Source organism: Apodemus sylvaticus, chromosome 16 (genome assembly GCF_947179515.1).
Source record: "Apodemus sylvaticus chromosome 16, mApoSyl1.1, whole genome shotgun sequence".
Lineage (NCBI taxonomy): Eukaryota > Metazoa > Chordata > Mammalia > Rodentia > Muridae > Apodemus > Apodemus sylvaticus.
In genome coordinates, this window is record NC_067487.1 from 79,581,562 (window position 1) to 80,734,994 (window position 1,153,433).

The window sequence follows — 1,153,433 nt, forward strand, 5'->3', positions numbered from 1 at the left end:
TTTGAAGAGTATTGGTGTTAGGTCTTCTATGAAGGTCTGATAGAACTCTGCACTGAAGCCATCTGTTCCCGTGCTTTTTTTGGTTGGGAGACTTTCTATGACCCTTTTTATTTCTTCAGGTCTTATGGGACAGTTTAGTTGATCTATTTGATCCTGATTTAGTTTTGGTGTCGGATATCTGTCTAGGAAACTGTCCATTTCCTCCAGATTCTCCAGTTGTGTTGCAGTTGTGTTGAGTATAGGCTTTTGTAGTAGGATCTAATGATTTTTTTAAATTTCCTCAGTTTCTGTTGTTATATCTCCCTTTTCATTTCTAAGTTTGTTAATCTGGATACTGTCTCTGTGCCCTTTGATTAGTCTGGCTAAGGGTTTATCTATCTTGTTGATTTTCTCAAAGAACCAGCTCCTGGGTTTGTTGATTCTTTGTATGGTTCTCTTTGTTTCTACTTGATTGGTTTCGGCCCTGAGTTTGATGATTTCCTACCTTCTGCTCATCCTGGGTGAAATAGCTTCTTTTTGTTCCAGGGCTTTCAGGTTTGTCATTAAGCTGGTAATGTATGCTCTCTCCATTTTCTTTTTGGAGGCACTCAGGGCTATGAGTTTTCCTCTTAGCACTGCTTTCATTGTGTCCCATAGATTTGGGTATGTTGTATCTTCATTTTCATTGTGTTCTAAAAAGTCTTTAATTTCTTTCTTTATTTCTTCCTTGACCAAGGTATCATTGAGTAGAATATTGTTCAGTTTCCACGTGTATGTGGGTTTTCTGTTGTTTTTGTTGCTATTGAAGACCACTTTTACTCCATAGTGATCTGATAGGAGGCATGGGATTAGTTCGATCTTCTTATATTTGTTGAGGTCTGTCTTGTGACCAATTATATGGTCGATTTTGGAGAAGGTACCATGAGGTGCTGAGAAAAAGGTATATTCTTTTGCTTTAGGATAGAATGTTCTATATATATCTGTTAAATCTAATTAGTCCAAAGCTTCAGTTAGTTTCATTGTGTCCCTGTTTAGTTTCTGTTTTCCTGATCGGTCCATTGAGGAAAGTGCAGTGTTGAAATCACCCACAATTATTGTGTTAGGTGCAATGTGTGCTTTGAGTTTTAATAAAGTTTCTTTTACAAAAGAGGGTGCCCTTGCATTTGGAGCATAGATGTTCAGGATTGAGAGTTCTTCTTGTTGTATTTTTCCTTTGACCAGCAAGAAGTGTCCCTCAGAGTCTCTTTTGATGACTTTGGGTTGAAAGTCAATTTTATCTGATATTAAAATGGCTACTCCAGCTTGTTTCCTGAGACCATTTGCTTGTAAAATTGTCTTCCAGCCTTTTACTCTAAGGTAGTGTTTGTCTTTGACCCTTAGGTGTGTTTCCTGTAAGCAGCAAAATGTAGGGTCCTGTTTACATATCCAGTCGGTTAGTCTATGTCTTTTATTGGGACATTGAGTCCATTGATGTTAAGAGATATTAAGGAATAGTGATTGGTACTTCCTGTCATTTTTTATCTTATTTTTTAAATTTGATTGGTTAACTTCTTTTGGGTTTGATGAAAGGTTACTGCCTTGCTTTTTCCAGGGTGAAGTTTCCCTCCTTGTATTGGTGTTTTCCTCCTATTATCCTTTGTAGGGCTGGATTTGTGGATAGATATTGGGTAAACTTGGTTTTGTCATGGAATATATTAGTTTCTCCATCTATGGTGATGGAGAGTTTTGCTGGATATAGTAGTTTTGGCTGGCATTTGTGTCCTCTTAGAGTCTGCATGAGATCTGCCCAGGATCTTCTAGCCTTCATAGTCTCAGGTGAAAAGTCTGGTGTGATTCTGATAGGTCTTCCTTTATATGTTACTTGGCCTTTTTCTCTTACTGCCTTTAATATTCTTTCTTTGTTTAGTACATTTGGTGTTTTGATTATTATGTGATGGGAAATATTTCTGTTCTGTTTGGAGTTCTGTAGGCTTCTTGTATATTCATGGGCATCTCTCTCTTTAGGTTAGGGAAGTTTTCTTCCATAATTTTATTAAAAATATTTGCTGGCCCTTTAAGTTGTAAATCTTCACTCTCATCTATGCCTATAATCCATAGGTTTGGTCTTCTCATTGTGTCCTGGATTTCCTGGATATTTTGGGTTACAAGCTTTTTGCATTTTGCATTTTCTTTAACTGTTGAGTCCATGGTTTCTATGATATCTTCAGCATCTGAGATTCTTTCTTCTATCTCTTGTATTCTGTTGTTGATATTTGCATCTATGTCCCCTGATTTCTTCCCAAGGTTGTCTATCTCCAAAGTTGTCTCCCTTTGAGTTTTCTTAGTTGTTTCTACTTCTGATTTTAGATCCTGGATGGTTTTGCTTAGCTCCTTCACTTGCTTGTTTGTGCTTTCCAGTAATTCTTTAAGAGATTTTTGTGTTTCCTCTTTCATGACCTCAGCCTGTTGACCAAAGTTCTCCTGTATTTCTTTAAGTGTTTCTTGCATTTCCTCCTTATTGGCTTTTGTATTCTCCTGGATTTCTTTCAATGATTTTTGTGTTTCCCTTGCAAGGGCTTCTAAGTTTTGATCCATTTTCTCCTCAATTTCTTTAAGTATGTCCTTCATGTGTTCCTGTACCAGCATCCGGACCAGTGAATTTAAATCCAAATCTTGTTTTACTGGCGTGATGGGGTATCCAGGACATGCTGGTAAAGGAGAATTGGGTTCAGATGTTGCCATATTGCCTTGATTTCTGTTAGTGACATTCCTGCGTTTGCCTTTTGCCATCTAGTTCTCACTGGTGTTAGTTGGTCTTGTCAATGCTGGACTCACCAGTGCAAGCTGCCCCTTCCCAGGTGACCTCTGGTGCACAGCTTACCTCCTGCACTGCCTGCAGACAGGGTGCTGTTGCCCAGGCTGTTCAGATCCCGAAGCAGACACCTGGAGGCTCCTGCTGGGGCCTGCTGGATTCACCAGAGCACACTGACTTCTCCACGCTGGCCTCCAGGAAGCCCCTCTTGCCTCTTGCAGGACCTGGAGATGTGGTGTTGCTGCCCAGGCTGATCTGGATCTGGAAGCAAAGAGATCTGAGAGCTCCTGCCAGAGGCCTCAGGACTGGAACCTAAGCTCCGTGCCACTGGAGCAAGCTGGGCACTCTCCCAGACTGCCTCTGGGTGCACATCAGGCCTCCAGCACTTCCTGGAGACCGCTGTGGCCCAGGCCGTTCAGATCCCAAAGCAGACACCTGGAGGCTCCTGCAGGGGCCCGCTGGATTCACCAGAGCACACTGACTTCTCCCCACTGGCCGCCTGGAACTCTCCAGGATTTTTTATCATGAACAGATGTTACATTTTGGTACAGACTTCCTCAGCATCTAATGAGTTGATCAGGAGCTTTTGTCTTTCAGTTTGTTTATATGGTGGATTACATTGGTGGATTTTCATATACTAGACCATCTCTGCATCTCTAAGATGAGGCCTACTTGTTCATGGTGGGTGATCATTTTTTATGTATTTGCAAGTATTTTTTTGAATATTTTTCATCTCTTTCATATGGGAAATTGGTCTGTAATTTTCTCTCTTTATTGGGTCCTTATGTGGTTTGGGTATTAGGGAGAGTGTAAATTTCATAAAAATGAAATGTATATTATGGAGCAACTCAAGAAGTATTGGCATTAATTTTTTGAAAGTCTGGGTCCCATGTTTGGTTGTGTTGTGTTTTCATTTTCATTCAGTTCTTTAAAAAGGGGGCTTTTAATTTCTTTCTTAATTTAGTATTGAGTTGTTCAATTTATCTGAGTTTGTAAGCTCTATGATATTTCTATTATAGTTCATATACAGCTGTAAACCATGGTGGTCAGATAGAGTGCAGGGAATTACTGGAATCCTCTTGTAATTGTTAAGGCTTGCTTTGTGTTTGGGTAAGTAGTGGATTTTGAAGAAAGTTCTATGAGATGCTAAGAAGTATGTATATTCTTTTGTGTTTGGGTGAAATGTTCTGTAAATATCTGTTAGTCCATTTGGTTTATGACATCATTTATCTCTAGCATTTCTCTGTTTACTTTTTCTCTGGATGACCTGTCTGTTGGCTAAAGTAAGCTATTGAAGTCACCCACCTTCACTGTGAGAGAGTCAGTATGTAATTTTAGTTGTAATAGTGCTTCTTTTATGAACATGTTTTTTTGGTGTTTGATGCATAGATATTTAAAATTTCAATAATACAAATATTTATTTGATGCTTATCCAGTGTCTTTCCCTATGGCTTACGATTATTTTTGGTTTAAAATATATTTTGTCAGATATTAAAATGGTTGCCTTGGCTTTTCTATTGAGTCCATTTGCTTGAAATGTCTTACTCAATCCTTTCCCCTGAGATGATAGCTATACTTGATGTGAAGGTGTGTTTCTTGGATGTCACAGAAGGGTGGGTCCTATTTTTGCTTCTATTCTGTGAGTTTGTGGCAGTTTTTTGTTTTGGTTTGACTTTTGGCAGCTTAAAATGAATGATGTTGAGAAATATCAATAAACTGCGTTTGTTTGACTCTTGTTACTTTGTTGTTACAGTACTGGATTATTTCCCCTGTCATTTGATTGAGTGAGCTGGGGTTATCTTTCCTTGTGTTTTCTTGGATGTGGTTAACTGCTTCGTGTTCAACCTTTCCTTATAGAGCTGGAGTTGTAGCTATATGCTGATTAAATTTAGTTTTATTATAGAATATCGTTCTTTCTCCATCTATGGTTATTAAATTTTTTTCTGGGTATAATAATCTCTTTGAGTTTATAGAACATCCATACAGGCTCTACTGCCTGTTAGAGTCTCCCTTTGAGGTGTCATTTCTTATGCCTTATGCTAAGTCTACCTTAATATGTTACTCTTTTTCCTTTGCAGCATTTAATATTCTTTATTTATTTTGTATTATTATGTGTAGTGGTAATCTCTTTTCTGGTAGAGTCTATTTGGTGTTCTGTGGGCTTCCTATACCTTGATAAGCCCCTCCTCCTTTAAGTTATCATTTTTCCTAATATTTTGTTGAAAACATTTCCTGTGCTTTTGACCTGGGTTTCTTCTCCTTACTCTATTTCTATTAATCTTAGTTTGGGCCTTTTTACAGTGTCCTAGTTTTCCCGATGTTTGTATCTGGTGTTTGTTTTGTTTTGTTTTGTTTTTTGATGTAACATTTCTTTGACTGAAGTTTCCATTTCTTCTATCTTGTCTTTAATATCTGAAGTTCGACTTTCCGTTTTCTGGGGTTTTTTTTTGTTTGTTTGTTTTGTTTTGTTTTGTTTGTTTTTTTGTATTCTGTTGGGTTTTCTTTGTTGATTCCATTGCGGCTTTTGTGATTTGAACATTTCATTCCACTGTTTGTGTGTGTGTCTTATAGATTTCAATAATGGATTTATTTATATATTCTGTAAAGTCCTTGAGAATTTTCACAGTTGCTATTTTAAAGTTCTTGTCTTTTACTTCATCTATATTACATCTTGTAAAATCTACTGTAGTAAGATTGCTAGGCTTTAGTAAAAATATTGTCTAAGCTGTTGATTGTGTTTTATGCTGGCTTCTAGGCATCTGAGTTTGAGATTATTGTTTTTCTAGTTTTTGACACTTGATCTTGCCTTTGTTGAGTAGGTTTTCTGTTCCTAGGTTCTGTTGCCCTCTCTGGATTTTAGGAGTGTGTGTTAGCTATGGGTTGCCTGGCAAGAAGTACCTCTAGTCTACTTGTTTGTAAACATTAGGAACCTGGGGTTGAGTTTTTACTTTTAATGACATTCAAGTATTTTCTTTTATATGTCATATTTATGGAGTCATATCCAGAAGCTCTTCACCATGTCCATTCTCACAAGGATTTTTTTTATTTTATCATCGAAATTTATAGATTTAAAGTTCACATCAAAATTTGTTTAGTCACTTTGGATTTATAAAGTGTGAGATTCTTTATTTCTCCATTTATGGGTAGCTATTGAGTCAATATTTTTTATTTAAAATGTCTCTTTTCCTCTGCTGAAGAGCTTTTGCAACTTTCTCAAACACCTCTCTATCTTCAGATACATACAAGATATTTCTGAGCTGTTTATTCTATTGATTTAGAAGTCTGCTCCTCTTCCTTTACCATATCATCCTCAACTGTTGTAGCACTTCATATCAGTTACAATGGCTTTTCCCACTTCCTTTTTTCAAAACTGTTCAAGTTGTCTAAGCTGTTGATTGTGTTTTATGCTGGCTTCTAGGCATCTGAGTTTGAGATTATTGTTTTCCTAGTTTTTGACACTTGATCTTGCCTTTGTTGAGTAGGTTTTCTGTTCCTAGGTTCTGTTGCCCTCTCTGGATTTTAGGAGTGTGTGTTAGCTATGGGTTGCCTGGCAAGAAGTACCTCTAGTCTAGACCTTTGCCTTCCTATATAAATATTACTAGATTATATTAAGAGAAATGAGAAATATGGAATTTGATAAGAATTTCACAGAGCCTTATAGAGGGTTAAGAGGATGTTTTGCTGGGTTGACTATTCTAGTGCTTGGACACATTGTTTCTGTACATTATTACAAAATTACTCTGTCAGTGTTTTGTGCCTTGTAACACAAAATTCTAAAATACATTTTGTGGTATTCACAATGTTTTTATTTTTAATAATGATTATAGACTAGACACCATTATATTTTTTAACTTTTATTTATATGTGCTCATTCACAGGACTTGGAAATATGATACAGCTGTGTGCATTTACTTTCTTATTTTGAATACTACAACCTTTCTAAATACTTTTTAGTTACAAATATCCTTAGCTTTTTTTTCTTTAGTAGATTGCTTGCTGGTGTCTATACGACCTTTGCTAATGGGAGAGAAACAACAGATTCTCCTCTTCTGTTGGGTTGTCTAGTATGGTCTTGTTCAGTCATGTTAGATTATGCCTTCCCTGTCTTTTCACAACGACTGGCATTTCTGTTATTAGGTAGAGCCATCATTATCTACTTTGAGATAATGATAGGGAACATGTGATAGGAAAAGGTGCCTAAGTGTCATTCCTCAGTGTCATTCCTCAGTGTCATTCCTCAGTGTCTGTCATTCCTCAGGCTTAAAGAATGCTTAAGTGGGAGAAATACCAGATCTTGTCCAGCAGGTTTATATTGTAGCATTCAGGAGCCCCACCTAGTTAAAACAACTGATGGATGTTTTCCCACTGCAACTTGCACAGAACCTTCCGGCACTAAGAAATGTGGCTAGACAATAGAAGCTTTCAGTTCATTATCAATTTAATGTCTCTGTGTCCTGCAACCAAAGTGTGTGGTGGCTTCAACAGCAGAACCTTGCTCTCTAGTGTTGGTGAGTGAACAGGAAGAGTAAGGACAATAGTCACTATTTCAGACCCTCTGGACCTTCCCAGACCAACAGCCTTAGGGAGGCCCATCGCCCACGTTGAGGTTTGTGTTTCATAGTCTACCACTGAGATCTGAGACAGCATTACCTAATTATTCATAATGCCACAGTTCAAACTCCTTTTTCCTCTAAAAAATCACCTATTTACCCTTACATGCATGACTGTTAGCCTACATGTAAGTCTGTGTACTGTATGCACGTCATGCGTATGGAGGGCTGAAGAGGCAATGGACCTCCTGGTGCTAGAGTGTGAGACTCCGTGTAGCTGCTGGGGTTGAACCTGGTCATCTGGAACAGTAGCCAGTGCTCTTAATCCTTGATCCATCTCTCTAGACCCTGTTTCTTTTTAATATTTTTAATAAATTATGCTTTGTAGTTAACTTATAAAGCGGTTGGTTTCCATGTGCTTTTTTTCATGCTTTCTTAGTTTTGATTGACTGACCCTACCTGGACTTTGCCCATCCTCTGCTCCATTCCCATGTAAACCTTTCCACACCTATTATCCTTCCCTCCTCTCATATTACCTGGATTTTACCAGCATCATCTTAAGACTGCTCCACCCCCAGCACTGGGGCTCATCACTCCAATTAAAACACAGAAATGAGAAATTCTGAAGCTACAATCTACATATAAGAGAAAACATGTGCCCCAAGCTTACATTATGCAGTGTAATATTTTCTTATTTTATCCACATTACTGAAAATTTCATGATTGCATGCTTAATGCTAATTAAATTCAACAATATATATGTACCACATTGTCATCGTTCATTCTTCACTTGCTGGACATCTAGGCTGATTCCATTTCCTAGTTATTGTAAATAGAGCAGCAGTGAGCATGGATATACAGGATCTCACCCTCTAAGTCTAGAATCCTGTGGGAATATATATAACTAAGAACAATATAGCCGGGTCATATTATAGCTCTATTGTTAGTTTTTATAGAAATCTCCTAAGTGACTTCCATAGTGGCTGCACAATTACACAGTCCCAAGAAGAGTCATGTGGAGTAGCCCTTTCACACCATCCATGTGCGCCCTCGTTAGCATGTTTTCTTCGTGAGGGACAAATGACTAGGATAAGATGAAATCTTAACACAGTTTGGTATTTTATTTCCCTAATGGGTAATAATTTTAAACACTTAAAAGTACTCTTTAGTCATTTGTATTTTTCCTGATGTGAGAAACACCTGGTCTTCTGTGTCCCTCTCAGCTTCAAGAAACAATCATAAGGCACTTGCCTACCTTCAGGGAGGAGAAAGGGAAGAAAGGGGCCAGGACTCAGTTTACCCAAAGAAATCTTACTCTCCAAATCCCTTCTAATTTTCAACTTTCCACCTTTTTATATTCTCAAAATAAATAAAGAGTTCATATGTCATGAAACTAGTTCCCCATAGTTCTGTTGAAAGCACTCTTACTCATACAGTATTTCAATCAATATTTCTATTTAACAACTTGTTACATAGTCACAATTCAGCTGAATGAATATTATGTAATTACACCATTGGCTTAGCACTTCTCTCACTAGGAGCTGAGACATTTCTTTCTCTCTGATCCACCCTAAGCTTTCTTTACACAGGATACACACAGTAGGCATTCAAATCATGAGTTGTGAAACAGCTGAAGTTCAAGCCGCTCATAATGAATTGACTAGCATGTAGTGATCACAGTTATTGAAATTAATAATCATTTACTTATTAGCTGTGGTACCTGTCTGAAAAATATTTCTCTTTCCACTGAAGATTTCACATTCAGCAGTTGCTCATCAGTAGGATTTTCTCATCATTAATGTACCTTTTCATTGCAAGCAGAATTGAATATTCATGCCCATCACTGTTACTATAGCCTGGTGGTTTCAACCCCACCCACACTAGATAGTTAACCCATTGTTTATATGAAAATTTTATTACAAGTTTCCTACTTATAGACTCCTTCTCAGTCAGTTCTTTAATATGAACTGCAAACTTGGTAAGAAATTGTGTTAAGTGGTTATGAAACATAGAACTTAGACTCAGTCAAAACTGTATGCTTATTTCAAACTCTCATAAAATTATTACTCATTCTATATTTGCTACCTTGAATTCTTATTTTAAATGTTCACCTAATGTTTTTATTACATTTATGAAGGACTTTAAAACAAAAATAAATTGGCCAGGTTAAGAACATTCTATGCATGTGTACAGTATAGACTGCTGTGATGTCATACAAAAATATTTCTCCTACTGATAAATAGATTCATACTTTAATCTTTTATTCAATTATATTGTAGTAAATAGACTAGGACTTCTATTCTAATATCTTTGGTGGAAGTAATGAAGTTTGTGCAATATGAGATTTTATGACAGTTACCTATTAATAAATTTTACTGAGAACGAGAAAAGACTGCAGAGGTTAGCTTGAAAATTATTGGATCTGCAGACTTGTGAGATGAATAAGTTGAATTTTGCTATATCAAAAATATTTCCCATAATAATTTGTATGCTAAGTAGTTTATAATGATTTGGCCAGGAGCACAAGAAGCCACCATTAATTCATACTGATAACCCAGAGTTGGCGTGTTCCTTTACCAAGCAACTTATGAAAACAGGCCCAAATTACTGTCAGTGTTTAATTCTAATTAGGCCCCTTGCCCTGTGGCTTCCCCATGTAACTCTCTGATGCTAAATCAACCGTTAAATGACTTCGTGTGGCCTGGAAGGATAAGTGCACCACCACCAAGCAATGCAAGAGCGCTGGATTAGCTGGATTCCATCAGTGCTTCTGCTTGCTTCCTGACACCATCCATCCTGGATCCTAGCATCCAGCACTGACAGGAAGCATTTTAAAATAAGCACCGTCTAAATTGTTATTAATTGTAGATGATCAAAATGCCTCCCCTTACAGCTTCATAGAAAGGCAAATCTATATCATTCACTAGAAAAATAGTACCGTATTGTTAAACCATCTGCATAAATCCTCCAGGGATGTGGAGACTCAGGTCCTACACTCTAATCCACAGTGTGCACGTTAAGCATTTCTATTGGCACTATTTCAGCTCTGCTCCTTAGAATCCCTCCTCAGTGGGTGATGCTGGTTTGCATGCCCTCCTACTGTCTTGGAGCCCCTGAAGTCCTTTTTCTTCTAAACAACATTTTCAATTCCTACACTTCATGAGCCCTTCCTTCTTTTTTTATAATTTCTTCTTATTTTCAATATTCTTTGTTTAAAATCAAAATGTTTTTCCCTTTCCTTCTAATTTGCCTCTTTAAAAGAACTGGTTGTTTGAGAGCACAGCGCATGTGCGAGTGCATGTGTGTTCTTCTAGAGGAAATGGTAGAAAGTTGCTATGATCATCAATTGCAGTCAAAAAGATACAGTTCAATGAGACTATTAAAATGCAGCATGGATCCTGTGAGCTATGGTGAAGACCTTTGTCTCTTCTTTCTTTTATGTTGCATTATCCATGGCTTCCAATTGCTTTCCTAATTCAGTCTGAAGTTTGCACCAGTAAAAGAATGACTCAAACAAGAAACAGGATCCAAGAAAGACTAGAAGAAATCAGTACCCCTGGCCTCAAAAAAAAAAAAGCATTTGAAGACTAGCTTTATTAATTTCATTGTTCCAAAAAAAAAAGATAAAATAATGTCCAAATAGTTTTTAGACTCTCTGTGGCTGAGAGAAGCTTTAGTGTCTTTCTTGGGTGGTATCATCACAGAGTTTGTTGCATCATGTACTTCACAGTGAGCCGAGATAGGATAGCTCCAAAGTCTGAAACACAAGCAAAGACTTAACCAAGTAACTAAATGAACAGAAAGCTTAGTGACGCTCTGGGGCACAGACTGTTAAAAGCAGAAATTGCTACCAATGACAGAAAATGATGCAATATAAACTTCAAATTACGTCTCTAAGTCGGTAAAGTCTCCCCAAAATGCTAACCGTAACATGATGGGTTAATAATCACACTTTCAGGGAGAAAAAAAAAGCAAGAGGCCAAAATAACAGTGATTTGAGAGAGGCATGAATATTCAATTCTGCCTGTGATCAGAAGTTACATTAATGATGGGAGGATTTAACTGACAAGTGAATGCTGCAATGGGATCCTTAATGGAAAGAGAAATATTTTTCAGAAACCCATTGCAGATAATAAGTAAATTATTACCAACTTCAATAAAGCATGATGATGAACATGCAAACCTTTAATATCTAGCGTGAGGCAGGAGCGAACAACGGTGTTTCCATGAAGATGAGCACCTTTTGCATTGCTGCTTTTATTTTTAAAGTATCCATCTCTCCTAGAGATTTCTTTCAACTACTAATAAAAGAAGAGCTGTTAGAGGGTTTTAAAAATAACCTTTATTATTAAAAGAATAAAGAAAAGTCAAGGCATCATTTTTATCCTACTAGCGAATATTATTTTTAAGCAGTCTTTAATTTTTTAGACCTAAAAATAAACACATTTATAATTTCTGAAAATATTAATAAAAAATATTTAGACCATCATCACATTAGGCATAGAGTAGAATTTGTGTTACTTTATCTTAAATACAAAAGTTTCCAAATGTTATATTTGGCCAGAGGGTGCTTTGTTTGCTGTTGGCATAAAAGCTAAAAACAAAACAAAACAAAACATTCAAGGATACATTGTTTGCAGTGTTATTTCATGATGCAAAATTTGGGATCCACAGTGAGCTTCTGGATGAATATTCTAGTAGATGATTAGTTGGTCAGATGGCTAGTTGTGTTTGATAGAAAAGTAATCACTGTTTCTTCTATTAAGAGTTCTAGATTGGTCTCTAAGAACAACAGAAAAACATTTTACCCATCAGAATGAAGCTACAAAGACCCTTGCTGAAGCAGAAGAGGCAGGGACGTGCAACTAAGTACCTAACTTGCAACTGCTGAACTAGAACAGTAATACAATGCCCTTCTACCCAAGGGGAGAATTATCAAGTATTTCTGTCCCCACAGCATCAGAGTGGGTTATTCCCTCCAAATAAAGATCTATCACCTCAGTCGAAGCCATGGTCCTCCACCTCTGAACCTTTGTATCTCTCTAGAAATAATGGTCTGAAGTGGGAGAAGAAATTCATTAGGAAAATGAATTCTCACTGAGTCCTACAATGCGTTCCAGCACCTCTGTCAAATTTCACTGTAATAATACCATCTGAAAGCATATGCCGCAACACAGAACATTATGTTCTCATGTTGGTGGATTTTAAAGTCAGTTTAAAATGTCTATATATCTGCATGTCCTTTAAAAATGAGTACTTTTGATATATTCAAGTATTGCGCTGGACATATTTTATTAAATAACTGTCATGAGAAATAAATATGAGCTCACACAGGCAAGATGTGACTTCTGCCCAGCTGCTACATCTCTGTTCACTCCAGATTTCCTCTGCCTTCCCATTCAATATTGCAATTCAAGTTGGATTTAGAATGGAAAGAGGGGTCTTATTAAAAAAAACTAGAATAAATGAATTAATTGCATGACAGATTTCTTATTTTGATATTGGAGTTTATGTTGGTTTCATTTTGTTTTATTGGTTGGTTTTCTTTGAGTTAGAGCTTTACATCCCAAACTAGCTGAAAATTCACTAAGTAGGCAACCCATACTTGGCAATTCTTGATCCTCTTATCCAGCTTACTAAGTATTGGGAATAAAGCTATGTGCAGCAAGTCCACCTGAATGGAATTATAAAGTAGATTAATGGTCTTGTTTTGAAAGAAGTGAAAGCTGAATTGAAATGATAAATGTTCATGACAGTGGAAATGTTTTGGCATCCAGCGTGATGTGATACAATGTAGATGGACTCTGCTTCCAGTTCACCCAGCTATCCTAACCTGCAACTATGTAAGCCTAAAGTCCATTTGGTCTCTACTTCATTCTACAGGCACGCCTCTTATTCATCTCGCCAGTATTCAGCTGTCTCAGCTGCTCAATCAGCTCCTCACACCCCAAATTCTCTTTGGATCTTGCCTTCCTTATTGGATGTCCTGGGTATAGATTGATTCTTCCTTGACCAAACGCTACCAGAAAAAAATAACACCAACATACCATTCGTAAACACAAACAATGTTTCGTCCATTTAGATGTATATCTCAATTAGCTTGATAAACCAGAATGAATCAATCCGAATACAGGTAGATCCCTAGATGACTAATTCATACATCATTCTTTGATTTGATTCACTGGTTTACTTTCTCTTCCATGTACAGTCTTATTTATCTTATGAAAAAGCACATTGTGGCTTGTTACCACTGGGGCTTATTAGTAAAGGTGCATACAAACCATTCAAAAGACCCTGGACCATCAACGAAACAAAGCTTACAAGAAGATAGTGCATTTGCACTGGATGCACTTGGGAAGAGGAGCTAAACAGCAGAAATAATTTCCTGTATTGGAGCTCCGAGTCACCTAACGTAGGACTAATTTAAATGCTACACTGCTCAGCAGCTGCCTTCAGATAATAACCCAAAGGCTTCCACTGCCAGGCTGACTTCTTACAGCTATCCACACAGATAAATGATAACTGTTCTTGTACAAAAGAAGCTAGAGTTTTGCAAATGAGAGATAAAATGATGGAGAAAGTCACGCACATTAGAAACTCAAGTGATCTGAATTCAGACAGCTGTAATACCAAGAGAACTGTCACTTAAAGCAATGACTCTGTTTTGCTTTATGTAAACTGGTATTTGGTTATACAAAAATAGTTAAAGACTTGAAACTACAAACTAAATAATTAAAAGAGACATCCCTAAATTGTTTGATTTATGAACAGCATATGGATCTAGCTGAATTACTGTGTTTATCTTCCCATATCATGTCCTATGGGGAATTTCACTAATGGAAATCACAGACATTCAAATTAAAGATGTTTGCACTCTGGGGCTGGAATGGTGGCTCAGTAGTTAAGAGCACTAACTCGTCTTCCAGAGGACCTGCGTTCAGTTCCAGGCACCTAGATGGAGACTTACAATCACCTGCTATTCCATTTCCAGAGGATCTGATGCCCTCTTCTGGCCTCTGCAGGCACTATACATACATGTTGCACAGAGAAAAGAGATGGAACTGAAAAGTGTCATCCTGAGTGAGGTAACCCAGTCACAAAAGAGTGCACATGGTATGCAGTCACTAATAAGCGGATGCTAGTTCAAAAGCTCAAAATAAACAAGTTACAATTCACCCAGCACAGGAAGCTCAAGAAGAATGAGGACTTAAGTGAGGGAGCTATGATTCCTCTGATAAAGGAAACAAATTGCTCACAGGAGCAACAAGGGAGGCAATGTGTGGAGCAGAGTCTGAAGTAAAGGCTACCCAGCGAGTGCCCTACCTGGGGATTCATCCTATAAATAGTCTGCAAACCCCGACACTACGATGAGAAGCTTGTACCAAAAGGAGCATGCCATGGCTGTCTCCAGAGGGGACCTGCCAGAGCCTTACAAATACAGAGACAGAAACTAGCAACCAACTATTGGACTGGGCTTGGGGTCCCCAACGGAGGATCTGGAGAGTGGTCTGGAGGAGCTGAAGGGTTTTATGGAAAAAACAATGACTTCGAACACCCAGACACCCCAAGACTCCCAGGGACTGAACCATCAACCAAGGGGTTCCCTTGGTACCAAGGGGTACACATGGTTCCACCCAAAAATTTGGCAGAGGAATGCCATTTTGTGCATCAGTGGGAGGAGTGGTCTTTGGTCAGGTAAAGGCTCAATAGAGGCCACAACAAAGGGAAACAGATTGCGGGGGGGGGGGGGAACTTTGGGTGGGACTGTGTAGGGTAGAGGGGCATATACATGGAGGCAGGGGTGGGAGGAGGGGTAGGGAATCGTTGGGGAGGGGGACTTTTGGGAGGGGGGAAACTGGGAAAGGTTTTACCATTGGCAATGTAAATAAAGAAGATAATAAAAAATGAAGAAAAGGAAAGATGTTTATGCTTTATAAGTAAATACTATATTACAGACAAGATGACATCTGATAATACTTTCTAATTCTCTTGTGGGGAAAGAAGATGAATGCATAGATTTTTCCTAATAAAAATTCTAGGAGTCCTTAATATATAAATGAAAAACCAAGAAACATACTTAATTACCGGAGTAGATTTTCTGCTTCATTCCAGTAAATGAGTCCTGTGCATGTTCCAGTGAAGACTGTAGGGATGGAAGGGAGGAGCACCACACTAGAGGGGAGCACATCACATTGGAGGAAGACAGGATGTTCCAGACGTCCAAACCAGGGAAGAGGCAGATGACGTGCTCAGGTGTAGCTTGAGGCCCAGTAGGTGCTCATGCTTAGGCACAGGTGAATTTCTCCAAGGTTGGCCAATGGGACAAATAAATGTTTAAATTTTGACTGAACTGTTGAAGCATTGTGAGGTCAGTAAAGCAGCTGAGAATTAATGTTTGCACTTTTCACACTGTAGGATAATTCCATTGTATTTTTGTAACAACTGTTGTTACTTTATTTTATAAATATGATGGTATGGTTCGTCCTCCCCACTCCATGTCCTAATGCTGGTTTGTTTTTGTCAACTTTACACTAGCAAGAGTGATCTCAGAAAAGGGAATCTCAATCAAGAAAATGCCCCCATCAGATAGCCTGTAGGCAAGTCTGGATCATTTTCCTGCTTCGTGGTTGATGTGGAAGGTCACAGCCTTTTGTGAACAATACTAACCTTGGGAGACAGAGCAAATCATAGAAAACAAACCAGTAAGCAAGATTCCTCCATCCATGGTCTCTGTTTCAGTCCCTGCTTCCAGGTACCTATCTTGAGTTCCTGTTCTGGCTTCCCTTCATGATGAACTATCAGTTGTGATGCAAAATAAACCATCTCCTCCCAAACTGCTTTGTGTCGTGGTATCATCACAGTTGGCAATAAAAGACCAAATAGGACTCTAGTCAGCTAAAACCACCCCCACATTCCTTCTTCAAAACCAGCTATGCCTCTTTTAAGTTCTGTCCCAAGCACAGAGATTTGGGGTAACATGAACTTTTATTTTAATTTTACTTTCATGGCTTTCTATGTATACAATGCTTCCTGCCAAGTAGCTGGACCATTAACTATAAACCTAGCCTGTAACACTGCAGGCTGCCCTCTAGTTGACCGTCTGCACCAGTGAAAGGCGCTGTTGTGAAGACATGCCCCCTTGCCCTGAGCTGCCATTTCGTGCCAGAGGATTTCCAAGGGTGAGCCTATTATATCACCACAGCCTCTGCATTCACCCACTTGAGTCATATTTTGGCTCAAAGCCTAATGGAAGACACAGTCAATACTGAATTCAGAGGAATTTGTTCTTCAATATTTCTAAAGAATACTTTTATAACAAGGACCTACATGCAATAAGTATCAATGTAATCGACAGTTATAATATCAAACATCAGAACACATAGCATTTGGTTTACGTAATGAATTCTAAGAAAAAAGGCCTATGTCAAGTCAATTTCTTTTATCTTGCAACTGATTTTATTCCAAATTCATATGTATTTTCTGTTGGCAAAAGTTTGACCACTGTACCTATAATTACGAATGTGGTAACTCACATAAAAATCAAGTATTTAAAATAAATACAATTTTTTTCTGATGAAGTGTTAACCAGGCCTTCAAAATAATAATGCAACAAACCAAAACACTTTAAAATGAAACTGAACAATTAACTATGGTATGTCAGGAGAAATCAAATGCACTGTGCACCTCACACATCACCATTTCTAAAGAAAAGCTGTGATGTTCTAGTGTTCCCCACAACAGAGTGCTGCAACATTTCAGACAGCTACCTAGGTGTACTTCATGTGTAGTTTAAACACAAAGTTAAGAAATTGGTCTCTAAACATTTGCTTTTCACAGACTTTACACTGACAGCTGCTAACTTGCTGTGTTACCTTGGAATTCATTTAGAATCACTGGTCTGTTTCTTTTACATAACTGTTTCCTCTTACTGTTCTGTAGAGATGACATAAAGAAAGCAAGAAAAAGTCCTATTTTACTTTCATTATATCTATATTTAGGTGGCACAGTGGACCACCATGGGTAGATGGATTAGCACACCTTTATATCAGCTCCCAGGCATCTGAAACAGACACAAAGCTGGGTTAGAAATGGTGTGTCTACTACACAAACTCACTCTGAACTCAGGTCCTCTCAATACAATGTAGTTCCACATACATCACTTCAGTTTGAAATTCTCCTTGCATCAATCTATCATTTCCTGTTTTTAAGTTTTTCTGTTTGCTTTGTGCTCAGATGGTGGTGGTGGTGGTGGTGGTGGTGGTGGTGGTGGTGGTAGTGGTAATGGTGGTGGTGGTGGTGGTGATGGTAGTGATGGTGGTGGTGGTGGTGGTGGTGGTGGTGATAATGGTGTTGGTGGTGGTGTTGGTTGTGGTTATGGTGGTGGTGGTAATGGTGGTAGTGGTGGTAGTAATGGTGGTGGTGGTGGTTATGGTGGTGGTGGTAGTTGTGGTGATGGTGGTTATGGTAGTAGTGGTGGTGGTGATAATAGTGGTGGTGGTAATGGTGTTGGTGTTGGTGATGGTGGTTGTGATGGTGGTGCTGATGGTAGTGGTGGTAATGGTGGTAGTGGTGGTAGTGGTTGTGGTGATGGTGGTGGTGGTGGTGGTGATAATGGTGGTGGTAGTAATGGTGATGGTGGTGGTAGTGGTGGTTATGATGCTGGTGGTAATGGTTTGGGTGTTGTTGGTGGTGGTAATGGTGCTGTTGGTGGTGGTGATGGTGGTGGTGATGGTGGTGGTGATGGTGGTGGTGGTTATGGTGGTTGTGGTGGTGGTTATGGTGGTTGTGGTGGTGGTTATGGTGGTGGTGGTGATTTTAAATGACTCATGTGCTCCAGTGTGCATGAATTTTATGTTTAACAATTAGAGGTCAAATCCATCATCATCCTTTTCTATGAAAGCACAAGCATTCTCTTTAATCTGCCTGGGTTTATTCACCTAGGCAAGTTGCTTGGGTTTTCAGCACTATACTGTGTATATCAGATAGGAAAGAGGGAGTGGCAGTGTATTTCTGAGAATCCTTTTGTTTGACTGGCATCCAAGAACTTGGCAATTCTTCAGGTGGTGACACACATTGGTTGTTTGCCTTTGCAGCTCTGTCTTCCTCAAATGCTGTCGCTGCCTCACTGTGTGTGTAAGCTGGTGCCTTTGCTTCAGTTTTCATGTGGTCACAATGATTAATCACAAACATGGCTCGTGTCTGTCATTCTCTTCCTGTCTTCTACAACTCTGTCTTCACATTGCCTCCCTGCAGGATTGATCTGGAAATTATCAATCTTTCTTTCTCAATTACGAAGAACACTTCATTTTAATATAAAACCTTGGCTATAGCTATCACTCAGACCTTGAGGGAGGAAACTCACTTTCTGATCTATAGATTGCCTGTGTGTGATTTCCAACAGCCACAGGAAACATCATTCTAGAAGCTTCTAGCAGTTTTTATTACCTGCCAGCATTTAGTCCCTCCATCTCTCATGTGGTCAAGCTGTTCAGATTCTGAAGCCTTCTTACTCAAGTGTACTCCATGGGCCAGCAACTCTCAATATCACCTGGAAACCCATTACAAAATATAAACATGAAAAGCAACAAAAAAATTACAGGGCTAGTTCCAACTGAATCAGAATTACAGGTAACCCATGTCCCTTGTCAAATAAACTTCAAGATTTCACATAAATTAGTGGTAAGCCAGTCTCACACACAATTTCCTACAAAAGTCAGTTTCAGATGTGCAAAATCCTAAGAATATTTAACCAGTGTTACTTGATATTTGGAATTTTTGCTTATCAGCAACCCTCGTAATGTATGCCAAATAGATATATGGAGTCAAAAAAAAAAAAAAAAAGCCTGTCTGACTCCTGAGGCTATCTTAAAAATGGCAACAGATTAAGCCATAGGATGAATCAACACCAATCATCACTTATCTGGATACTGAAAACAGTGTTTCAGGTCTGAGATAGCATCAGATTGGGAATATTTGTCTAGAAGACACCACTCTCGAAACACCACTCATCTCAACAACTGAGCTGAATCCAGTTTGCTTTGCTTTGCTATGCTTTGCTTTGTACTGGCTTGGTTTAGTTTGATTTCCTAAACATTATGAGGTTCAACTACATAATGAGGCCTCAGTGGATCTCAGAAGCACGGCAGCAGACCCTGTGACTACACTGCCCTCTGAAGGTCATCTTAACCTTTAAAAATCCTGGAAAGGCTTGATCCAGCATTGTAGGGGAGTACCAGGACAGAGGAAAGGGAGCGGGAAAGATAGGAGAATGGGTGGAGAGAAGAGGACTAATGGGACATATGGGGAGGGGGGAACTGGGAAAGGGGAAAGCTTTTGGATTGTAAACAAAGAATATAGAAAATAAAAATATATATATTAAAAAAAGAAAGGAAAAACAAGCGAAATGTATTGCTGTTTGTTGTAAGTGGGAAACTATGACCAGAAGAAAAAAATCTGGGTCATACCACCCTGAGTCAAGAAATATCTATACATTTTGAAGCAGTAAAGGGAGCTCCTCTCTCCTCTCTCTGCACACACGCTCTTCTCTCTCGCCCCACCCCCACCTCAATCCTTGAGAGCAGCGAACTCGTCCAACTGCAGCTTCCCAATGAACCTGCATTTGATGAAATCTAAAATAAAGGAGGGTAGGGATAAGGAACCAAGAAATTCTGGAAGAAGCTAGAGTAAGAAGTGCTGAGGCCATTTTCCCTGCCTGGGCAGTATTTGCACTGTTGAGTTCATTCAGCATAATGACTGTGGAGCACATGAATACATTAAAGGCTTTAGATTTCCAGGAGAAGACTCAGAAAGTAAATTGTGGATAATTGTAGCTTATTTGAGCTCTTAGGGTATTATCCACAGCTAGAACATTAATAGTTGTGTTTATGGGGGAAATAGAAAATGGCCACGTACACTTAGGCTCAGAAAAGTCATGAAATTGCCTTAAAGTTATACCACAGACGCATTCCGGGTATATAAGCACCCTACAGCAATCAGAAAGGTTTAGAAAAATTAGGTTGTTTTGGTTTTGTGGTTTATTTTAATGAGGTCTCACCAAGAAGAGGGGGAACAGGAGTGAAACCAGCAGAAAGAATGAAAATATGCAACCTCAGGGAGTTGGAGAGGGTGGGGCCATCTACAAAGTACCAGACACCTGGGAGATGAGAGACTCTCAGGACCCACATGGAGGGACTTTAGATGAAATGTCCAACAGTGGGGAAAGGGAACTTGTACAGTCCATCTTCAGTAGAAAAAGACAGGGCATCAAGTGGAGGGACAGGGTTGTTATCCCACAGTCAAAAACTCTGACCCAGAATTGTTCCTGTTTGAAAGAAATGTAGAGACACAAGAATGGAGAAGAGACTGAGGAAAAGGTGGTCCAGTGACCAACCCAATTTGGGATCTATCTCAAGGCTCCAAGGCCTGCTGCTATGATGCACTTACAGACAGGAGCCTAGCATGGCTGTCCTCCAAGAGGCCCAGCAAGCAGCTGACTGAGACAGATGCAGATACTTATACCCAACCATTGGACTGAAGTCAGGGTCTCCTGTAGTTGAGTTAGGGAAAGGCTACACACAGACACACACACAGACACACACACACAAACACACACACACACACACACACACACCCTGCCAATCTCTCAGACACTGAGCTACCAACCAGGCATCATACATGAGCTGGTCTGGAACCCCTCACACAATACACATACAGCAGAGGAATGCCTGGTCTGGCCTCAGCCTCAATGGGAGAAGTCTTGCCTAACTGTTGAGAGATTGGAGACCTCAAGTCGTGGTGAGGCCTGGTGGATGGGGGGGATCATCCTCTTGGAGACAGGAGGAGAAATGTGATGAGGAACTGTGGGAAGGCAGACTGAGAAGAGGGGCAACAACTGGACTGTAAAAAAAAAATAATGTGTACAAACACAATGAAAATAGAAGATTTATAAAAAGAAATCAAAAGTAAAAGAGCTAAAAAGCAGAAAATCTGAGAAGAAAATTCAAGAGAATATTCCTACACAGATTTGATCCATCTGAAGAATCAAGAAAAACAAGGTAAATCAAGGGAAACTATCAAGTCTGCAAAAAAGAGAGCAGAAAGATTGAACAAGTTTCCAGAGCTAAGAGACCTATGTGACAAGTGAATCAGTAAATACAGGAATCCCAGAACAGATAAAGAACACAGAATACTAGAAAGTTGTTAAAAATTTCACAAAGACAATGAAAAGCAAGTACAGCTGGGAATATCCAAGAAGTTCAAAGAATGCTGTATAATAGAAACTCAAAACCAAGAGTTAAACAATCAGGACAAAACGAGAATGATGTAAGCAGTTAGACTCGAAGGCAATCCAAGCAACGCACTGGCCAGACATAAAGACCATGATGTGAACTGATGAAATGGAGCAGAGACCCCAGTTATAAACCTCACAGCAAGGCAGGTGCCAACACCATTCAAGGCAGAAAGGTAGTATTTCAAAAACAGCATCAGAAAAACTAGATATCTAAAAGCAAAAGATAACAGTTTGATGTTTATGAATACCATATTATCTTCTGGTTAACTAAACTGTTGCAAATGTATCACAGAACTAATTATAAGTTGTAGAACAACAAATTTCTGCGAAGAAAATATTTGAAGTAGAAAACTTAAAACAGTTAATTTCAGAGTGATATTTTTGTAACTGACATCAAAGTCCCAAGAAATAGACAAATTAGACTCCATACAAGTATTTTAATTTGAATATCAAATAATAGTATCAACAGAGTTAAATGTAACCCACTAGACAAAAGAAAAATCTATAAATTATACTAAAGTGTTAATATGCAAAAATGCATAGGTAACACCTGAAACAATGAAAACATAAACCCAAGCAACCTAATTTTAAAATGAGGGCATTGGAGCCCTAAAGATACAGCTCAGTGAAATGATGTCTTAGTGTGCCCAAAGACCAAGGTTCAACTTCCAACCAGTTAGAAAACAATAAAGACATGGGACAAGACTATAATATCAATTTTCAAAGAAGATGTATATATGGCCAATAAGAATATTACAACACTATCTTCAGTAATAATTAGAAATAAGCAGATCAAGACCACAATGTCAAACCAATTCACAAACATTTACACAACTGCTATCACAAAAGACTCTGAAGGATCAAGGGTTGTCAGTGATGCTACAGAATTCCAACCCTTAGATTGACTTAAATGAAACTAAGTCGAATAGACACTATGAAAATAAAGTATGTCAATTTCTCAAAAAAAAAAAGGAAAAAAGAAAAACCCATGAAAAAAGCAATTCTATTTCTGAATATACAAAGAAACTCTAAAAGTAGGACCTTAGTTTTGGTATTAGAGTCATTCTGGCTTTGTAGGAGTTCAGAAATGCTCCTTCTGTTTCCTGTTTGTTTATTTCTTTAACATAAGAAGTATTGGTTGTAGATTTGCTTTGAAAGCCTGGCACAATTCTGCTGTGACGGCATCTGTGCTTGGCTTTATTAGTTAGAAACTCGCTTTCACTTTTTACATCTACTTCTTTATTATATTTGTTGTGGTGGTTTGAATATGCTTGAATCATGGAAGTGGTACTATTAGAAGGTGTAGCTATTGGAAGAGGAATAGCTTTGCTAAAGGAATTATATCACTGTACCAACGGGTTTTAAGATCCCCTCTACGCTCAAGCTCTGCCCAGTGCAGAAGAGAGCCTCCTCCAGGCTGTCTGCTGAGGACAGTCCCCTTCTGCTACCCTTGGATCAAGATATACAACTCTGGCTCCTCCAGCAGCAAGTCTGCCTGCATGCTGCCATGCTTCTTGCTATGATAATAATGGACTGAACCTCTGAAACCATTTTATTTTAGTCATGTTGTCTCTTCACAGCAATGAAACCCAAACTAAGACATTTGTATATGCGTGGTCATAGCAGCAATTCCACAACTAAAATCCTGGAAACAATCCGTGTCCACAGACAGATGAACAGGTATACAAACTTTGGTATATACATTTCAGCCTTAAACGGAATGGAAGTTCTGACAAATGTTGTATGTAAGTCGAGAACATTCTACTAAGGGAAGTTGGTCACAAAATGAAATAAAATGCTATGTAGAACCACTTATGTGAGGAGCTTAAAATAGTAAAAATCATAGAGACAGAAGGCAGGATGACATTTTTTTAGGGACTGAAGGTATTTGGGGAATGAAAAATGTTATTTAATGGGTATAAAATTTCAGCTTGGGAAAATGAATAGTCATGAACACAGTGGTGATAATCTCACATTTTATCTCAGGCTTTTTGCAGAAGAGGACAAACATTCTTTCTAGCTCAGGCTGGCCTGGAGCTCATTATATAGCCCTGGCTAATCCAGGTTTGTTAATTCTCCTGTCTTAACATTCCAAGTAGTAGAATTACATGCATGAGCTACCGTAGCCAACACTGCTTATAGTTTTTTTTAATATATTAATAATATGATCAATTCTGGGGTCTGGAAAGATAATGCATCAGTTGAGAGCACTGGATGTTCTCCCAGGTGACATGAGTCTGTAAGCCAGTCCGAGGGGCCAACGTCCTTCTGGCCACTGTGGGAACTAAATGCATGTGGTGCGCAGACAGACATACAGGCAAAACATCCATACCCATAATATTAAATGGGAAAAGGGCAAGTTTTATTATGGGATATGATGTTCACCACAGTAACAAGGGGAAAAGGGTGGAGATGAAGGAGGAAGAGGAACAAGAGGCAGCAAAAGAGGAAGGAGGAGGAGCAGGGGGAGGATGGGAGAAACAAGAGGCAGATGAGGCCCACACAGTGTTTATTGCTTAGCCTTTCTTCTGACCTAGGCTGGTGAAAGTAAGCAAATAGATGTGGTGAATAAACAACCCTCCACACATCTTTATCCATGCAACTGTCTTAGCACTTCCAGTGCAATAAATGAAAACACTTATTACCACTCCTTTGATAAATTCTTTTCTCTCTCTAAGATTATATGATACTATAAATAAAAACCCACTCCAAATATGTTGGCATTAAGATCATGTTTTCTTTTTTTTAATTTTTTTCCTTTATTGATATATTTTTTAATTTACATTTCAAATGATTTCCCCTTTTCTGGGTCCCCACTCCCCGCAAGTTCCATCAGCCCCCTTCCCTCCCCCTGTTCCTCCATCTACCCCTTCCGCTTCCCTGTTCTGGTATTCCCCTATACTGTTGCATTGAGTCTTTCCAGAACCAGGGGCCACTCCTCCATTCTTTTTAGACATCATTTAATATGTGGATTATGTCTTGGGTATTCAAAGTTTCTAAACTAATATCCACTTATCAGTGAGTACATACCATGATTGATCTTTTGAGACTGTGTTACCTCACTTAGTATGATGTTCTCCAGCTCCAACCATTTGTCTAAGAATTTCATGAATTCATTGTTTCTAATGGCTGAATAGTACTCCAATGTGTATATATACCACATTTTTTGTATCCATTGCTCCGTTGAAGGACGCCTGGGTTCTTTCCAGCTTCTGGCTACTACAAATAGGACTGCTATGAACATAGTGGAGCATGTGTCCTTATTGCATGCTGAAGAATCCTCTGGGTATATGCCCAGGAGTGGTATAGCAGGGTCCTCAAGAAGTGTCATGCCCAGTTTTCTGAGGAACTGCCAGACTGATTTCCAAAGTGGTTGCACCATCTTGCAATCCCACCAGCAGTGGAGGAGTGTTCCTCTTTCTCCACATCCTCGCCAGCACCTGCTGTCTCCTGAGTTTTTGACCTTAGTCATTCTGACTGGTGTGAGGTGAAATCTTACCCAAACTTCTTACAGCAGAAGGTTTTATTGTACTGTTCAATACGTATGGAGTATGGTATTTAGCTGATTAGGATCCAATCCTGATACACCATTCACTAAGTGACTCTGGCCAAGGTAATTAACCTTCTGTGTTTCATTTCATATAATGAGTTGAAGATAGTATTATCAGTTTGTATTGTATTGGGTTAAGACAGTGAAAGATAAAGTGTTCCTAATAGCTCCTAATACATGGTTAAGAATAAATTAATAAAGATTATCATTTTTCTATCTCCCCCTTAATTTTTCTAAAATGTTCAAAAATCAATCAAGATGCATATCCATAAGCAAAGATTTATATTTATATGTTTTTAAAGTGTATACAACATTGAGGGGCAAAAACCAGATGGTTGCCATCCACGGACTGTTCTAGTACTTTGATCAGTACTCTGAGCACATCTTTCTTGCTTACTAAGGATTTGAGAGCACCAGTCCATAAAGCATGGGTGTTAGGAAGGGAACAGGAAGACAGACTGGAAAGGTAGCTGAAGAAACCATCATTGTTTTTTCTTTGCTGGTTTCAATGCTAATCAGCCATTTCTGAGGACAAGAACTCTCCCTAGGCACATTCCTTTGGACCTTTTTCACTTCCCTTTTCTTTCCTGCCCGCTTTATTTTTAGATGGGTATCAAACAGGAAAGTCCAGTCCACTAAGAGATGCTGAACCTTTTCAGTAAAGATCAGAGGGAGTAGGCACTGGGAAATCAATAGTGCATCGAGCTGAGGAAGAGTGACGGAAGGGATGACCTTCTTTCCATCTTGCCTTGGAAGGCTGGAATTAGTAGCTCTCACATGTACCTAATACACAGAATATATATTTGCTAATTAAATTACAATTTCAAATCAAAATACCAGAAAGGCCTACAGAGCACATATAGCCACAAAACTATTCTAATGCCTTAAAACTGCATGGAAGAGTGTGTGTAAGGTAGGATGGAACAGTGATGGTTTCACCGCTTACTGCTGAGTGTTGCCAAATATGTTTAAGTACCTCATGTACTGGAAATACAGTGCACATTACCTTTCTTGTGTTGTGGATAGGAAGTGAAGGGTTTCCTTCCTTTCCTGTTTATATTACGCATTGATCGCTGCATAATCAAATCTCCCTCTTCTGCACTCGAAGGACTTGATTGTAGGATGTACTTTATCACACTTTGTATCATTTGGATTTGAGACTAAAATGTCGAAGAGTGGATTTTCTGATGAGGTTTTTAGCCTACAGGTACTTTCCACTTCTGTTTTTAAACACTTGGAATTGGAGGCAGTTTACTGTATAGTGATATAAGTTCAAAAAAGCTATTAAACAGAAAACCAAGACTGGCCCCAGACTGAGCAAAATCATAATCCCTGCAATGGCAGTAGCTACAGACTCATGCAATCTCATCATGCTACGTTTCGTGGGACATTGACATAGAACTTCAGTTTGTAATGAGCTTAACCTAAAGCTGGAACAGCCACCAACATTTTGCCAATTATTTTGAGGCTCTTGATGACAACATAAATTGACTCACAGTCAGAAAATGAGCTAACTGTGAACTTCATTTTATGATCAGTGTTATTAAGACTCTCTAATGCTGAATTCTTAGTTCAGATGACCTGGAAATGGACTCGGTTGATACATAACAGCATACAAAACTGTGAAGAAATCACATTATCACTGACATACTCACACAAGACAAATAGAAATAGTCTATTAATTATGCAATATGTTTTATAAAAGTGAGTATCATGATGTAATGTTACAAAAGTATCTATTCAAGTTTTACTTTATTGAATATTATCAAACAGTGTGCAATTTTAGTTCATCTTCATCCATTACATCTAAGTATATTTCCCTAAGTAGTATTTATTCAGAGTAAGAAAAAAACCTTATAGTACAAACAGATAAAAGCATCTAAATGTGATTCATCTGTACAATAGACATCATAATGGAGGACACTTACCAATAGTGTATTGCAACATGCGCAAACTTTTCAATACAATAGAAGATATGCACGCATATATGGGTGTGTATGATCATGTGTGTCTGAGTGTGTGTGTGTGTGTGTGTGTGTGTGTGCGCGCGCGCGCGTGTGTGCGCAAGCATGCACGAGTGTGTAAAATGAATGGGGAAATTTTATAGTTTACCATTTTCTTAGTACTTACCTATAAATTTCTGCCTGGACATAGGGTCATCATAATCATACTAACTTCTCATTGCAATGACTACATCCTAAAATCTGCATACCTTAACACAGGCACAGGCTATTGCATTTGGCCAAGTCCCTCACTGTGTGGACACATATGAGAAGTACTTGTGTGAGTTTCATTTAGCTGTTTCTGCAGAATACTGCATTTCACAAAATAGTGTAAGCAAAGCCTTTTCTTACAGGGGCTCATCTCTTGGGGTTGGTATTTCAAATAACACACTTTGGGAATTGTTGAGCTGCAGAATGTAGTTTAATCATCCTAACAACCCTGTCAGAGAGGCTGTATTATGCTCATTTTACAAATTAAGGAAGCTAAGACACAGAAAGTTGAAGTGACTTTCCTAAAGTCACCAGCTGGTAAGTGACAGAATTGGCGTCGGTCCCCAGTTCTCTCCCCCTCTCCCTGCACCACACAGAACTCATCATCCTTCAGCGCCACTACCACTCACAATATTAAGAAAATGTTCCTGTCTTTAACTGAGGAGGCTGAGCTTTAAAATATTTTGACAGTACAGTTCTGAATGTCAAAAGGGCCACGAGCATGCTATATGGAAATGTGCAACAGGATTCCAGAGAAGGAAGGAATGGCACCCGTGGAAGCCCAGAAAACCTCCATGTGTGTTAGTCACACACCTTTATACTTAACTTCATGTCTTCCCAGTAGTGTTTCTATGGAGAGAAACAAAATGTTACCTGTACAAAGCCTGGCCTCTCAGTCAGTGTAGTTTCTTCTGGCCATCTCTAAATCTTTCCAGTTTCGTTCTCCATTAGATGTTTACATTGCCCGGAAAAATTAACCCTTCTCTTTCACCCTGATTCTCTCCACTCCGCAGCCTCCCAGCATTGACAAATACATAATCTTTTTGACAGTATCTTTAAAATTAAGAAACCCAGGAATAATTTTGAAGAATACAAATTGAAAATATATTTTTTAAAATAGATATCAATCCTTTTTAGTTTTTTTCCCTAGAATCAAGAAAGAGAGATGATAAATTGAAACCACTCATAGACACATTATATTAACTATTTGAGAATCTCATAGAATCTATTCAGAGCATATTTTAATAATTATACCAAGCACCTGTGTTTATTTTTTTTTATTTGTTTTGCCTTGACTGTTGTCCCAGCTACTGATACAGCAACAGGCTTTGTGGGGGGTTTCAACCCCTTCCAAACTAATGCAATCTGACAGACAGGCCCTTGCTCTGAATGTCTCTTAAAGGTGGAATATATAGTCTCTCTCCCTCCTTCCCTCCCTCCCTTCCTCCCTCCCTCTCTTCCTCCCTCCCTCCCTCTCTCCCTCCTTTCCTCCCTCTCTCCTTCTTCTCTCTCTCTTTCTCTCTCTGTCTCTCTGTCTCTCTCCCCCTTCTCTCTCTCCCTCCCTCTTTCTTTCTCTCTCTCTCTCTCTCTCTCTCTCTCTCTCTCTCTCTCTCTCTCTCTCTCTGTGTGTGTGTGTGTGTGTGTGTGTGTGTGTGTGTGTGTTTGTGTTGCTTTTAACACATTTCATAGAGCTCTAGAGAAGTCCTCAGGACTGAGAAGTGACCAAGTCTGTACCTCACCTTTGTCCTGGTTCTCTCTCCGCCACTGATCTCTGCTTCCTTATCCTCTTGCCCTGCTCTTCAGATTATACTGCAGCACAAAGGACTCCCAGGCAGGCTTCTGCCTTGGGCTTTGCTTTTGAAGACAATCAGGACTATTGTTCAAGGTCTGGTCAGGAAACAGAAATGACACAAGTAATTCAAACAAAAAAAGGCAATATAAAGATTATAAACTTACAAGGGAGAAAGATAAACTACAAAACATAAGAGAAGCCTAAAGGCTATGGAAAACACAGATAAAGATGTAGCTTCCACTTCTAGTGTTGAGTATCCAAAATAAAATGCGTTTGGAAGACCATTTTCACCGGTGGCTGAGAGTAGGTGTGTGACTGAAGCCAGCATCTGAAAACTGCTCTTTGGAATGCTCCAAAGCTCACTCTGAGTTTGCCCAATTGAGTACCAATAAGCTATCTGAGAAAGCTGTAACTGGGATTCTAGCTGGACTTCTTCTGTTCGGGCACTGCTCAAGTATCCAATGGCCTGCCTTAAAGGCTAATGAGAATCTCTGGGACTCCACCACTGTGGGCAAAATGTGGTAGAAATCTACTCTGGAGCATTACAAACTGTGCTAAAATGTAGCCTCAGTTGGGTGCTAGCAAAGGCAGCACCAGAGTGGACATTAGTGTGTGATAGCTCCACACACTGCTGGAGCAGTAGGAAGCAAATATGCCAGAAAGACCAAAGATTTCTTTGTCCTGCTGTATCCTATCAGCATTTCCTACTAATGAAGATGAACTTGCTGTCAACTAGTTAACAAGAAAAGTTCTGTTGTTCTTGTGGCAGTGATACAAAGCAAAGAGAGTAGATTAGGAATGGAAAGGCAATAAATTCAAAGCCAGCTCCCCAGGCAAACAGCATTCCATCAGTTCTGCACAAAAGGTTTTATTCCCACCTGCCCATTTACTAAGGCAAGCAGGGGTTGAGGAGGGAAATGCCAGCCATAATTGGTAGCAACGGTACTCCAGGAGCTGTTCAGCTGTGTCCTCCATTGGCTACTCTTTCCTCCAGTACAGGTTTCCCAGATCAAACACCACCTCCACCCAACCTCATCCTCAATCTGAACTTTTCAGATCCATGACATGCTCATGGAACCTTGGACAACGGCTTGTGTCATAAAGCTTGCTATCCAATCATGAGAACTTGAATTTGTTTACCCAACTCTTGTGTAAAGGTCAGGCATGCAGTGGGTGTCTGTAACCCCAATTCTGGGAGGGTAAGCAAGGAGAGTCCCTGAGACTTGCTGATCATGCAGTTTAGACAACTAATTAGACTCAACCTCACGGAGATACCCTGTCTCAAACAAATTAATGAAGACTGATTGGGAAAGATACCCAACATCAAACTTTGGTCTCCATATACATATGCATATACATGCATGTGTACCTGCATGTGCACACACACACAGAGAGAGAGAGAGAGAGAGAGAGAGAGAGAGAGAGAGAGAGAGACAGAGAGAGAGTTTACTATATTTAAAGAAAAAGAAAGTGTTTGTGTTTCCTCCATGACCTTGAAGACCTGCAGAAGCCGTGAATGACACCTTGCTTTTCCAGGAAGCATAACTGAACCCTCTCTTCATCTCCTGTGTTCAGTGAGAAACAGTCATTGTGCAAGGCACTAACCAGCCTTTGGGCCCAGAGAGGAACGCTGTATCATATCAGCTTATCTTTAATTCATTAAAGTCACTGTAACAGTGGAAAACTCTAGAATCTGGAGTGATAATCTCTGTTAATAAAAATACTTAAAACCCCTTTGTTATGGACATTCATTTCAGAATAAGACAATACGACACCGATTTTGGCTCTGCCACTTATTGTGTATTATTGATAAAAAGTAGAGTTATTCTAACTCTTCTGTAAAATGGAAAATAAGGCTTGTTTTCAAAGGTGGTACTGAGAACAACAAAGAAAACCAAGTACATTGGCTCATCAATTAATTTCTTAAGCCCTATTTTGTGTCATAATTTTCCCTAAACACTGAGAAAAAAAGGTAACATATATGAGACTATTATTCAATGACAGGACTCTAGAGCTAGAAAATCTATGTCAATTTGAGGTCAGCCTGATCTACATAGTAGGTTCCAAGTTTCAGGCTTGCTGCTGGCTCTCTCTCTCTCTCTCTCTCTCTCTCTCTCTCTCCCCCCCGCCTCCTCCTTCCCCCTCATCCTTTTCCTCTTTCCTAATCCTCTACCTTTTGCTTCCCACCTCCACTCCCAATACCCTCTCTCACACACACAAGGATCTGGCTCATGTTAGAAGCATAATATAAAATGTTTTTTCTTCTTTTATGTTTATGAAAGACTTTATAGTAACTTAGCAACAGATTTACCTATTCTAATCCCTCTTCTGCATTTCTTGATATCATTGAAAAATTCATTATTGGTTGCATTCCAACACTAACATTATTAACGCTTGCTCCTATGAGGGTGCTGAGAACAGTTGTCTCATAAGGAAATTTCCACTTCTTATTATTGATTTAAGAAAATTACCACACATGTCCTATGCAGTGCGCATTATGGTTGTTAGTAGTCAGATAAGCCCTGTATATCTGTGCCTGTATATGCCCTGTATATACCTACCTGTGATAAATGATATTACGATATCAAATGTCCTTGGAATTCTTATTATTTCAAAGATCTTTGTAAGCATGAAACACTAGTGTGTATATAGGAGGTCAGAGCATTTCCCCAAGACCACTCAATGCCATGACTTCCTCACATAGGACCACTGGATCCCTGAAGCCCTGGCCTGAGCTCCTCTCCCTGAGAAAACATCGACACTGTGATGTGCACTTGCCTTTTCCTAGTATTTTAAGAAAGCACACTGAAAAATAAAAGATGTATTATTTGCATGTTCCTTCAAATCAAATAAATCAGAAAATAAAATTAAAGCACATTTATTTAGCAGAAAGCTCCTCTTCCCATTAATGAGAATTTTATTAAATATAATAAAATATTTGGGAATAATTCCTTTCTTCCTGGTGCTTTTTTTCCTCCCTCTTCCTTTCTCAGATTTATTGAAAAGCATTTTTATTAGTGCAATAATAGGCTCCAGGACATGCAATTATATTGAGATGCTGACACTTTCCTGTTAGTTGCAGCCTTTGGCCTGAGGCCAAACAGTGAACCTAAGCTTCAGAGTTCTCTCCAGCAGCCTGGCATGCTACTCCATAGCATGTCCTTACTGCACCCTGCACTTGCTACTCACCATAGAGAGAATTAACTAATTCTGCCTTCCCATTACTTATTATCCAAATTCAAGCTCCTATCTCTTAAGACATTTTTGAGAAATACAGAACCAAGGACTGATGTGATTAGAAGCTCTGGCTTTAGTGTCTTATGGAAAACAAAGTTCTGTGACATTGAGAGTTATTTACAAGCACATAATACAAATGTGTGCCCTTGTCACCAATTTTTCTTATAGGTTTCCCCTCCGTACAATTTTAATTGTAAATCTCCCCCTTCTTATGCCCCAAGCCAAGGCATATTATGATAAAAAATGATAGATACCAAGTATAAATAAAATACAGATTTAAGGCACTATAAAATTTTTCTTGGATATTTTTATTAGATATTTTCTTTATTTATGTTTCAAATATTATCCCCTTTCCTCATTTCTCCCCCACAAAAAACCCTATCCCAAGCCCCGCCCCCTGCTTACCAACCCACCCACTCTAACTTCCTTGTCCTGGCATTCCTCTATACTGGTACATCAAGCCTTCTCAGGACCAAGAGCATCTCCTCCTATTGATGTCCATCCAGGCCATTCTCTGCTACTTATGTAGCTGGAGTCATGGGTCCTTTCACGTGTATTCTTTGATTATAAGTTTAGTCACTGAGAGCTCTGGAGTGTCTGGTTGGTTCATATTGTTGTTCCTCCTATAGGGCTACAAGATCCTTCAGTTCCTTCAGTCCTTTCTCTAGCTCCTCCATTGGGGACCTTGTGCTCAATCCAATGGATGGTTGACAACATCCACCTCTGTATCTATCAGATACTATCAGAGCCTCTCAGAAGACAGCTATATGAGGCTCCTGTCAGCAAGCACTTTTTGGCATGCACAATAAATAGTGTCTGGGTTTGGTAACTGCATATGGGATGGATCCCAATGTGGAGCAGACTCTGGATGGCCTTTACTTCAGTCTCTGCTCTACAGTTTGTCTCCATATATCTACCCATGGGTATTTTGATCTCCCTTCTAAAAAGGACCAAAGTATGTATACATTGGTCTTCCTTCTTCTTGAGATTCATTTGGTCTGTGAATTGTATCGTGGGTATTCCGAACTTCTGGACTAATATCCACTTATCAGGGAGTGCATACCTTGTGTGTCCTTTTGTGATGGGGTTACCTCTCTCAAGATGCTATTTTCTACTTTCATCCATTTGCCTAAGAATTTCATGAATTCATAGTTTTTAATAGCTGAGTAGTATTCCATTGTGAAAATGTATCACAGTTTCTGTATTCATTCCTTCGTTGAGGGACATCTGGGTTCTTTCCAGCTTCTGGCTCTTATAAATAGGGCTGCTATGAACATAGAGGAGCATGTGTCCTTGTTACATGCTGGGGAATCTAGGAGTATATGCTGAGGAGTGGTATAGCTGGATTCTCAGGGAGCACTTTGTCCACTTTTCTGAGGAACCACCAAAGTGATTTTCAGAGAGGTTTTACCAGCTTACAATACCACCAACAGTAGAGGAGTGTTCCTCTTTCTCCACATCCTTGCCAGCACCTGCTGTCACCTGAGTTTTTGACGTTACCCATTCTGACAAGTATGAAGAGGAATCTCAGGGTTGTTTTGATTTGCATTTCCTGACAACTAAGGATGTTGAACATTTCCTTAGGTGCTTCTCAGCCTTCTGGTATTCCTCAGTTGAGAATTCTTTGTTCAGCTCTGTACCCCATTTTTAAGAGGGTTATTGGGTTCTCTGGATTCTAATGTCTTGAGTTCTTTGTCCATATTGGATATTAGCCCTCTATAGGATGTAGGGTTGGTAAAGATCTTTTTCCAATTTGTTGGTTGCCGTTTTGTTCTATTGAACGTGTCCTTTGCCTTACAGGAGATCCCATTTGTCAATTCTTGATTCTTAAAGCATAAGATACTGGTGTTCAGTTCAGGAAATTTTCCCCTGTTCCTATGTTCTCAAGGCTCTTCTCCACTTTCTTTTCTGTTGGTTTCAGTGTATCTTGTTTTATGTGGAGGTCCTTGATCCACTTGGACTTGACCTTTGTACAAGGAGATAAGAATGGATCACTTTGTATTCTTCTGCATGCTGACCTACAGTTGAACCAGCACAATTTGCTGAATATGTTGTCTTTTTTCCAAGGAATGGTTTTAGCTCCTTAGTCAAATATGAAGTGACCATAGGTGTATGTCATTTCTGCATCTTCAATTCTATTCTATTGATATGCCTACACTAGCAGCTTAACAGCACATCTGAAAGCTCTAGAACAAAAAGAAGCAAATACACCTAAGAAGAAGGCAGTAAATAATCAAACTCAGGGCTAAAATCAACCAAGTAGAAAGAAAAAGAACTATACAAAGAAACAACAAAACTAGAAGCTGGTACTTTTAGAAAATCAACAAGATAGATAAACCCTTAGCCAGACTGACAAGAGAGCACAGAGACAGTATCCAAATTAACAAAATCAGAAATGAAAAGGGGATAAACAAAAGAAACTGAGGAAATTCAAAAGGTCATCATAACCTACTACAAAAGCCTATACTTGGCACAGCTGGAAAATCTGGATGATATAAATAATTTCCTAGACAGATACCAAATACCCAAGTTAAATCAGGATCAGATAAATGATCTAAACAGTCTCAGTCCCATTACTGCTAAAGAAATAGAAGCATTCATTAAAAGTCTCTCACCCCCCAAAAAACAAAGAACAACAAAAACAAAAAACAAAAAAAACCAAGACCAGATGGTTTTAGTGCAGAATTCTATCAGACCTTCAATGAAAACTTAATACCAATACTCTTCAAACTATTTCACAGAATAGAAACAAAAGGAAAACTACCCAACTTGTTCTATGAAGCCACAATTATTCTGAGAGCAAAATGAGACAAAGGCCCAACAAAGAAAGAGAACTCCAGGCCAATTCCCCTTATGAATATCTAGGAAAAAGTACTAAATAAAATTCTTGCCAAACAAATCCAAGAACACATCAAAACAATCATTCACTAAGATCAAGTAGGCTTCATCCCAGGGATTCAGAGATGGTTCAATATATGGAAATCTATGAATGTAATTCACTACATAAATAAACCCAAAGGGGAAAAAAAACACATGATCATCTCATTATATGCTGAAAAAGCATTTGACAAAATGCAACATCCCTTCATGTTAAAAGTCTAGAAAGGTCAGAAATTCAAGGCCCATACCTAAACATAGTAAAAGCAATATACAGCAAACCACTAGCCAACATCAAACTAAATGGAGAGAAACTTGAAGCCATCCCATTAAAATCAGGAACTAGACAAGGTTGCCCACTCTCTCCCTATCTATTGAATATAGTACTTGAAGTTCTAGCTAGAGCAATTAGACAACAAAAAGAGGTCAAAGGGATACAAATTGGAAAGGAAGAAGTCAAAGTATCACTATTTGCAGAGGATATGATACTATACTTAAGTGACCCCCAAAATTCCACCAGAGAACTCCTAAACCTGATAAACATCTTCAGCAAAGTGGCTGGATATAAAATTAACTCAAACATCCTTCAGATGTTTACCTTCATATACTCAATCAGTAACCTTCATATACTCAAAGGATAAACAGACTAAGAAATAAATTAGGGAAACAACACCCTTCACAATAGTCACAAATAATATAAAATACTTTGGTGTGACTCTAACCAAACAAGTGATAGATCTGAATGATAAAAACTTCAAGTTTCTGAAGAAAGATATCGAAGAAGACCTCAAAAAAAAATGGAAAGATCTCCCATGCTCGTGGATTAGCAGGATTAATATAGTAAAAATGACCATCTTGCCAAAAGCAATCTACAGATTCAATGCAATCCCCATCAAAATTCCAACTCAATTCTTCATAGCATTAGAAAGAGCAATTCTCCTCTTTTTGCTCTCCCTTCTCCCACACTCTCTCACCTCTCTGCCCCTGGGGCTCTTTCCCCCCTCCACGTGGTCATGGCCGGCCTCCACTCTCTCTATTCTCTCTCTCTCTCTCTCTCTCTCTCTCTCTCTCTCTCTCTCTCTCTCTCTCTCTCTCTCTCTCTCTCCCTCTCTCTATCTATCTCTCTCCCTCTCTCTCTCTCTACCACTAACTCCCATCCCCTATTCTGAATAAGCTCTTATTCTATACAAAAAAAAGAAAGAAAGAGCAATTCTCAAATTCATTTGGTATAACAAAAAAAAAAACAGGATAATGAAAACTATTCTCAACAATAAAAGAACGTATGGCAGAATCATCCTCCCTAACCTCAAGCTGTGCTACAGAGCAATAGTGGCCAAAACTTCTTGGTATTGCTATAGAGACAGGCAGGTAGATCTATGGAACAGAATTGAAGACCCAGAGAAGAACTCACACACCTATGGTCACTTGCTCATTGAACAAGGAAAACTAATTTAAAGTCTGGAAATAAAAGTAAACTATCCTCTAGAAATGATTCTCTCTCCTCTCCTTTCATTTTTGCTTTGATTTAAAGTGTTAAATCTTCCCACTCTATTAAGTTCTGTGCAACAATTCATCTTGTGATGCCATTGTATGTTGTTGTTAGTAAATTCACAAGCAAACTTTAAAGCTGTAAGTTGGATAAATGCATATACACACATGTACAAGAGTGCATATGAAGAGATTGTGCTTTATAAGTTAACTGTCCTGAATATGCATGTTAGAGTAAAGCTCATTGCTGCCCTGTAGCCCTGACCAGTAGAGCACAGGAAATTCAATCACCATGCTTTTGCTGTGGGTACTCTTATGTGTCACTTTCCCAGAAGGGAAACAAAGCATAGACACAGTCATCCTCAGCCTGGGTGGTGGCTCAGCATACTGTCCTTGTGAGTCTGGTGGTCCCAGTTAGATCCAGCAACCCTGATGTATAGAACGCAGCAGAAATAAGAGAAACCCTGCTTCAACAGAGCACCAGGAGAGAACCAGCTCCCCAAAATTGTTGTCTGATATCCACGTGAGTGAGTGAGTGAGTGTGTGAGTGAGTGAGTGAGTGAGTGAGTGAGTGAGTGAGGTGTGTGTGTCTGCATGCATGTGTGTGTATGCATATATAGAGAGCAACACGATTTTTCCTTTTTTTAATTAGATATTTGCTTTATTTACATTTCAAATGGTATCCCCTTTCTTCATTACCCCTCTGACAACCCCCATGCCATTTCCCCTCCCCCTGCTTACCTGACCTGGCATTCCCCTACACTGGGGCATCAAGCCTTCACAGAACCAATGGCCTCTCCTCTCACTGATGTCTGAAAAGGCCATCCTCTGCTACATATGTAGCTGGAGCCAAGGGTCCCTCCATGTGTATTCTTTGGTTGGTGGTTTAGTCCATGGTAGTTCTGACGTTACTGGTTGGTACATATTATTGTTCCTCCTTCAGGGCTGCAAACCTCTTCAGACACTTTGGTCCTTTCTCTAGCTGCTCCACTGTGGACCCTATGCTCAGTCTATTCATTGGCTGTGAACCATGGGTATTTTGATCCACCTTCCAAGAAGGTTCAAAGTATCTACACTTTGGTTTTCCTTTTTCTTGAGCTTCATGTGTTGTATCTTAGGTATTCCAAGCTTTGGGGCTAATATCCACTTATCAGCGAGTGCACACCAGTATGAGTTCATATCAGTGTGTTCTTTCGTGATTGGGTTACCTCACTCAGGATATCTTCTAGTTCCATCCATTTGCCAAAGAATTTCATGAATTCATTGTTTTTAGGAACTGAGTAGTACTCCATTGTGTAAATGCAACACATTTTCTGTATCTATTTCTCTGTTGAGGGACATCTGGGTTCTTTCCAGCTTCTGACTGTTATAAATAAGGTTGCTATGAATATAGTGGAGCATATGCCCTTATTACATGTTGGAGCATCTTCTGGGTATATGCCCAGGAGTGGTATAGCTGGGTTCTCAGGCAGTGCTATGTCCAGTTTTCTGAGGAACCACCAAATTGATTTCCAGAGTGGTTTTACCAGCTTGCAATCCCACCAGCAACAGAGGAATGTTCCTCTTTTTCCACATCCTCTCCAGCATCTGCTGTCCCCTGAGTTTTTGATGTTAGCCATTCTGACTGGTGTGAGATGGGAGCTAAACAAAGAATTCTCAACTGAGGAATACCGGGTTGCTGAGAAACACCTAAAGAAATGGTCAACATCCTAAATCATCAAGGAAATGCAAACCAAAACAACCTTGAGAAAACACTATTTAAAAAAATATATAGGAATAGTACCCCTTCTGACTTAGGGCTGGGAGAGAGCTGTATTGCTAAAGTGTTTGCTAAGCAACCACATGACCTGAGTTCCATCCTCAAACTACTTAAAAATGTCAGGCATAGTAGTGTGCAACCACAATTCCCTTGCTGGGAAGGTGGAGACAGACATATCTGTAGAGCTCATTGGCCATCCAGGATAGGTTAGTAAGTGAGCCCCAGTCTAGTTCCAGCCCCTGTCTCTGAAAACTATGGATGGCTCCTGTGGTTGTGTTCTGACCACTGCATGTACATACTCAGCCACATATGCACACCCGCATGCGCACACATGCACCAGCACTAAAGTTAGTAGTGGGGCAGCATCAAGGGACACTTTAGTGATGGATAAATTGACTGTTTTAGCATTTAAAAAGAAAACAAGTTTGGGTGTTCTTCAGAGACAGGACTAGGGTTCTGGTAAATGGGTAAGTGAGGTTCTAAGTGCCCTTTTCTGAGTATAGAACAAGAGTCAAAGTACCACACCAGTAAAGTGAAAGTATAATTTATATTTTTAATCCTTTACACAGATTATGCTTTTTATTACAAGAATATTAAAAATAAGAAAACAAGTACACACACATGAAATACATTTATATAAATAATGTATTAATAATACATACAATATATTTACATATATAAGTATATGATGCATGCATGCATGTGTTCTTATTTAATATTATTGACTACACATGAATATATATTTGCAGATACATATATATACATATATGTATGTATGTATATATATATATATATATATATATATATATATATATATATATATATATATATATATATACACAGTGGAACTCATGCCTGAGGTGTAGTACAGAATACAATGCAATTTTTCAGTGTTTTCAGTTAATCCTCATGTTCTCCATCTCTCAACAACACATTTCTTATTCTACTTTTGTGTTGTTATTTTATTTGTTTTGAGACAGGGTCCCACTAGCCTGGAACTGCTATCTAGAGACAGGCCTTGAACTTATAGAGATTTCCCTCCTTCTGTCTCCAGAGTATTGGGATTAACGGGATATACCACCATTCCCATCTCTCAGAAGAATTATGCATTTGTGACTTCAGTTCTATTTCTTCCCCCACACACCCACTCTCACGCTGATACCTCACTGTTTTGTGTGTTCTGTTTCCTACTCTCTCTAACACATGATAAGCAATGTAGCTTTAACTTGACTTTCTGCTTCTCAAACCAGTGTCTTAGACTCTTTAGACACCAATGGTTCCAAATTTTCTTCAAATAGTCTATCAAGATAATTCTCATGCAATTATGCTTTCATAAGTCTCACAATAAGTACCCACCTAACTTTCTCAAATCACTTGTGTTTTTCTTCAGGCACTAAAAATGATATAGGCAAAATATAAGGAAATACAACTAACACATCCCCTCTTATTTTGTGATTAGAATAAGTATATAGATAGTATTTAGCTTTTATATTATAACAGTGTTGATTTTGAAACGGTTGTCAAAGAATTATTGGAAGAAAATTGTGAAGTATTCCATTTAAAATACTCATTTCATGAAATTTATTTACATAAAATGTTGTAGACCATTCACATGTCTGCAATATATTGTTTTCTATTCTATTGTCCTGTAATTTTGTGATGCTTGAGAACTATACATGGGCCATATTTTATATAAAGTATGAATGAAAACTTTGCCTAATTTAAAATTCACATAATTCACAAATGACAAAGGGCAGGAGAAATACTCTCTTATTTAAAATGCCATGCCCATGTAGAAACAAGGGAATAATTACTGGGTCTACTTGACCCAAGAGAACTCATTAATGACATGTTGGCAGAATGTTTATTTTTAATTCAAAATGAATCATTACATTCTATTTTGAACATGAAGTGAGACTCCACTGATATTTGAATAAATGTTCATTTCTCTGCAATCCTCAAATGAACAAGAAGAGCTTGAAGCTTTGGGAAAGGATCAGCTCAGTTCCCTCAAACCTTAAAGGGACTTTTCAGGCCAGTACACAAAGAAGTGCCTTCACACTAGGAGTCAGCAGAGAGGACCCAACCCAGGCAACTGTAGCCTTCTATCCCTGGGTGTGCCTGCTTCATTAACTGTAGTTAGTAGGAAGGAAAGAGAGCTGTTGAGATCACAAGCCTTTGAGAAAGAGTTAATGGTGAGAAAGGCTATCATAGATAGCTCCTGGTGGGGAAGAGAAAAAGATGGGTATTCCTTTCACCAAACCTTATGAAAAATCCAAGAGATCCACACATTAGCATCAAAACTGGCTGAAAAGGGACACAAGTCACTTGTCCTCCCTGAGTTGGTGGCCTCTATTTTTTTCACCTCTGCACATTTTTAACAAAAAACAGAACTGTTCTGAGATTCAAGGAATCGCTAAAAAGGACCCAGGTAGCGCTATGAAGTCTTCAATGCAAGCTGGGGAGAGGCTGACACCACACCAAAACCTACAAGCTGGGGAGAAGAGCAAGAGAGGCAACACTCTCCTGGAGATACTGCATCCCCCTTTTAACCCTCAGAAGACCCATTGTTCCCTGAGCTTCAGTGCAGTGGTCCCCAAATGTCAGCCATTCCAGCAGTGAGTGATAACTGCAAGGCACATCTGAGATCTGTCCCCTTTTCCTCAACTTTCCTCTAATCCCTCTCAAAGTCAGATGGGACCGACCAGCATAAGAAGGATATAAATAAGATATCTTGGTAACACTTGCTGTTAGTGTGAGATCCTGCCCTCTAAATGCTGCTAAGACTGACCTGGCTTTGTTTCTCTTTACTCATCAGCCACTGTAGAAGGGTGGAACTACCCTGTAAGTCACCTGGAGTGTTTAAACCTCACGCTGAACTGGACCAAGTAGTAACCAGTAGTGTCTGGAAGTTGGTATCTTAGGACATTACAATGCAGACAGAAAAAGTCTTAATATGCTTGAGGGCAAATTTTTTAAATACTAATAAACTAATTGATTAAAATTCTACAATATGGCACAGAAAGCTTTTAAATAGCCAACATGAATTTGCCTAGCTTAGATTTATATTAAATGTTCTCTAAGTATTTTACTTTATTATTATATATAATATATATGATGCTTAAAACTCTAAAATTATCAATGTGTCTTGAGATGTGACATGACATATTCTAGGCCAGAGCTCTGTAGAGACAGCTCTAGCCAAACCAGGGAATAGCCTAGCTCAGCCTATATTCAGCAAATTTAAACCAGGCCTCAGACCTAAGAAAAAGTCTCTAAAGAGAAATCTAGTCCAATGAAAGTTCCACTTAATATTCTGATAAAAATCTGTCTTTGCTGCAAGCAAAAGGCATGAGCCCAAGACCTTTTTTTTTTTTTTTTTTTTTTTTTTTTTGTGAATTCTAGGCCAATGCACCATTGATAATTCGACTGTGAGCTAACTTGGGAATGAAAAGAAGAACAAATAAGATCACTGTCTAGCACAAACTTGATTACTTTGGACGTATCAACCGAACCCTTTAGATTCATGTCCAATTTGCTCAGCTTTGGAAAGAATGGTATCTAAGCCTAATATCAGCAAAAACAAGTGCTTCCCTGTGATTGATTCTTCTGCTAGTGAAGACTAAGAAGACTGTTATTTGTACCAGGGCTCTTAATTTTCTATGGTGTTAATAGCAGACAGTAGTACTATGAGCATAGCCCGTGAAAGCATCCTGCTGCCAAAAACCACATTAAAGCAATAGTGAGTCAAGTAGAAAAACATTACACAAATCGCATTTGTCCAGGACATCTTTCCTGGGCAGAAATCAGGAATGCATTTATGAGGTAGTACATATTGCATCAGCCATATTACGTGGAAAAGTGAAAATTACCAATCCATTTAACATAGTGCCTGTGTATTAACATATGAACTCAAAACATAGACACTAGAAATTATGAAAGCCACTATGCTTGTGAATATGGTAATAAATGCTAATACTGTAGATAGCAGATTAAAAAGGACATATAAGTATATTTGCATATAATAAGAAATATATATCTCAATGCCATTTATGTTATTCTAAAAGCACAGCATCATAAGATGACCATAATTGCTTCTTGTTAAACTTCACTTAAGTCATTTCTTTCTGCTATGAATTCATAATTTAGAGACATAGGAGTAACCTATGTACCTTAGTTTGAAATTCTTTGTCTTTATTTAGAGGAAATAAAAACATTGATGTGAACAATTTAACCTATTTTTCCCCAAAATAGCAGGAAAAGATGATTTTTACTTGTAACATTCCAAGGGGAAATCTCTTTATAATTGACTTATCCCTATAAAGCTGCCTTTCTCAACACTCTGAAAATGGCAGAGTAACTGTCAACATGTCCTAATGATTTATGATACGAAGTTTTCACTCTCTACATTGCTTATTTTGAATTCATGAAAAATAAAGGAGAGATCTGTTGTCTCATTCAATGCAGATTAAACAAATTTACAAAGGTCAAATATGTAAGTTAATGTTAAGTTTGTGTGAATTTAGTCTTTCTGTGCTTTCATCTTCACATTGACAAACAAGATGGATTAAAACACTCTCAAACTGTTTCTTCCATCACTTTGAAAAACCTGAGAAATTTCAAAACTCTGTAAGAACACTCCAGTGTCATAAGGATTATAGTTTGATATTACAGAAAGTAGAGCTCAAAATCTTTTCCAAATTTCAAATGAAAGGAAAATGAAGCAAGGGAGGGGGAGAGTGGAGACAGAAAGAAAATGTAATACCTGAAATCTAGATCAAATGATTAAGCTAAGTTCAATCCTGCTGAAAATAAACATGTATATAGAAAAAAAAGAGGAGCTGGTGTTCAAAACATAGAGCCATTGTAAAGAAATTTACTTTGTTAACCAATATTTACTTAAATCCCTTCAGTGTGTCAGACATGTCTAAGAATTTCTGAAATATCAATGAATCACCTAAACAAACTTCTCTCATAAGTGAGCTGATATACTCATGGAGGTAGTCTATTATTAGCTACATAAAGCCACATGTACTTCAGTGGTAGGTACAAATAGGGCCGAGAACAAATAGACTTTTATGAGCTGTGGGGCAGAGACTGATTCTCCCAAAAGGTGAACTACTTTCTGAGATGTGGGAATATAGAGACTGCAAGAGAAAGGCTGGGGAAGAGCATCACTAGGAGGAGGAAGGGAAGCATGATGGAGACTGTGCACTAGAATCAACAAGACACAAACACAGCCTTCTTTTAAATGACATTCGCTTAGAGGCTAGAAAGAATCTTGGAGGTGAAGAAGCCCGTTTCACACATATGGAAACTTCCTACAATAACTTCTCACTGATGAAAGAAGGGACAGAACCAGACACTGATTGTGACCTCATGAAATATATGAAATACATCTCATGAACATTTGGATTCATCTCTCTTCTTCTACTAGACTGTGATTTTCATGGGTGTGTCCCAGAACCAGAGTCCTAATACACTATCTTGTATGTAACTGAGAGTCACAACTGTGTGTTTGTGTGTGTGTGTGTGTGTGTGTGTGTGTGTGTGTGTGTGTGTGTGTGTGTGTGTAAAATTAACAAATATTTTTACCAATGACTTCAGGCTTGCTGTATTTTTATGCTGGCAATATGTATAATTTCAAACTAATAATAAAGAGGACATTCTCATTACTTCGATAACTTTTTCAATACCGAAGTACAATTTAGCAGCATGAGAATGTGTAACAGAAGAACCAACAGCAATTAAAGTAATTTCGTTCCAAAGTTGCTCTTTATTCAAGTAATTGTTTCATATTTTAAATTTCAATATTTAATTTCAAAATTAAGAATTCATTTCTTTCAAAAACTCATTCAAGAAAAGAAGAGAAAAGAAAAAGACCCAGTTTTCTTGCCTGAGTTCCCAGTGCTTCCCAGAGTACAAGCTGAATGTCTCAGCTTTCTACCACACCGTCTAGAGAATGTGCTGGGAACAGAATGCAAAAGCAACTCAGCTGGAAAATATCTTAGATGAAATATTTTTGTCACGCACTTTTCTCATGTGAACTTGACTCTGGTTTGCTGTACACCAGTCATCGGAGTACAGCATCTACTTTTGCTCATGTCCCGAGGACTTAAAAAAGAAAAAAAAAGAAAGAAAGAAAAAATACACAGGGGTCAAAAGAACAAGAGCAAAAGCAAAACAACCACATTTAGGAGTAGCTGCATCTGCCATGGGTCAATAGATAAAGGCTGAGCTTTTATCCTCTAAGGCCCCTTTCTGTGATAAAATGACAGTAGGGAGAGTGCTTAAGGCTCTTCCTCTCTACCTAGTTTTTTTGTTTTTTTTTTTTTTTATTCACAAGAAGTTACATTATTATACCAAGAATCCATCGTTATTTTTTAAAGATATGTATCAAGTTTGATAGCTCTTTATTCAAAGTGAATACACAGGTATAAGTGCTTATCAGATTTCCATCTTAGAAAGTAGACTTCCTGAACTAAATAGACACTAAGCTAAAGGTAGCTTCTGATCAAAGATATAACACATACACACAGGAAGAAAGAAAGAGAGAGAGAGAGAGAGGAAAGAAAGAAAGAAAGAAAGAAAGAAAGAAAGAAAGAAAGAAAGAAAGAAAGAAAGAAAGAAAGAAAGAAAGAAAGAAAGAAAGAAAAGAGGAGAAGGAGGGAAGGAAGGAGAGCGGAGAGCGGGAAGGAGGGAAGGAAGGAGAGAGGGAAGGAGGGAAGGAGGGAGAGAGGGAGGGAGGGAGGGAGGGGAGGAAGGAGGAAGGGAGGAAGGGGAGGAAGACAAAGCAAGCTATCAAGCAGGCTAGGAGAGCCATGTGAAAATGTAGTGTCAGAGCACAATCAGCAGAAGTTAGCGTAAAGAGCTGGAATAACATTTCCAGATCTCTCATTAGGCATGACACACAGCAAAAAGATCCTGCCATGTAAACTGTAATAGATTTTATAATCGGTATTGTCAATATATTTTGTTATATGACTATGCTGGTTATCTTTAACTATCAGCTCAATGCAGCCTGTAGGAACTTGAGAGGATATCTCAGTTGATGAATTGTCAAGATGAACTGTCCTGTGAACATGTATGGACGGGATTGTCTTAACTGCTCTTTGAGGAGGCGCGTGGTCTTGACCATATAAGAAAGCTAGCTGAGCACGAGCTAGTTATCAAACATGAGAACGCTGGTGTGTCGTATGCATCATGGATGAGCATGACCTGCTTCTCAAGCCGCATCTTCCATGCCTACCAATGCAGCTCGCTGGCTGTGGGTTGAGCTCCTTCTTAGGAGATGACACTGTGGAACAACACAGTTCTACCTTCAAATTGCAACCTACAGGTCCCACCCTGACTTTCCTTAATGATGAACTATGGCTTAGAATTGTAAGCCATATAAACCCCTTCTCCCCTGAGTTGGTAATGGTCAGAATATTTTATCACAGCAACAAAAGGGAAACTAGAAAAAATGACCCTATGAAATTGACAAATTTGTAATATGCAAACTAATATATCTTTATATGATGAAATTATATTTGTAACAAATTCATTTTGAAGCCAAGGACTTTCATGGATTTCATGTTTAATTGACCCATCTTGAGTGTATATTGGAGAAACAAATTAGGAAAATAATAGCTCAAGGTGTGGCTGTCATCAGTCACACATTCAGCAAGTTCTCACGAGTTCTTCCAGCTCTACAAGGAGAAAGATGCGAACTGGATGTGCAGGCAATGAGGAGACTCTCGCCTTGGGGGTTAGATGACTTCGCAATCATGTTTTTCTTAGTAAATGCATCAAGAAATGGAGTGGAGAAGGGAAGGTGTCACTCACTGAAGAAAAGATGAAAGAAATATTGAATGACAAGATCACTCACCTATCCTGAGACTTGTGGCAGAGCAAATACCTATTGTTGCATTTACTTGAAAAAAAACTCTGGAGTTTAGGGATTGGCTGACTTTACAAAATGGGAATATGTACATACTGACTTTCAGTAAGTACCTTAGTGACTGGTTGATTTTCAGAAATACAGTGGCTAGGACATGATTACTGTTAATGATTTGCAAAGTGTTTATAACTTAACTTATAATCATTTGTGTATGAGCTTCAAATAGGACCAAAAAGTATTCATTTTGTATTTTTTGCCATTAACTTGAAGAATATCAACACTGTAGTTGAGGGGATAATCAAGAATAGTGATTGCTGTGATTAAGTATATGTTTTGAAAGTGATATTTTTCTTATTATACCTTATAAGAAAATATAAGTGTTGGCATAATAAATTAATTTCTTATCTCCTTAACAAACATTAAATTTTTCCTGCAAACTTATCAATAATGAATTATACTTTATAACTATATGGCTATTATAAAGAAGGCTGCTATGAACATAGTGAAATATGTGTGCATGTTACATATTGGAACAACATTTGGGTGTATGGCAAGGAGACGTATAGCTGGGTCCTCAGGTAGTACTATGTCCCATTTTCAGAGGAGCCTCCAAAATGATTTCCAGAGTGGTTGTACCAATTTGCAATCCCACTAGCAATAGGGAGTGTTCCTCTTTCTCCACATCCTCACCAGCATCTGCTGTCCCCTCAGTTTTTTATTTCAGCCCTTCTGACTGGTGTGAGGTGAAATCCCAGGGTTGTTTTGATTTGCATTTCCCTGATGACTAAAAATGTTAAACATTTCTTTGGGTGCTTCTCGGCCATTCAGAATTCCTCAGTTGAGAATTCTTTGTTTAGCTCTGTACCCCATTTTTAATAGGGTTATTTGTTTCTCTGGAGTCTAACTTCTTGAGTTCTTTGTATATATTTGATATTAGCCGTCTATCAGATGTAGGGCTGGTAAAGATATTTTCCCAATCTGTTGGTTGCCATTTTGTCCTATTGACAGTGTCCTTTGCAATTTTATGAGGTTCTGTTTGTCAATTCTTGATCTTAGAGCATAAGCTATTGTTATTCTGTTCAGGAAATTTTTCCCCTGTGTCCATGTACTTGAGCCTCTTCCCCCACTTTCTTTTCTATTAGTTTCAGTGTATCTGGTTTTATGTGGGGGTCCTTGATCCATTTGGATTTGAGCTTTGTACAAAGAGATACGAATAGATCAATTTGCATTTGTCTACATGCTGATGTCCAGTCGAACTATCACCATTTGTTGAAAATGATGTTGTTTCCCCCCACACACACACACACTGGATGGTTTTAGCTCCTTTGTTGAAGATCAAGTAGGTTCATTTCTGGGTCTTCAATTCTATTCCATTGATCTAACTGTCTCTGTACCAGTACCATGTACTTTTTACCTCAATTGCTCTGTAGTACAGTTTGAGGTCAGAGATGAGTTTGCAAATTGCTCTTTCTAGCTCTATGAAGAATTGACTTGGAATTTTGGTGAGGATTGCATTGAATCTGTAGATTGCTTTTGGAAAGATGGCCATTTTTACTACATTAATTCTGCCAATCCATGAACATGGGAGATCTTTCCATCTTCAGAGATCTTCTATGTCTTTCATCAGAGACTTGAAATTCTTGTCATACAGATCTTTCACTTGCCTAGAGTCACAACAAGGTATTTTATATTATGTGTGGCTACTGTGAAGAGTGTTATTTAGTGTTATTTCCCTAATTACTTTCTCAGCCTGTTTATCCTTTCAGTAGAGGAAGACCACTGATTTTTTTTTTTTTTAGTTAATTTTATATCCAGCCACTTTGCTCAAGTTGTTTATCAGATGTAGGAGTTCTCAGGTGGAAGTTTTGGGGTCATTTAAATGTACTATCATATCTTCTGCAAATAGTGATATTTTGACTTTTTCCTTTCCAATTTGTATCCCTTTGACCTCCTTTTGTTGTCTAATGGGATAGACTTCGAGTACTGGCTAGGACTTCGAGTACTATATTGAATAGGTAGAGAGTGGGCAGCCTTGACTAGTACCAGATTGCTTCAAGTTTCTCTCCATTTAGTTTGATGTTGGCTACTGTTTTGCTATATATTGTTTTTACTGCATTTAGCTATGGGTCTTGTATTCCTGATCTTTCCAAGACTTCTATCACAAAGAGGTGTTGGATTTTGTTAGATGTTTGCTCAGCATCTAATGAAATGATCATGTGTTTTTTTTTCTTTGAGTTTGTTTACATAGTGGATTACATTGATTTCTGTATATTGAACCATCACTGCAACCATGGGATAAAGTCTACTTGATCATGATGGATTATCATTTTGATGTGTTCTTGGATTCAGTTTGCAAAAATTTGTATTGAGCATTGTTGCATAGGGAAACTGGTCTGAAGTTCTCTTTCTTGGTTGGGTCTTTGTGTTGTTTAGGTATCAGAGTAACTGTAGCTTCATAGAACAAATTGGGTAGTATTCCTTCTGTTTCTATTTTATAGAATATTTTGAAGAGTATTGGTGTTAGGTCTCCTTGGAAGGTCTGACAGAACTCTGCATTAAACCCATCTGGTTCTGGGCTTCTTTTGGTTGGGAGACTATTAATGATTGCTTCTATTTAGGGGTTATGAGACTATTTAGATAATTTATCTGATCCTGATTTAACTTTGATACCTGGTATCTGTCCAGAAAATTGTCCATTTCATCATTAGAGTTTTGTTGAGTATAGGCTTTTATAGTAGGATCTGATGATTTCTTGGATTTACTCAGTTTCTGTTATGTCATCATTTTCATTTCTGATTTTATTAATTTGGATACTGTCTCTGTGCCCTCTGGTTAGTCTGGCTAAGGGTTGATCTATCTTGTTAATTTTCTCAAAGAGCCAGTTCCTGTTTTGGATGATTTTGGTTTCTACTTGGTTGATTTCAGACTTGAGTTTGATTAATTCCTGCCATCTACTATTGGGTGTATTTGCTTCTTTTTCTTCTTGAGCTTTCAGATGTACTGTCAAACTTCTAGTGTATGCTTTCTCCAGTTGCTTTTTGGAGGCCCTCAGAGCTATGAATCTTAGCACTGTTTTCAGTGTTCCATAAGTTTGGATATGTTGTGCCTTAATTTTCATTGAACTATAAAAGGCCTTTAATTTCATTCTTTATTTCTTCCTTAACCAAGTTATCATTGAGTAGAAAGATGTTCAGCTTCCACATGTGTGTGGATTTCTATTGCTTTGTTGCTATTGAAAACCAGCCTTAGACTGTGATGGTCTGATAGGATGCATGTGATTATTTCAATATTCTCATAACTGCTGAGGCCTGTTTTGTGACCAGTTATATGGTCAGTTTTGGAGACAGTAGCATGAGGTGCTGAGAAGGTACATTCTTTTGGTTTAGGATGAAATGTTCTATAGAACCAAAAGAATGTTAGAGTCATTTGGTTCATAACTTCTGTTAGTTTCACAGTGTCTCTGTTTAATTTCTGTATCCATGATGTGTACATTGATGAGTGTGGAGTGTTGAAATGTCCCACTATTACTGTGTGAGGTGCCATGTGTACTTTGAGCTTTAGTACAGTTTCGTTTTTGAATGTGGCTACCCTTCTACTTGGAACATATATGTTCAGAATTGAGAGTTCTTGGTAGATTTTTTTCTCCTTGATAAGTATGAAGTGTCTTTCCTTATCTTGTTTGAAAACAAGGCTGAAAGTCAGTTTTATTCAATATTAGAATGGCTACTCCAGGACTCAGCAGACAGGTGCAACCAGGTATGCAAGGAACACCCTAGTGTAGGATTGATTGCTCAGGACGTGGCTGGCCAGGGACCCACCTGCACCCAGGAGCTGGGCAATGCCACCACAGCCATCTGTGCACCTATCCTGCTAGGGGGACATCTGCTCTGCAGGAAGTCCCGCAGTTTCCAGGAACACAGAGAACACAGATCAGGAACACAGAGTGTAAGATCACTTGGGAATCTATGAAGTCAAATTTGAAATAATTGGAATTGGCTAAAAATTTTAAACCAGTTCCTTCCTTGGAATTATTAGCTACACTGCAGCTATGCGTGACTAACATCCACAACACTGGACCCTGAAAGCAATGTCCCCATCACAAAGATTTCCAGAAGCAGAACTGGTTCGTAAACAACTCCATACAGTGTTTGAAAGTGCAAACCTCCCAGTCTAGTGAATTGCTTTACTATTATCATTATTTGCACATAATAGTTTACAAAGCCACAGCTTTCATTGTTCTACAATGTGCTTGATCACTTTTGACCCTTCACCTTCTGCTGTCCTCCCCTTCCAACACCCACTGGCCTCCTCCTCCATTCAAATAGTTCCCAGCACACATTCATATCTTTTAAAAAAAAGTAGGTTGTGGATATGAGAGAATGCATGCTATATTTGGTGGTGGTGGTGGTGGTTTTGTTGTTTTTGTTGTTTTTGTTGTTGTTGTTCTTGCTGTTGTTACCGCCGCCGCCACCGTGTTTTGCGGCCGCCGCAGCCTGCTGCTGCTACTGCTGCAGCAACTGCTGCTGCTACAGCTGCAGCAACTGCTGCTGCTATTTCCTGTTGTGGTTTAGTTTGAGTTTAGGAGAAAGAAGGGAGTCTTGAGTAACTAAATCTAGACCCAAACTCCCTATGTAATTAGGCTAGCTTGAATCTATCACCCTGTGCCAGCCTACCAAGCTCAGGAGTTAGGTATTTGTCTCTCAGAGTCCTGCTTTTATCTCAGTGTGATCATTTCCTTCTCTACAATTTAATATGAATTCCATAATTTTGGCCTTCTCTGGTATCATCCCTTTGTCCACTCTCCCTGCTCTTACCCTTCTGGGTCAGGATCCTCCAGCCTGGGAATCCTGGTGATATGTAAATACTTTTACACATTCTAGCCTATCCATTCAACCAATCTGTCTACAACCTAAACTTGGTTAATTTTCTTCAAGCAACACTTTCTTGCCACCCAAAACTATGAGGTTCTTTTCCTAACAATGGATTCCTGCCACATAAAGAATATCTACTTTCTAAGGATCAGCCTCCAGTTGGCTTCTTTCCTGCAACTGGACACCCACACACACCAAATGTCCCTGCTCTTCACAGGCACCGATTCATTGTTTGATGTTTATCTTTAGCTTATGTCCACATGTGTTCAGACTATTTTTATATCTGTTTATTTGGAGAATCTGTTTTCTATACTGAGATGTTACACTGTGATCCCAGCGTCAAGCCCAGGTGTAACCGTAACATGTTCACTTGCACCTAGCCCGCCTCATGCACTCTGTACAAATGCCAGTAGTACTGCTTTGAAACTCTGAAAGTTCCCATTTGCAATCACATTTTCCGCTATTCTTCATGGCTATCTTTGAATCCTTTTATCTGAGGAATGTATGATTTTCTTCTAGGGAATATTATATAGCCACAAACAGTATTGAAGGCCTGAGATAGTTTGATGATTGTTGTATTCATATTCATCTGTCCCTCTCTATCTCACATTATTTACTGCACACATTGCAGGAAACAGTTTGATATTTTATCTACAGAACAGTATGAAAGTGTGAAAAAACTCTACTTTTAGTATAATAATTAAATGAGTCTTCACAAACACTCAAGTTGAATATTGCTCACTTCATTTTAGAGGTTGGGTTCAGCAAAGTTCAGTTGTTCTAGGTGCTAGAAAAAAAAAACCCAAGATTTTAAAACAATTGTGACGTGTGTACTACTTGCCTATGTGTGTGAGTATGTACTTGCTCAAGAGAAAAACCTTTTTTGGAGAGAATACATCATCTTCTTTCCCAGCCATAGCTGCAGCTTGGAGTTTATTCCAGCTAAGAGGCCATCTTCAATGTCCTCCGCTTGGTCGCCCAGTAAGTCTAATGAAGTTACCAATGCCAGCTCTATCAGTGTGTTCACAGACTGGAAGCTTATCAAAGGTGGGAAGCCATCAGCAGGCTTGTGGCTGCCCGATTCCTGATTCAATATCAGGCAGACACTTAGATCATTTGGAAGGATGGGCGCATCTGGCTATTGTGGAATGCTGTCATTGGAGTACAGCTTGCTCATTGCTGCCCTGGAACCAGAGTGTCTGTGATTTCTCACACATGGCAGCTCTAGATGTAGCCTACAAACATCCCCTTGTGGAGAGGAGATGATGCCCCTAATACACCTGGGGTAGTCAGCAGGAGAGCCAGGAGGAGGCTCACAAGAGGCATAAGGCTCTGCCACTCCCTTACAATCTGTAAGCAGTTACGATTGATGAAAGGAGAGACTTTTATGGGGGTATAGCTGCCAGAAAATTGCTCATTTAGACTTGGGTGAAATGTTTATTAGATCCATCAATGCCATATCTGGGTGAATAGCTTAATTTCTCTCTAAGAGCAATTAACACAACAGGGACTGGGTGAGTGAAACACTGGAAAAGGTAACATGGATGTGAATGTGTGTGCAGATGTGCAAATACAAATACATGAAGAAAGAAAAAAGGAAAAGTTATGTAAATTTTTAAAAAGGAAGAGAACCCTCCTCCCCTGTCTCTACATGGTGGCCTCAATGAGTATATCAGCCAACCATTAAAGTAAGTCATTCATTCTTCTTGTGCCTTCTCCTCTGAAGCCTGCGCTTTGGAATAATACTCATCCTATTTCATGATTTCTATCTCTGTCTTGCAAGCCTGACCACAGGGGAAGCATTTATCATGTCAGTGGGTTAAAAGTGACAGGCCCTGCAGTTTTTATTCTCTTGTCAAAAGTAGAAATTTCTTATTCCTAAAGGGGCATGTTAGTGTTTCACTCAGAAATTGTAACGTAATCATATTAATTAACATTTTAGGTTTCATTCACAAGCCAGTCTCCCCACAGTTACCCAGGTAATCCTAGTAGCACACAGGCCACCTGCAATCTCTCACTTTGCTTTCCTCTCTCCCACACTCAAAAGACACTATGTGATGTAATGATGGGAAGACAGAAGAGGTAGGTCAGTTCTTTCCTCACCGTGGAAAGTCCCTATGTTCTCAGGACTTACAAGTAGATTCATCTGCTCCAGGTATGTTTGGAGATTCTGTGGAGACGTTCAGGCTGGGACCCTGCAACAGCACTGACTTGACCAGGGCAGTACAGTACTTCCCCTATGGCTGGACTATTCGGTTCCTTCTGCTGCTTCTGCATTGCAACCTGTGGCCACTTATTCCACCATGCCCTGCTAAAAAGTATCATCCCTGCTTACAGAGTCCCTCATTTACATGACTCCAGACAAAGATTTTGCTGCATTTCTCCATGGATTTACCTTATGGACCTTTGTTCCCTAGCCAGACTTCTATGTTTAAAAAAAAAACAAAAAAACAAAAAAAACACTTCCTTCCTGTGTGTGTGGTCCTGTCCAGTAAAAGCTGTTCTCTGACTGCAGTCAGAGCATCTCCACCTCTCTAAGCTGAATTTGTTAACCTATGTGGTAGGATGGAGGGAAAGATCTCTCTCCAAGACACTTCTGTACTAGCCTTAAGGACCACTACCCACAAGAGTCAAAAATTCTCTCACAAATCGCTTCACAGATTCTGTTCTTTCTCAACTTTCTTCATGCTCAATAAGTTTCCAAATTGTCTTCTGGGTCCTTGATTGAGGGCTCAACCTCAAAATTTATTACTGCGTGCAGCTCCAAGCATCTTCGTTTCTCATCCAAAACCAAGAGGAGTCCACCTTACTACAAAAGTTTAATTTCTGTCTGGGAGCATCTTTGTTTTTGTGTAGGCAGTGTGGATTAAAATGTGTAACTCCTCTAAAAGACCAGGTTTCTACATGACAAGCCATTCTGCATGCTCTTATTTCCCAGTCACCTTCTCTCATGGTGATAGAATGTCCTCACGCTGTGATCACTAAAGTCGGATATGAAATCTTTCAAGGACTTAGCTATGTTTTGCTTACGTCTATCCACCCCTTCTGGCTTTATTGTCCCTTCCGTCCTTCCCTTTTTACCAGAATCACACCATTTGGTAAAATTCCTCGCCTCTGTCCAACCAGAAGCAGCACAGTGGAGGTACAGTTTCTCTCTGCCTCTAATTTCAGATACATTTGCAGTCTTGTGGCATATTAATCTCCAATCATCCAGTTGTCTTTCACAAATAGAGCAAAGCAGAATCTGCTTCTAAGTTAAACAAAAAACAGAAATCAGAATGTCAAATTATAATTGGCATATCCCAGACATAATCAATATTGCCTTTTGCAAGTTCCTCCCACAGCTAAAGCAAACCCTGGTTAACGCTGGCCAAATCTTGACTAATTTGGCTTCAAGTTATTACCATACTTAATATCTCTGAATCAACATTGATGACTAAGATGAAGTGAAGTACAAAAAATGATCAGTCCTCAATGCAAAAGGTTTCCACTTTGTGCCAATGATTACTGGCACACCTGTTTTATGTTCAGAGTGGGAAAAGTATCAAATAAAGATGTGGCCAATTTTGAAAGAGACGGAATGTTTTCAGTATCTCAAAATAGCTCAAATATATAGCATTGCTTCTACTACTTATTCAAACTACAAGGCTGATTAAGCATATGTAGAATGTAGAGAGGGAAATTAAAAATTACCTGCTCACAGTTCACCTCACCCTCCCAGGCTGCAGACTGATGTATAAGAATTGGTGTTGCATCGTCAAAAAGGAAGAAAAGGCTACTGTTTGTGGAAAGTACAAAAGGAAGTGATTCTAAAGGACTTTTAGGATTGCTGATAGCACATTGGCGAGAACCTCTAGAATGCCTTATTCTAGCCCCCACTTCCAAGTGGAGGTGTACTCTATTAATCCAAATAGTCATACTGGGAGTACTGGGTAGCTCATATCCTTGATAATAGTATCTGGGTTTTGTAACTGTATATGGGATGGATCACTAGGTGGGGCAGTCTCTGGATGGTCTCTCAGTCTCTGCTCCACACTTTGTCTCTGTATCTCCTTCTGTGTGTATTTCCCCCCTTCTAAGAAGGACCAGTGTATCTATGCTTTGTTCTTCCTTCATCTTGGGAATGATTTGATATGTGAATTGTGTCTTGGGTATTCTGATCTTCTGGGCTAATATCCACTTATCAGTGAGTGCATACCATGTGGCTTCTTTTGTGATTGGGTTACCTCTCTTTGGATGATATTTTCCAGTTCCACCCATTTGCCTAAGAATTTCATGAATTCATTGTTTTTAATAGCTGAATAGTATTCCATTGTGTAAATATAACACAATGTCTGTATCCATTCCTCTGTTGAGGGACATCTGGGTCCTTTCCAGCTTCTGGCTATTATAAATAATATGAACTGCTATGAACATAGTGGGGCATGTGTCCTTATTACATATTGGGGAATCCTCTGGGTATATGCCCAGGAGTGGTATGACAGGGTTGTCCAAAATGATATGAGCCACCCAGTACTCCCAGAGCTCCCAGGAACAAAGACATCAACCAGAGAGTACACGTGGTGTTACCCATGACTCCAGAGGCATAGACAGCAAAGGATGGCCTTGTTGGACATCAAAGGGAGGAGAGGCCCCTGGTCCTAGAAAGGCTTGATGCAGCAGTATGGGGGAATAGCAGGACAGGGAAGGGGGAGAAGATTGATTGGAGAACAGGGGGAGGGAAGATGGCTGATGGGACTTTCGGGGAGGAGGAGGGACCAGGAAAGGGGAAATCTAAATGTAAATAAAGAATATATCTTAATAATTTAAAAAATAGCCATACTGTACTATAGAACTGCTCTGATACAAACCCTGCAAAACTGAGCAGACATGCATTTCATCGTATTTATTAGCAGCAGACTGATTCTAAGTCACAGTTTGAGATCCACTAGAGGCTCAGCAGTCAGTCATGAAAAGCTTTCTATCCAGGTAACTGACATGGGTATCCAAATGCTGCCTGAAGAGTCTATACAGCCAGACTGGAAACACAGAGGCATGCTGTAGACTCATAGGATTTGTGACCTGAAGGAGCCTAGCTTCCAGTCCTGCTTGAAGTCAGAACAACAGAAGCATCAATGCTACATTAAAGCTGTAACTTACATCTGTGCAAATCTAGAGAAAACTATAGTTGGTCAAGAGAGGACAATGGAAGCACTTAAAGAGTGGACATATGGAAGGGGTCAGAGGAGCAGCCAACCCTTAAAATAAACCCTTAGGAGATTTAGGAAAAGTAACTGAAATCTCAAACTAGCTTGAAGATTTTAAAAACATACTCAGTCCACATAGGGCAGAATGTGAGCAGGGAGTGACTGTGTGAGGCTACCCCTCTAAGACACTGAGCATCAACTCTCAGAGCAGTGAATGAGTTTGGGACGGGAAATTCAAGACAATTGTCCACTAATCAAACTCTTCATTTTGTTTAATATCCAAGACTATAGTTTTCTTTAATTGATATGTCATTTCAAATAATGTATCAATATATTCTAAAAGTATTATGTCTCATGTTTTAATTATTATATAAGCATTTTGAACAGCTTATTTTCAATTTCCAGTTATCTCAAAGCTCTTTAATGCAAAATATTTTCCAAGTATTTAGAACAAGGTTACAGGGCATGATTTTGAAAAAACACAAAAGCTGTCTTAATGAAATTCCTGGTGGAGAAAATACCCCGTAAGGAATCCTAAATGTGTGTTAGAGAGCTGTCTACAGATGGGACTCAGCCTAATAAAAAACCAACCACACTGATTTAAAGAGTAGATAGAAGTTACTCGGTTGAAATTCTGAAAACGGAGTGGGTTTCAGAGTGAAAACAGAGTGTGCATGCCCGGCAGTCTGGCTTCCCTGAGACTCAACTCCCAAACAACAGAACAAAGTAAGGAGTGAGCGATGCCCTGCTGGGGCGAGCCCCTCGTTCACATTTGGTGAGTTTCATTTGCAGTTTCCCCTGGGCTGCAGTAAGGTGACAAACTCACAGCATTATCCTATCAACCTGCACATTACTGACACAGGGTCCTGCTTTTGTTTTCTGTTTCTATGAAATAAAATTACAACTGAGTTGACTAAATACTGTGGACTGTGATAGGAGATGGCATTTTCTTTTGTTGAGAGGGTTAGCAGCAGTTGCTCTGCGCTCAGAGCACCCATACCACAGACAGCAGCTTCCCTCCTGGTGATCAGGAGCTGCTCCACCAAGCACCTGTGTTAATTAGCATTTGATCTATCAAATCAGCAAGAAATCCACAAACAGGGGTACACCTTTCTTCATTGCATCTTCCTCTACTGTTTTTCCAGAAAAGAAGCATATGGAAAACTTCCTTTTCTTTTAACATATACTGTGTTCAATTTTATATTATCTAAGGAGTTCATTTCGTTAAAGCAGAGTTAATGTTGCCACTATAGATTGTGAGAGGAAAACTCTGAATCTGAGATCCTTAGCTTGTACACGGATAATAAGTGTAGCCACAAAAGCCCATGAAATTCCGATGAGCACTTTTAAATGTTTGCATTTTAAAGAATACAATTGATTGTTTCTCTATTCTTGGATAATCGCCTATGTATTGGTCTATATGTGATATACAATGTACAAAGTTACAGGTATTAACGTTTGTGATGCTGGTAGCTAGGATTACCACGTGAAACCACATGGCTGCCATCCACATGTCAGACCCACAAGATAAACTCCTCACTAAATGGGCAGAACCATGCATTTGAATCACTAGGCTAGCCCAATCTTCTACAGAACATCAAAGCTGTACTTCTAACTAGCTGTGGTGAGCATGTGCCTGTGATCCCAATGCTCAGCACATAGAAGTAAGAGGGGTCTCAGTTTTAATATAGACTGGGCTGAAGAAGAAAGCCTTATTCTAAAGAAGAAAGAAAAAACAGAACAAATCAGAGAAAACAACCATGAAAACACAGTGCTGCCTCTGCACAACACAAACCTGCATGTGCAACAGAGCTGTGCTCCGATTGCACGGGTGTCTGTGTGAACCTCTCTCTTTTCCTCATTAGCATCCATCTCCTCTCACTGCCTTGCCTACTGATGATTGCATATGATGTCAATAAGTCTAGTCTGCCTTGAACTTTCCCAGATTGCTCTTTTTATCCCGCCCAGAGCATGCCACAGCACTCTGTAGACCCACTCTCTTGCTCACTGTGTCTCAACTCGCAGAGCCTTTAAAGTGGGCACACATCTCCTGATGTATCCGTCTCCCCCACAAACACCTACCATCAGCCCATGTATGGTTCTTTGTTGAGAAGGGGAGCTGCACAAGATATCTCACCAGTGGAACCATAGCTTCTGCTAGCATACAATTATGAGACCTCTAGTTAAGGCATAGAAACTGTACAGTAGCAAAGCACTGAACAATAATTGTACCACAGCAAAAGTGACCATTTAAGTGCCTTTCTTGGGGAAAAGCAACTGGTAAAATGTATCTCCTTCCTAGGGACTGATTTAATTGCACATCCCAGCACACTTCCTAGTCCATAGCTTCCCAAGTAAATGAGTCCATGCATGGCAGCACTGAACACAGCGTCCCACTGTATAATGCTAAGCAGCAAAGCACACTTAATATTCTGCATCCACAGGGGAACTATTACATGGCTCAAGGGTACACCATACATAGAAGTTATAATAGACTGCTGGAGTCACAGTACATAGAGGTATCTTTCCTCAAATTATTCTATCCAGCCATCATATAATCTTGTGGTGAGTGTGGCATTTACTGACAAATGAGTTTTTTTCCAAATCTGTACCAACTGCTTCTTGTTTGATAGTCATCTGTCTCTCAGCTCTAACTCTAATGCATATCCCTTTCTTCTCCATGTCTGCCTTCTATTTAGGCACCACCCACTGTCTGCCAGTTCAGTTTGTGTGCTTCCATTCTGTTCCCTACAGTATCACTTTCTCTACAAATAACAATGGAATTGCTCAAACAAAAATCTCAGTTATCTTAGCATAAACTAAATTCTTAGTTCATTCTTTCTTCCTAATGATGGCCTGGACAACCTCTGTATAGCCTTCTCTTTTACTTTCCAGTTAAAACAAAATCTCTCTCTCTCTCTCTCTCTCTCTCTCTCTCTCTCTCTCTCTCTTACACACACACACACACACACACACACACGCACACAGGCACACACATGCACACACATGCACACACATGGACACACATGCACACACATGGATACACATGGACACACATGCACACACACACATGCACACACACATGTGCGCACACACACACACACACACACACATACATGGGCACACGCCTTCTTTCAGGTTCTTTAGATTGCTCAGCTCTTTTCTGCATCAAAACAGTTGCAATCCTATGAGTTCAGATACTTAGTTTTGTTCTTTATTGACTTTACCCACCCACACTGATTGCAATGCTGCAGACGCAGAGACTGTGTCTTTTCTACTGACAAGTAGAAAGTCTTCCATTAGCACGACAACTATTATATAAGGTGGCTGAAAGAACAGGTGCTAAGTTCAGAGAGAGCTATGCTAGAAACAGTTGTATAAAAGTTTTTTGATATATACTAGACAAATTCATGGCTGTAAAACATTTGTAGAAAGGAAAATATCCAGAAACAATTCCAGAAAAAACTCTCTACATGTTATCAGATTGTTCTCAAGCAAACTAACACCTTACTAGCAAGAAATATTTGAACATGTGACTATAACAATGTTAGTGGCAGAGACTTTAAAGGTAACAGTAACATTGGCAATAGCATAAAAAGAAATCTATTTCCCATCCACTATATAATTTAAGTAACTTCTTGTGAGTTCAACCTTTATCATAGCTGAGCTCTGCTGCTCCAGCATAGAAATGATGTAGAACATAGCTATGTAGAACCATAGGCAGCTTTGGCAATATATTTGAATTCATTAACCTCCTAACTCTGCTACAAGTCCATATTCACAAGCATGACAATGATTAGGTTAATGAGTTAATCATTCCTTTCTTGTTACAGCCTTTATTAATTAGTTGATTTAAATTGGGAGTGGGAGGAGGAAGGAGAGGAAATTTCTGTAGAGAAAATGTTCACACTGCCAGATATGATTTCTGAAGACTTGGATTTTCATTCTGTTATATATTGAAAACAGGTATATTTTCAACATTGTATATAATTTTTAATCCATCAAGTTCCACTAAGCTGGTTATGGTATTGTAGCGAAATAAACAACTTGGCAAACACTATGTGTCATTTCTATTGACATTATACCTTAAGCGGGCCCTGCAAGGACTGTGATGGGGAATGTGGCATGGTCCACAGGACTGTGAGCTCGATGCTCCCTAGCCAGTGAGCCAGAAGCTAACAGTAAAAGGCCATCCTTTCAGCATCACGTGGGTCTCTTAATGGGCTTTTATTTCATGTGCAGTACTCTATTTGTAGGCTTGCTTCAAATTGTCAAAATTTGCCCAACTTTCCTAACACAAATTGGATAATGTCCTTTTCAGAGAGTTATTAATTGACATAGATATTGTCCAAATAATATTCTTAATATTTTAACATTTTCTTTTCTCACCTATGATTTCATATTTAGGCTGCTAAAGAGTTGGGAATTTTATTTGTCTTTTTAAAAACTGAACTATTTCATTAATCTTTTGTAATTTTATTCTGTTTCTTTGCTTGTTTTTAGAGATGAAACCAAGCAAGGATACTGAAAAAAGAGACTACTACAAACATATAGTGTTGATGAAGATAAACAAAATATATTAGCAAACTAAACTCTATAGCACGTTATAAAGATTGCTCGCCATGACTGGGTAATATTCTTGCCAAGTAAGGAGGAGGGATGCTTCAACCTATGCAAATAAACAGTAGCAGTACATCATTCCAACGTGATGGACAAACATCAAACGATCATATCAGGAGATGCAGAAAAATGACAAAATTAAAGTGCTCATCATAAGAACATGCAGCAAAGTCACATCTACAGTCATACCAACTTACAATATTTAAAGCCTTCTCTCTAAGATCTAGAGCAAGACAAGAGTGCCTTTTCAACTGTGTTTATTCAACATACACTAGAAGCTCTAGCCAGAGAGATCTATCAAGAGAAAAACTAAAGGCCTACAATATTGAAAAAGAAATAAATTAAAAACTCTTTTTATGTAGATGCATTTTATATTTTTTTAAAAAGGAAAAATCAAACAGCTCTTTAAACTAGTTAATAAACAACTTTCATAAAATTAGAAAGTACAAAATAAACATGCCAAAATCAGTATTATTTCTATGCACTAATAGCAAAATTTGAAGAAATTCAAGGAAAAATTCTATTTACAATATTTACAAAAAATAAATAGATATAAATAAATGTAACCAAGGCAATCAAACTTTAAAGCAATGGTCAAAGAAATTAAATAAAATAAGGGTGAATGGGTATATATCCACCATTTGTGGATTTTTTTAAGGGTCTAAACATGTTTGTTACTGAAATTACGCTGTAATGAATTACGCCTCAATGAAATGTCAGTCAAATTCCTTATATTCTATACTAAAGTAAATAACAATATTAAACAAACAAAAAGCTGAAGGCATCTGACTCTCTGGCTTCAAAATGCACTACAAAGCTTTAGTAGCCAGAATTGTACAGTGCAGCCAGGCGGTGGTGGTGGCACACGCCTTTAATCCCAGCACTTGGGAGGCAGAGGCAGGCAGATTTCTGAGTTCAAGGCCAGCCTGGTCTACAGAGTGAGTTCCAGGACAGCCAGAGGCTACACAGAGAAACCCTGTATCGAAAAAAACCAAAAACAAAGAAAGAAACAGATATGTAGATCACCAGAGTAAAGCACAGATCTCAAAAAGAAAACATTTAGACAATGACAATCAGTTGGATTTTGATAAAAATCAATAAAAGCTAAAAATGCTCGATGATAAGAGCAGTCTATTTAATAACGTTTAGAGCTGCACAGCTACACAGAGAGACTGAAGATAGACGTGGGTGTGGTAGCACAAGACCTGCAGTGCCCAAAGCAGGGAGGATGAGGAATAAGGATCACTGGGAGATCTGAACGGCCTGGGTATTGGGCAAAGACTGAAAAAAACAAGGAAAGAGGGAGACGAGGACCTCGCCAGTACTGTGAAGAGGCTCACCACAGACGAGAAAAACACAAAACAAATCTTAAATGCAAAATCCAAGCTATACAAAGTTTTATATATACAGACAAATATATATATAAGCTAAAACGTTCATTATGTTGGTAGTCTGTGCAATAGTTTTAGGGACATGAACATTAAGATAAAGGCAACAAAACCAAAAGACATAAAAGTATAATCAAAGTAAAACATTTTTGTACAGCTGCTTAAAAAATCTACAGAAAAAGCACTAATCTATAGTATGGGATGAAGTCAAAATTTCTGGTGTCTTTAGGGAGTCCAACATGTCATGTGATGTTTTTTCTGGAAACTGTCTTATGAGAGGATGTTTGACTGAAACAGACACGTGTGTGTGTGTGGGGGGGGGGGTCTGCTGAGAACAGATACTCAATGTTTTGCTGGAAGCTACCTGGTAAAAGGACATGTGAAGTTTGCGAGAGTGGATGCTTGAGAGAACACAGACTGTTTGGAAAGGATAGATAACAAAACAGACATGCGCTACGGGTTCACCTTGGCAATGCTCGCACATCATCCCCGTCCTGACTCCGTCGAGAGAACCACACAAAGAGCCTCCAGCAGTGTACAGAGTGGTTCTGGCCACAGCTTCTCACCACGGCTTCTCACCATGCCTGCAGAAGAGCCTTGAAGTTTCTTCTGGATCACACCGCCATTACTGATTCCTGAATGGTGTTTCTGAGTGGATCAAGCTACCACTGCTGATATCCTGACAGTGCAGACTAGATTCTCCCCCAAAGACCTATTCCTAAACAGGTTCCATCCTCCTTTGCCCTGAGAACCTTTCCTTTCCACGACCTCTGGTAGGTGGTGGACTAGAAGGGAGGTTAAAGGATTTAACTACACTTACTGAAGTAGGTTTTGAAAAATATAAGCCTACAATGGGAGAAGAGTTTTGTCAACTGTTCATCTGATAAGAGGTGAATACCCAAAGTATATAATGAACTTGGTTCAACAGGAAGAAAAGGAACAAAATAAAAATGAGGTAAAAAAAAAATCCAAACCAGGTATATCTCAAAAGAAGACAGAAACAACTAGCAAGTGCTTTGTAGATGTTCAAAATCTCTAAGTCATCAAAAGAAGACAGATCCAAACCATAATGAGCAATACCACAACTTTATTGTAATTATTGGGGCCAAAAAAAAGCAGTAGATAAAGGTTGAGGATGTAGCTAAGAACTAGCGTGTTGCCTAGCACGTGAGAGGTTGTCTTCCATCCCCAGCACTAATGAAAAAAAACAAAACAAAACAAAAAAGACAAAATGGTATATATTAGTGTAAATGTTTGCCATGTGGATAAACATGGAGGGCATTAGGTAAAATATCACAGGCATAGGAAGAGAATTGCTAAATGACGTTGTTCCTATGCAGGCTCTGAAAGCCTTGATCTCACAGAAACAGCGAGAACATGAGTGAAGGGTGGGTTAACAGTGGGCACTGTGGCTGAAGGTTACATTTGTCAACGACAACAAATCTAACAAGTGTAGATGTAGAAATAAACTCTAGGGATCTGTTCGTGACCCAGCAGCTGTCCTATGAGGGAAGGTGTGCTGTCCTAACAAATGCATTGTAGGTTTAAGCACTGTCACCACAGACATGATCATTACATGTTGGATTTGTAAACTAAATTCAACTATTTCAGAATATATACACATATATAATGTCTATATCAATAATGTATAAAATTCTATCTATTCACTCAGAGTATTAAAAAATAAGTAAAATCAGTAAACCTTTTCATGTGGCGTAAAGTGCTAGATTGTAATCCCAATCTCTTCATTTTCACTGTTGTTTATTATAAGCACTCTTACAAGTGTAAATACTTTAAAATATCACTGCTTCTATTTTATACATATCTGCAACTATAAAAATCTGCACTATTTTTGTACCTTTGAGGGTTAAGAGACTTCTCAATTTTACATTCCCATATCTATATTAGAAAAGCAAGTTATTCAAATACCTAAGAAATTGAAAAATAATAGCAGAAGTTCACTTCAGTAAGTCTCAAAAGAGTTGTCTGCAGACTTGCTTCCTGTTGCTGCTTTCTTATACTCTCTAACACATCTCTCCATAGATGACAGAAGACAGAGATAGATAGATAGATAGATAGATAGATAGATAGATAGATAGATGATAGATAGATAGATAGATAGATAGATAGATAGATAGATAGATAGATGTCTTAGTCAGGGTTTCTATTCCTGCACAAACATCATGACCAAGAAGCAAGATGGGTAGGAAAGGGTTTATTGAGCTTACACTTCCATGTCGCAGTTCATCACTAAAGAAAGTCAGGACTGGAACTCAAGCAGGTCAGGAAGCAAGAGCTGATGCAGAGGCCATGGAGGGATGTTTCTTACTGGCTTGCTTCCCCTGGCTTGCTCAGCCTGCTCTCTTATAGAACCCAAGAGCACCAGCCCAAAGGTGGAACCACCCACAAGGGGCTCTCCCCACTTGATCACTAATTGAGAAAATGCCCCACAGCTGGATCTCATGGAGGCACTTCCCCAACTGAAGCTCCTTTCTCTGTGATAACTCCAGCCTGTATCAAGTTGACACATAAAACTAACCAGTACAATATAGATAGATGATAGATGATAGATAGATAGATAGATAGATAGATAGATAGATAGATAGATAGATAGATAGATAGACAGACAGACAGACAGACAGATAGATAGATAGATAGATAGATAGATAGATAGATAGATAGATAGATAGATGATAAATAAATAGATGATAGAGGGTAGGTGGATAAACAGACAAAGATATATATCCTTCCCTGTCCTATTTCTTCAAATCCTAAAGTAAAAGCCATTTGAACTCCCAGTGTTTCTTTGTTGAGAACTTTGTGCTTGTGTACAATGGGTTCGGTTTTAACCCACCCCTCCCCATTTCCTCAGTGGGTTCTGCTTTATCCACCCCTCCCACGTCCTTTTTTACAATCTACCCCTTGTGCCTCCATGACCACTTTCCTTCCCAACCTCACTGACTCTACCTTTCCATGAAGCCATTTATTGCCAAGAGCTCTTCAACTAAGGGGGGTGAGGGTGGGGGTGGCTTCAGGAGCCCTCCTACATTCATGCTGCCATCTCAACTGGATTGATCCTGCACAAGTTTTGAATAACATGCCGTCACAGTCACTGTGAGTTCATGCCCACAAGGCAGCTGCCACGCCCGGCAAACACTGCTTCACAGCAGACATCTACTGTTCTGTCTCTGACAATCTTTCCACCTGCCTTCGGCAATGGTTCTTGGGTCTTGATGTAAAAGGTTGTTACAAAGATGTCCACTTAGAACTGAGCACTCCACAGAGTCTTATTTCCTGAAGGTTGACCAGTTGCCGTGAAAACTACATATTGAAAAACAGCAGCTTTTCTGATGAGGACTGAGAGTTGTGTGTCTTTAACTTCTAGTATAAAGATAGAGACTTGGAGGGCAGTTTCTAGATAGCTATGCCCATCTAGCAGAATAACAGCATTCAATTCTCCTGTATGGCCTAGGATTCACCCTGCCACAGGTTTGAAGAACTTTCTTTGTTTGCTGTTCCTTTATCTTGGGTTGAAAAGATTGCTGTTCTTGTTTTGATGATAAAAGGACATTGCATCAAAATGACCTGTGCATTCTTATCTCTATTCCAAATGTCAATGTATTTCTTAAACATCACCTAGGAAGTTTCGTTGTACAATGGATGGAGGTTAATGCAGAAATTCACTGCTAGTCAAAGTACAGAGAACAAGTAACTAGTAACTAGTGGGGCCACACCCCACCCCAGAGCACAGCTCAGCCACTAGTGGGTTGCACCCCTCCCCGGAGTTCAGGGACCATCACAGAAAGTGGAACAGGAACATTTTAAGAGCCAGAAGTTCAGAAGACTGGGTTGAGAGGAACAGTGTCTTCTGGACATGACACATGACTTCTGTTGTTCTCTGCACAAGATCAAGCTAGGTGACATTCTAGCATGGAGTAGAGGGAGGTTCATGAGCTCCCACTTGTAATTGAGACATGGAGAACTGACATCTTTGGGGAGGAACAGGCAGTTTTCCTTAAGGGTGTGGCTTCTGATAAACTACCACAGGGCACTGGATGGCATCATGTCCAGAAATACATGAAAAACAAAAATCAGAATTGGTGGACTCCTATGTTTTTAAAATGAGGACATAAAATCAGAAAAAAAAAATGGAGGCAAGTTGGTTTGGGCAGAATTAAGAAAAGGAGTTGAGGTAAATATTATCAAAAAACATTACAAAACTCTCAACAAATGAATAGAAATATTTATTTAGAAACTTAAACGTTTTCTGCCCTTTGGAAAAATAAAAAATAAAATTTTTACTTTAAAAGAAATCTTAAATAATATATCATTGTTTAGAGATTCATCTCCACTTTGCAAATAGGAGTATTTTGTTTCTTTGAAAATAGATCACCAAATGAGACATGGTGTAGCAAACCTTTAACGCCAACACTGAGAGCAGAGGCAGGTAGATCTCTAGGAGTTCACGGGCAGACGATATCAAGTTCCTGTTCTGAATAGTGAGACCTGTCTGAAAGAAAGAAAGAAGGGGGGGAGGGAGGGAGGGAGGGAGGGAAGGAGGGAGGGAAGGAGGGGGGGGAATAGTCATAATTCTATTTACAAAGTATAAGCCTATTGTAATGAAAGGAGCAAACTTTGCGATGGCAGGAACTTAGGGAAAGCTAAGTCCTCCCTGAGCATGTCCATCTCCATCTACAGAGCAATGGCCGGCTGGCTTCTGCCTCATCCTGACTGTGGCCATGGCTGGGAAGCTGGGATTTCAACCTAACTCCTAGAACTCCTAAAAGCTAAAACAGAGAAAAGAGGGTGTGAAGAAAAAGGAGCTCAACACCACCTCACCAAAAGGTTCTGTCACCTGCTTTATTCTTTGCATTTTCCCCTGTTCTAAAAAAACAAGAAAGTAAGAGCTATACTTAGGAATTCAAGAACACCCTATGAAAGATAAATGCCACCTACTATTGCTCTCTTCCATGCAAAAGAATAATTACACTATTTGAAGTTTTCTATTTATTTCTGATTACGCTGTGTTGTTCATGGTGCTTAAATCCTGTCTGTGCACTCAAGCACAGGAATCCTGAAGGCAAGGACCTGGCCACAACATTCACGCACATGCTATAGGATGCAAACGCACCAAGGGCATACAGGCTTGCATGCTGGGATGAGGCAGAGACCAGAGCAGGAGCAGTGCAGCCTTCCCCGGAGGAGGGAGTTATGCAGGCCACAGTTACTCAGAAAGGATTAAATGTACCTATAGTTCAGTAAATAAAAACTGTTGAAATTTTTTTGATAATATCACTTCACTCTTTCTTCTTAACTTACAACTTCAAATACTAAAAATAACAGTATGACAGTTCTAGTCTAATTTTGTGTGTATAAACACATAGTACTCACATATCTGCATGTGTAAACATATGCACACATATATATTATATATATATATATACACACATATTCATAAATATATAACCACTTACATATACATGCATATATGTAAACGAGCACACAAAACCAGAGAAAGTGTGTCATACTGTGTGTTTATGTACATTTGTCTATCTCTGTCTATCTGTCTGTCTTTAGGAATAAAGGGAAAGAAGGGCTTCGGAATGTCTGAGCAGACATGTGGCTTAAGATTCCTACTTCAGAGTTCTTTCCTGGGGGTCAAATATCTAATCAGACCTGGGCTTAACACTTAAAAAGTCAAAGTCAAACTCCAGTGATGTGTAGCCTCGTGGCTACAGAACACACTCTCGGTCAACAGGGAGGACTCACAGTGGGCAGGATGCTTGCTGATCCCTGCGTGGAAGGGCAGATCCACTTAGAGACAGGTCACCACTGGGCTTGAAACTCACAAAGAAATTCACTATTTAGAGATTACAAGTAGTACTGCAATGCATATGGCATGAGCAAAGAAAAAACTAACAATACAACTCACAAAACGGCTCTGAAGCACAGGATGGAGAATCACATATCATTGCTAGAAGTCTACCAGATGCACATCAGAAATCAAAATGTAGACTGAGACAGATATTTTCATACTGTTTTGTGTGGTTTAACAAATTTCACCGTTTGAACCAGGATGACCTTATTTTAAGCAGGATGATCAATTTTACCTCCTGCATTTTTCTCAAATGGATAGTCAGAGACCATTAACAGAATATTAAACGTCACCTGTACATAGACTTTTCATAGATGTCTGATTAAAATGGAATTTTTATTAAAAGAAAAAACAAAGTTGTGTAGGTAGTTAGAGAGAGTGTATGTGGTTTAAATACTAAATATGATCTTTAAGATAAGCATGTATCGCTTTCCTTAAAACGTTCTCCTCCATGGAAGGGTTGGTAAGCAGGTTACCTGGCACATCAACTCTATCCAGGCTAAGAAAGAGGCTTGTGGCCACAGCCTGCTCATTTCCAGGGAGAAGGGCCACATTGGAAGTGGATTGACAGTTTCGACTGAAAACAGCTTTCTAAGAGACTAATCATATAAAGTATTGCAAATGAATAAGGACAACCAGAGGGAGGAGGTGTTCACCTGCCAGTCTCCACAGCGCACGATGAGAGTCTGTCTGTACTCACACATGCGCCGACTTAAAAAAAAAAAATCACATAAAAAACAACATCTTTGCTACAGAGACGTTTTTAACAAGTATTGCAGAAAGAGCACCAGCTACCAAAAAGAGTTGCCAGGGCCAGAAGGAGCCATCAATCGAAACAGTTTACATTTCAAAGTTTTTCCAAGAAGAGTGAAAAACGTCTCCCTTCCTTGATGGGAAACAGGAGGAGCTGTAGTGAAGAATCTATTAGCTGCCTTCTCACTCGGCTTCGCTCTCCAGAGCAGCCCTTTAACCCTCAGCGCCATGCCAACAGGTTAGAGAGAGCGAAGCAAGGCTGGCTTGCCTCCTGGGGTCCGTGCCCTCTGCCGCTTGCAATGCTGAAGGGTTACAATTAAATTCCTCATCCTCCTTGTGAGCGGTTCATTGTTCAGGGAGGAGCCTTTTCATTCTGGGGACTCTGCAAGATCCTCGGTCACTTTCAGTGCTCCACACTGTGCTCCCCAACCTGCTCACGGAGCTATCCTCCCATCAGCCAGAGGGTGCTTTTTCTACTTGAGATAATCTAAGAATTCCCTTATTTATCTCCACTTAATTTTCGACCTGGGAACGGCTGCTAGCAATGGTATATTTTAATCAAAACTCATGCGTGTGCTTTAATTGTTATAATATAGAAAGAAAAGTTTTCATGTTTGGCTCTGTTTGGGTGGGAAGAACCACACATCTTACAATCGAAAAACAATTTTTAAAAGGTGCAAAATTAAAACGCGTACTTTTGTTTGGGACTCTCATTTTTTTATTCGATTTTTCATGATATTTGTAAGCATAAAATCTGAATTTTCTGAATACACTAGAGTAAACTGCTCATTTTTATTTTCAGTAACTAGAAGCAAGGCAAATACAAGTACTAAATCAAGGGGAAAAATTAATTCCACAATTAAGTCTTGGGGCAAAAGATAAAAACACTGACAACCTTTTGTCACTAACTGATGTTCCATTTCGTACAGCTTGTAATTTGTTCATTTTCCTTCCTACAACATGCCCAAGATGCCAGCAGTCCTACCATTACACTCCAATGTGTCACCACAGGCCCATGACCAACAGAAAATGTGTACAACCATAATGAAGACGCAGATGCCCTGATAACTCAGAAGCATTGCTAGGGCCTTTGTCTTAGACTGAAAGGTAAATCCAGTAGGGACAGGAATACAAAAGAGACAGGAGCTTCTATTTTTTTGCACATACAAACAAACGCTGGTCATCATGTCTGCAAAAAGTACACTTTCTTATATTGACTTATTGATATAAATTGCACAATATCTCTGGAAAACGGCGACAGTTTCTATATCAACAGCCTTTGCAAATACCATTGGTTCTCAGTGAACTCCTTCTGACCTCCTGGTCCGAGGCTGTCACGGTGTGATGTACATAATTCTCTTAGCACTGATCCATTCCCTCTGCCAAGTGTTGGGGGTCAGGCCAATAGTGTAAAGTCAAAGATAATTAGCAGCCCTATCAATAACTGACTACAGGACTGCCGCCTAAGTGACAGCACCGAAAAGCCAAGAGAGGACATCGCATTATAAAGTGAAGAGAAGTGCCGACATATTCTCTGGTTCGAGCGTCTGCTGTGGACTACGAGCATCACCAGGAGACCTCATTGCATTAGCATAAATTCAAATGACAAATGCACAGTGCTATTCAGAGACTCATTAATTTGCAGTGGGTGCCGTGCTCATGACATATTAGTGCAAAATTCAAATGTCTTTGTAGCAATGCGAATTTAGTTGTGAGACCAAAGTCGCTAAAATGAAAATGTGTGGGTTTTTTTAGCAGTTTATTAAATTATGAACTGTGATGACTATATCCGTGCATCTTTTAAGCAGATGAGGTCCAGCGTGCTCCAGCGGCAAACGCATGGTTTGTGTTGATATTTTCCCTTCAGTTTCCTCGCAGCAGATCTCAGACTGTCTGCTCTGAGCTCTTGCTGCATACGGACTGAGAGCGCCCCCTTCTGGAAAAATGACAATGCCACTTGAAAAAGAAGACCAGACCATTTATTGTTTTCCTTTCCTATTTTTAACAGATTTTGATATAAAGAATTTCAGGGCCCACCTCAAACCCAAAGGAACCAGCTTGGAATCGTTTGTTGTAAGAGAATACGACAACTTTCTATAAAATGCCAAAACGTCACCCACTGTTGAAAGTGATCTACAGTTATTTTGTGTGACACTCCTTTCTCCAACATCTCACAAAATTCTTTTTAAAAATAATGTCCTGGTTTATATACACTAAGAAAATAAGTAACAAAATACTGTTAGTCATTGTATTCTTGTTGTTACACAATATCATGGAAAAGTTTACAATTACCAGGAGTTTGTTTTATAGGTTTAGATTAAAAATAAATAAAAAAGCAAGCATGTTCACAGAGCCTTTCCAACAAAGCAGCCACGTGTGTACTGCATGCATCGCAGTTAGGGAGACAGTGAACAGACAGGGTAAAGGGTGAGTCACACCGGGTCCAGATGTGGACCGCGGGCTTTCCCTGTCTCACAGAGGTAACGTCTGCCCAGTTACTTCATTACTCAAAGCAGACTTATTAGCTGTGTGTTTCAAATACTAGCATCACCCACAATATTTAAAAAAAAAACTACTCCAATTAGTAAAACAGTGGCATGAAGAGAGTTAATCTTCTCTGTAGGGATAAGATAGCAAAAATATACAATATCAACCTCTGTGATTCTCAGGGTTTGGATTCTAATCATGTTGCAGCAGAGTTACATGCCAGGTTTATGAAGTAAACACGCATGTTGACGTTTAATAGCAACAAATGCATATGTATGTATGTATAGATGTATAGATATAGCTATAGATATAGATATAGATATATAGATATATAGATATATAGATATATAGATATATAGATATATAGATATATATATCATCCTCAGTGGAAGGACCAACTTGCCAAATAGCAGCATGCTTCTGAATAAATTGGAAATCATATTAATATTTGAAAATCATTTGTAGAATAATAAAAATTCCAGAGACAAGAAATATGCCTTTCAGCCATTTAAACTAACTAGCCTCCACTGATGTATTAGAAGTCTACACTATGAGACACTTATGTTTATCACATTTTAATCTTTAAATAAATTGCTTAAAGTAAAGGAGGAGTCGTGGCAAACTATTAATGCTTACAGGCCTAGTAATGTACTTTCTATGCATTTATGACAAGTGTGGGAAAGAAAACCTTTCAAAGAAAGATTTATAGTTTTAAATCCCATTTTATAATATCATTAAGGTTGTGCATCATTCTCAACAAATAAAAGTAAGATTCTTGTAATGTATTCTGCTTACTGAACAACTGAATTGCTCTTGAGTTATTTAGCAGATTCATTTTATTTTATAATAGCTGCTACAAGGAAAGTCTGAAGCTAATGAGGATGGAGAAGGCTCATGTGCCTTAAACTCGTGGGCGTGGTGCGTAGCTGAACAGTATTAGATTGTCACTGCAGCCAGATGTCCGGCCTTGCTTATCCCTAATGATTTCTCTTTTCCTGGGTAATTAGAACCCTGGGCCCTGGGAACGTCAGCACTGCGAGGTCCATGGTTGAGCATTCCTCGTTTTATGGATGTAGAAATCAGAAACATGAAGTTGCTAAGCAAATTTTCCAGAACTTAATGACTAGAAAGAACATGACAGGTATGAGGCAAGTACCTTTTCTTTAGAATCTCTTCTCAAACTAGAACCAAGAACAAAATCACCTAGAGAGAGGTGGGAAGATTGCTGGGTCCATCTCCACAGCCCTTGGTTCTTTTTGTCTGAGATAGGACTAAGGAATGTGTGCTTCTAACAAGTTTGAGGTAGTGGTTTCCAGGTGGTGATGCTGTTGATGGCACCGGGATCATCAGAATGCAAGCATTTTTCTGATAACATGTTTGTATGGATAAGGCAATCTCAGCCCCAGAGTCACCACACTCCTTTAGCATCTTGTCATCAGCGCACTGAGAGGCCTGCGGGGACATCCCGTGTGACAATTGGGAAGGTTACAGGGCAACCAAGTACAACAAAAGCAGTGGGGCACTCGCGTAATGGTCCTGAGGAGTCACAGCCATCCCAAACCTCAGTGTCTCAGACACAGTGCAGCTAAATTCCACTCACAAGGTCATCTTGGCCTCCACTGCTCTCCGCCCTGAGCTGTCAATACCTACATCAGGGCAGGAGTTTGAGTCTTTCCCCAGTCTCTGAAGTAAAATAACACTTAATAGTCCTAAAGAACCACAGTGTAAGTCATCACTGCTTATGCCATCTTAGCAAGTATGTCTCAGGAACAGGAGACAACGTCTGAGTAAGTGACCTTGAGCTCGCCTGTGACTGAGGCTCTTGCTCATAACAGGAGTGTATGTGAGATGGGTTTAGCTGGGGCACATGCCAGTTTAAACCTACCAGGTAGAGTTCAAGAAACCTTTCAACACCAGTCAGATGTGTGAAATCCCTCTCTTTCTTTTTCTTCTGGTTTGCAGAATGACTGATGAAGATAACATATACACATATATATGTATATATGTATTATAGATATCATATATACATGTATATATAAAGAGATATCATGTATATGTTTCTATCAGTATAGAAAATAAGTGGCTGACTTTGAAATGAATTTAATTATCCATGTCAACCCTGATGTCTGTATGCCTTCACCTATTTATTTTCATAAATTCTCTTTTATCACTTTCAAATAGATTTGATTTCACAAAATGGGCCTGATCCCTATTCATTCCATGAGCAAAATATCATCCTTATTTCCTCCCTAAAATACAGCTCCTATTTGGAGAGTTCTTCAGTAAGCGAGTACATTACAAATGTGACTTGTTGTATTCATTATCTCCACAGAAGACAGCTTTTTCATTTAAAGCAATGTGCAAGTAATACTGGGTCCTAAGCAGCTTTGAGTTGCTCCTTCTATTTGATTTTGTACAGTCAACCTAATGTTTAGATAAGCCAGTCAAGTCACAGAAGGGACTAGCACAGGCTTTATCACTGCCGGGTGCATACAAGATGCCTCTGTGCTTGTTAGATGGATACTTGTTGCGGAATACATTTAATCTCAATTGAAGTCTTCTACACCACCTTTGATTATTCAATTCCCAGATAAAAGACACACGTGTGATCTTTACTTTATAATAAGCCTTTATCAGCACTAAAGCTGGGCAGATACCTACCCTATGTGCTGTTAGAATCTACTTTCCTATCAATAACCCTGAATTATCACTCACTATGTACCCTCTAAGCTGCTCTTAACTCCCATTGGCCAGCCCTCAGGGCTGTGATTTTAAGATTCTTTGGCCACAGTGTCTTTCCCTCCCTCTCCACTTCTCTCTCCTCGTGGTCTTCTCAGTTTTGAAACCCCAAATCCTGCTATGTCTCTTCTGGCCAGCTTTTGACTGTCAGCATCTTTATTTAACCAATAACGTTAAAGGGCAAGGTCATATTGTACCTGCAGATCTCTCGTTCCTGGGACCAGCCAGGCTGTGGGGACCAGTGTTTATCAGCCCATTATATTACACTACATCCCATTACATACCATCATCATTACAGTACATATCAAAAGATCAGCCCTCAACAGATACTGAATACTTCAGCGTCCACCTTCCTCCTCCAGCACCCCCATTGGTCAGCTCCTGATGTAAAAATCTTCCCTAGCTTTGGACATGTGCTCTTTTATTTCTCCTTCCATTCTGGGTAAAATCGACCTTTTCTGTGCCACAGGCCCTGAACTGCTTGACATCTCTGAATTGTAGCAAGAGCCTTGGTTTTCTCTGTGCATGAAGGTGCAGCTATCACTATAGAGAGAGACATGTGTGACAGACACACGCGTGTCTTATTCAGAGTGGAAGCCTGTGAAGAGGAGCCTTCTTTCTAGGCAACAGAATACTTTGTCCTTTAAAAAAGCAATTAAGCACTATCAAATCTGTAGCAGGTTATTTGACAAAATGCACAATGGTATCGATGGATAGGCTAGCCTTCTGTGAATGCTAAGGCAAAAAACAATTGAACCTATTAATTAAATTTGTCTATTCTACAACTGCGTTTTTTTTTATTTATACCATTTCCAAATATATGTGTGTGCACTATTTTTAGTCCCGAGTAAAAATTAAGTGAAGTATTTTGTGATTTATTAAGTAAGTCTAGTTCACCTGTTTCTAAAACCCTCTCTCTGGTATTTCTAAATCAGTTATCTTACACTTAGTCAGTAAAAAAAAAAAAAAAGAGAAAGTATTTTTGTCTTGAAGAATCATTATTAATTAATTAATAACATGAACATTCTCTGTAAAATTTCAGATTCTGTATCCACTCATAAAATTGTGCAGACAGTGGCATTTTGTGTGTGAGTCAACTGTAAGCCCGACTTCAGAAGAATTAGTAAAATACTTATAAACGATTTGGGGTTCCAGGCTGTCATTTGTAGCACTGGCTCAGATCTCCAGGCTTCTCCGAAGCAGCCACGGGAGCAGGCGCTGTGCTGCTACAGGTTTCTCCTCGGCGTCGTGGACGACTTCAGTAAAATTTACGATCCTGTGATGAGGGACCCCCGGAAACTGGCCACCTGAACCGACCCCGATCACCGCCACTGAGTTTGTAAAGGGCAGCATGCCCTGGGAAATTATGGGTTGGAGCATTCTGTATCCATCCGTACCACAAGAAGCACAACACAGCTTAGTGAAATTGCTCAGTGTTTCAAATTTAAATAAATACAAGTTATACGGGGGTGGGGGAAGTGGGGGAGGGGACTCTAGCTGTTCTTTTCTCCCACAGAACGCTGAATGTCTAAAACATGCTCAATCCTGTTAATACTTGTCAAATATTTCACAGTTCAGCTTTGTTCAGGATTTTTTTTTCCCTGAGTATGAAAAATCAATTTGGTGGGATTCTGCCTCTGAGCTGGAAACACTGGAGGAGACCTTAAACAACCCCACTGCACAGTGCCCGGAAGGGAACTGCAAAGCCCCCAGCACACGGAGAGACCTGACCTGGGGTCCGCAGCAAGTCCAGCTTGGAGCCAGCTCTGCGATGTCTCTTTCCACTGCCCACTCCATTTTTTCTTTCATAATTCAGCAACTGAGAGGCACTATATAATGTGATTTTTTTATAATAAAGATAACGCACTGTGGTCAGGGTTATGCGGAGCGTCATTGGAGCAGTCTTTAGTTGGTATTTAGTCGTTACACTCAAAATAGTGTCGTTATCTTTCAATTACAGAAATCAATTTTAGTTCATTAGCAAAATAAAACGCTTGCAGAAAGTCCACACAAACTCTTCAAAGCCACAATCTTCTAAATGTCAGAACTGAGCCATATCTCATAAAAAAAAAAAAAGAAAGAAAGAAAGAAAAGAAAAAGACAAAAGTTCTTGAGGTTAAACCGCAGCTGTGCAAGCCTCACTGGCCTGCGTGACCAAGATCTGCTAAAAAGGCGTAATTCAAAGTTCTGTAAAGAAAATCTGTGCCGTTGCCAACTAATAACTGCCATTTCTCATGTCACGGCTTTTTTAGCTTTTCCAAGGGAGAGTTGGGTCTTAGAATATTGTGGCACAAATAACGCAGTCTGTGTGGATAGATTCAGGCTTAGATGGGGTCGTCGCTCAGAAAGGAAGGTTATGTTAAGGTTTAGCCTTACAGAGGATTACCATCGACAGGCAAAATCAAGCAGCCAAACAATGCAGTTAAGAGAAATGGAGGCCCAGTCCCCTGGCCCTCCAGACCGAGGGCAGCTAAATGAAGCTACAGACAAAGCGGCTGCCATCTTACTAAACCTTGGATGACGCTAGCATTCTCTGAATGAAACTGTTGATACATCTTGTTATTATAAGGAAGCTATCACTCCTTAACACATTTGACTATTGTGAGGTTAACATTTAAAGTTTCGAAAATTACATGAACATGTCAATGATAACTTTTAGAGTTTATAACTTAACAATATGGCCTATAGCTTTTCAACATATTCTTACAGATATTTAAGTTATTTATTGTCATTAAATCAGAGCACCTCAGTGAAGGCTGTTTTTATTGTAATTGCACTTCTTCTAAAGTGTACAGAGGCAGTCTTCTCATACAGGGTATACCATACAGTTGTCACAACCTGTGATGCTCAGGTATAAATCAGGATTGAGAAAGGTAGGGCTTTAGTGATATGCTTAATTAAATACGTAAACTAGGACAGATGGTTAGCATTAAATTATGATTGTATATATAAACCCTTTTCAGTATAATAATTTAAATATATAATCAATCTTCTTTGTGACTATGTTTCATTTAGGACATAATTCTTGGAGTTATCAATTGCTAGACATTCAGAAAGCTTGTCTTAGTAAATAGTTTGCTGCTACAAACGAGACTAGATCTGTGTCATGTTAGATGAAGGCTGGTTGTAGTCAGAAAGCCTGGACAAGACATAAAGGGAAGAAAGATCCCTAAGACACGCTGGCATAAATCCTGTTCCAGAGAACAAACTCAAGTGTGGCAGCCCTGTTGGAACGGAAGAAGCAGCTGACTGGGAATTGTGGGGTCACCACGAAGCAGGCACTGAGGAGACTTCAAGGAATGCTGTGGGTGCCAATTAAAAGACAAAGCTCTGTGGAGTCCCAGGAGCTAGCCCTGCCTTGGACAGAAAGGCATCCCATCCTTTGGAAGACTACTTGAATAAACAAGTCCACTGTATGTGAGGCCGCAGAGGAACTAACTAGTGAGGAGCAAGCTAACCACCGCAATGGCTGAACCTGACACACACCCTCCTGTGGGGAGGGCTGGAGAAGAGTTTCCCTTCCTCTGCAGAATTCCCTCCAATTCCTGGGCAGTCTTGGAAGCAGCTCAGCCACACCCAGTATGTGACACTGTTCTTATCAAGCTCGTGCTTGGTATCTTGAGCCAGTTCTAATTTAACCCAGTAAGGAAAGAACCAGTGACAGCCTTACAGTCAGAGCAAGGGCACTGGTTATCCTAGCTTCATAAATACCGTATTGCCTTGATAATGCTTCTGTTAAAAAAAAAAAAAAAAAAAAAAAAAACTACAAAAAAGGGTGTCTGCTACCTGTGCAGGCGAAGCCCCACATGTCGCAGATCTCTCTCTCTCTATTTTGTCTCTCACTTGAAGACTTTGTCGCGTGCATTGTGGTGTTTATCACGAAGGCTGTATATTTCAGACAGGTAGTGTTGTTCATACTTGTGAGCCAACGCTTGATTCCATAAACGATCCGTGTTCTGAGAGATACTGATGGTCAGATGACCCTGGAAGCTGCGACTGAAAGCAAAACTATGGGGTTGGGGATTTAGCTCAGTGGTAGAGCGCTTGCTTCCTGGATTCGGTCCTCAGCTCTGTTAAAAAAAAAAAAAAAAAAAAAAAAAAAAAAAAAAAAAAAAAAAGCAAAACTACGGGAACCTTTAGGGACATTTATGTTCTCTTTGTTTAGCTTAAAGATAAAGAAAAATTACAGCCTTCAGTTCAAAAAAATCCACTAGAGAGGCTAAGAATAAGATTTTCCATCAATAAAATCTTTGAGAGGGAAACTAACAGGGCATCCAGAATGACTTCAACACTCTGTTTAAGGGCAAGGGGCCAGAAAAGGTAACTTCTTTTTCAAGTTAGTCTAATTTCCAGTCCCTCACATGCCACATGTATGCATTCACATTAAATGGCAAACATTAAAAATAACTCATCTCAGGTGAGCATCACCCAATCCAAACCCAAACCTACTCCTAGCAGAAAATCGCCGTTGCCAATTGTAGTCCATTCGTTAACCTAGTCTCCCTATATCTACGAAGACACATGGAAGGGCACATATATAACTAGTGGATCGGAATACCAGAACATAGGATAATTATAACTTGTTTGCTTTTCCATGAAAAACATAAAATATGTCTTTTAATTCTAGGATGGCATAATTTAATTATTCTGAGCAAAACAAAACATTGTCCGGAATTGTTGGCCCTCAAGTCTAGCACTGAATTTTGGTTTTGAAACATCATGCTGTCAGAAGCCTCGCTTGCCCAAGGAGCAAAGTCTGCCTTAATAGTCTTCTCATGTCCCACCAACAGACAGCACATCTGGCTTCAGCCTCATCTGAATGAAAAACCACAACATATTCACACTCAGACTCCATTATAAGTATGTAGCTGATGAACCTCACAGCAAGCAGAGGACACACACCACTAGAAAGGTTGAATCCTATACAGTTCTCGCAGGGGCTTATGGGAAGAGAGTGTCAATATTTAACATTGACTGCTTGCTGTATTTTTGTAAGGGAATTTGTGTTATGTAGGTTGGTTGGTGGATGTGTAGCCCATGGAAACCTCAGATAAATGGCCACTCCGGGACCCACGGTCTTTACCTTTTTTCAACTCCAAATATTTTGGAGCTGCTCAACATGACGGTTTGATTTGAAGTGAAAAGGTTTAAAGGAATGCTTGGAAAGGCAAGTGGGTGGCAGTGTGTAGCAATCCTGTTTTCTTTACATAATGTCACACACTAATAGACGACATTTTTCTTTGCTTTCTGCTGTTAACTTTGAAAATAAGCAAGTTACTGTCCAAATCAGAGCCAAAAACACCACAGGATTTCTGGCTGCGAAGGGATACTTCATGCACAAATGTGGGAAAGGGAAAAGCTGGTAAACAGCCAGCTGGGAAGTGTGAAGAGATTATTTTTATTTCATGGTGTTTTCAGTGTATAGTAGCTCAGATGTTCAAAAATGCATCACTGTGCCTGCAAGTTTACAATTCCTGTAGTACATACAATCCAATGTAGTAGACCATGAAATGCTGATAACCGCAGCCCCCTCCATCTCTCTCACCCCCTCCTTCATGGTTCTTTGATCCTAATCTAATTGGGTTAAAATACAGTGTCACTGAAGTCCAGCATAGACATGTTGGGTCTTAATGAAGGAGTCTGTGACACGTGGGCCCTAAAAGGGTAACAGAAATGCTGAGCCTCTCTGCTGGTCTCTCCTCCTGGTTATTTTTATTTCTTCCCCAGTCAAAAGAGACTGTCTGGGTCCTTGCTTCCCTTGCTGACCATTCTCCTGCCCACAACGCACACCAAAGTATGAGGTTCAGACCTTGAGCTTTACAATGATCGTGTTTGAACAAAACTAAGAGGAAAAACTAATTCCAATCTACATTGCAGTGTTGATTCTGTTATTTAAAAAGAAATGTTGAGATAAATACACTCACACATCCTAACATATAGCAGATTAGATCTCTAACAATAAAATGTGAGGATCTGCCAATTCTGAGCTTCGGCCTTCTCACAAGGATCCCCATATGTGGTGCACAGCATGCTGCAGGACTCTGACCTCACCCACCCTTCTCATTCAGTCTTCCTCTCTTTGTCATTGCATTTAATTATTTTATTAATTTGCATATTGCTTTTACTATTAGTTATTGTCTGTGATGGTTTCAAAATACAGAAAGTTAATAAAGAAAAATTACAGTAGCCTTGATTTAAAAGGTATGTTACTTGTGAAACAAAAGGGGAAGTAAATATTCTTACAAAATAAATCTCACAGTAGTGCAAAGATATTAGAAATACTCACAGTTCTCTTTGTAAAGAACAGTAAGTTTCTTCTGATGCCCTAGAATGAAGGAATACAGAAATATAATCAAGTGAGCTTTGGATAATCATGGTAACAGATTTTGCTTCTTATTCCAATATCTCTGTATTGTATCTAGCACCACTAACTCCCCCCATAAAGCCATTTTAAGTTCATCAAAGGAAGGCTTACAGATGATATCAAAGCATTCAGATCTATAGAATATGACCATACTTCAGAAAGTTACAGAGACATTTTGTAATGCTGGAAAGCAATTTTAAGTATCTTCTACACATGGGTAGCAATTGCTCAGATAACTCCTTCAGGTATTCCATGTTTGTTCATTGGTTGACAAGCAAGAAAACCCATCTTATGTTTTGGACCTTCCATTGAAAAGAAACCAAACAAATTACAGAATTCCCAGTTTAAATTTAGATGTTATGCAACCGTCTTTAAGCTGCTCAAGAAATATTAGTAAAACAGGGGAATGAATCATAGACTCCTGCGTCTTCACTTTCAAAGGATATGCAGCTCTTCTGTGTCTAGATAAATTATTTCATGGAAAAATAAAACAATTTAATAAAATAGGAATAGTGAGCAGGGCAGTGGTGCTGCACACCTTTATTCCCAGCCCTCAGGAAGCAAAGACAGGTAGATCTCCGAGTTTGGTGCCAGCCTGGTCTACAGAATGAGTTCCAGGACAGCCAAGTTTACACAGGGAATTCTTGTTTTGAAAAAAATAGGAATAGTTTCTAAAGAAAGAATTATATCAAAATCACATTTTCATTTAATGTAGCTTAATCAAAACAAAATTAACATTCCCCTCTTACTTTCCTCCTCCCAACCCCTTCCATTTCCTCCCAACTCTCTCAAATTGATGTCATCTTCTTCTTTATTATCATTTATTATTCGAGTCAGCAGAGCCCTGGCAAGGTGAAGGGCTGGGTATCAGTCTGTCTTCCAGGATCTGCTTAATTTAGGAACAGTCATGTCTCCCCTGGCCACATGCTAGAGTAGCAGCTGTTGAGGAAATGGTTCCACTTGTAGACAGGCATCCCCATCCTTGGCCTTCACGACACGGCTGAGAGCACCATTATTACTAGCCTGCGTGGAAACTAATTCCATGCTTCCTCAAAAAAAAAGTATTGTAACATTACCATATAAAGGCAAATGATATTATAAAAAATTGTTTGATTATCAGTTAGAGGTGGAACACTGGGTCTACTTTCCCCTGTCTGTGCTGGGATTCTGTCTGGTTTGAACTTGTACAGGTTCAAGGTGCACTGTCCCCATCTCTCTGAGCTCTCTGTGTGTGACGATGCTTCCTGGGAATCACTCACCACCTCTGTCTCTTAAAGTCTTTCCAGTTCCGTCTTCTCAGCCATATAGATCTCTGTGCATAGGGGAGTGAGGGATGGTTTAAAATATCCCACTTAGGGCTGACTGCTCCGAAGTCTTTCACTCTCTGAACAGTCCAGTCGTGGGTCTCTGTGTTAACTCTTGTCTACTGGGAAAAGTCTCTCTGATAAAGTTAAGTTAGAATTATTCTGTGGGTGTATCAGTATGTCATTAGGAATCATTTTATTAATTTTATGTATATAAATGTTTTGCTTGTGTCCATGCAACATGTATGTGCCTGGTACCTTTAGAGGTCAGAGGGGACAGCAAATTCCCTGGGGCTGGAGCTATAGATTCCTGTAAATCACTATGCACGTGTTAGAAATCAAATCAGCCTCTTCTGCAACAGCAACTGGCCCTTCTCTATGCCCACTGGACCAACCATTTTACCTCTAGATATATATTCCCCCGAACTAAAAACTTATCCAAAGGACTCACACATAAACATTCAGAACTACCATACTCAAAAATGCCAAAAGACAAAAACAAACACAGATGTTCATCAGCAGATTGATCAGCAGCTTGTGGACAGGGAAGATGTAAAGGCATATTATTCACCCCTGAAACACAGAGGAGTGTGATATGCAGTGTGGATGCATCCTGAAAACAATACACGGAGGAACAGTCATGTAGCCATAGTCACATGCTATGTGTATTCATTGGTACAGAATAAGCAAATCTACAGAGGCGACTTGGCTGTGCTCAGTTGCTGCACAGTATGAGACACAGCTGATGGTTTTCTACTGCTTTAATGGGGATGAATGTGTCCTGTGCCTGTGTTGGAGCTGATAGTTTCTCAGTGTTATGGAATCACTAAAAGCCACTGAATATGATGAAAATGGTGAGAATTTTGCCTCAATAACAACAAAACAAAAGGAAATGAAGAAAGAGAGAAAGAAAAGAAAAAGAAAATCTCATTCTTACCTAAAATCTAATCTGGCCCAGAAAGACTGGCTGGGGGGTACTTAGACACAGCATCAGGTATGTTTTTGCAAACCCCAACTGGCATCCTTGCAGACCTGTGGAGTATCTGCAGGGGGACCACTGTGTCAAAGTCCACTGCTTTAAAATACATCCATCCATGGTAGCTCTAGTCATGAACACACTACTCTATGGACTTTCAATGAAAAAGGGAGAGGATTTTAGAATATCCTTTCCAAAGTCTGGGCCTTCCACCTTTTAGCTGTTTAGGCAGTGCTTAAAGTGCATTTTACAGAGCAAACACCAAATGGCGTCCTTATAAGGTGATAAGTGCATGCCTGCATTTCCCGCAGACCTCTGGCTCGCATCCACCAACCTCATGCCATCAGTCCTTGTCTCTCTCAGAAGTGTCCCAACATGAACCATAAGGGGCCCAGTCCCTAGTTCAAGGTCTCATTATCACCCTCCCTCCCTCAGCTGTCTGACAGCATCTTGTCTGTGTGGGCTGCGTTTCCACTTCCTTGCCTGTTGCATGATGTGTGTCTTTCTATGTGCACTGTATAACCTGTCTGAAGTTTCTCCATGATCTTTGCTCTTAGTGAGTCTCATCCCTAGGTAGAGCTAATCGTCTATAAGAAGCAAATTCTTAGAAATAGGCGGCATACTAGGTGGTGAGAAAAAGCAGGATTTTCGTCAGAATATAAATTTAACCTACTTTGATCCAAAAGTTGTCTTCAGTTTACTTTAGGTAGATTGTGACATTGCAACACTAGTTAATTTGTGAAGCCAATCGAAGTGAAAGCTTCATTCACGTCTACGTTCTGCAATGAATGCTGGTAGAGAATTTCATGGCTGGCTCTTGTATGAAAGAACTTCCTTCTGGGGAAATAGCAGTCATCCTACCTTTTTACACTACGCACAGTCTCAGATCTCTATAAGGAATGGTTGAAAGAAAAAGCTAAGAAGGCTGAAATGGGCTGAGAGTTTTCCAAACTAGATTGCCACTGAACACATACAAAATCAGCACATTCCTCTTCAGTGTGAATGCCCTGCTTGCTTCTTCTGTCTGACTTCTTCCTCCAGCAATATCTCTAAGTATTTAAAAGGATAACGATGATAAGTATCCATAGTTGACCATCAAGTGATCCTGAGCAAAACCTAACAGCCAGTGTTTGAGCTACGTGCCTTGGTTACAGCTGATGTTTACACAGACCACTTCAAAGAAGAGTTTGGTGTGAGATTACCATCACCCACTGGCTCCCTCCCTCTGTCAGCCTTCCCTGACTTAGGTAGATGCTCCTGAGCTTACTCCAACTGTAAGATCCTTCCAGCTTGGTTCCTCGTGGCTCCCCCTGGATCCTGTGTTAATCCACCACAGCCTCCTGATTACAACTTTAAGGTTTCCACAGTAATCTATAATGAATCTATAATGATTCACTGGTTTTTTGGTGGGGGTGAGAGGAGTTCCAAGAGAGTTTCTCTGTGTATCCCTGGCTACCTTGAAGCTCACTTTGTAGATCAGGCTGGCCTGGAGGTCGGAGATCCACTTGTCTCTGCCTCCTGAGTGCTGGGACGAAAGGTCTAGTCACTCTTACTTTCTGGTATTTGTGACATCTCTTCTTAATTGACCACCTGATCCTATCCCCAACAGATTACGTTTAGATTAGTACAGCTCATAGCTGATAGAATCCAAGTGGGGCCTACCCGATCTCCAGAAACAGCAGTGCCTTACACAGTTTCCCACCCTTGAACATACCCTAGTTCAGGATGCTAGACCAGAGGACGATTGTCATGCGTTTTCATTCAAATGAATTCTCAAGCAAAACGTGTTTTATATTTATGCTTCCATAACATGCAGTAATTTTAAAAATCTGATATTCTAACATTTGAAGGTATTGGATTTGGGCTTTTCTTTATGTTTATGTATTTATTTATTTGTCTTTATGGGGTGCGTGATTTTTTTTTTAAATTAAAAATGGGAAGGTGCATTTTAAAGTTCTGTCTGTGGAAACAAAGACCATCTAGGAGAAGACAAAGTATATAACAGATCTGCCATCCATGCAGCACAGCCAGCAGGATTTCACAAAACTAAATACTAACTTCCTAACTATCATAATATAGTACTGATGGATAATGTTTCTTTAATTAAAACCTATCATCCTATTGCCCTCAGAGAGCCAATATCCAGTTGCTTTGTTTCACAGCCTTGTTCAGCTTCTAAATTTTCAAGTGAATAATTCATTTGGAGACTGACGAGAGGGGGGGGGCACATGAATGCCCTAGAATGCTGCTCTAGGCAGAAAAAAATCCTATGAAACAACATTTCTAAAAATTCTATTTTTCTTATCTGTCTGTTTCCCCAGTAGCCTATTGAATTCTCCACCTTGTCTGTGAGAACTGTGCTGGCAGTCAAGGTTTAGGAACCTGTTGGGAGCACAGGTTCTCTTCGAAGACACATCTATCAAAAGAGTCACATGTAAGCTTTTTGTTTTCCTCATCTGTTGCAAGTAAACATTTCTTTGGAAGATGAAGGTCTAGAAACAAGAGGGGGTAACAACCAGAGAAAGGGAAGGGAGCAGACACACCAGCCTAGCACCCCAGAATTCGAGGCTTTCCCTTTTCCAAAATGCAAGGAAATGTCACACTTTCAAACTTAAACCATCACACATTATTAACTTATTAGCAGTTGAAAACAGTAATATAAACTCAGGATAATTCTGTGTGGAAGACACTATGCACAGGCCCCACATTTATAATGAGTTAAATTCTTGAAAATTCAATTCAAATGATATTATTAAACTTGGATTTTTCATGAAGGGGCCATGATGGAGGTGGGCAGTGTGTTCTCTACTGGTTGACAGTATGCACTGTGGAGTCAAAGCAGAACAATCTAGTTCCCCCTGTGTGCGTGCGCGCGTGCACCCACACACACACTCACACACACACTCACATACACACACACACACACATAAAATCTGCTTTACATTTTTACAGACTAAAAACTTCTAAAATAGGTTGCATTTCACTGACATCACGTATAAATGCCAGCTCTAGATGTTCCAGTCATGTGATGTCAACCACATTGTCCTCACACAGTAAGTCTTGTCTTTAGAAAAATGGAGTAATGATGCTTTTCCTCTGAAATATTTTAGGAATTAAGACAGATGATCTATGTAAAGCACTCAGGAATGGCTATCAGAGTAGACATGCCAATGCTTATGGTTATGACCATCAGGTGTGAACACTACAGACCAGGCTTTTACCTCATTCTCCTTACTAGTCTGCAGACACTGAATCATCGCTGCAGTCACCTCGCCCCGACTAAAGCATCATTCAGTGCCACTCCCATGCTCCTCCCTGCCATCTTGTTGGCTCTGTCATGTCTCTCCATGGCTCAAATCTATCCTCTGCATGCTTTTGCAGTTGCCAATTAATTCTATCAAAAATGACCAGAGAGTGGTGGCACATTCCTTGCTACTTGCCCCAACATTCTGAGTTCTCAAATAAAAGATAACACAGAGAGAGAGAGAGAGAGAGAGAGAGAGAGAGAGAGAGAGAGAGAGAGAGACTTATATTTTAATATGCCTTAAACAGCTCAGGGGTGGCTGGGCCACTCCAAATCTCCATGTGGCTCACATCTCCCCTCCAATATTCCTGAGTTATTGCTTACTAAAACTATTTTCCATCTTGGCTGCCCTAGACCCAAGTGGGGGCCCCCTGGGGCTACTCTTCCCCAGCTGTTGCATAATTGGTATGCTCCCTCTTCTGCACCTCACAGGCCTGGTCCTTACTCCTTCTCCTTCCTTGGTTCCCTTGCTCACGAATCCTAAAGATCCACCTCTGTCTCCCTGCCCAGCCATTGGCCACAGGCAACTTTACTTACTAATCAAAACCAACCGAGAGAAGGGACCCTCAGAGTCTTCAATCAGATTCGTGTTATTTGGAGGAGTCAATTAACGTAATACAAGCCAAGCATTAGACCAAATCCACAACAGTTCCCAAACCCAAAGTTTTCTCTGCAGTTTCAGTCTTTTCTGAATCCATCAAATGGCTTGCATCTGCAAACCATATCCATGTCCTTTCTATCAGCCTTGCCACCTCAGGGAAAGGACTGGTTGCCATAATCCACCACTCTAACACTTATATAATCTGGCATCCACAATAGTGTCTTGGTTTGGTGTCTGTATATGGGATGGATTCCCAGGGAGAACAGTCTCTGGATGGCCTTTCCTACAGTCTTTGCTCCACACTTTGTCTCCATATTTCCTCCCTTGAGTATTTTGTTTTGCCTTCTAAGAAGGACTGAATCACCCACACTTTGGTCTTCCTTCTTCTTGAGCTTCATGTGATCTGTGAATTGTATCTTGGGCATTCTGAGCTAATATCCACTTATCTGTGAGTGCATTCCACGTAGGTTCTTTTGTGACTGGGTTACCTCACTCAGTTCCATGCATTTGCCTCATGAATTCATTGTTTTTAAGAGCTGAGTAGTACTCCATTGTGAAAATGTACCACATTTTCACATTTCCTGTATCCATTCCTCTGTTGAGGGACATTTGGGTCCTTTCCAGCTTCTGGTTATTATAAATAAGGCTGTTATGAACATAGTGGAGCATGTGTCCTTAGTACATGTTGGAGCATCTTCTGGGTATATGCCCAGGAATAGTGTGACTGGGTCCTCAGGTAATACTATGTCTAATTTTCTGAGAAACCACCAGACTGATTTTCAGATCATCTAAGGATGTTGAGCATTACTTTAGGTACTTCTCAGCCATTCAGAATTCCTCAGTTGAGAATTCTTTATTTAGCTCTGTACTCCATTTTTTAATAGGGGCTTCTTATGAAAGAATAGGGGAAAGATTGCAGATCCCAAAACGAATAGAAACTCTACAGGAAGACCAACACAGTCAACTAACCTTGGAGCTCTCAGAGGCTGAACCACCAACCAAAGAACGTATACAGATGTGCAGCTTGGCCTTCATGTAGGTCCCAAACAACTGAAGCGTGGGCTCTCCCAAAAGCTGTTGGCTGTACATGGGCTATGTTCTTCTATCTGGGCTGCCTTGTCTGGCCTTGGTGGGAGAGGAAGCTTCTAGCTTCACAGAGTTCATGTGCCATAGACGGGGGATAAAAAGGGGGCCCCATCCACTCAATGAGAAGGAGAGGGGGCGATGAGGGAAGTATTGTGGGAAGTGGTAATCAGGAGGGAGGCAGTGACCAGGATATAAAGTGAATAAGTAAAATAATAATAATAATAATAATAATAATAATAATAAATAAAAATAATTTTAAAAAGAGTCTGGGTCCAGTTAGTCTGAAATGAAAAGAGTAAGAAAACAGTTCAAAAATATACTTGAAGTCAGATTCAGCAGTGTTCAAATTCCAGCACTGACTCTTTCAAACTATCAATCTCTCTCCCTCCCTTCCCCTCTCCTTTCCATTCCTTCCTTTCTCCCTCTCATCCCCTCCCTATCATCTCCTCTCTATCTTCCTCCTTTTCTCTCTCACTTTCTCTTGCTCTCTCTCTCTTTCTCTCTCTCTATCTCTGTCTCTCTCTGTCCCATTTCCTCATTCTGTGTGTGTTATTCAACTCATATAGCAAATTTCTATAGTTTGTTATTAACTGGCGGTTAGTGTTTAAATGTTTAAATACCCCCGGGCATATGTTAGGACAGTTGATCCCTGCAGATGGTGGTGTTTTAGGAGGTCAAGCTTATTTGGAGAAAGCTGGTCACAGTGAGGTGAGATTTTTGGCCTGTCCTTTATTCCAGCAAGAGGCCTCTGTTCCCTAGTAATGAAATTCTTAGGCAAATGGATGGATGATAGAAGGTGTCATCCTGAGCGAGGTGACCCAGTCACAAAAGAACGCACATGGTATGCACTCACTAATAAGTGGATGTTAGCCCAAAAGCTCAAAATAAACAAGTTACAATTCACCCAGCACAGGAAGCTCAAGAAGAAGGAGGACTTAAGAGAGGATGCTTTGATTCCTCTGAGAAAGGGAACAAAAAACTCACAGGAGCAATAAGGGAAACAATGTGTAGAGCAGAGACTGAAGTAAAGGCCACCCAGAGACTGCCTATAAGCAATCCTATAAACAGTCACTAAACCCCAACACTACTATGGACAACAAGAAGTGTATACGTGTATACCAAAAGGAGCATGCCATGGTTATCTCTGGAGGGGCCCTGCCAGAGCCTTACAAATACAGAGGCAGATGCTAGCAGTCATCCATTGGACTGGGCGTGGGGTCCCCAATGGAGGAGCTAGAGGACTGTCCCCAGCCCCATGGGAAGAACAATTATTTCGGCCACCCAGATGCCCTAGGACTCCCAGGGACTAAACCATCAACTAAGGGGTACACATGGCTCCAGCCAAAAATGTGGCAGAGGAATGCATCAGTGGGAGGAGTGGTCCTTAGTCAGGTAAAGGCTCAATAAATGCCCAAATAAAGGGAAACCAAGAGAGGGGGGAGGTGAGAGTGGATCTGGTAGAGGGGCATATATGTGGAGGCAGGGGGAGGGAGGAGGGGTTGGGGTCTTTGGAGAGGGGGGAAATCAGGAAACCTTTTACCATTGGCAATGTAAATGAAGACAATATTCAAATTTTTAAAATAAGGAAGAAAGAAAAGTGATAATAAAGAATTTCATACTTTGAAAAAAAAAAGAAAGAACGAAAATGTAAAGAAGCCATTTCAGAGCTCCCGCCAGCCTTCCCCTCCTTGATGAATGCTATTCCTGGACCTTGAGCCTAAATGAACCTCTCTTCTCTGAGTTTCCTACCAGTCACTTGAACATGATCCAGTAGTTCTTATCTTTTCATAATTGCTGTTGAATTAAATAATATAAAAAAGAAATTCATCCATAGCAAACACACATTGGAAATTATATCATGTAGCTTTATAGACTAGTTGCCATTCTCTCTAAAGAACATTCTGTATTACCTATCACAATACAATTATAAATAAAAACAAAATAAAAACTCTTAATCATGTTACTCAAAACAATCACAAAGACCTACTCTATCTTATGATTGAATTTTTATATTTACAAAATGGTTTTGCATAATAAAAATTCCAAAGGAGACTGAATTTTGTAATTCCTTGCCTCTTTTGAGGACCTAACTCAGAAATCATTTGTCTTGTTTTCTGTTGCAAGATATTTTCTATCCATTCACATTGAGGCAGTGAGAGACTAGTGACTGGAGGGGAGAGAGGAGGAGGAGCTAAGAGAAATGAGGGGAGGAGAGAGAGAAAGAGACTCAGTAGATGACACAATTAGAGCGGGGAAGGAGACATGGATATCCAGATGGCTTCAGACATATTTCTGATGTTGTGGAGAGGTTAGAAATATTGGGATAGACTATCATTATAAATTGGCATTATGTAATTGGAAGTTTGATATACATAAAGATATTTGGTTAACTATTTAAGTGTAAGAGTCATTCTTTACCAGGTGTTTGGGTGTAGGGCAAGAGCATGGAATTCTTGCTGTTTACAGAGTCTATGGTGGAGAGGAAACACAGCTGGGATGCTGTGAGAGCTAGCTGAGAAAGATTGATTCAGCAGCAACAGTGAGAGCTGCCCTGAAGGAGACACTCTGGGACTAGGTGAAGAGGCCTGGTGGGGCGGTACTCTATATGAATTCCTATCCACTACAGTTTTCTGCTTCCCATTTTAATTTTTCTCAAGCAGAGAAGTGAGCACTTTGATGTTCCCCCTTGTTGTGGAAACCTGGATTGTATTACCATCTTTTACTATAATCCTTATACCAGCAGTTTCATCTTGCATTGTAAGATTATGAAATCCATGCTTTTAAAATGCATGAACCAACTCCCATTTGCACAAAATTTCCAGAATTTGGATCATTTTTCCAACCCTTTTTTTTTGGTCTCAAAAATAGCTAATCTATGACCTGATTTGAATAGTGAAAATCTCAAAGGTATACATATCCATGGTTGATAATGAATGTACAAAACAAAATGTCTTTACTATTAGCTGTGAGGAAAAACAGGAGTTAATCCTAAAGACAAATAGAAGTTAGCCTACACATTAATGTGGCAGTGGCTCATATCTAAGAGACACATGAGAGGCATGTACTCTTGAACCCTATAATAACTGATCTTAAAAATTGGGCTAGAGCACTGGCTCAGCGGATAAGAGCACTGAGTGCTCTTCTGAAGGTCCAGAGTTAAAATGCCAGAAACTACATGGTGGCACACAACATGTGACACCTTACCTGACACCCTCCTCTGGTGTGTCAGAAGACAACTACAGTGTACTTAGATAGAATAATAAATAAATATTTAGGGCAGAGCAAGTAGGGTCAACCAGAGCAAGCAGAAGTCCTGATATTTGGCTATGGAGCATTGTGGCAGGGGTTCAGCTCCTGGACCAGAGGGAAACTAGAAATAGCACCAGGACAGAGCTGATCTCCCAAGAGAGATGACACACCTGCAAGCACAGGAAAGCCATCACTTCTGTTCAAATTCTTGGACCAGGAGAAACCTTCCCAAAGCCATCAGATCATAGGAGCTGGGAGCAGGAAACTTCTGGTTCTGTCTGCACCCCAGAGCTAACCCTGCACCACAGTTCTGCATACCCAAATTCTTCATGGAGAGAACTGGTCTCCGAGCAGTACTGGCATTGAAACTTACAGGAGGGATAAGCCGTAGTCAGAGACAACAAGAACAGATAACACCAGAGATTACCAGATGGCAAGGGTAAGCCAAGGATAAGAACATGAGAAACAGAAGCCAAGGCTACTTGGAATCATCAGAACCCAGTTATCCCACCACAGCAAGCCCTGGATACACCAACACCCAGAAAAGCAAGACTGATTTCCAACTTACAGGGCCATTAAATTTCTTCAACAAAATTATAGAAGAAAACTTCCCTAACCTAAAGAAAGAGATGCCCATAAACATACAAGAAGTCTACATAACTCCAAATAGACTGCCAGCCGAGACTAATATATCCACCAAAGCTCTGAACGACTATAAATGGAAAAGCTAGGATATTTCATGAAAAAACCAAGTTTACACAACATCTTTCTGCAAATCCAGACCTAAAAGGATAATAGATGGAAAATGCAAACACAAAGATGGAAACTACACCCTAGAAAAAGCAAGAAAGTAATCTTCTTTCAACAATCCCAAAAGAAGATAGCAACACAAACATAAAAACAACAGCCCCCCAAAAAACAGGAAGCAAAAATCACTCTTCCTTAATATCCCTTAACATCAATGAACTCAATTCCCCAATAAAAAGACATAGACTAACAGACTGGATACATAAACAGGACCCAGCATTTTGCTGCATACAGGAAGCGCACCTTAGTGTCAAGGACAAACACTATCTCAGAGTGAAGGTCTGGAAAACAATTTTCCAAGCAAATGGTCCCAAAAACAAGCTGGAGTAGCCATTCCAATATTAGAAAAATTGACTTTCAATCAAGAGTCATCAAAAGAAAAAAAGAAGGAAAACTTTACTAAAGCTCAAAGCACACATTGCACTTCACACAATAACAGTGAAAGACTTCAACACACCACTCTCATCAATGGACAGATCATGGACACACAAACAAAAAAGAGACACAGTGAAACTAACAGAAATTATGGATCACATCCTTGACTCCTTGTACTAAGCTTAACTCCAAATGGATCAAGGACCTCCACATAAAGCCAGACACTCCGATGCTAATAGAAAAGAAACTGGGGAAAACCCTTGAGGACATCAGTACAGGGGAAAGTTCCTGAATAGAACACCAATAGCTTATACTCTAAGATCAAGAATTGACAAATGGGACCTCATAAAATTACAAAGTTAGATAAGCACTTAGCCAGACTAACCAAAGGGCACAAAGACAGTATCCAAATTAACAAAATCAGAAATGAAAAGGAAAAATGTATCAACAGAAGTGAGGAACTTCAAAAAATCATCAGATCCTACTACAAAAGCCTTTACTCAACACATCTGGAAAATTTGGACAATTTTCTTTGGAAGATATGGACAATTTTCTAGATAGATACCAAATACCAAAATTAAGTCAGGATCTGATAAACAATCTAAACAGTCCCATAACTCCTATTAAAATAGCAGTCATTAAAAGTTTCCCAACCCCAAAAAGCCAAGGACCAAATGGGTTTAGTGCAGAATTCTATCAGACCTTCAAAGAAGAACTAATACCAGTAAACTTCAAACTATCCCACAAAACAGAAACAGAAGGAAATCTATACAATTCAGTCTATGAAGCCACAATTACTATTATATGCAAAGAACACAAAGAACAAAAAAGGAGAACTTCAGACTAATTTCCCTTATGCAAAAATACTCAATAAAATTCTTTTTTTTTACATGCATGAGGCACAAGGTTTAATTTCTATATTGCCAGCACCAAACAATAAAACAAACTCCTTCTCCCCTCTCTCTCTCCCTCCCCTCCCCTCTCCTCCCCTCCCTCAGTCCCTCTGTCCTTCTCCCTCTCCCTCTCCCCCTCCCTCTCTCTCTCATCCTTCATTTTTTTATTCGATATAATTTATTTACATTTCAAATGATTTCCCCTTTTCTAGCCCCCCACTTCCCGAAAGTCCCTTAAGTCCCCTTCTCTTTCCCTGTCCTCCCACCCACCCCTTCCCACTTCCCTGTTCTGGTTTTGCCGAATACTGTTTCACTGAGACTCTCCAGAACCAGGGGCCAGTCCTCCTTTCTCCTTGTACCTCATTTGATGTGTGGATTATGTTTTGGGTATTCCAGTTTTCTAGGTTAATAACCACTTATTAGTGAGTGCATACCATGATTCACCTTTTGAGTCTGGGTTATCTCACTTAGTATGATGTTCTCTAGCTCCATCCATTTGCCTAAGAATTTCATGAATTCATTGTTTCTAATGGCTGAATAGTACTCCATTGTGTAGATATACCACATTTTTTGTATCCACTCTTCTGTTGAGGGATACCTGGGTTCTTTCCAGCATCTGGCAATTATAAATAGGGCTGCTATGAACATAGTAGAGCATGTATCCTTATTACATGGTGGGGAATCCTCTGGGTATATGCCCAGGAGTGGTATAGCAGGATCTTCTGGAAGTGAGGTGCCCAGTTTTCGGAGGAACCGCCAGACTGATTTCCAGAGTGGTTGTACCAATTTGCAGCCCCACCAGCAGTGGAGGAGTGTTCCTCTTTCTCCACACCCTCTCCAACACCTGCTGTCTCCTGAATTTTTAATCTTAGCCATTCTGACCGGTGTAAGATGAAATCTCAGGGTTGTTTTGATTTGCATTTCCCTAATGACTAATGAAGTTGAGCATTTTTTAAGATGCTTCTCCGCCATCCGAAGTTCTTCAGGTGTGAATTCTTTGTTTAACTCTGTACCTCATTTTTAATAGGGTTGTTCGGTTTTCTGGAGTCTAACTTCTTGAGTTCTTTGTATATATTGGATATTAGCCCTCTATCTGATGTAGGATTGGTGAAGATCTTTTCCCAATTTGTTGGTTGCCGATTTGTCCTCTTGATGGTGTCCTTTGCCTTACAGAAACTCATTCACCATGATCAGGTAGGCTTCGTCCCAGAGATGCGGGGATGGAAATCCATCAATATAAAGGAGGTCAAAGGGATACAAATTGGAAAGGATGAAGTCAACATATCACTATTTGCAGATATTATGATAGTATACTTAAGTGACTGGAAAAAAACTCTACCAGAGAACTCCTGCAGCTGATAAACAACTTCAATGAGGTGGCTGGATATAAAATTAACTCAAACAAATCAGTAGGCTTCCTCTACTCAAAGGGTAAATGGGCTGAGAAAGAAATTAGGGAAATGACACACTTCACAGTAGTCACAAACAATTTAAAACATCTTGGTGTGACTCTAACCAAACAAGGAAAAGATATGTATGACAAGAAGTTCAAGTCTCTGAAGAAAGAAATCGAAGAAGGCCTCAGAAGATGGAAAGATCTCCCATGCACCTGTATCAGCAGGACTAATAGAGTAAAAATGGCCTTCTTGCCAGAAGTGATCAACAGACTCAATGCAATATCCATCAAAATTCAAAATCAATTATTCATAGAGTTATAAAGAGCAATTCTCAAATTTGTCTGGAAAAAAACAGGGCAGGGAAAACTATTCTCAATAATATAAGAACTTCTGGCAGAATCACCATCCCTGACCTCAAGCAATATTACAAAGCAATTGTGTTAAAAATTGCATGGTACTGGTACAGTGACAGGCAGGTATATCAAGGGAATAGAATTGAAGACCCAAAAATGAACCCACACAACTATGGTCACTTGGTCTTTGACAAAAGAGCTGAAACCATGCAGTGGAAAAAAGATACCCCTTTCAACAAATGGTGATCTGTCGATCACTTTTCAACTGGCAGTCAGCATGTAGAAGAATGAAAATCAATCCATTCTTATCTCCTTGTACAAAGCTAGTTAGACTCCAGAGAACCAATTAACCCTATTTAAAAATGGAGTATAGAGCTAAACAAAGAATTCTCAACTGAGGAAAGTCCAAGTGGATCGAGGACCTCCACATAAAACCAGATGCACTGAATCTAAGAGAAGAGAAAGTGAGGAAAATTCTCGAACGCATAATAGGCACAGGGGAAAAGTTCCCAAACAAAACACCAATAGCTTATGCTCTAAGATCAAGAATGGACAAATGCGACCTCATAAAATTGCAAAGCTTCTACAAGGCAAAGGACATTGTCAATAGGACAAAATGGCAACCAACAGACTGGGAAAAATTCTTTACCAATTCTACGTCTGACTGAGGGCTAATATCTAATATATACAAAGAACTCAAGAGGTTAGACTCCAGAGAACCAATTAACCCTATTTAAAAATGGAGTATAGAGCTAAACAAAGAATTCTCAACTGAGGAAAGTTGAATGGCTGAGAAGCACCTAAAGAAATGTTCAGCATCCTTAGTTATCAGGGGATTGATCAAGTGACCATAGCTGTATGGGTTGATTTTTGTGTCTTCAATTCTATTCTATTGATCTACCTGCCTGTCACTGTACCAATACCATATAGTTTTTAACATTATTGTTTTGTAGTATTGCCTGAGGTCCAGGATACTGATGGTGGACAGAGTCCTGACTGATCTTATATTCAAAGGTTCCCTGCATTACTGGCTATAACAACCAGCTCAGTCACAAGAGTGAAAATGATGGCCTCACCTTTAACTGTGGTCCTTAATATCTCTTAACATCAATGGAGTCAATTCCCCAATAAAAAGACATAGATTAACAGAAATATTTTTATGTAAATCTTCAATTTTATCAGAAAATGTTTGTAATTCCTCTTTCAATTAATTTACTAATGTTTTTATGTCTACCATTTTATCTGCATTATTTTTCATGATAATCTTTTAACATTTTTATATATATTTCTTCAATTTCATCAGAAATATTTCCATGTAAATCTTGTTTTATCAAAAAATATTTATAATTCCACTTTTTTATCAACTTAGAAATACTTTTATGCCTACCATTATATCTAAATAAATTTTTCCATGATAATCCTCAATTTTATCTTTTTCTATACTTTTCTACAATTTTATCAGAAATATTTTCCATGTAAATCTTCAATTCTATCATAAAATGTTTCTACTTCCCTTTTTAATTAAAAAAGAATTTAAAAAATCAAAATACCATAGAATTGGAAAATACTTAGGCCTCAAATTAATTTCAGGATCCAAGAAAACCTGAAAGGAAAACCTTTGGAGTTGGGCACACTAACTTACTCCTGTCGTCTCAGCCCTTGGATACGGAAGCAGGAAACTCAGAAGTTTCAGGCCAGCCTGGGCTTCCAGGGACACTGTCTCAAGCTTTTAAATATATTTTTAAGAGAAGCATTTGAATTGAGCTCTAAAAGCAGACTTGTAGTTGAAAATCATGTGGGAATTGCAAGTCAGAGTAACTGGGTACAGCAAGTATTACAACCAGAGCACACACATCAAGCTTCTGAGTCAAGAGTAACAAAGTCTGTTTGTAGAAATTGTAATAAATCCCGGACAGTGTTAAACAAAATTGCTTGGTTATAGATGACACTCAGACCATGCAGGTCAGGGGAAGACTTCTTTCCAATCAGAGTCAACCTAACTCTAATAAAGCAAGTGGCACAGTGCAGGCCCAGAATAAAATCGTAAATAAGTATAAAAGTTGTAAGTGTTGTTCCTGTTGTCTTTTCCCCTTCCAGTAGCATGCCTTCTCATGGATCTCTGCAGCTGACTCCTTCAAGCCTCTCCTGCACACTGAATAACTTTCTTCATCTGAAAGCATGCAGGGCATCACCTCTGATAGGTTGTGTGATGTTATTTTAGATATGTTTATCATATTGTAATATTAAAGACCAGATGTTAATCTTAACAATCAAAACATATAGGAAACATACCAATAAGACCATGGTAGAATGGTTGAAGATACTGCTTAGCTGTTAAGAGCACTAGGAAGATTGCCGAGTGTTTGAAGACAGCAGAGGATAAGAACAGTCTAAGCTATAAAGTGAAACATTATTTCAAAAGAAGAAAAATGTGAGTAGTGGACCATTTGTAAACATAAATCTTTTACTAATGTTTTAATATGTATTTTACAGTAAGTTTTTGTGTATGTGTACATGTAATAATATGCATATCTATCACCACAGTCTAATTCAGAACAATTTCACCCTCTCAGAGTCCCAGAAGGACTCTTCCAGCATACCATTTGATTAGTAAGTCCCACCTCACTCCAATAGCTACTAACAGCCCATCTACTAATCTACTTGCTATCTCCATGGACGTGCAAGTTCTAGGCATTTTATACTAATGTAATCAAGTTATATACAATTTGGGGACTTGCTTTTCTTTGATTAGCATAATGTTTCCATGTATCAGTTCAAGTACATTTCAATGTACACATCTATCATGTTTTATTGAGCCATTTATCATTTGATGAATATTCAGGTTATCATCTATTTTTAGCTGTTAGGAATAATGCTACTACTCCCAGGGATGGCAGATAGCACAGGTCTCTAATCCAGGAACTTAAGAGGCAGAAGCAGAAGGATCTCTCTAAGTTCGAGGTCAGCCTTGTCTATATAGTGAGTTGTAGGGCAGCCAGAGCTACATAGAGAAAAGTGGCCTCAAAAGAAAAAAGAAAAAAAGAGAACAAAAGAAGTAATGCTTCTAGGAACACTTAGGTACAAGTTTTAGGTGAATACCTACTTCCATATCTCAAGTAATTCAAAGAATAAAATGGTTAGGTCTTTTGTCAACTCTGTGCTTAAGAATTTGAGCATAGGCCAGATAGTTGGGCAATTGTATTATTCATATTTGTATCAGCAATGTATGAAAGTTCTGATTTCTTCACTACTTTTTAAATTATATTTTCATTACACATGCATTTTCCTTGCTTTGTAAACTATACAAATTCTTATTTTCTTTAAAAGATTCATTTCAATATCTGTCATAGTTTGTTCACGCTGCCATAGCAAAATCCTGCATAGCACACAGCTAAACAACAGAGTTGTGTTTTCTCAGAGTTCTGTAAGCTAGAGGGTCTACAATCAAGGTTCCAGCAGGGTGTCTCATGTGGCCATTCTTTCTGGCTTGCTTTGCCCTTAAATGACTTTTCTTGTCAAGATATAGACAAGCTCTGGTCTCTCCACCTTTCCTTATAGTCTCTAATCCCATCTAATAAGCATCCCACCTTCTTGGCTTCACACACTGTTCATTACTAAATTGTTTATTTGTGTCCAAACAGAGAGTCACATTTGGGTTAGGGTTTCCATTTATGAATCTAAGGAGTGAGGGATACAATTCAGTCCATAATGGTAGATAAATGATGCTCTATTGCAAAACCCTATACAAAAACCAAGCTCCAAAAGCTAGATTCTAAAGTAACTTTTTTCCTTAAAATACATTATTTGCAAATTTCCTTTAAAAATTCATTTTGTTGTGTTAGCTACATACCCTTCACGTCCAAGTGTGGATAAAAGTGTCTTTCTGAGATTTCTCACCTGCATCTACTTGCAATCTGGAAGAACAGACTTCACACTCTTTCAAAAGATATTTAAATTTTCTGTGTAGCTCAAATGTTGTTGTCTCTAACTCCATTTCTCTGCTAGAGGAAAATGATGCCTTTTACACCACTGAGAGCTGTGTAATCTTGAAAGTTTTCATTTGAACTGATGAAGGAAAAGAGGCCATCCTAGAGTTAGCTTTATTGGAAGCTTCTACTAAGCAAAAAACCTTTAGATTTCCAAAGAAAACTAATTGGAACCCTGAAGCAGATGGGGAAAGCAGAAATTTTGGAACACCTCCGTGACCTCATTACAAGCATAATGAAGAAGGCAACGATGGAGTTAATTAGAAGAGAGGCAAGGAAAAAAAAAGATTAAATGAGAGTACAAAAACAACAAATGTAACTCAGAGAAAGAGAAGCATTCAGCAAGAAATAGAATATGCTGATCTCCGCAGAACTATTCAGCACAGAGTGAGATGGGAGCTAGACTCAAACAAAAGGAATACAAACCAGGTGGCCACTGGGATGATAAGTCTGTAGGAAACAGAAAGAGCGGGCACCTGGGAAGGAATTACAAGATGTCCGCATCAAACAGAAAATGTAGAGCTGGTAAGCAGAGGAATTCAGCTGCTTACATATGAGAAGCTGTTCTTTGCAGGGTGACAAAAATTAAGTACTTCTGTGTGTGACAGATAAAACTCAAAGAAGCAATAGGCATAAGAACCATCCAAATTTGTTCTTTTCCACCTAAGACTACCTTAAATGGCTCACATTTTGTGTTTTTCCTGTTTCTTTGAGACACAGTCTCTTTATATAGCCTAGGCTAGGCAGATTCTCACTATGTAGGCCAGACTGGCTTCAAATTTAAGGCAATCCTTCTAAGTTTCCCAAGTACTGAGGTCATCAGCATGCAAAACTATGACTGGCTAATTGTTTGCTTTCTTCCACTTAGATATCAAAAGCTATTTCCTAGAATCATTATTTTCATAAGTGGTGCTCACTCTTCTGTCATGGACTATAGATTGTAAATCGTTACACTAGCTCATAACAATACATTTTAATCCACAGCTTCCCCATTTATCTACAGCTCAAGCTCACTTTAAGAACAGGAATACTTTTTCATAACTCAAAAATTTCTGGTAAAACTCTACAACAAAGAGGATCATTTTGTTCTTTCAAATATAATGATGTCTGCAAAATAGAATGATGGTTTTAAAATCTGAGCAATAATTCAGATGGAATCATGAAATTATTCAGTGGGTAAAAACCAACTTTTAGCAAGACCATCCCCAAGTATTATTTCTGAATTACATAGCTTGAATAGTTACAGTTGAGTATACAGACCAGAAACTTTTCATGGATTTTCTTTGTTTAAATTTGAAATAATATACATCTGCATGCAGTAGTTGAATTAAACATGAATCCAAACCATAATAAATGAGTTGATAGGATTCATCTTAACAACCCAATACAGATCAATCTAAAGTTTCATATTCTCACTCACACATCCCTCGGGACGTCACTGAGCAAGCATCAAATGGTACTGACCATTTGATTTTCGCTATAGTTAAACAGTGCTCTGTGTCAAGAATATCTCATGAATAATGCAGAAAATACATTTTCCACACATGGCATATCTTTAAAGTTCTCACGGAACCATGGTACATTCTAAGAGGGTAAATAAAATGTTAATGCTGCCCAATGCGTTTATGACTAAAAAGAAAAAAATGAAACTGAAATGTAAGTGAGCAAAAGGGTCAGCATGTCTTGAATATCATTATTGGAGAGTGGGTTGTAGGCAAATGAAGACAATGGTGTGTCAGTGCTTATTTAAGAATTTATTCTACTTGGGTTCTGGATGTGACTCAGTCAGTAAAGTGGTTTCTATGCAAGCATAAAGACCTGAGTTCAGTTCCCAGAACAGAAGGAAAAAGGCCTGACAAGATTGTACATAGCTGCAAACCCAACATTGAGGAGGCAGAGACAGGTGGATCCCACACAGACCAGACTCTTCAGCCAGCTTGTGTAGCTGACATGGCTAGCTCTATTTTCAGTGAGAGACTATATCCCAAATGTTAAGATACACATCTGTTCTACCCAGTACTCCCAGAGCTCCAGGGACAAAAACACCAACCAAAGAGTACACATGGGGTTACCCATGGCTCCAGATGTATAGGCAGCAGAGGATGGCCTTGTTGGACATCAAAGGGAGGAGAGGCTCTTGGTCCTGGAAAGGCTCAGTGTTGTAGTGTAGAGGAATACCAGGACAGGGAAGCAAGAGAGGGTTGATTGAGGAACAGGGGGAGAGGAGATGGCTTATGGGATTTTCAGGAGGGGGAACCAGGAAAGAGGACATTTGAAATGTAAATAAAGAATGTATCTAATTTTAAAATTTCAAAAAAAAAAAGACACAGCTATTGAGGAAGACATCAGACAATGACCCCATCTCTAGCTGACATCCACACATATATGATACACACACATGTGATACACATATATACACATATACAAATTAAAAATAAACAATAAAAATAGAAGTTATGATCCAACAGCCTATATCATCATTTACAATTATTTCCTTGCAAGTAGTTACTGCTGCTAAATCAGAACCTCATTTCTTCTGCCATTTTCTTTCTAGTTTACTAATTAATCACTCTGTCTCAGCCCCTTCGGGTATCTGTCTGGCCAGTCCTCAAATCTAAACCTGCATGTAGGCTTAGATTTTTTTTGAAACCTACTTTAATAAGGGTTCTTAAACATTTCAACTTTCCCTCTAGCCCACCAGCCATAGGTATCCAAAGAATATGGTTAATAGGACAAGGGAATGTGGACCTGTTTAGAAGTTTTCGGGGGCAATTCTAATCTTTGTTATCAGGATATCAGCAGTACAGTCCAAAACATCGAAGATGAATCAGTTAACAGCAGTCCAGTCCAATCATCATACACCAAATATGAATCAGTAGCAGGGGCTGGATCCAAAAGAAACCAAATGGGCACAAGTCCACTAAATCAGCTAGAAGCAGCCAGAACACCATGAGGTGTGTTTCTCTCTATGAAGTCCTACAAGCGAAAATCAGCCAAGACCAACAAAACATTGCAAGGTGAACCAATGCAAGAGTGTCATTCTCTGTTAGGTTATTTTTACACTCTTCCCAAACATCATATGTACTCTCAAGTGTCTGCTTCAGCAAAACATCCTTCTTATGTGTCTGCTTTAGCAAAAGAGCATCTCATCTAATAAGACAGGTTCCAGAAAACATCACATGACACAACTGAGTCTTCAAAGAAACCAGAAACTTCCACTTCACCGGCTGATTGTTCATTATTCACCTCTCTTTCTTCTGCCCTGTTAAAGATTGCTGAAAAAAAAAGGTCAGATACGCCTATTGATTCACTTCTGCAAGTCTTTGCCATAGTCTTTCTGCTGATTGCTTTTCACTTATGAGACTGTAGTCCACTTGCCAGATCTGGAGTCCTTCCAGCCTCATCCCTTTCTACCCATTCCTCTCCTCTTTTTCCATTGTGATTTCTATTTGTTAATAACTTCAGCTCACTGCAGCTCCTTCCTCCTCCTAGACTTGAGCTGAATATTGAACTACTGTTATCTGTGCTTTGCATTTCTGATGAAATCCATGCTTTACACTATAAGGATAAATCTCAGTCACATTTGATGCCCACACTCAAAAGACTCAATTGTAGTCGATCAAAGGTATTTTGTGCCTTTAGCCAACCCATACGTTACTGCTGACCAGGTGCACCTTCTTGATGGGTGCCTTCAAATTTCAAACATAATTAAGTCTAACTAAGGCTTCCAAAGTGGTTATGCAAATCTGTACTCCCTCCAGCAATGGAGGAGCCTTCCTCTTGCTCCATGTCCTCATCAGCATGTCCTGTCCTTTCAGTTTTTTATTTTAGCCATCATGGTGGGTATAAGGGTCACTCATTTGAAAACTTCTACCAGTTCCTATTAGAATTGTATTAAGGGCCTTTTTTTTGAGGGCAGCGGCGGCGGCGGCGGCGGTAGCAGTGGCTGCTCCAGCTGAAGGGCCATCAGCGGTGGAACCAAGGCGACACAGTGTCCAGTTAGGCCCTGCGCCCACGACCACTGACCTTCGCTGACCAGCCGGGCGGCAAGCAACTGCGGTTCTGCGGAGCCTTTCGCTGCACGGAAGCCACTTCAGAACTCGGCTTCCCGCCAGTCAGGAGAGACTCACCTCCATCTTGATCCTGGGCTCCAGAGATCGGTCAGACTGAGGTACACAAACATAATCCTAGGCCCAACACCGCAGGGGTCTGAGCCAGACGGGCGTTGGCCTGCACCCAGGCCCTGGGCTGTTCGAGTGGCCATCGGGGCGCTAACCCAGCCAGGAGTTTTTTTTTTTTGCCCCGGCCTGCGCACGCGCCGCCATTTTGCCTACAGGAGCCAGAGTGCTCGGGAGGGCAGAGACTGCTAACAAGCGTAGCCTGAGGCTAACAAAACGGGGGTCTAGGCCCCAAAAGGCACAGGACTGACCCCAAGAACTGGGCGGCTTGGTAGGCCATCTGTGTGTCAACCAGCCCAGGAGGTTATTAGCACAACAGACTCTCCCGGTGCTTTCGGGGAGCGCGGACGCGCACGCCCGCCATCCGGGTCACCTGGCGGACCCAATTAACAGTCATAGCCCTAGGGGAACTTTGCTCGGACCTTGGCCTCCCAGGCTTTTGCCTGGACTCAGGGCCCGGGCGACAAGGCTAACCTAGTGTGCGCCAGCCCGGTTGGGGAAATCGGCTGCCCAGCGGAGTGAGCGGAGCACAGGGGAGGTCACAGCAACATTCACCTTCGGAGCTCCCTGGGGGTGCACACGGGTTCCACCTGGTCCACAGACACAATCTGGGGCAAGGCCTCAGGCAGAAGCCCCCAGCTCAACTCTCTCCGCTTCAGATCAGCCTGGGTGGCCGCCACATCTCCAGGTCCCTCAAGAGGCTAGTGGGGGCTTCCGGGCGGCCAGCTGGGAGAAGTCGGTGTGCTCCAATAAATCCTGCAGGCCCCAGCGGGAGCCTTCAGGTGCCTGCTTCGGGATCTGAACATCCTGGACAACAGCACCCTGTCTACAGGCAGTGCAGAGTGTAAGCTGTGCACCAGAGGCCAACGGGGAAGGGGCAGCTTGCACTGGTGAGTCCAGCACTGACAAGACCAAGTAACACCAGTGAGAGCTAGATGGCAAAAGGCAAACGCAGGAACGTCACTAACAGAAATCAAGGCAATATGGCAACATCTGAACCAAATTCTCCTCTACCAGCAAGTCCTGGATACCCCATCACACCAGTAAAACAAGATTTGGATTTAAAATCACTGGTCATGATGCTGGTACAGGAACACATGAAGGACATTCAGGAGAAAATGGATCAAAAGTTAGAAGCCCTTGCAAGGGAAACACAAAAATCATTGAAAGAAATCCAGGAGAATACAAAAGCCAACAAGGAGGAAATGAAAAAAACACTTAAAGAAATACAGGAGAACTTTGGTCAACAGGCTGAGGTCATGAAAGACGAAACACAAAAATCTCTTAAAGAAATACAGGAGAACTTTGGTCAACAGGCTGAGGTCATGAAAGAAAAAACACAAAAATCTCTTAAAGAATTACAGGAAAGCACAAACAAGCAAGTGAAGGAGCTAAGCAAAACCATCCAGGATCTAAAATCAGAAGTAGAAACAACTAAGAAAACTCAAAAGGAGACAACTTTGGAGATAGAAAGCCTTGGGAAGAAATCAGGGGACAGAGATGCAAATATCAACAACAGAATACAAGAAATAGAAGAAAGAATCTCAGATGCTGAAGATTCCATAGAAACCATGGACTCAACAGTTAAAGAAAATGCAAAATGCAAAAAGCTTGTAACCCAAAATATCCAGGAAATCCAGGACACAATGAGAAGACCAAACCTAAGGATTATAGGCATAGATGAGAGTGAAGATTTACAACTTAAAGGGCCAGCAAATATCTTCAATAAAATTATGGAAGAAAACTTCCCTAACCTAAAGAGAGAGATGCCCATGAATATACAAGAAGCCTACAGAACTCCAAACAGACTGGACCAGAACAGAAATACTTCCCGTCACATAATAATCAAAACACCAAATGTTCTAAACAAAGAAAGAATATTAAAGGCAGTAAGAGAAAAAGGCCAAGTAACATATAAAGGAAGACCTATCAGAATCACAGCAGACTTTTCACCTGAGACTATGAAGGCTAGAAGGTCCTGGGCAGATCTCATGCAGACTCTAAGAGAACACAAATGCCAACCAAAACTACTATATCCAGCAAAACTCTCAATCACCATAGATGGAGAAACTAAGATATTTCACGACAAAACCAAGTTCACCCAATATCTATCCACAAACCCGGCCCTAAAAAGGATAATAGGAGGACAACACCAATACAAGGAGGGAAACTTCACCCTGAAAAAAGCAAGATAGTAACCTTTCATCAAACCCAAAAGAAGTTAAGCAATCAAATTTAAAAAATAACGTCAAAAATGATAGGAAGTAACAATCACTATTCCTTAATATCTCTTAACATCAATGGACTCAATGCCCCAATAAAAAGACACAGACTAACTGACTGGATACGTAAACAGGACCCTACATTTTGCTGCTTACAGGAAACACACCTCAGGGTCAAAGACAAACACTACCTTAGAGTAAAAGGCTGGAAGACAATTTTACAAGCAAATGGTCTCAGGAAACAAGCTGGAGTAGCCATTTTAATATCAGATAAAATTGACTTTCAACCCAAAGTCATCAAAAGAGACTCTGAGGGACACTTCTTGCTGGTCAAAGGAAAAATACAACAAGAAGAACTCTCAATCCTGAACATCTATGCTCCAAATGCAAGGGCACCCTCTTTCATAAAAGAAACTTTATTAAAACTCAAAGCACACATTGCACCTAACACAATAATTGTGGGTGACTTCAACACTGCACTTTCCTCAATGGACCGATCAGGAAAACAGAAACTAAACAAGGACACAATGAAACTAATTGAAGCTTTGGACCAATTAGATTTAACTGATATATATAGAACATTCTATCCTAAAACAAAAGAATATACCTTTTTTTCAGCACCTCATGGTACCTTCTCCAAAATCGACCATATAATTGGTCACAAGACAGACCTCAACAAATATAAGAAGATAGAACTAATCCCATGCCTCCTATCTGATCACTATGGAATAAAAGTGGTCTTCAATAGCAACAGAAACAACAGAAAACCCACATACACGTGGAAATTGAACAATACTCTACTCAATGACACCTTGGTCAAGGAAGAAATAAAGAAAGAAATTAAAGACTTTTTAGAACACAATGAAAATGAAAACACAACATACCCAAATCTATGGGACACAATGAAAGCAGTGCTAAGAGGAAAACTCATAGCCCTGAGTGCCTCCAAAAAGAAAATGGAGAGAGCATACATTACCAACTTAATGACACACCTGAAAGCCCTAGAACAAAAAGAAGCTATTTCACCCAGGAGGAGTAGAAGGCAGGAAATCATCAAACTCAGGGCCGAAATCAATCAAGTAGAAACAAAGAGAACCATACAAAAAATCAACAAAACCAGGAGCTGGTTCTTTGAGAAAATCAACAAGATAGATAAACCCTTAGCCAGACTGACCAAAGGACACAGAGAAAGTATCCAAATTAACAAACTTAGAAATGAAAAGGGAGACATAACAACGGAAACTGAGGAAATCCAAAAAATCATCAGATCCTACTACAAGAGCCTGTACTCAACACAACTGGAGAATCTGGAGGAAATGGACAATTTCCTTGACAGATACCAAATACCAAAATTAAATCAGGACCAACTAGACCATCTAAACAGTCCCATAAAGCCTAAAGAAATAGAAGGAGTCATAGAAAGTCTTCTAACCAAAAAAAGCACAGGACCAGATGGCTTCAGTGCAGAATTCTACCAGACCTTCAAAGAAGAGTTAACACCAATACTCTTCAAACTATTCCACAAAATAGAAACAGAAGGAACACTACCCAATTCCTTCTACGAAGCCACAATTATGCTGATACCAAAGCCACACAAAGATCCAACAAAGAAAGAGAACTTCAGACCAATTTCCCTTATGAACATCGATGCAAAAATACTCAATAAAATTCTTGCCAACCGAATCCAAGAACACATCAAAACGATCATCCACCATGATCAAGTAGGCTTTATCCCGGGAATGCAGGGTTGGTTCAATATACGGAAATCCATCAATACAATCCACTACATAAACAAACTCAAAGAACAAAACCACATGGTCATTTCATTGGATGCTGAAAAAGCATTTGACAAAATTCAGCATCCTTTCATGCTTAAAGTCTTGGAGAGAACAGGAATTCAAGGCCCATACCTAAACATAGTAAAAGCAATATACAGCAAACCGCAGCAAACCGGTAGCCAGCATCAAACTAAACGGAGAGAAACTTGAAGCAATCCCACTGAAATCAGGGACCAGACAAGGCTGCCCCCTTTCTCCTTATCTTTTCAATATTGTACTTGAGGTACTAGCTCGGGCAATCGGACAACATAAGGAGGTCAAAGGGATACAAATTGGAAAGGAGGAAGTCAAACTATCATTATTGCAGACGACATGATCGTCTACCCTAAGTGACCAAAGAACTCCACTAGAGAGCTCCTACAGCTGATAAACAACTTCAGCAAAGTGGCAGGTTACAAAATCAACTCAAGCAAATCAGTGGCCTTCCTATACTCAAAGGATAAGCAGGCTGAGAAAGAAATTAGGGAAATGACCCCTTCACAATAGCCACAAACTGTATAAAGTATCTTGGGGTGACTCTTACCAAACATGCGAAAGATCTGTATGACAAGAACTTCAAGACTCTGAAGAAGGAATGGAAGAAGACCTCAAAAAATGGGAAAACCTCCCATGCTCATGGATCGGTAGAATCAATATAGTTAAAATGGCCATTTTGCCTAAAGCACTATACAGAATCAATGCAATACCCATCAAAATCCCAACTCAATTCTTCACAGAGTTAGAAAGAGCAATTATCAAATTCATCTGGAACAACAAAAAACCAGGATAGCTAAAACTATTCTCAGCAACAAAAGAAAATCTGGGGGAATCAGTATCCCTGACCTCAAGCAATACTACAGAGCAATAGTGTTAAAAACTGCATGGTATTGGTACAGTGACAGGCAGGAGGATCAATGGAACAGGATTGAAGATCCAGAAATGAACCCACACACCTATGGCCACTTGATCCTCGACAAAGAGGCTGAAAACATCCAATGGAAAAAAGATAGCCCTTTTCAACAAATGGTGCTGGTTCAACTGGAGGTCAGCATGCAGAAGAATGCGAATTGATCCATCCTTGTCTCCTTGTACTAAGCTCAAATCCAAATGGATCAAGACCTCCACATAAAGCCAGACACTCTGAAGCTAATAGAAAAGAAACTGGGGAAGACCCTTGAGGACATCGGTACAGGGAGAAAGTTTCTGAACAGAACACCAATAGCGTATGCTCTAAGAGCAAGAATTGACAAATGGGACCTCATAAGGTTACAGAGTTTCTGTAAGGCAAAGGACACCATCAAGAGGACAGATCGGCAACCAACAAATTGGGAAAAGATCTTCACCAATCCTACATCAGATAGAGGGCTAATATCCAATATATATAAAGAACTCAAGAAGTTAGACTCCAGAAAACCGAACAACCCTATTAAAAAATGGGGTACAGAGTTAAACAAAGAATTCTCACCTGAAGAACTTCGGATGGCGGAGAAGCATCTTAAAAAATGCTCAACTTCATTAGTCATTAGGGAAATGCAAATCAAAACAACCCTAAGATTTCATCTTACACCAGTCAGAATGGCTAAGATTAAAAATTCAGGAGACAGCAGGTGTTGGAGAGGGTGTGGAGAAAGAGGAACACTCCTCCACTGCTGGTGGGGTTGCAAATTGGTACAACCACTCTGGAAAGCAGTCTGGCGGTTCCTCCGAAAACTGGGCACCTCACTTCCAGAAGATCCTGCTATACCACTCCTGGGCATATACCCAGAGGATTCCCCACCATGTAATAAGGATACATGCTCTACTATGTTCATAGCAGCCCTATTTATAATTGCCAGATGCTGGAAAGAACCCAGGTATCCCTCAACAGAAGAGTGGATACAAAAAAATGTGGTATATCTACACAATGGAGTACTATTCAGCCATTAGAAACAATGAATTCATGAAATTCTTAGGCAATGGATGGAGCTAGAGAACATCATACTAAGTGAGGTAACCCAGACTCAAAAGGTGAATCATGGTATGCACTCACTAATAAGTGGTTATTAACCTAGAAAACTGGAATACCCAAAACATAATCCACACATCAAATGAGATACAAGAAGAAAGCAGGAGTGGTCCCTGGTTCTGGAAAGACTCAGTGAAACAGTATTTGGCAAAACCAGAACGTGGAACTGGAAGGGGTGGGAGGGAGGACAGGGGAAGAGAAGGGGGCTTACGGGACTTTCGGGGAGTGGGGGGGGCTAGAAAAGGGGAAATCATTTGAAATGTAAATAAATTATATCGAATAAAAAAAAAAGAATAAATACCCAGATAATCAAAAAAAAAAAAAAAGAATTGTATTAAGGGTTATCCATATTCTTTCACAAATAAAGCATTCTCTTGAAATCTTCCACTCATACTTCTCATTTACAGTAGCTGACTAATTTATCACTCACAGGCGGTAGTTGGGTTAGGAAAAGCACTGTCCCATATCCATGAACCACTCACAAGATCCTTGGAATTATGGCAGAAACAAAATGGTCTCCAAACCACCATCATTTATCTGGTGAGCTGCAACTTAAACATTAATTTGAAAATCAAATGGGAAAACTTAATAAAGGAAATTATACAAAATATCAAAGACATAAAAGAAGGGCTAAGCAAGGTACCAAGTTGAGTTCACAAGAAATCTGTAAAACTTTTGACATACTGATCAAGGGGTAAAAGCCACCATCACTTGGGAAATATCAGAGCAGACAAGTGACAGTGAGCTGAGCACAAATACTAAAGAGGGTGACAAAGAAAACAGAAGGGTGAGAGTGAAGGCATTCCTCTCCTTATTTGGAGCTCACATTTAGGCAAGAGCAAAGCCTGCAGTGACAATGACAGAATGGATGGCACTGACTAAGCCAAGGAGATGGAGCCAAGGCCTCTGCTCTCACAGAAGAAGAAAGGAAATATAGCCACACTGTCAACAAAGAATGTATCTCTTTTTAAAATAAATCTAGAATTCCATTGTCACAGACACACTCTTAGACAATGCATGTTCTGTTAATTCAGTCTTATGAGTGTGTAGCAAATGTGTTCTACATTGCCTGGGGACAAAACCTCATACTACGTACATTTGGCAGCATTTTGGGCAGGTGTGGGCAGTACAATAATAAAACTAGTATTATATCTATTTCATCATTTTTGACAAAATGCAAGTTTAATTGTGTAAGGGAACAGTATGCATTATACAGTATTTTATTATTACATTGCATAATAATGCAGACTGTGAGATCCATTGTACCCTAATGTGTTAATCAATACTCTAAAATAACATCTGTCTTGAACTGGTCAGTAAATTTCTTGTATTGACTTCACCCCTAACTAGTGACTAGGGTCTCACATTGCTGAATTTTTCTCCTTAAGTCTCACTAAATTATACATAATCTAGTTTCTTTAAGAACATTTGCACATTTAGAAATCATATGTCCTTTGAAATTTTCAAATTCTTTCAACAACTACAAAGTGTCTACAGAAACAGAAACTAGAGATCTCGATCTTCTCAGCCAGGTTCCCCAGAGCCACCCACTAAAGGAAGATGGGCTGTAATGTCAACAGCATATAGTTCAATATGTAAATGATGTTAACATATATCACCAAGAACGGAAAAGAACTGCCTACTGGCATTGTCTTCCAGTTAAAACCTAATAGAAACCACACAATTACAACAGAGATGCTGAGAAAGAAAGAAAGAAAGAAAGAAAGAAAGAAAGAAAGAAAGAAAGAAAGAAAGAAAGAAAGAAAGAAAGAAAGAAAGAAAGAAAGAAAGAAAGAAAGAAAGGAAGAAAGAAAGAAAGGAAGGAAGGAAGGAAGGAAGGAAGGAAGGAAGGAAGGAAGGAAGGAAGGAAGGAAGGAAGGAAGGAAGGAAGGAGAAACCAAGTAATATTTTATTTTGAGAACACATACCACCAGTACAAAAGTGATTTTTACAAGCTAAATTCTTTGGGGAAAGAATTACTACTTAGTTAACTCTCAAATCACTTCCTCGTTCCCACAGTCTTCCTTTTCAACCGAGGTATGGAGATCTAACATTAAATAATAGACAACATAAACTTACCCATATACCATGGAGCTTTGAGCCGTGGAAATATATTCTTTTTGGGGTGCTTCTTAATATTTTTATTGAATATATTCTTCATTTACATTTCAAATGTTATTCCCTTCCCCTGTGCCCATTCGTTCAGTGTTCTTCCCCACTTTCTCCTCTGTAAGCGTCAGCGTATCTGGTTTTATGTGGAGGTCCTTGATCCACTTGGACTTGAACTTTGTACAAGGAGATAAGAATGGATCATTTTGCATTTTGCTACATGATGACCTCCAGTTGATTCATCACCATTTGTTAAAAAATACTGTCTTTGTTCCAGTGGATGGTTTTAGCTCCATTGTCAAAGATCAAGTGACCGTACCTGTGTGGGTTCATTTCTCAGTCTTCAGTTCTATTCCATTGATCTTCCTGCCTGTCTCTATAGCAATAACGTACACCTTTTATCACTATTGCTCTGTTATAGAGCTTGAGGTAAGGAAAGGTGATTCTCCCAAGACGTTCTCTTGCTGTTGAGAATAGCTTTTGTGACCCTGGGTTTTTTGATATTCCAAATGAATTTGAAGATTGCTCTTTCTAGCTCTATGAAGAATTGATATTGAATTTTGATGTGGATTATATTGAATCTGTAGATTGCTTTCAGCAAGATGGCCATTTTTACAATATTAATCCTTCTAATCAATGAGCAAGGGAGATCTTTTCATCTTCTGAGACCATCTTCAATTTCTCTCTTCAGAGACTTGAAGTTCTTGACATACAGATCTTTCACTTCCTTGGTTAGAGTCACACCACAATATGTAATATTATTTATGATTAATGTGAAAGGTGTCATTTCCCTAATTTCTTTCTCAGCTTGTTTATCCTTTGAGTAGAGGAAGGCTACTGATTTCTTTGAGTTAATTTAATATCCAGCCACTTTGAGGAACTTGTTTATCAGCTTTAGGATTTCTCTGGTGGAATTTTGTATACACTTAAGTATACAATCATATCATCTGCAAAGTGATATTTTTGACTTCTTCCTTTCCAATTTGTATACTGTTGAACTCCTTTTGTGTGGACAAATACTCTTTATTTTTCGTTCTTTTTTATTAGATATAGTCTTTATTTATATTTCAAATGATTTCCTGGTACACCCCTGAAAGTCCCATAATCCATCTCCCCTCCCCCTGTCCCCCAATAAATTCCCCCCCTGCTTCCCTGTCCTGATATCCCCCTACACTGCTGCCAGGGTCCTCTCCTCTCTTTGATGTCCAACGAGGCCATCCTCTGCTGCCTATGCCTCTGGAACCATGGGTAACACCATGTGTGCTATCTGGTTGATGTTTTTGTCCCTGGGAGCTCTGGGAGTACTGGGTAGCTCATATTGTTCCTCCTATGGCCCTGCTAACCCTTTCAGCTCCTTGGGTCCTTTCTCCAGCTCCCCCATTGAGGACCACGTGCTCATGTCAATGGCTGGCTGAGAGTGTGCCTCTCTGTATTTGTCATGCACTAGCAGAGCCTCCCAGGTGACAGCTATATCTGGCTCCAATCAGCAAATACTTGTGGCATCGATAATATTGTCTGGGTTTTGTAACTGTATATGGGATGGATCACTAGGTGTGGTAGTCCCTGGATGGTCTTTCCCTCACTCTTAGCTCCACACTTTGTCTCTGTATCTCCTTCTGTGGGTATTTTGTTCCCCCTTCTAAGAAGGACCAGAGTATCCATACTTCGTTCTTCCTTCTTCTTGGGCATCATTTGATATGTGAATTGTGTCTTGGGTATTCCGAGCTTCTGGGCTAATATCTGCTTATCAGTGAGTGCATACCATGTGTGTACTTTTGTGATTAGATTACCTCACTTAGGATGATATTTTCCAGTTCCAACCATTTGCCTAAGAATTTCATGAATTCATTGTTTTTAATAGCTGAGTAGTATTCCATAGTGTAACTATACCACATTTTCTGTATCCATTGCTCCATTGAGAGACATCTGGGTTCTTTCAAGCTTCTGGCTATAATAAATAGGGCTGCTATGAACATAGTGGTGCATGTGCCCTTATTACATGCTAGGAAATCCTCTGGGTATATGCCCAGGAGTGATATAACAGGGTCCTACGAAAGTATCATGCCCAGGTTTCTGAGGAACCCCCAGACCAATTTCCAGAGTGGTTGTACCAGCTCACAATCCCACTAGCAATGGAGGAATTTTCCCCTTTCTCCACATCCTCTCCAGTACCTGCTGTCTCCTGAGTTTTAGATCTTAGCCATTCTGACTGGTGTGAGGTGAAATCTCAGGGTTGTTTTGATTTGCATTTCCCTGACTACTAAGGATGCTGAACACTTCTTTAGGTGCTTCTCAGGCATTGGATATTCCTGAATTGAGAATTCTTTGTTTAGCTCTGTGCCCCATTTTTTAAAAGGGTTATTTGGTTCTCTGGAATTGAACTTCTTGAGTTCTTTGTATATCTTGGATATTAGCCCTCTGTCGGATGTAGGGTTGGTAAAGGTCTTTTCCCAATTTGTTGGTTGTCATTTTGTCCTATTGATAGTGTCCTTTGCCTTACAGAAAATTTGTAATTTTATGAGGTCCAATTTGTCAATTCTTGATCTTAGAGAATAAGTTATTGGTGTTCTGTTCAGGAAAATTTCCCCTGTGCCCACATACTCAAGGCTCTTCCCCAGTTTCTTTTCTATTAGTTTCAGTGTGTTTGGATTTATGTGGAGGTCCATGATCAACTTGGACTTGAACTTAGTAAAAGGAGATAAGAATGGATCAATTTGCATTCTTCTGCATCCTAGCCACCGGTTGAACCAGCACCATTTGTTGAAAAGGCTATCTTTTTTCCACTGGATGGTTTTAGCTTCTTTGTCAAAGTCCAAGTGACCATAGGTGTATGGATTCATTTCTGGGTCTTCAATTCTATTCCATTGATCTACCTGCCTGTCACTATACAAATACCATACAGTTTTTAACACTATTGCTCTGTGGTAGTCCGGGATACTGCTTCCCCCAGAGTTTGTTTGCTATTTAGAATGGTTTTAGCTATCCTGGGTTTTTTGTTATTCCAGATGAATTTGAGAATTGTTCTATGAAGAATTGAGTTGGGATTTTGATGGGGATTGCATTGAATCTGTAGATTGCTTTTGGCAAGGTGGTCATTTTTACTATATTAATCCTACCAATCCATGAGCATGGGAGATCTTTCAATCTTCTGAGGTCTTCTTCGATTTCTTTCTTCAGAGACTTGAAGTTCTTGTCATACAGATCTTTCACTTATTTGGTTAGAGTCACACCAAGATACTTTATATTGTTTGTGACTATTGTGAAGAGTGTCATTTCCATAATTTCATTATCAGCCTGATTATCCTTTGAGTGTAGGAAGGCTATTGATTTGTATGAGTTAGTTTTATATCAGGCCACTTTGTTGAAGCTGTTTATCAGCTGTAGGAGTTCTCTGGTGGAGTTTCTTGGGTGGCTTAAGTATACTATATCATCTGCAAATAGTGATAATTTGAATTCTTCCTTTCTAATTTGTATCCCTTTGACCTCCTTTGGTTGTCTAATTGTTCTAGCTAGAAATTCAAGTTCTATATTGAATAAATATGGAGTGAGAGGGCAGCCTTGTCTAGTGTCTGATTTTGGGGGGATTGCTTCAAGTTTCTTTCCATTTATTTTGATGTTGGCTACTGGTTTGCTGTATATTGCTTTTACTAAGTTTAGGTATGGGCCTTGAATTCCTCTTCTTTCCAAGACTTTTAACATGAAAGGATGCTGAATTTTGTGGCCTCATAGAACAAGTTGGACAGTGTTCTTTCTGTTTCTTTTTTGTAGAATCGTTTGAAGAGTATCGGTGTTAGGTCTTCTTTGAAGCTGATTGAATTCTGCACTAAAACCATCTAGTCCTGTGCTGTTTTTCGGTTGGGGGACTTTCAATGACCGTTTCTATTTCTTTGGGGGTTATGAAACTGTTTAATAGGTCTATCTTATCCTGATTTAACTTAGGTATTTTGTGTCTGTCTAGGAAATTGTCCATTTCATCCAGATTTTCCAGTTGTGTTGAGAATAGGCTTTTGTAGTAGGATCTAATGATTTTTTTGAATTTCCTCAGTTTCTCTTGTTATATCTCCCTTTTCATTTCTGATTTTGCTAATTTGGATACCGCCTCTGTGCCCTCTGGTTAGTCTGGCTAAGGGAGTATCTATCTTGTTGATTTTCTCAGAGAACCAGCTCCTGGTTTTGTTGATTCTTTGTATGGTTCTCTTTGTTTCTACTTGGTCGATTTCAGCCTGAGTTTGATGATTTCCTGCTTTCTACTCCTGTTGGGTGTATTAACTTCTTTCTGTTCTAAAGCTTTCAGATGTGCTGTTAAGCTGCTCTTCTGGCTTTCATAGTCTCTGGTGAGAATTCTGGTGTAATTCTGATAGGTCAACATTTATATGTTACTTGACTTTTTTCCCCTTGCTGTGTTTAATATTCTTTCTTTGTTTAGTGTATCTGGTGTTTTAAATATTACATGAAAGGAGGAGGTCTTCTTTGCTCTCCTCCAGCTTCTCTTTGGAGGCAGTCAGAGCTATGAGTTTTCCTCTTAGCACTACTTTCACTGTGTCCCATAAATTCGGGTATGTTGTGCCTTTTCATGGAAATGGAAGGACACTTGTTTTCCTTCCGTAAATTCGGGTATGTTGTGCCTTTTCATGGAATTTTCATTACATTCTAAAAAGTCTTTTATTTCTTTCCTTATTTCTTCCTTGACCAAGTTATCGTTGAGGAGAACATTGTTCAGCTTCCATGTGTATGTGGGCTTTCTCTTGTTTTTGTTGCTATTGAAGACCACCCTTACTCCATAGTGATCTGATAGGAGGCATGGGATTAGTTTGATCTTCTTATATCTGTTGAGGTCTGTTTTGTGACCAATTATATGGTCAGTTTTAGAGAAGGTACATGAGATGCTGAGAAGAGGTATATTCTTTTGATTTAGGATGAAATGTCCTATAGATATCTACTAAATCTATTTGTTCCAAAACTTCTGTTAGTTTCACTGTGTCTCTGTTTAGTTTGTGTTTCCCTGATCTGTCTATTGAGAAGAGTGGGGTGTCAAAGTCACCCACAATTATTGTGTGAGGTATAATGTATGCTTTGAGATTTATTTGTAAGGTTTCTTTTAAGAATGAGGGTACCCTTGTATGTGGAGCATAGATTTTCAGAATTAAGAGTTCTTGGCAGATTTTTCTTTTGATGAAAACAAGGGTCCTTCCATTTCTTTTTTGGTTACTTTTGGTTGAAAGTCTTTTTTCTTGGATATTAGAATGGCTATTCCAGCTTGTTTCCTGAGACCATTTGCTTGGAAAATTGTTTTCCAACCTTCTACTCTGAGGTAGTGTTTGTCTTTGACACTGAGATGCATTTTCTATATGCAGCAAATGTTGGGTCCTGTTTATGTATCCAGTCTGTTAGTCTATGTCTTTTTGTTAGGGAATTGCGTTCCATAGATGTTAAAAGATATTACAGAATAGTGATTCTTACTTCCTGTTACTTTTGATGTAATTTTTGTGTTCGTGTGGTTATCTTCTTTTGGGTTTGTTGAAAGAAGATTAATTTCTTGCTTTTTCTAGTGTGTAGTTTCTCTCCTTTTGTTGGTATTTTCCATTCATTACTCTTTGAAGGGCTTGAAATATATCGTATAAATTTGTTTTTTCATAGAATGCCTTGGTTTCTCCATCTATGATAATTGAGAGATTTCCTGGGTATAACAGCCTGGGTTGGCAGTTGTGATCCCTTAGTGTCTGTATGACAGCTACCCTGCCTCTTCTGGCTTTCTTAGTCTCTGGTGAGAAGTCTGGTGTAATTCTGATAGGTCTGCCTTTATATGTTACTTGACCTTTTTCCCTTACTGCTTTTAATATTCTTTCTTTGTTTAGTGCATTTGCTGTTTTAAATATTATGTGATAGGAGTAGTTTCTTTTCTGCTCAAATCTATTTGGAGTTCTGTTGGCTTCTTTCATGTTCATGGGCATCTCTTTCTTTAGGTTAGGGAAGTTTTCTTCTATAATTTTGTTGAAGACATTTACTGGCCTTTTAAATTGAAATCTTTGCTTTCCTCTATATCTATAATCCTTAGGTTTGGTCTTTTCCTTTTGTCCTGGATTTCCTGGATGTTTTGGGTCAGGAGCTTGTAGCATTTTGCATTTTCTTTGACTTCATTAATGCTTTCTATGGTTCTTCTGCATCTGAGATTCTCTCTTCTATCTCTTGTATTCTGTTGCTGATGCTTGCATCCATGACTCCAGACTTCTTTCCTAGGTTTTGTATGTCCACAGTTGTTTCACATTGTGATTTCTTTATTGTTTCTACCTCCATTTTTAGAGCCTGGATGGTTTTGTTCAATTTCTTCACCTGTTTTTGGGTTGTTGTTGTTGTTTTTTGTTTTTGTTTTTGTTTTTTGTTGTATTTGTGTGTGTGTGTGTGTGTGTGTGTGTGTGTGTGTGTGTGTGCGTGCGTGCTTTCCTGTAACTCTTTACGTGCTTCTACCTGTTAACCTGTATTCTCCTGTTTTTCTTTAAGGGTGTTATTTATGTCCTTCTTAAAGTCCTCTATCAGCACCATAAGCTGTGATTTTAAATCCAAATCTTGCTTTTCTGGTGTGTTGCGGTATTCAGGACTTGCTGTTGTGGGGGAATTAGGTTTGGATGGTGCCAGGTTGCCTTGATTTCTGTTAGTAACATTCCTCCATTTGCCTTTTGCCATCTGGTTATCTCTGGTGTTAGTTGGTCCTACTGTCTCTGGCTGGTGCTTGTCCCTCCTCTGTGCCTGCAAGCCTATCTCAGCACTCAGGAGTGAGGCTCTCCCCTGACACAAAGTGATATGGTGCTGCCCAGCTCCTCAGTGCAGGTGGGGCCCTGGCAAACTGAGTCCCAAGTGATCTTACACTCTGGTGTTCCCTGCATTCCTGGTTGCACCCATCTGCTCAGTGACAGGAGCAAAGATGGTGGCCTCACCTCTAAATGCGGGACTCCCCCTAGGGCAGATGTCCCCTAGCAGGATAGGTACACAGATGGCTGTAGCCGCTGCCCAGCTCCTGAGTGCAAGTGGGGCCTTGGAGGACTGTGTTGCAAGTGATCTTACACTTGGGTGTTCTGAGTGTTCTAGGCTTCTCCTGTCTACTCAGTTAAGTGCCTCCTTCGACAAGTTTCCATTGTCAGGGTCTTTCATTAAGTTAGTAGGAGAGCAACTAAGACACTATGTTACTACAGAAAGGTAGGTACAAACAAAGCTAGAATAGCACTTATTAAGGAAGTGTGGGACACTTAGAGAAAGTTAGCGTGGAGCTATGACATCAATATCTCTGAAAGTGCTAATGTCTTCCAGAAATATCAAAAGAGAAACCATAGGATAGCCATGTAAAAATGGGTTCAATATGATATTGACTTGTGGAATTATTGAGTTCACAGTGAGAGTTCTCTTCATCTATAGGTACAATCTCAATGTTCTGGGACAAATAGACATAGTTTAAGCAGAGTTCACTGGAGAGCTAACAATACAACATTTTAAGCTCAGTAACTACACAATAATTTAGATGTAGGTCCACCAACAATGGCAAGAGTGAACATTTTTTGCCTGTTGACCACCTTACATCCCCATCTTCATGAAGTAACTGGATCTGCTCCAACAGCCAAGTAACTAGATGCATGTAATAAAAGAATATCAAAATTAATATCACATGTCAATATTGTCCACTGACACAGCAGCAGAAGCTAGCTTAGGAAAGAAAGTCTCAGTTTTGCATTTGATCTAGCCAATCTCTTCCTACCACCAAAGCTATGCCTCCCACAAAGCTGCCCCTATAAGGTGCTGCTGCCTGCCAGGGTCTGAGTGGAGCCTGGGTCTGATCAGTTCTGAATTTAAAATACTCTGGGAGCCAGTGTTTCTTCCCAAAATATTTATCTGTAAACAAACAATAAGGCATTAAATTTGGGGAAATGTGTATGTCTATGAATGTTTGGTCTTAAACAGTTTCCTCTTGCTTTATTTGTGATAAAACTACTTTAGATAAAAGCAGTCAATTTTTTAAATAAAAATTGCAAGTGACTGTGAATATGTAAGCGACAATAGAAATAAGTCCTTGCTCCAAATTAATACACTTTGTGTTCTATTCCATCAATTTAGTCCCAGCTTAAAGATACAGCATCCAAGTAGCCACGAAAACAATAAACACTCAATCTGAAAGGGAAACATTTTATTGGCTACTTAGGGCTTTTCATTTCTTCTGACTAATAAAGTGAGATTCAAATATTATATTTGAAGCTAAATCATAAATCCATCAGAGAACTTATTTCCCCCAAATTCTAACTTCCAAAATATATGGGAAATTGCCTAAAGGTAGAGAAAGTTGTTGCTTTTATCACACTGAGCATCTGAATCCCGAGATGATTGATTTAACGAGGTTCACACATTAGAAGCCTTTTCCTCTGTTACAATAAGAGGAAATCACAGAAAAGATTAATGCACTCTGCGTGGTGCCACTGTATTAAAATGTCTTTGAAATGTCTTCACTCCAGGGGCACTTCTTACCCATGCCAGTACTTAGTGAAGTTGGTCTCAGGGGAAAGAATTTATTAGCTATAGCCGATGCGGCTGTTGTGTTGGAAATGAATCTCTGCGATTCATGGACTATACAAAAGACATATGAGACAATCAGTTCCCAAACAAAACTCGATTTCCTGACTCATCACAAGGAGAGCTAGCATTAGAGACTTTTGAAAGTAAAGATACCCCACCAGCCTGCCACAATACCTAGGATCTGGCCCTCAACTTCAGTGTCAGTCACAAGGGAAGTAAATTCCCACAGCCTCCTGTCACCAGGGCCACCTCTCCCACTAGTATCCTCACGGGACGTGTGTCTGCATTGTTAGAGTGTCCTCTGGCCTAATCACCTTCACAGACAGAGGAAAAAACATCATCTCAACACATTCTTTTAATAGCTGGAATGGTAACATATGCTGATTATACATTTCATTATCTATACCTCTTTATGCCTGGACCTGTTCTTCCCCCACACCAGCCTGATTATATAAAAGAGAAATTCAGAGAATAGTTTACTAGCACACATCAGTTATGACTTCATGTTGACATTATCATGCATATGTTTGACATACTCTGAACACATTCATCCCATTGTTATCTTCCGTTGGTCCCTCCTCTCCTCAGCCCTCTTACTCTTCCCAAATAACCATTCTTCTGCTTTCCTTCTTTTTCACTCTCAAGATCTTTCTCATGACAGAAAACACACTGGGTTTGTCTTTCTGAGCCTTGCTTATTTTCCTAATGTGCTGACTGCCAATCGCTTCCCTACAAATAACAAGATTTTGTTCTCTCTCTCTCTCTCTCTCCCTCTCTCTCTCTCTCATGTGTGTGTGTGTGTGTGTGTGTGTGTATCTGTATATCTGTGTGTGTGTTCGAGTGTGTGGGTGTTGAGCTGTTTAGTTTCTGTCAACTTGACACAAACCAGGATCATCTGGAAAAAGACAACCTCAAATGAGAATATTCATCAGAATGACCTGTGTGGTCGAATCTTTGGGGCATGTTCTCAAAAGAGGATTTATGTGGGAGGACCTAGCCCACTGTAGACAATGACATCCCTGGGCCAGGTAATGCTGGGATGTCTTAAAAAGTAATGTGAGTGAGGCATAGGAAGCAAGTCAGTAAATAGCAGTCATCAGTTGTACTGGTTAGTTTTCTGTTGCTAACTTGGCACAAGATGGGTTATCTGAGAAAGAACTGCCATTGAGAAAATGTCCCCATGAGATTAGCCTCACCAGACCTGCAGAGCATATTCTTGATTGATGCTTGATGTGGAAGGATCCACCCTACAGTAAACAGTGCCATCCCTGAACAGGTGGCCCTGGATCTTATAACAAAGCATACTGAACAAGGCAGAAAGAGCGAGCCAGTAAGGAGCAGTCGTCCAGAGCCTCTGCTTCACTTTCCCTTCATGGTCTCACCTAGACTCCCTGCTGTGACTTCCTTCAGTGATCCAGTTCATGACCTGAGAGCTGTAACATGAAATAAACTTTTTTTCCCCAAGTTTCCTTTGGTCATGATATCGATCACAACACCAGAAAGCAATATATAAATGTGTGTGTGTGTGTGTGTGTGTGTGCATTCTACACATATATCATTTTATTAATACACCTCTATCTGTGCCACACTTTTTTATTCATTCTTTCATTGATAGGCACCTAGGCTGATTGTATAATTTAGCTACTGTGAAAAGTATCACAGTAAACAACAGTATTCGGGCATCGTTATTGTATGATAATATCATTACTTCAATATATACAGAGACATTATGTCTGGATCACTTTATAGTTTAATTTTTAGTTTTGAGGAGCCTCCATATTCATTTCTGAAGTAGCTTCTCTAACATTGCTGCACCATCCTCCAGCCTCCTACCTCCCCATCGCCCACGCCCATGCCCATCAGTGCCTCAGCCTCATAAGGATTGCTGCTGTTTGTTTTTCTTAAGATAGTAACTCCCGCCTGGGACGATGGAATTTCAGTGTGGATTTGATTGCCATTATCCTGGTGTCTAAAGCTGTTAGATGTTTTTCATGCATTCATTTCCTACTGTGTTTTTGAAAAGTATCTAATTTATTTGTCATTTATTTATTAGATTATTTATTTTCTGATACTAAAGTCTTTGAGTATTTTATATGTTCCTATCATTTAGCTCCTGATCAGTGGCTGAAGAACTAGGAAACACTCTCTCCATTTATAAGTCTCTGTTCCTCTTGCTAACTTTGCTATGTAGTTCTTCCATTTGGTGGAATTCTGTTAGTTCTTGCTCTTACTTCCTGAGTTACTGCCTGTCAATAACTGGACATGTTTTTCCTACATTGTCACCATAAAGTTGAAGTCAAGGATCTCAAGTTAAGGGCTTTGACCCATTTGAATTGTCTTAGGACAAAGAACTAGAAATCTGATTTTTCCAGAGCCATTTTAAAAAGATGTGTGGTTGTTTGTTTGTGTTATTGTTTTGACATCTCTGTCAAAAATTAGGTGATTGTAGCTCTGGGGTGGGTATTTTGGGATCTTTTGCTCTATTACACCAGTCTACATGTTTTACTTTTGTCTTAACTCTGTGTTATTTCTGTCACTATTGCTCCCAAGTATGATTTGAAATCAAGTATTTTGATAACTTCAGATGTGCTGACTCTGCTGAGAATTCATTATTTATTTATTTTCGGAATCTTTTGTGTATCCTTGTAACTTTAAGATTGTTTGCCCTGGTTTTAAATGAGTTGTATTGTTCCAAGGGACTATCACTGAACTGTAGATGGCTCTTAGTAATATTGTCATGTTGGGTAACGATGGGAAGAGACCCATTAAGATTTGGGAAATACCAAGGCTTGCTGTAGAATGGTAGCTGTGCTCTGAAGCTGTCATACTGCCCTGGCTTTTCTTTCACAGATCTTTAGTCTTCTGGATAGCTTTGGTCCCTGGATGTTCCTGTTCTAGTAGGTATTGGGAGGGGGGTTAACTTTGATGGTCCTGGTGTGGTAAGCTTCTGATGGGTACCCTTGGACTGTGTGAATCCAGATCTGCAGGTATGTATGGTTCAGGATCTGCAGGTCTGTATAGTTCAGGAGCCACAGATCCAATGAAGGTGGGCAGAAAGGTGGCACTAGAATGGATGTCTGCCTGGGCTAGCAGACTGCTCAGTGCAACCTGGCATGCCCAGAGGACTCAATCAGCAGGGAAGGTAGGTGGGGGAAAGGAAGTTTACCTGAATGCTTCAGGATCTGCAGGAGATTTTAAATATATTCGTTTCCATTATATTATATATTATATGAGAATATAATATATTAGAATCTACTAGAATATATATTCTAATAATATTTATATCAGAGAAAGAGAGAAAGTGTGTGTGTGTGTGTGTGTGTGTGTGTGTGTGTGTATACACATCTGTCTTAGCATTTATTCAGCACTAAAGTGAAATGAAAAGATATCTGCAGGAAATGGGGGAATGGGAAATCAATTATGTTAAGCAAAATAAGCCAGACTTAAGAAGGTAAATACCATCCTTTGCCTCATTGTGGGATCTACACTTTAATTGCTGTATGTCTGTAATTAAATAGAAAAGAGATCTTAACGGTGGCAAGGGTGAGCACAAAGAATGGGAAGGTGGTGGGATATATGGGAGGAAGGGAGCAAGGGCACGAGCCAGGAGTCAGCAGGAGGAGCCAGAAGGCTGGTGACAGAGGAACCAACAAGAAGGAAGTAGTAGGAAAATTCCACAGACACTAAATTAAAATTAAGTAAATATGTTGTAATGCTGTCCAGGAAAGTTGTAATACCTCTTGCATTTAATCTTTTTTCTCATGAAGAGAGATTTTATTCATTTTATTCATTTTAACTTTGTAAAAGCTAATAAAAATATGTAAACATTTTTTCATTAAAAATGAATAATCCAAAAAAAAAAAAAAAGACTTGAGAAATAATAGGGCAGTGGTGGTGCATGCCTTTAATCCCAGCACTTGTTGAGGCAGAGGCAGGCAGATTTCTGAGTTCAAGGCCAACCTGGTCTACAGAGAGCCAGTGCTACACAGAGAAACCCTGTCTTGAAAAACAAAAAACAAAAACAAAAACAAAAAACAACAATAAAAAAACTTGTAAAAAAATCTCCTGGGTCTCAGGAATTTCTGAAATGTACAAGATTCCCAAGGCCCATCAGAGTGCTATATAAGCAGGAATGATTGCTGGAGAGAATAAAGGGAATTTTTAGGCTGGTTCGGATGCCTGAAAGTCATGCAGAGACCTCCAGGGATGCATGTAGCTTTCATGTGTCCTTAGCTATTCTTAGGTTTTCCTTTGAGCTGTTTGGATTCAGCTAAATAACTCCTCATGCTTACTTTACAAGCAAGCCCCAGTAAACTCACTGGCTTGTTAAACTAAGTAGATTTATTTATGTTGTCTTTATTTAGGGTTAAACAAGCATTATTAATGATTCCCCTGGAGTGATCACTCGATAGGCCAATTCTACAATATTGATTTCTTCAATCCATGAAAGTGGGAGATATCTCCAACTTCTTGTGTTTTTTATTTCTTTATACAGTGTTCAATTATTTTCACAATAGATGTCTTTCACCTCCATTGTTGGGTCAATTCTTAAGCATTGTGGGGGTATTTTAAATACAGTTATTTTCTTAATGTTCGCTGTGTGTGCATGTGTATGTATACAAATATATGAAATTAATCCTTCTGATGGCTTCATAATATTAACAGGTGAAACTTGAAGCTGAAAAAATACAGTTTTTTCCTTTCCTTCCTTTCTTCCTTTCTTCCTTCCTTTCATTTTTTTCTTTCTCTGTAACTAACTAAAACAAAAACCATGACATTGAAGTTGGACAAAGTCAATAAATAGAATAAAAGGAACCCCAAGAGAAGGCACAAGAATTACAGACCCATTCATTCACACACTCAGGAGTCCCCTAAAAGTACTGAAAGCTATACACAGAAGACCTGTTGCAGACTCATGTTGGCTCTATACTTCTTGTCTCAGTCTCTGTGAGTTAATAAATCAAGCTTCTGGTACCAGAACTTGGTTACATCCAATTGGGTTGTTAGCCAAAGGGGACCCATGGAAATCCCCCAAACAACCCAGGCTGTTGCCAAGACAGCAGGTTGTTCTCTGCACACCGACAACAGAGCACCATTGCTGAGGGCAGCTCATTGAACGTGGAGAGTGCACGCTGCTGCACACATAGAACCTTCACCCAACGTTTGTGTCTTCCGTAATGGGTGGTACTCTGCAGGCTATCAAAAGATAAATCAAAACACCAACCCAGTCATAAAACCTTTGCTCTAAAATCTGTCCTCCCTGCAAAATATGGTAGGACAATGATTCTGGGAGTAATCAAGTCATGTGTGATTTTACTTAAGGCCAATACAAGATGGAACCCGTAACAAATACTGCTTGGGGGACCAAGATCCAGAGATAGATAGCACAGCCCAGAGACCTAGAGTAAAACCAGATACTACTACTATAAAAAATGTAACAATGAAATGGTTCTGAGCGATATTGTTATAGACTCATAAGTCAGTGTCTTATGTGGTCTTCATCAGAGAGGCTTCTGCTGCAGCAGATTGAAACAAACACTGAGACTCCCCAGCCAGACACTGTGCAGATAGAGACACCTTGGAACACCAAGCTCTAAACAGAATGTCTCCATCAAAATCCTCCCTCAGAGTTCAGGGAACCCCGAGGAAGAGGAGACAGAAGAGTGTAAAAGACAGGGGATGTGGACGACACGAAGGAGACAAGGTCCTCTGAATCAACTGAGATTTCTTCATTTCTTTCTTAACATTTTTATTAGTGATATATAAAAAAGCTTTAGCTTCCTATATTTTGGTTTTTGTATGTAGCTACTATGCTGGAAGTGTTCATCAGATATGAGGTTTTTTGCTGAGTCGGGGAAGGGGGGTTGAAGTATAGAATAAAATCACCTAAAAATATAAACTTCTTCCTTTCTTACTGGCATTCTTTTTATTTCTTCCTCCTGCCTCAATGCTCTAGTTAAGTACTTGAGCACTTCTAGGTTAGTGTTCTTACAGGACTCCTGAGTGTGTGAGTGAGTCTGATTCTTGTGACTTCTCTTGGGTTCGATACTATTTGGTGGGGCTTTTATTGGTTTGGTTTGGGGGAGAATATTTTGGCTTGGGGTGACTTGCTGTTGAACTGAGCTTTTGAGAAATAACTTGAAGTTTGGAAGGTAGGGAAGATGAGAGGATCTGGAGAACTTGGGGGAGGGGAAGATATGCTCAAAATATAGTTAAATTTTAAAAAGCATTTTAAGTAACAAAGATGTAATTTAAAAAGAACAAAACAAAATTGAAAAAAAAATCTGTCTTATAGCAAAGAGGGAAGAGAAGCAGCAGGAGGAGGAAGAACAAGAACGAGGAAAACCAGAAAGGGAAGAGGAAAAGGAAAAGAGTGCATGAGCACCAGGCTGCACCGGGCTGAATAGGATGAGGGAGTGGGCCTCCTTACCTCATCCCTGACTTCAAAGAAAATGCTCTCATGTTTCCTAGTTCAGGATAGAGACTAATTTTCATTCCTTAAACATCTTATGTCAACATGTAACCATAGCATTTCCCAAGAAACAATATGACCAGCATTGTGCATGCATGCATGCATGAAAATATTAATAAAAAATTATTGATTATTTCATTACCATGAATTGAGTTAAGAAACAGGAATTCAGTGCATGAATAATATAAATATCATAACTGGGTAATGGACAACAACATGTGCATAAAGAAGAAATATAAAGGATGACTTAGGTCAAAGCTTGTACTGGGTATTAAAGTAGAAAACGTCGCAGCTGAGACTTCAGTCTGACTCCTGGTTTTGTTTTCCTTTTTAAGCTTAGCTGTACTCACATTCTCCTCATCTGTAATATCCTGTAACTTGTCTGTTCACCCATCTTCATTGACATGCCTAAAACCTGACTTCCCCCTTGGAAGTTCTAAGTCTCATCAATCTCATGGTACAGTAAGTCGTTACCATTTTTTGATCAACACATCATTTGGCATATACTGCTCCTGCCTCCTAGTAAGTTGTTCCATAATGTATGATCATACCTAGCTTGCAAGTTTCACAAAAGTAAAAATCGGCTCTTTTGTGACTTACACTTTTTTATAATCCTTCTTGCAGGAGTGAGGACATCGCTGTTTGCACTTAATAAATACTTGACTATTTGAAGTGTTTTAGAATGGCTTTTCCAAAGATTTTGCAAAATTATATAAAACTTGTGAGATACAAAATGGAAATAAAGTCTGGAGATGTGGCTCAGTGGTTAAGGGCCCTGAGTTCTATTTCCAGCAACCACACAATAGCTCACAACATCTGTAATGGGATCTGATGCCCTCTTCTGGTGTGTCTGAAGGCAGTGTACTCATATACAAAATGGAAATAAACAAATATTCATCACTTTACAGTTTAAAAATAATAAAATCATCCAAATATATAGAAAACACGGATATTTGGGTACAACTAATACAATAAGAAACAGTTAATTAGGTCATTACTCAAAACTATAAATATTAGGATAATTCTGTAAATTATTTTTTTAATTTTTGAGATTATAAAATAATTACATCATTTTTGTTCCCTTTTCTCCACCCAAACACTTTCATATACCTTTCCTTGTTCTCTCTAAATTCATAACTTCTTTTTTATTAATTATTGTTATAAACATGGATTTGTTTATATTATACGCATATATTATGTATATACATATATGTATATACATGTATGTTTCTATGTAAATATATCCTATTCATCTGTATAACACTGCATACACACACACACACATAGAATATGTATGTTTTCAGGACTGACTATTCATTATTGGATAACCAATAACTGTTATGCTTTTCCCTGGGGAAGACTAGTTCTTTCAGGCTCAGCATTCCTTAGTAGCCTGTAGTTCTTTGTACAGTTGAGGCTTCAGAGGCTTTCCCAGTCTACTTTGGCATGTCTATTGCTGTTTCCATGTTGCTGAGACCTTATAGGTATGGCTTCTGACTATACTAGGAAACAATCTCACAGAAAACTCCCTGATAGTCCCTTGTCCTCTCTCTGCAGCGATTCCTGAGCCTTGGGTGTGAGAGTCATTTTGTAATGTATCTGTTGAGAGTGGCTCTACCATTCTGTATTGTAATTGGATGAGTTTTTCTGTGATGGTCCCTGACTATTGCAAAGAGACGTTTTCTTGACAAGAGCTGAGAACAACATTAATCTGTCATTATAAAAACAGATATTTAGAATGTGGTTAGGGATTCTGGTTCAGTAAAATTATGGTTGTAGGTTCTCAACTTTACTAGGCCTGAGTAGCTGGATAGGTTTCTAGAACCTGACATGATTTCCTTCTTGCTGAGCAAGTATTAAGTCCACTTTAGAGAGCTGTTGGCTACTGCCAAGGTATGAATGCTACTCCCGTACATTTAAGGTTATTGCGCCATGCTGGTCATTGTTGTGGTTCATAGATGTCATAGCTAGGTGGGACTGGTTGCTCATTTCCTCTTTTTGGAAACTTGCATGGAACCTCTGCTACCATGAAATATAGTTCTTAGGGAAGATATGTTCAGGTTAGTTTCTATAACAATTATAATTCTGTTTATAAATATACATAGTCTAAATAAATTTTGTATCTGAGCTGACAATGTTCCCTCCAAGAGCCAATACCTACCTACCAATGATCCTAACATACTGCATGAGAAATCTTATTCTGAGTTGTTAGTCAGTGTTGTCCAACAGACTCCCAAAACATCACAGTCAATTGCTATAGGCCTTGATTGCACCCCAAGATATGGGAGGTAAGTTCCTATCACAAAAGATACCATGCACTTCAGCTACAGGTCCTATGAGCCTCTGAGAAGTATTATTTTTAAATCTATAAGGACACACAGAAATGCATAGTGGATAACCCATAAACAAACACTCACAAACATAAACAAACACAAAGACCAAGTAGCTGGAGAGATTGCTCGGTGGTTAACTGCTCATCTGTGTGTAGGTACATGTATGTGGGAAAGCAAGGGATCTGCATACATACATATGGAGGCCAGAGGCTGCCATGGGTGTCTACTCATGTTCTACCTGATTCATTGAGACAGGATCTCTCAGTTAAACCCAGAGCTCCATGATTAGGCATGTCAAGCTAGCCAGATTGTTCTAGGAATATCCTACCTCCATGTTCTGAGCACAGGCTCCTACAGCCACCAGACAGTTACTGTACATTAACCAGACATAACTCTCCAGTTCTCATACCTGCTACTTATGCAGCAAAACCTTTACCCATGATTCCATAATCCCAGCCCTGTAGGCAGTTTTGTAAACTATTTTTAGAGAAAAAAGCTGTAACTGCCGGCAGTAATGTCGAACGGGTTAACTGGTTACCTGGAAGAAAAGCTGGGGATAGAACAGAAGTGGCCGGGGAAACGTGAAGCCACGACACATTTCCTGATCAAAGCTCAAAGGTTAATGGGGGTCTCCAAATATATATTGGTGGGGGAGGGGAGGACTCTTTCCCCAAAGGCTGGAAACTGCAGAACTGGTTCGCTTGCTCTGCAGGTGGCTAGTGCCTCTCAGGAAACTGCAGGGCCTTGGAGAGCAATGGGCTTTGCCTTGATCTGAGAGCTCTATCCTAGGTGGAGGAGTAGTGGCTAGCACAGGAATTCCCACTCAAAGACTGGGAGAGGAAATTCACCTTGGTCAATGTCAAGTTCCTGCTAGGTGGCATAGCACCCCAATATGGCTCTCTACAAAAAGCCACATCACAGACAAATGCTAGCAGAGACAGGAAAAGTGACCCATGTGGCTCAATCCTGAAATCTCACATCTCATTCTTATCTGTATAGCATTTCACCTCTGGGGAGCAGGCACGGCAGCCAGTCTAAAATGGCGCCTGGGCTGGTTGCCAAGTCGTATGACTCAGCAATGCTCCCCCCCCTTTCCCCTTTGAGAGTCACGTATGCACTGGAGAAGTGCGCATGCGCCTTTTGACATCATATCAGGCCACTCCCGGACCATCATCTCGATCCTATCACGAGCCTCCACATAGCGGTCGCTGATTGGTGCAGGCTGGGATATATAACTGGGGCACCGGGCTAGGATCAGGGGCTTCCTGAAGAAAGGTTCCTGAGTAAACTGTGTCGAGAAGAATCTCCCATGTCGTCTCCCTAATTCAGCTGGACGGATTTGGTAGCGACAGTCACCCTTCCCCTTCATACAGTTAACTTTTCATGTAGTGTTACTAATTTACTAAGGTGTTTTTACCACCTAAGTTCTACCTCTTAGTATCGTCTTCATGCACACATCTATACTCATTACCCCTGAGAAAACAGAAAGCAAAATTACAAATTAAAAAATTACTCTTTTTCATGTGTAACAAAATGAACCCTATGAAGCTGACATGTTAGTATAGGAAATACACACATTTATATTTTCATAAAGTATGTGTAGATGTGTATGATGCAAGGTACATTTCTGTTTATATTAGGATATTATACATGTCTTTTAACTTTTTAGTGTTTTGAACTTTGGAACTTCATTTGTCACCATTCGTAAGTCATGTCTAAAGAGTCTAGAAATTTCCAAAAGAACTATAAAAGGAAATGGGTGTGTGGATATGAAATTACAGCTCTTTAGCTGAAATCAGAGAAAATAGCTCCAATAACGTTAAACATAAGGAATAATTTACTGGAGGTGGGAAGAGGCTCAGTGTTAAAGTGGCCACTGTACAAGCAGATGGAGCAGAGTTTAAATCTACAACACCCATGCCTGTGCCCACAGCACTTGGTGACTTGGTGAGGAGAACATCTCAACTACATATGCTCACAAAAGGAAGTAATTTATTTGAAGATACCGTTTATAAAGCATTTTTAAAAATCTGAACAATTAGTTCTCAGAAAAAGCAGTAAAATAACCTCAAGATCTCACGAGCAAGAGGCCCCAAAAGTATCGTAAAACCTGCATTCCCTTTGAGATCGGAAGTTCAGATAGTCCGACTGGCATAGGCAAGTCAAGGTTGAGTGCTCTTCAACTCAAGGACTAGATATCCTTTTGACCTGAGAGTGGACACGTGAGTGACGCCCTGGAGCAGCAAACTGCTGTCTGATGTGGAGCCTGTTGACTGTTCCAGTAGCCAGAGGATGAAGTGCGATTCCCTCCAGGGCTAGAGGCAGAAACAAGAGCATCCAAAGAATGCATTTCTGTCTAGTGTTTAGGTCGTTATGAAGACATTTCTATGAATAAGAAAAGCTAGAGAAGGCACTAATGTTTTTGATACTTGCATTTTTTTTTCCTTAGAAAACCCTACAAAAGAATGTGCTCGGGTAGTAACTTCAAACACAATTCTTAGAGTTTTTGTCCAGCTAAAGTACTGTATCATCAGGGATATCCACTATTTGTGGGGATATTTATGTTCACCATTGAGAGGTCGGTCAGATGCTTCTGTGGAACAGCACTGGTCAGATCCTTTCACAGTTACCAATCTCCTCCTAGTCATGTATGTAGAACATGTACCCTGTGGACTAAAACTACTGTAGAAAACCTACGTTGCAAGCAGATAGTGCTTGCCATGGTAAAGTCACACTGGTGAAGTTTCCAAGCCTCCATGTTCGCAAGTTTCATCCAACCACTTAACAATGAGAGACTTGGTTTCTTAACCTTCCAGCTCTGCCAATCTGCACCCTTCTCTGATGACCCTAAATAGGACAAATTTGTTTGTCTGAAAAAGTGATGGGAATAATGTTACTACCTCTCAACTTATATCACTTATATGATTTATATGTTTATAAATGATTAAATAAGTTCATACTCATGCAATATATGGTATATACACAATATTTATACAATAGCAAAAATCAGCTATTTTCCCAGATCCCCTAGAATACAATTGTAATGTATTTTGCAATTATAGTCTTCATCCTTATGACATATATGCATATGCATATGTGTATTATATGCATATATGTATAAGTTTCTCTGGAATTGAATTTTATCTTTTCCCCAAAATAGTATATTTTGCTGTCTTTGTTCAGAAAACCCACATAACATACTCCCTGTGTTTAGACCAAAATTTTCTCTTCCCCACATATATGCTTCATAATCACTCTGATTTTCTTTTGTAAGTTTAAATATGTGAACAAACCAATAAGGAATCTGGCCTTAAGCTCTCAAGACATAACTCTTGTGGCAGAAAGAACATCAAAGCATTAGGACCATATTATTACATTGGCACTAAATTCATCCACTCTTTGAAGCTGGATATAGCTAACTTGGGATTTTTTTTAAAAAAATCTTATTCTGAAAAAATGATTTATCCATGCTAAAAATGCTTTACATGTATTCTTCTATGCTTACATCATATGATACACTTACCACAAAGAAACTTAAGACACCAAAAAAAAAAACTTTGATACCAAGAGTTCTTCACCACATTCAGATGTGTCCTGGGGACAGTGCCATAGCAGACAATTGAGGCAGAGGGCAGTGACATGTTGAGGTCATATATAGGTCATAATGGACTATAATGGACTTGTATAAGATCTAAAAATACAGATTTAATATAAATCGTCTCTTATATTATTTACATTTAATATGTTATTTTCATAGTTAATGTAAATGCTAAAAAAGTGGTCAGTGTGCCAGCAAGGCTTAAGGCTCATATTAAAATCAATTGGTTAATGATCACAAATTAAGGAGATAATAGTGACATGAAGGCAGATAGTCATGTTCTCACATAGAATTTGATTGTCTGCTTCCTGGAGATACTTGCTTCTTCAATGCAAAAAGCACCTGAATTCATTTTTTTAAAAAAAAAATCAAGCAAAACCTAGTTTCTTCAACAATTATGAATGAGAAAGGAGTGTCATAGGTTAAAAGATGATTCAAGAAATGTAACAAAAATATTGTATGAAATATGTCTCAGTTACTCCCCTATTGCTGTGATAAGACACAATATGTCTTATAAGAAGCATTTTCTTGGGGGCTTGCTCACAGTTTTCAGAGGGTGAGTCCATCATCGCCTTGGCAGGAAGCACGGCAGCAGCAGGCGGGCACAGCACTGGTGCACTGAGAGCTTATACCCTGATGCACAGCAGGAGGCAGACAGGGGGAAGGAGATGGAGGTGGAGATTGGCAGGGGCATTGGAACCTCAAAGTGTACCCCCAGTGACACACCTTCTCCAATAAGACCATTTCTCTCTTCCTTCCCAAGCAGTTCTGCCAACTAGGGACAGAGCACTCAAATATATGACCGTATGTGGACCGTTATTGTTCACTCCACCTTAGACTGAAATATTTTCATTTAGCTAGTTAAGGAAAACTGAGCACACAGTACTTCAGGAGAAAGTCTAAGAAGCTGTTAGCATTTGGCATGTGATAAGTATGGCTTTCCTTCGATGATAAAAGTGCCAGCTTAAAGACAATCAAATGTGATGCATGCTTGAAGATCCTCATGCAAAACAAAATCATAGGGAAAGACAAAGACAGATTGGTAAAATAACTGTTGAGGCAAGGCGACAAGTGCTTGCTTAAACTCTTCTAATATTAGAAGAATTTTAGAGGCATGAAAAACACCTGAGATGAGAAATAATCTTTCCTTTTCCCAATTCACCTCACAAGCACTGCTAAAAGGGTGTGGCCCTGGAACCTCAGGGTGCAGCAGAGAGTGGCAGGGTGCAGGGAGACCCTCCTCCGGATTCTCTCCTGCCAGGTAGCAAACGCTTTATTAGCTCATCTAATAAACACAGGCAGTTTATCACAGCCAATTACGGCCAATACAGCGTTATATAAGATTATTTTATTACCATCTTAAATTATTTATTTTTAATTAAGCAAGTAACTGCATCCTCATTGAAACAAAATATTGTATGTTCACTGAAAAACAAACAATGAAGAGGAATATAGGGAAGAGTTTATGATTTTCTTTCATGTTCTCATTTTCCTTTTCTTCCCAGAGCAACCAGTATTAAACTATATTTTTAATTATTAACATTGGAGTTAAATGGACAGCTCCACCTTATTATTTGTTAGGACTTCTTGGTGAGTTGATGTGATGATGTATGTGTCTGTACCCTCGCATGGGACCTAATCCCTTAGGGACAGGACCTTTCTTTTACCTTCACCTCTGTTTCATCAGATACCCAGCAAGGGCTCATTTGTATGATACATTGATATTGATAAGAACATCTGGACTCATAGAAACTTTTTCTAAACTGCACACAAACCAAACTCCAAGTCTGCAAATGGAATATTTTACCTTCTCAGCCCCCACGGAAAACAACAATAGAACGCGAGCCTTGACACCAGCAGGTGTGCCCCATGCAAACGGCAGGCACGGAGCTGAAGTGACTGACATTCTCAAGACATTTTCCAGCACGATAAATTGTCAAAGCTGAGAACACTTGAGCAGCAGGGCACAGCAAAGAGGCGGTACATCTTCACATTTCAAGTCGTTTGGCTGTGCTCGGCAGAGTTACTTATAAAACTTCATCGTGAAGAGAAATCTACATTAGCTGTTGAGCCGTCCATAGGGCCGCATTTGGTAAGGAGCGAGGGCATATGTGCCCATCTGCTCCGGATCTAGCTACCTTCCCAACCTTCCCGCTCCTGTCGTTTTTAGAATGTAAACATTTTGAATGTGGGGAGGAACTGGGTTCTGTGGTGTGTTCTGAACGGTTTCCAGCACTTAGAACATTTTTAAGGAATAACAACATTTTGCATTGGACTGAAGGGAATAGAACTTCCCTTCATTTGCTAAAATGAGAATATCTTTTATTCACCAAAAGCTGTTCTTTGGCTGACCAATTTAGCAAAAGAATAAAGAACTCCCCCTCTCATGCTTAGAAGGGACCTGTTCTTAAACAATGATATGGTAATTCAAGGAGACATGTACTAGCAGTGAGCCAGTTTGTAAAAGTACTTTTCTGGACAAGAAAGATGGTTTCCAAATGTAGGGGGCTCAATTGGAAGCACCCCTGATGCACATTCAGTAGAAAATGTGTGCAGTTGGGCCAGGCATGGAGAATGAGCAGAAATGTCTCAGGTTCCATATGCCTGAGTTTCTAAGTGGGCAGAGGTGTTGGTTCTGTCTCTTGGAGTATTTAAAAAAATAGTTATAGTCTGGTTCATTAAAAGAAAGTCAAGGTTTATAAAATCCCACTTGGCTTCTATCCTACAGTTCTTGTTATTCAGATGTAATGCAGATATAACAAATAAAAGAAGCTGTACATGGTCACGTGGAAAGACTAGAAACAATTCAAGTCTACCACAGGGGACCAGCAGGTGACGGATAGCATCAGGGCATAGAATAGTGTGCAGTGATACAAAGAGAGGTTCTCTTCACATTCCCAGGACAACGTGTGTAGGGTCACTATGCTTACAGAATGACACGTGTTAACATGATCCTGGTGCCATAGCAATGACATATCAAAACATTTGTACATTTTAAATCTCCTTAGTATCTACATGTGCAGGATAAGAATGGGGAAACTGATCCTGAGAATGTAGGTCTTCATAGTTTCTCATTTTGGATTATGTTACTGGCAAAGTGTTTTTAATTATGTTCCTTTTAAGTTTTTATTAAAATGATATTCATTAAACAGGACAAATTTCACCTTTACAACGATTTTTAATGCCCCCTTCCTAATCTTGCAAAAAAGAAAGCAGTGTTGTCTTATAAAACAAATAAATAAAACAGGTTAAAAATATATATGTACAATGCACTATTTCCCCTTAGACAGCCAATAACCTGAATATATAAATATTTGAAATGGTGAGTTGCTAATGTAAAATGAAAGCTGTAACCTCAGGATGAGAGCTGAATTCACAAGGGAATAACAAGGAATGCAGTCACACTGATGGGGGAAAATATCTCTACTCGTGCTCACCGAGACTGTAAACAAGAAGTCTGATTGAATGACAAACACTATCAACCTTCCGCAGTGAAGACTGGTTTATATGCTACACTCCATTTATGTCAGTAGCAGCCATTGTGTGGAATGTATGAATGCTTCATGCAAGGGCCCGTTTCCCTAAACAACAAAGGTGTAGAAGAAGGGCAAACACACCTACTGCCGCTGGTTAAAATCAAACTCTTGGGAATTATGATCCAGTCACAGAATGAAGACACAGGGCTGGAGAGATGGCTCAACAGTTATGAGCACTGACTACTCTTCCAGAGGTCCTGAGTTCAATTCCCAAAAACCATATGGTGGCTCTCAGCCATCTGTAATGTGATGTGATGCACGCTTCCGTTGTGTGTCTGAAGACAGTTACGGTGTACTCGTATAAGTAATAATAATAAATAAATAATATTTAAAAGAAAAGAATGAACACTACAGGCTTCAGGGGAAGGTTTAACCTAATCCCCAAAAACTGCTTGTTGCCCTGATTTCTGATACTTCTCAGTTATTCAGCAAATAAGCTCCTGCTGTAGCTAAAGAAATCATGGTCTAGGAGAATAAAACTCGTTCCTTAAGAATGTACCACAAAATCTTCCAAAACTTTCTTGTTTTCTTTTACCCTATTATTTTAAAAAGCTAAGGAAAGGACACTGTCTTTTAATATTGATCAAATGTAAGTAATGGACAAATGACAAGCACACTGGCATATCACACTGGCTACTTAGTTGGTAGAAGTTAGTCGTGAGTATAAATCAATGTAACAGAGGCGCCACACTATAGAGCAATGTGAAGTTCATATTGGGGCCCACATAATCTTTTTTAGTCAGAAATAGACACTTTTATTGGATATTTTCTTTATTTACATTTCAAATGTTGTCCCCTTTCCAGGTTTGAAACTCCCATCCCATCCCCCACTCCCCTGCTTCAAATCAGATAAAACACTATTGGGAAGGCTGGAGTCTCTCCAAAGAACTCTGAAGATCATAACGCTGTGTGATAAGCTGAGTGTCTCCTCAGCTCAGGGTCTGTGAGGTGGGAGGGTCTACAGTAAAGCAAGCAGGAAATGCAGCTAAACAAATTATTGTAAAATATTTTATTTTCTATGCACAGCTGTTAAGCTTCTCTTTAATTGGTGTTATTTTGCAACATCCAGACTAAAACTTGACACAAATGAGAATTTTTTATTTGGGATAGCACTATGTTTCATATCAAAGTGCCCATCAGTAGATGCACCTTACAAATAATAATAAAAAAAAACATCAAGATCTAGAGAGATGGCTCAGCAGTTAAAAGCACTGGCAGCTGTGCCAAGGGACCCCAGGTCAATTAGCAGTACTCAACCTGGCAGCTCACAGCCCCTGAGTCTCCAACACCCTTCTAGTCTCCTCTAGCGCTGTACACACGTGGTTCACAGACATACACGCAGGCAAAGCAATCATACACAAAAAACAACAACAAAAATAAAGGGGATATTGTTTTCACATCACCAAAGACATTTTTATAATAATTTAAATAATGCTAAAAATACAGAAATCCAAATTTAAAAAATCAAAAAAACCCAATCATGCATCTTAATAGTTTGCCAGGACAATGCAAAATCCACAGTAATCGTTCTGGCAGGGATTTCTCTTTCAAAGCTTGCAAGTTACTATTCACCCGGAATACTGGGCTCGGTCAGTGTCAGGGCATTAGCAACCACCCTTTGTCATTACTGTTACTAATTGCTATTGCAATGCTTTTCTGCTTTCTATAGTAAGCCCCAAGGCACTAACAAATGTTCTAGGAGATGGGAAATCAATTTTCCCAATATAACAGCCTTCTAAATATCTAAAACATGGCTGCCACAGTCCAGGTCTTCCTGGTTCCAAACCAAACATGTCTATATCTTTGGAGTGTTCTTTAGCAACATAGTGTTCAGACTCCACACCTTCTTGGATGCTTTTTGATACTATCATATATCAGTGTGCCACTTAGGTTCGGACATTCAGGTCTCAGTACAAGTGTAGTTTAATTGTGGATAATGCTCGGCTTACATTAATGAAATCTGAAATTATACACCTTACAGTCACATAACTTCTCCTCATGTTAAATTTATGATTAGCCATAATGCAATTCTTTTTGTTTTTACATTGACTTTGCCCTCATAGGACTTTTTACATTATTACCTAAAAAATTTAATTGTTTTTATTTTTTTCAATTAGCATTAATTCTATTTATTAGTATAATCAAAAAATCATAAATACATATTATATTATATTTACAAAGTGAGGTCCTGTTTGTACAACAATAAAAACACTGAGTTGCAGAGTAAGTGAAGCGTTGTAGGACAACCACTAGCACTCTGAAAATTGACATTGTGCATTAGTCAACCAATTTTTCTCTGCTTAAGTTTCACAGTCATGTACCATCCAACTGTTTATTAACAGTTCCATATCTTATCATTTTACCTGTTTGCTTCTTGAGACATAGTCTAATCCAGAAGTCCCAGTGGCACAAACCTGACTATGTAACCCAGGATAGCCCAAACCTCAAAGCAATCTCAAGGCTCAGTTTTGTAAATATTGGGGTTTACAGAAGGGAGCTGCCACACCCCACAGATCTTGTTTTAAAAAGCACATGAAGGTTAGATAACCCATGAATTAACAACTGAATTAGGTAGCTGCAGAAAGGAGAAAGGATGAGAGAAAACTCTACTGACAAATGAATTGTAATCTCCCAAGTATCTTACTGTAGAGTGAAGGTACAGGAGAGATTCAGGAACAGCGGAGGAGACACACCAACAACTCTATACAACATCACCTCCATATTCATGTAAGCCTTGAGATAGATTCCATTTATATAATATTAAAATGCATTAATACATTCTGGTGGGGGAGTTCCAGACAAGGTTTCTCTGTGTAGCCCTGGCTGTCCTGGAACTTGCTCTGCAGACCAGGTTAGCCTTGAACTCACAGAGATCTCCCTAACATTGTCTCCTGCGCGCTGAGTTTAAAGGCATGCACCACTGCTAGTCAATGCATTATTACCTTTACTTTGAATTACATATTATTTCTTGAATTACTTAACAAATACTTCTAAATAAAATTTATTTTGGAGCTGAATATCTCACTCAGTAATTGAACATTCACCTGTTCTGTACAAACCTTGCTTTCATTTCCCAGAACTAAGCATGCCTACATTTTTCTAACAATAAAACTTGAAGTGAATGTTCTTTCTAGATAGAAACAAAATGCGTTGGTTTAAAAATTCAAGAGATATGATTTAGGGAACAAGTATATATGTAAAAATTACCATTTTACAGTGCTTACCATATGATTGAGTAGGTAAGTATGAACTGAGTTTGACAAAGCAAATCCACTTCTATTAAAATTCCTACAATGTCCATTACTGGAGTCACTCAAGAGGTTTTGTGAAACCCTACTGATTCTCCAGCCATTACTTGTTCTATGATCTTTCTCATTTGTGCTTTCTTTTCTTGGATCTTTCCCGTGGATTTTAGAAAGTTACTTGATGAGGTAACCCAGACTCAAAAGGTGAATCATGGTATGCACTCACTAATAAGTGGTTATTAACCTAGAAAACTGGAATACCCAAAACATAATCCACACATCAAATGAGATACAAGAAGAAAGCAGGAGTGGTCCCTGGTTCTGGAAAGACTCAGTGAAACAGTATTTGGCAAAACCAGAACGGGGAACTGGGAAGGGGTGGGAGGGAGGACAGGGGAAGAGAAGGGGGCTTACGGGACTTTCGGGGAGGGGGGGGCTAGAAAAGGGGAAATCATTTGAAATGTAAATAAATTATATCAAATAAAAAAAAAGACAAAAAAAAAAAAAAAAAGAAAGTTACTTGATTCTTTTTTTTTTCTACTGTCACCTTGACTGTCTCCTCCTTTCTCTTACTAAAGATTTTGACAATCATAGAATTACATTGCTGTTTCTCTTTTGAGTCACTTCTGGGAAAATATACAGGAGAATCAATAAAGAAGAGGGTTGGTTGATTGGTTGTTTGGTTGGTTGGTTGGTTGGTTGGTTGGTTGGTTGGTTGGTTGATTAGTTGATTTTCTTGTCCTAATTCTCCTGTTGCTATTAATTGAATGTGACATTCTTAGTCCTGGATGAGAGGTACATGTGATCTTGAGGTACACTGGCTCTGAGTTCTTTGGAACTTTGAGGGTTCCACTTCAATACCTTAAACAACCCTAATCTGTCAGCTTAGATTTTCAAAACCTACTTTAATAAGGGTTCGTAAATTCTTCAACCAAGCTTCCAGACCAGATACCAGAGGAAGAGGAAAAGAAAGGTTAATGTTAAGGAAATGGGCATTGTGTCCCAATGATTTTTAGGACAATTTATTGTCAGGATATCAGTAATCCAGGCCAAAACATTAAACACAGATCAGTTAACAACAATCCAGTCCAATCGGCAAACACCAAACACAAATCAGCAACAGCAGTTGATCCAGAAGAAATCTCAAAGCTCTGCTGAATCAGCACAAGTCCATGGAAGCAACAAGAAGCAGCTGAAATACCATGAGGCATGGTTCTTTCTACAAAGTCATGACAAGCGAAGATCAGTAAAGACCAGCAAAGCATAGAGAGGTGAACTAATACAAGAGTGTCAGTCACTATCTATTGGGTTATACTTATATTCTTTCCAAACATCACATATCTTCTAAAGTGTCTGCCTCAGCAAAACATCCTCTCATAATACAGCTTCCAGAAAATCATAACATGACACAACTGAATCTCTAAAGAAATCAGAAATTTCCACTGTAATTATCCCCAAGTTATTAAAATAATATACAACTTCATTTATCCTTGGGATAAAAAAAACAAAAAAAGTATATTTGTTATGAAAATATTACGTAGTGATGCTTCGAAACTGCATCTCCAGAAACCTAAAATGTCCCCGGAAGTACTGTGAAAAAATGCAATATCTACCAATCCCTCCCTATAAGGAAGATTTCTTTTACATACACTTCTACTGAATCTGCTTTCCTCATGGGTGATGCTGTGTGATAAGCCTAACTGTTGCTCATTGAAGAGCCAGAAGGTAGAACGACCTAAAATTACTGTTATTGTGCTGGCTTCAAAGATGGGATAGGGAACTGGAGTTAGCATGTCTAGAGACGGAGACTGCAAATATATATATATATATAATCCTGTGCAGGCTTCTGAAGCACAGCCAGATTTGGAAAGGCTTCTACTACAGTGTTATAATAAACTCCCTTATGGTATAACTTAACAGTAAATACCCCTTTGAAAATAATCTGGTTGTTCTGATATAAACATTTACAGTAAATTCCTAAAGGATATTCTACTACCATTTCCTTAAGAATAAATAGAAAGAGGAAGGTACAGGCACAGAAACTGACTGAACCTATGTGTCTGAGATGGTGAAGCTTCTCTGCTTACTTTGGGTCTTAGAGTAGACAGTACGGAATCTCAGGCATCCAGACATATCCAGAAGGTGCCCCTGGCTGTCTGTGAGAGATAATGACATATAGCAACAGATGAGGGACCAGAATGTTGTGCATATGGGACGGCCAGGGCCACACAGAGAGGGGCAGAGTGAACTTTACCTCCTCTCAGCAAATGAGTTACAGGCCATGAAGTGGGCACTGCATTGTCAAGCTTTCCTCCTATTTGTACGTTTGTGCATGTGTGTGCACATGTGTATGTGTGTGTGCATCTTTGTGTGCATGTGTGTGCACATGTGTGGGGGGGGATGCAAGTATGTGTGCATGCTACAGTTGGATGAATTTGGTTCTGAACTGCAGTTTTAAGATGACTCCATATTTAGATTCTGCATATCTCCACCTTCTCAGAATATCGTGTGCCTAGTGCAAACAAGTGGAGAAGAAGGATACATCCAGCTTCTGTTAGCATTTCATAATTTCTCCATGAGCAGCTCACAATGAAGACTTCTAATGGCCTGCGTGGGGCCCCAGACTTGATAGACAGGAATGTGCTAAAGCAATCACCACTGCCAATGCCAGGTATGTAAGAGTGTGTGCATATGTGTGCACATGTCTGTGCGTGTGTGTGTGTGTGTGTGTGTGTGTGCGCGTGCGCGCGCGCGCGTGCGCGTGCGTGCATGCGCACGTGTGTGTTTACACATACAGGGAATTGAAAGTAACAATCTCTTACAAAGAAAGATATATCCAATTCAGAAGATTTAATCATCTTTGTACCATATGACAAATCTCAACTGAATTTTCTAACTCACTGGACTCCCCTATAAGCTACAAAAGCATTCTAATGATTTGTAAACCACTATAGTAAACAGGATCTAGTCTTCATTCCTATCTTCTATTTAGTTGACTTAAATTATTTATTTATGTGTATTAATGTCACATTCTGATTCTTTTTGAGCTTTCTATTTGTCAATAGATTCTTTTGGAATTTTCCAGTCTCTCCCCCTCTCCCTCATCCTCTCCCTCTCCTCCCTCCCTGTTTCTTCTCCCTCCCTCCTCCCTCTCCTTCCCTCTGCATGTGTGTGTGTGTGTGTGTGTGTGTGTGTGTGTGTGCTCGCTCGCGCATGCGCACTTATGAAGATATGTGTGTGTTTCATGATGTGTGTGCTCACATATGGAAACCAGAAAAAACCTTGGGTGTCATTACTTCAGACCTTTCTGTTCTTTCATATCTTTTGGGGGGTTGGAGAAGTGGGTGCTCATCTTTTGCTGGCCTAACATGGAGCTCTCCAAGTAAGCTAAGCTGGCTGTCCAGCAACCCCACCCACAGGTTTCTTCCTATCCTTTGCTGCCCTAGTCACCCCCACTCCTGCATGTAAGCTGCTCTTTTTTTAATGAGCCATGAAAATCTCACTGATCCTTATGCTAAGAAGGCAAGTGTTACTTCCTGAGCTATCTCCCCAGCCATTAACTCTCTAGGCATCAATCATAGCTCTTGCTTGTCTTCTCTGTTCCTGGCCTTATGAGTTTAAATTGTTTGGTTCATCTTATCTAATTGTCCTAGCTAAAGTTGCCAATATTAACTGCTAGTGGTGAAAATGAGTATCATCACCACTGTATTCCCAACTTTAGTGAGGAAAGTTATTTTTCTAAATCTTGATTTGGGTGATTATGATATGTAAACATACATACATCTGTGAGCGTGTGTGTAAATAACTGTGCATAGACATTTCTACACCACAAAGAAACATATATTTAGGCACTAATTTCCCCTCTCTATTCTCTTTAATAAATTAAAAATTGAGATTGGATTTTGTCAAATGCTTTTTCTATATCTACAGACACAATGTAATTTTTTCTTCTTAACACTATATAAAATTTTACATATCATCTTAAATTTATACTGTAAATGTTAGAACTTCTTTGAATAATAAAACATTTGGTTGGGTTTTTTTTTAATGTATCAGAACCCAGATTATCGTAGAGCCTCGGACCCTGGCACAACTGACTCCATGGCAGAAGTACCATTCGGGCCACAGAACTCAGCACACAGTGCCACCTGCCAACCATGACCCAATCCATCAGAGTCTATAGTTCTGGGAAAGTGTAATGTGTTAAATGTACTAACCTCGCTCTTCCTTTCTCTTCTTATGCTTCTGGCTAAGTGTGTTTGTTAACTGAAGTATTGTCAACCCAGAACATGGTTTTTGTACTTAAAGCTCTCCCTGAGAGAGGCCTGGTGCTATTCTGAGATCCCAACCCTGAGTAGTTTGCTGCCTGGTTAATAAAGACTGTCCATTTCTTTCTTAAATCCATGTCCAAGCAGTTTTCCCTGGTAAATACCCCACAGCACCACACTGCTGAGTGCTCTTTGCCTGTATTCCATGTGATACAAATGTATCAATATCCAGTAGTGAGATTGGTGTGGGAATTTCTTTCAGTTTTAGTTGTTTTGATATTGACGTGCTTCCTGCTTCATAAAATAAATTTGAACACATTCTTATGCTTTTCGTTACCGAATTATAATAGCTTAAATAGCATCAAATAGATTCTATATAAGCATGCAGTTTTAAACCTGTCCTGGTGACAGTTTAAGGGCTATCTCATTTTGAGATTTGTTTTTCTGTTTCCTCCCAAGTCTTCTTGCTTCCTCCATTTCTTCACTCGCTATTTTATAGTGCTTCTATTTGGAATCATATACAGGCTTGTTTTCCACTACTCCATTTGCCGCCTCAAGTGTTACTATATTACTTAAGACACAACGATCCAGCTTCTTTCCCATTCTGCCATCGTCCGTCGTCTCCTTCTGCCCCATCTTCCCTTGGGTTGCAATAATACACACTTAGAAATCGCACGTGCTTGCACACTGATCTTGATGCTGCGTTTATGTGCACTACCTCCATCAGGTTGTCTAGCACCACTTCTTAACTGTCTTATGTTTCTCATCTGAAACTGAGAGGCCAGACTGATGCCATCTTGGGTTCAGGCTCCATCTTAGAGAGCCTGATCCTTGGGTCAGAGTTAACCGACAAGCCTGCACCTAACGCACATTCCAGGGCACTCTCTAACAACCATCAATCGGGGGAAAGCAGATGTTAAGTTTATGGTTTAGCTCCCAACACCAACCAATCACTTGAAAGGACAACAAATGTCATAATAGCCCCCCAGTCAGATGTGTGGTAAGCTAGAAATCCCCTTGTTTGTTCGCTTGCCTCTATAAATACTTGCTTAAAACTGGGCTGGGGGATTACAGCAGAGGCAGCGGCGGCAGCAGCAGCAGCAGCAGCAGCAGCAGCAGCAGCAGCAGCAGCAGCGGCTGGTCCAGAGGAAGGGACATCAGCAGTAGAACCAAGCGGACAGGGTCCAGGCAGACCCTGCGCCCACGACCACTGGCCATTGCTGGCCAGCCAGGCTGCGAGCAGCGGAGGATTTACGGCGCCTTTCACCACACAGAAGCCACACCAGAGCTCTGTCTTCTGCCAGTCAGATACGAGGCCTCCATATTGGTTCTCAGTCGCCAGAGAAATCAGACTGAGGTACGCAAATATAACCCGAGACCAACATCACGGGGGTCTAAGCCCGACGGGCGTTGGCCTGCACCCAGGCCCTGGGCTGATCGGGGGGCCACCAGGGTGCAAACCCGGCCAGGAGGTTCCCCCCCTCCCCCGCCGGCGCGCGCACCACCGCCATTTTGCCTAAGGGAAGCCAGAGAGACCTAGCAGACAAAACCAAACCGGCTAACAGGCATAGCCTGAGGCGGACATAGCAGGGGTCTCAGACGGTCAGGCCCTGGACTGCCCCCAGGCCCTGGGCTACTCGGTGGGCCATCTGTGTGCCGACCCGGCCAGGAGGTTGTTTATCCAGGCCGTTTGCGCACCGCCGCCATTTTGCCTACGGGAAGCCAGAGAGACCTAGCAGGCAAAACCAAACCAGCTAACAGGCATAGCCCGAGGCGGACATAGCAGGGGTCTCAGATGGTCAGGCCCTGGACTGCCCCCAGGTCCTGGGCTGCTCGGTGGGCAATCTGTGTGCTGACCCGGCCAGGAGGTTGTTAGCCCAGCAGACTCTCCCAGCACTCTCAGGGAGCGCGCACACGCCACCATCCTAGCCACCTGACAGACCCAATTAACACCCACAGCTGAGGGGAACTTATGCTCAGACATTGGCTTGCCAGGCTTTTGCCTAGACTCAGGGCCTGAGCAGCTAGGCTAGCCTTGTGTGCACCAACCCGGTTGGGAGTTCCGCTGCCCAGCAGAGAGATCAGCACGCAGAAAAGGTCCCTGCAGCATACAGCCTCAGCACTCCCTGAAGGAGCAAACGGGCACCTTCTGGCTCACAGACACAATCTGGGGCAAAGAACACTAGGGCTGCAAGGGCACCCAAGAGGAGGAAAGCACATTAGCAATCTGCAACAGGGGAAACCCTGCCCTCCAGTGGTGCAGAAATAGCCCTAGAGCCTCTCAGGAGGCTGAAACACCAGCCAGAGACAAGACCAATTAGCTCCAGAGAACAAGATGGCAAAGGGCAAATGCAGGAACGCTACTAACAGAAATCTAGGCAATATGGCAGCATCTGAACCAAACTCTCCAACATCAGCAAGTCCTGGTTATGCCAACACACCAGAGAAACAATATTTGGATTTAAAATCACTGTTCATGATGCTGCTAGAAGAACACAAAAAGGACATGAATGAATCTCTTAAAGAAATGCAGAGGAACATGAATAAGCTAGAAACCCGTATAATGGAAACACAAAAAACACTTAAAGAAATGCAGGAGAATAAGGCCCAAGAGATAGAAGCCAATAAAGAAGAAAGGCAAAAAAAACTTAAAGAAATGCAGGAGAACTTGAGTCAACAGGCAGAAGTCATGAAAGAGGAAACACAAAAATCTCTTAAAGAATTACAGGAAAACACAGACAAAAAAATGATGGAACTGAGCAAAACCATCCTGGACCTAAAAACAGAAGTAGAAACAACTAAGAAATCACAAAGGGAGACAACTTTGGAGATAGAAAACCTTGAGAAGAAATCAGGGGCCATAGATGCAAATATAAACAATAGAATACAAGAGATGGAAGAAAGAATCTCAGATGCCGAAGATACCATAGAAACCATTGACTCAACTGTCAAAGAAAATACAAAATGCAAAAAGCTTGTATCCCAGAACATCCAGGAAATCCAGGATACAATGAGAAGACCAAACCTAAGGATTATAGGTATAGATGAGAGTGAAGATTTACAACAGAAAGGGCCAGCAAATATCTTCAACAAAATTATGGAAGAAAACTTTCCTAACTTAAAGAGAGAGATGCCTATGAATATACAAGAAGCCTACAGAACTCCAAAACTGGGCTGGGAGCTTTCCTTTCCCACCTGCTGCATCAGGGTCAGCAGTGAGCCCAAACTAGAGGTAAAGTCTTAAAAAGACCCTAGTACAATTACATCGGGCTCCTTGGTGATCTTTTGGGGTTCGGGAATGCTTAACAGGCCCAACAAAACCTCTGCCTATTCAAACGAGTTGGTGTCTCGTCTCTACTCTGTATGAGTACGAAGCTATAGAAAACCCTATAGGCACTGACTATTACTGTTTTTAAAAATACATAGTCAGGACTTAATTTTTTCCTGGCCAACTACTTTGGGGGATTTCGTTCAGTCTGTTTCTGTTGGAGATAGTGGTGTTTTTGACTGTTTAACCAGATGATCTCACTTTATCTTTTGAAGTTTGTTTTATTGGTTTCTTTCCATATGTTTTAAAATAATTTTGGATTGATTTTCTTAGGTATATCATACTCTATTTCCCAATAGTTGCCCTTTTATTCTTTTTTTATTTGTTTCCTGATATTTTTACTCGGTTTTAATGGCATCTGGTATTTCCTATACTCTTTTTAAAAAAATCTTTTAATTTCACTTCTCTGGACAGGGTGCATTGATACACACATATGATCCCTACACTGGAGAAGGGCAGACAAGAGGCTCAGGGGTTCAAGGATAGCCTCGGACCACACAGCCTACTTGAGGGCTGCCTGAGCTACATGAGACTGTATATATATAAAATGAAATAATTTTTCCTCTTTATTTCTTTCCTTAATTCTGCAGAGAGAAGGGTAGAGGGATGAAAAGCTTTCTATAAAAACTTATGTGCATGTTTTTGTTGTTGTTTTGATTTTGCTCATCTATTTGTTCTTGTTTTTATTATAGTGAAAACACATTTTCCAGGGAATTTTCTTCCATTTTTCAACTCTCCTCTTATACTATGCCTGCTTCAATGCTCATTACTCCCTGTCTACAGTTAGGTGGGTTTCTTTCACGTGAGCCCCACTTCCTTTAAAGACAGTCTGGTAAGTGGAAGGGAGATGAATCAGTTCTTGGTCTATTTGTGCTGCAGTAGCAGGGTACCAGAGCCTGGCATTTATACACAAAATGTGTTCTTCACACTTCTGCAGACTAAACTAAGAATGCTGGCAAGCTTGGCTCTTCAGGCAAGACTGCTCTCCTTCTGAAGATATTGTCTGGAATATCAGAAGGGAAGAGCATCACACTCTGTAGTGGACAAAATCAGAGGGCAGAGAAAGACTCCCTACTCCAAACATTTTTGTAAAGGGACTTAATCTCACTTCTGAAATTTGATTTTTTTTACATTGGGGAATGTCTTTAGGCAGGAATTCTGGCAGGGCCAGAGACACTGCAGGGCACACATCTCTGGCTGGAGGGCTCTGCCTCCTGTCATGCCTCGGCCAGCTCGACTTTTTTACTGACTCTTCTGAACCAAATACATGGAGCTTTTCCTCACATAAACTAAAATGCAGCTCTCAAGACACCGAGTAGATGGTCTCTCCCACAAACTAGCAATTTTAGCATAGATCTCACAGGTGACAGCTCTCAGTGTCACAATATAAAAATACTGCACTCCCATAACCACATGTCAGTTTTATTAATTTTCTAGGATTGCTCACAGAACTCGAAAAAATCTTTTGCTCACATGTGTTGCTTCATTGTAAAGGATATGACTTCAGAAGAGCAGAATGGAAAAGATCTGTGGACCAAGAAATGAGGTTCTAGGACCACACGGCCCTTCCGAGCCCTTTTGGAGCTGCCCACCCACACAGCACTTTAAAGTGTTTGCCAGCAGAAGCTCTGCAGTCCTGTCTGCAAAATTATATAGTGGTCTCATTAGGTAACCATGGCAGTCTAGTCCCTGTCTACCAATGATTAGCTCACACGCCAGCTCCTGTCCCTTCCCCAGAGATTGATTAGTGGTTGGAGCCAAAAGTTCCAAACTGCTAATTATGTCTTGGTCTTTCTGCTGGCTGCCTATAATCTCATTGGCTACAAAAGATGGTCTTACTAATCAAGAGAATCCAAATACTTTAGGGAAATCCTGACAGCAATCAGGACAAAGATCAAATACATAGATAGATAGATAGATAGATAGATAGATAGATAGATAGATAGATAGATAGGACGGACGGACGGATGGATGGATGGATGGCATCACATTGTGACTGGACTTGTTTTATTTCTATTAAGCTCTAACACAACTAACAAGCGATGTTTGGCCCTGCTCATGTCCTCAGACACACCCACAGAACTCTCACAGCTTGGGTTCCTTCCTCTACAAGGTTAAATGCACACCAATTATTCCGTGAGTTCTACCTCTGCTAGGAAACCTCCCCCTCACTCCAGCCCCAGCACTGCCACCCTGCAACACTGACAGTCGTGCCTTTCTTTCCCAGTTTGTATTTCACTGAGTTTCTGGATTGTGAGCAAGCATGAAGACCTGAGGTCAGAGCCCCAGCGTTCAGGTCAGAGTCACAAGCGACAGTGCCTGCCTATAATCCTAGCATCTGCCAGGTTGTTGCTTGTGTCTCTGCCCTGACTTCCCTTAATGGTGAACTGCCAGCTGTGATAGGAAATGAGGCTTTCCACCCCAGATGTAGACAAGTACTCAGCATAATCTGTTCAGTTATGGACAAGTACTCAACATAATCTGGGATTTGGCATATTTCTATATCAAATCACTTGATCAGCCGCTGCCCAGACAGCCTAGCTACACTGAAGTAATTGTTCCTCCTAGAATCTGTCAGCTTTAATATGAAAATCTTCTACACCAAAGCCACTGTAGCAAACTATAAGCAAAATATAAATTTGGCTTTTCCCTTAATAGAAGACTAATTACAAAAAAAAGATCTTCACCAAGATGTGCAATAATTGGTGTGCACTATAAAGTTGCTTCTGCTCGGAATACCCAAGATACAATTCACAGATCAAACGAAGCTCAAGAAGAAGGAAGACCAAAGTATGGATACTCTGGTCCTTCTTAGAAGGGGGGACAAAATACCCATGGGAGGAGATACAGAGACAAAGTGTGGAGTTGAAACTGAGAGAAAGGCCATCAGAGACTGCTCCTCCTAGGGATCCATCCCATATAGTTACAAAACCCAGACACTATTGTGAATGCCAGGAAGCCCTTGCTGACAGGAGCCTGATATAGCTGTCTCCTGAGAGGATCTGCCAGTGCCTGACAAATACAGAGGTGGAAGCTCTCAACCAACCATTGGACTGAGCACAGGGTTCCCAACGGAGGAGCGAGAGAAAAGACCCAAGGAGGTGAAGGGGTTTTCAGCCCCATACGAGGAACCAACCAGTACCCCAGAGCTCCCAGGGCCTAAACTACCAACCAAAGAGTACACATGGAGGGACCCATGGCTCCAGTTGCATAGGCAGCAGAGCATGGCCTTGTTGGACGTCAAAGGGAGGAAAGGCCCTTAGTCCTGAGATGGTTTGATGCCCCAGTATAGGGAAATACCAGGACAGGGAAGCAGGAGTGGGTGGGTTGGTGAGCAGGGGGAGAGGGGATGGGTTAGGGGGTATTCAGAGGGGAAATCAGGAAAGGAGATAACATTTGAAATGTAAATAAAGCAAATATCTAATAAAAAAGAGAAAAAAACAAATAAATAAAGTTGTTTCTGACTCTTAATAATATTTAAAATATACTACAAATCCCTTGTCATTTTCTGGAAAGGAGAGGTTAACAGCTAGATTAGTTGTCCCTACAGTTGTTGCTTAATTTTCATTAACTTCATAGAAATGAGAAACAGTGTCCTCCTCATCATGTCCTTACCAAATGAAAAATAAAGGGGAAAAAAGGTTGACAGATATTTAGTCTAAAGGGAGAGGGGTCCAGTGCAGTAACACCGTAATGGCCAACAGTCATGATGTGAGACTTCCCCAGAATCGAAGCTGCCTAAATCTTCCTGACACCAGACACCTAAAGTATGTGGAGACCAAGCTATAGATGAACCAGCTGTTAGTCTGATGCTAACAACCTGGAAAATGACACAGGTGGTCTCTACCCACACGTCAGGTCCACAGCCTCTCTCAAACGTCGTGTTATTTGGTATTTTTATAGCTAGCCACTGAGTTATAAGATAGAATCTAGTTTGAAAACGGAAAATTTGCGTGTCTTAAAAGGAAGAACAGGTGATGAATGCAGCGAATGAACTGTTTCTTCCCAAGTGTTTGATCACAACTCAGGAAAATAGCTGCTTAACCTCCTGCGGTGTTTCTCTGGAGAATTCCAGCACAGAACCTAGTGAAATTCGGAGCATCCACGCCTATTGCACGCAGTCCGTCAGAACCGCTGGACCTTCATCCTCCGTATTTCCCAGACCAGGAGGTGCAGGTCCTGAGGTTTTGAGTGACTGTTGATGGACCCGTGGAATTAAGCTTGTTGGGAGGAAGGAGAATCAAGGGCTTCTACCCCCAGCTTGAGTGTTAGGTCTCCTGAACCAATATGAACATGTGAGAGACAGCTGAAAGACTTACAGATAATAGCGCGTTAAAAGATGCTGCCCAGCTCTCTAGCACAGGTCTAAGATTGCCGAAGACCGACACCTGTAAGGGAGGTTCAGTCACGAAGGTCATTTCCCCAATTGGCTCCTGATTTGTCAGTAAGGGAGACTGGGGACCAATTTCTGGATTCAGGTTACAGATGAGATTTCTGGGTCCCAGGAGGAAAAGACAGATGCAAGGAAAGATGCATGCCTTTCCGTCATGCTTTGGAGGAAGAAGGACAGAGCAATCATATAAGGCCTTAGGGAGCGAGGGCCTGTGCTCTCCACTAGGGACGGGAAACTAAAGATGTTGGCAGGGGCTAGCTGGAACAAGCCACCAAGTTTAGGGTAGAAGGCTAGACTGAGATAATAAATTGATAAGGGCAGGAGGTATCTGCGCCCAGCGATTATGCCACGGAAGGCAAGCTGTAAAGTGACACGCTGGGTGTCTTTTATCTGTGGATTCCTGGGACTTCAGTCAGGGCTGGCGGAGCCCCAGAGCTAAGCCAGGTAAAAGCCTGGCCGGAAGCCAGGAGGGGTTGGCATCTCGGCAGCGGCCCCAGGGCAAGGCGGCAGCAATTTTTAAAACTACATGCAACACAATAGCTAACACCGTAGACCAAGCATACAGCCCTAGTTTCTAATATCGTCAGTACAATGACCATATTGCATTGGGTCTCCTGTATTTTCTTCTGCAATTCTGAAGTTGTTCATCTGGTCAGTCGCTGAGTGCTAAGAGGAAAAAATGCTGTTTGTTAATTAGACATATGCCTAAGTTTTCACATTAGCAAACAAGATGCTTACATAAGGATTAAAACTAATTGCATTTCCATTTATAAATATACCCCAGTAGATTAAAATTAGTTGACCTAAACCCACACAAATGGTCTACCAAGATGATATCTAAAGTATACCCTATTAGTGGTCTATGTTTATGAAAACCTAATTTGAAAGTGAATTAAATAACTATGATCTTTAAATCTGAACAAAAACAATATATAAATTGACCGAGAAATCCAGCAATTATTAGAAAATAATACATTTGTTTGAGGATTATATTAGAGCACAGTATTTTTATTAATATTTTGTAATTTCTTTCTTCATGAGATGCTGAATGTTTTGAAAGTTTCATATGTGGCCATTTTATTTACATTATTTCCACCCTCCCTCTTCCCATACTCTCTCTTAAGTTTGTGGCATCTTATTCTTTAATTATTATTGTCACTGTGTATATACCAATAAATGTATGAATTCAACTTGCTTAGTCCCTGTTATGTTACTTGTATGAATGTGTGTTCAGGTCTAGACACTTGTTTTGGTTAGCCCATGAAGGCCTTCATCCCTAGAGAAGACTGATTCTCCCTGTCTCTGCACACACACATACACACACACGCACACGCACACACACACACATCCACACTGGCGTGCCGACACCTGCTGTCATTGTACACAGACAGCCATACTGGTGGTATTTCATGTCTGCAGCTCCCTAATCGTGTACAAAAGACACAATCTTGCCTCAGACATCCCAGTCCTCTGGCCTTGGAAATCCTTCCCTCTCCTCCTCCTCAATGCTGCCTTAGCTTTAGGGGTTGTGTTGTAGATGTACTAGTTGGATCTGGCAATGCTGCAGTGAGCTGGTCTCTGCATTTGGCCTGGTTGGTCTCGCTGTGGTAGTCTCTGCCTGTGGCAGAAAGCAAGTTCTTTGATGGTAGATGAGAGCTGTACTTAGCAGTGGATATAAGGAAAAGGTTCAGAATGCAGTGAAAAATTATACAGGTTTAGGAAAATTGCAGTAATACTTTCTCCTCTAGCATCTGTGGCTTTAATAACTCTGGGAACTGGGCTGGGTTTACTGAAACAGGTATAAAATCCCTCCTATTTAATGGACCTTAAGTCTCATGGGTGGATATCCCCAGGACAAATATGCCTTTATTGCTCCTTTCAAGATCTCCTGTCATTCTGGTCACTTGATGGCTCATGTACAGCCGAGTAGGATGTTGAGACCTGTGGACAGATCACGAAGAATGGTACAGCTGGGTCATATGTAGAATGTTTTAAGCTTTTGATACGTCTCCACACTGGTGTTCAGAGGGACTATACAAGCTTGCAATGCCATCAATTCTTTTCTTTTTTTTATTCAATATATTCTTTTTTTTTATTTTCTAAATTCTTTGTTTACATTCCAAAACGCTTTCCCCTTTCCCAGTTCCCCCCTCCCCATATGTCCCATAAGCCTAAGCCTTCTATACACCCATACTCCAATCACCTCGCTCCTTTTTCTCTGTCCTGGTACTCCCCTACAATGCTGGATCAGGCCTTTTCAGGATCAGGGCCCTCTCCTTACTTCTTTATGGGAGTCATTTGATATGCTACTTGTGTCTTGGGTATTCAGAGCTTCTGCGCTAGTTAATATCCACTTATCAGTGATTGCATTCCATGTATATTCTTTTGTGATTTGGTTACCTCACTTAGGATGATATTTTCCAGTTCCAACCATTTCGCTACAAATTTCATGAATTCATTGTTTTTAATTGCTGAGTAGTATTCCATTGTGTAAATATACCACATTTTCTGTATCCATTCCTCCATTGCGGAACATCTAGGTTCTTTCCAGCTTCTGGCTATTATAAACAAGGCTGCTATGAACATAGTGGAGCATGTGTCCTTATTACATGCCGGGGAATCCTCTGGGTATATATGCCCAGGAGTGGTATAGCAGGGTCCTTCAGTAGTGTCAAGTTCAGTTTTCTGAGGAACCCCCAGACTGATTTCCAGAGTGGTTGTACCTTCTTGTAATCCTACCAGCAGTGAAAGAGTGTTCCTCTTTCTCCACATCCTCGCCAACACCTGTTGTCTCCTGAGCTTTTAACCTTAGCCATTCTGATTAGTGTGAAGTGAAATCTTAGGGTTGTTTTGATTTGCATTTCCCTAATGACTAATGATGATGAGCATTTCTTAAGGTGCTTCTCAGCCATCCGAATTTCTTCAGGTGAAAATTCTTTGTTTAGATCTGTAGCCCATTTTTTAATAGGGTTGTTTGGTTCCCTGGGGTCTAACTTCTTGAGTTCCTTGTATATATTGGATATTAGCCCTCTATTGGATGTAGGGTTGGTGAAGATCTTTTCCCAGTTTGTTGGTTGCCGTTTTGTCCTTTTGACAGTGTCCTTTGCCTTACAGAAACTTTGTAATTTTATGAGGTCCCATTTGTCAGTTCTTGATCTTAGAGCATAAGCTATTGGTGATCTGTTCATGAACTTTTCCCCTGTGCCCATTTCCTCAAGGGTTTTCCCCAGTTTCTTTTCTATTAGTTTCAGTGTGTCTGGTTTTACAAGGAGGTTCTTGATCCACTTGGAGTTGAGCTTAGTACAAGGAGATAAGAATGGATCAATTCGCAATCTTCTGCATGCTGACCTCCAATTGAATCAGCACCATTGATTGAAAAGGCTATCTTTTTTCCACTGGATGTTTTCTGCTCCTTTGTCGAAGATCAAGTGACCATAGGTGTATGGATTCATTTCTGGGTCTTCAATTCTATTCCATTGGTCCACTTGTCTGTTGCTGTGCCAGTACCATGCAGTTTTTAACACTATTGCTCTGTAGTATTGCTTGAGGTCAGGGATACTGATTCCCCCAGAAGCTCTTTTACTGTTGAGAACAGTTTTAGCTATCCTGGGTTTTTTGTTATTCCAGATTAATTTGAGAATTGCTTTTTCTAACTCTAAGAAGAACTGAGTTGGGATTTTGATGGGGATTGAGTTAAATCTGTAGATTGCTTTTGGCAAGATGGCCATTTTAACTATATTAATCCTGCCAATCCAAGAGCATGGCAGATTTTTCCACTTTCTGAGGTCTTCTAAGATTTCCTTCTTCAGAGACCTGAAGTTCTTGTCATACAGATCTTTTGTATGTTTGGTTAGAGGCACACCAAGATACTTTATATTGTTTGTGGCTATTGTGAAGGGTGTCATTTCCCTAACTTCTTTCTCAGTCTGCTTAGCCTTTGAGTATAGGAAGGCTACTGATTTGCTTGAGTTGATTTTATAACCAGCCACTTTGCTGAAGTTGTTTATCAGCTGTAGAAGTTCTACTGTGGAGTTTTTTGGGTCACTTAAGTATACTATCATATCATCTGCAAATAGTGATAATTTGAGATAATATAGAGTTTTATATATATATAAACTCTAATTGGTCCAAAGCTTCAATTAGTTTCACTGTGTCCCTGTTTAGTTTCTGTTTTCTTGATCGGTCCATTGAGGAGAGTGGAGTGTTGCAGTCACCCACAATTATTGTGTTAGGTGCAATGTGTGCTTTGAGCTTTAGTAAAGTTTCTTTTATAAATGAGGGTGCTTTTGCATTCGGAGCATAGATGTTCAGGATTAAGAGTTCTTCTTGTTGTATTTTTCCTTTGACCTGCAAGAAGTGTCCCTCAGTGTCCCTTTTGATGACTTTAGGTTGAAAGTCAATTTTATCTGATATTAGAGTGGCTACTCCAGCTTCTTTCCTGAGACCATTTGCTTGTAAAATCGTCTTCCAGCCTTTTACTCTAAGATAGTCTTTGTCTTTGACACTGAGGTGTGTTTCCTGTATACAGCAAAATGGTCCTGTTTACGTATCCAGTCTGTTAGTCTATGTCTTTTTATTGGGGAATTGAGTCCATTGATGTTAAGAGATATTAAGGAATAGTGATTATTACTTCCTGTCATTTTTGATGTTGTTTTTTTATATTTGATTGGTTATCTTCTTTTGGGTTTGATGAAAGAAGGTTACCATCTTGCTTTTTCCAGGGTGAAGTTTCCCTCCTTATATTGGTGTTTTCCTCCTACTATCCTTTGTAGGGCTGGGTTTGTGGAAAGATATTGTTTAAACTTGGTTTTGTTATGGAATATCTTGGTTTCTCCATCTATGGTGACTGAGAATTTTGCTAGATATAGTAGTTTTGGCTGGCATTTGTGTTCTCTTAGAGTCTGCATGAGGTCTGCCCAGGATCTTCTAGCTTTCATATTCTCTGGTGAGAAGTCTGGTGTGATTCTGATAGGTCTTCCTTTATATGTTACGTGGCCTTTTTCTCTTACTGCCTTTAATATTCTTTCTTTGTTTAGTATATTTTGGGTTTTGATTATTATGTGATGGGAGGTATTTCTGTTCTGGTCCAATCTGTTTGGAGTTCTGTAGGCTTCTTGTATATTCATGGGCATCTCTCTCTTTAGGTTAGGGAAGTTTTCTTCCATAATTTTATTGAAGATATTTTCTGGCCCTTTACGTTGTAAATCTTCACTCCCCTCTATGCCTATGATCCTTAGATCCTTGTCATTGTGTCCTGGATTTCCTCGATGTTTTGGGCTACAAAATTTTTGCATTATGCATTTTCTTTGACTGTTGAGTCCATGGTTTCTATGATATCTTCGGCATCTGAAATTCTTTCTTCTATCTTTTGTAATCTGTTGTTGATATTTGCATCTATGGCCCCTGATTTCTTCCCAAGGTTGTCTATCTCCATAGTTGTCTCCCTCTGTGATTTCTTAGTTGTTTATACTTCTGTTTTTAGATCCTATATGGTTTTGCTCAGCTCCTTCACTTGCTTGTTTGTGTTTTCCTGTAATTCTTTAAGAGATTTTTGTGTTTCCCCTTTCATGATCTCAGCCTGTTGACCAAACTTCTCTTGTATTTCTTTAAATGATTTTTGCATTTCCTTCTTATTGGCTTCTATCTTTTGACCCATATTCTTTTTAATTTCTTTTCATGATTTTTGTGTTTCCCTTGTAAGGGCTTCTAACTTTTTATACATTTCCTCCTGAATTTCTCTAAGAGATTTATTTATGTCCTTCATGTGTTCCTGTAACAGCTTCATGACCAGTGCTTTTACATCCAAATCTTGTTTTTCTGGTGTTTTGGGGTATCCTGGACTTCCTGTTAATGGAGAATTGGGTTCAGATGCTGCCATATTACCTTGATTTCTGTTAGTTATGTTCCTACGTTTGCCTTTTGCCATCTAGTTCTCACTGGTGTTAGTTGGTCTAGTCACTGGCTGGCGCTTCAACCTCCTTTGAGCCTATAAGGCTAATTCTACAACATTGGATGACTGGGTTTCCCCTGTCACAGATTGCTGATGTGCTGCCCTCCTCTTGGGTGCAGTTGGAGCCCTGGTGTGTCCTGCCCCAAGCAATGTTATGTTTGGGTTGTCTCTGTGGACTGAACCTGATACTGCCCTGCCCGTCTGCTCTGTCAGAGAGCAAGGATGGCAGCAGGGATCCCTTAAGGCACCAGCCCCACACCTGGTGGGCACACAGAGGAACCATGCTCTCCCAGTTCCTGGGCGCAGGTGGCAGCCAGCAGCTCAGTTGCAGCTCAGTTGCCTGCGTCCTGAGGTCTTGCACTCACGATAGCTCAGTACCTGGGGTGGCCTGTCTCTTCTGTCTGGGGACAAAGATGGCAACTCCGCCTTCACTGCAGGGCAGATTACCCACTTCTGGCAGCCCACCGAGGTACCACTGTTCTCCCAGATCCTAGGTGCAGGCAGCAGCCTTCTCCACAGGGCAGAGTCCCCGCTTGTCAGGCTGGCCCTCAGAGGAACCGCTGCTCTCCCAGTTCCTAGGTGCAGGGGCATCTGGCAGCTGGGTTGTCGGCATCCCCCTGAGGTCTTACACTCCAGATAGCTCAGTACCTGGGGTGGCCTGTCTGGTCCAGCTGGGGACAAAGATGGTGACTCCACCTTCTCTGCAGAGTACCAGCGGCTAGCTCTACATTCTTTATTTACATTCCAAGTGATTTTCCCTTTCCTGGATCCCCCCTCCCCAAAAGTCCCATAAGTCCTCTTCCCTCCCCCTGTTCCCCAATCCACCCCTTCCCACTTCCCTGTCCTGGTATTCCCCTATACTCCTGCACTGAGACTTTCCAGGACCGGAGTCCACTCCAGGACCAGGGGCCACTCCTTCCTTCTTCTTGGGCATCATTTGATATGTGAATTGTGTCTTGGGTATTCCAAGCTTCTAGGCTAATATCCATTTATCAGTGAGTGCATAGCATGAGTGTTCTTTTGAGACTGGGTTACCTCACTTCCTGATCTTAGTTATTCTGATTGTGGTAGGGTGAAATGTCAAAGTAATTTAATTTACATTTCTGTAATAGCTAAGTATAATGAACACTTTTGAGATAATTTGTCGGATATCTTTATTTCTTATTTTGAGTACTCTGTTCATATCCATAGCCCACTTTTAAATTGTTTTCTTGACTTTATTTTTTGAATTCTGGATATATATCTGGGTGATAATCCTCTATCAGTTGTGTAACTAGGCAACAGTCTTTCATGTTCCTCGGCTTCCTCCTCACTTCAGTGACTGTTTCATTTTGCCATGCAGGAGCTTTTTACTCTTATGAGAGTCACACTTGTTAGTTGTTGGCCTTGGTTCCCTGGCTAACTATTAGTGACCACAGCCTCAGGTTATGCTGAATGGCATGCTCTAATGTGGAAGACACGTGAACTTTCGATGGTCACAGGACAAAAGAAAGCCATAAATCAGTGTGTTTACAAAATACAGAGGTGAGGAGAGCAAATGGCTGGGGTATAGAAGGGTGAAGAATAGCATCTACTACCAGATGCTACCAGATGATGTGCTTAGCTGTGGGCATGACGTAGTGGCCTGATAAATGGATACACTTAAGAAGGTTCTGACAATAGCTGAGAGGATGCTATGTTAGATACAGAGGTGGGTAACAACTGGCTACTGAGGGGACTAAGCAGAATCCAAGGTAATGTTGGCACTTAATCTGTACCATTCCAACTCCTCACAATTGTGACACTCTAGTCCACCTTGTGAAATATTCAATTTATGTCTACTTTTTAGTATTTTGCCTTTTCCCTTGAGCAAAGTTCCAGTTCACAACAGCAAGGAGAAAGACAACTTTAGGAAGTGCTCAATGACCCCAAGCAGAGGACGGAGTACTGGCAGTGATTCCAGCCATCTCAGGAAAATCTGCATGTCCTCATGCCTGGTGTTTCCAGATAAAACAGGGAGAAAATAGACAGAGTGGAGGCTTTGGTGAAAGAGACAGATGACCCCAGCCCTGAGAAAAGTTTCTCTCCCTAGGTTGTTTCCCTTGGGGGGGGTGGGGGGGCGGTTCTGGTTGAGTCCTTTGAAGCCCCTGCCTGTTGGCCATCTCCCCACTCCTTTCCTGATCCTGCTCAGCCAGGCGCCTTCTGTTTGTTGACAGCTCTGGGTTTTAAAGTTAGTACTACCACCAGGCATCCCTGCTAATGGAAGAAGTCCAAACTCCACTTGGCCATGAATACAATTACACCCACAGAAGTGTATTTTTGCTCGCAGCTTTAGTCTTCACTTTGCCAGGTAGGTAATTTATACAGAGCTAGAAAAAGATTGTTTGGGGCAAGGATACAGAGCACTGCCACTGAGAGACACAGCCTCTGTGTTTGAGACCAAGACAATGAGCGGCTCCCTCCACCGTGCCCGTTTCCATTGTTTGAATTTAAGTGGAATTGCTGCTTCCTTATCACTAACAAGGGCAAGAAAGCTGTCATGAGGACACCCAGAGTCCTCAACATCTCGAACATCCAGATGAGAGAAGCCTTGAGAGTGGTGTGTGAGGCTCTCCATCTCCATGAGCCTCTTTGTACGTGTTTCTTGTTTCCAACAAGCATTACTGTGCAGTGCAGCCATGGTCGGCTCACTCAGAAAAGTGGCCAACTGCTCACTGTGCTCCTTCAGGTGATCTATCCAAGTTGTTATCCATCATATACAGCAGGAGACCAACTTCTGACTCTTCATTTTTTTTTCACTTTTATTTTCTGCTGCTTTAGTTGCAGACAAATTAAATTGTTTCTCAGCAGCTGTCAAAAGATATATTGTACTCAGATTTCTATTTTATATTCAGAACACACAAAATCATATAGCATAATCCTTCTAATAGCAAGTTTAGTAGTTCCTTATGCTGTTTACTTGGGGACAACTACGTGGCAATAATCACATTCTAAGATTATGTCTGGGGGCATTCCAGGGATGGGTAACCATGAGGTAACATACTTAATGTCAAAGACTCTCAGAAGCCTCCTTTGCCCTAGTTGTATTTTCCTAAAGGAATTCTCAACTAATGACTTGAAAGAGCCCACTGAGGATGTGCAATCTCACAGCGGTGCCCCTTGCTGGAGAACACACAGGCAAAGTGCGAGGTTAGGTTAGAGAGTAAAGACAAGGGAAATATACAGCGGAGGACTGGCCGGACTAAAACAGGGTGTGTGAGTTGCCACGTGATGAGACAAAAGATGTGACCTGGAAACATTACATCTCCAGGGTCCTTCAGACATTTGTCATTGCCCATCTGCTTGCCCCAGACGCCACCCGCAGGACAATCCGACCCCATGAATGTGTGTTCTTTGGAAACTGAGAATGTGTGTTTACTGTACCAAGAGGACTTTCTTGGTTTTTTTTTTCACTCCATTTTCCTTTCTTTTTCTTCTTTGAGAAAAGAAAAGAGAGATACATTTCTATTTTACTAGAAACCACACAGGGAAAAGAAAAAACTTTGAGTTTCTGAAACTGGTTTTCACTTAGCTTTATTCTGTCTTGATTTCCTAATCAGTGAAAAAGTTATATTACCAGTCTTCCTCCATAGTAGACTTACTCAACCATAGAAGATATTGTACTCAAAACATTCTAAAAAATACAACGGTGTGGAAACACTAAGTGAAAATTGATTTTTTTTTACTATTTTCAGTATTATTATTATTCTCCATGTGTCCATGAATGGTTGCCTTGAACAAACTTCCAAGGCAAATCTTTAGCATTTGTTTATACCGCAGAGTAGTGCCATTTCCATACGTGGATATGTTCGTCTTTGTCCAGCCTCTGGCAAGACTCCATTCCACCTTATGAGGCCAGAGGGAAAGAACAATTCTGAATAAAAGATAAGGGTCAAGCAACCAATTGGCATCCATCTCTCCTGGTTCAGTCGTCTGCCTATCAAAAGCCTCTAACTATTCTTGGCAGAAAGTACAAAGGAGGATAACCAGTCAGGAGAGGATAACCAGTCAGGAGAGGAGAGCCTGAGCAATCACACGTAGCACATTTATTTCCTTCTGTGAAGGAATATTCCTCAGCCTGTGTTTCAAGAAAGTATTTTAGTTACAGATTTTTTTGTTGGTTTCCCAATATATAACCTTTTGATGATGTAACCTGCATCTCTATAAATTATATACCATGTGTCAGAATCAAATGTTCTTAAAATATTATCACCAGTTGCTAAATATATTTTTCACATTCCTTCCTAATTCTATGTTATAAGTAATTGATACACAGCCCACAAACACCTAAAAATACTTTTTACAGCAAAATAAATGCCTACAATTCCTTTCTACTCTATGGTACATGTAAGCCACAGAAACCAATGCAGAAATTTGTAACTACAATTCAGGAAGGAAAGAGGGAATTATGAAGCAATGATCTCCACCGCTCAACACTGACTCCCCTAATTATCATTCCACACAGTTCAAAGGGTTAGAATCCACTAAGATCATGCCCTGAATGCCTCTACTGTTGAAGCATTCCTCCTCCTGATCAAGATACCATTTTCCACTGAAAACAAACAAACAGGAAGAAGGGGACAAGTTGTTTGGGCAAACTGTTGTCTGCCTGCTCAATATTCACGTCCCTCCCTCTGTCCCAGTAGAACTATGATTTCCCCCAGATATCAGTGCTGCCTTTCCAAGATCACCCCACTGTGACAGAACTCCTTCACTCAGCAGGCAATGGTATGTAGGTAATGCCTTTGGTCCTGGGTAGGATATGCTACATCCTCCATTATTCTGATCTGGTTGATGGAATGAACTGATTCTGTACTGTGAAAAGAGGCTCTCAACCACTCCTGATGAATATGGACTCATATTGTCTCACACAAATGTGGAATCTTCAAAAGTCAAATTCAAAGAAATAGAGAACAGATTGGTGTTACCAGGGCCTTATAGTGAGATGTACATCAAAATGGGGCAATCATTAATAAAGGAATGCAAAGTTTCTGCTCAGCAGGAAAGTTTTTCATTAGTGATCTATACACAGAATAGTCATTGCAACGATTACAGTATTGGATATGTCAACATTGTGTAAAGATTACATTTTCAATGTTCTCAGAACAAAAAAAGTGATTAGAGATAATTAGTATTTAAATGATCTTGGGTTTAATAGTTCCACAATGTAAATATGTACTAAAATATCATATAATATCCTATAAATAAAGGTATTCAATTTTGTCAAGTAAAGCGTAAATTAAAATCTAGGACCAGAGAAGTCTAATGTCCTGATTTTGATTACTGGGATCCATATGGTTGAAGGAAAAAAGATTGAATGACAGAAGTTGTTCTCATGCGTAATATGCACATACACACACACACACACACACACACACACCATTTCTAATAAATAATTGAAATTGAATTAAAGTAAAGAAAAATTTTAAAAAGACTGAGAAACAATAGAAACTAACTATAAAAATGGATATTATAGTGCTGTTGGTCTCAAGAATTAGCAATAGTAAGGAACAAACAAAGATAAGACTGATATCACGTGTTCTGCAGCTCAAGGCTGAAAGCGCCTAGTCCTGACATACTTCACATCAATATTATGGTATGGAGACTATTCCTCACTCCTGGAATAGTTCCTATTTATTCAATTTACCTGGTATTTTTCTGTTGTTACTTGCATCCCTGAGCTCCTGTTACCAGCCATGTTAGCCCAACATTTTCTTATTCAGTTTATCAATGGACAGTGTATACTCCTTCTACTGAATGTACTCTCAATGACTGAATGACACTCAAGCTGTCAACAGCGAGACGGTCTCATGCATCTCCACATGAAGAGTCAGCTTCAGCACTTCTTTCCTGACAAGTCTTCTCAGTTCAAGAGGGAGACTACTGAGGTAGGCCATATAGCTGGCTGGAAGACCACGTTCAATCTCACCCAGGTTCAGTCCCTACTCCCTTTCCCCTCCCCCCAGAACAGTGCGCGTGCTGCCTATGTACCTGGAGGAATTCTTTCCCTCCACTTGACCCTTCTGAAGTTCATGGAGTTACAGGGTTCAGTTTCCCTTTCTCTTCTCTACACAAGCTCCTTTGCCCCAGGACTGCTGCGCTCTGCCCTCCCTGTACACTCCCTTCTCTTTGCTGAGTCATCCCAGCCCCAGGTTTTCAGGACATGGCAATGATCTTATTTGTTTTGTGTTCTCCATGAGTATGAGTCTCCTTGAGGCCATGGTGGTATTTAATAAGCTGCTACATTCATGATATCCATCACAATGTCTGCTTAACAAAGTGTTCAATAAATATGTGAATGAACACAAGCCCACAATTCTTTCTATAGGACAAGACAGAACTAGAATATAAAGTGGTCATTCCCCTTAAAAATTAAATTTTAAAATTGTTTTAAGAAAAAGGTATTCATTGAGCATTGAGCATTTCTTTTAAGATTTATCTATTTATTTAATGTGAGTACACTGTCACTGTCTTCAGACACCCCAGAAGATGGCAACTGATCCCATTACAGATGGTTGTGAGCCACCATGTGGTTGCTGAAATTGAACTCAGGACCTCTGGAAGAGCAGTCAGTACTCTAACTACTGAGCCATCTCTCCAGCCCACACTGAACATTTTAAACAGAATATTTCAAACATTTAATAAAGGCTCTGATGCAAAAAAATATATATATACCAAAAGGTGCTGTCAGCTATATTTAAATATTTAAATACATAGTAAAGTGTGAGGAGATGTGTGCTTACTGCAGAGATGGTGTTCTTTACCCCACAGACTTACTATCCATCCATTTATTAGAAAGAATTGATGTTTAGATCAAAGCTTATACCATACCCCCTTGTGTTGTGTGAGTAAAAATGGGAACATGCCCACTCCAAGGAATGGTCGAGGAGAACATTTTTATTGTAGATATGAGGGAGCTAGAGGCATCTGGAAGAGTCTAGACTGAACCTGGGTGATGGGGAGGTAAAGTGGGGGAAAGGGAGAGAAGGAGAGAGGAAGAGAGGGAGAGGTGAGGAAGAGAGAACAGGAGGATAAAGGAAGAGGGGGAAGTGGGAGGAAAAAGAGAGAGAGATAGAGGTAGAGCGGGCAGAGGGAGAGAAGAGGGAGAGAAAGGGGAAAGAGAGGTGGAAAGAGAGGCAGGGTCTTTAATGGAATCAGAGGCTGAGGAAGGGAAATGAAGGTCCTACGCTGAAGAGCTTTAGGGCCAAGGGATGGGGTTGCAAGAGGTGAGAGGAACCACTGGTACTGCGTGGGCGTGGCTGGGCTTGGGCTTACTAACAGGCACCACAGTTAGCATTTTGTCCTGAGTTTCTTTGGGACCAGAAAGTTTGTTGTTATTGAACTGAATTCAGTCATGTTCTACAGTTCTGTGGTGTTTTGGAGCCTGGTTTACAGAACTCTCTTCAGTTGTTTGAAAATGGGTAAACTTAATGACTGCTTCATGCTTAAGATACCACAGAAATAGCCATTGCTTTTATATATGTAACTTTTGATAATAATAATTACATTCTTAAAGTTAATTTGTCCCAAATTATGTACCACCCAGAGGTTGATGACTATTTAAAATAGAAGGGACTACCAAAAATAATTTCATTACATCATAATTTCTGTATCAAATAATAATCATAAAAATTCAATCATCATTTTAAAGTGCCGCTCTAATATAGCACATCTTAAAAATAGAATTTCTTGTATGCCATTATGAAATGTCAAAATTTTAATAATATAAATTGTAACAGAAGGCTTTCGTTTTGCCTAATTAAAGCAAAGAAGTTTGTGTTTTGTTTTTAAAGTAATATTTTTATTCATGAATAGCAACACCCTAAAGAAGCAATAGAGGGTGTGAAAAGCAGACTTGAGGAGATAACGCAGCTTACACTGTATCTCCAGCAGGCCCAGGTGCCCAGTTTTACTTGATGCTTATCTCCACTCGTCTACTTGTCTAGTGATAACAAGATTTTCTCATTTTACTTCTGCTGAGAGATAATGACCACTGTCACAAATTGCAACTTAACACACAAGTTTTTAAAGGCCAGTCAAGGCACCCCTAATAAAGACTCTCCAAGTAGAATTTATTACAATAACAGGCAAACAAACAATGCAGGCTAACTTAGCTTCCTTCTCTTGCATGCTACACTTCTAGTTTATGCAGAGCCTGTTTTAGTCATCACTCTGCCCTGTAGAGGATCAAAGAAGCAATGATTTGATTTTCATCTGGTATCCTAGCATCTGGGGTCTTAGCTTGTACCAACAGTAAGAAAGATCAAGGGAGTTCCTAGAAAGAGGACTGGAGTTAGTAGCTAAGACTAGTCTAGTCTAAGCACGGTCTGTGTGGATGCTCCCCTGATTACCAGGAGCAGTCTGGGGTCACATTCTTTAAAGATGTTTAAAGATGTATTTCTATTGATTCTAATTATGTGTGGGGATGTGCCCGAGTACAGATGCCTGAGGACCCTAAGAGGGTGTTGGATCCCCTGCGTTGGGGTTACAGGATCCCACCATGAACCACAGGGCCTAGGTGCTAGGAACCAAACATGGATTCTTTGTGAGAGCAGCACTTGCTCTTAACCACCCAACCATTTCTCCAGACTTGCTGATGTCGTTGTTGTGGTCATGGTTGGTGGTGGTGGTGGTGATGGTGGTGGTGGTGGCGTGTGTGTGTGTGTGTGTGTGTGTGTGTGTGTGTGTGTGTGTGTGTTACATGGCAGAGCATTGCCCACAAAGGCTTGAAGAGGGCACTAGAACCACTGAAGCTGAAGTTACAAAGGTTACAGCTGCTCATTCTAGGGCCTGGGGCCAAATCCAGTCCTCCAAAAGAAGAGCAGGTAGCCTCCGAGCCATCCCGCGGCCCCTTTTGTGAGCATGCACACACTTAAATCTTCCTTAACTAGGGAGGACTGTCCTACCGCTGGGTACTTCTGCCTATAGATTGGCTCACTGACTTTGTGAGGAAGAAAGTATAGTTTCCCTGTTTCCTACACATAATGCACACAGCCAGCCTGTTGTTCTAACACTCCTAAAATAAGTATTATGGCACTTGGGAGGCAAAGGCAGGTGGATCTCTGAGTCCAAGGCCAGCCTGGTCTACAGAGCAATTCTCTGGATAACCAGGACTACAACACAAAGAAACCCAGTCTCAAAATAAAATAAATAGAATGTATGAAATACATTCCTCAGAGTTACAGCTATGCAATACATTTTTAAAAGATGAATAGACAGAAGAGAAATGCAAAAGTAGAAACTGGATGATTTCTATATAACAGTGTGGGAAAGAGCTTCAAGGTCAACCAGTTGCCCGACCTGAACATGAGGCTAAAGACCCAAGAAAGATGGCACCCGGGGGCCTTAGTGTCTATGAGACTGATTTCAGTGTGTACCACATAAGCCAAAAAGGTCATGCAAAGGAGAAAGAATGGAAATATTAGAAAGCTGGCCTTTAAAATGGAGAAAGGTAGATTCTGGTTACAACCCAGAGGTTAAATGGGAGGATATACCACTGTAAACAGTCGGATAGGAAGCCAAGAAATGAAAGGCTATTAGCCCTCATCACTTCTGCAGAAGATGTATAATGTGGAAGTGGGTGGTAAGCTGAAGCCAAAGGAGAACTGATTTAAAGATAATTAATGCCATCACTGAGTATGGAAAGAACAAAAAAAGTAAAAATTAGGAGTTAGAAATTATTAATCATGGGAGTTGGGTATGCACAGGATGAGGCATATAATCCTCAGCTATGCATATGACTGGAGTTAGTCCACATATGGACTAACAAGAACTTCCCCTTGGAGTTCTTTCTGTGAGTAGAAGCGAGTCTCTGAATCAAGCCTTCCTATGATTGCTTGCTAAGACATTAATGTCAAAACCTAATGTTGATATTAAATAAATCACCAAATCTTTGCTAACGTCTGTAATACATAACTAGAAATAATTCTCTAAAAATGTGTGGATGAATGTGAATATTCATAACTGTGCTGTGTGCACTGCTATAAGCACTCCTCTTTGATATTTCAATATCCAGCAGTGTGTAATTATATAATGTCAACCTGTTATGTTTGGAAATAATACCCCCACAGGGGTTGGCTTATATCATGAAATCTTTGAATATGAATGTAGTTACAAGAAATTTTCCTTTTGATTATACCTGTGTTGAGGTAGTGTGTTGCTATAGGTTGTCGTAATAACATTTCAAATTCTATGGCCTTTTCGTCCAGGGATTTGGAGACATGTTACTAAGAACAGGAGAGCCAAAATTCAACAACTCAAAAACCCAAAGCTGTGAATCTTTATTTATTTATTTCAGAGCATATTAAGGGTAAGGATTTTTTTGTTGTTTTTCTATTTCTCAAATTTTTTCTTTGGTAACTTGGAGGATTATGCTAATATGAATATAATGACAATTGCTTGAAGTATACAATTGCATAATGAAGTAGAGTATATATAATAAGAAAAATGCATTTCTAGAACAAAGAAAGGACAGTAAGATTGCTTTGAATTCTAGTAAAAACACATTGCATTTTAAATGTGACAAAAGTGTGATTCTTTCTGAATTGCTTCCTCAGAATATAACTAGACTTATGTTTGCAGAAGAGCCAAAGTGTAAGCTATGTCTGAGGGCTAGGTAAACTCACCAGGAGGAGATGAATCTACAACTACTTTGACAATATTCCCCACTGAGCTAATCCATAACATACAAAAGCAGCACATTTTCAAGGCAAGGGACAAAGAGGGTTAAACACAGCAGAGAGAGAATGAGACCTAGCCTGTCAGAGAAGAAATCTAGCATATGGTTTGGATCAGTGTGTTTGCTTACTATAATGAACATCGTGATACTAGAGTAGTTACAATTATTTTAAGGAGGAAAATACAATACTGTTTTATGTCAGCATTGATGTATCATAACATGAAACTGACTGTGTAATTTCTTTTTAACTTGTCAAACTAAAACTTCCATGTAATCCCGTTGGCTAAGGGTTCGCCTCTGTATTTTTTTTTAATAATACTCTCAAATAGAAGACAATTCAGAGTATCTCCAGGTGCATAATTCCATTCTTTATCATAATTTATTCCATGAATTTTAGAAAAGTACTAGTGTGGCCCAGGTATTAAAGTAAGAGCTAAAGTGCACACTGTTGAGTTAGGCAGAGACAAGCCAGTGAGTCGCATCCTAACGGTGTAGAAGACGGATATTAGGAGAACAAGAGGTGTACTGAGGAGCAGAAGTCCTGCATCCATGAGTTCTGGTAGCAGGATCGATGGGGGAGGGGTACTGTGCAACACACTCTGAAGGAGCAGTAGGAAGGAAAGTGCAGCTAGGCAGAGAGAGCCTCTCAAGGGGAAGACTGGCACACTCAGGACTCCAACGCTGAGAAGCAGATTAGCACATTCAGTATGTGTGTGTTCAGGCTCTATGAGGCGGTGAGTACAATGAGCAGAGAAGCTACACTGATTTGGGGGATAACTGTGCCTGGTACACAGTAGAAACCCAGGGAGTAGTCATTGGCCGAATGTGCATGACTGTCAGCTTATTAGGCAAGTAGCACAAAATGTTACTATGGCAGGATACAAGGAGCAGAACGAACATGCAGTATGCTGTGGACATGCTGTGATGGTGCTGTTTTATTCTTAGAACAATGGGGAAACATTGAAGTTTTAATGCCTGGCAGAAGCACATCTAGAACGATGACTTTTCCTGTTATCATATTTTATATCTCACTATAACATGTACTGCCATGTACTGTTACGCCCAAGTTGCAGGTATCCCAAGACCACTGAGGAGCCTATTCCAATGTAAAACACATAAGAATCTTTATTAGGAGCTCTCGAGCAAGGTCTCTCAGACTCTTACCGTCACAGCGGGTCAGAGTGAGAGGCCTGAGTCTAGGGGTTCAGGGTTTTATTGTGGTTACGGCAAGCTTGGGGAATTTCCATCCAGGTCAACAAGCTAATATTTTTTAAACCGTGTTTCTGGTATAATCTGCAAGATCCAAACACGAGGGCAGAATCACCGGACAAACAGCATGACCAGGTTATCTACTCTCTGAAGGGCGTCGTAGGTTACCTCTGTGTGCCTTGGTCCTGTTGTTGATAAAGGGGCTGGGGTGTCATAGGATGTTTGCTCAGGTGTGATTTTCTTCCTGGAACTCACACAAAATGGAGTTTCCTCAAAAATGGGGTTGGTTGGGTTTTACAGTACAACTTTTTAAAATGGATTGTAAGGTTCTAAGAGATGATTCAGTGGATAGTACTTGTGCAAGCATAAGAATTTGAGCTTGGAGGGCTAGAGAGATGGTTTAGAGCACTGTCTGCTCTTCCAGAGGTCCTAAGTTCAATTCCCAGAAACTACATGGTGGCTCACAACTATCTGTAATGAGATCTGGTGCCCTCTTCTGCAGGCAGAATACTGTATACATAATAAATAAATCTTTAAAAAAAGAACGAAATTGAGTTTGGGTTTCTAAAACCCAGGTAAACTGTTATACCATTGTGAGCATCCCCATGTTCCTACAAAGAGACAAACTAGGCAAGAAGCCCCCCCCCGCCCCCGGGGCGGGCCTGTCACATACAGTGATGAACAACAGAAGATCCTATTTCAAACAAGGCAGCAGGCAAGGGTCAATACTGAAGTTGTTTTCTTACCTCCATAGACACACCTTGGAACATACACACAAACACACACACACACAAACACACACCACCACCACCACACACCACACACATACACACATTAAACACACACATACAGAGTGTGAGAGAGAGACACAGAGACAAAGGGAAATTCTGATCATTTTTAGAAAAAGTATAGCTCATTGGTAATGTGTCTAGCCCAGCACATTGAGTCCTTCAATACAATCCTCAGTGGTCGTTTAAAAGAAAAAATAGGAAATCAACTATAAAAATACATTCTGGGTTCAGAGATGTTAAAATGCTTCTTTAAATGGGCATAAAAGTTTGATGGAAAGTGTTTGGAAATAAAGCACATTAGAAGTCACAACCAGAGTGGGCACAGAGCATGTAGTTAGAGGGCGACGCTGCCGTGGCGTTTCGGCCTATTGCAGCCGTCTGAGACAGCCAGTGTTGTGTCTGTTAGAATGAAGGCAGTAGGCAGAAGTGAGAGCTGTCTAGGAAGGCGAGCCTGTACCAGCGCAATAAAGTGAGGAGGTCAGAGACATTGCAAAGCTACTCGTGTTTACTGAGCCAGAAACAGTGTGGAAACTGAATCCGGCTGCAGATTGAAATTTGCAATTTATCAGCATTCAGGTGGTGAATGAGTTTGTGGGAGCAAAGAGATTTCTTTTCCCCTAGGGCAGCAGTTTTTCAGTCAAGGGTAATGACTCCAGCTGCACCGCTGGGTTTGCGCTGCAGAGATGGCGGTGATGGAAGACAAGCAAAAGTACCAGAAGGGAAAATGAGGGTCTGACATGGGCGTCTTCCAAAGGAACAGCGAGAAAGTTCAGACAGAGGAAATCTGAGAACCCAGGACTCAGTGACTCGCTATCACCGGAGACTGCGGCAGCATGAGAGGCTCCCGAGAAGACCACTGTGCTATTAGCTGCAATGGAGGGCAGAGGAGCTGCAGAAAGAACTGATGGACATGGAAGAAAATGAGCTCAGGTCCAGGCCTCTCCTCACGGACCACTGGCTGTGGAATGAGCAGATAGACTTGTGTAACGGACACACAAAGCGCCCGCATCACTCCGTTACTCTACAGCACGTCCACAGGAACTTACCGCCCTTATCCAAAGCCCGGTGAGGGCACATCTAAGCCACTTACTTTGTTCCAGGAAAAGAGGCAGCGGCTTGCTGCCTGACAGACGAGATCTGTAGACAGACAGGCGTGAATTCAGTTTTTGCTTACTGGTTATTGACTTAATTATTTGACTTGGACAAACTAATACCAGCATATAAAATATAATTATTTGACAGGCAATAAATATTAAGATTTTTTTTTAAAGACACTTAATATCTCTGAGCCTAATGGGTAAACTGAGGGAAATGTCTGGTTTCTAAAGGTGTTTTATGAATTGGAATGGTGACAAGGCTGGATAGAGGCTAGCTGTTTTTACTACTTGTCTGGGTGTTCCCATCAACTCGGGAACAATTTCTTCCAGAACTCCTAATTGTATTTTCCCCTTTCTTTCATGGCGTATTTATTGAACCCTGCTGTGTGGGAGGTGCTCACGGCCATCTGCTTATACTGTACCGTTCCTTGGCTTATGCTAATCGTCTGAGCTACAAGGTGCTCACTGTTTCTGGTTCCTACGGTATCTGACGGCTCCCTCTGCAGCAGAAGCTCAGCTATAAGAAGTTATCACAAGCCTGTCAGCCGAGGTCACACAAACGGTTCCCTGACAGACTACACACAGAAGCCTGAGGAGACGCCCGTGAGGTAAGGACCAGCAGAAGCTTGAACTTGAGTTCCAGTGAACTTGTGCATTTACAAGAAGGAGGGTAACATCCACATGAGGGCATCAGTCCCTCGGAGAGACTGCCTCTCCTTCCTCCTCCGCTGTACTTCTGGGGGAAGCCTTGAAAGCAAAGTCATTTTGAAGCTGTTCTTTCCTGTGCTTTTATTTCCTCCTCTTGTTTTTAACAGCCGCGTCTGAATTCTTACCCAGAGCTGGCTGTTGGAAATGTCCTTTGCTGGAGAAGAGGTCAGTGCAGTTTACACTAGATCTGCGTGTGAACTCTCCACGGTTTAAAGATTTCTCGTTGCTTACTTGCCAGTGTGCTGCTGTCTGCTAATTGCTAATCGTGTTTCACTATTTTCCTTTAAATCAGTTGCCTTTTTAAGAAAGGTTGTCTTCGGGCATTTACAGCCAATAGAACATCAACGGAGTCTATCTCAAGTGTCACCATCCTGCTTTAAGACACCCAGAACAAAACAGCATGTGGCCTTAGGCTCTGGACTGACCACCAGGGTCTCATCTGGGCTTTTTCAGCAATTCTTCCTCTAAAGAACACACACTGTAAAATTAAAATATTAACATTTTATCTTCTGTTCTCGGGGGGGGGGAAAAACATTTATTTGATGGATTGTTACACAATGTCAGCACGCAGTCCTTCCCTAACTAGATGCACTGCAATGAAGCTGGAAGAAAGAAATCAGGAAAGAGCTATTCAGAGATCAACACATACAGAGAGAAAGAGAGAGGGGGAAGGAGGGAGGGAGGGAGGGAGGGAGAGAGAGGGAGGGAGGGAGAGAACAGGATTCAAGTGTGTAAGAAAAGTCAAGCAAAATGAATATACAAATTATTCAGAAGCAATAGAGTAAAAAATAATGCTTCTGATTTGATGGGTGAAAGAAAATTCCTGGGGATAGAAACTTGGAAATTAAGATAAAATTCTTGTATACTGCTAACAGAGTAAAATTAATTTTACTTTTTAAATGAGCAATAATGTAGACCGTAGTGGCTATTCCTGGTTGTCAACTTGACTATATCTGGAATGAACTACAGTCTAGAATTGGAAGGCTCACCTATGATCCTAACTTGGCGGCTCAGAGATATAAGTTTCTGACCTGGATCTTGGCATGGAGACCTTGAAGCATAGTGGCTAAGACAAGGAGATGGAGTTCAAGATCATTTGGGATTAAAGGCATGGATGCACACACCTTTAATCTGGGCCACACCCTCTGCTGGAGACCTACAGCCTTTAATCTGGGCTACACCCTCTGCTGGAGATATATAAGGACATTGGAAGAAGGAAGACACTCTCTCACTCTTCCTTGCCTGCTTGCCAAGCTGCTGCTGACCATTATTGGGGAGTTGGACTATAGACTGTAAGTCATCGACAAATTCCCTAACTATATAAAGACTATCCATACGTTCTGTGACTCTAGAGAACCCAAACTAATACATAGACATTTAAGAGAAATTAGTTACAACAGACAAATTAAAGAGTTTGACTAAGGTATAATTCATTCTCAGTTTAACCATTATACCCTATCAGATGCTTCCACGTTGGTCTCTGATTATCTGGGTACTTTTCTTGTAACACAAATCCTAACGATTAGAGGAGAAAGACCACTGGCACAAATCATCATGGCCAAATTAACCAAAGCAAGCCTTTTATCAGTGCAAATGGGCTGTCTCTTCCTAAAAGCTGGGTTCAAGAGATCAGCACTGGATGTGAGGAAGACAAGGATTTTATAGTTCAGGGGTAGGGTTTTTCCAAATGGGGGCGTTGGCAGGAAAAGTAGGCAGATTTAAAGAAGCAGAAGGTGAGCACAACAGGTTAGTCATAACAGCCTCCTGAAACAAAGACATGGTTGGGAGATATTCATAACTAAGTAGTCGAAACAGGAGCTCATAACACATAGTCACAACAACCCAGAGTCACAACAACGCAGAGTCACAACAGCCTGTGAAACAAAGGTTGGGTTGCAAGATGGTTTTGAAACAAAGACAGTTTCTGTTTCCTGGAAGAGGAGGCACTGAACCATTTGTGTTTAAGGTTATAGGGGGTGGCGAAAATATGCCAATACTTGAGAAACAGAAGTTTAGTCATCAGCAGTAATAAAGCTACTTTTTCTCTCTTAGAAAGTGACTTTGAAGCCTAAGATGGAACCAGGCTGGCTCACAAGCAACCGTTTAACAAATATCAACTATCCTACCACTTGAAAGTAGGAATAAAGTTCAAAGATGTTGTTGCTGAAGAAAAGATGACAACTCAAAAGATCAACGTGTTCGTTTAAAAAGAAATGCTTGGAATGACAATGAAGGCTTGTGACCCCCTCCCTGTGTGGAGTACCTTCTAGGCAGGAACATCTTCCCTTTCGTTAGTACACGAAATGCTACAGTTTTGATACAGAGGTGATTACAGAGACTCCCCAGGCTTTAAATATGCCATTTGTGGCAAATTGTGGAAGTGGTCTTTGCAGCAGCTCTTCCGTGCTCCCCAGGATCTTACTTGTTCCCCATAATAAAGACTAAATCGTTGTGTGTAGAGATGCGTTAACAAAGGTGTCCAGAAACTGGGCCCACCTGAAACACAAGGGCATTCCGGGAGAGCCTGAAGAAACACAGGAAGAAACTTTCTAAACATCTTCAGATTCTACTAGTGAGCAACTCAAGGGTTAGACAAGAAACTTCATTTTCTATAAAACAAAAGAAGCAAAATATTTTAGGGAATATAATCCTGACTTAGAGAAAAGTTTCAGTTCTCCAGGGTAAGTTTAATAATAAATACAAACCAAAAAGCTACAAAGAAAACTAAAGTAGTAAAATTAAAATAGGCTTTTTAAAATTGCAGTATACTTTTGTAAGACAAGCACATAAGAATTGGCTTCTAGGCAAAGACAATGAGTGACGTACATCGTGTTTTTTTTTTTTTATTCCATGAATTCCTTGGTTTTGGACAATAGTGGGTTGCTAACACCTGGGACAAAACTTTGATATCTAAAGTTAAAGGAGTTGGGGAAGGTGTTTTCCAAACTGAGAGCCTTTGTGCCAGATAAAGTTCTAACTCTAACTCTGTCATTTCCTGTCACTTCCCCACTTCTCTCATCTATATTAATACCTGCTGTGGAAGTTTCTCTTGATGTACATAATGCACCTGAAAATTCCAGTGAGAAATGGTGAACTAAACACACCTGCTTTATGTTTTCTCCCTGAAAATTCTAGGTTTTTTTTAGAAAGAACAAAAGAAAAAAAAAAAAAACCACCATATCCACAAAGGTGTCAACACTGGGAAGAAGAAGCGCTTAGGGATAGGAGCAGAAGACAGGATGTCAGAGCACGAAGAGCAAAGGTATGGGCTGCCTTGAAATCTCCGAGAAATCAGGTCCTGCGGAATCACGGTGTGGACAGAACCTCAGTTGTCTTCCTCCATCAGTCACAGACGGTGCTTTCTGGGGCGCATGAACTCATGAGGCGCTGTAGTGAGGGCAGAAGGAACAGCAAAAGCAGGGACACAGCATCCTGGAGGAGTCAGGAAGACTGTAGAGGAGCTTCGGTCTGAGCAGTCCTCTGCAAACCCTTTCCTCATTGGCTGCAAGAAAAATCAGCAGCCATACTGTGGCCCCAGGATGAAAGATTGAACCAGCTGGCTGGGGGGAGGGGGAGACACAATGGTAAAATTAAGGGGTTCATGCAGGAGATCAAATATCAAAATATTGAGTTCTGGAAAGGTGGGAAGAAAGGGAAGAGAACTCTTTAAACTCTGAAAGTTATGAGTTTCCAAACTATGGCATGAATGAGAAATCAGTCCAAAGTTTGCCGCTAGGAAAACTGCATACTGACCATCAAGACAAGGAGAGGAGGAAGTCGCATAGGAAGTAATCGTTAGTGTCCATGCTGTGGCCATGCCTTTCCTCGGAAGTATTCCACCGGAAACAGCTGGAATCTGGTAGACAACAGCCAGTTCACATCACTGCACACAATCTAGGCGGCCAGGACTTACTGGGCCGGGATCACAGCTGAAGAGGAAAGGCTCACGGGCAAGCTAAACCTTCACCAAACTTTGTGTGCTCAGAACATCTACTAATTTGCACTGTGGGACACCAAAGCTCTGTAAAAGGGATGTGATTCTGCCAAACTTTCTGGTTTGGGAAAGCCAAAATTGGGTAAGAACAACGCCCTAGTATTTTTAGCTGAGAACCACGTAAGAGGAAGAGCGTAGAATTAAACCATTACCAAATGGACCAAGACATGGGATCGCTTTCTAAATGCTTTTTTGCAAGGATCAGGGCAATCTCTCTAGGAAAATGTAAAATCACCAAAAACCGCAATTATTTTTAATTTTCAATATCCAGCATTTAGTAAAAATTTATCAGCAAGCCATAAAATGAACTGACCCAAACAGAGAAATGCATTCATATTAGAGTTGTCAAGACCGTTTTAAAATATCTATAATTACATATTGAAAAAAAGAGATGGCAAAAGGAAGCCTTTCATCTAAACTGGCTTCTATATTTTCAAACACATCAAATAAAAATTTTACAATTAACAAATAACTGAGTTAAGAAATCAGTAGAGGGCTGGAAAGATGGTCCAGTGGTTAAGAGCACTGACTGCTCTTCCAGAGGTCCTGAGTTCAATTCCCAGAAACCACATGGCATCTCACAACCATCTGTAATGGGATCCGATGCCCTCTTCGGGTGTATCTGAAGAGAGCTATGGTGTACTCATAAAATAAATCTTTAACAAAATCAACAGATAAATGTAATGGCAGATCAGAAGAGATAAGTGTAGGAAAGGAAGAATAAACAGGGAAATGACTCAGGAAATACAACTGAAACACAGGTGGAGACATGCCTTAGCACCGACAGGCACTTGCAGCTCTTGCAAAGTACCTAGGTTTGGTTCCCAGCAGCTACAAAGCAACTCATACCCAGCTACAAAGCAACTCATACCCAGCTTTAATTTGAGTTTGAGAGAATCAGAAACCCTCTTCTGCTACCAACAGGCACTGCACAAGTGTGGTGCACGTTCATACTTGCCGGCAAAACACTTACACACATAACATAATAATTATAAATATTCCTTTTAAAACGTACTTGGGAATGAGGAAAAAAAATTTTAAAAAGCAGAAAAGCACAGCATCAAAGGGACAGAATAGGGTGTGACAGATGAGTGACCACACCCAGGAGAGCAGCTCTGTGTGTCTACATGAGGAGCAGGCAAGCAGGAGGGCAAGCGTACAGGCATCTCTACCACAGAGGGCATTATAGCACAGACCTTGGGTGACAGACCAGCAGTTCTGCTAAAGGATTGTGATGACTTAATTATGTATATGTAGAAAAGTAAGAACCATCTTAAAAATAAAGGACCGTGTGTGTGTGTGTGTGTGTGTGTGTGTGTGTGTGTTAAAGATGGAAGCCCAGGACTTATGCACTGGAGGAATTTTAATTTCAGAGAAAAATATTTATATTATAAAGTAAATCAAACAAGATAATTGTGCTTCGTTGTCTATACTAAATAGGTATATGTTCCTAAAAATTTGAACAAACATTAATTTTAGTTAAAATGGTTACATGATTTCATTGGAAAGATGTGAAAGGGTAATATTCCTTTACTTTAAAAAAAACAAGGCATTGCATATGTGGCAGAAGATGGCCTTGTTGGACATCAGTAGGAGGAGCAGCCCTTGGGTCTAAGGGTGTTCGATGCCCCAGTGTAGGGAAATGCCAGGGTGGGAAGGATGGAGTGGGTGGGTAGGGGAGCACTCTCATAGAGGCAGGAGGAGGGGGATAGGATAGGGGGTTTCCTAAGGGGAGACCTGGAAAGGGGAAAACATTTGAAATGTAAATAAAGAAAATATCCAATAAAAACTGAAAATTTAAAAAAAAGAAAAAGAGAGCTATACTATCACTTTTTAAAAGGAAGTAGGAATGAATCATATTTAGAACTGACAAATCAAGAAATAGTACTAGAAGTTGTTCATTAGATAAAAACAATTACTAGAGTAAATAGCTAAAAATAGAGTAGCTGTCTCCAGAGAGAAGGAAAGCAGACCCAGCCACTGTCTAATGAGTGCTGATGTCCTGGGTGATTCCTTAAGCATATGCAAGTAAGGCTTTAATGAGAAAATTTTACACTAAAAGTTAAATGTAAAAGATAATCCCTACCACGACTGGCATATGACATGTTAACATAGATTACAGGATGCCAGGGTCTACGCTGAAAGTTGGAGGAGCTCCAGTACAGACCAGGATCATCAGATGGAGTGAAGCATTGATGAAATTGTGCCCTTAGGTTTGTTCATTTACTTTTCTTTCATTTCATTCAAGCTCATGGACACTCCTAGCCCATTGGTGAGCTCTCTTGGCTTTTTAAATCTCTCAGAAATATCTAGCCTTAGAGATTCATATGCAAAGTGGCACAGGTTGTGATCATGGCCAATGAGAAGAAAGTTTATCAGACATGAGCAGCACAATAGTGCTGACGTCTTCTCAGAGTCTGCTGAGGAGACTATCTGAAAAATGGTGCTTGGAGTGTGGCAACGTGTAGCTTCCAATAGCACAGCAAGCCTGGCAGGTGCCCTAGAAACAAGGCGACTCTCAGAAGTCACTGTGCTTTATGGCTAGGATGAGTACATTGGTAGATGGATGGATATATAAAGAGCAACTCCAGCCCCGACTCTGAGCTCATGATGGTGATGCTCTGCCTCCTGTCTGTCTTCCTCCCCATTTTCAGTGTAACTGGATCCAAATAGAGTAGCCCCTGATCTTAGAAACAGTGTTTGGAAGTGATTCAGTTGTCTTTAACAGATGAGAATATGATCCTTCCAGATTCCATCAGTAGCCAGAGCAGACACGTGCCGCAGCTCTCCATACTCAAATGCCGCCGCAGGGAGAGAGCTGGTCTCCAAGGAGCACCGACACACCCGAGAGCACAAGTGACAACAACACTTCTGCTCAAATTCCTGGCCCAAGAGGGATCCACCCAGAGCCAACAGGATACAGGAGCCAAGGAATAGCTGGGGACAGGATTCTTCTTGTTTCTGTCTGCACCCAGAGCTGACCCTGTGCCACAGCTCTCCATACTCAAGTTCTGCCTGGAGAGAGTTCCTCTCCCAGGAATGCTGACACATAGACTTACAGGAGGGAAAGTCACAGTCAGAGGCAGCAAGACCAGCCAACATGACAGATAACAAGATGGTGAGAGACAAGAGCAAGAACACAAGCAAAAGAAACCAAGGCTTCTTAGCATCATCAGAACCCAGTTCTCCAGCCACCACAAGCCCCGGATACCCCAAACACACTGGAAAAGCAAGAGAAAAAGAAGAGCACAGGTAAACAGGTAGAAGTCCTTAAAGAGGAAACACAAAATTCCCTTAAAAATACAGGAAAACACAAACAGGTGAAGGAAGTGAACAAAAGCATCCAGGATTTTCTAAAAATGGAAATAGAAACAATAATGAAATCACAAAGGCAGACAACCCTGGAGTTAGAAAACCCAGGAAAGAGATCAGGAGTTATGGACACAAGCATCACCAACAGAATTCAAGAGAAAGAAGAAAGAATCTCAGGTGTCAAAGATACCATAGAAAACTCTCTTGTGAAATTCTTAAGCGAATGGATGGGACTAGAAAATACCATTCTGAGTGAGGTAACACAATCACAAAAGAACACACATGGTATGCACTGGCTGATAAGTGGATTTTAGACCAAAATAAAATATCTTGGGTATTTTAGCTCAGAATACCCAAGATACAGCTCACAGACTACATGAAGCTCAAGACAAGGAAGATCAAAGTGTGGATCCTTCTTAGAAGGTGGAGTAAAATACCCATGGCTCACAGCCAACCAATGGTCTGTGACGGAGCAAATGGTCACCAATGGAGCAGCTAGAGAAAGGACACAAGGAGCTGAAGATGTTTGCAGCCCTGCAGGAGGAACAACAATATGTACCAACCAGTACCCCCAGAGCTCCCAGGGACTAAACCACCAACCAAAGAGTACACATGGAGGGACCCATGGCTGCAACTTCATATGTAGCAGAGAATAGCCTTTTCAGACATCAATGAAAGGAGAGGCCACTGCTCCTGTGAAGGGGAATGCAAGTCAGGAAAGTGGGAGAGGGTTTGGTAAGCAGAGGGAGGGGGGATGGGACAGGGGGTTTTCAGAAGTGTAATGAGGAAAGGGGATACATTTGAAATGTAAATAAAGCAAATATGTAATAAAATAAAAAAAAGAAAAAGAAAACATTGACACAACAGTCAAAGAAAATGCAGAATGCAAACAACTTATGACCCAAAACATCCAGGAACTCCAGGACACAATGAGAAGACCAAACCTAATGATAATAGGGATAGGAGAGAGTAAAAATTCCCAACTTAAATGACTAGTAAAGATCTTCAATAAAACTATAGAAGAAAGCTTCCCTAACCTAAAGGATGAGATGTCCATGAACATATCAGAAGCCTACAGAACTTCTGGTCCAATAGATTGGACCAGAAAAGAAATTCCTCCTAACACATAATAGTCAAAACACCAAATGAACAAAACAAAGAAAAAATACTAAAAGCAGTAAGGGAAAAACGTCAAGTAACATATAAAGGCAGACCTATCAGAATTACATCAAACTTCTCACCAGGCACTATGAAAGTTAGAAAATCCTGGGCAGATATCATACAGACCCTAAGAAAACACAAATGCCAACTCAGGCTACTATACCTAGCAAAACTCTCAATTACCATAGATGGAGAAACCAAGATATTCCATGACAACACACAATATCTTTCCACAAATCCATCCCTACAGTGGATAATAGATGAAAAACACCAACAAAAGGAGGGAAACTGCACCTTAGAAAAAGCAAGAAAGTAATCTTCTTTCAACAACAAAAGATAGCCCCACAAACATAATTCCACCTCTAATGATGAAAATAATAGGAAGCAACAATCACTATTCCTTAATACAGCTTTTTTTAAATTATTTTTTAATTTATTTACATTTCAAGTGATATCCCCTGGTTTCCCCCCTCCTCCCAGAAACCCCCTATCCCATCCCCTCTCCCCTGTTTCTATGAAGGTGTTCCTCCACCTACCCATCCACTCCTGCCTCCCCACCCTCGATTCCCCATTGGGGCATCTATAAAACCTTCACAGGACCAAGAACCTCTCCTCCCATTGATGCCTGACAAGGCCGTCCTCTGCTACACATGCAGCTGGAGCCATGTGTACCCCTGATTGGTGGTTTAGTCCAAGGGAGCTCTGGGGGTCTGGTTGGTTGGAATTGTTCCTAAGGAGCTGCAAACCCCTTCAGCTCCATTGGTCCTTTCTCTAAGGCCTCCATTGGGGACCCCACACTCAGTGCAATGGTTGGCTACAAATATCCGACTCTGTATTTGTAGGGCTCTGGCAGCACCCCTCAGTATACAGCCATATCAGACTCCTTTCAGCAAGCATTTCTTAGCATCCACACTAGTGTGTTTGTTTAGTGACTGTATCTGAGATGAATCCCCAGGTGGGACAGTTTCTGGATGGCCTTTCCTTCAGTCTCTGCTCTGCACTTTGTCTCCATATTTGCTCCCATGAGTATTTTCCCCCTTTCTAAGAAGGACTGAAGTACCCACACTTTGAGCTTCCTTCTTCTTAAGCTTCATGTGGTCTGTAAATTGTATCTTGGGTATTACAAGCTTTTGGGCTAATACCACATATAAGTGAGTGCATACCATGTGTATTCTTTTGTGATTGGGTTTCTTCACTCAGAATGATATTTTCTAGTTCCATCCAATTGCCTAAGAATTTCATGAATTCATCACTGAGTAGTACTCCATTGTGTAAATGTACCATTCATTTCTGTATCCATTCCTCTGTTGAGGGACATCTAGGTTCTTTCAAGTGTCTGGCTATTATAAATAAGGCTGATTTTAACATAGTGGAGCATGTGTCCTTGTCATATGTTGGAGCATCTTTTGGGTATATACTCAGGTGTGGTATATCTGGGTCCTTTATGCTCTAAAATCAAGAATCAACAAATGGGATCTCATAAAATTACAAAGCTTCTGTAAGGCAAAGCACACTGTCAACAGGACAAAATGGCAACCAACAGACTGTGGAAACATCTTTACCAATCCTACATCTGATAGATGGCTAATGTCCAATATATACAAAGAACTCAAGACGTTAGACTCCAGAGAACCAAATAACCCTATTTAAAAATGGGAAGCAAAGCTAAACAGAGAATTCTCAACTGAGGAAACTCGAAGGGCTGAGAAGCACCTAAAGAAATGTTCAACATCATTAGTCATTAGGGAAATGCAAAACAACCCTGAGATTCCACCTCATACCAGTCAGAATGGCTAAGGTCAAAAACTCAGGTTATAGCAGATGCTGTCGAAGATGTGGAGAAAAAGGAATGCTCCTCCATTGTTGGTGGGATTACAAGCTGGTAAAACCACTCTGGAAATCTGTCTGGTGATACTTCAGAAAATTGGGCATAGTATTACCTTTATATTTCTTAACATTAATGGACTCAATTTCCTAATAAAAAGACATAGACTAACAGACTGGGTATATAAATAGGACCCAGCATTTTGCTACATTCCGGAAACACACCTCAATGACAAAGATAGACGCTACTTTACAGTAAAACACTGGAAAACAATTTTCCAAGCAAATGGTCCCAAGAAACAAGCTGGAGTAGCCATTCTAATATCATATAAAATCAACTTTCCATAAAAAGTTATCAAAAAAGATAATGAAGGATACTTCATATTCATCAAAGGAAAAGTCTACCAAGATGAACTCTCATCTTAGTATTCTGAATATCTATGCTCCAAATGCAAGGGCACCTACATTCATAAAAGAAACTTAACTAAAGCTCAAAGCATACATTACAGAGGAATGGTACAGAAAATGTGATACATTTATACAATGGAGTACTACTCAGCTATTAAAAGTGATGTATTCATGAAATTCTTAGGCAATTGGATGGAACTAGAAAATATTATCCTGAGTGAGGTAACCCAATCACAAAAGACACACACGATATGCACTCAGTGATAAGTGGATATCAGGCAAAGAGCGGAGAATACCCATGATACAACTCATGGACCACACGAAGCTCAAGAGGGAGGCAGACCGAAGAGTGGATGTGTCAGTCCTACTTAGAAGAAGGAACAATATAATCAAGGGAAGTAGAGGGTGGGAGAGACTTGGGAGGAAGAAATGAGGGGAGAGGGGAAAGAAGGGCAGGATCTGGTATGGGAGGAGATGGAAGAGATGAACAGAGGGTCAGGAAATTGAACAGAGATGTGTAGCAATGGGGGATAGGGAACTGGAAAGTCCCTGTTGCCAGGAAAGCAAGAGCCTCCCAGGACCAAATGGGGATGACATTAACTGAAATAGCCCACAAAGTGGGGAGAGAACCTTTCAAATCCATCCAGAGGTTAGGCATAGCTCCAGGTTGAAGGATGGGGCCACCCATCCATCTCCAAAATTTTAACCAGAAATGCTCCTGTCTAAAGGAAATACTGGGACAAAGAGTAGAGCAGAGACTGAAGGAAAGGCCATCCAGAGGCTCCCACCTGGGGATCCACCCCACATGCAGACACCAGACCCAGACACTATTGCTAATGCCAAGAAGTGCTTGCTGACAGGAGCCTGATACAGCTCTCTCCTGAGAGGCTCTGTCAGAGCCTGACAAATACAGAGGCAGATACTCACAGTCAACCATTGGACTGAGCATGGGGACCCCAATGGAGGAGTTGGGGGGAGGACTGAAGGAGCTGAAGGAGCTGAAGGGACCTTATCTGGCATCGATGGGAAGGGTGAAGGCTTGATGCCCCAGTGTAGAGGAATGCTAGGGCAGTGAGGTGGGAGTGGGTGGGTAGGTGGGAGAGCACCCTCATAGAAGCAGGGCAAGGGGGTGGGATAGGGGGTTTACAGAAGAGAAACTGGGAAAGGGGATAACATTTGAAATATAAACAAATAAAATATCTAATTAAGAAAAATAAGTATACAAAAATCCAAAAAAACAAAAACAACAACAACAACAAAAAGATGAGAACGCAAACGTGTTAAAGTGATGGGGAGATTATGGGCAGTCAGTGATAGCACATGCGTGTTTTGAGCCCCAACCCCCCACCACCATGTTCCAACATTTAAAAAAAATGTAAAAAAAAGTTATGTAAGCAAACCTGAAAACCCACAGTCACGGTCTAAAACACAAGAGGTCACGAATTAAATGACTGAGGTCCCAATTTAAATCAAGGGACAAAGCTTCCCCCAGCACCAAGACTGTGGAACCAGTACTTGTGTAAGTAAAAGGATGAATGTTGCCTGTCAAACCTGAGGAAAGCACGAGGCTTCCCAATGTAAAGAAAGTGCTGCTCTGAAGCGCTTTGCAGATTTACTTAAGAGCACAAAAGATGGGTGAGGCATACTCACTCCCATCCTGAAGACTGGGTCACAGAGCACTGTAACCCAGTAAGTCAGAAAGTTATAACACTCCATTAAGTTGGTAGCATTGTAAAAATTAGTAAGAAAAATAAAATAATATGTGTGTGCCTGTGCAACCTTGTATATATCTGTCTATAGATATTCTTATATTATCTTTTACTTAAGAAATTACTTTTATATTCTGTCACAAACCAGTGACTCTAAAAAATCACTATATTGTAACTTTAAAATTGGCACATGAAGCTGACCTTTCAAAACACAAGTGTTTCAGCTAAATTCTCAAGTGCCCAGTAACATCAGGAATATTTGACTCTTCTTAGGAATATCAAAACTGCTATTTTCCCCCTCAAAATGCAATAGAAGACCCTCCAGACTACATTGATATGGTGCCCTGAGGATGTCTCTATTTATAATGTGAAACAACTCATGTACAATTCTGGTTCCAGGCAATTGTGCTCAAGGCAGGATAGAGTGGTCTGTCCCCAGTGAGTTCTTTAGGTGACCCCCTACAATGTAAATTGAACTGCCCTCAAGGTACCCCATAAATTAATTATAGAAATCTAAAATAAATAACACAACATAACAAAAAAGTTTGTCTTACTAAACTAAAATCTATTCCCCTTGCTCAATATAACTTTTAAGTAGAGCAGGGCCTTGACAGAAGAAGCAAGGAGATAGCTCTCCTGGTAAAGGTGCTTGGCACCACGCCCATGACAGGAGTTCCATCCCTGAACCCCACATGCTAGAAAGTGAGAATCACTTCTGTGAGTTGCCCTCTGACCTCCACATGCACATAAACATGCACACATGTGTGTGCACGCACACGCACACTCACACACATGCGCTCACACACACATGTGCTCTCTCTCTTCTCTCTCTCTCTCTCTCTCTCTCTCTCTCACACACACACACACACACACACACACACACACATGCATGTGCACTAAATGCTTTTTAAAAAGAAAAGAAACTATGAAAAGAGTGGAGTCTAGCACCCTGAGAAGCACATTGTTGTAAACCTCTTGACAATCACTATTTTAAGGAGGTGAAGTGAGCATGGCTAAATGTGTTTGACAATTGTGACATGACCTTTTGACAAGGAGCACTGACAATCTGAGCAGCTTGATGTGTGCTGCTTGTTTTAACAAGTTTCTTATCACCTACTTCGGTGTTTGGGTTCTAGACTTGGATTTTATTGAGTAAAGTTGACTCTTGTCTCTGCTTAGGAATCACAGTAACACAAAGGAATCACACCAAGATTCACTTGTTTTGTGACAAAGACTATGAAAGTAATTGCTTAAGTAAAAGATTATATGAGAATGTTAATGGGCAGATGTAGACAGTTACACATACACATGCATATTCTTTTATTTTTGTTGCCAAACTTTAAAGTACTGCCAGAAACATTCGGACAAAGGTACTAAACAAATTCAGTCATGTACCACCTAGAGATGGTTTGGTCAGATGGGGTGAATACACCGTAACAGTTCTACACAAAAGATGTGCCTAGATGCAGAAGTCATTATTAGTTTGTGGGGGCGTGTTCAGACGTCAGCAGAGCAAGCAGAGCAACGGAATCCTGTGAGGACAGTTTCTCAGGCCTGGCCTGTTATTAGAGTACACATGATCATCGTTACATGAGAATCTCAAACGACTGAGAATTATTATGTTCATGTACTCCACAGCAGAGAAGTGTGATCCTCGGGAGAAGCAGTATGACCTCCACCATTCGCCCGGCTTACTACCTGGCCATAGGACAGGAAGCCCAAACTGGTCTCTCTGGATAGCAAAGGCAGACATGGACTGAAGAAAATCAAAAGGGCTAGGATCTATAGACAAGGAAACAAAGAGAAGGTGTTACACAGAAACTCCAGGGATCTGTGAGCATTCACTCAGATCGGGGCACGTGTGTAAGCACATGTAAGAGAACAGAGCAACTCTGAGCAAAAGAGAGAAGGCCGCTCCAGCCCACAGCTCCCCCGTGGCTGCAGTCAGGATAGGAAGAGATCTGGTACCATGTGAGAATTAAGAAGCCTCTAGGCAGGAACCTCCTTGGTGCTGCTCCGCCCTGCAATATTGAACAGTAAGCTTCAGAAACTGTGATTCCTAAGCTGGGATAAGAGCCAACTTTACTCAAAGAAATCCAAGTCTAGAACCCATTCAGTGCCTTCAGTTGTGGGCATAAAAATATGCAGAGGACAGAGATGGAGGATGGACCAATGCGGATCCGATGTAGAGAGAAGCAGGAGCTCACACTTAGACTCAAACTTTGCTGAGACAGACATTTTAGCTCCTGAAATCTACCAGACAGGTAGATTTCTCTAAAATCAGAGTAAACACAGCATACAAAACTTAATGTGTTAAAGCTATGTGTACTGATGAGCATCCAGGGATGGGCTGGGAAACCCCGTAATGTCAAATCATCCACCAGTAAGAACATGAGCTCCACAAAAAAGAAAAGAGACTGGAAAACAGTGGTTTGAAATTTTCCCAATGTGACAATTTGTTGTTTGTTTGCTTGCTTGTTTGTTTGTTTGTAATGTCTCCAAAAAACATTTCACTCTCATGTTGGGTGAGCCTGATCCTTGATCTGAGCAGAATAAAAGCCAAAAATTCAAAGCTGGTACTGGAAAATTCCCATGGCATCTAACTATTTTACCCAGAAAAGAGAAAGGGAAATGAACAGAAATAACAACTCTTAACTCAGAGAAGTGAATTAAGGCTGAAATGTCATGTGGTATTTTAACCTTATTCTGAATTTCCTTGTTCTAATCAATCTAAATCAGGCCTTAATGATATTTAAATGTAGTTACTTGTAATTCCCATAATAGGCAAACAAAGGAGAGGTTAAAATAATTCTATTATTTCACAATGATGAAACAGACTGAATATTTCAATTATTCTACTTATTATAGTACACATAGAACAACACTCTGTAATCTGCTTCGATATATATATAGGCTCTTTAACCACAGCACGGTGGGACTAATACAGTCACTCCGGTTGAGCTCTGCTCGCTGATTCAGTGTTGGAATAAAGTACTTCACAGATTAGCTTAGTCTGCAGCGCTTAAAGGTCAGGATTTATTGTAATGTAAATCACAAAGCAATTTCATCTTGACAGAGATTACATACTGTTACAATATTTCTCGCTGAATCTGGTGATGCGTTTGCTTTTTCTTTGCAACTGCTGTGCAAATTGGACCGTAGCCCAGAAAAGAAAAAGAGATGGCAGGCTGGTTTGGCTTTTTAGAAACAACTTAATTCTCTCCATTTTTCAAAGTTCCACAAGAGAAAAAAAAAAACTCTGAAAATACACATAAAATCCTTCAGAAATACTTGTAAACCTTCACAGAACCTGAGCTCCAGTGCACACAGGTTCCCTTCCATGGCCATCTCTCAAATGTTTGCATGTATTATTTTAAGGGAAGTAATTGCTAATAACATTTCTGATTACTGTACCAACAATTTTGATATACTATGTAAACCATCTCCATTCAAAGTAAACAAACACAAACAATAGGAAGAACCCGTGCTTTCCACTGAAGAGACTACAAACACACAAGAAAAAATCCAGTCTAAACAAAAGAAGAGGAGGGGAGGGAGGGCAGTGGTGCCTCTACAGCCCAGCCAGGAAGGAAAGGAAGATGCCAACCCCTCGGGTCCCTCACTACTGAGGATCTGCTCTTAGCATGGGAGAGCCTGGACCAGTTATCAAGAAGAAATTTGGGGATTGAGTTGATCACTCCCACTACAACAGGAACCCCTTCAGTGGTTGCTCGTTCTTGGGACCCACTTCTGCTAGACACAAGCTCTCTTTTCCTGTCCTGTAAGCCCTTTCTTACAGTAAAGTTTCTTTCTAAAAACTCAGCCTCGTCTAAGGCCATAGCATCCTGAAAGTGCCTGATCTCATCAAAAAGTTCAGCCTTCCATTGTCTACAAAATTTATTTTCCAAATTTATGAGTCAAAGGGGCCAGAAGGCACTGACCCAGAGAGCCTTCAGTAGCTGTTGAGTGTCCAGGAACCAAACCCCACAAGCCAGGCAGATCTAAAGAGATACTGCCACATACTCTGCAGGACTATTGTCCCCATATTAGAAACAAATGCAGACACTGCTTAAGGCATGGTTCCTTTGTGTGGGCTGATCACATTTGATTTGCCTAGAAAAGTTCTAGTCCCATCCTTTAAGAATCACCAATTACTCATTTTCTCTCTCTCAAAGTATCCTGGTTTAGGCAAGGCCTTCAGTGGATCGGAAGGGCAACCCAGCCATAAAACCTCCAACCCAGACTTTGTCCTGCCCGCATGACATGCTGGGGCCAGAGCCTGGTCATCAGAGAGACCAGAGACTTCATCCAGCAGTGGGAGCAGAACTCAGGAAGTTCTGTGGAGGAGAGAAAGGAAGGATTGGAGGAGCCAGGGGAACCAAGAACACTGCAAGAACATCACCCACAGAATCAGCTGGCCAGGATTCAAGTAGGCTCCTGGAGGCCAGGGAGCCTGTGCGGGTCTGACTTAGGTCCTCTGCATATGTTATAGTTATAGAGCTCCACGTTTTTTGTGGGACTCCTAACAGTGGTAGCAGGAGCTGACTGTGACTTTTACCTGCCTTTGGGATCCTTTTCCTCTGACTAGCTTGCCTCACTCAGCTGTGATTGAGAATACATGCCTGGTCTCATTGTAGCTTGTCGTGCTGTATTTAGTTGGTGTCCTGGGAAGGCCTGCTCTTTTCTGAGGGGAGGGGAGGAGGAAGTGTATGAATCAGTAGAAAGGGGAGGTTGTGGGGAGAGACGGGGTGGGCAGAAATGTAGTTGTAATATATGCGAGAACACTAAATAAAAGGGAAAACTTTTTAAAAGTATTCTGGTTTGGATGCTACTCTGAGGACACATCAAGCCATTGTCCAGGAAACTGGACAGCAGGTGTATTTCTGCCTCGACTTATTCTTACTTACTAGAGAACTCTTCAGCACAGAAAAATATTATGTTTTACATGAATGATGCATAAAAATTTATACAACGAATTATCTTGATCTTCTCAATAACTCTGACTCTAAACTCAGAACTCTAAATTTAAAATGGAGAAACAGTGAGTCAAGGAGACTCCTCTGGGGAGCCCACAGCCACTGGAAAAGAAATTAGAACTCCCATATAAGTATCTTTTATGGAAAACTGGGGGAAATGGGGATCTTGAAAGGAGAAGGATGAGTTTAGAGATGAAAAGAGTCTGATTTGTTTTGTTGTTTTGAGAAGAAATCAAACTATGTCCCTCACACTAGCCTTCAACTCTCGACTGACCCTCTGTCTCAGCATCCAGGATGCCAGAATTTCATGCAGGAAGTATCCCGGCTCTGGAGAAACATTCTGAGAGCCCATTCCCTTTCACTGAAGAGTCTGAGAAACTGGGACAAGAAATGGGCATGTCTGAAAGTTACTGTTGCCAGAAAGTTAGGGGGTCGCATTTAATGTCCTATATTACCAGAGAAATTGTGGATTTTCCCTTTGGGATTGTAGACTCTTTCATATAAGTAGGCTCAGCAGGAAGCAACAGGACAGCAGGGCAAACAAGCTTCAAAGCCCCAGGGGGTGGGGATGGGGGTGGGAGTGGGGGGATGCCGGGAGCTGGTATATAGCAAAGAGAAAGAGTTATGTCTTCTGGGTTAGACTGACATGCTTAGTGATGAAGGGTCACGTGACAACACAATGCCTCACAGCAGAAAGCGGTAGTTTCAGAGAAGGAGTAAGAAAGCCCAACATGCCGAAGAAAACATGTTTAGACTCAGGCTAGCATCTGAAGAAAGAAATAGAAAACAGGAAAGTTATGATTTTCTGAGTTAGGACTCAAATAGGCAGGCAGAGTGTTAAGAGCTCAGAGAATCTTGGTAAGCAAGTGACCCAAGAGTAACAGTTCTTCAAAGGTAAGTACATCATCTCATAACGGGATACTCATCCCTCCCAATTCTTCAGTGCACCTGCTTGAGGGGTCATCTCTTGGGCAAGTGATTGACATGCCCAGCTCGATTACATCTTTAAGGGGAAACAGTACTACCTAATGTTTCAATCTTTAGAGCATATCAGGATGTCATATCTCCACTAGGACAAATGGTATTCCATTCAGGAGGAGCCCATCTTCCATGGCCTCTACAGATCCTGCCAAATTCCCCATCAAGAGTGAAGATCCTGAAATGATTGAGAAGGGCTGAAATTTGGCAAGAGTTGTGGCTGATTTACACCATTGAAGTCCAGATGTGCTGTTCCAAAGCTGTTCATCATCCTCTGGGCTGGTGTCTCAGTCAGGTTCTCAGGTATAGCTTCTAACCAGAGATGCTCCTTTAGACAAAGGTAAAACAAGGAATCAGAAACCAGAGTTCTCTCCCAGGATTCCCAGCCTCCAACAAGTTCAATTTTGGAACCGCTGCTTTTGGGGTCCCTGTCCCAAGCCTTCTCTTTATCATTATCAACACTCTCCCAGGTCATTAAAGAAAAAAAAGACACATCTTCCACTTAACCGTGTGTTACAGCTCTTCAATTGCCAACAGGACCAGTGGATTAAATCAGCTTTTCATTTAACCCTGGAGATATAACCAGGCTCTTCATTAAAATCTGAATGTATATCTTGGCCTTGTTTTCAGATGATGAAAGGGAAGAATGAGGAGACATAGGCAGCACCCCCCGTGCAGTTTGGGAGACAGGAAGTGAAGGGAGGAGGACAGGGAACAAAATAGCCTGCACCCCCACATACACCCCCGCCTTTCCTCCTCCTGTGACACCTTGAGTGTTACACCAAACACGTCTGTCTACCCTCCCTGCTCACATGGGGGAGGGCCAAAGCTTTACATTACACCACTGGTTTACACCCTGAGAAACGTCTTGTGAGCTGCAAAATACACTTCGAAGCAACTTTCTAAAAGGCACATCTATATTTACCAATGTGTTCCACATGATTAAACTGTGAAATTTGTCTCCAGTTTGGCAATACCTTAGAGAGATGTTGTGAGGTTTAGAAAGAAAATGCCTGTGAAATGCCTTACATTCTGGGGAAGGGAAGCACCGTAGATTTCCAAGGTGCTGTTACCCTTCCTGAGGCTCCGTTGGTGCAACAGCAAGCAAAAGCTCATAAGTGATGATGTCACAATGTTGTCACGCAGCACCACCCACAGTGAGACCAGAAGAAACTGTTTTTAAAGAGCCTCTTTTCCCTGCGTCTTCAGCTTGTTAAAGCATATGGTCTTCAAAACTAGTTCACAGTGAACTTCATCTCTGCCACTGCTGTAAATGAAGTTTCTTCTCAGGCAGATGTCAGTGCTAAAAGTTTGGTGCTCATAAATACCAAATTTACATAAAATCTATATAGCTTCTTGCAGAAGTCTTTTTGGTTGATGTAGGCTGATTGGCTGGGAATCATGGTTCGATTGCTTCTCTCTGTGGTCATAATACATCACACTAATTGGAAAAACAATAATTTTTGATTGATCCATGGAGGCTACACCTAAAGCCCTCTCTAGCTTTCATGTCATTTGTTAGACTGAAATAAATTACACAGAGAGATTATTGGGTTATTAAGCTAGGCTGTGGCTTCAAACTATGGGTGACTACTTATAAAAAAAATGTATAGCAGAATTCAGGGAGAATTTACTGCATAGATATTTTACTCCCATAAAAACAACTTCTTGATTAAATAAACCCCACTTAGTTCTTGCCAAGGTAGGAGCAGCCAACACCTTAACTAGAATTGTTGTCTCAGAAAAGGAGAAGAAATGCAAATTATTTATGAATTGGAAGCCTGGTCAAAGCTATAAAGTAGGTGGGGGCTGGTAGAAAAAACTGAAACTAATTTTTAAAAACAGCAGTCCATCTTCTCTAGGGCAAGTGCTCTTCAGGAAGTGATTTGAATTTCAGCTTAGGAGGTGAGGTCACTATCTTCTCTCCAGCAAATGAGCAGGCAGATACAGCCAGGAGCGAAGGGAACACAGTAGTGGCAGAGAAGACTGGACCGGGTCATTCCAGGCTCCACCTGCACCAAGGAGCTGGGCATCACCACAGGACTCTGTTCCAGGGGAAAGCCAGTCACCCAGGGGTGCTAAAACAGGCTTTCAGGCCCACAGGAGGGACAAGCACCAGCCAGAGACAGCAGGACCAACTAACAATAGAGATAACCAGATGGTGAAAGGCAACTCAAGAACATTACCAAAGGAAATCAAGACAATATAGCACCATCCAAAGCCAATTCTCCCACAACAGCAAGTCCTGGATACCCCCAACACACAAGAAAATCAAGATTTGGATTTGAAATCACAGCTCACGATGCTGCGAGAGGGCTTTAAGAAGGACATAAATAACTCCCTTAAAGAAAAACAAGAGAATACACAGGTAAACAGGTAGAAGCCCTTAAAGAATAACAGGGAAACACACAAAAAAAGGTGAAAAAATTGAACAAAACCATCCAGAATCTAAAAATGGAAGTAGAAACAATAAATCACAAATGGAAAATTCTGGACATAGGAAACCTAGGAAAGAAGTCAGGAGTCAGAGAGGCAAGCATCAACAATAGAATACAAGAGATAGAAGAGAGAATCTTAGATGCAAAAGATACCATAGAAAACATTGACACAACAGTCAAAGACCATGCAAAATGCAAAAAGCTCTTACCCAAAACATCCAGGAAATCCAGGACAAAATGAAAAGACCAAAACTAAGGATTATACATATAGAAGAGAATGAAGATTTCTAGCTTAAAGGGCCAGTAAATGTTTTCAACAAAATTATAGAAGAAAACTTCCCTAACCTAAAAAAAGAGATTCCCATGAACATACTAGAAGCCTACAAAACTCCAAATAGATTGTACCAGAAAAGAAATTCCTCCCATCACATAATAATTAAAACACCAAATGCACTAAACAAAGAAAGACTATTAAAGGCAGTAAGGGGGAAAGGGCAAGTAAGTTATAAAGACAAACTTATCAGAATTACACCAGACTTCTCAGACTATGAAAGCCAGAAGATCCTGGGCAGATGTCATACAGACCCTAAGGGAACACAAATGCCAACCCAGGCTATTATACCCAGCAAAACTCTCAATTACCACAAATGGAGAAACCAAGGTATTCCATGAAAAAAAAAAAACATATTTACACAATATCTTTCCACAAATCCAGCCCTTCAAAGGATAATGAATGGAAAACAACAACAAAAAAGTGGGAAACTACACACTAGAAAAAACAAGAAAATAATCTTGTTTTAACAAACAAAAAAGAAGAGAACCACACAAACATAACTCCACATCTAATAACAAAAATAAGAGGAAGCAAAAATTACTTCTCCTTAATATCTTCTTAATATCAATGGACTCAATTCTCCAATAAAAAGACATAGACTAACAGACTGGATACATAAGCAGGACCCAACATTTTGCTGCATACAGGAAACTCACCTCAGGCACAAAGACAGACATTACCTCAGAGTAAAAGGCTGGAAAACAACTCTCCAAGCAAATAGTCCCAAGAAACAAGCTGGTGTAGCCATTGTAATATCGAATAAAATCAACTTTCAACCTAAAGTAATCAAAAAAGATAAGGAAGAAGACTTCATACTCATTAAAGGAAAAATCTACCAAGATGAACTCACAATTCTGAACATAAATGCTCCAAATACAAGGCACCCATAAAAGAAATTTTACCAAGGCTCAAAGCACACATTACACCACATACAACAATAGTGGGAGAAATCAACACCCCACTGTCATCAATGGACTGATCAGAGAAAAGCCTGTACTCAATAAAAGTGGAAAATCTAGATGAAATGGACAATTTTCTAGACAGATACCAGGTACCAAAGTTAAATCAGAACCAAATAAATGATGTAAACAATCCCATAAAGCCTAAAGAAATAGAAGTAGTAATTAATAGTTTCCCAGCCAAAAAAAGCATAGGACTTGATGGGTTTAATGCAGAGTTTTAACTAGAAACTTCAAAGAAGACCTAATACCAACACTTGTCAAACTATTCCATAGGACTTAAAAAGTCTTAGAAGGAACACTACCCAATTCATTTTATGATGCCACAATTACTACGGTACCTAAACCACACAAAGACCCAACAAAGAAAGATAATTTTAGACCAATTTCCCTTATGATTATTGATGCAAAAATACTCAATAAAATTCTTGCCAACCAAATCCAAGACCTTATCAAAAAAAAACATCTACCATGATCAAGTAGGCTTCATTCAAGTAGGATGATTCAATATATGGAAATCCATCAATGTAATCCACTACATAAACAAACTCAAAGGAAAAAAAACACATGGTCATTTCATTAGATGCTAAAAAAAAAAAAAGCATTTGATAATATTCAACATCCATTGATGTTAAAAGTCTTAGAAAGCTCAGGAATTTGAGGCCCATAACCTAAACATAGTAAAATCAATATACAACAAAAAAAGTAGCCAACATCAAACTAAATGGAGAGAAACTTGAAGCAATCACTCTAAAATCAGGGACTTAACAAGGCTGTCCACTCTATCCCTACCTGTTCAATATAGTACTCAAAGTCCTAGTCAGAGCAATTAGACAACAAAGGGGGGTCAAAGGGATTCAAATTGGAAAGGAAGAAGTCAAAGTATCACTATTTGCAGAGGATATGATAGTATACTTAAGTGACCCCAAAAATTCCACCAGAGAACTCCTAAACCTGATAAACAACTTCATCAAAGTGGCTGAATATAAAATCAACTCAAACAAATCAGTAGCCTTCCTATACTCAAAGGATAATGAGGCTAAGAAAGAAATTAGGGAAATGACACACTTCACAATAGTCACAAATAATATAAAATACCTTGGTGTGACTCTAACCAAGCAAGTGAAAGATCTATATGACAAGATTCAGAACTTCAAGTCTCTGAAGAAAGAAACTGAAGATCTCAGAAGATAGATCTCTCATGCTCATGGATTGGCAAGATTAATATAGTAAAATGGCCATCTTGCCTAAAGCAATCTACAGATTCAATGCAATCCCCATCAAAATTCCAACTCAATTCTTCACAGAGTTAGAAAGAGCAATTTCCAAATGTATCTGGAATAACAAAAAACCCAGGATAGTGAAAACTAATTTCAACAATAAAAGAACTTCTGGCAGAATCACCATCCCTGACCTCAAGCTATACTACAGAGCAATAGTGATAAAAACTGTATGGTGTTGCTACAGTGACAGGCAGGAAGATCAATAGAATGGAATTGAAGACTCAGAAATGAACCCTCAAACCTATGGTTACTTGATCTTTGACAAAGGAGCTAAAATCATCCAGTGGAAGAGAGAGAACATTTTCAACAATGGTGCTGGGTCAACTGGCAGTCAACATGTAGAAGGATGCAAATTGATCCATTATCTCCCTGTACAAAGCTCAAGTCCAAGTGAATCAAGGACCTCCACATAAAACCAGATACACTGAATCTAATAGAAGAGAAAGTGTAGAAAAATCTGGAGCACATGGGCACAGGGGAAATTTTCTTGAATAGAACACCAATAGCTTATGCTCTAAGATCAATTGACAAATGGGACCTCATAAAATTGCAAAGCTTCTGTAAGGCAAAGGATACTGTCAATAGGACAAGATGGCAATCAACAGATTGGGAAAAGGTCTTTATCAATCCTCCATCCCATAGAGGGCTAATATCCAACATATACAAAGAAGTCAAGAAGTTAGACTCCAGAGAACTAAATAACACTATTAAAAAATGGGGTACAGAGCTAAACAAAGAATTTTCTTTTTTGTACAGTATTTTTAAGAATTTTTTATTATTTCATATACATTCCAAACATTGCCACCCAGGTCCCCTCTCCCACAGTTCTTCACCAATTCCCCCTTCCCTTTGCCTCCCTTCTGCTCTCCTTCACCCCCTCCCTTTCACATTCCCCTACCCTGGGGCCTCACTGCCCTACAGAATTAGGTGCATCCTTTCCAACTGAGGCAAGACAAGGCAGCCCTCTGCTACACATGCATGGGCTGGAGGCAGGGTGAGGGGAGAAGTCTTGGTCCAGCCCCATATGCTCTTTGGTTGGTGGCTTAGTCTCTGGGAGCTCCCTGGAGTCTGGAGCTGGTTGGACTTCCTATGGGGTTGCCACCCCCTTCAGCTCCTTCAATCCTTTCCCTGATTCTTCCATAGGGGTCCTCAACTTCAGTCTAATGCTTGGCTGTGAGTATCTGTATCTGTTTCAGTCAAATTCACATAGAGCCTCTCAGAGAGCAGCCATGCTAGGCTCCTAAGCACAACATAACATCAGTAATAGTGTCAGGCTTTGGTGACCCTTCCCCATGAGATAGTTCCCAACTTAGGACAGTCACTGAGCAGTCTATCCTTCAGTCCCTGATCCATTTTTATCTCTGATTTTTTTAAATTAGGTATGTTTTTTATTTACATTTCAAATGTTTCCCCTTTCCAGGTTCCCCTCTCCCCCGAAAATCCCATAAACCATCTCCCGTTCTCCAATCAACCCTTCCCTGTCCTGGTATTCCACTACAATACAACATCAAGCCTTTCCAGGACCAAGGGCCTCTCCTCCCTTTGGTGTCTAACAAGACCATCCTCTGCTGCCAATGTGTCTGGAGCCATGGGTGACTCCATGTGTACTCTTTGGTTGAAGGTTTTGTCCCTGGGAACTCTGGGAGTACTGGGTGACTCATATTGTTGTACCTCCTGTGGTGCTGCAAACCCCTTCAGCTCCTTGGGTCCTTTCTCTAGCTCCTCCAGTGGGGACGCTGTGCTCAGTTCAATGGCTGGCTGAGAATGTACCCCTCTGTATTTGTCATGCACTAGGAGAGCCCCCAAGGTGATAGCTATATCCAGTTCTGGTCAACAAGCACTTGGTGGCATCAACAATAGAGTCTGGGTTTTGTGACTGTATATGGGATGGATTCCTGGGTGGGGCAGTCTTTGGATGGCCTTTCCCCCCAGAGTCTACTCCACACTTTGTCTCTGTAGCTCCTTATGCGAGTATTTTGTTCCCCCTTCTAAGAAAGATCAGAGTGTCCATACTTTGTTCTTTCTCCTTCTTGGGCATCATTTAATATGTGAATTGTGTTTTGGGTGTTCCAAGCTTCTAGGCTAATATCCACTTATCAATGAGTGCATATGATGAGTGTTCTTTTATGACTGAGTTACCTCATTCAGGATGATATTCTCCAGTTCCATCCATTTGTCTAAGAATTTCATGAATTCATTTTTTTAATGGCTGAATAGTACTCCATTGTGTATATATACCACATTTTCTGTAACCATTCCTCCATTGAGGCACATCTAGGTTCTTTCCAGCTTCTAGCTATTATAAATAGGGCTGCTGTGAATATAGTGGAGGATGTGTCCTTATTACATGCTGGAGAATCCTCTGGATATAGGCCTAGGAGTGGTATAAGGGGTCCTATGGTAGTATCATGCCCAGTTTTCTGAGGAAGCACCAAACTTATTTCCAGAATGGTTGTACCAGCTTGCAATCCCACCAACAATGGAGGAATGTTCCTCTTTCTCCATATCCTTGACAATACCTGCTATCTCCTGAGTTTTTAATCTTAGCCATTCTGACCAGTATGAGGTGAAATCTCAGGGTTGTTTGGATTTGCATTTCCCTGCTGACTAAAGATGTTGAACATTTCTTTAGGTGATTCTCAGCCATTTGATATTCCTCAGGTAAAAATTTTTTGTTTATCTCTGTACCGAATTTTTAATAGGGTTATTTGGTTCTCTGAAGTCTAACTTCTTGAGTTCTTTGTACAATATAATATCCAATATTATTATTATCCCTCTGTCAGATGTTGGGTTGGTAAAGATCTTTCCCCAATTTGTTGGTTGCCGTTTTGTCCTATTGACAGTGCTTTGCTTTACAGAAACTTGGTAATTTTCTGAGGTCCCATATGTCAATTCTTGATCTTAGGGCATAAGCTACTGGTATTCTGTTCAAGAAATTTTTCTCTGTGCCCATGTGTTCAAGGCTCTTCCCCACTTTCATTTATAGTGTGTCTGGTTTTATGTGGAGTTCTTTGATCCACTTGGACTTGAGCTTAGTACAAGGGGATACGAATGTATCGATTTGCATTCTTCTGCATGCTGACCTCCAATTGAACCAGCACCATTTATTGAAAAGGCTATCTTTTTTCAACTGGATGGATTTAGCACCTTTGTCAAAGATCAAGTGACCATAGGTGTGTGGGTTCATTTCTGGGTCTTCAATTCTATTCCACTGATCTACCTGCCTGTCACTGTACCAATAAGATGCAATTTTTAACACTATTGCTCTATAGTATTGCTTGAGGTTTGGGATACTGATTTCCCCAGAAGTTCTTTTACTATTGAGGATAGTTTTACTATCCTGGGATTTTTGTTGTTCCAGATGAATTTCCAAGTTGCTCTTTGTAACTCTCTGAAGAATTGAGTTGGGATTTTGATGGGGATTGCATTGAATCTGTATACTGCTTTTGGCAAGATGGCCATTTTTACTATACTAATCCTACCAATCCATGAGCATGGGAGATCTTTCCATTTTTTGAGATCTTTTTCAATATCTTTTATCAGAAACTTGAAGTTCTTGTCATACAGATCTTTCACTTGTTTGGTTAGAGTCACCCCAAGATATTTTATATTGTTTGTAACTATTTTGAAGGGATTCATTTCCCCAATTTCTTTCTAAGCCTGTTTATCCTTTGAGTATAGGAAGTCTACTGATTTGTTTGAGTTAATTTTATATCCTGCCACTTTGCTGAGGTTGTTTATCAGCTGTAGAAGTTCTCTAGTGGAGTTTTTTGGGTCACTTAAGCATACTATCATATCATCTGCAAATAGTGATAACTTGACTTCCTCCTGTCCTATTTGTATCCCTTTGACCTCCTTTTGTTGTCTAATTGCTCTAGCTAGAACTTCAAGAACTATATTGAATAGATATGGAGAGAGAGAGCAGCCTTCTCTTGTCCCTGATTTTAGTGGGATTGCTTCAAGTTTCTCTCCATTTAGTTTGATGTTGGCTACTGGTTTGCTATATATTGCTTTTTCTATGTTTAAATATGGGCCTTGGATTCCCCATCTTTCCAAGACTTTTAGAATGAAAGGATGCTGAATTTTGTCAAATGCTTTTTCAGCATCTAATGAAATGACCATGTGGTATTTTTCCTTGAATTTGTTTATGTAGTGGATAGCATTGATGGATTTCTGTATATTAAATGATCCCTGCATCCCTGGGATGAAGCCTACTTGTTCGTGGTGAATGATGGTTTTGATGTGTTCTTGGATTCAGTTGGAAAGAATTTTATTCAGTATTTTTTCATTGATATTCATAGGGGATATTGGTCTGAAGTTCTTTCTTTGTTGGATCTTTGTATGGTTTTGGTATCAGTGGTAATTGTGGCTTCATAGAACAAGTTGGGTAGTGTTTCTTCTGTTTCTATTTTGGGGAATAGTTTGAAGAGTATTGGTGTTAGGTCTTCTTTGAAGGTCTGATAGAATTCTGCACTAAAACCATCAGGTCCTGTGCTTTTTTTGGTTGGAAGACTTTCTATGACCCCTTCTATTTCTTTAGGGGCCATGGGACTGTTTACATGGTCTATTTGATCCTTATTTAATTTAGGTATTTTGTATCTGTCTAGGAAATTGTCCATTTCCTCCAGATTTTCCAGTTGTGTTGAGTATAGGCTTTTGTAGTAGGATCTGATGATTTTTTTAAATTTCCTCAGTTTCTGTTGTTATATCTCCCTTTGCATTTCTGATTTTGTCAATTTGGATACTGTCTCTGTGCCCTCTGGTTAGTCTGGCTAAGGGTTTATCTATCTTGTTGATTTTCTCAAAAAAACAGCTCCTGGTTTTGTTGATTCTTTGTATGGTTCTCTTAGTTTCTACTTGATTGATTTCAGCCCTGAGTTTGATGATTTCCTGTTTTCTACTCCTCTTGGGTGAATTAGTTTCTTTTTGTTCCAGAGTTTTCAGGTGTGAAATTAAGTTGCTAGTGTATGCTCTCTCCTGTTTCTTTTTGGAGGCGCTATGAGTTTTCCTCTTAGCACTGCTTTGGGGTATAAAATGCTTTTTGCATAACTTTGGGTATGTTGTGCCTTCATTTTCATTAAATTCTAGAAAGTCTTTGATTTCTTTCCTTATTTCTTCCTTGACCATGGAATCATTGAGTAGAGCATTGTTCATTTTCCATATGTATGTGGGATTTCTGTTTGTTTTGAAGACCACCCTTACTCTATAGTGATCTGCTAGGAGGCATGGGATTAGTTCATTCTTATATCTGTTGAGGTGTTTTTTGTGACCAATTATATGGTCAATTTTGGAGAAGGTACCATGAGGTGCTGAGAAGAAGGTATATTCTTCTGATTTAGGATGAAATGTTATATATATATATATATATAACACTTGCACTTGGAGCATAGATATTCAGAATTGAGAATTATTCTTGTGTATATTTTCTTTGATGAGTATAAGGTGTCCTCCTGCTTCATCTTTGATGACTTTAGGTTGAAAGCCAATTTTATCTGATATTAGAATGTCTACTCCAGCTTGTTTCCTGGGACCATTTGCTTCGAAAATTGTCTTCCAACCTTTTACTCTGAGGTAGTGTTTGTCTTTGACACTGAGATGTGTTTCCTGTATGCAGCAAAATGTTGGGTCCTATTATGTATCCAGTTTGTTAGTCTATGTCTTTTTATTGGGGAATTGAGTCCATTGTGTTAAGAGCTATTAATGAATAGTGATTGTTGCTTCTTGTCATTTTTGATGCTATTTTTATGTTTGAGTGGTTATCTTCTTTTGGGTTTGTTGAAAGAAAATTACTATCTTGCTTTTTCTAGGGTGTAGTTTCCCTCCTTGTGTTGGCGTTTTCCATCTATTATCCTTTGTAGGGCTGGATTTGTGGACAGATATTGTATAAATTTCATTTTATCATGGAATATCTTGGTTTCTCTATCTATGGTGATTGAAAGCTTTGGTGGATATAGTAGTCTTAGCTGGCATTATTGTTCTCTTAGAGTCTGTATGAGATCTGCCCAGAATCTTCTAGCTTTCATGGTCTCTTTTATGGTGAAAAGTCTGGTGTAATTCTGATAGGTCTACCTTTATATGTTACTTGAACTTTTTTCCTTACTGCTTTTAATATTTTCTTTGTTTAGTACATTTGGCATTTTAATTATTATGTGGAAGGAGGAATTTCTTTTCTGGTTGAATCTATTTGGAGTTTTCTAGTCTTCTTGTATGTTCATGGGCATCTCTTTCTCTAGGTTAGGGAAGTTTTCTTCCTTAATTTTGTTGAAGATATTTACTGGCCATTTAAGTTATAAATCTGCACTCTTCTAGACCTATAATCCTTATGTTTGGTCTTCTTATTGTGTCCTGGATTTCCTGGATGTTTTGGTTTAGGGGCTTTTTGCATTTTGCATTTTCTTTGACTGTTGAGTCAATGCTTTCTATGGTATCTTCAGCATCCGAGATTCTTTCTTCTCTCTCTTGTATTCTGTTATTGATGTTTGCATCTATGACTCCTGATTTCTTTCCAAGATTTTCTACCTTCAAATTTGTCTCCCTTTGTAATTTCTTAGTTGTTTCAACTTTTGTTTTTAGATCCTGGATGGTTTTGCTCAGTTCCTTCACTTATTTGTTTGTGTTTTCCGGTAATTCTTTAAGGGATTTTTGTGTTGCCACTTTCAGGACTTCTGCCTGTTGACCCATGTTCTCCTGTATTTCTTTAAGCAATTTTTGTGTTTCCTTTTGGAGGGCTTCTATCTCATGTTGACTCATGTTCTCCTATATTTCTTTATGGAAGGTATTTGTGTCCTTCCTAAAATCCTGTATCAGCATCATGAGGTGTGATTTTAAATCCAGGTCTTGCTTTTCTGGTGTGCTGTGGTATCCAGGACTTGCTATTATTGGAGATCTTGGTTCAGATGGAGCCATATTGCCTTGGTTTCTGTTGGTGATGTTCTTGCATTTGCCTTTTGCCATCTGGTTATCTCTGGAGTTAGCTGGTGTTGCTATCTCTGACTATGGCTTCTCTGTGCTCCTGGGAGCCCCATTCTCTCTGTGTACACAGTGACAGAGGGTGGCCCCAAGCCTGAGAAGGAAACCAGAGGGTTTCTGCCAGAGGGTTCCAGAAGGGATCTTCTGAGCTGCAGGGCAGGTCTCACCTGTGCTGGTTGTCTCCTCCGCACCACTGGGTGGATAGCTGGCTTCTTGTGCCACTTAGAGGTAGTGTGCTGTGACAGAGGATGGTCCCAAACCAGAGACAGAAACCAAGTCCTAAACAAAGAATTCTCAACTGAGGAATACCAGATGGCTGAGAAGCACCTAAAGAAATGTTCAAGCCAAGCAGTGGTGGCACACACCTTTAATCCCAGCACTCCAGAGGCAGAGGCAGGTAGATTTGAGTCTGAGGCCAGCCTGGTCTACAGAGTGAGTTCTAGGACAACCAGGGCTATACAGAGAAACTCTGTCTTGGGGAAGAAAGAAAGAAAGAAAGAAAGAAAGAAAGAAAGAAAGAAAGAAAGAAAGAAAGAAAGAAAGAAAGAAAGAAAGAAAGAAAGAGAGAGAGGGGGGGGAGGGAGGGAGGGAGGAAAGAAGGAAGGAAAAGAAGAGAAGAGAAGAGAAGAGAAGAGAAGAGAAGAGAAGAGAAGAGAAGAAGAAAAGAAAAGAAAAGAAATGTTCAACACCGTTAACCATCAGGGAAATGCAAATCAGAACACAGAACCCTGAGATTCTACCTCACACTAGGCAGAATGTCCAAGATTCAAAACTCAGGGGACAACAAATGCTGTAGAGCATGTGGAGAAAGAACAATCTTCCATAGCTAGTGGGATTGAAAGCTGGTAAAAAAACCATTCTGGAAATCAGTTTGGTGGTCCCTCAGAAAATTCAACATAGATATACCACTCCTGGGCATATACCCAGAAGATACTCCAACATGTAATAAGGACACATGCTCCACTATTTTCATAGCAGCCTTATTTACAGTAGCAAGAACCCAGATGTCCCTCAACAGAGGAATGGATACTGAAAATGTGGTACATTTACATAATGGAGTACTACTCAGCTATTAAAAACAATGAATTCATAAAATTCTTAGGCAAATGGATGGAGCTAGAAAATATCATCCTGAGTGAGGTAACCCAGTCAGAAAAGAACACACATGGTATGCACTCACTGATAAGTGGATATTAGGCCAAAGGCTGGAAATACCCAAGATACAACTCACTTACCACATGAAGCTCAAGAAGAAGGAAGACCAAAGTGTGGATACTTTGATCCTTATTGGAAAGTGGATCAAAATACCCATGGCTCACAGTCAACCAATAGGATGAGAACAGAGCCCAAGGACCTGAAGAGGTTTACAGCCCTGAAGGAGGAACAATAATATGTACCAGTCAGTACTCCCAGACCTACCAGGGACTAAACTACCAACCAAAGAGTACACATGGAGGCTCCCACAGCTACAGCTACATATGTAGCAGAAGATGACCATTGCAGACATCAGTGAGAGACGAGGTCATTGGTCCTGTGGAGGCTCAATTCCCTAGAATAGGGGAATACAGGTCAGGAAATTGGAGGGAATGAGCAGGGAGAGGGGAAATGGGATGGGGGGTTCAGAGGGAAAATATGAAAAGGGGATACCATTTGAAATGTAAATAAAGCAAATACCTAAAAAAATAAACAGCTATTTGATGTTGCCTTAATTGGCATAATCTGACCCAGACATAATGGCATAAGCCTATAATTCCAGAACTTGGTGGGAGAAACAATAGGATCATGACTTCAAGCCCAGCCTGGACTTAACTGTTGAGTAAAATATGGTGGAATATAATATTTAGTAACTTGAATTTTGGAAACTTTCTGAAATGAATAATAAAAGTACTGACAACTTGTAACTTCTGGGCAATAATTTCCAGAATTAAGAGTTTGGAATGATCAAGCGACATTAGTGAAGCAAGTTAATGACTCTGTTAATGTAACTGTGAGCTGTGTTATGGACCCACTGTCAGCTGCAGCACAGGCTCTACTGAGTACTCTTCAGATGGAACTAGAAAAGCACAGTACAGCAGGAGTCTTAGGAAAGTCTCCCTCTCTGGAGAAATGTCACTCAAAGGCACTGCTCTCCTCACATCTCATTTTGCTGGTGACCTTGAGATCACAGTCAATCCCTTGCCCCTCCCTTTACTTGATGTAGCACATCTTTATATACATGTCATAGCTTAACTTGTTTAGGAAAAACCTCACATTGTTTGGGGACATTCCATTGTCATCCCCACAACAAAATAGGATCAGAACGCCACTCTGCTTGAAACTTTAGAAAGCCTCTTTTGATATCTAGATAAAGTTTAAGTCTCCAAATGTCCATCTTGCACAAAATTTCTAAATTCTCTGTTCTCTCTGCACAGCTGAAGGCTAGTATCAATCAAGCGTGAGCTCCAGTTTCAGATACCCTCATCCTCTTTCCTCCTGTCAAGGGCTCTTGCAGGAATCTGTTATCTAGTTGGACACTTTTCTTTTTCCCTGATTCATAAGTTTAGAAGCTAAGAAGTCATTTCCTCTCGTAAACTTTGTTACATGAAACTCAAAAATGAACTCTTTTGTCTATATTTAAATAGTTAATCAAGAAGATGTATTTCTTCTAAGCAATAGCTCCTTATTTGGCGATGGAACAGAAAGGCTAGATGGGTAAGTGTACCTACCAATGTCACGTAAGTGAGAAGAAATTCCTGAAGATAAGCTTCAAGGCAATTTTAGTGCCTTCTCCCAAACCTTACCACATCTCCTAAGGGCCACCTGGAAAGAAAGAGTCCTTTGAAAAATCTCCTGTTCATTATATGAGATTGTTTCTGTCTTAAGTATCCTTTTCTTTAAAAAAAAAACATTTCATTAAATACATTCAAGTAAAATCTGCATTTAACAAAAGCTTTAAATAGATATATTTATAAAATGTCCCCAGATGTGACATTGATTCCTTACACCTTCAATCCCTACCCTTAGAGCCAGGCGCATCTCCATAAGCTCCAAGCCAGCTTCATAGGGAATTCTCAGAGGCAACTTGGGCTACATCATAAGACCCCATCCAAAAAAAAACAAAACAAAAAGAAAACTCCTGTCTCTTTCCTGTCATTGCGTTATAAATCACATCCACTTGTAGTAATGTTTATGACTTAACCCTTCATAGTTATCTGCCAGATCGTTTCTACAAACACTGTGTAGAAATTTCATTAAAACCTAGTAAAATAAAGAGGGTGGGAAACATATGAAATTTTCAAGGTGCTTGCAGCGAGGAAAAGCAAGAAGAAATAAAATCAGCAAACTCAAACTGAAGTACATTAAATAAGTGCCCTTTGCTTATGACCAGATGATGTTCTGAGAAATGCATCATTCAGTGAGCACTCTCACTGTGCGGACAGCCAAGAGTGTGTTACTCATACAGCCCTAGCTGCTGCAACAAACTGAACACCACACTCATCTGGAATGTTCATGACATAGCCTCTTGCTTGTCATGATGCATGAGAATGCATGATGATGATGATGAAAGAACAATATAAACTTAAGTCAGGAACAAGAAAAACCTATGCATGCATTCAAGAAGTAAAGCAAGCATGGCTGTACGGAGCTGTTGTGTGTGTAATACATCATATCCTCGGGAAAAGTGTTAGCATGCAGGAGTACATTCAAGAACAATGAAAAAAGTACAGCAGGGCACACAGTAGAATGCTGGGAGCACACAATTGTGTGCAGTGTACTTGTGTACAATGATAGAGCAGTAAATTTTATTTTTATAACTGTTGTTCACCTGTGAGGAATGCATTGTGCTGTATCCTTTAACTCAATTACAATCTTATGAGAGCACTGTCATATGTATGTGCTGCCATTGGTCAATATATATTTGTGCATTTTATGAGTATAAGTTAACTTACATTTGAATTGTTTGTAAGGTACTCTATCGCAGAAGTACTACTGGCTTTCTACTTTACTGTTCCTGATAAAACAGATTCAATAATTTCTGAATGACAATTAGAACCAATGTAGAAATGATTATTTTATAACATGTAATCTCATACTATATGGTAAAAAGTCCATCAATTTCATAATTGTAAAGATTTATTTTATATGTATGAGTGTTTGCCTACATGTATATCAGGGCACACAGAGGCCAAAGGAAGGTGTTGCATCCCCTAGAACTTGTTACATATTATTTACAGCCATATGGGTGCTGGGAACCAAACTCAAGTCCTCTGGAGGTGCGGCAAGTGAACATAACCACTAAGCCATCTCTCCAGCCCAATTTCACAATTTTAATCAGCCTAATGTTTGCCTATTATAAAGATTTCAAATAAAGACTGAAAATGTATACTCCAAAGTTATTCACAGGACCCATTTGTAGTACCAGAAACAAAGGTTCCTGTGTAATTTTCTCCATTGCTGTTACAAAAATCATGAGAATAACTCAATAAAGAGCAGGGTCACATAACTTCCTGCCTTTGAGCAGAATGTCACATGGTGGGAACATGGGCTGCAATACTTTCCTCACTTCTTGATCAACAGCAAGGAGAGATCAGAGCATAGGGACAGCTCAAAGCAAGATATACCCAAGAGTATGCTTTACCCCCAGTGACTATCCCCCAAACCCAAGTCCTCCACCCCAACCTTCTAATAAAGCCTTCATAATAGGACTATATTAAATGATTAATACATTGATTTGGTCAGAGCTCTCATGACCTCATTGTCTCTGGTATACTCAAGACACACCTAAGTATGCCATAGTAATCTGCTGGGAATGTCTTAGTACAATCAAGTTGACAAGACTAACCAGTACCATACATTTGATATCCTATAACTTTGCAGTAAAGATTAGTAAATATCTAGAAACCAACAGCATTCTTTCACCTATTGTCTTGGACATAGGAGTGTGTGGTGGTATCTAGCAGTGATCCTGATATAAACTTTTACTTCATTTAAAGATGACCTTTCTCCAGCGAGTGACATATTCCTGACCAGACAATACCACAGGACACCTTCAATAACCCTTCTAAATTTGCTTTGAATGTTACTGAACCAGATTTTATTTACATTTCCAGTTGACAATGTCTCCCTACTGAGTTATCTAACACACCTGAGGGGAAAGACAATGTCCACTGTATCCTAGCACTAGATGGAAGCACTTGTTTGAAGGACATCAAGAAGTCAATGATTTGAGCAAAACTGTTCCTTAGTTTGCTACTTTGATGCATGCTATGATGCTTTGATGCATGCTATCACTAGAAAGAACAATCAATTAAGCAGAAAAACACCCTTACTCATCGTCATACTACCTATTAGAAAGATGGAAACACAAAGGGGAATTTGAATATGACAAGTGCCTTTAGTCAGGTTAAATCCATCTCAAACAAAAATTAGCTACAATTTGTATAAAGAAAAGAATGGAAATAGGATGGTAAACTTCTATGTGTTGCATCCTAACAAAAACTGCATAGCTCAGGCATTATCTCCATTTAACATATGATGCATTTGAGACCCACAAACTTATTGAATTTCTGTCCTCTGACGCCTACTATAGCAGAAATGAAATGTACATTCAATTTTATTTCAAAGCTAATGCTTTTTCTACCATATCATAATAAAATATGGAAATGCAAAAATAAAAAAATAGATGAAGTTTTAATTGTATTAGAACTAAAAACAGAGCATAAAAATCAAACAAAACACACACACACACACACACACACACACACACACACAAAACCTGAAACTTAGAAGACAGAATCAGCACTAGCAACTAGTACACTAACAGGGCACTTGAGCGTTAGCAGGCATTGCACTCCCTCATGCCTAGCCATGAAGGTGTCAAGTCCTTTGAATAAATTTACCTCTCTCCAATTCTGTTTCAATAAGCAGAGATGACTTTATTGTATACAAAACTCACTTTGGGGGACTTGCTGCAGTGGATTCTTGGGCCCCATCTTAGTTTTCCATCCCAATTTAGTCAGTATAACAAAGACTATTCTGATTCAAAACATTCTGAAGCAACCTATAAAAACAAGAGTGGAGCTCACTGATAAGTGAAACGTGGAATACCCAGGACATAATCCACACATCAAATGATGTCCAAGAGGAAGGGAGGAGGGGGCCCTGGAAAGACTCAGTGCAGCAGTATAGGGGAATACCAGAGCAGTGAAGTGAGAAGGGGTGGATGGGGGAATAGGGGAAGGGAAGAGGGCTTATGGGACCTTTGGGGAGTGGGGAGCCAGAAAAGGGGAAATCATTTGAAATGCAAATAAAAAATATATTGAATAAATAAAAAATAAAATGATTTTATTCTATAAAAAAATAAATAAATAAATAAATAAATAAATAAATAAATAAATAAACAAACTAGAGTGGAGATTCCACAGCACCGCCATACTTTGTTGCCGAAGCACACACACCTTGGACTACTGACCTTGTCCTCTGAGTAGAAGCAGCCGATCCACTGAGATGATCAGGAGGCAGAGCGTTACAGTGACCAGGCCCCTTATCCCAGAGGTAACTGGTGAATGTGATGAAAGGTTCCAGTAAGAGTCTCTTTCCAGGAAGGTCTACTTACAATTAAATAACTTTAATTTATTTCTAGTGGTGGTGAAAGAGTTGTTGCTGGGTAGATGCTAGTAGATATGGGTTTCTATGGAAATCCCTTTCTGAATGTTTATAAAGTAGTCAGGGGGTTATTAGCTAAACAGATGGAAAATATTGAAAGTGTGATATAAGTGGAAAGTTATTAGCTGATGAAAAAGAACACAAAGTATTCAAAGTGTTATATGAGTAGGAAACTTACAAAAGTAATCATCTATTTTCTCTCTAGATTAGATAGATATATATTCATTCATAAACATCACGGGGTCCATAAGAGGTGTATGGTCTTGGATCCCAAAGAAAACTAGTCAGTAAAGTTGTGTGTCTTTTACCAACCACATGCAGCTTCACAGTTACAGGTGTAGAATAAACAATTGGAAGCTGGGATTTAAGCAGGTCTGTGGGTTTGGGCTTTGCAAGGACAACGAAGCAAAGTGAAAAGAAAAGAAAATCCAATAAAGACATTTTCCTTTTTTTTATATTCTTTTTTTTATTCGATATATTTTTTATTTACATTTCAAATGATTTCCCCCTTTCCTAGCCCCCCCCACTCCCAGAAGGTCCCGCAAGCCCCCTTCTCTCCCCCTGTCCTCCCTCCCACCCCTTCCCACTTCCCCGTTCTGGTTTTGCCGAATACTGCTTCACTGAGTCTTTCCAGAACCAGGGGCCACTCCTCCGTTCTTCTTGTACCTCATTTGATGTGTGGATTATGTTTTAGGTATTCCAGGTTTCTAGGTTAATATCCACTTATTAGTGAGTGCATACCATGATTCACCTTTTGAGTCTGGGTTACCTCACTTAGTATGATGTTCTCTAGCTCCATCCATTTGCCTAAGAATTTCATGAATTCATTGTTTCTAATGGCTGAATAGTACTCCATTGTTTATATACACCACATTTTTTGCATCCACTCTTCTGTTGAGGGATACCTGGGTTCTTTCCAGCATCTGGCGATTATAAATAGGGCTGCTATGCACATAGTAGAGCATGTATCCTTATTACATGGTGGGGGAATCCTCTGGGTATATGCCCAGGAGTGGTATAGCAGGATCTTCTGGAAGTGAGGTGCCCAGTTTTCGGAGGAACCGCCAGACTGATTTCCAGAGTGGTTGTACCAATTTGCAACCCCACCAGCAGTGGAGGAGTGTTCCTCTTTCTCCACACCCTCTCCAACACCTGCTATCTCCTGAATTTTTAATCTTAGCCATTCTGACTGGTGTAAGGTGAAATCTCAGGGTTGTTTTGATTTGCATTTCCCTAATGACTAATGAAGTTGAGCATTTTTTAAGATGCTTCTCCGCCATCCGAAGTTCTTCAGGTGAGAATTCTTTGTTTAACTCTGTACCCCCATTTTTAATAGGGTTGTTTGGTTTTCTGGAGTCTAACTTCTTGAGTTCTTTATATATATATTGGATATTAGCCCTCTATCTGATGTAGGATTGGTGAAGATCTTTTCCCAATTTGTTGGTTGCCGATTTGTCCTCTTGATGGTGTCCTTTGCCTTACAGAAAACTTTGCAATTTTATGAGGTCCCATTTGTCCCATAATGCCTAAAGAAATTGAAGGAGTCATAGAAAGTCTTCCAACCAAAAAAAGCACAGGACCAGATGGTTTCAGTGCAGAATTCTATCAGACCTTCAAAGAAGAGTTAAAACCAATACTCTTCAAATTATTCCACAAAATAGAAACAGAAGGAACACTACCCAATTCCTTCTATGAAGCCACAATTACGCTGATACAAAAACCACACAAAGATCCAACAAAGAAAGAGAACTTCAGACCAATTTCCCTTATGAACATCGATGCAAAAATACTCAATAAAATTCTTGCCAACTGAATCCAAGAACACATCAAAACGATCATCCACCATGATCAAATAGGCTTTATCCCGGGAATGCAGGGTTGGTTCAATATACGGAAATCCATCAATGCAATCCACTACATAAACAAACTCAAAGAAAAAAAAACCACATGGTCATTTCATTGGATGCTGAAAAAGCATTTGACAAAATTCAGCATCCTTTCATGCTTAAAGTCTTGGAAAGAACAGGAATTCAAGGCCCATACCTAAACATAGTAAAAGCAATATACAGCAAACCGGTAGCCAGCATCAAACTAAATGGAGAGAAACTTGAAGCAATCCCACTAAAATCAGGGACTAGACAGGGCTGCCCCCCTTTCTCCTTATCTTTTCAATATTGTACTTGATGTACTAGCTCAGGCAATTCGACAACATAAGGAGGTCAAAGGGATACAAATTGGAAAGGAAGAAGTCAAACTATCATTATTTGCAGATGACATGATAGTCTACCTAAGTGACCCAAAAACTCCACTAGAGAACTCCTACAGCTGATAAACAACTTCAGCAAAGTGGCAGGTTATAAAATCAACTCAAGCAAATCAGTGGCCTTCCTATACTCAAAGGATAAGCAGGCTGAGAAAGAAATTAGAGAAATGACCCCCTTCACAATAGCCACAAACAGTATAAAGTATCTTGGGGTGACTCTTACCAAACATGTGAAAGATCTGTATGACAAGAACTTCAAGACTCTGAAGAAGGAAATGGAAGAAGACCTCAAAAAATGGGAAAACCTCCCATGCTCATGGATCGGTAGAATCAATATAGTTAAAATGGCCATTTTGCCAAAAGTAATCTACAGATTCAATGCAATACCCATCAAAATCCCAACTCAATTCTTCACAGAGTTAGAAAGAGCAATTATCAAATTCATCTGGAATAACAAAAAACCCAGGATAGCTAAAACTATTCTCAGCAACAAAAGAAATTCTGGGGGAATCAGTATCCCTGACCTCAAGCAATACTACAGAGCAATAGTGTTAAAAACTGCATGGTATTGGTACAGTGACAGGCAGGAGGATCAATGGAACAGGATTGAAGATCCAGAAATGAACCCACACACCTATGGCCACTTGATCCTCGACAAAGAGGCTGAAAACATCCAATGGAAAAAAGATAGCCTTTTCAACAAATGATGCTGGTTCAACTGGAGGTCAGCATGCAGAAGAATTCGAATTGATCCATTCTTATCTCCATGTACGAAACTTCACTCCAAGTGGATCAAGGACCTCCATGTAAAAACCAGACACACTGAAACTAATAGAAAAGAAATTGGGAAGACCCTAGAGGACAAGGGCACGGGGAAAAGTTCCTGAACAAATCACCAATAGCTTGTGCTCTAAGATCAAGAATTGACAAATGGGACCTCATCAAATTACAAAGTTTCTGTAAGGCAAAGGACACTGTTAAAAGTACAAAACAGCAACCATCAAATTGGGAAAGGATATTCACCAACCCCACATCTGATAGAGGGCTAATATCCAATATATACAAAGAACTCAAGAAGTTAGACCCTAGGAAACCAAATAACCCTATTAAAAAATGAGGCACAGATCTAAACAAAGAATTTTCACCTGAAGAAATTCGGGTGGCCGAGAGGCACCTTAAGAAGTGCTCAACATCATTAGTCATTAGGGAAATGCAAATCAAAACAACCCTGAGATTTCACCTTACACCAGTCAGAATGGCTAAGGTCAAAAACTCAGGAGACAGCAGGTGTTGGCGAGGATGTGGAGAAAGAGGAACACTCCTCCACTGCTGGTGGGGCTGTAAGATGGTACAACCACTTTGGAAATCAGTCTGGGGGTTCCTCAGAAAACTGAACATGACACTTCAGGAGGACCCTGCTATACCTCTCCTGGGCATATACCCAAAGGATTCCCTGGCATGCAATAAAGACACATGCTCCATTATGTTCATAGCAGCCTTATTTATAATAGCCAGAAGCTTGAAAGAACCCAGATGCCCCTCAAAGGAGGAATGGATACAGAAAATGTGGTATATTTACACAATGGAATACTACTCAGCAATTAGAAACAATGAATTCACAAAATTTTTAGGCAAATGGTTTGATCTGGAAAATATCATCCTAAGTGAGGTAACCCAGTCACAAAAGATTACACATGGAATGCAATCTCTGATAAGTGGATATTAATTAGCCCAGAAGCCCTGAGTACCCAAGGGACAAATCGCATAACAAATGACTCCCATGAAGAAGTATGGAGAAGGTCCTGATCCTGGAAAGGATTGATCTAGCATTGGAGGGGAATATAAGGACAGAGGGAAAAAAGGAGGGAGGTGATTGGAGAATGGATGGAGAGAAGAAGGTTTATAGGACATATGGGGAGGGGGAGATCCGGGAAAGGGGAAATCATTTGGAATGTAAACAAAGAATATAGAAAATAAAAATATAACCTTATGAGGTCCCATTTGTCAATTCTTGCTCTTAGAGCATACGCTTGGTGTTCTGTTCAGAAACTTTCTCCCTGTACCGATGTCCTCAAGGGTCTTCCCCAGTTTCTTTTCTATTAGCTTCAGAGTGTCTGGCTTTATGTGGAGGTCCTTGATCCATTTGGATTTGAGCTTAGTACAAGGAGACAAGGATGAATCAATTCGCATTCTTCTGCATGCTGACCTCCAGTTGAACCAGCACCATTTGTTGAAAAGGCTATCTTTTTTCCATTGGATGTTTTCAGCCTCTTTGTCGAGGATCAAGTGGCCATAGGTGTGTGGGTTCATTTCTGGATCTTCAATCCTGTTCCATTGATCCTCCTGCCTGTCACTGTACCAATACCATGCAGTTTTTAACACTATTGCTCTGTAGTATTGCTTGAGGTCAGGGATACTGATTCCCCCAGATTTTCTTTTGTTGCTGAGAATAGTTTTAGCTATCCTGGGTTTTTTGTTGTTCCAGATGAATTTGATAATTGCTCTTTCTAACTCTGTGAAGAATTGAGTTGGGATTTTGATGGGTCCTCATAAGGTTACAGAGTTTCTGTAAGGCAAAGGACACCATCAAGAGGACAGATCAGCAACCAACAAATTGGGAAAAGATCTTCACCAATCCTACATCAGATAGAGGGCTAATATCCAATATATATAAAGAACTCAAGAAGTTAGACTCCAGAAAACCAAACAACCCTATTAAAAAATGGGGTACAGAGTTAAACAAAGAATTCTCACCTGAAGAACTTCGGATGGCGGAGAAGCATCTTAAAAAATGCTCAACTTCATTAGTCATTAGGGAAATGCAAATCAAAACAACTCTAAGATTTCATCTTACACCAGTCAGAATGGCTAAGATTAAAAATTCAGGAGACAGCAGGTGTTGGAGAGGGTGTGGAGAAAGAGGAACACTCCTCCACTGCTGGTGGGGTTGCAAATTGGTACAACCACTCTGGAAATCAGTCTGGCGGTTCCTCCGAAAACTGGGCACCTCACTTCCAGAAGATCCTGCTATACCACTCCTGGGCATATACCCAGAGGATTCCCCACCATGTAATAAGGATACATGCTCTACTATGTTCATAGCAGCCCTATTTATAATTGCCAGATGCTGGAAAGAACCCAGGTATCCCTCAACAGAAGAGTGGATGCAAAAAATGTGGTATATCTACACAATGGAGTACTATTCAGCCATTAGAAACAATGAATTCATGAAATTCTTAGGCAAATGGATGGAGCTAGAGAACATCATACTAAGTGAGGTAACCCAGACTCAAAAGGTGAATCATGGTATGCACTCACTAATAAGTGGTTATTAACCTAGAAAACTGGAATACCGAAAACATAATCCACACATCAAATGAGATACAAGAAGAAAGGAGGAGTGGTCCCTGGTTCTGGAAAGACTCAGAGAAACAGTATTCGGCAAAACTAGAACGGGGAATTAGGAAGGGGTGGGAGGGAGGACAGGGGAAGAGAAGGGGGCTTACGGGACTTTCGGGGGGGGGGGGGCTAGAAAAGGGGAAATCACTTGAAATGTAAATAAATTATATCGAATAAAAAAAATTAAAGAAAAAGAAAATAAAAATATAAAAAAAAGAAAATAAAAATAAAAAAATAAAAAACATGTTAGAATTAAAGATTATCATGGAAAATTTTATATAGATATAATAATGGTAGGCATAAAAGTATTCCTAAGTTGATTGAAAATGTAATTATGAATATTTTCTGATAAACTTGAAGATTTACATGGAAAATATTTCTGATAAAATTCAAGAAATATATAGAAAAGCATGTTAAAATTAAAGATTATCATGGAAATTATACAGATAAAGTGATAGGCATAAAGATAATTCTAAGTTGATTGAAGGTGCAATTATAAACATTTTCAGATAAAATTGAGGATTTACATGGAAAATATTTCTGGCAAAATTCAAGAATGTGCTGTCAACAAGACAAACACATTAAAATTGACTATTTCATGGAAAATTTTACACATAAAATGGTAGATATAAAAACTTTCTACACAGGGCAGCGGCGGCAGCAGCAGCAGCAGCAGCAGCAGCAGCGGCTGGTCCAGAGGAAGGGCCATCAGCAGTAGAACCAAGCGGACAGGGTCCAGGCAGACCCAGCACCCACGACCACTGGCCATCACTGGCCAGCCAGGCTGCAAGCAGCGGCGGATTTACGGTGCCTTTCACCACACAGAAGCCACATCAGAACTCTGCCTCCCACCAGTCAGTTACCAGGGCTCCATATTGGTTCTCGGTCACCAGAGAAATCAGACTGAGGTACGCAAATATAACCTGAGACCAACATCGCGGGGGTCTAAGCCCGACGGGCGTTGGCCTGCACCCAGGCCCTGGGCTGATCAGGGGTCCACCAGGGTGCAAACCCGGCCAGGAGGTTTTTTTCCTCCTGGGCCGGCGCGCGCACCACCACCATTTTGCCTAAGGGAAGCCAGAGAGACCTAGCAGGCAAAACCAAACCGGCTAACAGGCATAGCCCGAGGTGGACATAGCAGGGGTCTCAGACAGTCAGGCCCTGGACTGCCCCCAGGCCCAGGACTGCTCGGCGGGCCATCTGTGTGCCGACCCGGCCAGGAGCTTGTTTGCCTGGGCCGGCGCGCACCACTGCCATTTTGCCTACGGGAAGCCAGAGAGACCTAGCAGGCAAAACCAAACCAGCTAAAAGGCATAGCCCAAGGCGGACATAGCAGGGGTCTCAGACGGTCAGGCCCTGGACTGCCCCCAGGCCCAGGACTGCTCGGTGGGCCATCTGTGTGCCGACCCGGCCAGGAGGTTGTTTATCGGGGCCGTTTGCGTACCACCGCCATTTTGCCTACAGGAAGCCAGAGAGACCTAGCAGGCAAAACCAAACCGGCTAACAGGCATAGCCCGAGGCGGACATAGCAGGGGTCTCAGACGGTCAGGCCCTGGACTGCCCCCAGGTCCTGGGCTGCTCGGTGGGCCATCTGTGTGCTGACCCAGCCAGGAGGTTGTTTGCCCGGGCCGGCGCGCACCGCCGCCATTTTGCCTACGGGAAGCCAGAGAGATTAGCAGACAAAACCAAACCAGCTAACAGGCATAGCCCAAGGCGGACAAAGCAGGGGTCTCAGACGGTCAGGCCCTGGACTGCCCCCAGGCCCTGGGCTGCACGGTGGGCCATCTGTGTGCTGACCCACACAGGTTGTTAGCCCAGCAGACTCTCCCAGCACTCTCAGGGAACTCGCGCACACCACCATCCTAGCCACCTGACACACCCAATTAACACCCACAGCTGAGGGGAATTTTGCACCGACATTGGCCTGCCAGGCTTTTGCCTAGACTCAGGGCCTGAGCAGCTAGGCTAGCCTTGTGTGCACCAACCCGGTTGGGAGTTCTGCTGCCCAGATCAGCCTGGGCGGCAGCACCACATCTCCAAGTCCTGCAAGTGGCTAGCTGGGTTTCCGGGTGGCCAGCTGGGAGAAGTCAGTGTGCTCCAGTGAATCCAGCAGGCCCCAGCGGGAGCCTTCGGGTGCCTGCTTTGGGATCTGAACAGCCTGGGCAGCAGCACCCTGTCTACAAGCAGCGCAGGAGGTAAGCTGTGCACCAGAGGCCAACTGGGAAGGGGCAGCTTGCACTGGTGAGTCCAGCACTGACAAGAAAAACTAACACCAGTGAGAACTAGATGGCAAAAGGCAAACGCAGGAACGTCACTAACAGAAATCAAGGCAATATGGCAACATCTGAACCCAATTCTCCTCTACCAACATGTCCTGGATACCCCAGCACACCAGTAAAACAAGATTTGGATTTAAAATCACTGGTCATGATGCTGGTACAGGAACACATGAAGGACATACTTAAAGAAATTCAGGAGAAAATGGATCAAAAGTTAGAAGCCCTTGCAAGGGAAACACAAAAATCATTGAAAGAAATCCAGGAGAATACAAAAGCCAACAAGGAGGAAATGCAAAAAACACTTAAAGAAATACAGGAGAACTTTGCTCAACAGGCTGAGGTCATGAAAGACGAAACACAAAAATCTCTTAAAGAAATACAGGAGAACTTTGGTCAACAGGCTGAGCTCATGAAAGAGGAAACACAAAAATCTCTTAAAGAATTACAGGAAAACACAAACATGCAAGTGAAGGAGCTAAGCAAAACCATCCAGGATCTAAAATCAGAAGTAGAAACAACTAAGAAAACTCAAAGGGAGACAACTTTGGAGATAGAAAGCCTTGGGAAGAAATCAGGGGACAGAGATGCAAATATCAACAACAGAATACAAGAGATAGAAGAAAGAATCTCAGATGCTGAAGATTCCATAGAAACCATGGACTCAACAGTTAAAGAAAATGCAAAATGCAAAAAGCTTGTAACCCAAAATATCCAGGAAATCCAGGACACAATGAGAAGACCAAACCTAAGGATTATAGGCATAGATGAGAGTGAAGATTTACAACTTAAAGGGCCAGCAAATATCTTCAATAAAATTATGGAAGAAAACTTCCCTAACCTAAAGAGAGAGATGCCCATGAATATACAAGAAGCCTACAGAACTCCAAACAGACTGGACCAGAACAGAAATACTTCCCGTCACATAATAATCAAAACACCAAATGTTCTAAACAAAGAAAGAATACTAAAGGCAGTAAGAGAAAAAGGCCAAGTAACATATAAAGGAAGACCTATCAGAATCACAGCAGACTTTTCACCTGAGACTATGAAGGCTAGAAGGTCCTGGGCAGATCTCATGCAGACTCTAAGAGAACACAAATGCCAACCAAAACTACTATATCCAGCAAAACTCTCAATCACCATAGATGGAGAAACTAAGATATTTCATGACAAAACCAAGTTTACCCAATATCTATCCACAAACCCGGCCCTAAAAAGGTTAATAGGAGGACAACACCAATACAAGGAGGGAAACTTCACCCTGGAAAAAGCAAGATAGTAACCTTTCATCAAACCCAAAAGAAGTTAAGCATTCAAATTTAAAAAATAACGTCAAAAATGATAGGAAGTAACAATCACTATTCCTTAATATCTCTTAACATCAATGGACTTAATGCCCCAATAAAAAGACACAGACTAACTGACTGGATATGTAAACAGGACCCTACATGTTGCTGCTTACAGGAAACACACCTCAGGGTCAAAGACAAACACTACCTTAGAGTAAAAGGCTGGAAGACAATTTTACAAGCAAATGGTCTCAGGAAACAAGCTGGAGTAGCCATTTTAATATCAGATAAAATTGACTTTCAACCCAAAGTCATCAAAAGAGACCCTGAGGGACACTTCTTGCTGGTCAAAGAAAAAATACAAAAAGAAGAACTGTCAATCCTGAACATCTATGCCCCAAATGCAAGGGCACCCTCTTTCGTAAAAGAAACTTTATTAAAACTAAAAGCACACATTGCACCTAACACAATAATTGTGGGTGACTTCAACACTGCACTTTCCTCAATGGACCGATCAGGAAAACAGAAACTAAACAGGGACACAATGAAACTAATTGAAGCTTTGGACCAATTAGATTTAACAGATATATATAGAACATTCTATCCTAAAACAAAAGAATATACCTTTTTCTCAGCACCTCATGGTACCTTCTCCAAAATCGACCATATAATTGGCCACAAGACAGACCTCAACAAATATAAGAAGATAGAACTAATCCCATGCCTCCTATCTGATCACTATGGAGTAAAAGTGGTCTTCAATAGCAACAGAAACAACAGAAAACCCACATACACGTGGAAACTGAACAATACTCTACTCAATGATACCTTGGTCAAGGAAGAAATAAAGAAAGAAATTAAAGACTTTTTAGAACACAATGAAAATGAAAACACAACATACCCAAATCTATGGGACACAATGAAAGCAGTGCTAAGAGGAAAACTCATAGCCCTGAGTGCCTCCAAAAAGAAAATGGAGAGAGCATACATTACCAGCTTAATGACACACCTGAAAGCCCTAGAACAAAAAGAAGCTATTTCGCCCAGGAGGAGTAGAAGGCAGGAAATCATCAAACTCAGGGCCGAAATCAATCAAGTAGAAACAAAGAGAACCATACAAAAAAATCAACAAAACCAGGAGCTGGTTCTTTGAGAAAATCAACAAGATAGATAAACCCTTAGCCAGACTGACCAAAGGGCACAGAGAAAGTATCCAAATTAACAAACTTAGAAATGAAAAGGGAGATATAACAACGGAAACTGAGGAAATCCAAAAAATCATCAGATCCTACTACAAGAGCCTGTACTCAACACAACTGGAGAATCTGGAGGAAATGGACAATTTCCTTGACAGATACCAAATACCAAAATTAAATCAGGACCAACTAGACCATCTAAACAGTCCCATAATGCCTAAAGAAATAGAAGGAGTCATAGAAAGTCTTCCAGCCAAAAAAAGCACAGGACCAGATGGCTTCAGTGCAGAATTCTACCAGACCTTCAAAGAAGAGTTAACACCAATACTCTTCAAACTATTCCACAAAATAGAAACAGAAGGAACACTACCCAATTCCTTCTACGAAGCCACAATTACGCTGATACCAAAGCCACAAAAAGATCCAACAAAGAAAGAGAACTTCATACCAATTTCCCTTATGAACATCGATGCAAAAATACTCAATAAAATTCTTGCCAACCGAATCCAAGAACACATCAAAACGATCATCCACCATGATCAAGTAGGCTTTATCCCGGGAATGCAGGGTTGGTTCAATATACGGAAATCCATCAATACAATCCACTACATAAACAAACTCAAAGAACAAAACCACATGGTCATTTCATTGGATGCTGAAAAAGCATTTGACAAAATTCAGCATCCCTTCATGCTTAAAGTCTTGGAGAGAACAGGAATTCAAGGCCCATACCTAAACATAGTAAAAGCAATATACAGCAAACCGGTAGCCAGCATCAAACTAAATGGAGAGAAACTTGAAGCAATCCCACTGAAATCAGGGACCAGACAAGGCTGCCCCCTTTCTCCTTATCTTTTCAATATTGTACTTGAGGTACTAGCTCGGGCAATTCGACAACATAAGGAGGTCAAAGGGATACAAATTGGAAAGGAAGAAGTCAAACTATCATTATTTGCAGACGACATGATCGTCTACCTAAGTGACCCAAAGAACTCCACTAGAGAGCTCCTACAGCTGATAAACAACTTCAGCAAAGTGGCAGGTTATAAAATCAACTCAAGCAAATCAGTGGCCTTCCTATACTCAAAGGATAAGCAGGCTGAGAAAGAAATTAGGGAAATGACCCCCTTCACAATAGCCACAAACAGTATAAAGTATCTTGGGGTGACTCTTACCAAACATGTGAAAGATCTGTATGACAAGAACTTCAAGACTCTGAAGAAGGAAATGGAAGAAGACCTCAAAAAATGGGAAAACTTCCCATGCTCATGGATCGGTAGAATCAATATAGTTAAAATGGCCATTTTGCCTAAAGCACTATACAGATTCAATGCAATACCCATCAAAATCCCAACTCAATTCTTCACAGAGTTAGAAAGAGCAATTAACAAATTCATCTGGAACAACAAAATACCCAGGATAGCTAAAACTATTCTCAGCAACAAAAGAAAATCTGGGGGAATCAGTATCCCCAACCTCAAACAATACTACAGAGCAATAGTGTTAAAAACTGCATGGTATTGGTACAGTGACAGACAGGAGGATCAATGGAACAGGATTGAAGATCCAGAAATGAACCCACACACCTATGGCCACTTGATCCTCGACAAAGAGGCTGAAAACATCCAATGGAAAAAAGATAGCCTTTTCAACAAATGGTGCTGGTTCAACTGGAGGTCAGCATGCAGAAGAATGCAAATTGATCCATCCTTGTCTCCTTGTACTAAGCTCAAATCCAAATGGATCAAGGACCTCCACATAAAGCCAGACACTCTGAAGCTAATAGAAAAGAAACTGGGGAAGACCCTTGAGGACATCGGTACAGGGAGAAAGTTTCTGAACAGAACACCAATAGCGTATGCTCTAAGAGCAAGAATTGACAAATGGGACCTCATAAAATTACAAAGTTTCTGTAAGGCAAAGGACACCATCAAGAGGACAAATCGGCAACCAACAAATTGGGAAAAGATCTTCACCAATCCTACATCAGATAGAGGGCTAATATCCAATATATATAAAGAACTCAAGAAGTTAGACTCCAGAAAACCAAACAACCCTATTAAAAAATGGGGTACAGAGTTAAACAAAGAATTCTCACCTGAAGAACTTCGGATGGCGGAGAAGCATCTTAAAAAATGCTCAACTTCATTAGTCATTAGGGAAATGCAAATCAAAACAACCCTAAGATTTCATCTTACACCAGTCAGAATGGCTAAGATTAAAAATTCAGGAGACAGCAGGTGTTGGAGAGGGTGTGGAGAAAGAGGAACACTCCTCCACTGCTGGTGGGGTTGCAAATTGGTACAACCACTCTGGAAAGCAGTCTGGCGGTTCCTCCGAAAACTGGGCACCTCACTTCCAGAAGATCCTGCTATACCACTCCTGGGCATATACCCAGAAGACTCCCCACCATGTAATAAGGATACATGTTCTACTATGCTCATAGCAGCCCTATTTATAATTGCCAGATGCTGGAAAGAACCCAGGTATCCCTCAACAGAAGAGTGGATGCAAAAAATGTGGTATATCTACACAATGGAGTACTATTCAGCCATTAGAAACAACGAATTCATGAAATTCTTAGGCAAATGGATGGAGCTAGAGAATATCATACTCAGTGAGGTAACCCAGACTCAAAAGGTGAATCATGGTATGCACTCACTAATAAGTGGATATTAACCTAGAAAACTGGAATACCCAAAACATAATCCACACATCAAATGAGGTACAAGAAGAAAGGAGGAGTGGCCCCTGGTTCTGGAAAGACTCAGTGAAACAGTATTCAGCAAAACCAGAACGGGGAAGTGGGAAGGGGTGGATGGGAGGACAGGGGAAGAGAAGGGGGCTTACGGGACTTTCGGGGAGTGGGGGGGCTAGAAAAGGGGAAATCATTTGAAATGTAAATAAATTATATCGAATAAAAAAAAATTAAAAAAAACTTTCTAAATTAATTGAAGGTAGAATTAGAAACATTTGTGATAAAATCGAAGATTTACATTGAAAACATTTCTGATAAAATAGAGGAAATATATAGAAAGATATTAAAATGGAAGATTATCATGAAAATAATGCAGATAAAATGGTAGACATAAAAAAATACTAAATTGATTAAAGGGAGAATTACAAATATTTTCTGATAAAATTGAAGATTTACATGAGAAATATTTCTGTTAGTCTATGTCTTTTTACTGGGGAGTTGAGTCCATTGTTGTTAAGTCATATTAAGGAATAGTGATTGTTGCTTCCCGTTATTTTTGATATTATTTTTATGTTTGTGTGGGTATTTTCTTTTAGGTTTGTTGGTAGATTACTTTCTTGCTTTTTCTAGTGTTTAGTTTCCCTCCTTGTGTTAGCATTTTCCATCTATTATCCTTTGTAGAGCTGGATTTGTGGGAAGATATTGTGTGAATTTGGTTTTATCATGGAATATCTTGGTTTCTCCATCTATAATGATTGAGAGTTTTGCTGGGTATAGTAGCCTGGGCTGGCATTTGTGTTCTCTTAGGGTCTGTATGATGTCTGCCCAGGATCTTGTAGTTTTCATCATCTCTGGTTGGAAGTCTGGTGTAATTCTGATAGATCTGTCTTTCTAAGTTACTTGCCCTTTTCCCTTACTACTTTTAATATTCTTTTGTTGTTGTTGTTGTTGTTGTTTAGTGAATTTGGTGTTTTGATTATTATGTGACAGAATGAGTGTCTGGTCTGGTCCAGTCTGTTTGGAGTTCTGAAGGCTTCCTTTTTGGGCATCTCTTTCTCTAGGTTAGGGAAGTTTTCTTCTATAATTTTGTTGAAGATATTTACTGTCCCTTTAAGTTGTAAATCGTCACTTTCGTCTATACGTATAATCCTTATGTTTGGTCTTCTCATTTTGTCCTGGAGTTCCTGGATATTTTGGGTTATCAGCTTTATGAATTTTGCATTTTCTTTGACTGTTGAGTCAATGCTTTCCATGGCATCTTCAGCACCTGAGGTTCTTTCTTCTATCTCTTGTGTTCTGTTGTTGATGCTTCCATCTATGACTCCTGAATTCTTTCCAAGGTTTTCTATTTCCAGAGATGTTTCACTTTGTGATTTATTGTTTCTACTTCCACTTTTAGGTCAGTTTTGTTCAGTTCCTTCACTTGATTGTTTGTGTTTTCCTGTGATTCTTTAAGGGATTTTTGTGTTTCTTCTTTAAGGGCTTCTGCCTGTTGAACCATGATCTCTTGTATTTCTTTAAGGGATTTTTGTGTTTCCTCCTTAAGGGCTTTTACCTGTTGACCGATGTTCTCCTGTATTTCTTTAAGGGAGTTATTTAAGTCTTTCTTGAAGCCCTCTATCAGCATCATGAGATACGATTTTAAATCTAACTCTTGCTTTTCTGGTGTGTTGGGTTATCCAGGACTTGCTGTGGTGGGAGAACTGGGTTCTCATGTTGCCATGTGATCTTGGTTTCTGTTGGTAGGGTTCTTATGCTTGCCTTTTACCATCTGGTTATCTCTGGTGCTAGTTGGTCTTGCTGTCTCTGGCTGGAGTGTGTTCCTTCTGTGGGCCTGTAAGCCTGTGTCCTTACTCGTCTGAGTTCAGAAGTGTAAGCACTGCTGGGAGATCACTCTCTCCTGGCAGGCTGTGCACAGAAGGCTGTGGAGTCTCCTGGCTGCCTGGTGCCACATAAGTATTTCTAAAGCAATGATTTCATCTATATATGGCAGAGGCGGCAGCACTTGCTGCTGCTTTCTTTCTCCTCTTCCCTCCTCCTCCTCTTCTTTCTTTTCTCCTTCTTCTCCTTCTCCTCCTCCTCCTCCTTCTCCTTCTCCTTCTCCTCCTCCTCCTTCTTCTTTCTTCTTCTTCTTCTCCTTCTCCTCCTCTTTCTTCTTTCTTCTTCTCCTCCTTCTCCTTCTCCTTTCTTCTTCTTCTCCTTCTCCTCCTCCTTCTCCTCCTCCTTCTTCTTCTTTCTCCTTCTCCTTCTCCTCCTTCTCCTCCTCCTCCTCCTTCTTCTTTCTCCTTCTCCTTCTCCTTCTTCTTCTTTCTTCTTCTCCTTCTCCTTCTTCTTCTTCCTTCTCCTCCTCCTCCTCCTCCTCCTTCTCTCCTCCTAAACTATAAAAGAACCCAACTAGTGCTCGTCATTTATAGGCTTTGCTGAAACAATTCCCACTGCATGGGAAATACATGGGACTGGTCTGGTCCACAGCGAAAGCTGTCTGTAGAGTGCTTCCTGCCCTAAGAAAGGTAGCTATAAAGAGGATAATCTATTTGATGTTAGAGATTTTAAAGATCAGTAACTCTTTCTGACTATTATATAATCACCAGTTGGGTAGTGTTTTTAATTATTATTCAACTTCCTTGAATTAATATGCTGTTCCACGATGGCTTGTGGATAAAAATTTGTATCATCATAATATTAGTTGTATTTTTACCTTGGAGTATAAGATAATAAACCACTAAAGCAGCATAGAGCTGGGTGAGGGGTGCTCAACTGTAGACCCAGTACTTAGAGGCAGAGTCACAGTGATTTCAGAGCACTTAAGAGGCAGAGTCACAATGATTTCGGAAAAATGACTGAAAATACAAGGTCAATTCAGTGAGTTCCATATCAGTCAGGACTACACAGTGAGACCCTGTCACTGTGTACAAGGACAAACCACTATAAGAAACAGCAGAATTTATTCTTGAGAGTGAAACAAAGCCTCAAGTTGTATTTTCTCTCCAGTGACTCTGCAGGCGGGTACCATCAGGAGTGCAGGGAACACAGGAGTAGCAGAGCAACTGAGACAGGGTCCTCCCAGGCTCCACCTGCACCCAGGAGCTGGGCTACTCCACAGCCATCTGAGCACCTATTTTGTCAGGGGAGAACTGCTCTGCAGGGATTGCTTGACATCTAGGTTCGGAGGTGAGACCACCATTTTCTCTTCAACAACTGTGAAATCAGGTATGGCCAGGAGCACAGGGAACACAGTAGTGGCCGAGCGACTGGGACAGGGTCTGTACAAGCTGCATCTGTACCCAGGAGCTGGGCTAAGACACAGCCCTCTGAGCCAGGGGAGAGCTGGTCTCCCAGGGGTGCTGAGACAGGATTGCAGGACCACAGAAGGGACAAGTGTCAGTCAGAGAGAGCAGAACCAACTAACACCAGAGATGACCAGATGGCGAAAGGCAAATACAAGAATGTTACCAACAGAAACCAAGGCAACATAGCACCATCTGAATCCAGTTCTCCCACCACAGCAAGTTCTGGATACCACAAAACACTGGAAAAGCAAGATTTGGATTTAAAATCATAGCTCATGGTACTGATAGAGGGCTTCAAAAAGGACAAAAATAATTCCCCTAAAAAAAAGACAGGAGAACACAGGTAAACAAATAGAAGCCCTTAAAGAATTATAGGAAAGTACAACCAAACAGGTAAAGGAATTGAACAAAACCATCCAGGATCTAAAAATGAAAGTAGAAAGAAAAAAGAAATCAAAACGGGAAGCAATTCTGGACATAGAAAACCTAGGAAAGAAGTCAGGAGTCAGAGAGGCAAGCGTCAACAATAGAATACAAGAGATAGAAGAGAGAATCTCAGATGCAGAAGATACCTTAGAAAACATTGACACAACAGTCAAAGACCATGCAAAATGCAAAAATCTCCTAACCTAAAACATCCAGGAAATCCAGGACAAAATGAGAAGACCAAAACTAAGGATTATACATATAGAAGAGATTGAAGACTTCCAGCTTAAAGGGCCAGTAAATATCTTCAACAGAATTATGGAAAACTTCCCTAACCTAAAGAAAGAGATGCCCATGAACATACAAGAAGCCTACAAAACTCCAAATAGATTGAATGAAAAAAGAAATTCCTCTTATCACATAATAATTAAAACACCAAATGCACTAAACAAAGAAAGAATATTAAAGGGAGTTAGGGAAAAAATCAAATAATATACAAAGGCAGATCTCTCAGAATTATGCCAGACTTCTCACCAGAAGTGATAAAAGCCAGAAAATCCTGGGGATATGTCAAACAGACACTAAGGGAATACAAATGCCAACCCAGGCTACCATACCCAGCAACTCTCAGTTACCATAGATGAAGAAACCAAGGTATTCCATGAAAAAAACAATATACACAATGCTTTCCACAAATCCAGCCCTTCAAAGGATAAGGAATCAACAACAACAAAAAGAGGGAAATAACACACCAGAAAAAGCAAGAAAATAATCTTCTTTTAACAAACAAAAGAAGAGAGCCACACAAACATAACTCCACATCTAATAACAAAAATAAGAGGAAGAAAACATAGACTAACAGGATAAATAAACAGGATCCAACATTTTGCTGCATACAGGAAACTTACCTCAGGCACAAAGACAGACACTACCTCAGAGTAAAAAGCTGGAAAACAATTCTCCACACAAATGATCCCAAGAAACAAGCTGTAATAGTCATTCTAATATCGAATAAAATCAACTTTCAACCTAAAGTAATCAAAAAATATAAGGAAGGATACTTCATACTCATCAAAGAAAAAAATCTACCAAGATGAACTCTCAATTTTGAACATCTATGCTCCAAATACAAGGGCATCCACATTCATAAAAGAAACTTTACTAAAGCTCAAAGCACACATTGCACCTCACACAATAATAGTGGGAGACTTCAAAACCCTACTCTCATCAATGAACAGATCATGGAGACAGAAACTAAATAGAGACAAAGTGAAACTAACAGAAGTTATAAACCAAATGGATTTAACAGATATCTATAGAACATTTTATTCTGAAACAAAAGAATATACCTTCTTCTCAGCACCTCACACTACCTTGTCCAAAATTGACCATGTCACATAACAGACCTCAACAGATATAAGAAGATTAAAATAATCACATGTATCCTTTCAGCTCATCACAGACTAAGGCTGGTCTTCAATAACAACAAAAATAAAAGAAAACCCACATACACATGGAAACCGAACAACAATCTACTCAATGTTAACTTGGTCAAGGAAGAAATAACGAAAGAAATTAAAGACTTTTTAGAATTTAATGAAAATGAAGGCACAACATACCTAAACCAAATAAAAAAAATTAGGACAAAATGGCAACCAACAGTTTGGGAAAAGATCTTTACCAATTTTACATCTGATAGAGGTCTAATATTCAATATATACAAAGAACTCAAGAAGTTAGACTCCAGAGAATCAAATAACCCTACTAAAAATGCGGTATAGAGCTAAACAAAGAATTCTCAACTGAGGAACACCTAAAGAAATGTTCAAATCCTTAATCATCAGGGAAATGCAAATCATAACAAGCCTGAGATTCCACCTCACATCAGTCAGAATGGCCAAGATCAAAACTAAGGGCACAGCAAATGCTGGAGAGGATGTGGAGAAAGAGGAACACTCCTCCACTGCTGGTGGGATTGCAGGCTGGTAAAGCCATTCTGGAAATGAGTTTGATCATTCCTCAGAAAATTTGATATAGCACTACTTGAGGGCCCTGCTATACCACTCCTGGGCATATACCTAGAGGATTCTCCAGCATGTAATAAGGACACATGCTCCATTATTTTCATAGCAGCCTTACTTATAATAGCCAGAAGCTGGAAAGAACCGAGATGTCCCTCAACAGAGGAATGGATACTGAAAATGTGTACATTTACACAATGGAATACTACTCAGCTATTAAAAAACATTGACTTCATGAAATTCTTAGGCAAATGGATGAAGCTAGAAAATATCATCCTGAGTGAGGTAACCCAATCACAAAAGAACACACATGGTAAGCACCCTTTGATAACTGGATATTCGGTCAAAAGCTCAGAATACCCAAGATACAACTCACAGAGCACATGAAGCTCAGGAAGAAGGAAGACCAATGTGTGGATACTTTGATCCTTAATGGAAAGTGGATCAAAACACCCATGGCTCACAGCTGACCAATAGAATGAGCATAGCATCCCCAATGGAACAGCTAGAGAAAGGACCCAAGGAGCTGAAGAGGTTTGCAGCCCTGCAGGAAGAACAATAATATGTAACAACCAGTACCCCCATCTCTGGGATCTCTCCCATACCCCAACCAAAGAGTACACATGGAGGGACCATGGCTACAGCTACATATGTAGCAAAATATGACCATTTCAGACTTCAGTGAGAGGAGAGGCCATTGGTGCTATGAAGGCTGGATTCCCCAGAATAGGGAAATACAAGTCAGGAAATTAGGGGGGAGGATGGGTGATAAGAAGAGGGAGAGGGGATAGGAGAGGGGATTTTTGGAGGGGCAATGAAGGAAGGGGATACCATTTGAAATGTAAATAAAGCAAATATCTAATAAAAAATTGTTACCTGTGAAATTCTAAGATTTCCTTCTTTTTTCGTGGGCTAGTCTAGCATGGAAGTTGTTTGGTAACCTAGTCTACCCTGTAACATGGGATCTGAATGCAACATGTAGAGGGTCACTGCCTTTGACAGGTGTTTATTGCCATAGCCGACCTGAGAATCCAGTCAGAAACTACCTAGGAGGGGTCAAAGCTTAAATGTGGATGGCGCATCTTAACAAGATGAACCTTGCTAAGAGACACAGAAGCTCCGGAAACTCGGCCTCACCTCTAATGATACAGCACTTCTCAGACTGCAGTCATTCGAACAAGTCACTTGGTCCTCCTCATTCCAGAATGAAAAGGGACTTTAATCCTGCTATGTGACTGCAAGTAGAGTGGAAGATGACTGTGAAGTCACTGTGACATAGCTTGCACTTGAATACCTGACCCTGTTTGTTTGTTTGTTTGTTTGTTTGTTTTGACACAAGGTCTTAATATAGCCCTGACTGCTCTGGAACTAACTCATTATGTAGCTTTGAACTGAGAAATTCTCAAGGCTCTGCCTCCGAGGTCCTGGGATTAAAATCATGAGACATTATAACTAACCTCATATTATTTGATAAGAAATAGGAAAACATTTTTTCTCTTCCCAGTTAAAGCTCCAATCTGGCTCAAGCAGACACCACCATCTAATGCACATCTCAGTTAATTCACTCTGAGACATGAAGCAGTCCCCTAAGGTGTGCCGGCCACTCGGCACAGGAGCTCATGGCCTTTCAGAAGCCAGGAGACGTCCAGGAAAGCATTGCTTTCACAAGTATCTGTTCCCGCCATGCTCTCAGTTTTACATGTCCAAGTTACAAAGTGTGTGTGCTCAGGAATTTCAGAAGGGGAACCGAATGTCTCAAGACAAGTAAAAGTATTCCAGACTTTTCTCCCTGGAGGTGTTTATTTATAGAAAATTCAAGGTACATACAATGGACTGGAGAGGAAGATCAGCAACAGAGCTTCTGCCTCTCGTGTGCGAGGCTTGGGGTAAATCTCCATCACCACATGCATGCGCACACGCACACCCAAACCCAGATCTTCTGCAAGAGTAGCCTGCACTTCTAACGACTCATGGGTCTATCCAGTTTCCATCTTCTGTATTCTGTAATACAAGGTGCTCACTTGTAAACTCAATCTTCTTTGTCTCCACATCAACAGAGTCAAAAATGTGAGTGCACATAGTATGAGCTGCTGGGAATGTGCTAAGCTTTTCAAAAGAAAGAATGCTTTCCATACAATTACTGCTATCAGAAGCTAAATCTATCACATATTGCCATGATGGTATGACTCCACACTTAGCGACGTGTTTCTACACAAAAGGACTAGGTAACCTTAGCAGGAGCCCCTTCCTGGGAAGCAGTAGTTTGAAAGACACAAATTGGCTTTTCATTCCAATTCCCCAGAAGCTTATCTCTGGGACTTTATTCTGGATTCAATGATTTATTTGATGATCTTGAAGCAAGGAGAAGAAATCCACTCAACAGGCACACAATTGTGTTCTCTGAAAGCCCGTGTAGGTAGGACAAGGTGCCTGTAAACAACTACAGGTGATGCAAACACGTGAGCACACGCACGTGCGCCCTACAACCCCAGTGACCTGCCCCGTTCCTCTCACAGTAACTGCTTCTTATATTCTTCAGGTTACCTCGTCCAGAATGCACACTCTTTCCAATTTCTGTGCTTCATTCCCAAATGGCCTTTCTCAGATCCTCTGGCTTTTCTGGCCCCCTTTTCCCTAACAGCCCAAACCCAGTACACATGCAGTAATTAATATAAAGCTTCTATGTCCCAGTTCCTAAATTAAGGCCTTTCACAACGCTTTTAATAATATGGTCAGTGCTCCTGGAATTATAGGCAAAGTTAAAAATCAGCCCCCCTTTGCCGTTCAACAAATTTCAGTTCTCGCCTTTAACGGGGCGCATGTAAATTCTATTCATGTTAATGGAGGCAGAGCTCCTGCTTTTGGAGTGGAGTGTATCTCTAAATCACACTTTAATCTTTAGCTACATAAATCTGGCGTGTGTTCAAATGATACATGTGCCTCCAAAACACACTGTATGTCTGGTTTTTTTTCTCTCTGTATATTAAAATTTATTCATGTCTCTTTAGCAGCTATTACAACATTTTGGCCAACAAATTTTCTTAATGTTATTATACATCTGTTGAGTTTAAAGTGAATAATACCTGTGGCCATAAATATTCTTGACTTGTTGTAATGCAATTAGGAAATAAATCTGATGCCTGAGTAGGTTATATTTGTTTTAAATGATAGAAATTTACTGTTGTTTTCTGCCTAGGTAAACTTATATAGTAAGAAAAAAACATAATGCAAGAGAAAGAAATAACAGTGACCTGGTAGCTTGTTTCTGTGTGAATCATGATTATATAATAAACTTTACATAATAAAAATGCATTGTAATGCATGCATCATGCAGCTAAATAAGCTGCTTGCGTTTTTGTACTAAAAAAAATTCACCAACCACTTAACGTGTTTAAAACATTGACGAACTAAATAACTTCATTTTTACATAATCCTCAATGATGCTTCCTAAAAGTGTGCATATCTAGCTTTGCTTCACGGCCCCAGAGCTTCCCGCCTCGCCTTTCATTCTTTTTCTACTAGCCCACAGTCTCTCCCCAGTGGGTGTCAAAAAATTAGTGAAACTCATAAGGATGACTCGAGCACTTTGAGGTGGGAACACTTAGTACACTTGGCATGTTAGCGGGGGCCTTGCTTCTGGAACCCATCCAGGAAAACACAAATGCATCGGTTAAAGGTAACTGATTGTGTTCAGAGCCAGACGCATTCAGTCACGGCTAAGTGCAAAGTCGGCTTTTCATCTCCCTTTCTTGAGAAAACAGAGCAGTGGGTCATTCATGTGTGCAGACAGTTCAAGGAGAAAGATCCCACTCTGGTTCCACAGACTCTATCCATCCATTATTATTATTATTATTATTATTATTATTATTATTATTATCATTATCATTAGTATTAGTATTATTGGTTCAGTCATTTACATTTCAAATTTCCCAGTTTCCCCTCTACAAACCCCCTATTCCATCTCTCCTCCCCCTGCTTCTATAAGATGCTTCCTCACCTACCCACTCTCCCACTCGCGCCTCCCTGCCCTGGCATTCCGCTATGCTGGGGCATCAAGCCTTCACAAAACCAAGGGCCTCCCCTCCCACTGATGTCAGCTAAGGCCGTCCTCTGCTACATATGCAGCAGAAGTCATGGATCCCTCTATGTGTACTCTTTGGTTAGTGGTTTAGTCCCTGGGAGCTCTGGGGGGTTGGGGGGTGGGGGGTGGGGCGCAGTCTGGTTGGCTAATATTGTCCTTATTCCTACAAGGTTGCAAACCCCTTCAGCTCCTTCAGTCCTTCCCCCAACTTCTCCATTGGGGGTCCCCTGCTCAGTCTGATGGTTGGCTACAAGCATCCACATCTCATCTGTATTAGTCAGGCTCTGACCAAGCCTCTCAGGAGACAGCTGTATCAGGCTCCTGTCAGCAAGCAGTTCTTGGCATCAACAATAGTGTCTTGTGTTTGGTGGCTGCATATGCGATGGATCCCCAGGTGGGGCAGTCTCTGGATGGCCTTTCCTTCAGTATCTGCTCCACTCTTTGTATTTCCTTTAGACAGGAGCAATTCTGGGTTAGAATTTTGGAGATGGGTGGGTGGTCCCATCCCTCAACCAGGGGGCTGCGCCTAACCTCTAGATATGGTCTCTACAGGTTCTCTCTCTCTCCTCTCTCTCTCTCTCTCCTCTCTCTCTCTCTCTCTCTCTCTCTCTCTCTCTCTCTCTCTCTCTCTCTCTCTCTCTCTCTCTCAGCTAATGTCATCCCCATTGGGTCCTAGGCCTCTCGCTTTCCTGGCACCTGAGACTTTCTGGTGGCTACCCCAGCTCCCAGTCCCCTATTGCTACACACTTCTGTTCAATTTCCTGACCCTCTGTACATCTCCTGTCTCCTCCCACACCTGATCCTGCTCCCCATTTACCCTCCCCCCCTCTTCCTCTTAAGTCCATCCCCCCTCTATGATACCTCCTGTGATTATTTTGTTCCCCCTTCTAAGAAGGACTTTGGTTTTCCAAACTTTGGTTTTCCTTCTTCTTGAGCTTCATATGGTCTGTGGGTTGTATCGTGAGTATTCTGAGCTTTCTGACCAATATTCACCAATATTCAATATTATCATTGAGTACATACCATATGTGTTCTTTTGTGACTGGGTTACCTCACCCAGGATGATATTTTCTAGGTCAATCCATTTGCCTAAGAATTTTATGAAGTCATTGTTTTTAATAGCTGAGTAGTACTGCATTGTGTAAATATACCACATTTTCTGTATCCATTCATCTGCGGAGGGACATCTGGGTTCTTTCCAGCTTCTGGCTATTATAAATAAGGCTGCTATGAACATAATGGAGCATCTTCTAGGTATATGCCCAGGAGTGGTATAGCTGAGTCCTCAGGTAGTACTATGTCCAATTTTCTGAGGAACCACCAAACTGATTTCCAGAGTGGTTTTACCAGCTTGCAATCCACCAGCAATGGAGGTGTGTTCCTCTTTCTCCACAGCAGGTGCTGTCACCTGAGTTTTTGATCTTAGCCATTCTGACTGGTATGAGGTAGAATCTCAGGGTTGTTTTAATTTGAGTTTCCCTGATGACTAAGGATGTAGGAAATTTCTTTAGGTGCTTCTCAGCCACTTAAGATTCCTCAGTTGAGAATTCTGTTTAGCTCTGTACCCCACTTTTAATAGGTTATTTGAATCTCTGGAGTCTTAACTTCTTGAGCTCTTTGTATATATTGGATTTAGTCCTCTATCAGATGTAGGGTTGGCAAAGGACACTGTCATCAAGACAAAATGGCAACCAACAGATTAGGAAAAGATCTTTACCAATTCTACAACCGATAGAGGGCTACCATCCAATATATATTACAAAGAACTCAAAAAGTTAGACTCTAGAGAACCAAATAACCCTATTAAAAATGGGGTACAGAGCTAAACAAAGAATTCTCAACTAAGGACTATCCATTCTTATAGCCCCTGCTATCCTCCACAGCTCTACAGGAATGCAGGTCTCTGGGGAGACACGCCCACTTGGCTCCACCCTTTTAGGAACTTGTGATACTTCAGACCCTCCCAACCTGACTAGATTCCCCCAGCCATCTTCTCTCTTCCATGACATTCTCTTAGATTTGGTCCAGTTCCCACACTGACTTGAGGAGCCCTTCCAGGTATTCAGAGCTCCTGTCCCCAGGCTGGCCTGTAACAAACCTCTCAAGCTTAAAATCAGAGAACTGGGCAATTAATGTCTGATCTTCCCCTTTTTCTCTCTCCTCCTCCCAGTGAAAGTATTGTTTACTTTTCCTGCTACTGACCAGAACTGTCTCTACGATACATGTCTTCTTTCCTTTAGGCCTCTGGGCCTTCTCCTAGACTCCTCTCTGACATAGTTATGATTTTGTCCTGTATGGATAAGAAAAGTTGTTCAGAGGGACTTGAAACCCTGTGTAATTTCAAAGAGTGAAATACAATTTGGATTCAACAGACAGAACAACTGTAAATTGTAAATTGTTAATTCCCAGCTGCTATATAATACCATTATGACAATAAGAGAAGGCATGTTAAGGGAGGATACTGTAGCTCCACGGAAAGTGTTGCTGTCTTTTTGTTTTAATTAGTGTATGTTAAGTGTACAAAGTAATGTATTTCATGTGACATAATAATAAAAAACAAAAACAAAAAATGAAGTCTCACTATGTAGCTCTGGTTGGCCCTGAATTCACTATGTAGAACAGGCTAGCCTTAGTGATCTGCCTGCCCTAGCATTGTAAGTGCAGAGGTTACGGCATGCACCACCACACATGGCCTAGGACACTTTTACATAGACATTAATAATGTGTATAAATTTTTGCTGTTATCACACTCTCCCCTCTGCCTTCCCCACCCCATCAAGGACATGAAGATGCGGTTCACCTCCATGCTGTGTCTAAGGGAAAGCCATGATGGCACAGCTGAAAGCCTCAGTGGATGAATTAGGAAATAATGTTAGGATCTCAGCAATAACAGAGCTAGAACAAATAAAAGAATCACACTCCATTCTTTCATTGTAAATTCTCACTAAAATGATGGCCACTCACCCTTTCAACTCTACAGCAAGCACGCACCCAGAACTACCTTCCTATTTAACTTCATTAAGCTTATTTAAATCAATATTAAATGTTTACATTTTGTGGTGTTCATTACAATCAAGCAACACACTAGTTTTCATTCTCCACAGGTAATTTCTTTTTATCTTGGTTAGTTCTTTTACATAATTGTCAATGATTTAACCTTAAACTCTCTGAAAATTATGAAATCTTCAGTTGATCTTGCCAAAAGGCCAAGAAGCAACTGGGAATTTCCTCTCACTCTTGCTCACATCATACAGTCTAGCCATTTCCCTTATTCAGGTAACTTCTGCCACAGTCTTAAGACCTTCTCCAGTTTGGACAAGTTACTCTCTACTCCTACAGAGCACAGCCACTGTCTTGTATCTTACTTAAACACCATGGAAATTTTTGCTTGGCTCGGCATTGCTTTGAGTTAGAGTCTTCTGAACAGGCACGGTGCTACACAACTATAATCCTGGCACTGAGGAGGCTGAAGCACAGAGATAGTTCAAGGCCAGGTAGGGAAACATAGCAAGACCCTTTCAAAAACAGTATTTCTTTCACAGACACTACAACTTTGTGGTATGTGTGCTGGTGAGACAAGTGTGTGTGTCTGTGTATCTGTGTATCTGTATATCTGTGCATGTGTGTGTGCGTGTGTGTGTGTGTGTGTGTGTGTGTGTGTGTGTGTGTGTGTGTGTGTCTGCGTGTGTAAATCAAACCCAGGTTCTTCAGCCCGAGCTGGCCACGAAGCCACTCACTCCCCTTGCTCCTAATTCATCTTGTGACTACTAGTATTCTAAATATTTCCTTTGAGTTAGCATTCAGCTTGGAAACTTAGTCTGCTAAAATCTGCTTTTCTGTTCTCATCCCCAAGATACCCATTTCCCCATTGATTCTGAATCTCCTTTATACAGATGCCAAATATTTACTTCCGAAATGTTTCATTTGTCGATCTTAATCCTCAACTTTATCACCTCCTAATTTGTCTATTGAGGTCTTTCCTTCCTACAATCATTTCTTGAATTTCTGGAGGTGTTTATGTTCTGTGAATGCTGATTTCTTGTGGTCCTTTGCAGTTGTATTATAGATGTGATATGCCCTCTTTTCTAGGGTTATTGATCTCTTTCATCCTACACTTTGTTTCTAAGGTGTGAATTATATTGTAGGTTTCCTGAAATTTCCAGTGTCCAAATTTTCAAGCAGATGATTAACTGTAGAGGGAGCTTGATAAACAATACCTTTTGTCATTGTAAGATTTTTTATTTATGGAATCTGTTAAGACAATCTCACACACAGAGACTGTGTATACTGACCATCTCAACTTCCACCTCCCTAACCCATCACTCACCGTCTCTCCACTATACAAATTTCTCTCACATTCATGTCTAAAGAATACTTTGTGTGCCAAAGACAGATGAAAATGTAAACTGTGATGTAGCTGCCACTGCTGGGGCAAGGTTGGGACTGGACTCTCAGAATGGTTCCTACTTAGGAAACTAAACTAGAGCTTTGCATTCAAGTTTCTGCCCTACACCTCATCCAGGCAGCTCCTGATAAAGGAAGCCATCTTTACTAAGTAGCACCATTTATCTGTGGCCAGCTTGGCCCAACAGCTGGAGGAAATGCACAGTCTTGGGAGGACCAATCTTCAAAATGCAACGAATTTTCTATGGTCACCCTCCTGCATCAGGACCTTTTGTCAGTTAACTGGGGATCCCTGGTATTTCATATTTAAAAGAGCTTTGAAAACACTCAGTATAAGCTGACTGTTGGCTACAGACTCCTATGATCTCTACTGCAGTGTCCTGGCTCTTCATTTCACTGATTCTCAGTTATCTTTCTGTTAACAGGCCAGATTCCATAAGGATGCATCTTCTGCCTGGACTGGGTAACCAGCACTCTGGTAGTCAAGGTGAGAGATATGAGGGAGAGTCTGAACACTCGATACACAAATACAGCATGTATCACATTGCTTTCAATTCAATTTCAAATAACTTCCCTTCTTCCTCGTCATCGTGTGTGTGTGTGTGTGTGTGTGTGTGTGTGTGTGTGTGTGTGTGTGTGTGTGTGTGTTTCTCAATCCAGACAGGTTTTGCTCCAGACAGGTTAAATGTTATCTACTCTGGAAATTAAACCTCTGATATTCTGATATTCTGTCAGGTTATAGAAGGAAAGCTATTTGTCTATGTAACTGGGTATTACTTCAATATTTTATATGAAGATTTTAGCCAATTATCCTATTTTTAGTTCTATCCTCAAACCCATTTCCACACATACCTGGAAATGCCAATTCCTAACCCTCCTGGGTGCTTCGCAGTGAGAGCATCTCAGCCTTCCCTCTGCCAGCACCGACTTTGGCTCGCTAGGCCTGCAAGGTCAGAAGCCTTCACTCAACTGCTTCCCAGCTTCCAGTTCGCTTCTTTTCCATCCCTTTTGTCCTGTGGGTGTATGCTTTTTAGAAAATTCTAATATTATTTTAGGAAGCAAACATATAATCTTCTACTTTAGAATTAGTAAAACACTGATTTGCATATTCTCCCCCTCCATCTCTCATATTCACATTTTTAAGTAAGTAGAATGTACTCATCCTTCTAAAGAAAAGTAGTGTATCTCAAACCTGTTGCCCCTTTTGTCCCTAATCTGAAGCAGGGCCAATATTTATTAGTCTTTCATTTGCCCTTCAAAAGTTTCTTCAAGAAAGTAAAGAAATACATATCCTATTGTTCTTTGTATGAAAAGTAGCTCACTGGGAAATTGTTCTGTGGTTGGCCATTTTCATTCGTTGCTACCTGGCGTTCTCTGCATGTCACCACAGACATCAAGACATCTCTCTAATTCCTATAGTTCCTATCGCCAAGGCAATTTTCTATGACAGGGTGTTTGATTTATTTCTAATCTCTGCTCTAACACTTTTAATAAACAGTTTTGGGCAAACTAATTTTACATATATGTAAGTGTATATATGGGCTAAGGCTCAATAAACTGTCATGTCAAGTAGAATGCCAACTGACCTGCCAGTCACCCTGGACGAGGAAATAGTATCTGGGGTTGGGTTTTTTGGTTGGCTGGTTGTTTTTTTGTTTTTATGTTTTACCTCTTTTATATTATGGATCAGAGTATCTCATAAAAATAACTATGAAAAACATGGTTTCCAATACAGTGTAAGTTCACATTTCCCTATAAAATTTTTATACATCTTAAGATATATTTCATTTTGCTCTGCTTCAGCTGCATTGTGTACTAATAGTTAACTATTAAGAAAGGGAAAATGTGCATATTATATATGTTGTGTATGAGTGTATTCCAACACTGTTGAGCCAAATACAGAAGTTTGGCATTTTAAAAATATCTACCATTCATCTAAAATACGTATTCAAATTTAGTAAGGACAACGAAATAATCAGAAGCAGTTACCACAGCAAGGTATTTCCCATACAGACCATGTCTGTGACAGCATGCACACTCAGGCTCTAATTACAAGTTCACTAGGCTAGCGTGGTTGAGGAAGCATAGTTACTCTATATCTGGAATATGTTATTAATCAACTGTATACTTTGGAAAGAACACTGGTCTTAAAATCACAATGCGGAAAATGTCACATTAGCCAAATAAAGTGATCATTCTCTGCCCCATTTCTTTGTCTGAAAAAAAGTGGAGGGTAGAACATTTTCTAACTGACAAAATCAGAATGAAGGTAGTCATCTGAGTCAGGTAAAAACATGTGCAGAATAAAAATTATATAAAATAGCTTTCTCAAGAACAACATCTGAATCATAAAAAATAACGACGACTAAGGGAGATGAGAATTAACTGACAGGGCAGTCCGTGATGCTGAGGAGCCTGTATAATCCGCCACCACAGATACAACAGCCTCAGGACAGGAAGGAAGGAAGGAGGGTGCAGTTACTCATTTTGTGGGCACAGAACCTTCCCATTTTGTTAGTATAAATGTTAAAGTATGAAAATTATCCACAAAATCATCTTTAAATACCAAAAGAATAAAATATAATAAATTAGGAAATTTTAAGTGCTTTATGAAAAAATAATATTTTCTAGCTTCTACATGTAATTGTGTAATATTTGAAATACAAATTATCCTCAAAGACTTACTATACCATGATCTTATAATTATTCTACTTAAAAAGACTGACAATAACAAATAGCAAAAGCCTCAGATTATTTGTATATCTAATTATATATTCTGTCGGGTAAAATAACATGAAATACCATTATGTGAAATAGAAAGTTTTCTTTTTTTAAACAGATAAATATATATATATAACACCTGTAGTGCTGGGGTGTACCTCAGTGTTTGAGTGCTTGCCTAGCATATACAAGGCTTTTATTTCAATCCCTAACAACATAAAACACAAACACAATAAAAACTATAATAGTGTGTAACTCTCTTGCAAAATGCCAAGTTCTTCCTCAGCTTTTTTTTTTTTTTTTTAGTTGCAACAACAGGTCCCCCTGGTGGAGACTGAAAATATGTGTCCTATTTTTCTGTAGTCCAAATAGCAATTGGAGCATTTCGACCATCCTTCTTTGAATAAGTGTACAGTGAAAGTTGTGTGAAAACAAGGTGCCTGATTAAAGGACAGTAGACAAGAAAAAGGTCGATTCATCTTCTCTTCATGTAAACTTGTAGCTAACAATATTTGCAATTGCAGAAATCAAACCCTTTACCCTAAAAACTCCCCCAAAACATCAAGTTCTAATTGATAGTTAATATAATCTTCAATATACGATGCTTTTTAAAATTAGATTTACAGATTACACAAGTCTCCCAAAGATTCGTCATACTTGGTCTATATTCATGTGTATACACACACACACACACACACACACACACACACACACACACACACAAGACAAATGATTCCTGAGTTGGGAAAGAACTACCATTGTTCACTGATAGCCCTCCAGACCATCATCATGAGATTCCATTTCTTCGTTTACATTAGGCAATGTTCTGTCATAAGAACTGGACATGCATGTGCCACCTCCTATGAGGAGTGGAACAGAAGTTCTCCAATCCATCAGTGGATGCCCGCCCACAAGCTCAGTCATCTCAAAGAATCATGAAACTGACTTCATTCTGTACCCCTTGGAAAACCAACACGCATTGTCAGCTCAGAGAAACAACAGAAATTCCCAAGGCAGAATTAGGGACTTCTTCTATCCCAAAATGTCCTGGGGGACCTGAAGAGCTAATATCTGTGCACAGAAGTGCCAATCACATGCACTCAGACAGGTAAATACTTGGTGGTGCTTTCTCTGTCATCACTGCCCTGTTGCTCATTATTTACCATTGCCTTCTGCTACATCAATCCTGAGTCTTTGACTTTCCTCAGTCACAGAAGAGCCCTGGAGGCTACTGATGTAGTTAGTGGATTTCTTGAAGCCTAATCCAACAGAATTCTTGAGTGATAAGACACTAGGCCAAGTAATATACATAATCTTAACCCATTTGGAATCGATAGCATTGAGCTACCATCAACTCTGTAGCTCACACTGTCCTGAAATCCATAATGAAGCCCAGATAGATCTTGAATTCATGGCAATCCTGCCTTGGTCTGAGTACTGGTGTCACCAACATGAGCCACCATGTCTAGCTTCTGTTTCTTCCTCTTGGTACCTGAGGGGCGTCCCTGAACCATGAGTATAGAAATTAGCACTCTACATGCATACTGTAAGTCATGCTGTAAACAGCACACTATTCCCTCCAGTTTCTCATCTTATTTCAATTTGGATTATTGGAACAAGTATAGAAGCAGGCTAACCTCTCTATAGTAGTCTAGCACTTTCCCTCCCCTACAAGCAGAAATCCTTATAAAAGTTAACTAACCATATATCAAAGCAAATAGGCGACAAGAAGGGCTAGAAACACCACATGCAGCAGTAAGGGATAAGCCCTCTGAAATCCTAGCTTGATTCTGGATCTGGAATCTGTAGGTCTCTACTAATTGTTAGACTCAAGATCCCTTTATCTGACCTCAAATAACTACAGTTGTCTGTATTTATTCTTCTCATTCTTGTTGGCAATTTGTTTTCAATTCAATAATCCTAATACATTTGTAACATCTGTCACTACTTTTGAAAAAAATTGTAAATTATAAAATGGAAAGTAAATTGTAAAGAATTTGCTTTATCTTTTTATCTGAATTATTCTTTTAAAAATGTAGACCCTATTACACAGTAGAAAGCAAGAGGCACATGTCACTTAAAAAATAAACAAAACCTCTGGCCCTTAATAACTACCCAAGTAGCTAGATATACAAATCATAAATTTCAAATTTATTTCAACCAGCTGTTAATAGCATATGTCTGGAGAGTTTCTCAGACTGTACCTTCTCCAAACAGATGAGCATTTAGCTTACTAATGATGAATTCTCAAAGAAATTAATCTAAACAAACTTCTCGCCTCAAGTACAGCAGGAACCTGAGGCGTCCATGGTCAAACGCAGACGGCTTGAGCCCACGGGCCGTAATGACCTGGCAGTCAGCTTCCTGCAATCAGAGTCCCACCAGGCTTGGCGTTTCCCTGGGCCTTCCACCCGCCCCCACTGTCTCAGCCCTCACTGATAGATAGGTAGAGGGACTGCCTAGTGTGCGCCAGGTGCTAGGTCTGATCCCTAGTATCAAAAGAAAATAATAATAACAATTCGCCTCTAAACAATACCCTAGCTATTCTGGGTCTGTGTATTTAAAAGGTCCTGAGAAGCCCTAAAGATCACAGACTTTCCAAGGCCAAATAATTACAGAATTATAGGTAGTTAGGCCCATGGACCAATAATTTAAACTACAGAATAACTCTAATTGTAACAGCTTATATTTTCATTTGTCTTTGTAGTTCACATTTTTTACATTATAATTTCATTTATTTTTTCCCAAATGATATCTATTTTTTTAATTTTCTAGTTTAATTTTTTTTCTTTTAATCTTTAGCACAGTGGTAATGCCAATTAGATTTGAATTCTTAAAATGCAAATCCTTCATTTTTCCCCCACTAGTTTTGTTTTTATTGCCACTGTTGAAAATTATCCTACTATCCCTTGGGATTTAGATTCATAACAATTATCACCCAGCAAGACTGCTACAGAAGAAATCTCCCATAAAGAATAAGCTGGGCCAGTTACTCAAGTTTAATTGAACACTTGATCTTCAAAGAAAATGAAAAAAGGAAATGTAGATCTTGCTGAAAATATGGTCGCATCTACCTGTTTGGCAGAGACTTTAACTATATGAACTTTGAAAATAATCAAAATGCACATTTTAGAATAAAAGATTACTCCTCAGCAGGTCAAACCCAAACCTTTACCCTGCTGTTAAATCTGAGGTGCTTTCAATGGTAAAAAACATGATTTGGAAATATTTTTATCACTCAGCATTTAGTTGATGTGCACTGAGTGGTTTTTATTCTAAAGAGCCATCTATCAGTAGGCTTTCGCCGCTAGGTCACGGGAGTTCATGTTCTACAGTGTACATGTTTCCTTGCTGTCAGGTTTGCATGGACCTTTTGGAAGACCCTGGGGATAGGCCGTCTATGGTAATGCCACACAGAGAAAATGGTTGCTTTTTTTAGAGAACACAGTGGTATGTTGAGCAAATGTTACAGGCATATTAAAATCAGAAATGTCGAACTCCAGGGATTCTATTAAGTATCCCTGATTTCTTTTATTATGGAATAAAGAAAATCTATTCTAAAATATTGTTAATTAAGTATAAAATCAAGGTAACCTGCTGATCTTCAGTTCTATAAAATGTCATATTCCTAAAAATCACTGCATACTGAGAAATGTTTTTGTATTCTCAGTATAAAATTTATAATTTCTAAAGTTCTAATAAAAAGGCAACTTAGATTTTTATATACAGTTACCTAATAACTAATTACACTTAATATTTTGAGTGTTCCTCACTGGGGCAACTCTCACACATACATCAGATAGAACAAAGCCCTGACTTTACTTGTTTTAACTACTTTAACAGACTCAAAGTATTTCAACTACCTCTAATTTTATTGTTTGTTTTGCTCTTGTCTGTTTGGTTTTGTAACTTAAAGACCAGCCACTTAAATTAACAAGTCAGCTTTCTCTTAGGAGGACTGCTACCATCAGAGCTGACTTCAGGATGTGGTAGGCTGCCATTCTTCTGTGACCTGTCTCCCATAATCTTTTGTTTGCCCCAAACTGCAGTTAGGTAGAATTGCCCATTAATCCCTGGAGACTATCCCCACTGTGTCTTGATCCACCGTGGCGTGTCCCTTTAATAGACGACCTGACCCTTACGTGTTTCCCCACTGTGTCTTGATCCACCGTGGCGTGTCCCTTTAATAGACGACCTGACCCAAACAGCTATAGCTGCTTCCTATAGCTTGCCATTTCCTTTTCTGCATTTGAATGAAAGTTTGAATCTTTCATTTTGCCAAGAAGTTAAATGATTACAACTGTATTCAGGAAGTGTAATGAAGAAATGTTCACCCTCAATTTGTCATTACAAAACACAGATTTCTAAAATATGTTAACCAGCAAAGATGGGCAGATATGCAAAGTGCACAGTCCCTCCAAACTGAAGGGCTGCACTCTAAGGAAGGAATTAGACCTACACTGAATTGTCCTGTACTGAAATGCAAAATGTCAAGGCTGATGACCCTGAGTGATGAACAAATGTTCTCCTGTCACTTGTTGTTTCCAATTGACTTTCAAATACAAGTGAAAGTGTAAAGATGGAAGATTTTTTTAAAAAATTTTCTATTGTTAATAGATATCAGAAATTTAAAATAAAAATTTACCAAACATTAAGATAATAAAATAAGTATTTTATTAATGAATGTCTAAAAAAAATGTGCATGAAAATAAAAGCAATTAGCTAATGCTAAATTTAGAAGTCTCCAAATAAGGTATACCACATGATTTGATGTTTTAAAACTTTATATAAACATGTATTATAAATGTGAAGTCAACTACTACATTAATGACATAAACTTAACAGTATTGAAATATACATACAAAGGATGCTTGGTTTTGTTCCTTTTTAAAAAAAAGAACTATGTTTTCTTAAACAGGACTCCAGGCACACAAAGAGAAGATAGGTGGTAACAGCAACATTTTGTTGTTGAATCTTGTAATTCTTTATATGTCACCGGTCATAATAGCAATGAATTCCTCTTGATTTACTGTGGCAAGAAAGACAATATCATCATCAGACACATAGAAACTTTCTTAACCCAAGAATTACAATCATCATTTTACAATGTATTACACTTTATAATACAAAAATCTTACAAGTCAAAACAGAACTTATTCAACGGAATTTCTAAAATAAAAATATAAACAAATGTGGTAAGCATTTAAATAAATGAATATTCTATTATAGTAAGTAGGGACAACAGATGATAAAAGTCAGCCACAAATATAATATTGGTCACAAACAGTTTAAAAAGTAACCGTTCTAATATAAGTTAAACAACCACTCTTTATAATCAATACTTTACTAATATATTAGTAAGGCTTCCCCTTCATAGGTAAGTCTGACTACACCATGCATGTGAACTATCAGAATTCTAAAGAATGAAAATGCTTTAAAACTAGAAAAAATAACAAATTTTTTATTTTGGAAGCTTATTTAAAAAAAAAAAGTAACTGAAGCCAGTTACCTCATGTAACCTCAAAAGTATCAGTAGAAAGAGTAATTTAAGAAAATACAGATTATTATGCAACAACTATAAAACAAGAAAAGTAAACATACAGAAAATAATCACTCATGATAACCACTTGTTACTTTTACTAAAAGTATATATAAACTTTAGTAAGGAACTTGAATGTATGAGGTATGTTTAAGGCAATATAATAATAAACAGGACTATAATAAACAGAACTGAATAATCATAAATGTAATGTTTAAGAAGTACACACTCATACATAGGAATGTGCAAAAAACAAAGTTTCTATGTAAACCATGTGAGAATATGGACGTCAAGACTTTGTAAATATTCAAGGCACAAGCTATAATGGCAACTCTTATTATGGTAAAAAACCACCACACTGAAAAACAATGACCTGGCATCTTATCACAGCTCTGTACACACCAGCTCTGCACCCCATCTTCCTCATCGGAAAAGCAGACTGCCAGGGGATCTTTTAGACTGTTTCTCTTGAAATCCTACACAGTGAGTTACTGAGTCACACACTTATTCCCAGGTGTCAAATGAATGCCAACACCACAAAGCTATTGTATAGTGCATCAAAACACACACAGGGCTGCTGTTCTACAGTCCATCTGAATCAAACAGAGGTGAATAAATGTCACTATAAAATTGTTGCTAACTGAATGAAACAATGAATCATAAAGCTGAAAAACCTTATTCTCAGGCACTGGATGCTAAAATATTAAAAAGTCATGTTCTTAATATGTGGATAAGGTCACTTTCATGCTAAAGTCACCCTCAAGTGGTTTAGAAAATGTCAAGAATCAAAGTAACCCCAGAGCTGGTGCAATAATTATGCTCAGTTTGAAATGGAGAATAAATGCACGGAACCTACAGTAATATATTATAAAATATGGATCAAAAAGTATTGGAAAACATGACTACAGGAGAAATCATTAATGAGGAGATTTTGGATATGAACAACTCATGATCTGACTGTCAATTAAAAGTGTGGCATTTCAAAAGAAGGGACGGCACGGTGGGGACGCCCTCCCAGGCACGGGAAGAACACACACCTAGGAAGGTAAATCATGAGTTAAGAGCAGTTAGGTGTTCAAAGCAGGCAGACTTCCATGTACTCCTGCTCAGTCTTAAACCTTTACAAGGTACTGAGAGAACTGGAAGAGACAGGATACAAACCTACAATACTCTTAAACCAACTCACAGACCTGAGAAACTAGAGTTGTGATCTTTTCAGTTAAATAACACATCTGAAGAGCTTATGAGAATACGACCTGTTCTTCTCCCAACTAAGAATTCAAATAGACAAGAATCCTAAGCCAGTGTGAACTTTTATCTAAAAACCCAATGAAGCAATCAACACTGAGGCTTCTAGGGCAAAACAGGAAGTATTCTGGTTCTTAAGAAAGCAGTAAGCGAAACATCAGAGTGATTTGGTTATAAATCATGTAATACTGTATGTAACACAGCTAAGACTAAAATACTAAGAAGTACTAAGAAATACTTCAGTTTTATTAAAGATTTTACTTTTCTTAAAATATAAAACTTCAATAATCAAACTTCAAATAGAAGTTGTAAAAAATCACAAATAGTTGCTTTATGTTATTTATATATACTTTGAAGAATAATAGCATTACAAAATATTTTACTCTATTTTGTGATTTAATAATAATAAAAACACAGCATTTACGTCTAAGGCAATAAAGCACGAGGTACCTAAAGGGACCAAACGAGCCACTTGGCTGCAAGGGCGGCGGTAAGAACCCAGGCTTTCTGACCTCACAACAACCTTCCTGACAATGGTAGAACACCTGGCTTAAAGAAAAGCATCTGAGTGGCCGAGAAGATGGCTCAGCCAGTAAAAGCATTAGTCACATAAGCATGATGACCAAAATTCAATCCCCAGGACCCAGATAAAAACCAGATGAGAGAGTGCACTTCTGTGATGTCAGCACTCCTACAGAGAGAAGGGAGAATCCTAGCAGGTATGCAGCCCAGAAACAGAAACAGGAAGTCACTCTCAAAACATGGAAGAAGGTGAGAAATGACTCCCAAACACACACAGATACAAACAAATGCAGACACAGACACACAGACAGACAGAACATACACACACACACACACACAATCTAAAGTTTAAGTATCCGAGAAGCTATACAGCTTCAAAAGAAAAAATAAAAAAACAAAGTTTAGCATCAGAAGTACCAGTTGATAAATTAATACACTGCTTCCCATACCAGGAGGTCTGGTTAATATCTTACTATATATCTCAAACAATACTGAATGTCCATTTTCCTTGTGGAAAACTGAATTTGAGTTCTGCTCCTATCACGGACTAGCTCTGTGATAATCTACTATACACACTCACATGCACACATCTATCTTATGTACATACAGCTACAGTACCCTATACACTTTACAGTCGGTATTATGAAAACTGAGTAAAGATGCCAACCATCATCATTATTTAAAAAGTAGTCTACTGTAGCTTCTCAAATGTTACTTTCATCTTTATAAAAGCACATATTTTGTGTTATATTATTTAGATTTATTTTGAGAGACTGGTGTTACTCTTCTATATCCTCAGATATGCCTACGTATTTATGTTTATTTTGTAGTATTTATGTTTATTATTTGCCTTCATATCCATATTCACAGTCTTTATTTCTTTAACCCTATAATATTGAAAAAAGTTATTCTTAAAAACTGGATATCATTAAACATTTATAAGAGCAAATGAGTTACTAAATGTCACAAAAAAGCAACAAAATATTTTTATCTTCATCAGTTTAAAAGGCAAAAAAATACAGAACTTGGTTTGCCACCCAGAGGACTGACGTTAAACACATAAAACACAAGGGCATCTTGCTCTTCTAATGTCACGAGCCCTTAATGGCACCACATCAGCGGCCACACACACTGTAGAGGCTTCTGAGGAAAATGTGGTATTTCAGATGGTCTAGGTGGGGAAAGTGAGCAGCACTTCAACAAAGAGAAAAAGCAGCAAGCTGACGTCATCAGGATGTAGACGTTCAGTACATGACAGAATGCAGCGTAAGAGACCTCAGTACTAAGCATGGACTTTACTCTGTGGGGAGTGAAGATTCGCTCTTCGGTATCTGGGCACAGAAATGACAACACTATAACCCACATTTAGGAAAAGAAAATTATCGAGGGAATGAAAAAAGAGACGAAGGCTCATAAGCCCAGAGGACAGACAACGGGAAGGCTGTGAGAGACAGCAACATGTATTTGCAGGACAGGTGACACACAATGCTGCACCTCACAGGCAGCCTGGGAAAGAACACTGTGACATTTTAAATATAACTCAGGACCTGAAATAGAGCAGCAGAGAAAAAACAAACAAACAAACAAAAATAGATTAAAAGTGGTTGAAAGAAAAATCTACAAACTTAGTAATAGTTCAGAAGCATAAACAGGTTAAGGAACAAAGCATTGAAATCTCAACTTTTAATAATAGCTAAATTGTAGTACTATTTCATCTTCAGAGAAGTATGCATGATACTTCGTATTATGGCTTATTAAGTTGTTAAGGTTCCGCTTCGATATAAATGAAGCTTACAGAATGGCATCCAGCTGCACTCTCATCTATTTAGGAAGCTAAGATAAAAGGATTTTTAGTACAAGGTCAAACTTGAAATAACTTTAAAGTATCATGAGTTTTGTCTTCAAAAATAAAAGGGAAAGAAAGGGTGGGGGTGGGGAAGAGTTTGCTGGGAGTCCCTTTAGACAAGTGCGAGGCCGACTCACTCTCTCCGTCGCCATCTTTGTCAAACTCCTCGATCATGGCGCGTAGCTCCTCATCACTCATGTTCTCACCCAGCTCTCTGGCAACGCGGCGTAAATTCCTCAAGCTTATCTTTCCTGAATCGTCATCATCAAACAGTTTGAATGCTTTCAGTATCTCCTCATGTGGATCTCTCTCTAGTATCCAGTCTGTCACTAGAGTTAAAAGAAACTTTTTTAATGAGGACATTCATGTAAAAATCAGCTAGTCAATGAGAGCAACACCTGGGAGTCTGTCAACATTCAGTTAGTCTAATAATTAAATGTCACAGTAAATCACTAAAACTCAGAAATAAAACCTGTATACCAAATCCACATTTTAAATGTTAATCTTCTGATGTCTGTATTATAAATGTAAGCTAAATTATATTGTAAAAAGGCCAAAAAAGGGACAACATATATACACTATATTTCTTTCAAGCCTACTATTGTTAAGAATTAAACTGAGGATGAGAGATGGCACAGCACTTAGGACCACTTGTTCTTGCAGAGGATCTGAGTTCAATTCCCAGCAGGCACTTAGCAGGTCACAACAGACTATAACTCCAGTCCCAGGGGTCCAAAGTCCTCTTTCTGACCTACACCCTTCACACAAGTGCAATGCAAAAACACACAAGCAAAATATTCATAATATGTAAATATATTTACTTAAAAAATTAAGTCCACAAAAACATTACTCCACCTCACTCAGGTCACTAAGTTTAAGTGAATAATTTGCCCTGGCCATGTTAAAGCTGTTAGATAGTTTAATATCCTAATTCTTCCTCTAGCTGAATTAGACTAAGCCTGCAAACTTAATAGAAGCCATTCCCAACACCAATATAAGTCAGTAAATGTAAATGCTATCAGCACTGCCACGATTCAAACAAACACTGATTTCAGCAACAGTGAAGATTGGTTAAACACCTTCTGGAAGCAGGTCTAATTCATGTCCATTTTACTTTTTTAGCAAAATCCTAATTCTCAAACTAGCTAAAAAGATATGTCATTAAAGACTTCAGTAACAGTAACTCTTAATATATAAAAAATAAAACCACATGTCAATATACTAAGCTTATATATTTTAATAGCATAGGCCTTTAATCAAGTATGTTGCTTGATACAATTCTCAAAATATCTAAGTAAACATTTCTGAAGTAACTCTATATATTGTTCTGCTACTATAAGAAAAGGCGCTCATCATTCTATCATTAAAAGTAACAGGTTACCTCACTCAGGATGATATTTTCTAGTTCCATCCATTTGCCTAAGAATTTCATGAAGTCATTGTTTTTAATAGCTGAGTAGTATTCCCTTGTGTAAATGTACCACATTTTCTGTATCCACTCCTCTGTTTAGGGACATCTGGGTTCTTTCCAGCTCTGGCTATTATAAATAAGGCTGCTATGAACATAGTGAAGCATGTGTCCTTGTTATAAGTTGGAGAATCTTTTGGGTGTATGCCCAGGAGTGGTATAGCTGGGTCCTCAGGTATTACTGGATCCAATTTTCTGAGGAACCACCAGACTGATTTCGAGAGTGGTCGTACCAGCTTGCAATCCCACCAGCAGTGGAGGAGTGTTCCTCTTTCTCCACATCCTCTCCAGCACCTGCTGTCTCCTGTGTTTTTGATCTTAGCCATTCTGACTGGTGTGAGGTGAAATCTCAAGGTTGTTATGATTTGCATTTCCCTGATGATTAAGGATGTTGAACATTTCTTAAGGTGCTTCTCAGCCATTTGAGATTCCTCAGTTGAGAATTCTGTTTAGTTCTGTACCATTTTTAATAGGGTTATTTGGATTTCTGGAGTCTAACTTCTTGAATTCTTTGTAAATATTGGATATTAGCCCTCTATCGGATGTAGGGTTGGTAAAGATCTTTTCTCTATCTGTTGGTTGCCGTTTTTTGTCCTATTAACAGTGTCCTTTACCTTACAGAAGCTTTGCAATTTTATGAGATCCCATTTGTCAATTCTTGATCTTAGAGCATAAGCTATTGGTGGTCTGTTCAGGAAGTTTTCCTTTGTGCCCAAGCTCTGAATACCCAAGATATAATTCACAGACCACATGAAGCTCAAGAAAAAGGAAGACCAAAGTATGCATGGGAGGAGACAGAGAGATAAAGCGTGGAGCAGAGACTGAAGGAAAGGCCATCTAGAGACTGTCCCATGGGGGGCGGGGGGGGGGGGGGAAGAGATCATCCCATATACAGTCACCAAACCCAGACACTATTGTGGATGTCAACAAATGTTTGCTAATAGGAGTCTAATATAGCTGTCTCCTGAGAGGATCTGCTAGTGCCTGACAAATACAGAGATGGATGCTCTCCGTCAACCATTGGACTGAGCACAGGATCCCCAATGGAGGAGCTAGAGAATGGACCCAAAAAGACGAAGAGGTTTGCAGCCCCACAAGAGGAAGAATATGAACCTACCAGTACCCCCAGAGCTCCCAGGGACTAAACCACCAACCAAAGAGTATTCATGGAGGGACCCATGGTTCCAGTCACATATGTAGCAGAAGATGGCCTTGTCAGACATCAGTGAGAGGAAAGGCTCTTGGTCCTGTGAAGGCTCGATGCCCCAGTGTATGGGAATGTTAGGACAGGGAAGCAGGAGTGGGTGGATTGGTGAGCAGGGAGGGGGGATGGGATAGTGGGTTTTCAGAGGGGAAACGAGGAAAAGGGATAACATTCAAAATGTATATAAAGAAAATATCTAATAAAAAAAAGTAACTTGGTTCTATTGGGATCTATAGATTAATTTGAAAATTTCAAATGCCTGTAGATGGAAAGTACTGGGATGTTTATTGAATCCTAAGTAAAAAATATATAATTTAAGTCCTCTAGAAGTTGTTGTCTGTCTATTTCATCTGTATTTAGCTGAATAAGCACCTAGTCAAAGCTGTTACATCAACTACACATATATCCAAAATTATCTTTCGCCATTAATTTTATCCAAAAAAAGGTTTCCAAAAAACTATTTGAGTCTATTACTATAAGTATGCAAATCAAGGTTCATAAATATTCAGTAACAGAAATTGGCATACCTACAGCCATAACACCAAAATAAAACACCACACATAACTCTGTGGCATACACTCAACTTATTTTGAATTCAGTCCCAACAAGAAAGCAGGACAAGGAAAAAAACTGTTATGAAATTTTCTTCATTGATTAAGTAACATACATGACAGGTAAAGCAGTAAGGCAGACTGCTGCAAATACTAACGCGCTTAAAGCCACCACAGAGAGGAGGCCAACAATACATACACTATCCCACCGCAGCTCTATCAGTGTCTCACAGCTTTGTCCATAATCGACTACCTCTCTCTCTGACACAGTGCACTTTTCTTAGGATGTGTAACTGCCCATAACTCTGAGCAGCTAAAGCATCACCTGATATGGAGTATTTTATGGTGACTCTCCTCTACATCGTCACCTTCCATTTCTGTTCTACAAGTACAACTTCTTTGTAAGGCATCTTTTTTTTTCAATGGAGACAAACCAGGCATAGTGGCCCACACCTATAAACCAAAAGAAGGACTTAAAGCAATTAACACACACACACATAGCTAAGACATCACCTGGTTCACAAAGTTCTAAATGTCTGTCCATGCAACTACTTTTTGTTGTTTTGATTTTTACATTGTAATGACATAAAGCACACTAAAACCAATTGCAAAGATACACTATTTAACTACGCTGTTGGAAATGTCATTCCATCAAAAATATCTGACCTTCTAAAAATCATGTAAGGAAACAGCAAATTCTGAAAAGACAAATCAAAATCATGAAAGATAAAGTTAGAAAGCTGATGAGAGGACTCCGTGGTTTAGAACACTGGTTGTTCAGTTCAATTCTCAGCAAACACATGGTGGCTCACAACCATCTTTAAAGTGATCTATAAAGAGATCGGACACCCTCTTCTGGCATGTAGGTATCCATGTAACCAGAGCACTCCTACGTTTAAAATAATACATAAATAAATTTTTAAGTAGATGTTAGAAAGATCCTATCCAAACATATAATACTTATTTCAAACTCAAAAATGTTGGACTTTCAAGCCCTTCTATAACACCATATGGGCTTCGCAGCCTCTTAGGCCTCTACTGATGGCAAGGTAGCTGCCACACTGACTTGGAAACAGTGGCATCACACTAAACCCCATAAATGTCCCTAATTATCCAAGCATTGGGCACTACAGTTCTGAAGACACTATCTTGCTTTACTCTCAAATACAGCCTCTTTCTTTTCATCCTAACAATCTTGATGGTAACGTCTAGAACTTTCTGCCTCCAAAATCACTCCAGCTCATCTTCGATCTCTCATCACTTCCTGTTGATAAAACACAATCTCCCATTAAGCTCTGCTGACTGAAGCCCCATCTTCACTACGCAGGTGAATCAGTCTGACTCAAGGCTGCCTTCCAGTGCTCTGACCCTCCTCTAACAGAAGGGACTTCATGAGCTCAAGCTTCTCAACATGCTGAACATCTGAGTGCCACTACGCTTTGTCACTTTCTATGCTAGACTGTATCCCTCTACTCCTACAGTCTTCTTGGAAACCTTCCATCCCTTAAAGATTTAAGTTTAAAAAAAAAATCCTCTTTGCAAAAACTTAAATTGCCCTGGGTGAAGACTTGACAAAGATTTCTTATAAAAGGTCTGATAGGAAACATTTTAGGTTTTCCGGGGTCCTAAGCTCACAGTCTGAACTACTACCTGGTAACAGAAAAGCAGTGCCCACCAATGCGGGAAACACAGAGCACAGTTCAATTCAGTCCAGGGGCTACAGGTGACAACTCTGACCCTACACAGCAATCTCTCTCACATAGAATCAAAATATACTGTCACCACACTTAAATCCTAAGGTCCTCAACACATTTCTTGGTAATTTTAACTACCATTCTTCCCGCCAAATGCAAAAATTTCAGTGTTGGATAAATAATCAAAATGAACACACTGTAATATTTTATTCTAGATAGGATTTTAAAAATGTAAGAAATACAAGCCAGGAACAGATGAAATAAAAAATATTACACTTCTACTGACCTTACCTTAAAAGCAAAAATTCCTGAAATACCCGCTACTCATTAGCCTCAGACAAATGATTCTAGCTACCCACTGCACTGAATGTACGTCAATGCCTTTTTCTCTTAATGGGAAGAGCCCAATAAGCCCAGGAACATCTGGAGATATCTGTGGGACAGTGTCCTTAGGCAACAACAAATGGTCCATAGAGCTAAGGTTTAGGTAATACGAAATTCTGTTTTTAAGTAGTAAAATACTAAAAACTATAATTCTTAAAATGGAACTTACGAAAAAAATGTTTTACTAAACTATGAATAATAATGCTTAAAGTAGCCTTCAAAATAAAAGACAAAATAAAGCAATGAGATTATAGAATAGAATGTTTTAATGTCCCAACAATACAAATATATTTCCAACTTCTGAATTCTGAAACAAAGAAAGCACTATTTTTTCTCTCCTGACACAAACTCTATGTGTTTTGCTTGGAGACAGGGTCTCATTAGCCCTCTCTGGCCTGGGGTTCCTTATGCAGACCAGGTTGACCTCAAACTTACAGAGAATGGGATTACTCTTAATCATAACACCAGCATTCAGTAGCTCTTATTATCCACTACAGTCTTTAACATTTCATATGCGAATCAGCTACTTACCTCCCAGAAACTTAGATAAAAATGAGTCACAGACAAGTAAACTAACCAAGTTACACAGACAGAGTCAGAACCGAGATCTGAAGTCTGGAATCTGGTCCCAAGATAGCCTGTGCTAACACTCCACTGTGGGGCTTTTATGTGCCTTCATTATAGCTTTGTCATGAGAGCATCAGTTCTACTGTCCAGACCTCGCTTCTCTAACTGCCCCATGTTAAACGACCTGGGTACTCTGATCAACCTTAGGAGACCATGGAAACTGTGAGGAGAAAGGTGGCTCTTGCTCTCTTCTCAAGGAAACAATCCTACAAACTGGGCGGGGACAAATACGCTTCTAACCTGGACAATCCGCCTCTGAAACAGACACACACTATCCCTAAGCAAAGGTCTGCTGTGTTAGGAGAAACAGTCCTTCCTCTGACATCTGTCCCTTTGTCTTCTGCCTCCTGCTCTGAGTAGGAGTTCCCTAACAAGACAGAGAGTGTGTGTGTGGGGGGGGGGGGGGGGAGGGGGGAATGTCTCTGTCTTCTCATTACCATTTCTTTTTCTTTCCTGTATTACTTCTCCTCTAATATTTAAATAAAGGTTTTGTATGTATGCATAATTGTATTAGTTTTAAATATTATTAATATATGAAAATAACTACATGACATGCTTAGATTATGACCCCTAAAATGTTATCATTGGTTTAGAATAGTAAGTTACACAAAGTAAACCTAAATATTCATATAATGTTATATAACACTGTGGGCAATATAATTAAGTTACAGTAGCCAATTCCTAGCCTTCCAGAATCTTCTATTGAAAAATCCTTGCCTGAATATACCCTGAATAACCCTTCCCCCCCAGTTGTCCCCCCCCCCCACAGGGTTTCTCTGTGTAGCCTGGCTGTCCTGGAACTCACTCTATAGACCAGGCTGGCCTTGAACTCAGAAATCTGCCTGCCTCCCAAGTGCTGGGATTAAAGGTGTGCGCCACCACCGCCCGGCCTGAATAACTTATTAAGAATCACTATGCAAGACTCAACCACAGTAAGCTCCGTCCATCTTCAGGTGGCATTTCCTAAGTTCTCCTGCTTCTGCCCCACCAAAGACATCCCTCAATCCCTCAGAACAGCCTGGCCATTGCCTCACCTTTACAGCACAGCACTCTCCCTGAGATTAAGGTTAGTGAGTAGAGAGCCTAACAAACTATCAACTTAACAAGATGGATTTCATATCCCCATCTCCCACCAAGACACCAAGTCCTACTTCCCTCTTCTCCACTGTACCAACAAAAATCACATAGCACAGAAGTCTTTACAAACAATTCCTAAACATCAGAATACTAAATCTTCTATTTTACTGACAAGAAATATTTTTTGGTCACCTTTTAGTGACATAATCTTAATAAGCCATAAAAATCTAGACAATAATTCCTTGTTAAAGAAATCACCAGCTGGGCAGTGGTGGCACACACCTTTAATCCCAGCACTTGGGAGGCAGAGGCAGGCAGGTTTCTAAGTTCGAGGCCAGCCTGGTCTACAGAGTGAGTTCCAGGACAGCCAGAGCTACACAGAGAAACCCTGTCTCAAAAAAACCAAAAAAATAAAAAATAAAAAAATTAAAAAAAAAAATCACCAAAAGTCAACACTAATTGTCACAGTATAGCTGGAAATGTTTTTTTTCTTTGAAAACATATGAAAACCTTCTAATTTTCCAACAAGTACTGGGTATAAAGATGACTTAAGTACATACCAACTTCATTAAAATCTTCAAATGTGATCTTGCCTGTGGCTTCTCTGTCATAATCTTTAAGAATCTTCAACACATCAGCCTTTTTCACATCAAAGCCCAAGGCTCTCATTGCCACCTTTTGGATTAAGAAGGAAAAACAAACTGTAAAGCACTCCTTACAAAAGAAATAATCACTGATTTCTAAGAAAGTTTTCCATCTTAAAAGACAACAACAGATTACTAAAGCACAATTATTCTGTATTTTTACCTCTAACTTAAGAATATAAAACCATAATGGTTTTTCATTTTGAAATTAAATAGAAATTATTTTCATTGACATTTTGCTGTTTTATATGGCCAATGAATTAAAAAGTTTACAAAAAATACATAAAACAATGAACTAAATACAAAGATAACCATGTGTTATCAAGGGATTAAAGGCATGTCACAAATACTAAAAGGCAAGCCAAGAGCATAAAAGCAATAAAAAGGAAAAAAAGGGTAACAATTTCAGGCTTCCATGGTTGACATCACGGAATTTTATAGTTTTATCAGTCAAGACTGAGGTAAGACTGTCATTAGTTTGAGATGAGAGTAGTATGGAATACATATAAAGATCCTTTCTCAACAAACAAGCCAGCAATCGGCCTTCCCACCAGAGCATACAGAATTAGCTACAGCGGTGGCATTAGTTTCAGATGACTGAATTTAAACAGAAAACTGCTCCTAGTACCAGGGAAGGAAAGCTGTGTCACTTATATGTCAGGCAACCCTTTCTGAACAGAGGAAGAGCTTGTGGAGAGGAGAGGATGGGACACGAGGCCTGGACAGAGGGCTGGGAACACAGCTGCCCCTCTTCCAGGTGGGGAGGCTCTGGGCGGAAGGAATTAGTAAATAAGAACAGGTGGTCATGGAGACAGCAGCACCCAGCATGCAGGGCAGGGCAGCCAGGAAAGGCCCATGAGCAACGGCATGGTCCAAGAACTGAAGAAAGAGGAAATGCAATGGCAGTGTAAAGGCCAATCAGAAATAAGGAAGCCTGGCTAGGAAACAAAGGCCCAAACAGGGATGTTCAACCACAACAAATGACTAGGACACCAACAGGAATAACTCCGCCTGTGTGGGGGAGGGGAGCAGCAGCAAGAGAACAGTGGGGTGGGGAAAGAGCTAAAAGATGACCTCAAGATTGCGGCCAAAGCTTCGGGCCTATTATTACTTTTAGATAGTCTATCCTCTCACTACGTAGTTTCTACCCCTACTTGAAATGCTTAAAAATCACCTACAATGTTGCCCAATTTAAAACTACATTTAACATTTAAGATATCAAAAGTTAGCGGGGCGGTGGTGGTGCTGTAATCCCAGCACTCTGGGAGGCAAAGGCAGGTGGATTTCTGAGTTTGAGGCCAGCCTGGTCTACAGAGGGAGCTCCAGGACAGCCAGGGCTATACAGAGAAACCCTGTCTCGAAAAAACCAAATCCAAAAACAAAACAAACAAACAAACAAACAAACAAAAACCAAAAAAAAAAAAAAAAGGATATCAAAAGTTGAGGGCTGGTGAGATGGCACAGTGGTTAAGAGCACCAACTGCTCTTCCGAAGGTCCTGAGTTCAAATCCCAGCAACCACATTAGATCCATAATGAGATCTGATGCTCTCTTCTGGGGCATCTAAAGACAGCTACAGTATACTTACATATAATAAATGAATTAATAAACAAATCTTTTTTTAAAAAGATATCAAATGTTATCTTTCTTACTGGGTTGAACATAAGAGATGTGTTTATTTCCCCTTCTACCTTTACTCGTAATTTTAAGCCTTAAACTGAACATTTTCCCTCAGCATATAACAACATTAGGCATTATCCTTTGTAACAGAGAACACTAAGAATGTGTTAGTGCTATCTTAAACATTAAAGCTCATTCTCAGAAATGTCTGAGCAAAGCCAACAGTCTCCATCTCAAAACTGTTTAGGCTGCACTTCAGAGACGGCTCTGCAGAGTGCTCACCCTGCAATCATGAGGACCAGAGTTCAAATACCCACCACTCATGAGAAAAAGACAGGCCTAGTGGCAGGTGCCAGTGATGAGGTGTGGAGACAGGAGCAGTCCGCAGAGTTCCAGTTCAGTGAGATAGACTGTCTCAAGGCAATAGTGTTGGCAGACACGTTAAGGTCCACCCTGCCCTCCACATGATACACAACGGGATGAACAGGCCTGCTTGAGCAACATGCACAGGCCACAAACATGTGTTTTAAAACTGAGCTCCGCCATCCCAGAGGAAATGGCAGTAGGAAGTGCATGCTAAGAACCGCCCCTTTAACTGGGTGGATGGGCAGTCAGCCCTTCCATAGGGTGTTCTCTCACACTTCTATCAAGGTTCTAGAAGCCAAATTCCCTTTTTTACTAAGTTTTCTTGGAGCACCTGTGGGTGAGCACTACAAACAGCCTCACAGTTCTGAAACAAGCTTCTAGAATAGACTTTAAAGCAACAGTCACAAATGCAATTGAGTCAAATAAAAATGGGTCTGAAAGTCCCGTTACCTTTAATTCATGATAATCTATGGCTTGGTCTTTGTCAGTATCAAATAGCTCAAAAGCATCTTTAATTTCTTGCTTCTGTTCTTCAGAGAGCTCTCTTCGTTTTTTCCTTTTTGTTTTGTCTACTACAAGCTCACCTCTAGGACACAGAAAAATGTCTTTAGTCCACCCTAACCCAACTTAGGATGAAAAATCGTTTTCTAAATTTCAACAAAGCAGAGTAGTGTGACAAAGAAATTGTCCCTAAGTCAATGTCCTGTAGTCCCACGTAAAATATAAAAGGGGCTAAACAATGTCCCGTAGTCCCATGTCCCAAATGTTTTATAACAAATCCTAATCAAAGTCGAAAGCACCGAAAACAACATACATATTATTCATGTCATCTACCAAGGGCATAAAAATAAATAACAAATAGATCAACCACGATAAACTTGGTTTATTTTGGAAAGCTTATAAATTCTCACAATTACTACAAAAAATCAACCATAAAACTTAAAAGGTTACCTTAGCACTGTAAGTTTAAAATGTTTTTAAATCATACATTTCTATCAGTGCTCTATGGTTTTATTCCACTGATATTAGCCAGGTAAAATATAAAAGGGGCTAAACATGCGAATACTGGACGCCCCAAAATCACAGCATCTAATACGCATGCTTAAGTCTACATGATGTTTAAAAGTGTTTTAACTCTCACTTAACATGTAAACGATAGGTTAAACGTCTTCGTTTTAAAACTCTGGAGAAGCTTAAAGAAGATCTAAAAAGGGCACTTGGATCTGAACATGTCTGCCTTAAAAAGCTGCCAACGCAAAAATGCAGTCCAAATGATTACACGAGGATACAACACGTGTATGCGCACGTTTTAAAGGATGGAAGCTTTAAAACCTCAAAACTCGGCCGACGCTACCAGCTCGATATTTACGTCTGAGCAGCGTCTGGCTCGGGAACGCCCGCCCGTGGCCCCGATGTGGGGCCGACTCGGAGCCGAGCGGGTGCGAGCCGGGCCGGGAGCCGTCCTCACGGGACCCCGGCTGCGCCCACTGCAGGCCCCGCGTCCTGCGTCTCCCTGGGCAACGCACAGACCGGCGCGGCCCGGGGCAAGTGGACATGGACAGGGGGAGGAGCCAATGGGGGGGGGGATGTCCGGAAGTGAAGGAGGGTGTCCCGGAAACGAGATCCACCCGAGACGCCTAAAGCACAGCGCGCCTCGGGGCCGGGGAGAAAGGCAAGCTCTCCCGTGACTTTCCGGAGGAAGCAGGCGGCCAGGCCCGAGTCCCTCAGACGCGTGAGGGAAACCTCGCGAGACTTCACTCGGGGTGCGGTGGTGTCCGGAGGCGGGAACCGCCGAGTCAGATGATCGGTGCTGGGCCCCGGCTCCCGACCCGGCCTCCCATCCACGCCCGCCCTGGCCCTCCGGGGAACGGAGGCGCGGCCTCCTCATTACCGACCTCAGAGCTAAACTCATTTTCTCTTCCGACAGAGATGTTCCGCTCAAGGACTTTTCCACGGGAAACAACAGCCGCCAACCTCCACGGCCTCGGGGACCACCCACCAGACAGGAGTTTCTGGGCGCGATTGGCTGAAATTGCCAACAGCCGGCCCGTTGGGGGCGGAAGCGTCACTTGCTTCTGTTTTCATTGGTCAGCATTCATGTCAATCAAGTACACATTTTTGCTGCTGGCTGGCTGGCCCCCTGGATTGGCCAGAGACTTTCCCGAATCCTTTGCGCGCCTGCTAGAGTCGCCACGCGGGATTCGGGCAGGCAAGGCGAGGCTCCACGGGGGACTTGCTGCTGGACTTCCGAGCACGCGTGCAGGGCGTCGACAGAGCGAAGGGAAAAGGACACAGCACAAGCAGCCTGCTTAAAATGAGGGAGCAGTTATTGGGGATCCAGGCCTGCGAAAAGATGTACAATTTTGCGTGACTGATGCACCTGAAAAATGTATATCTAAAGGCGACATTCTTTATTCTTAGTTCCGTAAGAACCAAGCTAAACGTTCTTCCCCCGTACAACTTTCCCAAGTGATTTTAGGCAGACTGGATTAGGCTTTTCATTTTGTTGTTTTGTTAGGTCATTTACAGTAAGACTACCTAAACCACCCTGTGTGATTGGAAATGTGTTTGTTTGCTTTTGCTCCTCACTTTCTAGTGCTGTAAACTATGTGCGTCAATCTCATCTTAACACCCACTAAGCCTCTTGAAGTTAACTTGGATTATCAAGCTGTTAGACTGACTGCCATCAAGGCCAGGATTCTTCTACAAGACTATTTGTACCAAATAAAATATCTGAACTTAGGTGCGCCATAAATACTTGATGCATAAAATGAGGTTTTATTGTGGAAAAGTCGGAAACTACGGAGCTAACCTGCAGTTCTTATCGGTATAAATACAATAAGCTGGGGCTAAGAAGTAGAAAGGGCACATTTATATATAAGCTTGTAGGTGAGGGAAGGACGCTGTGTAATTGCCTGTGCATGTGTTAACCCTGGAGTGTAAATACAAATTTGGACAAGTAAAGAGAATAAAGCTAAAAAATAGTAGCTAAATGATAATACTCCCAAAACCAAAGTAGAAAATTGTTGAACTCACTAGGCATGGTGCTACTACTTTTAATCCCAGCACCCAAGAGACATAAGAGCAGTTCTCTGAGTTCTTTATATAGTGAATTGCAGGCCATCCAGGACTAGTGGTGAGACCCTGCCTAAAATATAAAAATTAAGTACTTTTATTATCAAGTTTAAAAGGAAAAAGGAAATTAGATTAAATTATACACTAAAGAACACTTGGAAAAAACTACTGAATTTTTAAGATTGTAAAACAAAGAAGAAAATTATTAAAGGTGAAAATAAACCACGTATATGGAGATGTTTGAAACAAAGGACAAAATAAAATAAATTAGAAGAAAATTACTGAAAATTGATATAATGGGAATTTTTAAAGGAACTTGATAGAATTAAAAAACTGAAAAAGTATTCTCATCATTTAATATGAAAATTTTTCTTGCAATACATAAATTTCACAGACTTCTAGGAAGTAAAATAAGGAAGGAATTATTACTTAAATTTAGTACTTTAAAATAGGCCAGCAAGCTAGTGCATTGCTTAAAAGGGCTTTTCATATAAGCCTGATGACCAAAGGTGCATTCCCACCCCTGCAAGCCCACTGGAAAACCATTGTGGACAAAGAGCGCCAACCCCGAACAGTTGTCTTCTGACCACCACACATGTGCCATGGCTGTGGCCCACGTGCACACAAGTGTGCACATACACACACACACACATACTAATAATTATTGTAAATGTGATGCTTCTAATATATACAGTCAAATCTAAATTATTTCAAAAGAAAATAAAAGTAACCAAAAGTTAGAAAACTGAATTTGGTCAACATAGGCAAAAGTAATCAAATAAAATTCTGTTTCTACAACTAAAACATATTTGATCCACTTGGATTTTTGTGCAAGTTTAAGATTCTTGATCTAATTTCTGTGCTTTAAATTCAATGCATAGTAATTATAATTTTCTATTTTGAAGCAAAGGTAACTAGCAAAAACTTTCAGCATGCTAAAAACTTTTGCAGCCACTCAAATACATTGGTTTTTAGCTGCTTCTCCACCTTCTCTGAAAATCTACTAAGACAACTTGCCTACCCTGCTATTTTTCTTTTCAAGTAATAAAATGGCCATCAAAAAGAAAAGGGGGAACCTCAATTGAACAAAGGCAAGGAACTGATTTGGATTAACAGTCTCAAAGCACATTCGTCTTCGAAAGCCTCCAGAAAGGGGCATAGCATTATTCATACCTATGTAGGAATTGCAAGACCCTAAGCAAATTACTTACACAATGCTACACCTACATACATAACCTGTAGAAATGTGGCATCATCAGTAATGCTTTAACCAACCAACTTGTTGGAGTTGACACATCACTGTGGATGTGGGCTTTAATACCCTATTCCTAGCTGCCTAGATGTGAGTATTCTGATAGCAGCTTTCAGATGAAGATGTAGAACTCTCAGCTCCTCCAGCACCATGCCTGCCTGGATGCTGCCACGCTCCCACCTTAATGATAATGGACTGAACCTCTGAACCTGTAAACCAGCCCCAATTAAACGTCCTTTGTAAGACTTGCATTGTTCCTGGTTTGTCTGTTCACAGAAGTAAACCCTAACTTATACACAACTCAACGAAGAGAACAAGGAGATTCAAGAAGCCTAAAAAGCTGTTTGCCTGAAACAGATTGGTGGGTACTGGGAGGAAAAGTTAAACAGATTTCAAGCAATGGAAGTGGAGACAAAGAAGGTGAATGCTTTCAGTGGCCTGGTGAAGATAACATTTATCTCCATACAGAGAAGCAAAGATAACTAGAAAGGTCTTGAAAAATAAACAATTTAATGAGAATGTCACTTCTTACATACTTAGTGCACAGATAAAATTATTATTTAGTAAGTTAAAACACTGTAGAATTACAAGTGACTCATAAGTGACTATTCTGGAGGCTATTCGTAGATTATAGTAGTGTGGTAGGTAGAATAATAGTTAAGGCTACATCTTGGTATCCAGAATCCATAAATACGGTACCTAATAGGGAAAAAGCTGTCTACAAGTGTGATTAGAGTTCAGACCTGGAGGTTAGAATAGGTCATGAGAGTGAACAGAGTCCAAGCACAATGTCTAATTCTGACAAGTGCAGGGTTTCCCCTACTTGTGATCAGGGCCAGAAAGGACTTGTCAAGGCTCAGTCTGTCATCATGGTTTTGAGAACAGAAGCAGAGAAGTCAAAGGCGTCGCCCTGCCTCATGCGTGCTAGAAGCTGGAATCTAACGGTGAAGGATAAAGATGTCCTGGGAGCAGGATTGCTAGACTTCAGGACAGTGACAAACACCACCAAATGCAAAAGTACAAATGACCTAAAGAGTTATGAGAATTTGGCTGGATGATTTATAACTCAGCTGTGCAGTTTGCCATAGTAAACTTCATAGGTGACAGTGTTGTTTTCCAACTTCAAAAGGCTAGATATGTCTGCTAGACATTTCCAAAAGAAACCCAGTCTTTCCAGCCAGCTTTTGGTCCAGTGAAGCCCGCAGATAGTCTCCGGCTTTCAAACTACAAGCAAACCTATGTTAAGATTTGTCACAGATGTGGGACAATGGTGGCGCACACCTTTAATCCCAGCACTCAGGAGGCAGAGACAGGCAGATTTCTGAGTTCAAGGCCAGCCTGATCTACAGAGTGAGTTCCAGGACAGCCAGGGCTACACAAAGAAACCCTGTCTCGAAAAAACAAAAACAAAACAAAACAAAACAAAACAAAACAAAAAAACACAAAACAAAACAAAACAAAAGATTTGCCACAGCTACTATAAAGTACTTTTTTTCAAAGAATATGTGAGAAATGGCACAATGAAATAGTTCAAATGCCATTAACTACTATCAAAATTGTGGAATAGACTCCTTTTTTGATCACCATTTTTGATACTATTAAATAAGTTTCAGAAGTCACAAAAACAGTCCAATATCCCACAAGCTTCTTATCATCTTTGTTATAGTTTGTTTTGTTTGTGTTGTGTTGGTGAAGATTATGGATTATAAAGAACAATCTAAACCACTGCTCACTCATTCTCATCTTAAATTTATAGTAAAATTAATTTCATTTTCTGGTTTGGCATTTGAGGAAAATGTAAAATGTGTTTTGTTGATTACCTCCCAATACCACTCATGATTTATATATCTTTCTAATCAATAAAAAAATGCAAACTACGTAAAAGATCTGTGCGGTTGATAAGAGCTGTGGCATAGTTACATTTTCAAGGGAAAAGATTGATTTCAACTAAAAATCAAAAATTGTGAACAAAATATTTGAACACTGAGTTAACACTAAATTCATATGTATTAAAGAAAGTAAATAAAACGAGTGTATATATGCAAAAAAAGAATGTCATTTCTTTAAAATGTCAAAGTCAAAACACACTCCGTCAGGGAATAGTAACGCAGTGGAGTACCACTCACATTCCCCTCTCAGAATCAGGGACATTCTTCCTCCAGAGTACCAGAGCCCTGGCCACTGAAAACTCAGAGCTCAATTCCTCCAGGGCAACTGTTCTCCACAAAGTAGATGCCTTGAGCAATAATATACAACTTCCATGCAGGCAAGATGCGCCCAAAGACTTTTCAGTATGAAGGGGGAAGGCTGCTTGTTTGTTTAGATTTTGGGTTTTTTTTTTCCTAAAACAAACAGAAAGACTTTTCCAACTTCGTGGCTCACTCTCTAATCTTCTGAGGCTTCTGTCTTAATCACCTCACAATTCACCTTCTCCCTCTATCCAATCTGCTGTGCCAGCTCCTTACAAAACTTGTTTCTAAGAAGCCTTCTGTTCAACCTAATTTGCATACATCTCTATTATAGTGTCTTTCATACACAATCTAAGCTACAGAAATATGATAGATTTTTTTTAAAAAAGGAATATAAGAAATACATTGTTCAAGAAGAGCAAGATAGTTCAAGCGTGCTGATTTAAATTTAAAAGAGAAATAGTTAAGTTACTGTAATGCTTAATTTTGATCATCAGTTTGATGGGATTTAAGGTCGCCCTAGGAACAAATCTCTGTATATCTGTGAAGGAGTTTCTAGACTGTGTTAACTGAGGTGGGAAGAACAATCAGAAGTATAAATGACACCATTTCTTGGGCTTAAGCTGTGACTGAATAAGAAAGAACAAGAGGCCCAGCTGTGATAGTGCACGCCTGTAATCCCAGCACTCTGGGAGGCAGAGGCAGGCAGGTTTCTGAGTTCAAGGCCAGCCTGGTCTACAGAGTGAGTTCCAGGACAGCCAGGGCTACACAGAGAAACCCTGTCTCGAAAAAAACAAATACAAAAGAAAAAAAAAAGAAGGAACAAGAGGACTTGAACAGCATTATGCATCTTTCTCTTCATTCTCACTGCAGATGCAATGTCACCATGCCTCCCTTCCCATCGCAGACCGTACCCTCAAACTGTAAGCCAAAGATCAACCACCACTTCCTTTCTTAGTAGCCATGATTCTATTGCTGTAAAGAGACACCATGACCAAGGCAACTCTTCAACTCTTAGGAAAACAACCACACTTCCCTAAGTTACTTTCCTCTGTCATTTTATTCCATTGACAAGAAAACCAACTTAAATACCTTTAAAGAAAGTCAATTATAGGGCTAGAGAAATGACTATGGTTGGCAACTTCCTGTTCAAAAATATTATGAGATCCCCTTCAGAGATTAAATATTCAAAGAGTTTAAATGTGTAATCTACTACACTTTAGGAAGTTTATTGTGTAGAGGTAGAAAATGAATAGAATAATGTTGCTAAAGACTGTGAAGGTGGATGAGTGGAACATAGAGAGATTGGTCAGTAGGCTCAAAGTCAATTACAGGAGAGAATAAGTTAACTTATAAGTAGTATATAATGTACTGCATATTTCTAAGTAGATAGGAAGGGGGTTTTAATTGTGATACAGAAGGAAATTATAAGTGTTGAAAGATGGGTATGCTAAATACCCTGAATTGGTCAATATTCTGCATATATAAACCAAAAAACCAAAACCTGATGCCTGTCATCATGCCTCCCTTCTTTCCCATGGTAGACTGTACCCTCAAACTGTGATCCAAAACTCAACTGCCACCTCCACCCTTTCATTTATATGATAATCATGTCCATTGAAAACATAAGATAACAATAAGAAGCAAAAAAAAATTAACACCTGTTGATATGGATGTGGGATTGATTGAAGGGGAGTTGAAGACTATAGGCAGACAAAGAACACAAAAGTGACCCTGCTCGCTGGGATGCTGGCTCCTTGGTCACAGAAGACATTATGAGCAGAGATAGAGGAAGGCACAGGGCAGGCACTGGAGCAGGCCCAACAGTGGAAACCGGAAGACCCAAGTCAGAATTTGTTTATTGGACTCCCAGCCCGAATTAGGGCTCTACCATCCTGAAGGGATACAGATAGCTCTTATTATCCCTCTCTCAGAGGCGTGGTCTTCTGTCTTTCCCAGTTGGTCAATTCTTTGTCAGTGCCAGGGAACAAGTGATACCCCCAAACAAGCACCAGCACCATGTCATAGGGTTGTAGGCATGAATATAAAATATTACTGTTGGAAACAATAGTGATTCTTTTTTAAAAATCAACATGACATACCTCATGCCCAAACAAAATGAAAACAGAAACTCCAACAGGAAACATACTCATAGTAGTAGTAGTAGTAGTAGTAGTAGTAGTAGTAGTAGTAGTATTCACACTAGTCAAAATGTGGAAACAAATACATATGGACTGATGAGTTAATGGATAACAACTACACACTGTATGCTACAACCAAGTACCGTTTGGCCTCATGGAATGAGGTCTGTGTGTCTAGAACAGGGTTGATCCTTAAACTCTTTGCATTAAGTGAAATAAGCCAAGTACCAAAAAAAGATATATTATTCTGCTTATAGAAAAATCCTCAAATAAGTGGGTCATAGAGACACCAGATGGGAGGAATGGAGAGCTAGCTGTTAATTGGTGCCATCTCAGACTGGAATTAAGGCACCTTTTTATAAAGGCTCTGTGAAGAAACAACTAGACAAGTCAAGAAAGGAAAGTTTCCTTTACTACAATTGTCCTGGCCTCCGCATATGAGAATAGGAAAAAAGAGAGTGACTTGGATTTTCAAAGACTTAGGGACTCCAGAAAATCTTTGTCCTGGCTTAGATGCGAGTTTTGACAAAGCAGCTGTAAAAGGCATTATGGAGATAATTGAGGAAATTTGTATATGAATGGGGAATTCAATTACACAAAGAAATCATTAATTCCCTCAGGCATTCTAGTAATATTTTTGTCCACTTATGAAAATGTTCTTTTTAGATATGCAGACTGAGGTTTTTCAAGGTAAAAATGTTCAAAATGTCTCAGATTCGCCTTAAAATAGCATACAAAAACAGGTATTAAAAATTAAAAGGTAGAATTAAAGGAAAATAATGAGGGACTGGTGACAAACCGTGCCTGGCCTGGGTGCTGTGGATTTGTAAGTGTCCCACAGAGTGGCAGCTGCACGGACAGGCTAAATGATTGCCACTGCCACATTCAGTCCCTCAGTGGGACAGAAGAGAGGCCAGCGAACGCCTGTGAATCGGTAATACATAACAAACAGAAGACTAGACAGTCTTCAGACAGCAAGACAGTTCCGAGGCCCAGGAGAAAGGAAAGCAAGAACTTCAGTGACTTACAGGGTTGTAAGAAAATCTCAATCCATCAGGGGCCCCCAAACAAAAGTTTCCCCTTAAAGGAGATTTACAAAGGTCGAGTGCCCCAGATGACCACACCCAGTGACTCTTCTGTCAGCCCAGGGTTGAATGCAGGGGTGACCTCATTCATGAGCAGAGATAATGCTCTGCTGCTCACAGTCGGTCCTTTCAAAGGGAGATGTGAGTCGTGTGTGTCCATTGCACTGTCACCACCATCAGGAAGGAGGCTACATCACACACTGAAGCCCTCAGAGGGGAAAAAGCACTGCCTGGCACATTAGCGGCAGAGGAGGAACAACACGAAGCATAATGAGCAAAGTCAAATGATACAAGAAATGAAACTGAGAAGCACACTTCTGTTTATCTGGGTCCCAGTAAACCAGGATGACACAGGGAATGTATTCTAAGTGTAATGAAAAGACATTACCAGACTTTGAGCTGTTACTGTGCTTTAATGTAGATTTTAGACCTAAATTTCCTTAAAGGGCCATCTGTATCTCCAACATCCATTTCCTGGGTCTCGGTTTTCTCCCAGCTCAGGGTGGTTCAAGCCTTTCCTTTCTCCTAGAATCTTTTTCTAGGTCATTGCATACTTGCTAGTTGCTAAATTCAATTGCGTCTTTCCAGTCCACATCCCTGGGTCACACCTGACAGACAGCTAAGCGCTCGCTCTGAAACCACTGTCCCAGCTACCCCTCAAGCCTTCCAGCTTCTTAACACGCTGCCTTTCCCCATCAACCCCAAACCTTACTCTGTCTTTAAGGATCACCTACCTGCTAAAGACTAAACTGTTTAAGTGTTTCATTCGTACCCTTCTAGTTACCTCACTCCTGAAACTTAGATGTCTATCTGTGGATCGTATATTTGTACGTCAATAGAGCCCAATGTGCCGAAACAAAACCTGGCACCGTCCCCGTTCCTTTTTAATATATTCTCTCCTCTTTTTCCCTCTGTCATGAATAATGGCAACACCAGTCACCCGGTTCATGTAACCCCTTAGAATGAGGTTAACTCCTAATAATTGTCAAAATACAATTTTCAAAATTTAAAGATATGCCAATCACATAAATATAGAATGAATGTTTCCAAGATCAACTTAACTCTTTACTGAGGAGACCAGAAAGATGGAGTGGCTGATTAACGGAAAAGTTAACAGTAGTCTCAGCCTGTTAAAGAAGGTCTGGAATAAGTTTAAAATTTAACACCCTACATCTTAACACTGTGTAGTCAGAATGAATGAATATTTACAGCTACTTTATTTTTACTAGACAAAAAGCACTTGCAGCTCCAGAAGGCAAAGACTGTAAGTTACCATTCCAACAGCGTGAACTCTCACACGTAGTTAATAACAAACTGAACGAAGGTGCATTAACCAAGCAAACAATGACATGTTTCCTAAAGAATTAAACAATAATTATGTATGGGTATTAGGCAATGCTTTATTGTTTTTCCTTGTTTTCAAGTTTTAAATTGGTTTTCTTCACTCTCACTTGATTCTGTAGTGAGAATGATTTTATGAAAGGGTCTTGTATATTCAAAGAGACTGAAATTTTTGCTGCACCACACAGCCAACTTAGTAGTACACTTTGGGTTGACGTAAGCCCTGTCCTGAGAGCTGGAGAGATGTCTTCACAGTTAAATTCACTGGCTGCTCTTCCGGAAGTCCTGAGTTCAATTCCCAGCAACCGCATGGTGGCTCACAACCATCTGTAATGTGATCGGATTCTCTCATAAAAATAAATATCTTTTAAAATTGACCTGATATCTGGCCATGTTCTCAGCCTTTGTTTTGCCTGCCTTTCCTTTAAGAGAATAATAATCTATGTTACTAGCCTTGGATTTTTCATGTAATCAGGTTTTACAACAGAAGCTAATGCATCCCTTTGATTTCAAGTTACATACTCGTCCATGCCTCTGCCTCAGAGCAATGATACATGTGTTCATTATGGTAACCATTTACTTAGAACAGCCAATAGATAGAAAGCAACATTATGTGGCAAGTATCCACCATAAGTATTAGCTATGGATATAGTTTGATAACGTTATTTATAGTACTAAATGATTTGGGGTCTGTTAACTTTGTAAAACTCTGTTAAAATTTTCTGGAAATTATCCCCTATTTCCTACCAATGCCAAGCTTTTTGTGTTCTCAATAAATGCAGTGCAGCCTGCTGGTTAGAGACACAGACAATAGAGATGCATCATATTCAGAGACAGGCTACAATCAAAGCCAGTTACCAAAGTCTACAGACAGACTACAGAGAGTCTACAGAGAAAGCGGAGAAGTCAAATTTGCCTTGCTCTTGGACAAATTAATTCAAGGGAAAGAGCTGAGAATTTCCTTTTTTTATAAATATAACATCAATGTTTTGGTGCTTCTGAGGTTATCTTTAACGCATTTAGCTTATGCAGATTCCGTGTCAGTATTCATAACGAGGAGTCTGCCCTCTACACTGCCCATGATCTTCTCCACAATGCATGAGAGGTTGACAAATTCATGTCCATTCTAGTCCACAAAAGATGACTAGGGTTACAGGCCACGAAAAGGATGTGACAGCTGAGAGAAGATGACGCTAGAGAAAGGAGACAAAATCCGATCCACTGAGATGTCCTTAAACAATTAACTGCTTCACCGCACACTCGCCAATACAATTCAGTAAGAAAACAAGTAGGCATCATGTGCCTGTGATCTTCAGTGTTAATTGACAGCTTGACACAACCGAGGATCTGCTGTTCTCCTGCTATGATAAACTATACCTCAAACTGTAGCCTACAAACCAGCTCTTCATTACGTTGCTTTTGTTAGAATATTTGTATCAACAGGAAAAGAAACTACACCACCAAACACTGGTGATATGGAGAGAGCCAGAACATTGCCTTCCCTTCCTACTGCCTCTCAATCACACTGTAAGGAGCCTCCAGTATTTGAGTCCAGATGCTCCCTTCTGCAAACCCAAGCTCCATCTCACTCTCGGTCATCTTAGTCAGCCTTGGTCTTAGGGATCCACACCCTTATGGCATGGGCCTTGTCATGTGGAAGTCTGAAAGGTGACGTGGAGCCATATGGGCAGAGCTTTGAAGTTCTATGCATTTGAAGGGAAAAGAGGTGAATCCAGGTCTCAGGTCCCCTCCCTTCTCCCGTGGAAGGACTTGCACTGGGAGAAGAGTCAGGGGCACACTCATCCTAACCTTGGCCTATTGAAATCAAAACTGAGAACCTTTAGCTGGTCACAATTAGGTTTATGATGTCAACACTTCTGGCTTCCAACATAGGTAGTTACCTTCTAAATGTAAGTCATCTACAGTAGCAGCCTACTGTTACCTTCCAGCAGGAAGACTCTCCTAACACTAGACTAAAAAGAATATATACCTCAAGACCAGAATATCCTATAAAATATAGGATGAAACAAGTTACCTTCCAGCAGGTAGACTCTGTTAACATATACCTCAAGACCAGAATATCCTATAAAATATAGCATAAATTAGAAAAACTCTAAATCCTTGTTAAGGGGCTGTTTTTAACTTTCAAAGCAGTATTTATTCATTTGAGTTTTTAATTTATTTGTGTTGTTATGTTTACATTGTATACTGCTAAAATTAGGTTAAATGCATCTGTCTCCCTGAATATTTGACTTTTCTTTATAGTAAGAGTATTCAAAATCTTTCCCTCTATCTTTATGAAATATATAAAATATTTGTGTCATTTTAGTGCCCCTACTGTATGTGAAGTATTGCATAAGGTTCAGAAATTGCATAACAGAAAATAATGTATTAATCTCAGCTCTCTTCTTCAAATCAGAACACTTGGTAGCTAGTAGTAGGCCTGAAACTAGCTTTTCAGAGGCTTGGCTAAATGAAAAGAAATGTCATATCCTCCGTCTTTGTCTGCTTTATACTTTTTATAATCCAGCAAGTCGCACTTAGATATACATATTTGTAGATTCACAAGATGTCTTTGAACTCAAATTGTGCTCTTATTACAACCATCAGAAACAGAATTCTACATTATTTTTTGATGAATTCTCATTAGTAATGAGGCACTAAACATGCTAGCAAATACAACACAGAGGGGAATATTAATAGGGTTATTTTTAGCTGCCACCTACATACAACATCAAGACAACATCTAGAGTGGGAGCAAAAGAATGGTTCTTTTCATTTAATAAACCATAATGTTCCTGAAAAATTCTTCTCTTTCCTCCCCAAATTGGGGCATCTAATTATACAAAATGATTGCTGTGGCAACAGATTATAAGAGTCCAAAGGGTAGAAAAAAGGAGGGAGGAAGAGAAGACAGAAGGAGAGAAAATTGGATTACAGGAAAAGAAGGGCCAGTTTGGCTAATCCACAGAATATCAAACCTAAGTGTGTGTGTGTGTGTTTGTACATATATGTACATGTATATGGAATATAAATAATTAGAAAATTAGTAAAGTAGTAAAGAGAAGTGAAACTGAAAAACCTAAAAATTGACAACAACAACAACAAAAACAAAAACCTTTAAAGGTTTGAACTATCAATATTTAAATATACAAGTTAAAGTCAATGTGTGTAAATGGAGCCAAGAATCACAGCAGGAACTTCCATGGCTTAAGATAAGAAAATACAGAAATGCACTTGGAAAGTTATATGATAAGCTGTACAGAAAAGATGCAGTAGACTAAAAGCTATATCATTTTATGAAATGAGAGGATACAAAGATTAGCCACACTGATATGTACACACATCATGTTTTGCTGTGGTACTAGCTTATATACAATGGAACCTAAATGATCTAAGAATACAGACCATTTAAAGATCTGTAATTAGCTTTACACATGACTTACTGAACCCTAGTATAAAAATAAGATAAATGCCCCCAAAATGCAAGACGTCTCTTTTCACGTACTGGGTTTGCAAAGATCTAGATTTGCTAACAAGAATGCCCTTGGAAGGGCAGCAGAGTACGGTTCCCTTCAACATGATTGACAGATTGGCTTAGAGAAATGTCTCTGGGAAGCCATTTAGACTGTGCATGAACATCAAAACTGAAGTGCACAAACCTTTTCAACCAGTTTGTTTTAATATTTAATTTTTAAAAAACGTGTGTGTTTGCGGGGTGGGGGGAAGTGTGGGTGTGCGTGCCACCTATATGAAAGGGTCCCTGGAAATCAGAAAAGTGTGGGTGTGCGTGCCACCTGTATGAAGGGGTCCCTGGAAATCAGAAAAGTGTGCCAAATACCTGGGGCAGGACTTATAGGCAGTCGTGAGCCACGCCTGGGTTTGGGGAATGAAACTTGCAGAAGAACAATAAACTCTCTAAGGCTGTGCCTTCTCTCTGGTTCCTGCCTGGAGATACTGCAGACAATGACATTTCTCAAGGCTGCAGCTAGCCCTTAGCTTTGCCTGCATTTGTGCCTGAGGTACACATGAGACTGCCCATGTAGCTTGAAAACAAAGAAGCTAACTGTTTGTGAAGAGAGGGCAGGATAAATATACTAACAAATGTTGTGGAATGGATATTTAACTATTAAAAAGAATAGGAATAAGGATTGCTATATGAACTAACATGCACTGTGCCTTCAAAAGATCATTACCCAAAAGTAAAGTAGTAAAATATACTCATCAGTTGAGTAAAAAAAAAAAAAATCATACTAATACAAGTTGGTGCCAGTTCATATGGCCAATATTACTTAACCAAAAGCCACCAGAATTGCTTACAGATGACGATGCTGAGTTTGTTTTTTGTTGGTTTTGTGGGACAAGGAAGAAAGCACACCATGGAGTATTTCTGCAGTGGGGAATGTTAAGAGCACGGGAGAAAGAACCCACTAAAGACTTAGCTTTGGTTGGAGAGTTGGGGAGGGGGAAAATGAGCATAAGAACACGATTAGGTATCTCACAAACGTACTCTAAAGGAAGGCAGATTGTGAGGTGATGGAGCTACCTTGGGAGTCCAGGCATCTCCTTTCAGCCACCTTGGTGTGGGTGAGGAAGAGGCCACCGTTTCCTGCTGCCTTGTAACAGTCAATTGCCTGATGTTTTGTCTTTTTTGATTGTTTTCTCTTGGTACTTGGTTCAAGGAAGTCGGCTTTCTCTGTGCACTTTATGTTTTCTTACTGTGCTGAGTTGTGCCTGCTGGTGACCAACACCTCCACACATTCTAAGACCTTCGAACAAATTACTCAGGGAACTCAACATCAAATCCTTCAGATCCACAAGCCTCCTTCGCACAAACTTGTGTTATAGATTTCCCAAGTTGTGTCTACTCTCTTCCTCAGAAATGGACGTTCTAGGGGACACACTCATGTGTGTTCATGCACACACATATGTGTCTACATATGTGTCTAAAAGTGCATAAATCATTCATTCAAGTAAGTGGCGCCAGGCTACATTTCTATAGAAAGAAGAAAGGAATGGAACAGGCAAACAAATAAGGAAAATGCAAAATTCCTTGCCTTCGTGGTGCACTAGCATTGGAAGCCAGACGGGATTAATCTGAAGAAGTCACAGCATTTCTACTGCTAAGACTTATGTAAAACCCAGTTTGAAATTGTTTTCTAATAATGGGAAGCATAGGCTAGTTTACATTTCAAACCATAGGTTTACCTGGAAATGTGAGAAATAGCTTCCTCTTCTAGCCTACATCTGTTATATCTCTATCCCTCCCTGCTCACTGCTTTCTCTTTTACTATTAATAGTGGAGTTGCTGGGCTGGCGAGCGGTGCAATGATGCAGCACCTGGTTAGCCTGTGAGAGGCCTTGGTGCCACGCCCAGCGCACACCCACAGAAGGAAGAGTTAACGAAGGTCCACCCTTGTCTCTGTATTTTATTCAAGCTGTACAGTATGTCTCAAGGAACATCTAATACTGCAAAAACTAATACTAATATTAGTACAGTACTAAGACTGTAAAATCTCGGGAAGAAAATATAATCATCTTTCCAGAATACACACAATTGGTCTGTCTCTGTTGAGGATGTTTGACAACACTGGGGTTGAGAATATTATTCCGTTTTCATGCAGTCCGAAGTTTCCATAAGGAAGGGCTTTTTAAATGTAGTAGAAAAGGGAGACCAGCGTTTATTATGAAGAACTTAACAATTTGAGAAGGCACATTTCCCAAGGAAGCCAAAGGAGCCCACAGAGAAAAAGGACGCAAAAATAAGTGGGCCACACTGGTTCTGAGCCCTGGGACCTCCACAGGACACAGCTAATCCTTTTTGTTTTGTGGTTGTCCCCTCTAGCCCCCTGCCCCCACCTCATGTGTTGCATATCATTTAATTTAATGTATTTATTTTGTGAGATTCTATAAGGGAAAAGAGGCAAGAGGGGAGAGGGAGGGAGAAAGGGAGAGGTAATCTGATAATCTGATTGACAGGTGGCCCTGTCAAGTTAGTTTTTTTGATCACAAGGCTGGTTTAGTGAACCTTGGGGAGAATTAGTCATGTTCGGGGGGGGGGGGGGGGAAGACTCCCTATGTTGGACTGAAGAAGAAATGATCACAGACTAAGAGGCCACCTACTACCAAAGAAGACCTTAAAAGGGTATTTTTAAAATACTTGGCTTTGTTGCTAACATTATAAATCAGGAACAAAGAACAAAGACTTTCAGTTTGGGGTTTTTCTTAAAGAAGCAAGATCCAGCGCATAGGCGCTGAACCCTCACAGTCGAGGCGCTGCTGCCCCCTGCAGGTGGGAATTATGGTCTCCTTTTTCAGAGTCCTTTCTCCCACGGCAAGGTACTCTTTCCTTTTGTGCATTACGGAGAACATGGGCATTTGAATTCATTTATACACTAATTATCCTCATCCTGCAGTGTAGGCATGCTAGCGTGCGTCTGATCAGGGAGAAAGGAGCACAGTCTCAGATTAGTAATTCTCAATGCGATTTTTCCACCCCATGTTGAGAACTACACTTCAAACCACTTCTCCAGCAATTAAACCATAGTCTATGCCCGCTGTAAGGTCTCTCACGGGGTTTTCTTGTGCTCTGAATGCTAAGGGCCACATGAATGGCTGCTGCGATGATAAACACTTAGGGATGCAGGGGCGGGCCCGTGTTTCTGTAATCATTAAGAATTTTAAGGATCGTCTTGAACTTCTGTAAGAGAAGGACAGCATTCCGCATGACAGGGGAGGCAGAAGCAAGCGTGGGAACTCAGTAGTCCACAGTTCCTGCCGCGTGTAAAGTGGGGTGCGCAGGCCGTGCTGCTCCCCCTCAGCCCTGATGCAGGCTGTCTCAGGGCGAGAGACCTCAGAAACGCTGCAAAAGGCCGCGCACTGCATTTGAAACTCTGCTAATTCTCCTCCTCTTCCTTCTCCTCTCCTCTTCCTTCTCTTCCTCCTACTCCCTTTGCTTCTTCCTTTTCCTCCTTTTCCTCCCCCTCCTCTTCCTCTTCCTCTCCTCCTCCTTCTTCAGAAGGCAACAAAGACCTTGGGGAGTGAGGTGACCTGCTCAGTGTCACACAGGCACTTGGTGAAGGAGCTGAGATCAGATCTGCTCCCCGGCCCGTGTTCTCCTACACATGTGAAGTCATGTGAGTCCTTTCAGTTGGTCATGGACAGGAGACAAAATCCTGGGCTGCTCAGGAGTCGTAGATGTAATTCTTCTTCGTTTCCATTTCTCTTCTTCACTCATTTGTACCTCATATTCTTACTCAAGAAAAAGCAGCCGGGCAGTGGTGGCACAGGCCTGTGATTCCAGCACTTGGGAAGCAGAGGCAGGCAGATTTCTGAGTTCGAGGCCAGCCTGGTCTATAGGGTGAGTTCCAGGACAGACAGAGGAACTCTGTCTCTAAAAAAAACAGAATAGATAGATAGATAGATAGATAGATAGATAGATAGATAGATTGATAGATAGATATATTTTAGTACTGGAGAGATGACCGGCAACCACATGGTGGCTCACAACCATAATGAGATCTGACGCCCTCTTCTGGTGTGTCTGAAGACAGCTACAGTGTACTTAGATATAATAATAAATCTTTAAAAAACAAAAAAAGAAAAAAGCAGAGAAAGTGTTGTAGGAGGTGTGTGTGCGTGTGTGTGCGTGTGTGTGTGTGTGTGTGTGTGTGTGTGTGTGTGTGTGTGACAGACAGAGAAAGAGAGAGAGACTGACCCGTATGGGAATAGCCCAAGAATACTTCATGAGCTGAGCTCCTTTCCAGTATGTGACTGTCGTTGACTGCCTGCAAAAAAAAACCAGTGATCCTCTCAACTTATAAATGACAAAAAGTTGCTTTTTACTGTTTTCTCTGGATTTACTGTTAGGGTGTGCCCCAAAGCAAATTCCAAGACAGGGTTTGGGTACTAATTGGTTACTTGGTCCCAGGAAACAGTGAGGCCAGGTTGAAGTGAGGCAGGGAAGGGAGAAATCACTAACAACATGGCTGTTTGACAGCCGCCATTGCTTCACTCAAAGGGCTACTAACACTCACCGGAGTCCTCACTGGTTGATGTTCAGGGAGCATCAACACCCGAATACTTCTGCCGGGACCTGAGCACAGGCTTAGCACTCGCTGAGGGCAGAGAAATCCTTCCTATGCAACGCCCTGGGGTTTGAGGCCGAAAGCTGAGCGTCCCGAGGAAGGGCCTTCTAAGGCCCGGCAACTCCTGAAAAGAGGATCAGGCTGATGGCTGCACTGTCCTGGGGAGAGGATGGGTGTGTTAGAGCAGACCCTAGAACAGTGTGCTGATGGCGGCATCTGTCCTGGGGAGAGGATGGGTGTGTTAGAGCAGACCCCAGAACAGTGTAACCACCGAACAAAGGCGCAGCTGGCTAAACGCAAAGCACTGTGAGCAAAGAAGGCGAAAGGAGAGCAGGTAAGGAAGCACGGCTGCTGCGGAGCTGCGTGGAACCCAGTCCCCACCCACGGCTCCTCTACCGTCCTCCCTCCCGTCCGTCCTCCCTCCCTCCATCCCCCCCCCCCCCCCAGCAGCCTTCTCACCTCCACACCTCTCCCCTTTCTCTTCTTCAGGCTCACCTTCCTCCTATCTTCCTCTCAGCTCCTAGATCCCAAACCTAGCTTATGAAGCATGGATCCTAGAACCACGCTTATGACGTCCCACACCGCCTCATCCTATAGAGCCGTTCTCCGACTTCCTCCCTTTCCTCAATAAGCCTAGTTCTTACTCAGAAGGTCAAGACACTGCCCGTTTCTCAGAAAAGACGTCCCCACCCTCACCTTTCTCTTGTGGTCTGAAGCGCAGGTCAGGTAGCACCTCTGTGGCTATCTTAAAATGCACCACTTACATCAAGCCTGGTGGCACCTGTCTGTGACTTGCAAGCAAGACGCTGCAAGTTCTAGTCCAGTTTGGGCTACATTGTGAGCCCAACAACAGCAGCAACAACGACATAAATCTTACAGCTTATATTATAACTGTGCAGTTACAGCATTAGAAATATGCATTTATAATCCACCTTGCTAATTGCATCATTATTCTTTATAAGCAGAAGTCGTACATTTGCATTCTTGAGAAATTCATAGATGATTTGTAGCTACACTGATGTCTACCAATCGTCTGATTATGCAACAGGCTTCCTGAAGCAGAGTGTCCCATTTTTTGGAGTTCTGGTGCCTGTCATCAACCCTAACAAGCATTTGGCATTTGGTGCTCCATACATAACATTTTAATCAATAAAAATGTGCTTTGAATATTTCCACTATTTCACAATAATTTTTTTTTTACCAAATTGCTACCTGTGGCAATAAAGTATATTAAAGTTGCATTCTACATGCCCACGGGAGTGTAAGTGTTAAATCTTATTGGCGATCTGCCAGTTCTGTAGCTAAGTGGCTATTAAATCTGGCCAATTGTTCTACCTTTTCACCCTTGGTTGCCTCAAAACTTCTTCCAAAACAGTCTTGAGTCTTATTAGTCAGTGGAGCCTGGGAGACTGATTCTCAAAATCAGGTGTCAGAATGTCCAGGGAGAATGTTCTAGCAAAACAAAGATGGCAGAGCACTAGCCCTCATTGTTTGAGGAAGGTCAAGGCTGAGAGCTGTTTTGTTTTCTTTTGCTTGTGTATTTCTGTGGCACCATGGACTAGATCAGGCACCTTGCAGACATTCTGGAAGTACTCCACACTGAGTCTTTTACCTAGACAAAAGTTGTGTATTTTTAACATTATGCCTCCGAACAAAAGTATCTACGTATCATACAATTGGCCTGGAGGAAAGCGTTTTACAAATGGACATCTCCCCTTATGCTTATTTACACTAGAGAAGACAGTTACGAGAACACTCTTGAACACAAACAGCTCTTGAAATTAGCTATATTTTCATGATTTAGTCTCATCAGCTTTCATTTAGGATAAATAAATAAGTGGACATTATTTAGTACATCTAAATAAAGTCCACTGTCTAACCTCCATCTTCTATTGTGACTGCAATAGAAATATAGATGGCATGCGTGAAGCATCGGTCACCACCGCGCATGCGTGCCCGTGAGTTCCATTCTTATCCTCTGCACCGTAGCAGGATCTGAGATGCCTGCGGGATGCAGACGACCACACACCTCTCCTCCTACAGGAGCTGTCCAGAGCCTCAGGGCCTCTGCCTCTGAGCCAGCTTCAGACTAGAGAGTACAAAAGCATCGTGGCGGTCTCTCTTCTTCTGTTTAGTTCTTTACCTCTCCTCTAGATTCTACATCTGTCCTAGAAAATGTCACTAAAAGAGCCAGAGTCTTGTCTGTCCTGGGCTGGATGGACAGCATGACAGAACTCTCTAGACTATGGCTGAAAAGCAGCTCTTTCCTGATTAATCCTAGAAGCTATTTGCTTCCAAAAGTCTAAATTTTGCTTGTCTAAAGGCCCTTCATTAGAAACGAAATAGATCTCCAGTAGAATGAAGTGACTCTCTTTTACAGAGGAAAAAAAGCGTATATTAATAAGGAAAGTAAATAATATTATTAGTGAATTATCTGGATTTATATATTAATATTTGTTAGAATTATAGATACTTTTAAATGCTTATATGTCAAGTTTATTAGAGAGTACTACAGAAGTGTTTTTAATACAATTCAATTATATACAATATTTAGTGGAATATTATTTTATATGCACTCTTGTAATGAAGAATTTTTTAAATACCTGTTTTTGAATCTCTGCACATGCATGCACGTGTGCATCACAGGTGAACATCAGTGCACATCACGTGCACATCACGTGTACATCACATGGCACTCGCGTGGAGGACAGTTTGTAGGTGTCTCCTCTCTTCTTCCGCTCTGCCTCCCGGAGATTGGACCAGCTCCTCACGTTCTGCAGCATAGGAGCCTTTACTCCCAGGGCTATATCTCCAGCCCTAATGAACGTATTCAATTAAATCAAAACAACTTAGCTTTGACATTTTTCAGGAAACAGTACTGAACAGTCATAAGTATACATAATTGTTTACATATTATATATACATATGTTTTCTTTTAATTATTTTAATTTTAATAATTTACTATTAATTTAACCAATTTACTTTTTGTTTAATTTTTTAAAGATTTATTTATTATTTTATGTATATGAGTACACTGTAGCTGTGAGCCATCATGTGATTGCTGGGAATTGAACTCAAAACCTCCACTCGCTCCGGCCCAAAGATTTATTTATTATTATGTGTAAGTACACTGTAGCTGTCTTCAGACACCCCAGAAGAGGGCGTCAGGTCTCATTACGGAAAGTATGAGCCACCATGTGGTTGCTGGGATTTGAACTCTGAACCTTCGGAAGAGCAATCATTGCTCTTAACCGCAGAGCCCTAATCTTTTAAAGTCTTTGAAAAATCTCTTCAATTAATTTGTAAGTATTTTCAGTTGTGGAAAGATCTCATGTATTGTGAATCATATTCTCCAGAGTTTAACAGGGAATACGGCCTGGAAAAGAATGAGGAATGGCCAGCTCTGAGGCGCTGGTTCGAGAGGTGTAGCGATACTTGCTTCAACAGAGGTTCACAGTCAGATCCTCATTGAGGAAACTAAGCCAAACTTATGGGGACCAGGAGGGTGCGAAACTGAATTTCTTCAATTAAACCACTAGATGGCACTATCCTCGTTTCTTTTGTAAATCCACTAGCGAAATGGCTCCTAAGGAAACGATTATATTTTAAATGCTGCCAAATAACTATTCTTTGGTTCTAAGGATGAAAACTGCAGTAGAGGGGTTTCAAGTACTAAGAAGAGTATTTTACTATGTTCAGGTTGTGGCGCTTTTACATCCTTCCTGATTGGCAGAGACAGAGAACCCTGGGTGCACTGCTGAGAGGCGTACCTTCTCTTCGGCTGCTATGCAAGGCCTGCAAGGAGACCTCTGCCACAAAAACACAGAGGACCGGTGCTCCCAAACCTGCCTTCGTCTCTTACTGCCTAATGTCACCATCTTTTTCTACTTTTTGGATTAAAAAGCTTCATCAGGCCCTGGCGCGGTGGTACACACCTGCAATTTCAGCACTCGGCTCGAAGTAGTCAGATCCCGAGCTCAAAGCCAGACTAGTTGGCTACGGAGTAAGCAAGACTAGCAGGTGTTGTTGTGTTGAAGGGTCTCTTACCACAGAGGATTTCTCACGCTGCACCTCTCTACTCTACACCCAAAACCGAAGGCAGGAATGCTCGCTTTTTCTAGCCTAGACCACAGCACTCATTTTCTCTAATTTAAATTTAAACATTCAATAGTCTGGCTGGCTCACCTTTTACATGAAAAGCATTTAAATGTGACAATAAAAGTATCAAATATTTTATTGTTATATTGCTTTTTAATGTGTATGAAGTTTTATCGACATGCATAACTGTATACTGTTTTCATAGCTGTTGCCTTGAGAGGCCAGAACAGAAGAATCAAATGCCTTTGGACTATAGTTACAGAGAGTTGTAAGCTGTCATATGTGTACTGGGGATCGAACCCACGTCCTCTGGGAGCAAAGCTAACCTCGGCAGCCCTAAATTGTAATGCTTTTAAGAGTGAAATCAATAATAGCCTTTATTTTCATGCAAATATGAAGTGAACAGAAGCGGAAGACTTTATCCACCTCATTCATTAACCAGAATCTGCTTAAAGGAAACTTTCAAAAAATGTTTACACATAAGTGCAACCAAGGACACCCAAAAACTTTGCTGACAGATGCTCAACTGTTTAATATCCTACGAAGCAGTGTAAATGTGATTGCTCTTCTATTTTTGAAATTGCATCTCTAACGATAAAATTAAGTGATTTGTAACTCGATGCATAACTTCTAATCCATTTCTACTGAGATGCAAAATAGCTGTCCACTCCTTCAAGTTGGTCAGGCCAGGACTAAGCATCAGTCTTGTCAAAGCAGAAACTCCCCAGGGGGCCTGCTGAACTCCAGCGCCTCTCTTCACAGCGCCCAGGTAGAAGGCAGAGTTCCTTAGAATGTTGTTTACTACCACCGACCAGACTGCTGGGAAGAGCAGCATCTTTGGAGAGAGCCCCATTCCATTTGCTGTCATACCAGGACCAACCACAGGGGGGCACTGCTGACACTAGATTTTCTACATAATGAGGAGTACAAAGTTTGGTAACCATGCAAACTGTAGATTTCCTTAACTGGCAGAAGCTGCTGTAGAACACACACACACACACACACACACACACACACACACAAATCAAAGAAAATAAGAAATCGCTCATTTCTGACTTGGTTTGCAATTTAAGTGTGATGTGGCTTCATTCAGCAGTCTCAAACCAGGGGGACCGCAATGCCACGACGTCTGCCTAGCGTGTATTAAGACTCTTATTTTATCCCCATTTTGAGGGCACATAATTGAATGCAGTGGTCATGAAGATACCTAGAAGCAATAAAAGATTTCTGAACACACAACAACCAAAAAGTAATAAAAAATCAAATGTATAATGAATTCAATGTTTTTCCTCAGCATTGCCTCGGCTCTGAGCACAGAGCATCCACACTGCGTGGCTAACCCGCCATGCAGCCGGTCAGCCTGAAACGCCTCAGCTCAGGCTCGGGGCTGTAGTAAGAGCGGCATCAGGAGACAGCCACTGCCAGGCAGCCTAAGGCGGGACCTGAGGCAGCTGTGTTCAGGAAAGTTGAGATGGAGACCAGAGGCCCAGGTCCCTCTGGCTCCTTTCTTTTGTAAATTGAGCTTTAAATATTTTTTTAACTTTTGGAGATTATAATTTATTACATCATTCCTCCCTTCTTTTTCCTCCCCACAAACCACTTTTTCAATGATTCTGGTCTCAATCACCACTGATTTCTCACCTCTAGCTAACCACCATCCGTTGTCCCAGTAAAGCAAAGGTTTCATTTCGATGTTCCAGGCCCTTTGTTAATCACAGGTGACTCCCCGGACCCAGCTGATCGAAACCACAGAATCTTTAAAATAGCAAAGATGTAGTGGTCCCGTGGTCTAAATGCAATCTCAAACTTCCCTCAGAGCTTCTCAAACCAGGCTGCAATCCTCCACATCCCTCCATCACTCTCCTCCTGCGGGCTCCCACAGAACAGCTTACCGAGCTTTGAACACACCATAGCTTTCCTCATCTGAAGTTCCGAAGTCCTTCCAAGATCCCCCCAAAGCACAGGGTCAGGTCCATGAAAGCAGTGCTCCACTCCCCTGGCACCAACGTCCTATGGCTGTGATAAACACCATGAGCAAAGCAACCTCAGGAGGAAAGGGTTTGTTTGCTTCTGATTCCATTTCGTAGTCCATCATCAAAGGAAGTTGGGACAGAAATTAAACCAAGTCAGGCTCCTGGAGGCAGGAGCTGATGCAGAGGCCATGGAGGGGTGCTGCTTCCTGGCTTGCTCCCCGTGGTTGCTCAGCCTGTTCTCTGAACTCAGCGTCACCACGCCACAGTGGGCTGGGCACACTCCATTAGTCACTAGTGAAGAAAATCCCCCACCAGCTTGTCTCCAGCCGCACCTATGGAAGCATTTTCTCAGTTGTGGTTCCTTCGTCTCAGGTGAACTCACCAGCTAATCCGCCAACAAAAATATTGAAAGTTCTTTTTTGTATTTATAGTCCCTTGATTTCCTTCAGCTGTCTTTTAGCTCTAGCTACGACTTCAAGAACTATATTGACTAGGTATGGAGAGAATGAATATCCTTTCCTTGTTTCTGGTTTAGTAGAAATTCTTTGAGTTTCTTTCTATTTAGGCTGCTGTTGGGTGTGATTTTGTTGTAAATACATTTATTATGTTTAGGTGTGTCTCTTGTATCTGTAGTCTCTCCAGGATGTTTATCACAAAAAGGTGTTGGATTTTGTCAAAGGCCTTTTCTGAATCTGAGACAATCATGTAGCTTTTGGCTTTCATTCTGTTTGGGTGGCTAATTACATTGATTAATCTATATGTATTGAATCATCCATGCCTCTCTGGGATGAAGCCAACCTGTTCAGAGTAAATAATATTCATAATGTGTTCTTATATTTAGTTTTCTGATATTTTATTAAGATTTTTTGTGGTTATAAAAGGGTTATTGATCTGTAATTTTCTTTTTTGCTTCTTTGTATGGTTTTGGTTTCAGGGTAATAGGGTGCTTATTAAAAAAAAAAGAAATATTCCTACAATTCATATTTTGTAGAATAATTTGAGGAGTATTATCATTAAATCTTCTTTGAAAGTCTGATAGAATTCTGTGCCAAAAGCAACTATCCCTGGTTTTGTTTGTTTGTTTGTTTGTTTTTTAAGATGTAAGACTTTTAATTACTACTTCTACTTCAGTAGGAGATATGGGTCTTTTTAAATCAATCATCTGATCTTGATTTAACTTTGGTATTGGTAGATAGTATGTATCAAGAGTACATGTGTGTATGTATGTATATATATATATATATATATATATATATATATATATATATGTATATGTATATAGGTAGATAGTATGTATCCAGGGCTGGAGAGATGGCTCAGGGGTTAAGAGCACTCAGTGTCCTCCAGAGGACTCGGTCTCAGTTCCCGGAATCCACATGGCAGATTACAACTGTCTGTATGTAACTCTAGCTCACGAGGATCCAACATCCTTACACGGTCAAATTTATAGGCAAGACACCAATGCACAGACATAAATTAATAGACCTATGCACATCTTATTTCTTGATTTTTTTTTTTAAAAAGGCCATTTTCTCTCCTGCAACTGAGCATGCAAGTATGGCCAGGAGCGCATAGAACACAGGAGTGGCAGAGCAACTGGGACAGGGTCCTTACGGGATCCATCTACACCCAGGAACTGGGAAAAGCCACACCCCTCTGTGCCAGGGGAAAACTGGTCTCCCAGGAGTGCTGAGACAGACTTACAGGCCCACAGGAGGGACAAGTACCAGCCACAGACAGCAGGACCAGCTAACACCAGAGATAACCAGATGATTCAAGGCAAATGCAAGAATGTTACCAACAGAAATCAAGACGACATGGCAGCACATGAACCCAGTTCTCCCACAACAGCAAGTCCTGGATACCCCAACACACTGGAAAAGCAAGATTTGGATTTAAAATCACAGCTCGTGATGCTGATAGAGGACTTCAAGAACGACATAAAGAATTATAAGAAAACACAACCAACAGGTGAAGTAATTGAACAAAACCATCCAGGGCTTAAAAATGGAAGTAGAATGGAGATAGAAAATCTAGGAAAGAAATCAGGAGTCATAGATGCAAGCTTCAAGAACAGAATACAAGAGATAGGACAGAGAATCTCGGGTGCTGAAGATACCATAGAAAACACTGACATAACAGTCAAAGAAAATGAAAAATGATAAAAGTTCCTAACCCAAAACATCCAGGAAATCCAGGACACAATGAGAAGACCAAACCTAAGGATAATAAGTATAGACCAGAGCAAAGATTCCCAGCTTAAAGGGCCAGTAAATATCTTCATCAAAATTATAGAAGAAAACTTCCCTAACCTAAAGAAAAAGATGCCCATGACCATACAAGAGACCTACAGAACTCCAAATAGACTGGACCAGAAAAGAAATTCCTCCCATCACATAATAATCAAAGCACCAAATGCACTAAACAAAGAAAGAATGTTAAAAGCAGTAAGGGAAAAAGGTCAAGTAACATATAAAGGCAGACCTATCAGAATTATACCAGACTTCTCACCAGAGAATATGAAAGCTGAAAAATCCTGGTCAGATATCATACAGTCCCTAAGAGAACACAAATTCGAACCCAGGCTGCTATGCTCAGCAAAACTCGCAACTACCATAGATGGAAAAACCAAGGTATTCCATGAAAAAAACAATTTACAGAACAGTTTTCTACAAATCCAGCCATTCAAAAGATAATGAATGGAAAACACCAACAAAAGGAGGGAAACTATACCCTAGAAAAAGCAAGAAAAAAATCTTCTTTAACAAACCAAAAGAAGAGAGCCACACAAACATAACTCCAGGTCTAATAACAAAAACAATAGGAAGCAGCAGTCACTTTTCCTTAATATCTCTTAATATCAATGGACTGATTTCTGCAATAAAAAGACATAGACTAACAGACTGGATATGAAACATAAAGAGGGCTCAACATTTTGCTGCATACAGGAAACTCACCTCAGACACAAAGACATACACTAACTCAGAGAAAAAGACTGGAAAACAATCTTCCAAGCAAATGGTCCCAAGAAACAAACTTGGAGTAGCCAGTCTAATATTGAAAAAAATCGACTTTCAATCTAAAGTAATCAAAAGGGATAAGGAACGAGATTTCATACTCATCAAAGCAAAAAAAATCTACCAAAATGCTCCAAATGCAAAGGCAACCACATTCACAAAACACACTTTACTAAAGCTCAAAGCACACATTACACTTCACACAATAATAGTGGCAGACTTCAACTCCCCACTCATCAATGGACAGATCATGGAAACAGAAACTAAACAGAGACACAGTGAAACTAACAGAAGTTATGAACCAAATGGATTTTACAGATATCTATAGAACATTTTATCCTAAAATAAAAGAACATACCTTCTTCTCAGCACCTCACGATACCTTCTCCAAAACTGACGATATACTCAGTCACAAAACAGATCTCAATAGATATAAGAAGATTGAAATACTCCCATGCACCCTATCAGATCACCAAGAACTAAGGCTGGTCTTCAATAACAACAAAAACAACAGAAAGCCCGCATACACGTGGAAATTGAACAACATTCTACTCAACAATAACTTGGTCAAGAAAGAAATGAAGAAAGAAATTATAGAATTTAATGAAAATGAAGGCACAACATACCCAAACTTATGGGATGCAATGAAAGCAGTGCTAAGAAAAAAACTCATAGCTCTGAGTGCCTTCAAAAAGAAACTGGAAAGAGCATACACTAGCAGCTTGACAGCACATCTGAAGGCTCTAGAACAAAAAGAGGCTAATACACCCAAGAGGAGTAGAAGGCAGGAAATCATCAAACTCAGGGCTTAAATCAAACAAATAGAAACAAAAGGAACTATACCAAACCAGGAGCTGGTTCTTTGAAAAACACCATCAAGATAGATAAAACCTTAGCCAAGCTAAGCAGATGGCAGAAAAACAATGTCCAAATCAGCAAAATCAGACATGAAAAGGGAGACATAATAACAGATACTGAGGAAATCCAAAAAATCATCAGATCCTAGTATAGAAGACTATACTGGACAAAACTGAAAAATCTAGATGAAATGGATAATTTTCTAGACACATATCAGATACCAAAGTTAAATCAGGATCAGATAAATGATCTAAACAGTCCAATAAACCCTAAAGAAATAGAAGCAGCCATTAATAGTCTCCCAACCAAAAAACAAAAACAAAAAACAAAAACAAAAACAAAATCCCAGAAGCAGATGGGTTTAATGCAGAGTTCTATCAGACCTTCAAAGAAGACTTAATACCAACACTCTTCAAACTATTCCACAAAATAGAAGCAGAAGGAACACCACTCAACTCATTCTATGAAGCCATAATTACTCTGATACCTAAACCACACAGAAACCCAACAAAGAAAGAGAACTTCAGACCAGTTTCCCTTATGAATATCCATGCAAAAATAGTCAATAAAATTCTTGCCAACCGAATCCAAGAACACATCAAAACCATCATTCACCATGATCAAGTAGGCTTCATCCCAGGGATGCAGGGATGGTTCAATATATGGAAATCCATCAATTCATCCCACTGTATAAACAACCTCAAAGAAGAAAACCACATGATTATTTCATTAGATTCTGGGAAAGCATTTTACAAAAATCCAACACCCGTTCATGATAATAGTCTTGGAAAGATCAGGAATTCAAGACCCATACCTAAATATAGTGAAAGCAATATACAACAAACCAGTAGTCAACATCAAACTAAATGGAGAGAAACTTGAAGCAATCCCATTGAAATCAGGGACTAGACAAGACTGCCCACTCTCTCTCTACCTGTTCAATATAGTACTCAAAGTCCTAGCCAGAGCAATTAGACAACAAAAGGAGGTCAAAGAGATTCAAATTGGAAAGGAAGAAGTCAAAGTATCACTATTTGCAAAGGATATGATAGTATACTTAAGTGACCACAAAAATTCCACCAAAAAACTCTTAAACCTGATTAAAAAAAAAAAAAAAAAAAAAAAACTCTAGCAAAATGGCCAGATACAAAATTAACTCAAACAAATCAGTAGCCTTCCTATACTCAAAGGATAAAGAGACTGAGGATGAAATTAGGGAAGCAACACCCTTCACAATAGTCACAAGTAATATAAAATACCTTGGTGTGACTAACCAAGCAAGTGAAATATCTGTATAGCAAGAACTTCAAGTCTCTGAAGAAAGAAATTGAAGAAGATCTCAGAAGATGGAAAGATCTCCCATGCCCATGGATTACCAGGGTTAATATAATAAAAATGACCATCTTGCCAAAAGCAATCTACAGATTAAATGCAATCCCCATCAAAATTCCAATTCAATTCTTCATAGAGTTAATAAAAGCAACTTCCAAATTTATCTGAAATAACACAAAACCCAGGATAGTGAAAACTATTCTCAATAATAAAAGAACTTCTGGGGGAATCACCCTCCCTGACCTCAAGCTATACTACAGAGCAATAGTGATAAAAACTGCATGGTATTGGTACAGTGATAGGCAGGTAGATCAGTGGAACAGAACTAAAGACCCAGAAAGGAACCCACACACCTATGGTCTCTTGATCTTTGACAAAGGAGCTAAAGCCATACAGTGGAAAAAAGACAGTATTTTCAACAAATGGTTCTGGTTCAACTGGCAGTCAACACGTAGAAGGATGCAAATTGATTCATTCTTATCTCCCTGTACAAAGATCAAGTCCAAGTGCATCAAGGACCTTCACATAAAACCAGATACACTGAATCTAATAGAAGAGAAAGTCAATAAGAACCTGGACCACATGGGCACAGAGGGAAAATTTCCTGAATAAAACACCAATGGCTAATGCTCTAAGATCAAGAATCAACAAATGGGATCTCATAAAATTGCAAAGCTTCTATAAGGCAAAGGACACTGTCAATAGGACAAAATGGCAACCAGCAGACTGCAAAAGATCTTTACCAATCCTACATCCAACAGAGGGCTAGTATCCGATATATACAAAGAACTCAAGAAGTTAGACTCCAAAGAACCAAAAATTCCTATTAAAAATGGGGTATAGAGCTAAACAAAGAATTCTCAAGTGAGGAATACCACTTGGCTGAATAACACCTAAAGAAATGTTCAGCATCCTTAGTTATCAGGGAAATGCAAATCAAAACAACCCTGAGATTCCACTTCACACCAGTCAGAATCACTAAGATCAAAAACTCAGGGGACAGCAGATGCTGAAGAGGATGTAGAGAAAAAGGAACACTCCTCCATTGATGGTGGGATTGCAAGCTGGTAAAAACCACCCTGGAAATCAGTTTGACAGTTCCTCAGAAAACTGGACATAGTACTGCCTGAGGACTCAACTATACCACTCCTGGGCATATACCCAGAAGGTGCTCCAACGTGTAATCAGGACACATGCTCCACTATTTTCATAGCAGCCTTGTTTATAATAGCCAGAAGCTGGAAAGAACCCCAGATGTCCCTCAACAGAGGAATGGATACAGAAAATATGGTACATTTACACAATGGAGTATTTCTCAGCTATTAAAAACAATGAATGAATTCGTGAAATTCTTGGCAAATGGATGGAACTAGAAAATATCATCCTGAGCGAGGTAACACAATCACAAAAGAACACACATGGTATGCACTCGCTGATAAGTGGATATTAGGCCAAAAGCTTGAAATACCCAAGATACAACTCACTTACCACATGAAGCTCAAGAAGAAGGAAGACCAAAAGTGTAGATACTTTGATGCTTATTGAAAAGTGGATCAAAATAAACATGGCTTACAGTCAACCAGTAGGGTGAGCATAGGGTCCCCAATGGAGCAGCTAGAGACCCAAGGAGCTGAAGAGGTTTGCAGCCCCATAGGAAAAATAATGTACCAACCAGTATGTATCTCCAGAGCTCGCAGGGACTAAACCACCAACCAAAGAGTATACATGGAGGGACCCATGACTTCAGCCACATATGTAGCAGAGGATGGCCTTTTCAGACATCAATGAGAGAAGAGGCCATTGGTCCTGTGAAGGCTCAATGCCCCAGTGTAGGGGAAAGCCAGGTCAGGAAAGTGGGGGAAGGGGTTAGTAAGTAGGGAGAGGGGTGGGATAGGGTGTTTTCAGAGGGTTAAGGAGGAAAGGGGATCACATTTGAAATGTAAATAAAGCAAATATCTAATAAAAATAGTCTAAAAAAGAAAAAAAGATTATATATGATGCACCTACCACATATTTTAATGTTTTGAAAATTGATTGTAGATATTTTCAAGGACCCTTAAAGTAATTCTTGTATTTGTCAATAAATAAATAAATAAGTAAATAAATAAATAAATAAATAAATAAATAAATAATTTTTTTTTAAAATTTAAAAAGCTAGAAATGCACTCTGGAAAAAAGAAAGCATTTTCAACAAATGCTGGTCAAACTGGGTGTTTGCTTGTAGAAGAATAAAAATAGATCTATATTTACCAGCCTGCATAAAACTCAACTCTGAGTGGATCAAAGACCTCGACTTAAAACCAGCAATGAATCATTCCACTTACAATCTGTCCTGCCTGCAAGGACATTGGTGACATAAAACATGTGGGAGTGGCCAACCCATGTTTGGTTTACCTTGAGGCCCAAGCCATGATAAGGAGCCATGCCCCATACTGCCTGTGAAGGCCAGGAAAGGAGAATGGATAGCATGGAGACCTAGGGTAGAACCAAACACAGCTAGCAGAAAGAAGAAAGAAATAAAGAAAGAAAGAAAGAAAGAAAGAAAGAAAGAAAGAAAGAAAGAAAGAAAGAAAGAAAGAAAGAAAGAAAGAAAGAAAGAAAGAAAGAAAGAAAGAGAGAGAAAGAAAGAAAAAGAAAGAAAGAAAGAAAGAAAGAAAGAAAGAAAGAAAGAAAGAAAGAAAGAAAGAAAGAAAGAAAGAAAGAAAGAAAGAAAGAGAGAGAGAAAAGAAGGAGAGGAAGGAAGGAAGGAAGGAAGGAAGGAAGGAAGGAAGGAAGGAAGGAAGGAAGGAAGGAAGGAAGATAAAAAAGACGTCTAATGATGTTCTGTTGCACTCATACATCAGTGCCTTGCCCAGTTGTCAGGGGGAGCCTTCCTAATGCAGTAAATGTCTCTTGAGCAGAGACCCACAGCCACTTATCTAAACTGGAGGTCTCTGTAGGGTCCCTCTCTCTAGAGATCAGGGAACCCTGCAGAAGGGAAGAAAGACCATAGGAGTCAGAATGGAAGGGAGCCGTGAAGAAGGCCAAGCAGGACTCACGTGGGCCCACAGAGGATGAGCAGGCAGTTTGGACCTGCATGGGTCTGTACCAGGCCCTCTGTGTATGTTATCGCTGTTACCTTGGTACTTTTGTGGGACTCCTAACGGTGGCAACAGGCATATTTCAGACTCTTTGGCATGCTCTTGGGACACGTTTCCTCTTATTGGATTGCCTTGATAGGAGGGCTTTTGTCTTATTTTTATCTTGTTTTCTCCAGTTTTGTTATTGTCTCTTGGAGATCTACTCTTTTCTGAAGAGGAAACAAAGGAGTGTGGATCGGGGAGAGGGGTAGCTAGTGGGAGCCAGCTCAAACTGGTTGAGGTGTATTGCATGAAAGAAGAAATCTATTTTCATATAAGAATAGCTATGCCTGCTTACTTCTTGGGCCCATCTACTTGGAAATCTCTATTCTCTCCTTTTATCCTGAAGTGCTGCTACCCTTGCTAATGAGGCATGTTTCTTAGATACAGCAGAAAATTAGTCCCTGCAATATGGTAGTCTGTGTCATATATATATATATATATATATATATATATATATATATATATATATATATATATATATATTCAAGACAGGGTCTCTCTGTATAGCCCTGGCTGTCCTGGAACTCACTCTGTAGACAAGACTGGTCTTGAACTCAGAAATCTGCCTGCCTCTGCCTCCCAAGTGCTGGGATTAAAAGCGTGTGCCAACGCCGCCCGGCCAGTCTGTGTCTTTTTATTGAAGAACTGAGGCAATGTAGTTATCAATAAGCAGGCTTTTTAAATTGATTCCTATCATTAATTGATTCCTATCATTTTGTGGCTGTGCTGTGGGTATTTCTCTGCCTCTTTTGATTTATTGTTCTGGGATTATTTATTCCTGTGCCCCTTTGGGTGTGGTTAAACTCCTCCGACTGAAATTTTCCTTCTCTTACAGCCTGTAGAGCCAGATAGGAACTGTTTAAATTTGGTTTTATAGTAGAGTCATTTTCTTTCTCCAGTCGGGTGTAATTGGTGGTTTTGTTGGGTATGGTACTCTGGGATGGCACCTGGTCTCTCAGATCCTGTATGACATCTGCTGAGTCCCTCTGGCTTTCACAGTCTTCATTGAGCAGTCAGCCAGCTGTTATCCTAATTGGCCAGCCATTGTGTATGAGCTGGTCTTTTTTCCTTCTAATTTTTTCAGTTTCTATCCTTGTTTTATATATTTGATCTTTTGATTGTTGAGTATCATGGGAAAATTCTCTTCTGGGCATATATGCTGTTCTGAACGGTTCTTGTACCTTAATAAGCATCTTCTTTATTTTTTAGAATGAAAAAAATTTCTTCAATGATTTTGTTAAAAGTATTTTCCATGCCTTTATACCTATGATTGATAAGTTTGGTTTTTTTCATGATGTCCCAGATTTCTTACATATTTTGCTCCTGAAATTTTTGGATTTAACATTTTCTTTGTGTGCGCTCTTCATTTCCTTTACTCTGTCTTCAAGGCCTGAAAATCTCTCTTTCATGTGTTTGAATCTGTTGGTAAGGTTTCCCTCTGAAGTTTTTGCTTGCATTCTAAGATTTTTATTTTCAGTTTTATTTCTGTTTGGGTTTTCTATAGTGAGCCTATTTCTTATTAAATTCTGTTTTCATGTCTTATAATGCTTTCGTTTTCTTTTTTCTCTCTAATATTTATTTTGTTTTGTGTATATGGGTATTTTGCCTATATGCATAGCTATGTGCACCAAATGCATACCTGGTGGATGGATCCCCTAGACCTAGAGTTCCAGACAGTTGTGAGCTGCCGGGCAAGTGCTGGGAATTGAACCTGGGTCCTCTAGAGGATCAGTCCGTGCTCTCATCCTCCGAGCTGTCTGTCCAGCCCATTTTAATTATTTCATTAAATGTTTGTGTTTTCTTGGTCTTCATTAAGGCATTTATGAATATTCTCTTTAAGGTTACTCGACATATTCATGATTGATATTTTGAAGTCTGCAGACAACTGTGGAGTTGGCCTGGCCCAGCTGCCTTGAGAGGCATGCATCGTAGGTTTTTCAGGGTAGAGTCCACAGCTCCTGGGGCACAAGGTGCCTTCTAGTTCCTGAGAGACCAATGGACTCTCTCAGGCAGTGAAACATTGCAGCTGCTTTGTGTTTCTCTGCATGTTCTCTTAGTAGTCAGGGAATCATCGACATTTGGCAGAACAATTGATCTTAGATATTATCTTGTATAACCTATGTCGTCTTCATACCTCATTGCATTCTGACAATTACAACTATATTGATCTTGGCAATTGCCATAATATTCTATTTCTGATGAAGGTATGAAAACTCTCAATAAAATGTCACAACCTCAGTCTTGCTGTGTTCACTTCCAACTGAACTTGGTTTCATTCCCTGTGGCCCTATCAGGCAACCTTGGCCCATGGGCCTGGGCACTTACAGAAGTCCTTCCCTCATGCTTCAGCTAACTAGCTGTTCTTCTGGCCTATTGTAACACAGTTGCTGGGTTCTGGAGGAAACACATTGTATTGCATGTTCATGTTTTTCTTTTAGAACTGGGATCTAAGCATCTGGAATTAAGATGTTTGTATTGTTTCTTTGTGTATAAATCTTTTTCTATTCTTTTGTAGCTGTTATCCCACTCTGGATCCTAAGTATGTGTGGTGGCTGTGTGGTGCCTGGTTGAGAGACTGTTTCTGTGCATCAGTAACATAGAGTGGAAACAGGCTAATGTAAAATCTCAGAAGGGCAGCAGGAAAAAGAAAGACTGTTAGTCTGGACCAAGAGGCAGAGTTCCCAGGAGGGGTTCCCACAGGGAGAAAGCATCAAGACTAAAAGTGAGTCCCAAACTGCAGCTCGCTAGTTGAGAATGTATTCTGTGCCTTTCAGAAAATCCTAAATAAATCGATAGATTCTCTTTTTAGAAGACATTTCATACCTGCTTCTTGGCCAGACATACTGTATCTTAGACCTTTGTTACCAACTGTGCAGAGGAATCTGTTTTATAGATTGGTTGCTTTCAAATCAGAATTGATCTGACAAACTCTGCTTCATTGACAAGCTGAATCATTCATATTGACTTTCATTAGTTTACTGGGTGGTGTCTGCCTCTCAGCCTTAAGCTGCTCCACAGAAGCATCCTGCCCTGATAGATTCAAATAAATATCATTTTCACTTTCAGTCTCTACTCCCTCCCTTGGTTTTCTCTCATCAAAGAGAGTAGTGGTGTCTCCTTAGCTACTGCTCCACAAAAGATATACTTATTCTGTGATGAATGCTCACACAGGCAGAGCCAGAGAAGGAGCTGGCTGCAGCAGACAAGGCAGAGGCACTCACACAACTTGTACTGTCTCTTTAATTCTTTGGTCAGTGTTTCCTTTCTCCATTGTGTCTCATTTTCCAAAATAGCTTTCTAGCACCTCGTTATGACTTGTAAAAACATTACCAACTATTCTTTATAAAAATGCTATATTCATTGCTTTACTGTTTCATTCAGTACTGGGCACTTGTGAATTTTAAATCAACTACATTATAGAAAATATATGTATAGGTATAAAAGCATTTTAAAGTATTTTTCTAAGTCTTAAACCAACAAAGAGTTAAATTATAGCTAATTTTGACAATTGTGAACAAGTACATTATAGATTACTAAATCTTATGGTTTTTTTCTATTAAGAGTAAAGCCTTCAGGCCCAGCGTCATTTGCACGAGGGAGCCTGTCGGCTCCACAGCCTTCTGTGCACAGACCCTGACAGAAGGGAGTTGATCTCCCAGGAGTACAGACACAGGCATACAGGCCCACAGGAGGGACAAGCTCCAGCCAGAGACAACAAGACCAACCAGCACCAGAATTAACCAGATGACAAAAGGCAAGAACAAGAACCCTACCAACAGAAACCAAGACTACTTGGAAACATCAGAACCCAGTTCTTCCACCACAGCAAGAACCGGATACCCCAACACACCAGAAAAGCAAAACTTGGACTTAAAATCGTATCTCATGATGCTGATAGAGGACTTCAAGAAGGACTTAAATAACTCCCTTAAAGAAATACAAGAGAACACGGATCAACAGGTAAAAGCCCTTAAAGGGAAAACACAAAAATCTCTTAAAGAATTGCAGGAAAACACAAACAATGAAGTAAAGGAACTGAACAAAACCATCCAGAATCTAAAAGTGGAAGTAGAAACAATGAAAAAAAAATCACAAAGGGAGACATCTCTGGAGATAGAAAACCTTGGAAAGAAATCAGGAGTCATAGATGCAAGCATCAACAACAGAATACAGAGATAGAAGAAAAAAATCTCAGGTGCTAAAGATACAATAGAAAACATTGACTCAACAGTCAAAGAAAATGATAAATGCAAAAATGCTCCTAACCCAAAACATCCAGGAAATCCAGGACACAAGGAGAAGACCAAACCTAAGGTTAATAAGACTAGACCAGAGCAAAGATTCCCAGCTTAAAGGGCCAGCAAATATCTTCATCAAAATTATAGAAGAAAACTTCCCTAACCTAAAGAAAGAGATGCCCATGAACATCCAAGAAGCCTACAGAACTCCAAACAGACTGGACCAGAACAGAAAGTCATCCTGGCACATAATAATCAAAATACCAAATACACTAAACAAAGAATATTAAAAGCAGTAAGAGATAAAGGGCAAATAACTTATAAAGGCAGACCTATCAGAATCACACCAGACTTCTCACCAGAGACTATGAAAGCTAGAAGATTCTGGGCAGATCTCATACAGACCATAAGAGAACAAAAATGCCAACCCAGGCTACTATTACCCAGCAAAACTCTCAATCATCATAGATGGAGAGACCAAGGTATTCCATGATAAAACCAAATTTACACAATATCTTCCCACAAATCCAGCCCTACAAAGGATAATGAATGGAAAACATCAACACAAGGAAGGAAACTACACCCTAGAAAAAGCAAGAAAATAATCTTCTAACAAACCCAAAAGAAGATAACCACACAAACATAAAAATATAACATAACATCAAAAATAACAGGAAGCAACAATCACTATTCCTTAATATCTCTTAACATCAATGGACTCAAGTCCCCAATAAAAAGACATAGACTAACAGACATATTTTTCATGTAAATCTTCAATTTTATCAGAAGATGTTTGTAATTCCTCTTTCAATTAATTTAGTAATTTTTATGTCTACCATTTTATCTGCATTATTTTTCATGATAATCTTCAATTTTAACATGTTTTTCTATATATTTCTTCTATTTTATCAGAAATATTTTTCATGTAAATCTCTGATTTTATCACAAAATGTTTTTAATTCCACCTTCAATTAATTTAGAAAGGTTTTTTATATCTACCATTTTATATGCATAATTTTCCATGAAAGTACATTTTAATGTGTTTGTCAATATATTTCTTGAATTTTAGCAGAAATATTTTCCATGTAAATCTTCAATTTTACCTGAAAATGTTTATAATTCCAACTTCAATCAACTTAGAATTATCTTTATGCGTATCATTTTATCTGTATAATTTCCATGATAATCTGTAATTTTAACATGTTTTCCTATATATTTCTTCAATTTTATCAGAAATATTTTCCATTTATGTCTTAGAGTTTCTCTGCTGTGAACAGACACTATGACCATGTTTTATAAAAGACAAAACCACTCTGGAAATCAGTTTGACGATTCCTCAGAAAATTAGACATAGTACTACCTCTGAACCCAGCTATACCACTCCTGGGCATATACCCAGAAGATGCTCCTACATGTAATAAGAACACATGCTCCACTATGTTCATAGTTGCCTTATTTATAATAGCCAGAAACTGGAAATATCCCATATGTCCCTCAACAGAGGAATGGATACTGTGGTATATATACACAATGAAGTACTATTCAGCTATTAAAAACAATGAATTAATGAAATTCTTGGGCAAATGGATGGAACTAGAAGGTGTCATCCTGAGTGAGATATCCCAGTCACAAAAGAAAGCACATGGTATGCACTCACTAATGAGCGGATGCTAGTTCAAAAGCTCAAAATAAACAAGTTGCAATTCACCCAGCACAGGAAGCTCAAGAAGGAGAACTTAAGTGAGCGTGCTTTGGTTCCTCTGAGAAACGGAACAAAATGCTCACAGGAGCAACAAGGGAGGCAATGTGTGGAGCAGAGTCTGAAGTAAAGGCCACCCAGCGAGTGCCCTACCTGGGGATTCATCCTCTAAATAGTCAGCAAACCCCGACACTACGATAAGAAGCATGTACTAAAAGGAACAAGCCATGGCTGTCTCCAGAGGGGCCCTGTCAGAGTCTTACGAATTCAGAAGCAGAAACTAGCAACCAAGCTTGGACTGAGCTTGGGGTCCCCAACGGAGGATCTGGAGGGTGATCCAGAGGAGCTGAAGGGGTTTATAGCCCCATGGGAAAAACAATGACTTCAGACACCCAGACACCCCCAGACAACCAATCCCTTCATTCCATTTTGCACCTGATCTCTCCGTATAGATTTCTACACAAGCTCTGGCTCCAATACTAAATTCCACAGTGCTTTTATTGTTTCTCTTCAAACTGTGTATTTTATATTCTTTTTGCCTGGTTTGCCATTTTTTCACTGTAGACTTGAATAGAATGATTATTAATCACCATGCAACACAGTCAATGCTTGATTGTCTTGAAATCTCCTTTGCTAATGAAATTAGTATAAAACTTCAATTTAGGCTCATGCAAACTCTTAGGACAAGAGAAGAAACAGACATATTCTTCGCCAAAATACCAGAAGAACAGTCTCTAGCCCAGTTGCTAATAGGGAAACCTTTTAAGCTGGCCTTCCATACTCCATATTGCTCTCAGCATTCTTGTCTTCCAAGCTCCTATTAAGATGTCCCATTAAGCTTACTTGTCCATTCTCTTACTCCAAAGTTCCAAAGTCTCCCAGTCTTCAAAACAAAACAAAAAATACAAGGTCAGGCCTATCATAGCAATAGCCCACTACCTGGTACTAACTTCTGCCTTATTTTTTTCTATTGCTGTGACAATGTACCATTATAGGGGGAGGACCTAAAATCTGGTTCCCTAATTGTTTCTTGATTATGTCAATAAAGACCACAGAAGCTAATTGCTGGGTGAAAATAAAGAAGTGGGATTTCTGGTCCCAGGAGGAAGAGGAGGGAAAGAGATAGAGAAAGGATCTTTTCTGCCAGGCTTGGATGAAATAACCAGGAACCAAGGTCTGGGGCTACGAAAACCAGTGGTGGCCTCTGTCACCTGCAGAATTCTAATATTGGAGAGCTAATGAGTTTAGAACAATAGATTCTTAACCCAGGAGTTCTGTTATCTGACTGGTTTTATTTTATTTTTTTAATTTTAATTTTTTATTATATTAATCACAATATATTTTTATACCAATCATAAACATGATCAACATGTTATTGAATGGACATAAAAAGATGAAAATCTCTTTGTTTTGTTTCTAGTAGAGCTTAAAATCTTACTGTAGTACAAACCCAAAATAAGAACAATTTTTAGACATTGGAGTTCATTGTAATAAGGCTGTACAGTACTTCAATGTCCCTCACATCAACAAAGGATTTTACCACCATAGTAGCTAAGCTAAGAGTTGACAGTTAGGCTGTGCCAAGAATTGTAGACACAATTATTTGGATACAGATTTCCTGCCATTGTCAAAGCTGTTTGACTTGAGTGATTGTCATCATTCTCAGCCCACAGGAAACAGGTTACATTCATTTAAGAAATGATGTGTGTATTAAGATGGTCTATCCATGAAGTCATTCATCAACTGTTTCAGTGAACAATTGTTTTGCTTGGAGGGTGGCACAGACATTAGGTGAGGGTAAGATTCTGGTTCACTGACTGTGATAACTTTGAAAAGCACTCATCTCATTTAAAATATAATTGTCTGGTGTTTTCCACCCACGTCGACTCAGTTGGGCCAGAGAAAGGGCACTCACTGACTGGGTGGTTGTTGGAGACGTGGCTGAGCTAGCGATGAGGGCTGTGTGAGACGGCCGTTGCCGTCACTGGACAAGGAGATAGCGTGGATTTTTAAAACTGAACGTAACACACCATGACCAAGACAATTTACAAAAGAAAGCATTCAATTTTGGGCTCATAATTCCAAATGGTTGAGGTCCACGATCATATGGTGGGAAGCATGGCACCTGGCGGGCAGGCAGACACAGTGATGAGGAAGTAGCCATTGAATTACTTCTTTTTTTTTTTAATTTATTGATATATCTATTTACATTTCAAATGATTTCCCCTTTTTTGGACCCCCACTCCCCGAAAGTCCCATCAGTCCCCTTCCCTCCCCCTGTTTTCCCACCCAACCCTTCCCACTTCCCTGTTTTGATTTTGTTCTATACTGCTTCACTGAGTCTTTCCAGAACAAGGGGCCACTCCTCCGTTCTTCTTGTACCTCATTTGATGTGTGGATTATGTTTTGGGTATTCCAGTTTTCTAGGTTAATATCCACTTATTAGTGAGTGCATACCATGATTGATCTTTTAAGTCTGGGTTACCTCACTTAGTATGATGTTCTCTAGCTCCATCCATTTGCCTAAGAATTTCATGAATTCATTGATTCTAATGGCTGAATAGTACTCCATTGTGTAGATATACCACATTTTTTGCATCCACTCTTCTGTTGAGGGATACCTGGGTTCTTTCCAACTTCTGGCAATTATAAATAGGGCTGCTATGAACATAGTAGAACATGTATCCTTATTACATGCTGGGGAATCTTTTGGGTATATGCCCAGGAGTGGTATAGCAGGATCTTCTGGCAGTGAGGTGCCCAGTTTTCAGAGGAATCGCCAGAGCAATAGTGTTAAAAACTGCATGGTATTGGTACAGTGACAGGCAGGAGGATCAATGGAACAGGATTGAAGATCCAGAAATGAACCCACACACCTATGGCCACTTGATCCTTGACAAAGAGGCTGAAAACATCCAATGGAAAAAAGATAGCCTTTTCAACAAATGGTGCTGGTTCAACTGGAGGTCAGCATGCAGAAGAATGCGAATTGATCCATCCTTGTCTCCTTGTACTAAGCTCAAATCCAAATGGATCAAGGACCTCCACATAAAGCCAGATACTCTGGGGAAGAAAAGAAACTGGGGAAGACCCTTGAATTACTTCTTGATCCACACACAGGAGGCAGAAGACGCTAACTGGGAATGGAAAGAGTTTCTGACACCACGAAGCCCTTCCTCAGTGACACACGTCCTTCAGTCCTTCACCAGGACCACAACTCAACCATTCCCTAACAGTTCTACCACCAGGAGACCAAGCATTCAAGCACAGAAGTCTTTGAGGGCCATTCTCATGCAGAACACCACAACTATTGTGTTAATGAAATTATAATAGTGCTGATTGGTGGCAGGGCACACTAAGTAGTTGAAAGACACTGAAGTAGACATACGAGGTCAGAAGTTAGAGTCATGTCATGAGTATGCTAGCATCTTTTAAAGGAATATCTTTAGTGTTTGACTCTGCATACCTGTGAAAGAAATGGGAGAATCAAGAGAGTTATGCTGTAGGTGGGATGTATGTGTACTCCTAAGTTCATTTTGAAGCATTTTCCACAATATGGTGACACTTGGAAGTATGGCCTTTTGAAGCTGATTAGATCATTTAGTTCCAATTCTGTGCATAAGATCGATTCCCTCTTAAAATAACACCCATGTAGGGCAGTGTATAAACGCCTAACCCTCTAACTTCAGAACATCTGATGACTTCTTCCCTCCATGAATATCTGGAGACATGGAACCTGTATGTACACATAAATAAAATTTTTATTTTTTATTATGTATATGTTTTTATGTAAGGGGTTCCCTTATGCCTTTTGATCTTTGAAGTCACAGCAGGCAGGCAGCAGTCTAGGACCTATAAGAGGTACCCTCCCCAAAACTGTTGGCATCTTGACTGTGGACTTTGCAGCCAAAATATTTCACTGGAGATTTCTACCAAAGACTTAAAAAAAGATTTAAACACAAACTCAAAATTTGTTTCCCAAATTGGGACTATGAATCTAGATTTATCCAGAGCAATTTATGCAATAAAATGAAATAAAAGGTCCCAAAATAGGAAGAAAAAACAATCCATTTGCAGATACATGATTTTATACATAGCTATCTACTCAGTGCAAGGATTCACTGAGTCATTTCCTTCCACTTGACCTCTCCAGCCCCAACTCCCTTTCTTGTTGTCTTTACTACGTTTTCAAAATTTATCAGCTTTTCTACAGGGCTTAATTTGGTTCACAACTCCGATGTGGGGCAGTACACACCACTTGTAACCCCAGCTCTTTGGTATCTTCTGGTCTCCACGAGGACTGGTTCACATGTGGCACATACAAGCACATAAATAAGAAATGTAATTTATTTTTATTTATGTATAAATGTATTGACTCTGTGGGTGAGTTGCTGGTGTCTTAAGTAATAGCTGGTTATGAGCTGCCCAGCATAGGTTCTGGGTGGGAACTGAACACAGGTCTCCTGGAAGAACAACTAGAGGTCCTAAATCAGTGAGCCATCTTTCTAGTACTGTTTATACATAAAGGATTTTGTATATAAAGGATTTTTGTATAGATGTAAAACTATGCACATTATATCATTATATATGAAAGATTCATATTATACATTATATATTATACATTATATATTATACATTATATATGAAGGACGTGAATATATGAATCTGTGCATATATTTTCATATATAATGTATATGAATCTCTGCATACATAATATATATATGTGTGTGTGTGTGAATCCTTATATATGAAGGATTTTGTCTAGATGTAAAACTATGCAAATTAAATACAATTCTATGTTTTTCTGTAATCAGAATTTGGGTAGCTTAAATCTTGTACTCAGCCACTACACCTAAACTTGAGGAAGAAAAGTTTTTCTTCCCTATGGTACTTTTTATATTGAATTGTAAGTGCTCTTTATATGTGCTGGGCTTTTTCAGTCTTTCATGCTGTTAAAGAAGTAAACAGATTGTGAGTTATTTCTTCCTCATCATCCTTCCCCCCTCCTTCCTTCTCTCTCCATTTTCTATGACATACAATCTTAAGCCAATGGAGACTTAAGTTTTGTTGTAATTGATCCTTTTTAATGTAACGTGGCCCCTCCTGTTTCTACTGCATACATGTAAGCTCTGGTTTACACATCTATTATTTCAATCAACTTCAGACTTGTTTTTATGATGACATAAACCTTTATCTCCCATGGGAGAAACTGCACTGCTCCTGAATCTGCTGACTTTGGATCCTCATTTATGAAGTCTAACAGCCCTGCAGGTGCTCTGCTGCTTCTGGGCTCTGTATAGCTTTCCCCCAGACTCTATATCTTACTGTTAGGAACTTTTCCAAGTTTCATTTAGTAAAACAAAATGTTTTATGTAGTATATACTAAGATATTAAAAGGAAATCCGTTAATATTATATAAAAAGCACCACTTGAACACTGAAATACATGGCCACTTTAATAGTTACCACACCAATGTTTACATACACGTATTTGGAAATTATACGACAATTTGTGCATGTCACATTCACATTATTACCCATATTAGAACAAATACACATAACCAGATATTCAGTTATATCAGTATAACACATAAGGTTTCTGTTTGCTTCAAGCTTCTCAGTTAAAAGGAGACATTAATTAAATAAATAAAGTGAAAGTTCACGAGCTCATCATCAGCAATAAGAAATAAGAAAACATTTCAACATGTCTGAACATTTGACCAACCTTGAGTTACACTTACAATATTCTATTTCTAAAAAATCATAAATGTACAAGGGTCACTGTCAGGGTGAAAATACATATTCCTTTATTTTCTAAAAATGCTATTAGGATTTGATATTATTTGATTTATTTTTTACCATATATGGCATGTTAGAAAGTAAAAATATATGTGGGCAATTCTGCGTATTGTGCAGGTTTAAGAGAGGGCGTGGTTTGGAAGCAGACGACCTGTGTTCAGTTGCTAGCACTGTTCCTAGTCCGTGCTGTATAATGCTGGTCAACTACCTCTAGGATACAAAATTAAAATGTATCATGAATACTAAATGAATATGAACTTACTTCTGTTTTTTCATAGGGTAGCAATAGTGAAATATCTCAGTCTTACATTGCAATTAAAAAAAAACAATTGGTGAAATTGACAAAAATAAATTTATACTGAAAAATTGCACTTTTAATAAAGAAACATCTCATCAGGAATAAATTTTCCTAATAAAGCTTAATGCCTACTCTATCCTGATTTTAAAATAAATACTTAAATATGATAAAGTAGTCAATGATTAAGGACTTTTGGCTTTATTTTGTGCTACTGATATAAAAATAATGGCTATATTTAAGGCTTCTTAAGTGATTGTAGTTGCCCTGAACCAATCTCTATTCTCGGTTCTGTGACACCAGTTCAAACAGACCCACAGTCTTCAAGGACCACCTCATCCAGAGCCAGCCGTGACCTCCTTTCTGAGTGAAAGCAAACGTTTATGTGGTGGCTTGTGACTGCTCAGTTCCTCTGACTTTAAGAATGAGCTACATACACAATCACAAACCTGTCTTTTTCATGCTGAGCATATGATGCTTGGAAGAAATGGGATTCCAGGAAGTTAAATTTATATGGTCACAAGGTACAGGCTAGTCCATCTAGCAATTCCCAAAAACGTAGGCTTACATCTATCTCTCCAGCCTCCCTCCAGATCTGACTGAGAAATCCCCTCTCCCAGGCAATCTGACCTTACACAACTTTACACCCTTCCTTGTATCCTTTACATGAAAGCAGTACGTTTATTTATGTCAACTTGCATACGTTATTTTGGGGGCTTTGTGGCCTTAACTTCTAGCTATAATGAGTTCTTTCACTTCCAAACATCCTGCATTGTAAAGCACGGTACTGTGTACATATGTAAATGTGGCCTGCCTGTGTCTATGTGCGCGCACACACATGCATGCCTGCATGTATGCCTACTGAATGAATAAAAACTTAAAGAACCTAGGTGTTTGCTGAGAAAAAAGTTACATAATTTGACAGAAACAAGAACTGCTGGTAGTGATCTGATTTCCAAAAGTAGATCTGTTTGGTCTACAATGTCAATAATAAAACATCAATAATTTAAAAAGTAGTGGGAAACTGTTTTAAAAACTTTTATGAAATATTCCAAATATTCCAAAAAGGCTTTTTGATAAATTATTATTATTAAAAGCACCAAACCTAAACATTTTACCTAGTATCACTGAACAGTGGCTTAATACTTTTCTATAACATATGAACATAGACTTGTTTTTGTTTAAGACAAAGAATACTGAACAGGAACAGGTGTTGTGAATCAGGATAAGAAGGCCATTTGCTCTAGTTAATAGATAATACATATATTGCAATAAATTTAAATATTCTTCTGTGGTACATATACATGTTATATTAATTAAAAGAATTGTTGACATCAAGATGTCAGAGATATCAGGAGTTGTTTTGATACTGTAAAACATGACACAATACTGAAATTGCTATTTAACCAGAAAAAATTTTGCTTATAGTATCTATTAATACTAAAATAGGATATAATAAAAAATTATTCTCAATGTGTTTATTTTCAAATTTGCCTGACAGTGTCCTTTTAAGAAATATGACAATTTATAGTTAGATAACATACATTTGAATTCACTTTCATGACTGAAAATATTACTTACACAATAACAAACAACAAACAGTAGCTTTTTACCGAAGTGCTCTCCAATTTACATTTAAAGCTTTGCAGTAAGACAAAAAAATCCATTGTTCTGTTCACACGTTAAATTATATAGCATGTTATATGCCTTATACAAACAATCAAAAAGTAAATAAAAAAGGAGGCATAAAATCCAGGATCACAAATATGGGCTTTTTTAGCTGTCATTCTAAATGCTAGTTTACGTTGAGTTCAACTTTATTTTGAACCCAAGAAACTTTATCTTTAAATAAAATAGGGAGATTTTAAATAAAATCAAGTGTAAGCACAGAACCCCACAGGGCCCTCCCTCCCCTGGAGTCTGGGGAAGTCAACTGTGGGATGGGGGTGGCTCTCTGCTGTGAGTGCTTCCTTGATGCCTAGAGCAGCCCGCACTGCCACGGCACACACTGAAATGACAGCGTTGGCCAATTACAAGCTTACTTAAGTGGCTTCTTCCTTGGACAAAAGAAAAAGATACTAAGCTAAGATTCTGCTTTTCCCCCTTTCTTTCTTTTCTTTTGGCTTCCTCCTAAATCTTCTTTTTCTCTAACATACAATGGTGATCTTAAAGCACTTTTTGAAACACTTACTAATAACTGTTTCCAAAAACATGGGGGAATTGGGTTAATTTACACAGTTAATACCAACAAATGACCAGTGTAGGTACTAGGGTGAGGTCCTAGGATTTGTTACACGGAGAGCTAAACTTGCAAGAGATCTCATGGCAAAAGTAGACACTTTGTGGCATATCCCAGCTTTTGAAATATAGTTAGAAGCTAAACGAAACAGCCTTTCAGCACCAAACGTATTGAAGTGCCCAGGCAGCACCTTCTCCACAAGGCCTCTGTCCACCAACTCTATGAGGCGTTCACAAGTCCCAACGTAGTCATTGATCCTGCTGTATGGGAGCCAGTCAATCAGTGATCCATCATACACGACGTCACCGCTGAAGAGGACCTTGCGGTCTTTATCATGTAAGCAAATACTGCCTCTGGAGTGACCTGGCATGTGCATAACCGTGAGCTGTCTGTCGCCAAGGTTGATCACATCCCCTAAAATAGAAACAGAGATTACTGATAAATACAAGACAGTGTACTTGACATTAATCATTGAAAAAAGCAGAGGACCATTAGATGGGTTTCAAGGAAACTGAGGACAGCATTAGCTTTACTTTCATGTTAGGTTTCTCCATGTATGTGTGGATACGTGTGCTATGTGCTGTGTGTGTCTGTGTGTGTTGTATGTGTGCTCTGCTCCGTGTGTATATGTATGTGTATGTGTGTGTATATGTGTGTGTATGTGTGTATGTATGTGTGTGTGTGTGTGTGTGTGTGTGTGTGTTTGAGGCAGGGGACTGCCATAATTCAAGGTTAGCTTGGGCAACAGTGATTTTCAAGTTACCCTGAGCTACAAAGTGAGAGCCTATCTCAAAAAAGACCAAAATAGATCAATAAATAATAAAAACAAGAGAAAATTAACCAGAGTACAGATGACCAAAACAACACTTATTGATCAAGTTAATAACATTTACTTGATTATATATCATTTGCCAATAATGCTAAGACATAAAACAAGTTCCAATAAATTTAAAGAAATAAAATGCAAAATATACCCTCTCACCACGATGCAATTAAGGTATTATTAGAAATAACTAGAAATAAGAGGCAGATAATTTGGGAGTGAGTGGGTAGGGAGCTCCCTCATATAAGCAGGGTGGAGAGAGATGGGATGGAGGCTTGTAGAGGGAAGACGGGAAATGAGATAACATTTGAAATGTAAATAAATAAAATAAAAAGAAATAAATAACTCCTTAAAAAATAAATGTTCAAATTTTAAAAAAGAAGCAGATAATTTATATTGCATCTTAAATAACAAAAATAGTAAACAATGAAAGAGACAGCAAGTATGAACATGTGAAATATCCCCAGGTGTCACCCCTACACTTCTCCCCAGCTTATGAAAGCAAAAGGAATTAGAAAGTATCCTGGGTTGAAATAATTTGAATGAAATCAAAACATATCAAAATCTGGTGAAACTGGTAACGCAGTATTTAAGATTACTTTAAATGCTTGTTTTATAAAGCATTGCGTACTGAGATCAATTCCAAAGATTCTGTCTTAAGAAGGTAAGAGCAAACTAACACAACTAGCACAACTATGTATTAGGAAAGACACAACAGCTGGCTGGAGCGTTGACTCGGTCACAATGCCTGCCACGGAGCAGGAAAACCGGAGGGTGGACCCTCAGCGCTCATGTGAGCCGCCCGGGTATGGCTGCATGCACTGCTAACAGGGCACAGGCTGAGTCGAGACAGGAAAACTCCCAGGTTTCTATCTGGCCAGACTAGCCAACTGGTGAGCATCAGGTTCGGCAAAAGGACCTGTCTCAAAAGATAAGGTGGAGAGCACTTGAAGACACTCAATGTTCAATCTAGCCTTCATCTGTATATGTATGCATATACATTTAACACGCATACACCTAAAAAGGTTTAAAAGAATGATAACAGAAATGGGGCCAGAGAAATGGTTGCGCTGCTAAGAGAGCTTGCTGCTCTTGCAGAGGACTGGGTTAGTTTTCCAGCACTAACATAGCAGCTGTGACTTAGTTCAAGGGAGTACACACTCTCCCTGGCCTCCTCGGCACCAGGTATGTAGTATACATGCCGACAAACATTCACACACATAGAATACAAATAAATAAATCATCTTTAAAAAGAGCATAGGAAAAATAGAACAGAGAACAAATGACATTAGAGAAAAATCAGCAAAGCCAAATTGGTTTTTGACTAACGCAACAAATTTAATATACCCTCAGATAAGCAAATCAAAACAAAAATTGAAGAAAAGGCGAATTCCCAGGGTGGAGAATGAGAGGAGGGAAGACGGCACTGTGTGCTGCAGCCCAGGAACGCACTCCTCCGGGAGACGCGGAGAAAGCTCAGACCCCGGCCCCCTGACCCTCGCACCGGGATGGCTCCAGTGAGGAAAGCCTCACCAATCTGCTTCTCCTACACATTATTTTCTGTTGTGTTGGTATTGTTAGCTTACTATTTGGGCTTTTAAGATCTTGCTGTCTCATGGGATATGATTAAGATAATGAACCTAGGAATCCGTTAGATAAAAGAAGGAACTGAGATTATAGACAAAAGGCAATAAATAAATAAATAAAAATAAAAAAATCTAGCCAGTAATTTATAGCCTAGCCTCCCCGAATCTAAATACAGTGACATCCGAGCACAGTGCACATTTAGAGTCTTATAAAGAACAAGGAACAATATTAGGGGTAAGAGAAAGATGCCAACTGACATACAAAAGCAAACACATATGAAAACAAGAGAACTAAATGTCATGAGAGCTTGAATGATGTATTTCAAGCCCTGAGGTTAAATAATGTCTAACAAAGATATATAGCAAGGTTATCTTTTAACATCAGCAGACAAGGGTATTCTGAGACCTGAAAAAGTTAAAGAAATCCATCACCCGCCAAGCCAGCATGGCAGAACAGAGATGAATTCAAATCAGACGGAAGAAATGCAGTACTAATCATAACACAGGAGAGGATACATTTATGAGAAAGATGGATGAATGAAAGCAAAACAGAGCTGGGCAGTGGTGGTGCACGCCTTTAATCCCAGCACTTGGGAGGCTGAGGCAGGTGGATTTCTGAGTTTGAGGTCAGCATGGTCTAAAGAGTGAGCCCAGGACAGCCAGGGCTACACAGAGAAACCCTGTCTCAAAAAACCAAAAACCAAAAACCAAAAACCAAAACCAGAAAGAAAGAAAGAAAGAAAGAAAGAAAGAAAGAAAGAAAGAAAGAAAGAAAGAAAGAAAGAAAGAAAGAAAGCTAAACAGACCATGACAAATCATATCCAAATTAGTCAATCCCCAAACCCTTAATTGATACAGGGGAGAAAGAAAATAACAAAGAACAATACAACCAAACAGGAAAACAACCAATGAAATGACAGAAATTACCAAACTCTACACAATCACTCTAAATGTAAATGGTATTACCTCTACAATTTAAAGGTCTGTACTAGCTGATTGGGTTAGAAAAATAAGATTGAACTATATGTTGTCTAAAAGAAACACACCTCACTGGCAAAGAAACAGACAGAAGTGAAAGGGTGAGAATCGTCGCACCCTCAAGTGGAAGTGCCAAAGAAGCTGGCTCACCTACTCTAGTGGTTGATAAGGCAGACCTCAACCCAAAATTAACCAGAAGTGATAAAGCAGATCATTATATATCAAAAAAGATAACAATTAACCAAAAAGACAATTATTTGTATGCATCAAATATTGGGGCTCTCAATTTATCCAACAAACGTTAACGCACATAAAAGGAGAAGTAGATCCTGATAAAATAAAGAGTAGACAGCTTTGGCCAGGCAGTTTTGGCTCACACCTCCAATCCTAGCACTTGAGAGGCAGAGGCAGGCGGATTTCTGAGTTTAAGGCCAGCCAGGACTACATAGTGAGTTCCAGGATAGCCAGGGCAACACAGAGAAACCCTGTCTCGAAAAACCAAAAACAAACAAAACAAAACAAAACCAAAGAGTAGACAGCTTTATTTGTAAATAACACGTATCTTTAGAGAGCTCATCCATACTAAAAGCCAATGAAGAAATGTCAGAGTCAATCTACACTATATGCCAAATGACTGATATAGAATATTAATCTTTTCTGCACACATTCTTTTTTTTTTTAAAGAAACCCCATAATTGTATTTGTTTGTTTAATGCATTTGAGTCCACCACCATTGTTTTCTTCAGACACACCGGAAAAAGGCATCAGACCCCATTACAGATGGTAGTGAGCCACCGTGTGGTTGCTGGGAATTGAACTCAGGACTTCTGAAAGGGCAGTCCATGCTCTTAGCCAGTGAGCCATCTCTCCAGCCCTTCTTCATACATTCTCATGAGCAAGCCATGAAACCCTCTCTGACATAAATCACATGTTAGGCCATAATGCAAGTGTCTACAAATGAAGAAAATGACAGCTTATCAAATCATAATTGAACAAAACTAAAAACCAATAGCAAAAGAAATGACAGAAACTATGGAATCAAATGGGGGACTGGACAATGTGCTTTTGAATGATCAATGGGTCACAGGCAACATCAGAGAAATTGGAGCTGGAAAAATAGCTCATCATTTAAGAACAGTAGCTGCTCGTCCAGGAGACCTATGTTCTATGCCAGCTCCTACTTGGAGGCCCACAAGCTTCTGTACCTTGAGTTCCAACTGAGATCCGGTGCCTTTTGCTGGCTCTTTCTGGGTGTACAGACGCACATGGAGATAAAACTCCCATATGCACAAAGTAAAAAAATAAAGTTGAAAATCCCAAAAGCAAATGAAAATGACAGCCCAAGAGCGAAGGATGTTCTCAGAGGAAAGACTAAGTAAAGCGCTCGAGATTGCACTGAAAATCTAGAGCACTCCCAAGCATTTAGTGATGCACAACAAGGTGTGAAAGCAGGAATAAGTCAAGCCCAAGGGCAGAAATGCAAAAACCACAGAAAAGATGGGGGAAGAAATTTATCAAAACAGAAATCAAAGACTAGAAAAAATGCATTAATGGCCCTTTGAAAAACAAATTAAACAAAATCAACTAACCCTTAAGACAGGACCTAAATCCATAAAATTACAGAGGAAAGGGGGGACATTACAATAAAATTCCCATGATAATCAGCAAACACTTTGAAAACATATTTCAAAAACAAAAAAAACCACAAATAACCCACCAAAATTGAATCAAGAAAATAGAAATAACTCCAGCAGGCCTGTAACCAGCAATGGAGTGAGGCTGGAATAGACTCTCAATACAAACCTTGGGGCTGGACAGACTCACCGCTCACATCTAACAGGCCTTTAAAGAAAAGGTAAAGCTGGGCTGGAGAGATGGCTCAGCAGGTTAAGAGTACCAACTGCTCTTCTAAAGGTCCTGAGTTCAAATCCTAGCACTACATGGTGGCTCACAACAGTCCATAATGAGATCTGATGCCCTCTTCTGGTGTGTCTGAAGACAACTACAGTGTACTTACTTTAAAAAAAAAAAAAGTTAAAATCAACTCCTTGAAGTATTCCCTAAGGTAGAAATGGAAAGAACACTTTCAAATGCATTCAATGAACCAGTACTGAAATCAGACAAAGACACAATATTAAAACCATAGACTAGTTTTCCTGAGGAATGCACATGCAAAAGTCCTAAGTAAAATACCTGCAAATCAAATTCAACAACAAATAAAAATCATGATAAGAATTATGATGAAACTGGTTTCACTTCAAGGGTCCAGGACAATTTAACCAATATATACACATCAAGGCTAGAGAGATGCTCAGGGGTTAAACATTCATATTGTTCAACCCAAGTTCAGACCCCAGCACTGCACTCCTGGGGCAGCTCTCACCCTCCCGCTCCAGTGGGATCCAGATCCTCTGTCCTCTGTGAGCACCAATGTGTGCATATCCTCCCTGATACACACCCACAACCAAAGCAATGTGAAGGTAAAGGGCTGGAGGCATGGCTCTGCCAGCAACACCACGTACTGCTCTTGCAGAGGACTCGAGGGCCATTCCCAGGACCCACATGACAGATTATAGGATCATATATTTTCATGCTTTATCACTACTGAGTAGGCTAGGTCGACCATGACAGGCTCAAACTGGCAGTTTAGGAGACCAGGCCTAAGAACTGGGCAGACCAAGGTAAGCCCAAGCAAGTCAGTTACTAGCAAAAACCCAGGCTTCAGGCAGCCAGTCAGAAAAGCCCCACCATCAAATGCTGCCCCATCCCCTGGCCTGAGGCAAGGACAATGTGTCAGCAGCAGTTTCCTGCCAGCCCTCATGCCCTGGTAAAGGAATGTCCCTATAGACAGAGCCAAGATTAAGATAGAGGTCACCTACCCTTCCCAGGAATTCCCCTAGTGTACTTTAAGTCTGGCCTGTGAACTCATTTCCAGGTAATGATGAACTTCTGCAGAATAAAACTCCTTGCATTGACATACTATTTGAGTCTGGGGTATCATTGGTGAATCATGGCCTTACACTGCTTTGTAGGACTGCTTGGAAAAGATTAGAAAGCCTCTTTGGGGGAGATTCATCACTGGCAGTGGGCTTTGATGTTTCCAAAGCTCATATCAAGTGGTCTCTCTCTCTCTCTCTCGCTCTCTCTCTCTCTTCATGTGTATCTATTGTGCTGTCGTGTATGTCTGTCTGTCACTCCTTCCGGGTGTGCCCCCCCCAACTCCCCCACCCTCCTCCACACACCTCTTGTGCTTCTGCCTGCTGATCAGGATGTAGGGCTCTCAGTTACTGCTCAAGCGAGATGCCTGGCTGCTTCCTGCTGTGTCAGTCATGGACTAATCCTCTAAAACTGTAAGTAAGTCCCCAGTTGAAAGCTTTCTTTTAGAAGAGTTGCCTCGTGGCCATGATGTCTCTTGGCAAGAGAACAATGACTAAGACAAAAGGTGGCGCCAGGAGTGGGTTATTACCATGGCAGGGTAGGCCTGACCAGGCTGCTTGCTTGCAGTGCGGACTTTGGATTAGAAGAGCAGTTGAATGCATTGATAGGGCTTTAGTAGTGTGAGCATGAAGAGACAGTAGTGCTGAGGGCAAAGAGGACCAGGCCAGCCCAGCTCAAGGGGATTCAAGGAGGAACAACGCTATAGCAAGTGCCTTAGACCATTCTAGGGTTATTATGGTGAAGAATTTGGCTACTTTCCCCCCTCGTCTTAAGAATCTATGTGAGGCTAATTAGAAGAGTTTGGGGGCCTAATTTCATTGGAAGTGGAGGTTTTAAGACAGTGGAGCACTGACTGCATCTCGTGGTTATCAGTAATGACTCTTATGCAGTTCTACAAGAAAAAGGTTAGGTGGGGCAAAAGAATTACAAAAGTGTAGCTTGAGAGGAAAAAAAAAAATCAAAACAGGATATGTAATGTTGAAGCCAGTATGGTGCTCAAGCACATGAGAAACTTGCAGACCTGATGCTGAATGCAACAGAAAAGCCCACACAGCGAATCTTAACAATCTTTGAAGGGAGAAGGCCCAAGGGATTCCCTAGGCCTAAATAACAACGTAAAATCTACACAGTATAATTCAAGGAGGGGCCAGGTTCCAGCCTCAGCAAGCAGAACTTGGCAACTTCCGCCACATGGTTCCGGCTTTAGAGTCAATAGTTAACTGGAAAGGGGTTATGGAGTCTTCCTCCATTGTTATGGAAGGCTACTGAGGCCAGGTATGAGGCAGGAGATTTAAGGCTACTGAGGCCAGGTATGAGGCAGGGGATTAAAGGCTACTGAGGCCAGGTATGTGGCAGGGGATTTTCTTCATAGAGCCAAGAGAGGCTATTTCATGAAACTGTGGAGGTGAAGTCTGGTTTGCTTGGAGCCCCCAAACATGGTGGAGATGCCAGACATGTGGGGTGGTTGCCAAGAAGAGGTGCAGACAGGATATGAAACCAGGTCAAGAGAGAGGAGCATGATGCAGTCAACAGAGATGGGAGGAGTGGGAGGTGTGAAGTGTCATCTACACCGCTAACTATAGGCCACAGAGCTATAGGAGTTGGAGCCTGCCCTGCTGGGCTTCAGTCTTGCTGTGGTTCAGCACTTCCTCACTGTGCCTCTTTCCTCTCTTTTGAAATGGTAATGTATATTTCATGCCATTGTATGTTGGAAGTATGTGCTTTACTATCTGATACTGATTTCACAGGGTTTCACAATTAATAGACTGCACTAGACACACTTTGGACTTCAGAAATTTAAACATTGTTTGTCGAGAAAGATTATGTGAATATTGAGTTTGAACTGAATGCATCTTGCACTGTGATATGGCTACAAGCCTATGGGAGCCAGCGAGTGGAATGTGTCTGAAAGAGAATGCCCCCCGCCCCCAGGCTCAGCTATCTGAATGTTTAGTTAGTAGAATTGTTTGGAAGGGATTAGGAGGTGTGGCCTTGTTGGAGAAGGTGTGCTTATGCTGGAGGAGGCATGTCACTGGGACTGGGCTTTGGGATTTCAAAAGTCCACACCAGGTGTCTTAGTCAGTGTTTCTATTCCTGCACAAACATCATGACCAAGAAGCAAGTCGGGGAGGAAAGGGTTTATTGAGCTTACACTTCCACATTGCAGTTCATCACTAAAGGAAGTCAGGACTGGAACTCAAGCAGGTCAGGAAGCAGGAACTGATGCAGAGTCCATGGAGGGATGTGTTTCTTACTGGCTTGCTTCCCCTGGCTTGCTCAGCCTGCTCTCTTATAGAACCCAAGAGCACCAGCCCAAAAGTAGTACCACCCACAAGGGCTCCCCCAACTTGATTACTAATTGAGAAAATGCCCCACAGCTGGATCTCATGGAGGCACTTCCCCAACTGAAGCTCCTTTCTCTGTGATAACTCCAGTTTGAGTCAAGTTGATACACAAAACTAGCCAGTACACCAGGCCTAGTCTCTTTCTGCCTGTCACATGTAGATCAGGATGTAAAGCCCTCAGCTACTGCTCCAGGGTCATGCCTGTCTGCTTCCTGTCAGGAAGATCATGGACTAACCCTCTAAAGCTTTGAGCAAGCCCCCAACTAAATGGTTTCTTTTTATGAGTTACCTTAGCCATGGTATCTCTTCATAGCACTAGAACAGTAACTAAGATATGGAGTTTTATTCTGTAGATCCTGCTGTCCTAGAACTCCCTGTGTATACCAGGCTGGCCTTAAACTCACAGAGATCTACCTTCTGCTTCTCAAGTGTGTAAAGACATACACACTACACTCAGCCATCAAAGAAATATTAAGCATGAGAAACACTTTCAACAAAGCAGCAGGTTATAAAATTGACGTGAAAACCGTCAGTATTTTAATATACCAATAACATACTCATGAAGAAAAATATATTGGGAAAAATTCATATGTAATAATTTAAACAGTAAAATATCTAGAAATAAACCAAAGCAAAGATGTGTGGACAGAGGGATATACTGTGGGACACACTGTGACACTCTACAGCTTAGGTTCAATTTTACCCATTTTCTGCACATTTATTACACTCATCTACTACAAACTGAACTGTTCTCTTTGAGTCTCCTGAACTCTGTGGACAGTGCTCTGTCGCTCACTTTTAAAGCCTCCCTGTGGCCTCCAGAATTCCTCTCATAGCTTTGCTTGTTTGGGGGCAATGCTGATGATAATCCCACGTCGACACTTCCAAGGTGATTTATGCTAAATGATAAGATAATTGATCTTGTGTCAGCAACTCTGGCCAGAAACTTGGCCAGGAACTTGTGTCTATCTATTAATGAAAACCAACTTTCCTATAACCCTCAAAACACTTGGTGCAATCTTCTTTCCATGCCGTCAAAGCCTAAAGCCTAAAGCACAAGAGTTTACAGCACTTTTCAAGCTCCAAAACTCTCAGGATTTATCGTTGACTGGGGTTTGGGAAAGCATGGTTAAGAATGCCAGTTTCTAATCAGTCTAGTTGAGAATTCTCTCCTTTCCTACTCGTAGGTGGCTTGGCTCTCATTCTCCTGAGAACTAGTAAGGAACATGCACTAAGCACTCTCATACTCTCCTTCCCCATTCTCCATGCTGAGTCCCTGAGCTCGACTGTAGGACAGAGGACCAAGTGCTCCTCAGTTAAGAAAACCTCTTATTTTCACTCCCGTGAGACCAAAGTATCTGAATGGGGACGCATTCCTTGTTTAGATGCTTACACTTATGCCATGTGTGTTAGTGCCCCCTCAGCCCCACTGAGGTCCCCATACTGAACTGCTCTTGAGACACAACTGTTCACTTGGTCACATCTTATTTCCACTATCCAAGATCATTCCCCTGACCGATATAGTCTTAAACTTCAAGTCATGGTCTCTTCATGGGAATGTTAGTTTCATGTAGGAGGCATTAGGTCCAGGAATGTTAAACGCACAGTTGTCTCTTCAAAGAGAGAGATGCATAACCTGTTTTCTGCCCAGAAAGCTGGGAACAGATGTGGTTAATAGCCCGGTGACCTTTGTGTTATCTGTATGGCCAGGCCACACTGGCTCCCCCAGACCATTATCTTGAAGTTGTCTATCATCCCATTGCACTTTCCTCCCCTAAACCCTTATCATGAACTTGTTTGTCTTAGAGCATGTTTCTGCAGTTAATCTATAGAGCCCAAATTTATATAAAATATCGCTTATACTTTATAAGATTTTCAGTGTATTCATGTCTTAAGCGTTGTTGTGCACTCAAGACTGAGTTAATTATCACCAGGACATTTTTTTCCAAATTCTGTCGCACTTAAATATGCCTAAAATATACTACTTGAGGCAGACTCCTAAAATTTGAACCACCAGCTACCAAGTTGTGTTAAAACAGTAGTTCTCAGCCTTTATAACACTGAAATCATTTGATACAGTTCCTATTGTTGTGGTGACCCTCAAACATAAAATTATTTTTTGTTGTTCATAATCATAATTTTGCTGTTGTGAACCATAAATGCCTGTGTTTTCCATGGTCATAAGTGACCCTGTGAAAGGACTGTCAGAGCTCCAAAGGAAGGTCACAAACCACAGGCTGAGAAGCACTATATTAGGTAGCCCTGCCTCAGTTCTCCCGGACAGACATGCAGCTGGCTTTGCTGGTCACCAGGATGCCTACAATTCCAGCCGGGTTCAGGAGGGAAACAGACTGCATGTCCGTTCACCTCTCCCTGGTACTTGCAGGCTTCGTTTTTAATTTTCATTAATGATATGTCTATCTGAAACCGCTCCTTTCCTCTGTCATAATTTATCATGGCAACATTAGGCAAACTGTTTAGATAGTGAGGACAAAGGGAAAATCACTTGAAATTAATTTAGCAGAATACTGTGAAAAATAGACAAAGTGATATGTTCTAGTTCAAAAGGCCTGGACTATACCTCTGGCCAGGTCTGTTGCTTTCATCTTACAGAGAGATACTGTTTCACTACCGTGCATGAACTGTTTTCCATCAAGACTAATACACTTGATGCGGCTGCAATCCTCTGTGACCTTCAACTAGAGGCAGCTTTTAGGTTAGAGATAACAGTGCAGATTTATGCTTTTCCTTGACAGCAAATCATCTATTCACATAATGAAATGTAGTGACTTTGCTGTTCTATTACAGCTGCATGTGAGTGTGTGTGTGCAAATTGTAAATGAATGTTTAATACATATATCTATATATGTATACATATCTATATATCTATCTCTATCTCTATCTCTATATCTTACATCTCCTTCCAGACATCTGGACTGTATTAATATTCATTTAGCAGCCCACATCATTCAGAAGACAGGAAATTAATCTTCCTGAGATGAGAGATCAGATGGTGCTGGAGAGCTTGAGGCACCCATCTCTTAATGAGAAGCAACTTAACACAACATGGTCCTGTCGCTCTCAAAACAAGGCTCAAAGCACCACAAACAAATAATTTACAATACTTTTCCAGCTCCAAAAATGTCAGGATTTACCATTGTTGAGGCCTGCTCCTTTTAGCATAACTGAAGGCATTTTGTATTTTGTCTCCATTTTGCTCAGAAGGTGAAATTAAGTTCAGGTTCTCAGACTCCACTTCCCAGAAGTTATTATTCATAGCTTATACTGAAAAATGTTTCTAATAAGCCAAACAGTTATGGTTGAATCACTTGTGCTATGTTCTGTTCTCTCAATGTACTGATATTCCCTGTGTACTACCTGTCCACCACCCCTCTTACCTCACTCAGGACCAATCAGCTTAAAGGTCAGCTGATAATACTGTCTAGTAAGCCAAAATGTTGTATCACTTCATTGCTTGCTGTTAAACTTTGTAACCTGTTTTTTTCCTATAAAAAGCCTGCTCTGAGAAATGTTTGATGTCATAGTTTCAGACCCAATTCTGAACGATGCTCCTGGTCTGACAAGTATTTCAGTGTGTTTTCAATAAACTACCCTTAAGTAACTGAGATCAGTTTTCATATGGTTTATGTGGTGATTCCTGAACCCCGACACCACCAACTCAGATTTGGGAAAGCAGGATTATAATAGTGGTTTCTAACCAGTTTAAGTGATCACAGCCATGACACTCAGCTACTCTACTCTCCTATACAGAAATAATGCCTACATTCCTAAAAATAAAATCACAAATGTGTGTGTGTGTGTGTGTGTATGCGTGTGTATGCACTCACATACACAGGTATGCTCATGTGTCAAGTTCTTTGTGTGGTTATCAACTTGCTGGAGTCAGTTCTCTCCTTCCCCCATGTAGGATTCAGGGCTCACACTCCGGTTGTCAAGCTGGAGGAAAATGCTTTACCTACGAAGCCATCTCATGGCTTTCCCACTGCTCTTTGACTTTTGACTTCATAGTGCTGGCAATAATAAAGAGTAAACAAATAAAATATTTTTATTTCCAACAGTTTAATATATTTAAATATTAGTGTAAATTATTTTTTGTTTTTCAGACATGTTTTCTCTGAGTTAAACAAGGGTATTATAATTTTTTGGTGGCCTTGAACAGCTGCCACAGCCTCCTAAGAGCTGAGATTATAGGCTCATGCCAGGTAGCTTGCAAATTATTTTCTTTTTTCTTTTTCTTTCTGGAACTCACTTTGTAGAACAGACTAGCTTCCAACTCACAGTGGTCTGCCTGCCTGTCTCTCAAGTGCTGGGATTAAAGGTGTGTGCCACCATACACAGCTAATGTAAATTTTAGGTTTCTCCCTAAAACCATCAAATTTAAGAAGAAACATAGTAATAAAAATTACATCTAATGTAAATGTATAATTTCCATTTTGTTTTTGTTTTGTGTTTTTGCTTGTTTGTTTTGTTTTTGAGACAGGGTCTCACTATGTAGTTCTGGCTGTCCTGGAATGCCCTCTCTAGATCAAGCTGGCCTTGAACTCACAGAAATCCACCTGCCTCTACCACCCAAGTGCTGCAATTAAAGGTGTGTGCCACTATACCCAGCTTATAATTTTCAAAGCAGACTCCTCTCTAGAGCAGTTTTTAAAAGGAAATCTTTAGACTTAAAAACATTAATGAAGAGACATGTTAGTTGGTGGTAAGGAAATAGAATCTCATACTTTTAAATATACCTTCTTCTCAGCACCTCGTGACACCTTCTCCAAAACTGTCCATATAATAAGACACAAAGCAAGCCTTAACAGATACAAACAAGATGATTGAAATAACCCACTGCATTCCATCAGATCACCAGCGACTAAGGCTGAACATCATCAACAACAGAAGCAACAGAAAGCCCACATACTCATGGAAACTGAACAACTCTCTACTCAATGACAACTTGGTTAGGGAAGAAATAAAGAAAGAAATTAAAGACTTCCTGGAATTCAATGAAAATGATGACACAACATACTCAAAACTTATGGGACACAATGAAAGCGGTGCTAAGAGGAAAATTCACAGCACTGAGTGCCTTCATAAGGAAACTGGAGAGATCTCTCATACTAGCAACTTAACAGCACACCTGAGAGCTCTAGAAAAAATAGGCAAAGAAGCCCAATAGGAGCAGACAGCAGGGAACTGTCAAACTCAGGGTTGAAATCAATCAGTTAGAAACAAAGAGAACAATATAGTCATTAGAACCAGGAGCTGATTCTTTAAGAAAAATCACCAAGATAGACAAACCCTTAGCTAAACTAACTGAAAGGCACAGAGACAGTATCCATATTAACAAAATCAAAAATGAAAAGGAAGACATAACAATAGAAACTGAGTAAATTAAAAAATTCATTTAAGGTCTTACTTTAAAAGCCACAAAACTGGAAAACCTAAAATGGATGAATTTTAGGACAGATACCATATACCAAAGTTAAATCAAGATCAGTTAAACTATCTAAACAGTGCCATAACCCCTAAGGAAATAGAAACAGTCATTATTAAAAGTTTCCTAACCAAAAGAAGCCCAGGGCCGATGGGTTTCTACCAGACTTTCAAAGAAGAGCTAATACCAATATTCCTCAAACTATTTCACAAAATGGAAACAGAAGGAACACTACCTAATTCACTCTCTGAGGCTACAGTTACCTTGATACCCAAACCACACAATAATGCAACAAAGAAAGGGAACTTCAGACCAATTTCGCTTACGAACATCGGCGAAAAAATACTCAATAAAATTCTAGGAAACCAAATCCAAGAACACATCAAAAACATCATCCACCACAATCAAGTCAGCTTCATCCCAGGGATGCAGGAATGATTCAATATATAGAAATCCAACAGCCTAATCCACTATATAAACAAACTGAAAGAAAAAAAATCACATGATCATCTCATTAGATGTTGAAAAAGCCTTTGGCAAAATACAACACCTTGCTTCATGTTAAAAGTCTTGGAGCAATCAGGGATTCAAGAGACATCCCTAAGCATAATAAAAAGCAATATACAGTAAACCAACAGCCAATATCAAATTGAATGGAGAGATACTTAATCTCACTAAAATCAAGGGCAAGGCAAGGCTGCCCATTCTCCTCCTATCTATTCAATAATGTACTGGAAGTTGTAGCTAGAGAAATTAGACAACAAAAGGAGATAAAGGAGATACTAATCAGAAAAGAAGAATTCAAGGTATTACTATTCCTAGATGATATGACTGTATATATGTGATTCCCAAAATTCTACCAGAGAACTCCTACAGCTGATAAACAACTTGAGCAAAGTAGCTAGACATAAAATTAGCTCAAAGAAATCAGCAGCCTTCCAGCCTTCCTTTATATAAATGATAAATGGGCAGAAAAAGAAATTAGGGAAATAACACTCTTCACAATATCCACAAATAATATAAAATATTCCATGTTAACTCTAACCAAGCAAGTAAAAAGATCTATATGATATGAATTTAAGAATTTCAAGTCCCTGAAGAAAGAAATTGAAGAATATATGAGAATATGGAAAGATCTCCCATGTTCATGGATCAGTAGGGTTAATATAGTAAAAATGACCACCTTACCAAAAGCAATCTACAATGCTGGGCGATGGTGGCGCACGCCTGTAATCCCAGCACTCTGGGAGGCAGAGGCAGGTGGATTTCTGAGTTCGAGGCCAGCCTGGTCTACAGAGTGAGTTCCAGGACAGCCAGGGCTACACAGAGAAACCCTGTCTCGAAACCCTCCCCCCCACACACCAAAAAAAAAAAAAAAGCAATCTACAGATTCAATGCATTTCCCATCAAAATCCCAGCACATTTTTTACAGACCTTGAAATAGCAATTCTCAACTATATATGGATAAACAAAAAACCTAGGATAGTCAAAACAATCATGAACAATAAAAGAACCTTTGAAGAAATCACCCTTCCTGACCTCAAGCTCTACTACAGAGCAATAGTGATAAAAAACTGCATGGTATTTGTATAGAGACAGACAGATTGATCAATGGAATAGTATAGAAGACTCAGAAATAAACCCACACACCTATGGACACTTGATCTTCAAGAAAGAAACTAAAACCATATGATGTAAAAAAGAAAGCATCTTCAACAAATGGTGGTGTTCTAACAGGATGTCTGCATGTAGAAGAATATTTATGTCCCTGCACAAAACTCAAGTCCAAGTAGATCAAGGACCTTAACATAAAACTGAATACACTAAATCTAATAGAAGAGAAAGTGGAATGTAGCCTTAATTACATTGGTACAGGAGACAATTTCATCAACAGAATGGCTTAGGATCTAAGATCAAGAATTGATAAATGGGACCTCATGAAACTGAAAAGCTTCTGTAAGGCAAAGGACATAGTTAATAGGACAAATCGGCAACCTACAGATTGGGAAAAAAAATCTTCACTAACCCCATATTCAACAGAGGGCTTATATCCAAAATATATAAAGAACTCAAAAAGTTAAAGTCTAACCAAACAAATAACCCAATTAAAAAATGGAGTATACATCTAAACAGAGAATTCTCAACAGAAGAATCTCAAAAGTCTGAGAAGTACTTAAAGAAATGTTCAATGTTCTTAATCATCAGGGAAATGCATATCAAATCAACCCTGAGATTCCACCTTGTACCAATCAGAATGGCTACGCAACAGCACATGCTGGTGGGGATATGGAAAAAAAGGAACACTCCTCCATTGCTGGTGGGACTGCAAACTTGTACAAACGCTCTGGAAATCAATCTGGTGGTTTCTCAGAAAATTGGAAATAGTTCTATCTGAAGACCGAGCTATACCACTCCTGGGCATATACCCAAGAGATGCTCCAACATACCACAGGGCCATGTGCTCCACTGTTATGTTCATATTGGCTTTATTTGTAATAGCCAGAAACTTGAACCAACCTAGACACTCCTCAACTGAAGAATGGATACAGAAAATGTGGTTCATTTACACAGTGGAATAGTATTCAGCTGTTAAAAACAAGGACACCATGAATTTTACAGGTCAATGAATGGAACTTGAAAATATCCTGAGTGAGGTAACCCATACTCAAAAAGGACAGTCACGATATGTACTCAAGAAGTAAACAGAGGAATGGGTGGGTGGATGGGTAGGATCCAGTACAGGGATAGATAGGAGAGAGGCTCAGAGGGCCAGGAGAATGAATGGAAATCTCCAGCTGTGGGATGAGGGTGGAGGTTGGGGGGGAGGGCAAGAATCTCTAGGATGTCTCAGAGACCTAAAATAGAGGAGGCTCCCAGGAAATCAATGAGGGTGAACTTAGCCAAGATTCCTAACAGTGGGGACCTGAAACTAACAAGAGGCCACCTCTTGTAGCCAGACAGAACCCCCAGTGGCAGGATAAGGGCACTAACCCACCCACAAAACTTTGACCCCAGATTTGTCCTGTCTAAAAGAAATGCAGGGATGGAACGGAGACTGAAGAAAAAGCCAACCAATAACTGGCCCAGCTCAAACCCCATCCCACGAACAAGCATCAATCCTGACATTTTTAGTGATACTCTGCTATGCCTGCAGACAGGAGCCTAGCATAGCTGTCCTCTCAGAGTTATCTACCCAGCAGCTGACTGAAACAGATGCAGATACCCACAGCCAAACATTGGATGGTGGTTGAGGACTCTTATGGAGGAGCTGAGGGGAAGGACTGAAGGTCCTCAAGAGGAAGGGAACGCCACAGGAAGACCAGCAGAGTCAACTAACCTAGACCGGTAGGCGCACTCAGACACTGAAGCATTAGCGGAAGAACACACACAGACTGAAGAGGTCCCAGGCGCATATGTAGCCGGCCGCAGCTCAGTCTCCATGGCTGCCTTGTCTGGCCTCAGTGAGAGAGGATGCACCTAATCTGGCAGAGACTTGATTGATGTGCTGTGTTGGGGAGGTGGATACCCAGGGGAGCTGCCACACTCTCAGAGGAGAAGGGGAAAGGGGATGGGAGGAGAGACTCTGTGTGGGAGGGAGCAGGAGGGGGAGTAGTTTGGGGGATGAAAATAAATAAATAAATTCTCAGACAAAAATGTAAGTTGATACATCAAATACTGCCGCTGCTGCTAATCAGTTCAATTAGTGCAGTTCTAGCATGTGGAGAAGGGGATTGGGACCCTACTTTCTATTTTATCAATGTCTTAGGACGAAGAGAATGAAGTCTGCATTAACACACACACTTTCTTCACCGGAAACAACTCCCTTATTGATCTTTCCTAGGCCTTGCTTTTATTCAGACCAGATACTTGTCATAATTGTACGTTTATGTTCACTATCGAGCCCTTTTTCTTGTGAGGCAATTAGCAAACAAACCCATCTGAAAGGTAAGGATGGAAGAAATGGAACCAAAGCTTTCTAAGCCCACAGGTGGAACTTATAGGCACTCTGTAGTGAGCAGTGAGCACACAGATGAACTCAGCAGTTTTCAAAGCACAGAGCCTAACACTCTTCACAAGGTGCCATTTTTTAAAAGCCTACTCGTTACAAAAGCTGCAAATGTTCAACCGGTACTCGGAAAAAGAATGGAAAATCTCCAGTCACAAGTCTCTGCAGTGTTACTACTATAGAGACTTGTACTGACTGGGAATGGTGTGAGCTTTCAAACAGACAGCCATACAGTAGCAGTGCGCATCTCTTGCAGAGATGCCTGCCAGGGCCTAGGCTCTGCTCAAGCTGGCTTTCATGCAGCAAAGGGTGAGACAGAGTATTCCCGCACTGTACCCCAACAGTGCCACGGAGGTCTGCAACATGCCCTCCAAGGCCCTCCCTCCCCCTGTGACAGCGCGCGCCCGCGGGGCCCATTACCATCCTGCAGAATGAGGGTGGGTTGCACTGCCTGCACTCGGAACTGCCTGGCCCTCCAGCCAGGGCTGGGCGCCCGCACCACTTCGCTGTCAGAGAGCCAGGTCACGGTCTCAAAGTTGTCCCCGCGAGCCAGGGCCTCGGCCTCGGCGCGGTGTACAGCCACCTGGTCGAACTGATAGAGACCGCCCGAGTGATCGAAATGCACGTGGGTGGCCACGGCCAGCAGCGGTCGGCGTCCTGCATCATCTTTAGACCCGAAATCCTGCAAGAGGCCCGAGGAGTAGAGGTACTCCGGGAGGCTGCGCAGCCCCAGGCCAGTGTCGATTACCACGTCCTGCTCCGAGCCGCGCACCAGCCAGATGTTGGCCCGGTTGCCAGACTCGTAAAACCTTTCTTGAATCCAGAAGATGCCATCGCCCAGAGATTTGTGGGCATACCACTCGAGCGCGGACATGCTGCAGCGCAGGGGTCGGCCGGGCCAGGTGGGTGTGCCTCCCTGCTAGGGCTCGCTGCTGCTGCTGCTGCTGCTGCAGCTGCTGCTGTTGCAAAGCGTGATGGGCAGCTCTCAGCTCCGGAGGAGGTGCGAACGAGGGGCGGGGATGCGGAAGGGAGCGCGGATAGGATGCAGCAACACTGCCCAGATCGCCTGTTCCGCGCCCTCTCGTCTGAGCGCAGACTGCACCCTAGCTGCGGCAGCTTCTGCAGCTGCAGCACCAAGACAGTAACGCAGGCCGCTGAGGCGGGGCGGAGACACCGGACAATGCTGCCCTGCTCGGGGGTCCTACTGCAGGGGCCAGGAGAGATGCGTGGCAAGCGACAGGACCGCCCACACACAGGCTGCGGGCGCTGTGCACTCGCAGCAGGAGCCCAGAGTGAGGCCGAGCCAGTTGGAAGCTGACTACGGCGCCTGCCAAGGGCTAAAAAGCTCCCTTTCCGGGGGTGTGGCCTCGCAGGGAGTGGGCGGGGCTCCCAGTGCGCTCGCTTGCGCTGTAGCCGCGTGCGGTGTTGTGCGCGCTGCTCGGGAGGTAGAATCTGCGGCTTCTTGCTGGCGGGGCTGCCTGCTTTCCTGCCATCTTTGCTGCACCGTGTGTCCAAGCCTCGAGACTTGGCTAGCAGGTAACTGGAAGCTATCCCATTCTGGGCTGAAGGTGAAGAGGGCAGAAGGGAGTTGATGGGACACGTGGAGAACGTGGTGGCCGGGTATCCGGAGCCAACATTCATCAAAGCCCCTCTGGAGTGACTTTGAGAGGTAGCCCTACCTCCCCAAAGCCTGCTGCCGCCGCCTTCCAAACCTTGTAAAGTTTTCGTAGCCAGATCTTCCAGCCTCCTGTGGGTTTGTACTCAGTGAGATAGAAGGGAGTTTATCCTCTTACTAGAGAAGACTATGCAAACCCGGTGGTTGTGGTTTTTGTTCACGCAAAGTTTGGCGGCAGTTTGCTGATGAGGGCATACTTATCATCGCTTCAGTTTTAATTGTTGGCACCCTTGATAGTGAGGAGACGGGCTGGTGATAACATTTTTCTTAAAAAGGAAAACCTAAATGTCCCCCATGGTTCTGGGTGGTTCTTTGCTCTTTGAAGAGAACAGAGAAAGTTAGAGCTTAAGGAAAGGCTGAGCACTTTGAGGGCACAGGAAAAGTGGATAATGACTGGGTGTGGCCTTGCAAGCCACTGAAATCGCCCCCACTGTCAATATCAAGTCCCTATCCTTGCACCGCAACCACTAGCGATTGATGCAATCCCTTGAGAATTTGGCTAACCTTCAGAAATTATAAGGAGATCCTCGGGACAGCATTTTAAGGGATAATTAGGAAAATCCTTCCTGTGGCATCTCCTAATACGTCTTTCCTGGACGGAGACTGTATTCTTCCTACACTCCTAAACCACTAGACCACTCCGGTGGGAGCAGGAGCAGGAGCAGGTTGCTGCCCTTTTGAGTATTGTACTAATCTCATCTATTAATCAGTTATGCAATTGGGACCATTCTGAGCACTAGTGCCTGAGCTAAATGATGTGTGACAAGCAGAAAACTGTTTTAAAAAAAAAAAAAGTCTGATTTGAGTTCTCAAGAATCTGAGGAAGCTAACACCTGTACACAAATATTTGTTATATAATGCGACATGAATGCAAAAATTGGATTCTACGTATAGATGGACTACTGAACAATTGCCCTGGCTGTAAAGATGGTCTTCTCCGCAGAGAAACACAGTGCCCGCCCTCTGGACTTTGTTTCTGCTGCAGAAGAGAGCCACTCTGTAAGATGGTACCGCGTTGTTCCTTGGCCATGAGCTCAGCAGTAATCCAGCGGTGATTGTCTGGCTTGCGCCTGGTTCTGGAGTCCTTTGGGCCGACAGTTCCCAATGGCTCTTCTATTCTGCTTTTCAGTATGACTCAGCTTCTCATCTTAATTAAATTTAAGCTCAGATAGTCCTGAAAGAGGCTGGACTTCTTTAACTAGTTTTTCTGGCCTGGTTCCTGCTTCACTTTCACACCACCTATCAGGTTCTGACAGGTTCTCTAAAGTATATTTTGCCCACTTCCCATACCGTGAACTCCATAAGAGCAGAGATGTTATATTCTTTGCCTCTGTATTTCCAACATTGAGAGGATGGTTTGACCCAGAGGTTAGGGTCAGGTCTTAAGACTCCAGTGGATAATTGAAGACCCTCCCTGGAGAGGCAGACAACCAACAGTTACTTGGTAAGAAACAAAAGTTAAATGTCCTAAGCTCTCTTAATTAAAGAGAATGACGTATGAGGGGTGTAAAGACTTGCCTTCTATTAAAGTGGCGAGATGAATTGAGAGTGATGGGAATCTGGACATAAAATGTCTAGTATGTTTCAGATTGGTGATGCTGAAGGCCTGACCTAACGCAGACCAAGGGAGGATAATAAAGATCACACAGCTAAAAGCCTCCTGTTAGGTGATCAAAGGAGACGACAGCCAGGGTGAATGAGTCAGGCTCTTGATTAGAGCAAGTTTAGGTCATTCTTCATGTAGAGACTGTGACCTGGCTCTCACTGTCTCCCCTGGCCTCCAGCTACTTGAACATTTGTTCATCTCCTTAACTGTGCAAGGTTGTATGTACAGGAGGATGGCCACAATCATAACTCATGGCATTTTACATCTAGGAAGAGTTGCAGAGATGAGCTCGCCATCTTCCGGGAGGTTATGTTTAGAGTTGGTGTGGATAGACTTGAACGAGGCCCATTTTCAGGTCTCTTGGAACAGGTTCTGAATGGGAGTTTGAAGGCGGCCTCCTGAGCCGGAAGCAAGCGGCAGTGCTGCTTCGTCAGTGTTGTGGGGTTTTTGTTGTTGTTGGTTGTTTTTTGTTTTTTTTTTTGCTTTTTCGAGACAGAGACAGGGTTTCTTTGTGTAGTCCTGGCTGTCCTGGAACTCACTCTGTAGACCAGGCTGGGATTACAGGCGTGTGCCACCACGCCCGGCTATAACCTTTACTTTTTATTTATTTATATTTTTATTTATATTTTTATTTATATTTTTATTTATATATATATATATATTTTTTTTTTTTTCCGAGACAGGGTTTCTCTGTATAGCCCTGGCTGTCCTGGAACTCACTCTGTAGACCAGACTGGCCTCGAACTCAGAATCCACCTGCCTCTGCCTCCCAAGTGCTGGGATTAAAGGAGTGTGCCACCACCTCCCAATGTTGTGTTTTCAATTTCAGATTTGGGGGCTGGAAAGACCTCAGCGGGGAAGAGCTCTTGCAGGTTCAGTTCCTAGCAACCACACCAAGCAGCTCACAAGCTTTGGTGCCCTGACATCCTCTGCTGGCCTCCACGGGGCCCCGAGTTCCTCTGCACACACCCACACACATTTTAAAATTTTGAAATTAAGAACTTTTTGCAGTTGCCAATTTCCCTCATTGATCTGGGATTAAAAAAAATAGGTTGTCAATGACTTTAGACATGTGCTTCCAGAAGTAAAATATAGGTAGGACATTGAGAGGCCTTCCTATACTCCAGCCTAATATACACCAGCCATTGATAGGAATTGTTTGAGACTCATCAGATGACCTTTATAACCTTTTTACTCTTCTATAAAATGAGGAGATTTAATCTACTGTGATTCTTAGTTTACCCAGGACCACACAATGAGGTCTTGGAACGGGTCGCTTATTGTACATGGAGATGTCAAAGTATTTGAAAGAAATGGTTGTTTTGAAGGAAGAATTAAGAACTGCTCAGTGCCTGGGAGAATGGTCAAAGCTGGTTGAGTAAATGACCGAGCTCAACTGGGTCATTCTAACCAGATTTGGATAATGAGAAAATAGAGAAATAAAAAACCTCTTCATTCACAAAGTTCGGAAGCTGAGGCAATGTCCCATCTATTAAGGACATTGAAGCAGAAAGATTATAAGTTCAAGGCCTGCCTGGGCTATAGAAAGGGCTCAAGTCCATTCTGGAAAACTATCAAGTCTCTGCCTCAAGAAGTAAATATGCAAATAAATAAAAATTAGAAGGCTGAGCATAAAGTTTAGTAGTAGACATTTGCCACTGTGTGTTGCTCTGGGTTCAACCCCTCTTCTCCCAGCAATACACCTTCTCAGGTTGAGAAAAAAAATCAAAGTATTGGATAAATACATCAAATAAAGGATTTAAGTGACTGGCGCCTAGGCCTCCCTTGTGAACCTTCCATGATTTAGTCTCTGGCTAAAGGGGAAGAAAATGAATTAAGAAACCAAGTGTTCTATATACAGGAGCACCATGTCAGGGTCATCAAACTGGAAAATGGGTGGTCGGCCAGTGTGCCCAGTAACCAAGGTGTCTCAAGAGCCAGCGTTTGATTTTCTACAGGTTACATTTACTGTTGTTAGCAGTTTATGCCCAATGACTGCATGATAAAAATAGGAAGTTGGAGTCTGCAGAGCTTATTTCTGGGACAATATTCTATTAAACAGTGTTAACTGAGCTACTCTTAGAGTGAATTTCCCAAGCCATTTCCAGGGCCCAACTTCAAAGATGTTGGTTTATTAGGTTTGAGAACTAAGTGTTCCCCAGGACTCAGTATGTTTTATATTTATATTTACATCTCCCAGTTAATTCCTCTGATCAGGCAAGTTTGGTAAACTTTTCCTAGATTTATTTCTAATCTCTAATTAGTGACAGATCCTAGACTGGAATGTAGCGCAGTGGTTGGTCTTGGCCATGCTTGTTGGGCTCCTAAGGGTGCTGAGCAAAGGTGTAAGCCCCCTTACTCAGCAGATGTCAACTTTGAAAGACCAGCTCTCTGTAGACTCAGCATGGTAGAGTGACTCAGCAATTGGAATGAAGCCATTGTGGTATTTTACCTCTTTTAGAGTTGACAGATGGAATGAGCTCTGAAATTAAAATGAATTTCCTAATGGATTTTGTTTTTAAGGTAACTGGTGTATGAGAAAAATTAATCCCTAGTAGAGTTCCAATCAGCAAAATGGAAAAATTATAAAAATGTATGCATCAGTGAAATCTGCAGGCTTGTAAAAAATGTGTATCACCATTTTGCAATCTATAGTGGACCGGCAGATGTAGATAAGTAGGTGGTACTGATGAGCATCCTATACTAAACAAGACCAGCCAAGGTTAACTAACCCACTACTAAAGAGAAAACTTTGCATTACTGGGACTATTGATGCTGGTTAGCTGGAGCTAAGAAATTAGCAGTGATTAAGAAGAGACCAGCATCATTGGGATGAAATCCTCTGGGAAGTATTTTCTGAGAGGACAGAGGCTGTGTCCTGAGATAGCCAAGGTTGTACCTTGTGCTGTGGCTGGACTTGGTACTGTGTAAGAGTAACCCAGGTGATACTGGTTTTTGAAGGCATGAAGGGGTCATGAAGAGCAGCTGAGGCCCTCGGCACTGTGAGAGGTTGTGGAAGGCCATTGGTGAAGGTGCAGCCTCAGTTATAATTTGATGGCCCAGGATTGAAGGGGTCATGCAAAGGAGTTGAGGCTTGGCACCATGAAGTGAGCCTGTGAGAGGCTATAAGTGAAGCCTGGTTACAGCAGAAGACAGCAGTGTTTTGGAGATGCTAGTACCATGAATGACCGACCACCAAACAGCAGCAGCAATGGAGTACAGGCATCTGGAGCCTAGAAGACAGGGTGTGTGCTACAAAGGGCAGAGCTGGAGAAGTGACCCAAGCCCTTGGAAGAATCCAGAAGATTGTGAGTGGATCCCAAACATTGGAAAGTTGGAGTTTGATTTTGCTTTTGATAGTGAATGTGCCATGCTATTTTTCCCTCTTGCAGGAACAAAGTATTTTAGTGGAGCCCACAGTTAAGAGACTTTTAATTGTAAAAAGACTTTGAATTTTAAAAGAGTTTGGATATTTTAAAGGGATTGAAATTTTAAGAATCTGCAAAGATTGTGGGACTTTTAAAGTTATTTACATCTTGGGGATGAATAAGAAAGTAAGGGTTGGGCCGGGCTGTGGTGGCCCACGCCTTTAATCCCAGCACTTGGGAGGCAGAGGCGGGCGGATTTCTGAGTTCGAGGCCAGCCTGATCTACAAAGTGAGTTCCAGAACAGCCAGGGCTACACAGAAAAACCCAGTCTGGGGTGGGAGGTGGGGGGGAGTAAGGGTTGAGGCTTAATAGTGATTACAAGGGATCAATTATACTGGCTGGTTTTGTGTCAAGTTGACACAAGCTGGAGTTATTACAGAAAAAGGAGCTTCTGGTGAGGAAGTGAGGAAGATCCAGCTGTGGGGCATTTTCTCAATTAGTGATCAAGGGGTGGGGAGGGCCCACTGTGGGTGGTGCCATCCTTGGGCTGGTAGTGTTGGGTTCTATAAGAGAGCAGGCTGAGCAAGCCAGTAAGGTACATCTCTACATGGCCTCTGCATCAGCTCCTGCTTCCTGACCTGCTTGAATTCCAGTCCTAACTTCCTTTGGTGATGAACAGCAATATGGAAGTATAAGCTGAATATAAACCCTTTCCTCCCCAACTAGCTTCTTGGTCATGACATTTTATGCAGGAATAGAACCCCTGACTAAGACAATTCTGAATGAATATATTTCCATTGTGTGTATGCACTGTTTTTATTGTCCATTCTCTGTGAATAGACAGCTAGGTTGCTGATGGGCTTCTGGGATGGTTTCCTGTTCTTGCTGCTGTGAATAGACAGGGAACAAACGCGGATGTGCTGGTATCTCCATCTCCATGGGAGTTTGTATAGCCCTTTGTGCCTAGGAGGATGTAATTGGTGCATACCGTAATTCTTTTAAGAAACCTCCACACTGATTTCCACAGTGGTTGCATGGCTTTTTTTTTTTTTCTCTGTTAGCTCTCAGAGAATATACATAATGAAGAGTTTTAAATAACCTGAGTCAAGGGACTGGAAGAGCCTAAAAAGGAAGGGTCTGGTCTTATATTAATAACTACTGGAGCTGAAAGGTCGGGTGCCTGGGAGCTGATTAAACTGTCCTGCTTGTGTGTGTACACAGATAGTATCATAGAAGTCAGCGGAAGTCTAAAGCCCCCGTTGTCCTTTGCAGTGACAGTAATGGACTTATATAATCATTTCTTTATTGTTGGAATGCCAAGTAAACATGTGTACATAAACATGCTGGGATGAATTTACAAAATGTGTGAAGACCATGCTGCTTGAGTGCTTGAGTGAAGAGAAGAAACTGTATTTCACCTCTGACTGGATTTTTCTGTGTGTAGCTACAACCCTAGATAGACGGGATTATTAACACTGGCAGCCCACCAAGGCTTTAAAAGTGCAGTGATTTAATCTGCTTACCCTCTATAAATGCACTACTAACTCGGTCTGTGGCACGCTGCATTCTAGGTGTGTGGCAGTTCACAATCATTTCACTATTACTATTTAAAGACAAAATCCACTGCATAGTTAATGTAATGTCAAGTCTCAGAGGTGGGGCTTGTGAGCATGTGTTTAGCTGTGTTTAAACTGAACCACAGAGCAGAGAGACGTCTCGCAGAGCGTCCACTGTATGTTAGAATCATCTAGAAAGATTGCAGACCACGGAATCTTGCATGATGATGTCAGAGACCCAAAACCTTTCCATGCATCACAACTCCCTTGGGACCTTCTTAGAGCACACACTTAAAACACAAACTGAAGCCTTCCCGGAGGAGTGCTCCCTTGTGTCCCCTTCCCTGTCTCTTTGTGGTAAGACCCCCCCATGGTTTCTATTTTCAACACTTTCCTGGATGCTTCTGCTGGAGACTGCACTGTCTGGAAACTACTGCTCCAGATTTCTAAGCTACCCAAGTGTTATAATGATTGCTAGGGTTAAAAACTCTTTATGTTGTTCCAATGATGAAGAAAGCGTAGATTTCTAGACTTTTGGAGAAGTAGCTAGCCCCTTGTTAATTTTGGATGCTTACCCTTATTGTTAACATCACAAAACCAAGAGAGCTACCATTGATTGTCTTTTTGTCTTCACGTGAAAGCTGGTTGGAATACAGCAGCTGTGTGAGAGGCTGTTTCCCTTGCCCCCTGCTGGTGTGATCAGGGGAAAGGAGACAGTGAAGGTTCCTGCAGTCTTCTGTGGTTTAGAAGTCAGCTCACTCTCCTGTGTGCCCTGGGTTAAATGTTACTACTCACCGTTGCATCGGCAAGAGAGAGGCAGGGATGTGCATTTTCCTATTCACAGTTGAGCATGAATTACACAGAAAGAGCCACCCCAGTTCTCACACTTCAGTTTTAGCGCAATTCTCTTAAACTTCTCCCAGCCATTGATGCCTGATTACCCGAGTATTTTATACAACACCAGGTGTACAGGTATACATGCATATGTAGACATATACGCATTCACTGGTAATCACAAATTGATTTTAAAACATTTAATTGGTATACATATATTTTTACCATCCATTAAGACAAAAAGCAAATAAGAATACTAAGAAGGTATTCTTATTTGGTGGATGTTGTTTAAAAAATGAAATCCTGCTAACTATTTGGCATTGCAGGACAGAAAGCATCTTGAAGTTCTTCGGGGTTTCTCCATAGTTTGATTTTATAATCGTTAGTGCTGCAAGCACTGTTTGACAGATGGAGTTCAAGCCGGCAGGAACATGTTGGAGCATTTTCTGAAATTGCTAGAAATTCTTAGTTCTGAGCCTAGACCTACTAAACAAGTTTTTATGAAATTTGAGTGAGCATTTTTTTTTTAAATTAACCTTCCTAGCAATGGAATCTAGGGGGATTTTTTTGAGGGAGGGGTGGATGTATGCCGAAGAGGAAAAATAGAAGTCCTCATAAAATACTGACAGTCTTTGTCTCCCAGTATGTTTTATAAAAGTGAAGGATGTGGGGCTGGAGAGATGGTTCAGTGGGTAACAGCACTGACTGCTCTTCCAAAGGTCCTGAGTTCAAATCCCAGCAACCACATGGGGGCTCACAACCATCTGTAATGAGATCTGATGCCCTCATCTGGTGTGTCTAAAGACAACTACAGTGTGCTTACATATAGTAATAAATAAATCTTTTTTTTTTTTTAAAGTAAAAGATGTATCTCTGTACTTTATAGCATACAGGAGTTCTGAATCTGAGCTCGGGTGTCTGAAACACTGAGTGCTCTGAGGTAAGGGGTAGGCAGGCCTGTACAAGCCACATGAGACTGTATCTCAGGTAGTGACTGCCTGCATGCATTGGGGTGTGAGGGGGCATGGGAGGGCCTGTACACACCAAGTGAGCATGATTTCCCTTCAGTAATAAGGCTTGAGGGATGCTCACCAGCTGAGTGTTCATGACATATTACAGTTATTTTTGGTTGTTATTCATTCAGAAACCTTTTTTATTGTCGTTTCTTTGTATTTATTTATTTATTTATTTATTTATTTATTTATTTATTTATTTATTTTTGGTCTTCTTTGGACACTCAAGAGTTCTACAACCCCATACAGGGTCAGTTTAAGATGCAAGAGTTTGCATGATGGTGTCCATATCTGTACTTCAGTGCTGGGGAATGGAGAGAGGCAGGTCACTGGTGCATACTGACCAGCCAGTCTCCAGCTCCAGGCTCCTTGAGAGACCTTGTCTCAAAGAGTGGAAAAGCATTCAAGCAAGATGTCCATATTGTTGTAGACTCTGCCTCTACCCGTGCATCCCCCCCAAAACACACACACTCCTCCCACACATGCACACACACACTCCTCACACACACATGCACACAACACACTCCTCACACACACATGCACACATTTATACACACTCCTCCCACACACATGCACACATATACACACACTCCTCCCACACACATGCATGCACACACTCCCACACACGTGCATGCACACACTCCTCCCACACACATGCACACACACACACACACACACACACTCTTCTCCCACACATATGCACACACTCCCACACCTCCCACAGAAGCTTAGGACTTCTGTTAGGTGTTGTGGTTTGAATGTGCTTTGCCCTCGGGAGGTTGCACTGTTAGGAATCACGGCCTTACTGGAGGTAGGTAGTATAGCATTCTTAGAGGAAGTGTATCACTGTGGAGTTAGGCTTTGAGGCTTCTAAGCTCAGTGTGGAAGAGAGATTTACACTGGTTGCCTTCAAATCAAGATGTAGAACTCTCAGCTCCTAGAGGCTCGTGCCTTCCTAGAGCCACACATCCTGCCCTGATGACAATGGGCTGAACCTCTGAAACTGTGAGCCAGCCCCAATTAAATGTGTTCGTTGGTCATGGTGTCTCTTCACAGCAATGGAAACCCTAAGACAGGTGTGGTGGTGCACTTCTATGATACCAGTATTAGAGGCAGGAGAATCCCTGCAAGCTCAGGGCCAACAGGCTGTTCTGAGCTAGTCATGACTTTACAGAGATGGCCTTCTTATAGGGAAGAAGGAAGAAAAGGAGCAGGACTCTGGGCTGTGAGTCATCTTCCAGGCTTGTCATAAATTCAGCTCAAGTCCTGAGTAGTGATATCATTACACCTCTCAAACTCGAGAAAACATGTTGACTTTCCCTTGAGTAGTCTAGAGGCTTCCTCAGCAGTTACTATAGTTACTATTATTTAACTTAGGCAGACCATTTCAGAGCCTTATCAATTCCGTTCATTTTCCTAAAAGGATGTTACAGCTCAGAGTCCTGTTTAACACTCAGATTCTAGGATAATAACTTGTGTGGAATTACAGCGTATGGTTACTAGTGCTCAAATTGACATAAGCAGGAGTTCCTCTTCTCAGTCTAAATCATCATCCCTTTGTCTCCATCTCCTCCTCCTCCTTCTCCTCCTCCTCCTGCCTCTCCTTCTTTCTTCTCTGTATCTTTATCTGTTACCAAACCACAGAGATGGGCATAGTCCTGGCTGGATCTCAAAGGAGACCCAGGGTCAGCCCTCTCCTGAAGGTCTGACTAAAGGGGCTGTAGGCTTTAGGCTCTGTGTCTACTTAGTGGAGGCTTGTGAACAGAACACTTCAGCCTTCAGTGACACCTGTTCCTCCGCACATTTATTTTTATCTGATAAAAGAAATCAGTCTATGCTAATGACACTTTAACCCGCCTCTAGGTCTAATCAAATCTTTTTCACCCACCCAACTCCATGCCCTTTCTCTCTTAAGAAAAACAAGAAATACGCACATGAACACACACACACACACACAAACTCCTCACAAAAACAGAAGACAAAATATACAAGCAGTAGACCAGTAAGACAAAACTCCACAAAGCAATATGAAACAAAACTTATATTTAAAAAAAATTACTATTAGGACTGTTAGGTTCATTTTGTTTTGTCCAGCTGTTCCTGGGCGTGGGGCCTACCTAGAGACTCCATTGGAGAAAACTAAAAATGAATTTTTACTTTGTGAGCAAGTATCCGCTGGATTATGCCAGTGTCATCTTGGTTAGGGGTGAGTGTCAGGATCCTACCCTGGTGGGGATGGGGACAGAGTCTGTATCTGCTTTCTCTCAGTCCTGGACCTTGTCTAACTTGACCCTGTGCAGACCTTGTATGTGCGGCCACACAAAGTCTCTGTGAGTTCATGTGTGCACTAGGCCTGTTCTGTCTGAAGACACGTTTTCTGGATCCATCCATCTAGTCTGTCTCTTACTTTCTGTCAAAACATGCATAGGTCCCTGCATGGGTCCTCCTCTTCTGCGTAGACCCCTGAACCCTGTTCAAAAGCGTTTTAAGTCAGCCATGCTGTATGAGGGCTGCAGTCTTGTATTTTGGTTTAAAATGCTTGTTTCCTCTTGTGTATGATCCATTGACTCTCACCCACTAACTGTGCCTTTCAGCATCTGTCCACTGCTGCTGTAGTGCCTTCCGATGGCTGGCAATAAAGGAAGAGGCCGTGCTGCCTATACCTTTAATATCGAAGCTGTTGGGTTCAGCAGAGGGGAGAAGTTACCTGACGTTGTGTTGAAGCCTCCACCGCTGTTTCCTGTAAGTGTAATGATAGCTCAGTTCTCACAATGTATTTTTGTGTGTTTCATGGGAAAGCACAATTCCGCTTAGGGCTTGAATGTATGCTATTATCATAATATCCTCATGTCTAAGAGTAAAAGAGTATGTTGCATTTACCTTGTACTCAGATCCTCCCTGAGACTGCTCTCTTAATATACAGAGAACAAAACTATGTATACCTTTCTACAGACACGATGAGTACTTAATGTACTAAGAGCATTTATTTAAAATCTTGTGTCTTCTCCTGATGTCATTAATCTATTCTAATTACCAAAATAATATTTTAAGTAGCCAGGTTAGGTTCGTGATGCCCCCAGTGTAGCTAGTGATGTTCTTCATAGTCCGTATTTGTGAAAATGACCTCACTCCTTACTATTACGCCATGTTTGTCTCAGCAAGTTTGTCTAAGGCCCTTCAGACTGTGTTAACTGCATTTCTCCCACTCTTGCGATTCTTCTAACTGAACCACATAACAGCTGATGTTTCCTCTACATTCAGCTGGAAGTGGAATCTCCCATTTACGGATGGTGTGTGCTACTGTGAAAACCCACTCTCACCAGTGGCCTAGACCTCTTCCTTGCATTAACCTTTCATGTTTCAGATGGAGAAGCCCATTGTTGAAGGGCTCCTGGCAGTATAGAATCCTGGACAGATGGAATGTTGGTCTAGATACTCACATAAAGAGATTATGCTTTTTTAAAAAAACATTTAAGTAGTTTGGAATTTTTTGAGAATTTTATGCATTATTGACAGAATCTTTTACATCATTCCATCACTTTCACTCCAACTCATCCCATATCCTCCTCTCTCCGTCTCAAATTCATGACCTCTCCTATAATTATTATTGTTATATGTATGCACTTTATATGCACAGTACTATCTATTTATCTATCTACACACACACACACACACACAAACACACATGTATACACACATGCATAGCCTACTGGGTCTGTTTAGTGTTACTCATATGTATGTGTTAAGGGCTGACTACTAGAAATTGGATATCCTATCAGGGGCCTTGTTCTTGGAGAAAGCGGATTTTCTCTCTCTCTCTCTGCAGTGATTAGTTGACTATAGCTCTTTATGTAGATCCAGGGGTGGAGTCTTTTGGGGTTGAATTCCCTCGTCCATGTTGGCATTTAAGCTGCTGTATCCTTATGCAGATCTGTTTGACAACCATGCTGTTGAGGTATCGTGGATGCGACTTGTGTCATCTCTGGATAACAGTGTCTCACACCATGCGCCTTCCTAGTCCCTGGACTCACTCATTTTACTTGCTCTTCTCTGATGTCTCCTGGGGGTTAGGGGTATGCCAAGGACCAGCCTTGACTCTGAGAGGGGCTCCTGGGAGAAGGGGTGTTTGAGAGCGGAAACAAATGACTCCAAGTCAAATCCTGGGGAAAGAGCTGACAGCCTGGGTTCTGCTTGAGATAGCCTCTTTCTCCGCTCTTATCTCTGTGGTCTGTCTCAAGCTGTCTGCTTGAGACAACTCCCTGCTAGAGACAGTTCCTCATGATAGAAAACATTCTAAATGCTTCCTGGTTTTCTAATCAAAGTCAGAAAAACTGCTAAAAAAAAAAAATTATTGGATTTTCTGACCAAGTCAGAAATGCTGTTAGAAAAATTCTAAAAGTAAATAAAAATCAGAAAGTCAGAAAAAAATTCTAAAAGCTGTGTTAGTTCTCAAAGCAGTTCTTTCTGGATAGCTGCTAGAAAATATTCTAAAAGACCTGTGTTCCCTCTTCAGACAGCTTTCTTTCTGGATATCTCCAGACAACTCATCCAGATAGCTCTCAAGGCTTGGTCTTTTATTCACATGTTAATTCAGTCATTTACTCCAGTTTCCTTTTTGATTATCCCTTGACTCTCCATTCAACGACTCCTGCCCCTTCATTCTTAGAAAAAAAGCACACACTTTTTTTTCTTTTAACTTTGCAAAAGAATTCAGAGATCTGCCTGCCTTTGTTAAGCACTGACACCACTCCTACCGCGCCTGGCCTGGGACCTAAATACTCTGGCTCAGGCTGACCTTGAATTTAGAAATCTGCCTGAATTTGTAAGCACAAACAGAAACTTAGTTGGGTGGGATCTTGCCCTGTTACCACCACTCCCTAAATCTCTTATCTCCTTATCTCCTTCCTTTCTGACAAGCTGGTTCACTGTGCTTCTGCTGCTGTTCCTTAGATCTGTTAAGCTCCTTATACAATCCATATTGCACCCTTATTGTTTTGCATAGTTGAAAAACTATATATTTTTGAACTCATGTTTTCAGAGTTCTTTCCCACAACCATAGGGGCGGCCCTTGAAGGTCTCAGAATTTACCATTTTGCTGAGATAGGTGTACCCTCAACCTATGGACTTGTGCTGTTTCTAATTATCATGGAGTCATTAACCTTGGTAGGGAGAATATGCCCCAAAAGAGGAACATGAAGTTATGTATGTGTATATACACATATTGTAAGACCCCAAAAACCGAGGGTGCCCTAGCACCCCACACCCCGGAAGGCGACACCCAAATCACTCGAGAGAAATGGTCTCGATGTAATAGCATGAGGATTTCTTTATTTCCAGAATTCTGGGTTCCACAGCCATACCCCACGCAGGGGTAGAGGACTGAGGACCCTGTGCAACTGAAGTCAGGGGTATTTAAAGGGGAAAAAATCACAAGACAAGGGTTAGAGGCCACAATTCAAAAGGCTAGGGGTGGAGGACAAAACATGCACAGAATGGGGAAGTACAGAATATGGGAGTGAGGAAGGCTAGAGATTATCTGGAGCAAACGTCCTTGGGGCATTGTATAGTTAAACATTGGAACTAGAACAGGGTGGGCTATCTTTCTCAAGCTGAAAGCAGAAAACAAGTTACTCTGTGCTGGGCTAGTTGTTTAGAGGTCTAAAAACATTGAGTTGGGGGTCTCTCAATACACACATACATACATATGAGCCTTATGCCCACAGCAACCATCGACACTCATGGAGGCCCACACACTGCTGGCTCTGTTCCAGGGGCGGGAACCATGTCTGCGTCCCTGCCTTGGCCTGTGTTTTAGATAAACCAAATGTGCATTCATGGTCTCTTATGTTGCATTTTGACCAGTTGTGGATTTTCCTAAGTGCCTCTGAGTGCTGCAGAAAGAAGCTTCTGTGGGTAGGGACGAAAGCCACATTTACCCGTGGATATAAGGATAATTATATTTAGAAAACAATTAGGAATTATATTGATCAAGAGAAATGGCAGTAGAAGGTTTTCTCTAGGATCTAGACCCTCTTCCACTGAAAGGATAGAAAATACAGCCTAAGTCTAATGACCCCAAGAAGTCAGAAGTTTAAAATGCTATCTCACTCCAAAGAAGCTCTAACTCCAGCCTTCTAAGGAGCCCCAAACACTTCACATTCCAGAGCCTGCTCTTTGAGCTCTTTCTTAGAAACTAGGTAAAAGGTCACATTCCAGAGCCCGCCCTTTAAGAGCTAGGCAAAAAGACCTTGAATAGGTAGTCCTGGCCCTGTGAGGTAACTGGAAATGAGCTAATTATTTGCTTATCTTGCTTCTGTAAACTGCTTAGCCTTTACCCACATCCAGGAGTTCACCCAGCTATAGACCTCCAAGAAAATAGGAAACTAATTGGTCCATAGAGCATGAGAGTGAGTTCCGATACTTTAAACTGATTGGCCTAAAAACTATAGAGTGATTCAAACCGATTGGTTCGCACTAAGCGGGCTCTCGATGCTAAGGAATGATTTGTTTGTGATTCGCAGGCTTTGTTGTAAACTTATAAAAGCTGTCGCAATTCTTCACTCAGGGTCCACAGTCCTCTCTACCCCTGCGTGGTGTACTGCTATGGAACCCAAAATTCTGGAATAAAAAAATCCTCTTGCTATTGCATCGAGACCGTTTCTCGCAAGTGATTTGAGTGTCGCCTTCTGAGGCGTGGGGCACTAGGGTGCCTTCGGTTTTTGGGGGGGTCTTACATCACCACCAGTGTCTGGCTAGGTGTAGATTATGAGGGATGAGTTTCCTCCTATTGAGCCGCCCTGAGTTCACTTAGACAGCCGTTGGCTATCCCCAGGTTAAACATGTCACCACAGCATCATGGGAAGTTGCCTCTGGGCAGTCGTCCTTGTTTACTGGCTTTACTGCTGGCTTCTTTGGCAGTTCCCATAGCATTCATTCTCTGTCCAGTCCCTGGAGAGAGAATCCTCAGAAATGGCTTCCCAGTCTTGATTCCAACATTTTAATGTCTGGGGGGCACTGAAGGGTGGTGACAGTAGCCTGGATTGTTCTAGAACTGTTTTGGATATCCTCACCCAACGATTCAAAGAGCTTTCCCAGGCTTGACACCAGGGCTTTCTAGTCTATGGCTTTTGGGAGAGCATTATTATCCTGTGTACTGTAACAATTTAAACTAGATATACATATATGTATGTATGTAGGTATGTATGTATGTACACATGTATGCTTATAAATAATGTTTCCCCATGGCTTTCTCAGTGTCAGTTCTCCTTCCTCCCTCTCCTCTGTTAATCTCCCTTCTCCCCACTTGAAGTCCCCCTTTTCCCCTTCTTGGACCTGTGTCCTATTATGGTTTTGCTCTTCATATTTTGCCTTTAATACTCAATATACCTTGAAAACAGACAAACATCTCAGCTATATGCATAATATCTCACGAGGCCACCAGGTGCGGCATTACCTCCGAAGACGGGGAAAGTAAGCGTGCAGCACCACTTTCCTTTTGGAATTGAACTTAAGGCGAGGGCTGTGGGGGCTCTGACCCTCATCTTCTCAGCCTTTCTCACTGCTGAGGTCTCAGGCCCCAGCCGTGCTGGGCCCTTGCCCTCTCGGGTTGTTCCTCTTGGATTCTTGTCTATAATAATCTGTTCTCTTCGAATGAATAGCTGATTGATTTTTGTCCATTTCTGTTCAAATATGGCTTCCCCAAGAGGCTATACATGCTTACCCTGTACAGATTAGCTACCACGTGACCCCCATGTCACATCTTCTGCTCTTTTATATTTGTCTTCATGATTTGAAATTTATTGTACCTCCCTTGATTATTCAATTGTGCATTTCTTCCCTGGGGTGTGGGTTCTGTTATTTAGTACACCATAGTTACTCAAGGAAATTGTTTCGAATGCCTAAATAGATTGAGAATCCATCTGTGGAAATATACTGTATCTTTACCCTGTTGTAACTTTATCTGTATTCTGGGAACCCACTTTTTAATGAATATATACATACAGTCATATAGTCATACCTATACATTCATATAAACATGAGTATTATGGAATCTTTTTTCTTACCTATAAAATAAGAATAAAGTAGGAAATTTGCTTAAAACTTAGATTATAGAAGTTCAACATCTTTATTATTTCATTTTCTTTAAAATTGTGAGACACAGTTTTATGTTTTAGCCTGTCTTATGTAGTGCTGTCTTGGAACTCACTGTGTAGCCCAGGCAGGCCTTGAATTGGAAGCAGTATTCTTGCCGTACCCTCCAAATGCTGGGATTGCAAGAGTGAACAACCGCCCCTGCCTAGAAGCTCAGTAGCTTTGGATTCGATTATAACCTTTACTGCTAATGAACTGAAATCTTTCAATAAAAGCAGCATTTTCTAGAACATGGATAAAAGAAATAGTAAAATTCTTAATTTATTTACATAGACTTTGTCTCTTATGCTAACTAGGATACAGATTACAAGCCAGTGCCCCTGAAAACCGGAGAAGATGAAGAATACATGCTGGCCTTGAAGCAGGAGCTGAGGGAGACGGTGAAACGATTGCCGTACTTTATCGACACACCGGAAGAGAAACAAGGTATGTGTTAGGCTCTTCCTGAGGCAGGCAGTTCAGGCTTCCTAGAGGAGCAGTGTCTGCAGGGCCCCCGTGATGACTGACGGACGACTGGATCATGTGACTCGGGCAGCTGGTCACCCAACGTGAAAAAACATTACCAGGGTTGTCAAATGGGAACAACATTTATATTCTATTGTATTGTTTTTCTTTTCTTTTTGCAACTTACTCATAATACTTTGTGTCTTCCTTTGTAATGTAATATTAGCCTTTTAATATTTCCTTAGTATTCTTAGAAAAACACAGTTTAATGACTATGTTACTCCATTTTGTGGCTAAAATATCACTAATTTCCTACTGTGAGAATGAAATGCTTTTTTTAAACAATGTATCGCCATGATTATTGCCCTACTACATAAGTTTTTAATGAATGCCTCTGATTTTTGACAGTTTAGGCTAAAAAAAATTTTAAAGCTTGACTTTTGTCATATTGTTTATGTTCTGATGATATAAAGTATGTGTTAGTTCTTGATGCCAAGGGCTAAAAGAAGGATTTATGCTTTGAGAAGTCTCGGCCATCTCAGACTAGAAATGGGAGGTGGTTTCGGAGGAAGGGAGCCTGGTTATGGTTATCAGATGGTTGTTAGATCAGTATCATCTTTGAGTTCTTAAAACAGCATCATTAAAACATGAGAAAATCTTATAGTAGCCAGTCATGCCATTAGTATAAAATTGTTTTTTATTTTCTCTAAGATAGATTGACTGAGTCAAAAGGAGGTGTATAGGTGATGGTGTTATGTGTCTCCATAAGGAGCAGGTCGCACAAGCTGTTTTCATGACTTACCTACTTGAGTTTGTTTATATAATGGTCTGATAAATTTTATCTCAACAAAAGAGAGGCTTTGTTTTTTACTTTTCTGATTTTGTTGCGTGCCTTTGTCTGGATTTAGACATTAAATTAAATTTTATATATTTAATTTAAATATATATACCCATTATGAGTATATTTAAATGAATATATCCATTTTGATTTTAGATATTAACAAGGCATGGTATGCTTTGATATTATTAAAATTAGACTTTCCATTAGATAAGAGACATGTTTAGCTGATAGAATGTACTTACTCAAGTGCAGGTCTAATTAAAAGGTATATCAGATCATTCAAGCAATTATATGAGTCTTGTAGGTAGTAGTAGTTGTTTTAGTTACTGTTCTCTTGCTGTGAAGAAACACTAGGATAAAAGCAACTTTTACAAACACGCATGTAATTTGTGCTTGCTTACAGTTTTAGAGAGTTGGGTCATGATCAATATGGTTGCAGGTATGATACCAGGAAAGTAGCAGAGAGCTCACATGTCATCCACAAGTTGCAGGCCGAGAGAGCCAGACAGGCCTTGCATGGGCTTTTAAACCTTCAATGCCTCCTCCAACAAGGCCACACCTCCAACAAGGCCACACCTCCAATAAGGCCACACCTCCTAATCCTTTTCAAAGTGTTCCACTGAGGACCATGCATTCAAACATATGTGTCATGGGGCCATATAAAATATAAAGGGTTTACTGCTGTGAACAGACGCCATGACTAAGGCAACTATTACAAGGACAACATTTAATTGGGGCTGGCTTACAGGTTCAGAGGTTGGGTCCATTATCATCAAGTCTGGAACATGGCAGTATCCAGGTGGCATGTTGCAGGAGGAGCTGAGAGTTCTACATCTTCATCTGAAGGCTGCTAGCAGAATACTCACTTCCCGGCAGCTAGGGTGAGGGTGGTTTTTTTGGTTTTTTTTTTTTGTTTGTTTGTTTGTTTTTTTTGGATTTGTTTGTTTTCGAGACAGAATTTCTCTGTATAGCCCTGACTGTCCTGGAACTCACTCTGTAGACCAGGCTGGCCTCAAACTCAGAAATCTGCCTGCCTCTGCCTCCCAGAGTGCTGGGCTTACAGGCATGTGCCACCACCGCCTGGCTTAGGGTGAGGGTCTTAAAGCCCATGTCCACAGTAACACACCCACTCCAATAAGACCACATCTTCTAAAAGTTCCACTCCCAAGACAAGCACATTCAAACCATGACATTCCGCTCCCTACAACCCATCACAGCTTACTTGCTTAAACCCATAAGAGAATTCAAATCTTCCTATCTGCTCCTCTTCCTGAAGTATGTTTTTAAAATCTCTGTGGTTCAAAATACAGATTTAAATAAGATGTATACATCCTTGTGGATGTATAGGAACACAGCTTTCTGTTGATGGTCAGTATGTTCCAAGGCGTCACCAGAGGATGCCTGAACCAGCAGACGGTATCCAACTGTGTCCCACACTAACTGCTGCCCCGTGTACTGCACTGCGTGCCACACTGTGGTGCCGTCATTGAGGGCTGGGAGGATGACATGGGGATGCCAGACAGAGGCAAAGAGTTACATCAGGAATTAGTTTTGTCTACTTTGTTGGGTTTTGTTTTTGTCTTTTTTGAAATAGGGTCTCACTGTGTGTCTCTACCTGGCCTGGAACTTGCTGTGTTGACCAAGATGCCCTCAAACTCACAGCCCTATTTCTTCCAAATGCTGGAATTAAAATGTGCACCAGTATCCTCATCTTAATTCAGTTTTTAAGAAAAAATGAAAGAAGATTTCAGAAACCTTCATCTTTGTAGTTATTTTATTTTTAGCTTCCATTGAACTGAAAATTCAATTTATTTTTATTTTTTTATACCAATATGTTGCCCTAACCCTGGTCCTCTGAGACAGTCTTTGGGAGCAGTGGATAAGAAGGCACAGAATTAACAAGGCGCAATTTCCTGGAGCCAGAGGAGAAGCAGAGGCAGACTTGTTTATTGTGATAGAGACGCCTTTATACCCTCAGGCCACAGCTCCTAGGCCCCTAACTGCTTGTCCCACACAGCTAGACCTGGCTTCCCAAGGCACAGGCTCTGACTGTTCCTCCTGGAGTGTCTCTGTGTGTAGCCTCTCCAGGGTTAGTGAATGCAGACGCACCTGCTGCACATGCATGGGCCATTGAGGGCCACTAATCAGAAAGTGCTGACCCACCCCTCCTGCATGAATAGAGCCAAAGAGGAGAAATGCTACTAGGAAGATGACTTACAGTGATTAGATGAGTCAGGAAGCGAATGCGAATGCTTGAACCAAGTCCCAGACCGATCCCCAGATGACAAGACCTAAGGTGGATTGTCTTGGATTTGAGAATCAGTGAATATACAGATTTAATTCTTTAGTAATTCAAAAGAAATGTGCTGCACTGATGCTGAAAATCTTTGAGAAGGATATCATCAGAGATTTATAATCATTTGGCATCTTGTTTGCTAACATGCAGGTGGCCGTATTTCTTTTCATTGTGGTATTTATTTATGCACCAAAATTTATCATGTATGGATTGTAAATGGAGAAATGCTGAAGCCAAAACCAAAGACAGAGACACTGATCAAACAGAAATAGGTTATATAGAGTTTTGAAAAATTATTGGGTTAGTCATGTTTGTCATTTTCAATAAGAAGAAAAAAGAATTTCACCCTTTCTCTTTTTCAAGAAAAGTGTAAGCCATCAAAGGTTTTAAATTTTAATTTATTTATTTTCTTATTTTAGGTTTTACAGAGCAAAGCACAAGCTCTTGCCTTGCATATGCCCTACCCTGAGCTGCGTCCCCAGCCTCTCCAAAGTTCTGATTATTGTTTTATTTTTTTGTTTTTTCTGTTTTTTGGGGGTTTTTTTGTTTGTTTGTTTTGTTTTGTTTTGTTTTGTTTTTTGATTTTTGGTTTTTTTGAGACAGTGTTTCTCTGTATGGCCCTGGCTGTCCTGGAACTCACTCTGTAGACCAGGCTGGCCTTGAACTCAGAAATCCGCCTGCCTCTGCCTCCCAGAGTGCTGGGATTACTGGCATGCGCCACCACCGCCCGGCTCTGATTATTGTTTTTAATTTTGACTTTTAATTATGGAAGCACAAGGGTTAGAAGTGCAGGTGATGTTTGGGCAGAATCTATGAGAAACCCATCTGGACTCCTCAGTGGGTCACAACCTTCCTAACTGCATTAGGATCCTGGGTCTTTGATTAGTTCTTTTTTGTATCACCCTTTCTTTTTTCTTTTTTCTTTTTTGAAATCACTCAGGCCCAGGCTGGTCCACAGCTCACAGACCCCTGCTTCTCCCCCCTCTTCCCTTTCTCACAGCTAAGCCTTCAATTTAAAAACTTTTATTGTTGTTACCTTTTTGTCATGCAGTGTATTTTGATCCTGTTTTTACTCTTGCCTAACTCCTCCCAGATCCTCCTAACTTTGTGTTCTCTCCCCATGTCTCTCTCCTTAAAAAATAAAAAATGAGAAGAAACAAAACCAAACAAAAAGGCAAGAAACAAATCCCCACAAAGACTCAGAAAGCAAAGCCATAACAAATGGGCGAAAGACCAGGAACTAAGATAAAATATTAAAACACAGAACAGAAAGTTCACAAAACACTTGGTTTTAGCCAGCTGCCCTGAGCACAGAGCCTCGTGGAGTATGGTTCATATACCTAGTGAAACGCCACTGGAGAAAACTGATTTTCCCCTTGCCGATGGGTAGTAGTCGCTTTGCTTATGGCTGGGATCCCATGAACGCTTCCCCTTCTTCGTGCTGGGACCCCATCTGTCTTGAACCTGTTCAGGCCCCATGGATGCTGCCAGTTTCTTGGAGTTCATGTGTACATTGGTCCTGTTGTGCCTGAAGAGCTCCAAAAAGGGGTTGGGGGGGTGTGGAGGTGGAGAGACGATTCAGCTCTTCCAGAGATCCTGAGTTCACTCCCCAGCTACCACATGGTGGCTGGCTCACAGACATCATCTAATATGATCTGATGCCCTCTTCTGGCTAGCAGGTGTGTACGTGCAGATAGAGTGTGTGCATGCACTAGTACATATAATAAATTTTTTAAAAAGTCTGTCTGTCTCTTGCTCTAGCTTTCACTCTGCACATTGTCCAGCTGTGTGTCTCGGTGCTAATTCCCATTTAGTTCAAGAAGAACTTTCTCTGCTGTGGTGTGGAATGAGTCACAGTTTGTCCATCCAAGGAGCTGTGCTTTCTAATGTCTGTGCTATGGTTCCCTTTACCAGCTTGTGTTGCTTGTAAAGTCAGGGGTGTTACTGGGGTTAGCTGGCGAGACTGACAGATTACAAGCAAGACATGGCCGTGGCTCTGCTGGTCCTGGGAAGTCCCAGTGGATCGGGTAGAGCTTGTAGTAGTTTGTAGAAGGCTTCGTCGACTCACTTCATTCCCCACACGGTGGTGTCTCGCCACCTCAGCCTTTCCCAGCCCTGTCGGTGATCCGCTATGCTGAAGGTGAGCCTCCATTAGCCGTCCGTTGTACTAACCACAGTTAGGCTGACTTTAAAGACCGGGGCCTGGAGGTTGTGGAAACGCCGAGTAGCTCTCTCTACCTTTGTGTGTAAGTGTCGTCCTAACCTGACTGAGCTTTTGGGAATGTGTTCGCTGCCTAGTCAGGTTGTATCATGCTGCGGACCAGGTTTAAGGTTGCTGTCTCTGTTCAGTCCACCATTGCTATCGTCGAATTTTAACCATGCCACTCTAATTAAATTTGTCAGTGTTGGTCCATGTATGTGCTTTATATACAAATGTAGGAAATATGTGAAAGTAAGAGAGTGATACAAGTTGCTTTGAAGAATGGCTGAAGTTTTTGTTTCTAATGAATGTTTTTTTCTCTTCTCATTGTAGATGATATTGAAAGGTATAGCAGACGATACATGAAGGTCTATAAAGAAGAGTGGGTACCAGGTACTATAAAACAGACTGTGTTAACAGACTTTTAAAAAGATTCATCTTAGTTGTATCTTTAAACCTTTTTTTGAATATTTCAAATATTTTGATTTATATATTTGTGTTATGTGCACATGTGTGCACATGCATGTGTGTGTATATATCAGATGTGTGTGGGTGCCCGAGAAGGCCAAAAGAGAGCATGAGATTTCCTGGAGCTGGAGTTACACGTTACTGTGAGCCACACAGTATTTATGTGTGTGTTTGTGTGTGTCTATGCCATGTTTCTGGAACCCTCCAGAAAATTAAAGTAAATAAATAAAGGAATTGTTTAGTTAATGCACTTGAAATCTATTCACTGAGGCCAGAAGAAGGAATCAGATACCCTGGGGCTAGCATCCTAGGATGAGAGGCTGTTGTGAGCTCCCAGGTATGGTACTAAAATCCAAACTTCGGATGGGAAACAAGCACTCTCAAGTCCTGAGCCATCTCTCCAGCCCCTTAAAATACTTTTTAAAGACCGCCTTCCCTATCAAACACCATGAAAGTCTATTAGACTTGTGGGCATTTTCTTTGTTTTTAGCTATCAGAAAGTAAAGCCTTTTTTCCCTCCTGTAATTAATTAGTAATGAAAATCACTTTAAAGATACTTTAAGTCTGTCTTGTATTCTGTGAGGCATAGACAAGTTTTAGCTACTAGTGTACCATTTTGATAAAAAGATGCTGAGAGGCTGGTTGTTAGCATTCAGAACACTATTACACTGTATAGTGACAGATGATACACTGTATAGTGACACTATTACACTGTATAGTGACGGATGGAGGGGGCCTTGAAGGAAACATCATGCAACCAGTTTATGTTATAAGCAGAAAACAGTCGCCATAGAAATGAAGTCATTTGTCAGGGCCCCTTACTGATACTGCCGTCCCTCAGACTTTCATCCTTTTATACTTGCGATAGTAATGTTTTTATAGAAACTGCCCTTAGGTGACTGTAAATATCATCAGCAAGCTTTGTCACTGTCCCACAGTGACGTGTTCTCTTTGCCTTGCTGATCTTAAAAAATGTGGAGCGAGGATGGGAACCCCCTTTCCAGATCATTCTTTTTCATGATCTAAGAAGTTTAAAACTAAAATATATTCAAATCAAAATTCATCTCTGTAGGTAAAATACCTGTTAACTATTTTGTAAAAATACACTGACATTGCTTTATCTTTAAACCTTTTTTTGAATATTTCAAATATTTTGATTTATATATTTGTGTTATGTGCACATGTGTGCACATGCGTGTGTGTGTGTGTGTGTGTGTGTGTGTGTGTGTGTGTATATCAGATGTGTGTGGGTGCCCGAGAAGGCCAGAAGAAAGCATGAGATTTCCTGGAGCTGGAGTTACCGTTACTGTGAGCCACACAGCGTGGATGCCGGAAACTGGACTCCAGTCTTCTGAAAGACCAGGAAGTGCTTTCACTACTGAGCCATCCCTCCCGCCCCTTGAATCTGTCTTTAAAAATGAGGCTAAGGGTTGTAGAGTAAGTGCCTAGCACATTTGAGGCTAAATTTCTCGAACCCTCCAGAAAATTAAAGTAAATAAATAAAGGAATTGTTTAGTTAATGCAACTGAAAGCTATTCACTAGAGAGAACTTACATGTTCACAACTACTAGCATTTTTGATTGAAAATTTCAAATAATTATTAAAATTGTTTTATATTTTATATATTGGGCTTGATTACCTGCTTTAACTTTTACAAAAAAGTTACATAGTATGTATATATCAATAGACAACTTACAAAATACAAAGTAGCCAAATAATAATATTTAAGAAAACAGTTGTGATTTTGATAGTAATATCCACAAAGAATTTCCATAAGATTGTTTTTTCCAAGACACTTTATTACACCATTTCAAAGCTGTTTAATGAGATCTTTTTCTCTACAGGAGAAACTATGTTACTGTGCATTCTATTTATATTGGTTTTGTTTTGTTACATTCCAGACTAAATCTGTACACGCTGATACTAAGAAATGTTGCTGTCTTTGTATGAGCAGCCGTCACTGTGTTAAGTAGCTAAGTCCAGAGCCACCAAGGACACTGAGAATTTTCTATTCTTTCTTTTGTACACATAGATTGGAGAAGACTTCCAAGAGAGATGATGCCAAGGAAAAAATGCAAGAAAGGTACACTGACAAATAGGACCGCAGTCCGGATTTGTGAGAGTATTGGTGAAACTCACGTTAGGCTCAGTGCTGCAAATTCTCTAAGTGTGTCTGGCATTGTGATTGTTTTACTGACTCTTAGTGGATGTTGACTTTTGGGCCTTCTGTTTTCTTGAATTAATCCCATTCTTCAATTGTGAAAATTTGCTGTGCTAGCAAAGAACTCTGTTATGCAGACTGTCTCATTTGTAAATGTGCAGATTTTTATGATCTTACTGGCTATGTTCTATATTATTACATGACACGTTTTAAAATTGGGGCACTGTTGACTGTTGTTGACTGTTGGGGGAAGAGATTCAGCCTTTCAGGATGTGGTCACTGTTGGCTTGACAAATTTGACTCAGTAGATCATTAAAAGGAAGAGGACATAGAGTTGGGATGGAGGCTATGAGTAGATTTGGGAGAGTTAATGGGAAGAGGGGGGACAAGTTAGAACAAAATACATTGTATATACTTATGAATTTCACAGAGCATTAGTAAGCTATTTAATATTGTAGTTGAGCGAACATAAAATTAATAACCCTGTCCAACTTAAAATGAGAGACTCACACTATGCTATTTTATTTGGCTTTGACAATTCCTGAGGGTGGGAGTGGGGCTTATCCCTGGTCTGCTCTTCTAACTGCTCGCCTGGCTACTTCCCCAGTGCTGTTCCCCAGATGCCTGCTGTTCCTCCTGGCCATGTCCATCCCCTCTCATGGCAGCTTCTAGCGACAGACATAACCTCAACATAATTCTAAAAGGAAAGACATGTACTAGAAAAAAATTGAAGATCTGATAAAAGAGTTTTATGTTAGATAAAAAGTTATCAAAGTATATATTTTTGGTTGTTCTTTAATAGTTCCTTTCAATAAATAATTGTCTGCTATTGCCTGACACAGCCCTGAGGAACAGAGCGAGCCAGTGTAGTTGGGACTATCCTTGCTTCTTAAGCTTTCCGTTGGGTTGGGTGGAGGAGCAACATGAAGGGCTGGGGATGGTTTGGTCAGTTGAGCGCTTAGTTCAGATCTCTGTCACCCATGTAAAATGTTTGGCACTGCTGGACCACCTCCAGAAGCTTACTGGCCAGCCAATCAACGTGCATGCACGTGTGTGTGTGTGTGTGTGTGTGTGTGTGTGTGCGCGCGCGCGCGCGCGCACGCACGCACGCATGCACACATGCACGCACACACACACCATACCCATTCACACCAAAATAAAAAATTTAAATATTTAATTTAAATTTTTGTAAATATTTCTAGGTGATCAAGTTTTGTAGTGGCTACCTAATTGTTGCTTATATCATGAAATTAAATAACTTCATAAAAAGTCCTTAGAGAAAAAGACTTTGTGGTTTGAATGTATTATATTTTCAGCTAACAGTGGTTGGCAGGATTCCAGTACTTACTGAGCTAGCTCTTGGTCATACATGATACTGTGCTTTGAGTACTTACTAAACAGTCCTTGCCTTTCAGGAGGATGGCACAAGTTAGAAGTTATACACCATTTAATGTTAGGTTAATTTTTCCCCAAGCTTCATTAATTCACTAACTCTGAAGTCACTGTCTTGGTGAGGGTTTGTTTCTATTGCTGCAACAAAACACCATGACTAAGAAGCAAATTCGGAAGGAGAGGGTTTATTTGGCTTACAGTTCCAGATCGTAGCCCATCATTGGCGGAAGCCAGGACAGGAACTCAAGCTGGGCTGGAATCAGGAGGCAAGAGCGGATGCCAAGGCCGCGGCTTGCTCCAATTCCTCACGCCCTCTGCAGCACGCACCGCTTGTCTCCTAGGCTCCGCTGACTCCGCCCCACTGCTGCTGCTGCTCTTGGTGGTTGTCCCATGGTGCTGGCATCTCCAAAGCTACTGGTCCCTTGCTGCACCTGGACTCCACTTTCCCCTTCACTCCACTCTCTTCCTAGTGCCAAGTCTCATCTCTGCCATCCTGGGCACCAGGCAGGTCCTTTACCTGCCACCCAGGCTGCTCCTGCACCAATGGCCTCTCTTGGCCTCTCACAGTGTTAGCTGCTCTCTATGACCCCTTCATGCCTTCAAACCCAGTGCCAGCTGGGTAACTTTTACACATTACCAAGCCAGTCTGCCAACATGAGATACAACCTTGGCTATCTCTGCATGTCAGCTTCTCTGTGCCCTCAGGAAACACCTCCCAGATTTCATGTCAGTGATGCTGGTCTCTTCTTAATCACTGCTGATTTCTTAGCTCCACCTAACAAACAGCAATTGTCCCAGTAATGCAAAGGGTTCCAAATCAAAATAGCAAATGGCCCTGAGAGAGTCTTTAATCTTCCCTCTGAAATTTCTCAAGCCAGGCCTTCATCTTCATTGCTCTCATTAATATTTTCCAAGCTTCCACAGAGTCTCCCACAGACCTCTTAACCCTCAGTGGCTTCACCTCTTAACCCTGGGTTCCTTTAGAACCCGAAGTTCTAAAGTCATTTCATAATCCTCCCCAAGCGTATGGTCAGGTCTATCAGCAATACCCCACTACCCTAGTAGCTGTTGTTGTCTTAGTTAGGGTTTCCATTGCTGTGAAGGGACACCATGGCCAAGGCAACCCTTAGAAAGACTAATTGGGGCTGCCTTACAGTTTAATCATTTGTCACCTCCAGAGGTTTAGTCCATTATCACCATAGCGGGAAGCATGGCTGCATGCCGGCAGACATGGTGCTGACGGACCCGAGAGTTCTACATCTTGATCTGAAAGCAGCCAGAAGATTGGGCAGAGCTTAAACACACCACACACACACACACACACACACATCATAGATGTGACCCACCTCCACAGTGGCACACTTCCTCCAGCAAGGCCATACCTACTCCAACAAGGCTGCACCCCTAATAGTGCCACTCCCCACAGGCCAAGCATCCAATTGAGTCTATGGGGGCCACCATAGTCAGTGAGTCTTCATTTTAAGGTTTTAAGTCCACCAGTTATGGGTCTTCCACTGTGGTCTGAAAATCAGTTATGTGTTGAGTGTTTATCTTTAACACAACTAAGTCTCCCTGAGCCAGATTTTTGATACCTAAGGATTTGGGGGTTATTTGATTTTGGCAAGTGATTTGTAATCATTTCATTTTGTAAGAATCCTTTATGGCTTATAAGAATTCCTTGGTAATTGGCAGGCTTCATAGGAAATAATTCTTTAGTACCTGCTGTTTTAAAATAATCTGGGAATGAAATATTTTGATTAGAGTAAAACAAACTGTGGGTCTTAAAGCTTGTTGAAACATTTCTTTTCACTTCTGTGCAGTGACCAGCTAACCATTTTGCTCTTCACTGTGAAGACAGTTCTTGTTAACATCAGGGGAAATCTCTTTCCTAACCCTTTTCCAGTGGCCAGGGCAGACTTACCCTGTACGTCTTCTTTTGCTTCACAGCTGCTCAGCACTGCTTGTGGGGGACAAGTGACCAAGAAACCCTTGCAGGGCCTTTTCTTGATATTCTAGAGTCTCTGTCTCAAGTAGTGTTATAGCAGACTTTGTCTCTAATGACATTAATGGTGAGACTAAAGTTTCAGTGCATAGTTAAAATATACCTGGTGATAGTTTTAATACTCTGTGCAGAGTGACTGTCATTCGCTTAGAGCCAACAACGGGGCTGCCTGGTATGCCATAGAGCGGCCCCAGTGCTCCGGAAGTACTGCCCTGGCTCTCCTTCCTGCAGTAGAAAATCTGTTCACAGATTGTGCTTTCATTCCAGGGGATCCAAAATCCAAACCGGCCAAAGCTGCAGGCAAGGATACCTCACTCATTAATTCTGCAGATGTGTTGAAAAAGATTGAGGTGAGTTTAGAGTTATAAACATGAACTGGTACTGCCTCTTCCCCCCACCCTCCTGCCTTGTCCTTTAAATGTCTCTCAGAAGAGAGGTCAGTGCTTAAGTTAGGGCTCAGCTTCTGTCAGGGCGTGGAGAAAGCTGTCTGTCTGAGTACTCCAGGGCTCCTGCTGTCTGCTGGGTCCCTCACTGGTGTTTTAAGCTCCGCCCACAGCCCCCAGGCCTTCTTTTCTCCCCATTGTATTGGATTGTGGTGTGGGAGAGGAGAGAGACTTGAACCACTGGTGTCATTGATGGGATTCTTTACAAAAGTCCTGCTTTCCCTTTGTCCCTGTGTGGTTCTTTGACCCCTGTCCCCTTCCTTGTCCCCTCCCCCCCAGTGTTTTGGAATATAAATAGAAGACTGTTGAAGCAAAGATGACATTTTATGGAATGTATCTATCTTTAATCAAAACAAACAAAATTTAGGTTGGTACCTTGAGACTGGGCTGTCTCCTCCCTGTCCATAGCACATATTTTCTTGTTGTAGACTCCAAAACTATGCATTTCATATATCTTCTTTCAGAAATACTTTATTCAGAAAAAAATGTGGAACTTCCTCATGTAATTTTTTTAATCTTTAAACATTTTATTGTTTTATGTGTATGAGTGTTTTCTTTTGTGTCAGGTTCACTAGGTAGAATGATGGTGGAATGTATCTGGTCCTGCCTGCTTGGAACCTTGGAGAAGTTCTTTGAGGCATGCCCAGTGCTCTGTGGATGGCACTCAGTGTGGGTGTGGTCTTCCTTAGGACAAACTGCTTGTTGGGTGCTGACATTTGCCACCTTTTCCAGAACATTCCAAACTTAGAAGTCTTAATGTATTTATAGTTTTAACCGAGCAGTGGTTGGTTCTGTCCAACAAAGGCAGCTCGTGCTGTATCATCTCTGGGCAGAGTGAGCAGTATCCGGTCAGCTCTCCGAGCAGTGACATACACACCTTCCTTCTGTCTTGCCTGAGGGAGGGGAGCTCCTTGCGAGTCCAGTGTCTAAGCTAGAGATGCTCTGGGTCTGCATCTTACCTCCTTCCCGACGTCAGTCCTCTCCTTACACCTGCACAGTCAGCTTGAGTCGTCAAGATCATGGAAGACAAAATGGAGGCTGCTGTGTAGAGAGCCATTAGCTCGTTGAAAAGAACAGAATGGCTGCCCAGTTCTTGTCCCTGGGACATAAGGGAAGTCTCAGACGGCTTCTGTCTCACTCTGCTGACGTGCATGGTGGGTTTGAGTTGGTAAAGGTGATTGAGGCCGTGTGGCTTGTGCGTGTGTGTGTGTGTGTGTGTGTGTGTGTTGAAGATGAGGCCATGTGTGTATGTGTGTGTGTGTGTGTGTGTTGAAGATGAGGCCGTGTGTGTGTGTGTGTGTGTGTGTGGTGAAGATGAGACCATGTGTGTGCGTGTGTGCGTGTGTGTGTGTGTGTGTGTGTGTGTGTGTGTGGTGAGGGTGAAGATGAGGCCGTGTGTGTGTGTGTGTGTGTGTGTGTGTGTGTGGTGAAGATGAGGCCGTGTGTGTGTGTGTGTGTGTGTGGTGAAGATGAGACCATGTGTGTGTGCGTGTGGTAAAGGGGAAGATGAGGCCGAGTGGCTTGGCCGTGTATGTGTGGTAAAGGGGAAGATGAGGCGGTTTGGCTCGACAACAGCAGAAACAGTCTTTGGTCCTTAGAGCACATTGGATGAATGCTGTGCTCTGAATAATGCAGTTGATGCCCTTTTTATTTTTAAATAAAACAATTCTGTTTCTAATTTTGAAATAGTGACTTTCTAAAAAAATAATAGAGTATACTTTTCACAAAGTAAAATATTTCAGTTCGATTTTAATTGCATTTAATTGTAGGCATTTTTACCTATGATCTAGTTAAAATAGAAAAGACATATTTAATATTAATGTAGCATATTTTGTATGTATGTGTATGTTTATGTGTGTCTGGCTGGCTGTTTCCCTGTCTGTCTATCATAAATGTTTCAAGAGGCTTATAAAAATTTGGGTTACTTAGGGCTTTCCAAGAAGATGGCCATCTCACAGAAAACCTGTGAAATTGTCTCTTGTGTAAAGTGAGGACCACCCAACTGAGCAAACAGAGACAAATAAAATTAGATCACTTTTATCAATTGAGAAAATAATTGGTAGTAATAAGGCATTTATTACTATGATCATTGTACGTTATTGCCTTATTACTACCAATGATCACCCATTGGCTCAGTTGGGTGATCATTGGTAGTAATAAGGCAATAACGTCAAAACTGTGAGATGATGAATAGCGTGTGGTTTTCCAGGTAGACAGCAAGAGTAATCCGGAAGCCAAAGCCTCTCCAACTCCATCACCCTTCTTTATCTTTAGAGTTGCTAATACCAGCCAGTGTGCTGAGTTTTAATCTCCTCTTCACAGCCTTCCAGATGTATCATTGTGACTGGCTGCTTGTATGTCAACTAGACATAGACAGGGGTTATCACAAAGAAAGGAGCTTCATTTGGGGAAGTGCCTCCTTGAGATCCAGTTGTAGGGCATTTTCTCAATTAGTGATCAAGGGGGGAGGGCCCCTTGTGGGTGGTGCCATCCCTGGGCTTGGTAGTCCTGGGTTCTATAAGAGAGCAGGCTGAGCAAGCCAGGGGAAGCAAGCCAGTAAGGAACATCCCTCCATGGCCTCTGCATCAGCTCCTGCTTCCTGACCTGCTTGAGTTCCAGTCCTGACTTCCTTTGGTGATGAACAGCAATGTGGAAGTGTAAGCTGAATAAACCCTTTCCTCCCCAACTTGCTTCTTGGGCATGATGTTTGTGCAGGAATAGAAACCCTGACTGAGACAATCATGAAGCGGAAATTCTTGGCAATGGGAAGTAATGAAAGACAGAGGAGACTGGAGTGGGATAAACTAAGTCATGTCAAGCATTTTAGGAGGAGGTAGGATAGAAATCCTGAAAAGGAAGTGTTGTGGATTAGGATTCCAACCCCAGAGTAGCTGAGGGAGGCCCAGTGATAAGGAACAGAATGAAGAGGGGCTGGTGCTCTGATGCTGGTGGCTGCCAGCCACTTGCTTCCGCGAGAGGCCAGCCAGCAGGCCAGCGTGTTAATTTAGGATTCAGCGAGCATGATGCAGGCCTCTTCTTTTTGGGCTGGGTGTGTAGATCAAGAGTAATCATTTGCATGTGCATTGTGAATCTTACTTTCTCAGGAACTGGAAAAGAGAGGCGAGGGTGAAAAATCAGATGAAGAGAACGAAGAGAAAGAAGGAAGCAAAGACAAAGACAAAGATGATGAGGAAGACGGCGAAGAGGATGCAGAACAGGAGGAGTACGATGAAGAAGAGCAAGAAGAGGTAAAAGTCTGTCTGGGGAAGAGGAGAGACTGCTCCCTAACCTTAAAGATTAGCTATGGCATGTGGCAATGGTGTCAATGGGCAAACAAGACCACGCCCCGCTACCCTTGCACTCAAGGATGGCTGGGAGGAGTTTGAGAAGCTGGGGCTATACCATGGTGAGACCTTGTCTCTCTCTCTCTCTCTCTCTCTCTCTCACACACACACACACACAACACATTTATAAGTTTATAGAAATGGAAATATATTCCCATCATTAGCATCATTTGCTTGGTTTAGAATGTTGATAATGCAAAATTAAAACCAGGAGATCAAAGTAACTGGTTAATCTCCTGCAAGCAAGTAATTAAAGGAAATTGCTGAAATTAATGTAGTTTAGTTCATACCTATTGACATAAAAGCTGAGAGGTGGTTGAGGTACCAAAGGGCTTAGGCACAGAGGCCTGGAAGGTCCCTGCAGGGCCATCGCAGCGCGAGCGCCTCAGAAGCAGAGCGTTGCTAAGCTGCCCTCAGATATCTTGCTCTTGGTTTGGTTTGGGGTCTTGGTCTCGGGATTTCTGGGTTTTAGAAACATGGTATATTTCCAAAAGTCAATCAAGGTGTTTGAGCAGGGCGGCATAGTTATTGCTAGCCTCTTGAGGAGGGAGAGTGTGCCTAAGGTGAGGCTAGGGGGAGATAACTTCCTTTCCGACCTGGCGACCTTCTTGTCCTCACTCGTCTTTACCCGGAGCTTCCCCTGTGAGGTATTTGTTATGTGCTTTAAATATGTTATATGAAAATTTGCATTCTTTTGCAATGTGTATTATTAGTATGGATGTATTTTTGTCTGTTTGCAAATGGCTAGCCAACTGCTAAACTCATCTCTTAGATGATTTGCTTTTCTCGTTGAGTAAACTCTTCATTTAGCAGTTATTAGATCCCTGCGCTCACCTGAGACATCCTATGTAATAGAAACTCCCTGTTTCCAGTGGGGTTTCCCACTTCCCTCCCTTTTCAGAATTTTCTCAAGTATTCTATTCATTCTGTCATATAACTTAGACAGTGGAGAGGTTTTCTTTTTAAAATTTAATTTGTATTTTACATGTAGGCGTGTTTGATTACATGAACATATATGTACCGTGTGTGCACTTGGTACTCTGAGCCCAGAGGAGGAGGGTGTTAGATCCTGGTACTGGAGTTAGGGGAGGTCATGAGCTGCCACAGTGTGGGTGCTGGGAACTGCGACAGAGCCCTCTGTGGGGACAGCAGATGCTGTCAGTTACAGAGCTCTCTCCAATCGAGCCAGTCAGGTCTTAAACACCTCTCATTTGTCCCCAGCTTTGCTCTTTTATTTCCTTTGTGTGCCGATGTGCCTGTTGCCATGACACTCTGCCGCTTAGTTTCGCCTCCATGTTCTCTTCGCCGTGTCTTTCTCTTAGCCCATTGCTTAGGCCTGCCTCACCCCTCACCCCTTTTCTGTCTTTCCAGCATACACTGTGGGCTGGAACATCCTTTCGTCTTCTCTGATGTTGGTTCCTTCTTCCCATCAGACCTGCTTAAAACCATTTGTGAGGCAATCACAGATACCACTCCCACTTAAAACCACCAGCCCTGTCTTGCTGGCTAACATCCTTTCTGTGCCTCCTGTTAAGTCGCCCGTTCTATAGGAGGTTTTTCTGATGATCCTGACTTCAGTGTCCTTCACTCTTAGCCAGTACTAGCAGCTTCACAAACAGAATAAAACTTTGAAGGAAACACTGTCATCTCCTCTACCTTTGGCTTCAAAGACACACCCCGTAATCAATGGAAGAGGTTTACCGTGCTGCCCCACCCCTTTTGAAACAATACTCCTGTCATTTCCCTTTCCATGTTTCAGCGTGCTTCTGTGTGTTTGTGGCCTCTCACAATGTTCGTGATTGTGAGCATGCCCAGCTCTCATCATGAAGCACATCACCGCCTCCGCCTCCGTCCTGTGCCCACCCGGCCCAGGGGCAAAGCTTCCAGAGCTGGTATTGGCTCGTGTTGCTCTTCTGAAGCTAGCTTACTAAATCACCACTGACGCTTTTCTGCCCTTGCTTCTCTTGGCTTTTCTGTAGGATTTAACACTTCTGCAAAACATAAGAGAATTCTGTTGTTAAAGTATGATTCCTCCTATGTAAACAGTTCAGATCATGTAATGCAGGCGCCTGTTGTATGCCCGGCTGTGTGTCTCAGCTGCCAAGGTTGCTACCCTTCAGTTTTAGTTTTAGATAGAATACTTCTTGCTTTGTGTCTGTTTCTTGCACCTTTTTGTGGCGTCTGTAGTTCTCTTCTCTCTGTGCTTTTGAGTCTCAGTGTTCTCCAGGGCTCTATATTTAACCTGTGTTTTCTGTGTTCAGTCTCTAGCTGTGTTGTCCTTACCACAGTGACTTCACATCTGGCTGTGGTGTCCTCACCACAGTGACCTCACATCTGGCTGTGTTGTCCTTACCACAGTGACTTCACATCTGGCTGTGTTGTCCTCACCACAGTGACTTCACAACTGACTGTGGTGTCCTCACCACAGTGACTTCATAACTGATTGTGGTGTCCTTACCACAGTGACTTCACATCTGGCTGTGGTGTCCTCACCACAGTGACTTCACATCTGACTGTGGTGTCCTCACCACAGTGACTTCACATCTGGCTGTGGTGTCCTCACCACAGTGACTTCACAACTGACTGTGGTGTCCTCACCACAGTGACTTCACATCTGGCTATGGTGTCCTCACCACAGTGACTTCACATCTGGCTGTGGTGTCCTCACCACAGTGACTTCACAACTGACTGTGGTGTCCTTACCACAGTGACTTCACATCTGGCTGTGGTGTCCTCACCACAGTGACTTCACAACTGACTGTGGTGTCCTTACCACAGTGACTTCACAACTGACTGTGGTGTCCTTACCACAGTGACTTCACATCTGGCTGTGGTGTCCTTACCACAGTGACTTCACATCTGGTTGTGGTATCCTCGCCAAGGTGACTTCACATCTGGCTGTGGTGTCCTTACCACAGTGACTACACATCTGGCTGTCGTGTCCTTACCACAGTGACTTCACATCTGGCTGTGGTGTCCTCACCACAGTGACTTCACATCTGGCTCTGGTGTCCTTACCACAGTGACTTCACATCTGACTGTGGTGTCCTTACCACAGTGACTTCACATCTGGCTGTGGTGTCCTTACCACAGTAACTTCACATCTGGCTGTGGTGTCCTTACCACAGTGACTTCACATCTCGCTGTGGTGTCCTTACCACAGTGACATCACATCTGGCTGTGGTATCCTTGCCCCGTTAGTTTACATTGGGCATGACTCCTTTTCCTTGTCATTCATGATCTTTACATTGAAGTACACACTTGACTCATGCTTGACCGTGAGGCTGAGAAGAGGTTATTCTCCCCTCGTGGAGACAAATAAGAAAGACAACAGTTACAACACAGTGGCTAATTCTGTGGTGTAGAACAGGGTGCTGTGAGGGCACAAACCAGGCACCAGCTCCTCGTTTCAGTACTTGGGAGGTGGAGTTAGGATTGTCAGAAGTTCAAGGTTATCTATCAGACTTGCAGCAGCTCGCCCCTGCATCTCAGCCTCCCTCCGGGGTGTTGTTGGAATCACTGCCCAGCTCTGAAGTGCTGTTTTGATAACACCCACTTTCTTTGAGTCTGGATCATGTCTGGTAAGATCAAGAGTTACTCCTAACAATTCCAAGCTCTTGGGCTGGGGTGGAAGAGCACACCTTTAATCCCAGCACTCTGAATGCAAGCTCACCTGGTCTACAGAGATCCAGGCCAGCTGGGGCCACGGAGCCATAGTGTAAAACAGCGAACAAACAAACTCGGGTAGTTTACAAGCTGTCAAGCAGGCATCAGTGATGCACTGCACCAGAGAGTGTGTTTAAAGCGTCAGTTTATATATCTGTATTTCATTAAAAAGCAAGGCTTGAGAGGAATGAGGCTGGATGGGGGTCGAAAGGGGCCTTTCTGTCCCCACCCAGAGGCCTTGTAACTTGAAAGTTCTACTCTTTGGTCTTTTTAATCAATTAATTAATTGAAATTTCATGCTAATTAACTTACTCATTAAGGCGCGTTGATAAATATTTCACTTTAACGAGTACAGTGGAGTATTTCATCTGCTAACGTGTCTATGTTAAATAAAAATACTTCTTTTGCTGTTAATGATTTGAATATTTAGCTTAATAAATCTGGAAATCAGTGGAGAGCTACGAGCCACTTGGGCCTCCGGGCTCAGCAACATTAGTGTGAGCAGGCCCAGCAACATTAGTGTGAGCGGGATTGCTAGTGCCTCTGTTAGCGTGTGAGTCACCAACATGGAGTAAGTGCCCAGGCGACAGGGCAGTGCCGTGCGCCAGCTGCGAATGCCACGGCTTCTCTGCCTTGCGTTAGGGTTGGAATCCATTTGCTCATATTTCCTTACACACACAGAGCCACGGCCTTGTTTTCGAGGTGCCCCCCACCTTGAGTGCTCTGCCAGACGCCCCTTCCCTAGCACAAAGGCCCCGGGTTCCAACTTGATGTCTGGACATTTGTGGACTTCTCGGCACCAGAGAAGCTAGGCCAGTTTTATTGAACTACGAAGGGTTTGTGTTGAACGCATAAACTTGCAGGATTTAGGGAAGAGAAAGTAATGTACTGTGCATATACATTCTAGATGTTTAAAAAGAAAACAATTCTAAGATAAAGCTGGTTTTCAGAAAGCTTTCATCTGTTTCCACTGTAAATAATAGAAATGTGGCTATTTACGAGGTAGGGTCTGGGAATACAACAGGATCTTGCTATCTTTGTAGTTCAGGCTGGCTTCGAACTCTGCAGTTCTTTCTGCACAGTCTTTTCAGGGCTGGGATTATAGTTGTGAGCCACTGTGCTTCTCCTGCAGAGCTAGTTTTCCACTCATATTTATCATACATACCTCAGATCCTGGCCTGTCGGTCCTTGACCTTCCATCTTCCAATCTACCCTGGATCAAACAAGACCTTATCATTATTCAGTGTCATTCCCTCCCTAAGCATCTCAGTGTGGTCACGAATGTAAGGGCTCTTTGACACCATTGGCGCCTTTGCACTCAATGTGATTGAATATCTAACCACTGTTAAATTTTGGTTGGTTCAAAAATCTCCATTACAAACCTATGCACTGCAACTGTCCAAGAAGTCTTAATCCGTCTATATTCGGATGGATTTTTGAAGTTTTGATACGAGGCAAGTATCTTTTGTAGGCTTAAGGGCTCAGCTAGAACTGACACCTTGCTAGGAGCCAAGAAGTCTTGAGAAGAATGTGGTGTGATTTCCCATAGGTTCGGGTTAGAAGGAGGCTGTATTTTGATAGGGAGGGAAAGTCCCTCTGCTGGTGCCATTAAGGTTTGTGACTTCATGCCTGGGTTCTGAGGCAGGGTAAAACTATTGATGAAACACTTCTTCCTTGGTGGTCCATGCGCCGGTATGACAAATGCTTAGTGTTTCGGTTCCTTAAACCCTAAGGAGTGCTGCACAGGGCGTACCCGCTCAGGTGGAATCACAGCCCCTCTGTTCTCTCAGCTGCTTAGCACCTGAGCACAGTAGAAAATGGTACTTAAGGCTGGACTGCTCAAAATGTGTGAAAACTGAACCAGGAGAGCCCACAAGCAAGACTTTCTCTGCAAGTCTTCTGTGTTTTCTTTTTACCTCAACTTGGTATCTATACACCACAGAGATGTTCTTTTTTGTATTGTCTTAACTGGTGTATTCTAATCACTTTACTGACTGAAAAATCCATCTCTTACTTAGGAGAATGACTACATTAACTCGTACTTCGACAACGGGGATGATTTTGGTGTAGACAGCGATGACAACATGGACGAGGCCACCTACTAGCTGTGGAAAGCCCGGGTGTTTGGCAGATTCAGTTTCCAGCATTTGGATCCACTTTATTCTGGAGAAGGATTAAGTCCGTATTTTCTGTTGTCCAGTGTTCCTTAGCCAGCTCTTCAGAAGAACTTTGTGCTTACACCCCGTGACCTCACTCCTTCCCGAGGCCACGCCTGATTACGCCTTGTGGTTGTGTGGTCCTCAGACTTTTGTTTGATCTGGATTTGAATGTTTCTAAAGAGTTTTAGTATCACTGTGTATTCACAGTTAAAAAATTCACGCTGGCTCATCTGCTGACCTTAGGTAAAAACTGTTACTAGTCATCATGGCTTTCTATTAATACTGCACATGGGGCACTTTAAAAACAAACCGTACCACGATTTCTCTTACCTGGTACATTCTGTTTTATCATGGTGCGACCTCATAAATGTACCTGCGTTCTTAACAGTACAGACTTAGAGTTGTGCTGATAGGAAACAGGCTGTGAGCCAACACCAGTAACCTGGATGAAATCCATTTCAGTTTACTTCTCAGCACAACAAACACTTTCACATAGGTGGAAGGTTGTCAGTGCTTGGCCTTGGGGCTAACTCCAAGCCTTCCTGTGTACAGTGTGTGAATTAATGACCCCACTGTAATAAGTCTGACACTTTCAACTTGTTGGGCTTACGGGTGTGTGTGTGTGTGTGTGTGTGTGTGTGTGTGTGTGTGTGTGTGTGTGTAAAAAACCCTGAGACATACCGCTTAATCCTGGACTTCATACAACTGGAAACAAGTCCTGGTTGTATAAACCTCATGATAGAATGGTGTGTGTGTGTGTGTGTGTGTGTGTCTGTGAGAGAGAGATAGAGGGAGGGAGGAATATTATAAAGGTGTCCTCTCTTGTACTTCACAAGATTCATAAACTGCAAGTCATAAACTTATATAATCATGTAAAATGAACTCAGGTCATTATAAAATTATGATTGAATCTTCATTTTTTTTAGCTTACAGGGTGACTTTCCTGCAGTTTTATATTTTGCAGGAGAAAATACCCAGAACCCTTCACCTCTGAGGACTTTTTAACATACCAAAGATTTTCAAGGGAATTCATAGTATGCATTTCAAAACTAATATATTAAAAGTATCTGCCTACAGAACTAAAATCGGTTTTTCCCATTGGGGAGACTTGTGGAAACTGGAACCCTGCTTTGTCTCTCAGGATCAAGATAACCTTGATATTAAGCCTAAGTTGTGTGCCTTAGTTTCTCCACTTGTAAACCATTTCCTATAAAAATGTATAGGAAAATTTATAGTGTTTAGACACTAACCAGACTTGACCAAATATGCTATCTTTTACGTTACAGAAACAATCATGTCTTAAATTTTATTTTTGCACTGTAAGTAGTTGTACTGTGGAAAGTGAAATAGTTGTGAAGAACAGTTTCCTGTTGAGTTGTAATTGGATTTTCCAATCTTGTATCTGTATTAGAAACCATAGTTTATTTGTATGATCCGGAGAGATTCCTTTCTCAGGTGAAGGATGGCTTCCACTGGCAATACTTCTTAAATACTTCCTGATGGGTTGGAGGGCCCCTCCTGACAGTGTAATGCTGTAGTGAACATGTGATTTATATCTAGTTCCCGGGAGCTTATAAAAATGTTGTCAGATTCTGAGTGGAAACAAAGTCTTTAAAGCATCAGTGTGCTGGGGAACTTACTTGAAGCTTTTTGTAATAATGGCAAATGCTGTTATTTGGCAGTAAAAAGTACTTTATTCTCTTATATTTGGTATCAGGGTCAAACAAGATTCCCTCTGTAGACACTCTTTGGTTCTGTTCCCTTCCATTATTACAAATGCGCAGATCTCTCCCAGTCGGAGCCACGGAGCATCACAGGGCCTCTTCCCTGGCCTCCTGTGTGTCCTCCGGGTGAGCGAGCGCCTACCACCCAGAGGGAAGCGCTTCTGCACAGACTCTGGAACCCTTGGCATCCTTCTAAGGATGACCATCCTCACTTGAAAGATCAGTTTACAACTTTAAACATACTAATTTTGAGAAAAAAATGAGATTTTCCAGGTTGCTTGATTACCATCAATCTTTTTTCTTTAGCTCCGAGTCTATGAAATAGTTAGATAATAGATAATAGTTAGATAAGAGTACTTACTGGGACTGGTCATGAAATATCTTTAACATTATCATAACAAATAAAAGGAATTGCCACATGCTGATTTACTGTACTTGTTTACATGTATAAAGTTTAAAAAATAAAATTTTGGCCTTAAAATCATGATGGTTTGCAGTGAACATTTGGTAGAGAAAACAATTCTGAGGTTTTTTTCTACTACAGTAACTATATATGTGGGGCACATCTGAATTAAATGTTCATGTGTGCAAGTCTGTTTGCAGGCCAAAAGTTAGGTAGTTTTGCTCTATTACTCTAATTTTGAGGGATCACCAATCCCACAAGCTTGTCTGGCCGGTGAGCCGGAGGGATCTTCTTGCTTGCCCTGCACAGCGTTTTAGGTGTGCAGATTTTTACTGGTGTGCTGAGAATCTGAACTCAGGTCCACATGCGAGAGCTCCTCTGAGAATGCTTGTTTGCAGTAGATGGTGAATAACAAAGAATCAGAGACTGTATTACACACCACTCCTCCGAAGGCGAAGGCTCAGGATCACTGAAGAAACGCCTAGATACAGGGAGGTAGCTACACCTGTGAACTATTGTGACCGCATGTACAAGACCTGTGCGAGCTCAAGTCAGATTCAATCCCAGTGTGACAAGGGAAGGAAGTTAGGGCCACAGTTCTCTCCTAGGTGAAGGAACTGGCAAAGGACAGCAGTGTTCTGTAAGAATGTATCTCCTGCTTGTCAGTCCCTACACTCCAGTGCAAGGCACACACCCCAAAATATTTGTGTGTGTGTGTGTCTTAAAGAACTCAAGGCTGGGTGCACAGGGGAGAAGAGGACCTGAGGAGAGCTGGGAGTAAGTGTGAATATGAACAAAATGCAAAACTTGAAATTTTAAAGAACTAATGTGAAGAAATGTATTTCGAATAGCTTGAAAGATAAAATGTTTGCTTGATTCAATTATACTCAACAACCTTCATTTTCAAATTGATTAATAAAATAGAAATTTTATTATTCTTTGCATATCCTTAAAATATGTAAAACAAGGCCAAAAGTTTAAAAACCAGTTTTACAGATGTTCATGCTAATAACAATGGTTTAATACATTTGCAATTACATAAAATACATTATACAAAAGATGCCTAGCTTTTACATACATAAAGTGAATTAAATAAAGCATTCATATATTTCGGTGATCTAAGTGCAATATGCACATACTTAGAAAAAAATACTGATTTCCTGAGCAACAATGCTGTAATTCAGAATCAGGAACAGTCCCATGATAAAGCAGTGTTTAAATAACTTAACTCTGTAATACTCTGAGTCTAGATTTACGCTTCGGTTTCTAACTCAGTTTCTAGCTGTAGCCTTTGCATTGCAGTGAGGTAATGTCAGAGGATTTTTTCAACCAAAGACTAACAATCAATTACTAAAGAGTGGTTCATTTAATCAACTTCTCACATCACTAAAAAACAGAGTCCAAAAAAAAAAAAGCTTGCCAGGCACTGGTGGCACATGACTTTAGTCCCAGCACTTGGGAGGCAGAGGCAGGCGATTTCTGAGTTCAAGACTTGTAGACCAGCCTGGTCTACAGAATGAGTTCCAGGACAGCCAGGGCTACACAGAGAAACCCTGTCCCGAAGGAAAAAAAGCCAAGAAACAAAAAACAATCAAACAAAAAAAGCTTTAACAACCAAACTCCACCAGAAAAGAAACCTTAAGTACCAAGTCAAGGTCAAGAATTTGCCCTATAACAATATCAGATTTTTCTTTATTTGCAATTCCAAGTTTTTAGGTGAGGTAATAAACTCAATGGCTATGACTCAGATCTGCTATGTTTATAACTGCATCCACGTACATGAACACATAAAAATTAAAGCCTCAAAGAAAATTCCAGGGCTTGGGCATAATCCATAGTAACAAACAATGACAACTGTGCTGATGATGTCTAGAATACAATGTAGTTTGCAGTTGCCAAAAATTGGCAGTTTGCAAATGTACATTTAACATACTTTCAAATATTAATGTTGCAGTTTTTTCTTTTACAGATGAAAGCATAATTCTACATATAGAATTATATTCTATTAATAATTCTAAGATATATAGGAAAAGGAAATGGCTTGGTTGTATCCTAAGGACATATGTTGTATTTCCTTCAGAAAGGATGCTCAAGACAGAAACTATTTTAACCAGCAAATATACTTCCTCCTTTAAACATAAGTGATCAGACCCTTCAATTACAATTCTAAGTAAAACCACCTAAAAAAGAAATCACAACTCTATATTTCATCTGTTTGATGTAAATAGAGGTTATGTAGCCTGTTGTGCCCTGAAATCTGCATTTTTTTTTTTTACTTAAAACTTGATTTTTCAGCAGGCTTAATAAAGTAATGTAAACTGGCTGTGTTAACACTGAGCATAATTAAAGATCACTATTATTTCAAAATGCACGTGGTATGTTAAAAAAATTAACTAAGATTTATTCAAGGAATGAATTTATCAAAATGTTCCTATTATTAAATAAAGAAAATTTTCTAAAACTGCTCCGATGCAGGGACTTTAAAATGATTGACTTCCATGTCTGTCTTTTTGTAATGCTTTTTCTTCTCAAAGTATATAAAATCCCAGATTAACAAATATATAGTAATAACTCCTGGTATTAGGATTGGAATTTGTTATACAAAATGTTTAAAAGTTGAAACATTGATTTAGGAAATAATGTCTAAAAAATGAGGTAATGTAACATATTTTAAGGTATGCACTATATTACACAAAAACCATGCAATTCAGACTCTACTCCCTAAAGGTGTATTTTAAAAACACACTTCTTAGCCAAATTGGTTGTCCCACATTAGATGTAGAAAATGCCACTATTAAGCCCTTTTGACCAAGCCACACACACACACCTTTGGCATATGTTTCTCAACTGGATGATGCAGATTAGGTGGAAATAATCTAAATTAGACAGGTTCTTTTTTGAAATGCAGAGATCGGTAGATCACCAAATAAAGCAATCTATCTATGGTTAATGTAAAAGTCCTGTTTACTCATTTTTGCTTAATGAATCATTTTCTTCTGCAAGACTTCACAGGCAGATTGTGCAAATTTGTTTTTACTCCATTAATTTTTGCTTAAAAGTGAAGACAGGCAAATTTACATAGCCTGTGTAATGACAGCCTATTCAATAAAATCATTCACAATGGTTTAACTTTGATTGTGAAGTGTACATGAACTTATGTAAAGTAACTTTTTAAGGCATTAAGTGTTAATTAAGGCATGTTACTATTTATAACAGCAATAATCAGTCACAGTATGTAAAGAGGAATTTGCTGAATATGCTCTTCTGTGTAACACTTTATCGAAGATCTACAAAAGTGTCTTCAAATATCAGACACAAGTATTTTTAAAAATGAAGAAGGGCTAGTCATAAAGGATTCCTTTTTTTAAGGAATAGGTCTTGACCTATTTCAGTGTCCTTGTGATCAAATGGGAAGTTTCCAACCCAAAGACATTATTTTGGGGTCTTAAAATACTTAATCTATTTTTTAGCCTATATTACACAAATTATAAACAATGTTTCCATATCTGTTTCTACATTTGCTTTTATAGAGCATATGCTAAACATGTTTTTAAAGTTTCAAATTTAAGTGGTAAGTACTTGATATCAGGAATAATTTTAGAATTAAAACTTTTACAATTAGTAATTTGGTGGTAGATATGGCATCAAATTTTCTTCAGTTGTAAGCATTTGGAATCCTTGACATGAACCACCTTAAATTAAAAAACAATCTTTTAAAAGATAAAATTTAAACATAACTAATCTTGAATAAGAAAAATGACAGCATCTTCTAAGTTAGAATTCCTAGATATACATTTAAATTAATTTCTGCTTTAAGAAGTGATACAGCAGGCGAACGGACTGAGCAGTGTTAATATAGCATATGCAGGTGTTATAGACAATCCATTTGTAAAAGACTCAGGAACTTTAGAGATAAAAACAAGCCATCTTCCAATGTTCCTAGATTCTGACTTTGAAGCAGTTGTTGATAATGAGTCACCATATTCCATATGCACACATGACCACTAACTAACACTGTTCGAAGCTCCCTGTTACGGTCTGTGTTGAGCATCATGTGCCTGAGGGTCTTGCCTATGTAGTTTGTGGTCATCTTGTTGAGCAACAGGTATTCCTTTTGTTGGAGCAATTCCATTTTCCATCTCTCTGTGCTGTGATGGAGGCGTGAGTCCTGGATGCAAGTGTGAAGAACCCACTGTTGAATGGTGACTAACATCCACTTTAGCTAAAATTTCATAATACAGCAAATAAAACACCGGTGTTATTATACCCACTATCAACATTATCACTACAGCTGTCCACCAACCAATCCCCCAGTCTGCTCCGTAATACGGATCCTTCCGGTGAATGCTTTTGTTATCAGGTTCAAAGCTGACTTGCTGCGCCGTTAAGGCAGACACTACCTCATTCAGGTTCTCCTTCTTGGTGTCTGTACACTTGACTATCTGCTCTATGTCCCGGTCCACTTCTTTTAGGAAACTGCCAGCTGATTCACTGGAAGAAAGGGAGTCATCAGCTGGCACAATGTCTTGCTCTTGAAAATAGGGAACAGGCGGAGGATGCGAAACTTGTCTTCCTTTCAGAGGATGAAGAGTTTCTGTCAAAGAACTAAACCTTTTAACTGGAATTTTGATAGACCTAAGAGCAAAAAAGTCTTGATCGCTGATGAGATTGTTAACTCTTTTGATATCTGCTACCTGCAAAAAAGAAAAAGGCAACATTGAACTGAATTCTAAAACTAGGCCTTCATTCATTCACTTAGGAGAGAAAACAGTTCAATTACATCCTTACGTCAGTGCTGTTACCACACACAGATGTAGGTTTCCTTGTATATGAGAATGGTAAACACTAAATTTATCTAGTGTTAGGAAATCACCAACAACTTTGTATTATCGCCTAGATAGTAGTAACACTAGTTAATACTCTAGTTAATATTTTGCTGTTTTTCTTTGTACATCATACAAATAATTGTACCATAGGTAATGTAATATCTGCAAGCAATTTGTGGATGAACTGGTACCAATGTTCCTTACTCCAACCTGGCAAACAGAGTATAAGCACTTTAACTTACCCAGTTAAAAGTGCTTTATTTTATCACAAGTAAAATGCCATTAACACCAACCACAGTGCACCATCGTGCCAGTTATGGCACGAAATGGAAAACTCCACCAAATATATTAAAGCTCTGTTTCCCACTCTAGTTGTGTGAGGTGGACTAAAATCTCATGCAGTAGCCAATTTTATCCAGAGTATCAGATAACTTACACACTGAGGGTTAAGAATCTGAATAAAGAATACAATCACAAGGACAAGCCACAAATGTTTGGAAAAAAAATGTGGTTTCTCTTAAAGGAATATGAATAACAATGTCTGAAATAAACCCACTTCTGTCCATTACACCTCCAGGAACAATTCTCGGTTTTTAAGAAAATGACATTCTTGCCTTGCTTTCTTGGAGTATTCTCACAAGCACTCAGGATTCTCCTCACACAGCTCTATTCCCCCAACTGTGCTCTAATACGCATGCTACTTTCCAAGATGTTAAAAGGTGCGAAACATGTACTTGACGTTTAATGTGTAATTCACCCCAGGCTTTAACACCAAGCTTCTTTATATATAATGCCCCCCTCTTCCCCCCCCCCCCCGCTCTGATAAGAGAAGAAAGGATGGGTTGTTTCTCAGATTACCAATTAGCCAGGTTCTCTCCCTACCTTTCTTAGTTCCATTTGTTACATTTAAGCCAACAACACTTCAAGCTCTTATCCTGTGGTACCCAGCTAATGTTGGGGAAGTAGAATGAGTCTAGGATGGAACTCTGGCACGGTCAGCTCCATGGGTGATGACCACACAGATACAGAGGAGGATAATGGGAAGAGGATGCACATACATTGGGATGCAGTGGCCTTTAGGCGCCTGGGGTGTACAAGTGAGTGATGCTCAGGAGGAGTGAAGACAGGTGTCTGAAACTCAGCCGAGAGGGTGTGAGGCTTGGATGGAGTCACGAGAAAAGATTATGAGGGAAAGTGAGAGGAGAGCGCCTGTGCAATACCAGGTGTGTGAGACACGAGGAAAAAGTGTCAAAGATGGCAATATTACGATCACGTGCACACATCTGTGTCTGAAGCACAACCATCACTGCCTACGAACTACATGGTTTAGGGTGAGAAACCTTTCTGCTACTCCATTTCCATATCTGTAAAATGCCAGTGATGATAGTCCCTAACTTAAAAGGTTGGTGGGCATATTAATAGGTTCAAATTGATAAAGAATACTTGTAGCAGTGAACTAGTTTGTCATACAATGTTAGCGTCTACTGAATATTTAGTAGTGTGCGTCTCTGAAGCCTGCAGTGAGGATCAGGTCAAGCAGACTGTTAAAGAGGAGCTCGTGAATAGAAGCAGGTTAGTGACCTGTACTCGGAAAATTAAAAAGCATCCGGCTGGACAAAGTCTTGAACAGAGTGTTTTTGGATGACTCCTGAGAGAGAGCTGCAGGCTAAGCCAGAGGTGAGGGAGTAGAGTGCTTGCTTCCGGTCCCCATTAGCCCCTTTGTCTTAAAACAAACAGACTCTGTGGCAGCCCCAACGCAGGACTCCTATCTATTTTAACATCTTCTTTACTAAGAGCTGCTTGGCAGTCTATGAATTCAGCATCGAAGACTCACCATGTACTTGGGCTACATCTCTAAATATACAGAATCGTGTTTTCTGTTATGCTAACATTTAGTATTCCAACCCTGGATCTTCCATTCCCCTAATCACTGTTTTGTAACAGCATGTATTTTTAATATAGCAATAATTCCTGAGTGCATCTTCAGAGCAACATAGGTCCTTCCGGAAGAGACCGTTTCTTTGCAGGTTGAGTTTCCATCACAAGGGAGCACAATGAGCGGCTGGCTGTTACAGGATATTTGAATCGGCTTCTAGTTGGGGTGTGACTCAGCCTTTGTTCACACTTTTAATCCAAATGGCTGGAATACACCTTTAATCCCAAACAGGAAGGTGAAGTGAGTTTGTAGAAGGAAACATGCATATTTTAAAGAGATGTCTAATCGAGTGGCAGAAAAAGTGATGAGTCAGAGAAATACCTGACAGAATCGCTTATGTCCAACTGTCTGGAGATGAGAGGAAAGGGAAGCTTCTTAAGAGAGAGAGTACAGAACAGGAATAGAGTGGAGTTCACAGAGAACTGTGCAGCAGCGCTGAGAGGGAGAGCAGAGCAGCCCAGACAGGGAGCAGACAGGGAGACAGAATGAGCAAGAGAATGAGGAGGAGCCAAAAGATTAGAAAAGAGTGCTAGAGTTAATTTGAGACCGAGCAGAGCAATTCAGAGGTGGACTGAAAAGCCAGTCTTGGTCAATCAGCTGGGAGGAGTTTGAGGCAGAACAGCTGAGTGGAACCAGCCAGCCAGGGTTCAGAAAGAACAAGAAAGGGTGAGCTTATTCAACAGCAAGACTCAGAGGCTGAAAACATTCTAAGCCTAGATAAGATTGTAGGGAGGCTAGAAGCTTCCGGGACTAGCAGACAGAAGCAGTAAGCCACACAGTCACCAGGAGAATAAAAAATACATTTACAAGCAATCAAACCCCTCCCCCAAACTCCTCTGAAGTTCATCAGTGTCAGCATCCCGTGACCCCGCTATACTCAGGTCCTAGAGACCCTGCAATGACAGGGCTATACTCAGGTCCTAGTGATCCTGAAATGACGCTGTGATACTCAGGTCCTAGTGATCCTGAAATGATGCTGTGATACTCAGGTTCTAGTGACCCTGCAATGATGGGAGCTATACAGAAGGCAGCTAGCTGTCCTGGCTGGTTTTGTGTGTCAACTTGACACAGGCTGGAGTTATCACAGAGAAAGGAGCTTCAGTTGGGGAAGTGCCTCCATGAGATCCAACTGTGAGGCATTTTCTCAATTAGTGATCAAGGGGGGAGGGCCTCTTGTGGGTGGTGCCATCCCTGGGCTGGTAGTCTTGGGTTCTATAAGAGAGCAGGCTGAGCAAGCCAGGGGAAGCAAGCCAGTAAGGAACATCCCTCCATGGCCTCTGCATCAGCTCCTGCTTCCAACCCTGCTGGAGTTCCAGTCCTGACTTGCTTTTGTGATGAACTGCAATGCAGAAGTGTAAGCTCAATAAACCCTTTCCTCCCCACCTTGCTTCTTGGTCATGATGTTTGTGCAGGAATAGAAACCCTGACTAAGACAAATTGGTACCAGCGTAGTGGGGTATTCCTGTGACAACCTGACCATGTTTTGGGGAGGACTGTGGAACTCTGGGCTAGATGATCCATTCGGTGTTAAGAGCTCTGTGGAATATTCTGTAGGAGCTTGGAAGATAATGTTGAGAACAATGCAGAAGATGGAGGCCTGGCTTGTGAAATTTCAGAGGGAAGATTAAAGACTCTTACAGTGGCCATGCTTTGATTGTGACGATTCTGTGGTTTTAGTTAGCTGGGGCTGAAGAATCAGCTGTGAGTAACAAGATACCAGAACCACTAAAGCAAACCTTTGTGTTACTGGGACTATTGATGCTGGTTAGCTGGAGCTAAGAAATTAGCGGTGATTAAGAAGAGACCAGCATCACTGAGGTGAAATCTTCTGGGAAGTGTTTTCTGAGAGCACAGAGAGTGTGTTCCAGAGATAGCCACAGTTGTATTTTGTGCTGTGGCTGGACTTGGTACTATGTAAGAGTCACCCAGGTGGTACTGGTTTTGAAGGCATGAAGGGTTCATGAAGAGCAGCTGAGGCTCTTGGCACAGTGAGAGGCCACGGGAGGCCATTGGTGAAGGTGCAGCCTCAGTTGCAATTGACGGCCCAGGACTTGAAGGGGTCATGCATAGGAGCAGAGGCTTGTCACCATGAAGAGAGCCTATGAGAGGCTATTGGTGAAGCCTAATTACAGTGGAAGATAGCAGCGTTTTGGAGATGCCAGTACCATGCGATGGCCACCAAGAACAGCAGCAGCAGTGGAGTACAGGCAGCTGAAGCCTAGAAGACAAGCTGTGTGCTACAAAGGGCAGAGCTGGGGAAGTGACCTAAGCCCTTGGAGGAACCTGGAAGATCGTGAGTTGGATCCCAGACATTGAACGATTGGAGTTTGAGTTTTGCTTTTGGTTGTGTGCCCTGATATGTTTCCCTCTTGAAGGAAGAAAGTATTTTAGTGGAGCCCACAGTTGAGAGACTTTGAATTTTTAAAAGACTTTGAATTTTAAAGATACTGGACATTTTGAAGTGATTGAACTTTTAATGTGTAAAGACTGTGGGACTTTTAAAGTAATTTAGATCTTGGGGATGAATAAGAAAGTAAGGGTTGAAGCTTAATAGTGATGTGTTTGTGTGTCAAGTTGACAAGGGGTCAATTGTACTGGCTGGTTTTGTGTGTCAACTTGATACAGGCTGGAGTTATCACAGAGAAAGGAGTTTCAATTGGGGAAGTGCCTCCATGAGATCCAACTGTGAGGCATTTTCTCAATTAGTGATCAAGGGGGAGGGCCTTGTGGGTGGTACCATCCTTGGGCTGGTATTCTTGGGTTCTATAAGAGAGCAGGCTGAGCAAGCCAGGGGAAGCAAGCCAGTAAGGAACATCCCTCCATGGCCTCTGCATCAGCTCCTGCTTCCAACCCTGCTTAAGTTCCAGTCCTGACTTCCTTTTGTGATGAACAGCAATGCAGAAGTGTAAGCTCAATAAACCCTTTTCTCCCCAACTTGCTTCTTGGTCATGATGTTTGTGCAGGAATAGAAACCCTGACTAAGACAGCAGCTAAGGAATGCAACCTGACAATGAAAGATATTATTATTAATCTTTAAATCTAAAGCTATAATTTATTTTGACATACTATGAATAACTGCAATAGTTTAACCTCAAAAAATATTACATAAAATAGTGTGGCCATAGGAAGTTGGGTTTTTTTTTTTTAAATCCTATTTAAATACATATATATACACACAGACATTTATTCAGCAAATGTATGAAAATGTGAGTTCATTTTTTTTTTTTTTTTGGATTTGGTTTTTTTGAGACAGGGTTTCTCTGTATAGCCCTGGCTGTCCTGGAACTCACTTGGTAGACCAGGCTGGCCTCGAACTCAGAAATCTGCCTGCCTCTGCCTCCCAGAGTGCTGGGATTACAGGCGTGCGCCACCACCCCCCGGCCAAAAATGTGAGTTCTTACTGCATAGTAGTATAACAGTAAAGGATTTCAAGTATAAAAATATTTTACATTTATGAAAACTCCTATAGATGGAAATATTAAACAGAAAAAGAATAATTTAGAACTTCTCATTACATGTTAAAAATAAAAGAGGGTTATAGAGGCTCAGGGGTAAAAGGCAAGTACTGCTTTTTCACAGGGCCTGGGTCTAGTCCCATGCGCCCATATCAGTCAGGCAGCTTACAGAGCTTGTAAGTCCAGCTCCAGAGGAACCAACGCCCTCTTCTAGCCTCCAGTGAAGTCTGTAAGGTTATGAGGGATAGCCAAGATACAAAAAGTGGCAAGCTGTACAATACACAGTATATAACAATATTAAGAACAAAATACGTCAATTCTTTGTCAACCTCTAAATATGTATCTGTATAGAAACATATACATATACAAGCACAAAAAGAAGGTACAGAAACACACCAAAGTGAAAGGCTGAATTGACAGTAATTCAGCCACTCCCTTAAAATGTGACAAAGGTCATGTCCACAGGCATGGGTGATCTCGGTGCAAAATAAAAAACTAGCAAAAGGTGCAGGGAGGAAGATGGTAAGAGCACACAGAACTTACTTCAATCCTGGCTGGTCTAACAAACAAATCAGTCATTCTGGAGTATATTACTCAAAATAAATTAAAACCTACCGTACAGCAGTACTGAAGGGCCACTGCGTTTAGAGTGTCTCCTTCCTGGATATCCTTTGTTAATAAAACAATGTCATCAAGTCTATCTCTCGAAGTGCTCCTTCGCACCTTCTCCTTTCCTCTGGACCGAAGCTCGTAGACTTCAGCGTCTTCTTCCAACATGTCATTGTCTGTACAATTCCCAAAGGCATGTACATGGCCACTGGCCTGCGGTCCTGGGTGAGAAACAGTGCGATTCTGATTCCTCCCCGCCATGATTTTATAACTGGGGGGAAGAAAAGAGAGCCTTGAAATGTGACTGATACATTTCAGTGATTTACATGCATCTCACATGCTAGATACTACTTGTCCTAATGCTGTTTTAGTTATGTAGGAATTTAGGTTCAGGTTCTGCAAGTGTTGAAGTGCAGCCCACACCCAGACAGTGGGGTCCACAGCATGGGAAGAGGTCAGCGAATGCACGGCCGAGCACTTCCCACTCAGGACTCCTGTTCACCTAGACACTTCCAGACAATCCCAGGCTTACTGGTATATACAGCAGGTACACAATGCCAAGAAGAAGTTCATTTTAAACCCACTTGGCATATAATTTTACCACTTTCGAAATACACAAGTAAGTCTGAATACTGAGACATTGTGGTTGTTTCTCTCTCTGTCACGGAGTCAGTCAGTCTTGCACACTGAGGTGGCAGTGGCTGGTAGGGCTGCTGCCAGGCCTGATGGCCCGAGTCAGCCCTTGAGTCACATGGTAGAAGGAAAGCCACTATCCACCAACTGTCCTCTGACCTCCAAGATGAAAAACATCATATGGAAGCCGAACCTTGGCTGGAATTTTGGTACCCGCAGCATGCAGAGAACCTGCAGCACTTTCAGAGTCATCATCAACTGATTCGAGTCGCCAGGGCTAAGCATGCAGTTTTACTTCAGTGCTAGCACACAACGTCTCATGGTCTGGGCCAGTTCAGAAACTGTCCAAAATCTGAAGCCATTTAACCATTTCCTATGAAACCCAAGTCAGAAATCTGTCAACTGTTTGCTTACATCGTGTGCACTGTTACAAGCAGATCTCAAAAAACAACTCCAGATGCTCTGTCCTCCCCCTCAAACCCTGGGCTCACCAGTGCCGGCAGCAGGAACTAAGACATGTACACTAAGTCATGTGCCTCAGTCCTCTAACAGCATTTAAAAAAAAATCAAACATTGTAATAAAATGCTATCTAAAACATATTTGTCTGTTACTAAAATGATGAGAAATGACAGTAGACAATTGTTCCACCTCTTGGTTTTGCAATGGAAGCATTATGTTTCTCCAGAGCAGGGAGCTTTCCCTAAAATCTGTTAGCATCATGCAATCTGATGACAAAGAAAGCGCACAGGGGCAGAACCCAGGCTGCAGTCAGTTAGGCAGACAGCAGGGCGAGCAATGCCGGAGACACCTCGGATGCCTGGTTCTCCTCTCGGTCTCGGCTTTTCTACACTCAAAACCCTTTTACTGTTGCTAGATTGTTCATAAGCCCACCTCCAGGAATGTGAGCCCAAACCAATGTGGCTGAGAGCCTGCTTGAAGAAGCTGTGACTTCTGTGTGTGGTGACACACACCCTTCATCCCAGCAGGTGGGAGTAGAAATAAGCACTTGTCTCCAAGAATTTGAGGCCAGTCTGGTCTACATAGTGAGATCCTGTCCCAGGTTTTAAAAAAAGACAACAAAAACAATAAAAGGAGCTTTGAGGTAATGAACTATGTATCACAAAAACATGGCATAGCTATATTTTAAACTAGAAAAGTTACTGTACTTTTTGATGTCAAAATATTGAGTTCTTATTCGATGACTAGGAAGAAAATTGGAAAATTTTGTTTAATGTCTTAAGAATTTTTGACTATCTGCAACTTCTAGTTCTGAAGGAATCAAAATATTTATTCTATACACCCACACATACACAACCTGACACCTATACACAACCTATACACAACCTATACACCCACACATACACACACAACCTGACACCTATACACAACCTATACACAACCTATACACCCACACATACACACACAACCTGACACCTATACACAACCTATACACAACCTATACACCCACACATACACACACAACCTGACACCTATACACAACCTATACACAACCTATACACCCACACATACACACACAACCTGACACCTATACACAACCTATACACAACCTATACACCCACACATACACACACAACCTGACACCTATACACAACCTATATACAACCTATACACCCACACATACACAACCTGACAACTATACACAACCTATACACAACCTATACACCCACACATACACACACAACCTGAAATACTTCTATATTTATTCTATACACCCACACATACACACACAACCTGAAATACTTCTATGGAATTCAAAACTTTCTTGTTCTGCATTTGACTCACATGAGATTAATGCACTTCTCACTCACTGGCTCGTGTTAGATTCAGAATTACTGTTTTATACAATACAGAATATACTCAGTTACAGGACATAACCTTGCTCCTGACCAGGGATTTTTCTTCGAAAGCTTTTGATAATAATTTAAAACTCTCATTAAATTCAATTTATATGCCATAAAGACTGAATGGATTTTAGACAGTTATATTCAGTTACAAAAAATACACACACCCACTTTGGACTAAGAATTCTTTATCAATGGATATATCTTATTTACTTCCAAAGTCACTATCTTCACAATTTTGTCCAGTTGGGGCTGGAAAGATGGCTTAGCAGTTAAGAGCACCGACTGCTCTTCCAGAGGTCCTGAGTTCAATTCCCAGCAACCACATGGTAGCTCTCAGCCATCTGTACTGGGATCTGATGCCCTCTTCTGGTGTGTCTGCAGAGAGTTACTCCTATACACAAAATAAATAAATATTAAAAAAAAAAAAAAAAGAAAGAAAGAAAGAAAGAAAGAAAAAAGAAAAAGAAATGAGAACCTAAAACACAAATTTCCCATTCAGTATTGGCTTCCCCGTAATCATACATGTAAGAGGACTGACTGATGGAGTAAGAGGGCTTTTGCAGATAAAACAAAATTCAAACTCCAACGTATCTCTGTTATGAAACAAAAAGTTAAAAAGCCTCCACAGCTAAATATAGTACCATTCTTACAATGTGGACTACCAGAAAAAGTCAAACCCCATCCCTGTGCAGCTCTTCTAGGGACGGGGTTTGACTTTTTCTGGTAGTTTTCTTTGTCAATTTGACAGAAACTAGAGTCCTCTGAGAAAGCTCCATCAGAAATAGCCTGAGGGGAAATTCGGCGGCACTTTTTTTTTTTTTTTATTTTTATTTTTTTGGTTTTTTTGGATTTGGTTTTTTCAAAACAGGGTTTCTCTGTATAGCCCTGGCTGTCCTGGAATTCACTCTGTAGATCAGGCTGGCCTCGAACTCAGAAATCTGCCTGCCTCTGCCTCCCAGAGTGCTGGGATTACAGGAGTGCGCCACCAGTGCCCGGCTGGGGGCACATTTTCTTAATCAATGATAGATGTGAAAGAGCCCAGCCCACCGTGGGTGGTGATGCCACCTCTGGGCTGATGGTCGTGGGTTATATAAGAAAGCAGGCTGAGCAAGCTACAGAAAGCAAGCCAATAAGCAACATCCTTCCACCACCATCTCTGAGTGCCTGTCTTGGCTTCCCTCAGGGATAGAGCGAGATGTATATGCCAAAGAAACCCACCAAGAGATGGTATGTATATGTTCGGCCCTGGGAGTGGCAGGATTAGAAGGTGTGGCCCTGTTGAAGTAGGTGTGTCACTGTGGGTGTGAGCTTTAAGAGCCTTGTCCTAGTTGCCTGGAAGCCAGTATTCTGCTAGCAGCTTTCTGAGGAAGATGTGAACTCTCAGCTCCTCCTGCACCATGCCTGCCAGGATGCTGCCATCGCCTTGATGATACTGGACTGACCTCTGACCCAGTCAGCCAGCCCCAGTTAAACGTCCTCTGACCCTGTAAACTACGACCTGGTAAAACATCCTTATAATAGTTGGGTTTGGCCAAGGTTTTTTTTTTTTTAATCACAGCAACACAAAGCAAACTAGGTCAATTATAATGAATTCCTCTAAGACAGCAAAACAAATGTTAAACACACAAGGGTGTTATCTCAGGGAAGATAACATCTTACAGAAGCCGAGGAAAAGCAGTGCCCAAGGGGAGGCAGAAACCATTAAAATTTTTTGTCATGGATACTACAGAGCAAAAAGAAGTCTAGAAGGAGGGACGAAAAGCAACAAAAAATAAAATGAAAAAACAAACAAACAAGGGGGGGCAGGAAACAACCAAAACTCCAAAACTCGGACAACAAAAAAATGATATTCTTTATGTAAAAACATACCTAAATTTCAAAACTATTTCATTTCATTAAATCCATCCCTTAAAATCTAGCTTCTGACCTTGCTTTACAGCAACTGTATTGCTTTAAGTTGAAAAGTCTCTGTTTAGATACTTTACTAACAGCTAAACATTAGCTGCTTGTTTCAACTGCTCCCACGGGTGCTACATTATTGCCAAAAAGCACTCCTAATTTGACAGCCCCAAGCTAAAAGAAATCCCACATTTCACAGCTCAGTATCAGTTTAAAGTCAGGAGCATAACTATTTCTACAAGGAAGTATATTTCCACATCCTTATCTAGGTCTTTTCTAAAAAGCAAAACAAAAACCACATCTTTGATGTAGAGGATATCTGTCAGTTTTGTGGCATCGGTTGCAAGTTGCATACATACATGTACTACTTCGGGAAGTATCTGTTTCAGAACCTCAAAAGCCATCCATGTGCAGGAAAGACTAGATCTAAAGCAATGCATATAGTGGGTACGTTGCCTTAGGTATGCAGCCCCTCTCAAATACTCTGCCTTCCATTCTTAGTACAGCTATCTGAAAGTTACAGAGTAATACCCAGAAGCCAATGGAAACAATGTTCACTTCTATCAGTCTTTTCCTCACCACAGTCTTAACTAGGAATTGAAAGACTCGCATCTTCATGCATCTGACTCTATTCCTCAGAAATGAAAGTGGAATAAACACTCTGACACTCACGTCTGACTAACCAAGAATTGGCTGTGTTGGTCTGTAATCCAAGTGCCAAGCTACACGTTGGCCCACGCAGGTAATGACATGTACAAACTACTACAGATTGGAAAGTACCCAGAATCCGAGCCATCAGCCTCAGTTCTCTTTACCTCTCTGAATTATGTATGGAATCTATGGCTTCAGAAAACTAGAACGTGGTGCATACTGCACCGCTGACAAACCGTCCTGAAAGTGATCATCAGTGGATACAGTGACCATGTTTTCATCCACCCGATCTAGACCCGAAAGCGACCTCCCAAACCCCTAGGTACTACCTAGTAATTGCTGCTGGGCATTTGGTCTTGACCTTAGGCAGGAAGCCACAGAAGACTCACAGGGCACAAGCCAGTTCAGCACTTAGGACAGAATCACCTCGATCCTATTCTCCAGGGCCAATTTTAAACCTAAGCAACAACTGCAAAACTTCCTCCCTGTTCCATTCCACTCGCTTTTATTTTTATTTTTATTTTTATTTTTCCTTTTCCTATGGATGTCCCCCGCAAAGATTACATCTCTGATTTCTAAGTCGCAGCATCAGATGCTATGGAGACAAACAGAATGGCCCGGAAAGGGTTACCCAGAACCGGGAGGGGGAGTCCTTCCCGAACCGGGGACAGCGCCCCTCGGTGACCCCCGATCCACCCCGATCGACGTCGTGCCCCACCCCGCCCCAGCCACCGTCACCTGTACTCTAGCAGGGGCGCGGCGACACAGTTATGCCCACCACCACAGCCGCAGCCCCGGAGACGTTCATGACCGACTCCAGGTTCTCGGGTGTCTGGATCGGCTTCTGCCACGGTCGCCACAGTCGCCGCCGTCGCCCGCGTCTCCGCCTTCCGCACCGACAGCCGCCACGTCCGCAAACCTGCGGTGCGTCATCGCGTAGAGTAGGCGGAGGTGCGAGGGCGCGGGCGGGGGCGGGGAACCCAGAACCCGGTGGCCAACCGCAGCCCCACGCCAGCACGCAGGCGCGCGATGCGGCCGGGGCGGGGTCTGAAATCAGCACCGCCTCTAACCCCGCCCCTCCGGGGGCCGCCGGGCGGGGTTGGACCCCTGCAATCTGTGGATCCAGCAAGCTCAACCCGCCCTCCGGGCTAGGAAACGTTCTGAGCGGAAGGTATGCCTGAGGAGGAGCCAATTGAAAGCCGCTGTGCCTTTCTTCATGCTCTGTATCTGGAACTTTCTTCTTGGTGGGACAGAAGAAAGCAAAAAACTCTGGGCTTACTTCCGTGCTTTAGAAAATTGAACTATGAGCCCTAGAGCAGCAAACAAGATAGGCATAGTGCCCAACAGTTTGCTCTGGACTTGCACAATGAATGGACAAAGTTGTCAACAACTTGTAACTAACCTACTTGGATTTGGAAATTAACAGGACGTCACTGGTAGTCAGTGTTGCACTAACTGATGACAGTGAAATAAATACCTCATGTCTTTTGACTTAATATTTATTAGAAATTTGCAGAAGGGGTGGATAAAGTGTTTGTATTTATGCAAATGACGTATGGCATTTTAATGGTGCGCCTGGTGTTTTGTGTTGACTGCGGACACTGCACTTGAGTAAATGCTTACCCATTTAGGTCAAGACGCACGCACGGCATTTTTTACAGTCTGAATATTTATTCCTTATAAAGGCTCTGGAACGCTGTTCCAAACCCTTTCCAAAGGGCTTTTTGTTTGTTCTGTTGCTTCGTTGGTCGGTTGGTTTTCTGGGAAGTGCCTCAGCAAGGGCTGCGATTTTACATACATTGCAATAAGCGCCTTTTATTTGAAAGGATAGGCACTGTGCTGAACAATAATACAAAGAACTCCAGGCAAAGACAACCGGGGCAAAAAAAGTTTGCCCAAGCTGTTCTGTGCGCTCTTGCCCCTGTGACACCGCTGTCTGTAACCATTTATCACGGGGACATTTTCTCATCAGGAGACAAAGGATATATTCCGTTCTTGATGTGTAGGGCTTCAGCTGTTCCGACCTCATGAATGTTAATGGAACGCAACCTTCTTTTTGCTTGTAGGTTACTTTCCTTATTTTAATGTCAATAGGCCATGGAATCCTTGGGAGAGTCTGAAGAAAAGAATGAATTCCAAGCATTTCTTCAGGACTGCTACCTGTTTGCTTTGAAGAAACATTCTACATGATATCTGCAAAGCTTTTGAATGATTGTATCTAACTAAAATCGAGTCTTTTGTTTACAAAAAGGGCACGATGTGTTTGTATTTTATTATTAGACTATACAAAAGAAGCTGCTAGCCATGAATGTTGGCTGAGTTCCAAAAAGCTGGCCAGTAAGAACAAGTATTTGTCTTTGGAAAGGAGGGTGTTCTCAGCGATCCGAAGGCCAAAAGGAGTAGCTTTTTCAGATCTTATCTGATATGTTGTGCATTAAAATTATTGCACTTAAAAGTAGATGTTCCTTGGAATTTGTGGTTTTGTAGCTAACATTTAGGTTGAGACAGAGTAAATGCATTGTTGTATAGAGTAAATTGATACACCTCGTGAGGACCACCGTTTGCTCAAATGCATTAAAATTAAAAATAAAAATAACTAGGATTCAACTTTGCTGAGTATGTATCTTAAATTCACTTACAGATAACAACTGAATCAGACTTACCAAATAAGTTCAGAAATGTTTATTACATTAATGTCAAAAGGAAAAACAACCAGAGTGTTCATCAGTAGCTAACTGGATCCTTTGGGTTCCTTAAAACGATCTAAATTTGATCAAAAGATTTAGATTCCTCTTTCTTTACAGATTTACTAATAAATTTGTCTACAAAAAAGGAGTATGTATAAGAAATGTATTCCAGTCATTGCCGATTTAGTTCTTTTTAAAAAAACACAAAATCCTAGGCATGAGACCATGTATTTGGAGCACAAAGCCTAAATAGAAATCCAGACAGAATTGTGTGTGTGCCTGTAGCTTGGTACTAGGGGCCAGGAGAGTGAATTCAGGAGGACTACTGGGGCTTGCTGCACACAAACTTCAAAGTTCGTAGAAATTCTGCCTGAGAGGAATAAGGCAGAAGGACAACAGGACACCTGTCTTAGTTAAGCTATCCATTGCTGTGACAAAATTCCATGACCAAAAAGCAAGATGGGGAGGAAATGGTCTGTCTTACACTTCCAAATTGCTGTTCTTCCTGGAAGGGAGTCAGGACAGGAACTGAGACAAAGCAGAAACCCAGAGGCAGGAGCTGGTGCAGAGGCCGTGGGGTGCTGTTTATTGGCCTGCTCTCCATGGCTTGCTCAGCCTGCTTTCTTATAGAACCCAGGACTATGGCGCAGGAATGACCCCACCCACTATAGGCTGGGTCCTTCCTCATCAGCCATTAAAACCAGCACCCTACAGGCCCAGCTACAACCTCATTCTGTGGACTCATTTTCTTTCTTTCTTTTTCTTTTTCTTTTTTTTTTGGTTTTTTGGTTTTTTCGAGACAGGGTTTCTCTGTATAGCCCTGGCTGTCCTGGAACTCACTCTGTAGACCAGGCTGGCCTCGAACTCAGAAATCCACCTGCCTCTGCCTCCCAGAGTGCTGGGATTACAGGCGTGCGCCACCCCACCTCCACCCCACCCCCACCCCCACCACACACACACACACACACACACACACACACCTGGCTGTGTGGACTCATTTTCTTACTTGAGGTTCCTTCCGGTCAGATGACTTCAGGTTGGGGACATTTATGACTAAACACATGTAAAAAGATTTCCAAAATACATTTCAATTACATGAGCAGTACATTGTGCTTTCCTTTGGGATGTGCATGTCCCGCTTTATTATCAATAAAATATTAAGAATGCATACATTATATTTTGTAATAACTAGACATGTTTCCCCAGAGCTAACTATGCATGTCTGAATCATTCTCAAGTTGTTTGGAATTTTGTATATAAGTGATGCTTACCTGAAAAAAATTCAATTTCCTCAGAAATTAATGCCATTGCCAAAGCCTTAATTATTTTTACATTTCGTCCTGGTCCCCTGTGACTGAACTCTTTCAGCCCTGTATTGCCTTTCTGCTTCTTTTTATACCTTTTTAGAAGCAAATCTGGAAAACAGTGTTATACATTAAAGAAATGATGAAGCTAACTTCAAATTGGATCATAGAGTGAAATTTAAAAAGCCTTCAGTTGCAATTTATATACAGAAAACATAACTGCTTCTCTTCTTCAGACCCTTGCAGGTAGAAAATAAGCCACTGCTTGCTTTAGATCTGTTATGCTGTTATGATAGACTCCTGACTTGCCGCCCACCCTATAGTTTTAAACATGGTTATTATAATAATCACAGTTTTGTTACATATAGATGACAGAAGAGCCAAATATATTGTGGGAATATAGAGATGCTTATAAACACTTGTAAGTCATTTAGGGAGATTAACTATGACTCAAAAATAACTATCTCCAATGTCTCTAACTATCCAGATTTTATTAGCTAAAAACTAGTCTCACAAATACTACTCTTGAGGTAGGCAGCAGAGATAGATAGGAATAGTTATATGCCTATAATTAAGTAGGTCACCTATTAAAATTCTTTTTTTCTAATGGTCTTTATAAGAACTATGGACACACAGGAAAATCATAAATTAATGCTCCTAGATTCTATAGAATACTTGAGTGTGTATCTACTCTTCCCAACACTTAGCCAAGAACGGCAGAGAGAATTCAGTTAAGTCTACTCTGCTGGAAAAAAAAAGTATGAGATATTTCTTCCTCTGAAAGTGATTGAGGACAAAGGTGAAGGCAGAGTGAGATCACTCAGACAAACAGAGGTATTCAAAAGAAAATGCAAAGGTCTTAGGATTCCATTGCTGTAAAGACACACCATGACCAAGGCACCTCTTATAGGGAACAGCTTTTAATTGGGGCTGGCTTACAGGTTCAGAGGTGCAGTCCATTTTCATCAAGGCCAGAGCATGGTAGCACTTAAGCAGGCATGGCACTGGAGGAGCTGAGAGTTCTACATCGTGTTCTGAAGACAGACAGGAGAAAATTGGCTTCCAGGCAGTTAGGAGGAAGCTGTCTCAAAGCCCACCCCCATAGTGACACACTTCCTCCAATAGGCTGAACCTATCTCAACAACGCTGCCCTCCTGATAGCGCTACTCCCTGGGTCGAGCATGTTCAAACCACCTCAGTGATCATCTAGCCAGAGTTTCTAGGGCTTAAGTGGTATAGTAGCACAGCCAAGAAAGTTAGAGGTAGGTAAACATCAACTTTTGTCTACCTGTGCAGATCTCATCTGCTGGACCCGGGATCTAAATACCTGAAAGAATGGGGCAGACCACAGTTTAATACTGTAGAGCCCTGACTTCAGTTTCAATGTACTTTTATACATGAATGACAAAGCAGGCAATGATCCAAGGAAAGCCATTTGTATTAAGAACATAATCAGAAAAATGTGTAAATGAAACTTAGTATGTACATACTAAATATTAACAGGGCAGGCCTCTCCCAGAACTTTCTCAGGACAGACCAATTTAAACACAATTGTCTGCCACGTACTATAGATTATATCTGAGAAAGCACAGACAAAGCAAGGCAGAAGGCCATATCCAGAATCAGGTCCACTGACCAGACTGGGGTCTATAGCTATGTTCTGATGTCCAACAAGAATAAACATGTCTTATGAATTGAATATAAATGTTTGTCACAGGAGACACAACATTGTGCCCAAGAACAGTCCAGGGATGGGAAAGCACCAGGGATGGGTAGGCTTGCTACCTTCCCCCAGAGCCTCTCTCAGAGTTCCCCAAGCCTAGTCACTTTGAACCATATTCCAGTAGGTAAGCACATCTTTTTTTAAAAGAAAGGGGAAAAATGAAAACAACATATTATTCTGGTCTAAGCCTTTCCAGGTTTGACACTTCTGTTGACAGCCCTTACTAAGGATCTCTGAGAAAACAAGGCAGAAATTCCAAAGCAAAATTTAAAATCTCCATGCTCATATTAAGAATTATATACATTGACTGGCAGTACTGGCCTATAATCCCAGCTACACAGAGGGTTTGTAGGACCCCAAAAACCAAGGGTGCCCCAACACCCCACCGAAGGCGACACCCAAATCACTCGCGAGAAACGGTCTCGATGCAATAACAGAATTTCTTTATTCCAGAATTCTGGGTTCCACAGCCATACACCTCGCAGGGTTAGAGGACTGTGGACCACGAGTGCCGAATTGCGACAGCTTTTATATGTTTACTACAAAGCCCGCGAATCACAAACCAATCATTTCTTAGCATGGAGAGCCCGCGAAATGCGAGCCAATCAGTTTAAATTATCGGAGCCCGCGCTCAGTGAACCAATTAGTTTCCCATCTTCTTGAATGTCTACAGCTGTGTGAACTCCTGCTTAGGGGTAATGGGGTAAGTTTACAGAAGATAAGCTTAGCCCATTTCCAGTTACCCTATGAGGCCAGGATCACCTATTCAAGGCCTTTCTGCTACCTCTAAACAAAGGGAGGGCTCTGGACTGTGACCTTTTACCTAGTTTCTAACAAAGTGAGATAGCATTTTAAACTTTTGACTTCTTGGGGTCATTAGAGTCAGACTGTATTATTTTCTATCCTTTCAGGCTGAAGCAGGAGGATTAAAAGTTCAGGGATATTTTGGGCTGGGGTTGGGTGGGGATTGGGATGGGTGACAGGCAAGTTGAACAATTTAAGGATACTCTACCCAAAAACATTAAAAATGACCTGGGTATGGCTGCGTATACATTTCACTAATGGATAGCTTTGGCTAGTGTGTATGAGAGCCTAAGTTTCCTGCCCAGGACAAATAAAAACAAAGAGAGAGAGGAGGGGAAAGAAAATTAAAAAAAAAAAAAAAAAAAAAAAAAAAGAAGGACATCTTCATTCTGAGAGGTGTTGGACTAACAACAAAGATGCCAGCTCTGCCAGAGTGGTTTGCCCATAAGAAAGGCAGGCGGTGAGCCAAGGTAATGGGACTTTTAAGCCACTGAAGAATAATGGGCCTTTCCCTCATCAAGCTGAAAAACAAGGGTTATTCTGAGGGAAGGTCATCATTTCCCTTTTAAAAGGATCCCTTAAGAATAAAGCAGAAACTGGGAAATCATTAAGGACCATTGAAGTGACCAGGATAAGAAGATGTTGACTTGGACCACAGAAGAACACCAACTACTAAATTTGTTTGGATTAAAAACACTTGTGATGTGTTTATAAAAAGAGAAAATGGCGCAAGAATATGTTCTATGGGCAGGTGGGGGTAAGGGGTGCCTCAGCGGGCCCATGCCAAGGCATCCCTTCCCCTGAGGAACCAGACACAGGATGGTATAGTATAGAATAGAGTTTATTTAGGGCATGGGGAGGGGAGCTAAGGAGGTGGTAGAGGCAGAGAAAGGAGAGAGTAGAGAAGTAGAGGCCGGCCATGACCACATGGAGAGAGCAGGGAGGGCAAAGAGCAGAGAGGAGAGCCCAAGAGGCCAAGAGGCAAGAGAGAGAGAGAGAAGAGAGAGAGGAGGGGCAAACAGCCTTATAGTAGGCCAGACCTAACCTGGCTGTTGCCAGGTAACTGTGGGGTGGAGCTTAGACAGAATCCTAACAATCTGATTTAAAACTCTTTTTCAACGCCTCCTGTTTTATGAGAGTATTTAATCTTGGACCTTAATATATCGCTTCAAAGTTCTTTCTTGCCAACATTGATAATGACTCTGTACTGAGGTTTTCTTTTCACTAATGATTCTAAATAAGACAGATTATTGCTGTAGCAAGGGTTGGGTCTGAGTCAACTTTTCTGTCTCCCTTCTTACCGTGTTTTCTATTATTTGCAGTAGAGCTTGAACTGAAATCCTACTGGTTTCCCAAGCTTTAATCCTATCTGGCTTCTAAATCCCCTCAGAACTATTTTTAGCAAAGCATGTCCACTGACTTCAAAGCATGCTTCACACTTAGATTTACTCAGTCGGGTGTAACAAGAGCAGAGAAACTGGCCCTCTTTCCACTCTGAGTAATGTGTCACAGCAGAACCCAAAAACAGTGTGCTGAGAAAAAACAAACTCATTTCTTTGTTCTTTTGAAAAAGACTTACTTTCTATTAGAGTATTTTAGTTTTTAATTCGCAGAACTGTTATGCAAAGACGATTCGATTTGTGTTAATTGAAATTTGGTTCATGTCCCTTTGAATTTTGGTTCTGTCCTTAAGATCACACGGCAAATTTAGTCTAGCACACTACAAATAAGTGTTTAGTTTCCAAAGATGAATAAATCCTGTCTTTTAAATCACATCTTTGAAAGACAAACTTTTATGATACCAGTCCTCTAGAAAAATGCCCTTTGGCATTATTCTTGGCTTTGCTGGAATCAAAAAATTTATTATGATTATAAAAATGAAAATTTTGTGTGAAATCTTTGTGTGAAAATATTATTGCTTGACAGGCAAAGTCATAAAAATCAATCCATCATCATCATCTTCATCATCATCATCTCCTCCTCTTCTTCCTCTTCTTCCTCCTCCTCCTCCTTCTTCTTTTTGCAAGAGAATAGGACAGTGTTAGGAGGCAAATATGATGAGAATTCACAAAAGAATGTATGGTATTTTCCACCACCTATTCCATTATAACTTCCCTAAGCCATGTTCAACTTCCAATATCTGCCCTAATTAAAGTTATGGTGTCCTAAGAGATAGACTCTGAGACTTTTGCACCTTGTGTGTAATGAGAGCAGCAGGTCCATAGCTAGGGGAAGATAGCAACAAGGAAAGGAAGAGAAGAATGGCAGCTTCAGCAAGCCTTGGTGGCACACACCTTTAGTCCCAGCACTCAGAAGGCAGAGGCAGGTAGATAACTGTGAGTTCAAGGCCAACCCCATCTACAGAACTAGTTTCAGAGCAGCCAGGGCTACACAGAGAAACCAAAATGAACAAACAAATAAAACCAGAATGGCAACATAGACTTTATGTCATATTCCTGAATTAAAGCAGTCTGTGCAAAGCACTGTAATGGCTATAACAACTGCTGTCCAAGTGCGGTTGACATATCCCTACCATTCCCCAAGCTTCCTCTATTAAATCCCCCTGTTGTAGCAATCTCCTTTTCTGAAAATATTGCTTGAAGTGACTGAATGTTTGCCATCAATGTCTCCTATAACCTGAGACCATTTAAAACTATGTATGCAACATGCTGTTCTCTGGTGAGCGCAGGCTGTTTAAGTTTAACCTGTCTTAAGAGGACAGTGTAATCACCCTTCACTATGCCTTGGATTTCCCATTCAATCAGCTTTTACAACCTAAAATAAATGCATAAGTTTAATCTTAAACCACGTACTCCTCCTTGCTTTTGACCAAGAATAATATATGTGTGTGTGGTGGCAACCATGGGTTGAAAATAGCCAACATGTTGAAAGCAACCTTAAAAACAAATAATCCATAAAGGTTGGAAGGAACAGGAATATAGTGACAAAGTCTGTGTGCCATTCGGGTCAGTAAAGCCACTTCCTTCTTTGTAAAATTCTGTTAAAAATCTGTGGAAAGAATTCCTCATTCCTTCCCCACACCATGCCTTATGTAATGTTTAATAGATGTAGAGAAAAGTCCTTTGTTAGGAACAAGTGACAAAGACAGGCAATAGGGACAATAGGGATACAGATACCAGACAACAGATACCAGACAGGCCAGTAACTACAACCTAAGCTCAGATGCACAGGGAGAGAACTAGAGAGTTTGGGCTCACTCTTGCTCAACTATTACAAGAGGAAGTTTCTTTTTCTTTTCTTAATGAGACATTGGAACTTTCAAAGACTGCCACAGTTATTTACAAGACTTGATAGGCTACCCCACCTTGATATCACTCACCCGCATAGTTAATCCTTAGCATAAGCTAAGGTAGATTAACCAAAATATATAGTGGTCACTGCCTTCTCCACTCTTCTTTTTCCTCCAAAAAAATAAGTAAGGACTCTCTGATATATCTTAGTGGTAGAGTGCATGCTTGAAATCCTAGATTTAATCCCTAGCACCAGTAGAATAAACAAATATAAATGAGAAACACTTAAAAAGCTATGTATACTATTAATGTTCCTTGATTAAGCAGCTTTTAAAACTCTACTAAGGGTCTGGAGCGGTAGTTAAGAGCACTTTCACTCTGCACAGGACCAGTTTGCTCCTCAGGCTGCATCCCAAGGCTCGCAACCTCTTGTAAGTCCAGCTCCAGGGAACCCAATACCCTCTTCTGTCCTCCAAGGGCACTGGCACACACATGTATATTTATAATACACAGACACATACATTTTAATTCAATAAATCTTTTCAAAATATCTATTAAATCTCAATCTTTGAGTGTGTGGATTTTTGTTCTTTCAGATGAAATTGTAAATATCTACAAAGCCCTTCATCTTTGCTCAAAGTATAGTAGTTAGCAAGAAAAACTCCAGTACCAATTCATGCCAAAAGTGAGCAACCAGTTTTCTTCAGACACCATTATTCTTAATAGAAAGTATGACAAAGAACAAAAGGAGCAGCCAATTGCTTGTCCAGTGCCTGAAGGCCCTGACAAGATGTAAACATTATATGGACTAAATAGGTAGTATGCATATATGCATGCATATACATGCAATAACAGTAATTGAAAAAAGAGGCCCAGAATTTGAAGGAGAGCATGGAAGGGTTTTTGGAGATGAGAAAGGGAAAGAAAGGGAGAAATATAATTATATTATAATCTCGGAAATAAAATAAAATTTAAAATGAAAAACTGAATGTAGGGGCGGGTCTGATGCTAAGGTCCTGTTCCCCAATTAGTTCTTGATCTGTCAGTAAAGAAAGCCATGGGCCAGTTGCTGAGCAGAAGGAATTGATGAGAGTTCTGGGTCCCTGGATGAAAAAGAGAGAAACAAGAGAGGAGGAAAAGTTTGTCATGCTTTAGAGAGAGAAGAACCAAGCATCCATGTGAGGGCTTGGTTTAGAGAGCCTTTTTGGGATGTGGTGTTGCCTGGCAGGAACCTGACATTGGCCAAGGACAGGGGCTTCAAGCAGGAATCTGACATTGGGGCATAATAGGGAAGTAGGTTACAGCAGGAATTTTAATCTTAGGGTGGAAGAGAGAAGCAAGCTTCAGGTGAGATTCTGGGCTTGGACAAGGAAGTAGACTCAGGCATCTTGGTCAGCCTTACACACCCATGGAAACAACTGTCACTGAAGTAATCCTGGGACTTTGTTTATTGCCTTGACAATTTTGTGTTTACTGTCTTGCTTATTCCTCATTTTATTACTATTGATCTTAATTACTGCATTTAATTAAATTGGTGTAAAAGTGGATTGGAAATTATTAAATCTGCCTTCAGTCTCAGAATTGACTGGGGTCAGGCTGCAGTTTTGTCTAATTGTCTCTTTGTTTTTAATCCTCACTCCTGTGCTGGAGAACCTGTTGACTGACTGAGAAGGCTTGGTCAGCTGGCGCCTCAAAGTTGTAGCTCCATAAAGAGGGGTACAGTGAAGGACACCACAGGAAAATGAAGCACACACAGAGGAAAAGTTGGACCAACGGTGATAAACCTTGTAGAAGGACAGGGTGAAGGTAAAGTGTGTTTTGTGTATGTGTTTAGAGTTATGCTAAAGGTTAGAGAAGCAAAAGTAATTCTCATAGGTGCTTTTAGTCTTTGGACTCTGCCTAGAGAGAATTTACACCCTAGACATGAGAGAATGGGCTTGAGAAAAGCAGTCCTTCCTGACTGTCTGGGAAGTTTTGGCAAAAGAGAAAGAAAATGGATGTAAGCTATCTCAGAACTCTCCTAGGGACAGAAGGAGGTCATGATACAAAGGATGTAAAGGGTTTGTGAAGCAGTATCATTGGAAAGTTTTGCCTCAAGGAATGGCTAATAGCCTCACCTTATGTGAGAAAATATTTTTGTCTCTGTTTCAATACAAGAGGCTAGGACTTTGAATCTTTCAGTGTATATTATTCATGAAGTTTTATTACAGGCTTTTGCTCTTATACAATGGGCTTTAAAATTTTGTGGAGTAGTTGTTGCTCCAGAAAAGATTCAAAGCCAATATCTTTTTCCATATTTGGGATATCAGTTATATCCTAGATGAATTGTAGCACAGGAAATTCAAATAAGAAAAGATAATTTACTTACTTCAAGTGATTTTCAAAAGTTGTTAGGAGATAATTAAGACCTCACCTTAAGCTTACTACAGGAGAACTTAAACCTCTGTTTGATATCCTCAAGGGGGATTCAAATCCTAATTCCCCTCGACAATTAACTGATGAGTGACAAATAGCTTTGCAGAAAGTAGAGGAAGCTATTAACCAACAACAGATACATTATATAGACTATATTCAATTATTGACTGCTTTGCAATCTTGCTACAACTCACACGCTAACAGCAGTCCTTTAACAAAAGGGACCACTAATGTGGATTCATCTTTCTTTGTCTCCAAAGAAAGTTTTAACACCTTATTATGAAGCTATTGCTGTTAATATGGAATTGTAAGATAGAATCAAAAAAAATATTTTGGGAAAGAACCTGATGAAATATTTATTCCTTATTCCAAATGACAATTAAATTGGTTATTGCAAAATACTGATATTTGGCCTAATGCATGTGCAAATTTTCTAGGCAAAATAGATAATCATTATCCAAAAGACAGGTAGTTACAATTTGCTTCTGTGCATGTTTTTGTATTTCCCGTGAATTTATGCTTGCAGCCCATAGAAAAAGCGCTCACTGTATTTACAGATGGCTCATCTAATGGGAAGGCTGCATATGTAACTGGATCACAGGTTCATTCTCTAGAGTTTCCCCCTGCTTCAGCACAAATAATCGAACTACGTGCCGTAGTTGCTGTTTTTAAAATGCTGCAAAAACAATCTTTTAATTTGTATACTGATAGCCAGTATATAGCTTATGGGTTGCAATTACTTGAAACTGTTCCTTTTTTAGATACTGCTAATTCTCAAATTTTGCAATTATTTATGCAAATACAACTCAATTTAAGAGAATGTATAGTTCCCTATTTCGTAGACCAATTAAGAGCTCATACTGGATTGCCAGGACCCCTTAGTGTGGGCAACACCACAGCAGATTTATATACCAGGAAGGTTATAGGTCTTACACAGGACCAATTAGCCAAACAATCTAATTCTTTACATCATCAAAATAGTAATAGCCTGACACAACAATTTGATATTTCTAGAGAATGTGCACATCCAGTTGTAAAGACTTGCCCTCAATGTCCTCAGTTTCTACCTGTACCACACAATGGTGTTAATCCTTGAGGACTTATACTTAAATCAATTATTACAAATGGATGCTACTCACATTTCTGATTTTGGAAAATTAAAATATGTACACGTGACTATTGACACCTTTTCAGGGTTTCTAGTTGCCACTGCTTTAACAGGAGAAGCAACTAAAAATGCAACCAATCATTGCCTATGCTGTTTTTCTAATTTAATAGTTTGTCTAATTTAATAATTTAAATCTACCTTCAGTCTCAGAATTGACTGGGGTCATGCTGCAGCTTTGTCTAATTGTCTCTTTGTTTTTAATCCTCACTCCTGTGCTGGAGAACCTGTTGACTGACTGAGCGGGCTTGGTCATCTTGGGAAGACAGAGGCCACGCCTCCAGGTGGGTGGGTGGTCAGGGATGCTTAGCAGGGACTAGATGTATCTTAGCAACTAAAAGTTAGGGCAGGTGGGAGGAAGGGAGTTAAGGGAGGAAGGATTGTTAAGGGAGATAGTAGTGCCTAGCAATTGTGCAACAAAGGTGATTTGAAAAGGAACAACTCTGCATGTGTCTTTTATCCATGAATTCAAGGGAAGATGGGTGAGGGCTGGTAGTGTGGCCACTTCCTGGAGCTAAAGTGGGGTAGCATAAAGCTACATGCAGTAACTGAGGGTAATATCTGTATTTGTAGGGTGGATTTTTTAAACAGTTATATAATAAACTGCTTACTGTCAAATGAAGTGTGACAATACTTGCTAGCATTAACATAATTCACATTTTTCAATCATGATCTAGAAAATTTTTTACTAAGTCTATGAAGCTGTTAGGTTCTCAAAACTAAAATAATTCTGTGAGGAAATTGACATTTATAACAGCAGTGGGATATTTGAAAAAAATGAAATTCATCAACATGTGGGGAATCTGTGCAAGCCAGTGGGCCAATAATTTCCAAATAGGTAATGCATTGATACTACAAAATACTACAAAATCATCTACAGACAAGAGATTTGATCCAATTGAAAGGTCAAGGTATTTCGCTACTGTAGTTTGAGGTAGATTACTGTAGTTTGAGGTAGATTGAGGTGTCTATGTTTGAATATGTGGTCCCTGCTGGTGGAACTGCTTGGGAAGCATTAGGAGGCGTGGTCTTGTTGAAGGAGGTGGATCACTGGGCGTGGGCTCTGAGGTTTCAGAGCTTCCCATTCATAGTGTGCTCTCTGTCTATTGCTTACAGATCCAGAGGTGAGATCTCAGCGTGTCTGTTACTGTTTATCTGCTCTCCCATCTCTAACCCTCTGGAACCATAAGACAAACTAAATGCTTACTTTATAAGTTGCCTCGGTCATGGCAATTTGTCACAAAAACAGAAGGGAAATGAAGACAGATAATGCTGAGCAAAGCAACCTTGATGATACGGTTTCAGGTGCTACATTGTAACTGGCCTTTATAAAATTACCACTTATTGAGTTTTGGCATGGTATTAAAGAAGAAGATCCAAAATTATGTGAAAAACCTATTACATCTTTTTCTCTATTCTAACTAAAAATTCATGTGAAGTCATATTCAATGTATATGTTTGAGTCAAGATTAGAGGACAGGCAAAGGCAGAGCAAACTTGATTTATTAATAAAGCACAAAACCCCTGACTAACACAGATGAGCCACTGTATTTCTTTGCACTAATATGAGCAATTTGTAAGACTCACTAGGAAAGTAGCTCTACTTTCAATAGCAGCAAAGCAATCACATGCTCAGGAACATGGTCAGTTCAAGACATGTACAGTCAGACAGTACACAACAGTGCTGAAGTAACTTAGATGATTTCCCCATAAATGGAAAGACGCAGTAGGTTCACAAAGATTTAATATCATGAAATAGGTATTACTTTTGAAAGGTATTGATTCAAAATGATGGCTGTTAGAATCTCAATGCCATTATTTTTGCTAATTTTTAAAATATTGAAGTTTTGTCATTTGACAATGTTGTGCACGGAATGTATTCTGAGTCCTTTCCTTCACACCCTTATGAATTTCCTAACCCCTAGGAACTGTCTCCCATCCATAATCCCTACAGGTTATGTTCTCAGAATTATGAGTTTTGGTTTTGTCTTATGACTAATTTCATTTTATCAGAGCCATTGGTGAGACCTTTGAACTGGAGTTATTGGTGAGTATACAAAGCAATGATGAAATCCAAGCATCCATCAGTAACAGTGGTTTTTGTTTGTTTGTTTTGTTTTTTTGGATTTGGTTTTTTTGAGACAGGGTTTCTCTGCATAGCCCTGGCTGTCCTGGAAATCACTCTGTAGACCAGGCTGGCCTCGAGCTCAGAAATCTGCCTGCCTCTGCCTCCCAGAGTGCTGGGATTACAGGCGTGCACCACCATTGCCTGGCTGTTATTTTTTAATTAGCATTGATTAACTACACATAAAGATGGATTTCACCATGAAGTTCCTACATGTGCACATGATCTATTTTGATTATATTCATTCTCCATTACTCTTTTTCGTCCCTCTGTCACTCCTGCTGATCCCCCTCCTTTTCACAATCAGGCATCCTTCATCTTTTACAGTGTGTGTGTGTGTGTGTGTGATATTGAGTTTAATTAGTGATGCATACAGGAACACAGGTGAGGAGTTGTTTACAGGATAATCATGGCTGTCTTATCATTCGCTGGCTCACTGAAGGAAATGTCTGTTGCTTAGCAACTGTCGGCTAGCTACCTGTAGATCCCGAGGGAGATGAGGACGCATGAGCTCCTCCTCTGCTGAGTGAGGGAATGGTGACCAGCCCCAGTCTTCTGCACACCTTGTGCCTGTATTCACAGTGCTGAGAGATCATGACACTTCAGTCCCACAAGACAGCTTTCATGACCCTCCACTGCTTCCTCTCATTCGGGAATCCTTTTCTCTGTGTTTCCCATGATGTCCTCTTAGCCTTGGCAATTAGAGAGATAAAGCAGGTGAGCTGTTGTCAAGGGCTAGACAGAAGGAGGACCGGCAACCACTTGCCATGTTGGGATGCTGGCAGTGTTTTGCACCAGAGAGCAGGATGGTTGGACAGTATTGTGAACGCAGTCCATGTCATTAAATCTGAACATTTTAAAACGGTGGCCTTTGGGTGGTATGCATGTTAGTACAATGAAAAATAAGTATAGATATTTTCTATAACACAGATATAGGACATCTTTAAAATGACGAATGATGCCACTGATTTCACTAGAAATGATTTTCTAAGATGCTTTTCTAAAATTACGATATTTCTCCTTATGTGAACTGGGTATTTTAGTTAATAAATATGTATTCAAAAATGCTCTAAACTGTATGTTTTATACATATTTATACATATTTATACATATTGATAGACAGATGTTACTTATATCTTTGGGTTTTAGAAACGCAATGGCTGTCCGGTAAAATGCCACCTGAGTGCTAGCCAAGCCAAGGTACTATGGAGGTCATCGGGTTCAGAAGGCTTTCTGGTAATATTAGTCAGTTGTGAGTATAAATGTTGCAGCATAAAGCATAATCAGGAAAAAGTTCTCCCAGTCGCATTAGGGACTAATAACTAAGTACAGGGAGGGGCTATCACAGAAGACATGACGGGAAGAATTCAACAAAGTAACAGTTGAACAAAATGGTTTGAGTAAACATGTCTTCCACAGGCTCAGGTCTTTTCATTCCTGGTCCCAGTTGGGGGCGCTGCTTGGGAAGGTTGCTGACTCAGGCGGTTGCAGGCGGAAGCACATCGCTGCTGGAGGAGGGGCTTTAGGCGGAAGCACATCGCTGCTGGAGGAGGGGCTTTCACAGTCACATCTCACCTCACAGCTGTCCAGGGAAGTTTCTGACTCTCATCACTGCGGAACATGAGTGACAGCTGAATGCTCGGCCATAGATGGGACGTCTCCCTCCAAAGCCTGGGGGCTGCTGTGGAGAGGAGAGAGGAAAGAATGTAAGAGATGGAGGAAGGAGTGGAGTGTGGGAAAGAATAACCCCGGCTGTCTCTGCCCTCTTTCAGGCTTACAGCCTGGAAAACTCCACGTAGGCAAGAAATTAATTCTTAGAACTTAAACAGGAGGTTAAGCTTTGCGCTTCACTGTCTGAGAAATGGAATAGCATTTTCATGATCGAACATTGAATGTGTGGAAAGAAAACACAGGGCTGGGAGTGGAAGGCACACCTTTATCCCCAGAACCCTGGAGGTGGAGGCAAGTGGGTCTCTGTGAGTTCAAGGCCAGACGGTCCTTATAGTGAGTTCCAAGAAAGCCAAGGCTACATAGAGAGACCTTGTCTCAAAAGAAAAGTAACAAAAGGGCTGGAGAGATGGCTCGCGGTTAAGAGCACTGACTGCTCTTCCAGAGGTTCTGAGTTCAAATCCCAGCAACCACATGGTGGCTCACAGCCATCTGTAATGAGATCTGACGCCCTCTTCTGGTGTGTCTGATGACAACTACATGTACGTACATATAGCAATAAATAAATCTTTTTAAAAAATCTTAAAAAGAAAGATGAAAAGGAAAAGACGGATAGATACAGGGGATGGAAGCTTAGACAGTTGAACGTATTTGCTGCTCTTGCAAAGGAGCTGGGTTCAGTTCCCAGTGGTTACATGGTGGCTGGGAAACATCGTGCTGCCTGTTCAGGGGATCCAGTGCCCTCTTCTGACCTCTGTGGGTGGGTACCAGGCATGCCTGTGCAACACACACACAGACACACACACACACACACACATACACACATATATATACATACACGCTGCAAAACAATCCTCACACCCACATACTCTTAATTTTTTAAAGGAGACAAGGTGAAGCCTGGCGTCTCCCCAGGCTCTTGTGTCATCGCGGGAAAGGACCGTGATGTGGTGAGTCGTCGTGAGAAAGATCAAAATTCAGCTAACGTGATCATCTGAACGCTAAGGTTTTGAGTTGCACTTGAAGTTAGTCTCACACTGACCGTGAGCAAGAAACTTCTGTGACGTCCAGAATGCCTCTCATCCGTGGCTTCAATTTAGGAAGAAGAGTCTACGGATAATTCTATTTCTGGGAGAGTGTCCAGAACTAAGCGGCTTCTTTTAGTTTTTATTTTCTTTTATTTTTGGTGAATTGCACTGAGCACTTCTAGTTATTGGGTAGAGTAGATTACCACTGACAGTGTGGAATTTCTTCAGTATTGCTGCCCAAATTCCCCCTTTGTAACAGGCGGCAACTGTAGCTATCTGTGTGTGAACAGTCATTTGGATATCAGCACTGCTTGGGGCTGTGGAGCTCTGGCATAGAGATAATGCTGGTCCATCTTTGGCTCCTCCCAGCCATCTTTGGCACCTCCCAGCCATCTTTGGCACCTCCCAGCTATCTTTGGCTCCTCCCAGCCATCTTTGGTTCCTCCCAGCCACCTTTGGCTCCTCCCAGCCATCTTTGGCTCCTCCCAGCCATCTTTGGCTCCTCCCAGCCATCTTTGGCTCCTCCCAGCCATCTTTGGCACCTCCCAGCCATCTTTGGCTCCTCCCAGCCATCTTTGGCTCCTCCCAGCCATCTTTGGCTCCTCCCAGCCATCTTTGGCTCCTCCCAGGACTCTATCTTTAAACTTGGTTGTACAGGAAACACTGACACATTCATCTTGCCGTTCCGGTGTTGTTCTCTCTCTTCCACAGTTTCTATGATCAGTCAGCTTCTAATTGGTTTTACGTTCTATTTGCAGCACTGGGCTTTCCCCGGGACCTCAGAATACTAGACTTTCTAATTGGGAGTTTGGAGATCAGAGGCGCCCAGGTTCTTCCTAGTACCCACTTCACCCAGTCCAGCTCCAGCAGCTTCAAATCCCCTCTCTGATCCTGCTTCTCATGCTATGCCCACAGTACCTGCTTTGGGGCTCCAAAGTTTTAAAGACAGAAAGCCTGGGGCTCCCTTGGCATCACCATTTTGAGAAGCAAGCACACCTTTCAGCATCTTTGCATATGTGTGGGAGGGGCAGTTCCTCCGTCATTACTTTAAGTCCAGAGAGGCCTATGTAATGTAAAGATTATAAATGTAAACATTTCAGGGTGTACAGTTTATCATGCCTGCTAAGTTCAGTCCTGGGCAAGAGCCGGGCATCTAAGTGAGGGCAGCTCCATCGAAGGGTTTCCTTTGCCAGTGCAGTGCAATGCAGAGACAGTAGCTAATCTATGCGCTTTGTGAATCATTTAAATAAGAGCATGTTTTTTCCTACTGAGTGACAATGACAAGGAACAGAACCAACCATCACTTTGTATCAATAAGAAAAGGAGGCAGTAGTTTGAATCATATAGAATTGTTACTATTTAGCAAGTTTTGACATTTTTGTGATTACTTATCATAGTAAAATTTAAGTTTCAAGACTCGGCCTAATGTTTTAATGCCATTATTATAGAAGTACTTCTTCACTGTAATATTTTTCAATTTTGTACGTTTTTCTTTCTCACGGTTTTCAGTTACTTCACACTGCCAGTAGAGGGCGTGGATTGTCTGGTTGAGCTCACTGGAAAATAGGAAAGGAAACCGTCCACACATCATCTGGTTATAATTTTCCTTTCCTGCTCTCCGCGTGCACAATTCAGCTTGAGGCTGTATAATTCCTTTTCTTCTTTTATTCTGCATGGGGGCGGAGCCGCCACAGAAAGATGACCCCTTTCAGTGCCTTTCAGATCCCTCAAAGCCGCAGCCTTCACATTCCATCCATTGATACTGCGTTTGGCAGTGGATGAAGGGACACAGTTGAAGTCTGCTCATAATTGGTTTTGTTTGGGAAGGATTTTCTTTTGAACTAGTGGCCACCAGCGATTTTATAATTATCAGAAGTTAGCTACTTCAGCATTTCTTGTAGAAAATATGCACAATTCTCTTTCTCACTTCGGAAGAACAAAGTATAAAATGGAAGGGAAAAGGGAACAGTTGTGAGCGTGAGGGCGCTCTGGTCTGCTTGGGACCACTCCCAGGGATTGCCGCGGGTACACCCACGCTGTCCTGTCTGCGCAACAGTCTCTCAGCACAGAATTAATCATCCTTTTATATTCTCAGAATTTTAAACTTTTTTTTTAAAGAAAAAATTAAGGCAAATCTAGTGTATGTTAGGAGTGTATACTATCTGACTCCTAATGTGCAGACAGCATAGCAGATCTTGCTGAGTGTTTTTGCATGTGTTTTAATACGAATTGAACAGTGGAACACCCCAAACTCATCTCTGTGTTACGTGAATTAGGCACCCACAAGTAAAACACAAACTTTTCGAAGTGCTGCACGATGTTCACATACCGTCAGCCAAACGTTCCTTGCTTTGGGGTTTGGTTTTCCCACCCGTGTGAGAATGAATACAGTGGGAGCCTTGTTTCCAGGGGCTTTGTTTGCTTTGAGTCGCTGGTAAAATAAACATTACCTCAGATCGAGAAATCCTTGGACGAGAGCAGGGGTCCTGGGAGCGCTTTCTCGTACCCAGTACTGATGACTCTATTGGGTTATCTGGTGCAGCGCGCTGAGGACAGTTTAATTAGAGCAGCGCCCTGCACAGCTCAGATGGGCCTGAGCTGGGTCTTGACATGTGAGCTGGCTCATTCTGGAAGGAGATGCAACGAAGAAAGGATGAAGCGAGGCGTGTCCTCCTGTACTGCAGCCTGGCTCTCCCCAAACAAAGCCAAAGGCCCTGACAGGCAGGTGTGTGCTTACTTCTAACTCACAGTCTCCTCTTCACACACTAGGGGTGCACTCTACTCTTGAATTTAGTCCAAAGAGAACCCTGGAAATCTAAAGTACTCAGTAAGTGCTTGATTCAAAAACTAGACTCATTTGTGACCCGTCATATCAGAAACACATGATTATAAACATTTTTAAAAATAAAATGGCATTTTAAAACAGGAAGGTCCATTTTATAATTTTATATTTGTTGAATGGAACGATATTGTTGAATGCCTGATGGAAATACTATGTAACATTCTTATTCTGGTTCTTGCTAATTATATTTCAAGATGAAATACGTATTTAAAATGGAATTTAAAGATTCATACACCAAAGATTTAGAGATTTTATTACTTTTTGTTTGTTTGTTTGGTTGTTTTTTTTGGTTTTTTGGATTTGTTTTTTTCGAGACAGGGTTTCTCTGTGTAGCCCTGGCTATCCTGGAACTCACTCTGTAGATCAGGTTGGCTTCGAACTCAGAAATCTACCTACCTCTGCCTCCCAGAGTACTGGGATTACAGGCATGAGCCACCACCACCCGGCTGAGATTTTATTACTTATTAAAATAGTTGTATCTCTACCCCACCTCTCCACACTCCTATACAAGCTACTGCCACTGTAATTAACTATTTAAATTCAGTAATTCATAAATTTACTGCAGCATATGGAAGGTGTTTTGGAAACTGCAATTGCTTGTTACTATATTGCCAAGAACAGAAATGCAAACTGATTTCAAGGTAATTATGCAGAGTGAAAACCTTATAGTATAGCCTGTCCTCAAAGAGAAACACAAGCAGAAATCATAACTATGGCCTCACTATAACTTGACGTTAGGAGTAAAGGATTTGGTGGTCTCCTCTCACCCCACCCCCCATACATATACCTCAAGTAACAGATCTCAAGAGTTTCAATATTGATTCAGGAGAATGAATGGCTGAGTCACTGCAGAGGCCCTGTGACAGGGAGACAAAAGCTGCCATGGTGATGTGTTGACATTTGATGTGGCTAGTGAGCCTTGATGGTCTCCTACCCCTGCCACTGAAGCAAAGTGACAAGCTATGGACGTGCCACCCAGCAAGCCTAAACCAAGGCAAGCTGGAAGAATGATTTAACTAGTTGTCCCCGAGGTACTGAAGATTCTATACATGTCTGTCTGATTCCTGTTTAAATATAAGAAAAACTATCCCGAATCTGCTTCTAGCTAAGAAACAAACACTAGAGTTTTTAACAGTTTCCATCAGCATTTTCTGAAAATGCTTTCTAAACTAACTTGCAGACAAATATGTTTAGTTTGGGAAAGTAAAGATCCAAAATGTTGGGCTGGAGAGGTAGTTCAGTGGTTAAGAGCACTGCCTGCTCTTCTGAAGGTCCTGAATTCAAATTCCAGCAACCACATGGTGGCTCACAACCATCTGTAATGAGATCTGACTCCCTCTTCTGAAGGGTCTGAGGACAGCCACAGTGTACTTACATAAATTAAATAAATAAAAAAAGATTCTGGATATTAACCTAGAAAACTGGAATACCCAAAACATAATCCACACATCAAATGAGGTACAAGAAGAAAGGAGGAGTGGACCCTTGATCTGGAAAGACTCAGTGAAGCAGTATTCGGCAAAACCAGAATGGGGAAGTGGGAAGGGATGGGTGGGAGGACACGGGGAGAGAAGGGGGCTTACGGGACTTTCGGGGGGTGGGGGGCTAGAAAAGGGGAAATCATTTGAAATGTAAATAAAAAATATATCGAAAAAAAAAGAAAAAAAGATTCAAAATATTTTGCATAGGACATAGAACTATGTTCAACTACTTCTTTGGCAAATAAGATAATAAAATCTTACACATAGTAAGTAGTAAAATAAAAAAAAATTCGTAACTTGTCTACTATTGGTGTAGGAGATAGATCCCAAAGCATTTGCTATAGAGTTGTGTATACACGTGGTTGTTGCTTGCGAGCGGTTTATCTACATCCTTAATATTTATCCTTAAACCTATAGGTGAGTGTAGTTGTCACTCTTCATGAAAAAAACATCCCTTGTAACATGCAGATCAAAATGCAGAGAGCAAATGTGGTATCCAGCCGGATATTTTCAACAGAATTTAATACCTTTGAAAACAGCATTTCGAAAAGCATATATTTAATAGGAATAGGCAAGAAAGAAATTTCTGTGATCAATGAATTGGTGAACAAATTTAAACTTGTTTATTTCCTACAGTGCTCTGATCTCTTAATGTTTCACTGTGCTGTTCTTAGTGACATTCTAAGACTACCTACACACCTGTAGTAGAACTGCCAAACCTGTTCCCCTTTTCTGGGGAACTAAATCTGTAATACTACTCAGTTTTAGAAATACCGAGATATATCCTTTGCTTGATTAGTTTTAACTTAGTGAGGTTTGAATATACATTGCTATTTTTATCTGGAGTTTTTTTCTATTTGCACGTATATACGCTTTGTTAAACCATTAATTTGCACTGGGTGAGCTGCATTAACCCTCTGCAAGCCAGAACCTGGAAGGCCTCAGCTTCCAGACTTCATCTAACTTCTGCTAACGTTGGCCTAGGATGTTTCAGCCTCTGAGACTTACTGATAAACAGACTCACACTTTCTAACTCTTTCTGAACTCTGGTTGGCTGGCTCAACAAAACTATTCTGGCTCAAACTCCTCTCCAAGCTGATTGACTCAAATTGGCTTCTGACTGAGTTGTTCTGCTTGGAAAGATTGCCTCTGACCTCCACGAACTGAACTGTTCCAAACTCAACTTCCCCGCTCTGTTCTCTGCTCAATTAAACTTCACCAAACTGAACTGCTCTGAACTGAATTCTCTCAATCTCTGTCGTCTCTCTCTCCTCTTAAATAGCTTCTCTTTCCTGTCTCTCCTCTAGTTGGGCATGCCCTATCTCTGATTCATTTTGTCAAATCTTGTGTACTGAGGGCTTGTCTTTGTACTTTGAGGAGCTAAATCCCAGCCAGAGGGATTAAAGGTGTGTGCTGTGTCTGTCTTCCAATTGGATCATATCTTTGGATGAGACCCCTTGTCAGAGCAGCCATATTGCTGGATTAAAATTCCTCTATACCAAACCTGACAGAAGATCAGCAATACTCCAAGACCTCCATCTCCAGACTGGGACTGTTCGGCAGCTAGACTCTGTGGACTGATCATCTAACAGATTCTAGAACTGCACAGAGCAGGGAGGGGTTACCTACCACACTGCCACACCCACCACACTGCCATTGGGCCTTAACTGGCTGTGACTGCCTCAGGCACATTCCTCTGCATTCATCTCTCCTTAGATACCTTCCTAAAAACAATGTGGAGTTCTGAGTACTCATCACAGTAACAAAGATGACACTGCCTGAGAGACTGAAATATTTACTGTTTGGACCTTACAGAAGAAGTCTTCTGACGCTCTTTTGACCCATTTCCTAGTGATTCAGTCACAGAAGTGCTGGCCTGGGTGCTACAAGTAGAGGCAGGTAAGGAGTACCAGAGTGCCTGGTTGGTGAGCCTAAAACGTGGTTCTCAACCAATGGCTCAAGAACCATTTGATTGCCTTTCACAGGTGCCCCCTCATACCAAGAGAAAACACGAATATTTACATTATGATTCAAAACAGTAGCAACATTATAGTTACAAGTAACAGTGAGATAATTTTATGACTGGGAACACGAGAAACAGCATTAAAGGGCCTTAAAGCTTGAGAACCTCTGGGCTAGAAGATAACACCAAAAGTGGGCAGGTGTGAAACCGCCATTAGAGCCAGGCTAGCACGGCATTTCCTCTGTGCTTTGCATTTGTGTGTTCTCTCTGACACAGAGTGGACTATATAAGGTCAGAGACTGTACTGTGCCCATGGCCATCTGTGAGTATCTAGTAATGCTTCTGAATTAGTGACTATTCAATGAAATACGCACTACTGTGAAGAGGATTGTCGCAGCAGAGGAAGGAAGGAGACAAGCAGGGACAGTCTGGTGGAGGGACTCCGCTTTGTCAACATGGCAATGGTGAACTGAGAACCGGCTTGGGGCAATGCCTGACTGAATGTTGGTAGAATGCACGGCTCTGTGTGAAACAATACTCTTTCTGAGGTGTTGGAATGACAGAAGGCTTAACACTGTGTTTTTTTTTTTTTTTTTTTGTCCCTGAAGCAAATTGTTGGGTAGAAGTTAGGCCCAGTTCTACCTCCCAGACCCATACTTCCAGATAACTTGTCCATGTATATGAACGCTCTCCTCTGACTAGATCATAACTTACCCTGTTATTCCAGCCTACACTCTGCCACGTAGCTGCTTTCCTTTCTTCAGGTACTGTACATCTTCCCAGGGCTAATCCCAGAATTCCTTGTCTCCCAGATGTCCCGCCTTCGATTCCACCCTTTCCTACAAGCCATAGGTTTTTTTAGTTGACAGGTGATGCATCAATATAAGACACAAGATATTCTCTCTATACCGTTGGATTTCAACTATTTTCCCATGTCCATAGCCTGAATTTTGTGACCCTCTGGAGGAGTACATGGTTCATTTCCCTCACAGATTCTGATTCTACAGCTGAAACTATGGGCTTTTGATCATTGCTTCCTCAGTCATATAACTGACATGACAAAAGTTTGATATGTATTCTTGTGCCCTGGCTATAAGAGGAACTTGACTTAAGCTCTGTTGCTTTTTTTTATTTCAGAGCTCAAACACAGTAAATAGTAAAACTTAAGGAGACCTTCATTACACTACATACGAGAGGATACATTGGACTGACCAGCTGCTGCATTTTGAGGTTCCAGACGGGAGGAAGGTTCTAAGCCTGCAAAGGATAGAAGGAAGAGACTCGGCTGTGGCAGGGTCTTGATAGCCCTTTTCTTGTCCAAGAAGCATTTAGAACAGTTGGACATCCTTGAAGCAATAATCTAATTCTGCTTTTGAGAGGTAAAAGAAGGTTTTTTAAAAAGTGCCTAGGTTGATTGAGTTGCTTTGCTAAAAGTTCTTCAAGCAGGCTTGTCCTTGTGAACTGCTCCTCCCCTTCGAGCACTATTCTCTTCAGGGGGCCTAAAAGAATCGACTGAGGAGAATTATAGGGGTCGTTTAGTATGCAAGATGAACTAAGTTGCCGTAGGTAAGAAATCGTACCACCAATATTTTTTAATGAATTTAAGAAGACCAATTGCTCTAAGGAGCAGCTGTTATGGAACTGGTTTGATGAAGGTGATACAGGGCGGGGAGGAGGCGGGAGGCTGTTTCTCTCAGCTCTGCGCTCAAACAGAACTGGGGATCCAGGCTTTGTCTTTAGAATGTTCACCTTTTCCTCCAGCGTTCTCCTTCCATGGTTTCTCATTCCAACTCAGTCCTGGTCTTCTTTCCCTCCCTTCTTCCCCTCCCTCTCTCCTTCCTTCCCTCCCTTCCTCCCCTCCTTTCCTCCTTCCCTCCCTCCTTTCCTCCCCTTCCTCCCCTCCTTCCCTTCCTCCCCTCGCTCCCTCCCTTCCTCCCCTCCCTCCCTTCCTCCCCTCCCTCCCTTCCTTCCTCCCCTCCCTCCCTCCCTCCTTTCCTCCCCTCCCTCCCTCCTTTCCTCCCCTCCCTCCCCTCCCTCCCTCCTCCCTTCCTCCCCTCCCTCCCTCCCCTCCCTCCCTCCCCTCTCTCCCTCCCTCCCTCCCCTCTCGCCCTCCCTCCCTCCTTCCCTCTCTCCTTTCCCTCCTTCCCTCCCTCCCTCCTTCCCTTCCCTCCTTCTTTCCTTGTCAATTCATGGCTTGAAGAACAAAGCCCTCCTAAGTTGTAAATAGTGGTTACAGGTTAGTCAAAGGTTTAATGGTAGGAACCAACCATAGGAAGACCTCCAGGCATGGTGTCAAGCAGAGGAGAACAGTATACAAAGGCTCTGAGGTGAGGGTGATTTTGCTGTGTGTTGGGTATGCTGTGGAACAGGCAGAGATGGAGTGCTGGTGCTGGAGGAAAGAGGCATAGTAGTAGCACACGGGGACACTGGGACTGAGGAGTGTGGACGGAGGTACAGCGCCTAAGTGCTAAACACAGTAGCTCTCCTGTTTGTGACTTGTTCCTTTTAAGCAGATCATGATTTCTTTGCGGGTCTGGTTTGGCCATGTAAGGGACAGTCTGACCTTGCTTCCCGCCCCTGAAACGGAGCCAGCAGGGCCTCCGCAAGTGTTGATGATTGCTGTGGGCATAAAGCTTGTTTGTATATATTTTCACATTCCTTCTTCGAGGAACGTCCTATTGCCAAGATTAATGACTCCATGATAATCAGAGACAGGTACACGTCTGGGAGGTGCATCTGTGTCTCAGCAAAATGGTAGAATGCTGCGACCTCCGGACAGCAGCTGAGGTAGAGAAGGCTGTGGTAAAGAATGGTGAACACATGAATTTGAAAATATATTGTCCCCAGCTATGCAAAAATATAAGGGTGCAATAGGAATTGTATAAGGAGCTTCACAGATCTAAAGGGGCAGAGGCAGCTCCCCAGAGGCAGCTTGTCCTGAAGATCCTAAGGAAGGAGATAGAGAGAGTTAGGGAATGGTGATCACAGATCCGACCAACTGAGTTTACAAACACAGGTAGATTCCTGAATTCTTTGGCAAATGTTAAAAAAAAAAGTGTGGCTGTTATCTCTTCCTAAGAAAGGGCTGGATCAAGGGAAATCGATTCATAGGATAATCAAAAGAGCATATGGACTAATGACTCAATTGATATGTAAATAAAAACCTGGGCTTTTGATCTGCAAGAAATGAACTATCCAGACAGTTTTTAGATTAGCAAAAGAAAGCTGTCTCGACAGAACACAGAGAACACTCTGAAAAACTGTCTTGACCAGAACACATGCAAGCGCGTGCGTGAACACACACACACACACACACACACACACACACACACACACACACACACACACGTGGGGGGGGAGAGGGAGGGAGGGAGGGAGAGATGGAGAGAAGTGGGGAGGGATCTGTCTTGAGCAGAACATAGGCTTGGACCCACAATTTGACTTGGAGTCATTTGTTTCAGCGTTCCCAGACACCTCTTCCCTCAAAACCCCTCTCCAAGTCAAAGCTGCCTTTTGGCACTTCTTAAGAAACCAGCACACTTCTTTTCGCTTAGAATATCAGCTACAATTTGGATTTGAGATGTCCCCTAAGGCCCACGTGTTAATGGCTTGGTTGCCAGGGTGGCATCGTCAAGAGGTGGAGGCCTCTCTGGGAGAGACTGTAAGGATTCCTAGGCCACTGGAAATGCATCCTATGGTAAGACAGCTGACCTGTCCTCCTTCTCTTCTGTTCTCTGGATCGCCTGAAGACTTTTCTTTTTCTTTTATGCTGTGTTTAAATCACCTCAGAGGCAAAACCATGGTCCAACAGGTCACAGTTGGGAACCTCAAAGCAAACAAAAAAATCAAAAAGCCACAAGCTAAAATAAAACATTTCTCTTTATCGGTTGTTTGGCTCCGGCGTTTTGTTGCAGGGGCGAAAACTGACCAACAATGTCTCTGCAACTTTCTGGGCAGTAAATTTTTGTGTTTCATATTCTGACATTGAGTTGATTGAACTTTCACCCATAGAAAGAATGCAGGCTTAATAAATTCAGCACCATGTCTTCAATTGCTGTTTTTCCCACAGTGACTTCCTATTCTTCTGTATCTGAAACACCCAATGATTATTGTTAGTGAATTAATTACTTTCCCTAAGAAAGGGGTTAGGGGAATGAATTTTCATTTCAATGCCTAGGAAAAATGTCACACTCAGAGCAAGTGCACGTTGTGTTTGGCTCCAAACAATGAGTCTAAACAAGGAGGATGAGACTCAGGGAGGGGAGGACTAAGAAATCCGACCTCCAGGGGCAGAGCTTGAGACATCTCAAAGAGCAGAACAGACCAAGCCAACATGCTCTTTCCTTTTCCCAGTTTTGTTTTGCATTATGATTATCTGGACAGCTGGTTTGTCCTTTGGAGCCTCTGTAGTCTTAACTCCTGTTACTATGCTACCGAATTGAGAGCTCATGCCTGTTGGTGTCCACTCTAACCACCACTTCTAGACGCAGCACGGGGTACTCTTACTTTTTGTAGGACATGCAAGGGCATTTCCAGCCCCACGCAGATGGTGTACAAGAACGTTTTGCTAACGTTACCTTCGATACCCAGATGCTTGACGACTCTTATAATTCTGAATGAGACATTCTGCAACAGTTCATATTAACTAAGCGCCCCTGGATCCCAGTGTGTTATTTGAAACATATTCCCTTCTGGTTAGTTGGGAACGGGCCTAGGATCCTCCACTGGCCTCTCTATTTCATTTAGTCTTTCAGTCTGTTCTTACCTTTTTTCCCCTTTAAATCTGTTTTTAATTTGACCTTGCTTCTTTCATTAAAACGTGGAGGCAGGGGGCTGCAGAGATGATGCTGGTCTAGAGGACCCAGGTTCAATTCTCAGCACCCACATGGCATCTCACAACTGTCTGTAACTTCAGTTCCAGGGGATCTGTCACTCTTACACCTATGAACATAACATAAAATTAAATAAATTATTAACACAAAAAGTGGAGGCAGAGGATTGGACCAAAAATCTTCATCTTCTTCCTTGTTTGAAACTTCCCGTGAATGATGCTGCAACTGTCCTAATAACCCCCACAGCTGTTCCCACACCGGGGCCTTCATGTTTAACTCCAGGGTAAAATAATGACCCCCTCCCTGCCCCACGTACACATGTGTGCTATCAGACAAAACTTGATTCCCTTAATTCTTGAAGCAATCAGGAATTATTACAGTAAGCAATAAATTAGGTATGAGACGACACAGATGTGGCCCTCAACCCTTGCCTTGTGAGTGTGCATAGAGATACTGCCTTCATTTCTAGTAATTAATCAGTGAATGCTCAGAGTCGGACACTTGAAGAAGGGTTTCGATCGAAGGTAAAAGAAACACCCTTGTAGGCAAACAGGATTCTCCCTGGAGAGCAAACTGGGAGTAGCTTACAGCGGAGCGGCAGCGTGAAGTGCCCTAGGAGCAGCTCAGAAGTTCAGCGCCCAGGAGACTCTGCAAAGTGCTTGTGGTACCCGAGACAGTCGCCCCTGCATTCCGGCAGGTCAGCTCGGGGGCCTGACTGCTGGAAGAGTCCATTAGCCTTGGCCTACGTGGGGAGTTCATCACACCAGAGTGCGGACCTGGCTGCCCGCTGCGCCTGCTGCCAGGACCATCACCCCCGCTCCGCCGATCAGGTGAGCCCAGCCCCCGGGCCAGAGTCCTATTGGAGCAGAGGAGCGCTAGGGGGAGGGGAGAGGATGAAGTCTTAGGCTAGAAGGGACAGTGCGCGAAAGGATTAGCAGCGGAGGAGGACAGGGGCTTGCAGGAGGGCAGCGCCGGGTGTGAAGAGAGGCCCGGCGCCCGCGGGGACCGGAGGGCACGCAGATGTCGCTGACCTCGGAGCCAGGTAGGATGTGACTTGGGGTTGGTGCTGAAGGAACGCAGGGCGTTGGGCGGCGCGGCAGCGGCTCTTTGGCGGCTTCCCAGGCTGTTGCCGCTGCACCTGTTGCTGGAGGTGGGAGCGAGGGCGGCACAGAGGGCGGGCGGGCGGGCGGGTGGCGCGGTGGCGGTGGCGGTGGCGCAGTGGCGGGCTGCGGGTAACGGATCAGCAGCCTGGCGCCTGCCGCCTGCACAAGGCTGTGGTTTGCATAGCGGCTTCCAAAGCTGCCATCACAGAGAAGGGAAGACCGGGATGAGCAGAGCGAAAAGTTCCTATTTTTCTCTGTCTGCCCAATTGAAACACAAACTCTAGTTTCAAAGTTGGCCCGGAAAAATAATTGGGCAAGAACTACAGGTGATCGGAAGATAAAACTTCTTTGCGGTAACTTTAAAGGAATCTTGTTAATAATGTTCCAGATACCTATTGCGTCAGGGAATTTCAGTAAAACACATTGTTTTCAGTGAGTTTGAAATTAGCATAGAGAAATTCCATATGTATATAAACATATATCTTTTATATTTTAAATTTCCTGAACTATTCTTTATTTTCATTGAAGAAATAACTTTAAGGTGCAACATTAAGTTGTATATAACTTGTATAAACTAACATCTTACAACATCTATAGCCTTTAAAAATGTACATAATGTGTTTATAAGTAAGCTGCACATTCTTAGAAATTGGAATTAAGATTTTAATTCTTGACAGGAAAGGTTCAAACGATACCTTAAGTGATTTGGCACAGAGCATCACAACCATGTTCCTTTCCCGAACCGAAGTTTCCTTCTTTGTGAGTCATTTACTCAAAGAACTAGACCAAAGAAACAAAGAGAAAGCACATTAAAAAGACAGTAGACATTTGATCAGGACACAGGCATCAGACTTTAGTTCTGGGTGATTTCCTAGGCTACATAGTAAACTCTTACCCATTTACAAATATATTCTGAATTGTTACAATTAATGCACGCAATTGCACGTGATGGACAATTACCTCCCACTTCTGACACAACTTAAAATTACTTTGGACATGAAAATGTTCTTCATCATTTTGTTTCTTCACTTATAAAAATCAAGCTGTTTGTGCTAGGTGATTGCAAAGATTTAATCCAGCTAAAAGCTACATCACTCAAGATTTTATCTGTTAAGAAAAACAATGAATATATTAAATGTATCCAACAAAACTGAACAGTTAATTTCCATGATGAATATGTACAGTTCATTCCTTCGTCACAGACATTAGTTGTGAGTTCCGTGAAGCCCTTTATAAAGACCTTATTTGACATATCACCATCGTAAACTGAAGAGCAGTATCCCAAATCCCAGACAGTGACACTGAGGCTGGGAACTTTCAAGATTCTTGCTTCAAATCCCCAGTTAAGAAGACCCAATCAGCAGCCTTTCTTTGAGTGCTTTCAGACATCTATTATGCTGAATGTTAGGAACACCACCTACACCTCCTCTAGGCTGAAGGGATCTGACTGTACTGCGTCCACAGTGCAACAAGGCTAACTATGTGAGATCATCAGGTCTTGATGCCATCAGATACAGGAATAATGAGTTAGTTAAAATTCTCAATATTTAAGAAAATAATTTAGTTTTGTGCTGTTGAATTCATATTGTATTTGGTGTCGTATAATAATAATACGAGATATTATTTGGGACACAAATGTTTTTATAGAAATAAAAACAATTGTTAGAAATAATGTGAAGGATCAAAAGGTCATGTCACACCAAAGAATGTCAGCTGCATTTTTCCCTTGGAGGTAGCCATGCTCAAGACAAGGAGGGGCGATGTGCCGTGGGAGAAGGGGCTTCACGGCAGTTAGCTGTGACCAAAGGCTTTCTTTACATCCTCATGAATAGCTATGGTGTGCTGCTTCTGCCTGGTGTACACAGTATGCCAGGAATCCGACTAATCCCTTTACACCGATCAACTTTATAATTAACCACGAACTGTAATTTTAATTTCCATATGAAGAAACCAGGGTAGAAAGATCTACATCCTGGGAGAATTTCCCCACCATCTAAAACATGTTCTTTTCTTCATCAATGTGGATGGCACACATGAACTCCTGGAGTACCAAGAGAAACCTGTAGCCAAACTGGACTGACTTCTCGTCATTTGTGTGTAACTACAGTGGAACTGCTGAGAAGCAGTTAGGTCACATGTTCCATCTTCATTTTGGTCACCTGAGCAACCCCTTCATCTGTCGCTGATAATGGGTAAATGTGCTTGCTAATTTATTGTCACTCACAGATGCTATGTGTGCCCTGGCTGTATTGATGACCATTCATTAAAAAATGTCAAGGTTGCCTCAGTTAGAAAGCAAAGCCTGTGAGCACAGAACCTCTGTGCCTTTCTTCACTATCTATAGATGTAGCAAAGCTGTTGCCCAGTTGAGTCAATGCTTTGTCATTTGTCTGCACCCACGAACTATGCCAATGTTGAATGTATAAGATGTCTATGGTGGAGTCTCCATTGCTACTTTCTGGAGGGGCAACTCAGTGGCTCACAGACCCTGCAGATGTACTGAGGTCCTTACACAACCTTGTTAGGTTATGGAATAGTCAAGATAATGTGAAATCAAGTAGCAAGTTCAAACAGTACAATGAATAAACGTCACTGCAACCTTCCTCATTCAAACACAGTGGAGAAACCCACCCGGGAGGTGCCTTCCATCCCTAAACCTCTGTTGAGTCGGGGTGAGAGCTCAGTGCTTTGTTGAAACCATTTATGCTTTCAAGTTCCACTTCATTTTACCATCTGTCATTCCCAGGCAGTTTGGATATATCAGTGCAAATGTTTGTTGATAAATGAAGACAAGCATATCACTAGCAAACCATGCCAAAAGGAACAATATGAGAAATTGATTTCTCCACCTGCTTGCGCAGGCAGATTCTTTGTATGTTGGGAGGGCTCCCCATCAGCTGGGTTGACGGCCACACAGGAAGCCGCTGTACCCCGGGTCTGTTGGCCTGATTGTGGTGTAGCAGAAAAGGGTGGAGCTGGGGACCCTGGAAGCCGGTCGCACAAAGGCTGTGCTTTCCCATTCCACTGTGACACACTATCCACTTTAGAATGTGCTAGACCAAGCCCCTCCCCCGCGCTGGGCAGGTGGTCACAGGCCCTTTTCTTGTGCAGTCAGGCATAAGTCTGGCTCTACCTCCAAAGAGGACACGGTGCTGACCGAGTAGTTCTCACTCACTATTCATGGTTTTGAGAGCCTAGAGGGAACCCTTCGTATAGTCGGGAATATTGGCTGTGGAGTAATTGTCTATAAATGAACTTTGACACAATACAGAATTATTAAATCATAAAAGGAGTCTGAATTCTCTTAAAGAGAGGCAGTGAGAGCACTTTCCATGTACACACAAGTGTAATAACATTGAGAGGGCGTTTTTAAAGCGTGCTTTTTAAAAATTAATTTCCTGAATTTGTTACCGAATTTTTTTCCCTAGGTGAATTTCCTCAGTTTCTATCACATACTTGAGAGCAGAGTCTTTTCATGTTTTCTTTATTAGAGGCTTAGCATGGCTTTGAGCCAGTGGTCTGTTCACATCTTGGTGCATCAGCGGATTTGAAGTGCTGAGGGAGGCTAAGTGAATTTCCCACATCTTAAAGGTGATGGAAAGAACTACCTTTTATGAATAGATTTCAAATAATTCTCAGCAAGCTAAGGGTACAGACGTGGAGTAAAAATGCATTTCATTCTCTGAAGTACAAGGTCCCCTGTCTGTCTTTGGTTTTCCTGAAAGGCAATTAGCATTTCAACTAGCCCACTTGGTTACATGCTACCAAGTACTTGGGTTTATAATTTGCTGCTCTGTCTGAGGCCTTGAGTACTTGGTCTTATATAATCCTCTCCAAGTAGCCTTCTCTCCAGCATCGTTATTGTGGCTGGTCTTAAATAACTCAACAGAGTTTGCCTTCAACTGTAGGGCGCCATAGGAGAAGGAAAATGAAATGCCAGGCTACAGAGGAGATGGCTGTAATTATAAATAGCCACCTTTACTTGTGACACAGGTTGGAAGATATAAAATAGCCTTCTATAAGAAAGCTAACTCTAGAAAAGGCACTTGTGTGTGTCCTGGTTAGTTGTTAATCTCTGTGTGCAGCATGCAACACAAATAGAGGGGCGTTCTGCCATTATTGAGCTAGGATGACTGAAAATTAACAACGAAGTCACATTTTTTTTTTAAAAAAAATACTAACTCTACTATCTTTATGCAAGAGCTATTTTCTGTAAGTGTGTATGAGTCAAAATGGAAAGACTCTTAAGTGTTCCAACAAGTGAACAATGCTCTGAGGAAAATTTTGAGAAGATTTAAGGTTTTGAGTCTCTGTGCTAATTGGAAGGAGGATTTTGCTAGCTTCTTTAGCCATGGATTTTGATAATTTGGTAATACTACTATGCTCCACCTATATCCTCACACCCTCTGTAGGAAACGCTGTATGTGTGATAATCCTTTTGTGAGGATGACCAGAGTGATATTAGTCTTTAAGCAGTGGGACAGCCAGTAGGTTCTGCTTATCTGCGTGTGCACCACTGCATTTGCATGTTTGTACTTATGCAGATTATTTGGAGATAAAGTGATATCCTTACTCTTCAGATATTGACTAGCTGAAAGAAAATATAAAAATGTTGCTTTCCGTAGGATCCCTGCAGGTAATCAATATATTTTTAGGAAACCCCATGAGATAGTGGAGTTTTTCAGTCTGTGCTTAGAAAGTTCTCTCTGTGCTGCCTCAGAGCTTTGGCGAGTTAGTTGGTCAGCTGCTGTGCTCCCGCTGCTGATGGAGATGTGGATGGAGAAGGCTCCACTAGTCAGTCAGGGTTGGAAATGGAGAGACAGAGCAGAGAGCATGCTGACTGACAGGCCAAGGAATGTGCTCGCTCGGGAGTGCATCAGATCAAGGCACAGACTCCAGAGCATCCAGGTGCCTTGTCCCAGACTTGTTATTTGAATCTTTTTTGAACTGTTGAAGGAAGCAGAGGAGACACAGGGAAACACCCACTTTTTAAACACTGATAATTTACATTGATTATGTTTTGGTGTCTAGCCTCTTTCATTTGGCATGTTTTTCAGGAGACACCTGTATGTTTTCCTTAATTGCGAAATAGTAATCTAGTATGGGAATAGAGCACTCATTTGTCATTTACTAATCGATGGGTATTTTGTTCCTTCTACTTTGTAACTATTGGTCTGCTGTAAGATCTCAGTTTTTATGGTGATATACTTATAAAAGGTTATTGTTGATTGGTCTGTGTTTTACTTTTTGAAGAATTGTTGGCAGTTAGGAAAAGTGTGTGTGTGTGTGTGTGTGTGTGTGTGTGTGTGTGCACGCACTTGCGAGCGCGTGCACGCCATTTTGCATTCCTTTTTTTTTTTTTTAGCAACCTTTTTTTTGGTAACCTATGGATATTTATTTCTTTCATCTTTGCTAAAGGTTTTTTTTTTTTTAATTTTAGGCATTCTGTTAGGTATAAAGTGTGATTTCCTTTGATCAGTTTTGATCAGTCTCCCAGATCAATAGTTACTTTTTTGTCCATGCAGCTCATATCTTATTTGGGGAAATATTTTTCCAAGTCCTTTGCCATTTTATAATCTTGGTTATTTGGTTACTTTTATAGAATTGTAGAAGTTAATGGAGAATTTTGGAGAATTTCTTACCAGATATTACACTTGTCAATGTTTTCCGTCAGTGTACACACTTCCATTTTTACTTTCTTGCTAGCGTCTTTGTCCTTTGGGAGCTGGTGACAGAGCCAATATGTCGACGATTTATGCAGATTTTCTTCAGTTCCTTATGCTTTGGTATCCGATCGATCCATAAAACCATTTCCTAACCCAAGGCCTCAGAAATTTACTACCAGGATTGTTGAGTTTTACAGCTTTATCTCTTACTACATTTTGTGTTAAGAATTTGGGGCTTAACTACTTTTATTTCCATTTGGGTGTACAGTGGCATTTGTTGGGTGTACAGTGGCATTTGTTGGGTGTACATGACATTTGTTGGGTGTAATGACATTTGTTGAACAGATTATGATTTTTATCCTCCTGAGAAAAACCACTTAAGAAAGGCAGCTGTGAGATTATGCTATATACCTTATTCACACTTAATATGATTACAGATGTGACAGGGTTAGTGCCCATCACCTGCCCCAGGCTCCTCCTCAGCTGCTCCTCTTCTTCTTCTTAGAAAGGCATTTCCTCAGAACCGTCTCAGCCTCGAGGCTGCCCCTTTTATTTGTTCCTTCTGTTAGACTTTGTTGGCTGCCCTGGGCATCACAGAACTCTAACCTAACAACCACAGTCAGTTATTAAGCTAAGTATGTGCCGATCTCTGCAATCACCCCACAGGATTGAGAAGAACAGAAACAAAACTAAACAAAGAAACCTTGACCCCCAAAAGAAGCAAACACAAAGCCATCACCGCCAGCAAGCCCATGTTTCCTGTGTGTCATAAATGCTGTTGTGGATTCTATGCATTTCTGTTGTGGGAGCTTTACGGGTAGTCCTTAATTTTTTCATACAGATTCAGTTTGCTTTCCAGTGCCCTTAAACATTGCTTTGAAAATCCTTTCTCGAAAGGAAAGCTATGAGAAAGAAATTCTCATAGTTTTTGTTCATTGTGGATTATTAATTTCATCTTTTATTTGAATGGTATCCCCCACCATGCATGACGGTCTGCGTCATTCTGCACTGTGTTCCTCAACATGGTTTCTCACGGAAGACAGATGTACACAGGGTCTTTTTTGTGATCGTGGCTTGCACTGCTGGCAAGTGTCTGTCTTTGGTGCTTCTTGAAGCTGAGTGCTGGTTTTCTAGATGTCTGCCGGTCTCTTTGGGTTCACCTTTATGGAAATTCGCAAAGCTCTTCACCCAGATCCTTAGCTGACATCAAACTGTGACCCTCTCAACCAAGTTCTTCAGTCACTCGGTGACACATCTTTTCTCTTTCTTCTGGAGCTCTAAGAGTTTTTAGTGTATTTAATATTGTACAACAGGACCGAAGTAATTTATTTTTCTACTTCGATTTTCGATTCTTAAGATTAGATAATTTTCACTCATCTTCAAGTCTAATAATTTGCTCTGCTGCCTTTAAGCCCAACATCGAAGTCTTTTCCCTAAGGTTAGTTTATATTGTTTACTTGTCCCTGAGCCTGGATGTTGGCTGGAGTTTCTATTTACATGTCTAGTATGTTCTGCTGTGGTTGAAAACTGGCCATCTTAAGTAATAAAAATTTAAGTTTGTAAATTAGTTTTTGAAGTTGAATTTCTAGTGAAATGGTATTGTATTTCTGAACTTCAGAATTTCTATTTTCCTTTCTTTGTTTTTTTAAACAAATGACTTTTAACTGTTTATTCTCCATTTGGTGAGTGGAATGACTAATTTTGGTTGTCATCTGAGGTAGGGGAAGTCTCCATTGAAGAATTGCCTCTATCAGATCCACCTGTGGCCATGACGGTGGGGAAACAGTTGAGCCCACTGTGGGCTGTGCTGCCCTGGGCAAGAGGTTGTATAAGGAATGGGATCCAAAAGGCCAGAGTGGGCAAGTCTGCAAGCACGGTCTTTTGCAGTGTCTGCTTCAGTTTCTGCCTCGACGTCTTGTTTTGGGCTCTTTCAACCTGTGTAGTGAAATCAATCCCTTTCTTCCCAAAACTGGGTGTGGTCAGTGTTGCTCACACCCGCAGGAAAGCTGAGCTGCACATTAACACGTTGTTCTCATGTACTCTAGTTACATGATGGCTTCCTGAGCCTTAGAAAAGGGCGTAGATTGCAGATTTGTCCTTTTGATGGTGTCCTTTGCCTTACAGAAACTTTGTAATTTTATGAGGTCCCATTTTTCAATTCTTGATCTTAGAGCATAAGCTATTGGTGATCTGTTCAGGAACTTTCCCCCTGTACCGATGTCCTCAAGGGTCTTCCCTAGTTTCTTTTCTATTAGCTTCAGAGTGTCTGGCTTTATGTGGAGGTCCTTGATCCATTTGGATTTGAGCTTAGTACAAGGAGATAAGGATGGGTCAATTTCCATTCTTCTGCATGCTGACCTCCAGTTGAACCAGCACCATTTGTTAAAAAGGCTATCTTTTTTCCACTGGATGTTTTCAGCCCCTTTGTCGAGGATCAAGTGGCCATAGGCGTGTGGGTTCATTTCTGGATCTTCAATTCTATTGCATTGATCTACTTGCCTGTCACTGTACCAATACCATGCAGTTTTTAACACTATTGCTCTGTAGTATTGCTTGAGGTCAGGGATACTGATTCCCCCAGAATTTCTTTTGTTGTTGAGAATAGTCTGCGAAAAGATCTTCACCAACCCTACATCCGACAGAGGGCTAATATCCAATATATACAAAGAACACAAGAAGTTAGACCCCAGAAAACCAAATAACCCTTTTAAAAATGGGGTACAGAGCTAAACAAAGAATTTTCACCCGAAGAACTTTGGATGGCTGAGAAGCATCTTAAAAAATGCTCAACATCATTAGTCATTAGGGAAATGCAAATCAAAACAACCCTGAGATTTTACCTTACACCAGTCAGAATGGCTAAGATTAAAAACTCAGGAGACAGCAGGTGTTGGCGAGGATGTGGAGAAAGAGGAACAGTCCTCCACTGTTCATGGGGTTGCAAATTAGTACAACCACTCTGGAAATCAGTCTGGCGGTTCTTCAGAAAACTGGGCACATCACTTCTGGAGGATCCTGCTATACCACTCCTGGGCATATACCCAGAGGATTCCCCAGCATGTAATAAGGATACATGCTCCACTATGTTCATAGCAGCCCTATTTATAATAGCCAGAAGCTGGAAAGAACCCAGGTATCCCTCAACAGAAGAATGGATGCAAAAAATGTGGTATATATACACAATATTCAGCCATTAGAAACAATGAATTCATGAAATTCTTAAACAAATGGATGGAGCTGGAGAGCATCATGTTAAGTGAGGTAACCCAGTCTCAAAAGATCAGTCATGGTATGCACTCACTAATAAATGAATATTAGCCTAGAAAATTGGAATACCCAAAACATAATCCACACACATCATATGATGTCCAAGAAGAACAGGGGAGTGGCCCCTGGTTATGGAAAGACTCAGTGTAGGGTATACCAGAACAGGGAAGTGGGAAGTGGTGGATGGGGAACAGGGGGAGGGAAGAGGGCTTATGGGACTTTCGGGGAGTGGGGAGCCAAAAAAGGGGAAATCATTTGAAATGTTAATAAAAATATATCGAATTTAAAAAAAAAAAAAAGAAAAGGGCATAGAACTGATGTGGTTTTGATGTAGATAGTCCCACATCCAGGCTGTTCCCTAAGGTTAGGTTATATTGCTTACTTATCCCTGAGCCTGGGTGTTGGCTGGAGTTTTTATTTACATGTCTAGTAGGTTTTGCTATAGTTGAAAACTGGCCATTTTAAGTAATAAAATTGTTTGCTTTAGAAATCAGAATGACCTGGCTGTTTTCGTGGATTTTTGAATTAATTTTAAAGTGTCTGTTCTTTTCATGGGTAATCCCTATGTCTCTGCTTGGTTGGTTGTACCAGTGAATAACTGGACAGAGATTTCCTGAAATTCCCCAAGAGCAGTAGGGCTCCATTTCTGAAGAACTCTGTGAGTGTGCTTGGTGTTCACATTACAGCTTTACCTCAGACGTCACTGTCTCTTCTCAGAAATCCAGTCAAAGTAAGAGATTTGGTGCTTCAGAGGATTGTCATGAGTACGCGTGCAGCCCTTGGGTGCTTGTGTTTGGTCTTCAGGACTGTCAGAGATTGCTGAACCCCGAGGCAGTGAGCACTCACATGTTCGTGCACACACAGAATAGAGGGGAAGTTGACATCCGGCGGGGGGGGGGGGGGGGGGGGGAGGGGGGGCTTTTCCTTCTCCAAAGAGAAGGGGAAGGGGAAATGGGGGGAAGATTTGCAATGAAAGGGTACTGGGAAGAGAGGAAGGGCTGATATTGGGTTGTAAAGGGAATAAATAAATAAAACTAATACTAAAAATTTAAAAGTTTAAAAATAGTATAGTGATTGTTTTTTACTTCAAAGTTTTGCCTTGGGGATTATTGGAATTCTTTCCTGTTCCTCTTTTGCTTTCTTGATGTGAATTCCATTAATCCTCAATAGCATCATTGTAGGCTTTTGGTAGATCCCTCCTATACATTAGTTCTTTAATAAACCTTGGCTCATTTTCCCTGAGAAATGATGTTAGAGACCAATCTCTGGGCATTGGTGATGTTTATTACTACTGTTTCTAAGTCATTTCAGTGGGAACAAGCCAGGAAACATTGTGTGCTTAACCCAGTCATGAGATGATAGCACTGCACATTCGAAGAGGCTTTATGTAATTCCTTTTCTCATCCATAGTCATTACTTGCTGGATCATATAATACCTGAAACTCCAAAATTACATAGCGCAGTGAGCAAAGTATGGCTCTAAAGTCTATATTCTAAAGCCAAATAATTTGGTTTCAACATGATACTGATATTATTGAAGAAGCTAAGTGAAATACAAGCTTACTTTGCAATTGTATTTGCTGTTAGTGTTACTCTGTCAAAGATATTGAATAGTGTATTCTGAAGCTACTAGAAATATGTCTGTGATTATACCATCATTTGATGCACCCTTGTGGCTTTTTTTGTTCTGTTTTTTTGTTCTGTTTGCTTTCTAACTTTTATTTATTTATTTATTATTTATTTTTTACTTATTTACTTTACATCCTGCTCACTGCCCCCACCTCTTAGCCAACCCCCCATAATCCTTCCCCCATGCCCTCTCCCCTTCTCCTTTGTGGGGGCCTCCTGGGTATCCTGTCACCCTGGCACATCAAATCTCAGTGACACTAGGTGCATCCTCTCCCACTGAGGCCAGACAAGGCAGCCCACCTAGAAGAACATATCCCATGTTCAGGCAACAGCACTGGCTCCAGTTTGTTTAGGACTGGCATGAAGACCAAGATGCACATCTGCTACATATGTGCAGGGAGGCTTAGGTCCAGCCCGTGTGTGTTCTTTGGTTGGTGGTTCAGTTTCTGATGCCCTAAGGGTCCAGCTTAGTTGACTGCTGGTCTTCCTGTGGGGTTCCATCCCGTCTGGGCTTCCCAGTCCTTCCTCCTATTCATCTACAAGAGTCCCCAGGTTCCATCCACTGTTTGGCTGTGGGTGTCTGTATCTGTCTGAGTCAGCAGCTGTATGGTGCCTCTCAGAGAGCTGCTATGTTAAGTCCTGTGTGCAAGTGCAGTGTAGTAGCATCATCAATAGTGTGAGGGAGTGGCGCCTGTCCATGGGATGACTCTCAAACTATGCCAGTCACTGGCCGGCTCTTCCTTCAGTCTCTGCTCCATCTTTGTCCCTGCATTTCTTGCAGACAGGATAAATTTTGGGCCGAAACTTTTGTGGGTGAGTTGGTGTCCCTATTGCTCCACCTGGGTTCTTGCCTGGTTACAAGATGTGGCCGTTTCAGGTTCCATGTCCCTAATGCTGTGCGTCATAGCTAAAGTTACCTCCGTTGATTCTTGGGTGCCTCCCTCATCCCAGGTTTCTGTCTTGTCCTGGAAATGCCATCAGTTGGAGATTTCCATTCATTGTCATAGCCATCTGGCCTTCTCTCCTGTTCCTCCACCCACCTGACCCCGAATTCATCGTTCCCCTCCCCACCCAGTTCCCTCCCTCCATCTGCTTCTTAGGACTATTTTATTCCCCCTTCTAAGTGAGATCCAAGCATTCTTGTTTGGGCCTTCTGTCTTGTTTAGCTTCTTTGGGTCTGTGGAATGTAGCATGGGTATCCTGTATTTTATGACTAATATCTACTTATAAATGAGTACATAGCATGCATATCCTTTTGGGACTGGATTACCTTGCTCAGGGTGATATCCTTAACTTTCATCCATTTGCCTGCAGAATTCTTGATTGTCTTTGCTTTTAACAGCTGAATAGTATTCCAACTCTATATGTATCACATTTTCTGTTCTATTCTTCAGTTTAGGGACATCTAGGTTGTTTCCAGTTTCTGGCAATCACAAATAAAACTACTGTGAACATAGTAGCGCATGTGTCTTCGTGGGATGATGGACCATCTTTTGGGTTTATGCCTAGGAGTGGTATAGCTGGGTCTTGAGGTAGAACTATTCCAGTTTTCTGAGAAACCACCAACTTGATTACCAAAATGGTTGTACAAGTTTGAAATCCCACCAGCAGTGGATGAGTGTGCCCCTTGCTCTACATCCTGTCTCTTGAGTTTTTGATCTTAGCCATTCTGATTGGTGTAAGATGGAATCTCAGAGTTGCTTTGATTTCCATTTCCCTGAGGACTAGCTACTGAATATTTCTTTAAGTGCTTCTTGGCCATTTGAGATTCCTCTGTTGAGAATTCTGTTTAGCTCTGTACCCCATTTTTAAATTGCGTTATTTGGTTTGTTTGTGTCTAACTTCTTGAGTTCTTTATAGATTTTGGTGATTAGCTCTCTGCCAAGTGTAGGATTGGTGAAGATCATCCCCCAATCTTTGGATACTGATTTGTTCTATTGGCACAGTCCTTTGCCTTACAGAAGCTTTTTCCGTTTCATGAGGCAGGCTCCCTTTATCAATTCCTGATCTAAGAGTCTGAGCTATTGGTTTTCTGTTCAAGAAATTTTCTTCTTTACCAATGCTTTCACAGCTATTTCCCACTATCTCTTCTATGAGATTTGGTGCATCTGGTTTTATGTTGAGGACCTTGGTCCACTTGGACCTGATTTTTCTTTTCTCCATTTTATGGTTTTGGCCTCTTTATCAAAAACCAAGTGTCCATTGGTATGTAGGTTTCTTTTTGGGTCTTCAATTTGATTTCATTGATCAATATGTCTGTCACTGTTCCAATACCATGCAGTTTTTCATTACTATTGCTCTGTAGTACAGCTTGATGTTAGGGATGGTGATTCCTCCTGAAGTTCTTTTATTGTTCAGGATTGTTTTGGCTATCCTGGGTTTTTTGTTTTTCCATATGAAGTGGAGAATTGTTCTTTGAAGAATTGTTTTGGAATTTTGAAGGGGATTGTATTGATTCTGTAGATTGCTTTTGGTAAGATGGCCATTTTTACCACGTTAAACCTACCTATCCATGAACATATGCCCTTGTTTTTGTTTTCTTGGTTTTGTGTGTGTGTGTGTGTGTGTATGTGTGTGTGTGTGTATGCATGTATGTTGTTTGATGACACACATGCTCATGCAATACACAATTATATTAACACTTCAGAAGTCTGTCTATGAAGAATCATTTTCCATAGGGGAGAAAACAGTGGATGAATGAAAATAAGAACATTTTTCTAAAGTTTTAATATTGAATCTATATAAATATGTCATAATATTCAGAAAATAATGATTAGATTAAAATGTTTTTCTAACTGAGATAGCAAATATTCTTTTGGCGACCTGAGTCAGAAGGAATTGGAGAATTGGAGAATTTAAGCTTGAAATGTAGATTTGAAAACTCTGTTAAAACAGAGTGAGTGTGAATGGGGAGATCAGCCTATCATTGGTGTCAGAAGGAAGGATGAAGGAAAGGAGGCCTGGCACCTGGTGAGTGAGCCTGGCACTGGGCAGGTGAGAAGGGACAGGACTGTGGTAACCAGGAGTCAAAAAATGAGCCCCGAGAAGCAAATGATAACTGGTTCTTTAGGCCATTGCTGATTGCTGTATTGCTGTCATATATATATATATATATATATATATATATATATATATATATATATATATATATATTTATATTCTGAAGTTCTAGTAATGCAATTTAGAAGAGGAGATATATGAAATTGGGTGACCATGAAATGAGAGAGTCTACATTTCAAGAGAAGTTCAAGTAAGTCAATTCATGTTAGCTACCTAGCAGTGGAACTAGATTTAGATGAAGAAAAAGGAGGATGTATTATTAAAATTACCAATGTGAGAAATTACTCAATTCTTAGGTGAAAGTCAGAATAACCTGCACTATCAGTTTTGGTGAACATAGTAGTTACTTCAGACATAACGTGACAACTAATTTTGATTTATATGTTTATCAGTTATTTTTAGTTTATATTTACACCAACATTAATTATTCTCTTTAATACATCTGGACTAGGGTCACAGGCAATCTCAAATATGTTGCCAAGGCAGATGTGGCTGCTGTGGGGGTAGTGGCTGGGACATGTCTATGTTGACACAAAATAGAGTCAGGACAAGATGGTGTTGTTACCTTAGTCAGTTATTATCTTTAATGGTTCCAAGCCCTCAGAGAAAAATGACAAACACTTTTTTCTTCAATATTTGTAACTGTTCTGGTTTTCCAGCACTCACATGGAGAGGTGGGTCTTCAGCTCCCGAGATCCAGTGTCCTTTTCTGGTCCCTGTGGGCGACCACACACATATGCACATGCTCCAACTCAAACAAAAATGTACTCTCATAACTAACGTTAATATTTGAACAAAAAAGAGAGTAATTTAGCCCAAGTTTCAGGAAGGATGGAAGTGTCAATTATTAGGAGAGAAAATGAAGTCAGAGAAGTTGGTATAATGTCACTGTGTGGCCTTTGCGAATATCAGGCACACACATGTGTGGTGCGCAGATATGTCATGCAGACAAAACACATATAAAATTTATAAAAGAAATAAAAACTTAACTATTCTTTAAAACTTGGCAATAAGCCACATAGATATAGCTTGTTATTTTAACAATTTACCCAATTATGTCTGTCATATTTCCACTTATATACTGCTATTGAGAAGCTGGCATCTGTGTGATTATCTCTTTAAATAAGAATGGTATCATATTATGAGCATTTAGTCATTCTCCTTATTGCCCTTGCTATCAATCATCCCTTGCCTATATTTAAAATAATTTCAGTGACTTCATATAGTAATTTACTTATGAAAGTATAGCTGCAAAAGGATTATGTACTCATGCTAACAGATTACTGACAGAATAAATTTCTCACCTTGAACTGCAGAGTTTTAAACAAAACAAAACAAAGTGCCCAACTACAGGTTGGCCAAAGGAGAGGCTAACTGCTAGGGCCTCCGGATTAGTCTCTGGAGTTGGTAGTGAACCTTTTCTCAGCGTTTGCAGTGAGTTCTAATTTCATTTGCTCAAAATGTATAATGTCTTGCTTCTGGAAGCACCCGTGGAGAGGGTAGCTTATTATTATAATTTTTATGATTTGTATGCATTGATGGGCAGGTGTCTTAGGTATTGTGCTAACATTGTTAGAAGCATATTGTTAGAAGCATATTGTTTCAATAGTAGATTTAATTCCGCATTTTCTGATGAGGAAAGAGCATTAGAAGCACAAGGAAGACTTAGAGATGTTTATCCACTGGCTAAGATTTAATCTCGGCAGGGTGAACTCAAACAAGTAATTCCATGTGTAATATATTCTTTTTCTTTGAAACAAAAATCATTGATTATTGATTTAGAATAAGACTAAGCTCAGGGCAGAAGACTGAACGAAAACTAAAACATGACATTGGAAAAAGCTTAAAAATATTTAGTATTATTACTACTATTCCTATTTCTACCATTTATTTTGTAATTATTAATTGTGTGTATGTGTACATGATATATGGTTGTGCAGAAAATAATGCACAACTTTGTGGAATCAGTTCTCACATACTCCACAAGCACACACACACACACACACACCACACAAAGAGAGAAAGAGAGAAAGGGGGAGAGAGAGCACAGAGACAAGACAGGATAAGAGTAGTAGAAACAATATCTCAATGTGAAAGCAGGCTCACAAATGCAGGCAATAGATTCTTCATTGGAAAGCTTGTAGGAATTCCAGTTTTGGAGGTATCCTTTGGAGGTAGGAAAAAGGACATTTTTGGGTACAGGAGAATAAAGTCTCTCAGTTTGAAAGCTTACAAGTCGACAGTGAATATGATGGATATTCTGAGGCAGTGAAAAAAAAATGAACATTGTTTTCTCAAATGTCTTGTTAGACGATTCATTTTCTTGTAACTGTTCACACGTTAGTGCAGGAAGAGTAACTGGAAAGTGAAAATTGATCCATAGACAAGTTACTTTTTTTATTGAGACAGAACTCGTTAAAGATGAGATTCTGTTTCCAGATCTTGAATCTAGTCATGTTTCCTACAGTCTTTTCAGGCTTTGGACAGCAGCAGGCCGGTCCCGGAGAGCGTGTGTTCTCAATGCTCTTGAATAATGCGTGGATGTCCGAAGCGCCAGACACAGCAGTCCCACCCACAGCTCCCACTCAGCTTTTCTTTAAACTCAGTGGAACTGCTGTGCGTGGGATAGGGGCCGTTTATGGGCCCGGGGGCCTGATGGTGGCCCTAGAGAAGGGGCGCAGACAGTGGAGTGGGAGGCCCACTCTTAACTGTGCCAGCAGCAGCTGGGCACAGTGAGGGAGGCCAGCCACAGCCCACAGCGGCAAGCCTGGGCAGGTGGCGAAGGGCAGCTTTCAACCTGCTGTAGGGATGCAGAGACCTCTGGAATTGCACAGCGTGTAAGTGGGGGAACTTCAAGGAGAAAATTGGGATTTCCTGTCAGCATGGTACATGGCATCCTGAGTATTTAATTTCATTGAAAAATGGTGGAACAGTTGTTAAATGGGCCCCATGGATTATAGACCATGGAGGTCTAATAATGAATACAGAATTAACTGTCAGTTTTTATCGCACTGCAGCTTGTAGATGCATGGGTGTAGGTCGCTCATCTGTTGGTCCATGAGTAGCGTTTTAGTGGGTTATATCCATGAACAAAATGGACTTCCTCAGCAGCCGTCAGCTGATTAGTTTCTTAGGGAGGAATGTGGTTTCATGGGCCATAGGAGAGCAACGGGAAGGGGCAGTAGATTTGATCAAAGCACATTACATGAATGTATGAAATTCTCAAGCAATAAAAAAATTAACAGAAAACTGTCTAGAAAAAGGTAGTCATGAAGATTTGATGAAATAAGGAATGCAACACTTTACACAGGGCTTAACTTCCAGGAATCACTGATTGAGTGCGCGCGTGTGCGTGTGTGTGCGTGTGTGTGCGTGTCCGTGTGTGTGTGTGTGTGCATGTGTGTGTGTGAGTGTGTGTGTGTGTGCGCGCGTGTGTGTGTGCGTGTGTGTGTATGTGTGTGTGAGTGTGTGTGTGTGCGTGTGAGTGTGTGTGTGTGTGCAGGGCAGAAGAGGGTAACAGATCTGCTGGAGCAACAGGCTATTGTAAGCCACCTGATATAGGTGTTGTGAACTAAACTCAGTTCCCCTGAAGACTAACAAGTGTTCACAAGCACTGAGTCATTCTCCAGTCCCTGACATTTTTTCATTCTCCTCTCTCTGTCTCTCTTTGTCTCTCTGTCTCTGTCTGTCTGTCTGTCTACCAGCTGCTCTGGAGTTGGGAAGCCTGAGGTCATTCTTCACAGAGACAGATGTGCTGGACGAGTGTTGCAGCGCTGAGCTGAGACGGCAGTCGTCTCTCAGTTGCTCAGTGTGAGAGACAGATGGCGGAGCCGTAAAGGGTTTGTTGTGGTCAGTGCCTCAGACCTCCTGGGTGCAAATGTCTGTAGTCTACACTTGGCTTTTATCAGTTTTAAACTTGTTGAGGTTGTAGAAGTCACCCCGGGAATTGATGGTGTTCAGACATATTTAGTTCACTTTGAGGCTCTGTTTTAACAGGATTTTGTTGTCCTGGTGCACTGTGAAGTTGGAAATTAACTAAAGGGACTGCCTGTCTAAGCAGGCAGTGTTCGAGGATGGCACCTCCCGATGACAGAAGGTGCTGTGCTGCGCGAACCAGCACTTGGCCTAGTGCACTACCAGATCACATGGGCATCACAGGCAGCCAGTGCAGATGATTCAAGAAATTGTTTTACTTCAACAAAACAACAAAGGAAAAGAACAAAAGTTCTTTTAATAATTTCATTGTTAAGTTCACATTATATAAAAATGGAAGAGATGTCCAAAATAGTAAATAAAAGACCACTTTTTACTGAAAATAGAAAAAGAATTTAAAAAACAAATAAACAAATGAACAAACAACAAACAACAACAAAACCCAACTTGGGAATAAGGGAAAACACAATTCTTCTAACAGTCCTTTTTCATAACAAATTTACATTTTTAGGATATCATACGATCAGGAGCTGTGTTTGTCCAAAATAGAGATAATCCACAGCCATATATGGAATAAAATCAGATTTTTAGTAGGCAAAGAATAATGAAGAGTATATAACTTCATGATTTATAAAACTTGCAAGTATTACAATAAATTGGACTGAACTGAGAATCGATCATTGATTAAGAAAAGAGAACAAAGGAACAAAACCATGGACTTCTGACTCAGTTGAAGACCAAAATATCTGGGCAACATCAGCAGGGTACAGATAGGGAAGGAGAAACCTGGGTCCCGGAGCCTTCAGCCAAGGTCACAGGTCACTACAGAGTTCTACCATTCAGTTAGGTCTTCAGCATGGAAACTGGTTCAAACCAACAGCCTGTTTGATCTTGTGGGGAACAATGCAGAGGTTAGAAGGCAATAGATGATGTTGTTAGAGGTTTTACAATTGCTTCAGAAACCTGATTGAGCAGTTACTGTAGATACGGGATATTGAGGATGGATGGACAGTAAGAAGCATCGATTTCTCCCAGAACCTGTAACCAAGGGACAATTAGAAGAAACAAGGAGGCTTGGCATACAGGGCTCAAGAGAATTTGAAGAACAACAACAAAAGTTGGCAAATCTGCAATTGGCAACCTTTAGCAACATATTTTTATGAACATGTGATCATGATCCTGTATTCTGCTAGGTTTCTCTGCATCCCCTGCATCTTCAGATTAGACGCCACTATGCAGTCATATATATTGGAATACAACCTCAAAGCATCTGGTATGGTTTTTAATAAATGCATGGAATACATGGTCTTGACTTATTTAAAAGAAAATAGCTAGGATTTTTAAGGTGATTATGGAAGAAAGGCATTGTCCTTAAGGGCTTCCTTCTATGGTATAGAGGAACAAAGAAAAATGAATGTTGGCAGTGGAGACCCGAAAACTTTCAACTCACTGATTGGGCTCAGCACCATCTTCATGTGGATGGCATGAACCATTGGTAGGATGATGAGTGACAGTTTCACCAGCCTATTGCCTTCTCCCAAAACCCAAACTCCAGTCTAATTTGAGAAAAGCATCAGAGAAATTCCAGTTGAGATACATGCTACAAATACCTAGACAGAATGCCACAAAAATGACAATGTCATAAGAAAAATCTGAGAAACTGTCATAACCTTAGGTATCTAAGAATACACAAGACCTGTTTTCTTATTTATATATATATATATGTATATATATGTATATATATATATATATGTATATATATGTATATATATGTATATATGTATATTTCTAATATATCTAATATATTCAAATAATATCTAATATATTCAAATATATCCTGGAAGAGAGGGAAAGTACACAAAGCCTTATAAAATCTGAATAAAATTCTATATTCAAATTGTGTTACATATTCTTTCTTGTTTTATTTTAAAAATGACTAACAAACATTTATTTTGAAAATTAAGGTAAAAACAAACCAGTTCCTTGTAAGATGATGGTTGAGTTTGAGCACATTGTATTTGCTAGTGGTTTGCCTTGGAAATCCTGGTTCACTTTTGTTTTTCAATACCCACTTTTGCTGGAGCCCTGGAAGAGGCACACGCAGATAGATACAGACTGTAGTTCCTAATACTGGCAAGTTTGTTTTTTCCTCTTGGCCATTGGCAGTTAAGTTTGGTTATCTTCTTGACACTCTTTACAAGAGGGAACCTCAATAAAGGAAACGTCTTCATCGGATTTGCTGTCAGAATCTCTGCAGGGCATTTTCTTGATAATTGCTATGGCAGGGTTTAGCACGCCACCAGCACCGACATTTCTAGATGGTTAAGCCTGGGCTGTATAGAAAGGTAGCTGATTCTATGCCTGGAAGCAGGTCAGTAAGCAGGGTTCTGCCGTCATCTGCTGTAGCTCCTGCCTCCAGGTGCCTGCCTCCAGGTTCCTGCCTTGGTTTCCTGTCTTGGCTTTTTTTGATGATGGATTATAAACTGTAAGCTAAAATAAACTTCTTTCTTCCAAGAAAGTTTTAGTCAGTGTTTTATCATAGCAACACAACACAAACTAGGACAGCCAAGATGGATGCAGCAGGGACGTGGGTATGCCCAGTGTCTCCAAGCTATTCTTCACCTGTGTCTGTGCCTGCTGGGGTGCACTCCACACACTGATCTGAGGTCAGGGTGCTGATGCACATCTATAACAATCTCTATTATACTATTGTTTGAAACACAGGCTTGCATTGGTTCCCCTGCTGTCAGATTTGTGGGTTCCCCATGCTCCCCATTTACCCCAAGCTTCTGTTTATTGTGATGTTGCTATGATGAGTGTCCTGAGTCAGGATAGTGTAGGATGCAGTGCTCTTTGCATTTGGTCTCTTGACTCTGGAAACTGAAGGTCTGAAACCTGACTACATAGTTTGCAGGGTGAGGATGCCCCCTCACCCCCCATGACTGTCCTGGTTTCCTGGTGTTGCAGCTACTCTTTGTGATTGGTTTTGATGCAACTTATGGTCCAGCATGTGTCCAAACTGGGGATATGCAAAGACTGCATTAGAAATCAAGGCTGGCTCTGGGTTTCATCACTACGTCCTATTTAGAAGGTCTCTAAGGACCAACACCCCAGGAGCCCTCAGTGTTCCAGAGAGGCTTCATGGTATCTGTGGTAGGATGCCTTCTGAGCCCTGCCAACAACGCTTTCCACTGTTCTGTAAAATCAAAATTCTGGGACGATGAAGGATAGTGATAGCAGCTTGTGAGCTGCTAGTGTATGTGTATGTGTGTGTGTGTGTGTGTGTGTGTGTGTGTGCATGGATGTCTATAAAAAATAATTGTACCTTTCTATGTGAACCTGGTCTGAGGAGACATTGGGAGGCTACAGCGAGAGAAAATTCTCTGCCAAAATAACGGTGTGCCCTGTGACACTGTGAAGAAATTTGGACCTCGACTGTCATAGGCCTGATGAATAAAAAATAGCCTGAGAGTCTTTTTTCTTTTTTCTTTTTGATATAGGCTTTCTCTGTAGTTCTGGTGTTCTGGAACTCGTTCTGTAGACCAGGCTGGTCTTGAACTTGGGAGTCTATTTTAAAAGAGGTGATTTCATATTTTTCAAAATGATTTATTATTTTTTTTTTGCATGTTCCTGCACGTGTGAATGTGTGTGCATGTGTGTGTGTGTGTGTGTGTGTGTGTGTTTGTGTGTGTAGACAGAGACCAGAAGAAGGTCTCTTGGAGCCGAGGTTATAGACCGTTGTGAGCTGTGTGACACGGGTACTGGGAACTCAGCTTGGAGTCTCTGGTGGATTAGCATACAGTTATTCTTCACTGCTAACCATCTGTCCAGGGCCTGATTTCACCTTTCAATTCTTGCCAAAAGTGACCTTCTGTGATCTTTTTTATAGACACAATCTGTACTAAAATGTATTCCTTTGGGTTGAAGCCTCCAAGTTCACCATGTTTTTCTTTTCTTTACCTTCGGTAAGCACAATCAAGCTCTCCAGGAAACACAGGTCTATTTCTAAGTAGAACTGGAGTATTTCCAACAACTAGATGCAGAAGAGACTCCAGAAGAATTTCAGGAAGAAGTCACTTTTCTATGTAGACGTATTGGATCTCAGGGGAGAAACACAAGTTTTATTTCACTGGCACTGATTAGAACTGTGCTGAACGACCTCATTTCCAGAAAAAAAATCAAAATGTATGTGAAATTATCGGATTACTGTTTATGAAGAGTTATAGGTGGAAAACTTTAGATTCTTAAGGCCAGAAGTTAGTTTGTTTTGGAAGATGGAGTGGTGCCATCTAATGGTAGTTCATGAGGTCTTAAACACTTGGTCCTTAATTTTCAAAAGAATAAAGCGTCCCCAGTTTTTCTTCCAGCCTAGTGGCAAAGCTGTTGACAGCCGTTGGCTGCTGCCTTGACAGTTCCCATCAAACAGTCAGATTTCTCACTTCGTGGACAAAACCTGCATTTACCTCACTGCTTCTGATCTTGCCTCAAAATACATGGAGTACTGAGATCTTTATCCTCCCCTTTGCAGCAGTGGGATAGAGAAAGCACAATTGAAGGCCACGAGCCTCTAGCTTCATGTAGCTCTAGAGTTGATGCTCCGCAGAAGGTTCTTCCACAGTGGGCAGACGCGGCCCAGTTAGGAGCAGGGTAAATGGCCTTTTCTTTTGCATCTTAGGGATTCATGCCAATGGGCACATAGGGAATTATTGCAGAATGTTAATCTTAAATACTGTGGAATGAAGTTAGAATCCAGAAGCACAGACCCAGGATTTAAAGTGAATATATTTGAACCACAGTTTCACTTATTTTAGTAAAAAGTATTACTACTTCAGTCTAGACCAAACCAGGTGGTAGTTTGGTCCAGAATGAAGTCTAGAACAAACCAGGTGGTTCAGGTGGCGGTTGGAAGATCAAAGAGTTATCTGTGTCCTGAGGTAATTTGCTGGTCATGGCTTCTTTTTGGAAAAAAACATCTTAAAGTTCAGTGAGCAGAAGTTTACAAACGTGACTCACATGAAATGAAGTCATTTTGAGGGGTTTATTACCCAATGAGGTAGCTCTCTGTTAATATTATTTCAAGAGTATGTGGGAGGCAGACGTGAAATCAGTGTGAAGCTTTCTGGGGTTAAACTGGTTAATGTGGTACTACCCCCTAATATCTGTGACCTACTGAGCATCTGTTACTTCAGGCAAAACTTATTTGTGCCTTTACCTTAGCAAAAAATTTCAAGTTTCCACCAAGTGTCTCTAAGTCTGAGATCTTTTTCTCAGTAGTGAGCAAGGCTTAATTAAACAGAGTGTGTTTCTTTAAACTTTGGTTGTACCTGTGCCCCTCATGATATTGAAAGTATCTGCCATGATGTTTTTCTTTGGAAACTGCAACGTTAGGTTCAATAGTGGTATTACAAAAAGGAAAAAAAACTATTTTTTTAAATACTTGTTAAATACAAACAACTGAGATTAAGAATTCTTAAATGCTAAATAATTGATGAGCTGGATGATGGAACTGCTTTTGTTCGACAGGAGTAATTCTATAGTTTTAGAGCGCCCCTCAGTAAAGCTAATAGAATTGAAGTAATTCTAAACGTGAAAGCCTTGCTCCATTGGGATCATATTTTCAGTACTAATTACCTGGTGATCACCTGTGGGAAGATGCTTGTCCCTGATGACAGAGGCTGAAGCTGAAAGCACCACACACCCCTTTGAACGCACTCCTATTGTTTAGTTTTTTTCAGTTTTATCATTTGTAAATTTTGTACAGTTGCTTTATCTGAACACTGGAAAAGGCAGAGTTAGCTTTCAACATGATGAAAGACAACTTTCTTTCATTCTCTAACGCCAAGGATCAAACCCAGGACTTTGGGCATGCAAGGCATGCAAGGGTAGGGTTAGCGTTAGGGTGGAACACTGCACTACATCCTCAGCACATTTTTAAAATAGAAATCGATTATTATAAAATTAATTGAGTTTTCATTGTAGGTCTATAGTTTTCAAAACCTACCTTAATAAAGGTTCTTAAATGATTCAACTTCACTTATAGCCCACTGACCAAAGGTAGGAGGAAGACTGCTAACAGGACAAGGGGGACACGGACATGTTTAGAAGTAGTTCTTTGGGGGTGATTCCAGTCTTCACTGTCAGCAGTCCAGGCCACTGCCAAACACCAAACACGAATCAGCAGCAGCAGTTTGATTCCGAAGAATCCATGGGGCCTGCCAATCTGAATCCGAGAAAGCAGCAAGAAGCAATCAGAACACCACCAGAGGGTCTTCTGTGCATTTCTCTCTATGAAGTCATGACAAGTGAAGATCAAAGAAGAAAGCAAGGTGAACTAATGCCAGAGCATTGTCAGGGAAGACCAGTGTTAGTAAAGCCCATTGAAGACCAGCAAGGCAAACCAATGCCAGAGCATTGTCAGGGAAGACCAGTGTTAGTAAAGCCCATTGAAGACCAGCAAGGTGAACCAATGCCAGAGCATTGTCAACTGTTGGGTTCTACTTATACTCTTTCCAAACATCACCTGTCCTCGCAAGCATCCTCTCCAGCAAAACATTATACGCCCTTTCCCCAGCAGCTTCCAGAATCACACCACCAGCAGAACATCCTCTCATGTGTCTGCTTCAGGAAAATGTCCTCTGATTTAGGGATGTCCTCTCATTAGGGATCTCAGTTAGGGATGTTGTTCTGGAAGACAGCTTCCAGAAAAACATCAAATGACCAACTGAGTCTCCAAGAAAACCAGAAATTCCAACTTCATCCTATGTATATTTGTACACTGTTGTTGTGAGTCTTTCTTCTTTATATTTAGTTTTACTCAGTTTCTTTTTTAAAGATATCAAGAGTTAATTTCTTCTAGAACCATTCAAAGCAACCATGGCCCAGGAATATGGGTTTAACTTACCTCAAATTGCATTTTCCAACATGTATGTAGTTTCATGAGGTTTTTGTAGTTTGATAAAACAAAGAAAGTAAAATATTTATGCAAATATAAAATATATTGGTGGGGACATCAGAGAGGTTAGTGGAATGAGGAATGCTTTTCTATAGGTCCCAGATGATATCTGAGCTTTATGTTTTTTTTTAAAACCCATTTTCTCATTCTACTGTACCTTTGCATACTTATTGAGGTTTAACTAGGGGACTATTCTCATTTTTTTAGAATATAATATTCTGCTTACATTTCCTAAGGTGCTCATTAATAAGAAGCTATATGGAGAAAGATACCAGTCTAGATAACAAGAGCAATCATTTAACAGCAGCAGTGTTTGTGACACTTAGTGTTATGTGCTAAGAATCTTAATTGAGAAATAAAGTTGGACATATATCATCTGAAAGCCATCGTTGTTGGTGGACCATGAGTTCCGAGTGGGGCTGCACATCTGCTGCTGCTGCTGCTGCTGAGCTGGGCAGAGACACACTGCTTCCTGACCCCAACCCCTCCCCCTCTACACACAGAGGGAAAAAGAACATGAACCAGGCCTTGCCCAGGGTGGATACAGCCAACTCTGGAAACATAGGCAAAACCACTATCGTTGGGTGGCCTTGCATAAAGAATCCCACAGAAAGCATTTTCTTGAACCTGTCACCGTGGCCCAGAGAACACCACATCCAACAAGATAAGAAGATGAAACAACTTGAGGAATTCTTGAAGCTCCATTCCTCATGGCTGCTCATTCCTGTCATCCTGTGTAGGATAGTGAACTAGGCAGGACCTCAGTGAAGCTCAGAACTGTGTGTGCTGCTAGAGTGGAGGAGAGGCCTGTATCCTTAAACCCATCTTCCTCCTTGGCTCCCTCCGTCCCCCTCCCTCCCTCCCTCCTTCCTATCCTCCCTCCCCCTCACTCCTTCAGGTCTCCCCTCCGTGTGAGTGTGTATTTCATGGAGAGCATTTTGGGGGTTGTATTTGCAAATACCAGTTTGTAGAACTATTCCAGGATAGAACTTTTGTCTGTTATATGAACTGTGCTCACATAAAATTGTAAACCTTTGAAAACTAAAAGAAACTGGAAAACATGAGTAGAAAGAATTAATGCCAAAAGCTCATTAAGTAAGTAGATGCTGTGGTTCTGTCCAGGAACTAATTCACTGGCGAATGCCGTGGAGACACCTTCGGTTTTTCCAGGTGTCCTAGTTACTCATGTATTAAGGTGGCGAGGAAAGGACTGAACAAAGATGGTAGAAACAATCTACCATAAATAAATGGTATGAGAAAGGAAGTAGCCCGGTAATGCCCTCCATGGGTGCCTGGGAGGACGGATGCAGCTCACTCGGTGGATGCAGCTCGCTTGGTATGTTTGTGTAGGTGTGCATGTGTTTCTCTCCTTTTGGCTTTGTTGTGAGATGATTAATATCTTGTCTTTTCTTTGGGGTAGGTACTTGTGTTGGAATCCTCTGTAGGACTGGATTGGGAGAAAGATACTGTTTGAATTTGCTTTTTTATTGCTTTTATTTTGTTTTCTCCCTCTGTGTTGATGGAGAGTTTTGCTGTGTATTGTAGCCTGGGCTAGCATTTGTGTTCTCTTAGAGTTTGCATGACCTCTGACCAGGCTCTTCTGGCTTTTAGTGTGTCTGTTGAGAAGTCTGATGTAATTCTGATAGGTTTACCTTTATACATTACTTGGCCCTTTTCCCTTGTAGCTTTTAATAATCTTTCTTTGTTCTTTGCATTTAGTGTTTTGATTATTTTGTGATGACGGGATTTTCTATTTTTGGTCCCATTTATTTGGTGTTCTATAGGCTTCTTGTACCTTTATGGTCATCTCTTTCTTTAGGTTGGGGACATTTTCTTCTATGATTTTGTTTAAGATGTTTTCAGGTCCTTTGAATTGGGAATCTTCATTCTCCTTTATTCCTATTATTCTTGGATTTGGTCTTTCTCATTGTGTCCTGGATTTCCTGAATGTTTTGGATTAGGAGTTTTTTATGTTTTGAATTTTTCTGTCAGTTGTGTCAATCTTTTGTATCTAAGGTATCTTCTACACCTGAGATTCTCTCCTCTATCTCTTGTATTCTGTTGGTGCTACTTACATCTGTAATTTCTGACCTCTTTTCTAGGTTTTCCAGTTCCAAGTTTGTCCCCATTTGTGTTTTCTTTATTGTTTCTCCTTTCACTTTTAGGTCTTGTACGGCTTTATTCATTCAATTCCTTTACCTGTTTGTGGTGTTTTCCTATATTTAAGGGATTTATTTGTTTCCTCTTTAACAATCCTATCTGTTTGCCTGTGTTTTCCTGTATTTCTTTCAGTGAGTTATTTATATTGTCCTTAAAGGACTCTATCATCTTCATGAGATAGGATTTTAGGTCAGCTTCCAGATTTTCAGGTGTGTTGGTGCTTCCTGTGGTGGGAGAACTGGGTTCTGATGATGCCCAAGTATACTGGCTTCTGTTGCTTATGGTCATGTGTTTGCCTTTCACCATCTAGTATCCTTGGTGTTTGCTGGTCTGGGTGTTTCTGTCCGGAGTCTGCCTCTTTTGTCCCTGGGTTGCTTCAGGTCTCCTGGTAGGCCTGTGGCCCTGGCTGTAGCAGACCTCTTGTGGGACCTTCTGATTGTGGGGTCTTCAGAGGGGAAGAGAAGCTGCTCATCTGTTGCCCTGGCTGCAGCAGATCTCCTGGGAGGCCTTCAGACTGTTGGGTCTTCAGAAGAGCAGCCAAGCTGTTGTCCTGTGAGAAGCTGCTCTCTAGGGAGGCTTTCAGTCCATTGTATCAGTTGTCCCGCATGCCTTGGAGCTCCTGGGATGCTTTCAAGCTGTGGTGTCTTTAGGAGAGCAGACAAGCTGTTGATCAGTTGTCCAGTTGCCCTGTGTGCAGCAGATCTCCTGGGATGTCATGGGCTGAGATGTCTTCAGGAGAGCAGACTCTCTGGCAGTTTGCCTTAGCAAGAGTCACAGGCTGGAAGGGAATGGAATTCGGGGGACAGGGGTTTGGGGGGCTGATGGGTCCCGAGTCCACCAGGCTTCCAGTGGCAGCTGTGGCTCTTTGGGAGAGTTCTTACCAGTTGCCCTGTGTGCAGCGGATCTCCTGAGATGCTTCAGGCTGTCGTGTCTTTAGGAGACCAGACTAGATCATCTTGATTATTAAGGCATTACTTTCTCCCAACCCTGTCTCCGGCTTCAGCTGAACTGGCTTCATGTCCTTTGCCCCAAACATCACAATCCAATACTTGCCACAGAGCATCTACATTCCAGGACTTGAGCAAACGTTCTCCAACTCTGTCCCTTTTGTTTTGGTTCTCTGTGCCTGGCTCATGTGCCTAGTCTTGTGGGTATCTTGGAGTCTTAGGACCATGCTTAAATATCTTTGGGTCCTCAGTGATTAACAGAGGGATTATACAATCTAGAATAGGCTCTCAAAATACAAATGCTATAGCAAGTTGTAAAATGTATCTCTTAAAGCATTCAGTTTATATTTTATCAGCTACCCAAATATATTTCAAATTTTACTGTTTTTCTTGCAGAATTAGATGGCTTGGGTAGAATGCATATGATTGCTAGAATTTAAGAAACTGTGCTTTTGAAACTCTGTGTTATTAAAACAAAACAAACTTCGTAGTACCATCAGGGAAATAAATAAGAATGTGTGTTAATTCTCCATTCTCTGAACACGGCAAGAGTTCTGTTGAGAGATGAGAAATCTATTGGCAGCAACAGTTACATTTGCTCTGACTCATACCAAGCAAAAGTTGAGATACTAGGCAGTCTGAGATGGTTTGGATGCTCTAGGGCTGTGCTGTATGGAGGGATAGGAGCATGCCAGTGAGGCTAAAATTAGCCTCTTACAATTGTGACAGTGGATCAATTCCATATTTTGTGCTTTCTGCAATATGTTGCTGAAAATTCCCTTTATTTTTATCTCAGAAATTATTTTTTATTTTTAACTACATAAATTGCATCTTTCATGTATTTGTTAGCCATTTCTTTATAACAAATCTCCAATATTATATTTTTAATTTACCTAATTTCCCCCCAAGATAATAGTACTATTTTTTTATTTTTTTTATTCGATATATTTTTTAATTACTATTGGAGCTAGAGAACATCATACAATAGTCCTATTGATTATTTGGGAATTTCATACAATGAACTAATGGGCATGTAAAAATTTTATCAAATCTAAGGAAGAAGGGACCCGAAGTGTTAGTCATATTTAGAATAATATCATTAAATAATGCTTGGTTTGAGTTTAATCAAAAAGGGAACTTTCATACATTTGATTTTTAGGATGATAGCAGAGAATGGTCTTAGTTTCTCTAGAACGTGTAGCGTCATGCTTTAGTGGGTTTATTATGCCTGCTTGTAAAGGAAGCATCGTGTTCATGACTTGGTTTCATCTCTCATCTATTCAATGTTATTATCTATGAACATACCTATTCATCTTTGCCCTAACAACCTTTCTTACAGTGTGAAAGATGGAAGGATCCAGAATGCAGTTACCAATGATGTCACACAGTTTGAGGCACTCTCAGTCACGCCTGCTTTTCCTTTTGCATAATCTCAAAACTCATTGATGGGGAACAATTTAAAATGAATTTCCATGAAAACATGAGAACATGAGTTCTCCTTGCCTGGGAGGTTGTGAGAACCCAACATTTGAGTTCACTGGTCTGTGTCTGCATGAAAGGACGCTGTTAAATATTTAAGGTGTCAGTGGGACTGTAGTGTCATAAACTCCCTGAATTCTCTTTAGAGTAATTGAGGAAAACCTTTAGAAGGTCGTGGCAGTTTTGGTTATTTTACATGACTTTCAAGTATTTGAATGGTTGGAAACATTGGTCAGTCTCTTATAGGGAAGGGAACATGTAACCTTTAGGGAAGACTATAAGAGGCCAGGAGCCTCTGTCTAGCGACACAGCTGAGTGACAGTGTGTATTTCCTATGCTAACCTGTCTGTGCTAACCTTATTGAACACGAGGTTGGTGGCTCTTGAACCCCCATAGAGGTATTATGGCAACTCCATGCATTCATGTGTATAAAGTACTCAGATAACGTTGTATACATAAATATTTGCTATTGTGATACTATTATGTCATTATATTTTTTTTTCCCTTTAAGATGCATGGAATCTTAAACTACAGCACCAGAATAAGTAGGGAAACAAAGGTGAAAGCATGTAGTAGGTTCCCATCTGTGGTCTTGAAAAATTCAGGAGTTAACTTACAGCTGCAGATGTGGGCTTGACATGGCCCCACCAAGACCTGTTCCTCAGAGTTTGAGCAGTGTGTTTATAAGTGTACCCAGTGAACTGTGCAGTTGAGTTAAAGGAGATGTAAGCAGGGTGTGTGGTGCCATCTCCTATGCTGTCTTCTTTCGTTCACCCTTTCCCACCTTGGCATTCAGATGACCATTTGAGTTCTGCAATTTGGGTTTACGGTAGCTCGTATTCGAGGACTGAGGTTTGTTTCTCTTAATGTCACAGCAGAACTAAGTCACTCTCTCCTTTCACATCCTCACCCTCCCATTCCTTGGTATTTTATTACCTCTTGGTCATTTCTTTCTCATAGGTGTCAGAATTAGTGTGTGAACTCTTTCTGGCTTTGAATCCACAAAAGATCTTCTCTGCTTCACTGTAGTTTAGAAAGAGATGGGGTAAAGCCCGGGCCCTGGCATTTCTGACCCCTGGCTTGTTTGTTCCCTGGACTCCATTTGAACTGTGCCTCCGTTTGTGTGATTTTACAATTAAGAGGCATGTGAGACATCACCAAACCGTGTGAAACTGTTTGTCAGAATATACTGGATGGGGTATATTCCAATTAAACTTTAAGATATGTCAAGGAGTTATACGTTTGGTACTCCTTATGTATAAAGACACATATAGCCGTGTAGAAATAACACATGTGTAAAATTTCATTGCTTTCCAGCTAAGGAAAAATGAAAGCAGTTTGAGTCCTGGAGTGGGTGATGTGCCTCTGCTTTGGGCACTGTCCTATAGAATGCACAAATCTGTTATGTCCGTGTGGCTGCTCACATAGATCCATTGGAATCTTAATGACCTGTGAGATAAATTGCTCTCATTTTTAGAGGTACATCTACATCACAAAGCAGCAGTGCTTCCAAGGGGCCAAGGCAAGGTTGTGCTTTTCAAAGCTCTTGCATCTCATAGAGTTAAAAGTGGGAACAGCATTTCTGTTCCATAAACACATGGATTGTTGTATGAAGAAAGAAAGAGGAGTTATGGAAAACGAACACGTTTGACTGAATTTGCTTATTCTAAAGCAAGTTTGACATTTTTCTAAAAAGTGTTAGTAGTTTAGCCATTAAGAAAAACTTGAAAGAAATTTAAGTCTTGGAATTTACCACTTTAGAAGGATTGGTAGCTTCAAATTATTGTTTTTAAAACTTAAAAAAAGTTTTAAAGGAAAAAGTCAAGGAAAATGTAGACATCAACCAAGAAGTCAGTTAATTTTAAAGTTCACGTTCAGACTCTAGTTTCAGCCATCTCTCCCCAGCTTTATTTGGGAAAGATGGACTTGGCAGCTTTTCCGCGGGGCTGCTAGGTTCTGCTTGGATGGAAGCGTAAGTGCAGGAAGTTAAAAAACAACTGTTTTCCATATTTTAATAAAAGAATTTGTACTAATGTGATAGCATGTGAAGTTTTGATACATGTATGTATGCATTATATAATGTTTAAGTCAGATCACAGATTTATCTTCTTTTATGCTTAAAACACTCAAAATTCTAGCTTTTTGGAGTAATACTTTTATTACCTGAGAATTTTGAATGGTGTGTTTGGTTTATCTTCACCCCTCAGACCCACTTTCTGTCCCCTCCCCACCTTACCCACTAAATTCATGGTCGGTTCCTTCCATATGTTCCCCACCATGTGTTATCCCTATTGCTTCTCGATTGGAGCTTGCCCTGGGGCGTGGTTGACCTACCAGGGGTCACATCATTAAGGAAAACAGACTGACCCCCTTTAGCAGCTATCACATGTCATTAGCTCCTCCACTAACTGGGATTTCATGCCAGCCTCGATGTCCCCATGCTGGGATTTGATCAGACTGGAGCTGGAGGAGGTTATCACGAATGACTTCATAATCACGTTGAGTTCATCTGTACAACTGGCCTGTTGGGTCTGGACAAGCACCGTCTACTTGAAGCTATGGACAAACACCGTCTACTTGAAGCTACTTGAAGCTATGGACAATCGCCGGACACTCGAAGCTATGGACACTCGAAGCTATGGACAAACGCTGTACACTAGGATCTACCCACCACTTCTGACTGCTGTCCCCTAAACAATCTCTCTTTCCCTTCTTTTCCAGGGATCTGTGAGCTTCGTGGGGCCTGGGTGGGGGGTGTGTGTGATATAAAGGCGCCATGTGGGGCTGAGGACTCCACTCTCTAAATATTGACCAGTTGTCATCTGTTGCATGAGGAAGCTTTCTCTGATGTAGGTTGAGGTCTGTGGCTACAGCAGTAAGTCAATTTCATAAGTCATGAAATTATTTTTTCCCTGCTCTGGCACATCCCGTCACTGCAGGACTAGGTGCATTCTCTCCACTGAGGCCAGACAAGGTGGCCTTGTTAGGGGAGCAGCTTCCACTGGAGTGTGCAACAGGTACAGGGACGACCTTTGCTTGCTTCAGTTGCTGGAGACCTGCATGCAGACCAATGTGGGCGGGGCCAACATGTGGGGGCGGGGCTAGTCCCAGAGGGGAAAAGGAGGGGGAGTGGGGGAAGAGCCCTGTGAGGAGAGGACTGAGAGGAGGGGGACTGATATTGGAATATAAAGAGAAAAAATAAATTAATGAAAAAAAACAGATTTTGTAATGTTTACAATTACTATCTTGATGAAGAGGATAAATGCAAAAAGGTAATTTTAAATAGTAAATGAAAAAAACATAACAAATTAGTTTAATAACTATCATCAGACATTCAAGTTGGATGTCTTAATATCTGTCTTAATTGCTTATTTTCTTATTCTTTGTAATATTGAGAACAAAACTAAGGAGAATAGACCAGCTAGCTTTGTGACTTTATGTCTTTTTCTGTCTCTAGGGATGATCGCTTCATTTTCATTAGTATACCTGTCAGCCCTGTTCGTCTCTTTTGTATTTGGAGAAGCAGAAATAAGATTCACTGGACAGACAGAATTTTCTGTTAATGAGACAAGTACCACAGTTATTCGTCTTGTCATTGAGAGGATAGGAGAGCCAGCAAACGTTACAGCCATTGTGTCGGTAAGAAATGACTGCAGCCATGTTTTTAATCAGATGCATGTGACCATTTTAGTCTCAACAGAGACATTTTTAACTGTTTGGGGATCAGAGTCTGAGTTTCATTATGATAAATGATCTGGAGAATGCGCTGTTGCATCTAAATCTGTTAGTGATTCAGAGAATGTTCCAGTGTCGCCATGGATATCTGACAGGTTTCAAGACAAAGGCTAATTATCTTAAATCATTTATATGTTTGCTTCTAAATAGAACTATTTTACTTTGGGCAATTCCAATCATAGGATCATTTTTTTTTTTTTAGACATTTGGTGACTTAGGTAAAAATATGTAATATTTAAAAGACACAAATAACAGAAAAAAAACCACTCTAAGTTAAGTTAGAGAGTCATTGTTGAAGAAATGAAGTATACTAATGTCATTAAGATTCATGTAGATTACATAAATTCTGTACTATATAAAGTTTAAAGTTTGTATGGGATGCTTTATAATAGTTTGTATCAGCTGGGCGGTGGTGGCGCACCCCTTTAATCCAATTGTAGGTTGAGGGTTTTGGATAGAGATTTTTCTGAAGTCACTGGGAAAATCATAGCCCCTCCTCAGTCTTACAGGCCGCTTCCCACTTTGCTTTTGTAAGACTTTTAGCCATAGTTTGTTCTGCTAGGCTGTAGTCTATACCAAACTGCGTAAGAGATAGAAAAACATTTAGAATTACTTTTCATTCAAAGTCTTAGGTTTTTTTTGTATGCAATTAACTTTGATTCCATTTTATTAAGAAATATTTTGTATGTAATGATTTATTCTTGTGATTTTCCCTGTTTTAAAAATATGTATGTATGTATGTATGTATGTGTGTGTGTGTATGTATGTATGTCTGTGTATGTATGTATGTATATATGTATGTATGTATGTATGTGTGTGTGTGTGTCTGTCTGTCTGTATGTATGTATGTATCTATGTATGTGTGTATGTATGTGTGTATGTATGTCTGGGGACACACAGGTAGAGGTCTGAGGACAAGGTACAGAAACTTGTCCTTCCTTCCTCCATGTGAGTCTGAAATGGACCTCAGGTCGTCAGCCTTGTCTGCAAGTACATTTACCCAATCTTGATGGTTCTGTGATATTCCTTCAAAAGATGAGTCTTACCAATTGTCAAACAGTGGTCTTTGGGAATCCTATTGTAAATGTCAGTGCCATTTGATCTCTGCCCTTTCTCCCGATTGCTGCAATGAGGATTGGTTCCGCTTGCTTAGCTCTGTTAAATAAGCTCTGTTAAATGAGGCTGTTCTGTTTCGCCTTTGGTAGTTGCACGGAGAAGACACTGGTGACTTTTTTGATACATATGCTGCAGCGTTTATCCCTGCTGGAGTGACCCACAGGACCGTGTACATAGCTGTGTGTGACGATGATCTTCCGGAGCCCGATGAAACTTTCACCTTTCACTTGACATTACAGGTGAGCTCTTCATTCCCCTTAACGCTGAGTTCATAAAACACCTTCTCACACTTGAAACTCTCTTTAGTTAGTGATAAGGCAGGGCATATGTCCCGTGGTGCTTTCCATAGATCTCTTTGACAGATATGCAGTAGTGGTTGAGGGTCTGTTCGTAGACTGGTGCTCTTTGCTAGTAGATACATCACTGAGGAAAATCTTTCTGTCCCCCAGAAGCAGTCAGCTGCCTATAGATTTTTAGACAGAGTTTATTTATATTTTTAATAATTGAAGATAGAAGTCCTGCTGAAAGAGTATTTTTCTTCTAATATTTAATGCATTAATTTGTTTGTTTTCTCTTTAGAAACCCTCAGCAAATGTGAAACTTGGATGGCCAAGGGCTGCTTCTGTGACAATCCTATCAAATGACAATGCATTTGGAATTATTTCCTTTAGCACGGTATGGTTACAGTGGAGACTGTAATGGCTGCAAGATAATGCTACATTCAGTTTTCTTTTGCCCTCTTTTCCCTGGTGTTGGCCAGTGCTATTCTGTTGTGATTTTTAAATAAGGCTCGGCGTGAACTCTGTAGCTACTCTGCATTCTGTGCATTTACACACCTGTTCACTGAGGGGTTCTGACCCTTTCTGACCACTGAACAGTTCGTCATCCATTGCCTGGCCTCTTGTGCGGGTGTGTTCTTGGGCTCCTCCCCCACCATTTTAATTTCAAATCCCACTTCAGGAAGTCTAGCCTGTTTACCAGAACTTTCGTCCATTGGACCCTCCATTTGGAGTGACTGTCGGGAGGGAGCATATGGAAAGAAAGCCTGCAGTAAACATAAGATGTGTGATCGCAGGCGTGATGGCTCCACCAGTTCCAGCCTCAGACATTCTTATCGATTCATATGTCATGGCAGTTAAAGCGTGGACACATCTGAAATTCCGTCCAGGTTATTTCCTCTCTTTCCTCAGGGTCTTTTAGTCCATCCAGTTTTCAGAGGGTTTCATTTTTAAAAACAAATACACAAGACAAGTCTTTATCTTGGAGAGAAAATGTTTCCAGCTCCTTAAGCTAAAATTAAAGGTTGCCTTCAACACAACTGGATTTGGATACCGAGTAGGACGCTGTAATAATCTTTCTGATAGTCTTTTTGGATTCTGTTGCTAATCGACATTTAAAAATCTGATACCACAATCTTTAGCTTTTTATTCACTTTCCATTTCCGAACGCTCCTGGACTCATGTTCATTATATGTCACAGCTCTGTAAAGTCATCTTTGAACCAAGGCAAGCTCTAGAAAAATGTGGTCTTTATGCTTGAGTTACCTTTATTAAGAGGGATGTTTTCCTAACTTAAATATAGTAGATTTTTGGTAACCTGACACTACTATTATTCATAGACATTAATTTCATAAATTAGGGATTCTTGAATGAAGAGATTATTACACACATTCTTGTAACTTTCCCCACACCTTCATACCCACTTCCGCTTTTCCACTGAACCTCATAGTGATTTGTTTAAAAGTTGGTTCTCTTTTCATTGACCTCCTCTCCTGTCTTTCCTTCCTCTCTTCTGACATTGCACATCCTAGGCTGTGGGGATGAGTCCTGTTCTCTGGGGTTGGTCACAGTGCTAGTCGGCCTTCTCTGTCAGACTCCACACGAGCTAAATAAAGTTCTGTGACCTCTTGCTCTCGGCGAGCACTTTAATCTATCATCTTTCTGCTGTGTAGCCTTCAAGATTCCACAGAGCAGCTGCTGGCAGGGCTGGGAAAACCTGCTTGAAGCTGGCTTTGTTTTTCTTTATGCTGCTTTTCTACATCCTCATTTTAAAAAATCATCTACAGTGTATTGATCCTAGGAATACACACTGTAAGAGTACAATATGAACCGATTTGCTGTGGCATTTAGCGTTTCTAGCGCAGTCTCTCTGATTGATCATTGCCTGATTGTCTTTGCTCTTCCCTATAGCCCTCATCAATCTCAGTGACTGAGCCACGAAGCACAAATGCATCTGCATCTCTTACTCTCATCAGGGAAAAGGGCACCTATGGAACGGTCACCGTGACCTTTGATGTAAGTTTACTTTGAAATAATTTTAGATAATACCATGTTAAGAATCCATAGCACATGACTGCAATTTAAAATATCAAAGTCTTCTGGGTGATAAAAATTACACTGACTTAAAATTACTTAAAGACAAAGAGTCCTGCTTTTTATAACCTTTTGGTTAGTAGAGAAGTACTTTTTTTGCTGCTTGCCTGTATTGAGTTTATATGAAACTTAATGAATCATTTTAGATATAGAATAATAACAATAAAATAGATTAACGACATTAATTATATAAAATCCCTGGAATCTTTATGATAACCATGTTTAAAGGTATACAGTTAAGAACACTCACATTACTTGATATGCTGTCTCGTCCATTTCTTCAGGACATCCCATAGATGGTCTGAACAGCAGTTACCTCTGTCATGGAGGCTCATGGATGTTGTACACTGTAGTGTGAATTACACACACACTGTAGGGAGGCATATTTTATTGCTTCTTACAATGATATATTATGAGGTTCACACTAAAACTTTCAATTTACTTTTCTGCTCTGTAATGGCTTAAACATGACCTAAAATTTTAGAGTGTTTGAAAGTTTTGATACATTCCTGTTTTAGTGATTAACTGTAACATAAGTGGATTTGATATTTGGATGACTGTAACATAATTTTTCTGTGACATAGGATATATGGGTGTCTAAATAAATAAATAAATAAACAAATAGATATGGGTGTCTAAACCAGATGGTGCTCTTCTACTGTATGCGAACACAAAGTAGGGATCTGGGGAGAAGCGCTTGGCTGGCATACAAGCAGGAGCCTCTGCATTGAGTGATCATATGCCATGACAGGCCAGGTGTGAAATCCCAGTGCTCTCCAGGGCTGGCAGGAGATGCTCCGGAAGCAGGAGCCTCTGCATTGAGTGATCATATGCCATGACAGGCCAGGTGTGAAATCCCAGTGCTCTCCAGGGCTGGCAGGAGATGCTCCGGAAGCAAACAGGCAAACTGTCTGAAACAAGCTGTAAGGCAAGGATCCACACAAAACATGCCTGCATACATGCACATGGGCAAGGACCTGCACTAAACACACATGCAACATGCACACAGTCAAGGATCTACACTAAACATGCATGCATACATGCACACGGGCAAGGACCTGCACTAAACACACATGCAACATGTACACAGGCAAGGACCTGCACTAAACACACATGCAACATGCACACAGGCAAGGATCCACACTAAACATGCATACATACATGCACACAGGCAAGGACCTGCACTAAACACACATGCAACATGCACACAGGCAAGGATCCACACTAAACATGCATGCATACATGCACGCAGGCAAGGACCTGCACTAAACACGCCTGTGTACATGCACACACACAGTTCACAAACATACAAAGATTAAAAAAAGAATATAAAATAGCATAAGACAATAGATACAAAAACGCAGGGCTGGTGCAAGCTTTATTCAGGAAACCTTAAGGAGGTGTTTGCTTTACAGCATTTATACTCAGGACCTCAGAGATAAGGCCTGTGCTGCTTGCTGAGCATCTTAGTGAGTGAGACTGCACATGCTCACCGTTCCCCCGACCCTAGCAAAGCGGACGCTCTTTGGCTCATTCTAAAGATAAGCAAGTGCTACACAGTGGTCAGATAGCTTTCCAAGGTCACATGGCCTGTGATGGAGCTGGAACCATTTCTTCAGGGCATTTACTTGTCTTTGCTATCTTTTTTAAGAGATGTATTTCTCCAGCCCCCCTCTCCAGGTTTAATATAATAGTTAAAACCCACAAATCTTAGAAAACACAACTTACTATAACTATAGTCAAGGTGTGTAATGACATCACAGACCCTGACAAGTCTAAGGTGGGGTCTCTTAGACAAGTACCTATGTTTTGTGTGAAATATCTTTATATTTTAGAGTTTTGCTAGTGACACGACAGTAATGTTTTCTTTGTTTTTTTTTTTTTTTGTTTTTTTTTGTTTTTTTTTTTTTTTAGATATTTTGTATAAGTAGTGATACTGTTTATTTCTTTTCAGGTGTCTGGTGGCCCAAATCCCCCTGAGGAAGATTTGAATCCAGTTAGAGGAAATATCACCTTTCCACCCGGCAGAGCAACTATAAGTTACAACTTGACCATACTTGATGATGAGGTCAGGCACTGCTAAGTACATAGAAGAGGCAGGATCAGTGATGAAGACTTGGAGAGAAACGTTTTTGAATATTGAATTGTATTTATTATTTGAAATTATTCAAGGGTGTAGAATTAATGTATACCCATTGACTCTTTTAACTATGAGTAGCAAGCTGCTATTTGGGAATGTAGCTTGCAAATCCTCACCTGACTTATTCCATAGTAAATTATCTAAAGGGCTGGAGGTGTGGGGAGGCACTTGTCTAACGTGGTCAAACCTCTGGTTTCCATCCCCAGTGTCTTAAACTAATGTAATATAATATAAAGATTGAAGAATTTTAAACATTTGCTTATTATGACCAGGGACATGGGTGATCATCTAGCAACCATGGGTTTTTTGTGTGTGTGTGTGTGTGTGTGTGTGTGTTTCTTTTACAGTTCACATATACCGTGAGTTTTAAAACAGTAGGTATTAAAAGAATGTTCTGTAGCAGAAAACAACAATGTTTTGCACAATACACAATATGTTCTAAATGCTATTAGGAAGTTCTTATTCGTATGTGATTGCCTTTACTGTGCAGCACTGTATTTCATTACTATATTGTATTTTCACATGCATTTCTCAGAGAAAACTGTACAGTGTGTTATAGCTGGAAGAAAAAATGTTTTAACATAGATACAACACAAAACAAACTACATGTAAATGCTTTCGTGTTCTTCTCTGTACTAATAACCAGAAGAGTGTTTCTTTTAGAGTTCACATGTACTGTGAGGTTTTTAATTAGATATTTGCTTTATTTACATTTCACATGGTATCCCCTTTCCACATCACCCCTCTGAAAATCCCCTATCCTGTCCCCCTCCCTCTGCTCACCCCCTGCCCCCCAGTTTCCTGACTGGCATTCCCCTATTCTGGGGAATCGAGCCATCACAGCACCCCATGTTCTCTCCTCTCACTGATGTCTGAAATGGTCATCTTCTGCTACATATGCAGCTGGGGCCATGGGTCCCTCCATGCAACCATGTTTTAATAAAAGTTCAAGAAAAATTCTGTTGCAGCTGATACTCTTGCTTAGATTGAAGTATTTATTTATCAGTGCACGTGTGTTCATAAGCACATGCATTATGCACACAGGTCCCGGGAATCAGTCCCAGGTCACTGTCTTATGTAGCATCTGTAACATCTTGCTACCTACTTTGTTTAGATATTTTTAGTTTTATAGTCACAGAGAAGATTTCATAGTCATATTTTATGTGAGGTCCACTGCAAATTTACATATATTACAGAGCTCAATTGCAGAGCCAAATCTGAATAGTAGTGCACAGAGATGTCTCTCATGAGCTGGTAAGAAAAGCTTGCAAAGGAGTCCAGTGCTGCAAAAGAAGAGAAAACAGGAGAAACAGACAGAACTGCAGAGCTTTCAACAAAATTCTTGTATCCAAAGCACAAACAGCACTTAAAGGAGAAAATTCCTTAGAAACATTAGAAGGTCAGATTTCTCTGTAGCAACCTGGGACATTTAATAGACATAGATGACCTTGGTTTTCTAGGATGGGACATCAACAAAGGCTCGGAGATCCAAGAACAATAGTAGGTTATGATCCCTGTAAGAGGAACTGATTACTGATCTTGTAAATGGAAACTATTTAATAGTGTATTTTGGGATAAGTTTCTGATATATTTCTACTGATGGAGGCAAAAATGGGTTTTTACTTCATAAGTTCATAAAATGACATAAAATTCATAAAAGGTGGAATTAACAGTGAATGTAGAACTTGGACAGCAAGGCATAGTGGAGATTAGCCCCTGGATTTCTGTAAGCCATAACAAAGTATCCTCTTCAGTAACGTTAGCATTCTGTGGAGAAGTGACATTCTTGGACCATTCTCCTGAGACGCTTGGTATTCTCTCCTAGAACTGACTCCAGAATCAGGCACGGCATTAATCTCTGCTCCTCTACGCTTCTCAGTTGGATCCAAAATATTTCATCATTTTCTGAAATCTATTACAGGATGCAAGCAAAACATCATTAGAGACGCAAGAGCCATTCATATCCCGAGATTTAGAAACTATTTGATATTTAGTATACTTTCCAGATTCTAGGGTATTGTTAGACTTTGAATACTCTTTCTGACCCTACCAATGATCTGAGGTTGACAAGGATTTACTCACATTTGGACTTTGTGCTCTTTACACTTTTGCCAACTCTGATCATGATTCAAAGAAACAAATATGCATCACTAATTCTTCACAGAATTACTTTATTATTTTTTATTTTCTATCTGAACTGAAAATCAATTAGCTTTTTGAAGAGAACCTAGTGTGTGGAGGAGCCTAAATGAGCCTCTTACTGTCCCCTTACTTCAAGCTTTTCAGCTTCTGTGAAACACTCATTTTTTTATTACTTGGGCCTATTTGTGGATATTTTGGCTAATAATGTTTTGCTTGTATTCTGTAACAGGTACCAGAAAACGATGAAATGTTTTTGATTCAACTGAGAAGTGTAGAAGGAGGAGCAGAGATTAATGCCTCTAGAAGTTCAGTTGAAATTATTGTGAAGAAAAATGATAGTCCTGTGAAGTTCATGCAGAGCGTTTACCTGGTTCCTGAGGACGACCACGTACTCACTATTCCAGTGGTTCGTGGAAAGGAAAACGATGGAAATCTCATCGGGTCTGATGAGTCCCAGGTGTCAGTCAGATACAAAGTTACGACTGGGGAGTCAACAGCACATGCCCAGCCAGATGTTGACTTTATTGATCTGCAGCTGGATACTACTCTTGTCTTTCCCCCTTTCGTTCATGAGTCACACCTGAAATTTCAGATAATCGATGACCTTATACCAGAGATAGCCGAATCATTTCACATTATGTTACTAAAGAACACATTGCAGGGAGATGCCGTGCTAATGGGCCCTTCTACAGTACAGGTCACCATCAAGCCAAATGACAAGCCATATGGAGTTCTTTCATTCAACAGTATTTTGTTTGAGAGGCCAGTTATAATTGATGAAGATACAGCGTCCAGGTATAATTTATTTTAAACTTATAACTGTAATTATCTTATGGTAGTTACTCAATTTAATTTTTGTGGTGCTGATACAATGCTGAGCTGATAGATGCCTTTTCCACTATGACTGCGTCACTGATTTCTCTTTTAATGTGATTTAATTATTAAAATGAACTCACATGGTGATAAGTTCTTAGGCTATATCCATATATGTGTATTTTTCATATTAAAAATAATAAATTTTGTGTGGGTTTCTGCCCTTTTAAAGTGTATGATATGACTCTGTATGTTATAAACAGTTCTAGATTTGAAGAAATTACAGTGGTTAGAAACGGCGGCACGCACGGGAACGTGTCTGTGAGCTGGGTGTTGACACGGAACAGTAGTGACCCCTCGCCAGTGACCGCAGACATCAGCCCTGCTTCTGGGACTGTGCAGTTCACACAAGGGCAGATGCTGGCGCCAATTCCTCTAGCTGTCTCTGAGGACGATCTCCCAGAAGAGGCTGAAGCTTACCTCCTTACACTCTTGCCTCACACCATACAAGGAGGTGCTGAAGTGAGCGAGCCCGCGCAGGTAGACCCTTTGCTCCGCTTCGCCTGTGATAACCTGTGCTTCACCCTCTGACAATGAGAGCGGAGGGACTTGAGTGTGCAGATCTGCCGACCCGACCCTGCCCATGCTAAGCCAACCTTCTTCCATGGCCTTTAAGCCCAGACAAATATTTTACCATTTAAAAAGTTTCAAAACTTTTATTTTCTGAAAAATTTCAAAACTTTTTGATTTTTTCCCCCTCTCTTCCCATTTGCAGCTTCTGTTCTACATTCAGGACAGCGACAATATTTATGGAGAAATAGCCTTTTTTCCTCTGGAAAGCCAGAAGATTAAAAGCAGCCCCAGCGAGCGATCCTTATCCTTGAGTTTTACGAGACATGGGGGAAGTAAGGGAGACGTGAAGGTGATTTATTCTGCACTTTATATTCCTGCCGGAGCTGTGGACCCCTTGCGAGCAAAAGATGGCGTCTTAAATACATCCAGGAGAAGCAGCCTCCTTTTCCCAGAGCATAACCATCAAGTGACTACAAAATTACCGATAAGGAATGATGCATTCCTCCAGAATGGGGCGCACTTCCTAGTACAGGTATAATAATAAATAATCTCATCTTTGGTTAACCTACAACGCTCTATGGAAAATAGCTAACAGTTATTTGGTTCATATTTATAATTTATGTTTTATTTGTTACTTGAAACTACTTAGGGATGGTGTAATTATATGCACTTGTAATCCAGTACTCAGGACACTAAGACAAGAGGACCATGAGCTGTAGGCCAGCCTGGACTACATACTGAAATTGTTGGAACCTGAGTGTTCCTTAAGAGGCAACACTTTCTCCTATGGCATATTAGGATTCTGCTGAAATAACTGTTTTAGCCAGGTGGTACTCCATGTAACACCAGATGTGGCATGCAGGTGGACCTGCAGTGGATGATGTAGTAGAGCGACGTAACAGACTGGTGAACCAGGCCACAGATGCACCATAGCTGTGGCTTGGCTTGGAAGATATGACCTGACTATGGGATTTATGGAATAAGTGTTTCCCACAGCATTTATTATGAGAGGCAGTTTCTTCATTTCTTTCTTCATTACATGTGGATCACATCTCTGGGCTTTTCACAGTGAACGTCCACTTCCAGAGCTTCCAAATGTGATCAAAGGCAACTGGAGAATCCCGAGAATCTTCATATAGAAGAGGGGCTTTTAGTTGGTTTTTAAGGTGGCATACTTCGTATTCTAAGATGATGAAAGGAGAGTCATTCTAACTGTGGAGAGTACCATCTCCATCAACGACTGGAAGATTATAATAGTGTGTTATATGTGTACTGTATTTCTTTAAGCATTAGGTTGCTCTGGGTATGAATGGAGTTCTGAATGGTCTCTTTGTAGTGATTTAGGTCTGACAAAGAAGGGGAGTAGGTAACTGACTGGATGTATAGGTTAATGGAATCCAGGCAGAAAATGTGGAAAGATGTTTTTAAATTGGTTTTTCAAAGGGTCAGTGTAGTTGGCTGTAAGTGACAGATGGACAGATTGGTGGCGATACACACAAAAAAAGTAATGGTGATAGGACCTGGAGCAGGACAGTGGTTCCTATTTGGATTCATCTGTCTCTAAAATGTCTATGTGACAGTTGTGAGATGCTTAGTAGTAACCCGTTGTAATGACTTGGAGTTTGAGGAAGATACTCAGACATTGTTAATGAGATAGGATGAAGTTATAGGGTCACCTAGGAAGAATCCCACATACTAATCATACTCAAAGATAGGAAAAGACAAGCATCTGGTGGACACTTTGAGTGTAAGAGGCACGGTGTAGGGATGGGCAGGTCCTGAAGTTCTTGTTACTGGTGACCTGTGATCTGAATTTTAAAACCATCCTTCTTGTTTTTGCATGTACTTTATAGTTGGAAACTGTGGTGTTGGTGAACATATTCCCTCCGATTCCACCAGTAAGTCCCAGATTCGGGGAAATCAGAAATATTTCATTACTGGTCACCCCAGCCATTGCAAATGGAGAAATTGGCTTTCTTAGCAACCTTCCAATCATTTTGCATGAGCCCAAAGATTCTGCTGCTGAGGTGGTAAGTATGCCTTTTTTCTATTCATATGTCCTAATGTGTCTAAGAATATGAAGACTTTTTAATATAGGGTTCACATGTATTTAATAGACTATACTCTATTTAGAACAAAAAACTGATGAGCATCTGGCTTGTCTTTAATTTTTTCTATTCATAGGAGGTTGTGTTTCTATCTACATTTGTGTACATAGATGGGTAAATACGTGTGTAACAAAAATAATAATAGAAAAAGAGACTGAACTTGAGAGTTGGGGTGGCATGGGGGGCTAGATGGCTGGAAGGAGGGAAGGGAGGAAGGGAAGTGATAGACTATTTTTATTAAAAATAGAATTTTTATAAAATTTTAATTAAAAATAGACTTTATTGCTCATGTGATAGTAGATTGTTTAATAGTGATTGGTTTTACACAGTGTTGTGACATTTCATAACCAATTAGGAATCTGGTTTTTAGTGCTTATATTGTGGAAACATGAGTGTTTTTTCAGGACTCTGTCTTCTGAACATTCTGTGTGCTGCCTCAGGTGGGACTGAGGACTCAGAGGGAGTGGGCATCCGATGGTTGATGCCAGTTGTGAAGGTGGTACAGCTGTGAACTGCTGAGCCTTAGTAAAATAACTGTATATATGCCTATATATAATAAACATATGTATGTGTACACACTCACACACACACACACACACACACAAACACACACACACACGCTCATGAGAGCGTATTCATTATTTCCCTCCTCCCCAGCCCAAGCATCCGTCGCCATGGTTGAGACCTTCCCAAGTGTCTTTCTGTTTGGAATACCTTGCACTGCTGTACTATGGCGTGGCAAGTGTGCCTACTTAGGATTTGGTTTAAATTAGCCTGAAATAGAGGTCAGAAATGAGGGGAGCCGGGTTTGTTATCAAAGTCTCCTATCAAAGTATCACGACCACTGTTTCCTGCCTTGTTATTAAATTCTATAAATGGGCAGAGAAGAGTCAGTTTTCAAAATGGTTTTGACTATATATATTTTTTAAAGTCTACAGTTTCCTTCTCAAATCCTAAAACGTGCCTCCATTGTTCCCAGGGACTGAGATGCGTTGTTGGTTGACTGTGAAGCTGTGAATTTACATTCAGTTGTTCCGGGTCTTAACCAGCTCAGGTGGCTGAGGGAGGGACAGCTCTTTGTTAGTTTTATATACTTACTTATTTTCTTTCTAAGAATTGTCATTTGTTTACTTGTCCGACTTTCTGACTGTTGTTTGACAGAACAGGAGAGTGGTCAGTATTTTATATTTTTCACTATTCTTTACCTTTTAAAAATATATTTGCATTTTTATTAAGATAATTCCAAGTTCACATTTTTGGTGGGGTTTATAGTGTAGATAAATTTGGTTAGTAAAAACAGTAAAAATTGTCTATAAAATTAATGCCCTGCTTCTCCAAGTATGTTTATGATGCCACCTGATTGTTTACGTCTTTATCTGGAGAAGACGTGGTCATCCAATTACATTTGCGTGTGTGTGTGTGGAGAGCTCATGTTACGCAGGAGCATACATTCAGCAGAGGTTTTATTTCCTTCTTTTTCTTTGTAAAATAAGGTATATATCCCCTTGCATCGAGATGGAACTGATGGCCAGGCCACCGTGTACTGGAGCTTGCGGCCCTCTGGCTTTAATTCAAAGGCAGTGACTGTGGATGACGCAGGGCCCTTTAATGGCTCTGTTGTATTTTTATCTGGACAAAGTGACACATCAATCAACATTACTGTCAAAGGCGATGACACACCGGAGTTGAATGAAACTGTAACCCTTTCTCTAGACAGGTAAGAACTCAAGCAGCAAACAGCAACTTTTTTTTTTTAATTTTCAAATTTTGCTTTCTTTTTTTTATTTATATTTTCTATATTCTTTGTTTACATTCCAAAAGCTTTCCCGTTTCCCAGTTCCCCCCTCCCCATATGTCCCATAAGCCCTCTTCTCTCTACACATTCTCCAATCACCCCCCCTCCCTTTTCTCTGTCCTGGTACTCCCCTACAATGCTGGATCAAGCCTTTCCAGGATCAGGGCCCTCTTCTTCCTTCTTCATGGGAATCAAGGAAATAGGAAACAGTGACTTTTATGTGTTTCGTTAGTGATTTTGTTTTAATCTCTTTCTCCCTATGCTGGGAAAACTGTGGAGAAGAACTGGCAAAGCTTTCAGTCATTCTGTTGTCTATGTGAGGGCTTTTTTCTTTGAATATGAATATTACTATATTTTGTGACCTTTTACTACCCTGTCTTGCTCTGAGGGAGAATGATGTAGAGAGTTTATGGGAAGTAGCTGACAAATTTGAAGCATGGTGAATTTTATTGCGTTCATGAGGGCGGCAGCGAGCCCTCTGAAACGTAAGGTCACTCACTCTGCTATCTTTACTTTCAAGAAAGCCAAGGTTAGGCCTTTATCAGGTGAGTTAAAAGAAAAGATTACCCTTCATTCTAGTTACATGACATTTAAATAATAAATAGTTTTTGTTTCTATAGAATAAAAAAAATTACCTGACTTCACGTGTTACCTTTCAACCATCTTAATAAGTGCCCAGCATTTCTCTGGATGTACTTCAGAAATAGCACAGTCTCAGGGCCTCTGTTATGTTTTGCTTAGTTAGTTATTTAGTTAGTTATAAAATTCAGAAAACAGCTTTCTAAAGTGAAAGTGAAATCTGATTAGTTGATGACAACAATTTTAGAAAGCAAATCTATACTTCTGTGACATATGAACATTGCACAGTTCATAGTTATGAAAAGTTAAGATTCAGGACTGAATTCGAGGCCTTCTATACTGCAAGTGAATGAATCAGTGAAAAGTAATCCTGGGCTTCTTTGATATCTAATTAGCAGTTCCTGTGCATCTTTTTGGGTGTGGGGAGAAGGGGTCTGGTCTGGAACTCTCTATGTAGACCAGGCTGGCTTTAGACTCAATTCTACCTGCCTGTGTCTCTGGAGTGCTGGGATTAAAGGTGAGCACTGTCTGGCATAGTCTTTTTTTTTAATGCTATTGTTATATTTTCCTCCTATTATTTTCTCTACTTATAATTATATCTTTAACATAATTGAGGTTATTCTCTGTGCTACAAATGCAGTCCCACAGAAGACACTAGAAGGCAAACACAGGTTGGCATAATTTTTAAAGTGAATGACCAAAATGTAGACTACAGAGAACACATCGGTTGAGAGGTCACTGGTCATTTCTTTCATTAGCACACCTTTATTTTCCTCTTCAACAAAAGTAAAAACAATAAATCTAAAAAGCCAACACACAATCTAAATGATGCTATTGTAATATGTTACAAAGTGCCTGATGGTTAACTGTTTCACTTCATAAAAGTTAGTGAAATTCAATGAAATTTAAATTTGAAATAGAATTTTTTCATGGACCTTTTGAATAATTTAGTTAAGTCAATGGACAGTTATAAGGAACACGAAAGCAAACCGAACAGTATTTATAAGTCTGTTGCACTTGATAGAAGCCTTGTCAGCTTGGCTGATCTCAACTGGATGTTTGAAGAATAATCCAAATTATACCTTAGCAAACTTAGCAGTTCTTCCTTATAGTCTTTCAAATGTCACATGAACATTAGAAATGAATTAATACTAATTTTTCAAAGCTCTTTCTTTTCACGCCCACCCCTTGTTTGTGTGGAATACTATACACACCACTGGGAAGAATAAGTCACAGGGCTAATTTTAAATAGTGTACTTCTTTTAAAATAAAATGTATCAATAAAAATGTGCAATAACATGTCAGTTCGGTTAGAAACTGGTATGCAAACAAGAATGAGCTAAGTATATTCCTGTATCCAAAGAAATGTTTAAATAAATAAACGAGAACGAAATTTACCATTTGAAAGTGATGTTGTAGCTGGGCAGTAATGGCACATGCCTGTAATCCCAGCAGTCTGGGAGGCAGAGGCAGGCGGATATCTGAGTTTGAGGTCAGCCTGGTCTACAGAGTGAGTTCCAGGACAGCCAGGACTATACAGAGAAACCCTGTCTCCAAAAAACCAAAAAAAAAAAAAAAAAAGAAAGAAAGAAAGAAAGAAAGAAAGAAAGAAAGAAAGAAAGAAAAAAGAAAAAGAAAGTAATGTTGTCTGGATCCTCCTATAGTTTTGCAAAGTTTTAACCAAGTTTCAGAAAAATACTGAATGAACCAATTCTAGTGTGATTGTATTGCAGCAAAACAGTAATATTTTATTCAGATGACTTGCATAGTTCTCTCTCTCTCTCTCTCTCTCTCTCTCTCTCTCTCCTTCCCCCTCTCCCTCTCCCTCTCCCTCTCCCCCCCCCCTCTCTCTCTCCCTCCTTGCCCTCCCCTCCCCTCCCCCTCTCCCTCTCTCCTGCCACCTGCAGGGGACAGTGTTGCTTACTGATGGTGTTGCTTACTGTCATGCTGTCTTTCTGGGGGTCTGGTGGCACCAAACAGAGGAGGCTCATTTTCCTTCCTCCTTGTTCTCAGATTACTAACCCAACAAGACATTTCCTTCCAATGCCACCAAAGAGAAAAACATGAATGATGACTAAAGTTTACTAATGAACGATTCTTCCCAATTAAAGGCTACTAGTGAAGGATTCTTCACAAGTCAGAACTGGGGTCTGTGTGTGCCTCGCTTGCCTGTAATTAGTGTCCTTAACAGGAGATTGCACAATGTTTTCTCCTGCAACATTGCTGATAGTTGGCTGTTACTTTGGTGCCCTCAAACAGTCATCAGTGTCCCCATGAGAAAACACCAAGGTTTCTAAGTGCATAAACTTTTTTTATTGGATAGTTTCTTTATTTGTATTTCAAATGTTATCCCCTTTCCTGGTTTCTGCCCTTCCCGGAAACCCCTATCCTCTCTCCTGCTGTTATAAGGGTGTTCCCCCACCCACCCACCAACTCCCACCTCCCCATCCTTGCATTCCCCTACACTGGGACATCTATTGAGCTTTCATAGGACTAAGGATCTCTCTTCCCATTAATGCCTGACAAGGCCGTCCTTTGCTATATATGCAGCTGGAGCCATGTGTACTCCTCGGTTGATGGCCTAGTTCCTGGGAGCTCTGGGAGGTGTGGTTGGTTGATATTGTTGTTCTTCCTATGGTGTTGCAAACCCCTTCAGCTCCTTCAGTCCTTTCTCTAATTCCTTCATTGGGGACCCTGTACACAGCCCAATGGTTGGCTGAGAGCATCCACCTCTGTATTTGTAAGGCTCTGGTAGAGCCTCTCAGGAGACAGCCATATCAGGATCCTTTCAGCAAACATTTCTTGGCATCCACAATAGTGTCAGGGTTTGAGGACTGTCTCTGGGATGAATCCCCAGGTGGGACAGTCTCTGGACAGCCTTTCCTTCATTCTCTGCTCTACACTTTGTCTCCATATTTGTTCCTGTGAGTATTTTGTTCTCCTTTCTAAGAAAGACCAAAACACCCACACTTTGGTCTTCCTTCTTCTTGAGCTTCATGTGTTCTGTGAATTGTGCCTTGGGTATTCCAAGCTTTTGGGCTAATGTCCACTTATCAGTGACTGCATACCATGATAAGTTGTTTCGTGATTGGGTTACCTCACTCAGAATGATATTTTTAGTTCCATCCATTTGCTTAAGAATTTCATGAATTCATTGTTTTTAATAGCTGAGTAGTACTCCATTGTGTAAATGTGCCACATTTTCGGTTTCCATTCCTCTGTTGAAGGGCATCTGGGTTCTCTCCAGTGTCTGACTATTATAAATAAGACTGCTATGAACATAGTGGAGCATGTGTCCTTGTTATATGCTGGAGCATCTTTTGGGTATATTTCCAGGAGTAGTATAGCTGGGTCCTCAAGTACTATGTCCAATTTTCTGAGACACCACCAGCCTGATTTCAATAGTGTTGTACCAGCTTGCAGTCCCACCAGCAATGGAGGAGAGTTCCTCTTTCTCCACATCCTCACCAGCATCTGCTGTCACCTCAGTTTTTGATCTTAGCCATTCTGACTGGTGTGAGGTGAAATCTCAGGCTTGTTTTGATTTGCATTTCCCTGATGACTAAGGATGTTGAACATTTCTTTAGTTGTTTCTCGGCCATTCACTATTCTTCAGTTGAAAATTCTTTGTTTAGCTCTGTACCCCATTTTTCTAATAGGGTTATTTGATTCTCTGGATTCTAACTTCTTGAGTTCCTTGTATATATTGGATATTAGCCGTCTATTGGATGTAGGATTGGTAAAGATCTTTTCCCAGTCCGTTGGTTGCCATTTTGTCCTATTCATAATGTCCTTAGCCTTACATAAGCTTTGTTAACTTATGAGGTCCCATTTGTCTATTTTTGATCTTAGAGCATAATCCATTGGTGTTCTGTTCAAGAACTTTTCTCCTGTGCCCATATGTTCGAGGCTTTCCCCCACTTTCTTCTCTATAAGTCTCAGTTTATCTGGCTTTATGTGGTGGAAACCCTTGATTCACTTGGACTTGAGCTTTGTATAAGGAGATAAGAATGGGTCAGTTTGCATTTTTCTGACCACCAGTTGAACCAGCACCATTTGTTAAAAATGCTGTATCTTTTTCCACTGGATTGTTTTAGCTCCTTTGTCAAATATCAAGTGGCCACAGGATTATTTTAGCTCCTTTGTCAAATATCAAGTGGCCACAGGTGTGCGGGTTCACTTCTGGGTCTTCAGTTCTATCCCATTGATCTTCCTGCCTGTCATTGTACCAATACCATGCAGTTTTTATCACTATTGCTCTGTAATACAGCTTGATGCCAGGGATGGTGATTCCCCCAGAAGTTCTTTTATTGTTGAGAATAGTTTTCACTATCCTGGGTTTTTTGTTATTCCAAATGAATTTGCAAATTGCTCTTTCTAACTCTATGAAGAACTGATTTGGAGTTTTGATGGGGATTGTATTGACTCTGTAGATTGCTTTCAGCAAGATGGCCATTTTTTCTATATTTATCCTGTCAATCCATGAACATGGGAGATCTTTCCATCTTCTGAGATCTTCGATTTCTTTCTTCAGAGACTTGAGGTTCTTGTCATACAGATCTTTCACTTGCTTGGTTAGAGTCACACCAAGGTATGTAATATTATTTGTGACTATTGTGAAGAGTATTGTTTCCCTAACTTCTTTCTCAGCCTGTTTATCCTTTGAGAAGAGGAAGGATACTGATTTGCTTGAGTTAATTTTATGTCCAGCCACTTTGCTCAAGTTGTTTATCAGGATTAGGAGTTCTCTGGTGGAATTTTTCAGTATACTATCATATCATCTGCAAATAGTGATATTTTGACTTCCCCCTTTCCAATTTGTATCCCTTTGACCACCTTTTGTTGTCTAATTGCTCTAGCTAGAGCTTTAAGTACTATATTGAATAGATTGGGAGAGAGTAGGCAGCCTTGTCTAGTTGCTGATTTTAGTGGGATTGCTTCAAGTTTCTCTCCATTTATTTTGATGTGGGCTACTGGTTTGCTGTATATTGCTTTTACTAAGTTTAGGTATAGGCCTTGAATTCCGGATATTTCCAAGACTTTCAACATGAAAGGACATTGAGTTTTGTCAAATGCTTTTTCAGCATCTAATGAAATGATCATGTGGGTTTTTTTGAGTTTGTTTTAGTGGTGGATTACATTGGTGGATTTGCATATACTGAACCATCACTGCATTCCTGGGATGAAGCCTACTTGATCTTGGTGAATGATCGTTTTTGATGTGCTCTTGGATTTGGTTGGCAAGAATTTTATTGAGTATTTTTACATCAATGTTCATAAGAGAAGTTGGTCTGAAGTTTTCTTTCTTTGTTTGGTTTTTGTGTGGTTAGGTATAAGCATGATTGAGGCTTCATAGAACAAATTGGGTAGTGTTTCTTCTGTTTCTATTTTGTGGAATATTTTGAAGAGTATTTGACGGCGCCCATGCCGCCACAGTACTAAGTATCTGGTGTAGGCCTGGGGGATTAACAGAAAACACAGACACAGGTCATTCTGTAAGGAGAATGCCCTAAACTTTATGACCAGCAATATATATACCAGAGGCCAGGGAAGGGAACAGGAAAAAAATTATAGCCATAGGTCAGGCACCTGGGAAGTCCCTACCACACCAGGCAGGAAGGCAGGAATCAAGCTAAGCTGCGTACGATGTTTTGCTCTCAAGAAACCTGTGCAACACCTGGGGGCGTTGAGCTGAGCTAGCTGGTTCCCAGAAAGTATTGATATTAGGTCTGCTTTGAAGATCTGATAGAAATCTCCACTAAACCCATCCAGTCTTGGGCTTTTTTTTTGGTTGAGAGACTACTAATGACCACTTCTTTAGGGGTTTTGGGACTGTTTAAATGGTTTACCTGCTCCTGTTTTAACTTTGGTAACTGGTATCTGTCTAGAAAATTGTCCATTTCATCCATATATTCCAATATTTTTGATTATAAGGTTTTGTAGTAGGATCTGATGATTTTTTTAATTTCCACAGTTTCCTTTGTTATGCCTCCTTTTTCATTTCTGGTTTTATTAATTTGAATACTGTCTCTGTGCCTTCTGGTTAGTATGGCTAAGGGTTTATCTATCTTGTTAATTTTTCTCAAAGAATCAGCTGTGGGTTTTGTTGATTCTTTGTATAGTTCTTTTTGTTTCTACTTGGTTGATTTCAGCCCTGTGTCTGATGATTTCCTGCCTTCTACTCCTCTTGGCAGCATTTGCTTTTTTTGTTGTTGTTGTTCTAGAGCCCTCAGGTGTTCTGTCAGGCTGCTAGTGTAAGGTCTCTCCAGTTTCTTTTTGGAGGCACTTAGAGTCTTCCTCTTACCATTGCTTTCATTGTGTCCCCTAAGTTTTGGTACGATGGGTCTTCATTTTTATTAAATTCTAAAAAGTCTTTAATTTCTTTCTTTATTTCTTCCTTGACCAAGACTTGATCATTGAGTAGGGAGTTGTTCAGCTTCCATGAGTATGTGGGCTTTCTGTTGTTTTTGTCTGTATTTAAGATCAGCCTTACTTAGTCCATGGTGATCTGATAGATTGCATGGGATTATTTCAGTCTTCTCATATCTGCTGAATTGTGTTTTGTAACCAATTATATGGTCAGTTTTGGAGAAGTTATCATGTGGTACTGAGAAGAAGGTATATACTTTTGGTTTTGGATATAATGTTCTGTAGATATCTGTTAGATTCACTTGGTTCATAACTTCTGTTAGTTTCACTGTGTCTCTAGTTTCTGTTTCCATGATTTGTCCTTTGATGAGCGTGGGGTGCTGAAGTCTCCCACTATTTTTGTGTGAAGTGCAATGTGTGCTTTGAGCTTTATTAAAGTTTCTTTTATTAATGTGAGTGCTCTTGCATTTAGAACATAGATGTTCAGAATTGAGAGTTCATCTTGGTAGATTTTTCCTTCAATATGAATGACGTGTCCTTCCTTATCTTTTCTGTTAACTTTTGCTTGAAAGTTGATTTTATTAGATTTTAGAATGGCTACTTCAGCTTGTTTCTTGGGAGCATTTTCTTGGAAAATTGTTTTCCTGCATTTTATTTTCAGGTAGTGTCTATCTTTGTCAATGAGGTACATTTCCTGTATGCAGTAAAATGTTCGGTCCTGTTTATGTATCCAGTCTGTCTTTTTATTGGGGAACTGAGTAAACTGATATTAAGCGATACTAAGGAAAAGTGATTGTTACTTCCTGTTTTTTTTTTTTGTTGTTGTTGTTAGAGGTGGAATTATGTTTGTATGGCTATCTTCTTTTGGGTTTGCTGAAAGATTACTTTCTTGCTTTTTCTAGCGTACAGTTTTCCTCCTTGTGTTAGTGTTTTCCATTATCCTTTGTAGGGTTGGATTTGTGGAAAGATATTGTGTAAATTTGCTTTCGTCATGGAATATCTTGTTTTCTCCTTCTATGGTAGTTGGGAGTTTTGCTGGGTATCATAGTCTGGGCTGGAATTTGGGTTCTCTTAGGGTCTGTATGAGAACTGCCCTTGATCTTCTAGCTTTCATAGTCCTTGGTGAAAAATCTGGTGCAATTCTGATAGGTCTGCCTTTATATGTTACTTGACCTTTTTACCTTTCTGCTTTTAATATTCTTTCTTTATTTTGTGCATTTGGTGTTTTGATTATTCTGTGATAGGAGGAATTTCTTTTGTGGTCCAGTCTATTTGGAGTTCTGTAGGCTTCTTCAATGTTCATGGGCATCTCTTTCTTTAGGTTAGGGAAGTTTTCTTCTATAATTTTGTTGGCTTTTTCAGTTGGGAATCTTTGCTCTCTTCTATACCTATTATCTTTAGGTTTGGTCTTCTCATTGTGATGTGCATTTCCTAGATGTTTTGTGTTAGGAGTTTTTTGCTTTTTGTGTTTTCTTTGACTGTTGTGATAATGTTTTCTATGGTATCTTCTGCATCTGAGATTCTTCTATCTCTTGTATTCTGTTGGTGATGCTTGCATCTATGACTCCTGATCTCTTTCCTTGATTTTCTAACTCCAGGGTTGTCTCCCTTTGTGATTTCTTTATTGTTTTTATTTCTATTTTTAGATCTTCAATGGTTTTTGTTTATTTCCTTCACTTGTTTGGTTGTGTTTTCTTGTAATTCTTTAATGACCTCTTTAATGACTTCTAGCTGTTTACCTGTGTTCTCCTGTATTTCTTTAAGGGAATTATTTATGTTCTTCTTGAAGTCCTCTATCATCATCTTGAGATGTGATTTTTAAATCAGAGTCTTGATTTTCTGGTGTGATGGTCTATCTAGGGCTAGTGACGGTGGGATAATTTGGTGCTGATGATGCCAAGTAACCTTTGTTTCTGTTGCTTATGTTCTTATATTTGCTCCTGCCATTTGATTATCTCTAGTGCCACCTGCCCTCACTATATCTGACTAGAACCTGTCCTTCTTGTGATCCTGGATGTGTCAAAACTCCTCAGAGTCCAGGTCTGTCTGTGATCCAGATCTCTCTGTGATCCTTTGATTCTGGGATCCTGTGATCCTGATATTCTAGGTATGTCAGAGCCCCTCCGAATCAAGCTGCCTCTGGAACCTTGGTGTGGCCACGTTTCTGTGATCTTGTGATCCTGGGCATGTTAGAGCATCTGGGAGTGGAGTTTCCTGTGGGTGTTGTAGGGTTGGCTGTGGAGTTTGCACCCAAAGTCTGCTCAGGGCACTGACCCAGACCGGAAGGAACTTGTGCCACTGGTGCCACTGGTTGGAAGGAGTTCTGGGTGCCTGGGATCCGCTGGTCCTCACCTCTGATCCTATGAACCTGGAACTATTGAGCGCCTGGCCGTGGAGCTTCCTCTGATGTTGTGGGGCATACTTTTCTTTTAAGGTCAAACTCAAGTACTTTATATTTAAACTAAATAGAAGCAAAAATTTGTCTTATACTAATCAATTAAAAGTAACTTCAATATAATACCTATTAAAAGTACTCTCTTTAACATTTTGCAATTAGAATTTTTTGTTATTTTACTTAATAAAAACTAATTATGTATAAATGATAAGGTCTGTTTATTTTGCTGTGTGGCTTTCAAGATCATTTGAAAATGAAATACACTGGGGATGTGGAAATATTTAGATTTCCTGATATATAACTGTAATTAAAAGTGGTGATGTCTTATGACTCCTTGAACTCTGCAAACATTGAAAGGTACAGATGTTTCTGCCACAGGGTTTTGATTATTTTAATTCAAATAGCAACTGGCTTTAGATAATTTTTTTTTAGTACTTTTTCTTCAAACCTCATTAAAGTGAGTAGTTAGAAGTCCAGCTGAATGAAATGTGCTCAGCTTCTGGCTGTGCACAGCACTGGGCAGACATCTCCACTTGGGAGGGGCCAAGAAAGGAATGTCTTGAACGGGTCTGGGCATGCTTGCTGGGCATGGGGTCAACTTCCATAAAAGTGGGCTTGCTAACATTTGCTAATAGCAGAGAACACAGTGTGCACAGTTCCCATAAACTGAAAATTACTCGTGGGAGGTGGCAGGGGATGAAGCGTGCATTCTTTAACTTGATTTTGCCATTCCACTCTAAACTTGTAGCCGAGAATTTAGCGATGGTGTGCTTATCTTGCCTTCACCCTTCTCACTGTTCTTTCTGTGTTGACAGGGTAGAAACTGAAAGGTTTGTTGTGTACTTTGGGTAAGTGTGCAGAATAATGGCTTGTGTGAAAGGTTCAGTATTTTGTTCTGTGCATGATGGTTTTCTTCTTGACCTGTCTCGCTCAAGCAGTGCTGCCTGTTCACCGTGTTGTGCATGCCGGTTTGCAATCTCTATCTCTAGTGACAGTGGGATCTGTATGAATGGCTTGGGATTTGGGGTCCTCAGTTTTGCACCATGAATGTGTTTAAAATATTTAACCCTGAAGAACTGAGTGCTTTCACACATATTAATTTTAAATTGTATCATTCCATAGAGTTTACATCAGAGAATAATTGTTGTGGTTTAGAGGTTAAATACTTTATCTATCATGTATTTTGCTTAACAGAGAAAATGACATCTGTGGCATTTTGGGGTGTGTCTTTGCATTTTCTTCCTTTCGCTTCTCTGTTTTATAGAGACACTGGCGATGCTAAGGATGAGGGTGTTTATAGAAATGAAATCAGTCCTTGACCACACAACACATAATCACTTTGGTGTTGGGCCCACTCCCCCTGTGGTCGCTAGTATGTGCCATGTTGGTGATTAGGTTCTTAAAGCAGAAACACTTTCCTTCATGTTCCTTCCCACACAGAAACACAGGCCGGTGTCCATGGCTCTGGAGTGCTTGTGGTTTCACTGTGACTTGGGGGTCAGATTATGACCACATCTTTTTGTTCCCTAGGAAGTCACACATGGAGAGGTTCAGTCCAGTTTGCAAGACTAAGATTTTCCTAAGAGCTGACTCTAGTCTCACAGCTTGCAATTTCTTCTAACATCCTAATTATACTTAGGCACAAATACCTGGAATCATAAAACATTTTATCAATCCATTTCTCTATTTGTCAACACACATACACACACAGACACACATACACCCCCCCACACACTCCCACACACACTTGTTGTTTTGCATATCAGCATCTCACATCCATTTTATTTCTTTCATTCGATTTTATGTTTTCTTTTTTTCCTGAAGAAGTTGAGGTCACAACTGAAACATATAGAAAGCACTTGAAAAACAAAAGATACTTATAAAAGCCAGATTATATTTATGTTTACTTAATTAGTTTTGCCCATTTGTAGTTTGTAGTTACCCAGTTAATATATTACTTAATATAATTGTATTTAAGGAGACTTAAATATAACATTGAAAACACATGTATCAGAGAAGTACAACACCCAGCAACTATCAAGTTGTTTCAATATGTTTCCTAACTAATTACAAATTACCATTTTCTAAAATGCTATTAAAATGTGATAGGATTTCATACTTTATATGAATGATTTCTATATTATTTATATACCTATGAAGTCTAGTCAAATAAAAAAAAGATATAATGAATTCAGAAATCTTTCAGTAAGTGCTATCAATGAAAAACAGTTTTAGTATGAAGTCATTTTAATACATGTAAAATTGTTTTAAAGTATAACCCAGTTGCTTTTTTAATTATTTGGAAGAATTATAAATACTGCTGGTATATTTTTTTTAAAAAAAGCATGAAAAACATCTTGAAAATTTCAGACTAATGGCGTGTGTTTGCCCTCTCTCATTCCAGGGTGAGCGTGGAGAGTGATGTCCTGAAATCAGGCTATACTAGCCGAGACTTGATTATTTTGGAAAATGATGACCCCGGAGGCATTTTTGAATTTTCTTATGATTCTAGAGGACCCTATGTTATAAAAGTAGGTCCAAAACTCCACTCTTGATTTATAACTTCAGAAAAATTGTTCTAGAAGAAATTGGATTTTTGTGGCTTTTGTTTTTAAAGGAAGGAGACGCTGTGGAGCTCCGAATCGTTCGGTCCAGGGGCTCGCTTGTCACACAGTTCCTCCGTTTTCACGTGGAACCCCGAGACAGCAACGAATTCTATGGAAACACGGGGCTGCTGGAGTTCAGCCCAGGGGAACAGGAAGTAGTGGTCACCCTGCTCACCAGACTGGATGGCACGCCAGAGGTACGGGGTTGGCCCTTGTGCCATGTCCTTCTGACAAGTTTACAGTATTGTGACGTTGAGAATACAGATATTTTGAACATTGATAGCAAGACATAAGAAAGACTTAGGTCCTCGTGTTTGGAAAAATTTAAAAAGAAGCTTGAAAAGCAGAACACAGTTCATTCAGCTTACCAGAGTGTGTTCTTGTCCTAAACAAGAACTAGACAGCCTTGTGCAGCTCGGCTGGTGTGCTCGGAGCTCACGTGCTCTGCTGTTCCTACCTATGACACATCTCATTCTGTGTGGCCTGGACTCACTGAACTCTGGCGTGGTTTGGCGTTAAAGCTCTGCTGTGAAAGAAATCAACTTATTTTATAATAGGAGAATCAGGTTACTTCTAATACGTTTACACTGCAATTCATATGCAGCTTTCAGATTGATTCTATTTTTTTAATTTTTGCTCGTTTAAATGAATACTCAATCACCAGTGAAAAGGCCTTGAATTTTCACTGGCTTAGAATAGTATGGCCATTTATATATAAGTATGATATATATCATATTTATATATGATGTATAATGTAAAGTAATATCTATCTTTCAGTGAGTGGGCAAGTGGTTTTAAAAATTAGGAATAATATGAGTTCTCTTGTCTCTCCCATGTGATGATTGATCTTGACATAATAACATTGTCAATCCCAGCCACATTTTATTTGTAATGCAAACTTCAGCATTACGTCCTTCTCTAATTCGGCATGCTTTGTGCAGTTGGACGAGCACTTCTGGGTGGTCCTCAGCAGCCATGGTGAAAGGGAGAGCAAACTGGGCAGTGCTACACTTGTCAACATAACCATCCTGAGAAACGACCATCCTCACGGGATCATAGAATTTGTCTCTGACGGTCTCACGGCTTCGATAGAGGAAAGCAAAGGGGAGGATGTCTGTCATGGTAAAGTATTCTGCTTGCTACATTTTACTCTCTTCTCTGAGGAAGGCATTAATCTCTTGTCACCTTAATTTTAAAAATACTTGTGTGTGCCTGTGCAAATCTGTGAGCACCACATGTATGCATGGCCCATGGAGGCCAAAAGCAGTTGAATTCCCTGCAGTTGACATTAGCAGTGGTGAGCCACCTGACTGCGTGCTGGAATTGAACCCAGGTCCTCTGGAAGAGCACTAAGTGCTCTGAACCGTGGTCCCATCTCACCATCTCTTAGCTCATTTCTTTAGTAACTACTGTCAGTTTTCCATTCTACCTTAGGCTTCATCCCAGGGATGCAGAGATGGTTCAATATACGGAAATCCATCAATGCTATCCACTACATAAACAAACTCAAAGAAAAAAAAAACACATTTCATTAGATACTGAAAAAGCATTTGACAAAATTCAGCAACCTTTCATGCTTAAAGTCTTGGAAAGAATGGAAATTCAAGGCCTATACCTAAACATAGCTAAAGCAATATATGGCAAACCAGTAGCCAACATCAAACTAAATGGAGAGAAACTTGAAGCAATCCTACTAAAATCAGGGACTAGACAAGGCTGCTCCCTCTCTCCATATCTTTTCAATATAGTACTTGAAGTTCTAGCTAGAGCAATTAGACAACATAAGGAGGTCAAAGGGATACAAATTGGAAAGGAAGAAGTCAAACTATCACTATTTGCAGATAGTATACTTAAGTGACCCAAAAATACTCCACCATAGCTGATTAAACAACTTCAGCAAAGTGGCTGGCTATAAAATCAACTCAAGCAAATCAGTAGCCTTCTTATACCTAAAGGATAGTCAGGCTGAGAAAGAAATTAGGGAAATGACACCCTTCACAATAGCTACAAACAATATAAAGTATCTTGGTGTGACTCTAACCAAAAAAGTGAAAGATCTGTATGTCAAGAACTTCAGGTCTCTGAAGAAGGAAATTGAAGGAGACCTCAGAAAATGGAAAAATTTTCCATGCTCGTAGATTGGCAGGATTAATATAGTAAAAATGGCCATCTTGCCAAAAGCAATATACAGATTCAATGCAATCCCCATCAAAATCCCAACTCAGTTCTTCATAGAGTTAGAAAGAGCAATTCTCAAATTCATCTGGAATAACAAAAACCCAGGATAGCTGAAACTATTCTCAACAGTAAAAGAACCACCAGGGGAATCAGTATCCTGGACCTCAAACAGTACTACAGAACAATAGTGTTAAAAACTGCAAGGTATTGGTACAGTGACAGGCAGGTAGATCAATGGAATAGGACTGAAGATGCAGAAATGAACCCACACACCTATGGTCACTTGATCTTTGACAAAGGAGCTGAAACCATCCAGTGGAAAAAAGATAACCTTTTCAACAAATGGTGCTGGCTGAACTGGAGGTCAACATGCAGAAGAATGAGAATTGATCCATTCTTATCTCCTTGTACTAAGCTCAACTCCAAGTGGATCAAGGACTTCCATATAAAACCAGACACACTGGAATGAATAGAAAAGAAACTGGGGAAGAGCCTTGAGAACATGGGCACAGGGGAAAAGTTCCTGAACAGAACACCAAGATCAAGAATTGACAAATGGGACCTCATAAGATTACAAAGTTTCTGTAAGGCAAAGGACACTGTCAAAGGACAAAACGGCAACCAACAAATTGGGAAAGGATCTTTACCAACCCTATATCCAACAGAGGGCTAATATCCAATATATACAAAGAACGCAAGTTAGGCTCCAGAGAGCCAAATAATCCTATTAAAAATGGGGTACAGACCAAACATGTGAAAGATGTGTATGACAAGAACTTCAAGATTCTGAAGAAGGAAATGGAAGAAGACCTCAGAAAATGAAAAAGCCTCCCATGCTCATGGATCGGCAGGATTAATATAGTTAAAATGGCCATTTTGCCAAAAGCAATATACATATTCAATGCAATACCCATCAAAATTACAACTCAGTTCTTCATAGAGTTAGAAAGAGCAATTCTCAAATTCATCTGGAATAACAAAAAACCCAGGATAGCTAAAACTGTTCTCAACAACAAAAGAAATGTTGGGGGAATCAGTATCCCTGACCTCAAGCAATACTACAAGCAATAGTGTTAAAAACTGCATGGTATTGGTACATTGACAGGCAGGCTGATCAATGGAACAGGATTGAAGATCCAGAAATGAACCCGCACACCTATGGCCACTTGATCCTCGACAAAGGGGCCAAAAACATCCAATGGAAAAAAGATAGCCTTTTCAATAAATGGTGCTGGCTCAACTGGAGGTCAGCATGCAGAAGAATGGGAATTGATCCATCCTTGTCTCCTTGTACTAAGCTCAACTCCAAAGGGATCAAGGACCTCCACATAAAGCCAGACACTCTGAAGCTAATAGAAAAGAAACTGGGGAAGACCCTTGAGGACATCGGTACAGGGAGAAAGTTTCTGAACAGATCACCAATAGCGTATGCTCTAAGATCAAGAATTGACAAATGGGACCTCATAAGATTACAAAGTTTCTGTAAGGCAAAGGACACCATCAAAAGGACAAATCGGCAACCAACAAATTGGGAAAAGATCTTCACCAACCCTACATCATATAGAGGGCTAATATCCAATATATACAAAGAACTCAAGAAGTTAGGCCCCAGAAAACCAAATAACCCTATTAAAAATGGGGTACAGAGTTAAACAAAGAATTCTCACCTGAAGAACTTCAGATGGCGGAGAAGCATCTTAAAAAAATGCTCAACTTCATTAGTCATTAGGGAAATGCAAATCAAAACAACCCTGAGATTTCACCTTACACCAGTCAGAATGGCTAAGATTAAAAATTCAGGAGACAGCAGGTGTTGGCGAGGATGTGGAGAAAGAGGAACACTCCTCCACTGCTGGTGGGCTTACAAATTGGTACAACCACTCTGGAAATCAGTCTGGCGGTTCCTCCGAAAACTGGGCACCTCACTTCCAGAAGATCCTCCTGTACCACTCCTGGGCATATACCCAGAGGATTCCCCACCATGTAATAAGGATACATGCTCTACTATGTTCATAGCAGCCCTATTCATAATAGCCAGAAGCTGTAAAGAACCCAGGTATCCCTCAACAGATGAATGGATACAAAAAATGTGGTATATATACACAATGGAGTACTATTCAGCCATTAGAAACAATGAATTCATGAAATTCTTAGGCAAATGGATGGAGCTGGAGAACATCATACTAAGTGAGGTAACCCAGACTCAAAAGATCAATCATGGTATGCACTCACTAGTAAGTGGGTGTTAACCTAGAAAACTGGAATACCCAAAACACAATCCACACATCAAATGAGGTATAAGAAGAATGGAGGAGTGGTCCCTTGTTCTGGAAAGACTCAGTGTAGCAGTATAGGGCAAAACCAGAACAGGGAAGTGAGAAGGGGTGGGTGGGAGGACAGGGGAGGGAAGGGGGCTTATGGGACTTTCGGGGAGTGGGGGGTCAGAAAAGGGGAAATCATTTGAAATGTAAATAAAAATATATCAAATAAATAAAAAAAAAGAAAAAACTGGGGTATAGAGCTAAACAAAGAATTTTCACCTGAAGAACTTCGGGTGGCAGAGAAGCATCTTAAAAAATGTTCAACTTCATTAGTCATTAGGGAAATGCAAATCAAAACAACCCTGAGATTTCACCTCACACCAGTCAGAATGGCTAAGATTAAAAACTCAGGCTGGGCGGCGGCGGCGGCGGCGGCGGCGGCGGCGGCGGCGGCAGTGGCAGCAGTGGCTGCTCCAGCTGAAGGGCCATCAGCAGTGGAACCAAGGCGTCACAGGGACCAGTTAGGCCCTGCGCCCACGACTACTGACCTTCGCTGGCCAGCCGGGCAGCAAGCACCTGCAGTTGTGCGGCGCCTTTCCTGCACGGAGGCCACTTCAGAACTCGGCCTCCCACCAGTCAGGAGAGGTGCATCCATCTTGGTTCCGTACTCCAGGGATCGGACAGACTGAGGTACACAAACATAATCCGAGGCCAACACCGCGGTGGTCTGAGCCCGACGGGCGTTGGCCTGCACCCAGGCCCTGCGTGGGTCGGGGGGCCATCGGGGCGCCAACCCAACCAGGAGGTTTTTTGCCCAGGCCTGCGAGCGCGCCGCCGCCATTTTGCCTGCAGGACGACAGAGAGCTCAGGCGGGCAGACCTGTAACAGGCATAGCCTAAGGCTAACAAAGCGGGGGTCCAGGCCCCAAAAGGCACAGGACTGACCCCAAGAACTGGGCGGCTTGGTGGGCCATCTGTGAGTCAACCCACCCAGGTGATTGTTAGCAAAGCAGACTCTCCCTGCGCTTTCAGGGAGCGCGGGCGCGCACGCCCGCCATCCTAGTCACCTGGCAGACCCAATTAACAGTCATAGCCCTAGGGGAACTTTGCTCGGACCTTGGCCTCCCAGGCTTTTGCCTGGACTCAGGGACTGGGCGGCCAGGCTAACCTTGTGTGCGACAGCCCGGTTGGCGGATCGGCTGCCCAGCGGAGTGAGCGGAACACAGGGGAGGTCACAGTAGCATACACCTTCGGCACTCCCTGGGGGTGCACACAGGCTCCATCTGGTCCACAGACACAATCTGGGGCAAGGCCTCAGGCAGAAGCCCTTAGCTCTACTCTCTCCGCTTCCGGATCCAGATCAGTCTGGGCGGCAGCATTACATCTCCAAGTCCTGCAAGTGGCTAGCTGGGCTTCCGGGCGGCCAGCTGGGAGAAGTCAGTGTGCTCCAGCGAATCCAGCGGGCCCCAGCGGGAGCCTTCGGGTGCCTGCTTTGGGATCGGAACAGCCTGGGCAGCAGCACACTGTCTACAAGCAGTGCAGGAGGTAAGCTGTGCACCAGAGGCCAACTGGGAAGGGGCAGCTTGCACTGGTGAGTCCAGCACTGACAAGATAAACTAACACCAGTGAGAACTAGATGGCAAAAGGCAAACGCAGGAACGTCACTAACAAAAATCAAGGCAATATGGCAACATCTGAACCCAATTCTCCTCTACCAACATGTCCTGGATACCCCATCACACCAGTAAAACAAGATTTGGATTTAAAATCACTGGTCATGATGCTGGTACAGGAACACATGAAGGACATACATAAAGAAATTCAGGAGAAAATGGATCAAAAGTTAGAAGCCCTTGCAAGGGAAACACAAAAATCATTGAAAGAAATCCAGGAGAATACAAAAGCCAACAAGGAGGAAATGCAAAAAACACTTAAAGAAATACAGGAGAACTTTGGTCAACAGGCTGAGGTCATGAAAGACGAAACACAAAAATCTCTTAAAGAATTACAGGAAAACACAAACATGCAAGTGAAGGAGCTAAGCAAAACCATCCAGGATCTAAAATCAGAAGTAGAAACAACTAAGAAAACTCAAAGGGAGACAACTTTGGAGATAGAAAGCCTTGGGAAGAAATCAGGGGACAGAGATGCAAATATCAACAACAGAATACAAGAGATAGAAGAAAGAATCTCAGATGCTGAAGATTCCATAGAAACCATGGACTCAACAGTTAAAGAAAATGCAAAATGCAAAAAGCTTGTAACCCAAAATATCCAGGAAATCCAGGACACAATGAGAAGACCAAACCTAAGGATTATAGGCATAGATGAGAGTGAAGATTTACAACTTAAAGGGCCAGCAAACATCTTCAATAAAATTATGGAAGAAAACTTCCCTAACCTAAAGAGAGAGATGCCCATGAATATACAAGAAGCCTACAGAACTCCAAACAGACTGGACCAGAACAGAAATACTTCTTGTCACATAATAATCAAAACACCAAATGTTCTAAACAAAGAAAGAATACTAAAAGCAGTAAGAGAAAAAGGCCAAGTAACATATAAAGGAAGACCTATCAGAATCACAGCAGACTTTTCACCTGAGACTATGAAGGCTAGAAGGTCCTGGGCAGATCTCATGCAGACTCTAAGAGAATACAAATGCCAACCAAAACTACTATATCCAGCAAAACTCTCAATCACCATAGATGGAGAAACTAAGATATTTCATGACAAAACCAAGTTTACCCAATATCTATCCACAAACCCGGCCCTAAAAAGGATAATAGGAGGACAACACCAATACAAGGAGGGAAACTTCACCCTGGAAAAAGCAAGATAGTAACCTTTCATCAAACCCAAAAGAAGTTAAGCATTCAAATTTAAAAAATAACGTCAAAAATGATAGGAAGTAACAATCACTATTCCTTAATATCTCTTAAAATCAATGGACTTAATGCCCCAATAAAAAGACACAGACTAACTGAATGGATACGTAAACAGGACCCTACATTTTGCTGCTTACAGGAAACACACCTCAGGGTCAAAGACAAACACTACCTTAGAGTAAAAGGCTGGAAGACAATTTTACAAGCAAATGGTCTCAGGAAACAAGCTGGAGTAGCCATTTTAATATCAGATAAAATTGACTTTCAACCCAAAGTCATCAAAAGAGACCCTGAGGGACACTTCTTGCTGGTCAAAGGAAAAATACAAAAAGAAGAACTGTCAATCCTGAACATCTATGCCCCAAATGCAAGGGCACCCTCTTTCGTAAAAGAAACTTTATTAAAACTAAAAGCACACATTGCACCTAACACAATAATTGTGGGTGACTTCAACACTGCACTTTCCTCAATGGACCGATCAGGAAAACAGAAACTAAACAGGGACACAATGAAACTAATTGAAGCTTTGGACCAATTAGATTTAACAGATATATATAGAACATTGTATCCTAAAACAAAAGAATATACCTTTTTCTCAGCACCTCATGGTACCTTCTCCAAAATCGACCATATAATTGGTCACAAGACAGACCTCAACAAATATAAGAAGATCGAACTAATCCCATGCCTCCTATCTGATCACTATGGAGTAAAAGTGGTCTTCAATAGCAACAGAAACAACAGAAAGCCCGCATACACGTGGAAACTGAACAATACTCTACTCAATGATACCTTGGTCAAGGAAGAAATAAAGAAAGAAATTAAAGACTTTTTAGAACACAATGAAAATGAAAACACAACATACCCAAATCTATGGGACACAATGAAAGCAGTGCTAAGAGGAAAACTCATAGCCCTGAGTGCCTCCAAAAAGAAAATGGAGAGAGCATACATTACCAGCTTAATGACACACCTGAAAGCCCTAGAACAAAAAGAAGCTATTTCGCCCAGGAGGAGTAGAAGGCAGGAAATCATCAAACTCAGGGCCGAAATCAATCAAGTAGAAACAAAGAGAACCATACAAAAAATCAACAATACCAGGAGCTGGTTCTTTGAGAAAATCAACAAGATAGATAAACCCTTAGCCAGACTGACCAAAGGGCACAGAGAAAGTATCCAAATTAACAAACTTAGAAATGAAAAGGGAGATATAACAACGGAAACTGAGGAAATCCAAAAAATCATCAGATCCTACTACAAGAGCCTATACTCAACACAACTGGAGAATCTGGAGGAAATGGACAATTTCCTTGACAGATACCAAATACCAAAATTAAATCAGGACCAACTAGACCATCTAAGCAGTCCCATAATGCCTAAAGAAATAGAAGGAGTCATAGAAAGTCTTCCAACCAAAAAAAGCACAGGACCAGATGGCTTCAGTGCAGAATTCTACCAGACCTTCAAAGAAGAGTTAACACCAATACTCTTCAAACTATTCCACAAAATAGAAACAGAAGGAGCACTACCCAATTCCTTCTACGAAGCCACAATTACACTGATACCAAAGCCACACAAAGATCCAACAAAGAAAGAGAACTTCAGACCAATTTCCCTTATGAACATCGATGCAAAAATACTCAATAAAATTCTTGCCAACCGAATCCAAGAACACATCAAAACGATCATCCACCATGATCAAGTAGGCTTTATCCCGGGAATGCAGGGTTGGTTCAATATACGGAAATCCATCAATACAATGCATTACATAAACAAACTCAAAGAACAAAACCACATGGTCATTTCATTGGATGCTGAAAAAGCATTTGACAAAATTCAGCATCCCTTCATGCTTAAAGTCTTGGAGAGAACAGGAATTCAAGTCCCATACCTAAACATAGTAAAAGCAATATACAGCAAACCGGTAGCCAGCATCAAACTAAATGGAGAGAAACTTGAAGCAATCCCACTGAAATCAGGGACCAGACAAGGCTGCCCCCTTTCTCCTTATCTTTTCAATATTGTACTTGAGGTACTAGCTCGGGCAATTCGACAACATAAGGAGGTCAAAGGGATACAAATTGGAAAGGAAGAAGTCAAACTATCATTATTTGCAGACGACATGATCGTCTACCTAAGTGACCCAAAGAACTCCACTAGAGAGCTCCTACAGCTGATAAACAACTTCAGCAAAGTGGCAGGCTATAAAATCAACTCAAGCAAATCAGTGGCCTTCCTATACTCAAAGGATAAGCAGGCTGAGAAAGAAATTAGGGAAATGACCCCCTTCACAATAGCCACAAACAGTATAAAGTATCTTGGGGTGACTCTTACCAAACATGTGAAAGATCTCTATGACAAGAACTTCAAGACTCTGAAGAAGGAAATGGAAGAAGACCTCAAAAAATGGGAAAACCTCCCATGCTCATGGATCGGTAGAATCAATATAGTTAAAATGGCCATTTTGCCTAAAGCACTATACAGATTCAATGCAATACCCATCAAAATCCCAACTCAATTCTTCACAGAGTTAGAAAGAGCAATTATCAAATTCATCTGGAACAACAAAAAACCCAGGATAGCTAAAACTATTCTCAGCAACAAAAGGAAATCTGGGGGAATCAGTATCCCTGACCTCAAGCAATACTACAGAGCAATAGTGTTAAAAACTGCATGGTATTGGTACAGTGACAGGCAGGAGGATCAATGGAACAGGATTGAAGATCCAGAAATGAACCCACACACCTATGGCCACTTGATCCTCGACAAAGAGGCTGAAAACATCCAATGGAAAAAAGATAGCCTTTTCAACAAATGGTGCTGGTTCAACTGGAGGGCAGCATGCAGAAGAATGTGAATTGATCCATCCTTGTCTCCTTGTACTAAGCTCAAATCCAAATGGATCAAGGACCTCCACATAAAGCCAGACACTCTGAAGCTAATAGAAAAGAAACTGGGGAAGACCCTTGAGGACATCGGTACAGGGAGAAAGTTTCTGAACAGAACACCAATAGGTTATGCTCTAAGAGCAAGAATTGACAAATGGGACCTCATAAAATTACAAAGTTTCTGTAAGGCAAAGGACACCATCAAGAGGACAAATCGGCAACCAACAAATTGGGAAAAGATCTTCACCAATCCTACATCAGATAGAGGGCTAATATCCAATATATATAAAGAACTCAAGAAGTTAGACTCCAGAAAACCAAACAACCCTATTAAAAAATGGGGTACAGAGTTAAACAAAGAATTCTCACCTGAAGAACTTCAGATGGCGGAGAAGCATCTTAAAAAATGCTCAACTTCATTAGTCATTAGGGAAATGCAAATCAAAACAACCCTAAGATTTCATCTTACACCAGTCAGAATGGCTAAGATTAAAAATTCAGGAGACAGCAGGTGTTGGAGAGGGTGTGGAGAAAGAGGAACACTCCTCCACTGCTGGTGGGGTTGCAAATTGGTACAACCACTCTGGAAATCAGTCTGGCGGTTCCTCCGAAAACTGGGCACCTTACTTCCAGAAGATACTGCTATACCACTCCTGGGCATATACCCAGAAGACTCCCCACCATGTAATAAGGATACATGTTCTACTATGTTCATAGCAGCCCTATTTGTAATTGCCAGATGCTGGAAAGAACCCAGGTATCCCTCAACAGAAGAGTGGATGCAAAAAATGTGGTATATCTACACAATGGAGTACTATTCAGCCATTAGAAACAATGAATTAATGAAATTCTTAGGCAAATGGATGGAGCTAGAGAATATCATACTAAGTGAGGTAACCCAGACTCAAAAGGTGAATCATGGTATGCACTCACTAATAAGTGGATATTAACCTAGAAAACTGGAATACCCAAAACATAATCCACACATCAAATGAGGTACAAGAAGAAAGGAGGAGTGGCCCCTGGTTCTGGAAAGACTCAGTGAAACAGTATTCAGCAAAACCAGAACGGGGAAGTGGGAAGGGGTGGGTGGGAGGACAGGGGAAGAGAAGCGGGTTTGCGGGACTTTCGGGGAGTGGGGGGGCTAGAAAAGGGGAAATCATTTGAAATGTAAATAAATTATATCGAATAATAATAATAAAAAAAATAAAATAAAAAAAAAAACTTAGGAGACAGCATGTGTTGGCGAGGATGTGGAGAAAGAGGAACACTACTCCACTGCTGGTGGGCTTGCAAATTGGTACAACCACTCTGGAAATCAGTCTGGCTGTTCCTCAGAAAACTGGGCATAACATTTCTGGAGGACCCTGCGATACATTCCTGGGCATATATCCATAGGATTTCCTGGCATGCAATAAGGACACATGCTCCACTATGTTCATAGCAGCCCCATTTATAATAGCCAGAAGCTGGAAAGAACCCAGATGTCCCTCAGTGGAGGAATGGATACAGAAAATGTGTTATATTTACACAATGGAATACTACTCAGCTATTAAAAACAATGAGTTCATGAAATTCTTAGGCAAATGGTTGGATCTGGAAAATATCATCCTAAGTGAGGCAACCCAATCACAAAAGAACACACATGGAATGCAGTCTCTGATAAGTGGATATTAGCTCAGAAGCTCTGAGTACCCAAGACACAATTCACCTATCAAATGATTCCCAAGGAGAAGGAAGGAGAGGGTCTTGGTCCTGGAAATGCTTGATCCAGCGTTGTAGGGGTGTACCAGGACAGAGAAATGGGAGGGGGTGATTGGGGAATGGACAGAGGGAAGAGGACTTTATGGGGAGGGGGAACTGGGAAAGGGAAAATCGTTTGGAATGTAAACAAAGAATATAGAAAATAAAAAATTAAAAAAAAAAGAAATTGTATGCAACTTAGAAGCTCCTCTTTTAAAACCCAGGGTTTGGCTTGCTGTTCCCGTTCCTCCATAGCATTGGGGTGATATTGAAGACCTCAGTTTCAGTTCAGTTTGCTTTCAGCTAATACAGTGTAAACTCAGACACTCAGGAAGGAATCAAGTCAGTCAGGTGGAGAGCACACTACAGCTAAGAGTTGTTATTGAGAAGCTATGGCAGCGCCAGAAGATGAGAATTCCTTTATTTTTTAAGAACTGTCTGGATAATAAAATAACTTTGCTTGTCAATACAAGTTCACTTTCTGGCAAATGCCTTTGGTGAATCTGCTTGTAGGACTTTATAATAGTTGTACTAAGTGATTCTAATTCCATTCCTATGCCCGATATCCCAAAGTGCAATGGGAAAGATTGAACAGGTTAAACACACACACACACACACACACACACACACACACGTACGTGCGTCAGCCTATGTGACAGTTTTGTGGGTTATATGCTAAGAGAATATGCGATTTCTGCTTATTTTGCTTGTTCACCCGATGTTCCTGTATCTTTCAGCTGTTTACAGTCTAATGCGAACTGGAGGCAACTTTGGTGCTGTTAATATATCATGGGTGGTTAGTCCAGACTTTACCCAAGATGTGTTTCCTGTGCAAGGAACTGTTTGTTTTGGAGACGAAGAATTTTTTAAAAACATCACCGTCTACTCCCTTGCAGATGAAGTAAGTGCTGTTTATTCAGGTTTCTGCCTGGCTTGTTGTAAGCTCTGAATCACACCCTTTTGGTGTTATTTGCTAGGTTTATCTTTGTGGTGCTGATGGTCAAGAGCTATGTTATGTAAGCAGTCGACATTACAGCTCTTTCATTCCTTTTCACTGAAGAATTAAATACCTGCCCATTCATTTTGTGCTGATGCTGTTTGATAAAGAGGTTTAGCATGAGTGGATGGTTATAAAGCAAGATGGCAATGTTTTTTTAAGGGTATCTTAAAGGCATTTCTAAAACTCTTACAATTGATACCGTCAATTATATATCATTTTATATTAAATACAATGGATTCATGGTTGTGGGAGACATTTAGCAACTGACCTCCGTTTGGCATTTTGAAGAGGAGCTGTCTCTGGGTATCTCACGGTGCACTTCAGTGTCAGCCTATCAGGAGGGATAATGAACTTCGCTGAGGTGGACTGGACCTTTCTCAGGGCAAAGCAGAGGAGCTGGTCGCTTTCCCTCAGAACTGGCCCCAACCCACAAAACTGTCACCCTTCTTCCTGTTTTGTGTCAAGGAGAAGTCTAAGTCACACTGACAATGAGAAGGAAGCAGAGAAGTGGAAATCTTATCTTTTAGAGGACGTGGCAGTGAGGATGTCTTAGGACCTGCACAGGAAGCTTCCAGAATTTTTTAAGACAGAGTTGGGGAGCTAATAGCCCAGTGACTGTTAGTTCTCTGTTTGGAAGGCTTTCAACTGTTACATTGTTTTTCTGGTCTGCTTTTTCCCCTTAGCTTGTTTTCTATTTTCTTATAAAAATAATATGAGCCTCTGCTGTATGCCCACATTTTCCTTACTTAAGTCAAAATATACATATTTCCATTATACTTTATTGCCAACTGCAATAGAGTGGCTGCCTGGAAGAACAATATTGAAATGATTTTAGGGCAATCTGAGTTTTATGGGGAAACTTTTAAGGAAGCCTTCATCTTAGAGATGGCAGTGAATATGAGCAGTAATAACTGAGCTTTCAAAAACAAATAACAGGCATGCATAGTGTAATTACATGTATGATTCATTTGACTTAAAGTATGTACCATTTTGCCAAAGATTCCCGAGGAGACGGAGGAATTCACTATTATCCTACTTAATGCCACTGGAGGAGCTCAAACAGGAAACAGGACAACTGCCTCCCTGAGGATTCTAAGGAACGATGACCCCATTTATTTTGCAGGTAGTATTGCTGTCTTGTTTGAGTGAGTTTGCATTGGTCTTAAATAATATATATGTTTGAAGACAATTTTATTTGTATGTATGTTTTTTCAGCATTGTATGCATTTGTACCATGCGCACGCCTTGTGCCTGTGCAGGTCATAAGGGGACAATGGGTCCCTGCACTGGGAGTTATGATGGCTGTGACCTGTCCTGTGGGTCTTGGGGATCAAACCCGGCTCTTCTGCAAGAGCAACAAGCACTCTAAACTGCTGAGCCATCTCTCCAGCCCCTATACATAGCTTTAAGAAGAATTATTAACTTGACATTTTCTATAGTGTAATCAGTTTGTTTAAGTATCATTTCATTTGATAATTGATGTTCTGTGTTTGAGTTTAAACATTTTAATTTTAGGACCTTCTGAAACATCCAAGGAAGGGCAGCTGGTAGCTCACTGCTTGCTTTTCTCCCCAGCATGCCTTGATTTGGGTAGCGCAGAGGACATGTCTGGGAAGACGCTTCCTAAGAGAGTCTGATTAGCGGGCCTGCTGCGCTTTGTAAGGGCGGTCACTTGTTACAGTTAATGATGGTTAATGGACATAGTATTCAAGAATCCTCCCTTTTTGTCGTTTTACTGCTTTCTTTACACCTGTCCTTTGCTCCTGAAACATCCCTTAGTCCTACTTATGGGACTTAATCAAATTCTCAATTCTTTGAAATCTCTTTTGTATAACATGTATATAGGTGAAATTTATCATAGTAGCATACATGATTTTTAACCTTCAAGTAATATGTAGTTAATGAATTAGTTTTAAGTTTATCTTTTTTATTTTGTTTTTCTTCTATTTTATTAGACATTTTTCTTTTTTATTAGATATTTTCTTTCTTTACATTTCAAATGTTATCCCCTTTCCACTTTTCCTCTCTAAAACCCCCTATCCCATCCCCCTCCCCCTGCTCACCAACCCACCCACTCCCACTTTCTGTCCTGACATTCTCCTACACTGGTGCATCAAGCATTCACAAGTCCAAGAGACTCTCTTCTCATTGATGACCTACCAGGCCATCCTCTGCTACCCATGTGGCTGGAACCATGGGTCCCTCCATGTTTATTCTTTGGTTGGTAGTTAAGTCCCTGGGTGCTCCAGGGTTATATGTTGGTTCATATTGTTGTTCCTCCTATGAGGCTGCAAACCTCTTTAGCTCCTTGGGTCCTTTCACTAGTTCCTCCATTGCAGACCCTATGCTCAGTCCATTGGTTGGCTGTGAGCATCTGCTTCTGTATTTGTCAGACATTGGCAGAGCCTCTCAGGAGACAACTGTTATCAGGGTCCTGTCAACTAGCACTTAGCATCTACAATAGTGTCTGGGTTTGGTAACTGTATATGGAATGGATTCCCAGGTAGGACAGTTTCTGCATGGCCTTTCCTTCAGTCTCTGCTCCACATTTTGTCTCTGTATCTCTCTTCCCATGGGCATTTTTCCCCCTTCTAAGAAGGACCAAAGTATCCACACTTTGGTCTTCCTTCTTTTGAGCTTCATATGGTCTGTAAGTTGTATCATGGGTATTCCAAGCTTCTGGGCTAATATCTACTTATCAGTGAGTACATACCATGTGTGTTCTTTTGTGATTGGGTTACCTCACTCAGGATGGTATTTTCTAGTTCCATCCATTTGCCTAAGAACTTCATGAATTCATTGTTTTTAATAGCTGAGTAGTACTCCATTGTGTAAATGTACCACATTTTCTGTATCCATTCCTCTGTTTAGGGACATCTGGGTTCTTTACAGCTTCTGGCTATTATAAATAAGGCTGCTATGAACATAGTGGAGCATGTGTCCTTATTGCATGTTTAAGCATCTTCTGAGTATATGTCCAGGAGTGGTAAGTTGGGTCCTCAGGTAGTACTATGCCCAATTTTCTAAGGAACTGCCAAACTGATTTCCAGAGTGGTTTTACCAGCTTGCAATCCCACCAGCAATGGAGGAGTGTTTCTCTTTCTCCACATCCTTACCAGCATCTGCTGTTACCTGAGTTTTTGATCTTAGCCAATCTGATTGGTGTGAGGTGGAATCTCAGGGTTGTTTTAATTGCATTTCTCTGATGACTAAAGATGTTGAACATTTCTTTAGGTGCTTCTCAGCCATTCAATATTCCTCAATTGGATATTTTTTTATTTACATTTTAAATGCTAACCCCTTTCTGGTTCCCCCCCCAAACCCTCTATCCCCTCCCCTTTCCCCCTGCTTCTATGAGGATGTTCCCCCACCCACCAACCCACCAACCCACTTCTGCCTCCCCAACCTCTCATTCCCCTACACTGGGGCATTGAGGATTCACAGGACCAAGGGCCTCTCCTCCTGTTGACTTCCAACAAGGCTGTCCTCTGCTACATATGAGGGTGGAGCCATGGGTCCCTCCATGTGTACTCTGTGTTTGGGAGTTCTCGAGGGTCTGGTTGGTTGATATTCCTATGGGATTCCTATGTTCTTCCTATGGGATTGCAAACCCTTTCTGATCCTTTTGTCCTTTTTCTAACTCCTCTATTGCGGACCCTGTGTGCAGTCCACTGATTGGTTGGGAGCATCTGCTTCCTTATTTGTCAGGCTCTGGCAGCCTCTCAGGAGACAACTTTACCGGGCTCCTGTCAGCAAGCATTTCTTGGCATCCACTAGAGTGTCTGCATGTAGTGACTGTGTATGGGATGGATCCCCAAGTGGGGCAGCCTTAGGATGGCCTTTGCTTCAATCTCTACTCTACAGTTTGTATTTGCTCCCATGAGTATTTTGTTCCCCCTTTTAAGAAAGACAGAAGCATCTACACTTTGGTCTTCCTTCTTCTTGACCTTCATGTGGTCTGTGAATTGCATCTTGGGTATCCAGAGCTTTTGGGCTAATATCCACTTATCAGTGAGTGCATAATTGTGACTGGGTTACTTCACTCAGGATGATATTTTCTAGTTCCATCCATTTGGCTCAGAATTTCAGTCCAAGTGGCTCAAGGACAGCCACATAAAACCAGATACACTGAAACTAGTAGAGGAGAAAGTGGGGAAGAACCTTGAACACATAGGTATAGGGAAAAATTTCCTGAACAGATCACCAATATGTCTTATGCTCTAAGATCAACAATAGACAAATGGAACCTCATAAAATTGTATAGCTTCTGTAAGGCAAAGAGGACACTGTCAATAGGACAAAATGGCAACCAACAGGTTGGGAACAGATCTTTACCAATTCTACATCCTATAGAGGGCTAGTATCTAATATATACCAAGAAATCAAGAAGTTAGACTCCATAGAACCAAATAACTCTATTAAAAATGGGGTACAGAGCTAAACAAAGAATTTTCAACTGAGGAATATTGAATGGCTGAGAAACACCTAAAGAAGTACTCAATATCCTTAATCATCAGGGAAACGCAAATCAAAACAACCATGAGATTCCACCTCACACCAGTCAGAATGGCTAAGATCAAAAACTCAGGTAACAGCAGATGCTTGAAGAGGATGTGGAGAAAGAGGAACACTCCTCCATTGCTGGTGGGATTGCAAGCTGGTACAACCACTCTGGAAATCATTTTGGCTGTTCCTCAGAAAATTGGACCTGAGGACCCAGCTATACCACTCTTGGCCATATACCCAAAAGATGCTCCAACATATAACAAGAACACATGCTCCACTTTGGTCATAGCCTAATTTATAATAGCCAAAAGCTGGAAAGAACCCAGATGACCTTCAACAGAGGAATGGATACAGAAAATGTCTTACGTTTTAACTAATGGAATACTACTCAGCTATTAAAAGCAATGAATTCATGAAATTATTAGGGTTATGTTTTTTCTAACTACCATAACAAAATGAAACAAGAGATTTCTATTCAAGGAACTTACCTATAACATGAGGTATATACTAAGCTGCAGTTGGAAGAAAAAGGAAATCTTTTGATGCCACAAGCACTGGTACTATTGCACATTACGCCAGGAGGGGCACTGACTCGAGGCCTTCAGAGGGAGCTTGTAGCAGAGGGGAGTGAGTAAACACCACATTCAGGCTTTTCCTGTCAGTGTCAGGCAGAAACGGGAATGATCTGAAAATATGCTCACGGACTGGAACAGACTGATGTATTTCTTTCTGTGTGTATTCCAGAGCCTTGTGTTGTGAGGGTCCAGGAGGGTGAGACTGCCAACTTTACAGTTCTCAGAAATGGATCTGTTGACGTGGCCTGCACTGTTCAATATGCTACCATGGACGGAAAGGCTTCAGGAGGAGAGGGAGACTTTGTTCCTGTTGAGAAAGGAGAGAGCCTTGTATTTGAAGTTGGAAGCAGAGAACAGAGTATATCTGTATATGTCAATGACGATGGAATCCCAGAAACCGATGAACCCTTTTATATTATCCTGTTCAATTCAACAGGTACATACCTGCTGTTCTGGCTGATTTGTGGTTTTCTGTACCGGTAAGCAGTTGTGCCGGGTCCGCCTCTGCTAGAATCTGAGACTGCGCATGAGGAAAGCCGCGTGCTGTTGCTTGACGGGTGGCATGAGGAAGATGGTCGTTGAACCTTTCTGTGCAGTGAAAGTTAGATCACAGTGCCATAAAAGTTCTGGGAAAATCAACTTATAAGCAGAAGGGCTTTGGCTCATGGTTTCAGGCCTATCATTGCTTTCATGCCTGAAATGGAGCACAGCTTGGAAGTCAGGAAGCTAATATCAGTGCAAACTGTCACCTCTGTTACCTTTCAGGTTCCTTTAGTTCTCCCAATAACACTGTTTGTAGCAACATTACCCTGATTGGAATTATTCAGTCCTCTCAGTGTAAAGTAGTTCCGTGGTGTTTCTCTGACTCTCATGATCCCCACAAAGCCATGGGCCTGAATATGTCTCATTTGAGTTTGCCCGATGTTTCATTTTCATTTCACACAGGTATTTTATTCTTGGTGTTAACACCACTGAAGCAATTCTGTGATCTTCATATGGCCTCGTCAGGACTTTGGTTTGTCTCATCATTGTACTTGTTTTAGTTAAGTTAAAGTGACAACCTACAAGCTTACTTCTTAATATAATTAGTAAATGTTTTGGCTAGTTAGCATGAAATTATTTAGCTTTGTTATTACTGATTTTTTTTTCAAATTTTCACTGATATTTATTGGAATCAAATCATAATTTCTGTTTAGTGATGCAATTGCTTTTATTACCATCCCTTAAGTTTATGATTACTTTTGCCCATATTTGGCTAGTGGGGATCTACTCAGCATGACTTCTTTGTCTTTTGACGTGCCTTTATTCTTCAAGCTTTTCTTTTTCTCACAGCAAGCTGTTCCAAGTTCACAGTATAATTTTCTTGTCACAATCCTGAAATTATCCAGTTCTTTTGGAAGCCCTGACTTTAAGAAAGTTATTTAATAATTAGAATCTGGTCACTGGCTTTGGTTACTGCTATTGAGGTTTTGTTATTTCTAGTGCCTTTTAATATATGCAGACTGGGAGTATATCTGCACACATGGTTGCTTTGTGTGCATATGGTATATGCATGTGGCGGCCAGAGAACATTGTTAGGCGTCCTCCTCTCGCAGTCTGTTCCTGTTTTGTGAGGCAGGGTCTCTTGCTGAACCCCATTTGTGCAGTTTCAGCTGGGCTGACTGGCTCACAAGTCCTTTGGAGACGATGGCCTCTTGTCACCTAGCTGGGCTTGCAGACACCCTTGGCTTTTACTCCGGGGCTGCAATCTGAATGTCAAACATGCGCATGCACCAAGCTTCACCCACTGAACCATCCCCAAAGCCTTTTTTTTTTAAAATATGTAGTTGCATATTTCTTAGAATTTAAGTGAAGAAAATAAATACATGTTACAAAATTTTGTGAAAATAAAATTTAGCTTTTTAAAAAATGACTTTGACTCTTTTGTGCTTTATTTAGGTGACACAGTAGTTTATGAGTACGGGGTAGCTACAGTCATAGTTGAAGCCAACGATGACCCCAGTGGTGTCTTCTCCCTGGAGCCTGTAGACAAAGCAGTGGAAGAAGGAAAGACAAATGCTTTTTGGTGAGTGTACTTGGATAAGGAGAGTTAAAACTGGAGCCAACAACATGAGATCATTAAGTGAGCAAAATGGAAACACTGTTAATCTATATAGATAAAATGTAAATGGGATAAATGGCAACTTTGTTTTTGCTCTGCTATAATATTTTTCATTAAGGAGCTATCCATGACAACAATTCATGGATAGATAGAACTTGGTTTCTGCCCTTCTCCCTCGATGTTCTATCCTTTCAAGACTATAGGACTTCAGTTATTCAGTCTTCAGGAACAATCTTCACAGAATTTGCAACTTGTGACTCATTGCACGGAGGATTTTCCTTCTGAAAACTGTTCCCATTCCTATCAAGTTCTTTCTCCACTTGGTCTTAGAATTTCCCATGCTGATTGGTTTTGAAGAAGAGATTCTAAGATTATCTTTTTTGTTCCTGCTACTTTGTCTTTTTCGAGGTTTCTGAGCGAGACAGGCTGGCTAATATGGAGATAAATCAAAAATGTATACTTTCAAGAGTGCACAGAATGCTTTTGTGACAGTCATATTCACCACATACATGTTTCATAAAACACTTTTGTTCCATTTTCACACAGGATTTTACGGCACCGAGGACACTTCGGGAATGTTTCCGTGGCTTGGCAGCTGTTCCAGAATGCCTCTCTGCAGCCTGGACAAGAGTTCTATAAAACATCGGGGACTGTTAACTTCACAGACAGAGAAGGAACAAAACCAGTGATTCTCCGTGCTCTCCCAGATGGGATTCCTGAATTCAATGAATTTTACATTCTAAGGCTTGTCAATATTTCAGGTACGAGTTTTCCATCTCTTATGTTAACATCAAAGCTTTATAGATTATACTTAAACAGAATTGTGTACAAAACCAAGTTTCCAGTAAAGTTAAGCGTATTATTATTATTGTCTAGTTTTAATGTCAAAAGTACCTTCTTAATAGAAGGCTTTTTTGTTGTTGTTGTTTTGTTTGCTTGTTTTGTTTTTGTCTTGTTTTGTTCTGTTTTTGTAGTGCTGAGGGTCAACCCCTAAGCCTGTGTACATTAGGAATTACTCTACCGTTGAGGTACACCCTAACTCTTTTTGTGTTGACCATTTGATACATGGGGATGTCTTTGGTGATGTAAAGGTTGGCTTGGAGATACGATCCAGAGAGCTCACTCACTGCTGGTGTGCCACCAGTGATGACATTTTGTTCCAGTTTGTTGAAATGTGGTTTTGCTGTACAGCTCAGGCTGACCTTACGTCTGGATCCTACTGCCTACATCTATAGAGGACTGAGGTTCTAGGCATGTGACTTAGTTTTTCTTGTTCAGTTTTTCACTGGTCTTAGGCATAGAATCTTAGACTCTGTGCTAATCATGTCTCTACCATTTAACTATGCCCTCAGCCAAAAAAAATGTTTTTTATTCAATATATTCTTTATTTACATTTCAAATGATTTCCCCTTTTCTGGCTCCCCACTCCCTGAAAGTCCCATAAGCCCTCTTCCCTCCCCCTGTTCCCCCACCCACCCCTTCCACTTCCCTGTTCTAGTATCCCCCTACACTGCTGCACCGAGCCTTTCCAGGACCAGGGACCACTCCTTCCTTCTTCTTGGACATCCTTTGATATGTGAATTGTGTCTTGGGTATTCCAAGATTCTACGCTAATATCCACTTATCAGTGACTGCATACCATGAGTGTTCTTTTGAGACTGGGTTACCTCACTTAGGATGATGTTCTCCAGCTCCATCCATTTGTCTAAGAATTTCATGAATTAATTGTTTCTAATGGCTGAGTAGTACTCCATTGTGTATATATACCACATTTTCTGTATCCATTCCTCCGTTGAGGGACATCTGGGTTCTTTCCAGCTTCTGGCTATTATAAATAGGGCTGCTATGAACATAGTATAGCATGTATCCTTATTACATGCTGGGGACTAGAAATTTCTCTGTAAAACATACCGCCTTTTTTTTTAGAGTAAAAAGTATTTAACTTCTGGCTTTTTAATCATTCTAAATGTTCCCATTACAGGTCCTGGAGGCCAACTAGCAGAAACCAACCTTCAGGTGACAGTCATGATTCCATTCAATGATGATCCATTTGGAATTTTCATCTTGGATCCAGGGTGTCTGGAGAGAGAAGTGGCTGAAGATGTCCTCTCAGAAGATGATATGTCTTACATTACCAACTTCACCATCTTGAGACAACAGGGTGTCTTTGGTGACATACGGGTTGGCTGGGAAGTATTGTCCCGAGAGTTCCCGGCTGGCCTTCCAGCAATGATCGACTTTCTGCTGGTAGGAGTTTTTCCAAACACTGTGCCTTTGCAGCCACATATGCGACGTCATCACAGTGGAACAGATGTCCTGTACTTCAGTGGACTAGAGGGTGCATTTGGTACTGTTGATCCCAAGTACCAGCCCTCCAGGAATAACACAATTGCCAACTTTACATTTTCAGCTTGGATAATGCCTAATGCCAATACAGATGGATTTCTCCTAGCAAAGGATGACAGTCATGGTAGCATCTACTATGGGGTAAAAATCCAAACAAATGAAACCCACGTGACCCTTTCCCTTCATTATAAAACTTTTGGATCAAATGTTACATATATTGCCAAGAGTACTGTCATGAAATATTTAGAGGAAGGCGTTTGGCTTCATGTTTTAATCATCTTAGATGATGGCATAATTGAATTCTATCTGGATGGAAATGCAATGCCCAAAGGCATAAAGAGTCTGAAAGGAGAAGCTATTATTGATGGTGAGTGTCCACATTGTAACTAGCACACTAAATAGGAAAGAATCTCAGTTCTTCAATTAAAAAGTTTGATTTTTATTTAAAAGAAAGAGCTAGCAAATGTTTTGAAACTTGATTTTATGTTTTCTCTAGTAAAGCTGTGTGTCTACCAAGACCAAAGTACTGTTAAAGTTGAGTATTTTCAGAAATGAAGGGTGCAGTCTTTAGCCTGGGGAAATCAGAAGCAGGCTCTAGGCGAGAGATGTGCAGGCAGATCTCTACAAACATTGTGGGAAGAAGAGAAACAATAGGAATGTTGTTTGTCTCTAGTTAGTGATGCGGAGGAATGAGCAAAGGTCTGGAACTGTGAAACAGTTAATTGTATCTGGGAAACGTTTTCTCCTTCAGTGTGTCTGGAGGCAAAGGGTAGCGGAGAAACGACAGAAGAGCCATTGAGAGAAAGAGTAACTAAAGATGATGAGGGACCGTGTCATCAGCAGGTGACGGTGCCTTGCTTTGAAGGCACAATTCTTGTTTACTTTTAGCCAAATAACGCACCCTCTCTTAGGATAACTCACTGTGGACTGTATGTCTTTAGGAGTCTGAGGCAGGAGGATCATAAGCAAGAAGCCAACATGGGCTATTTAGCAAGTTGCTGGCTAGAAGCAATAATGAGATCCTGCCATAAAACACCAAAAACCAAAATAAAAAACAAAGCCACTGAACTATAATTTGACAAAATCCTAAGAAGGACTGTAGAGGTGTGGTGACATATAGCTGGGCCGTATACTGTTATTGTCTTTAACAGTTCTTCGTGCTTCAATGTAGTGTTTCTAAGAATTACTGGTTGCTTCGTTAAGTTAGATTTTGGAAAAAATGATATATTTGGCTTGTAGAAATCAGCACTCCCATAGAATCACCACTTTAGTTAACCCAAGATGAATTTTTAACACATAGAGCTTTCAAGTTCTCTATGAATCTGTAGTTTTAAAATTGGAGCAGAACCAATCTTTTCCATATTTAGTTCAGTAAGTAATTTTAAAAAGTGCCATAGACACATATATACTCAAGTAAATATACAACACAGAAATAACACATGGGTAGATTGATATATGTCTGAATGTTTTTATTAATTTTTCTGTCCATAAATGATCTTGACAGACTGATATAAATTACTTATAAATAACTATCATTTAAATTTGAAGGCAGATCCTGCAGTGGAAGATCACAAAATCCAGCAATTACAGTGCAGGCTCTTTGTCACTGTAGAAGATAATATTTATTTGATCACTTTTTACTTATGACCAAATTTTCCTTATCAAACATAATTCAGTGAAATCGTCTTGAGTTCTGAAACACACTTCTAGGTTGTGATAGGAGACAGTGTCTGTCGTAGCATCTAAGTGCACATCTGATTTCAGGTCCTGGGATCCTGAGAATTGGGGCAGGGATGGATGGCGGTGACAGATTCACAGGTTGGATGCAGGACGTGAGGACCTATGAGCGCAAACTGACTCCAGAAGAGATTTACGAACTTCACGCTATGCCCGCAAGGAATGATTTACACCCGATTTCTGGGTATCTGGAGTTCAGACAAGGAGAAACTAACAAGTCATTCATTGTTGCTGCAAAAGATGACAGTGAAGAGGAAGGAGAAGAATTATTCCTTCTTAAACTGGTCTCTGTGTATGGTGGGGCTCAGATTTCTGAGGAGAATACTACTGCTCGGCTAAGAATACAGAAAAGTGACAACGCCAATGGTCTGTTTGGCTTCACCGGGGCTTGTATACCAGAGGTAAGTAGGGAGATTGGCGAATTTCAGGGTTAACCGTTCTGTGTAGGTGGATTTGTCTGGGATTGAACTAGCTTTTGAAGTGTGTAGGAGCTGTGTTTGCACAAACAAATCTCAGCCCCTGTTCTTGGTAGATTGTAGCTTGAGTTGCCTTATTGAGGTGAGAGAAGCAATAAGGAAAAAGCAAGTCACTCTTAGCAATTGACTTTTAAAGTTAATCACTCTAAAAAGAATGAGTAATTGTCCACCACCTCTAATTTGGCTCATATTCTGAATACCATGTGTGGATGTGAAATAATTCATATTGAAAGCCTGTATGAATAATTAAAAATGAAACTTTATTTCAGTATCCTGTTGTTTTTTAGGGGGAACATTTTATAGGGTTCTCCCACCTTGGTGGTAATTGTTTCTTACCAACATTCTTGGCTGGCTCAATCCATTAGGCTGGTGTACCGGCCTTATCACATGTTCCTGAGCTTTCAAGGACGTGCGATCATCTCTCCTGATTAGTAACAGGAGATCACGGGAGACCGCCTCCCAGGTGTTGTGCATGACAGCAACCGCTCCACGCCCAGCAAAGGCTGCCAAGGAGCAGGAGAGCCTTCTGCCCTGCAACGTGATGCTGGAGCTCAGATGAACATATATGTGCATTGGATGATCAAGCAAAACAGGATGAACAGAATTTGCAAAATATTAGCTCTGTCACAGAGCTCATTGTAGCTTCAATTGGGACACAGTCCAGACGTCTGGAATTGTATGTGGTCCCCTTAGTTTATGTGACAACCACAAGACTAGAGATCTTCAGCTATTTTTTTTTTTTTTTGGTAAATTTGAGAAATATCACATATGTTGATAATGATTTTAAACTGCTCTTTCACACCTATTATTTTGTTGTGTGTATGGGTGTACATGTGCCATGTGGTGTCTCTGGAAGTCAGAGGATAACTTATGGGAATCAATTCTCCTCTTCTGCCATTTGGATCTCAAGGATCGAACTCAGGACATCCAGCTTGGTGGCACATACCTTAAGTTTTGAAGGTCTCAAACCACAAATACAGGTTTTTCAAATATTCTGAGCCATGAGATGAGTTTTCTGTTGGATTACCAAAGCGCAATGGTCTGGGAGTGCGGGGGGTGGGGGGGGGATTGTCTGCAGTCAGGAGCGTATACTCTGCTTGCAGAGGGCCCACGTTTAACTGTAACTCCAGATCCATGCTGCTAAAGTCTGTACTCACACACACATGTGCATGTATGCATGCACTCGTGCACGTAAATAAATGTGGTGGTGACCTGTGGGAATTTCTCAGTGGTTAGAGTGCTTGCCCTTGTCCCACAGAGAACCAGGTAGGTATGGTGGCCACCTGAAATCCAGAACTCAGGAGGCAGAGGAATGGATGCCTAGGGCAAGCTAGAGCCCAGCAATCTGTGAGGCCTGGGTTCTGCAAGCCACCAAGAGTCAACATATAAAGTGGAGAGGCATTGCAGCAGAGACCCAACGTGAACTTCAGGCCTTCACATGCACATGCATAGTGGTGTGGCCACACATGTGTAAACGCAGATTCCCATAGGTACACCATATACATATGCACCTGCACATGCACACCACATGCACAAGTATACCCCACTCACATGCACATACACACATACATGCATAGACAGGACTGAAAGCTGTGGTGGGTAAGTGAAGAAAGGTCCAGTTACAATTTTGCATCATGAACAGAAATAGATGCTCATCTCATGGAAAACCATCTTTTTCTTGGGAAAAATAGTCTACAAGTATTATTTATGTCGACTTTGAAATTTGTCACATATTTTCACAAAATGAGCTATTCATTATGAGAAAAACAGATCATGGTACTGGTTGGTAATAATAAATTCAGTCTTTCACATGAAAAGCATCTAAATTTTAGAAATTTTTGTCAGCCACAGTGAGTTTGACTTTCTTTTCCAGTACTTCAGATGTTTGAGATAATGTTGCCAGAGATCTATCTATACCAGTGTGTGTTTTATATAATTAAATATGTCAACATGTGGACGATATGAAGAACTCAGCAAGCTAATAATGTTCTAAATTATCATTGCACAAATAGAAGATTGATTCCTAGTGCAAGGTGGGCAGAGGGTTAAAATGCAATACAAGGTGCTTGTAGGTTTTACATGGCTCTAAGCTCTAAGCTGTAAGAAACTGCCCAAATTTTGGTGTAGTACTACAGAACTGCATACGCATAATTGTCCTAAAAGCCCATGAAGATGCCACTGTTTTCCAGTGCAAGGCTGGATTGTTCTCTATATGCCTCAGGTAGAATGCAGAGAGTTGCAAACACATTGGCTTACAAAAGGAGCTATGAGCTCAGCTGGTTTCTATTAAGCCAGACTAGAAAGACATAAAAATAGAAAATGCTGCTTTGTGTTCCTGTTTGTCCTTGTTTTAGAATATATAGTTATTTCTCAAAACATGTGCTGTTTGTGTTGACAGGTGGGCTTATGGTCTAATTGAGTAGTTTTTGGTGGGCCATTTACTGCTGGGCGTGGAACCACTTCTTAAGTGTGTTTTGTATACCCAGGGAGACTCCATTACAGAAATCGAGTGTGTCCTTTGTAAGCAGCCTGTCAGTTGGAGATAGATGGGGGGAGCTCATGTTCACTCCCCACTCCAAACACATCGAAACAATGTCAAGGCATCAGAACTATTTTATCTAGTGTAATCGGATGTGCTTGGTTCCCATCCTTCTGTCTGAACTCACTACTTGCATTGTCTTGCCTATCTTGATACATCACTTATCAAATTTTATGTATAGAGACTCCTTGTAGATGGCCTTTGATATCATTTATCTCTTTACTTCCATGTTTATTAGATCAATCCTGACCTCTCTAGAATTGTAAATTCATTCAATGGCTGTCATTTTGAAGCATGGCTTTGATGTTTTAATAGCCAATTAAGTCTGCATATATTTAGAACTCATCTCTAATTCTTACAAAAATTCCTTGAAGGAACAGCCACAGACAAGTCTGCTTGAAATGTTGGCACTTGCTGAAAGCTGGCTCTTTCTTTTCTACTGCTGTATTCAGAGGTGCCTGAGAAGGACAGAGAGGCGGAGCATTGGACAATTCATCTTAAGGTAGAGGGAGACACGGCTTAAGTGTGACGGCATACATACTCTTGAGCAATGCTAGTGATATAGTTTAACTACTGGGGATTTAGAAGAATCAAGATGACTAGCAGTAAGGTTGTTTGAGAAAGAGGCACGGGAATCAGAGCTAGGTTTAAGAAAGACTTTTTTTTTTCAAGTCATTCTCAGCCATCAGGAAGCCAGCCTGAGACTTCTCGGCTTCTTAGCCAGACAGACTCTCTTCTGCCACCTCACTGCTGCCATTAACAAGAGCATGCTGGGGCTATTCATGGATGTAATAGCAAAATAGCAGAGGTTTCCTTGTTGTAAGACTCATCTCCAAACTAATGTATCTCAGGCAACAAACAGTGGCCAGTAGCGAGCACTTTCACTTCAGTTAGTGGTAGATTCACCTCAGCCACAGGAGCAACATCTCATTCTTAAGAGAACCGATGTAGGTAATGGATTTGCATTCCTAGTACTTCTTGCCAGCGCCAACACTAAATGGCCTAATGGTTGCTGGTTCTAACCAGTAGGGAACATGTATCATGTGGACACATATTATGTGAAGTTCTGACAATAGGCACACAGTCAGAGGAATCACTTGCCTTTCTACCGTCTCGCCCGAAGCAAATGCATTTGATGGCTAGTGAAAGACTCAGGCCAGTTGCTAGCTTGGACCTTGTCTTGTAGAGTTGGGATGTTGTCCCCAGGATGTCCTATGTGCAGTGAGTGCTGTTATTAGCTTCTATGTACTTGATAACTGGAACTAAAGTCAGGAAGCAGGAAATCAAAATGAGGCTGGCCCTAGCCCCACAGGCTTTCTGATTTCCCATCTGAATCCGCTTCCAGCCTTTGTCCTTTTCACACCTCCATGGTCTACCCCGACTGGGTTTCTGGGAATAACTAGGCTGACAGAAGACACGCCTAGAACTTCACCCAACTCTTATCTGGTTGCTTTGTCTTGTACCACGTGGTCAGCAGAAAAAAGACTGACATGTGTGGCCACTTCTGTTTACTTTAGAACCACTTGGGTCCTGCTGCTTCTTGAAATTCAGAATTTGTTGAAGAAAGTCCTGACAAGTCCAGTTGCTTTGAGAAATCTTTCCGCTATTACCTGCCAATAGACACAGTCCAAATCAGTTTTCTCCAGCCCTAACTGCAGCACCAAACTTGCCCCTCAGGGAAGTTCAGTGCCGTTCCCTATGAATTATGTATCCAAACACAAAAATGAAGTCAAACTGAGACCCTGTGGAGAGGATGCAGATCTATTTAAAATAATCCAGACTTCTTGGTCCATATAGCTTTGACTCACTCTCTTAAGCTATTTAGATCTAATAGTACCTTTTATTATACACACACACAGACACACACACACACACACACACACACACACACGTGTGTATATATACACAGAGATATGTTTATGCTTTCTAAATGTACATAATAAAAGCATTAAAAAGACACCAAGCAGAACACAAAATACCCTCTATATTCTGCTTCCTCCATATAAAAAAATATTTCCCATTAATTAATTAATTGTTATTTTAGGAATCAGAGCCTTTCTGTGTAGTCCAGGCTGTCATGGAACTCACAGAAATCCTAATCTTCTGTCTTAGTTTCTCAAGTATTAATTGAGAAACTAAGTATTAATTTTAATACAAGTTTGTATTAAAAGTCATCTAGCTAGACATTTCTAAAGTACTTATGTTTTGTGCTTTGTATCAATTTCAAATGCTTCCACCAAATACAGCATATCTACGCTTTTATACCCATTCCTGGGATGTTCTTGATGGTGTTTCTAGCCTCCTACCATTCCCTCTGTCTGGATTTGCTCTGTCTGCACTTTATCTTTTGTTATACTGTGAGATTCTTGCCTTCTTTGGGATTTCTTTATTCAGTGGAAGGATTGTGCATTGTTTTGGAAAAAATATATTTTGTATAATCCACTGTGTCTAGTGGGCGGGAACTACCAATGCATGAAATATGTATGTAGTAAAGAGATCACAATTGTTTTTGCTTTGTATGTAATAAGCATGGGAGGAAACACTGCTTTCAAATATACTTTGCAAATGTAGTGGTCCCAAGCCTGTCTAGAGGCATGGAAAGTCATAGAACTATTAAAATAAGAGCAGAAGAACTCGTTAAAACTGATTCCATCCCTGGCGCCAATTGCCGTGCACTTAAAGATTCCTTATGCTCAATTACAGACGGCAGAGGAGGGGTCCACCATTTCCTGTGTGGTTGAGAGAACCAGGGGAGCTCTGGGTTATGTTCATGTTTTCTACACCATCTCCCAGATTGAGTCAGAAGGCATCAGTTACCTTGTTGATGATTTCGCTAATGCCAGTGGCACTGTCACCTTCCTGCCTTGGCAGAGGTCTGAGGTAAGCTCTGCTGCCTGCATTCTTCAGGTGATTCTCAGAAAGGATTTCACCATCTGTTTATTTATTCACTGATTAACAATTCCTTGGTGTTTACGTATTTTAAACTATGTGTGAAACTAGGTATATACATTATTCTATAAGGCAAAATCATTTTGCTTTTCTACAAGAGGGAAATTAAGAGTTTTGAAAGTAAGTTTTATAAATTATTTAATGATGACACAATAAGATTGATATAGTTTAAGAATATGTCATTGCAGATTCATATTATTAATTTTTTTTACTTATCTATTTTGAAACATAGAGCCAAGTTTGGTCCTGGACTTGTCATCCTCCTGCCTCAGCCTCCTGAGTATTATAGATGTGTATTACCATTCCTATGTGTTTATATTGCTATCACAAAATACTCTTCACAGGGGAGTTTATAAACAGCAGCGTTTTGTTGTCCATAGTTATAAATCGTTGGATTCCCAGGGGCAGGATGCTTACAGATTTAATGTCTGCTGAGGCGTCTTTTCTGCACCTTTTGACTGTGTCACCCAGTAGAAGACATAAATGAGCTCCCCACGGCCTCTATCGTAAGGACACCAGTCCCATTCAATAAGTCTCCTAAGTCCCAGCTTTCTTCCAAAGGTTCCTCTCCTAATGCCATCACCTAGGCAGCAAGATGTTAACATCTGAATTTTTGGAGTATCCATTTGGCTTATTAAAGCAAACATTAGGGAATTGAACTCTTCAGAACTCTTTGTTTATATATGTTCCTACGCAGGTATATATATTTAAATGTGCAAGCTCATGTTGAAATAACTGAGGTTTGATGGCAATTTGAATCATATATTATTTAATTGGTTGTTCCCTTAAGCCCTACTGTGCTTTTGCACCCAACAGGTCCTGAATCTATATGTTCTTGATGAGGACATTCCTGAGCTAAATGAATATTTTCGGGTGACGTTGGTGTCCGCAGTTCCAGGAGATGGAAAACTTGGTTCAACTCCCAACAGTGGTGCCAGCATAGATCCTGAGAAGGAAACCACAGACATCACAGTCACAGCGAGTGACCATCCTTATGGTAAGCCACTGTGCTGCATCCACTGTTCTCTCTTTGCTCCATGTTCTTCTTTTCTTTTCTTTCTTTTTTTAAAGGAGCTTCTTACAAGTGGATCTGAACTAGGGCTTCCTTAAGACCTCTGCAAGCATGAACATCTATGTTGCTGTTTTTAGAACATTGATTATGAAAGACAATGTAAAGATCAACTTCTTAGCTTAAATAATACATTCAGAAAGTCTCCCAGGGTTACTTAAAGTGAAAAAGTACTTTTATATGGCTATCAAAATTCATATGATTGAAATACTTTTATTTGTGTGTGTTTTAGTTGGAATTTCCATTGCTGTGAAGAGACACTTTGACCAAGGCAACTCTTTCAAAGGAAAAATGTTTAATGGGGGCTGGCTTACCGTTTGAGAGACTTAATCCATTAGTATTATGGTGGGAAGTGTAGTAGCCTCCAGAGAGACATGGTGCTAGAGTAGGGGCCAAGAGTTCTGCATCTTCATCCACAGACAGCAGAAGGAGAGTGTCACACTGGGTGGAGCTTGAGCATAGGGAGACCTCAAAGCCCATCCCACAGTGTCACAATTCCTCTGTCAAGGCCACACCTATTCCAACAAGGCCTCACGTTCCAATAGTGCTATTCCTCATGGGCTGGTCATTCAAACGCATGTGTCTTTGGAGGCCCTTACTATTCAAACCACCATAGTATGTTAATATTAAAGTAATTAAAAACTTTTTAAGTTATATTTTATTAGATTTCAACTAAGTGGAATCACACTATCTCGTTTGAGTATTATACTAACAAGTGATAGATTTAATTGGAAACCATTGTTATTGAAATTATTTTTTATTAAAATAATATTTTATGTGTGAATTTTAAAGAGCATTTTTAAGTGGCTTGTAGGGAAACTTGGAGTGTCTTATTCTGTTTTTAGAATTAAATTTTTAAAAAAGTGTTGAACATTCTTTAAAGTATCATCAGTATGGCTGTGTGTGAATGCAAGAATTCCAGAAACTTGTCAAATAAGAGAATATGTTGGGAAATACATATTTTTAAATTTCTTTAGTGTTTCTCTTATTGATTATTTAGTGGGATTAACAAAGATTTCTTCGAATAGAGACAAGGAAAACTAACATTCTAATGTTGAACATTAAGAAGGCTTAAACGGGTGTGGCTTTGGACATTCCCAGGAGACATGATCTCACAGGAAATTCCTGTTTCTCTGGGTCTTACAATGTTTGTGCCCTCTCTTCCACAATGATTCCAAGCCTTTGGTGCAGGATCTGTGTTACAGATCTGTCATTTGGGACAACTCTGCATTGTTGGTTGTTTGTAGGTTCTGGGAGGGCTTCTATCTGTTGTATTAGAGCAGTTTCCTCACTGAAGGATGAGGCTTACATCCACCTGTGGGCATACGGAGAATTTCAGAATGTAGTTGGGGATTATGTTAGTTTAGTAAAGTGGTAGTTGTAGGTCTTCCTCCAATATTCCTGACTTCACAAATCCTGAGTACTGGCTGGGTTCGCAGTACCAGGCATTATTTCCTTCTTGCTGAGGGTGTCCTAAGCCCAGTCGGAGAGATGTTGGTTGCTGCTAGGATATGTATGTCACTACTGTATCCTTAGGATCATCGTGCCATGGTTGTTGTGGTGGTGATTCATAGCTGTCAAAGCTGGGTGGGACTATTGGTGTCTTCCCTCCCACACTCTTAATATGTGACATTATGGAGACTTAACAACAATTATGGGTGTAGCTTCTGACATTTCTAGGAGACCTGATCATACATCATACTCCTAAACATGAGGTGAACCAGGATGGTATCAACAAACATGTGGCTATATAAAAGGGAAATGAGGCCATGCGGCCTAAACCCTACACAAGACCTCCAGGCAACCCAGCTATGCAGAGAGTGGGAGAAATTGTCTTTCTTAGGGAAGAGCATAGCAACTGGTTATTAAATACCAAAGGACCAGCTCTGAAAACTTATGTATACAATCAGCAACGTGTAGGCTGAACAGGTTGTAATTCTATATTTAAGCATATTATATATCTATATATACACATATATTTGCATAACAACAATAAATGAAAAAGAGGCTGTGAATTTGCAAACAGCAAGGAGGGATATATGGGAGGGAGGAAGGGGAAGGGGAATGTGATGGAAGTATAATCTCAAAAAAAATTTTTTTAAAAGTCTTAAGAAAATACTCTGCATCAAAAGTATATTAACTCTGTTAAAATCTTTTCTAGATTAAGGAACTTGGGATTTTAGCTGGATGATATAAATGATTGCACAAGATTGTACAAAGACTGTACTGATGAGCACAGGCGTCTTCCCCAGGTGACTAAGAGCCCCTGTCTTTGTCTCTACCAGGCTTGCTGCAGTTCTCCACGGGGTTGCCTCCTCAGCCTGACGAAGCCATGAGCCTGCCTGCCAACAGCGTGCCACGCATCACAGTGCAGGAAGACGATGGCCAAATCCGTTTACTGGTTGTCCGTGCACAAGGGCTCCTTGGCCGGGTGACAGTCGGATTTAGAACAGTATCCCTGACAGCATTTAGTCCAGAGGACTACCAGGTGCGTATTACTAACATATAACATTTTTATTTTTATTTTGTGTATGAGTGTTTTGCCTGTATATGTGTCTGTCACCATATGCATGCCATCTCTGTTGAGACCAGAAGAGAGCCTCAGATCCCCTGAAATCAGAGTGACAGAGAGTTGAGAGCCAACATGTGGGTCCTCGGGATGAATGAGTGCCCATAACTACTAAGTCTTTTCTTCAGCCCCTCGCCATGCTTTTTGAGGGGGCATTTGTACCTTTGCAATTGAACACAGTCCTCTCAGAGGATTGGAAGTGTCTAGTGTTTTGAGAGGATCCTATCAAACAACCAAGCAAAGAAGCACTGGTTGTTTTATGAGCTTTTTAAATTTGTGGAAGTTGATAGATTTTTGCAATGGAATGTGGCGCTTCGTTTTCAGATTGCACGTTATACTCCTGTTAGGTTTCCCTGTGTAGTGTGTTATAATGGCATAGCTTTGGTTGGATCATGTACAAATATGATTTATAACTCCTTCAAATTCTCTGAGAAAGTCTACTAGATAAAAATCAAAATTACAAAGATATTATATATTCAGATTTTTAAAATCTTATCATTTTACTTTCTTCAAATGAGAAGCAGCGTGGCACTTAAGTGTGGTCCTGAGGATTTAGAAATGGACAGATCCAGGGTTTCACTTGATCTCCATGTGCTGGTTGTAGAGACTCATCTTTCCTACCTATAAAGCTGTAATATATCCATTGAGCAGGATCACTGTGGGGATGAATGGCAACATTTTATGTGTTACATACTGTCCATGATACATATACAGTAACATTCAGTTACCACTGCCTGTTACACACTGTCCATGATACATATACAGTAACATTCAGTTACCACTGCCTGTTACACACTGTCCATGGTATGTATACAGTAACATTCAGTTACCACTGCCTGTTACACACTGTCCATGGTACGCATACAGTAACATTCAGTTACCACTGCCTGTTACACACTGTCCATGGTATGTATACAGTAACATTCAGTTACCACTGCCTGTTACACACTGTCCATGGTATGTATACAGTAACATTCAGTTACCACTGCCTGTTACACACTGTCCATGGTATGTATACAGTAACATTCAGTTACCACTGCCTGTTACACACTGTCCATGGTATGTATACAGTAACATTCAGTTACCACTGCCTGTTACACACTGTCCATGGTACGCATACAGTAACATTCAGTTACCACTGCCTGTTACACACTGTCCATGGTACGCATACAGTAACATTCAGTTACCACTGCCTGTTACACACTGTCCATGGTATGTATACAGTAACATTCAGTTACCACTGCCTGTTACACACTGTCCATGGTATGTATACAGTAACATTCAGTTACCACTGCCTGTTACACACTGTCCATGGTACGTATACAGTAACATTCAGTTACCACTGCCTGTTACACACTGTCCGTGGTATGTATACAGTAACATTCAGTTACCACTGCCTGCTTATAAGGTCAACAACATAAGAAAATGATCAGAATGTCTTCTTGGGAATCCTTCTCAATTACATACTTTGGTGTTTATTGTTTCCCAAATAAGTCATTCCTTTAAGTTTTCAGTTTCTTGCTCCCTACCTTCCTCTTTCACAGTAATTCATTCTGCTCTTTCTTCTGAGTCACACAAGTCTTGGCTAACTGAACTCCACTAATTTCAGCTCTAACTCAGTTAGTAATGTAGTCATAGATTTCTTCTTCCAAAAATACTAGGTTAGCTTGGCACCACTGTTGGAAAGGACCCAAGCTTTCAGATGAACTGCAGGAAGGTCATTTTCTGTGTGATGTGGAGGACCATATATAGAGAAAGAAGATATGGTCTGTAAGACTGGATTACTCAAACCTCCAGAGGTCACACTACACTTTCAGCTTTTTATGATTTTTTTATAAAGAGAAGAAACACAGAGGGACTGCATCCACACACATTAGGCTGCATTGTGGAGAATGGGATACAGGAGGAAGACCTTAAATGCAGAGAGGCAAGTGGGAGGTCCACCTTGTAGAGCTAAGACAAGAGAGATTTGAACTAAGCTAGCATCACTCTCCACAGACAGAAGTAGATGGGCTCAAGCAGTGCTTTAGAGAGAGGATGACAGGGTTTGGGGGCCAGTTTGGCTGACAGAGCAAAGAAGGGTGTCAATAGTGTTCCTTGATGAGAGTAGCCAACTGTTCCAGGACTCAGTGTCACAGAGATGAATGGACAAAGCATAGTGTTTGAAGAAAATGATAAATGTGAGACTCTGACAGAAGTAATTAGAAAAATTTTGTTCTTAAGTCTGGATTTCAGAGGTTAGGAGGCATATGGCCCCGGGAGTTGTAGTCATCTACATAATATTAAAAGCCCAGAGATTATTAGCTTGTCTAGATGGATAGTCTGGAGAGGTTTATGCATTAAACAGGGAGGAATTGGGACAGTAATAAAATAGAGAACGTGGCATAGTGCAGCACCACTGGCGAGCAAGGCCAGGCGTGTTTACTATAGAACATGCTGTTGGGGTGAAGTCAGTTTCCTACGATGGTGAAATGCTAGTCTGCCCTTTGAACTGTGGAATTCCTCTGCCCAGTACCAACCTCCGGGCAAATTAGCGCCATCTCCAGTCTTATTTATTTCACATATTCCATCTTGATGATTTTAATAACATGTAACACTCTTTCATCTTTGCCAAGTTCTAATTAAAAAATAATGATATCTATTGATGTTTCGCCTGCATGTACCTCAGCTCAGCACATGCATGCCTGATACAGAGGTCAACAGAAGGCTCTGGGTCCCCTTGAACTGGACTTATAGGTGCTTGTGAGCTGCCGTGTGGGCCCTGGGAATTGGACTGGAGTCCTTTGCAAGAGCAGCAGCTTCTGCTCTTAACTGCTGATTCTAATACTCGTTCTAGAGTCTCCTGTGTAGAGTCTGATTGGTCTTGGCTAGTTTAGAATCTCAAGTGTGTAACACTGGTGCCCTGCACACTCTCTTGCTGACTTCATGAGTAAGTAAGGGGACCTGCACTCCGGCCTCTCTTTAGAACTAAGATTATTAACAGCTATAGACGGTAAAACAAGCAATCACACATACGGACACCAAAAATATTAAATTACTTTAAAGTTTATGGCAGTAAACTCAAAAAGAAAATGGTTTTGTCAAATATTGGAAGAGAATTCCTTGTGTATTGGAAGAGAATTGGAAAGGAAACATTTCTTTAAGAATCGTTATTTGTCAGCTATGAAGATTTCTTATATCTCCATTTTTTTGAGGAACAAGAATTGAGAAAAACAGAAGCCCACCTACTTTATGTAGTTGCAAACTAAGTACTTGTCAGAGCTTGGGGAGTGTTGCAGTGGTGGACTGCTTGCTAATCGTGTGGAAATACGTGCTCAACCTGCAGCATCACACATAATAATAATGAAAAGCACATGTGTGTAGAATTTAGATTCTACATTTTCATGTTTACTTATGTGGGTTTAATTTTTCCCATTTCAGAATTTATGACAATTTGACATACAGCAAACATTTTCATTTTGCAATTTTACATACAGAATAATTGTAATGTGATGGATAAATCTCATTTGTGTTTCAGAGTATTGCTGGCTCATTAGAATTTCAATCAGGAGAAAGATATAAATATATTTTTGTCAACATCACTGATAATTCCATCCCTGAACTGGAAAAATCCTTTAAAGTTGAGTTGTTGAACTTGGATGGAGGAGGTAAGATTGGTAGCACATAAATATCAACTATTTGCTTGTCTCCCAACCATGATGTCACTGGACAGCACCAATTCTAAGATCCCTGTGAAGCCCTCACAGTGCATTGCGTTGAAATCTGCCATTCGTATTGACTAACCCTTAAATGCCTAGGTCATTTTATTTCCTTTAGAAATCTCTTAATGGTTGCACTAGAGCTGTCTTTAGATATAATGCATGCATCTGTGTGTAGTCCAGAGAAATCATTCTAGGGAAGACAGACCTTGGTATCTTATTCTAAATTCTAACACTCAGAAAAAATAATTATCAAAAGTCTTTACAGTTAAAACTCAATGCTTGTCGATGCTTTCTGTGTTAAAGTGAAGCTGTTTACATTTCTTCCACTTGGATGAACTATTTCTGTGGTTCTTTGCAGAAGTATTAATGCATTTATCAGGTAGGTGCTGCTTAGGCAGCAATAGAATACTTGCAGTTGTGTTACCATTGATAGCTGGAAGGAAGGTAGTGTTTTCATGGACACTTTTCTTAAATAGCAAAGGCTGGCATTAATCTCATTCTTATCAACACCCGCATCACATAATGAAGAAAATCTTAGTCTAGAGAGCTTTCAGACTGGAAGGCTAGGTACAACATGTATACAAAAACTGTCTTTGTATGAGTAAGGTTTTGGGGTAAGTAAACAAAATTCCCATTTCCTGTGTCCCGAACCTAGATGAAGACACAGGGAACCAGGCCAGTGCTTGGGAGTGGAGGACAAAGTCACGAGGCAGTGCTGCACACCAGTGAATGCACAAAGCAGGAAGAGTAGCTGCACGGTTGCATGTGCTAATGCCAGTGCTGTCTGTAGGCAGCTTCATATTGCCGTATGGGCGTACTCACGCCGGCCTCATCACTCACGTCAGTAATGAGAAGATCAACGTGCACTATTAGAAGTCACTATTTGAATCACTGAGCTCAAACTATACTCAGATAATAGAAAGAGAATGTTAGTGACTGTCACCAGTATGGTTAATAATGAACCTTTAAGGGCCAGGTGTGACGTCACATACATGTAATCCCAGCACCTTTTGAGTCCAACTTTGTCTGTATCATGTGTTAAGGCCAGTCGGGCATAGTGAGATTCTGACTCAAAAAGAAATCATCAAAGCTCTGCAGGTCTGGGATCAATGCCAAGGCCCGTGCATACCAAGGAAGTGATTCACCACCGAACTGCATCTCAGTCTGTGTCCAGCAATTGTTGCCAGGGCACTTACTGTCCTAATGATACTCAGGCGTTATGGAGAAGCATTTCCTCATATCAAGAATTTGTAGTTGTATACGAGATGGTGATGGATTCTCATTTGTAGTTTTCTAGAGAGATGAACTACATTTTTGGTAGTGAATTGAGGGTAAGAGGGAAAGTTGTCTGCACATTGGCCTTTCCCCCGTATGAATTCTTAGGGTCTGTGTAATAAATGAAACAGCTTGCAGGGCTAAGTTCTTCATGGGTCCAAAGAGCACGCCTTGTGCCATACTGTGTTGTTTTTCCTCCAGAGTTGGCTGGGCGTGCTAACCATGGTCTTAATAGACGTTGGACACTGGTCAAGGTGTGCATGGCTCACATTTCTTTTTGGTGACTTCTAGATGGCATTGGAGCAGAGTTTTGAGCTGTATAGTGGCTGGCACTCAATCCTCTCTCTGAGATGATTTTAGGTCATGCCATAAGTTCTCATGCCTGTAATATTTCAGTCTCTATTGAGGGAAGGACAAAAACCAAGACACACCTGAACCTGGGCCTGTCAATCAAGGACCTATGTAAATGTGGCTTGCTTTTTGTATCTGCTCTTTCATTTTTGTTGTCTTTGTCCTTCTTTTCTATATAAATATTTTACAAAATCATGATTGGAGTATAAAGTGTATTAGATATAAAAGTGTAACTCCTTTTTATTTGTTATTGTTCTCCTATATTTTCCAGGCATTATATATTTTAGAGTATTGTAAGTATGTTTGTAAAGCTGTGTGAGATTTATGTAAACCACAGTGCCCTTTGCAGGCGAGAAAGCTGCATTATTGACAGAGATGCAGTGCTTTAGTGACAGTTTACTGACGTCTCTCCTAGATAGGATTAACATAGACTGCTGATCTAAGACTCTGCTGATCTAAGACTCTAAGACCATGTCAGTGTCAAACCAATTGGGCAATTAACTTTGAGAGGGTAGATGTGGTGGGGTTTGAGTGTGTGCATGGGAAAATGTTAGCAGCATTCACCTAGTTTTGAATTAGTTGTGACTGACAAGGTAAATGTCACTGGCTTGTAAGCCTAAATATATAGTGATATACACAAATATCAAAATTTTCAAAATGCTACAGATCTATATTACTATAACTTGCAAATAAAAATTCTAAGTAAGATTATTTAAATAGTTGGACATGGACAATATTAGTTGCTATTTATTTTCCTAAAACTTGAAAGATTTAGTAATTTCATTCATGATATTAAATCATCACTCAAGGTGATCTACTGTCTGTGGAAGAGTGTACATCACTGAGTCGCTGTTGCTGTCTTTTCTTCTTTACTTGCTGTTTTAAGTGATCTTAATTTTCTCACTGTGTTGCTGTCTGTCGTGCGGGCTGTCTCTGTGTGTCTCTTGTGAAGTGTCTGAACTCTTCAGGGTGGATGGCAGTGGGAGTGGAGACGGGGACGTGGATTTCTTGCTCCCACCTGTTCGCATGCATGGTAAGCGCTGTCCCCTGGCCCCTTACTAGGAATTTTACTTCAGCTTCTCACTCCAGAGACAACAGTGCTAATCACTTCTTGTCATCTCCTGTAACTAGATGATCCTTTGAGTGTTTTAACTCACTAACCATCACAACAGCTTTATGAAGTATCTTCTCTGGTGATGGAGACAGAATCTCATTTCTTGCCTGCTTCCAAAGGACAGGCACTCCTCACCACATGGACCTGACAGAGTTGGCTGACTCTGAATGCATAGAAACTTGCTTGACCCCAACAAAGGGAAATGAAGGGGGGGAGGTGGGACTGGGTGGGGTGGAGGGGCATGTACTTGGAGGCAGGGGTGGGAAGAGGGGTTGGGGGTTTTGGGGAAAGGGGAAACCCCAGGAAAGGTTTTAGTATTTGAAATGTAAATGAAGATTATATTCAATAAAAAAAAGAAACTTTCTTGAATGCCATTTAAATGAATGATTGTTGAAAATACTGTACATGGCTTTGAATGCCTGGAGAGAGATTGACAGAACATTTGTATTTTCCTGTTAAATCTATCCCACTTATTTTCTGTAGAACAAGGAGCCTTTATATGTATCATGTGATCAAAACAAACAAGAAAAACAAGAAGGAAATGAAGGGAAAATGAGCTCCTAGTTAATTGAATTGGACAGAGGTTCCTTCTGAAACAGATTCAGATACAGATGTGCTTCAGCGTTTTGCCTAGTTGTTTGCTCGGGTATGTAGAGTATTGAGAGTAGCTGCCTCATGATGGGTCACACGGGCCGACCCTCAGATGCGTCCAGTGTGCATGCCGGCCTCAGGGACATGCTGCTGCTGCTCCCTTGGGTTCTGACACCCATCGGTACACCACGCCATTTCTGTGACTGTTGCTTTTAGGATTGTCCATTGTCTACGGGCATCAATAAAAAGTACTAATTAGGAGGGCTGAATGCTGCTTTAGGCTTTAGCATCTTTTCTGCTACATGCATGGATTATTTGGGATCTAATCTCATCTATAATATGATGGGAAGGTAGGCTTAGAGTTAGTGCACGTTGGAAACCCAGACTCTGCATTTGGACGTATTAAAGTCCTAGGGAACCACTGTCTCAGAGAGTTTAGAGTTGGTTGGACTCATGTCTTTGAGAGGCCAGCAGAGTCGTGGGCTCCTTCCTCACAAGTTTTATGTGGAGGAATGCTCTTTCATAGAGGATAAAAAAAAAAAAAGAAACACAGATTTTCCCTATTCATCTCCAAGTGCTTTCAGCAGCACGTGTTGCCCAAGCAGAGAAGTTCCTAGAAGCACAAGTGCGTGTGGCAACCATTTGGGTTCATCTTTCTTTCTAAAGCAAATTAGAATGTATTTCATGAATGGAAAGGGCTTACATTTTTTTTCAAAACAGTTGTTCTTTGGCTTTTTGGTGGTTTATAAAATACTGTTTAACTTTTTTTTTCCATTTGTGGGAACTTGCAGCCAGTCTAGGAGTGGCATCCCAGATTCTGGTGGACATTGCTGCCTCCGACCATGCTCATGGGGTGTTTGAATTCAGCCCTGAGTCACTCTTTGTCAGTGGAACTGAACCAGAGGATGGATACAGTACTGTCGTGTTAAATGTGAGTGCTTTCCTCCTAATGGCGAAATGCAGTAGTACATGTAGGGTATGTTTTCTCTTCTCTTCTCTTCTCTTCTCTTCTCTTCTCTTCTCTTCTCTTCTCTTCTCTTCTCTTCTCTTCTCTTCTCTTCTCTTCTCCCCTCCCCTCCCCTCCCCTCCCCTTCCCTCTCCTCTCCTCCCCTTCCCTCCCCTCTACCCTCCCCTCCACCCTTCCCTTCCTCTCTACCCTCCCCTCCTCTCTCCTCCCTTCTACTCTGCCCTCCCCTCCCCTCCCCTACCCTCCCCTCTACCCTCCCCTCTACCCTCCCCTCCCCTCCCCTCCCCTCTACCCTCCCCTCTACCCTCCCCTCCTATCTCCTCTCCTCCTCTTCCCTTTTCTTTTCTGTTCCCTTTTTCTGTGTAGGGGGTTAAGAGTGAGTCTATGTGTACCAGTAGGGTAGATTGCTAATTAGTGACTTAGCAGTAGTGTGTGGTTGCATTTACATGTAAATGTGTTACTTTGAGAATATACTGTGTTTTACTTGGATTTCTGGAGGCAACTTGGAAAAAAAAAAAAGCAGCAGATGGGCATCCCAGGAGGAGAACTGTTCTTTAATTGGAACAATGAAGGGTTGTGGAGACATGGAGGGGAGCCTGCATGTGTGGCATGAGGTCTTGAGGATTACTTATGGGAAGGAAGGGGGAGCTTTGGGGATGAAGAGTCTATCTTAGGTCTGTTTCCGTGCACTGTGCAGTGTTAGACACCAGTGGGTGTGGTGCGTGGACCTCCTCAGCTCAACTTCCCAGGCCATAGCTTCTCAGTCAACGGAGGCCTGGGAAGTTACCCTTCATGATGGACCTGTGCTAGAATTCTGTTTCACTGGTTTCTGCATTAGTTCTCATAGACTGTGGCAACAAACACTTCAAAATCTCGGTGGCTTCTTAGTGCAAGAAAACATTGCCTAGGGGAGACGGGCTAGTGAGTTAGAGGATTTAGCAAGAAAAGGCTCTTCCCTCCAAGCCAGACAACCTGACTTCAAACTGTGGACCTTCACGGTGGTGGGAGCAGAGAACGGACCCCTGGAGGTCATTGTCTGTCCTCTACACTCTTACTCTGGCATGCCCCAAACCAACAAACAAACGAACAACTGTGGAAATCATTTTAAAAAGAATTTTGTTCGTTCATGGTGTATGTCCACCCTGAGGCAGCAAAGGACACTGGTTCATCGGTTGCTTTAGGAAGCAAGTATTGCTTACCTTCGTCAGAGCGTGGTTGGGAGATGCGAGTTCTGAGAGGGAAGGGATTTATGAATATCTGTAAGTGAACTGCTTGACCATGAGGCCCTGTGCCACCTCACATGGAAGAAAAAGACGTCCCAAATATTGGCGAACAGTAAAAAATAACACTCATACTATTTAGCTGTGTGTGTGTGTGGGCGCGCGCACGCACGCGTGCCTGTCCGCAGAGACTAAGAAGGATATATTAATAAATGACTCAATGGTGCCCACAGCTCACTCAGTTTCCTCGTTTCCATGTAACAGTGAGGAAAGCTGATGCTAATATATCCCTCAGAACGCTTATGACAGATTTTATTTTGTCCTTTTGAAATAATTGAATAATCTGCTGTGAAATTAGTTGAGTAACTTTAGAAAGAATAATTAGGGCTAAAAATACTGAGAAAGGATGATCCTTTGCTAAAATTATGCCTTATTTTATTTTGAGTTGGAAATGATATTTTAAATTTGATAAATGATTATTAGGACTATTATTAAGATTTATTTAGAACATGTTTAAGCTTTTGTTCTTAATATATTAAAGCATTTCTTCTAACTGCCTTTTGTTGTACTTTGGGTCAAATATATTGAAAATAACTTTTTCTAGAAAATGTCCCTGGTCTGTTTTTTTTTTTTTTTTTTTTTTTAGAGTGGAAGATGCCTCTTTTTCAGTAAGTATAAAGAATATCTCTTGTATGTGCATAAATGTAATAAATTGCCACACACACACACACCTGTGGCTTCTTTGGAAGCTGCATATTTAGCGTCTAGTTTGTGAATTTCCACCCATTGTCACTTTTTATCTGCTGTCAGTTTGGGTAGGTTGTGTATGGCCTCCACCTTCGACAGTCTTGTAGTCTTAAAAACTTAGAAAATTAAAATAAAAAAATAAAAGACAAGTTAAAGAAAACTTGGAATTTACCCTGGCTCTATCATTATAGACTTAATCATTAAGTCAGTGTGCCAGTTTCTCTTTTTAAATCTTAGCTATTTCACAGGTCACGCGGACTCAGGGAGATCTGTCTCCAGTGACTTTACAATGGAAGGTAGATTCGGACCCGGATGCGGATCTCGCCATCACCTCTGGCAACATCACGTTCGAGATTGGGCAGAGGATTGCCTCCATCACTGTGGAGATACTGCCAGACGAAGAGCCAGAGCTAGACAAGGCACTCACCGTGTCGATCCTCAGTGTGTCCAGCGGCTCCTTGGGAGTTCTTACAAATGCCACATTGACCATTTTGGCTAGTGATGACCCTTATGGGGTATTCATTTTTCCTAACAAAACTAGACCCATGAGTGTTGAAGAAGCAACCCAGAATGTCACATTATCTATAATAAGGTTGAAAGGCCTCCTGGGAGAAGTTACAGTCTCATATGCAACCATAGATGATATGGAAGAACCACCGTATTTCCCACCTAATTTAGCTAGAGCATCTCAAGGAGGAGATTACATATCAGCATCTGGTTCGGCTCTTTTTAGAGCTAATCAGACTGAGGCAACAATCACTATTTCAATCCTGGATGACAATGAACCAGAACAATCAGAATCTGTGTTCATTAAACTTCTCAATTCTTCTTTAGTAGACAAAGTACAGAATCGGCCAAGTAAGTATCTATTGATGTGTTATTATCGTTAGAGATAAGACTATGGAAGTGAAAAACCCATTTGTATGTAACAGAAAAATCTATAAGGAAGGTAAGATGAAAGGTAAGTAAAACTACCTTTAAACGATTTTCTTTATTCATTTTATTTGCTCGTGTGTGCCCGACTGCATGCATACCAAATGCACGCATGTACCTGAGGATGCCGGAAGAGGGCATCAATCTCCTGGAATGTGACTCACATCTCCTGGAACGTGACTCACATCTCCTGGAACGTGACTTACAGCTGGTCGTGAGCTGCCCACTGTGGATGCTTGGACCTGTATTCAGGTCTTCTGCAAGAGCAGCAAGTGTTTTTAAACACTGAACTGTCCCTTTAGCTCCAAGTATCTCTGAAAGCAATACTTTGTAAACGATTTTCTTTAAGACAAATGGAAATCAGGCATATAGTTTTTCCTTAGAAATCATACTTTAAAAAAGTACTCATGTCCCCAAAGTAAATTTTAAAAACTTGCGTGCAATGATTCTATAACTGGCCCCAGTGCTGTTTTGTTGCTTAGCACTCTTCTTCGGTGTGAAGAGCCCGTCCGTAGCTCTTGTGATGCCACCGTGAGCCACTTTATGTTGGCACACTTGTAACTGATTTTCTAATCAACAGATGTGTGCACGGTGAAAAGATAGGGCTGTGCACCTGTAAGAACTGAGTTTGTGGACTTAGAAGGGATAGAATGTAAGATTCAAAGATCCACATTTAGCCAGGCGTGGTGGTGCACGCCTGTAATCCCAGCACTTGGGAGGCAGAGGCAGGTGGATTTCTGAGTTCGAGGCCAGCCTGGTCTACAGCGTGAGTTCCAGGACAGCCAGGGCTACCAGAGAAACCCTGTCTCGGGGGAAAAAAAAAAACAACCCAAAGATCCACATTCTATAATATTCTGCCATATAGATTAAGATCTCTTGTCAGTAAGTTTTATCACCTTACCTGGCTAAGGAATATATCAGGTGACAACAGTCCTACTAATTATAGATGAGGGTTAGAAAAGGCAATTTATGATTGCTGACAGGAAGTCTTTAAGTTATCAGTTCTTTTTAATGAAACATCTCTGTTCTTTTATATAGATAGATTTAGGATCAGTTGTGACAGTAAAGAAGTTGAAATAGAACTCAACAATTAGTCTTTTAATGTAAGAAGTATAAAGCATATATTGTTATTCAATCAGTTTACAACTTGCTGAGGTTGAAATAAAACCAAATGGATGACTGCCCGTAACAGTGGCCAGGCTGACGTCGGGAAACCTCATTTCAGTGTAAAATGATAAGTTCCTTATAGAATTATGAAATAATAGGAATGTAGATAAGTTTTATTCATAATGGGAATATATTATGGGATTGCATGTCGTAATAGTTGTAAGTGTAGTTCAGCATCTGTTGCACTGTAAGCATGCAGTAATGGAGCTGTTATTAGGGTGGCATGTGTGGAGAACCTTCGTGCGTTGGCATGGAGAAGTGGTCAGTGTACCGTTTATGGAGCAGAGCAGCTGTTATGTAGGCTGAAGGGAAGAGGGGTGCAAAGCCAAGGATGGCCGAGAGGAGAGGGAGAGACGGACTCAGATTATGATAGACAGATCTAGCGTAAGGGCTGGTAAGCCTTCACTACTTTGAATGCAGTCACCAAGTTTTGTGAACAGTAGCAATATGAGAAGACTTTTCAGAGGAGGGCGCCCACCTGTGGATAACTGCAGGCATTTCGTATGGCTTGCAGAGAACTGTACAATGAAAGGGATATGAATTTTTTATAGTGTATTTCTTGGTTATGTCTGGCAGGTACTAATATAAGATTATAGGTTATGTCACTAACTTCTTTGCGGCATTAAGTCCTTATCTGTAGAAATGCGTATGTGTTTGTGTATGCATACATGCAATCCAAATATATTAATTACATATACAAATATATCAACTATATTGTGTTTCGGTCAATTTGACACAAGCCGCAGTCATCTGAGAGAAGCTCAGTTGAGAAGATGCCTCCATAAGATTAGGGTATAAGACATTTTCTTCATTAGTAATTTCTTAGTAATGGGCCCAGCCCATTGTGGGTGGGGCCATCCCTAGGCTGGTGGCCTGGGTTCTCTAAGGAAGCAGGCTGAGCAAGCCATGAGGCACAAGCCAGTCAGCAGCCCCCTTCCATGCCTCTGCATCAGCTTCTGCCATGGCTCCCACCTGCTTTGAGTTCAGGCCTTGGTGTTCCTTAAATGGATTATGCCTAGGGGTGTGTAAGCCAAATAAACCCTCTCAAGTTGTTTTTGGTCACAGTGTTTCCTCACAGCAATTGTAACCCTAACCAACACATATATTCAAATATATCAGCAGATGAAAGAAAAAAGGACAAATGCATATTATTGTTACAGACCGTGGGTCTGCTTAGGGATATCCAGGGTCCTCTGGTCCAGGAAGGCACAGGTCCGGCTGAGATGACAGACAGAACAAACCACGCACACACAGAGGCGGTTTGAACTGAATGTATTTTGGAGCTCTAAGGCAAGGATTTTTATACAGGAAGAGTTGGTATTACCATTTCAAAAGATGTACCCAGTGGGGCAGGCACAATTATCATAGCCATTTGGTACAAGGAAATACAACATCAGGAACAAAGTTTCTCAAGAAACAGATACAGAGGATCAATTTACAGATGCCATCAAACTTCCTGATTAGAATACAGAGTCACTCATAGTTTACAGTAAACCTTCAAAGAGTTTGACATTTCTTATACCACCTGGGTCTTAACAAGTTCTTGTGAGAAATCCTTATCTAACATTTAGCCTTCTATCTTGTGAAACAAAACTTCCTGAGTAAATCAATGCTTTCAGTTCTGGAGTGCCCGAGCCATCCTCATACACATACGCACAGCCATAAAAACCTGCATGTGGTTGGAAGGTAGTAATTATGTAAACAACTGTGAGGCAAGGCACTGAAATTCTAAAACAGGGGTTGGCGGTCAGTGAGTCGACTTCAAAGACCGGATTATCAGCCAGGCCTTAGGAATCCCGGTGAAGAGAGAAAAGGAGGAAGTCAGGGCAGACTGCTACTTGGGAACTAAGGGCTCATTTTAAATAGTAAGAGAGTACAGTAAATTGCCAGGTGAGATTATCAGCTTCCACAGCTTCCAGAAAGTTTCGTTCTTCCCAGGAGGCATTTCTTTTCCGCCTCTGTCTGTAAAATATCATTTTTACAGACATCACTGGGCCACCGCGGCATATTATTAATTGCATAAAGAATGAAATTGTGTTTGCAACAAAATCGATGGAGCTGGCAGATATGAATGCAGTAAGCCACGCCCAGGAAGACAAGCACTGCAGATTCTTCTGTGGAAGCTTAGAAAGTTTGTTCCAAAGAAGAGATCAGTACAGTGGCTATTACTAAGTGCTAGGAGAAGCAGGAGGAGGGAGAGAGGATGGTTGGACAGCAGGCATCCATGTGGGATATGGGAATGAGCTCCCACGTGCACCATACAGACAGGAAGAGTGTGGGCGACTGGAGTTAGGCTCTGGGATCTAGGGCTTTCCCACTCAATTTTGGGTTGGAATTCTGTTTAACCGTGGCACAGCAGTGACCTAATTAAAATAGTGTAACTCTGTAGGCTCTTAGTATCTGATTAATGCTATACAACTCGATGACTAATTACACTTGGATCATCAATTTCTTTAATGCCTTTTGAAATATTCTTATAATTGTTCCCTTGATAATGTTTTGAATTCCTAGAGTATATGTTAAAAGACAACAGAGATTGCCTATTTTCCTTATTTTTGTATTTCTAATGTTTAGGTTAAGACCGACAGTTATACATATTTAAACTCTTAAAAACATATCTAGGGGAGAGAATGAGAAGTCTGTTGGATTCTTGGTGGCTGTCAGCTGTATTGCCTCGTCTCCTGTCTTTCAGCCCTGCATTCTCCACGCCTCGGACCTAAGACAGAGACCGTGGCCCGTGTCATTGTTGTTGCCAATGACGATGCATTTGGAATCGTGCAGCTGTCGGCGCCGTCTGTTCGTGTAGCAGAGAATCATGTTGGACCCATTATCAATGTGACTCGAACAGGAGGAACATTTGCAGATGTGTCTGTTAAATTTAAAGCTGTGCCGATAACCGCAGCAGCGGGTAAGAAAAGTCGTGGAGAGGAGCCATGGTCTGGTAGATTAACTGATGCTTTAGCCCGTATGAGGGACACCCCCTTCCCTCCCTACGGTGGTCAGCAGCAGCTGCTTTTGACCCCGCTGTGTCAGTAGGGATGCTCACTTGTGGACAACTGTGCAGCTTGTCTTCCCACTGAAATTACTGTTTTATTCTGGTAGTACTGTGCACATCATTTTTTTTTTTTTTTTTAAAAATGGAGTCACCACTTTCTGTCTCACTTTTTAGGTGTTTATACATGCATTATGAATATCTCAGAGACATGTTATTATCTTTAGGTGTGTGTGAAGAATGAACACGAGAACATAGAAAGTTGTCTCTTATCAAACACACACTTCTTTCGTTTGAGAGATAACACTTCTTTTTCAAACAAGTGTACTAAGAATTCTCCAAAACTATTTCTCCAAGTATGGGACATGACTCCCCTGGTGTGTGGGATGCTTCTTCTGAAGTAAGCTTTCACATTCGTGCATGGGTTTTTACAGGTGAGGATTATAGTATAGCATCATCAGATGTGGTCTTGCTGGAAGGGGAAACCACGAAAGCTGTGCCCATCTACATCATTGACGACATTTACCCTGAGCTGGGAGAGGCCTTTCTCGTGCAGCTATTGAATGAGACCACAGGTGGAGCCAGGCTGGGGCCTCTGCGGGAGGCAGTCGTTACCATAGAGCCTTCTGATGACCCCTACGGACTGTTCGGTAACCAGACTAACGTGTTCATCTCTCTTACTCTGAAAGTCACACAAAGAAAGAAAAGTTACCTTTGCCTTATTGAAGATTGAGTTGGACAAAGGCGGTTTTTTGTTTGTTTTGGTTTTCTTTTTTGGTTTTGTTTTGTTTTTGAGGTATTACGACTTATACATAAGATTCCTGGCATCGGTTCATGGTTACCCAGGAAATAAGAAATCACATTTTGTAACATGGAGATACTCAAAACCTGTTTGCTTTTGTGTCAATACTGGCTCCTAGATGTGTTATGTAAATTGTTGGTCTGAGCTTTGGGAGACAGTGTCATGCTACCTGCGACCCTTGGGCTGTCCTGGAATGCCGCTCTGTCTTAGCCTCTTCAGTACTGGATGATCCATTGTATGCCTGACTTTTCTTTTTATAAAATTCTTTTAAATAGTTAATTAACAAAATTCCCACTCACGTTTGGGTTTCTTAACCTTCTCCTGTATAATGTCAGCCCGGAAGCAAAGTAACAACAACCTTTGTAGCCCAGGCTGGCCTGCAGTAGCTGCAGCACTCCCTGGGCTTACCCAGCTCATGCCCGCACAAGCCTGTCCCCTGTAGTTGGCCACGGTCTGCTTTTATCACGGTAAAGAATTACAGCAAATATGGCGGCCCTGCCCAGCTTGCATCCAGCTGCTGCTTAGGTGCCTAGTGGGAGAGTCTCTTTCCTCAGAGGCCCCAGCTTGGTCTTACTTCGTAACAGTTTCACTTTGTGTCTAAAACCAACTGTTCTGTCTGCCCTTCAGGTTTTCAGAATACTAAATTTATTGTAGAGGAACCTGAGTTTAACTCAGTGAGGCTAAACGTGCCAATAATTCGAAATTCTGGGACACTCGGCAATGTTACTGTTCAGTGGGTTGCCATCATTAATGGACAGCTTGCTACTGGCGACCTGCGAGTTGTCTCAGGTAATGTGACCTTTGCCCCTGGGGAAACCATTCAAACCTTGTTGTTAGAGGTCCTGGCTGACGACGTTCCGGAGATTGAAGAGGTGAGAGGACTGTCTAGTATAGAATGACATTGTAAATTGTGCCGTGTCTGGTAGAGTGACTGTCTGTGCTGCTGTGAGAATGACGAATACCTGCTATCTGCAGGGATTCCCCAGAATGCTAGTCTGAAGATTATTTTACAGTACACAGAAAGAGGAACAGGCCAGCTTGACAGTTTAAGATTGCTTTCGTGTGTGCATTTGTGGTGTGTTTTAGAACACTTCTGCTAAGTGATTATGTATGTATGTATTATATGTATGTATGCATGCATATATTCATAATTATGCAACATTTATTTCATATCATTCTGGCTTGTATCTCTGTCCCATTCTGAGTATGAGCCAGTTGTAACTAAGTGTAGATTTTGATTTTCCACAGACTCACCCTCCCATTCTTCTTATACCATTATAACAAACATACTAAGTCCATTTTCCTTGTATTTCTCATAATGAAAATGAAATATGGAAAATAAGAATAAGTTGGCTAGTCACTAAAATTACTATAAGTAATTTTATTTAATGAAATTCAAGTGTTATTGTTTAGATCTCATATTCCTTTTAATAACAACTTTATTTAACTGCATATGAAGTTGATAACATTTATTTTAATTGTGAATTATGTCATTATTCATTTTAAAAATATTAACCATGCATTAGTACATGTAATATATTTTCTTCTTTCTAAATTTAGATGACATTATACAATGATTCTTTAAAGTTTTGTTGAGAATTACAATTTAGGATAGTATGGGGGAAACCCAGAACAGATTCACTTACTGCCTAAATGAATACACAATATTTCTCCTAAATAAGAAAAGCTTTGGCTATGAAAGTCATGTTATTACAATGATAAAAATAAATTTATGTCTTTAATTTAAATTTAAAATTCACTTACATTTTAAATTTACTTAAAATTGTAATATTTATTTATTAAAAATTAACTTGCTTTAATTAAAAATTAATATTAAAATTTAAAAAACTGATTCTTATGATTATGTAAATACTAAGCGATTTGAACAGCTTATGTTTCGTATTACTGTGTTCTTCTATTAAAGTTAATCATGTATTATCTGGTTATATATTAACTTCTGAGTGTAATGGGCAGTTTCTTTGGGCTTACTTGCATTTCATCATAACTTGTAATTATGTGGATGTGTTTGATGTTTTCCTGAGTCATTTGTCTCAGAACTGGGATGCTCTTAAGGAAGTTTTCACTGTTTTTAGGTTATCCAGGTGCAACTGGATGCTGCCTCTGGAGGAGGCACAGTTGGGTTAGATCGAGTGGCAGATATTGTCATTCCTGCCAATGATAACCCATACGGTTCAGTAGCCTTTGCTCGGTCCGTTTACCGTGTCCAAGAGCCTCTGGGGAGAAGTTCCTGGGCCAATGTAACTGTCAGGAGGAGGTAGGTGTAGTGGGGAGGACCCTGCTCTAACTAAACAGTATACAGTCATATGTTGTCAACTGTGCTAGCTTACGCCATAGCTTGGTATAATATGTTAGCTGGATTATGTGTATTGATAGAAAGACAACCATATTTATTAGTAAGTGAAATCAAGATGGCCTTTTACATCATTGTGCTTTGTAGCTACCAAAATTAACTGGCTTCCTATGTAATATACTCTAATTAGAGCTTGCATACAGCTTGCTTTTAAACTCAGATGTATGAAGAGCAGACTTTTAGGTTCTGTTTTTCTTGCCTTTCTTTTGTAGGGAACACAATGATCACTGGTTTCTTTTGGAAACAGAACAGAGAGGGTTGAGGGACCTGTAGCAAAATAGTTATATTTTTCTAAATATATTCATTTTGCTGCCACTGTTACTTTTTTTTTTAAGTGAAATCCAATAGTTAAAGTTTTATAATTAGGTCTGGGAACTCTAAGATGGATACAATTTGCCTGCCTTGCAAACTATTTTCATAGCATGAGTAAAAGTAAGTCTTATGTGGTTGAAAACTAGGCAGCATCACCAGAAAGTAAAATGTTGAAAGACAAACATAATTAAGAAATAAGGTTGCTTTAGTACTAGTCTTTAAAATATGACTAAAAAACGCTTCTCAAAGCCACAGTCAGCATGCTCTCTGTGCAGCTCCCAGAGCGGTCTGAGTGCTTAACCTGTTTTCCTGCTGTCCCTACACACTTCAGCGGAGGACACTTTGGTCGCCTGCTATTGTTCTACAGCACTTCTGATATTGATGTAGTGGCCCTTGCAGTTGAGAAAGGCGAAGACGTGCTATCCTACTATGAATCACCAACTCCTGGGATGCCCGACCCACTCTGGATGACTTGGGTGAATGTGTCTGCCGTGGAGGAGACACAGTATACCTGTGCCACTTTGTGTCTCAAAGAACATGCTTGCTCAGCATTTTCAGTAGTCAGTGGTGCTGACGGCCCTCAGTGCTTCTGGATGACTTCATGGGTCAGCTCGACTGGGAACAGCTCAGACTTTCAAACCTACAAGAAGAACATGACTAGGGTGGCCTCTCTTTTTAGTGGCCAGGCAGTTGCTGGTAGTGATTATGAGCCTGTGACGAGACAGTGGGCCGTGATGCAGGAAGGCGATGAGTTTGCAAATCTCACTGTTTCTGTACTTCCTGATGATATTCCCGAGATGGATGAAAGTTTCCTAATTTCCCTCCTTGAAGTTCACCTTATAAACATTTCAGACAGTTTTAAAAACCAGCCAACCATAGGTCATCCGAATACTTCTGCGGTGGTCATAGGACTGAATGGCGATGCCTTCGGAGTATTCATTCTCTACAGTGTTAGTCCCAATACCTCAGAAGATGGCTCTTGTGTGGAAGTGCAGGAACAGCCACAAACCTCGGTGGAACTGGTTATCCACAGGACAGGAGGGAGCCTGGGGCAGGTGATGGTCGAATGGCACATTGTTGGTGGAACAGCTACTGAAGGCCTAGATTTTATAGGTGCTGGAGACATTCTTACTTTTGCAGAAGGTAAGTAATGCTATAGATGGATTTCAGCATTTCTTGGGAAAGATTCAGAGTCAATATCATGTTCATGTTCATAAATGCTTTATCTACCTGCATATTCTTATTTGTATAGAGACACAATGTGGTTTCGGAAACAATAGTGATTCATCTTATAAATGGTTGTACTCACATATAGGCTCACATGACCTGTATATGTATGTTTTTATTTAGTTTTTTTTTAAAAGGAGACATTTAGGGAACATCTAAATTTTATGTCTTTATGCATGATGACTGTGGCATTCTTATGTCAGAAGTAATCACAAGACAGTTTCTTATTTTATAAGGAAAGTTACAGGAATGAACTATGGACCCACAATCACACTTGTTGAAGAGGCAATGCTACATGAGAATATAACATTTTCAAATGTACGAGATAGGATGTCAGCGAAATTTTTTAAGTAAAAGTAGCCTGAAGTTTGACAGTGGTATTTATTTTAAAGTGACTTTGCCATAGATTAATTTACTGTGACAGTATTCTTAAACTTCAGAAGAGTGCCATGGAATTTTTCATAAGTGCTGTGTGAACCCAGCCAAGTCTAGCGAAGATCGTCTTCACATACTCAATCATAGCACTATTTGGATATGAGATTTAAAATTGGAGAAGTTCATAGTTTACCTTGGTATAAGAAAGGTAATTTTAGTTGGGGTATTTTTTAAATGTTGAATTAACAATTATGAAAACCCATAGTTAAGTTTTTTTTTTTTTTTACTCCAGATTGAAAAAGTCACACATATTTATAAGAATCTCAGAATATACATTGGATAAGTTTTTAATTATTAACAATTCTATGTCTTAGAGTAATTAATTGTATCTGTTTATATTTTAATGCACATACATTTTTGAAACTAGTAACTATATATGTAACAGACTTTAAAAATATCTAGTAAACATTGTGTTTGAAAATTAAAAAAATGTAAATGTCTTAAAGCTGACTGGAATTGCAGTTTGATCCGTATAATGCTGGTCCAGCGTTGACTAAGCCTTGGATGTAACGCCTAGCACCATGGAAACCAAGGTGGTGATGCTTGCGTCTCCTTCTGCACCCTGCTCATGCAGCCACAGGGCAGGAGTTCTCTGTCATCAGCTTTGTGCTGAGTCTGAAGCCATGCTGGCTCCATTAGTTGGACAATCTCAAAAAATGATATGAAATAAAATAAAACGCTAGAAAACATTTCTGCGTGTAGGGAGTAGGAAGGACGCTGAATCCTGAGCTGGTGGTGGAAGGAGGTAGGCTGCGGGTTGGTAACATTTTCCCATGTTTGAAAGTGAGTAACAAAAATGTAGCAAGATCAGGGATAAAGTTATAAGGCGAGATAAAAGTTATAGATAAATTTATCGTGGCTTATATAGATATCAAGGACCATATCATATAAAGCAACTTCATTATATACATTATTATATTTAATTATAACTTTTACTTCACACAAAATGGACTTTATTTTGTAGCTAACTTAGATTATTAGATAATATGTAGTTTCAAAGCAAGGTTCTTGGTTCAATGCCCAGAACCATAAGTGGAGAGAAAAGATAACCACATTGTCTTGAGGCCCTGAAGTGCTGATCTCAGTGCTCTGGGGTCCTCCTTTTCCATCTTCCTTTTAGAACATGGACGGTATGACACATGGTCCCCCTCAGGTAACTGCAGAGGAGGGTGTGTTGCAGGGTGTTCCCGCACTCTTTACTAAAGGAGCACTGCCCCTCTTCACTCACTGGGGTCCTCCGTCGCCTCCATTTTTTTCTTGCAACACGTCCTGGAAACTAGTCTCTGATGCTGCCTCTTCAACTGTCCTCCTGAAACCAACTGTTCTCGTGCTGCTGTCTCAGCTAGAACGTCCTGTTCCTCTGTGCCAGTTGACCACTGTCCTACTTGGGCCGGGGGCGTGTGAGGGAGATGTGGTGGTGACCAAGATTAGTCACACTAGTGGTACAAGAGGAATGAGATTACACTAGCATTAGGGGGACTACTTGTAAACATGACTTCGACACTCTTTCCTGGGTCGAGCATTGACCAAATTGACAAAGGCCAGGGAGTGAACCGTGATGCTTTGAAATAGTTCCCCCACTGACTTTGTACTATTCAAGTCCTCTCCATAGTCTGTCCACACTGAGATTTTTAACAGTGCTTGGATTTTAGGAAAACAAATAACATGCACACAGTTTAATGTGTTAGCAACACTGTTGTTCCCATGCACACAGTTTGATGTGTCAGTGCCACTGCTGTTCCCATGTACACAGTTTGATGTGTCAGTGCCACTGCTGTTCCCATGTACACAGTTTGATGTGTCAGTGACACTGTTGTTCCCAGCACTGAACTCTTACAATTAATACATTTTTACTTACCTTTTACCTTCATCACATTTTACTTTACCATTAAAGGTTGCGTTTAGACTTTCAGGTTGTTATTTCACTGCATAACTTTTAATTCCTTTAACATTTTCTAGGAGAAACCAAAAAGACAGCCGTCTTAAACATTTTGGATGACTCTGAGCCAGAGGACGATGAAAGCATCCTTGTCCGTCTGGTGGCCACAGAGGGCGGAAGCAGAATTCTGCCCAGCTCAGACATGGTGACAGTCAACATCTTGGCAAATGACAATGTGGCAGGAATTGTCAGCTTTCAGACAGCTTGCAGATCTGTCATAGGCCACGAAGGTGGGTCTGTGTATTGTTGGACACACTTGCTTATTTGCACAGATGTGATTCTTTGTCTCCTGTTCTGAAGCATCTGGTTTTTTCTTTTTCTTGTTGAGCTGTGGTTTTGAACTACATAGCACTCTCTTTAGAAGAGGGCCACTGGTATGCACTGCTTAGCCAGAGGTGTGAGCCTCACAGATACTGTGATCTAGCTCCTAGACACCATTCCCACTCTTGGGGGGCAGGGCGGCTCCATGTTGAAATGCTTGGGTTTCTCCTCTGCTAAATCACAACACAGTCCATGTGTCATAGAAGTCTTTGGGAAATGAACTATAAATTCGAAGTGCTTAGGATAGTTTTTGGCAAGTATAGTATGTGTAATTTTTTATTGCAGAATAAAATATTGAATATCAGTGAAAATATTCATAATTGGTGAATATTGTAGCCTCAGCATTGTAGTTTACTATGAACAGTGTTGTAGTTACTTATGAACAGTGTGCCATGTTAGAAGGCCTAATACAGTGTTTGTTTTAAACACTACATTTTCCCTGCATCTTTAGTGTTCTGTGTCAGAAAAAGGCTGGGTTTTTTTAGTTCAAATATTACAATGGTGGTATCTTTGAAAAAAAATCTGTTTTGAAATTAATGAAATATTACAGAATGTCCTTCACCACATAGTTTGAATCTTGTATTTAAAAATAATTCTATGCTAAGGACTTATGGGGTGAAAATGATGTGGCTCATATATGTGGATCTCTTCAGAGGAGAGCACAAAAGCTCAGGGACACAGGTAAGATGATAGGACAGGGCCAAGGATCTAGTTAGTGCCTGTCCTGGGAACCTGGCGCAAGGCAGTTAGTGTGCGTTTTCCGTCTTCTTACTGCAAGCGTCCAACTTCCGAGTTTGCTCAACTTACCTAAAGGTGCCAGCCCTTCACTGACATTCCTTGCTTTTGTTAGTGGTTTAGATTTACATTTTGTCAGTCTAGTAATGAATTAAAGTAACTGATAAATTGTCATAAGCCTACTGTAAAGAAAAATGACTATCAAAAGCTATTTGTAGTATAAATTAAAACACCAGCACAGGACTCCTTGATAATAAAAATAAATTTGAGGAGTTTTGTCTATTTGAAAGAGGGAAATCGGAACGAGAACCTTGCTCTATCTCTAGTTAGAAACGGAAGTTGGATTTTCATGGATGTCTTGGATGGGGAGGAAAAGGAAATTGTCAGAACGGAGCCGTGCAGAGCAGCAGGCTAAAGCGCTGCACAGAAAGATTTTGTGACAGGAGAAATGGCAGAAGATACCCAGAAGCAAAAACACAAATATAGATACCCAAAGGAAAAAGCCATCAGTCAAAACCACCAGTGATGACAGAATGAGGGGAGAAATGGGGGCAGAAGCAAGTGTCTAAAATGATAAGTAACTTGGCCACCCAGAGTGTGCGTACCAAGTCAGTCCAAGTTCTGCCTAAAGTTTCTGCTGTTGGTCTGTGACAAGAAGATGTGAAAGTTTATGGTAGTTTCCACTTTGCTGGGATAATGGTCCCATATCTAGTCCCACCATCAGGACAATGAACCTGTGGCTACATAGGTCACTGCTCCCAGGGTGAAACATATTAATACTACTCTGCTCAATGCACTTAGTACTAAATGAACTCCCAGTGATGTCTTGCTACACCCATAGATGAGCCCATAGCTCATTCCCCATCAGAGAAGCCGCTGTCTGCAGTAGACTGTGGTTAATGCAGAGGGCCACAGTTGCCAAGGCACATAGAGTACGAGATTTCTGAATGCTCAGCCTTAAATGGGACATTTGTATAGCACTCCTTTCTCCAAGGCTCAGGGATCACCATAGCAGAGAAATGGACAGAAAAATTCTAGAGCCTGAGGCTGTAGAAAAGTGAAACAGAAGTGTGTCCTGGACACAGCAGGGCAGTTGCACATATGAATACACACTGGTTGTGACAACTGCAAGTCCTTTATAAGCCCACGCCAGCTAACATGGCCACAGGAGGAAGGGAGCTGGGCGTGGAGTCCCACCCTCTGCTTCAGGAAGATCAATCAGTTTTCTTTATGTCTGTGTTCCCTGGTCGGTGCACCACACTTTACTTGATGGCCACACACCCAAGCTTGTATAACCATCACTGACTGGACTGCATGGCTTTCCCGTTCATCTGTCTATTTGTCTGTCTGTCTATCTATCTATCTATCTATCTATCTATCTATCTATCTATCTATCTATCTATCTATCTATCTATCTATCTAATTTATCTTCTATCTGTTTGTCCATCTGTCCATCCGTCTGTCCATCTATCCATCTATCTATCTAATCTATCTTCTATCTATCTATCTATCTATCTATCTATCTATCTATCTATCTATCTATCTAATCTGTCTTTTACCTGTCTGTCCGTCTGTCCATCCGTCTGTCTGTTCGTCCGTCCATCCATCCATCCATCCATCTATCCATCCATCCATCCATCCATCCATCCATCCATCCATCTAATCTATCTTCTATCTATCTATCCATCCATCTATCTAATCTATCTTCTATCTATCTATCCATTTATCTATCTAATCTGTCTTCTACCTGTCTGTCTGTCTGTCCATCCATCCATCCATCCATCCATCCATCCATCCATCCATCCATCTAATCTATCTTCTATCTATCTATGCATCTATCTATCTAATCTATCTTCTATCTATCTATCTATCCATCTATCTATCTAATCTGTCTTCTATCTGTCTACCTTTCTGTCCACCCGTCTGTCCATCCATCCATCTATCTAATCTATCTTCTATCTATCTATCTATCCATCTGTCTATCTTTGAGACAATGTTTGCTATATGGCACTGACCATCTTAGAACTCCCTCTGTAGACCAGGCTGGCTACACACTCATAGAGATTCACCTGCTTCAGCCTCTTGGGCTCCTGGATTATAGTCATGTGCTTCCATGCTCTGCTCGATTATTTTTTAAAAAGAAGACCCAAAGCTGAGCGGGCTAAGATGGGGGTGGGCCTGGGAGGAAATGGAGGAGAGGAGCAAATACAGCCAGAATGCAAGGTATGGAATTCTCAGAGATTTAAGTAAAATATGTGTTAAAGAGTGTATTGATACCCAACATCCACTTACAGGGTTTCAATTGTAAGGCAATTATGTCCTGTCAGTAATTCTGTGAGTGCTTAAGTAGTGATAGGAACAGTGTGTGAAGGAGCCCTGAAGGAGCCAATGCCTGCATTAGCGTCTTAGAGAAAGGGTACACCCTGGCTACTTCTGGGGCTGAATGAATTCCACCTGAAATGGTGATTGTTTTAGTTTCTGACAGCCACATGTCATCAGCAAATCCAAAGAAGAGGAATTAATAATTAAATTACATTAATTGCAATTAAATTTAGTCTGAAAATCTGTACTCTGAGTATGGTCTCACAGACTTAAGGAAGGCTCTTAGCAAGTAAGCATTGGTGTGGACTAATATTCAGTGACCTGTTGCACGGACAGCCACCAAGTCAGAGCAGATGCCGGAGGAACAAGCACTCTGCAGAGCACACCGTGAGTGTGCTCCTTCAGACAGCACTGGGAGGAGGGAAGAGGAGATGGACCTAGGAAAGTCATCAGAACATACAGAGGATTTCCAGCCTCTGCCTTCGTGGGTCAGACAGGTGAACCTGTGTGAGCACCAAGAATGGCTCTACTTGAAAAAGAAAGACCACCAAATCCCATTGCATTCCAAGGATCTTATCTTTAAATAACAATCAGCAAGAACAGCAACCACAAAAACAGCACAGTTTCGAGATCAAATGGATTTCTTGGGAAAAAAGCAAATTTAGGTTGTGACTGTAGATTTATGAGGACTGCATGTAGTTCTCACAATCATCTTTCCTTTGGGGATGGTAAGAACCTTCAGGAACTAGGATTAATTTTTGGAGTTACAGCAGGGAAAGAGGAATTCCTATATTTCATTGAATCACCATATTTATTTAATGAGAATAATCTGTATTCCCCCATAGAGTGTTTTCAACTTTATTTTTTAAATGACCTACAAAATAAACACTCAAACCCCCTCCCCAAATGTGTCCTCCCACTTTTGGTTGACATGTGGCCTTCATATCAGATGATTTTTCCAGTGATGCACACCAGACCCTGGTGGGTAAGGGGCAGCACAGACCCTGGTGGGTGAGGGGCAGGTGGAATCATGCCTCACCAAGACACGGAAGGTGGTCCATGACCCCAGGAAATATTTATATTTGAGAATCAGAACACATCTCTCTCAGGCTTCCCTCCAGTCCTCTGCTAGACTGGGAAGGCAAAGGCCTAGGTCTGTTTTTCCTTCCCCGTGTCTGTTCTTTGAGTGCGTCCTCGTGAAGGCTGCCTCTGGGCTCTGACGTACCTTTCCTAGAGGGCAATCTCAATGACTCTTGGGCTTCTTCCAGAAAGAGGCAGAACCAGGTTCTTCAGGTTCTTCATAGCTTAGAAAAGTGTTCCTGCTAAGATGATAAATGCCCGGAAGCCTTGTGAGACGCTAGGGGAAGAAGTGCCTTTTACATCTGGATGGGCATCCAATGCCAATCTTTAAGCCGGGTTTCTGCAGATAAGTAATTTCCACAGTAGAAAGTTGCAGAGTTGTGTTAGAAGCTGGCAGGCTCAAGGAATTTTTCTTTTATTGTCTTCCTCTTCGGTGCATTTTATTTTATCTTTATCACAGAATGGTCGTTCCCCAAGTCTTTGTATACAAATTTACAATCTCAGTCTTTTATTATGAGTGCAGGATCTCCTTCAACATGCACAGTCATGGACTTAGCCTTTGTTCTTTGGCCATTTGTGTTTTGTGTGTGTGTGTGTTTTGTGTACTTCGTGAAAGAACCAGTAATTTTGAATTAGTTTAAGGTCTTGCGATTTTGAGACCTTGTCAGGCCCTGACACTGCATGTGAAGTTTTGTTGATAACGGCAGAGATCTCCCGTTGCCTGCTGTACAGATGTACTCTGTAGGAAGTTCCGTGTGCGGCACATGAAGGGGGGCCCTAGGCGTTCACGTTTGTTTTTATGTCGATTATGCAAATGTAAAACATACTTAATGCTGTTCAGGTAATTACGGCTGATTGTGTACTTGTGGTTCCTCTTAATTCTTTGAAGTACTGTCTTCATGATCAGCAATCCCCATGTGTTAAACAAGAAAACAATCAAAGGCAGAGTCTACTGAAGTAACTATGACTAAATGCATTTGTATTAAAATACTTAAAGTGTATTTAAAAATATTTCTAGTGTTTTTACCTTCTGATATTTCCTGCAATGGCTCCAAATAATTCATTTTACTCAAATTTTGTGTTTAGACATAGCATTTAGATTTTATTTTGTTTCCCTTATAATTTTAAGTCGTCTTTAAATAAATTGAGTCATACATTTTAATTAAAACAATTCTATTAAAAATACTAATTTGAGGCATGAGGCTGTAGCTCATTGTCTGAGCACTCCTTTAGCCTGCATGGTGGGGGTGGGATGGGGTGTTTCCCAGCCATATCAAAAGTTAAAAAAAAAAAAAAAAGAAGTCTGTGTTTAGGTCAGTTATGTTTAGAAGTTTAGAAATGTACTAGTTTGAAAAGAAAATCAGAATATGGTGTTTATATTTTATCTCTGCTCATGTTTGAAAAGTGTTGAAAGATAACTAATACACAAAAAACTATTTTTAAAACAGCATCTTACATAAATATGTACGTGGATTTCAAGTTTATTTTTTGTGCTACAAACTGCAAATAATGATGTGTTCATAAAGATTTTAAAAAATACTGCTTGCCGTTTCTTCCTAAGTTTAATGGGGTTGTTCATAGAGTATTGTAACTTGTGTTTCTCGTCGTGCAGAGTTAGCAGTTTGAGAACAGGGAGCCTTGCAGCCATCGGCACAGCTCCACGTCCCTTCCCCCTCTCTTAACAATATAAAAGAAATGACAGATACTCTTCCTCAGTTTTATAAAATGTTGCCTGTTGATAAAAGCCAAGAAATGAAAACAGCTAAGCAGCTATTAGGGAATGCTAATGTAACCACGGGAAGGTACAGGTAAATGCTGCTGGACAGGCTTAGGACCTTGCCTTGTATTTCCCTTCATAAAACAAAATCCACGGTGCTGCATGTAACCTAAACAAATGTGATTTTCAGGTATGTCCAAGCATTCTTATGCATGCATTGTATAAAATCACATTGCCTCCTAGTGTAAGGAGTTTGTGTCTTTTGGGAAAATGAAGGAAGGAGTTCACTGTGTCCTGACTAGTTTTGACTGTGGCTCTAACGTTACAGAACCTGTGTGTGTGTGTGTGTGTGTGTGTGTGTGTGTGAGTTCTCACACATCCTTTGCAGTGTTGACATGTTTCCTTCCCACTTCCCAGCTGCCAGAGTCTTTTGTAAAGCATCTTGTAATTCCTGAAGGTCTACCACAGCAAGTGTCTGGAAGTAGGCCGTCTGCGATTGAATGGCAAACATGCTAGAAAATTCCCAACATAACAAAGAGCTCTGTTATGTTCTTGGCAAAGGACCTAGACAGAGGCATGCTTGAGTTTGGGTTTTGCTAGCTTTGAACATGAAGTCCCTTCCCATTAGGTGCCCGTTAACTGTTTGCTCTCCCTTACAGGAGAAAGGTTGCAGTTCCACGTGGTAAGGACACCCCCAGGCCGGGGAAATGTCACTGTCAACTGGAAAGTGGTCGGACAGAATCTAGAGGTCAATTTTGCCAACTCCTCTGGCCAGCTCTTCTTCTCTGAGGTAACCATGAAGCAAAGCTTTGCCATTCATTTTCCGAGGGCAGTGCAGCGTCTGGAGGAAGACGGTAGAAAATGAGCGTCACCACAGTGTGTCGATTGTCTGTCTCTTGACTTCACACCTGCCTGGCCTGTGCTCTTCCTGGCTGTGTGTAGCCTTTGTCTTCATTTCTCCTGCTTTGTTGTGGAGCTGAGGCCCACTGCTGTCGCTTCCTGTATGAGGCTGAGCATCTAATACCGGCAGCCCTGCACTTTAGTGCCCTCTCCTCATTTTTCTCTTTCATCACTCAGACAGAGATGACCTTGTGTTACTGCTTTCTCATGTTCACCACTTACTGGCTAAGATTTAAATTGCTTGACTCAGTAGCCAAAATGTCGAGTTAGTTAGTACTTTAAACCTGGTATCTCAAGTCAATGGTTTCTGTTAATTAATGTCTAAGATGATGTTGATTCAAATGAAGCTATGTTTCACTGCACATTATAAGTATAGGCCAATGAAAGCAGGGTATGGGTTATGTGCAGTAACAGTACAAGTATGATATTTCTCTCCGTCATAGGGTACACTGAATAAAACAATATTTTTACATTTGTTGGATGACAATATTCCGGAGGAGAAAGAAGTATACCAGGTTGTTCTGTATGATGTCAAGACACAAGGTAATTTAGACTTTTCCTTTTGAACTTCTCTTTGGTATTTTTATTTCAGACAAGAAAGAAATGAGATGAGCTCGCTCCTATCACTGTGTCTAAGTAGGTACATGCTAACTAAAACAAAGGTGATCTCTGTGCTCAGAGATCTGTGATCTCTGTGCTCAGGAGGCTGAGGCAGGGGCATTGTGAGGTTGTACAATTGTTTCACATTGTAAGTGCCAGACCATCCAGAACTACAAAGTGGGAAACTTCCTGTGAAATAGGTTACTTTAAGTATTGAATACCCACAGGGATATTAGATTGACAGCGCTCCCAGGCAGGCATGTGAACACTGGCCTTCATGGCTGTAGACAAGCACGCTAGAAGCTCTGCTCCATAGGGCTGGGAAGGCGGTTCAGCGGGTGAATGCTTGCTGTGGAACTGTGACAAACCTGCACAGATCCAAAAGCCTGAGCCAGCAGCGTTGGAGGTGGAGCTGGTGGCGTGGGGGTGGAGCCGGCAGCGTGGGGGGTGGAGCAGGCAGTGTGGGGGTGGAGCCTTCAGCGTGGGGGTGGAGCCGGCAGCGTGGGGGGTGGAGCCGGCAGCGTGGGGGTGGAGTCGGCAGCGTGGGGGTGGAGTCGGCAGCGTGGGGGTGGAGCCCGCAGCATGGGAGGTTGAGCCGACTAGTGACAGTGCAACTGCAAAAGAGCTTGTCCCAAAGAAGGAAGGAGGAGGGGGTTTTCTATGGACGTTCACATGTGCACCATCACCCCCCCCCACACACACACACACAACCAGCCACAGTCAGACACAAACAAATACTAAAGAAAGACTTAAAATGTTTTGCCTTGCGGTGGTGGCACAGGCCTCCTATAATCCCAGTACTCTGGGAGGCAGAGTCAGGCGGATTTCTGAGTTCGAGGCCAGCCTGATCTACAGAGTAAGTTCCAGGACAGCCAGGGCTACACAGAGAAACCTTGTCTTGAAAAAAACCAAATCCATAAAACCAAAAAAAGAAAAAAAATGTTTTGCCTATGCTACACAGAGGTTAGTTTTCTGAGACAGGATCCTGCTATGTAGCCCAGGCTGGCCTCAACTTCACTGGGTAGCCTGAGTTGTCTTCAAACTCATGACCTTCCTACCTTAGCCTAGCAGTCTGGGTGACATGTACTTGACATATGAGATAGTTATTTGTTGAATAAAATGCATTTCCAAAGATAAAAACTCTTTTTTATATTTCTGATATAAAAAATATAACCAATTTAGATTTTGAACCAATTACTGTTTACAGATAAATTTGGTCATTTTTGAACAAATTGCTTGGATAAGTTATTTCCTGTCTATTAATTCTATAATTCACACAGCCAATATAGTCAGTAGTGATATTAGTGTCCACGTAGAAGAATCCACATATTGTTGTGTTGAGGGAGAATAGTTGTAGACTGTTTTTCAGCCCTCTGGCGGGGCGGCTGACTGGTTGTCGAGTGCTTGGCGGGGCAGCTGACTGGTTGTCGACTGCTCCGCCGACATGTAAGTGCTTTAAGAACTTTCACGTTGCTGAAGGAGATGCCTGCCTCCCATGGGCTCCCCGGTTTTCAGGGGTCCTGCCGGCCGGTGCTGCTCTGCTTGATGCCCAGGGATATGCAGCTGTGTTGACGGTCGAAGCCAGCGATGAGCCACACGGCGTTTTAAACTTTGCTCTCTCGTCAAGATTCGTGGTGCTCCAGGAGGCTAACGTAACCATTCAGCTCTTCGTCAACAGAGAGTTCGGATCTCTAGGTTTGTGATCCACTGGAGTAAGTACTGAATGGGTTTCTGGGCAAGGGCCTTTAAAATTCTGTTTGTAATTTAAAAAACCTGTTTGTGTGACTGAAGCCATTGGTGATATAAATCCTCAAAGGACGATGGTGTTTAACACAGTATTTTGTAACTTCTTTATTTTTTTTTAGAAAAGTTAAAGGAATTATCTGTTTTCACAGAAAGGCTGTGTCTGGAACAGTCATTCAGTCTTCTAGCAGATGTTAGTAGGCTACTGTGGGATCGCTAAGGCTGGGCTCAGCGAATGTGCGTTTTCTTCAAGTTCTCCTTATCCTTTTGAGACAAGTGAAGACACGATAAAGAAAATGAAAGTATACCAGGCCCTCTGAGCATAGGCTTAAAAGTTCTACATCACTGGTCCAGAGGCAGTGCAGAGGCAGTGCAGAGGCAGGGATCTGTGACTTAATAACTGTGAACATCATTGTGCTGGTCCGTGTGAAATCCACAGCATCAGGACCAGTAACAAGACTGAGCAAAACAGGGAAGACTTCATGCTGAGAGTTTTAAACATGTGTCTAATCATGTTTTTTTTTTTTTTTTTTTTTTTTTTAACGCGGATTCCTCTAGGAGCCATCAATGTCACATATGCCACTGTTCCTGGAATACTAAGTCTGAAAAACGAAACAGAAGGAAACCTAGCAGAGCCAGGGTCTGACTTCGTCCCTGTGGTGGGCTCTCTGCTTTTAAAGGACGGAGAAGCAACAGCAGCCATCCGTGTCACTGTCCTCGAGGTGAGCGTGTGCCATTTCCACTAGCTTACATCCAACCCAAATGATTACACAGAGTAGAAACTGATAGAATAATTTATGTATAACATAGACTATAAAATGTACTTGGAGATTTCTAACAACTTGACATTATTATTATAAAAGTAGCAGTTTTCCTGGTGACTAAGATTGTATAGTACTTTTTGCTTGTATCTATATTAAATATTGTTATCTTTAATATTTGTAAATTTTCTTCAAAACTTGAAAACTCTATGGGGTTTAGAGATTTTTTAAGAGTCTATTAGGTTGGTCTTCTCTGCTGGTGGCGTTAGATGAGGTTATGGCTTTCTCTGAATTTTTTTTTCTTCAATTTTGAACACTCAGGAGTTTCCATTTGTGTTTAGATCTGCCAACCTGCTGTTGTGTATTTTATTATAGAAACATCGAGTGAGAGATAATTTTCTTAGGACACTTTTCTATAAAGTGGCTCTAGCCTAAGAGGTTCTAAGGGAGCATTTTGATAATGTTCAAGGATTCCCCAGACCCACAGGTTCATGTACATCATAAACTGTGTGGGTCAGATTAGTTAAATTAGGGACCGGAAGCTCTCTAGAGGCTGATAGTAGAAAACAAGGTTATGGTCGAGCTTAATGTAAGCAGAAGTGACTGAAACTGTATCTTACATGAGTTTGTGCCCCATGCAATGTTGTACGTGGGGAGTTTGTGGTTCCGCTATGTAAATGCGCTTCTGGGGGTTCTGGAAAGAATGCTGTGAACTGCAAGGGTAAAGACAGAGGGGAGTATAGAAGCAGTGGGAATGACTATATATTTGAAAATACATTTCTGTTATTTTGTATTTTCTAATTCAATTTTATAACTTTTATTCTGTCAGAGACTTCTTGTAGTTTTACAAAATTATCAGTAATTTAAGCTATATGCCCTGTGAGGTTATTTCCACTACACTGTGGCCCATTGCAACATGAGAACTCCAGATTCAAGAATGAAAGGTACTATCATGTCAGTGTGTAACAGGACCTGACAAAATGTCTACACAACCATGGTAAATGCCTGATCTGTTAATGTTAGGAATTAGACACTAGCAAATACACTACAGTATACACACACACATACACACATATACTATACTATATACACATATGTGACACTACAGACACATACAGCACAGGCACACATACACAAACACAGGCACACACATACAATACACTATATTACACACACATACATGACACTACATGCACACACACACATACACACACACACACACAACCTTACTTTCTAGTTAAGTGAGCTTTGAAAGTATAATATATGCCCACCTCTCCTCCTCCAAGTGTACTTCTGTAAGTGTGGGTGTTCCAGGCACTGCACTTTCTGGTTTGTTGTTTTCAAGGCTTGTCTTCTGAGCAGTGCTGGATTAGAACATAGCAGGCCTCATGTTCAGCAACCACTGTGGGCCCAGATACTCTGGCCTGGTGAGAGACTGATTTTAAACTCTTTCTCTCACATCTCAGTTAAGATGAAAAACATGTTGGTATTTGTGTACTGATTTTATATATATATATACACACATATATATGTGTGTATATACACCCATACTCATACACACACACTCATATATATGTGTACATACCCCCCCCCCCCACACACACACAGTGTAAACTTTATAAGTATTTGCAATCTGTAGTCACTCCTGACACAGGCTTTGCTACACCTGTGCTAGGGTACCTTCTTTGCGTTGTTAATTGTGGGACTGCTGATTTAATCACCACCATGTTGAAGGGACTTTTTGAAGCTGGATAGTTCTCTCTCATACACCAGCAAACCATGCTTTTGTGGTCACTATTTCACCATAACAAATGCGGTAGAGTTGAGGCTTTGGAACAGCTTACCTTAAACTCCCAGAGGTTGTCCTCAGCTTTCCTGTTTCCCTTTCTGAACAGCAGGTATCAGGGAAATTGAGCATATTTTTGCTTATTCTTTCATTTGAAATAATTAGATTCATATACTTAGATGGTTGGTTTGCTTATAAACTGTCCTTAAAATGTTGTAATTTTGAGGTGCTTTCACAGTGTCCTGCCTAATAAAGTCTACATATAAGTTTGACACTGTTATATTTATTTTTCCTAATTTAAATAATTTTTCTATGCATTTATGTTTTCCACTGCGTTTTTGCTGTTTGTGTATATTCTTTTGTAATATAACTTAAGGAACACTTTGTGAGGAATGATTCCTGTAAGCATAACTAAACCCTTTTTAATGATTCTAATTTTGCAGGATGATATGCCAGAGCTAAGAGAATATTTCTTGGTGAATTTGACTAACGTTGATCTCATTATGCCTCCTCTGACGTCATTTCCTCCCAGACTAGGTAGGGGCCTCTCCTTTGTGTACCTTTATTACTAGCTGCAAAGGGCTTCATTGTTTTAATCAGAGTAAGTTGTCATGGGAACGGAACACTGTTCCTTGTTTTGTTTGCTAGTTGCAGCCACGTGTGAGGTGGTGGGCATTTAGACTTATTCTAGTCAGAGACTGTCATTGCAGTTTTGTAAGCTGTGTAAAGGCAATACTTACTCTGGTGCTTTTTGAATTTTACAGCTATGTCATAGCCAGATAAGCTACCTGCAAGGTGGTATGACTTTTTTCAAATGCATTTTTCCTTCATTTTCTTTTAAAATGTAGTTAGCTATTTTCATAAGCCAACCATTTTAAGTTTAATATTAATTTTATGAACTCTGCTGCTTGCTTCTATTCTGACCTTTGATCTTTTTCTTTTCATGCTTTTAGAAAACTTAATTCATTACAGACTGAAAGGTAAAACTTGAACTTGTTAGAAACTTTTTTAGACCCTTCGATAGGTATAGTCTAAGTATTGCTGGAAAGTCTGTGGTGTGCCAGGTCGTAGTGAGTAGCACTGAGGTCAGCCTGTCCCTGCTCTGCCCAAGGGCTGCGGGGTCGCAGGGTGGAGGGGAGTTGGTCCACGCAGTGCCCATTCGAATGGAGCACCTTCTGCTCTGGTCCGCTGATTTGAATTGTTGTATGTATTTGTTCTGTATTTGTTTACATCCTCCCATTTTACATCTGAGACAGTGCAAACTATAAGAACGTTAGGCATATGCCCCAAATTTCAACCAGCACATGAAAGAGCTGGGTCCTTTTTTTAAAAAAACTAGAAGTTTAATTTTAATAATCTATGATTTCCTTTTTATTTCAAATATATTTTTTGTTTAGTTTTGAGATTGTAATTTAGTTAAAACATTTCTCCCTTTTTCTCTCTCCAACGCGCCATATCTACTATCCTTCAAATTCATGGCTTCTTGTTTCATTAATTGTTATTGTATGAATACACACACACACACACACACACACACACACATATTCACAAAAAAGACCTGTGGGTCCATATGATGTTACTTATATTTATGTTTTAGTAGTGTGCTGTGATTTTTTGACTGTCTGGCTATAAGCCTGTAGTCCATTGGGTACAAATCCTGATTTTATCCTGTCTTCTGAACAGTAGTGTCCACTTCAATCTAAAGAGAATTGGCCTTCCTATTCCTTTCCTCACTAAATAGCTATGATATTTGTCCTTAACTAAAGGAAAAGTATTGAAACACACACATACACACACACACTCACACAACCCAAGAGAAAGAGAAGTAATGTTTCAATACAGAAGACCAGCTATTTGTAGCATACTGACAAAAATGCATACAGCTCAGACCACTGTCTTTATTTCTGCGTTATCAAACCTTCTCCCTAGTTCATATTAATACTCTCCTCTCTGTCACTTGTTACACATGTATTTCTTTCGTTCTTTCTTTCTCCTTCCTTCCTTCCTTCCTTCCTTCCTTCCTTCCTTCCTTCCTTCCTTCCTTCCTCTCTCTCTCTCTCTCTCTCTCTCTCTCTCTCTCTCTCTCTCTCTCTCTCTTTCTTTCTTTCTTGTTTTTTGTTTTTTGAGACAGGGTTTCTCTGTGTAGCCCTGGCTGTCCTGGAACTCACTCTGTAGACCAGGCTGGCTTCGAACTCAGAAGTCCACCTGCCTCTGCCTCCCAAGTGCTGGGATTAAAGGTGTGCGCCACCATGCCCAGTTTATCTTTCTCTTTCCACTCTGTTTTTCTTTTCCTTGTCCTTTCTGCTTTACCCAACAGTACCATTTTCTTCCATCCTGAAATAGAAGAGATGTAAATATTGTTTAATTTATTTAAAATGAAGCTATAACATCTGTAGTTTATAATGTCACACTGTTCCTGATTGAGTAGTTATACACCAATAACTCTTGATAATAAACATATTTCTCTTCTAATGTTACCAGTATTGTTTTTATTTTCTTAAACATATTTTCACTATGTGTGATACCTACACATGAAAACTTATATAATGCAGTCTTCAAATTCCATGGCAGACAGTGCTTTAAATATAGTTTTGATGAATTTTATATTAAATTATATTGATTCACTTTATCTCTGTTTTATCAGATTCAGAAGGCTTGACTGCACAGATTATCATAGATGCCAATGATGGCGCCCAAGGTGTGATTGAATGGCAGCATAGCAGGTAAACCCAAGATGTGATCTCTGTCCTTAATGTCACATTCTTCACAATTACCACATACAAGTTATGAAAGAAAACCAAGTCTATTTTGCAATTCCAGATTTGAAGTGAATGAAACCCACGGCATTGTGACACTGGTTGCCCAGCGGAGCGCAGCAGCCCTTGGCCAGGTGTCCTTGTTCATGTATGCCCAGAATCTAGAGGCTCAGATGGGACTGGATTACATTTGCACTCCACAGGTAGGGAAATCGCCTGTGATGGCCATCTGCAACCACTGTTCCTTCACAATCAGAGTGATGTAGGCATTTTTCTGGAAAATTAATCTCAATAACTACTCCATTATTACTCCATATAATGATACTCCATAGGGAGACCAGGAAGAAGATTTCTGTATTGTTTAATTCTTTTTGCTGTAATAGGTGGATGAATTAAGTTTTAATCTATTCTATATATCACTCCAAATTTACTATTTTTTTGCAGTATTTAGTTCTGAAGAATGCTAGATAATGTATAAAAATGTTAATTATTAGACTCTCCGAGAATGTTTCCGACTCTTCTGGGAAAAAAAAAAACTTACTTTATTTTATTTTATTTGGTTTAATGTACAGACATACCAGAAGCCCTTGAAATACTTTTTAAAAATCTTCATGTCTTCATCCCATTTATTATGTAACCAAATGTTTACTTTCTTCTTCTTGGTAACCTACTTGAAATACTTTCAATTTAAGTTTAAACAAAAAGAGAACATGTAAAAGTTAAGATTTCCTGGAGCTAGAGCTTCTGGTTACAAGAAGCTAGACAAAGGTTGTGGGAACACACCTGGGCTCCTCTGAAAGAGCTGCCAATGTGAGTTACCTGCTGAGCCCTCCCCAGCAGCTGCTAGAGCTCCCCCTCCCGTGCAGCTGCCAGAGCGCCCCCTCCTGTGTAGCCACTAGAGCTGCTAGAGTGTCCTCTCCCGTGCAGCTGCAGCTGCTAGAGCGCCCTCTCCCGTGCAGCTGCAGCTGCTAGAGCGTCCTCTCCCGTGTACCAGTGCAAACGCTAGAGCGCCCCCTCCCGTGCAGCTGCAGATGCTAGAGCGTCCTCTCCGTGTACCAGTGCAAACGCTAGAGTGCCCCCTCCCGTGCAGCTGCAGCCACTAGAGCGCCCCCTCCCGTGCAGCTGCAGCCACTAGAGCGCCCTCTCCTGTGCAGCCGCTAGCGCATCCCCTTCTGTACAGCCGCTAGAGTGCCCTCTCCCATGCAGCCGCTAGAGCGCCCTCTCCCGTGCAGCAGCTAGAGCGCCCTCTCCTGTGCAGGCGCCCCCTCCCGTGCAGGCAGCTGCTAGAGTGTCCTCTCCCATGCAGCCGTCAGAGCGTCCTCTCAGGTGTCGCGCATGCAGGACTGCTCTCTGAACATCTGATGGACACTCGCAGTGCATTGACGCATTCGGACCTTTCATTTATCGTTTTTGACCAGATTCTTCATTTTGCTGATGAAGAAAGGTTTAAGCATGTGGATGTTGTGATTCTGGATGATGACATTCCAGAAGGAGATGAAAGATTTCAGCTGATATTAACAAATCCGTCTCCTGGACTAGAGCTGGGGAAACAGACCATAGGTAGGTATATTTCCTTCCAGTCTTCTCGTTTCCATCCTGGTTCAGCAGTGTGGCGTGAGACAGACGAACCTCTTCCTAGCCTCATATGAGAAGCCCCCAGGCTTAGCATTTGTAAGTTCTCATGTCAGTGGGAAAGACTCTAGTGTGTGTATGTGTGTGTGTGTGTGTGTGTGTGTGTGTGTATGTGAATGTGTGAGTATGTGTATGTTTGTGTGTGTGAGAGAGTATGTGTGTGTATGTGAGTGTGTGTGTGCATGACAACAGCAAGGTCGGAGGCGGATACTAAATGTACTATTAAACAGCGTTCTCAATTACTGAGTTTTTTTCAACATGTAAACGTCTCTCCGTCAGAATTAGCGTTCTGATGTGGTTTTTTGCTTACAATGACAAAAATGATGGAGCTAGTTCTTCCACTGCTGGGTCAGCGCTATGAAGTCTGTGCTCAGAGTTGGGGTACTTATACATTGCGAGAACTTTAATTCTCTAATTGGAATGGTTTGACATTGTTTCTAAACATGCAATTTCACTGTGGGCTAGGTATTATAATGGCTGTTTGACAATAGTAACAGTAATTGCAGAAAGTACCTCATGGATGTACCGAATTCTGAATAAGAAAACATTTATTTCTAGAACTTGTTATAAGTTTCAATTATTTGAAAATGTCATACACATTTGTAATAAAATATGATCATATCCACCCACAATTTGCCCTTCCGGCTCTTCTTGGATCTCCCCTCCTTCAACATGCCCCTCCCAACTTCAGGTCACTGTCTTGCGTTTCTCCCTCCTTTCGTTTTGTGGATTATACTGCTGTAGTAGGTATTATTGTATATTATCCTGTTGGAATTCAGCGCTTCAACTCTTTTGGGGAAGTACAGTGAACTTTATTGATGGTATGTGAGAAAGTGGAGGTCTTTAAATCTTCTACTTCTTGGGGATCTGGGATGGAGACTCTGCGGGGAGATGCTCAGTGTGGGAGCTAAGTTGAGGCAGAAACTTCCCAGTTGCTGAAGACCTCTGTCTCCTCGCTCTTGTTGGTGTGGATGGCCCAGGGCTCCATACACCTTGGAAGCTTGTTTTAGTTAGGGCTTTACTGTTATCAACAGGCAGCCATGACCAAGGCGACTCTTATGAGGATAACATTTAATCTGGGCTGCCTTACAGGGTCAGAGTTCAGTCTATAATGATCAAGGCAAGAAACATGGCAGAGTCCAGGCTGGCATGGCATGGGAGAAGGTCAGAGTTCTACCTCTTCATCCAAGGAAGCCACAATCAGACAGACTGTCCTCAGGCAGCTAGGAGGATGGTCTCAAAGTCCAGCCTCACAGTGACTCTTCATCCAACAAGGTCACACCTACTCCAATAAGACCACACCTCCTAATAGAGCTACTTCCTTGGCCAAGCATATCCAAACCATCACGAGGCTATATTATTCATGAGGTCTACCATCATATATATAGTGGATCGAATTAATTGTCTTAGGAGTGAGCTTGGCAGACTGTTCATTGAGGGCAAAGATACCATCATCAAGGGGAGAAGACCAAGTGTCTCTGTTGGGTTGTAGGAGACAAGCTGGGCTATCTCAGTGTAGCCCAGGATAACCAGTGGGGACCCTGTGGCATCCCTTATGTCACTTCATTGATGTCCCTGTTTCTGGCAGCTCTCTCTAGGCTGCTGGTCACATTGGCAACATTCACACTGAGGGTAGGAACAGGGAAGGCCATTCCAGTGAATGTCCCATTCAGCTCAGGAATGACCTTTTCTACATCCTAGTGGATGTTGGGATGGTATTCTGAGAAGCCCCCAGCCATGATACTGCAGTTTTCCTGAGGTACCATTCACAGTCTTTTGGGTCTCTCTATGGTGCCGAAGTTGCCATGGAAGTGGAAAGAGGTCTGGATCCAAGCACTTAGTGGTGCAAGAGGCATTGCTGACATTTTGAGTAAATTTTCAGGCTTCTCATGGTCATGTCCATCACAAACATGCAGGCTGAGCAGAGGCCAGAGATCATGATGCTTTGGCTCTACTCTTCAAGTGTGCCGCAACTATCTATATGGTGGTGAAGATACCAATAGATTCCACTACACAATCAGTACAAGTATCACCCTATTTGATAAGAGATGGTCTTAAAGCGACGAACGTTTCCTGTACTCCGCTTGACTGTGGAAATTGGTTTGGTGGAATCATCCTGGAACACGTAGATCATGTGGTTGGGGTCAATGAAGGGGTCATTAATGGCAACTGTATACATTTTGCTAAATTTTAAGGTCCTGCTGACCAGGCACCCTGGATGCAAAATCCGTTCACTCCAGCCTTTACTATCGCATTTCAGCGATGAGGCTGGCACTGCCTGAGCTCTTGTGGCTCCTCTGGCGCTGGAGCGTGCAGGCAGGCTCAATCATTACACATCTTGTAAATAATCTTCTGAGCTTGTTTTATGTTTTAAATTCAACATATTATCTTTTATTATATATAGTTTAAAATATCAGTATTATTGTTATTTTTAAATTTTTGATTTGCTTCCTCCAAAACAATGTATTTTACCATCTTTTCCCGAAATTTGCTTAATTTTGATTTGTATGTGGTTACTTTTAACATAGGAAATTATTTATTGATAATGATAAAATATAAGGCAAGAATATAAGTTTCTGAAGAGTAAAGTTTAAAGATGGGCTTTTATTAGCTATTGATTTTCAATATAAAATTTATTTTTATCTATGTCGTAGCTTGACTTTTGCTTCCGTCATAAACACCATGATTAAAGCCCTTTGGGGAGGATAGGGTTTATGTTAGCTTAAAGTCTATGCTCACGAAAATGAAGATGTCAGGAAGCACGCTGTTTCCTAACTTGCTCTCTGTGGCTTTCTTGGCTGTGACCACTGCACGTTAGTCATTGCTTAAGAGAATTCCTCACAGCCTTGCCTACTAGCTCTGTCACAGGTTGATGTAGTCCAGAGAGACAGGCTGGGAGGGAGGGAGAAGAGAGGGAGGGAAGGAAAGGAAGGGAGGGAGGAAGGGGGAGGGAGGAAGGGGGAAGGAGGAAGGGGAGGGAGGGAGAGACCAAGAGAGACTCTACTATTCAAACATGAACTACGTAAAGGGACGTGAGAGTGGATCAAAGGGGAGGCAAGGTGGCCTCAGTCAGCATTTTGTGTCCATCTGTCTTATATTTCACATCAATGTCTGTATCAGTTGTCCACTGTGAACGATTCTTTTGCTGTTGTATTTTCAGTCAGTGACAGCTGATCTGTAAAGATAAGATGGTGCTTAAGTCATCATCAGTCTTGGCTGGCAGGACGGCTCAGCAGGTAAAGGTGTTTGCCACCAAACCTGACGATCCGAGTTTGACCCCTGCGATTTCCATGGTGGGTTTCCACAGGTTGTCCTCTTCCACATACACACATACAGACATAGTGCACACACACACATACACACACACTGCACACACACACACACTGCACACACACACACTACGACGTGTGCTTTCCCTACAAATAAATGAATATGTAGATGATCACAAGAATAAAGATCTTGAGGCTGACTTCCTGGCTTGTGCCTCGGTTCTGGTCCCTTCCAGCTTTGTAACTTCTATAAATACCTATGTATAATCTGGCACAAGGTGGGGATAGTGAAAGATTCTCCCTCGTGGACTGTGGTGAGAACTATGTTAACACAGACTCCACCGTCAGTGCGTGCGTCCTCGCTAGGATTTGTAACATTCATTCTTCAGTTGTTGTTCTTGTTTTAACAGCTTTGATTACTGTCCTTGCCAATGATGATGGCCCTGGAGTCCTGTCATTTAACAACAGTGGGCACATCTTCCTCAGGGAACCGACATCTCTCTACGTGCAGGAGAGTGTAGCAGTGTTGCTCATTGTTCGAGAGCCAGCCCAAGGTCTGTTTGGAACGGTGGCGGTTCAGTTTGTTGTGACAGAACTCAATTCTTCAACTGAATCCAAGGACCTGGTTCCTTCCAAAGGCTTTATTGTTCTAGAGGAAGGCGTTCGATCCAAGGTATAGTTGAATCTTTAATACTTTTAATAAGAACACAAGGTTATTTTCAGTATTTAAACATTTTTCCCTCAGAAGTGTGCCCCGTCGGTTCTCAAAATTTAAAGCAAAAAACCTTAAAGGAGAGAGACAGAGAGAGTGTGGCAAGCATTTCAGAGTTAAGACGTGTACACAGATGGCAGCCTGGGAAACTGCCTGTTAATATGGTAGAGGAATATGCAAGAGTTAGAATGTGTAACTAGCATTTAAACATTTAAAATCAGGGACTGGAGAGATGGCTCAGCAGTTAAGAGCACTGGCTTAGAGGTCCTGAGTTCAATTCCCAGCAACCACATGCTGGCTCACTGTGATCTGATGCCCTCTTCTGGCATGCTGGTCTACGGACAAATAGAGCACACATAGAATAAATAAATAAATCTAAAAAAAATTTTTTAAAATCATTTAAATGGCATTTTTTGCCTGTATATTGTCTGTAAGAACATAAGCAAAAAGAAACTTACTTTCTTTCTTTCTTTCTTTCTTTCTTTCTTTCTTTCTTTCTTTCTTTCTTTCTTTCTTTCTTTCTTTCTTTCTTTCTTTCTTCCTTCCTTCCTTCCTTCCTTCCTTCCTTCCTTCCTTCCTTCCTTCCTTCCTTTCTTTTTCTTCTTCTTCTTTTTTTTTTTCCGGTTTCTCAAGACAGGGTTTCTCTGTGTAGCCCTGGCTGGCCTGTAACTCACTCTGTAGACCACGCTGGCCTGGAACTCAGAAATCCACCTGCCTCAGCCTCCCAAGTGCTGGGATTACAGCATGCGCCACCACTGCCCAGCACCAAAAGAAACTTTCATTCTTGGACTTTCATTCTTGTCTGCCATATTTCAGATAAACAAACGAGCAGGAGTAGCTTAGAGGAGAAAATGCTGGATTTGAGATTAGTTATGAATGCAGTCCACTAAAAAATAAAATAAAATAAAATAAAACACGCCTTCCAACCTTCCTTTTCTGTATAAGAACTTTTTTTGAGGTTGGTACTCAATTTTATTAAAAATTTCTATTTTAGATTTATTTTATTTATATGTATATGAATGTTTGATTGTATATGTGTGTACTACCTATGTGTCTGGTGCCTGTGGAGGTCAGAAGGGGGGTGTTGGGTTCTTTGGAAATGGAGTTACAGGTAGTCGTGAGGTGCCACGTGGGTGCTGAACTGAACTCAGCACCCACATGGGTAGAGATTGAATCCGGGTCCTCTGCAAGAGAAGCCAGTGAGTGTCCTTAACCATGTGAGCCATCTCTCCACCCCCTCAGCTTTATCGTGAGGATATTGTTAAAAATATTTGGTTACATCATCTTATGCCTTTTACAGCCAAATACAGTTCTAAACTCTGTATACTTGCAGTGATTTAACTGTGGGGGGGGGGGTCACCGCATAATTGAGGAAGTCTGTTTTCTGTGGTGTAGGTTAGACCCAGGACCTTGGGAACGCTTGCAAGCGTGATACAGCTCACCTCCATCCCCAGTCCTGATGCGTGTATGAACTCCAGCATGGTTTCCAAGCTCAACGTTTTTATATTCTTGAAAATCTAAACCTTTAATTGATTTGCTTAAGGATTTACTCCAATTTTGAAATGATTTAAAAGCTTAAAGCATAAGTGTTTTGTGAATTTGCTATTATATTATCCATATTTTATGTCTTTTTTGTGTTAAAATTACATTTTATATTGACTTTCCTTGAACTTTTTAAAAATTTTTTAAGATCTTTGATATGTGCACTAAAAAAATAATTGTTAGGACAAATTTAAATAAATTTTGAGCTAACCTAACTTCCTCCCACACTTTAATTTTAAAATGTAAGTTGTAAGGTACACAGTCCCTACGCATATAGGAAATTACTGTAAAGATAGGATGTGCACCCCTGACTGCCGTGCAGAGGAAGATGTCTAAATAGCTGCTATTGAGAGGCGTCTCTTTTTGACCTTTGCTCTTTCCAGAGAAAGCAACTTTCCAACTTTTAAAGTCCAGGACTGTCTTGCTCTATATAGACAGGGCCGCAGAGCAGTTACACATTTCTGTTGACACCTTTTCCTCGGCATGCTGGAGCACATGGTCGCACCAGTCAGTAGCTGGTTTATTTTCCTGTCACTGTGCTGCATTCAGTTGCTGAGGCCACAGCCCTTTTATTCCGGTGCTGACCCTGACCAGCATTTTGATTGGCTCTAGTCTGTACCCACTCTGCCTGCCACTGCTTCTGGCCAGTCATTTCCGGAAGACATGAGGTTAAGGAAATTATGTATCGCAGATAGGATAAAAATGTTACAGAAATCAGCACATGAATTTAACCTGGTAATCAATGTTTTTTGAAAACTTTAAAAAAGTGTTTTATTTTAAAATTATGCATGTGCATTGGTCTGTATGTGTCTGTTCACATGAATGCAGGTGCCCATCTAGGCCAGGAGAGAGCATCCTATCTCCTAGGACTGGGTTACAGACCTCTGTGGGCTTCCTGGTATATACCTGTAGCAGCAGGAACTCTTAACTGAGGGGCCATCTCTCCATCCCCAATTAGGGTTATTTTTTTTAATATTTATTTATTTATTATATGTAAGTACACTGTAGCTGTCTTCAGATGCCAGAAGAGAGAGTCAGATCTCTTTATGGATGGTTGTGAGCCACCATGTGGATGCTAGGATTTGAACTCATAACCTTTGGAAGAGCAGTCAGTGCTCTTACCCGCTGAGCTATCTCTCCAGCCCCAGGGTTATTTTTTAAATGCTGGCAACTGTTACTTTTCAGACACTGTAGGGCAGCAGATAACAGTGTTGCAAATCCCTAAGGTAGGAAGGTGAAACAATTGTAGTCACTACATGATGGGAGCCAAATATAAATAAATGGAAGTCTTATTTCAAAACATGTTATGAAAATGTATAGTAAATCTCTCCAAATGTGTCTTTTAAAAGAGACCACATTCTATTAACTTTATTCTTTCATTGTGTTTCAGGCACTGCGCATCTCCACCATATTAGACACGGAACCAGAAATGGATGAACAGTTTGTCTGCACCCTGTTTAACCCAACTGGAGGTGCTAGACTAGGCGCCCGTGTTCAGACCTTGATAACAATTTTGCAAAACCAGGCTCCTTTGGGACTCTTCAGTATCTCTGCTGTTGAAAATGGGTATGGGTTATTTATAAAGCATTAACATTTTGAAACAAAGTGTGTAATACTTTTGAACTGAGAAGATGTAGATAGAAATTAATATCTGGTTATTTTTAACATATCTGGGAGCTGACAAATATCTATATTTTATTTCTTAACTATTAATAGGCTAAACCTCTCCTACTTCACCTATTTCTAAGGAGTTATCTGAGTTTTGTATGGAGAGATCTTAGAGTGGTGATATTGTTTGATATATATTGTAAAGTGACAGATATTTAATTATGGTGATGATAACATTATTGGAGTGTCACATTTGTATTTTGTATTTCACAATTCTCCATAATTGAATATATTTGAATACTAGAGTGTAGTCGTCCACTGCATAAAATTTGTGGTCTCATTGGAGTGTACAGGTTTACAAGTATATAAAATAATATGCTGGCAGTGTAATATATATTTTAAATATTTAGAAATTATTCTCTTCTGCTTTTCAAAATCCATTTGTTTTTCTTTCAGTGCTACCTCTATAGATGTTGAAGAATCCAACAGGAGTGTGTACCTCAATGTGTCACGTACAAATGGCCTTGATTTGGCTGTGAGTGTGCAGTGGGAGACAGTATCTGAGACAGCTTTTGGCATGAGTACGTTCAGCTTTCTTCCCGTAACTGATGCATTAGCAGCAGGACGGGCACTTGGTGCTGTTGTTGGATCCACAGTGTTTACTGTGCATTATTCACGTATTAGACTTGGAACCCAGCTCACAGAGCTTAGCATTTAGGCATTCCAAGAAGTAACTATAAGAAATTAAAAAAAAAAATAAGTTTGCATTGCCAATGGCAATGATCCGTTAGGGGAAATTGGAAGTAGTAAATGTAAGTGAGGGCTGAAGAGGTGGCTCCACGGTGTGAGTGCTGGGTTGTCTTCCGGAGGGCCTCAATTCTGTTCTACCACACAAGTCAGGGGCTTCACAGTTGCCTGGAACTTTAGATCAGGAGCTCTGACACCCTCTTCTGGCCTCTATAGGTGCCCAAATACATGGCTCATATCCAGTCACACACACACACACACACACACACACACACACACACACACACAGAGAGAGAGAGAGAGAGAGAGAGAGAGAGAAAGAAAAGAAAAGAAAAAAGAAAAAGAAGGTGGGTATTTCTAAGGAGAATCGGTGATTACATTAAGGCCGATGAATGGATTGGATTCAAAGCACTGCGCTGGAGGAAACTGGAGGCAGCAGTGAATCGCTGTCAAGGCTGGAGACTTGAGTCATAAACTGGTATATAAGAGAAAATATAGAGTGAACAGTGAACAGAGAAGTAAGAGAATATTTACCTTGAGTAGTTAGGTCAGGGCAGAGCATTACAGAACTTGAAAACCATGTCTTGGATGCCATGCCCGTCCTAGCTTTCAGGAGAATCCTCTCATTGGTGAGGACACACAGAAGAATGGTGTGTCAGGACCATGTTTGTACTTTATGGTCATTGTTCAGCGTGTCATGTAAAGAACTTTTTGGGTAAAAGAAAGGAGAAGATGCAGAGGATGAACCAGAAGAAGGCAGCAGGCTAGGTAGGTTACACCCAGGGATGGATTGTCTGCGGCAGTGAGGGAGATGCTGTGGAAGACTCCATGTTTCTAGTTTATACAGTCGAGGGGAAATTCAAGCTGCCATCTTAGAGAGAAATTAGCAAAGAAGTATGATTCGAGGACGGAGAGTGGATTAGGTGTCATTTGGAACATGTGACATCTGCGTTCGAGTTGAGGAGGCGTTTCTCTAGATTGGATGGGGACTTTCTGGTACTCTACAGCTGAGGAACTGCATTGTGTTAAACTCGTGAGAACCGAGAGACTGAAAAGAGACCGCCGTTAGATGGGGAAAGTGCACACTGTACTTTGGAGATGTTCACATTGAATGGCTAGAGATAGGAGAATGACCTAAGAAAAGAAAATGACCTGAGAAGCCAGGAAAATGTGAGATTACCACAGGCACAAGAGAGAGTTAGAACCGAGGAGAGGCTGTGTGCCCCTGGGAGTTCAATGAGATGAAAACCTACAAAAAACAACAATTACAGTTACTAATGAGGGGGGTGCATGGCTGTTACAGTGAAGGCTGTTTGTACAGTGGACAGAGACTCACTAATACTCAGAGTGGAGGTAAAAGAAAAGAGACTTTAAATACACGCAACTATTTCTGAAAGTCTGGCTTAGAAGATAAGGGTCTAGGGAAAATGCTGGGACTCAGAATTCCTATCTGTGTAGTGAGGAGTTACTAGAACTGGCATCAGTGCGGATGGAGAAGGCCTTGGAAATAGGAAAGACTAAATATTAGGGAGAGAAACAGAAGTAGCAATAATGTCAGAAGACAGAAGGGAACTATGAATGTGGATACACACATCACATATATGATGAGACTTGATTTCCCACTGAGACCTCCCTCGTTGCATCTCTCAGAAGTGGCCCTGAGAACGGGCAGTCCTCGGTGACAAGTGTCCTACCCACAGTCCCATCTTCCTGAGCAACAGGACTGAAGAGTCATCTGTATGCCACTTTTACTATGACTCCTCATGTCAAAGCTGTGGAACTTGTTTGAAAGGTTGCAAGACAAAAAAGTAATCTCTCGTTTTAGGAAAGAAAGTGTCTAGTGGATGCTAACTCTGCGCACTGACATTGTGTCTTCTTGAACTAAAATGTTCTGTTTAATAATTTACACAAGCTGTAGGTTTTGTTATTCTTAGTCTATCATGTTCAGATAATTATTGAAGGTTTAAAAGTAACTTACTTTGGGAAATAATCCTGACACTACATGATAGAACCTTAAAAAAAAAAAAACAGAAATTAATTAAAAAAGAATTCCTCATTAACCAGTGCTCTTTTTTTTCCTTTTAGTGTTTTTTTTAAATACAGAATTTAGACCATGTGTAAGCCATTTGAAGTGAGTCTGCATAGATATCTTAAGTCTATAAAACTGAAACGAATACTGTTGGATGGGTAGACATTAAAAATGTGATGATACCATTAGCATGTCTAGGTACATTTATAATTTTCAAAAGTCAGCTGTCTTTTGATAATCTATGGAAGATGATAGAAGTAATTTTAGCATGTTTCTTTCTAAAATATACACTTACACTTTTAGTTTGGAATACACTTGGAAAAGGATGTAGGATATATATCAAAATAATACTACTTGAAAAAATTAATACTTTTAGTTACTGCTTTCAAGCTTCCAGGTATCTAGTCTCTTTTGCATACAACACACGCCTACCCTCATGCACACATATGCACACACATGCACACACATCCTCCTCATTACCACCATTGTCTTTCTAACACACTCACTAGCTTTACTCTTTAAATAATGCCAAGTGAGAGAAGGTTCAGATGCAACTATATTCACCTAAATATTTATTTTATTATTTTAGGGGGAATGGATGTTGTCTTTTCCATATTTCAAAGCTTTTTTGACAAGACGGCATTGGACTGGTGCTTCTTTACTGTTGAAGATTCAGTTTATGGTGTGATGTTAAGAAATTCCTCATTAGTTGTTTATCGATGGCAAGGGACTTTTGTTCCAGTTGGGGTAAGCATCCTTCTTTGCTTTAAGATGCACAAAATAAAATTTATGTGAAAACTTTGATGCAATGTTAATTACTAATATCATTTGTGTTTCCTAGGACTTAAATGTAGAAGGTCCTAAAGCTTGTGAGGCCTTTAATATTGGTGCTTCCCCGTATCTCGTGATTACTCATGGGGAAAGAAATGGAGAAAAGCCTTCCATTAACACTGTGTATATGCTCACTTCTGGATTCAGATTATTCCTGGTAAAAAATGCTTCCTTTTTCTGTAGATTCTTCCCTTAAGTACAGTTCAGATCAAAATGGAAGATGCTGTATATTCTATGTTAAAGTACAAAAGAACTTTTTTGCAGTTTGATACACATTGGAGCAAGTATCTAAATTCAAGGCTACTTTTGTCTCCAACTGATACTTAGGAATGCATAGCCTACAAAATAAACACAGTTTCGAATGTTAGGCTATGTCTCACACCTGCTGTTAGTGACATCAGCTGCTTCCACCACTAGCTACCTTCACTGGTGTCCTGGCTGGTTTTGTGTGTCAACTTAACAAGGGCTGGAGTTATCACAGAGAAAGGAGCTTCAGTTGGGGAAGTGCCTCCATGAGATCCAGCTGTGGGGCATTTTCTCAATTAGTGATTAAGAAGGGGAGGGCCCCTTGTGGGTGGTGCCATCTTTGGGCTGGTGCTCTTGGGCTCTATAAGAGAGCAGGCTGAGCAAGCCAGGGGAAGCAAGCCAGTAAGGAACATCCCTCCATGGCCTCTGCATCAGCTCCTGCTTCCTGACCTGCTAGAGTTCCAGTCCTGACTTCCTTTGGTGATCAACAGCAGTGTGGAAGTGTAAGCTGAATAAACCCCAACTTGCTTCTTGGTCATGATGTTTGTGTAGGAACAGAAACCCTGAGTAACACAACCGGTTTATCCCCTGTCTTTTGCAGGTACAGACAATTGTTATTTCAGGAAGTTGTCAAGTACGGCATTTCACCTCAGATAGTCAAGACTATTTCATCATTGCAAGTCAAAGAAATGATTCTGAGTTAACCCAGGTGTGATTCTCTTAAAGTGAAAGTTTCTTCCCTTCTAAAACATGCTAATTAAAATTCATTCCCATTTATAGAATATATAAAATGCTATAATTTCATGGTGGTGGTATGGAATGATACTGCTTGGACATAGTTTTTGAAGACTAGGGTTAAAATATTAGCTTTTTCTTCATGAGAGAGAGCCAGTCCAATCATAGCACAAGCATCTGATTGGGGCTAATCGAGTTAGAAAGCACTATGGAGCAAACTTGCAGCTCAACAGATGGTATCAGGGAAGGGTCCCGCTTGGCACTGCCTAGCCCACACTTCACACTTCTCTGGCACACTACATCTTGTGGTAGGTAGTACTTGAAGCTTGTCTCTCAGGCTTCTGTACGTGCTTCTTTCTTCTTTATTTTCAGCTAGTGGCTCTCCTGGCGTTATTTTTGGTAAGAGAAGTCTTCCTTTTTCTGTACATTCTTAAGTGCAATTCAGATTTGTAAGGTTAATCAAAATAGAAGATGCTGTATAAAGAACGAAATCTTCCAGAAGGAAGCTCACTACTTTTACAACCTTTGAAGCCCAGCCTTACTCCAGGTGCCATCCCTGTGGGGCCCTGTCTGTGGAAGCCTGTCTCCTCACACTGACGCCTTTCTCACCTTCATAGGCCGCTGTTCCCCCCACACTGGCGATTATGACAGTGAGCACCATGTTCACTGCCCAGCTTAAAAAGAAAGCCTCTCCTCCCTGGCTCCCTCCCTTCCTGGTGCCCTCCCTCCCTCCTACCCTCTCTCTTCCTCCCTCTCGCTCCTTCCCTCTCTCTCCCTCCTTCTCTCCCTCCCTCCATCCCTCCTTTCCTCCCCTCCCCCCATATAAAGAAATCTCTCCTCACTTGGGCTGAGATCCACCTCAACTTGACAGATAAGGCTAATGGCTGACTATGACGCTGACGATTATCTAGCTCAGGTTACTTGCGGTGGGAAACCTCTCTTCACTCCACCTCATGGTACCTTTCTGTAGGCTGGTGAAAGTGGACTGAGCAGCCATCTCCCTCATCCCCCTGTCTCTGGGCAGGGAGTGCAGGCTGACCAGCTACCCTGACTCCCACTGCTGTGCGTTCCCCCCTGGGATGGACGGTACCCTGGAACTGTGAACCAAATAAACTCTTCACGCAGGTGCTTTTGCCAGAACCCTAATCATAAATCAAGAAACATAGTCAATACTGCTTTTCACCAATGGAGTCTGGGTTGTCCGGTCTTCTGGGATTGGTGTATCCTCACTGGGATTGTGTATGGTGGTCAGACTTGAAACATCTTTTCTCGTGAACACATCAATGTTCTGTGTCTTCCTCTTTTACCCTCACCTGTCACCATCATCCCTGCCCTCCCTTTCCCTTCCCTCTCCTCCCTTCCCTCTTACATCCCCCCCACCCCCCGTCTCTCAATCCCTCCCTCCATTTCTTCTGCTTCTCCCACTCTCTGCCAATCCTTCCCAGATACTACTGCCAGTTCCCACTTCCTTTCTAAACTGAGTTGTCCTGAAGATTTTTAGAATTTAGTTTTAATTTATATTTTTCTTTCTATGTACTTGCTCTGGATAATTTTATAAGTCTTTGGGTTGACATCCAAGCTGTAGGGCAGTGTCTTCAAATCACAGCCTGTACTGGCTGGTTTTGTGTGTCAACTTGACACAGGCTGGAGTTATCACAGAGAGAGGAGTTTCAGTTGGTGAAGTGCCTCCATGAGATCCACCTGTGGGGTATTTTCTCAATTAGTGATCAAGGAAAGAGGGCTCCTTGTGGGCCATCCCTGGGCTGGTTGATATTCTTGGGTTCTATAAGAGAGCAGGCTGAGCAGGCCAGGGGAAGCAAGCCAGTAAGAAACATCCCTCCATGGCCTCTGCATCAGCTCCTGCTTCCTGACCTGCTTGAATTCCAGTCCTGACTTCCTTTGGTGATGAACAGCAATGCAGAAGTGTAAGCTGAATAAACCCTTTCCTCCCCAACTTGCTTCTTGGTCATGATGTTTGTGCAGGAATAGAAACCCTGACTAAGACACAGCCGAAGCCCTTCCTCTGTGTTCTAGATATCTGGGTCTGTTTATTTTCGTGTCCACTCGCATATATTTTCAGCATGTAATATATAACAACGTGGCCTGAACTTAAATTCCCTCCGCATGACTGGTCTCATTGTTGTTTTTATGTCAGGAAATACCCTCCCAAGTAGAATTATTCAAGAGGAATTATGGGATAGCCTCTGCCTAATTATCCTTTTATATTCTTTTATATCTGGTCTCATTAAGTACATTTTCAAATAGCTCAATACTATTTGGAATACAGTCTCATTGTCCAGATCTTGCCTTCCACTAAGGCATTTCCCAACCATTTCTCCCTGAGTCAGTTAGAACACCATCACAGCCCATCTCTACAATCCTCTCACCTTTGCAGATCCATTCTCTGTCGAGTGTCTGCAATTATCTTTTTAAACAACATTTCTTTGTGTTATTCTTCATTTTAAAACTTTTCAGCAACTTCCAATTACTTAAAAAAATAAAATTTTTATACAGACTTTTAATAGACTGTGTCTGTACTATAGACTGCCCATCTTTAATATCTGTATGTTACATAGCATTGCCATCTTTTCCTCATTTTTCTAGCTCCCTGCTGCAGAATGCTTTGTTGGAACCTTTTTTTACTTATATTTTACTATCTTAGAGACTTATGTCTGAACTGTAAGTTATGCCATTGCCCCAGGGAAAGGGGCAGCTCTATTTTTCCTTTCCTCATTCCCTTCATGTTGTTTTAGGCTGGATTAATCTTTGTCTAGAACAAGACACACAATCTGTCTTTGGAGCCAGCATGTCTATCTTGACCTCCTCAGGACATCCATATTCTGTGCTCTACCACCTTAACTGACATGTTCAGGACTGTCTCAGTGTGCCCGTCTTTTTACTTATTGATAGCTTAATTATCCCTTCTTGATGATTGATGGGGCCTTGGATGTATCCGTAGCCCCAAGCCTAATACTTGGCTGGATGTTTAAACTTTGCCTAAGCACTGCGATGCTTTATAGCAGTGAGCAGGTTGTAGGATGAGCCAGCTAAATTATAGAATACCCCCTAAGGTTAACTCTGGATGTCTACCCTGAAGACCTGTATGCATTGTTGTTTGTGAGGAGAGAAAATAAGACTGCTGTCCTCAGAGAAACGGCTCTCTGTGCTGTTGCTGGAGGTGCTGGTGAAGATGTGGAAGCAGCAAGGATCTTATTTTTATTTTTTTTGAATTTCATATCCAATCCAATGTATATACTCTTTTTTTTTAAATTTTTTTATTCGATATAATTTATTTACATTTCAAATGATTTCCCCTTTTCTAGCCCCCCACTCCCCGAAAGTCCCGTAAGCGGATCTTATTTTTATATTCAGTTCAGTTCTTTTCAATTTTTGGTTTTCTGCTTTGTTTACCTCTCCACATATTTTATACTGGTTTTCATCTCAAATAACTTCTCTTTATCACAAACAAACACAGACAGACCCTCACAGACACAGGGGAGAGAAGAGGCAGAAGGAGTGGGGCAAGGGGAGAAGGAAGGAGGGAGGGAAGAGAAGAGGAGAGAGTAGAGAATGAGAGGAAATCATTTTATTACTTTTCTATTCCGACACTACCCTCACTCAGTTAACCATTAGGCTGCAGGAGTGGAGGTGTATGACCCTGCTACGTTGACACAGTTGCCTGCTTCCTGGTCATAAGGAGCTTCTGTTTGGACTTCCCCTGCAGGTCTTCAGATGGAATGGAAACAACTTTGCTTGGCATCAGACACTGCCTGTCCGAGGAGTGCTGGGCCTGGCCTTGTTCAGCAGAGGAGGCTCTGTCTTCTTAGCCATTTCACAGGCTGACATCAGACGGACCCCTCTTTTATTTACGTGGTCTGGTAGTCAGTTTATTAACTTTCAAGAACTGTCCATCAGTGGGATAACAAAAGTTGAGGCTTTGTCTTCAGGTGATGATGTCTACTTATTTTTTGCCAAAAATACCTTTTTCGGTGAGTGGATGCAGTACTTGTAATATATGTATAGTTACTACCTGAACCACCTAGCATTATATGTTTTATGTGAAATGTTCTCTGTTTTGATGATCCCTAGAGTAATGCCAGTTAGAAGTAAATTTTACTGAAAGAAAGAAAGAAAGAAAGAAAGAAAGAAAGAAAGAAAGAAAGAAAGAAAGCATTATACCTGTGATTTTTGTGCTGGACTGAACCAGTTTAAACTTATAGTGCTATAAAATGAACAGCAGTAGATAGGTAATGTGAAACTGTGTATAATGATTTTATAGTCAATCTCCAGTAGTGGGAATTGAACCTAGATCCTCTGGGAAAACAGCAAGTACTGTTAACCACTGAGCCATGTCTCCAGCCCAGAAACAGTTTATTCTTGGTCTTTCTTGTGTGTAGCTTGGTGAGTGTGTGTTTCATGTTATAGAATATGTCTCCTCGTGTGTCTTAGTGTGTGTGCGTGGTTCATGTGATAAAAACAAAAAGTGATTGCTATGCTCCCTACCAAGTTGAAATGTTAAAATAGATGTTTTCTGTGCAAAGTTTCCTTGAATTTAACATTTTCCTATAGCTCTGTTGTGCAGTGTTTGTCATCTTCTTTGTATAGCTTGTTGCTTTTTATTTTTTATCCAGGAAATCAGAATACAATCGACATTTTTGTTTGGGAGATGGGACAGTCATCTTTGAGATATTTCCAATCCCTGGACTTTGCCGCTGTTAACAGAATCCATTCCTTCACACCAGCTTCTGGAATAGGTAAGGGAATTTCTACTGCTAGCCAGTCTTAAATGCAGTATGGGGAGCTAGACTGATTCCGGTCTCACTGAGTTTAGATAGAATGGTAAGTTCTCAGAGACTGGGTGTTTTAATAGGGCTATCACATCAGAACTTTGTAATAATAATCCATCCAGAAATCTAAGAGCTTCAAGAAAATTGATACTTTCTGATTTGTTAATTTTACTTTGTGTGTTTTGCTTCACATGTTTAGCCTGTGTGCATGTATGAGTGCCACGTGTGTCCTTGTTCCCCATGGAGGTCACACAAGGGCATTACATCCTGTCTAAGTTAGGGTGTCTGTTGCTGTGACAAAGCACCAAGAGAAAGCAGCTTGAGCAGGGAAGGGTTTACTTCACCTTACAACTCCAGTTGACACTCTCTCACTGAGGGAAGGTAAGGGGGAAACTCACGACAGAAACCTAGAGGCAATGTGTATGTAGCTTGCATGTGCAGGTGTGTGTACCTACCTCTGTGTGTGTGTGTGTGTGTGTGTGTGCCTGTGTGTGTGTGTGCACATGCTGAATGAGGGTGTGTGCTGTGCTGTTCTGTTACTCTCCTTGAGAAAGAGTCTCTCACTGAGCCTGGTGCTCGGCTGGAACTCAACAAGCCCCAGACGTCCATCTCTCTGCTTCCTACAGTGCGTGGATTCCAGGACTGCAGGGCTGTGTGCAGTAACTGTCTGGCTCTTTTAAGTGAATGCTGAGGTCAGAGCTGAAGTCCTTTTCTGTAGCAAGCATTCCTACCCCTGGAGTCATCTGCCACCTCTTAAAATGTTTCTTTAAAAAACATTTCTCTAAATAGCATTTCTGAGAAGAATATTGCTTTCATTTCATGTCTGGATTATTAGATAATTTCTAGGTCATCTTTAATTTGTTTTTTTTCTAGCTATAATTAATTATGACTGACATAGAAGCACTGTATATCCTTAAAACTATGATGTGATGCTTTGAAGCACATGTGAAATCATTGTTTCGTTAAGCTACACAGCCTATCACTTTTTTGTACGTAATGGAAACTCTAGATCTATTCTCCTGACATAGCCTGCTTTCAACTCATTGTTGATTGTACAGTTCCCTTCCTATACAATGAGCTCTCCAGAACTTATCAACAACTGAAGATCTTATTCTTTAATCAATCTCCTTCCAGTTCCTGCAATGTAGGGCTGTGGCAACCACCACTGCACAGGTTTTTTTTCATTTAAAGATTTGTTTATTTGTTTTTATATGTGTGTACACACACATGTGCACCTGTGGGCAAGCCTGTGTCACAGCTGTGTGTGGAGGTGAGAGCAGAGCTTATTTCTGCCACACTATAAAGTGTAAGTCTACAGACGTGAGTTACCGCGCAGGGACTTGGAGTCTGTGGACGGAGCATGGCTTTTTTTTTAAGAGTTCAAGCTTTTCAGATTCTCTGGTTGAATATCCTTAATGTGAACAGCTGAAATCTGAAAGGATGTCACAAATGAAATATGATACCCACAATGCCTCATTGTAAGGATAAAATCAATACAAAATTCATCTGCTATTACCCTTGGTAATACTATGAGATGGAATGTGTCCTTTATGTTGCTGTTGTTTTCTTTCTTTGAGACAGGGTTTCTCTGTGTAGCCCTGGCTGTGCTAGAACTCACTTTGTAGAGCAGTGTGGCCTCAAATTCACGGAGATCTGCCTGCCTCTGACTCTGGAGTGCTGGAATTAGAGGTGCGCACCACCATTCCTGTGAATCTTTGTGATTATAATTGTGTCTAACTCTTAATACATTTTGACGACATATATAAGTATTCCAAAATCTGAAAACCTCTGAATTCTGAAATATTCCAGTCCTTCATATTTCATATAAAGGGCCTTAACCTGTAGGAGAGGAACAGAGTGTTATCTTTCAGCATCTGGGTTCTTGTGTCTGCATCTGCATTTGGTCTGTAACGATATAGCCAGTCACATAAACACAGGAAACTTGATGATACAGGAGTGAAATGCCCAAATAGCTTCTCTGTAAAAAAGTTTTGACCTCACAGATTATCTAAGTGTTTTGGGTGTCTTGGCATGAACATTACTGAGGTAGAGAAGTTCTCAAAGGCATTTCAGAGGCTCTTGCTGCTCAAAGCCCTTCTTTAATAACATCACCTTGCTTGCAAGAAACATGAAGGAAATGTGTTGCAGCTGCCTAGACCAACTAAGAGAAGGTCCTGAGCTGTTAGGGGGACCTTAGACATGTGAAAATGTGTGGACAGGGACATGTGAGTTCTTCATTCACGAGAATGTCTGACGATTCGAATGTGGGTGGCAATCGCTCACACCTTGGCAATGTCAAGGCTCTTAGTTTGAAATTGAGGAAGGCTGTAGGGAAATGTGTCTACTGATAGCAGTAAGCAGTTTGGTACTGGGTGGTTGTAGTGCAAGGAAAGGTTTAGCATCCCAGGTGGTTAGAGTTGTGGCACAGATCCAGGAGGAAGTGAGAGGTTTAGCTTTCAGAGACTCTGATCCTTGGGGATAGGCAAGCTTGCACAGTTAAGGCAATAGAGTAGAGGATGGGAGCCAAGCAGAATCAGCCAAACCTACAGACTCTGGTTGTCCTTTCTCTGTGGAATCCTAACACAGCATTGACTTCCAGCAGGGAAGTCCCTCACTAATCTCCCTCAGCCTCTGAACTTGAGTGTGTGCTTTGCCCCGTGGGCTTCTGGTTTTTGGTTTTAAGTCAAGTTCTCCTGCAGAGCTTCCTTTGTTTCCCAGACTCTTCCTCCTGGCTCTGTGTTCATCCTGTGCACTCTAATTTCCACTGTGTGCCTTTCCAGTCCCCACACTTGTCTCACTCTCCTCTGAGTCTTGAAGCCAACCCTTCCCTGCTCGCATGGACTTGGGCATGCGTTGTGATGCTCAGGGACATGGACATGCGTTGTGATGCTCAGGGACTTGGACATGCGTTGTGATGCTCATGGACTTGGGCATGCGTTGTGAGGCTCAGGGACTTGGGCATGCGTTGTGATGCTCAGGGACTTGGGCATGCGTTGTGATGCTCAGGGACTTGGGCATGCGTTGTGAGGCTCAGGGACTTGGGCATGCGTTGTGAGGCTCAGGGACTTGGGCATGCGTTGTGTTGCTCAGGGACTTGGGCATGCGTTGTGTTGCTCAGGGACTTGGGCATGCGTTGTGATGCTCAGGGACTTGGGCATGCGTTGTGATGCTCAGGGACTTGGGCATGCGTTGTGATGCTCAGGGACTTGGGCATGCGTTGTGATGCTCAGGGACTTGCGCATGCGTTGTGATGCTCAGGGACTTGGGCATGCGTTGTGATGCTCATGGACTTGGGCATGCGTTGTGATGCTCAGGGACTTGGGCATGCGTTGTGATGCTCAGGGACTTGGGCATGGGTTGTGATGCTCAGGGACTTGGGCATGCGTTGTGATGCTCTCCTATGGTGTACGGAGCCTGGCCTTCTTACTCAGCAGTTGATTTACTGAGTACATTCTGTATCTTTGGTTGTTTGTTAGCTTTCCCCGACTTATCCTTTAATTGGGACCGCTCGTTTCTGCTTCTGTCGTCCCTTGGTTTTTCCGATGGACAGACTCAGGTCTACTATCTCAGACTCAGGTCCCCTCCTGATGCTCACAATAGTTGCCTAATGAATGTTTTTAAGGAAGAAGTGTACTGTGTGGATGGGCTGATAATTGAAGTTACAGAATTCCTTTTAAAGATTTTTTTTTTTAAATAATAGGTGCACTTTCTAAAAGAATTCAGGAGAAATTCTGCCAGAGGGTTTATGATGAGGCTATTGTAAGGTTTTTCTGTTTCTTTTGTTTCTGTGACTTGAAGTTGTAGAGACATGAAAAGACTGCAGGGAATTACTCAGAATAGCTATTATAAACTCCTGAAAGCTGAAAGCGTGCGTCGAAGAATGTTCAAAGGATTTCTTATTATGTATAAGTCAAATATTTTATTAAAAATGTTAAATTGGAAGCAGGGGCATGGGTTCACCTATCTATGCTTTGGTTAGTGCCATGACTGATGTCTGAAAATGGAAAAAGGAACATGAACAGGGCATATATTGCAAGGATATGTAGACTTGCCATTTCTTTCTTTTTGGCTCCTTTAATGGTAAATAGATTCTTGAATTATAGGACAAAACCTGTCGGAACAAGCGCAGCTCAAATCACATGTAGTCTCTGTCATGCAAAAATGTAACATGTAGTAGGAGAAAGAGACGTGCACGTGTGCGTGTGTATGTGTGTGTGTATGCATGTACATATGTAACAGATAGGATTATAGCTATAACAGATAATTTTCATGAAAGAATTGAATAAAGCAATGAAGAGAATTTAAGTTAGTTTATGGTATACCTTCAAAGCTTTCTTCACTAATCACGGGATTAGGAGTTATGGGCTGGTAGGAGGTAAGAGCTGTGCTGGAGATGGGCTCTAAGCAGAGTGCAAACTAAACAGAGCTCAGGCAGTGGCCGTGAGCATGCGCCTTCTGAAGACAACCAGGAAGAACCGGTGTGCTCCAAAGAGAAGCAGTGAGGGAATGAATGGTGGTGAGAGGGGCAAACAAAGATTAGTAAGCCAATTAAATGGGGAATTAAAGCATTTTGGTGTATATCCTAAATCTTATAATGCCCTTTGTGGGAAGGTGATGGAGGGAAGGAGAGAGGGAGGAAAGGGAGACAGTCACAGAGAGACATGGAGACACACAGATAAAGACTCTCCTTGCTGACTGCTTTAAGATGGCTTTACGGGGGAGCTTTTAAAATTGGTTTTGGAATGTCTGTAATTTTAAATAGCTTTATGCAAAATATTTGGCCATTTAAAGATTCTAATCTATCATCATCATTTTTCCCATCTTTACCTTTATGCAAGTCTTAGTACCTAGGCAACAGTACCTAAATTAGTTAGTCTAATTAATACATTTGCAATAAACAATAGTGGTGAGAAGGTTTTGATGAGTGAGAGTCAAGATGTTGGCTTCCCCACTGTAACCTGTGGGGTACAAACTAGAGGGCTGGTGTCAGCCTTTCCAGGCCTGCGCCATTTTAACACCTCCTCAGCCTTTGGTAACAGTCCTCTGTTCCTGAGAGTCAGTCAGCACTAGAACGAGTGTGTTTTTCTCTCCAGTTCCCCAGCCCCACTCCGTTTGTGTCTGAAGAGCGTTTAGTGTTCCCTGTCGTAGTGAAGCCACTAGTCTGTGTGGCTGCAGATATATGCTGCTGTCATGAGTTAATGATGTCACAGGTCCTGACTACCTCACAAGTGCTCTGCAAAGCGCAGTCAAGGTGTCATCTTCATTAAGTGTGCTCATCTTCTTTGGATTAATTAAAGATCTTGAATAATTTGCTAAGTGAAAATGAGCATTTTGTTTCTACTTAGTGCTGAAAACAACAAATATTTAGTCTACAGGAAATTCTAAATCTATTTAAGGACAGCTGTAGAGACTAGTGCTTGTATATTAAGATTAGAAGCTTGTGTGGGTGAGAAGGCCCAGTGGCCAAAGGCTGGTGCTGCCAGACCTGGCAACCAGATGTGCTGTAAAGACACCAACCAGATGTGCTGCAAGAACACCAACCAGATGTGCTGTAAAGACGCCAACCAGGTGTGCTGTAAAGACACCAACCAGGTGTGCTGTAAGAACACCAACCAGATGTGCTGTAAAGACACCAACCAGATGTGCTGTAAAGACACCAACCAGATGTACTGTAAAGACACCAACCAGATGTGCTGTAAGAACACCAACCAGGTGTGCTGTAAGAACACCAACCAGATGTGCTGTAAGAACACCAACCAGATGTGCTGTAAAGATACCAACCAGATGTGCTGTAAGAACACCAACCAGATGTGCTGTAAGAACACCAACCAGATGTGCTGTAAGAACACCAACCAGATGTACTGTAAGAACACCAACCAGATGTGCTGTAAAGACACCAACCAGATGTGTTGTGAGAACACCAACCAGATGTGCTGTAAAGACACCCAGCTCCCAAGAGCTGCCCTCTGACCGCCACGGGCACCTGGCATGCACGTGCTGACATACTGTCATGTACACAAAAAGTAGATAAACAAGTAAAAAAATTTAAAACTTATAAACTTGAATACTGTGTAGTAGCTCATTGACCCGTATAATGCTGTAATTATGGAACATGATGACTTAGAACCTTTGCTTTTATTAGTTTCAATGGTCAGTTATAAATTATAAAAGACTAGAGAATAAAATATGAAAGTGAAACATTTGGTGGTGAAATATTTTACATGTTTTGCGTTGAAAAGTTACTTTTATGCAAGGTTAGCGTGGAGACAAAAAATGACAAAATCCATTTTCATTTTATCGGGTTGTGGCTTTTCTTTTTATGAACGGATTATGTGTACAATGTCAACCTGAATCTGTCAATGCACAACACTTAAAAATTACTTATATCTTGTTGTTTCAAAAGCAGAATCCTATTTTCTTTAGTCTAGGAATCATGTGGAAAGGTTTTACTTTGGAGCTGTGAGGAGAACAGGTATGGGCACAGGAGGCCTCATTTCTGATCCTTTTCTCTCCTTCCAGGCCACATACTTCTAACTGCCCAGAACCGGTCTGCTCTTTACTGCTGGAACTCAGAGCTGAATGCCTTCTCTTTCCTTCTGGAAGCACCTGCTGCACACCACGCGGCTTTTGTTACAGTGAAGTCGCTTAATTCAAGCAAGACTTTAATCGCTTTACTGGGAGCTACTGAGTCCCATTTATATGAGCTGACCTCCGTCTCCAGCCAGTCTGACTTTATTCCTAGGTAGGTTTAATAGTCGGTGCTTAGATGCTTAGTGTTTTTTTAACTTACCCAGAGCTGTGTATGACACCAAATTTCTCCACCTCATTGATTGAATTGCTGCTTTATGTAAAATTAATAAGCCATTAATAAGACACAAGTCTGTTTGTTGTCCATATTTTTCGTATCTAGTCTATCAAGTTAACCAGATTATATAAATATTTTATATGCAAGTTTTACTTATGGAATGTTTTTGAAAGGCCAATGGATCAATGAAGGGGGCTTAAGAAGAGAGAATAGGGGGTTAAGGGAGTGTGGCACAGCGGTGTGGGGGAAGGAGGTACCCAGGCAGGCCCATGTCCAAGCACCTCTTCCCCCTGAGGGACCACACGCACACAGACATGGTCTAGAATAGAGTTTATTCAGGGTAGAGGTTGGGAGTTAGTGGTAGAGAAAAACAGACAGACAGACAGACAGAGAGAGAGAGAGAGAGAGAGAGAGAGTAGAGAAGTGGAGGACGGCCATGACCATGTGGAGAGAGGGGGGAGGGGAGGAGAGCCCAAAGGGCAGAGAGGTAGGATGAGAGAGAGCAGAGAGAGAGGGAGAGGAGGGGCAAGTAGCCCCTTTTATAGTGGGCCAGGTCTATGGGGCGGGGCATACCTGGATGCGGCCAGGTAAGTGTGCGGTGGAGCTTAGACCAACAGTTTTGATCCTTGTGAGACTTCAGTATTACTCAGTGTGATAAGAATCTGGGACTAACGTCCCATGTGTACCTTTCAGTGGTCATCACTGGCTCATTTAAATGTGCTTCTCATGCTAGTTTAGGTGAGCTGATATTTGAACCTGGCGACAAGGAAGCAGTCATAGCAGTAAATGTTCTTGATGACACAGTTCCTGAAGAAGAAGAATCCTTCAGAGTTCAGCTTAAAAATCCAAGAGGAGGAGCAGAGATTGGCATTCACAGTTCCGTGAGAGTTACTGTTCTTTCTAATGATGATGCCTACGGAGTTGTAGCATTCGCCCAGGTAAAAGGACTGACGAGTCTACACTTGTGTCAAGGTTGTTGCAATGATTAATTAGTTCAATATTCTTTCAAGGAGTGAGGATACTTGCTTGGTCTTCAGTCTTTATCCCTTCTCTCAGCTTGGCCTCATTTCTTACTCCAGAGTTCTTACCTACAGTAGAGTTCTACAGAGAATTCTAGCAGATTCTCTCGGATGCTGCAGCCTATTGATCATAATATATTTACTATTTGGTCTTGTCTCAGTGTTTTGCTTCAGATACTACTATCTTTAGAAAGTTTTTTTAAGGCGGTTGTAACAAAAGAGATGCTAAATATACTCTAGTGTGTATTATATCACACACTATATAGTGGATTATATCACATATCCCATACAGATAGATACTATACCAGAGCAGTGGTAGGTTTATAATGGCACACGTTACACAGAGATGCCTTTGCTACTTTTTCTCAAGGAAAGAACTTTGAAAATCTTCTCAGGCTCCCTTATACCTAGGATTCATGTTTCGCTAACAGTGAGAAGAAAGGTAGACATTCATATTGTATTATTCCTATTTTCAAAGTGTATTCTGATGTATTAACTTGTTATATCAAAATCTCTACTGCATCTTTCCCCCAAATCTCTCACCTATAAGAAAAACCTAGTTCAAATAGACTTAGTGACTGTCCAGAACATATCCAGAACAAAGGGAACTATGGGTTGGCTGTATGTTACCCTGTGTCACCATGACTCAGACAGGACACAGCATTCCAGCAAGTGACTCCAGCTAGTATCTTGCCTAAGTAGAAAGTGGCATTGGCCGGAGGCTGCTGTCACAATCCAGTAGCTATGGCATGATGAAGCTGTGGGAAGCATGCATTTACCGTTCACTTCCATCTGGAAAATTGTAGAGAGAAAATCTGCTATAAGGAATGAGGTCTGTGCATGCATTACCCTTAGCTGAATGTGGGGTGGGGTGGGGTGGGGCAGATCACAGGATTGCCCAATCTGCCCCTTCCCTGGGACAAAGGAAAACCTGACAAAGGCTGAAGAGAAATAGAATATGAGCACAGAATTAGTTTTATAGTTTTGTTTTCTAGTACACACACTGGTAAACAGAACAAGCAGCAAAGAAAGCCAGTTGAAGTGTGTGCTTTATTTAACACAGCATATGCAGAATGCTGTAGTTTCAACATGGTCTGTACAAAAGACTACTGAAATATTTTACATCCTTTTTACAACTTTGTCATTCAATTGCAGTATTCATTTTATATTTAGAGACCAACTAATCTCAAGCATTCAGTTGTCACCTGTGGACAAGGGGCTCCCATGTAGTGCAGGGCAACTTAAGGATACAAACTGTGTCATTAGGGCTATTCCAAGATTAGAATGCCTCTCCTATCAGCTGTTCACATTTTCATTAACTTTGTCAGGTCTCTCCCCAAAGGACAGCTTAGCAGAAAGGGCTTGCATGGTTGAAAACTGGTATCACCTGAACCTTCATGCTGTGCCTTTTCTTCTTAATGATACTTAAGAGTTGGTTAATTTATTATCAGTTTCTTTTCATCAGAGTACAAAAATACATGTGCTGCAGGCTGGCGTGTTCACAGCTGCACAGCTGCACAGCTGCACAGCTGGGGAGAGCCTGCCCTTGTTCAGGGTTTGAAGGTAACAGTCACAGGGCTTTGGACAAATGTGAAGGGAACGTGATGTGAGAGGTGACGGACACCATAGCTCCCTTCCACCCTCTCACCCACAGTCGTTCTTCAGGAAACTTGCCTAGCTAACGCCACTGTGGGCAACACCCAGAACTCCTGCAGGCTCGTCTGTGGAATTCCTCGTCAGGCCCGTCAGGACAGGCCACTTGAATCTGGACAGCCTTTAAGATGAGGTTTAGCAGAATTTCTGGTGTATCCTCTGGCTGTATGCAGGCCTCCATCTAGTTGCTATCAGTAATGAAGGGCGTGGAGCCGTGGAAAGGCTTTCCTTTCCTGAATAAGTTAAACTATTTTACATCTGGCATTTTAAGACTATTTGATAACTGTGAGCAAGACCGTGTGACTTTGACCCATGTGTAACACAACACTGAACAGCTGCGTAAAATGTTTTCCTGGATTGTATCTCTATTCAAGTGAACACTGTAAGCAGCTACATCCATAAGCATTAACGGGGGGGGGGGGTAGGGGGGGGGAGGGTGGGGGGTGGAGGTCTTGAGATGACCTCTGTTAAGAACACATAGGGCATTTTATAGAAGAGAGTTTTTAAAAAGCATCTTCATTCTTAAAATGATTACCTTACTGGAAAATCAAGGTTGCTTCAACAAGGAGTTTGTGTTCAATGTAGGGCTACATATCACTCGCTATGAAGTTGGCTGAAAGTTGGCTGAATAAAAAAATCAAAATGTGCTTAAAACATTATGAGAATTTTTTAGCTAATACAATTATATGATTAAGAATGAATTCTGTAGATGATGAGTTCATGTAGCAATGCATACTAAAGGTTGGGCATACGTGGAAGAAGTCTTTTTGAGGAAACTTTCTTTAATGGTTAGCACAGATCCTGCATGCATTTGCTTAAGAGTGGAGTGATAGCCACTAGAATTGGAATGAAGAAATATGTTTACGAAGGATCGGTGGAGCGAGGGATTGTGACTCAGCACAGAGGGATTTCTTCTTTCTGACAGGAGGAACAGTTGCACAGACCGTGAGCCAAGGAATGAAGCATCATCAACAGAAATATGTCAGCTAATCAAATATTTCATAGGATAGGAATTTAAGCCTTCGAGACATTGGCAAGTGATCAGAGCCTCGGTTCTCAGGATGCTCTTGCAGCAGGCACAGGATTGGAGGTTTCTAGAGCTAACTCTTACTTTACTAGTAGGCAAGGGAGACCTGGAGGAATATCTAGGACTTACAGAAGTAGAGGACTTCCGTGCCATGCTGGACTGTACTCTGGCTATTCTACAAACCTTTCAATGCTATGTGTGCTTTAAAAAGGAATGCATGCTGGGTGTAAAGGTAATGTAGTCTTTGAGCAAAATATGGCAGGAAGACAGACAAAAAACAGTGCAGTATAATTAATGATGTCTTGTGACACTGGGCTATTATGAACACACTCGTTGAGATATTGTACTCTATAGTCTAGGCCAGACTCAAACTTGCTTTCTTCCTGGAGTTACGAACCCTAGTACCACACCTTACAACATATCACTCTTGGTAACTGTTGTTTCTGATACCATTTCACTCTGCTCAGAATTAAGTTTATAAGTATATGGCAATGCAAAGCAATGAAAAGATTGCTTAGGAGCTTCCTAAGCAAGCCCCTTTCTACATATCTTTCAGAACTCTTTGCATAAGCAATTGGAGGAACTGGAGCGAGATAGCCTGGTAACCCTGACCGTCGAACGCTTGAAAGGAACACACGGTCGCATCACGGTAGCATGGGAAGCAGTCGGAAGTGTCAGTGACATATTTCCCACCTCAGGAGTGGTATGTTGTTACAGAATTATAAGACACTTATAATCGCTGATGCGTGGGACCAAATCCTGTCTATTGGAAGAAACATTTGTGTTTGATTATGTGAACACTGGATTCTTGCTAATCACCATAAAGTAAGATACAATTTAAGTTTAGTTTTTTGTCTATAAAAGAACAACTATCTAGACATAAAATTAAGCCTTTTGAGATTCAATACCTGAGTTAACAAAATTATATTTCATTACCAGAAAGATAAAGTGAGCCAAATTGGAAATGGAAATTTGTCAAGACATAAGAAAGGCCAAGACAGTTCTTAGAGAACAAATCTGGGAGAATAGGTGTCCTCGTGGAAAGGTTAAGGAGAGCTGTAGACTGAAGAAGTTTCCATTTGCTGTCAGTATACTGAGGCGGAGAGAGAAAGCTCTGGACAAGAGGCTAACATGAATTAATCATGTGGAAATGAGGAAGGTGGAAATGTGTAGAGGGAGAGGTAGATCCACAAGTGATTGATTGCAGATCCAGTGGAGGGTAATTCTGTTGAGGAGCTCTGTGTCTAAGCTGCTCCTGGGCAGTCATCCCAGGTTCAGGCCGGATCCATTGGGAGTCCCCCTTTCAGCAGGGGTTCATGACTATGGTGCCTCTAGGTGGGGCTTGACTGTGATGGAGAACATTTGGTAGGGTCTGTGTCCACAGGTAAGCACAGAATCTCCTGTAGTTGGGGTAGGGATGGCGTCCTCAGCCACAGGAAGGGGTCTGGGCTCGGGATCACATTATCCACCATGTAAACTAGCATAAAATTTATGCTGTGTTTCAGAAAATGTAATCAGAGTCCCAAAAGGACAGTTGACTCACAAAGAGGACCCAAGGAGTCTTTTGCTAACTATTTGTAAGAAGAGTGACCTCTTCTTTTTCTGGGGTTCTATAGATCAGTATTTTGCCCAAATATGTCGCTGAAGAATCACTGAAAGGGGCTTCTATGAAATTATCTCTTGGAAAAAAAATGGGTGTACAAGTTTAGCATTTCTAGGTTCTTATCATTTCAAATTGGTAGGTACTTCAGTGTATTAGGGATGTTTTAGCAGTCTCTTGTATTTAACAATTATTCTATGCAAGATACCACTAGAATCTCTGTTTCTGTATGCATTGAAATAATTTCTCTAAATTATTATATATATATATGATTAAGATTTAAAACTTTTAATTGCCTCTTTGTCATTATTTTTGAAAGAATTGCTTTCTTCTTAACAGTTTTTATTGGTTCCTTGTGACTTTCCCATCATGTACCCCAGTCCCACCCATCTCCCCATCCCTTTGTATCTGCCCCCCACCACTGCAGCATCCCCTAAAGGAAAATCAATCTTGTTGTAGAAGCTGTAGTGTGTGACAGTGTGCTCCACAAAATAACCATTTTGCTCACACTTCTTTACTTACAAATGTTCATTGTTGTGAATCATTGTTCTGGTTCAAGGCCTCTGGCTTTTCTGGTATTATCCATACTACATCCTCACTGGGACTCCTCTTAGATAACATATTCTTGCCCTGTGTCACAGAGATCCTGCAGCTTAGGATCGGTAGGACTGGCCCTTTACATGCTCCAGTAGTTCATAGATGGAATAGATATTGGGGTGGCCCAGCCCAGAGCCCTAGGTCTGGGCCTGGTGGTAGCTGAGCTGGTCAACCCACCAGCTGTCTCACACTCACACCACCAGGGAGCGCTCTCCAGCACTGCCCTGGCTAGCTCAGACAAAGCTGTCGCCCACAAGGGGTAAAACCAGTTCTCCTGCTCTCACACCCATCTGGCTAGCTCACCAGTGCCCATGCCAGCAGGGCTGACTCTATTGTGCTGCCCAGAGGAGGTGCAGGGCCCACTCTCCTGACTGCTGCAGCCGGTGATGGGCAGGACCAGCTTTCCTGCTCTCATGACCTCAGGGACAGCTCTGTGTGGCATAGATGGACTGGAGTGAGGGGAGAGGAGTGTGCCTTCCTAACCCACACCAATGCATGCAGACAGGTTGCAGGGCAGCTTTCCCATGCTCATGCCTGCGAGGCCAGCTTGCCTGCATGTCTGCCATGTCCATTTGCTGTGCAGTGGTGTAGGCAAGGGAGAGAGATGCCCTTTCTCTCCCCTCCAGCCTTGTCACCAGCAGCAGGGAGCAGAGGAGCTGGCCCTGCCCTCACCAGCAGTAGCACTCAGGAGAGTAGGCCCTGCGCCTTACCCAGGCAGCAAGGTAGAAAGGATTATTTTTATGTAGTGTAGGAATCAGTAGATACATTTTGTAAGGGGGCACATAGTAGAAGCTTCTGATTTTATGTACTGTGTTTTTCTTTCTCTTTGTAAAAACTGCTTTGCTTTTGTATACAGTTGTCCAGTAACCTACAGCAGATGTTACAGGCAGTGACTGTGCTTACTCCAGTCTGTTTGACTGCACCCCAATAACATTTCCTTTATATAAAATGGGTCTGGCTCATAGGAGAGGCGGAGGCCTAGGGCTGCAAGGATGGTTTGAATGATTGATTTGTGAATGAATATGGGATGTGTGGTGCAGAAATGACATCTGTGAAGTGAAGCATCCATTTGTAGCATCAATGATTGCAGACGTTTTGTAGATTCAAACATTTAAACTGGTAAAACACCTTCTTTTGGTCTCTAGCAGTTTATGTGTGGCATCAACTACTAAGATTCCTGAGAGACTAGAGCCTTTACATTACAGTGAAGATTAGGCACCAAGATATGACAATTTGAATATAAGTATTAACTCAAGTTTTTGAAGAACTTTAATTTTTTCAATCTTCTAATTTTAATATAAAAGACATTTGATTTGTTTGTAAATTCATATTATGTTATAGAATCATCTTTGGTTTATAAATTATGGTCATATTAAAAGAAAATAAGAAATGGCCATTTTTATGACACGATGTTAATCCTAATATATGTAAAACTCTCCTGTTTAGATTTCATTCACCGAGGACCAGGCAATGTCTATGATCACTCTGACTGTCCTTGCGGATGATCTGCCGGAGTTATCTGAGGCTGTGACTATAACACTTACCCAGATTGTCACAGAGGGGGTTGAGGACCCATCAAAAGGTGCTACAGTTGACCAGAGCAGAAGCAAGTCTGTGCTGACCATCCTGCCCAGTGACTCACCCTATGGTGTGGTTAGCTGGCACACCGAGTCTCTCTTCACTAGAGTGCCAGAGCCCACAGGTCAGTCCTGGTAAAGATTTGTCAGGTTCTAATAAAACGGTTCCTTGGCCATTGTAATTATAGCATTTGAAAGGAATGTATATTCTGTTATTCATGTGACTTTTTCAGCTTAATAGGCCATATTCATTCATTGTGGCCAGTGCTGAACTGTTTACCTAAATAATTTCTGATTCCTCTTATTGAATAAATATTCTAATAGGTTATGATCACTCAACCTACTGAAATAAAATGTTATATAAAACTTGTATTTATGAAACACTTACAGGATGGCTTGAGACTTTTCAGATAAAGAAATGGACAAAGAGATTTCAGATTCCTTTTATCACAGAGCTGATAGGCAAGTGGCACATATGTCCCTGGGCCCTGGCCTCTCTGTATGTGCTACACCCAAGACAATAGAACTTAATGAAATAACATTCATTTTCACTCAGTAAACATTTCTAAAACATAAAAATTTGTAGGAATTGTATTCTTCCTTTTGGAAATAATCATAACCATCAGAAGCGCTTAGACTAGTGTACTGGCTGGTTTTGTGTGTCAACTTGACACAGGCTGGAGTTATCACAGAGAAAGGAGTTTCAGTTGGGGAAGTGCCTCCATGAGATCCAGCTGTGGAGCATTTTCTCAGTTAGTGATCAAGGGGGGAGGGCCCCTTGTGGGTGGTACCACCTCTGGGCTGTATTCTTGGGTTCTATAAGAGAACAGGCTGAGCAAACCAGGGGAAGCAAGCCAGTAAGAAACATCCCTCCATGGCCTCTGCATCAGCTCCTGCTTCCTGACCTGCTTGAGTTCCAGTCCTGATTTCCTTTAGCGATGAACTGCAATGTGGAAGTGTAAGCTCAATAAACCCTTTCCTCCCCAACTTGCTTCTTGGTCATGATGTTTGTGCAGGAATAGAAACCCTGACTAAGACAACTAGTGAGGTTATTAATAAACACTTTAAGTATTTTATTTGACAAATTATCTAATGCTAAGTAACAAAAAATATACTAGGTTCTCAGAGACACTTTGAACCTTGTGATTGACGCCTCACAGTAGAAGTTTAATTCACTCTTTAATTGGTTAGTATTAAATTATGACAGTGTATTCAAGTACCCACTTTCAAGACATTTGTGAACATTATGCAACTGTCGCTTATGTGTTACCTCCATACATTCACCTCTGTAAGACATCAATCAGATTTACTTCTGTGTGATATGGAAAGCTTAGGAAGCTACACTGTGGGCACAGAGGGACTAAAGCAGATGCAATCGAAGAATGGATGGCGATTCTGAGCACGACTTTGGGACCAATGGAGACAAAACAGAAAACTCCTTCTTAGGATGCTGTCTTTGTGTAATCCCTACTTTCTTAACTGCCTAGAAAGTGAATTTTACCATCAGTGCTTGCAACATTAGTGGAACACAGAACAGCTTAGTAACTTGCGGTACGTTTATCTCCTAGAGAACATCACTGTCGTTCAGTTACATATTGTTCGAGACAAAGGACTGTTTGGGGACATATCCATTCACTTGATAGCGAAACCCAATTTCTTATTACACGTCAATAATCAAGCTACTGAGAATGAAGACTTTGTGTTGCAAGACTCAGTAATAATAATGAAAGAAAACACAAACGAAACTCACGCAGAAGTTGCCATTTTGCCAGTAAGTACAGATTCTAATACATATGTAAGGTAAGCTAACATACTTTTAGCCATAAACCTGTAATTCTCAAATAGTTAATAATGATTAAAACATGCTTTTAAATACAAATGTGAAATTTTACCACTCAAATATTTTAGTAGATGAAAATGGCAAGTATATTATTATTTTTGCTTTAGAGTGGAAAATGCTGAATTTTGATTGATTGTATGTCTGATTGGCCATACTAAAAAGATAACTGGTTAATTGCTTTAATAACTGAATGAATTAAATCTCCAAGTCAATCTAGTTATTTTTATTGTTTAGTTGGCAGGGAGAATTTTCACTTCGTGATATAGTAATTTCCATATAGATGAACATTTAGATGGTCTAGGTCAACCTTTGTGGGTTAGATCACACTAGGTCTTCCTCTCTCTGTCTAAAGAGGAAACAGAGCCAGAGAAACAGAGCCACAAAGGGAGAAAACAGGCAGATGCACCTGAAATGTGCATAAGACATCAAAGATGCTACTAAGTGTCTCGGAACATTAGGAACAATGATCAGGACTGGGCATTCAGTTCAGACCTAATCGCTTGTCTAGCCCTGTGTTTGGTATGCAATGCCATGAAATATTTAAGTAGAATATTATAAATAATAGCATGTGAGGTTAATAGTCCCTCTTAGGCAATATAGACATGTCAAGTGCTGTAGACATAGTAGTATTTGAGTTCCTGTTAGAGTTTCGCTGATGCCGGTTGCCTGTCCTGTAGCAAGAACTGTCATTGGGCGGAGATCTCCTTTCTTTTTAGGTATGTTACTTCTACATTTTGATTTTTTTTTATTATTTTCACACACATAAAGTGATTTTTTTTCAAAATTAACTGTAATATTTGCTTACACCTAGATTTCTATCTAGGACTTGCACTTTTATAATACATGTAAATTTTATCAAATTTTCCTAATTCTTTTTCAGGATGTTGTACATATATGATATATTCAAAGGGGTGAGATCAAAATTGTGGGACAGGATTTTAAACATTTGATAATGCAGTTGTGGGTACCTTTGAAAGATCATCATTAGTCTTAAATACATTGTAGATTCTAGGAAACTCTGAGAGGGTATTGGACATATTAAAATATAGCAAGAAATGATTTTATGTGTGACAGGGCTACCAAACATGAAAATGTCAGGTTTACAATTCAAATAACACTGTTTTTTTTCTTTTAAAAAATTCACTTGGGCGTGGAAGACATCTGTAACTCCAGCTGTTCAGGAGGATGTGGGAGGGGCTCCCAGCCAACATGCTTGTGGCCAAGCTGAGCATCACCCCAGGACCCAAACAACCCAATGAAACCTCTCTCCCACCCCCTCCAGGATGAGGCGCCTGAGCTGGACGAAGGACTCATTGTCACCATCGCTGCGGTGAGCCTGCTGCACCCCAACTTTCCTGCAGAGCAACCCCAAGTGCGGAGGCCCAGGATGGAGTCAGCGGAGATAATGATCGAAGAAAACGATGATCCCAGAGGGATTTTTAACTTCCATGTTGTCAGGGTGAGATGACACTTCTCTCATCTATAGTAGACTGAGTAAAGTTGACCCTTGCAGATCTAGCCAGTGCTTTGCATGTCGCTACTTATTTCTAGATATGTATATTAAGTATTCAATTTGTATTATCAATGGGTTTTAGTTCTTCTGGACAGATCACAGAATTAGACAAGTTTGTCATTACAATTCACTCTGAGCTCTAAGTATCTTCTTACTCATGTAAGTGAGAATAATACATTTGGCACATTGTTTAGGAGAGTTTTGAACTTTCAACCTCTCTTCTTGGTTACAGGGTGTGGATGGAGCCGTTATTGCTCACGAGGGGCCTCCGCCCTTGAATGTTCTTCAAGTTCCTGTCATCCGGATGGCTGGAAGCTTTGGGACAGTAAATGTTGATTGGAAAGCAACACCAGATAGTGCCGGCCTGGAAGACTTTCAGCCGCCTCATGGGGTGCTCCGGTTCGCTGATGGACAAGTACGCTTATTGGGAACACATTTATTTTGGCTTGGCTTCAAGCATGTGTGAGCGTCTACCAAGCAAACACACATTAGTGACAGCTAAGTGCATTCTAACCTGTTTCTTTTTCAAATGAAATTTGAGTATTCTTAATTACTATATTAATAATCACATTAATAAGCCCATTAATAATCATAGGACAAGAACTCTTTTTGTGTGTGTTTTTAATGAAAAAATGCATGCAATGTAATCTAGTCGGACTTTTCCCTTCTTCCATTCCAAATTCTCCCCACCTCACTCAGCTCCACACTCTTTCTTTTTTTTTTCTCAGTTTAAAATTGTTTTTTTATTCGATATATTTTTTTATTTACATTTCAAATGATTTCCCCTTTTCTGGCCCCCCACTCCCTGAAAGTCCCATAACCCTCTTCCCTACCCCTGTTCTCCCACCCACCCCTTCCCATTCCATTCTGGTTTTGCCTTATACTGCTACACTGAGTCTTTCCAGAACCAGGCCACTCCTCCGTTCTTCTTGTACCTCATTTGATGTGTGGATTATGTTTTGGGTATTCCAATTTTCTAGGCTAATATCCACTTATTAGTGAGTACATACCATGACTGATCTTTTGAGACTAGGTTACCTCACTTAGTATGATGTTCTCCAGCTCCATCCATTTGTCTAAGAATTTCATGAATTCATTGTTACTAATGGCTGAATAGTACTCCATTGTGTATATATACCACATTTTTTGCATCCATTCTTCCATTGAGGGATATCTGGGTTCTTTCCAGCCTCTGGCTATTATAAATAGGGCTGCTATGAACATAGTGGAACATGTATCCTTATTACATGCTGGGGAATCTTTTGGGTATATGCCCAGGAGTGGTATAGCAGGATCTTCTGGAAGTGAGGTGCCCAGTTTTCTGAGGAACCGCCAGACTGATTTCCAGAGTGGTTGTACCAATTTGCAACCCCACCAGCAGTGGAGGAGTGTTCCTCTTTCTCCACATCCTTGCCAACACCTGCTGCCTCCTGAATTTTTAATCTTAGCCATTCTGACTGGTATAAGGTGAAATCTCAGGGTTGTTTTGATTTGCATTTCCCTAATGACTAATGAGTTGACACTCTTTCTTTTAAAACAAAAACAAAAACAAAATAGAAGAAACACTTACAGAACCACAAAAATAGAACCCCAAATATACAAGCAAAAGACTGATATAAGAAAAATGATGTCCAGCTGGGTGTGGTGGCGCACACCTGGAATACCAGCACTTGGGAGGCAGAGGCAGGCAGATTTCTAAGTTCTAGGCCAGCCTAAGTTCCATGACAGCCAGGAGTCCACAGAAAAATCCTGTCTCGGGGAAAAAAAAAAAAAAGGAAAAAGATGCCCAAGCAAAGCTAATGAGACAAATGTCTACAAAAAGATTACTACGTTTGTTTTGTTTTGGCTAACTACTCATGGGCATGGGGCCTGTCCTGAAATGCAGCAAATATGCCCAGTGAGACTCCATTGGAGAAAACTAACTTTTCCTTTACCAGCAGACAGCCTCTTGGTTAGGGGTAGAGGCCTGAGTCCACTTCCCCCTCTTTGCTCTGGGACTCCATGGCTCAAGTGGAAGTAGGCCCTGTACATGCGGCCACAGTCTCTGATACACAGGATGCGCCAGTGAGCTGTGTCTGGAAGACACTTTCTGTGGAATAATCCATCACCTCTGGCTATTGACAATCTTTCTGCATCCAACAGAAAGAGAATTCTCTAAAAATTCATTTATTTTATATATGTGAGTACACTGTTGTTGTCTGCAGACACACCAGAAGAGGGCATCCTATCCCATTATAAATGGTTGTTAGCCACCATGTGGTTGCAGGAACTGAACTCAGGACCTCTGGAAGAACAGTCGGTGCTCTTAACTGCTGAGCCATCTCTCCAGCCCCACAAAGAATTCCAAGAAACAAGTCTTATTAAATGTGTTATTAATCTTAAAAATAATAGATTTTAAATTTCTAATGTTAAAGAACACTATATATACATTATCTTAATTGAACTATGGATATAGTATGCCAAAACCTGCTCGTTCCTTTTCTACTGTGTTTTGTTTCACTCGTCAAAAATAATGAAAGTATTTATGAGGAAATATTGTTATTACATTGTGTAATACATTGTGTATTACATTCTCCCTCTTACATGCTCTTACTGTTCTCCCTCTGATTCCTCCCCTCCACTCCCCACTTGTGTTTCATAGGTCATTGCACCAATACACATAACTATAATTGACGATACTGAGTCTGAACTCTCGGAAACATTCAGCATCTCCTTAGTGAGTGTGACTGGCGGTGGCCGACTAGGCAATGGTGTTTTGGTCAATGTTGTCATACCACCAAATGATTCGCCCTTTGGAATATTTGGATTTGATGAGAAAACTGTAAGTTAAATATATCAGGGGACTGCTTTCCCCCAATTTTTTTGTGTAGTTTTCAATTAAAAGTATCTTTAATTTTGTTCTGAAGCTTCTCATCACCCTCCACTTAATGAGGCTCTCTTCAGGAATGGTCTTTGAGTAGGGTGGTGCCCTAGGAAACACCCCTGCAGCCTCTGCCCACAATTACATACAGAAGAGCTGGTCTTCGCAGGTGATCTCGACTGAGAGCAGCAGATTCATTTTACTGCTATGGTAGACCAAGGTGCCCTTCCCACCGTGTGACCAAAGTGCCCTTCCCACCGTGTCTTCTGTTTTCTGCCTGTTTTGCTTCCACAGTGCTGTCCTTGTTGAGAGCCCCTTTAACGCTGGTCTCAGATTGCATCTTGGGATAGGTTCTGTTGTGAGAATTATTGTGCTCATCCATTACTGGCGTTTTACCTTGAATTTTATTCAGCAAAATATTGGATTATATTCTCTGTCCCTACCACTGGCATTTTTCCTTACCATTTCCCTTTGGCTGCTCATTAGCTGTTTTCTTTGAAGACCTGAAAGAGAGAACCCACTGATTATAGATTTAGCTCTCGACTGGAGATACAAATCTTAACCACTTACAAGCATGCAATGTTTATGTAGCTCTGGTGACAGTATCTGCATGGACATGCTCTTAAATATAAAAATAGGAAAATCTCTATCATAACAATTATTGTGTGTGATGATATATAATTATTCCAAACTTATCGCTTGAAGACAACTCCAATCTAAGATAATCATAAAGATCCTTAGATAATTCATATTTACTGAAAATCTCTTCTGGCTCAGTCTTTCCCAATTCACTATCTTCTTTTCTTTTTTCCTTTTATTAGATATTTTCTTTATTTACATTTTAAGTATTATCCCCTTTCCTGATTTCCCCTCTGAAAACCCCCTAGCCCTTTCCACCTCCCCTTGCTCACCAACCCACCCACTCCTGCTTCCCTGTTCTGGTATTCCCCTTCACTGGGGCATTGAACCTTCTCAGGACCAAGGGTCTCTCCTCCCTTTGATGTCCAACAAGGCCATCCTCTGCTACATATGCTGCTAGAGCCATGGGTCCCTCCATGTGTAATCTTTGTTTGGTAATTAAGTCCCTGGGAGCTCTAGGGGTACTGGTTGGCTCATATTGTTGTTCCTCCTATGGGGCTGCAAACCCTTTCAGCTTCTTGGGTCCTTTCTCTAACTCCTCCATTGGGGACCCTGCCAATTCACTATCTTATCAGTCATGCAATCAATCATTCATTACAGGTAAATCTTTAGAAAGAAGCTCACTACTCTAATGCCTTGCTGTTACTTTTCTGTGGCTGTAACAGTTAGTTTATAACTAACTCTAGCTGTGCAGCAGCTTTGGTCAAACTGGGTATACCCGGGAGGAGAGCTGGGGCAGAAAAAGAATGGACAGGCAGGTGAGAGGAATAACGAAGCCAAGACAAAATTCTGATCAAGGCCCAATGTTTAATATCAGGATCTGGTCAGCACAAGTTCAGCTTCTCAGCAGGTATTGGCTTCTTGCAGGAAGCTGCGGATGTGTCAGAACCATAGACTTCACCTAGGTGGGCCAGGCGACTGTGGCAAACAAGGTCTGATTTAGCCCACTCAAGTCTTAGGGAAGGGTAGATACAACTTGTCCACGAGATCTCAGTTTTTCAGATACTTGAAACTTTAAATACAGCTTAGATAATATCTAATGATTTCATCAGTGTAGCTTTCAATTTCACAAGAAAATGAGACTTTTAAGAGCATAGCTTTTTAAGAGCATAGCTAGAACCAAATAAATCATTTTCTACCCGGAGAAAGAGGCAGAAGTCTTTGAGTGGCTTGTGATAAGCTAACATCTGGGGAACACAAAATGCATGCATTCCTGAGATAAACACCAGTATTATCTTTGGTATTTCTAATCACATATTTCTTAGATTATTGGCATATACAATACTTATTGACACATGTTTGTACACTTGAATATGTAATTTAATTTTAAAAATCTGAGCAGAATTCACTGCTCAAATCTTCCATTGGTAAAACCTTATAAAATCCTTTCGTTTGTCACATCATCACACATGAACTTGGACATTGGAGTCTGTGTTTGTAAGCCGTTTCTCCTGTTATGGAAAACAATTTGATAAAAACAATTTCATGGTTTACTGTGAAGTTCTTCAGTCTGTGAAGACTTTTTGAGCTTGGGCATTCAGTTTGTTTAGAAGCTTCTCTACCTAAGAACAAGAAATTATTTTACTATTCATCAATAATTTTTATTTCATCTTGATTGCTGTTCTTAACATTAGTACTCTAAACCCAACTTAATCATGACTGGAGAATTAATGTACTAGCCTCAAGTTACTGTTTGTCTTACTCTAAAAGTAAAATTAGGCACTAGATCCTAGTGTGATTCTTTTTTTCAGAACAATTACAAGGAATAAATAAGTTGATGCATGAGGAGCACCCACACCTACATGAGTTGATGCATGGGGAGCACCCATACCTACATGAGTTGATGCATGAGGAACACTCACACCTACATGAGTTGATGCATGAGGAACACTCACACCTACATGAGTTGATGCATGAGGAGCACTCACCCATACATGAGTTGATGCATGAGGAGCACTCACACCTACATGAGTTGATGCATGAAGAGCACTCACCCATATGAGTTTATGCATGAGGAGCACTCACGCCTACATAAGTTGATGCATGTAAAGCACCCATGCCTATGACTTGAATTCAGAAGTGCAGTTGATATTCTGACTCTTGGTAGAATTAGTACTAATTGTCATGCAGCCTTCTGCATTTGTTGTCATTATATCCTGTCTTTCTTTCCAACATTCATGCAAAAGTAAGCATCTTACTTTCCAACATTCATGCAAAACAAACAATGTTGTATACAATGAGTAGCATTTTTTGATAACAGATTAGAAAGGAAACTGAAAAACACTGAGGAAAAAGTTGTTAATGTAAACCCATCAAAATAAGATGATCACAGGGCAATGTGGAAGAACACAGACATGGAGATATCTATATGTGGATTCCAAGCTAGGCATACATAATGCATGAAGAATGTTTATGGTTGTTCCCTTCTTTGTTATAAAATTTCTTGTGTTTAAGTTGTAGTGTAAACAGCACTTGGTATGGAGTCAAAATACTTAGATTTTAGACTCATTTTATCCAAATATCTGTATGTATCTGGCCTTCAGATTTCTAAGAGTTTTATGGGGCTTAAATAAAATAAACTATATGCAAGAAATAACACAATAAAGACTTAATGAAGACCAGTTAGCTCCAAATCTCTAACTTGATTCTAACATAGAACCTCGTGGACAAAGAAACACAAAAACAAGATTGTGTTATATTTTTGTCTTCAAAATGGAAAACATTCAGTTACATTTAAAATCTGAGTATTAGAGGTTCCATTGGACTTTTCTGCCCCTAGTGAACATGTATAATTCCCTCATAACAGATCATTTCATAAAACTTAAGCAGAAGAAATGCTATTCCTAGTAAGTTAATGTTGTGACTCTTCTGTAATAAGGGGAAGGTGGCTCAGGAGACACGTCAGTGGAAGGATCTGAGTTCAAATGCTAAGAACCTGCACAACAGTCCGATCTATACTGGGCTCATTTGTAACCCCAGTTCTCCTATGCTCCCTTAGTTATTTTTCTGTTGCTGCGAGGAGATACCATAACAATGGAAACTTTTAAAAGAAAGCATTTATGGGGGTTGTTTGTAGTTTAGGGCGAGTCTATGGCTGTCATGGTGGGTAGTATGGCAGCAGGCAGGCAGGCATGGCGCTGTGCAGGAGCTGAGACCTTATATCTAATGCACAAGCAGGGAAGAGAGAGAGAGGGAAAGAGAGAAAGCGAGAGGCACAGTGAGAGGGGAGAGGGAGAGGGAGACTGGTTCTGTCATGAGCTTTTGAAACCTCAAAGCCTGTATTTTCTGTATAGTGACATATCTACTCTGTCAAGACCCTACTTATTAATCCTTTCCCCAAACAGTTCCACCAACCAGGGACTAGGTATTCAAATATATGAGCCACGGGGGGATGGGGTGGGAGGGTGGCGTGCAACCTTATGCAAATCATTCCATACTGAGGGCTGGGAGATGAAAACAGGTGAATCCGTGGAACTCCATTGGTTGGCCAGCCTAATGTATGCAGTGGCCAGACAAGAGACCGTGTCTCAGACAAGGTGGAAGGCAAAGGCCCAGTGGTCCAGGCTGTACCCTGACGGCCGTGCATACATGATGGCACATGTGTGCCTGCTTTCACACACACGAATGGCTCTCAGAAGAGGAAATACTCAACAGAAATTTGAAATACCAAGTGGCCTAATGTGCATGAAAGAAAAGAAACAGGTTTGAGAGACCCTTTTTTTACAAGCTATGTGATAACAAGTTGTAAATAGAATCTCAAATCAAAACTGTAATGATCACAACCCAATAAGATTATTTCTCCTGTATTTTTAATGTGTTCGCCTTACTGGATTTTATTTCTTGCAGGTAATGGTTGATGGATCCCTTTTGTCTGATAACCCTGATTCATATGTGACACTGACAGTTGTTCGGTCTCCAGGAGGAAAAGGAGCTGTCCGACTTCACTGGGCTCTTGAGGAGAAGGCCAAGGATGACCTCAGTCCTTTGAATGGGACACTGTATTTTGATGAGGTACAGTTGCCTCTGATCTCCTTTAGCATTTCTCTCTATATATCTTTTTTTTTTACAGAACCTTGAGGTATTGCTTATAGATTCACATGCTATTGTTCAATATTTGTATTTTTTTAACACATGTGCATTGAGAGGAAATGAGAGGAGACAAGGGAGAAAGCAGGAGGGAGAAGGAACAGAGGATCAGATTGCATACTTCAGACCCTGCCTCTGTCACAGTCCAAAGTGCCTTTCTGTCATGTTCTTTTCCTGGTTGAAGGTCGAGGTGGCCAGCAAACCTCATGTCTGAGTGTCATTCCCAAGAAGCCAGCCTTTCTGAAGCCACTACTTATATGTTATCACTGAGTCTGATGTTATGTTTTCTTTTGAAATTGCTTTTACCACCCTAACCATGTACAACTTCTACAGTGATTCAAAGCATTGATAGTGTCTCCAAGACAATGTCAACGCCACAAACATCCAGCCACTGTGTTAACAGCGGGCCATCATCTCACACTTTCAAAGAACATCAGACGTACAGACTCCGATGTTTAAGGATACTGACGCTTGGGTAGTGTGATTGAGATAATGTCTCAATCAGCCACTACAGAGCTCCTCCGGCTTCCACAGGTCTATTGGGCTCACCATTTGTCTTCTGTGCCTCTGGCGGCCAGCGCCCCCACTCCCACCCCGTGCACCCTGCATCAGTCTTGCTCCCCTGAGTCCTCACTAGCATCCCTCCCTCTCACACTGTTCCCTTAGTGAGAAACATCTTAGGAGCAGTTTTTAGGGTATGCTCCGAGAAGGAAGAGGAAGGAGAGAAGAAAGGAAGTATGCTGAGGATGTAGATTGGATCTTGGGGACAGCAGGGACATTTTTGTCTCTGTTCAGTCTGACTAGGCAACCCGGTTTCGTGGGCTGCACCGACTCGTGGATTACCCTGTTCTTGACAACTCTTGCCCTTTCACATCAGTTCTTTGCCTCGACCTCACAATCTGCAGAGTCATGGGGTGAGGATCGTCTCTGCAGTCACATCCTTAAGGTTGTCATTCATATACAGTGTGTGTAGTATATAGAGCTCTTCTCTTGTAATATGAGCCCCGTTTGAAATATTTTTTATTGTTTCAAATTTACTTATTTTATATATGTGAATACTCTATCTGCATGGACACCTGTGCACCAGAAAAGGGCATCAGATCTCATTGTGAGCCACCATGTGGTTGCTGGGAATTGAGCTTAGGACCTCTGGAAGAGCAGTCAGTGCTCTTAACCTCTGAGCCATCTCTTAAGCCTATGTATATTTTTAAAATTATATGATAGCTTCTAGAAAAGCAAGACTTCATGCCTGAGGCTTTATCTGATGCTCTCCTGGGCAGTTCCTAGCTCCTGAGGTGCGCGCCTCACCCTCATCCCCAGTGCTCCATTCCTTCTCTCACCCGTGCTCCAGGAGTGTCTACTTACATCTCCCTCAGCCAGCCCAGTGCCCGTTTACCTCAGAAGTTTCTCCATGTTTATGTTTTATTGGAGTAAAACAAACAGAACAATGTGCTTTTGGTATGAAACTCATCGGTACAGAGGGGTGATAAGCAGGTGCCCTGGGATAACTAACCACTAATGACAGCTTCTTTAGATCGCTCCAGAACATAATGCACCTTCTCCTCCACACACACACTTTGTGCTCTGCAATCTGTTCCTCAGCTCACTGTTCTATGCTGTGGTTTAATTGAACATCTACTTTCCATGTTAAACAAGTCTCTTGCCTCAGAAACGTGGGTGAGCGTATTATTTTGCTCAGCTCTGGCTGCCAGCGCCACCAGCGCCTCCGCACCCTCCCAACCCCCCCCCCCCCCCCGTACTAGTCTGGGTAGTTCTGAGATCGCTCCCCTGTCCTTCAGCTTGTGTGTTTGCTTAGCGCTTTATTCTCTTAAATTCTCTGATGCTGTAGCGTAGTATTCTACACTACAACAAACTGCTTAGGTCACCTGCATTTGCATTAATTTTATCGACTATATTTCCTTTCGATTATGGTTCTTTTGTAATATTGGAAGTAACCTTGGACAGATTTTACACATAGTGAGACTACTTGAAATCTTCCTACCTTTTCGTACCTTGTGGATCTAGGTAAATTTATTAATGCTGATGACATTTGGTTTTCAATGTACAAATGAGAACAACAGAGGTTAAAACCAGGGCAAGGTGTGAGGACTGAATAAATAGTATTTGTGAGCACGCTAATTTCCTGACACTTAACAAGTACTTAATAAAATAGGTGATACTCTAAAGAGTCCATGAAAATAGCAATTTGCCACCTCAGTGTAGATGTTTACTACATTGTGCGCTTAAAGCTTAATAACTTTGAATCTCCAAAGCAAACACATAGTTTATATTTCTGTCTCTATCAAATAGCTTACAGAGGCTATCCCCAAGTTGCTGCTCCATACAGTTTTTGTGTAGAATATGAATAATGAACATTTTAAGGAAAACTTTTCCATGATCAAATATCTTTGGAAACTCTTGATTAAATTAAGGAGCATTTCTTGCGGGTTTGGGGGAAGAGTTGTTTAGAAACTTTGTACCTAAGAGAAATTTGAATCTCTAGGAGAATTTTTATAAGCTCATCGCATGAATCACACCATTACCTCTTTGTGCCTGACATTCATTGTTACCATTTATAACCAGCATTCCACAGCTGTTGGCTTGGAATGGCCTCCTTCTCTCCTCTCAGCGACATAGTTGTGTTGAGACTGAGAAGAGACTCTATGGCATGAAAGGTTTTCTTGCATGTAGTAAGTAAGTTAGAGGGCTGTGGGAACATACAGAATATAGTAGATCCTTATGATCCACTGGAGAGTCCGAACTCCTGCATTTTCTAGTGCAGCTGCTCACTGAGTTGTATTTGCATCCGTCTGTCAGTATGCCTGATGTTTTCCTCCTTTCCAGCACAGAGGAACTGATAGGAAATTTAGTTTTTATATTTTATACATTCCCTGCTGAGGAAAGACAAGAAAAGCAACTTGTTTTTACCTCATAAGGAAAACAAATGTCCTTTTAATACAGTCTGCTTACAGTCAGTCCTACTCATTTGTGTATTTGTGATTCTACTCCCTAAAGCAATCCCCAGTGTATTGTAGAAATCAGCTGTGATGAGACTCAGCAGATGTTCTATGTGTTGGATAATCTGCACTCAGGTTTGGGATATGTTTGTTATTAACACAAAAACATGTTAGAACAACTCTAGGTTTGCTATAATATCCATAGGTTTGCTATAATATCCATAGGTTTGCTAGAAATAACCAGAACCACCCCAGAAGTTGATTTAAAGTTGCAAATAAGTTTTAGAACACAGGCCAACATACTGTCTAGAGATGTCAAATCAACAGGACAAATTCAGAGAAACATCTTCACACACAAATAAGGATAAATACAAGAATATTTGTGGCAGCATTTATTAGCATTGTAAGTAGCCAGTTAAATGAACATGAAACTGTAAATACAACAGTGGACCATAACACAGGGCGAGTTGAATCCACGCGGAAGTGCAGTGTGCACACCGCAGGGAACATCGGAAGCGGAGCGCTTGGCACAGAATGACAGACAGGAGGGACAGTCTCGAATAGTGCGGCTGAAATGGAGAGACAAAAGGGTCAAAAGAATAGAAAAACCTGAAAGGCTGTGTGCTCTCCAGTAGACAGGGCTCCAGACAAAGGTGGGGTGAATTCAGGCTGCGTTTGGGGGTATAAGAAAAACATCTATTGACACGTGAAGTAACTTTTTGTGACTTAGCATTAAAGATAAAAATTAATATTGGAAAAGTGTAAAGTATTCAGGAATAAATTCAGTAAGAAACAAGCAAGATGTGCATTAAAACAGTAAAACGAAGCATTAAACTTATGAATAAATGAGGATTAAAGCTTGTAGCAGAGCAGCAGGCTTCTGGGTTGATGGGTCGAGACTCCCTTCTCTCCCAGGTCAGCCCCTACTGCTGCTCCTGGGCAGTGTCGCTTACTGTGAAGGCACCACCAGCCCAGCACTGAAGAAGCATGCTGGGAGCGTTTCCAGGGGCGGTGTGCTGTATGCATCCCAAGGCACAGACTGCAGCTGTGAACTGCTCTCTCCTTCGCATGCAGCCTACTGTGTCCTGTGCGCATCAGCCCCACCCCACGACTCTGGGATGTGGACAGTTAACTCCATAAGTTTGGATTTTCAGTGGTGGAAATACAATACATACATCTAACAGTTGTGGTTTTAGTTTTCTGTTTTTTCCCCCACTTTTCCCCTCTAGAAAGTAAAATGGAATTCAGAACTAATTTTTATTGCAATTCTTCCTTATGTAATTCATAATTGTAGGTGACAAAATGGCATCTTAAGAGGCACATGCACAGATGCCGTATTTTTTCTAATGAAAACATTTAGAAGTTGACTTTTGTTTGTTTTGAAAGTGCTTTTGCTTGTTTAAATGTAGATGGAATCCCAGAAGTCTATTATATTACACACACTTCAGGACAGCATGCCGGGGGAAGACAGGCACTTCACCATAGAGCTGACAGCTGCTGACGAGGTAGAAATATCTCCAGTAAAAGGTAAGGAAATTCACAGAGGTTTTGAAATTAATGATTTCCAAAAAGAAGTAGTTGCAAATATAGGCAATGCTAAGTTTTATAACTTTTAAAAGTGTGCCTCAGTGTGGATAGCCATTTTTACTCTATATTCTAGGCAGTTTTAAAATTTTAAATTATAATACAATAAATCATTATTGTATTGTATTGCTGGTGAGGATGTGGAGAAAGAGGAATACTCCTTCACTGCTGGTGGAATTGCAAGCTGGTACAACCACTCTGGAAATCAGTCTGTCAGTTCCTCAGAAAACTGGGCATGATACTTCCAGAGGACCCTGCTATACTACTCCTGGGCATATATCCAAAGGATTCCCCGGCATGTAATAAGGACACATACACCACTATGTTCATAGCAGCCTTATTTATAATAGGCAGAAGCTGGAAAGAACCCAGCTATCCCTCAACAGAGGAATGGATACAGAAAATGTGGTATATATACACAATGGAATACTACTCAGCAATTAAAAACAATGAATTCATGAAATTCCTAGGCAAATGGTTGGAACTGGAAAATGCCATCCTAAGTGAGGCAACCCAATCACAAAAAAAACCCCACACACGATATGCAGTCACTGATAAGTGGATATTAGCCCAGAAGCTCAGAATACCCAAGACACAATTCACATATCAAATGAAGAAGGAAGGAGAGGCCCCTGGTTCTGGAAAGGCACTGTAGCAGTGTAGGGGAATACCAGGACAGGAAATCAGGAGGGGGGATTGATTGGGGAAGAGGGCTTATGGGACTTTTGGGAAGGGGGAAACCAGGAAAGGGGAAATTCATGTGAAGTGTAAATAAAGAATGTATCTGATAAAAAATAAAAAATAAAATTAAATTACTATAAATTATAATCATTGTATTATAAAATAATAAATGAATTTATTAAAATTACATCTTTATGATATAATATGATTTATGTGGTCACAGGTCAAAGATTAGCTTTTTGGTTTTAAAATAAAGCTCTTCATTGTACTCATGCTTATAAACTAAAACATGAGAGCTAAATGAACAGTAGTGCGCTATTGTATATCATAATATGGTGTAGCAGAAGAACACATTACCTTAAATAAAAATAATTAATTTTTAATTAAAATTAATCAAAAATTTTAATTAAGTTGTGCATGTATGTGTTGATGTGGATACGTGCATGTGAGAGCAGGTGACTCTGCAGCCCAGAGGAGTTGACTCTTGCTGGGACTGCAGTTACCTTGAGTAAGGAGCTGCCCTACATAGGAGTTGTGAACTGAACTCAGGCTCTCTGTAAGAATGCCATGTGCTCTTAAGTTCTGAGCCATCTTTCAGCCCCAAGAATTATTTTTCAAACATTTAATTTAGTTTATGTGTATGTATGCAGATGAGTATGTGTTCATCTGCTTGTGTGTGTGTGTGTGTGTGTGTGTACAGACATGTGCCAAGGTGCCCATGGAAGCCAAAAGAGGGCTTTGGATCCTCTTGAGCTGGAGTTTGCAGCATGTATGAGCTGCTGGTTGAGAATGTTGTGATGGAAACTCAGTCATTTGTAAAAGCTGAAAGCACTCTTAACTTCTAGACCATCTTTCCAAGCCCAAGAATTCTTAATTACAGAGACATTCACTGTGTTACAAAATTGGTCTCCATGCTCCATACGCAATAGAATCTAATTTTATGTTCTTATATGAATTTATAATTATTACCTTGAAATGCTGATAGTGATGCTTGGTTGCTTATAATTTCTATATGGTTTTAATCATATGTTGCATAATTTTAAAATTTAACACATGAAATGTGATTAGTATAGTTTAAGTCTACATGCTTCTGTCTAGAATTAATGACTTGTCTCTTTTAATATTTCATATAAATATCCCAATTTTTATATATTCATAGGATAGACAGGTATTAAATGATTTCATCGTGCTATAAATAACAACAACAACAACAACAACAAGGATGAGATATATTTAAAATATAAAATTCCTTATTGTGACACCATTCTTTTATAACATTGAAACTCCATGCTAAACAAGGCTCTGGGACTGAAGTGGTTTGGTACCCAGGAGAAGGGGCAGAGCTATATGAGAGGGACTAGGGGGAACTGGGGTGGGGGAAGTGGGTGGGGACTGGGGGGCACTGGAGGGACTGGGGGGGCACTGGAGGGACTGGGGGTTGCAGTCTGGATGTAAAGTGAGTCAATAAAGAAATTATTGGGAAAAAAAGGAGCACTGCACATATTTCCCCAGAAGAGCTGACAGAGGTTTCTAATACCATCCATCAGATTGATCCACACTGGAAGCCAACCAAATATCCAGTCATTTCATGTATTGAACAGAATGTTACACGATTGCCAATAGATATAAGTAATAATCACAAATATTGGCATAGATAGCCTAAATGATTATTGGTCAAAAACAGTTATAAGATAATTAATAAATAAATAAATTAAGAAAGAAAGAAAGAAAAGGAAGGAAGGAAAGAAAGAAAGCAGAATAAAAGATGCTCTTAAGAATGTTTGCTTTTGCTCCTGAGGCCATGGACAAACCCACACATCCAGCAGAGGTCCGGTGCTTTGTGCACGTGGTAGAGGACATCTTGCCTGGCAGGCAGTGAGAGTGGGGTCTGGCTGGGCTTTCTCTGCCCTCTTCTGCAGGTGTGATTACAGGAAAGGCTCCAGGGCCTCGGGGGCTGTGATCTCCTGGTGTAAGGTGGAAACCGGCACCTGCCATCTTACCGTCATCTGCATTCAACTGTTCAGTGCGATTGTGTGTGTCTCCAGGTTTGCCTCCAAATGTAGATAATGTCTTATCTTAATGTAGGCAGTGCATCCGTCATCATTCGCGGAGATAAGAGCATATCGGAAGTTGGCATTGCTTCATCGTCTAGACACATCATTATTGGGGAACCCTCAGCCACATACAACGGCACTGCCTACATCAGGTGAGGAGTCTGTGATTTTATTTAAGTAAACTAGAGCAGCAGCTCTCAACCGTGGGTTGTGAACCACCGTGGGGGATACATAGCAGATGTCTCGGGCCTCGGATATTGACATTTTGATATATAACAATAGCAAAACGACAGTTATAAAATAGCAACCAAATAATGTTATGGTTGGGGGTCACCCACAGCATGAGCGACTGTATTACATGTCTGCGGCTGTAGGAAGGTTGAGACCCACTGGCCTACAATGTCATTCTCAAGCATGCGTAGTATACAGTATCAATGTACGAATTGGTAAGCATTGTGTGGAGAACAGAACAGACTTAAGGTAGAAACTAAGAGCTGTTCCCTGAGCTGTCTTGACGTCTGATCACAAGCAGTCCTGTTCACTCAGGGATGCGTTCCTGGGATGGGCTCCAAAGTCCATGAGAGCAAACCAGACAGCCCCGGCCTGTCATTGCACACACAAGGAGTGTTTCTCTATAGCCTTGATTCTGTGGGTTCTCCAGGCAGATCCTGCCACGTGACTAAATCTGTAGGATTGTGGGCAAGTTTGTCTCTCCACATTTTCTTTCTTTCTTTTTTTTTTATTCGATAGCCCTCCCCACTCCCAGAAAGTCCCATAAGCCCCCTTCTCTCCCTCTGTCCTCCCACCCACCCCTTCCCACTTCCCTGTTCTGGTTTTGCTCTCCACATTTTCTAATGGCAAATGAAGCAGCAGCCACCTGAGATGTCGCTGGGTTTGACTTGAGAGGTCTGCGGTCTGTGCAGCGGCCTCCTGCATTGGGTCTCTGGTCCTCCTTTTCCCCGAGACTGTTTATGTGTGGAGCATGGTGTCTCTGCTCTTTAGAGGATGTGTTAGGTTACTCATATTGTATGTAAATGCTAAATAAAATCTGTAAATCTTGATTTTTTATTCCTAAAAACTCCTCCAGGCTTAGTGTTCCCTTTTAGCTTAGGAATTCTGATACGAATATCTTTTGGACTTTTGCCTGACTTATTTAAAGTCATAGTATTCTTGAAATAAGTGAAAATTGGCTGAAAGGCACAGAAAATTATTAGGAAGGATGATAATTAAAAATATACTATATACATGTCCTTGTACTGTTGTAGCCTTGTTCGTGGCCCAGGGGTTTCAGGCGAGATCACAGTAGACTGGGAGATAGTGCCTCCTTCCAGGGGTGAGTTTGTTGAGACATCAGGACAACTGACAATGCTGGATGGACAGCCTGCTGCCACAGTAGTAATTCAGGTACCAGTGTGACTGCTTTCTGTTAGCCCGTGTGTGTGTGTGCGTGTGTGTGCATGTGTGTGTGTGTGTGAACACAGTAGTAATTCAGGTACCAGTGTGGCTGCCTTCTGTTAGCCCGTGTGTGTGTGTGTGTGTGTGTGTGTGTGTGTGTGTGTACAGTAGTAATTCAGGTACCAGTGTGACTGCTTTCTGTTAGCCCGTGTGTGTGTGTGCGTGTGTGTGCATGTGTGTGTGTGTGTGTGAACACAGTAGTAATTCAGGTACCAGTGTGGCTGCCTTCTGTTAGCCCGTGTGTGTGTGTGTGTGTGTGTGTGTGTGTGTGTGTATGTGTGCGTGCGTGTGTGCATGTGTGTGTGAACACAGTAGTAATTCAGGTACCAGTGTGGCTGCCTTCTGTTAACCCATGTGTGTGTGTGTGTGTGTGTGTGTGTGTGTGTGAACACAGTAGTAATTCAGGTACCAGTGTGGCTGCCTTCTGTTAACCCATGTGTGTGTGTGTGTGTGTGAACACAGTAGTAATTCAGGTACCAGTGTGACTGCCTTCTGTTAGCCCGTGTGTGTGTGTGTGTGTGTGTGTGTGTGTGTGTGTACAGTAGTAATTCAGGTACCAGTGTGACTGCCTTCTGTTAGCCCGTGTGTGTGTGTGTGTGTGTGTGTGCACGTGTGTGCATGTGTGTGTGAACACAGTAGTAATTCAGGTACCAGTGTGGCTGCCTTCTGTTAGCCCGTGTGTGTGTGTGTGTGTGTGTGTGTGTGTGTGTGTGTATGTGTATGTGTATGCGTGTGCGTGTGTGTGTGTGTTGTGAACACAGTAGTAATTCAGGTACCAGTGTGGCTGCTCTCTGTTAGCCCTTGTGTGTGTGTGCATGTGTATGTGTGTGTGTATGTGTGCATATATATGTGTGCACATATGTGGGTATAAGTGTGCATGTGTGCGTGCACATGTGTGTGTTCATATGTCTGTGTGTGTGTGCATATGTGTGTGTTCATATGTTTATGTGTGTGCACATGTGTGTGTTTGTGTAACTGGAGGGAGTTTACAGAATCTATGGCTGTTTCTACGGATAGGACAGAATGTCTTTTTATTTAATCTTCTCCAGGCTTTGAATGATGATATCCCAGAGGAGAGATATTACTATGAGTTTCAGCTCACTGGAATCAGTGACGGTGGGACGCTGAATGAAGCCAGCGCCACCGCCCGCATCACCATGGCGGCCAGTGACACTCCCTATGGCCAGTTCTCGTTTTCACAGGAGCAGCTTCGCGTTTCAGAGGCGGCGCAGAGGGTATGGAGCGGGTGCGCAGAGGGTATGGAGCGGTGCTGAAGCTCTGCCTGCTGTTGCCAGTATGGGGAGCAGTCCTTAAAATGCGCTTCGTTTGTTTGGTTTTTGTTGTTGTTCCTTTTCCAAAGCTTACACCCCCACACACCACTGGATTAATTTTTCCTTGTATTGTTATTATAATGCAATTGCTGTGATTTTATAGAATTTAATTCCCACATAATCCCAGTAAATAGAATAATTAGAGATGACTTGTGCAGTGGATTGAAGGTGCATGTTAAATAGGTTAGCATTTTCTCCTAGGTTAACATCACAGTTGTCCGCTCTGGCGGCTCCTGTGGTCGCGCACGGGTCTCGTATGAGACAAGTGGTAGGACCGCGGAGGCGGGCTGGGACTTCGTTCCCGCCGCAGGGGAGCTGCTCTTTGACGCCAGAGAGAGGAGGAAAAGTCTGCACATTGAAATCCTTGATGACAGCCTTCCTGAAGGCCCCGAGGAATTCGTTCTCGCCATTACAAGAGTGGAGCTCCAGGGAAGGTAAAGATCAAGAAAGGAAGGGGAGACCTCAGGCCAGGACTGAACTCAGAAGTTAAGACAGACAACGGCTTGCATAATTGTCTAAACTTTATTCCTCCCCCTACTTCTCTGCTGAGAGAACTTGGTCCTGTTCTGTGGAGTCACCCAGCAAAGCCAGAGCATTGATGGCGATATGCTGTCTCACCATCCTGTGGAATTAGCCTGACTGAGAGAGCAGTTGTAGGCTGGTGTGGCGAGAATTGCTTACCCCATTTCTGCACCCATCAAGAGTAGGATGGGGGGCAGCTCTCCTTGGCATCCTGAAGGCTGTGCTGTCTTCTCTGTGGGTAAATGAGATAGATCCTTGCCCAGTAGCAGTCTCAAACTGGAGAACAATTTGAATAGTAGTTAACCAAACTGGTGTACCATGCTGTCAGTGAAGAATCAGACTTCCTCATTGGATTGGAGAAAGTGGTTCCCCACAGGTGACAACAGCTTGTGGTTTTGATTAGTCAGGACTTGGAGATTTTTGCCTTCTTGGCTGTTCTTCCAAAGATAAATTTCTACATGATTTCTGGCTAATACTTTTTGCTTGCAGGTAATGACCATGCTTCCTTTGATACAAAAAGGGAGCAATTGAATTCAGTGTTTGCTGTTTTGCCTCCTGGTTAGAGACCTGCTGCTTTGGTAGGCCTTGAGTGACCAGCTATTTTCGGGATGCTGATAGGGCGGCCTCTCCTCCTGCAGTGTTCTCGGGATGCTGATAGGGCGGCCTCTCCTCCTGCAGTGTTCTCGGGATGCTGATAAGGCGGCCACTCCTCCTGCAGTGTTCTCGGGATGCTGATAGGGCGGCCTCTCCTCCTGCAGTGTTCTCGGGATGCTGATAGGGCGGCCTCTCCTCCTGCAGTGTTCTCGGGATGCTGATAGGGCGGCTGCTCCTCCTGGAGTGTTCGGGATGCTGCCCCTTGGTCTTTCCAGGCTCACCTCATGAGCAGTCTTATTTAGCATTTCTCACCCTTTCAGGACAGGGCAGCTCATGAACACTGAGTGCAAAAAATGTGGGAAGTGAAGGAAGGATTGGATTGTTTTGTGGCTTTTGAAAATTCTTTTACTTTAGGAACTGAAATGCTCCTAAGGTGTGGCAGTCATAGCTTGTTTGTTGGGAATAGCAATCCGAAAAGGTCTTTTGCAGAAATATGTTGTTATACAAGTAAACTCACTATTTATGATGGTTCACTTACATTTCCTTAAACTCTTATTATTTGTATTTTGTCCAAACTTGCAATTTTTACTAGTTTTTGTTTTATATAAGCACCAATACTTGGGAGCAAGTATTATTATTTTTTTGAACATCACTTCACACAAGACAGCCTTGGTATTATGGATGTTTAAGACAATTCCGGGCTCGAGCTCCTGCATTCTTCAAGCATGCCCGAGGTTGTGGCCTCACTGAGCAGATGCACAGCAGTCAGCACAGTAGAACTAAGATACAGGAGCTGAAAAGAGCTTTATGTTAATGGCACACATGTATATTCTGTTATTTTGTTTTGTTGTATTTTAATCTTTGTTTCCTTTGCAAGAGGGTATGATTTTTCCATCCAAGAGAATGGACTTCAGATAGATCAACCTCCTGAAATTGGGAACATCTCCATTGTTCAAATCATAATAATGAAAAATGATAATGCAGAAGGCATCATTGAATTTGATCCAAAGTACACTGACATCTCAGGTGAGCTTAGTTGGCTTCTTCTAGCTATCACAACATTTTCTCAATTGCAAAGGAACCAGGATTCTTATATGCAAATTGTTTTGGTTTGATGACAAAACAATTCCTCTGCATTTGTATGTTTACCTTTAAAAAATATAGTCTCAGTTACTTTAGGTAGCCCTGAACCGCTCTGTATTTTGCAAAGCCAAATTGTTACTTGGCTTATAAAAAATGATGTTTAAACTTTGAGGATTATTAAAATATGTCTGTTTAAAGCATTGGTGAGGGGCTGGCGAAATAGCTCAGTAGTTAAAAGTATTTGCTGTTTGGTGCTGCCTTAGTGAGATTTCCAGTTCAGAGATCAAACATCATGGCCAGCAGAACCTTGGGGAGGAAAGGGGTTATTTCATCTTAGAATGTGTCGCCTGCCCTCCTGAAGTTAGTGGAGTTGAAGGCAGGAACGTGGAGTCAGGCCCCGACCTGGAGGCCGTGGAGGAGCATTGATCACTGGCTTGCTCATTTTATATATATATATATATATATATATATATATATATATATATATATATATATATATATATATATATATATATATATACTGTGTGTTTATATATATACATACTGTATATATATATATATATACATATATATATATATAAACTAATATATAAACTACTAATCCAAGTGCTATGGAGATAGCGCAGTGAGCAAATGTGTTGCTGCCTGGCAAGCTGAAATTAATCCTGGACACGAGCTGGGAGGAGAGGGGCATGACCCCAGTGGGCTGTCCTCTGCGCTCCACACAGGTACACAAGCATGCATACACACACACACACACATTCACACATGCATGTGCACACACATACACACACACACATTCATACATGCACGCACACACACGCACACACACATACACACACACACATTCACACATGCACGCGTGCGCACACACACATACACACACAGAGAATATAAAGGAAAAATATCATGTGATAGAAATATAGTAAGACTCCCCTATATATACTATGTGTGTTTCAGCTAAATGTCTAAAGCAGTTCAGAGTATTTTCAATTTATACCCATGCTTTTATTTTATTTGTGCATATCATGAAGAGTAGAAAAGCCTGTGCTAATGCTCACATAGGTTGCATTCATTTTTTAGAATTGATTCCTCTAAATTTTAACATGTGGTAAGCTAGCTATATTTTTCATAAAGACGTAAGATCCACAAAACATTAATTAATTCTTTTAGAGGTGCTAAGTGAACTATGAAAAACAGAAGAGGGGCTGGAGAGACGGCTCAGCGGTTAAGAGCACTGACTGCTCTGCCAGAGGTCCTGAGTTCAATTCCCAGCAACCACATGGTGGCTCACAGCTATCTGTAATGAGATCTGATGCCCTCTTCTGGTGTGTCTGAAGACAGCCACAGTGTACTTACATAAAATAAATAAATAAATCTTTAAAAAGAGAAAGAGAAACAGAAGAGAGTGCACTGGACCCTTGTCTGGAATCCTTAGTCTAGTCTGGCTCAACTGTGTGACAGTCATGTGCTTTTCCTAAACTCCCCTGACCTCACATTCCTGTCACAGTGGAGGAAGACGCTGGCGTGATCGCGCTCCCTGTCCTGAGGCTTCGTGGAACGTATGGCCACGTGTCCGCTGATTGCAGCGCCCGGGGCTTGTCGGCAGTTCCAGGAGGCTTTGCACTGCATGGTACCTCAGTCCCCTTTCAGCACGGGCAGAACCTAAGCTTTATAAATGTCTCCATCCTCGGCGACGATGGAAGGTTAGTCCTACACACACGAAGCACTGGTGCTTTGGCCCTACTTACACTGAGATGTGTTTTCCAGCAGAGCCGCAGCACTTGAGAGAGACTGGGGAGTACTAGGAAAGGAGTGGCACTGTACTGTATGCCTCAGTGGTCAGGATATGACAGCTCTCTCCAGTCTGCCGTCTGCAGTTAAGAACTGGGGTGTGGGAGCTTCGTGCTGAGCCTGCCTTTCACTGCCCACCCCTTCCTGGTGTGTGCCTGCTGCGCCTTGCATATGTATGGCCAATTTGGAAAATGACTAGCTATTTGGGTTTTACAAGCATTTTAATATGTTTAGACTCACAGATTGTTCCTTCTTGCCATGCAGTGAATTTGAGAAGCAGTTTGAAATTCTGCTCGTTGGAGCTACGGGAGGAGCGATCCTTGGGCGCCACCTAGTGAGCAAAATCACCATTGCCAAAAGGGATTCTCCCTTTAGCATCCTAAGATTTCTCAACCAAAGCGAAATTTCTGTTCCTAACCCCAACTATACAATGGCTTTACACTTGGTGCTGGAGCGGACTGGAGGGCTTTTGGGAGAGATTCAGGTAGAGTTATTATTTCTGTGATGGTAAAAGAAATGTTGAAGTATTGTATATGATGTTGGACTTTCTTACTCCCCAGGTTGTTTGTTTGATTATTGTATTTACTTTTACCTGCTTTGCAAGTGTTAAGTGGCTTCTGAACTCGGTGAGCATATTTGAAACTGATGTGAGCAGAATATACTTGAAGAGTAGTAAACCAGTTTCTTTTTTCCAAAAAGGCATGAGTTCTATAAACTCTGCTTGCAACTTTGGGATGCACAGCATGGGTTACCTGGGTTGCTGAATGTCAAGATGACTTGGGAGAAAGGAACAATGGATCCAGCAGAGACATAAGCCTGACCTGTGTAGAAGTCTATATAGTTGGGGACTTAAAATTGACACGAGAGGACCAGAGAGCCTGCAGTCGCAGGGCATTGATCACACAGGACCCAGGACTGACGCAGGACCAGTTTTAGATGTTACTATAAGTTCCAAGGCGTCGAGGGAGACTCAGCCGGACAGTCTGTCACCCTGTGTTCACATGTGTAGCTCACCCACACCTGTCCTGGGAAAGACGGGTTGTCAAGAGGCAGTGGAGGAGTGCTCAGCAGGAAGGATGCTCGAGGCTGCGGGCCCTCCCTCTGTTGTGAGTGGGAGCAGAGAGGACAAGATGTGGACGGCTGGTTGGGTGACGGATGGAGGGAGAAGCTGGAGAAACGGCAGGCTCAGCGGTTAAGAGCACTGCCTGCTCTTCTCGAGGTCCTGAGTTCAGTTCCCAGGAGCCATGACCTCTTCTGACAGCTTATGCCCTTTTCTAGTATGTGGGTGTACTTGCAGCAAAGCACACATAGAATGAGTGAATGAATGAATGAATGAATGAATGAAAAGAGATGGAGGCTGAAGAAGAGAAAAATTGTGGGTGACTCATAGAAACTGCTGGAATGCGGTGCCAGCCTTATGAATTTCATAGCTGGGGCAAATAGTTAATGTTTTGTACCTGTTAATCTGATGTCCTGCTAGACAAACTCACGGCGGGCTCACCTGGGCTGAGTGTCGCTTTGTTGTCAGGTGAGCAGGTGCCTGTGTGTAGGAAGCCATTGGAGCCGTGAGAGTGTAGGTACGGCTGGAGATGTGACGAGTCCGGAGCTGAGGCTTGGGATCCCGCCTTAGAGGATCTGAGGGAAGTGGGCTGGGGTGGAAGGAGGGGGAAGAAGCCTGGAGACAGGAGGAAGAGGCCTGCCGAGGGGGAGAGCCGTAGCTGATAAGAACATACCACTGCAGGAGGGACAGCTTTCCCCCTCCACGCGATATGAAAGCTGTACACACGAGAACTATAGAAACCTAAAGCTCTGCCCGCTATAATCCAAACATTAGCTTCTGATCAAATGTACGAGCATTTGCACTCATTTTTACAGTGGGAATATAAGTATATTTAGAACAAAAAGCATACCACAGAATTTCCAGTTTGCGTGTTTCCATGCTCTGACTGCCGCAATCCAAGCACACGGCTGGATAATGTTGAACTCATAAACTTTATCAATGTCTGTAAGATATGAATATTTAAATACAATTTTCTTGTCCTGTGACGATTACAAATGACTAGGTACTATTTTTCATCATTTTATTACTATTATTTTCGGCATAGGTAAGCCAGGAATAGTTTTGTGTTCTATGTTTCTGCACTTTAATAGTGCATGCACTGCAAACATCCTTCACCTGAGACTGATCCCTGCTCACATCTGATGTGCCGTGCAGGTGGGCTGGGAGGTGCTGGGGCCCAGTTCTGAGGACCCGCTGCCACCACATAACGGAGACTTTGCAGAGCCCGTGAGTGGGACGCTCTCCTTTGGAGACGGAGAAGGGGGTGTGAGAAGCATCATCCTCAGAGTCTGTCCTCACGAAGAAGCTGAAGCTGAGGAGACGTTCATCGTTCAGCTTAAGTCGTCGCAAGGAGCTAAGTTAGACCCCAGAGCTACAGCTGTCACACTAACAGTAAGTCTGAACACGCTCGCTGCGAAATTTCAGATTTAACGGCTCGATCAGAAAGTTATCTCTCTTGCTTGAGGCATTCCAACGCTGAGTAGGAAGTGCTAGCAGCTAAGAGGGGCTTGGGCTGGTTCAGCCGGTGCACTGCTGGCCTAGCACACGTGCAACCCAGAGTCCCCAAACAACACTGTGTGCAGTATTCACCCCGCAGAGGAGGAGGGGCAGGAGGGTCAGAAATTCAGGGTTCGCCTCTCCTACATATAGTGTTGAGACAAGCTGCTGTGCTGGAGACCCTGTCTCAAAAAAAACAATAGCGTGAAGTTTTAACAATACCTATGAATCAAACTTTCTCATTTTTATATTAATTACATAGCAGCCTTAATATTAATAATTCTCATTAAAATCTTAATAGAATGTTAAAGTACTTATTTTATAATCTTAGAGAAAATATGTGGAGAACATTTGACATTTCTAGAGAAGGGGTATTTTTTTATGTCATGTTAAATGCAGAAGTTTGTCATCATTTTTTTAAAAAGTTAGCTTCTTATGAGTGCGACTGAGGGTCTTGTTTACTTGGCTCGGAGATATGGGGCCAGGTAGGGCCCGAGTTTTGAGTCTTTCTTATCTTATGAGGTGCTCAGTCCTGCAGAGACAGGGTGGTTTCTAAAAACAGTGAAGAGAAATGATATATTTTAATTTGAAAAATAGTGTTGTTTTGGGGGTCTGGATCTGTTAGTGTTTTCCTGAGGAAAAAAACCAAAGGGAACCACAAATGCACACACACACACACATACACACACACACATGTGCATATATAACATGTATGGGGGGAGGGAGGGAAGGAAGAAGGAAGGGTGGGGGAGAGAGACAGAGACAGAGAGAGACACAGAGAAAGAGACAGAGAGAGACAGAGAGAGACAGAGAGACAGAGACAGAGACAGAGAGACAGAGAGACAGAGAGAGAACAAGGTGGCCAGAGACAGGGAAGAGTTGCTGCAGGTCCTTGGGATTCCGTGTGGCAGGGACAGGAAACCTAAGCATGGCTTCCAAGTTGCATCTTCTTTCTTTTCAAAGCTACTTTACTCCTTAGTCTTAGTTGATTGGATGAAATCAGCCGATGTTGTTGAGGGTTTAATTTAGAAACAACTGATTCAAAAAGTCAATCTACAAGTTCCTTCACAGATGTATATAGGGTGCCCTTTCATGTGGCAGTGTAATATCATATCTTTGCATACTTGCCACATAAAATTAGACAGTACCAGGACTGGGGACCAGTTCAGTGCTGGGGCCCTTGCTGCGTACACACAGGGCCCTCGGTTTGGTCCTCCTCCACAAACATAACAACCGTTGGCACGGGGCCTTTTGTCTCTGTCTGCCCTGTATCCTAGGAAGCATCTGAGCAGAGCACCTGTCTGGATGTTTTAAGCACAGGGTGACTAAAAATCACAGGCATGAAACAAACTAACCGTTCACCTTCTATAAGTTACAGCTTTCTAGTTGCTTCTATCTTGAAGGGTAAGAATGAGTTTGAGCTAGACGGCAGTCAGTACAGCAGGAAGATGTTTTCCCCCTCAAGTGGATTGATTGGCAGATTTATCCAAGTATTAGTTATGTGGAGAATTTCTTCTGGTTATCCCTAGGTTAGTCTGTCATTACTTTTTTGCTAGGATTATTCAATATTCTACTCACTTCCTGTTAATATTTGTTAGATACAGAAGTTTGGGGATCCGAATGGAATCATTCATTTTGCTCCTGAGTCTTTAACTAAGAAAAGGTTCTCAGAGCCGCCACCGTCAGATGGACCCATGCTCATATCCTTCCTTGTCACAAGGTCCAAAGGCACCTCTGGAGAGATTACGGTATGGCGTTGATTTGATTTTCCTGAAGGAGTATCAGTTTGCATATATCACACAATTTAATTGTTCTAGTTAAAGATTTTGCTGAGTTGAAGTTGTTAGTGTTTGTAGCGAAAATAAGATGTTTGTGTGCCCTTGTGTTATGTTACGAGAACCCTGATGTGCTCTTAGGTGCAGTTGGTACAGTGGGCAACTCTACCACTGCATCTTCATCACCGCGAGGGCTGTGATGCGTCATATTTTCTTATTGGCTCTAACAGGAAACCTCCCTGCTGAAACCCTTGGTGACATTTGTAAGTCACGTATTATATTTTCCATGGCCTTATTTCTCATAGAATGTTTCTGTGTAAGCAACAGCTTTCTAAAAAGCACAGCCTGAGCTTGTTGGTATAACTTGCTTAAGGTGCTCTTGGGAGTTCTGGTGCATTGGCTAAGAGAATAAGTTCATGTTTGTTCAAACAACATTTTTCTCTGCCTGTGAAATTCCCCTAAACCCTTCATCTCTTCTCTGAATTGAAGATTAACTAGTATTATTTTTTCATTTGAAAGTTGCGGCATTTGTTTCACGAGGAATTATTTGTATTTTACAGATAATATTTTCATTCAAATAAACAACAAAAATAATTACTGAGTTATATCCTTACTTTGAAAGGTTTTTAGAAACTTTAATGTTAAACTTTCATGTAAATAAAAAAACCCTGCACCAAAATTAACCTGATAGAAGCTGTGGAACATCTCTGTAAATAGTACACTTTCAGTGTCAAATATATTTTGTGACTTGCCCACCACCCAAGCAAACAACAACAACAAGAACCCACAGCCCAATCAGAACCGGAAGAGCGATTCACTTCCTGTCTTCGTTCACAGTCAGTGACCGTGGCCTGCGTTTTCTCCCTCCTCACCCCCTAATCCTCAGCATTTCTTGTTTTCTTCATGTTATACTGTAGGCACGTACATATTTGTTTACATCTATGCATATATTATTGCCTAGGTTCCATATATGAGAGAAAACATGTTTTTTTTCTTCCTGAGGTGTGTGACTTCAATTGCTGTTGCATATCCTAAGTTCACCTAACTTTCCTGCAAAAGTTTTAACTTCATTTTCCTTAGAGTATAGTAATATTATTATATTCGAATGTACTTGTAAATCTCATTACCCACTCTTCTATTAAGGACAACTTGGTTGGTTCTAATTCTTTGCTACAGTGAATGAAGCAACAGTAAATGTGGGTATGCAGTTATCTGTACAGTGCGGTGTGGAGTTCTCTGGGTGGATACATGGGAGTGCGTGGGGCTGTACCATATACATGCTTTTGAAATACTGTGTATGGGTCACAAATTGATCTATGTGTGGAACTGACATATTAGAGTTTACTTGATTCTCTATTCTTTCAAATCATGCTCTTTATTTCAGAAGAAGGTAAATAATGAGATTAAAAGGCACCCTGTCCTTCAGATTGTATAAGAAAGGAGTCACTGACTCCAAACTAGCATATACTTCTAAGTGTGTCTGAATGTAAAAACACCTAACCTACATTTTTCTTTTGCATGTCCCAGAAGAAGAGTGGGGAGGTTTCTCTTTGTACACACTGAGTCACATAACTGCTGCTCTTGTCCATTCCTCCCAGGTGCCCTGGGAGCTAAGCAGTGAGTGTGACATTTTTCTCTGTTCCTCGCAGGTACACTGGGAGCTAAGCAGTGAGTTTGACATCACGGGAGACTTTCTTTCCACCCGAGGACTGTTCACCATTGCTGATGGAGAGAGTGAAGCAAGTTTTGATGTCCATTTGCTGCCGGATGACGTCCCTGAGATAGAGGAAGAATATGCTGTGCAGCTTGTTTCTGTAGATGGAGGTGCAGAACTGGACCTGGGAAAATGCACGGCGAGGTTCTCCGTGTCTGCCAATGATGACCCACATGGCATATTTGCCCTGTATTCAGATCGGCAGTCAATACTGATTGGGCAAAACCTTGTTCGATCCATCCAGATTAACATCACCCGGCTTGCTGGAGTGCTGGGTGCTGTGGCGGTCAGAGTTCAAATACTGTCCGATAATGAAGAAGAGCCAGTGGTTGCTGAGAATGAAGAGAGGCAGCTGGTGGTCAACCATGGTGCCAGATATAAAGTAGGCTTGGTGCCCTTGAAGAACCAGGTTTGTAGCAATTCAAGTTCCTGAAAATTCTAGCAGAGGTCCTTGGGGAGAGCCCTTGTGTACCTCCCAATCAGATGCTGAAAGGTGTATTTTGATATTTAAAGGTAACCTATTAGACAAATTTACAAAATGCATGTAATTATTGGATAATATGTTGGTGAGTCTGGAGCAAGGGATAACCAGGTTTCTATTTGGAAATAATAGAACTTCACCCAGTGTCTTAGTTAGGGTTTTACTGCTGTGAACAGATACCATGACCAAAGCAAGTCTTATAAAGGACAGCATTTAACTGGGGCTGGCTTATAGGTTTAGAGGTTCAGTCCATTATCATCAAGGTGGGAGCATAGCAGTGCCCAGGCAGGCAGGGTGCAGGAGGAGCTGAGAGTGCTACATCTTCATCTGAAGGCTGCTAGCAGAAGACTGGCTTCCAGGCAGCTAGGATAAGGCTCTTAAAGCCCACACCCACAGTGGCACACCTACTCCAACAGGACCACACCTTTTAATCGTGCCAATTCCCAGGGCAAGCATGTATAAACCATCACACCCAGATTCTGGTAGGTGCTCATTTAGTACCTACAAAGATCAATGGTCAGTGTATTGAGCACTGATGCATGATCCCTGGGATTTGGACATCTGCAGGCCCAGCCTGGTAATGTTGCTTCTGTACTGAGATGGGGAGGAGGAGGAACATAGCCAACTGTGCTGCTGACATTGGTGTAACTATGATAAGAACGCAGTCTGGGGATGGCTAAGATGGTTTACAGAATATGGACACTTGTCACCAAGATGGTCTGAGTTAATTCCAGTGACATGTATTGTGGAAGGGGAGAACCAACCTTCACTCTCTGTCTTTTGCCCTTCACACTGGAGCAGGGGCAGCATACGCTCCCCATGCCCATGTAAAGAAAGAAACATAGTGAAGTCCTCGGGAGGCAAAAGCATGTAGATCTCTGCTAGTTTGAAGCCAGTGTGATCTACGCAGTGAGTTCCAGACTAGCTAAGACTACGTAGAAATGTCCCGGCTGAAAATAAAGTAATATTTAAAAAAAACAGTGCAGAGATTTCCTGTGAGACATGCACCCCCGCCACACACACAAGGCTAGACTTCAAACTGCAGGACTGCCGTAGTCTAAATCCACCAGAAGTGACTCGAGCAACCTTGTGAGTCTTCGCAAGGACAGTATGCATGCTACACTCTGTCATAATGAGAGATTCTCACTCAGTTTATTCACATGCACTTCATGGTATTTGTGTTTTATGGCTAAGAAATCTGCCCAGAAAGTACTTAGATGAGAACCATGAGCAAAATCTAAAGCTTGCATTGAGAAACTAGATGGGCATCTCAAGGTCATGGTGGAGGGTACTGTCACAGAGGAAGAATGACAAACAGAGTTCTGAAGCCCCTGGGGAGCACCCACATCAGTTCTGAAGCCCCTGGGGAGTACTCACATCAGTTCTGAAGCCCCTGGGGAGCACTCACATCAGTTCTGAAGCCCCTGGGGAGGAACCACATCAGTTCTGAGCCTCCTGGGAAACACCTACATCAGTTGCCTGCCTGTAAAGCACCTGAGTGATTTTTTTTTTTTTAAGATTTATTTATTATTATATGTAAGTACAATGTAGCTGTTTAGGCACACCAGAAGAGGGCGTCGGATCTTGTTGCAGATGGTTGTGAGCCACCATGTGGTTGCTGAGATTTGAACTCAGGACCTCTGGAAGAGCAGTCAGTGCTCTTAACCACTGAGCCATCTCACCAGCCCCTGAGTGATGTTTTTTGTTAGTCATGCTGGTCTGCCCGTGCTAGCTAAGCCAGGACTAGAATAGAGAGGCCAGCATGTCATGTCAGTAAAGAGCCTTATTGGAAAACTGCCCAGAGTGAGGACGGACATGTCCAGCATTGGGGAGGTTGGAGCCGTACTGAAGAAACTGAAGATAACCTGAACTGTCTTCCATTGCAGATCTTGCCATGGGTCAAGCAAGAACTGGTGTAATTAGGAAAGCTTTAATTGAACATAGAGCTACATTTTAATTGATGCAATCTGATCTTTTATGTTTTTGAAAATGGCAGCTTTGAGCCAGACCTTAAGACACCAATGGGGAAATGCAGAGAGTTTCTGTTCCTGCTCTCTGTGTGAATTTCTGTCCATGCTATCTGCTTATGATCAGTGCCAGCAAGGCCCATTTAAATGAGATACAGCATGCCTATTCCAAGAGTGCGTACTTCTCATGAGATTTTTAATCTCTTGGACACGGAGGTCTTTAGTTTTGTTGATTCTTACTGAATAGGGAAACTGTGACTTCTCCCAAGGCATTGCTATTACAGTTCTGACATTTTTGCAGACCTGGGGAAAACTGGCTTAAGTATGACTAATTTGTCAGTTTCTAGAATCTATGCTCCATGCCTAAAAAACATCTGCACTGGAAGATATAATGGAAATATGGGAAAATGAGAGATATGGAAATATGTCCATTAGTTAACAGGTGAGGGGTTACTCACAGAAGTAGGAATAACAAATGACTTTGCATCACCAAAGCCCTCCCCAGCGTGGGCCACAAGCGCACAAAACCTGGGGACTTGCAGCGTCACACAGCGCCTTCAAGCAGCTCAGCGGGTGTGAGAGAGGCCTTTCTGAGTGACTCTATCGGTTTACACCTCGTGTAGGCAACTCAGCTTCTTCCAGGCAGCTGCTCCGGTCGCAGACTTCTCTGCAGCTTGCCTTGTCTACTTTTGTGAAGAAGGTACCTACTGAAACTGCTTAGTTTCAGGGACTTCCTGAAGCTAATTTGTTGTTTGCCTTCCTTCTTAAGGAGTTTCCCTGTAGGAGGGGATGGTTCAGTCTCAGAGGAAACTGAGCACCCATCTCTATGAGATTCCCTTCCTGTAGGGCTCAGGGGTCATTGCAGAAGAAGAGGTGCAATGATGATAGGAGGCAGAGGGAGTGGAGGACGGCAGTGGAACAATGTTTCCTGGACATGACAAAGCCGTTCCACACACGAACTCACAGCAACTCTGATTGCAAGCTCAAGACCTGAACAAGATCTAGCCAGCCCACCACTAGCCAAGGAGTTATTGACAACTGATGGTTACTGGAAGAGGAAAAGTCAGTTTTCATCAGAGTTGTGACCTCTGCTAGGCTGCAGAGTTGTGACCTCTGCTAGACTGCAGAGTTGTGACCTCTGCTAGGCTGTCCGTGCCCCAGTGCATGGTGCTCCTCCATGCGCATGCAGGCTGCACTCTTGATCGGCTGCCTGTGCTCCACCATGCACATACAGGTAACACCCATTGGACTCAGAGACTTAAGAAAGAGTACGTGAGTTGGGGAGGGAAACAGGATAACGGAAAATGGTGGATGTGATCAAAACACATTATGTGCACACATGAAATTCTCAAATCATTAGTCAATAATTACGAATATAAAATGTCTATTCCATATATTCATGCCATCACTTTCTGACTGTAATCATAGTCATCATAATCTGCTGGTGCACACTAAATGCCATTGCCTTAACTTTTCAGTGAATTTATATAATTGTGTGGTATGGGGTCACTGGCTTCTAGGATTTGCCACAGAGAAGTGTAGACCTATCTGTTATTTTTATCACCTAGCATTGATAGCACAGAACTGCTCTCAGGCTGTGTGTAGGAAAAGACCTCCATAATACACACTACAGGAACAGGTGAGCCTGGCCTTCCTAGACACCAGGTGGCCATAGAGCAGTCTGGAAGTCAGTGGTCATCCTTTTTAAATGTCACATAGAAACCTTAATGGTATAGTGTGTAATAGTTGGTTTTTTTAAGACCACATTTGGATTATTATCCTTGTGTTTCTTAATATCTTTGAAGATATTATAATTAGCCTCCTAATTTTTAGTAAAGACTAGAGGAGTCTTACCAGCAGGTGTATGTGTGAAGGTTTTATTTTCTGCATGTGATTACAGCTTCATTAGCGTATTTCAGATTTTGTGGAAATCTCCATTGTCATATGCATTCCACAGGTGACACAAAAGCCACCTGGAAATGCAGTGCTGTGCCTTGTGCTTGTTCTTTTAATTACCATAGTTGAACTCCCGTGTGTTTCCACTCACACGTGTCCCGAGGTATGCAGCATATGGTCACACCTAAGTCATCGGGTTTTTCATGCAGGTGACTGTTTGGAACCAAGGTTTACACACACATGAACCAAACACAGGTCTTCTTCCAATGACCACCTCCCCCCATTCACCTTCAGTGCACATAATAAATTCATTGCTTTAAAATTTGAGGTTTTCATTACAAGAATTTCCGTAACCTTCCCTGCTCTGTGTTGCTGGGTGAAAGTGGGAACTTAGATTAGCTCCAGAGAATCAGCAAAGACACTTAAACGTTCCACCGCTTGTGAGGTCTGTGAACAGGGGAAGGTTCCACCAGCCTCTAAAAGCTAAAAGCATCTTTAATGTGGGTCTAATGCCAGGACCTTGCGTCGGCTGGTGGGCTGTTACTACAAGTGTGTAGTAACGTCATGGGCAGACTGACAGTGAGATCACGGGCACACACGAGGAGGACCTGGTCTGGTTTGAGAGGAGCACAAGCCGGAGTACAGAAGCAGATGGACTCCTCTGCGTGAGTCAGTTGTTAAGCATGTAGGCCACACCAGCTCTTCTAAGAAACTTAGTAGTGACAGGTGAATGGGACTTGGTCACTACTGCTATGTGCTTACTGCTGTGTGCAAAAGAAGTTCCTCTTCCTGCTCCTTGTTTGTGCACTTGACACAAGCCTGAGTCATTTGGGAAGAGGGACTTCACTTGAGACACGTTTCACTGCAAGATTAGCCTATAGGCAAGTCTGTTTGTTTCAGTTTTTTGCCTTTTGGTTTTGCTTTTTTGTTTGTTTTGATTGGTGATTTATAAAGGAAAGCTCAACTCACTGTGGACAGTTCTGTCCCTGGGCTGTTGTGTAAGGAAACAGGCTAAGCCAGCCCTGAGAGCAAGCCAGTAAGCGGCGCTCCTCCGTGGCCTGCCTGCTGCTTGCTGACTGGAGTTCCTGCCCTGCCCTGAGAACTGTGAGCTGAATTAAGCCCTTTCTTTCCACCCCATGTTGCTTTTGGCCATGTTGTTTGTCATACTTAAGACACCTGAGATAAGAAACCATCTGGTAACAGCCAATTACAAACACACATGGATATGCACTGTCGTAGATGTGCGTGGGTACACTGGGATCATAGTTATTTTGTTTTGAATTATTTATTTATTTGTTTTTATGCATCTGAGTGTTTTATCTACAGGTGTGTCTGTGAACCACATGTTATACTGGTGCCCAAAGACCAGATGAGGTTATCAGACACTCTGGGCGGCAGAAAGACCAGATGAGGTTATCAGACACCCGGGACGGCAGTTACAGGCAGTTGTGAGCTGCTACATGGATGCTGGGAATTGAACCTGGGTCCTTCAGAAGAGTAGTTAGTGCTCTTATTTCAGAGCCATCTCTTCAGCCTACTCATAAATTATGTTTATACATATAGAAAAACTCACTGAAGGTTATTATATATGTACATAATTATATATATATATATATTATATATATTATATATATTATATATATATATTATATATATATTATATATATATTCTAACATGATTCTTGTTCAGTTTTAATGTCAACTGCCTCTGGGGGCCTGTGTGCACACTAAATCATTAGCTATGCAGCCGTTAGCTGGCCTGTGAGCGATGGCCATCTGGGAACAGGCAGGTGCATTTGAGGGACTTACAGTGCTATGATTTGCTTGCTTAGCATTGACCTAAAAGTTCTGTTCAGAGAGTGTCATCTTGAGAGAATGACACCTGTTCTTGGCTCATGTCACACGATTGCAACAACTGTGTGCACACTTCGTGTGTTCACGGACGAGAGTGAGCTGACTGACGTTCATTGGAGCCAAAGGACATGTTTCACAAACAGACGCCATTGCTTTGGACTCCACGGACATGCACGCTTTTTAAAGGAATCTTCTTTGTTTGGAACCGAGTTAGGGGTCAACCGTTATCAAAGCCATATTTGTCAACGAGAAGATACACTGTGAGTTTCCGATAATTCTAGGGTGATAGCAATTTGTAAGTTCACAATTTCACACTTTGCTAAACTCTGACATGAGTAATCTAGCAAGCGTGCTCAGAGTACTGAAGTGACAGAGGCAGCCATGTCACAGCCCATTCTGCATGGCTGTTGTTAGAATCCATAGTCCCTGCTTACTGCAGAGGGCGGAAGTGGGTTTTCCTGGGTTACCACCTTCACTCCGCTCTGGCGTTTCCCTTCTGGGCTCTGTGGAGATGTCTCCTGTGGTTCTCATCATTCTTTAGACTACTTCAGCACACGAGGAAAGGTTGTGAATTCCTATATTTGTTCTCTACAGCTACAGCCTTGCACCCCACCCTCTAAAATCTGCGGGAGAGGCTGGGACCGAGGAAACTGTCCTCTACTAAAGGAACCTAAGTGTTTGCTGTGACCCAGATCACATGCCTGCTTTACTCTGACGATTACTTAACTGTGTGTTTACAGGTCTTCCTGTCACTGGGATCTAATTTCACCCTGAGGTTGGTGTCAGCAAGGCTTCTGAGTGGACCCTTCTATGGAATACCAACAGTTCTCCAGGAAGCAAAGCAAGCAGTTCTCTCTGTTCCCGAGGAAGCTGCCAATTCCCAGGTAACTGGCCCTGGGTGTAGTTCTCACATCCAGTCACAAGAGGGCAGCACTAACAGGAAGCGCTATGGTCTTCAAGAATTTATTATTTATTCATTCAAAATATTTTTATTGATTTTTTTGGCAGGGGAATTTCACCTCGCACATCCCCGATATCACTTGCCTCCCAGTCCTTTATATCCACGTTCTTGCCCTTGTGACTCTCCCCTCTCCTCACCTCCCCGAAATAATGACAAACAAGCCCGATTCTATTGCTCTTAACTTTCTAGAGCATTGTCAAAGTCGCAGTGGCCATCCTCCTAAAGAAAACTGAGTTCTCTGACCACATCCTCAACTATGGAGAGGCACACCTCAGCATCTGTATCACAATTTTTATTTTATTTTACTTTTCATTATTTATTTTTAACTTATTCACGTTATCTCCGGTTCATTGTTCCCCTCCCTTCACGCCCTCCTCAATCCTTCTCCCCATCCCCCATGCCCATTTCCTCTGAGCAGGTGGGTCCCTCTGGGTAGCCTCCCATCCTGGCACTTCAAGTCTCTGTGAGGCTAGGCGCTCCCTCTCCCTCTGAGGCCAGACAAGGCAGCCCACCCAGCTAGAGGACCGTCTCCCACAGACAGGCGTCAGCTGTTGGGAGAGCCCTGCTGCGGCGGTGGTTCAGGACCCACATGAACATCTGTGCATCTGCTACAGATGTGTGGGCGGCCTGGGACAGAGCTTTAAGCGTTCTCTTTGATGGCTCCGTTCTAGGCTGTTATGTGTTTTTGCGGGTGTGGGGCACTTCGGGTGTGAGTAGGGCTCATCACCAGGGGCTTTAGTATCTTGTCCGTCTTTCCCAGTTGTGCGTCTGCAGTCATCGATGTCACTGTCAAAGCAGTCTCCTTGATCTTCCTGGTCATCTGGAGCTCAGGTCGTGGGCTGCCTCATGGTTTCTGTGACAGCGCAGACCACGAACTTACTTTAAGAATTTTCTTTTAATCCTCTGTGAACTGAATGCAGTGGGTTTTGATCTTGTTCCGCCTGCCTCTTCTTTTGCCACATAACGCCTCCTCCGAGACCCGTGCCCCTCCCCCACGGCACTCGATTTCTTACTCCCCTTTTAAAAACTCACCTAGTCTAGTTGGTGCTGCCCTACACTGGAGTGTGGTTGGCCTACCAGGGACAAAAAGACTGGGGGTTTTGCTTGTTTTGTTCTGTTTTTAAGATTAACTACTTTTTCAATTTTAAATACTCCCATAAATATCAAAGGATTTGTTATATAAAAATAACTTGTCTATTTTAAATATTAGTTAGAAAACTTATTTACCTTTTCAGCTTGTTGAAAGGTTTTATTTTGAACAGCTGGAATGTAAGGTCTAGAATGGAGGTCCTTTTAAAAGTAGTAGTCAACTGAAGCCAAACATGTCTAATTATTAATGTAAAATCTTTAATACTGAGGCATTTAATGCTAAATAAGTAAAATTTTAATGCAACATTTTATACTTTTCATTTCCTAGCAATATTCAGGTTTATTTTTATACCTGGGCTTTGGTTTGCCACAGAAAGTCTGTGCAGATGACTGGTGACTGTTCTAACCTGAGTCTGTGTGTCTCGCGTGTTCCTGGGTCTGTCTAACTCCTTTATTCCCTGCCCTGTGCCTGACCTGAGCCGTACATGCGTAACGTCCATTTACAGCTCTGACCCTGTGATCCTGTTTATTTTGTGTGAACCCACTATAGTTATGCTGAGCTGACTGAAACAGACATCTTAGCTTCCGTTTTTATTTAGTTTTCTGGCATCCTAGTTTCTGAAATGATATATCACAAATAAAAACAGTTTGATGAGGAAATAAAAAAGATTATTCTAGTCACTCCATAGGCTGACAAAACCAAAGCAAATAAAATAAAAACCAGCAATGAAACCCTTTCCTTTTAGGCCCTTTGCAGGGAAAAACTTGCTATTGGCGATGGCGTGTGCTTTCAAGCTGGTCTGGGACATAAGCTGCCCACAGTGAGCTAAGCAGTGAAGTCAGTCTAGCCTGGTCTACAGTGAGCCCAGCAGTGAAGTCAGTCTAGCCTGGCCTACAGTGAGCCTAGCCGTGAAGTCAGTCTAGCCTGGTCTACAGTGAACCCAGCCGTGAAGTCAGTCTAGCCTGGTCTACAGTGAGCCCAGCAGTGAAGTCAGTCTAGCCTGGTCTACAGTGAGCCCAACAGTGAAGTCAGTCTAGCCTGGCCTACAGTGAGCCCAGCAGTGAAGTCAGTCTAGCCTGGCCTACAGTGAGCCCAGCAGTGAAGTCAGTCTAGCCTGGCCTACAGTGAGCCCAGCAGTGAAGTCAGTCTAGCCTGGTCTACAGTGAGCCCAGCAGTGAAGTCAATCTAGTCTTGTCTACAGTGAGCCCAGCAGTGAAGTCAGTCTAGCCTGGTCTACAGTTAGCCCAGCAGTGAAGTCAGTCTAGCCTGGCCTACAGTGAGCCCAGCAGTGAAGTTTAGCCTGGTCTACAGTGAGCCCAGCGGTGAAGTCTAGCCTGGTCTACCAGGCATCCCTTAGCATGGAGCAGTGAGTGTGCAGGAACGTGAGTGGGCAGGGACGACGCAGGCCTTAGCGCAGGCTCCTGGCTGCTTCCTCCGGACACTGCCTCACAGGGAATGAATCTGTTCTGTCCCTATAGTGGAGTCCACAGACATTGAAACAAGACAAATAGACCATCCCCGGCACACACTCAGGGCGAAGGGTCAGGTGATCTCTGTGACCAGCTCAGTCTGTGGGTCCCAGACCCAGGGCGACCGTAAGACCCTGGTTCTAAAAAGAAAAGAAGTGCTTGGAAGTAGCCAGTTGCTCTCTGGCCTCTGGAGCTGCGGAAGGGAAAGGAAGGGAAGGCCAGGTTTCCAGATGTCCCCATCGGAACTAATGTACGTCTTAATCTGTAACAGCGGCTTGGGACAGCCCGGATCCCATTGGTGGAGAGCAGGGGATGTGACCTGCGCTGGTCTCTGAGATGAGACTGGGGGTCAGGCTTCACTCCAAACCATCGATTGGAACGCATTTCAGCTCTAAATCACTTACCCGGGAGAGTCACCCTCAACACGAAACTGGCATGGCGCTTATTTGAAGTGTCTACTTCAAAGGAGCAAATAGAAAAACACAACACAGCAAAACAAACCCCAGTTTACCGTTGAAGCTTTCTGAGCAAACCCCAAATGTCCAGGGCAATGAAAGCATGAAAGGCCTACCGAGGGCCTGGTCTGATGAGGAGGGAAGGGAGCAGGTTAAACCTGTGGGAGGTGAGTTTTAGTCCAGACAGATCCGGTTCTGAAAGACCCCAGTGAGCAAGGACACTGAAATGCAACCCAAGAATTGGACGCGGCACTTCACGCCTGTCAGCCCGGTGCATGCCACTTCACGCCTGTCAGCCCGGTGCATGGCACTTCACGCCTGTCAGCCCGGTGCATGGCACTTCACGCCTGTCAGCCCGGTGCATGGTACTTCATACCTGTCAGCCCGCTGCATGGTACTTCATACCTGTCAGCCCGCTGCATGGTACTTCACGCCTGTCAGCCCGGTGCATGGCACTTCACGCGTGTCAGCCCGGTGCATGGTACTTCACGCCTGTCAGCCCGGTGCATGGCACTTCACGCCTGTCAGCCCGGTGCATGGTACTTCATACCTGTCAGCCCGCTGCATGGTACTTCATACCTGTCAGCCCGCTGCATGGTACTTCACGCCTGTCAGCCCGGTGCATGGCACTTCACGCGTGTCAGCCCGGTGCATGGCACTTCACGCCTGTCAGCCCGGTGCATGGCACTTCACGCGTGTCAGCCCGGTGCATGGCACTTCACGCCTGTCAGCCCGGTGCATGGCACTTCACGCCTGCTAACCCAGTGCTCTAGATGCTGAGGCAGGAAAATGGGAAATTCAAGGTCATCCTTGGCCATCTAGTGAGTTACCAGCCAGCCTACAGTACACAGAACCTTTGCCTGAAGGATAGAGTCATTAATTAATATTAATGAATAAATGAATGACACATAGCCACTACAGAGTTTTAGAGCCACGTAATTTAAACTCTTGCTTTTATTCAATTTTTATCACATTTAATTTCTGGATATTTTATAATTCAAATAATTACCTGTTGTTTTTTTGTTTTTTTGTTTTTGTTTTTGTTTTTTTAAAGCTTGAAACTATAATCTAAAGCATAGAGCAGAACGAAATTTCAAATCTGAGATGTTAAGTATTTCTCCTCTGAGTATATCATCATCTGGGGATATCATCAAACTGTAAAACCTACAGAGGGGCTCCTGTTACCTGTTCTTTAGGGGTGGGACCGCTCCCCGGGGCATGTGGCCTCTGAGCATGTCTTTCTTCAGGTTGGATTTGAATCCACTGCTTTCCGACTCACGGACATCACGGCCGGCACAAGCCAAGTCATGGTTTCCAGGAGAGGCACGTACGGCAGGCTCGCTGTGGCCTGGACCACAGGATATGCTCCTGGCTCGGAAATCCCCGAGCCTGTTGTCATTGGCAACATGACACCGACCCTGGGTGAGTCGTAGCTCTTCTAGTCCAGCCTGCAGACTCTGGATGTGCAATTGATAGCCATCCAAGGTTATCCTCTCGACTTGAGCTGTGTGAGTCCTAATTCAGTGCTCCTAGATTGAAAATGGTGCTCCCCTACATAACCAGGGTGAACCAGGCTCCTCGGTGAGGAGGAGAGGAACTTTTCCATCAGGTTGAAATCTTAGACGCCACATAAAAATGATGATGACTAAGCAAACAGCTGTCAATCCTTGAGAATTTGTTAAAAGTCATTTTCAGTATCTCATTCAGCCGGTTCAGCAATAAACCACACAGTTTTGCATTTGTACCTGTTACATGGTCTGCATTTCTGAAGATGGGCACCAGTCACTTCAAGTACTTGATTTTTAAATTTATGTCAGTGGCCCTTTAAGAACAAGTAAAGTGTGGGTGTTGGGTGCTATGACGTCAACTGTGGTGCACGCTGGTGGCCAGCTCCTCACCTCTGTCACAGATTTGTGCATCCCTCATATTTACAGTGCTTTTCTGCTCAGCAGGCAAGTGTTTCTATAGCACGTATGTCCCACGACTGATGTGAGCCAAGATCCACATTCCCTCTGTGAGCATGGGATAAGTTTGGTTTCCTAAGTTGCATTTAGCTGAGACACTGAATAATAGCTTTAGACAATGCAAACATGATGTTACCTCAGCTGTGGCTGGGCACGCTTGGTGTAGAGTGGGTTTGTGTGCTACTGCGTTTCATGACGCCATGGCACCAGCCTTGCCTTGGGTGGAGTATTTCACGTCCACTGCAAGGGATCCTCATGTGATGCATCGGCTGCTGCTGACAGTTAGGTCCTTCCTGGCTTGTGCCCAAGGTGAAGATCTTTTACTGTCTTTCTCACCTGCATTCTGCCCTCTTTCCCATCCTCACCTTATCATTCCTCTGCCCTTTCTGTCAGTTTTGATGATATGTCTGTTGAGGTGTAATTAATCACAGTTTACATATAGGAATCTTGTTCTTTAGATATATGTTTGTTTGCCACTTGGCTTACATCTAAGCTTTGAAAAATTTTTAGTGACTTTAAATCACTTGATTAAAAATAAAGGAATGTGCAAACAGTAGGTATGCATCTTCAGAAAATTAGGTTACTTTTGATCCTTTATAATAACATTTGAATATAACAGATAATAAAGTTAATCCCCAAGCTCATGGGCTGTGCTTAAGAGTTGCAATCTTTCTTTCTCATGTCATGTCCTTCTAACGGAAGTGAAATCGCCTCCATTGTGATATTTTCTGTAAATTCCTGTGATAAAATATCCTGCTGATAAAAAACACTGGGGCCAGAGTTCAAATCACAGCTCAGCACCAAATTTGCGGGAGAGTTTGTCTAACCATTACACTAGCCATTCTCTTCCCATTGCTACATTTGTTAACTGAGTAGAGGGAGGGAGAAGGGAAAAGCCTAGAGAAGGGGAAGAGGGGGAATGGGAGAGAGGGGGGAGGGAGGGGAGAAGAAGGAGAAGGAGGGCAAGGGGAGGGGAAGGAACGACTGGAGAGTAAGCGGGAGTGAAAGCAGGGCTGTGTGCTCGGTCCCTGCAGACCTCTGTAAGTGTGCCCATCTCTTGCTCCTGTTATTAAACATTTTATCTTTTTGGATCCAAATCAAATTTTGGGAAAGATGTCATTTTAGTGCGTGTTTTAGCAACACATTCCAGTTTAAGAAGTGCAAGTAAGCTGGAGAGATGGCACAGTGTTTAAGAGCACTGGCTGATTTTCCAGAGGGCCCGGGTTCCATTCCCAGCACCCACAAGATGGCTGACAACCTTCTGTGACTCTGCTCTGGGTCCTGGGTTCCTGGATGCCCTGCCTGGCCACCATCGACCCTGCACACATAAGATGCATGGGCACACACAAAGACAAAACACCCGTGCATATAGAATAGATTTTAAACACACAGAAGCAAGGAGTGACTGCCTGCTTTCTCTGACATTTTTTTCTCCAGGGAGCCTTTCTTTTGTGCACGGAGAGCAGAGGAAGCGCGTCCTGCTGTGGACGTTGCCCAGCCCTGGCCGGCCAGAGGCCTTCGTTCTTCATCTGTCGGGCGTGAGGAGCAGTGCTGCTGGGGGAGCTCAGCTTAGGTATGATAAGGAGAATTTCACTGTCCAAGGCAGTGGTTCTCAACCCGTGGGTTGAGACGCCTGGGGCTTGAACAAGCCTTTCACGGGGTTCAAATATCAGATCTCCTGCATGTCAGATATTTATGTTACAATTCACAACACTAGCACACTGCAGTTATGAAGTAGCAATGAACTTAATGTTATGGTTAGGAGTCACCACGAGAATGCAGACCTGTATTTAAGGGTCACAGCATTAGGTAGGCTAAGGGCCACTGATGAGTGCTCATTTGCAGTGTTGTCAGTGAGACCAGACCATGGCCTTGGGATTCCCGTGGAGCAACTCGTAGCTTGCATGCCAGAGATAGAGTGCGAGGACACTGTCAGTAGAGACCCACCATCTCTGCCCTGGGAGCACATGCCTTGACCTCCAACCTTAGAGTGGTTGCCTGGGCTCACAGCTTTCCTACTGACCCAGCCTGGGCCTTGAAAGGGGCTGTCCTCTGAGAAAGAGCTGCAAACTCGCATTTCACGAAATCATTAAAACTATGCACAAAGTAGCGGCACAGTTAATGAATAACATTACTTGTTGAAATCAGTGTTTCCTTTCTGCTTAGTTATATTTAGCATTGCTATTTATTTGTTTATATGGAATTCGGTATACTTTCTGATAAATAGATTATACCTAAATGCAGTTGGGACGCACTTGTCCAGAATAACAGCGATGGACTAATGTGTTCAAAAACGGTTACAGACATGTTTTTTGCAGAGGGGAATGGTTATCTATAGAGTCAAGTATGCTTTGATATATCCCACTTGAAATAATATTTGTTCAAAGAACATACTTCAGGGTGACAAACTTAAATATATTTAACAGCAACATTAATAACAAATAGTTTTATAGTGCTTCCCCTACACCAGACAGACCCTCCCCAAGCCTGCCTGGCTTGGCTACCTCTTCTACCAACTGTGTGCTTAGCTTCCTGCGCCTCATCTTATAAATGGAGCAGGTGCCTGGTGGGTGGTCTTCTGGTGAGTTTTCGATGTGGCAAAGCAGCATGTCCAAATGAAGGGAGATGTTTATTTTACACTACAACGTTCACATCCCAGCCCTCCACTGAGGGAAGTCAGGGCAGGAATGTGGAGGCAGATGCGACACTGAGGAAGAACGCTGGTAACTCGCTTGCTCTTCATGGATTCTCAGCTCGCTCCTGTAGGCAACCCTGGATCGTCACTGGGGCCGGGGTGCACTGCTCCCAGGGAGCTGGGCCCCCCTCATCAGTCATCAGTCAGGAAAATGCCCCATAGACAATCGGGTGGAGGCATCTTCTCCATTGAGGCTCCTCTTGCCCAGTGACTCACCAGGACAGGCAGACTGTGTAATGAACCCCGTGTCACACTCCCAGTCAGTAGCTGATCGCAGCTCTCCCGCCACTGTCTGCTCTTCACTGTATGTATGTGCTACTCGGTGGAGACGGGTGGGCTTGGGTATCTGCTAAAACATCACGCAAGTATATAATTTATATGTTTGACATACAATATATAATTATAATTATATTTCTTTATAAATATTCCATAGTCAGGAGTAGGCTATCACTAAGCATAGCTGCATACAACTATTAATAAAAATAAATACACAGGTAAGAGGTAAAGATAAAAGTTTTCAACCAGTGATGTTTCTAACTCACATACAAGTTTTGTATTTTTGTGAGAGAGTAGTTTCCTTTCTGAGACCTGGAAGACAGAAGAATTTTGCTCACAATACCAAAGAATAGCTTGGTTTGGTAGCCATGAGAGAAGGCCAACACTCACTCTCACCGGTGTTCTTGTCTTTCTGTCACAGCCACACACCACGTGTTTCAGGTTCTCAGACTACTGCTCCTGTGTGCCGGGGATCAGATCCCAGACGTGCACTTTCTCTGAGCTGTTAGGCCCGCCCTGCTGCAGCAGTCTCTTGTACGTTTCTCATGCTTTTATGAGTGTGTAAATAAGGTTTTATGGAGTATGAGAGAACACGGTATTTCTAACATGATTCTTGCATTTTAAGTATTGAAGGGAATTACTCTACAGTGGCATGCTTATGTTAAATTCAGTCCATATGTTTTAACTTTTTTCCAGATCAGGTTTCACTACTGCTGAGATTGAACCCATGGGAGTCTTCCAATTTTCCCCTAGTTCAAGAAATATCACAGTGTCAGAGGACGCGCAGACGATCCGAATTTGTGTGCAAAGACTGTTTGGGTTTCATGGTGACCTAATTAAAGTCTCCTACGAGACGACTGCAGGCAGTGCCGAGCCTCTGGAGGACTTCGAACCTCTTCAGAAGGGGGACATTTTTTTTCAGAGATTCCAAGCTGAGGTTGATTTTGAAATAACCATTATTAATGATCAGCGTCCTGAGACAGAAGAAACGTTTTACATTAATCTTACTTCAGTAGAAGCTAGTGGAGTAGGAGAGGGGGGTGTAAGTTGGAGACCTCGCCTAAATCCAGATCTCAGCGTTGCAGTGGTCACCATACTGGACAATGATGACCTGGCTGGAGTAACCGCTTCTGTCCCTGTGACAGCAGAAACTGTGTCAGGTGACAGCACTGTCCTTGCCATGGAAACTGATTTCACCACATATCCTAGCAAAAGCAAGCTCACCACCATTCCATATACCACGGAGATGTTTGCCCCTGTTACAGAGACAGCGGGTGTGACTGCCATCCCTGAGAAACTTGCCACCCCTCATAGTGCCATATCTGTGAAGCCTGACGTGGGCCTGGGGCCTGAACATACCTCAGTCTATGGAACCCTCAGTATCGGACCCCCCATTGTTTATGTGTCAGAGGAAATGAAAAATAGCACCCCCAGCACTGCAGATATCCTTATTCAGAGGTCGGGTGGGTCCACAGGCAGTGTCAGCATAACGGTGAAGACTTTTGGTGGAAGATGTGCTCAGAAGGAACCCAGCGTGTGGCCCGTTCAGGACGTCTACGGAGCTGGCAACCTAACATGGGCGACTGAAGAAGAAGATTTCGAAGAACAAATGCTCACCCTTACATTCCTCAATGGGGAAAGAGAACGTAAAATCACAGTTCAGATTCTGGATGATGATGAGCCCGAGGGGCAGGAATTCTTCTACGTGTTTCTCACAGACCCTCGAGGGGGAGCAGAGATTGTGACGGGAAAGGACAGCACAGGGTTTTCAGCCTTTGCCGTGGTCATTATCACAGGTAACGTAGTATATTATCACAGCGTACTGATGGGGACGGTGGAGCAACAGTGTTTTTAATACAGTCAGTCTGAGATTCCACCTGTGATAGCTATTCGAGTCTCATAATAATTCATTAAAAATTGTCCTCCTTTAGGATGGACATAGTAGTGCTCGCCTTTAAATGCGGCATTCAGAAGGAAGTTTAAGACCAGCCTGTTTTACATAGTGAGTTCCAGGCCAGTCAGGGAAACACAGCGAGAGCCTGTCTAAATAGCAACAATGATGACATGGGCAAGAAATAATTGTCTTCCTAACGTAAAGAATGAGCTCCTGTTGGTCTCAGGCCGGACCATCATGTAACGAGTTATAGGTGTTGCTTAGATAAGAGTCACGTACATGATCCATATAAATCTGTACTTTCAGAACATAGAGAAAAATCCTTAAGTCCACATTATTTTTCTAGATAAATGCTCTTTTGGATATCCAAACATATGATTCCTTCTTTTAAAATCATATTCTAAGTTTTTAAGCCACTTCCAGTAATCAGTCCTAAAGTAAAGATGTAATGGTCAAGAAATCTTCTGCATATTTTATGAATTAGATGAAAGTTATCTTTTGTTGTTTTTGACCCAAGATAATTAATATAATTATTGTACTAGTTGGATACATACAAACACACACATACGCACACACAACTGCATATATGTGAGTGTAGGCATGTGTGTGCATGTGTGTGATGTGTATGTGAATGCATATGTATACACACATACAAACTCTCAAACCCTGTACATTTTTTTTACAATAATTTAGAATTTTCTGTTTTTAAGTCTAATGCAACTGATCTGCTCAGTTGCATTGTTGATTCTCTGCCCCCATTCTCTGTGTGCATATATCCTATTTGCATGTATTCACATAGATTTTTAATTATTTTATTTTAGAAGTTGCTCGCACATATTGTTTGGTGGTAACTTGCTGTTTACTTCTTAAAGAATTCTATATATCATTGTACAAAGTAGATTAGCTTATCAATAACTAACTAAAGCAGTAACAAGCCATTTTACTATTACATTTTATTTTGATTACATATTATCTATTTTCATATACACAAGATGTGATTTATGAATAAAGTATCAAATAATTAAGCTAATAACCATATCCATCATGTCAAATCTTAATGTTTCTGTGGTGAGAACTTCTGAGATTTATTCTTAGTAACCTCCAAGTAAATGCTATGGTATTTACCACTTATATGCTACACACTAGTTCTCTGGACTCTCTGGTAGGGCTTCCTTGAATTTGTGTTATTTTAGCCATTCAGTTATAATGTTTTAATAACTTCATACTGTTTTTCATATTTATATTACCCTACAAATTTTTATTATAATTAATATCATTCCTATTTCAATAGTATATTGAGAGCATTGTAAATTTTAATTCATTTCTGCATTTTTTTACATTGCCTTGATGTAATTCATACATTTCTATTAAAATTTGTTTGGAATTGAGCGTTAGCCTCACATTCTATGGTTTAAATATTTTATTACAGTCTTTTAGATATGATCATGGCTGACAGCCAAAATATCTAGCAATTAGCGTGGCCTATATCAGTCCAGTGAAATAAAAATGGTCTCTAGAGATTCCTAACTCTTCTGAACACTGCTCCACTAGTTACCGTGTAATGGTGAGGCTTCGAGTCCTGGATAGGTGGTTCCTAGGGAGCTCCTTGGTGGTCTGCATGGCAATCATGGTATTATCAGGATGGTATCTGGCATGAAACCGCTCCTACATACATCAGGCAGTAGGACACACCAAAGCTGCTCAAATGTCAGCTCTCAAGTGTCTGTGGAGTGTGAGACTCTCTGTCATAGGAATGGCTGGGACAGACTCCTCGCCATGCCTGTCTGTAATATCATGTGGTAGCATACCCAAGGCCATCCCCAGTCATGTCCACATTATCTAAAGGTTCTTTGTGCTTCTATTCTGCCCAGGTTCCTGTCACACACCTGACTGGTTCTTTTTATGATATTTCTGTTTTAAGAGCATCATTAACTGTCCTGACTCCCCTGTCATCAACCAGTCCTCACAATCTTTCTGTGTTCAGATGTTAGAACCCATTTTAAAGGACCGCAGATACTAATGGCTCATTTGGTCTTGGTTCTGAGCACTGGTACATTAGAAATCTAGAATCAGCTTACCAAGAAATACGGCTCGAGTTTATTGTAGATGTGAAAAGGGAATTTTAATTTGACCCTGGTCAGTGGCTATTGTGCTACAAAAGGAAACAGGAAACTAACCCACCAGGAAGGAACAGAAGCAAAGTTGGGAGGGAAGTGGAGCATCCTATCCTAAGGCTAACCGTGGCTGTAATGATGAGCTGATGAAAACCATGGCTGTCCGTCTACCTGGTAGAAAGCATGCAGGAAGAGTGAAGACAAACGGTGCATCACAGGCACGTCTACCATCTGTGGGTGGTGTCCGAGCTGGGAGATAGATCTCCTGGCTTCTACTATCCCCCAAGCAGTCCAGTCCAGTCTCTCATCCCACTAACCTGCCCCGGTGTTCACTACATGCTTTTGGACATCTCATAAATGATGTTTCTGGGTGGCTGATGTAAATAGTTTCTGAGGTTGATTACTGAGGAGCATCCCTTCTAGGAGGGGTTCTCAACCGGTGGGCCACCTGTCAAGCCTCTGTCTCCAAAGATATTTACATTTTACTCAAAACAGTAGCAAAATTGCAGTTGTGAATAGCAACAAGCCTAAGTTTACAGTTGGGGTCACCACGACATGAAGAACGGTACTAAAGGGTGGCAGTGTTAGGAAGGCAGGGAACCACTGCTCTAGGATGACTCTGAAAGGTTGACACTCAGAGGAGACAGCACATACAGTCGTTCAGATACTGCTCTAACCCACGTTCACTCACGCGCTGGTTGGACATGAAATGATTGTGTCAGCATGCTGGAGACCCCAGGTTGGATGGTGCTTGTGCTTGTGTGTGTATGTGTGTGTATATATGTGTGTGCATGTAATATGTATGTGTGTGAAAATGTGTATATGTTGTGTGTGTTTGTGGTGTGTATATGTATGTGAGTATGTATATGTGTGCATGCACAAACACATATGTGTGTATATCTGTGTGGTATATATATGTGAATATGTGTATGTGTTATATATGAATATGTATTTGTGTGCATATGACCATGCACATGTGCATATGTGGTATGTATGTATGCATGTGTGTGTATGTGTATGTGTTGTGCTTCTATGTGGTATATATGTATGTGGTGTTTATGTATGTATGAGTATGTATATGTGTGCACATGGATGGATGTATGGAATGCATATATGACTATGTATATGTGTGTATATGTACATGTCTGTATGTGTGTGGTATATATGTGCATGTGTGACTGTATATGTGTTGTGAGTATATGTAATATGTATGTGTGTGTATGTTTGTGTGTCGTGTGTATGTGTGTATAGTATATGCATGTATGTGGTGTATGGTGTGTGGTGTATGAGTGTGTGTGGTGTGTGAGTGTGTGGTGTGTGAGTGTGTGTAGTGTGAGTGTGGTGTGTGTGTGGTGTGTGTTGTATGAGTGTATGTGGTGTGAGTGTGTGTGTGTGTGTGTGTGTGTGTGTGTGTAATGCTTCCAATAACCATCAAGGAGCTTCTAACACTCTGAATTTGCCTAATCCTTTTCTCCTTCTGTCCTGAGGCAGGTAAGGAAGTATGTAATATAGACTGTCTACCCATTTAAAGGAAGGCGAATCCATTACATACTTCATTTCCTTGACAAACACCTTTTCTTAAAGGCTGGCCATAAGCTGTCACCCATCCTCTGCTCGGAGCATGGTGGACTCAGCAGGTTAGAGTTGCTGCTCCTGGGTTGGAGCTTGCACGGTGCGAATGCACAAGCTTTGAATGAGCAACCGTGTAAAAGGCCAGCTGCTATCAAGTGTGCTGTAAAGTCTCGTTAGAAACCCCAGCCTCGGCGTGAGGGCCATTGCCTTGTCTTATTGTATCTCCTTTTATCCCTTAGAGGACTGCTTTTTTCTGAAGAAGAAATGGAGGGTAGGGGATCTTGGGGAGAGGTGAGGTTGGAGGGCGTGAGGAGGAATGGAGGGAGGAAAAACTGTGGTCAGGTATATTGTCTGAGAAAAGAAATCTAGTTTCAATAAAAATTAAATAAGTTAAAACAAAAGGAAAAAGAATCACGAGCACATGCCATGGGTCACGAGCCCACATCGGATGTCAAGGTGCTTTCTTCTGGTTTCCGAATCTCGAATTGATATTTGCTTTGGCATTAGAGTCTGGGAATGTTTTTAGGAAAAAGTTATTAAAGATTAATGTTCCCACCTCCCATGTGTGTGTTTCTCCTTTATACTCTCTGGGCTATCAAGACAACTGTGGCACTGGAGGGTTTATAAATTCCTAAATGTACTACAGCCCTCCATTTTCCTTTCCAGGGAGTGACCTTCAGAATGGCATCGTCGGCTTCAGTGAGGAGTCCCAAAGAGGTCTGGAACTGAGGGAAGGAGCCGACGAGAGTGGTCAGCGCCTAGTAGTCACAAGGCAACCAAACAGGCATGTGTGTACGTGTGTGTGCACGTGTGTGTGCACGTGTGTGTGCACGTGTGTATGTTCACATGGGTGAGGATGTACCATCCTGAAATTGTATACAGAACTTAAGAACCATACCTAATGCTGAAAGCAGGGTGAATATTGATGAAGGTAGCCTGCGAGCTAGTTAGGCAGTATTAATATATTTAACTAAAAATGTATTTACTGTTGTTATTGAAGGTACCCATCTAATGGTATGGGTGGGTCAGAAGACAGCTTTCAGTTGTCCCTCCTCTATTCCCATAGGTTTTAGGGATTAATTCAGATTGTCAGGCTAGGATGGCCGGTGGTTTTGCTGGCCAAGCTCCCTCACTAGCCTGGGGTGATGTCATTCTCACTCTATTACATAACACAGTGTGCTTTTAACCATATCATAGGAGTGCCTAGAATGTTTTGCATGACATACAAATCAATGTCAGATGGTTAAGACCATCTCTCTACCATGACAGCCACTCCGTGATGACTGTATGTAGCCACTCCGTGATGACTGTATGTAGCCACTCCGTGATGACTGTATGTAGCCACTCCGTGATGACTGTATGTAGCCACTCCGTGATGACTGTATGTAGCCACTCCGTGATGACTGTATGTAGCTACTCCGTGATGACTGTATGTAGCCACTCCGTGATGACTGTATGTAGCTACTCCGTGATGACTGTATGTAGCTACTCCGTGATGACTGTATGTAGCTACTCCGTGATGACTGTATGTAGCTACTCCGTGATGACTGTATGTGGCCACTCCGTGATGACTGTATGTAGCCACTCCGTGATGACTGTATGTAGCTACTCCGTGATGACTGTATGTGGCCACTGCACTCTAGAGGAGACTTGGAACATAAAAGGTTGCCTTATGCCCAAACTCAGTAGTGAGTTTTTGGGAACTTATTACATGTCTTCACTTGCTATGTGCATGCACATATGTATGGGTTAAAACACGGGGCCTACTCTGTAAAAATACAGGACATCTTTTGGTTTTAAATATTATAATTATATCTGTTTTTATGCAGTGAAAATTATTATGTAGAGAAATTATTGTTAAAGGAAAAATAATACCCATTTTCTTTAGGTCCGAGATTCTATCTACTGTTTATTTGTACATTTTGTTACCTTGAAGAGACAGATTTTGACTTAACATTCCTCAGTGAGTGTCAGCTCCTCACTGAACAGTGGATAGTTAGAGAATGCTTTGCAGACTGACTCTTTCAGTGTTCTTATTTTGCTGCAGGAAGTGCTGCCCTCCTGTGGAGGAGCAGGGGGGCCCACAGTGCCCCACATAGGTCCACTGTTGGTCTTTTTGTTTGCTTGTGCACAGGGCCTTTGAAGAAGTCCAGGTCTTCTGGCGAGTCACATTTAACCAATCAGCCGCCATTCTCCAGGAGAAGGGACTAAACCTAACAGATGAACTCCGGTTTGTGGCAGGAGTCACAACTTGCACAGTGGGTCAAATCCGATGCTTTATCCACCTTGAGCTCAATCCCAAGAAGGTAAGAGCTGTGAGCTGGTAAGCACTTCTTTAAAATTACTCACCTCAGATTGTCGCGATCGAAACTTACTATGTGGTGATTGTCTTACCACGGTGTCTAAACCTCTTTCTTAGACCAAAGATCTAGATGTAAAATTTATGCTGTCACGAATTTTTGCTGAGAGCTTTCTGTTTCTTGCTAGGGCTAGGCTATGTTAGGACCAGCCATGTGCTGTGTGCCAGCCAAATTAATTTCTCTAACTACTCTGACTATTTACGCCTTTGTTCTGACATTCATAAACATTTTTCTATTTCTCCAAGAGACATCTTTCTTTCATGTATTCTTGAGCACTATAGTTTTGATTTATAAAAGAGGCACAGAGACTGCCATTGGTACATCCTTGGGTAAGCACAGTGACCCACGTGAGCTGACTGGGTGCTTGGTGATCACATCGTGTGTGATTCCGTGAGATTTTGATGTGACCATCTAAGTACTATTTAATTTTAGCTGCACATTAATTAAATCAAGAGAGCTAGTAAAAGCCTGCCCACCAGAATGTTTTTAACCATTCTGACGGATGAAGGGTGAAGCATAATGGCTTCTTTGCACGAGCCACAAACATCTCACAGCAGAGAACACACACTGATGCGCCTGCGTCAAAGCTCTTCACGCCACTAAGCCTATTTGAAACTAACTTCATTGTTGGTTTCAATTTTTTAATTTATTTTTCTCCTTAGTTTTTCAGCTTTTGACAATTGCCATAAGAATTATATTAATGCCTTCTACAATGGCCTCCATACAAAATTTCTTTTTTCTTTTTATTTTCTATATTCTTTCTTTAAATTCCAAATGATTTTCCCCTCCCCCATATGTCCCATAAGCCCTCTTCCCTCCACCCATTCCCAAATCAACCCCCTCCCACTTCTCTGTCCTGGTCCTTTTCCTCTCTCCCCTACAATGCTGGATCAAGCCTTTCCAGGACCAGGGAGGGACCTCTCCTTTCTTCTTGGGAATCATTTGATATGTTAAATGTGTCTTGGGTATTCAGAGCTTCTGGGCTAATATCCACTTATCAGTGATTGTATTCCATGTGTGTTCTTTTGTGAATGGGTTACCTCACTTAGGATAATATTTTCCAATTCCAACCATTTGCCTAAGAAATTCATGAATTCATTGTTTTTAATTGCTGAGTAGTATGCCATTGTGTAAATATACCACATTTTCTGCATCCATTCCTGCATTGAGGGACATCTGGGTTCTTTCCAGCTTCTGGCTATTATAAATAAAGCTGCCATGAACATAGTGGAGCATATGTCCTTATTGCATGCTGGGGAATCCTCTGGGTATATGCCCAGGAGTGGTATAGCAGGATCCTCTGGAAGTGTCATGTCCAGTTTTCTGAGGAACCACCAGACTGATTTCCAGAGTGGTTATCTGGTTATATGATAGTATACTTAAGTGACCCAGAAAACTTCACCAGAGAACTCCTACAACTGATAAACAACTTCAGCAAAGTGGCCAGTTATAAAATCAACTCAAGCAAATCAGTACCCTTCCTATACTCAAAGGATAAGTGGGCTGAGAAAGAAATTAGGGTAATGACACCCTTCACAATAGCCACAAACTATATAAAGTATCTTGGTGTGACTCTAACCAAACAAGTGAAAGATCTGTATGACAAGAACTTCAGGTCTCTGAAGAAGGAAATTGAAGACCTCAGAAAATGGAAAAATCTTCCATGCTCATGTATTGGCAGGATTAATATAATTAAAGTGGCCATCTTGCCAGAAGCAATCTACAGATTCAACGCAATCCCCATCAAAATCCCAACTCAGTTCTTCACAGAGTTAGAAAAAGCAATTCTCAAATTCATCTGCAATAACAAAAAAACCCAGGATAGCTAAAACTACTCTCAACAGTAAAAGAACTTCTGGAGGAATCAGTATCGCAGACCTCAAGCAATACTACAGAGCAATAGTATTAAAAACTGCATGGTATTGACATAGTGACAGGCAAGTGGACCAATGGAATAGAATTGAAGACCCAGAAATGAATCCACATACCTATAGTCACTTGATCTTTGACAAAGGAGCAGAAAACACCCAGTGGAAAAAAAGATAGCCTTTTCAAAAAAATGGTACTGGTTGAACTGGAGGTCAGCATGCAGAAGAATTTGAATTGATCCATTCTTATCTCCTTGTACTAAACTCAACTCCAGGTGGATCAAGGACCTCCACGTAAAACCAGACACACTTAAACTAATAGAAAAGAAACTGGGGAAAATCCTTGAGGACATGGGCACAGGGGGAAAGTTCTTGAACAGAACTCCAATAGCTTATGCTCTAAGATCAAGAATTGACAAATGGGACCTCATAAAATGACAAAGTTTCTGTAAGGCAAAGGACACTGTCAAAAGGACAAAATGGTAACCAACAAATTGGGAAAAAATCTTTACCAACCCTACATCTGATAGAGGGCTAATATCCAATATATACAAAGAACTCAAGAAGTTGGACCCCAGGGAACCAAATAACCCTATTAAAAAATGGGGTACAGATCTAAACAAAGAATTTTCACTTGAAGAAATTCAGATGGCCGAGAAGCACCTTAAGAAATGCTCAACATCATTAGTCATTAGGGAAATGCCAATCAAAACAACCCTGAGATTTCACCTCACACCAGTCAAAATGGCTAAGGTTAAAAACTCAGGAGACAGCAGGTGTTGGCGAGGATGTGGAGAAAGAAGAACACTCCTCCACTGCTGGTGGGGTTGTAAGATGGTACAACCAGTTTCAAAATTAGTCTGGTGGTTCCTCAGAAAACTGGACATGACACTTCCAGAGGACCCTGCTATACCACTCCTGGGCATATACCCAGAGGATTCACCAGCATGCAATGAGGACACATGCTCCACTATGTTCATAGCAGCCTTATTTATAGTAGCCAGAAGCTGGAAAGAACCCAGATGTCCCTCAATGCAGGAATGGATACAGAACATGTGGTACATTTACACAATGGAATACTACTCAGCAGTTAAAAACAATGAATTCATGAAATTCTTAGGCAAATGTTTGGAACTGGAAAATATCATCGTAAGTGAGGTAACCCATTCACAAAAGAACACACATGGAATGCAGTCACTGATAAGTGGATATTAGCCCAGAAGTTCTGAATACCCAAGACACATTTCACATATCAAATGATTCCCAAGAAGGAAGGAGAGGGCCCTGATCCTGGAAAGGTTTGATACAGCAATGTAGGGGATTACCAGGACAGAGAAGTGAGAGGGGTGTGATTGGGAAATGGGCAGAGGGAAGGGGGCTTATGGGACATATGGGCAGGGGGGAACCAGGAAAGGGAAAACCATTTGGAATGTAAACAAAGCATATAGAAAATAAAAATAACAAATACCCAAAACATAATCCACACATCAAATGAGGTACAAAAAGAATGGAGGAGTGGCCCCTTGTTCTGGAAAGACTTAGTGAAGCAGTATAGGGCAAAACCAGAACAGGGAAATGGGAAGGGTTGGGTGGGAAAACAGGGGGAGGGAAGAGGGCTGATGGAATTTTCGGGGAGTGGGGGTCTAGAAAAGGGGAAATCATTTGAAATGTAAATAAAAAATACATCGAATAAAAAATAATCTAAAAAAAGAAAAAAATAAAATAAAATAAATAAAATCTGTTGTATTAGTTACAAAAAGAAGACCCAAAAATAGATAAAAAGAGAGACATCCACCCACTCATTTGCACACTTAGGAATCCTATAAAAACATAAAACTAGAAGCTGTAATATATGCCAAAGGGCCTATAGCATAAAAAGTAGGAAAAAAAAAAACCCTACTACTGGATGGCCAGCGTACTCCTAAGAATAGTTTGTTTCTCCAGTGAAACTCCTTGTGAAAAATTCCATTTCTGTTTCCAAGAGGTTCCCAGTTAGAGATGGCCTCTGGGTTAGGAATGGGACATGTGTCCACATCTTCAGCTTTAAGACCCCATCGGGTATAGAGCCACACTGGCCCTGCACAGTATCCGCGGTCTCTGTCAGTTCATATGTGTGTCAGTTCTGTTGATTTAAAAGGCCTTGTCTTTTCCTATCCTCCATCCCTGCTGGTTCTTAAGATCTTCCAGCCTCCTCTTCTGCAGGCTCCCTGATTCCTAAGGGAGGGATTTGGTAGAAACATCCTATTTGATGTCAGGCTTTTGGTTACCCAGGCAGTGTTGGATGTGGGTTTCATCTCATGGAGTGGTTCTTAAGTCAAATCAGACATTGGCTGGCTGCTCCGCATGCTTTACGGCACCATTGCACTAGTGTTATCAAGACCACAAAGACTGGATTTCAGTAGTTTCAGATAGCTAAGAAAGATAACTTATTTTCAAACTATTCTCTGTTGTCTTTCCATCTGTTAAAGTCACAGACGAGGACAACATAATCTTATGTCGGTCAAAGAAAATGTAAAACAAGAAGGAGTCGAGACACATCTTTAATCCTAGCACTCCAGAGGCTGGAGCACAAAAGTCACACATCTGAGGCCAGCCTGGGCTACGAGACCATATCTCACATGCAAAGGAGGTGAACAGGATTGTGTCTTAAAGAAAATGAAAGCATGCACTACAGTCTTCTATGCATTTTCACCAACTATGTTTGATTATTTAGTATGAATTTGGCTTTCCAAATTTGGATTTTTTTCTATATTTCTTATAAATTAAGAGCTAACAGTATAAGTCAGGAAATACACAAGTCTTTATTTATTTTTATTTTATTTTATTTTATTTTACTTTTCTTTATTTTATTTTATTTTATTTTATTTTATTTTATTTTATTTATGCAATGAGGTTTGAGAGCCTGTGTGGATGTGCCAACAGACCAAATAATTAGTCCCAACCTTTTGGCCTAAGAACTGTCTTTAGTTATTGCCAGAGAAATGATTTAAATTATACAGAGCGTGTTCAGCAGTCCATTTGGTAGGCACGAGTTTTAGTTCTGAGGACAGAAAACTTTGGTTCAAATCTTAGCTCATACACTAATTAATTAGGCACTACTGGATAAGGTACTTATCCAGGTACTCAAGGTATAAGTAGCCTTGATTTTCCTCCCAGGTTTAAAGGGGTTAATAAAAGGGCTATTAGGAAGGTTCAATGTTTTGATAACAAATGAAGATTATTATTAGCACAGTTCTTGGCAAGGAATTGATTGACCCTAACAGGTGATTGATAGTGCTTTTACTAAGAAGGGATGGGATGGAAGCCCAAGGGACTTCTGCAGTAACTGTATCAACACTAGTGGAGGTTTACAAATATTATATACACACACACACACACACACACACACGCACACGCACACGCACACGCAGAACACATCTGTGTGCATAGTGACACCACTCAGTGGTGTCTCCCTCGGTCCAGTTTCTTGATCCTGAACTTTAAAACCTTTAACCCTATTTTTCCCATTTTCAGCTGCATAATTATTTTCTTTCATTTTCAAGTTATAAAGAATTTAACTGACTTGCCTCATCAACTTCTTAGACAGGTTAGAATCCATCTTTCGAATTTTAGTCAACTCACCCTTACCTCATAGATCTATATTAGCACAACATATAAAATACAAATTAGCTTAAGAACAGGGTATTTGGTTTTGGTTGTCAACTTGACACAATGTATAGTCACGTTAGAAGGACGTCTCCATGAGGCATTTTCTATAATAAATTAGCATATAGGTCTGCCTGTGATCATTTTCTTAATTGGGTTAACTGAGGCAGGAAGAACTGCCTGGAATATGAGCTGTACCATTTCATAGACTTTTCTCTGGAATAAAGACAGAGAAGGCCCTAAGACATAGCATGGGGGCACTCATTCAAACTCTGTGCCCTGACTGTGGATGTAATGTCATCAATTGCTTCAAATTCCTACCTCTCTGAGTTCCTTACAGTGATAAATTGTAATCTGGAATTGTGAGCCAAATCACCCCTTCAAGTTGCTTTTGTCAGGTTAATTTATTGCAACACGGAAAAAAAAAAAAAAAACTAAGACAACAGGCGTGCTCTTTACCCACCAAATCTATTAAACTGGAGCATTTAGGCACTGGTGCAAATATCCTTTAGAAAACTATTTAGGTAAGATATTGTTTTGTTTTTACTTTTCTGCTTCTGAGCAGCTCTGACTCCTGAGAGAGGAATTTTCTATTAGTTAGGGCAAAAGTCCACTGTGAAGTTCAAATGCCCCACTAGGAGACAGCTATGACACAACCAGGAGAGGGCCCACAGCAGCTCCATGTGCAGTGGGTTCATGTGAGGTCTCCCATCATGTTTAGGAGTCTGGAAATATTCAGATAAGATCTTTAAATCACATTTCTCAATAGACTATAGGCACATTATCTGAATAGAACATTTCTTTGCCTGACTGGAAGATTCTCTTTGTCTTCAGTCTAATTATATGTAGGCTCCCATCTGCGCACTATTCAGATTTTAGGTCGTTCTTTACTTAGGTTACAATACTTTCTTTTGATGGTAAGTGGTTATAAGTAATGTTCTAATCATCATCACAATGGAAAGGAATATTTTACTGGAAAATAAAGACGAGAGTGTCTATTGGAACTTAATATGCCACAATCCTCACTTCAAAGAGACTCTTGTGGATTCCCCTGGGCCGTCAGGGGAGTGCTAGCTCTTGAATGCAGTTGTCCTTACCTTCCCGACTGCTTCAGCTTCTTGCTTTTGCCAACTAGTGTTTCTCGTAGTGGAAAGAATACTCTTATTTCCACATTCTGACACTTATGGACAGTGTATTGTCAAAAGTAAAGAATTTGATGTGCTGTTGGATAGCTAAACACATTTCTTTAAACACTGAAAATGAGATTAAGAGCATTTACTGTGTGATTAGGATGGGGCGTTTTTGGATCATACAGAAAGATTTCTTGTTTTGTTTCATTTTCATTCAAATTATCACAAAACATGATGGATTAGGCTCTTGCTGGCAGATAAAAATATGCCTAATGTACCATTAGACAATGGCACGTGCAGTTGACAACACATCAAGTCACTTTAACAGGATATGCCAGGATGCTAACAACACGGTTAAACATTTCAGATTTTTCTCTAAGAATAAGTCATTTGTAAAAAACAGATGATTGACAATGTGTTATAAAAAGCAATTCAGGCTTTAGAAAATGGGTGGTTTCAAGGAGAAGAACAAGGGTGTAGCGTGGACAGAGTTAATCTTGATTTGATACAGTGTTATTTGAAAATTATATGAAATTTCAGAACTTGTTATCAATATAGCCTCATATTTGTTTAAAACTTAAACACTGTTTGAAAAAATTGGGCGCTGAGGTTATAGCTTAGATGACAGAGCCTAGCACGAATGAAGCCCTGAGTTTGATGTCGTATGCCACATAATCAGGAAGCGTTGATGCTCACCCAATCCTAGCCCTCGACGGGTAGGCCAGATGGAGCTTCAGGAAATTCAGGGTTATCATTGACCTCGGTGTGTATTCATGTGTGTAGCTTGTGCTACATGACACTGTATCTCAAAAGAAATAGTAAATAAGTAAATCTTACATGAAGTTCAGCTTTCCCCTTACCTTCTTTTTCTTACAACCCACAGTGTTATTAACTCTGCACTCTGCCCTGGTTTCTACCTGATATCAATGCTGAGAAAACTGCTATAATGTGTGATGTTTTGCTTAAGCTTTGAATATTTATGTAAATATTTTTGACACATGGAGTAAACATTATATCATTTTTATTTTTATACTTAAGGTATCAGATATATGTGTCTAATTATGAAATCTTTATGTATCCTGATGTTATTTCTTGTTGCCATATTTGAGATCTACCTATATTGAAAAATATTTGAATAGTTTATTGCTTTCATCAATTTTTAATCAGATGGTTGTATGGGTACATTTATTTATTCATCATTTGCTTATTGGGTTTAGGAATATTATCTTTGGGCCTTGTCTAAGTCATTTTCTATTGCTGTGAAGGACACCATGACCAAGGCAACTCTTATAAAATATAGCATTTAATTGACACATTTTTTGCAGTGTCAGAGGTTTAGTCCATTGTCATCATGGCAGTGTGCATGGCGCTGGAGCAGGAGCTGAGAGCTACTTACTGACCATAGACAGAAAGAGAAAGCCTGGGCCTCCAGTCAGCGTTTGAAACCTCAAAACCCACCCCAGTGACACACTTCCTCCACAAAGCTCCTCCTCCAAACCCCACCCCACCCCAGTGACACACTTCCTCCACAAAGCTCCTCCTCCAAACCCCACCCCAGTGACACACTTCCTCCAACAAAGCTCCTCCTCCAGAACCCACCCTCATGACACACTTCCTCCAACAAAGCTCCTCCTCCTCCAAACCCCACCCCAGTGACGCAGTTCCTCCACAAAGCTCCTCCTCCTCCAAAACCCACCCCAGTGACATACTTCCTCCACAAAGCTCCTCTTCCAAACACCACCCCAGTGACACACTTCCTCCACAAAGCTCCTCCTCCTCCAAAACCCACCCCAGTGACACACTTCCTCCACAAAGCTCCTCCTCCTCCAAACCCCACCCTAGTGACACACTTCCTCTAGCAAAGCTCCTCCTCCTCAAACAAGGCCACACCTCCTAATCCTTTTAATCCTCTCAAGTCGTGCTACTCCTGGTGACTAAACATTCACATATATGAGCCCACTGGGGTCATCCTTTTGAACCACCACAGATGTTTAAACTACAGAGAGAAGCCCAATATAAGAAAATGAAGTTTTAAAAGAAAGAAGTTTAAAAAAGTAGTTGCTATAGTGACTTAATATAAAAATTTTGTTCTGTAATTTTATAAAATATTTCCTTAACTATATATTTGTTTCCATTAAACATGCTTTTAAAAGATATGAAATTATATAACTTTTCCCCTTCCTTCCCTCTTTCTATCCTCTTCTAGGTACTTTTCCTCCCTCCAACCCCATCAATTCTCAAGTGAATAGTCTCTACATTTTTTGATGATGATGATTATTATATGCATTTTGCACATATATAAAGTACACATGTGTAAATTCATTTCTGTAATGCTGTAGATGAACCGTAGCATGGCTTAGTAATAGAAATATATAAAACCAGGAGTATATTTGCAATGGTCCAACCTTTCTTTTCCTCATTATCAGGTGCATCAAGTTGAAATGCCTTTCTTTGTGGAGCTGTATGACGTCACTGCTGGGGCCGCTATAAACAACAGTGCCAGATTTGCTCGGATTAAAGTTTCCAAGAGTGGTGGCCCTCAGAGCCTTGTTTCCTTTTCTGTGGGTTCTCGGCTGGCAGTGGCTCACAAGAAGGCTTCTTTGATCAGTTTGCAGGTGGCCAGAGATTCTGGGACAGGAATGATGATGTCTGTTAACTTCAGTACCCAGGTAGGCTGGCAAAGGTATAGTCATATATGAGCCGTATATGTTGAGGCTGTAACGAAACAGTCATTTAAACAATGTTTTCTGATGATATGATGATCACTGGCTGCTTGTGCGTTTTACTGTTTTCTCCTTACCTCCTGGTCTGCCCCTCTTCACTGAGAGGCGGTGCTTTAAACTTACAGGCTCTCTGTTCTGATTGCTCTGCTCTGCCAGTCCTCAGTGTCTGATCAAGGCACCCATGCAAGTCTGCTCTGTCACGTCGTCCTTACAGCTGTAGCCCAGTGCTTTCTCTGCTGCTCTTTGGACTTGAACAAAGAGCCAACGTTGCCTACAGCTTACATTCAAACTAGCTGATTTTTTTCTTTAGACCTTTAACTACTAACTGAACTTAAGTTTATGTAGCCCTGGTTTTAAGTGACTACATTCCTGCAAACCCTTCTTCTCATATGGTGTCCAGTGAAAGACTGGCTGGGCTTCCGGTGGTCCAGGTAGCAGGTGAGCGCATGAGGAGACCAGACTCTCGTGCACCTTCTCAGCACTACTGTTTTCATTTTGATTCATTAGCAACATTCTAATATACAGTAAAACAAATATGTTGTCTCTTCTGTTTAAAGCATGATTGTGGAGATTATAGCTCTCTCACTTTTGCTCTCTGTTATTATCCACAGTACATCTGTCTTTCCCCTTTACCACCATTGGCTGCTTCAAACAAATCCACCATTTTACACATGCACGTATGCAGAGGTGTGCCTAGTGTGATAGAGTCAGGCAATGGGAGGGTAGATTTAGAATCATGGGTGCGAGCTGCTCCACAAACCTGCACCTCAGGTAACAGGAGACACAATCTCTGCTGTGTGGAATACTAAAAATAAACTCTGTTTTGTATAATGTTATAGTATGACAAACAAGAGAGAAAAAACATTTTTGTTCATAATAGATTTTAATATTTTGTTTAGCATGTTTATGATAGGAAGAGAAATGATAAAAAGTTGTGTTCCAGGCTCACACTTCGCTCATATTACCATCAGGTCATGAGTTTATAGAATAGGAGAAGGGCAACCAGACGTACCAAACATACAATGAAGATACTTGACACACTCTTATGAACACATTCACATGCCTAGATGAGAGGTGTGAAGAGTTGATAGATAGATGTATGTACCATGTGGACATTCCTGTTATTCCAATTACTAGACACTCTACCCCGCGATCACAGACTCAGGGCTGTGGTGCACTAGACACTCTACCCCGCGATCACAGACTCCAGGCTGGGGTGCACTAGACACTCTACCCTGTGATCACAGACTCAGGGCTGGGGTGCACTAGACACACTACCCCGCGATCACAGACTCAGGGCTGTGGTGCACTAGACACTCTACCCCGCGATCACAGACTCAGGGCTGTGGTGCACTAGACACACTACACCGTGATCACAGACTCAGGGCTGTGGTGCACTAGACGCACTATGCTGTGATCACAGACTCCAGGCTGGGGTGCACTAGACACACTACCCCGTGATCACAGACTCCGGGCTGGGGTGCACTAGACACACTATCCAGTGATCACAGATTCAGGGCTGTAGTACCAATGCCATCTTCACAGTCTGTACATGGAAGTGAAAGCTGGAATCTGAAGCTTTTCATATAAAAGAAGATTTTGTTTCTGACAAAGCAGAAGACAGAGCAGACATGCCTTTCCCCACTGAGTCCAACTGTAGACCCTGGCAGTCACACAGAGCGTGATATTAGGAGACATTGACCATAGAGAAACAATGAGCTGGCATTTAAGCACACATAGAGCACAGAAAGGCAAGACCCCAGCTCTCCTCGTCCCTTATACCCAAGACTTTGAGCTGAAGAATTTGCCATATGGATTCAGTATTGAGGGAAAAAAGTAAAAAAAAAAAAAAAAAAAAAAAAAAAAAGTAAAAAAAAAATCTATACAGATGTGCTGTCTACAGTGCAAGGAACCAAATTTCCATACAGATACAATGTCTGCAGTGTAAGTAGCAGTAGTGGGAAACCCCGTACAGATGGGATGTCTGTAGTGCAAATAACAAAAGTCCTCATATAGATACAAGGTGTATAATGCAAAGGCCAGCACAGCCCACCCATACAGATGTGTCTTCTGGGGGCAGGGAAGGGACAGATAAGCGAGTCAGAAAACTTTCAGATGAAAATCTTTTATACTCTCTGGTCAAACATGATAGAAAAACTTTATCCAACTTTATCTGTGTCAGCTGGGGGCAGGGGGATTGAGACCAGAGAGAGGGAGGGTGGGAGAGAGGGAGGGAGAGGAACCTTGGTCTCTGCAAGCCATGTCAGAGGACTGGTGGAGAATTGGGACTTTGCCCACTGTCTAGTAGTAAAAGGTGCCCAGCACTGACTCAGTGTCAGGAGAGAACACTGGGTGACAATGGAGAGGTTCTCAGAGGAGAGACCTGTGGAGTGAGATTATTAGAAGATCTCACTCCACCTACTAGTAAAGAAAGCTCTCCTTCCCCTACTGCAGAACCCCGTTAGGAAGAGTACGCTTTCCTGTGAGGAGTAATGGTTCCCTTTTTTGGTCATAGCAGTGTCCAAATGAGCCAGTCAACAAACAAAAACAAACAAACAATCACCCAAGTCTCATGAGGTAAGATACATGTACCAGTCAACAATGGTTTGTCTCACCCAGTATGGAATGATCTAGAATAGAACGGAAAACAATAATAAGTAGATGTCAGCAGTAAGATGAGCCAAATATGAGAAATACTCAGTAAAAGTTTAACACAGCTGCACAGCATGCTTTAGTCAGCAGTTAGACAAGTGAAAGAAAGAAGCTGTCTCAGTAAGGAAAGAGGGCTCTGAGGCAGTGAATGGAGGGCATGCAGAACAACAAGCACGAGTTTTACACGGAGTCACACACTGACTGAAACAGCCTAGACAGTCTCAGGGACGGAACAAAGGGAAAGGGAGCAACTCTTGCAGATAGTATGATAGTTGGTCCTCGGTTTGCCCGATGGCATCAGAGAGACTGAGAAAACTAACAAAAACAAACACGGCTTGGGGACCTACACGGCTGCAACAACAGAAATTAGCATTACGACTCTGGGGTCCTGAAAGAAAGAAAAAGTGTTAGGGATTGAAAAAAAATTGAAAGAATAGTGATGGAAATGTTTTCAGTTTCACAAAGGTTATTAGAAAATACATTTAAAAAACTAAAAAATGCACAAAATAAATAAATAAGAATAAATAAAGAATAAAAATAAGTAAGAAAAAAAATAAAAAAGAAAAAGAAAATTCTTCATTAAGGTGCTGTAATTATCTTCTTGTTGTGACAGAACACCAGACAAAAGCCACCTCAGGAGGGAGGGGCTCGTGTCGCTCACAGTCTAAGGACGTGGCCCACCGTGGCAGTGAAGCAATGGAGTGTGCGACAGTGCTCACACTGTGTCCATGAGCAGGAAGCAGAGAGAGATGAGGCAGGCGCACACCCAGCATTCCTGCACTTTCCTTCAGTCAAGGACTCCAGATCCTAGATTGTCACTGTGCACACTTCAGGGTGGGTTAACCTCAGCTAACTTAATCTAAATGATCCCTTACAGGCCTTCTCAGGCATGACTCTAGTGGCTCTAGATTCTTTGAGGTTGATGATATTAACCATAACAGTATGCAATAATCAAGCTACAAAAATTTAAAAATGAGAGGAAACTACTGAAAGCCCTAGAGAGAAGCATCAAAGCCCAATTATAAATTGTAGCTTTCAAATGGTAGACATAAGTTATTTCACCTGTAGAAAAAACATTCCTCCACAATGAAAGAAATTAAGGTATTCTCAGCAGAAAAGTAATACTTTCATACCAATATACTCACAGTGAAAGAACACCATGAGAGAAAGTTCTTTAAATTCAAATGCAGTGTTAAGAAGAATGGGTTTATGATCATGGAAGGAAGAATACAGTAAGCAAATGTACCAGAGAGGCACATCAAGACACTGCACTAGAGGACATGTCTGTATAAGATGTGTGCCACAGTAATTTTATTGGAACCTTCCAGAATGGCTGTCATAAAATCTGTGACAATACCTAATATTGGCAAGAATTCAGAGACTAGCTAATTTTTTATTGCTGGTGGTGATGTAAAATGATACAACCATTTGGAAGATGTTTTGTTAGTTTCTTAAATAACTACATGTAAATTATACAGGTCCACGCAATTACTGTCTTATATTTATTCCAATTTTATTGCCATTTATTTCAGTGAAAACTTGTTACATAGAAATCTCTACACAAATGTCTATGGTAGCTTATTTTAGTAAAATTGTCCATCAGTTGGCAAAAAGCTAGATGACCTGTGAACTCCTGCTAAGTGTGGTAAGGAACCAGCCATCTCCAAGACACATCAGCCAGTGTAACTTCCTAATGATCTGAGCTAGACCCTAGGCATACATGCTGCCTTGGTTAAGGTTTTACTGCTGTGAACAGACATCATGACCAAGGCAATTCTTATAGGACAACATTTAATTGGGGCTGGATTAATAGTTTAGAGGTTTAGTCCATTACCATCAAGGATAATGCATGGCAGCCTTGAGGCAGACGTGGGCCTGAAGGAGCTGAGAGTTCCTCCTCTTGTTCTAAGGGCATCTAGGAGAAGACTGGCTTCCAGGCAGCTAGGATGAGGGTCTGAAATTTCATGTCCACAGTGACGTACCTACTTTAACAAAGTTACACCTACTCAAACAGGGTCACACCTCCTAATATTGCCACTCCTTGGGAAAATCATATTCAAACCATCATACATGCTGTGGTTGTTTAGTTTGGGGTTTTTGTGGAACCCCTACCTGTGGGAGTAGGGCTAATTTAACTCTTTTGCCTGGTCGTGGGACCCTCTTCTTTCCTATTGGGTTGCCTCACATGGCTGTGATATGAGGATTTGTCCCCAGTCTTACTGCACCATGTCATGCTATATTCAGTCGATATCCCCAGGAGACCTGCTCTTTTCTGATGTGAAATGGAGAAACAGTAGATCTGGGGGACAGGGAAAGTGTGTGGAGGACTGGAAAGAGTGGAGGGTGGATGGGCTGGGGTGGGAGTTGAGCACAGCGGAGGGAAGGGAGGCTGTGGTCAGGATATATTGTATGAGAGAACAATACTATAAAGAAAAAATAGAAAACAAACAGGAAAATCAGAAATCATGGTTTTACTTCCCAGGTAGTTTTATATTTTGTTTTTGCTTCCCTGCCCTAAATTACTTACTTCTGATCAGTGCAATTAGAAAATAGGAATATACAATATGTTTCCATGAGATGAATACACACTAATGGTATTGATTCTCACTTCATTAAAGCTGAAGTAATGCAATCAAACCAGTCATGGTCACATACATTTCATTCACATGTACGCAAATACCACTGTTTTAGCATAACCACCTTCTTCTTCTTCTTCTTCTTCTTCTTCTTCTTCTTCTTCTTCTTCTTCTTCTTCTTCTTCTTCTTCTTCTTCTTCTTCTTCTTCTTCTTCGCTATTTTCTTTTTTTAATTGAATATATTCTTCATTTACATTTCATATGCTAAAACCTTTCCCGGTTTCCCCCTTCCCCTAAAACCTCCAACCCCTCCTCCAATCCCCTCAAGTATATGCCCCTCCACCCGATGCACTACCACCTCCCCCCTCGATTTCCCCACACTGGGGCATCTATTGAGCCTTCACCTGGCCAAGGACCACTCCTCCCACTGATGGCCAACAAGGCATCCCTCTGCCACATATTTGGCTGGAACAATGTATACCCCTTGGTTGATCCCTGGGAGTTCTGGGGTGTCTGGGTGCCCAGCATTGTTGTTCTTTCTATGGGGCTGTAAACCCCTTCAGCTCCTCCGGACCACCCTCCAGTGCCTCCATTGGGGACCCCATGCCCATGATATGCACTCACTGGTAAGTGGATGTTAGCCCAAAAGCTCAAAATAAACAAGTTACAATTCACCCCGCACAGGAATCTCAAGAAGGAGGACTTAAGTGAGGGTGCTTTGTTTCCTCTGAGAAAGGGAACAAAATACTCACAGGAGCAATAAAGGAGACAAAGTGCGGAGCAAAGACTGAAGTAAAGGCCACCCAGAGACTGCCCTACCTGGGGATTCATCCTATAAACAGTCACCAAACTCTGACACTGCTATGGACGACAAGAAGTGTATACCAAAAGGAGCATGCCATGGTTGTCTCCGGAGGGGCCTTGCCCAAGCCTTACACATACAGAGGCAGATGCTACTACCCCCGTTTTTTAATAGGGTTATTTGTTTCTCTGGAGTCTAACTTCTTGAGTTCTTTGTATACATTGGATATTAGCCATCTGTTGGATATAGGATTGGTAAAGATCTTTTCCCAATCTGTTGGTTGCTGTTTTGTCCTATTGACTGTGTCCTTTGCTTTATAGAAGCTTTGCAGTTTTATGAAGTCCCATTTGTAAATTCTTGTTCTTAGAGCATAAGACATTGGTGTTCTGTTCAGGAAATTTCCCCCTGTACCCATGTGTTCAAGGTTCTTCCCCACTTTCTCCTCTATAAGCTTCAGAGTGTCTGGTTTTATGTGGAGGTCCTTGATCCACTTGGTTAGCATAACTTATTTTATCCATCTGTATTGTGCTGTCATTAACAAAGAATTTCTGGTCTTTGTTACTTGAACTGATGAAAATATCATTTACTCTATTATACTTCATTAAATGAGTCTATAGTTGACCCTGTTTGGGTGCTACAGAATGAAAACAGGAAAGTAGTCCATTTTATTAAGAATTTTATGAATGTGCTGGGAATATGCATACTAATCTCTCCTTTGACTGAGCACAGAAGCAGGAAGAAGAGACACAAGGCTCGGAGACAGCTCAGTCAAGGGGTACAGGGGTAGAAAGGCTCAGAGCGGAACTGTGAATGCAATTAATAGGATCTTCTGATAGATTCAGAAGACATTGTCACGTGAAGCTGTCATCTGTCATTACTCAGACAAAGCACTGAAGGAGAGTCGCACTCCTTGAGTGTCTGTTCTAAGTTGGTAGCTTCCGTGGAGTATTGTGGAAACACGACAAACTTTGTGGGTGTCATAAAAAACACTTTCCTGATTTCCCAGCATCGATATAGTAATTCCTCCATCCAGGCCAGTGTAGATTTAAAAAACTAAATCCCAAACATTTGATTTTACCGAATGAAGACTCAGGAGCCAGATGCTGTGGTGAAAGCCTACTAGCTCAGAGGCACAGAAAGCTCTCAGATGACCTTCCTACTCCACAGAGGCAGAGAAAGCTCTCAGATGACCTTCCTACTCCACAGAGGCAGAGAAAGCTCTCAGATGATCTCCCTACTCCACAGAGGCAGAGAAAGCTCTCAGATGACCTCCCTACTCCACAGAGGCAGAGAAAGCTCTCAGGTGACCTTCCTACTCCACAGAGGCAGAGAAAGCTCTCAGGTGACCTTCCTACTCCACAGAGGCAGAGAAAGCTCCCAGATGACCTTCCTACTCCACAGAGGCAGAGAAAGCTCCCAGATGACCTCCCTACTCCACAGAGGCAGAGAAAGCTCTCAGATGACCTTCCTACTCCACAGAGGCAGAGAAAGCTCTCAGATGACCTTCCTACTCCACAGAGGTAGAGAAAGCTCCCGCTGAGCCTTCCTACTCCACAGAGGCAGAGAAAGCTCCCGCTGAGCCTTCCTACTCCACTGGCATCCCGAAGGAAAAGACTGTTTCTCTTTTTCAAAGCTGTCTTAAATACCCCTCAACTTAAAGCCTCTCTCTTCTGCTTATTTATGTCTGCTCATTTCTTCCTATTCCTGACTTTTCTTTCTTAGCATGTTGATTAAAGGTGTGTGCCAGGCTAAGCCACACCACAAATACTTGTCTACAGTAAACAGAAAGCTCTAGGATCAAAGTCTGAGTCACAATTAGAAACAGATTTTCACAGTTCACAATGTCCAGCTTCATAGTGTGATCAAATATCCTGTAGTAGGTCAGCAGTTAGATATCGTCCTCAATCCTCATGTTCCTCTCAGCCCCGCAGAACCTATCAGAAGATCCTATCTATCTATCTATCTATCTATCTATCTATCTATCTATCTATCTATCTATCTATCCTATCATAGTTCCACTCTGAGCCTTTCTACCTTTCTACCCCTGGATCGCTTGACTGAGCTGTCTCAGAGCCTTGTGTCTCTTCTTCCTGCCTCTATACTCAGTCCAAAGAGAGATTAGCATGCATATTCACGGCACATCCATGGAATCTTAATAAAATGGGCCACTCTCCTGTTTCCATTCTGTAGTTTCTGGTGACACTTCAAAAGATGGCTACACATGCCAGGACCCCATCTAGTCCTCATATCAGGGTCTAACAGTGCCCTTCCATTTGCACTGGCCGTCTGGTTCTTTCCATCAGTTTGTAGGGTTGTTCTCATTGCCTAGAATATTTCTTCTTAGATCCAGAACCTGTCTCCTGAGGTGAGCATGTGGACAGTCCTTTAATGAGGCCTCTCTCTATTGAGATCCCAAGTGCAGCCTGGCTTATAATTGCGCTTACCCTCACCCCTGTCTCTGTGCCTACTTTGTCTTATTTCCCTCCACAAGTGACCCTTGAGCAACACAGTAGTAATTTGATTCATACTGTGCTTCCTCTGACAGAGCCTTGGGTTCTGGGAGTGTCTGCATTCTAACATCCATGCTGGACTGTATTAGGAAGTTAAGCCTTAGTCAGTACTCAATAAAGACACACTATTTTGGCTTTTTCTTAGCTAGAGTATTCATCCTGAACTTTATAAAACCTCTGAAATAACTATACTCTGGAAAATCAGATGCATGCATTCCTTAGGGACCTAATCATTTCCATACTGAAGGGTAAGAGTCAATTCCTTCTTCCTTCCCACCTTTTGCCTTCAGATGGCCCTGGCCCTAAAATTTAGGTAAAATTAAAATTTAAATATTTCTTCTCCCCCCCCCCATGTTTAGTTGCCCAGCTTGTGCAATCTAAAGCATAGCATTCACTGCGTTCATAACTGGATTCTTAGCTAGACAACAGTGTCTCTCCATGTCTATTTCTTCTCTTTGGTTCATTTCAGTGCAAGCAACCTCCCTGCTCCCTAAACTTAGCTTATTGAAGGCCATTAAGAAAAGTATAAAGTTCATGTTTAGTGTCAATTAGTTTAATAATATTAGCTTTAGAGACACCACAGCCTCATTTTCCTGCCTTTGTTTAATTTTCAGGAGCTGAGGAGTGCTGAGACAGTTGGCCGGGTCCTCATCTCTCCAGCTGTTTCTGGGAAGGACTTTGTGAGGACAGAAGGCACATTGGTCTTTGAACCTGGCCAGAGAAATGCAGTGTTGGATGTTGTCTTAACACCAGAGACAGGGTCTTTAAATAAATTTCCTAAACGCTTTCAGATTGTGCTTTTTGACCCAAAAGGTGGTGCCAGAATTGATAAAGTGTATGGGACTGCCAACATCACTCTTGTCTCTGATGTGGATTCACAAGCTGTCTGGGGGCTTGAAGACCTGCTGCATCAACCCCTACATGAAGATGTTCTCAACAGAGTGCTCCACAGCCTCAACCTGCGTGTAGCCACGGAGAGCACAGATGAACAGCTCAGCGCTGTGATGCTCATAATGGAAAAGGTAGGGTATCCTCACAAACGCTGGTGCACAGCTCAGTGAGCTCACGAAGCCCAAACCAAAGCAGATACCTCACCAGTTATAATGCCTACTACTGTGAAATAAGGATAAAATGTAATTTCTAACCATGAGAGTGAGATTCCTCACACCTGCCCTGTAATTTTCCTTGAGTAAGGGCTGTTTGACATTGTTGATCTTAGATTGGGAACTGTGGGGAAGTTGGTATGGCCAGAATCCAACAATCCAACAGCAAATATTTGTTAAAAAGTAAGAATAAGGATGGGCCAAAGACTCTTAGGCATTCATTTGCATGGATTTGCCCTAGTCAGCTTTTATATGCGGTCATTTATTTGTTTACTCTCCTACAAAATGTGTAACTACATAGAGATATAAAAGTTCAAGATTATAAATAGAATATGATAGCTAAAAAGTATTACTGAAGGAAAAGATTTTTATAGCTTGTCTTAAGCTTTCTTAGTTTTTAAACATATTTATCTACAAGCATAAAGGTCTGAGTCCATCCATATGAGCCCTCTACACAGAGACCTTTAATTATTGAAAATGTTTTCAGTGGAATATTTGAATAGCATTCCTACTCAACATGACTCTGTCCGGACCAGCACACACATTGTACACAGACATAAGCGCAAAGCACTGACATGAACATGACTGAGGAATAGAAAATTATAAAGCATGTGAAGAGGATCCTGTGGCAATCCTTTGTAAAGGACAGAGAGGTAGCTGCCATTTTATATACAGAATACCCTAAAGATAGACTTCATGCAAAGGAATAGTGATATTTAAACTTCGAATAATAAAACAGATGTAGCATAGTAAATTGACCTTGACCAAAAAGAGAGAAACTATGGAGAAGAGTTCTGGGAGCGGCAGCAGCAGCAGAGACAGCAGCAGCGGCTGGTCCAGAGGAAGGGCTATCAGCAGTAGAACCAAGCTGACAGGGTCCAGGCAGACTCTGCGCTCAAGACCACTGGCCATCGCTGGCTAGCCGGGCTGCAAGCAGCGGAGGATTTATGGCGCCTTTCACCACACAGAAGCCACATCAGAACTCTGCCTCCCACCAGTCAGTTACGAGGCCTCCATATTGGTTCTCTGACACCAGAGACATCAGACAGACTGAGGTACGCAAATATAACCTGAGACCAACATCGCGGGGGTCTAAGCCCGACGGGCGTTGACCTGCACCCAGGCCCTGGGTTGTTCGGGGGGGTTACTGGGGTGCAAACCCGGCCAGGAGGTTGTTTGCCTGGGCCGGCATGCGTACCACTGCCATTTTGCCTACGGGAAGCCAGAGAGACCTAGCAGGCAAAACCAAACCTGCAAACAGGCATAGCCCGAGGCTGACATAGCAGGGGTCTAAGACTGTCAGGCTCTGGACTGCCCCTAGGCCCTGGGCTGCTCGGTGGGCCATCTGTGTGCCGACCTGGCCAGGAGGTTGTTAGCCCAGCAGACTCTCCCAGCACTCTCAGGGAGCGTGCGCACTCCACCATCCTGGCCACCTGACAGACCCAATTAATACTCACAGCTGAGGGGAACTTTGCTCGGACATTGGCCTACCAGGCTTTTTTTTGCCTAGACTCAGGGCCCGAGCAGCTAGGCTAGCCTTGTGTGCACCAACCCAGTTGGGAGTTCCGCTGCCCAGCAGAGTGATCAGCACACAGAAAAGGTCCCGGCAGCATACACCCTCAGCACTTCCTGAAGGAGCAAACGGGCACCATCTGGTTCACAGACACAATCTGGGGCAAAGAACACTAGGGCTGCAAGGGCACCCAAGAGGAGGACAGCACATCAGCAATCTGCAACAGGGGAAACCCTGCCATCCAGTGTTACAGAAATAGCCCTAGAGCCTCTCAGGAGGCTGAAACACCAGCCAGAGACAAGACCAACTAGCTCCAGAGAACAAGATGCCAAAGGGCAAATGCAGGAACGCTACTAACAGAAATCTAGGCAATATGGCAGCATCTGAACCAAACTCTCCAACATCAGCAAGTCCTGGTTATGCCAACACACCAGAGAAACAAGATTTGGATTTAAAATCACTGTTCATGATGCTGCTAGAAGAACACAAAAAGGACATGAATGAATCTATTAAAGAAATACAGGGGAACATGAATAAGCTAGAAACCTGTATAATGGAAACACAAAAATCATTTAAAGAAATGCAGGAAAATAAGGCCCAAGAGATAGAAGCCAATAAAGAAGAAAGGCAAAAGAAAAACTTAAAGAAATGCAGGAGAACTTGAGTCAACAGGCAGAAGTCATGAAAGAGGAAACACAAAAATCTCTTAAAGAATTACAGGAAAACACAAACAAAAAAATGAGGGAACTAAGCAAAACCATCCTGGATCTAAAAACAGAAGTAGAAACAACTAAGAAATCACAAAGGGAGACAACTTTGGAGATAGAAAACCTTGAGAAGAAATCAGAGGCCATAGATGCAAATATAAACGACAGAATATAAGAGATGGAAGAATCTCAGATGCTGAAGATACCATAGAAACCATGGACTCAACAGTTAAAGAAAATGCAAAATGCAAAAAGCTTGTATCCCAGAACATCCAGGAAATCCAGGATACAATGAGAAGACCAAACCTAAGGATTATAGGTATAGATGATAGTGAAGATTTACAACAGAAAGGGCCAGCAAATATCTTCAACAAAATTATGGAAGAAAACTTTCCTAACTTAAAGAGAGAGATGCCTATGAATATACAAGAAGCCTACAGAACTCCAAACAGACTGGACCTGAGCAGAAATACCTCCCATCACATAATAATCAAAACCCCAAATGCACTAAACAAAGAAAGAATATTAAAGGCAGTAAGAGAAAAAGGCCAAGTAACATATAAAGAAAGACCTATCAGAATCACACCAGACTCCTCACCAGAGACCATGAAAGCTAGAAGATCCTGGGAAGATCTCATGCAGACTCTAAGAGAACACAAATGTCAGCCAAGACTACTATACCCAGCAAAACTCTCATTCACCATAGATAGAGAAACCAAGATATTCCATGACAAAACCAAATTTACACAATATCTTTCCACAAACCCAGCTCTGCAAAGAATAATAGGAGGAAAACTCCAATACAAGGAGGGAAACTACACCCTGGAAAAAGCAAGATAGTTACCTTTCATCAAACCCAAAAGAAGATTAACCACTCAAATATAAAAAGAACATCAAAAATGACAGGAAGTAATAATCACTATTCCTTAATATCTCTTAACATCAATGGTCTCAATTCCCCAATAAAAAGACATAGACTAACAGACTGGATAAGGAAACAGGACCCTACAATTTGCTGCATACAGGAGACACACCTCAGTGTCAAAGATAAAAACTACCTTAGAGTAAAAGGCTGGAAGACAATCTTTCAAGCCAATGGTCACAGGAAACGAGCAGGAGTAGCCATTCTAATATCAGATAAAATTGACTGTCAACCTAAAGTCATCAAAAGAGACACTGAGGGACACTTCTTGCTGGTCAAAGGAAAAATACAACAAGAAGAACTTTAAGTTCTGAACATCTATGCACCAAATGCAAGGGCACCCTCATTTGTAAAAGAAACTTTACTAAAGCTCAAAGCACACATTGCACCTAACACAATAATTGTGGGGGACTTCAACACTCCACTCTCCTCAATGGACCGATCAGGAAAACAGAAACTAAACAGGGACACAGTAAAACTAATTGAAGCTTTGGACCAATTGGATTTGACTGATATTTATAGAACATTTCACCCTAAAGAAAAGAATATACCTTTTTCTCAGCACCTCATGGTACCTTCTCCAAAATCGACCATATAATTGGTGACAAGGCAGACCTCAACAAATATAAGATGATCGAATTAATCCCATGCCTCCTATCAGATCACTATGATGTAAGAGTGATTTTCAATAGCAACAAAAACAACAGAAAGCCCACATACACATGGAGGCTAAATAATACTCTACTCAATGACACCTTGGCCAAAGAAGAAATAAAGAAATCAGAGACTTTTAGAATTTAATGAAAATGAAGGCACAACATACCCAAATCTTTGGGACACAATGAAAGCAGTGCTAAGAGGAAAACTCATAGCCCTGAGTGCCTCCAAAAAGAAAATGGAGAGAGCATACACTAGCAGCTTAATGACACACCTGAAAGTCCTGGAACAAAATGAAGCCAATTCACCCAGGAGGAGTACAAGACAGAAAATCATCAAACTCAGGGCTGAAATCAATCAATTGGAAACAGAGCGAGCCGTACAAAGAATTAACGAATCCAGGAGCTGGTTCTTTGAGAAAATCAACAAGATAGATAAACCCTTAGCCAGACTGACCAAAGGGCATAAAGTATCCAAATAAACAAACTTAGAAATGAAAAGGGGGTATAACAACAGAAACTGAGGAAATGCAAAAAATCATTAGATCCTACTACAAGAGCCTGTACTCAACACAACTGGAGAATCTGGAGGAAATGGACAATTTCCTTGACAGATACCAAATACCAAAATTAAATCAGGACCAAATAGATCATCTAAACAGTCCCATAATGCCTAAAGAAATAGAAGGAGTCATAGAAAGTCTTCCAACCAAAAAAAGCACAGGACCAGATGATTTCAGTGCAGAATTCTATCAGACCTTCAAAGAAGACTTAACACCAATACTCTTCAAACTATTCCACAAAATAGAAACAGAAAGAACACTACCCAATTCCTTCTACGAAGCCACAATTACACTGATACCTAACCACACAAAAATCCAACAAAGAAAGAGAACTTCAGACCAATTTCCCTTATGAACATCGATGCAAAAATACTCAATAAAATTCTTGCCAACCGAATCCAAGAACACATCAAAACGATCATCCACCATGATCAAGTAGGCTTTATCCCAGGGATGCACAGTTGGTTCAATATATGGAAATCCATCAATGCAATCCACTACATAAACAAACTCAAAGAAAAAAAACCACATGGTCATTTCATTGGATGCTGAAAAAGCATTTGACAAAATTCAGCATCCTTTCATGCTTAACATCTTGGAAAGAACAGGAATTCAAGGCCCATACCTAAACATAGTAAAAGCAATATACAGCAAACCGGTAGCCAGCATCAAACTAAATGGAGAGAAACTTGAAGCAATCCCACTAAAATCAGGGTCCAGACAGGGCTGCCCCCTTTCTCCTTATCTTTTCAATATTGTACTTGAGGTACTAGCTCGGGCAACATAAGGAGGTCAAAGGGATACAAATTGGAAAGGAAGAAGTCAAACTATCATTATTTGCAGATGACATGATACTCTACCTAAGTGACCCAAAAAACTCCATTAGAGAACTCCTACAGCTGATAAACAACTTCAGCAAAGTGGCAGGTTATAAAATCAACTCAAGCAAATCAGTGGCCTTCCTATACTCAAAGGATAAGCAGGCTGAGAAAGAAACTAGGGAAATGACCCCCTTCACAATAGCCACAAACAGTATAAAGTATCTTGGGGTGACTCTTACCAAACATGTGAAAGATCTGTATGACAAGAACTTCAAGACTCTGAAGAAAGAAATGGAAGAAGACCTGAAAAAATGGGAAAACCTCCCCTGCTCATGCATCGGCAGAATCAATATAGTTAAAATGGTCATGTTGCCAAAAGCAATATACAGATTCAATGCAATACCCATCAAAATCCCAACTCAATTCTTCACAGAGCTAGAAAGAGCAATTATCAAATTCATCTGGAATAACAAATAACCCAGGATAGCTAAAACAATTCTCAGCAACAAAAGAAATTCTTGGGGAATCAGTATCCCTGACCTCAAGCAATACTACAGAGCAATAGTGTTAAAAACTGCATGGTCCTGGGAGCTCACAGCACAGCTTGATCCTGTGGCACAGAGCTTAGGTTCCAGTCCTGAGGCCTCTGGCGGGAGCCCTCAGACCTCTCCACTTCCGGATCCAGATCAGCCTGTGCTGCAACACCACATCTCCAGGTCCTACAAGAGGCAAGAGGGGCTTCCGGGCGGCCAGCGGGGAGAAGTCGGTGTGCTCCAGTGAATCCATCAGGCCCCAGCGGGAGCCTTCAGGTGTCTGCTTCGGGATCTGAACAGCCTGGGCAACAGCACCCTGTCTCCAGGCAGTGCAGGAGGTAAGCTGTGCACCAGAGGCCACCTGGGAAGGAGCAGCTTGCACTGGTGAGTCCAGCATTGACAAGACCAACTAACATCAGTGAGAACTAGATGGCAAAAGGCAAACGCAGGAACGTCAATAACAAATCAATATGGCAACATCTGAACCCAATTCTACTTCACCAGCATGTCCTGGATACCCCATCACACCAGTAAAACAAGATTTGGATTTAAAATCACTGGTCATGATGCTGGTACAGGAACACATGAAGGACATACTTAAAGAAATTCAGGAGAAAATGGATCAAAAGTTAGAAGCCCTTTCAAGGGAAACACAAAAATCTTTGAAAGAAATCCAGGAGAATACAAAAGCCAATAATGAGGAAACACAAAAAACACTTAAAGAAATACAGGAGAACTTTGGTCAACAGACTGAGGTCATGAAAGAGGAAACACAAAAATCTCTTAAAGAATTACAGGAAAGCACAAACAAGCAAGTGAAGGAGCTAAGCAAAACCATCCAGGATCTAAAATCAGAAGTAGAAACAACTAAGAAAACTCAAAGGGAGACAACTTTGGAGTTAGAAAGCCTTGGGAAGAAATCAGGGGACATAGATGCAAATATCAACAACAGAATACAAGAGATAGAAGAAAGAATCGCAGATGCTGATGATACTATAGAAACCATGGACTCAACAGTTAAAGAAAATGCAAAATGCAAAAAGCTTATAACCCAAAATATCCAGGAAATCCAGGACACAATGAGAAGACCAAACCTAAGGATTATAGGCATAGATGAGAGTGAAGATTTACAACTTAAAGGGCCAGCAAATATCTTCAATAAAATTATGGAAGAAAACTTCCCTAACCTAAAGAGAGAGATGCCCATGAATATACAAGAAGCCTACAGAACTCCAAACAGACTGGACCAGAACAGAAATACTTCCCGTCACATAATAATCAAAACACCAAATGTACTAAACAAAGAAAGAATATTAAAGGCAGTAAGAGAAAAAGGCCAAGTAACATATAAAGGAAGACCTATCAGAATCACAGCAGACTTTTCACCTGAGACTATGAAGGCTAGAAGATCCTGGGCAGATCTCATGCAGACTCTAAGAGAACACAAATGCCAGCCAAAACTACTATATCCAGCAAAACTCTCAATCACCATAGATGGAGAAACTAAGATATTCCATGACAAAACCAAGTTTACCCAATATCTATCCACAAACCCAGCCCTACAAAGGATAATAGGAGGAAAACACCAATACAAGGAGGGAAACTTCACCCTGGAAAAAGCAAGATAGTAACCTTTCATCAAACCCAAAAGAAGTTAAGCAATCAAATTTTAAAAATAACGGCAAAAATGACAGGAAGTAACAATCACTATTCCTTAATATCTCTTAACATCAATGGACTCAATGCCCCAATAAAAAGACATAGACTAACTGACTGGATACATAAACAGGTCCCTACATTTTGCTGCTTACAGGAAACACACCTCAGGGTCAAAGACAAACACTACCTTAGAGTAAAAGGCTGGAAGACAATTTTACGAACTAATGGTCTCAGGAAACAAGCTGGAGTAGCCATTTTAATATCAGATAAAATTGACTTTCAACCAAAAGTCATCAAAAGAGACTCTGAGGGACACTTCTTGCTGGTCAAAGGAAAAATACAACAAGAAGAACTCTCAATCCTGCGCATCTATGCTCCAAATGTAAGGGCACCCTCTTTCGTAAAAGAAACTTTATTACAGCTCAAAGCACACATTGCACCTAACACAATAATTGTGGATGACTTCAACACTGCATTTTCCTCAATGGACCGATCAGGAAAACAGAAACTAAACAGGGACACAGTGAAACTAATTGAAGCTTTGGACCAATTAGATTTAACAGGTATACACAGAACATTCTATCCTAAAGCAAAAGAATATACCTTTTTCTCAGCACCTCATGGTACCTTCTCCAAAATCGACCATATTATTGATCACAAGACAGACCCCAACAAATATAAGACGATTGAATTAATCCCATGCCTCCTATCAGATCACTATGGAGTAAAAGTGGTCTTCAATAGCAACAAAAACAACAGAAAACCCACATACACGTTGAAACTGAACAATATTCTACTCAATGATACCTTGGTCAAGGAAGAAATAAAGAAAGAAATTAAAGACTTTTTAGAACACAATGAAAATGAAGACACAACATTCCCAAATCTATGGGACACAATGAAAGCAGTGCTAAGAGGAAAACTCATAGCCCTGAGTGCCTCCAAAAAGAAAATAGAGAGAGCATACATTACCAGCTTAATGACACACCTGAAAGCCCTGGAACAAAAAGAAGCTATTTCACCCAGGAGGAGTAGAAGGCAGGAAATCATCAAACTCAGGGCCGAAATCAATCAAGTAGAAACAAATAGAACCATACAAAGAATCAACAAAACCAGGAGCTGGTTCTTTGAGAAAATCAACAAGATAGATAAACCCTTAGCCAGACTGACCAAAGGGCACAGAAAAAGTATCCAAATTAACAAACTTAGAAGTGAAAAGGGAGATATAACAATGGAAACTGAGGAAATCCAAAAAATCATCAGTTCCTACTACAAGAGCCTGTACTCAACACAACTGGAGAATCTGGAGGAAATGGACAATTTCCTTGACAGATACCAAATACCAAAATTAAATCAGGACCAAATAGATCATCTAAACAGTCCCATAATGCCTAAAGAAATAGAAGGAGTCATAGAAAGTCTTCCAACCAAAAAAAGTATAGGACTAGATGGTTTCAGTACAGAATTCTATCAGACCTTCAAAGAAGACTTAACACCAATACTCTTCAAACTATTCTACAAAATAGAAACAGAAGGACCACTACCCAATTCCTTCTACGAAGCCACAATTACGCTGATACCAAAACCACACAAAGATCCAACAAAGAAAGAGAACTTCAGACCAATTTCCCTTATGAACATCGTTGCAAAAATACTCAAAAAATTCTTGCCAACCGAATCCAAGAACACATCAAAATGATCATCCTTCATGATCAAGTAGGCTTTATCCCAGGGATGCACAGTTGGTTCAATATACGGAAATCCATCAATGCAATCCACTACATAAACAAACTCAAAGAAAAAAACCACATGGTCATTTCATTGGATGCTGAAAAAGCATTTGACAAAATTCAGCATCCTTTCATGCTTAAAGTCTTGGAAAGAACAGGAATTCAAGGCCCATACCTAAACATAGTAAAAGCAATATACAGCAAACCGGTAGCCAGCATCAAACTAAATGGAGAGAAACTTGAAGCAATCCCACTAAAATCAGGGACTAGACAGGGCTGCCCCCTTTCTCCTTACCTTTTCAATATTGTACTTGAGGTACTAGCTCGGGCAACATAAGGAGGTCAAAGTGATACAAATTGGAAAGTAAGAAGTCAAACTATCATTATTTGCAGATGACATGATAGTCTACCTAAGTGACCCAAAGAACTCCACTAGAGAACTCCTACAGCTGATAAACAACTTCAGCAAAGTGGCAGGTTATAAAATCAACTCAAGCAAATCAGTGGCCTTCCTATACTCAAAGGATAAGCAGGCTGAGAAAGAAATTAGGGAAACGACACCCTTCACAATAGCCACAAACAGTATAAAGTATCTTGGGGTGACTCTTACCAAACATGTGAAAGATCTGTATGACAAGAACTTCAAGACTCTGAAGAAGGAAATTGAAGAAGACCTCAAAAAAATGGGAAAACCTCCCATGCTCATGGATTGGTAGAATCAATATAGTTAAAATGGCCATTTTGCCAAAAGCAATATACAGATTCAATGCAAAACCCATCAAAATCCCAACTCAATTCTTCACAGAGTTAGAAAGAGCAATTATCAAATTCATCTGGAATAACAAAAAACCCAGGATAGCTAAAACAATTCTCAGCAACGAAAGAAATTCTGGGGGAATCAGTATCCCTGACCTCAAGCAATACTACAGAGCAATAGTGTTAAAAACTGCATGGTTTTGGTACAGTGACAGGCAGGAGGATCAATGGAACAGGATTGAAGATCCAGAAATGAACCCACACACCTATGGCCACTTGATCCTCGACAAAGAGGCTGAAAACATCCAATGGAAAAAAAGATAGCCTTTTCAACAAATGGTGCTGGTTCAACTGGAGGTCAGCATGCAGAAGAATGGGAATTGATCCATCCTTGTCTCCTTGTACTAAGGTCAAATCCAAATGGATCAAGGACCTCCACATAAAGCCAGACACTCTGAAGCTAATAGAAAAGAAACTGGGGAAGACCCTTGAGGACATTGGTACAGGGAGAAAGTTTCTGAACAGAACCAATAGCGTATGCTCTAAGATCAAGAATTGACAAATGGGACCTCATAAAATTACAAAGTTTCTGTAAGGCAAAGGACACCATCAAAAGGACAAATCGGCAACCAACAAATTGGGAAAAGATCTTCACCAATCCTACATCAGATAGAGGGCTAATATCCAATATATATATAAAGAACTCAAGAAGTTAGACTCCAGAAAACCAAACAACCCTATTTAAAAATGGGGTACAGAGTTAAACAAAGAATTGTCACCTGAAGAACTTCGGATGGCAGAGAAGCATCTTAAAAAATGCTCAACTTCATTAGTCATTAGGGAAATGCAAATCAAAACAACCCTGAGATTTCACCTTACACCAGTCAGAATGGCTAAGATTAAAAATTCAGGAGACAGCAGGTGTTGGAGAGGATGTGGAGAAAGAGGAACACTCCTCCACTGCTGGTGGGGTTGCAAATTGGTACAACCACTCTGGAAATCAGTCTGGCGGTTCCTCTGAAAACTGGGCACCTCACTTCCAGAAGATCCTGCTATACCACTCCTGGGCATATACCCAGAGGATTCCCCACCATGTAATAAGGATACATGCTCTACTATGTTCATAGCAGCCCTATTTATAATTGCCAGATGCTGGAAAGAACCCAGGTATCCCTCAACAGAAGAGTGGATGCAAAAAATGTGGTATATCTACACAATGGAATACTATTCAGCCATTAGAAACAATGAATTCATGAAATTCTTAGGCAAATGTATGGAGCTAGAGAACATCATACTAAGTGAGGTAACCCAGACTCAAAAGGTGAATCATGTATGCACTCACTAATAAGTGGATACTAACCTAGAAAACTGGAATACCCAAAACATAATCCACACATCAAATGAGGTACAAGAAGAAAGGAGGAGTGGCCCCTTGTTCTGGAAAGACTCAGTGAAGCAGTATTTGGCAAAACCCAAACGGGGAAGTGGGAAATGGTGGGTGGGAGGACAGGGGGAGTCAAGGGGGCTTATGGGACTTTCGGAGAGTGGGGAGCTAGAAAAGGGGAAATCATTTGAAATGTAAATAAAAAATATATCGAATAAAAAAAAAAGAGAGAAACTATGTGTAAAGACTACATTTTAGAGTATAAAGAAGAAAATTTCAAATATTTTAAAGGAAAAATTAGTAAGAGGGAAATTTGCTGCTCTTTTTCATTAAGTCATATATTTAAACCATGTATTATCATCAGACAAAAGGCAACACTTTAAATGAGATATGACAGGGGGCTGGAGAGACAGTTCAACAGTTAAGAATACAGCGGCTCTTCCAGAGGACCAGGGTTCAATTCCTAACATCCCGGTGGTGGCTCACAACTGGTTCTAACTCCAGTCCCAGGGGATTCGATGCCTTGTTCTGGTTTTGTGAGCACCAGGCACACACATGGCACACAGACATATATCAAGAAAAATAAATAAAAATTTAGATATGGGAACATGTTCCAACATTCTAGCCGTAGAGGCAGGGGGTGGAGGCAGGAGGTGGAAGTGGGGTAGCTGCGTATGTAGTATAAGGCTCACCTGAGCTGCATCGTGAGACTGTGTGGAAAAACACCTCAGTGAGTTCTTATACCACATGTTAGTGGCCATGCTTATATCAACACTTATTTCAATAAAATTTTCAAATAGCACAATGTCATAGATTATTATTTTGTTTTGAATATTGGTGAACTTTATTTAAAAGCATTTACCTTTGACTGGATAAGAGTTTGAGTAACTAACTCTGGGATTCTTAAATCAGAGCTCCTAATAGTGTACTGCTGTGAACCTCTAGTGAGAATTGTGTTTTAGAATAAGAAATGGGAAAATTTGTGCAAATATATGTGTAATATGAAGGTTTATTTCAGCATTATTATTTTAAAAATTGGAAAAAGAGCAGCCACTAAAGTGGAGCTAGTATACATGAGAACATTCAGGAGTCAAACATTGGTCCAGTCAAAAATGAGTTGTGTGTACAGCAGTGTTTTCACCATATAAAAAGAAACTGGAAACCCTCTGTTAACCTTCATTTTCACTGAACCTTTTCTATGTTTGGATACACAAATACCATATGTATAATTGCATGCGATATCTAGTCCAATGACATTCCTTGCAGATTTCCAGCCTGGGAGTTGCATTTAGTGTTACATAGTCTGTACACACAGTGGATGAACTGTGGAGATTTATGGAAGCATAGTATGTGCTCTCTTCTTGATGACAGCATCAGAATGTGCCCTTCATGATACACTCATGACTGATTGTCAAATGTGTATTTCTTGTTTTAGACATAATTACATAGTAAGACGAAAGAAGTCGTGAGTTAATAGTTGACATGCATATAACCACATATAAATAACCTGCATCATTCATACCTAACATTTACAAATAAAAGCAAAGGAGGACTAGTTGTGTATGAATTTCAGGTGAGCAATGCATTTTAAGTGTGACGACATCACTAACACTTCATTTGAGATGCACTAAGAGCAAAGAGTTACTATTTGTGGACTGAAATTCAAACAGAGCCAGCTGTACATTATGCAGTACTCACCATAGGAAGTAAAACTATGATTGAACCTCAACTTAAGCACAGACTAGGGCTTCCATGTGCTGATAGCATGTTGTGTGACTGTATGTTCTAAGTGACTATGTTTGACATTTGCCGGTTTCAGTTTCTCTCAGGTTCTAAGTCCTTTGATGATGTGTCTGTCCAACGTGAGTGTTTCTTTCAGTAAATTCTAGATGGAAATTTGTATGTTGGAAGTAGCATCCTGATTTTTATTTGAAGTGGACACTGTTCTACTAAAAAGAATAACAAGAGACTCTATAAAGATTTCCTAGATACAGCCCATCTGTGGGCTCAGACAATCTTCGGTATAACAATATTTCTGACTCCTGACTTTCACAGGTGTGGGACAACCCCAGTTATTTCTAGTGTCTTAGTAACAATGTCAGAGTTCAAGTCCCTGTGGGATTCGATATTCTATTTTTTATCTATCAGGCTGATCTTTCTGGTTGTTATAGCTTGGTAGAGCTGGAGTCCTGATGTTGTATTCTGGAACATCTATAAAAGCACAGGAATAGCATGTCCTCTGGAGTCCAGTAGACTACCCCTCATACACATCCAAAACACTTCTTCATTTTCATTTTTCTCTTGACAGCCTCTTAAGGTTTTCCCATGTGAAGTTCCTGTCTTTACTGATTTGTAAATATTAATTTTGGGTTTTCTGTTATTTTCATAAAACAACCTTTTGGTTTTTTTTTGTTTTTTGTGTTTGTTTTTATCATCTGCATATTATCACTGTATATTTTGTAGTGCAGTTGTTTCTAATATGATGTAGTTTAGGAGTACACTAGGCTCCATTTGCAGTTCACTTTGAGTTTTTACAGACTCACTAGTGACTTAACTCAAGTTGTGTTGTTACAGTCTAAAACGTCGCAGGGGCACTGCAAGCTAGTGCAGATGGCCTGAGCTTGGCCAATAACCAGTCTTGGGCCCTGTGTCAAGTTGTTTGTTCTCATTCTGCCTCAGTGTCATTGCCTGGAAATAGAGATGATGGTAAGATCTGCCTGTGACGTGAGATTTTTTAAAGTATTGAGAGTAACAGTGTGCCTATACTAACCCAGTGTTAGAGGAACAGGTTCAATTGTAGCTGTTGTTTTACTTAAGTGAACTTCCTGTCTCCCTTGAGCATAAATACAAGCTTGAACAGCTGTCTAATTCTTGGGTACAAACCTTAATTCTTGAAACGCGCACATATTGTTCTGACATTTTCTTTCAGAAATGTTTAATGTCAAGATGAACCTTTGCTTCACCATTCCTAGTTGCTTCTCATCTGTCGCACGTTGTAATTTCATAGCTCTAGGATTAATATTATGTTGTCTGTTTTAAAAGTTTTCTCAGATATAAAACAGTTTCTGCACCTGTAAGCTTAAATAACTTGTGTTGCTCATTAAGAATCTGTGATTGTCCCTTCCACCTGCTTTTCTATAGCATGTCGTAGAGATTCATCCTAAGATAATCTCATTCCTCAGTCACCTTTTTGAGCTCTGACGGAGTCTCTTGAGCTTGTCTTATTTGGCCTTCTTGCTTCTGTACCCAACAGGCCATGTACTAGTCATTTGTACTTGTACTATCAAATTTGTATTGTTATTTGAATCAGATTTTTCATATGGACTGTTCTTTTATCTTTGAAATGGCTAGTCTCATAAATTCAGATCTTGAGTTTGCATGTGAGTATAAAAAGGCGAGATTACAAAGCTGGAAAAAATAGGATAAAATGAGTATGCCTTCCTTAAGTTTTCTTGCTGGGAAAAAAGGCAATCATTTCATTGACTTGATTACTATAATAAATCACAGAGAGTGATAGTGTGTGAAGGGGGTAGAAGGTACAATGGATGAATTATAAACTGATGAGTTGGAAAACTGGGGTTTTCCAGATACATTAGAATATGAAGGAACAATAATATTGTCCCTGTTCTTCTAATAGCAACTCAGTCCTTTGAGGTAGGAAATCACATTTCAAAAGGCTGAGTATGGGAGGATGCCTTGATGCTCTTAACTGAAGAGACTGCTCTCATTTGGTGGCTTTTGTACTTTAATGTTATATGACGGTCACCATTTGCTCATTGAGACACAGATAATTAAAGCAATCTTATCTCTGTTATAACATATTTTTGAAATAATTATTTCCTTTTCCATTCATTATGAAATAATAAATTCTTGGAGTAGTTTTAAAATTGTGATTTATTTTAATTCATGATGTGAACTATTGCAGCTGCTTTAAAGGATAGATGCTACTATTTAGGACCTTAAGTAATACTTAAATACTTTAAGTATATAAATATTTAAATATTTAAATTCTTAAATACTTTAAGTAAATAGAAAGTATTTTAATGATTATTTCTTTTCTTTGTCAATGATCACCCATGCCTTTTAGATGGAAATGGGTGTATTTAAAATATAATTTTGAAACAATTTCTTCTTCCATTCTTCATATTTCCATCATTGTCAGATGTAGAGAAATTTTAATCCAGCAACATGGCTGCTCTGGCAGTGGAGCACATCTGAAGACTTTCTTGGTCTGTCTGTGTGATGCTCTGGACTGCAGACAAGCCACACACGTTTAACCCCTGTAGCTAGACTATAGACGTGTCTTTAGTACACATTTTTAATTCCAAACAATGAAGGTAAAGTTAGTTTGTAGAAGGAAGCAGCCATCTTTGAAAGTGATGGCTAACTGAGTGGCAAACGAGTGATGAATCAGAGGAAGATTTGACAGAAAGATTTCATTCATCTGGTGAAAGCCAGCTTGGAGAGGAGTTCGAGTCAGAACAGTGGAATTGAACCAGCCAATCAGAGTTTAGAAAGAACTAGAAAGGGAGCTTATTCCGCAGTCAGCCTCTAAGATGACAATTACATTTTGCAAGTAAAAGATACAGTTATAGTCACTGTCAGTATTAATGACAAACATATGCAATGTATATATACTATATAACTAAAGAAGTAGACTGTTGCATCCGTAATTTAATTCTTAGATTTTTTTTTTCAGATAACGATGGAAGGAAAGAATCAAGCTTTCAGTATCAAAAGCCGAACTCTTTTGTATGAACTCCTTTGTGTTCTAATTAACCCAAAGCGCAAAGACACTCGGGGATTCAGCCACTTTGTGGAGGTGGCTGAGCATTTTGCCTTTTCTCTGCTGACTGATGTTACCTGTGGGTCGCCTGGTGAAAAGTAAGTATTGTGTAAAAGTGTCAGTGCCTGAAATGTATTTCCTCACGGCTTGCGAGCGAGTAGTGCGCGATGTGAGTTGAGATTGAGAGCGTGTGGCTGCGTGTGGTTGGTGCTTTGCATCTGCCGGCCAGTGAACCCAGTTATTAGAAGAAAATGGCAGCCCTGGCAAGAAACATGAGTGTGGACCATCAACACAACAGTGCTCTTGTTTAAAAGCATCCGTGAGAACAAAACATCATCTTGTCTGCCCCTGCTTTTTTTCAGTGTGTAGAAAGCACATTCTGAGGAGAAGGACACTGATCACAGCCTTGTGCTGTGATTTATGCTGCTCTAAGTCCCAGATGTTTCTCCTACGGGAGGAAGTTCTCAAAATTTTGGGTTTTTTTTTTTTTGTGTGTCTGGAGTTCTACAGCAGGAAGCTAACAAGAGAAAGAAAATAGCATGTGGCTCATGGTTATTATTAACTACATAACTAATTATGTACAAATGTGTTGAAATTTTTGTGTACAATGATATATAAAAATTGCATTCATAATCTAAAAGGGATTATTATAGTCTAAAGAACTCAAAATATTTTATTTGTATTTGACAGACTAAAATCCCCTGACCTTAGAATATGGGCAGAAATTAAAATCCAACTTGATTTTCATGTTGCTGACATACACTACCTGAAAAAATAAATGCAGGGTTTTTTTTTTTTTTTTTACTATTTAATAGATATTTGTTTAAGAATACTTTTATAAACATTATTACCTTTATTATTTATTTTCAATAGAAATCATGAGTGTTTAGCAAGCCTCACTAAGCTCTAGACACTTCAGAAATAAATTCCGCCAAACTAACCAGCAGAACAGTTGATCACATAAACCTCTGAAGATTAGTTCTTCGGTTGGAGACACATGATTTGAAAACAGTAAATTATATATGAAAGACAAGGTGTAAAATACAGAGAACATTGATGATATTAACTATATCCTTGCTAATATCCAGACTGCATTAAACTGAATAGTGTGGGTGGCCGTTTCATAGTTGGAGACAAAGCCATACTGAAAAATGTAAACGGCTCATGTGTAAAGGTTGGTGTATAGTGTCTGTATAGTGTCTGGATAGTTTATGAATATCACTTCAGGTAAGCTATTGAAAAGTTCAGTTGGGGCTCTTGTGATTCCTATTTCCATATTCAGAAACCGAGGGCTACAGTCCTGCTCACCTTGACAAAGTTCAAATGAGTAGTTCCTGGTGAGTCTTATGCTCATCCATAGGCCTGCTTGATTCCACACTTCCTCCTGACTCCCAGGCTCTGTGGTCCCAAGAGTGCAATAAAACAAACTTACACCTCAAATTTCATTACCGATCCAGGGCAGTGTGTGGGCAGTTGGGAATCAGCCCACATCTTGTGGGATGCTCTCCTTTAAAACCTGCTAATGGGTGCTAGGGACTGAGATGTTCCTAGTGGGAAGATCATCGAAGAGTCAGAAAACCCTCATGGGAGCCTCATTCAGGATGCCTTCTCTCTAGTCCTGACTGTGGTTCCTAAGTGTCCGTCTGAGATAACGCTGCACAGTTCAAACTTACTGCCATTTACATAGGTCTACATCTGGCTACAAAAACTTCTCACATGGATTAGTTGTTTGCATTGAGAACACAGAATGTGCTTAGAATACTGTGTGTGTGTGTGTGTGTGTGTGAGAGAGAGAGAGACAGAGAGAGAGAGAGAGAGAGAGAGAGAGAGAGAGAGAGAGAGAAATAGAGAGAATTTTGATATATTCTCAGTATGTATTTTCATATATATTAAGAAGGATGCTAAAGAACAGAAGAAAGCAAAAAATGGAAAAATATGAAGGACAGAATTCAGGCAGGAACTTAGAAGTGTGGCACATTCAAGATAGAAGCCCATAATAGTTATTCATTGTGTGTGGGATAGAAATGGCAGTCACATTTGACTTGTTTGCTAAAGGCTAACTATGCAAAGTATTTTGCTTGATTTCTCGATATACCACCTTGATACCAAATGCATTTTCTGAGAGGGGAGATTTTGAGAATTGAACAAGAATAACATTGGTGAAAGCCACTGGGAAACCAGCTAAATACAATGCCAATTAGCAGTAGCTTGTAGGTAGCATTTGTGTGTGTGTGTGTGTGTGTGTGTGTGTGTGTGTGTGTGTGAGTGAGTGTGTGCGTGCCTAGCAATGAGTTCTGTCTGGGTTATAAGTGTTTGATAGGGAGGGCTGAATGGAGAGATTAAGAGAGGGATTCTGACCAGGTTACACAGGTATATGGGTTCCATACAAATAGAGGTTTTTACATAGGACGATTGACACAGAGGCATATCATCCTAGATAAATGGGTAGGCTCAAGATAGAATATCAAGGCTAGTGGCCACTGTGTTTGTTTGTTTGTTCATTTTCATTATATTGTGAAGTTATTTTAAATTTTTTCATATATTTTGAACATATTTTCCCCTCCCCTAAGTTTTTCCAGCTCTTTCCTACCACCTTACCCACCCAACTGCATGTTTTTTCTCTCTTTCAAAAAGACCTACGCTCCCAACCAAACCAGACCAAAATCAGAAAAGACAAAAAATACCTACCAAACCAAAACAAACAAACCAGCACACCATGGCCTCCACATCAACTACTGCTGACCGTGTCCACTCCGGCCTGCTCTTCAGTGTGGCTCAGCCGTGGAATGCTGACCCTTGAAATGCTGCCATGGAAGCCTTGGAAGAAACTCGTGATAGAGAGGACACACAGCTGGAGGGAAAGGCTCCCTTTGCTCTTACACATCTCATGTCTTTCGTTTAACATTTCCCGTTACGCATCAACATTACCCATTTCACAGATACTCCCTTTTCATGCTGTAGGTCTTAGTGGAGTATTGTTTTGATCCACAATCCATCTACAAGCTCTCCATTCATGTGGCAGGTAGAACCTAATTTAACATAGGCTCTATCCTTTCAAAGGCCAATTTCATGTTTATTTTATTTCAGTATCTGCTATAATTCAGAGATGATGAATCCAGGAACAGATTTTAAGGGAAATAGTTACAGATTCACATTCCTCGAATCATAAAGTATTCTATGTAAAGATTTTGCCTTGGCATGGCTGGAGTATCACCTGTGCTTTAAACCCAGTCCACATTCATTCAGCTCATACTGAGATTAGAAAACAATTTAACTGAGCATAGCATCTTATGATCCCCAAGGGTTATGAAAAATCAAAATCAGAAGTATCAGGCCTGTTCTTCAGGGCTGTTTTCTTCCCCGCTGGGTTGCTGTGTTACAAGGTTCTGATGTGCTGGCAGGCATGCGGTAGAGCTGGGATGAAAACCCAGCTGTGGATGTATGCCCTTGGTGATCTAAATGAAACTAAAGGCTCCACTCTGATGGGAATACCCTCTCTTCAGCCTGTTCTACTCCAGCCTTGATTGACACAGAAAAGTACATTTCAAGCAGCAGATCGTATTGTGATAACCGTGTAACGGCTTCCAGATACTCCTGGTTTAGGTTACAAAAAATGAGGATGTGGAGAGATGTAAGAATCACATGCAAACCGAAAGCAGATGGCCTTCTAGTGTTGGGATTAGTCCTGCCATTGTTGTACAAGAAGAGGAAAATTCTTAGTTTAAACATCACAGCAAATACAACCTGATATACTGATCCAAATACCTGCCAACTCAACAGAGACTTGTTTTTCTCTTGTAGAAGCAAAACCCTCCTTGACAGTTGCCCGTATTTGTCCGTTCTGGCTCTTCACTGGAACCTGCAGCAGATCAATGGGCACAAGTTTGAAGGGAAGGAAGGTGATTACATCCAAATTCCAGAGAGGTTCCTGGATGTTCCTGAGGCAGAAATGCCGGATGGGAAGAACGCATGCGCGTCAGTCCAGTTTGTGGAGTACAGCAGCCAGCAGTGGTTCACGGCGGGAGACGCGGCAAGAGACGGCCTTCCTGCCCTAAGAGACAAGGTGATCTCTCATTTTTAAAAATCAAGTGATATTTTATCTTATTTTCCTTTAGCAGAGAAACTTGGAACACATGTGGTTAGACTTTTTTTTTTGGTCAGGTACATGAAAATTATTCTCTCTTCATAAGCCATTTGTAAAATTTTTGGCTGCAAATGTAGGTGGAAATGTTTACTTTCTGTTTTGTGGTGTGTGTGTGTGTGTGTGTGTGTGTATCAACAAAGTATAAAACTAGAGCTTTCTTTGCTATAATATCTTGGCACATACCTATGTTTTAAGGAAGTCAGCCTATGATACTTAGAGTGGGTTGTCAGCTAAAGACTAAAATGTGGAGTTGGTGGAGCTAAGCTGTGGCAGGGAGAGTGGCCAGTCAGAGTCTGGAGCCAGCTAGTGGGACTGAAGAGAGCCTTGTAGGCATTAGGTACCAGAGAGATGGAGTCCAGTTCCGACTGGCAGACTCAGTTGTAATGCTAATTGGAAAATTACCATTAAATTTATTCTGTCTTCTGACATCATAGGTACTATCTTTGAATGTGAAAGGTCAGAGTGCACAACCCCTGCCAAACAACGAGGTTCTCTACAGGATTTATGCAGCTGAGCCTGGAATTGTTCCTCATACCTCTCTGTGTCTCCTCTGGAATCAGGCTGCTGCCAGGTATTGCAGTGAATCTTATTTTCAGTATTTGCTGCTTCCCAACCTGAAAGCGTTGCATCTACTTGTACAGCATGTAGGCAGTAGCCTCAAGGAAGCCCTCAGACTGGAGAATAACACCTTCTGTTAACCAGTAACAAAAACAGTCTAGCATCCTTCCTGAGGACCTGCTGGTAGGAGAACTCTGGGTGCAGTGTAGCATTCTTTCTTTGTTACAGCTGTTCTCAAGGGCTACAGTATAAGGACTGGCTCCGTTAGATAACTTTTCTGAAGTTATCTGTTAACTTGTTACACATGAAAGAAAATTCCTTTCTACACCCTTGCCATCTGTGGTTAAGTGACTGAGCCTTATGTTTAAAGAGATCAACAGGGTTTAAGAATTCTTGTTCACAGCTGACTGAAAGGCCATTCGGGGAATAAATCCAGATAATAGCATAAACAAGAGGTTGAGTGTTTGTTTGAGCCTCTTTGGCCTCTGGAGTTGGGTTCCTGAAGAACTTACTATCGCTCAAACCTTTGTCAGTGCTGTGTGGTCCGGTTGTGTTGGGAGAGGGGTCAACTGTCTATGTCAGCCATGAGATTTTGTTTATTACTGAAGTTTGGGCTGACAGGAAAACAAAACTATCCATTTGGGTTAGTTTCTCTTTCTCTGTAATAAAACATTTTGAATGGAAATTCCTAATGCCTGATGTTGGATCTTAAACCTGATACAGAAAGGTCTCTGTGTAGGATGGTTCAACTTAACAATTTCACACTTGAAGCTTATGGAAAAATGATGCAGGTTACTGAATGGTTCACAGCTGACTTAAAGCTCATTTGGGGAGTGAATCCAGATACAAGAGGGATCCAAACAAGAGGTTGAGTGTTTCTTTGTGTCTCTTTGGCCTCCGATCTTTCCCACATTGGTGGTATGCGATATGATGCTCTCTCACGATGTGAGAACAGTGGCAGTGAGCCATGGCTCTTAGCTGCACCGCCATGACGGTAGATAAGCAAGTATGTTGCACTGCTAAGCTATGGTATTCAGTGGGCTAGATATAATAAAGACATCTGCAATACACATTTTAAAATAAACAGTGTGTTTAACAGTCTACTGTAAGTCTAAGAATAATAAACTTCATAAACAATCTCTAATCTTCATTATCTAATGCATAATGGGAGTTTCAAGATAAAATTTGCATTTTGAATTGGGAAGTTTTATATCATTAGAAAAGTATAAATATAATGCGATCAAGATTATTGAAAGGAAAGTATTTAAGGAGTAGCCACCGATTGACATTCAGGAAGATGAACTTCCCCGAGTGAAGCACTGGGAGTTCTTTATAAAATGTATTTATGATACGTGACTCAAAATGCAAACAAAATACGTGGATGGAGTCATAGGAAAGCACGTATGTTAGTTACTGCTCTTTCGCTATGACGAGACACTATGACCAAGGCGACTTACAAAAGAAAGTGTTTAATTTAGGACTTGCTTACAATTCCAGAGTTAGACTTAATTCCCATCTAGGAGGGAGCATGGCAGGGAGCAGGTTGCCATGGCAATGGGGCAGAAGATGGGAGCTTATATCTTATCTGTAAGATGGAGAGAGGGAAGGAATGAGAGAGGGAGAGGGAGGGAAGGAAGGAGGGAGGGAAGGAGGAAGGGAGGGAGGGATCTGGGCTTGGCATGGTATTTTGAAACCTTAAAGTCCTCTCCTGATGACACACTTCCTTCAAACAGGCCACACCTCTTTCAATAAGGCCACACCCCATTAATCCTCAAACAGTTCCACCCATTCCAGGCATTCAAATATATGAGTCTATGGGGTTAGCTCTACACATGCACTGGCTATTATACTGAGTGGATTTATGTCAGTTTTACACTAGCTCGAGGCATCAGGAGTAAGGAGCCTCACTTGAGAAAATGTCTTCACAAGATCCAGCTGTAAGGCATTTTCTTAATTAGTAATCAATGAGGGAGGTAATGGTGGGTAATGATATCCATGGAATGGTGGTCCTGGGTTCTGTAAGAAAGCAGGCTGAGCAAGCCACGGAGAGCAAGTCAGGAAGGCGCAGTCCTGGCAGCCTCTCATCAGCTCCTGCCTCCTGTTCCTGCCCTGCTTGGGTTCCTGTTCTGACTTCTTTTGGTGATGGAGAGCAGTGTGAAGTGTGAGCCACATAAAACCTTTCCTCCCCAGTTTGCGTTTTTGGTCATGGTGTTTTGCTGTACCACTAGAAAGTCTAACTAAGACAGCTGTGCTGTTCTATGGGGAACCACACAACACAAGCCATGGCTCTGATGGTCTGTTGGGATCTGTAGAAGCCGTGGCTACACTGATCTATCTGTCAGAATCCACACAAGGCATGGCTATGCAGAGCAGTGGGAAATTTTGCATGACAGAGAAGGGCAACTTTGCTGTAGGCTGGGTTTGCTGCCCCGTTGCTGGGAGAGCTGACTTCTTGGGTACAGCAAACGCCATGGCAGGTGCAGCCGGTATGCATGCTGCTTCTTAAGGTGTCTTGGTGGAATCTGTTGGGTCATGTCCTGGACAAGATGTTCCCTCCAGTGTTTCTTCTGGAAAATGTAGTCTGCTCATGTCTTGAGTAAAGAACATTTAATTTCAGCTAGTTATTTTTCCTTTTAAAACAATCCTAACATCTTTGAAATATTATTGAAAGATCAGTGACTGTTGTGTTTTGTTCTAGCTGGTTGTCTGACAGCCAGTTTTGCAAAGTGGTTGAAGATGCTTCGGACTATGTGGAATGTGCCTGCTCACACATGTCTGTGTATGCTGTCTACGCCCAGACTGGCAACTCGTCATCCTACAATGAAGCTTTTTTCTCTGCTGGGTTGATATGCATCTCAGGTCAGTCGCAGGGTTTCCAAGTTATGCATTTTAAATCTGTGAGAATGAACCTTTTCCATAGTTCTTTTGTGTATGTAAGATATGAATGCACTACAATGCAACATTGTCTGGTTGTTTTAATCATTCATGAATACAACCAGCATTTAAGGAGGACACCTCTGTTAACTCATGAACCATATGGGATGCAGTGTAAGCTAGAGGCTAGATAATAGGAAAGGGAACTGTTTACCACATGTTGTGCCTTAGAACTAAGTCTTTACAGTTAGAACATTGGGAGGATAAAGTCAATTCATATAAAGATTTTGTGTTTTCATTAAAAGAGCTAGTCTTCCCCATCAGTTGATTGGCAGCCTACAACTTTAGAATTCTAAACATATCAAACCTTATGATAGAAATTATCTTCCACTCAACATATGCAGTCCCTCTTTTATTGCAGTCATAGGAACTTGGACTTTATTAATGTCTGTCAAACTGTTTCCATACCACCTAACTATAGACTCATTCTTCTGTGCTGTACAGTTTGGTGAGAATCCTTACACTACTTCAAGTCTTATCTCCACTTTTGCCACACCCGTTTTTCCTTGTAAAGCACCTCACACATTGTCTCTAGGAGCAATATGCTATGCACATAACTTGGTATGGGATAATGACTAACTATTACCTTTTAGCCAGAATGCCTTAGTTCAAGTTGTGATGCTGTCATTGGCTAGTTGTAGGAACTGGAATAAATTATTGATTTCATGAGTCAATATACCACAGAGTTTCCACCCACAATGTACTTATGATTGCAAATCATCTTTCATTTCAGGGTGATAAGTATATTAACTCACATACAACTGATGATTGAGAAGAGGGATTATCTTTCTAAAGATATTGTACCAACAATTCACCCCATAAACTTTATTCATTAGAAAGTCTTTTTGGAGATAAAGTCAATAACTAATCATTATTCTCGGCTTGATTGTTAAGTGTTTCCAGTATAACTTAATTTCACATAGTTATAATTTTCCTTAAGGTATGTGAATTTTTAGTCTTAGATTTCATCACAAAAATTAAAGAACCTCCTATTCATAATAATATCTGTGATAAAAGATGGATGACATTTCTTACCCAATAAATTCTTCTAGGTGAACATAGTTCCAAAATCAGAGGGACTCTTGTACTTCCATAGTGGCATATTTTTAAGCAAAGAGACTTCATAGAATAGTGAAATAAATTCTTAACTATATTGAAACAAAAGTCTAGACATCATTTTATAAGCAAATTGAAGTAGCGCTGTGACCTCCAGGAGTCCCTTGCTTCGTAGAAACATTGAACATGAAAAGAAGTTTTTCCAGTCTCATGTAGACATGGCAGACCATGAGCACATCCTAGGGGACCTGGCAGCCTTTCTGGATTTCCTATCTTGGTGCAGAAAAGGGGACACTGACCCACTCATGCCCCTGAGATCCTAAATGTCAGCATCCATATTTGTGCCTTTGTCTTGGGATCAGGGTCAAGACTTTGAAATTATGATTCTGTTTCCTCTTGTATTCAGAGGTTTGATAGGTAAGGCTCTAAAATCCTGTCGTTTTTGCCACCATTTTCTCTCCATTAGAACTAATGCCTAGTCCTCTGATGGACCCTCAGGAATTAGAAGACAACTTGTTGTTGCATAGACATAAAGCATAGTTTGGATCGGGCCGAGTGGAACGGGTCTGGTGTGTTTACAGTTACCTGGTTCTTTTCAGGAGTACAACACCAAACACTTTCACAGGAGCAGGCCTCTTTGTTAGTTTTACTCACAATAAATTCCAGGATGTCTCTGCCAGGACAGCTGGCAGTTCTGCTTCATGGTCTAGAGCAGAAGGGTTGAAATGTTGACAGTTTGACATGTGATGAAGGGGGATAGAGAGTTAAAATCCTGGAAGTTAGAGATGTGAAGCAGAGAGGACATACCTGGAAGTTCCCAGGTTTGCCAAACAACAAGAAAAGAAGCAGAAGGCTATTCCCTGAAGTGAAAAAGATAAAAAGATGTATGCGATAAAACGGGGCTGTGTGCATTCCCTGGCTCTCCATGGAGGGGGCTTTGGGCAACAATGTCAGAATCTGATATAATTACTAATAAGACCAGCCAGGCTTGAGAGGCATAGGACGGCAGTGGTTGCACATCCTCCTGGGCATTTCTGTAGCTCTTAGAATCCTAGTCCATCAAAGATGGCTGCCACATTGAATTGTTTCCTGACTACATTCTTAATAAAGTTCTATATTCTTATAACCTTAACGAGGTCCTGCGACACTCAATGCATAGTCCTTATCTACTTTGAGTGAACTTGGTTGTGGTGATATGTCTGTAGTTCAGCTTCCTGTGCTGCGAGTGGATCTGCACTGTTAGAGGTGGGCCTGTTATTTAATATGGAATTCACATTGTGTAGGCATTCCCACACTTGATGTCCTTTGTTAGTTGCCTAATTATTCTATCAACTTAAAATAGAAAACTAAGTGTGTGAATGTCCACACAATGTCAATTCCATATTAAATAATAATTTGTAACTGGCTAAATATAAGCCTTGCAGGTTAAGAAAGTTAATAAAAAACTATTTGAAGATGACCGTTCTTTTGTTCAATCTTGTATAGAACAGCAAAATTCTCAAAGTGTGCCTTTTTTCTCCTCTGAAAGCTGAAATGCTGATAGATTTTTTCTAGGAGGTAACCAGCCAACTCTGAAAAGATTTCTGGTAGTAACAGAAGTTATTGCGAAGCACCTCAGAGCAACGCAGGAGTGAGGGGTGGGGTGGCCGGAGAATCAGCTTCAATAATTAAGAAGTTAAATCTGAACACAATCACATTCACCTCAAAATTGTTTTCCTAAAGTATTAGTTTTCAAACTTCTCGTCAACTTCCTTTTGAAACATCAAGTTCAGATTTTCAGAAACCATTGTCTTGAGATACCTATTATGATTGTGGAGGAGTGTGCTATCAAAATAATTTCATTCAATTAAATGATGTCTTATCCCCAAGGAAAAACTTAAAAATGCATAAAACTTTAAAAAGAAGAGTTTGAAGGGATAAATCTAGGTGAAAAAGAAGTCACTTAGTCCTAAACTTCGCCCAGCCTAAGGATGGCAGGTTTAACCAATGGTGTCTGCAAGGAGTTCTGTGTGGCATGGGCTGCACATAAGAGGAGACCCCGAAAGCATCTCACATTGATAGGGTCTCCTCGGTATAGGTATGGCGAGGCAGGTGGGGCGGGGCAGGGCGGGGCAGGGCGGGCTCTTGGTATCATCAGGGGCCTAATTGTTCACTCTGGGAACTAAGTCAGTGTGAGGTGCTCTCGTGCCTCTTCTCTGCGTTCTCTTCTTCACCTTCCCGATGCTGTGGAGACCCCGCCTCACCTCTTCACCTTATGGATGCTGCCGAGACCCCGCCTCACCTCTTCACCTTACCGATGCTGCTGAGACCCTCTTTATAGTTTTCTGCTCTGCGATCCTGCACAGTGCTACTTTGCCTTTTCCTGGTGTGGTCTCAGTTGGCTGTAGCACCTTTAGCGTCAAACTGGCAGTGTTCAGGTGTGGCAAGGCAGAATCCACATTAAAAGCAATGGAAACTGTTATAAAAGTCACCTAGAATGCTGTCCTGGCATCTCTTTGACCAAACCATGTTCAGAGAACATTTCTAAGGCAGTCACTTTCTGGAAAAGGAGACAGGCAAAATTGGACACAATCCCTGGGAGTCCAGCCGGTGTCCATCATGCTGAGTCTTGCGGGACACAGCACCTGACATCCAGTGCTTTCAGTCTTATTTCTTGTTGGAAAAAAATCATATTATCTTAGTCACGTCAATATAAATTCTTCTGACATGCAATGTATTCTTTCCTCACTCAGGAACAATTAACAGTTCTCTGCAACAGGGCTTTCTGTGATGGTTACAGTGTTATACACTGTCTAATGTGTGATAAACTGACCCTGGTGGTCCTGCATCCATGAAATATGACGGAATTTTAAATTCTATTTTATTTCACATATGCAAATTTAAACTATTTGCCAGGCCAGTAGCTCTTGCGCTTAGGTTAACGCCTTCATTATCACGGCTCTTGTCTCTGGCCACAGCATCTCCCTGACCGCTGTGTGCTCCAAGGCGCTTCTCGCTGACATTCGTTTCCACTGGAGACCTTCTCAGGGTTAATTGTCTTTTGTTCTCATCCTTAGCTCATTAGTAGCACTAATCAAAGTACATTGATGGAGGTGAAACTTAAAAAAGTCAGCTCAGCCGTGTTTGTAACAAAACAGTAGAAAACCTACAATTGCAGGTAGCAAGAGGTAGAAAGGTGAGAAAAAAAAAAAGCCAGAGAGCCAATACTGCCTTAAGGGTGAGCTGATTCATTAGGATTCATTCAGAGCAAGCAGGGATAGGGAAAGGGGTAGACAGACACCTGAAGATGCAGCACTTAGAAGTACTTTTAAAAACATTGTCGAAAATGTACTAACATTTGTCTTGCATGGGCTAAATTAAAGTTTTTCCCCATCTGTAAAATGTACTGAATAATGATGTCTCCTGGCTCTGCCTACTCATATATAAACTTATTTATATTTGCAGAAATGTATTCACATACTCCAAAATTGTATATACACCTAAGCTCCAAAATTATATATACAATAAGGTCTTTGGTTAATTGGGTAGCAGCAAAGAACAGATCTCTGCTTCAGATCTGCATCCTAGCTGAATCCCGTGTCGTCAGTGTTCTTAGTTTGTGAACAGTGCTGCTACCGTCCACTGTCCCTCTCCCCAATGTGTAGGAAGTCATTTGTGTCACTGGGTTAGGAGAAGGCTCTTTCTCTTCCAGCCTAATCTATAATTCTTATAGGGTTAGAAAAAAAGGAATACTACTTAGCAAGCAGATTGTTTCTCTACAGAATCGCCAAGAAATAAAAATTTAAGACTGTTGGGTGCATATTTAGGTAATATGTGAAGTTGTTATAATTTGTTATACTTTATTTTAGAAATCTATCGTTATACATTCTATGATTCGAATATTTATATTCACAAATTGAAGCTAAGAAACTGCAATTAAAATATTTCTTTGTAAATGTTAAGTATATATACTGAATATAAGTACTTATTTTCCAGACTGAGGAAAGGTTACTTTTCTAAGTTTACTCATTGGTTTTTAGTGCTTTGGATATTTAAATTCATACATAGTGATTTAGAGACTCAGTAACTAAAATATTTATTTCTTTAAAGCTTAAGTATTGGAGATCATGTCCTAAGCCAGATTGCTTTGCCCTGTTTAGAGCACAGTTTGCTTAGGATCCACAGCACAGGAAAGTTCTTCATTGAAAGAATAGACCAGTGTTCCACTTAGTTTCAGATTGTTGTGATAAAACCTAACGCAACGTGGAGAGCAAAGCGTTAATTGCTCACAGTCCACCATGAATGAAAGTCCAGGGAGGGGCACAAGGAAGACTCCACACAGCAAGGCCCTCCCAAATCAATCTTTATCAAGAAAACTCCCCACACACTCTCCTATGGGCCAATCAAATGGAGGCATTTTCTCATTTAAGGTTCCCTCTTGCCTTCTGGCTTGTGCTAAATTGAGATAAAAACCTAGCCAGCACAGCCAGATAACTGAAACAGTATGTCTGAAGGCGAATGCAATCCAGCCCACTTTCCTGTCTCTGAACTAGAACCAGGGACTGTGGTAGCATTTTAATGAAGCTTTGTATTCACAATCAGATGTTTCTAAGCTTGTCACACTTAGTTGTACTAAATTTCTGTGATGGAACAGGAGTATGATGAAAAATGGATCACCGAATTAAAGAAAAATGACTAAATTCTTCTTATGAAATACAGTGAGCAGGGAACGGGTGTATTCCTCCCTTGGTCGGTGCTCAGGCCTTCACTGTTACCACCGACCCCAGGAAACGTGCAGGAGATACACATTTGTGATCACGTGGTTTATAATGAGTAAAATGTGCTTAGCTCTTGCTTTTAAGTCAGCGTATCTTATACACACATAAGCACGCACCTGGATGGACTTTGAGCAACTTGTGATTATCCTAGAGATGCAAAGAACACATTGGTGAGCTGTGGACAGCAGGCCCAGTGCTGGAGAAAGGAAAGCTGCCACACCTGTCCGCAGGAACACTGTCACCTGCGTGGATGGCTTCCGCGGCAGCCGAACACCTGCACACCTCGCTTAGCAGGCTGTGGCGGTTGTGCTGAGTGGAATGAGTCTGACTTCCTGGAGGAGTTTCTACATAAAACATCTTCCTCATTACCGGGAGTTTCTATTGTTCTCTTGAAATGTGAAATATAATTAAACTATTCTCTCTAAAATGAGGTCTGAGAGGCATTTCTAAACAGAAAACGAAGTCAGAAGACTCCTTGTAGGTATTTTGCAGATGCTTAATTCTTATTTTTTTTTAAACTAACATATGGCTTACTCTAAAAGATCATACTGCTATTTCAGAGAATATTTCAGAGAACCAAATGTTAAATTATTGTAACATCTCTTGTTTGTCAAGATGGTGTTGGTATTAAATGAGGCAGTATATATGAAAACCACATGGATAAGTGGCATATGTGTGCCAATATTTGTAAGGCTTCAGTGATTCCTACACAAAATAAACTGACCCACGAAACTGTGGTTAGAAAGCCTGTGAGCAAATAAATAATGTTTACTAAATTACTATCTGAAAATTTTAAGGCAGAAAATATCCGCAAACAATCTGCCTTCAAGGTTTGGCACCGTGGTGCTGTAATTCTAGCACCCGGGAGGCTGAAGAGGAGGGATTGCAGTGTCAAGACCGTAATAGACACACAGGCTGAAAGATGGTAACGCCAGCTAGAGTTCAAATCTTTATACTTAATTCCATTGTGGAAGAAAGGAAAAAAAAGTTCTGGTTTTGACACGCACCAACACAGGGTCAGCTCAAAGTTCATCGTTAGCTCTGCTGGAATTATGTATCTGCTTCTGCTCGCTGCAGATGGGTAACTGTGAACCTCAGGGTTGGGAGGACCAGTCACAGGTTTATGCTCGGAAAGTTCTAGCCACCTTTCCAAGTCTTTCTACTTACCAAAGCCATCCATTCTTTAAAAAAACAGAATTAAAATTAGGATGAAAAGCATTTTTTTAAACTCACTCATAGCAACATAGAAAAATAAGGTGCTTATTAAGTGTTAATGCTGTTTATTTATGGCTTCCCGTCTCCATGGCAGACAGCTTGTAAATAATTGGAAAATTCAAGTGTATCCCTGGGGTTAACTGATAAATGTGAAGATGATATATATCATACAAAATGGGATATGTGGAGATGCCAGCGTTGTCGTTCCCAGAGGGTTGTGCTCTGCTGTGTAGGCTGGGCTTTTGTGCTTAACTGTCCCAGAGATTTCTTGTTCTGTACATATAATCTTCCACGAATTGTGAAACCTCACGTGGGCTCTTCGGTTTCTGCAGGTCTCTGCTTGGCTGTTGTCTCACATGTGTTCTGTGCCAGACACTCCATGTTTGCCGCTAGACTTCTGACTCATATGATGGCAGCCAGCTTGGGAACACAGGTAGGAGACGCACAACACTCAGGAGTCAGAGGACACGTCTGTGTCTCCTTTTCTGCGACCCTTGAGCTGAAAGTCCACATACAGTTTTCCTCAACTTAGTTTGTACTTGATTTGTACTTGAGCAACATGGATAAGAAATGGAGAACACAAAAATAATGATGTCAGGCCCACTATGTGTTTTTAAAAAAACTACTGTTTGAGATTATGATATAATTACATCATTGTTGTTTCATTTCCTGTGTCCAAAGTTTCCCACATACTGCTTCTTCCTCTCTGTCAAACTTGTGGCCTTTATTTTCAGTAATTGTTTTCAGGCTGACCATTTGCTAGTGGATAACAAATTTCTGTGATCGTCTCTGGAAAGACTATTTCTTGTGTTCTCAGTGTGTGTGTGTGTGTGTGTTATTTGTGTATGCTTGTATATGTGTGTGTTTGTGTGTGCATGTGAGTGTCTATGTGTGTATGTATATGTATGTGTGTGCATGATTGTTTGTGTTGTGTTTCTGTGTGTGCATGTGTGTGAGTGTCTATGTGTGTATGTATGTGTGTGCATGATTGTGTTGTGTTTCTGTGTGTGCATGTGTGTTAGTGTCTCTGTGTGTATGTATGTGTGTGTTTATGTTATTTGTGTTTGTGTGTATATGTTTGTGTCTGTGTTTGGGTGTGTATGTGTGTGCATGTGTGTTTCTGTGTGTACACACACACAGGTACGCAAATGCCGTGGCATGATTGTGGAGCTCAGAGTACAGTTTCCCTCCACTGCTTCGCTCATCACCCAGTGGGATCCAGGAGTCCAGCTCAGGTCAGCAGGTTTGCATAAAAGCACTTTCCCACCTTATGAACTAGTTGACTGATTTCTTCTCGCTCTCCTTTTTAAATTGAAAATATTTTTTCATACAGTGTATTTCTCTCCCTCATCTTTTCCCAGATCTTCCCCAATTCTCTACCCTTCCCACTAAATATCTTCTTTTCTATCTCTTTAGAAAACAAACAGGCAATAAATAAATGAATACATACATACATACATACATACATGCATACATACATACATGTGTACATACATGTAAAAGAAAAGAAAAAGCACAAGAAACACAAATGACACCCTTGATAACACAATCTTGGAAACATAATGTACAAGCAAAAGACCAGTTGATAAAAAAATGCTGAAACAAAGCAACATCTGACAAAAATCCACGCAGAAGCCATGGGGCTTGTCTTGCGTTGGTCTTCTCCTGCTGCGCATGGGCCGACCTCTAAGTGTGGTTTTTAGCCCAGTGAGATGCCAATGCAGAAAACCATTTTTTCCGTTTCAAGCATTTGTCAGTTGGAGGTGGCTTCTGGGTAACAATGGAGGCAGTGCCCGCTCCCCAGCCCGTGCTGGGACCACGTCTGCTCGGGCCAGTGGGGCAGGAGGTGGAGGAAGCGTTTGATGACCTCACAGTGAAGACTGAGTGGCCCACAGTCTCTCACCCTCCGGACATTGCCCAGATGCGTAGCTCCATATTATTCCCATCTACTCCTGGGGGAAGCTTCTCTGATGATGGCTGGGTCAGACACAGATCTATGGGCCTAGCACAGTGTCACCAGGGATCATTCGATTGCTGAGTTCCCAGAAAGGTAGTATTTGGTTTTTGTCTGACCCCGTGGCCTATGTGGTCCTGATTCTTGGCCACCTTGTGTGCTGTGCATGGACTCGACTTGTATGAATTCTTCGTTGCACACGGTTACTTATCAAGTACAAGTGTCCTTTGTGGAAGTACTCGAGGGGCTGAAATGGAAAGTTTCAGAAACATTGGCACTCTGTTGCATTTTTTTCTGTCCCAGGAATGACAATGTCCTTTCAATTTTAAAACCTGCTTTTCAGAGAAAAATCAAGGACTGTATTCCAAATAATGTGTTCAAAGTATGTGCAAGCTGTAGACAGCAGTAGCTGCTTCCCACAGCCGCTTGCACTGAGTTTGTCAAGGCAGTATACGCTCCCCGAGGATGCCATCGTGACTGATCATGCCTTGGCGTCTTGTGGGTAACACAGCGAAGAACCCGCCTTCCTAATTAGATTTTATTGGCCGTATTCACCACCCATTTTGGTGGGTTGTTTTGTCAGCAGTATTTATACAAGATTTAATTATAGCACCATATTATTATAGACAATTCTTCAGAATGCTAGCAGACAAATTTGTTCATGTCTGGGGATGAGAAAGAAAGAAAGACCAGAATCTATAAGTGAGAATATTGGCTTCAGGTTCGCATTGTGCTTAACACAGATTTTGAAGAACATGGTTAGTCAGGTGTGTACATTTCCAGTGTATTTTTAGAATAGACAAAACAATATGGAATAAAATCATGTAAAGGATGATCAATGGCAAAAAAATGTTTCAATAGCTTATTTTTACCTAATATGATGGTTTAGTTATTTCATGTAAGAAGCCATACAGTGTACAGTTGTATAGTTTCCATGGGAAATTCTGAACCTATTTACCAGCTGCCTGGATATTTAAAAAATACTGACTTAAAGTGAATGTTCTTCTCACTTGGCTACACGAGAGACTTTTTTTTTCTTTTTTTTAAATTTCATTCGATATATTTTTTATTTACATTTCAAATGATTTCCCCTTTTCTGGTCCCCCACTCCCTGAAAGTCACATCAGCCCCCTTCCCTCCCCCTATTCTCCCACCCACCCCTTCACACTTCCCTGTTCTGGTTTTGCCTTATACTGCTACACTGAGTCTTTCCAGAACCAGGGGCCACTCCTCCATTCTTCTTGCACAAGAGACTTTTAAAGATATATTTTATTTTTAGCTCACAGAGACTAGAGCAGCACAGCGTAGGGTCTGCCTGGCTCTGCACCAGGTCGTCTGTGTGTAAGTTGCAGCTGTTAGCTCCGTGTTTTTGTGGGACTCCAAAGAGTGGGAGCGAGTGTGTCTCTGACTCTTTTGCCTGCTCTTGGGACTCTTTTCCTATATTGGGTTGCCTTGTTGCCTTGATGTGAGGGCGTTTGCCTTGTCTTACTGTTTCTTGTTTTGTTTAGTTTGAACAGGTGTGTGCATGTGTGTAAGAGAGAGAGGGATCTCATGTAGCACAGGGTGCGTTAAACTTGCTATGTAGCTGAGGATGACCTCGATATTCTACTCTTCCTGCCCCCATGTATGTATAGTATGCTGAGATCACGGACCTGCATCAGCACACTGGTTGAAATATTGCTGGAAGTTGAGCCCAGGGCCTAGTGCATGCTAGGCACACACTGCCACCTGAGTCATATCTCAGCCCTCTTGACTTCGTTGTGGTGGAGTGTGGTGCAGTGTATTTGTAAATCACGTTGTCAGGAAATATGCTTAAATTTGGTTGTTCTCTAATTTTAGAAAGGTATTGAATACTATATTGATAATTCGCTATGTATTTTATTATATTTATATTCTGAATTGGAGGAGGATACAAAAGAATACTTTGTTATTGTATTAAAGTTAGTTGGGAAGGGATGTGTTGGAAGGGGAAAATAAGATCAATACACTTTTTTTTTTTGAAAAAATTAGAAAAAGATCATGATAATGTGTCATTGGAATATCTGTGAGTGGCATTGACTATAATATGCCAGCAGGTGGCAGTATAGGATTTTTTTCCCTACCCAGAAACAAAGTCAGTCTTGCAGAGCTGAGATTAGGTTAAAAACTAAAGGATCCTTTCAAAGATTTCTTTGGCCTAGCTACAGAGTTTGCAGCATAGAAAACACACATTTGTGGGTCTCTGACTTTGTCTTTTGTCCTTGTATTCAAAATTGCAGTAAACGAATTTGTAAGTCAACACCAGAAACCTTGTGTCTACCTGTCCTTGGTAGAAATGCCTTGCTCCCACCCTTCAGTTACTTTTAAATGCAGGGGGCATAAAGTTATTTTTCCACCATTAATTTTATGTTACATAGTAACATGCCTACTATTAATAAAGAAAATTGTGTTTATTGGAGTATCACAGACTTTTTGAGATACGATTTATATTTTTAGCAGTTTATCAAGAAGAGTGTATTTCCCTTCAGGGTCAACTTGTGTTTTTCTCATTTATCTACAAGGAAAGATTTAAGCAGCAAGGTGTGAGAGCCTTCACTCCCAGTGTGGCGGGAAGCACAGGCGCAGCCTGTCATCCTGTTGCCAGGTATTCCTGGGACAAACATCTAGTTCTATCTTTGGAACTTTTATCTTAGAATCCCATTGCCCTGTGTGCCCTGGTGGCAGGGGGGACAAAGGGCGTCTCTGCCAGGCAGGGCTCTCAGTTCCAGAGGTCCTGTCGGGAAAAGCAACTCCCCAAATCTAAAAAAAGAACAGAGATAGCACCATGTTTGCTCAGATTAATAAATCTTGCCAACAGGAAAACACTTGATTTCTCTGTTTCTTTTTGTCTATTTGTTTGGCTTAACTTCATCTTCTGAAACTGAATAAAAAAATCTGTCCGGAGAACTGTTAAGTGCATGAATTTTTCTACTGACTCAACATGGTCTATGTGACTAGTTTAGAAGCTGAAACACTTAAGTGGTTTTGTTTGTTTGTTTTTACTTTATTAGAGAATTTCATGTTAACTCTGAAGACTGTTATTTAGAATTCAGTAAAAGTTGGGCTGCTTATCACTCTGCAACATTCAGGAATGTCATTGTACACGAATGTCTGTTTCTCAGGGATGATCCAGATTGCACACAACCTACTAAAAGACTTTCCCTAAATCTGAGGCCTGTGCTGTTTTCACTTTGAGTATCTACCATCTTGGAGACTTTCTAACTGCAAAAGACTCACCGATTGCAAGACTGAAGCCAAAGCCACATGTGATTCCAGAACACTGTCTTCTTCCAGTAGGACAGGACCTGACTTTTCCAAGTAACTTGACCTGTGGCACTGAAACTGTTAACACAAGAAAGGCATGTCTAGGGCCCCAAATGTTATTATTAACTAAGAACTCTGCCTATCTACCAATCATCTAACTATATATATATATACATATCTCTGTATGTATGTATGCCTGTTTATATGTATGTATATATCACTATCTATCTACTATCTATCTATCTATCTATCTATCTATCATCTTCATCATCATTATCATCTGTCTGTAATCTGTCTATTTTAGGTTAATTGAAGCAGAGTAAGATGAAGTGTTATAAAGAGAGATAGTTTCCCTTAGGTAGAACTTTTGGCTACTCATTAATCTGACTGTTGTTGTCTTTACTTTTGATAATAAAACAAAAAAATAGTTTCAAGAGTTTAAATACTAGAATCAAAATTAGATCTTGCTTTGAACTAGCAACTAGAGCTGTAGCAAGGGTTGTCATTGAGAACAATACTGTGGCTTACGTGTTGTGCAGAAAGAAATAGATCGAACACCTCCTAACCTTCAGTGTATGCAGTCCGCTCAAGTTCAGGTGCCGAGCAGGCTATCGGAGGGCTGCCTCAGCCTGTTTGTGAAGGGACTGGAGCAGCCTGGAGTGACCTCCCCGTTCACGCCTCTGCCTGTGACCTCTGCCACTGCCTCTCTGATTGTGACTAACTCTATATATGCTATTGACCTCTTGTCCGCATAAGGAAATCATCTTAAGAAAACAAAAACCCATTAACTTTTCATTTTATTTAAGAATAAAATAATAAAAATGAAATAAATTTCCTTAAAACTACTTTTAGCCATTTATTGTTCCCTCTGTTTTTGGGGAAGGTCTCTCAGGCCAACTTTTTCTTCATGTGTGTACATTTATAGCAAGCATATGTGTATGTGTGTGTTTTCATGAGTGTGTGTGTGTGTACACGCACATGTGCTCTGATACCAGGAATCTTCCTTTATCCCCATTTCACAATATTCAGTGAGCCAGGTCTCTCAGTCAAACGCAGAAGCTGACAGGCAAGTCTTGCCAGCCAGCCCACTCCCTCTGGGATGCCTGTCAAGGCTGGAGTGATGGGTGACCTTCCGGACCGGATCGCATTCGCATGTGTTCAGTAGGATTCTAACCTTGCTGCATGGCAGGCGCCTTAACTGCTGAGCCACCCCTCCAGCCACTCACGTTACCTTTTTGTCTTTTAGTTGATCCATAATTGCACACCATGTATTTGTGTGTACCGTGTGACTCAGTGCATGTACCTGAGGTTTAATAATGACACGAGCGTGAACGCCTCCTCCGCACATGCTCGGATGCTCCTTTAGTAGGCTGAGGTGTATAGCAAAGTGTTGCACACTAGGGTGGCTGTGATGCCACAGATCATTAGAGCTACTCACTGCCGTCTTCCTGCATCCTGGTACCTGTTATTCACCTTGTCTTTAGCTTTCCTTTTCTATCCTTTCGGCCTCTAATAACTGTGTTTCTAGTCTCTATCTTTGCCTGTTTTGTTTTATTTTTCCTTCAGTTTTTTCTTTATTTTTTTCTTTTTTTTTTCCAAGTGTAAAACAGGGATAATTCTTTAACCGAGCTAATAGGGGGCACGTTGAAGCTTTGATTTGGGCCTTTCTCATAAAATTTCATACTTTGAGGAACTTACTGGTATTTTCATTGACGTAAAATAAACTAGTAGGCTAAGCATGGTGGCTCACACATGTAATTTCAGTCCCCTAAGAGCTGAGGCAGGAAGATTGCTGCAAGATTGAGTATAGCCCATTATCATTATTAGGCTAGGTTATAAGGTTGGGCCCTGTTGGATACAAACGAACAGTAGTGAAAAAAGGGAAAGAAACAAGTTTCTTTCTCTGGATTCTTCCTGCATTTTGAACAGTTGGGATGACCCCAACTTTTGATATAAAACCTTTCAGAGATACTTAACTATATTTTTCTTTTATGTAAGGATTGGGCTGGCAGACATGACTAAATACGATTGGACATTCAATTTGGGCTTATGATGCTAATTGTCTCTTAATCTAGCTACATGCATCTGTGTGGTACCAAGATCATCCCATGCGTTTTCAGCATCTAGTAGTGAACTTAGGAGCCAGAGGAAGGGAGCGAGGACTTATCTCCAGCCAAGGCCATAAAGCTCTGTGACTTCCCCACCCCCTTCGGCCAGTTCACCATACCCACACCAGCTGTGACTGTGTAGTGAGTCAAGCAATCAGTACCCACAGGCAGCATGCAAGTAGCCATCTTGAGCAGTCGCCTCATGGCAGTAGGAAGACAATGGCTCCGACTGTGCTAATGTGTCCTGGGCAGCATAGGCGAAAGAAAGGGCCTCGCCTTGAAAAGTGTCCACAGGGGAGACAGACTCCTCGCTGGGTGCTGACGTGCATGTATGATGTGCAGACAGCGTGACATATTCTAGGCAGGGGAGAAAATCATAAAAGTCCAGCTGCAGCAAGCCTGGAGACCATCGCCGGGGTGCGGACCACGGATGCCTGCTGCGACGCAGGCAGGCTGGAAGGTAGAGCGTTCCATGCCGTCTGAGCTTGGAGGGGAGATGGTGCAGTTACTGCTGTGAGTCCATAGAGTCACCATGCAAACACCTTTTATTGTGGAATAGCACTGCAACAAGGCACTGAATGAAAGGCTGGTCATACAGAGAAAAGTCCAGAGCTGGGCACACTACCGCTGTTGTGATACATTTTATTTTGGGGGTTTTACCTGCACTTCATTCCCAAATAAAAGATACAAAATCTTTTATATTTATAATAAACTTAGACGCTCTAGAGCTGGGCAGATACCAACTCTCTGTGCTAGTTTGTCTACCTCTCTGTCAATAACCCTGAGATACCACCTGCTGTGTTCCACCTGGGCTGTTCCTACTCCAACAGGCCAGCATTCCTGACCAGTGCATGATCTACCTACCCCATGGTGACTTCTTCCTCCTTCTTCCTTGTTCTTGCTTCCGTGGCCCCTGCCTGGACTCCTAAGCCCAGGACCTCCAGCTGATACATCTCTTCTGCCCAGCTACAGGCTACAGGCTACAGGCATTTTCATTAACCAGTCATGGACTACGTGGAGGTTAAGGTTTACACAACAAAAACTGGTATAGTAAGGATCTGCTCTGTCTTGGAGCAACCAGGCCTTGGGATACAGTATTTAGCATTTGAATAAATAGCAGTACCAGACCAACTCTAAATAGCTTTGAAAGGTCCCAAAGAGGAACCTTACTGTTACCTTGCTGTCATTGGTTGGAAACTTAGCCAATAGTGATGGAAATAGAGTTCAAAGGAATGAGAACTGATAAAAATCATCTTGTTTTGCATTGTGCAAGTTTGATTTCCTGTCTCTTTAAAGCAACAACAGGAATACACTGTAGATTTCATCTAATTTAATAAACACTAATGTAATAATTGATAGTTATAAGATAGAGATATAAGATAGGTATAGCATTATTTCCATGTATCAGATGAAGAAATTATATCCGACAGAGTTTAATTCTGTGTCATGACCACGTGGTGATAACAGAACTGGGATTTGGACACAGCTAATACTCTGCAGTGCTGCCTCAGAAAAGAGAGAGCCATCAAATTTATGACTAAAGGAGGAAGATGACAAAAGGTGATAGATGGGTCATTTCCTTTTACTTCCATAGGGAAAAAAATGAATGGTTGTTAAGTGGAAATGAGCATAGTTTGGAGTTTTGGGTCTTTCTGTTTTTAATTGATATTTGCTTTATTTACATTTCAAATGGTATTCATCCCCTATCCCATCCCCCCTCCCACTGTTCATTCCCCACCCCTCAGTTTCCTGACTTGCATCCCCCTATTCTGGGGAATCGAGCCTTCACAGCACCAATGGCCTCTCCTCTCACTGATGTCTGAAATGGTGATCTTCTGCTGCATACGTAGCTGGAGCCATGGGTCCCTCCATGTATACTCTCTGGTTGGTGGTTTAGTCCCTGGGAGCTCTGGGGGTACTGGCTGGTACATATTATTGTTCCTCCTGCAGGAGGAACCTCTTCAGCCCTTTGAGTCCTTCCTCTAGCTGTTCCACTGGGGACCCTATGCTCAGTCTATTGTTTGACTGTGAGTCATGGGTATTTTGATCTATTTTCCAATAAGGATCAAAATATCCACACTTTGGTCTTTATTCTTCTTGAGCTTCATGTGGTCTGTGAGTTGTATCTTAGATTCTGAGCTTCTGGGCTAATATGCACTTATGAGTGAGTGCATACCATGTGTGTTCTTTAGTGATTGGGTTACTTCACTCAGGATGATATTTTCTAGTTCCATCCATCTGCCTAAGAATTTCATCAATTCATTGTTCTTAATAGCAGAGTAGTACTCCATTGTGTAAATAGTACCACATTTTCCGTATTCATTCCTCTGTTGAGGGGCACCTGGGTTCTTTCCAGTTTCTGGCTATTACATATAAGGCTGCTATGAACATAGTGGAGCATGTGTCCTTATTACATGTTGGAGCATCTGGGTATATGCCCAGGAGTGGTATAGCTGGGTTCTCAGGTAGTGCTATGTCCAATTTTCTGAGGAACCGCCAAACTGATTTCCAGAGTGGTTTTACCAGCTTACAATCCCACCAGCAGTAGAGGAGTGTTCCTCTTTCTCCACATCATCTCCAGCATTTGCTGTCTACTGAGTTTTTGATCCTGGCCATTGTGACTGGATTGAGGTAGAATCTCAGGGATGTTTTGATTTGCATTTCCTCGTGATTAAGGATGTTGAACATTTCTTTAGATGTTTCTCAGCCATCTGGTATTCCTCAGTTGAGAATTCTTTGTTTAGTTCTGTAGCCCATTTTTAATAGGGTTATTTGGTTCTTTGGAGTCTGACTTCTCGAGTTCTTTGTATATATTGGATAGTAGTCTTTTGTTGGATGTAAAAATCTTTTTCCAATCTTTTGGTTGCTGTTTTGTCCTATTGATACTGTCCTTTGCCATACAGAAGCTTTGCAATTTTATGAGGTCCCACTTGTCAGTTCTTGATCTTAGAACATAAGCTATTAGAGTTTTATTCAGGAAATTTTGGGGCCATGTGCTCCAGGTTCTTCCCCACCTTATTAGATTCAGTGTATCTGGTTTTATGTGAAGGTCCTTGATCCACTTGGACTTGAGCTTTGTACAGGGAGATAAGAATGGATCAGTTTGCATGCTTCTACATGTTGACTGCCAGTTGACCCAGCACTATTTGCTGACAATGCTGTCTTTTTTTCCACTGAATGGTTTTAGCTCCTTTGTCAAAGATCAACTGACCATAGGTGTCCTTTCTGGGTCTTCAATTCGATTCCATTGATCTTCCTGTCTGTCTCTGTACCCATATCATACAGTTTTGTTTTTTTTTTTTATCCCTATTGCTCTGTAGTAGAGCTTGAGGTCAGGGATGGTGAGTCTGCCAGAAGTTCTTTTATTACTGAGGATAGTTTTCTCTATTGTGGTTTTTTTTTTTTTTTTTTTTTGTTATTCCAGATAAATTTGGAAATTGCTCTTTCTAACTCTATGAATAATTGAGTTAGAATTTTGATGGGAACTGCATTGAATCTCTAGATGGCTTTAGGTAAGATGGCCATTTTTACTATATTAACCCTGGCAATCCATGAGCACGGGAGATCTTTCCATCTTCTGAGATATTCTTCAAATTTCTTTCTTCAGAGACTTGAAGTTCTTGTCATACAGATCTTTCATTTGTTCGGTTAGAGTTACGCCAAGGTATTTTATATTATTTGTGACTATTGTGAAGGGTGTCATTTCCCTAATTTTTTTCTCAGCCTGTTTATCCTTTGAGTATAGTAAGGCTACTGCTTTGTTTGAGTTAATTTTATATCAAGCTACTTTGCTGAAGTTTTTTTTTTTTTTTTTAATCAGGTTTAGGAGTTCTTTGGTGGAATTTTTGGGGTCACTTAAGTATACTATCATATCCTCTGCAAATAGTGATACTTTGACTTCCTACTTTCCAATTTGAATCCCTTTGACTTCCTTTTGTTGTCTAATTGCTCTGACTAGGACTTCGAGTACTATATTGAAGAGGTGGGGAGAGAGTGGACAGCCTCGTCTACTCCCTGATTTCAGTGGGATTACTTCAAATTTCTCTCCATTTAGTATGATGTTGGCTACTGGTTTGCTGTATATTCCTTTTACTATGTTTAGGTATGGGTCTTGAATTCCTGGTCTTTCCAAGACTTTTATCATAAAGAGGTATTGGATTTTGTCAAATGCTTTCTCAGCATCTAATGAAATGATCATGTGGGTTTTTTTTCCTTTGAGTTTGTTTATATAGTGGATTACATTGATGGATTTCCATATATTGAACCATCTCTGCATCCTTGGGATGAAGCCTACTTGATCATGATGGATGATCAGTTTTGATGTGTTCTTGGATTCAGTTGGCAAGAATTTTATTGAGTATTTTTGCAACGATATTCATAAGGGAAATTGTTCTAAAGTTCTCTTTCTTTGTTGGGTCTTTGTTTGGTTTACGTATCAGAGTAATTGCGGCTTCATAAAATGAGTTAGGTAGTGTTCCATCTGTTCCCAGTATGTGGAATAGTTTGAAGAGTATTGGTGTTAAGTCTTCTTTCAAGGTCTGATAGAACTCTGCATCGAACCCATCTGGTCCTGGGCTTGCTTTAGTTGGGAAACTATTAATTACTGCTTCTAGTTGTTTATGGGTTATGGGATTATTTAGATCACTCATCTGATCCCAATTTAACTTTAATACTTGGTATCTGTCTATAAAATTGTTCATTTCATCTCGATTTTCCACTCTGGTTGAGTATAGGCTTTTGTAGTAGGATCTGATAACTTGTTGGATTTCCTCAGTATCTGTTATGTCTCCCTATTCATTTCTGATTTTGCTGATTTGGATATTGTCTCTGTGCCCTCTGGTTAGTTTGGCTAATGGTTTATCTATCTTGTTGATTTTTTCAAATAACTAGCTCCTGGTTTTGTTGATTCTTTGTATAGTTCTTTTTGTTTCTACTTGGTTGTTGTCAGCCCTGAGTCTGATTATTTCCTGCCATCTACTCCTCTTGGGTGTATTTGCTTCTTTTTGTTATAGAGCCTTCAGCAGTGCTTTTAAACTGTTAGTGTATGCTCTTTCCAGTTTCTTTTTGGAGGCACTCAGAGCTATGAGTTTTCCTCTTAGCACTGCTTTCATTGTGTCTCATAAGTTTGATATGCTGTGCTTTCATTTTCATTAAATTCTAAAGTCTTTAATTTCTTTCTGTATTTCTTCATTAACTAAGTTATTGTTGAGTAGAGTGTTGTTCAGTTTCCATGTATATGTGGGCTTTCTGTTGTTTTTGTTGTTGTTGAAGACCAGATTTAGTCCGTAATGATCTGATAGGGTCCATGGGATAATTTCAATCTCCTTCTATCTGTGAAGGTCTGTTTTATGACTGTGTATATGGTCAGTTTTGGAGAAGGTACTGTGAGGTGCTGAGAAGAAGGTATATTTTTTTGTTTCAGGATAAAATGTTCTATAGATATCTGTTAAATCCATTTGGTTCATAGCTTCTGTTGGTTTCACTGTTTCTCTATTTAGTTTGTGTTTCCCTGATCTGTCCATTGATGAGAGTAGGGTGTTGAAGTCTTCCACTATTATTGTGTTGGGTACAATGTGCAATTTGAGTTTTAGTAAAGTTTCTTTTATGAATGTGGGTGCCCTTGCATTTGGAGAATATATGTTCAGAATTGAGAGTTTATCTTGGTAGATTTTTCCTTTGATGAGTATGAAGTGTTCTTCCTTATCTTTTTTGATTACTTTAGGTTGTAAGTCGATTTTATTTGATATTAGGATGGCTACACCAGCTTGTTTCTTGGGACCATATGCTTGGAGAATTGTTTTTCAACCTTTTACTCTGAGGTAGTGTCTGTCTTTGTGACTGAGGTGGGTTTCTTGTATGCAGCAAAATGTTAGCTCCTGCTTATGTATCCAGTCTGTTGGTCTATATCTTTTTATTGGAGAATTGAGTTCATTGATATTAAGAGATTGAAATAATCCCATGCACCTTATATTAAGGAGAAATGATTCTTGCCTCCTGTTATTTTTATTATTAGAGGTAGAGTTATGTTTATGTGTCTCTCTTCTTTTTGGTTTGTTAAAAGAAGATTAATTTCTTGCTTTTTCTAGTGTTTAGTTTCCCTCCTTTTCTTGGTGTTTTCTATTCATTATTCTTTGAAGGGCTGGATTTGTGGAAAGATATTGTGTAAATTTGCTTTTGTCATGGAATACCTTGGTTTCTCCATCTATGGTAATTGAGAGTTTTGCTGGGTATAGTAGTCTGGGCTTGGCATTTGCGTTCCCTTAGGGTCTTTATGAGATCTGCCCAGGACCTTCTGACTTTCATAGTCTCTGGTGAGAAGTCTGGTATAATTCTGATAGGTATTCCTTTATGGGTTACGTGACATTTTTCCCTTACTGCTTTGAATATTCTTTGTTTGTTTAGTTATTTGGTGTTTTAATTATTATGTGACAGAAAGAATTTCTTTTCTGGTCTTTTGGAGTTCTGTAGACTTCTTATATGTTCATGGGCATCTCTTTCTTTATGTTAGAGAAGTTTTCTTCTATAATTTGTTGAAGAAATTTACTGACACTTTAAATTGGAAATCTTCACTCTCTTCTGTATCTATAATCCTTGGGTTTCATCTTCTCATTTTGTCCTGGATTTTCTGGATGTTTTGGTTCAGGAGCTTTTTGCATTTTGCATTTTCTTTGACTGTTGTGCCAATGCTTTCTAAGGTATCTTCTGCATCTGAGATTCTCTCTTCTATCTCTTGTATTCTGTTGTTGATGCTTACATCCATGACTCTTGACTTCTTTCTTAGGTTTTCTATGTCTAGAGTTGCTTCCCTTTGTGATTTCTTTATTGTTTCTGCCTCCATTTTTAGACACTGGATGGTTTTGTTCAATTCTTTCACCTGTTTGGTTGTGCTTTTCTGTAATTCTTTAAGGGTTTATCCCTGTTTACTTGTGTTCTCCTCTATTTCTTTAAGGAAGTTATTTGTGTCCTTCTTGAAGCCCTCTATCAGCATCATGGGCTGTGATTTTAAATCCAAATCTTGCTTTTCCAGTGTGTTGGGATATCCAGGACTTTTTGTTGTGGGAGAATTGGGTTCAGATGGTGCCATGTTGCCTTGATTATTGTTGATAACATTCCTATGTTTGCCCTTTGCCATCTGGTTATCTTTGGTGTTAGTTGGTCCTTGCTGGTTCTTGTCCCTCCTGTGGGCCTGCAAGCCTCAGCACCCCTGGGTCACATGCTGTCTCCTGGCACAGAGTGTTGTGGCACTTCCCCACTCCTGGGTGCAGATGGAGCCTGGACTGACCCTGTTCCAGCTCTTCTGCCACTCCTGTGTTCCCTGCGCCCCTGGATGTACCTGCCCTCTCATTTGCTGGAGAGAAGATGGTGGCCTCACCTCTAAACCTGGGAGTCAAATCACTCCCTGCAGAGCAGTTCTCCCCTGGAAGGATCCGTGCACAGAGGGCTCTGGTGCTGCCCAGCTTCTGAGTGCAGGAGGAGCCTGGATGGACCCTGTCCCAGCTGCTCTGACACTGCTGTTCCCTGTACTCACCCGCTCAGTAGGAGGAGAGAAGATGGCGGCCTCACCTACGGAGTTTTGGGTCTTTAATGGTTCCATAGTACATCTAAGCTGATCGATAAGCTATTTCCTGTATTACCTATGCTGTCTAGTAGAACCTATGAGGATTATCTGAGCTACAAATGCCTTTAGAGGTTATTGCTTTCTGAGTTCTGGAGAAGGTGAATGCTGTTGTCATTCTTACATTACACACTGGTAAAAAAGCTTAACAAGGAAAAGATTCATTTCCTGCCTGTGACATACGAAGATTGTTAAAGAAAAAGAAATTTAAGTCTATGTGGCTAGAAAACCCAGATTTTATATGCCATGTTGTATGGAGTAAATAAGGTCATTTGAGTCATTAGAATATAAAGAGTATTTTGAAACCAAAGAAGGAAAGGATAAGCTCTACTGTGAGAGATTATTCCTCAAGTTCAACAAGAACTATGTCCCTGGAAACCTGTTCAGAACATGGAAACTAGAAAAGATTAAAGAGTAATCATGTTGCAAAGAGATCGGACTGCCTATCATACCAAGTGGGAGAAATCTGACTGTGTTCTGGGGAATCAGCACTGGAGCAGAGGAGAAGAGAGGCAGCAATAGCACAGACAATGGCTGTTCCTGCTTCTCTTCCTCCTCCTCTCCTGGCTTTGATCTTAGAAGCTTATTGAAGGAAACTGGCTCCTACATCTGCCCCCGAGGGACAGGGTCATACTACCTCATTAGCAATTTCTAAACAAGAAATGACATATATGTAAGGTGGGCCTGCTGGGCGGTGGTGGCACATGCCTTTAATCCCAGCACTTGGGAGGCAGAGGCAGGCGGATTTCTGAGTTTGAGGTAAGCCTGTTTTACAGAAGGAGTTCCAGGACAGCCAGGGGCTATACAGAGAAACCCTGTCTCGAAAAAAACAAAAAAAACAAAACAAAACAAAAAAACCAAACAAAAAAAAAGGTAGGCCTTGAGTGGGTCATTTCCCTTTACTTCCATAGGAAAGTTTGGAAGGCTTATTAACTGGAGATGAGCAATTTGGAGCTCTGTAGAAGAGTTAGAGAGACCAGGGCCTTTCTCTTTGATCAGTTTTACTCATATAATTTGATCACTTTGGTTAAAAAATATTATAATGAATCAATCACTTCTAAGTTGTGTTCCAAACCAAGTCGTATTGTAGCTAGGCGAGGATTAAAGCTGCAGTGGTCTCCCTGGTCCTTGGGTCCAGATTTCTGTGACTGAGGTGGATGTTGTGGTACCTGTCTAATTTTGTTATTCTTGAGGCAGAGGCAGGAGGTTCTTTGGTTGGAGTCTAGCCTGGACTGTGTTGTGAGACCCTGCCTTATAAGACAAAACCAAAACCACATTTTTATAATGACACATTATTTTTGTTATTATTATTGATTAACAGTTGATACAGGTTTTGTAAGAAAAATATTGTGAAGTGTGTTTGTGGGAAATTATAATGGTTCAAGTAAAAAAATGACATCAATTTGAGTATTTATAAAAATACTGATTTCAAGAAAGAAGTGATACACACACACATACAGACTCACTGCATTTATCTTTGTGTTTATTTTTAGTATACAATCTTCCCTTTTACATCAAGTCTGTTTTTCTCAGAATGTTTCAATTCAGTTTCCTTTTCTGAATCAGCTTAGAAAATTTAACTAAAAGAGACTGTTCTCACTAAATTGAAAACAAGTGGACAGTGAAGTTATAAAAATAGTTCCATGGTCACACTACTGGGAAATTCAAACTTTCCCAAGTGCTGAAGCAGCAAAGCCCCAGAAGGAGTGAGTAATGCTGAATGAGGCCACGGTGACATTATCATGTTTGCAACATGGCTTTTGTTACTAGGAAAATTCGTGAGGCAAATCCAGATTTTACCAGAAAATCCCCGTTTGGAATCTTCTCTTACAGCCTCAGAAACGTAAACTAGCCTTGACTTTTAGAAGACTTCTTTTGATGTGTCTAACAAGACAAGAAAAAATGTTTTGTGAACTTTTAATGATAGCCTTAAAGGACTTTAAACAACAAATATGCAAGTGTCTGGTTTGGGAATTAGAAGGACGCATGAGTAACATCCCTGAATTGAAAAACAATCCCTGGCACAAGAGCTAGAAAGTCAGCTTTGCAGAGCCTTTAGGAAGCTAGATGGTGACTCTTGTTCAGGGACCATGGGATGGGACCTCAGAGTGTCTGGATGGAAGTGGGCTGCAGGAATGACTGCTGCCCCGCCCCTGCAGCATGCGGGGACACTCCTGCACCCTAACCTTGCTGCCCCCGCCCCTGCAGCATGCGGGGACACTCCTGCACCCTAACCTTACCCAGTGGCTCTGTGTGTGTGTTTCCGACAGCCAGAGCTGCTACTCCACACCTAGACGTTGTCTGTAGTCAGCGGAGAGATCTGTGACAGCTTCGTAACTGTGTCCCCTCTTCTCCCTAATCAGTTCAGTCTCTCACGCTTGTTCCCACCCCTTGGTGGACTGGCCACAAGGCTTTCTTGTTCTCTATTGTTTGTAATTAGAAATTACTAGTGATTTGTCTTTCAAATATTATATTTTCTTTCTAGTCAGAGTATTTTTCATGTTTGTGTCTTTATTGCTTGTGTAGAATTTTCTGAACTTTAAAAAGTGGATATGTGCACTTGTTATGTCTATTAAAATATGTATATGTCTGTGTACCAATATGTGGCTTGGGTTTTAGAATGTATATACATATTTAAAAGTAGAATAGGCATTTTTCTGGAGATGTATTTAAGCACTCAGTGTTGTTGAAGACTGAGAAAGGCACTTAATGTATGTAATTACAATTGATCTTTATAGTCCTGTGTGATACAATATCCTGGGGGAGGATTTTCTTTCTATTTCCCTGGAATAATTACAGGTATTTACAATCAGCCATTTGCTGCATTATGCCCATAACCAGCACTTTCTTTTAATTGCTAGGACCCTGCTCCCTTTTGTGACACTTTTCAACCAGTAGCTCTTCACTGGTGGATTCTACAGTTCCATTTTACAAGCCCTGGGAAGCTGAACTACCCCGAGTTACATGCCCTACCCAGGAAGAGTTCTACGTTAAGTTGGCTGTTTACCTAGTGGGACTTTAAGCTCCCGAGGGAAGAGACTACTCCTTCGTATATCATATACTATGCCAAAGGTAAAAGACCAAATTAACAGGTCATAAAAATAAGACAGGCTTTGCTATAGGCCGCCTCTCTGGCTGAGCCCGGGCATACCATCTCCCAGGAACATACACTCCGTGTTCTGCCAGGAGGGGGAGGAGCTTCAGCACCATGTTCTAAGGGTGAATGTGGTTGCCAAACTGAAACCTTTGTAGGCTACATGTCAACAACCAAGAAGGTTTTGTGCCAACTTCATCTGTGAAAGAGAGCAAATGCATATGATCTTAGGGGTTTCAGTGAGAAGGAAGAGATGTGGTAGCTCACCCACGTCTTCTGTTTGTTCTCTTGCCCTTCTAGTCAAGGCTGAGTGCAAGTAAAGATTTGAGGGGCTGAGCCCAAGCATGTCCCACTTGGTGAAGAATGAATTTCCTTTAAGTGTATACCCCTGAAGAGTTTAGCCATCTTTGAGAATTAGATGAACTTTCTTTGTCCTTAGAGAGTGTAGTCTAGTCTTGTCTGTTTCTTCCAGTCTTCACTCTTTAGATTCATCCAACCCGGCTCTGTTAGGATAGCCTCCAAACTGCTCCCTGTGGCTTTACTCTCATGTCTCTGTCTTCCCTCCTCCCTCCTTCCCTTTCTTCCTCCTCACGTGAGGGTGTGTGTGTGTGTGTGTGTGTGTGTGTGTGTGTGTGTGTGTGAGAGAGAGAGAGAGAGAGAGAGAGAGAGAGAGAGACTGAATCTGGAGCACACCAATCCATTCAATCTAGTTGCCTGAATACTTTCAGGACTCCTCCTGTCTCTACCTCCCCAGCAGCAGGCTTGACTTCTTTGAGCTTTAGGTGGGAGCAGCAGATCTATACTCAGGTCCCCACGCGTGACAGCTCATTCCTTCATGTTTGTTCCATGCTTTGTCCGCTTAGCAGCTAGAGGGATCCCGTAAAGACAAAGTGACTGTCATTGTTGTCCCACCAGAGCTCTCTGGAGCCTCCTACTGCATATAGCAGAAGAGCCCGTGGCTTCCAACCCCGTCAAGGTCAGTTGGGACACCTCTTTTGGAATTTCATTTTACCCAGTTCCATCTGTGCCAACTCCCAGAAAGGCCTGAGGCCATACTGTGTTCTCTTATTTCATTGGTACGTCATTCATTTTTTTTTTTTTTTTTTGGCTTTTTGAGACAGGGTTTCTCTGTGTAGCCCTGGCTGTCCTGGAACTCACTCTGTAGACCAGGCTGGCCTCGAACTCAGAAATCCACCTGCCTCTGCCTCCCAAGTGCTGGGATTAAAGGCATGTGCCACCACCGCCTGGCAACCCATCCTTCATTTATGACTTGAATAGCTACTTTTGAGTTGCCCTGACCCACAAAATTACATTGTTAGTAACCTTAGTTCCATTACACATTAAGGTCTAGATTTTTCTGTTCCTGTATTGAATTCTGTGTCCCTTCCCTGTCTCCACTTTCCATCTCCTATTGTATCACCTCCACTATATCAAAAGTTGCTTATCTGTTTTGTTGCTGTGTTTTTAATACCCACAAAAAAACAAAAACAAAAACAAAAACAGAAACAAAGCACCCTTTCTGGCACATAGTAAATCTTCACACTGACATGCGACGATGAGAAACGTGGTGAGGCTCAAGCTGGGTGGGGCTTGTTCCTCAGAGTGTTTCTCAGACATCTGCAGCTGGCCGAGCACATGTTCCAAGGATGCAGTGCTCCCTGCTCTCAGTCTCCTCAAAGGGCAAATCACAACACCTTGTAAAAAGATGTATTCTTGTTCTTCAATGCAGTACTGTGACATACTTTTAATGAAAAGGTTGTATTATGCATCTTTAAGCTAAATGTACTTAATCCAAAATGACTTTTGCCAGAAAAAAAAGATGATAAGAGAAAGTTATCATGCCAAGCTCAGGCCCACTTATCTCCGAGTCCATCTGACGATTGTGGATCTTAATTGTACTCTGACTTTCTTTCATGTTAACACACATTTTAACTTCTGAGTGGCAACCTGCAGAATGCCCTGCTGTTCTCACAGCCTCTGCCTCAGGGCTCTGCCCTATTCAGAAGCCCACAGGGACAGGTGGTTAAAACACGGCCGTGAAGGGTAAGGAAAGGTGAGGTGGGAGGGGTAGCCAGCCCAGGTATGTTAACCAGCGTGTTACGGTCAGGCAGATGCTAATGCAGGTGAATCAGATAGGAAATGTTAATATTTCTGAAGCTCGAGGACGTAAATTGTACCTAGAAATTTTGTTCTTAAGCCCGTTGAACAATTTCTTATTGGTAATCACAATATGAGATGATAGAACAACCTGAGCAGTGTAAAATCAAAGATATTTTCTTAATGTTTTTCTATATTCTATAGCAATAAAAATTGTGTATTAAGTGTAGATATTCATGATGAATGTTAATTACCTATGTGGAATACTAACAGACGTCTGCCTTGCCAAAATAATTAACATAGGCCATTGAAGTAATGAAGTAAGGAATTAGTAGTATGTTAGAATAAACTTGAGATTAAATACTTCAGCATACTGTAGTATGCCTAGACATCATGAGAAACTCTGTTATGTTGATGTTATATTGATGAAATTCTTCATTTATTGTATCTAATATCTCTTTCTGAAAGCCTTTTAACTGTGAGTAGCTGAAAGCATTCTTTATAACTGAGTTAATGCTATATAACAATCATAACTTTCTACTGCCCACCTGAAAATATTTAAAAATTTCAAATATATTCATTGAAAGAGTAAAATTTTATTCCTTGGAAGCATGAAACTAGAAGTGTTGATTTTTTTTTTGCTGCTTTGAATTTACCTAGGGATATGATCAAAAATATTTATTTTAGAAGGGTAGCAATAGCACTAGTTATTCCATGAGCCCTGATGTATAGGCACCAATAGCATAGAGTTTTCCTCCTGTAGAGAAAGGTTCAGGGCTACAGAGATTAACTGTAAGAACTCAGAGTAGCCAACGATTGACGTTCTGACTTGGGTGGTTACTATCCTCATACCCACCAGATAGATACTCGTGGGACTCCTTCTGTCATATAAAGAAACAACCCTTGGGGAATCTGGCTCTAAGGATTTGGAATTACTCGTTTGAAATCTTTCTCAGGATTCATGATTGAAAGACTCTTGAGAATATAAAGAAGTTAGGTGAGAACAGACAAGCCCTACTCCTAGGTGAGTTTGAATCAGGGCAGAAAATCCCATTTGCTTTGTATGTAACATAAGGCTAAGAACCTTCTGTGAAATGTCTGTATAAGAACATTTTAAATTTACCTTACATAACAGTTATTCACTGTTCCCATTATCCAGTTACTTAGCATGTCTTGCAATGTCTTAAGAGATATGCTCGGAACTACAGAGGAAAATGCACAGGACACAATTGAGACCCTCCCTTTGTAAGGCAGGTGGGAAAGGCGAGCAGGTGGACCCTCGAGAGTCGATACGCTTGGCAGTCTTTGGAGCTCATAGGAGAAGTCATTAACATGGACTGTTTGTTTCTCCTGGATGAGGAGTTCGGGTCAAAGAATGTCGGTAAAGATGAGAATGCTCAAGTTATAGCGAAAGCTGAGATGTTTTCATCAGGTAGAATCTATAGTTAAAATGCAGACATTAGTAAAGGCAGAGGTATGGGGTGTATCTGGTAGGATCAGTGATGCAAAGAGATCTCTCTAACCTGGATTATATTCTGCTTAATTTGCAAGGATTTGTTGGTCGTTCAACTGGTTAAGAGTTGCTGGGGGAGGAAATCACACTGTCTGGTGCAGACTTGGAAGTGGTGGAGATTAGTCTCCATATCTAAGCAGAATTGATTTAGGGGAAAATAACAACAACAAAAAATCCTTACAGGTATCCTTGGATGAGAGTTTGGGCCCCATAGATACGTATTTGTGTCTGACAAGCACTTCTTTTAGAAATGTGTTAATTAATCTAAAAAGGCCAAAGTGTGCCCTACTACACTATTTCCCATGGATGGTTTCAAATCCTTTCTGTCAGGTATAAGTAGGATCACAGAATCTTTTTTTTTTTTTCAATTTTTTGGCTCTTTATTGTTGTACTGAGTTAATGTCTATTAGATATTAAGTCATTTATTATACACTGAGATATATTAGTTTTTAAGAATATTAATGTCTTACAACAGTCTAAAAAAAATAAACCTGTGTTATTAGTTCCAGAGAAGAAATAGGAAAAAAAATAAAGTATTTTTAAATACTACTTAAAATCCATTCTACTAAAATCATGTATTAAGGACCCACAAAATATATACATATATGCTTGTGAGAATTATTAATAAAAAAAAGAGGCCATAAATGTGGAAGAGAACATGGAGAGGAAGTGAGAGGGATTGGAGGAAAGGTAAAAATAATGTAAAATACGACCTTCATCCAAGTATAAAAAATGAAAATCAAAATGACCCACAAAGTCCTAACCAGTACAACTTTTATTTTAACTTTCCATAAAATAATAATTAAAATCACTTTTATATGTTCTTATTAAGTCCTAGTGATAAAATTCAGGAAGAAATACAATGATATTCCAAAGCAAAAATAACAATTGTTTAATTGTGGAAAGTGTATCCTGTGTATGTTTCCAATGGAACTACTCTTTGTAAACTCACCGTCGAATTCATATTCTTGTGTTACAGAATTTATAGTCCACAATCTATGGTGAAACAACACAGGAAAATGCTTGTGCTGTTGTTTACATTTTGCCATGAGTACCTCCTTCTTTTTTTTTAAGTTATTAATAGGCTTGAGAAAAATAATATAAGCAGTTGTGCTGAACAGAAGTGAAGCAGGGAGAATAGACTTCCGCCAGAGCCGGCTGCTGTTGTGAGCGGAAGCGGGGTGCGAACAGTATTGTGAGAAACTGGGAGAGAGGAAGCAATTCAACCCCGCGATGACTGCGGATATTTGGTTTACTCAGTTTGCAGTTTACAGGCGGCTGCCAAGTTGCGTCTAATGCATGCTGCGTAATCCTTGGAGGCCTCCCTCCAGGCCAGTGTCTGGGATGCTTGCGTCAGTGGGGGCCATGAGGGAGGAAACAACTTGAGAAAAGATTGTTTACTACTTAGTTTAACTTGGAACTAAAAGACTAAAATAAGCACTTGGAACTCTGTTTTTGTTTTGTTTCTCATAAAAAAAATAAATTCATGACTCCCCCAGAGAGATAGCAAGCATACAGTCCCAGATGTTAGTTAGAACCCCGCTTCTGAGCAGCGTCATTTAATCAGGTCTTTGAAAGTCAGTGAGAAAAGTCTTGTCTTTTTAAAATGACCTTCATATTCCCCATCATTTGTAAGTCCCAGGTGAGAGTAAGCCAACAGACTCACCAAAAATTACCTTAATGTTTACAGTCATTCTATCAGTTGCTTGTGAGATTAGATAAACTAGCTCGAGCCTAATTGTGATGGCCGACAGCAGCATCCTCAAGGACATAGTGATCTAAGGAGCTCTGAGGTAAAGCCTACAGAGGATGTGTGGAGAGGACAGTGGAGGACGCCCCAAGTGCCTGTCTTGCTACACACTTACTCAGCTAGTGGACTATAGTTTGCTTGCGGGTACAGACTGCCCGCATTTGTTTGTTAAGTCTCATCCTGTTGATAGACTGGAACACACGAGAGGAGAAACCTTTGAGCATGTACCTGTGAGTAATTCTTTCCCTGGGATAGGCCGACTTCAGCTGCTGAGTGGACGGTAGCGTGGGAAAGGGGTTGAGGAAATGAGGTCAGAGACTCAGAGAGTATGGGCTCACCCTTTGCTTCCCTCTTGCGTGCAAGAGGAAGTGATAGGACCGCACACCAGCACAGCTGGTTGAAAGCTCAGCCCCACGTCCACGGCTCTCCATCAAGAGTGGATTCCCAGATACCCACTCGACGCCACCACTCCGCAAGTAGTTTTAAGAAACACAAGGAAAAGGGGGGCTTGCAAATGAACCCGCTCATCCTTTATATTTTCGAGCTATTTGAAAACAGAGGAAACTCAGGAAAACAAGGAGCACTGTAAGTTCTAAAAATGTAAAAAGAAAAGATGAAATCCATGAGGTCTCAACTTCAGGCAGTTATCAGCAACCAAGGAATGCTGAGAGGGAGGACTAGTCTTCTGTAGGGAAGAACACGCCAATTGGTTATCCAAAACCAAAGGGTCAGCCCTAAAAGCATACATACAAGGACCACAAAGCAGATGGAGAAAGTTGTATTTATGTATTTAAGAACAGACATATATGTAACAGCTCTTAAAGCAAAAGAGGCCATGAGTTTGAGGCCATGGGGGTTACATGGGAGGGGATAGATGGGGTAATGATGTAATTACATGATAATTTCAATTTAAAAACATACAAGAACAAGCAGCGTTTACCATAGGAGCAAAATAAAACTTATTTTATTAGTTTAGATTTACTTGCTTTTTACTGTAAATGAGTCAGTTAAAGCTGTTTTTATTTGGGGAATGGATTCTTCTCATCACAGGAACTCTTGCCCCATTTCCTTCTGGGCTTTTATATTTTCCATTTTCTTCTTCATTATGCTGTTTGTTACTGTTTGTATCTTATCTTCAATTTTTTCCCAAGCGGTCAGTAGCATTTATTTAATTTTAAATTTTAATTCAATTACATTAAATTATTTTAAGATGATATTTAAGCCCCTTGAGTCCCAAAATGTCATCAGTGATATCTTTGGGATTTATGAAATTCAGGGAGTTTTAAATCTACCCTAGAGTGGAACACCGACTGACAGCATCCTCGTTACTGGCATCACTGGGGGAAGGCTAGGAAGCAGGGACATAGTCTCCCAGGAAGGCTGGGAGAGCTTGAGTTTCAAGTCAAGGCTTTATCTTCTAAGCTTTGAAAGGTTCACTGAGAAGTGATCGCCACATGTCTCGTTGTGGAGTCACGTCTCGGCTCTACTTTGTGATCACGATAGAGCTGCTAACCTAACAGTTTGTTCATGGCAGCCACCACCTTCTGAGGAGACCATTAATGTGCTAAGAAAAACGTGGCAGGTTATAAAATCAACTCAAGCAAATCAGTAGCCTTCCTATACTCAAAGGATCAGCAGGCTGAGAAAGAAATTAGGGAAATGATACCCTTCACAATAGCCACAAACAATATAAAGCACCTTGGTGTGACTCTGACCAAACAAGTGAAAAATCTGTAAGACAAGAACTTCAAGACTCTGAAGAAGGAAATGGAAGAAGACCTCAGAAAATGGAAAAAATCTCCCATGCTCATGGATTGGCAGGATTAATATAGTTAAAATGGCCACTTTGCCAAAAGCAATATACAGATTCAAAATACCCATCAAAATCCCAACTCAGTTCTTCATAGAGTTAGAAAGAGAAATTCTCAAATTCATCTGGAATAACAAAAAAACCCAGGAGAGCTAAAACTATTCTCAACAACAAAAGAAATTCTGGGGGAATCAGTATCCCTGACCTCAAGCAATACTACAGAGCAATAGTGTTAAAAACTGCATGGTATTGGTACAGTGACAGGCAGGAGGATCAATGGAACAGGATTGAAGATCCAGAAATGAACCCACACACCTATGGCCAGTTGCTCCTCGACAAAGGGGCTGAAAACATTCAGTGGAAAAAGAGAGCCTTTTCAACAAATGGTGCTGGTTCAACTGGAGGTCAGCATGCAGAAGAATGTAAATTGATCCATCCTTATCTCCTTGTATTAAGCTCAACTCCAAATGGATCAAGGACCTCCACATAAAGCCAGACACTCTGAAGCTAATAGAATAGAAAAACTGGGGAAGACCCTTGAGGACATCGGTACAGGGGAAAAGTTCCTGAACAGAACACCAATAGCTTATGCTCTAAGAGGAAGAAATGACAAATGGGACCTCATAAAATTACAAAGTTTCTGCAAGGCAAAGGACACCAAAAGTACAAATCAGCAACCAACAAATTGGGAAAAGATCTTCACCAACCCTACACCTGACAGAGGGCTAATATCTAATATATACAAAGAACTCAAGAAGTCAGAGCCCAGAAAACCAAACAACCCTATTAAAAATGGGGTACAGAGCTAAACAAAGAATTTTCACCTGAAGAACTTCAGATGGCTGAGAAGTATCTTAAAAAATGCTCCACATCATTAGTCATTAGGGAAATGCAAATCAAAACAATCCTGAGATTTCACCTTACACCAGTCAGAATGGCTAAGATTAAAAACTCAGGAGATAGCAGGTGTTGGTGAGGATGTGGAGAAAGAGGAACACTTCTCCACTGCTGGTGGGGTTGCAAATTGGTACAACCACTCTGGAAATCAATCTGGCGGTTCCTCAGAAAACTGGGCACATCACTTCCTGAGGATCCTGCTATACCACTCCTGGGCATATACCCAGAGGATTCCCCAGCATGTAATAATGATACATGCTCCACTATGTTCATAGCAGCCCTATTTATAATAGCCAGAACCTGGAAAGAACTCAGGTATCCCTCAACGGAGGAATGGATACAAAAAAGGTGGTATATATACACAATAGAGTACTATTCAGCCATTAGAAACAATGAATTCATGAAATTCTTAGACAAATGGATGGAGCTGGAGAACATCATACTAAGTGAGGTAACCCAGTCTCAAAATATCAATCATGGTATGCACTCACTAATAAGTGGATATTAGCCTAGAAAATTGGAATAACCAAAACATTCCACACATCAAATGATGTCCAAGAAGAACTGAGGAGTGGCCCCTGGTTCTGGAAAGACTCAGTGTAGCAGTATAGGGCAAAACCAGAACAGGGAAGTGGGAAGGGGTGGATGGGGGGAACAGGGGGAGGGAACAGGCTTATGGAATTTTTGGGGAGTGGGAAGCCAGAAAAGGGGAATCATTTGAAATGTAAATAAAAAATATATCGAATAAAAAAAAAAGGAAAGAAAAAAGGGTCACCTCAAGTTGCCCATTTCCTGTTAGCCTCTTGTCTTTCTGAGGAAGTCTTTATGAACACTGGCTGATCTTAAAGATACCTTTTCTACTCAGTCTTACCCTGACCAGTGACTACTCTGTGTTCAAATGCTCTGGTAGCCTTTGCTTTCTAAGAAAACAGCCCATCCTCTCAGTTACATAAACTTGTATTCACAGCTTGAAAATACAATTTATATATATTGCAGCTGAAATTATATATATGTATATATATATATACACACACACACACACACATACATCTGAACATTATGGTTAAAAGCATCATTGTGTGATGTCTGCTGCTAATTGATGGAATATTCTGAATGTCTTGCAATCTACCTTATGCCAGAAGCGGCAGGATCCCACCTGTGCAATTTTGGAACAGAATAAATGATGAGTTCCAGGAAGGCTTATACTAGCTGTTATTTCTGATTTAATCAAATTGAAAGGAAAGGATAAAAAAGGACAAAGAAGTCCACCTGTATCCAGTGTTGCTGGAAATTATGTCCCTGCTAAGTTGACATTTTTTGATTAAAGTTTCTAATTATCAAGTTGTTAATACTCCAAGTTGAGTACTCATTAACTCTGCTACCATTTAATAGCTTTGCCTGATCGCAAGCCTTCTTTTCTCTCTCTTAATCTTGTGTTTTTCCATTGAATACTTTGAGAGAGGTAGACTCAGGCCAGATGATCCCAATGGAGGCTAGAAAGCTAGTGAGGGTCTTATAGTGTTTAGAATTTACCCAAGATATGGATGCAGATGTTGAAAAACAAGTCTGCAGAGTGATTAAAAGTTGAAAGTTGAGGAAAGAAGCGTAAACTGACAGCTGTCAGCCTTCCCCCCCCCCACATTTGAAGGTGTTTTACTTAGGGTTTTCCATTGCTATGAAGAGACACCATGACCATGGCAGCTCTTACAAAGAAAAGCATGTCATTCGGCTGGCTTACAGTTTCAGAGGTTCAGTCCAATGTCATCATGGCAGGATGCATGGCAACATGTAGGCAGACATAGTGGTGGAGGAGCCAGAGTTCTACATCTTGATCTGCGGGAGGAGAATGTACCACACTGGGTGTTACTTGAGCATATGAGACCTCAAAGCCCACCTGCACAATGACAGTAATAGTAACATACTACCTCCAACAGGCCAGCCTCCTAATAGTGTCACTACCAATGAGCCAAGCATCCAAACACATTTGTCCTTGGGGCCATACCTGTTCAAACCACCACAGAAAGTAGATAGCTTTTACACTAAGGACTAAGACAAGGAGAAAGAAGTGTGTGTGTGTGTGTGTGTTTAGGAAAGCTTGTCACAGGTATAAGGAATACCGTCTAGATGAATATATTCTCTATCAGGCCACTATTTATAGACCTTGAGGTTAAATTTGATTTTTTTTATGTAGAATATTTTAATGGTTTTACTCCATTCTGAAACTTGTTTTCAAGAAAGCTTTTTGATTTGTATTTCTGTGTGCTCTCTTTCTTTCTCTTTGTCTTTTTCTCTCATTTTCTTTGAATGAAAGAGAAAATAAATGTTATTGAGTATACCTTTGAAAACAAGAGATAGTAGTTTTCTAAGAGCATCACAGAGGTGGACATGAATAACTTGCCCTGTTTCCTGGTGTAAACACAGCCTCATTCAGATGATTTCCAAGTTGGCTTTGCCACTCTGCACATGCCTGTACCCGGATACTGGTAATTCCCATTTAGAGATGTGAGGAGTGCTGGAGTTCTGGGCAGTGGCACTGCATCCGTGCCCAGTTGGAGGTTCCTGTGTTAGCTTACCATGTTGGAAGATGAAAGCCTTTGATATGTCTAAAGGACGTAGAGGATGAGATACAGAGCTAATAAATCACCCTACCCTGAACATCCTTCCACTTAAGATGTTACTTTCACAGCCAGGTGGTGATGGCACGTGACTTTAATCCCTGTACTCAGGAGGCAGAGGCAGAAGGATCTCTGTGACTTCCAGGACAACCAGGGCTACACAGAAAAACCCTGTGTCAGAAAAATAATTTACTTTGAGCTGGGTCATTTAGTGGTCTCGGACTCCTCTTGTCTTTCATACGCAATCACAGTTTCCCTTTGAGTGAAATGTTAAAAAGATGTGCTGCTGGTGATGTCAGTCATGTGCCTGTGACAATGAAATGCCTCACCACCACAAAATAACTGTCATTTGGAGATGTCTCAAGAAAGTAGACCTTGTGTGGTAGTTGTGTTTTGTTCCCAAGCACACAACAAATTAACCTTGTGTTCAAGGTGACCTGTTCTCTCCATCTGCCTAGGCCTGTCTTGCTTTGCGCACCGCAACTCCAACATCCTGTCCACCATGCACTTTGGGGACATTTGGAACAGCTGAACATTTTAATTAATATTTCCCTTATTTCCTTGGTAACCAGTGCTGCTTTGCCCGTGGCAATTTCTGTTGCAAGGTGCTTTGATCAATTTATTCCAGCCCTGTGTGTTGAGTTTGGCTCATAGAGGTGTTATGTGTAATAATCACAGGATTTCTCAAAAACTGAAGCTGAATACTTGCCGTGGCCCTCTGGGCCCAGTGTTCTTTTATGTCTGACTCCTCCACATATTTATGTTAATTGCTTTATACATAGCTACCTTTGATTTGTAGCCCCCTTATGCAAGGACTACCTCTAGCTGTATTTGATGAAGAAAATACTTGGCTCTGTACAGACTTTTCTCAAGGGAAGCTTGTGGATACACTTGCTCAAGACTTCTTTCAGCTATTATGTAACAAGAAATTAGCTTTCTGTAGCAGTTTACAATCTCTTGGCAGTCGTTTTTGAAGTTTGCATGCTCCTAGGTGATTAAGACAGACTTATTAAGCTGTTGTTGAGATTTCACAGGTGAAGCAGATAGATATCTGCATGGTGGTGATTCAGGATTATAAATATCATCTTCTACATCCTTGGTAGATCTTCTCCACAGAGATGTAAGTGCCCCTTAATGATAGACTACCTCCTTCAAATTAAAAGTTTCCCACTGCAGAAGTCTTTGTTAAAATTCTGAACCTGGGGAAAGCGGTAAGCCATCTTCATGCAATGGTTTCACGTGTCAGGTATTACACAAGCCTGGGTGAACCATGAGGATCTTGGAGAGCAGATTGAGGCTTGAGGTCTTCTTCATGATGACACTGAGTGATGGCACGTTAGGCAGTTCACAATAGTTTGGAGATCTGCAGGAATGGATTTGGTGACAGCCTCCTAATGTCATTATTGTCTTAGTCTCAAGATGTAAGAGCTACTAAGGACTGGGGTCCTAAAGCTCACTGTATACAACACAAAGGAGAAAGGGGAGTGGGCTCCTCCTTCTATATGCACAATAGCCTTGAAATGGGTTGATCCAGATCCCAGTGAATATACCAGTCTCATGACGCCCTCTCTAGGTTTTGTAGAGCAGTGTAAGTCATTGCACTTAGGAGGAGCAAACAGTGCTATAGCAGACAGTACTTCCTTCCACACATGATGACAAGGCTCAAAACTGAACGTTTAAGCTCATGCACTGCTGTTGTCTAGAGTCATGCTCCTTGGCTCTGTTTTATAAGAACTTGTTCCAAGTGACTCAAACTAGAATTTCACTAGCAATACCTAATTGTCGGACACTTTTTATTTTCCTCTTTGAAGCTGTAACAGAGTGCATAGATTATTCTCTCCAGGTTGGTATCCAGCTTCAACTTTGTAAACTTGTTTTCTGATTAACAATCAACTGCTACAGCTTTCAGCTCTCTCCTGTCTTGCTTTTTTTTTTTTTTTTTTTTTTGTCCTCCATACCAGGAATTAGCTAATGGTTCTTGGGATGAAAATGCATTTACAAAGTCACCATCTAAAACATATTGAATCAGAATCTCTTCAGGAAATGTTTCTACAAACAGAAATTGTAGAAACATTACGCCACGCTCTCTACATAGGTGATCTCATCATTAACCGCAGCTTTAAAACTAGTTTTTCGTGCTTCATGACTTGCAAATTTATAGCTTTACTGCAATTCCCTCTTTGAGCTCTGGGCCTGTGTGTGTTCCTGCTCTGTGATGTATGACAGTTGTCTCAATAATAACGTGTCCTAACAGTGTGTTTGATACTCTCTTGAAACCCACATCCCCACAGTCTCCCTCTCATCTCTCAATAACCTGTTGTCATTCCCAGAGCATCTTAGTCATTATTGATTCCTTTCTTTGTGCATACCCAGCCTATGGATTACCAATACCTCCTCAGCAGGGGCTGAGAGGGTATGTCTAATCCTTGTTGTAATGCTGGTATTTGGCCTGACTTGAGCTTGCACAGGTCTTAGACATGTTCTGACAATGTCTGTGAGTTCATATGTACAACTGCCCTGTTGTACCCATAAGTCACTCTTTGCCCGTAGTCACCAACTGCTCCTGGCTTTTACACCTTCTGCTTTCTGTTTCTCATGACTTCATGAGCAGGGTTGTAAGTACAGATGTTTCCTGTAGGGCTGAATTGTACACAATTGTAGTCTATATTCTCTGCACCTTAGCAGGTTGTGGATCTCTGTGTCCATTATTGTACTCAAACAGAAGATTCTCTGAAAAGAGTTGAAAGATATATAATTTATGGATTGAATGATAAGTCATTAGAAGTCAGTATTAAACTAAGTTATAAAAGTAGCAGTACCTTCTCCACTGGAGCCTGTGATTTGTCTAGCTATAGGTTTGTGGCCCCACAAGGGTGCTAGGTTTGAATTTCACTTTGTAACTTAAATCCAATTACAGAATGGTTGTTTACTTCTATGATAGTTGTGCCACTACTGCATACGTGGCCGTTTGTTAGGTCATTCATTGTTCTAGCTCACAGGGTTCATATCTGGTAAAATGCTTGATTACATTTTCCCTCTGGTGGTATATATGGCACTTTCCTGCACTATGAAAGTTACTCAGTAGCAGTACAGTTACCAGGTGGATACCAGCTTGATTTCTCATGTTCTGTGACTGTAGTACCTAGTAGGGGAGGCATGGTCCCCTCACTGTAGACCTACTTCATTTTAATTCAATTCTCATTCTCTCTCTCTCTCTCTCTCTCTCTCTCTCTCTCTCTCTCCCTCTCTCTCTCTCTCCCTCTCCCTCTCCCTCCCTCTCCCTCTTCTTCTCCCCCCCCTGTGTATATGAACATTTCTACTGTATCAGAGTTCCATATGATATTTTTGGCAAGGTCTTTTGCACTATTTCCCCATTTCTGCATGTCTTCCTCTACTCTGCCCTTCTCACCCCAACCCTTAAAAAACTTCCTTCTTATTATTTCTCTTAACTCTTTGTGACACTGTGTTCTATCTCCCCTCCTTGGAAAGCTTCCCTCGCCCCTGACATGGCCACATACTATTTGGAAATTCAAAGTTACCATCCACAAGTGAGAGAAAATATGTGATTTTTGTCTTTCTGGATCTGGTTACCTCATTCAGAATGATTGTTTCCCACTCCGTCTATTTACTGGTGAATTCCATAGTTTTGTTTTTCTTAATGACTAAATAATGTTCTACTGTTTAATACTACATAGCTTCTCACCATGTTTTGCATTCAGTTGAACATGCTTGTATTTTTGTTAAGATTGAGTGTGGCAAGCTCCACTTGTCCTGGCTAGTTCACACCCACCTCCTCCAGGAGCATGCTCATCCTGTTCTTACCTCAGTTTCCTGAAGTTTCCCTATCGTTGTTACTGACGTACCCTTGCCTAAGAACTTGCTCCTTATAATGCATTCACCTCCTATCCTCTGAATTATCCAATGCTTCCTTACACATATCTTTCCTGCTGTGTTCTACTAAGTCTTCCCACCTCAACACATCATGTTTTCTAGGGTATTTTTCCTTGTCTTATACTGCATTCAGCATGTTATACCAATTTAGTTATATTATACACAGATTATGGGCACATGGACTGAGGTGATTTTCCTCATGGTTCTATAACCATTCCTACCACAGTACCTGGATAAGGATAAGCACTAGATACATGCTTATAAATGAATTAACTAATTTTAATTATGTTGTTTACTTTAATGTTTTTCATATAACATCAATGTTATATGAGAAATAGGATTTTACTGAGAGTTTAGGAAATAACTGATTTGTTACTGTAACCATAAACTCATGTCAGACATGGAGTTTCAATATTCAGTTCAAATTCATGCTATCCTTTCTCTATCATGCTCATGTGAAGGCTAGTGTAAATGCCTAACATTAACCAGCTAATATACATCCTTTCATTGCATTACCTGAAGTACAATGTGTATATAACAGCTTAAATAAATCAATACTTCAATGTTCCTAATACAATACATGTTTACCCTTCTGTGTGTGTGTGTGTGATGTATCTATATGTATACTGTATGCAATGCATATATGTCATATATGCATACAATGTGTATGCATGTGTGTGTATGTACAACCACATAGCCATGGATTGCTCATGTAATGGACAAGGAAGGACATGAGGTATCTTTCTGTATCACTCTCCACTGTGTATTTGAGGACACAAACTTTCATTATATCTAAAGCATGATTTTTTGGCTTGGCTGGATGGCCAGTGAGCTCATAGGATCTGTCTCCATCCTACCAACACTGGGGTTATAGGCACGCACAGTCTTCCTTGGCATGGGGGTTAGGGATTTGAATTCAGATCCATTTCCTTTTGACAGCATGTGTTCATATTTACAAGACATCTCCTCAGATCCATTTCTCTATGTTTAAAACATATATGTTCACACACACACACACACACCAACACAAGGCTAACCTTAGACACAGAGATGAACTAGACATGTTCCCATCTGAGGGAAGGTGTAAAACAAAGCTAATTAAAGTTCTTACATTTTTAAATTTGTGTTCAGAATTCTCTCATGTTGCATGCTTTCCTCTGTGGCAGGGGTTTCCCTGTCCAATTATATTAAAATAGTAGTGCAGTAGGAGGCCTGTGATTGGACAGGGAAAAGGGAGGCAGCGCTAAGAGTTGCAGGGAGAGAGCGCGACTAGACAGAAAGGGGGAAGGCAAAATGGAGGACGAACAATAAGAAGATCCTGAACCAATGTGGCTTCAAATTGCCACAGGTAGATATGATATCATAAAGGATAGAATAATTGGGATAACTGTTTTAATCTAGGTGGGCAGCTTGTACCATTGTCAATTGGCTCTGAAATTATTGTGTAGGCACCTTGTGAACTGAGAATTTGTTGATATATAAATCTGACTTGTTAATTATAAGCTTCTAGAGTTTGGTTTCTACCGTGTTGCTGGGTGTTGTGGTGGCTAACCATGGGGTGGGCGGTTGTTGTGTGGGGCTGGCGTGGCAGCTAAGGGAACTCGGAGCTCCAGCCCCGCTGGAGAGTTGGTTGTTTTTAATATTTCCCGCAACATTCCTCTCACTGGGGTTCTGTGTGAACACTTCTATGTGGAAGTCATCGCATTCTCAAAGCTCAATGTGCACAAGGTCTTGTCTGTGTTAGACTGTGAAACTGGGTGACATTAAATCTTCCTTCCCTATAAAAGGAAAGTTGAACCTCAAGTGAAACCTGGCTATCCTACCACTCTATAACTACCAGGGCTTCTGCTTATTACTGCATATGAACTCATAGAGAGCAAAGAGCATTTTAAATTTGTGTCAATAGGGCATAGATAAATTCACATCAAAATGTCCAATTTCAGGAAATGGAAAATAGCGATCTCCTGTTGCAAGTCAGTGTATAAAATACATATTCTTCGCAAAACTGGACTATTTCATTAAAACTTGCATAAATATGCTTCTGGACCTTAGCAAAACCAGTCTGTCTGATTTCCTACAGAAGAGGAAGCTGCTTGGTGATGGGTATAGTGTGTCAGTTGTTTGCTTGTTAGCGGTTTAGTACAGGTTTGTGGAGTTGCATCAAAGTCTGTGCCTTTGTTTCCTGCCTTCTTCACCTGGTCATTTTACCCTCTATGCTTGGCTTATTTTGTTTAAATGATACAAACATTGAGAAATCTTTACCGACGTTGGCACATGCTTCTCCATCCCTCTGTGGTCTTTCTCCTCATTACCTCGCTTGACATTCCTTTCATGTTCCTTTCGCTCTCCTCACCAAGCCCATCTGGTGTCTAATCCTTGGGCCACTGTTGTTCTCATAGCAGAAGCCATGGCTACATCTTGGCTATCATTAGCAAGTTAAATGCTGAATATCACATCTTGGATTGTGGCCTCATGAGTCATTAGCCTTTTGAGCAAGGTGTGTCCAATGTTGGAAAGAAATCAGAGCAAGGTCTACACCAGAGTGCCAAAGAGTTTTCAAATGGAGTTGCCACACCTAAACCTAAAGCATTTTTCAACAGTTAAGATTAAGAGTAATTAACATTTAATATAGGCCACACTTGTTAGTTCATTAAGTTTCCATGAAAACTAGCTGTTAGCCCTGTGTGTCAGTGCTACATTAACCTTGATATTTCAAACATCAGTCCTCATCAGATCTGTCTTTTTGCAACAGAGAATTAAAAGAAAGCTGCCCTTTAATAGGAAGCAATGCTTCTCTGTAAAAGCTATGATCTTGGTACATGGCTTCAGCACCGTGGTCCCTTATTCATCACCTGGGGAGGACAACTCAGAGCTATTACTTCATACAGCTTGGCTTTTGTACTGGGATATCCCTAAGGTAGATTTTCTTCTTAAAATTATTGCTAGGGTACACATTCTTTAGTCTTATACCTTTCCTGTTGATGGTCTTCTTCAGTACTAGAGACTAGTGCTTTGATAATCCTCTAATGGAGGACAATACTGTTCAATTTCATTTTTTATCATTTAGTATCATTTTTTAGTTACATAAAGCTAATCAGATTTTTAGCTTTCATATATTCTTTAAAAGAAGTTATGATTTCAATTTGGTGTTGGTAGCCAAATATGGACTTAAGAGCTGTATCTAGTATAATAAAGCTAAGTGGGGCCATGAAACTATTTGTGTGGTATCTACAGATATAAATACAGACAGATGAAGAATAGGTAGGGATGAGTTGGTAGATAGATTAATTTTATTACTCTCTCTCTCTGTGTGTGTGTGTGTGTGTGTGTGTGTGTGTCTGTTGGGGTGGGGGGATGTGGGTGTGGGTAGGTGTGAATGCAGATACCTCTAAAGGCCCAGGAGTGTGCTGAATTTCCCAGAGCTGGTGATACAGGCTATTGTGACCTGTGTGTCACCTATGGGTGCTCACAGACAAACTCTGGTTGTCTGTGAGAGCAACTAGGCCTCTTGACAGCTAAGCTATCCTTCTAGCCCCATGTGAGAAAGCCCTACTTGCTTATATTTAGACAGCAGATGTCCTAAGTCAAAAAGGTAGCTCTTCCCGGAGCATGTGCCCACACGTCTCATAGGAAGCCCATGGAAAGCAATGGCCTGTACCTCCCTTTTACACTGGAGCAGGTTCATTCTTTTATTTGAGATTACACATGCTCACCACAGCTGCAAACCCTTCTCTCTGCCAGTGCTCACTCCAAATTCTAGTCTAGTTGAGTAGTCTGAGTTCATAGTGTTGACACTGTGTATTATGTGTCATCAGTCCCTACCTAAGAGGTCTCTTTCCTTGATCTTGATTCTATGTCTGTGTTCATATAGCCTAGGATTGGTATAACTATTTTTGCTGCAAGAAACCAGTGAGTCAATCAAGGCCACTTTAAGAATCTTGTTTTTAATTTTTAAAATTTTATTCTATGCTGTTCCATGTATTCAAATCCATACAGTTCATTTTATGTAGGTCCTCCACAGTCTGCTTCATGTTCTGCTGTACTGTTCTGTGTGAGCATGCTGTGACAGTATGTTCTTCCCACCCTGATAGACTTCCACCTTTGAACTGTATCGCTTGTGTTTGGGACTCTCCAACTACCAGTTAGGTGTCTTTTTTTTTTTATTCGATATAATTTATTTACATTTCAAATGATTTCCCCTTTTCTAGCCCCCTACTCCCCGAAAGTTCCGTAAGCACCCTTCTCTTCCCCTGTCCTCCCACCCACCCCTTCCCACTTCCCCGTTCTGGTTTTGTCGAATACTGCTTCACTGAGTCTTTCCAGAACCAGGGGCCACTCCTCCTTTCTTCTTGTATCTCATTTGATGTGTGGATTATGTTTTGGGTATTCCAGTTTTCTAGGTTAATATCCACTTATTAGTGAGTGCATACCATGATTCACCTTTTGAGTCTGGGTTACCTCACTTAGTATGATGTTCTCTAGCTCCATCCATTTGCCTAAGAATTTCATGAATTCATTGTTTCTAATGGCTGAATAGTACTCCATTGTGTAGATATACCACATTTGAAAAGATCTTCACCAATCCTACATCAGATAGAGGGCTAATATCCAATATATATAAAGAACTCAAGAAGTTAGACTCCAGAAAACCAAACAACCCTATTAAAAAATGGGGTACAGAGTTAAACAAAGAATTCTCACCTGAAGAACTTCGGATGGCGGAGAAGCATCTTAAAAAATGCTCAACTTCATTAGTCATTAGGGAAATGCAAATCAAAACAATCCTGAGATTTCACCTTACACCAGTCAGAATGGCTAAGATTAAAAATTCAGGAGACAGCAGGTGTTGGAGAGGGTGTGGAGAAAGAGGAACACTCCTCCACTGCTGGTGGGGTTGCAAATTGGTACAACCACTCTGGAAAGCAATCTGGCGGTTCCTCCGAAAACTGGGCACCTCACTTCCAGAAGATCCTGCTATACCACTCCTGGGCATATACCCAGAGGATTCCTCACCATGTAATAAGGATACATGCTCTACTATGTTCATAGCAGCCAGTTAGGTGTCTTTGGCAAGGCATAAGCCCTGTTACTTGGCTAAGTAGAGTAGGCTTCCTGGGAAAGGGTCATGCATAGAGTAGAATAATAGTTTTAATATGAAAGACTTAGAATAATGCAAGTGGATCTGTAAAACTGTTAACTATTGCAGTTATTAACATGACTCCTTTACAGCCCCCATGCTGACACTTGTTCATAGTCAGATACCTGGACTGATAGTTTCTAAACCACAGAGTAAGAGGATCTTCATTTGTGCTCAGAATTGTTCTCTACAGATACTGCACTCCCTGTGCTACTCTGCAAAGTGTGTTACATGAGGTCTCCTTTTCCTTCCCCTTTACCTTCCCCTTTACCTTCCCCTTACCTTCCCCTTGCCAACACTCTCTGTACAGTGTGAGTGTGACACGCAGTCCCCTTTACCTTCCCGTTTGCCAACACCCTGTATTTAAAGGCTGTTAGTTACTTTCTCCCTGGCATTTCAGTTTTCATTCTCTGATAAAAAAATAATCCTGGAGATGAAAATAAAATGTAAAGAAACTCACACTTAACTTCAGGTACTAAGAACAAGAACACAATGAGAGTCTGAGAAACAGATTCAGTAATTTTGTTTATTTTTTAAACATTCAAAATTTAAAACATAAATTCAGTAACATGCAGACTGAATATCTGAACAGATATATTTATGCATGGAAGAATATGTCTGTCTTTCTGTCTGTCTATGTGTATGTATGTATATAACAACAATTAGTGAAGAAAAGAGACAATGGTTTTGAAAGAGAGCAAAAAGTGTATATAGGGAACAAAGTGATATGTTTATATAGTATCACTAAATATGTTAAAGAAAAAATAATATAATTATATTAATTATATTACAATTTAAAAAATTAAAAAGATTTTTCTTCTAGGAATTCTCCAAAAAGAAAGAGTACAGTTTTTGTTGATATATATGAGTAGTGCTAGTGTATTACTTTATAATTTTTATAATTTAGAGATTTTATAATTGTTTAAGGTAACTATAAATCTCAGTTTTATCGTCAACCCCAAACCAGACTTCTTTTTGGTTAGGAATACCACTATAGCCAAGACGCTTCCTTTTCAATGTTCTCCTGATGCCTTCAGAGGAGCAAGAAAGAGATCCCGCGAAAGGAGCAGTTACCACTCGTCCTGGGGAGAACAGCTTTGTACATGTTAGTAAACTGCACATGGTTAACACACTCAGTATGTGCATGCTACTCAGAGGAAGCGATTTGTTTATAGTAAGCTGTTAGTTGTTAAAGTATGCGTCAGTGAAATTAAGAGAATAATACTATCCAGTTTTTTGGACAGACATAGAAAGGAAGGGGAAAATAGTTTTCTATGATAATAAAGGAAAAATCATTAAAAGCAATTCTGGTTTAGAAAAAAGTCACTTGAGATTCTACACTGTGCTCACTGTTGGGCTTAGCACCACATTGCAGTGCTGTTCATTCACGTCTGGAAGAAATGCCAACGTGTGGTTTACTTTTCACTGTGAGTTTTAATCAAAGCTTACTTGTTGATGTTTAGTGATGGTAAGATGTTAGAGAGAAACATTGCAAGAAGACGTTTGTATCAATCATCTATTGCTGCACAACAAATTTCACCAAACTGTCAAATTTTAAATGATGGATATTTATTGCCTCACAGGATGGTAGAGACAGAGATGCCCAGGAAAGGCTTAGTGGGGTGATTTTGGCATAGCTTGGCTCTGCTCTTCAGTGAGTTAGTTCTGAGGTTCTGTGAGCCTTTGACTATGCCTCAACCTCTGCGGGGGTTCCCGTGGGTGATAGCTGGCCAATGGAGTGCGTGCGTAGCTTGCTTGCTCTGTTGCTAGGACGACTCAGGGTCTTTCCCTTTGCCCTTTTATACATGAGTGTCATGGTCTCTGCAGTGTAGGGAATGGTGAGGCAGAAGGCTTGGGAAGGTGACAGCAGTGTGCTATGGTCCCCAGCCCTGGGTCACCCCTGCCATGTTCTCACTGTCTAGAACAACTGTCTTGGTCCACTGACAGGCGTGTATCTGGAACTGGAAATGATTGGGACCATGGTAAGAAATGGCTGCTTTGATATGTTTGACTCTATGGTAAAACCATTTAGCAAGTTTTAGTATTCTTGTGTAATTAGCCCATAAAATCCACTGTAGAGAGGTCTGTTTACCTGTAATTTATGCAGTTAGTTCTTGATAGTTTCACATCAAATTAAATAATAGTTCTTCAAAGCACATTGTTAGAACTTTTCTATTAGCAGTTGAAAATACAAAATAATATTATATTTCCGTTGAGTGAATTATATAATTTCTGAAGGAATGTGATTTTTGGCATTTATTGAATTACTTATCAGACTTTTATTTAAAAAAAATAAGACTCATCTTTATAATTGTTCAGTTATCAAAGAAATTGAATCGTGAGAACTACTCATGAGAAGCCAATTGTGGTAGCACACATCTGTAATCCCAACACTTGGGAGGCTAAGGCAAAAGATCAGTGAAGTTGAGGCTAGCCCAGGCTACAATGTAGGAAGACCCTGTTTCCAAGAAGCAAAGAACAATTACTCACAGAATTAGTAACAAACATAAAATTAATATTCATCATTTATTTCCCCAGAACTTATACTAGTGTAATGTTGTGCATTTTGAAGATTGTTATTATTGTTCAAACTGTTTAACTATTTCCAATATTCTAGGTAAAAACATATTTGAAAAATTATTGTTACTTAAAATTGGTATGATGAGATGTAAATGGGAAGATTTGGTATAAAATTAAATCCAACATTTTTTGATAAGATCTTTGAAAAGCTAAACTATAACATAGTACAAAATTCCAATACAGATTTAAAATATTAATAGCTGTTCTCACAACATAACTGTAGTGTGGTATGTTACTCAAGAAAAGCCCCTGCCCAAGCACAAATGGTGCCAACCAAATTGAGCATAGTATTTAATTCTTTATGGTAGGTTTGTTTTTTTGACAGATTTTGGGTTATTTCTATGCTCTTGTTTTAATTTAATCATTTTCTATGTTTTAAAAATCAGAAACCTTCACTGGAAATGCAGTTCTCTGATGTCAAAGTTTTCAAGCACAGCAACATTACCTGCTACATTTCCTCACGACAACTGAGCTCTCCCATTAAGAGCGTGCAGCATTTGGCCTGGGAGTGTATTGGTTTATCTTTGTACATACCCACTGAGTGCAGAGCTTTGTTGGCTGGCCTCTGCGTGAGCAGTTTTTCTTCCAAAAGAAGAATAATTGGAATTTTGGAGCTAGGGCAGAAATTTCTGCTTAGTCTGCCTATTTTCCCGATTAGGAATGAAAACACGCTAAGAGTTAAGAATAAATGCAAATCTTCCATGCTAAATAACTTTTTAGTTTTAACATATTTAAGGGATTTCCTAATACCATTCTTCATCTTGCAGAAATTTGTGTCTTCTCTGAGACCATTTTTCCTCAGTAAATCCTCCAGACGTCTTGAGATTTTCTTACAGTGTCATTTGCTTTGATGCATCTCTTCAAGCCAAGCACCGTGACCATACCTCTCATCCAGGCGCAGTGCCATCACCAGGCCTCCTGGTGAGGTGACAAGCACAAAAGTTATAGCTCAGAATCTGTTACACCTCCTTACTATAAGTAATCAAATTGGCATATTTCAGGGCAGTCAGATTCACTTTCCTTCTTGGTTAAGAAGGTATCAAATACCAAATTCAGTTCATCAGAGTTGAGAAGTAAACTCACTCAGATGCGCTGACTTCCCCAGCCAGGGTGTGTGTTTTCCCGCCCTTGTTGTTGCTGTTGCCTCTACTCTTCTGCACCCAATAGCCCTTCCCGTAGGAATGAGTGTGAGTCTGTTATCTATTTACTTATATTTCATATTCATATTTATACATTCTATTTCAACTGGCGAGTGCTATGAATTTTACCAGTTGAATACTACTTGTGTTTAATGTGTCAATATTTTGTTAAATTAGTACTTATGCTCTTTTGCCCTTTTTGTGGTCTATACTCTGACTGTGAACACACACACACACACACACACACACACACACACTTATTTCAATGAGGCAAATGGGCTGAAGAGATGGCCAGCATTTGAGGGCACGCCCTGCCCTTACAGAGGACCAGGCTTTGTTCCCACCACCCATACTGGAATCCAGACTTTTGAGTTCTAGCTCCAGAAGATCTCATCCTCTGTCTGGACTCCAAGGCACAGATACCCACATGTCCTGCTCATACTAACACTCAGAAACAATATACACAAAGTAAAGTAAAATAAAATATCTTTCCACTGGGATAAAATGGAGCTCAACACTTTGGGATGTTGCTAGTATTCAGTTGATGTCTATTAAAATCTCCATTATTCTGATAATTTCATGGATTAAATGTTACTCTGTGTCCTGTTCTAGAAGCCTTGTTAATTCTCATTTATCATAGGTAGTTGCTTTTTTTGTTTGTTTTTGAAAGTACAAGTGGTTTTAGATGTGTTAAAAATGAATACAACGATACTGATATCAGTTTCCTCTTTACTTTTTAAAAAAGATTTATTTATTTATTTTATGTATGAGTACATTGTAGCTGACACACCAGAAGAGGGCATTGGATCCCATAACAGATGGCTGTGAGCCACCTTGTGGTTGCTGGGAATTGAACTCAGGATCTCTGGAAGAACAGTCAGTGTTCTTAACCACTGAGCCATCTCTCCAGCCCAGTTTCCTCTTTACTTATAGACATGTAGCCATCAGCTGAATCTGGGATTCTAAATGTTCAGAAAGCAACAAACACATGTTCTTATTGTCTAAAAGATTAATTCTAACATGACTTTGTAATGTTGCTATTTTTGTTTTGTAATTAGATAAACAACTATTATTCTCATATATAAAATTATATAATCTTATATAATTCAATTAAATAGCAAATTCCCCTAGCTAAGAGAGGACATGGTCTTTTAAAGACCATCTACCCTGAAGGAAACTACTGTTAGCTGGGATATTTTGTTCTGAGAATCAATAAAAAACCATGAGCAACTAATCAGAGATCAAGAAAGGCGAGGGCTTGGTTGTGGAACCAGACCCCAGAAGGTCTAGTACTGTATAACAGTTTCTGTCCTACTTGAAATGTGATACTCCATGTAGTTTTAGATTGTGGGCAGAACAACTGCAAGTAAATATAGGTCCCTGAAGATACTGGAATTAGGAAAAAAGGTAAGAGGCCTTTGCTTGTGTCCCGATAAAAGACAAAAATGGTTCCAGCCCTAGGATTCGAGGTGGAACAAAGGGTTTGCAATGTATTCTGAACATGAAGCTCGTGGTGTTTGCTAATGGGTCGATGTATGGGGTAAACCAAGGAGAAGAAGAGCAGTCCTGGCTTGAATTTTGAGTCATTTAATCTTTGATTCTTTCTCCCTCGATATACGAATTACAAAATGACTTCTATAAGAACTCTACTTTACACAAGTGCCCTATCCTTGTGTTGCTTCCTATTCGTCTTTCCCTTTCTCTCTCCCTCTTTCTTGATATCATCTGTCCATAGTAGCTGACAGATTATACCTGTTTTGTGAACTTTCCACCAGATGTTGAAATCCTTGTTCTTTCATTAAACTTCTCTGATTGGCCAAAGACCAGACTATTTCCACATAGTTTAATCAGTTGGAAGGAAGTCCTAAAAACTCCCTAGCATGATGCAGACAGAACAGTGCCTCCTCAATACAGTGCACTGAGCCTTTGTTGGAGAGATACAGTGGCCTCAGTCATAGTCATATGCTCTTACACAAGTCTCCGTTCTATGTTCAATCTGTGTAAGGGTCTGTCTTTGATATTTAGTGCCTATAGGCCAATGGCTGCTATATGCTCAAGAATTATTTTAAATGATACTATCATTTTTATTCCAATGTAGTCACTGTGTTTGGTAAGAATTTAATCACCTTTCACCAGTAATCAGTTTCTTTTTATTTCATATTTAAGGAATAACACAGTATTACTGAAATCACGTTTCCTTTTCTCCGCAGAGCAGCTGGCTTTCTGAGTTAAAGTGCCAGCCTCTTTATGACACTGGCTTTATCACTGTGTCCATTATGATGATACCTACCTTTGTCATTTTACCACCCAGATCATATAACCCCACTGCTAGTTAGCCATTTCTATGTTAGAAACTCTATGGTACAGGATGAAAAACCCATTTAGTTTCAGAAACAATTGACATTCTGCTCGAGTAATAAATCTAGAACTCTCATTTAGTTGACTTCAATATTGTTTTTACAAATCGTGTTTAGCAACAGGAATTAATTTCCTTTGAGTATCACCATGGACTTTAATAAAGCACCAGTGATTTATTTGCTTTGTGTCTAAGATTAACGGGGTTAAGAATGGAAAAATCCTATTAGATCATAAGAGACTGATCTTTCCCCAATGCAGGATTATGTGCTAAAGTATATTTCCTAATCTTTGTTCTTTTTTAATAACATTCTTCCTGTGTTCACTTGGAGGACTTTACTTCAATGGAGTATTGTACTCCATGAAATTATGCTGTGCATTGATTTTAGCTAGAGACAAACCTTTATTTTTGCTTTATTGTACACATGAAGTTTGTTAATACAATATGTTTATTTCTTTAAAGGGCAATTATACCACTCCTCTAGAAGCTGAATCATAGCCGTCTTTTTCTCTTTTACTGAAGAAACATTAACTATTATTTTTGGAATCATACTATTTTGTTTGGAGCGTGCCTGAACTGTTGGTCATTTGTGACGAACACTTTATGGAGAAATTAGAATGAACCTTCCACCCGTGGGCCAGCAGATCAGAGTTATTTTCCATTGTTTTAATGTCAAAAAGGCAAGTTCAAAGACTTGTGAGCCAGGGGGACATGAAGAATGACATAAGTGATTCTTACTTTCTTCAGTACCCTGCTGTTGCACAACTTGACCAGGTGAGATGCAACCAGTGAATTGTCTGTGGCTCACTATCTTAGAAGACAAGGAAGATGGAGCTCAATAGACAATGTTTTAAAAGTTAAAACACATCTGTAAAGATAACTAGGAGACAGTGTAGCTTCAGAGGACGGCAAGTCACTAGTGCTTCATCTGGGGGGCACTGTCATCTTCTCCTTAGTAAGAGATGCATTTTATATAATTCTCAGTGAGCTTGTGAGTTAAACGATTCTGAAACACTGAAATAGCTAACTTTGAAAACACAATAACCAGTAATATTGGATTCACATATTTTCTTAGGAACAATCTGAAATTAAGCAATTACTTAAATTACTAAATAACCATTTTTCCCTAGGGAGATTGGCTAAGTCTACCAATTTGCTCTTTAAAAATTTGCCTCATCAATATCTCCAAGATGATTTTTAAAACAGTACATGCTCCTCAATACAACGTATGCTTCGTCCCTCCACTACCATCCAGCCTGCCTTCCTCCTGTTTTTCAGTCCCTCCTCCTGGCCCAGCCTCACAGCCCAGGTGGTTTTCCCTGTACTTGCTCCGTGGAGAGTGCCCGGGCAGAAGTTTCATCTTCTGTCTGTCTTTACTGATTTCATGCATGCTGTGGCTTTTCTGCTGGGAGCTCGGCAATGCTAAGGTGAGAACAGTCTTTATGACAGTATCTCTCATGGAACCCAGTGGGCTCACAGGCACTCCACCATCATGAAAAGATTATTGTTGAGCTGAGACAGTAACTCACAGGGACCACTACTGCAACAATAAAAGGATTGATGTTTGCTTGTGGAAGTGGGTCAGATATCCTGGAACTGGGTCAGTTCCAGAAGAAGGCATCTGTTATAGTGACCATGCTTCGTCTCCTGAATTTCTCTTCTTCACAAATCTGTCAACTGCTATGCATGAGTTCTTGCTAAGATGGCTGAACATCTCTGAACATTAGGTATGGCTGAATTGTTTTGTATTCTCTGGAGTTTTTAGACAGGGATTTTTACTTACATTTATATTTGTATTTATTTGTACCTGACTCTTCATCTAACATGCTCCATAGGATTTTCTGGATATGCAATGCTAGCAATATTTTAGTTATTTATAGAATTTGCTAATAAATTAATCAATTAATAGTATGATACTTAATTCATGGATACGCAGTAATCAGTGTTATAATGACTAGTGTCCAATATTTCTGAGGCCTCAGATCTCTCAAAAGGGAAGAGATCTGTTCCTACTGAATTTTTGTCAGAACCCTTTCTTATTCATCATTACTTTGAACTCTACTGCAGAAACTCAACTTAATAATTTGAGATAAATTATGTGATATCATATAACTATATGCTAATTACAGACATACTATTTTATGCATTTGTCTAAGTCTATTCTGGAGACTCCTGGGAACATTTAAGAATCATTTGTTGCTAGCATGTATGACATGAATTCTTTTCTCTGGGCAATGGAAACCTGAGGAAAGGGACACATGAAAATGTTAAGCACACACACACACACACACACACACACACACACACATACACTAATGCTGTAGGTGGTTGCATTTAGAAGCTTAGAGGATAAACTAACTGCTATGGAAATTCAGGCAGTGAGTCATTGAGATTGCTAATGAAGGATTAAAGAAGGATAGGGATTCCAGGGGATGGTAATAAAGACACAGGCAGGATCTCCAGAAACACAGAGCTTCACGGCAGTGTGCAGGTTCCCAAGAGCCTCAGATTCCAGAGTAAGGAATATTCCCCAGTTGCCCCCCACTTGTCCCTTTAATTGGTTCACTAACCACCCTTTTCTGCCTCCTGCTTTGCAGGGGGTCACACTGGCTAAGCCCTGGGAAAGGGTCCAGTAGGAAACACGTGAGGGACTTCCTGGCTGCAACAGAAGATCGCTGCAGTGTCTGTGGAATTGCTTTGTTGCTTGGGCCTCACATCTGTTTCCTTGTCCCTTTACCAGCCCGGTGCTAAAGCACATCTCCTGACTCCTGACTCCTTGGCCTTTGACCATTCCCAAAGCCTTCCACTGCGCTCTTCCCCCACCCCTGTTGTCTGCGCAGTCTCTGCCTTTGATCTCTGAATGCCTGGGATCTGTGAGTTCTCATTTCTTCCAAGCTGAGGTTTCAGACTTGCTGGCCTCATTTCTGCTACGTGGCTTGTTGTGTACGTGAATTATTCTGCATCTAGTGCTGGCCTACTGTGTAGATTGCTTTCCTTCTAGTGCTGACCTACTGTGTGGATTACTCTATATCAGGGGCTGGCCTACTATATGGTGTAATCTCTATCTAGTGCTGATTTACTGCACTGTTACTATTACCAACTACAAGACATGATTTCAGTCTTCCGCCCAGCTTCTTGTTCTGTTCGGTCAACTGGACTGCTTGATATAGCAGATTCACTTATTGATACTGAAAATATCTATAAGAATACAGGGGGGGGGGCAGAAATGAGGTAAAATTGGACTGGAGTAGAAGACCTTCAGGAAAAGTTCAAGTTTGTATTTTATTCTTTAGATCAGTGATACTCAAAATGAATAATTTGGATCCAAAACTAAACAAAGATGACTCATAGGAAAATGGAAAGAAATTATTATAATGACTGATTCAAGGTGCTCAGTTTTTCAAAAATAATATTCTCACTTAAATGCAAAGGAAGTGAACATGTATTTTAAAATACTAATATTTAAATGATGAGCTGATCCTACTTACTCCTTATGCCAGATGGTTACACACTGAGTTTGCTCATAGGCTTCAGAACAAGATAATTCCATGACTGGCGTGCTTGACTGGAGGACCTTATTTGTTTGTCCAGCATTGTAGAGAAATTGCAGCTTATGTGTGTTTAGCTTTGCAGGTCACGTTTCTAGCTGTATGTAAAATAACATCCAAAGAATAGACTTGGACCTTATGAACATTTCTACCTGGAACCACCTAGCAGTTGAAGCAGCTACTCAGAAAGCCCTAATGAGCTGCGGCCCATACTTCTACAGCCGGGACCAACTCTTGTAACCCAGCCTGAGCAAGAGGCAGTGGGCATCTTAATGAGGGACATAGAACTAGCAAATCCCAGGGACACTTAGATATTGATATTAGTATGCAAACACCTTTGACAAAGGAGCTCACCATTAGTCATATTCTGCTTATAAGCACTATATATATCATGGTTAGCTGTCCATTTATCTGCAAAGGTTATATCAGTTTCACATTCAACTTTTAGAAGTCTATTATTACCATACTTATTCATTTATGTACATATTGTGTCATCTACACAAACAGTATCTGCACTTGGCCAAATTATCAAAAACATTTTAGTGACCAGGGTTATTCTGTAGTTACCTAATTAAAATGTTTAGAGACCACAAATAATTCCAATAATGGATAGTTTCAGTATGTGAATAGCAAGATGGACTTTTCTGAAATGGAATTTTCTTCTGGTGAAGAATATTATTTATTTAATGACTACGCTCTCACTTAAAGACACAAGCTAGCAAACTTCCTTGTGTAAAGAGCTCAGGTCTGGTAGATATGTCCTCACCATACGAGCGTAGGTTTGGGTGAATAAATTCACTTTTAGTTGCTAAGGAAAAGGGCAAACACACACACACACACACACACACACACATTTCATGCTTTTGTTTCTATCTCTAATAACAATAATAATGTTTCTAAATTTTAAAGATTTAGAAATGTTCCTTCTTACCAATGCTATAATGTGACTCAATCCTTTTTATGGTGACAATATTGCCTTATCAATGTTTCCAGTTACCTCTATTACAATTTTGTTTATGTACTTGAACTTGGTAACTCAAAAGAGAAAGAAGAATAACATTAACTTGTCTCAAATGGTCATATTTTTTTTTTTTTGTTAAACGTTGAGTTCTATTAATATACTTTCTGCCCATTCTACTAAGAAAGTGTTGACAGAGAAGTGGGCATGTCAACGCATGGGATGCTTTACCAAGAAAGCTACAAGAGCTGTAAATCCATGGAGCTGTGAAGTTCTTCAGGAAAGGGGAGTAGACAGAAGGATAAGAATTCTATTTTTAACTTAGGGTTGTTCTTTCACGTATTGACTAACTCTGACCCTTTTGAACAGACAACCAGGCATGTAGCTTTTGGACCCTTTCGTATTCTGCAAATATTAGGATGCAGCTCCATGCCTCCTGATCTGGCCCGCTCAGACCTCACGTGTGGAGCCCGTGATCATTCATATTGACTTACATAGTGTTCATCAAAGTGTGATCTGCATTCCTTCCCTTCATAGTTCCTTGGAAACCAACACCTTATTTGACTGGTTTGCATGGAATGAAACAAGGTTTATTTTTTTCATATGGTAATTTTTATCAGTATAAACTCTTCAAAATGAGACACACACACACAAGACTTTGAAACTTTCAATTGAATATGTATAAGGACTTTTATTATATATTTGCATACCCAAGACTTTTAAACTTTAAGTTTAAAACTTTAATCCTACCTTCCTGTATCTCTGAATGTTTATAAAGTTTTGAAATCAGAAACAATGTCATAGACTTTCCCTCTTGTCCTCCCAGGAAGTTGATTAAAATAGTAATATGTCTCCTGGTCTCACAGTTTCTTCCCGTAGCTCAGACAGAGGCCCGATTGTACATAGGACGTGCAGGAACAGCTGTGACATCGGCTGCTGTTGGTAACATAACAATCAGGGTACAAGCTTTGATGTAGGCAATGGGCTTCAGGAATCCAACACACACTTGGTCTGGGCATCAGACCTGCTAAGACATCATCATGGTGCACGCGTACTTCCCAGGAGACGGTGCCATGTTCGTTACTATGACCCTGTAGCAGAGAACTGTGGTAATCGGGTGTGTGAGATGGTAACTGGCCAGTGCCGAGAGAACACTGCTGAATGAGGTGTAGCCCTGATGCTGGAGGAAGTGGGCGTGTTCCTAAGGAAGAAGCGACACAGCTAGATTTGTGTTCCACCAATCGAGCTTCTCCATCTCTACATTTCCTTTTCTCAGACTTAGCTACTACGTCCACTCCTCAACCCTGTATGGTCTGCATTTACTTCTTTACAGTGGAAATTTGGGTTTTCAGTGTTGGGACATGAAATATATATTTTCATCCTGCAGGTTTATATCACATGAAAAACAAAATTCAACAAATGTAGATCTTAAAAAATCTTGTCTAGATTGAAGCAAATGACAACAGTTCTGAAGCAACCTAAAAGAAAAAGAATGCTTCCTTAGCTGGAAAGAAATGTCTCGACATGTGTATTGTTAGCAATGAGTGTTAACTGCTTATCCATCAGGCACTGGTATAGACATAAACTTATTTAATCATCACAACTACACCAGGAGTTACTGGGTACCATTGCCACTTTCATGTGAATACAGTGAGACAGAGTTAACTTTCTAAAAACTAAATGCTATTTAACCACTCAGTCCCTTGGTAGGTGGTTCTATCCAGAGCACTGCCTGAATATGTGTCTCTGCCAAGCACTCTTAACCGTGTTAAATGTTAATAAAATTCACTGGGAGTGCTGATCATTTCTGTAAATGTTGTGCCACGATGAACCAGGGTTTAGTGTTTTCCATGGACCGTTTGTCCCCCAGGTAAACAATGTACATTCTAGCTTCTTCAGAGAATAGGAATAATCACCAGTGTGTGCCCTGTGGGCAGTAATGGAAGCAGCACCCAGGACCCACCCCAGCTCTGCCAAGTCAGCTCTCCTTCCTGCACTGTGCAGAGTTACACTAGCGGCAGGAGATCCAGCTGATCCTAATGGTCCAAAGCACAAGCTGGAAATTGGAGAGTCTATTGAGTTTCTCTTGTATTCGTATCTAAACTATTATCTTTGTGGGGGAGTACTTTCTTTGATTTTGGTGGAGACTATGTAAAATTTTCAGTTTTAAAAGTGATAGTATAAAATGTTTTAGCTTAATTTACACATGGAGTTATAAGATGCCATTGACAATTCTGCTAGGATTATGATAGCAATTAAACTAAATGGCAGAATATAAATCAATATCTTTGAATTTTGTTTTTACTTTGTTGCACTAAATTTGAATTCGTTGTGGAAACATAGGTGCATTCTCTGAGAATTATCACAACTCCTGTATCTTTTTCCATGGCCGAGTGATTTTCTAAATATCACAAAGCACACGCTTCCTTTCCATGAAACGTTGTTCTTAGTGTCCACAGGGGAACACGAGGCAGGGCACTCTCAAGGTACAGACCCGTGTTTATTTTATTGGAAGCATACGACGTTTCTCATTGCTATGTGATACTTTTGCTCTGCCTCAGCAAGGTGAATCTTTGTAGGAAGATCACTAGTTAGAATTTAATCATGGGGAGTTTTTGTTTTTTTTTTTGCCACGCTCAACTTGACTGTGATAATCAAATAATTGTGTCTAAGTTTAGCTGAATAAAAACTATGTTTTAAAATTCAGTGTAAAATGTTAACTTACTTCTTTCTGCAGTATGTGGAGCTCAGAGGACTGCTTAGAGGGGACTGTCTCTAAATCCACGGCACAGGTCCCCAGAATCCAAATCAGGCCCTCCACCTGTATGGCATGTCCTTTCAGCCTTAAGTCACATTAAAGGCCCCAAGGTGTTCTTAAGGGAAGTTATGCTCCAGGCGCCCCTTTGCTAATTCTTTCATGGAGGCATTCTTATATAAACCTTCAACAGATGGTTGAATGATATAATCCTACTCCTGTTTTTAAACAATTTAAACTGATTTTACTTTAATCTGAAAGGGCCTTTTTGGTACTTTGTCTTAGATTATGTATGTATTAAATAGGAATAAACTGCTTAGGCCTAATTCTAGAGTAAGAGTTTGGATCTTATACAGATTGAGATATAACTGTAAGCCCGCATGTGATGACATATGACCGTACACAGTGCTCTCAGGAGGATGAGACAGACACAAGGGTCAAGTTTGAGGCCAGCCTTGGCTAGATACTGAAATAGAGGCTAGCCTGAGCTAATCCACCACTCTGTCATCGATAGACAAACAAAACTGCTTACTGAATGTCTTACTAAGTGAAAGTAGTTCAAAATTTTATAAATACTATTTTACCTAATAATTGACGCTTTTCACTTATTTTTACCTAGTGCTGCTCTCAGCTCCTGTTCACCACATTCAAGTGTCAAGTGATTAATAATAAAGTCTTTAGGTCCATCAGAGGATTTATTACCCACACAAACAACAACAACAGCCTGATGCCAGGAATCCTCTGCTAATTAACATTTACCTCAGGACCACACTGAAATATATTTTAATTACCTTCAAGATCTCTTAGGAGACCTGGACTCTTAAGTAATGTGAAGGTTTATGAGCAGTGTGGTTTTATAGTCTCTGCCCAGGTGTTCCCATCAAATCTCAAAGAGTTGTGATGTTTGTGACTGTGTCCTTTGCTTTTTCATTTCTAACTTTTAGGTATTAATATAACAGATTTAACCTGAATAAACCATTTTTCTCACCACTATATATACTCTCAAATTGTTGTTTTTTTTTTTTCAAAAGTAGACTTTTTTTTGCCAGTAATTGTTATTATTAGCATGTGGCAAAGGTTATGTATAAAATGCTTACTTAAATATAGTTTATGAAATTTATTTTTAATTATAGCTTATGTGGCATTATTTATCATTGTTGAATAGTGATTAAAAGTTAAAAATAGCCAATAATTTGGTTTAGAGGATCTTGATACTAAGATAATTATTTTAAGGTTTGTTTTATGGCGTAACTGTGGATTTTGGCTTACAAACTCAGGAGATGTCTAACTTATCTCTGACTTTAGCATTACTTATTAATCTCTGTGCCCTTTGGTCGGAAGTGTGGGGACTAGCCACATGAGCTGAGCATGACTCTGCTAAAGACCTTGTTTGCTTTTCCTTTGTGTCTGAGACTCATCTCTGCTAGAAACTCAAAACATCCCTCGGAAATTAGCACCGAATTGGGGATTGGTGGGAAAGGGAATGGGAAGAAAGTAAAAGTGCACATTGGGTTCTAAAACCCTGATAAATGCACTGTAAGTCAGGGCTGCTGGGAGCTTCTGTGTCTGGTGGGTTCCCACCCCCACAGGGTTTGTAGATGGGTGGAGCCTAGCCTTTGGATCTCTGGATTTGCCCTTGGCTTCTGGCCCTGGTTACCAAAATAACTTGTTCATACATTCTGGTTTTTAATTAAAAATAATCCATTTGGGTAGCAAGGTTGTATTGAAATGATTTGTTTTAGAAAGATAAAATTGTAAATGCCTCTCTTAGCCTTTGTGGGTTTAAGTGTGGCACAGGATCAGGACAAGGGGAAATGGGATATAGCAAGATATTATGGAATGTTCTTGGTATACAAGATGCCATTGGCCTCCCATTGAATATCTCCTGTCAGACTAAGCAGGGGACCCCAATAGGGGCAGTTAGGCCAAGGACTGAAGGGGCTTGCAACCTCATAGGAAGAACAACAATATCTACAAACCAGAGCCCCCAAAGCTCCCAGGAACTAAACCACCAACCAGAGTACACAGTGGGTACCCATGGCTCCTGGATGTGTAGCAGAGGATTGCCTTATCTGGAATCGCTGGGAAGGGAGGCCCTTGACCCTGTGGAGACTTGATGACCTAGGGGAACGCTAGGCCACTGAGGCAGGAGGGGCTCACCCTCATGGAGTCAGGGGAAGGGAGGATGAATAGAGGGCTTGTGGAGTGGAAACTGGGAATCAGGATAACATTGGAAATGTAAATAAATAAAATGACCAATAAAAAAGAATGTCTACTGTCACTGCATCTGCCTTCTATTATATCCATGGGTTCCTTCCAGAATCCCATCCCAGTAAGTTAATTGCAAGTAGGCTTTATATTTAACAAGGCAATGTTGATTTCTAAAAACATGAATTAAATGTAGTAATTTTTTAATTTCACTGCAAATGACACTTGAATAGTTTTATGATTTAACAATGCATAAAATGTATAAAAATACATTAAAGTTTGTAGTTTGGTAGTGGTGGCAACATACCTTTAATCCCATACCTTGGTAGGCAGAGGCAGGTGGACCTCTGTAAGTTCAAGGCCAGCAAGTTCTAGGACAGCCAGGGCTACATGAAGAGACCTGTCTCTAACTAACTAACTAACTAACTAACTAACTAACTAACTAACAAAAAAGAAAGGTTGGGAGGGAAGAAAGAAGGAAAAACTTAAAATTTAAGTTTTCTACACTTTTATTAATACTTGAAGCAATTCTATGTCAACTGATTAGGTAGATCCTTTTGTGGTAAGGACTTAGTACTGATTTTTAGGGCTCTATGCTGGTTATTTCATGTTCACTAGATGAAGGAACATATGTTACAAAGTTTCTGCCCCACTATAGATAGTATGTTATATTCAGTTCTTAGTTCTAATTGACTTAACATCATAGCAGATGTCTTCCATTCGTCCTTCTAGTTATAATTGCTTCATAAGTATATCTTTCATATAGCATTGACTAATTGTACATTAGTTGAGAACAGTAATGGTATAGCACTGGGCTGTCTTTACCCATTTCCAGATCATGTCACAGAGGGCAGGATGAGCGAGCCTGCTATCCTAGCTGCCTGCTGCTTTCATAAGGGAGGCAGCAAGTACTGCACTATCAAGAATCTGGTCTCTTCCTCACAGTTCTCCTGGAATGAAGTATAGCATTTGATAAACATATTTTAAGTCTTCTTTATTTTTTAGGGTCTTAAAAATGAGGGTGATAGATTTCAGCATGTAGCTACATTTATCCATAGAACCAAGGCAGTTCCTTGGAGGCAGGGTGATGTTCACCATACCAACTTTGTAACTATACATGCGGGTTAGTGGCTCTCTAGATCATTGGGAACAAAAATTTTTAAAAGGAAAATTACTCTCAACAGTCTAGAAAGGATAAAAATTAACTCCCTGGCTCTGACAGTCACATGGTACCTAACACAATAAATGCCAACTCCAGTGAATCCAGAGAGAAGTTGTCAATACACAGTTGGAGCTGCCTTCACTCTCTGGGTCTATGTTCCCTTGCTTTTGGAGAACCAGCTTTTTTTTTCTGAGTATTAACCCTTGGCTATAAAATCCCTTAGCAAACTGAAAACAAGGCCTTGGCTCACACGTACCGAAACATCTAGATGTTCAGCTGTCTGACAGTTTTTGAGTGAGTCCACCTCTCCTCAGCCAACCCTGTCTTGCTTGCTTCCCCAGCACGGTAATTAACATCATTTATTGTAATGGAGCATTTGTGAAGTGCTTGCTCCAGTGATACGCCATCTGTTTCATATTATTTAATCTTCACCTTAGCTCTTAGGGAGGGATATTTTACGATTCCCTTTTCAGATGTGGAAACTGAGATTAGAGAAGAGGTCTTACTCAATCAGGAAGCACAGACACTGGAATCTGACTGAGGCATCTCCCAATCCCAGCCCTAAGCTCTAACTCTACTTGAACCCTTGAGGATATTGGCTAAGTCCCTTTTGCTGAGTTAGAGTTGAGTCAGTCAGTCAAGTCACATGATAGGTGCTGATTCTAAGTGGATTTAGTTGAAAGTTGTGGACAGCTCTGGCTCTTAAGGTCAGACAGGAGGTTTTCTTCACTTTCAGGAAGCCTGCAGTGTATTTATGGCTAGCTGTGTCTATCCAACTGAACAGAAGTCTGCTCTTGAGAGAAAGGACACAACTATCTGTTTATCCCAAGCTAGCATTGTTTTTATTATAGTTAGAATTCTATGACCCAGGTCAGAGTCTTCATGATCTTCTCTAGGATTTTCCTTGCTTCTTCAGCACCCACAGGTCTTCAAACTTAACATGAATAGGCTGTAGCAAAGATAAATGGAAAATTACAGATTTTAAATAGAGAAAAAGCAAAGTTTGATATATAGATCTACCAGTTCCTATTTTCCTAACTTTCTGTGCTCTGATACTATATCCATGCCTCAATCTTTCTGTCATTATAATACATGTAATAATACGTTTGCAAAGTTGTTTGGAGTAAATGTGTAAATGTAAGTATGTATGTTCTATAATGATATTTTTTGCTATACTGTAATACCATTCCCAACACTGCTCCAAAGTTAACCCTAATTGGGACATTGAGGCAATAAAGATGTAATGGGCAGATGGATAAATGGCTGGGAAGTTGGGATCAGGTAGTCTGGACACCCTGCTGAAGAAACTGCCAGGCTCTGGGAGCTCAGTGTATTTATTCTGTACAGAGAGTTATTGCCCGCTCTGAACAAGGAGGCAGGGTTATGATCCACAGGTCCAGAGGCAGGGCTCATGTTATATGGCTGGAACAAGGAGACAGGTTTAGCTAATCTTGTTAGGACCAGACTTCAGGCTCCACATTCTGGTGGAGAAAAGCCGTGGTGGCTATGTTCTACACACATTATCAACATAAACTTAGACAAGAGGAAGGCTTCACTATTACCATGGGGTTGAGAACAGTGTACTTGACATGGTCATGAACCAGCACCCTTCACATAGGACTTCACACACTAGGGGTTTCCTCTCTCCTTCATCCCACACTGGGATTCCTTAAACCCTCCTTTTGTATTTCTAACTCTGTGTTTACTTAACACGATTCACAGATGCTCCTTATTTTTGCCTCTGCTCATTTTAGGAAATCACAGTGTTCTGACCCTGGGACTTAACACAATAATGCTCATAGACTGTCTCCCTGGGACCTAACAAGATGATGCTCATAGACTGTCTCCTTCTCTCTGCCTTTCTTTGAAGGACTGTCAGAAGATATGCTTTGGCTACAGTTACCATTCCTGGATATCTTGTCAGTCTTAAGGAAACAAAATATACTTTCCATGAATTTTTACTGTTTCCTCTCTTTTATCCCATTGACTCCAGTGGGCCATTTTCCCTTGTAACAGTATCTTTATACTAGCATCCAATTTTTCCCGAAAGTTTACAATCTTTATTTCAAAATGTATTTTAGTGAGCTATGGCACTTATAACCCCAGCACTTGACACTAAGGTTGTAGCATTACGACAAGCTTAAAGCCAGCATGAGGTACATACTAAGGTACTATCTAAAAACTAGGACTTTGAATCAGGTCCCTCAAAGTGTGCCATGCCCAGCAGTGCCCAGCTCTCATTTGTGTGATCAGATGTGTGGTTATGATGCAGACTTCTCCACTCAGTCCTTGGCTGTTGACACTCACGGCCCGACTGTGCAGGGCAGTGATGCCTCCTCTTCAGACGTGGGTCATGCTGTGCCAGTTCTTTCTGGGCACCACTGCTCTGATTTTGGACGCTCATAAGAATGGTACCTTCTGCGAACACTCCAGTGCACAGGCTTTTAAAGAGTGGGGCCTTGGTAAAACTTGAGTGGTCCATAGAATTACATGTTAACTTTTTAAACTGATTGCTATTGTTTTTTTTTATACACTTAGGATTCTGTTGTTGTTTTTGTTATACATCTCAGTCTATCCTTTGTTTTCTGACTACAGAAAAATTATAAACTGTCTATCCTATACATCACTTCTAAACTTCGTTTTCTGGTTTTTGATGTGTTCAGCTACTAACAGCATTTAAGAACTGAGATATCATATTAAGAACTGGGGTATCAGAGAAAACCACAGAACTGATTGGGAGGCCCATTCCTGTTCTGCCTAAATCTGAACGTTATTTTGCTCATGTCTGAGTTCTGCTTCTCAGCAGTGTCTCCACATTTATAAACAGCGATGAGAAGGTGTTGCATTATGATGCAGTCTGAAATTTCTGACTGAAATAGTCAAAAATGTGTGTAACCACACTTAATCTGTTTAAGAGTTCATGGCTGCAGATGCATTTCTTAGTGTGTACTTGATTTAGGGGCAGAAATTTACTGTGTGGCTCTGGGGGAGCCTAGAACTTGTGAGCCTCCAGCCTCAGCCTCCTAAGCTCTGGTATTACCATGATGCCAGGCACTGCGGCCTTTTAAATATAACTGTCACTAGAAAACTCAAAGCTCTTCTTCCAAGTAATGTGTTCTTGCTAAACTTTACTACAGTTGTGACATTTAGTTGAAGTTCTGAATATTCAGTAACTGAAAGACAGATCACAAGCTCAAGGTCACAAGCCTTTATGCCATAGTATTTTGCAAGAGTTTCTTAGCCTGTGATGTTGCTGTAACAACATACCATATATTTTATGTGGCTTTATCATTTTCAAAGATTATGATTTTAAAAATATATGAGTTATTAGTCCTCTGAGAATTGGGACCAGTATGTTCTGATTGTATTCGTGTCTGCCCCTCCCCCAGCTCCTCCTGTACCAGCCCCACCCCCACCTCCGTAGTGTCTTTTTTTCCCTTCTTTTTGTAAGAACAATCTGCTGCTTCTGTGGTGCTTCTGTTCCCATGGGCGGAGCTACCCATTTGAGCATGGTTGACCTACCAGAGACCGCACTCTTAAAATAAACTGTCTTACATTCCCAGAAACCAGCAACTGTCAATAGCTCCTGAGACACAGGTTTTGTGATTTTAAACACCTTTCCTTTTTTACATTTCTGGATGTTGGAACATTCTAGATCGAAGTGGCCTTTCAGAGTCTAGTGAAGGCATCTTTGTGTTTGGTTAATGCTTTCTCCACTGTGTCTTCTCTGACTATAGCTTTGGGTCTCTTTTACCTTTGTCAAGGATACCAACACTGTTCGCGAGCAATGCCCCTTAAGTAGTTTTTATGGCGCTGATTAACATTTTAAATTTATCTTTGTAATGGACCAAGTCCATCAAAAATATATATTTTATCAGGTGAACTGTAGCAGTTCAAACCCAGCTACCTTTCCTCATTCAAAACAGTTACATTCTTTTCTAAACCATAAGTAATAATGGAAATGTTATAACATTATGACATAAATGTATTTCTTTTTAAAAAAAAAAACTAACCCAAGTTATTATATACTTTCCAAATTTCCACTTATGTATATCATCAGTGAGATGCTGGTAAACTGCATAATTATTTTCCATTGCTCATCAATTTTTTTCTTCCATTTACCACAGCCTGCCTTGTAGAACTGTCTATCTGTCTGCAGATACATCTGTTTTCTAGTTTTCAAATTCTATTAAGAAACCAAGTAAGCTATTTGTAAAAGAGAGCAGTCATATGTTCCCTCCTCATTTGTCAGGACAGCACACTGTGGAAGAGCGTGTGGCCCTTCCTCCCCACGTAGAGGTAGCTGTCCCCTGCACTGAGGCTGTGCACTCCCTGAGCACCTCTAGTGTGCATGTGCGTCCCTGGGAATATGTCAGACTGCTTTGTGTGTTCTCATAAATGGCACCACCGTGTACTCATGGTCTGGACCTCCCATGTTCCCTTCTGTTTCACAGTTTCATGAGAACCTTTCGTATTTTGGTTTCCTGGAGCTTTGTCACCCTCAGCTTCCTCCTCTTACCCACGGCCCCTCCCTAGGTACTCCCTGACTCATGTGACTTTCTGAGTCCACTCTTGTCTGTCTCAACACCTACCAAATGTCTCCAACAGGATATTCTTAAGAACCACAATGCTGTCCTTCAGAATACGCGTTTACTATCATGTCTCCAGGCCTGCATTTTCTGATTTGCTGTTAAATTTATTCCTCCTGGCGTTTTTGATCCTTTATTACGGCTTCAGTGCCCACATACTTGAGAAGCTAGAAGTAAAAACAGAGCAGTTGGAACATGAAAAGTAATGCATATATGTGATCAGGAAAACCAACCTGCAAAGTCCGAGCCCGTCCCGGTTGCTTTACTCTGAGTGCTGTCTTCATATCGAAGTCAAAGGTGTGGGCTCCAGCTCAGTGCGCCGCTCTGCTCGGAGAAACACTTCAGTGACTTAGAGCAAGTCCTTAGCAAATGTCTTAGCAAATGCCCTTAGAGGCAGTGTAAAGGGGGCAGTGCCACTTCAGGCACAAAAGAAGACTCTTCAGCAAGGCCACACGACTTGCTTTATTTCTAGTGACACTGTGCTTGCTGCAAGCTTTCTGAGAACCGTAAGCTGGAATTCGGAAGCCACCCTGAGTCACAGTTCTACACCACAGAAGTCTGGGGGAACAGACTTTAGTCCTCTGACCTTAGTCTGTCCCACACGGGGCTGCACTGACTGAGGCAGGACTGTTTGCCGTAGCCCACAGAGCTGCCAGGACATGGGCAGGCCCAGCCGTTCCTTAAACCACTTCAGACGCCATCAACTCATTGCATGGACTTCTTCAAGCTCACCTCGTAATGTCCGAAACAACTTTCTAAGATACTCATGTTCTTTTATCTAATATCAGGAAAATGAACTGGGCTTGCTGAACTTCTTATAAGCATATTCTCTGTGATACGTGACAGGTGTGTCAGTCGTAATGTAATGCCACGTTATATTTCTGGCCGCTTTTAACTCTACCTCATACATTTTACTTCGAATGTGCTCTGTCTCTCTGTCACTTTGTGACACAACATGCTTTTGTTACCTTACCTCTTTATTTTTAAACTTTTCAAATCTTTCTGTTTCTTCAGAACTCTTTCTCTCCTCTCTTCTGTTATCTTCCATTCATGTTCTCTCTCTCTCTTTCTCTTTTTTGTTGTTGTTGTTGTTTGAGAAATGGTCTCACTCTATAGCTCAGGCTAGCCTGGAAGTTCCTGTGTAGTTCATGCTAGCCTAGAACTCTCAGAGCACCGCCCTTGTGCCTTGGTCTTCCATTCGTTGGGGTTACACGTGTGAACCACCACACCATGCTCTGGAACTGTTTTTCCTGTGATCCTACCAACAGGTTTTCTAACGTATCTCATCAATGAAGCTAAATGCATTCAAACACTGTTTATATAGGGTCTGCAGACCAGCAGCAGTGGTCTCTCAGAAGCCTGACAGAAATACTGAATACTGGTCCTGACCGTTATTAACTAAATCAGTGTCTATATGTGTGATCAATCCCTCAGCTCTGGCATTGCTGTTGGCCCAGGCATTACACACAACTTTTATCACAGTAGCTACAGACACTTGATGTGGCTTCTTACAGACTTTAACTTTCTAGTGCAGGAAAAGGGTCATGTTCAATTTGGTGCTCTTAAGACCTTCCTAATAGCATGTACAATGGGCTCTTTATATGTGTACTGACTGGTCTAATTTGTATTTGGTCATCCATTCTTTGGGCATGTATGATCTTCAACAAAATCATATTTAGAATCAGAGTGTTTTCAAGGCTAAATAAACTTACTTGTTTCCTTGATTAACAGAGTACTTCTACCATTTGAGACCAAGCCTTTTAAAACTGGAAATGTTACAATCTATGTTTCACATAAAGTGGATGGATCCAGTAGATAAAAGGATATTTTTAATAAATCCTACAAGTGAGATATGTTAAGAAGTTCATAAATGATGATAAAGCAGTTTAATGACAAAAGCTAGATTTGGATTTTAATATGTATTATAAAGTTCCACAAGAAGTTAGAAATTTCCCATGAAATCTATCAGAAAGGAATGTATTTTTAAAAATAAAAACAGATTCAAATATATATTGAATATAATGTAAGTAGAAGAGAGCTCGAAAGATGACTCAGTAGTTAAGAATACTGGCTGTTCTCCCGGAAGACCCAGAGTTTAATTCCCGACACCATCATGGTAGCTCACAGCCATCTGTAATTCCAGTTCTGGGGTATAAGGTTTATGGAAATAATCTTTAGGTTATTTGTCCATCCATAGTCTGCTTGTGGCAGATGAATTTTCTTTCTGTAATATGGCTCTTCTAGAAAGGCCACTGTGAAGGAACACATGTGCTGACAATGTCATTTGGAAGACACAGATGAGAATATTTTGGTGAAGCAACTTCCTGGTCATGTGTTTGTGTTCCATTTTTCTATTGGAAACCCTAGTGCCAATATTTACTTTGAATGCTAATCTAACAAAATGACCACATGTCAAGGTCATGTGATGGGTTTATTTTGCTTAATAAAGAACAAACAGTCACAGTAGATGGGAATGCCATCCACTGTTTTCTCACAGACTCAGCTAATGAGGCTCCTTCTCCCCCTGTCCTCTGACCTGCATGTGGACACACCCTTCCACTGTGCTGGTGTGTCTATAATGGATGTGCAGACCTCAGTACCCAATAGAGCATTCTCACCAAATTCGTGTGTTTGTGGGGCTACCAGTTTTAGGTTTTCTTACTTATTTAAAAGGAAGCCAATGCTGCTGTCACGGGGTAGTTGTAAGTTGCATTACCTTGTCAATCTGCTCTTGTGTGTGACTGGCCACGGGTGATGGATATAGGAGACATGGCAGTTTCAAGGCCAGTGTGGAAATTTTTTACCTGTGTTTTAATGAAACCTCTCTCAAAATAGGAGTCTGTCCATAAGCGCAGACAGACTGCTGCGTTCAGGAAGCACTTGCACACTCTCCTCTGGGAGCTTGCGCTAGGCTGCAGCTGGCCACGACCAAACCTGACTTTGAAAACACAGTAAACAGAGAACCTTATTGTAGGTGTCAACTTTAATCCATACTTAGGAACTTCTGCTGCGAAAGCTCAAAGAAGGGCCACTTCCTTTACCCCGCAGGCAGGAGTGGATGACCTTGAACTGAGCACCGAAGGATAACACAGTTGGTAGGAAAGAAATATTTGTGAGAACAACCCTTGCTGAACAAATAAATAAACAAGTAAATGCAGGTTGCGCACACACAGGCTCTCGCATATATTGGCAAATTAAAATTGAACAACAGCTTGCGATGCTAAAGAGTAAAGCAAAGCTTGAAGAAACTGGTGTGATGAACAAAACTCCGACATGGGTGGGGTGCATGCTGATGATCTAGAGGAGTGGGGTGGCTTGGAAGGGATGGAGCGATGTAAAATGGCGGCATTGATGATCGGACCTTCTTCATTTAGTGGAGACATATATTCTGTTTCTATAGAATCAACCCCTCCATTCCTAGTTCAAGTCTCCAGCTGATGTGCTTCCTCCAAATTCAGTACGAGAAAGGACCCAACGTGCTGAAGAGGTTTGCAGCCCCACAGGAGGAACAATAATATGTACCAACTAGTACCCCCAGAGCTCCCAGGGACTAAACCACCAACCAAAGACTACACATGGAGGGACTCATGGCTCCAGCTACATATGTAACAGAGGATGGCCTTGTTGGACATCAATGAGAGTAGAGACTATTGGTCCTGTGATGACTCAATGCCCCAATGTAGGGGAATGCCAGGTCAGGAAAGTGGGGGGGGGTAGTTGGTAAGTAGGGGGAGGGGGATGGGATAGGGCATTTTCTGAGGGTTAACGAAGAAAGGAGATAACATTTGAAATGTAAATAAAACAAGTATCTAAAATGAATAAATAAATAAATAAATAAATAAATAAATAAATAAATAAATAAATAAAAATTTCTCAAACCACGAAGGAAGAGAGGATCTTGGTGTTACTGCGTGATATAAATGAGTGGAGAACAGAGATGAATAGACATGCAGTTGTAATTGCCATCCAGGCGGCTAAGAGATGTGTGTCCCTGGTGTGCCCATCCCTGCTTCATGTATAGTCCACAATTAAGCATATTTCCTAAGCGATTAACCAAAGGAAAACCCAGTGTGGTGTGTATATGCTTGAAAACCTTGTGCGATGCATTGACTGGGAAAAAGAGCATCAGTTTCATGTAAATTTGGGCACTTGGAATCTCAGAAACAGTTTGAAGTCACCAAGGTGACTATAGCTGTCCCAGAGGACCAGCTGCATAAAGCTGAAGTAGCAGGCAGCTGTGAAGGCAGCCAGCTTCAGGCTTTAGAAACTTTGCTCGTTGCTTTGTTTTATTGTTTCATTTTCCTTCCTCATATAGTTATAAATTTTCCACTTGCTGGAAGGGCCTTCTTGGGCATGGCAATGTAGTTCAGCTTATTTTCCTCCTGGATAAATCTGTGTGTAATTATCTTAGCAGGTGAGAGAATTCAAGGAAGTGGTGACTGGCGAGGAAATGAGTTTGCAAGGCTGAGATTTTTTTCTTTCATTAGAGGCATGATTTCCCACACAGCCCACTTCATCTTCAGTAAAAGGTACTTTTCCATCTCCCGAGCCTATATAAATCTGACCACTAGAAGGTACTCTTCACAAAGGCTGTTTCCCACTGCAGCCAGATGTTTCCAAGTAAACCTTGCACTTTCTTCTCATATGCAAAAACACATGTAAATTCTTGAGTATGTCAGTTGTGAACAGCTGAGAATATTAAGTCACAATGAAATGCCACAATTCGGAGCAAACAGTTTTTGTCAGGGAAAGCCTTCAGATTAAAACCTCTCAGAGAAGTATTAGTATGTGCCATTCTGTCTGTCTGTCTGTCTCTCCCCCCCCCCGCCCCCATGTGTGTGTGTGTGTGTGTGTGTGTGTGTGTGTGTGTGTGTGTCTGTTTGGCAGGGAGGTGAAGCATGCATATGTATTGTATTACTTTCTGTTACTGTAGTGAAACACCGCTATCAGAAGCAGATTAGGGAAGAAAGAGTTTATTTTGGCTTATGGCTGCAGAGGGAGAATCCATAGTGGTGTGGACGCATGGCCACAGGCCGCTGGAGAAGGATGCCAGGTGATCACATCTGCAATCAGACACACAGAGCGAAGAGCACAGACTGGGGGTGGGGGGAGGGGGAAGACTATAAATTCTCAACGCCCACCTCTGATGATGCTCTTCTCCAGGAAACCTCCACCCCTTAGAACTTGCATAAGCTCTCCATCTAGAGACAATGCATCCAGATACCCGAGTGTACCAGGCGATTTCTCAGCTCACACCTCCTGTCAAACAGAGTAAAGGCAAGGTGACCAAGATCGCAGTATTTTTCGTGGCCCATGAAAACCAGTTCATCATTGGTGCTCCACGGTGGTGTTTGATCCCAAGTACATGGTCTATAAGCAAGATTAATCTACAGTTATTACTGATGCCAGAAATAGCCATACCCTGGATGTTTAAAATGTACTTCCAATTGAAGTTATCTGGTTTCCTTTTAAAAAACCTGACCTTCTAAACTCAGTATGCTGGCATTTGACGTCTGCCCCATCAGTACCGTTTTGAAGTGCTTACTACTGTTCAAACCCGGTTTGTTATTCCTCTTACGTCCACAGCAAAATGCACAGAAACCTGTTAGTGGCACTTGTCTCTAGGGTAAGGACACACAAGGATGGTCACCAGTGCGGCATAGTCAGTGCTGTGCACAACGGTAAAGTTGTGAGAGACTGAGGGCTGTGGAGGCATCCTGTTCAGCAATATCAGAAGTCTCTCTGAAAAGGTCTTATTTGAGATCTGAAGGAAGTCAAAAAGGAAACCTTGGATGTGCTCTGGAAGAAATTTCAGACAAAGAAAAGCGAGGGCAGTCCTGGGGTCTGTGTTTTGAAGAGTGAAAGATGAGAGTTTAGAATGTCAGGGAGACCGGTAGCCATAAAGTCAGTGGACTCCAAGAAGACCTCGCAGAACGTTCCTCCAGACAGCAGAGAATGTCTGCAGAGCTCGCTGCAGAATCAGCCAGTTACACTCTTGGTCAGAGAACTATCAGCTTCTTGAATGAAACCTAGACTGGATAGGGCTGGGATGAAAGAGGGGAAACTCATTTTAAAAGGTTTATAATTATCCAGACAAGAAGTAATGGTTCTACATAAACTTGAGGAAGTTTAACTTTGCTGAGGCTTGTTGCTGATTGCAGCGTGCAGATAACGAGAACTGTGTATCATCCACTTGCTTTGAAAACCAAATGGCAGAACATGATGGGTGCATTGGCCAATGTTTTGTGAAGCTGATTCATTCAGGTACCCACATAAATAACAGCATCTGTTTTACCCAAGCAAGATTGTGACTTCTGGTTATTTATTACACAAGCTAACATCATGCTGTACTCCAAGTGTCTATCTATGGTCAAATGTCAGCTACACTGCATTCATTACACATTTCTGCATATATTTTCCCCCCTGTGGACCTCATCATAAGCCTCGGAAGGTTCTCTGAGACCTCTCCTTTAAATTAGAACTTGTGGATTTGGCATTTGAAAGCCCTCACTGTCTCAATTATCTGGTTGCTTCTGGAAAATGACCTCCAGCTCAATCCTCTTGTGGTTTTTTTTTTAATTATTATTTTTATTAGATATTTTCTTTATTTACATTTCAAATACTATCCCCTTTCCTCGTTTTCCCACTGAACCCCCCATCCCATCCTTCCTCCTCCTGCTCACTAACACACCCGCTCCCACTTCCCTGACTTGGCACTCCCCTACTATAGGACAGTGAGCCTTCACAGGTCCAAGGACCTCTCTTCTCATTGATGTCCAACCAGGCCATCCTCGGCTACCCATGTGGCTGGAGCCATGGGTCCCTCCATGTGTACTCTTTGGTTGATAGTTTAGTCCCTAGGAGTTCTGGTGATCTGGTTGGTTCATATTGTTGTCCCTCCTATGGGGCTGAAAACCCCTTCAGCTCCTTGGGTCCTTTCTCCAGCTCCTCTATTGAGGACCCTCTGTATTTACCAGAATCCTCTTGTGTTTTAACAAGGGCCTAAATTAGGGCCAGTTATCTGGAATGTCTCTTTGGTTTTTGAGATGTGAACCAAAGTCAATTCGAAGATCTGTGAATAATGTAAATATCTGACCGTTCCTGAATGGACTGAGACCTGTTCTGGTGGGTGGTTGAAAAAAAAATCTCAGTTCTGTCCTCCCTGTCATTTTCCCATAGCTGAGCTGAGGTGTGCAGAACTCAGAACCACACGAAGTCTGAGAGAGGCTGCAGCAGCTATCAGGCATCACTACAAGCACTGTAACGTTTTCTATGCCAGAACTGTTCTGGAAAATGTAGTCATGCTGCCAGATGACCTCGCATCTCCACACCTGCCTGTGTTCCTTCTGTTAGCACAGGAGCTAGGAGGATCGCCTGTCTTCCCTTTCTTTTCTTCTTCCTGCTCGAAGTCCTAATTTAAGGTGGGATGTTTTGCCTCTGCCGGATGTTAGTCCAGACTTTTGATCTCTTTGTTGTCTTCATTCTGCCTTCTGACTGATGCCTTCCTGGGCAGTTAATACTACACAGTCTAGCTGTCATTTGAAGGGGTCAGGGTGGGTCGAGATTGCAAGGAAATTCAGAGGGAAAACAAACCTTGGTTATTTCAGGACCTTGTATTGTCACATACCCTTCGTAGCCTGATAAATTGTGCATGTCTTCTCAGGCCCGTCTTGTTTATCAGTTTTGTAACCTGCTGGCATCTCTCAGTCCTTTACCTCATGGCAGATAAGTGCTGTCTCCTCCACTCCCCAGGCAGGCTGTGTGTGTATCTGACTCATGCCCCGCTGGTCCATCACTTGCTGAGCTATCGTTCCAGCTCTCACGTACAGCGACGTTAGATCCCCAAGGCTACAACTTTTCCATTCTCTGCTGACTTTTCTTTCTTGCTGTGATTGTTGTTACTGTTTTCTTTTGTCTAATTTCCAAACTTAAACATAAAGTACTGACAACAGGGATTTCTTTAATCATCTGGAATGCATGACCCACCAATCTGGAGTCTGGACAATCAGGGCACTAGCAAGACAAGATTTTTGTTTTGAGTCTTTTTCTCCTGGCTTGCAGCAGGCAGCAGATCTCCTTCCCTTTACACCCACACCTCTTCGTGCGTACGTGTGAGGAGTAGAGCAGGCTTTCTGCTGTGGGCACCAGTCCCAGCACGAATGCCTCACTTCTGATCTTTCTCAGATGGCTATGATAGGAGCCCCAGGGAGCTAGAGAGAGGGCTCGGCTGTTAGGAGCCCTGGTTGCTCTTGCAGAGGACCTGGCTAATGTTCCCAGCACCCACAGGGCGGTTCACAGTTCCCAGTGAGACCAGACCCTGAAAAACTAACAGCTTTTCAGATATTCAAGGGCTCATGCACATATATATATAGCATAAAGTAAATATTTTTTAAAAGGGAAGGGGGCTGTATATCTTAGTATAACCCTAAAGTTCCAGGATACCAGAATTGAGATTGTTTCTTCCGCTAGACTACTTCCCAGAGACCCTGTCTCCAGATACTGCACCACATTTTGGAGACTATGCAATATGAACTTTACAAGTCGAGAGTTCAATTCATAACTTTTGTTTTGTTTCCTTTAACTTTTAGTATTCTTGGTGGTCCTAACTATCTTCCACTACAGTGATCATTTAGTTAAGAAGAATACCCACTTGAGCAAGAAAGCTTTCCCAGTCTTGTCAAGAATGCTTCAAGCTTTTGAGCCAGAAAGTCATCGGTTTCAGGTTGTTATCAGGTCAGAATCAGTAATCTCACGTACCACGTCATCTCGTTCTCAGTCTCTTCTATGTGATGAAAATACGAAAAATATCATTTTATTTTAAAGTATTTTTATTCTTTTGTGTGCGTATGTGAGTGTGTGTGTGTGTGTGTGTGTGAGAGAGAGGGGGGGAAGAGAGAGAGAGAGAAAGAGGGACGGAGAGAGGGAGGGAGGGGAGCTTATGTGTGCATGCGTGTAGAGGTCAGAGCATGGATTCTCTGGACCTGTAGTGACAGGTAGTTGAAAGCTGCCTACATGTGCCCTGGGAATGGAGCTTGCTCCTCCACAGGGGGAGAGCACAGTCCTATCTACCTTAGCAGCACTCTTGACTCCAGCCCCCAGGAAATACTATAATGTATCAACAGTGAGGTCATTCGTAGAGAAAGATGCGGAGTCCTGGGACGTTTGCCTGCCCCCTCCAAGCCTTTCACCCCGGACCACTACCTCCTAGCAGCCGGCTGAGGGGCTGGGGCCTACGTGAGTGAGTTTGCTCTCTAAATCGGGGGACAACTCTTGGTTATACTTTTAGAATGTAAAGCAGTTCCTCATATTCATATTACATAGATGCGAGAAACAAGTTTGCAAAGATGAGCCTCAACTCAAATGGACTTTCTGTTTTACTTTGCTTTGTTTTGGAAGTTTTTTGTCTTATTAGCCTTTTGTTTGTTCATTTTGATTTTCATGAGAAGCGATGAAATATTTGTTCTGAATAGCTGTTATTATCTTCTTTCAATACCACTAAAGTTAGATATAATTTAAGGATACATTGATACGATTTCACATGTAATATTTATTTATTTGTGTGTATGTGTTTGCATGTGTATGTATGTTCAAGTGTGCGTACCTGCATATAGAGGCCAAAGCTCCAGATCAGCTATCTCTCACGGTAGCCTTCCCCTTCCTAGCTCCCCACCCCCACCAATGGGACATCCTGTTCTTTATATGTCTGTATGTGTGTGGAGGCTGCATCCTGTGCTACACATGTGAATATCAAGGACAATACCAAAAATCAGCTCTCTCCTTCTAACATTTGGCTCCAGCGATCAAAATCATGCCTTTCACTATTCAGCCATGTCAACTGGCCCAGTGCCTTCGTGCTTGCAGCAGGATCTCTCCCTGAGCAGAATGGCCAGCAGCATCAAGACATGCCTCTGACTGCCTTGTCAGCCCTTGGTTATAGGCAGCCACTGCTGCACCCAGGGTTGGTTGGTTTGTTTTACATCTACCTCAGTTTCTCCTCCCTCCTCTCCTCCTAGTATCTCCCCCCCTTCATCTCTTCCTCCCTTCTTTCCCCCATTCATCCACTCCCCCTCCTTCACTCTTCTGAAAAGGACAAGCCTCCTGTGGACACCAGTCAGCTGTGGCATATCAAGTTTCAGTAAGACTGCACCTCCTCTCCTCTTAGGGGCAGACAAGGCAGCCAGGTAGCAGGAAAAGGTGCCAAAGACAAGAATTTACAGCGTCTTTTGTAACGATTGAGAATTTCATGCATGTATACAATATGATTTGTTCAAGGTGAACTCCCTGTTCCCTCCTTTCCAATCCCTCCACTGTCAGTGCTACAATTTCTTCCCAGTTACACATGTTCCCCTGCCGCCCAAGGATGCTTAGTATTGCTACATACACAGGCTTATCTACTAGGTCATGGCTAGCCTGTCATAGGCTTTCCCAGAAGAAATCTCCCTCTGCTCCTTCTTCTCCTCTTCCTCTTCCACTTCTTCCTCCTCTTCTTCTTTCTCCCTCTCCTCCTCCTCCTTTTCTTCCTCTCTCGCCTGCCCTCATTTCCTCCCTCTCCTAGACTCCCAACAATTTTCAAACACTATTCTAAAAAGGCTGAGAATTTCTGACTATCTTCCAGCTCCATACAAGGGTTTTGTGTGGTTCTATCTTTTTAGGTCTTGTGCATGGTGTCACATATGCCACTGCCCCATTGTATATGCAAACCACTGGCTCACTGCAGTCATCTACCACCTCTGCCTCTTACAGCCCTCCTATTCCCTCGCCCACTATGCTCTCTGGGATATACCTTTCAGGATGAGTACTCTTAGTCTCTTATTCTCTGCACATTGACTAGTTGTGGGTCTCTGTCTCAACCACCATCTACTGTAAAGAGAAGACTTTCTGATGAGGACTGAGAGATGCACTAACTATGATTAGTTTTGTTTTTTAACCATTAAATCAAGTATTCTATGCTTAGTTTTTTTTTGTCATTTCTTGTGCTAACTGATATCAAATAGGCTTCCCCATTGTTTTATATTTATTATATACTCTTTTTTTTTTACCTTTTACTTCCATTTATTCTGCTGAGTTAATTATTTTTTTATCCTTTTCCCCTATGATCATTTTGCAACTGTGGATCATATTATTAATGTTTACTGATGAATTTTCATCTATATTCATTGTTACAAATCTAATAGTACTACAGATTGCAGTTACTTATGCTAATCTAATATTAGTAAGGATCTTAGTAAATTTTTCTTAGTAATCATAGTAGTGTTGTGTGTATAAAAGTTATTGGTGTTCTTTGCTATGCACAGTATCTGTGTTTGCACATGCTGGGTTTAATTTTTCTTCTCATAAGAATTAATGTCAGTAAGTCCTTTGGTGGGGTGATGTCTCCCTCTTGAATGGCTCTTTGTCCAGAAGTCTTTGCTTTGCCCCAATCTTGCGTTGCAGTTTGCCTTGCTATGAGAATCTAGGTTAAGAGCTACACTTCCTTGTTACTTTGGAAATAGTCTTGACCTTATTACCATCTGTTTTAGAGAGTCAGAAGTTTCTCTTCTGCTTCCTTTTTTTAAATTTATTTCTTTTGTACAAGTATAATTCCTAAGGAGACAACGATGTGGCGGGCTGTATGAGGCGGCTCGGGGTGGCCACTTCCTGCTACTGTTGCCATTGTTGTTGCTGAGTTTTGTTCATGTTCAGCTTTTGTTTCTAGATCTAATTCCTGCAGGCATAGTAGTGGGGTCAGAAGGATACTGCTGTGTCCTGTCTGGAAGATGGTGCAGAAGGTCTTGGTAAAGGCTGTGCAGTTTGAGGTTCCCCTCTGGTAATGTTTGAGGTTGTACCATTTCATTACAAATTGTCTAGGTCAAGGTTTGTTCTTATGTGGACTGCTTTTATTCTGTTTAGTATTTGGGTACATCTTTAATTTAAGGATGCATGATTTTTTTTTCAAATTGTGTATAGAGTCCTCAGCAATAATTCTTCCTACACTTTTACTATTTCCTCTCCTTCTCTCCCCTCCTCTTCCCTATTGAGATCCTTCCTGTATCATCGGCATTTATCCTGTTAGCTGAAGTCGAGGTGAACTCCTTAGTGTTCACTACCCTTTTATTAATCTACTTTTCTTCCAAAACTAAAGTTATTCCGTTTAGTGTGTGTGTGTGTGTGTGTGTGTGTGTGTATATACTTTTTTTGTGTATACTTTTTAATTAAACTGTACATATTGCTAAAGACCCTGGATCTCTTTATCCTTTGTTTTGTCTTCATTAATCTCAGGTCATCATCAGCATACCTTAAATTCTATGCCAGGTTATTTTAGGACAGGAACTGCAGCAAGGCATGGTAGAAGATGCTGATAATGAGTTTGGATCTAGCCTAAGGAACTTAATGAGACCTGGAAGGAAGGAAGGAAGGAAGGAAGGAAGGAAGGAAGGAAAGAAGGAAAGAAGGAAAGAAGGAAGGAAGGAAAAGAAAGGAAGGAAAAGAAAGGAAGGAAAAGAAAGACAAGAGGAAGCAAATTCATGCTTGTTTTTTTCTGAGCTGCTGCTGCTGGAATGAATGAAGTTTTGAGTAGTCGTGATTAGTGATTGGGTTCATTTGAATTTATTATTCAGACACCAGGGCCTACTAGACACAATGCTAAACTGAAGGTCAGGAAAGGGCACTTGGTTCCAAGTTCTCAGATTATTTTCTATTCCCTATGACTGTCCCTCTTTGTGGAGACACTGCGCTTTATGCTCTTGTGATTAAACAAATTCTAATAATAAAAATATAAAATTTTATGAAAAAAGTGGGAAATAGAGTTAACTTTTAAAAAAATATCTTCCATTCACCTAGAAATATGGAAAATCCATGGGAAAACATTCCATTTCTAATTACGGTATGGTCTGGATGGAGGCTTTGGGTAGTTTCTCACTGTGTTGAGTAGTAATGATATCTGGCCCTTGACTAATAATCTCAAAGTTTGTGCACCCAGTCTCATGCAATCCTTATCTCACAAATGATTCTGTCTGTCGCTGGGGTTATGTCGCTGTTAGATGCATTTATTCTATTTTGCAAAGCTTGGCTCAGTAGAGTTTCCATATAAGTAGGAGACCCTGATCCACATGTTACTTCTTAATGCTGTTCAGCTCACAAAATGGTGGTCTCATTTTCCTCAGGCCCCTGAGAAAGTCTTTGTTGTTGTCTTGTTTTCTCTTGGTGATCTATGCTGCAAATAGTGCTGTGCATTTATTCCAACTGGCAGACCACCAAATGACCTGGAAATAATTTAGGTAAAGAGTGTAAAGGGGTTAAGGTCCTACCTAGTGTTTGCCTTTTAAGTACTTGGATGCAAATCTGATTCTGTCTTACCCCAAGTGGAAATGATCTTTATTTTGTGACACACCAGAACACATACAGTGTTTAAAACATTGCACAAAGAGCAAACACATCCTCTAAGTAATTTTCTGCATTTCTCTGGAAATCCCAGATAACTCATAAGGCAGGATATGCCTGACAGTTACTCGAATTTGTGAATCAGCCACGATTGTGATATTTCTTCTTATTCAAGCTTGCCTATTATTGGCAAAGGGACAATACACAGGTAAGTTGGCTGACTTCCAGGGCAATGTTCTGTTTAACTATAAATATCTATGCTGGGTCTAGATAGGCTGTATGAATACTATTCTGTATACATTGTTATGATTGGGCCACAATAAATTAGCTTTTAAAATGCATCTTTAAAACTAAAATGAAATCTAAAACTAAAAGGTGTGCAGAGCTGAGACACAGGTTTCAAGATATATCCAGGAAGTGTGTCTGATATAGCCTAGCTTAGACTCTGAAGGGAATGCTCACAAATTTCAAAGGCCCTTGGAGGCTGGTAATACCATAAAGGAGCACTTTAAATAGATAGCTACACCATATTTTGTGTCATAGAAACTGTACAGGATCATCTTGTAGTATTTTTAACAAGAATATAATAATGCGTCTTCAATTTTCCATGGTAATTTCCAGGCCAATGAATAGACTTAATTGTTTTCTTCCCCCTCTTGTCATGATGCTTTATACTAAAGAAATTCACAAGGAAACTAGGCTCTAGTTTCTCAATTCTTTGATAGGCAGCCACTGAGTAATGGACTGTTTGAAAGTAACAGGTTGAGGCAAAACAAGCTAATCTAATCAATCTGAAGTGAATAGAATCGCTGACCTGCCAACTTTGCTCTGATGATGAGTGGTTGGGACCTTTCACTGTCGACACATGTTATGAAAGCTAGCCATGTGTCTTAGTCAGGGTTTCTATTCCTTCACAAACGTCATGATCAAGAAGCAAGTTGGGGAGGAAGGGTTTGTTCAGCTTACATTTCCACATTGCTGTTGATCACCAAAGGAAGTCAGGACTGGACCTCAAGCAGGTCAGGAAGCAGGAGCTGATGCAGAGGCCATGGAGGGATGTTTCTTACTGGCTTGCTTCCCCTGACTGCTCAGCCTGCTCTCTTATAGAACCCAAGACTACTAGCCCAGAGATGGTACCACCCACAGTGGGCCCTCCCCACTTGATCACTAATTGAGAAAATGCCCCACAGCTGGATCTCATGGAGGCACTTCCCCAACTGAAGCTCCTTTCTCTGTGATAACTCCAGCTTGTGTCAAGTTGACACACAAAACCAGCCAGTATACCATGTGTATTGTAGTTCCTAGGGCTACAATGATAGCAGAGACACTGCTGAGAATCTCTGTGCTTCACTAAACACACATGTGCCTCGTAACTGACAGTGGCATATAATTCTGAAAACCTGAGGGGCAAATCCTGCAAAACAAGTTACTTCTGGAGAAATAAAACAAGTGCGTCTAAGTAAAAGATGAAAGCTGGTGTCATTCTCTGAGAGAGGAATGGACCTTGATTGAGAATGGAATGAGGGAGGCCAGGTGGCATAGGAAAGGAAGCTTGACCTGTTTCTTAGAGCTTGACACAACTGACACACCCTGAGTGAGGTCAGGGAGAAAATGGCGAAGTTAATCCTTGTTGATGATCCAAATACCTGCAAGAGTCGAAACAAGCTGTTTAAGATGGATACTCCCACAGCCAGAAGAGGCTGAAGCTAGTGAGTCTGTGCCCTTTCTAAGAGGAAGCCATCGTTCAGCCTCATAGTCATTCCTTATGGCATGGACATCTGATTTTACTAGAGACATTGAGTATCTGAACTGTTGTGCAAAACATCTAGAGTATTGAAATGGTCACATAAAACCTGTCGAAAGGATGAGTTCAGCTCATAGCATCACAGCCAAATCAGGGTAGGAAAGAGAAGCACTCAGGTTTTTATTCGGAAGAAGGTATGAGGAATATTCAATGACTGTGGGCAATATTGAACAGGAAAGAGCAGACCTGCAGATTTCAGCAAGCCTCTTTATCCCTTCCTTCACCTGGGTGCTGAAGAGCCCAGCAAATATTCCATGATCTTTGGGGGCTGGCACTGGCCCCACACTGGCCACTCTCATTGTTCTTAGGGTGCGTTAGATAAGGAGAATGGCTGTCATTTTAACAGTCTCCTTTCTTTCTCAGTACCACTTACCCTATATACGCTGTGCTGTTGATCACTCAGTACATTGAACAGTGTGTGTGTGTGTGTGCTTGGTTCATTTCATAATGGGGAAATAATGGGGAAGCTTTTACCTCTGGTCTTGGAATTCAAAGACCTAGCAGGAAATCCAAGCTCTGCTACTTCTGGCCTTAGGGCCTAGAACAAAGCACATGACTTCTTGAACTGACAAACACTTCATCTTGGGTCTTTGGCACATTCACTGTCACTTTCTTTACTTTAGACATTACAGCCAGAATGCAACTTCCCCAGGACAACCTCACATAACCTAGGGTTTCTAAGGCTCTCCCCTGACCTCAGCTTTCCTCAGGCTTTGTAGCAAATTGACACCATTGAGACACATGGCTGTGGTCTGGGCAGCTAGATGTGGGAATCTAGGTGTTACAAAGCTTCCCCTGCCTGGAGAACTCTGGGTGAGATTCCTTCCTTCCTGGTCAAATTCCAGACTTCACGAGGGGGTCAGATTCCTCAATCTTACGTGGGTTACAGCTACAGCTCACGTAAGTTTTTGCAGGTTTTGCAAGTTTTTACATGGCTGGAGTTCCTGAGTTAGAGCCACCTGTCTCACATTCCCTCATTTTAGCCAGTAACACCTGAAAAGACTGTTTGTAAATAAAGTCACCTTCTGAGGATTCCAGTGCCCATAAGCTTTAGAGTGACATTCTTCCTTCCAGGAGATGTGCTCTAGAGGAGGTGGTATAACCCTCCATTTCACTTTTTACTTTTATATTTACAGTGACTAATGTCAAAAGACCTTTTCGCTTCAAATAAACAGCATCTTCCCACGGGGATATAAGCCTTATCTTTTGAATTGCAGGGTGGAAGTATTATATCTTAACGGAAGTTAACTTAACCATTGAATTTCTTAGCTGACAAATAGCTAGACATGTGCTATCAGTTTTGGCATTTTAAGCAATGTAATGCTGCTAAGGCATCCTCTTTGGACACATTAGATGCTGCCAAGAAAACAAGAAGAACCACGTGGTTCTGCCCCTGAGAAAATGATCAGTCAGATTAAAACCTGAAGGAGAAGTTGAGTCCTAGGCACTAGGAAGAAGCATAGCTGCCGCCAGCGGTCTGCTTCAGTCTCTCCTTGTCTTCTCATTCAGCATGGCTATGATTCAAGACAGGGCTTCTGAGCAAGCAGGACCTAGTATCATTATGGATGTTGGATCCATGTGTTTGATCAATTCTGGGGCATTGGTCAGAAGTTTCATTGGGATAACTTTGTCCAATCCATATCGTATATCAGTACAGTGCATGTTGGTTGTGTAGCCAAAACAACAAAGCTCACCCCACCCCACCTAGGGAGGATGCTAAATGAGAGGAGGCAGTGGTGTGTGATCCTTCATTCCTTTACCATCTTTTGATAACATATACTTTGCATCATACTAAATGCTAAGGTTATTTAATGATAACTTGACATTGTGATAGCTGGGAGAGAAATATGTAAGTAGATAAAACAGAAAAACAATCTTGTTGCGACAAGGTCTCTGAAGAGATTATATTTGAAGTGACGTATTTAGCCGATTAGGAGCCAACCAGAAGAAGAATGTTCTGGAAAAGAGAGTGACGTGTTCAAAGGACATCCAGCAAACATCCTGACGTACTAAAGAATCTGCACAGAGCCCGAGGCAGAGGAAGAAGCAGAGCAATGTGAAAGATGAGGTCACACAAGAAGATGCAGTGGAGATCATGCGGGCATTGCAAGAGCGTAGCCAGAAGGCTTTATTACAGTACGAGCATTTCTCCAGCCGAAGAAAAGGAAAAGGAGAGCTTTTGTGGGAGGAAAAATAATGAATTGAGGTCTGGCTATAGTCATTTTTATTATCTTTGGTTATTATAGGCTGAGTAGATTGCTAAAAATGTCAGTGTGGCTCTCAAGAGAGAATGAAGCTAAAATACAGATTTATGAGGCATCCGAGTTTTATTGGGAGATGGAAATGGATTATGAGAGACACCTTGGAGGAAACTCAGCAACAGAATACCAGAGGAATAGAGACAGAAGTTGGGTCCCAAAGTAGGGGAGGAAGAGGGTGAGTGGGCTCTGCCGGGCAGTCTGTCTTCTTGTCCACAAAGGATTACCTACTTTCTGGAGAGCTGAGCTTACAGGGAAAAGAGCACACACGTGCCCTGTCTTTCTGTATCACCAATCACTGATATCACTTTATAGAATGATAAAATTAACAACTAGTTATATTTAAAAAAAACATGGTACTATTGAGTAACAAAAAGTTTACATAAACTTTTAAAGATTTGCTATGACACACCCATGTAACATATTTTTGCCAAGGTTTACATTCAAGACTTCTCCCAGATCCAATGAATACCAATGTTCTTATCCCAAGTATCGCATTAAATCAGCAGTTCTCAACCTGTGGATTGTGGCCCCTTTGGGATCATGTGATCTTTAGACAGGGGTTGCATATCAGATACTCACATTATGATTCATAACAATAGCAAAATTACAGTTGTAAAGTAGCAACAAAAATAATTATATGTTGAAGGACACCACAATATGAGGAACTATATTAAGGGGTCACAGTATTAGGAAGGTTGAGAACACTGCCCTAAATAGAAAAGTTTGACATATACTAGATATGGTAGAACTTAGTTTTTATAGTTTCTCTATAAGGTAGTTATTAGTTTGAATTTAATTATATAGATACTAATACTCAAAACTCTAATTAGTTTCTATAATACTATTTTCTTAGTTACTGGTGATATAAGAATTAAACCTGGACTTCTTTGGTGCTAACACCTGAAATATTTATAGTATGGAAGTCCCAACCAATTCCACCCCCTTCTACTGATCTTTCTCCATATCCACATTACGATACACAATTCACAATGGCTATGAAATGAAGCCAGTCTACATAACTAGATAAAAAATTCCATTACTCGTCACATTTTAAAACTAATTACTCATCACAGAGCTTACAGACTAAAGTTTTATTTCACCCATGTCTCTGTTTTCTTACAATAATTAGGATTTACCTTAAGTTATACCAATTCACATGTTTTTAGAAAACAAAGCTGTTAGCAGTTGTGTTGATGCTATCTATGCTTTAAGCAAGCTTCTTTTAATGGTGATAGTAACGAAATAAACAAGTTTGCAATTTACACTAAGACCCAGAGAACAACACAGATGAGGGGCCAGAAAGATTGTGACCAGAGGACCAGAATGCCTGCATTGAGATCAATTCTTCTATATAGGACAGGAAGACTACACCCAAGACATCTCATCAGTATGGTAACCTAAGCAAGACCCAAGCAGTAGAAATGCATACCAATATAGATGGGAGCAATCCCACAAGGCCCTGCTCCTAGGTGACGAACTGTAGGCAATTAATGACTTCTGAAAGGGAAAAATCAGTCTTCCATGGGGACCTGCATGCCAACAAACAAAAGGAGTAGAGACTAGGAAAAGGTGCCTGAGTTAGAGCTGAGTAGGCCCAGGCCAGGCTTCCTCAGCACCTACCCATGAGGCCTTTGAGTTTGTTTCTGTAACAATAACAAAGGGAGAAATGTTTTGAAAGATTATGAGAAACAGACTTTATGCTGAATCCATAGAATATTGACTGCCACAACAAACAAACAAACAAATAAGACAAGACAAAAACCCCACTAAGTAATGGATATTTCCTCCCCCCCACCATGTGTGGGAGACCAAACATGGCCAAGTGTGCACACATTTTACAATAGTTTTGGAGTTCATATTACCATATTTATAATTTTAAAATAACTGAATTTTCTTATTGAATCTAGTACATTGTTAGCACACATTTAATAAACTTACATGCTTATTTGTCTTGACCTTTCTTATCCAATAATTGACCAAATTAAAAATCATTTCAAACCTATGAAAAGTTAAGAAATTCACAGGATGTGTCTTTGTGTGTGTGTGTATGTATGTATGTATGTATGTATGATAATATGTCATAAATATATAACATAGAATCCTTTAAATGTGATTTTGTCAGTCCTTAAGTGTAATTTTTCTGCTGCTACTTGTTGCCCTCCTTACCATTTTCATATAAAGAATGACTCTTTTTTTTTTTACAGAGTAGCCATGCTTACGGTGACAAACAGTAATTCAAAAATTTACACTTAACCCTCTTCTTAAATGTTTAAAGTAATTCATTTATGTGTATTGCACCACAACTCTGAGCTCTCTAGGCACAATGGCACAAGTATACACACAAATAAATAAATAAATACTTGAATGTGTGTGTGTGTGTGTGTGTGTGTGTGTGAAATAAAAATAGATTCTAGGGAAAATTCTTATATTCAAATCACCTGTGTGTGTGTGTATATATATATATATTTATATATATATTTATTTTACCTCATTTTGGCTGTTAACAATCATACTATTGGGTCTGAGTTAACTCACCTAGATGATATTTACTAGTTCCATCCATTTGCCTGCAAAATTCATCATATCCTCACTTTTAATAGTTCAGTAGTATTTCATTGTGTAAATGAACCATATTTTCTAAATTCATTCTTTGATTGAAAAACATCTGGGTTGTTCTAGCTATTACAAATAAGGCTGATATGAACATAGTAGAGCATGTGCCCTTGTGGTATGATAGAGCATCTTTTGGGAATATTCCTGGGAGTGGTATAGCTGAGTCTTCAGGTAGAAATATTTCCAATTTTCTGAGGAACTACAGATTGATTTCCAGATTGTACCAGTTTGCAATCCCACCAGCAATGGAGGAGTGTTCCTCTTTCTCCACATTCTTGCCAGTATGTACTGTTGATGGAGTTTTTGATCTTAGCCATTCTGATTGGTTAAGGTGGAATCTCAGGGTCATTTTGATTTACATTTCCCTGATGACTAAGAATGTTGAACATTTCTTTAAGTGCTTTTCAGCCATTTGATATTCCTCTGTTGAAAGTTCTCTGTTTAGCTCTGTTTCCCATTTTTATTTGGGTTGTTTGGTTTTCTGGACTCTTTTTGAATTCTTTGTATATTTTGGATATTAGCCCTCTATTGTATGTAGGGATATTGAAAGTCATCTGTATGCTGCCATTTTGTCCTATTGACAGTATCCTTTGCCTTACATAACCTTTCCTGTTTCATGAAGTTCCATTTGTCTATTGTTGATCTTAGAGCCTTAACCGTTGGTGTTCTGTTCAGGAAGGTTTCCCCTCTGCCAATGAGTTCAAGCCTATTTCATAGTTTCTTTTATATTAGATCCATTGTATCTGGTTTTATGTTGAGATCCTAGACCCACTTGGACTTGAGCTTTGTACAAGGTGATAAATATGGATCAATTTGGATTCTTGTACATGCAGACCACCAGTTAGACCAGCAGCATTTGTTGAAGATGCTTTCTTTGTCCATTGTATGTATGGTTTTGGTTTCTTTGTCCCCAATCAAGTGTCCATAGGTCTGTGGGTTTATTTCTGGGTCTTCAGTTCTGTTCCATTGATCAACCTATTTGTCTCTGTACCAATACCGTGTAGTTTTTATCATGGTTGCTCTGTAGTACAACTTGTTATCAGGGAAGGTGATAACCCCAAAGTTTTTTATTGTTGAGAATTGTTTTCGCTATCCTGGGACTTTTGCTATTTCAGATGAATTTTAGAATTTCTCTCTCCATGTTTGTGAAGAATTGTCTTAGAATTTGAATGGGGATTGCATTAAATCTATATATTGGTTTTGGTAGAATGGCCATTTTTACTATGTTACTCCTATGGATCCATGAGTATGGAAGATTTTTCCATTTTCTGAGGTCTTCTTTGGTTTCTTTCTTTAGGGACTTGACATTCTTGTCATACAGATCTTTCACTTGCTTGGTTAGAGTCACACCCAGACATTTTATATTACTTGTGACTATTGTAAAGGGTATTGTTTCCTTATTTTCTTTCTCAGCCAATTTATCATGTGTATAAAGGAAGGCTATTGATTTGTTTGAGTTGATTCTATATCCATCCTTCTTCCTGAACTTGATTATCAGTTCTAGAAGTTCTCTGGTGAAAATTTTGGGGTTTTTTTAGGTATAGTATCATGTCATCCACAAATAGTGATACCTTGACTCTTCACTTTCCAATTTGTATCCCCTTGATCTTCTTTTGTTGTCTAGTTGCTGTAGCTAGAACTTTGAGTACTGTATTGAATAAATAGGGAGAGAGTAGGCAGGCTTGTCTTCTCCCCAGTTTCAATGGGGTTGCTTCAAGTTTCTCTCCAGTTAATTTGATGCTGTTTGCTCTATATTACTTTTATTATGTTTAGGTATGTGCCTTGAATTCCTGATCTCTCCAAGCCTATTAACATGTAATAGTGTTGTGTATACTCAAAGGCTTTTTCAGCATCAAACGAGATGGTCATGTGATGTTTTTTCTTTGAGTTTGTTTATATGGTTGTTTACCTTGATGGATTTTTCTATATTGAACCATCCCTGTATCTTTGGGATGAGTCCTGTTTGATCCTGGTGGATGTTGGTTTTGATGTGTTCTTGGATTAGGTTTATGAGAATTTTATTGAGTATTTTTGCATCAGTATTCATAAGGGAAATTGGCCAGAAGTTCTCTTTCTTTGTTGGGTCTTTGTGTGGTTTAGGTATCAGAATAGTTGTGGCTTCATAGAGTATATTAGGTAGTATTTTGTTTCTATTTTGTGGAATGGTTTGATGAGTATTGGTATTGGCTTTTCTTTGAAGGTGTGGTATAATTCTACACTAAAGACTTCAGGCCCTGAGCTTTATTTTGGTTGGTAGACTTTCACTGACTGCTTCTATTTCATTAAGGATTATGGGACTGTTTAGATAATTTTCCTGATCTCGATTTACTTTTCGTATGTGGTACCAGTTTAGAAAATCATCCATTTCATCTGGATTTTCCAGTCTTGTTGAGTGTAGGCTTTTGTACTAGGGTCTGATCATTTTTTGAATTTCCTTAGTTTCCGTTATTATGTCTCCCTTTTCATTTTTGTATTTGTTTATTTGGATATTGTCTCTGTTCCCTTTAGTTTGTTTGGTTAAGAGTTTATCTATCTTGCTGATTTTCTTAAAGGACCAGATCTTGGCTTTATTGATTCTTTGTCTCATTCAATTTCTTTCTAATTGATTGGTTTCTGCCCAAAATTTGATTATTTCTTGCCTTCTACTCCTCTGGGGTTTGTTTGCTTTTTTTCTTTCTAGAGCTTTCAGATGTGCTGTTAAGTAGCTAGTGTAGTATTTCTCCAATTTTTTTTTTAATGAAGGCACTTAGTGCTATATATTTTCCTCTTAGTATTGCTTTCATTCTGTCTCATAAGTTTGGGTATGCTGTGTCTTCTTTTTCATTGAATTCTAGAAAGTCTTTAATTTCTTTCTTTATTTCTTCCCTGATTAGTTAATCATTCAGTAGAGAATAGTTCAGTTTCCATAAGTATTTGTGATTTCTGTTGTTTTTGTTATTATTGAAGTCTAACCTTAGTTGGTGGCAATTCGATAGGATTCATAGGATTATTTCAATCTTCTTGTATCTTTTTGAGCCTTGTTTTGTGTCTGATTATATGATTAATTTTGGAGAAGGTAATATAGGTGCTGAGAAGAAAGTATGTTCTTTTGTTTTGGGGTGAAATGTTCTGTATATATCTGTTAAACCCATTGGTTCATAACTTCTACTAGTTTCACTGTGTCTCTTATTAATTTCTGTTTCAATGACCTGTCCATTGGTGAGAGTGGAGTGTTGAAGTCTCCCATTATAATTGTGTGAGTTTCAGTGTGTGTTTTGAGCTTTGGAAAAGTGCCTTTTAAGAATGTGGATATCCTTGAATATGGGACATAGATGTTCTGAATTGAGACTTAATCTTGGTAGATTTTTTTTTCTTGATGAATATGAAGTCTCCTCGCCCATCTCTCTTGATACCTTTTGGATGAAAGTCTATTTTATTGGCTATTAAAATGACTACTCCAGCTTGTTTCTTCGGTCTATTTGCTTGGAAAACTTTTTTCTAGCCTTTTATATTGAGGTGTATCTGGCTTTGTCACTGAAGTGTGTTTCTTGTATATAGCAAAATACTGGATTCTGCTTGCATATCTAGTCTGTTAGCTTATGTCTTTTTTTTTTTTTTTGAAATTTTCTTATACTTTTTTTGCATTTTTTTTATTTAATATATTTTTATTTACATTTCAAATGATTTCCCCCTTTTTAGCCCCCCACTCCCGGAAGTCCCATAAGCCCCCTTCCCTCACCCTGTTCTCCCACCCACCCCTTCCCACTTCCCTGTTCTGGTTTTGCCCTATACTGCTTCACTGAGTCTTTCCAGAACAAGGGGCCACTCCTCAGTTCTTCTTGGACATCATTTGATGTGTGGAATATGTTTTAGGTATTCCAATTTTCTAGGCTAATATCCACTTATTAGTGAGTGCATACCATGATTGATATTTTGAGACTGGGTTACCTCACTTAGTATGATGTTCTCCAGCTCCATCCATTTGCCTAAGAATTTCATGAATTCATTGTTTCTAATGACTGAATAGTACTCCATTGTGTATATGTACCACATTTTTTGCATCCATTCTTCTGTTGAGGGATACCTGGGTTCTTTCCAGCTTCTGGCAATTATAAATAGGGCTGCTATGAACATAGTGGAGCATGTATCCTTATTACATGGTGGGGAATCCTCTGGGTATATGCCCAGGAGTGGTATAGCAGGATCCTCCAGAAGTGAGGTGCCCAGTTTTCTGAGGAACTGCCTTATGCCTTTTTAATGGGGCAATTAAGTCCATTGGTGTTTTGAGATATTAAAGACCAACGACTTTTGTTCTTGGAGGTGATAGTAGGTATGCATGATTCTCTTCTTTTTGGTTTATTGTGAGATTAATAATTTGTTTTCTTGGGTGTCTTGGATTTCTTGCCAAATCCTCCTTCCATTGGAGTTTTACTTCTAATATCTTCTGTTGAGCTCAGATTGGTAGAAAGGTATTGTTTAAATTTGGTTTTGTCATAGAGTATATTGGTTTCTCCATCTATGATGATTGATAGTTTTTCTGGGTATAGTAGCCTGGGCTGGCATTTATGTTCTCTTAAGGTATGCATGACATCTGTGCAGAATCTTCTGGCTTTTAGAGTCTCTATTGATAAGTCTGGTATAATTCTGATAGGTCTCTCTTTATATGGTACTTGACTTTTTTCCCTTACTGTTTTTAATATTCTATGTTCTGTGCATTTAGTGTTTTGATTATTATGAAACAGGAGTATTTTCTTTTTCTGGGCCAATCTCTTTGATATACTGTAGGCTTCTTGTACATTTCTGGACATCTCTTTCTTTAGATTAGGGAACTTTTCTTCTATAATTTTGTTGAAGATATTTACTGGTCCTTTAAATTGGGGTTCTTCACTCTCTTCTCTACCTCTTATCCTTAGGTTTGGTCTCCTCATTGTGTCCTGGATTTCTTGGAAGTTTTGAGTTAGGAGCCTTTTGATTTTTGCATTTTCTTTTTCTTTTCTTTTTTGATTTTTGCATTTTCTTTGACTATTGTGTCAATATAGTCTATGGTATCTTCTACACCTAAGATTCTGTCTTCTGTTTCTTGTATTCTGTTGGTGATGCTTTCAACTGTTGCTCCTGATCTCTCTCCTTTGTTTTCCATCTCCAAGGTTGCCTCCATTTTTTATTTCTTTATTGTTTTTATTTCCATTTTTGGATCTTGAACCATTTTGTTTAATTCCTTTACTTGTTTGATTGAGTTTTCTTTATTTCTTTAAGGGATTTATTGTTTCTACTTTAAGGACTTCTACCTGTTTGCTTGTGTTTTCCTGTATTTCATTGAGTTATTTATATCCTTCTTAAAGTTATCTATTATCTATTATATGGGCTTTGGGGTCATTGTCTTGCTTTTCAGGCATGTTAGGGTTTCAGACAGCATCAGAACTTGCTGTCATAGGAGAAATGGGTTCTGATGGTCTAAAATTACACGGGCTCCTATTGCTTATGCTCCTGTGCTTGCCTCTGGACATCTGGTTATCTCTAGTGTTGACCAGCCTGGGTGATTTTGACTGAATCCTGCCTCTTTGGAGGCAGGCAGGGCTCTATCACCTGGGTTAGAGCAGCCCTCCCAGGAGGCTGGCTATGCTGTCTCTGATTGGGGACAGAGCTCCTGTGTCCCTGGTTAGAGCATGACTCCTGTGTGCCTGGGTTAGGGCAGTCCTAACACACTTCCTGACAGACTGTCTGAATGACAGACTTCCTGGGAAACAGGAAGGTTGTGTCCTTGGTTGTTGTAGACCTCATAGGAGCCTGGCAGTCTGTGGGGTATTGGATATGAGTAGGCATGTTGATGTTACCCAAAGGAGGTGCAGACCTAAAGGGAGTTGGGGCTCAAACAGAGGGGAGGGCTGGGCTCCATGGGGGTCCCAGCTAGGGTGGTTATTTGGGTGTGATCTCACCTGTGTTCTTGGTTGTTGTAGATGTCCTGGGAGACCAGCAGTCTGTTGGGTAGGGAGAGGGGCAGAGGTATAGACGAGAAGATAGATGGAGCTTGAGCAGAATGGAGGGACCCCCATTGGGGATCTCAGCCAAGGTGGTTATTTGCTCAGGGGTTGATTCCTGACCTTCACAGTGCTAAGCAGAGGAAGTATAAACTTTGGCATGTTTACAGTTAGGTGGTTGGTTAATGGATGCTATAGTTAGAGTTGTATCAAATTATATTAGAATTTCTCAGCCTCTCTGGAATTCTACCCAATTCTATCTTGTTTCTAAATTATGTTTTTATGTCTAAGAATTATATGAGAATTTGAACAATATTTTCATTTTCAATCAGTAAGTCACAAAAATGATAATTACTCATTATTTGTTAAAATACATTTTCATACAATTTTAAGTGACTTCTACATTTTTGTTTGAGTTATTTATCTGAAGAGATTTAGAGATTATATACATTATATTGGTATCAAAACAAAATAGAAAATGAATATGATTTTAATTCACATTAGTGATTCAATGATAACAAAATCATATGTAATGGGAATTTTCAGAATAAGTGGCTCAGTCACATATGGAAAGTTCTTGTCTTAATTATTTTTCTGCTGAAGTGACAAAACACCACGACTAAGACAATGTCTAAAGGAAAACACTTGATTTGGGGACTTGGGGTTCCAAATGATTAGAGTCTGTGACCGTCATGGCAGAGAACATGGCAGCAGGTGGTTTGGCATGGCGCTGGAGTAATAGGTGAGAACTCACATTCTAATGCAGACCAAGAAAAATATGAGAACGGCATAGCCTTTAGAAACTTCAAATCCCACTCCCAGTAACACATATCCTCTGAGAGGAACACACCTCCTAATCCTTCATGAACAGTTCCACTAACTGCAAGCCAAATATTCAGACATGTGTGCTGTGGGGACCATTGTCAGTCAAACAACCACAGAACTGAAGCATACCTCAGTGTCCCATGTCTTTATAAGGAGTTTCATCATGTGATCTCCAGATATAGAAAATTATTGTTTCTACATAACTTCTAAAGTCAGTCAAAAAATAACAAAGAAATCGAACTTTGGAATCAAAGACTACATATAAACTTTGGTTGAATCTTTGTGATATTAAAATTATCTTGGTCTTTATTTTATTCATCCTCTATATATATTCTTCAAGTGACAAGATTAATTTTCTTCTTGAGAACCTCCTGTACAAATATGAAGTGAGTGTGGTCTTAGTAATTTTTGGAGAATGGACTAGTATCATTTTAAGTGGCTATTTTAAATACCAGAAGTGATTAGGAGGTTTGAAGTCAACACACTTGGTTCATGTTCTGTTCTTGTTGTATCTTAAGTCTGTAATCTAAGTTAATTTACTTTGGAAGCCTGGGTTTTCTTTACCTAGAGTGAAAGCAAGGGCTTCTAAATTGTTTAGGTTATTAAAGGATAAGGTGAAGTAATAGCTAGGCGCATATAGCACACACCACCACCCAATACATTATTGTTAATTCTGTAGATAGAAACTAAGTTAGGACTTGTTTGACTGTGTTCCAGATATAGAAACCTAGTCTTGGTCTTTTTGAAGTTCATGAATGATTCATAAAAATCCTTTTATTTTTTTTTCCTCAGAGAACATGATTTCTTAAAGATAAAAAAAGAAAATGGCAGGAAAATATCTCCATAAGCATATTGGGAAAGACCTTTATTTTGGGGTCTTTTGGGTTTTTTTGTTGTTTTTGTTTTTGTCAGTGGTTGAGCTTTGTAAAATCACCTTTAAATGTGGCTTAATTTGTGAGTGGCAGCTGGAGAAGCAGTCTACCCAGAGGAGCCATGGGGGAATGTGTGCAAACTCACCAGTGTAGTCACTAATGGAAGGAATGTGTGCAAACTCACCAGTGTAGTCACTAATGGAGGGAATGTGTGCAAACTCACCAGTGTAGTCACTAATGGAGGGAATGTGTGCAAACTCACCAGTGTAGTCACTAATGGAGGGAATGTGTGCAAACTCACCAGTGTAGTCACTAATGGAGGGAATGTGTGCAAACTCACCAGTGTAGTCACTAATGGAGGGAATGTGTGCAAACTCACCAGTGTAGTCACTAATGGAGGGAATGTGTGCAAACTCACCAGTGTAGTCACTAATGGAGGGAATGTGTGCAAACTCACCAGTGTAGTCACTAATGGAGGGAATGTGTGCAAACTCACCAGTGTAGTCACTAATGGAGGGAATGTGTGCAAACTCACCAGTGTAGTCACTAATGGAGGGAATGTGTGCAAACTCACCAGTGTAGTCACTAATAGCAACACTTGACTGAATGACTTATTTTAAGTCAAATACATAAGCAGACATGTTTCTGGCCTTATATACCTAAGGGGGACCCCAGCCTCCACTTGCCTCTGGCACTCAGCTCTAGCTGTGGATTCATTGCTGTGTGCATTTGTCCATTTCCACTGTCATATGTGGTGAAAGATAAGCAACATGTCTAATGTCCTCACAGTAAAAGCCCGAGTAGGAGACCATTGCCCTTTTTTTAAATTCATAGATGCGGGGATGAGGATTCAGAGATAGATGCAAGCAGAATGTGCATTTGAAAACACGCCTGGCACAGCCTTGATCAGTGTAAAGCCTGGGGATCTTTAAAGCACCTCAGTCTGTCCACACGCTTCCTAAAGCAGTCTGGCTTCCACTTGCAGTACTCACCAAGTGGAAGGTGTGAGAAAGAAGGGAGGAAGTAGAGGTGCAATGGAGGAAGGAAGCAGAAAAGTAGAGTATGGGTTCTGCGTCTCTGACATCCGCAGTAACAGGAGCAGTTAAGGCCTGGTGTTGACAGAACATCCCTACCACCAGAACATTCTCCGTCAGACGCACAGATGAAGAACATGCTCACCCAGCAGTGGCAAGTGTAATGAATATGCCATGTGCTCAACGGGAATGAAAGAAGGAGGCAAGAGGTCAACATGGGGTTTCCCCAGGTGCTTCGCTCATAGGAACAGGCTCTGGGCACTGTCCGGCCAGCTGGGAAAGGGACACCCCAAAGTCCTAAGAGGTTTTTGGTTTTTTTTTTTTTTTTTTTGTTTTTTGTAACAACTTGTTGCATAAGAAATTAAAGACCAACACTGAATTTTTCTTGAGAGTTTATATTTAAAATTAATGTTGTTAAAAGTCTTTATATAGTTTTAAGTGTTTCTTCATGAAATTATGGATGTATAGAAGAAATGTCAAAATTTTAAACAAAAAAGCAACAGGGTTTCCCTCCATTAGAGTCAGGGCAGTGCCGTCACACTCATACATTGCAGTGTCCAAGGAGATTGAGTTTGACAACAGAAGTAACAGCAGGGAGCAGCCGTTTCTTTTTTTAGTGGCATATTAAAGTTGCAGCTTTCATATGGGAAGGCTATTGTAGACATAGTGATTTACGGCAAGTAACAAAGGCTAGTCTAAAGGTCCAAATGTGTGTGTTTTTTATTTAAAAAATTAGTTGCATCATGGAAATTAATATTCGGAACCACTCATTTATCAACCAATATTGAATATAAACTTTTTATGATTAAGAGAAGCCAAGTAATTTAGGAGATGTGAGTGATGTGAGTTGCCAAAATTTACAAGCAATGAATGAATATGTAAATAATTCTACTTTTTCAAATCAGAACACCATGAAAATTGTCAATAATTTGATAACAAGAGCCAAATAAGTACGTAATAGATTTCTGCTTTGAATCTATGTGAAATACAGAGTACTGAATTTACCCTCAAATTATATAATAATAATAATAATAATAATAATAGGCATATATGTCATTTGACATCTGTCAATGAAGGCTCTCTGGTGTATGTGAAATAAAGTGGGCTTTATTTCTCTAGAAACCTTCATCTTAAGCGATTTTAGGATTTGGCATAAGGAAGCATAAGAAGCAGGCACTCTCAAACCTTGCAGTTAGGTGAGAATTGGGGAGAGAACTATTGATCAGGAAGCATTATGAGCAGCAGACCTAGAGCAGAGCAGAGACCCAAGTGCTTGGGTTCAGTGCAGGGGAAGAGCCGTGCCTCCATCATGAGGAATGATTAGCCTTAGGTTAATCACAGTGGTATTTCACAACTAATTGTAACAGCAGGTATTGAAAGGAGTCTAAGCGAATTATTGTTTTATAGGAATCTGAGTATTACAATCAGAAGACGTCAGTCATACTAAGAAGCAGAAAAACATACCCCATAATATGACATGTCAATGGATTAATTGATATGGAGTGTGAACTGGTGCTGGAATTGGTAGGCAAGAATATTTAAGCTAAAGGGAAGTATTGCCAGCAGTAGTGCACTATGGGAAATCCTGAAATCTTTCAGGCAGAAGAAATGACACCAGATGGGAATATGAATTTTCACAAACACAAGAAACACCAGAGAATGATGAATCAGGGCAAATGCAGAGGAAATTATATTATCTAAGTATGTTTAAAAGATAACTGTTTCTAGTACAGGAGTTAAAATAATAAAATGTGAGACTTACATGGTCTATATGTGTAAAGTGTCTGCTAATAATAACAGGTCAGAGTAAAAACTCATCTACTAGACTATTGTTGGGTCCTTATGCTGCCCAGAAAGATCTGTTGTGTAAGCCAGTGCCCCTAACACACCGTTCTGAACCTCTTAGCACAGTGAGGAAATCAAGAGCTAATACATCACAACTAAAGATAGCTATCCAGCAGTGCGAGGTTGATGATGTAGTATTCATATATCAATGTGACTTACTATATTAGCAAACTAAAATAGGAAAGAATGGTAAGTTTGACATAGAAACAGAGACGACAACTATTCCCAGAACAAATTCCCACTAAACCAGGATAGAATGGAGTGATCCCAGCTGAACTGTCTACAAGGGGAGAAACTGGAACAACTAGCACACTTGCTTCCCTTGGGTGGCCACTACAACATACCTCTGTGTGAGCTTAAAGTGGAAATGTGTTGGGTGAATTTCTGGTATCTGTAAGCTTAAACATGGCTGAGAACTCTGTCCTTGGTTTTGTCCAGTTACTATGTCCCATGTCATCACATACCCCGCTTCCTAAGTGTGTATGCTATGACACAGGATTTCCTCTTATTATTAATAAGAATTTTCTGAGATATCACTGTCTTCTTCACTGGAGAATTGAGATTTGCAGAGCATCTCCTATGTTTAAGAAATACAGAGAACATGCGTTTATCACTCTGTGGTGGAGCACTTTTCTGGCATCCATGTTTGTTTAGTTAAGTTAAATAGGCTCGAGTTGATGGCAATGCTAACAGCTCAAGTATGCCTGGTGTGTTAGTTAGGGTTTACTGCTGTGATCAGACACCATGACCAAAGACAATGTTTAACTGGGGCTGGCTTACACAGTCAGAGGTTCTGTCCATTATCATCAAGACAGAGGCCAGGAGGCATGGTGTAGAGGAGCTGAGAGTTCTACATTGTCATCCGAAGGCTGCTAGAAGACTGGTTTCCAGTCAGCTAGGAAGGTGATCTAAAGCCCACCCCCCCACAGTGACTCACTTCCTCTGACAAGACCGTGCCTACTCCAACATGGTTCCACCTCCAAATAGTGCCACTGGGCAAGCACATTTAAACCACTATACCTGGGAAAGATGAGAAAGAGATTCTAGCAAAAATAAGGAAGAACAAAGGAAGCATGTTTGGAAAACAAATAAGTGCCTACAGAGCCAAGTGTTTCACTGGGGAATGAATATAAAGGAATTTGAGCAGGAAGCAGACAGGATTTTAGATTTCTCTCAGAACAGCTTACAGATCACACCATCTTCTCCATTTCCCTCAGATTCAGCCTGTCTGTTGGAAACACTTGCCACACTTTTATTACATCATGCATGTAGCTGCTTTCCACCATAGACAGCCTACTCCAAGTACTACTTATTTAGTACTAGTGTCCTCTTTTTTAAAAAGTCTAGAAAAGCACCATGGTTAGTGTGCACAGGTGGAGTTGACTTGGCCCCGTCAACACTAAGTAGGTTAGGGACAAGTGAGGAGTGGAGAAGTCATGTGAAGAATTAGATCAGCGAAAAGCAAGTCTCCACAGCGAAGTGGGCGAGGAGGGGACACGTCTCAAGAAGTAATAAGAATTGAGGTAAACAGGAAACTCAATAGTGATTATTAGATTTTATTTAGCAGCAAGCAGAGACAAATATATTTCTATTTCCCTATTGGCATAGTAGAGCTGTCATCTACCAGAAGAAAGGGAAGAAATTTTTATTTCATTTAAAATGAATTATATGTCAGATACTGTTCTAAGGGGTAATATTTTTTAGCTTCTGATATGATGTGCATATGTTGTTTCAATATGGAGATAAGAATAGCATTGCATATGTCATTGGCATTAGTTTCAGTTTCCAATAGGAACCAGTGGTAAACCATGAATTAATAAAAACTGAGAATCAATAGAATTTCAGCAGTTTGAGATGAGACTTGTACCTGGTTCAGCCTTGGAGAAGACATCATGCCAACTCTAGGAATACTGTCTTAAAATATCAGCACCAGATTCTGATAAGTATATATCCGGTGATATATACTTATACAATTAGGACTTTCTTTTAGCTTTATTAAATTGAGGTAAAAGCAACATAACTGGACGCCATTCATGGGTATGTTATATGGGTATGCACTTGAGATGGCACATGGTATCATCCCATGGGATGGCAAGTGGTATCATCACATGGGATGGCACGTGGTATCATCACATGGGATGGCACGTGGTATCATCACATGGGATGGCACGTGGTATCATCACATGGGATGGCACGTGGTATCATCACATGGGATGGCACGTGGTATCATCACATGGGATGGCACGTGGTATCATGCTGGTACATAGTCTCCTCTGGCATTCTCTGGAATTGCACTCTTCTTGTCCAGCACAGTGCTCTAAGAGGATTAGATATTCGCCCACAGCTATGGTTGGCATACAAATAACAGAAAGCCTTTGCAGAGTCTGTTCTTTTGCTATTACAGTGTCTTGAATTGGTCTCAGAGGGCAGCTATGAAAATAATCTTTATCCTGGTATCTCTGATGCACTAGGGAAGAACAGTGCTAAGACCCCACCTGATCTTAGGAAGTACAGTCCTAAGGTTCTGTGCACTATGTGAAGACTGTGTGTCATTTCACATTGAGGTGGGCTTGTTGCCATGACATACGCTTCTGAAGTATCTTAACCCATCTTTGTTAAAAGTTAAGGCATCTTATTTTTATCTTGCTGACTAATTTTCTGCCATAAAGTGAGACCTAATCCTCGATATTCATAGAGAAGATTAAAATAGCATTTGTAGTTCACAAAATTGTACTGGTCTTCTTATGTCTTAGAAAGAATGACAAAAGTCAAAAGTTTGAAGATAACATACCTTACAAATGGAATTTGCGGATGTTAAACTATCTTCTGGAAGAAGCAGCAGTTTTAAACTATAACTTGCAGTGATTTGATTCTAAGAACAATTTTAGGAGAACAGATTTAAATTAGCATACCATTTACAGTTTAATAGAATGCTTGGAATTAAATACACATTCTCAGTTGCAATTTGCATGGTTATTTTTCATAAACTATTCAGGTTGAGTGTAACAAAATTATCAAATTTCTACACAGTTCCTCTCACAGCGTCAAAAATGGGAAGCGTGTGATTGTTGTAGGTGCATTTGTAAAGACTCCATGGGACGAGATGCCACAGTACTTAAAAATGAAGACAAATTACTAGAGGGATTCTGTGGGCTTCGGTGTGGGACTCATATAGACTTCTGCCTCTGAAGATTTTTAAGGCCAAGTCATAGTGCCCCATCCCTAGTTGTTCAGTGAGCATCTGTGGCGTTTACAGGGTTAACTTTATGAGATATATATTTTATAATTCAGAAGTTACACAAGAGCTGAAGCCTAGGGAAATCCAAACATGCTCTAAGGACAAGCTATAATGAGTCCAAAACTCCTGTGTGCTATGTTCTGGAAAAGTAAGTTTTCCTTATCTGGGGGGGGGGGGGGGCATGCATTTTTCTAGGTTATAAAACAATACATAGTGAAATTAGAAGTATTGGCTACCACTGGTTTTAGCAGTATAAATTGAAGATGCCAAGCTCAGGACTAAATAAACAGAAAATTATGTTAGGAATCTTCACTTTTTACAAATAATTCTGGAATCTTAAGGTAGAAAGGAGCTGCATTTGTTTTTTTGCCAACATGCTATGACTGCACTTACTGTGACAACTGCGCTTACTGTGACTACTGTGAGGAAGTTAAACACAGAGGTTATTTGTTCAGATGTTATAGAATTATATTGTCTCTCCAACCTTTCTTTTGCTAAGTAAAATTTTCATTATAAAAATTGATATAGTAGTCCATTGGTCTGCTCCTCTGCCTTGCCACTAGGATGCTGAGCCTCCAGCATGCTGCTTCGGGAGGTGAGACACGTGAGCGACAGGCTGCATGTGTGGCTGGCCACTGGGAACCAGTGCACTGCAGAAATGTCACTCAGGGAAGGCAGAGTGCAGTCTAAGATAGGAGTCCAAGTCTGTGTTCTTCGAAGCGGAAAAACTGCGAGATCTAGGATGGATGCTGTGGTTCTAGGCTCTCAAACTCCTGTGTACCCAGATGCCACTGAGAATTGTGGGTCCCATCCTCCTGTGTCCCCAGGACCAGGAGGAGTTGGAAATAGGGGCTCGCAAGCCCATGCTGAGCCTGAGACAGGCAGGACCCCGCTGAGCTCCGGAACAAGTGCCAGAAATACAGAAGGCCTGGAAGAGGGCCTTCTATGGGACACTTAGGCCTGGCTCTATATGATGAAGTATACACACACACACACACACACACACACACACACACACAGTCTCTGATGAAGGAGACAGGCCTTGTTTCTCCAAGCTGTTTATTCATCGTAGATGAGGATGAATACCTTTTACTCAGGGTGGACCGGAGATTAAATACCATTTGCAGGAAGGGATGCCCAGGAAGGGAAGCTCATGGGCTAGACATTCAGGGCCCATTAAGATACCTCATTAGCATGGAGAACTCTAGTTTTCTATGTTATATGACCATTTATCATGGTCCTCTTAGTGGGGTGTCATGGTCACATGTTCCAGGACTGGAACCTGGTTGGGAGCTAGTTTGAACTCCTGCCAGTCTCAATTATTAGATTTATCAGGGTTCTTAGCTTACTACAGCTGCAACAGCTCTGGTGGCACTGCCACATAGTACTCACATATTGGAAATACAAAGTGGTATTTTTCTTGATTTGATCATTTATTTCAGAAGTGCTTACTTTGTTCTACTAGGTGCCAAATATTTGATGTCTGAAATTTATTAAAGAATCAAAAAGTAAAAATTTCTTTCCTTATTGAGATTATATTCTGGTAAGATGATGATGATGATTATGATGATGATGGTGGTGGTGATGATGGAGGGGTGGTAATGCTGTTATGATGATGCTGACTTTACAGTATGGTCAATGGCTATGAGGATTATTTTTATAAAAAGAGTTAAGATTCAGTTGTGTTCTGAAAGAGGGAAATAGACGTGCAATTTAGATACTGTGGAAATAGTCATCTTTGATACAAGGGTTGATGAGAGGCTTGAAGGTGATAAGAAAACCCCACCATTTAGGTAATTTTAAGACTTGAAACTTGCTTGTTCCACATGCTGCTACCTGGCAAGGGGTTTCTGGTAATAGAAAGTCAAGGATTCTCTTGGTCTCCCTGTCCCATTGGCTGGGAGTGGCATTCACATGCACTGTCTCCCTTTCTTACCTAACTGGAACAAGTGGACTCCAGGGCTCCAGTCTGGTCTAACAGTCACGAAAATGTGGTTTTGGGGAGAATTTGCTCTTTAGAGACTTAGAGCAAAACAAAACACAATGTGTTGTCTTCAACTGGGTCTTAAGAGCACGTGAGTCCTCGCTGACTTTGCCCCTCAAGGCTGCCTGAGGTGAAGTCAGCTCTGCCTGTGACGCACCCAGTCACACACAGGTGAAAGTGGTTTATTTTATGGACGGTCTCATTAACCTCAGCATGACTTAAAAATCGAACTACCTGTGTCTTCCAGATTTTGTTCCTGGCATCTGCATACGCAAGTCCTCAACTCAGCGAGCAGAGCTGCTCTGCTGTGGCGGCAGTGGCGCATTACCTGTATCTTTGCCAGTTTAGCTGGATGCTCATTCAGGTTGGTAGCTCAGCCCCACCCACCACTCCCCTCCAGTGACCCCTCGAGAGGAGGGCTGTCCTAGGTAGGGTTTTACTGCCTTGAACAGACACCATGATCAAGGCAAGTGTTACATGAACAGTATTTCATTGCGGCTGGCTTACAGGTTCAGAGGTTCATTCAATCCAGTATCATCAAGGCAGGGACATGTCAGCATCCAGGCAGGCATGATGCAGGAGATTCTGAGAGGTCTGCATCTTCATCTGAAGGCTGCTAGCAGAATACTAGCTTCCAGGCAGCTAGGATGAGGGTCTTAAAGCCCACACCCACAGTGACACACCTACTCCAAAGAGGCCACACCTCCTAATAGTGCCACTCCCTGGGCCAAGCATATACAAACCACCACAAGGTCTTAGCACCAGATATTCTCTGTCCTGAAGTAGAAATAATCTGATGTAGCCTTCACAGCTCTACCAGGGTGTGAATGCAGTAATATCTCTAGTAACTACGCAACTTACGAGAGGAGAGTTTGAAAAAAATATGAGGCAAATCTCATAAGACTGAAAACCAAAGGGCTGTAACGGAAGCTTGGAATATGGACCCTGAGGAATAAGAAATTTGAATTTTTTTCTCTGAATCAACAAAGAATTTGTTCAAGAAAGAGAAGGATATGATTACATCTACATTTTAGAGAGATATCTTTATTTGTGGTTAATTGGAGGTAGGAAAGGGTGTCTGGGGAAGCCAGTTATTAGTGTTAGTTGTACCAGGAGAACAGGAGAATGCTCTTACTAAATAGAGAATTGTCAGTGCATGCAAAGTAAACAACATGGTTTCTTGTTTTTGTCAGTTCAGAACTTTCGCATGGGAGGTTGATTGTCAGGCATGCAGGAGATGGAAGCCTCTGTTCCCACCTCTGTTCCCACATATCTGCCATCATTGTCTGGTGGACAGTGGCTCCTGTGCTGACTGTAGGAGCAGTCGTAGAAGAGACAGACTTTCCAGTCAGTAACAACAGCAGGAGCTGCAGTGGTGTGGCCTTCCAGGGCATGGCTCTAGATCTGCACAAGGCATGACAATTTCTCATTCCTCAAATTAGTGCTTTGTAGAACTTTCAGCACCTCCAATCATGGAAAATAAGTCATTTTCTTTAATATCTCTGTCAATGGGTTTAAAAAATAAGTCTAAGCCATAGACATAATTTCAGGACATGAAACATCTCCTGAAAATAGAATAAATTTCTTACATCTTTTCTGCTTGAAAGATTACTTTAGGAGTTGCTCTAAGTTGATGTTTTTAAGTACAGGACTATGTAGGTTCCTGGCCCAATTCTGCAGTAGTGTGCTGAAGGTCTTTGTCCCTGTCCCTGACATATTCTGAGTTTCCGATTAATGACTTAGATGAAATCACAGGAAACTGCTTATCAGATTTGAAGATAGACAGAGATAACAGGATAGTTACAACAGGAAGCTGTTGCATTAAGCCTCAAGGTGGAACCAACACAGAAAACCTGTAGACACAGGTTACATACTAAGTGAACCTTATAATATAAGGTGAAATATAATACAAACGTAATACAAATGGCTGAGAATTTTACTTTACGATAAACTCAGTGGTAATGTAAAGTGTGAGCAGAATATCACACAGACCTGTGCTCCATGTAGCAGTATGAAGACAGCTTTCGCTCTCCTGCAGGCTGTCATGCCCTGGCACACAGGACCTACACTCACAGTTCACACCCTAGCATCTGAGCAATCAGTAGTAGCCTGAAACCAGTGTGTGGAGAGACGTCTGTGTACAGTGCCAGGAGACATGGTGCAGGGAAGAAGGCCTAGACCAGGAGTCTGCATGTGGCAGAATCAGAGCAAATGGATCAAATACTAGGAAATGAAAAATCCATTCAAGTTAAGAGTGTTCACAGCCAATACTACTCTCGGAGTTGAAGAGACTATTTTCAGAAACATAGTGAAGGGATCACCAAAGTACATTGAAATGGGAATGTGTTTCATGTGTATTTCCAGAGGAGTCCCTCTTTTGCTGGGTATTAACCAGAGTTAATGAGGGTCAGTTTATTCCATTTCTGCTTTTCTGGTCAACAAGAAAATCTAATTGTGCCTGAAGCTTATTTAGTAGGCTAATTATATTTGTGTGTGGCTCATGATTTAGGAAAATGGTTGCAAATAGCAGCAAAATACAATGCGTTTCAGATGGTGCACCACACATCCTTCATGGTTTGTGGTGTGACCACAAGGGGAAAATCCAATAACTTCTGAATTTTAGGTAGCTTTCTTCTAATAAGTTATTTTGTGGTCAGAGGTTGTCATTTTACCCAACTACACTTTCCATTTATGAAATGCCATGTGCTAAAAGCATTTTTAAAAAACCTAAGCCTATCTTTAAAAGCACTAGACCAATCCTGTGAATCAAATTTGATTAAAACCTTAAAAGAGTACATACATGCACACACACACACACACACACACACACACACACACATGCAGGCAAAACACCAACACACACAAATGAAAAATTTAAAAGCCTTGAAAAAATGTCAAAACTGTTGATTCTACTTCATATTTTTTAGCAATACAGGAGGGAGTCAGATGTTATGTATGAATAACGTAATGACTGAGTTAATCATTCATTTTTAGTCATTGGGTTAAAAGCACCAAAATTATCAGTGTGGGTTGGCAAGACGGCTCAGTGGGCAAAATACTTGCTGTCCATACAGGCAACCCGACTTTGATCACCAGGATCCAGATTCTGGAAGGAGAGAACTGACCAGTATGTTGTTCTCCGACTTCCACACATGTACTGTGGCACGTGTGCAGCTTCAAATATCCACAGATTAATGCACACATAAGAAAGATAATAAAAATGTTGTTAAGACAAGCATCCCGCGATTAACAAACCATTGTTCTGTTTTTTTGTTTGTTTTTCGCATCACATTTTCAGTGTTAGGATAAGTTTATTTAACTGACTGCACTTTGTTACAAGCTTTCAACACCATGGCGAAGTGAGAGTATATAGTTCCACTGTCGGGAGAAACCTCTTATTGATAAACAAGTTATATAACGTCTCTGAGCCGATCTTGCAGATCAGGTTATTGTTACACCGCCTTTGAAAACTGTGAAATATGAAACTGTTCTATGCAGGAAGCTGGCCCTGTGCCCAGCCCAGAGTGTCTACAATAGTATTCATGTACCCTGCCGCTGAGGCTCACACATGTGGTGAAAATAGCAGAGATTTTTAACTGTGCCCAATATTCTACTTTTCCCATATAATGCATACCTTTCTATGAAGACGGGGATGTGTTTGATATGTGGAAAGAAGGATGATTTTAAGGGAGGCACGCAGGGTTTCACAGCCTCGGCAAAGACAATCTGGGGCCTCTTAGAGTGTACGCCTGCTCAGCACAGGGGCCAAGCTCATGGTGCAAGTGTAGAAACAGCCAAGTTGGCTTATTTGGAATGAAACAAACAACTCACAAATTCCCTGTCTGGTCAAGGATAATTGACCTTCCCTTCTGTTTGTTCTGAATGTAAAATCACTCTGTGTGAACACTGATATCATTTCCTACTTCCTTAAGATACCAGGGTCGTGTTTACTCGAAGTCAGATTGACACTGAGAATTTAGAATGTTGGAATGTCTTTCCTCTTTGCTGCTGACTAGTTTCAATTTTCTCTTATTTTGGAGATAGCATATTCTAATATTATAAAACCAAAACAGTTGGGTGATATAAAATAAAAAAGTATGTCTCCTTCTTACTATTTTGCTCATTTGCCGCTTTTCCTTTGCTTTATCCCTAATGCTGTGGTTGAAGGTAAACACTGCTAATGGCTTCCTGTGGACGCCTCCACAAAGACCCCATGAGTAGACAAATATTTATGAATCCATAAACAAGGACACATGTGTATGCTTGTGATTGTATACACTACTTATGTGAATGTATGCACATATTTATGTTTAGAAATCTTTACTTTCACAATAGTCAACTATTTTCTATGCTACAAAACACTGATTCTACAATTTATTTTGTAGTTTCTAATTAATTCTGGTTAGTAGTGATTCATTTTTGAATATAAACTCTCTTTGCTTAGAGACTATCCATAGAATTAATTCTTAAAAAGTATGCCATTTTATAAATGGTCAAAAAAGACATACTTCTAATTGGATTATCAGATTGCGGATTAATTGAAGAAGTATAATACTGTTTGCAATATCCATATGCAGTAGAAGTGAATGGAAATGTAACATGGCCTGTATTCATTTGGCTCTGGTTCGTGGTCATGTGAGTAGCCATATTAAACCACTGTAGAGCAATCTGATTTGATCACAAAAGCTTGAGGGTCTTGCATTGTCTCTGAAATCTGTTTCTCTCATTTCTAACATTACAGCTTAATTCAAAATTCATTTTCAATGTAAAAGTAAAGTTTCTTTGAAGAATGTATTCATAAAATCATATAATAGGCTAGAAATCACTTAAACTGATGCTTGAACATAAGCATCCTGTGCTTTACTCTCTCTCCACATAGCCTGACTGTGAAGAAACAGTCTCTTGGTGAAGAGTGCAGGAACATAGCAACAGGAATGGAAATGCTAAAAGTAGCCATGGTTTTCCTTTGTCATTGATTTAATTTGACAAGACTTCAAAAGTGTTGAAGACTGATAACTACCAAGATAAAAATCATGTACCCAGAAAATACTGAATTATCAAGCCTCAAAAAACATTGCAGTTCTTTTTAAAGCAGTAAATAATAAGAAAGAGGAAGCAGAAGCAAGGACCTGTGGGAACATTTCTTAGATTTGTATCTGAAGTGAATGATTAAGAGAATATAGTGATAGAATTAGTAGCATGTGTCATGTAGATTAAATTCAGTGCTATAAGTCAGCTCACCAATTCTATTGAAACAATTAATAATCAAGAATTATACAACAGCCTGGATACAGTCTTTGTTCAGATGAAATTTGTGGAGTTCAAACATCCTATTTAGCCTAAAATGAGTGGAATTTCTCTTTTATATCTTACTAACATACTAACAATTATATGAAGTTGTAATAATAAACTAATGAATTTGTGTGTATAGAATATATAAAGCCATAGTTCTGAACTATGATAACTAAAGCAATTAATAAGATGTGTGTCTGATTTTCTTGTGTAGATACTTGGAAAGTATTATCTATGTAGTAATATAGCCAACATGGTTATAGACACTCTTTTTGATTTATTTTTATAAATATTTAATCTAAATAATCTTAGTTAGATATTTTAGTTATTTTTTAATGCTTTAAATGGAAATTTCCAGTCCCAGTTACTAATTATGGAAATGTACTTTTTTATTAGATAATTTCCTTATTTACATTTCAAGGTTAATGAGGAAAGGGGATAATAGTTACTTATATTTGAAATGTGATCCCCTTTCCTCATTTACCCTCCAACCCTCCCATCCCATTCTCCCTCCCCCTGCTCACTGACCCACCCACTCCTGCTTCCCTGTCCTGCCATTCCCCTACACTAGGGCAATGAGCCTTCACAGGACCAATGCCCTCTCCTCTCACTGATATCCGACAAGGCCATCCTCAGCCACATAAGCATCTGGAACCATGGGTCCCTCCATGTGTACTCTTTGGTTAGTGGTTTAGAACCTGGGATCTCTGGGGTACTGGTTGGTTCATATTGCTGTTCCTCCTATGGTGCTGTAAACCCCTTCATCTTTTTGGGTCCTTTCTTTAGCTCCTCCATTGTGGACCCTGTGCTCACTTCAATGGTTGGCTGAGAGCATCTGCCTCTGTATTTGTCAGGCACTGGCTGGGTCTCTCAGGAGACAGCTATATCAGGCTCCTGTCAGCAAGCTCTTGTTGGCGTCTACAATAGTGTCTGGGTATACAACTCTGTATGGGATGGATCCCCAGGTGCGGCAGTATCTGGATGGCCTTTCCTTCAGTCTCTGTTCCATACTTTGTCTCTTATGTGCTCTGATTTCTTCCTTCCTGTGACGAGGGAAAGACAGGAACAGAAAGAGAAAGACAAGGGAGAGGGAGGGAGGGAGACAGAGAGACAAACAAACAATCAGGGGAGAAGGAGAGACAGAGACAGAAAGCACTAAAATGCAGCATAAATATTGTCTGACATGTTAGACCAATGTACAGTGACTCGTGAGGCCTACATTTATTATTAAATAAATATTTGTTTAATTCATGTTTTATATTTAATATTCTTAAGCTTTCCTAGTAAACTCATGTTCCTCTTAAAAGGAGTTTGATTAAATGAAACAATCATGTCTTCTATCTTTTTTTCGTGCAAGGTTTTAAAGTATATGCACACTCACACACATTTACATATATGGGAGGAAGTTTAAAACATTTCAAAACATAGTTATTAGAGTCAGTTAAAATGCTATTCAGAAATAACAGAGAGAGAGAGAGAGAGACAGACAGACAGACAGAGACAGAGAGAGACAGAGAGAGACAGAGAGAGACAGAGAAAGAGAAAAAATCAAATTAAACTGAGGCAAATGAATATTGAGATCATGAAAATTGTAAGTGTGTAAGACCACTCACTCAGCCAGAGCTGTGAGAGCAGCTTGTCTGTCTCTGTCTGTCTGTCTGTCTTCTCTGCAGTCACATTTCCTCTCTATGCTTGTGGCACAGCTGCTACTCAGTTCATAGTTCCCTTTATTTTCATGAGCAACTTAGATGATCATGGGATTACAAGGTGATTCAGTGAGAGAGAATGGTCCAGACTAGGCCAGGCTCCCATCCCTGACTAGACCAGCAGTGACCAGCTGAGCAGGGTGTGTGGCCCACGGGGCTGCTGAGCCAATCCTGTGTATGTTTGGGTGAAGTGAGAAGTGTGTGTGGTTAGGGGACGTGAGCGACAGGGCTTAGGAAAGGGATTCAAGACCTAGGCATGAATCCCAAAATATACTACCTCAGTATATTTAAATGATATTTAAAGTCGTATGTAAGGACCCATCCTCCCGCAAGAGGAATCCATGTCCATCATTGTGTAGCAGGTTTGAGGTCAACCTGCACTGCACTAGACTCTGTCTCCTAAAGCCAGTCTGGGGCTGAGGAGATGGCCCAGTGCTTAAGGGTATCTGTTGCTTTTGCAGAAGACCATAGTTGTGATCTTGGGACACAGTTACTCCAACTTCAGGGGATCAAGGCCTCTATAGGCATACATACACATATGCACACACACACACAGACACACACACACAAATTAAAAATAAAAATAATCTTTTAAAAACATTATATAAAAATAAATTTACAGACAGTTCAGGAAAGTGTAAATGTGCTAGAGACAGTCTTAAATGTAGACCACCTGGTTTTTCTAGAACCATTAAAGCATTTTTATATAGCATTTCCATTCTGTAATATAAAAAATGGTACATAATATATTTCTTCACAATATATTTCAGTGACTGAAGTATATTAAGACATTAATATATTTTGCACTTTTAAGAAGACATTTGCAGTTTTTTCAAACCAGCAAAAGTTGACACCATTTAGAACTGCTTTCCTGATCGGGTCTCTGAGCATCCAGCCACACTGATGACTCTGCAAGGATGAACCTAGAAAATACCTCCTCTTCTCATCTCCCTCAGCTAAGCCTGGGGTGCATGTCTAGCAGTGGCTATATTGTCACTGGAAGGTTCAGTTGTCCTAGCTGTGAAACCCCCCTGTGCAAAGCAGACAGTTAGGAAATGCCCAAGCTTCACCATGCTGAATCAGCATAGAAATCCTTCCCTAATGGCCCTCCATGCGGACTCCATGCTTCTGCAGTGCTAGTATGCCTCAATGTGGATTCCTATGGACTCACTCTACGAGAAACAACTGGTGCTTCTGTAGGGATCTTTAGGTAGGCTAGGTAACTTTTCATCCTCTAATAGCCAACACTGTCTACCTCAGCACCCAGCACACAGCACTCAGCATTTAGCAGTCAGCACTCAGCACACAGCACTCAGAAGTCAGCATTCAGCACATAGCACTAAGCACACAGCACTCATCAGTCAGCGTTCAGCACTCAGTACTCAGCACCCATCATTCAGCACTCAGCACTCAGAAGTCAGCACTCAATGCTCAGCACTCAGCACACAGCACTCAACACTCATCAGTCAGCACTCAGCACAGTCTACCAGTTTGAGTCTACACCCTATGCTAAAAGTAGAAGGAGGTGGAGAGTGGGAATAACACAACAAGCGTTGGGTTTAATCACTTTTAAATAGGAGCTAGAACAGATTTGCATAAGCAACAATTCAAAACATGCTTTATAATTATAGATATATGCAGATGTGCATAAAGATAAGGAAATAAATTCAAAGACAAAAATCTCCAAGGAACCAAATATTTTTATTCTTCCCGAGTTTAGCCTAGTATAATCCCTCAAGGCTGAACCGGTCCAGATAGGATCTCCTCAGAAGCCTCAGTAAACAGCGTCTAAAAGCCTTCGCCCAAGCATTCAGGCATGCTTATTTCCTACTCCGAAAGGGCTCACACTGTATCATGACTGGTTTGGGGCATAAGTTACTGATACTTTCCCACATCCTCCTAGGAGCTTCGAGACGTCCGATCCTGCTTCCCAGTGGTCAGCACTGGGGATGCGCTGCCCCTCCTTTCCAGCCGCTGTGCCTGCATTAAAGCAGCACAGCCTGTCCAAGGCTGCCACGCCCCCAACATACTCCTCCTCGTGCCACACGCGTGTGAAGTGCGTTTATGCCCACATCCCACCATACTAAATTAATTTTGCAGAGAGTAGATGTTATGTTATATGATGTGATAGCAAGTGTTATTACTGTACTGATTGACAGCTAAACAAGGCATTATTCAACACGGGGGTTGTTAGAAGACAGAAAGCTTAACTTCTAGCTTTGACTTTGACATATGTTTGATGTGCTATTTGGAGTCAATAATAGCATTTACATGCTTCATTATCCTTATTTCAGATTAGCTATAGGAACTAATCTGTTCCTATAGCATCCTAGTATATACTGCTCCCTTCCTTGTATACGTTTATCCTAAAACTCAAAGACATGTGATGTTTTAATATAAGATAAATGTTTCTCTTATTGGAAGCCGTTTGGTTAGCATCTATGATTCGAGATTATAAATACCTCTCTGTCCATTTCAATGCTCCATCCATCCTTAGGGGCTCTCCTGATCTCTGATACTAAGTTCTTGGTAAATATTAGTCAAGTGAATGAACAAGAAGGTACAGACAAAACAAAGTAGATCATAGTCTTTCCTATTGGGCATATTTGCATTTTTTCCATTCCCAATCACATTGTGGTTTTGATTCTGTGCTATACAGCTGCAGTCCTCCCCCCACCCCCACATACCTGAGATGGAGCCTGGTCCTCCTCATGGCTGTCTCTACCCATGGGAGCAGTGGCTGGCTCCGCCCATGTATTAGGTGTCAAAAACATCATGAAAACCCAGAGCCATCGATTTCTTTATTCCCATTATGAATTTGTTCATGTTGGAAGGAGGTTTGGATGACAGTGTTTGTCTTCTCAGAGTCAGATTTATAAGAAAGTCTCAGAGGATTATGACAAAGTTTAAGGCAGAGCAAAGTATGGAAGAGAAAAAGGACAATGAACTCAATGTTTCCTTATGCTGTTTCCAGAGTTGTTTTTATGTTAATGTCCTGATATGAAATAAAGGAATGTTTTAGCTAAAACAAAAATCCAACTCCAGCGGTTTTAACTAATCTGATCTTTGCTCTTTGTTACTGAGTGAGTCCGCAGTCTGCCCCAGTGGAGTCATGTCCTGTGCCATTAATGCGGAGCCTGGCCCTCTTGTTTCCTTCTCTAGTCTGTCAACTTCTGGTACGTGCTGGTGGTGAATGATGAGCACACAGAGAGGCGCTGCCTGCTCTTTTGCCTTCTGAGCTGGGGCCTTCCATCTTTCGTGGTGATTCTCCTCATAGTTATTTTGAGAGGAATCTACCACCGAAGCATGCCACAGATCTACGGACTCATTCATGGTGACCTGTGAGTATGTCCGGGCAGCGCACTGCCTTCCTAGTTCTCTTTCACTTTTACTACTCGTTTTCCTCGTATGGGCATGGGTGGAGCAAGAGGTCTACAGGCATACTATCTAGGGGATCTGTGATTTCCTGGTGCACGTCTGCAGCTGCACTCTCTCTATTCATTGATTCTTTAAAGAGAAACCATTGCCTCCTGAGAAGCACTGGTTTCTCTAGTGAGAGGTATTAAGTAGTCAATAGCAGACTACATTTTAACCTCCCAGTGTATCCAGATTAGACAAATTAAATCACGAGAAAATAGACAATGGATTGATGCAGAATTCTGGCATTGAGCTCACGTGGAAAAGATAAAACCCATTTGGTTTCTTCTCAAAAGAAGCTTTCCACCATCTTTGAAATAGACAGTGTTTACCAGTACCATCTTGGTGTCTAAGTTTACAGACCTTCAAGTAGCAGGTTTTGGATTTCATTTGCAGAGAACACAATACATGTTTAATTTAATAAGAAAAAAGTTACAATTGTAATTTCTTGAATCAAGTATCAGTAGGATTCAGTATTAAACTACACAAAGATCTTAATCGTCAAGTTTGAAGTACTTCTTCAGTTTATTTAAAACAAACAAAAACAAAAAACTGGCATGAATTCATAAAAGGTTTATAAACAACAAAAGAAATTTCAAAAAACTGCATTAAAGAATAAACTTTTATCATATTTGGGAAGACTTTCACGTCTTATATTGTTCTGAAAGATTTTCAGTAGTCTGCCGCTTCTTCAACTCAGAAGGAAGTGAAGGAGCATTGATTGGACGAATTTGAAAGGCATGATGGTAAAATCCGGAGAGGGTTTATAAAGACACATTGATATTTCCTCTGTGAGAAAAAGAGAAGAATAAAATATCATACATTTTACCTTTAGCTTGAGTCTTGACCCAGGGATTAATCTTTTTTCTAGCTGCTTCTGCACATTTGGGGATGTGTGCTGCCTGTCTGTGGAGTAATATTACTTACAGAGTTCTGTATTCCTGTAAAACAAGAAAGCACCAGTCATTACATATAGCATATTTTGAATATTGTGTGGTGCATTGCAGGGATCCTGGACTAAACACAAAAAATTCAGTATAAGCACCGGTCTTGCTTTGCTTCCTGACTGAGGATGGAGATGGAGGTGGACCTCCAAGCTCCTGTTACCATGACTCTCCCACAACAATAGACTATAGCTTGTGCCCAAATAAACTGTTCTTCTTTAATGTGATTCTGTCACTGTCAGTATGTTGTGTCACAGCAACCAAAGTAAGGAATATAGTCTCAAAAAAAGTAAGAAATTACAGTCTCAGAATGAGAATATGATTTTCTTCTGGGACCCAACTCATGTGAAAACTTGTGGATGGGGAGATTGGGAATAATTTTTAAATCCATGCCATTTATAGGTGAAAACAACAGCATCATCTGTCTTCATTTTTTTGTATTTTTCTTTTAAAATATTTTATTAATTGAGAGTTTTGTACAATTTATTTTGATCATATTCACTTCCATAGCCAAACTCCAACCAGATCTACCCCAATCTCCTTATCCACCAGACTTCATATTCTCACTCTTTAAAAAAATGAAAAAAACCCTTCAGATATAATTCAGCTTCCCAAAGGCTCCTGGGTGTACTGCCTGCTTTAGAGAGTGACCAGCTTAATAAAGGTCATAATAGTAAAGACAACTAACTCTCCCCTCCCCGCAGCTATCAGATAGCAGTTACCTCCTCACGCGAGCTTAAAATTTCCTGCCTGGTTCACCCCTTCCATAATGGGATTTGGACTGACTTGACCTTGTGCAGGTCTTCTGCATTCTGTCAAAATCACAGTGAGTTCATAGTTGCATCTCCTATATTGTGTCCAAAACATTGTTTCCTTGTAGTCACTCACTGCCTATGACTCTTAGAATAGTTTGGCTTCCTCTTCTGTTTTGATACCTGAGCCTTGATGGGGGTTACAATGTGGAGATGGCACAGACCATCGTCTTATTTTCTACTCATTAACCAATTATGGGTCTCCATATTAACTACCATCATCTGCAAGAAGAAGCTTCTAGAATGAGGGTTGAGCAATGTGCTGATCTGCAGGTTTAATGATATCATTAAAAGTTGTTTTACTACTGTGTCCATTTTCCAAAATAATAGGGAGATGCTCAACTAGGACCTGGGACCTGTACAACCATGGGTTCTTGGTTTCAATATTTCTTCCTCTAATCAGCAAGAGTCTAACATGTTAACAAATATGAGTATGAGCAAAAATGATGTAATAATGGTGATAAGTTTTATGTGCTTTCAAAGTTCTTACTCTGGTAACAGCTCACATTCAATAAATATTTCTTGAATTATGTTTATGTTCAGAGTTCTTACAAGCCCAGTTTCATGATCTACTTTATATTCTTTTAACAAATCTTGGTTCTAATCTAACCCCATCATCCAGCCCCTGAACTGAATTAACTAACTTACAAATTGTTCAGTTTCCAAAAACAATCTAATTTTTCTAACTCCATTAGGAAAATGTTATTAATACAGATTCTATATCTTCATGTTCTAAATTAGAGCTAAGTAGTAGAAATTGCTCTCTATAGGAACTATGATATGAGAATAATTTACATGCTTATAAATGCACGAAGCCTGTTTTACCTGTTTTAAGGATTGGAAAGGGCAACTATACATGTAAGAAGAGGAATGATGTCAGAACTTCTTGATGGATTGCTGGGCCGGGGTCATACTGTCACTTTTGAGTGTGCCCACACATACATGCACATGCATACACACAGAGAGAGAATTTAACTACCATTTCCCAAGCATTCAGATGCTAAAGCAAGCTTGTGCCTCCAATAATGTTCTTCAACATGTCGTTTGTCATAGCCAAAAAGACAAGAACCCAAGGAAAACTGTGGCTGTTTTCCAAAGTGGTTCAGTATGAGCTAGCTAATGAGGTAAGAGCCCAGATACTCACTGGTGTGCAGGGGCAGCAAGGATCCCCCTCCCGCCCCCCAGAACACAAGGGTTGTGGGTATCTAACATGTTTTCCTGAAGATCCAGGCACACTCTTCAAGCACAGCATGTTTTAGATCACTGTCAAAGACCTGTTAGCCTCTTGAACTTCTCACTTGTAAACATGCTGTGTGTCAACATTTGTACATCTGCAGCTCATTCCATTCCGCTAATGCTCAGGGTGTCTCTCACAGTTTCACAGTCTCAGTCCCCAGGAAGCCGCCTGAGCCTTACAGGTGACCCCTCTAGCTCTCTGAGGAGCAGTCACCTGCAGTCCTGGCTTATGTCCCTGTGGTTACTCTTAGTTCCTGGGTCCTGCTCTCCACAACTGGAACCTGTGCAACATTCACTGTATAGGGACTACATCAGTCTAGTGTCACAGCATTGTGGGCAAATGGTCACGCATTTTGATTGAACTCCTTTATATTTTATGTTACAGGAAGGTCATTGATTCTCTATGCAAATTGTTTATCCTTTATGATATCTTTTTACTGATTTCCTAGGAATTTTTCATGATACAACTTTATCATCTTCTAATGTGCCCTCTTGGTTTATTTCTGTTATATGATTTTATTGGCTAATACCTGTAGTTCCCACAGTAGAAGCATAGCAACATCCCCAGATTACTCTTTACTTAGTAGCTGTGACTCTAATATTTTCTGCCTTAAGATACTAATTTTATAATAAGATATGCATGTGCTATTCATTTGATGAATATATCTTCAAGGTGATTGAGATATATAGTAAAATTATTATATTATATATGTTAATATATTATCTTGTTTCTTATCTAAGTCCAGATTAGTAGAACTGGGATATAATTCAAATACTTAATTCTCAGTAATCTGAACCTATGAATTAGTCCATATCACTATAAAATAAAGCAAGTAAATAAAAAGGAGGAAATCTCTTTTAAGTCCTATATTTTTTAGTATTTTTTTCATTTTTATTGGTTATTATATTTATTTGCATTTCAAATGTTATCTCCCTTTTCATTTCCCCTTTATAAACCTCCTATCTCCTACCCCTACCCCCTGCCTCTGTGAGGATGCTCCCCACCCACCCACCCACTCCTGCCTCAATACCCTAGCATTCCCCTACCCTGGGTCATCAAACCTCCACAGAACCAAGGGGCTCCCCTCCTAATGATGTCATCATTGGGCCATCCTCTGCTACATATCTAGCTGGAGCCATGGTTGGTGGTTTAGTCCCTGGGAGCTTGGGGGGAGTGTCTGGTTGGTTGATATTGTTCTTCTATCTGTGGGGTAACAAACTCCTTGAGCTCCTTCAATCCTTGCCCTCCAGTGGGGTCCCCGCCCTCATTCCAGTGTTTGGCTGCATGCATCCGCATCTGTATTGGTCAGGCTCTGGTATAGCTTCTCAGGGGACAACTACACCAGGCTCCTGTCAGCAAGTGCTTCTTGACATCAGCAACAGTGTCTGGGTGTGCTATCTGCAGATGGGATGGATCCCTAGGTGGGGCAGTCTCTGGATGGCCTTTCCTTCAGTCTCTGTCCCACTCTTCCTTTTGACAGGAGTAATTCTGGATTCATATTTTTGAGGTGGGTGGGTGGCCCCATCCCTTAACTGGAGGTCATGCCTATCCATTGGATATGGTCTCTACAGAATCTATCTCTCCTTTGTTGGGTATTTCAGCTAATGTCCTCCCTGTTGGGTCCTGGGAACCTCTTGAGTCCCTGGCATCTGGGACTTTCTAGTAGCTATTAAATATATATTTCAATGAGCAAGTTTTGCTAAATATATATCGAGATATAATTATAAAATTTCTTTTGTTAGATTAAATGGCTGTCCATTGTTTAGCAGAGTTTTGAAGGTAGATAAGCAGAAGTCAAGTCCTGATTCAATCACCTGTGTGTTTGAAGTTTCCTATCTATAGAACAGGTATAGGCGACCTGCCATGAGACTGCTCTAGACTAAGAAGGATGATGTATGCTGGAACAATGGGTGATTAGTACCTGCCACACAGCAGAGAATGGTTGAAGGCTGACCGTGGGAGTCTGTGATGCCCATCTGACATAAAGTAGTAGTTAGATGGAATTCACCAGACACAAGTTAAACACATTGGCCATATGCATTCCTGAAAAGTAGTTTAATTTCTCCAATTATTCTGAAACTTTAATTAGGTCATGTTTAGCTTTTTATTTCTCAAGAACCTTTGTCATTTGAATTGGAAAGATAGTCTGATGTTTCTGAAACTCACAAGTTTCTATCAACCTAAGTTGGAGATCATTTTAATCGTAAATGAGAAGGGGCAGTGCTTCTAAATGTTCTGTATTTACTTGTACTGTCTTAGTTCAGAGTGGTGTGATGCATCGCATAAGCATCTACAAGCATTTAGAGTTTTCTATAAAACACCACTGTAGTATTTTGCAATTTGCTAAACTATTTTCTGTATTAAAATACATTTATTGAAAAATAAAAATTTAAAAATGTATTTATTATATAATGCTCTTATTTTATATTTTAAAGATAAATTCCTTTATAAATTTTGAGATTTTCATTGTTTTTCTTTATAACATGGTAATGACAAATTTTACATTTTTAATTACTACTAGAAAATACCTGAATAGAATAACTTTACAAATAAAAGATGCATCTTCCACAGTTTTGGAGACTCCAGGGCATGAAAGTATAAAGTGTAGCTCTGGTGAGGGCCCTTTAGGTGACACCACATCACGATCGTGATCATAGCACGGGTACACAGAGGAGACTCACTGAACCCTCACACAGAAGGCAGAAGCAGGTGCAGTTTCCCACTGATGCTTCTATGTGCTATGGGCAATGGAGGCAGACTGATCACATGGGCCAAGGCTTACAAGGCAGAGATCTGAGCAACAAAAGGAAACACCATCTCCAAAACAAACTCAAAAGTACCAAAGGCAGTAGAGAATCAGCAGTCCTACAATCCTTCTGTGTCTATATCCCTAGGTGACCTAAGGACTCCGAATGAGGACCCACCTCTCATCACCACCCTAGGATCAAGCTACCCCTGTCATACACTTTGGAAAGAGACACACCTAATCTATAAGTAAATTACTGCAATTATATACATAATATTTATTGTACTATATATTATATATATATTTTTTTTACTATTGAAAGGCGATGTTATCAGGATGGCTTTAAAAAGAATGAACCTCTTAACTGAAATCATGAATTATGACAGATCCCCTGTCCTCACATTGCTGTAAATCTGTCATATTTCTAAATATTTACCATTGAAATATATTTTTATAAATTACATTTTTCAGTTTCTTAAATGTTCCTAATTTAATTATAGCTTTGCTGTAATGGCCGAACTGACCATGTTCCAGAGACCACACTATGAACATATTATCATCTTACATAATCCTGTGAATTTAAGTAATTTTGCATTGATTTATTTAACATTTTCATTTTTTCCTTTAATTAATTATTTAGCTCTGTGGTTTAATTTTTCTCCTTGTTTTTTTTTAAATATTTGAAACTCTAGAAATTTGAAAATTATTTTAATTTTTTTGTGTTCCTTTTTCCCTGTTATTAGAGGTAAAGTGGCAAGATGTATTAGGACTCTTTTTCTTAAACTTTTATTCCTTATTGACATATCTTTTAGAGTACATTTCTATTTTACTATATAAGATGAACTATCAAACTATTTTAGAGAATTATTTTGTGTGCTAATTAATTTTCTATCTGTAAGGATAGCAAAGTTAACGTGTTGAAAATATTTAAATTGGTTTCCCTGAGGTCAAAATGAAGACAGTATGTGTTGTCTGACAGTCTCGGGCTGTATTCTTTCCTAATTATCTAGAGGCAGTAGCAAGAGGACTAGTGGTTGCATATTCTTTCAACGTGCTAATTTCATAGGCATTTGAAATACCAAGTGGAATAGAAGATTACAAAACAAGCTATTGTGAACTACAGACATAAGAAAAGGGATGTTTGTGGCGTTGCATATCAGCTGATTGTCGTTAACAGTGTTACGCATAAAATGAAAAGCTTAGTCAGTTTTCGTTTTCAGGAACTCACCATTAGACAGTGTTTTGCAATCAGAGACTCTCGTTTGGAAAACTGAAAACGCTCATGTAACCACAAATGTTCAAGTGCATATCATTTAAGAAGCAAAGGGGTTGTTTATACAGGAAGTTCTGTTCTACATGTCGGTAATGCAAGAGGAGAGGCTCACCAATACAGTCTGCCAAGCAGGATGTGATTAACTCAGGCCAAGTGCCGCTGCGTCAGAGGGTCCCGACTGCGGGTGTGGGGTCTGCTGGCTGCGTCAGAGGGTCCCGACTGCAGGTGCGGGGTCTGCTGGCTGCGACAGGGGTCCTGACTGTGGGTGTGGGGTCTGCTGGCTGCGACAGGGGGTTCCGACTGCGGGTGTGGGGTCTGCTGGCTGCAACAGGGGTCCTGACTGTGGGTGCGGGGTCTGCTGGCTGCGACAGGGAGTCCTGACTGTGGGTGAGGGGTCTGCTGACTGTGACAGGGGGTCCTGACTGTGGGTGCGGGGTCTGCTGACTGCGACAGGGGGTCCTGACTGTGGGTGCGGGGTCTGCTGACTGCGACAGGGGGTCCCGACTGCAGGTGCGGGGTCTGCTGACTGTGTCAGAGGGTCCCGACTGCGGGTGCGGGGTCTGCTGGCTGCGTTGTTGCTGCTGCTGGGGGGGTGCGGGGGGGGCGTCGACATGAGCCTGAGCCCCTTCTCAAAAGCATGCCTTGCTCTTGCTCACAAATCAATGTTTGTCTTAGAAACTGTTGAAGGAAGAGAACCTAATTTTAAAAATAAGAATCAGGTATGTCTTCATCATCCAATCCTAAGCATGTCCAGTCAATGAACTACGTCTGTTTGTCTGGTTTTGTCTTTGGTTTGTGAGACAGCATTGGAATAAAGGAGTTTCACATCCTTTTTATTCTGCTTAATCATTCTAATTATCAGTAGAGTGACATCAAGTCCACATTCTGTCGCAGTCTTGGGGTAGAATTTATCAAATGTATTTCATATTTTACTCACTGGACTCTATGATCTATCCACCAGCACCACCCAGGTTTACTCTTTACAGAGCCTGCAGTTCATTTGCTGGGACATGTCTTCCTCACATTCCCTGAATCACAGTTATAGATTGAAGAATAATACCTTTAGAAATACTGAATTTGTCAGGTTAGCATCTAGACACAATAAGCATTTTCAGACCTGGTAATGTTGCTCATAAGCAGCAATTATGCAGCGCACAGCCATGCCTGGCTATGATCTTCATTAGCTTTATAATTTGATAGGTAAATATGGTATGTTTTGTCAGGGGTGGGGGTGGGGGAGGGTCAGAAGAACAACCCTACAGAATATGTCTGTGTGTGAACACAAAGAAACTTCTTATTAGGAATACTTAGCTTCTGCGGTTGTGGGTGACATGTGGAGGTATAGTCACTGTGTGTGTGTGTGTGTGTGTGTGTGTGTGTGTGTATACATTCTCTTGAGTCAGTCCCACTCATGCCTAAGCTGAAAACCTGTTTCCCTCAGTACAACAGTTTAAAGATTTAAAGTCTCATGCAGACAACCTCTGCTGATACACCCAGAAAAACAAGCAAGCAACTGTCAAGCCAGGTTTTCTTTTGTTTGTATTTTTCATACTTAACACAGTTCCACAATGCATGCTTCTCGCTATGGTTCCAAAAGACTAAACAAGTTAGCTCTTGCACATATGTGTACAGCCCTGTTATTGGAGCTAGCTTTTATATGACTGTCTTCATCAGGGTCTTACGCTGTGAACAGACACCGCCACCAAGGTAACTCTTCTAAGGATGACATTTAGCTGGAGCTGGCTTACAGGTTCAGGGATTCAGTTCAGTGTCATCAAGCAGGGGTATGACAGCATCCGGGCAGACATGAGGCCGGAGGAGCTGAGAGTTCCACCTTTCTGAAGACAGGCAGCCAGGACAAGGGTATTAAAGCCCAGGCCCATAGTAATATATCTAAGAACCACTTCCTAGGCCAGGTATACATAAACCACCGCGGTGACCACGAGCTGCTCCTGTTACATCTGTGTTTCCATGGATCATTTTCTTAACAGTTCTTCCTGACCTTCATTCCCTTTGTGCTTTTGTTTTATTAGAGTTTTATCATTTATGCAGTCCTTGATGAAAACAATCACCCCGCACGACTTAGGTTTTGAATTATGGTTAAACCTGTCCATCTTTTGCTATATTTCTCTTTTATGTGTGGTCTAGAAATTTAAACTTTCTAACCATCTTTTTATCCCTTTGTGTGCTGAAGGATTCTTTACTTTTTGAGCCACAGATGGGTTGATTCGCCTTCTTGTTTTCTCCCACGTTACGTCAGCTTTAATTTCTTTTATTTCTTGTGTTTTTATTTCATCTTTCTCAATAGTTCCCACTTGCTCTTGATTCAATTGTAAGCTTCATTTGTTTTATTTGTTATGATATTAAATGACTTATTATTTATTCTGGCTATTATCTTTTACATAAAATCTCAGGAAATTTATTACTGCCTCACATTTTATGTTACAGAGATTAACCTGGTATTAGTTTTCCATAAAGTTAAATTTCGTCTTCGTTTTTTGCATCCTTATATACCTTCTCCTTCTTTAATGTAAAAATTTGGCTAAAAAATATTATGTCCTCATCATATCTGATTCATGGTTATCCCTTAAGACTACAAATATGGTGGGTTCTGTCTGGTAAATAGTTTCTATTTTACCTATTTAATACTATTTTACCTACTTAATTAGGGACTAGTCAAAGTGTTGTGTTTATCACCATACTTTAGCTTCCTCTTCAATAATAATCAAGATTGTGTGTGTGTGTGTGTGTGTGTGTGTGTGTATTCATTTTGGGTTTTATGCATTTTTTGTGCTTCATTGTGCTTAATTAGGGTTGCTTTGCATGAGCATGGGTGGAAAGTTACTTTCTTGAGCAAAGTCCACTGACCAGTGGCTACATCACTGAGGACTATAACTCCCTCTCTCCACAGAAACCATTAACCCCATTTAAGTTCCCCTGAGTGTGATGACGTCTCCTAAGCCCCTCTGGTATTCAGGAGGCAGTGCTGACTGGCTTTCCGTCCCACGTGGTAACCGCTGTTGCTGAGGGTTTGTGGGTACAAAGCCAATATCACTTCACAATATTCTCTCCCACCTTCTGGCTTTTACATTTTTTTCCATTCCCAATTCCACAGCGTTCCCTCAGCCTTAAAGATACCTATTACAAATGTCCCATTTAGGACTACACATTCAACTGTCACTTATAGCCACCGCTGTGACAGGCTGTGACCAGCAATGATACATCTGAAACGAAATCCTGTGTGTCTGATTTGTCCATAGATCCATAGCACTGTATGTCTGGCTATTTTCACAGCACATTGGCAATTCTATTCTACTTGAAACAGGGAAATTGATGATATTTTTTAATATTCTCTGGAATTCTCTGAAATTAGAGGAAGAAATCAAGAAAACATAATTTTATTTAGTTCTCAAAACAGAGCTGAGGAACTCCCAGCAAGAAATGATGTTGTCCTGTGGAACCTGTGATAACCACAGCAATCTTGTTCATAATTCATGTGCACACTAAGAATATCAATTCTGGAGCAAAGCAAAAATAATAATTCACAAGTACGGGCAATGAGAAGCAGGGGAAAGTCTCAAAAGTTAAGTTTAAATGTAACTATTGGAAAGTATTTTTCAGATGCCGCAGAGGTCATCACCAGCCTCTGTGTGTCTCTCGCTGATGAACGCAGCATGGACAAGCAGGACATAGGAAAGCGTCCATAATATGAAAACAACTGTTACCGTAAGACAAAGAAAAGCATGGGCTTCAAACTGATAAAACGACAGGAACTGGAGGAGATTAAAAGTCATGATCAAACTGACCTGTACTCAGCAAGACAGCAGAGGGGAGGAGGGCAGAACAAAAGCCAGTAGTGGGAGCTATTAGTCCACAGGGAGTGTTCGCTGTATGGAGTGGGTGTCATGGGGACATTTCATGGAAAGTTATACATATAAAATGGTAGACATAAGAAAACCTTTCTAGACTCAGTGCAAGAGTATAGGGGAATTCCAGAACAGGGAAGTGGGAAGGGGTGGATGGAAGAATAGGGGGACGGAAGAGGCCTTATGGGACTTGCAGGGAGTGGGGACCCAGAAAAGGGGAAATCATTTGCAATGTAAATAAAAAAAGAAAGAGTGGGGACCCAGAAAAGGGGAAATCATTTGCAATGTAAATAAAAAAAGAAAAAAAAAGAAAACCTTTCTAAAGTAATTGAAGGTGGAATTAACATTTTGTGACAAAATCAAAAGATTTACATGGAAATCATTTTTGATAAAATAGAAGAAATAAATAGAAAAACATGTTAAAATTGAAGATTATCATGAAAAATAATGCAGATAAAATGGTAGACATAAAAAAGTACTAAATTAATTGAAAGAGGAACTACAAAATTTTTCTGATAAAATTGAAGATTTACATGAAAAATATTTGTTACTCTATGCCTTTTTGGGGGGGAATTGAGTCCATTGATGTTAAACGATATTAAGGAATAGTGATTGTTGCTTCCTGTTATTTTTTTTTTTTTTATGTTTGTGTGGATATCTTCTTTTGGGTTTGTTGAAAGAAGATTACTTTCTTGCTTTTTCTAGGGTGTAGTTGCCCTCCTTGTCTTGGCGTTTTCTATCTATTATCCTTTGCAGGGCTGGACTTGTGGAAAGATATTGTGTAAATTTGGTTTTATCGTGGAATATCTTGGTTTCTCCATCTATGGTGATTGAGAGTTTTGCTGGGTATAGTAGCCTGGGCTGGCATTTGTGTCTTATGAGATCTGCCAAGGATCTTCTAGCTTTCATCCTCTCTGGTGAGAAGTCTCGTGTAATTCTGATAGGTCTACCTTTATAAGTTACTTGCCCTTTTCCCCTTACTGCTTTTAATATTCTTTCTTTCTTTAGTGCATTTGGTGTTTTGATTATTATGTGACAGGAGAACTTTATGTTATGGTCTAGTCTGTTTGGAGTAGGGTATAGGCTTCTAGTATGTTCATGGGCATCGCTTTCTTTAGGATAGGGAAGTATTCTTCTATAATTTTGTTGAAGATAATTACTAGCCCTTTAAGTTGTAATCTCCTATACCTATAATCCTTAGGTTTGGTCTTCTCATTGTGTCCTGGATTTCCTGGATGTTTTGGGTTACAAGCTTTATGCATTTTGCATTTTCTTTGACTGTTGAGTCAATGTTTTCTATGGTATCTTCAGCACCTGAGATTCTTTCTTTTTTCTCTTGTGTTCTGTTGTTGATGCTTGCATCTATGACTCCTGAATTCTTTCCCAGGTTTTCTATCTCCAGAGATATCTCACTTTGTGATTTCTTTATTGTTTCTACTTCCACTTTTAGATCCTGGATGGTTTTGTTCAGTTCCTTCACTTGATTATTTGTGTTTTCCTGTAATTCTTTAAGGGATTTTTGTGTTTCCTCTTTAAGGGCTTCTGCCTGGTGACCCATGTTCTCCTGTATTTCTTTAAGGGATTATTATGCTTCCTCTTTAAGGGCTCCTACCTGTTGACCCATATTCTCCTGTATTTCTTTAAGGGAATTATTTAGGTCCTTCTTGAAGCCCTCTCTCAGCATCATGAGATACTATTTTAAATCCAACTCTTGCTTTTCCAGTGTGTTGGGTTATCAGAGACTTGCTGTGGTGGGAGAACTGGGTTCTAATGTTACCAAGGAGCCTTGGTTCCTGTTGGTAGGGTTCTTGGGCTTGCCTTTCACCATCTGGTTATCTCTGATGTTAGTTGGTCTTGCTGTCTCTGGCTGGAGTTTGTCCCTCCTGTGGGCCTGTAAGCCTGTGTCTGTACTCCTGGGAGATCACTCTCCTGACAGGCTATGCACAGAAGACTGGGGAGCTGCCTGGATCCCTGGTGAAAATGGTGGCAGGAAGACTTCTCTCCCAGCTGTTCCACTGATCTTATGCCTGTGTGCTCCTAGCTGTTCCCCTCCAGAGAGGAGGTGGAGATATCACCGCTGAGCTCAGAAGAGGAAGCACTACAGGGAGATCACTCTCTCCTGGGGGCTGTGAACAGAAGGCTGTGGAGCTGCCCTGCTCCCTGGTACAAATGGCAGCGGGAAGACTTCTGTCACAGCTCTGTTGTGTCTTTTCTTAAAGATGGGTATTTTAGCTAGACTGAAATGGACTCAGCATACTTTTAGAGTTTCTCTGCTGACTAAGGATGTTGGATACTTTTTCATGTATTTGAATGTCCATTTGTACTTTATCTTTTGAGAACCACATCTGTTCATTAGCATTTTTATTGGAGTAGATTGTTAGCTTTCCTGGTATTCAATTTTTGAGTTCTTCATGTATTCTTTTTAAAATTTTTATTTATTTTTATTGGATATTTTATTTTTTTTACATTTCAAATGTTATCCCCTTTCACAGTTTGCTTTCCAGAAACCCCCTATCCCATCCTTCCTCTCCCTGCTTCTATGAGGGTGTTCCACCACCCACCTAACCACCTACTTCCACCTCCCTGCCCTCGCATTCCCCTACACTGGGGCATCGAGCCTTCACAAAACCAAAGGTCTCTCTTCCCATTGATGTCCAGTTCTCTGCTACATATGCGGCTGGAGCCATGGGCCCCTCCATATGTACTCTTTGGTTGATGGCTTAGTCCCTGGGAGCTATTGGGGTTCTGGTTGGTTGACGTGGTTGTTCTCCCTATGGGATTGCAAACCCCTTTAGTTCCTTCAGTCCTTTCCCTAACTCCTCCATCGGTGACCCCATGCTCAGTCCAATGGTAGGCTATGAGCATCTGCCTCAGTATTTGTCAGGCTCTGGCAAAGCCTCTCAGCAGACAGCTATATAAGGCTCCTGTCAGCAAGCACTTCTTGGCATCTGCAATAGTATCTGTGTTTGGTGTCTGTATATGGGATGGGTTCCCTAGTGGGGCAGTCTCTGGATGGCCTTTCTTTCAGTCTCTGCTCCACATTTTGTCTCTGTATTTCCTTCCTTGAGTATTTTGTATTTAGATAATAATCTTTACTCCAGTGTATACTAGCCTAGATTTTCTTCCATCATCTCTGGTGACTCTTGAATGTCTTTCATTTGTTATGCAAAACTTTTGGATCTTACATTATCCTATTTGTCAATTCCTGAATTTATCCCTAGGCCACTGAAGACGTTTTCAGAAGTCATTGCCAGTGTTTGAAGAAAAGGTGCTGAAAGCATACATCGCCCTATGATTTGCTATCAGACAGAAAGCATCTTGGAGGGGGGAAATGGCTACCTGAAAAAGCTTTGAAATCTCAGAAAAACAAGCTGGTTAAGAAAGCATATAGTAATCTAATTATCTTTGCATTTCTTTCTTCTTGAGTAATACTGAAATACCAGAGGACTTGTTGAAGTGATATTAAATAATGTGAAAGATCAGCCAATTTGACAATACAAAACAAATGAAAAACTAAACAAATATTCCCAGTTACGTAAATTTAATTCTGAGTCCTCCCCTTTAAAAACAATCTAAAATACCTTTTTTAAAATTTTTTTTACTTTCTCTATTCTTTGTTTACATTCCAAATGATTTCCCCTTTCCCACATCCCCCCTCCCCATATGTCCCATAAACCTTCTTCTCTCCATCCATTCTCCAATCACCTCCCTCCTTTTTCTCTGTCCTTATATTCCCCTCCAATGCTAGGTCAATCCTTTCCAGGATCAAGACCCTCTCCATACTTTTTCATAGAAGTCATTTGTTATGCGATTTGTGCTTTGGGTATTCAGGGCTTCTGGGCTAATTAATATCCACTTATCAGAGATTGCATTCCATGTGTATTCTTTTGTGATTGGGTTACCTCACTTAGGATGATATTTTCCAGATCAAACCATTTGCCTAAAAATTTTGTGAATTCATTGTTTCTAATTGCTGAGTAGTATTCCATTGTGTAAATATACCACATTTTCTGTATCCATTCCTCCTTTGAGGGCCATCTGGGTTCTTTCCAGCTTCTGGCTATTATAAATAAGGCTGCTATGAACATAATGGAGCATGTGTCTTTATTGCATGCTGGGGAATCCTTTGGGTATATGCCCAGGAGAGGTATAGCAGGGTCCTCCGGAAGTGTCATGTCCAGTTTTCTGAGGAACCGCCAGACTGATTTCCAAAGTGGTTGCACCATCTTACAGCCCCACCAGCAGTGGAGGAGTGTTCCTCTTTCTCCACATCCTCGCCAACACCTGCTGTCTCCTGAGTTTTTGACCTTAGCCATTCTGACTGATGTAAGGTGAAATCTCAGGGTTGTTTTGATTTGCATTTCCCTAATGACTAATGATGTTGAGCACTTCTTAAGGTGCCTCTCGGCCATTCGAATTTCTTCAGGTGAAAATTCTTTGTTTAGATCTGTACCCCATTTTTAATAGGGTTATTTGGTTCCCTGGGGTCTAACTTCTTGAGTTCTTTGTATATATTGGATATTAGCCCTCTATCAGATGTAGGGTTGGTCAATATCCTTTCCCAATTTGATAGTTGCCGTTTTGTCCTTTTAACAGTGTCCTTTACCTTACAGAAACTTTGTAATTTTATGAGGTCCCATTTGTCAATTCTTGATCTTAGAGCATAAGCTATTGGTGTTCTGTTCAGGAACTTTTCCCCTGTGCCCATGTCCTCAAGGGTCTTCCCCAGTTTCTTTTCTATTAGTTTCAGTGTGTCTGGTTTTATATGGAGGTCCTTGATCCACTTGGAGAAAAATTTAGTACATGGGGATAAGAATGGATCAATTCACATTCTTCTGCATGCTGACCTCCAATTGAACCAGCACCATTTGTTAAAAAGGCTATCTTTTTTCCACTGGATGTTTTTGGCTTCTTTGTTGAAGATCAAGTGACCATAGGTATGTGGATTCATTTCTGGATCTTCAATTCTATTCCATTGGTCCACTTGTCTGTCACTGTGCCAATACCATGCAGTTTTTAACACTATTGCTCTGTAGTATTGCTTGAAGTCAGGGATACTGATTCCCCCAGAATTTCTTTTGTTGTTGAGAATAGTTTTGGCTATCCTGGGTTTTTTGTTATTCCAGATGAATTTGAGAATTGCTTTTTCTAACTCTGTGAAGAACTGATGAGAATTGCATTGAATCTGTAGATCGCTTTTGGCAAGATGGCCATTTTAACTATATTAATCCTGCTGATCCACGAGCATGGCAGATTTTTCCATTTTCTGAGGTCTTCTTCGATTTCCTTCTTCAGAGACCTGAAGTTCTTTTTTTTTTTATTCGATATAATTTATTTACATTTCAAATGATTTCCCCTTTTCTAGCCCCCCCCCCACTCCCCGAAAGTCCCGTAAGCTCCCTTCTCTTCCCCTGTCCTCCCTCCCACCCCTTCCCAGTTCTCCGTTCTGGTTTTGCCAAATACTGTTTCACTGAGTCTTTCCAGAACCAGGGACCACTCCTGCTTTCTTCTTGTATCTCATTTGATGTGTGGATTATGTTTTGGGTATTCCAGTTTTCTAGGTTAATAACCACTTATTAGTGAGTGCATACCATGATTCACCTTTTGAGTCTGGGTTACCTCACTTAGTATGATGTTCTCTAGCTCTATCCATTTGCCTAAGAATTTCATGAATTCATTGTTTCTAATGGCTGAATAGTACTCCATTGTGTAGATATACCACATTTTTTGCATCCACTCTTCTGTTGAGGGATACCTGGGTTCTTTCCAGCATCTGGCAATTATAAATAGGGCTGCTATGAACATTGTAGAGCATGTATCCTTATTACATGGTGGGGAATCCTCTGGGTATATGCCCAGGAGTGGTATAGCAGGATCTTCTGGAAGTGAGGTGCCCAGTTTTCGGAGGAACCGCCAGACTGCTTTCCAGAGTGGTTGTACCAATTTGCAACCCCACCAGCAGTGGAGGAGTGTTCCTCTTTCTCTGCACCCTCTCCAACACCTGCTGTCTCCTGAATTTTTAATCTTAGCCATTCTGACTGGTGTAAGATGAAATCTTAGGGTTGTTTTGATTTGCATTTCCCTAATGACTAATTGTCGTATAGATCTTTCACTTGTTTGGTTAGAGTCATTGCTAAATTCCTTTGGAGTACTTAGAAAGAAAATAAGGAATTTTTTTCTCACTAACTTCTCATGAATATGTGGTGCTAATGTAATACTAATAGTATAATAATACTAACAGTAATGAAACTAATACTAATAGTATAATAATAATAGTAATGATAGTAATTATAGTAATAGTCCTGCAGACACTGTGACTCTTGTCACATTTTTTTTTTTGTGTGTTTCTTTTAAAGGATAAAATAGTGAAGTAGTTATGGCTGAGTTCATTTGTGATTGGTTTATAAGCATATATAAATATTGTTTGTTGATTAAGCAGCTCTTTTTTTTTATTCTAAAGCTAAATACAAGAAGACAGTGGCGTCTTAGGGAAAGAATCTAAGCTGGCTAAGAGGATGCCAGAGTATCATGTTGGGAGAGTAAAGAAGAGAATACCAGAAAGAGAGGGAAAGGGGGAGAGGAGGGGAAGGAAGAGGGAGGGGAGTGGGAGAGGGAGCGAGAGGGAGAGGGAGAGAAAGGGAGAGGGAGAGATCTGTAAAAAAAAAAAAAAAAAAAAAGTCAAGTCCAGCAGACAAAGAATGTCTTTCTTCAGAAGAGCAAATGGTATGAGGGAGGCCTGTAAGCCTCAACCTGAGGAGTCAAAGCTTGCCTAGGAATGGAATGGAATCTAACGTGCTCCCAATGGTATAATTTAGGCCCATAATTTCGATTTTGTAAACTCTAAATACATACATATATGAATGCATGCATACATACATCCGTACATACGAATCTTATCCATGAGGTGGATACTTCCTGTGTCCCTCCAAATTCATTTGAACTCTAAGCTTATCTATGCTGGTTTTAAAGTAATGTTCAACAAACTATTCAGTTGCTGTTTTCTTTGATTCCACTTGTTTTGTGGGGTGTGGCTCAGAGGGACAGTGCTTCCCTACTGTCCCTGAGTCAGAGAAAGTAAGCAAGAGAAGTAAGGAGAGAAGGAGGACTGAAGGAGGGAGGGAAAGGAAGACATAAAGACACTCCTCGTTGTTACTACAATAGCACATAAAACTTGGTGAGTCATTCAAGATTGTCATCTACTAACAGAAAAAGATAGCACAGAATCCTGTGAAAGAAATGTAATGGACGTTTTCAAATACATCCTCAAATTATGTGAAACCACTGCCATTTAGCTTTGTTTGCTGTTGTTATCTACTGTCATGGGGGAAAAGAACGCCGGCTTATGTTTTGATCCTCCTCCTCTCCTCAGCAGCTGTAGTCCTACAGTGCTTAGGCTCTCACCTGGCAGCTCCCGCTCACTACTTCCCTGCTCCCTCCCGTTAGTCCCTGGGCTACCTATTCTTCTGGTCACATTCAAGCCTGTGCTCTCCTGTCAGTTCCCACAGACTTTCACATGACTCCATGGAAGTCGACTCTCCCTGCTGTGTTACCATTGGCCCTGCAATGCTAAGGCTTTTCCTGGACATCACTCCAGCTCATTTGCATGTTAAGGAAGTGTTGCGGAGATCCCAGGCTGATGTAGAGCTTGCTGCATTGCCAAGGATTGCCTCATGATCCTTCTACTTCCAACTCTTGATAGCTGACTGCTAGGATTACAGATGTGCCCCCTATACACTGTTTGACAGTTCATTTTAAAACACAAACCTGTGTAAAACTCCCCAGAGACTAAGTTCCCTAAGGAAATTCCAACCCTTGTACAAAGCAGCTGGTGCATTTTACTGCTTCCAACCAGTGTTTTGCTAGGCTTTAATAGCTACTTAAAGTCTGGACTTTTATACTTTTTCAACCTGGAGTAATAGTGTTACAGAATAAACATGATTCATCTTCATGGAAGTGTTAGTTTATTTAAATGTTTAAGATCTTCAAAAGTATGACATGGGGTAAATATGCTCATAATACTTTATACTGGACACATAGATATCTGATATCTGTAGGGGCTAAATCTAAGGCAGATACAGGCTTCGAAGGGACAGAACCTTCTATGATTTGAAGAACCAACCATCATAAAAAGTACAGAATCAGAAATTTGTAAGTAGATAAAAAATAAATATTGTTTGTGAAGAGAAAAAATCACAATAAACTTTACATTTAATAATCCAACAAACATACAACACCCAGGAAAATGGCATGATTGTTTTAGTATTATCTGTGAAGCACACACCTAAGTTTTTCTCCATAATTATTTTCTCTATGCTTTCTTTCTATTAAAATAATTTTTATTTTTTGAAATTTTCATATATGTAAATAATACATGTGATCATATTTGTCCTTCTTACCTTCTAGACATACCCCTACCTCCTACCACCAATCTCCAGATTTGTATCAAAGTCCAGTTTGTGTAACCCACACAGTCCTGAGTGGGAGGCCATCCACTAAGCTATCAGATGTTGCATCTTTAAAGACAAAGAAAGTTGGCATTTCTTCCACCAGAATCCATCAACTGTCAATAGCTCTTCCAATCAAGGGGGCTCCCGAGCCACCCCCTTTCTGTGTCAGCGTGTGGACTGGTTTGATTAGTGAGTAAGTCTTGTGCAGGCAGCCACAGTGGCTCTGAGTCCTTGAGTGCAGCATCTTGGTCATCTCCAGTTGTGAGTGCCTGTGTTCGTCATCATCCACTATACAAAGGAATGTCTCTGATGAAGTCTGAGAGTGGCAGGGACCTGTGCACACAAATACAAGGACTTAGGGGCAGTGTGAAACTCTATCCATTTAGTAACTAATTTTATGTCAGCTCGACACAAGCTATAGTTATCTGAAAATATGGAATATCAATTGAGAAAATGCCTCTGTAAGATATAGTTATAGGCCATTGATTAGTGATCAATGAGGGAGGGCCCTAGCCCATTGTAGGTGGTGCCATCCTGGGCTGATGGTTGTAGGTTCTGTAAAAAAGCAGACTGCGCAAGCTATGATGAGCAAGCCAGTAAGCAGCATTCCTTTTAACGTCTGCATCAGTTCCTGCTTAGAGGTTCCTGTTCTGCTTGTGTTTCTGTCCTCACATTGTTTTATGATGAACAGTGTGAGCCAAATAATCATTTTTCTCCCCAAATTTCATTGGTCATAGTGTTTCATCAAAGCAATAGTAACCCTACCTAAGACAGCATTATAATAACCGTAGGTTTACTCCTGGGCCTATGAATTCCCTACATAGATTCTTGGCTAGATTTATAATACCAAGCGTATTTCTTCCTGTAAATGGGCCTTAAATGCAATCCTAAAGCAGTTGGTTACATTCATAATATTAATGCCACTATTGTACCCATGAGAATATCTTGCCACACTTATACTTTCCAGGTTTCCCAACTACTTTAGACTCTTGATCACCCTACCCCAACAGCCTGTGTAAAATCTTCTGTTACTGTGAAAGCTGGCCTACTGGGAAGAAGCTCTGTGTTGGTACCACTTGGATTTCTCCAAGCCCTGTAATCCAAGTGTGGTGTATATTCAGCAATAGATCCTTACTATCAAGTTCTGATGGGAAACCAAGAGCAGTGGTGACTGCTTATATTTTTTATGGATTTCCAGTACAACTTGGATCAACAGCTCATGCAGAGAAGTCTCCATCTGGCACTGGGGAAAGCATTATCCCTTGTGCAGTGTAATTCCAATTAAACTTGTTGTTATGAATGCATGCATGCACAATCACATGCACGCATCTCTCTCTCTCTCTCTCTCTCTCTCTCTCTCTCTCTCTCTCTCTCTCAGAAGAGTAAGATTTCATAAAGCTTTCTCAAGGGTCCTTCACATCAGCTCCCCTCCCTGACTCCTCTTCTGCTCTTCCTTCCTGTTCTTTTCTCTATTTAAACTACTCTTCCTGTTGTTTCTTTTTCCTTCATATCATGTGTTCTATATTCTGCTTTTTCCTTCAGATAATATAAATCTGTGTCCTCCTTCTGTGCTTTGTTGTTATCTCTTAACATGGTTTCAGTTGGTAATACTTTATAAAGATAAGGTTGAGCAATAGATCAGTATTTCTTACATTTATTATCACAGATGTCCTCACTGTTTGTAGTATCCCTACAATGCTTGTTTAGCAAATAAAGAATTCTTACCAATACTACTCCTGTGAGATTTTATAGTAAAATAAGTGCGCTAAATGTTTATTAGTATATTTGCAATATCTTTGACTGTGAAAGGGCTGATGACTGGAAGCACTCTTCCAGAAAATATTTTGGCTCTGTGCATCCTAAACTTGTTTTTCTTCCATGGTATTTCATGATGAACTTCATTAGGCATTTTGTAGTACTTTGTAATTTCTGGCCTGCTAATCTTTGACACTGTTACTCCAGAATGTATTAGTGGTGAATGACTGGGTGACTATTAATGAAAGTGTCAGCATCCCATATGAATCTACTTCATATGTTCTAGCAAAACTGATCCTAGTCTGACCTTCTCTTCAGTTACTTCCCAAGTTGCTTCCCAAGTTACCCAAGTCATTCTACCACCGCCACCCACTGCGAGAAACGTGACAAAAGTAACTTGGGATTTAAAAGACACTGACCTTAATGGATTGTAATTAAAATATTTAAGTACAAATTTATCAAAAATATATGGCCACTTGAGCTTATTGCTAGGACCTGTTCTGGAGCCTCCTGAAAGGCTCTGCTGAGGAGTCTCCTTTCCTTAGCTTCATGGTCCACCCATCTGCACTCACGTTTTCTGTGAGAGAAACATGCTTTGCTAGTGACTGGTTATGATTATATGTTCCGATTGTGTAGTCTTCAATACTTAGCATCATTCTAAGAATGTTTCGTTCTTGATCTCCTTCATCTACACTGTGGATGTTCCTGATCTGAAATTTGTCATCAGAGAAGAGTTTTCAATTTAGAGTTTTCAGATTTTGAAATATTTCATTGATTTTTATCAAGTCAGCATCTCTAGTGTAAGAAACTACAAAATCCGACCAACAGATTGAGTGATGATTTGGATTTCAGGACTTCATTCAGATGATGCTTTGTATCACCTGCTCCTGTCCCACACTGCTCCTGTCATGTCGCCCAAGGAAAAGATGCGATAAATCTCCCCATCTGGGGTGCTTAAAGTTCTGCAATACTTAGAGCAGAGGGTGTATAAAGAGCACAGTGTTTTCCCAGATAAGGTTGTGTTCCACCACCACAGTCAAGACGCAGAGATGGGGAACATGGAAAGGACAGAACCCTGTCCGTGCCAAAATACATAATACAGAGAGTGAGAAATACAAAATATATAACATAGATAGTGGGAAATACAAACTAATATACTGGGTAAACTTAAAAACCTCAATGTGAACTACAGCTTTATATCAACAGTTACCATTCACTCAAACCCCAAGCCATTTTGCAGTGCAACATCTGTAGCACCCTGCTCTGGACCCTTGGTTTTGCTGATATGATGGATATACTGCATGTGGCTCCCCGAGGGGTTCTTTTCACTCAACCCTTAGTGTCCAGTCCAAAGACTGTCTATTCTAATTAGTCCTCTTCAAAATACTAGAGCAAAATAACTATGTTCCTCCTTCTGTAACACTCCCATTTTATTATTTATGAGATATACTATAGTTAAATATTTGCCTATTCCTGAGTAGATTTTTTTTTAGATAAAGGCTCATGGAATCTAGCCTCAAACTCTCCTTATAACAGAGAATGACTATGAGCTTCTGATCCCCCTGCCTCTACCTTCGGAGTTGGGTTCCTGGCATGCGCTGATCCACCCGCTTCCTGTGTCCTGGAGCTGGGACTCAGTGCTTCATGAATGCTAGGCCGGCACTGTAGAGCAAGACTGCATCTCTAGCATGATGTTTTTCTCTGACATTCGGAGTTTTATTCTTGTTTGCAATCGTAGAACCATCCCCACCACCAACACCAATGATATGCTATGGTTTATTGTCTGACTGGTGATGGCCAGGGGCAGCTGATTTGTACGATAAGTTAATTTCTATGCGGTAATACCATGGCAGTTGGCAGTTTCAGGCTCCTGAACACAAAGCTAGGGAAAAAGTGTACTAGTGGATGAACTAGAGTTTTACATAAAATAGCATGCACATAGGAGAAGCAATAAAATGGAGCAAAATCATGAGGAGGTGGTAATATGTAATTCACTCACCTCGCCTTTCAAGGTGATTGAACAAATAGAAGTCTGTTTATTTTCAGGCTTAGCAGCAGCTGTGAAGCTGTCTAAGTGGCTTTTCTGAACCTGTATCAGCTTGTATCATCAGAATACTCTTTGTGGCCCATGGAAATAGGAGCAGAGAAAGCATAACTATTATACGTGGGGTGGGAAATGTCATGCCTGTGGTGAAGTGAGGTCACACACTGGCCCTTCAGTCCGAGCTTGTGCGATCCTCAGATCACTCACTGCACTCTACAGAGGTGACCGTCCCTTCCGGTCACACGGAACTCAACTGTGCTGTCCAGAGGCACAAAGCGCAGAGTAGGACACGGAAGTCTGTCCATTCCCTGAGGTCCCTCCAGGTGTGACTCTTTTGCTCACATTCAGGAACAGCTACGGCTTCCCGCTCTTAGGATCTGCAGCTGATTGCTCCTCCATGACGTAATGAGGAGCTGAGGTCTGAAGTCATATCCCTCAGTGTTTCGTCTGATACAGTTGCACACAGTCCGGCACTATAACTCAACTCCAGGCTGGGGATGCGTGCACCTAGCGACCCTGTGGGAAAGAACTGGAACCAGACAAGGTCTATGTAGAGTTTGGAAGTACTGTAAGATTCACTCACTGGTAACACCCTTAACACAAAATAGGACATTCTTGGAAGAGTTCAAGGCAAAGTTTCTTTTATTCTAAATGTGCACACAAGCTATTATTTGCTCTACCATATAATGAGTACTAATTGGCATCAAATACTGAAAAACATTTATAAATTTCTTCTGTTAAAGCTATGTTTTGAGCATTTTTAAAAAATTAAATCTAAGGTTTTCTTTTCTCATTTTTTTCTGTCTTCAATAGCAAATGAGAGATTGAGTAGCCATTCCTACACCAGGGTTAAATAATTCGTGCCTATAATGACATGCTCAATGCTTTTTGTTCAAAGATTTATTTATTTATTTATTTATTTATTTATTTATTTATTTATTTATTGTACATGAATACGCTGTAGCTATCTTTGGACACACCAGAGGAAGGCATCAGAGCCCATTACAGATGGTTGTGAGCCACCGTGTGGTTGCTAGGAATTAAACTGAGGACCTCTGGAAGAGCAGTCAGTCAGTGCTCTTAACCACTGAGCCACCTCTCCAGCTGTGTTCAATTCTTAACATATTGAATGGAGTGGATAAACAATTCCTATAACCATTAGAGCACATTTACATATATGCCCTTAATTGTGTGTGTGCGTGTGTGTGTGTGTGTGTGTGTGCGCGCGTGCGTGCCTGTCTGTCTGTCTGTCTGTCTGTCAGTTAAGGTCAGGGAAAAAGAAAATAAAAACATCAGAATGTTGGCCTGTCACAATGGCACATGCCAGCACTCCGAAGCACAGGCAGGTGAAGCTCTGAGTTAGAGGCCGGCCTGGTCACTTAGTAAATTCCAGAACAGCTAGGACAGGCAGGAACACTCCACCATCTCTCTCTCTCTCTCTCTTTCTCTCCCCCACCCCCCTTAAGATTAAGAGCGTATATACAAATTGCTTTAACAGGTTAAAGATAGTTGCAGGAATTATAAATCCACACTTCATGTGACTTAAGTCTTTCTGTTGTGAGCCTGTGCATTTAATGGCCAAACCATCTCTCCTGGCCTCATGAGTATCTAAGTTCTACAAATTGCTTGGATTTCTGAGGCCCACTAAGGACCTCATTTTAGGACATTATAGGAAAAAGTATGTTGATTAGATCAGAGCCACCCCAATAATACTGTCACCATGTTGGTTAGGTCAGAGTCACCAAATAATACTGTTAACATCCTACCATCTCATTTATAAACTTGGCCCATGATGGATCTCAAATACAGTTATTTTTAAATATAAATTACTAAAAGACTTGCCTCCTCACCTCTATCTGTGTACCGTGGTACATGAATGTCCCCTACCCCACAAAATAAACAAAGTCGAGGCCTCACGGTTTAGGAAGTAGATGTTCGTAGAAGAGCAGCGCGGGCAGGCACACATGAAGCTGAATGCAGCTCGTGTTTCCTGCGGGCAAGTGATGACATCATTCCCGTTTCTGAGAAGCAGCGGCTCCCCACACAGCACATCTGGGTGGATCAAAAGAGCCTAAGTCTGCACACACGTCTTCTAAAGGAAGAGGAAGCTCTGACCACACACAAAGGCCAGGCTGGAGTGCGTGTTTCTTCTCAGAGCAGATGAGCTCTGAGAGGCACAGTTTCATTGACTTGAATGGCTGGTGCAGATGAATTTATAAATCTCAGAAGAGGCTTCTGATTCCTCTGAGTCCTGAAATATTTGAAAATAGGGCAATTAGGTTTACATGCGTTCAAATATATTTTAGTGGGCCAAAACTAAAAGAAAGATTTTAGGCCAAAGATATTTTTAAGTATGAGAACTGCACCAAAGTTAATACTTTAAATGTTGCTCATCCCATGATACAAATGTGATCATTCTACGTGATCTCTCTGAACAACTACCTCACTGACCGGCTCACACTCTCCTTACCGGACCCTGTCACAGCTCTGTGACATGATCAAGGGTTCACACAGGCTCCACTTTTTATTCTATTGGACTCTTCAACCTAGAGTCTAAAAGTGCTTCTCTTTTAAAATTTAGCTCTTTTTTTGAATGATTTAGTTATTCTTATTTTATGTGCATCAGTGTTTTGCTTGTATGTGTATCTGTGTGAGGCTGTTGGATTCCATGAACCTGGAGTTCCAGATAGTTGAGCTGCCATGTGGGTACTGGGAACTGAACCCAGATCCTCTAAAAGAGCAGTCAGTACCTTTAACCACGAAGCCATCACTCCAGCCCCTACTTCCTAGTTCTTAAGCAAAGTAATGTCTCTAAGAGTGCGGTGAGCTGTATTGTAACTTCTGTGTGAGCAAAGTGTCAGACATTGCTTGACCTTGGATGCTCCAAGTGACTTATCCTTGTCATTTAATTAGTGGACCTTTCTCAGAAAGAGGCAGCAGCGTGTTTTAGTGAATTAAATTTGTGGTAGAAGTGTAAATATTTCTAGAGGAAACAGCCAGCAGTTCTTTCTTTGGGTGTGAGTAGGGTGAGTTGTTGAGAGACCTCACTTTGTGCTTCAGAATTCTTTACTTGGGCTTCATAAGAACATATTCTACACGTGTTTTGGCCAAAACTATAATCACTTAGAATTTGAAGATGGGAAAAATTGGCAAGCATCGCTTTTCAAAATTCTGTTACATTTGTTTCTCTTCATTTATTCTATGTGTGTGCACATACGGCAGAGCGTAAATCTGTTTTGCATTTATTATAAATGTTGTATTTTGTTTCCTAAGGAAGAAAAATCAACTTTAAATCGTGTTCTCATTAGAAACCTGTGCCTTAGCCTAAGGGTGGTTTCAGAGACCAGACAGAATGAAAACAGAGGGTGGGACCCAGGAGATGTCCACCATTCCCATTGCCCAGGGTGAGCCCGGTGCTCCTGACAGGGGAGACTGAGGCTTCTAAAGACCTGAGTGACTGGAAGCCCTTCCTCTTTCAAGTTTATAGCTGCTTTACTGCAATGATAAGGAAAAACAATTAAATGTACCTATTGTCATATTTTAAAGGAAAAAAATGTTCTTTACAGTTCTGGTATTTCCCCCCTTACTCCAACTTCTCTTCACCATTCTCTGTCCTTCTTTATTACACAGACGAATGTTCCCCTAGTCCTAGCCCTCCTAGTCACTCACAGTTTTTCTCTCTCTTTGGAATACTGTTCCATTTGGGCTGTTTGCCTTTGTGAACGCCTTTTTGTGAATTAGAATATTGGAATGGTGTGTGCTCGCCTAGCAACCCCCATCTGTGCAGCTATTACATCTGAGTGTGGGCTTTCTCTGTTTCCTCACCAGCCTCATCACTAGTTTTCCTCTGTAATAACTTAGTTCCCTGTTCACAAAGGTATTTTCTGTTTAGACTTGGTAAATCAGGATGAGGGGAGGAGCTGTGCTCACAAAAAACGGTCTCACACTTGATAAACCCGTTTTATTAGTTTGGAATTGTGTTCTCTTGGCTGTACCAGCAATTAACTGATTTAGTCATTTAGACTCAAATGCTTTCATTTCTGGGAAATGAGCCACAGTCGCCTTCAGATGCTGAGAATTCTCCCAGGTGTCGGAACTCACCTTCATTCCATTCCCCGCAGCCATGCTTCATGGCTAACAACTCTGTGTTTCTTCTTTACAATGTTTCTCACATGTGATGTTTCTTCTGTTCCTTCTCTTACCACACACTTAAAAGATTTGGGATATTGGCCTGCATAGCTTGATGACCCCTGCAGTTTTCTTCTATCAGAACCACCATCCTCTGCCTTCTTGGCTTCGTTCTTGTGGTGACCAGGTTCTTGTTTATTCCCAAATAAAATCTCATTTCCCCTCAAGTACCTTCAGAGCTTCTCAGCTTTCCCAGAACTGTTGGACACTCTGTTCTAGCCAAGCTGAAGTGTGTGTTATTAGGCTCCTTTGCAGAGCTTACACTTGTCTCTATGCACTCATTTGTATTATTTCTTTTAATAAATTAAAATTAATAATTCCTCAAATATCTTTTAAACAAATCTTATACTCACTTTGAGGTTGGTTTCCAAGAGTTCTTGGCCCCTTTGTACATCACTTTCTGTTCACACAGTCTTGTGGCAGGAACCGTTGCCTTGAGTCAGTGTTGATGTAGCTTTTCTCTCAGAAGAGACTTTATGGATGTATCAAGGAGCATGCTGAGTGTCTTAGCTAGGGTTACTATTGCTCTGATGAGACACCATTACAAAGAGCGAATTGCAGGGGGAAGGATTAATTTAGCTTACACTTCCACACTACAGTCATTCCCTAAAGGAAGTCAGGGCAGGAACATAAGTAGGGGTGGATCTGAACGCAGAAGCTGACACAGAGGCCATGGAGAAATGCTGCTCATTGGCTTGCTCAGCCTGCTTTCTTATAGATCCCAGGACCATCAGCACAAGGACAGCACCACCTACCATGAACCCACCCTCCAACCCTACATCAATCAAAGATTAAGAAAGTGTGCTAGATCTTATGGAGGCAACTTTTCTCAGTTGCAGTTCCCTCCTTTCAGCTAACTCTAGCTGCTGTCCAGTTGACATCAAACTAGCCACCATAACCAGGAAATGATGAAAAACCAGAAGCAATCAGCTCCAGCATGATATGGCATCTGGGTAAATCATATTCATAAAAAACTCTCTCTCTCTCTCTCTCTCTCTCTCTCTCTCTCTGTCTCTGTCTTTGTTTCTCTCTGTCTCTGTCTCTTTCTTTCTTTGTCTATGTCTATTTCTCTCTGTTTCTATCTCCATGTGTTTTTCTCTCTCCTCTCTCACTTTCTTTCCCGTGTGTGTGTGTGTGTGTGTGTGTGTGTGTATGTGTGTGTGTGTGTAAGTCTTTAGAAGACAATGAGTCATGACAGCTGTGCCTTGCCTCCACAATATCACTAACAAACTGTTGACATACTGAAAACATTAAGATGTATTTACTCCTAAAAAATGTGAAGTTTTTCCGAATGTTCTAGTCCTGGAAGTTTTCCTGCTCACCCACACTGTAGATTCTACAGACAAGTCCTGACCAAGTACTCACTCACTCCAAGTTCTATGCGAAGATGCAGCCATGGTCAAAGAAAAAAATGTCTTGTCTTGGCTCCCGGATCTCTCTCTTGGCCTTCCTTTCTAAATGCATTTCCTTTTAGGCTGATTACTCACTAGAGAAGGGGAAGCTCTCTCCTCTCTGGGCTGGTGGATGGAACTTTGAACTGATCACTAACTCCAGAAGGGTAAAGCTCTTGACTTTCTGGCTGGGTAGATAAAAATCTGGCCATTCTTTTCTTTGCATCATTAATAAAAAGAAACACAATCTCAACCTCAAAAGACCATGTTGAGGAATTTTAGGCACTGAAAATATATTCTTACTCAGTCCACCTTTAATAGACAGACTGTGAGTAAAGTATGAATCTGGAAATGCTTCATTAGTCATCTCTTCATTCACTGGTTGCTTCAGTCTTTGTTTTAGTGTTTTGAAAGTCCTTCTATGTACTCTCTAGCAGACCCTGTACCTGCCGTTCTGCAGTGGTTCTTGGTTATTAGTCCCAATGATAGGGGGAGATGACAAGGAGCTAAAGGTAGAACAAAATAACAGAGCTTTGATGTGATCCTTGACTGCAAGATGGTTGCAGGTCCTTGGCATGTTCAGGACACAATGTAAGGACTTCTGCCATGCCACTTCTTCTCTTCTGGAATTTTTGATTTGGTGTCATTCCATAGGAGCTGCGAAACAAAACAAACCAGAAACAAACACATGCTTTACACAGTATGCATGGATATGACGGGTGAGGAGCAGTATTTGGTGATGAAGGCTAGACTTCCATCTGTGGCATACTTTTTTCATTAAGAGTCTCCTTGTTTATTGTTAGCTGATTGGCTATCAAACCAGACAGGCACAAAATTTGTTCTATGCAAGGCAAAATTTGTTCCATGTAAACAAAAATAGCTGCCTCTCTGTAATTGTATGTTAAAATTAGAATAAAAAATAAATCCTCCCAGGATAGCATGATGGATTTCCAAATTAAAATGTGTTCATGGCTTTGTGTGTCTCTGTGTAAAAGCTTCTGCTTTCATTTGAGGTGATAGCAGACAAAAGAACCAGCCAGAATAATTATTCTTTTCCTTGTGCAGTTGTTGGGAAAAAAAAAAAGCATCAAATTGTAGACATATCCCCAGCAGTGTGAACTGTTCTTAAGCACATGTAAACATGTAGTTTGGATGTGAAATGATTCTCAAGATGTTTGGCAGTGTGTGGTCTTCCTGTGACTTACTTCATTTGCAAATTTGAATTTTTGGTTCCCTCTACAGAGAGTGTTGTTCCTCAAGTCTGAGGAAATCAACAAAGAATTCAAATGCAAATTAGGATTTAAAAATTGCACCTAACACTAACAGATTAACAGCAGAGCTGAAGGCTCTAGAACAGAAAGAAGCAAATACACTCAAGAGGAGTAGAGAGCAGGAAATAATCAAATTCAGGGCTGAAATCAACCAAGTAGAAACAAAAAGAAGTATACAAAGAATCAACCAAACCAGGAGTTGATTCTTTGAAAAAACCAACAAGATAAATGAACCCTTACTCAGGCTAACCAGAGGGCACAGAGACAGTATCCAAATCAACAAAAATCACAAATGAAAAGGGAGACATAACAACAGAAACTGAGGAAATCCAAAAAATCATCAGATCCTAATACAAAAGTCTATATTCAATAAAAGTGGAAAATCTAGATGAAATGGACAGTTTTCTAGACAGATACCAGGTACCAAAGTTAAATCAGTATCAGATAAATGATCTAAACAATTCCATAACCCCTAAAGAAATAGAAGTAGTCATTAATAGGACTAGATGGGTTCAATGCAGAGTTCTGTCAGACATTCAAAGAAGACCTAATACCAATACTCTTCAAGCTATTCCACAAAATAGGAACATATGGAACACTACCCAATTTGTTTTATGAAGCCACGATTACTCTGATACTTAAACCACACAAAGACCTAACAAAGAAAGAGAACTTTAGACCAATTTCCCTTATGAATATCAGTGCAAAAATGCTCAATAAAATTCTTGCCAACCAAATTCAAGAACACATCAAAACAATCATCCACCATGATCAAGTAGGCTTCATCCCAGTGATGCAGAGATGGTTCAGTATAAGGAAATCCATCAATGTAATCCACTACATAAGCAAACTCAAAGAAAAAAGCACAGGGTCATTTTATTAGATGCTGAGAAAGCGTTTGACAAAAATCCAACACTTTAATATAAAAGTCTTGGAAAGATCAGGAATTCAAGGCCCATACCTAAACATAGTAAAAGCAATATACAGCAAACCAGTAGCTAACATTAAACTAAATGGAGAGAAACTTAAAGCAATCCCATTGAAATCAGGAAGTAGACACGGCTGTCCACTCTCTCTCTCTACCCGTTCAATAGAGTACTCGAAGTCCTCGCCAGAGCAATTAGACAACATAAGGAGGTGAAAGGGATTCAAATTGGAAAGGAAGAAGTCAAAGTATCACTAATTGCAGATGATATGATAGTGTACTTATGTGACCCCCTAAAATTCCACCAGAGAACTCCTAAACCTCATAAACAACTTCAGCAAAGTGGCTGGATATAATATTAACTCAAACAAATCAGTAGCCTTACTATACTCAAAGGATAAAGAGGGTGAGAACAAAATTAGGGAAATGACACTCTTCATAGTAGTCACAAATAATATAAAATACATTGGAATGACTCTAACCAAGCAAGTGTAACATCTGTATGACAAGAACTTCAAGTCTCTGAGGAAAGGAATGGAAGAAGATCTCAGAAGATGTAAAGATCTCCCATGCTCACTGGATTGGCAAGGTTAATATAGTAAAAATGGCCATCTTGCCTAAAGCACTTTACAGATTCAATGCAATCCCCATTAAAATTCCAACTCAATTCTTCATAGAGTTAGAAAGAGCAATTTCCAAATTTATCTTGGAAAAAAAAAAACCCAGTACAGCAAAAACTATTCTCAACAATAAAAGAACTTGTGGCAGAATCACCATCCCTACCCTCAAGCTCTACTACAGAGCAATAGTGATAAAAACTGCATGGTATTGGTACAGTAACAGGCAGGTAGATCAATGGAATAGAATTGAAAACCTAGAAACGAACCCTCACACCTATGGCCACCTGATCTTTGACAAAGGAGCTAAAACACCATCCAGTGGAAAAAAGACATTTTCAACAAATGATGCTAGGTCAACTGGTAGTCAACATGTAGAAGGATGCAAATTGATCCATTCTTATATTCCTGTACAAAGCTCAAGTCCAAGTAGATCAAGGACCTCCACATAAAACCAGACACATTGAATGTAATAGAAGAGAAAGTGGGGAAGAACATGGAGCACATGGGCACAGGGGAAATTTTCCTGAATATAACACCAATAGCTTATGCTCTAATATCAAGAATTGACAAATGGGACCTCACAAAATTGCAAAGCTTCTGTAAGGCAAAGGACACTGTCAATAGGACAAAAACGGTAACCAACAGATTGGGAAAAGATCTTTACCAATCCTACATCTGGCAGAGGGCTAATATCCAATATATATAAAGAACTCAAGAAGTTAGACTCCAGAGAACCAAATAACCCTATTAAAAAATGGGGTACAGAGCTAAACAAAGAATTCTTGACTGAGGAATACCATATGGCTGAGAAACACCTAAAAAATGTTCAACATCCTTAATCATCAGGGAAACGCAAATAAAACAACCCTGAGATTCCACCTCAAACCAGTCAGAATGGCCAGGATCAAAAACTCAGGGGACAACAAATGCTGGACAGGATGTGGAGAAAAAGGAACACTCCTCCATTGCTGGTGGGATTGCAAGCTGGTAAAATCACTCTTGAAACCAGTTTGGCAGTTTCACAGAAAATTGGATATAGCACTATCTGAGGACCCAGCTATACCACTCCTGGACATATATCCAAAACATGCTCCAACATGTCATAAAGACATGTGCTCCACTATGTTCATAGCAGCCTTATTTATAATAGCCAGAAGCTGGAACGAATCCAGATGTCCCTCAACAAAGGAATGGATACAGAAAATGTGGTACATTTACACATGGAGTACTACTCAGCCATTAAAAACAATAAATTCATAAAATTCTTAGGCAAATAGAAAATATCATCCTGAGTGAGGTAACCCAATCACAAAAGAACACGCATGGTATGCATTCACTGATAAGTGAATATTAGCCCAGAAGCTCTGAATACCCAAGATACAACTCACAGACCACATGAAGCTAAAGAAAGAAGACCAAAGTGTGAATACTTTGATCCTTATTGGAAAGTGGGTCAAACTACCAATGGCTCACAACCAATCAATAGAATGAGCATAGGGCCCCCCAATGGAGCAGCTCGAGAAGGGACTCAAGGAGCTGAAGAGGTTTGCAGCCCTGCAGGAGGAACATCAATATGTACCAACCAGTACCCCCAGAGCTACCATGGACTAAGCCACCAACCAAAGAGTACACATGGAAGGACCCATGGCTCTAGCTACATATGTAGCAAAAGATGACCATTTCAGACATCAATGAGAGGAGAGCCCATTGGTCCTGTGAAGGCTTGATTCCCCAGAATTAGGAAATGCAAATCAGGAAATTGGGGGGTGGCATGTGAGCAGTGGAGGGGGATGGGATAGGAGTAACATGGAAAGGGGATACCATTTGAAATGTAAATAAAGTAAATATTTAATTTAAAAAATAAGAAAATTGCACCTAAAAACTCTAAAATTCTCTTCCCTTCAGTCAAACTGATTTGTTAGTGAGAATACAACTGTAAGCATTACTTGGTCAAAGGTACAGACTATGTGTAACACACTTGTGGAAAAGAGGAGGAAAAGTAGGAGCCAAAACCAAAGAACAACCATACTGAGATGGTTCATAGTTTTCCCTGACTCGCATTTACCATTGTGTTCTTTGAGGAGGGGGTAGGAAGAAAGGAGAAGGAGGAGGAGGAGGAAGCAGCAGAGGAGGAGAGGAGGTGGAGGAGGAGGAGGAAGAGCAGGAGGAGGAGAAAAGAAGAAGAAGGAGGAGTAGGAGGAGGAGGGGAAGGGGAAGGAGAAGGAGAAGAAGAAGAAGAAGAAGAAGAAGAAGAAGAAGAAGAAGAAGAAGAAGAAGAAGAAGAAGAAGAAGAAGAAGAAGAAGAAGAAGAAGAAGAGGAGGAGGAGGAGGAGGAGGAGGAGGAGGAGGAGGAGGAGGAGGAGGAGGAGGAAGAAGAAGGAGGAGGAGGAAGAGGAAGAAGAAGGAGGAGAAGGCGGAGGAGGAGCAGGACAAGAAGAAGTAGGAGGAGGAGAAGGAAGAGGAGGAGGAGGAGAAGAAGGAGAAGAAGAAGAGGAGAAGGAGGAGAAGGAGAAGGAGAAGGAGGAGAAGGAGAAGGAGGAGGAGGAGAAGGAGAAGGAGAAGGAGAAGGAGAAGAAGAAGAAGAAGAAGAAGAAGAAGAAGAAGAAGAAGAAGAAGAAGAAGAAGAAGAAGAAGAAGAAGAAGAAGAAGAAGAAGAAGAAGAAGAAGAAGAAGAAAGAAAGAAGAAGAAGAAGGGAAGAAAGGAAGGAAAGAAGGAAGAAGGGAGGAAGAGGAAGGAAGGAGAGGAAGAGGAGGAGGAGGAAGAGGAAGGAGAAAAGACAAAAGAACCATGCTGAATTGAGAATGTTTCTAGTTTGCCCTGCCCAGTATCTATCACTGTGTCCTGGGCCTGCTAGGGAGAGGAGTGCAATGTCTGGACAAGTAGCAAGGATGCTGCTTCAGAAAGTGAACGTTTGGGCCAGCACCAAGCATCTCTTCACCTTCTGACCTGTTCAGTTCTGCTGGCCAGCTGTCCTGCAGATCTCTAGCAGGCTTTCAGCTCTTATGTACCTAGAGATGGCTGAGTCTCTCAGACATTTCTCTCTGCTCTCTGATGTGGCCAGCCAGCCTGTGGACTGTGTTCCTGGAGAACTAGAGATGGAGCTGGAAATGTGCTAGCAGCACATGGGAGGCTGGCATTTGGGTAGTCCCTGAGAGATGTGCAAACGAAAGACAAGGCTCATTTGATGCAGAATTCTGCATGTTTGATTTGGATTCCTACGTGCGAAAGGCATCTTTTTCTCTTCTAATGAGGGTAAATTTATAAATCTTTCTTACTACATTTGCTCTAAATCAAATAAAAGGGAAAATGCAATCATTTTTCACATAAATGCATTAAAAATTTAATCTTAAATATATTATGAAAGAGTCACACAATTTCCCTTACAAAGCAGTCTACCGCAGCACATTTATGCCAGTTCAGAAAGTTTCTTTATATTTGTGAAGCAAAACTAAATTACAGAGTTCATGTGAATGTGAATGCCAGAAATCCAACCCAACCTGGCATGGCTCATGCCCTAATGCTTAGGTAGGTTTGTCGTGAATGCCTGGTCTCAGTTATTGCTAAACTTGGAAATTTAAGAGGGCACTGAATTGTGACTTATCTAAGTATGGGCAAGGTCATGAGTTCATCCATTTCAGTTCTATCAGGTGCTTGACTCAGGGTGGCAGCCTGGCAGCTGACCACTTCAAGATGTGGGGTGTTAAGCTTCCAATTCCTTCTCATTTCCAGAGTTCCCAACATAAATCCTCATTAGAAATTTTCATGTTAGGCCACTATGAAGCCATCGACGTACCACTATGGCTAAGGGTAACTGATAACATCGACTGTTTGGATCATAAGCCCATCTCTAGAGCAAGAATAATTATGCAATAGTGAGGTTGATTGTGGTCAGTTAACAGAAGTGTGATAGGAAATTATGAAATTCCATTACCAGAAAAAGAATAATTGGGCAGTCAAATAGTATCTGTCTATATTTCACACCATCATGAGTACTGAGGAAAATAGCAGTAAATCTTTTGGCATCTGTCCTTCTAAAGACTGTGAAGTTTGACCTGATATAGACAGCCATTCTTAGCTAAAGCAATTTGAGCTACCCTTCCTTATACTTAACAATTTGATAACTATCTCAAAAATGATATGACTATTAGGGCAGTTCTTTTGTGTTATTGACTACATAGTCACAGATATAGTTGGTTGAATATTTATGCCATTAATTTCCCCAGTGTCTTATTTTACATTGCTAGAACATAATTCCTGTGTCTGGATAATTGACAATATCAAAAGATTTTAGTTGGCCCACAAGTCTGGTGGCATCATAACAACTTTATCCTGACAAGTGCCCCTGGCTATATCATACCATAGAGCAGCAAAAACAGAAGCACATATAGATTTGTGTAGAAGGAACCAAAGCACAAGATGGCTGTAACAGCCCACTCTTTTGAGAACTATCCCAGTTACAGGATATTTGATCCTCCCTTTCAAAGCATCAAATGCTGATGAGATAAGGGTATAGATAACCATTCTTAGCTAAAATAATTTGAACTACCTCTTCTTATATTTAACAATTTGATAAATATGTCAAAAATGACATGACTATTAAGACAGCTCTTTTGTGTTATACCTTATTAACTTTTCCAAGGTCACACCTCTTGAAGGTCCCACAGCGCTTAGTATCAGCTTCCAGCATGTGAACCATTAGGGGTAAAGCATATTCAAATGCCAGCACATTCTTTTCTATGTAAGGAAATTGGATGTTACATCAGTAATTCCCTATCTCTATAGGAGTCTGATAATTTGGAAACCACTTTATGACTGGTTGTAACTAAGATTACCAGTAAAAGAATCAAGCAAATGGTGTTGGTTAGAAAAAAGAATGTGTCAAGACACATGTTCCTTGTCTCACTTGCTTACCACTCAGATTTATTATGATTATTTAAATATGTGAATACGTATTTAAATGTATATTTAAATATGTAAATATGTATTTAGATATGTAGGTATGTATTTAGATATAGACAGTGACTTACCCTTTATGACACAGAGCAATTCCTCATCCATTTGTCTAGATATTCCTTTTTGATTGTCCTTTTGATATAGAAAGGACAGCCCCTTTCTAACCACCCCAGACCTCTGATTCTTTCTCTGCATATAATCATAATTTGAGCAGCCAAATATTAAAATTCTCACCAAGTCCTTGGTCATCAAGAGCTCGATAATGAAAGTCTATAGCATATCTTTAAAACACTATAAAGTAACTATTATTGTAAACATAAATTTATGTGACTTGTAACCATAGCAAGGTGACACCATGTCTCCTCCACAGTTGCAGTGACCACACTGCCTGGGTTTGTTTTCGAGGCGAGCCTCAGTTGCCATTACTGCGACACTGCTCTTGGCATGTGCCCTCATAGGCTGACCTGGAGCCAGCAGTGTCCAGTTCCATTTCTCAGCCCTCAGAACCACGTGACTTAATAATGACATCAGGTGACCAGCAGATGATGAGAAAAACAAAAGCTCATATGTGCATTTGATGGTTCACTGTAGAAGGCACTGTCTTACACATTTTCCACCTTCTTCCCCCCAGTGGAGGAGCTCTTATTATCCCATACTTGCCAGTAAAAAGTAAATGTTGGGACTGTTAGTGACTTGGGCTAGGTTGTAGAACTAAGAAATGACATAGTCAGGTGTGTACTTTGGACTGAGGCTGTTTTTTCCATCACAGCACACTGCCTGGAATCCATCTGGGCATTGGCAGACTGTGAGACAGAGCTAAGCCTGCGTAAAGTCCCACTGCTATTGGGCACGTCCATCATGGACGCCTTAAAACCAGAGAATGTGCAGACACCCAAGTTTGAAGGTCTAGGAGCTTGACAGACACCGAGACACTCGGCAGACCCTGGGAAGAGAAATGAGCCAGCAGGAGGAATTTGAAAGGATATTAAACACCACTGCCTTGACATCTAAATCTCTGCAATATTATTTAAGATGCAAGGACGTTCAACACAAGCTAGCTCATGCCGTACTTATATCATGATTTATATCAAAGAAATGTTTTCAGAGATGTCACTTGGTTCGAAGTATGTCAAACTTTGAATAAATCCCAGTTTACAAGTCACATAAATGAAATTTGCCGTTTTTTGCTTTGAGCACATTTTATACACTTTCAATTTTCAACGCAAATTTAGAACAATTTTCTTCCCATAGAAAAAACAAATCCGGATCAGTGGTTTAGATGCCTCTGTGTGGTTATTTCAACTCTCTAAAGCTACTGTTGGGATGAGGATGGCAAGAAAGAGATTTAGTCCAATCACTTCCGAGCCATATTTGGGGAATGTCAGTAACCAGCATTGCACCACCATCTTTGTAGCTCTGTGATATAAGGACACCCAGTGTGGGTCTGACTTATCAACAAGTCAGACATGGCATGAATTCTAACGGAAGCCTGCTCTTTCCTTTGTGTTGTGATTTTGCTGTCAATTTCCTTGTGATGTCGTATTTCCTAAGTTAAGCACAGAAAACCCAACTTGAGTGCCTGGAAACATATCAAATGACTTAATGAGCTCAGCTTTATTTATGTTTGGTGGAGAAATCAAAGCCGAGATTAATAATTTTTGTGCCGGTAAATGAATGAGAGATCCAATTAAACCCACACAGAATGGAAGCCACTTACCACACACATACGTCATGAAATGCCCTTAGTCTATTTCATCACCTTCCGTGTTACCAAGGACGCTTTCAGTACAGATGAACCCTCCAGATAGTCTGAAAGAAGCCAGCAGGTAGATGTGGTATGACTTACCCCACAAACCATGCTATGTGCGACATGCTGTTGATGATAGTGAGGCCTGCCCTGGCTTTTCAGAGTATGCCCAGGTGAACAGGTGGTGTATTTTAAGAGTAGTGTGTAGATAGACACAGTTGGGTCTGCACCAGGATCAATGGCATTCCAAGTTCAAATTTGCTTCAGATTTGATTTGAGGACATAAGAGTGAGCCTCAGTGTGGTTTAAGGTTTAGGGATAAGGGATGCCTCAACTGTTTTCTTAATGGTAACAATGCTTACATTCTCACTTGTGTAACCTTTCTAAGCAAGGCAAAGCCCAGCAGCTGCTCCAGGGTTGCAATGCCTGCTCGCACCTCTACCCTGTGCATTTGGAACACACAGCCCCTACTTGGGAGCAACCAAAAGTAGACTGCAGATAAGGCTGCTTACTTGAGAGAAACACTTTTTTTTTCTGGATAAATACAGTAATTTGGTTTCCCTTATTGTGAGAGATGTGTTTGCTCCAACAGGTGTGCAGTGTATAGTTTTAGCCTAAAGCTTCCCGTAATACTATTTAAAATGCCACATTTAACCACGACAAAAGCGCTAAGCAATAATTAAATTCCACTATAAAATCCTGGGATCTTTGAAAGCAAATTTTGAAGCCTGTTGATATTTTTATAAGTTTTAGGATGTGCATTATTTCTGGTCTTACTTCCTCTTATTCCTTAAAATAGAAATAGCTGATTTATCTGATTTAAAATTCTGCAAGGTAACTCAAGAACAGGGGATTTAAAGGAGAAGTGGTACTTATATTGAAACATCTCCTATAAACAAAGTCTATGTGAAATGTTGCAAATGATGAATTTGCATTTAATGTCTTAAATATTAAAATTCCTAATAATTTAAAACATTGAAATATATGCGACTAAGGGGTGAGTTTAGTACAAGCTCAGTATTCTGTGAGCAGGAGGATTAATTACAGGCGTTCAGGGTGAATTAAAATGAGATCTTGTGTTAAGGCAAATGACAAAGACTGGGGGGGGCGGGGGAGGGCATAAGAGGGCGTGCATGCTGTAGCAGCAGAACAGGAGTGAAGATATGAGCAGAGTCGGAGTTACTGTCTCACTCCCAGGTACTCCATCCCCGCCTTTTGTTTGCAATTGGAATCAGGGTTCATTTGCTTAAGTGGCCTAGGGTCACCAGAACACTGAGGGGAAGGCGTTTGTTCCAGTGTTCTCTGGTATCCAGTGTGGAAATATAAGTCCCATTTCTATGCACAGCTTTGATCTCCTAATACTAAAGCATCTGGGGCCATGCACGATGCCCGGATTCTGAAAGTGTTTTTCCCTCAAGCACCAGGAAGTCATTAGAGCTGCTTCTGTTCCCTAGTTTTAGAAAAAGCATTGGAACAAAACTAATAGAATTTCAAAGATGCTTTTAAAATATTTTAGGACCTAACCATAATAATATATATAAATTTCCCACAATCAAACTTTGCCAAATAAACTTTATTCATGGGATTTTCATCTATAGAATCAGTCCTTGCCAGCCTGAGCTGCACATCAACCCACATGGAAAGCTTTAGAAGTACTGCTGACGCTCAGGTGATCCCTAAGTCAGTTTGTGAACCTGCAGTTTAAGGCTGGCCATGAGTATGGCCCTGTTCCTTCCCAGTATACTTCAACACTCAGGGAGTATCGGGTTCCTACTCTCCAAACACACAGCCCTGGAGCAGCTCCTCGGCTGAGCTGGCAGGGTTCCTTGGTGATTTTAGCCATTGTTTCCCGTGTGCTTTCGCCCTCATCAAGGGGCCGTGATTCCAAGACAAGGAGATGAACACTGACCTTGCAGATCTGTGCATTCTCAGCCTAAAGGGCAAAAGACTGAACATTAATAATACCATCTCTGGAATTGGAAGCGGCTTCTGCTCCAGTTATTACACTGATTAACAACCCCTAAGGAAATTCTCTATTCACCACTGTGCTTACCCTACTGACATTAAAGATTTGAACTCATTAAACTGCTTTGTACATCTTTTATAAAATAGCATTGCTCTGTGTCCTTTCTGAGATTTAGCTAAAAACAATGCTCGGTTGAACATACAGTATACTGCATACAATGATGAAAACACATAAGGTAAAACTTCTAATGTCTATGAATGTGTTTAATTAGGAGAGGTACTTTTGCAATCAAACTCTCCATTTGGTAAAGATACACATTTATATATAATTAGCTTGTCCCAAACTATATCATGAAAGCGTTCCATAGGCTTTAGAATTTTACTTTACTGCATAATAGGATAAAAAGGTTAAATCCTTTCTTTTAGTAAAAGGCATGCCCCAAAGTTTCTCACAAGGATAAATGACAATTGACGCAATTTACACCCACTAGGATTTCAGTAACTTGATGCAATAGATTTGGCAGCAAACTTTTACCAAATGTAAAGCATCAAATTGCCTGCAGTCCTTGGGGTCCCCACTGACTTCCCTCGGAATTGTGCCAGGATAAAAGACTAGGGGTTTCCATCAGGGACTACCTGCTTTGCCAAAACTGGAGCTTTTGTAGGGTCTTTTTTTTTTTTTTTCAGGCAGCACAGTCGGTTTCTCACAGCAAGTGTCTCTGACCCAAACCTTGAGGGGAAGAGGGAGGGAGGGAGAGAAGGAGGAAGGGAGGGAGGGAGAGAGCGAGAGAGACTAGATGGGTAGAGAAGTGGGAAAAATCTATGAGGGTGGAGGGTAAAATGATCAAATTCTATGAAAACTTTTTAATTAAAGGGAAATGAAAAAGATCATCCACCCATATCACCTCTACTCCATGTGAACTACCCATAATATTCCCTGTCTTTACTCTTCTGTTCTCTGAATCACCGTGCCCAGCTTTCTCCAGCTGCAGGAAATAATTTACATAAAAAACCACACAAGTTCAGGAACAGGAACACGGACGAAACAATAATTACCTAAGGTAATTAATTACCTAAGGTAGAAGATGTTCAAGTTGTGATTCGCCTGATCCAGCTCAGCATGTTCACATCAGTTATCAAGATAGATGCATAAATAGCCTAACAGAACACACAGTTTGCCATAAAGAAAGAAACCAGTTTGCCCTTGTGGACATATAATTGAAGCAATGAATATTATCACCTTGAAAGTACGTGTATCTTTGGTCTTCTGTAAGGGACTCCAAGGGAGAGCACATGGTGACGATGTTTTAGGTGAGGCTTGAAAATCTGCCACAGGTGGAAGACTAAGCCAGCAGTGACCTACTCGATGATCCACTCAATGGTCAGGGACATAGCTTGGGACAAGAGGCATCAACAGCAAGCAGTGGTGAAATGATATGACAAAACTCTTACATCTTCACAGGATATTGAGTCAGTGTTGTTCAACTCTTGTTTTAAGTCCCGAAACCAAGGGCATCCCAGTAGAAGGAGGTATTGTATGTAGAGAACTAACTTCCCAGAGCAAGGCCACTTCCATTCTCAACAAGATACAGGAGCAAATGTTACCAGTTAGGTACTAAGTGTTGATAAGATGAGAACAGCGAGATACTATCCAACAGCATTTGCTTCTGTGCGTACTGTCAAGTGTAACTCTGAAGAAGATGTCCTTGTGACCAGCTACACTGAAGAACTTCAGAAGTGAGACATCTGATCCACAGAGAGTTGCGTAGTATGCATACAGTAACACAGCCGGGCAGTAGCTGGCTGGGCTTTGAGCCAGCTGGAGAGTCAGTGATGTAAATCATAGTCTGTGGCTCTATCAGAAAATTCCATTTGAAACTTGTACGCCTTACAAGCAAGATTAAATATTTGCAAATACTTAAAATTAGAATGGTATATGAACAAATGAAACACAGTGTTTTTTGCAGGGCACAAAATAATGCCTTTTACAAAATACGGCAAAAGTCATTTGGCTGCTTTGGGGTTTTATAAATATTAGTTAAGCCATTTTTAAAATTTATGCATGTGGAGATGTGAGTTCAGGTGACTTGGAAGCATCACATCCTTGGAAGCTGGGGCTACAGGTGGCTGTGAGCTGCCTGACACGAGTGCTGGGACACCAGGTCCTCAGCAAGCGAGTGAGTGCTGCCAACCACTGGCCATAGCCATTGTTTTGTTCCATCCCATTGTAAACTTATAATCAATTTTATTGTTTTCTCAGGTAAAAAAAAAAAGTCTAGATATAATGAATTGACCACCAATTTAAACTCTCTCAGAAGTTACAATACAGGCTAGGATCATTGTGACTTCTCTTGACTGTCCATTTTAGACTGTGGTTTTCATCTTCAGGGTCAGACATTTTTCCAAGCGCTTTTCTCTTAGAAATCCACATGGTATCTCTGGTTGTGAGTCGATAGTCAAGGTCAATAAATACAGAGAATACTAGTATGAAAACCTGCAAAAGATTTCTGAAAGTGACACTGATAATCAGAAAGAATTGTGATTCTTGAGCTACAGAACATGGCCACTGAGGAGGCCACTAGAGGTCTTTGTAATTCTTTCAGACAGAAAGCCACAACCAACCAAAAGATCGTTAGGAAATGCAATGCACTTGACACAAGTACTCAAAATTACCCACATTTCCCAGTGTGTAACATCATACAATTCTAAATATGCCATTGGTCAAGCTTAGGTTTCCTAGAGTGAAATTAAGATAGGAACAAAGCTATAGTAAAGAATACTATGTACATATGGTTTGCGATGGGGCCTAAGAGTTGTTCAAAGGACTATAACCCTAAAAATTTAAAGACAGAGAAACTGATGAGCTGGAGTCTGCTGTCATCAAATAGACTTGTAAATATAACTACACACCCGTCCTCACAAGAGGACGTAAGCCAATATTTTCATCTTACCATTTAATTATGGAATAATAGTTTTCTATTTTGGTTTAATTCTCCTTTCCTACATTGAAACAGAGGTTCTAAATATGAAAAATTTTTCCAGGTCAAATAGTTGGTTTTGGCACTGAAGTGGGAGGTAAGTGTCCACCACTCTGCTTTCATTTGGCATGACTTTAGAGTGCTGTCTCCTTGGCTTTCAGTCACAGGGGAGAGTGTTCAATAGTGAAAGGTTTAAGGTGCTTGACTGGCATATAGATCATACTGTCTGCTTGCAGCTGACAGTCCTGTGTGCTGAGTGAGTACTGGAGGGTCCCAAAAGGTCTGGCAACCTAACAGAAATGGAGCCTTGGAACTCTTGGTTAAAATGCTTAAGATATAAATAAGAACCAGTGTTCTTTGACCCAGAATTGTTCCTGTCTAAAGGAAATGCAGGGACAAAAATAGAGCAGAGACTGAAGGAAAGGCCATCCAGTGACCAGCCTAACTTGGGATCCATCCCATGCATAGGCACTTAGCCCTAACACTATTACTGATGCAAATGTTGTGCTTGCAGACAGGAGCCTAGCATGGCTGTCCTCTGAGAGGCTCTACCAGCAGCTGACTGAGACAGATGCAAATACTTAGAGTCAACCATTTGACTGAGGTTGGGGACCATTATGGAAAAGTTAGGGGATGGATTGAAGATGCTAAATCCCCACAGGAAGAACAAAGGTATCCACTAACCCAGACCCCTCAGAGTTTCCAGAGACTAAGCCACCAACCAAGAAGGATAAATAGGCTTGTCCATGGCCCCTGGCACATATGTAGGAGAAGACTGCCTTGTCTAGCCTCAGTCGGAGAGGATGCACTTAGCCCTGTAGAAACTTGATACCTTAGGGAAAGGGGATGGTATTGGGGTAAGGTGGGAGCTGGTGGACGGATGGTGAGGTACACTCTCAGAAGCAAAGAGCCGGGGAAATGGGGTGAAGGACTCAGGGGACTAGAACTGGAAGGGACACCATTTGTAAATAATTAAAATAGTTTAATTCAAAAAAGACAATCTCATCTCGAAGTTTACACTGTGATGAAGAATGGATGAGAGACCCACTGAATCAAATATCAGCCTGTGTTCTGCCTACTTCTGACCTGAGGAAAAGAATAATCTCTGATGTCTGAATTTCATCCTATAAAACAATCAGTTGCTTTATATAATGGCAATATAATGGTTGCTACTCTCTTTGACAATTCTTTTTCTTGAGCATCAGACACTCATAGATACAACTGAGTCCTAAACCTCCTCATAAAACCATGGTTAAAAACTCATAGATTAGGCTAGTGAGATGGCTCAGTGGTTAAGAGCACTAACTGCTCTTCCGAAGTCCTGAGTTCAAATCCCAGCAACCACATGGTGGCTCACACCATCCGTAATGAGATCTGATTCCCTCTTCTGGAGTATCGGAAGACAGCTACATTGTACTTACATATAATAATAAATAAATCTTTTTTAAAAAACAACTTATAGCTCAAATCTCTGTGCATTTGTAATCTCTGTTAATTTGTAATCCTAAATTGTTGCGACATGGTGGCTTTATCTTCTTGGGGAGGATGCAAATGCCTTGCAGAACATGGAAAACTAAGGAGAACAGCGAGGGAAAGGATTATCTGTCTGGTCTGCTTATGCATTCAGTAGAAATGAGATCGATGGCGGTACTTGGTGCTGACCACAAATTGGAAAAGACTTGGGAAGTGGAGCAAAGAGTTTAATTGTGCTGTCGTCATAGCTGCACTTTATTTTTTTATACACTGGTCCAGCATGTCTAGCTGGGATTCCATTAGGGAGAAGCTTACCATTGTTTGAGTTCCTTTTCCCACACCAGTGCTAAAAGTGATCAGCCACAAAAGATAAACATGGAACATGGCTTTTCCTGTATTGTACAATACTTTGCTTAATCTGTTGACAGTAGCGCTGCTGGAATAAATACTGAATCCTACAATGACCTTCTACAGAGCTTGAAACTCTATGGAGCCTGCAGACTTCCCCTTTGTTGATAATAGGATATTTTCTAGATCAGGATTTGTGACCACACCCGCTCAGTCAACAGGTTCTCCAGTGCAGGAATGAGGATTGAAAAGAAAGAGACAATTAGACAAAACTGCAGCATGACCCCAGTCAATTCTGAGACTGAAGGCGGGTTTAATAATTTTCAGTCCATTTTTATACCAATTTAATTACATGCAGGAATTAAGATCAATAGTAGTACAATGAGGAATAAGCAAGACAGTAAACACAAAATTGTCAAGGCAATAAGCAAAGTCCCAGGATTACTTCAGTGACAGTTGTTTCCAAGGGTGTGTAAGGATGACCAAAATGCCTGAGCCTACTTCCTTGTCCAAGCCCAGAATCTCACCTGAAGCCTGCTTCTCTCATTCCACCCTAAGATAAAAATTCCTGCATTAACCTACTTCCCTATTATGCCCCAACGTCAGATTCCTGCTTGAAGCCCTTGTCCTTGGCCAATGTCAGGCTCCTGCCAGGCAGCTCAGCACCCCAATAAGGCTCTCCACAGATTTGTTAAATGGCAGACTTTGTAGGCTAATGGACACATGCTATCCACTTACTACAATGGTCAAATTTGGTTGGTTTAGTGGGAATTTTTAACCCAATAGATGGTAGAATTTCAACTTCACTGGACTTTTGTTTCTTACTTAAAGAAGCAGAAAAGATTGATATCAGTGTAAAGAACAGTGCTGAATAATGGCTGCTTCTGTCTGCTTTGAGATCATTTGGTTAAGGAAGGATCCTACTCCAACCCCTGAACTAGTTCCACTTTTCACTTCTTTCTGTTCAGCCAGCAGTGAATCTCAGATACAAAACTTGCTGTTTTGTTTGTGACTGTGGCTGTATTTCCAAAAGACTTCAAGCTCCCTTTAACATCTTCGAGTGTGGTTTTATATTCTTCCATTTTACCCATCTCTTTGACCTGACCCACACCCTTCCTCCAAACCTCCGGGTAAGGACACTCAATTTTTTTAAATTAGATATTTGCTTTATTTACATTTTAAATGTTATCCCCTTTCCTGGTTTCCCCTCCGAAACCCCCTATATCATCCCACTTCCCGTGCTCACCAACCTACCCACTCCCACTTTCCTGACCTGTCCCCCTAGGACATCGAGCTTTCACAGGACCAATGGCCTCTCCTCTCATTGATGTCTGACAAGGCCATCCTCTGCTACATATGCAGCTGGAGCCATGGTCCCTTTATGTGTACTCTTTGGTTGGTGGTTTAGTCCCTGGGAGCTGGGGGTGGGGGCGGGAGGAGGGAGGGAGGGAGAGACTCGGTGTTCATATTGTTGTTCCTTCTATGGGGCTGCAAACCCCTTCAGCTCTTTGGGTCCTTTCTCTAGCTCCTCCATTGGAGACCCTGTGCTCAGTCCAATGGTTGGCTGTGAGCATTAACTTCTGTATGTGTCAGGCAATGGCAGAGCCTCGCAGGAGACAGCTTTATCAGGCTCCTGTCAGCAAGCCCTTGTTGGTGTCCACAGTAGTGTCTGGGTTTGGTAACTGTATATGGGATGGATGCCCATGTGGGGCAGTTTCTAAATGGCTTTTCCTTCAGTCTCTGCTCCACATTTTGTCTCTGTATCTCCTCCCATGGGTATTTTGATCCCTCTTCTATGAAGGACCAAAGTATTCACACTTTAGTCTTCCTTCTTCTTGAACTTCATGTGATCTCCGAATTGTATCTTGGGTATTCCGAGCTTTGGAGCTAATGTCCAGTTATGAGTGGGTGCATACCATGTGTGTTCTTTTGTGACTGGGTTACCTCACTCAGGATGATATTTTCTAGTGTGAGGACACTCAATTTTTACCATGACTGTTCCTGTCTAACATTCTGACCAAGTCTAATCTGGGGCTGTTATACCCAACTCCAGATTGAGTAGCTCTCTGGTTAAAGTCTGGCCTCTCCAAATAAATTCTGAACCACAGGCCAGTAAGTGAAAACATTCGGCTTGCCAGGCCTCCATTCCAGCCCTGTATTGACAAGATTGCTATTTATATTTCTCCATCTTAATCCTCTTCATAAGCTACATGGAGTATTAACTAACGTGTGTTTACTCTTCCTTTTGTAACTGATTTGTCAATAAAAATATTTTAGAAATTATTCCAAGTAATATAATTAATTACCTTTAATTCACTTCATCTGTTCTCTGTGCCAAAGTCTGAATGTAAGGCAAAGTACTGCTCTAATTTTTCAGATGTAAGTAGATACATAGATTGTTTGCTGAAAACTTTGTAGTTATAGACAGTGATGGAGAAAACGCATGGTAAAAATCTTGTATGCAGTTTTCAGGATCATGTAAATACCAACGAAATTGCTCTATTTCCCATACCTTCTATGGTAGAGACTGTCAAGATGCTCTTGACAGTGGTTGTGGTGATGGTCCCACCAGCCCCGTGGAAGCCTGTCTCCAAGGCCTCACAGGCCATGGCTCCTAACCTTCCGACATGCAACAGAATATATTCTTTTATTGATTTACAGTTTTATCTTTTTAATGAGTGTAATCACTTGTCAGTTATGTTACAAATGGCTGTTTCTAGTTTCCCTTGTCTTTCAAGTTTTTTTTAAATTATTAGATGTGTTCAATTTAATTCAGTCCTATGAACCAATATTACTCTTAAAACTTGATTAAGAAATTATACATTCCAATACTATAAACCTTTATAGTACCTTCCAAAAATGTTTAAAGCTTTGCTTTATATTCTTAGACATATTATTTGTCTATTTGTCATATTTGTCATTTGAAATATTGTGTTTAGTTGTCAAATAGGGATCAATTTTCTTGGTTCCCCGTCCCCTCCCCACCCCCACACTAAAAGTGTACTATTGTTATTTATGTTACCAATATAATACATATTATGATTCACATATTATTTACATTGAATTTGTCATTGTACCTAATTTACATATGAAATATAATATGAGTTAGCACTGTACAACTTTATTCATTTATTTATTATTAATTTTTATTAATTTTATTTATTTACATTTCAAATGTCTCCTTTCCTGGTCGCCCCTCCACAACCCCCCTACCCCGTTCTCCTTCCACTTTGCCTCTAAAATACTTTACCATCACATTTGTCAAGTATCATCTCTGCATTGCCTTGTCAGGTGCTAGCCTTCCCACCACACATGGCCAGGATTTTCCTTTGATTTGGTTGGACCTGCACCAGCCTGCTCTCTGATTTGTTGCACTATGATTTACTTTAATATATTAACAGTGACATTCACTGTTAGCTACCCTAATAACAAATGATCTTAAGAAAAAAGTGCTATCTTTGTGAGTCTTTGGTTTTGGTATTTTATTATACAGTGCCATAGCACCAGAAAGTGAGATGTTGAAGACTTAAAAAGAATTTTAAACAAGTTTTATTAGCTACATAAAATTTTTCAATGCTTGCCTATCAGAGCTGACTGGTGTTTCGATATGGAGCAGATTTTTGCTATAATTCCTTTACTGCTATAGAGTTTTAAATCTATTATTTTCTTTTTAACAGCCAATAATGGCCGCTATCCTTAATGTTTTTCTTGCAAAGAGGCAGCTCTATAAACCATTGTATTTCTTTCATGTAATTAAAAAACTTGGGTAACTGCTGTATGACCAATTGTGTTCTAAGTGATTGTAAAGAGAGGAAGGACAGACGGAGAATGGGAGGAAAAAAGAAGAAAAATAAACAGACCCTAGGTTCCTGATGTTATAGAATGTATAAGGTACTGAGGAACACAACACAAATATGGAAGTTGATTAATTATATGGGAAGAAAATAAGATAATAAATGGATCAAAATGAGGATCTGCTGAAGGGGGGCTGTGGCATTTGGATTACAGGTTTGGTTTCTCCAAACAGGGTTTGTCTGTGTAGCCCTAGTTGCCCTGGAAATCACTGTAGACCAGGCTGGACTTGAACTCAGAGATCTACCTGTATCTGCCTCCCAAGTGATGTGGGGCTGCAGTTTTAGAGACAAAAGAGTTATCATTGAGAAATGAGATGTGAACAGCTTTAAAGCCAGAGAACAGCCAGTGTAAAAATCCTATGAAAAGCATGGTGACCATGTCTAAAGACTGCAGAGTGGTCAGTGCAGTCAGAGCAGTGAGAGGAAGGGAGGGAGAGAAACAGACCTGCGTGCCATGAGAATTCTGAGAGAAGCAGAAATGCCATCACTTGGTTCATAACTCCAAATGTAAATTGCATTGAGGTCGATGGATTAGGCTCCGGAAGCAATACTGGCAGGAGGTGACTGTCACTTGGTTTCAGGTGGTAGCCATGCGATGAAGACTTGAACTTGGGGTCATTTGCTTCTACTTTTATTTTATCCACATTGGTTTTTATCTTTATTATTGTCTTGTTCCTACTGTCATTAGTTGAATGATCAACGATTTCTTGTTTTTGTTCTACTAGTTATAGCTAAATGTATTTGGTTGCGTCTCTTACATTTCATTTCCTTAATAAATTTTTGTTTTCATCAGCTTAATCAATTTCTGAACAGTATAAAATACCCCCTTCTGATTTTCACATTTGTAAATGTTTCCTTAGTCTTCACAGTTTTACTTTTATGGCCATTCAAAGATTACTGATATTGTTTCATATTTGTGATAGCACCTTGCAACATTTTTCACTTAAAATTTATATGTATTTCTTAGTGCCAAGTCTTTCCACAGTTTTATGCAAGAGAACAAAACAATAATGTTGGTCACGTCAAGCTTCCCTACTAACTGCAGGTTTGTTAGGAAACCATGTGTTTTTTTTTACTTTGTATTTCCTCTTGAGTTAGTTGCTAGAGATATCAGATGACAGTTGTTTTATATTCTCTAAATCTTCCAAAACATAGCTGAATTTCAAATCTAAGGTAAACTAAGATGTTACCAAAGACTTTCCAAAGCTCATGAAACCAGGCAAGTTTAATCAAGGTAGAAACATCAAATATCAACTCACCAAGGCCATCTTCACGCCATGTTCTAGTTTTAGTTTCACATGAAGAACTTTGGATGGGTGAGAGGCACCTTAAGAAGTGCTCAACATCATTAATCATTATGGAAATGCAAATCAAAACAACCCTGAGATTTCACCTCACACCAGTCAGAATGGCTAAGGTCAAAAACTCAGGAGACAGCAGGTGTTGGCAAAGATGTGGAGAAAGAGGAACACTCCTCCACTGCTGGTGGGATTGCAAGATGGTGCAACCACTTTGGAAATCAGTCTGGAGGTTCCTCAGAAAACTGGGCATGGCACTTCTGGAGGACTCTGCTATACCACTCCTGGGCATATACCCAGAGGATTCCCTAGCATGTAATAAGGACACATGCTCCACTATGTTCATAGCAGCCCTATTTGTAGTAGCCAGAAGCTGGAAAGAACCCAGGTGTCCCTCAACGGAGGAATGGATCAGAAAATGTGGTATATTTACACAATGGAGTACTATTCAGCCATTAGAAACAATGAATTCATGAAATTCTTAGACAAATGGATTGAGCTGGAGAACATCATACTAAGTGAAGTAACCCAGTCTCAAAAGATCAATCATGGTATGCACTCACTGATAAGTAGATATTAACCTAGAAACTTGGAATACCCAAGAAATAATCCACATATTAAATGATGTTCAAAAAGAACAGAAGAATGGCCCCTGGTTCTGGAAAGACTCAATGCAACAGTTTAGGGGAAATACAGAACAGGGAAGTGGGAAGAAGTAGATGGAGGAACAGGGGGAGGGAAGAGGGCTTATGGGACTTGTGGGGAGTGGAAACCCAGAAGAGGGGAAATCATTTGATATGTGAATAAAGAATACATCGAATAAAATAAAAAAAAAAATCTGTATAACAGACTTGTGGGAAATCTGCCTTAGGGCATTACAAACAAGGTTTTCTTTATGCTGGAGAACAGGCTCAAGTGGGGTGCTGTGTCCCCAGGATGGTCGCCTTTTGGGGCTTTCATTTTGAAGTCCTTTACGCCTTGGGGTTCTGCAAGCACAATGTGATTTTGTCACAGGAAGGATAGGACAGGCTCCACACACATGTCTCTGAGGAAGCTAGTGCCCTCTGGGTTCTCATCTTCTTCTTTATTCCATTTCCCCTCCAGATTCTTGACGCTATGCCCCTTCTGTCTCCTATACACACAGAAATGAGGCACACATTCCATTCATTCATTCATTCATTCATTCATTCTTTATTTATTTATTTATTTATTTATTTATTTATTGTCCTGCCAAACTCTCTTGGCACAAGGCACAGAGGGGAGCTGACAAAAACAATAGAATTTGTGTTTGGTTTGACCTTGAAACTTTTAAAGGTCAATAGACAAGGCTTGCAGGAATCCTTGAATCATACTGACAGTCTTGGTCAGTGGGCCTGTTCTCTTCCACCATGCACTTCGATTCCAGTGTCTGCCCTTTCCCCCTTGTCCTCTCGGCCCCTGCCACGCTCCACCCCCTTCCCTGCCATCTCACATGTCCTCAGCAGCTCTTACTGCTTCTCCAATTCTTTTGAAAATAAATATAATCATTTTTCTTTGATTTCACTCTTTCTTTTAATGTCCACTGTTTACCTCTGAAAGGCCCATTAACAACCACATATGGCTGCTTAGTGCCAAAAATGTGACTAGTTCAGAGCATCAAGATTAGCCACTGCCCAGTGCAAAAGAAGCTTCTCTGAGTAAGGCTAAGAGCAGCACAAATGTATTGGTATAAACACAAATATTTAGAAGGCAGTTTGACATATCCATGGGCTTTGACCATGCTTAAGGTACAAGGGATGAATTTCCTCTTGTGCAGCATGAGTTTTTTTATTACCCCAAAAACATTTTGCCTCCAGTCTTTTGCCTCACGTATAGCATCTTGCCTTTTAGGTCAGAATTATAGCACTATAGGGTCTAGCTGTGGATAAATCCATTGAGATCATTTCTTCTCTCGAAGCTTGCATAGCACTTTCTAGCACAGTGAAAGCCGGGAGAGAGCTCCTTTCTCTGCACTGTATCCAAGTAATTGTTGTCTTCAGCAACAAGTCCTATTATTTAATTATGATGGACAACCAAGAGCGAGAGCAGTGACCTGTGCTGTGTAGCATCTGGGCCCATCCTGACCAACAACTTATAGAGAAGCACCCTGTGCATGGCACAGAAACCTTTACATAATAACCTCTGTCTTCTGGAAGGTGCATCATTCACCTATGTGGACTATGCCTATTCAAATTCCCCTCTGTAGTTTTTCTTATATATTTAATTAGCTAAACTAATGGCGTTTCATAGTTTCCTTGTGTCACCCTAGTTTGGGTTGGCCCACCCCATGACTCTGTTTCTTCCACTCCCCTCATCTACACCCCTGCCCAATTCTCTAACTCCATATTCTTAATCTTTCTCCTGAAGGAAAAGAAGATACCTAGGAGGAAATGACATACTAAAACAAAGCCTACCTGCATAGTAAGAATTATTAAGATGAATAAGAAATCCAGTGTCCTGAGTGAAAGAAAGGTCCTATCGTGTGAGGGATCATTATGTTAAGGGAAATCATTTGGAATGTAAACAAAGAATATAGAAAATAAAAATATTTAAAAAAAAGAAAAAAAAAAGAGAAAGACCACAAGGGTGGAAACTACCAAAATTGTCAGAGGAGCACGAGCTAGACTGAGTTTTAAACTTAATCTTGATGAGCATGCAAACGTACTGAGACATGTCTTAAATGTTCTGACCTAACCCTAACTCTAACCCTAACCTCCTAACCATAACCTTAACCTTAATCTTAACCCTAACCCTAACCCTAACCTCCTAACCCTAACCCTAACCTTAACCTTAACCCTAACCCTAACCTCCTAACCCTAACCCTAACCTCCTAACCCTAACCTTAGCCCTAACCCTAACCCTAACCCTAACCTCCTAACCCTAACCCTAACCCTAACCCTTAACCTTAACCTTAACCCTAACCTCCTAACTCTAACCCTAACCCTAACCCTAACCCTAACCCTAACCCTAACCCTAACCCTAACCTTATTTTCAAATGCTCTGTGATCTTAGTTTGGGTACAATGTCATTACTAAGAAACATTCCAGTGTTAATCCTAATGAGGCTTGTGTCCTTTTCTTGTACTTGTATTTCCTTATTGCCCACAGACATTCTGAGTGAATAGTTAATATTCAAGCATGTTCAATATTTATTGAGCCTGACGTTCCTAACATGCAATATTTCATGAGATTGAGAAAGAAGTCATGAGCTGGGTGGTGGTGGCACATGCCTTCAATCCCAGCACTTGGGAGGCAGAGGCAGGTGGATTTCTGAATTTGAGGCCATCTTGGTCTACAGAGTGAGTTCCAGGACAGTCAGGGCTATACAGAGAAACCCTGTCTCGAAAAAAAAAAAAGAAAGAAAGAAAGAAAGGAAGGAAGGAAGGAAGGAAGGAAGGAAGAGAGAGAGAGAGAGAGAGAGAGAGAGAGAGAGAGAGAGAGAGAGAGAGAGAGAGAGAGAGAGAGAGAGAGAGAGAGAAGAAAGAAAGAAAGAAAGAAAGAGAAAGAAAGAATGGATGAAGCCATGAGTAGGATCTTTTCTGGGCAATAAAAATGCCACTGACAAAATTTAACTAAAACTAGCATAAGAAATGCATACTATGGAGTAAACCTTTCAGAGTAGGTAAGTTTTAGGAGACCTGGAGATACAAAAGATCTCATCAGGGATCAGTGTCACTCTGCCCCTGATTTTTGTAATCCTTGTTACTTTCATTATAGGGTAGACTTTCTTCCTGAACCAGGAAAGGAATCTGTTGATGGTTTCAGGTTGGACTGGACCTCCAGGTTTTCCAGGCAAAAATAGTGTGGCTCAGACAAAACAACAGGGAATATTGCATGAATCTGGAACTCAACTTGGCCTACCATGGTGCCTACGGGTGCCCACGAGTTCAATGTCTGACTGTCCTCTTGCGGGTTCAATGTCTGACTGTCCTCTTGCACTCACCTATGAATTCCCTCTATTACTGGCTTAACTGGTTCTCCACAATATGAGAAAAGAGGTGATCTCAAAACCTGGGGAAGGAAAAGAGAGCTGAGCATGCAAAACAGCCAATAAATGATAAAAAAATTTATGCAAGTACCACAACAACATGTGATGATTATAATTCAAGGACAAATGTAGAACTGCAAGCCTGAAAGACTTAACAAGACACAAGTATATTATAAAGAAAAGGTAGCCGTGCAAGAATGCATACAGCTGATAGAAGGAACATCATTTGTTACTTGTCCACTTAGTGATAATGTTTTATAAACAAGAAACTTTCCAGATGAATAAAATGTATGTACGTGGTACACAATCTAGAACAATGATTTAAGTAGTTAAATCCTGATATCTGAGCTGAAATTGTTCAGCCAATGAAAAAGACTGAAAGCAACAGGAAAGGATTCAAAAGAATTCTGCAAGCTGAGTAATAAATGGAAAATAAAACTTTAAACCTCCTAAGTATTATGTACTGCTCTAAAGCTTATTAACGAAGATAAAGTTATAAAATTATTGCAGTAGATGATAAATTTAACATTTAATATGCATTGTCCTAATTCAGGGAAAAGGTTTTTCTCTCTGTATCTGTAGTGATTTAAATAGTTACACCCCCCCCCCCCAGAGGTTCATATGCTTGATGTTTGACCCAAAGAAAGTGGCACTATTAGGAGGTGTGGTCTTGTAGGAATAGGTGTGACCTTGATGGAGGAAGTGTGTCACTGTGGAGCAGGGCTTTGAAGTCTCGTGTGCTCAAACTCAGCCTGGTGTGAAAGCCAGTCACCTCCTGCCTGCAGGATTCCATGGACCATACCTCTGAAACTGTAAGCCAGCACCAAATAAAAGTTTGCCTTTATAAGAGTTGTCTTGGTAAATGGTGTCTCTTCACAGCAATAAAACCCTAAGACAACATCTATATTCAAGAAAAAAGAAAATAAAAGAAATTAAAGCCAACGTGTGAGATATTTTTATTATAGATGGGCTCTTTCTTGGATGAAAGTGCTAATAATGAAATAATGGAATGAATTTCAAACTTTCTGTGGATCTTCTAAAATGGAATCTGTCCTCTTGCTTTTGCTGTTGGGGTGCATTGTTCTGCTTAGAAGGGAGTGGTCAGTTAGAAGACTCACGGGGTTCATGGGCCGAAATTGCATGTTGTACAGTTCACATCTCAGAAGACAAATCTGTTATACAGGTTCTAAAAGATCTGCTGAGTGGGTTGTATGATAATCACTTACATATACATGCAATTGTTCCGTATCTGGGAATGGAATCTGTTTGGGGATCTACCAAATATTTGTCTTATTCTGGCATTGTCGTCATCTGCAGCAGACTCCTTGGCTGCCAGCTTCCTGGTTATCATGTTCTCAGAGCACAGAGCTAGATACGCTTTTCATCCAAGCGAAAGACAATGCCAGTGTGATGTATGACTGTAATTTCCAATTATCTGTAATTTTTAAATCATCTGATTCACTGCCTTTAACCAGTACCATCAACTAAGAGTTCATTTTGGCAGTAATCATAAAATACAGAGTTTATAAATGCCATGTTATATTGAATAAAAAAGCAAACAGACAGGACTTTTTTGAACAGAATCATTACAAATCCAGTGGGAAAGGACAGAGGATGAGTGGGGCTAAATCAAAACAAGGGAAAATGTCATGTTGTTTAAATGCTCAGATGAAACCCATTTCCTGAGCACTGATTTGAGGTTAAGAAAAGGAATGTAAGACTTCTCTTCTGCCTGACCATCTCCTCTCCAGTCATCATACAACATACATGATAATTCAGCTGAAACCGAGTTGGTGTGCATTGACTCATCAATACAAAATGTGCTCTTCATTGCACTACCTAAGACTTACTCGCAAGTGAAGCCAGTTCTGAATCTAAGCATAGTTTTCTCAGGCCGAATCATAACAAATACCAACTTCCCTTTGTGAATTCCATCAAGAGACTTCACTGACTTGGGTATAGTAACACATGCCTGTAATCCCAGAATTCTGAAGTAGGGCCATTGCAAGTTGTTGTGTACTCTGGGCCGTAGAGAGGCCTCAGGGCTAGTTCACTATTGGCCATTTCTTTTTCATGATACTTTGAAAATAAATTAAATGCATAGCATTAAACACATGCTTAATAGCTTGATATATTTCCTCACTATCTTCATATAAATTAGGAAAGCATGACTACAATTAGTTCTTCACTGGGAAGTAATTTTAAGGATAAAGAAATTTGGGTGCTGTCTTAGTCAGGGTTTCTATTCCTGCACAAACATCATGACCAAGAAGCAAGTTGGGGAGTAAAGGGTTTATTTAGCTTACACTTCCACGTTGCAGTTCATCACTAAAGGAAGTCAGGACTGGAACTCAAGCAGGTCAGGAAGCAGGAGCTGATACAGAGGCCATGGAGGGATGTTTCTTACTGGCTTGCTTCCCCTGGCTTGCTCAGCCTTCTCTCTTATAGAACCCAAGAGCACCAGCCCAAAGGTGGTACCACCCACAAGGGGCCCTCCCCACTTGATCACTAATTGAGAAAATGCCCTACAACTGGATCTCATGGAGGCACTTCCCCAACTGATGCTCCTTTCTCTGTGATAACTCCAGCCTGTGTCAAGTTGACAAACAAAACTAGCCAGTACAAGTGCTATTTAAAGGGTGCACACATTTTTTTAAAACTTGATACTTTTGGTGGTTTTTACTAGTTTGCTTGTGCTCTAAGCATGATCTTTCAGGTGTCACTAAGTCTGGGAAGTTCAAAACTCTCACAAAACACTGCATGGGTCTGTTTGAAATCATTTTAGTAGTTAATACACTGCCTTTTTTTCACATAAAATCTTTTACTTTAAATAATACATTTAAAAAGTTGGTAAGTCTCAATGAATTTTAATAACCATCACAATATACTTAATATTATAAATATATAGAATATCCATAAACCCCCACCCCTTTCCAATACCATCACAAGCCCTTTCTGTCACTCACTGCCGGGCCGGGGCTAACCATGTAAGCAGGAGGAAGCGCGCCTGCCCGTCTCTACCCAACAAAGCTTGCATTGCCGAAGCAGGCTACACTTGTGGCTTCAGGAAGCTATCTCTAAACATTAAATCAGAGTAATTTAATCTGAAAAAATTTCAGCATATTAAAATATAGCAGCCTTTAAAAATAATACCCTACACATTAGCAAACAATCTTGGTCTTGTTTCCTTTATGCAGCCATAAAATGATGTATATCAGAGCTTTAACAGGCTTGTCCTTGTGAATCCATAAACGGGAGGCACCTCAGAATGCAGTCGCCATCATAGTTGTCATGTGACTCAGAGATCTCAAAGGACTCACTGTTGTACTCCAATTCTTTATTGAGGTCCTTAAATTTTGATTTCTAGATTTTTTTCCTTTCTAAGGAGAACAAACAAACTATAGTTTAAGCAAGTGGAGATCCCAAGAATATTTCTCAATATTTGCTCAGTAACAGTCTGAGCCTTGTGTGCTTGCTTTCTTCACAATTCAGGATGAATCTACAATTTCCTGCTCCTCATTTGGGGAAGGGATACATAAGTCTTACAGGGTATCTATTCCTTTAATGGTGTCTTCAGTGTCTGAGATCCTTTCTTCCATCTCTTGGAATCTGTTGGTGAAGCTTGTCTCCACAATTCCTGTTAGAGCGCCTACATTTTTCAGTCCCATTTTCCCCTCGGTTTGTGTTGTTTTACTGATTCTGTTTCCACTTGCACATCTTGAACTGTTTTTTCCATGTTATCCCACTGTTTGCTTATGTTGTCATGGATTCCGTTGTTTATTTCCTGTGAGAGCTTCACACACTCACAAGTCCTTGCCTTGTGCTTCAACTGTGCTGCATTTCTCAGGGCCTGCTGGACTAGATTGGTAGGCTTTTGTAGATAGATACCTCTTGCCTTGGCTCTTACTGATTGTGTTTTTATGCCACCATCTAGATATCTGGGTTTGAGAAGACTGTAGTTGTAGGTATTCTGGGAGAAAACTGTCTCTCCCTTTCCAAGGAGCTAAGGATTACAAAGAGCTGCATGGCTAGGGGTAAGAGTTGTGCTCACATCCCATCTCCATGCTCAGAATTGATTTGGCTTGGGATCACACAGATTTTGCTCATTTTGTTGCAACAACCAGGAGTTAGTATGTGCTGCTGCCCTACTGTGTCCATTCTCCCCACTCTGCTCAACATAACGTTTGAAGTCCTAGCTATAGCAAAGAGACGATGAAGAAGAGAAAGGATTGAAGTAGAAAAGGGAGTCAAAGCATCTCCACTTTCAGGTGGTATATTTCTATACATGAAAAATCCTAAAGAACTCACCAGCAGACTCTCATATATACAAACAAAAACACATTGAGAAAGAAATCAAGGGGAAAAAATCCCTTTCAGGACTCAAAAATATATTTTGAATAAATGTAACTAAGGAAATGAAAGAACTGTACAGTGAAAACTTTAAGATATTTAAGAAGGTAATTGAAGAGAATTCCACAACATACAAAGATTTCCCATACTCATGGATCGGTAGGGTCAATATTGTGAAAATGGCATCCTTCCTTAATCAAAGAGACACTGTCTGCAGCAGTGGGACTAGGGACTCAAGTCAGAGCCAGTGCTGCCAATTCGATCCCAAAAATGCCTTGAACAAGTATTCACCTCTGTGTCCTTGCTTCCTCCACCAACGAAGCAGAGATGTTAGTGCTCATATTTCCCTCTCTAGATTATTGTGGATTAAGCAAGGTGTTCCAGGTGACTTGAGAGTGCTTAGCATGCTTGCGTATATTTGGAGAGCTGCCTATCTAAGAGCCTTTTGTACTTGCTATCACTTACCTCTGGAACATTCTTATACTCATTCAATTTTTTTTTCTTTTATTGAAACCTTTTATTTCACAATATATTCTGATCATGTTTTTCTATTCCACCAACTCCTCCCAGATGCTCTCTGCGTCCTAACTTGCTCAAGTCAAAATCCTTTCGCTTTTAAAATGCAAAAAAAAAAAAAACCAAAGAAACCCCAAAACATAATGAAATTTACACAAGACCTTCCCACAAAAATACAAAAATGGAGACCAAATATAGAAGCAAAAGACCAATAAGGCAATGAAAGAACACCTGCATAACGCATCATGGGACAGAAAGTCTGCAAACATACTCTCGGGTTTGCTTTGTGCCATCGACTTGGCACAGGGCTTACCTTCAAGTGTAGCGTAGGAGCCCCGTGAGACTCCAGTGGAGAAAACTAAAATTTCCTTTGCAAGTGCATATCAGTTATAGACAGCTTCTTGCTTAGCTATGGGAGTCCATGTCCCAGGTCAGACTCTCATACTCCCTTCCACTGCATTCTTCGCAAATAACCTTCCTTACAGTCTCCCCGAGTCAGCACTTTTCCCTTTCAGATTCTTCTTGCTGTTTTTTAAAATGTAGCTTTAACTGCTACTCACTATAACATTTTATCTTTATTCTGTATTCTAATTCTCTTCCAAAAAGCATGTACTTTCGGGGATATCACGTTGTGTCTCTAGAGTCGGGACAGTGGCAGAGAGATAGAAAGTGCTGAGCAAGGGTTTGATGAGTTAAGACACTGTTTTAAAGATGTGTGTGTATATGTGTATGGTAATTTATCTCTACAACTACCTGAATGCTTTGTTAGAACTCCTCAGAGCCCCAAATCATCACAATTTCCCCACAACAAATTAGATTTCAGTTTCAGGGTCTGTAATGAATTGAGAGACCCTACATCTCATAATCAACAAAGAAGAGTGATTCATAGCAAACCCTGGCCTGTCAGTCTGATTTCTCAGTGACAATTTTGTTTCCAATATAAATAATGCTAAACACATACATAAAACAATGAGATAAAATAGTATAATTTTAAAAGGTTTAAGAAATTTCTTCCAGCAAAAACATGATACTGGCCTCTCTTCCTAGTAAAAAGGGACACTTTGAGGTTGTCACTAGACGGTACCCCCCATGTGTACTCTTTGGTTGGTGGTTTAGTCCCTGGGAGCTCTGGGGGTACTAGTTGGTTCACACTGTTGTTCCTCCTATGGGGCTGCAAGCTCCTTCAGCTCCTTGGGTCCTTGCACTAGTTCCTCCATTGGGAATCCTGTGCTCAGTCCAATGGATGGCTGAGAGCATCTACCTCTGTATTTGTCAGGTACTCTAAACCCCCAACCAAAGAGTATGCAAGGAGAAACCCATGGCTCCAGCTGCATATGTAGCAGAGGATGGCCTTGTTAGACATCAATGGGAGGAAAGGCCCTTGATCCTGAGACGGCTCAATGCCCCAGTGTAGGGGAATACAAGGACAGGGAGGTGGGAGTAGGTGGGTTGGTGAACATGGAAAGGGGGAATGGGATAGGGTATTTTCAGAGGGAAACCAGGAAAGAGGATAACATTTGAAATGTAAATAAAGAAAACATCTAATTAAAAGAAGAGAAAAAAAGAAGGTGCCCTCCCCCCATTGCAGTTGAGAAAAGACCATCTCATTTTCAATTTTGTACCATGTAACAATGAACTGTCAGAACTGCTTTTCTCTGAAATATACCTCAGGGTAAATGTAGACAATGGCTTTTTTATCTAAAGACATGCTGTAAAAATATGGACATCAGAAAAATGACAGCTCTCTTACTCCACACCAGAACTGCAATGGCTTTGATGCTGTCATTTCTGGATTTTTTTTTTTAATGAAAAATAAATTGACTTTGCCTTTTGAAATTTCATTAAAATAAAGATCATTGGTACTTTCAAGATAAAAGAGCAAATATGTTTTGAATCCTTACCTTGCATGCTTTCTATGGAGTAGAACTGAAAAATACCACAGCTGGAAATTTGTTTTTGAAAACAGTTTGAGCAGGGAAAACCTCCCCCCCACCACCAAAATGTGAGCAGAGCAGTTACGTGTGTTAAGTTCTTCAGTTTCTATGGCAGTCCTGAAACGAGAAAGAGTGTGAGTAGCTGCACTCAGAGAAGACCATGAGGAGACGGGGAAGCTGTGGTCAAACACTGAAGGGTCAAAATCGAGACACCGGGCAGCTCGGAAAGAGGGGCCTGGCCATCCATGGAACATGCCCAAGGGAAGAGAAGCATGCAGGCAGGGGAGTGTTGCCAGAAGCTAGAACAGGGGCTGTGAACTAAGGATTGTCCAGTGACCGAGGCCGATTTCACCTGCTTCTTGCCATCTTACAAATATAAGACCTCCCTCTAATTGGATTCCTACAACTGTTTTCAAGATTTCTGTAAATATTGGATATAGATGTTAGCCAGTTGCCAGATAGTTAACTTTTAAAAAATGAAATTTATGTACTCATATTTGTAAGTAGTGTTTTGATCCAACATAAACACAGAGACAGACAGACAGATACACACACACACACAATCACACACACACACACACACACACACACACACACTGGAGTATCATAAGGATGCAGAAAGACTCTCATGAAAATCATAGGAAAGTAATCACAGCACACATGAGAAGGACCTCGTCGATCTTTGTTGGTCATGGTGTAGCAAATTCATACCTACCTGAGAGGGCAGCATTCAGACCACCTGGGTTTCATACTGAAAAACTGTAGACAACTTCCCCAGCAAAACATACCTTTGTTCTACAAAAGAAACAACCCAAAACGCCAAAACAAACAAACAAAAAACAGAGGTGGGATGTAATACTCACTCCAACCATAAAAAAAGATAGAGAAAATGTATGGACACTTTTTATTGGCTATCTTATTTATTTATACTTTGTTCTCCCCTTCACCATCCCTACTCCCCCTGCCTCTACTCCCCCACTCACTCACCCCCTCCCGTCTTCCCACCCTAGCATTCCCCTTCACTGGGGCATCGAACTCCCCAAGGGCTGCTCCTCCCACTTATGTCCAACAAGGTCATCCGCTGTTACATATGCCACCAGAGCCATGGGTTCCTGGTGGTCCAGGCTCTAGGGGCTCCCTCCATGGGGCTGCAAACCCCCTCAGCTCTTTCAGTCCCTTCTCCAAATCCATTGGGGACCCCACGCTTAGTCCAATGATGAACCTCTGTATTTGTCAGGTTCTGTCAGAGCCTCTCAGGAGACAGCTATATCAGGTTCCCATCAGCAAGCACATTGGGACATCCACAATCGCATCCAAGTTTGGTGACTGTATATGGGATGAATCCCCAGGTAGGGCAGTCTCTGGATGGCCTTTCCTTCAGTTTCTGCTCTACAATTTGTCTCCATATATCCTCCTGTGAGTATTTTGTCCCCCCTTCTAAGAAGTACTGAAACATCCATACTTTGGTCTTTCTTCTTTTTGGGCTTCATATGGTCTGTGAATTGAATCTTGTGTATTCCAAACATTTGGACTAATATCCACATATCAGTGAGTGCATACCGTGTATGTTCTTTTGTGACTGAGTTACTTCTCTCAGAATGATATTTACAAGTTCCATCCATTTGCCTGCAAATTTCATGGAGTCACTGTTTTTAATAGCTGAGTAGTATTCCATTGTGTAAATAAACCACATTTTCTATATCCATTCCTTTGTTGAGGGATATCTGGGTTGTTTCCAGCTTCTGGCTATTATAATAAATATGGCTGCTATGAACAAAGAGGAGCACGTGTCCTTATTGCATGTTGGAGCGTCTTCTGGGTATATGCCCAGGAGTGGTAAACCTGGGTTCTCAGGTAGTACTACGTCCAGTTTTCTGAGAAATCACCAAACTGATTTCCAGAGGGGTTGTACCAGCTTGCAATCCCACCATCAATGTAGGAGTGTTCCTCTTTCTACACATCCTTGCCAGCATCTGCTGTCCCCTGAGTTTTTGATCTTAGCTATTTTGACTGGTATGAGGTGGAATCTCAGGGTTGTTTTGATTTGCATTTCCCCATGACTAAGGATGTTAAACATTTCTTTAGGTGCTTCTCAGCCATTCGAGTTTCCTCAGTTAAGAATACTTTGTTTAGCTCTGTTTCCCATTTTTCAGTTGGGTTATTTGGTTGTCTGGAGTCTAACTTCTTGAGTTTTTATATATATTGGATATAAGCCCTCTATCATATGTAGGATTGGTAAAGACATTTTCCCAATCTGTTGCTTTCTGTTTTGTCCTATTGAAAGTGTCATTTACCTTATAGAAGCTTTGCAATTTTATGAGGTCCTATTTATTGATTCTTGATCTTAGAGCATAAGCTATTGGTGTTCTGTTCAGGAACTTTTCCCCTTTGCCCATGTGTTCAAGACTTTCTCCTACTTTCTCTTCTATTAGATTCAGTGTATCTGGTTTTATGTGGAGGTCCTTGATCCACTTGGACTTGAGCTTTGTACAGGGAGATAAGATTGGATCAATTTGTATCCTTCTACATGTTGACTGCCAGTTGACCCAGCACCATTTGTTGAAAATGCGGTCTTTTTTCCACTGGATGGTTTTAGTTCCTTTGTCAGAGATCAACTGACCACTGGTGTCATTTCTGGGTCTTCAATTCTATTCCATTGATCTTCCTGCCTGTCTCTGTACCAGTATCATACAGTTTTTATCAAGATTGCTCTGTAGAATAGCTTGAGGTCAGGGATGGTGATTCCCCCCAGAAGTTCTTTTATTGTTAAGAATGGTTTGAAATGTAAACAAAGAATATAGAAAATAAAAATAGTTTTTAAAAAAAGAATGGTTTTTGCTATTCTGGTGTTTATTTTTGTTATTCCAAATGAATTTGGAAATTGCTCTTTCTAACTCTATGAAGAATTGAGTTGGAATTTTGATGGGGATTGCATTGAATCTGTAGATTGCTTTTGGCAAGATGGTCATTTTTACAATATATCTCCTACCAATTCATGAGCATTGGCAAGCTTTACATCTTCTGAGATATTTGACTTCTTTCTTCAGAAACTTGAAGTTCTTTGTGTACAGATCTTCCACTTGTTTGATTAAAGTTACATGAAGATTTTTTATAGTGTGTGTGACTATTATGAAGGATGTCATTACCCTAATTTATTTCTCAACCTATTATCCTTTGAGTATACAAAGACTACTGATTTGTGTGAGTTAATTTTATATCCAGACATTTTGTTTAAGTTGCTTATCAGCTGTGGAAGTTCTCTGGTGGAATTTTTGGAGTCACTTAAATATACTATCATATTATCTGTGAATAGTGATATTTTTACTTCTTCCTTTCCAATTTATATCTCTTTGACCTCCTTTTGTTGTCTAATTGCTCAAGCTGGACCTTCAAGTACTATATTAAATAGATAGGGAGAGAGAGGGCAGCCTTGTCTAGTCTCTGGTTTTACTAAGATTGCTTCAAGTTTCTCTCCATTTAGTTTGATGTTGGCTACTGGTTTCCTGTATATTGCTTTTACAGTGCTTAGGTATGGCATTCAAAGACTTTTAACCTGAAGGGATGTTGAAGTCATGTAAAAGTCTTTCCAATACTTTTAACATGAAAGGATGCTGAATTTTGTCAAATGCTTCTTCAGCATCTAATGAAATGATCATGTGGTTTTTTTCTTTGAGTTTGTTTATGTAGTGGATTACATTGATAGATTTCCATATCTTGAACCACCCTGGGATGAAGCCTAATTGATCATGTAATTGATGATTTTGATGTGTTCTTTAATTAGGTTTGTGAGAATTTTATTGAGTATTTTTGCATCAACATTCATAAGAGAAATTGGTCTGAAGTTCTCTTTCTTTGTTGGGTCTTTGTGAGGTTTTAGTATCAGTGTAACTGTGGCTTCATAGAACAAAATGAATAGTGATCCTTCTGTTTCTAGTTTGTGGAATGGTTTGAAGAGTATTGATATTAGGTCTTCTTTGAAGGTCTGATAGAATTCTACACAAAAGTCATTTGGTCCTGGGCTTTTTTTTTTGGTTGAGAGACTTTTAATGACTGCTTCTATTTTATTAGGGGTTATGGGACCATTTAGATGATTTATTTGATCCTGATTTAACTTTGTATTTAGTATCTGTTCAGAAAATTGTTAATTTCATCCAGATTTTCTAGTTTTGCTGAATAAAGACTTTTGTAGTAGTATCTGATGATTTTTTTTGAATTTCCTCACTTTCTGTTGTTTTATCTTCCTTTTCATTTCTGATTTTGTTAATTTGGATACTGTCTCTGTGCCTTCTGGTTAGTCTGACCAAGGGCTTATCTATATTCATTTTCTCAAAGAACCAGCCCCTAGTTTTGTTGATTCTTTGTATAGTTCTTTTTGTTTCTACTTGGTTGATTTCAACTGTGAGTTTGATTATTTCCTGTCATCTACTCCACTTGAATGTATTTGCTTTTTTTTTTTTGTTGTTGTTGTTGTTGTTGCTGTTGTTGTTCTAGAGCTTTCTAGAAAGCTGCTAGTGTATGCTCTATCCAGTTTCTTACTGGAGGCACTCAGAGCTATGTGTTTTCCTCTTTGCACTGTTTTCATTGTGTCCCATAAGTTTGTGTATGTTGTGCCTTCATTTTTATTAAATTCTAAAATGTCTTTAATTTCTTTCATTTCTTCCTTGATCAAGTTATAATTGAGTAGGGCATTGTTCAGCTTCCATGTGTATGTGGACTTTCTGTTGTTTCTGTTGCTATCAAAGACCAGTCTTAGCCCATGTTGATCTGATAGAATGCATGGGGTTATTTCAATCTACTTGTATCTGTTGAGGCCTGTTTTGTGACCGATTATATGGACAGTTTTGGAGAAGGTACCATGAGGTGCTGAGAAGAAGGTACATTCTTTTGTGTTAGGATGAAATGTTCTATAGATATCTGTTAAATCCATTTGGTCCATAACTTCTGTTAGTTTTGTTGTGTCCCTGTTTTGTTTCTGTTTCCATGATGTGTCCATTGATGAGAGTGGGGTGTTGAAGTCTCACACTATTATTATGTGAGTTGCTACGTGTTCTTTGAGTTTTAATAGAGTTTCTTTTATGAATGTGGGTGCCTTGTATTTGGAGCCTAAATGTTCAGAATTGAGAGTTCTTGGTAGATTTTTCCTTTGATCAATATGAAAGTGTCCTCCTTATCCTGTGATGACTTTTGGTTGAAAGTCGGTCTTATCTGATATTAGAATGACTGCTCCAGCTTGTTTCTTGGGTCCATTTGCTTAGAACATTGTTTTCCAGCCCTTTGCTCTGAGGTAGTGTCTGTCTTTGACAATGAGGTGCATTTCCTGTATACAGCCAAATGCTGGGTGCTTTTTATGTATCCAGTCTGTGAGTCTATGTCTTTTTATTGGAGAATTGAGTCCCTTAGTGTTAAGAAATATTAAGGAATAGTGATTGTTGCTTCCTGTCATTTTTGATGTTATTTTTATGTTTGTGTGGCTATCTTCTTTTGGGTTTGTTGAAAGAAGGTTACTTTGTTGCTTTTTCTAGGGTGTAGTTTCCCGAATCCTTGTGTTGGGGTTTTCCATCTATTATTCTTTGTAGGTCTGGATTTCTGGAAAGATATTGTGTAAATTTAATTTTGTCATGGAGTATCTTGGTTTCTACATCTATGCTAATTGAGAGTTTTGCTGGGTTTAGTAGTCTGGGCTGGCATTTGTGTTCTCTTAAGTTCTATATGATATCTACCCAAGATCTTCTAGCTTTCATGGTCTCTGATGAGAAGTCTGGTATAATTCTGATAGGTCTACCTTTATATGTTACTTGACCTTTTTTTCTTACTGCTTTTAATATTCTTTCTTTGTTTTGTGTATTTGTTGTTTTGATTATTATGTGATGGGAGGAATTTCTGTTCTGCTCCAATCTATTTGGAGTTCTGTAGGCTTCTCATTTGTTCATAGGCATCCTTATCTTTGGGTTTGGGAAGTTTTCTTCTATAATTTTGTTGAAGATATTTGCTGGCCTCTTAAGTTGTAAATTTTCACTCTCTTCTATACCTATAATCCTTACATTTTGTCTTCTCATTGTGTCTTGGGTTTCTTGGATGCTTTGGAGTATTTTTTTGCTTTTTGTATTTTCTTTGATTGTTGTTTCAATGTTTTCTATGGTATCTTATGCACCTGAAATTCTCTTTTCTATCTCTTGCATTCTGTTTGTGATGCTTACATCTCTTATTCCTGATATCTTTCTTTGGTTTTTCTTTTTTTTTTAATTCGATATATTTTTTATTTACATTTCAAATGATTTCCCCTTTTCTAGGCCCCCACTTCAGGGTTGTCTCCCTTTGTGATTTCTTTACTGTTTCTATTTCCATTTTTAGATCCTGGATGGTTTTGTTCAATTTCTTCACCTGTTTTGTTGTGTTTCCCTGTAATTCTTTAAGGGACTTTTGTGTTTCCTTTTTAAGGGCTTCTACCTATTTACCTGTGTTCGCCTGTATTTCTTTAAGGAAGTTATTTATGTCCTTCTTAAAGTCCTCTATAATCATCATAAGATGTGATTTTAAATCAGTCTTGCTTTTCTAGTAAGTTGGGTATCCAACACTCTTTGTGGTGGGAGAACTGGGTTCTGATGATGCCAAGTAGCCTTGGTTTCTGTTGCTTAAGTTCTTGCCCCTTGCCTCTGGTTATCTCTGGTGTTAGCTGGTCTTCCTATCTCTGTGGCTTGTCCTTCCTGCAAGCCTGTGTGTCAGTACTCCTGGGAGACCAGTTCTCTCTGAGAGGCATTTTGGTTTGGAGAGCTGTTCCACAGAGTCAGCTCTGTGGTGCAGAGAGGAACCAGAAGGATTCTGTCCTAGGCGTCTCCTTGATTCCTGTGTCCTGATGGCTCCAGGCTGATCCCTGTGAGCTGAAGTGGTGGTCTCACTTGTGCTCACAGGTGTATCGGCATTTGGTTATGGGGAGCTGTGGCACAGGATCAACTCCAGGGGCAGGCAGAATCCAGAAGTGGACATTTCTGATAAACCTAGAGAAGCTTTGTGAGTGCCCTTTAACATAATCCCTTCCTAACAACCTTACCTGACAGTAGAGGATAATGCCTTACAACACTTTCATTTGTTAACCAGGGCAGAATGCTGACTAATGGAGATAGTGATCCAACTTTTTAAATTTTATATCTCATTAATATATTTGACTGATGAAGTATAATCATGAAACAATACTACTGTGTTGTCCCTTGATTCTTTTAAGATTCAATATTTGTATTCTTTGAGAATTACATAAAATGTGACCATACTGACCTTCTACTCCTAGTGTTTTTCTTCATAATAGATTCAATAGAAGTCTATGCTTCTAAATAAAATACAGGAAAGCCTCTTCAACTGTTAATCATTCTTAGTAGTTGCTCCTTCAGTCAGTGTCTTAGGTGGTTGCCTGTCTTGTTCAATAGAATCATCAGAGCTGCTTCTAATTTATCACTACAACTCTTCTGGCTAGGACCAGAAAGGGTGACCTGTAAGTCGGCTTCCTTTTTTTCTACCCCCTTTTATCTCTGTTAGCAAATACTTATTTCTGGTTCTCCAGGATTGAAACACAAGGAGAAAGAATAGAAAAGCTGGCAGGAAAATACTGGCATGTTTATTTAGTTGGTACAGTCTTAAATTGGAAGCTATCTTTTAGAAAATTCTTTAATATTTGTAGTTTCTGGCAACTCATTGATACCTGCGGGCTCTCTCTGCTGCAACCCTTCCGACCCTTCTTGAAGGTTCTTTTGGAAACACTAGAATCATCTCGTGCCAGCTTTCTCTTGCACAATGCACCACAAACATGTTTGTGAGACTTTGCTCCAGTAAACTTTTAACGTGTAGGTTTAGTCACCTTAGTGACCTCTAGCTTGCTACAAGAGAAGTCTGCTAAGCTGCCCGGGTGTCTCTATTGAGATTTCTTACTTAGGTGTTAACACCAGAGCTAATTCTCCATGCAGCTCCAGTGGGCTCACTGAGGGTCTGCAAGTAGCACAATTGTACACCCCCACCCACCCCTACCCCACTCACTCTACCCACCCCACCCACCCCACCCACCCCCGTCCTTCTCTTCCTCTTCTCTTCTCCCTTTCTCCTTTCTCTTTTTCCTTCCCTCTCTTTCTCCCTCTTCCCCTCCTTCATTCACCCCTCATACTTTCTCTGTCCCTTTCTCTCTGTCTCCCCTTCCCTCTCTTTCTCCTTCTCCTCCTAGACAAATGAGATGGAGATTATTTAAACTCTCTGCCATCTATTCTTTGGTTCTCCCTTTCTCCGATTGTCCTGTTTAAGGCCCTTGACTCATGGATGTGTTACATACAACCCCTCCAGAGACCTGCAGCTTCACAGCTTCCTGCAGTCTGTGTCACAGTGTCCCCCTCAGTGTCCTTAGATACCACGTGCTCATCACCAAACTTCATTTTAACAAAATATGTTTTTCTGTATAGAACAATGTAAATAAGTAAAAAAAAAAAATAACTAGATGTTGCAGCTCCTTTTAGTTTCTTCACTAATTTTTTGAAGTCCAACACAGGATTATTTTATCAGAGGGCAATTCAGTTAAGTCACCCAGAGGTGACTGACATTAACTAGCTTATAACCAATTTAAACCATTCAGGCTTATTGGTTTGGCTTTCATATTACAACAACCATTTGTTGGACATTCTGCTTTTCTGTAATAGAGACAAAACAAGTAAGCAAGCAAAAACTAATACTAAGCTAAAAAAGATTACTGAGCTGAATCAACCGATATTTATCGGTATGCTGGGAACCAAGCCCAAGGCCCTGAGCGTGCGGGCAAAGCTACCTACTGAACTCATGCCCAGGACAACACACGCAGGGAGAGCTTTCCTTTAAGGACTTAGTAAACTGGCAGCTCTTTCTCCCTTAACAAAATGTGTCTAGGAGACAACACTAGCTTATCCCTATGAACCTTAGTGGTAAGCAAGTACTGAATTATCCTTGACTTTCACCCATTTGGTTGCTCTTTAGAATGGTGTAACTTCCCTTACCAACACTTATGTGAGAATTTTCCAGTATAAGAATGTAGGAGGTATATTAGTTTGGAGGAACTCAAAAGCTGACCTTGAAAGTTTTTGTAAAATTGTTTTTATGAGTGTTGGTAAAATAATTGAGATGAAATACTAAATATAGAGCCTGTGAGTGTTTGGGGAACATTAAATCCTAAGATCTTTTTTTGAGATGATGATGGGTAATGAGCGTGGAGGTGGACACTGAATTCTTCTATGGTTTAGAGATGGCTTGGAGGTGTTTCCGTTTGCTTCCAGCTCACGCAGCATTTCACAGTGTTTCCCGAGGGTGACTCAGAACTCATGGATTTGCTTATGGCCATTTTGTAAAGAAGTTGTAAAATCTATGTTGAGTAGTTTTTTCTCACTTAGAATCCCAGCAAATTAGTCCAGCATTTAAAAAAAGAAGTTATATTTTCAAACTCGCCACATGGTGGCCTACTTAGAATGAGGTAGCCCCATGTGAGATACATCAATTAACTAGTTAATTTAATGCATGCATGTTATAGAGTCATCGAATTTTAACAGCTGTTATCCTGAATGTTCATTCAGAATCATCACAAACATTATCATTCAGAGTAGTTATGAATAGCTTCTGCCTAGACAAATTTGAAGATAATTATAATGAAATAAAATGGACTCAAATGGAGAAAATGTCAACCTGAGGCAGGTATAAAAATCTTAATAAATTAAAATCTTAATAAATTAAAAATCTCTTAATTATTTTTTCAATGTGCATTGTCATTTTGCCTACATATATGTCTATGAAGGTACCAGATCTCCTAGAATTGGAGGTACAGGCAGTTGTGAGCTGCCATGTGGGTGCTGGAATTGAACCTGGGTCCTCTAAAAGCAATGGTCTTAATTTCTAAGCCATCTCTCCAACCCCTCTTAATTAATTTTTTAACTTTTTTAAATTAATTGTCTTATTTACTTACATCCCAAAAGATGCCCTCTCTCAGGACCACCTCCCAGAGGTCTTCTCTCTTCCCCCTCCTCTTTACCTGAGAGGGTACCCCCCACCAGGTATCCTCACACACACACACCCTGGGGCATCAAGTCTGTACAGAATTAGGCATTCTTCTCCCACTGGGGCTAGACAAGGCAACCATCTGCTCCAGTTGTGTCTGGGGCTCCTGACCAGCTCATAGATGCTCTTTGGTTGGTGTTTTTTGTTTTTTGCTTAATTTTTTGTCGTAACAGAGTCTTGTTCTTTTGCACAGGTTCGCCTTAAGTACCTGGCTCAATGAATCCTCCAACTTCAGCTATTCGAATAGCTAGAGCTAAAATACTATTAAACCTAGCTTAATCCTAAACATCTTAACTAATGATAGGCTGCTGACTGCCAGTCGCTTTATTTGACCAGTGTCTTGGTACTATTCATTTGATAATGGTTATTCCAAAACTGCAGAACAACTGGCCAGTTTTCCTTTCTCTTTTCCTTTGGATCTTTAAGCAAGTGCAAATGTTAATGTCAGTGAGTTGGCACTGAAAAGTTTGTTTTAAAGAATAAGCCATCTAACTTGTGCATATCTCATAGCCTGATTGACATCTATTTTTAAACTTGCTCCTAAAAAGAGAATGTGTGGATAGTATAATCCCCAAAGCTATGTCCTAGCATCATCTACTGAATGGATCTTGTGCTATCTTTAGCTGATAGCATTGAACAATATGCATCATATTTCTTTACAATGTAATTTCATGACAAGGAATAGTGTTATCAAGAAAGTCTAGCATTAAGATCTAGAATTTTAACTTGTTAAATTTGTTTGCTTTCTTAGGTTGGTAAATTTGATTCATTAAAGGAAAATGAAGGGAAGTAGAGCTGAGGGGCAGTTAGCTAGCTTCTTCCTGTTCATTCTGAGCTCTTCCTCTCAGATCCTCATACAAGATCTATGTGTTGTATCTTGTCTTTTCTTCATTGGGTTGAAGCATCCTGGAAGGAAGTACTGGCTCAGTAACTGCCTCCTTCCTAATATAGCTGTGATCCCTAATTGTCAGACTCTTTTGAAATCCTTGTATGATGGATTTTTCTCCAAGATTACCCTTCTTCATCTAGATTGCATTGGGGGAGGTTACAAAGTGATGTGTCTTTCTTTCCAGATACTCTTTCTAAAATTAGTAAACTATACAGTCCCTGTATCTTTTGACCAATATGGCATGCATTTTAATTCTCTGTGTTTATTAGTGCTGGCCTCTGCCTCCAGTCTCAGTCTACACATACACAAATCTTTGGCCTTGAAAGTTTTATGGTCCCAGAGGAACAAAGATTAATCATAATAATATTATCTTCCTGAAGATCTTAAACTCTGCTTCCCTTTAAAAGTACATACCACAGATGATTCCTGAAGCAACAGGAAACACAACTGATTTTGTTGTTGTTGACCCTTGAGCTTCCTTTGTCATTGTCTGGAAAAAGGAACATAGCACCCCCAAGACTGTCAAACCCATTTTCACATAAGGCTGTTAAAGGAACAGATGGTTTTTTTTTTCTTAATTCTATGTCATTCTTTCCTTGGTAAGTTCTCTGTACACAGTAGTCCCCTCAACCTTCGGGGCATTCCCATGGCATCTCAGGTAGCTTTGCTACCATACTTAACACATTACACACAAACATTTTTTCATTCTAGGCTGTGAAACATCTCTTACCCAACTCTATACACTTAGAAAATAGCAATTAGCATGCTTATATATGTTTACTGAATGCATGTTGAGTAAGTAGTAACCTATTTTTCAGACTGCATGTCACACTCAGAAGATGAAGAACATTGCCTAGTGTATCTCACAGGAAGCACAATTCTCTCACACTGAGAAGAGTTGTGTGTCACAGTGAAGGGGGGCCAGCTCATGTGAGCACACTAAGAAGAACGTGCGATTCATTTGGCATTTGGGTACCCACTTCTGGTTCCACATTTGCTTCGTTCTCTTATTTTATGTTCAGAATATATCTTTATAAACATCTTGATGAGCCTTAGAAGCTTAGATAAATAATAAGGAACCCAAAGGAAGATTCAATACCTCTTTGCTGAAGAGAAAAGAGAAGAAACTATCACAAAGATGTAATTGCTTTTGTCAGGATTTTGAAACAACATAAAAGGAAATAGTCTTTGCCAGAGTGAGCTACTATGGCAAAATACAGTCTTGGTTACATGAGCAACAAATATTCATTCTCATACTATTATAGAATGGGACTTCTAAAATCAAGGTATTAGCAGACTGCTTGTCTAGAGAGCCCACTTCCTATTCTTTAGACTTTTCCACATGTCAGTGCTATGATAATCAGTTTAGTTTTGCATATGTTTATTTTGTGTTTCTTCAATGGTTCTTCATTTAATATAGCACATTATGCTAACACTTTAGATGACATTTTCTCTCAACATTTCATATAACTTGACCATACTGTCCCTCATTCCCTTAGCTCCTCCCAAATCCACACAGTCTTTTCCCATAGAACTTGGCATCCCTTTTTTTTTAACCCCTTCAACACCAATTTGTGCTGTCCAAATAGCCTTGGATGTGTGGCCTTCTACTGGAGCACGTTTGACTTACCAAGGGTTACAATTGTAGTGAAAATTGACCCTTCCTCTCCCAGTAGCTACAATTGCCAATAGCTCTGTGACTATGGGTGGAACTCTGTGGCCATCTTCCCTCTTGATACTTGGATCTTGCCTGGCTGGGCATGCACAGGTCTGGTGCTGCTGTGATGCCCCATGTGAGTCCACATGAACAGGAAGAGGGCACTGTTTCCTTGTGGCCAACCACTGCCTCTGCCTCTCACATTCTTCCTGCCCTCTCTGACCAGTTCACATATTCCTCCCAACGAACTTATAAAAAACAGCTTATGTTACCCAGACAAAACTCATAGGCTCAGCTGTGGTCATACAGCTACTAAACAGTAGGCAGGGTCTAAAGACAGGCCTATCTGCATCCCAGTTCACATTTGTAAGACTCTGCTTTCATTCTATCATTTTGTGGAATCCTTGTTTTTATGCCAAATTTTATAATTCAGAATGTCTAGGACAGTGTAGGTTTGGAGGTCTGTCTACCCATATGTGAAAGCAGTTAGGCTTAGACTCTGTTAAGCAGGGCAGGCATTAGAATCTTCAAGCAAAGATCAGATTCCAAGGATATCTACTTTGTAGGCCTCTTCCCATGCAAATGCAAACAGTGAGTCAGAAAGGGCCACCTTGACCAGTAATTATCATGAAAGATCAGAACCATTGGCATATCATCCAGCTCATTTAACAACTATTTAAAGAAGAAAAAAAGAGACAAGAAATGGTCAGTGCTGGCAACACTTGGACAGTACTGTCAGTGAAGCCAACAATACAGCCATTATGGAAAGTGATATGGAGGTTCCCTAAATGTAAAGCTCTAATGCCACAAGATCGGCCACTTCACTACTCGATTTATATGCCAAGAAACAGAAATCAGCACATTGAAGAGACACCTTCCCCTCCATATTTATTGCAACACTATTCACAGTAGCTAAGTTTTAGAATCAACCTAAATGTTCAACAGTACATTGGTAGGTGAAGGAAACAGAACACTATGCATCTATTTAAAGGGAAAAATCCCTTAATTTGCAGCAGTGTGAACTGATGAGAAGGACACTATATTGAGAAAATTAAGCAAAGAATATAAGGACTGTTAGCATAGAACAGCCTCATGTAGGAAGTCTAAGGTGCTTGGGATTTTAGACGTAAAGGATAGAGTCACACTTACCACAGCCTGGGAGGGAAGTGGATGGGGAAGGGTCAGTGTAGTGAGTCAGGAGACACAGATGTACGAGGGCATAAGAGAGGAACATTCTGGTGTTCTGTTGTACAGTAAGACAAACACAGAACACCGGTGTGTTATATATTTCTAAATAACCAGAAGAGATTTTTGAGTTCCTCCCATGAAGAAATGATAAGTATATACATTAAGTAGCTTTTGTCATGTTTAAGAAATACCTGAATTGCCTATTTAAGAAGAGAAGTTTCACCGGGCGGGGCGGTGGTGGAACACGCCTTTGATCCCAGCACTCTGGGAGGCAGAGCAGAGTGCCTGTGGAGAGTGCAGTGCATGTGAGCCAGGGGATTGCCCGACACTGTAATGTGCTCATTATTCTATGTAATCTTATTAATTAAGACTGGAGTGATCCTTCTATAAAGGGAACCCTCCTCTTTAAAGTCCGCAGCCTTCACTCTGAGTTTTTGCTCCTCTGACATGTACCTCACTGAGAACAGCCCCACAGTGATGCCCTCAGGACAGGCCCACCCGTGCTTCCTTTACAGGCTTTCCCACACAAGGGCTTTATAAGAACATTTACCAAATTTCCCTTCAAGGCCTACAGCCTTTGTGTAAGAATTACTAAATAACATTTTTGCTAACATGTCACATGGATCTATTTCTCCTAAGCCATCTTCATTGAGTTTATTGAAATCCCAGATTTAACATTAAAGAACAAAGACAGAACCCACACAAAAAATGGGTTTAAAATTGTAAAACTCCAAAAGTCATTCCACTTCTTGAGATCAGAAACTACTATAACCTGCCCATGTGTTGTGTACTTCGCTTCAACAAAGCTGTGTGAGTGTCACATGTAGAGGCCCGTGATCCACAGACTTCTCATAAGATCAGACTGGGTGGGGAGGCTCTGATACAGGATGGATGAATAGACAGGCAGATAGACAAGTGAGAGATGATAGATAGATAGATAGATAGATAGATAGATAGATAGATAGATAATGAGAGATAACAGAGATGGGTAAATATTTGTAACACTAATGTTGTATTTTCACAGTCACCTCTATAAATCTTTTTTACCAAGTTATGCCTATCATTTTACCATTACCAGACACAAGAAAGTATTATGATTATTCAGAAGCCTGGTAAAAAGAGGTCCCAGCAAGCCACCTTTGAATGATCTAGGACAATCACATTTTCCAGTGCCAAGTTGTTGGTTTTATGAGAGAACATAGAGCATTAGTTTGTGCAAAGATAAGAAGTCAGCTCGACCTTTTCCTGATGAATTCTCTAGGGGCCTGGTGCACCGGGGGCTACCTGGTGTAGAGTTGACAAGCTCTGTCCAGCTGATGCACACATGTCATTCCATTCAGGGCACAGCTGGCCCAGAGCTGAGTGCCGGGAGACAAGCCTCTTAGAGCAGCATTGCTTTCAGACTGCTTTTTTATCAACTACTTCTATCCTGTTAGTGCTTCAAGTCTATCACCCATTGGCGTAGCTCACTGTGCATATGTATTTTGCTTTATTATTGAGACTGATGAGAGCAATGCAGCTAACAACACCAGCCAGAGAACAAAGGCAGGCAAGGTGCTGGTGTGCCTCTGCATGGTCCACAGTGGTGGTTTTCAAACTTCCTCATACTGTGAGTCTTTAATACAGTTTCTCATGTCGTGGTGACTCCCAACCATAAAGTTACTTTCATTGCTACTTTGTAACTATGATTTTGCTACTATTATAAATTATAATATAAATATCTGTGTTTTTCAATAGTCTTGGAAGACTCTTGTGAAAGGGTTGTTTGACCAGCACACTATCAAAATGGTTGCAACCCACAGGTTGAGAACCACTTAATCAAGAACCATGCTTTTTTGCTACTGTATTTCGTTTCCTTATTTATGTTTGACATTGTTTTGAGTGAGAGTTTCACTATAGCCTGAGTTACCTCATACTCACAGGCTTCCTTCCTAAGACTCCAAGTGCTGAAGTTAAAAGCACCCACATCCCCTCTCCTTGTAGCAAGAGCAAGGTCTTTTAAAGAAACGTTATATGAGTTTGGTCTGGACACTTTTGTCTAAGTCCTTGTATAGAAGTTAAGTCCAAGGACGGCCTGAGCTACAGAGTGAGAAATGCTCTCTCGGAGGCCACCACCAACAAAGCTACATTGTCTCCCCTTCTTTATTGTGTATTCACTGGATATGTTTTAAGGATGGCCACTGCATTAATTATAAAATCCTACCAAAGCCAGTTCAAATGTAGAAGGGACATGGGTAGAGTTGTAACCTACACATTCATGTGGATGTTCTAGAAACAGGGGGAAAAAATTTAGCAGGCTGTAATTAGCCCCTGGAATCAAGGCTGTGTTCTGTGTCTCAAAAAACATTTCTCCCTCCTGGGTTGTTACAGATATCTACACTCCCCTCACTCACACGTGCTCCCCAGCTTTCTCTCATAGACGGAGAACCCCAGAAGCTGTGGCGCTGTGGGAGCGGGAGGGCTGCTCTCTTGTGCTGTGCATGCACCAGCCCCCGGCACGCCTTGGCTTCCTACCCCACCACTCCGTCTTCCATGCGCTCAGTTTAATGTGAGCTTCACTCTTTCTGCAGTCAGAATGCTCAGCCTGCAGTTTTCAGCCTCTCCAATCGCTGCTTTGCTTCTTTCTGCTGCTGGTCTTCTGGGATCTTCGGGCTGTTGGGCGCACCATAGCTCGAAGATCCCTGGCTTGGACTGTCCCACAACTACTCTGTTAAAAAAGAGGTAATGATTAATTTGCTGACTCTGTTCAACCTACTTCATGTCCCAGTCATGACTACCAAAATACTGCTCAAGCTTATATTTTATATCGATGTCCACCTCTATCTCTATATAAACATGCAAGGAGAGAAGAGAGAGGGAAGAAGGCGTCTGTGTGCACGGAGCGTTGGCATGGTCCAGAAGTTTCCAGCTGGGACTGACGCTCCTGTTGAGAGACTAGGTTCAGAAGCCCGGTGCATTCATTGTGGGTGTGGCTCCAGTGGACTATAGTGCAGCAGCTTTTATAGGCCCTTCCAGTACACCCAGTACATGGTTGGTATTGATATATTGGCTAGACTTTTACTGAGTGTTTCAGACAAGAAATACTGAATTCTCTCCACATGCTTTTAGGTGAATGGCTTTGAAAGAGTGCTAGGACCCAAACATAGGTACAAAGCTCTCTGTAAAATCTTTTAAAAAATGGTTCCTGTCCTTAAATGGGGTGTGGGTGTATTTATCACTATCTTTATTTGTAGCTATTTTTCAAAATCACAGGTGACAGTGAACATATTAATGCTATAGCAGTCTGGCCTTTTATAGTATGGGTGACATTGCCTTTATACATACAATCAAGCTAGTCAGATTATTATCCTGTTTTGTGTCTAATTCATGTATTGATGCAGTGTCCTATCTTGCACGTAACAATTACTGCTATCAATGGTCGTGCTAAGATTTAAGCTAATCTCAATTATGCAAATATTTCAGTTTAGAAAGATACTCTACTTCCGTCTTCTCTGACCTCTTAAGTCCACAAACTATCCCAATGAGACACTCTACTTGGTAAAGTTTAGCTGCAGTTTAATCCCAATATTATTGTAGTTTAAAGGTTAAAGATTCAAGGCAAATTAAGAGATATGTGCATGCCATCTGTGGAGTCAGAAGCAGGAGGATCACTCCCTAGCAAACAGCCTGGGGTACTAGTGAGCAGCTAGCCAGTGGGGTTCACAGAGTCATACTGTCTCACAGAAACCCCAAGGCCAAACACGGTGACTTTAATCCCATCATTCAAGAGGCAGTGGCACATGGATTTCTGTGAGTTCAAGACCAGGCATGTCTGCATACTAGGCCTGTCTGAGCTTCTTAGAGAGATCCTGTCTCAAAAACAGAGTGCACAAAACAAACAAACAAAACCAGCCAAAAGAAGTAAAACTCAAATATTAACAAAAATACACTTTAGAATTATGAATTATGATTATGAAAATTGCTATATGCTTTACAACAGAAGTTCAGAGTAACATATTTTCTTTCTAGACAGCTATTTAAATCTAAAATATTGTTTCCACTCTAATCTTTCATAAATGTATTCCTTTGTTAAGGGCTAAAGACCTGTCATTTTCTATCCTTTATCCCCTGTTATTTCTGATGATCTGGGAAATGGGTACATCCACATTAATTTAAGCATCCCTACATATATAAATCCACAGGTGAATAAAATATGTGTAAAATCAAATCATCATTCTTGGAAAGAAAATAAGCTGGCCATCAATGCAAAGAAATGTTGAGAACATAGTATTGACTCAGATTTTATTTACAAATGATATGCATTTATCAACATGGTGGGTATATCTTTATTCTTCATCTGGTTAAGCCAGTGAACAGATATACTTCATTTTCTATACAAAGCAGACTGGTTTTCAATGAGGATACTTATTTATCCTTATCAAATATTGAATAGTGATATTCTGGATAGATTATGTTTCGTGAATTTACAGAATAAAGCAGACAGTTCATCTCCATTACTTTCCAAATACAGTAAGTGAATTTACGTGTTCAGAAGAAACGGTGGAGACAAGTGTGCCTTTTGCTACGGATGCCATCTCTGAAGATGTGCTAAGGAAAAGTACTAAAGGAGACGGGCACAGCAGCCTGTGAGCATCGCTGAGATGCCGAGAAGTATCTAGACTTTGGACACTTATTACTCTTACATTTCCTCCATCCCATCTCATTACCTATGTGACCCAGCTGTGACCCAGATGTCAGCCAGCTGGATGTCTTCACATTTCCCAGCCCACCAGGGTCAGCTTGTTCTTTAAAATATAATTTAGATGAGCTCAAACCACAGTCTTCAGTACAGTGAGTTCCCTGTGCCCCTCCCAGCAAGGTCAGTGACTCGAAGCAGTGTGTCGCTGAGCTGCTGCTGCTTCTGAACCACTCGGGAGCTGACTTCACACAGACAGAAGCAAAGTGGAAGGAAGACCCACACCACACCATCCATGTTTGCGAAAGCTGAGTCAGGTGGCACATGGGAAAATGATTCAGACAGCATAAAGAACTGCTGGTGCTGCTGACAACCTCACTAAACTAGAGAGGAGTCCCAGGCTCTGTGAATGCTGAGGGGCAATTTGGGAGAGGAAAATCTGAGAATAATGAGATGCATTTGCTTGTTGCATTTGGTTAAAAATAGAGGAGAGAGTGGAGTCTGACAGGAAACACTAGCATGGTCTGATAATAAAAGGGGGAAACTATCAGATTTTAGAAGGGAAAATCAAAATTCAAAATGGTACATGATTGTAAAAACCTAAAATACAGAAGAGAGTCCAATGCCCGGGAGGGAGAGACACTAGAGTCCTTTGAAGCTGGTGAGCTGGGAATTTTAAAACCATGCTTTGCTAATCCTTTGTAAGAAAGGAAACCCGCATGCATGGCCTTCATCTAACTCTCTGGTTTCTTCCAGATCTCTTAAAGCCGTGGTTGCCAGCGTGTTAGTCCGCTGCCCTGACGTGTGTGCACGACTCTCTGTCTCCTTAGGCTTCCATTCCATTTCTTCCAGAATTTGTTCCTAGCTTAGTTCATAAAATATTCTGCCATGACACAAGTTTCCTACTGCCTCATATCCTTTTAATGGGACCAAATACTCAGAGCTACCAGCATTTAATTATTTAGTTGGAGAGGGAAGAAATTCTCATTGGTTAGAGTTTTTTTTTAATATTTTTTATTTTCTATATTCTTTGTTTACATTCCAAATGATTTCCCCTTTCCCGGATCCCCCCTCCCCATATGTCCCATAAACCTTCTTCTCTCCATCCATTCTCCAATCACCTCCCTCCTTTTTTTCTCTGTCCTTATATTCCCCTCCAATGCTAGATCAATCCTTTCCAGGATCAGGACCTTCTCCATACTTCTTCATGGGAGTCATTTGTTATGTGATTTATGCCTTGGGTATTCAGGGCTTCTGGGCTAATTAATATCCACTTATCAGAGATTGCATTCCATGTGTATTCTTTTGTGACTGGGTTACCTCACTTAGGATGATATGTTCCAGATCAAACCATTTGCCTAAAAATTTTGTGAATTCATTGTTTCTAATTGCTGAGTAGTATTCCATTGTGTAAATATACCACATTTTCTGTATCCATTCCTCCTTTGAGGGGCATCTGGGTTCTTTCCAGCTTCTGGCTATTATAAATAAGGCTGCTATGAACATAATGGACCATGTGTCTTTATTGCATGCCGGGGAATCCTTTGGGTATATGCCCAGGAGAGGTATAGCAGGGTCCTCTGGAAGTCTCATGTCCAGTTTTCTGAGGAACCGCCAGACTGATTTCCAAAGTGGTTGTACCATCTTACAGCCCCACCAGCAGTGGAGGAGTGTTCCTCTTTCTCCACATCCTCGCCAACACCTGCTGTCTCCTGAGTTTTTGACCTTAGCCATTCTGACTGGTGTAAGGTGAAATCTCAGGGTTGTTTTGATCTGCATTTCCCTAATGACTAATGATGTTGAGCATTTCTTAAGGTGCCTCTCGGCCATCTGAATTTCTTCAGGGGAAAATTCTTTGTTTAGATCTGTACCCCATAAGAAAAAGTTCATTTATCGTTGGCCCTTTTTTAAAATATATGTTATAAATTTCCTTATACCCCGGTAAAAATTCTATTGCTAGAAAACCAAAAGAATGCTATTTTTTAAGTTAAGTAAGGCCTTAGACAAGAAATTAAGACTGTGTTATAATTCAGAATATGCAATTATTTAGCATTTTCCAGGCTCCTCCCAAAGCCCGAGTCACAGGAATCACAGGTTCTATCTGCCACCTACCATGGGATTTACTCTTATAGCCCTTGAAGGAACTCTGGCCAGTTCAAGTGTGGCAAACATGGCTGTGGCAGGCCTGGTCCTTCTCTCCGATTGTCTCTGCCTTGTTGAAAACTGTTACATTACTTACCTAAGCTAGCCACCAAGGTCTATTCTATTGGCCACCTCCTCCACCTGAGGCAGACTTCCAAGGTTCACCCATCAAAATATTAAAGTCTAGGAACCAAAAGCCCTCTTTAGTTTACCTAATTAACATTCCCAATCAAAATATACCAAGGCATCCTAGCACATTATAATACAGACTTCCCCTTTTTCTCTTTTTAAAGATTATAAAGGCTGGGCAGTGGTGGTGTACAGCTTTAATTCCAGCACTTAGAAGTCAGAGGCAGGCAGATTTCTGAGTTCAAGGCCAGCCTGGTCTATAGAGTGAGTTCCAGGACAGCCAGGGCTACACAGAGAAACCCTAATTGAAAATACAAAGAAAAAAAAGTGTGTGTGTGTGTGTGTGTGTGTGTGTGTGTGTATGACTTCTCCTTTAACCCTGCTTTGTTTGCAAATGTTTGTGTGTCAGAGGTATTACTGGATTCCCTAATCAGTAGTTCATGAGGCAAACCCTTGTTTTTGCTGGAGGGAGGTGGAGCTGTTTGCTCAGCTGGACAATTGTCTGCAAAGGGAAGGACCTTGAAATACTGCACATCACAGCTAGAGAGACAGCAGGAGGACAGCCAGTCAGATGTCGGAGGACCAAAGCACTCCTCTTAAAAACGCAGGCCCACATGATACAAGATACAGAAATGGTTTTCCGTAAGTCTAGAAAAGGTGGTTTAAGAAATTTTTTTCGTGTTTAGTAAACTAATTCAATAAATTTTCATAATGACTTCTACTGTAGACACCATTTTAACTTTTATTTTAAAGATAAATGAAGTCATAGAAAGGCTAAATATTGTTAATATCTGTTATTCAAAATGCACTGATATACTTCAATATGACTCTAATTCTGAGGTCCAGGTGTACTAACTCTCTACCCTCCCATAAACATTTAAAATGGCATACATGTACTCTAAGTCTCTGAAGAATGTAGGGTGCAAATGTCAGAGTCATTTGGCATACTTACTTGGAGACTTTCTTATTTTCCCAAGAGGCAGGCTTAGTATAGAACCATCTCAGTGAAGCAAAGACAAACCTGTAGCTTCTCCCCTATGACTATTTTAGTCCGTGAAAGACAAAATTGGCTTCTGCCAGCACCTATATTCAAAGAGCTAGTGCAGAGTGGAGGAAGGATTGAATACTTATATAGACATATGTGTATAAACACACACACACACACACAGACACACACACACACACACACCTTGACGCTATGCTTGTCTGAGTTATTGCTTGTTTCCTCCTTTCAGGTGCTTCATCCCAAACGTCTATGCTGCTCTGTTCACGGCTGCCCTGGTCCCTCTAATGTGCCTCGTGGTGGTTTTCGTGGTGTTCATTCATGCCTACCAGCTGAAGCCGCAGTGGAAGGGCTATGATGATGTCTTCAGAGGACGAACAAACGCAGCAGGTTGGCAAGGACCTGTTTTTTTTATTTTAGAGATGGGTACTTACTTCTCCAGGGCCAGAGATGCCATGGAGAACTTTTGTTTTGGGGATTCTGTCATTTTGTTTTACTTTGTTTCTAAATGAAATGAAAGGATGCAGAAAGTCTCAGCTTTCAGAGCACAGCTCAGCCTTGAACGAAGCTGTCTTCTGCTTGGAACTTCCTGGCAGCTCTCCTCCCGCCTTCGGGGCCTGTGGATTTTACTGCTGTTTCCAGTTTCCCTTAAGGTGTCACTGACCAGGCTAGTGAGTCACCAGCTTCGGGAATCGCTTCCTAGGCTTTCCCCAACTTAAGCAATAACAACCTGCATTCAACCTGTAAACTTATTTCACTTCCGGTAGATTCTGAGATGTCAGATTCAAGCACACCTCTGTGGTGCTCGGGAGTGCTGGATTCTGCACACAGAACGTGTGGCTTTCTGATTGTGCGGACAGATGTTTTAAAACATGTGTAATCAGACAGCCTCGTAAGTGGCTACACATGTTGCTTACTTAACAGTGCAAATCTTTCCAGCTCAAATTGGCTTCCACTGTGCCTCATTTTTTCCCTTTGAATCATGCTCAGCACTGGTTTTTATGGTCGGATTCTCTTTCTGTTGTGCTTAGAATAGAGTTTCCTAAGAATTTCCTTAACTAGGAACAATAACTGTACACCTACAGACAGAAATCGTCACTTAAACACTGGAGAAATTGATGGGCAAGTTTTGAACTGGGAAAGGGCTATCTTGTGGGCCAGTGATCTTTCTTTTCTTCAGCTTCTACAAATCTAATATTGAGTGAGTGGCCATCTTGAGGGAATTAATTACATTTTTAGATGCTTGTCAGAATTTAAGCAAGATACCCATGAAGTCCCTCAACTCATGTCTAATTCCTTACTAGGGTTTAGCTGATATTATCACTCAAAAGATACATGGGAGAAGATACAGCTTTCTTGCCACAAAACTGGATTAGGGTACAAAAGCATTATTAATCGACAGATGAGAAGTTCACTCTTGTGTGTTTCTTCAAGTAGCTCCAGGGTCTTGGTACCTTGACAGCTCTTCTCCCATCTCTCATTTGGCATAATAATGTGTAAAGAGAAGTGTTTGTAGTCACAAATGGCCTTAAGTTTATTAATACAAAGGTAATATTCTATGTAGAAGTGCTAATTGTCTTAGAACCTGGAACATGTTCACCTACTATGTGACTCACTGTACTAAAATGCGGTTGTGTTTAATACTTTGCTCAAATCGTTTTGTTAAAATAGGATGCACTGACCTTTAAAATATCCACTTTAAGTGGCACTGTAAATTAGTGTTTTATTACCTTTCTTCCCTACTCAAATAGTAGCTAAAGATAACATATTAACAAAAGAATATTAAAAATAAGATTAATGTATCTCTATGGACCAGACAGAGAGCACAAAATAGAGCACAAAATCTGAGACAAAAACCTTAATATTTCCTGAGACAAAAAATAATGTGACTGCAAGGTGTCATCTGCTGTGGTGGTCAAGTGGAAGCTGTAAGATTCTTCCCCATGACAGGAAGACACAGACGATGGGTTCTTCATGGTGGAAGCGAGGGAGAGCTGCTGTAATAGCTTCAGCTTCGATTTAAAGGAATAGACCAACCCAAGAATACAGACACATCTCATTAAATACCAGGGCCAAGCTCTTCAAGGTTAGAGCTGATATCTATAACACCCCCCACAGAAAAAGAAAGACCACTGCATCACCTTCTCCCTGAGGGCTCTGAGAGACACAGGGGCTGGGGGGTTGGGGAGACAACAGCAAAACCATTCCAATGGCAAAGTCTGACGAATAAAGAAAGAAATGTTTTCTATTCAATATTAATTGCAATCTGAAACTGAAGGGAAACTAACAAGCACAAGCCTTAAAATGTGACTCTGATCCAACTCAGAGGTCTGGAAGAGAGTGCGGTGTGAACAGTAGAACACAGTGAGGAACATGCAGGGCCCCTGTGAGCCACTCCGCAGAGCGTTTCCCCACTCTCTGTCGAATAGAGCTTTACTGAGATGCAGTTGATATAAAGTTCTCTGCTTAGCCCATCCAGCCTGTGGAGAGATAACGTGTTTACATAGTTGTGGAACCTCACGGCAATCTGGTAATCTAACGTAGAAGGTCTCTGTAGCCACATAAGAAGCCTCACACTCATCATCAGCCATCAATGCACATTCCCCACTCCCCTGAGCACCAGGTAATCACAGACCTGCTCTGAATGTTTCATACAGTAGGATCCTAGAACATGTGGTCTTGCATGTCTGGCTTCTTAACTCAGCATAATATGCTCAAAGTTCATCCATGACAGAGACCTTTTATTATACCTGGTATCTTTTTACTGCCAAGCAATAGTTCACCAAAAGGAGTCCATTAAATCTTTCCATCATTTAGAGACCTCTGGGTTGCTTTCTCTTTGGAGCTAATATAAACAATACTTACATAAACGTACATGTGTAGGTTTTGGCATATTTATTCCTCTTAGGTGTGTATATAGGAGAAGACTTGGCTATAAGGTGATAGCATTTAACTATCACACCTGCTAAGCTGTTTTCCACAATGGCTATAGTAACCTATCTGGTGTTTTTCTTTGTTTGTTTGAAATGGGGGGAATCTCACTGTGTTGCCCAGAGTGCTCAATCTCAGTTAATACTTCTGTCTCAGCCTCCTAATTACTGGCATCACAGCAGCCTACTCAATCTACTTTCAAATATAAGGGTTATTTTTGTTTGTGTCTGTTTGTTTTTATTAACCAACCCACATCTGTTTGTTTACTTATTGTCTACATTTTCATTGAGGCAGAGTTGAATCCTAAGATTAGACACCGTGGAGGGGATAACTTATTCACCTGTATTTTCTGATGTGAAAGATGGCATATTCATGAGATTAAACATGATAGATATATAGACAGAAAGAAAGAAAGAAACAACAAAAGAAAGAAAGGAAGAAAGAAAGAAAGAAAGAAAGAAAGAAAGAAAGAAAGAAAGAAAGAAAGAAAGAAAGAAAGAAAGATATAGATAGATGATAGAGCCACAGCATGCCATACCCACGTGCCACAGGGAGGTAGCTCGCCACCCAGAGAGGTGCGGAGAGGCCTGACAACACAGAACCACTTCCGCAGCTCAGATTAAGTCCGGAACCCTCTGGCAGGAGCCTTCTGGGTTCTGTCTCCAGCTTGGGACCATCCTCTGCCACAGCCAAGTGGTACACGGAGGTAGCTAACCACTCAGGAGTGCAGAGAAGCCAGACAGCACAGGCAGGACCACCCCTGCTGCTCAAAGGAAACAGCCAGAAAACCTGAGGACACAAGAATCTAGGGGCAGCCTGGGACAGGAGTCTTCCGATTTCCACATGCACCCAGAGTTGATCAAGGCCACAGAGCTACAAACCCAAATATAACCATAAGAGAGAGGGTCTCCCAGGAGTACCTACATGCCTGTGTACACAGAGAGAATGGACCTCCCAGGAGCACAGATACAGAGGCTTGCATGACAGATAAGCAACAGTCAGAGACAGCAACGCCAGCTAAAACCAGAGATAACCAGATGGAAAAAGGCAAATGCAAGAACATTACCAATAGAAACCAAGGTGACATGGCACCATTAGAACCAAGTTCTCTCACAACAGCAAGTCATAGATACCCTAACACACCAGAAAAGCAAGATCTGGATTTAAAATCACATCTCATGATGCTGATAGAGGATTTCAAGGATATAAATAACTCCCACCTGTGGATTCATCCTATAGACAGTCAATAAACCCTGACACTACTATGGACGACAAGAAGTGTATACCAAAAGTAGCATGCCATGGCTGTCTCCAGAAGGGCCCTGCCAGAGCCTTACAAATACAGAGGCAGATGCTAACAACCAACTATTGGACTGGGCATGGGATTCCCAATGGAGGAGCTGGAGGATGGTCCAGAGGAGCTGAAGGGGTTTACAGCCCCATGGGAAGAACAATGATTTTGGCCACCCAGATGCCCCAAGACTCCCAGGGACTGAAACATCAACCAAGGGGTACACATGGTTCCAGCCAAAAATGTGGCAGAGGAAGTCCTTGTTGGGCATCAGTGGGAGGAATGGGCCTTGGTCAGGTAAAGGCTCAACAGAGGCCCCAACAAAGGGAAACCAAGGCAGGCGGAGGGAGTGTGTTGGGTGGAGAGGCATATATGTGGAGGCGGGGGGAGGAGGAAGAATAGGGGCTAGGGGGTCTTAGGGGAGGGGGGATATTGGAAAAGGTTTTACCATTGGCAATGTAAATGAAGACAATATTCAATAAAAATAAATAAATTTTTTAAAAAAAAGGAGTACAGGAGAACATGAGTCAACAGGTAGAAGCCCTTAGAAAGGAAACACAAAACTCCTTTAAAAAAATACAGGAGAACATGGGTCAACAGGAAGAAGCCCATAAAGAAGAAACACAAAAATCACTTAAAGAAATATAAGAGAATATAGGTCAACAGGCAGAAGCCCTTAAAGAATTACAGGAAACCACAAACAAACAAGTGAAGGAAATGAACAAGACCAACCAGGACCTAAAAACAAAAGTAGAAACAACAAAGAAATCACAAAGGGAGACAACACTTGGAAAGAAATCAGGAGTCATAGATGCAAACATCAACAACAGAATACAAGAGATAGAAGAAAGAGTCTCAGGTGCTGAAGATACCATAGAAAACATTGACTCAACAGTCAAAGAAAATGCAAAATGCAAAAAGCTTATACCTAAAAACATACAGGAAATCCAGGACACAATGAAAAGACCAAACCTAAGGATTATAGGTATAGAAGAGAGCAAAGATTTACAACTTAAAGGGCCAATAAATGTCTTCAGCAAAATTATAGAAGAAAACTTCCCTAACCTAAAGAGAGAGATGCCCATGAACATACAAGAAGCCTACAGAACTCCAAACAGAGTGGACCAGAACAGAAATTCCTCTTTTCACATAATAATCAAAAAACCAAATGCACTAAACAAAGAAAGAATATTAAAGCAATAAGAGAAAAATGCCAAGTAACATATAAAGGAAGACCTATCAAAATTACACTAGACATCTCATCAGAGACATGAAAGCAAGAAAATCCTGGGCAGATCTCATACATATCCTAAGAGAACACAAATACCAGCCCAGACTACTATACCCAGCAAAACTCTCAATTACCATAGATGGAAAAACCAAGATATTCCATGATAAAACCAAATTTAAACAGTATCTTTGCACAAATCTAGCCCCACAAAGGATAATAGTTGGAAAACACCAATATAAGGAGGGCAGCTATGCCCTAGACAAAGCAAGATAGTAATCTTCTTTCAATAAACCCAAAAGAAGATATCCACACAAACATAAAAATTACATCAAAAATAGCAGGAAGCAACAATCACTATTCCTTAATATCTCTTAACATCAATGGACTCAATTCCCCAAATAGAAAGACATAGACTAAGACCAAAGACATTCCTAAAAGAAACTTTACTAAAGCTCAAAGCACATCTTGCACCTCACAAATAATTGTGGAGGACTTCAACACCCTACTCTCCTCAATGTACAGATCAAGGAAACACAAACTAAACAGAGACATGGTGAAACTAACAGAAGTTTTGGACCAAATGGATTTAACACATATCTATAGAAGATTTCATCCTAAATCAAAAGAATATACCTTTTTCTCAGCACCTCATGGTCCTTCTCAAAAACTGACCATATAATTGGGCACAAAACAGACCTCAACAGATATAAGAAGATCGAACTAATCCCATGCCTCCTATCAGATCACTATGGAATAAGGGTCATCTTCAATAGAAACAAACAAACAAACAAAAAAAGAAAGCCCACATAAACATGGAGGCTGAACAATGCTCCACTCAATGATAACTTGGTCAAGGAAGAAATAAAGAAAGAAATTGAAGACTTTTTAAAATGTAATGAAAATGAAGTCACAACATACCCAAATTTATGGGGCACAATGAAAGTAGTGCAAAGAGGAAAACTCATAGTTCTGAGTGACTACAAAAAGAAGCTGGAGAGAGCATACGCTAGCAGCTTAACAGCACACCTGAAAGCTCTAGAAAAGAAAGAGGTTAATACACTCAAGAGGAGTAGAAAACAGAAAGTCATCAAACTCAGGGCTAAAATCAACCAAGTAGAAACAAAATGAACTATACAAAGAATCAACAAAACCAGGAGCTGATTCTTTGAGAAAATCAACATAGATCCTTATCCAGACTAGACAGAGGACACAGAGACAGTATCCAAATTAACAAAATCAGAAATGAGAAGGGAGAAATAACAACAGAAACTGGGGAAATTCAAAAAAATCATCAGATCCTACTACAAAAGCCTATACTCAACACAACTGGAAAATGTGGATGAAATGTACAATTTTCTAGATAGATGCCAAATACCAAAGTTAAATCAGGATCAGATAGAATATCTAAACAGTCCCATAACCCTTAAAGATATAGAAGCGGTCAATGAAAGTCTCCCAACCAATAAAATCACAGTACCCAATGGTTTTAGTGCAGAATTCTATCAGACCTTCAAAGACCTAACACCAATACTCTTCAAACTATTCCACAAAATAGAAACAGAAGGAACACTACCTAATTCATTCTATGAAGCCACAATTTCACTGATACCAAAACCACACAAAGATACAACAAAGAAAGAGAACTTAAGACCAATTTCCCTTATGAATATCAATACAAAAATATTCAATAAAATTATTGCCAACCTAATCCAAGAACACATCAAAACAATCATTCACCATGATCAAGTGGACTTCATCCCAGGGATGCAGGGATGGTTCAATATACACAAATCCATCAGTGTAATCCACTACATAAACAAACTCAAAGAAAAAAAAAAAAAACCTTGGTCATTTCATTAGATGCTGAGAAAGCATTTGACAAAGTTCAGCATCCTTTCATGTTAAAAGACTTGGAAAAGTCTTGGAAAGAACAGTAATTCAAGGCTCATACCTAAACATAGTAAAAGCAATTACAGCAAACCAGTAGCCAACATCAAACTAAATGGAGAGAAACTTAAAGCAATCCCACTAAAATTAGGGACTAGACAAGGCTGCCCCCTCTCTCCATATTTATTCAATATAGTACTTGAATTTTTAGCTAGAGCAATTAAACAGCAAAAGGAGGTCAAAAGGATACACACTGGAAAGGAAGAAGTCAAACTATTACTATTTGCAGATGATATGATAGTATACTTAAGCGACCCCATATACTCCATCAGAGAACTCTTGAAGCTGATTTAAAGACTTCAGCAAGTGGGCCAGATATAAAATTAATGCAAACAAATCAGTAGCCTTCCTATACTCAAAGGATAAACTGACTGAGAAAGAAATTAGGGAAACAACATCCTTCATAATAGTCACAAACAAGATAAAGTATCTTTTTTGTGACTCTAACCAAACAAGTGAAAGATCTGTATGACAGGAACTTCAAGTCTTTGAAAAAAGCAATCAAAGAAGACCTCAGAAGATAGAAAAATCTCCCATGATCGTGGATTGGCAGGATTAATATAGTAAAAATGGCCATCTTGCCAAAATCAATCTATAGATTCAATGCAATCCCAATCAAAATACCAACTCTATTCTTCATAGAGTTAGAAAAAGCAATTTTTAAATTCTTCTGGAATAACAAAAAACCCAGGATAGCTAAAACTATTCTCAACAATAAAAGAACTTCTGGGGGAATCAGTACCCAGACCTCAAGCTGTACTACAGAACAATAGTGTTAAAAACTGCATGGTATTATTGGTACAGTGACAGGCAGGTAGATCAATGGAATAGAACTGAAGACCGAGAAATGAACCCACACACCTATTGTTCTTTGGCAAAAGAGCTAAAACAATCCAGTTGGGAAAAGATAGCCTTTTCAACATATGGTGCTGTTTCAACTGGTGGTCAGCATGCAGAAGAATGCAAATCGATCCATTCTTATCTCCTTGTACAAAGCTCAAGTCCAAGTGAATCAAGGACCTCCACATAAAACCAAACACACTGAAACTAATAGAAAAGAAAGTGGGGAAGAGCCTTGAGGACATGGGCACAGGGGAAATTTTCCTGAACAGAACTCCAATAGCTTATGCTCTAAGATCAAGAATTGACAAATGGGACCTCATAAAATTATAAAGTTTCTGTAAGGCAAAGAACACTGTCAATAGGGCAAAATGGCAACCAACAAATTGGGAAGATCTTTACCAACCCTACATCTGAGAGAGAGCTGATATCCAATATATACAAAGAATTCAAGAAGTTATACTCCAGAGAACCAAATAACCCTATTAAAAATGGGGTACAGAGCTAAACAAATAATTGTCACCTAAGGAATATCAAATGGCTGAGAAGCACCTAAAGAAATGTTCAACATCCTTAGTCATCAGGGAAATGCTAAACAAACCAACCCTGAGATTTCACCTCATGCCAGTCAGAATGGCCAAGATCAAAAATTCAGGATACAGCAAATGCTGGAGAAGATGTGGAGAAAGAGGAACACTCCTCCATTGCTGGTGGGATTGCAAGCTGGTATATCCACTCTGGAAATCAGTTTGGTGGTTCCTCAGAAAATTGGGCATAATACTACTAGACAACCCTCCTATACCACTCCTGGGCATATACCCAGATGATTCTCCAGCATGTAATAAGTGCACATGCTCCACTACATTCATAGCAGCCCTATTTATAATAGCCAGAAGCTGGAAAGAACCCAGATGTCCCTCAACTGAGGAATGGATGCAGAAAATGTGGTATATTTACACCATGGAATACTACTCAGCTATTAAAAACAATGAGTTCATGAAATGGATGGAACTGGAAAATATCATCCTAAGTGAGGTAACCCAGTCACAAAAAAAATGCACATGGTATGCACTCAGTGATAAGTGGATATTAGCCCAGAAGCTTGGAATATCCAAGACACAATTGACAGATCAAATGAAGCTCAAGAAGACAGCAGAACAAAATATGGATACTCTGGTCCTTCTTAGCTGGGCGGGGGCACAAAATACCCACAGAAGCAGATACAGAGACAAAGTGTAGCAGAGTCTGATGGAAAGACCATCCAAAAACCGCACCACCTAGGGATTCATCCCATATGCGGTTACAAAACCTAGACACTATCATGGATGCCCAAAAGTTCTTGCTGTCCAAAGCCACATATAGCTGTCACCTGGGAGACTCTGCTAGTGCATGACAAATACAGAGGGGAACACTCTCAGCTAGCCATTGAAGTGATACAGGGTCCCCAATGGAGGAGTTAGAAAAAAGACCCAAGGAAATGAAGGGGGTTGCAGCGCCATAGGAGGAACAACAATATGAGCCACCCAGTACTCCCAGACCTCCCAGGGACAAAACCATCAACCAAAGAGTACACGTGGAGTCACCCATGGCTCTAGATGCATAGGCATCAGAGGATGGCCTTGTTGGACATCAAAGTGAGAAGAAAACCCTGGTTCTGTGTAGGCTCAATGCAGCAGTGTAGGGGAATACCAGGACAGGGAAGTGGGAGAGGGTTGATTGGGGAACAGGGAGAGGGGAGATCGGTTATGGGATTTTCAGGAGTGGGTAACCAGGAAAGGGGACACCATTTGAAATGTAAATAAAGAGTATATCTAATAAAAATATAGATGATAGATAGATTGATGGATAAATATACAGACAGATGATAGATGATAGATAAATAGGTAGATAGATCATAGATAGATAGATAGATAGATAGATAGATAGATAGATAGATGATAGACAGATAATTCAAAGGTGATCTATTTCAGGAATAATAACAAGTATACTGATAAAAATGTTAACTATATGAACATTGAAGTAAATTCTGAACAGATCAGATTGGAGACAACTAGCTCATGAACAGAGTCCAAAGGAAAGCTGGGGAACCACAAAGGAAGCAAAAAGAGAGAGAATTAAAGTGAGGCTAAGGGTGTAAGAACAGATCTTCCAACAAAAGAAAAGAATTGGAGATACTACAAACAACACAATTTGAAGAGATAATGCTTTAGTAATTTCTGGAATCAGTATAAATACACACAAAATCTGTTTGTGTGAGCTGAGAGTATTATCTAAATTCTAAGAACATTTTGAGCATGTGTGTATTGGAATTTTGGATACCTGGGTTGTGAGTAACTTTTCGTTGTTTCTCTTCCTGTAAGCAGACAACTCTCATTTAGGTCTTGAGAATCTATAGAGTGAGCAAAAGTGCTGTTTGCTGAAAACCTAAGTTTAAAGACAGCAGACAATCTGCAACTGTATTGTCTCTCTCTGAGCAGCTGGGGCTTTCACACCCTCCTGGGCACTGGAAGTCAGGGCTGGAGTGTGGTCTAATCACTCTCCAAAAGGACCAGCATAGCCTCCTAATGTTCTAAACATGCAAAGGCAAGACATCCTCCTAAGATAACTCAGACAGCTTAGAGCTTTATTTTATTTCCCCTTCATTAAAACAGTTGAGCAGATGTAGTTAATACCAGAGTCAGACATACATGAATAACTCAAAGGGGTTACATCATTTTATTTGGCCTAGAATCTCCCACAGTCCTTAGAATTGGTCTCCAGATTACTCCCTTCCCAGAATCTATATGACTAACAAAAACGAGCAAATTCCCCAACAAGTATATGATCCTACTGAATATAGTATCATATCAATGAGAATTCTTGTATCTTATACTTCCAGTGACTTTTTGCCTTCTGACATCCTTAGTTTCACTCAGCATTCAAGTAAACTGGTAAAATCTGAAGAAAAGGGGGTCAGGAACTGCAGGGAAGTCAAATACCCCAGGAACTGTAGGTAGTCAACTTCTATACCTTTCTTGCTGAGCAGGCCTGGAACAGCCTCACAGTATTGCCTTGGGGGCCCATAGTTGACCTCTGTGAAACTGACTCTTGAAGGTCAATGGCTCTCTGTGAGACTCAGTAGCTATCTCCTCCCTTCTGTGGCTGCTCAGGAATGAGTCATAAAGGGATCGTAAGCCATATTTCAGTGTCTCTAACAGCATTTCAAATGATGCCTATAATTTTCAGGTTCAGGTTTGATCTCAGGCAACAATAAGCTGGTCTCTCCTTTTAGACTTACTTTAAAGGCTGCTGACTCCTTTCTGATTCATCAGCCAGTTCTTACGTGATGAAAAATACATGAACCAGAGAAAGAAAATTAATTGCAAGGAAAAGAGGAAGTAGATGATTTCGAGTCCTTTTGTTATAAAAAAATCTCTTCATTGGTTTCAATATCTATGCCATCCAGAACATACCTGATGTGGTCTGATCTCAGAGGTATGCATGGTTATGGTTAGTACCTGGATGGGAGAGGTGGTTTGATCCCACTGGCCATGAACAAGGAAACTCCCTGTTTTAGAGTTCCCTGGTACGGTAATGGCAGTTCTTGAGTGGGAGCATGGTTATGGCAGAACGCATACAGCCCATGTGAGGCTCATTCTCTTTATCCTTAGAGTTAACAAGAATGGGTAAGATAACGTTCCATTACTCTGACAGAAACCATTGAAAACTTATGAACATTTTCTCATAGCTTAAAGTTAAGTGATTTATTTTTAAATTGCTAACATTTAAAAATTATTCAAATAATTCCACAAAACATACTGAAGTACAAACAAGAGAATAAAGAAATAGCTCCTAAGAAATGAAATATCTCCATATTGCCCTGTACAAGCTGCCTGACTATTTCTCTCTTTTGAACAGGAGTGCTCCTTTCTACATCCAAGGCTAGATTCTTCTTCCTCTCCCTAAGTCTGGGTTAGTTTTGGTTTTGCTTACACAAGTCTCATGGAAATGATTCTGTCTCAGGATGGGCCTAGCTTATTGGAGGAATAACACTTTTAACTGTCTTCATCTTGGAAAACAGCCACCATATATGTTCTGTTTTCATGAGATGACCACACCAATACAATGATCAAGCTAGCCAATGAGGAGCAGACATGTGAAGAGATATGTTTAGCTATCCTGCAGTGTTTGGGGGTGGAGTAGGGCATCTGAGCCCTGCTTCTGGATATGTGAAGAAACCATCGTGTAGGATCCAGCCCTACAGAGCAGAGCAGAAACCTGCCACAGGCAGCTGTAGGACTGTGGCAGATCACAGTTACAAGTGATTAAGTTTTGTGCTGCTTTATCACAAATAGTTGGACCATCTAGATCAAGAAGTCTGCTGTTTCTCACTTCAAAATTATGTACTGCTAGCATTTTAAGATTGGCTTGCAGAAACATTCGTGGTATATAAGTCAAATTGTGAAAATACCATTTGATATAATCTTTTTTTAACTCAAGCAGTGTAGCTCACACTAAAGCAAAGAGAGAGTCATCTTACCTAGAACTGTGAGCTCACTTACTTACCTTACTGCGAGCTTGCCTGAGCTCCGCGTGAGCAACACAACATGTCTTACTTGGCCTTGGCAGCAGTTGCTGGTTTGCAGTCTCCTCCCAGTTTTACTGCAGAGAAGAGAGTAAGTTAGAAGGAAATTCTTGGGAACTCGGGTCATAATAGCTGGGTATTAAACAGAATGTGAAGTGTGCACAATCACCTCCATCTGCTGAGCTGCCAGTCCACAGCTGAGTTATGCTTTGGTCATAATAGCTGGGTATTAAACAGAATGTGAAATGTGCACAATCACCTCCATCTGCTGAGCTGCCAGTCCACAGCTGAGTTATTCTTTGATCATAATAGCTGGGTATTAAACAGAATGTGAAGTGTGCACAATCACCTCCATCTGCTGAGCTGCCAGTCCACAGCTGAGTTATTCTTTGGTCATAATAGCTGGGTATTAAACAGAATGTGAAGTGTGCACAATCACCTCCATCTGCTGAGCTGCCAGTCCACAGCTGAGTTATGCTTTTGTCATAATAGCTGGGTATTAAACAGAATGTGAAGTGTGCACAATCACCTCCATCTGCTGAGCTGCCAGTCCACAGCTGAGTCATGCTTTGCTCTCCATCTTTCCGAGGGTTTGGTGGGTAGGGAATTATTGGACAATATAGTCTATGTGGCACACAATACAAGCATGTGTGGCTATCAAATACTTCTGTGGCTGAAGATGAGTCTTAATATGGATGCTGCCTCTTACTGACACTGGTATGCCCTTGTCATGTCATATCATATTTGGCCAGAGAACCAATAAAACATTCCAATATTTTGTAATGGACTTACTCACTTTTAATGTATTTCCCTCTTGTTCATTACCAATTTAATAAAAAAAAAGTTAAATTTAAATTTTCCTGCTGGCTTAGTACACTTTTTATAAGGGTTTACTCTTCTTCAAATCCTTCTTCACTTATCGTTTAAAAGTTACCAGTGACTCACTGCTTTCTAATCCTCTAAAAACTCTATAAAACAGCTATTCCTGTTTATTGCTTTGATCTGGAAGCAGTCTTTAATGGATGACGGCACTGTTCCATCTAACTCCTGGCAAAGGAAAAGACAATTTCTCATTGAAAAAATATGTCTGTCCAGAATTAGCATTTACACTATTGCCGATGAATGTATATAAAACTCAACGAGACAGTAGAATTACCAGGTTTTTGAGCCTGTTTTATCTTGGGTTGTTTGTATTCTCTCATGGTAATGACCCCTCATCTGGCTTCTCCACGGTGGTCCCTTAATGCACCGTTGGCCAGCGTCTTAGTTGCAGATTCTATTGTAATTTTCCCATGTACTTTTTACTGTTGTTATTATTATTTCAAATCCTTTCTACTCATGGTTCAATGTTTACATTGCTCTTTATGTAAATATAGTTCTCAAAACATGGTTTGTATGGATACACTTTAAACTGATAGGCTAATAAAATATTAAAATCAGATCTACAATCGAAGAAAATAGGGTTGTTATCACTAAAAAAGTAGAAACTGGGGATAAATAATCTGGGAAATGAGAAATTGTTTTATACTAACTGTGCTGTAAAGGTACTGCTTACTAGTTTACACAGTGCATCACAGAAAATCAAATAGGAAAATAGCATTTTTGCATCACATTGATTTTGAAGAAATGTGATGTGCACTAATTGTGATGTGCACATGGGTCACTGAGCTAAAATGCAACGCACCCCGCAAGGCCCTGAGTGCACACGCAGTAACTGAGCTGGGACTTCCCTGTAGACCAGCTGCACTAGGTCACTTTTCCACTTGGCAGGAAGCTAGAACTGTCTTTCTCCTCCCATTCCGGGTCAGCGCAGCTCTGCCCTCAGTGGTTTCCTGGTTTCAGAGCCCAGTCTGGTCTTGCCTTCTGCCTTTGCAGCTCCGTACAGCTGCCTGCTGCCGGCTTTCACAGTTCCTCTCCCTCCTCCCTCCGGGTCACCATATTCTCTTCCACGCTTCACAAAGCACAGCCTCTGCAGCTCCTTCAGCAGAGTCTCCGGACTGCGACTGTGCTTGGTCCTCGGGGTGACACTTTTCCCTAGTCCTTTCACTTCCCTCTGAAGGAGGACAGTTCAGGGCATTTGCATTGGCTCCGACTGACTTCCTCACCAACTTGCTTTCCTCTTTAAGTACTTTGGCTAACCATCAATGTAGTCTAGGCCACAGAGTAATCTTTATTATTCTTCATTTTGGCAAAGAACTCATAGAGATCTTTGTGCCTCTGTCTCCCCAGGGCTGGGATTAAAGGCATGTACCACCATGTTCAGTGATTAATGGTCAATGGGCAGTGGCAAGTCTCCTTATAACACCAGGTACCAGACTGCTTTGTGGTCAGTTTTATATTCCTGAAAACAGCTCTGTATGTGGGTGTGGTGTTCATTTTCTACATTTACAGACATAGTTATTTAATAACAGAAAGTAATACAGAATGCTAATAAAGAATAAAGTAATTAAATAAAAATAATAAAAGATAATAAAATAATAAAGAAAATAATTGCGGGCCAATTAGTGGTGTTCTGTAATAGACACTGATTTATTCTAAGCCATCTTACCTGGCCCATATCTGCTTCCCAGAAATCTTTGTATCATCTTTAATTGATTCTCAAGTAATCTTTGAACCAGAGCCCACTGCCATGAGTTGTTGCATTTAGTGCCTCCTGTCTCTATGAGAAATTAAAACCAGCCTGATGCTGCCACCTCAGTTTTCCTCAGCTCAGCTGCTGGGCCTCCTTTGCTGTCTCCTGTTCACCAGGGTCCCTCCCTTCTTCCCTGTGCCACTGCTCCTCAGGATCACCTCTCATTTGATTTTTTCATCTATCTTACCTTCTCTCAGAACTGGTTTTGCTAAACTTTCCAAAGATGTCTTACAGCTTAAATCTCAGCCCTCTGAATCTCCCCCACAATACAACAACGTACATCACTTTACACTGCCTAGAGGAGCTTACTTACATTTGTTTATTTGATATATTCTTTATTTATATTTCAAATGATTTCCCTTTCCTGGATCCTCCCTCCCCAAAAGTCCTCTTCCCTCCCCCTGTTCCCCAATCAACCCCCTCCTGCTTCCCTGTCCTGGTATTCCCCTACACTGCTGCACTGAGCCTTTCCAAAACCAAGGGCCACTCCTTCCTTCTTCTTGGGCATCATTTGATATGTGAATTGTGTCTTGGGTATTCCAAGCTTCTGGGCTAATATCCACTTATCAGTGAGTACATACCATGTGTGTTCTTTTGGTATTGCTTTTTATGTGTATTTTGCCTGCATGTATGTCTGGGCACCATGTGCGTGCCTTGTGCCTGTGAAAGCTGGAAGAGTTCACAGGAGTGCTAGGATCCAGCCCGGATCCTCTGGAAGGATCCAGTAAACCTTATCTCCCACCCAAGGTGTTTTTGTTTTGTTTTGTTGTTTTTGGTTTTTTATTTGGTTGGTTGATTTTTTTTCCTGTTTTGACATAGGGTGTTGCTCTGTAGCCTGGCTGTCCTAGAACACACTATGTAGACCAGATTGGCTGGAAACTTATGGAGATCTGCCTATCTGTGACTCCCTGATGCTGAGATGAAAGGCATGCACCACCATGCCCAGTGATTTATGATTTTGTTTTGCTTTAATGGCATCCTTCCCATTAGATCATATGCATGGGGTTCAACTTGGGAGGATCTTTCTCAACCCAGTTGTCTCCCCTGTGTTATTCTCTGAGATTGCTAGTGAGAATGAGCAGTAAGGAATGAGTTCATTCCCTGTGCATAAGAGCCCCTCCCCACCTGTGTGGATTGTGTTACTGGACAATGGCAAGTGTTTATGTAACGCAGGTGCCAGATTGCTTTGCGGTCAGTTGTACATTCCTGAGAACAGTTCTGTATGTGGGTGTGATGTTCATTTCTGCATTTACAGGCATAGTCAATTAACAAGAGAGCGTAATCCACCCACACCTTTTGAGCAATACAGCATTATTTCTAAAGAGAGGCAATCCCCGTGTGATCTAATAACAAATGGGAGAAGAAATGTAATCGATCACACTGAAAAAGAAACAAGTCGAGGGTGTGGCAGTGAGCTCCTTCACTCCCAATATTCGGGTAGAGGCAGGCTGAGCCCTGTGATACAGCAGGAAAAGTTTAAAAAGAAGTAAAACATAAAATTGTGTTTTCTGGTAAGATGGCTAAAATACAAAGTTAAAGGAGCAAACGAGTTTTGAGGTAAGCTGTCATTCATTCAGACTGAGGCTCTATCAGAACACGGATCTAGGGACAACCCACAAAAGTATTTTCTTGAACACACAGAGTCACCATTAATGTTAATTATTATGAGATGTTTTGTTACTTGATTCAAGACTCTGGCACTGAATTTGAGCCTGTTCAGTCCTGATGACTGTGGTGTGATGTACTCAGACCGTGCAGAACACTGAACTAGTTACGAATAGCGGCTTAATTAGTAACCTCTTCTCTAAATAGTATAAGGCCATCTAGTAGGATTCCAAATGGAGATATAGTCTCCATTTCTGGTGCTCTGATAGCTGTATGGGAGAAACTGCTACCCTGTGCCCTAGCACATTTAAAGGAGTTTCACAAGCTCCTTACACCTGAGTAATGGTAACCATGTTACAGAGCCAGGCTGAGCTAGTCTTTACTGGTTCCATGTTTGTTTTAGAATTCTGATGTCTAAAAGATTTGTCACTTTCATTTGGTAAAGTATTCTTTGAAAATTTCTGTCAGCGGTGAATGCAAATGATATTCCCTGCCCATGATTCCAAGAGAGTTTAGCAGTACAGGAAGACGACTGTGCATTTCACCTTTCCTTAAGAGTCACAGGCATAACTAACGCGTCCACGACCACACAGCAGAGCATTAGCTGGCAACGCTAAAGTATGTGGTTCAAATAGAATTACTCTAATAACAGTTTTTGCAAGGTTGATGTGGGTCTGTCTCTTATAACTTGGTTATTCTCCTTAGATTCAAAATTATAGACTGCAAATTGAAAATTATATATAGCTCTTGCAAGGCAAGACCATAATTCTAGGGTTTCGGCACTTCTTTTCAGTCCATATAAATCACACCCAAAGCAGGCTTGACACTGAGCTGTCCTTTACCATCCTTGCCAGCTGAGTCTGCTATTAGCCATGTCCTGATGCTTAAGTTCTTCGTAGACCTTAAGATACTGGGGAAAAAACTCACATTCCTTCAGCCCTGCAAACTACAGTCCCAGCTAGTCTTGACTTCCGTCCTGTGGTCCAGGACCTCCCCTGCCCAGCTCTATAAGCATCAGCTCTCTGTATCTGAAGGTGCTAAGTATAGACCTACGCTGTGCATGCGATCGCTCAGGCTTCCTCGGCCCAAGACTGCGGGTTATGAGCCACCACTAAGTCTCATTCTCAGCATAGTTTAAGTGACATGGGATGGACCCCGCCTGGAGTGGATAGAGTGTGAGAAAATAAGCTAGTATCTATGCAGCTTTTCTCTCAAGAATGTGAGGTTCACAAATACCTTGCTTTCTATGATTTGGGATCAATACAGAGCTTCACCTTCAGGAATTTAGGACAGATCTGACTCCTTCAGTGGTCTTGGAATTGGTATATGACTATGGAAATCTTAAATAGAATAGACTGGTTGTGGAAGTAGTCAATGCCTCTCACCCCTTTTCTCCCTCTCTTTTCCCAGGTCCATTAAAAGTAAGTAATTGGGCCGGCAAGATGAGTTAGAAGGCAAAGGTGCTTGATGCTAAGCCTGAAGACTGAGTTCAGTCTCCGGGTTGTCCTCTTACTTCACAGGGACATGGAAGCATTCAGCTACCTACCCCCAAAATAAATAAGTATAATTTAAAATTAGAAAAAGTAACCAGAGGAACATGTCATTGGGGGAAGGTCATTAACAGGGCACTTGGTCTATAACCCACATCATAATCTTACTAGCATGCCTTCTCTGCACCTCAAAGCTCCTCAGCACTTTTCCTCTCCTTCTCCTCATGCCCTGTGTGTGTGTGTGTGTGTGTGTGTGTGTGTGGTGTGTGTGTGTGTGTGTGTGTGATGTGTGTGTGTGTATGTGTGTGGTGTGTGTGTGTATGTGTGTGTGTGTGGTGTGTGTGTGTGTGTATGGTGTGTTCTTTTGTCTTTAATTAGAAGATGAGAAAAATAAATAGTGGGCAGGGAAATTTGACTATCAGTTCTGTTTTTAACTGTAGCAAAGCTATTTCTACAGAGATGTAAACTAAAATTGGGCTTTTACCTATTAATTTACCTACATTTGAGTCCCTTCCTTCATAAGCAGGGTGCAAGACTATGTACTTGAGAGTGTTTTCAAGGACTTTGTGTAGTAAAGTATATTACAAGATACAACTATATTTAGATTATCTGTAGAAAAAGAACTAGTAGGTAGTATACATGCATTGATAAATGAAAGATAGGTATGTACGTAGATAAATGATGAATAAATAGATGATATATAGATAGATGGTGGAAAATAGAGAGATGGCAGATGGATGACTGGAAGACACAGGGATAGACATCTCCAGGGAAAGTGATATAATATAAAGAAGTACTAGCTTCTTTCATTATAAAGACTGGGAAGTCTCAAAATCAGCACCTACAGTTGGAGACCCAGGAGGCCTGTGGTATTTATTGGTCAAGGACGTAAGAATAAAGGATTAGAACTCTGGTCGAAGTCTGAAGGCTTGAGAGTAAAGATCACAGTGACCAGGGGAGACCTATGCCCCAGACCATGTAGCCAGGCTGAGAAAAGGTACAGCTTACATTTTCCTGTACCTCTGTGTTCTGTGTAGACCCTACTGAGTCAGTTGACGGCCACTCATGTTGAGGAAGGCTGTCTTCTTTATCCAAATTTCAAATGTTCATCTTTTTCTGAAACTTCCTAAAAGACACACCTAAAAATTTAGGCAGTTATTAATATGTCTCTTATTCCAGTCAAGTTAGCAAATAAAATCAAGAATCACATAACTTACATAATAATTTGGTGCTTATAAAGCCTATTTTTAAAGAGGTTGGACAGAACATTTTCAGTCACAGTTTGAATGTGGTAGAACTTCTCCAAAACACTTAAAATCTTATTGCAGAAATACTGAAATGAGAAGGAGATTTTAATATTGGAACCATGTTTAGGACTTATGATCAGACATTGGGAAGACAAGCTAACCAAATGTGGTGACAGTTGTTTCTATAAATAAAAGTACACCCATGAGTGTTTTTTTTTTTTAATGTATTCCACAAAAATGACCTAATGCTAACTGGCCAATCATAGGTCATTAATGTCTTGCATTTTTTTATAGGCCCACATGCTCCCAGCATATTTGAGAACCCTGGTGAGTGCTTGTGGGTTGTAGATTCAGTGCTAACACAGGATAAGAAGTCCAAGTGCACACTATAATCTCACCAAAAAGTAAGTCAGATTCTAGAAGGATCCTTGTATCCAAATAGCTGTTAATTTCAGTTTAGGAGCAAGGCTTTTTAAACAAGATCTTTTGATACCTTTTTTTTCCCACAATTTACCTATTTTTCTATTGAAACCGAGTATTCTGGCAGAGATAACCCCATAAATATCTTAAATTCCCATCATTTCACTATCATGCTTCTTGTGCTGGGCTGATGACTCTGTTTTAGTAGCATATTCCAAGCTGTAAAACTCTGGAGGTCAAACTGAAGAGAGGTGAAACTGAAACAAGTACTTTAGAAGCTTACAAACAGGTGATAAACTTCAGCCTCATGAATGAGGTGTTATTTCTATAATGAGGTCACAACTGTTTTCACCGCATGCATAATGGGTGAATTTCAAAGAAAACAGTTATGACAGCAGTAGGCTTTCTCCACAAACCACAATTAAATTCACTGAAATTACATATATCCCCACCAAAACCCAAAGCAAACAAAAAATAAAAATAAATACATAAGGACATGGGATGTGGCCCATCAGCACTGACGTGAAGAATGGCATTCCCAGAGACGACAGCTCTAACACAGGCACAACTGTTCCTGCCACAGTCAGGAACAAGTGAGTTCTTCCAAGAAACTTTAAAATACTTTGTGTATCACATTAGTATCTTTTGATTTTTTTTCATTATAAAACTGCTTCTATTCTTTAAAATTTCATACATGAGTGCATTGTCCTTTGGTTCTATTAGTCACCTCTCTCTACACTCAACTTCTGGACCCTCACAACCTGAGTCCTTACCTAACTTCATGTCTTCAGAGGTGTATACATATACATATACATATATATATGCACATACACATATACATACACATACATATACATATGCATATACATATACCTGTACATATACATATACCTGTAATATACATATGTGTGTTTGTGCATGTATGATATATGTGTATATATGTATATATATATGTGTGTATGTGTCTGTCTGTGTATACATATATGCATATCTGTCTATGTACATATAGTATACTATTATATAGCTATAGATAGAGGCTTTATCAAATATCCCTATGATTAACTGTCTCGCCTCCCTCCTCTGCCCTACCCCCTTACCTGCTCCTCGCTTAAGCTTTCCCCCTTTATCCCTTTGGCATTTTCATTCCTCCAGTGTAGAACTTTATCTTCACACATACCTGATTTAACAGTCTCCCCCCTTTTGTAATAATATGCATATCACAATGTTTTCAGTATCCACTTAATTGTTATTAAGCATCGATACAGTTAATTATCACCAACTGCCACTATGCTATATAACCATCAGTGCTATCAAAATATCCTGAAGCTTTTAATTGTCCCAAACAGAAACTCTGTGTCCGCTGCACAGTAGCTCCTTTCTGCCGTCCTCCTCGCTCCTGGTAACTTCCTTCTCCTTTCTGTCTCAGTGATTTGCTTACTACCTTGATCAAGCCAGGTAAATTATGTATCCTTTGGTGTCCATATTATTTCACTCAACCCAACACTTTACAAATGGTTCATTTGTACTGTAGTGTATAGCAGAATCCCATTTTTTAATCCAGGGTACCATTGTCTTAAAAAAAAAATATACCAAATAAAATATGCCATACCTGACAAACATCAAAACTTACTTTTTGGGGTTCACAGTGAGAAGTCTCAGACAATGCTGCCAATGGTCTGGTGTTTGGTGAGGGCCCCACTTTAGTTCACAAATGACGCCGTCTCACAGTCTTCACGTGGCGAAAGGAGCAAGGCGGCTTCCTACAGCCTCACTGATAGATTCTCATCCCTACGACTGCACTGGGCATCATAACACACCGAAGCATTGTGGTTTGTTTTGGTTAGTGGACATTTGCCTGTTTCAACTGGTTATTGTTACTGACACTCTATGAACACTGATATACAAGCAAATGTTTCTGCCCCTGCTTTCGGCTAGGCGTGGGATGCGTGGGTCCTGTGGGGATGCTGTTCACCTTTCAAGGGCCCACCATATGCTTCCACAGCAGCTCCACATTGCATTCCCATCAGCGGTGCGTTCGTCCCACTTCCTGTTCTGATTTCTCTCAGGAACAGCTGCCATAGTGTGACTGATAGGGTTTTGTTTTTTTTTTTTAGTTTTGGCTTTTCTCTCTGTGGCTAGTTATGTTGAGTATCTTTTGAAATGTTTGTCAGACATTTGCATGTTTCCTTTAGAGAAGGATCTTTCTTAGCCTTTGCTTGCTTTGGAAATGGACTGTTTGGAGACCTTCCTTTGGTTGTTGAGTGTAGAGATTCTTTATATATTGTGCATGGCATTGTGTTTACATAGATACTTTGGTGCTAAGGTCCCTTTTTATGGAGGACATTTTAATCACTCTCTTTGATCTTAAGAAAGCCATCCCTCAATATAAGTTGTCTCTAACATTACCAACTGTTAAGTGTCTTCTTTGATAAGCATTGGCATATAGGCAAGAAATAAGTTCCCAGTAACTTATTATATACAAAATCCAGTTTGGTGATTACGACACTGAAGTTCTTCCCATTCAGGGAATGATAGCGTCCAGCTCCCCAGATTAAATCATGGTAACATGGTAGCCATTTATCAGCAGTCCTCTCAGCTCCCATGCTCAGCCTCTAGTTTCCTTTTGCTGAGTTCCAAAGAATTTAAAACATACATAACAAGAAAGCTGTTGAGGCTCGAGGCTCAGTATCTCTCACTTGGATGTTCCCTTTCTAAGATTCTGTAACCCAATTAAAGACTTGCCATTGTTGTCAAACAAATGCCCCTCTTCCAGTTTTATAGGCCTAAAGCCCACAAAATCCAGATGTGCCCCTGGATGTTTCTTCCATCTGAAACCATCATTTAATTACTGGATGCTGCTCTGCTGGAAAGCCAGCTTGGGCTCTGCTGCTAAGTGCAGAGTTATTTATGACAGGCTTTCTTCCTTGCAGAGTTTGTACTCTGGAGTGCCAAACTACCACACTTCTTACAGATGGGACTAGGCTGTGAGTCGTTCTGGGCGGCAGCCCCAGCATGCTGTTGGCTTTTGCACTAACTGCATAATGCTTGCTTAGCTCTAGGCACTTGGAAGAACATGTCAACAAAATTCTGGAACTGCAGATCCAAATTGTGCAAATAAAATTATCCATGCCCTTTCGTGCTCCGCAAAGAGCCATGAGTGGACATCTGTGTGTGTACAGTGGAAGCGAAGAGTGCCATTGTAGAAATGATGATAAATCTCTGAAGCAGCTTCCCAGTCTCACCAGGGCCTTCTCACCCTTCAACTGAGTTTGATTTCATTGTGGGAAAACTTTTTGATTAAAGTTGAAATCTGACCATATTTTCTCTTGTTTAGCTGCAAGACATTAATGAAAACAGAATCATTCATATGCATAAACCTATTTCATATTATCTTATTTTTCCTGTGAAATTATAATAATTCAGATGATTTTCTAAGAATGGATCTGAGCAAGATATCAGCACAGCCCCCTATTAAGGTTTCATTCATATGTATATATATATATATATATATATATATATATATATATACACACACACATTACATATATATGATTTTTGCTTCCTCTCGCCACTACTCTTTCTCTTTTTCTTCTTTTTTTCCCTCTTCCTCAACAATTCTATCCCAAAGGTATGCATGCAACAAAGGGTACCCAACATTGGCTACCAGAACCCAGTCACTGCTGTGGTCATCTCAGTGGACAGTGGGGTGCAGTATAGAATCCCGAGTGAGTTTAGAAGTCCTCTGAGAGTGGGTAAGGAAGATAACCTTAGAAAGTAGGGCCCACACAGGAAAGTGCATGGAATAGTTAGGGATATTGAGAGTAATGGGGAGGGACTGTTCAGTGTCAGAGGACACAGTCACAAAATATGGACAGGGAAGAAGCAGATGTAATGTTTGTGGTGTTGGCAAATAAGAGTATTGACATAAACCAAAAAATCTCATGACTTAGAGAGATAGACACCTATATTTGTCAGTCCTACCAGTGCCCCATGTTCCCCTATGTCATTTCCCTATAATAAAACTAAGTCTGGAAATGAACAATTCACAAATATTAAATTACACATCCTCTTGAATAGCAATTACAGTCCATACCATAATGTTCTGTGTAGGCTGAGACAATCACCACCTTGTCCAGTGTATCCACATTGTATGTATGTCCACAGTGTATGTGCATCCACACTGTGTACATTCACAATGCATACATCCATACTGTGTTGTGGGAAATATTAAGAAATAATGCATCTTCCTGTGCTGTCGTAGGCTGCTCTTGGGCCTGGCAACCCCGCTGCTTCCATGACCAGGACCAAGCAGAGACTGCCCTTCTTGTGGCTCTCTTGATGCAGAGTCCACTCACATTCCCAGCCATCCACCGCCTGTGCTCAGTGCTTCCAAATCCCAGTAACCTGGTAAAATAGGAACTCTAGAGGCTTGGAATATATGTCAGATTTATATCAGTAAATTCTCAATTCACAAAATGCCCAGTGATATTGATACAAATTGCCCACCTAGGTAAGACAAATTGTCCTGTAAATGCCCATCCCATATAATATTCATAGATACCTGTGGCTAAAGCCAAACAGAATCTGGATCGTCTCCCTTTTCCTCCATCTTCCTTGCTTCTTCTCATCCTTGTCCTCTCTCTCCCCTCTCCTCCTCCCCCAAACTTTTCAGCTCCACCTTCTCTTCCATTGCCCAATCCCCATCTCTAGCCTTTGTTTTACAAGTTAAGGTGAGGAGAAGGTTCACAAGAAGTCACCTGTGTATGTCATTCAGTCCTCATTCACAGTCCCTCCTAGGAAAGTAGAATTAGCATCAAAATACAAACAGCACCAGTACTATCCACAACAACACTGTGTATATATCCATACTGTACATCTGTCAACACTGTGCGTGTATCTATACTGTATGTATGTGCACAGTGCATGTACATCCACTCTGCATACATCTACACTGTACATTTATCCAAACTGTTCGTGCATTCACATTGTATGTATATCCACACTGCTTGTGTATCCATACTATACATCTCTCTACACTGTGCATCTTTCTACAATGTATGTGTATCTACACTGTATGTGTATCTACACTGTATGTGTATCTACTGTATGTGCATCCACACTGTACATGTATCCATACTCCATATGGATCTACACTGTATGTATATACAAACTTTACATATACCCACACTATATATAATAAACTGCCTGTTCATTAACTACATAAGAAACAACCATCAGCAACCAACAACAACCAACAACCAACAGCAACAAACCATTAACCCATTTTGCCTCTTGGGGTCCTGGCATTTATATTTCCCTGAAAAGTCCCCAGAATTCCAAATGTCATGCAATCAAAGAAACTATCTGCGGTTGGCAAAATCCTACTCCTGCTAGAGTGTGAGGGAAGTCATACTGAGCTGCTGTGGAAGATCTGGTGCAGACCCTTACTCCACACCTGCAATTAAAATGATAACAGAGTCTATTTCGGTGTTTTTTAAGATAAACTAAAATTCTCACGACAGATATTTTTTATTCACAGTATTTTTATTAATTCTTGAGATGAATAAGACTTTGTCATAGAGACATAACTCGGTGGTTAAGAATGCCTGTTGCCCTTCTAGAGGACCTGGGTTCAGTTCTCAGCAAACACAAAGTAGCTCATAACCATCAGTTCTAGAGGATCTGATTTCCTCTTCTGTGCTTGCATACACATGGTAAACATACATACATACATATATACATACACACATACATACACACATGTATATACATACATACATACTTTGTATGTATACACACATACACATTTGATACAATTTATACATGCAGGAAAAACACTCATACACATAAAATTTAAAACTCAATAAAATTCTAAAGAAAAAAAGAAGCTATCAGTCAGCTTTCAGGTTGACTGCTCAAGTACTGCATTTCTTGGGTACAGGTAACACTTAATGGTAGCCCAGAAGAGCAAGAATAGTGAAGCTGGAAGTATTCATTTGCCAAACATAAGCCATCATCTTAAGTGGAAAGGCAAAGAGTGTCAACATTGTCATAAGCAGGTGACATGAAAAACAGGATGCGGTGTACATATCCATACATGTATCTGAACATGTGTCCTCTAAGAACCAGTAGAAGGAATATCATTGAACTGTGAAATTAATCTTAAATTACCCAAGAGAAAACCTCCATAATCAATAAATACCTTGTATAACAAGAAGTTACATTAAACTTGAGAGTCAGTGCAGATACTTCTGAGAGCAGGTATGTGTGTGTATCTGTGTGTGCGAGAGAGAGAGAGAGAGAGAGAGAGAGAGAGAGAGAGAGAGGGGGGGGGGGGAGGTAGAGAGAGGGAGGGAGAAGGAGGAGAAAGAGAAAGAGAGAGAGGGAGGGAGAAGGAGAAAGAGAGAGAGAGGGGAGAAGGGGAGAGGGAGAAAGGGAGAGAGAGAGAGAGAGAGAGAGAGAGAGAGAGAGAGAGAGAGAGAGAGAGAGGAGAGAGAAGAGAGAGGAGAGAGAGAAGAGAGAGGAGCTTCTGGCTATTGAGACCCCTAGGAGTACCAAAAGCAAGTGACCATGTCCACCTGTATGTCATACAGATCATGACATTCAAATCTTCTCCTAAAAGAACCTGGTACCAGAACTGCTAAGAAAGCTAATTTTAATGGAAAAATCTATGCAACCCCATACCCAAGTGACCAGAATGCCTATCTTCATTAGCAGGACAAACTGAATTCCTGTGTTAAAATAATCTATTATCACTTGTGATGTCTACATTTACATTCCAAATGTCAACATGAAAAAAAAAATCAAAGAAACTCAAATTTTACAATACTTGTTCTAGTTTCATTCCTGTTCCTGTGATAAAATGCCCTGAATAAACAACTGTGAGAGGAGAAAGTTTTAGCTCACAGTTAGTTCACAGAAAAGAAATCAACGTGCTTGGAACTTATGACAGCTGGTCACATGACAGCTACATGTACACCTGCTTACTCGTTTGCCTGTGTTCAGTTTGACTGCTCTGCTCCTATACAGGCCAGGCCCCTTGCCTAGGGAATGGCACCACCACAAGTGGGCTGGGTCTTTTTCTTCACATAATTGATTAGCAATTAACATTAGCAATCAAGGCAATTCCCTGTAGACCTGTACACAGGCCAACCAAATATTAATGTTCTCTCACTGATAATCTCTTCCCCTGGTGATTCTAAATCAAGTCCAGCTGAAATTTAAAGCTCACTACATCTACAAGAAAAACTGCCTGTATTCAATCAATATGTCAGAGTCAAAGATCTTTTTAACCATTTGTGTTCAAAGGATCCCAGAGATGCTACTTATACAACATTGGCTCTCGCTAGACAGAGGAGATTGTTAGGATAACTGAATTGTGTTTGTGAGATTGCTCAGTGTGTAAAAGTGCTTGTCATGCAAGCATGGCCTGAGCTCAAAACCCAGAACCCACTGTGAAAGGACAAAATCAACTCCTGAAAGTTGTCCTCTGTCTTACACACATGCTGGAGCATGCAGTGCCCTCACTCAGGCACACAAACAAAATGCATACATACATATATACATACATACATACTACATTCAATACATAGATACATATATACACATATAGGCATCTTATATACTATACATATATAATTCATACATATACACACAAAAATACATACATTCACACACAAATAATAAATTAAAATTTAAAAATAATAACCAAATGGAACTCGGAGGTGTTTCAGTGCTGCTCTCTTGATTTTTGAAACTCTCTATAAAAGAAAATATCTTTGTAGAAAATACAAAATGTAGTATTTACGGAGTAAAGAGGATGCAGTTGACAACTTCCAGATAACTTTTTAAGCCCACAAAGTCCTGTAACCATACTGACATTACAACTAATCTGTATGTTCGTGGTTGCTTCAGAAAAAAAAAAATTAATTTTTTCACTTTATATTTTTATTGGATATTTTATTTATTTACATTTCAAATGTAAATTTCCCGATTCCATCCCCCGAAACCCCCATCCCTCCTGCTTCTATGAGGGTGTACCCACCCACTTACCCACCCACTCCCTCCTACCCACCTTCTCATTCCCCTATACTGGGGCATTGAGCCTTTCAAGACCGAGGCCTTCTCCTTCCACTGATAATCAACAAAGCCATCCTCTGCTACAAAAGCGGCTGGAGCCGTGGGTCCCTCCATGTGTACTCCTTGGTTGGTGATATACACCCTGGTTGTTGATATTGTTGTTCTTCCTATGGGGTTGCACACCCCTTCAGCTCCTTCAGTCTTTTCTCTAACTCCTCCATTGGGGACCCTGTGATCAGTTCAATGGTTGGTTAAAGTCATATTTAACTATTCAAATCCCCAGAGTGTGTGAGGACTTTTAAGTGCTGCTGCTGAATGATCAGGACTGTCCTAGCAGTTCCTGTGGTAGTCTATCCTCATGTGTTTCAATAGCATGAAAATATATTTATGTATGGCTGCTTTAAGATTTCATTCAATTTCTGAAGTACACATAGATTGTGATATCAGTATTAAAATCTCTTCTGTAAAGACATCTGAAAATTCTAATAACCCCCCCTCACTAAATTGAAGGAGACAAATGGAAATGACAATAGTCCTGTGATCCAGAATCATTGTTAGAGAGCTGGAGAGAGAGAGAGAGATCAGTGGTAGAGAGCACTGCTGTCCTTTCAGAGGACCCAGGTTCAATTCCCAGCATGCCCCAGGTGACTCACCACTTGTCTGTAACTCCAGCTTCACAGGATCTGACACCCTCTTCTGGCTTCAGCAGACACTGCCTGCAGGTCATATAAGTCATGCAGGCAAACACTCATACACAAAAAAATAATAAAATTGATTTATAGCTCTAGTGGTACAATGGGCCATTGTGCAGGGTACTTAATATGGAAACCATCAGAGCAACTGCATGAGAGCATGATGGGTAGATCATAAGTTCCCTGATGGCAACTGGGTCACAATACATTTGTTTATCTTCTCAGGGAAATGAAAGCTGATTATCGCACTAATAACTTTAAACATCATGATTTAAATGCATGCTGGAAAATGCTTGCTAAAGAGCTCGCGCCCCTGCCTCCCCAACTCTTCAAGACATTTGGGAATCTCTGTGCTTGCTCCGCCACTTCCCATACAGTCCGGCAGGCAGTAACCTAGGCAGGGGCCAATGCCTTCCTTCCCCTTTTCCTTCCCCTTCCCCAAGTGACAAGCAGACCCATCTGAAAACCAGAAACTTGGTGGCTCACACAGTGCCTTCCCTCCTCCACACAGGAAAAGGATTCCCAAGGTTGTTTCCTGGATGGGTATTAGGGTAGACTATCAACCATGAAAAGGAGTCCAAACTAATATTGTGTGTACATGTGACTGATCATGCGATATTCTGAACATTTTTCCTTGCTTTCTTTGTGATTTCCAGAAATTCCTCTGATTTTATATCTCTTCGCCCTGATTTCTATGACGTGGCTTTGGGGAGGACTGCATATGGCGTACAGACACTTCTGGATGTTGGTTCTCTTTGTCATTTTCAATAGTCTGCAGGTAAGGCAAGCCTTACAAGTAACAGACATTTAATGAATGCAGAGCACCAAGTGTCAGTGCTCAAAATGTTAAGTCTGCATACAGGTGAGTTTGTGCACACAGTGACATACAACGTTCTAGAGTAATGTGGTGGGAGTTAAATACTTAACATCTGAATATGATGGAAATTCCAACTTTCTTATCATGTACATATGAAAAAGGAAAATATTTACTACTTTCTTTTCAGCAATATTGAGTAGCTGCAAAAATGTGTTCTTTATGGACAGTTACAATCAGATGGTAGCCATGGAGCAGTAATCCACATTTGGGGCATGTGTATTACATATTAGTTCAGTTGAGCAGTGAATTGATGGTTAAGCAACCTCCTCTTAATGTTTAGCTATAATAAAATTTCAGTGACTAAAGGTTATATTTGACCCCTACTCAAGTCCAGTAATGGCAAGTTTAATTGAATTTTACAAATATGTTTAGGTAGTATAACTGAGGGCTATAGCTATGGCAAAATGTAAACTGACTTTTAGTGCTTATAGGAAGATGTTGCATCCTGAATAATCAAATGAAACAATTGAACACATTTTTCTTATTTTCCAAAGTGAAAAAAAAAATCTCTTACATGAAAATAATTCACTAAAATTACCAAGAATGCTTTTACGTAGTCATTGTTTGTTTAGCATCTTATAAAAGTGGATATGTTCATAAATACACACAATTAGAATCATGCAGCGGAGATATGATTCAGTGGTAGAACATTTATGTAGCACACAGGAGGACCGTGGGTCACTACCTAGTCTTACAAGCAGAAGAGAAGAGGAGGGGGAGACAAATTCTTTAATCAGAATACAAGCTACATGATGACATTTAATCAAAGTACATTATCTGGTTAGGAAGGGAAGCCCACAAAGTGACCTAAAAGTTTGGAGTCTAGAGAGTACATGGCCACCTCTGTTTAGGCACAGTGGAAGTTCACTGGCACTGTCAATACTTGAGAAGACCGCCACACCCCTGTAGGACCAATGACTGAAATGAGTAAATCATCAGCTATAAGATATGTCATAGCAGGTGACATTTATGCCAAGTATTATGGGGGCTAAAGGGCCATTTCCCTCTGCCTGTACCAGCATGTACTCGAAGTCGATAGTAGGACATTAGGCCAACTTTGAATACCTATGTTCTAGCAGAATGAACATCAAGTTCCACACTGATAGCCTGCTGTTGTGTGACAAAATTTTCTTGGGGAGATGAAACACACCCCAGATAGGGAGCCATGACAGACCAAAGGATAGATACCACCAAAGTCCAACTCAGTAAGCTTCATTGGGGTCACTTAAAGGATATAGGTAAGAGGTTATTTACAGGAGCAGAAACAACTCAAAACACAGCTGCATCGCCAAGGCGCACTCTGGCATGGATGACAGCTCACAGTAGCTGGAAACCTGAAGCACACCGTCTTCAGGTAGCTCAATCGATTGGAGACTCTTCTCAGGTGCCTCAGCTGCTCTAAACCTCTTTTAAGCAGGTCAGCTAGTTTTTGCTTCTTCCTGGAAGCTGGTCTTGTCTGAGCGTTGTCTTAGTCTGTTTACACTGGCAGTGAAGGACCTGGTGATTCTGGTCAGTTTCAGGGACTTCCTGAAACTAGAATTTGTAGTTTTTTAGCTCCTTGTTTAAGTAGCTCCCAGACAGGGTGGAATGTTTTGATCTCAGAGAAAATGGTTACACAAGAACTGTACATGTATTTTATTTGGCAGCTGCCCTGTAGTACACAGGTATGATGCAGATCTTTAAATATTTGCGGCAGACCTTTAAAAATTGAAATACAGTGAAAACTTGAACTTCTGGCTTACAAAGTAATGTGTACATGGTGGTAGTTTTCAAGCCCGGAGAAGAAGCCTCTTATGTAGAGTATATGACTTCATATTATATGTGGTATGCTTTATTGCCCATAACTGAATCCATAACACCTTCTATGCTTCTTAGACAAATAAAGAATTTGTGACTGACAATGAGCTATTTCAGGCTGAAAAAGCAGGGTTAGCCAAGACTGTGGTTAGTATTGTCTAGGTTAAGAAAATGGTTGATGGGAGGAAGAGAGGAGACAGAACGTGCAGCTGACATGAACACCAGCTCCCCGTGTTCTTGGCATGTTCACCCAAGATGAAGCCTTGGGTGTTGTGGTTGTTTTGCCTTGATGGATTTTATTGACATTTTACTCTTTTTCTCCCTTTAAATGTGGGTGGCAAGTTCATGTGCCTGTGTTTACCCTTTCAGAGAATGACTGGAACTGTCTGGCGTACTGAAAAAAGCCACAGTAGGCAGGCAGGCTGTTGTCATCGGAACTATGGGTATTAGGACAATGCTGAGGCGGGGCAGTGACAGGTGGTAGAACTGTCAAGATTTCTTCAGTGATTGAATATGAGCATGTAGAGTGCACGGGAGGAGCATCATTGAGAAATCCCTGATTTGATTGATAGGTGGATGTGTTGGCCTCCCTATGATAATGTGGAGGCCACGACACTGGTGGTTATAACAGCATTTTTGATTGGGTGTGGAGATGGTAGTGGAAGGGAGAACAGCAGAAAACCAGGCTACAAGTTTGGAGTCTATAGAAAAGGAGAGCTTAAACAAAAAGTGGTACCTACTCCCTGGCTGTGAAAGAGACAGTAGGAAGCGAACACAGGAGCAATGTGACTTCACGGGTGGCTCCAAAACCTGTCTGTGCAGTCAGGGTCCGTCCACTGTGTGAAGGGGTTGTCAATAGGCAGGACATTGGGCCTCACTGCCAGAGCTGCTGTTACAATATCTGAGTGCACTCTGAACATGTACATGTCTGAAGAGATTTTGAGTGATCTGGAATTTATGGTTTAGGGGCCACACTTATAATGAAGAATGTTAAAAACCTACAAAAGCAAAAACAACAACAACAACAAATATTATAGTTTCAGATGAAGCGGATTCACACAGAGAATGTTGAGCGTTGTGGAAAGAACCAGAAAGAGAGAGGCTGACAACTGAAAACAGGCTCTGGGGTAAGATTGGGCTGAGGCAGGGAGAACAGAGCTGAAGGCTTCTCTGAGAAGCCCTACTAGCTGGAGAGGACTCAGCGGATGAGAGACAGGGCTTGGAACATTCTCTGCCTAGCTGAGCAGCAAGGCCATGTGTGGAGAATCTCAAAGCCTGTGGAGTTATAGGCAGTTGTGAGCCACCCGGTAGGGATGCTGGGAACTGAACTCTGATCCTGTGAAAGAGCAGTACGTGCTCTTAGCCTGTGAGTCATCTCTCCAGCATGGTTTTGTCATTTGTTAGTGGATTCATGTTACTATTTATAGATTTGCTTTCTTAAATTACTTAAGGCAAAGTATATCCAAATTTGTTTAACAATAAGGGAGAATAATGACCAGTCTAATTCTTGGCTGGCAGGCATACGTAGAACCTCATCAATCATTAAAATGCTGAAATATTACTGTACAAACCCACTGAATCTATTCCATGCTTCTATACAACTCATAACCATCTCCAGATTTCAGCCACAGAATGGCTAATGCTTAGCTAGTCTGGGAACCCCATGATGCTTCTCCTGCACAAGACACTGCACCACTTGGATTGGACAATGCCCACACCATAGTTATCATTAAATATTTCAAGTCACTGCAGCTACTGGCTTCTATAATATGGTTCTGTCTAATCAGAACCAGTAAGAATCAGTCTGGTAAATACCATTTATGTCATGTTTTCTTCTAGATGTCTTGCACTGTCTAAATTTCACTGGATGGGGAAAAATTAACTAATGTACTACAAAATCAAATGCCTCCCCATTCTACATTTGGAATTCCCACTTAGCATCCAGTGTAGTTCACTGCAGGTGTCCGCCTAGATACAATACACATTTAGTCATAGCTGCTTTCTCTGGAGGATAAACAGCTATTGGGAAATGAGCATTGTTAAAATAATCAGTTACAGAGAACTAATTGTTTCAAGACACTCCCTTCACCCGTGCTTTCCAATAGCCAAAAAGCCAACAGTAATAAGAAATGTCACTTGTTTCCATTAGAGACTTAGCACATGAACTATTCATGGAGAGTGCAAAAGCAGCCTTCCCAGAAAACCCTGGAATAAACATGTAGAAGCCAGGGAGGCTGGAACTCTTCACTAATGTATCCCAGAGCTATGTCAAGTTCACTCGGGGAGGGGGAAAAGAAAAACTACATTTGTTTTGTAGCGTTGAGATTCAGAGAGTCTAATGGATGCCTTATGCACTCTTCAAAGTTCCCGACAGTCTCTGTAACTTTTCAAATAAATACACAGAAGCTGTGAGGAGCAGGTGTATTTTAACTTTCCTCCCTCACTTCTCACCAAGCTCTCCAGGGTTTGGTACCATATGGTCTGATGAAATGTCTGTTTATGTGAACTTCTTACTCCTTTTGACAATGAACGACACCCTCTCAGAAAGCTGCAGGATTTACACTTTGGCTGGAACTTGGTTTTCCCAGCGTGAGCGTTTGCTTCTGATCTGCTAGCAAGAACATCCAATGGTGTGGCAGAATCTGGGTCACCTGTGGCCACATGGACTGTACTTCCTGAAGCTGGCTCCGTCCTTCCGAACAGGTGCCTCAGTTTCTCATGCGTCCACCCATCTCCACCCTCTGCTTTAGTTTGTTTGTTCCTGCCTTTTTTATCCTGGGCCCTCTATAGCCACCTTTTAAATTGGCTTTAACCGTGTAGCATGGTCCATGAGTGTTTCCCTGGGAAAGCACCTAGCATACTGGGACACCCTAAACTTTAAGCCTACCAGACTTGCTGTAACCATACTGCAAATGTCTCTTTTAAAACTGTTTTGTTTGTTTGATAGTTGGTTGGTTGGTTTTGTTGTTATTTGGGGTTATTTTTTGTTTGTATGAGATTTTTTTTTTTTTTTTTTTTTGGTAAGTAGAGCAAGCAATAATGTGTGAGACTGGTTTATATGTAGTCAGTCAGATTGTTTTTCTTGCTTTTTTAATATTTATTTTATTTATATGAGTACACTGTTGCTGTCTTCAGACACAACAAAAGAGGGCATTGGATTTCATAACAAATGGTTGCGAGCCACTGTGTGGTTGCTGGGAATTGAACTCAGGACCTCTGGAAGAATGGTCTCTGCTCTTAACCACTGAGTCAGCTCTCCAGCCCTCTTTTTCTTATTTTTAATATATTTTCCTAGTGTCTTAAATTTTATTTTTTTGTATTATTCAAATTCTAGTGTGGAGAAGGCTGCTTTTTATATACTTTTCTACACACATTTTTTTCAGTAACATTTAATGTTTGACTGTCAAGTTCCCTAGTAGAGTGAGCATAAAACTGTCAGTCAAACTCAGTTCTGCCCCCATCACTGTGTGCTCAGGCTCAAACCCAGGGCTTTAGACGGCCTTGACAAATTTTCTACTGTCGAGTCATATACCCTAGCCCTACAACCTTAATTCTATTCATCAATTTGGCATCTCTGAACTCTAAGTTCCAGTTGCCTATTTTCTAAACAGGTGTTGACTATAGTCCTAAATCATATTCTTGTAAAAGTATTGTATGATATATATATATATATATGTATATATATATATATATATATATATGTAATAATGATGTAATTTTATACATGTAAAATATTGTAAATTAATAGTGAACAGAAAGATTTGTCTCTTGGGGCCAGAGAGATGGGCTTACAATATTGGTGTTCAAGTCTCATGTTGGAGGACTGGTTCTCCCGTGACCCTTCACCCAGACCCCATCCTTGGTGTCTGACACACAGCTCTTGTGAGTCATTGTCTGTGCCTTAAGATTCAAGCAAGTGATTTATAAAGCTGACAAGGTCTTGTACTGTGACTATAGGTAAAGAGGAAGGGCTAGCTAGGAAGTAGAGCCTCCACCCCAACATCATTGAAATGCAAATGGTTCAAGCAAACACAGGCTCAAGCAAAGGCTTTTGCAGTGTAAATTTCCACAGCTGGTAGTCCACATGCAACCTCTGGAGAGAAAGCTTTGAATTTCTTCATCACAGTAGAACTTAGTTTTAGTTTCCTTTGGAAGGTGTGGGTCTATCTTAACATGATCAGTAGAAACTGTCTTCACGCTTTGTGAAGGTTAACCTAGTCATGCCATCTCTTGAGGACAAACTCAGACGAAAGTTTTTTTATTTCTTCTGGAAACCATTCCTCCCTGCAGTCCCTGGTTGTCATTTCTTCACTTCTCAGTCCTTTGAGAGCCTTGAGTTCTGAACCTTCCAGGCAGCTGCTTTCTGTCCAGTTCCCTAGCCCTCCACTTCAGGCACAAGTGGCTTTAGTGGTGCCAAATGGCACTGTAGTCCCCTTTATCTGGAACTTTCTCTTTTTACATCTAGTCCTGGTTCTTTGGTAGATTGGAACTTCCCTGTTTGGGGAGAAAGTCTGTGGCATGGTTCAGAGCCAAGAGTCTGACTGAGAACTGCAACATCCCTACAAGAACAAAACCAAATGCAAAAGCAAGCAGCAGTAAGCACAGGCTGTCTCTCTTGATGGGACTCCCTGTCCCTAGGGTTTGGCCTTTCAAGTAGCAGCTATTTTCATTGGAGAACAATGCCTTCCATCCACCATTTTGCCAGAGTATATACATGTCTGGAATATTTCTCCAGCTTACATGCTTCTATTCACTGACCTTAGTCTAATGCTATCTACGCCATCAGAGTCATTGGCAAAAGTCTAAATGGATTCAGTTCAAAGAAATCTCTAAATTTTTAAGTGAAACTAAATGCATATTAATAAGAGGAGCTACTGTTAAGACATGTGCCCTGACTGAACTGTAAACCAAGGATATTTGTACATGCAACATCATGTAGTCAGCAGGTGAGGTATGCTTATGCCTTGTATATCATCAAAATTAAACTGGATAAGACCTTAGAATCTATCTTGAACAATCACAAATTCGCATTCAAAAAAATGTACTGACTGCACAGTGACCACATCAAAAATTAGAAGGAAAAATAGGATGGATCATCAAAATGTCTCAGCAAGTAAAAGCCCCAGGGCTGAGTTCAGTCCCAGGAGTTGACAGGAGGAGATAATCTACTCCCAAAGAAGTATGCTGACCTCCATGTGCATGCCATGGCACAGACACACCCACACTCTCACAGTCACATCGTATATATACATGCAATAAGAATAAATACATGTCTCTCTGAGCGTGAGCCAACCTTCCTGGAAAAGTGTAGCTCTCCCTCCTCATCAAAGAAGCCTTCATTACAGCAAATGGAAACCATCACAGAGAACCACAACTCAACACAACACAGAGACTGACAGACAGAGGAAAGACCAGCCCCATGCCCATCACAGCTCATGTACCTATAGTCTAAGGAACATCACGGAAGAGGGGGCAGAACGACTGTAAGAGCCATGGTACCTGGAAGTCAGCTGTGGAAGAGTCTGTCCTAGAAATGGCTGCACAAATAATGAGAACAATAGCAGAATGGCTAGACATGTTAACATGGAAGGGGACTTTTCCAGGGTCTTAACCCTAGACAAATAACCACAGACAACTGATGACTGCTAGGAGATGGCGTTAGCCTCCCTGGAGGATGAGCCCCATGCTGTCTCCAGGGCAAATGCTGTGCCCACTTCCTGGGTACCATGCTGCTAAGCTACTGTGTGAATCTGTGTAGTGAACACATTCTGACTTAAACTGTTTCCAGTTTAGGATAGGTTTGTAGTAGCATAACCTCATCATATGTCAAGAAGCATCTGTACAGTCAAGTACTACAAGAGAGGTGAATGATAGTTGATTTGGAATGTGATACTTAGAAAAATATAAACACCATTATCAGCTTACTACTTTGTTACAGATTTTTTTTTTATTAAAAAATATAAATTTTACTCTTGTCTTAGTTTGGATATTATTGTTGTGAAGAGTTACCATGACCAAAGCAACTTCTGCATGTTAGCCACCAGTTGAGCCAGCACCATTTGTTGAAAAGACTATCTTTTTTCCATCGGATGATTTTAGGTCCTTTGTCGAAAATCAAGTGACCATAGGTGTGTGGGTTCATTTCTGGGTCTTCAGTTCGATTCCATTGATCTACCTGCCTGTCACTGCACCAAGACCATGCATTTTTTAACACTTTTGCTCTGTAGTACTGCTTGAGTTCTGGGATACTGATTCCCCCAGAAGTTCTTTTACTCGTTCTTATAAGGCAGCTCACAACTATCTTTAACTGTAACTTTAGGAGATCCAGTGCCTCTGCCCTCCATGGGCACCTGCACTCATGTACACACATGACAAAGAGTAATAAACATAAATATTAAAAAAGAAAGTGCAGAAGTGAATATGACTTCTGCCCCCATATTTAAGATGAACTCCCCCTCAGGGATGAGGTGAAGGTAACGTATATCCTTATGTCCATGGCAACACCTATATTCTCTCCCATCTCACTCGTCTTCTCATTCTACAGTGCTCATGTTTTTACCTGCTAACTGCCTCTACCCAACTAATTCTACCTTCATAATGCAAATGTAAAATAGAACTCAAGCTGGTGCTATAGCGAGCGTGTGCCGAGAACACAGGAGTCCATAGACTTAAGCGTGGGTAATATAAAATCAGGAAAAGATAGGCCTCACTAGATAGAAGGGTACGAGACACTTGGAGACTAAGGCAGGGCTATATAAACCCAAACACTAGAGCTCATGACCCAGAGTTATCCGTGTCTAGGAGAAGGCCTGCTGAAACTACCCCCAAAGGCATCATTCACTGAGGAAGAGAGGCCAAGGTTGCTTCCAAACACTCGGATGATGCTTTAATCCAACTCCACTCTTTTCTGGTATCTTTAACATAATACTGTTCTTCTATAAATATCTGTTGATATTGTCATTACAGCAAATGCAGAGGAGAGCTAATGTTTCTAGGAAAATGCTAGAATTCTGGTTTATTTCTGTCTACTTAATTGGCCATTGCAGTGAGAAATCAAAGACTTATTATACTTGCAATAGGCCAAGGACTAGGCAGGACATGAACTGACAGTCACTCCAGTGTTGAGCACAAAGAGGAACGCTCCAGATGTAGCTGGTCTCTTGGAAGTGAGGGTTTAGAATGCGACAGGTGCTGTTTTTGTTTTCCTTCCTTCTCACCCATGTGTAGATGCAGCCTGCTGTTAATCCCGTGGCAGCAATCTCTACTGTAGACTTACAGTTCATCATGGATGTTCACCTCTGCCTCTGGCACTAGCTAGGTCTGAAGGCTAGAGTGGAAGAGATCAGCAGAAGCTAGAGTTGTGTATCCTTATTAAGTGATTGTCAGAGTGATTATCCACTAAAAGGACGCCATTCTTAAAGAAATCTCTGTGTGCTGAAGTGTTAAAGTGCTAGGCAGGCACAATATAACTAAATGTCTGCCCACGATTTTTACTCCAAAAGTCGTCCTTTGAAGTGTATCTCTTCAAACTCTGTCAAACTGATTTTGTGCATAGTCTGATCCTGTCTCAGTGAGGATAAGCTATCATCTTCCTACATGGATTGTAGCATAGTGGTTCTAGCCATTACATATGGCTACTTTTAAGTCATTAACGTTTGTGAAGAAATGTTAATCAAATGAAACCACGGAGATGCCCCCACCTCGCATCGCTCGTCCACAGTGTAAAGATGTCTCAAGAGTTTCTGCTTCTGCAGAGTCAGCTTCTTTGTCATTATATAAGCAGTCCCCTCAATTTATGATGGAGTCACACCCAAGGTAATCCCCCAGAAGCAGGAAACATCCTAAGCTGAAGATGGGTTTTGCCTTTGTCAAACATGCTTGGAACCTTAGCATGCAGTTTAACAAAACCACTTAACACAAAGCCAGTTCATAATGAGCGATCAAATATCTCCTGTAAAGTACAGTGCCAAAATGAACAAAGAGGCATCAACAAACTGAAAATACACGAGTCAGATGATCAATTATGGACAGCCCAGATTGGCATTAGTAATAGTCCACTCACAGTAACTTTCCCATTATTAATAATGTTCTTTTCTTTCTTTAAGATTATTAGGAATACCCATGTTTAAGTCATGTAAGAATGACAGACAACCTCTTTACTCATTGTAGTTCAAAGATCTATTTTTTATCCTAAGAAGCCATCTAATTAGCCTTTACAGGAATATATAAAGTATTTTCATATTTTCTTGAATTTTATACAGTTGTAAATTTACTATTACTAAAGTAGTTTTAATTATTTGAAGAAACGTCTAGGAAAGTAAGTTCATTTTCAAATGTGTATGGGTCTGAGACAGAATTTGAATGTCGCTCATTGAAGTCAACATGACTTGAAGTATGTACACTTTTCAGTAAAATGGTATAATGCCATAATTCAGTGATGATTGACAGATTCCTATAGCAGGTAGAACTAGCCCACTCTTCAGTGTGTACTTAGCTGTGGCTCACTTCAGCAAGAAGAATGTCATTGACCATGCTGTGACATGTGAGTTTCAAAAGCAAAAAATCTTAGAATTTATCTCTGAACCAGTATGTTCTCAGTGTTTGCTCTATTTATCATCTAAGTATCTCTCTAGACTTAGAAAGATGTGCTGCATAAAGTCCTCATTATGCCCTCCTCTGGCTTAGTGTTTTCTTATTTATAATAATATAAATGATAAGAACCTTGGGTTTGGCAACTGCAAAGTTTCTCTTTCCACACTAAAATATAGTACTTTCTTCTTTGGGCAGAGTCCACAGCAGGTGGTTTTCCTTTTACTTTCTTTCTTTCTTTCTTTTCAAAAATGCCTCTAAAGCACATAAGTCAAATGTCTTAGAAAAAAAGAGTCCGATAAATAAAAAGGTCACATCTACCAAAACAAAACCACATTCTGTTCGTCCTTGATATTTCATCTCAACATATACACTTCTCTCCTAACCTTGGCATGCATGTTTTCCATGCAGAAGTAAATAGAAGTCAAATATAAAATCTGACAGAAACGGGGCTTGGTTTAAATCACCAAGAGTGGTTCATGACTCAGTGTGAATTAGCGAGATCACTTAGCCTGAGTCTAAGACTGCTCCTGTGTCTGCTTTCATCACTTCCAAGAGTCCCCAGGCTGGTTCTTTCTTGTTGCCTTACAGTGATTTTTGTTGCACTGTCAGCACTGAATTGTCTAAGTTTTTGCTACCTACTTGCCACCAATGCTCAGTGCATAGCTGTGGAACTCACTCCAACCCTGTTCTTTCTATTATATTTTCACCTTCATCTGTAGGCATCTCAGTTGTAGATACTGCATACAGCATCCAGAAACCCCCAACCTATCGCAGTCCCCATCCTCACTTGTCCCTGCACATACATGTCCCATGCTTCTCTTCATTGCTATTTCCAAGGATACCCTATAGCCTTTTTGTTCCTTTCCTTTAAAAAACATGGGCTACTCTTACTTCTCATGGAAGCACCAAGATTTCTATTATTCTCTCTGGCTTTGTGATCCTGGATCAATGCGATCATTTTACAGACCTTAGTTGGAAAGTCTGACCTTCTAAGTCATTTTTCTTTTAAAATTTTCCTTCAGTTCTTTTCATCTAGGGTTAAAATTATCTTTGAGGAAAGATTGTTATGGAAAAAAAAATGACGGCCGCCATCCATCGTTGCTACTGTGACTGAGCAGACAGGTGCAGACAGGTACGCAGAGATTACCTGAGTATAAGATTGCTTGGGACAAAGCCCACCAGAGTCTCAACTGCACCCAGGATCCGGGCAGCATCACAACTGTCTGTGCACCTGGTCTTCTAGGGGATGTCTGCTCTGCAGTGAGTGCCGCAATTAGAGGTGAGGCTACCATCTTCACTCCTGCGACTAAGCAGGCTATTACAGCCAGGAACTCAGAGAACACTCAAGTGTAAAATCACTTGAGACATGGTCTGCCAGGGCCCCTCCTGCACCCAGGAGCTGGGCAGCCCCACAGCAATCTGTGCTAGGGGAAAGCCGTTCACCCAGGGGTGCTGAGATAGGCTTGCAGGCACACAGGAGGGACAAGCACCAGTCAGTGACAGCAGGTACAACTAACACCAGACATAACCAGATGACAAAAGGCAAACATAAGAATGTTACTAACAGAAATCAAGTCTATATGGCACCATCTCAACCCAGTTCTCCCACAACAGCAAGTCCTAGATACGCCAACACAACAGAAAAGCAAGATTTGGATTTAAAATCACAGCTCATGATGCTGATAGAAGGCTTCAAGAAGGACATGTATAACTCCCTTAAAGAAATACAGGAGAACACAAGTAAGCAGAGAGAAGCCCTTAAAGAACTACAGGAAAACAAAACAAAACAGGAGAAGAAATTGAACAAAACCATCCAGGATCTAAAAATGGAGGTAGAAACAATAAAGAAATCACAAAGGGAAACAACTCCGGACATAGAAAACGTAGGAAATGAGTCATGGATCCAAGCATCAACAACAGAATACAAGAGTTAGAAGAGAGAATCTCAGATGCAGAGGATACCATAGAAAGCATTGATACAACAGTCAAAGAAAATGCAAAATGCAAAAAGCTCCTGACCCAAAACATCCAGGAAATCTAGGACAAACTGAGAAGAACAAACCTAAGGATTGTAGGTATAGAAGAGAGTGAAGATTTACAACTTAAAGGGCCAGTAAATGTCTTCAACAAAATTATAGAAGAAAACTTGCCTAACCTAAAGAAAGAAATGCCTATGAACATGCATGAAGCCTATAGATTTGACCAGAAAAGAAATTTCTCCTGTCACATAATAATTAAGACACCAAATGAACTAAACAAAGAAAGAATATTAAAAGCAGTAATGGATAAAGGTCAAGTAATATATGGAGGCAGATCTATCAGAATTACATCAGACTTCTCACCAGAGACTATGAAAGCCAGAAGAGCCTGGGCAGATGTCATGCAGACCCTAAGGGAACACAAATGCCAACCCAGACTGCTATATGCAGCAAATCTCTCAATTACCATAGAAGAAGAAACCAAGGTATTTCATGACAAAAACAAATTTACACAGTATCTTTCCACAAATCCAGCCCTGCAAAGGATAATAGAGGGAAAACAAAAACAAATGGAGGGAAACTACACACTAGAAAAAGCAACAAAGTAACCTTTCAATAAGCCCAAAAGAAGATAGCCACACAAACATAAAAATTACATCAAAAATAGCAGGAAGCAACAATCACTATTCCTCTGTTTTTTTATTAATCTCTGTTTTTTTATTTCATATATTTTTTATTTACATTTCAAATGATTTCCCCTTTTCTGGCTCCCCACTCCCTGAAAGTCTCATAAGCCCTCTTCCCTCCCCTTGTTCCCCCATCCACCCCTTCCCACTTCCATGTTCTGGTATTCCCCTATACTGCTGCATTGAGCCTTTCCAGAACCAGGGGCTACTCCTCCATTCTACTTGGACATCATTTGATATATGGATTATGTGTTGGGTATTCTAAGTTTCTAGGTTAATATCCACTTATCAGTGAGTGCATACCATGACTGATCTTTTGAGTCTGGGTTACCTCACTTAGTATGATGTTCTCCAGCTCCATCCATTTGTCTAAGAGTTTCATGAATTCATTGTTTCTAATGACTGAATAGTGCTCCATTGTGTATATATACCACATTTTTTGTACCCATTCCTCTGTTGAGGGACACCTGGGTTCTTTCCAGCTTCTGGCTATTATAAATAAGGCTGTTATGAACACAGTGGGGCATGTATCCTTTTTACATGCTGGGGAATCCTCTGGGTATATGCCCAGGAGTAGTATAGCAGGGTCCTCCAGAAGTGGTGTGCCCAGTTTTCTGAGGCCAGACTGATTTCCAGAGTGGTTGTACTAATTTACATTCCCACCAGCAGTGGAGGAGTGTTCCTTTTTCTCCACATCCTCGCTAACACCTCCAGTCTCCTGAGTTTTTAATCTTAGCCATTCTGACTGGTGTGAGGTGAAATCTCAGGGTTGTTTTGATTTGCATTTCCATAATGACTAATGATGTTGAGCATTTTTTAAGATGCTTCTCAACCATCCGATCTTCAGGTGAAAATTCTTTGTTTAACTCTGTACCCCATTTTTTTATTAGGGGTTATTTGGTTTTGGGGGTCTAACTTATTGAGTTCTTTGTATATATTGGATATTAGCCCTCTGTCGGATGTAGGGTTGGTGAAGATCTTTTCCCAATTTGTTGGGGCCAATCAGGAAAACAGAAACTAAACAGGGACATAGTAAAACCAACTGAAGCTTTGGACCAATTGGATTTAACTGATATTTATAGAACATTCCACCCTAAAGCAAAAGAATATACCTTTTTCTCAGCACCTCATGGTACCTTCTCCAAAATCAACCATATAATTGATCACAAGACAGACCTCAGCAAACATAAGAAGATCGAACTAATCCCATGCCTCCTATCAGATCACTATGGAGTAAGACTTTTCTTCAATAGCAACAAAAACAACAGAAATCCCACATGCACATGAAGGCTGAACAATACTCTACTCAATGATACCTTGGCCAAAGAAGAAATAAAAAAAAAAAAATCAAAGACTTTTTAGAATTTAACGAAAATGAAGGCACAACATACCCAAATCTTTGAGAAAATCAACAAGATAGATAAACCCTTAGCCAGACTAACTAAAGGGCACAGAGACAGTATCCAAATTAACAAAATTAGAAATGAAAAGGGGGATATAACAATAGAAACTGAGGAAATTCAAAAAATCATCAGATCCTACTACAAAAACCTATACTCAACAAAACTGGAGAATCTGGAGGAAATGGACAACTTCCTAGACAGATACCAAGTACCAAAATTAAATCATGATCAAATAGATCTTTTAAACCATCCCATAACCCTTAAAGAAATAGAAGGGGTCATAGAAAGTCTTCCAACAAAAAAAAACACAGGACCAGATGATTTCAGTGTAGAATTCTATCAGACCTTCAAAGAAGACCTAACACCAATACTCTTCAAACTATTCCACAAAATAGAAACAGAAGGAACATTACCCAACTCCTTCTATGAAGCCACAATTACACTGATACCAAAAACCACACAAAGATCCAACAAAGAAAGAGAACTTCAGACCAATTTCCCTTATGAACATCAATGCAAAAATACTCAATAAAATTCTTGCCAACTGAATCCAAGAACACATCAAAATGATCATCTGCCATGATCAAGTAGGATGAAACCTACTTGATCATGCAGATGATATGATAGTATACTTACATGACCCAAAAACTCCACCAGAGAACTCCTACAGCTGATAAACAACTTCAGCAAAGTGGCAGGTTATATAATCAACTCAAGGAAATCAATAGCCTTCCTATACTCAAAGGATAAGCAGGCTGAGAAAGAAATTAGGGAAATAACACCCTTCACAATAGCCACAAACAATATAAAGTACAATGGTGTGACTCTGACCAAACAAGTGAAAGATCTGTATGACAAAAACTTCAAATCTCTGAAGAAGGAAATGGAAGACCTCAGAAAATGGAAAAATCTTCCACGCTCATGGATTGGCAGGATTAATATAGCTAAAATGGCTATCTTGCCAAAAGCAATATACAGATTCAACACAATGCCCATCAAAACCCCAACTCAGTTCTTCATAGAGTTAGAAAGAGCAATTCTCAAATTCATCTGGAATAACAAAAAACCCAGGATAGCTAAAACTATTCTCAACAACAAAAGAAATTCTGGGGGAATCAGTATCCCTGACTTCAAGCAATACTACAGAGTAATAGTGTTAAAAACTGCATGGTATTGGTACAGGATCAATGAAATAGGATTGAAGATCCAGAAATGAATCCTTAATATCTCTTAACATCAATGGACTCAATTCCCCAATAAAAAAACATAGACTAGCAGACTGGATATGTAAACAGGAACCAACATTTTACTGCATACAGGAAACACATTTCAGTGTAAAAGACAAACACCACTTCCAGAGTGAAAGGCTGGAAAACAGTTCTCCAAGCAAATGGTACCAGGAAACAAGCTGGAATAGCCATTCTAATATCGAATAAAATAGACTTTCAACCAAAAGTCATCAAAAAAGATACAGAAGGACACTTTATATTCATCAAAAGAAAAAGCTACCAAGAAGAACTGTCAATTCTGAACATCTATGCTCCAAATACAAGGGCACGGTCATTCCTAAAAGAAACGTTACTAAAGCTTAAAGCATACATCGTACCTCACAAAACAATTGTGGGGGACTTCAACACCCCTCTCTCATCAGATCAGGCAAACACAAACTAAACAGAGTCACAGTGAAACTAACAGAAGTTTTGGACCAAATGGATTTAGTAGGTATCTATAGAAGATTTCATCCTAAATCAAAAACATATACCTTATCAGCACCTCATGGTTCTTTCTCCAAAATTGACCATATAATTGGTCACAAAACAGACCTCAACAGATATAAGAAGATTGAACTAATCCCATGCCTCCTATCAGATCACTATGGAATAAGGGTGGTCTTCAATAGCAACAAAAATAACAGAAAACCCACATACACATGGAAGCTGAACAATGCTCTATTCAATGATACCTTGGTCAAGGAAGAAATAAGGAAAGAAATGAAAGACTTTTTAGAATTTAATGAAAATGAAGGCACAACATACTCAAATTTATGGGACACAATGAAAGCAGTGCTAAGAGGAAAACTCATAGCTCTGAGTGCCTCAAAAAAGAAGCTGGAGAGAGCATACAATAGTAGCTTAACAACACACCTAAAAGCTTTAGAACAGAAAGGGGCTAATACACCCAAGAGGAGTAGAAGGCAGGAAATCATCAAACTCAGGGTTGAAATCAACCAAGTTGAAACAAAAAGAACTATAAAAAGAATCAACAAAACCAGGAGCTGGTTCTCTGAGAAAATCAGCAAGATAGATAAACCCTTAGCCAGACTAACCAGAAGGCACAGAGACAGTATCCAAATTAACAAAATCAGAAATGAAAAGGGAGAAATAACAACAGAAACTGAGGAAATTCAAAAAATTCTCAGATCCTACTACAAATGCCTATACTCAAGATTTGTATCTGGAAACGGAAAATCTAGATGAAATGGACAATCTGCTAGACAGATACCAAATATCAAAGTTAAATCAGGATCAGATAAACCATCTAAATGGTCCCATAACCCCTAAAGAAATATCAGATAAGCCATCTAAATTGTCCCATAACCCCTAAAGAAATAGAAGTGGGCATTGACAGTCTCCTAACCAAAAAAAGCACAGGACCAAATGGTTTTAGTGCAGAATTCTATCAGACCTTCAAAGAAGACCTAACACCAATACTTTTCAAACTATTCCACAAAGTAGAAACAGAAGGAACACTATCCAACTCCTTCTACAAAGCCACAATTTATGCTAATACCAAAATCACACAAAGATCGAACAAAGAAAGAGAACTCAGACCAATTTCCCTTATGAATATCAATGCAAAAATACTCAATACAATTCTTGCCAACCGAATCCAAGAGCACATCAAAACAATCATTCACTATGATCAAGTAGGCTTCATCCCAGGATGCAAGGATGGTTCAATATATGGAAATCCATTAATGTAATCCACTACATAAACAAACTCAAAGAAAAAAAACCACATGCTCATTTCATTAGATGCTGAAAGAGCATTTGGCAAAATTCAGCATCCACTCATGTTAAAGGTCTTAGAAAGAACAGGAATTCAAGGCCCATACCTAAACATAGTAAAAGCAATATACAGCAAACCAGTAGCCAACATCAAACTAAATGGAAAGAAACTTGAAGCAATCCCACTAAAATCAGGGACTAGACAAGGCTGCCCTATCTCTCCTTATTTATTCAATATACTACTAGAATTTCTAGCTACAGCAATTAGACAACAAAAGGAGGTCAAAGGTATACAAATTATCACTATTTGCAGATGATATGTTAGTACACTTAAGCAACCCCAAATAGTCCACCAGAGAACACCTACAGCTGATAAACAACTTCAGCAAAGTGGCCTGATATAAAATTAACTCAAGCATATCAGTATCCTTCCTATACTCAAAGGATAAACAGGCTGAGAAAGAAATTAGGGAAATGACACCCTTTATAATACCACAAACATTATAAAGTATCTTTTTGTGACTCTAACCAAACAAGTGAAAGATCTGTACAACAGGAACTTCAAGTCTCTGAAGAAAGAAATCGAAGAAGACCTCAGAAGATGGAAAGATCTTCCATGTTCTTGGATTGGCAGGGTTAATACAGTTAAAATGGCCATCTTGCCAAAAGCAATCTACAGATTCAACGCAATACCCATCAAAATCCCAACTCAATTCTTCATAGAATTAGAAAGAGCAATTCTCAAATTCATCTAGGATAACAAAAAACCCAGGATACCTAAAACTATTCTCACAGTAAAAGAACTTCTGGGGGAATGAATATCCTGGACCTCAAGCAATACTACAGAGCAATATTGTTAAAAACTGCATTGTATTGGTACAGTGACAGGCAGGTAAATCAATGGAATAGAACTGAAGACCCAGAAATGAACCCACACACCTATGGTCACTTGATCTTTGACAAAGGAGTTAAATCCATCCAGTGGAATAAAGACAGCATTTTCAACAAATGGTGCTGGTTCACCTGGCAGTCAACATGTAGAAGAATTCGAATTGATCCATCCTTATCTCCTTGTACTAAGCTCAAGTCCAAGTGGATCAAGGACCTCTACATAAAACCAGACAGTCTAAAACTAATAGAAAATAAAGTGGGGAACACCCTTGAGGACATGGGCACAGGGGAGAATTTCCTGAACAAAACACCAATAGCTTAGGCTAGTGATCAAGAATTGACAAATGGGACCTCATTAAATTACAAAGTTTCTGTAAGGCAAAGGATGCTGTCAATAGGACAAAACAGCAACTAACATATTGGGAAAAGATCTTTACCAACCCTACATCCAACAGAGGGCTAATATCCAATATATACAAAGAACTCAAGAAGTTAGACTCCAGAGAGCTAAATAACCCTATTAAAATGGGGTATGGATCTAAGCAAAGAATTTTCACCTGAGGAATATTGAGTGGCTGAGAAGCACCTAAAGAAATGTTCAACATCATAAGTCTTCAGGGAAATGCAAATCAAAACAATCCTGAGATTTCACCTCACACAGGTCAGAATGACTAAGATCAAAAACTCAGTAAATAACAGGTGCTGGTGAGGATGTGGAGAAAGAGGTACACTCCTCCACTGCTGGTGGGATTGCAGGCTGGTACAACCACTCTGGAAATCAGTCTGATCGTTCATCAGAAAACTGAGCATGATACTACTGGAGGACCCCGATACACCACTCCTAGGCATATACCCAGAGGACTACCCAGCAGGTAATAAGGACACATGCTCTACTATGTTCATAGCAGTCCTATTTATAATAGCCAGAAGCTGGAAAGAACCCAGATGTCCCTCAACAGAGGAATGGATACAGAAAATGTGGAATATTTACACAATGGAATACTACTCAGCTTTTAAAAACAACGAATTCAGGAAATTCTTAGGGAAATGGGTGGAGCTGTAAAATATCATCCTAAGTGAGGTAACCCAATCACAAAAGAACACATATGGTATTCACTCAGTGATCAGTGGATATTAGTCCAGAAGCTTGGAATACCCAAGACTCAATTCACATATCAAATGATGCCCAAGAAGAAGGAAGGTGAGGTCCCTGGTCCTGGGCTTGATGCAGCAGTGTAGGGGAATACCAGGACAGGGAAGTGGGAAGGGTTTGATTGGGGAACAGGGGAAGGGAAGAGGGCTTAAGGGATTTAAGGGGGCAACCAGGAAAGGAGAAATAATTTCAAATATAAATAAAGAATATATCTAATAAAAAAAAAAAGAAAAACTGACAAGTTTAGCTGGGCATGTGCCTCTATTCCTAGCATTCAGGAGGCAGAGGCAGGTACATCTCTAGTTTGAGATCAGCCTGGTCTACAAAGTGAGTTCCAGAACAGCCAGTGCTACAAAGAAAAACCCTGTCTCAGAAAAAATAGAAGAAGACATTTATTACCATAAATCTTAAACAAATAAGCATGGACCCTCTTAAGAAGGGAACTGTGCTTCTGGATTTTGAGAATCTATGACCAGAGTTGCAAGGCTCTCAACTAAGAAATAGGAAACAGACCTGGCTCTATCTCACTGTGTAACCTGGGCCAAGATCCTAAAGCTTGCTTTCTTCATCTTAAAGAAGCAGAAAAAGAAAAAGAAAAAGAAAAAAGAGGCAGAACCAATCCCATTTACCTGGGACTTTGTGCTTTAATTGTAAAACTAGAAAAGCAAACGGAAAGAAAGTGGATCATACCTGTATCAGCACTGGAAAGGTTTTGTGGACACTTTCATTTATTCTGTTTTTGTAAATTTTTCAAAGTTTTCAAATATAAATTTTCTTTATAATTCTTGTTTTGAGTTGAAAAACTGAGACTGCAGACAGGGTAATTTAAATAGTTCATATACCCACTCAAGGTGGGGTTACATTCATGCTTTAAATGCATCAAAAAAGACAAACAAAAAACCTTGTCAACCTTATCTCCATTACTCTATAAAAACACATCTATATGCAGTTGACCACACCATTTTACCTGTATTATAATGAAGTGTTAGTTATCTTATGTGATTTGTTAAGCACAGTATACTGTAGAGCATGGGCTAGTAATTTTGTATTCGCATAGCCTATGAGGACTACACACAATAGAGTCATACAATACTGCACACAGTGCAGTCATGCAATACGGCACACAGTACAGGCATACAATACTACACACAATATGCAATACAATCATGGCCATGACAAAATACCTGAGGTGGTGGGAAGGTTTATTTTGGTTCACCTGTATAGAAGTCTAATTTCTTCCTGGCAGGAAGGACACAAGTTTGAGCAGTTCACTCCCAACAGCCAGAAGCAGGGGTAGGGTGCACCCACTAGCTGGTATTTCTCATTTTATTCTATCCAGATCTCTAACCCACATTCAGGGAAGGTCTTTTCCTCCTAAACCAATCCTCTTAGAAAAATGTCCCCACAGGCACTCAACAGTGTAATGTTCTGACCTCCTAAGCAGCTTTTAATCCAAAGAGTTTGACAATCAGGGTCAACTACCACAGTGGTTTCAACTGAATATGTAATGCCATCAAACTGTTGTGGAGTTGAAAACTCATTAGTGAAACCATCTATGTATGGGACTTATGGCCAGGTGTATGAAACTGAAACAAAATTACTAGCTCTTCTCACTACAAAGGTGGTTTTCTCCTGTGTTGTTTGTATTTATTGTTGGTAATAATACCACTATCATGAAGAGTTAGTAGGAGGATCAAGAGAATCCAGAAGTGGGTTCAGGAAAGGTGTGGTTGTTGAAGTCATGGAATGCATGTGAAGAGAGTCTCTATAGGTGCTAAGAAGGAGAAAGGCATGGATAAAGTCACAAGTAATACACAATATAGGTTTTTTTTTTTTAACCAAACTGTAACTGTGTAGGAAAAATGCTGGGGCAGGGATGTGTACTATGAGCTAGCATCGGTGTCCCATCATTGTGTATTTTATTAGAACAGTTTAGAGAACATTGTAAAATTCTTCTGTGGATATCTAAACCATCACAAACTTGAATGCTGGCCTTTTGCATTCCTTCTACAAATTTGGAGACAGCATCAGAAAGAGTCGGCTACAATCAGACTGTTCCCGTGGATGCTCTTCTTCCCCGATACTGACTCTGCAGAGTGAGCACACATCAGTGGGAGGGACTTTCTGTAACAAACAACACATGTCCTTAAGCCAAAATCGTAATGTAGGAGGCAATGTTCTTCAGAGTGGGCCGTAAGAGTCTCCTCATGCATCTCACCACAGTGGCACCTCACACAGAGCTGAGAGCCTGCGGGATCAGAAGTACCAGAGGACTTGCAGTTCAGCACACTCTGAAATAGCACTGAAGTGAGCAGCCCCATCTTGTCTTTACAGTACAGAACATGGTAGCAGGTGTGTGTGTGTATATGTGTGTGTGTGTGTGTGTGCTGCATATGTGTGTGGTCATATGTGCCACAGTGCAAATGGGGAGGTCAGAGGACCACTTCTGAAGGCCATTTGACCCCTTCTACCATGGGTTCTGCCCATCAGGTTTCCATGGCAATACTTTTACCCAATGAACCATATCATTGGCCCTACCGTTCTTGTGTTTTCTCAGGCACCGCCTTCCCTCTCATCATAGTCAGGCTAGGACTCAGACTCAGGCCGTTACCTATGGCCTATGTGGGCTCCAGTGTGGTTCTCGTGCCTAAGCTGTGAGCATGTGACCCACTGAGGCATGCTTCCAGCCAACAAGGGTTTTTTTTTTTAATAAAAAAATGATTATTATATCATTTCTAGAATTGATGGAAAAAGAAAGTCTGTGTTTCTATAGAGGTATTTTTTGTTTGCTTGTTTTTAAGATGGGATCTCACCTTGTCCAAACTGCCTTATATCTTGACCTAGCTGTGAACATGTTATCTTCCTGCATCAGCCTCCTGAGGGTGACGTGATAGGCAGATGCCACCATGCCCAGTTGCTAGAGACTTTTAAAGATAGTGAGACTGGAATTCTAGAGTTCTAGAACATAATTTAGAGAAGTTTCAGTGCAGGCTTCCTATATTTCCATATTTATTTAACACCTTCATGATGACAGTATTTACTTCTTTATGATTTTTATTTCTTCTTCAAGTGCTTCATATTTCTCACTTTTATTTCAAAGAAATTGTGGGTCATTACCACAACATGAAGACGTATCCCAAAGGAGTCTCTCCATTTGCCTCCACTGTTCTGCTTCTTCCCAGTGTTCTACATATTAGATTGGCACAATAATGCTGAAGAATGACAGTCATTTCACACTGAAAACAGTTCTTGAGCTAGCAATTACTGTAGCCATCTCAGAGGTATGAAAACACACGCTGAGGTAACTTACTGACTTGCTCAAGTCCACAGAACCAAAGTCGGTAACAAGGACCAGTTTTATCTAAAGCTTCCATTCTGTCCTTTCATTATAAATGACAAGGGCATCTGGTAGGTTAATATACAGGTGAGCTTTTGTTCTCTTCCTAGAAAGTGTACCGAAAAATACACTCAGGAGGAATCAAACCTAACAACAAAAGGCTGAGCATCGTGCACTGAGCTGCTCAGTTCAAGTGAAAATGTGCTATAGTGTTTCCTCTCTGCCAGTCCACAGAAGTAACAGACTGTCAAGTTGAAAACAGCAGAAAATCGAGCCTTCCCTAGGATCCTGTGCTCGGTATCCAGCAGTAAAGAGCGTCAGTTACTGGAATCTTCACACAGCACGTTAGTTGCAGAATCTAGCTAAAGGGAATCACAGATGTTTACTTAAACAAGCCGTGTGGTTCCCAGTGACTACAGTAGAAGGCCCAAATGGATCCTTCTGAAAGTTGATCGTTTGAAATTATAATTCTAAGCAGTGTGGTTATATTTTAAACAGTGCCGGAAGCCATTCTCCAGGGCCATGAGGAACTCTGCAGTGCTGAGAGCCTGGTTTCCTTCAAGCATGTCCAAGAGTCACTGTGACTTTAGGAGGGAGGCAGAGGAGGCTGTTTAGGCTATGAATTAAGAGTATGGCAGTCTGTTGATTTTGAAAGTATCCCAAATTTTCATTATGAAAACAAATAAGAATTAAATGGTTTGGGGAAAGTCCCAGCACTCGCTGTACACCCACCCAGCTTCCTGATTTTGTATCCTAAATTCAAGCTCCCAATTCAATTTGCTTTGCTTCATCTGCAGTGCAATGTATCAGACTAGTTATCTACCTGCCTTACTTATAAACTCTGCACAAAGCCTCCTTTACAATAACTCACATCTCCACTAAGCCTTCTTGCCCAGAGCAAAGGCTCAGCTGCTTGCTGGATAACTACAGAATAAAGCCCAGGGGTGGTAAACAGTAAAATAAAGCCTGTGGGCAGGGCAGGGCGGGGCGGGGCGGGTCTGGGGCTTCCACACAGGTTGTAACTACTTCATCTTTGGCTCAAGGTAATCACTATCTCATTACCGGAATTTTGAAAGCAGGAAATTGTGATCTACAAACCCGACACCTGTGGTTGATCTGGACCTTGGATGCCGGCCTTGTGAAGTTAAGGGATGAACTGCATCTTACACGCTGTGCTGTGCTGCTTCTGACAGAGGCACGCCCAAGCACTGCCTCTCCCTTGTTGCTCCCAGCCCTGTTTTTGTTTTCTGTTCTTTAGTTCCCCTCTGTCTTCTACTGCAGCAGTTGTACAGTAATGACAGGGCCAAGTCACAGAACAATCCTGTCTCCAGCCCAGTGTTGCAAACAAATTATGTCATGTGCTGGACTTCTTCCACCATGGGGAAAAAAAAATCTTACAAGAAGCAAAGCAACTTCTCAAAGCAAAGTAAACACACAGCCCATGGCTGGCTGCATTTGGCACATGAGAAAATATGCACTTGCAGTGGACCTAGCTAGCGCGCTGACTGTGGCACCGGCTTCTCTTTCCTGCTCAAGGCCACCAGGCTGTCTCGGGCTGACCCGGTTTCTCCTGACCTGCCTCCCAGTCTATCATTTGAGTCAAGCATGGAACCTTCCCTTATTTCAGCTCCGCGCACTGGGACAGTGCCTCTGGCTATCAGCACAGTTCCTAGGGAAAAAGTCGGATAATTAAATGTGTTTTTGATGTAAACATTGTTTTGGTAGTGCGCACTGGAAAATGATGAAGCCTGTGAATAATTTGAAAATGTCAGGCTGGGGATGAGGTGCTAGGACTTGTTAGTCATTTCAAGACCGGATTTCTGCAACTCAAGTGGATTTGTGGGAGAGGAGTGGGGCACTGGAAGTTTCAAATAAGAGACTGAATTTAACAAGGATTTACTGAGGACCATGTGCTAGCCTTATAATTAAGATTTATGGGCTTTACTGTTGGAACAGAGGAACTGGGAGGGTGGGTCTTCGGGGAACAGCCCTGGGCAGTGGAGGACAAGGTGCCAAATGGGGGGAAATACAGAACTCTGAGCTGCAGGGGTGGAACCAGAGAGATTACTGTAAATTAGTGAGTGCCCAGAGAACTCAAGGAAGTGGTAGGTTAAAGCTGGATCTCAACCAACCATAGAGAAACCTGGGAAACAACGTCATAGAGGGTACAATAGCATGGAGGAAGGGGATGGGAATGACGTCATCCACCCAGCATATCTCGTAACCCAAGTGTTCATGGTTTGTTGGTCTGATTTACAGTAAAGAGTATTTAACAGCTTGCTAACAGAAAGTGCGTTTAATCAGAATAAGTCTTGAGAGTTATCTAAGACCATCAGGCTCTTCCCTCTTCCCTCCTCCTCCTCTTCCCCTCCCTCTTTCCTCCCCACTGCTGTTCCTTCTCCTTCTAAATAACAAAACTGCTTTTTCCATGTACTCACTGCCCAGTACGGAGCTAAGCACTCCAGGATTTCACTTTCCAGGGGTTAGGAGCGTCACTGACCTGGGAGTGAAATAGGCCTCTCTGAGCCGAGTACTTAGGACTCTGCTCTAATGTTCTGTGGCTAGCATCTGCCTTCTCTCTAAGCCTAAGAATTTTCAGTGCATTCTTTGAGATCAGTTCATTTACCCCAAGACCTCTGTTGTGATGGCCCTGACTTTAAGTTTTCTCCATCTCCAAGGGCACAGAGAGCTCCAGCCTATTATGGGTTTGTATGTCAGGAGCCAACCAGTGCAGGTAGGAAATGTTCTTACTAAATCATACCTGTACTGAACACAGACATGTTTCTCTTCCTCACTATCTCCTAGACAATATAGTATTAATACAATATTTTTATACTCTGTATAAAACTATACAGACTCTACCTTGGATCAAGTATTTCAAGTAATCTAAATGTCATAGAAATATAGGATGTTGTGCATATGGACAATATATGGGAATACTGTCGAGAAGGATTTGAACATGCACATTGTGGTATCCTCAGTAGAACCCTGGAGCAAACCTCCCCACATACAGAGGAATACAGAGTATCTTCACAGCTACTGTTTATGTAAACAGTATTGCCTGCATGACCCATCTGTTTTGGTTAATGTCTTAAATGCCTCTCAAAAGTTCCTGTGTTAAAGGTTTGCTCCCAGCAGGTGGTACTCCAGCAAGTGTTGGAAATGCTTGGAGGCAGGGAGAAATGTGTGGAGGTAAGGAGAAAGTGAGGGTGCCCTAGAAAGGTGCTATTAGGACTCTGCCCCACTGAGTATTTCCTAGCTGTCATGAGATAAGCAAGGTTCTTATGCCACACACTTCTACCATGGTGTTGCTACCTCCTGTTGGCTTTAGAGCAGTGAAGGGAGTTACGAGGGTCTCTAGCTTTGAACCAAAATAAAACTTTCGTATGAGTCCGGTTTCTCACAGCGGTGGAAACTTTGCTGACATTCTCCTTGTTAGCTTTCAAACTTGAGACAAATGGCTGAGGTGCCTATGAAACACATCAAACAGACGCTGGCAGACAACAGGTTGTCCTGTCACCTCAGTCCCCAGCTGTTCCAGGGCCCTCCTAGCTGACCTACCCCACCCCTACCCTCAACTTCTCCAGCCCAGGGACTGGGCTACCCTTGCTCTGTAATCTGACCAGTTTGGTAACCTGCTCGCCATCTTCCACTCCCTTTTGGTGGCCCTGGCTGGCTCCCTCTGTCCCCTCACCCTCTCCTCGTGTGGCTCATATCATCTCTGGAGCCCCACAGACGTCCCCCTGGCTCTGCTCTCCCACATATGTAATAGACGTTCTCCTCTACCATACCTGGGAGCAGTCATGTTCCACCCCCGCCCCCTTTTATTTCTTTCTTTCATTTGTCTGGTGCTGAATCTGGAAGCAGTCATGCCCTTTCCTATTTCCTTTTGTTTGTTTGTTTTTCCATTCACCCCTCAAAAGGAAGTAATACATATGGAATTTTAAGATCTGTTTTCATTGTGTGAAGTATGCTCTGCGTATGTGTGTGGGTGTCAGTGGAAGCCAGAAGAGGGTGTCAGATACTGTGGAACTGCATCTGGACTTTCTAAGCTGCCTGACGTGGGCGCTAGAAACTGGATTGTGGACCTCTGGAAGAGCAGCCAGTGCTCTAACCACTGAGCCATCTCTCAAGTCCAGAGTATCCCTTTTAAACGGTCCTTTAAAAGATCAGTGTTTTCACATTTTGCCAGCAGTTCAGAGTTTAAAAGATTCTCTTACAGCTGCAATTCTCCACTTTAAATAGATCAGCAAAGGTAGGCAAGGCCTTCCCACAGAGCTTGCCTGGTCACTTCAGTTAGCCTAGTTATCCAGCCTAGAAACTCCCTCACAGGCACACCCAGAGTCGTGTCTCTGGCAGTTCTCCATTCTATCAAGATACCTCACCCTGGCCTTCTCAGCCACCTCCTTGACCACCTCCTTAAGGAGATAACTGCAGGCCTCTCCCTTCCCTGAACACCACAATTGTCATCTAACAGGCTGCAGAATGTTCGTGTGTGGATTTGTTTCTGTCTGTTCTCTCCCCACCACCTGCATGCCGTGGTCCTCTAGAATTCAAACTTGTCAGAAGCAGCCTTTGTTGTCAGCTTGGTTGTTTATGCAGAGAAATAAACCAGTTATTCAGTCAGATGTGCTGATGGATAGATGGATGGATGGATGGATAGATAGATAGATAGATAGATAGATAGATAGATAGACAGACAGACAATAGAAAGATAGATCGAAGATAGATAGAGGATAGATAGATAGAGGATAGATAGATAGATAGATAGATAGATAGATAGACAGACAGACAGACAGACAATAGAAAGATAGATCGAAGATAGAGGATAGATAGATAGAGGATAGATAGATAGATAGATAGATAGTTAGATAGATAGAAGATAGATAGATAGATAGATAGTTAGATAGATAGAGGATAGATAGATAGATAGATAGATAGATAGATAGATAGATAAGAGAGAGATCAAGGAACTCTACTCTCCTGGGAAGGGTTAGTGGCCTGGAAAGGAGGGCTGAAGGAGTCCTCAGCCCCTGCCCTTCTACACAAGACACCACCAATTAGGAAAAAGCCCTTGCCAGAGAGCTGGCCGGCAGGCACCTAGATCCTGGCAGCCTGAGAATTGTGAGCAGCATGTCTGTGCTGTTTAGAAGCTACCCACTTCGAGCTATTCTAGGCCTGAAAAACCTAAAGACAAGAATAATATTAATAATAGCACAATTCATATTGGCTTGAATATGTACTGTATGTGGTGGTACTCAGAAGGGGTTCAGACATCTTGCTTTTTTTCAGTCCTTACCACAGCCTCTTAAGACACCTACTGTCATCTTCCTTCCTTACAGATGAGGAAGCTGACACACAGCAATGCTAGCAGCTAGCTCCAAAGGACAGAACAAGAGCTGCACAGCCGGGTTTGGGCCACAGTCTTGGAGGGCTGGTTGTTCCTGTTCCCCAGGCGCGCATGCGTGGCTCAAGGGCTTCGCTGTGCTCACTGCCTCTTCACGGGCACAAGAGCCAGGGGCAGCGCAGCGGAGAGTCTCTCTCTCTGACTCTCCCTCTCCCCCCTCTCCCTTTTCTCTTCTCCCTTGTATTCCAGCATCCTGGCAACAGTCATGTCTTAACTCTGTCCTGTGACACCCGTGTGCATTCGCTGTTAGTTAAACACAAGGACGCAAGCTGGGATTTTGGAGAAGGGAGGGAGAAGGAAAGGGACTAGCGCAGGGACAGGGGCCATTGAAGAGGAACTTCTGCATAAAATGTCACTGCCAGGTGTTGTGTCAGTGATGACAGCCATGCCCTGGCCTGTACACTCAGAATTAGTAAGCAGACTAGAAGAGGCAATTCAACAGATATGTGTTGCTTCGCACTGTTAAATCATGCTTGCTTATTTACTTTGTTTTTTTATTCTCCGTTGTCCTTGAAATTGACCTCTGTGCCTTGCTCATGCCGGGCATTTCCACTTCATTTTTATGGAAAGAGGTGTGAGGTCGCAATATCCTGTGCCTAGAGCAAGCAGTGCTCGTGACCAGCAGTGGCTTGAACAATTGTACTTTCTCTCCTCCTTCTGGGTGTGCACATTAAGATGTCTGCTCAGGGATGCCTTGCCAGTTATAAAAAGGAGCTGACTTCTCTCCTGGTTACATTTGGAAAATGCCACTTTGAGATGCATTTGTTAACAACTGAATTTCCACAGTTATAATCTGCTCAAAACTGTGTAAGGGGTAGGAAAGCCTAAGGGGAAGATCACAGCCCGCCTGCCACGCCAGCATCTCTGTGCTTTCTCTTCAGTTTGTGTGCACACAGTAATTAGAAACAGGCCGCTGTGACATCTGTCTGTCATAGGAAGGATCCTGAGAGACAAGGAAAGGAACAGAAAGTCATTAACTGCATTGTAAGATTGTCTTTCTGGGGTTGGGAGCCATAGAAACATTCTTAGATTTATTTTACTAGTAAACAAAACACTTCTCAAATTCAGTAACAAGTCAGTGGCCCAAGTTTGTTTTTGTTTTGTTTTGCTTTTTCACTTTAAACCATACTGACCTTTATAGAAGCAAAAGAGCAACATTTGACATTTCTGTAGAAACTAAAGAGACAATTTGGCAATTTTAACCAGTTGCTGCGTACTACAACTTGAGCAACTTTTCCAGACACAAACCTCTTTCTCTTTGGAGCAGGTTTCATCTTCCTTTCCTTTTCAAGTCAGGAGTAAATGAACAACTTTAATCACATGAGCCTGTAGCTCAGGTTTGCCTGAGGTCATCTTTTCCCTTTTTCTCTGGGGGGGTGGGGGCACTAAAGAGAAAAGAAAACACATAAAACAGATGTGGGGAAAGAGGGAGGGAGAGGAGAGAGAGCAGGAGAAACAAGAGGAGGAAGAGGAGGAGATGAGGAAGAGGGAAGAAAGAAGACAGGACAGACATCCCTAGAAAGGCAGGATTGCCTTTGACCTAAACTCTGCACATTTCGGAGCTGAGCTCAGATGGAGCCAAAAGTACAGGTCCTGGCTTGGCTCTGAAGACTTCTGGCTCTGACTCTCTCACACCATGAAAAAGAGACACAGACATGAGCTGTGGGGTTTAGGGTGGGGCGAGGGGTTCTTTTAATGTATATCATGTCTTTATCTGATAACTTGACTTCTTCTTGCAACAAAAATAGCCTGGTGTCTCCATCTTGGACTCTGGACTCCCCGGCTATTTTGGGCAGGGATTCCCAGTAGCCTGTTGAAAGGATGGCACTGAGTCAGGTAGGGGCTCTGTCTGTGTTGCCTTCCTGCTGTGGTCAGCCAGTCTCGCACTCTTGGTTTCCAAGGCCTTTTCTTACTGAGAATTGAGGGTGGGCATCTGCTGCCCTCCATACACACCACTTCTGCTTTCCTTGTCACCCCTGTGCCCCATAGCTCATGCTGCCTGTCTCATATACACAGGGTTCCAGGAAGCACTGCAAAGCTGTTTCTGGCCTGACTTGCACTGACGTGTTCCTTCTCCCTATCTGTAAAGGATAAGTGCATTGGTCCCTGCACTGAGGCTGTGTTTCTGAGGCATTTGAAGCTCTGTGTTCTCTTCTGGTCCAGAATAGGACCAAGAGTCCATCCTCTCCTCCTCCCACCTCAGATCTGCCACAAAAAAGACTTGACATCTTTTGACTCATTTGAGGCCACCCTGGGAGCTGGGGTTGGTTCCAGGCTCAAAAAGAGGGTCAAAGAATTTTAAAAACAACTCTGACTTTTTTAAAGGAAAAAAGGAAGTCCAATGTAGAAAATTTGTAAAAGGCAAAGTTGGAAAAATGTCATTTCCTTGATCTTCATGAAATATGAGGGAGAACCTGCTAGGAAGGCCAGAGGCAGCAAGCTGACAGATAATGAACTGCCTCCAGTCAGCTTTAATTGGCCTGCACAAAGTATAAGGTTCTCCTTAAACAGAAGAACATTAACAACCTAGGGGTTTTCCACATCAAACTTTGATTTCTAACTTCATAAAAATCAGAGAGTCAGTCTGACACTGGCTCTGTCTAGAAGAGTCAAGACCTGATCAGAGCCATCAAGGCACAGGAACCAAGGATTGGCTGGGGACAGGATCCTTCTGGTTTCTGTCTGCACCCCTGAACTGAAGCGGTACCACAGCTCTTCATATCTAAATTCCTCCCAGAAAGAACTTGTCTCCCAAGAGTACTAATACACAGGCTTCCAAGACAGACAAGCCACAGTCAGAGACAGCAAGACCACCTAACACCAGAGATAATCACATAGTAAAAGGAAAACCCAAGAACATTACCAACAGAAACCAAGGCAACATGGCATCATCCAAAGCCAGTTCTCCCACAACATCAAGTCCTGGATACCCCAACATACCAGAAAAGCAAGATTTGGATTTAAAATAAATAGCTTATGATGCTGATAGAGGACTTCAGAAAGGACATAACTCACTTAAAGAAATATAGGAGAACACAGGTAAATAGATCCTTAAAGAGGACACACAAAAATACCTTAAAGAATTACAGGAAAACACAAACAAAAAAGTGAAGGAACAGAGCAAAACCATCCAGGTTCTAAAAATGGAAGTAGAATTAATAAAGAAATTACAAAGGGAGTCAACCCTGGAGATAGAAAATCTAGGAAAGAAATCATGAGTCATAGATGCAAGTATCACCAAGAAACTAAAAGAGATAGAAGAGAGAATCTCAGGTGCAGAAGATATCATAGAAAACATTGACACAACAGTCAAAGAAAATGCAAAAGCAAAAATTTCCTGACCCAAAACATCCAGGAAATCCAGGACAAAATGAGAAGACCAAACCTAAGGATTATATGTATAGACAAGAGCAAAGATTTCCAGATTAAAAGGCCAGTAAATATCTTCAACAAAATCATAGAAGAAAACTTCTCTTACCTAACTAAAGAGATGCCCATGAACATACAAGAAGCCTACAGAACTCCAAATAGATTGGACCAGAAAAGAAATTCCTCCTATCACATAATAATCAAAACACCAAATGCACTAAATAAAGAAAGAATATTAAAAGCAGTAAGGAAAAAAGGTCAAGTAACATATAAAGGCAGAACTGTCAGAATTCGCTAGACTTATAATAAGAGGCTATGAAAGCTAGAAGACTGGGAAGATCTCATCCAGACTCTAAGAGAACACAAATGTCAGCCCAGACTACACTATACCCAGCAAAACTCTCAATCACCATAGATGGAGAAACCAAGATATTCCATGACAAAAACAAATTTACACAATATCTTGCCACAAATCCAGCCCTACAAAAGATAATAGATGGAAAACACCAGCACAAGGAGCGAAACTACACCCTAGAACAATCGAGAAAGTTATCTTCTTTCAACAAACCCAAAAGAAGATAACCACATGAACATAAATATGACATCAAAAATAACAGGAAGCAACAATCATTGGCACTTAATATGTCTTAACATTAATGGACTCAACTCCCTAAGAAAAAGACATAGACTAACAGACTGGATATGTAAATAGGACCCAGAATTTTGCTGCGTTCAGGAAATGCACTTCAGTGTCAAAGACAAACACTACCTCAGAGTTAAGGGCTAGAAAACAAATTTCCAAGCAAATGTTCCCAGGAAACAAGCTGGAGTAGCAATTCTAATATCGGATAAAATCGACTTTCATTCAAAAGTCATAAAAAAAGACAACACGGAAAGACACTTTATATTCATCAAAGGAATAATCTATCAAGAAGAACTCTCAATTCTGAACATCTATGCACCAAATGCAAGGGCACCCACGTCCATAAAAGAAACCTTACTAAAGCTCAAAGCACGCATTGTTCCTCACACAATAATTGTGGGGGGACTTCAATACCCACTCTCATCAATTGACAGATCAGGGAAACACAAACTAAACAGAGACACAGTGAAACTAACTAAAGTTTGGGAACAAATGGATATAGCAAATATCTATAGAATATTTCACCCTAAATCAAAAAAATATATACCTTCTTCTTAACACCTCATGGTACCTTCTCCAAAATTGACCATATAATCGGTCACAAAACAGACCTCAACAGATATAAGAAGATTGAAATAATCCCATGCCTCCTATCAGATCATTACGGATTAAAGCTGGTCTTCAATAGCAACAAAATTAATAGAAAGCCCACATACACATAGAAGCTGAACAATGCTCTACTCAATGATAACTTCGTCAAGGAAAAAATAAGGAAAGAAATCACAGACTTTTTGGAATTTAATGAAAATTAAGGCACAACATACCCAAACTTATGGGACACAATGAAAGCAGTTCTAAGATGAAAAGTCATAGCTCTGAGTGCTTCCAAAAAGAAACTTGAGAGAGCACACACTAGCAGCTTAACAGTACACCTGAAAGCTCTAGAACAAAAAGAAGCAAATACAACCAAGAGGAGGAGACAGCAGGAAATTGATGGAACTAGAAAATATCATCCTGACTAAGGTAACCCAATCACAAAAGAACACACATGGTATACATTCACTGAGAAGTGGATATTATCCTAGAAGTTTGGAATACCCAAGATATAATTCACAGACCACATGAAGCTCAAGAAGAAGGAAGATCAAATTACGGGTGCTCCGGTTCTTCTGAGAGGGGGAACAAAATATTCATGGAAGCAAATATTGAGATAAAGTGTAGATCAGAGACTGAAGAAAAGGTCATCCAGAGACTGTCCCACCTGGGGATTCATCCCAGACACAGTCATCAAACCCCAACACTATTGTGGATGCCAAAAAAATGCTTGCTGAAAGGAGCCTGATATGGCTGTCTCCATAAAGGCCCTTCCAGAACCTTACAAATACAGAGAATACAGAGGTGGATGCTTGAAGCCAACAGTTGGACTGAGTGTGGGTCCCCAATGGAGGAGTTAGAGAAAGGACTGAAGGAGCTGAATGGGTATGCAACCTCATATCAACCAACCAGACCAACCCCCCCACCCCCCGAGCTCCCAGGGACTAAACCATCAACCAAGCAGTATGCATGGCTCTGGCTGCATATGTAGCAGAGGATTGCCTTGTCATGAATCAATGAGAAAAGAGGTCCTTGGTCTATGAAGGCTCAATAGATACACCAGTTTAGAACTGAGGGCCTAGAGATGGGAGTGGGTTGGGTGGAGAAACACCCTCATAGATGCAGGGGGAGGCAGGATAGTATAAGGGGGTTTCCAGGAGGGAGGAAACCAGGAATGGGGATAACATTTGAAATGTAAATAAAGAAAATATCCAATAAGAAAACTTTTAAAAAACAAAAGAAATAGTGTATAAATGTATGGATGTCTTGTTCTCATCAGCTATATAGACATTTCTTCATAGAAATCTAAAATGTTTTCTCACATTTTAAGGATTATTGTTGTCTGAAAATACTCAGAGTTCTATAGCATCTCCCTGTTTTATTTTCCCTATAATGACAACCTGAGTGTAAGTTTGTAAAATATGCATTCTCCAATATGGTTAGCAACATTGAATTCAATCATGAACTGCTCTGTGCATGAAAGACTTCAAGACTTTGTAAAGGAACCCAAAATTTGAATGAAGGCTTTAACTCTTTAATTTTAGAAATTTGCTTTCATTACATATAATTATTGCCTTACATATATATGTTAAAACATTAAAAGGACACAATTGTTGAATACGGCATGCTTTTCAGTGTAGTCTTGGAGGTCTTAAGTCCATACATGCATGAGCATGCCACATATACACACATGCACACCCACAAATGCCCACACATACCTATACGTGACTTTGTTCCAAGTCATTAACTTATAACAACTTATAACAACTGTACTTACAAACCTGGTTCCCTATTTACTTAGAATTTGCCATGGCAACAGATGCCGAAGAGAGAACCCCAATTCAAGGATTGTACCATTTCTGAGAAAACATGAAACATGTATTGCACATTTGAGCAGTCGCTGAGTCTGCAAAGCTTTGAATTTCTTCACAAGTTCTTGCTCTCTGGGTTTTTTAAGCTTAACCAAAAGCAAGCCTTCATGCCCATTGGGTCAATTTTCGTTCTATTCACTGCTTACCAAATTCTACAGGTGGATAGTCAGCGATTGCATGTTAACTCAGTGGCTGAATAAAGACTGATAGTAGAGAATTTAAGTTGTAGATCATTTCCAAGTGAAGGAACCTGGCCAAAATGTGGGTTTTGTTTAAAGTGGGGCAGGGAAGCATTTGGCCAGTGTAGTGCCTGAACTGGGACAGCATAGATAGCATGTATGTGGTTGGTGAGGGGGTTGTGGGGGGTTGTGAGGGGTTGTGGTAATGATATGAAGAAAGATGCTGGCTTAGCACACCAACTAGGGAGTGTTGAGACTTGGTCTGTTGCTATGAACTGTAATGCTAAATTCTGTATCTGAAGGGAAGGTCTAGGCCTAGGAGTAAATTTCCATATTTACAGGCTTTTGTTATGTAAACCTTGTTCCTTGATTTAAAATTATTGGTTAAATAAAATTATCTACAGCCAATTACTGGAGGGAGTAGAGGGAGGTGGGTTTGGAGTGACCTGGTTGAGGGAAAGAGAGGAAGGGAGAATAGAGAGACAGAAGGAGAGAAGCAGCAGTCACAAGGGGAGATGGACCATGAGCAATTGGCCAGGAGAAACAGCGAGTATCTGGGTAACACCCCTGGGGAGGCAGACAGGCCAGCAGTTAAAAGATTAGATTAGGGGTAACTGTCAAAGCCAAAATAACTATAGTCAGAATCTCATTTATTTATAAGCTAGTTGGGGATAAACTTAAATTGGTTGTACTAAAGAGTCAGAAGCAAACCAGCATGGTCAGAGACAAAGTAGAATCCAAGGTCACCCTAGTAATTTCTTAGCTATAAATCCAACCTTCTGTCTAATTTATTATTGTTTAATGCTTACACAAGAGCCTCGCATAATTAATGGGTTTCAGAAAATCCACAGAAATTGTAGTTTTAAGCCAAGATTGAATACTTACTTCTGAGTGTTAAGATTTACTCTTTAAAAAAGTCTTTTGGACTCTGTATTTTCTTCCTGTTTCCTTTTTGTCAATAAGCATAACTTTAGTTTGCCTCAAATATTTATATTTTTTAATAAAATATGTATGATTTCTTCAAGTTCTGCTAGTAAGTACCCTATAAAGCATCTATAGAATCTTTGTTTCACTAATAAGGAAATTGGGACAAAAAAAGATATCTTGTTATTTGTCCCTACTAAATAATTTGTCATCAGATGTCAGCTTATTAAGTTGGTAGCAAATAATATCCCCATAATATAATATGCGCACAATATTATTAATTGGAAGTTATTGTTTATGCCTATTTTATATGACATCTCTAAGTATGGCATCTACAAGGTCATAGTGTAAGGAATATTTAGCTACTGATGAAACGTTTTGGACCTTGGCAATTGACCTGGTCAGCTTTTTCTCTGAGGCTATAAACATGCCTGTTATGGCAGCCATGCTGTGTTAAAAACCTGCTAGAGTTAATCATTGTGTTCCCTCTGAATCATATGGGAATGGCTAAAAAGCAAAGCTGTAAGTTATCTTTGATATTTAATTAACCATACTGTAAGAAAATCCATTTCTTTTTTTTTTAATTTTTTTTATTCGATATAATTTATTTACATTTCAAATGATTTCCCCTTTTCTAGCCCCCCCACTCCCCGAAAGTCCCGTAAGCCCCCTTCTCTTCCCCTGTCCTCCCATCCACCCCTTCCCACTTCCCCGTTCTGGTTTTGCTGAATACTGTTTCACTGAGTCTTTCCAGAACCAGGGGCCACTCCTCCTTTCTTCTTGTACCTCATTTGATGTGTGGATTATGTTTTGGATATTCCAGTTTTCTAGGTTAATATCCACTTATTAGTGAGTGCATACCATGATTCACCTTTTGAGTCTGGGTTACCTCACTGAGTATGATATTCTCTAGCTCCATCCATTTGCCTAAGAATTTCAAGAATTCGTTGTTTCTAATGGCTGAATAGTACTCCATTGTGTAGATATACCACATTTTTTGCATCCACTCTTCTGTTGAGGGTTACCTGGGTTCTTTCCAGCATCTGGCAATTATAAATAGGGCTGCTATGAACATAGTAGAACATGTATCCTTATTACATGGTGGGGAGTCTTCTGGGTATATGCCCAGGAGTGGTATAGCAGGATCTTCTGGAAGTGAGGTGCCCAGTTTTCGGAGGAATCGCCAGACTGCTTTCCAGAGTGGTTGTACCAATTTGCAACCCCACCAGCAGTGGAGGAGTGTTCCTCTTTCTCCACACCCTCTCCAACACCTGCTGTCTCCTGAATTTTTAATCTTAGCCATTCTGACTGGTGTAAGATGAAATCTTAGGGTTGTTTTGATTTGCATTTCCCTAATGACTAATGAAGTTGAGCATTTTTTAAGATGCTTCTCTGCCATCCGAAGTTCTTCAGGTGAGAATTCTTTGTTTAACTCTGTACCCCATTTTTTAATAGGGTTGTTTGGTTTTCTGGAGTCTAACTTCTTGAGTTCTTTATATATATTGGATATTAGCCCTCTATCTGATGCAGGATTGGTGAAGATCTTTTCCCAATTTGTTGGTTGCCGAAAGGAAGAAGTCAAACTATCATTATTTGCAGACGACATGATTGTCTACCTAAGTGACCCAAAGAACTCCACTAGAGAGCTCCTACAGCTGATAAACAACTTCAGCAAAGTGGCAGGTTATAAAATCAACTCAAGCAAATCAGTGGCCTTCCTATACTCAAAGGATAAGCAGGCTGAGAAAGAAATTAGGGAAATGACCCCCTTCACAATAGCCACAAACAGTATAAAGTATCTTGGGGTGACTCTTACCAAACATGTGAAAGATCTGTATGACAAGAACTTCAAGACTCTGAAGAAGGAAATGGAAGAAGACCTCAAAAAATGGGAAAACCTCCCATGCTCATGGATCGGTAGAATCAATATAGTTAAAATGGCCATTTTGCCTAAAGCACTATACAGATTCAATGCAATACCCATCAAAATCCCAACTCAATTCTTCACAGAGTTAGAAAGAGCAATTATCAAATTCATCTGGAACAACAAAAAACCCAGGATAGCTAAAACTATTCTCAGCAACAAAAGAAAATCTGGGGGAATCAATATCCCTGACCTCAAGCAATACTACAGAGCAATAGTGTTAAAAACTGCATGGTATTGGTACAGTGACAGACAGGAGGATCAATGGAACAGGATTGAAGATCCAGAAATGAACCCGCACACCTATGGCCACTTGATCCTCGACAAAGAGGCTGAAAACATCCAATGGAAAAAAGATAGCCTTTTCAACAAATGGTGCTGGTTCAACTGGAGGTCAGCATGCAGAAGAATGCGAATTGATCCATCCTTGTCTCCTTGTACTAAGCTCAAATCCAAATGGATCAAGGACCTCCACATAAAGCCAGACACTCTGAAGCTAATAGAAAAGAAACTGGGGAAGACCCTTGAAGACATCGGTACAGGGAGAAAGTTTCTGAACAGAACACCAATAGCGTATGCTCTAAGAGCAAGAATTGACAAATAAATTACAAAGTTTCTGTAAGGAAAATCCATTTCTTTAATACTCATTTATAGGATTCCTTTCCTTTACAAAGCAATATAAAGGATTTAGAAACCCAGGCTAGATATGATTTACAGCCTCAGCAGCTTACATGATGGGAATCAGTCACCACTGTAACACTGAGCAATTCAATATGGGGCATTTCTGTCAGAGGAGGTTAACATTTCTGGAAGGATATGTCCATAGTGCTCTTGCAGCACAGGGAACCGGTGATGCACAGCATGGTTTCACTGTTTCCCTTCAGATGGAGTTCCTCATTCCTTTGGCTGTTTCATGGACTTGAACTCTGAACTATACAGCCTTTTTCTTTGAATAGGAAAAAGAATGGCAAAAGTTGGTAGTGTTGACGAGAGTGGAGCCTTCCCACAGCTGCCCCCTGAGACACAGCACTGAAGGATCTGAGATCATGAGTCAGGATACCCTTCTCGCCTAAAGATACCTTCTGATGGATGCATTGTATGCTTTGTCACCTGTCATCAGCCTCTCTGTGGTCACTGTGTTCTACCAGTTGCACCTAAAAAAATGCCATTTGCGTTGTCGTCTGTGTCTGTTTTTGACAACACAAAATATGTCATGCCTGCAGAACACACTCTCCTTGCTTCTGCCACACACCGGTGGCTGTCTTCTGCTCTGACTTGCTAGCAGTTCTTCTCTCGCTTTTCTGGTCATTCTTCCTGCATGCTCTCAAGATGTTTAGTCTTGAGCACTCTGCTCTTTAGTCTGTGCAGTGTTTTTAAAAACGAAACAAACACTCTTCATGCACCTCACACCCGTACAGCTTGTGTATCTACCACACAGCTGTCTTCCACACGTAGACTTCTCACCTTCCTTACTCCCCTCTCCTCCAGTCTGGTACTTATAATGTTACATATTTTCACTTCAAACATGCAAGCAGTTTAGTTTGCTTTCACATCAACTGATCTCTCCTCTGGCATCTCCACTGGCACCAGGTCATTCAGTTTCCTGACTCATCTTCACATTGAGTCGCTTCTTAGGTCCCCTGCCACTGTCTAGTTGAGGTTCCTCCACAGAATGATTAAGTAAGAACCAGTACACTAACTTTTAAGGCCCTGCTTTCAAGATGGCAACCTAAAGGATGATAATGAAAGCTCTGTTTAAAAGGTTTAGGCTGTGTTCACGATGACTGTAATCCCAGCACTTTGGAGGCTGAGATGGGAGGACTATAAGTTTGAAGCCCATATGGGCTACACAGCGATTTCCAGGTTAGCCTAGACTTTTGGTCCTTTGAAGGTTCAATAGATGCCCCAGTGTAGGGGAATCAAGGGAGGGGAGGTGGGAGTGGGTGGGTGCATGGGTAGAGGAAGAGAGACAGATGGAGTTCAAGGCCAGCATAGTCTACAGCATGAGTTCCAGAACTACACAGAGAAGCCCTGTCTAAAAAAAAAAAAAAAAAAAAAAAAAAAAAAAAAACTGATAATGATTATTAATATAAAAAGGGCTTATACCAAATGTGAATTTAGAACTTTATAGTGTTTTTATTTTTGTCATTTATTAAAAACACACTTTTCTCATAAAATATATCTTGACTACAGTTTTCCATCCCTCTACCCCTCCCAGTCCTTCCCCACTCCCCTTCCCATCTGGTTCCACACCTCCTCTGCCTTCCATTAATAAAGATTAGGCTTCTAGGAGTTTCAAGAACTTTATACCCGACTACTATATTTATATCATTTCTACCTTTCCTTCTCCTCATTCCAGATCCTCCAGTGTCCTCCCCAATCACACTAAAATTCATTGTTATTCTTTAATTATTTTTACATATCTAGAGATAGATGCATTTATAAATCCAAGCGGCTGAGTTCCTTTAGTGCTGCTCCTGTGTGTATGTAAGGATGACCACTCAGGACTGGGTAATCTGTCACGCGGTGCGTCCCTGGGGGACAGAGTAGAGGACACATTACTCCTGCCCTTCACTGTTCCTCCCAGGTTAGAGCTGCTTTCTGTCGCTGTGAGTTCGCCTGTTACCTGCCCCTCCCTCCATCCTCCCACCCAGTGTGATTTGCATCTTGGAAACTTCCAATCCAGGACGCCTGGGCTTTGTGACATCAGCTGTTTGTGTTCATGTGACTTTAGGAAAACGTAATGGGATCCTCAGCTAGACACCTGTCTAGAGCTCTTGAGTTTAGTCCTGCCATTCACTAGAGCCAGACATGACTGAAACCAGCTAACTTCCTCTTCCCTGTGTGAGTTCTGAACTAAAGGTCCCTTAAATGAGAAGGCATTTCCATAGAAGTCGACGGAGCCCCCAGTACATAGTCGGCCATGTGAGAAGTGTTTGAGTAATAACTGCCCTCTAAATCTCTAGGCAGCAGGTACCCTGACCAACCGACAGTCCTCAGAATGAACTCAGGCTTCCTTTCTCTGTTGGCTATGCAGATTAAACTGCAGATCTTATTTAAAGTATAAACTAAGAAGATCAACTGAAAAATGCAACTTAAGGACTTTAAAATGAAGAAATTAAAGATGAGATTCCTACTTCTCTCTTTCTCTCTCTCCCTTCTCTCCCCCCCCCCTCTCTCTCTCTCTCTCTCACACACACACACACACACACACACACACACACACACACACGCACACACACACACACATAGAAACCCTGTACTTGTCTTTCCAATTTTGTCATTGGCCCAAAGTCTATCTGCCTTGCTGCCATGTGACCGGTGATTCAAAATGCAGCAGGTCAGACCCTAGAACAGTTCCAAACCAGAAGGAAGGGCTCGCAGTGGCTTCTGCTGTCTGCCAAGGGAGGAGCCAAAACAGAAAGGCTTTGGAGAAAAGTAACTGCAGAAAGGAGCTAAGCTAGCCCCAGCAGAAGGAGCAGAGACTGAAGGTTAGCCCAAAGCAGCAGCCCCAAGAGTCATCCACCAGAGGAGCCCAGGCCCGTGTCCCAAACCTGACCTCGCGATCCTCCACCCCCACCCCTACCCCCACCCCCCACCCCGGGGAAAACAGGGTCTGCCTGTGCCCGCTAGGCAGAAAACTCTACCCTGGAGAAGAACCTTGTCAAACCACTCCCGAGTCAGTCCAGCTATGGTTATAAAGGATCAGAGGGAGAAAAGGCTATCCTTTTTCCACTGGATGTTTTTGGCTCCTTTGTCGAAGATCAAGTGACCATTGGTGTGTGGATTCATTTCTGGATCTTCAGTTCTATTCCATTGGTCCACTTGTCTGTCACTGTGCCAATACCATGCAGTTTTTAACACTATTGCTCTGTAGTATTGCTTGAAGTCAGGGATACTGATTTCCCCAGAATTTCTTTTGTTGTTGAGAATAGTTTTAGCTATCCTGGGTTTTTTGTTATTCCAGATGAATTTGAGAATTGCTTTTTCTAACTCTGTGAAGAACTGAGTTGGGATTTTGATGGGGATTGTGTTGAATCTGTAGATTGCTTTTGGCAAGATGGCCATTTTAACTATATTAATCCTGCCGATCCACGAGCATGGCAGATTTTTCCATTTTCTGAGATCTTCTTCGATTTCCTTCTTCAGAGATCTGAAGTTCTTGTCGTATAGATCTTTCACTTCTTTGGTTAGAGTCACACCAAGATTCTTTATATTGTTTGTGGCTACTGTGAAGGGTGTCATTTCCTAATTTCTTTCTCAGCCTTTGAGTATAGGAAGGCAACTGATTTGCTTGAGTTGATTTTATAACCAGCCACTTTGCTGAAGTTGTTTATCAGCTGTAGGAGTTCACTGGTGGAGGTTTTCTGGTCACTTAAGTAGACTATCATGTCATCTGCAAATAGTGATAATTTGACTTCTTCCTTTCCAATTTGTATCCCCTTGACCGCCTTATGTTTCAACAAATGATGCTGGTTCAATTGGAGGTCAGCATATGCAGAAGAATGTGAATTGATCCATTCTTATCTCCATGTACTAAACTTCACTCCAAGTGGATCAAGGACCTTCATGTAAAACCAGACACACTGAAACTAATAGAAAAGAAACTGGGGAAAACCCTTGAGGACATGGGCACAGGGGAAAAGTTCAGGAACAGATCACCAATAGCTTATGCTCTAAGATCAAGAATTGACAAATGGGACCTCATAAAATTACAAAGTTTCTGTAAGGCAAAGGACACTGTTAAAAGGACAAAATGGCAACCATCAAATTGGGAAAGGATATTCACCAACTCTACATCTGATAGAGGGCTAATATCCAATATATACAAAGAACTCAAGAAGTTAGATCCCAGGGAAACAAATAACCCTATTAAAAATGGGGTACAGATCTAAACAAAAAAATTTTACCTGAAGAAATTCAGATGGCCGAGAGGCACCTTAAGAAGTGCTCAACATCATTAGTCATTAGGGAAATGCAGAGCAAAACAACCCTGAGATTTCACCTTACACCAGTCAGAATGGCTAAGGTCAAAAACTCAGAAGATAGCAGGTGTTGGCGAGGATGTGGAGAAAGAGGAACACTCCTCCACTGCTGGTGGGGCTGTAAGATGGTACAACCACTTTGGAAATCAGTCTGGCAGTTCCTCAGAAAACTGGACATGACACTTCTGAAGGACCCTGCTATACCTCTCCTGGGCATATATCCAGAGGATTCCCTGGCATGCAATAAAGACACATGCTCCATTATGTTCATAGCAGCCTTATTTATAATAGCCAGAAGCTGGAAAGAACCCAGATGCCCCTCAAAGGAGGAATGGATACAGAAAATGTGGTATATTTACACAATGGAATACTACTCAGCAATTAGAAACAATGAATTCACAAAATTTGTTTTGATCTGGAAAATATCATCCTAAGTGAGATAACCCAATCACAAAAGAATACATATGGAATGCAATCTCTGATAAGTGGATATTAATTAGCCCTGAAGCCCTGAATACCCAAGGCACAAATCACTATATTATGAACAAACAAAATGTAACTAAGAGCGCTAAGAATTTCCTCTTACTTTCTAAGAACTTGCGATTGAATAGATTTCTTTAAAATAAGCAAATGTTTAAGCTTAAGAGAGCTTAATTCTGATGATGCCACCTTGTCCTGCCCCACCTCTGAAGGCCTGAAGTGTCCCTCAGCCAGGAGCCTTTATAGCTTGATGAAATTGGAGGAAGATCTCAGAAGAGAGTCCAACACAGCCAAGCCACGTTCCACCTCCAGTTTTAGCCAGTTCTGTCTTGCCACTTTCTTGTTAAACTTGTGAGCTGAGGCACGGGACTGACAGACGTGATGGAGAGAACAGCTGATCTCCATTTGCTTGCTTCCCGCTGACTGACGCTGAGCGTTGAGCGTGATAGAGACCTGTCTCTGTGGTTAGACCTGCTTCAGCTCCCTCCCACCCACAAGGCAACTCAAGCCCCCGTGCCCCTGTGACTACAGCTCTAAGGGAGCCACGAGCCTCTATGGGTTTCTGCATGCATGCAATGCAAAGAAAATCATGTAAGCAAATAAATAATAACAAATAGAAAACAATAAGCAAGCTAATAATAAATAATTCTTTAAAAATAGAGTTATGAGCAAGTATAATGCTTTAAACTATGGATGATTTAATTTGTGGTTGACAGAACATTGTCTAATAAGTTTCTATTCCTGGGCCAAAAGAAATACAGAATGGACCTTAATTTTATAGTCAGTCCAACTGTAAGTTAAAGACTTAGAAGCATTTTCATGGTTATAGGAGGACCATGAAAATAAGCAAAACAGCAACTCACAGACACAATGGCTTCCCAGTAAGCCTTCCATCTGTAAATGACAGGAAGCACAGCTAGCTGGTGTGCACCAACCTGATGCTTGGTGGGGATCAAACCTTGTTTTATTTGCAGGCAGTCTGAGAGCCATGAATGCTTGCTTCATCCTTGTGTCTGGGGGCCTGGAAATATAGACTGTGTGCATGCAGCATTCTACAAACCAAGAATCTAGGTGCTCTGTTGAAATTGCTGCACATAACAACACTGTAGCAGGATCCTGCACACAGCGTGCAGTACTTGGAAGGGGAACTTGTTTTTGCTCTGAGGTCAGAAACCTCCACAGCTGACTACTTTGGATAATGCAGGCCCCCTTTCTATATTTGCACAGCTTGGCCCAGACCAAGCAAGAGTCAATTTAAGCATAATCTGCATTTAAACATTCCTTCCTTTTTATTTTAACCACATTTTTGTTTCCTGGGGCACATCTAAAGGTCTCAAAATATTTGCTGTATCCTGCTATACTTTTAAGAAGAAAAACAATGAAGTTTTTGAGTGTAGCTATGTTCAGCAGGCAGACTGTTTCCTGGCACACGAAAGGCTGGATATGAAACCAAGCAGGAGCAAGACTGCAGAGTTTTAACAGATGGTTCTTCGAGATGGGCTTTAAAGCACAGGCTTCATTTCCTTATCCAGCCTTTAACCTGACACATCTCAACACCTACGGTGACCCTGAAATAAATCAGGAACATTTGCACAATGTTTAAGGCTGACACTTTAATTATTTTTCCTGTTTTGTCTATTGCTGTGGCCAATGTAATTAGGTCACAGTCATGTGAAAAGTTAGTTGTATAAGAAAAAATGTTGGATGAGCACGGGTGTTTTCAGGAAGACTTTGTTTCTGTTAATGTGCACAGTATCATTTGTACTTGAAACCAATTCACTGGGCCTACATCATTTGGAATATTAATATGCTCTCCAAAAGAACAGACAAGCCTAACTCAAAGGGAAATGTGTGTTTCTGCCTACTCTATGTGATGGCTACAGCAGTGAGTTTTGTCTTGTTTTGGTTTTGTATGTTTATCATGCACAACAGTGCTTTTTTAGCATGTTCTTAGTTATAGAGACTAGCCGAGAAGGTGTCACTCAGGAGAAAAGAAGGGCTCTCACACTCTTCCAAGGACAGTCATGTCTCGCATAGCACCTGGTCCACTCAGTTCCTGTATGTCAAAGTTGCTTCTGACTGCTGCGTCATGCTGGTTCCTAAGAAGCACTATTTCTACCTGTCAATAGACAGTTCAGGTGCATTTGTACATCTGGTGCAATTTCAACTGCTGCAGTCCTTTAGAGATGATAGGAACCATGGGACTCCAAATTTTACAAATGCTGATACTTGTTTATGTTTTTAGACAATTTTTTTTACATTAATTCTATTTATTCTTTAATTAGCTGAGTGTCTTTATCTGAGCTTTTTATCTTTGTGGATTCCGAATTTTAGTGACAGATTCTTATTTGCATTCAAATTTTGAACACCAAGAAATGTAAACACTCACACACACACACACACACACACAATTTAAGGTGTCTTAGTGTCTAAATGAAACTGTCAGAATCACCAGGTTTTGAACAGTAGCCAAACAGTACAGCACGTGTGGGAAACACTCGGGAAGAAGGGTGTACTGAGCAGAATGCAAACAGAATAGCAGTGTCCCTTTGTGACGGAAGCAGAGTGATTATCAAGAGCCTGGGTATGTGGTGAGGAATCTGAAGGGCTAATGGCTTTTGAAGAATGCAGAGAGGTTTGTTGCTCTTGTGTAACTTTTCTGGAGAAGCAACTCTTAAGCAGTCGGCAGAGTCCCTGTGTAGTGAGTTGGTACAAGTAGGGTAAGTAGGGGAGAGGCGCATGGGGTGTCAAGTGTCAGTCGGCCATCTCTCTCCAGACCCACACAAGATGCGTGAATGCCGTGTCACCTAAGTAGACATTGAGACAGATGAATAAAAGCAGTCACTTTTTAGAGGACAGGTTGTTTGCTTTCTAAGTGTATACATCTAGATGTATACAGCTCATTAATAAATTTCTATAATTTGTTTTCATGTATTAGGAAGGCACAGAGTTACTTATATATTAGGAAAAAATGAGTAGCGAGAGTCCACACTGATGAACTTTCTCAGTTCCTAAGCACTTCCTAAGCAGCGCTGATGAGCCTTTAGTGACTTTGAGCTGGCAGTGACCCCTACCTGACTGCAAGCATAAGTCCAGAGCCTCCTGAAGATGGTCAGATGGACTTGACGCTGTGTTTGTGCTTCAGCTGAGCTGGCCAGAGAGCCTGTGGCATACTTACTAATGGGTTTTTTCCTTTTTATAGGGACTTTATGTTTTTGTGGTTTATTTCATTTTACACAACCAAACGTGTTGCCCTATGAAGGCCAGCTACACAGTGGAAATGAATGGTCACCCAGGACCCAGCACAGCCTTCTTCACTCCTGGGAGCGGAATACCTCCAGCTGGAGAGATCAACAAGTCTACCCAGAACCTCATCAATGCTATGGACGAGGTATGCTTCTGCCTCTACCTCTGTCTTTCCTCCCTCACCTCCTGACCAGCCCTCCCTCTCATTCTGAGTGTAAGACAGAGGTTAGTGATGGACTTCTAGGTCCATTCCCCTATGCAGTATTATTTGAGGTATCGTAATTATGGTTTTTATGTCCTGTGAGTGATTTGGACTAGCCATTTATACTGAGAAATCAGGGAACAATGCATCATTTCCTTCAGAAACCTTCAGAATTCCCAAGTTGATGTGACAGAGATATCAATATGTCTAAGAAATGCTCTTGTAAGATACTATTCTTCCTAAGATCACACTCACGGCTGGCTGGCTTTATTTGCGTGTCCCACTGACACTTCTTCAATCCCCACAAAGAGAAGAAAACAAGCATTGACTCTTTTCGATTTCAGCACGATCGAGCATTCTAAACCACAAGCTCAGAGAGTGTTTTGTGTCCCTCCTGGAGAATCTAGGCAGGATTTCCTCCATAAAATCTACCTCCCACTGCTGACTATATTATTCTGTCCATACAAGTTAGATTTCCTGAGTCTGACTCATATGCCCTCCACCCCTGACTTTTGGCAACATCTCAGGAGGGCCACTATTTAAACTAAAAAGCATACCTGGTTAGATCTGTCAAAGAAGAGGCCATAATGCACAGCCCTCATAATTGTTCAGGTCAGGGATGTGCTGAGCAGTCATTCCTATGAAGAAGGCAGGCACAGAAAAGAATATTTGTTTTGCCTTTTTATAAAACATATTGGCATGAAATTAAGAAACTTTCTTGAAGAGGACATATTGATAGGATGATAGATGGCTAGATAAATAGATAATGATGGGTAACTCTGAGATGGGTGCTAAATAGAGATGTGATAGTTCCATCCATGTACTCGCAAATTTTGTCATTGTTTTAATAGTTGAATAATATTCTATTGTGTAAATATACCACATCTTCTCATCTTGGTCTTCATGTGGGATTCCTAACAGAGGACAGAAATTATCTCTGACTCTGTTGCCTGCCTTTGGATCCCTTTCCCCTAACTGTGCTGCCATGTCTAGCCACAACATGAGACGATGCACCTAATCCTACTGCTACTTGATATGCCAAGGTGCGTTTATATCCATGGGAGGCCTCCCCTTCTCTCAGAAGAAAGGGAGAGAGGACAGGGGAGGGAAGAAGAGGGGGCAGAACTAGAGGGAGAGAGGAAGTATGGAAAGCTGTAATCAGGATTTAAAGTTAATTAATTAATTGATTAATGAGAAAAGAGTTGTAATTGGTAGACAGAAATAAGTGATAGATAGATAGATAGATAGATAGATAGATAGATAGATAGATAGATAATCTTTTCTCCCAACAATACTTTTTGTCTTCTTTGCAATGTAGGAGGTACTCTAATTTCTGTCAGCCTAAACATTAAGGAAATGATTACAATGTCATTACTGTATATAGCCTTTTGATTTGAATAAGACAGTTTTACTATAAAGAATTATTAACTCATAATGGATAAACATAAGGTAGATAAGTGGTTGTCAGGGATATAGGTAGGAGAAAAGGAAAGGTTTTGATTTAAAAGAATGGATTGTAACAGTAATATGATTAAGTTAAGAAGGGTCTTTAAAAATTTGAGATGTGCCAGAGCCAGAGATGTGACTCAGCAATTAAAAGCACTTCCTGCTCTTACAGACAACCAGCTTCGGTTCCCAGCACCTACCTGGTGGCTCACAAGCATTTATAACCTGAGGTCCTGGGATCTGTTGTCTCTGGTCTCTGTTGGGACCAGGCATGCGCACAGCACACATAAATGCAAACAAGCAATACAGCCATACACATAAAATAAAGATAAATAAATCTTCAGGATTTTTGAAAAAGAAAAGAAATGTCTTTACTACTGTGAAATATATTGAAAGTTAGCACTGTGTTTATATGCCAGATGCTCTTAAAACTGAGTTATTTTATCATAATGAGTGACCAAAACCAACATGAATATTTTAAGAGCCATTGTTCTTCTTGGATGGTTGCCAATTTAATATCCATTTCAGTTTGACGTGTTTTTTGAACTTTCTTTCAGCTGTGTGTGGCTGAATTAAAGTGACCAACATTACAGATCTAGACTGTCATTCACCCAACCACACTGTAAATGTTTCACAGACAAATGTGCTCAGAAGCAGCAGTATTGGAGAGTATTGGAGTATAGGAAGTATTTCTGTCACTGAAGAAAGTTCTAGATGCTTAGATCCTTGGTGACAATCATCTTGAGGTTTCACCTTCTCTAAGGTCCCTGGCTTACTTTTCTCAGCATGAAGTGTCCCTGCAGTCTCCCAGCATACCTCGCATCAGAAAGTAACAGCTGTGACTGTCTGTTCCTGGGCTGGAGCCATTTCTCTAGTGTGCCTCTGGGGTGTTGCACAACTGCATAGCTTAAAGTCTGTCTGCATTCCTTGGAGGCTCAAAATTGGCCTTGATCCAGCTGTCAGGAGAGACTGTGGGCGACATCTAAAAGGCCATCAGGAGCAGGGAAGGCCACAGAGAGAAGGGTTGAGGGCTCATTTTCCACTAACCTGGTTTGCCAGTAACCTAGAAAGACAGGAATACATTTAATCATCTCAGGACAGAACTCTTTTTGATCATTTAATCAGAAACCAAGGATGGATATGCATAAATTCCCTTTAACTCAGTATATCCTTTGTCTATTTAAAATATATTTTAGATTAAGAATTTCGAGTGTCTTCTGAATTTCCTTAGCATACATTTTACAGAAAAAAAAAAATTAGTCTTATCTACTCGTGCATAAAATCATAGCAATCTACATGTGACTCTGAGAAACTGTTTTAAACAATCAGTCTATACTAACTCTAGGAAAGGCATAATGTCATGGAGAACAAATATAACACATGTGCTCATAAAAATAACTCAATGGACTATTCACAGGTTTTAATGAAATGTAGAAATACACTGCAAACTTGGGCTTCAAAATGAATATGTTCATTCACGTTATCAATTATTACTTCTATTTTTACCTCAACCCCAAAAGGTGCCATCTGACTGGGAGAGATTATCCTTCCAACAGACTATCCAGGCAAGCCCTGATTTGAAGACAAGTACTCAAAATGGTGCCTCATTCCCTTCTCCTGGGGGATGTGGCCAGGGGTCCCTGATAGCCGATGAGGAGTCCCAGGAGTTTGATGAGCTGATATTTGCATTAAAAACTGGTACGTATGACACCCACATGTGACATTAGAAACAGGCCATCCTGTGGGGCTACTTTATGTCCCCAGCCGTGAACATGCAGAAGGACTGTCACCCTTGGTACACTCCCCTTCCCATGACCTAGTTCTGATCTCAGTCAAACCCAAGGATATCTTGTTCTTAGTATCAAATATAACAGAGCCTAAAAATAATTCATAATTTGCTTTTTAGGAAGAAAACAACATACTCCAACTAAATGTAAATATCTGTGTCCTAAAACCCTGCTAGGACACCAAGATCTTGGAAAATCAAATTTAGTATAAGGACACTCATTGAGGAGTTTTGTTTTGATCTGCAAAAAACAAGAGGAATGTTTTCCAGATACTTTCAGAAGCAACTAACATTGCCAAAGTATCAAAATCTCATTCTGTATTTCACTGACTATGTGTGTGTGTGTATGTGAGTGTGTGTGAGATGCATGCATATGTGTGTGTGTGTGTTTTCAGTTTCACTCAGTCTGTAACCCTAGTGACTAATTAGTGTACAGAGAGAGCTAAGATCCTCAATACCCCAGCTCAGCAGCACATAACCTAGAAATGGAGAAAGTAAGAAATCTACCTGAAGGCCACATGCTCCAGGAAAAAAATCACTGATGAGTACCATCCTTTTGAGAATGTCAATGTCCACACAAATAGTGGTGTGATCTTTCCAACACTCTTACAAATATAGGGGCAAAACAGGAGAAGAACGACTTTGTTTTCTACTTATGAATTTAGAGGCTTTGATCTGTGGTCAGCAGCTTCGATTGCTTTTAGGCCCATGACAGAGTAGAAACATCAAGAAAGAGCCTGAGAAAAGATGGTCACTGCCTGGCAACCAGAGAATAGAAAGAATGATAAGAAGGGCCTGGGCCAAGATGTCCTCTTCCAGGGCATGCCACCAGCAACCTGCCTCCTCCAATCCGGTGCCATCTTGCATAGTTCTAACCTTCCAGTGCTCATTCAGTCTATGAAGATATCAATGAATTACACTAGTGACAAGGTCAAAGTGAGAACTGGTTATCTAATGGCCTCTTAAAATGAGCTTACAAAAACCTGAGAGGCATGCTTTGCTAGTAGACTAGGTTAGCTGTCAGCCTAGCCAAACTGGCAGTCAAGTCATTTTCATAGATGCAAAAAGACTGACTTTACTGAATTTAACCTTGTATTTCTGGGATATATTTAGTGACAATTTCCTTTAGGGTGTGCAGAACCTTTCTCTGTGCTGCTATTTAGCATACTCTTAACATGCTGTGTGGCAGTCATAAATTGTGGGGCATTTAGAGTGGATCATGGAGGGGTATGAAGCAAAATGACTTTTACAAAAGCATAAAGAGCTAATTACAAGCAGTATCAATGATGGTAAGGGATGAAAGTGGGCCAGGGTGCAAGGCCAAGACCTCACGGGGAAAAAGTAAAGAATCCAAGCGGGTGCAGGGGAGAGACTGAGGACAGATGGAGACGGGATTCTTACCCGGTGAGCAGTACAGAGCTTCCTCAGTGTGTTTGCTGAGGGAAACTGAAGCTTTACTTGAGGGAGGAGAACATTCCTCATGAATATCATAATGTTTGAATCGCAGGCAAAGGGACAAGGTAGGAGATAACATTTGCAATACAAAATGGCAAGTTCTTGTTGGTAACTATGGGGACTATTAAATTGTAATTAGGAGAGTAGAAGAAGAGAGAAGAAGGGAAGAGAGAAGTTAGAGACAGGGGAATGGAGAGAAACAGGAGGGGAAACAAAAATATATACCAGCTAATGCTTGCAACTAAGTCAGAAGGGAAGAGGGTCCCACAGAGCAACTAAAGACAGAAAAGAATTTAGGGGGAATGGACTAACTAGCTACATAAAACACTGAGTAGAGTTGAGACTGAACGGAAGTCTACAAATTAAGATCTGGGCACATTAGGTCCCTGTTCTATATACAGTGCCATTTGATTGTTGTGCTCAAACACTCAAGTACGATGAATTCTTGGACATAATCAAATTAGATCTGTGAACTATATATATAACAGCTACTGAGTGCATTTGGTTCTGGAATGCATGGAATGACTTGCTTGGAGATTGCGCTTAGCATGCCATAGAGTTCCCTAAACTCGTTGGGAAAAATATTTTAGGAGATCAAAATGGCAAGTTCTAACACTGGTTATCTGTATTATTAGAAAGGATACTATAATCACCAGACATCAGCCCCTGCACATATTCCATCACAGGATATGGTCAAATCAAGGAGCCACCTACATGCTGTACAGTAGAATTTATCATTGACCTGTAGTATAGACTTGGCCTACCAAAGTGTTTTGCTCGTCTCACATAGTATTTCAACATTTTTGAGCAAATATTAAAACTGTAGAGATATCATACATAAGTCTAGAAAAAAGTCTAACGACATGATTTTAAAATAATCAAGGTGCTAGAGTATAAAGAAATAGGCTTGTTATGCTTTCCTACATATATGCCCTTATACATTGTATTTATCTGCATGTCCACTTCTTCCCTCTTGCTAAACCTCTTTCCTCCCAGTTCCTCCCTCTCATCTGCCTTCATGGGATGTATATTCCATTTGCCTGTCTTTCCCCCTTTCTGAACACCTCTTCCTTCTCGTTCATCTTATCTTCTTTGTGTGAACAATTATATCCTATTTTGAAAGTCCCACTGTCCCATTCCCACGCACATACTGGCATTATTAGTTGGACTCAATGGGTTAAAAAACAGTACATGAACTTGGGCAGGATACTGGTAGGAGTTGGGTGGAAGGGAATACAAGGATGTTCATTCATACTTTAGTTTGCTACCACCTGATTGCTGAGTACACCATGACTATCACATGATATAGAAGTTTGGATGCTATAAATTTGTAACAACTTTCATATTTATTTTGTAGACAGTATTAAATCCTTTAAGACTAAGTTTGATAACTCAGGACCAAGAAAGAACCATTTCGATTTGCCAGTACATGAGACAGGATCACAAGACTGAGTGGTATCTCCATTCTGTGACTGTTCTATAGTGTGCTGTGGCCCCTCTGTGCACAAGTCAGATCTTCCCCTAACACCTGCATCTGTAAAACAGAGTAACCATCACCTCTTCTTACCTATGCAGAGTAATTTACTGAGAAGATGAAATGCATAAGATGCATGTAAATTGTTGCTTGTAGTTTTTTCTGGTTGCCCATTCTCTCTACCAAAAAGTTGCTGCTGCTACTACAGTCACTGAGTTTTTCCTGAATTCTTGGCTTGAAGTATTAGGTCTAAAATACATTTCAGAAAATCACAAGGCAGATCACATCTTAGTCTGTGATCGCTGATTTTGATTGATTAAGAAATGTCTAGACTAGTCAAGCATACCAGAGAATGTATCTAAGATGATGTTTCCAGAGGGAATTCCATTATGAGATCTCTGTCTGATTCCTAGAACAATCGTACCACTGAGAGGTAGTGAATGCAGGAGGTAGAGCCTTGGTAGAGGTCAGGAAATAGGGCGTGTCCTGGGGCTGCATCTAACCCTGTCCCTTGATCTACTTTACTGACTTTTCTCTATGAAGAACTCCTCTACCACAATGATGTTTTGCTAAAGAACATGAAGCCAAACAACTATAGATTAAAATCTCTGAAGTTATGAACCAGACTAATTGTGCATCTTGAGTTATTTCTTAGGCATTTGGTCATGGTGACATAAAGATTGAGTAAACTAACATTCAATATCTATCAAATCTATTCAATAACTATTCAAAACTATCAAAGAGATAGTTCCTACCCCATCATTCTGTGTTCTGCTTGTGTGTAGCACATGCCTTCCACCCACCAGTGAGGGACTAGAATCTACATGTTGTACATTCAGTTAAACTGGAAAGAAGTTGGGAGAAAGAGGTTATGGGTCACTTAGATGTGGTTAAATCTGTAGGTGACTAGAGCCAGAGCCTTATTCCTTCCACTTCTTAGGGCCTTGGATGCTGAACCAGTTGTCAGAACAAACAGTACATTCAGAGTACCTCATCCTGGTGGACATCAAATTCCTCATAGTATTTACATCAGGCAAACTTGAAATCACTGAGGGTTGGTACTTGCTACATCATTCTGCCTGCTTTCCCTTGATACTAATTGTAGGGTTCTTGCCATTTCTCTCTAATTGGTCCCATGATGAAAAATTCTCTACTCATTCATCTCCTTCTTGCCCAGATTAACTTGCTCCAATCACCTTCTCTCTATAGAATGGCTACTATCTGATGAGTTCACTGGGATCCTTCTTAAATGGTTCCCTCAGTTTTGTCACATAGACAAAGAAATCTGTACCCTTTGGTCTCTAAAAGCCTGGAGATACGTCTCAGTGTTGGCTTCTGGAGTCTCTGACCTATACTTTTGCCTTATTTTGTTTTGTTTTGTTTTTCTTTTATGCAGAAATATATGCCCCGAATTATCTTATCTTGCTTTTTGTTTTAAGAGAAAAGAAATAAATTTTTTCACTGAATAATAAATATTTCAATATTGTTACTTTACTAAAACTTTTAAGTGTATTATCTGTGGAAAAGTCTAGTCCTTAGTTTAAGAAAAGATTTTATAGTTTTTTGTTGGACATCTTTTTCTTTTATAACTAATATGCATTGCTTAAGAGACTATAAATTTGACATCCAAATCACATCAGTTGGGGGGATTAAAGCAGGAAGCTGTTTTTTATAGAGATTGAGAGGGCACTATAATTCAGAGGTCTGTAATATAGGCACTAAAACATAAGTTCCTGAGCTTGAAGACAAGGGCTTGGTAAAGACAACCCACTTAGGACTGCGTGTTTCAGAGTCTTCATGCTTTGCACATTGTCCAGGTATGGGTATCTGTTAATTGTCTTCTACTGCAAGAAGATAGGAATTCCTTTAGCAGAATAACATTGAAGGTTTTCCCTTAGGCACTTTAACCCATCTAGTATCCAGGTTTTGGTCACTTTTATAGTGTTAGGTTTGGGTTCCATCTCTTGGAGTGGACCTTAAATCTAATTTTTAAAGTGTGATTGGTTATACCCGTAACACTTGTGCCTCATGATCTTCTGGGCTCCTCCAAGAGCTAGGTCACTTCTCCATCTCTGCCCTCACATATTTTGTCTTCTAGGCTCCAGCTACCGGTACTCCACTTGTGCCACTGTTCTTGGTGGTCATCTCATGGTACTGGCATCTCAAAAACACTTCTGTCTTCTGCTGCAACTGAACTGCACTTTCACAAATAGCCTCTCATAGGTTTTTTTCATGGTGCTAAGCCTCAGATTCTCTGCATGATCCCTTCATTCCTGGGCCTTCAAATGCTACTGAGGCTGCACCTTCCCCAGTGGCCTCTCCTGGCCTCTCTCAGTGTCAAGTATCAGCTGCTACCCTTTCATGTTTCAAAACCAGTACATCTGGATGACTCTTATACATTACCAAGTGTGGCTGCCATCAGGAGGTATAATCGTGGCTACCTCTGAACACGGCTTCTCTGTGCTCTCTGGAAATGCATCGCAGAAGATTTCACCTTAGTGACGCTGGTCTCTTCCTAATCACTGCTAATTTCTTAGTTCCAGCTAAACAGCATCAAACATCCTAGTAATGCAAATGTTTTGCTTTAGTAGTTCTGGTATCTTGTTAGTTGCAGCTTATTCTTCAGCCCCAGCTGAAGACAAATATTGGATGTTTCCTCTTGTATGTGTATGTTAGCTTTAAAACTTTTGATATGTGTGTCAGTCTGAATGACCACAGAATCTTCACAATCAAAACAGCAATGGCCCTAATAAGAATTTTTAATCTTCCTCCAAAATTTCACAAGCCAGTTTCCATCTTCTACACTGTTCTCAACATTGTCTTACAAGCTCCTCCAGAACATCCCATTAAAATGCTAAAATGTTCTTAGCATTTTAATGGCTCTTCTAGCCCAACGTTTCAAAGTCCTTCCGTAGTCCTCCCAAAAACATGATCAGGCTGTCACAAGAATACCCAACTCCTGGTACCAGTTTATCCTAGTCAGGATTGTATTCCTGCACAAAATATCATGACCAAGATAAAAGTTGGGAAGGAGAGAATTTATTCAGCTTACATTTTCACATTGCTGTTTATCACCAAAGGAAGTCAGGACAGGAACTCACTCAGAGGCAAGGAAGGATGCTGCTTACTGGCTTGCTTCCCCTGGCTTGGTCAACTTGCTTTCTTGTAGAACCCAAGACTATCAGACCAGGGATTATACTGCCTGCAATGGGCCTTCCCACCCTTGATCACTAATTGAGAAAATGTCTTATAGCTGAATCTCATGGAGGCATTTCCTCAAGGGACCTCCTTTCTCTGTAATAATACCAGCTTGTGCAAGTTGACACACAAAACCAGCCAGTAGACCCTTTGTAGATCCTAGTAGATCCTGTCCTCCTCACTGTTTGCTTGCTAACTGCATAACCTCTGTGATCATTCAAGCACAATACACATATCAAAAGCTTTAAAACTAACATCCACATATAAGAGAAAACATCCAATAGTTTTCTTTTTTGGAGTCTGAGTTACCTTACTCATAATGATAAATTCTATCCCCATCTATTTACATTCAAATTTCATTGTTAATTTTTCTTAATAGTATATATATTATATAAATGTACCATATTTTTATTAGCCATCCATCAGTTAATGAACATCTAGGCTGTTTCCAAATTCTGGTTACTAATAGAGCAACAGTGAACATGGATTGAGCAAGGAACCCTGTCATAAGGTGTATAGACTGTTGGGTATATGCCCAGGAGTTGGATCTTGAGGTAGATCTATTCCTAGCTTCCTAAAAAACCTCAACACTGATTTCCCAGTGACTGTACCAATTTTTACTCCTGCCACAAATGAATAAGTGTCCCCCTTCCCTGAATTATTACCAGCATTTGCTGTCATTTGATTTATTGATCTTAGCAACAGTTGCTCATATAAGATGAAATATTGAAGTAGTTTTACTTGTATACCTGAAGAATAAGGATATTTATCCATCATTAAGTGTTTCTTGGTCATTTGTGTTCCGTCTTTTGAGAAATCTCTGAAAAGGATGTCAGTGAAGACCACTGGATCTGCACCAAGAGGCCTAGTTCCAAGGTGATGCAGGTGGACTCAATGCCTGGTTTCAGAATACACATCATAAAGATATACCCATAGTGCACCAAGTATTTTGCATGTGTGTGGGCCAGAACAATGGGAAGGATGAAATACAGGCCTGAAATTAAAGCAGCACCTGAACTGCTCCTCACAGGAAGAGCACAAGTGGCCCCGTGAAGGGGACAGAGAATTACAAATGCATCCTACCAGAGGCAGTACAAAGGGAATGACATCGAGACACAGACAGTAGAAAAAATAGACGAGAGAGAACAGAAGGAAAAAAAAACCTGAAAAGTGCCAGGGGATCTGAGCAGAGGTGGGCACCTTATGTGTTATAGAAACATAGGAAGGAATAAGGCAGGGGGTGTGACAGACAAAATCAGGCTTAGTTAGAAGGAGTTGACATAGATGCCTGGTTCTTTCTCCACACCCCCCTCACAGCGAGGACTTAGCAGCTGCCATGGCCATTGGTTTCTCACTTGACTTCCATTCTGCAGAGCTGAACAGCCATCAGGGGAAGCACTGGGAGCTGTTGCCTGGTGATTGGGACCAGCACACTCAGTGACCACATCTGTATTCTCTTTCTCTCTCACTGTGTGTGTGTGTGTGTGTGTGTTTGTGTGTGTGTGTGTGTGTATGTGTGTGTGTGTGTGTGTACGTAGAAAAAGAAAAGAACAAATATTGATCTAGTATAGCTTTAAATTATTTTGCCATGGAAGTCAGTGGGTTGGTTGTTTTGTTTTCTATCCCATTGATGAAAAAGTCTGCTAGCTTGCCTGGCTCTCTATTTGGTAAGCCCTTAGTTGAGAAATCACATTCTCTATAATAGAGTCTACCTGTCCATCACATGTCACCAAGGAAAAGAGATAGAGAAAGCCAAGTGTGGGGCCTCATTCTTGGAATCTCAACACTCAGCCTGAGGCAGGAGAGTTGCCATGAATTTAAGGCCAGCCTGGGCTAAAGTGAGACTCTGCCTCAGAACAAAACAAAAACATGAGGAACCAGAAGTTATATCTCTAGAAATCAATTTCTACACCAAGCATGGTGACACATGCTTTTAATCCTAATATTCAGGAAGCAGAGGCAGGCAGAGTTTGAGGCCAGCCTGGTCTACAAATGGAGCCTAGGACAGCCAGAGAAACCCTCTCTCCAGAAAAACAAACAAAAATCAAACAAAATAACAACAAAAACAAAAACAAAGAAGAATGAAATCAACTACTTTTAAAAGCTACCAAAGTTGTGTCAATTTAAAGTATTCCATAATTTTAAGTTATTTGTTGTTTATTCCAAATAAATAGCCTGAAATTTCACTAATGTAGAAATAAGATATTTTGGTTTAATATAACTTGATCGTTAAGAATTTATTATACTCATAAAACTTTGTATATGTTTCTTCTCTGCTATTCCAGGTGCTGGTCTCTGTGTCAGTGACAACGAATCTGGTCAAGGAAGCCAGGAGGGAGGCACTTTGACCGACTCCCAGATTGTAGAGCTCAGAAGGATACCAATCGCTGACACCCACCTCTGAGAGTCCCAGTGACACTCTCCAGTAGAAAGAGGACAAGTTTCCTTGTTGCCTTGACTTTTGTACTAAACTCTGTAGGCATTTATAGCCATGTAGGAGAGGCCTGTACCGAGTAACACGAAAGTGACTGTTATGTTTGGAATATACATTGCTTAGTGTTTGTGCAACTTAAAAAAGACTGCTATAATAAAAGATCTGATCATTCCTGTAAGTTACAAGGATGCACATCGTCTAAAAATATTAGTGTTTTTTTTTTTATCATCCGAAGTTGGCTAACATTGTTTAATGAAAATAATCATCAATAAAAGTATTAGAATCCAGGTGGTATCATCCAGCCTCATTATAAATATATATGGGCAAAAAGACAGATTGCATGTCTAGAAGATGTCAGGCACCTGTCTCCTCCAGAAGTGGTTGAAGTGATCCAACATCCACACTTCTCTCCATCTAGATGATTCTGAGTCCTGAAAGCTCTCATGTGTGGCCTGGGAATGATGCTGCGCCTGAGGGTGGATGGGGCCTGGACGTTGGGATGTTTTTTTTTCACAGCAAGATAGATTTCTGCTCTCAACAAACTTAAGGTTCTGAACACTTTCCAAAATGAATGTTCTGTCCTCAGTTAAAAATAACTCCACCACACTTGCTCACAAAACTGAGAGGAGATCCATTGAAACAGTACAGTTTGTTTTGGAGAAATTTTTCTCAGTTTGTGATTTTTAGTCTTTCTTTGTCTTGGAATGAGAGATGAGGAAATCTCTCCCAGAGCAGAGCTGTAGTCAGGATGACTTCGTTTCCTGTGTTTCCAGAAGACAGGCTGGCAGGAGAACAAGGTGCTCTGGCGAATGCTCAGGGGCCTTCCTTTTGGAGATCTTACAGATTTTTTAAGAAAACTAAGCTCCATCCCAAAGAAAAAATTATGACATTATTTAAAAATGTAAGCAACTTTGCTTTCCTTATGATTTCCCTTGAAGCTACAATTAAAGGACCACAGTGCTCCATCTGGGTGTCAAATACGCTTATATGTTATATGAAACCTGCGTTGTGTTATTGATCATGATTGACATTTGTTTTCTTCTCAATGCTTCCCACATCCTTCTTACATTGAGCTGTGATAAGCAGATTATTTTTTATGAGTGGAAGGCTAAAACTCCACAACAAAATCAGACAGTATCTAAAGCAGAGGCCATCTCTGGTGGACTACAGTCCCTTTTAGGGACTTTAGAAAATATGATACTAAAACTAAAAGTACCTGGAAGTGACAAGTTTATCATCCTTCAATGCGGGATCACACTTCCAGCAGTGCCCAGCTCTCTGTCTCATGATAGGATGGATGCAGCTGCCAAATACAGTTTAAATCCATAAAGAAGGTGGAGCGCTATAAACTAATGAGCACTTGACACCACTGGACTTTATTGAGTTTGGATAGGGTGTGTGTGTGTGTGTGCATGCATGTGTGTGTGCATGCATGTGTGTGTGAGTGTGCATGTGTGCTTATGCATGTGTGTGTATGTGTGTGCATGTGTGTGTGCACATGTGTGTGAGTGTGCATGTGTGCATGTTCATGTTTGTGCTTATGCGTGTGTGTGTGTGTGTATGTGTGTGTGTGTGTGCGTGCGTGCGCGCGTGCGTGTGCATGTGTGCGCATGCGATTGTGTGTGCACGTGTGTGTGTGTGTGTGTATGTGTGTGTGTGTGTGTATGCATGCACTTGCGCATGCACACACACACACTCACAGATGAAATGATGGAGATAGTTGACCTGGCAGTGGTGGCACATGTCTTAAATCCAAGAGTTCAGGAGGCAGAAGCAGGCATATCTCTGAGTTTGAGGCCAACCTGGTCAGCAAAGCATGTTCCAGGACAGCCAGGGCTACACAGAGAAACCCTGTCTGGGAAATGAACACACAAACAAAAAGTAATGGTTGAAGAAATGTTACAAATTATACCATGAATGTCAGCAATGCTGAATCTGCTTTCCTGGGTTGTATGGTAATTTGATACTACAAGCACACAGGAAAACAGAGAGGACGAGGGAAGAGAGAGGGGAAGTGGAGAGGGGAGGGCATTGTGATACTCTTGATTCTTTTGGATCATTGTCCATAGTTGACTGTGATTCTTTTATATAATAAAAGGACAGAAACAAAGCTTTTCGAGATCAGGTGCCAGGCCAGGCCACATTAGCCTCACATGCAGACAGCAGAAACCATTTGCTGATCGCAGTGCAGTGTCTCGGCACAGACTGGAATGAGACACCTGAAAGCCAAGCCCGTGTTGGAAGGAGCTAATCAAACCAAAAGCAAAGTGAACATTGTGGGCAAGAGACGTCCTGCAAAAGCATAGTCATTGGAGATGTGTGATTTGATGGTACTTGTTATATTTTATTGTTGTTTTAATAAAATATGCTAATACCTCAAAGCATTGAAGTCACCTCATGACCTGTCCAAAGCAGAGCCCAGCAGCACTGACAATGTGCGTGGTGTAACTTTAATGCCAAGCAAACATCACCCGCATCGCTCTGAGCCAGTTGCATTGCCGATCTCTCTCGGTTTCTCTTCTCTGCCAGACACAGCTAGGATTCCCGGAGCAGTGCGCTTCTGCTGCTGCGATCCAGATTCCACCCCCACTCCCATAGCTTAAGGGAATGTGTACTTTCGAATATTAAAAGTGAGTGAGGACTCGGATGCAAGGGAAGAGGAAGGTCAGGTGGCATGGGGTGGTGAGGCACAGCAGGAGACCAGACTTTAAACCTCCCATAGGCACACAGATGCTCCTGCTCTGAGTGTGCTACCAAGGTGGCTTAAAACTAAATAGCATTTTTCTTCTCTTTCAGTTCTGATCACATTTGCTTAAATACACCACGGATACAACTTTAGGAATGTAGCTCCCAAAGTGTCCTACTGTGTATTTACAGTACTTTAGAGTCTCCTTGTGCTTAGCACTAAGGCCTCTGGGTACTTCTGTGTGAGAGTAGGTTTCAGGAAGTTATGAGCTTCCTAGTGGCTGGCTGCTAGAGTAGTCTCCCCTAAGCTGCCTGACCCTGGGACAAAGAACACTGAAGCCCCTGTTGTTAACTGTTGTGGCTGTGGATCCCATCTTGCCAAGCCTCCCTAGAGAAACAAACACACAAGCCAACAAACAAAACCAGGAATACACAGAAGCTAGGACACTTCCTTACCTCGAATCTCTTATAGTTTTTACCTGATCATTTTAATTATGTTATTGGAGTGGTTTATGTATCTTTTTCTTTTTTTTCTTTTTTTTTCTTTTTTTTCTTGTTTGTTTGTTTTTTGTATTTTGTTTTGTGGCAGGGTTCTTTGTGCAGTCCTGCCTGTCCTGGAACTCATTCTGTAGACCAGGCTGGCCTCAAATTATTCACAGAGATCCCCCCGCTTTGCCTCCTGAGTGCTGAGATTAAAGGCGTGCAGCTCCCAGCCTGAGTCTCTATTTATTTCTCTTGAGTTGTAGAGTTCTTCTATAACTTAGACATCAACATTATTGGATCCGTGGTTATTCTTCCATTCTCGAGGTTGCCTTTTCTACTTCATTAATAAATGAGCTAAAACACCACTAAAGGATAAACACTGCATGATTCCATATATATGAAGCATCTAAAATAGTCAATACAGTAAAAGACAGAGAAGGTAATTGCAGAGGCTGGGGGGGCAGGGGTAGATGAGGAACCAGTGAGCGTAAAGATTCAATAAAGCAGGAAAATAGCCTTCAGCAATTTTCACCTTATGTTCATAAGCCATAATATATCTTATGCCTAAAATTTATTAATAAGTTAGCACCTACAGTAAAACACAGTTTTAAAGCTACTATCCACTCTCAGCACCAGCAGTGCACAGAGAAGAAAATCTAAGTCTTCTAATTTCCAATCCTTATGAAAAACCCCAACTGTGCCTCTCAGAACATTAAAAATGGAAAATATGTCTTATTTTTCTAGTGTCCCAAGTACACCACATACTTAAGACCAGAACCAGTGCCCAGTGAACCATTGCTGAAACAAAGCCTAGCCCATATGCTCTAAGACCTGAGTTACAGCATTGCTTTCATTCATCTTGTATATGTTATTACAGATGCTGTGTACCTAAAAACCCAAGTATAATAAATATTGTGCCATCATTGTGTTGCCAAACTTATTCCTCCTCTCAAATCCAATGCTATAATTTATTAAATTATATCTGTAATTCACACTGCTTTTTCCTTCCAAGAGTCTTGAAAACTGCTAAAGACCCATAACAAGCATGAGATTCATTTTGATGGCGGCCTAGTAGGAGCAGCCTAGTAGTAGATGAGTTCATTTTCTGTTATAACAAAATGCCCAAGGGGTATTTTATTAAGCAAGGAGGTTTGTCTAGCTTTCAGTTGTAGATTATGAAAATAGAAAATGGAGCAGCATCTCCGTCTAGTCTCTTCCTAGTTGGCACTGGCAGTATGGCTTGGTGGATTCTACCCTGGTGGCAAGGGGGTGAACAAGAGGTTGTGCAGTGAGACAGGAGTCAGCGGTGCACTTGGTGGCCAGGCTTGGTGTTCTATAACATCTTGCTTTTTAAGAGCACTTAATCAGACAAAGCATTAATCTCTCCTGGGGCAGCATGCCTATGACCTATCTGCCTTCCACTAGGTCCCACCTCTTAAAGATGTCACCACACTGAGGACTGTGCCTCCAGCACATGCTACTATAGGAGGCAAACCAAAAGCAAACACAGGCTTAAAACCAAAATGGTTTCTTAAGGATCGCTTGGAGAGAGAACACCAAGCCGAGAACAAACAGACAACAAATGTCATTTGCCCTTCACACCTAATCACAGCTCGTCTCCGATAAGGAAAATCTCTCTCTCTCTCTCTCTCTCTCTCTCTCTCTCTCTCTCTCTCTCTCACACACACACACACACACACACACACACACACACACACACAGCCTTCCTATGTATCATATTCCACAGTGAAGGACTCCAGTGGTGTGCATCTGTTGTAACCTGTACCCAGAACATCACACTTCCACATTAGGTATCATGCCAGTTTTAATCACAGTGAACCCAGACTTAGTGTACAAGATTCATAGGGTAGTGGAAAGGGGGAGGCTCTCATTTTCTGATCGCACCATGCTCTGTTGCAGTGTCAGGAGCAAACCGTTAGCTTTCATCAAGACCTTTCCACATCCAGCTGCATTTAATTCCTCAAAAAAACCTGGAATATTATGATCCAAAAGCCATGATTTCTTGCCAGTCATCAAGATAAAGACTAAACAGGGAAGTAGACCCTTCCTTCTGGCAAAGGACAAATATTTGGAAAAGCACCTAATTTTTTAAAAGTTATTTTAAATTCAGTAAAAAAAAATAAATAAAATGTCTAACATTTATAACAGACTGCTGCAGACTCTGTAACTTGTTTGCTATTTGAACTAAAGGTTGATTTAGAAACATTATTCATGCTTTGTAGTTTCTCTTTTCAAAAGATTGGCTTATTCATTTAGTTGTGTGTGCATGGGTATTTTTCCCGCATTTGTATTTGTGTGCCACATACATGCAGTGCTCACATGGGTCAGGGGCTGGCTTTGGATCCTGGAATTGGGGTTACAGAGGGCTCTTAGCCACCATTTGGATGTTGGAAACCAAACTGAGGTGCTCTTCAAGAACCACAGTTGAGCCATCAACCCCAGCCCATATTCCTCTTTCCAATTTGTCAGTACTTTTTAATCCTCAAAAACTTCCTTTTAAAACACTTCCTTTAAAAGACTGCTCATACAGTAAAAACAAAAGGCAAAACACTGGGTCTGCTTCTCATCGGCCATTTACTCTTTCTACATTTGCTCTTTTTTCATATATTACTTTAAGTGAAGATTTTTGAAAAGTCATTTTGCTTTTAAGATTTGGTTTTATATATGTGAATATACATGTTCCTGTGCTTGTGCCTGTGTGTGCTGCTGTGTAGGGGAGTATGTCACCTCAGTGTGGGTGCTTGTGAGTACCAGAAGGGGAGTGGAACCCCTTGGCCTTACAGGCAGTGCTAAGCAACTCAAACTGAGGGTTGGGCGCCAAACACTGGCCCTTGGCAAGAGCGGGCACACCATCCCTCCGCCCTTCAAATCATAGGTTTACAAATATCCTTCATACTGTGTGGAAGTTCAGATACTTGTTTGAGTTATTTTCAACAAATATAAAGATTAATTATCCTGCATGAAGCGTTCTCCTGAGAACAGAACAGAGATAGCTGTATTAGCATGACAAGGCACTTAGTCTTTGTAGGTGACTTGAGCAGGAAGAAGGAAAGGCATGATTGACAAAAGGAATCATGTGATTCCTGCACAGGACTGACCCCAGGTTCTGTCCTTGAAAGGTCAAAGCAGAATATAGTTCCTTATGGGGTCAGGACTTGTTGCAAGGCCCTTTTTGATTGACAGCTGTAAATCTCCAGAATGTTCAGAATCCTGACTTGTTCCAAAATGTTCTGATTCACTTTATTTGGGGTTGATCTTTTCAGTCTCAGGTGAAGGATTCAGTCCAAAGCAAAGGTCTCTTGTAATTCTTAACATGAGAAATGCAGATTATACTATAAGCTTCATTCTACTAAGGTAAAGTACTTCTGTCAGGATATTAGAAGAAATAGCAATTTGCCTCAGCCTAAATCACCCACTGATCACTGGTCTAGCTGTGGAGTTGGTGTTTACTCATGTGTACACCACAGACTACTATCTTAGCTACTATTACCACTGTGAAGAGATACCATGACCAAGGCAGCTTACAGAAGTAAGCATCTATTTGGGGGTTTCCTTATAGTTTCAGAGGATGAGTCTATGATCATCTTGGAGGAAAGCAGACAGGCAAGGGAGCAGAGACATAGCGGTGAGCTTTACCTCCTTATTCCCAGGCAATAAGTGGGGAGGTGGGGGGGGGGGGAGATATTCATTCTCATAATCAGTCCCCTCCTACCTCTTCCTCATTTTCTTTCTCTTGCCTATTACCTCTCTTGTTCCTTCCTCCATTTTCCTTTTCGTTTCTTTCCTATCTCAAAAAGAGTAGGTAGTGGGCTAGGAACGTTGCTCAGTTGGTGGAGTACTTGCTAAGCATGAAGAAAGCCCTGGGTTTGTTTCTCAGCAGTGTATTCCAGGTCACCATGGCGCACGTGAGGTAGAAGCAGGAGAATCAGAAATTCAAGGTCACCCTTGTCCATGTTGTAAGTTAGAGGCCAGTCAGGAAAGCATGAGATCCTATCTTAAAATAAAATTAAAAAAAAAAAATGTTGCTAGGAATTAATGGCCAAACAACCATTCAGTTTCCTTTGAAATTCAGACCAGTAGGCAATGCCTGATGCTGATAATTAGGAAGTCCTATGGAGGAAATTACTTCCATGGATATAAAGCAAAAGAACTTATACAAATAAATATGACCACTCGTGAACTCTACAACTACAGAAAGATGTAGATTGTAAAATAGATCTTTATACATCTAATATCCACAAAATATTAAGTCTTATTCAGTGGAAATTTTATTGTGAAGAGTTAAAGGTATAATATACAAGGACAGAAAAGCAGGAGCTGAAAATCAGGTATGGTGGCCCCCACATGAGATACTTACTAGAACCCAGAAGGCTGGATCTGGAATATTATTTCAAGGTCAAGGCCAGCCTGTACTACACAGTGACACTATCTTACCAAGGATGGGGAGCATAGAGAGAGGGAGGGAGAGAGAGGGAAGGGAAGAGAGGGGAGAGGAGAAAGGGAGAAACGAGAGAGGGAAGGAGAGAGGAAAGGGGAAAGATTTGAACAAATCTCTTTGTTGCCTGCCTGTGGGTCCTGCTCTGCTAATTGGGCTGTCTTCCCTGGCCTCAGTAGGAAAGGATGTACCTAGTCCTGCAGAGACTTGAGGTGCCAGGATTTATTTTGCAATAAAAACAATACCAGGTGTCTCTTAAATTCTTGCCAAAAGAATTCTATGAGTAAGGGTTTTCTACAAGACAGCAATTGTTGCTTAGACATTAGCCAATAATTTGGACAAACTTGCTTCTTCAGTCCCTGCCAAGGAGTTGCCACTTGTGTGAATAACCAGGAGAAAGGAGCTTCCTGTGCCAACGTCTTCCTGGGTACAGAGGGCTGGCCTGTGAAACTGCCAGGAATTCCTATGGAGGGGATGCCTAGCAACACAGAGGCACCTGCCATAAAGACCCTGAACATCCTGTCTGTGTCTGCCCTGCTGGATGTGCTGGAATGTTCTATGAGACAGATCACAGCAAGTGTGCTTCCAGCCCTTACTTACCACAATGGGGCTGTGTGCCAGGATGGAATCAATGGCTAGTCCTGTTTCTGTGTGCCTGACACGAAAGCAGGCATTGTTACTTGGATGAATATATTTCTGATCCTTGCATGAATGAGGCTGTATACCTCAATGAGATGGGCCGATACATGTGTGTCCATCCTTAAGAGTATTCTGGTGTGACGGTGGGTTGGAAAATGATGAATGTGCGTCTTCGCCATGTCTATGTGGTGTCAGGATACTCTTTGGGCTTACTTCTGTGACTGAGCACCTGGATTCCTTAGAAACCACTGGGAACTCAACTCTAATGAATGTGCCAATCAGCCCTGTCTCCATGGAGGTCTCTGTGTGGATGAAGGAAACTACTGCCACTGTGTCTGCATGGGGAGTGGATTCACAGGGACACACTGTGAGGCCTTGACGCCTCCTTATTGGTCAAAGCCGTGTCACAATGATAAGGTTTCACATATCACAACATGTGGAGACACTGTTGACAGCTATGTTGGTCACTGCTGGCCTGGATACAAAGGTGCCCTGTCTGAGACAGACATGAGTGAGTGCAGTAGTGACCCCTGCCAACTTCTGGGGGTGGAAGACACAATCCTAGCCTGCCTTCGTCCTTCAACTACGATGGGGCCTCAGGCTGTTTCTATCTGTCAGCCTGCATTCATAGTCATAACTGTGTGAAAGGTTCCACCAGCAGCTGACAAAACAGATGCAGAGACCCACAGCCAAGCATTAGATCTAGCTCAGGAAGTCTTGTGGAAGAGTTGAGGGAAGGATTGAGGAACCCAGAGGGGACAGGGACTCCATAGGAAGAACAATGAAGTCAACTAACCTGGACCCTTGGGGGCTCTCAGAAACTGAACTGAATCAAAGACCATACAAGGGCTGAAGCTTGGCCTCCGGCACATAAGAAGCAGATGTGCAGTTTGGTCTTCATGTATGTCCCTGGGCACCTCCGGCACATATGAAGCAGATGCGCAGTTTGGTCTTCATGTATGTCCCTGGCGCCTTTCGTGACTCCTTTGCCTGCCTGTGGGTCCTGCTGCCCTAACTGGCTGCCTTGTCTGGCCTCAGTGGAAGAGAATACAACCATCAGCAACTTGAGGTACCATGGTGACTTGGTTCTCTGGGAGGGGGTCCCCTTTCTTAGAGGTGAAATGGAAGGATACAGGGGCCAGGGCCATGTGAGGGGGACTGGGATGTGAAGGGAAGAGTGATCAGGATGTAAAGTGAATTAATTAATCAATGGGAAAAAAGGTAATACAATCATAATAAAGAAATAAAAATGGGACTTCTTCAGTACTATAAATATTTAGGTAAGGGAGACAAGAAGCACAGACACAAAAAAAATTAAAAATGGTATCAAAACTGGAACACCATATAATTACTAAGCAACTAGAATGCTTGTGGTATAACTATAGAACAGGATCTACCAAATTCACTGAAAGATTTTATGAAGAGGTTTAACTAGTCACTGAGTGATTTCTCTAGAAAACTCCTTTGCCAGCATCTACTACTTCCAAATCCCACTAACCTTAGCAGGCCATGAAAATCTATGTGCAAGTTCAAATTTTCTGCTAACAAAGTGCACACCTCACGCTGCATACTTCTCTTGGCTTCTGGGCACCACACTGTGATCATATGGTTCTATCCAAAGTTTAGTGAGTTTTCTACTCTCCTTAAAAACGATCTCTAGAATGCAAGGGCATCCATTTGGAGCACTAAGATGTCATTTTGCAGAAATTACACTGTTTTACCAGGTTTCTTATGCTTGGAGAACAGCCATCACACGATTCTGATGTAATTAAGCAAACTTCAAGCCCAATTCAGAATCTCTGAGCACATCAGATCTTTGATCTGCAGTGTTTTGTGCTTGTCTATGCTCCTCATGCTTGCTGAATAACACACTTTTCAGAGCAGACGAATGGCAATGGCTATAGAGTACATGCCGTAGGGTTGGCCAACTTGGCTTCTGGTGCCACAGCAATCTATGCAGAGCCCAAGGCTTTGTGTGGTTCCTCAAGGGAAGAATAGCGACTTCCCCTCTTAGATCTAAAGCCTGTAACATGAGTGACAATTTAGCTCAGCATGTCATCGCATACTTACTAGTGATTTATGTGGCATTCCTAACATAGAGACTTGGAGGGTGCCAAAGTTTCTGGAGAAATAGGAAACCACTAAAGATTTGTATAATTATCATTTCATTACAGGAGAAGCAGAGACACCAGTAAGTCACCTCAGGCAATAGCTGATTCATCATGGACATAAAAAAAAAATCAGTGTCCAAATTATTAAATTCATCACTAATCCAGGTCTCTGGTAGCATGCAAAGAGGCATAGGTGAAATATTATCCTTCTGTGATGCTAATTGTATATAGTGCTCTATGTTTCCTCATAACTCTAAAGCCTCTTTTACAGAGAAGGAAACACTTAAACAGAAGCTACAGCGGTAAAATAAACAGATTTCACACACACACACACACACACACACACACACACACACACACACACATTCTACTGTGTATTTTGGAAAATATAAATAATTTTGGAACAGAATTTTAATGAAGACATTTGAAAGAGAATATTTTTACAAGTCCTTAAAAATAGCACCAATTAGGGCGGCTCCGTAGTTAGATCACATAACCCCTCATACTGATCTTGTAGAGAACCCAAGTTCCATTCCAAGCATTCACGGGGGTAGCTCACGATAGTCTGTAATGCCCACACTCACATGCACACACCCTCCACACTGACACAGATAATAAAAGTTTCCAATTTAAAATTTTAAAAATTCCGATTGAAGTATGAAGCTGCCTATAATACAACCCAAGATTTTCAGCTACAAAAAAACATGTATAATGAAATAAACATAAATATAAATGCTTCCACACAGTATAAACATAAAAGTAATAGTTACATAAATATATGACATACATTTATATATTTATAATGTAAATATGTAATAGAGGTTTTCTGTATTTGCTGTGTGTGTATAATGAATGAGTTGACAGATTTCACAACTGTCTTTACACTTAGAAAAGCACATGTATGTAACAAGTAATGGTGTAATTACGGAGATTTTTCCAATTTTTTTTGGGCTTCTCTGTGTTTTGCAAGTTTTCTACAAAGGATTTGCATTGTCTTTGAAATAAAAAAAAACAAACAACAAATACTAACAAACAAAAACAACACAGCTCAGGAATGTTTTGAGCCATGAATTGAAACCAAACGGTGCTTAAGGAATCTATCCTTTAGGCCAGTCCCCTTCTTCCTTACAGTTACTGCTGGTGAGATTTTAGCCTGAGAACTTTGGGCTCCTGGTTCTTGGTGCCAGGGGCATACTTGTAGAATTCTTCCATGCTGGAGAGGTGAGCAGGGTCTGTGAGTCTCAGCAGCACCACACTGAGGAGCTGCAGCCAACGGGCCTCTATCACGAACTTCCACCAGCTTCTCAGAGACCTTTGTGAGGGATACAGAAAAGGAGAAAAGAAAGAGGAATGGTTATGCCAAAGGGAATGCCTGACACTGACCACGAGAAGCAAAGGGTGCACGTCCTCTAATGTGAGCATAGAGATGTCGGTGTGTTCTAAAGAATGCTTGCATGTGACAGGTAAAGGGAATCGTTGGTGGAAGAATGGGCATTTAGAATATTACTCAGAAGTAGGGATTTACTGCACATTTCACTGAGAAAACCATGCTATATTTCAAAGCAAACTGTAGCTTAACAATTTTCCCAGCTGGGCGGTGGTGGTGCACACCTTTAATCCCAGCACTCTGGGAGGCAGAGGCAGGCCGATTTCTAAGTTCGAGACCAGCCTGCTCTACAGAGTGAATTCCAGGACAGCCAGAGCTATACAGAGAAACCCTGTCTCGAAAAAAAAAAAAAAGAAAAAAAAAAAAAAAAAAAAGAAAAGACAATTTTCCCTTTAATGATTCTGTAATTTCAGATAACTGTTCAAGTTTATCACTAAATTTTTCTCTTGTTTAGTAGACATTGACACCTGTATTACTACATTTAATTACTAAAAGGCTGAGATAGTTTCCTACTGCTGGTTCCTAGAGCTGCAGGCCAGCATGACCCATGTTTAATTACACACAGTCCAAGTATTCTCCACATAAAGTGTCTATCATGTCAACATTCCTCCACTCAGGCTCAGGGAGTCAGGCTCAGTCGGGCTCAGCAAGGGAAATGCTAAGGCACACCTCTTTCTCCCCGAGGTGTACCTTAGCATTTGAGAAGCCTTTAGACAGATGTGTATTTATCAATTTATATTAGGACCAAGGGTCTATTTTTTTCTCCTTTTAATCTTTCCTAATAAATTACTTTACCTCTACATATGCGTAACACAGATAAAGGCATGTTCTAGTCACAGCTGTCAGAAGTAAGTCAACCTATGCTTATGCCAATCAGGGCACATTTAGAGTCGTCTCGCTCAGTGCTAAAGTTAGATCAGCAAGCAGCTCATCTCCAGAATGATGCCCAGCTTATGAGGCCTTCCAGACCCAGGGCACCAGTCTCCTCTCCTCTGCCCATCACCCCCCTTTTCTTGGGTAATATTTTTCTTTTCTGTAATCCTCTATTTTCTGGTTATAATCGTGTCAAAGAAGACCGCACACCAAAAGAGAGACTACATTATTTAAGACAACTAGTGCTAGAAGTACTGATCACTGAAACTCAACTTTTGGTGGTTTCACAGGGTACCTTACTCTTGGCGCACCGGCTCCTCCCACTCGGTTGCAGCTTGACCTCTGAGCTTCTCAGAAGCCTCCAGTTGCAAGCGGACTGAGAAAGAGCAGATGAATGGAAACGTTCATGCAGCACTCTGTGGAAAGAACAGTGCATTTGGCTAGCCACAGTCACAGGGCACCTTCTAACGGTAGAGGAACTAGAAAGTGTATTGAACTCTGTCATGTAGATGAACCCCAATAATCTCTACATGAGAGACCCCCTCCCACCTTTCTTCTACAGCTGCACTGCATTAGGTGACCCCTGCGTCCAGTGCATATTTTGATGCTCTTGAGCATGTTGGCAATGCGACCATGCTTTGCCTCTCTTGCAGCATGTGAGCTCTCCCTGAGCTGTTCTCGCCAGCTGTACAGTTCCCTATTCGCCCCTACTACCCTGTCGTAAGTTCCAGGTAGAAATCAGATACTTTTGTTTGCTTCTGTGTGGCTGGGACCAAACACAAAGCAACTTGGTGGAGGAAATGCTGTGTCCAGCTTACAGGTTGTCTTAGTCAGGGATTCTACTGTGGTGATAAAACATCATGGCTAAAAACAACCTGGAGTGGAAAGGGTTTCTTTCATCTTAAAGTTTGAAGTAATAGTCTGCCACTGAATGAATTCAGAGTAGGAACCTGGAGGTAGGACTTGACACAGAAAGCACAGAGGAACACTGCTACCAGCTTGTTCCTCATAGCTTGTCCAGCATTCTTTCTATAGCACCTAGGAACACCACCCTAGGGGTGGCATGACCCGAAATAGACTGGGCCCTCCCACATCAATTGCTAGTAAGAAAATGCCCTATATGCTTGTCTTGTTGATGGGGTTCTCACAGATGAGCTTAACTTGTGCCATGTTGGGGGGAAGGAACAGCCAGCACACAGGTGATAGTCCATCAAGGCAAAACTCAGCGCAGGAACTGAAGAGGAGACCATGGAAAAACACTGCATAATGACTTGTTCCCAGGCCTATGTTCAGCTATTATTGTTATCACAGGTACCTGACTGACCAGGGATAGCACTGCCCACAGTGGTCTAGACAGCCCTGCATTAATTAGAAATCAAAAAATCTCCTGTGGACATACCCAAAGGCTACTCTGACGGAGGCAGTTTCTCGACTCAAGTTCCTTCTTCTCAGATACATTTGGTTGACAACCAAGATGAGTCAGCTGGTATGCTGGTTTAGGTACTTGTGGGGCCTGGATGATAGATATAGGTTACTATGGAAATGGATGATAGATATAGGTTACTAGGAGATGGATGATAGATATAGGTTACTAGGAGATGGATGATAGATGTAGGTTACTATGGAGATGCTCCTTTGAAGATTACCAGCCTTGTTCTGTTCTCCTTCTGCTGTGCTGTGTGAAGCTTTTTCTTTGACTGCCCATAATCATGAACTCCACTATAATTTCTTATCATGAAGGACTGGAATCTTCTGAAAGTGTGAGCCAACAGAAATCTTTCCTCATGTAAATTCTTTCTGTCAGGTGTTAAGGTCAGAGTAATACGAAAGTAACTAATAAAAATGCAGCCTTGGGTGTTAATTTGTCCAATCTTTGTAAGAAAGAAAAACCTGAGCAGGAAATACGTCAACACACTGATGACTGTCCAACACCTGAAACCGCTCACAGGGCAGGTGTGGTGGTGTGGCGCTCTAATCCTAGCACTTGGGAGACAGATCTCTGTGAGTTTGAGGACAAATGGTGAGAGTCTAATCTGAAGACAGACAAACAAACAACAACAAACTAGCCAACTACCCACTGTTTCAAAAGTTAAACAAACAAAACTTCATTCATCAAGTGTTAGGGACAATACAATTGTGACAATAAAAACAAAACCTTCTAGATACACAATTAGACAGCTTCTAGAAGAAGTTTATCCTAGAAAACTAATTTTCTTTCCTTCTTGTGTGTGTGTGTGTGTGTGTGTGTTTTGTTTTTTTGAGACAGAGTTTCTCTATGTAGGCCTGGCTGTCCTAGAACTAGATCTGTAGACCAGGCTGGCCTCGAACTCACAGAGAGATGTGCTTTGCCTCTGCCCTTCCCTCAAGCACTGAGAATAAAGGCATATGCCACCTTTACAAATGCAATAATTTTTTCAAGGGAGTCCGAGTTAAAATCCTTCCCAATGTCCTGAGATGAAAGTATAAATCGTACACTCTGTACTGTACGATGGCAGGCAGTCTAGCTTCAGATTAGAGCGGTTAAAGACGAGGTGTACAGCAAACATCTTACAACTCTCGAACCTGAGGGAAGGGCATAAAAGTTAACTGTGAGCAAGCAGCAGCTATGGACACCTGAACAAGGTCTACACAGAGCTAGGCCTTTCAGTAATCCATCACAAATGGAGAAGGTGGCCATGAGGCCCCACTCTTCCTGGGATGCTATTGACAATTAACCGTTACTGAGGGCGAGATGTCATTCTCTTCAGTGCTGTAGTCACTGATCAGATACTGATGCTCTAAGAACCAGTCCCCTGGGACTAGATCCTAGATCCGGAATGATATTCATCATCCAGGAAAAGCCAGTGAAGCTCAGTGGGTCCAAAGGAGAAAGAGAAACGAAGTCGGAGGGAGGTTAGTTGTAGAGGGAAGTTAGTTGCAAAGAAGGAACTCAGAAGTAGAGGGAAGGAGAATTAAGGGTGGATATAATTGCAATATATTTTTCTTTATGTAAGCAATTTTCAAAAATTAAATAGGGAATGAAAAGTCATAAAAGCTCTATACAAATGAGTTCTTGTGCTGGATTTCACTGGACCTGAAACAAAAGAGCAGAATCAGCGTGGAGAGGAGTCTCTGCTCTCCTGGAACTCAAGACTGTCCACAGCACTCTAGGGAGATAATGGAAGGGTTGCTCGGTTTCCTATGTTGCGTAGATCCAGCCCAGCAATCACAGACAAGGAAACAAATTGTTCCTACTTCACTCATTTGAATAAGGACACACTGATCAGGGAGCACTCTGTAAGTTTGCAAACATTTCAAGCTACTTCTTGTTCTTCTTGTACCTGTTCCTCCTCCTCCTCCTCCTCCTCCTCCTCCTCCTCCTCCTCCTCCTCCTCCTCCTCCTTCTTTTCTGTAATACTGCAGCATCCTCATCCTGCTGCATCTTCATTCATAAAAGGCAAGGACTCTACTTGGGGCTCTACCCTTAGCTTTAGCTTTATCAACAAGCTCACCCAGAGGTTTGTCCCACCCTTTCTCCCTATAGCCCCCATGCCTTGTTGAAGATAGATCCCAAGGCAAGCACTGTAGCATTGAGCTATATCCCCATCCCTGACTTTTTAAAGTCTGTGTCTGTTATGTTCCTGCGCACGCGCGTTTGCGTGCATAAGTAAATCTACAGCAGAGGCTGGGAGAGGACAGCTCTTCCGTTCCATCACTCTCTTCATATTCTTTTACAATAGGGTGTCCCATTGAAGCTAGCTTTCTCCCCCACACCACTAGGCTTACTGGCTGGCCAGCCCTGTGAGCCTTCCGTCTTTGTCCCCCCCACTGCCATCCCTTGGCACTGGCATTTCTGGCTCACGTGACCATAGCCAGCTTTTACATTGCTTCTGGGCTCTGCACTTATCTTTGCATAGCAAGCACTGATCCGCCAAGCTCCCTCTCCACCCCCACACTCACCCCTGTAAATGGTTTTAACATTTTAAGACAGGGCTTTGTAACTACCTAGGCTGGCATTGACCATGAGAATTTCCTATCCCTTGTCCACAGAGCTGGGATCACGAGCATCTGCCCCCCAACTCTGTTTAATTCTTTTTGCTGGGGTGGATTCTACCTTGTACATGCTGGCCAGGCACTCTACCACTGAGCCATACTCCCAAATTTATTTGTACCTTATAGGAATAGATAATCCTTTTGGTCTAAATAACATAAATGCTATCATTAAATTATTTTTAAATAAAAATTAAGTTAAAGCTTTATATTGGATCATATTTTTCTGGTTGGATGGGGAATAAAAGGTGTCATATTTAAAACTGAAGAAATCATTTAAATCATAGTAAAATTTTCCTCTGACTTTTTAACTTACAGGAAATTGTTGATTATTCTTTTCCAAAGGTTAAAAAGAATCTTGTGTGAGTAATAAGACAAAATTTTACACAAATAACCAATAACACGAGCTAGACAGATGTTGTGTATAAATGTCTTATGCCATTTCCCTGGAAAAATATTCAATTTAGGAAGAAGAAAAGCATTTAAGTTGAAAAAGAATCCATGTTTTGCCATTAGGACATTATTATTGTATCCAACAGATAAATTTCTGATCAATTTTAATAATAAACTCAAAACTTTAAGTTATATCATAATGACTTTTTTTTTGCTTATAAAAAGGATACACTTTTAACCACTGTCACCTTTCTATCACTACAACAAAATGCCTCTAGAGGGTTCAGTTCAAAGGTGAATGAAGACATCACTTTTACATATCTGATGAAAATACCGAACAGTAGGCGTGGGAAGTATGTGTCAGAGCAAAATGGCTACTCCACCAAGAAGCCCAAAAGGAAAATCTCCCTTTGAGGTCACTGTACCAAAGACCCAAAGGTCACATATTAGGGCCCATTTCCTAGGGAGAATTATTTTTGCCTATGGATTTTGGGGAATTTTCCAGTTCCAAACTATAGCACCAAGTCTTAATTTTTTTAAAAAAAAAAATTAATCTCATATAGTTGCATTTTTGTACTTGGTTTGGCTTTTAGCCTCTAATCCAATCAATTTTTACAGCACTGGGTCACTTCAAATGGATGAAAATCTGAGGCACACTTTTAGTGCAAGTGAAGGAAAACAAAAAGTACAGCCATTAAAAAGTGGCAAGAAATATATTCACAGAAAAGTCAAAAAGAGAGTGCTCTGCTGTGATTGATCAGACTGATCAGGAGCGTGCTTTGGTGGCATGTGACACAGTCTCCATGTGCCACTGAAGGTCTCTTTGAGCTCCAGTGTAGGCTTCCATAGAAACGTCACAACAGGAGGAGGAAGACGCTTGAGCAGACATCAGCACTGACGTCTTCTTGCTCAAAGCCCTGTCAAAATCTGTCACAGGGCTACCCTGAGGGGGGAAAGCATTCTGTATATTCCAAATATGTGAACTGCCTCGCCCCGTGGCTCGGTTTGGAGGATTTTAACACTGATTTCACAAGTGCTGTGATGTGGATGTCACCCTGGGGAATCCTACTGCACAGCAGCCCTGTTTATCTGACAGTACACTTAGAACCTTTCAGAGTTAGATTTGTGTTTGTGTGCGCATGAAGTTAGTTTTCCAAATATATTGTGAATTTGTGGAGGCCAACGCTTGACCTCACACTACTTGAGAAGCTAGGACAAGAGGATGACAGGTTCCAAGCCAGTCATAGAAAGTATGAATCCGACTTCAGCAATTTAATGAGGCCTTGTTTCAAATTATGAAAATAAGCAAAATGGGGGGAGGTGGACACAGAGGAGATTAGAGATGGCCTATGTACATTATGTTCTGAGTTCAATTAGAAGAATATCTGTCCATGTCATGGATCTTGGATAACTATATTACTTATCTGACATTGCATAACAAATTCCACTAAAATTTATCAACCTAAAACCACAAACATTCATTATCTTACACAATTCCCCAAGCTTGGGGATTTGAGGGCTGCTTATCTTGGAGAGAAGGCAGGGTCATGCTCCAACCTTAGGAGAGCCACCTGATGACTCATGATCCTCTTCCAAGATGGCGCAGCTATATTTCTGTCACCAAGAAACCTCAGTCCATCACAGCTCAGGCTGCTCCACAGAACCCTCATTGTCTTTGGGGTTTATTGTTTTCCCCAGAAGAAGATCTGTCCCAATGTCTTCCATGGCTTCAAAATCATAGTCTACAATTTCTTCTGTGCTCTGTTGGTTATTTAGTCATCAACAACCCCCTACACACACACACACACACACACACACACACGGAAAGGGAAACTAGCCACCACTCTCCTTGAAGGGTGGAATATCAAAGAACCTGTGGCTGTGTCTTCAGAGCCACCACAATTGTCTGTTGGTTTAACTAGTACAATGCTGTCTTCAGTAGTGTTTCTACTGCTGTGAAGAGACGGTATGAGCATGGCAGCTCTTATAAAGGAAAGCTTAACTGGGGCTGGCTTAAAGTTCCAGAGGTCCACTCATTATCACTGTGGTGGGCAGAAAGGCAGCATGCAGGGAGTCATGGTGCTAGAGAGGTAGCAGAGAGTGCTACATCTGTCTTCAGGCAGCAGGAAAAGAATGAGACACGTTGGGCCTAACTTGAGCATCTGAGATCTCAATGCTAGCCCCTGGTGACATACTTCTGCCAACACTTCCTCCAATTAGGCCAAACCTGCTCCAGCAAGACCACACCTCTTAATAGTGCACAACTCCTCATGGCAAACACATTCCTATACAAACCACCACAAATGCTGTAAAAAAAAATTGCCAATGAGAAATAAGAACTCAAATCAACTTCATACCTTAAATTCTTGTGCTTGTTTTCATTTTTAGGAAAAAAAAAGGTTGTTACTGATTGATTGCTGAAATCATGGCATTTTTTCTGGCATAACCATTGCATGACCTTTAATTCATGTTAGAGATTGCTGACTGGTAAAGAGTATAAGTAAGTGGGCATGGCCTCTGTCATTGTATCATAGAATGATCCTGGGGAGATTTTAAAATGCCTATTCAACTGCGGACAATAAAACCCGGCTCTGGTGGAGCAGCCCTTCATGTTGGCATGTTATACCGTTCTCTAGAATTTGATATGTAAGAAATAACATAACTACTAAACTAAACTAGATATTTTGAGATTGTCTTCCATGATTTTTCTCCTATTAATGATCATCTGGCACTGTAGAAGTTTGCATATGGTACCTGTATAATGACAGAACTATACTGAGCCCAAAGAGGTTCAGGAGATGACTTGAGAAAACCTAATATGGGTTTCTTGATCCCTTGACACATGTTTTGTGCATTCATTATCTTACACAATTAAATTTAGATTAAACATGGTCTATGGAACTATATTCCCAGTTGCTAGTTTTTTTCCTTGACTGACAGAGAAAATGGCCTGGGTGTCACTTGCACCTGTTTGTTTTGCTACTTGTGGCTGAGAATGTAACTATATGGAGAAATAAAAATATAGGGAAGGTCTCCTCAGGGACTCACCAAGATGGAGGCCTCTTTGGTTTGGTGTTTGATCTTTAAAGCAAATGGTTGCTTGCTCCCTGTTAAAATGTGTAAAAGGAAAAAGATGGGGGTACCAACTTCCTTCTTTCCTCATGTGTGTACTGAAGTCACTTCTTTATGGCTGGGCTACATACTCTACTCTGTGTGAGGCTGAGATAATTTAAAATATATACATATAATTTTGATGATAGGGCACCTCCTATAATTGAAATGATTTCTTCAGGCATTTGTAATCTTTTTCTGGTTATTTCATTTTTATACCACCGAAAAACTAAGACAGCTGAATCCAGAACTGGAATGGCAGCTGTTCCAGATTGGCATCAAACAACCCCTGGGATTGAGGGTGTGTCTCTTCAGGAGGATCAGTCAAAGCCAAGAGACTCATCCCTGCCTACTTTCTAATTATTTCCATTGCAGAAGGTCCTAAGTTATTTGATTACTCATGGCATTTTTATTGAAAAGCAAACCAAGGATAATTATTCACTCATACACACACACACACACACACACACACACACACACACACACACGACTAGTCATTGAAGTGCAACAGCTCAAATCTCTTTATGCATTTGGGGTATAGGCATAAAATATAGTAATCAGAGGGGAAGAATCAAATTATCTCCATAATATGCTTTTAAAAGACTGGGATTATGATTTTTTTCTCATTAAAATAAATTGGAGTTATCTTTTGCCAAAGGAATATTGATGCAAATATGGCTTTAAGAATGAATCTCAAAAAAAGGAATGAATCTCTATATTTCTCCTCTTTTCTCTTCTGATATAATGTATTAACTAGTGAAGAAGTTCTACAGACACAATTGTGTCTCTCAATCAGACTGTTAAAGCCATGGATTCTGAAGACAAGGGCATTTCCCCAAAAATCTCACGCTGAGAGAAATAAAAGACCTCAGTTAAAGGAGGAACTTGTCTCCTGGAAAGAGGCATCACACAGCTCTAACAGAAGCCCAGAGGATGATGGGTAGTGATGGGTGCGACCACACCTTGTCCATGTCCAGGACTTCTTACAAGTGTGTATCTTTGGCTCTCTATTTAAATTTTGATTTTACTTTAGGAGCCTGCAGGTGGATTAGGGAGTTCACTGGGTCTCTTTAGCTAACGTGGCTACATTGAAATCCTCTTCCTTTTTTTTCTCCCCATTTTTAATTTGGCTCTTTTAACTAGCTTATTGAGAGCTGGTGGGTGAACCTGACTCAGCATGCAGGTTGTGTGCCCCAAGTCTGGTAACACTAAAAATAAAATTATTGGTCACCTAAAAAATGTCATGCCCTGTTTTCTGTACTGTATGTACTTTACACGACAGACTTGCACCAACTTCCCTAACAGTTATGTACTATGGTTGTTCCCATGCTTTCCTGACTGTGAAACTGAGCCCCAGAAACCATAAGATACTTGCTAATACTAATTTGTCTCTGAACTTCCCTGTGCACCGTGCCTGCTCCTTTCCCGGCTTTCTTAGCGCTCCTTTATTCTGTCTTGTTTCTCACCTTAGGTTTCTTCCCTGCTCAGTTAGCTCTTTACAACAATAAGAAGTTCAGTTTTAGGAACATAAAAAACGAACGAGGAAAAAAAGCTGAGGTGACAGGGACTGAGGAGGTGGTGCTGTGGGCAAAGGGCTTGCTGCTCAGACAGGAGGTCTGGGTCAGGACCGCCAGCAGCCACACAAAGGCTTAGTAATTGCAGAACAAGGAGGCAGAACGGGAGGGTAATGGGGCACAGGGACATCCAGCCACTTCCATGTTCAGAAAAATACAATGGTTTATGCCTGTGATGCCAGCACTTGGCTAGAGGACGCAGAGGAGCAGGAGTGGCTACCTAGGAAGTTTAAGAGCAGCCTGAGCTCCGACACCCTATCTCAGAAATCAGAACGCGATCCATCAAGAAAACCCAATGAGGCTTGGAGAGATGACTCGGTGGTCAAGAGCACTTCTTCCAGAGGACATGGGTGTGGTGCCCAGCACCACAAAGTGGTTCAAAACTCTCTATTCAAGTGCTGGGCAGTGGTGGCGCACACCTTTAATCCCAACACTGGGGAGGCAGAGGCAGGTGGATCTCTAAGTTCAAGGCCAGTCTGGTCTACAGAGTGAATTCCAAGACAGCTAGGGGCTACACAGAGAAACTCTGTCTTGAAACAAAACAAAACAGAACAAAACAAAACAAAAACAAAAAAGAAAAGGAAAAAGGAAAGCCAGTGGGTAAAAGCATCTGCCACACAAGCCTGCATCCTGGAACTCATACAGAAAAGCAAGCAGTGGTTGCTCCCCTGCACCCCTCCAGCAGGACAAGCAAAGCGCAGAGAACTCGCTGATGCTGGAAGACAACTGTCCTGAAGAGAGGACCTTGTCTCTAACCTGCACTCGCACGTGTGGGCTCCTACACTCACATGGGTATATCACGTGTGCATGCGCATGCACACACAGACAACAACAACAACACAACAACAATTAACAAATTCCAAATCTCTAAGTATCTCATAATTTTGTACAATTTTAGGTGTATGTGTGCTTTGCCTGCATTATGTCTGTGTACCTCATGCATGCTGCTGTCTCAGGAGGGTGGAAGGGATCATTGGATGATGCCCCAGCACTAGAGTTACAGACCATTGTGAGCTGCCGTGTGGGTGCTGGGAACTGAACTTGGGTCATCTAGACAAGTAACCAGGACTCTTAGCCACTGAGCCATCTCTCTAGCCCCAATAAGCAAATTAAAAAAAAATAAAGTAAAAAGAAGGATGAGTGGGAAGGAAGGCAAGGAAGAAGGGAAAGAAAAGAAGAGAAACGCTCACAAGATTAAGAACCTCTTCTCGGCCTCAGCCCTCCTTAGCAGACTTGGCTGAGACGCGCATCTTGGACACATCGTGGTTCTGAACAACTCCTATCCCAGCTCAGGAGTCCTGCCCAGGTAATCCCTCAAATAAAAGGAATAAAATGTTAATTCTTAAGAGTGTTGGCCCCTGAACTCCAGGCAGAACTTCTCTCCATTTGTGTATGTGAAGAGGTTAAGCCTGAATAACAACTCCTAGAGAGAGCGCCCCTTTAGAAAACTAAATTGGTTTCATCTGAAGGTCTTTTGAGTATGAACTTGTCTTTTGGAAATCAGACAGCTTTAATCAATTACCATATGAAATGATGTTCAAATGATTTTTACATACATTGGGGATGATGGCTGGTAGGATTTCCAAGTGATCGAGGGAGGTGGGAGACCAACCCTGGGCATTCGAAATGCCACTCTGTGGGCTAGCCTGGGCTAATGAAAAGGAGAGGAGGAGCGGAGAACAGCAGGCCCATATAATCAAGCCACTGCCTTGTGGTTTTGACTGTGTATATAATATGTTTAAAGGGCTGCTTCGAGTTCCCACCGCCCTGACTTGCTCACAGCCATGGACTGTAATCTGGAACTGGGATCCCTTTCTCTATTTGGTTGCCTTTGCTGGGGAGTTTTATCACATCAACAGGAAATCACGCTAGGACATAATGTAAATATGTGTCATTTAAAGTAAGGCACTTGTCTTGCTGAAGGAGCGTATCAGTCCAATGAGTCCTGGTGGCATTCTGCTCTAACAGAATGCAGTGTCTCGCTCAGACAGCAGCAGAGTGGCTGCTTGCCGTAGATGGGAATCGACACTGAGCCCCGCCACTGGACAATGTGCAGAGGGGAGCTTTGGAGCATTCAATCCTAAAGAGGATGTGTCTTCACCGAACCCCTCCCCTCGGGGATCAGGGAACTACACAGAAGAGTAGGCAGAGAAACAAAACCTTACGAGTCAGAGAGGATGGATGACTCCTGACACAGCAGAACTGATTCACAGAGACTGGCAGCGTGCACAGGATGGGCACAGGTTAAAGGCGGACAGGGCCCCGCCCTGAGAGGGAGGGGGCTGTACTCCTCCCATCCCTAACTCAGCGCTATCTGCATTGACACCCACTTGCAAAGGACAGAGTTAGTTTTCTCCAATGCATTCCCACTGGGTATATTACCCACACTTCAGGGTAGCCCCACGCCGGCCATAGAAGGCCCGCACAAAGCAAACTCAGTGGTACTTCTGTAAACTTTTTGTGTCATATAGCTTTGTCGGAACATTTTTTTTTTTTTTGTCTTATTGGCCCTTTGCTTTTATATTAGGATTCCCTATTTCGTGTTTCTGTGGAGAAGGGGTTTCTGATGATGCCTTGTTTGCCTGCCCACTTGTTTTCTACAAATAGAGAGAAACACGAATGGGGTTGAGTAGTTGGGAGCGTCTGTTGAGAGCCAGGGAGAGGAAAGGGTAATTGGAATATATACCATGAAAAAGGAGCTTTGCAACCAACGTACGACGAAGGGGAGCACAGCCAGCGATGACAGAGAGGTAGTCCATGAAAACATGAACAGTCTAGGCTGTAACAGGATGTGTGGCCGGCCGACCCCAGCGGATATCTGAAAAGCTACTCAGTGTCCCTCGGAAACTTTGAATTATCAGAGTGTAGCAAACACATTGCTCATTTTCTTTTTCTGTTTAGACCCCCATCTGGTGTTTTATTTTATCCCTTTTTAAGAGACCGGGTCTGGTCATGTTGCGCAGGCCTCCTGCATCTGAACCTCAGCCTGCCATGGCTGGAGTAACTGGTGTGCACCGCTGGGCCTGGATCACCATACTGCTTATTTCAGAGATTGTCTGTACATTTCCACATGCAGTCTGGCAAAATGCCTTAGCAAGCAAACATTCCTGCCACCAAGCCTGGTGGCTGCAGTTCAGTCCCTGGACCCCACATGGTGGAATGAGAGAAGGGGCTTCCCCAGCTCCACATGGGCACTGTCGGCGTGCTTACTGTGACAATGGCATTTAAGTGTTCCACCAGTGAACTTGTCAACTGACGAGCACTGGTCTAGGTTTGGCAGGGTAGAGTTAGTCTAGGTGTCTGAATGCACAATAACATAAGAAAACATGCTTGGATCAGATTAAATGGTCAATGAAAAATAACAGCTGTCGTAATTTGCCCTTACAGAATCCTATATGTATTTTGTATCTATCATATCATTAAATCTTCAAAGGATCATTCATGAAACAGTCACCTTCATCATCGCCACTTTCTAGAAAAAGACATGTAAGCTATTCATTTCAAAAACAATTTCTAAGATTCATGAAACCCTGAAAAGTTGGAGCAAAGGGTCAAAGCCTGTAGCATCGTCCTGAGGTATGTAAGTACTTGCCAGACTGTCTGGAAAGGGATGGCAGAGGCAGGAAAATCACATGCGGATTCTAATGGACACACAGATGCAGGAACCAGGAGAAAGAGACACCACAAAGACAGGGTCAGGGATACATCAGGTTGGAAAGGAGATACACACATTTAGAATCTCACAGTAGGGCTGATGAGAGTTAGAGACACTTTTAAAAAGGAGAAGGCTGTGAGGAAGATGATAGCTAGCTTCTTTTCAAATATTTTTAATTTAAAGTTCATCTAATCTAAAGAAACTAAGCACACTGCTGTTGTCTACAAGGAGAAACAAACAGTAGGAAGACATGTCTCTGTGCCACTGCACTTTGTCCCACTCCTTTGTAAATTCAGTTATTTGGCTAGAATTCTGTTAACAAGAAAAATGTTTCTTCAGGAATAAAAAAATAGGTTCTTGATATTTTTTAATATGTTGCTCAAGAGCACATAGTTTGTAAACAACTGAAACATATTCATTTCCTTGATGACCAAGAGTTACATGTTGCAATCCTTTTCACCCACAATGATTCTTTATGGGCAGAGAGCTCACAGTGTATAAATGTGAGGAATGAGTGAATGACAGAGCCCACCTGGGAATGGCGGAACAGATGCGCAACATGCAAAGTTACGGATAGTCTCTGCCCAACCTCTCTCAATTTTCAATTAAAGAAATGCAGGTTCTGTTGTTTATTCAACATTTTACTCTTTGTTTTATTTACTTCTATTTTATGTATGTATATATACTTTTTATGCAAAGAATTGAAGATAAGGCTTTGTGCATGCTAATCATAGACTTTCACCACATGGCCTATACTGGTGATTTCCTTTGAGTAATTGGACTGGAGAGACTTAGTGGTTAAGAGAACTTCCTTTGCAAATAGGAGGACATGAGTTTGAATTCTGTCCCCTATATTAAAAAATAATTTTTTAAAAATGGGTGAAGGCTTGAGCGCACCTCTGAGTTTGACTCGGTAAAGGATAGAGACAGGGGGATCACAATGACTTGCTGGCTCCCAGCCTTGCTCCAAGCTCAGTAAGTTGTGCTGTCTCAGAGAAGGAAGCAGAGAGTGAGAAAGGCACATTGATGTTCTGTGCTCTCTGCGCCCACACACACGGGCGCACACGCGAACTCATATCGCAGTCACATCCACATACAACACACAGAAAGACATACAAGCACACACACATGTACAAAAATAAACAAAAGCATTTTTATAAACTCAAATACTTGCTGTAATTGCAGGGAGGAGGCTTTCAAGCAATCCTTAAAACACAGACAATGTCCTGAAGAGATTTCTACTAAAGGTCAGAGCATGTATTGGGTTGATCTCTTGAGGCACTACAACTGTCCTAGGTCTTTGGGTAGCAAACTTCAGTCTGTCGTTCTGTTAGATGCTTTTATTCAGCTGCCTTTTATGACCTATTTGCCAATATATCCTATACCTTGCATGTTTGCTTGCTTTTGTATAAATATTGGTTTGTTAATTAACTTTTTAAGGGACTAGTTGGTAAAGGAAGGTTCTTTTTAACCACATTTTGAAAAGTGAATTTCACTTTGCTTGAAAGAACTTTCATTTATTTTCCAGACAGACATTAATTCATCTAGTTTGTTGAGCATACGTTATAATGCAACTGTGTAAGTAAGTAGACCAGTGTGATCTTCTCATTTTGACAGATTCATAACCACTGCAGTGCAATACCTTCAACAACCACTGCCCAGGCCACTAGGATGGGAGGGTTGATATGGTTTCCTCAGTTATGACAGCTTTTAAGCTATTATTGGGCAAGGGCTATTGCGGCTACCCAAAGTAAATCTTTGTGCTCTGGCTAAATATCTGCCTTTATGTCTCTGCCTCTCCCTGTGTCTCTGTCTGTCTGTCTGTCTGTCTGTCTCCTTCCCTCTCCCTTCCTCTCCCTTCCTTCCTCTTTCTCTCTCCTTGTCTCTCTTCCTCCCCCACTCTTGGGTAGTGCCAGCTAAAACTAGCTGAAGCGGGCTAACAGGTCTTAAAGACCAGTTTCAAGTCTAGTGATGATTCAGAGTCACATAAGCTGCTGATTCTGAGGACCTGGATGGACCCAAGAATGCATTTTCAGTTTGTTTCCAGAAGGGGATTGGCCTTCTGGGTACCACACCCTGAGAACCACTGCTCTTGCCTGTGTTCTTACCCAAGAAGGTCTGAACAAGCATCAACATCTAAAGCAGTTGTGGAGACTTCTCGAGACAGCTCAAAGCACGGGCATTTCAAGTTAAATGGTTAGGATTGCTTTCTTAGCCTGTGAGGAAGAAAGACACCAAATCCGGCTCTGTTACTAGATCTGCTGGTACTTGGCTATATTTCTGTCAGTTCAGTTCTAAATACAGTTCCTCTATTTTCACATCCTCTCCCTCTATTCCAAACCAAACCAAAAGTCTATGTTGGGTGATATGGTCTCTTACCAGCACCTAAAATGTTACCATCGGTGAAGAACTAGTCACTCATGATGGGGGGTGTAAACCTGTGCTTGGAAGTGCTGGGACACATAGAATTTCAACTGTACAAGAGGCTTGAGGAAACTACAGAGGGGAAATGTTCTGTCCAAGGTTCAAGTTGCCAAGGAGTTATTTTAGGTTGCTGGAGACCCAGCCCTCCAAGCTCCTCTATGACTCACTGTGTCCCTGGGAAGCCCTCGGCAACCAGAGAAATACCATGCGTTACTGGGACCAATGCTTCAAAGAGCAAATGCCTTGATTTCCAGAGCACAGGTGTTTCTGAGCACACACCTGCAGAGCCACAACTCTGGTTCCTAGAAGTCGGCCTGGTTCTCATCTGTGTGGAAGGCAGAGTGTGCAGAGCTCTGTGCCAGCTCCCACTGGCACAGCAGACAGGAAGGAGAGCCAGGCAGGGGCTCCCCACCAGCTCAGAGGTCTGGGATGACTTGCCACTTCCTGAGTCACCCCTGCCCTGCAGCGAGAAACTCATCTGACCCATTTAGTACGTATGGGGCGCCCTCACCCCAGGTAGAAGCCACCACATCATCAATGAGAATGCTCTTTCCTCTGAACCACTGAGTCCCAGCCAGCTTACACTGTGCACTTACCAATCCCAAACCAGCACCAGGCAGAGGTGAGCCATTTTTCCCCCACTAAGAGGAGTGTCTAATGCTGCCATGGTTAGTCAGATGTTTACTTGGTTTAAGTTGGAGCGTCTCACACTAGAACATAAAAACATGCAACTTAAGTAACCTGGGAGTTCTGCTGAAAAGCCCTGTATCTACCTTGGGGCAGAGAGTCTACATTGCTACAACAAGACCCTCCCATCCCACCCCCTCCTCCCATCCCCACCCCCACCCCCACCCCCACCCACCTCACACCCATCCATCTCCTCATCCATCTCCTCATCATGAGCAAGTATTGTTTATATTTAATTTTATACTATAGCAAAATAAAATAGTTAGAGCAGACACAACATACTTCCAAAGATTTTTGAGCAATCCATATATATAATTGACTGTTTTACACGGATATTATTTACTTATTTAGACTAGATCTCACAGTGTGGCATTGGTTGAAACTCACAGAAAATCACCATCCTCCTGAGTAATACAATTAAAGTCATGCACCTAGGTAGTTGAAAGATTATAGAAAACTAATACTATTACATTACGATTTCCTGTGTTCAACTTCAGTTTCATTTAAACAAAACTTTAAATATCACTTCCAATTTTGAACACTAATGGTTATTACTGACATTCTGAAAAATATTCATCTGATTTGTTTTCTGGGTCCTGATGGCTTAATTTTTAGGAAGCTGGGTGGGGGGGGGGGGGCCCTGTGAAATAAAACTCTGGATCTTCTTTTTTAAAAAAAAGAAAAATCAAGGAAACAAAGGAACAACCAGTTTCCTGGGTGGCTTTCCAGAAAAGTATCCGGAGTTGCAAATGAGCCCTGTGCTAAGTAAAGGACGTCATTGTGATGCCCCTGTCTCTGTCCTTTCCGAGTCAACTCAGAGGTGCGCTCAAGCCTTCACCCATTTTAAAAGATTATTTTTTAATATAGGGGACGGAATTCAAACTCATGTCCTCCTATTTGCAAAGGAAGTTCTCTTAACCACTAAGTCGTCGCTCCAGTCCAATTATTCAAAGGAAATCACCAGTATAGGCCATGTGGTGAAAGTCTATGATTAGCATGCACAAAGGAAGGAAGGAAAGAAGGAAGGAAGGAAGGAAGGAAGGAAGGAAGGAAGGAAGGAAGGAAGAGGAAGGAAGGAGGGAAGGGAGGGAGGGAAGAAGGGAAGATGGAAGGAAGGGGGAGGGAGGGAGGAAAAGAGGAAGAAAAAAAGAAAGAAAAGAAAAGGGAGGGGAGGGAAGGGAAGGGGAGGGGAGGGGAGGGGAGGGGAGGGAGGGAAGGGAAGGGAAGGGAAGGGAAGGGAAGGGAAGGGAAGGGAAGGGAAGGGAAGGGAAGGGAAGGGAAGGGAAGGGAAGGGAAGGGAAGGACAAGCAATCCAGCAAGCCTGGAGTCTGGCCAGTTCCACAGCCCCTCAGCGTGACCTCCCATTTGATGTGATTAGTTATAACCAAAAACCAAAGGCTTGGTTCCCACACTGGCTCAGATTGTAACCGGCTGCTCCAGAATTCGTGTTTTGATTTCAAAGTGCTGGACTTTGGGATGAGAGCATTGCAGTCTATTGATAATAATAATAACTAGTGTTGGTAAAACAAAACGATCTTCAACATGTTAAATACAGGAGTGTTAAATACAGTAGTGTTCCGGCACTGAATGACTGGATAGCACACGGGTGGGCGCATGTCACACCTCTCTATGTGGCAGAATTTTATGTCAATAATGAAATCTCAGCCCTTCCATGAATAAATTGGCAGTCTATCACAAGGAATGGGATTTTTAATGGTGTATTTTTCAATGATCATTTGAGGACAAGCACTTTGAATTACAAGTATGTTCTGTACAAGAAACCCTAAGTTGTTTTACTTACAACTTTCTTAAACGGGAAACTGATCAGTCTCCATGGTTAAAGATCTCTTTGCTTTGCCTGGCTACTTGGTCCACTTCACTCTGTGGCACCTCTTTAGGGAGTTTTACTCTATTTTAAGTTGTTCAAGGAACCTAAGGTAAAAGCAGCCTGTGATGTACGAATGTTATGGGAGATGGTTTACTTATTTCTATAAAATTTCCAATAAATAAATACTTATTAAATAAGCTGCATACTTGGGACTTGGCTCTTAAAATGCAGCAGTTGAAAATATAAACTGTGAGTTAAGAATTTTTGGAACTCAACAACTTTAAGCAGATAATGACAGAGGCCATTCTTCCATCGTGGGAGAGAAGTCTGTAACCACCACTGTGATGAAAACCAAACGCAATACTGCTAAGAGTACGTCATGGGAGCTAAGCATCTTAACAAAATATTTCACAGATGTTGAGAAGGGCCATGCTAGCTGAGGCCTGAGATAAACTTGGGACAGGCCAGGAGGAAAGACTGTCTTAGGCAAAGAAGTTAATAAGTGCTGTGAGGGCACTTTGAAGGGAACCCAGAGAGAAAGAAAGAAATGAGCACAAGCTAAGACAGCCAAAGGCGGGGCTGCAGTGTACTGGGATGGAAGGGCACCTGAAAGATACTGCCCTTCGTTGTGAGAATAGTGGAAAGCGCCTGTCCTGCACTCAGGAGGCAAAAGCAGGCTGATCTCTGTGAGTTTGAGGCCAGCCTGGTCTACATTTTAAATTCCAGACCAGACAGGGCTGCATAGTAAGACTCTATTTAAAAGAAAGAAATGAAAAGAGAGTTGTGCAGGGTAGTTAACCGATATATTTGTATCTTTAATATCCAAAGAGGAGGGAAAATCCTAGTTACTTCTTCAAATGGCAGCACACAGCACTTATTGAAATAAACCACACACTATCAATCTAGTCACTGTGTAGAAAGCAGAGGAGGAAGGCTGCTGACTCCTGCAAGGGGGGCCATGTAGAAATTGTCTCATTGCTGGGACAGTGCATAGCATACGGAAGTGGCTTTAGAGTTTTTGCTCAGTTTAAGGTAAAGGCAGAAAAGGCATGGTTGCTCCGGTGGTCTGGTATTGGGCGTCAGCTGGAGCTTCTTCCAAGTACTGGCCAGCAAGTAGAGACGGCCCAGGTGAGAAGCTGGCCTCGATCACCCTCGAAGGCCTGTCCCAAGTGACTCATCTTCACTAACCACACTCTCCATCCCTACCAAGCAGCAGATTCAGCTGGGGATCAAGTGTTTGATGATGAGAGGATGAGGTGTCATTTGACATCCAAGCCGTGACAGTAGAGAATGCAGACGAATGGTAAGACAGGACTTGCAAGATCATCCACTGAAGCGATCAGGGTGTGAGAAAGGGGAAGTTAAGGTCGTTGTCAGATTTTACTTGAACCATTAGCTAAAGAAGATTTGGGTTTCACGGGGTACGTTAAGTGAGTTAGAAAACTTTGTCATTTGAAGTATTAATTATGCAGTGAATTGAGACGGCAAGGATGTAGTTAGGTATATAGACTGAAACTCAAGAAAGAATATTGGGAAATACATGTTGGAATATATTGACTGTAAATAGATATATAAATGAAGGTGGTAGGCACGTGTGCACAAATGGAGCCTTTTGAAGACAAGGGAACTAGTCACCCCAGTGTGTCCAGAAGTAGAGAAAGAAGAAGAAAGAAGCAGAGACTGAACACAAAGACAGGAGTAAGCAATACTCTACCCCCCAGCCCCTCCATCTCCTGCAATGGGCAAAGAGACACTTGGTGGTGGTGGTTTATCAGTCACATGCAGAGCAGACGGCAGCCCGTTGTTCATCCTAGCTTGATGCCTGGCTTGGTGACCAAAGCTGTCTTATGCCTAGGCCTCATAAAAATCAAATCAAGTCCAGGCAGCAGTGCAGCAGGAGGTAGACAGAGACCTGTGGACCACCGTGCCACCCACAGACCAGCCCTCCAGCACCTGGCAAAGGTGGGCCATAGACATTCACTTGCCACTGTGCCATGCCACACAGCAATGGATGGAAGATGTCATTCAGGGCCACAGCAGCCATGTGGCCGAGCTGCAGAGGGAGCCACCATGATGTGAAAGTATATGGTAGTCAGATGGGGACAAAAAGAAATGGAGCAGCTTGGACGGTATGAAGAGAGGTGGACGTCCTGGAGAGGAGGCTTTTATGAGTTAGCGCCCTTACCCCCTGGGCCATGGTGAGGCCCCAGACTGAGCTATCGAGGAGGGCCCTGTCTGAATCTGTTGTTGTTTGTTTGCTGGTGTGTTTTATTTTGTGGGGGAGGTTGCAAGGATGAAGTGCAAATGTGAGGGGGCGGGGAGATGAGTGGGACTGGGGTGCACGATGTGAAACTCGCAAAGAATCAATAAAAAAGTATAAAAAATGGCTGAGAGAACTCATATTCAAAAGTGATATTGTCACTTTGGTTTAGGTTGTGTTCCCAAGTTTATACACTGAAGTTTTAACCCACCTTCTAATGATTTCGAGAGATGAACACTTTGGGAGACAGCCCGGTTTAGGTCAAGCAGTCTAGGACCTCAGGATGGGATTAGTGTTCTTTAAAAAAGAGGAACTTTGTATTCTCCTCTTGCCCTATGAAGAGACAGTGACAGAAAAATGTTCCAATCAGAACCTGCCCTTACAACTATCTTCATCTTGAAGGCCTAGCTGCCCAAATTGTATGAATATATATTTCATTATTTAATCTTTGACTATGATATCTGTACATCAGTATGAGCAGACTAATATAACTGGAAAGCAAAGAAATTATCTCCAGAGGGTGACAGAGACTGTGAGTAACACTTCCTATGTCAATGAGCCTAAATACTTTGCAGAGTTCTAATTTGTACAGAGAATCAACATGATGAGTCTGCGTGCGAGAACAACTACTATGCATCTAGGAAAGCTGGGCTCCCGAGCTGTACATGCAAAAGAACAGCCTGGAAGCTCTGGTGGCCGGATTTCCGCCTCTCCGTTACTGTCTCCGAAAGATGCCAAAGCGAAACGCACAGGGAGCAATCCCACAGGCTGTGGGATTCGTCATTTCTCCAAAGAGACTCCAGCTCCATCTGCTGCTATCTATTCGATCACTCTGAGCTATAAAACACCAACCAATGAGTGGTAGCCAGCAGTGTGCCTTTTTTCTTTTCTTTTCTTTTTCTTTTCTATATTCTTTGCTTACATTCCAAATGATTTTCCCTTTCCCGGTTCCCTCCTCCCCATAAGTCCCATAAGCCCTCTTTCCTCCCCCTGTTCCCCAATCAACTCCCTCCCACTTCTCTGTCCTGGTAATTCCCTACAATGCAGCATCAAGCATTTCCAGAACCAGGGCCCTCTCCTTCCTTCTTCTTGAGAATGATTTGATATGTGAGTTGTGTCTTGGGTATTCAGAGATTCTGGGTAAATATCCATTAATCAGTGACTGAATTCCATGTGTGTTCTTTTGTGAATGAGTTACCTCACTTAGGATGATATTTTCCAGTTTTAACCATTTGCCTAAGAATTTCATGAATTCATTGTTTTTAATTGCTGAGTAGTATTCCATTGTGTAAATATACCACATTTTCTGTATCCATTCCTCCATTGAGGGATATCTGGCTTCTTTCTAGCTTCTGACTATTATAAATAAGGCTGCTATGAACATAATGGAGCATGTGTCCTTATTGCATGCTGGGGAATGCTCTGGGTATATGCACAGGAGTGGGATAGCAGAGTCCATCGAAAGTGTCATGCCTAGTTTTCTGAGGAACTGCCAGACTGATTTCCAGAGTGGTTGTACCAGCTTGTATTCCCATAACATGAGAGATCCTGTGACAGCAGCAGCATTAAATGGCTACCCATCACCCCAGTTATCTCTCAGCTGCCATTCAGTGCACCAAGCTCTCGGAAGGGCTGTGTTCCACATGCCAGGCAGAAGTCAGTGCTCAGGCTGCCCAGAGGTACCTGCCATGCCTGGAGGGTGATGTCACAGTGGTTAGTGCAGCCAGGAAAGGAACTGCACAATGTGCCAGCTCTTCCAGTGATGGGCTGTGCAATGGAATGGACCAAGTCAAACCAAAACAAAATCTGTTAACTCTAATTACTTAAATTTCCTAACCAGGCAGTATTGCAAAGAGGCCATTACACTGACTTTTATTCTGTGACTGCACTTGGGGAAGTGGAGCAGCCTTCTATGAGGCTGTGTCGAGGCATGGATTCATTAATATTCTAGACCACTTCTTGGATACCTTTCCTGCAGAAGAGCACTTGGCAGTGCCTATTCTGTCTTTGGTGCTGTAAAGAACCCCTAGAAAGATCACCTGGAATCTCAAATCAACTTAGCCTTGATTTTCATTCCGTACCACTGAAGAAAAATGGCCTTCCCCTGACATATTAATGAATTACACTGACTTCCAGAACCTCCCAGCCTGAACCAGAATCAAAGAGAGATATTATCGAAGCTGCAGCCCAGATTTGTGGGCCAGCTGGTCGTAGTTCTGGGGTTGCTGATAAGCCCCAAAGTTCCTCCAACAGTAGGATTCTGTTCAGCATTTGCAGTCCTAGTACAGTTTCCATCAAACCTGAAGGATCCCCAAGAGCAGAGCCAGGTACTGTCTTCACAGCCCTGAACCCACAGCTCTGCCCCGCCTTCTCCTGCTCAGCTGAAATGGAAAGTGGCCTTTCAGAGTCCTGCTAGTCTTAAAGCTATAGCAGAAAAGTAGGTAAGGTATTTCAAATACTACTTTCTGTTTTGCTTAAAATGAGATTTGGGTCCATATCCCTGAAGAAAACGGACTCTTCACCCCTAACATTAGATGAATGTTTGGAGGTCTCAAACAAGGATTAAAGGGTTTAAATCAGAGAAAAGACACTTTTAGTTCTCCACAGTCAGCCATAAGCTTTCTGCATTCCCTTTTGCTTATAGTGTGGGTATATAATGAGATAGCATTTGCTTCTTAAACTGGCTTATATGACTTGAGGTTAAACAGTGCAGACACATCTCATCACGAACTGGAAAGCCAGAGAATGCAAAACCTGCTTAATGCGAGAAGTCAGAGGTGCTAGAAAATGGAATGAATGATTCAGTCCCAGTCTGAGGCTGGGGTCTGGAAGAGTCCTGGAGGGCTTAAGTTCGTGCTGGATAGCTGAAGTCGCCAGCCTGCCACATAAACACAGCAGCAGTAACAGAAACCACAGTAGAACTCTCTAGAAGGATGCATACAGTCGCTGTCCTCCCTCTTTTTCCACCTTTATTTCTCCCAGATACTGTGTGTAGTCAAGAGTGTTGTCCACAGGTTGAGTGGCTATTCTGCCCACTGTTACCATAGGAGCAATTGTATCTCTACAAAATGGTGGAAGCAGATCTGTAACAGATCCAAGTGTCAGGTAGAAACCCAAGACTTTTTATTGTATTGAGCAACCCAGTCTCAAAAGATCAATCATGATAAGTGGATATTAGCCTAGAAACGTGGAATACCCAAGACATAATCCACATATTAAATGATGTCCAAGTGGAACGGAGGAGTGGCCCTGGTTCTGGAAAGACTCAGTGCAGCAGTATAGGGGAATTCCAGAACAGGGAAGTGGGAAGGGTTGGATGGGTGAATAGGGGGAGGGAAGAGGGCTTATGGGACCTTCAGGTAGTGGGGAGCCAGAAAAGGGGAAATCATTTGAAACGTAAATAAAAAATATATCAAATAAATAAATTAATTAATTAAATACATAGCAAAAAAAAAAAAAAAAAAAAAAAAAAGAGCAACCAAGGAGTCTTTGTATTACGGCTGCAAGCACTGACCGTCCCGAGTAATGTGGATTGCCTTTCTGGCTTGGAATGTAGAAACAAGGCTTTATACTTTGGCTATCTTCAAAGGAGTTTTGAAGTTCCAGAAGAAACCATCTTTACACATGTAAACAGTAGTGACCTTCAGTGATGGACTAACAGGCAGAAGCCACAGACGAATCACAGAATGACTGTGAGTGCCCAGTGCTGAGTTGAAATATGGAGAAAATGTACAAAGGAGCCAGATGCTGGTAGTGCACACCTTTAAGCCCAGGATGTGGGAGACAGAGTCAGGCAGATCCCTGAGTCGGAGGCTAGCCTGATTTACAGAACAAGTTCCCAAACTGCCAAGGTTACACAGAGAAACCCTGCCTCAAAAAGAGGAAAGGAAAAAAAAACCAATACAAAACACTTTCAAGCATAAGATCAGGAGTATTTACAGAGAAAGTAATTAAAATTGTCTTTTATAAACAAATGGAAATTGTGGGGAAACCAATGTAGATTGCACTTATCTGGAGAATCTCAAGTATGGAGGCAACTCCTTGACGGCTGAGCAAAGTGGAAAATGGAATGACCTCTCTCTCTTTTTCTACAAAATTCCTATGGAAATAACCTCTAGTCCTAGAAAATGGTGCTGTTTCAGAAGACGGGCCATTTGGGATAATCAGGTTAATAAAATCCAATGTGAGTAGTGTTCATATCATATCCTGAGAAATCAGGATTGATGAAGGGAAGTCCAGAAGAAAACACGGGCAGAAGATAGCCATTGATGAACCAGTGAGAGCGTCCTCAAAACTCCCACCCGACTAATATCCCACATTAGTTACTTTTCTTGCTCAGATCAAACGCCAGACAGTAAACACCTCAAGAAAGGAAGAAATTGCTTCCGCTCACTTTAACAGCAGACACACTCCACCATGGTGAGGAAGGAAAAACTGTAGGAGCTTAAGGGAATGGTACTATTGACTCTGCAGTCAGGAAGAAGAGAGAACAGGAAGTGAGACCAAGCTCTAAAACTTCAAGATTCACCTCCAGCTACCCTTTTCCTTCACCGAATCTCATTTCCAAAGGCCCCATAACCTTCTAAATCAAGTCCACCATTTGAAATCAAGAGTTCAAATGTGTTCTGGGCGGTGGTGGAGCACGACTTTAATCCCAGCACTTGGGAGGCAGAGGCAGGCAGATTACTGAGTTCGAGGCCAGCCTGGTCTACAAAGTGAGTTCCAGGACAGCCAGGGCTACACAGAGAATCCCTGTCTGGGGGGCAGGGGAAAGACTTCAAATGTGTGAGCCAGTGGGAGACATTTCAGATTCAAATCACAACCTATCTTGATCTCAGACTTCTAGCCCAAAGAAACTGCAAGGAATAATTTTTATTGTTTAAGCCACTTGGCCAATGGTGTTTGTCATACCAGTCGGCCAGCAACTAATGCAGACTGACTTTCTCTGTGCAGAGAGAGACAGCAGTCTTTATTATGTAAGTAGAATGGACTAGCACCGAGGAGAGAATGAACATCACATATTTAGAAGAATTGCTGGGATTGCTGTCCCTAAAGATAACAGAAATTATAATTGCATGGTTAAGTTCATGAGGGTCTTTATTCTCTGCTGAGGAACTTTGATTTTACTCTGCCAGTGATTTGTGAATTGTGTTATATATCAGCTTAAGGACCTCCAGGGTACGATCCAGATATTAATAATTTTAGCAAGCTTCTAGGTGATTGTGATTGACAGTGAGCAAGGCTGAGGCTTACGAGCCACTTAGAGCTACAGAACATGGGAATTGGGAATTTGCCGTTAAGGGAGGGGACATGCAGACACTCCAATAGAGAAAAGCTGCTTTGTCTTAGATATCATTTTGCCCAGAATAACAGAAGGATGAAACTGGAGTACTTGAAAAAAAAGCAATCAATGTTAAACTCAGTGCATACTGGGATATCAAAATTTACCACCTCTTAGTTAATGTGCATTCTTAATAAAAACTGCATTCATTTTTCTAAACTTTTTAAATGCATACAAAAAGTATTAGAAAATAAAACATTTCTGATTTTTGGCTTATCAAAATAACACTGAATAGCAAGGATAGGGGAGTAACAGGTAAATTCTACACTGTTTCTCTTTGGGATGGCAAAAATATCTTGAAGTTGACTGTGGTAATGTTAGAAACGTCTGTGAATAAACTAAGAGCCTTGTATACTTTAAATGAATAAATTGTATGGTATGTGAACCATATCTCAATAAAGCTGTTTAAAAAGTAGACATCTTTACAATGACATATATTTACCCTTCTGCAGCTATTGTCTGAAATATGTAACCATTAAAATGGTTAATAATGAGAGTTCCTGAATGTAAGGGGCTGTCCATTTTGCATACAGATAGAAGTAGTTGTAAAAGCAGTGCTGTTCCGTCAACTCTAAAACACCATTGGTGTTATAATACAGTTGTAGGACTTCGCAGCACATTGAAGGGGTAGTGGGAAAGCTCTTATTTAAGACCTATAAACTAGAGAACATCAAGCTCAAAGTGGAACTATGGAAATAGTAAAGACTTAAAAAAAAAAAGTCAACCTTGAAGGCTGTAGTTCAGTATTAGAGCTCTTGCAGAGAGCGGGCCCTAGGTTCCATTTCCAACATGAAAGAAGGTGGGGGAAAGGAAGGAAGAGAAGGAAAGAAATGTTAATTAAACATACACCAAGTTAAGCATTACAGAATAATTAATAAACTTGATTAGTTCTCAGGAAAACTAATCAAAAAACGGGAAAGTAAGAAAGAGGAAAATAGTAACTAATATCAACAACAAGAGAGGTATCACGACAGACCCATTGAGAAGAAAATGGGGGATGCTTTCACGACTTTGTGCCAGCAAACTAAAAAATGTCTATGCAAGTAAGATTTCTTTCTTAAACACTATTTACCAAAATTGGCTCAAGGAGAATCAGAAAAGCACAGCTTTGCTTCCACTCAGATGGATAATTAAACTTTCATAAGAACATGGGATTATGCCAATACAACTTTACTGGTGAATTCTATCAACTATCCAGATAAGAGCTAATACCACCAGTCCTGAGCACTTTTGGAAGCAGAGGGGACTAAATGAAATGAAACAAGGGGGTGAAATTATCAAAGTTAAATTTCTTGACTACAGACAGAAAGCAAGTATCTCCCACATAAGAACAGAAGACATAAGAAAAGTCTACAGATAAAAATAATGCAAAGCATTTATTATATAGAGTGAGTGTGTGTGTGAGAGAGACAGACAGACAGACACAAAATGAAAAGGAATTCAAGAAAAAAATATTGCCTATTTATGTTACAGTCCAAAATTACAGCCATAGCTTCGAGACAAAACCGGTGAGAACACTAATCAGCTAAGTGACTTTGTAGGAACCTCTTTTGTGTGGATCAGCTCATGTTGGTCACAAACTCCTTACAAAGCTAGAGTAACCAACAAGCCCTTTGTCTCCCAGCATCACCTTAAAGACTTAGAGTGGCTTACAGCTTTCAAAGGTTAAGGGCCACCTCCAGCATGCCTACTTCATAACAGAACACACATACCTTTTTGAAGATGATGGTGTTCAAACATGTCCTCACTTTCATCCCCAAATGGCAGAGTATTGCTGGTTGTCCAAAGCAGTGCCTGAGACATAGTGCTTGAGACATGCAGCTGGAAGGGCAACCAGTGGCTGGCTCAGAAAGATGAGTGTGGCTCTGATGTGTAGGGTCCCTAGGAAGAGGTGAAGTGCAGTCCTCCAGACAAAATCCAACGCGTCCCTGGAAAAAGAAAGCAGGCATTCAGGTATGTCTACATATTTGCAGACAAATAAAAGAAATGAGCCAAAGCTGTAGAATCAGGAGCACAATATTATTCTAATTTGGTTTTCAAATAGATTATTCTTAAACATATAAGCCTCCAGAGATACTCTACACACTATTGTATTGTGTACTGTGATAACAACCAGAATCATTGTCTGACCAGGAGTCCCGAACTTTTCTGACAAAGCAAACAAAATTTCTCAGCAGGTGTGTATTAAGGCTGCCTCATAGAGATGTCATCTTGCTCTCTGAGAAAATAGACAAAGGCTATAGACAGTGAGAGAATAAATAGATAACAGGTAGGCAATAAAGCGACAAGGTTAAGTGCTCAACACACTGCTTAAAGATCAAGGTTCGGGTGAACTATTAAGGCAGCAGGTGCAACTGAGTCAGCTCTCTTGGTCTACATGAAAATAAAGCAAGGAGTTCAATTGTTGGAAGCCACATTGTCATTTACATAAGAAACATGCATACTCAATACAAAAAGCTGATATGAAAAACTGATTAATTTGTTTGGATGCTCTTGCCTATCTTTTTATATTTATTTTCTTGGAAGTCCTTCTTGAAGTCAGTATTTCTCTACTAATAATGAAAGGGGTTAAAAATGGAATGTTTTCCCTAAGTCTCACCGCCACTAATGCCTTTGGAGAAACCCAAATGAAGCTTTCATGTGCTCACTCAGCTATGCAAGCTAACTTTTAATGTGAAGCTGGTAAAATATATCATCAAATTATATTTTAAATGTATTGCAAACTTACTTGTATAAATACAATATTTTATGTCAATTAATGTTATTACCTATTGACTTTTATTTGTATGGTCTTTTTGCAGATACTATCTTTTATTAGTCTAGCCGAGATAAGTTTATTATTTATTTTTACTGTGGTGCAACTAGAAGACCTAGGATTCATTCAGTACAAGATGAATGTGAATCTCAAACCTGGGCCTTGGATTCTCAGAGTCAGGCCCCTTGTTTCCTCTTGAAAGTCATGGCTAGAACACACCCACTGAATGCCCACGCAAAATTAGCAGGTAGCTGGCAGGTAGCCTATTCTAAAAGAGAAGATAAAATAGGAGTATTTTCCTTGTTTTTAAAATTAGATATTTTCCTTACTTATATTTGAAATGTTATCCCCTTTCATCATTTCCCCTCTGAAAACCTCCTATCCCATTTCCCCTCCCCTTGCTCACCAACCAACCCTCTCCTGCTTCCCTGTGCTGGCATTCCCCTACACTGGGGCATCTAGCCTTCACAGGACTAAGGGCCTCTCCTCTTATTGATATTCGACAAGGCCATCCTCTGATACATATGTGGCTGGAGCCATGGGTCCCTCCATGTATACTCTCTGGTTGGTAGTTTAGTCTCTGGGAGCTCTAGGGGTACTGGTTGGTTCATATTGTTGTTCCTCCTATAGGGCTGCAAACCTCCTCAGCTCCTTGGGGCCTTTCTCTAACTCCTCCACTGGGGACCCTTTGCTTCCTGTGGGGACCTGTGGCTGTGATCCTCCACTTCTGTATTTGTCAGGCATTGGTAGAGCCTCTCAAGAGACAGCTGTATCAGGCTCATGTCAGCAAGCACTTGTTGGCATCCACAGAGTGTCTGGGTTTGGTGACTGTATATGAGATGGATCTCCAGGTGGGACAGTCTCTGAATGGTCTTTCCTTCAGTCTCTGCTCCACACTTTGTCTCTGTATCTCCTTCCATGGGAATTCCAATTCCCCCTTCTAAGAAGGGCCAAAGTAGCCACACATTGGTCTTCTTTCTTCTTGAACTTCTGTGAATCCTATCTTGGGTATTCCGTTTCCTCAGCTGAGAATTCTTTGTTTAGCTCCGTAGTACAGCTTGAGGTCAAGGATGCTGATTCTTCCTGAAGCTCTTTTATTGTTCCATCATTGGAAGAAGTCAGGACAGGACTCATACAGGTCTTGGACCTAGGGGAAGGAGCTGATGCAGAGGCCATGGAGGTGTGATGCTTACTGGCCTGCTTCCCCTGGCTTCCCACCCTGGTCAGGGCCCTCCAACATGGATCACTAATTGAGAAAAGGTCCTGCATTTCATGGAGCCATTTTCTCAACTTAGGCTCCTTTCTCTGTGGGGACTAGCTTGTGTCAAGGTGACACACAAAACCAGCCGGTACAGAAAGGCTTTATATGCCATGGCTGTTGGTGTGACACAGGGCTTCTGCTCACCAGCCATCATCATGGGACACATACATTACCCTATCTATTACAAGAAGACTGAAGGAGTGGTCAGGCATGTATGTACCTCAAAAGAAGGGGCCTGAGGAAGAGCTCTTCCAGCTTGGCTAGAGGCAGACTCTGGGGTTTTGTCCTCATCTGAGCAGAGCCTGGTACACAGCTGGTAAGGGAATGACAAGCAAGAGACCTCAAACAGCTCAACACTTAGCAGGCCAGTGGACAATTCTGTAAGCCTGGAAAGGAGATGGAGGGCTTCTGAAAGTATATGACTGATTACACACTTAGAAGTTAGGTGGTCTGCAAGGAGTAGAAGTTTTGAACTGTTCTTCACAGACTAAAGAAGCAGGAGAGAAAATCCTATCCTTGACTGATAACAGTTATCAGGCTAAAAAAGCCATGCTGTAGATTCTATGTGCTCTACCAAACTTTTCCAATTCACTGTTAATTATTTTTATTATTGTTGTGTAACTGGGCTTTATAACAAGAAATAATACCTAAGTTTCACAGAGCTTTTATTTAGTTTTTTAAACTGGATTTACTAAATAAGATCATCATGCGTGACTCTCCACTAATCCCTCATCTTCCAATCTTTGGTGACATCAGGTAGAACGAGATTTCTTGATTATCTTTTCTCCATCGTAGAAAAGCAAGTTAAGTTTTCAGATAAAAATTAATACCAGGAGCTGGAGAGATAGTTCAGTAATTAGGAGCACTCATGGATCTTCCAGAGGACCTGGATTTACTCTCAACACCCACAGGGGGGCTAACAACTGCCTATAACTCTGGTTTCCAGGATGCCCTCTTCTGGCATTCACAGACACCAGGCATATGCATGGCAAACACAGGTACATGCAGGCAAAACATCCATACACTCAAGATAAAAATAAACTTTAAAATCCAAAATTAACTTATAATGAAAACGCAAATAGTTTAGGAAAATCCAGATATACGTGTTGCTTATCATGTAAAATCTGTGACACCAACCACAACCACTGACCAGAAAAAAAGACCAAGTAATAGATTAAGTCATATATTTACTTAATTCTATTGATTCTTACTTATAACAATTTAAAAGATAAGACTAAGACAAACAATGAGGCATATATTGGCAAGAAATTGCTATTCAGGAAGATAAAAGGAATTTGCAAAACAATAATATCTGTTTCATTTTGTCTCCAGAGGTTTCTTTCACACTGTAGTGGGGTGGTTGAGTTTGTCAGGTAGGACTGAAGTAAATCTTCCTCATATATGCCTTTCAGGTAAGACCAGGGCTGAACTAGAGTGAAAGGCAGGAGCGTCCAGAACAGGAAGAGGAGAAGATGGTAAGGAGGAATTCGTGAGGTCTTGAACTACCTGCAGGTTCCTGTCAAAAAGGCTGTTATCAGTTGCCAGAGTCATAAGATACCCTGGAACTGGAGTTATAAAGAATAGTGGACCTTTCCTCATGGATGGTAGGAAATAAAGCCAAGTCCTCCACAAGAGGAGAATGTGTCCTTAACCATCAAGTTGTCTATCTCTCTGGCCCTAGTTCACAAGTTCAAAAGAGAGCTCTCAATACTTGCCTTACCCCATCTGTGCCCGGAGCTGACCCCAGTGCCACAGCACTACATATCCAAACCTCCTGGAAAGAGCATGCTTCCCAGGAGTACTGACACACAGGCTTGCAGGAGGGACAAGCCACAGTCAGAGACAGCAAGAACAGCTAACACCAGAAATAACCAGAGAGGCATGGTGAGAGGTAAGGGCAAGAACATAAGCAATAGAAACAAAGACTACTTGGCATCACCACAGTGAGCCCTGAATACCCCAACACAACAAAAAAGCAAGACTCTGATTTAAAGTCATATATCATGATGATGATAGAGGACTTTAAGGAGGACATAAATAACTCCCTTAAAGAAATACAAGAGAACACAGATAAATAGATAGAAATCCTTACAGAGGAAACACAAAAATCCCTTAAAGAATTACAGGAAAACACAACCAAACAGGTAAAGGACTTGAACAAGACCATTCAGAATTTAAAAATGCAAATAGAAATAGTAAAGAAATCATAAAGGGAGAAAACACTGGAGATAGAAAACCTAGGAGAGAGATCAGGAGTCATTATGCAAGCATAACCAACAGACTACAAGAGATTGCAGAGAGAATCTCAGGTGCAGAAGATATCGTAGAAAACATTAACACAACAAAAAAAAATGTAAAATGCCAAAAGTTCCTAACTAAAACATCCAGGAAATCCAGGACACAATGAGAAGACCAAACCTAAGAATAGTAGATAGAAGATAGAGAAGATTTCCAAATTAAAGGGCCAATAAATATTTTCAACAAAATTACAGAAGAAAACTTCCCTAACCTAAAGAAAGAGATGTCCATGGACAGACAGAGGCCTACAGAACTCTAAATATGTTAGACCAGAAAAGAAATACCTCCTGTCATACACCAAATACACAAAACAAAGAAAGAATATTAAAAGCAGTAAGGGAAAAATGTCAAGTAGCAGACCTATCAGAATTACACCAGACTTATCATCAGAGACTACAAAAGCTAGAAGATCCTGGGCAGATCTCATATAGACCTTAAAAGTTCACAAATGCCAGCCCAGACTACTATACCCAACAAAACTCTCAATTACCAAAATGTCGAAACCAAGATATTCTATGACAAAACCAAATTTACACAATATCTTTCCAGAAATCCATCCCTACAAAGGATAATAGATGGAAAATGCCAACACAAGGATTCAGGAAACTACACCCTAGAAAAAGCAACAAAGTAACCTTCTTTCAACAAACCCAAAAGAAGATAGCCACACAAACATAAAAATAACATCAAAAATAGCAGGAAATAACAATCACTATTCCTTAATGTCTCTTAACATCAATGGACTCAATTCCCCAATAAAAACACATAGAATAACAGACTGGATATGTAAACAGGACCCAGCATCTCAGTGTCAAAGACACACACTATCTCAGAGTAAAGGGCTAGAAAACAATTTTCCAAGCAAATGGTCCCAGGAAACAAGCTGGAGTGGCCATTCTAATATCGGATAAAATCAGCTTTCAACCAAAAGTTATCACAAAGGATAGGAAGGGCATTTCATACTTATCAAAGAAAAAAATCTACCAAGGAGAACCTTCAATTCTGAACATCTATGCTCTAAATGCAAGGGCACCCATATCCACAAAGGAAACTTTACTAAAGCTCAAAGCACACGTTGCATCTCACACAATAATAGTGGGAGACTTCAACACCCCACTTTAATCAATGGACATGGAAACAGAAACTAAACAAAGACACAGTAAAACTAACAGAAGTTATGGAGCAAATGGATTTAACAGATATGTGTAGAACATTTTATCCTTGGATTCTGCTACATCATTGGATCTCTGCCTTCATCTTCAGGTACCATTCCCATGTGAGCTTGTCTGTGTCCTAATTTTATCCTTTTTAAAAAATACCAGCTACATTAGATCAGAGCTCACTGCAGTGCAATGCGATCTCACCTTAACTGGGGTTCTGACTTTGACATGAGTCTATGGATACTGTCTATCTGGAACAGTAGAACATAGGAAGTTCAGAGGTATGCCTCTCCATTCAAACTTACTTTGAGGTAAAAGCTTAAACAGAGTCCTACATCTTAAGTACACTTTTGATTGTTGAAGAGCAAAATGCTGACTCCGAAGCTACTCTGTGCCTGTAGAGAGAGATTGGGAAGGAAGGCAGTGGTAATGTCAATATGCCCATCTTTGACACAACAGCAAACTAAGAATTCTCCTTCCTAACTGATGCCGAGTATTTAGAAAGAAAACACTGTGCTGTTGTGGTTGGTTGGTTGTTTTTGCAAGGCAAGGTTTTATCTGTGTAGCCTTGAGTGTCCTGAAATTCACTCTGAAGACCAGGCTAGTCTCAATTTGAGAGATCTGCCTGGCTTTGCTTCCTGGGTACTGCTATTAAAGGGTACACCACCCCTACCAGAAGGTTAGCCAAGTTAGAAGGTAACTCTATTTGTACACTCCTTTTCTTAAATTAGTTCTTTAATTTTTGCATTTATACTATATTTCCCTCTTCCATTTCCTCCATCTAAACCCTCTCACTTATCTTTCCTTGCACTCCTTCAGATTACATGCCTTTTCATGAATTGTCGTTATATGCCTATGTATGTATACATATGCATATGCATATACATTATACATATGCATCATATACACATACATATATATACATGTATACACACACATAAACATACGCATATGCATACACATACATATACATACATATACATATATATTCCTAAACATGATTGCTCAGTCTGTATAATGCTACTTGTTTGTATATTCCTTTTTCCCCTCTCTGAATTTTTATCAAAATGCAAAATGTATAATGTGAAGGTCTTGTCTTTGCAGTAAACGTATACAAAATTATTTCTAGCAATTGAAAAATGACAATTTCGGTAAAAATCCTCCTTTTCTTTAGTCATAAATGTCACAGTGATCAAAGAACCTTCATAAACACTAATTGAAGCAAATGAGCGATTTTCTCTTCTTCTATAGAATTTCTATTAAAAGCCTGCTAGAATGAAAGATTTAATAAGCTCCAAGTAGGAGTGGAGATAATTCAATTTAGAAATTTCTGGCATGCTTGGCAAAGCCCTGGGAGTTTGTGGACACTGATGAAGACGCTGTGGTCCAGGATGAGGCAGGTAAAGGAGTGGGCCACGGGAAGAGGAAGAGATGAAGAAGCCCTCTGGCCTTAACCACCCTTCCCAGAAGGGGAAATCTGCTTTCACATATGTGCTGTTGTTTTGTTTGAAGAAAGAATTTTAAAAAAAGACAAACAATGTGCGTTCTTTACGGGGCACTGGAAACTCCTAGATGAAGCAGTAAAGCAGTGGTCACTGTAGACCTGGAGAAGAGAGGGAACATGGGAAGAGGTGGGAGAAGAAACACCAAAACTTAAGAGAGATTTGATCTGGTTCCTACAGCACATAGGCTGTTGGTTAAAATAGCCAATGATGATCAGGAAAGGAATGCATGAGTCTGACATCTTAGTGGGGCTGCAGTAGTCCATACTACTCTCTGAACTTTGCCATGCCGCTCAAGGACGACAAGAAGAAAGATGCTAGAAAGTTGACCAAGAAAGACAAAGACCCAGTAAATAAATCTGGTGGCAAGGCCCAAAAGAAGAAGTGGCCCTAAGGCAAAGAACAACCTCTTCCTGTTTGACAAAGCTACATACAACAAACTCTGTAAGGAAGTTCCCAACTGTAAGCTTATTACTCCAGCTGTGGTCTCTAGGAGACTGAAGATTCCTTGGCCCAGGGCAGCCCTTCAGGAACTACTTAGTAAAGGACTGTTCAAACTGGTTTCAAAGCCCGGAGCACAAGTAATTTACACCAGAAATTCAAAGGGTGGAGATTCCCAGCTGCTAGTGAAGATGCATGAACAGGTTCAATCAGCTGTACATTGGGGAAAATAAAACTTTATTAAATCAAAAAAAAAAAAAGGAATTCGTGAAAGTTGCAAGCATATGGAAATGATTATCATTTAAGATTATTACATATTATTTACACAGCATATAAGAATGAGCCCTATTTAGGTATGAAAAAATTCACAGTTTACAAAGAACTAGAAGTTTTGAACTGACTGAACAATAGTGCCTAGCAAGAACTCAGGTTTTCTTCTATCAGTTCACATGATGCTATATTTCTTCCAGTTTTTGTGGAAAACTCACCAAAGGACTTTTGAAGACAAATACATCATCTATCTTGATCACATTAAGTTTGCACAGACTGGGTCCAAGCATTCCTAAAAATCCTAAGAAGTTTGTGCCTAAACTGGAAGATTCTGTAACTCCTTTCTCTCTCTCTCAGGTAGTAATTTTAGGAAGCTCTACCTCTTATGTCTGACCCATGTATTTTTCAACTTAATTACAATTCTGGACTCTCAGTCCTCGTTTGCAATTCTTTACCTCAGAGGTCAGTGGTGAGCATTGAACATGTGGAACTGATGAAACCAGACAAGTGTTTTACCAAGCATTTACCTCCTGGTAAATCTAAAAGGGAATAATAAATATTGTCATTTGTTACGTATAAATGCTGTAGTGTCAACCTAGAGTTGTTCTTAAAATTCAGCATACTTAACAAATGAACCAATCAAACACATATTCACCGCCTTTTATATTTCAGTGTAAGTAGTCGGTTGATTTCACACCCAGTCTTTGCTGGGAATGTCTTCTCTTCTCCATCCTCACTACTCAAATTTATCAATGACAAAGATGGGTGGGACTTAGAGAGGTACTGGAAGTGGAAAGGGTCCTCCCTTAAGACAAGAGGAAAAAGTTGAAAATAAAAAAGATAGTATAGAAAGGGCCAGCGATTTGAAAATCTCCTAATTTTTCCTACAACCCTGGACTGAGGAAGGCCAGGAAGGAGAGAGAATGGGGGAAACATGATGGAAAAGAAAGGGGGCAAATGGAAAGAGGGAGGGGGAGGAAGTGGTAAATAGACGGTGCCTCTCTTCGTGTCTTGGCTTCTGGTGACTCTCGATACACTGGGCTCCAATTTGTTGTGATAAATCTCCAACCCCACTATGTCCATGAATAAACACACAATTCAGTTGCAATATTTATAGACTGCACGCCCAGACTGGGCAAATTCCCCACTACACTGCTCTACCCCAGCTAGCCAGTGTTCTTCTCTGACTAGGTCCTTTCTTGCTGTCTTCATCTGAGATCCTACTTTCCAAATCGGATACATATATCCATGGGCAGACACATATCAGGAGCCATGACATACAGACTATAGCTCTCATCAAAGCATTTTCAAACTTCAAATGTGAGTATGGAAGTTTTAATAACCAAAAAAGAAATGAGAGAAATCATTTTTTGCCTTAAGCCAAAGATGGATGTGTTAAAGGAAAAGGTACAAAATGCACACTAAATTTTAAGGAGAGAAAAAGTGAGGCCAGGGATTTGGAAAAAGTCTACTAATTTCACAAAACAATTGTTTTAAGACCTCCGAGTTCCTAATTTTAAGTACATTATAAACCTGATATGTTTTGTTTTGTGAGACAGATTGTTTGTATATAGCACTATCTTAGAACTCGCTATATTGACCAGGCTAACCTTGAACCCACACAGATCATTTTGCCTCCACCTTCCCAGTGGCGGGATCAGAGCTATGCCACCATGACTAGTTCAACTTGATAATCTGTTAACATTTCAGTTGATCTTGACTGTAAAGAGACATATTCAACAATACAAATACCCAGATACAGATTTAAACAATGAGAAAGCATGTTTGAGAAAGCAGATCAGGCATAGTATTTCATCTTCTCTAACTCTAAACTCAAGGAATCCCAAAGAAGCTAGGTGGGGGACCAAAGAAACAATTTTATTTTTAAATTAAGTGTTTCTTTTAGGAGATCTTCAACAAAGTAAATGTCCTGGTTTCATAATAAGTTCCTCTTATGATGACTGGCTCTAACCAGTCCTTGAGAAATGTACTGACAGACAGAGATTACCCAACTAAGTTAAAGAGACAGGAAAGTACACAGGGCTTCCGTGGCTGTGTCAGTGTTGATGCACCCCTTGCATATCTTTATGGATAAAGGAATCCACAAAACAATTCCATGTACTTACTTGTTATTGAGATTCCAGATGATGTCATCCAAAGAGTTCAAAGCATTCTTCATAAACACTGAAAAGTAAACACTGATGCTCATTCTTTTCTGGCTGGGCAGGGTGAAAGTGCCCAGACTGGGGCTGGTAATAGAGACAGCCAGCCAGAGAACACAGCTACCCACACAATGTGCTTTAAAGAAAGCCGCACGGCCCTGCCTGTTGGAAAGTATGTTCTTTTTTGATTCCTCTGAACATCCCTCCTCCTCACTCCCCCGTTTTCCCGGCCTCTATTTCATCACTAATCTGCAGTGAGTTAGATGCTAAGTAGAGGTATTATCTCCATCAAGCCACGGTGGGAACATATATAGACAATTTGGCAGGAGAATTTGCCTTTTTCCCACTTATACAACAAAACATATAGACAATTAGTTTATCTGGATGGTTGGCCTGAGAAGCAACCGTTAGGATTCTAACAGTTTGGGACATAAATGACCTTTGTATTCTATGTGAAAATTCAGCATGTGAGTTTCATAGCTTCTTGCCCATGCAGAAGCTGGAAAGAACCCAGATATCCCTCAGTGGAGAAATGGATACAGAAAATGTGGTATATATACACAATAGAGTACTATTCAGCAATGAAAAACAATGAATTCATGATTTTTTTAGGCAAATGGATGGAACTGGAAAATACCATCCTAAGCGAGGTAACACAATCACAAAAGAATACACATGGAATGTAATCATTGATAAGTGGATATTAATTAGCCCTGAAGCTCTGAATACTGAAGATGCAATCAGCATATCAAATGATTCCCATGAAGAAGGAAGAAGAGGGCCCTAATCCTGGAAAGGCTTGATCCAGCATTGTAGGGGAGTACCAGGACAGAGAAAAGGGAGGGGGAAAGATAGGAGAATGGATGGAGAGAAGAGGACTTATGGGACATATGGGGGTGGGGGGGACTGGGAAAGGGGAAAGCTTTTAGAATGTAAACAAAGAATATAGAAAATAAAAAAAAACGAAGAAGAAGAATTAGTTGGGGCCCAGCAGAGGGCACCCTTAGAAACCAGCACAAGGGGACTAGAAGCTTAATAGATATAGGTTTACTAAATCTAGCTTTGTTTCCTCCTTTTTAAGTTTCCTAAGGAAACTGGAAAGCTTTAATGTTTACTGGTTATGAATTCCCAGGTGACAATACATTACTTCTGAAATCCACAAGATGCCAAACAATACCTCTTCTGGTCGGTCCCTCCCCTCCCCCCTTCCTTCTTCTTCCTTTTCTCCCCTAGTAGTCATATATAGCTCAATTGCCTTTGGTAGAATCAGTCACTTCCTATCCCCACCTCAAAAATGCCGGATCATGGAGCTTATAGCCACAGAAAATACTTAAAAAAGTCACAGAGGGGACTCAGGGCTGAAGCACAGTGCACTGAAGAAACAGGCTGCACAGACAGACAAAACCTTCCTGATTGTTGCAGGATGTAGGGCATAAAAGTGGTCAGCCAACTCTTTCACTTCGATTGGCTGTTGATGTATTTATAGGTATTGACAGAGCCAGATCTATTCATTTTGAAAGTAGAATACCCTCTTCATAAATCATACTAAATAATTCCCAAACATGGACTTCTCCCCAGGTATACAATAATAATCCCAGTGTAGGGCTTTATATATTTGAAGGAGAAAGAATGGAATTTTGAAAAATTACCATATTGAAATTCATGATGAATGATTGTCTAGGGTCTACATGAGTGTCCACCATATCTTAACATAGCAAATTACTAAATCTGTTTCCAGTTTCTAGCTTAAAATTGCATTAAAATCATTTTTTTCTTTAATGATGATCTTATTCTATGGCATGAGTAGATATAAATATGTTTTTATATATTTTTTGTGGTGCTGTCTTGCTATGTAGCACTTACTGACCTGAAACCATGTAGATCAGACTGGCTCCGACTTGAAGCCATCCTCTTTACTTGTCCCCTAAATATTAGGCTCACAGGCATACACCACCACACCTAGATAAAAGTCTTACATGTTGATGAATCAAAAAATGATGCAGGGATAGTCAAGGCCTAGATTTGCCTATGTCCTTATAATGACAACCTTTCTGTACTGAAATATTTCTGTGTAGATCAAAGGACTTGAATGTAAGTGCGTAATAAATCCAGTTGAATAAAAAAACCCAACACAGTACCTAGATGTGAAAGAGAATTTGCGTGATAGTCCAATTAGAGATACACGAAAAAGGACAGCCCAGGAAAGTTAATTCATGCAATGTGTGTGATTACATTCTACAATATGAAGGAATGCTAGAAGTTAGTAAGCATGCTGCTTACCAGAGAACTTGAGCCCAGAAACAGGCAATCTAGAAGAAATGTGCACACAATTGTAAATTTAAGAAAAAAAAAATCATCAGTACATAGGATAGTCTAAATCTTGGACTGGGCTTAGTGGCAGAGTGTAGTCACTGAGAAAGCATTCCTATTAAGGAAGCAGAGGGCATGTACTAAGATATAAAGTCACATAAAGACCTGTATTGGTCCAGAAGTGGAATTTTACAACACTAGATCAGGTGAAAGAGAAGGCTTGCTTTGATTAACAAAGCATGCAATAATAGCAGGCATCGTTGATCCATTTTCCAAAACAGGAATGGAGATTTGGTGGTAATCAGTAACTTGTATGCATCTGTCTAGTTAATATGTTTCTGGTCTTGTTATAAAAATTAAGTCTCCTTGATTGCAAAGTCTTCCCTTTTCTTGGTTTGGTCTACTCTAAAATTTCAGTTACTAAAGCTGGGTAAAGCAAATCAGGTTTGTAATTGATGCTGAGACCTTCAAACAACTTGGAGGATTGGAATCAAACTCTTCAAATCATTGTTATGATTCCAGAGCTAGACTTAGAGATGCATCCATGGTGAGGGCAATTCTCAAACTTGCCTTCACACTGGAATGATCATTGGTGTTTATCAAACACCACTGGAATAGTAATTTACGTGATCGTAAGCATAGCCCACACATTTGGATTTTTAAACTGCCCCTAGCTGATCCTGACATAGATCCAGCCTGGAAACTACTAACCGTAGCAAACCTTAGCTATCTGCAGGGGAGAGCAATGCTGGCCATACTTGCATGTTCAAATGTGGTAGGAAAAATACTGGAGGACTCCGTGTTTATTTTTCTTTTCTTTCAAACAAGTAGACCATAACCTATGCTTGGCTTTTCCATTTTAACCTCCTAGAAAATATGCCAAAAGTAAACAGGTGAACGATTAACCTTACAAATCAAATGACTTCATGTTCTTAGACCCCCAAGTTCTGGGTGCGTGTGACCAAAGGTGAAGTTTTAGACCTGGATCTCTCAAATTGCTCATTAGTATCCTATGCTTGGTTAAAGCTCTTACATCACTGCACAATGGAATGTGACCTAAGTTAAAAAGAAAACAAAAACCTTTGCATGGCTTTTAAGATTAGTAATGGGTTTAGAGAGGCGATGTGCTTGAAACAGTATGTACCTTCCCAGCCTAGGTGAGACCGGATTCATGTTCTAGTGACTAATCCTTATGAACTCAGTGGTATAGTGAATGCACAGTTCTGGTTGCACACATTCTAAATGCTTTATTTGCTTGGACTAAGTCCAAATTGTAGCCTTTACTTATTACCTAAGACACACACTTAGTATAGAAATGCAAGCCCTGTCCCAACACCCTCTGTCAGAATTCTTGCAGAGTTAACTACAAAACAAGTGTACATTAGTTTAGGGTGGATATCCATCCTCACTGGGGAGATTTCTAGTTCACGGCTGTTTTTCCAGCATAATTATTACTAGTACCTCATCTCAATCCCCAAATGTCTCAGCTTAGGTAATATATGCTCTAGAGAGCTTCCTCAAACTGCCTTTCGTCTACAGACAGCACAGGGAAATATCAGGACTAAAATGTGGTCCTTTTCCATTCAGAACACACACTAGGAAATTAAGGCCACTGGACTATGAACTAGTGAACCAAGCTTTCTTTTTTAAAGGCAAAATAACAAAGATTTTCTTCTAAACACCCCTGTTAAGACAGGAAAACAGAGTAGGGTGTGGTGGTTTACACCTTTAATCCCAACACAGAGAAAGCCTTTCTCAAACAAACAAACAAACAAACAAACAAAAAAACAAACAAAAAACAAAAATCCCCAAAGAATGGGAAACCTCATTAGTTAAAAGAAAGAAGTCCCTTCCTCCACAGGTGAAGGCCTAATGTTTACTTAGAGACTGGAATCTAACAACATGACCTTGAACAAGAAGATTACTTTGAAGTTGTTGTTTTTGTTTTGTTTTCTTTGAGACACATTTTCCTGGTTTAGGACTGGCTGTCCTGGAACTCACTCTGTAGACCAGGCCTCAAACTCACAGAGATCCACCTGCCTCTGCCTCCTGAATGCTGGGATCTAAGGCATGTGCCACTTCCACCCAGTTTTTTATACTTTCATTTTTTTAAGTTTACTTTCTGATACAACTCTTTCTTTGCAGAAATAGCCAGTTGAACTGGGTGGCTGTTGTAGGGTTTGAGTTCTAACTCTGTGATCTGGATCAGCACTGCTTCCAAGCCCTTTATTTAAGCAACATTTTGTTTATTCTCCATATATGCACGGGTTTTTTTTGTTTGTTTTAAACTGAGCTCAGTTTTAACAGATAAACAAAATGTGTTTTCATTTTATCCATCTAGTTCATGATCATAATCTGTTCATATAGTGTTTACAGATTATTGAAGAAGATAGCACTGACGCAACTATTTTTTGAAATATTAAGCACAAAGATTCTGCTATGTAACTTTCTACACTTACATTTTGAGGTTTTTGGTCATAATTAGTAGTATTGTCTATGAAGCATTAGTCACTTAAATACACTTATTTTAACTATGAAAACATATTGCTAGTTTTAAAGCATGTATCTGACAATTATACATATCTTTAAAAACAAGCGCAACTTGATGTTTGAGCACAAAGCAAACTTGTTGTATTTATTAATTAAGTAGAAGGAAGAACGTTTACAAGATTGGCAGCAGAACTGTAGTTAGAGAAGCTTCACTTTAGCAACAGCATAGAGGAGGCTGAAACACTGTACTAGGAACTTGGGGCCTACAAATGAAAAGACTGTTGTTTACCCCTGACTATCAACTTCTTCCTCATCCTTTGTTAACACAGCTTTGTTGAAGAACAAAACTGCTACTTTTGTGCAAGTTGCATGAGAGGAGCAAATAATCTTGATATGGAAATGTAAAGAAGTCAGTCTCTTAGGTTAAGAATGTATACAAGCAACCCGCTAGAAAGACTTAAGTCGGTTGTAAAACTCTTTAACATACCCTGGGGGGGGGGGGGTCGAGTCAGTGTCACTTTCCTCCCAGGATTCCTGCAAGAATAAGGAAGGACTGAACTCACTTCTGGCATTCCCAAGCCAGGGGCAGGGAGAGACTGGCTCAGTCCTGGGCTTGTGTGCACCTGGGTATTAGTTTAGCAGCGCTTAAAGCAGGATTCGTTCTGGCAATGCCACCACAGTATCATTTTATATTGAAGCCAGTCTGTTGCAGTTTCATTGTTTGAAGCAAAAAGAGTCCTGGATAATATGGACGCTCTTCTGATAAAAGTGTCGGAGTTTGTTTCCTATTGCTGTGACAAAGTGCATGTCCAAAATCAACCTGAGGAAGAAAGTATTTCTTTTGTTCATCTGTTCCTACCATAGTCCCTTGGGTGAGAGACGAAAGACATCAAACCAGGAACTCAAACGAAGCAGGATCCTAGAGGCAGGAACTGAGCAGACCCCAGAGAGGAAGCATCTTATTGGCTTGCTTTCCATAACTTAGTCAGTTTGCTTTCGTATGCCAGCCAGGACCACCAGCGAGGGTTTGGTGCTGCTGACAGGGGCTTAGGCCTGCCCATATCAATCAATAAGCAAGAAAACACACCCACAGACTTGCCTACAGGCAGTACAATGGGGGTCATTTATCAATAGACGTTCCTACTGAGATGACTCTTGATTGTGTCAAGCCGATTAAACAAACAAACAAACAAACAAATCTTAACAACATCGCCATATCATTTACAAATCTTGCTGGCCGGCTCCTGGTCATTTTCAAGCACCCCTGGTATTGCCTTTATGATATTTGGGTGCAGTTACTGTTGTCAACACTTGGAAAGAGTGAAGCCTCCATACTTTCAAATGGAATATTGTGCACTGGCATAGTAATTACTTTCCCGCATCTCATTTGCAATGATGGATTTTTACTGTGCAGAATATATTTTGCTTCTCACTTTGGTGCTCCTCACAGTTGATCTCCTAGCAGCAGTGATATTAATACATATGTATAAAACAATAAATAAATAAGTATACTTTACCCAGTATTAAATGTCGGTGTCTAACACTCTCAGCCTTTCTTTGTCTCCCACTAAGATCCATTAAGTGGGGAATTCTCCAAATATGGAGAGGGGCTTAGCTGCCATGGGGCCAAAGCGAGTCACAATGTCCTGTAAGCCAGACTTCTGGCAGCCGAACAGCAGCAGCTCATGAACTCTCCATACTCAGTTCTGGGGAGTGGGGGGGAGGAGTTCATGCTTAACCTAAAGGACCTGTCTTTCTCTTTCCCCATATAAAGAGAACAGCAGACTCCTCACCTAGACTGAAATTCAGCTCTCCTGGAATTATGCCACGCTCAGACTAATATTTAAATAAACCATGCTGAAGTGCATTGCATAAATAACAGAAAGTGGAGAGTGCAAGGAAGCCTGCTGCATGTGCAAATAAATGCACACAGCACAGAAGACATGACAGGTGCGTGTGACAGGCAAGGGTGGTGCATCGGGACGGATGCTTTGTCATCTCTATTATTCATTTCAATGGATTCAAAGAATGTTGAACAGGGTGCAGACTTATTGCGAGGGTTGAAGAGACAAGGTCTGAACCTAAGAAGCATTTTCAATGAGTTCCTGTCCCCTCAGCCCCACATTCGTCCAGAGCGTCATCCTAGGGTAGCACCTCCTTGTTCAGTGTTCGGTGGCACTTTCCTTTCATGCTAGATCCTGTATACACCATCGTGAAGAAGCATCAGGGGCCTGGCAGTGGTGGCACATGCATTTAATCCTACTACTCAGGAGACAGAGACAAGTGTATCTTTGCAAGTTCAAGACCACCCAGGGCTACACAGAGAAATCCTGTCTTAGAAGAAAGAAGAGGAGGAGGAGGAAGAGGAGAGGAGGAGAAGGGGGAGGAGGAGGAGAACTCACTGAGTAACAATAGTGTTCCCCCACAGCTAGGACTGATTGCGGGTTTTTATGTCATAACCCTCCATTTTGACTGCGTACCCTCAGCTCTTTCCTCAGTTAACTCAATTTGCTTCAGTCCTTGCAGCATTACCTTAGTGACTGTGATGGAGAATGTTACCAACTTGACAAAATTGACAAATGCTTGTGAACAGTAAAAGGCCAGCTCTGGGAGTGTGCATAGGGGCAATCCAAAGGGGGTTGATAAATGGGGAAGGCTGAAGGGAAAATTCATCTACAGTAGAGTGGCTCCTGGAGAGAACAAAAGTGAAATAAAGCCAAGGACCTGTGTTCTTTTTCTCTGATCTCTGGTTTGCCATGGTCCCACCTGGGCCGAGATACCCAGCCCTCTCAGCTGCAATAGACTGAAGCCTCGAGTTGTTTCTGTTGCTGTCTTGTTACAGCAGGAATGGGTTACAACTGAGGCAGTTATTGGCCCCAAACTAGTGGAGACTAAAGAAGAATGAAGCAGCTCTGTGAATGAGCCATTTAGAATCTATTCAAAGTGATTCTCTAGTTAGTTCTACTCGCAAGGAAAAGGACTATAGAAATATTGATGCCAACAACCCCAAGATTTCACCTTACACTGGGCAGAATGGCTAAGATTAAAAACTCAGGAGACAGCAGGTGTTGGCAAAGATGGAAAGAGGAACACTCCTCCACTGCTGGTGGGGTTGCAAATTGGTACAACCATTCTGGAAATCAGTCTGGCGGTTCCTCAGAAAACTGGGCACATCACTTCCAGAGGACCCTGCTATACCACTCCTGGGCATACACCCAGAGGATTCCCCAGCATGTAATAAGGATACGTGCTCCACCATGTTCATAGCAGCCCTATTTATAATAGCCAGAAACTGGAAAGAATCCAGCTATCCCTCAACAGAAGAGTGGATGCAAAAAATGTGGTATATCTACACAATGGAGTAGAGTACTATTCAGCCATTAGAAACAATGAATTCATGAAATTCTTAGACAAATGGATGGAGCTGGAGAACATCATCCTAAGTGAGGTAACCCAGTCTCAAAAGATCAATCATGGTATGTACTCACTAATAAGTGGATATTAGCCTGGAAAACTGGAATGCCCAAAACATAATCCACACATCAAATGAGATACAAGAAGAACGGAGGAGTGGCCCCTTGTTCTGGAAAGACTCAGTGTAGCAGTATAGGACAAAACCAGAACAGGGAAGTGGGAAGGGGTGGGTGGGAGAACAGAGGGAGGGAAGGGGGCTTATGTGACTTTCAGGGAGTGGGGTACCAGAAAAGGGGAAATTATTTGAAATGTAAATAAAAAATATATTGAATAAAAAAAAGAAAAAAATTAAAAAAGGATAAAAAGAAAAAATATTGATGCTATAAACAAGTCTCTTAGTGCACATGCTGCATAGACTTGTAGATTGCTACACTACAGTCACAGACAGCTGCGTCCTGGCTGCCACCACCACATGTCACGTGACATTTTAAAATTCCATAAAGCACATAACAACTGGATAATGAGATACATGGTAAAGCCAATGACTATGATGTGATTACTAATCCATTTTCTTACTCTTCCTGCATCAAATAATGTGTCCTGCTGCAAAGTACTATGTTACCTAGCGCATCACAGGAAATGAACAGGAAAAGCAAATATAAGTGCTAATGATGCCCCAATTACTGTGAGGAGTGATTCCAGTTGTTGCCTTGATTATGTTGAAAGCTATTTCCAGTGCCACAGTGTGCATTAAACCCTTCATTCTGATAAAAAAGAAAAGAAAAATAAAAGAAACTAAGGTGGTTTGGCATTTAATGATAATCTCTATCGTGTTAATAGATAAGGGGACTGGGAGGCTGATTAGGCCTCAATGTAGGCAAACACCAACTAGCCAGCTAAAAGCCCATACATGGTGAAGTGTGAATGTGACTTGTTTTTCCTAAGCCAGATGTCTTTTATTTGTGTATTTTGTTTTGTTCTTGCTTGCTTGTTAGGTTCTAGTTTGTTTGTTTGTTTGTTTGTTTTATGCCCTGAGTTTCTGAACTTTGAACTCTGGGGTCTATTCTAGAATCCCTTTGTGATCTTAGGATTTTTTTTTACCTGGAGTAAGTCTTACACTATTATCTTCCTTAGTTATAAAACGTTTAGGCTTGGCCTGAGCCATGATGCTAGCTTGCCTGGGTCTCCAACTTCCCAGTCAACTCACTTGAGGGTCTTTTCTCAGCTCACAAAACAAGTGAGTCCACTCTCTACGTAAATAAATTATCTGACTAACTAGCAGATCTATGTTGATTGTAAGTAGATAAATAAATTACAGATGCATCATATATACATAGATATTGCATACATACATATTACATATATACATACATCATATATATTACATACATAGATGATACATAGATTTATAACTATCTCCTTCTTTGTTCTGTATCTCTGGCAGCTTGACTAAAACAATCACGTACTCCAAAACAGGACGTTCTATTATGGAAATAATAAGAACTTCCATAATAAGAAGTGGAATGTAGATGATTCAAGCCTACTGACGGACATTCTTACCCCCAAATGTGCCTAGTGGTTTTCTTCTTAGAATCAGTTTAGGCTGACTTCTGCCTCCTCAGCATCCCTCTGACACTGAGCTATCTTTTTGATACTGGACTGCTTAAGTGAACTATAGCTAATTTTTGGAGCCAGTAGCAAAAATGATAGAAAATCTTTATCACTCGAATGCCCTTATGAAAGATGGTTGTGAATAAGCCTCCCACAAATCCTGCATCTGTCTTTTCTAAATCCCTGCATGACAGGGAAAGAAGCATTTCAGTCTTATCATGTCAGAAACATGGTTTTGGTCTCTCACCAATCCCCTTTGTTCCTGCTAGGTCACGACATCACCAAGCATTCTGTTGCTCAGATCCCAAACTATGGTCTTTCGTCTTTTGTTAGCATCCTTTATCCATCTGCAAATGGGTTTGTGTTCTGTTTTCAAAGTGTGCCCCAGCCAGACCCACTCACATCCCTTTCTAAAACCCTTGCTCTACTCTTTCTCTTACCCTTTCTTAGCTGGCCCATTACTTTGGATTTAAAACTAATTTCTTGTTTTCATGCTTTCTCCTGTATGACCTATTCATCAGGCAGCGACCAGAAGGGTATTCTACAGTGTCTTTGAGACAAAGCCTCATCGTATAGACCAGACTGGTCTCAAACTCAGAGTCTGGCTGTCTCTGCCTTCTGAGTGCTGGGATTAAAGGAGGAACGCCACATTTGCCAACGGTCTTTAGCTCATTTAGTCAGCTCATATTATTAATATTATAGGCTACATATGTGTGTCCTCAAAAAATTTATACATTGACACTTTAATCACACTGTGACATTATTGGAAGTGAGATCTTTAACATTAAAAAATAATAATAAAAAAACTTTCTAGGAAAAACCAATAGCGTGGTGTGACAGATGATGTCCAAGCATATAAAACTGCACAGTAACTGGCAGACTGAGGGGGGCTTACAAAGAGAGAATGGGGTGGTTTAGAGAATGTGGCACGGTGGTATGGGGGCAGGGGGTGCTTAAGTGGGCCTCTACCCAGGCACCTCTTCCCCCCAGGGACCACATGCACATAGACATGGTATAGAATAGAGTTTATTTAGGGCAGAGGATGGGAGTTAGAGAGGCAGAGAGAGAGAGAGAGAGAGAGAGAGAGAGAGAGAGAGAGAGAGAGAGAGAGAGAGAGAATGAGAGAGAGAGAGTAGAGAATAGAGGGTAGAGAAGTAGAGAAGTGGAGGCCGGCCATGGCCATGTGGAGAGAGGGTGGAGAGGTGGAGAGCCCAAGGGGTAGAGAGGTGAGAGTGTGATGGGAAGAGAGCAAAGAGAGAGAGGAGGGGCAAGTGGTCCCTTTTATAGTGGGCCAGGTCTATGGGGCGGGGCATACCTGGCTATTGCCGGGTAAGTGTGGGGTGGAGCTTAGACAGAATACCAACACAGGCAGCTTAGCTGCTCTCACAACAGGACCATGGCAGAAGAGCACTCAGTGGCCTATAAAATACACATGGTCATGCTATCTGTGTGAGGGGAGGAAGTGTATCAACAGGGGGAGAGGAGGCAAGAGGAGGGAAAGGAGGAGGGAAGTCGGATGAAAATGAAATGTGACAACAAAGGCCAGGTGTGGTGGTACTCAAAGAACTCACTAAGCTGAGGCAGGAAAATTGACATGAGTCTAAGACTGACTTAACATAATGAAACCCACTATGCTGTCTGTTACACTCTAAAGAGTTAATACTTGTAAAATAAAATGGACAAAAGTAGATGCTCAAAAACAGTTACTTAGAATTTTTTCCTCACTATATTGGAGCTTCTAACCATCACCCTCAGCCCAGGAAGTTTTTATTACTGACAATAAAACAATACTTTAGCTTTATGGAAACAGAGTGTACCTGTGCCCCTCTGGGTTTGCAGTACCACTAAGATTAACCGCTGGAGACAAAGAAAGCCCAGCTAGAGATGTCTCCTCTCCAGTAAATCCCCTCCCCCACTGATTACAAGGCTGAGTCAACTGGGGTTGCTCACAGCCTGGCCAAGAATGGGCAGCACGAAGCAACCAGGAATGCAGGTTTCAATTGTGAATGGCGTCCCTGTCCCTGCTTAGACCCTGTGACTGGAGTATCCTGCCTTGGGATTTGGGTCAGTCAATCAGCAGGTATTTACTCGGTGCTTTCTTTGGACCCAGAATACTGTTAACTCAGCAGGATACTGCAAGCAAAGCAAGGAGTCAGAGGCCAGCCAGGGAAAGCAAAGAGCTAGTCCCGGCTTGGTTGACTTTTCGCTCTTCAACTTCCACTCCACAGCCCTTCACCCTGTTCTCTCTGCATCACAGCCAAGCTCCACAGCGCACGGTCCTCAGTCTCTGGCACCTGTCCTTAGAGTCTAGGGCTTTCCCCCAGCCCCAGTTATTTTCCTTGCTTCTCAGTCCTCAGGTTTCCTTGGCAAAACTCACCAGTGGCTTTCCTGCTGTCACATCCCTTACTACCCACTCCCTTCCCATTTTAATAAGATCACCTGCTGGGTTTCCAATGTGGGCCATTTCCAGCCTTGATTCCAACGACAGACTTCTCAGAGCAGTCTTGGCTTCTCTGTTGACCGGTGCTCTTTGGGTATTGGTGTTTCTTCTTTTAAGAAGCTGTTCTGATAACTCTTTATTGTACACAGACTTCAATTCCTTTTATAGAACCAGCCTTCATCCACTTGTCTTTTTTTTTTTTAATCTACATCAACCCAGCTACTGGAGAGGTTACAGTATGGGGGTGATCTTAGCTGACATTTCTACCAGCAGGGGATATAGAGACTGAAGTATCCACCTCCTGTAGCCAGGCAGGACGTCCAGTGGAGAGAGGGGGACATCAACCCACCCACAAAACCTTCAACCCAAAGTTGATCCTGCCAGCAAGATGTGCAGGGATAAAGATGGAGCAGAGACTGAACACATCTGTATGAGATACAAGAAGACACAAATAAGTAACCATGTACAGAACATGTCCATGCAATCAATGGAAATTCAAGCTCACAGTATAAGGAAGTAGAAATTCAAAAAGCAAATATCCAAGGGTTCTATCTACACTGGTGATATACCCCCACTAAAACAGAAGATGGATCAAAACCAAAAGTTTAAAAATTTAGGCCTAACAAGTAATTTTAATTATAGACAGTTGATTGTTTTTCTTAAGAAATGCAATAGCTTGGCCAGTGATTTAAATGATTATTAACTTCATGGTGTAGATATGAACCAAGTGTTGATTTCCTTACTTCCCAGAAAGAGAGGAGCTTGGTAGAACTGAAGTAACTTAGCAAATATGGGGTAGATCAATCTGCTGACTGAAATGTTTGTGTGTATGAATGTGTGCATGTGTGTGTGTGTGTGTGTGCATGTAGTCTCTGTATGTATATATCTGTGTATATGTGTGTGGGAGTGTGTGCATGAAGTTTATATATGTATGTGTATAGTATGGGTGTGTAGTGTGTGTCTATGTGTGTATGTGTAGTGTATGTGTGAACATGTCTGTGTAGTGTATGCGTAGTGTATATGTATGTAGTATTGAAAGATTACAAGATATTAGGGGATGTATAAGCTAAAATTACACTCATTATTAGTAATAGTTCACTGTGCATCAAATCACTCACTACTAAAAATGTAGCTTTGCAGAAGAGCTGAGAACAATAGCTTTCAACTAAGCTGTGGGCCTAGTTGGAGGGACATGTATGTTTAGAGCCAGTTATGTAGTATTCATTCCATAAATATTTATTGGGACCTAATGTTGCTCTTAGTTTCCATGCTAGAGGTTATGGACGGACTACAAAACCATTGCCAACCAAGGAGCCTGTTTATTAAACCATTAGATGGAGGATTCTGTTAATAATTTAGCACACATATGTGCACACAGAATTAGAAAGTTCAGTTCTTAAAGTAGTCATACAAAAGAGATATAAATAAAGCTTTGTGTATTACTAGTTTTGTGTAATGAAAGCCATGTAAAGTGATACATTGTCTTTCAAGCAGGCTTTTTAAAAGGGCACAGCATAAGCCAAAGTGAAGGCAATGCAAGGCTCCGCCTTACCTCTTTCAGTGCAAGCCTTGGCTCCAACTCTGAGTTCCCTTTTTCCTCAGACTGCTCAGTTTGTATTTATTTTTTGTGCCATGCTTACTCTTTTTCATTGTAGGTCTGAGTCGAAGTTATCACTCATAACTGTGCAGCAGAGGTGATATTGAGCACAGAGAGCTAACTGGGAATAATGTGGACCTTTGACCCTGCCCAGCCCAGCGTCGTTGACCCCTCCTCCATCAAGGCCATATGCTCTTGTCCTTCCCAAACATTTCACCAACCTGGGACCAAGCATTTAAATATATGGGGAAGGGGCATTTTCAATTAAGCCATCACAATCTGACTGTGTGGAAATTGCTTTTTTAAGTTAGTAAAAAACATTGGCAAGATATTTTCTTAAGTCTGAAACAAAATCAAAACAATTGCTGATATATCCGTTTGATGTTTTAAAAGTAATGCTATTAGTAGATGGTAATAATGAGCAACTTTTCTTGTATGTTTTTATTTTGTTGTTGTTGTTGTTGTGTGTGTGTATGAATATTTTGCCCTGTATGTATGACCCCACACTCCAAAGAAGTCAGAATAGACTGTCACGCTCCCATCTATCCATACTAATTAACTACTTACATATTCAGTAAGTGTTCACTGAACACATAGTCATGTCAGTTGTTGTACATTAATTGTGTAGCAGTGGAGAAACCAAAGGGGACAATCAGAGTTGGTCGTGAGTACCCAGGCCTGCACAGCATAACTGATAAAGACATCTTTAAGAACCCTGGTATGACATATGGTGAGATGTACTCAAAGGATAAAATAATTCAGGGAGGATATAGGATCTTGACTAAAAACAATATAATAATTATAAGACCAGGCCTGCTGGGCAGTGGTGGCACATGGTTTTAATCCAGCACTTGGGAGGCAGAGGCAGGCAGATTTCTGAGTTTGAGGCCAGCCAGGTCTACAGAGTGAGTTCCAGGACAGTCAGGGATATACAGAGAAACCCTGTCTTGAGAAACCAAAATCAAAAAACAACAACAACAAGACTAGGCCCATTATTATCTGAATACCATGGTGCTTTCCAAGCCTGAGTATACATCTAGTGTTTGTAGATATTTATAATAGACAGAAGGCCCAAAGTGTTTATATTATTTTCAAAGTAGCTGGTCCTATACTTAGTGTGTAATCAATTAGATTACGTATTGGTGATGAGCAATGGCAACGATGAGTTTTTTCTTTGTAAAGTTAAATTGTGGGACTCTAAAAACAAGCCAAATTAGGTAACAAAAATCTATCTTCTTTCATTAGTCTAAGATAAAACTTGCTCCAGTGGCTCTACTGAACAACCGAGTGCCCGCCTGTGTGTTCAGTAGCCTGCATCCCGCAGCTGGGGTCTTGGGCCCTTCCCATTGACATCTCTTATTATCTGGAGAAACCTGGTTTTTTTCCCATTAGAAAAGTCTAAATCAGATTATAATGTAGATAGCTGGTACAATGTCCAATTTGTTATGTACACGGTTCTTTGATACAAATTCTTCAATTTTTCTTACACCTGGAACCACTCTTTCAAAATGAAGTACCCTGAGAGAACTGTAAGTTATCTTTTAAACACGTTTAAAAAATGGACCTGAAGAGATGGCTTAGCAGTCTGTCTGCTGCTCTGACAGAGAGCCTGAACTCAGTTCTCAGCACCTATACTAGGTGGCTTACAACCACCTCCAATTCCAGCTTCAGGGGATCTGACACCTTCTTCTGAAATCCACCGACAACTACACGCACAAGTTTTTACACATACACACACACTCACTCATACACACACATACATATACATACACATACATACACACATATACACTCACACACACTCATACAAATATATCCATACAAATACACTCACACAGACATGTACACACATACACATGTGCATATGCACAAGCACACTAACAAAAAATTACTCTAAATAAATACATAACAATTTGAACATTTTCCAGTTGTAAGTCAGAGTTAAATTTCATTTCAAATTCCATAATATTCCTCTGAATAAAACCATGTTTCTACTTCCTTCTCTTTTCTCGACCACTGATACAGTGGTGTTTTGGTAAATGTTTAACACATGTCTCTTCAGGGCAAAAGGATATGTTATATAGTAATTTCCCATTTCTGCGGTATAACTATTCTTGCTGTGACTAATCTTAAATTATCAATGTAGAGCAAGGTATTACTCAGAGACATGACATAGTGCTTGCCTGGTGTGTTTGATACACTGAGGCATATCCGTAGCCCTGTGAAAAACAAATACAAACTATTGATGTGAGGCACCAAATGGGCGTAATTATTTCTCAAGAATCAGTCTACTTTGAATTGATATGCAACACCACTGCATCCCACAGCAAGGCTTGTTTTGACCTGAGGAAAATGTAGCTACTTTTCATGCCTTGGATGGATCCTGAAGGTTCACACTAGAGGCTTCAGAGTGGTGAGATCAGGGATGTCCAGGCCTCTGTGAGGTAGGCCTTATTGGGATGGGGCCCTTCATTTTAGAAGATGCTTTGAAAGGGATTGTAGGAGCCTGGCGTTCTCCACCTGCTCCCCACCCACCTCTGCTTTCTGACAAGGTGTGAGTATTCACTCCGACATACTCACCATGACTGGTCACACTCACCTTAGGACCGCACAACAGTCCAACCCATCTGGAACTTGAACTTCCAGAACCATCTGCTGGCTTTACTTCCCAAGTAGCATGCACTAGAAATTCCACTGGAGTGGCACAAAGCTGATCAAAGCACTCTAAAAGGAACTTTGGGGGTTTATAGCTGGGAAAATTGAATATAAGATACTTGAATCTGGAATTTGTTTCATAGAGGGGGGAACAGTATTTGTTATGTAATCTAGTGAATCTTGAACTTGTGATCCTCCTGTCTCAACCTCTCAGGAGCTAGGATGTACAAGCTTGGCTTCTATGTATCATTGTATAAAACTTTGTTTACGTCTTTATGTTTTTGTTTGGACCGAGTTATGCATGCCATCACACTTTCTTGGAGGTAAGAAAATAACTTGCAGGAGTCTGTTCTCTCCTTCCGCATGTGAGTGCTAAGGACCAAACTAGGGATGCCAGGCTTGGCTGCAGGCTGTCTGTACCCGCTGAACCCTGTCACCTGTCTCCATGCTGCTTATGTTCATCATATTAGAGAAGGGATGTGTGTGTGTGTGTGTGTGTGTGTGTGTGTGCATGTACATTTACTTGTGCACGCACATGTATATGTACTTATTTTCAATCACAATTCCTTCCCCAGTATAGACTTTAAAAACTAGAAATTATTTTCCCAAGGAAATAGAAATGCTAATACCGACGCCCTCTGTTGCCACGCCTTGGAGCCCTTGTCTAGATGTAGACCTTAAGACTCTCCTCATTCCAGTTCATTTGCTCCACATCTTGCACAGACATCTCCACAGACATGCACAGATTAATACTGCTGTAGACTCCACTTACTGTATGTCTCCCTCCTGTATGTTAGCTTTATATCATGCACCCTTCTCCAGTTGATTTCCACAGTTGTCCATACTTCATTCATGGACAAGGAATGGAGTCTTGAGTATGGTGATTCATGCCTTTAATCTCAGCATTTAGAAGCAGAGGTGGGCATATGTCTGGGTGCTTGGGGGTAACCTCGTCTACCTAGAAAGTTCCAACCTAGCCAATGCTACACAATGAGACCCTGTCTCAAAAACAACCATCAACAAATAACAATAAAATTTAGGACTTTGTGAGCCTCTGGACAGTTGGACACATGGAGGTCATGGGGGTAAAGCAGCTCTTCTCCCATACAGGTGATAAAACCCCTATTCTTGATATACTCAGAACACCTATATGTTTTAAATTGGAAAAATGCATTTAAATTATGAATGGATATTAACATTGCTAAAAGTATATACATCATTTGACATGGTCATAAATATTTCTCCTTTACTCTGCAAATGACATAAAGAGCTCTTAATTTTCAGGAGTTCACCTACACTCTTTTAATAAGTTCTATTAAACAGTGCATATGCTTGCATGTTTATTGTGACTTTTAATTCTTCCTCTGACTCTCTGTCTCTGTCTGTCATTTTCTGTCTCTCTGTCTCTGTCTGTCTATATCTGTCTCTGTTTCTGTCTGTCTGTCTGCCTCTCTCTCTCTCTCTCTCTCTCTCTGTGTGTGTGTGTGTGTGTGTGTGTGTGTGTGTGTGCAGAACTACTAACGATCTGAGAAGACAGCGTTGATGGATTAGAGACAAAGGACATTACTACTGCACAGGAAGAAACATGAACTTCATATTCATGTCAATACCCCTTGTGCCATCCAAGACCAATGGGATGGTATAGGGTGACTCAGAAGTCTCATTTGCATCATAAATGAGAGTCCCGAGTAAACAAGCTTTCTCGCTGTGCATGTCTGGTACTCACTGTGGTCTGTGCCCGACCCAATCTGTCTCTTCCTGTTCTGTCATTCAGATCATACATTCTCTCTTTAGTTGCGTTGAGACTGCTATTAAATCTACTCTGTGAGTTACTCATTCTAGTTACTAAATTTTGAAAGTCTAGTTTCTTTTGTCTGGTCCTTTGTAATTCTGATATGACTTATTTATTTATTTTCAGTTCTGAAACATGATTCTAAATCTTGTCTTCTACTTCTGTAAGGAGAGAAGGCATTGTTTCAAAAATTCCTACTTGGTGATAAGATTTCTGAAGTCTTTTCAGGACAGTTTTTATTTTATTTATGATTTTCTGTTCCCCTGTGGCCCTGGTTATTTTCTATTGTGCATCAACACTCATCTTTTAACAGTTATCTGTTGGCATAATTTGTGAATCAGGATGATGTTGCCTTTGGGTTATCTGCGCCTCTCCGCGACATTTATTGCAATTTCAGTGATAAACGTACTTTGGACCCAGCTTACCACCCTCGACATAGCCAGCTGGCTCCCAACTCACTCTTCTCCTCAGCTGTGGCTCTGTGGAGCTCCAACCTCATGGCAAAGAGTTCCCTAAGTCCCCACATGGGAGGGAAGAAACTGTTACAAGCACAAAGCATCTGGTGAGGTTTTAAATCTGTTTTAGGATTTTCAGACCCTACATGAACAGCCAGCCTCAAGCTTGGGACACAAATCTCTGCATGTTTATTTTCTTCCAAACCTTGGAACAATTTCTCCTACTTCTCTGTCGTTCATATTCCTGAAGTAGGGTCCCACTCATGTCTCTAACTCACCAGAAGGTTTGGTCTGATCTGTGAGCTAGTTACTCTCAGCTTACTCAGTTGTGCGTTAGTTCTGATGTCTAGTCAGCATTAAAGAGCAGGTGGATCATGTTTTCTTATTTTGCTACTTGCCTCTGCCCAACTCACAACACACATCACAATTACCAGCACTATCACAACAAGCGCTGTGACATTTTCCCCTCAGGATTCTGGTCAAAGCTTTCAGCAATACAGCAGTAGAGAGGCTGACTGGGGCTGACAGGATTGGCACAAAGTGGCAGACTGTGAAACCTGGGGAGGAAATGAAGTATTCTGGGAACTTTCGGATGTAGCATTCACCCTACACCTATAAACTTGTGCTTCATTTCGTGCACTGGGGGAGAAATAGGAAGAACAGGAGAGCTCCTCTTTTCCTTTAGGTTTAATGCCCTCTGCAGACAAAGTTGTTTCCCTGCTTACCTTTGCCACTGTATGCAAAAATAACAGTGCTGTCCCTTGCCACTTGGAACATTATGGAGAAGACTAATATCAGAGTTAGGATTTCCTTACTCAGTACGAAGATCCACGATTATCTCCACATAATTTCAAGGCTGCTAGAAGAAGAAGACAGTTGAAGCATGTTGGCCCAAGAATTGACATGTATTCGTTGTTCTAATAAGATGTGAGATTCATGAAAGATCAAATTTGAAAAGATTTCCATTTTAAGGGCTGCCAATTGTACAGTATTAAAGGAAGAGATAAATGTGTGTGTCTGGACTTCAAGTCCGCTGAAAACAGTCCAGCTGCCAAGCAGAGGGTGTGAATGCTTTCTCCGCAGGCAGCTGAGGGGTGAGTGAGGACAGTCAGGCTGGTACAACGCCACACTTCCTGTGTGTCCTCAACTTCTCTGGGTCATCTCTGTCTGCCCCCAAGGCCTTCTGCTTAATAATCACTCTATATTACAATTACATTGTAATGCCTTTGTAAATTTTATGTGCTTTCACAGATGTTTTACATCACTTTCTAGAAATAAAACTTGTGACAAGCAGAAGTTATGCCATCCCCTGTATAATGAAGGGATCTGACTCACAGGGTTGTGGAGTGCAGAGCAGGCAACAGTGCACATCCAGGTAATGCCCACCACTGGAAAGACTGAACTGAATCATGGGCAGACCGTGTGCATGGAGAGTGCTGTTGAGGTGCAGTCGTGATGGACCCACAGTTGTTGGGTACCTTTTGTGTCTGAGATTGAGGCAGAGTTAGAGAAAGAAGAAGACACACACCTGTGCCTGTGAGGACATTTGTATTTTAATGAATATGCCTTATGATTAGTACCGCAATCTCATAAAAACAATGATACCATCAAAGGTTAACAGTAGAGAGAAATACAAGCAGTTCTGTCTAGGGAATTCCAAGAAGACTTTTGAAACAATATAACATATGACATTTTAGTGAGGACAGGCTTGCCAGGAAAGCAAATGACAAGGAGTTCCAAACAGGGAAAACAAAACATCATAATAGTGGCATGCAGCCTGTCACTTCAGTACTTGGGAGGCCAAGGCAGATCCTGAATTTGAGACCAGATTGGGCTGTAGAAAAGTCATGGGAGAAATAGTAGGTCAGACCTTTAGGATTTAACCAAATCTGCTAACATGTCCCAGGTAAGAAATCCAAACCAAACCAAACCAAACCAGAACAAAAGAATCCATGACTTTTGTCTTTATAGTTCCCAAGCTACCATATAGGCCTCTCAGAGCAGGACACAGCATCTGAGTATAGAACCTGAGAGGGCAACAGGGGTGCTGGAGGGAATCCTGGCACCACATTTCTCTACTTGAGTCATATTTGATATCATACACCCAAACATATTAGATGGAGTGTGAATTATGTCACCAATTTCTTATTCATTTTTAAATTTCATTAAGTGCATTTACATTTTGTCAGCAACAGAATCTCTAGCATGGTGCTGTGCTGGTAGGCTCCATTTCCTCGGCCCTTGGAAACGTTGTATTCCTTGACTCTAGCTAAACTGAGGGGCTGAAATCTGGCAGCAAACTATGAACAGGAGGTTCCTTGAAAGCATCCCTGTGAGGGGAAGATTACGTCCTAATTGTTGGACAGCATTGACAGATTCTCATGCCTTAGATCTATGAGAATGTAAGAGCCATCATGTGGTCTGACTCTGGAATGGGCAAGCCATCCTGTGGTTCAAATAGAAAGGCTAGGAATGATGGACCTTTAACTAAAACCATTGTATGCAGAAACTATCAACCATAGCTTTCTACTTCCTGAATGACCATAGCCTGTGACTGCTCACCTACAGAGACACAAAGAGATCAATAAACCACCTGCCAGTGCCTCCTCCTTTCCACTCGCCCCCTCCCCTCTTCCGTCCTCCTCTTCCCCCTCCTCCCGCTTCTGATGCTCTTGACAATAACCCAGCTGCTCACACAGCCGTACGTGATGAACAAGCAGCGCATCTGTGCTGTTGGTGTGTCTCCATCAAAGCACATGCCCTTGCTTTCCCAGTCTCTCTGCACATGCCTGCGTGCCTGTCCTTTCTTCATCCCCTCATTTTCTCTGTCGGGTCATTTACCAAATGCACGGGATGCTGAACATGCCTCTTGCTCCTACCACCCCCTCCTATGTAAGACAGTATTGTAATAACTTTGTTTCTTTACTGCAGACTTCAGGGAGCAGTTGTGATCAAGGCTCCCATAGCAAAAACAGAGGGATGTTTTATATTACATTTGAACACGCCCTGTTCCTTCACTAGTGTTCCAATTGGCAAAGCACAGAAACAGAAGACAGTATTCTGGAGGGAGGTACAAATAGTTCCCCCAAGAAAGTGACTTAGCCAAACACCTTAAAATAATCTCCTGGCCCATGGCTCTACCCACAGACGTGGGGCTCAGTAGTAAGAACTGGCACCACGACTTGTGAAATGCTGCAGTGGAGAGAAAGTATCACCTAAACAAAGACATATGAAAGCACTCAGAAGACTGACCATACAAAGAGTAGAAAACGTTGTTATTTACACTTCAGATGGAAAAGAACAACAAAACAAAGGAGGCATTAGGAATTGTAAATATGATAGAAATTATAAATTAAAAAGTTTGAAGATAAAGTTAAGAAAATCTTCTAGAAAGTAGAATTAAAAGCTAAGTGCTGTAAGATAACTTTTTAAAAAATGTTACCAGGTGGTGGTGCCATGCGTTTCAGATCTCTGAGGCCAGCCTGGTCTACAGAATAAGTTCCAAGGAGGCCAGATTACACAGCGAAAGCCTGTCCTGACTATTCCCTCACCCCATTTTTGAAATTGGGACATTATCTCATCATGTCTAGTCCTTAAATAATAGTAAGGAGCATGGGGAGCATTCTGGAGGAATTCACTGAAAGAGTAATGTAATAACATTTTATGGAGCAGAAGCTCATGAATTCCATATGAAAAGGGCTGCTAGAGCACACAGCATATGAATAAAAAATACTCCTGCCAAGGCTCATCCTTAGGAAACTGCAAAGCACTAGGGGCTAAGACCTTCCATAAATGGGAAAAGCAGGTTGCATATGCTGCTATAAGGGGCTCTAGCTTCCATTCATGCACATGTGCACCTGCACACACACACACACACACACACACACACACTCTGATAAAGTCTTGGAGATGCATTAGACTTTTCAAACCACTGTGCAGAATGCCTGCCATAAATGGTTTAAGAAAAGAGGGTCTACTCTGGCTCCCTCTTCACAGAGTACAGCCACCCAGCATGGGAGCAGGTCCTTGCCCCTGTCTCTACAGAACAAGGAGCAGAGAGAGGGAGACTGGTTTTCACCTGACCTCTTTTTCCCTAGCTTTCTTCAGCTGGTGAGCTAGCCCGTGCACATGGGGCCACCACTTTCAGGGTGAGGCTTGCTTTCACAGTTAATCCTGTCAGGAGACACCCTTACAAACAAGCTCAAAGGAGTGTCTCATTCACTCCCTAGGCATTCCTTAATCCACTTAAATTGACAATTAAAATCAACTATTGCAGGATAAAATGATTTCCAAGTTTGAATCCTACGCTCCATCAAGCTAAAGACTACTAGGGATGGATCGTGGGATCTCTTGAATTAGGAGGCATTTGTCTTATTATATTTTAAAATCTTAGATTTATTTATTCTAACATACACATGTACACAGAAACACTCGCACGCGGGCACACACACACACACACACACACACACATACACACACTGTGGGTGTGGGAGTTACATATATGGAACCCAAGGTTTTACCCGCACTAAGTCTTTGTTCTACAACTGTTCTACAACTGGCTGGAACCCCAGCCCAGCACGTATACATTTGTTATGCTGTTCACTGCAGTGCTTACACACTTTAATAAGCTTTATACTGTCAACTTTAATTTTGCTGGGTAAAGAAAGTCTATTGAGAATATAGGAGAGTGGCATGATGTCTCGTGAGCTCTAAAAGTGCTGCTTGCGGCAGGCCCCGATGTTACCAACTCTTACAGTTACCTTCCTCACGGCTGTGACTCAGGGCTTGACAGAGGCACCTTGAAGAAGGCTCACAGCCTCTCGTGGCAGAAAAGAAGAGAATCCACAGTGGTGGAAGGGAGCATGTGAACCATGTAGTGTCTGGTCACGTAACGGGGTCAAGCAGGAAAAAGAGGCAAGGGTCAGGAAGCAGAAGCAGGTATCAGGCTTACGTCCTGCCACACCCTGCCTGGGAAGCAGGGTCCCAGAGGCTCCACCATCTCTGAACCGGTACAGCCCAGCCAGTTGGAGACCAAGCCCTTAACCACAGGAGTTTGTGCAGATATTCACATTCAAACATACCATTTGCATTTTTATAAGCAATCCTGGGCGATGTGCTCTGTGAGCAATCTATCTCAATTATAACCACAACTCTATTTTTGCTAAATTATAGACCTATCAGTTCATGTATATCATTCAAAATGTTGCTATTTTCTGCTATACATTTTCTATCCTAGAAATAAGCAGGCTGGCAAGATGCATCCATTGCCACAATATTCTTCCTGTTTGCTACCTCAAGGAGGCTTTGAGTGCAGGCTGGTTGCTCTAATCACATAGTATTGCAACAGGCAAGTTTTTGTGGCCTTTTCTAGTCTCCCCATCAGTAAAATAGGAAACAAATGCCCTTGTCTTGTGTGTTTTGTTTCTTGGGGAACTTTTCAAGGGCTAATATTATTTATTTTCTTATCCTTGTTGACAAATATCAGGGTTGCGATGTCATAAATTAAAAGTAATCAGAGCTAGCCAAGAGGATGCACATTTGTAATTACAGAACTTGGGAGGCTGAAGCAGGAGAATAGCTACAAATACAAAGCCAGTCTAGACCAAACAACAAGCATTAGGCCAGCCATGGGAACAGCAAGTTTCTGCCTCCGAACAAAATAAAACAAACAACAGTGTTTATTACTCTTCTCTAATACTGAGAAATAAACGCAGACTGAGTGGTTTTACTTGTTAACATAGTTTTCCCCCTTCCTTCTTCCTTCCTTCCTTCCTTCTTCTTTCCTTTCTTCCTTCCTTCTTCCTTCCTTCCTTTTTCCTTCCTTCCTTCTTCCTTCCTTCTTCTTTCCTTTCTTCCTTCCTTCTTCCTTCCTTCTTCCTTCCTTCTTCCTTCTTCTTTCCTTCCTTCCTTCCTTCCTTCCTTCCTTCCTTCCTTCCTTCCTTCCTTCCTTCCTTCCTTCCTTTCTATCTATCTTTCTTTGAGATAGGATTTCTCTATAGCCCTGAAGACCAGGCTGGCCTTGAACTTAGAGATCTGCCTGCCTCTGCTCCCAAACTCTGGGATTAAAGGTGTTTGAACTTGGAGATAAACATAGTCACAATGAAAAGAGGTAGGTAGAATGGAGGGGACAGTAGCACTTGCTTGGAATCCCATCACTAAGAAGTGGAGTTTCCTGGGGTTCAAGGTCATTCTTGCCTACTTGGGATGGAACCAGGCTGGGCAACATGAGACTCTTCTTAGCACCTACTCCCAATAATAAGTGATAGAACTAAAAATTGGTATGCAACAGTCCCTTAAGGGGGTTCTGAGGTGTGGAACTATTAATTCTTTTTAAAATTCTGTACGATTTTTTCCAATCAATATTCTTGATGCTTCTTAAGATACAAAGTACTTTTGGTTAGGAAAACAAAAGGATACAGTAGGTCAGGAGGTATCTAGGAAAGACTGAATGCATCCAAGTAAGTTTTAGGAAATGGCCTACTACTTTTCATGACTGCAGTGGGTAAACTCTGAATTGCAAGACCTTCATTCTAGGATTGCTTCTTGCTACTGATATGCCTTTCCTGTCACTATTACAAAGTTCAATGATTCCTGGGCATTAGCACACCCTATTGGGAAGATTTTCTACAGATCAACAAGGATATACTCTCATATAGCAATTCTGTGTAGACACACTGATCAATTAATAATTCCTGAGGATGATTTTATAGAATTCTCAAATCTATACAAATAATTTTTCAGTCCTCTAAAAAGCTGTAAATAGGGTTCTGTAAACCTTCATGTGTTACATGCTAATTGAACTGGGATAAGAAACCAGGCTTGAAACAGATTTATGATCAGTGAAACATTCCTTCTAGGTTAGCTGTGAATTCTGGTAAATAAAGGTCATAAATTAGGAATGGATAATATATTGTAGTTGCAAGGACAGAAAATAAAATATTGACTGGCTTATCTATGAAAAAATTTCAAAATAATAAGACACAAGGTAGATGATTTGTTTCTTGGTACAACTGTGCTAACTTATGACATAAGAATTATTGTTTTAAACTTTTAATGAACTTTTGGAGCTAGCAACATATAATGAATCGTTAGTTGGGTACTAGTCTTAATGGAAACACATGTAAACATTTCTGCTGTAATTCCTTATCATTTATGACTTGAATTAGTATCTTAAACTTGCTATGAACTTATGGGGAAAAATACTTGGAAACCATGTGATCTATTCTCCTCCTAAGAAAGTATAAGAACTAAGAACCAACAATAAAAGACCTTTTTTCTTATTTGCAACAATAAAAAGGTAGAAGCTTTTTCCAGCAATAGAGGTTGGGACTTTTTCTTAAATTCAGAAATAAAAAGATAGAAGCTTTTTCTTTGAGCAGTAAAGGTTGGAGCTTTTTTTTCATCCAGAGTGAGTTTTTTCTCTGTTGGCACTTGCTCATTGGAAGTTGCTTGTGAGAACTTTTGCTCCATCTACCACATGTATATATGCATATGTAAGTATATGTCTGTGTACATAGTATACATGTGGAGTTGATGAGACAGGTGGCTTGGCTGAGCAGAGTGTGTGCATGAGTTTGTGTGTGTGTGTGTGTGTGTGTTCATGTGTATTCTCTGTGTAAAAGATTTTCTCTCTGTATGCATGACTTCCTTTTCCTTTTTCTCTGGCTCACAAGGAGTTGATGAACTCCAAGCCTCTCACTCATAATCTATCATCATCTGTCATTGAGGGGTCTGCAAGAAAAGAAGGAAGAGCCAGAGTAGTCAACTTCTTCACTTACTTCTCCTGCTGCTGAGCATCAGGAGTTAATTATTACCAGATGCCAACAGCTTTTGTTTTTTGAATAGTAAAGAGTTAAGAAAGGTAAGTATTACTAAAAGTAAGCAACTTTTGCCCTTGCAAAATCAAGTTTTGCCCCTGCCAACACTACCCATTGCTATTTTCCTCAGAACATGGTGCTGGTCTGGTTCCCAGCAACAGTAAAGAAAGAAAATAGGAAATAACAAAGATTATTTCTTCCCTAGCAACCAAAATTGTAATCACTTCTGGCCAAAGAATCATAAGGCAAAAAAGGGGACTGAGCACTAAGTTGCAGTATGAGAGTTGCCTTGCTTTACAGAATGAAGAGGTCAGAAAGTTTTTTTTAAAAAAGACATAAGAACCAACATTTAAAGGAGAGATTTCAGAAAATGATGTATTGCAGTATTAAAGCATATTATAGATTCATATCATCTTCTCATTTTTGTGGAAATGTATATATTCCTCTTGAACATCAACAAAATATTACCACTTCCTTCTAAAATCACAATGTGGCCTGGACCATTTTAAATTTAGTACCTTGAGTTTTAAGGTGTTTTCTTCAGCCAAAGGAATCATCTATATAAAGTTCAGCATGAGTTTGGGATGTTAAATCTAGACTATGATCTGGATGGAATTAAGGGACTAAAAAGACCCTTCTAGGGCCTTCTGAGCTAAAGCTGTACTTTAGTGAGTGATACAAGTATAAATACATAACAATGCCCTAAACCCTCTGCTGTTGGATCAATCCAGACTTCTTCCCTCAGGCTCAAGACAAGCAGACCCTGCTCATTTTCTCGGCAGGTATGAAAGGCTCTGGGGCAGGGATGATCCTATAGGTGAAGTTCTAGAGAAGGGCTCCCTTTACCTGTAGAGTTTTAAGGGTCTGGAAGCCCAGGCTACTTAAGCCTGAGAGCTGGGAAGGCCTGTTGGCCTGAGGGCCAGGCCAGAGACCAGAGCAGCACAGAGCTTAGAGATGTGTCTTAAGCACCTTGGTCTGGTCTCTGCATCTGTCTGAACATAAAATAGATCAACCCTTGCAACCAGTGTCCCAAAGAAAGGAACAACCTGAAGATTAAAGCCAAGGAAAACAAAAGGTCATACAAGAAAAAAGTTATAAAATAGATCACATGGACAGATGAAAAATCAAGACGCTACGATAAGAATATTTATAGAAATATAACCTTGTCCAAACTATCTTCAAGTGTGAGTTTGTGTTTGTCCTTTAGTTTACAGAATTTGGGATATTTTCTTTTTTTTTTTTTAAATGGGTTAGTTCCTTTTAAATTACATTTTGATGAGATTACAGAGAAAAGGCATTTGTCACCATTTCTATGTATGAAGTGTCCCTAAGATTGATTTCTTCCAAACTTAATAACACAGGGTCTTAGGGTTTCCATTGCTGTGAAGAGACACCATGAACAAGGTAACTCTTATAAAGGACAAGATTTAATTGGGGCTAGCTTATGGGTTGAAACGTTTACTCCATTATCATCAAGGTAGAAAACATGGTAGCATCCATACAGGCCTGGTGCTAGAAGAGCTAAGAGTTCTGCATTTTGTTTTGAAGACAAACAGGAGAACACTGACTTCCAGGCAGCTAGGGGGAGGGTCTCAAAACCCATCCCCATGGTGACACCTTTCCTTCAATGAAGCCACACCTACTCCAATAAAGTTACACATTCTAATTGTGCCACTCTCTGAGCCAAGCATATTCAAACCACCATATTTCACTCCATGGGCCCATGGCTTATTCAAACACATGAGTCTATGGGGGTCATACCTAAGCATAGCATAATGCAAAATACATTTAGTCCAACTTTAAAAGTCCCCCTAGTCTATCACAGTCTAAACAATGTTAAAAGTCCAAAGTTCAAAGTCTCTTCTGAAGCTCATCTAATTACTTAACTGGAACTCCTTATAAACTCAAAATAAAAAAAAAAAGCAGATCACAAATCTCCAACATCACGTGATATACATTACCATGCCAAAACTTCATAGTGAGGAAATACTGGACCAAAGCAAGACCAAAATCCAGCTGGACAAACTTCAAACTCAGCTTCTCCATGTCTAATGTCCAACTCCTTTCTGCTTTGTTGAATGCAGCACAATGCTCTTTGGGTGGTTCCACTCCCTGTTAGCAGCTTTCTTTCCTCAGCAGGTATACCACAGCTCTGGCATCTTGAACATCTTGGGGTCTCCAAGTTAACTTCAACATTATAGCTTCTTTTTCCAATGTCTGGGTTCCTCCAAATGGCTTGGGTCACATCTCCAGCTATGAACTCTGGTTGACTCCACTCCACTGCTGCTACTGTTCTTGGGGTCTACTGCTACAACTAGGCTTTACCAATAGCCTCTCATAGGCTCTCTTCATGGTGCTAAGACTCAACTTCTTTGCATGACCCTTTCAGTCCTGCACTGTCAACTACAACTGAGGCTGCACCTTCACCAGGCTTTTCCTGGACTCTCACAGTGTCAAGCCTTAGCTGTTTTCCATGACTCCATCATTTCTAAAAAATCAGTACCATCTGGGTGATTCTTATACACTACCAAATCCAGCTGCAGCACAAAGTACGTACGACCTTGGCCATCTCTGGAACACAGCTTCTTTGTGCTCTCAGAAAGCATGTCACCACAGTGATGCCAGTCTCTTAGTCACTGCTAATTTCTTAGCTCCAGCTAACTAGCATTAATTTTCCCAGTAGTTGTTCTATTCTTGACTCTAAAGCCAGAGCCACATGGTCAAAGCTGCTGAGTTCTGCTGCTTATTGGAGCTGGAACATGGCCCACTAGTTCATCACCAGCTTTCTTTCCAACTCCTTCACTGCCGAAGCTAGGTTGTCCTGGAACTTACTCTGTAGTTTGACCTTGAACTCAGAGATTTGCATGACTCTATCTCCAGGATATTGGACTTAAAGGTGCATACCACCACACCTTACTTTGCTGTGTACTAGGCTAGTCTTGAACTCAGAGATCTGCTTACCTCTCTCTCCTGGGATTAGAGGAGTGTACTGCCATGCCTGGACCCAAGATTTTCATGGCCACTGTTTCTCAAGATATGGCTCACAAGTGTACATTTCTGGATTATAGGTCATTATGGACTAAAAGTCCAAATGAAAACCATAATCAAGTAATAATGCCTAACATGAACAATAAGCTGGGTGGAATCTTGCCCCGAGGTTACCACTGTTTATCTGTTTATGTCCTTGAACATAAGATTCACTTCTATTCTTCTTCTTGGTGTCCCTTTATTCTTTGAACCATACGTTTTATACTTTTTTTCCCCAAAGCCTGCTACACTTAATCAAAATACTGTTCGTGAGACTAAACCAGAGAACAAAGTCTCTGCTGGGACTTTTTGAGACTTCCTTTGTCAATGCAATTAATATAAATTTCTTTACCTTAGCCTCTGGCAAATTCTTCAGAAAAGGGCAAAAGCAGCCACATTCTTCACCAAAAGGGCACAAAAAACAGTATCTAAGCCACGTATTGAATTTCTTCTCCACTGAAATGTATTGGGCCAGGTCTGGACAGTTCAAATCAAATCACCCTCAGAACCCATGTCTTCCATATTCCTACTAGGATGGTCCATTAAGCCCCACTTAAGGCATTTCACTACTTTCCAAAGTCCCAAAATCCACATTCTCAAAAAAAAAAAAAAAGCATGATCAGGGCTATCCCATCAATTCTGAACTTCTGGTACCAACTTCTGTCTTCGTTAAGGTTTTCATTACTATGAAGAGACACCACGTCCAAGGCAATTCTAATAAATGACAACATTTAATTGGGGCTAGCTGACAGGTTCCCAGACAGGCAGAGCTGGAAGAGCTGAGAGTTTTACATCTTGTTCAGATGAGAAACAGAAGACTGGCTGATAGGCAGCTAGGAGGAGGGTCCCAAAGACCATCCCCATGGTGAACCTCTTCCTCCAAGGAGGCCACACGTACTTCAGAAAGGTCACACAGCCTAATTGTGTCATTCCCTGGACTAAGCATAGTCAAACTACTGCACATGGCATTTGGGAATCTAGGGCTGGAGGATCACAAATTCTAGAGCAACGTAGGGTACTTAGAGAGCTACTGTCTTTAAAAGGAATGAAGGAAAGGAGGGAGGGAGGGAGGGAGGGAGGGAGGGAGGGAGGGAGGGAGGGAGGGAGGGAGGGAGAGAGAGAGGAAAGGGAAGCAAGGAAGGAAAGAAGGAAGGAAGGAAGGAAGGAGGGAAGGAAGGAAGGAAGGAAGGAAGGAAGGAAGGAAGGAAGGAAGGAAGGAAGGAAGGAAGGAAGATTGTTTAGGCTGGGCTGGAAAGATGGCTCAGCAGCTTTGAGGAGGCCATGAGTTCAGGTCCCAGCACCCACACGGAGCACACGATGGCCTGCGCACTCAGCCTCTACACATGGCTGACTTTGTAGAACATAAATAGTAACCGACTGGGAGGAAGAGAGGCCCCAGCAGTTAAGGGTGATTCCCATCCTTCCAGAGAACAGGAGCTGGCTTCCCAGCACTCATATGAGGCAGCTTACAATTGCGTGGAAATCTAGCTACAGGACACCTGCACTCGTGTGGCATGTACACACAAATACACATAAAGAGGAATCAATATTAGAAAAATAGTTTTGATTGAGGATATATATGCAAACCGTAAAAGCATTTTAATTCTTAAGGTTTACTGACTATTAACTACTTAGATTGCAACTGAGATGTTGCATAATTTAATTCAGGAAAAATAAGCTTTCTTCTCATTCTCAAGACCCTAAAACTAAGTTATTATTTATGTAACTGTGTGTGTGTGTGTGTGTGTGTGTGTGTACATGCCTGAGGATGCCAGAGGTATAGCATTCTCCTGAAGCTAGAGTTCCAGGTGGCTGTGAGCCACCTGATCATGGTGTTGGTAACCAAACTCATGACCACTGGAAAAGCAGTACACACTTTTATGCACTGAGCCATCACTTGAACGACAAGCCCTAAATACTATATTTTTCTCATACTTTCTACTTGACGTTAATGATAAAAGTATAAACTGTATTAGTCTATTGACCACCAGTTATTCAAGATGCAAGTTAGATTATCAGCATCTGAGCATAATAAACAAGTTAATATTTACATGTATGTTTCCTGCTGTGCCCACCACAATGAACTGTAGGCCTTGCACAGTGAGTCAGAGTAACAAGCAACTAGTCTTTTGAGTGTAGTAAGCACACACAATGGACAGGAGGCAAAGCTACCAGTAAAGAATCTAATGACTGATGGTAGTCGTTAATTCTTGCCCAAAAGGTGGGAGGGGCACTGGAAAAATGTTGTGTGTTTTCTGAAAACACTATAGAAAGCACTCTGGATTGTACAGAAAGTCATGAAGGTGAGTGGGCAGGACGTCCGGTGAGGTCAGACAACAGCCTCATCTTATGTTAACACTCATTTCTTAAAAGTTAATTATTCTATCCAGCACTTTAGGTTGTGTTTGTAAAGGCCTTTGAGGTCCTCCGTGAGCACAGGCATTAGCTCGTGTGCTTCCTGCCTGCACCAGGAGGCAGGATAGACCTTGGCTGTCTTGCCTGGGGATGGAAGGTTTACAGAGCCAGCTGCCAGGACTTCTCCTGCACTGGCTTGTCTCTGTCGGGTACTCTATCACAGATTGACACTTGGAAGCAATTGTTGTCATATATTTGCTTCTGATTGTCAGTCTCCACAGAGAACTGAGTGTTGGCTTAGCCTGGCCTCTAAGTACAAGGAGGAGGAAGAAAGAAGACAGCCATGAGTGTGAGGCTAGCCTAGGCTAAAGCATAGGTCAGAGGTCAGTCTATGGGGCAAGGTATGACTCTCTCTGGAAAATGCAAAAAGCAAACAAAATAAAAATATAAATTTAAAAATTTATCAAGAAGCATCCAGGGCTAGGTATGGCGGTACATGCCTGTAACCTGGGCACTTTGGGAGACAAAGGCAGGCAGATCTCTGAGGATTTGAAGCCGGCGGCTCTATATACAAACCAGCCAGGGGTAATAGTGAGACTGTCTCAACTATTATCGAACCAACCAAACCAACCAAACAACCCTCCAAATTTGCATTGGCTATTTTAAAGTGAAATAGAACAGTATTGAAAATATTTTTAAAGGCAAAGATTATTTTATCTATCATATTGTGTTACTTTAGACCACAGATGGACAAAATCAGTTGTCTGAGGTCTTGTTTGCTCAATACTGGACAGGCATTTCCTAACAGGCCTATCTCTTCCTACTGAAAATTGTGTCTAGCAAATGTTAACTTATGCTATTATACTGAGGCAGACCTGTGGTTCATATTTCTACTGGCTAAGGCATTTTCTGAACTTATTTACCAAAGTTAGCATAATACGTGATCAGCCACAAATACTTTTTAAAAATCTCTAAGGACGTTTATTGTTATTTCACTTTGCCTAGTATGGTGTTCCCTGATTATGTAAATCCAGATTATACTTGCTTTGGAAAACATGGGTTTTACTCTAAAAGAAATCTTTCTCACTAATATCTCATTCCACTTGAAACTTATACCAGTACATAATGTGCAATTGGACTGTCCCCAGCTACAAATACAGATTCAGCATAAGCCATGCTTCTGACAGGACAGTGTGAGGCAACAGTGTTCAGGGCACACAGAACCAGAAACATGGGAGGTACAAGTTGTGGTCTGGCCCACCTTCTCTCCTTCACAGGATTACACCACCGTTGACATCCAGGCTTCGATCTGGAAAATACAAGTATAATTACTTACTACCTTTGAGTGCATTCAAGGAATAACTAATATGTTAGATTTTAACATTAAAATGCACACATGTGTGTAGCTGTATAGAGTCAGGCCTGAGTATAAAATATTTTCAAGCATCATAATACATGTAGTATATCATTAGGTACTGTAGTTTGAAATTTCAACTTAGAAATTAATTCTCCTCAAAATTTGGTAAAATGTCTTCTTTACAAATTGATATCATCTAGTCTTAAATACTTAAAAGCATATGTGATATACATTTTGTAAATAAGCATTATCACACAAATATGATATGACTTTCATGGTTTGTTTGATATGATCTTATTAGTGTAATAAATAATGCTCCCCAAATTATTAAACAGCCTAGTTGTCATGGATCTTATAAAATACATGTTTTTAAATTGTTTAAGACCTCATTTGTCTTATATGTATGAATGTTCTGACTGCATATATGTGTGTACCTCACCTGTCCTAAGAGAATATCAGATCTTCTGGAACTGGATGGTTGTGAGCCCCGATCTGGCCACTGGAAGCCAAAGCTGGGTCCTGTGGAAGAGCAATTGGTCTCAACCACTGGGCCTCTCTGTGGGCCAGCACAGAAATGCCCCGCTTAAGAGTGACAAATGTCCATCACAGCCTGGTTGCCAGTGCTTACTTCACATGTTGAGAGGCATTTATAGGGCTGGAGAGATGGCTCAGTGGTTAAGAGCACTGACTGCTCTTCCAGAGGTCCTGAGTTCAATTCTTAGCAACCACATGGAGGTTCACAACCATCTTGTAAAAGGGATCCTATGCCCTCTTCTGGTGCATCTGAAGACAGCTACAGTGCACTCACATACATTAAAAAAATAAAATAAAATAAAAATAAAACTTAAAAAAAGAGAAAAAGAGACATTTACAGCATAACAAAAGAATCTGTTCAACCAAACTGCTTTTGTACACGAGAATACTGTAGACACTCCTTGCTTTTGTTTATTCATTTTTAAATGAGGGGAAATGGAATCATTGTGTCACATGCCCAATAGCATGAAAACTGAAATAGGTTTTCCAAATCACCTTTGCTTAAATGTATTTACAAATATTCTTCTGTATGAATTTCTAAATCACTCACCAGCAAATAGTACAAACATATATTTGAACAGATTTTACTAATGCAGAATAAGTGGAAAGAAACTATATACAATTACAGCAGCATTAGACATCTCAAAGCACAGAGATACCTTAATAGTTCTTTTTACAGACTTCAATAATCTATCCTGTAATGGACACTGTACTGGCTGGTTTTGTGTGTCAACTTGACACAAGCTGGAGTTATCACAGAGAAAGGAGATTCAGTTGGGGAAGTGCCTCCATGAGATCCAGCTCATGAGGCATTTTCTCAATTAGTGATCAAGTGGTGAGGGCCCCTTGTGGGTGGCTCCACCTTTGGGCTGGTGCTCTTGGGTTCTATAAGAGAGCAGGCTGAGCAAGCCAGGGGAAGCAAGCCAGTAAGAAACATCCCTCCATGGCCTCTGCATCAGCTCCTGCTTCTTGTCCTGCTTGAGTTCCAGTCCTGACTTCCTTTAGTGATGAACTGCAACGTGGAATTGTAAGCTCAATAAACCCTTTTGCTTCTTGGTCATGACGTTTGTGCAGGAATAGAAACCCTGACTAAGGCAGACACTATTGGTTTAACATTGTGGTCATCTGTCACTGTTTGGAGTTGTTTGGCATGGGTATTAAAAATGTTGATATTTGATGTCTTTATAATAGACCAAAAGTGGGCAGCTTTATAAATAAGTCAATAATTGATCAAGTAGACTATCTTAGCTTTAATTACAATCAGTAGACCCAGATCCAATGCCTTAGTGTTCTAATGCTGAGATGAAATACTATGATCAAAAAGCAAGATGAGAGAAAGGGTTAATTTGGCTTACATTTTCCATATCACTGGTCATTATCAAAGGGAGTCAGACAGTAACTCAAACCTGAAGGAACCTAGAGGTGGGAGCTAAGCAGAGGCCATGGAGGAGGCTTTTTGCTGGCTTGCTTCTCATGGATTGCTCGACCTGCTTTCTTACAGAACCCAGGACCACCAGTGCTGTACTAATATTTAAATCTCAGCCCAGTGTTTCTACTCCTGGCCTTAGGTTATTGAGTTCTCAGATTAAACACACACACACACACACACACACACACAGCCTTTATATTTACAATAAGCCCTAAACAGCACAGTAGCTGAGTAGCTGCCCGCTCTCCATGCTGTTAGAATCTACCTTCCTGTTGAGGACACCAAGTTATTACTTACTATTTACTGTGATCCATCTGGGCTGATCAACTAGGCCGCCCTCAGGACCACAGTCTTTTGATCCCAAAAGCTTCTCTGTCTTCCTCTTCTGCACCTTCTTCTTCTTCTTTGTGGTCCTCCTCTCCTGACAAGCTCAGGAAACCTGAACTCCACCTATGTTTTTTCTGTCCAGCTATTGGCTGCTGGCATCTTTATTCACTGAACAGAATTAATTTGGGTCAAGGGGGGTGATGGTATGTGCAGACTCCAAGTCTTGGGCACCTGTATGCATACCATTACAACAGCTAGCAAGAGACAAAACCTCAACACACTAGCCCAGGAATATCATCATCCACAATGGACTGGGCTGTCCCCATCAGTCACTAATTAAGAAAGATGCCTTATGTGTTTGCTCACAACTGGGTCTTATGGAGGCATTTTCTTAATTGAGGTTCCCTCCTCTCAGATGACTTTAGCTTGTGTCAGGTTCACATAACACTATCCTGTCCAACACATCCCAGAAGCACATCATGGTTTTCAAGAGACTTCAAATAAACAAACAAATTTACTTACACAAGCAAACCATTTTTGCATGAGTATTTGCCCAAGTAAAATGAAAACTACATAAACTTACACACAAATGTCTCTAGCAGCTTCCCTTAGAGTAGACTCAAAAAAGACACAGTCCGAATGTTATCATCACATATATACAGATAAAACTATAGTAACATCTATAACATGGAAGCTAGGGAACATGTTATAGATACATGTAACAGCGCAGATGAATCTTAAAGCATGTATGCTATGCAAACAAGCCAGGTCCAGAGAGTATACATTCTTTATAAGAAAGTCTAGAAAATACGAATCGAACCTATTGCAGTCATTTAAAGAGAAGTGTCCCCATGGGCTCACATGTTTGAAAGCTTCCTTGCTCTCTGAAGGTATGACCCTTAGGAGGCGGGGCCTTGCTGGAGGAAATGCATCATCACTACACACTGGTCTTTGTCTTCCTGCATGGAGCTGGAAATGGTCTCCCAGTTTCCTGCTCCATCATCATGCCTGCCACTTGCTGTTGTGCCTGCTTTGCTGTGTTGCTGTCCCCCAATCCAAACAAGCTCCTTCCTGGGAAGTGGAGCTGCAGCTCCTTGTAGGGAAGGTCATCCCAGATGGATGTTTACCTCCCTCAACAAGGGAAGTAGAGACCTCGAGCCCTCACTTAAGTATCCAGGTGTCCCTCCCACCTGTTTTATGAACTTGTGCCTCTGTTTGCCCCTGGGATCTTAGGAGACAGACACATGCTCTCATGTCTACCCTTGGGGAATAAAGGTACTAATACCTCAACTATGGCGGGCTCTTAGTCCTCTGAGATTAGAAGCCAAAATATACACTTTGTTTTGCTATAAGTTGCTTTGGTCATGCTACTTTATCACAGTAAGGAAAATCAATACTGCAGGGTTTTTTGTTTGTTTGTTTGGTTGGTTGGTTTTTTTTGTCAATTGCCTACAAGTGGGTGGAGGCAGAAAGGGCTAGAAAGAGGCTTTGGTAAGAAAATGCGAATCCTGGGACTTGAAGGTTGTGTACATTGACTCAGCAGTCAGGGTTGTACACCTAGAAAGGAGGCATCTTCTTCCAGATTTTTATAACATGGCTTCACAATAAAAAAAGACGTGCCTCACTAATGACAAACCCTGGTGAAAATGGGAAGGTCACTGAAATGTTTCTCCTTTCTTGGAGTTCAGTGTGCATTACAAGTTCGCACGAGCAGAGCAAGCATGCCCGCTGACACCACTCTGGGATTCCTGGTAGGCAGGCTTATACGCTGAGGCTAAGCTCTGCCCCTCCCCCACATAAAAGCTGAGCCCTGGAAATACACTCTCCACAGAAAATAAAACCCAAAGGTCTAGGGACAGGCGGGACGGGGCCAAGACCAACCTGGCTTCTTTGCCGGGAACTCTTGTTATCTTGTTCTGTATTTATCCAGTGCTGTATTTAGAAAAGATTAAATCAAAACTGTGAAATTAAAACCTGATGAGTGACAGTTCTGAGAGAGAACAGCTGTGGCGTTAGATTTTCATCATGTCAGGCCTGAGACCTGGACTTCAGGTCACTTTTTTCCATTGGCGCCCGTCCTGAAGGGCAGGAATTATCTGTCTCCTGGCTATTTTCTAAGCCACCTGTTGCCTCCATGGGGTAGGGGTCATGGGGCTTGTGTGGGAAGGAACTTGAGAGGTTGAGAGGTTGAGAGGGATCCTTGTGCAGCACTCACCTTCAGAACAGGTTGGTAAAGCAACGTCATACCTGATACTCACAATGATCACCCTGTGTACTGTGTTCCCTTGTTGGTGGAAAAAAAAGCTTTTGGACCACGTGATTCAAATGAGTACCACAATTTAAAAACAACAACACTAGAATAAATATTCACTGTTTCCTAAAGTATGTTACCAAGTACTTCTTGAAATAGTTATACTTAATATATGTTCAAATAAATCTAAACTCACTATAGAACTCAAAAGGAAATGGGAATTACTTTTATTTTTCTCTATTTCGTTTTGGTTTTGTTGTTGCTGTTGTTTGTTTTGTTGTTGTTGCTGTTGCTATTGTTTGAGACAAGGTCTTGCTATGTTGACCTGGTTATCTTAGAATTCACTTTATACACTAAACTGGCCTTAACTTTAGATATCTGCCTGCTTTTATCTCCCAAGTGCCGGGATTAAGGGTATGTGCTGCTAGGCCCAGCTTTCTTTTTCTTAATAAATGCAAGATTTGTTGTCAGTTTTGTCTATAAAATAAAGTCAGTTTTACCTGGTTTAATGTTGATGTTGAATGAGCTACTGGCATATCTTCCTCAGTAGAAAGCTAACGGCTGGCCTAAGAGACAAAACTCAGGGCATCTCAAATGCACTCTACTAAACGAAAGAAGCCAAGTCAAAAGGCTTCTTATGCCTGATAACATTCGCCCAACATTCTGGAAGAGATGAGCACAGAAACACAGAGAGTACATGAGAGCTTTCCAAGAGCCAAGGTGGGCTTGGACAGTAAAGGAATGTCTCCATGTTCTGACTATGGGGTAGTTGCAAGCATGACTGTCGGCAAGAACTAGTTGCCAAGTGATATTAAAAACTATATATAAATCAATAAGTTTGTGGCCATCCTGATTTACAGTGTTAGTTCCAATAGGGCTATATAGAGAAACCCTGCCTTGAGAAACAAAACGAAGCAAAGCAGCAACAAAATCACATCTTAATTTTAAAAAAAACTCACAAAGTACCCCCAAATCTGTTTTAAAGTAAAGGAAGAATCAAGGACCATCATAGGCATCGCAGATTTGAAAATTCCCATCAAATTCTAAAGGTACAAAATGAGTCACCAGACTCTTCTATTAATAGCCAGCGAGATGTGTGAGTCACAGTACTTCAGTACGGTTGTGAGCCTTGGGAAGAGTCATTGGCACCATGGTCACTTTTTGCATCTGTTTCTAGATGTGGCAAGGGAGGTAGCGTCTTTGACATTTTGTTTTGTTTTTACAGCTAAAAGATTTAAGATACTTGGCTGAATGGAAATCTGAAGCTTTTACCACTCTATTGCTGTTTAGTTATGTGCCTATTAATTGTCTTTAGAAATTGGTCAAAAGGAGATAGATCTTTAGTGTGCATCTATGGACCCTACATTTTCTAAGCTAAAATGTATTTACTTATTATTTGAGTTTCTATGCCTCACTATGATTACTGACATCACTGTAAGACAGGCATTTTAGCAATATTTTGTGGAGCGGGCATTTAATATAGTGTCTGGTAAAGAAAAGAGAGGAGCTTGTGACTTTCCGCTCGCAGTAACAGCTCATCTGAAGTCCTGCAGTCACTTGCTTGGGTTTGGAAGGCATTTTTGATTTCATCGTCCACCTTCTGCCCCCCATGATGCATTTGCCAGGGATGGGGATGTGGCTCCTATGTCTGCTCAGTCTCTGCAGTCACCTCCACCCTGAGCCCACATTACTTTGAGTTACTCAGGCCTGGGTATATGTAAGCCAGGGATGGGTTTTGCTTACTTACTTCAATAGAGACCCCAAGGTTCCATTCTAGAGAAGCAGAATCAGGAGCCCTATGTAAGGTACAGGAATCTGTATTTGGGTGCTTCCTAGGAAAAGACAGAGGCAGAAATCTGCATTTCCCACAGTGACCGTCTCAGAGGGAAATGTAGGAAAATGTTGCAGGAAAAGTGGGATAAAATGACCCAAGTAAACCAGAGGTCTGATGAGAACAGGGAACCAGATTTTCCCCTTCTATGCCCATCCAATGAAAATACTGAATGTGAGGGATTGGTCTATTCAGAAACTCCAAAGGACCTTTTCTGATGAATTGGAAAGTCAAAACACATGGCAGGAGCAGCCATGGTACCTGTAGCTTCTGGGTACCAACCTCCCAAAGTCAAATCATTCTGGTATTAGAAGAAGTGGAGGCCCATTTCTTCCAAGTCCAACACTCTCTTACCCTTTTGTTGTTGGGTAAGCTGACCCCAATCTCTCCCTCCCTCCCTCCCTCTCCCTCTCCCTCTCCCTCTCCCTCTCCCTCTCCCTCTCCCTCTCCCTCTCCCTCCCTCTCTCTCTCTCTCTCTCTCTCTGTGTGTGTGTGTGTGTGTGTGTACATCCATATAAGCAGGTATATTATCTAAGCCCATACTTGGGAAGCTGATGCAGGAGGATTACAGGTTTGAGGTTAGCTGAGGATGCACGAGATTATCTCAAGAATAAATAAGTAAACACAACCAAAGTCATTTGTAGACATTAGAGGAAAACATGCCAAATGCTCCAATAGGAAATGTAATGCACAGAAACAGGAAACAGAGAACAAAGAACCCTTTTTTAAACATATCTAATAATTTTACAAGATACATTTAGGCAGATGGGAGTCTATCATGAAGACTTTAATGATAAAGTCGTGATATATAGCCCAAATGAAAACATAAATAGGGTTAGAAGACCAAACAAAGGAAATTATTCCAAATATTCAGCAAAGCCTAAAAATCTGTCATAAGAAAACGTAAGAAAAACTGTCAAAATGGTGGTGACACATGCCTTTGATCCTAGGTCTTGGGAGGCAAACACAAGCAGATCTCTGTGAGTTTGAAGAAAGCTTTGTGTACAGCATGAGTTCCAGGACTACCAGGGATACATGAAGAAACCTTGTTTTGTTTTGAAAAAACAAAACAAAAAAACAAGAGAGAGAGAGAGAGTGAGAGAGAGACAGAGACAGAGACAGAGAGAGAGAGAGACAGACACACACACACACAGAGAGAGAGAGAGAGAAAGAGAGAGAGAGAGAGAGAGAGAGAGAGAGAGAGAGAGAGAGAGAAAGAGAGAGAGAGAGAGAGAGAGAGAGAGAGAAAGAGACTATCAGAACAATACAGAATCAACTTAGAGGCCTAAAGTCTAAAATTACCATTCAGAAAAAAAAAGACAAGGAAGATAAAGACCGGAAACATCTCAAGAGTTATCAGATGCAAAATTCCTGGTCAGTAATGAGCAGAAGAGACAGAGCTATAGATGAAACTTCGTTAAATTGCAGATGGCTAAGCCAAGCGCTAAGGTACCTGCCTACCAGCTAGTACACAGGAGGCTGAGGCTGGAGGAGTGCTTCTAGTTCAAGGTCAGTCTGGGCTACATAAAGAGTTGAAGGCCAATCAGGGCTACAGGGTCTAGTCTACAGCTAACAGCTGAGAACAAGGCCAGAGTGTCAATGTTAGAGTAGGAAAATGAATGATTTGAACCCATGCTTTCAATGTGTCAGTGACTGTAGGGCAAGGGTGTCAGGAAAGCTTTGAGAGAAGATGCTTTAGAGCACACAGCTTTAGTTTCAGGCATGTAGACTTAGTGAGCTGTTCAGCCAGGCCTTCTCTCTTGAATGGAGAGACCAGCTCATGAGTACAGCCTGGGATCCAGAAGACAGAGGCAACATCCTGCAGTTAGGCGATAGGACTGGAAAGCAGTGTGGTCACCGGATCTGGAAGATTTCCAGATGCTGGGCCTTCCTTAGAAAATGATGTTTTCATAGAGAAGGTGAGAAACAAAGAAGAAAGTACAGGAAATAATGCAGAAAAAAACCACAACTTTTAACGTAGGAACTCCAGGGAAACAGTAATCACATAGTATTTTATGCTAGAAAGAATACTCCTATAGTACTAATAGTACAAATGTTGCCAGGCATGGTGGCACAGGATTCCCAGCACTAGGGAGGAGGAACTGTATGAATGTCTGTGAGTTCAAACCAGCCTGCTCTACATAGCAGGACTCACTCTCAAAGAAATATTTTACTATTTTTTTTTTTACTTTCAGTATTAGTTATGCAACCATTGTCTATCTGAATATGGTCAGAGGATATTCCGAGAAGAGAATTTAACTGGTACAAAGAGTTAAAGAGGAGAATGGGATCTGTATGCCCTTTTCTAAGTATTCCTGGCTTTATGAGTGGAGTTAACCTTGCCTGTAATGCAGCGCCTGAGAGGCTGGGGCAGGGGGATCTTGAGGCTAGCTTGGACATGTGAAACTGTCTCCACAGAATGAATCATATTTGGCTGGGTAGTGTGACACACGTCTTCAATCCCAGCACTCAGAGGCTGGGCAGGAGGATCTTGAGTATGAGGTTAGCTTGGGTGATATGTGGAACTGTCTGAACAAAAGGAAATATACCCCTTGAAGAATGGAACCCTAAGCTCGGTGGTACAGTGTGTGCTGGGTACACAGGAATCCCATCCCTGGTAGAAGAGAGTATATTAAGATCTAAATGCTTTATTTAAAGCCATTAAAAAACTAAACTTTTACCTATAAAAAATGGGAGATGTATGGATAATGTAGCTACAAACACAAAATATCCACTCAATAAATGCCAGTTCTTATATCTTGACCAAAATTAATGGGAGTGGTTTTGGTTATTTATTTATTTATTTATTTACTTACTTACTTACTTACTTACTTACTTACTTATTTGAGTACACTGTATGAAACACACCAGAAGAGGGCACTGGATCGCATTACAGATGGTTGCAAGCCACCATGTTGTTGCGGGGAATTGAACTCAGGACCTCTGGAAGACCAGCCAATGTTCTTAACCACTGAGATCTTTCCAGCCCCCTCAATGGAAGTTTTTAAGATTGTGTGTGTGTGTGCATGTGTGTGTATGAGTGTGTATGTGTGTGTGTGTGAGAGTGTGGTATGAGTGTGTATGTGTGTGTATGTGTGTGTGAGTGCAGTATGAGTGTGTGTGTGTGCACACACGTGTGTGCATGCGTGTGTGTGTGTGTGTGTGTGTGTGTGGTGTATGTGTGTGTGTGAGTGTGGTATGAGTGTGTGTGTGTGTGTTTGTGTGTGTGTGTGTGTGTGTGTGTGTGTGTGTGTGTTAAGAAAAACCAAGTTGACCCTGACTAATACTCCTTTTGCTCTGCCTTCCTAGTCCTGGACAGCAGCATTTAACTGTAATAGGAAACAAGTTTTTCTTTATGAAACCTTATTATTACAAATGTAATTAAAACCCCAAGAAAAATAGAGATCATATAAAGATTACATTGCTGCCTACAAGTAGTATGATAAGAGGGTAAGGCAGGATAGCTCAGCACTTAAAAGTGTTTGCTGTCAAGTCTGACGACCTGAGTTCAAGCCTTAGGACACATGTTGTGAAAGGAAAAGAACAACTCTCACAAATGATCCTCTGACCTACATGAACTCATAATGGGAGAAACTCTTTCTTTTGCATCTCCGGGTAGCTTAGCTGATTTAGAAGGAAGGAAAGACTCGGCTTGAAATATAATGAACAAGAATAGCTGGTTGAAAAAACAGAAACAAACTGAAAAGAATTCTCTTGTATTTCAAAGCACATATTTTATTTAACTTGTATGCAAAATGCTGTTGCAGGTTGTCTTAGTGGGTAATCGGTATGTGTTCTTACCAATATTTTTTTACTTTTTTATTATTATTTTACTCAAGCATGTAAGGTCATGTGTGAAAATATGTGCCACAGAGTACCTATGAAAGTCAGGAAATTATGATTCAAATATAATTTCCTGTTCAAAGGTAATTTGTTGCAAAGGTAGTTTTATTGCTACCGCCTTTATTCCAGGATCGGCCTCAATACCAGTTCCCACCCAGCTTCCCTTTTGCCCTACCCAGCTTTGCTCCAGGAGGTGGCTGAACTACAGCCCCCTCCTGAGACCCAAGAATCCGTGGATAAAACACACACATGCACACACACACACACACACACACACACACACTTTGTTCCTTTACAATTTGCCTTCTTGGCACAATTTCTGGGCACTACTATCTCTGGCCTGGAAAAGCATGCCCTTAGTAATTTTTAACTCAGTCTCTTTCACCTGCCCTAAACTTAGTGGCTAATCCCATCTGGCCTCTGCCGAGCATCCATGACTGTAATGGTGGCCCCAGACCCTGGCTCCTCCCGAGACTTCACATGACTGCTACACTCTTCCCATTCCCAAGCATGGTAAAAAGTCCATCTACTCCTGAGCCCCTCTGTCTGCCTCCAGGCACCCACAAGTCCTGCCTCTATCCCTGCCCAACAATTGGTCCATGGCTTTCTTTACTGACAAATCAAGAACCAACAAGGGAACAGGACCCGTAACAGCAGAGGTAGTTTTACTTCCCCTTAAAGTAATAAAAATTGAAATATAATTATAACTGAAAATAACAGTGTAAAATAATGTGAAAATTAAACATTAAAACTGAAAAAGCTAGTAAAATGTTGGAAAATATGTTAAATAGTTTTTTTACATATTTATTTGCTTATATGAGGCAGGATATCACTATGTGACTCAAGTAGGAATTGGGACCAGAGGTATGTCCTGCCGACACAGCTCCAGCTTTTGGGACACAGGGAAGTGATAAGTAATTCATGTTACTCTGTAGTCCTGGTGGCAAAACAGAAAAAAAGGATATCATACATACATCCACCTACACACACACACACACACACACACACACACACACACACACACACACATGGGTAAGAGGGAGAAGAACAAAGATTTTCAAGTTCTTTTGGCTTATAATTATACTTTAATTCTAGAGATCATATTTTTATGGTTAAAGTAATACGTTCTGGAATAATTAAGTATTAGCCCGTATTCCATGTAAATTTAAGCAAATGAATTATGTGAATTTGTTCAGTAATTCTCCATAATTGTTATTTGTAGCTACTGAATTCTTACAATAAGCAGTGCATTCATTATAAAGGCTGCAGGGAAAGTGTCCTTGAAGAGAAGGCAGTGATTAGCTGGAAGGGGACAGGTTAAAACCCATAAAGTAACTGCCAGTAGAAGAGAATAATGTGTAAGTTATTTTACAAAATGTGATTGATACTTTCAAATAATGGTTATTTTTAATGACATTTTTTGCCTTGTGTATCTTACTTGTTAAATGTAAAATGTCCAGATCTGCCTTTCATGAGTGTAATATCACCCCTCTTGTCCAGGCTGGCCTGAGATTTCTATCAACCTGCGACCAATGTAGCTGGGATGAAATGCACACACCATGATTCCTTGCATGTCTCTCAATAGCACCCAAGTCCTGCTGCTAGCTGTGAATATAACCTTACTAGGAAGCAGATTGTTTATTGATATGGTTGATTTAAGATGAGTTTATTTGGAAAGGGACCTCATGCAATCTGGCCAGTATCTTTACTTTTTCTTTTTTTAAATTTTAGACAGGGTATCATTATGTACCCCTGGATGACGGGGAACTCGAAGATTCACCTGTCTCTGCCTCCCAAGTGCTGGGATTAAAGGCATGTTCCACCACATTGCCACAACCAGTTTGTTGTTGTTTTTAAATGTCTTAGCCAGGTTGTCCTGGTGCATGGTTTTTATCTTTTTTTTTTATTCGATATAATTTATTTACATTTCAAATGATTTGCCCTTTTCTAGCCCCCTCACTCCCCAAAAGTCCCATAAGCCCCCTTCTCTTCCCCTGTCCTCCCATCCACCCCTTCCCACTTCCCCGTTCTGGTTTTGCCGAATACTGTTTCACTGAGTCTTTCCAGAACCAGGGGCCACTCCTCCTTTCTTCTTGTACCTCATTTGATGTGTGGATTATGTTTTGGGTATTCCAGTTTTCTAGGTTAATAACCACTTATTAGTGAGTGCATACCATGATTCACCTTTTGAGTCTGGGTTACCTCACTTAGTATGATGTTCTCTAGCTCCATCCATTTGCCTAAGAATTTCATAAATTCATTGTTTCTAATGGCTGAATAGTACTCCATTGTGTAGATATACCACATTTTTTGCATCCACTCTTCTGTTGAGGGATACCTGGGTTCTTTCCAGCATCTGGCAATTATAAATAGGGCTGCTATGAACATAGTAGAGCATGTATCCTTATTACATGGTGGGGAATCCTCTGGATATATGCCCAGGAGTGGTATAGCAGGATCTTCTGGAAGTGAGGTGCCCAGTTTTCGGAGGAACCGCCAGACTGATTTCCAGAGTGGTTGTACCAATTTGCAACCCCGCCAGCAGTGGAGGAGTGTTCCTTTTTCTCCACATCCTCTCCAACACCTGCTGTCTCCTGAATTTTTAATCTTAGCCATTCTGACTGGTGTAAGATGAAATCTGACCCTTGAGGACATCGGTACAGGGAGAAAGTTTCTGAACAGAACACCAATAGCGTATGCTCTAAGAGCAAGAATTGACAAATGGGACCTCATAAGGTTACAGAGTTTCTGTAAGGCAAAGGACACCATCAAGAGGACAGATCGGCAACCAACAAATTGGGAAAAGATCTTCACCAATCCTTCATCAGATAGAGGGCTAATATCCAATATATATAAAGAACTCAAGAAGTTAGACTCCAGAAAACCAAACAACCCTATTAAAAAATGGGGTACAGAGTTAAACAAAGAATTCTCACCTGAAGAACTTCGGATGGCAGAGAAGCATCTTAAAAAATGTTCAACTTCATTTTTATCTTTTATGTATGAGTACACTGTCACTCTCTTCAGACACACCAGAAGAGGGCATCAGATCCCATTACAGATGGTTGTGAACCACCATGTGGTTTCTGGGAATTGAACTCAGGACCTCTGGAAGAGCAGTCAGTGCTCTTAACCACTAAGCCATCTCTCCAGCCCCATGACCAGTTTTAAAATTAATCTTTCGTCATTTTTCTTTTAATTTTGAGATTATAACAACATTACTTCTACCTTCTCCTTCCTCCTTCCAAAGCTTCCCATATTCTCCTCATTGCTCTCTTTCAATATTGTGGCCTGTGAGATATGTGTCGTGTATGTGTGTGTGTGTGTGTGTGTGTGTGTGTGTGTGTGTGGTGTGTGGTGTGTGTATGTGTGTGTGGTGTGTCTGTGTGTGGTGTGTCTATGTGTGGTGTGTCTGTGTGTGGTGTGTCTGTGTGTCCTGTGTGTGTGTGTGTGTGTGTGTGTGTATGTGTGTGTGTGTGTGTGGTGTGTGTGGTGTGTCTGTGTGTGGTGTGTCTGTGTGTGGGGTGTGAGTGTGGGGGTGTCTGTGTGTGTGTCTGTGTGTGGGGGGGTGTCTGTGTGTGGTGTGTCTGTGTGTGGGGTGTGTGTGGGGGGGTGTCTGTGTGTGAGTGTATGTGTATGTGTATTGTGGTGTGTGTGTGTATGTGTATGTGTGTGTGGTGTGGTGTGTGTATATGCATATGTATGTACATATATTCCTAAATGTGACTCTGTTTGGTCTGTATAATGATAACTTGTCTGTAGGTTCTCAGGGCTGATGATTTGGTACTGGATAACCAATAGATGTGCTCTTCCCTGGAGGAGACTATGTCTCCCACTCTGTAATTCTTCAAGGGGTGACACTCTATCCACCATGGCATTTCAGTGTTCTCCTCTTTGTTCAGCTCACGTTAGACAATCATCATGGACCAGATGCTAAGGGTATAGCTTCTGACATTAGTAGGAGATATAGCCTCACAGAAAACCTCATGGTCTTTTGGTTCTTAACAATCTTTTCACTTTCTCCAGTGTCCTTGAGTCTTAAATGGGGGAGTGTTTTGTAGATGTATTCACTGGGACTGGGCTCCACAACTCTGCATTTTGACTGGCATGGTTTTCTGTAATGGTCTCTGTTGCAAAGAGAAGTTTCCTGATGAGGGGTGATGACTACACTTCAGATATTTAGAATTCAGTTAAATATTATGCTGGTCTAGGAAAGTGGTGAGTATGCGTTCTTTCTCACAATCCATGATTTCACCAGCCCTGAGGAGTTAAACAGTTTCTAGTCACAAGCATGATTTTCCTCTAGTTGAGCACATCTTAAATCCAATTAGAGAGGTGTTAGTTACTGCCAAAGCATGTGTGCTCCCACTGCACCCTTAGGGTCAGTGTACCAGTCTGGTCATTGTGGCTTGCAGGAATTATAGCTGGGTAGAATGTTTGGTTGCCTCCCTCCTTCGGAAACGCCATGACAGCTCTTTGTCAGGAAGAGGACATTCAGGTCACTTTCAGCTCTCTTATACCTAGGTCTGAAGTACCTAGCAATCAGGATTTGTTTTCTATCTTCGGGGAGCAACCAAGGACAAGAATAATAGTCTATTTGTTGGGGAACTCTCTAGGACAACCCTAACCAACAACTCAAAAGAGGGCCTATCATGACTGGGGTTAGGTTTTTCTTCGGAGGTCTTTGGTTCTGGTAGAAACCCAGATGAGGAAATTGTATTTAAACTACGTATGATATTATACACAGACTAATTAGTATGGTGGGGTTCTTTTAAGACAGGTAATAAATAGTATGATTCAGGCATCCTTACAGTCATCTTACTCCCCTCTGTGTTCATGTGCCTCCTCTTCCCTAATAACAGTCCACCCCTTTTTCCATGTTCCCCGTCATATCTCTTGTAGCCTGCCATTTTCCTCTGTATCACTTCCAACCCCCATCCCAAAAATGGTCGCTGTCTAGTGTCCTGGTCTCTGTAGCCCTCCAGGATGTGCACTTGCATCTGCCAGTGTGGAACTTGGAGCCTTGCTGAGCACATGACCAGTATCTTAGTAGGGAGATAATGCGGAGACAAACACAGAAAGAAAGAAGCAGCATAGACTGTATGCCAGGGACAATCGGAGAACTACGGCCACTGCCGAGATGTAGGAAGGAGACCAGAGGGGTCTACCTAGAACATGGTGGACAGTCTCCAGGACTGTACGAGGGTAGGCTCATGTGCTAGTGAGTGTGCTTGGCCCAGGGAGTGGCACTATTAGGAGGTGTAGCCTTGTTGGGAGAAGTGTGTCACTGTCAGGGTCCTCCTAGCCATGTGGGAACCAGTCTTCTAGCAGCCCTCAGACAAAGATGTAGAACTCTCAGCTCCTCCTGCACCATGCCTGCCTGGACTCTGCGATGCTCCTGTCTTGATGATACTGGATCGAACCTCTGACCCTGTAAGCCAACCCCAATTAAAGATGATTGACCTTGTAAGAGTCACCTTGGTCATGGAGTCTGTTCACAGCAGTAAAGCCCTAACTAAGATAGTCCATCTTCACTGTTTTAGGTGTGCTGGCATCTTTACAGTGCTAGGTAGGTGTGGCATGAGGCATTTCTTACAGCAGTCCTGGAAAGTGAACGATGCTTTTCTCTCCCACTCAGCCCCCGCTGCTTCTCCTCTCCTTGGCCAGCTCACAGAGCAGTTCTTTCCAAGTTCAAGATATAGAGACGTTGTGGGGATGACAATGATGAAGTCTGAGACTCTAGGCACAGCTGAGGATGACTTTGAACTGTCCTTCTCCCTTCCTCTACTCTAAGCTCCAAGCACACCAGGCAAGCACTCCAACTTTGCTACCTCAGCCGCTCAGAGAACCGGGACTTCTTAGGAGCTTGTGATGCTGCATCGCTGGCCCAAGAACTCCACTTGGACACCAAGGCCTTGTCAGGGGTTTTGCTCCAATGCTAGCAAAGATGTAGCTGGGAGAAAGAAGTAGGCACAGCTCCACGCTGAGGCCGTAGCTGCACAGCACAGGTCTGATGAGAGCATCAGGCCTTGGGTTCTGTCACTACCTTATCAACAGTGGTGTAACTTAGAGAGTTCAAAGCTTCTCCTTTATTTTCTAAAGAAATGGCCACCACTATAACAGTACACTGATAGTTTATGTGCCTGCCCTGCATTTTGTCTTTCCAGTATTTTAGACAGAAATCTGGGTAAGTACACCAGTACCAGACTGACTGTGTGGTCGGTCTAGGAAAAAACTCTTCCCTCCTATCCTCTAGTAGGATTTGCAGATCACGTGTTCCATTGGCAGGTGGCCGGTTTCTAGTTTTATCCAGGACATTCTGCAGCTGCAGTTTGGAGTAAAAATTGTGCTTCTGGGACAGGTTGTCCCAACTACACTTGGAGAAATGCTTATCTATCATTCTCTTCATTTTAAACTCCAAGGAGGAAGCAAGAAACGTGGCTGCTATAAAGACAGATTTCAACAGGCCATCTAAATCCTCAGGACCTCTCCAAGGGCAAGGCAGCTAATCAGGGCCTGAGATGACAGATAGGATGTCGCGATGAAGGCCCTGGTTTTTACAGTAAGCCACTGCCTGCACACCATGCCAGATTCCAACCTGACTTGCGTCACCGCAGTATGGCTTTGTGACAAGATTAGTTACCAAACACACTGAAATGATAACCTTAGGAAACAGAGGGCAAAAAATAAGACAGGAGTTTGGAACCGTAGAAGTTAAAAAAAAAAAAATCCAAACGAAGGTCATCTTAAAGTCACTGTTCAAGGACAAAGCCCGGGATTCGCACCCACAAGCTTGGATGGAAGAATTTGATCCCTAGACTAGTCAGCCAGCCCTTAAGGCAAAGAAAACAACGCGGGCAGTTAGTGTTGGGCTTGGTCGGGATTCAAAAACAGTAAACCTAGTGCTGCTCCGGGAAGCGCGGAGGAGACTGGTCTGAGGCACTGAGGGCTCAGCCCAGCGAGCAGGAGCCCGGCGAGCAGGAGCCTGGCAGTGCAGGGCAAAGCGGGAGTCCCGGGAGTGGTGACTCAGCGCTGAGTCAGGCGAGCGCTACGTGCTGGGGACCGGCTGTCAGGAAGGGCGTCCCGGCTGCACGGAGACCCTGGGGCCACTCACCCGCTGCACGCACCAGCCAGCGCAGTGACGTCCAGGATCCGCAGCGGGGGTGGGTGGGGGGGGGATGGCCCCTCGAGACCCCCGTTTCTTAAACTTAGGCTGATGCTTTAATCCCAAGTATTTCCTCAGATCGGAGATTCCTTTTGCTCTAGAGTGTTTTTGTTGTTGTTTGCTTGATTTGGGGGATTGTTTGATTTTTTTTTTTTTTTTTGCTTACGTTTAAATTTTTAAATAACCCGTCCCGCATTTGGGAAATGACATTTTAAAGTGAGACACAGGAAGAATGAGTAAATAAAACAAAAACACGCCTTGCAAATGATGTGCCAAATCGTCGCACGACTTTGAGGTTAAATCATTGTGGCCTTAAAGGAGTCGGAAAACATTGAGTATAGCGTATCGCTGGAAAAAGAGAGTTTAACTAGGGTTTGATTTGCAGAGTTAAAGAAAGCCAGTCTTTGGTCTTTGTGCAATCGCCTTTCTCATAAAGGATTCTAAAAGCTGGAGGCTTGTTTAATAGTAACAGGGAACCCGGACGGTGTCTGGGCATTCAGCCCTGTCGCATCCTGTTCGGGCTTTTCCAACTGTACTGATGATTGTGACAGGGTTATGTTGAGAGCCAAGGCAGGTGTTGCATTGTTCAGTGGGGCTGGTCGATGAGACAGGTCTAGGGTCACCTTCGAGCTGATTTTTAAGACAATCACATTAGACCTTTAGAACCCGTGCCAATTAGAACCTTTAGAACCCGTTGCCAATTGTTCCGCAAGGTGCGAGAATTCTTAACTCCTCCGGATGCCGGTGTGCATTTGAAGCTGCGCACAACCGCAGAACAGCCATCTTTCTCTTCGGAATGGTTTCCCTTCAGGGAAGAACTCTGAGATTGGAGTGACACTCCAAGCTTATGTGCAAGCATGACAGCCAGATTTTTTTTTACTTGGAAGTTAAAGGCCCCAAACTGAAACTGAAAAGGAAGAGAGGGAGGGGTGAAGGGAGGGAACAAGAAAGACTGAGAGATGGATGAACTAAGAAATGGAAAGTGATACATTTCAGTTACTGGTGACAAGGAGCTTCTACAGTTAAGTTAGCCTTTGAAAGTGTGACAGTGTTGTGTAGAATATTTAAAACACAACTAGTTATATTTGTCAGCTGGTGTTTAAAATTGACTTGTTCTGGGTAATTATTCTTACTTAATTTAAATTTGTGCTGCTTTGATGCTCTCAGGGTGAATTTGAAGGCCAGGTTCATTTTAAGATGTGACCTTGAACCTGCTTCTTGGCTTAGCTAACCCTGTTTTCTCATCTGAAAAATGGAGGCCAGACTTATTGGCTGATCAATTATAGAAACATAGAAATCATTCAGTGGGGGGGATGCCTAAAAACACTGATGCAAAAAGCATCCAACAAATTAGTATCTTGTCATTATTATTAAATGTGATTAAGCAGCAGGTCAGATGTTACAAAGTAGTAATCTTCCCTGGGGTAATAAAGACTTTGGGAATCTACATCACAAATGTGGTGGTTAAGTGACTTTGGGAAGATCCTTGGATAAATTCTAGAGAATTTAGGCAAATATTCTTTCAACATTAGAGAGAATTAAGTAAAGGGAGTCTAAGTAAAGAAAGTGCTGCTAGCCATCAGCTAGACAGAGGAGTGTTGACTCACGCAAAGTCACCAAGAAGAGCGCCTTCTTGCATCCTTAGAGCTTGGGACAGAAGAGCAGAGCAGTCCCGGAAGAGAGGATGTTATATAACCTTTGCCCTTTATGCTAGAGACCAGCTCCCTAATGTGCAGCCTCCTCCACTGAGTCAGGAGCTTGTTTCTTTCCAGTTGTAAGACCGATGAGCTTAACTGTAGATGGACCAGAATGGTCAGTCTCCGACCAACTTTTCCAGCAGCCCATGAGAGAGCTATTCTCTTGGAACACTGTAGTATGTACTTGTGTTTGTCAACTTGGGCCATAACAAACACCACAAACTGGGTAGTCTGAACCGCAGACAGCGTCACACAGGACCAGAGGCGAGAAGTCCAAGATCAAAATGAATGCTAAGGGAGGTTTCATTGCAAAGCCTCTTCTCACGTTCTGCAGGTGGAGGCGCTCTCGCTCAGGGGACCTATTGTTTGTCCAAGAGGAGGAAGATGTGTGCTGGGGAAGGGAAGATTTTGACTGTGTTAAGAGGAAAAAAGTCACAATTCATGAAATTCTTAGGCAAATGGATGGAGCTAGAAAACATCATACTAAGTGAGGTAACCCAGACTCAAAAGGTGAATCATGGTATGCACTCACTAATAAGTGGTTATTAACCTAGAAAACTGGAATACCCAAAACATAATCCACACATCAAATGAGATACAAGAAGAAAGGAGGAGCGGTCCCTGGTTCTGGAAAGACTCAGTGAAACAGTATTCGGCAAAACCAGAACAGGGAACTGGGAAGGGGTGGGAGGGAGGACAGGGGAAGAGAAGGGGGCTTACGGGACTTTCGGGGAGTGGGGGGGGCTAGAAAAGGGGAAATCATTTGAAATGTAAATAAATTATATCGAATAAAAAAATAAAAAAAAAAGTCACAATCAATTTGCCTTAATGTTCTATTGGGATTCTAGAATACAACAGAAAGTGTGCTTGCTAGGCATAGAATAGCTGGGTTTGTAAGGCAGGAATAGGAATGAGGCATAGAACAAAGTAGACCGAGAGCTTCAATCAGGTTGCTTCGGGCCACTTTTCTTGTGCCACCAAAGCAAAGGGATTTCCTTATTACTATGATTTGGATGCCTGGGCCCATTGCAGTTCATAGCTGTGAATCTCCCTTTTCCAGGAAAAACTTGCCTTTGGGGTTTATCTGTTGTTCTCTTAACACTTAAGCATGTGACACTTAGCACAAATGACACTACTTGGGTTTGATCTATCAGGGCATAGTTTGAAAGTTTAGCAATATCCACCTTTCCAGTTCTAGTTAACAGGGATAACACAATGTAGATCCCCATGATTATCTTTCAAATATTCTCAAAAAAAAAAAAAGCAACTGTTTTGAAAATGCGTTCGGTCTTGCTAAGAACGGAGCGCGGTGTGTTTGCGTGGGAGATCATTTGTGATGCTTTCATTCATCTCATAAACTCGTCCCGCAGTCTCTGCAATTTCTTCTCACAGAACCTTCACGGTGCCCAATTTACCTTTGCCTTTTTTCCCAGGCAACTGCATAATGTGTGATGTTGGCCTTCTGTGTGCTGAAATCCAAGTCTATCTCAATGCGCAGGTCAAGTCCTATTTTCTCTGAGAAGTCTAGCCTGGTGGATCTCCCTCCTCATAGGACTAAAGAAAATGTCTTCACTGCGTTCCAGATTCTTCGTTTTAAAGAGTTCCTCCTGTTATTATTATTTGCAGTATTGGAGATCTATTCACTCTCCAATGCAGAGTAGGCAACCAGTATCATGCCTAGGGTCTGTCTAATCCACATCCCGCACTTGAGCTAGCCAGCCTGTTGGGGTGTTCTGTGTGAAGATGCATCCCAGTATATTCAATTCTTAATTCCGCACTGGCAGAGAGCTAATAGCCCATCACTAGTCTCATATTTTGTAAGTCTTTGTTCCTTCCTCACATGTCTAAGGCAATCTAGAATTCTATCTAATTGTCTTTAATAAAGACCTGACAGCCAAAAGCTGGGTAGGAGGTGGAAGGCAGAACTCTGGGCAGAGGTAGGTACTCAGAGAAGAATTGAGAGGCAGAATTCTCCAGTGGACACAGAGGTGAGCAGAGGGACTAGAGTTCAGCAGAGGAAGACTTGACCATATGGTCGGATGTGGCGCCAGGATTAGTTGGGTTAGAGTAGTTGGAAAACTGTCAGGCAAAAGGCCTAAGCTTTAAAATATTAATAAACTTCTGTATCATTATTTATATCACTGGCAGGACCAAGATAGTCCTGCTATACCAGCCTTTGTAGGCAGTTTGTTGAAAAAAATTGGAGGACATAAACTATACCCTCCCTCATCAACCACATCAACAAGGAATGGTGACAGTTCATGTCACAGTATCCAGAAAGGAATGTTGACAATTCATGTCACAGTACCCAGACAGGAGTAAACATGGCTCAGGGCCCAAAGCTCACATTATTATTTGAATTTTCTCAGAACCTTGTTTTCCTTGGAGAAGGAGACTCTCAGAGTAGCCCATGAAACATGTGAAGAACAGCGCTGGATCCTGCCTTTCAGGATTGTTTTCTGCTTTAAGAAAGTCAAGAGAGGACTGCAGCTTCCATGCTCTTGAGCAGGTCTCAGCGATTTGGTGCATTGTGCTTTGACCGCACTGATGAGTACTGAGGGAACTTAGGCCAGCTCTGAAGTTGCAACATGGCCGTCTATGCCCACTGCACACAAAGGACCTGTACTTTGGTGATAGTGAGATATTGAAGTCAACTATTATCAATGCCTGATGTTCAATGAGTGTTTCTAACTATGGATGCCCTTATGTTTTGGATGAACCTTTTGCAAGCCACGAGAAGAATGCTGGAGGTTACTACAGAAAGGAGCCAATTTCTATTGCTTATAGAAATCCTCGAGGCTACAGCATGGAATGATGCACTTCGAGCACTCAGAAAATAACTGACAGCCAACATGACTACACACAAAAGTGTCCTTTATAAAGACCTTCAGGATGAGATTAACTAATATAGTGTGTGACCACTGGGCCAGCACTGAAGAAGATAGTTACAGGAAAATTCTAAACAGAAGGAAGAAGACACAAAGCTACAATCAAGAGCACAGGAGAAATAAATCTTATAGTTCTAAGGACTCAACAGTGTTAACTCTTTAAGTGCTGGTTAGCTTTTCATCAACTTGACACACACTGGAGGCATCTGGGAAGAAAGAACCTCACCTTAGCAACTGCCTCCATCAGGTTGGCACGTCTGTTGGGAAATTTCTGATGGGTGATTGATGTGGGAAGGTCTAGCCCACTTTAGGATCCGGGGATGTTTAAGAAAGCAGGCTGTGCAAGCCATGAGGAGCAGCTAGTAAGTTATATTCTTCCACGGCCTCTGATTCAGTTCCTGCCTGAGTTTCTGCCTTTGCTTCTTTCAGTGATGGATTGTGATGTGAAAACGTTAAGCCAAATAAATTTTCTCCTTCCCAAGATGCTTTTAATCATGATGTTTTATCACAGCAATAGAAAACAAACTGACACTGAGACAGCAAACTTCCAAGATCGAGGAAAAAGAGAAAGAGCAACTGAAGTCAAAGCAGAAAATCCAAGGATGAAAGCAGCCCCGTTAACTTATAGGATTTCATTCCTTCACACATTTTATCCCTGACTCAAACATTGATTGAATTCAAAAGCAAAAATCAGTGACCAGTTAGTTGTTTATTGCAGCAGGAACTCGCTGAGCTGGCAAGAGATGCCAAGACTGAAAGTGAAAGGTGGGAATGGGAGTTTTAAGCAAACAGACTGGGAAAGCAAGCAGGAGCAGCTACGGTCATACCCATCATAGCAGATATCCAGCCAAAGATAGGAGAACTACAGATGACTACATATTAATAATGGGAACAAGCCATCACAAACATTTCACAAATCGAAAGGTAATTTCTGGTATTCCATCTGATCATAAGAAATTGGACTAAAATTCAACAGGAAGAAAAACCACAAAAGCGCATGACGATTTGACAGGATGTGCTTTTAAAAAAAAGCATGATCAACATATGCAAATTAATAAAAGTAATTCAGCACATAGCATGATCAAGGATAAGAATGACATTACTAATCTCAATAGAAGGAAACTTTGAAAACTTAAACTCAGCCAGGCAGTGGTAGTGCATGCCTTTAATCCCAGCACTTGGGAGGCAGAGGCAGGTGGATTTTTGAGTTCGAGGCCAGCCTGGTCTACAGAGTGAGTTCCAGGACAGCCAGGGCTACACAGAGAACCCCTGTGTCAAAAAACAAAAAACAAAAACAAAAAAAACAAACAAAAACAAAAACAAAACAAACACTTAAACTCTTGATTAAAGTCATAAACAAACCAGGAAGATATAATTCCCCCCGTGATGTTCAAGGCTACTCTGATAATCCTATCAACAGCATTATACTCAATAGGAAATAACTAAAATTAGTTCCTCTAACATCAGGATTGAGATAAGGGTGATAATTCCATCAACTATTACTTCAAACAGGCTTGAGTCCTCAGACAAATGAGGGTGTTTGTGGTGGGGTGGGGGTTAGAGAGGAGATTGAGATTCAAACCAGAAAGTAAAATAATCCTATTTGTAGTTGAAATGCTTCTATAGTTAAAATCTCTCAGGACTGGCAGAGCACTTGCTTGATATATACAAGGCTATGGACTTGATCCTGGGAATCACATATGAAGAGAAAGAGTCTGAACACCATCCTGGGTCTAGCCTGGTGGATCTGCAGGTAACTATGCCGGCTGCACAAGGCTGATGATCTGAGTTGTAACCGCTGAACTCCTTAGAAAGGTCCTACAGTGCCAAGCCTTTGTAATCCCACCTAGGAACTTACCCGGAAGCTGGAGGGCCCCTAACCTGCACTATCCAGCTGACAGAAACACAGAAGAGACTGTCTCAACAAGCTGAAAGAAAACTGGAGCCTCTGCCAGAGTCCCTGGCTTTTTCCCAAGGTCATAGGGAAGGAAGAACGTTAGCAGAACTTCAGAAGGGGGCGTACAAACGCACAACTATAATCTCAGGACTCATAACCTGAGGCCTAACTCTTCCAAGTTGAAGGACAGCCTGAGCTACATAGGAAGTTGTAGCCTGGGCTCCAGATAAGACTGACTGCTGTCTACTTGCAATCTAGAATATAAGTTTATACCCTTATGGATTTCTGAACTTTATTGGTATCTGTTGTAATAGCTCCTCTTTGTCTCTAATTATATTTGTGTGTACTTTTCTTTATATAGGTTGCAGTTCATTGATCTGGATTATGTTTTCAAACAATCACCTCTTCATTTTATTGTTTGATATTGTCACTGTATATGTTTTTCTGTTTCCCTTTCATTAAATTCTACCCTGTTCTTACTTCTTCACTTCAAAAGCAAACAAACAAACAAACAAACAAACCACAAAAAACAAAAAAGCAACAAAAAACAAAACACAAACAACAATAACAACAAAAAAAGTCAAGAGAGGAATCCCAAGACACACTGGGACTGTCTTTGCCTGTTCTGTATTTTTGAAGAAGCCCCAGGAATATCCTTGCTGAATGTCTTCTTGAATCAAACTGCCCTTGTCCTCCTAAGGTAATGGATAGTCCTGGAGCCCTAAGTGAGAAAGAAACCATCACAGAGCTTCGCCAAATGGTGACAGAATAGGGTGACCACCTAATCTGCTTCCCCTCCCCCAACCAAGATCTTCCTCATCTTTCTGGGCTTTTCCACAGCCAGAGGAGACCGAGTCTACTGCTGGCATCCATCGCTGTGGAGAAGTGCTTCTTTCAGTCTCCTTGGCAATTTTATAGATGCTGAAGAAAGTTGAGTAATAAAAAAACAAATATATCCCATGTCTTCAAATGTCCGAGTTGTCCTTATAGTTAACAATGATCATTTGTATCATTGTCTGTTTACAGGTGTACGTAATTTGCATGATCTGACTGCAGAATGCTTCACAATTTCCACATTTCCAGATGAGCTTGAAGAACACGCGAAATTTCGGATAGGCTATCAGCATATGCTACAGAGTATTTGTCCCTAATGTCTGCATTAGTATAGTTCACCTACTGAAATCGGTGCTAAATATAGATCTGCACACTGCTTTTCTTTTGAGCAAAGTACTTAGATAAAAAGAAGAAGTCAGTGCGAATGAGGGCAGGTCAAACTGACTTCTAGCCAGGTACAGCCTCACTGTCTCTGGTAGCCAAGTCAGGCCTGCCTCTAGCTAAATGTTTCCTGGGAGAACTTACCCTCCAAAGGATTAGGAAGATATCGGTCAGGAACTTGAATCTTGAATAAATTTAGATAAGCCTTTGTCATTTTGCTGTTCGCTACTGGTTACCTTAACGTGGGAATGGCTGTAGCTGAACAATAAACCATTCACTATATGACTAAAACCAGTGCTGGTTAATGGTAGTTACAGCGTTTGCATGGACTTTGGTCCTCTTTAGACTAGCACAATACCATCCATTATTCTTTCAGTTTAGCTGAACTAACTGTATCAAAAGATTACACGCTGTATTGAACCACCCAGGAGTGAGGCTAACCTTGTTTTCACTGCCAAAACCATAAAGACCACTAGGGATAATGATTGTGTTTTATTACCCAAGGGCAGTTCTTCAGGCTTTGCATTTGGTAGTATAGGGAGGGAAATAGGATGGTCAAGCCTTTTTGTTTGTTTGTTTTTTGAGATATAGTTTTTCCATGTGTCCCTGCCTAACCTAAGCTCACTATGTAGACCAGGCTGGCCTCACACTCGTAGAGATCTGCCCATCTTTTCCTCCCAAGTAGCACCATACCACACAGCCTCCCAACCATGCTTGAATAAGAAGTATGAGATGCTTGGTCCAGAAGAGTTTTGGGTATTTTGTCTAGTGAATAACCTGGACCAGTAGTTGGCCCCAGAGAATTTGCCGTTGGCATGAATTGCTACCACAGTAAACACTTGGTTATTGTGACAGGGATGAGTTGGGCTTGGCATGGTGGTACAAACGAGTAAGTCCTGCCACTTTGGAAGTTGAGACAAAATGATAGTAAATTTGAAGGAAGCCTTAGATACATATAATTTATATGTATATAATTTATATTTATGAAGTATTTTGTATATGCAAATGTACACACACACATATATATACTTATATATATAGTAAATACATATATTTACATTCACATGTATAAATAAAAGTGTAGTCATGAACAGTGGCTCAGGCTTGCAATCCCAGCACTCAGAAGGAAAACTCAGGAGGTTTGCTGGAGTTGGAAATCACCTTGGGCTACAGTGTAATACCTGTTCCCAAAACCCTGTATGTGCACATATATTTTCCTAGTTAGCTTTAAATGTCAACTTGACATAGCCTAAAATCTCAACTGAGAGATTGCCCAGATCAGACTGATTAACCTATGGACAGACATATCTGTAGGAATCTGACTGTCTTCATTGGTAATTGATATAGGAGGTCCACCTAGTTAGCGGTGGCACTATCACCTAAGCAGGTAGTTCTGGACTGTATAAAAAAGCTAGCTAAGAAGAGCTTGCTTCCATGATTTCTGCTTCACGTTCCTAGCCCGTCTTCCCTGTATAATGGACTGTTGCCTGTAAGATGAAATTAAAGTGTTCTACCTAAACTGCATTTGGTCGGAGCTTGTAGTACACAGATTCACACTAAACACTAACACTAACAACTGTCCGTGAACATCCCCTTAGCCTCTGAACACAGTCGTAGGAGCTGGACGTGTCATGGGTACATACAACATGTAATTATATTCTGCCAACCAAAAACTCACACTGACAGTCAAAATTCACACACTTAGTAGTAAAAATAGCTTATTGTTTAGTAATTATAATAATTATGATGACCATGCTGGTGTTGATGATGATAAATAGTATTTACTTAAATGCTTATTGTGCCAATCTTAGTCAGTTTTTTACCTTTTTAAATCATTACATCAACATTCACAGCGCTATGGTTATTCATCGTTAGAGGCACAGAGACCGTGGAACTCGCCCCGAGTCAGCGTGTTAAGTGGATCAGCCGCAATTCAAGCCCAGGACTGTCTGCTTCTCGGGCCTGTCATACTATGAAAAGCACACAGAGAAGCACACTCATTCACTCATGCACATGTCTGTGCATATCATGGTGGCTGAACATTTTCCCTCATGAAAGACCCCGTAGGTCTATGGCTTGATTTCTCTGTCACTGATTTTAGTTAACCCGGCTCAACATTTCAACATCCACCATTAGTAGTGAACTGTGTTTTATTCAGATTTCATTTTCTTCGAGATAAATTTTACTTTGGTATACTCTTTTCTTTCCTCCTTTTAGAAAATGTGTTAGTAAGGAAAGAAAGAAAGAGAAAGAGGGGCAGCAAAAAGATAAGAACAGAAGAGGAATCTTCCTGGGACAGGGTGGGCATCTAGGGCCCCTGACTGGCTGTGCTTTTGGTCACTGCTGGTTGTTTGGTCTGCAGCCCTCATGTTGATGCCTGATCTGGGAAGTCTAGCTGTTCGCTCTCCCCGCCCCAGAGGCTCCAGTGCCACTTTTGAAAACTGTAGGATTGTTGAGGTACAGAGACACTTGCTGCAACTCTAACTACCACTGAGGTGGAGGTGAGGAAATCATGAGTTGGAACCAGCCCAGGCAAGGTAGCAAGGCCTGTCTCATCTCTAAGAAATAAATATATACATCATTAACTATATTATGAAAAAAGACTCACCCTATGGAAGGATCCATACGGCTCCCTCAGACCCTCCCCTCAATGCACCCCTCAACCCTAGACACTCGGTCATGTGGATCCATATGTGTTTCCTTGACCTGTGTCCCATCAGGCAAAGTGTCCATAGTGTCCATATTCTAACTTCTTGAGGCCGTATGAAGTTTCCACAGCCTGCTCTCAGGGACCAGGTAGCAAGGAGGCCTCGCTAGGTCCCCCTTTGAACCTTTCTTTCCTTTAGGCTAGAGAAATCTTCTCTTCTCCCTAGTGCTAGAGAAATAACCATTTTGCCAAAGCTTATCTGTCACAGAAACCCTGGCTCCTTCAAGCTCTTAGTCTTTGGCATCATGTAAGCGATGGCTTTCAAGTCTCTCCTCTCTGAATCAGCCTGGGAAAAATCTGGCTTTCATTCTCCGCCCCCCCTCCCTCTTCTGAGGCCGTATGTTCCATTACCCTACTGGCAGATAGATGTGAGTACACAAGACAAACATAGGAAGGAAAACCTCACCGATTAGTGATTAGTGCTGTCTCTTGTTCCTACAGAGCGAGATGTAGTGTTCCAACGTTTTATTATTGTCTTCTACGGGAAGGGGCACTAGCTTCTACTTTACTTGTATGTGCAAAACAAGGCCAGCAGCTACTTTTCACAGACACTCAGGGAGTGTTATCTCTAATGGAGTGGAATTAACATGGCATGGGATGCTACACTTTTCTGAGTTGCAGGTACACTTTCATTAGCAGGAAAGCAATTAGATGTGTGAACAAGCATTCTTTGTGTGTGTGAACAACTAATTGGGCTATCTTTTTTTTTCCACATAAAGGACTAATTAGCTTTTGTGCTAATAGTGATATAAATGTAAACTATAAAGTTTTAGCTACAGGAAAATTCAATTCCAGTTTCCCTTTAAGTTTAATCATTGAAATCTTCAGTTGCCTGGTATGGGACCTGGCAGAGGGTATGAAACACAAAGGCCTGTGAGTCACTGCAGCATGGTCTCAGCCATTGTGTGTCAGCAGTTACACCTGCTCTACGTGCTCCAGGTCCTGTGGGTCACACCCCAGGGATCCTTCCCTTCATGAGATCCACAGAATCCCAGCACAGGGCAAGCCTTGGGAAAGAAGGCGAATCATAGCTGGTCCCTCCTCCAACTGAAATCTACACTTCCATTTTGAGAAATATTTCATTTTTGTGCAAAGGAGGAGATGGGACACACACATAATCTATGTCATACCTCCATGACAGTTGGAAAAGCTCAGAAAAACACAAGTCATCAAAGTGCTGACAGCCATTATCCCTCCAGAGTGAAGCTGAGAGCAATTGGTGGGGGAGATTTTGCCATCAATTTACACAGCTCTGGACTTGAACCCTCCCTCCCCAAGACTACAGTCTGGGCAGGAAACGCATTTGCTCTTGGCCTCAGTTCTAATTAGAAGGCTCCTAAAACCCTTGTGACTTCCTGAGTCCCTGGGTTTTAGGAGTGTCTTCTCCTATTCAAAACTTGAGCTGTAAGCTGCTCTCAGCCCCAGAGCTTCTTTTATTTATTTTTTTTATTTTTATTTTCTGTGTTTTCTTTTTTCCCTTTTTTTTTCTTAGATATATTCTTTATTTACATTTCAAATGATTTCCCCTTTCCTGGTTATCCCCTCTCCCCCTCCCCCCCCCCAAGTCCCATAAGCCCTCCCCCTGTTTCCCAATCACCCCTCTCCCTCTTCCCTGTTCTGGTATTCCCCTACACTGCTGCATCAAGCCTTTCCAGGACCAGGGGCCTCTCCTCTTTTTGATGTCCAACAAGGCCATCCTCTGTTGCCTATAAACCTGGAGCCATGGGTAACACAATGTGTACTCTTTGGTTGATATCTTTGTCCCTGGGAGCTCTGGGAGTACTGGGTGGCTCATATCCTTGTTCCTTCTATGGCACTGCAAACCTCTTCAGCTCCTTGGGTCCTTTCTCTAGCTCCCCCATTGGGGACTCTTCTCAGTTCAATGGCTGGCTGAGAGTGTGTCCCCCTCTGTATTTGTCATCCACTATCAGAGCCTCCCAGGTGACAGCTGTATCCAGCTCCAGTCAGCAAGTACTTGTGGGCATTGAAAATAGTGTCTGGGTTTTCTAACTGTATATGGGATGGATCACTAGGTGGGCTAGTCTCTGGATGGTCTTTCCCTCAGTCTCTGCTCCACACTTTGTCTCTGTTTCTCCTTCTGTGGGTATTTTGTTCCCCCCTCTAAGAAGGACCCAAGTATCTATACTTTGTTCTTCTTCTTCTTCTTGGGCATCATTTGATACTTGAATTATGTCTTGGGTATTCTAAGCTTCTGGACTAATATCCATTTATCAGTGAGCACATACCATGTGTGTTCTTTTAAAACCATAGGATTATTCAGGTGCATAGATGCAAGCCTGTGTGGCCAGAAGAGTCAGGAATTCCAGACCATCCTCAGCTAAGAGGAGTTTGAAGTCAGTCTAGACTGAATGAGACCTGTTCCTAGGCCCCCTTCCCCAAACAAACAAAATACACACACACACACACACACACACACACACACACCTTGCTTTTTTGTCAATATCTGAATTTATAATCATGAGGTAGCTTAGGGCGGGACCTACAGGCACCTTCAGCATGGGGTCAGACATAAGAAATTATATGAGTCATAGGACTGCAAGTATACATGTAGTGTACAAACATATATACATATAAGATTGTAAAGGGGGGTGGACCATCAAGTAAAGTTTGAGGCCCTGCTGAGGTAGGGAACTAGGATGTGCTGCTTGGCTACGCCTAAAGAGGAAGTGGAAACCGTATGTGCCCTCCAGTCCCCCCTCCTCCTCCTCCTCACTTTGTCCCTGCACTCTCCCGTGTGTCTATCTAACTGCTTGCCTATAGTCGTTATAATCCAGTAAATTGAAGTGCTTTGCCCCCTGATGTGTGTGAATAATACTAACAAATTATTGAACATAAAGCCCAGGGTGTGGGAACCTTGTTGGTCAGAAATACAGGTTACATCCTAAACTTAAGACTTTAGCTGAGGGAGTTGGACTAGTTCAGGCAGAATGTACAATAATTAATTAGAATGAGAGGTCATTCAGTTGGTGTGTACTAGAGAATTGCTCCACATGTGAGAGAAAACCCCAAGTCTGATCACCATGTCTTCTATACCAAGTCTGAGAGTGGAGAAATGGAGTTTTATTTTTTTCCCCTTTAAATCGGTCAAGGACTAATTACAACACCTTTGATGATCATAACTGATTTTATTGTCCATCTTATGATTGCATAACACTTAATTCCATAGAGTAAGTGCTGAGCTGAACAGGCTGGTTTTATAAACAGAAGAGGGCTAAGAAACACAAAAGGCCAAGAGCAGAGAACAGGTTGGACAGGATGGTGCTTCTTATGCACAGCCCAGCACCCAGGCAAGACCCTGTCCCAAACAAAGGAAAAAGAAAAACAGGGCAGGGGAGCAGTCATTTAGATCACTTTCCTTAATCACTAAACATAAAGTTACTTCAAATCCCTTCATTGTGTAAGAATTAAATTATTTTTTAAAAGAATTAATGTAATTACAAAATCAACTGAAAATGACCAAGTTAGAAAATTTCTGTTATTTTTCTAAACCTTAGAAGGTCTGATAAATGGACTCTTTCTAATTTGGTGACTCAGGACTTCAATGTGAGCGACTCCATTATGATTTTAGCCTGTTCTGTTGGGACACAGAGCAAGAGTTTAACCGAAAGCAATACCCTCCCGGATTTCTAAAAACATCGTATTAGTAAACAATACCAAATGCCAACATTGTGAGGGGCGGGTTCTGTTGGAAGGCTTCCATCTGATGTAGGGTTGTCAGAAAGTGTGCTGCAGTATTTGATTCTATAGAAAAACAAACAAGCAAGCAAGCAAACAAACAAACAAAGGGTGAAATGTGAGCTCTTTCCAAGTTTTAAGAAAAAAATGAAAAAGAAAGCGAGGAAGGGGGAGGGGAGGGGGGATAGAGCTGCACTCAGGGGAAGGGGGGGGATAGAGCTGCACTCAGGTACTACTAGGAGAAAGGTGTAATCTCAGCCAGCTTCCGCCTGACTCTAACCCAGCACATCCTTCCTGACGCTGACCTAAGAGACTCAGTAGCATGAAAATTACTACTTAACTCTGCCTCTGCCCAGCTGCCCAGAAGTCCAGTATATTAAAGAAGTGAAGACTCTGTGGCAAGCCCAGTTCTGTGGTTGGGACGCTGCCCTGGCAGCTGTCCTGCTGACAAGTGCCACTCCTGGAGTGCTGGGTCACTCCACCCTCAAACTAACTTCTGGCTGAACTGGGGGCACCCTGGCTCCCGCAAGGGAGAGGCTCCAGTCCTGATTTTCACACTTGAACCTTTGGTTCAGAGTGAAAGCCAAAAACTGCAACCTATCTGGAGCAGCAGCCAGGACGTTGGTGCTGCCAGGCAGTTTCCGGCTCCCGGACCTTCACCTCCTACTGTGGATCCGAGGATCCACGGAAGACCAACCTCTCAGAACGCAGAGCTCACCGATATGTCACTCATCCCGCCAGATTCCCTACTTTGCACCACTATTTCTTGGTAATGAGGGTAATGAGTTATGTACTTTGCAAAATATAGCATACCTTTAGACTAATATGATGCAGAAGAAATAAATGTAATACAGGAAATACATGCAATAGTCATTCAAAAATATCGGCCTTGGAAACTAGAAGGGACTTAGAGGGGGTCGAGTTTTGTGTTGAGTACAGAATCTACTACTCTAACAAGCTTAAATCCTCCTGGAAGTCGCTACTGATACGTGATACGTTGTATCATTACAACAATTCTGGTGTCATCATGTTCTTTCCCTGCACAGAGTTGTCACGTGCACTGGCTTTAAAATGATATGAATGGTTCTCAGTCTGTACAGAATGGGCCGTGACTTGAAGTAAATAAATATGTTTATGGTTCCTGTTACTGTGATGCAGGGTAGGAAAACACAGTAAATCTAAGGACATTGGCAAAAGCCTCAGAGAAAGACTCCACAGTGTGTAGATTATCTCAAAAGCTTGCTTCCGGGACTGACAATAAAACTGTAAATCTGCATTTAATTTACATATAATCTATTTTGTCACTTTATATTTAGCTGGCATATTTATTTGTACACTATAATTCTTGTCTAGTATGTACAAAGGCCTGGGATCCACTCCTAGTGCCTCCGAAAACTGAGTGTAGTGGCTGTGGCCTGTACGTTGGAAGGCAAAGGTTAGAGGACCAGAAGTTTAAAGTCACCCTCAGCTACAATGGGGTCTAGGATAACCTGAGACAACCCAGGATAACATAAGACTTGTCTCAAGCAATGTGCTTGTTGCATACGCTTGAGGACTGGAGCTGGGGCCTCTGAGAGGCCTATTGCTTGTCATCTCAGTGCTTGGGATTCCCAGAGCAAGCTGGTTAGTTAGAGTAGCCAGATCTGCAAGCTCTTGGAAAAAGTCAGACTGTCTCTCTATGTATAAGGTGAAGCTAGATCAAGGAAGACACTTGCTATCATGAGCACACACTCTCTCTCTCTCACACACACACACACACATGAGACACAGACACACATGACACACACACATACACACTCACACATGAGACACACACACACATACACATGAGACATACACATTCACAGAAATAAACTTACATACATGCACACAGCACATATATAAATATGATTTAAAATAAAATCTTAGAAAAAACTTATTTTACATCTATATATTTGGCACGCAGAGGTCAGAGGTCAATTGCAGGCAATGGTTCTCTCCTTGCACCCTGTAGGATATGGTAGTTAAACTGATCGTCAGGTGTGGAGGCGAGCCCATCACTGAGTTGCTGACTCTCTTGCTCCAATTCATAATGCCATTTAAGAACTCTGTCTTCTAGCTTGCTTAGTATAAAGAAATGTCACCACTGTACCTTGGATGCTGACTGGAGTGGACTAACTGATAAGGACCAGGGGAGGTGATCACAGGTGGCTGGGAGACAGCAAAGGGACAGGAGTCTGGTTTGTTGTTTTTGTAGTTGTTTTGGTTTTTGTTTTCTTATTGGTAATTATGCTGAGCATTTCACAACAGCAGAGCAGAAATTTGTTATGCCTGGGACTGCACGAGATGAGTGACCTCGCTTTTACCATCTGAGCAGTTTGTACTTTACTTGTGGAAGCCTACTGCAGCGTCTCACTTTCACATTGGCCATGCGTGCCCCTAAGGGCACCGAGCACATAAATGACAAACACTGGCCAGTGAGGACATCCGAACTTCCCTCCGCATGCTCCCAGCTTGACGCAGGAGAAACTAGAAGTTTTTCTTATTAGATTACACATCATTTCTGGTTCACTGTTTGGATGAAGCAAGCTTAGTAAACCTGTCAGAGAAGAATTTTCATTTCTCAAGACTGAACGTTAGCTCCAGCCAAGTTCTCATCAGGGGAAATGAATATGCGTGTGAACGCACATGTAAACTCTGCAGCTCCATTCTGAGGATTGTAAGGTTCACTTCGTGTGCTTGTTGACACATGAGAGCCTTCCTTCTTGGATGTCCAAGCAGACTGAAAAACAAATTGCAAAACCACACCAACACTAAGAAATGTTGCATCATTCCACTCTGCCTTGACACTTCCCTCCTACTTTCTGCCTCGGAAGATTTCCTCACATCTGAACACGTCATTTAGTGTGGCCTGACATTAAAAACACTGGAGTCCTTTTTAAAGCATTGCCTCTTAACAACGATCATCTATGGGATGAAGCCAACATAATCTCAATATATCTGTGTCTCACGCTACGCCAAACAGAATGGAGAGAAAGAATTCACTACTGCTATTGTCATTAAGACAATGTTAAGATACCATACCTTTTACTTCATATAACTTTTTAGTATGTCAGTAAACAATAACAAAAGTCCCAATGCTGTCACCTCCAGCAGCTTTTACAGGGACAGTAAGCATCAGGTCGTTCTTATTACCAGGCAGAAGGGGTGGCCAAAGAGCCCCAAAGCAGAACTGCGAGACACATTTTTTGTGTCCTAGTCAATGGATGTAGCCCCTAAAACAAAGCTAATTCACACCCCCTTTTGATATTTTACTCCACTTGCCATTAATAATCAATATCTGGTAAGCTAGCTATACATATTGTTAGTTTAATTATTATTTTCTATTTTTAGGATAGAGATGTTTGGTACATTGAAGAAGATAGCTATGTATTGAATGAATGACAATATAGAGATAAGAATTACTACTTAAGGACAAATAATTTGGCTTTTATTTTGCTGTAGAAAAATATCCCTTTATAACTATCTATGCTTAATTTTTTTTCTTTTAGACACTTCTTTTCTGTAACATTGTTTTACTTTGTCTATGCTTAGAGCAAGATAAGTGAGCCCCTTAGCTTCAGTTTGATTTTGAGTTGTTTTGTTTTGTTTTATGAGACAAGGTCTCATGTAGTCCAGGCTAGTCTTGAACTCCTGATCCTCCTGACACCTCTCTGGTTCTGTGAGTACAAGCATGTGCTACTTATTGGCAGATATCTATTTATAATGCCCAAATCAATAGAAGGTCAGGAGCCTTGCATAAGCACCATGGTATTGCACGTAGTATACGCATACCCTCCAGTTTGCTCTAGGTTAATTTTAACAGCTGATAGTATGCTACAGTTATTATAGCACCTTGTTTGGAGCATAATAGGGTAATTGTTTGCACATACTCAGTACATGTACGTTTCTTAATGTTGTCCATATTGGTTTGCTTGAGTTTGGATGAAGAGTTCATGGGTGTGAAGGGTGGACCCATTGTGCCTTTAGCCAGTGTAATCATTCCAGAAGTCTAGTTGACAGCAAGAGTTTGAAAGCTCTTTATTGTTGAAGGGTGAGAAGACTGGCAACCATTGTTTCTCATTGGGTGATTGAAATGTGTGGAACTGAACCAGGCTTTTATCTCCAGTGCGCTTCTGCCTATCCATCTGGAAAAAAGAAAAACAATACTCACTGGTCTGGTACGAAAGCGATTGCCAAGAACCTTGTGATCCACACCGAGAAGGTGACACCACTTGCCACATCTTACAGATGTTTCCTTGTGACTAATAGGTATTCAGTGCTTCAGAGACATTGAGCAAGAAAAAATAAAATAACAAATCCACAGATTTTGGTAACATGTACATATTTTTTTCAATATGTTAGTGAAGATTCTTTAGACTGTAAGCCTGTAGTTTCAGACCATAGATTTATTTAGTTCAGTGTCTTGACCAGTGTGTGTCACATTCCTCTGTGGAATCTACAACTGTGCTGGCTTCTTATTTCCCATGGTATAGAACCAGCCATTAGGGCCAATTTTTTTCTTTTACTCTTTCCTTTCTTTGTTTCTTTCTTTGTTTCTTTGTTTCTTTCTTTCTTTCTCTTTCTTTCTTTCTTTTTCCTTCCTTCTTTCCTTCCTTTCTTTCTTTCCTTCCTTCCTTCCTTCCTTCCTTCCTTCCTTCTTTCTTTCTTTCTTTCTTTTTTCTTTCTTTCTGTCTAACTTCCTTCCTTTCTTTCATTTAATAAAAAAGGGTGGTGTTGGAGGAAACAAGGTAGAAGGAGAAATAAGAGAAAGGGTAAGTAGAGAAAGAGAAAGGGAGAGGGGGAAGAAGGGAAAGTAGGGGGAGAAGGAGAATATGGAGGACCATCAGAAAGCACAGAATCAGAAATAAAGTCTTCATATTCTAACATTTTCTGATGGATTTTTATTTCCACATAATATTAGATCTTTCATTCATTAAAGATATGTCTATGGTAACTTTTTCCACAGGGCATGGCAGTACACACTTCGAAGGTTTTTCTGTGCCATTTTATAGTCTATAATCATTCCCAGTTCTACTTCTTTTATTTTTATTTATTTATTTATTTTTATTTTTTATTTACTTTTTTGTTTTGTTGTTTTTTTTTTTTTGAGAAAGGGTTTCTCTGTGTAGTCCTGGCTGTCCTGGAACTCACTCTGTAAACCAGGCTGGCCTTGAACACAGAAATCCACCTCTGCCTCCCAAGTGCTGGGATTAAAGGCATATGCCACCACCACCCAGCCCAGTTCTACTTCTTAAATAAATTCAAATTCTTACGTTTCAAAGTACATTTAGTTGGTATCACATTAAAACATGTATTCTTTGGTGTGGTTCTGTATTTAAAAGGAACAAATAAAACTTTTGTCTTCCTTTCTGCCATTTTTCTGGGTGTGAACTCCTGAAGATGTAAGTCAATATGTTTATTTCTGTAACAACATCAACAAGTAACATCTATTTATCATTGATGTGCCGGACTGGTGGTTGCTGAACACAGGTTTGCTCTTGTCTGTTGCTAACCCCTCTTCCAGAGGCTCTGATTTAAGAGTACGAGGATGGAAGCAAGGGTTTGTGTTTTGTTTTGTTTTGTCAGACAGGGTCTCCCATGGTAACCCAGGCTATCCCAGAACTTACTGCACAGGAAAAATTGGCATTGTACTTATCTACGATCCCCATGTCTCAGCCATATAAATGTTAGAATTACAGGTCTAAGGTGACATGCCGGACATTATTCTGCATTTCTAACAAGTTTCTGGGAATTGGCCCTTGAAGAAAAACCCTACTTTGTGAGTCCTATGTTAAAAATCCTCTCCTATGGCAGGAAGAGTTAAGAGGAATGAAGTAAAAGCCCCGACCAGCCAGTGTTGTATGGTACACATGCTCCTTACCATTTGGGGAGCCTTGTCAGCTCCCTCTAAACAAACAGATAGATGACCGTGTAGATGGTAGACTGGCTAGGGTCACTTGAGATCTGGCCAAACCATTCTCTCTCCCACCTCATTACATAGCTTAGTTGCTGAATCTGTATACTCACAGATTCTATATTCCACAGAGCATGTAGATTACACAGTAGGCCTTCCCAGATTCTAGCCTGCTCCTCTCCCCTGGGCAGCGGACAGTGTGGGTCCATGAAGTGCCAAGCTCCTGGAATAAACTCGAATTCATCCACATGATGATAATGCTAATCTTCAAGGCTTAGCACGTGCTTGCGTCCTGCCCACCCTGTAGCTACCACCCTTGTGGACATAAGCAACTGACCAAAGTTGAGCTAACAAAAAGGAGCTACATTTGTCCCCTGTCTGTAGAGGGATTCCTACTGCATTGCATTTACTGAAAAGTAAAGAGTATAGCTGGAGGCCACCCTACAGAAAGGATTAGCTTTAGGAAGTACCCAATACTGAGTTTCAAGACAGTGCCCGAGTCCTTGGAATCTTGAGACAATGCGGAGTCTGATCTGCCATTCTCTGGAATCCCACTGACGTGTGGCAATAAATGGCCTACTGTAGCTGAGCTTGGCAGCTCTCATACTTAATCCAAGGACTCGAGAGGCTGAGGCCAGAGGATTTCCTTGAGTTTGAGACCAGATTTGTAGCAAACCCCTGTCTCAAAAAGAGAAACAAAACAAAAGCAAAAAGATCTGGAGAGAACGATCAGTAAAATATGTTTGGTACAAGCACAAGGACCTAAGTTTAAGCTACTGCACTCACATAAAAAGCTGCACTTTTACCCAGAGCTGGGAGACAGAGACAGAAGGCTCCCTGCGCTTGCCTAGCCTGACCATGGAGCCCCAGGTCCTAGCCAGAGACCTTGCTTAAGAAAACAAGATGTTTCTAAAGGAGCAATGTCTGAGATTGACCTCCAACCTTCATATGTATGCACAACATGCACATTCATAAGGACACACACACATACACACACACAGAGTTTTGCAAGTAATTTACTAAATATCAACTATTATTACTAATATCAGAAAAGTTACTAGAACCCAGAAAATAGACGATTGATTAGTGGTTATATCACAGCCAGGCATTCTCCCTTCTTTACTGAGAGCACAAATGACCTTAATTGTCAGTTACTGTCTGACTGAATGTGCCCTTGAAAGTGCCCCTCCTCCAAGCAGGATGGGAGAACCCATACAAGGTATGTATCACCCTTAATGGGGGGTGTCACTGTTTGGGGATCTGTGGAATTATGGAAAACAGAGTGAGTTAAGCCTTGGGAAAGAGAGTCACAAACACTCAGTACGTTTTGATATCTCTAGTCAATAGCTGAAGAAACAGACCGCAGATGAGACAAACTTCTGCAACCTCACGACAGAGCTGGCCTTCACTCTCCCTTGGTACTCATGTTACTTCTGTGGACATCTGTTCTTTTTTGTTTGTTTCTTTGGGTTTTTTTTTGTTTTGTTTTGTTTTGTTTTTTCAAGATAGGGTTTCTCTGTGTAGCTCTGGCTGTCCTGGAACTCACTCTGTAGACCAGGCTGGCCTCGAACCCAGAAATCCTCCTGCCTCTGCCTCCCAAGTGCTGGGATTAAAGGCGTGCACCACCACTGCCTGGCTTTTTTGGACATCTGTTCTTTTGGCTCTCCAGCAGAACACCCTTTCCTCCAGGGCACTGCTGTCCACTGCATCCTTCAGGGTACTGCTCTCCACTGCATCCTCCAGGACACTGCTGTCCACTGCATCCTCCAGGACACTGCTCTCCACTGCATCCTTCAGGGTACTGCTCTCCACTGCATCCTCCAGGACACTGCTGTCCACTGCATCCTCCAGGACACTGCTCTCCACTGTATCCTTCAGGGTACTGCTCTCCACTGCATCCTCCAGGACACTGTTACCCACTGCATCCTCCAGGGCACTGCTGTCCACTGCATCCTCCAGGGCACTGCTCTCCACTGCATCCTTCAGGGTACTGCTCTCCACTGCATCCTACAGGGCACTGTTACCCACTGCATCCTCCAGGGCACTGCTCTCCACTGCATCCTCCAGGGCACTGCTCTCCACTGCATCCTCCAGGGCACTGCTCTCCACTGCATCCTTCAGGGTACTGCTCTCCACTGCATCCTACAGGGCACTGTTACCCACTGCATCCTCCAGGGCACTACTGTCCACTGCTTCCTCCGGGACACTGTTACCCACTGCATCCTCCAGGGCACTGCTGTCCACTTCATCCTTCAGGGAACTGCTCTCCACTGCATCCTCCAGGGCACTGCTCTCCACTGCATCCTTCAGGGTACTGCTCTCCACTGCATCCTCCAGGGCATTGCTCTCCACTGCATCCTTCAGGGCATTGTTACCCATTGCATCCTCCAGGGCACTGCTGTCCACTGCATCCTCCATGGCACTGCTGTCCACTGCGTCCTCCAGCACACTGTTACTCACTGCATCCTCCAGGGCACTGTTACCCACTGCATCCTCTAGGGCGCTGCTACCCACTGCATCCTCCAGGGCACTGCTGTCCAATGCATCCTCCAGGGCACTGCTATCCACTGCATCCTCCAGGGCACTGTGGTCCACTGCATCCTCCAGGACACTGTTACCCACTGCATCCTCCAGGGCACTGTTACCTACTGCATCCTCCAGGGTACTGCTCTCCACTGCATCCTCCAGGACACTGTTACCCACTGCATCCTCCAGGGCACTGCTTTTCACTGCATCCTTCAGGACACTGTTACCCACTGCATCCTCCAGGACACTGCTGTCCACTGCATCCTCCAGGGCACTGCTGTCCACTGCATCCTTCAGGGTACTGCTATCCATTGCATCCTCCATGGTACTGCTGTCCACTGCACCCTCCAGGGCACTGCTGTCCACTGCATCCTTCAGGGTATTGCTCTCCACTGCATCCTCCAGGGCACTGCTGCCCACTGCATCTTCCAGGGCACTGCTGTTCACTGCATCTTCCAGGGAACTGTTCTCCACTGCATCCTCCAGGGCACTGCGGTCCACGGCATCTTCCAGGGCACTGCTGTTCACTGCATCCTCCAGGGCACTGCTGTCCACTGCATTCTTCAGGGAAGTGATACCCACAACACTAAACGTATGATTTTCTTCAGGTTGCCAAAAAATATTTTCTCTCTTTTTTATTCTTAGGTTAATACAAAATCATTGTTTCTTTAATCATTGTAGTCATTGTTTTACTCCAAACACTAAAAATGCCAAATGGAAAAACCATAGAGAATAGGACTTAGTAGCTAATGCTTATAGCTGTTCAGGAAAATAACCCAAGGAGGATTGTTGTGAGTCTGAGGCCAGCCTGTGGTATGTAGTGACTAGACTGACTGGTGAGACCCTAACTCAAAAAAAAACAAACAAACAAACAAACAAAAACAAAGTGAAAAAATGCTAATTGTCTTCTGACTATGACTTCAGAGAAAAATGTATGACTATCATCTTGTAATGTAAAGTTCCATTTGAAAACTTAAAACTGCATGATTTGTGGATAAATATTAGAAGGAATTGAAACATGTAAATCAGCAGACATGTGGGACTCTGGTAGTACTCGTGCATGTGTGTGTTTGTGTGTGTGTGTGTGTGTGTGTGAGTGTGTACTTGTGTGTATATCTGTGTGTGTCTCTGTATGTGTCTGTGAATGTCTCTGTGTGTTTCTATGTATGTGTGTATGCTTTGTGTGTTTATAAGTATCTCTGTATGCATCTGTATGGTTGTGTATCTCTGTGAGTCTGTATCTAACTCTGTTTAGATCTGTGTGTGCGTCTGTATCTCTGTATGTATTTGTGTGTATCTGTATGTATCTGTCAGTATGTATCTCTGTGCATATCTGTGTGTGTTTCTGTGGGTGTATCTCTCTCTGTATGTATCTGTATATCTCTGTGTGTCTCTGTGTTTATTTCTGTGTGTATGTTCATGTATCTCTAAATTTCTCCGAGTGTGTGTATTTTTGTGTATTTGTATGTGTATCTCTATGTGTGTCTATGTGTCTCTCTGTGTGTCCTGTATGTATATGTATCTCTGTATTTCTGTGTGTGCCTGTGTGTATCTCCATGTATTTGTGTATATCTCTGTGTATTTGTGTGTGTGTGTATCTCTGTATGTTTCTGTGTATATCTCTACATTTCTGTGTATGCCTTTGTGTGTATCTCTCTCTGTGTGTGTGTGTGTGTGTGTGTATCTGTGTTTGAATGTGAATGTGTTGGTAGTGATTCTGTATCATTGTCTCATTCTCGGCCCTCAGTCTATATTCAGGAAAACCAGATCGAAAAGTTTGAATCTGTGCCGGGAAGGATTGAAACTGGCCTCTAGTCACCAAGGGAAAATCAAAACAAAACACAGGAATTTAGAAAGGACATTTTTCCTGCCAAAGGATAATTTTTCCTTGATGTTATTTCTTATTTGGGCCAATATTCCAATGGAAAAATAGGTTGGTCAAGAGTTCAATATAATTTTCTGTGACATTGGACCAAAAGTAACATACTAAAGCATTTAGAGACTGGTGGTGTAGCTCAGTAGGGAGCGAGCTTGCCTGGCAGGGGTGGAGGCCTGGGTTCCATCCTGGGTTCTACACTAAACCAGATGTCCTGGTACATATATGTAGTCTTAGCAGTGAACTTCTGCTATACAGTAATTTAATACCAGTGTGGGCTCCATGGGACCTTGTCAAAAAGAATTAATGATAGAAAGTTGTATTCTTTCCTGATGATATATATATGTATGTATATATGTATGTATGTATGTATGTATGTATGTATGTATGTATACATATGAATGCTTCATATAAAATGTTTTTAAAACTTACTTTTTTTGTTATTTGGAGAGTAAATGCTGAAATTTATTAATAATTTTAACATTTATTTTTTTTCCAAAGAAATGCATGAGTTTACACAGGCTGAGAGAGTACAGTCACAGATAACCACAGGTTATCAATCATACCCAGAGGAACTATCTGGTCTTATCAGGTCCAACCAAAATCGTGGGAGAAGACATGCAAGTGGCAACGATAATAAAGGGGGTACAGAGAAAGCCCCCCTTACAGGGCAGGCGCCAGCACCAGGGGGCACAGAGAAAGCACCCCTTACAGGGCAGGCGCGAGCACCAGGGGGCACAGAGAAAGCACCCCTTACAGGGCAGGCGCGAGCACCAGGGGGCACAGAGAAAGCGCCCCTTACAGGACATTCTGGACCTCGTGTTGCTGACTGGTCAGGACAGCTGGCTGACGTGGGCAGATTCTTCCCTGCCTACGACAGGGGTTGCAGGCATTCTTTGACATATCAGCAGAGCAGAGGAGGACAGAGGCGTGATCTGTTCTCTGCTAGTAGGGATGCGGGATGCGTATGCATTCCGAGGAAAGAAGCCCTTTTTGACCCTCAGAAGATCCTCAGGGTCTCTGGTATTGGCCTACATGCAGGACCATCCTTCTGGAACTTTCCTCATTGAGAGAGCATGTGTATGCTGGCACTGTAGAATCTTAGATCCACCTAGGATTGCAAAACAAAACAAAACAAAACAAAAACAAACAAAAAACCAAAACAATCTTTGGTCTGTGTGGAGATGACATTGTGAAACCAAACTACTTAATGCTTCTATTTTCACCTGAAAATACAGCAAAAAATAATATTGTGGTTACCTCCATCCCTCTTTTCCCTCTTCTATGTGTCTCTTCATTAAAGAAGGTATTTGGGGGCTCCTTTATGCAAAGTTGCCTCCAAGTGAGCCCCAGCAGTCAGCCAGGGCCCTGTTTCTAGTGGGCAGAGCACCACTGGATCCCTTCCCCCAACCCTTTTGCATACATGGGTTGAGCACTTGCTCAAACGCAGGGACAAATGAGAACAAGTCCCGTGTTGCTTCACGATTCAGGGGTTCCCATGAAGACTCAAGCAGCTAGTGCTACCCTACAGTCTGCCCAAGCTGCCTGCAGGAAAAACTAAGTACATTCAGAGCGCTGGAGAGTGGTCCTCCAGAATACACACCTTGCAAAAAGTTAGGAACATTCGGATTGAGTAATGGTTCAGATGGTTTGCAAATAACACATGCTCATTTTTATGTTGCTAAAGACTCCTTGCTAGGAAACGAAACACTTGTAATTTAATCTGTAATGCTCTCAAGAGTCTCAGGCCAAACCACCTCAAGCTGTGAGCGCCTTGGCTCCGGAGAGGCAGGCAAGGGTCAGGGCAGGGCAGTCCCTGGCCTGGCCTGGCCTGGTGCCTCCAGAATAGACCAAACAGCCACAGGAAGTGGTTTCTGTGATTCAGTAGGTGGCACACTTCCTCTTGAGTCAGAACTGAATCACAGCTGTGAGAGGCGAAAAGGATCTTTCTTTATCCCATACTTTTCCCCCTGTTCCCAGCAGGAACCTTATCAAACTCTATCAAATGATGCCTGTCTCAGTTTAGCATATTAAAATGAAGAAAGGGAGAAAGAAAACCATTTGGAAACAAGAGGGTGGGAAATCCAGAGGCCTGAACTGACCTCTGACATTGTCTCGTCATGTCACGTTCTAAGAGACGCAAAGGAAAGCTATCTGTAGGTTTCACAGGGTTGACAGGGGCCAGCTCTCCCAGCTCCGGGTTGACCCACTTCCAGTGAGACAGTTAGCTCCACTTACATAAGCCACGTTACTTAAAATGGCCCTCCTAGTCTGTTCACTCGCTGAACCTGGCATACTCCCCTGTCTGCTGGACAGCCGTCCTCAAGGCTGTCCCAGGCAAGGCCTTCGGTCAGCTCCTGGTAAAATGATCCTGTTCTGAATGTACTGAATGCTATTGGCAATGCTGTAAATTGTTTTTAGGCCCAGGGGGTGGGGAACCCAGCAGTTATCAACAAGTCACAAAAGCAGGCTTACTTTTCCACATCTTTTTCCCTAGTGTGTGTCATGTTGTTTAACATCAGTAGTTCTGGGAACACACATATATTTAACCACATTTTTATCTGATGGCCTTTATGTTAGTATTTCTTTGTTGCTTCCTTCCAAGCCAGTGTACTTAGAGTGACAGCATGTTTATGAACACGATTTCATAGGCCCAGGCTAAATGCCTTATGTTTGTTTGACTCCTAGAAAACTGATAATCGGGCTGGGATCAGAAATCTTATTACAATGCTAATATCTCATTGTTCCTGCTGTAAACCAGTCCAAAGTTTAAAGAACTCGTTGATTTGTGTTCAGATTCAAGATAAACAGTAATCTGTGACTGTTTATATAGTTCTATGCTTAGTATATAGACAGGGCCTTGGCTGCTGTCCTCAGTAGTGTGTGTGTGTGTGTGTGTGTGTGTGTGTGTGTGTGAATGTGTGTGTGTGTCTGGCTGTGTGAATGTGTATATATGTGTGAGTGTAAATGTGTGAGTGTGAATGTGTGTATTTGAATGTGTGTGTGTGATTGTCTGTGTGTCTGTGTGAATGTGTATGTATGTGTGAGTGTAAATGTGTGTGTGTGAGAGAGAGATTCTCTGTGTGTCTGTGTGAATGTGTATGTATGTGTGAGTGTGAATGTGTGTGTGTGTGTGTGTGTGTGTGCATGTGTGTATAAAGGGATTTGTGGAGTTGTGGGACCCGATATAAGTCTCTGAACCTGTGTGAGCCTTCCTTTCCTCAGTCTGTAGAACAGGTTTCTGACCCGAGAACAGTCTTACTACGAGGACGACGAGCTTTTACACAGAGCCCAGGACAGCTATTTGCTCGTGCTTAGTCTTTAAGATCAGTTTGTGCTTGTTCTCTTTATTTACAACGTCTTTTCCCTGGGAGATAGGAACAGCATTTGGACACGCGTGGGCTTGCCAAGTCCCGTCTTGCCCAATGACATCATCTACAGCCAGCTTCTCAACACCTGCAGCACATATGACACCAAGTGGCATGTTGGACTCCTTAACAGACTTGTGGGGAAGTAAGCCAAAGCCAGCTGTCGGCTGGACAGCACTGCTTATGAGTGCCAAGCAAACGGGAAAGGAGTCCTCATCTGACACACCGAAAGGGGTGCCCGAAGGAGCAGTGTGGGACAGGGCCAGCAGCAGCACTCACAGCAGCGAGATTGGACACAGCCAGGTCAAACCAGGCAGAGAGTGGCCGTCAGGGAGAAACGCACATCCCCATAAGATCTGAAAAGTCCTCCGGAAACTCCCATCTCCTGGATTCCCTCAATGGCTCTCCCCATTTGCTCCTACAGGGCATTCATTCACTTACAGATGGAAATGTGAACAGTAGGGTCCTCCCCCTTCCTCCAGAAAGCAGGTCCAGAGTATCATTGACATCACAGTCCTGTGCCCACCTGTCTCAGATCCGGCACGTCATGTACTGTGGTTGGCTGATTATAGTCTTCACTAGGCTGTGAGCTACTAAGCACAAGGAATCTCTCCCAAAGGCTGAAGTTTCAGACGAGTGCCAGCATGCCCAGGAAGATCTCTACTTGTCTTTTAATCAGCTCTTTCTGTACCTCCATGCATGCCCTTCAATATTTGTTTGCTCAAACAATGTTTGATAAGAAAAATAAATAAATGTTTTTAAGAAAAATAAAGTGAGAAAAAGACATCATTGCTATGCACATATTTGGAAGAGGAATTGGGAACCTTCGGTGCTATGGTCCCCTGAGTGTCAGCTGAACAGGCTTCACGTGAGTTAAGGAGTTAATGAGACAGACTGTATGGAGAAAAGAATATGGAAACAGAACAGCACTGGCTCTGGCAACCCAGGCTAGAAGCCTGGTCATTGTCTAAGTGGAGTGCTGAATGTGTGTCTCCTGGAGGCCTCTGTTTAAATAGCTACAGCAGAGTGACTCAGCAGTTGGAAGAGGGGACATTCTGCGCTGCCTTCCCTCTGAAAGTGATGAATCGCATTGCCCAGGGTGTCTGAAGATCTGAGTGTTGCTAGCCTTGCGTGTCTGTGGCAGTCTCCGATATGACATACACTCCTATTTTGCCAGGATATCATTGGGGTTGGGAGAAGGTGGCAAAGAGCACTTTACTAATCTAGAGATAGACAGAATTTGTTTGACAGGCATGAGCACATGCTGAGGGTATGGGATTCATCTTTTGATGGGCTTATCAACACAGTACCTGGTGAAAGCCAGACATAAATTCCTAGACTCTAGATCATGGTGGGTGAGTCCTGTAGAGTGTTATATACCTACCTTCATAGTGTTATCCTCGTTAACTTGTTTTCCTTGTGGTAATGACTTGCTCCCATTTATTTGTGAACTCTTTGTCCCTGGCAGGCAGACAGTAGCAAGACGAAGCTTTAGGAACCAGGCCTGGTAGGAACTCCAATCTAGTAGCTATTTCCTGGAAATTGCAGAAGTAACTAATGCTGAAGTTTTAGTAACACAGCACTTTCATCTTGATCACTAAAGAGAATGTTCTGTAGACATTTGGTTTGGCAAATACTGATCATAGTTCAAGAAGGACCCTAAAAGAGCTCACATTAAAGAGCAGAAACTTTACTATACAAAGAGGTGGCTTTGGGGATTTGGACTAGTTGCTCAGAGCAATGTGTGCAAAAGACTAAAAAAAAGTTTAATTATAGCTTTGAATAGTAAATGTACTTTAACAGGTCTGCAGGCTAGTCTTAGTTTTGTATTCTATTTTTGCAATATGCGACTGAGCTAGTAGCCCACACTGTCTCCCATAGTCCACACTTGTCCGCACCAATGCAACCCTTCTCAGTAAGGTCTTGGGCCAAGGAGGACCTTTGATCACAATATGTGCCTTCCCCAGAGAGTTTCTGTGAGACCGTTTGTTGCATGCAGTTCTGAATATCTCTTGATTTTTCTTTGTTTCCATTTTACTTTTCCATGTGTGTGCACACACATGTGTTGGAAGGCAGTATACCTATGTGCACACAAGTTGTGCTCATCTCTGTGACTGTGTGGAGGCTACAGATCAACAGCAGGTTTCCACCTTATTCACTGCCCAGTGAGCTCAGGGAACCACCCAAGTGCAGTGCTGGGTTACATATGGTAGACACAAACTGGGTTTCATAGGTGTGCTGGGGACTCACACTTGGGTCTTCCAGTTTGTGCAACACTGTACCCAATGACTCACCACTAGAGTTTCCCTTTTATTTTTCTTTTGAGATAGGATATTACAATGTAACTGGGACTGGTCATCCTTCTGCCTCAGCTCTGAAATTACACATATGAGCCATGCACATGGCTTGTCTCTTGAAGAGGAGTTCATACCTGCAAACCCTGCACATTTTTTTTTAAAAAAAGAATAATGGTGAACACTGGCTTGTAATTCCCCTTCTCTATTTTTCTCATTGACCTCATTATAACATGCGATATTAGTTTCTTTTGATGTGCAGTATTCATTCTACAAACCCCCTTTAAAGTTAAGGTTTTGGTGATTTTGCTTGAGATAATTATCTGTGTGACAGAAATAAAGAGAGAAAATATTCTGCCTGCAAATTTCCTTCCCATTTAAATTTTTTCTCTTTTAAGTTATTGTGTAATTGTAAGCTCTTACAATATCATTTTTGATTGCCTATAATAATTTCAAAATGCAACACACATCTATGATAGCATTGTGGCGGCTGAAGCAGGAGGACTGAAACCTCCCAAGGAGAAGGAGGAAAGGGAGGAAGGTAGAGTCCGGGAGAAGGGAGGAGGGAGAGGGATGGGCACGAATCCCTTCCTTCCTTCCTTCCTTCCTTCCTTCCTTCCTTCCTTCCTTCCTTCCTTCCTTCCTTCCTTCCTTCCTCCCTCCCTCCCTCCCTCCCTCCCTCCCTCCCTCCCTCTCTCTCTCTCTCTCTCTCTCTCTTTCTTTCTTTCTTTCTTTCTTTCTTTCTTTCTTTCTTTCTTTCTTTCTTTCTTTCTTTCTTTCTTTCTTTCTTTTTGGTTTTTCAAGACAGAATTTCTCTGTGTAGCCCTGGCTGTCCTGGAACTGACTCTGTAGACCAGGCTGGCCTCGAACAGCAACAGAAAAATAGCAAAGACAGGCTGCTAAGCATAATTGGAATAGGCATAAAGCAGTCCCTATGTATCCTTACATCAAAGTGTGAGGGGTATACATGGCCAGGGAGGACTTGCCTGTAGGATTCAGTCATCGTAGCAAGAGGCTACTTCTAAAACACATAATTATTTTTAGAAACCCTGAGTATGAACAAGTCTGAAGAGAAACAAAAATTACCCATAATACCAGGCATTAAAAAAACAACTTTTGTCTACCTTTCTAGCTTTTGTTTCATTACTTATAGTTCTATAGAATGCACTAGTATTAAACACTTTAGGAGTGCTCATTCATTCGGCCTACACAGATAGCAAAAGTCACAGACTAGTGAGGACCGTACATCCGGGGAGCAGACTGCTCATAAAGGCCAGTCCTGTCCTGTGGGCTAGCAGTTAACAAAAGATTCCCGAGTGCAGCCTCTAGTCATTTGGTTAAAAGTGTTGCCCTCTCCTTTCTAAAATAGCTACGTGGCATACATACAGGTTTGAGTTTTAATTAAAATGAGTGAAAAATCCATTCTCATGGGTAGAAATATTTGCAAAATGCTAGTGATCATGAGAGAAACCACAGAAGACCACAGGGCAGGCACCAGGAATTGCATTGTGGGGATGAACACCACCAATAGGAAAAACCTTGCTACAGCATGTTTGCAGATTCTTGAAGGATGCCCTCTTGCATCTAAAGACAGAGTGGGGGCAACCCCAAACCACCGTACATTCCTTCTCTGTCAGACCACTAAATAGCACCTTTCTGCTCCATGGATTTGCAAAATGAGGAGTCTTTTTGTGACTGTTTTTCCCCTTATAGCCCATACCCACTGCATCAGCGAGTCCTGTCCTCAAATTAAATCTTGACTCCCAGCTGTCTCTCGTGACCCGATGAGTGCCCGTGCGCACGGCCAGCCTCTCTCACCTGAATCACCACCACCACCACCACCACCACCACCACAGATTCTTCCTGTTTGCTTTGTTTTTGTTTGGGTTTCTCTGTGTAATAGACCTGACTGTTCTGGAACCCACTTTGTAGACCAGGCTAGCCTCAAATTCACATAGGTTCATCTGCCTCTGTTGTCCCAGTGTTGGGGCTAAAGGCATGCACACTATGCCCAGCCTATTATCACAGATTCTGATTGGCCTTCTTTTGAAGGCCTTATTTTGGTTTAGAACTGCTGGGGTTCCAGCCCATGCTCAGTCAACCTTGTTGGTTGAAACGTGTGAGCAGTCTTTCAGAGGGATACGTGTGGTAGAGTGACTTTCTTACATCATGGCAGGCAGAAAGCAAAGAGAGTTGGGAAGGTCAGGCACCCATTGGCCTTTTTATTTTTCCTTGTGCTTTTTGAGACAAGTGTCTCTGTGCACCTCTGGCTGTTTTAGAACTCACTTTGTAGGCCAGGTTAGCCTCAAACACAGAGAGCTCCTGTCTCTGCCTGCTGAGTGTTTGGACTAAAGGCATGTATTCTCATGCCTGGCACACTAGCCTTTTCAAAGGCACATACGTGCCCTATTTTGCTCAGTAGAGATCTAACTTCCTCCCTCCAGACCGTACCCTTCTAAAGCTTCCACTATTTCCCAGTTAGGTTTGTGTGCACAGGTGGATAGGGATATATGCTCACAGTGAAGGTAACATTTAAACAGACATCTGACCAAAGTAGCAGATTGTGTGACCATGTAGAGGAAGGACTATCTAGGCAAGGGGAATTATACATACGGAGGACCCAGGACAGTACATGCTTCATGAACCCAAAGCATGGTGAGGGGGCCAACATGACCAAAAAGGAAGCAACATCAGAAGTGGATGTCACACCTTAGCTGGGCAGTAAGCCTTTTAGTACATACGTGTTGTATGGAGCATTTTTCAAACCAGCACCTGCTTAACCCAGGGCTCATCCCTCCACATGTCCCCACCAAGCAATGTGCTGCTGGTCAGTGTTCTTCCTGCCTCATCTTAGGCTGATGAACCTAAAACAGTTTCTTAGAACCAGACCTCTAGGAGTAATGGGGCTGGTGTCACGGCTTCCATATCTCCTTCTGAACGGAACCTCCTGCTCATCACAGCCTACAAGGCTTCTTCTACTGTGATCCCTGCTCTGCCTGTCCTGATGTTTCCTTTCGTGGTCATGTTGGCCTCCTTGCTGGGCTTTGGGTTCATCAAGCATGCACTGTACTGAGTCCTTCACGTATGTAGTCCTCCCTGACTACATTGTCCTCCCTGTACATGGTCACACAATCTGATACTTTGGCTATATCTCTGTTCAAATGTCACCTTCATTGTAAGGAAATTTCTATCTATCTGTGCAAGCAAACCTTATGCTCATACGTCTAGACTTTAGCTCCCCAACTCTTTATATCACCTCTCACAGCAACAAATATATGTCTCTCTCTCTCTCTCTCTCTCTCTCTCTCTCTCTCTCTCTGTGTGTGTGTGTGTGTGTGTGTGTGTGCTGTATGTTCCTCTGTGCCTAACACAGGTGAAAGTGGTTATGTACCCACTGTGTTGACAGTGAGCCTGCCAATTACACACTCAGGAATCATCCTCATGGCCTGCCAGGAACTGTTCTGTTTTATAAATGTTAACTTATTAAGATCATCTTATCATTTCATATCAACTTTCTATGGTAGGAACTGTTACCATTTGTGTATTAAGCAAGCTGGAATATAGATTATGTAATCTTCCCAAGGTCATTGAGTGAGGGAATGCTGGAGCAGAGATGTAAACACAGACAGGAAGGTGTGTACCCTTGATGAGAACTGTGAACCAGCCAGACAAGGACTTTTTGTTCATGTTCCACCCCCAGGGCACTAGAGTGGCCTTGGCATTCCATATAAATTAATTAATTAATACATGATATAATATGTGCTTCTTTGTTGTCTTAAAGATAAAAAAATATTAAGACATATGATGAGCTTCAATGGGTGCCTTGTATGTAGCCGGAGCTCAACAACAGGGGTTGGACCTGCACACAGCTGCCGTGGAGGTGGGCTCCATTAATGCTGCCTTCCCCATCCTAGCAGCAAGTGTGTATTACAGATGCTTCTCTGCTCAGAACAGTTCTTACGCCGTGTTCAAATCTAGCAAATACCTGCAGTGCTGGGCTCATCTCTTGAAGTCTTTGGGGAGAAAATCAAATAATGGAATTTTCCCAACTCTTAGAAAGAAAATACCAAACAAGTAGGTTGAATTTATTTTTTTAAGTTTTTTTCCCCTTTCTGATTTTTTTTTCAAACACCACTTGTTTCATCTTATCTGCTAGGTAGAAAAGTGTGTGATCAAAGTACCAAATACTGACAGGAAAACACAGAAATGGCTGCTGCTGGAAACCAGGAAGGAGACCTGTTTTATTTATAAATATTAGGACTGGGAGGTGATTTACATCACCAGCATTGAGGATTCTGGGGGAAAAAGTAAAATGGGTATATAAACTTTTGTATCTAGAGATACATTGTACCTAGAGATCTGTATCTAGATAGAGACAGATAAGTCTTATTGCATTCAATCAGAATTTCTGGATTAAAATAAACAATATTTGTATTTCATGGTGCAGCAATGAACAGCCTGAGTTCTAGAATGTTCTGCTTCCTGAATAAGTTACAAAAAAAAAAATGTTTGAGTGAGGAGAGCACAAGTAAGAAAATAAACAACCTCCTGTTAGAGGCTTTCCTTGTCCCTGAGATACGGACATTGCAAGGACCGAGCGCAGCAGTGCGGGAGTCCCCCTCCATCTGGTGTAGCTCACCCACACCCACGTGTTGAGAGTGCTGCAGTACAGGGTTGTTCCAACCCGGAAGATAAGGTAGAAGACTTTTTCCCCTTGTAACCATCATTAAAATTGGGAATTTTGTTTATTTGTTTGACTGGGTTCTGTTGTTTGTTTGTTTTTGTTTTGTTTTTGTTTTGTTTTTTTGACACTGTTCAGTTGTGGATGAAGCTATCTCAGACTTGCTAAGTAATTGAGACTGGCCTTCAAACCTGAAGCTCTCCTGTGTCTGTCTTCTTAGTGGTCAGGTTGTAAGTGTTCTACCAGGCCTGGCTGAATTTGTTTTAACTAGTAAAACCTAAACCAGAAATATTAAATATATAATATATATTTAAAGAAATATCCATAAACACTGAGTTATCTTACTAAATTATTTTTTATGAGGTAATCATCTTAACATAGGAAATGGATAGTAAGAAAATTTGTACCTGAAGAGGAAAGATAAAGAAACGACATGTCGTGTGGAGGGCCTAATTATACTTTTGGAAAGGACAACGGAGCTGTAGCTGTTTTCATTAGTGGACATTGGCTACAAATTCCCACTTCAGTTGGGTTTTGCTGTTACCCCCAAACCACGCCCTTTATGTAAATATTAGTGCAGTTTCTACCACAAGCATAAACCACAGGGATAATAACCAGATCCCCTCAGCAGTTCCACTGAGCGACTCCTGGCTGTAATGAATCTTGTTCAGCAGTCAGCAGAGACATGTTTACTTAAAATATTTAAACATTCACTTGGTGCAAAATAAGAGATCAGCAGCAGTGTGTTTAATAGTAATTCTCTTAGCAAAAGATGAGGAAGAGACATGCAGTTACAGTAACTTGGAGGATGGCATAACCCATGACGAAAAGGGAGAAATGAAATCTCACCTCAACACAAACACAAAGTTACAAAATCATTTCCCCCAAATCCGAAAGAAGCAAAATCATTAGACTTGGATTGTCCCCATTCCTTAGTGTCTCCTCTTCCTTCAGTGTTTCTGCTCCAGATGCTTCTCTATCCCATGCTTTAGAATATTGTATATGTTATATATTGTATAATGAATTATAATATATATAATAATATAAAGAAAGATCCTGTCTCTGAGACTATGCTAATGGAGCCAGTCTGAACTTGACTGCCACGAGTGCAATTTGTCCTCTACAAAGGAATCTTCACTAATTCTAAGAAGCAGCCTGGCTGGCAGCCACGGGCGAGCACCAGCAAACACTATCTTCTATGGATCAGTCTGAGACCAGCTCTGCCTGCCTACTTTCTCCAACTGATAAAGGTGTACATAGCATACTTTGGAAAAACAGACATAAATAGAACCAGAGGTGTGGCTCAGTGGCGAGTGCTTGCTTAGCATGCAGTGAGCTCTGATTTTAATGCCCAGCAAGAGCTGGAACCAGAGGACTCAATCTGCATCCCTTTTTCCTGCTGCCATAGTAAAATACCCTGACAAGGGCAGCACACAGGGGAGGGGAGGGAGGCTTTCTGGTTTTTTGTGTTTTTTTTTTATGTTTTTTTATTTACATATTTCTTTTTTATTGGATATTTTCTTCATTTACATTTCAAATATTACCCCCCTTGCCTCAAACCCTCTCTCCCATCCCCCTTCTTCCTGCTTCTTTTTTTTTAATGCTTTTTCTATTCGATATATTCTTTATTTACATTTCACATGATTTCCCCTTTTCTGCCTCCCCACTCCCCGCAAGTCCCATAAGCCCTCTTCCCTCCCCCTGTTCCCCCATCCACCCCTTCCCACTTCCCTGTTCTGGTATTCCCCTATACTGTTGCACTGAGTCTTTCCAGAACTAGGGGCCACTCCTCCGTTCTTTTTGGACCTCATTTAATATGTGGATTATGTCTTGGGTATTCAAAGTTTCTAGGCTAATATCCACTTATTAGTGAGTGCATACCATGATTGATCTTTTGAGAATGGGTTACCTCACTTAGTATGATGTTCTCCAGCTCCATCCATTTGTCTAAGAATTTCATGAATTCTTAATGGCTGAATAGTACTCCATTTGTGAAAATATACCACATTTTTTGTATCCATTCCTCCATTGAGGTTCTTTCCAGTTTTTGGCTACTAAAAATAGGGCTGCTATGAACGTAGTGGAGCATGTGTCCTTATTGCATGCTGGGGAATCCTCTGGCAGATCAATGGAATAGGATTGAAGACCCAGAAATGAACCCACACACCTATGGTCACTTGATCTTCGACAAAGGAGCTGAAAGCATCCAGTGGAAAAAAGATAGTCTTTTCAACAAATGGTGCTGGTTCAACTGGAGGTCAGCATGCAGAAAAATGTGAATTGATCCATTCTTATCTCCTTGTACTAAGCTCAACTCCAAGTAGACCAAGGACCTCCACATAAAACCAGACACACTGAAACTAATAGAAAAGAAACTGGGGAAGACCCTTGAGGACATGGGCACAGGGAAAAGTTCCTGAACAGAACACCAATAGCTTATGCTCTAAGATCAAGAATTGACAAATGGGATCTCATAAAATTACAAAGTTTCTGTAAAGCAAAGGACACTATCAAAAGGACAAAACGTCAACCAACAGATTGGGAAAGGATCTTCACCAACCCTAAATCTGACAGAGGGCTAATATCTAATATATACAAAGAACTCAAGAAGGTAGAACCTAGAGAACCAAATAACCCTATTAAAAAGTGGGGTACAGAGCTAAACAAAGAATTTTCACATGAAGAACTTCGGATGGCTGAGAAACACCTTAAGAAATGTTCAGCATCATTAATCATTAGGGAAATGCAAATCAAAACAACCCTGAGATTTCACCTCACACCAGTCAGAACAGCTATGATTAAAAACTCAGGAGACAGCAGGTGTTGGCGAGGATGTGGAGAAAGAGGAACACTCCTTCACTGCTGGTGGGATTGCATGGTACAACCACTTTGGAAATCAGTCTGGCGGTTCCTCAGAAATCTGGGCATGACACTTCAGGAGGACCCTGCTAGACCACTCCTGGGATGCTTTCTGTTATAACGTGTTGGTTAGTACTGGAGGGTGGGTGGAAGGTAAACCAGGCGGTCACACTGCATCTGCAGTTGGGAAGCAGGAGCCATCCATGCATGTGCTCAGCTCTCTTTCCTCTTTTTGTTTAGTCCAGAACCTTCTTCGCCCATGGAATGATGCCCTCCACAGAGGCCTGTGCCTCTCAGAGAAGCAAAGATCAGTGAAGACAAGAGACTCAAGCGCTGCACAGCTAACTGTACTAGCAAGCCACGCTCTGCTGCCATCACTCCAAGGAGCCCTAGTCATACCCTCCGAACCTCACGTGTCCTGCACGTGCCTTGCCTCAGCATGGGTCTCACGCATCCCTGTCAGCTAACATCACTGTCAGTTATACCAAGTCCAAGGAAGTGGCAAGAAACTGCAGCACACCACCAGAAGTTTTTTGGTGTATTTTCCTCTATAGAGTCCAGACAAATGCAGCTCAGCTACATAATGTAAAGGGGATCAATACTTGTGTGTTGTTAGCAAAGAATCATGTGTCCTTTCACGAGCTCACTTCAGCAAAACATCCTCTCTCCTGTGTCTGCCTCAGTGAAACATTCCTTCATGAGTTTGCCTTAGTTTTTCACCTATGTCCACTTCAGCTAGACATTTCTTCACGCTTGTCCCAGCAAAACACCATCCAACCAACTTTCCAAAATCATTTCCACTTAAGTTTCCACTTCAGTTACAGGTGCCTTCACTGTGTCTCACTGGCTTTGTTAATCCAGTTTATAAAGAGAGAAAGGAAAATAGAGAGAAGAGAAGAGACAAGAGAAGAGAAGGAGAGTGAGAAGGAGGAAAAAGGGGAGAGGGAGAGGGGAAGGGGGAGGGGGAGGGGGAGAAGGAAAGGGAGGAGGGGGAGGGGGGAGAGGGAGGGGGGATATGGAGGGGGAGATAGTGATGGGTTCATAAGAAGAGAGAGAGGTTTAGAGAATGTGGCACACGGCCTTGTGGAGAAGGGGGTGCCTAGGCATCCCTTGCCCCTGAGGGACCAGACACACACAGACATGGTATAGAGTAGAGTTTATTCAGGGCAGAGGATGGGATTTAATGGGGTAATGGATGCAGAGAGAGGCAGAGAGGAGAGAGAGCTAGAGAGAGAGAGAGAGAGAGAGAGAGAGAGAGAGAGAGGTGGAGGAGTGGAGGCTGGCCATGACCACGCGGAGAGAGGGGGAGGGGAGGAGAGCCCAAGAGGGCAGAGAGGTGAGAGTGCCAAGAGGCAGGAGCAATGAGAGAGGGAGAGGAGGGGCAAACAAGCCCTTTTATAGTGGACCAGGTCTACCTGGCTGTTGCCAGGCAACTATTGGAGGTGTATACCTGGCTGTTGCCAGGTAATTGTGGGGTGGGACTTAGACAGAATACTAACAGATAGAGGAGGAGAGCAAAATGCAAAGTGTCTGGGTTATATAGGGAAAGCCACTAGGGGAAGGGCAGCCCAGCCCCTGGGCTGGAAAGTCCAGGGTTGGAGGCAGGGCGTGCCAAAAAGGGAGTGAGGGATGCTGTGGGTTAAGCCTGCTTTATATGTAAAATATGCACCTCATCCCCTTGCCCCAGGGTCTGAAACCAAACACCCTAGCCTTTTGTAGATAATAAATGAATAAAGGACATTGTACTTGGCTATGTCTACTTCCTGCTCCACTATGATTACTTCCTGCTCAGCTCTGACTACTTACTTCTAATGTTGGGGAGCTTTGGTCTTGTTAGGACAACTTGCTATGGAGACCAGGTTGGTGTGGAACTCGGAGAGATTTGTCTGCTTCTGCTTCTCAGAGTGCCAGGATTACAGGCCACGGACTAAGTTATGTGTCTCTTGAAACACCCTTATGCAACACCCGGGGGTATATCTCCTAGGTGATTCCAAAGCTAGTCAAACTGGGAGTGAAGATTAGTCATGGCAACACTACGAGGCATTTTAATAATCTGACTCTGCTTCTGAAGATCCCTCGGAGACATTGCATTGTATTCAGAGAGAAATGCAGACCTCCTTGTCCACCCCATTGCTTCAGCCTCTGGCTTCTCCAGGCCTGGCAGGTTAATATTTATTCATGGTATCCCAGGCCTACATTGGTCTTTTCCCTACTTCGTCGATGTGCCAAATGCTTGCCATTCTGTTTTGCAGCCTACCCTAAATGTCCTGATCCCTTGATACAGACTGTCAGCAGTGGTGACACTACCTTTATCACTCTTTTCTGATACTCTGGCCAAACCTTGCTGGCTTATCATGATCTGTATACTCCTCTTTGGAGGCATATTATATGTGATCAGGCAGGGTCAAAGACATGTGACCAGTACCAGCCAATGAAATGTAAGCACAATACCCAGGCAATGGCCCCTCTGATCTTTTCATGACATATTCATCAACATCTTCAAGTCTCTGTTCCAGTGCCATCTGCTCAGCAGCCTCCTCCTCCAGCGTGATGACCGCCTGACTCTGGATTTTCCCCTTTTAATGTACTTTTTTTGCTATTGAAGTCATTTATCTTCATAAATGTCCTGCTAAAACTGCTAATTATATTAAGTTTCATAAGACAAAGTTTTTTTTATCCTGTTATGCTTTACTTACTATACCTGGTATGGGATTGTGTGCTGCAGAAATGTGTACATATTACATGAAGAAAGTCAAAATTAGGAATCTCACTTTTGATGACTCATAAGAGGAATATGGTCACTGTTAGACATTCATTCATCCACCCACCCATCTATTTAGTCAACAAAAGTTTCAACTTTTTTCCCTTTTTTTAAAGATAAGGTTTTACTGTATAGCTGGCTGTCCTCAAACTCTCAGAGATTCACCGGTCTCTGTCTCAAGAGCTAGAGTATAGGTGCATATCACCTTGCCTGGCTAATTTAACTTTTAATGAGAGCCTACTGTGACACAGGCACTTTTCAATTACACTAAGAAGAAGTGCATAAAATGAGGCTCCAGACCATGAGGTGTTCCGACTGTGGCTAAGCCGTGCAGCTCTCCCCCGCTGTTAGCATCATGTACAGAGCAGCCGTTTAACCGAACCATGCAGACCAACGTGTTCTAGCGGGGATCGAACTCACTAGAACTGTGAGTCTCCCAAGTCCTCCCTTACTCAACTTGTCTCCCGGGTATTTTGTCACGGTGGCAGGAAATGTTGCTAAGGCAGAATATGTTTTGAAGGTATATTGATGAAGTTTCCTGACAGTGGAACAGGGTTATAAGAGAAAGAAAGAATTGAAGAATGTTCCTTTGGACTAAGCAGATGTAGGGCAGAAGAAGCATGAACAGGCATATTCGTGTGTTTTGCCTAACTTTGTAGTATAGTCAAAAGCCAACCTGTCGTAACAAATGTAATAAAAAATGAGGCATGAATGCATATCAGATGCATCTAAGAGCAGGTATGATGGTTACAATCCTGTTTCATTACCTGTGATCTCTGTTTCCTTGACAGAGTCTACTAGCATCTCTGTGCCTCCAGTTCCTTCTCAGAAATATGAGGATACAGGATATATTCCTGCCTCATGATGCTAGAAACATTTATGGAATGATTCATCCTAGCTGCCTAGAAGCCAATTTTCTCCTAGTAGCCTTCAGATGAAGGTACAGAACTCTTAGCTTCTCCTGCACCATGCCTTCCTGGACACTCCTGCCTTTATGATAATGAACTGAACAGCTGAACCTGTAAGCCAGCCCAAATTAAATGTTGTCCTTATAAGAGCTGCCTTGGTCATGGTGTGTACCCACAGCAGTAAAACCCTGAGTAAGACGGTGAGTGACCTTGGAGACTCTTCCATTTTCAGATCCGGTCTTCCAATTGCTGTTAAATGAACAAATGTTCGGATTACCCATAAGAGTGTTTAGCCTAGTGGAACACACCAGGGACACACCAGCATTTGGGATCTAAGGAAGATCAAGAGTTCAAACTTATCCTCGGCTACATAGCAAGTTACAGGCTAACCTGAGCTACATGAAATCCAATCTCAAACAAATAGAACAATCTCTAATCAAATTGAACTAAACCAAACTGTAAAGGTTCTATCCAGAGCAGAGAACATCTTCAAAGCTGTGTTCAAAGACCTGTGAGTCTCTTAAAATCTAGAGGTGTCTGCCATTTCATTAGGTAGAGGTTTTCTGGTTTTGTTGTTTTTCCTTTTTTGAATAGCCTTGCTTTGTATTCTAAGTGGCCTTAAATTTGTACTCTTCCTGCCCTGGCTCCCTGAAAACAGGCAAGACTTTCTATATATCCTTAGTCTATAACTCTCAGTTCTGTTTTATAAGGCCCAAGTTCTTTCTCCTTTCAGGTACCCCTCACTCTTAAGTCATTTAAGTTCTTACTTTATTATGGAAATCAGTTTAACTCTTCAAATCTAAACTGAGGTTTTTTTGTTTGTTTTTGTTTGTTTGTTTTAGTACTTCCTCAGCTGTCCAGAGGCATGCAGATAAAAGTAAGAGGCATTTACTTTAACCTCCATTAGTTGTGTTAGATGTCTTAGACTCATTTCTTTTAAAACTTAAATTATTTAATTTACAAATTCATTAATTTTGTGAGTGCATGTATGTGTGTGAGTGAGTGCCTGTGAGGTCAGAGGGCATCTTTTAGGAGTTCATTTTTGCCTTCCACTTTGCTGAGGCAGGATTCCCCCAAATGAGCCAATTCAAGTAAAATTAAAGTATATTGAGGCAGGTTTATTGGGAAGCTGCTCCTGTTCCTAAGGAACTAGACCTGGCAAGCCACCACAGGGAGGGAGAGAGAGCAGAGGGAGAAGGGAAAGAGAGGAGACAGAAGGATCTTAGGCATGCAGAGAGAGAGAAAATACAGAAAGAGGAGGGGGCTCAAAATATCTAGATTATGTGGGGAAGAGCTTCTGGGGGAAGAGAAGCCCATCTCCTCTGCTGGGCATTTTAAGGTAGAGAATAGGATATTCCAACCATACCTGGTAAGAGGTAGGGGCAGAGTGTGCTAGGAGAACCTGGAGGCCAGGTTCCTTTTCTACGTTAAATATGCACCTCAGCCAGGGTCTGAATTCCAGGGGCAGGAACTCTATTGTTCCGATGAGATGAGAAGCTATTTCCCTTGTTCACACTCCAGGTTAGCTGCCTCCAGCTACCACTGACTGTTCCATCACTGCCTCTCACCTTCACATCTTGCCTCCTTAATGGGATTACAGAAGCTTGGTTCTGGGGATTGAGTTCAGACAGTCCACCTTGTGTAGCAAGTGCTTCCATTTGATGTGTTGTCTCCCAAGCCCCCTCTTTGATAATATCAACTGAGCTACAAAACAAGGTAATACCTGGGTCTCTGAGAAACAGCCAGGGAAATAGGTGGTGGCCTTGTCTGACAAAACTTATAAAGAGGGCTAGAGAGATAGCTCAATGGTTAAGATCACTTCCAGAGGTTCTGAGTTCAGTTCCCAGCAACCACATGGTGATTCACAACCATCTGTAGTGGGATCAGATGCCCTCTTTTGGTGTGTCTGAAGACAGCTACAGTGTACTCATATAAATGAAATAGAGGAAGCTTCCCTCCTGGCTGCTCTAACATGCCCAGGATCATAGGACCAGAGATGAGCAGGAAACAGCACCTGTTCCAACACCACCTGGAGTAACTGGGCCCAGTAGGATCCTGGGTCACAGGAACCCTGCCTGACCAGTGGCTCCAGTTCCTTCCGGTCTGAGCAGGTGCTGTGAGCAGACTTTGGGCTCAGACTCCACAGCCAATCCCACAACACCCAGAGGAAACTCCACTCCCAGCCTCTTTAACACACCCAGGATCCCAGGATCCTGGAAGCTTGGTCACACCAGGATCTCAGGGTCCCAGAGGCAGTTTGACCCCTGGGAGCTCTGACACACCCAGTACCTCAGGATCACAGGATCCTGGAATCATAGAATCACAGAGACAGCTAGACTTTGGGGAGTCCTGACACAACCAGGATCACAGGAAGGACAGGTTTCAGTCAGATATAGTGAGGGCGGGTAGCACTAGAGATAACCAGATGGCAGGAGGCAAGCATAAGAACATAAGCAACAGAAACCAAGGTTACTTGGCATCATCAGAACCCAATTCTCCCACCATAGCAGATCCTGGATACATCATCCCACCAGATAAGCTAGATTCCAATCTACAACCACTTCTCAAGATGGTGATAGAAGATTTTAAGAAGGACATAAATAACTCTCTTAAAGAAATACACAAAAACACAGCTAAACAGGTAGAATCCCTTAAAGAAGAAACACAAAAATCTCTTAAACAATTATAGGAAAACACAATCAAACCGGTGAAGGAAATGAACAAAACCATCCCGGATCTAAAAATTAAAGTAGAAACAATAAAGAAATCACAAAGTGAGACATCCCTGGAGTTAGAAAAACTAGGAAAGAAATCAGGAGTCATAGATGCAAGCATCTCCAACAGAATACAAGCGATAGAAGAGAGAATCTCAGGTGCAGAACATACCATAGAAAACATTGACACAACAGTCAAAAGAAAAGGCAAAAGGCAAAATGCTCCTAACCCAAAACATCCAGGAAATCCAAGATACAATGAGAAGATGAAACCTAAGGATAATAGTATAAAAGAGAGGGAAAATTCCCAACTTAATAGTCCAGTAAATATTTTCAACAAAATTACAGAAGAAAACTTCCCTAACCTAAAGCAGGAGATGCCCATGAATATACAAGAAGCCAGAGAACTCCAAATAGACTGGGTCAGAAAAGAACTACCTCCCATCACATAATAATCAAAACATCAAATGCACTAAACAAAGAAAGAATATTAAAAGCAGTAAGGGAAAATGGTCAAGTAATATATAAAGGCAGATCTATCAGAATTACACCAGACTTCACACCAGAGACTATGTAAGCTAGAAGATCCTGGGCAGATCTCATACAGACCCTAAGAGAACATAAATGCCAGCACAGGCTACTATATCCAGCAAAACTCTCAACCATAGACAGAGAAACCAAGATATTCCATGATAAAACCAAATTTGCACAATATTTTTCCACAAATCCAGCCCTATAAAAGATAGTAAATGGAAAATGCCAACACAAGGAGGGAAACTACATCCTAGAAAAAGCAAGAAGGTAATCTTTCAACAAATCCAAAAGAAGATAGCCACAGAAACATAATTCCACCTCTAACAACAAAAATATCAGGAAGTAATAATCCCTTTTCCTTAATATCCCTTAACATCAATGGGCTCAATTCCCTAATAAAAAGACATAGACTGGATAAACAGGACCCAGAATTTTGCTACATAGAGGAAACTCACCTTAGTGTCAAAAACAGACACTATCTCATAGTAAAAGGTTGGAAAACAGTTTTCCAAGCAAATGGTCAGAAGAAACAAGCTGGAGTAGCCATTCTAATATTGAAAAAAAATTGACTTTCATCCAAAAATTATCAAAAAAGATAAGGAAGGAAATTTCATACTGGTCAATGTAAAAATATACGAAGATGAACTCTCAATTCTGAACATCTGTGTTCCAAATGCAAGGGCACCCACGTTCCTAAAAGAAACTTCACTAAAGCTCAAAGCACACATTTCACCTCACACAGTAAACACCCCACTCTCAGTAATGAACAGATCATGGAAACAGAAACTAAACAGAGATACAATGAAACTAACAGAAGGTATGAACCAAAGGGATCTAACAGATATTTGTAGAACATTTCATCCTAAAACAGAAGAATATACCTTCTTCTCAGCACCTCATGATACCCTCTCCAAAACTGACCATATAATTGGTCACAAAACAGGCCTCAACATAAACAAGAAGATAGAAATAATCCCATGCACTGTATCAGATCACCACTGACTAAGGCTGGTCTTAAATTCCTACAAAAACAACAGAAAACACACATGCACATGGAAACTGAAGAATGTTCTACTCAATGATAACTTGGTCAAGGAAGAAATAAAAAAAGAAATTAAAGACTTTTTAGAATTTAATGAAAATGAAGACACATCATACCAAAACTGATGGGACACAATCAAAGCAGTGGTAAGAGGAAAACTCATAGCTCTGAGTGCCTCTAAAAAGAAACTGGAGAGAGCACACACTAGCAGCTTGACCACATACCTGTAAGCTTTAGAACAAAAAGAAGCAAATACACCCAGAGTTGTAGACAGCAGGAAATAATGAAACTCAGGGCAGAAATCAACCAAGGAGAAACAAAAAGAACTATGCAAAGAATCAATAAAACCAGGAGCTCGTTCTTTGAAAAAACCAGCAAGATAGATAAACCCTTAGCCAGACTACCCAGAAGGCACAGAGACAGTATCCAAATTAATAAAATCAGAAATGAAAAGTGAGACATAACAAAGGAAACTGTGGAAATTAAAAAAATCATCAGATCCTACTACAAAAGTTTATACACAACAAAATTAGAAAATCTGGATGAAATGGACATTTTTCTACATACATACCAGGCGCCAAAGTTAAAACAGGATCAGATAAACTATCTAAACAGTCCCATAACTCCTAAAGAAACAGAAACAGTCATTAATAGTCTTCCAACCAAAAAAAAAAATCCAGGAAAATATGGGTTTAGTGGAGAATTCTATCAGGCCTTCAAATCAGACTAAATACCAATACTCTTCAAACTATTCCACAAAATGGAAACAGAAGGAAGACTATCCAATTTGTTCTATGAAGCCACAATTACACAATTACAAAAATTTATACCTAAATCACACAAAGACCAAAGAGAACTTCAGACCAATTTCACTTATGAACATTGGTGCAAAAAATACTCAATAAAATTCTTGTCCACCAAATCCAAGAACACATCAAAACGATCATTCACCATGATCAAGTAGGCTTCATCCCAGGGATGCAGAGATGGTTCAATATATGGAAATCCATCAATGTAATCCACTACATAAACAAACACAAAGAAAAAACCCACATGGTCATTTCATTAGATGCTGAAAAAGCATTTGATAAAATTCAGCATCCTTTCATGTTAAAAGTCTTGCAAAGAACAGGAATTCAAGGCCCATATCCAAACATAGTAAAAGCTATATACTACAAACCAATAGCCAATATCAAACTAAATGGAAAGAAACTTGAAGTAATCCCATTGAAATCAGAGACTAGACAAGGCTGCCCCCTCTCTCCTTATCTATTCAACATAGTACTTGAAGTTCTAGCTAGAGCAATTAGAAAACAAAAGGAGGTCAAAGAGATACAAATTGGAATGGAAGAAGTCAAAATATCACTATTTGCAGATGATATAATCTTATATTTAAGTGATCCCAAAAATTCCACCAGAGAACTCCTAAATCTGATAAACAACTTCAGCAAAGTGGCTGGATTTAAAATTAACTCAAATAACTCAGCCTTCCACTACTCAAAGGATAAATAGGCTAAGAAAGAAATTAGGGAAACAACACACTTCACAATAGTAACAAGTAATATTACATACCTTGGTGTGACTCTAAGCAAGCACGTGACATCTGTATGACAAGAACTTCAAGTCTCTGAAGAAAGATATTAAAGAAGATCTCAGAAGATGGAAAAAAACTCCCATTCTCATGGATTGGCAGGATTAGTATAGTAAAAATGGCTATCTTGCCTAAAGCAATTTACAGATTCAATGCAATCTCCATTAAAATTCCAAATCAATTCTTCATAGAGTTAGAAAGAGCAATTTGCCAATTCATTTGGAAGAAGAAAAACCCTGGATAGCGAAAACTATTCTCAACAATAAAGAACTTCTGAGGGAATCATAATCCCTGACCTCAAACAGTACTACAGAGCAATAGTGATTAAAAACAAAAACAAAACAAAACAAAACAAAACAAAACCCTGGATGGTATTGCTACAGTGATGGGCAGGTAGATCAATGGAATAGAATTGAAAACCTAGAAGTGAACCCACACACCTCTATCACTTGATCTTTGACAAAGAAGTAAAACCGTACAGTGGAAAAAAAGAAAACATTTTTAACAAATGGTGCTGGTTCAACTGGAAGTTGGCATGTAGAAAAATGCAAATTGACCCATTCTTATCAGAAAAATGCAAATTGACCCATTCTTATCCTCTTGAACAAAGCTCAAGTCCAAGTGGATCAAGGACCTCCACAGAAAACCAAACACACTAAAATTTACAGAGGAGAAAGTAGCTGAGAGCCTCGAGCACATGGGCATAGGGGAAAATCTCCTGAACAAGTATACCATGGCTTATGCTCTAATATCAAAAATTGACAGATGGGACCTCATAAAATTGCAAAGCTTCTATAAGGCAAAGGACACGGTCAATAAGACAAAACAGCAACCAACAGATTTGGAAAAGATCTTTATCAATCCTAGATCTGATAGAGGGCTCATATTCAATATATACAGAGAACTCAAGAAGTTAGACTCCAGAGAAACAAATAACCCTATTAAAAAATGGTGTACAGAGCTGTACAAAGAATTTTCAACTGAGGAATATCGAATGATGAGAAACACCTAAAGAAAGATTCAACATTATTAGTCATCAAGGAAATGCAAATCAGAACAACCCAGAGATTCTACCTTATAGCAGTCAGAATGGCTAAAATCAAAAACTCAGGGGACAGGGGATGCTGGAGAGGATGGGGAGAAAGAGGAACACTTCTCCATTGCTGGTGGGATTGCAAGCTGGTACAACCACTCTGGAAATCAGTTTGGTGGCTCCTCAGAAAATTGGACATAGTACTACCTAAGGACCCAGCTATACCACTCCTGAGCATATACCCAGAAGATTCTCCAACATGTAATAAGGACATATGCTCCACTATGTCATAGCAGCCTTATTTATAACAGTCAGAAACTGGAAAGAACCCAGATGTCCTTCAACAAAGCAATGAATACAGAAAATGTACATTTACACAATGAGTAATTCTCAGCTATTAAAAATGATGAATTCATGAAATTCTTAGGCAAATCCAGGGTACTAGAAAATGTCATCCTAAGTGAGGTAACCCAATCACAAAAGAATACACATGGTCTGCACTCACTGATAAGTGGATATTAGCCCAGAAGTTTGGAACACCCAATATACAATTCATAGACCACATGAAGCTCAAGAAGAAGGAAGACCAAAGTGTGGGTGCTTCAGTTTTTCTGAGGAGAGCAAAATACTCATCAGATCAAATATGGAGACAAAGTACAGAACTATTCCTGGCCAGCATGTATAATTTACTGTATCTCCCAGTGCCTGTACAGTTTGTTCTAAATACATGTCTGCTAAATGAGTAGCATACAGTGGACAAAAATCTCTAGTGATTGTCAGTCTAATTCTGGTAACATATTCTGATTGGATGACATTTGATGACTTATTGACCACAGTGTTCATTAGTGTGCATGGTATCTATAAAGCCTCATCAATCAACCAACACTTAATAAGTTTGTAAAAAATTAAAAAAATGAAATAAATAAATCTTAACAACAACAACAACTTAGGATGAATTGTCAGGGAGAGATAATGTTTAAAAGAAAGAATAGGAGAGGGAAACCCTAGCCTGAGCAGGATGGCGCATACCCACCCAAGCAGGGTGGGATCCCAGTTTGTGGGAGGGAAAACGGGAAGATAAAATCTTCTGCAGTCAGATAGGCCAGGGTGGACCACTGCTGCAGTCAGATAGGCCAGGGTGGACCACAGCTGCAGTCAGATAGGCCAGGGTGGACCATAGCTGCAGTCAGATAGGCCAGGGTGGACCACAAGCTACAGATATGCAAAAATGAAAGAAAACAGGGGAAAGGGAAGGTAAAAGAATCAAAAACTTGTTATGCCAACTCTGAAGAAGAAAACAGTACAGGAAACATACCTTGGAGACTTGCTATCTTTTAGTGAAAACAGATTAAGGAAGATTTCCTATACCTGAGATTAGATATGAAAGTTAAGAAGAGATAAAGACAGCCTAGGCAGGGCTGAAATGCTTTAGGTGGGAAGAATCAGCCAAGGCTGTATCGCTTGAGGGGTGGGAGCAAATGTTGCTTGATGCCAGAATTTCAAAGGAGGCAGAAGGTAAATAGCACGGGTTCTCACAGGAGGGTAACTGCCAATGTTGGGATGTATACACATAAAATGTATGTGCTCTAAACACATTTTTATGTCTAAGTTGTTTGGAGGTGAGACTCATGAAAGCAGAAGAATTAAGGTTGGATGAGGTCATGAGGGCCAGGCCTCCTAAATGCATTAATGATTGGCTTTGTTTCGAGATGTGTCCTGTTTTGTAGCTGACTGCTTCTGTGTCCGGTAGCAGAGGAGCATAGACGTCGCATTCGAATGTGTCTGCCACCACGCGATGGCAATGCGGAAGCTCAACAATGCTGATTCAACAATGTAGAAGTTCAGCACCAACTTTTCAGGCTCAGAACTGAGTCGGTTCAACCAATGAGTCTAGGCTAGTTTGTTATAGGAGCAGAAAATGAACTAAGAGTGTGCCATTAGCACTGCCTAGAATTGAAGGAAGCCATAGCTGTCTGCTTCTGTAGTGAGAGGAAAGAAGGAGGCAGAAACAGAAACACAGAGACCAATGGAGATGGTCCTGGAAAGACTCAAGCAAGGAAAGTGCAGAGGCCTTTCCGGTCCAGCGATGACTGTTGAGAAAGAAAAGTTATCAACAGTTTTACTGAATTATGAACCCTATGAACTACACTATCCAACTGACTGTCAAGACATGCCCATTCTACAATAATGGCATGAATGATACGTTGGTAACTAACTGCTTTCCCAATGGATTTGAGGCCTGCTCCACAGAAGAATGGGTCTAGAAATCTGGCCATGTAACCTTGGTTGGGGATCTTATAGGCCCCAGGATTAAACCACTATTATTTTGACAAATGGATGTAGCATCAAACTTCTCTCTAAATTAGTAACTCTGCACTCAGATTAAAGCAGCTCTTAGACATCATCAGAGAAGTTTCTTTACAGTAAATGTGGCTAACATAGAAACTCACTGTTGGTCCAAGTCCAGAGAATAAGTGACTGTGGTGTTCTTAGCCACAAATAGGGCATCCATTTCATGCCCCTGATCTCAAGGCTAAAGGACCATTGCAGAATGGGTAGAAGAGCCAGGAGGTCATGGTACATGTCTTTAGTTCCAGTACTTGAAAGGCAAGTAGATCTCTGTGAGTTCAAGGCCAGCCTGGTCTATTAATCAGTTCTAAGACAGTGGGGGCTGTTACCTAGAGAAACCCTGTCTCAAAAAACAAAACAAATAAGCAAAACCAAAACAATAAAAATGAAAAATAAAAATTAAAAAACAAAACAAAACACCAAGACCAGTTTATACTGTCTATGTACTCGTGGGTGGGAAGCTAGCTCCTGGAACTGGGTAGACCTACCTATCCTTAAAAACAGAAAATAACACCAAATGGATTTCTTATCAGTTTTGTTTTGTCTTGTTTCAGACAGGCTTTCCAACACAAGGCGATTGTTATCAGGTTTTACACAGGAGTTTTACATTTAATCTATTCTTTCCCAATTCTTACCCATAAGATATACTTGCATTGTATTCCCCTCTCATTATCCTCTCCTATAACCCTTCCACTCTCACAAACTTTTGTCACCCTATCCTCCTCTTACTTTTTTGCCTTTTTTGGGGTGTGTGTGTATGGGGGTTCTTTGCATCTAAACATGGTTGCTGGAATGATCAAGAATTCTGTATTTATTTGAGTTTACTTGAGCCAGAGCAACATCGCAGTGGTTGCTCCAGGAAGGACTGTGACTCCTATTTCATGTAGTTATTGCTTCCCTATAGCCCTGGGGAGGGATGGGTCCATGTGAGCCCCCCACTCATCCATGGTGGAATATGGAATACTGCATTCTTTTGCAAGTCTTATGCAGGGTAACCAGTGCTGTTTTGAGTTTGTGGGTGAAGCATGGACGCCGTGTCTAGAAGACAGTTTCATAGTGTTCTGTTCCACTCTGGCTTTTTTGTTTATTCACATTATTCTGTGGTGTTTTCTAAGCTGTGGAGGTTCTCTCTCTCTCTCTCTCTCTCTCTCTCTCTCTCTCTCTCTCTGTGTGTGTGTGTGTGTGATAGATAGAATGAGTACTCACCAGTCAATATTTTCAGCACTTTGAATAGTTAAGTGTCTCAGTTGACCTCTGTCCACTATAAACAGAAGCTTCTCTGACCCATCAATTTTGAGTATAAACACAAATGCTTAGAAGGTTCTTTGACAATATGACCATGTGGCAATATGTCCATTTAGGTTCCCAGATAGCGCTCAGGACTCCTCCCCCAGGCATGGACCAGGCATGAATTCCCCTGGTGGAGTGGGCCTCATATTCACATTTTGTGAAACAGTTCCTAGCCCCAGTTGTTGAAGAGATCGTCTCATCATCAATGTTGTTGACGCTTACATCTATGACTCCTGAATTCTTTCCAAGGTTTTTTATCTCACTTTGTGATAAATGTCTCACTTTGTGATTTCTTTATTGTTTCTACTTCCACTTTGAGATCCTGGATAGTTTTGTTCAGTTCCTTCACTTGATTGTTTGTGTTTTCCTGTAATTCTTTAAGGGATTTTTGTGTTTCCTCTTTAAGGGCTTTTATCTGTTGACCCATGTACTCCTGTATTTCTTTAAGGGAGTTATTTAAGTCCTTCTTGAAACCCTCTATAAGCATCATGAGGATGCGATTTTAAATCCAACTCTTATTTTTCTGGTATGTTGGGGTATCTGGGACTTGCTGTGGTGGGAGAACTGGGTTCTGATGTTACCAAGTAGCCTCGGTTTCTGTTAGTAGGGTTCTTGTGCTTGCCTTTCACCATCTGGTTATCTCTGGTGTTAATTGGTCTTGGTGTCTCTGGCTGGAGTTCATCTCTAGGCTGGTATTCTTGAGTTCTATAAGAGAGCAGGCTGAGAAAGCCAGGGAAAGCAAGCCAGTAAGTACCATCCCTGGGCTGGTAGTCTTGGGTTCTGCCTTAGTAAGGGTTTATATTCCTGCACAAACATCATGACCAAGTGATTAACAGTGAGCCCCCGTATCTGAAACTATATGGCCCATTATGTATCAGTTCAATAAAATGAATGGTGCTTAGAACCAGCTCCACCTCTTTAGAGGAAGATGAGTCCATGATTTGACTCATTCACTAAGACCAGTGGGGAATGTAAGCATGCCCCAAACTGTGTAGGTCCTGAGACATTAGTACAGCTGACTACATGATGGAGGTACCATTCAGACTATAAAATAGTACATAGATAGTACCCTCTGCCAAAACTAAGAAAAGGTGTAATCCATCAACACCCATATAGTTCTGGGGAAGTTTGGGCTTTTTGGCTTCTCTAGTTCCACTTTGGATAATTGTTCTTGTTCAATGAATTATGTCAACCCAGAAAATGGTTTCTGTGCTAAACAAAACTCACCTAAGAAAGGCTTGATGCTACACTGGAATCCCCAACACCCAGTGCAGTTGCAGACTGGCTGTTAAAACTTTCTATTTCTAAAAACTTTCTATTTCTAAATTCATGTCTAAGTGCTCTTCTCTGTTGAGTAACATACAACATACATACATACTTATATATGAATGTATCACACACACACACACACACACACACACACACACACACACACACATATATATATATATAATTTAGTAGAATGGCTTACAGGTTGTACATAGCTAATTCAATGGTAGCTAGCAATGAATACAAAGCCCAAAAACCCAGTAGTTGGTCAGTCCATGATGTTGAATATCTCAGTTGATCTTCAACAGATGCTGGAATTTCAAATAAGTAGTCTCTAATGCCAGTGAAGCAACGGACTTGCTAGTAAGGCCAGGGCAAGCAGGCAAAAGATCAAAAGCATCTGCACCTGGGCTTTCACCAGAAGGTATGACCCAGAGGGGAGAAAGGTTTTCCCAGATCTAATCATCTGAATTAAAGTCACATCTTCCTGTCTCAAAGATCTGAATTAGAAATGGATCTTCCTACTTTGAGTTAGGCAAAATCCCCTCATAGGTGTGCCCTCCATGTTTTGGGTTCCAGTTAATTCCAGATATAGTCAAGGAGACACCCAAAATTAGCCATCAGACTCCCTGAAACTGGGGCTTGTTTCAGCTAGTCCAAAAGCCAGCAAGCTTGTTACATAGGTGCTGAGAGATAGGGACTCAGTGCCTCTGGTTACTTAGCAAGCATTCTTAACCACTGAGACATCTCTCTAGCCCTAAAAAGGTACATTTGTATTCTTTGTACATTAGCCAGGATCTGCCACTCTGTTGTAGTAGAATGAATGGAGTTGGTTACCTGGACAGTAGCAAGTGGTCAAGAAGTGTTGGCTGTTACTGTCACGTCTACTGGACTGCATTTCAGCAAAGTTTAGAGGTTCCTCCTTTTTATTCTAGCTTCTGAGGAGATGGGCAAACATTTTAAAAACTATACTAAAGTATGCTTGATGGCATGTGTATATATTCCTAGAACTTGGGAATCACAGGCAGGAGGAAAGATCAACTAGTACTGCAAAGTGAGCTCAAGACCAACCTCAGTGCCAGGAAAACCTAGGTAAAAATGATAGTAAAAAATAAAGTAGATATGCTTTTAAACCAAGTCTCATAAGCTATTAGCAAGCCATGCAACCTGTCTAGTGATTTAGCAGCATTTAAAAGATAAAATATGAGTAGATGGGTCATACCAATCAAATACAATTAAAAACATCAAGATGTATCCCATATTTTAAATTTACATTATTATTATTGTTATTATTGTGTCTCTGTGTCTGTGTGTATCTTTGTCTGCAAGTCTTTATGTCTGTATGTGTATGTATGTGTATGTGTCTCTCTGTGTGGGTATGTGTCTGTGTGTATGTGTCTCTGTGTATCTTTGTATGTATGTATGTATGTATGTATGTATGTATGTGTATGCATGTATCTATGTGTGTCTGTGTGTATATGTATATGTATGTGTGTGTCTCTGTGTCTCTGTGTGTATGTATGCCTATGTGTCTGTGTGTGTTTGTGGTGAGGTAATGTGCAGTGTGTACATGTGTGTGCGTATGCCATGTTGCCCAAGTGGAAGTCAGAGGATGGCTCTGTGGAGTTGACCTTCTCCTGCCTCCTTTATGTGGCTCTGGGGATTGAACTCAGTTTTTGAGTCTTACACAGCAAGTGCTTCACCGGTAGAACCATCTCCTTCCCTAACGTAAGTGTTCTCTTGTGAGATTTATCCCAATACATATGTCTATTGGTATGTATATATTCTCAGTTGCCAAATTAAATATGGTTGTAGTTAAAGAGTGAGGGCCACCCACCCTGAGTTTCACTGCTGCGAATTTGAGCCAGCAGCTTCAAAAGAGCCTGGGAGCTCTTTTGAACTGTTAAGTTCCATCGCAAACTTGCTAGGATCATGACTTGTGCCTTAACAGGATTTTGAGGTCATTCCCTTCACACTCTGAGGTGGGGAAGCCCTGCCCTAACTCCTGCAAAAGAGTGGGGGAGCAAAAAGTGTCACAGAAGAAAGCCATGTGGGTGGAAAGTGTACTAGGGATGTGTCATCTGGGTCATCTAAAGCATCTCTACAGCAGAATGGAAATGTGGCTCGCTGACTTTCTATTTCCTCCCTCCTTTTGTTCCCTAAATGATTTCTTCTTCTTATTATTATTGTTATTGTTATTATTTTCTAATTAGATCCCCCATGATCCTTCAACACCCAATTCTAATTTCTCTTTAAAATATCTTGGAAAATCTAGCATTTTGTAGGCAGGATTTAACAGGATTGAGTAGCCTGTGCCCACTTTGTATGTAACTCATTTGTAGACAGAGTCCAGTAGTCATTGAGTTTGTGAGCTTTGGGTGCTACCAATCTAGTTTTTGGGGTGTGTGTGTGTGTGTGTGTGTGTTAGAAAATGAACACAAGCTAACCACATGCTTTAATGTTCAGCTAGATTCCCCCTCTCCCATTCCCTTCCCTACAGGTTTTATTAATCTGCAACCATCAGATCTTCTGTATGTTTTCCCACTCAAAAGTGATTTAAATGTCTGACCCTAAAGCACAACACTTTAGCTAATGTATATTATTCTAGCTATAAGAAAACTCCATCATTCTGGGCCTCCTGCTCGTTGTAACTGGCTCCTTGCCAGCTCTGAATATGCTTCAAACGTCTTTGCAGTGCTTTCCAGTCAGTCCTCCACCTCTCCTAGTGGATTCTGATTGCCCTGTCTGGTCTGTTCCATCTGCATTGCCTGTCTCAATGGTCACTCTCTCTTTCTACTGCTCAGTTCAGAAAGTATAGTTTGTTGACCTGAGAGGACAAACCAATGTAATCACAATCTAATGTGCTCATGTCAAGAGCCTTGTCTTGTGGGATGGATTAACAGAGACACTTACTAGTACATATCAATGAAAATGGCACATCCAAGGCATCCGGGGGAATCATTCAGTGAGAGGAATATATTTTCTCTTATGAATAAATCCTTCTCCTATGAGATAGCCTAGTCTTTTCTTCTATAAGAAGAATGTTTCTGGCTGCACAGAATCGAAAGCCAGACTCAGCCTGGCTTAGGCAAGGAAGGAAATTTATTAGTGCATAGAACTCTGAAGTACATGGTGAGGTCAGATTTCAGGGATAATCAGGTCAGCTTTCCAGTTCAGTTGACCTTTAGAGTTTCTAGTTCTGCCCAGGCCTGTGTCTTAGTTCATTTTCTGTTGCTATAACTGAATACTTAAACCTGAGTAATTTATGTGCTGCAGGGCTGTGATGTCCAGGAACATGGTGGTGCATCTAGGGAGGGTCTCTCTGACAAATCAGATAAGGCATATGGGGCAGAGCTTACATTTACAACCAAGCCACCCCTCAGGAACCCATTAATCCATTCATTTGGGCAGAGTCCTCAAAACCCTATCAACTCCCAAAGGTTCTGTCTATAAACACTAAACTAGGCCTCGGGTTACATTCCTAACACATGAAAGACACGAGACCCACAAAACAAAGCAGTCCACCCCAGCTTTAGCTTGACCATGACTGAAAATGTTCCATCTCAGGAGCTTACAGAGAAAGAGAGAACTCTGACCCAGTAACTACAAGGCTAACAGGAGTTTCCTCGAAATCTCACAAAATTCTTCTGATGTGCTTTTGGGCAATGTTGTCTGGATTGAGTGATTCACCATGAGTGATTGAGTGATTCCACTTACCATGAGTGGACTGAGTGATTCGCCATTAAGCTAACAGAAAAATATGCTCTATAGTGGCTTATGGCCTACCTTGTGGTGAGAACCGCCCGTCAAGGGGATGCTTCATTGGAAAGGAAGAGAACAAGGCTGCAGGAGGGTTTCACTACACCTTCACAACCAGGAGGTTCCCATAGCTAAGGTAATTTCCTCAAGCGTTCTTCCATACACAGTGCCTCCTGTCTTTCTGTGTCTCTGTCTCTGTCTCTCTTTCTCTGTCTGCCTACTCCAGTCTATGTGTGTGTCTGTTTATGTGTGTGTCTGTCTGTCCATATGTCTCTGTATATGTGTCCCTCTCTTTCTGTCTCTCTACTCCTTTTCTTCCTTTATCTCCATAAAAGTAGATGGCTAAAAAAATCTTCTGTTGGTAAGATTAGCTTTTCTCAGTGCCAGTCTTAATACTCTAGGGCAGCCCTACCAAAATGATAAAGACAACAGAACAATAGAAACGTAGTTTCTTACAGTTCAGGAGGCGGGAAGTCTGAGAGTTAGGCTGCGCAACACTCCAGTGAGAGCCCACATCCTGGATCATAAAGAATCTTCTGTGCCTTTAATTCTAGCATCCAGACACAGGAGGGTCTCTGTGAGTTTGAGCTAGCCTGGTTTACATAGCAAATTCCAGGGTGCCCAGGACTACATAGAAGATCTTGTTTCAAAACAACCACCTCCACAACAACAAACAACAAAGCCCTGTCATCTCCTTGCTGTCCTAACATGGCAGAGAGGAGGCAGATTTTTTTTTTTGTTTTTTCTTTTTGTTTTGTTTTGTTTTGTTTTTTTGTCTTCCACTTCTTGTTAAGGATACTGTTTCCCAGTGCTCTTCCCACTCTCTGGCTCTCACATTCTTTCTGTCCGCTCCTTTGCTGTTTGCTGAGCATTGAAGAAGTGATAAAGATGTCTGTTTAGGGCTGAGAATTCCACCCAATCTCCACTTATTCTTAGCACTTTGACCAATGAGGAGCATCTGCAATCAGAAGGTTCTCTGACCAAAGCTAAGAGTAGCACTATCTGGAAACATAACTATTCAGAAGGCAGTTTGTCAACATGTTCATTTATGGAAGTACCAACAGTAGATTGCTGTTAGGTTCTATGATTTCTCTAGCTTTGGGCTTCTGATCAGGTTTACATATCAGGTGAGAATTCCCTCGTGAGGAGCTGGTCTCAGGTCTAATAAGGAAAGAAAGCAGTTACTGACTCTGTATCAGTCATGCTCCTAGCGCATCAGGGGGCACAACTGGCCTGGCATGTCAGCATGCATCATGCGAGAACCACAGTTTTTGATTGTTGTGTTTTCCAGACAGGGTTGCTTTGTGTAGCCTTAGTTGTCCTGAAACTAGCTCTCTAGACTTTGAACCTACAGAGATCTATCTGCATCTGCCTCTGCCTCCCTAGTACTGGGATTAAAATCCTCACTGCTGCTCAGCTAGGTTCACAGCTTTTTAAGACTGTCCATGATCTTTCTCTCTCAGAAGCCTGTACAGCACCTGCAGTGCTATAAAAACTACCAGTACAGTAATAACTAGAACAAACATGTTAGAGATAGAATCAGTGCCAGGGTCAACTGAGAGTTAGAATGACCTCAAGCCTCTGTGGAGTTGACATTTAAGTCAGAATTTTATTATATATAGTATATAATATTTATATAAATATGTGTATATAAATAAATATAAATAGAATATAGGTTAACTATAACTTCTATCTATCATCTGTCTATATATTATTAATTTTGGACAGTGTGGTGGTTTGACTAAAAATGCCCCATTCATGTAGGTAGAGTCTTCAAGACCCTGTCAACTCCCAAAGGTCCTGTCTATTAGGAGGCGTGGCCTTTTTGGAGGAAGTATGTCACTGTGGGTGGCCTTTGAGGTCTCAGACGCTCAGGCCAGGCCTAGCGGCTTACTTTTTTTCCCTGTCGCCTGCTGATCCAGATGTAGAACTCTCAGCTCTTTCTCCAAACTAGGTCTGCCTGCAGGCCACCATGATGGTGATGGAGTAAACTTCTGAAACTGTAAGCCAGACCTCAGTCAAATGCTTCCTTTATAAGAGCTCTGGTCATGGCATTAAACAAATAAATTATTTATAACGTCACCGAGAATACAGATAAAAAGGAGAAAAAGTTGAAGATAGTGGATAGGGTTGAAATCATGATAGAGTTGAGAATTGAGGCTGAAGAAATACCAGATCTTCCTGAGAAAATATGAAGAGAGACGTGTGTAAGGACAGCTCCAAACAGCCATCACTTCAGCATGAACAGTCTGCTCGTCACCAGCTGCATGAATGTACAGAAAAATTGAAAAATGAAATCATTGACCCAGTTCCGACTTTCTCAGGGTATACACTATATCCATGCCATGAGAAATGAACATGCATTGGCTGACTTTCTTACTGAACGGATGCTAGGACTTTAGACTTCACAAAGCCTGGTAGGTATTGGGCATGGCTTGGAGTTCACCCAACTTTTCCTCTTCCATCTGAACAAGTGCTTTGATCACAGTTGGTCATCCATACTTGAAGACATGGTGAGTTTTCCCATGAGAGGCGGATTTCCAATCAGATGAGGGGGTTAGTTAGCTTAGGTTTTCGTCACATCATCTGACTGACAGAACATCAGGTATCTTCTCGGGGTGGATAAGTGGGCAAGGAGCCTGGGCACGAACTACTCTGTGACCTAGTTCCTCTCTTGGGTCTGCCAAGGCCTCTCCTCCCCTGGGCGGGCGGGTCAGCTTTCCCTGACCTTGTTTTCTCAACCCCGCCCTTCTGCTGTCTGGCCTTAGGGACTTCTGTGTAGACAATGTGCCTGCTGCCCTTTAAATGTGCTATGCCCACTTGACCCTCCTTCAGGAGCTCAGGTCCCAAAGTCTTCAAGATTTCCCAAGCTGTTCTCTTCTTTGGCTATAGGTATTTACTTTTATGGTACTTAGTCCTGCGGGATTAAATTGTACTCAAATATGTTTTATGATACTGGGGCTTCCTTAGAATAAAGACTAAGGTCAGAGTCAATTAATAACATATGTTGGGTTTCAGTATGACAATTCTGGATCTGAATAATTTTTAATTTGACAAGTGTGGGATTTAAGGCAGTTATTAAACCTTTGTTAATCCTGGATCCTTTAAAATTTAGAACATAAAACACAAAAAAGTAAAAATATAAGATTGAAAAAAGGTTTATTTAAGATATGTATATAAAAAGATTATGTATTGTAATATTCCAGGAACTTGATAGAATAGTATTTATATAACAAGCACTAGTTATATAAGTTTATTATTTTTTATACTTAGATAAATACGTATGCCACTTTTCCCATCCCAAGTCAATCTATAAGGACTTAGACGTTTAGAGATTTAGGTAGATAGAACTACAGTCTTTCCCCTAATTTAGAAATATATTCTTTAGACTGCTACCTGATCAGAGCTTTTTGATTTCTGTTTGGCAAGCTAACTTGTCAGTGTTTTGTTTTTTTGGTTTGGTTCTGTTTTGTTTTTTGTTTTAAATGGATCCTTAGAAAATGGAAAGAGTTTAGTTTTCTTAAATAGGAGCAATTTTATTTTTCTTTGTTGAATGAAGAAAATAAACTGTCAAGAGACATAGGAAGGTAACAATTCTCTTATGCTGTATTCCATTAAGGTTGAGTCAACAGTATTTGGGGAGCAAATGTCACAGCCAGGACTATACATAGAAACCCTGTCTTGAAAAACCAAAAACCGAAAAAAAAAAAAAAAACCAAAACCAAAACCAAAACAAAACAAAACAAAAAACGAAAAAAGGAGGTCACCAATGTGTTCCTTGTGACTGCACAGAGGAAGGCTACAATGAAGTTCACTAATTCCTGGCAACATACACTTCTTCAAACACTGCCATTACTAGAGAAGATTATGGCTAGTTTTAAAAGAACATGCCCAGATTCTATTTGAAATAAGATAGCTTTGTCATAGAAGCTCAAGCTAATTATTTCCTAGAGTGAAATTTGTGCAAATTTTAAGCTGCAGTATTTAAATATTTATATATTTTACAACAATATGGATCTTAAAGATTACGGGCAATATACCAGGATGTGACATTTTTAGCTGAGTAGGCACTATGAATGGATGCTGCTGGAAGGGTGACCAAAGTCCTTTTTAAAAATACATGCAAAAACAGGAAGTGAGGATACAAAGAACTGTACCATAGTACCTATACCAGGACAGTCTGGGAAGGTGAATGATGAGGGTAAGCTTCCTTTAAACTTCTGATTTCACAGTTCAGGACTGACATTGTTCTGGGAGGTGTAACGTAGTACATACATTATAGTCTGATAGTCCTTTAAACTGCACACTATTGTGTTATCAAGAAGAGAAAGGAGTGATGCTGAGTTGAATTGAATTCTCAAAAGGATACACTGAGTCCATTTCCAAGTGCCGAGGTTACATTGTATGTGCCACTGTATCTCTTGTTTTATGGAATTTGGAAACTTAGGGCTTCATGTATACTAATCAAGTACCCTAACCATTGGGCTACAGCCCAGTTTCCCCCACATTTTTATTTTTTTGAGTTGTATTAGGCCAGCAACAATGTATATATATATACTTTTGACACATGAAACTAGAACCTGTTGGGATTACTTACTTTATTATGCTGTGACCAACATATCTTATGTAAGAAACCTAGAAAATTTTTGTTCACTGTCTCAGAGGGTTAAAGACATGTCAAAGAGTCTCTTCTTCATGGAGGACAGGACACACAGAGAGGAAATCACATGGAGGAGTCCAGGACAAGATACTCAAGCACATTGCTGGCCTGCCTACTTTCTCAAAGCCCTGTTTATCTCCACTGCTCTTCTAGCACACCCACATAGTAGCTCTAGGACATCCAGATCTATACCACAAACACTTAGCATATTCACTCATTTCCAGCATATCCTTGTTTCTCTTCTCTTATGAAAAGAATATTGCATATAACATTCTTTAAAAATCAAAATAACCTTGCTATTTAAGAACTGTATGTGTGTAGGGGCACCAGAGAGATGGCTCACTTACAGATGACCAGAGTTTGGTTCCAAGCACTCACATTGTGACTCATAACTACAGCTTCAGGGGATCTGGTACACTCTTTTGATCTCTGTGAACATTGTGTTCACAATTAAAGAGAAAAAGTCCTGTGTGTAGTGTATGCATACGTGAGTTCATGCTTGTGTGGGCACGTTTTAGGCCAGAAGGCCACACCAGGAAGGTCTATCATTCTCCACCTTATGTTTGGACATAGAATTTCTCTCACAGAATCTAGACCTTGCTGACTGGCCTAGACTAGCTGACTGGCAGCAACCTGGGATCCTTACGACTTTGCTTCTCAGCCTTGGTATTGTAGGTGGACAGCAGTGCTCAAGATTTTATGAGACAGGGTTGGCTGGTCTGGATCTCTCTGCATGAAATGTACTGAATGTGATAAAGACTTGCTGGCTTCTGATGAGGACTGGGATTAAAGGAAGGCCCTTACTACTGCACCTGGCTCTTTTATTTGTTTAATTTTTTTTTTATTTTGGGGGGTGCTGAAAGCAAGTGTTCATGTTTACACAGCAAACATTTTGCCCTCTGACCCATAAAATGATTTATGAGTTGGAACATGTCTCCTCTTTGTAGTATGAAATCAAAGAATGAAAAGATAACTAACTATTTCACCACAGTCAAGTGCTTTTGGAAATGCATACTGTTGACACTGAATTCTAAAGACATAACTGCCTATTATTTCAGAGATTACATATTCTACCTCAAAACTATTACCTGGTATTCTTATTTACTGTTACATCGCTGTGAAAAGGCACCACGACCAAGGCAATTCTCGTAAAGAAAAGGATTTAACTGGTGGCTTGCTTATATAAAATTTGTTAGTCCATGCTTGTCATGGTTGGAAGCGGACAGGCACAACACACACACACACACACACAGTGGGGCAGTGGGGGATACACACAAGCCTGGGCCTAGTTCAGGCTTTTATACTTCAAAGCTCAACCCCAGTGACAAGCCTCCTCCAACAAGGCCACACCTCCTAATCCTTCCCTAAATCAACTAGGGTATGGACATTCAAATACATGATCCTATTGGATTATTCTCCTTGAAACTGCCCCTGGGAACTTTTGAGTAGGTAGATTTTGACTCAATACTCTGTGGTAGACAAACTTCCAGAGCTATACTGTGGTTGTTAACTTGATGAAGCAGAATAATATTCAATTGTAAGTTTTCCTTTTGGAAAATCTACCTATGTCATAAGAAATAAGTTCCAAGTACCAGATAATCAGAAGCTCTTACTAACTAATCCTGAGTTACAAACTGATCCTGAATTTGAAACCAGTTTGATCAAGTCTTCTATTTATCTTTGGTGAACATAAGTTTTCTAGTCTGTTTAGCTTAGAAGCCAGGATGAAAAAATATGAAAAGTTTCAGTATAAAAACACTCATTTCAAGAAATTAAAGAGAATGTCCCCAGTGAATTCCTAGATCCAGATGTGTTTGATATAGATCATTCCTGGAATTATTAATTAATACTTTGTTTCACTGAAGCTAATATGTGTTTCTTTTCTATAGTCCTGAATAAATACAGCAAGGTCAGCCATTCAATAAATTCCTGGAGCAGCTTGACAGTGGAGAGGACTCACAACACTGTTTAACCTAGATAAGATAGGTAGTTTAGTCTCAATGCACTCCAAAGTCAGTTTGCCAGGTGTGCCCAGAACTGGCAGGCATTGGTGGTAGAGCCTAGCAATTTTACTTCCTTAATAGACAAATACACACCTTCAAGAGTGAGCATCATATGTAACCTTTCCAGACAAGAAAATCAACTTGAGCCCTTTGTTCCATGCCTGGTCCACTCTTACGATATGAGTTCACTTCCTCCTCACTGACCCCTTTCATTTGTTAATTACTGAAAGACCCATGTCTTCTTCCACTGGCTTGTGTGACAAATTTACAGTTCAGCTATTTTTGTAACACATTATAATTGCATTCAAAATGTATAAATGTCTCTTGGAAACATGGGAATCCCATTCTATGGAACATAATTAGATATCCGTATATGTATGTGTAAACAATGAACAAGAAAAATTAAATTTGATTCCAAAAGATTTTGAAAGTTGCCAATCACTCTAATAGACCTATTATTAAAAAAATGTATTTACTGACCTTCTCTCTGGAGGGGGACAGCTAGGAGTGCACAGGGCATATGATCAGTGGAACTGCTAGGATAGGAGCCTTCGGTCACCATTTGCACCAGGGAGCCAGGTGGCTCTACAGCCTGTGCACAGCCCAAAAGAAGAGAGTCATCTCTGGCAGAGCTTTCACTTCTGAGCTCAGAGGTGAGATCTCCTCCTTCTCTCTGGTGGGGGAGTGGTGGTGGGCAGCTAGGAGCACACAGGGCACACAATCAGTGAAGCAACTGGGACAGGAGCCTTCCAGGTGCCATTTACACCAGGGAGCCAGGCAGCTCTACAGTCTTCTGTGCACAGACTCTGGCAAAAGAGAGTTGGTCTCCCAGGAGCACAGACACAGGCTTACAGGTCCACAGGAGGAACAAGCTCCAGCCAGAGACAGCAAGACCAACTAACACCAGAGATAACCAGATGGTGAAAGGCAAGCTCAAGAATCCTACCAACAGAAACCAAGGCTACTTGGCAACATCAGAACCCAGTTCTCCCACCACAACAAGTCCTGGATACCCCAACACACCAGAAAAGCAAGAGTTGGGTTTAAAATTGCATCTCATGATGCTGGTAGAACTTCAAGAAGGACATAAAAGAACTCCCTTAAAGAAATACAGGAGAAATGGGTCAACAGGTAAAAGCCCTTAAAGAAGAAGCACAAAAATACCTTAAAGAAATACAGGAAAACACAAACAATCAAGTAAAGGAACTGAACAAAACAAGTCCTGGATACCCCAACACACCAGAAAAGCAAGAGTTGGGTTTAAAATTGCATCTCATGATGCTGGTAGAAGACTTCAAGAAGGACATAAAAGAACTCCCTTAAAGAAATACAGGAGAAATGGGTCAACAGGTAAAAGCCCTTAAAGAAGAAGCACAAAAATACCTTAAAGAAATACAGGAAAACACAAACAATCAAGTAAAGGAACTGAACAAAACAAGTCCTGGATACCCCAGCACACCAGAAAAGCAAGAGTTGGGTTTAAAATTGCATCTCATGATGCTGGTAGAAGACTTCAAGAAGGACATAAAAGAACTCCCTTAAAGAAATACAGGAGAAATGGGTCAACAGGTAAAAGCCCTTAAAGAAGAAGCACAAAAATACCTTAAAGAAATACAGGAAAACACAAACAATCAAGTAAAGGAACTGAACAAAATATCCAGGATACTAAAAACGGTAGTAGAAACAATGAAGAAATCACAAAGGGAGACAACTCTGGAGACAGAAAACCTTGGAAAGAATTCAGGAGTCATAGATGCAAGCATCAACAACAGAATATAAGAATTAGAAGAAAGAATATCAGGTGCTGAAGGTACCATAGAAAACGTTGACTCAACAGTCAAAGAAAATGAAAAATGCAAAACGTTTGTAACCCAAAACATCCAGGAAATCCAAAACACAATGAGAAGACAAACCTAAGGATTATAGGTATAGAAGAAAGCTAAGATTTCTAACTTAAAGGACAAGTAAATATCTTCAACAAAATTATGGAAGAAAACTTCCCTAACCTAAAGAAAGCAATGCCCATGAATATACAAGAAGCCTACAGAGCTCTAAACAGACTGGACCAGAACAGAAAGTTCTCCCAGCACATAATAATCAAAACATCAAATGCACTAAACAAAGAATATTAAAAGCAGTAAGGAAAAAAGGGCAAGTAACATATAAAGGCAGACCTATCAGAATTACACCAGACTTCACACCAGAGATCATGAAAGTTAGAAGATCATGGCCAGATCTCATACTGACCCTAAGAAAACACAAATGCCAACCCAGGCTACTATACCCAGCAAAACTCTCAATCACCATAGATGGAGAAACCAAGGTATTCCATGATAAAACCAAATTTACACAATATCTTCTCACAAATCCAGCCCTACAAAGGATAATAGATGAAAAACACCAACACAAGAAGGAAACTACACCCTAGAAAAAGCAAGAAAGTAATCTTCTTCCAACAAACCCAAAAGAAAGTAACCACACAAACATAAAAATAACATCAAAAATAACAGGAAGCAACAATCACTATTCCTTAATATCACTTAACATCAATGGACTCAATTCCCCAATAAAAAGACATATACTTACAGAAATATTTCATGTAAATCTTCAATTTTATCAGAAAATGTCATTTCTCTTCCATTTAGTAATGTCTACCATTTTATCGATACTTTTTTCCATGATAATCTTCAATTTTAACGTTTTTCTATGTATTTCTTCAATTCAATCAGAAATATTTTTTCCATGTAAATCTTCAATTTTATCACAAAATGTTTATAATTCCACCTTTCAATCAACTTAAAAATATTTTATGCCTACCATTTTATCTGTATAATTTTCCATAACCTTCAACTTTAATATCTTTCTATATATTTCTTGAATTTTACCAGAAATAATTTCCTTGTAGATCTTCAATTTTATCAGAAAATATTTATAATTCCACTTTTAATCAACTTAGGAATATTTTTATGCCTATTTTATCTTTGTAATTTTGCATTACTTTCAATTTTAATGTTATTCTATATTTTCTACAATTTTATCTGAAATACTTTCCATGTAAATCTTCAATTCTATTATAGTGTTTCTATTTCCTTTTTCACTTAATTTATCAATGTTTATTATGTCTACCATTTTACTCTTTAATTTTCCATGAAAATTGTCAATTTTAATGTTTTTCTATACATTTCTTCAATTTTTCTGAAATATTTTCCATGTAAATCTTCAGTTTTATCTTACTTCTTTTTTCAATTAAAAAAATGAAAAAAAAAGAAACAACAAATCCTAAGCTTAAAACATTTGCATGTAAATGGGGGAGGCTGTGGAAGAGGACAGAAGAGGAAGAAGAGGAGGAGACAGAGGGTAGAAATATAGTGTTTTCTTTGACCAGTATATACAATATCCAGGGTCCAATTCCCTCAGGGGGAGAGGGACAATGTAAGTGGTGACACTGGAGACTAGATAATTTTCGTACTTGTGAATTATATTAAAATTTTGGCCCTAGGCTTAAGAAACCTTGACACTATTCTCCTGTTTTTTCTAGAAACGTTGGCCGTCATTTCACGTTATGACTATTCCATCTATGTCTTCTAATGATACGTGTGCTTACCTACGCCAGTAGGAGGCATGTTTTGTATATATCCCTATTGCAACATTAAGATCATTTTATTTGCAAACTTTCCATATGTCACAGAGAAAAGAAATTGAGCTCTATTTTTTATCCATTCAGAGAAAAGTATCTTTAAAAAATATTTATTGCTGTTTTTAAAATTTGGAAAAACAGTTTAGTGGTTTTCAACATACCTTATAATGTAGGTCCTCCTATAATATCAGGTGTATGTGTGTGTTTGTGTGTGGAGACTGGCATCTAAATGGTAAATTACCTGACTACACTTGGTTTATTATTTAAGGCTTGAATTCACATCTTTTAAACCCTCAGCAATTTCCATCAGTTCAAACGTAGAAACAAAGCCTCAGAAGGCTCTAAGAGTTAACTGTAATGTTACTAATGTGTGGATGTAGTGCATCACTAATATGACCAAACTTCAAATAAACTGCCAAACAATTATACAAAAAAAGAAAAAAAAAAACACTTTTATTTTCACAAGGAAGAGCAATAGGAAAAGTTAAATCATTTCCCACATGGTTTTCTTAAAACAGAGCCTACAAGGACATATTCAGCACCAAATAAAAGATTACAACAGCCATAGAATATAATCTATAAAGCAAACATTTAATATTGCACTTTGTTTCATGAACATTTTGGATTTTACTTTTCCTAAATGAAAAATTAGGAAGCTATCTTGAATACTAGAGCACAACTGTGACCCTCAGATGTTATGTCAGGAATTGACCAATATTTAGACTCATGTAATACTCCTAAAGAGTAAAGAAATACTTAATGGGAAAAATAAAACTTTATTTTGCCAAATCTTCAAAGAATTTTGTCACCAGTACCAAATATCATAATATTGGTCATTCTTGCTTAATAGAGTAGAACATGGTAGTGAGTGCCCAAGGCCATGCACACTGACAATTGTTCCCCAGTTAGACACAACACAGAGAGTCAGGTGTTTTCAGACAATCCCTCCCAATAAAAACAAAACCACCAAATGCCCTTTATGCCAAATATCCCATCAGCTTCTTCTGAGGAGGGACATTCACAAAATGATTTAACAATTAAAAAAATAATTCACCCCCATTTCCTTATTATCTACTATTAGTTTGCTACGGGAGTACAAACCCTTTAACTGAATCACTTAAAACGCGATTCATTTTTACAATGGGCTTTCTTCACCCTGTCAGCATTATTTCAAACATGAATTATCTTCCATGTTTTCTTAAAGGCCACTTATGGAAAAGCCTATTTTGTATGAAGCTTTAAGACAGTATTTAACCAGGTCAAGCACCAGGCCAGAGTTACTATTACTCTCAGTCACTCTAACTGTGGGTCAGATGGCAAGGTGACAGATGTTAAGATCCATCTCACACATATGTTGTAACATCAGAGATGCTGGTGTCACTAAAAACACAAGCCAACTCTTACAAAATCACTCTATTTTGTACTTTGAGAAGATGGGGGTTTGATTTCTATCATGAATGTTAGTATATGGTGACGATCCAACCATAAATTATCTTTAAAAATAATTTACTCATGTGTTGCTCTACCTATACTCAAAGCTAGAGACCTATCAATAACTCTTAGTTGAAAGAAAAAAATTGTTGAAAAATGGTATTATACACATGTACAAACTAAAGCTATTCATCCCAGCAAACATTCTAGTATTTCTACTTATAAAGTTACACACTTTGGAAACAAATTTGGGATTTTATTTTCTCAAACTTGAGCAAATGTATAAATGAAGCTTCTCCCATCATGACCTTCACATATACATACATAAATACATATATATATGTATATATACATATATATACATATATATATGTATTCTGGCTTATTGAAGTACTTTGCATCAGCAAAAGTGATTTCCAACATATGTGTTTTGGAGGTAATTAAGTAAGTCTGTATAAAAATAAATGCACTTTCCCCTCCCTTCCCTAGTGACTGGACAGCTTCTATTCATTTTTAAAATAATAAAAATAATTTTTCAGAGCAACAGCCCTTGACTCTGCTGGTGCTCGCCCTACTGTCTTTTTCCCCTCTGAGTTTTGTTTCTTCTTATATGTAATGATAAAAAGGGGAATGAGGGTGGGTTATCAGTTTTGTGTATGTCCCATTTCCAAGTATCCCTCTCCAAAAAAGCCAACCAAATAACAACAACAACGACAACAACACACAGTGCAACAAACAAAGACGGCATTCCGACAGTTTGGCAAGTGATGCGTTCACCTGAGATTGAGTGATGTTAGGCAGTCAGACACAGTGCTGCCCTGCTGTCATAGTAGAAAGGCAACACTCTCACAGAAACCAAACAACAGCCCTACAAAGTCTCCTGCCGGCCGGCCTCCTCCTCCTGTCTCTTCTCTCCTTGTATCTGTTGCTTATCTACTACAGTAGGCTGCAAAACATACAGCAAAAGGATTGGCTTGAAGGCATTTGATGTTTGTAAATAAATCCACATAGGATCCAAGCTGAAGAGGTGACACATGGTCAGCCTAGTAGGACACTTCTGAGCATGTGCACACGCAGGTAGAGTCCAGGCTACATTAACTTAAACAAACAAAAAGAAACAAACTAAGAAAAAAAAACCTGTCAGTGCATTTTGTTTTGCTTTTAATGTCAAAGTTTTTCAAAGCTTTCTTTTGTTCCATGTTGTGCTGACCACAAACAAGTTGTAAGAGTATCAAGAGTCTGGCATAAATGGAAAAAAAACAAAAAAACGCTGTAGTGACATTGAACTGCACAATGTAAGCATTGAGCATGTGCAAATTTTCAAATAGAAGGACAACATCCTTCTTTGCAACGGTGTCTTGACACGTATGACCACAGGCCAAGAAGACTGCCCTTAGCATGTGCGAGTTCTGAGAGGAAAGCTCAGCTCTTCAAGCAGGTTGGAGCAGCCCCGGATGATGCTGGAGGGTTCTAGAGCAGGGTCACTGGTTGCTTCATGTATTTGCCATCTGTCTGGGCAAAAGCAATTCCACTTCCTCTGAAAACGTGTCTCCAAGAAACTTCTCTGTCCTCAGCTGGAAGAGATACAGTTCGGAACCCATGTCAACTTGCTTCAGTCAAGTGTTCCTTCAGCGAGAGGGGCATGATGGTCTGTCCTCAGACGACTGATCAGGATTTGGATCAATCTAGTAGGAATAAGATAAAATTTACAAAGTCAACTTGGTAAGGAGTAGGAAGAATGTAACACCCACTTTTGAGTAGCAGTCAGCAAATGTAACCAATATAACCAGAGGATATACATAGCTTCTTAGCTGATTATACCCTCGTGTTCTCTCCCTCAAAAGTACTATGTGGGAAGGCAAGGATGCTAGTTACTAGCAGTACTTAGAGCTTTGCATGAATAGTTCAGCTGCACACAAGTCCCTGGCGGGTTCTCTTGCAGCAGGTAGTTCCCTCCACACCAGCGGGGCCTACACTTGGTTATCCACTTGTGTCCTTTGTAAATTGTCTCTTTTGTTCTTGTCCTAAATGCCAGTGCACCTTTCCCTAAGGCTCTGTGGTCCTGAGAAACTCAAGGGTCTTCTGGACAAGACTGATCCATTTGAACTTAAATGTGAGACACCCAAGTTTTCCATCAAGCACACATTTCTGAAGAAAACAGCCAGTCGCTGCCTTGTAGTTAAGTTACAGTCCAGAGCTATTTTAGTGTTGTACAAGTTTTAAATGAACTTATCATAAACTATTCATCTTAAATGGGCAGAATTTATGAAAAATTAGATGAAATTAAGACTACTTATATATTCATTTTTAAAAATTCTCCCCATGAAAGCTATAAATACTCAAAGCCAGAAGCAAAATAAGAAATGTAGGAATAAAAATAGAGTAATAAAATTTGTGAGAAATGGTAGAACATTTTCAGAATCTAACATTTTATGGACCACAGTAAAACGGGAAAACGTCTAATCACAAATGTGCATAAGCAGATTCTGAGTGTCCTAGAGTTAATTAAGATGATCTAAGGGAGCTGTTTCTCCAGTTATGGAGTCACAACAGTTGGTTTCAAAGTAAAAACAAGAGCCTTTGTGTCTAATGTGTATAAAACAGTAATAGAGTCCTACTATAAAATAATGGAATAAATTACATAACCCAGAGAATGATTCTTTTGACTTGTAGTTACTTTGGTTATCAAGGTCGATTTGAAGGGTCATATAAAATGTTTACTGTTGGCTGCAGTCATGTAAGAAAGTCCTGAAGCTGCAGCACCCAGGCCCCTGTCCTTCTGTTGGCAGGTCTTCCTGCCTACACTGTCCTAGCTCTGGAGTGCTATTCGTATTTTAAATTCAGCTTAAGAATCACCTTCTTACACTGCTCATTACCTGAGTGGTTTCCTAACACTGTTAAAGCAGTATTTCGCTTTGAATCTTATTTTTTTTCACTAATTTGTGAGTTTATCTAAAGTATTCATCTTTATTCACATGTGCCCAGTGTGATCAACACGAAGAGCATAAATATTTTAGCAGTGTTTTTTAAAGTCATTTGGAAACATGCTAATTTTTTCTAATGACTAAGAATGCTAAAATATGCAAGAACTAGATTGGAGGATTATGAATAATATAAATTCTAGCGATTTAATGTTTACAAAATTATAAGGTTATTTCTTAAAAATGCTAATGAATAAACTAGAGTTTGAACATCACATTATCTCCTGAATGAAGTCTTGTGTGTTGAAGTTAGAAAATTTGACAATTGTAACTATTAAGCTGTTGTTCCAAATTTTTTACTCCCAGGATAACAAAGGAGCAACTGTCTTGCTAAAGCCTGTATCTTTTTAAAACCCTACACTGCTGCTTCCTAGGAAACGTAGTCCATTCGTATTTGTCTTGGTGCTTACCTCTGAATAGAGAGGTGGAGGCAAGAACCGAAACTCCTGGATATAAGCAAACAGTGGTCCTTGAAGAGCTCTCTCAAAATCATCACAAGCACTCACTGGGGCGAGATTACTCCGTCTCTGTTCCTCTGTCACGACCTCTGCGTAGCTGGGTGGTGCTGAAGGAGAAAGATACACGCAATTCGAACAACATGTTCTTATGCATGTCAAAATACACAGAATAATAGATATTAAAAAAGTGTCATGTGAAAGCATAATTATTTGTTTGGTGATTAAAACAAGGGAGACATACAACTGAACTTAACATTAAGGTCACATGGGCTATCTAAAGAAAGGTACAATTTAACTAGGGATGTAATATACCAAAAACAAAAGAGAAAGTCTTAATACTACTAGAGAATGTTTAAAAATGTATTAGCTAATTACCTTCAGGCCTTTCAGGAAGGGACAGACCGAGCCAGTTCATATTCATGCTACACTGACTGCTCACACTTGAGGTTCTGCTGCCAAACGGATGCAGGGGGATGGTCCCGATGACTAGTGGCAGACTGAGGAGCAGATCCATGGCCCCGGGAATATCCACGTACACCTACAGGGACAGAGGCTGCGGTCAGCACTCCAGCTACCACCTTCTTTGAAACACAACGTAATTCTGATATTAACTGAGATTCCCTTTTAGTTTCTAGACCATTTCTCTTTTATGTGCCATGTTCTAGGCTTATGCGAGGTAGAATTACAACTATGTAAAGTGTCACACACACATTTACACTGCACTATAAGCAGACTATAAAAACCATACTTAGATAAGCCAACACTACAAGCCCAGACTTTCAGACCTCGCACAGTGAGCGACACCTACCATTAGTGAGTACTCCACACGGATTATACTGCAGTCGAGGATGGAGGGTGAGACCGGGGGGATTTTAAGCAGCTTGCCATTCCACGTCTCTGTCTTCCCAGACGATAAAGACTCCCCACGTAAGTTTGCCACAAGCTGTTTTACTTCCTTCATTTTCCCTTTGGCGTAGAAGGCCTGCGTTTGGTAAATGGCAGCCTTTGGCACTACCATTCTGGAAGAGCAGTTCTCAATCTCAGCAAATATCTGTATTGATTCACCTGCAGAGGAAGCCATTGCATTTACTATTAGAAAGCAAGCCAACACCCACTATAAAGTGGAGAGTTATGAAGCCCTTCAATTATGAAGCCCAGCTAACTCTATGGCAGAGAAATATCCCGGAAGTGAGCGAAGTGACTTCCAATTAAGCACAGCCTGCTCACCCAAGCTATCCCAGGAGGAAAAGGAGCCCACGATTGTAAAAGGAAAATGGACACTGCACACCGCTGACTAAGGGAGGCTGGGGGCTTACTTTTAGTATTTGTCATGTTCTAAATACACAAATATTTAGTAAACTACTTTTTGTGGGCTTTAACCTCATACATACCTGGGGTGTAGCCCTTCCTCTCAATCTTGGCACTTAAGGAAATTGGGCCTGAGGTGCAGAACCAGCAACAGAGTGTTTTTTCTTTTGTGCCTGCTTGGGGTGACTGTAAAAAATAGAGAAAAAACATCAATGTACAAACTCATAAAAATGCCAAAACATTTTAAAAATCAACTAAGAGAATTGATTTTGTTCCCCTTATCAATGGTTTTAAATGACACCAAACTTCTGTCTTTATATTAACTTCCATTCAATAAAGAAAAAAAAGGGTTAAAGGCTTTACACCCTATTCCAAAGCAAAGTTTTAGCCCTTCATGTACAAATAAAAACTAAATCAAAATAAATAAAAAAACCCTTTCCAAATTCTGCATCAATTGTTTGAAACTTGGTTATAATTCCAAATGGTAACATCTTACTTTGAAAAATGTAAAAAGTTAGTAAGCTGTCCATTTTAAAGGGTGAGTTTTATTTCTTTAAAGATGTCATCATTTGTTTAAACCTAACAGTTTTTAAAGCCAAATCTGAATTAGTCTTATAAAATGCAATTAAAAAGAAATTAAGATATTTTCATTTTTTTTATGAAAACGATGAATCCCCATCATTTGATACGTATCCCTAATTGGAATAGTGTAATGTAGTACAAAGTTTAGATTGTGACAGTTTCAAATAAGAGTAGATGTTATCGTCTTAAACGATAATATTGTTCATCAAATCATTTAGGAACCAGGCTTTGCTATTGCTGTGTTCTGTATAAAAGACACTTCACATCACATACTGGTCTTTTAAACTTACTTAGCTAGCACAGCACGAAAAATAGGAGCACATTTTTCATTTGCCTGTGTGCTCTATTTTGACTATATTTTAAAATAGGCATTTTTTTTTTACTGGAATTTAATAAAATTATTTTATTAGAGCTATGGAGATTGCATAGATTAAGTAGCTATTCTTTATGTATTCTTAAGTTAAAAAGCAATCCATAATCCAGTCAATTCTTACCAGTAATGAAGGAGTGTTGATGTCTATGTGCTCAAAGACTGTGAATTCCTTCTTTAATTTTACTGGTAGAAGCCACGGCCTGTGCAACTCGGCTTTCACCCAGTAGCGCACACTGCCATGCCGGCCTTCGAATGAGGTAGCAAGTGGTCTGTGTAAAATATGAAGATGGAGATATTAATCTTATACCTCTTTCTAAAAATTCAGTATTAGATCAGGATAAACCGTCAGCATGTTCAACTGCCTGTGAGGTACGGCATATAGACAGATGTCACCATGTGCTGTTTGTGGACCAATGAGGTACCACAAGTAAATTTCTTAAAACTTTCCAAAGGGATAAGTCACTGGGGAAAGATCTTTTATTTTCGAATAATGATGAGAGATAAATGTAACAGAAAATTTGTTTTTAAAGCCAGAAGAATTAAAAGAGCCTACTTTTAATGTTGGTGGCAAAATTATGAAAGTTAAATAAACTATTCTTGAAAAAGTAGAAATACAAAAGGACTGGCCTCACTCTTTCTATTTTCAAACCCTAGATCCTAATCCAACATCCAAAAAAGAGTCTCTAGACTGCTCTGCTTCTGTTAGCCAGGAATTAGAACCTCTTTTTATAGCAACTAATTAAGTATATCATAAAAATGTCTAGGATACTCTCATAATTTCCTTTTTCATAAGTTCATAGAAATGGCAAGTTTTTTTTTTTCACCCCTGTCCATTCACATTATAGCTTTATCTTCTAAGGCTCAAAAAATATTCCCATTAAGCCTATGTCAAGAGAGTCAGAAGTTGAGAGTCAGAACTGTTTCTCAACTTGGCCAGATTTGGTGTTTATAAAAGGTTTTAAGAAGCAGCTGTCCCACTAGAGAACTGTCTAGTATTGTTACTTAGAAGGCAGAGGACTAGATTATTCTGGTAGAAGTGTCACTATTTTACAATGGCTATGAACTCTACAAAAAATTCTAATATAAAATGAGTAAACACAAAATTAGATATAGTCAAGGCATGATAAACTGTTCCGTGAGCTAAGTTCCTTCTACAGATCAATACAGGTGCCAGTTTACAGATAGGCTTTAGTATTTGTTAAAAGGCATTATGGAAAAATGTTCATATTCCATCCCAGCAATCTGTTCAGATGCTAAGAATGTACTACATTTCAAGCTTTCCACTTTGGTGGCTCTGACAGACGTTTCCTTTTAAGTCCAGATTATGATAGCTTATGTAATGTCCTCGGTAGCTCTGCATACAAAAGCTACTGAATTTGTGTCTAAAGAGCAGGACTCTGAGTGTTGTCTTTACATTGTGAATTTGCTGCTAATCATTTACAACAGGAGGGCAGGTAGAATGCAGAGCTTTAATCCAGGGGCCCTCAGCTCTCCTCTATCTAATAAAGCAAGTAACAAGCTACTGATTTCAGGGTTACTCTTTGATTGGTACCTACTGAATGACCAGTCCTAAATTAAAGATTGTTTTATAAGCTCCAAACACTACTGTAAATTCTAACAACTGAGTATGCTTTCTGTAATTTTGCCACATGAGATTAAAAATAGCTCCTATTTAATACATCGTTCTCCACTCTCAAGTTTCTGGAATGAAAAGGGTTTTTTTTTTTTTTTTTAACTAAAAAGAAATTAAAAACTCTGTATTATCTAACTTTATAAGACTGCTTGAGTGTCTATAGAAAATGCTGAGTACTTAGAATACTTACGTCTGTGGAAGCTCGAAGCTAAATGCATATTCATGCCTTCCTGAATGAATAGTGTTGAAGCCTTCTTCGGAATTATCATCATCTAAAAAGAAAAAAAAAACAAGAAAACAAAACCTAGTCATTCTCAGGTGGGAACCACAGCTGTTCTTCATGATCAAACCACAAGCTTTTACCTTAAGCCCTCTGAGTTCTAATCCCAACTTTGTTATTTGCTCTGGCTAAAATAAAAGTCCTTTTTCTTCCTTTTCCTCAGTCCTCAAATGGGGATGATGAATAGTTTACACTTTATAGGCTATTTTAGTGGAAAAAAAAAACAGTTAAAAAATGTATCAAAAACAGGTTCTGACGACACTGTTATCTTGGCCACCAGTTGTTTAAGTATGAGTTAAATATTGTTTGTAAATATTTTTCAAATTGCCTACTAACTTTGTAGAGAAGACTAGTCCTGTTGCACCCAGGAATCAGAGAGCTGGGAGGACCCCTGGGACTCAGGGCCACCCAGAGGGGACCCTGTTAAAAAGAGAGGGGTAAGGGATGTTTCAAAGCTAAATACAATTGTTTACTTAGACAATATACAACACTCAATTGGTTTTAGCAGCTAACTAAAATCTGCTTTTTTAAGTTTAATTACAAAGGACAGAATTTAAAAGATGGTTCTTTTACAAAGAAACATTTTGTTCAACATACTTAAGTCTAATTGGGTAGTTTCCATTCGCAGGGGGCTGGGCACGGGGTGGGGGCGAGGGTATTAGCTTTCACTTAACCCATTTCTTTTGCTTGGATTCTTTTTTTTTTTTTTTTTTTTTTTTGGTATGTGTGTGCAGTGACAATCAAATATGTGAAAAAGGTCCTTTGGCTGTCTAGACAATATACCAGAGTCTTCTAGCTTTACTTGGTGTGCAATCCTTTTAAATTAGAATGGTGGAGGTGGGGGCTGTGCTGTATCATTGCACTTCACCCAACTACTGAAAATACCTAAGATATGATTTCCCTCCGCACATCGCGGCGACCCACCCATCCCTGCGCACCGCTCCCCGCGCCCCCTGGGGAGCCCCTGGCCAGTGTCAGCCCCGAGGACCGGCCGGGGAACCGTGGCGGCCAATCCGCCCCTCCAAGGCGCCCAAACTTCGCCTCCCTCTCCCTTTCTTCCTCCGGGCTCCCTTTTGTGCCAGCTCAGCAGTCTCATTGAGGCGAGCTGCGGCCGCCGCGCCGTGGTAAACAAGTGCCTGGCTGTCAATCAAGAACTAGACTAGAGCTGGAGAGGACCGGCCTAAACCGGCGCTGAGCAGATCCCAGCCGGCCCGCCCGCGCGCGCCCGCGCTCCGCGCGCCCCGCTATACATACGGCATACGTCGCGCGGCGCTCACGCTCGCGCCCGCGCAGCCTAGCCTGCTGAATCGGGGGCGGGGCCCCGGGCTCTGCGCTTCCGCTTTCCACGCCCCAGCCGGTGACCGGTTCAATCTGGCTCAGGCCACCCTGACACCTTAGCTGTTAGGCAAGGGGGAACTGGGCCGGAGGCGGGGAGGCGAAGGCCGGGGAGAACAATGGGCGAAGCCAAGCAGGCGTCGGCGGGCGCTCTCTCCAGTGCCCAGCCTCTGTCATGTCCCCTCGGGTCAGACAGGTACCAGCCCCGGGCAGCCCTGGCGCCCGCACGTCCGCCAGTCTCCGCTGGGAGGATTTTTAGCCGAGCCTGCACCCAGGACAATGGCACCTGCGGTGGCAGCAGTGGGCGAGGGGCTGGGGGCGCCCAGAGAGGGGCGCGCCCAGGGGCGGGGGCGGCCGGCCGGGAGGGACCTTTACCGGCGCACGCCGGTTCCAAGCCGCGCCCCAACCGGCGCGAGCCGGCTTGACTGCCCTCCCCTCCCGTGCCCAATCCAATCAACGCCTGGCATCGCCTTAGCAACAGGCTAACAAACGCAGCTCCGCCTATCGCCGGGCGCCTGGGGCGGGCGCTCAGCCAGCAGGCTAGTTTGCGAGCCAGCTGCCAGTTTGAAGTCATTGAAAGTACTCCAGCCCTGGGAGCCGGTCCACGCGCAGCCAGGCTCGCCCGGCACCGCGCACGGGGCAGGTAGTCATCCCAGCCGAGATGGTGGTGCAGTGGACCAAGGGTTTGCTCACAGAACCATCTTTCCCCTACCACAAGTGCTAACTCTTCGAGGAAAAAAAAAAAAAGCCTTTGTCTCGTCTCATTTTATTAAAGGCTGCAACGTCCAAGCAGGTTCAAACACAAATTCATGTGTCTGCCTTTTTTTAAAATAAAGAAACAAATAAGAGCGCTGTCATTAGGCATTGTATGGCCCATCCGTGTGGACGTTGCGGAAGAACTGGGGAGCCATTTCAGCATGTGGAATACCTCGGTGTAGGTGCGGAAACCCTAAAAATTGGCTTCGCCTTTATATTTAGAAGACGATGCATTAATTCTGTGTAACTTAAAGCATCCTCCATTTCTCACTTGCCTTAAGTTCCATTAACATCTCCCTAGGTAGGATGTACACTTTATATATTAAAAAAAAAAAAACCCGAAAGTATGTCTCTATCTGAAAAGTCGCCAGTATTTGCACCAAAATACTGCATTAAAAAGGAGAAACAAATTACATAACCAGTTTTAACATTATATTCTTCTTGGACCAGGAATTAAGTCATCGCCACCACCTGACGCGTGTAACCAATCTGCTGAGAGCAGAACAAGCGCCCCTCCTCACCATCCCCCAGAACTGGTCCGAAACAGGATTGAACCGCTTCTAACAAAGGGTGGAAACTTAGAAAAACAAGCTTGGAGTCGCCTATATTTCCACATTGTAGCCACTTAAACAACAGATCGCAAATCTCAGGACCCCCTTTCCCTTTGACAATGCCTTAATCTTCATCTTGTACCCCAAACCCAAATCCGATGTGCCATATACTTTTCAATTCCATCTGTCTGCCATGGGTTTCATTGAATCCACGTTCCAAAGTTAGACATGATGCTCCAGGAAGAAAATTACTGACCCTGAATGGCTTCTAAAACTGACTTAATAGTTTTCATAATGATAGATTTTATCCTTTAAAATAAATGATGCTTGATGTACATTTTAAAAGGAACTGGGAGAAATAGGGGGAAAACACGTGGGGGTGTTGATGCCATATGTCAAATAAGCCATGGATGCCCTTTATCAAAGAACAATAATCAAGTCTTCAAAGTCGTTTGCACATTAATATCAAAATCAGATACATCTAACAACCTTCTTAAAATGTCACTATAGTTCTTTATTGGAGCTCATTTCTGGATTTAAGATTGTAAAATAAAAGGAGAAACCAGTATTGGACTGCAGCTTTTGCAAATGAATTTGAAGTATTAGTAAAATGACTGAGTCACATTTAAACACGTTGTAAGGTGCGTCTGGCAGATATGAAGCCGGTCACAGATGTAGTTAAGTGCAGTTCGCACTCACTTTGCAGACGCCTGCAAGGATTACGACTTAACATGCTTGAACGTCAAGGAGAAACTCTTAAGTTTGCTAACCTTTACCAAACTGCCGATCAGGACTGCACTAAATGAGATAAAAGTTCTCATGCAAAGAAGTCGAATGTAGTGAACAATACAAACTTACCTCTTTCGTGCCCGATTAAGATGTCTTTATGGTTGAAATATTCTACTTCTTCAGTGTAATTCTGTGTATAGGCAGTATTGGAGCCGGCGTTTCTTGATTCAGTCCAGCGTACTTTCGCATGTCCTCTTGCATGAATTTTAAGAGATTTTACTCTGATTTCCCCAGTAACTTCTAAATTTACCCTTCCTGAGACAGTGTCCCCGCTAGAATACACGGGGACATTACTGTCATTAAGACAGTCAAAGCTTATTGTCAAACTCTTTACCTTTCCCAGCACCATGATTATAATAAAATCTATAAAAATATAATGTAAGATCAAAAAAAAAAGTCAAGATCGCATATAAGATGTGATCTTCACTTAACACTGATCGGTGTCTTTGCCGTGCAAAAAAAAATATCTTGCAGGCAGGATCAGTGATTGTCTACAAATAGTTCATTGAGATTTCTTAAAAAGTCAGGGCAGCAGAGAAGCCGCTGCTCCACGCTGCTGCTCGTCTCAGTGGTCTCCTTACAAAGACGGGCGGCTGGAGGCTGCCAGCTCACTTTAAGAGCAGCTTTGTGAAAAACAACCCTAGTGCGCAGGCGCAGGCTGCGACTGCGGCCAACCTTCCTGCGCGCTCCCTCCCGCGCGGCGCGCGCCCCGCACTTGCCGCGCGCCCCCGGTACAGTAGGTGTGGAGCCGGCGCCGCCGACTTCGGTGCATGGGCCGCTGCGATTGGCGGCCGGGCACCCCGCCACCCCCGCCGCGCCGCGCCGCGCGGGCCCCGCACGCGCTCCGCGAGCTGGGTAGAGGGACCCGGCGGCGCCAGGCCAGGCGTGTGCGCCCGGGCCGCGGACCCTGCGGACGTGCGAGCCGTGGGGGAAGGGGAGAAACCGGTTGGGCAAGCCGCTGGTGGCCCGAGTCTAAGCTAATGAATTTCAAAAGAAAACATAATAAAAAGCAGACAAATATTGTTCATAGAAGAAAGCATTGTTGACTTGGATAGAAACAACAAAAGCCAGCAGGACTTTGTAGGCTGGGTGGCAATGGGTGGCCAAGGCCCGAGGAGCCAAGGAACAATGCTCCAGGCAGCTCTTGGCTTCAGCTGCCTTCCCAGACTCCTACAGCATCAAACCCAACCAAGTTGTCTGTGTAGTGTGTAGGCCTGACCACTTCCTCGAAGGGAGAAAAAGTCCCTTTTCAAGACACCACCTACTGCTCCTTTTGCCGGGAATGACGCTATTACAACTCCTGTATCCTCAGGAATAAGAATAGAGCTCACACCCCTAATTACCACCTCCTAAGAGGCAGTTTGGACATAGTCATTTTGCTGACACTGTTTACAACAGACTGAAAATTCTTAGCTAGGAATGCTTATACGATGGGTTTTGGTTTTTATGATTTGTTACATAAGTGAGGCTTAATTTTGTTAAACCTTACTTTTAATTCACATGCGAATTGCCGTGCTACAACTTTAAATACAGGCACATTTCTCTTTTCTTAATGGACTGAGTAAAAAACGCAGTGAGTAATAAACATCACCAGGATTTAGCAGGTAATGGTGTAAACTAAAATCATTAACAATCAACATAACTCCCAAACAGGACTATATTATAAAATCCTGTATTATGCGTAACCAAAAATGTGGGGGTGAAGTTGCCCATAATTAAACATTAGATTATTTTTGCATGGTAAATTTGAATAGGTCGAATCACAGTCAACTAAACACATTCATCTTGCTGTTTTCTTTAAAAAAAAGAAAAGTCTACATTTTTTATTTAGTTAGATTTAACTTGACACTTGAACTAAAACATCTAGAATATAACTACGCCGAGAATAAACGGGCAAGCCATTTGTCTGAAGAGGTTAGCTTGACATGAATAAAATTACGAATGTGTGGATGGGGGGGGGGGGCAACTTTCTTCTCTCCGTTGACACCTGGTGGATAATCTAGGTAAAGTACCTAATCCTTGGGCTAAGGGTTGGTAACAAATACTACTGGTGTTTCTCTCCCCCTAGTGGTAACAGCCACGACTTTGCTAGAATGTCAAGTTTCGTTCAGTATAAGGTGGACATCACATAAGATCAAGCAAGGAGTAGAGTTAAAAGTGGGTACGACGAGAACTTACATTATTTCTAAATTTTTATTTATGTATGTATATCTGTGTAAGAGCATGCATTGTATGTTCTGGTACCTGTTAAGCCAGAAGATAGGTGGCCTCAGATTCCCTGTAACTGGAATTATAGATGTGAGCCTGGTTATGTGGGTGCTGGGAATCAAACTCAGATACTCCAGAAGAACAACAAAACTCCTAAAAGTTGAGTCAGTTCTCCATCCCCCTGGACAAAACTCTTTACCAAACTCATATTAAAATTATTGAAGGCTGCGGAATGACTGTGGTCTTGGTAAAATCACTCCAGTTCAAATATCAAATATATATATATATATATATATATATATATATATATATATATATATATGTATAAGTATATATGTATGTATATACATATATACATATATGTATATGCATATATATAACACATTTCTAAAAAATAAAGAGTCACTATTTAAGTGCATGAGAATTACATTTAATGGTAAAGGATCCTAGTATTACTTGTAGTTTGCAAAGGTTCTGTTGGGGAATTACCGCCATCACTGTAGAGCTCCGTCTTCTATTTGATGGTCCTAAGGTCTTTTGCTTCATGATATTTACATTGCTATTTTTCTAATGTGACTTCTCAAACACTTTAGTAATAGACACATACTAAATCTTAACCAACAATAATTTTTACCTATGCTGCATTTATTTCTCCTTGGTCCCCTTTTTCTTTGTTACATACTATTCCTCAAGTGCTTAAACAAGTATATTTGATTCATTTTGCTTTCCCCTCCTAGTTATTGAAGTCACAAAAGTACGATGAACAAACAAACATTCTTGTACCTCTAAATATTGTTTATATTTTCATTTCTAAAAGAAATGTTACGCTTAGATCAAATTTTGTATGCTATGTCTCCTGACTTTAATAACTGCATTTGCAGACTCCCCTGGAAATGTCTCCCCTGGAGACAGCTGGGGCTCTGGCTGTGGCATGCTATCTTGGGCTTCTCTGATGCTGCACTGGGACGGTATTGTATTTTGCTTTAGCTTTCAACTATTCATCTTCACACCAAGGCTCTTTCCTGCTGCAACCCAGCCTACACCTCATATGTTTTCTCCTCCTACTCCTCTGCTGGATCTCTCCTCCTGTCAAGTACATCTTCTGCCCCCTTTGTTGGCTTGGCTTGTTGTTGCCAATATGCAATTTAAAGGCAAGAGTCACCAAGATGAATTGGTTTCTAGTTTCGTAGAGCAAATTCACATTTTACTGACTAAAAGTTTGCATTAGGAGAATTTTGCACTTTCAGTCACCTGGGAGTCTCTATTGATAATGAGGTGTATAAATGATCTAACAAGCCAGGTATAAAGGTTGGGGAACCTGTAATCTTAGACTTGGGGGTAGGGGTAGAGGCAGAAGTATCAGGAATTCAGGGCCAGTCTTGGTTACCTGAGATCCTGTTCAAAACAACAAAAATCAAACAAACAAACAATGGACAAAACCCAGCAGCAACCAATTACACAGACAAACAAAATATCAAAAAATAATAAAATAAAACCCAGACTTTCCCTGTGACTGTCACAGTGGAGGGTCTCAGGTCGCTGTCACTCACCATTGTTAACTAACCTTATCTACAGTCATTGAGCATCTGAAGGGCATGATCTTTACTTAATTTGCCATCTGGCCACTGGTCATGTTGCTGCTGTTCCTGTTTGGGAAGAATTTCACTTGACTAGCTTTGATTAAAAACCATCGAGAGAGTATCTGGTTGGGACAAGCGCCGGGAGGCAAGTTAAGTTTAAAAGTTGGTTGAGGGTGTGCTACTTTCAGAAGCCTTTCTCAAGTGACCTTTTATTTCAGGGTCAGGAAACAGATGGTGGCTCAAGTTGTGAAACAGCACATTTCATCTATGGCCTAGTAAATTCTCATGCATAATTGGCACTTGGATTTATGCTTATTATTTTTGTAATATAAACCTTTTGATTTTTATAGCAACTGTGTAAGCCAGCATATTTCCTAGGAGAGAAGATGCGTCAGGAATTCTCACTGAGGATTAACCTGACCTCCGTACATGTATGTATTTTATTTGGGAGAATCTGTCACTTTTAATGCTCTATCATTTTGGACTTTGAACATGTGTCGGGCTGTCCACTTATCTGTGAGACACCTGCACCCACAAAAACACTAGAGAGCGATGCTTCTTCCTCCTCCAGCAGCTGTCAGCTGCCACTAGAGCCCCAGAAGAGCTGGGGACAGACTAAGAGCACATTTCTCACCTATGCTGGGATTTTGCTTGGCTTGGTCTTGTGTAGGTAACATACAGTTTCTGTGAATGCATGATTAGTCTAGCCAGAAGACAGCAGTTCATTGCCCTCCCTGCCCTCAATTGGCTCTATAAATGTTGATGTACCCTCTTTAAGCATAAGTTCACTGTAAGGTTATAGAATTTTGTGGGAATTTTTTTTTTAACTAACAGCACACAAAGAAAAATCACAAGATACTGATGAATTAAAAATAAGTTCAAATCACCCGTATTTAAAAAGTGACTCCTTGGGGCTAGAGAGATGGCTCAGAGGTTAAGAGTAGTGGCTGTTCTTCCAGAGGACCTTGGTTCTATTCCTAGCATCTACAGGACAACTTTCAACTGTCTGTTACTCAGTTCCTAGGGATCCAACACACACACACACACACACACACACACACACACGCCATAAAAATACCAATGTATATAAAATAAATAAATAAATAAAAATAATTTTTTAAAAGGTGAATGCTAGACCATGATATCCTTACCATGGTGAATAGTTAACTTCATTTTAAAAAATTAAGGACTTGTGCTGGATGGTTTTTGTTTACTTTATACAAATCTACACATACTTAAGCAGAGGGAAACTTAGTTAAGAAAATACCTCCATAAGGTTGACCTGTAGACAAGTCTGTAGGACATTTTCTTAACTAATCATTTATGTGGGAAATCCAGGGTTGGGAGAGGAGGGGCATAATGGGAAGATCCCCCTGGGCATTTTACGGTGTAGACTGAGTAAGTAGAGGAGAGCTAGCCAGGAAGCAGGGTTTTCCACAGTTTCCGACTTAGTTTCTGATCCCAGCTTCCTGTCTTCAGTTCCTGCTTTGGCTTTACTCAGCGTTGGACTGTAACTTGGGACTCAGTTAATCCTTTCTTCTCCATGTTCCCTTTAGTCACGACTTTTAATCACTGCAATAGAAAATAAAGGAAGACAGGATTTGCTATGGTTTCATTGGTTAAAAAGCAGTATCAGTATTAAAACACAGATTTTTATTTACTAGGTTTCTACTTTATATCTTTTAGGCATGATTTTCTAGTTGTGCTGAGTATTGAAATCAGTATAAAGGAAGTTTCAGAAATGCCCAGCAAAGACATTATTCTCTGGCTAAGTCTCATGAGTGTTTTAACAAGAGTAGCAAGCTTAGAAAGGAAAAATATAAAATATATGGTTTAAAGCGGCCCCCAGGAAGTAAAATGGAGCTGAATCCTTTGTCCTAGAAGATACCAGATTAAGGGAGTGGGACTTTGCAGCAAGTTCCCACCCAGTTAAGTTTAGGTCCAGGCGTGGTGGTTCACACCTTTAATCCCAGGAGAGAGAGCCACACAGATCTCTGAGTTCAAGGTCAATCTACAGAGCAAGTTCCAGGACAGCTAAGCTTAGGCAGTGAGGAAAACAGAAAACTAGTAATAGAATAAAGTGAGCCACGGTTCAGCCCCTGCAAGCAGCAGAACACAGCAGCTTCAGCCATGTGGTTTTAGAGCCCAGTATAGAAGGGACCACTGGGACAATTGATGCTGGTTAGCTGGAGCTAAGAAATTAGTGGTGATTATGAAGAGACCAGCATCATTGAGATGAAATCTTCTGGGAAGTATTTTCAGAGAGCACCAAGAAACTGTTCCAGAGATAGCCAAGGTTGTACCTCATGCTCCAGCTGTATTTGGTAATGTTTAAGAGTCACCCAGGTGGTACTGGTTTTGAAGGCATGACGGGGTCCTGAAGAACAGCTGAGGCTTGGCACTGTGAGAGGCCGTGGAAGACCATTGGTGAAGGTGCAGCCTCAGTTGCAGCTGGCAGCCCAAGACTGAAGGGGCCATGCAAGGGATTTGAAGCTTGGCACTATGAAGAAAGCCTATGAAAGGCTATCGGTGAATCCTAGTTGCAGCAGAAGACCCCAGTGTATTGACCCCATCACCATGGGATGACCACCAAGAACAGCAACTGCACTGGAGTGGATCATTTTGAGTTTAGAGTGCTACAGAGGGCAGAGCTGGAGGCGTGACGCCAGCCCTTTGGAGGAGCCCAGAAGATCACTTGTGGATCCCAGACATTGGAACAAGAAGCTGTAACAATGAAGCTGTCTTGGAGACTCCAAGATGTTTGAGATGCCAGAGCTGTGGGATATCTGCTGAGGAAAGCTGTTAACAGGGAGTGGAACCAGCCCAGGAGAAAGAAGTTTGTTGCTGTCAAGAAAGATGAAAAAGCTGTTGAAGATCTGAAGACTGCTTTGACATCAGCCATGGAGAGGCAGAGTTTGGAGTTTGCCCAGCTGGTTTCCTGACTTGCTTTGGGATTATAGTTAAGTAATTGGATGAATCTCAGAAGAGACTTTAAAGTTGGACTTTTAACATTGTTGAGACTGCTGTAGACTATGGGGACTTTTGAAGTTGGACTAAGTGTATTTTGAATTATGCTATGTTTAGGAATGGCTCCCATAGACTCATGTGTTTGAACAAGCCTATGGGGGCCTAGGAGTGGAATGTGATGGTTTGTATATGTTTGGGCCGGGGAGAGACATTATTAGGAAGTGTGGCTTTGTTGGAATAGGTGTGTCACTTTGTGACTTTAATCCCGCAGTCCTAGCTGCCTGGAGGCAAGTATTCTGCTAGCAGACTTAAGATGAAGACACAGAACTCTCAGCTCTGCCTGCACCATGCCTGCCTGGATGCTGCCATACCTTGACAATAATGGACTGAATCTCTGAACCTGTAAACAAGCCCCAATTAAATGTCATCCTTGTAAGAGTTGCCTTGGTCATGGTGTCTGTTCACAGCAGTAAAACCCTAACTAAGACTGGGATAATGCCTATTTAACAGAATGGTAGTAGAAGATTCATCCCTGGAGCCTGGGAACTCCCCAACCATGGGTTCTAGGCCAGAGAAAAACCACCACTCATTTGTTTTCTTCAGTGGAGTGAGCCTGGAATCTAATCAGAAAACAGAGGGTTACTCCTCGTACTATGTGTGCCACTTTTACACTTAGGAGTCTATCTTGCCATGTTGGTCACTTTCACACAGGTACCACTGTACAGTGATCATATTTTCATACTATCACCCTCTGAAGTCCACTGCGCCTGTCCTGCTCATTTCCCTCCACAGTCCCCCAATCGTACAGACCCTTTATCTTTTAAATCTAGATTATATGTGCCCGATTCTGGCTTAGTTTGCTTAACATGTGCTCCCAACTTCCATCCATTTCCTATAAATGACAATTTATCCAAGCAAAACATATGAAAGCACAGTTAGATACCCATGCTGAACTGTTTTTATTGAAAGACGTTTGTTTATAAGCACAGTTAAATGATTAAAAATAGATTTCTCATTAAGACTTTTGAAAGACCTCTACCAGTAAAGTCGGTGTTAAAAGATACTTGATAATATTATGCCTCATAGTTTCTTTAACAAAGATTTAAACAAACAAAAAAAATAGGCTGTGGCTTAGCTATGAAGATTATTTTGGGCATCCCCCAGTGATTGTCTCCTGAAGCAGTACTGTCTTCAGACATTCTCCACAGAATTCTTTCTGAATGACTCCTGTTAAGGGCTCAATAATGGACTAGGTTAATTAGAGATTAAGTAATTTTACCTTACATTAATCATCCTCCTGTCAGAATAAATTAACCTCTTTAATTCCTATTTTCTGGAATTCCCAATGTCCATAGATATCATTCTTGAGGCATTTGATAGCCTCATAAAATTTAAAATTCATTTGAACTTTGAAATACCATTAATTAATATGATTATTAAACTTAATAATCACAGGGATTTTTTCTCAGATCATGGAAGATAAGCATAATTCTAGCCCCTTAAAGGCTTGTTTCTTCCACTGGAATGATCTGGAAACTTCGTTGTCTCCTTCCTTTCTTGATGTAGAATGCGAGTTAATTGATAGTTGAAGATAGACAATGGAGTAGGCCTCCGTGGACTCTGGAGTGCAGCTGGAGTACTTGGTGCTTGGTGTCGGGTTGGGTTGGAATAAGAGCTGTAGCAAGAGCTTACATTCCTTCCTTCGCCAGTGTGAACTTTTTCCTACAGTCCCACCACTGTTTCCCTAGTTCTTTCTGTATCCTCGCCGAGGCGAAGAAGAAGTAGTGTGAGAAGAGCTTCTGACCACTTTCAGTCCCACAGTTCTGTAATTGGCTCAGAGAGCAGATGGGCGTGTCAACCGGGCAAGGAACCGAGCGCAAGTGGGCTTCCTGATTGAGACTCAGAAGCCCCAAGAACATAAACTGAAAAACATATTAATTCATCTGCATTTTGAGGACTGGTGAGGTGGCTCAGTGGTTAAGAGCACTGACTGCCCTTCCAGAGGTCATGAGTTCAATTCCCAGCAACCAACAGTGGCTCACTACCATCTGAAGAGTGATGCCCTCTTCAGGCAGGAGGATGTATATGCAGCAGAGTACTCATATATTAAATAAAGTTTAAAAAAAAAACAAAAATAAATAAGTAAATAAAATTACAAAAGCAAGATCATTTGTATTTTGTAAAGCAAAATACCACAGTGGATTTTTATCAGAGGTAATTTGGGAAATGGTAAAACATTTTGCCTTAATTAGAAAGGCGGGAGAATATATTTAAAACTAGGTTCTCTAGGGCAGGCTTGGTTTATCCTTCTTATCTTGAATTTGAGCCCCAAATCTTCAGTTTTGACTCGTTTTTAAATGTCTTTCTAAATTTGGGCAGAGCCTTTGAAACCTACTTCTTCGAGACAGAGGCCCCTTAGGTTAGCGTTAATGCTGGGGATTCTTGGTACTTGGATCTCGTTGGAACTTACCAACCCGGGGAGGCGATGCGCGACCAGGGCTGTTTGTGGAGGCAGGGGTCTGCCGAAGGAGCCAGTGGCTATATCCTGGCGGTGAAGGAAAGCTTCGTGGTTCTGTTGATAAATGAACACACATATTTTGAAACCATACTTGATAAGCTGTGTTGTTTGAGCCCATTTCTCTACCTTCTTTATAACCGTAGACAAATCGCCCTTCAAGGTCCAGGCTTCGGATTGTTCCCCAAGGAGTTTGAAGACAGAATTGAGGTCAAACACCAAAGAATTTGGCGTTTCTCATGAGAAGGATGGAATGTAAGATTTGGGGGCCATAATGGAAGGCACCATTTTTTCTGTAGTTATTTGTTTGTTTGCTTCTTTGCCTCTGAGCCAAGGTCTTTACTAGGCACCTCAGGCAGTCCTAGGGCTCTGAATTCCCCTTGCCTTACATATGTAATGGACCCGGTCAGGATCCATTCTCTAAGGAGGAAAGAGATGCCACTCTCGAACTACTTTGAAAGCCAAAAATGTCAGATGATCAACTTTCAAAATTAATCTTCAAAATTAGTGTTTGTGTCCCATACTTCCCCCAACTGTAAAGGTGGGACAGAAAGTCTCCAGAGTCTGCGTCCCTCGGTGCTCACCTGTCCTGGCCAGAGCCATTGTTGCTGCTTGCCTAGGTGTTTGCTCCAAACGCCTTTCTGCAAAGAGAAGCCAGAAGACCGGCTTGTTATTTTTCTCTCCTTTACTGGGGTACTGAATTACTCCATTATGTGTTTTTACTTTAAAATTGTCACTGCGTTATATATATATCTTAAGCTAGTTTTGTTGTTGTTATAACTTAATAATTGTACATATTCATGGTACACGCTGTGATGTTTCAGTAAGGATATTCAATGTGTACTGATTAAACAAAAGCAATAAGCATTTGTAGTTTCTTATCATTTATGCTTTGATTTTTTCCAGCTATATATTTTGGCCATATTGCCTTTTATTATTATTTTTTTTCTTTCTTTTTTTTTAAATTCGATATATTTTTTATTTACATTTCAAATGATTTTCCCTTTTCTAGTTTTTTTTTTTTAACTTAGCCACTTTATATTCTGCTCCCTGCTGCCCCCTCCTGGTCACTGTCTTTTATTATTTTTAATTCTTTTTATTGTCTCAGTCTATCCTGTTTTACTGACATACTTAACGGGCATAATGGGCTTAAACTAATTTTTTATATTTATTATGATAGCTTTTTATGAGTAACCTGGAGCAAATGCCTGGTAGGAGGATGCTTGCCATTATAACTCTGAAAGCCATAGCCAGCTCCCCTTATAAAGATTGTACAATGATATACCTCCATAGCAGTACATGAAAGTTCCTGAGGTTTCAGCAACGCATGTTGCCAAGCTTTTACACTTCCACACATTTGATTATGACAAATGTTTTTTTCCTTTCCTTCTCTTCTACCCTTCTTTCTGTCCTCCCTTCTTTCTTTCCCTACACCCTCATACCCTCATTTATTTTCTCTGTCTCTCTGTTTCTCTCTGTCTCTCTGTCTCTCTGTCTCTCTCTCTGTCTTTCTCTCTCTGTCTGTCTCTGTCTCTCCTTGTTTCATTTCAAATTTTTTGAAACTCTTACAATGGAAACAGGGAAAAGTCACAAATACATGAAACCACACCCTGCTTCAAGCATTAATGAATACCTTGATAACCTGGTAAGTCCCTGACTGTGGACACATACCTTACAGAATATTTCCTATATAACTGCAGCAATGCATCTGTGGCATTTGAATGAGAATGGCCTCCATTGACTCGTATGTGAATGCTTGGGGAGGGGCATGAGGAGGTGTGACCTTGTTGCGTTACCTTGTTGGAGTGGGGTGGTCTTCTTAGAGAAATCATCACTGAGGTGGGCTTCAAATGCCCAAACTAGGCACAGTCTCTCTCTCTTCCTGCTGCCCTCTGATCCACATGTAGACTCTTGACTCCTTTTCTGACACCAGCTCTGTCTGTGTGGTACCATAATGATAACTGACTCTCTAAACCTGTAAGCCAACCCCAATTAAATTATTTCCTTTAAAGGAGTTTCTGTGATCCTGGTATCTTTTTGTAGCAATACATAGTATCAGTATTAGAGAATGACCTTTGAACTCTGAAGGTACTACACCAAATCCTCAGGCTCCGTTGACATTTTGATATTTGTTCCTAGTCTGTAGCAAAAGTCCCCTGCCCAGAATTGTGATGTACCTTGCTGTTGCTATGACTCAAACCAATACCAGGCTGAAACAATTCCCTCTGTTTTCCTTTATGTTTGTGACTATAATATTGCCCTGTAACTCAGAGTGTGCCCTTGGCAGGAAATAGGTAGAACAGACGCTTCTCTCATGACAGTCTCACCAGTGTCTGTGGTTTTGATTTATCTCATTGCTGACAAGTTCATTCCACCCATTTGATTCAAGGGCAGACTATCAGGATTCTCTACTGCAAGGTAATTTTTAATTTGTGACTAACATTTTTTGTTAAGTTACTATGTAACTTAACTTACTATGTAAATATGTCTTTTGGTATGAAAATTCATTCCATCAGCTGTTTTAGTAATGTCAGTGTGAACTAACAAGTCTTTGCTGTATTCAGTAGGTCGGGGCTTGATACTGTCCCTGCTTCCATGTTCTATGTGTTGCACAGTTGGCCACTGGAACTCCTTCAAGCTGTCTCCTGTGCTCATTGCCTCATCTCTACCATTCTGTGAGGATGGTTTGGTTTTCTGATTCACAAAGTCCAGTCTCATTTTGTACATTTCAATCTCTGATGTGGAATTAACCCTTCTTTGAAGAATCTCTTGTGACAGCAGTAAGCAGGATCCATGCTCTGAGTGCCTTGATCGCAGGGGAGTATCTGCTCCTCTTTGCTAAGAAGAACCATATTTGAATAAGTATTTATTTGTTTTCATATAATAAGTTATAAATTAACACCTCTTGTCTTAATCAGGCTTTCCATTGCTGTAAAGAGACACTGTGACCTCTACAGACACCATGACCTCTACAGACACCATGATCTCTACAGACACCGTGACCTCTACAGACACGATGGTCTCTACAGACACCATGGTCTCTACAGGTTCAGAGGTTCAGTCCATCATCATCCTGACAGGAAGCATGGCAGCATCCAGGCAGGCATGGTGCTGGAGAAGGAACTGAGTATCCTACATCTGGTTCCGAAGGGAACCAGGAGAAGACTGGCACCCACTTGGCTAGGAGGAGGGCCTCAAAGCTCACCCCTACAATGGCACACTTCTTCCAACAAGGCCACACCCACTCCAATAGGGATACATCTCCTAATAGTGCCACTGGCTGGGCCAAGCATATCCAAATCACCATGCGAGTACCGCATCATCAGATTCTATCTAGCAGCACTGGACTAATTTTTCCCATATTCTTATTTCTCTCTTCTCTGACAATGAAAGTCTTTACTTTATATTATTCATAAGATATTTACTTATCTCATCAATTTCCATGTATTGATCTGTTAGATGTAATTATTATAAAATACCAAAGGCTGTGTACTTTATACAGGAAAGAGGCTTATTTGGATCTTTTTTTTTTTTTAAATTTTATTCGATATATTTTTTATTTACATTTCAAATGATTTCCCCTTTTCTGGTTCCCCACTCCCTGAAAGTCACATAAGCCCCCTTCCCTCCCTCTGTTCTCTCACCCATCCCTTCCCACTTCCCTGTTCTGGTTTTGTCTTATACTGCTTCACTGAGTCTTTCCAGAAAAAGGGGCCACTCCTCCGTTCTTCTTGTACCTCATTTGAAGTGTGGATTATGTTTTGCATATTCCAGTTTTCCAAGCTAATATCTACTTATTAGTGAGTGCATACCATGATTCACCTTTTGAGTCTGGGTTACCTCACTTAGTATGATGTTCTCTAGCTCCATCCATTTGCCTAAGAATTTCATGAATTCATTGTTTCTAATGGCTGAATAGTACTCCATTGTGTAGATATACCACATTTTTTTGCATCCATTCTTCTGTTGAGGGATACCTGTGTTCTTTCCAGCTTCTGGCTATTATAAATAGGGCTGCTATGAACATAGTGGAACATGTATCCTTATTACATGCTGGGGAATCTTCTGGATATATACCCAGGAGTGGTATAGCAGGATCTTTCGGAAGTGACATGCCCAGTTTTCTGAGGGACTGCCTGACTGATTTCCAGAGTGGTTGTACTAATTTGCAACCCCATCAGCAGTGGAGGAGTGTTCCTCTTTCTCCACATCCTCGCCAACATCTGCTGTCTCCTGAGTTTTTAATCTTAGCCATTCTGACTGGTGTAAGATGAAATCTCAGGGTTGTTTTGATTTGCATTTCTCTGATAACTAGTGAAGTTGAGCATTTTTTAAGATGTTTCTCCGCCATCCAAAGTTCTTCAGGTGAGAATTCTTTGTTTAACTCTGTACCCCATTTTTTAATAGGGTTATCTGGTTTTCTGGGGTCTAACTTCTTGAGTTCTTTGTATATATTGGATATTAGCCCTCTATCTGATGTAGGGTTGGTGAAGATCTTTTCCCAATTTGGATCTTAATACAACATGGTCAATGGCATCGTGGCAGGATTCATGAGAGGACAGAAAAGTCACATGATAAGAAAGAAAGCAAGAGGCTAGTGTGTGTGCATATATGCATGGGCATGTGAGACAAGGGTTGCGGGGAGCAGGCACACTGCAGTATTATAAATTATTCTCCTTAGAAATGATCTCTTCTCTTGAAATCTGACTCACTCCCAGGAGATAGCATTAATCTTTTGATGTAGGTGAAGCCCCTCAATATGCTTCCATTAGACTTTAGATCCTATATTTCCTTCTACCTCAGTCTACTGCTTCACTGGAGACCAACCTTCTAACCCACGAACTTTGGGAGGGATCAACATATCTCCGCAATAGAATCCATGGTGTGCAGCAGACATCGCATTACTCTGCTCAGCTTTGAATACTTTATCTTGGCATCTGATGTTGAGCATCAGTGGCCAACCTTTTTCTGAAATGATATCATAAGGTCTACATTAGTTACTGTCTCAGGGTTTTGTTGTTATGAAGGAACACAATGACCAAGGCAACACTTATAAAGGAGAGCATTTACTTGGGCCTGGTTTACAGTTTCGGAGGGTTAGTCCACCATCACCATGGTAGGAGGCATGACGGTGTGTGGGCAGTCACGGTGCTGAAGTAGACGCTGAGAGTTCTTCATTGTGATCCAGATGGAAGAGAAGAGGACTATGTACCACACTAGGCAAAGCTTGAGCATGTGTGACCTCAAAGCCCAACCCACATTGACACACTTCTTTCAAGAAGACCACATATAACCCCACATGGCCACATAGTGCCATTCCCATGAGTATATGGGAGACATATCTATTCAAACAACCACAGTTACTTTATAGGCAAAAATTCTGACAAAATCAAGTTTAAAATAAAAAGGTATATCTTGGCTCATAGTTCCAGGGTATATTCTGTCCTTGTCTGAAACTGATGACTTGGGAGCTCAGGGAATCTGGTCCCATTGCATCTGCAGACAGGAAATAGAGAATAGTGAATAACTATACAAAAAGTTTTCCTTTTTGTATAGTTCAGGACCTCCCATGTAGGTCTTCTTGCCTCAACCAAGTCTAGAATTTCTTCCTACATATGCTCAGATATTTGTCTCTAAGATGATTCTAGAGCTTGCCATGTTGACAATCAATATACTCATTGCAGGGTCTAAGGCTTCTTCAGGATTTTGGGTAGAATTTAAAATAATATTATTTTCTTTATTAATGAAGTTGTACATTTGTAAATAATTGTTTTCTTTTCTTCTTCTTCTTCTTCTTCTTTTTTTTTTTTTTGGTATTGGAGATAGAATGGAACGCCTTCCCACATGCTAAGCAAGTGCTCTACCATCAAGCCAGAGTGAGGATTGTCAATATAAAGCCCCTTTCCATTTTTCATATAAGACATTTGCCAAATGTTTAGCACCCAATAATGATTTTTTGTGAATTACTTAATTGTTCTTAAATTAGGACTACATTTTCAAAAACATTTGCATTAGTTTTAGATTTTTTTTAATTTTTTTTATTCGATATAATTTATTTACATTTCAAATGATTTCCCCTTTTCTAGCCCCCCCTTCCCCGATAGTTTTAGATTTTTTGCATTATTGTTTCATACATAACAATGTATGTTCATTATATGCATTCTCTCTTCCCCTCCAACTCATCCCATCCCCCCAACATTCATGTCCTCTTCCTCCTACTAAACCCAGTTAATGTTGCCCATAGGCACTTGGTATAAGATTGACCACTTAGGCACAGACAACTACCAGGGGGCTGGACCTGAAGAAAACAGAGTCTTTCCCTTCTTCAGTAGTCACAGACTGCCTGCAGCTTTTCAACTAGGGGTGGAGCCTTGTGAATTCTTCCCCTAAATATGTGGGCATGTTGACTAATATGTTCTTATGCAGGTAACGATATTGTTGAGAATTCATGAGTAAAGTGTGCCTGTCATGTCCAGAAGGCCATATTTTGAAGTACTCCTCAGGCTCTTAGCATCATCTGCCTCTTTTTCTGTGATACTCTACAAGTCTTGGAATTTAATGTGCATTTTATAGCCATTTATTCTATGCACTTTGTCCAGTTGTGTTCTCTGTAGTAGCCTCTACTTGTTTCAAAAGAGAAGATTCTCTAATGATGGCTGCAAACATCAATTATCTATAGGTATAGAGTTAAGTATTGGAAGGTCTTTGTACACTATATTAATTCAGCAAAATGGTAGTAGTAGGTCTCTTCTAGGACCTCTGACCTCTCTAGCCACAGGTTCTTGGTTAGGTTAACAGTACTGGGCATGAGTTCTTTCTTAATGAGTGGCTGTGTTCACTAGCTTTATGCCAACTTAACACAAATTAGAGTCATTGGAGAGGAGGGAGACTCAGTTGAGAAAATGTCTCCATAAGATTGAAGCCTATAGAGCATTTTCTTAGTTACTAATTGATGTGGGAGAGCCAGCCCATTGTGAGTGAGGCTACCTTTGAGTTAGTGGTACCAGGTTCTATAAGAAAACAGGCTGAGCAAACTATGAAGAGCAAGTCAGTAAGCAGCATTCCTCCAAGGCCTCAGCATCAGCTCCCCCCCCCCCCCCCAATTTCCTGCCTTGTTTGAGTTCCTTCCCTGGCTTCCTTCAGTGATGTGCGCTATGGTATGGAAATGTGCGCTAAGTAAACCTTTTCATTCCCAACTTGCTTTTAGTTGTGGAGTTTTGTCATAGCAATAGTATCACTCAGACAGGGGTCCTTAAATCTAATGAGACAGCTAGCTGTTGGGTATTTCCAAGACATTAATGCAACCACTACACTACTGAACACATCTTGGTGGGACAGTCATTCTGTAGTTTGCAGGGTTTAAAGCTAGATTGGATTGCTTATAGCTATTCTTCGCCAGCAGCTTGACAATGAAATTTTATGTTTAGTGACACAATGATACATTGTCTTTTTAAATGTTTTATTTACATTTCAAATGTTATCATCCCTCCTGGTTTCTCCTCCACAAACTCCTTATCCCATAGCCCCTCCCTCTGCATCCACCCACACACCCATTTCTCCCTCACTGCTCTAGCATTCCCCTACACTGGGGCATGGAGCCTCCAAAGGATCAAGGGCCTCCCCTCCCACTGATGCCACATAAGACAATCCTCTGCTACATGTGCAACTGGAGCCATGTGTACTCTTTGGTTGGTAGTTTAGTCCCAGAATGCTCTGAGGGGGGGGGTCTGGTTCATTGATAATGTGGTTCTTCCTATGGGGCTGCAAAACCATTCAGCTCCTTCAGTCCTTCCCCTAACTCTCCATTGTGGTCCCCATGCTCAGTCCAGTGTTTGGCTACAAGCATCCACATCTGTATTGGTCAGGCTCTGTCAGAGCCTCTCAGGGCACAGCCTTTCCAGGCTCCTATCAGCAAGCATTTCTTGGTATCAGCAATTGTGTCTGGGTTTGGTGTCTACAGATGGGATGAATCCCCAGGTGGGACAGTCTCTGGATGGCTTTTACTTCAGTGTCTGCTATACTCTTTGTCCCTGCGTTTCCTTTAGACAGGAACTATTTTGTGGTAATATTTTTGATGTGGGTGGGTGGCTTTATCCCTCAACCAGGGACCGTGCCTAACCTCTGGATATGGTCTCTACAGGTTCTCTCTCCTCTTTGTTGATTATTTCAGCTAATGTCATTCCCATTGGGTACTGGGAGCCCCTTGCTTTCCTGGAATCTGGGACTTTCTAGTGGCGACCCCATTTCCTCATTCCCCATTGCTACACACACTTTCATTCAATTTCCTGACCCCCATACATTATCTTTTATTTATTTATTTATTTATTTATTTGGTTTTTTTTGAGACAGGGTTTCTCTGTATAGCCCTGGCTGTCCTGGAACTCACTCTGTAGACCAGGCTGGCCTCGAACTCAGAAATCTGCCGGACTCTGCCTCCCAAGTGCTGGGATTAAAGGCGTGCACCACCACTTCCCGGCCCCTCATACATTATCTTAATGCTTTATTTGTTTAATAAGTATATCATGAATTCACTACATGGTCTAGCTACTGTTCTAGTCCAGTAGTGGAAAACAATAGGGACAAATTATCTTCTCTGATGAAATTTGCATTTTTAATAGTAGAGTTAAGTAATGAATATGTTCACCCAAATGTTTGGAATGTAATTATAGGTAGTAAAAATATTGCAAGGGCAATAAAGTACAATGTGAGCTCTAGGTGAGGGGTCACCAGCAGTGGATCATCAGACACCCCATCACACAGCTGGAAGAGACGGTTTGTATATCCTTCCTAAGAGCCCAGTGTCTGCTGAGACCAGACTACTGCCAGGTACAAGCCAGTGTATCTCCTTCCGGCAGTTTGAGTCAAAGATAGACACTGGAGGAGGGCAGTTGTCTACCTTGCTTTTTTTTTTTTTTTAAAAGATGTATTTATTTTTATTTATGTAAGTATACTGCAGCTGTCTTCAGACACACCAGAAGAGTACATCAGATCCCATTACAGATGGTTGTGAGCCACCATGTGATTGCTGGGGATTGAACTTAGGACCTCTGGAACAGCAGTCAGTGCTCTTAACCACTGAGCCACCTCTCCAGCCCAACTTTGCTCTTAGTAATGTTATCCATGTGGGCTTCTTTTCCAATTCAGACAACATTGTCTTCTCAGCTTCAGTTACAACAAAACCACTGTACGTATAACCAAATCTGTGTTTTAACTTTTTTCTATTTCTAATTCTGTGACACTATGATAGCAAATGAAGGGATATTAATGCCATCTTGAAAAACTGAGGCTTTTCAATTTTAATAATCTTGTCCTGTATCATGTAGCTAATATGAAGAAACAAAACTTTAATGTACTGAGAAGAAACAAAACTTTAAGATTATGTATATCCATGTATATGTGGTGTGTGTGTGTGTGTGTGTGTGTGTTTGTGTGCTTGCATGTGTGTACATGTGTGTGCATATGTGTGTGTGTTGGGGCATGTTGTGTTTCATGTGTGATGTGTGTATCCTCCCACTATGCGGGTTCCCTGGATTGAACTCAGGTTAGTAAGCTTGGCATCAGACACCTTCTCAACTCAAGCAAACCCCAGCTGATTCTAATGCTTGGCTCTTCCCACTGTTGTCACCAATTGTGTGAAGAGTGGGAAGAGACCAGACGAAACCGCACTGAGACAGCATTCTACAGCTGAAACCTAAAAATATATACTTTTGCCTTATAAACATAGATTATTAAATACAAACCAACTTTTAGTCACAGTTTAGCTGAGGTATTATGTTTTACTATCTAGAATTCAGGATATATTATTAATTTTTTGGCCTCCTTACTCTATAATCTGAACTGGCTTAGAACCTGCCACATATTCTAAGCTATCCTTCAAGTTATGCTGATTTTTGACCTCCTCCCTGCTGATATTACAGGCACAAGGGCTGTGCCAGACCTAAATCCAGGACATATTAGATGGCTAGTTACAGTCTTAGTTACTCTTCTATTGCTGTGGCAAATGCCGTGACAGGGCAACTTGTAAAAGAAAGTGTTTAATGTGTCTCTGGTTTCAAAAGGTTGGAGTCCGTGATGGCGGAGCCAAGGTATGGAGGCAGCAGCAGCATTTTGATCCTCAGCGAGGAGGGAGGGCAGCACCCTGAGAATGGTGCCAGTGTATGGAAACCTGAAAGCCCACCCCCAGGGACACACCTCTTCTCACAAAGCCACACCTCCTAATCCTTTCTAAAATGTTCCCCCAACTGGGGACTGAGCATCCAAACATGAGATGTGGCTGTTCCTCTCATTGAAACCACGGCAGTTACATAGTTGCACTGAATTCAAACTAGCACACTCCCATAGGATATAAAAGTGCAGTATAATTCCCCAACAGCGAGGCTGCCAACTGATAATTTTGAAAAGATACATCTTTGAACTTTTTTTTTTAAAACCCAATAACATCACTGAAAAAATCAACCGGTGAATAGAACAAAGCCTTCATCACGGGCTAATTACTTACAAATTCAGCTAGATGTGAAAACTCAGTGACTGAATTGCAGCTGCAATGGTGTTTGGTAGTACACTTAAAACCATCCTATCATTAAAAGACAGGTTATCAGGATGGAGAGATATCTCAGGCATTAAAGGCCAAGACTCGCAACCAGAATGCCAAAGAAGTAACTATGCCTCAATATAATAAGTTCATCCAAAGTGAAGTTGTGTTGTGGTAAATGGGACCCTACTGGGACATGGTGTTGAGGCCTGGCAGAGCAAGAGAGATAGCGGGATTTTTTTTTTTTTTTACTTCCTGCAACAAAGTTGCTTTTTACTTTTACATTTTTTAAACTTAGAAGGTCTCATGCAATCTAGACTGGACCTTGAATTCCTGATTGTCTTTCTTCCTAGGATTACAGTCATGTGTCTCCACCTTCAAGTTTTCTAGAGTAAATGTAAAAGACAAAAGAGAAAAGGAGTGAGTGGTCACAGGCATGAGCATCTTATGTGTAAAGAGAAGGGAGAGGCTCTTTGGAGAAGCACAGTTTTCTGTTCTGGATTTGGGTTAAAGCTAAAATAACATACTCTTACCAGACACTGGTAGTCACTTGGGAGGGGTTCCTAGAATAGTTTGTTGTGAGAGACTGCAAAACCTAGCTGGTCAGGTCTCAGGAGACAAGGAATTGAGTTGTGATTACTTCCTCTCGGAGGAGAAGAAATCATGGCGTTCTTGTTAACCAGGAAATGGTCTTAATTCTTTCTGGAGTCCGAGCCCCACTGCCTCATCACTTCTTGTGGGTCTTTCACTGTTGTGCAGGTTTCAAGCACGAGAAGTTTCCAGCTCACCTCTCCCCCATTCCCTCCTCTCTCTTCATCTCTTCTCACCTCCTCTGCTTTCCCTCCCCTTCCATCTTCTCCTCTTATTTGTGGACAGAGAGTAGGAAAAGCCTAAACTCTAACCCAAAGAGATACCTTCAAAATTAGTAATGAAAAAATTAACAGCCCAATAGAGGGACAGGCAAGCACATGTATACATGAGCTTGTGCTGGAAGAGAGAGAGCGTCTGTTAACACATGATTTCACCTCCATGAGTAAAAGAGAAAATAAAATTTCTAGGTGGACCCATTGTACACAACTCATATGACATAAAGTTACAGGATTTAACCAATGTGTCGGTGAAAGGTGGAAGAAGATTTTGCACTGTGCGAGACTGTCCCAAGCTCCAATATGGAAGCTGGCAATGGTCTCACATATGTGCATAAGAAGATGACCACAGTACACTCAGAGTACAAATAATACAGAAAAATATGTAATCGTAAAATCATAGAAGAAATAATATATAGTATAAAATACAAGTGTAGTATAAAATACATAGCTCAGACCAACCTGTGGCTAAACCCCAATATTATGTTGACTGAGACTAGAAACATGGAC

General features: G+C 40.9%; 6 protein-coding genes, 1 long non-coding RNA gene and 1 pseudogene across 15 annotated transcripts; 3 read left to right on the plus strand and 5 right to left on the minus strand.

Annotated features, from left to right (window-relative positions):
* Window positions 1-243,019: 243,019 nt before the first annotated feature.
* Cetn3 (centrin 3) lies at window positions 243,020-259,172 on the minus strand. Of its 2 annotated transcripts, none has more exons than XM_052159902.1 (5): window positions 259,053-259,172; window positions 257,608-257,743; window positions 255,089-255,203; window positions 247,661-247,852; window positions 243,020-243,397 (listed from the first exon to the last, which is right to left on the minus strand). In XM_052159902.1, exons 1-5 carry the CDS (start codon window positions 259,067-259,069, stop codon window positions 243,354-243,356), a joined length of 504 nt encoding a protein of 167 aa, XP_052015862.1. In that variant the 5' UTR covers window positions 259,070-259,172; the 3' UTR covers window positions 243,020-243,353. The 2 variants fall into 2 exon arrangements, with proteins under 2 accessions (XP_052015862.1, XP_052015861.1); XM_052159901.1 differs by lacking the exon at window positions 259,053-259,172 and adding an exon at window positions 258,490-258,728.
* Window positions 259,173-302,093: 42,921 nt separating this feature from the next.
* Mblac2 (metallo-beta-lactamase domain containing 2) lies at window positions 302,094-324,118 on the minus strand. Its single transcript, XM_052160132.1, has 2 exons — window positions 323,538-324,118; window positions 302,094-305,410 (listed from the first exon to the last, which is right to left on the minus strand). The coding sequence occupies exons 1-2, from the start codon at window positions 323,989-323,991 to the stop codon at window positions 305,025-305,027; spliced, it is 840 nt and encodes a 279-aa protein (XP_052016092.1). The 5' UTR covers window positions 323,992-324,118; the 3' UTR covers window positions 302,094-305,024.
* Window positions 324,119-324,537: 419 nt separating this feature from the next.
* On the plus strand, window positions 324,538-363,502 carry Polr3g (RNA polymerase III subunit G). Its single transcript, XM_052160133.1, has 8 exons — window positions 324,538-324,653; window positions 335,764-335,911; window positions 341,617-341,746; window positions 347,435-347,494; window positions 349,602-349,652; window positions 353,392-353,474; window positions 356,672-356,815; window positions 362,596-363,502. Exons 2-8 carry the CDS (start codon window positions 335,795-335,797, stop codon window positions 362,680-362,682), a joined length of 672 nt encoding a protein of 223 aa, XP_052016093.1. The 5' UTR covers window positions 324,538-324,653; window positions 335,764-335,794; the 3' UTR covers window positions 362,683-363,502.
* Window positions 363,503-366,262: 2,760 nt separating this feature from the next.
* Window positions 366,263-381,671, minus strand: Lysmd3 (LysM domain containing 3). 6 transcript variants are annotated; one of them, XM_052160131.1, is made up of 3 exons: window positions 381,477-381,671; window positions 375,692-375,960; window positions 366,263-369,553 (listed from the first exon to the last, which is right to left on the minus strand). In XM_052160131.1, exons 2-3 carry the CDS (start codon window positions 375,948-375,950, stop codon window positions 368,895-368,897), a joined length of 918 nt encoding a protein of 305 aa, XP_052016091.1. In that variant the 5' UTR covers window positions 375,951-375,960; window positions 381,477-381,671; the 3' UTR covers window positions 366,263-368,894. The 6 variants fall into 6 exon arrangements, 1 of the variants encoding a protein (XP_052016091.1); XR_007973787.1 differs by lacking the exons at window positions 366,263-369,553; window positions 375,692-375,960 and adding exons at window positions 375,967-377,615; window positions 377,668-378,579; XR_007973786.1 differs by lacking the exons at window positions 366,263-369,553; window positions 375,692-375,960 and adding exons at window positions 377,622-377,936; window positions 377,989-378,579.
* Window positions 381,672-416,871: 35,200 nt separating this feature from the next.
* Window positions 416,872-952,264, plus strand: Adgrv1 (adhesion G protein-coupled receptor V1). The gene is made up of 93 exons (XM_052159654.1): window positions 416,872-416,915; window positions 420,749-420,896; window positions 424,587-424,685; window positions 427,191-427,440; window positions 443,680-443,861; window positions 445,163-445,312; window positions 445,653-445,748; window positions 447,263-447,367; window positions 449,400-449,513; window positions 451,957-452,522; window positions 452,804-453,080; window positions 453,316-453,645; window positions 454,967-455,143; window positions 456,715-456,938; window positions 468,764-468,890; window positions 468,977-469,162; window positions 469,907-470,087; window positions 481,660-481,823; window positions 482,922-483,045; window positions 487,173-487,439; window positions 488,942-489,068; window positions 489,651-489,865; window positions 491,086-491,817; window positions 493,215-493,588; window positions 498,906-499,082; window positions 499,968-500,148; window positions 502,506-502,708; window positions 506,307-506,436; window positions 509,069-509,149; window positions 510,613-510,752; window positions 513,004-513,613; window positions 517,548-517,763; window positions 518,282-518,497; window positions 519,277-519,521; window positions 520,743-520,924; window positions 521,664-522,475; window positions 524,954-525,163; window positions 531,768-531,898; window positions 532,452-532,551; window positions 534,124-534,303; window positions 534,910-535,073; window positions 537,342-537,435; window positions 539,543-539,621; window positions 539,719-539,857; window positions 541,073-541,214; window positions 544,966-545,228; window positions 548,200-548,375; window positions 548,874-548,998; window positions 551,783-551,940; window positions 552,035-552,181; window positions 552,872-552,979; window positions 556,730-556,994; window positions 557,637-557,759; window positions 564,312-564,534; window positions 565,331-565,535; window positions 568,853-568,999; window positions 571,940-572,195; window positions 573,639-573,841; window positions 575,193-575,369; window positions 575,656-575,838; window positions 578,065-578,244; window positions 582,769-582,933; window positions 587,375-587,492; window positions 590,316-590,436; window positions 591,550-591,688; window positions 592,789-592,974; window positions 593,272-593,504; window positions 595,064-595,212; window positions 596,780-596,975; window positions 597,328-597,547; window positions 599,279-599,515; window positions 601,219-601,368; window positions 603,045-603,518; window positions 610,048-610,191; window positions 614,530-614,704; window positions 616,684-616,819; window positions 618,914-620,013; window positions 624,464-624,581; window positions 625,932-626,103; window positions 635,227-635,469; window positions 644,678-645,085; window positions 661,110-661,294; window positions 664,998-665,259; window positions 665,775-665,911; window positions 668,597-668,757; window positions 676,193-676,293; window positions 770,958-771,074; window positions 780,871-781,049; window positions 864,029-864,186; window positions 893,422-893,543; window positions 940,067-940,255; window positions 943,279-943,456; window positions 951,957-952,264. Exons 1-93 carry the CDS (start codon window positions 416,872-416,874, stop codon window positions 952,073-952,075), a joined length of 19,422 nt encoding a protein of 6,473 aa, XP_052015614.1. The 3' UTR covers window positions 952,076-952,264.
* On the minus strand, window positions 799,965-806,251 carry LOC127666961 (uncharacterized). The gene is made up of 3 exons (XR_007973750.1): window positions 806,100-806,251; window positions 804,205-804,778; window positions 799,965-800,783 (listed from the first exon to the last, which is right to left on the minus strand). It is a non-coding gene; the product is annotated as an uncharacterized LOC127666961 (long non-coding RNA).
* A 47,039-nt stretch (window positions 952,265-999,303) lies between the features above and the next one.
* LOC127666548 (40S ribosomal protein S25-like) lies at window positions 999,304-999,657 on the plus strand (annotated as a pseudogene).
* Window positions 999,658-1,120,349: 120,692 nt separating this feature from the next.
* On the minus strand, window positions 1,120,350-1,132,866 carry Arrdc3 (arrestin domain containing 3). 3 transcript variants are annotated; one of them, XM_052159741.1, is made up of 8 exons: window positions 1,132,326-1,132,864; window positions 1,128,736-1,128,817; window positions 1,127,034-1,127,181; window positions 1,126,041-1,126,143; window positions 1,125,458-1,125,714; window positions 1,125,025-1,125,187; window positions 1,124,602-1,124,756; window positions 1,120,350-1,122,895 (listed from the first exon to the last, which is right to left on the minus strand). In XM_052159741.1, the coding sequence occupies exons 1-8, from the start codon at window positions 1,132,603-1,132,605 to the stop codon at window positions 1,122,839-1,122,841; spliced, it is 1,245 nt and encodes a 414-aa protein (XP_052015701.1). In that variant the 5' UTR covers window positions 1,132,606-1,132,864; the 3' UTR covers window positions 1,120,350-1,122,838. The 3 variants fall into 3 exon arrangements, with proteins under 3 accessions (XP_052015701.1, XP_052015704.1, XP_052015702.1); XM_052159744.1 differs by lacking the exons at window positions 1,127,034-1,127,181; window positions 1,132,326-1,132,864 and adding an exon at window positions 1,130,080-1,130,516; XM_052159742.1 differs by lacking the exon at window positions 1,120,350-1,122,895 and having other exon boundaries at window positions 1,124,643-1,124,794; window positions 1,132,326-1,132,866.
* Between the last annotated feature and the right edge of the window lie 20,567 nt (window positions 1,132,867-1,153,433).

Excerpts from the sequence above, each read along its gene's own strand:
- Arrdc3 (XM_052159741.1), bottom strand. The coding sequence starts at position 1,132,605 with ATGGTGCTGGGAAAGGTAAAGAGTTTGACAATAAGCTTTGACTGTCTT. Across the intron at positions 1,126,144-1,127,033 it reads TCAACACTCCTTCATTACTG|TCACCCCAAGCAGGCACAAA; the intron begins GTAAGAATTGAC and ends TATTTTTTACAG. Across the intron at positions 1,122,896-1,124,601 it reads CTCCACCTCTCTATTCAGAG|ATTGATCCAAATCCTGATCA; the intron begins GTAAGCACCAAG and ends TATTCCTACTAG.
- Polr3g (XM_052160133.1), top strand. The coding sequence starts at position 335,795 with ATGGCTGGCAATAAAGGAAGAGGCCGTGCTGCCTATACCTTTAATATC. Across the intron at positions 335,912-341,616 it reads AGCCTCCACCGCTGTTTCCT|GATACAGATTACAAGCCAGT; the intron begins GTAAGTGTAATG and ends TATGCTAACTAG. Across the intron at positions 356,816-362,595 it reads ATGAAGAAGAGCAAGAAGAG|GAGAATGACTACATTAACTC; the intron begins GTAAAAGTCTGT and ends TCTCTTACTTAG.
- Cetn3 (XM_052159901.1), bottom strand. The coding sequence starts at position 258,713 with ATGTCCACTTGCCCCGGGCCGCGCCGGTCTGTGCGTTGCCCAGGGAGA. Across the intron at positions 255,204-257,607 it reads TAGATTATCATGAATTAAAG|GTGGCAATGAGAGCCTTGGG; the intron begins GTAACGGGACTT and ends TTAATCCAAAAG. Across the intron at positions 243,398-247,660 it reads CAAAGATGGCGACGGAGAGA|TAAATCAAGAGGAATTCATT; the intron begins GTGAGTCGGCCT and ends TTCTTGCCACAG.
- Lysmd3 (XM_052160131.1), bottom strand. The coding sequence starts at position 375,950 with ATGGCGGGGAGGAATCAGAATCGCACTGTTTCTCACCCAGGACCGCAG. Across the intron at positions 369,554-375,691 it reads TCAGTACTGCTGTACGGTAG|CAGATATCAAAAGAGTTAAC; the intron begins GTTTTAATTTAT and ends TTTTGCAGGTAG.
- Mblac2 (XM_052160132.1), bottom strand. The coding sequence starts at position 323,991 with ATGTCCGCGCTCGAGTGGTATGCCCACAAATCTCTGGGCGATGGCATC. Across the intron at positions 305,411-323,537 it reads CACCCTCATTCTGCAGGATG|GGGATGTGATCAACCTTGGC; the intron begins GTAATGGGCCCC and ends TTTCTATTTTAG.
- Adgrv1 (XM_052159654.1), top strand. The coding sequence starts at position 416,872 with ATGTCGACGATTTATGCAGATTTTCTTCAGTTCCTTATGCTTTG. Across the intron at positions 470,088-481,659 it reads AGGGGAGGATGTCTGTCATG|CTGTTTACAGTCTAATGCGA; the intron begins GTAAAGTATTCT and ends TGTATCTTTCAG. Across the intron at positions 569,000-571,939 it reads TATTTCCCACCTCAGGAGTG|ATTTCATTCACCGAGGACCA; the intron begins GTATGTTGTTAC and ends TCTCCTGTTTAG.